Here is a 1,153,433-nt window from a genome sequence, read left to right on the forward strand (position 1 = left end):
TTAGGAAGGGTAATACACCAATGACAAAAAGGTTATTACATGAAATACTATCGTCTATACCATTATGCAGTATTATTACATCATTCTAAGTATCAATTATATTAATACTTCTACGATAATAATAATGACATGGCATTATAGTAATGGAGTTATGATACGCTGTGACATTTATTAGTGATAGTTATTGCCATATTTGGTATCTAGATTAGGGAATGAAGTCTTCAATCAAGATTACAGAAGATAAAAAGACTTTATAATTTTCTTAAAGTTAAAAGGGATTCTGCAAAAAGGTCCAAAAGGTAACGTCTCAAACAAGACTGTTACATACAAAATACACTTACCGCGTTTGCACCTCAGAAACACAGTGATCTTATGGTTCCAGGATGGACAATGACACATGGTCTGTGCATTAAGATCTCACTGCAGTTACTAAGAAGAGCAATGACGTGTTAAAGTTAACCCCTGTCGTGCTGACCAAGAACGTCTTAACATCTGTTCCAGGATTTGACAACAGGCAGCATGGAGGATAAAGGTGACTAATGTAAATTACACTGCACAGACATCAAAGACTTCTGCTATTCTGCTTCACTCATGAACTGTGGTTTATCAACATTGGCTATGGACTTTGTAATAAAGAATAAAGTTTATGGACTTGATCTAACGATGATAAACGCAATACGATACTGTATTAAATTGGTAACCATTCATTTTTTATCAAAGGATTTATTTCTAAGAGACTGTGTTTATGCTGGATTACATCGGAGATAAGAGGACATCAACTCAGAGGACATCATATGGTGACCGGATTTGTTTTTTGCATTTCTTTTTAGGTCTAGCAAAGTATAGTTATATATTTTTATATGATTGATCAGTCACGGCCTATCATAACATGAATTCACATTATTATATTATTGAACTTACAACATGAATAATGCAGATTAATTATTATTCATCATTATTATTGATATTAATACATTATCGCCAAATAAGGAAAGAAGATTTGTTATTTTAATGATGTATTAATTAATTTTTGGGGTTGCTTCACCCGCTTCAGGGGGGATTGTAAAAACATTAAAATTAATACATCTAGTTATCAAATATTTCATAGTAGGACATATATGTTCACAGTTCTGTTTATGTTGGAGGGCATAGTTTATTAATAAAGTTTTTATAAGGAATACATATTAAAATGCCCATATTGAATATACTTGAGTACTGACATGGAAGGATATATATAAATCTTCTGGTAGCTTCTAGAAGATTATGTCATATGGAACTATGTTCAACTAAAACACCCTATATGGACTGAACAGTTGGTATATAACACACGATGAAGGGGGCTACTGGCTCGCTCCTACACGTTGTCAGCTGCTCAGAAGGCTCGAGGCTGCAAGATGAACACATGCTGTCCAGCCTAAGGGATAGCACCCCTGCTTTGCCATTCAGAACCCAAGGAGAGATGGATGAAGAATTCCCATTGATCAGTATGGACTAAATGAACTCTTTTTACGTAAGCTAACAAAGTATATTATTTTTTTCCTTTCTGTAACTGAACCCTGGCAACCATTTTTAAATAGATAAAATACATTTATTTTTTACATTTTTGAAGTCCTTTCTTTCATGCACTTTTACGTATTTGAAGAAAAATATATTTAAGAGTTATGTTTTTTAACATTTACCCTAGCCAGAGTTTAAGCCCGGTGTTTTGCCTGGTGAGCATGCTCAGCCTGATTGTGTTATGTCTGAGACTAAGTCCTCAGTTCAGGCTACTGAGCATGCTCCCACAATTAACCCTAACAGCCTCTTTGCACAGGTACTTGGACTTCGTGCTGTGTCTAAGTGCTGGGATGTGCCTACTTAGCATGCTCAAACTGATAGTCTGCTTTCTGAGCCTGTTGTTCAGGCTACTGGGCATGCTCAGGCACTTAGTGCACCAGAGGCTAGGTCCGGTAAGGACCTCACTGAGCATGTCCGTGAGGTGGCAGGCCCTGATAGGGCAGAGGGTGTCAGGTGTCCTGATGACGTGGCAACTCCGGACTGGCTCGCAGAGGCCCGCCCCTATGATCTGGCACCTCAGTATTGGTCGTCAGACGATGACTGGTGAAGTGTTTGGGGCGTGGCTGCCATTAGGTCATCAATGACGTGGCGGTTCCGGATAGGTCGCATGTGACGTCACTGATGACACGGCACTCTGCTATTGGACCTTGGTGGTTCCACCCTGGGTTTGGGGCGGACCCAGGTTATAAAAGGGGCTGGAGACAACATGGAGGTGCGCAGTCTTCACTTTTGCTCAGTCAGAGCACACCTCCATGTTAGAGCCTCATTGCGGCATAAGCCTATGTTGGGAAGTGGTAGGTAGGGTTAGGCGAACGGTGCCTGTCACGCCAAGATTCGTGGCTCGGCACATCAGGGTCAGGCGCCGTGCTTCCCTCCTGCCATTACAGTCTTGCTATAGCAGCCCAGTGGCGTTAACTGGGCTGCGGCTGCTGTGCTTCCTGTCCGATTGTGCCCCCTACGCACACGGACAACGCACCTGCTGCGCTACCTGTCCGATTGTGCCTCCTACGCACACGGACAACGCACCTGCTGCGCCACTTGTCCGGTTGTGCCCCCTACGCGCACGGACAGCGTACCCCAGGACCCCTGTGGAGTTAACAGGGTGTTCCTTATCCTCCTCGGCTTCCCGGTCAACGCTACTGGTGTACCCATCTGGCCTGACGTGTCCTACACACACGTGGCCAGGCGAGAGGTGGCCAGAAACGCTAATCGGAGGACCGCTCGGCCTGACGTGTCCTACACATGTGGCCGACAGGGCGCTTTCATGGCGGTCTTCCGGTCAACGCTACCTGGTTACCACCCGGCCTGACGTGTTTCCTGCACACGTGGTTGGTGTAGCGCTAGGTGCACCAAAATGCTAATCGGGTTGTCGTCCGGTCTGACGTGTCCCAACACACGTGACCGGTTCCCAGAGTTCCTGGGTTATCTCAGAGCCATCCAGCTCTATAGTCTCCGCCTAACTCTCAGGTGCCAGCAGCTCCTTTGTCATCTGGAGCACGGTGGGCCCCGACTGGCGATTAGGATATATACCCCCTGGTCCTAATCTGCCGGTTCCCCCGTAACAGTAAGACTGCGCCAGGGTCTGGAGATAGAGCAGCTACATCAGTTCATGCTGCAGCTTGATGCCAGAGTGAGGTCTCTGGAGAAGTCTGCTCTTGCTGCTGATATGGATGATGTGGTGGCTCAAGCGGCTGCAATGGTGTCAGTCACCAAGCCTACTCCAACCCTCCCTCACCTCTCGCTGCCCAACAAGTTTACGGGGAACAGCAAGGCATGTAGGGGATTCGTGAACCAGTGCTCAGTAGAGTTGAGCGCGGTTCGTGGTTCGAGGTTCTCCAGTTCTAGGCTCGAGTGATTTTGGGGCCTGTTCTAGATCGAACTAGAACTCGAGCTTTTTGCAAAAGCTCGATAGTTCTAGAAACGTTCGAGAACGGTTCTAGCAGCAAAAAACCAGCTAAATCCTAGCTTGGTTTCCGCTGTAATAGTGTAAGTCACTCTGTGAATCACACTATTATGACATTTCAGTGTATAGTGTGCGTGAACAGCGCCTTCAGATCACTGCTGTTTCTATAATGGCGATCGCCATTTTTTTTTTTTTTTCCTTGTCTTCCTTCTCTAAGCGCGCGCGTGTAGTGGGGCGGGCCAGCATGTCAGCCAATCCCAAACACACACAGCTAAGTGGACTTTTAGCCAGAGAAGCAACGGCATGTGTGATAGGATGTCCATGTCACATGTCCCTGCATTATAAAACCGGACATTTTCCTCCAGGACGCCATTATCTCTTCTGCGTCTTTGGTGTCAGACATCACTGTCGCAGCTCCGTCCTCCTGAGTCCTATCGCTGATACAGCTGTATGCGCTCCATACACAGCGTTAGACAGCTTAGGGAGAGCACTTTCTATCAGTCCTTTTAAGGGCTCAAACCGGCAGGGTCAGAGAGCCATAGGTGACAGGTCCTGAAAACAGAGACAGCGTCTGTGTAGCCAAGGTCAGGGATTTCGTCGCTGCATTTCACCATTAGGAGGGAATAGAAAGGCAGGCTTCCATTCCTCTACCCAGAGCCCCACAATCCTGGCACTGTACCCTCCTGTCCTCTGCACACTCCAACTCATTATAACTAAGCCATTATACTAGCAAACACTCAGTGTACCTAGTGGCATCCTAAATGTGGCTATTGGACTTTGCTATAGTCCCACTAGTGCAAAGACATTTGCAGAGCACGTCTGCCTTCATTGCACACTCCAACTCTTTTTAACTACGCCATTATACTAGCAAACAGTCAGTGTACCTAGTGGCATCCTAAACGTGGCTATTGTACTTTTGTCTAGTCACACTATTGCAAAGATATTTGCATCACGTCTGCCAGCATTGCACACTCAAACTCTTTTTAACTAAGCCATTATGCTAGCAAACAGTCAGTGTACCTAGTGGCATCCTAAACGTGGCTATTGTACTTTTGTCTATTCACACTATTGTAAAGATATTTGCAGCACGTCTGCCTGCATTGCACACTCCAGCTCTTTTTAACTAAGCCATTATACTAGCAAACAGTCAGTGTACCTAGTGGCATCCTAAACGTGGCTATTGTACTTTTGTCTATTCACACTATTGTAAAGATATTTGCAGCACGTCTGCCTGCATTGCACACTCCAACTCTTTTTAACTAAGCCATTATACTAGCAAACAGTCAGTGTACCTAGTGGCATACAAGAAGTGGCTATTGTACTTTTGTCTATTCACACTATTGTAAAGATATTTGCAGCACGTCTGCCTGCATTGCACACTCCAACTCTTTTTAACTAAGCCATTATACTAGCAAACAGTCAGTGTACCTAGTGGCATCCTAAACGTGGCTATTGTACTTTTGTCTATTCACACTATTGTAAAGATATTTGCAGCACGTCTGCCTGCATTGCACACTCCAACTCCTTTTATGGCTATTGTACTTTTGTCTATTCACACTATTGTAAAGATATTTGCAGCACGTCTGCCTGCATTGCACACTCCAACTCTTTTTAACTAAGCCATTATACTAGCAAACAGTCAGTGTACCTAGTGGCATCCTAAACGTGGCTATTGGACTTTTGTCTATTCACACTATTGTAAAGATATTTGCAGCACGTCTGCCTGCATTGCACACTCCAACTCTTTTTAACTAAGCCATTATACTAGCAAACAGTCAGTGTACCTAGTGGCATACAAGAAGTGGCTATTGTACTTTTGTCTATTCACACTATTGTAAAGATATTTGCAGCACGTCTGCTTGCATTGCACACTCCAACTCTTTTTAACTAAGCCATTATACTAGCAAACAGTCAGTGTACCTAGTGGCATCCTAAACGTGGCTATTGGACTTTTGTCTATTCACACTATTGTAAAGATATTTGCAGCACGTCTGCCTGCATTGCACACTCCAACTTTTTTTAACTAAGCCATTATACTAGCAAACAGTCAGTGTACCTAGTGGCATCCTAAACGTGGCTATTAGACTTTTGTGTAGTCACAGTAGTGCAAAGATATTTGCAGCACGTCTGCCTGCATTGCACACTTTAACTCTTTTTAACTAAGCCATTATACTAGCAAACAGTCAGTGTACCTAGTGGCATACAAGAAGTGGCTATTGTACTTTTGTCTATTCACACTATTGTAAAGATATTTGCAGCACGTCTGCCTGCATTGCACACTCCAACTCTTTTTAACTAAGCCATTATACTAGCAAACAGTCAGTGTACCTAGTGGCATACAAGAAGTGGCTATTGTACTTTTGTCTATTCACACTATTGTAAAGATATTTGCAGCACGTCTGCCTGCATTGCACACTCCAACTCTTTTTAACTAAGCCATTATACTAGCAGTCAGTGTACCTAGTGGCATCCTAAACGTGGCTATTGGACTTTTGTCTAGTCACACTAGTGCAAATCTATGTGCAGCACCTCTGCATGACACCCTCCTGCTCTGTTTTTAATAAGCTATAATGATAGCAAAAAATACTGCCATTTAGTGGCATCATAGAACTGGCTGTTGTATTCCATTAGTGCCCCACTGGTGACAAGCTATTTATAGCACCTCTACATGACACCCTCATGCACATTTTGCTACGCTAATGTTATAGCAAACTCATGGAATTCATTGCTGCATTTGATAATTCGGAGGGATAGAAAGTCAGGCTTCCTTTAGCTTTTCCTTCTGTTCATAGACAGCATCTCCAAGAGCAATTTCCCCTCCACGCCTAAGTGTGGAGAGGCAGCTAGTGCGCATGCATGTGCCGATTTACCCCAGCTGCAGCCTAATTACAGTGTTTTGCCTAGTGAGTATGCTCAGCCTGACTGTGTTATTCCTGACGCTAAGTCTTCATTTCGGGATACAGCGCATGCTCCCACACTAAGTGTGAAAAGCCTCTTTGCACAGGTGCTTGCATTCCGTGCCGGGTCTAAGTCCTGTTTTGTGCCTAGACACCATGCTAAAGCTGATAGTCTTTTTTCAGAGACTGTATTTCATGCTACTGAGCATGCTCAGGCACTTACTGCATCAGAGACTAGGTCCGGTAATGAACTCTTTGGCCCTGCCCCTGATGTGGGGGGGCACATATAGACCACAGGGCATCAGGTGTCCTCCCAAATGGCTTGCAGAGGCCCACCCCTATGACTTTTCACCGCATTATTGATGGTCAGACGATGACTGGTGAGGTGTTTGGGTCATGGCAGCCATGAGGTCATCATTGAAGTTGCGGTTCCAAATAGGACGCTAGTTATGCCACTCATGACGTGTCACTCTACTTTTGTCTCCAGGAGGTGCATTGTGGTTCACCCTGGTTTGGGGCGGACCCAGGTTATAAAAGGGGCTGGAGCCAACAAGGAGGTGCACAGTCTTCTATTATGCTCCGAAAGAGCACACCTCCATGTGTTGAACCCATTGCGGCTTTAGGCCAGAGGTAGGCAGGGATAGGGTGTCGATGCAGGCCACCACCACAGTTGGTAACGCAGAACGGTTAAGACCAGCTCCTGTCCTACCAGTCCTGCTTGTGCAGCCCAGTGGCATTAACAGGCCTGCTGCTGCTGATGCGCCTGCTGTCCACAGGTGTGCCCCTACGCACACGGTCAGCGTACTCAATGGCCCCTGTGTTGTTAACAGGGAGTTCCTGGGCTGGGTGGGCATGTGGACCCTGTGACGCTAACAGGGCTCACAGTCTCCAGATCCGAATGGCGTCTAACTCGGTTCAGGCTACTATTAGTTTCATAGCCACACAGCTCTGTATCCTCCACCAAACCTTCCAGTTGCCAACCTCTCCTTTTCCAACTGGGAGCACGGTGGACACTGACTGCTGATGGGGATATATACCTTTCTCTTTCTTTTCTTATTAATTTTCGTTATATAGCAGTAACATAGTATATACCACTTTATCCAAATCGGCCAGTCCCACTGTAACAGATGGTGTTTCTTCAGCAAATGTTACTGTTGCTTAACCACCAAATCCACGGACCAAAACTTTTTTCCCCTTTCAAACACACCTGTTCCCCTTTCCACCAGCATCTGTCCTTTTTCAACTCATTTTGGTATATGACCAAAAGTGCAACTCTGCAGGGACACCGTACTCAACGCCATCTCAGCACAGCAGCCATCCCTCGGTCCCTCCGATGTGGACAAGTAAAAGACCATTTCCTCATATCCATGACAAAGCGTTGAGATTCACTCTGTGCAACACTGGTGTTTAGTGGAAAAGTAGATCTAAGATTGCGTACCACATTCTGCAGATACTCCTGTATACGTGCGTCTATTTCTATGGCAGGAATTATTTTGCCAAATTTTGTCTTGTACCGGGGATGTAACAGTGTGGCAACCCAGTATTCTGGATTACTTTGAATTCGTACAATCCGAGGGTCATGTTGTAGGTAGTGCAGCAAGAAGCCGCTCATGTGTCTTGTGCATCCAGGAGGACCAAGTCCTTGGTGTGTTGGTGGCAGAGAGGTGAGAATCGTGCCTCCTTCCTCTGCCCTCTCCCCACAACCTCGCACAACCGAAATGTGAGCAAGCTCTCACTCATCTGCTGAGTCTTCCATGCCCATCGCCAGTTCGTCCTCCATTTCTTCATGGGCTCCTGCACCTTCCTCAACACTTTTTGTTGATACTATGCGCCCTTGTTAATCCCTCTCCCTCACCATGACTGCCGCATAGGTGCCGCTGACCATCTGGACCTCGTAGATCTTGTTATCCCTTCCGCATATGACTCCTCCTGTACTTCCTCCCCTTCCTCTTGTCCCAACACCTGACTCCGAATAATAATTACAGTGCGCTCCATCATGTAGATGACCAGAATTGTCACGCTGAGAATGACATTGCCAGTGCTAAACATCTTCGTCGACATTTGTAAACTGTGTAGCAGGGTGCATAGGTCCTTGATCTGACACCACTCCAGCAGCGTGATCTGCTCCACCTCTGGATCAAGTTATCCCAGGCTATATGTCATACCGTATTTCAGCAGGGCTCTGCGGTGCTGCCACACACGCTGCAACATGTGCAGATTCCAATTCCTGTGTGTCGGAACATCGCATTTCCGGCGTTTAACTGCCAGACCCTAAGACTTCCGGAGTGATGAAAGTTGTTGAGCTGCTGTGTGCGCATGATGGAAGTGAGCACATAGCGAGCGTGCCCGCTGCACAAGGCCATGTAGGCCGGGATGGTGTTTTAAAAATTGCTGGAGAATTAGGTTCAACACGTGAGCCATACAAGGCACGTGTGTCACATTGCCCTGACGATGGCCCGCAGCCAGGTTTGCATCATTGCCGCACACGGCTGTTAAGTCACCAACGGAGTACGCTCCGTCAATTTGTACTCCGGTCGCCAGGTGACAACGTGTTCCTTTCATGCATAGTGCTGATGATGGGAGAGGAGTCGATGCCAGCGGCGCAGGTGGACGCAGGTTATGCTCACCCACTGGGCTGCATTACCTTGACAGATGCAGAATCTCTGGCTGAATGTAGCTGGTGGGTATCTCACAGATGAAATACCATCATTCAGCTACAACCAATGGGAAGACACCACACCCTTTTTTATGCCCATCCTGTTTGCAGACCACTGCCAGACATAGCTATGAACCTCTGGTTAATTTTACCCCCAGTTCAGTTTTATGATTTTGTGTGCTTGTTACCTGACTACTTTTCCTGCTTGCTGTTTATGTACCTTGTTGGCCGATCCGCATTTCACCTCTGCTTGTTTTCTGATTAAGTCCTGGCCGTCCCATTCTGTTCCTGTTCCTCAATTAATGTTTTGACCCTGCCTGACTACTATTCTCTGGAACTGTGGAACTGCAGCCTTCCACAGGTATTAATCACCTTGGGCCCTGTGTAATTCCTAATCCCTGTATAGGGGTTAAAGGGTTTCAGGGTTCTAGGGGTCCTGCTTGGTGAGTGGCTTCCCTCTAGCCTATCATTTACAGCCCATCTGAGTGTGTGGATCAAGGAAGGCGTTACACCGTGCTCTCTGCAGAAGGCCATGTGGGCCAGGATAGTGCTTTAAAAATTGCTGGACAACCAGGTTCAACACGTGAACCACACAAGCCATGTGTGTCACATTGTCACAGCGAAGGGCCGCACCCATGTTTGCATCATTGTCGCACCCGGCCTTCCCTGGCTGCTGTTTGAGTGGAGACAACCATTGATGAAACTCGGTATCCAGAGCTAACCGTCCACAACTTCTCAGCGGTGTGACTCACATTTCCCATACATTTCAAAGTAAAACTTTGACCGCCTGATGGCATTGAGCTCTGCTGCCAGCATAGTAAGGAGGTGTGTGGTAGTCCTTGTGCGCAGTTACAAGGAAGGGTGGCCTGACCACACAGGGTTTGCGCCAAGGTGGAGGACCCACACGAGGTTGAAGAGGCAGAAGCAGTGTATTAACTTCTACATACAGAAGAAGGATTGAAACAACTCGTGGGGACGGCAAGACTTGTACAGCAGACCCTTATCCATCTCTCACCATAGTTTGCCAGTGCCCAGTCAGTGACATGTAATGACCCTGTCTATGCTTACTGGTCCAAGTATCTGTGTTGAAATGCACCCTGTCGCACACAGAGTTTCTCAAGGAAGTGGTGATGTTGTGTGCGACATGCTGGTGTAGCGCGGGCATGCTTTTCTTGGAGAAGCAGTGGTGATTGGGCATCTTGTACTGGATCACAGCGACAGACATAAGGTCTCTAAAATCCTGTGTGTCCACTAGGCGGAAAGGCAGCATTTCGGTAGCCAACAGCTTACAGAGGGATAGAGTCAACCTCTTAGCTTTGTCATGGGTCGCAGGAAGTGACCTTTTATTTGACCACATCTGAGGGACAGAGATCTGGCTGCTGTGTGTAGACGGTGTTGAGTAGGGTGTCCCTGGAAAAATGCAGGTTTGTGAGGAAAGTGCAGGCGGAGACATGATGTTGCCTTCATCCAACGTTGGTGCTATCGATGTCTGAGAGAGCTGTACACACTCACTTGTTTCCCCTTCCAAACCAACTGACGACCTACCAAGCAAACTGCCTGTTGCGGTTACAGTGGTGGAAGTTGTGGGTGGAAAAACAGGTGTGACAGCTGTCCCCACAGTCCTAGAAGATGACGAGCGCGCGGATGCACTGGAAGGGGCAGGCGGTGGATGGTTCGCTCCGCTAGGCCGCATTGCAGCACGGTGAGCTTCCCACCGGGCCATATGATATTTATTCATATGACGATTCATGGAAGAAGTTGTCAAACTGCTGAGGTTTCGACCTCTACTAAGAGAACCATGACAAATTTTACAGATCACATAATTTGGGCGATCTTTTTCTATGTCAAAAAAGGACCAGGCTAGGCAAGGCTTAGAGGCCATGCGACCTGTTGATCCACCCCGAATAATGCTCAGAGGCAGAGTGGTGGCTGAGGATGCAGTTGTAGACGTGCTACCAGTGCTCCGACTCTGTCCAGGAAGGCGCAAGGTAACTTCGTCATCGGTTGCATCCTCCTCCACCGCCTCTGTTGACCTCCTCGAGTGTCTGACTGTGGGTTGACAGTAGGTGGGATCTAGAACTTCATCATCAATTGTTGTGTTTGCACTCCCCTCCCCCTCAGATCGAGCCTCTTCTTGCCCTGACCGAATATTTAAGTTGTCATCCCAATCGGATATCTGCGTCTCATCTTCATCAGTATGTTCCTCATTGTCTATAACCACAGGTGTTGGAAAGGCAGCATTTTGGTAGCCAACAGTTTGCAGATGCTGAAAGTCAACCTCCAAGCCATGTCATGCCCTTCTAAAAGCATGTAAAACACAGCGAGGGGACTCCAACCACAGTCTCCCTCGTTTCCACTAACTGGGCCACACACACCCCACTTGACTGGCATCAGTTGACCTTCCCTTTTGAAAAAGAAAAAGATGCTTGGCATGAAGCACTCTCAAAAATACGCGTGCCTTTCCCGTCCTCTGGCTGACCCAGGGGAAGAAAAGTCCTCTGAGAGCCATGACTTGTTCATCTTGGTTCTTTTAGAAACACAGCGAGGGGACTCCAACCACAGTCTCCCTCGTTGCCACTAACTGGGCCACACACACCCCACTTGACTAGCATCAGTTGACCTTCCCTTTTGAAAAAGAAAAAGATGCTTGGCATGAAGCACTCTCAAAAATACGCGTGCCTTTCCCGTCCCCTGGCTGACCCAGGGGAAGAAAAGTCCTCTGAGAGCCATGACTTGTTCATCTTGGTTCTTTTAGAAACACAGCGAGGGGACTCCAACCACAGTCTCCCTCGTTGCCACTAACTGGGCCACACATACCCCACTTGACTGGCATCAGTTGACCTTCCCTTTTGAAAAAGAAAAAGATGCTTGGCATGAAGCACTCTCAAAAATACGAGTGCCTTTCCCGTCCCCTGGCTGACCCAGTGGAAGAAAAGTCCTCTGAGAGCCATGACTTGTTCATCTTGGTTCTTTTAGAAACACAGCGAGGGGACTCCAACCACAGTCTCCCTCGTTGCCACTAACTGGGCCACACACACCCCACTTGACTGGCATCAGTTGACCTCCCCTTTTGAAAAAGAAAAAGATGCTTTGCATGAAGCACTCTCAAAAATACGCGTGCCTTTCCCGTCCCCTGGCTGACCCAGGGGAAGAAAAGTCCTCTGAGAGCCATGACTTGTTCATCTTGGTTCTTTTAGAAACACAGCGAGGGGACTCCAACCACAGTCTCCCTCGTTGCCACTAACTGGGCCACACACACCCCACTTGACTGGCATCAGTTGACCTTCCCTTTTGAAAAAGAAAAAGATGCTTGGCATGAAGCACTCTCAAAAATACGCGTGCCTTTCCCGTCCCCTGGCTGACCCAGGGGAAGAAAAGTCCTCTGAGAGCCATGACTTGTTCATCTTGGTTCTTTTAGAAACACAGCGAGGGGACTCCAACCACAGTCTCCCTCGTTGCCACTAACTGGGCCACACACACCCCACTTGACTGGCATCAGTTGACCTTCCCTTTTGAAAAAGAAAAAGATGCTTGGCATGAAGCACTCTCAAAAATACGCGTGCCTTTCCCGTCCCCTGGCTGACCCAGGGGAAGAAAAGTCCTCTGAGAGCCATGACTTGTTCATCTTGGTTCTTTTAGAAACACAGCGAGGGGACTCCAACCACAGTCTCCCTCGTTGCCACTAACTGGGCCACACACACCCCACTTGACTGGCATCGGTTGACCTTCCCTTTTGAAAAAGAAAAAGATGCTTGGCATGAAGCACTCTAAAAAATACGCGTGCCTTTCCCATCCCCTGGCTGACCCAGGGGAAGAAAAGTCCTCTGAGAGCCATGACTTGTTCATCTTGGTTCTTTTAGAAACACAGCGAGGGGACTCCAACCACAGTCTCCCTCGTTGCCACTAACTGGGCCACACACACCCCACTTGACTGGCATCAGTTGACCTCCCCTTTTGAAAAAGAAAAAGATGCTTTGCATGAAGCACTCTCAAAAATATGCATGCCTTTGCCGTCCCCTGGCTGACCCAGGGGAAGAAAAGTCCTCTGAGAGCCATGACTTGTTCATCTTGGTTCTTTTAGAAACACAGCGAGGGGACTCCAACCACAGTCTCCCTCGTTGCCACTAACTGGGCCACACACACCCCACTTGACTGGCATCAGTTGACCTTCCCTTTTGAAAAAGAAAAAGATGCTTGGCATGAAGCACTCTCAAAAATACGCGTGCCTTTCCCGTCCCCTGGCTGACCCAGGGGAAGAAAAGTCCTCTGAGAGCCATGACTTGTTCATCTTGGTTCTTTTAGAAACACAGCGAGGGGACTCCAACCACAGTCTCCCTCGTTGCCACTAACTGGGCCACACACACCCCACTTGACTGGCATCAGTTGACCTTCCCTTTTGAAAAAGAAAAAGATGCTTGGCATGAAGCACTCTCAAAAATACGCGTGCCTTTCCCGTCCCCTGGCTGACCCAGGGGAAGAAAAGTCCTCTGAGAGCCATGACTTGTTCATCTTGGTTCTTTTAGAAACACAGCGAGGGGACTCCAACCACAGTCTCCCTCGTTGCCACTAACTGGGCCACACACACCCCACTTGACTGGCATCAGTTGACCTCCCCTTTTGAAAAAGAAAAAGATGCTTTGCATGAAGCACTCTCAAAAATACGCGTGCCTTTGCCGTCCCCTGGCTGACCCAGGGGAAGAAAAGTCCTCTGAGAGCCATGACTTGTTCATCTTGGTTCTTTTAGAAACACAGCGAGGGGACTCCAACCACAGTCTCCCTCGTTGCCACTAACTGGGCCACACACACCCCACTTGACTGGCATCAGTTGACCTTCCCTTTTGAAAAAGAAAAAGATGCTTGGCATGAAGCACTCTCAAAAATACGCGTGCCTTTCCCGTCCCCTGGCTGACCCAGGGGAAGAAAAGTCCTCTGAGAGCCATGTCCACATTGTCAGTGGACAGACACATGTGCTTATCTGCCAGCAGACCCCCAGCAGCACTGAAGACAGGTTCCGAGAGAAAGCTGGCTGCAGGACACGACAAGATCCCCAAGGCGTACGTGGCGAGCTCAGGCAATTTATCAAGATTGGAAGCCTAAAATGAGCAGGGCTCAAGTTGCACAATAATGGAATCGATGTTTCCTTGCATATACTCATATATCTGTGTGTCCTCCTCTATTTCCTTGTCCAGCTGTTTTGTTTTCGCATGAGTATATGTCCTTGTCACTTTCCCATGTGTTTGAGTTGTTTGTCACCTTTTGGACACCTTTGAGGGTGTTTTCTAGGTGTTTTTCTGTGTTTGTGATTGCCTGCCATTGTTTTCTATGCAGTTCGAGTTCGGTTCGTCGAACGTTCGACGAGCCGAACTCGAACGGGACCTCCGTTCGGCGAACCGACCTCGAGCCGAACCGGGACCGGTTCGCTCATCTCTAGTGCTCAGTCCATCTAGAGCTGTTGGCTGCACGGTTTCCTACAGAGAGGTCGAAGGTGGGGTTTATCATCTCCTTGCTCTCTGATAGAGCACTGGAGTGGGCTACACCATTGTGGGAGAGGAATGACCCCGTAGTACAGGACTCTAAGGAGTTTTTGGAGTCCTTGCGACAAGTGTTCCTGGGTCCTCAGGTCACTCACGACTCGGCCCTACAGCTACTGACTTTGGAGCAGGGGCGTACCTCCTCAAGTCAATATGCTGTGAGTTTCAGGACACTTGCTGCAGAACTGGGGTGGTCAGAGAGGACTCTCATTCCACTGTTCTGGAGGGGATTAGCCTCGCACGTGAAGGACGCATTAGTGTCGCGTGAGGTACCAACTACCCTTGAGGGCCTCATGACTCTGGCTACCCGCATTGACCTGCGGACCTCCGAACGTCAGCTGGAGCGCAGGTCAGAGGGTCGTTCAGCCACTGTAGTGGTCTCTCCTACTGCACCTCCCTTAGAGGACATCTCTGTCCCTATGGACATCGCTAGGGTTGGTGTTGCTAGGTCTTTGAGTCGCAAGGGCATTTCCTGTTTCGCTTGTGGGCAGTATGGTCATTATGCCAACCGTTGCCCAAAGCGTCAGGGCAAGCGACCGATTAATTATTATTCATCATTATTATTGATATTAATACATTATCACCAAATAAGGAAAGAAGATTTGTTATTTTAATGATGTATTAATTAATTTTCGGGGTTGCTTCACCCGCTTCAGGGGGGATTGTAAAAACATTAAAATTAATACATCTAGTTATCAAATATTTCATAGTAGGACATATATGTTCACAGTTCTGTTTATGTTGGAGGGCATAGTTTATTAATAAAGTTTTTATAAGGAATACATATTAAAATGCCCATATTGAATATACTTGAGTACTGACATGGAAGGATATATATAAATCTTCTGGTAGCTTCTAGAAGATTATGTCATATGGAACTATGTTCAACTAAAACACCCTATATGGACTGAACAGTTGGTATATAACACACGATGGAGGGGGCTACTGGCTCGCTCCTACACGTTGTCAGCTGCTCAGAAGGCTCGAGGCTGCAAGATGAACACATGCTGTCCAGCCTAAGGGATAGCACCCCTGCTTTGCCATTCAGAACCCAAGGAGAGATGGATGAAGAATTCCCATTGATCAGTATGGACTAAATGAACTCTTTTTACGTAAGCTAACAAAGTATATTATTTTTTTCCTTTCTGTAACTGAACCCTGGCAACCATTTTTAAATAGATAAAATACATTTATTTTTTACATTTTTGAAGTCCTTTCTTTCATGCGCTTTTACGTATTTGAAGAAAAATATATTTAAGAGTTATATTTTTTAACATTTACCCTAGCCAGAGTTTAAGCCCGGTGTTTTGCCTGGTGAGCATGCTCAGCCTGATTGTGTTATGTCTGAGACTAAGTCCTCAGTTCAGGCTACTGAGCATGCTCCCACAATTAACCCTAACAGCCTCTTTGCACAGGTACTTGGACTTCGTGCTGTGTCTAAGTGCTGGGATGTGCCTACTGAGCATGCTCAAACTGATAGTCTGCTTTCTGAGCCTGTTGCTGAGGCTACTGGGCATGCTCAGGCACTTAGTGCACCAGAGGCTAGGTCCGGTAAGGACCTCACTGAGCATGTCCGTGAGGTGGCAGGCCCTGATAGGGCAGAGGGTGTCAGGTGTCCTGATGACGTGGCAACTCCGGACTGGCTCGCAGAGGCCCGCCCCTATGATCTGGCACCTCAGTATTGGTCGTCAGACGATGACTGGTGAAGTGTTTGGGGCGTGGCTGCCATTAGGTCATCAATGACGTGGCGGTTCCGGATAGGTCGCATGTGACGTCACTGATGACATGGCACTCTGCTATTGGACCTTGGTGGTTCCACCCTGGGTTTGGGGCAGACCCAGGTTATAAAAGGGGCTGGAGACAACATGGAGGTGCGCAGTCTTCACTTTTGCTCAGTCAGAGCACACCTCCATGTTAGAGCCTCATTGCGGCATAAGCCTATGTTGGGAAGTGGTAGGTAGGGTTAGGCGAACGGTGCCTGTCACGCCAAGATTCGTGGCTCGGCACATCAGGGTCAGGCGCCGTGCTTCCCTCCTGCCGTTCCAGTCTTGCTATAGCAGCCCAGTGGCGTTAACTGGGCTGCGGCTGCTGTGCTTCCTGTCCGATTGTGCCACCTACGCACACGGACAACGCACCTGCTGCGCTACCTGTCCGATTGTGCCTCCTACGCACACGGACAATGCACCTGCTGCGCCACCTGTCCGGTTGTGCCCCCTACGCGCACGGACAGCGTACCCCAGGACCCCTGTGGAGTTAACAGGGTGTTCCTTATCCTCCTCGGCTTCCCGGTCAACGCTACTGGTGTCCCCATCTGGCCTGACGTGTCCTACACACACGTGGCCAGGCGAGAGGTGGCCAGAAACGCTAATCGGAGGACCGCTCGGCCTGACGTGTCCTACACACGTGGCCGACAGGGCGCTTTCGTGGCGGTCTTCCGGTCAACGCTACCTGGTTACCACCAGGCCTGACGTGTTTCCTGCACATGTGGTTGGTGTAGCGCTAGGTGCACCAAAACGCTAATCGGGTTGTCGTCCGGTCTGACGTGTCCCAACACACGTGACCGGTTCCCAGAGTTCCTGGGTTATCTCAGAGCCATCCAGCTCTATAGTCTCCGCCTAACTCTCAGGTGCCAGCAGCTCCTTTGTCATCTGGAGCACGGTGGGCCCCGACTGGCGATTAGGATATATACCCCCTGGTCCTAATCTGCCGGTTCCCCCGTAACACTCCCCTATTCACAAATATCGTTGCAGCTGCAGGTACGATGTTGTTCGTCGTTCCTGCGGCAGCACACATCGCTATGTGTGACACCGCAGGAACGAGGAAACTCAAATAAATGAGGAAGGAAGGAGGTGGGCGGGATATTCGTCCCGCTCATCTCTGCCCCTCCGCTTCGGTTGGGTGGTCGCTTAGTGATGTCGCTGTGACGCCGAACGAACCGCCCCCTTAGAAAGGAGGCGGTTCGCCGGTCACAGTGACGTCGCTAGGCAGGTAAGTAGTGTGATGGATCTGAGCGATTTTGAGCGCCACGGGCAGCGATTTGCCCGTGACGCACAAACGATGGGGGCGGGTACGCTAAAGCGGCCTTTAGACCAACGCTCTTCAATATTTACATCAATGAGCTGGCTACTGCTACTGCTACTGCTATGAAATCTTCAACTGCTCCAGGTCTCACACTCCATGACGCCCAGGTCAAATTCTTGCTCTATGCAGATTGCAGATGACCTACTGCTAGTGTCACCAAATGAGAAAGGTCTCCAAGACAACCTACAAATTTTGGAGAAATTCAGCTCCACATGGGCACTACCGATCAATCTAAAGAAAACCAACATCATGGTGTTCTAGAAGAGAAAAAGAAGATTCGACCAGTATTCTTCATTAGTCCTAAACAGCTGCACTCTAACAGGAACAGACAAATACACCTACTTGGGCCTGGAAATTCACCAGTCAGGGAGCTTCAAACAAGCCATAGAGACCCTGAAAAACAAGGTCTGCAAAACTTTTTATGACATCCGAAGAAAGCTGTATCATCTCGATTCCATCATCGCCCCAATCTTCCGGTACGGCAGCTAAGTCTGGGGCCCTCACACTTACAAAGATTGGTCAAGGTGGGATTTCCGCCCAACAGAAATATTTCACCTGGAATTTTGTAAGCACCTTTTCCAGTTCTATCGAAGTGTGACGCCCTGGCGCCGCCAGGTGGTCACAGAAGAATACTGCACCCCACATAACACCATCCCACACTAGGTACCATCAGCCACAAAATCCTAGCCACCCCCCTCAGGGTAAGAAGGACACACCAGTAGGCAGGACCAGGTGGATTGGGAGCGCCTACCTAGGGGTCTTGAGGATCCGGGGGCGGGAAGTAGTTTCTAAGTGGAGTTCAAGTGGAGAGGAGTGGAAGTGACTGTGCAAGGTCAAGGCTGAGCCTAGTAGAGGGTAGCCAGGGTAGTGGCCTTGGTCTACTGGCTAGGTGGCAAGCAGTGGACCGTGTCCAAAGGCGACGGGAGTCTGGTCGCGGGAAATCCAAAGTGGACCAGGAAAGGATTGGAGCCTGCCGGTACCGACAGCGGAGATCCGGTCCAGAAACCGTGCATAGGCAGGGTACCTGGACCCTAGTTAGAAGACGGTTGCAAGCCCCTTCTCTTATTCACCAGGCCGGGAGCAAGGTTCCAGACACTGCTCCAAAAGTGTTAGCCCAGATAGAGCAAAACGGCAGCCCACCGTGAGGGATAGGGTATCCGCAAACACCCACTGAAATCCCATGGGTCAGTTTTCGCGGGCACGTCTCCCAACCAGAACATACCGAGAGCGGACATGCCCATTCCATACGGAGTTGTCCAGAAGTGAAGAAAATTACAGAGTGCCGGAGGAAGGGACATCGATACACCAGCCCGGTGTGGGACCCGAGTACACCCGGACGCGGCAGCCGGCCAATGACACCTTGGTTTACCAACAGACTTGTGTGCATCTATTCAACAGTGAGTACACCAACATCCCCTGGTCCGCCCTACATCACTCCCCGTGTCCTGGACACTGATCTCCGGAGCATCCACCCCTACCCATGGAGGAGTTAAACAACCAGCTGCTATTCCATCGCCCCTGTGTGACTCCCAAAAGCAGCGGTGGTACTCCATATTAACACACACCGTGGGTGGCGTCACAAAGTATCTACAGCAATCCCCGTACATATACGTCCCTTTTTATTCGAGTGTCCGTGCGACCCCCGGGTCCGGAAAACCCCTCGAGCCACTGCGGATCCGGATCCAAGCAGCCCGACTGCTGACATGGGGGCGGCACAGAAGCACTTCTAACAGTGCCTGTCGGGCCGAGCTAAGCAGATTCCCTCTACACCTAGCAGCTCACTATTATTTCGGGCTCACCTACAGAGTAGCAATCCAAGCTCCCATCACCACAAAGCTCTGATATATATACGTGGTCCAGATGAACCAGGAACCCTGGCACAGCTCTCCCAAACCCAACTGGACAAAATGACCAATCACAGCAGCCTGACAAAAACCAGAATCAGGAAGATAGTAGACGAGGGCCAGGAGAGGTATGTCAGTGACTGGAGGACCGACATCAACACCTCACAGAAACTGAGTCTACAGAGAGACTTCAGACTGGCCCCATATCTGGAAAAACTCCCAGACTCCAGAGACTGCAGAACCCTGGGCCGATATAGACTCAGTGCCCACAGTCTAGCCATCGAATCCAGCCGACAAAAGCAGAGCTACAAGCCCAGGGAGGACAGACTGTGCCAACACTGTGACCTGGAGGCCCTGGAGGATGAAACCCACTTCCTGCTACACTGCACTAAGTACTCAGCAGTGAGGGACACACACTTCAGGAGACTCTCTGATCTCTTCCCGGATTTCAGCTCCATGAAGGAGGAAGAGAAAACATATATCCTGCTGGGGGAAGAAGAGAGCGCAGTGGAGATAGCAGCGCGGTACATGAGCGAATGTCATAGACTTCGAGAAAAAGAACTATGATAAGCTATATACTTCCATAGCCCCCATCCCAGATGTGGCCCCACAGTCCCCACCCTGGATGTTCCCCATCCATCCTTACTACAGTTCCCACCCTGGATATGCCCCATCATAAGCCATAGACTTCCATAAACACCACCCTAGATGTGCCCCCACAGTCCCAACCCTGGATGTGCCCCATCCAACCTTCCTACAGTCCCCACCCATCATCCCCACAGTCCCAGTCCCTAATGCACACTTGCTTTGGCAAAACTAATTTCTATTTGGTCCTGCCAATAAAGTTTATTTGATTTGATTTGATAAAAAAGGATAGATGGATAGATAGCTAGACAGGCAGACCGATGTTAAACACATATATAATGTCCCACCTCCCTGCATATTCTAAGCTGGTACCCTTTAGTGACTTTCATGTGGCACTAAAGGGTGCCTAGCCTTGTATTTAGCCAAAAAACTAAATAATTTAAAAAAAAGCAACATGGGGTCCCCTTCATTGTTGATAGCCAGCTAGGGTAAAGCAGATGGCTGCAGCCTGTAGACCACAGCTGGCAGCTTTACTTTGGTTGGGGATCCAATTTGGAGGGCCCCCACACTCTTTTTTATAATTATTTGCAAATAATTAAAAAAAAAGTGGGGTTCCCCCCAACTTGGTTCACCAGCCAAGGTAAAGCGGACAGCTGTGGTCTGGAATTCTCAGGGTGGGAAGGTTATTGGCCCTTTCCAGTCTAAAAATAGCAGGCCGCAGTCACCCCAGCAGTGGCGCATCCATTAAATGCGCCAATCCTGGCGCTTCGTTCCGTTGCCCTGGTGCGGTGGCAAACGGGGTAATAAATGGGGTTGATGCCAGATGTGTAATGTCACCTGACATCAAGCCCAGCAGTTGGTGATGTCATGGCGTTTATCAGATACCCGACATCACAAACTGTCAGTAATAAAAATAGAAAAAAAAATAGATGACAAAATAAAAATTATTTGAAAAAACACTCCCAAACACATTCCTTCTTTCACCAATTTATTGTAAAGAAAAAAAAGTCCCCTGTAATCCATTTTGGAAGTCCCACGATGACTCTGGACCTTCTAGAATATGGGGAGAACGTATCCCCCATTTTCTAGGAGTGCAGACTGTTGTGAATGTTAGTTATGTTTTGGTTGCTGGGAGGCTCCCTCTGGTGGCCAGGAATGGTTTGGACTTAGACCAGGTGTGTTGTGCAATGGGCGTTTCCTTTGCTAACTCTCTGCTTATTTAAATCCTGGTCTGATAGCAGGCTGTGCCGGATGTCAGTTGTTCTTTGTTTCACCAGCCTGCTTCATTCTGCTCCACACCACATCTACCCCAGATAAGTGGTTGCTCTTTATTTATTGTTTGGTTCTTTTGCTCTTATCTGGGTTTGTCATTTTCTGTGGTTGTTTTCAGTTTATTTGCATGCAGGGATTTTCCCCCTCAGTTGCTTGGCTGGGGAACTCCCTGCAGTTCTGTTAGGAGTATAGCTCCTTTGGGTCCATGTGTTTGTGGCTTGTTGAATTTGTTATGATCCTTGTTTTCTGTTCATTGGTATGACAAAAGCACCTGGTATACGACGGAGTTCAGATCGTGCAATCTGAGGGCCTTTTTGTACTATCAGGAATTTGGAATTTTGCAGGGTTTTTCTCTGGCCACCATCAGTCCCTTTCCTGTCCTTTCCTATTTTAGTCAGTGGGGGCCTCACGTTTTGCTAATCCTGTCATCTATCTGTGTATTGTGTTTTTCCTATATCACCGCAGTCTTTGAATGTGGGGGGCTTGCTATTCTTGTCTATTTTCTGAGGCAGAGAGTTATTCATCTTTCCTATCTTTAGGATAGTTAGTTCTCCGGCTGGGTTCGCGGTGCACAGAATGTTAGTTCACCCCTCAGCTACTTCTAGTTGTGATGGTTAGTAAAGGGATGGCGGCCAGATTAGTTGCCAATGTTCTTGTCACCTTTTACCAATGATTTGTGGTGGTCTTCCATGGTTCTGGATCATAACAGTACATCCGGCCTACAAATTTAAGGGGTACTCTTAAGAAGGAAAAGGAAAAAAAAGTCTGCTGAGAATTTTTTTTTTTGGTGTTTTTCCTCTTCTTCTTTGGATTCCATGGAAGATTTCTTTTTTCTAGCATGGATGAATTGGGTGAGCGTGTTGCTTATCTTGATGCTAAGGTTCGTCGTATAGAGTATTATCTTGCACAGACTCCCTTTGCAGAGCCTAAGATTCCCGTTCCTGAATTTTTTTCAGGAGATAGGTCGAGATTTTTGAGCTTCAAAAATAATTGTAAATTATTTTTTGACCTGCGCCCTAAGTCCTCAGGGAATCCCGTACAGCAGGTTAAGATTGTCATCTCCTTACTGCGTGGTGACCCTCAGGACTGGGCCATTTCTTTAGCGTATGATGATTTGATTCTCAGTGATGTGGACTTCTTTTTTCAGGCCTTGGGTTTATTATATGACGAACCCAATATTGTGGACCAAGCAGAAAAATTCTTGTTGTCCTTAGCTCAGGGTTTGGATTCTGCAGAAACGTTTTGTCAGAAATTTTGAAAGTGGGCGGTCCTTACCAAATGGAATGATGATGCGCTTGCGGCTCTTTTTCGGGAGGGTGTTGCTGATTCTGTGAAGGATGTAATGGTAGGATTTCCCGTCCCTTCTGGTCTTGATGCCTCTATGACCTTGGCCATTCAGATTGATAGGCGTTTACGTGAGCGCAGGAAGATACCTGCTGGTTTTGTGCCTGTGGAACAGCCTTTAGAGCCTATGGAGTGTGATAGGGTCATTTCTAATGCTAGTCGGCAGGGGTTCGGACGGAAGAATAGACTGTGCTTCTATTGTGGAGACGCTTCTCATAACATCTCTGTCTGCCCTAAACGTGAAAGGAAATTGGCTATTTCTGTTACTGTGGGTTCTTTGCAACCAAAGTTTCTTTTGTCTGTCACATTGATTTGCTCATTGTCTTCCTTTTCTGCATTTGCCTTTGTGGACTCAGGGGCAGCGCTCAATTTGATAGATTTTGGGTTTGCTAGGGATTGTGGTTTCCCCATGGTTCCTTTGCAAACTCCTATTCCTTTAAGGGGCATTGATGCTACCCCTTTGGCAGAACATAAACCCCAATTTTGGACCCAGGTGCCTATGAGAGTTGCACCAGCGCATCAGGAAACTTGTACATTTTTAGTATTGTATAATCTACAGGATACCTTGGTACTGGGATTTCCGTGGTTGCAGACCTATAATCCAGTTCTTGACTGGAGATCCTTGTCAGTAGCTAGTTGGGGTTGTCAAGGTTTGCATCAGGACCTTTCCATGTTGTCCACGTCTGCTCAGGCAGTTGATGTTCCGGCCTTCCTGTCTGATTTCTGTGATGTATTTAATGACCAGAAATCTGATTCTCTGCCCCCACACTGGGACTGTGACTGTGCCATTGAGTTGGTGTCCGGTTGTAAATTTCCCAAGGGGCGGATTTTCAACTTGTCTGTGCCCGAACATGATGCTATGCGGTCATACATCAGGGAATCATTGGAGAAGGGGCACATTCGGCCCTCATCTTCTCCTTTGGGTGCCGGCTTCTTCTTTGTTGCTAAGAAAGATGGTTCGTTGAGGCCTTGTATTGATTACCGTCTTCTTAATAAAATTACGGTCAAATATCGGTACCCTTTGCCTCTGATGTCTGATCTGTTCTCTAGAGTGAAGAGTGCCAAATGGTTTACGAAACTGGATCTCAAGGGTGCGTATAATCTCATCCGTATTAAGGAGGGTGATGAATGGAAGACGGCTTTTAATACTCCTGAGGGGCATTTTGAGTACCTAGTGATGCCTTTTGGGCTCACTAATGCACCCTCCGTCTTCCAGGCCTTCATGAATGATATTTTTCGGGACCTTATTGGTAAATTTTTGATTGTGTATTTGGATGACATCTTGATATTTTCTGATGATTGGGACTCTCATGTTGGGCAAGTACGAGCTGTTTTTCAGATACTTAAGGATCATGCACTGTACATTAAGGGGTCAAAGTGCCTCTTTGGGGTGCAAAGGATTTCCTTTTCGGGCTTCATCTTGTCTCCCTCCGCTATCGAAATGGACCCGGTTAAGGTTCAGGCTATTTATGACTGGGTGCAACCGACTTCTCTAAAATCCCTGCAGCGGTTTTTGGGGTTTGCTAATTTTTACCTTAATTTATAGCCAATTTTTCTGCCATTGTCAAACCTCTGACAGATTTGACAAAGAAGGGAGCTGATGCTGAGCATTAGACCCCAGAGGCAATTGTGGCCTTCCAGGAGCTTAAAAGGCGATTCACTTCTGCCCCAGTCCTGCAGCAACCTGATGTGTCTCGCCCATTTCAAGTTGTGATCGATGCCTCAGAGATCGGAGCAGGTGCTGTTCTGTCTCAACGAGACGCTACTTCAGGTAAACTTAAGCCCTGTGCCTTTTTCTCTCGGAAGTTTGCTCCTTCTGAACGGAATTATGATGTGAGGAACCGGGAATTATTGGCTATGAAGTGGGCATTTGAAGAGTGGAGGCATTGGTTGGAGGGGGCTAGGCATCAAGTTGTGGTGCTTACGGACCACAAGAATCTCATCTATCTGGAATCGGCCAAGAGGTTGAATCCTCGGCAGGCCACGTGGGCTTTGTTTTTTACTCGGTTTAATTTTGTGGTCTCTTTTTTGCCGGGCACCAAGAATTTTAAGGCCGATGCCCTTTCCAGGAGTTTCTGCGCTGACTCTTTGGAGGTTGTCGAACCGTCTACTATCCTGAATGATGGTGTAGTTTTCTCGGCTATTTCGCCCGATCTGCGGTTGGCACTGGCGGAATTTCAGGGGGATAAAACGGAGAGATGTCCTACAGGGAAACTGTTTGTCCCAGACCAATGGAGAGACCGAGTTGTCTCTGAGGTTCATTGCTCTGTTTTGGCGGGTCATCCTGGCATTTTTGGTACTCGGGATCTTGTGAGACGCTCTTTTTGGTGGCCTTCCTTGTCCCGGGATGTCCATCATTTTGTGCAGTCGTGTGGAGTTTGTTCTAAGTCCAAGCCCTGTTGTTCACGTTCTAGTGGGCTATTATTGCCTTTGCCGGTACCTAAGAAACCTTGGACGCACATCTCTATGGATTTTATTTCAGAGCTTCCCGTCTCTCAGAAAATGACTGTGATTTGGGTGATCTGTGACAGATTCTCCAAGATGGTTCACTTGGTTCCCCTATATAAGTTGTCGTCTTCATCAGAGTTGGTGCCTTTGTTTTTCCAACATGTTGTTCGTTTGCATGGTATTCCTAAAAAAATTTGTTTCTGACAGAGGGGTGCAGTTTGTATCCAGGTTTTGGAGGATTTTTTGCTCCAAATTGGGTGTTCAGCTGTCTTTCTCCTCGGCGTTTCATCCTCAGACCAATGGTCAGACTGAAAGGGCTAACCAGACCCTGGAGACCTATTTACGGTGTTTTGTTTCTGCGGATCAGGATGACTGGGTTTCATTTTTGCCTTTGGCTGAATTTGCCCTTAACAATAGAGCTAGCTCTACCACATTGGTGTCCCCCTCTTTCTGCAATTTTGGGTATCACCCTAGGTTCCTCTCAGGGCAGCTTGAGGCGTCTGACTGTCCAGGGGTAGATTCTGTGGTCAACAGAATGCAGCAGATTTGGGGGCAGGTAGTGGATAAATTGTTTCAGTCCCAAGAAACTGCCCAAAAGTTTGCCAACCGGCGTCGGACTGTTGGTCCCCGGTTTACAGTAGGGGACATGGTGTGGTTGTCCTCTAAAAAATATTCCTATGAGAGTTCCATCTCCTAAATTTATCAACCCTGTATCTTTCTGTTTGACTCTGCCTGCGTCATTTAAGATTCACAATGTCTTCCATAAGTCCTTGTTGAAGAAACATGTGAAGCCAACAGTTCCTGCAGCAGCGCCTCCTGACCCTGTTTTGGTACAAGGGGATCTGGAGTATGAGGTTGAAAAAATTCTGGATTCCCGTCGCATTAGGCGTCAGCTTCAGTACCTTGTGAAATGGAAGGGTTTTGGGCAGGAGGATAACTCTTGGGTTGTGGCTTCTGACATTCATGCGGACAGGTTGGTTCGCGCCTTCCATCATGCTCATCCCGAGCGACCCAGTGGCGTTGGTGAGGGTTCGGTGACCCCTCCTCAAGGGGGGGTACTGTTGTGAATGTTAGTTAAGTTTTGGCTGCTGGGAGGCTCCCTCTGGTGGCCAGGAATGGTTTGGACTTGGACCAGGTGTGTTGTGCAATGGGCATTTCCTTTGCTAACTCTCTGCTTATTTAAATCCTGGTCTGATAGCAGGCTGTGCCGGTTGTCAGTTGTTCTTTGTATCACCAGCCTGCTTCATTCTGCTCCACACCACATCTACCCCAGATAAGTGCTTGCTCTTTATTTATTGTTTGGTTCTTTTGCTCTTATCTGGGTTTGTCATTTTCTGTGGTTGTTTTCAGTTTATTTGCATGCAGGGATTTCCCCCCTCAGTTGCTTGGCTGGGGAACTCCCTGCAGTTCTGTTTGGAGTATAGCTCCTTTGGGTCCATGTTTTTGTGGCTTGTTGAATTTGAATTTGTTATGATTCTTGTTTTCTGTTCATTGGTATGACAAAAGCACCTGGTATACGACGGAGTTCAGATCGTGCGATCTGAGGGCCTTTTTGTACTATCAGGAATTTGGAATTTTTCAGGGTTTTTCTCTGGCCACCATCAGTCCCTTTCCTGTCCTTTCCTATTTTAGTCAGTGGGGGCCTCACGTTTTGCTAATCCTGTCATCAATCTGTGTATTGTGTTTTTCCTATATCACCGCAGTCTTTGAATGTGGGGGGCTTGCTATTCTTGTCTATTTTCTGAGGCAGAGAGTTATTCATCTTTCATCCCTTTAGGATAGTTAGTTCTCCGGCTGGGTTTGCGGTGCACAGGATGTTAGTTCACCCCTCAGCTACTTCTAGTTGTGATGGTTAGTAAGGGGATGGCGGCCAGATTAGTTGCCAATGCTCTTGTCACCTTTTACCAATGATTTGTGGTGGTCTTCCATGGTTCCGGATCATAACAGCAGACCCTCCATGTGAGGAGTGTGGGTGTAAAGAATCTGCACTTACTCTCCCCGGGCCACAGCAGCAGAGTCATGCAGCCAGCACAGCTCTCACTGAACACAAGAAGCTGAGCTGACAGCCACTCTCTGCGCATGCGCCCAGCGTTGATTGTGAAGGAGGAGCGATCGCGGGGGATCAACGCTGCAAAAAGGGTGGGAGGGAAGTAAAAAAAAGTCTAGTGAGAGCCCTCAAAGAGAGAAGAGCTGGGGAGAGTGAGCTCCCGGGGAGCTAGACCGAGGTTGGGTCGCACACGGTGGTCAGGGACCAGAGGAGTCGGGGATCGGTAGCAGTGACATTGGATAAGGGTGCGACGGACATAGTCTAGGAGGACTGTCGGTGTGCTGCCCCCGTGTCAGCAGCTGGGTACTGCTCGGATCCGGATCCGCGGTGGCTCGAGGGGTTCTCCGGACCCGGGGGTCGTGCGGCCACTCAAAATAAAAAGGTGGGTATTTACAGAGGACTGTGTGTTTAAAGTTCGTGACGCCACCCACGGTGTGTGATAAGGTGGAGTACCACCCCTGCCGTTGGGAGCACCCGGTGGCAATGGGATGGCAGCCAGGTGTTTAACCCTGCAGCAGGGTGGGAGCATGCCTGGATCCCGTGCCCGTTGGTGTTGCTTGTTAGCCCGTGACCTTTTTTTTTGGCACCTTTCTACTGATTGGCCCGGGTAAGCTTGCTCTCAGGGTTCACGCTTGGAATTTTCTGGACTACGGATTGGGAAAGTCCTATCCCCCTCGTTGTGCTAGTACCCCGATTTTGGAGCGGGTGGAGAACGGATCTTGAAGACTCCGTCCTCATCGGGTGAATGACCAGGACGCTTGAAGCTACTTCCCGGCCTAGGGTCCACGTACCCCGTCATGCCCTGGCCCCTGCCCGGATATGCACAAGGCCGTCGGCTGCCCTCCTCCACAGTTCTGTGCCCCTTGTCACGATCCCCTGCGACCGGGGTTTTAGCTCCTACCAGGCCCAGACCAATGTCTGCCACCTAGTAGTCTCAAGGAGCCATGCTCCTAACCTCCTCCAACGCTACGCACCTCTCAACAGACTGACTGCTCCTGACACTTCTGACCCTTCCCAACCAACCCCCAAGTGGGTGGCCATATTCCATTCAGGCTGCCCATTGGTGTGTCTGGTGGATGTGGTGCAGAGTGTTCCTAAGATTTTGATTAGCTTGTTCTTAGCAACACCAAAGGTCAGGGACACGTAACCAAGCAGGATTTGGATACTGTGCAGAAGGACAGATTGCACAATACCCTGTGATGACCTGATAGGCCAGGGCATCACAGTCGGCACCAGAAAGCCCAAAAGAACTGACCGGTACCAAGCACGATGGAGTACAGGACCCTAGGTCAGGAGCCGATTCATTGTCCTGGCAATTAACCTGGAGAGGAAGGGGACCTTCAGGGACCTTCCCAGAGAGTTCAGAGACTGAGGGCATCAGTACACCGTGGGGGACAGGGTTTTCCAGAGAAAGCAACCCATTAAAGTCCCAAGTGCCAGCCCTTGGGAGCAAATCTTCACCTAAAAACTGAAGGATCTTATAGTTTCAGGCTAGAGGGACCCACACAGACACAAAACTGTGCACAGAGGCAGGCTCTGGATTACTATGTGATACCGGTGGGACCGGGTACTTGGACAGGCTTCCCGTAGCGGCAGCGGCACACAGGGAATTTGGTTTACCTGCAGCGTGTGTGTCTCCTTTATAATCCTCATCCAGCACCACGACTACCCACAGTGAGTACCCTGGTCCCCTGTACCCTGCGCTCACAAATAACCACCAACACCCTGAGCCCAGGGCTTTCCCTACCTGTGGACGGACAAGCATCAGGCTGCTTAACTCCATCTGCCTCGGTACTCCTTACAGCAGCGGTGGTACTCCCATTACCGCAACCCACATTTGGTATCACGAACCTCTCCCTGTCAATATCCCCTTTTACAGATCAAAGTGTCCGCCAAGCCGGATCCCGACAGCCCACTCGAGCCACGATCCCGGATCCGAGCAGCCCAACTAACACCGGGGCGGCACACTTACATTGGGCGTCGAATACTCGTGAATACTCGAATAGCGGCGAGGTATTCCCCGGATATTCGGCGAAGCGAATAATAGGGTATTCGATCATCCCTAATTATTATCTAATAAAACAGAAAAACTTTTTTATCTATTTCCTGGTTGGATTCCTGTTATGGTGCTGGATGTTTTTTTTACATGTTTTGAAGTTCGTTCCCCTGGACCTCCAATCCCAGTGATCCTCCGTGCATCAGAAAACTTTTGACATTCAAAGTATATGACGGTAGGCTGAAAACTTTTTTTGGTTTTTGTTATGGTCAAGTCTGCATCTGGGCCACGGGTCATGTCAGAATCAGACCAGTTTCTTTTGTAAACGATATATGGCATTGTTGTTACGTGGGACACAGTGTCCAAGAGGGAGGTCATCGGGATGCCATCCAGCACAATTGGAAGGACCGGTCGTCCTCCTACATACTTGTCCCTCCAATTAGATGGGCTGGATCTTCTTACACCCGAGGGTTGGCCATTGGCCCCAGGTTCTTCAGGGTTGGCCCGTGGACCCAGGTTCTGCTCATTTCAAGGACAGCTTCATGTGTAGTGTCCTGCCTTTTCACAGCGGCGGTAAATTGGTCACCTAGTGGAGTCATAGCGATCAGCGTTTCTTCCCTGGTGAGGGGATCCTCTTCTGCCGTCGCCACGGGAGATCATCTGGACTGGAGGCCAGCTCGATGTTTGCTGGCTGCGGGGCCACCTGTAATGATTGCACAGTGTTGGTTAGGGTGGTCACGCTTTTAGTCAGTTATTGGACCTGGAACCTTAGATCTGCGGAGCAGTCATTACCCAGGCTCTGCGCATTTGCCCCTATGGTTGTCCAGTTTGAGGGCACCACCTCCGTGTATGTGACAGCAGGGAGCCAGAGGGGTGTAGCGTCACTTCGGGACAACCCTCACAGCACCTGAATGACCCGATCCTTGCATTGTGCAAAGTCGAGATCAGGGTTTTGTAGGGCCATAATGCGCAGCTGTGTCCAGTGGGCGTTAGACAAGAGCCCCTCAATAAACTGCTTGGTTAGCAGCCTGTCTTCATCATGCACACTTTCGGGATCCACCTGCTTAACAGCTCTCATCATCTCTTGAAGGTTTAGAGCAGAGGTCTCAAACACGCAGCCCGCGGGCCGCATGCAGCCCCTGAACTGCTTGTTGCGGCCCGAGTGCCCGCAGACCCCATGACGATCGCGTTACTATGCTGGGGACTGGGGCTGGCATGGCTTTACTACAGTTGATGCATTTGTGGCACAGCGTGCTAGGAGCTCTCTGCACCAGGGGCGGAACAATCGCAGTCGCAGAGGTCACTGACCGACCGGGGCTCATGGGGCCCGAGAAACTCAGCACTTGTTTCAACTTAATGTGCGCCCAAGTGAGCAGATCCATTTGAAATATATTGCAGCACTGACTGTCCGGTCCCTGCACATTGCGGTGTCAGAGGGGAGGCAGCAGCTGTTCTGGAGCTCACACATGTCCCGGCTACTTAATCAATTGTGTATTCACTACTCTCCACGCCCATAATCCTGCCCACCTCTTTCCACTGAAGCCGGTGCTAAGAGGTGGGCGGGATTATGGGCACAGTGATCACCCGGGCGCTGGCTTAGCATTTAGTGGGCGATGGATCCCCCACTGGGCCCCTTACAGTCTCTCCTCCAGCATACAGCACATATACTGCATGTTCCATCCTTCAGAAGAGGGAAGAAATGCTGAGCACAGTCATCCCCTACACTTCGGAGCGTCACAGGAGTAAGCCCCGCCTACCGGGAGTAAGCACCGCCCACGCGCAACGGAGCTGCTGTGGAGTTTCAGGCTTGTGCAGGGAGTGCTGCAGAACTATGAAAGATTTCTGAGGAGTTTGTATCCCTCTCGCCTGCACTGCCATTGCTCTGTAGTTGGTAATAGCAGGAGGCTCCAGAGGAACACAATGCAACCTGAAGTGAGTACTGGAGCTACCTGAATGATGACTCTCGCCCCACTGCCCTCTTCTATCCTCCTATTTGCCTCTCACAGCTGCACTCTTCTGCCCCCTCACTCACAGTTGCACTCTCCTGCCCCCCTCCCCCACAACTGCACTCTCCTGCCCCCCTCCCCCACAGCTGCTCTCTCCTAACCCCCTCCCCAACAGCTGCACTTTCCTGTCCCCCTTCCCCACAGCTGCACTCTTCTGCCCCCCTCCTCCACAGCTGCACTTTTCTGCCCCCCTCCCCCACAGCTGCACTATCCTGCCCCCCTCCACCACTACCCTCTGCTATCCTCCTACTGTATTTGACTCACAGCTGCACTGTCCTGCCCCCCTCCCCCACTTCCCTCTTCTATCCTCCTATTTGCCTCTCATAGCTGCACTCTCTTTCCCCCTCCCCCACTGCCCTGTAACTGATGATATGCCTCACCGCTGTCCTGTGATGGTGGCTGGGTCTCCTCATCTTCATGGTTTGCAGTCAGACATCCAACTTTCTTATTTCTTTGTATATACATTGTATATAAATTGCTCACATATACAGTATATAAAGAGAAATCAAGTGTATGTGTCTGCATTTGTGTGAATGTGTACATGTTAAAAAGACAGACAGAGAAGTCTTTAAATTTGCCTCATATTATATCATATCCCATGGCCCATGGGATATGATATAATACGAGGCAAATTTAAAGACTTCTCTGTCTGTCTTTTTAATATGTTCTTGAAGTTGTTGCCTTTCACTTCATCTAAGTCTGCTGTGACTGTCTTGGTTGTTGCTGAATGTGTACATGTGTGGCATTTTTAAAATTCAGATACTACAAAAGCAGAAATAATACTAAAAGGGCCAAAAAACCCTCTTAAAATACCAAAACTCATGTACCATTAAAAAAAACTACCATTTTTAGGTGCAACATGAATAAATCTATAAAGTTATTTATAGCTCAATATAATGTACAGAAAAAAAAAAAAAAGATGGATAGGGCTATATACCAGGATGGAGGACAAAGATACAAGCATGGGATGGGAATGCTGGGTACTCCGCACCCAGCTTTTCCATGCTCTGCTATACATTTTTCCCTCAGCACCCAGCTTTCCCATGCTCTGATATCCCTCAGAACCCAGATTTCATATATTCTGATATCTATCTTGTCCTCAGCGCCCAGCTGATGTTGAGTGCTGAGTCACCCACCCATGCTCTGCTGTACAGCCTTCTCTTAGAACTCAACTTTCCCATGTTTTGCTATACATCTTTCCCTCACCACCCAGCTTTCCCATGCTCTGATATCAAGGGCAAGCTGGGTGCTGAGTGAAAGTTGTATAGCAGAGCATTGGAAACCTGGGTGCTGAGGACAAGATGGATATCAGAACATAGAAAGCTGTGTACTGAGGGGAAAAAGGGATATCGGAGCATGGGAAAGCTGGGTGCTGAGGGAAAGAGCCAAGTGTCAGTGTAATCATCCTGTACCCCGAGGGGGGACCCCGGTCCTAATTTTGCATTGGGCCCAATCGACCTCCTGTTATGCCACTGCTCTGCACTATACCAATGTCAAGCAGGTAACATCGCTGTATGAAGTCACCTGCTTGCCTGTGAATGGTAGAGAGCAGAGAGCTCCTAAGGAAGGAAGGGTTCGGGTTCATGGAGAACTGGGCTGACTTCTCAGTTGGCTACAGGCTCTACAGTAGGGATGGGCTTCACCTCAATGAGGAAGGTGCAGCTGTGCTGGGGGAGAAAATGGTCAGAAGGATGGAGGAGCTTTTAAACTAGGATCTGGGGGGAGGGAGGGTAGTGGAGCAAAAAAGGGAATAGATAGAGCAGATAGAGACAGTGATGGTAGGGATCAATGAAGGATTAGGGGGGGATGGGACATGCAAGGAACGTAGGGAGGCTAGGAGTAATAAAGATGTTATTAGGATTAAATGTCTACTGGCAAATGCAAGAAGTCTTGCAAACAAAATGAATGAATTGGAGACTCTTATGTCAACCATGGATTATGATGTGGTGGGCATTACGGAAACCTGGCAGGATGAAAGCCATGACTGGGTGACAAACATACAGGGTTATAGTACATTTAGGAGGGACAGGAAAGACAAAAAAGGTGGTGGGGTGTGTATATTTATCAAATCTAACCTAAAACCTGTGTTGAATGATGACATTGGGGGGAACTGCAACAATGTAGAGTCAGTACGGGTAAATGTACATGGGGAGGGGAATAATGGAAAAATGCTAATTGGAGTTTGCTATAAGTCTCCTAACATACCTAAACAAATAGAGGGTGAAATGCTGGAACAAATTGAAAAGGCAGCTAATAATAATATTCGGGTTATAATAAGTTATGGGGGATTTCAACTATCCAGACATACAGTGGGACATGGAATCTTATGGTTGTGCTAAAAGCTGTAAATTCTTATCTACCATTCAAGACCATTTCCTCTCTCAGATGGTAGATGAACCGACGAGGGTAGATAATTTGCTAGATCTGGTCCTGTCAAATAGACCGGATACAATTTCAGATCTACAGGTCCGGGAGCACTTGGGCACCAGCGATCATAATATGGTAAGCTTCAACGTAATATTCAATAGAAAAGTTAAAAGGGGAAATGCTAAAACCTGGAATTTTAGGAAAGATGATTTCAACAAATTAAGGGAAGAGCTTAAATGTGTAGATTGGGACAAAGTCATGGTAACTGGGGATACTGAACATAAATGGGGAAAGTTTAAGGATATACTGCTAGAGTCCTGTAAAAAACTTATACCCTCTGGTAATAAAATGTCCCGGAATAAAAAGAAACCACTATGGATAAATAAGACTGTACAAAGTATAATAAAACAAAAACAAAAGGCGTTTAAAATCTTGAAGGCTGAGAATACAGAAATAGCATTTCAGGAGTATAAAGATATCAATAGGAAATGCAAAAAAGAAATCAAACAAGCAAAACTAGCTACTGAAACAAAAATCGCTAATGACATTAAAATAAATCCCAAAATCTTTTATAAATACATTAATGCCAAAAGGAAAACAAAGAATAGTATTGGCCCCTTAAAATATAATAACAAGTTAGTTATAGAGGACAAACAAAAGACTGAGATATTAAATAGGCATTTCTCATCTGTGTTCACCAAGGAACTGACTGTACCAGGGATCATTCAACAAGGGAAAAATCAAAGTTCACCACCCGATATAAATAATTTAACACAAGAAGAAGTACGCCTACGTCTGAGTAAATTAAACATTGACAAATCCCCAGGGCCAGATGGCATTCATCCACGAATATTGAGGGAATTGAGCTCCGTAATTGACAGACCGCTGTATCTCATCTTTTTAGACTCGCTTGTAACAGGGTTGGTGCCTCAGGATTGGAGGATTGCTGATGTGGTACCGATATTTAAGAAAGGTAAGCGGATAGATTCAGGCAACTACCGTCCAGTAAGCCTGACATCAGTAGTATGCAAAGATTTTGAGGGCATTTTAAGGGATGACATGCAAAATTATGTTGCAGAAAATAATATAATAACTGACAGACAGCATGGATTCATGAAAGATAAGTCGTGTCTAACCAACCTGTTGGGGTTCTATGAGGGGATAAGTGCAAACCTGGATATTGGTAATGCAGCTGATGAGATTTATTTGGACTTTGCAAAGGCATTTGATACTGTACCACATAATAGCCTTATAATAAAGCTCGAGAAACAAGGACTAGGGGAAACTATATGCAACTGGGTAAGGAATTGGCTAAAAGATAGGAAACAAAGAGTAGTCATAAATTGAATATTCTCTAAATGGGCTATAGTCAGCAGTGGGGTGCTGCAGGAATCTGTGCTAGGACCAATTCTTTCTAATCTCTTTATTAATGACCTTGTGGATGGGATTGACAGTAAAGTGTCAGTCTTTGCTGATGACACCAAACTATGTAGGATATTAAAAACTGACCTTGATAGTACAATATTACAAAAAGATCTGGATAAGTTGTCAGAATGGGCAGATACTGGGCAAATGAGATTTAATGTTGATAAATGTAAAGTAATGCACCTAGGACAGAGTAATCCTATAACTGCTGTGAGGTAGCGTGGTCGGCTGCGCAGCAGAAGACACGGGATCCAGGCATTAAGTTTCACAGCACACGGTTTAATGTCCAAACAAAAGTCCACACCAATATACATGTGCCTCTCCAGCAGAGAACTCAGGGAGTTGTGTTCACTCCCTCACACCCGGCACACCTGCCCTTGTTCCTGTTTCCATTTAACCCTTTCTTCAGCCTGTAGGGAAACAGCATTAACCCTAGAGTGGATTTACTTTCTATCATGGAGTGAGCACAACCGGGGCGAGACATACCGGCCGTCATAGATAACCCCGGTCACAGTCTCACATACCCCCCCCCTCAGTTCAAGCGTGCGGGGTTGAACTCCCGCCATCAAACACGGGCCGCGGGACAAGGCATCGGCGTTGCCCTGCAACCTACCGGCCCGGTGTTCAACTGCAAACCGGAAGTTCTGCAGAGAAAGGAACCACCGGGTAACCCGGGCATTCCGTTCCTTGGCGGACCTCATCCAGACCAGTTGAGAGTGATCCGTCACCAAGCGAAACTGCCGTCCCAGCAGGTAATAGCGTAGGGACTCCAAGGCCCACTTGATCGCCAGGCACTCCTTCTCCACTACGCTATAATTCCGCTCGGGAGGGGTGAGCTTCCTACTTAAGAAGGTGACGGGGTGTTCCTCCCCCTGAACCACCTGAGACAACACTGCCCCCAGGCCGACCTCTGAGGCGTCAGTCTGTACTATGAACTCCTTCCGGAAATCAGGGTGTACGAGAATGGGCTGTCCGCACAGGACCCCCTTCAGGGCCCGGAAGGAGTCCTCGGCCTGCGGAGTCCAGCGCACCATGACGGACTTCTTGCCTTTGAGAAGGTCCGTCAAGGGGGCTGATAGTCCCGCAAAATCCTTTACAAACCTCCTGTAGTACCCCACGATACCCAGGAAGGCCCTAACCTGCTTCGTGGTCAGGGGTCTAGGCCACTTCTGGATCGCCTCAACCTTGTTAATTTGGGGCTTAATCACTCCTTGGCCTATCACGTAGCCCAAGTAGCGGGCTTCCGTGAGTCCCAACGCACATTTCTTGGGATTGGCTGTCAATCCGGCTGTTCGAAGCGCGTCCACCACCGCTTGTACCTGTTCCAAGTGGGTCTGCCAATCGGAGCTGTAAATAATGATGTCATCAAGGTACGCTGATGCATACGCCTGGTGGGGTTCTAGCACTAAGTCCATCAACCTCTGGAACGTGGCCGGAGCGCCATGTAACCCAAAAGGCAAGACAACATAGTGGAAGAGACCCTCCGGCGTAACAAAAGCGGTTTTCTCCTTGGCGGACTCCGTCAGTGGCACCTGCCAGTACCCCTTGGTCAGGTCGAGCGTGGTAAAATACCGCGCCTGTCCCAGCCTATCAATCAGCTCATCCACCCTGGGCATGGGGTAGAGATCGAACTTGGATATTTCGTTCAATCTCCTAAAGTCATTGCAGAACCTTAAGGAGCCATCGGGTTTTGGTATTAGGACAATCGGACTAGCCCATTCACTCCGGGATTTTTCGATGACCCCCAGGCGTAACATTGTATTTACTTCCTCCGATATGGCTTGTCGTCGAGCCTCCAGTACCCGGTATGACTTCAGGCGTACCTTCAGGTGGGGCTCGGTGACAATATCATGTCGTATCAGACTGGTCCTACCGGGCAGCTCGGAGAAGACATCGGGGTTCTGCTGAACCAACCGTCTGGCCTCTCGCCTCTGAGTCTTGGTGAGGGCTTCTCCAATCCTTACTTCCGGTTCGTCCTCTCCGGAGGTCGCTGGAGTCGGAGGTGAACGACCCGAAGAGGAGGGAGATGGGGAAAAAACAACCATCAGGCTTTCCCGTTCCTGCCAAGGTTTTAATAGGTTGACATGGTATATTTGTTCAGGTTTCCGCCTACCGGGCTGCAATACTTTATAGTTAACCACCCCGACTCTTTCCTTTATCTCGTAGGGGCCTTGCCACTGAGCCAGGAATTTACTCTCCGCCGTGGGGATTAATACCAACACCCGATCCCCGGGTTTAAAGGTCCGCACGGTGGCTTGTCTATTGTAGCGGCCGCTTTGCGCGGCCTGAGCCTCCTGTAAATGCTCCTTCACAATTGGCATGACCGCGCTTATGCGGTTCTGCATACCCAAAATGTGTTCAATCACACTTTTATGGGGGGTGGGCTCTTGCTCCCATGTTTCCTTTGCCAGGTCCAACAATCCCCGGGGATGTCGCCCGTATAACAATTCAAAAGGCGAAAACCCCATGGATGCCTGTGGCACCTCACGGATGGCAAACATCAAATAGGGAAGCATCATATCCCAGTCTTTCCCGTCTTTTGAAATCACCCTTTTTAGCATGGTTTTCAGGGTTTTATTGAAACGCTCGACTAAACCGTCCGTTTGAGGATGATACACAGACGTACGCAACTGCTTGATCTGGAGTAGCCGGCATAGCTCCTTGGTCACTTTAGACATGAATGGGGTCCCCTGATCCATAAGGATCTCCTTGGGCAACCCCACCCGGCAGAACACAGCAAACAACTCCCGAGCTATAAGCTTTGCTGCAGTATGTCTGAGAGGTATCGCCTCGGGATACCGGGTGGCATAGTCAACGATCACTAGGATGTGTTGGTGCCCTCGAGCGGACTTTACGAGGGGCCCCACCAGATCCATCCCTATCCGTTCAAAAGGGACTTCTATAATGGGTAACGGTACCAACGGACTGCGAAAATGGGTCAGGGGTGCGGTAAGCTGACACTCCGGGCAGGTTTCGCAGAACCGTTTTACCTCCCCAAAGACTCCGGGCCAATAGAACCTTTGCAATATTCGCTCCTGCGTTTTCTTGACCCCTAGGTGGCCACTCATCAGGTGTTTATGAGCCAAGTCGAGGACCCGCCGACGATGCGGCTGGGGCACCACCAACTGCTCTACCCCCACGCCCCGTATTTCATCTACCCGGTAGAGTAAATCCTGCTTAAGAGCGAAATGGGGGTACCTTACCTGGGCACCGGGCAGCTGTGCCACCCCGTCAATTACTGTCACCCGACTCCGGGCATGTATTAATGTAGGGTCCTGGAGTTGGGCAGTCCCAAACGTATCCGGGGATGCCTCCAACTCCGGGATGGGTTCGACCGTCTCAGCCTCTCCTGCCAATACCTCTAGGGGCGACCTATCGGGTTCACATTCTGTCCCTATCATGGGGACCCCTACGGCAGGTGTCCCGGATTCAGGATTGTAGGGCTCAGGTCCCGGACTGACCAATATCTGAGGAGACTTAGGGGGTCCCTTCCATAAAGTCCAAAAATAGGGCAGATCCCTTCCTAGGATCACGTCATAAGGAAGAGTGTTAAGAAGTCCCACCTCATGTTGCACCTGACCGCAAGGTGCTGTGATGGTGACAATCCCCGTGGGATAGTCTCGGCGGTCCCCATGTATGCAAACCACCCCCACGGTACGTCCTGTGGCCTTTACTTTAGCCCTCAAGGTGGATCGCACAAGGGTCACTAAGCTTCCGGAATCCAACAATCCTGTAACCGGACATCCATTCACCTGTATTTGGCACAAGTGGGGCTCCGTCTCTGGGGAGACCAGGTCAGCGGTACACACCACCTGAGCATACATTGAACCCCGCCGGGTAACCCCACAATCCATCGGCTCCGTGGTGAGTGGACACTGGGCTTCCATATGTCCCACCCGCTGGCACCGCCAACATCTAATGGGGACGGAAACCCCCTTGACGGGTTGTCGTTTAGGGTACAGAACCTTCCGGACCTCAGGATTGGCGGCCGCGGCCTCAGACGGGACGGTAGGGGACTCCTGCACCATTGTCGGCGGTGGGTCCTTGGCCCTAGGCTTGGAGGGGCCGGACCGACGGGCGGTACGCAAAGTCTCAGTGTCCCGTATCAAGTCCTGCGTAGCCACATGCCGCTCTACCAGGGACACCAATTGGTCCAGGGTACTCGGGTCACCCTGTCCTACCCACCGTTGAACGGTGACGGGTAAAGTGCGCACAAAACGATCCACTACTACCCTTTCCACCATCTGCGCCGGGCTCAGAGTGTCAGGCTGCAACCACTTTTTTACAAGATGCAACAAGTCATAGGCCTGGGAGCGTACGGGTTTGGCTTCCTCATAGAACCACTGATTTACCCGCTGAGCCCGTACATAGGTATTCACCCCCAACCGTGCCAGTATTTCGGCTTTTAGGGTCACATAGTCAATGGCGTCCTCGGTACAGAGGTCCAGGTACGCTTTTTGGGGTTCCCCCGTCAGATAGGGCGACAATACCTCAGCCCACTGGGGGGTCGGCAGCTTTTCCCGCTCGGCCACCCGCTCAAACACCGCCAGGAACGCTTCCACATCATCCCCCGGGGTCATCTTTTGCAACGCTTGTCTCACCGCTTTTCGGACGCTGCCGTCATCACCCGGTCCCGGGGTTGTTGCTGCCGGTATAGCACGGATCGACTTGGCCAGGAGAACCATCTGTTCTTGATGTCTTTGTTCCTGCAATTGTAAGGCTTGCTGCTGACGTGCATTGGCCTGAACCAGCTGTTCTTGGTGTCTTTGGTCCTGCGATTTCAAGGATTGGAGCAGGTGTGCATTGGTCTGTTGCTGCTGTGCATTAGCCTGAGCCAAATGCTTTAGTATGTCCTCCATGGCGTCGCTGGGTTTGGGCCGTAGTATAGCCGCTTGAATCCAGGACATGTGCTACCGGGTCACCAGAAAAGGAAGCTACACCTCACCGGCTGGGATGCCCGCATTCTCCACCATATGTGAGGTAGCGTGGTCGGCTGCGCAGCAGAAGACACGGGATCCAGGCATTAAGTTTCACAGCACACGGTTTAATGTCCAAACAAAAGTCCACACCAATATACATGTGCCTCTCCAGCAGAGAACTCAGGGAGTTGTGTTCACTCCCTCACACCCGGCACACCTGCCCTTGTTCCTGTTTCCATTTAACCCTTTCTTCAGCCTGTAGGGAAACAGCATTAACCCTAGAGTGGATTTACTTTCTATCATGGAGTGAGCACAACCGGGGCGAGACATACCGGCCGTCATAGATAACCCCGGTCACAGTCTCACACTGCGTACACATTAAATGGAAGTAAACTCGGGACTGCAGAACAGGAGAAGGACTTGGGAATTCTTATTACAAATAAGCTGAGCAGCAGCACTCAATGTCAAGCAGCAGCTGCAAAAGCAAACAAGATTCTAGGGTGTATAAAAAGAAAGATTAGATCCCGTGATCCCAACGTATTGTTACCCCTCTATAAATCACTTGTAAGGCCACATCTGGAATATGGGATCCAGTTTTGGGCTCCACATTTTAAAAAGGACATTCAGAAGTTAGAGTCAGTTCAAAGGCAGGCAACTAGACTACTACAAGGAATGGAAGGCCTCCCATATGATGACAGGTTGAAAAAGTTAGATATGTTTAGCTTAGAAAAAAGACGTCTCAGAGGAGATCTCATTTAATGTATAAATACATGTGTGGTCAATATAAAGGACTGGCACATGACTTATTTCTTCCAAAGACAATACTAAGGACAAGGGGGCACTCACTGCGAGTGGAAGAAAAGTGATTCCGACAGCTAAACAGGAAAGGATTCTTTACAGTTAGAGCAGTCAGACTGTGGAATGCCCTACCACAAGAGGTAGTAATGGCAGATACTATAACAGCTTTTTAAAAAAGGGCTGGATGATTTCCTCAGTACACAAAACATTGTTGGTTATAAATGACTTAGTGACCAAATGTAGAACTGGTGGAGGAAGGTTGAACTAGATGGACCTAGGTCTTTTTTCAACCTTAGTAACTATGTAACTAAGTGCGTGCTGCGCTGCAAATTAATCAACTGTAGTAAAACCCTGCTGGCGCCGGCCCCCTGCTTAGTAACGCGATCGTCACAGGGTCTACGGGTCTGCAGGCCACAACATACAGTTAAGAGATAACAGAGGGAACGGAGGAAAGTTGAGAAGAATCTTTTTTTTTTGTGTGTATGCCAGGAACAGCATAATAGGGAACTAGGATGAGGACTGGAGATGATACTACTTGAGCATAATGTTACAAGGATGGGCACAATGCTACAAGGATGGGCACAATGCTACAGGATGGGCACAATACTACAATAATGGGCACAATTCTACAAGGATGGGCACAATACTACAAGGATGGGCCCAATGCTACAGGATGGGCACAATGCTGCAGGATGGGCACAATGCTACAAGGATCGGCACAATTCTACAGGATGGGCACCATGCTGCAAGGATGGGCACAATGCAACAAGGATGGGCACAATGCTACAAGGATGGGCACAATGCTGCAGGATGGGCACAATGCTACAAGGATAAGAACAATGTTACAAGGATGGCCACAATGCTACAAGGATGGGCACAATGCTACAAGGATGGGCACAATGCTACTGGGCACAAGAATAGTGGACATTACTACAGGGGACAAGAATGGGCACAATGCTACAAGGATGGGCACAATGCTACAAGGATGGGCACAATACTACAAGGATGGGCACAATGCTACAAGGATGGGCACAATGCTACTGGACACATGGATGGGCACATTACTACTGGGCACAAGGATGGCCACAATACTACTGGGCACTAGGATGGGCACATTACTACTGGGCACAAGGATGGGTACATTACTACTGGGCACAAGAAAGAGATAAAAAATTGTTTTTACCATTAAAAATGCTTTTTTACATATAAACGTAACAAAAAAGTACAGGTTTGTTTTAATAAACAAGCAAAAAATGTTCACAACATGTGATTCAAAGGTGTATAGAAGAAAATACATGGAATCACTAAAATGTCACTTGGCCCTGCAAAGAATGCGGCCCCCCCCAAATAATTTTTTTTCTATGTGAGGCCCATACACCCAGCCGAGTTTGAGACCTCTGGTTTAGAGCATAGTCCCGTACATTGTCCTGCACCCTTTGTTTGTACTCAAATAACTTAATCTTTATCTCCGCTGCCATGTGGGTATCATAAGTGTCCCTCAGCCTGGCCAGGATTTGCATCACAGTTCTTTTGTCAGTGTCCGGCAAGGACTTTACCTCCGCTGGGCCGCAATGGTTAACTGGCCAATTAGAATGCTCACTTTCGGGCCCTCAGCCAGGGGGTATACTTCAAACAAACTTGCTCAGAGTGTGCGACTTCCCTAAGTACTGCGGTAACCACGCCACCCCGGTATGTACGGCATATAGAGCGGCATTACAGGTGCAGCAGCAGCCTGATTCCTCTCCGGGTTGGACATGTTCATCTCCCCTAGTGAACCTCAGCCAGGCTCTGCGCCTCTCTCTCTTGGGTATTCCGGGTTTAACTCTTTGCGTGCTTCTTCTGGGTTCTGCCCACGATGGCACGCCCCCTTGCTTCGCGTGTGCCGTGTGGCTAATGGCAGCACAGCAAATGCTCAGTTCTCCAGTACTTAGTATACAATCTCTAGGCACACAGTACCCGTAGTACCGGGCACGAAACCCTGTTGCCAAATTGACATGCCTGCACCCGGGTCTGGGGGTTACTCATTACCGGGACGGCTCTGTTATGCTCGGAGGATATCACGGCGAAAGGGCCCGGTTCCGTGACCCCGGTGGTGTTGCTATTTAATTAGTGGTGAGGATTATTTACAGAGGATATGTAGTGATGCCACCTGCAGTGTGTGGCAAGCTAGGTGCCGCTGCCGCTGTTCAGTTCCCTGGGGATCGGTGGGGATGCAGCTGAGTTGGTATAGCTCTCCACAGGTAGAGCTGAGCCCAGGACTGTTGGGAGTATTAGTCTTTACAAATGTTGGAGGGACTTAACATTGGGGTGCAGGAATGAGGACGCCAGCAATAACTAGACAACACAGGGGCCGTAGTTTTCTTTACCTTTTACTCGGTAGTAGATGATACAGTCCCGGGAGACTAGTCCAGCTGGTAACGGAGGTCCGGTCAGCCTGGAAGTAATTGAGAGGATCCACCTAGCCGGGTGGGTACAGAGCCCTTCCTTCTTGCGCTGATGTGTGGGTCCCTGCATCTTGAAACTACACTGTAATCCTCTTCCTTGTGTCGGTTCTGGTTCTCACCCATATGGCAGACAGCGTGAGCCTTTTACTGGTGCCCCCTCACTGATCACGGTTCCTGGCTCTACTATGCTGTTGTGCCCTGGGCACTCTGTGGGCCAGAAGAACTGCAGTCTTCTGCCCTCCGGATTCAGCTGAGGGGACTTCACTACCCACGCAATCTTGGACTCTGATGTTCGGTAGTCTGCGCTCGGCCCTAAGGAAGCTCTGGCGCAGCTCCCTTCTCAGCTCCCGTCTTCTCTCTACTCCTGACTTGTTCTGTCCTGCTTAGTTTCACTTTTGTGTGTGTGTGTTACTAACACCTGCCCCAGGCCAGAATGCATAGGGAAGCTCCCCATGAACTGGGTACTCTAGCTACCCCTTCTGGTCTGGAGTTTGGAAAGTGTTGACTGCAGATTCTACCTAGCATGGGGACCCCCATCTTTGCTTCCAAGCATAGCATCAACCCCTGTGATGAGGGCAACGCTAGTGTGGCAACTGGACCACTGCGGTGCCACATATCCCTATAGAAGATCATTGTAGTCAGTGGGTGGATTTTTTCATGTTACTTTTTTGTTGATATGGCAAAATGAGGAGAAACAAGTGGACTTATATGGAAATATAAAAATATTTTTTATTGTAAACACTTAAAAAATTGACATAATTGTGACATATTTAAAAAGGCATAGAGGAAATGGACCGGCTATGCATACATTACAAAACAAACATTACACGATATAGATGTATTATAAAAGTAATGGCAAAATCCCACATAGACTATTTCAAGGCCATAAAGGTTGCAGTGACTGTTTTTAGATCATAACAGTAAGCCACAAATAGAGAGATAATCAAACAGTTAAATAGCCCCCTGCAAGGATAAGGTAAGCAGAAGTAGATTGAGCTGGTTAATCACTGCAATCGGGACGTGGCTAATCCTCAAAACAGAACCTTCTTTGCAATTCCATCTATCAGATAGATCACTAATGATGACTTCAAGAAGGAGCAAGAACCTGGGGGATTTGTTGACTCAAAGCCATTATATACCTAAAATTGTTAGTCCATTTGGTGCTAGGACTCCCTTACGAGGGTGCTACCCCTGTGGCCAATGTTTGGCTTGTGCCAATATCCTGCGCTCCACCTCTTTTGGTACAGCTGATGGTACACGTGTTTTCTCTATCAAAGATTACATTATATATAAAAGCATGCACGTGGTGTATTACGCCACGTGTGATTGCTCCAAGATCTAAATTGGTTTAAGATCAAGAGAACTCAAAGTGAGAGTTCGAGAACACGTGCGGGATATTGGCGCAGCAACAACTAATGATGTCACGACATTGAAAACTTTACCCTGCCACTTCAGAGATCACCATAATTGTCACCCAAAATACCTTAAAATAGGGGGCATTGATCTAATTAAAGGGGGAATTAGAGGTGGCAACCTCAAAAAAATATTGGCCCAAAGGGAGGCATATTGGATAGTCTCCTTGTGCACTCTGGTACCAAATAGACTAAACAAATCACTAAGCTTTGCTTCTTTCTTGTAGTATGTGCAGCCCCTGCTCTCTGACCTATAGCACTAACTTGTACTTGTATATTTCTGCATACTATACATTACAAACTTTGATTTGTGATATTGTAATACAATGTTTATAACTGATGAATATTATTAATATTCAATACTTTCTTCTGTATTGGCAGAATCCTACTTTCTTTTTTACTATCTCCATTTCTCTGCTTTGAATAAAGAGGAGAAAAAAAACTTCCCTTCTTGTCCACATTGTACCACATTGGGAATGCTGAAGACTCTGGAACGTCCTTATTTGTATTGATTATTGTTGTCACATTGCTGGAATTATTGCATTTACCCTTTATTTATGGTGTTCCTGATACCTTGGGAGAGCGCGCCTGCTAACCGTCATGAACTTCCCACCTTTGCTGTGTATAGGGCTGGTCTTCACTCTCAGGTCCCAGCTGGTGTGCCCCTCCTCTCACCTGCCCAGTTCCACTATGACATCCACGTGCGCCCCCGCTCCCAGTCTCCGGCGGGGGCATTCTCCCTTTCACCTGCCTCGCAGCTCTACAGCTTCCTCTCTTGCTCCCGACCTTGCTGCAGCCATACTCCCAGGCTGCACGCTCTGCGGTCCCTCGGGTGCGTGTGCGGCCACACCCCCTCTCTTAAAGGCCTGGCATCCCATTACGCGGAGGTTGTTCCTGAGGTCATCTATTACCCTAGAGGTATTTAAGACTACCTCCACTGACAGGTGGTGCCTGAGCAACATTCTTAGGGAACTGCACGTTTCTGTGTTTAGACCTAGTACCAGACTTCTGCTACTAACCTCTGTATCATCATAGAGCCTGCTTGTCATGATCCAGGCCAGCTTTTCCCTGCTGCTGGTTACACCCAGCTCTGGCCTGGTCATGTCAGGGATTAACTTCCCTTGCCTCGTTCTGGATCCCAGAATGCTATATATTGCCTCTCTACATATGGCTCAGTGCCAGTGATATTTCTGTCTAGCAGCGTGTATACTGGCTCTGATGAGTGTTCCTGAACTGTTCTGCCTCCCTGCTACTGTGTCCTGACTTTGAACCTCCCCCGTTTGTCTGCCTGTCCCAGCCCCTGACTTCCCTCTCCTGTCTGTTGTTTGTGTTTCCATCTGCATACCTGATCTCCCGGCTTCTGACTCGGTTCTGCTTTTTGACTTTGATATTGATCCTCCCTTTGCAGTGACTTGATTTTCCTGGTTAGACCCTGACTGTTTGACTACTCTTTTGCCCCCTGGTGATTCGCCTGTTAACATTGCTGAAGTTACTCTTAAGCTGCCTTTCCATTACAGTGTTTATCTCTCCTTCACTACTCTGCTGCCACCTAGTGGGGATTACGCTGTACTGTGTCTTACTAGCCTTTGTACAGTGTGACACTGCTCTCCAGCATTGACTGTGTGCTGTCACATCCGTTGCATCACCAGAATGCTGCCATATTTGAGCCCATACTGCAGTGCCGTCACGTCTGAGCCTTCTCCAGAGTGCCGCCACACCTGAGCCGTCATCACAGTGCCGTCTCATCTCAGCCTCCACCTTTGTGCCGCCATATCTGTGAACTCCAGCACTGGAGTTTGAGTCTTTATCCGTCCTTAGAGACTGTCTCCTCTGATTCCTGGCTGCCACGCAATTAGGCCTTCTGTTTGGAGCACCATGCAATCCCTGTATTGGGGTCCACTGATGGTTGTTCCTTCGGGGGAGTCCGGTGCATGGTCCAGTGGGTCCACCCCAGACGGACGCCGCCCTTCGGTAACCATAACACTCTGCTGGCTGTGTGGAGCAGGCTGGTGCGGCGGGTGTCCCAGATCTGCTCTGTCAGCATTGCAGGCTTTGAAGAAATGGCGCCCAAAGTGGCGCATGCGCAGAATAAGTTCTCAGCTCAATGACAAGATCCTGAGCAGAGAGCTCCATCTGCGCATGCACCAACTCCGGGCACCATCATTTGAAGCCAGAGCAACTGGGACGCCCACCGCACCTCGCTGCTCCACACAGCCAGACAGCCAGACAGCCGGCCACCCACCTGCCCACACAGCCAGCCAGCCACACAACGTGGTTTCGTGTCACACCTCCTAGCAACGCAGTATCGCTCACAAATCGTGAATCGTGTACTCGTCGCTAGGTTTCATATAATTGTTTAATTAAAATGGCGGCGGTTGTTAATCGTTTCCGTGGCATCACACGTTGCTCCGTGTGACACCACGGGAACGATGAACAGCAGCTTTACCTGCCTCCCGTGGCACCCGACGGCTTAACGGAAGGAAGGAGGTGGGTGGGATGTTTACATCCCGCTCATCTCCACCCCTCCGCTTCTATTGGCCGCCTGCCGTGTGATATCGCTGTGACGCCGAACGACCCGCCCACTCCAGGAAGTGGACATTCGTCGCCCACAGCGAGGTCATCCGGAAGGTAAGTACGTGTGACGGGGGTTAAACGAGTTTGTGAGCCATGGGCAACTAATTGCCCGTGACGCAAAAACGACGGGCTATCGCACAATCTATCGTCTCATGTAAAGCAGGCTTTAGTCTTCTGTTGTCTGAGTAGTGTTCCGCCCACGGTTAAGGAGGTCGAGCGTTCAGTTGAGATGATCCCTGGGCCATGTTGTCTTTCTAAAGGCGGCCGGATCAGCAGACGAGAGCACCCACTGACCCCCGTGTCTCCACAATTGGTGGCAGCAGTGGGATACTACTAAGCCTGGTTTATCCAGGGGAGCTGCGGAGGACTGGTGTTCGCGGACACTGATTAGGGCTCAACAAGCAGGGAGGCAAATAAGCATACCTAGCAGGCCATAAGGGAGGCATTCAGGTTTCAGACGGTGCCATGTACAACCCCACCAGCTTAGCCTTGGGACAAGGACCGGAGAGGAGTTACGACTGCAGCAGTAAATGGATGCTACAGGATCTGTGCCAGATGCGAAAGATTGAATACAGAAACACTGACACTCGGTCAGACTTGATCCGGAAATTGGTCCATTGGGAGTCTCAGAATGATACAGAGGATGATGAGGACACTGCCGTTGTGGTATCAGAGGATGTAAACAGTGTGTCTCATCCTAGATCCAGTGACAGTCTGGAAACAAACCAAACCAAAGCAGACTGTGTCAAGGAATTGCTGACTGCATTCGGGCCGGAAGCTTAAAGGGAAGAGAGGGCTGGTGTTTTGCAATTGGTGTTGGGAGTTCCAATTCCTTACCACCAGCACCTACCTCCAGGATAGACCACCACAAAGGAAGTCATCTTCGCTACAGGGACATGCCAGTGTTTAATGATTCCAGCACTGAGATAGATGAACACTTGCAAAACTTTGAGGTGCTAATGCATATGCACCAGGTGCCCACATACTGAGTGGACCAAATACCTGTGGACAAGCTTGCCTGTCCAGACCCAGGAGGCTGTCCGATCACTTGAGCCTCAGGACTGCCTGGACTACGGAATTATTAAGGACACTTTGTTGGCACTTTTTACCATAACCCCCAGAGACAACGCACTAAGTTCCAGACTATGTCTCGCCAGGGTGTCTCGTACATTGAATTTGGCAGTCAACTCCGACGACACTGTAACCGCTGGCTCAATGACCGAGCTGCGCACTCCGCTGCTGCCCTCTAAAATGTGATGGTGCTCGAACAGCTGCTAGAGAAGATGGAGCTGGAATGAATGGGTAGTTGACAAGAAGCCCGATATCCCAGAGCAAGCAACGCGATTGGCTGACGAATTTACAGCCAACTGACTCAGCTGGAAGCCCGATAAGCCCACCGATCCCAGGAGGTCCCTCAACCAAGGATCCAAGCGACCCCCAGACTTCTGTGCTGGACTAACTTATTACACCACAGAAGCCCCAACAAGACAAAGGTTTACCAACAGGGCCGGTGACTTATCTAACTCACGGCGCTGTTATACGTGTGGGCGCCTTGGACACATGGCCAAAGAGTGTCTTCAAAGTCGGGGCCCCATGCCCGGAGCCCATCTGCCAGTCCAACCAGTCAACCTATGCCGAGATGAACCAATGAGACCTGAGGAACACCAATAGCTGAGGAAGTGGTTTACCCAGTCCACACCCTACGGCAGGCCGGACACCATACACCAGCCATCCTCCATCGCCACATATATTTGGTCAAGGTTGGTGATATACACGCTCAGGGACTTCGAGACACTGGATCTTCCATCACCCTGGTCAGCTCAGATATTTTTCCCACATTTACCTGGCCGCCAAGTGACCATCTCCTTGCTGGGGGCCAGTGCTCGAACATCCCTCTGGCATGAGTGCAGTTGGACTGGGAAACTCACCAAGGACAGGTTGAAGTAGGACTCATGGACGGCCTCCCCACCCCTGTTATTTTGGGAATTGACCTAGGACAAGGACTATCCAGCCAGTTTGTCACCGCCATCACCCACAGCCAAGCCAATCACCATCCTGGTGCAGGTCCTTCTACCAACTCATCCGAGGAGAACCCTCCTCCTCAATTTTCAGCCTCCTTATTAGAGACAACGAATGTTAGTACATCAGACCCAACTGTGGCCTTTGACTGGGGGGAGATAGATCGTAAGGATTTCAGGGAAGCCCAACTGACAGACCCCACCCTAGAATTTATCCATTGTGCAGCCGCCCAACCTGGGGGAGGAAATCAGGGGAAGGTATATAGATGGGAAAAAGGTCTCTTATATCGGGGAAAGCCCGCATCCTGCCCAGAAACACCCTGGACCCGTGTACATCAGCTTCTGGTACCCCAGCAATACTGACCCCAACTATTGCGTTTAGCTCATGATGTTTCTGCGGCTGGGAACATGGGGGCCAAAAAGACCCGGGCCCGCCTGTTGCACAGTTTTTTTGCCTGGCCAAAGGTCACTCAAGAAGTGCAAAAATACAGAGCCTCTTGCCCAGTGTGTCAACGTATGAGGGAAGCCCCATGTCGTGCCCCATTTCAACCCATGCCGTTGATAGGAGAACCATTCCAGAGAGTTGCCATTGATGTAGTAGGCCCCTTAGCCATCCCTAGCCGCAGTGGAAAAAGATTCATCCTCACACTCACACATCCAGAAGTCGTTGCCTTTCCCTGCATAGATGCAGAGCACGTGAATCAAGCTCTACTGGACATCTTTAGCCGGGTAGGGTTTCCACAGGAAGTATTGACTGACCAGGGGGCACAGTTCCAGAGTGAACTGCTTCAGACCCTGTGGGAGAAACATGGAGTCCGCCCCATGTACACCACCACCTACCATTCTGAAACAAATGGATTGTGTGAGCGCTTCAAAGGAACACTTAGGCAGCTCATTAGCCATTTTGTAAAGTCCGAGGGGGGGACTGGGAGAAAACCTGCTGCAGCTCCTTTTTGCTTACCGGCCGGTGCCACAGGACTCCACTGGGTTCTCCCCTTTTGAATTGCTGTATGGTTGAAAGGTATGAGGGCATCTAGAACTCGTACGAGAGAGTTGGGAGTTCACCTTTCCCACAGAAGAAGTTCCCATACTTTACTATGTTCAAGAGTTTAGGGAAAGGATGAGGCACCTCATGGCATTAGCCCATGGGAATTTAAAAGTGGCTCAGGAAAGGCAAAAACGATGTTACGACCGCACTGCCTGACCCCGAGAATTTGCTTATGGACAGAAGGTCCTAGTACTAGTACCGGTACGGAAAAACAAGCTGCAAGCCATGTGGGTGGGTCTATTCACCATTAACAAGAAATGTGGCAATACTAGCTACACCGTGGCCCTGGATCAAGCAGGTGTTCGTGAGCGTACCTACCACATCAACAGGCTAAAAGCTTAGGAGGAACGAGAGGTCACCAATTTAGCAGTTTGTTGTGTAGAGTTAGATGACCCAGAGTTGGAACAGATCCCAGACCTATTAGTGGACTCCAAAAGGGAAATGGGGGTAAAAGATGTATCACTGGGGGAACAGCTTTGTCCATTACAGAAGCGACAGATATCAGACATTCTCGGAACATATGAATCCCTGTTCATGAGTCAACCTGGTAGAACCCCCTTGGTCCAGCATCATGTCAACACAGGGGCAGCCACTCCACTAAGACAACTCGCCTACCGGGTGAGCCCTCCTGTGTTGGCAATGATGAAGGCCGAGGTGGATGACATGTTAAATATGGGAGTCATAGTTCCCTCCCATAGCCCATGGGCTGCCAGTGTTGTGTTGGTGCCAATAAAGGACAAGAGTACTTGTTTCTGTGTGGACTGTAGACGGCTCAATGAGGTCACGATTACAAATGCTTACCCCATGCCCTGGGTGCATGTACTACTGGATAGGTTAGGGGGATCTCGGTTTATATCTACACTCGATTTGAGCAAGGGATACTGGCAGATCACACTCACAAAATAGGCTCAAGAGAAATCGGCCTTCATAACCCCTTTTGGCCTATTTGAGTTTACTAGCATACCTTTTGGGATGAAGAACGCCCTGGCTACCTTCCAGAGGATGGTACACCATTTACTGGAGGGATGTCAGGGGTATGCCCAGGCCTATTTGGATGACATCACTATCTTCAGCGACACTTGGGAATAGCATCTTCGGCATGTGTCCCAGGTGCTGCAGAGGGTAGCCAAAGCCCAGCTTACCATTCGACCTGACAAATGCCAAATGGGGATGGCTGAAGTGCTATACCTGGGACATCGGGTGGGAAGTGGGTGCATTCATCCCGAACCTGCAAAAGTAGAAGCCATTACCCAGTGGCCACGCCCGGTCAGCCAAAAACAGGTCCGCGCGTTCCTAGGAACCGCAAACTATTATCGAAAATTTATCCCCAATTACAGTTCAGTAGCTAAACCGCTCACTGACCTCACAACCAAAAGATATGCCTGTATCCTTATCTGGACCCCAGAATGTGAAACTGCGGTCCTCCAGTTCAAAGACCGGCTGGCCCAGAGCCCAGTCTTGACTGCTCCTGACTTCCGTCGCAGGTTCATCGTCCAAACAGATGCATCAGACACAGGATTAGGAGCTGTACTTAGCCAAGTGGGGGATAACGGTGAGGAACATCCGATAGCTTACCTCTACCGGAAACTGTTGGACTGAAAGAGGGTTTATGCCATGATAGAAAAAGAATACCTGGCCATATTCTGGGCCCTGAAAAAATTGCAGCCCTACCTCTATGGAAATGAGTTCACAGTCCTTACTGACCCCAATCCATTGGGTTGGCTAAATCGCACTACCGGGGACAACAGACGCTTGCTCAGGTGGTGTCTGGCGTTACAATCTTACAATTTTTTCATCTCCCATAAACAGGGCAAGAACCATGGAAACGCGGATGGGCTTTCCCGACAGGTGGAGAAGGATGAACAGAAGCCTATCCTGTCTGGCTAATTTTATGAAGGTGGAGGAATGTGACGACATGGACTCTTTCAGTGCCTAGCATGGGTTAAGTTTCATAAAATTCAGCCAGACATGATAATAGTTTGTTTATAAACAAGGAATAATCCCCTCATTGTTTCTACAAGATTCTTAGGACTCTAGTGTTAAAGTTCTTGTTGACTCATGTAATTGCTTTGGCCAGGGAAGGTCAGATACCCAGACAAATCAATTATGCGAACCTCCCATTGTATTACTATGTTTATTGCTAGATGCGATATAACTTAGCTGTCTCTCCCTCGACTCTGCCAAAGACCATTACTACTAGGGATATTTTGTATATGTCTTGAAATCTAGCCAATATGAGCCCAGTCTTATCAATCAATCGTGAAGACCCCAATGGTCTGCATGGAGAGCTCAGGGGTATAAGAAGGAGGACTGACCATTGCCCGGGTAGATTCTTGCTACATATTACCAATCTAGGATCTGTGGATCTGATTGGCAAGCCATAACCGAACCTAGATTATAATACTACATGGACTTCAGCATTGAATGTAAGCATTCGGCTGAGAGATCAAGAACTACCTAAGGAAGGAATCCAGCTTGGGACAATCCAGTCACCTGACTACAGGCTTTGCGGTCTTCAGCCAGTTTCCTAAATCCAAATAAGGAATAACGTTTGGAACACCATTCTAAGTCTGAACTGGGTGCAAAAACCTAAAAAACATCACTATGGAGAGATAAGGTATGCACACCAGTGACTATGTAAGGGGAATACATGAAATAGCAGAAACTGCTGTGTGAATACTGACTTGAAAAATCCAATAGCTATATGTAAGAGTGAAAATGTGAAAAATGGAATCTGCATTACTGCCATGAACATTTCCTTATTTGTTAGTAGTTTTTCGTTTGTGAACCCTCCCCAACCACACCTATTGCCAATCCATATCATACGCATAAATAGCCTGGGTCTCAGCTTCCCATACACGGTAAGTTTTTTAACTGCTTGAGAGGACACACACAAGCTAGGGACCCCAACATAGAGAAATACTTTGGCGTAGTGTTGGGGCTCTATTGCATTGATCAATTCAGTAGCTAAATTTCTCTTGATTCATATGTTCATGGCAGTAATGCAGATTCCATTTTTCACATTTTCACTCTTACATATAGCTATTGGATTTTTCAAGTCAGTATTCACACAGCAGTTTCTGCTATTTCATGTATTCCCCTTACATAGTCACTGGTGTGCATACCTTATCTCCCCATAGTGATGTTTTTTAGGTTTTTGCACCCAGTTCAGACTTAGAATGGTGTTCCAAACGTTATTCCTTATTTGTTAGTAGTTTTTCGTTTGTGAACCCTCCCCAACCACACCTATTGCCAATTCATATCATACGCATAAATAGCCTGGGTCTCAGCTTCCCATACACGGTAAGTTTTTTAACTGCATGAGAGGACACACACAAGCTAGGGACCCCAACGTGGAGAAATACTTTGGCGTAGTGTTGGGGCTCTATTGCATTGATCAATTCAGTAGCTAAATTTCTCTTGATTCATATGTTCATGGCAGTAATGCAGATTCCATTTTTCACATTTTCACTCTTACATATAGCTATTGGATTTTTCAAGTCAGTATTCACACAGCAGTTTCTGCTATTTCATGTATTCCCCTTACATAGTCACTGGTGTGCATACCTTATCTCCCCATAGTTTCCTAAATCCGGCATTAATCCATTCTCGGTGGGTGCCCGCCGAAAGCGGGGTGCTGCTGGTTTGGAGTAATTAGCCCTGGAAGCTTTAAGGCACAGACATTCTAATCCCTGGTGAGCCAGCGGAAGGGTGAGAAACTGTTGCCAGTTAAATTCTGCGGTTTTTCTGGTTATGTGCTGTATGCCGTTAATTGTTTGGGGATCCAATAAAGTCTTAATATTGTGATTCCCTCATCGTGTGTTGTCTGAGTAGTGTTCCGCCCACGGTTAAGGAGGTCGGGCATTCAGTTGGGATGAGCCCTGGGCCATGCTGTCTTTCTAAAGGCGGCCGGATCAGCGGACGAGAGCACCCACTGACCCCAGTGTCTCCACACCAGGCACCAGCCATATGGAACAAGTGCCTTATAAGTGTGGCACCCCTGAGGTTCAGGTCGCCACAGGGTACTGCACCCCACTAAGGGTGTGGTGCTGATCATGGATCCAAAGGAGGTTGGTACCGGTTTCATCATCCACAACCACATACACTCATGGGTTGCCCTTCCCCACTAGGGACTGGCCTAGGGTCGGGTATAAAAGGAGTTTCCAATAGGGTGGCATTTACAGGATTCCATCACAATAGGGGCCCCAATCCACTAGCTTAGGACCTGGGAAGGGGGAGGAGCAGCCACCAGGGGGAGTTAAGAGCCACACACACAGCTTACCAATTTCAGAGAGTTCTCTGTCTTTCCCGGTAGCTCCTGTGGGAGAATTTTAATGGTCGCTGAGGAGAATACTGTTTCAGTTCCCCTGGGGCCAGCACTGCTCAGGGTGCAACACCCTAGGGTGGTGTAATTCCACGTTGCATCACCAGATTCTGGAGAGGTTCCATGCTTCTTCGACCACCCAAGTTTCCAGAGTCAAGTGGCATATAGGACTCCCGGGACCTAGATCATGGTCAGACTCAAGGGGATCCCTGCTACTGGCATAGGGAACAGTACGTAGTACGGAAGGGTTTCTAAGTGCTTCAAGCCACAGGGATCCGCACTAAAAATTGCAGTGAGGAAGGGCCCGCAGACTATCGGACCGATTCTGACCTCCCGCGAATTCAGGATCGACCTGAGCCCATTACGGCGGTGACCAGTGTGACCGGGCTGGCAGCTGAAGTTGTGAGTAAACTACACCCTGAACCCACAGAGACTGTGTTGGCTTGTCCTTACCGGTGCCGCCGCCCAGCTCTTAGGTGCCAATGGGCATTATAACCCTCATCATCCACCCGGGGCCCGCTTCGCCTGGGGGAGTGACACCATCCCGGCTGCCATAATACCTGCACCAGCGAGGAACTCAGCAGCAACGGCTACTCCTTGGCTGCATACCACAGGTGGCGTCACGACAAACTTTATACCTCGCTTCCCCCACCATTAACTGTACACCTCGGGGCAACGGAACCGGGCAAGGCCACCCCGTGACAACGCCTGACCCGACCCGAAATGGCCCTGCGATGAGTAGGTTAACCGCCTGTCCATCGGGGCGCTACATAAGCAGGAAGCAATCCCACAGTCAGAATCAGAACAACAAGGAACAGTTGGACTGTTCTTTTTAATTAGAGCAGAGTGCGGCGGGCGCCACCTAAGCGCACTCCCAGAGGATCAAGTTTAGAGGACGAAGGTTCCGTGAGAGGAAGGTGGTGAGGGAACGCTCAGCACAGTGGACAGAGTGAGTGACACGCTGCGCAGCAGTGACCGAGCCAGTAACAGAAGCTGAACCAGAGGCAGGAATAGAGGAGCGGGGAAAACGTCGATCTCCCTGTCTAGGAGAGACCGACCCCACAACGGAGGGCATGACATGTGTGCTGTACATATTTCATCCGTACTGCTGACAAAAATGGACATATTTTAGTGTGAATCACACGGACATGCACGTGGTTCACATGGACACACGGTCTGTAAGAGAATACGGAGGTATGAAGATCCCCATTGATTTTAATTAGTATGAGTGTGACTGTGTCTCCGATATATGTGAAAACAGACACTATATGTACCGGAAACAGAGACTTGTGAGCTTCTTCACTGTTTTTATATTCCTAATGTGCAGGTTGTTGCTGAAGACAAATGCTATGAAATATTGTATTTCTTTTTTTATTCATCAATTTGCTCACTTGGGACAGGAAAGCGAAATAAAATCAACAGTGTTCTACACTCTGTACGCTTCAAGCTGCAGCATGTTACATACCATAGATTACAAGGGGATGTAACTTGCCTCCTTGTAAGCTGTGCTTGTAGAATGTGAAGACATTTCTAGATGCCATTGGGTGGCTTTGTCAGCAGGAAGTGGTAGATGCAGCAACGTCTGTGTCACAGGCAAAATGATTGGGTTGTAAAGTAGTGTGTCTGCCTTTTTTTACACATTTGTGGTTACGATATAATAGAGTGTATGTTGTAGCTAGCTTAGCTAAGTGTAACGGTGAATAAGGATAGACTATGAAAAGCTGTGGCATATGAAAGCTGCAGATATGTGTTGCTGATGTACATCCCACGTAAGCTGTAGATTGTATCGTGCTGTCGTGTATCAAGAAAGTTGTAGACTGTGACTTGTAATTGTGAAATGACAAGAAATTTGTAGAGTTGGTGAAACGTGCTAATTTTTGCAGCATAATGTGCATAGCAAAACTATACCTGCCAACTTTTCTAAAGATTTTGTGTAGTACTCATAGGACAGAGTAACTGTACCACCACATAATATTTGTGAGGACTTGATAGGAATTTAAGGTTATAAAAGCTTGGCAATTTAAACTAGCCGCCAGTGTGTGTCATGTAAGTTGCAAATATTATCTGTGTGTGTCTGATTTAGGAGAGTGGAAGGGTGTGGTGTACAGTAATCACACAGCATGTCACTGAGGACTGAGCTCCTGAAGTCTGTTTGGTATGCCTTTACATCATTGGATACGGAGAAGAGCGGAAAAGTTTCTAAATCCCAACTCAAGGTGAGTGCCCTCCTTTCTTCTTTTATGCTTTGCAATATGATTATAAATTACTTAAATCTAATCAGTTTTAGACCCCCTTCACATGTCCGTTTTTCCAGTGTTCATTTTCACACCTCTGTGTTTTCACATGAACAGTGTGTCCGTGTGATTCACACAGAGACATGTCTGTTTTGTAGCATCAACATGGATGACAAGGGCCAATAGAAGTCTATGGGTCAGTAAAAAACATGTACAGCACATCGATGACATCAGCATGACATGCGTGTGGCCATCTGTGTGACCAGAATAAAATGCATTCAAAAAATGAGAGTTTTTTATGTGCTAAAGATGTGCAAAAAGGATAGATAGAGAAATAGAGAGATGATAGATTTTACAGCTATTAGCCAAATATTTAAATAGCAGAAAAAATGTTTTTTTGATAACTAGCAAAGGTAAAGCAGACAGCTGTTGGCTGATATTATTAGGCTGGGAATATCCATGGTTATTGGGCCCCTCACAGCCTAACAATACCATCTCACAGCCACCACAGAAGTGGCACATCACATTAGATACTCCAATTTTAGCGGTTCACCTTGGGTCTTCCCGATTGCCCTGGTGCAGTGGGAATTGGGATAGTAGATCATAATGACAGGTGGCATCAAGCCCTGGTTTTGGTAATGGAGAGGTGTCTATCAGCCACCCCCAACACTAACCCAGTAATCTCAAAAAAAGGACACATACACACAAGAAAATAATTTATTTCAATATACACTCCTCGAAGCTTTCCCTCGTTTGCCATTTCATTAAAAAAACAAAAATAAAATACATGCAGCTCCGCTGCAGTCTAGCGAGTATGCCATAGTCCACCAAATCTGTCGTAGTCCAAAAAGAATATCTGAAAAAAATACAAACAAAAAGAAATAAAACAAGACACATCCACATTCACAAAGTTATTCAAAAGAAAAAAAAACATCTTATCCAGTGTAGTCCAGAAATTCAGACGGATAAAGTCTATAGAGCATCATTCTGACACCTGATAGACACCTCTCCATTGCTAACAACAGGGCTTCATGCCAGCTGACACTGCATAGCTGATATCAACCCCATAAACCATTTCACTGATTGCCAATGCACCAGAGCAATCAGGAACAGTCAAGGTAAAGTGCTACAATCGGCACATCTAATATTATGTGGCAGCTGCGCGTATGTACTTTTAGGCTAGGAAGGGCCCAATAAGCATGGACCTTCCCAAGCTGATAATATCAGCCCTCAGCTCTCTGCTTTACTTTTGCTGTTATCAAAAACAGAACGTAATTTTTAAAATTAATTATTTATTTCTTTATTTAATAGCTGTAAAAGCAATTTATCTATCAATTTTAATACATACAAAAAAACATTAATTTCAGTCTCATGAGTTTTTTCTTTGGTACGTGTCACACAGATGTCACAAAAACAGCACACTCATACACATGGAGAGCACATGGATGACACGCAGATAACAGGTATGGATGGCCACACGATGGTCAAAATGGAATGTGCCATACGTGAATTTTTTTAAACGGAGGTGTGAAGGGGACTTAAAGGAAATCTTTCTTAGGGCTTGCTCATATTTGCATGAAAAAAATGTGGTTCCTTTTTGTTCATGAAAAGTTGGCCAAGTGGAATCTGTCTGGGTAACCTTTTGTCATTCGAGTGCAATGTGAGCGTATGTATCTTTTCTTGCATAGCATTTGTATGACATGTGTATGCCACCTGTATACAATGCGTTTGTTACGGTTGCTGCGAGCACTGGAGACTATGTCCAGATTTCTTGCTACTGCACATGTACGAGCGCTGGAGACTAAGTCCAGATTTCTTGCTACTGCACATGTGCGAGCGCTGGAGACTAAGTCCAGATTTCTTGCTACTGCACATGTGCGAGCGCCGGAGACTAAGTCCTATCTTGGAGCCATTGCACATGTGCGGGTGACATCATCGCTGACACGAGGTCACATGTCTCTGACACCTTCTATGCCGATTGGCCGCTGGTCATGTGCTTGTGACGCCTTGCTCGGTGATAGGCCAGCATGACGTCACTCCTGTCGTTCTGGCAGCGGATTGGCTCTGGTGTCCTCCATCTTGGATGAGGCACAGAGTCTATATAAGACCCTGACACACGCCGCATGGCGCTCAGTCCTCTTGGTTCATGCATAAGAGTAGACGCTCTGTGCGCGTTCCTCTAGGCATTCCTCTGTCTATGCTAGGTGAGCGCTACTGGCAGGGTAGCGTTCTTATACCTTACAGCTTCGGCTGCTGTCCGTATCCTTACCTCTTAGGGGAGCGGACATAGGCAGGTGCCTGAGGCACATGGTCTGGCTGGGCCTTGTGATTCGACTCGTAGGTGGACGTTCCTTATACTGCGTCTGGCAGTTGTTCGTATCCTCGCACACTAGGGGAGCAAACAGAGGTAGGAGCTTTGTGCGGCTTACGCTGCTGTTCGTCTCTTTTGCACCACTAGAAGAGTGGACTTAGGCAGGTGCCATATCTAGTGGTTCGTGTCCTCGCACACTAGTGGAGCGAACGCAGGTAGGAGCTTTGTGCGGCTTACACTGCTGTTCGTCTCTTTTGCACCACTAGAAGAGCGGACCTAGGTAGGTGCCATTTCGCACACATTGCCTTTGTCTCTGTGATTATTAACAGAGATCATTCCACACACCCTCCAAGTAAGGGAGGAATTGCTTTACTTACTTATTATATCCTTCTGTGAGTTAACAGAGGTATTACACTCTGCCATAGTCTGCAGCAAAGTCTTTGCACGGTGGTCCCTGACTGTCTGATACTCCTTTAGGTTATTATCAGACAGCCCCCCGTAACAGCGTTTTTAACATCATCTTTTACATCCTAGACTACTCTATGTAAATTCTTGATAATTGTCAGAAATAGTAAAGCAATCAAATATAAAACTATAGATTGATTGATTGATAGACTAGATACATATCTTGCAGAGATATAATGTGCAAACACCCCTACATGTTAAAAATTTGCACCCATTAGTGCCTTTCATGTGGCAGAAAAGGGTGTTTAGTGTGGTTAAACCTAATAAATAGAAAAATTATGTGGGGTCACCCCTATTTAGATAGAGATAGATGGAAATATAGATAGATTAGAGGATTAGAGAGATATGGATGATGGATAGCTAAGTGATACCCCAATTGCCACCGCACTAGGGAAATTGGAAAGAGCTGAGGTAAAGCACCAGAATCAGCACATCTAATGTGGTGTGCCACTTCTGGGCAGCTGGGGGCTGGTATTTTTAAGCTGCAAAGGGCCAAATAACCATTGACCGTCATTTTTTAAATGTATTTATTTATTAGGTTAAACCAGGCTAAACACCCTTTAGAGCCACATGAAAGGCACTAAAGGATACAAGTGTATAATACATAGCGGGGTTGTCAAATTATATATCTGCATGATATTTATCTATATCTATCTATATTTCTATCATCTATCAATATATATATATATATATATCTAAATGAGTTGTTTGTTTTGGGGTTTTTTTTAATCGGTCAGCAGGAGGGTTCTGGCTGTGAACTGTGAGTAAAAATCGGATGGCATACAGATGGTCCGTATGGCATCCGTTTTTTTCTCGCACTCATAAAACTGCATTACCAAGTCTCGTCCGATATATGTGGTCAATCTGAGTATGCTGCAAATTTTTACTCATGCCAATTAAACCTTAGAAAATGGTTGTAAATCTGCTCTGCCTCATTGAATAACATTAGTCAGAGTGCAATGCAATGTTTTCTTGCATGGCACTCCGTATTATACGCCAGTGAGTGAGTCCTTAAAGTGAACATCGAGTCTTGATAACAGACATGGCTTAGAGACACGTCCAATGTTTTCAGTGTTCCATGACCTAGAATCCCCATGTATTACTAGAGTGAACTTCCTCTTGTGTATGGCATGTCTGACATGAAGATATTGCAGCTATGATGTTCTCTGAGCCCAATTTAAATACAAAACCCATGGGAAGTTAATGGAACCTTATTGTACTGGTGCCCCTTCATTTTAGGAATTGTATTTAGTTTTTCAGTCATGCCTACCTGCCTTATTTAAGAAGCAACTATAGGGAGAAAAAGAAGTTATATCCTCCCTGTGGCCACTCACTTCCAATCATCCTAGAGACGAAGTGGCCTGTGCAGTCAATGCTCACAACAGTGAGCATGTGTGTTCAGATCAGACAATCAATGTGTTTGGGGGTGATTAGACTGCACTCGCTTTGTAGTAAGCAGGCAGGGCGTAACGATCGCGGTCGCAGGAGTCGCCACTGCGACCGGACCGGGGCTTAAAAGGGCACGTCCTGGACCTCAGTACTTGGTTCAGCTTGATGTGTGAACCACATCCAGCTGACGTGTTGCAGCACTGATCCCCGTCTGGACCCTGTGCTGCAAACTGTGGCGGAACACGGTCACTGCAGACGCTCTGGGGATAACACATGCCCCGGCTACTTAAAAAATGCATATGCACCTCTTTCCACTGAATGCGGTGCTGAGAGGTGGGCGGGATTATGGGCGGGGAGAGCAGTAATAGCAGCACAGTGATCACCCGGCTTTGTGTATCTGCTGGGCGATTGTCTGCTGCTATTAAAGAGAGCGATTTCCCTGTTCTCCTGCCTATGTGGAAATCAGTGGATCTCCCACTGGGCCCTGGCTCCGACAGTCTCCCCTGCAGCATATAGCATACCTCCCAACTGTCCCGGATTGTGCGGGACTGCCACGATTTTAGAGGTGTGTCCCGCAGCCCCGCGGCTCACAGCTGATGTCCCGGCTCCTCCCCTCAGTGCAGTGAATAAATTAAATTAAATTATCATCGGCTCTGGATTTTCGGGGCGGTCGGGGCTCGTACCCGTGGAATTGTGAGTTGTTTCAAAGGCAGCAGCTCTACCACTGCCTGTATTGAAACCCATAGGAAGATTTTGTTATCTTGACCTCTATACTGCAGGTGAGACACCAGAGGCAGATTATTCAGCTGCAAAGATGGATGGAGGGATGAATAGAGGGATAGAGGGAGGGATGGATGGATGATAGAGGGATGAATGGAGGGATAGAGGGAGGGATGGATGAATGGAGGGATGAATGGAGGGATAAAGGGAGGGATGGATGGATGATAGAGGGATGAATGGAGGGATAGAGGTAGGGATAGAGGGAGGGATGGATGGATGAATGGAGGGATGAATGGAGGGATGAATGGAGGGATGAATGGAAGGATAGAGGGATGGATGGATGATAGAGGGATGAATGAATGATAGTGGGATGGATGGATGATTGAGGGATATATAGATACATGACAGATAATAGATAGATACATACATGATAGATAGTTAGATAGAATCATAGATAGATAGATAGAGGGATAGATAGATAGATAGAATCCTAGATAGATAGATAGATAGAATCCTAGATAGATAGATAGATAGAATCCTAGATAGATAGATAGATAGATAGAATCCTAGATAATAGATAAATAGATAGATAGATAGATAGATAGATAGAATGATAGATAGATAGAATCCTAGATAGATAGATAGATAAAATCCTAGATAGATAGATAGAATCCTAGATAGATAGATAGATAGATAGATAGATAGATAGAATGATAGATAGATAGATAGAATGATAGATAGATAGATAGATAGATAGATAGAATGATAGATAGATAGATAGATAGATAGATAGATAGATAGAATCATAGATAGATAGAGGGATGGATAGATATAATTATAGATAGATCGATAGATAGATAGATAGATAGATAGATAGATAGAATCATAGATAGATAGAATCCTAGATAGATAGATAGAATCATAGATAGATAGATAGATAGATAGATAGAATCCTAGATAGATAGATAGATAGAATCCTAGATAGATAGATAAGTAGATAGATAGATAGATAGAATCCTAGATAGATAGATAGATAGAATCCTAGATAGATACATAGATAGAATGATAGATAGATAGAATGATAGATAGATAGATAGATAGATAGATAGATAGATAGATAGATAGATAGATAGATAGATAGATAGAATGATAGATAGATAGAATCATAGATAGATAGAGGGATGGATAGATAGAATTATAGATAGATTGATAGATAGATAGATAGATAGATAGAATCATAGATAGATAGATAAATAGAATCCTAGATAGATAGATGGATAGATAGATAGAATTATAGATAGAATCATAGATAGACAGATAGAATCATAGATAGATAGAGTCATAGATAGAATCATAGATAGATAGATAGAATCATAGATAGATAGAATCATAGATAGATAGAATCATAGATAGATAGATAGAATCATAGATAGATAGATAGAATCATAGATAGAGAGATATATAGAATCATAGATAGATAGATAGAATGATAGATAGATAGAATCATAGATAGAGAGATATATAGAATCATAGATAGATAGATAGAATCATAGATAGATAGAATCATAGATAGATAGATAGAATCATAGATAGATAGAAAGATAGAATCATAGATAGATATAATCATAGATAGATAGATAGAATGATAGATAGATAGAATCATAGATAGAGAGATATATAGAATCATAGATAGATAGATAGAATCATAGATAGATAGATATAATCATAGATATAGAATCATAGATAGATAGATAGAATCATAGATAGATAGATAGATAGACAGATAGAATCATAGATAGATAGAGGGATAGATAGATAGGTAGAGGGATAGATAGATACTGTATCTCAATGTAGGTGAAGGAAAGAGTCAGATTCATTTGTTCCCATAAAACTACTTTAAAGAAACGAGGAAAAAAATACAAATACAATTTTTTTTTTTTTTTCAATCTTCACCACCTTGGATTCAAACCAGCAACGTTCAAAACTTGTGTCCAGCAGCCTCCTAGCTTTCCTAGCTGCTCTAGCTGTTGAGCCACTAGGATTGACGATGTCAGAGGGAGGATTTTACATAAATGAACCTACAATGCAGCCTCTTACACAGCAGATTACACAGGACACAGCTCCATTGTACACAGCAGTGTCTCTATCTCCTGTATTCTAGAGAGAGAGGAAAAGAGGATTTTTTTTTCTTCTTATAAAATTACTAAAAATAATAATAAAAAAATAGAATAATGTAATTTTATTACACTTTTTTTTATAAAAAAATAAACATCACAAATCAGCAAATAACATGGACATATTTGGTGTCCCTGTAATCGTAATGACCTGAACAACACAGCGATCAGGTTATTTATGGGGATCAGTAAATGGCGGGAAAAAAATGGCGCAATTTATTATTTTTCTTTATTAAAACCCATAAAAAATGTAATAAAAATGGATCATTGAGGCCGTGTTCACACATAGCGTAAATGCTGCATTTTTTCTGCAGGTGTCCGCGCCACGAGCACAATAACAATCTCCTCTGATTATTGCGTGTCTGTGGTATTTTTTATGCATTGTCGCCTTATTTGATACATGTTTGTTGCTGATGTGAATCCTGAAGCTTATAAAGAAAGAAACACCAAATCCGCACAGTTCAGCGGTGTCTTTCCACGCACCAGGAGCGGAGATTTCATGACGTCTCATCCACTTTGCTTGGACAATTAGTCCATATTCCCATGTAGTGTAAATGCTGCATTTTTTTCTGCTGTTTTTTTGCACATTTATTCTGCTGTGTTTAATTGTCCAAGTAAAGTGGATGTGATTCCATGAAAAGACGCCGCTGAATTCTGCGGTTTTCGGGGGGGGGGAAGGGGTTCTCTGGAGGTTTCTATGTGGAGCTTAAAAAAATGCAGGAAAAAGCTTCTCAGTACAATAAAAACACTTAAAAACGCAGATTCACATCTGCACCAAAAACACATTGAATAATGGAGAAAAAAAAGAAAAAATGCAGCAAAAATGGAAAAAACAGAGAAGATTGTTATTGTGTAGTTTTGGTGCAGACAGAAACAAAAAGAAACAATTTATGCACGGATTTATAGGCACAAATAAGCAACATGTCATATAGTGACACATAGAAATATAAAAAAATTCTGACTGCTATGAATATGAATGAACAGTCCGGGGCATCTGCTGAATGACCTTTACTGCCAAATGGGTGTGGATAGGGGTGTGGTCAAAATTTGCCGCGGCGAGCTGCGCGCGCCGCATACATTGTCCCTTTTTCCTTTCTTGAAAAGTTGGAAGGTATGGCATACAGCACAGACGCTGTATGCTCCATGTAAGTTCAACCCCTCCTGTCCATCAGAAGAGGGGACAAAGCTGATCATTGCCTCCTCCTCAGCAAAGCCAACCCCTTCCACACTAGTAAGTCCCACCCACCCACAGTAAGCACCGCCCACGGACACGGAGCTGCCTGTGCAGTGTGTACTGCAGAAAAATGAGACTTCTGAGGAGATTGTATCCCTCTCCCCTGCACTGCCATTGCTCTGTAGTCAGCAGTAGTAGGATGGGGAGGCTCCAGAGAACACAATGCGAGCTGAAGTGAGTACTGGAGCTCCCTGAATGATGTCTGTAGCCCCACTCCCCTCTGCTATCCTATTTGCCCCTCACAGCTGCACTCTCTTGCCCCCCTCCCTCACAGCTGCACTCTCTTGCCCCCTCCCTCACAGCTGCACTCTCTTGCTCCAATTCCCACTCCTCTCTTCTCTCCTTCACCTATCCTCCTATTTGCCCCTCACAGATGCACTCTCTTGCCCCCTCCCCCACAGCTGCACTCTCTTTCCCCTATCCCCACTCCCCTCTTCTCTCCTTCACTTATCCTCCTATTTGCCCCTCACAGATGCACTCTCCTGCTCCCCCCCTACTCCCCTCTTCTCTCTTTCACCTATTATCCTATTTGCCCCTCACAGATGCACTCTCATGCCCCCTCCCCACTCCCCTCTTCTCTCCTTCACCTATCCTCCTATTTGCCCTCACAGATGCACTGTTCTGCCCCCTCCCCCAATGTCCTGTAGGTGATGATGCCTCATTGCTGTCCTGTGATGGTGGCCGGGTCTCCTCATCTTCATGGTTTGCTGTCAGACATCCAACTTTCTTATTTCTTTGTGTATACAGTGTGTTTAAAAATGCAGACATATACAGTATATAACATAAATATATAAAAAATATAGTGTGTATGTCTGAATTTGTGTGAAGAAGTGACTGTGTACATGCAACATTTTAGTGATAAAATTCAGACATTAAAAAGCATAAACAATACTAAAAGCACCAAAAAACCCCGCTTAAAAATGGCAAAACTTGTACACCATTAAAAAAACAACTACCATTTTTATATGCAAAATGAATAAATCTATAATGTTATTTTTAGCACAAATATGTACAGAAAAAAAGATAAAGATACAAGCATGGGATGGGAAAACTGGATGCTGAGGGAATAAGGCTTTCCCTCGGGACCCAGCTTATGCATGCTTTGCTATACATTTGTCCCTGAACCCAACTTTCCCATGCTCTACTAAACATCTTTCCTCAACACCCAGCTTTCCTATGTTCTATAACACATCTTTACCTAAGCATGCAGCTTTCCCATGCTCTGCCATACTTTTTTCCTTCAGTACCCAGCTTTCTCATGCTCTGATATCAAGGGCAAGCTGGGTGCTGAGATAAAGATGTACAGCATAGCATCGGAAAGCTGGATGCTGAGGTAAAGATGCATAGCAGAACATCGGAAAGCTGGTTGCTGATGGAAAGAGGGATATCAGAGCATGGGAAAACTGGGTGCTGAGGAAAATATGTATAGAAGACCATGGGAGGGCAGGGTGCTGAGGGAAAGATCTGAGTCTCAGCATAATTATCCTGTACTCCGAGCCGGGGGAAGCAAGTGGCTAAAGGAAGGATATAGTTTTATTTTTTCCCTCTAGCCTCTGCTTCAGTAAAGCAGGTGGACATGGTTTTTACGCTATTTAACTGCAGATTAACTCTATATAAGTAGATAAATAGCTTTTCCTGACATGACAGGTTCTCTTTCACTTAGTATACACTGGAGATAACGTAAATGGTCTTGCTCACCTTTTTGCAACCATAGTTTATATTTCTTGTGTAAGATTTCCCACAATTCACACACTATATAGCGGGGTTTTTAACTCACTTTGCTGTAATACGAGGTAGACTCAGGAATACTGTCTCTTTAAGAAGTCTAGCAGTTTAATAAAACATATTACATATGTGACTCCCTGGACTAGCCAGGTCATCCCAGGTAGTCCCATACACACGCGCCCCCCCCTTAGTAAGGTGACAGCAGCCAAACTACAAAACCCTGGTCACCTCCCTCCGGGTTTGATGTTCACACCAGGGGGGCGGAGCCAGGTGGTTGGCTCCACCCACCGAGGAGTTCACAGGCCCAGAGGCGGGAAAACAGTTAGTTAGAGTTGAGCTTTGACAGTGGAGTGAAGTGAGTCAAGTTCAAGGGCAGACCTGTGCTCAGGCCTGCCAAAGTCTACACCAGGTGTCTGGGTTGGAGCCCAGTCACCTCTGGCAAGGAGGCAGATGGTGGTGGCCGCCTGCAGGAGCTGGAATTACAGCCGGTGGAACCGTAGGGACCGGGGACGGGTGGTGGCCCGCCGGTACCGAAAAGGGGAACCGATTGGAAACCGGAACACCAGGAGAGGTACTCAGACCCAGTACGAGGCCCAGAAACAACCAGACTGAGTCAAATCAACTGATTGAGGACTGGACTTTAGGACCTTTCCCACCTAAGACCCGACTGAAGACAACAGCCCAACCATGGAGTAAAGCCACCGCCCAGGCATAGAGACCCAAGGGGCCAGCATCTGCAGGCAAAAAGGGATCTCCCGACACATATCAAGCCGGGGATCGGACTACCGTTGCTCAGGCATAGGAGTCGTGATTTCTACTAGTGAGGTGCAGGAGAAAGGCGGAAACCACCAACCTCATAAGGGGAAAACTGCAGCTGGCTGCGGACACCGTTCACCATCTTGTTTGGTTTACCAGAGACTCCAGCGTGTTTATCATAGTGAGTACACCAGTGCCTTCGGGCCGCGCACCCAGGGGTGGGATTTAGCCGGTTCTGGAGAACCGGTTGTTAAAATAGCAGCCGGTTCCCAGAACTGGCAAGAAACAGCTCTGGAGATCCGGTTCCCTGCTGTATTCATTTGCGTTAGTGTCTCTTTAAGACACTAGGACAAATGAATCTGCATACCTCCGTGACGTACTTCCTGGTTCAGTGCAGCCTCAGCTCACTGACCCGGCTTGCAGTGACGCGATGACGCTGCAGACACAGGTCACGGCAGTGTGAGGAGGGAGCTTCTCCTCCTGTCGTCTGTCAGCGTCACTGTGACTGCAGAGAGCCGCGGAGGAGGACAGGAGACACAGGAGAGGCCGGTGCTGCTTGGATCAGGTAAGCCGCTCAGTGAGCCGAAGCTGCAGGGAGAGGGGCCACATAAGATGGGAACTGTTACTATATGTGGCTATAGGGGGAGAGGAGGCCACAATAGGATAGTATCTGCAGGGGAAAAAGGGGCCATAATAGGATGGGATCTGCAGGGGAAAAAGGGGCCATAATAGGATGGTATCTTCAGGGGAAAAAGGGGCCACAATAGAATGGGATCTGCAGGGGAAAAAGGGGCCCTAATAGGATGGGATCTGCAGGGGAAAAAGGGGCCATAATAGGATGGGATCTGCAGGGGAGAAAGGGGCCATAATAGGATGGTATCTGCAGGGGAACAAGGGGCCATAATAGGATGGGATCTGCAGGGGAAAAAGGGGCCATAATAGGATGGGATCTGCAGGGGGAAAGAGGCCATAATAGGATGGGATCTGCAGGGGGAAAGAGGCCATAATAGGATGGGATCTGCAGGGGGAAAGAGGCCATAATGGGATGGAGTCTGCAGGGAGAAATGGGCCATAATAGGATGGGATCTGCAGGGGAAAAAGGGGCCATAATAGGATGGGATCTGTAGGGGAAAGAGGCCATAATGGGATGGGATCTGCAGGGGAAAGAGGCCATAATGGGATGGGATCTGCAGGGGAGGAGAGACCACATGGGATGGGATTCTGCAGGGGGGGAGAGACCACATGGGATGGGATCTGTATGGAGAAGGTCGTCCGTTCCAATTTAGCAATAATATTTAGTAATAATTTTTAAAAACTGTAGAAAAACCATTTAATACAATATAACTGACAGTGACGAGAACAACTGGTGCTGGACAGGAGAGTGACGGTAGAGGAGGGGAAGAAGGGGAAAGAGATGATACTTTAAATTACTTGTATTTTTGGTTGAGGAAAGTGCGTGAAAATGGGTGTGGCTAACAAAATGGGTGTAGTTACAGAATGGGTGTGGTTTTCAAATGGGCGGGGTTTACAGAGAACCTGTTGTTAAAAATTTGAATCCCACCCCTGCGCGCACCGCATCCATCCCCTCGCCTCAGCACCTCCCTTGGGCCCCCGGGACCATCATCCCCCTACCCATGGAGGGGGTCAACACCAAGCTGCACAACACCGTCCCCGGGAGCTTAGTCAACGGCAGCGGTGGTGTCCATCCATTCACCACAACCCGTGGGTTGTGTCACGAACTTAAATCCCTTTCAAACAACCGCGGCTCAAGCCGTGGACCTCCCCACCGAAGTCCCTACGTGTAGCGCCAACCCCCTTTCAGAGCGACGTGACGCCTGGGTCCGTGGAGAGCTCGAGCCACCCACCGACGAGCATGGATCCAAGCGGCTATGCAGCCGGCCGAGCTCCGGGGCGGTACACATATACTGCTCTTCAAAAAGACATGAGCCTCTTTACAGACAAAATAAACAAAAACTGTTTTCCAGTCCGTTTAACTGTCGACTCACTCACAGTGATCACACTGACCCTGGTCAGGATTAATCCACAGATACTCATTCTATCCTCTCAGGAGATTTAGCAGTCTAGCCACATAATCACTAATGTGAGTCCACACACCTCTCCATGAGGTTTTCTTCATCGAAACCTGGCAGCTTCCTCACACTGACTCCTATCAGTCTCACACAGTATCTCTCCCAAAGGCTCCATCAACAGCCCAACACTATCCCTGCTGGCTGCAGTCTCTCAGAGGCCTCTCACACACAGCCTCATCTGACTCCCAGTCTCTGGCAGTCTAGAGCAACTCTCACCTAGGCTGCTCTAGACACATTCTGCCTCCTGGTAGTCTCTCTCAGTCTGGCTCCTGCCAGACTCTCAACACAGGCTGACTTCCCTCAGCTGTGTTCCATCCAGAGGCACCTACGTCTTGAAGATTAGCAACCTCTATCCTCTCAGAGGTTGCTTCTCCTGCAGTGTTGCTCCACACACTGCTCACAGACTCCACACAGTCTGTCATGTGCCAAACAACAGACTCCATTAAAAAACCAAGTGGCCTGTCAGACACATGTCAAACATACCCATTGGTGGAGAATGTAGGTGTCCAGACCCAAAGAACTATAACAGAAACAAGTGGCACTACAAGTACCACAACGGACCTTCAGGCTTCCACCACTTCTGTGGTATAAAATGGCCATTAGCAATATAGTCAGTCGCCATCTCACACTTGGAATACCTTTGAGGAAACCTTTTTAAAAACAGTTTTGTTACATTAGGCCCAGGTAAAACGTCAGTTCTCAGGAAATGTCATGTAATGTTTACTAAAGAAATTTGCAGTTGCTTGCAACTTGTAAGTATGATGTAGGATTATCATTTATCATGTTTCATATAGCATTTCATCCAAAGTCACCATTGCCTCCTGCTGGTAGAAAAAGTGACATGATTCACGAATGAAGAAAAATAGAAAAAAAGACCCTGATAAAATAATGCGCCCCAAGGATTGAGATCACTTTGAAGCCAATCGTGGAACCAGTCCTTTACCACCATGAGCTTTAATCTTCGGTTTATGGACAATTGTGTACAATGATAACATTTAATGATTTTACTTAATTGCATCATAAACTTTATTGTTATCATTGTTACTTAATTAATTAATTACTTAAATAGACTCTATTAGCACAATTTTACTTTTTCAAACATGCACTTGTAGGGGACATAGATCTAATAAACATGGAACCATTATTATGCAAATCTGTTTCTGCATTTACCAGAAATCGTTCTTCAGTCAAATATGCTATTGAGGTGCTTGATGCTCCCTTGGAATGGCTGATCTGTTCAGTGCACTTTCCCAAATACTTGTCTTCCATCTCTCTCCACCCGTCTCTGGTCTAAATAATACCAAAGCTGTTAATCAAGGAAAAGGAGGCAGCGATAGATGAAAACAAGAAATTATGAAGGTAGACCTCATTAGCAATTTTGAATAAATAATGATTTCTTGCAAACAGAGGAACGGATTTTGACACCGTATGTCTCCGACAAGGTGCTGTGTTTCATTTAAACAGTTATTTCAGTATTAGTGCAGACATTCTATCTAAACTGAGTGTGGATCCTCCAAAGATTTTATCTGGTTGGCCTAAAGCACTGCGGTCTGACTGAGGACTCATACAGAATAGATCAGATGGTCACAACAGTTCTTATTCTACTCTAAACCTAAAAATGAAGGTGTAACTTTAATTATCTTCAGTATCCCAGTAATCTCCCTAAACAATCCTAGGGATCTGAGTCTTCTAAACCCAGTGTGTATATGAAGAGTTGTAGTGGGATACTTAGGTTAGGCTACATCACATGTCGCGGGCGGGGAAGGACGCCGCTGCGCTCGCTAACGCTCGGGTCCGGCGCTGCTGCTGCTCGGTGGCTCGAGCGGTGGGCCGGATCCGGGGACTCGAGCGGCGCTCCTTGCCCGTGAGTGAAAGGGGGTAGTTTGGTTTGGGGATTTGGTCCGTGACACCACCCACGGTTTGTGGTGAGGTTGGGCACCACTGCTGCTGGTGACGGGGATCTTGGGAGCGTTGTTAGGGAGCAGCTGAGATGTTTTCCCCCTCTGTGGGTAGGGGTTGGTGGTCCCAGGGCCTGGTTGAGGTGACGGGGAAGCAGGGCTGGCAAGGTGCAGGGTCGCTTGGACTGCGCAGCGCTGTGCTGGTCGGCACAGTAGTACTCACTCAGCCACAAATGGAGGCACAGTCTCTGGTAAAACAATCAGCTGGATGGACGGGTCCCGCAGCCGGCTGCTGTGGCTCCTCCCGGACGGTTGGTGGTGGCTGCCTTTTCCTGCACCTTTTGTGTGTGTTCGGTCCCGATGGCTTCCCACCGGTAACTCGCTCCCCAGCGTGGATATGTGCCGGAGGAGCCCTTTTGCCCGCAGGCTCTGGCCCTGGGAACTCTAGCTGTGGCGGTAGCTGTATTTCCCTTTTGCTGTTTGGACGGTTGCCTTCACTCGGGTCTTGGCTGCTAGGAAACCCCTGCGGTTCCGGTCACTAACGGATTTGACCTGTTTAACGGTGACTCCAAGCCTGGTCGGGGTCCGCAGGCCCTGCCGGTTTGTGCTGGCTTCACTTCGCTCCCCGGTTCAGTACCGGCGGGCCACCGCCCGACCCCGGTCCTACGGTTCCGCGTCCATCGGCCTCTCCTGCAGACGGCCACCACCGTCTGCCAACCTTGCTCTCGGTGCCCGGGCCACGTACCAGGACACGGTCAGTTTTGCTCCTTCACAACCACTTCCCGAACTTCTCTCAACTGCCTTCCTTTTCCCGCCTCCAGGACTGTGAACTCCTCAATGGGTGGGGCCAACCGCCTGGCTCCACCCCACCTGGTGTGGACATCAGCCCCTGGAGGGAGGCAACAAGGATTTGTGTCTGGCTGATGTGCCTATCTCGGGGTGGGGGGTGTGAATGTTACTATTCAAGAGAAACGGAACTATTTTATTTTTCAAGTGTCATCGCAGTTGATTTTTCATCTGTTTTTTTTATTTCTTACACTGAAGCCGATAGACTGAGCTTTTTTTATCCATCAATTCTTGGCAGTGGAAAAGTGAAAAGGGATGAAACGCGGAAGGATCTCTGTACTTCGCTGTTTGAGCTGTTTTTACAGATCTCCAAAGATTTCAATGTCTAAAGGCCGCTTTACACGCTATGATTTATCTAACTATCTCATGAGCGACGTGACACGCCCAGATCATAGTTACGATGTGCCAAGATCGCACATAGGTCGTTTATTAGCGGTCACACGTAACGATCGCACAAGCGATGCAAAATCGTTCAGCGATATATTGCTTGACAAAGGCGGTCGTGTGGATGTTGTTCGTCGTTTGCAGGGTGTCAAACGTACCAATATGTCTGCTGCGATCCAAACGACAAACAATATTTTGAAAATGAACGACGTGTTAGCGATCAGCGATTTCAACCTATTTGCGATCGTTCAGAGTCACACGTACAGTTAGGTCCAGAAATATTTGGACAGTGACACAATTTTCGCGAGTTGAGCTCTGCATGCAACCACATTGGATTTGAAATGAAATCTCTACAACAGAATTCAAGTGCAGATTGTAACGTTTAATTTGAAGGTTTGAACAAAAATATCTGATAGAAATTGTAGGAATTGTACACATTTCTTTACAAACACTCCACATATTAGGAGGTCAAAAGTAATTGGACAAATAAACCAAACCCAAACAAAATATTTTTATTTTCAATATTTTGTTGCGAATCCTTTGGAGGCAATCACTGCCCTAAGTCTGGAACCCATGGACATCACCAAACGCTGGGTTTCCTCCTTCTTAATGCTTTGCCAGGCCTTTACAGCCGCATTCTTCAGGTCTTGCTTGTTTGTGGGTCTTTCCGTCTTAAGTCTGGATTTGAGCAAGTGAAATGCATGCTCAATTGGGTTAAGATCTGGTGATTGACTTGGCCATTGCAGAATGTTCCACTTTTTTGCACTCATGAACTCCTGGGTAGCTTTGGCTGTATGCTTGGGGTCATTGTCCATCTGTACTATGAAGCGCCGTCCGATCAACTTTGCGGCATTTGGCTAAATCTGGGCTGAAAGTATATCCCGGTACACTTCAGAATTCATCCGGCTACTCTTGTCTGCTGTTATGTCATCAATAAACACAAGTGACCCAGTGCCATTGAAAGCCATGCATGCCCATGCCATCACGTTGCCTCCACCATGTTTCACAGAGGATGTGGTGTGCCTTGGATCATGTGCCGTTCCCTTTCTTCTCCAAACTTTTTTCTTCCCATCATTCTGGTACAGGTTGATCTTTGTGTCATCTGTCCATAGAATACTTTTCCAGAACTGAGCTGGCTTTATGAGGTGTTTTTCAGCAAATTTAACTCTGGCCTGTCTATTTTTGGAATTGATGAATGGTTTGCATCTAGATGTGAACTCTTTGTATTTACTTTCATGGAGTCTTCTGTTTACTGTTGACTTAGAGACAGATACACCTACTTCAAAGAGAGTGTTCTGGACTTCAGTTGATGTTGTGAACAGGTTCTTCTTCAACAAAGAAAGTATGCGGCGATCATCCACCACTGTTGTCATCCGTGGACGCCCAGGCCTTTTTGAGTTCCCAAGCTCACCAGTCAATTCCTTTTTTCTCAGAATGTACCCGACTGTTGATTTTGCTACTCCAAGCATGTCTGCTATCTCTCTGATGGATTTTTTTCTTTTTTTTCAGCCTCAGGATGTTCTGTTTCACCTCAATTGAGAGTTCCTTAGATCGCATGTTGTCTGGTCACAGCAACAACTTCCAAATGCAAAACCACACACCTGTAATCAACCCCAGACCTTTTAACTACTTAATTGATTACAGGTTAACGAGGGAGACGCCTTCAGAGTTAATTGCAGCCCTTAGAGACCCTTGTCCAATTACTTTTGGTCCCTTGAAAAAGAGGAGGCTATGCATTACAGAGCTATGATTCCTAAACCCTTTCTCCGATTTGGATGTGAAAACTCTCATATTGCTGCTGGGAGTGTGCACTTTCAGCCCATATTATATACATAATTGTATTTCTGAACATGTTTTTGTAAACAGCTAAAATAACAAAACTTGTGTCACTGTCCAAATATTTCTGGACCTAACTGTAGGTGTCACACGCAACGACGTCGCTAATGATGCCGGATGTGCATCACGGAAACCGTGACCCCGCCGACATATCGTCAGATAAATCGTAGCGTGTAAAGCGGCCTTAAAGGCGGCGTTAAATGCTACGATATATCGTGCAATCGCATGAGCGATCGCACCCCCCCGTCGTTTGTGCGTCACGAGCAATTTGTTGCCCGTGGCACACAATGTCGTTAACCCCCATCACACGTACTTACCTCCCTAACGACATCGCTGTGGACGGCGAAAATCATCTTCCTGAAGGGGTGGGACGTTCGGCGTCACAGCAATGTCACACAGCGGCCGCCCAATAGATGTGGAGGGGCGGAGATGAGCGACCGGAACACCCCGCCCACCTCCTTCCTTCCTCATTGCCGGCGGGATGCAGGTAAGCTGTGTTCGTTGTTCCCGGGGTGTCACACGTAGCGATGTGTGCTGCCTCAGGAACGATGAACAACCAGCGCGCAGAAGGAGGAACGACATTATGAAAATGAACGACGTGTCAACGAGCAACGATAAGGTGAGTATTTTTGCTCGTTAACAGTCGTTCGGAGGTGTCACATGCTACGTCATCTCTAACGATGCCGGATGTGCATCACAAATTCCGTGACCCCGACACATATCATTAGATATATTGCAGCGTGTGATGGGGCCTTAAGTCTGATCCATAAAATGAGATCACAATAGGACATTTTGTGTGTCACATGGATTTCCTTCGCAGACTTGTGATTTTAATGGATGTGCGAATACATCCATTGTAAACTAAAAAAAATTGTTTCTAAAATATCAGACAGAACTAGAATGTGTCACATGGATGTGTGAATCCAGCAGTCAGTTTGGGAGTGGGGGTTATGCTTTATCCAACAACAGCTTCTGTAGAAGTGCAGAACTGCATTCTGTACACATCATTAAACAAGTGGTGTTTCACAAGACACAATGTTATAGGCATATATAGCAAGAGTAGAAGTGTTTGTACAAATATAGGAAGGAAGTATAGCTTTCGTGCATACATAGCAAAAACAACAACAGTTTGTGTTCTGTAAAAAGATATATATGTAATATGACCATCAGGCTTGGAGCAAATTTTTTTTGTAAAAATATGCGCAAACGTAGCATTTTACTTCCTCTCCAATATTTCATTTGTAGACTCTTTTATGACATCTCATTTTATTATGGAGTTTGTCACCCCTGCCCCTTTCCCCCCAATCTCTCATTGTTAGCTATAATGTCCACACTTTTGAGAAGATTTTTCTACAGGATTTTAGAGTTTGGGATTTTGTGGGAATTTTTGCCAGTTCCTCCACAAAAGCACTTGTGAGGTCAGATACTAATGTTGGATGAGAGAGTCTGGCTCACGATCTTCAATCTAGTTAATTCCAAAGGTGTTTAATGGGTTGAGGTCAGGGTTTTGAGGGTTCAGTGTGGGCCAGTCATGTTGTTCCACACCAAACTCAACCAACCATACCATCATGGACCTTGTTTCCTGCACTGGTGGACAGTCATGCTGGAATAGGCACCTTCCCCAAACCATTCCCATAAAAAGCTTTATACCGTAGCATATACACACATGGTCAAAATTATTAGTACCCCTCATTTAATGAAAGAAAACCCCGCAATGGTCACAGAAATAACTTGAATCTGACAAAAGTAATAATAAATATAAAATCTATGAAAATGAACAAATTAAAGTCACACATTGCTTTTCAACCATGCTTCCACAGGAATTTTTAATTTTTTTTTTTAAAAAATTAAATGAAATAGACCTGGACAGAAATGATGGTACCCCTGAAAATAATGTGACAAAAAGGGACATGTTACATCAAGGTTTGACCACTAATTAGCCTTCCACGTGTCTACAATCTTGTAATCGGTCACTGAGCCTGTGCTGTATATAGGGCTACAGATACTGTGCTGTTTGGTGACACTCAACATGGACCAGATGAAGTGAAGGAAAGAATTGTATCAGGTGATTAGAAAGAAAATTATAGACAAGCTTGTTAAAGGTAAAGGTTATAACAATATTTCCAAGCAGTGTGATGTTCCTGTGACTACAGTTGCACATATTATTCAGAAATGAAAGATCCCCATGGAATTGTAGTCAACCTCCCTGGACGTGGTCACAGGAGAAAAATTGATGACAAATCAAAGAGATGGATAATACAAATGGTATCAAAAGAGCCCAGAAAAACTTCTAAAGAGATTAAAGGTGAACTTCAAGCCAAGGGACATCAGTGTAAGATTGCACCATCCGTCGTTCTTTGAGCCAAAGTGAACTTCATGGGAGACGACCAAGGAGGACACCATTCTAAAAAAAAACCCTAAAAAAGCCAGACTGGAATTTGACAAACTTCATGTTGACAAGCCACAAAGCCACAGGTGGACCTAGGAGCAACGCAGTGTAGTGTAAAAAGTCAGACCTGGCTCGACTACCACAATAGGGGTGCCAAGAATCGAAAATAACTTCTTTTCTGTTATGTATTTCAACATCATGTTCTATGATTGTAAATTTCTGTTTCATCTTTTTCATGTAGAATTATTGTCCTTGAAAAAGACCCCTGAAGGGTCGATACGTTGGACTTTCTTTTCATAAATACCATATAAATACCTTATCAATAAACTACGTGCGTTACTGACCACAGAAACAGTTTCCTCCTCTTTTCTGGTGTGCCGAAGCTTATTTCTAGGAGCAACGCAGACGTCCGAGTCTGGTAATTATGAGTTTCCTGGGAAGTGGGGGGTCTGCTTTTTTTGGGATGTAAACTTACCTCCAACCATGTTTCTCCAAGAATAAGACCTTCTTCAAAAATAAGCACTGGTGCTTTTTTTTGGGGGGGGGGCAAAAAAAATCATGACTGTCTTATTTTTTGAAAAACATGGTGGCTCTATCTATTTTTCCATCAATTCTGACCAGCTTTCCTGTCACTGCTGAAGACGAGTATCACTAAAGCATGATGCCACCACTATGTTTCCCAGTGAAGATGGTGTTTTCAAGGTTATGTGCAGAAGTAGTTTCACACATAGCGTTGTACGTATAGTCCAAAAAAATCTAATTTGATCCCATCTAACCAGAGCACGTTCTTCCACATGTCAGCTTTGTCATATCATCCCAAAAGGAAGTCTCTTCTAAAAATGATGCACAAGAAAGCACGCAAACAATTTGCTGAAGACAAGCAGATTAAGGATTAAGCAGATTAAGGATATGGATTACTGGAACCATGTCCTGTGGCCTGATGAGACCAACATAAACTTATTTGGTTCAGATGGTATAAAGCTTGTGGGGTAGCACCAGGAGAGGAGTACAAAGACAACTGTGTCTTGCCTACAGTTGAGCATGGTGGTGGAAGTGTCATGGTTCGGGGGCTGCATGAGTGCTGCTGGCTGTGGGGAGCTGCAGTTTATTGAGGGAACCATGAACATCAACATGTACTGTGACACACTGAAGCAGAGCAATGTTCCCTCCCTTCGTATTCCAAAATTATAACATCAGACAACACCCTTGAAATTGTTCCAGAAAAGTATTTCTCCCACAAAACTATAGCAATTATACATGTTTTGTCATAGAAAAATGGATGGAAATAAAGTGCTGGGGAGTTTTTGAAGCGACCCGCAATGAGTCCAGGTCTAAATCCTAATTGAACACCCGTGGAGAGATCTTAAAATTGCTGTTGGGAGAAGGCAACCTTCAATTATGAGAGACCTGAAGCAGTTTGCAAAAGAGTGGTCCGAAATTCCAGTTGAGAAATATAAGAAGCGTATTGATAGTAATAGGATGCGATTGATTGTAGTTATTTATTCCAACGGTTGTGCAACCAAGTATTAAGTTGAGGCTGCCAACAATTTTGTCCAACCCAATTATGCAGTTTTGTGTGAAATAATGTCCAATTTGCTTTTTTTTCTCAGTTTTTTTCTGCGTAGTTTTAATACACACAAAAAAAATAAACATGTATGACAAAATGTGCAATTGCAATAATTTTCAGGCAGATATATTTTATTTTCTAGAACAATTTCAAAGGCCAACACTTTCAACCATGAATATATATATGTATATATATATATATATATATATATATATATATGTATGTGTGTGTATATATATATATATATATATATATATATACATATATATATATATATATATATACATATATATTGACCACACAATGAGAAAGAAAAAATGAGTTAAACTTTGTAAGGTTCACAGATCATGTGGAACTGCCATGTGGAGAAACCACGCACTCTCCAGATCCCATGTTATAACCACTCAGTAGGCAGAGCAAACAGATGGTAAAAGCTCAACATAACCTCCACATGTGAGACCTCCAAGATGGACGTGGAATATAGTTTTCACATGCTTCACATTTGAGTGACGTTTCGAAGGTTGCATTCCCTTCTTCAGGCTAGTAATCCTTATTGATGCACAACTCATGCCTCCATCCATTACCAAAAAGCAAACTTATCTAATATATAAAACCAATTATTTACTACAAATTCTAACCTAAAGTAATCTTCATATTCAGGATATCAATACAATGTACAGTATATTAAAAATATATTGAAGGTACAAATTTTGTTTAACTCCTTCAGGGTCAGTGTTTTCAATGTATATATGCAAAATAGCTCTCTCTGTAGCAATTTCTTTCTAGCTTGATCACTATCAATTCAACATATTTCTTCTAATACCATCAATTTAAGATCTGAAAAAGTGTTTTTATTTTCCCAAAAATGTCTTGCCACGAATGCCTCATAAAACTTCTTCACTTTTTTTCTTTCTCCTTAGTTTTAACCAACAATTATTCCCCTCCCTCTGCTGTTCATCATAAAATCTTATAGCCGAGTGATACACTGTTAAACAAACCTTAATGCTATGGCATGTTTGTTCCACATAACCTATTTCACATGGGCTCTTAAAAAAATAAACAAAATAAACAACATTACTGGAATTAGAAGAAAAACAACCCTTTCTATCAATTTTATTACAGATATTGGGATGAGAAATGTAGTCACCTGTATTACAATTTTGGCAACTCAAACATGCAAATGTGCCGTTTCTTATGTATATATATTAACCATGTCACTAATCTATATATATAATTGCCTTATTCTGTCTGTCTGTCTGTCTTGCTCCAAAATTGTGTCGTTACAGTGACAACCAGCGGATTAGCCGCTGGGTTCGGCATGGCCCCGCCCCCTGCATGGATTGGCCGCTCGGCTCGGCCTGGCCCCGCCCCCCGCACGGATTGGCCTCTCGCCCCAGCCCCCTGCACGTATTGGGCGCTTGGCTAGGCCCCGGCCCCTCACGCATTGGATGCTCGCCCTGGCCCCGCCCCCCGCACGCATTCCCCGAACCCACACGGAGACGCCCGACTCCCAGGTGCCGAACCCCCCCCGCACGGATTGGCCGCTAGGCCCGGCCTGGCCATGCCCCCTGCATGGATTGGCCTCTCGCCCCGCCCCCCTGCACGTATTAGGTGCTCGGCCAGGCCCGGGCCCCTCACGCATTGGATGCTCGCCCTGGCCCCGCCCCCCGCACGTATTCCCCGAACCCACACAAAGACGCCCGACTCCCAGGTGACTGCTGCAGCCCCGGAAGCCCACACCGGCAGGACTAAGTGGAGAAAAGCCACTAGCTTACCCCGCCTGCTGGCACACGTGTGCCAGAGCCGGCGTAGGCTGGTAACTATAGTACACATCGGGTAACTATAGAAACCGCTTTCCTTAGTTACCCTATGTAACTAGCTTACCCCGGCTCCCGCACACGTCGGCACTGTCGCTTTTAATAGTTATGTCGGCGCGCTCCCGTGCACTGTGTACACTACAGTTGCCGCGCGACAAGCTCCGATCACATGTTGTCATGTGACCAGGAAGTTGCGGCGCAGCCACTGTCCTGTACATAGTGTACGGCTGCCTTCAGACGTCCGTGTCACACATAGCACACATGCATGTATATACACACACAGCAGACACACATGGATACACCGAGCGCATATACACATACCGCACATGCATGTACACACACACACACTCTGCTGTACACTCACCCAGCGATGCGGTCCCCGGCTCTGAAGTCCCCAGCGCTGTTCCTGCTTCCAGCTCCTCAGGGCACTGAATATTCAGTGAGTATAATGAGCGGCGATAAGGAGCGGGAGGCAGCAGAGCCGGAGAGAGCATCTCTGGAGAGAGGTAAATATAGAAAATATTTTCATTAAAAAGACCCATATTTTCTCCGGTATGTTTTACACTGATGTCGCACGGATCACATCAGTGTGCGATCCATGTGACATCCGTGCTGCCGGAGATGCCTGCGTATGTGCGTGCGGGGTCATGAAAAGTCACATGGTCCGTGTGCAAACACGGACGTGTGAGGCACATCAGAGAAAATCATGGGTACGTGTGACATCCGTGTTACAAAATGCATGTCACACGTACCTAAAACACGGACGTCTGAAACCAGCCTACGGCAGTGCGCCGGATCCGACAAAGTGGAGAAAAGCTGGATGTGTGAAACCACTAGCTTACCCCGGCTCCCGTACACGGAGCTGGCGTAGGCTGGTAAACATGGTACACATCGGGTAACTATAGAAACCGCTTTGCTTAGTTACCCAATGTGTACCAAGGTTACTAGCTTACCCCGGCTCCCTGCCCATTCAGATCGTTTGTCTCCCACTGTCAAACACGCCGATGCGTGCTGCACAGCAGGAGACCAACAAGCAAAAATTTAACCAGCACTGTCGCTTTGCATAGTTACCCAATGTGTACCATAGTTATCAGCTTACCGACGTACGCTGGTAACAAATGGTACGCAATCCTGTAACTATGGAAAGCGCTTTCGTTAGTTACCCAATGTGTACCATGGTTACCACCTTACCCCCGGCTCCTGGCACACGTGTGCTTGAGCCGGCATACGCTGGTAACCATGGTACACATCGGGTAACTAAGCAAAGCGCGTTGCATACTTACCCGATTGTGTAACATGGTTACCAGTGTACGCTGGCTCCCTGCCCATTCAGATCGATGGTCTCCCACTGTCAAACACGCCGATGCGTGCTGCACAGCAGGAGACCAACGAGCAAGAAATGAACCATTATTATTCAAGACTTGATGGTTATATTATTATTCAATCTGCTAACCTACATACACATTCTAGACTACCCAATACGTTAGAATCGGGCCACCTTCTAGTTTTAATTATAAATATATTTCTAAAGGTGCTCTTTGCCACAAGAAGATTTTTGTAGGCATTGCATGTCATCAGGATCTGTGGAAACTACAGATTCTGGTACTCTGCCTGCCAATCACGTTCGCTCCCCTCCTTCAGATACTGGCTGGACTATTCCATTAATGCCGGCTATAGCTTACCTATACTGCTCTGGTGATGTGTGATGCAAAGTTTCTGGTGGTTGTTGTGTATTATTGCTGTGAGCGGTTGTGGTGTTAACCCTTGTTGTCTTTTGTTGCTGCCTTCCAACTCGTCTTTCTCCTTTGTCTCTTACTGTTTATTCCTGTGAGTTTGCAGTGTGTCTGAGTTTTTGCTTTACCCTGTCTGTCTCAATCTTAAATCATCACACTCCTGCCCCTTCCTTCCCTTAGGGAAGTAACAGATTTGATCTGGTGAAGAGAATAGCAAGGCACGGGAGTCCCGTGTCTCCACCTTCAGTGGTAAGCCAGAGCTCCAGAATAGCCTAGGGTCCCCTAGCTTGAAATACATTATAGGAGCTCCCTTTCCCTCACTATCCTGCAGTCACATCATGACATTATAGCTGGCCTCACTTTCACAATATTTCAGCATGCACCCGGTTGCTGCACTAGCAAGACAATTGTAGACCTTGTCTCTTAATATTTTTTTTTTTTTATAGCAGGGGAATCAGCCTGCAGAGAACTCTTGATTAGTGATGAGAGAGTGTAATCATTACTATTCACTACTCGCATGAATAGTACGGTACTCGGGGTAATCGTTATATTGCGAATAATGGTGTATTCGCCTCGCAATATTTAAATGTCTTGCCCAGCCATTTTGGCACCTGATTTGCAGCCACTAAACATGCCAAGCTTCTAACCAATCACAGAAATACTGTAGCCTTTTTGGTCATGGGATAACTGTGATTGGCTAGCCTCGCAGCATCATAGGGTCTATAAAAGCCCTTCCGCCGCCATTTTGCCACATTGTGTCCAGAGTCAGCATTGTATGAGTATAGGGATAGAGCAAGCAGCTGCTAGGCAGAGTGTAGGCCTACTAATAATGCTAAAAGCCCTTTTCAGGGCTACCTGCAGTGTATAGGTCAGTAACAGGAGGAAAGGGAGTCAGAAAAGACTCAATGAGGATACAGAACCAATTTTTTGTGAAAAAGTAGAAAAACAACCCCTTTGGATCCAGTGGTCTCCTCCGTGGTTGTTATCCATGTGGACACTGCCTTGCATTCCCTAATGTCATCCGTAGTACTACATTTCCTTCTTCGGATAGATCAAGGTCCTACGACATTAAGCACTATATATTTTGTGCTACTACTTATGTCGTATATTTTGCTACCTGTGCTTGTTCCCTGGCCTATGTGGGGCTCACTTCACGTGAGCTCCGCATTAGGGTCAGGGAACATGTTAGGGATATTGGGGCTGCAAGGGGTGTTGATGGTATGTCTTTACTTAAGACATTACCGCGCCACCTCAAAGTCCACCACGGATGTGACCCTGGATCCCTTAAAATATGGGGGATTGATGTTATTCATGGAGGTATCAGGGGTGGGAATTTAAAGTGGTGTCTCGTCCAATGTGAAATGAAGTGGATTGTGACTCTTGACACGCTTGTCCCTAGGGGCCTAAATAAAGCCCTTAGTTTCTCCTCGTTTCTGTGACTGCTCATCATTTTACTCATCTTTACTTTACTTTACTTTTCGTTTTTTGGTTTTGTTTTTCTTTTCTTTTTTTCTCTTTTCTTCTCTCTTTTTTCTCTTTTTTGTTTTTAATTTTTAGCTTCTTGAAATTATTTTTTTACAGATTTCTCTACACGGGATTCCATCATTTAAAGGCTGTTCACCTTAGGGAATTTGGGTGCATCCAATGCTTGACCTATTCATTAGTGGACTTTTCGGGACTGTTTGCAATTTATAAACTTTAAACTACTGTGTCAGTCTGATGAATCACCTGCTGCAGATCACCTTGTGTTTATTTATTTTTTGACCATTTACAGTATGTGATTGCAACAGTGTTCTGTATTGTGCTTTATGTATTTACATATGACTTTTGTATTACATCCCTGATATATACTCTATCTACCTAACCATGCCGGTTCAGGTGACCGCGGTGCGATTGCCCTGTCGCCACATTGCCTACGGCCCACGGCTCCCAATGTCTAAAGCGCCTACGTGTGAACGCGCGGGGGTATCAGCCGATTTCCCTCACGCGTCCGTGGCTGACATTAACAGTCGGGGATTGCTGGCTTTGCGGGTCCACGGTGACTGCGCATGCGCTGCTATTGCGGTCATGTGACTGGGGATCTCCATGTGATCCGTATGCGGTCACATGGACATCTCCATGTGACTAAGTCATGATGTCAGCGTGTTTGTGTGCACGCCCCCTTGTTGATCACGTGGCTGGAAGCCGGTCCTGTGATTCATGAGCGGCATTATAAAACCCCTGGGAGTTTACTCGGTATTGTGACCTCTGAGGAAGCTATGTACTTTGCTTGTTTTTAAAGATGCAAAACGTACGTTAGGTCTCAAGATTCTCTTGGCATTTGGGTGATCTATGGTCCTCCACCACAACCCGGCAGTGTGAGTATTGGGGTTATTTTGGTCTGACTGTGGTCAGGTATTTTTTCTACCTGTACACACTATGTGTAATTTGTTTGCCTAGATTATGCAATCATAGGGGCCCACCTGATATGTACAGTACAGACCAAAAGTTTGGACACACCTTCTCATCTCTAGAACAACTGCTAAGAGGAGACTTTGTGCAGCAGGCCTTCATGGTAAAATAGCTGCTAGGAAACCACTGCTAAGGACAGGCAACAAGCAGAAAAGACTTATTTGGGCTAAAGAACACAAGGAATGGACATTAGACCAGTGAAAATCTGTGCTTTGGTCTGATGAGTCCAAATTTGAGATCTTTGGATCCAACCACTGTGTCTTTGTAGAAAAGGTGAATGGATGGACTCTACATGGCTGGTTCCCACCGTGAAGCATGGAGGAGGAGGTGTGATGGTGTGGGAGTGCTTTGCTGGTGACATTGTTGGGGATTTATTCAAAATTGAAGGCATACAGAACCAGCATGCCTACCACAGCATCTTGCAGCGGCGTGCTATTCCATCCGGTTTGTGTTTAGTTGGTCCATCATTTATTTTTCAACAGGACAATGACCCCAAACACACCTCCAGGCTGTGAAAGGGCTATTTTACTAAGAAGGAGAGTGATGGGGTGCTACGCCAGATGACCTGGTCTCCACAGTCACCAGACCTGAACCCATTCGAGATGGTTTGGGGTGAAATGGACCGCGGAGTGAAGGCAAAAGGGCCAAGTGCTAAGCATCTCTGGGAACTCCTTCAAGACTGTTGGAAAACCATTTCCGGTGACTACCTCTTGAAGCTCATCAAGCAGTAATGCAAAGCACTAATCAAAGCAAAAGGTGGCTACTTTGAAGAACCTAGAATATAAGACATATTTTCAGTTGTTTCACACTTTTGTAAGTATTACATTCCACATATTTTAATTCATAGTTTTGAAGCCTTCAATGTGAATCTACAATTTTCAGAGTCATGAAAATAAAGAAAACTCATTGAATGAGAAGGTGTGTCAAAACTTTTGGTCTGTACTGTACATATTACTTTGGGTACTTCAGGTATTACAGGCATTTATACTGTTATTGATCTTGCAGGCCCTTTTTTGATGCTAGGATATTGGCAATTTTTCACTGTCTATTTTGACCACTGATCAGACCACCCCATTTACTTACCACCTGGGTTCCTTTCATTAACAGCTGGTCCGTCTATTTAATTGTCACACATTTTTATGTATAATGGATCACTAATTATTGCTATAGGCAGAGACCCCTTTATGTCTCTTTGTGCGGTATAGATCGTTCTATGTTCCAATTTTATTCATATTCATGTTAATATAAATTGTTTTTCTACTTTTTCACAAAAAAATGGTTCTGTATCCTCATTGTGCCTTTTCTGACTTCCTTTCCTCCTGTTATTACTTGTAATTTTTGAGTTTTTGCCTCTTTTTTGTAAATGTTGTAATATGTTTGCATGGCATTTAAAAACTAGTCATGCATTGTTGGAATTTTGTTTTGTTAGTGTATAGGTCAGTGTAGTGTATGGAGGGACAGATTTTGGAGCAGGGACAGAGTTTAAAGCAGCATGTCACTACCTCCATAGTACCGTCCAGAATACAATAGTGACTCGCCCACCCCAGGGCTATGGGAATGGGACACCCGGTGCCGGACCGGACTAGTCCGGGGGTCGTCAGTGGTGGCGGGGCCCGCCTCCGTGGCCCTAGTGGGGTCAATTAATATAGCTGGTGACGTAGGGGTAATTAAAGTGTATATTTGTTGTGATGACACCTGTGGTTTGCGGCTACTGAGCCGCCGCTGCTGTGTGAGGCCTCCGGGGTGATTGGATGGCAGCAATAGTGGTACTGCTCCCCACAGGTGGAGCGGTGCCCCGGGGACACTGTTGGTGCTGGTATGTGTCTATGCAGTTGAGGTGTAGTGCAGGGCCAACAGGCGGTGAAAGGACCGGACACAAACAACAGTCTCTTTACCTTCTCCTCTTTTACTTTGCAAACGGTTAGTCCTGGGAGACCGTTACAGGTGGTAGAGGGCTCCGGCCGGCCTGAAAGTAACTGAGGTATCTTTTTGGCCAGATGAGTATGAGGCCTACTCCTGTTCTTTCCTTACTGTTATAGGACCCTGCTCTCTGGATTAGCAATGGCTCTCTGGATTAGCAATGGCCCTCTTGCTGCTGGGACCGGTGGTACGTCCCTCTCCCTGTGTGGTAGGCTGCGCAGGCCCTCTCTGGTGCTTCTCTGCTGGAGTCCACACCGGGCCCTGGTGATGCAGATGTACCTTCGGGCTGTTTATGGGCCAGGTGCTTGCAGCTCTCCTGCCCTTCGGATTCGGCTACCAGGGAGTATTTTAGGCCCTGGTGGCCACAGACTCCGATGTCCGAGTCTCTTCTGTGCCTCTCTGCAAATCCTGCTTCACTGGGCCAAGCTATTCCTGCTCCAGGCCCCAGTCCGCAGGACAGCACTACTTTGCGTCTGCTCTCTCTGCTTTCTCTCTACAGACTGAACACTAACTCCTCCCTCAGGTCAGACTTAAGGAATGCTCCCTGGAACTCCAGGTTCAGAGCTCCCCCTGCTGGCCTGAGGAAGAAACTGCGTTGGATGTTGAACTTACTGGCGAATAGACCTCCCAATTACCTCCAGGCTCAGCATTAACCCTTTGGAGGGGCAATGCTGTTGTGGCGACCAGGTCCTGGGGCGCCACAATAGCTCTTCTAAGAAATGAAACCACTGAACAAAGTCACAGCACAGAGGGAGAGATTGTGGATTCGGCAGGGAATCGGGACCTATTTCCACAATATTTAGGGGTTCACAGCCTGGCTTGTGGCATCTGTGATGCCCTGGACTAGCCAGGTAGTCACATACATACCAACACGCACACCCCCACCCTAGGCAGATACACCAGCCAAACCAAAAACCCTTGTTGCCTCCCTCCAGAGTCTGATGTCCACACCAGGTGGGGCGGAGCCAGGCGGTTGGCCCCACCCACCGAGGAGTTCACATGCCTGGAGGCGGGAAAAGTGACAGTTCAGTCTTGGAGGTGAAAGTGAGAGGAGTGAACACTTGAAGTGTCTGGGTTGGAGCCCAGACACTGACAGCAAGGTTCGCAGACGGTGGTGGCCGTCTGCAGGAGTTGGTGGAACTCCGCTGAGCCGTAAGGCCTGGGGTCGGGCGACGGCCCGCCGGTACCGGACCGGGGAACGGAGTGAAGCTAAGCACACAGGCAGGGCCATCGGACCCCGACCAGGCTTGGTGCCGCCGTCAATAGTCAAATCCGAATGTGACAGGAACCCCCGGGGTTCCCTAGCAACCAAGTCCCGATTGAAGGCAACCGTCCACCCAGAGAGGATATACAGCCACCGCCACAAGCTAGAGATCCAAGGGCCAGCGCCTGCGGGCAACACGGGCTCCTACGGCACCTATACGCTGGGGAGCGGACTACCGGTGGGCAACCACAGGAGTCAAGAACTTTCTAAAAGGTGCAGGGAAAGACAGCCACCATCAGCCGTCCGGGGAGAGCACATCAATAACACTGCAGCCGGCTGCGGGACCCGTCCATCCAGCCGTTTGGTTTACCAGAGACTCTGTCATTGTCTATCTGAGTGAGTACACCAGAGCCATCCGGCACCGCGCTGCCCCTGCACCCTGCACCCCAGCCATCCGACCTCCCCGTTACACCACTGGGCCCCGGGATCACCAACCCCCCTACCCACGGAGGGGACAACATCTCAGCTGCACCCTGCCATCTCTCCCGGGATCCCCGTTACCAGCAGCGGTGGTGCCATCATCACCACGTCCCGTGGGTGGCGTCACGAACAATCTCCCTAAACAAACCACCCCTTTTCACTCACGGGTGAGGAACACTGCTCGAGTCCCCGGGTCCGGTCCACTGCTCGAGCCACCGAGCAGCAGCAGTAGAAGCCCCGGACCCGAGCATGGCGAGCGCGTCCCCTCCGCCCGCGACACATCCACATCAGTCACATTAATAGGTTGCTAGTGGCCATTGCAAATAGTTACAAAGCAGTACTCCAGCATTTACTGCTGCCTGATACACTAAATACATCGTTCCTGTTTCCACAATATTTAGGGCTTCACAGCCTGAGTTGTGCCGTCCGCCCACATCAGCCACATTAATACATTGCTAATGACCTTTGCAAATACAAAGCAGGACTCTACCATTTTATGCTGTCTGATACACTAAACGCACCGTTCCTGTTTCCACAATATTTAGGGGTTCATAGTCTGATTTGTGCTGTCTGTCCACATCAGCCACATTAATCCGTTGCTATTGGCCTTTGAAAATAGTTAAAAAGCAGTACTCCAGCATTTACTGCTGCCTAATACACTAAATGCATCATTCCTTTTTCCACAATATTTAGGGGTTCATAGCCTGACTTGTGCCATCCATCATCAGCCACATTAATACGTTGCTATGGCCTTTGCAAATACAAAGCAGGGCTTTACCATTTTGTGCTGCCTGATACAGTAAATGCACCATTCCTCTTTCCACATTATTTAGGGGTGCACAGCCTGACTTGTGCCGTCCGTCCACATCAGCCACATTAATACATTGCTAGTGGCCTTTGCAAACACAAAGCAGGACTCTACCATTTTGTGTTGACTTGTACAAAGTACTCACTTGTACTTTTCCCACAATATTTTGGGGTCAAAGTTTGCTTGGGTTGGGCCATCAACATCTCCAAATAAGTCACCAAAACCCAAAAAATCCATTTGGCTTCCCCGCTGCACCTAAAATCCAGTCTTGTCGTTTGCAACAATGGGTGTAACCTGATGGCAGCTTAAAAAGTTGGTAAGCTGGTACACGTACCATGCATGGCTCGCGTGCTGAACCTAGTTGTTCAGAAATTCCTGTAAACATACCCTGATTTGCCGTACCTACTTGAGAAGATGCAAAACAAGAATGCCGCGAAGACACCATCACATGTTTCTCAACGCTAGCAGGAAACTAGCCAGGTCTTTCACCGGGAAGGAACAACCATGGGAAGGGCAGTCTCCAGTCAAGGAAACCGCCTATACCAAAACATGGTATTCATCCACAGACAGCTGTTTTTGCATATTTTCCCAGGGGGCCTTGTTCTAGTGTCACTGCGTTGAGAAACATGTGATGGTGTCTCCGCGGTGTTGGATGTTGATCTCCCGAGGTCAACCATCCTTACCTATGTAGTCTTCTACTAGGCATTGCTCCCACTAGCCAGTTTCCTACTCCACACTAATGAGGGGCAAATACCCCAAAACAGCTGTCTGTGGATGGATACCATGTTTTGGTATAGGCGGTTTCCTTGACTGGAGACTGCCCTTCCCGTGGTTGTTCCTTCTCGGTGAAAGACCTGGCTAGTTTCCTGCTAGTGTTGAGAAACATGTGATGGTATCTCCACGGCATTCTTGTTTTGCATATTTTCCCAGGGGGCCTTGTTCTAGTGTCACTGCTTTGAGAAACACGTGATGGTGTCTCCGCGGTGTTGGATGTTGATCTCCATGTGGTCAACCATCCTTACCTACTTGAGAAGGTGCGCCGTATTAGTACCCATTTCGGTCATTCCTCTACTGCTTTTTCTGGTCTTACAGCGCTGCAAAAGTGCTTGAATTTGCCAAGTCACCGACTCATGTGCGATCTGCCCACGTGGTGGAACGCTACATATCGTGTGTTGGAAAGGATTAGTGAGCAGCAGAGGGCAGTAGCTGAATACCAGCTTCAACATGCCCATCAGACTGAGAGTCAGCCACCACACATAACAACTGTCGAATAGGTGTGGATCGCTTACATTTGTGAGATTCTTCAAAACTTTGAGTACTGCACCAAGCTCATGAGCGGTAATCAGGCTATTACCAGCTTAATCATCCCACTGCTGTGTCTGTTGAAACAATCACTGCATAATCTCAAAGAGGAAGCTTTGAGTGCCCAGCATGTGGCTATGGACCCAGATTTCCCAATGGGTGATGATACTACCCAGCACACCCATATTCTGAGGCAACATTGGGTGATTATGAGGAGGATGAGAAGGATAAGGAGGGAGAGGACTTGTTTTTATGTCCTACAGAGGGGATTCTCAATGCTACACAGAGGACTCTCAAGCCCAGCTTCATGTCTGTCCAGCATGGATGGGCTGGAAAGGAAGAGGGGGAGGAGGAGGCAAGCCAGTTGGAGGAGAGGATGGGTTTTGTTCCTCCTGGTGGGGCCACAGAACCTTTGCCTGTTTGCAGTTTGGCCCACATGGCGCAGTTCATGTGTAAGGGCGGCTTTGCACGTTGCAACATCGCACGTGCGATGTCGGTGGGGTCAAATCGAAAGTGACGCACATCCAGCGTCACTTTCGACATCATAGTGTGTAAATCCTAGATGATACGATTAACGAGCGCAAAAGCGTCGTTATCGTATCATCGGTGTAGGCTCCGACTTTTTCAAAATTACGCTGCTGCAACAGGTACGATGTTGTTCCTCGTTCCTGCGGCAGCACACATCGCTGTGTGTGAAGCCGCAGGAGCGAAGAACATCACCTTACCTGCCGCCGCCGGCTATACGGAAGGAAGAAGGTGGGTGGGATGTTTACATCCTGCTCATCTCCTCCTCCGCTTTGATTGGCCGCCTGCCGTGTAACGTCGCTGTGACGTTCTAAGACCCGCCCCCTTAGGAAGGCCAGAGCGACGTCGCAGGACAGGTGAGTGCATGTGAAGCTGGCGTAGCGATAATGTTCGCTACGCCAGGAATCACAAGATATCGCAGCTGCAACGGGGGCGGGGACTATCGCGTGCGACATCGCAGCATCGGCTTGCGATGTCGCAACATGCAAAGCCCGCCTAAGTGTCTGTGGCAAGATCCTCACTTGATACATTATCCAACAACCTATATTGGTTGGACACCTTTCTGGTCCCACGGTACAAGGAGAAATTTCCTTCTCTCCTTTTGGAATCACCAAAGGGTTGCACAATGGAATCCTTCAGGAGGGTTATTTTAGATCAGTTTCTGAAAACATCTCGCTCAGACAACGCTGGTGGCAGAGTTGCCAGCTCTTTTCAACACCAAGGATTAATGGGTAGAAATACGAACACCAGGTCCAACAAAGGTGGGGGAAAATGTGCTCAAACTGGGCCATTTGCAATAAACCAGCACATCAGCAAGGGCTATCTCTGCCTGTAACAATGCCAAGGAGGGAGAAGTTGTACAACATGGTCAAGGCGTACTTAAGTGACCATATCTGCATCCTTTCTGATGTTTCAGTTCCCTTCAATTATTGGGTGTCCAAGCTGAACACTTGGCCCGACCTCTCTTTATACGCCTTGGAGGTGCTGGGCTGCCCGGCTCCTAGTGTGATGTCAGAGCATGTTTTCATTTCTGCTGGGGCAATCATCACTGATAGGCACACATGCCTCTTCATAGAAAATGGAGACAGACTAAAGGCTGCTTTACACACTGCGATATCGGTACCTATATCGCCAGCGTGCGTACCTGCCCCCATCGGTTGTGCGACACGGACAAATCTCTGCCCGTGCCGCACAACATCGCCCGGACCCGTCACACTACTCACCTTCCCTGCGACGTCGCTGTGACCGGCGAACCGCCTCCTTTCTAAGGGGGCAGTTCGTTCAGCGTCACAGCAACGTCACAGCAGCGTCACTGAACCGCCACCCAATAGAAGCGGAGGGGCGGAGATGAGCGGGACGAACATCCCGCCCACATCCTTCCTTCCGCATTGTGTCCGGGAGGCAGGTAAGGAGAGCTTCCTCATTCCTGCGGTGTCACACGGAGCGATGTGTGCTGCCGCAGGAACGAGGAACAACTTCGTTACTGCTGCAGTAATGATATTTGAGAATGGACCCCCATGTCACCGATGAGCGATTTTGCACATTTTTGCGACAATGCAAAATCGCTCATAGGTGTCACATGCAACGGCATCGCTACAGCGGACGGATGTGCGTCACAAAATCCGTGACCCCAACGAGATCGCTGTAGCGATCTCGTAGCGTGTAAAGCCCGCTTTACTCTGATTAAATTCAACAAGGACTGGATTTCTCCACAGTGTGTAATCCTTCCAGATGAGAGCAAGCCAAAGTAAATTCCCCCAAATTGTTAATTTTGGCTACTGCTGTTAATGTCCACCCCTTCCCATATAAAGCTGTTTCCTTCCTGCATCAAACATGACTCAGGTCATCTGACTAATTTTTGTAAACACTAGGCACATTGTACAGTGGTGGACAAACCAGGACTGTAGTCCTATTCCAGCATAACTGCTATTTGTCATTGGTAGGGATGGACGAACCCGAACTGTAAAGTTCAGGGTCCGTACCGAACACATGGTGTTCGTGCACACGACCCCGAACACTAGCTTTCCTGTGACGCTCGTGTTACAGTTTGGGTACAGTTCGTGTCCAGGGGCTGTAAAAAAAAAAAGCACGTTATTAAAAAACATTATGCTCATACTTACAAGTCCCGCGATGCGTCCTGCTGACTCTGTCTCCCGCCGCTGCTTCCAAGTCCGATCATCACTGTGCCCTCCCGGTAACCACCGTTGATGATAGGACTTTCGGTGACGTCATAGCCATGTGACCAGTCACGTGTGAATGTTGTATTATCTCATTGGCTACAGACTGGTCACGTGAGTATGACATCATCAAAGGTCCTGGTGCGCCATGATGCGAGTGTCATCGCATCACAGCGCACAATCTCATGACTGTAGCTGGTCTGCTGCATTTATTTCCATGTGTGGCACCCCTAACCTGGCCAGGTGCCACTGAGTACTGCACTCATGCTGGGTGAGTGCAAACAGGTAATCCAAAAGGCTGGAATAGGGTGTGTATGCACAAGCACATAGTGCCCAGGTCTTCCACACACTAGAGGGGACCCTTGGGCAGACCCAAGAGGGGGCGTACCTCCACATCTCAGCTAGGGGTGCTGGGGAGGGGCTGGAAGCTAAGGTGGCAGTGGCAGTCAGAAAAGGAGGAGAGGAGCAAGCCAGTCTGAAGCGGGACACAGGAGAGCGGACACGCTAGTCAGACCCTGTCTGTGAAGTAGCCGTTAGTGGGGGAGACGGTTGCCACAGAGTCAGCCTGACAGACACCTGAAGAGAGAGGACAGGCAGTTGAGTACGGGGACTCCTGGTAACCAGGCACGAATGGGGTACAGGTCCCTAGAGCCAGACATCCATTTAGTGGTCTGCTAAACCTGCCGGTGGGGTGGACAACAAGTCCCACACCAACCAACACAGAGTCCGAGCATCAGCAGCAATGAGGGGGCCCATAACGAGGATCGAGCCTGGAGCCATCTTCCTTGGTCCACGCTGCCAGCAAACGGGCCAGAAAGGGGAGAAAAGGCAGTTGCAACTTCCCTGGATGAATCCCACGGTACTTTAAGTCAGAGGTTGTCCGAAACATGAAGTGCTAGGAAGGCGAGCCAATGGGTACCCTTATGCCAGCCTGAAGGATACCTGGTTCTCTCTTGGTGTATCTCAGCATCGCCCGGGTACCACTTGAAGCATTTGAAAGTGAGTAAAAACCAGTTGCAAGACACTTTGGACTGAGACTGAATTATTCTGCGACCTGTTGTTCTACACGCATACACCCGAGCCCCTGGGGCCAGCCTCACTCTCAGGAGGCCACACCACCCGACTGCAGATTCCATCAGCCCCAGACGCTCGTTAAAACTGCAGTGGCGGTCACCCATCACCCTGACCGCAAACCGAGAGTGGCATCACGATTCAGATGTAAATAACCTGACATACCTGTTGCCAGCGGTAATCAAGTGGAACCCCTGTGGCGTCCCAGAAGGTGGAGTGATGTTCTTAAGGCGACCGTTACAGGTGGGAGACACACATGCAGCTGAAGCGCTGATATCGGGAGAGTGGGGTGATGCAATGCAAGACGTAAGTGCCATCATACCCTCATTGTCAGCTCTGCTACATCGCTCTGTGCAGAGTCATGTAGCAGAGCTGACATGAGTTTCTTTGCTTCTCACTCTGTTTAGACACTGTCTGTGCACAGTGATGTAGCAGAGTTGATATTGCTGTCCCAGGGGATTACGTCAGACTAAGGATCTTTTTATAATAAAGATGGAATCTCTAAATGTTTTTTGTTTGATTTCTAAGAAAAAATAAGTTCTATGTGTTGTGTTTTTTTTACTGTTTCCTACAATTTCCAGGATGGCCATGACACATTGAATTTCAGGCTTAGTACCATCTGAGAATACAAAGCTGGTATTAACCCCTTTATTACCCAGCATGCCACCACCATCAGGGCCTCTGGACGAGCCAGGTAAAGCGCCTGGAAATTGTGCTAAGAAACAATATGCCATTAAAAGGGGCGACTCCGGGCTGCCGAGAATCACAGCCCCCAGCTACCTGGCTTTACTTTACTGGCTATCAAAATACAGGGAAGCCCATTTTTTTTTTTTTTTTTTTTAAATAATTTAAAAAAAATGTGTGGGCTCCTGCTGCATTTTCTATTGCTAGCTAAGGTTAATCCAAGCAGCTACTGGCTGCTAACCCCCACTGTTTGGCATTACCTTCACTGGCAATGGAAAATCCAAGGAAGCCCCTTTTTTATAAGTTTATGGCCAAAAAACTGTTAAAAAAATAACGTGGGCTTTGCCATATTTTTGTATGCTAGCCAGGTACAGCAGGCAGGTACGGGCTGCCCCCAACCCCCAGCTGCCTATTTGTACCCAACAGGGAACCAAAAATATAAGGAAGCCCTTTTTTATTTTTTTCATGAATTTCATGAAATAATTAAAAAAAACTATGTGGACTTCGCTCAATTTGTGTGTCCATCCAGGTACAACAAGGCAGCTAGGGATTGTAATCCGCAGCGCAGAGTGGCCCAAGCTTTCTTAGCCCCCTCGCTGCGAATTGCAGTCCACAGCCACACCAGAAAATAGAAGCGCCATCTTCTGGCGCTGTATCTAACTCTTCCAGCGGCCCTGGTGGCAGGTGGTATGCTGGGAAATAATAAGTTAATACCAGCTTTGTTTTACAAGCTGGTATTAAGCCCGAGATTCTTAATGTCAGGCCAAGTTTGAGCCCAAATTAAGAATCTCCAATAAAGGGTTAAAAAAAGACACCACACAAAAAATACTTTATCAGAAATAAATACACAGACACACTTAGGGACTCCATCTTTATTACTTCCTCTCACCCCTCCATGATCCTGGTCTTCTGTCTTCTGTCACCGATCTAGCTCTGCTATATCAGACAGCATGGGGGGAGGAAGAACGCTCCTGCTCTCCACACTGTGTAATCGAGCAGAGGCTGCGGGTTGGTAAGCGGTGATGTCACCGCTGCCACTGTTGCCATAGTAAGCTAATGAGCGGGTTACTATAGCAATTGGGATCTCCGATCACCTGATTCCCGATGCCGCTATTCATTACTGGCTGTGGCATTAGTGTGTGGCAGCCAATCCCTGCATGTGGACTGACTTTGTAAAGAGCGGCAACATGCAGGGAGGGGGAGCCAAGCGTGTGCCTGAGCATCTCGCTGATACAGGGCACTCGGTGAGTATACCGAGTACTGAGATGCCCGGGCGAGCACCTTGTACAGGCGAGATGCACAGACAGTACAGGACCTTGCATGACATCATAGCCATGTGACCAGTCTGTATCCAACGAGGTAAGAGAACATTCAAACTTGACTGGTCACATGGCTATGCTGTGACGGAAGGTCCTATCATCAGCGATGGTTACCGGGAGGGCACAGCAATGATCGGATGCAGAAGCGGCGTCAGGAGACAGAGTCTACAGGACGCGTTGCAGGACCTGTAAGTATAATGACAATTTTTATTATTAACTATATTCTTTATTTTACAGCTCCCCCTGCCCTATCCTATAACTGTAAAGTCCAAGTTCGGTGTTCATACACAAGTTCGCGTTATCTCAGAACCCGAACTCGATCTTTACAAAACATTCGGGCTAGGGTCCCGAACACGAACCTCGGGGGGTTCACCAATCACTAGTCATAGGAGCCTCATGCAATAGCGACTCCCTGCGTCAACCATAACTCAGGCCATAGGGTTCATTTTTGTAAACACTAGGCACATTGTGCACTGGACAACTCAGGACAGTAGTCCTACCAAACTAATATTTGTCATTGGACACCCTTGTCACAGGTTGTCCCAAATTGTGACTGAGATAGAGGATACATATTTGATAGAAATCTACTGTCAGTCACCATAGCTGGCAAAAAAATCCTTTGGTTGTCCCATATTGTGACTGAGATAGGGGATACATATTTCATAGTATTTTCAATGATTGTGGAAAATCAACTAATGGCCATCTGAAAACTTGAATTGAGGGCTGCAGAATGACATGGTGGAGGAGGAAGAGGAGGAGGGTAAAGGCCACCACCACAATGGGCACATTGTAAACTGCTATGGAATATGTATTCCACACTGAGTCTCAATAAGGAAGGGACCACCCAAATGTATAAGTAACAGCAGTCCCTCCAAAACGTATGTTGCAAGACCACTTGAGGCCCCTCAGGTCAAAGATCAACATACCAATGGGCACGTTCTAGCTGACCTTGTAAATTGCTGGGGAAAAGCTAACTAGAAATTATGTATAACACAGGGACCTACAAAATGTATGTCAGGGTACTCCCAATTGTAAAAGTAAAAAAAAGCCAAAATAGTACGTGTGAACAAACGCTTAAAGGGATATTTTCTTCTCTTGTTTATTTAGCCTTATATACAAGTGATTATACAGGAAAAACTGTTTCTTAACCTTTTTGGCCTGTAAAATGCAATTTAGGTTAGGTTTGGTAGGTGTTCTTGTGCATCTGTAAAGTGGCATAATACTGTGACATCCTTATTCCCAGAAACCATGTATGAGTTAGAAATGCATGCAGGCATATTCTCCAGGCTCTCCTCATTCAGTTTCATCACTTTCCCATCTATTTCAGCCTTTTCCTCAGGCCCCAGACCCAGACCTCTTTGTTGGGTCCAGCAGAAAATTACACAAGGAAAAAGAAAGTCCAGCTCACCGATCAACCTTGCTGATACACATCCTGGAGTTCTGTGCACGGAATGGTCTGGCCACCAACAAATTGAATAAAGTGAAAATCCAGCGCTAAACATATAGATTAAAAGTCCATTTTTTATTTATGAAATTATTAAAATCCAGCAAGTCAGGCTATATCATGTGGAACCAAACAGAACAACACGTTTCAACGCTCAGGTCTTAGTCATGTTCTACTAGTAAATCTTCCTTTTGAAAGATCTCTCCGCTTCCTATAATCAAGAGCACCTGTACAGGTTACTCTAGACAACTCCAAAACTAGTAGTTGCGGGGGATCTGACAAGAGGGAATTAAACAACAAATAGTACAATTAAATACATTATGTATTAAAATACAGGTTGAAAAGATAGAATACCTGTAATTAATTGTGGATATAGAAAAATAATCCCAATGTTGTTAAAAAATGGACAATTCATAACAAATGTAATTAATTCGCATTCTATTCCAATATGTATAATTGTTATAGTTATATACGGTATAATGAAAATAACATTATTCCAGAGAATATACGAGTATTCATAAATGCTAGTAGTAAACCTTCCTAATAGAACAAAGAGGGTATAGAGTCTAAAAATATTTTTTGATTAGTATATTATCTTTTTAAATTAAAATGAATTTTACCAAAATTTATTAATTTGTAATACTATGTATATCTTATGGTGAATGAATAAAATATATATATATATATATATATATACATATGCATACATACACAGTACAGACCAAAAGTTTATACACACCTTCTCCTCTCTAGATCAACTATTAAGAGAAGACTTTGTGCAGCAGGCCTTCATGGTAAAATAGCTGCTAGGGAACCACTGCTAAGGACAGGCAACAAGCAGAAAAGACTTATTTGGGATAAAGAACACAAGGAATGGACATTAGACCAGTGGAAATCTGTGCTTTGGTCCGATGAGTCCAAATTTGAGATCTTTGGATCCAACCACCGTGTCTTTGTAGAAAAGGTGAACAGATGGACTCTACATGCCTGGTTCCCACCGTGAAGCATGGAGGAGGAGGTGTGATGGTGTGGGGTTGCTTTGCTGGTGACACTGTTGGGGATTTATTCAAAATTGAAGGCATACTAAACCAGCATGGCTACCATAGCATCTTGCAGAGGCATGCTATTCCATCCGGTTTGCGTTTAGTTGGACCATCATTTATTTTTCAACAGGACAATGACCCCAAACACATCTCCAGGCTGTGTAAGGGCTATTTGACTAAGAAGGAGAGTGATTGGGTGCTACGCCAGATGACCTGGCCTCCACAGTCACCAGACCTGAACCTAATCAAGATGGATTGGGGTGAGCTGGACCTCAGAGTGAAGGCAAAAGGGCCAACAAGTGCTAAGCATCTCTGGGAACTCCTTCAAGACTGTTGGAAGACCATTTCCGGTGACTACCTCTTGAAGCTCATCAAGAGAATGCCAAGAGTGTGCAAAGCAGTAATCAAAGCAAAAGGTGGCTACTTTGAAGAACCTACACTATAAGACATATTTTCAGTTGCTTCACACTTTTTCAAGTATTTAATTCCATGTTTTAATTCATAGTTTTGATGCCTCCAATTTGAATCTACAATTTTTAGAGTCATGAAAATAAAGAAAACTCATTGAATGAGAAGGTGTGTCCAAACATTTGGTCCGTACTGTGTGTATGTATATATATATATATATATATATATATATATAAAAAAATAAATAATTAGACGCTATCAAGATGGATTTGTTCTGGGGATATTAATCTATGTCTCCCCCTAGTTAAAGAAGGAATGTAAGCTTGAAATATCAATAATGTGGTAGGGAATTTTTATGGTTACTAAAGTGAGATATTTTAATAGTGTAGTATAAGGTCCTGGCAGTTATTCATGTGGCTGTCTAGTTTCCAGGGTGAAGATCCAGAAGGACTCTCTGTTTGGCCTCTGCCACACACACGTGAAAATCACACATATGCCGCGAGACACGTATTTTCCCTGCGTGTTGCGTGTGGTAAGTACGTGTCTCCGGTATGTGCAGTCCACGTGTGTTCTCCATGTGCTATCTGCGATAATACACGGAGAACTGGTAATTTGCATACTCACGTGGTCCTCGCTGCTGTCCAGGGTTCTGATCTTTGGCTCCAGCCCTGCCCACTCCCCGCTGATGCTGCTTCCGGCCGAGCGGAGGGGCGGAGATTAGAGCCCATGACAGCACGCCCACCTCCTTTACATGCTCATAACGAGCGGCGGACGGCAGCAACTGTTGGCAGCGGAAGATTCTGCAGGGCTGGTGGAGGTGAGTATGTGTTTTTTTTTTATTTTAAAATTATAACACATGTTTCTCCGGCACGTGTCACACGGGACCGCATCCACACTATATCCGTGTGGTACGGGTGCGGACCATGTGACACCCGTGCTGCCGGAGAACACGTGGACATGTCAGCGTGCAAAACACACGGACACACGTAAGTACGGAACGAAAACACGTTCCGTTCCAAAATACTTACGTGTGTCCAAACCATTATGAAGTCATATGTCCACGTGTGTACGTGCCTCCGGTACGTGAAAAAACTGGCAAACACGTACTGGAGGCACAAACGTGTGACAGAGGCCTTTAAGAGTTTTCTCCTGTGATCTCCACCCAAATCGGCCTATGTACTTGTTGAATGCCGGTATATTGGAATCCTGCGAGGTGAAGTGTACATCGGAAATTAAGGGCCTGGCTGCAGCTGTCCGGGCACGCGAAGTGGAGATGGCCTCGGAGGAGCGGGTAAACAGAGACCCACGCCCCTATGTTCCCCAGGAACCGGCCTGCCCGGCTGAGGGGTCCGGCCTGCTTCCATCCGCCACGCTGCCTCCCTCGTCACCCGTGTCTGCAGCCAATGCCCTGACTGACCTGTTGCCTCAGTCCGTGGCAGCGGAACCCGTACCATCTGCGGGGGAGGACCTAGTAACTGGGTCCTCGGGCCTTACCTGTACCACCACTCCAGCACCGCTGATGACATCAGACGCGGCCCCGAGTAAGGCCGCAACGCCAATGACATCTGTCCCGGCCCGATCTGACCAGGCCGCATCACCGGGTCCGTACCCTGATACGGAGCACCCGGCCGCCATTATCCAGGCTGCGGAACAGTCGGTATATCTTATTGCTGCTGCAGCGGAAGAGCCTGCCGACATGATGGTCCCACCACAGCGCAGCCCCCCAGTAGCGGCTGGGGCCGCTGTGTTCCGGATGTATCCGGTTCCCCTGGAGAGGGGGTCCCCCGACAGAAGTCCGGGACCAGAAGTAGCAAACATATGTTGCCGCCGGCGTGGAGAATGGAGCCGATACACCAGGGAAGGTGATCAGTATACCCTGGTAGTGGGGAAGATAGTACCGGCCTCCACACTCACTCCTAATTGTCTGATAGAATAGTGATTTGGTAGCGGAACTTGGCTATCTCCTTTCCCCAGTTAACCCACCTTTTCCCCTGTTGCTTATGGACCATGGCCTCAGGACTGGCAGAGGCCGCCCAAAAACTTTCTTGGGTTATTGTACATACTGCACATTTACCTTCTTGTTAGCCTACCACCAGGACTGTAACACCCACTGGAGAGGACTGATTGGAGGAAGGGCCTGAGGTAGAGTCGGCTGAGGCCCAGTCACTAACAAAACCGGTGGCTAACCTCCAGGCCAGAATATTCTGGACTTTGGGACTCTTTGGGTTGGACTGGTGTGAAAGGGACTGTTACCAACCATTCAAGAAAAGTGCCTCCCTGTAAGGGAAGAAATGTTTTAATGTTTACATGTTATGTTTTTACCTTTGTAGAAGCAGACAAATAAATACCAGTGCCAGACAGCCCGAGGACGGGCTGTGTTTTACCAAGGGGGAGTGTGACGCCCCAACAAAATCAGGTTGTCACAGGAGACTGCATCCATCTTCCAGATGCAGGACTCTCTCCTCCTTGTCCTTCCAACACAACCCCACACAGGTACATAAACCAGCCACAAAAGCCGAGTTACCCCCCCAGGACAATAGGGACACACCAGTGGGTGGGGCCAGGCAGATGGTTACGCCCACCTAGTGGTTCAGAGGTGTTCGGGGATGGAACAAGTTAGTGAAGTCTGGATAGTGGAAGTGACAGGAGTGAAGTGGTAGTCGGGGGTTGTAGCTCCCGGACTACCAGACTACCTGAGCTGACTAGGTGGCAGACTGCAGAGCAGGGCAACAGGCGACGAAGATCCCGTCGTGGGAGACCTTAAGTGGACCGGGGCAGGGTTGTAGCCCGCCGATGCTGACAGCGGGAATCCGGTCCGGAGGCCGTGCACAATCAGGGTACCTGGACCCTAGGGCGAGGACAGCTTCAAGCACCTTTCCAATCAACCAGCAGGGGATAAGATTCCATGTCTTGTCCCACTAGTAGCCCAGATAGAGCGAGACGAAAGCCCAACACAGGGGATAGGGTGTCTGCAAGTGCCTGCAAAAATCCCAAGGGTCAGATCTCGCGGGCCACAACTCCCACAGCAAAGACACCAGGAGTGGATTTTTCCCATTTCATGCGGACTACTCAACACACGAGACACCAAATTAGAGTGCAGGAGGAAGGGCTCCTGTTCTGTTTACTGGTGTGTGGGACCCGAGCACAGTCCTCCGGAGGCTACCGGTATCCGGCACTTGGTTTACTACCTGGACTTTGTGTGACTTATTCAAGAACTGTGAGTACAGCGGTATCATCCGATCCAGCCTGCAGACTGTGCCCCAGCACAGCTCACCACCTACACCCGGGCCCCGGGACTACACCTCCCCTACCCTTGAATGGGATACCATCCTGCTGTCCCGCTCCATCAGCCACGGCCATCCCACACAAAGGCAGCGGCGGTGTTACCAACAATCACCGCAACCCACGGGTGGCGTCACTGACAAACTCTCCCCTGTAAATAACCTTCTTTATACAGTTGTGGGCGGAAAGCTGCTGCACGAGCCACAGCCACGATCCCGGATCCAAGCGTCTCGGGTAGCTCCCCCTTGTCGTGGTTTGCGCCCCTGCCTGCGACACATGCAAATGTGATGCCCTGGCCTATCAGGTCGTCACAAGGGTGCCGTGCAATTTGCCCTTCTGCATGGTACCCGGTCCTCCTTGGTTACGGGTCCTGTCAATTTGGTGTTGCTACCAACAGGTGTACTAAAATCCTGAGGAACACTCTGCACCATAACCACCAATCACCCATTGGTCAGCCTGAGGGGACTAGGGCCACCCAGATGGAGGGATGGAAGAGGGAGGGCAGAGATGTCAGTTGTACAGTTGTACAGTTGTAGAGTGGAGGTGGAGTAGTGAGCAGCGGTGACAGGACAGGTCACGCTGTGAAGCTGGGCTCCTGTACCCGTCCCAGGTGCCAGACATTGGTCTGGCCAGAAGGTGCTGGAACCCCGCTCGAAGTGGATAGTGACAGGGGGCATGGTGCTGCTACAGAGAGCAGGCCGGCTGCCTTGTGCTACAACCGGGCAGGGGCCAGGGCACGACAGGGTAAGCAGACCCTAGGCTGGGAAGTAGCTTCACGCAGCCCAGAAATTCACCCGACGGGAACGGAATCTTCAGGAACCGTTCCTCACCCACTCCAGAATCGGGGTACTAGCGCAACGAGGGGGATAGGACTTCCCACAACCGTCCAGAAAATCCCAAGCGTGAACCCTGAGAGCAAGCTCACCTTGCTAGCCACACAGGTGAGCGGGACCCGAATCGCTTCATGTGAGAGGGATCCAAAAGTAGGACACACAGTGCCAAGGGACAAGGCTTCAGACCAACCTGCAACACCAAAAGGGCACGGACCCAGCGTACTCGCCCAAAGAGAGCAGGATACTCAAGAGTTTGGTTTACCTGGTGTCAGCGTCAGTGACTTTGGACTGTGTGAGTACCCGATATCCCTTTTCATCCGTGGGAATAGGAGCGCTGCTATAATACAGGGAAATGGGAACAATACTATCATACAGGGGAATAGAAACAGTATTCTCATCCATGCTTATGTAGCTGGAGCCACAGTAGAAAGATGACTCAGAGAGACCAAACTAAGCAGTTGCAGGAGGTAAGTAAACATTTTTTCTGTTTAATGATATTTTCCAGTTTCTGGCCTTTAATAGCAAACCCTGGGCTAAAATAATAAAATTGGCTATTACCCTCCCTTGTTCCAATGCTGCTTATCTACCCACTGCTATGGACTCTATTAACACTAGAAGTCCCAGAAATTTCGAGCTCCCCCCTGAAGTCCCGAAAGAGGGTCAAATGACTGATGATAAACTGAATAGAACTAACTAGAAACTAAATGGCTAAACTCAATGGAAAACAACAACCTCCTGTGGTGCGACAGTAATGGCCTTAATTACAGAACAAAAGACGGTGATTTTAGGATGTTAGCTAAAATCCTTCAGGTCATTCGACCTGTCTCTGGGTTACAAAGGTAGAAATGTTAAATTACCCCTCTCTGGGACTTTTAGTGTTCACTGGCTGCAGTGGTGAAATCATGACTACAGCTCACATAACCGCTGCTTCCAGTCACTGATCTCCATGACTCTTGGGATGTAGACAGTATGAGCTGTTAGGCTCAGGGATTTGCTGCAGTAGTGATGCACACTGTAGTTGTGTTGTCACTTCAGCAGCCAATATGTCAGGAGTGTGTTATAGCCTGATGGGACCTTGGGGGGATCTAGGATCAGAAGGCCACAGCGTTTAGTTGATCGCAAGAAACAGCAACAAAGAAGAAAAACCTTGGCAATATTTGTATGCAGTTACTTCTCAAAAGTTTAGTTCTTTACTGCCTGCTCGTTGTTTAAGCCGGAGTAACACTTGCGAGTGACTTGCGTGAGTCTCACATTGCATCACCTGGCACGGCCTGCCTCTCTCCGGACAGGAGCGGCTCAGCTGTATAGTAATATATGCAGCTGACCCGCTCCTGTCCAGAGAGTGTGCGGAAGTGTGCTGTTTGATGGGATGCGTGACACGCATGAGTAATGCACGAGTCACACGCAAGTGTCACTATGGCCTTAAGGCTACTTTACACACTGCGATATCGGTCCCGATATCGCTAGTGTGGGTACCCGCCCCCATGTGTTGCGCGACACGGGCATATCGCTGCCCATGCCGCACAACATCGCCCAGAGCCGAAAGTCCTCTCCCCCTCGTTGCGCTAGTACCCCCGATTTTGGAGCGGGTGGGAATGAATCTTGAAGGCTCCGTTCTCCGCGGGTAAATTATCGGGTTGCCTGAAGCTACTCCCCGACCTAGGCTCCACGTACCCCATCGTGCCTCGGTCCCAGACCGGTGATGGTGAAAGGCCGCCGGCTGTCCTCCTCGACAGAGCCGTGCCCCTTACCACGATCTCCTGCAACCGGGGGTCCGACTCCCCTAGGCCCAGACCACCGTCTGCCACCGTCTGCCACTTAGATCGTTTTCCAGGAGCCCCGCTCCTGACCTTCTCTCACTTTCTCTCCTCAGACTACTCTCTCTTTTTGACACTGCTCACCTCCCCTCCCCAACCCCCCAGGTGGGTGACTCTATTCCACTCAAGCCATCCACTGGTGTGTTTGGTGGGTGTAGTGCAGGGTGTATCTAGGGTTTGATTAGCTAATGTAGGCAACACCATATGGCTAGGGACCCAAAACCAAGAAGGAGGTGGATACTGCACGGGAGGGCAGATTGTGCAATACCCTGTGACGACCTGATAGTCCAGGGGCGTCACAATTGTGCTGCATAAAATATAAGAAATAAATGAGTTACTTACCTCTCCTGGCTCCAGCTGTGCATCTCAAGCTGACACAGTGATGTCATGAGTACGACTAATAGCTCAGCCATAGCAGTCCCCATTTCTCATATGGCTCTTTGGGAAAATTAATTTCCAACCCCTGATTTATAGGAACATTTAAAAATTTTATTTGTAATGTATGGATATTATGGACACAGTCGGTGATTTCTGCTGTACTGCCAAGGATAAGGAGGACAAGGAGATCCAGGGCTTGATTCACAGGAACCACACCAGTGAATAGTTCAGTAATCTGTGGCCATCGTGTCGCGGGCGGTGGGGCGCTGCTGCTGCTGCTGCTTCTCGGTGGCTTGAGCGGTGGGCCGGATCCGGGGACTCGAGCGGCGCTCCTCGCCCGTGAGTGAAAGGGGTGGTTTGGTTTGGGGCTGTAGTCCGTGACGCCACCCACGGGTTGTGGTGAGGTTGGGCACCACTGCTGCTGGTGACGGGGATCCCGGGCGCGATGGTAGGAAGCAGCTGGGATGTTGTTTTCCCCCTCCGTGGGTAGGGGTTGGTGGTCCCGGGGCCCGGTGAGGTTACGGGGAGGCAGGGTTGGCAAGGTGCAGGGTCGCCTGGACTGCGCAGCGTGGTGCCGGATGGCACGGTTGTACTCACTCAGCCACAAATGTACGCAAAATCTCTGGTAAACCAAATGGCTGGATGGACGGGTCCCGCAGCCGGCTGCTGTGGCTTCTCCCGGACGGTTGGTGATGGCTGCCTTTTCCTGCACCTTAGTGTTTGTTCGGCTCCGGTGGCTTCCCACCGGTAACCCGCTCCCCAGCGTATATATGTGTCGCAGGAGCTCTTTTGCCCGCAGGCTCTGGCCTTGGAATCCTAGCTTTGGCGGTAGCTGTATTTCCTTTTGCTGGTCGGACGGTTGCCTTCTATCGAGTCTTGGCTGCTAGGAAACCCCTGGGGTTCCGGTCACTAACGGATTTGACCTTTTCGGCGGCTCCAAGCCTGGTCGGGGTCCGCAGGCCCTGCCTGTGTGTGCTGGCTTCACTTCTCTCCCCGGTTCGGTACCGCCGACCCCGGTCCTACGGTTCTACGTTGATTCGCCTCTCCTGCAGACGGCCACCACCGTCTGCCAACCTTGCTGTCAGTGCCTAGGCCACACACCCAGACACAGCCAGTCCAGCAGGCACTCCTCTCACTTCCCTCTCCTGAACTCGTCTGCCTCTCAACTAACTGCCTCTAAACTGACTGCCTATTCCCGCCTCCAGGACTGGGAACTCTTCAGTGGGTGGGGCCAACCGCCTGGCTCCACCCCACCTGGTGTGAACATCAGCCCCTGGAGGGAGGCAACAAGGGTTTTGTGTCTGGCTGATGTGCCTGTCTCGGGGTGGGGGGGGGGGTGTTGCAGTACCTGTGACGACCTGGCTAGTCCAGGGTGCCACATTCCCCCTTGGTTAAATGCAGACCGTCCGCGGGCTGCCCGTCCACCACCGGTTTTATTTTTATTTTTAACTAAAAAATATAAAAACAACAAAACAGTATGCATTTCAAACCTTCCCTTACAGGAGGCATGTCACTTAAACGTTGCAAACCACATATATATATACATTTTTAATAATAACGGACGGACGGCTTCCACTCACCCACCCAAGCAACCTAGCCCTGATGCTGCCCCTAAGAAGTGGGCAGCACCCCTTGACCCCAGTCCAGATCCAGGCTGCCCGAGCGGGAACAGGTACGGTGACTCGCACCCGGCTGTCACTTCAGGGGACCCCAAGTCCAGGGGGACCCCTGACCCCCGGAGGATCGCCACCGGTTGCGGTAGTGGCGGGCCTGGGCCATCACTTTCCTCCAGGCCCATCCTCCATATCTGCCTCTCCGGAGGCGGCAACGGAAACAACCCCTCAACATATTTACAATCCCACCAGTTCGTGGGTGCCCTGCAAGTTCTCGGGCCTGTCCATGAGCAGTTTCTCATGCACGGTGGGGGTTAACGGTACAACAGGGACAACTCCAGTCCCAACGGGGACGGTTCTCTTCTTCTCGGACGGGCAATCAGGTGATTTGTACGGTTTGATTCGTTCATTCACTTAAACAGGGGTAACGGTACTGATGGTCCCAACGGGGACAACGGTGCAACGGAGGGACCGCTGCCTTACTTCAAGTCCACACTGCAGGACGGAGGAGGGGACTGGGCCGGTTCTTGGGCCTCCTGGCCTCCTCTCAGCTTGGCATCAAGGGCATACCAGCCCCTCTCTCCACAATGCCGCGTGTATGTCACCAGATCGCCTGGGAGCAAGTTATGGCCCGGGTGGCCCTCTGGTAGATGGGCATTGACATCCCGGTGGGCCCCGAACACCTCGGCCTCCAGGCCCGGCTCGTAAATAAATCCATACCCCCGGCGGGGGTCGAATCTTTGTACCTGACCCTCGTATATCGGGCCCCGTACCCGGAAGGTGGCTCTGCGGAGGTTTTCCTTCTCCTGGATCGTGCGGGCTATCATTTCAGCCTTCCGCTTCTCCCTCTCCGCGATTTCCCAGCCCAGCTGGCTCGGCTCCCTGTCCCAGTAAGGGGTGTCTGCCTGCCCCTGCGCACGGGTCGGGCCCCGCAGGACCTCCTTCACACTGCCCACTACTGGCGCCCTCTGTGGAAGGTCCCGTGGTGTCATGGCCTGGGGTGCTGCCTCAGCCGAGGCGTGGGGTATGGGTACAGGGGTCCTCACCTGCTGAGCCTCCGCCTCCTCCTGGACGGGACGGATCACCGGAGCCGGGACGGTACTGGGTGCGGTCACTTCCGGTGCCACCGGTGTGTCTTCGCAGACTGGCGCTGCCCTCGGGAGCTTCCAAGGAAGTGGTTCGCATCGTCTGTGGACTTCTTCTGCAGGCTGGTCCGCTCGGACGGACGGGCAGGGTTCCGCTACCGGTTGTCGGGGTAGCGGGCCTAGTTGCGGGGCTGCAGCAGCCAACATGTGTAGCGGGGGAGGCAGCAGGGTGAGCGGATGCAGACCAGGCCCCTCAGCCACAGTGACCGATCCTGTAGGGACACAGGGGCGTGGGTCGCTTACCCGCTCCTCCAAGTCTTCCTCCACCTCGCATCTCCGTATGGCCGCCACCACATCCGCCATGTCGGCCTCCCACTCCTCCAGGAGGAGCTGCACTTTCACCTGCAGACGGCTGCTCAGTTGGACGGTCCAGACCTCCACCCACGCTGCGGTGCCGGGCGCGGACTCGGGGACTGCGGGGCTACCGGACGGACGGTGCATGCTGGCAGTGGTATCTTCCAGGAACCAAATGGCGGCAGAGTCCTGGCGTCCCTGCTTTTATGGCCTCGGTTTACATGCGGCCGGACGCCATCCTTCCCCCCTTGGTCTTTTCTCTGCACCTCCTCTTCAGGGGCGGGGCTTCAGCTTTCGCGCCTCCACTGCTCGGGAAGACGCTCGAGCGGAAAAATCTTCGCGCCCAAGATAGCGGAATCTGGAATTTTTCGGCCGGACACCGCCGGCGGGGGAACACAAGGCGCACCTCTACCAGCCGTCAGAGCGGTAAGATCCTGTTCGTGACGCCAAGTTGTTGCGGGCGGCGGGGCGCTGCACTCGCTAACGCTCGGGTCCGGCGCTGCTGCTGCTGCTTCTCGGTGGCTCGAGCGGTGGGCCGGATCCGGGGACTCGAGCGGCACTCCTCGCCTGTGAGTGAAAGGGGTGCTTTGGTTTGGGGATGCAGTCCGTAACGCCACCCATGGGTTGTGGTGAGGTTGGGCACCACCGCTACTGGTGACGAGGATCCCGGGAGCGATGGTAGGGAGCAGCTGGGAGGTTGTTTTCCCCCTCCGTGGGTAGGGGTCGGTGGTCCCGGGGCCCGATGATGTGACGGGGAGGCAGGGTCGGTGAGGTGCAGGGTTGCAGGGACAGCGCGGCGCGGTGCCAGATGGCACTGGTGTACTCACTCAGCAAGAAAGGTACAAAGTCCTCGGTAAACCAAATGGCTGGATGGACGGGTCCCGCAGGCGGCTGCAGTGTCTCTCACCGGACAGATGATGGCGGCTGTCTTTCCCTGCACCTTGATGTTCTCGGTTGACTACTATGGATCCCCAACGGTAGTCCGCTCCCCGGTGTATGGGTACCGGAGGAGCCCGTTTGCCCGCAGGCGCTGGCCCATGGGTCTCTAGCCTTAGGCGGTAGCTGTATACCCTCACGGTGTGGGCGATTGCCTTCAATCGGGACATTTGCTGTTAGGAAACCCCTGGGGTTCCAGTCACATTCGGATCTGACTATTGTCGACGGCTGCAAGCCTGGTCGGGGTCCGATGGCCCTGCCTGTGTGTGCTGGCTTCACTTCGCTCCCCAGTCGGTACCGGTGGCCCGTCGCCCGACCCCGGTCCTACGGTTCCGCGTTGCTTCACCACTCCTGCAGACGGCCACCACCGTCTGCCAACCTTGCTGTTGGTGCCTGGGCCACAAACCCAGACACCCAAGTGATCACTCCTCTCACTTCCAACTCCAAACTCTAACTGTCACTTTTCCCGCCTCCAGGCCTGTGAACTCCTCGGTGGGTGGGGCCAACCGCTTGGCTCCGCCCCACCTGGTGTGGACATCAGACCCTGGAGGGAGGCAACAAGGGTTTTGTGTTTGGCTGGTGTCCCTGTCTAATGGGGGGTGCGGTGGTTGTGTGTTATTTGTGACGATCTGGCTAGGCCAGGACGCCACATTCCCCCTTGGTGAAATGCAGACCGTCCACGGGCTGCCCGTCCATCACCGGTTTTATTTTTTTTCAAAACTGTAAAATATAAATTAACATATGAACATTTTAAACATATAAGCATTTTTGTGAGAACACTTCAAACGTTGCACATATAAAACACAACATTTTTAATACTGACGGACGGACGGATGTCTTCCGCTCTGCCACCCAATCAACCTAGCCCTGATGCTGCCCCTAAGAAGCGGGCAGCACCCCTTGACCCCAGTCCAGGTTCAGGCTGCCCTAGTGGGAACGGGTATGGTTACTCGCACCCGGCTGTCACTTCAGGGGACCCCATGTCCTTGGGGGACCCCTGAGCCCCGGAGGATGGCCACCGGTCCTGGTGGTGGCCGGGCCCCAGCCTGCTCTGCTGCGGGCCCTTCCTCCAATCTGCCTCTCCGGAGGCGGCTCCGACGGAAGATCACCCTTCAACTTATTTACAAGCCCACAAGTTTGTGGGTGGCCTGCCAGTTCTCGGCCATGTCCATAAGTAGTCTCTCATGCAGGTGGTAAAAGCACACAGGATCCCTCCGGGGACAACTTGCCGGCAACGGCCGGAATAATCACTTAGATAATCAGATGAAGATCACGGTTGATTAGGTCATTCAATCAAAGTTCTGAGGGTCCCAACGGGGGAACAACTGCTTGCAACGGTGGACCGCTGCCACTACTTGAGGTCGTACTCCTCTGAGACCTCTTCCAGCTCCACATCCGGACGGCTTGGTGGAGGTGGAGGGGGCTGTGGCCGCATCTGCTCACTGCGGCTTTTCCTCTGCTTGACGTTCTGGGCAAACCAGCCCCTCTCCCCACAATGGCGGGTGTAAGTCACCAGGTCGCCCGGCAACAGATCACGACCTGGATGGCCAGTGGGGAGGTGTGAATTGACATCGCGGCGGGCCACGAATACTTCGGCCTCCAGGCCCGGCTCATAGATGAAGCCGAACCCCCTCCGTTGGTCAAACTGCCGGACTTGGCCCTCGTACACCGGGCCCTGCACCTGAAAGGTGGCATAGCGGAGTGCATTCTTCTCTCTGATCACCCTTGCCATCACTTCGGCCCTCTGCTGCTCCCTGGCAGCAAGCTCCTGGCCCAACGCGTTCGGTTCCCATCCCCAATAAGGGGCATTGGCAGACCCTGCGCCCAGGTCGGACTCCGCTGAACCGCGCCCACACCGGCCACTACCGGTTCTCTCTCGTGGGGGTCCTGCGGTGTCGTGGCCTTTACTGATGCTTGGCAGTGGCGGCCCGACGCAGCCTCAGCCGAGGCGGGGAACTCAGGGTCAGTTAGCCTCACCAGTTGGGCCTTCGGGCCGGCAGCGGCCGGCTCTTCCACGGCTGGGCGGACTGCCAGAGCCGGGACGGTCTCGGGTGCACCCACTTCCAAAGGCCGACGGCTTCTCATTGTGGACGGCTACCTCCCGCGGGGCCTTCCACGGTAGTGGGAGGGACGCAGGCCGTTCTTGAACAACGCCCCCAGGACGGTCCTCTAGGGCGGACGGGTTGGCTTCCGCTACCGGTGTTGGGGGTAGCGGACCGAGCGGAGGGACGACAGCAGCCGGTACGGATGGCGGGGGAAGCAGGAGGGTGAGTGGGCGCAGTCCGGGCCCCTCAGCCGCAGCGGCCGGTCCTTCTCGGACACAGGGGCGTGGGTCGCTTACCCGCTCCTCCAACTCTGCCTCCACCTCGTGTCTCCGCACGGCTGCCGCCACTTCCTCCATCTCAGCCACCCAGCGCCCCATCAAGAACCGGACCTGGGCTTGAAGGCGGCAGCACATCTGTGCGGTCCGCGCTTCCACCCACGCCGCTGTTCCTGGTGTGGGCTCGGGGATTTCCGCAGTGCCGGACGGACGGGACATCATGTGTGGCCGTGTTCCAGGAACCAATTGTTTGCAGAGTCCTGGCGTCCCCGCATTTATAGCCTCGGCTACATTAGGCAGACACACACCTGCCCCCCCTTGGTTCTCTTCAGCACTTCCGTTTGTTGGGGGGGCTTCGCTTTCGTGCCTTCCCTGCTCGGAGAAGACGCTCGAGCGGGAGATTTTCGCGCCAAGATGGCGGCGCTTCAAAATTTTTGGCCGGACACTGCCAGCGGAGATCACAAGGCGCACTTCTACTGGTAAGTAGATGGGATCAATCCTGTTCGTGTCGCCAAGTTGTCGCGGGCGGGAAGGATGCCGTCGCTGCTGTGCTCTCGCTAACACTCGGGCCCGGCGCTGCTGCGGCTGCTGCTGATGCTCGGTGGCTCGAGCGGTGGGCCGGATCCGGGAACTCGAGCGGTGCTCCTCGCCCGTGAGTGAAAGGGGTGTTTGGTTTGGGGGATTTAGTCCGTAACACCACCCATGGGTCGTGGTGAAGATGGGCACCATCGCTGCTGGTGACGGGGTTCCCGGGAGCGATGGTAGGGAGCAGCTGGGATGTTGTTTTCCCCCTCCATGGGTAGGGGTCGGTGGTCCTGGGGCCCGATGATGTGACGGGGAGGCAGGGTCGGTGAGGTGCAGGATTGCAGGGACAGCGCGGCGCGGTGCCAGATGGCACTGGTGTACTCACTCAGCAAGAAAGGTACAAAGTCCTCGGTAAACCAAATGGCTGGATGGACGGGTCCCGCAGGCGGCTGCAGTGTCTCTCACCGGACAGATGATGGCGGCTGTCTTTCCCTGCACCTTGATGTTCTCGGTTGACTACTATGGATCCCCAACGGTAGTCCGCTCCCCGGTGTATGGGTACCGGAGGAGCCCGTTTGCCCGCAGGCGCTGGCCCATGGGTCTCTAGCCTTAGGCGGTAGCTGTATACCCTCACGGTGTGGGCGATTGCCTTCAATCGGGACATTTGCTGTTAGGAAACCCCTGGGGTTCAAGTCACATTCGGATCTGACTATTGTCGACGGCTCCAAGCCTGGTCGGGGTCCGATGGCCCTGCCTGTGTGTGCTGGCTTCACTTCGCTCCCCAGTCGGTACCGGTGGCCCGTCGCCCGACCCCGGTCCTACGGTTCCGCGTTGCTTCACCACTCCTGCAGACGGCCACCACCGTCTGCCAACTTTGCTGTTGGTGCCTGGGCCACAAACCCAGACACCCAAGTGATCACTCCTCTCACTTCCAACTCCAAACTCTAACTGTCACTTTTCCCGCCTCCAGGCCTGTGAACTCCTCGGTGGGTGGGGCCAACCGCTTGGCTCCGCCCCACCTGGTGTGGACATCAGACCCTGGAGGGAGGCAACAAGGGTTTTGTGTTTGGCTGGTGTCCCTGTCTAATGGGGGGTGCGGTGGTTGTGTGTTATTTGTGACGATCTGGCTAGGCCAGGACGCCACATTCCCCCTTGGTGAAATGCAGACCGTCCACGGGCTGCCCGTCCATCACCGGTTTTATTTTTTTTCAAAACTGTAAAATATAAATTAACATATGAACATTTTAAACATATAAGCATTTTTGTGAGAACACTTCAAACGTTGCACATATAAAACACAACATTTTTAATACTGACGGACGGACGGATGTCTTCCGCTCTGCCACCCAATCAACCTAGCCCTGATGCTGCCCCTAAGAAGCGGGCAGCACCCCTTGACCCCAGTCCAGGTTCAGGCTGCCCTAGTGGGAACGGGTATGGTTACTCGCACCCGGCTGTCACTTCAGGGGACCCCATGTCCTTGGGGGACCCCTGAGCCCCGGAGGATGGCCACCGGTCCTGGTGGTGGCCGGGCCCCAGCCTGCTCTGCTGCGGGCCCTTCCTCCAATCTGCCTCTCCGGAGGCGGCTCCGACGGAAGATCACCCTTCAACTTATTTACAAGCCCACAAGTTTGTGGGTGGCCTGCCAGTTCTCGGCCATGTCCATAAGTAGTCTCTCATGCAGGTGGTAAAAGCACACAGGATCCCTCCGGGGACAACTTGCCGGCAACGGCCGGAATAATCACTTAGATAATCAGATGAAGATCACGGTTGATTAGGTCATTCAATCAAAGTTCTGAGGGTCCCAACGGGGGAACAACTGCTTGCAACGGTGGACCGCTGCCACTACTTGAGGTCGTACTCCTCTGAGACCTCTTCCAGCTCCACATCCGGACGGCTTGGTGGAGGTGGAGGGGGCTGTGGCCGCATCTGCTCACTGCGGCTTTTCCTCTGCTTGACGTTCTGGGCAAACCAGCCCCTCTCCCCACAATGGCGGGTGTAAGTCACCAGGTCGCCCGGCAACAGATCACGACCTGGATGGCCAGTGGGGAGGTGTGAATTGACATCGCGGCGGGCCACGAATACTTCGGCCTCCAGGCCCGGCTCATAGATGAAGCCGAACCCCCTCCGTTGGTCAAACTGCTGGACTTGGCCCTCGTACACCGGGCCCTGCACCCGAAAGGTGGCATAGCGGAGTGCATCCTTCTCTCTGATCACCCTTGCCATCACTTCGGCCCTCTGCTGCTCCCTGGCAGCAAGCTCCTGGCCCAACGCGTTCGGTTCCCATCCCCAATAAGGGGCATTGGCAGACCCTGCGCCCAGGTCGGACTCCGCTGAACCGCGCCCACACCGGCCACTACCGGTTCTCTCTCGTGGGGGTCCTGCGGTGTCGTGGCCTTTACTGATGCTTGGCAGTGGCGGCCCGACGCAGCCTCAGCCGAGGCGGGGAACTCAGGGTCAGTTAGCCTCACCAGTTGGGCCTTCGGGCCGGCAGCGGCCGGCTCTTCCACGGCTGGGCGGACTGCCAGAGCCGGGACGGTCTCGGGTGCACCCACTTCCAAAGGCCGACGGCTTCTCATTGTGGACGGCTACCTCCCACGGGGCCTTCCACGGTAGTGGGAGGGACGCAGGCCGTTCTTGAACAACGCCCCCAGGACGGTCCTCTAGGGCGGACGGGTTGGCTTCCGCTACCGGTGTTGGGGGTAGCGGACCGAGCGGAGGGGCGACAGCAGCCGGTACGGATGGCGGGGGAAGCAGGAGGGTGAGTGGGCGCAGTCCGGGCCCCTCAGCCGCAGCGGCCGGTCCTTCTCGGACACAGGGGCGTGGGTCGCTTACCCGCTCCTCCAACTCTGCCTCCACCTCGTGTCTCCGCACGGCTGCCGCCGCTTCCTCCATCTCAGCCACCCAGCGCCCCATCAAGAACCGGACCTGGGCTTGAAGGCGGCAGCACATCTGTGCGGTCCGCGCTTCCACCCACGCCGCTGTTCCTGGTGTGGGCTCGGGGATTTCCGCAGTGCCGGACGGACGGGACATCATGTGTGGCCGTGTTCCAGGAACCAATTGTTTGCAGAGTCCTGGCGTCCCCGCATTTATAGCCTCGGCTACATTAGGCAGACACACACCTGCCCCCCCTTGGTTCTCTTCAGCACTTCCGTTTGTTGGGGGGGGCTTCGCTTTCGCGCCTTCCCTGCTGGGAGAAGACGCTCGAGCGGGAGATTTTCGCGCCAAGATGGCGGCGCTTCAAAATTTTTGGCCGGACACTGCCAGCGGAGATCACAAGGCGCACTTCTACTGGTAAGTAGATGGGATCAATCCTGTTCGTGACGCCAAGTTGTCGCGGGCGGGAAGGATGCCGTCGCTGCTGTGCTCTCGCTAACGCTCGGGTCCGGCGCTGCTGCGGCTGCTGCTGATGCTCGGTGGCTCGAGCGGTGGGCCGGATCCGGGAACTCGAGCGGTGCTCCTCGCCCGTGAGTGAAAGGGGTGTTTGGTATGGGGGATTTAGTCCGTAACACCACCCATGGGTCGTGGTGAAGATGGGCACCATCGCTGCTGGTGACGGGGTTCCCGGGAGCGATGGTAGGGAGCAGCTGGGATGTTGTTTTCCCCCTCCATGGGTAGGGGTCGGTGGTCCTGGGGCCCGATGATGTGACGGGGAGGCAGGGTCGGTGAGGTGCAGGATTGCAGGGACAGCGCGGCGCGGTGCCAGATGGCACTGGTGTACTCACTCAGCAAGAAAGGTACAAAGTCCTCGGTAAACCATACGGCTGGATGGAAGGATCCCACAGCCGGCTGCAGTGTCTCTCCCCGGACAGGTGATGGCGGTTGTCTTTCGATGCACCTTGATGTTCTCGGTTGACTACTAAGGATCCCCAACGGTAGTCCGCTCCCTGGTGTATGGGTACTGGAGGAGCCCGTTTGCCCGCAGGCGCTGGCCCTTGGGTCTCTAGCCTTAGGCGGTAGCTGTATACCCTCACGGTGTGGGCGGTTGCCTTCAATCAGGACTTTTGCTGTTAGGAAACCCCTGGGGTTCCAGTCACATTCGGATCTGATTCACACATTCGGGCCTGGTCGGTGTGATTTGAGGGGAGTCATGGGAGTCAGTGTTAGCTCTTTCGCCACCATAGCAGCCCATATGCACCCAGCTATCTCATTAAGCTGAAGGTGATGCCTGCCTCACAAGTGCTAATATTAGCATGTGCATCATAGGCTTATGTGTCGCCCACCTGTAGCGATCGCCCCAGGAACTTCACTCCACCTTCAGGGACGCCACAGGGTCTCCACTTTGGTAATTCTGGCGACAGGTATGTCAGGTTTATTTACATAGGAGTCGTGACGCCACTCACGGTTTGTGGTCAGGGATATGGGTGACCGCCATTGCAGAATTAACGAGCATCTGGGGCTGATGGAGTCTGCAGTCTGATGGTGTGGCCTCCCATGAGTGAGGCTAGCCCCAGGGGCTCGGGTGTGTGGAACCATATGTCCCAGAATAACTCAGTCTCAGTCCACGATGTCTTTCAACTGTTCTTTTACTCACTTTTGGATGGTTTTGTGAGGTGCTCGGGCGATGCTGAGATTAAACCAGGAGAAACCAGGTATCCTTTAGGCCGGTCTAAGGGTAACCTTTAACTCGCCTTCCTAGCACTTTTTGTTTCGGATAACCCCTAACTTGAAGTACCGTGGGATTCATCCAGGGAAGTCGCTACTGCCTTTTCTCCCCTTTTTGGCCTGTTTGCCGGCAGCGTGGACCAAGGAAGATGGCTCCAGGCTCAATCCTCCTTATGGGCCCCCTCGTTGCTGCCTAGTCACCAGGAGTCCCTGTACTCGACCGACTGACTCCCTCAGCGTCTTTCTGACTGACTTTGTTCGTTCTCCCCCGCTAACAGCAGCTTCACGTGCAGGGTCTGACTAGGGTCAGTGCGCATCCCGCTCGCAACTGCCGCGCTCCCTTCTCAGACTGGCTCTCCTCCTATGTTCCTGACAGCCGCTGCAACCTAGCTTCCAGCCCCTCCCCTCCACCCCTAGATGAGATGTGGATGAAAGTCCCTTCTTGGGTCTGCCCAAGGGTCCCCTCTAAGGTGTGGGAGACCTGGTTGCTATGTGCCTGTGCGTACACACCCTATTCCAGCCTTTAGGATTACCTGGAAGTACTGCCCCAACATGGGTGCAGTACTCAGTGGTGCCGGACCAGGTCAGGGGCGCCACATTCCCAGTTGGTTATCAACAGCACGTCCTCGGGCTGCAAAGACAAGAAAAGAATAAGTAAAACTTTTCCCACACAGGGGAGACATTTACATTTAAACATACCAGGTACCATTCCAAAACCACCCACCGCCCACGAGTCCTGGTCCCACCCCGAAACTTCCAGGAGGCAGGTCACCAGTCCCTTTGGTGACCAGGTCTGGGCCATCTGTATCCGAGACCTTTCCTCCAATCTTCCTCTCCTGAGGAGGGTGGTGTAGGGTAGGCCCCATAAACAGGCGTACCAGCTTCCGTGTGTTGGAGAGCAGGCCCCATAAACAGGCATGCTCCCTAGTGTTGGAGAGCAGGCCCCATAAACAGGCGTGCTCCCTAGTGTTGGAGAGCAGGCCCCATAAACAGGTGTGCTTCCTGGTGGTGCAGAGCCATGCCCCATAAACAGGCACACTCTGAGGGTTGGTACCACTGAGGTAACTTTTTACAATGTGAGAGTTTGTGGCTATAGCCAGTTCATAGCCTGTGGTCCATTTTTTAAACTGCACTTAACTTGGTGCTTAAGAATATTTAGAAACTTCGCGCAAAAGTTCTTGCGGGCACATGTACTTTAACGTTACTCTAACTGGTCATAACACAACAAAAAAAAACATTTTTCAACACATTTTTAATCTAGACAGACTTCCTTCTCTCAAGATCAGGGCTCTTTCTTTCAGTGCTCTGACTATGGGAGATTGCAGCATGAGCGTCCCCTGGTAGTGATGACTCTGGGGACCTGGTAGAAGCAGTGGGGGTGGAGTCTGAGCTCACAAAGGTTTCCTTCGGACATTGTACCACGTCCAAGGCAAACCAGCCTCTCTCTCCCATATGCCTTGTGAACTCAACTACATCCCCCACATAGAGATCATGACCAGGGTGACCCCGTTGTAGGTAGGACTGCACGTCCCGTCAGGAGACAAAGATCCCCTCCTTCACTCCGGCCTCCACTATAAAGCCCCACCCCGTGTGGCAGTTGAATTCCTTCACTACCCCACGGTGGAGGGGACCTCTGGCCTGGTGTCTGGCCCGCCGCAGGGACTGCTTTTCCTGCAGATCCCTGGCCTCTACTTGCTCTCTCTCTGGGGTGGGCTTCTCAAGGGGGTGTCTGGCTCTCACACGACGCTGCTCTCTGCGGGCTGGTCTCCGCATTACCATCACCTGGTCATCTGCAAGCAACCAGGTAACAGACATGCTGGGACTATATGCTACCAGCTCTTCCTCCCTGGCAGGGGGTGCTGCGACCTCTTCTGGTCGTTGGGGGAACAGCAGCGCGGCCTCCTGGCCTCCCTCTCTCTCAGAGGGTGCTGCGACCTCCTCCGGTAGGTTGGGGAACAGCAGTGATGGTGGCTGGACCTCTTCTCCCTCCCTGGTGGAGGGTGCTGCGACCTCTTCTGGTCGTTGGGGGGACAGCAGTGTGACCTCAGGGCCTCCCTCTCTCTCAGAGGGTGCTGCGACCTCCTCCAGTCGGGCGAGTAGCAGCTCTGGGGATGAGTCTTCAGTTGCCAGGTAGGATGAGGAATCCCTCTCCAGCGGAGAGGGTGCTGTGACCGCTTCAGGTCGTGATGGCAGCCTGTGGCCCATGCACCTGGCAAACAGGTCAGCCCAAGACAAAGGCTTTGGTTCTCTCTCCGGCTGAGGGGGCACTGTGTCCACTTCAGATCGGGGCGCAGGACCCGGTTCCTCAGTCAGCGACTAGGGCGCTGTGACCGCTTCTGGTCGGGCAACTGGGACAGAAGACGTTGCGGCCTGGTCTGATCTGACCGCAGGCATCGCATCAGGTGTTGCATCAGGCATCGCACCGGACGTTGCATCGGGAATCGCACCGGACATCGCACCGGACAGCGCATCAGGCATCGCACCGGCGTCTGATGACAATGCCGGTGGGGTCAACATACCAGGTTGAACAGGGGCGGTTTTGCACTCACTCAGATTCATGCTGGAGACATCCCATAGCAGGGTCGCTATAGCTGATGATGACTCCAGTTGAGCGTGAGCGGTGCCTCCAGGCGGGCCTCGCTGCACCGACAACCACAGGTTTCTAATTGCCATTATCATCTTCTTCTTCCAAGCGGCTATCTTTTGCCTGCTCTGCTCTTCCACACCGTCGGCAATTCTTCCCACTTCTGCCTCCAGCTCCTCCGCAGTCAAGGGCCTGGTCCAACCCTGCTCTCCCTGGTCAGCTCCTGCAGATGCCATCTTATCTCTGTCGTTGCTCATCAGGTTCTGGTCACACTTTTGTCTTAGTATCATTTTGGTTGTTCTCCTGCCACAGGACTGGGACGTCTCCGCAGTCCGGGGACAGATCCGCCCCATCTTCTCCTTCCACTGTGTCAGAGCGCTCACTCCATGTTGGGACAGTCACACCTCTTCGTGGGCAGTTACTTTTCAATTGCGGTGCGGCAGCTTCTAAAATCGCACGCTTTTAACAGCAACAAAATGGCGGCGGTTCAAATTTTTCGATCGGACCGCTGAGGCACACTGTCACCTGTCTAAACAGGTCTAGTCCTAGATCCTGTTCGTGACGCCAGAAGGATGTGTCGCCCACCTGTAGCGATCGCCCCAGGAACTTCACTTCAACTTCAGGGACGCCGCAAGGTCTCCACTTCGGTAATTCTGGCGACAGGTATGTCAGGTTTATTTACATAGGAGTCGTGACGCCACTCACGATTTGCGGTCAGGGATATGGGTGACCGCCACTGAAGATTTAACGAGCGTCTGGGGCTGATGTAGTCTGCAGTCTGATGGTGTGGCCTCCCGTGAGTGAGGCTGGCCCCAGGGACTCGGGTGCATGGAACAAAAGGTCCCAGAATAACTCAGTCTCAGTCCAAGATGTCTTTCAACTGTTCTTTTTCTCACTTTTGGATGGTTTTGTGAGGTTCTCAGACAATGCTGAGATTAAACCAGGAGAAACCAGGTATCATTTAGGCCGGTCTAAGGGTAACCGTTAACTCGCCTTCCTAGCACTTCTTGTTTCGGATAACCCCTGACTTGAAGTACCGTGGGATTCATCCAGGGAAGTCACTACTGCCTTTTCTCCCCTTTTTGGCCCGTTTTCAGGCAGCGTGGACCAAGGAAGATGGCTCCAGGCTCGATCCTCCCTATGGGCCCCCTCGTTGCTGCTGAGGCTCAGACTCTAGACGGTTGGTGAGGGCCTTGTAGTTCGCCTCACCGGCAGGTTTAGCAGATCAAATAAATGGACGTCTACTCTAGGGACCTGTTCCCCGTGCGTGCCTAGTCACCAGGAGTCTCCGTACTCGACCGACTGACTCCCTCAGCGTCTTTCTGACTGACTTGTTGGTGACCGTTCTCCCCCACTAACAGCTACTTCACGTGCAGGGTCTGGCTAGGGTCAGCGCGCGTCCCGCTCACAACTGCCGTGCTCCCCTCTCAGACTGGCTCTCCTCCTACTTTCCTGACAGCCACTGCAACCTAACTTCCAGCCCATCCCCTCCACCCCTAGATGAGATGTGGAGGAAAGCCCCCTTTTGGGTCTGCCCAAAAGTCCCCTCTAAGGTGGGGGAGACCTGGCTGCTATGTGTCTGTGCGTACACACCCTATTCAAGCCTTTAGGATTACCTGGAAGTACTGCCCCACCATGGGTGCAGTACTCAGTGGTGCCTGACCAGGTCAGGGGCGCCACACTTACATGGGTTTTTAATTTGGTTTAACATGGTAGGATTATCAGACTTACAGGACCTGTGTCTTTTTCCAATCTTCTCAGCTATGTAATTATATTATTTATATAAAAAATCTTAAAGCCAGCACTCAAAGTTAGTGAATAAGATGAAGTTTTAGTAACAGGCATGGTATTTGTGTCAATCAATATTAATGACGTATCTGTAGCGCCCCTGAGACCCTCAGAGCACTACAAGGAACTGCATCCTCTCGGGGATGCAGGACCTACCCCCTGGGACCTGGAGTAACAGTGCCGATACTACCAAAACACGACCAAAATCCTAGTTCTCCACTCCACACTGGGTATAGAGGGTTAACCATGTAAGGGGATGGTCGCCATGGGAATGAATCCCTGGGTATAGCCAGCCTGGTGGGAGGGGTCAGCAGTCAGTGAGTAGTCAGTTAGGAGAGTGTGGCACACAGAAGAGGTGTGCGGACATGCCTGAACACGGGAGAGAGGTCGCCAGGACGGGTACCGTAGATACCGCTGGGACCGGAGCAGGAACGGGGCACAGGGCCCTAGATCAGGCACCAGTTTCAAATGGCCTGGTAAATACCTGCCCAGTGAGGACACCTTCACAGACTTAACCGAACCAAATAATCCGGGGGCATCAGCAGTAAACTAGGATCGGGGTTCGGACACTTACCTCCCCACAGGGTCCGCATTGCCCGCCATACGGAGAAGGAGATGGTACCCCAAAAGGGACAGTCGGGCCCCACACACTCCACGCTATGGGGACCCAACTAACAGAGAGTGCCGGGGACAGAGCAACCTGGGTCACTACATTGGCACTGTTACTACTGGGACCTGAACCAGCAACCCCTGGGTCCAAGTGAGTAGCGACTGTTAAAGACAACCTGGTTTGGTCTTTGTTATTTATCTGTTACATGTCCCAGGCACAGCCCTACCTGCGGAGGGCCGAACACCATTGTTGCAATCACCACCAGCCTTGGGAGTACCCACCTTCAGCAGCGGCGGTTCCCCATCCTTAAAAGCAACCCGCAGGTGTTGTTACTTGACAATAACTCTTATCACCCCTGTAAATATTCCCCATTACAAAAGGGGCCCAGGGCACGGAACCGGGCAACGGCCACAGAAGTGACATCCCTGACTGAATATTCTGGACGGGACAGAGTACCCCCTTCGCTGGGCGACACATTTCCGTCAAGTTGACCTTCAGATTATACACACTATAAGCACAATAGACAAATATAACAAAACTTATAACAAAACTATAAAAAAATTGCATCATTTTACAAAAAAAAGTGAACATGAATTTAATATAATATACAAGCTTCTCCATATAAAAACATTCACATGTAAGTATATTTAATATTCTATAAAGCGAATACATTACTGACATCAAAAGAGCTGTGTCAATGTTGCAAACCAAGAGGTATCTGTGCACTACTGAGACGCTGGTTTTCAGATAATAAAAAATCCTATAAAGCAAAAATACATAGGCTCAAAACAGCTCTCATGGTAATTAACTAACTGTATCCTTTTGACATTTAACAGTGTTCAAGTGTATGACAACCCATAAATATATTTACAGTTGTGCTCAAAAGTTTAGATACCCCGGCAGATTATTTTGCTTTCTTGGCCTTTTTTTCCGAGAATATGAATGGTTATACAAAATCTTTTTTTCCACTCATGGTTAGTGGTTGGGTGAAGCCATTTATTATCACACTACACTGTTTTCTCTTTTTAAATTATAATGACAACCAAAAACATCCAAATGACCCTGATCAAAAGTTTACATACCCCAGTTTTTAATTCTGTGTATTGCCCCCTCTAATATCAATGACAGCTTGACGACTTTTTTGGTATTGTGGATGACGCTCTTTATTTTCTCAGATGGAAAAGCTTACCATTCTACTTGGCAAAAAGCCTCCAGTTCCTGTAATTTCCTGGGCTTTCTTGCATGAACTGCATGCTTGAGTTTTCCCCAGAGTGACTCAATGATATTGATGTCAGGAGACTGAGATGGCCACTCCAGAACCTTCACTTTGTTCTGCTGTAGCCAATGACAGGGCGACTTAGCCTTGTGTTTTGCATTGTCATCCTGTTGGAACATCCAAGTGTGTCATATGCACAGCTTCTGGGCTGATGATTGCAAATTTGCCTCCAGTATTTGTTGATAACATGCTGCATTCATCTTTCCTTCTACTTTGACCAAGATTTTGGTGCCTTTATAGCTCACACATCCCCACATCATCAGCGATCCACCTCCATGCTTACAGTAGTAATGGTGTTCCTTTCTTCATAGGCCTTGTTGACACCTCTCAAAATGTAACGTTTATGGTTGTGGCCAAAGAGTTTGATTTTGATCTCATCACGCCATATTACCTTGTTCCAGAAGTTTGGAGGCTTGTCTTTGTGCTGTTTGGCGTATTGTAGGCGAGATACTTTGTTGCATTTGTGCAGTAATGGCTTTCTTTTGGCGACTCGATCTTGTAGCCTATTTTTCTTCAAGAACCTCCTTATTGTGCATCTTGAAACAGCCGCACCACTAGTTTTCAGTATTTCAGCTAATGTTACTGTTACATCACCACCGGAGTCCGCTCCAGCTACTGCTACTCCGATCGCCAGGCGACGCCGTATTCCTGCCGTGGATAGTTCTGGTGATGGGAAAGGAGTTGATGCCAGCAGCGCCGGTGGGCGCAGGCTCCACTCATCCACTGGGCTGGGTTTCCTTGGGATCTGCAGTACCACTGGCTGACTATAGGTGACGTGTGTCTTCCAGCTGAAGTTACCATCATTCAGCTACAACCAAAGGGAAGACACCACACCCTTCTTAATTCTCCCCCTGTCTGCTGACCACTGCCAGAGATAGTTCTGATATTCTGGTTCCTGTTCCACCCTGTTCTGTTTTGTGATTCTGGTGTTCTGAATTTTGCTTGTTTCCTGACTACCTCTCCTTCCTGCTGTTTATGTACCTTGCTGCCCGATCCGGATTTGACCTTTGCTATGTTTTCTGATTACATCCTTGCCTGCCAATTATGTCCCTGTTCTGCAATTCCTGGTTTGTCCCTGCCTGACTACTACTCTTTCGGACTGCTGGCTTCCACAGGTAGTGATCTCCAGGGCCCTGTGTAATTCCAAATCCCTGCATAGGGGTTAAAGGGTTTCAGAGTTCTAGGGGTCCTGTTTGGTGAAGTGGTTTCCCTCTAGCCTGTCCATTACAGCCCGTCTGAGTCTGTGGATCCAGGCAGGCATTATAGTTATTTGTGGGTTCTTCCTTGTATCCCAAACAATTTTCCTGTCAGTTGTGGCAAAAATTTTTGTTGGTCTACCTGATCATGGTTAGGTTTTACAGAGCTCCTGATTTTCCATTTGTTAATCAAAGTTTGAACACTGCTGACTGGCATTATCAATTCCTTGGATATCTTTTTGTATCCCTTTCCTGTTTTATATAGTTCAGCTATCTTTTCCCGTAGATCTATTGACAATTCTTTTGCTTTTCCCATGACTCACAACCCAGAAATGTCGTGGCAGGATAAAAGATGTAACAGTCTGTCTGGATCCCAAAAACTTACTCAGCTTTTATGCACACACACTGATTACCATCAAACAGGTCACAGGTGATGATGTTACCTTTATTAGCCATTCAAACCCATTTGTGTCAACTTCTGTGCATGTTATCAGGCCAAAATCAGCAGGATATGTGAATTTTTGATCAGGGTCATTTGGATGTTTTTGGTTGTCATTATGATTTAAAAAGAGAAAACACAGTTGTTTGACAGTAAATGGTTTCACCCAACCACTAACCATGAGTTGAAAAAACGTTTTTGTGTTATCATTTGTATTCTCTGAGAAAAGGTGTCACAATACTGGTGGTAATAGCTGGAGTCCAATAGCGGGAAACAGGGAGAGCGCTGGAAGCGGCAAGTACACTGACAAGTGGGAACTCAGGTACAGTCTGGGACTTGTAGTTCCACGGCAGATGCAGACGATAATAAGGTTGCTGACAGGCGTGCGGGATACAGAATAGGAGGAAGGAACAATCCGGAAAGAAACAATTCCAGCAAGAGAACTGCAAGCAGGAGCTTTACACAATACTCAAGCAATGAGTGTTTAACCAGGCTGGATATTAAAGACAAACAGGTGGCGAGGGAGGAGCTTATTGGAAGCATGCGTCACCATCTTGGCTGAGGAGGGCAAAGTTAAGGACTGGGTAACCAAACAATAGGTAACCAGGGCATTCCTCACAAAAGGCCATGAAAGCAAAAAATCTGCCAAGGCATGAAAACTATTGAGCACAACTGTATACCAATATTTTACATATGGATTAGCAGACAGTATTTCTTGATAAACACTTATTAGGTAGCCCACATCACAATGAACATGCTGATCCCTTTAGGGTATATGTATTAATAAACCAATATGATTATACTTTGCAGAAGTGGGGGAGCTACAAGTCCTGTTGCTGTGTGGGGGAGAGAGAGCAGGTGCCAAATGGTACATAAGTAGCATGACCTGGACACTGAGACTCACCATACTGCTTGTATCCTAGATAACTCCTGAGGAGAAGCGCTTGTTGCAATATCCCGCCTGAAGGGTCACATATGATGTGTGCAGTAAAAGCGGTCTAGGCTCTGGACTTTAAATACCCTGCCGCTGTGTGTAGGGGCATAACTCTGTTCAGGGTGTGGGGAGCCAGGAGCGCAGTTAGCTTCCAGGTATCGACCCGGACATGACGCGGTTCATTGGCATCAGTGCTTGCTGCATGGATGGCGCTACTGAGCATGCGCCATTGTCTGGCTGTGCAAGCACTGAATATCTATCAGTGTGAAGTTGTGGTGTTAGTATTGAACTGCTAATGAAGACGGAGGATTTATAAAGAAATGTGCAATCTCCCTGTTTTCTAATAAGCAAAAGAGCAGATTAAGCAGGCATGTGTGAATCCCATAAATAGATGGGACTGGGGATGAAAGGCAAAGACAAGATTATAAGGCAATGGAAGGGAAGTTTTGAAGAAATGAAACTAAAAGAGAACCGATGTGTATGAATCTGTGCAGAATTTTAAAATATATTGTTATAGAAGGAGAGCATTACTTCATACATATAGTTAGCACCTAAGATTGGTGAATTAAATAGAAAAGGGGATTAAAGAAAATAAAATAGGGAAATAGGAGTGTCGCGGGCGGGGGGTGCGCTGCTCGACTGCGCTTGCGGCTCGGGTCCGGCTGCTGCTGCTGCTGCTCGGTGACTCGAGCGGCGCTCCTCGCCCGTGAGTGAAAGGGGTTGGTTTGGTTTGGGGATTGAGTTCGTGACGCCACCCACGGGTCGTGGTGAGGTTGGGGCACCACCGCTGCTGGTGACGGGGATCCCGAGAGCGTTGTTAGGGAGCAGCTGGGATGTTTTCCCCCTCCGTGGGTAGGGGTTGGTGGTCCCGGGGCCCGGTAAGAGGTGAAGGGAGGGATGCAGGGCAGGTGAGGTGCAGGGTCGCGGGGGCAGCGCGGTGCCGGACGGCACGGTGGTACTCACTCAGCCAAGGATGAACACAGAGTCTCCGGTAAAACAAACGGCTGGATGGACGGGTCCCACAGCCGTCTGCTGTGGTTACTCCCGGACGGTTGGTGATGGCTGCCTTTCCCTGCACCCGTTGTGTGTCTTCGGTCCCGATGGCTTCCCACCGGTAACCCGCTCCACAGCGTATAGATGCCGGAGGAGCCCTTTTGCCCGCAGGCTCTGACCCTGGGAGCTCTAGCTCTGGCGGTAGCTTTATCTCCCTGTACGGTTTGGACGGTTGCCTTCAATCGGGCCTTTGATGCTAGGAAACCCCAGAGGTTCCCGTCGCTAACGGATTTGACCAGTTTCACGGCGACTCCCAGCCTGGTCGGGGTCCGCAGGCCCTGCCGGTTTGGTGCTGGCTTCTCTTCGCTCCCCGGTTCAGTACCGGTGGGCCACCGCCCAACCCCGGCCCTACTGTTCCGCGTCGATAGGCCTCTCCCACCACCGTCTGCCAACCTTGCTGTCTCTGCCCGGGCCACGTACCCGGACACGATCAGTCTGCTGCTCTCTTACCACCTCCCTAAACTGATCTCTCCAACTCCACTGTTCCTTTTTCCTGCCTCCAGGACTGTGAACTCCTTGATGGGCGGGGCCAACCGCCTGGCTCCACCCCACCTGGTGTGGACATCAGCCCCTGGAGGGAGGCAACAAGGATTTGTGTGTGCGGCTGATGTGCCTAACTGGGGTGTGGGGTGTATTGTTGCAGTTCCTGTGACGTCCTGGCTTGTCCAGGGTGCCACAGGCGGATGAAGTGCAGGGGTGGAAGTGGTAGGGGAAGCGAGAAGGGGAAAAAAGGAGAAAAAAATAAATAAAATTATAGAAAATTAGTGGAGAATAAAAGCTGAAATGCAATAAAATATAGCTATCATATACCCCTAATGAACCCAAATGGATCCACGGAAATACTGGATATAGAATCACGGAAAACCTTCTTTTAGATGGAAAGGGGAGAAAGGAGGGAGAAGGGAAGACGGGAAGGATAAAGGTTTTGCGGGATAGCTATTACTTTTGAGTCTCCTCCGCTGCAGCAATCAGGATATTTGCTAAAATATAAAGAAGACAAATCAGTATAACGATAAAAGTAAACCAGATAAATGAAGTCTACAAGAAACTGGAGGTGTCAAAATCTCTATTTAGACCCCTAGGTTCTAACGTTTGAAGAGTGAATATCCAAAAGGCTTCCCTTTGTGACGTTAGTCCCTGTCACCTCCTCGTCTGTGGGGTTGAACTTGTTCCAAAACTTGGAACCGTAATTGACTGAGATTATGTCCACATTTATGAAAATGAAAAGGTAGCGGAAGTGTCAATTTCTCACTCTGTGTTGTTGATTTGTATTGAGAGACTCTATCTTTAACTGGTTGTGTTGTCTCCCCTACATATAGAAGTTCACATGGACACTTAATGACATAAATAACGAAAGATGAGTCACACGGAAAAAAATGACTGATGGGATTCCCATAGCCACTGCCGAGATGTAGAACTTTATCACCTTGTAGTACATTGTTGCATTGTGGGCAATTGAAACAGTGGAATGTACCCCTTTTGGGCGTAAGTAAACAGGTTTGTGTGATCCTAGTGGAGGTCCTGCCAAGATCCGCTCTCACTAATTTATTGCCTAAATTAGATGGACGCTGGAAGCAAGGTAAGAATGCTGCTTTGAACTCTGGAATACTAAGGTAGGCCTCACTAAGGATATGCCAGTGTCTCCTGATTAGTTTATGGATCTTGTACATATAAGGATGAAAGGTATGAACGAATGGCAGGTGTTCACCCTTATTGGTCATGCTGCATGAATTAGTGTTATCTGAACTGTTTCTTAATATATAGTATCCTGAGGATAGCCTCTTGCACTGAACTTTGACTCCATTTCCTGTAATTTCTCATATTTTGTGTCTGGCTGACTAGCTATCCTATCCACTAGATGGAACTGTGACCTAGGAATGGAGTTCCTCGTGGCTTTGGGATGACAGCTACTATATAGGAGTAGATTATTACTATCTGTGGGTTTCACAAATAGATCTGTATGAAGTCTACCCTCACGGTCTTTAAGAACCGTGATGTCCAAGTAATTAATCTGACTGCTATCAAAGTGTGAAGTAAATTGCAATTTCAGCCAAACTCTATTAATGTACTGATAAAAATCCATAAGGGAATCCAATAATCCCCTCCGTGCGCACAAAATGTCAATAAACCGTTCCCAACACAAAGAATGTTCTTGGTAATTTTTTTGTGTATGTAAGAATTGTTCTTCAAAGTAGAACATGTACCTATTTGTGTATGGTAGTGCCACATTGAATCCCATTGCAGTCCCCTGTTTCTGTCCTGAAAAAAAGTGTCCTGATTAAAAAGAAGTTCTCTGTTAGGAATATCTGTAATAAATCTAGACAACAATCATGTACTTCGATAGAAAAACCATTAGTAAACAAGAGATTAGACGCTTGTATATTAAATTAATTTCATTTATACTTTTTTATAAAATGACGCAATTTTGGTTATAAATTTTGTTATAATTTTTGTTAGATTTGTCTATTGTGCTTATAGTGTGTATCGATCTGAAGACGGACACCTTGACGGAAACGTCATTGATATTGATTGACACAAATACTACGCCTTTCTCTTATTCACTAACTTTGAGTACCGTCTTTGCTATTTTGTATTACTACGGGGTTGGACCCTATCCGAGCACTGACTGTAAGACCAGGAGTGCTGTATTACCATACAGTGCCTTGCGAAAGTGTTCGGCCCCCTTGAATTTTTCAACCTTTTCCCACATTTCAGGCTTCAAACATAAAGATAAAAATTTTAATGTTATGGTGAAGAATCAACAAGTGGGACACAATTGTGAAGTTGAACTAAATTTATTGCTGATTTTAAACATTTTTAAAAAATAAATAACTGAAAAGTGGGTCGCACAATATTATTTGTCCTGTTTAACTGAATACTTTATAGCGCCACCTTTTGCTGTGATTACAGCTGCAAGTCGCTTGAGGTTGTGTCTATCAGTTTTGCACATCGAGAGATTGAAATTCTTGCCCATTCTTCATTTGCAAACAGCTTGAGCTCAGTGAGGTTGGATGGAGAGCATTTATGAACAGCAGTTTTCAGCTCTTTCCACAGATTCTCGATTAGATTCAGGTCTGGACTTTGACTTGGCCACTCTAACACCTGGATACGTTTATTTGTGAACCATTCCATTGAAGATTTTGCTTTATGTTTGGGATCATTGTCTTGTTGGAAGTCAAATCTCCGTCCCACTCTCAGGTCTTTTGCAGACTCCAACAGATATTCTTCAACAATGGTCCTGTATTTGGCTCCATCCATCTTCCCATCAATTTTAACCATCTTCCCTGTCCCTGCTGAATCAAAGCAGGGCCAAACCATGATGCTGCCACAACCATGTTTGACAGTGGGGATGGTGTGTTCAGGGTGATGAGCTGTGTTGCTTTTACGCCAAACATATCGTTTGGCATTGTGACCAAATAGTTCTTATTTGGTTTCATCTGACCAGAGCACCTTCTTCCACATGTTTGGTGTGCCTCCCAGGTGGCTTGTGGCAAACTTTAAATTACACTTTTTATGGATATCTTTGAGAAATTGCTTTCTCCTTGCCACTCCTCCATAAAGGCCAGATTTGTGCAGTGTACGGCTGATTGTTGTCCTTTGGACAGACTCTCCCACCTCAGCTGTAGATCTCTGCAGTTCATCCAGAGTGATCATGGGCCTCTTGGCTGCATCTCTGATCAGTCTTCTCCTTCTTTTAAATGAAAGTTTGGATGGACAGCCGGGTCTTGCTAGATTTGTAGTGGTATGATACTCCTTCCATTTCAATATGATCACTTGCACAATGCTCCTTGGGATGTTTAAAGTTTTGAAAATCTTTTTGTAACCAAATCCGGCTTTAAACTTCTTCACAACAGTATCATGGACCTGCCTGTTGTGTTCCTTGGTCTTAATGATGCTCTCTGTGCTTTAAACAGAACACTGTGACTATGACAGAGCAGGTACATTTATACGGAGACTTGATCACACACAGGTGGCTTATATTTATCATCATCAGTCATTAAGGACAACATTGGATTATTCAGAGATCCTCAATGAACTTCTGGAGTGAGTTTGCTGCATTGAAAGTAAAGGGGATGAATAATATTGCACACCCCAGTTTTCAGTTATTTATATTTTTAAAAAGTTTAAAATAAGCAACAAATTTCATTCAATTTCACAATTGTGTCCCACTTGTTGTTGATTTTTCACCATAGCATTAAAATTTTTATCTTTATGTTTGAAGCCTGAAATGTGGGAAAAGGTTGAAAAATTCAAGAGGGCCGAATACTTTTGCAAGGCACTGTATGGTAATACAGCATTCCTGGCCTTACAGTCGGTGCTCAGATAGGGTCCAACCCCGTATTATACAAAATCGCAAAGACGGTACTTAAAGTTAGTGACTCATGCGGATTTGGTGAGATCATTCCAATTGAAATAATGTTGATAGTACATGGCTGACCACTGTTACTGTGAGATTTGTTTATTTGAGTATATTGTGTTTTTCTTTTTCTTTTTAATGTGCAAAGGACCAATGTCCAATTCCATGGGAAAGAACATATACTTATTTCTTTATGTCTTTTGTGTTTGTTTATTGTGTTTTTTTTTTTGTATGAACATTATTAGTGGCATCCTCAGTGACCCACCTTCAATTTTCACTAGGGACATAACAAAAGGGAGGGATACTTATTTGATTTTTGACCACTAACTATTGGGGTTCACTTCAGGAGCTTGATGGTGTTGATTATGTGGAGGTTTTCCTAACTTTTTAATGTATATTTATTAAAGGTTAATTTTTAGTCATTTTTGCTGTGGTCCTAGAAATTGAATTACTATTGGATATGCTATATCGTATCTGTGCTATTTTAATAGGCAATTAATATACAAAAGATTTATACCAATTATGACATGTCCATGAGTTTCCATTGAACTTTATCACATTTAAATAATATAGTCTGTTACAGTGCCCTGCGAATGTATTCGGCCCTCTTGAAGTTTTCAACCTTTTCCCACATTTCAGGCTTCAAACATAAAGATAAAAATTTTAATGTTATGGTGAAAAATCAACAACAAGTGGGACACAATTGTGAAGTTGAATGGAATTTATTGTTTATTTTAAACTTTTTAAAAAAATAAATAACGTGGGAAGTGGGACGTGCAATATTATTCGTCCCCTTTACTTTCAGTGAAGCAAACTCACTCCAGAAGTTCATTGAGGATCTCTGAATGATCCAATGTTGTCCTAAATGACTGATGATGATAAATATAATCCACCTATGTGTAATCAAGTCTCCGTATAAATGTACCTGCTCTGTGATAGTCTCAATGTTCTGTTTAAAGCACAAAGAGCATCATGAAGACCAAGGAACACAACAGGCCAGTCAAAGATACTGTTGTGGAAAAGTTTAAAGCCGGATTTTGTTACAAAAAGATTTCCAAAACTTTAAACATCCCAAGGAGCACTGTGCAAACAATCATATTGAAATGCAGGGAGTATCATACCACTGAAAATCTACCAAGACCTGGTTGTCCATCCAAACTTTCATTTAAAACAAGGAGAAGACTGATCAGAGATGCAGCCAAGAGGCCCATGATCATTCTGGATGAACTGCAGAGATCTACAGCTGAGGTGGGAGAGTCTGTCCAAAGGAAAACAATCAGCCGTACACTGCACAAATCTGGCCTTTATGGAAGAGTGGCAAGGAGAAAGCCATTTCTCAAAGATATCCATAAAAAGTGTCATTTAAAGTTTGAAACAAGCCACCTGGGAGGCACACCAAACATGTGGAAGAAGGTGCTCTGGTCAGATGAAACCAAAATGGAACTATTTGGTCACAATGCCAAATGATATGTTTGGTGTAAAAGCAACACATCTCATCACCCTGAACACCCTGAACACCCTGAACACACCATCCCCACTGTCAAACATGGTGGTGGCAGCATCATGGTTTGGGCCTGCTTTTCTTCAACATGGACAGGGAAAATGATTAAAATCTTGCGGATTTGGTGAGATCATTCCAATTGAAATAATGTTGATAGTACACAGCTGACCACTGTCACTGTGAGATTTGTTTGAGTATATTGTTTTTTTCTTTTTCTATTTTTATGTGCAAAGGATCACTGTCCAATTCCATGGGTGAGAACAAATACTCATTTCTTTATGTCTTTTGTGTTTGTTTATTGTATTTTTTGTATGAACATTATTAGTGGCATCCTCAGTGGCCCACCCTCAATTTTCACTAGGGACATAACAAATGGGAGGGATACCGATTTGATTTTTGTCCACTAACCAGTGGGGTTTAATTACCTATATTGCAGAATTTGAACACATTTCTAGAGATCTATTGTGTTGTATATCGTAGTTTATTTTATGATGTGAAAACTATTGCATCATGTATACTTGTGTGCATGTTTGTGCACTTTAGTGCTTATTTGAATATGGTTAACATGCTTCTAAGGTACATTTTTTAATGTGCTTACCTAAGTGGCTGACATATAACTGTGCTTATCTAGTAACAAGCATTCCTTTGTTGCAGGAAAACCCCAACAGAGCAGGAAATAGAGGCGGAAGTGGTGAGGGTGGGGAAACGTCAGACCTCTACAAGATGTTTTAGAGTTTGTTATCTCTACTCTTTACTGATTTTTTGCAGTGTGGACTGTTTGACTTTTAAGATTTTTGAATTTCATTTCCATATTTTCATCTCTGCGGCCCCACGGACATTTTATTTTCTAGCTGGCATGCGCAGCACAACTCCCCTTAATATATTTCTTCTGCTTTACTTTCATCTCCTTCTTGAGTATTTCTCAATTAATTTGATAGATTTTTTTTTTTTTTAAAAAAACTCATCGCTGTCTGGAAGTGTGTATTTGATCTGTACCATGATGATGTGTATAGCTAACTAAGGAGAGCTGGCAGTTCATCTTTATCTATTCTACTTTTCATTGACTTAGTGTCTAGTAAGGTTTCTTAAAACATAACATGCAAGTATTTTGTCAGTAGTAGCACTTAGAAAATGGCTTTATTTCTATATTTTCATTTCACTCTGTGTATCAACTATTACCTCATTGTTTGTTTTTTTTTTTGCTTCTGTTTTGTTTTTGCTTTTTAAGCTTTTTTTTTTTTACCTATAAGCTCTATGGATTTGTTTTATAATAGTGGTGGTATTAGTATTTTTACAACCAGAAACAATATTTAAAGAAGCACTCCCGTCAATAGATTTTATCCTCTTAATATTGTAATCATCATATTATATAGCACTGTGTACTTCAAATTGCTCATTTTGCCCTTCTACCAAGTTGATTCTCTTTTCCATTAGGTCTATGACATCACGTGATTAAAGACAGACTAGTTGAATGCTTCTAAACTCTATGTAGAAACAGAAAGTCTCTTTTCCCTACATGAAACATCTTTAGAAATACAAATCTAGGTAATTGAAAACACTTTGTGTTTCTAATGATGACTTATGCAGACAAAAGAGACTTCTGTCTCTACATAGTGTTTAGAAGAATTTGGCTAGACAGTTTTTATTCATGTGATATCACAGACTTAATGGAAAAGAAATGAATCAACTAGGTAGAAGGGCAAAATGAGCAATTGTAAGTACACAGCGCTATATAATGTGATAATCACAATATATTAAAAGAATGAAAACTTTGATTTGATTGCTCTTTTAACCCCTTCACGACTGCGGTCCATACCATTACGCCCTATTTTTACGTGACTTAACAAACAGGGACATAATGATTCAGCCTAAAATTCATTTGATTGCCATGGCCATAGCAATGACTTTCAAATGATGCTCCCTGCTGTTTCTTACAGCAGGGGACCTTTGCTTCACCCCAGGGGGTGATGCGGTGAGATCCAGCTATGATTTGCTGCAGAAGCTCATAGTTTGAAGGCCAGTAACTATGGCACCCCCCTGCAGCACTGATTGGAGCGATCGCTCCAATCAGCGTGCAGGGGGAGTGGTCTGATCTGGCGGTGACCACCCTCCCCTGATTTGTTTTGGCCTGGAGAGCTCTCCCCCAGCATGTCTGCACCGTGCTCCTGCCGGTACTTGTAGTACTACACCACCACTGCTGTCCGATCGCCGCTCCTGCATCCTCCACTCCTGCATCCTCCTGCCGCTGTAAGTATTGCATGCTGCCCCTGCACACTCCCGTGCTGCCCCAACATGCTCCCGTACTGCACCCCTGCCAATCTGCCACTTCCGCGATCTCTCTAACTTTCTCCTGCGATCTCTCTATCTGCCCCCCCGCAAATATCTTTATCTGCCCCCACCTGCGTTCTCTCCTGCTGCCCTGATTCTCCTGCCTCTGTAGTTGGTGCGATGCGTTGGCTTCTCCAGTCTTCACCTTGCATCTGATGTCCCCCTCTGACATCCCCTACCTGCTGCCACCAAGTTGTCCGAGATCTTCATTGGTCCGATCGCATGTGCCTCCATTGCTGGGTCCTTCCTGGGTCATCGGTGAGCCATCCATCATTCTGCCTGCTTTTCCTCCTGTAATTGCTCTTGTCAGTGATCCTCCTGCTACTCCTCTGGTCCTGTGAGTATAATTTTTTTTTTGTCCCTCATCCCTGTCCATTTTTGCACCTCATCCAACTGTGCATCTTGCCATGTGTCGATCACTGATGCACATAACGGACCGGCGTGCTTGCTCAATTTTGGGCAGGACTTTTTTTTTTGCTCGTATCCCCCATCGCTTTTTGCACCTCATCAATGTATGCATCCTACAGCGGATGAGTGCTGATCAGTGATGCATGTCACGTATCCGCATCCATGCTAACTTTTGGGCATGCCTTTTTTTTTGTCCATATCCCCTGTCTCTTTTTGTACCTCCTCCGTGTGTGCATCCTGCAGTGGCCGATCAGTAATGTACATCACTGATTGGCGTCTGTGTGTTTGAAAAGTCAAATGGCGTTCCTTGCCTTCCGAGCACTGCCGTGCACCTAAACAGTTGAATTCCACCACATATGAGGTATCTGTGTACACAGGAGAAATTGCACAATAAACTTTATGGTGCTTTTTTCCTGATACCCTTGTGAAAAAAGGCTACCTGGTTGAAGTAAAAATTTTGTAGTAATAAATTTTTCTTTTATTTTCACGGCTCAACATTATCAATTTCTGTGAGGCCCCCAGGGGTTCAAGGTGCTCACCAAACATCTAGATAAATTCCTTGAGGGGTCTAGTTTCCAACAGGAGCTCCATTGTTAGGCACCTCAGGGGGTCTCCAAATGTGTCATGATGTCCGCTAATGATTCCAGACAATTTTGCAGTCAAATGGCGCTTCTCTTCTGAGCTCTGTCATGCGCTCAAACAATTGATTTCCACCACATATAAGGTATTAGCCTACTCAGGAGAAATTTCACAATAAATTTTATGGTGCATTTTTTCCTGATACCCATGTGAAAATGAAAAATGTTATGGCTAAAGTAACATTTTTGTGTAAAAAAAAGTAAAATTTTCATTTTTTCCTTCCACAGTGCTTTGGTTCCTGTGAAGCACCTAAAGGGTTAATAAACTTCTTGGATTTGGTTTTGAGCACTTTGAGGAATGCAGTTTTTAGAATGGGGTCACATTTGTTTTTTTTCTGTCACCTAGGCCTCTAAAAGTCACTTCAAATATGATGTGGTCCCTAATAAAATGATTTTGTAAATTTTTTTGGAAAAATGATACATTTCTGATGAACTTTGACCTCTTCTAACTTCCTAACAAAAAAAAATGTTTCCAAAATTGTGCTGGTGTAAAGTAGACATGTGGAAAATGTTATTTAGTAACTATTTTTTGTGATATATCTCTCAGATTTATGGGCAAAAAATTTCAAATTTTGAAAATTGCAAAATTTTAAAAATTGTCACCATATTTTCAAAATGTTCACAAATAAATGCAAAAAATAATGGCCTAAACTTACCACAATCATGAAGTACAATATGTCACGAAAAAACAGTGTCAGAATCACTGGAATCTATTGAAGCATTACAAAGATATAACCTGCCAAAGTGACACTGGTCAAAATTGCAAAAAATGGCCCAATCATAAGGGTGTTTTAGTTAAGGGGTTAAGGGCTTGTTTACATGGGTCAGATATGTTGCGCATATGCTTCTCAAAAAGGAAAGTAGGCAATTTATATTGTAGCAAAATAAAATACATGTTGTGCTATATATATCATTAATATCAACAGTAAACATACTTTCAGTGTAACTTTCACAACTATGTGCTTATTGCTGTTATACACAATCCCTCATTGTGAACATCCATATATAATCCATATATTTTGGACTCATTAAAAGATAAAATAACCCAGATTATTCAAATGTGTTTTGTTTGTATAAACAAAAACAAGAAGCTCAATGAACGCAGCCTGCTAGCAGAAAAGAAAACTTGCTAGGCAAAAATAATCTAGAAGGTACATAGCCATATTTTATATAGAGAGAGATATAAAAGGACTCCTCTAAGGTGTATGAGTTCCTTACCCTACCTCCAGATGTCTCTGATTTTATACTGATGCATATATTGTCATCTCATTGTTTCCTGGATGCTTTCCGCATACTTTTTTTTTTCTGTAAATCAGATATTGTTTATTGAACATTTTCAGTGAACATAAACCTACACATTCCTCCTTACCCCCTAGCATTTTTTCCACAAAGATTAGATTTATGAACTATAGAAGCATGGACAAAGAAGTTGTCTAGCAACATGCGACAATCAGCCATTAGCCAGGCTTCCTGGGTCCTCATAGTGGAGCTCTTCTACGTAAATGTGCCGCCCCCGTGCTAGCAGCCGCCACTGCTCGGATCCGGACTTTCTGTGGGTGGCTCGAGGGTCTCCGGACCCGGGGGTCTCGCGGACACGCTGAATAAAAGGGGGGACATAGATGTACGGGCTAGGCCGTATTAAGTTCGTGATGCCACCCACGGTGTGTGGTGAGGTGAAACACCACCGCTGCTGTTTTGGGGCACCCGGGGGAGATGTAGTGGCAGCTGGATGTTAACCCCTCCGTGGGTAGGGATGGTTGCCTCGGGACCCAGTGTCTTTGTGCAGGGTGTGGCGATGGCCAGAGCCGGCGCGCCTGAACAAGCGGGAGGATGTTTGGTTACTCACAGTAAATGAATCACACGAGTCTTTTGGTAAACCAAGGTGCTGGTGGCCGACTGCCGTGGCCGGTTGCATTCAGGTCCCCCACCTGGGATAGTGGTCGCTGTCTTTTCCCTCTGCACTTCTTTTGTGTATGGTGGACTGCCTTGTCTGGAACTCAGGAGTCCGATCCCGTCTGGATGTGGCCTAAGGAGCCGTGCCCGCAGACGCTGGTCCGTGGGATCTATGGGCCCTGGTGGTGGCCTCCTATCCCTATCGGTGGGCTGTTGTCTTCTTTTAGGGACTTTGGGTGGGACAGGACCTATAATCCTGCCCTCAATTGGTTAATTAGCTAGGCCGCTGGTTTCAGTCCTGGCTTCAGGGTCCGAGTAACCCCTCTGTGCTACAGTTTCCGGGTCAGTTCCCCGTGTCGGTACCGGCGGGCTACAACCCTGTCCCGGTCCACCTCGGTTCTGCCAAGCCGTCTTCCCATCTCCTGATGACGGAGACCACTGTCTGCCACCTAGCCAAGGTACCAGGTCTCCGACCCTGGCACCATTCAACTTGAACTTCCTCTACTGGAACTACACCTAGCTCCAGCCCACACTCCTCTCCACTTGAACTACAAACTGAACTAACTACTGTTTTCCCGCCCCGGGCTGTCTAGACCCCTGGGTGGGCGTGTCCTACCACCTGGTCCCACCCACTGGTGTGTCTATCTTTCCCTGGGGGGGTGACTAGGGTTTCAGGTCGGCTGTATGTTACCTAGGTGAGGTAAGTTGTTATGCGGGGGCCTATCTGTGACTACCTGGTTTTGCCAGGGTGTCACAGAAACAGCCTCAGTAACTACATGGTTTAGAATAACAAGACATTTGAAGCTGGGAACAATACCATTATGTTCAGAATCATAGACATATAGAAGAATATCTGGATTATTGAATAAGCCTAAGATAATTTAAATCAGCAAGTATCCAAGCCTTAAATTAAACTTTGGGTGCATTATGTACTCTATAAATAACTATAATATTCTTTCATACTCAATTAAATTTTACGTGTATGTTCCTAGATAGAGGAATCATCTGGTGCCATCTGTAAGCGATAGCGTCTGCAGTATGTCATACTCCCAGTTACTCCTTGCAGTTAAGGATATTTAGCAAGTTCCGATAACATGAGATTACCATATATACCTGATATAGGGTCTGTCTGGATATTTTAAAAGCATGTCATATTTGTAAATATTTGAACATCTTGAAGGACCAGCCGGGCATTTATTTAAAAGTTCAATTTGGACCAGGACTTCAGCCAATCTTGACCCGGAGTGTATCAATGCACGATGAAAAATTCCATACGCTTTTTTTAGGATAAAACCCAAAACTTTATTAAGCAATCAAACATATAAATATTAAAATATACAGGGAGACACACCTTGTTGAAGGACAGAAATATGCCACCATTTTAAACACGCATCGGTATTTTCAGTCAGAAAAAGCACAGGTATTGCAAATCTTTTTTATATTATTTTTTCATGTGTCAAACTATTGCTGGCAAGATATCATTATTTTTACCAAAATTATCAAGACATGAACAATGCAGACAGCAGTTCAACCTTTCATTATTGCTATTCTGGCATAATAAGCCTATATTCATATAGGTGCCTTGCCGTCGGCATGCTCAAGCCCTGTGCAGACCATGCTCCACAAAAAGGATGTGTATCAATAGCCACATATATATACAATGCACCTATATGCTCATAGTAATCCCACAAAATGAACAGAGTAGGTAAGTATATTATATTTGGCCCATAAAAAAAGATGAAACCAGGGTTTATATCTGTAAAAAATATACATATACCACCGATATCCCAATCTAACTATATATTGTCATCACCATAAGGCATGTTGGCAGACAGGTATATTATGAAAATTAATTAAGAGTCTTAACACACATCCGAGTTGTTCAACCATTCACAGATGAAAACGTTGCAATATGCACACAGTCAGAAACACAAGTGCCAATATTCTAAATAAAGATATTCATCCATAGTTACACAACATCACTATCGTATTCAACCACAGTGAGTGTGATTAATTAATCACCAAGTGTGCAGGCATAGTAAGCCAATATAACTAAACGTGTATTGCCACCAGTGTGTCCGAACCGTATAGACATGAATGCTCCTAAAATTAGAGATGCGAGCCAATTGGGATTGCGAACAGCTATAATCCACACCCAGGATGTGTATCAATGGCCCTCCATCAATGAACACACTAATGTAGAAAGTGTATTAGTCTATTGCACATATCCAAATTGCTAATTATTGTAAAGAGTATATTGTAATGCAAACATGGTCACAATTGCAAATGCTGCAATGTGCACACAGTCAGAAGCACACGTAGCGATACTCTGAATAAAGATTTTCATGTGATTCATTAATCATCAAGTGTGCAGGCATAGTAAGCAAATATGACTATACATGTATCGCCACCAGTTATCTATTTATTATGACTGATATGGTTATTCAAATATTATACTTATATAGTCATGGAATGTACAAACATGGAACGTCCCTGGTGGTGATATCATGACAATTAAATGAATATTTTTATAATGGTCTCTCAATATAAAAGGAGGTAATGTAAATGCAATCATATATATTGCTATATTATGCATATGATTTATTTTGATATGTGCATTACAAACTCTATATATCTAATAGTTTACTGCTATCGCTTAAACATATATGGATATCTTAGGTGGGCTTAGCGCATGCGTGGTTCAATGCCACTCGCGTTTTCTAGATGTGTACTCTTTTGGATCTATGTGCATTTCTTGCATGAGATCCAATGTACGCACCTGGGAAGCACATTGTAATGAGAGGGGCTGAGGCCATTTCATGCGCTAGTACAAAGCCCATCATGATTCCAGCACATTCATTGGTCCAGAGCCGTAATGGCTGAATCTGATTGGTTGCATGGATGTATATCATTCACAGTGTTCCTCCACCTTGACACACGCCTTCTTTTGAAGAAGCTAGTGCGAAACGTGCGTTAAAGGTGGAAGGACGGGCTGCCACATACCTAGATAATATCTCATGTCAGAATCGCTCTTGCAAAATCTGTGCTCTTCTACTTACATGTGTTCTATGTAAAACGTGACTATACAAGCTTGCTCCTGCCACTGGCATTGCTTTAGTGCCCTTTATCATTAGGGCTATATATGTGCCTAGTGATTAGCGATCTAGAACAGACGGACCATAGATATCTTGGCTGGGCATAATAGTGATATATTACATCGATTTGGATTCTGTTGCTATTTGCGATTGTGACTATGTTTGCACTGCAATATATCTCTTACAAATAACTAGCAGTTTGGATGTGTGCTACGGTTGCAGACTAATATTTCTCACATTGGTGTATTTATATATGGATGGCCATTGATACACATCCAGGGTGCTGATTATAGTTGTTTGCAATCTTAAAAGGCTCACATTATTTAATTTTTGAATATTTATACACTTGACAAAGGCTACACTCCAGTAGCCGAAATGCGTCGCTGTTGTGTCATTATCCATGGAGGACTATGTCTTAACTGTTCATATGTTTATATGACCGTTTTTATTGGAAACCAAGCGGAATAAAGCACCTGGAAATTTACTGATGTAATTCTCCTTCTTTCGCTGGGCAGAACTCTTCCCTCTTCATTATACACAGGTAACAGCACCTGCAGCCCGAGCAGCAGAAGGAAATCTGAGCACATGGAATGGGTGAGCTGAAAGTTTCTCTTTTTGTCTTTGAATATTTATATGTATACGGCTTGGACACACTGGTGGCGATACATGTATAGTCATATTTGCTTACTATGCCTGCACACTGAATCACATTAATGAATCACATGAAAATCTTTATTCAGAGTATCGCTACGTGTGCTTCTGACTGTGTGCACATTGCAGCATTTGCGATTGTGACCATGTTTGCATTACAATATACTCTTTACAAATAATTAGCAATTTGGATATGTGCTATAGACTAATACACTTTCTACATTAGTGTGTTCATTGATGGAGGGCCATTGATACACATCCTGGGTGTGGATTATAGCTGTTCGCAATCCCAAATGGCTCGCATCATCTAATTTTAGGAGCATTCATGTCTATACGGTTCGGACACACTGGTGGCAATACACATGTAGTTATATTGGCTTACTATGCCTGCACACTTGGTGATTAATTAATCACACTCACTGTGGTTGAATACGATAGTGATGTTGTGCAACTATGGATGAATATCTTTATTTAGAATATTGCCACTTGTGTTTCTGACTGTGTGCATATTGCAACGTTTTCATCTGTGAATGGTTGAACAACTCGGATGTGTGTTAAGACTCTTAATTAATTTTCATAATATACCTGTCTGCCAACATGCCTTATGGTGATGACAATATATAGTTAGATTGGGATATCGGTGGTATATGTATATTTTTTACAGATATAAACCCTGGTTTCATCTATTTTTATGGGCCAAATATAATATACTTACCTACTCTGTTCATTTTGTGGGATTACTATGAGCATATAGGTGCATTGCATATATATATGTGGCTATTGATACACATCCTTTTTGTGGAGCATGGTCTGCACAGGGCTTGAGCATGCCGACGGCAAGGCACCTATATGAATACTAGAAGGTGGCCCGATTCTACGCATCGGGTATTCTAGAATTTACGTATTGTGTAGTTCATGTATGATTTTTGTTATATATATATATATATATATATATATATATATAGATGTTGTTGTGTGTAGTTACCAAGTGTTTGTGTAGGGCGCTGTACATGTTCTGGGTGTTGTCTGGGTGTGGCGGGGGGTGAGAGCGGTGTTGTTTGTGTGTTGCGTTGTTTGTTGAGCGCTGTGTGTCTGTAGCGTTGTGTGTGTGTGTTGCGCGGTTTGTGTGTGTGTGTTGTGTTTTGGGGGGAGGTATGTTTTGTGCAATCTGCGTGTTGTGCGGTATGTGCGTATATTTGTGTGTGCAGCGTTGTCTGTGTGTGAGTGTCTGTGTAGGGCAGTTGTTTGTGGTTCCCAGTGTGTGTGTGTGTGTGTGTGGTGTGTTGTGCAGTGCGCGCGCGCGTGTGTGTGTGTGTTGGGGGGAGGTGTGCACTCCCCATCGTGCTCCATCCCCTATGCTGCGCACCCCCCATCGTGCTACATCTCCCATCCTGTGCACTCCCAAACGTGCTCCATCCACCATGCTGCGCACTCCCAAACATGCTCCATCCGCCATGCTGCGCACTCCCAAACGTGCTCCACCCGCCATGCTGCGCACTCCCCATCGTGCTCCATCCCCCATGCTGCGCACTCCCAAACGTGCTCCATCCGCCACGCTGCGCACTCCCCATCGTGCTCCATCTCCCATGCTGCGCACTCCCAAACGTGCTCCATCCGCCATGCTGCGCACTCCCAAACGTGCTCCATCCACCATGCTGCGCACTCCCAAACGTGCTCCATCCGCCATACTCCGCACTCCCTATCGTGCTCCATCCCCCATGCAGCGCACACTCCCCATCGTGCTCTATCCCCTATACTGCGCACCCCCCATCGTGCTCCATCTCCCATGCTGCGCACTCCCAAACGTGCTCCATCCGCCATGCTGCGCACTCCCAAACGTGGTCCATCCGCCATGCTGCGCACTCCCAAACGTGCTCCATCCGCCAAACTCCGCACTCCCCAACGTGCTGCATCCCCCATGCAGCGCACTCCCCATCGTGCTCTATCCCCTATGCTGCGCACCCCCCATCGTGCTCCATCTCCCATGCTGCGCACTCCCAAACGTGCTCCATCCGCCATGCTGCGTACTCCCAAACGTGCTCCATCCACCATGCTGCGCACTCCCAAACGTGCTCCATCCGCCATACTCCGCACTCCCCATCATGCTCCATCCCCCATGCAGCGCACTCCCCATCGTGCTCTATTCCCTATGCTGCGCACCCCCATCGTGCTCCATCTCCCATGCTGCGCACTCCCAAACGTGCTCCATCCGCCATGCTGCGCACTCCCAAACGTGGTCCATCCGCCATGCTGCGCACTCCCCAACGTGCTGCATCCCCCATGCTGCGCACTCCCAAACGTGCTCCATCCGCCATGCTCCGCACTCCCAAACGTGCTCCATCCGCCATGCTGCGCACTCCCAAACGTGCTCCATCCGCCATGCTGCGCACTCCCCATCGTGCTCCATCCCCCATGCTGCGCACTCCCAAACGTGCTCCATCCGCCATGCTGCGCACTCCCAAAGGTGCTCCATCCGCCATGCTGCGCACTCCCCATCGTGCTCCATCTCCCATGCTGTGCACTCCCAAACGTGCTCCATCCGCCATGCTGCGCACTCCCAAACGTGCTCCATCCGCCATGCTACGCACTCCCAAACGTGCTCCATCCGCCATACTCCGCACTCCCCATCGTGCTCCATCCCCCATGCAGCGCACTCCCCATCGTGCTCCATCCCCTATCCTGCGCACCCCCCATCGTGCTCCATCTCCCATGCTGCGCACTCCCAAACGTGCTCCATCCGCCATGCTGCGCACTCCCAAACGTGGTCCATCCGCCATGCTGCGCACTCCCAAACATGCTCCATCCGCCATACTCCGCATTCCCCATCGTGCTGCATCCCCCATGCTGCGCACTCCCAAACGTGCTCCATCCACCATGCTGCGCACTCCCAAACGTGCTCCATCCGCCATGCTGCGCACTCCCAAACGTGCTCCATCCGCCATGCTGCGCACTCCCAAACGTGCTCCATCCGCCATGCTGCGCACTCCCAAACGTGCTCCATCCACCATGCTGTGCCAGCATCAGCCTCTCTACCCGCAGCATCAGCCTCTCTGCCCGCAGCATCAGCCTCTCTCCTCCCAGCATCAGCCTCTCTCCCCGCAGCATCAGCCTCTCTGTCCCCAGCATCAGCCTCTCTGTCCCCAGCATCAGCCTCTCTCATCCCAGCATCAGCCTCTCTGTCCGCAGCATCAGCCTCTCTGTCCCCAGCATCAGCCTCTCTGTCCCCAGCATCAGCCTCTCTCCTCCCAGCATCAGCCTCTCTCCTCCCAGCATCAGCCTCTCTCATCCCAGCATCAGCCTCTCTGTCCCCAGCATCAGCCTCTCTGTCCTCAGCATCAGCCTCTCTGTCCCCAGAATCAGCCTCTCTGTCCCCAGCATCAGCCTCTCTGTCCCCAGCATCAGCCTCTCTGTCCCCAGCATCAGCCTCTCTGTCCCCAGCATCAGCCTCTCTGTCCCCAGCATCAGCCTCTCTCATCCCAGCATCAGCCTCTCTGTCCCCAGCATCAGCCTCTCCATCCCAGCCTTCCCCAGGATCAGCCTCTCTCCTCCCAGCCTCCTCCAGCACGCCATGCTCCTCTGCCGACACTCACACACCCGATCGCATACACTCACACACACTCACACACACCCGATCGCATACACTCACGCACACACACATTGACGATATTGCACATACGCGCTCATACTCACAACATCCGGAGATACCACATGCTTCTGGCCATGTGATCCTCCGACAGGTCCTGGAAGGTCACAACAGCACAGTATCGAGGCCGAGAAGCAAGCGATATCGCCGGATGCTGTGAGTGTGTGGATGCGATGTGATGTATGTGTGAGGTGTGTGTGAGAGTGAGTGTGAGCCGGTGTACACTGTTAACTATGATACACATCGGGTAACCAAGGGACCTTAGTTACCCGATGTGTATAATGGTTAACAGCGTTCACGGGCTCCGTGAAGATCCCAGCATCGCAAGGTCATGTCTGGCGCTGCTGGGATCGTGACGGAGCCGGTGTAGAAGCAAGCGATATCCCAGGATGTTGTGAGTGTGTGGATGTGATGTGTGAGGTGTGTGTGAGAGTGAGTGTGATCTGATGTGTGTGTGTGTACTCACCTGCGAGTCGGAGCTACGTGTCAGTTGGGCAAGAGCGAGCGTGGATTGCGTGAGGGGGGCGGGGCCTGCAGAGAGCCGGGGCGAGAGGCCAATCCGTGTGGGGGGGCGGGGCCATGGCGAGCCCAGCGGCCAATCAGCTTTGTGTCACCGTAAGGACACAATTTTGGAGCATGACAGACAGACAGACAGACAGACAGACAGAATAAGGCAATTATATATATAGATAGGCTTATTATGCCAGAATAGCAATAATGAAAGGTTGAACTGCTGTCTGCATTGTTCATGTCTTGATAATTTTGGTAAAAATAATGATATCTTGCTAGAAATAGTTTGACACATGAAAAAATAATATAAAAAAGATTTGCAATACCTGTGCTTTTTCTGACTGAAAATACCGATGCGTGTTTAAAATGGTGGCATATTTCTGTCCTTCAACAAGCTGTATCTCCCTGTATATTTTAATATTTATATGTTTGATTGCTTAATAAAGTTTTGGGTTTTATCCTAAAAAAAGCTTATGGAATTTTTCATCGTGCATTGATACACTCTGAGTATCTTTTGATTGCAACAATCATGAGATAAGGTTTAAGATTGTCTAAGTAGAGTGATGCTCCTTGATGTTAGTTGGGACAAGTTTGCTAATTAATCTTGACCCGGACCCTGGACCCGAAATAAGTCCAGACGGACCCAAACTTCTGTGCTGTAAAATGGTTGTAGAAAGGGCTAAGAGGCTGCAAAAGGAAGCATAATGGAGGCAATTGCCCTGCAAATATGTGCATAGGAAATAAATAAAAAAAAATGATGTGTGATCCTGCCTATTTTTGATAACCAGCATAGGTAAAATGGATAGCTAAGGCTGCAAACCTTAGCTGTCAGCTTTACCTTGGCTGGTTATCAAAAATAGAGAGGATATCATGCCATTTTTTAAAATGATTTATTTATAAATAATTTAAATAATGGCATGGACTCCACCCTATTTTTGATAACCAGTCAAACTGAAGCAGACAGCTGGGGGCTGGTATTATCAAGGAGGGAAGGCCCATGGTTATTTGGCCCATCCCAGCCTAAAAATAATGGTCTGGCACATCCATTCTGGTACTTCACACGGCTTTTCCACATTGCCCTAGTGCAGTGGCAATCAGGTTAATATTGGTTGGGTTGATGTCAGCTGTGAATTGACAGCTGTCATCAAGTCCAGTGGTTAGTAATGGAGAGATGTCTATAAGACACCTCCAATACTAACCCAGCAAGTACAAGAGCTAAAAAAGACACATACACAGGGGAAAATTTTTTTTATTTGAATAAAGACTCCCCCACATGTCACAATAAATCCTGGCAGTTCCTACATAGACCAAAAAGTAATGTGCCACGACGTTCATCGATTTCTATAGAGCTTCGTTCTGAGAACGTTTTCAGAACAATGCTCCAAAGGTCACTGCCAGTCAGTGGTAGATCTGGAATTTCTCACACTCAGTGTCTGGTATGAGCGAATGAATAGTAATGAATAGTAAAAATAAACGCAAGTATAGATTACTCACCCTAACAAAGAAATGTTTCCACTCTGCTGAAAAATAATAAATGCCAGTGATTTTGCAGTGTAAATTACCCCACCCCCTCATCCTCTGCCCTTTGAAGGGACTCTAATTTAAATCTAAATTGCCCGTAATGTCATATAACGTTTACAAAGTCCTCAAAAGGAGAATTATTTTCAAAACAGATTTGAGGCAACCAGACAGGGGTGTTATGTAAAACATAAATGTAACTGTGGCATTATCACCAATTTTAAAGGGTAATTGGTACACCCATAATAAAAGATACATTTAATTACCGTAAGTAGAAAATGTGTAAATAAATATTTTTGTATGTTACAAGTATTGAAAATTATGCTCTATGAAAGGTTGTTATTTTTTTAATGGAACATACCCATTCCTCTTCTGGTGTTCGCTTTTATATTCGTGGGGCTTCTGCTGCTGTCATTTTCGTAATTTCCAGTTAGTTTTGACTAGAGATGAGCGAACCGGTCGCGGTTCGGCTCGAGCTCGGTTCGCCATAGGAAACAATGGGAGGCAATCACAAACACATAAAAACGCATTATAAATGTACACATACAGTTAATAAACATTGCCATAACACTTACCTGTCCCCGGGATGCGTCCTGCACTCTGTCTCCCGCAGCTTTTCCATCGGTAATCGCTGCATCCTCCGGGAACACCAGCAGTGATGCAGGACCTATTGTGACGTCAAAATAGCATGTGACCAGTCACGTGTCTATTATCTCATTGACTACAGACTGGTCACATGACTATGACGCTTCATGCTAGGACCTGTCATTGCATCTCTCTGTTACACGGTGCAAGTTTGTGTATTGCTGTGTACCGGCGACATGCTCTAGCACAAGGTCGACTCCCCACTCTGCTTCCCCGTTCCCTTAAGGTACCGTCACACTAAGCGACGCTGCAGCGATCCCACCAGCAACCTGACCTGGCAGGGATCGCTGGAACGTTGCTACACGGGTTGCTGGTGAGCTGTCAAACAGGCAGATCTCACCAGCAACCAGTGACCAGCCCCCAGCCAGCAGCATGCGTGGAAGCGATGCTGTGCCTGGCAACTAAGGTAAATATCGGGTAACCAACACACCGCTTAGCGCTGGCTCCCTGCACTCCTAGCCAGAGTACACATCGGGTTAATTTAACCCGATGTGTAGTCTGGCTATGTGTGCAGGGAGCAGGGAGCCGGCACTGACAGCGTGAGAGCGGTGGACGCTGGTAATGAAGGTAAACATCGGGTAACCAAGGAAAGGGCTTCTTGGTTACCCGATGTTTACCGTAGTTACCAGCGTCCGCAGAAGCCAGCTCCTGACCGGCTGACACAGCCGGTCAATAACGGAGATCACCGTTGCCATAGCAACGCGCTTGGTAGCGGTGACGGGGACGTCCCGCTACCAGCACGCAGCGGCACCGGAATCACGAAATCGGAGCAGGGTTGCTATGGCAACCCGTGCCACCGCTTACAGCCGGGAGCCTGTTGTCACTCTCACAGAGTGATTTCTGCACGGAGCACAGCGTCTTCCCCCATGCAGCTGTGCTGTCTGATGGAGCAGACAGAGCTGCATGTGTTGAAGGGGAAAGAAGACAGAAGAGCAGGATCGTGGAGGGCTGACAGGGGGTAATAAAGATGGAGTCTCTAAGTGTGTCTGTGTATTTATTTCTATTAAAGTATTTTTTTTCTGTGTGGTGTTTTTTTTAACCCTTTATTGGAGATTCTTAATGGCCGGGTCAAACGTGTCTGACATTAAGAATCTCTGACTTAATACTAGCTAGTAAAACAAAGCCAGTATTAACTCATGATTTGGAGATAATGAAAAAAAAACTGTTTGTTTCCATTCTGTTGTAACTGTGGCCATATTTTCCAACACCTCTTCTCGGGCCTTGCATCCTCGATGACCCTTCTCCTGAAGACACCGAATCAGTATAGGTTTGAGACGTAGATCTCCCTGTAGAACTCATTTTGGATGTAGAATTATGATGCCACTTGAAAACTGTACCATTTTTGTAATCATTAATGTCCCTTTGGAATTTATGACTCTTGAGCTGTTTTATCTCACTCTCCCATTTATTCATGTCTTTGGTGAGTTCATCTTCAAAAGATGTAAGGTTCGCCCCAGACAGCTGTTGTCTAATTTCTCCATTGATTTTTTCTATTTCAGTCTCTAGTTTCTATTCTACGTTTGTCTGCACCAATGAGTAGTTCAACCATGGTGCGTGAACAAATTTCCTCCCATTTGTTTTTAAACGCCACGTCCTCCACTGCATAGGATGGAAAGATTTGGACCCGTAGTCCACGAGGTATTATATCTCTACTGAGATATTGCTCTAATGAGGCCTTATTCCACCATGCCTTCAGTCTCTTATGCATAAAACTTTTGAGTCTAACCTGTAACTCACGACACTGCGGAGGAGATTCAGAAACAGCGGACAAATTCACGTCGGTACCAAAGACATCTTTAATCTGTGCGGCCCAGTTCACATCACAACCACGAAAATCCATGTGGAGATCTGTATTCACCAAAGAAAGACAATAAGTAAACCACAAAAGAATACTCTGATCCATATTAAAGATGCATGAACCTTAACAAGAGTCACCAAAGCAGAGAATAATTTAAACAATAGACTATTTGTAAGTACAGTAAATCAGTAAATGAAGGCTACGTGCCAAAAGATTTACAAAAAATACAAAATTTTGTTTTATTAAGCAATGCGATACAGGGGGACACAGTTAGTGCAATGAGTGAAAATAAAATCAATAACACACAGACAAAAAACAGGGCAGCTATGCGTGTCAGGATAAAATATCACGCCAAAGTCTTGGTTACAAGGAAGATGTAATTATTAAGAGACCAAAAGTGATTGGAAGTGGTACAATGCAAAATAGCATGAATGTAAATATATCTGAATGGATTGTACCAAAATCAACCACTAGAGGTTGCACAAGGTTAGGTCACAGATTTAATGCAGGATACTGCAAACCACAGCTGAACAGTATAGCAATAATGTGGCACAGATATTATAATAAATATGGGAGTTTATAATAATAGATAAATAATGACCAGAATTGGTCTTTTACACTCTCAAAATTCATCACAAAAAGAGTCATAAACCATAAACATGCCAACTGTTTCAGCAAAGATGTACTATACATGCAATGTGCATTATATGGTTGCAAAAAGATTTTTTGTATATAAGTGATTGATAATGGTTCTACAAGAAAACAATGCAACCAAAAGCTAGTAAACCTGTATAATGTGCAGCCTCACATCCCCTATGTAAAGTTACAGACCATAAGGTAAGCAGTAAGAAGGCATGTTGCCAATGGTCAGCAGGGGGAGATCATGCTGCACATAAAGGAGAAAATACTCCAGGAAGATGGAGCGACCCACCAAGGATAAAACCTGACTGAACACGCTGCCCTGCACATCAACACGTGTTTCGCTTCCGCTTCATCGGGAGGTGCAGGGAGTGTGCTGCCAGCGGTTCAAATCCCCCCATTGTGGCGCTTACCTGCCAATAGCGGCGCGCGTCGGCACGCCGAGGACCATCCTCCAGAGCACATGCGCGTCCAGGAATCATCAGCGTGCACACGTGCAGCACAGATGATCCTGTGGGACGCCAGGCACCCGGGGGAGGGGCGTCAGGGAGCCAGCGTGCGCTCAGGCAGGAAGCCAAGGATCCTGTAACAAAATACAACAAAGTCTGGGCAAAAATAGCAAAATATACAAAAACATAATATGAGGCCACCATTCTTTGTTGCTTGATGGTAAAAGATTATTCAGGGAAAGCTTTTCCTCATTCATCCACTGGGGACCACCAGATCTAAAAGGCTGAAGGGAGAGCTTCATTGCTCCCTTGGGACCGGCGCAGTGCAGGGTGCAGAATCCTAGGGTGGATATACTTCAGGTTGTCCACCAAAATCTGCAGGCCAAGGGGATTGCATGTCCCTTCAGCCCCCACAGTTCCCGGAGCACAGTGCAGAACAGATAACCGATTGCAGTCAGTTTAAAACCCTGCGGAAAAATACCAATCTCCTGATAAGAAAAATACTGAGACCACACGGACTCTTCCCCACTGTGTCAGGTACTCTTATAAATAATAAGAGAAATGAAATACCAAAAAAACACAAGAAATACAAATGTGCAAATAATCAAATAGAACAGGGAGAATCTCCCTTTTCTTGCAGTGGGACCTGCAGAGGGGGAACCCCCATGCTCATCAAAACAGAAAGACAATTCCTCCTGCTAAAAAAAACAGACTTTAAGCAAAACAAAAAGAAAAAACAAACACCCTTAGGTGTGGATCAGGCAATAAAGCAAATAACTTGCAACTTATCTGGAATGGGACAGGCACAGGATAAATGGAAGGACAACTCCAAGCCAACTCAGAGACTGAGGAACAAAATCTATTACCGGTCCCAGCCAGAAGACACTGCTCTTCTATACACTGTGTGCAGAATTATTAGGCAAGTTGTATTTTAGAGGATTTTTTTTATTATTGATCAACAACTATGTTCTTAATCAACCCAAAAGACTCATAAATATCAAAGCTTAATATTTTTGGAAGTTGGAGTGGGTTTTTTTTAGATTTGGCTATATTAGGAGGATATCTGTTTGTTCAGGTAACTATTACTGTGCAGAATTATTAGGCAACTTAATAAAAACCAAATATATTCCCATCTCACTTGTTTATTTTCACCAGGTAAACCAATATAACTGCACAAAATTTAGAAATGAACATTTCTGACATGCAAAAACAAAACCCCAAAAAATTAGTGTCCAATATAGACACCTTTCTTTATGATGACACTCAACAGCCTACCATCCATAGATTCTGTCAGTTGCTTGATCTGATTACGATCAACATTGCATGCAGCAGCCACCACAGCCTCCCAGACACTGTTCTGAGAGGTGTACTATTTTCCCTCCCTGTAGATCTTACATTTTATGAAGGACTACTGGTTCTCTATGGGGTCAGCTCAGGTGTCATTATTTTTTCATCTTTTAGACCTTTACTGGCTAGCCACGCTGTGGAGTAGTTGGATGCATGTGATGGAGCATTGTCCTGCATGAAAATCATCTTTTTCTTGAACAATACCAGCTTCTTCCTGTACCACTGCTTGAAGAAGTTGTCTTCCAGAAACTGGCAGTAGGTCTGGGAGCTGAGCTTCACTCCATCCTCAACCCGAAAAGGTCCCACAAGTTCATCATTGATGATACCAGCCCATACTAGTACTCCACATCCACCTTTCGGGCGTCTGAGTCGGAGTGGAGCTCTCTGCCCTTTACTGATCCAGCCTCTAGCCCATCCATCTGGCCCATCAGGAGTCACTCTCATTTCATCAGTCCATAAAACCATTGAAAAATCAGTCCTAAGATATTTCTTGACCCAGTCTTCACGTTTTATCTTATGTTCTTGTTCAAAGGTGGTCGTTTTTCAGCCTTCCTTACCTTGGCCATGTCCCTGAGTATGGCACACCTTGTGCTTTTTGATACTCCAGTAACGTTGCAGCTCTGAAATATGGCCAAACTGGTGGCAAATGGCATCTTGGCAGCTTTACACTTGATTTTCCTCAATTCATGGGCAGTTATTTTCCGCCTTTTTTGTCCAACGCACTTCTTGCGACCCTGTTGGCTATTTGCTATGAAACACTTGATTGTTCGGTGATCACGCTTGAAAAGTTTGGCAATTTCAAGACTGATGCATCCTTCTGCAAGACATCTCACAATTTTGGACTTTTCAGAGCCCTTCACTTCTCTCTTCTGACCCATTTTTCCAAGGGAAAGGAAGTTGCTTAATAACTACGCACACCTTATATAGGGTATTGATGTCATTACACTACACCCCTCCTCATTACAGAGAGGCACATCACCTGATTTTATTAATTGGAAGTTGGCTCTCAAGCCTATACAGCTTGGTTGGAGTAGGACAACATGTATAAAAATTATCATGTGATCAAAATACTCATTTGCCTAATAATTCTGCACACAGTGTATAACCCATTCTGATCTGCAATTGGGCTTCCCAAACTCCCAATTAACTCCCACACCTGTTGAGGCACAGTCAGCTTCACCCCCAGTCCTGACTACCAGAGGGAGCTCCAAACCCCCTCGGATGACCTTCACAACAGTGTCCCTTTTTGCCACAGTAAAAACAAACTCCTGTCCTTTTAGCAATGTAGAAGTATTTCGTTTTATGGGATGTCCCTCCAAGCTGCATACAATAAAGTAAGACCTCTGGTGGTAATGACGGTACAGTTCTCCTTCCCAGGGAGTCCTGGCATTATAAGACCTGTGTCGGAAATGACGATCAATCCAAATTACAAGTGACATGGTACACTCAAGAAGCAAAGGAGTTTCATACATAACCAACACCTCTTTAGCCTCTCGGATACACTCTGAAAAAACAGTTTTTATGTGCAGGGTCATTCCACAGAGTGTCCAAGGACGAGCGCCAGAATTTGGCGCAATAATCCTCTGAAGGCCAATTCCTCTGATCTAGTAAACGGATTTTTAACTCAGCTAAAGATATCTTGTCTGGATTATCATAGATGAGCACAAGTGCTGAGAAAAACCTGTTCACTAACAAAAACACAGGTGACTCATGGGGTGAGGAAAAAGTCCATGCTTGTGGGTCCCCACTCAGGAGTGAGACTAGAATTCCCACCCATTGTGCCTCATTTACAGAAGAATGCGTACATAAATGGAAGTACAGTCTGCATGTTTTTCTAAGTTACAAACCGGCCGCGCTCTCCCGAAACTGTACGCCGTGTATGGATCAGATTAATTGATTTTATATTTTGATAGGTCAGGCGTTTCTGAAAGCAGCGATATCAAATATGTGTATATTTTTTTTATTTTTTTTAACTGTTTTATTTTCAAAGGGGCAAAATCGGTGTGATTTGAACTTTTAGTTTTCTTATTTTTTCATATTTTTTAAAACTATTTTTTTTACATTTTTTATTTATTTTACTAGTCCCCCTAGGGGAATTTATGACTACACAGTTTGACTGCCTGTGCATTTCTGCTGATCAGAGCAGCATAGCTCTGATCAGTAGACATGCTCATCTCCTGTTAGTGCCGGCGCTCTGTCGGCTCTCACAGGAAGTTAGTCATGGCAGCATCAGGGGTCATCAGCTGACCCCATACTACCATGGCAACACATTGGCGCCCTGTGATCACATCACAGGATCCTCACTGTGGCCCTTTAAATCATGCTGTCAGTATTTAACAGCGTTATCTAAGGGGTTAAAAGGCGCAGGTGGATCTCTGATCCACCTGCGCCTGTTAGGCCTTTTTCACACATCAGTTTTTTACCATCAGTCACAATCCGTCAAATTTTGAAAAAAATGGATCCGGCTGGATCCGTTTTTTTTCTCATCGACTTGTATTAGCGACGGATTGCAACGGATGGCCTCACGTTTCATCCATCTTTCGACGGATCCGTTGAAAATTGTTTGTCTATCAGACGGAGACAACAGACAAAGTAACATTTTTTGTCTATGTCGAAAAATCCATATCCATCGTCGTCTATCGTTTAGTACAATTGAAGCCTATGGGCATAGGATCCGTTGTAATCCGTGAAATGACGGAATCCGGTGACTGATTCTGTTTTTTTTTAACGGAGCATGCTCCAATTATTATTTAGCCCCAGCTCTGTTGAGAAAACGGATTGTGACTGATGGCAAAAAACTGATGTGTGAAAGGGGCCTTAGCCACACGTCTGCTTATTACATCAGCAGACATGTGTGGTGAATACTGCGGGCTCATCGCTGGAGCCCACAGTAACCGGAGATAGGTGACCAAGGACGTATCGTAAAGGGGTTAATTCCTGTGAATCACCTAAAGGGATAATAAAGTTCTTGAATATGTTTTTGAGCACTTTTTAAAACAGTATTTTCTGTCACATAGGCCCTTTAAAGTCACTTCAAATGTGATGTGGTCGCTAAAATAATTAATTTTGTAAATTTTTGTTGGGAAAATGAGAAATTGCTGATAAACTTTTAACCCTTAACTTCATAAGAAAAATAATATCTTTCAAAAATGATGCTGATGTAAAGTAGACATGTGGCAAATGTTATTTATTAACGATTTTATCTGATATAACTTTCTGGCTTAAGGGCACATAAATTGAGAAATGTTTTAGGTTTTGGTGACATATTTGAGTTTTTTCATAAATAAACACAAATTTACCACTAAACTAAAGTACATTGTGTCATAAAACTGACTCAGTGGTTAGCACTGCAGTCTTACAGTACTTGTGTCCTGGGTTCAAACCCCACCAGGGACGACATCTGCAAGGAGTTTGTATGTTCTCCTTGTGTTTGCCTAGGTTTTCTCCCCCACTCCGAAGACGTACTGATTGGGGCTTACAATTTAGGCTCCCTATGGGGACAGTGTGGCTGATGTATGTAAACGGCTGTGGAATTAATGACAACATATAAATGAATAAATATTATTATATTATTATTATTATTATTATTATTATTATTATTATTATTATTATTATTACTATTATTAATCACTGGGATCCGTTGCGTTTTAGAGTTATTGCCACATAAACTGACACTGGTCAGATTTGAAAAAATTGTCTTTTTCAGGAATGCAAAAACAAGCTCTGGCGCAAAAGGGTTAATCCTGTGTTCATTGTTTTTCTTAGGTGCTGTCTCACAATCTTTACACAGTACTCAATATTCCGCATGATCCTGTGGCTTTAGAAGATCATTTTCGCGATGATGATGATGGCCCAGTTTCTAGTCAGGGTTATATGCCGTATTTAAACCAGTACATACTGGACAAGGTGGGTTGATTTTTAATGTTAGCTTTTGTGTTATACTATAAAGAGTTTTATTTCTGTGCAGACTGTCTTCTAATTCTTTCAAATATACAATTGTTTAATGGGAATAGTAAATTGGTGTATCACTAGATCAAAAGAAAAACTGCAATTACCATGTATCCACTTCAGTCCTTGAACTCTGCATTGTATTCCCATTTGTATTTAATTGGAAATTACTGAAAATTATTGATGTGTATTCTAAATATTCTTACTTCTTTGTGTATTTTCTCTATTCATGTTCTTCAAATTATATTTGCTTTAGGTTATAGAAGGTTCATTTGTAATGGAAAGCTTTCATGAGTTGTGCTGGACTCTGACAGCTAAGAAGAACTACCGCCCAGTTGGAGTTGCACTTCCCAATGAAGATGCTTTTCATCTTTGGTGTCTCTTCAACTATCTGTCAGAAGATACGTACCCACTCATCATGGTCCCTGATGAGGTGAGCTCTGTGTTTAGATAAAATAGCAAAAATAGAGAATAGAAAAATGAGGTTAACCATATCCCATGAGAAATTTGTGTCCTATCATAGTAGAGAAAGAACATTTATTTTCCTGACTAGTAGGAATAAATTACATTTTTGTTTAACAAATGGCATGAAATACTAAACCTTTCATGACTGGTGCTAATAAACCTACAGCAAAATTTCACTTTACCGGAACATGCAAAGAAAAAGGACATAAACTTAAAGAAAACCTGTCACTTGATAAAAACAATGGGTTAAATACCTTATAAAAATCACTGAGCTCCCCTGACTCTGTTGCTTTATTCCGTTCTATGCTGCACCATTCTATTGCAGTGATATTCACATGTGTTCCTTTTGGAGCACAATTTGTGAAGTCTCTGCTTGCAGTTCAACTGGCTGTTTCTTCTGAGTTTTCCATGAGCGTATGCATTTTCACTCCTCCTAAACCCTCCCACATACTGCCAATTACAGCTCAGCAGCTGATCTACAGTATATCATAAACGTCAGTACACCCCATCATCACTCATATGTCTATTTTGAAAAGAGAACCTCTGGATATGTGTCACGCTAGGTACGGGGAAGCACCAACGGCGAAAGTGAAGGGAAACCTTTTGTCCAGGGAAAGGGAAGATGGAGATCAATGACCAAACCTAATGCAGGTGCCTGGGATCTTTCACCACCCTAGATAGGTTCCGCACCTATGCGTTGAGCCAGAATACTAACCATAGGCATCCCTAGTGATGGGCCCTAATTAAAAATCAGTTGGGCTTAGATCTTCACCAATCCTACTACACACTATAAACGACACAAGGAGGACACATAGGGGGAAAATGCATGAACTACTTATCTACAGATGACACAGGTAGAACTTCAGCAAAATTTTCAGCAACAATACCACAGAGGAGTACAAGCCACCTGCTTGTAACCAAGCCTTGAATTAACTGAACATATCACCAGTACCATTACAAGGAAAGAAGAGGTATTTAAGCACCAAGAGAATGCTGACGATCAGCAGCTGGGAGGAAGGCGAGCTCCTGCTGTGTCCAAAAGGGTATATATTTCAGAAAAGCCATGGTAGTTAAACATCCCTCGGGTAGCCCTGCCACAATTCACAATTACATCATAAACACCAGGGGAGAATACACTCTCCTAAGTAGAATACAAACTAATTGACAATGGAGAATTTTCGTGTAAATATAATTAATTTTTATTTAACAATTATAGAGAAAATATAAAAAAATATAGAAGACAATATAGAAAACATAGGACACAAATGGACACAATGCCTTTGCTAAAACCTATAAAAATATAATCATTAATACAACAGCGTAAGGACTTAAAATGCAATGTAGTTGTAAAGTGTCAATGCATTGGTCTCAAACCAAAGATCACCCCCATGAAAAGATCAATTCATAATTATTAGTATACAGGGTGATATAATGGTACTGTATGTGAGAAATAATGTAAACATGCAATCATAGTCATAATATGTTTATATACAGAATGAACAGACATAAAGTGCAATATGCTAATAAAGTGCCAATGCATTCACAGTGCCCTGTGAAACATGTCGTGGATCCTAAGAGCCTCATATAACTCCAGACAAAATGCTACTGGGTTAATTATGGCGGTTATTTTATAGGGACTAAAACCAATGCCCTAGCTTTCAGGAAGGAATTTTCAACTTTATGTTCCTGGTAGACAACCACACATAGTCATTCACACTTAGGTCCAGACTAGGCAACCATTTTTTGTCAGTCATACGTTTGTATCTGTCTCCCATGAGTTTCAAATTACTCTGAACCCCTTGCCATACTGAAGAGAACGATGAGGCAAAATGCTGCTCCCTAGGAACTCCTGAAGCACCCCACTAAAGGTACCAAATTGCAGATGAAAACCGTATGCACCAAAGAATGGTGACTTGCCAGTAAACTCCTAGTGATAATTATTTAAAGCAAATTCATCCAGTGGTAAATAAGATACTCAATCCTCCTGGTTCTCGGAGCCTAAGCACCTAAGGTAAGTTTCCAAATTTTGATTTATGCGTTGTGTCTGCCCATTCAACTGAGGATGGAAAGCAAAAGAGAAAGACAACTGCACCCCCAGTCAAGCACAAAATGCTTTTCAAAATTTTGAAACAAACTAAGATCACTGATCTGAGACCACATCAAAAGGAAACCCAAGAAGCTTTACGATCTCATTGATGAACACCTGAGCCAGAGTCTTGGCATTCGGAAGTACCGGTAATGCGATTAAATGCGTCATCTTACTGAACCTCAGTCTTTCCCGAAGACAAAGGTAGGTCAGTAATGAAATCCATGGATAAATGCGTCCATGGTCTATTTGGGATAGCCAATGGCAGGAGAAATCCCGATGGATAGGTATGCGTTTCCTTGGAATGTGCGCAAATACTACAAGCAGACATATATTTAACCACATTCTAATGCAAACTTGGCCACCAAAAACGACGAGACAGGAGGTCCGGAGTTGCTTTACTACCTGGATGGCCCGCAAGTACAGAATTTTGATGTTTCCCAATTAGTTTGCTGCGCAAATTGGGTGGCTGAAACAACTCCCGTGAAGGGTAAGTGGCTGGGGCATCCCCCTGAGCCTCAAACACCTCCCCCTCCAGGTCTGGGCACAAGGCTGAGATGACCACCCCCTTCTGTAAAATCGGTACCGGATTCACATAATCTCCTGGATAATGCATCTGCTTTGATGTGTTTAATCCCGGGATGTAAAAAAACAAAGACCATCTAGCCTACCTGGGATTGAGATGTTTGGAAGACTTGAGATATGACAGGTTTTTATGATCTGTGAGTACCATAATTGGATGAACTGCCCCTCCAGCCATTGGTGCCATTCCTCAAAAGCTAATTTAATTGACAAGAGCTCTGGGTTACCAACATCATAGTTTCTCTCAGCTGAGAACAATTTCCTGGAAAAGAAAGCACAAGAATTCCATTTATCACGAGCTGCACCTTGTCACAGCACAGCCCCAACCCCCACTTCAGATGCATCGACCTTCACGATAAAAGGCTGCAACATATCAGGCTGACTGAGTATAGGTGCTGTGGAAAAACATCTTTTTAAAGAGGAAAAAGTCTGCAAGGCAGAATCTGACCATTCAGAGAAACCTGTCCCTTTTTTATCATGTCAGTGAGAGACTTTACTATTACCGAATAGTTCTGAATACATTTCCAATAAAAGTTGGGAAATCCTTGAAAACGCTGTAACGCTTTCGAGTTTTTGAGATGATCCCAGTCAAGTACAACACGGACCTTCTCAGGATCCAACCAAAAACCTGAAGATGAAAATAGGTACCCCAAACATTGTACCTCTTGGACAGTGAAAATACACTTCTCTGTATATTTGGCATACAGTGTATATCTTAAAATCTTTAATACCTGTTTTACATGTATCTGATGTGTTTTCATATCGGGTGAGTGGATCAAGACCACCACAAACCTGCCCACCAAATGGTGAAAAATACCATTCACAAATTGCTGGAAAACGGCAGGGGCATTAGTGAGACCAAATCGTATGACCAGACTTTCAAAATGTTCCTCAGGTGTATTGAAAACCGTTTTCCATTCATCCTCTTCTCTGATTCTAACCAGATTATAGGCCCCCCTTAAGTCCAAATTGGAGAACCACTTAGCTCCCACAATCTGATAGTAATCGGATTCAATTCCCCCAAAAAAACTAAACAAGAGCAGAGACCCCCTGCTGTAACAATTATATAGATACTCTGGAATCTGATAGTGTGGAATATAATGAAAACTGAGGCTAGAGTTGGGTAAATACTCTGTATTAGCAAATAATGAACACAGTGCAAATAACAGAATAACAAAGGCAACTACAAATTAAATGCAACTACAAATTAAATGCATGTAAAGTCCAAACGTAATATGCAGGATTGCGCACAGTAAACTAGTGATAAATGTCCAGAATAATATGCACAGCAAACAGGCGGTAAATGTCCAGAATAATATGCACAGTAAACAACTGGTGAAATGGACAGAATAATATGCACAGCACACAAACAATTCTCACTGTACTTCCTAGGGCTGAGTAAAGTCCTGCATGTCATGATTCGCCTCCCTATCCACATGGCTAGGGGGTGGAGCCTTCTCTCGGGCCTCACTTCCGGCCCCTGGAAGCCTTAAAACCTGACACTTCCAGTGAACCAGCACTGGCTATAAGCTTAGCTCTGCTTTGCCTGTGATTACTGGTCCTGTGAGTGATATCCTGATCTGTCTGTTCCTGTGCCCCCGTGCCCTTGTCTGTGTTCCGTCCCCTGGTCGTCCCTCCTGTCCTGTGTCCCCCCTCCTATTTCCCCACTCGCTTGCTTCCTCCGGTACTGACCTTAGCCTGACTTTGACTTCGCTTTTGCTCGCTCCTCCAGTCCTGCTTCTGCCCGTACGGTGTTTGACCCAGCCTGTCTGACTATTCCTCACATACCCTGCAGTTCTGCCTCTCAGCTGTGCTGATTAGGCAGTGCATGAGAACGCTGTGCATTTCCTTCTTGGTTCTCATTGCTCTGTGTAGTGTCGTCTGCTGCAGAGCTCTGGCTCCCCCTGGTGGCAGCATTACAGTATAGCCAGCCCCAATAGGCTTTATCTCCCATAGGAAAAAAAAAAAAAAAAAGCCATTTAATTCTTGGTAGTGGGATCCAACTTTGCAGGATAACAGACTGTAATGGATCCACTCAGTACTTTGTGTGAGAAAGTAGCCAACCTTACGCAGCTGGTGCAGGATTTGGCTGCAGAGCATCGCACCCTGGTAGCTTCACACAACATTCTGCAGAGTGAGGTTTCTGCTTCTGCGAGGGCCACCTTAGTGGCAGTTACCTCACAAACCGTAGGACAGCATAGTCCCACTGATGTCCAACTGACCTCCCCCGATCCCACAGTGATGCTCCCCAATAAATTCTTGGGGCAGAAAAACCTATTTCGGACATTTAGGGAGAGTTGCAGGCTTCTTTTCACTCTACGGCCTCGGTCCTCAGGGAATGAGACCCAGCGGGTGTGGATCATCATGTCCTTACTTAGAGAGGGTCCCCAGACCTGGGTGTTTTCCTTACCCCCTTCGGCCCCGGAACGGCATTCGGTTGACCTCTTCTTTGACTCCCTCGGGGTGATATATGACGAACCAGACCGTGTACAGGTGGCTGAGGACAGGATCATGTGTCTCACTCAGGGAAACCACACTGCTGAGCTATATTGTTCTGAGTTTCGGCAGTGGTCCACTGAGGTACGGTGGAATGATTCTGCACTCAGGTGCCAATTCCGGAGAGGTCTTTCGGACTCCCTGAAAGACGCTTTGGCTCTGCACCCTCCTCCCAGCACCTTGGATGATGTGATGACGGAGGCAGTTCGTATGGACCGCAGATTACGGGAAAGAAGGGGAACCATGCGTGAGATTCAGCCCCCTCTACCTAGGGCACCTTCTTTGCTGGCTATGGAACAGATGGAAGTTGGAGCCTTCAGTCCGGATGAGAAGGAGAGGAGAAGACGCCGGGATCTCAAGCTGTGCTTCTATTGTGGACACCATGGACACTGGAGGAAAGACTGCCCGGCTTGCCCCTCCGCTAAACAGTCACCGGGAAACTTCTAAGTCTGGGTAACGGTCGAGGAGGTTGCCCAGACTATCAGGTACCTTTCCTCTCCTCCAATTAGATACTTCTGAATGTCGACCTCCGGGTCAAGGAGTCGGTCTGGTCTGCTACTGCCTTTGTTGACTGTGGGTCCGCTATGAACTTCATTGACTCTGAGTTGGTCCAAAGATTAGAGTTAGGAACAGTGAGGTGAGGTTAGAAGGACCCATTCAACTCCTGGCAATTGATAAAACACCGCTGCCTCAAAACCTCATTCGGTTTGCTACAGAAAAATTTACTCTGGTGATCGTGTCTCTGAATTCTGAAACTATTTCTTGTTTTGTAATGGCCAATCTCCCTGCTGGATTAGTGTTGGGGTATCCATGGTTAAGGTTCCATAATCCCGTTATTGATTGGGAGTGTCGTACCATAGTCAAATGGAGTCCTGCTTGTCATAAAAGGTGTTTACAATCTGTACCTGTGTTCTCCGTAAGTCCTGAGGGTCTTCTGGAATACCTGAGGGACTACGGAGACGTATTCTCGGAAACAGAGGCCGAGGTTTTGCCGCCTCATCGCCCATATGACTGTGCCATCGATTTACTTCCCAATACCAAATTGCCCAAGGCCCGTTTATATCACCTCTCGGGTCCAGAAAGGGCTGCTATGAAATCATACATATCTGATAGTATACGTAAAGGGCATATCCGTCGTTCTTCTTCCCCTGTGGCTGCTGGGTTCTTTTTTGCAAAGAAGTACGGAGGATTAAGGCCATGTCTCGATTTCCGAGAATTAAACAAAATTACTGTGAAAAACACGTATCAGCTTCCACTCATCCCTGATCTCTACAACCAACTCTCTGAAGCGCGGTGGTTTACCAAACTAGATCTCAGGGGGGCCTATAATCTTATCCGTATTAGAGAAGGGGATGAGTGGAAAACGGCCTTTCTGACGTCAGAGGGGTTATTCGAGAATTTGGTGATGCCTTTTGGTCTAACAAATGCCCCTGCGGTGTTTCAAAATTTCATCAACGATATCTTCTGTGATTTTCTTGGTCGTTTTGTGGTCATCTATCTCGATGACATTTTGATTTATTCTGCCGATAGAGATACGCATATTATGCATGTTCGCTCAGTATTACAGAGATTATGTGATAACCATCTGTTTGCCAAGCTTGAAAAATGTGTTTTCTCTGTTCAGGAAATAGCCTTACTTGGGTTACTCCTTTCTCGTGATGGGTTTAAAATGGACCCAGGAAAGGTGCAGGCTATCGTGGATTGGGTGCAACCCAGGGATATCAAGGCGCTACAACGCTTTTTGGGTTTCGCAAATTATTATCGAAGGTTCATTAAGGGGTTTTCTCAAATTGCCAAGCCATTGACTGACCTTACATGGAAAGGGGAGGATCTGCAGAACTGGTCGCAAACGGCTGTCCAGGCCTTTCTTGAGTTAAAGGACCGGTTCATGTCCGCCCAAGTCCTGGCACAGCCTGACCTCGAGGCGCCGTTTGTTGTGGAGGTGGACGCCTCAGAGGTGGGGGTGGGAGCTGTTCTCTCTCAGGGCCCTGCTACTCTGACTAAACTGCGACCATGTGCGTTCTTCTCCAAGAAATTCACTCCGGCTGAGAGGAACTATGATGTGGGTAACCGTGAATTATTGGCGGTAAAGTTGGCATTCGAAGAATGGAGGCATTTTTTGGAGGGTGCTGTTCATCGTATTACTGTCATCACTGATCATAAAAACTTCGCTTATATAGAGTCCGCCAAGAGATTGACGCCTCGACAAGCGAGGTGGGCTCTTTTCTTTTCTAGATTTCATTTTTGTATTACTTTTCAGCCGGGGTCTAAAGACGTGAGGGCAGATGCACTGTCTCGTAGTTTGGACCCGGTGTCACCTCAAGAGCCTCCTTCCTCCATTCTTCCACGAGGGGTGGTGGTCGCTGCCTTGTCATCAGAGTTAGAGGCTGAGGTCAGGGAGGCCCAGTCCTCAGCACCATATTCCGCTCCAGACACTAAACTGTTTGTCCCTTTGCACCTCCGGTTACGGGTACTTCAAGAGTTCCATGAGTCCGTACTTAGTGGCCATCCTGGAGTTACAGCCACTTGCAGGGCTGTTGCTCGACTGTTTTGGTGGCCATCTCTTCACTCAGATGTTGCTCAGTTTGTGTCTGACTGTGCTACATGTGCCCGTGCTAAGGTATGTCGTAACCGGCCGGCCGGGGAACTGGTTCCATTACCTGTTCCTGAAAGACCATGGACCCACTTCTTGTCCATGGATTTCATTACGGACCTCCCTGTCTCAAATAGTATGACTGTGATCTGGGCACGGCCGTATTTACCATTAGGCACCCGTGGTCCAGTGCCTGGGGTGCCGCGTTGCAGGGGGGCGGCACCTTATGTCTGCAAAAAATAAATAAATTTTTTTTACATCCTCCTCCCCCTCCGTTAGACAGTCTATTAAATCCGCTGTGTTTTCGGAGGGGGGGAGAGTGAGAGGCGCACCTCCATCTATCTGTATCTGCGTCTTTAAGACACGCATACAAATAGACTGCGGGCGCCGTACACAAGGAGCTGATTGACCTCGGAACGGAAGTGCCGGCGCCTGCACTTCCGGGGTCAGAGGTGCGCCAATCAGCTCCATGCTGTGGCGGCCAAAACTGTAGATGCCGCGGAGGAAGAGAACTCACCGCAGCCAGGAGCAGGAGGAGGATCTGCAGCTCCGGCAAGAGGAGGAGGAGGAGGGCGGCAGCAGCAGCACAGGAGCAGGTAATCACTCGCAGAGTGCCTAATGCTGTGAAGTGAAGGGAGAAGGGGAGAGGGGAGGCAGGCAGAGGCTATAAAGTTAGGATTGTGGGGGAGGGGCAGGGGCAGAAGAGGCTATAGCCTGGGGATTGCGGGGTAGGGGCCGGCAGAGGCTATAGACTGGGGATTAGGAGGCCTATTATTGTAGTCTGGAGGTTAGGGGGGCCTATGACTCGACAGTATTTAGGGGGGGCTGGTGCTATTAGTATAGTCTTAGAGTTAGGGGGCCTATTAAAGAAGATGGTGGTCAAGGGGGCCTATTAAAGAAGATGGTGGTTAAGGGGGCCTATTGCTGTAGAGGAGAAAGTTTAGGGAGCCTGTTGCTGTAGGAGGGAGGGTTAATGGAGCCTATTGCTGTAAAGGGGGATGTTTAGGCAGCCTGTTGCTGTAGAAGGGGGAGTTAATTGAGCCTGTTGCGATAGGAGGAGGGTTAATGGAGCCTGTTGCGATAGGAGGAGGGTTAATGGAGCCTGTTGCGATAGGAGGAGGGTTAATGGAGCCTGTTGCGATAGGAGGAGGGTTAATGGAGCCTGTTGCGATAGGAGGAGGGTTAATGGAGCCTGTTGCGGTAGGAGGAGGGTTAATGGAGCCTGTTGCGATAGGAGGAGGGTTAATGGAGCCTTTTGCGGTAGGAGGAGGGTTAATGGAGCCTTTTGCAGTAGGAGGAGGGTTAATGGCGCCTGTTGCTGTTGGGGGGGATTAATGGAGCCTGTTGCTGTTGGGGGGGGTTAATGGAGCCTGTTGTTGGGGGGGGTTAATGGAGCCTGTTGCTGTTGGGGAGGGGTTAATGGAGCCTGTTGCTGTTGGGGGGGGTTAATGGACCCTGTTGCTGTTGGGGGGGGGTTAATGGAGCCTGTTGCTGTTGGGGGGGTTAATGGAGCCTGTTGCTGTTGGGGGGGGGTTAATGGAGCCTGTTGCTGTTGGGGGGATTAATGGAGCCTGTTGCTGTTGGGGGGGTTAATGGAGCCTGTTGCTGTTGGGGGGGGGGGTTAATGGAGCCTGTTGCTTTTGGGGGGGGTTAATGAAGCCTTTTGCAGTAGGAGGAGGGTTAATGGAGCCTGATGCGGTAGGAGGAGGGTTAATGGAGCCTGTTGCGGTAGGAGGAGGGTTAATGGCGCCTGTTGCGGTAGGAGGAGGGTTAATGGAGCCTGTTGCTGTTGGGGGGGATTAATGGAGCCTGTTGTTGGGGGGGTTAATGGAGCCTGTTGCTGTTGGGGGGGTTAATGGAGCCTGTTGCTGTTGGGGAGGGGTTAATGGAGCCTGTTGCTGTTGGGGGGGGTTAATGGAGCCTGTTGCTGTTGGGGGGGGGTTAATGGAGCCTGTTGCTGTTGGGGGGATTAATGGAGCCTGTTGCTGTTGGGGGGATTAATGGAGCCTGTTGCTGTTGGGGGGGTTAATGGAGCCTGTTGCTGTTGGGGGGGGTTAATGGAGCCTGTTGCTGTTGGGGGGGGTTAATGGAGCCTGTTGCTGTTGGGGGGGGGTTAATGGAGCCTGTTGCTGTTGGGGGAGGGTTAATGGAGCCTATTGCTGTAAAGGGGGATGTTTAGGCAGCCTGTTGCTGTAGAAGGGGGAGTTAATGGAGCCTGTTGCGATAGGAGGAGGGTTAATGGAGCCTGTTGCGATAGGAGGAGGGTTAATGGAGCCTGTTGCTGTTGGGGGGGTTAATGGAGCCTGTTGCTGTTGGGGGGGTTAATGGAGCCTGTTGCTGTTGGGGGGGTTAATGGAGCCTGTTGCTGTTGGGGGGGGTTAATGAAGCCTGTTGCTGTTGGGGGAGGGTTAATGGAGCCTATTGCTGTAAAGGGGGATGTTTAGGCAGCCTGTTGCTGTAGAAGGGGGAGTTAATGGAGCCTGTTGCGATAGGAGGAGGGTTAATGGAGCCTGTTGTGATAGGAGGAGGGTTAATGGAGCCTGTTGCGATAGGAGGAGGGTTAATGGAGCCTGTTGCGATAGGAGGAGGGTTAATGGAGCCTGTTGCGATAGGAGGAGGGTTAATGGAGCCTTTTGCGGTAGGAGGAGGGTTAATGGAGCCTTTTGCAGTAGGAGGAGGGTTAATGGCGCCTGTTGCGGTAGGAGGAGGGTTAATGGAGCCTGTTGCTGTTGGGGGGGGTTAATGGAGCCTGTTGTTGGGGGGGTTAATGGAGCCTGTTGCTGTTGGGGGGGTTAATGGAGCCTGTTGCTGTTGGGGGTGGGGTTAATGGAGCCTGTTGCTGTTGGGGGGGGTTAATGGAGCCTGTTGCTGTTGGGGGGGGGGTTAATGGAGCCTGTTGCTGTTGGGGGGGTTAATGGAGCCTGTTGCTGTTGGGGGGTTAATGGAGCCTGTTGCTGTTGGGGGGGGGTTAATGGAGCCTGTTGCTGTTGGGGGGGTTAATGGAGCCTGTTGCTGTTGGGGGGGGGTTAATGGAGCCTGTTGCTGTTGGGGGGGGTTAATGGAGCCTGTTGCTGTTGTGTTGGGGGGTTAATGGAGCCTGTTGCTGTTGGGGGGGGTTAATGGAGCATGTTGCTGATGGGGGGGTTAGGGGGCCCTTTGCTGTAGGAGGGGGGGTTTAGGGGACCTTTTGCTGTAGGAGGGGGGGTTTAGGGGACCTTTTGCTGTAGGAGGGGGGTTTAGGGGGCCTTGTGCTGTAGGAGGGGGGGTTTAGGGGGCCTTTTGCTGTAGGAGCGGGGTTTAGGGGGCCTTTTGCTGTAGGAGGGGGGTTTAGGGGGACTTTTGCTGTAGGAGGGGGGTTTAGGGCAAAGCGCGATCAGCTGTATTCAGCGTTGGCCGCGAGTAACCTCAGTGACAGCTCAGCTGATCGCGCTATTCCCTTCATTAGCTGCGTGGAGCTGACAGGAGCGGCGGTGTCTTCTGCAGCTCCGGTCACCTTCATGCAGCAGAGCTGGAAGCGACGCTGAATCATCCTGGATTATGCCGGACATGGAGGGTTTTTTCGGGCTTATAAAATTGGTGAACAAGGCAATTTGTTAGTGTTTTTTTTCTAATAAAGGATTGTTCGGGTGTGTGTGGTTATTTACTGTAATTTACAGATTAATCATGGAAGGTATCTCGTGGAGACGCCTGACATGATTAATCTAGCTATGGGCTGCCAATAACTCCTTATTACCCCGATTTGCCAACGCACCAGGGCAAATCGGGAAGAGCCGGGTACAGTCCCAGAACTGTCGCATATAATGTATGCAGCAATTCTGGGCGGCTGCTGACTGATATTGTTAGGCTGGGGGGCTCCCCATAACGTGGGGCTCCCCATCCTGAGAATACCAGCCTTCAGCCGTATGGCTTTATCTGGCTGGTATTAAAATTGGGGGAACCGCACGCCGTTTAGACACGCCCACCGGCTGCTGTGATTGGGTGCAGTGAGACAGCTGTCACTCAGCGTGGGGGGCGTGTCTGACTGCAACCAATCACAGGCGTCTGTGGGTGGGGAAAGTAGGGAATACGAGATTGATTAATGAGCGGCCGGCATATTCAAAGTAATTGTTGCCGCGTATTCTCTGCACTGCTGTTCCTCGCAGCGCTGGTGATCGGGGAGCGGTAAGTATGAGAGAGGGCTGCTAACTTCAGTCACTCGGTGGATTAGCGGTCACTGGTGAATCCTTCACAGGTGACCGCTAATCAGTACGCGGCACACAGACAGAGCCGCGGCATGACAATGAAGTCGGGTGAAGTTCACCCGAGTTCATTCTCATCGCGCAACTCTGCCTGCTGTGAGCCGACATGTATCAATAAAATTGTGCAACACACCTTCCACACGGACATTCCACGTACACATACACGGGCATTTTACACAGAAACATGGACATTTTACACGTACACACGGCTCGTATACGCCATCACACGGATGCCATACGTACCGGAGAAACGCCCCTAAAAAACGGAACACGGACCCGAAAAACGGACCTGAGACACGTACGTTTTTTTTGCGGAAGTGTGTTTTAGGCCTTAGTAAAAGTGAGTGCTGTCTAATATTAGCTTGTGTGTCTGATTTTACCTATCTTACTAAATGAGCGCTGTCAATCAACACAAGGGGCTGGCTTCATATTCAAATCTAAGAGTGCACCAAGGCATAGGCCACGCCAAGGGTGCACCAAAGCCTCTCATTTGCAGTTTAAAAAATAGATTTTGAAGCAAATATTAAAGGGATTGTCCAATCTAGAATGACAAGTCTGCAGTCACTCTGTGTGTCACTGTGTGTCACTCTGTGTGTCACTCTGTGTGTCAGCAGATTTGTGAATCCTCCCAGTGCACTCACTGTGTGCTACGAGGATTCTCTGGTGTCTATGCCGGGAATGGCGGTCAATTATGCGATATGCAGAGTCCAAGCTAGAACCCGTCTAGGGGACGCCACCTCACCCAATACAAGTGCATTAAGTGGGGCCCTACCCACTAGCCGAGTTCTCACTAGGAAAACAAGGAAGCCGCGGAGACACTATCACATGTTTCTCAACGCTGGCAGGTAACTAGCCAGGTCTTTCACCGGGAAGGAACAACCACGGGAAGGGCAGTCTCCAGTCAAGGAAACCGCCTATGGCAAACATGGTATTCATCCACAGACAGCTGTTTCGGGGTATTTGCCCCTCATCAGTGTGGAGTAGGAAACTGGCTAGTGGGAGCAATGCCTAGTAGAAAACTACATAGGTAAGGATGGTTGACCTTAGGGAGATCAACATCCAGCACCGCGGAGCACCATCACGTGTTTCTCAACGCAGTGACACTAGAACAAGGCCCCTGATCTCCCTAAGGTCAACCATCCTTAACTATGTAGTCTTCTACTAGGCAATGCTCCCACTAGCCAGTTTCCTACTCCACACTGATGAGGGGCAAATACCCCGAAACAGCTGTCTGTGGATGGATACCATGTTTGGCATAGGTGGTTTCCTTGACTGGAGACTGCCATTCCCATGGTTGTTCCTTCCCGGTGAAAGACCTGGCTAGTTTCCTGCCAGCGTTGAGAAACATGTGATAACATGTGATGGTGTCTCTGCGGCTTCCTTGTTTTCATATTTCCCAGGGGGCATTGCTCTAGAATCACTGCGTTGAGAAACAAGTGATGGTGTTCCGCGGTGCTGGATGTTGATCTCCCTAAGGTCAACCATCCTTACCTATGGAGTTCTCACTAGGAGTCTGCATATCACATACTTAACCACCATGAGTGCACTGGGAGGATTCACAGGTCTGCAGTCATAGAGGGACACATAGTCGAACTACAGACTTGTCATTCTAGACCGGACAACCCCTTTTTAAGCTAAACTGTGTGATTTTTGTAGTGGAGTCGTCCCTTATATAAATGTTTATTTATGTAAATGGCAAAATCACTTCACCCGACAAACAAACGTTTTGCTTGTGCGTTTGGTAATCTGACAGCCGGTTCAGATAGATCATTTGGTTTCTGATTATTGGCAGCATTGTAAATGCATCTCAAAGAGTAACTGAACCTTTTTGGGTTTTTTTTTATATATTATGCCCAATAATTCTGAGCAGATTGGTGAGAAATCTGGTCCAGAGACCCCCCAACCACAGCTGAAAAGCTTTTAGAAGAGCACGCAGAGCGGATGCTGTAGAAAGTCATTGTCCTGTCTCCTGAGCTGTGCACTTCTAAGGGGTCTTTTGAACAATTTACGGGGGTCTCCGGACCCAGACCCACACCAATGTGCTCAGAATGAATGGACCTAAAACATATAAGATATCGCCCAAAAATAATATTTTTTAAATGTTTAATATTCGCAGGTACAAAGTCGCGTGGACACATAGCCTAAAGGGTGCTTTACACGCAACGACATCTCTAAAGAGATGACGTTGGGGTCACGGAATTCGTGACGCACATCCGTTCTCGTTAGCGACGTCGTTGCGTGTGACACGTACGAGCGACCGCTAACGATCAAAATTACTCACCTTATCGTTGATCGTTGACACGCTGTCCATTTCCCAAATATCGTTGCTGTTACAGGACGCAGGTTGTTCGTCGTTCCTGCGGCAGCGCACATCGCTGTGTGTGACACCGCAGGAACGAGGAACCTCAGCTTACCTGCGGCCGCCCGCAATGAGAAAGGAAGGAGGTGGGCGGGATGTTACGTCCCGCTCATCTCCGCCCCTCTGCTTCTATTGGGCGGCCGCTTAGTGACGTCGCTGTGACGCCGAACGAACCGCCCCCTTAGGAAGGAGGCTGTTCGCCGGCAACAGCGATGTCGCTAGGCAGGTAACTAGTGTGACGGGTACGAGCGATGTTGTGCGCTACGGGCAGCGATTTGCCCCTGACGCACAACCGAGGGGGGCAGGTACGCTCGCTAGCGAGATCACAGCGTGTAAAGCGGCCTTTAGTGTCTTTGAAAATCTGAAGCTGTTACAATAAGCTAAATAAAACTAAACGTACGCACAGCAAGTGCAGATCAAGTGTGTTACAGAGTAGATCCACCTTAAATAGATGGCGTGTGCCCAAAATCATAGTTTTACGTTGTCAGTAAGGGGCGCAACCACTTAAAGTGCCTAGGGCAGCACGAAGGCCAAATACAGCCCTGGATCTGGGTGGTGGTGGATCGTTTTAGTAAACAGGAACATTTTGTTCCCCTCTCTGGTCTACCTACTGCTGCGGCCCTTGCCAACCACTTTATTGACCAGGTGGTTCAGTTACATGGGTTGCCCCTGAGTATTGTGTCTGACAGGGGGGTACAATTCATTTCTCGGTTTTGGAGGGCCTTGTGCAGGCGGTTGGGAATTGAGTTGTCCTTCTCGTCCGCCTATCATCCCAAGTCCAATGGGCAGATGGAAAGGACGAATCAGACCCTTGTGCAAATCCTGTGGTGCTTGGTTTTTGCTCAGCAGGAGGATTGGTGTACGTTTTTGCCCCTTGTGGAGTTTGCATTCAATAGCAGAGTCCATCAGTCTACGGGAACTTCTCCCTTCTTCTGTAATTACGGGTTTCACCCTCACTTCGGGACCTTCTCTAGAGTGGATTCGGGGTGTCCAGGGGCCGACTCTGACGTTCAGCATCTGGAAGAGGTGTGGAAGGAGGTACGGCGGTGCATCGTGACGGCTCAACAGTCCCAGAAACGCCAAGCGGACAAACGCCATTCTCTGGGACCCCCCTTTCGGGTGGGGGACAAAGTGTGGCTGTCCACTCGGAATATCAGGCCCAGGGTTCCGTCTGCTAAGTTGGGTCCTAAGTTTATAGGGCCCTATGAGATCATCGAAGTGATCAACCCAGTGGCCTTTCGGTTGCAACTGCCCCAGACCTTGCGTATTCCCAATGTATTTCATACCTCCTTGCTTAAGCCATTTGTTCCTTCGGTGGTGGATTCTCAGACCCCTCCGGCTCCGATACTGGTGGACGGTGAGGAGGAGTACGAAATTCAGCGTATTATCGACTCTCGTTGGGTTCGTAGTTCCCTCCAGTATCTGATTCATTGGTAGGGTTACGGTCCAGAGGCCCGGTCCTGGGTGCCGGCTCGATCCGTGTGGGCCGATCGGTTAATTGCGGCTTTCCACCGAACGTATCCTGGGAAGCCTGGGGGTCCGGTGGCAACCCCTTGAGGAGGGGGTACTGTCATGATTCGCCTCCCTATCCACATGGCTAGGGGGCGGAGCCTTCTCTCGGGCCTCACTTCCGGCCCCTGGAAGCCTTAAAAGCTGACACTTCCAGTGAACCAGCGCTAGCTATAAGCTTAGCTCTGCTTTGCCTGTGATTGCTGGTCCTGTGAGTGATATCCTGATCTGTGTGTTCCTGTGCCCCCGTGCCCTTGTCTGTGTTCTGTCCCCTGGTCGTCCCTCCTGTCCTGTGTCCCCCCTCCTATTTCCCCACTCGGTTGCTTCCTCCGGTACTGACTTTAGCCTGACTTTGACTTCACTTCTGCTCGCTCCATAATGAGCATGAGGCAGAGCGCAGAGCTAACATGCAGCAGCAGAAACAAGCCAGAAGGGACTTAGTAGCCAGAAGCACAAAATACTCAGACAAGGAATGAATCCTGGACCAGGACTTACTGTATAAGCAGGAAGTTCAAGGGCAAGACAAGGCAACAAACTCCATCTTGGATGAGGGCAAGCAGACACAACAAGTTCCATGGAAAACTCGGAACCCTACACCATCTTTTTTCTTAAAGAAGAACTCTGCCGCCATGGGCAAAGAAGTGGATCTGATATGTCCCTTTTCCAGACTCTCAGCAATGTAATCTTTCATAGCCTGTCTCTCTGGTCCAGAAAGATTATACAGTCTGGACTTGGGAAGTTTTGCTCCAGTAAGCAGATTAATGGGACAGTCATATATATGATGGGGAGGTAAATCCTGACACCCCCTCTCTGAAAATACATCCTCAAACACAGACAAAAATGCAGGCAAGGATTCCGTAGAGACCATGGAGAGAGGTGTTCAAACAAATATCAATACAGTAAATTCTCCACTTAACAATTTCCATGAATTGCCAATTTACTATGTGGCGCCCCAGGACCTGGTCGCCACAACAGCATTGCCCCTCCAAAGGGTTAATGCTGAGCCTGGAGGTAATTGGGAGGTCTACTGGCCAGTAAGTTTAACATCCAACGCAGTTCTCCCTCAGACCAGCAGGGGGAGCTCTGAACCTGTAGTTCCAGGGAGCATTCTTTAAGTCTGGCCTGAGGGAGGAGTTAGTGTTCAGTCTGTAGAGAGAAGTGATAGGAAGCAGACGCAGAGTAGTGCTGTCTTGTGGAACTGGGGCCTAGAGCTGGAGCAGCTTGGCCCAGTGAAGCAGGGGGAGAAGAGAGGCACAGAAGAGACTCGGACATCGGAGTCTGTGGCCACCAGTGCCTAAAATACTCCCTGGTAGCCGAATCCGAAGGGCAGGAGAGCTGCAAGCACCTGGCCCATAAACAGCCCGAAGGTACAGCTGCATCATCAGGGCCCGGTGTGGACTCCAGCAGAGAAGCACCAGAGAGGGCCTGTGCAGCCTACCACAGAGGGAAAGGGACGTACCACCGGTCCCAGCAGCAAGAGGGCCATTGCTAAGTTCAGAGAGCAGGGTCCTATCACAGTAAAGAAAAGAACAGGAGTAGGCCTCATACTCATCTGGCCAAAACGGCATCTCAGTTACTTCCAGGCCGGCCGGAGCCCTCTACCACCTGTAACGGTCTCCCAGGACTAACCGTTTGTGGAGTAAAAGAGGAGAAGGTAAAGAGACTGTTGTTTGTGCCTGTTTCTTTCATTGCCTGTCAGCCCTGCACCGTGCTATCCACACAACACCATAGACTCTCACGAGCACCAACAGTGTCCCCGGGGCACCGCTCCACCTGTGGGGAGCAGTACCACCATTGCTGCCAAATCATCACCCCGGAGGCTTCACACAGCAGCGGCAGCTTATTAGCCGCAAACCACAGGTGGCGTCACGAAAAAAAAACTTTAATTACTCCCAAGTCACCAGCCATTTTAACTGACACCCAAGAGGGCCACGGAGCCAGGCCCCGCCACCACTGACGACCCCTGGACTAGTCCGGCCCGGCACCGGGTACTCGGTGGACGAGTCAACTTTGGTGTCACGAACAGGATTTCGTGCCCGGTCCCACCGGGTACTGTGCGCCTGCAGAAACTGTGCTTAAAAGACTGTGTTACTGTTTGCAAACTGCCGCCGCCATTAGCCTCGCTGAGCGCAGGAAGAAGGGGGGCGTGCCTGACAAAGAGCGCGAAGGGAACGCGCCATCAGAGCAGAGCACCGTTAACCCCGCGCAACCCAGAAGGGAATTTGAAAAGTGAACGGAGCCTGGCAAGGTTCACTACGGGGGAGGAAGATGTCCGACACAGAGGGAGAGCAGGTAGCTGTGGTAGCTCAAGACGCAGCAGCACCGGCCGATGTAATCCCAGTCGCCGTCGCCCCAGCCCCCGCTGTAGCGCCGGTAATGCCGATCACAATGCCGTACATCCCGGGAGCAGAATGGCTGCCGCAGTACTCCGGGGAGTCACATACCCTGAGCGACTTCAGAGAAAGGCTGCACAGCTTGTTTAGAGTGTATCCGCTGACTGAGAGACAGACGGTGGGCATATTAAGGGGGCAGCTAGCCGGCGCGGTCCAGCGTGAAGTGAAGTCCTGGCCTGATACAGATAAAGGGACAGCAACCCAGATACTGGCCAAGTTAAAGAGTACTTTTGACACCCGCACCGCAGCAGAGATAAAGATGAGATTCATTGGGTGCAAACAACGGGCCACAGACAGCATAAGGGACTATGCCTTAAACTTGCAGGAGGCTCTGAAAGCAATTAAACAGGACCCAGAGAGTGTACGTGAAGAAGACAAACTCCTAACTGAGCAGTTCATTGAGGGGCTCCTGTCAGATGCCCACAGGACCCAGCTGCGTATCATGGTCCTGCAGAACCAAGCTCTGGACTTTGCAAAGTTTAAGGACCAGGCCATCCGGGTACTGAGAGAATCTACACCGAATGACCCAGTACCCCTCCGGCCTCTTGCTATCACGTACCCAGGGGTGGTGCCTGCAACACGAGCCGCTGCAGGGGCTGAGGCGCAGTCCCTGGATAAGGATCCCGCTGCAGAGCTCAGACAGCAGGTCCAGGAGCTGACCAAGACTGTAGCTGCCCTTGCCAAGACCGTGCAGTCTCTACAAGTGACCCCATCGCCTGCAAGAATCGAGTTGGCCTCCAGCCCAGATGACGTCCCATGGATGCGACAGAGGAGGATTCCGCCGACCCGAAGTAGAAGACACACCAAGTAGTCAGGGGCAGACACCAGAGCTACGTAGGTCCCAACGCAGCACTCGGGGACAGCCCCCTCCAAGGTATAGAGAGTAAAAAGAAAGAGTACTTATTAGAATGTAAATAGTTAGGTGAAATGTCTGTAATGTTGTGTATAAAATGTTTTTCTTTTTTGATTAAGAAAATGGACAATTGGGCCACTGGACTATGGGTGGCCAACACCTAGCTGTACATAGTTAGCACCAGTGTGCTCAGCACCCCTGAAGAAAAACCCGTCCGGCGTGCATAGAGTGGGGTCATCAATGCTCTGACGCACGCCCAGAGCCTACGTTGGGGGTTTTATCGCGGCGGGTCCCCCATGGAGCAGTGTAATGGACACCCAGCTGGGAGCCACACTGGACTCTTAAAGTTGTTTAAGGTTGTAACATGTATGTCTTGTTTTGTTTTCTACAGTCCGGGAGTACTGAATTTAACTAAGGGGGAGTGTGGCACCCCAGGACCTGGTCGCCACAACAGCATTGCCCTTCCAAAAGGTTAATGCTGAGCCTGGAGGTAATGGGGAGGTCCATTGGCCAGCAAGTTTAACATCCACCGCAGTTCTCCCTCCGGCCAGCAGGGGGAGCTCTGAACCTGGAATTCCAGGGAGCCTTCCTCAAGTCTGACCTAAGGGAGGAAGTAGAGTCAGTCTGTAGAGAGAAGTGACAGTGAGCAGACGCAGAGTGTGCTGTCCTGTGGATCTGGGGCCTAGAGCTAGAGTAGCTTGGCCCAGGGAAGCAGGAGTAGCAGAGAGGCAGCGAAGAGACTCGGACATCGGAGTCTGTGGCCACCAGGGCTTAAAATACTCCCTGGTAGCCGAATCCGAAGGGCAGGAGAGCTGCAAGCAGCTGGCCCATAAACAGCCCGAAGGAACAGCTGCAGCATCAGGGCCTGGTGTGGACTCCAGCAGAGAAGCACCAGAGAGGGCCTGCGCAGCCTACTACAGAGGGAAAGGGACGTACCATCAGTCCCAGCAGCAAAGAGGGCCATTGCTGGATTCAGAGAAGCAGGGTCCTATCATAACAAAGAAAAGCACAGGAGTAGGCCTCATACTCAGCTGGCCAGAAAGATCACCCCAAGTACTTCCAGGCCGACCGGATGCCCATCACCACCTGTAACGGTCTCCCAGGACTGGACTGTTCCCAAAGTAAAAGAGGAAAAAGGTAAAGAGACTGTTGCTTGTGCCTGGTTCTTTCATTGCCTGTCGGGCCTGTACCGTGTTAGCCACACAACACCATAGACTTTCATGAGCACTAACAGAGTTCCCGGGGTTCCGCTACACCTGTGGGGAGCAGTACCACCATTGCTGCCATAACATCACCCCGGAGGCCTCACACAGCAGCGGCGGCTTAATAGCCGCAGACCACAGGTGGCGCCACGAACACAAACTTTAATTCAAGCCACATATTTTACTGACACCCACCAGGGCCACGGAGCCGGGCCCAGCCACCACTGACGATCCCCGGACTAGTCCGGCCCGGCACCGGGTGTCCCATAGCCCTGGGGTGGGCGAGTCAATTTTGGCGTCACGAACAGGATTTCGTGCCCGGTCCCACCGGGTACTGTGCGCCTGCAGAAACTGTGCTTAAAAGACTGTTACTGTTTGCAAACTGCCGCCGCCATTAGCCTCGCCGAGCGCAGGAAGAAGGGGGGCGTGCCTGACAAAGAGCACGAAGGGAGCGCGCCATCAGAGCAGAGCGCCGTTAACCCCGCGCGACCCAGAAGGGAATTTGAAAAGTGAACGGAGCCTGGTAAGGTTCACTAAGGGGGAGGAAGATGTCCGACTCGGAGGGAGGGCAGGTGGCTGCCATAGCCCGAGACGCCGCGGCACCAGCCGAAGCAATCCCAGTCGCCGTCGCCCCAGCCCCCGCTGTAGCACCGGTAATGCCGATCACAATGCCGTACATCTCGGGAGCAGAATGGTTGCCGCAGTACTCCGGGGAGTCCCATACCTTGAGCGACTTCAGAGAGAGTCTGCACAGCTTGTTCCGGGTGTATCCGCTGACTGAGAGCCAGAAGGTGGGCATATTAATGGGGCAGCTAGCCGGCGCGGCCCAGCGTGAAGTGAAGTCCTGGCCTGATACAGATAAAGGGACAGCAACCCAGATACTGGCCAAGCTAAAGAGTACTTTTGACACCCGCACCGCAGCAGAAATAAAGATGAGATTCTTTGGGTGCAAACAACGGGCCACAGACAGCATAAGGGACTATGTTACGAGGGGGACCCGGGGAAGCGTGCCAAGCTGGGAAATGGACAGCTTCCGCCGGTCAAGGTCCACTGTGCGGTGTAAGGGACCGCTGCTATGGTCAGGAAAGAGTGAGCGGGTTGCTACTAGTGATCGTCTGGAATGTCACAGACGATCTATGTACACCGGTCCGCCCTAACCCGTGAGGGTTGTATGGCTCGGGGCTTCTCGATCGGTGTACCTGTTGCACGGGGACGCACAGAGGTGCCTACGCACGTGTGCCAGCGGGAGTCACAGGATATGGCACGAGGGTAGCACAGAGGTGCCCACGCACGTGTGCTTTCAATAACCAGGTGAGTCCGGTGGAGACTCGAGGAGCTCACCTGGGACAGGAACACGGCCTGTTAAAGGAGATACTGCCGGAGCAGCAAGGCAGGAACACGGCCTGCAAACCAGGTGCTGCCTGAGCAGCAAGGGCAAAGCCCACGAAAGACAATAATGCCTGAGCAGTGGCGTGGCAGCACGCTGCCAGACATCCAAACATAGAAGGACGGTCGCGCGCCGCCATGATGCCAGGGGGACCTTTTAAAGAGGTGTAGCTCCACCCAAGGGCGGGCGCGAGACGGGCGTGACCCAATCAGGATTCGTGACGTCCTGGCCCAGCCAGTCAGGATTCAGCACATCACCAGCCTCGTCATCGGGCCGTGTGATATCAGTGAGCGAATCAGAAGACGTCACGTGGAGCAAATGCTCATCTTCCTGCCTCTGGGTCATAAAGGCGGGATCCTTGGTTTCTCAATGTGCAGAGACATGGGAAGTCTTGCTGCTTCCCTGAGCATCTATTCTTTGCACACTGCGCAACCTCCCAGAGCCTCCGTGATGCTGATGCAGGAGAGCTCGTGGCAGGCAAGGGATGGGAGACCGCTCCATTCCTTGCAAGAGGAGAACCACTAGGTGTCACCCTTCTGCTGTGTCTCTGAGAAGGCAACTCCTGCAGTCTCCCAGACCTTTGGCGCTGCTGAGCAGGAGGGCTCGTGGCAGACAAGGAATGGAGGACCACCTCATTCCTTGCAATAAGAGAGACACAACGTGTAACAGGACTATGCCTTAAACTTGCAGGAGGCCCTGAAAGCAGTTAAACAGGTGGACCCAGAGAGTGTACGTGAAGAACACAAACTCCTAACTGAGCAGTTCATAGAGGGGCTCCTGTCAGATGCCCACAGGACCCAGCTGCGTATCATGGTCCTGCAGAACCCTGCTCTGGACTTTGCAAAGTTTAAGGACCAGGCCATCCGGGTACTGAGAGAATCTACACCGAATGACCCAGTACCCCTCCGGCCTCTTGCTATCACGTACCCCGGGGTGGTGCCTGCAACACGAGCCGCTGCAGGGGCTGAGGCGCAGTCCCTGGATAAGGATCCCACTGCAGAGCTCAGACAGCAGGTCCAGGAGCTGACCAAGACTGTAGCTGCCCTTGCCAAGACCGTGCAGTCTCTACAAGTGACCCCATCGCCTGCAAGAATCGAGTTGGCCTCCAGCCCAGATGACGTCCCATGGATGCGACAGAGGAGGATTCCGCCGACCCGAAGTAGAAGACACACCAAGTAGTCAGGGGCAGACACCAGAGCTACGTAGGTCCCAACGCAGCACTCGGGGACAGCCCCCTCCAAGGTATAGAGAGTAAAAAGAAAGAGTACTTATTAGAATGTAAATAGTTAGGTGAAATGTCTGTAATGTTGTGTATAAAATGTTTTTCTTTTTTGATTAAGAAAATGGACAATTGGGCCACTGGACTATGGGTGGCCAACACCTAGCTGTACATAGTTAGCACCAGTGTGCTCAGCACCCCTGAAGAAAAACCCGTCCGGCGTGCATAGAGTGGGGTCATCAATGCTCTGACGCACGCCCAGAGCCTACGTTGGGGGTTTTATCGCGGCGGGTCCCCCATGGAGCAGTGTAATGGACACCCAGCTGGGAGCCACACTGGACTCTTAAAGTTGTTTAAGGTTGTAACATGTATGTCTTGTTTTGTTTTCTACAGTCCGGGAGTACTGAATTTAACTAAGGGGGAGTGTGGCGCCCCAGGACCTGGTCGCCACAACAGCATTGCCCTTCCAAAAGGTTAATGCTGAGCCTGGAGGTAATGGGGAGGTCCATTGGCCAGCAAGTTTAACATCCACCGCAGTTCTCCCTCCGGCCAGCAGGGGGAGCTCTGAACCTGGAATTCCAGGGAGCCTTCCTCAAGTCTGACCTAAGGGAGGAAGTAGAGTCAGTCTGTAGAGAGAAGTGACAGTGAGCAGACGCAGAGTGTGCTGTCCTGTGGATCTGGGGCCTAGAGCTAGAGTAGCTTGGCCCAGGGAAGCAGGAGTAGCAGAGAGGCAGCGAAGAGACTCGGACATCGGAGTCTGTGGCCACCAGGGCTTAAAATACTCCCTGGTAGCCGAATCCGAAGGGCAGGAGAGCTGCAAGCACCTGGCCCATAAACAGCCCGAAGGAACAGCTGCAGCATCAGGGCCTGGTGTGGACTCCAGCAGAGAAGCACCAGAGAGGGCCTGCGCAGCCTACTACAGAGGGAAAGGGACGTACCATCAGTCCCAGCAGCAAAGAGGGCCATTGCTGGATTCAGAGAAGCAGGGTCCTATCATAACAAAGAAAAGCACAGGAGTAGGCCTCATACTCAGCTGGCCAGAAAGATCACCCCAAGTACTTCCAGGCCGACCGGATGCCCATCACCACCTGTAACGGTCTCCCAGGACTGGACTGTTCCCAAAGTAAAAGAGGAAAAAGGTAAAGAGACTGTTGCTTGTGCCTGGTTCTTTCATTGCCTGTCGGGCCTGTACCGTGTTAGCCACACAACACCATAGACTTTCATGAGCACTAACAGAGTTCCCGGGGTTCCGCTACACCTGTGGGGAGCAGTACCACCATTGCTGCCATAACATCACCCCGGAGGCCTCACACAGCAGCGGCGGCTTAATAGCCGCAGACCACAGGTGGCGCCACGAACACAAACTTTAATTCAAGCCACATATTTTACTGACACCCACCAGGGCCACGGAGCCGGGCCCAGCCACCACTGACGATCCCCGGACTAGTCCGGCCCGGCACCGGGTGTCCCATAGCCCTGGGGTGGGCGAGTCAATTTTGGCGTCACGAACAGGATTTCGTGCCCGGTCCCACCGGGTACTGTGCGCCTGCAGAAACTGTGCTTAAAAGACTGTTACTGTTTGCAAACTGCCGCCGCCATTAGCCTCGCCGAGCGCAGGAAGAAGGGGGGCGTGCCTGACAAAGAGCACGAAGGGAGCGCGCCATCAGAGCAGAGCGCCGTTAACCCCGCGCGACCCAGAAGGGAATTTGAAAAGTGAACGGAGCCTGGTAAGGTTCACTAAGGGGGAGGAAGATGTCCGACTCGGAGGGAGGGCAGGTGGCTGCCATAGCCCGAGACGCCGCGGCACCAGCCGAAGCAATCCCAGTCGCCGTCGCCCCAGCCCCCGCTGTAGCACCGGTAATGCCGATCACAATGCCGTACATCTCGGGAGCAGAATGGTTGCCGCAGTACTCCGGGGAGTCCCATACCTTGAGCGACTTCAGAGAGAGTCTGCACAGCTTGTTCCGGGTGTATCCGCTGACTGAGAGCCAGAAGGTGGGCATATTAATGGGGCAGCTAGCCGGCGCGGCCCAGCGTGAAGTGAAGTCCTGGCCTGATACAGATAAAGGGACAGCAACCCAGATACTGGCCAAGCTAAAGAGTACTTTTGACACCCGCACCGCAGCAGAAATAAAGATGAGATTCTTTGGGTGCAAACAACGGGCCACAGACAGCATAAGGGACTATGTTACGAGGGGGACCCGGGGAAGCGTGCCAAGCTGGGAAATGGACAGCTTCCGCCGGTCAAGGTCCACTGTGCGGTGTAAGGGACCGCTGCTATGGTCAGGAAAGAGTGAGCGGGTTGCTACTAGTGATCGTCTGGAATGTCACAGACGATCTATGTACACCGGTCCGCCCTAACCCGTGAGGGTTGTATGGCTCGGGGCTTCTCGATCGGTGTACCTGTTGCACGGGGACGCACAGAGGTGCCTACGCACGTGTGCCAGCGGGAGTCACAGGATATGGCACGAGGGTAGCACAGAGGTGCCCACGCACGTGTGCTTTCAATAACCAGGTGAGTCCGGTGGAGACTCGAGGAGCTCACCTGGGACAGGAACACGGCCTGTTAAAGGAGATACTGCCGGAGCAGCAAGGCAGGAACACGGCCTGCAAACCAGGTGCTGCCTGAGCAGCAAGGGCAAAGCCCACGAAAGACAATAATGCCTGAGCAGTGGCGTGGCAGCACGCTGCCAGACATCCAAACATAGAAGGACGGTCGCGCGCCGCCATGATGCCAGGGGGACCTTTTAAAGAGGTGTAGCTCCACCCAAGGGCGGGCGCGAGACGGGCGTGACCCAATCAGGATTCGTGACGTCCTGGCCCAGCCAGTCAGGATTCAGCACATCACCAGCCTCGTCATCGGGCCGTGTGATATCAGTGAGCGAATCAGAAGACGTCACGTGGAGCAAATGCTCATCTTCCTGCCTCTGGGTCATAAAGGCGGGATCCTCGGTTTCACAATGTGCAGAGACATGGGAAGTCTTGCTGCTTCCCTGAGCATCTATTCTTTGCACACTGCGCAACCTCCCAGAGCCTCCGTGATGCTGATGCAGGAGAGCTCGTGGCAGGCAAGGGATGGGAGACCGCTCCATTCCTTGCAAGAGGAGAACCACTAGGTGTCACCCTTCTGCTGTGTCTCTGAGAAGGCAACTCCTGCAGTCTCCCAGACCTTTGGCGCTGCTGAGCAGGAGGGCTCGTGGCAGACAAGGAATGGAGGACCACCTCATTCCTTGCAATAAGAGAGACACAACGTGTAACAGGACTATGCCTTAAACTTGCAGGAGGCCCTGAAAGCAGTTAAACAGGTGGACCCAGAGAGTGTACGTGAAGAACACAAACTCCTAACTGAGCAGTTCATAGAGGGGCTCCTGTCAGATGCCCACAGGACCCAGCTGCGTATCATGGTCCTGCAGAACCCTGCTCTGGACTTTGCAAAGTTTAAGGACCAGGCCATCCGGGTACTGAGAGAATCTACACCGAATGACCCAGTACCCCTCCGGCCTCTTGCTATCACGTACCCCGGGGTGGTGCCTGCAACACGAGCCGCTGCAGGGGCTGAGGCGCAGTCCCTGGATAAGGATCCCACTGCAGAGCTCAGACAGCAGGTCCAGGAGCTGACCAAGACTGTAGCTGCCCTTGCCAAGACCGTGCAGTCTCTACAAGTGACCCCATCGCCTGCAAGAATCGAGTTGGCCTCCAGCCCAGATGACGTCCCATGGATGCGACAGAGGAGGATTCCGCCGACCCGAAGTAGAAGACACACCAAGTAGTCAGGGGCAGACACCAGAGCTACGCAGGTCCCAACGCAGCACTCGGGGACAGCCCCCTCCAAGGTATAGAGAGTAAAAAGAAAGAGTACTTATTAGAATGTAAATAGTTAGGTGAAATGTCTGTAATGTTGTGTATAAAATGTTTTTCTTTTTTGATTAAGAAAATGGACAATTGGGCCACTGGACTATGGGTGGCCAACACCTAGCTGTACATAGTTAGCACCAGTGTGCTCAGCACCCCTGAAGAAAAACCCGTCCGGCGTGCATAGAGTGGGGTCATCAATGCTCTGACGCACGCCCAGAGCCTACGTTGGGGGTTTTATCGCGGCGGGTCCCCCATGGAGCAGTGTAATGGACACCCAGCTGGGAGCCACACTGGACTCTTAAAGTTGTTTAAGGTTGTAACATGTATGTCTTGTTTTGTTTTCTACAGTCCGGGAGTACTGAATTTAACTAAGGGGGAGTGTGGCGCCCCAGGACCTGGTCGCCACAACAGCATTGCCCTTCCAAAAGGTTAATGCTGAGCCTGGAGGTAATGGGGAGGTCCATTGGCCAGCAAGTTTAACATCCACCGCAGTTCTCCCTCCGGCCAGCAGGGGGAGCTCTGAACCTGGAATTCCAGGGAGCCTTCCTCAAGTCTGACCTAAGGGAGGAAGTAGAGTCAGTCTGTAGAGAGAAGTGACAGTGAGCAGACGCAGAGTGTGCTGTCCTGTGGATCTGGGGCCTAGAGCTAGAGTAGCTTGGCCCAGGGAAGCAGGAGTAGCAGAGAGGCAGCGAAGAGACTCGGACATCGGAGTCTGTGGCCACCAGGGCTTAAAATACTCCCTGGTAGCCGAATCCGAAGGGCAGGAGAGCTGCAAGCACCTGGCCCATAAACAGCCCGAAGGTACAGCTGCAGCATCAGGGCCCGGTGTGGACTCCAGCAGAGAAGCACCAGAGAGGGCCTGCGCAGCCTACTACAGAGGGAAAGGGACGTACCATCAGTCCCAGCAGCAAAGAGGGCCATTGCTGGATTCAGAGAAGCAGGGTCCTATCATAACAAAGAAAAGCACAGGAGTAGGCCTCATACTCAGCTGGCCAGAAAGATCACCCCAAGTACTTCCAGGCCGACCGGATCCCCATCACCACCTGTAACGGTCTCCCAGGACTGGACTGTTCCCAAAGTAAAAGAGGAAAAGGTAAAGAGACTGTTGTTTGTGCCTGGTTCTTTCATTGCCTGTCGGCCCTGCACCGTGTTAGCCACACAACACCATAGACTTTCACGAGCACTAACAGAGTTCCCGGGGTTCCGCTACACCTGTGGGGAGCAGTACCACCATTGCTGCCATAACATCACCCCGGAGGCCTCACACAGCAGCGGCGGCTTAATAGCCGCAGACCACAGGTGGCGTCACGAACACAAACTTTAATTCAAGCCACATATTTTACTGACCCCCACCAGGGCCACGGAGCCGGGCCCAGCCACCACTGACGATCCCCGGACTAGTCCGGCCCGGCACCGGGTGTCCCATAGCCCTGGGGTGGGCGAGTCACTGTCCTTTAAATGGGCCGAGCCTGGGGCCAGGAGGCAACCCCCAGGTGTAAGGAAGCCCGGCTCAAACCCCAGTCGCAGCAAGTATGTGGGAGGACGACCGGTCCTTCCTATTGTGCTGGATGGGATCCCTTTGAATGCCCTCCTGGATACAGGGTCCCAGGTAACAACCATCCCTTATAAACTGTACAAAAGATATTGGGCTGATTCAGACATTGACCATGGCCCAGATGATGATTTAACAATTGTGGCCAGTAATGGTCAGCCCTTGCCTCAAATTGGGTACAAGGAAGTAACCATTAAAGTGGGGAGGGTAGAATTGCCATGTCAGGGGATGATAATTGTAGATATTGATCGCAAGGAATCTAACCCACTGCTAACCATTGGTACAAATGTGATGGAAAATTGTATTGCCAAAGTGATAATTTTGTTGCAGCAGGCATCTGAAGGTGCCAGCTCCGGGCAGCAGCGTGCCCTACAGAGGGAGATCAGAGCCCTGATGAGGAGGCAGCAGGTAGAGCTGGCCGGAGGAGAAATTGGCAGTGTGAGGGTAAGTGACCCCCTCCCATTACCCCCAAGAAGTGAAATGTTGATATGGTGTCGGGCAGCAATAGGTCTCAAGGGTCAAGATTACCAGGCCTTGGTAGAACCGGTGTATTCAGACAGCAGGCCTGGAGTCCTGATAGCCAGAGGGGTAGCAGACGTCCGCAAGGGAAGAGTGCCCGTCCGTGTCCTGAATTGTGGGGAGGAGGAAGCCAAATTGCCCCGGTACGCCACTGTAGCAAAACTGTACACTGTCAGTAACAATACCATCAAAGCAGTGGAACCCTTGATACCGTCCGACCAGGCGGAAGACAATGGCTCCAAGGGACAGCTGGAGGACTGGTGCCAAAAATTACATGTGGGCACCGACTCCACCCCCTCACACCAAAAGCATGGGGTTTACCGGGTGGTACAGGAGTACGAGCGGGTCTTCAGCAAACACCCCCTAGATTTTGGGCAGGTAAAAGGGGTTAAACATCAAATCCCCACGGGTGATCATCATCCCATTAAAGAGAGATACCGCCCTGTACCCCCAGCACAGTATCAGCGTGCCAAAGAAATGTTACGGGAAATGAAGGAGGCTGGGGTTATCAGAGATAGTTGTAGCCCCTGGGCAGCTCCACTAGTGCTCGTAAAGAAAAAAGATGGTACAATGAGAATGTGCGTAGATTACAGACAAATTAACCGCATTACACATAAAGATGCTTATCCACTACCCAGAATAGAGGAGTCACTAACAGCCTTAAAGTCAGCTAACTATTTCTCCACCTTGGATCTCACCAGTGGGTATTGGCAGGTTCCCGTGGCAGAGGCGGACAAGGATAAGACTGCATTCACAACACCAATGGGCCTCTGCGAGTTCAACTGTATGCCATTCGGGCTCTGCAATGCCCCAGGGACATTCAAAAGGTTGATGGAGTGCTGCTTGGGCCATCACAACTTTGAAACCGTGCTGTTGTACCTGGATGACGTCATAGTCTACTCCAAGACTTATGAAGACCACCTGAGGCACTTAGCAGAAGTGTTCGAGTCCCTGTCGGAGTATGGCCTGAAGATAAAGCTGTCCAAATGTCACCTCTTGAAGCCAAAGGTACAGTACTTGGGTCATGTGGTCAGCGCAGAAGGTGTGGCACCTGATCCAGAGAAAGTCACAGTAATCAAGGACTGGCCGAGACCCACCACGGTAAAGGAGGTGCGGCAGTTCCTTGGGCTGGTGGGCTACTACCGAAGGTTCATTGATGGTTTCACCAAGATAGCAGCGCCTCTTCAAGATCTCCTGGTGGGCCAGCCAAAGAAGGCTAAGAAGCAAAGCCCTCCATTTGAATGGAACAGCCAAATAGAAACGTCTTTTGTCCGGCTGAAAGGGGCTCTCACGGGAGACGAAATTCTGGCCTACCCTGACTACAGCCAGCCATTTGTACTGTACACAGACGCCAGCAACGTGGGCCTGGGAGCAGTTCTGTCCCAGGTGCAGGGAGGCAGAGAGAAGGTGATAGCTTACGCCAGCAGGAAGCTTCGTCCCACAGAAAGGAATCCAGAAAACTACAGTTCCTTCAAGCTGGAGTTCCTCGCTATTGTTTGGGCAGTGACTGAACGCTTCAAGCACTATCTGGCGTCGGCCAAGTTCACCATCTTCACGGACAACAATCCGTTGACACATCTGGCAACAGCCAAGATAGGTGCGTTGGAGCAGCGATGGATGGCCCGGCTGTCTAACTTTGACTTTACCATCAAGTACCGGGCTGGCAAGAAGAATAACAATGCTGATGCGCTGTCCAGAATGCCTCACTTACCCGAGTCTGGAGAAGACCTGGATGAACTCGAAGAGATAGAGTTACCGGCTTTCCATCACCAAGGTGTTTACCAGTGTGAGCATGCTGTAGGAGAGAAGCGCTCGAGCCAGCACGAGGTCTTGGTCAACCCATTACTCCACCATAATTGGGAAGAGACACAGAATGGTGACCCGGCCGTGCGATTGGTCAAAGAAAAGCTAGCACAAGCTGAGACCCATCTTGGCCCAGATGCTCCAGAAGAAGCCCAGCAGCTGTGGAAGGAGAGGGGATGACTGTTCACCTACCAAGGCAAGCTATGCAAGAGATATGTCAACTGGCGAACGAATGAACTCATCTGGCAGATAGTGGTCCCACAGAGGGATGCTCCAATGGTCCTAGCAGCTTGCCATGATAAAGCAGGACACTTCGGGTGGAAGAAGTTGGAGACCCTACTCCGTGATCGGTTCTACTGGGTGCACATGAGAAAGACAGTCGAGAAGTGGTGCCGAGACTGTGGTCCGTGTAACCTCAGGCGGAAAGATGGTGCCAGCCAGAGGTCTCCCCTACAGCCAATTGTCACGAAGCAGCCCCTGGAGTTGGTGGCCCTGGACTACGTGAAGTTAACACCAAGCCGGTCAGGCTATGTGTACGCCCTCACCATTGTGGACCATTACTCTCGTTTCCTGGTAGTAGTGCCGGTGAAGGACCAGACAGCCAGAACAGCAGCTAGAGCATTTCAAGCATACTTTTGTCGACCTCACGGTTATCCGGAAAGGGTACTGACTGATCAAGGCCCTGCATTCGAGGCAGAAGTGTTGCGAGAGTTCTGTAACATGTACGGTTGTAAGAAAATCAGAACAACACCGTACCACCCCCAAACTAATGGATTGTGCGAGAAGATGAACCATGTGGTTATTGATATGCTCAAGACTCTACCTCTGGAAGAAAGAAACCAATGGCCAGAGAAGTTGCCAGATCTGGTAGACCTGTATAACCATATCCCAGTAAACTCGACCAACTGCAGCCCTGCTTACTTGATGCGAGCAAGACCTGGCAAGTTACCTGTAGACTTTGAGATGGGAACTGTGTCACCTGAAGCGGTTCAAGAGATAGAAGATTGGGATACAGAGCGACAACAGCAGTACCGCAAAGTACAGGAATGCGTAGAAAAGAGCCTGTCCCAAGCAAGAACGAGACAAGAGCAGAACTACAATCAAACAGCCCCAGCAACTCCCTTAGCACCTGGAGAACAGGTCCTCAAGAAAAAGCGGAGGGCGCATAAATTAGATGATCAGTGGGAGAATGAACCCTACACCATTATTCCCTCCAACTTTGACAATAGTAAGGTATGCCTCATAAGCAAAGATGAAGGCAGGACCTATCAAACAGTTTCTAGAGACCGCCTGAAAGCGTGCCCTGAGCGGTGCAAGATCCAAAAAGAAGTGGAAGAAATTCAAGAAAAAGAGGAAGAGATGATACAAACAATCCTTGGCAAATTCCCCAAAACTTGGACCCGAATAAATAATGCCATAGTGGTACCAATCTTGACGTTCCCGCAGTTGGTCGAGCCAGAGACAGAAGAGGTTCCAGATCCACCTAAGGAACTGTCCGCCCCAACACAAGATGACACGCCAGCAGTGGAACAGGAGAATCAACCCCCTGTCAGTGGTGAACCTGTCATACCCTTGGCGACTCTCAGACCACGTAGGCAATCATCACGCATACCTATCAGGGTTAGGCCTACCTGTAGTGCTGAGGTAGAAGACACACCAAGTAGTCAGGGACAAACACCAGAGCTACGCAGGTCCCAACGCAGCACTCGGGGACAGCCCCCTCCAAGGTATAGAGAGTAAAAAGAAAGAGTACTTATTAGAATGTAAATAGTTATGTGAAATGTCTGTAATGTTGTGTATAAAATGTTTTTTTTTATGACTAAGTAAATGCACAATTGGGTCACTGGACTATGAGTGGCCAACACTTTAATTGTTCATAGTTAGCACCAGTGTGCTCAACACCCCTGAAGAAAAACCCGTCCGGCGTGCATAGAGTGGGGTCAGCAATGCTCTGACGCACGCCCAGAGCCTACGTTGGGGGTTTTATCGCGGTGGGTCCCCCATGGAGCAGTGTAATGGACACCCGGCAGGGAGCCACACTGGACTCTTATAGTTGTTTAAGGTTGTAACATGTTATGTCTTGTTTTGTTTTCTTCAGTCCGGGAGTACTGAGTTTAACTAAGGGGGAGTGTGGCGCCCCAGGACCTGGTCGCCACAACAGCATTGCCCCTCCAAAGGGTTAATGCTGAGCCTGGAGGTAATTGGGAGGTCTATTGGCCAGTAAGTTTAACATCCAATGCAGTTCTCCCTCAGACCAGCAGGGGGAGCTCTGAACCTGGAGTTCCAGGGAGCATTCCTTAAGTCTGGCCTGAGGGAGGAGTTAGTGTTCAGTCTGTAGAGAGAAGTGATAGGAAGCAGACGCAGAGTAGTGCTGTCCTGTGGAACTGGGGCCTAAAGCTGGAGCAGCTTGGCCCAGTGAAGCAGGGGGAGCAGAGAGGCACAGAAGAGACTCGGACATCGGAGTCTGTGGCCACCAGGGCCTAAAATACTCCCTGGTAGCCGAATCCGAAGGGCAGGAGAGCTGCAAGCACCTGGCCCATAAACAGCCCGAAGGTACAGCTGCATCATCAGGGCCCGGTGTGGACTTCAGCAGAGAAGCACCAGAGAGGGCCTGTGCAGCCTACCACAGAGGGAAAGGAACGTACCACCAGTCCCAGCAGCAAGAGGGCCATTGCTAAGTTCAGAGAGCAGGGTCCTATCACAGTAAAGAAAAGAACAGGAGTAGGCCTCATACTCATCTGGCCAAAACGGCATCTCAGTTACTTCCAGGCCGGCCGGAGCCCTCTACCACCTGTAACGGTCTCCCAGGACTAACCGTTTGTGGAGTAAAAGAGGAGAAGGTAAAGAGACTGTTGTTTGTGCCTGTTTCTTTCATTGCCTGTCGGCCCTGCACCGTGCTATCCACACAACACCATAGACTCTCACGAGCACCAACAGTGTCCCCGGGGCACCGCTCCACCTGTGGGGAGCAGTACCACCATTGCTGCCATATCATCACCCCGGAGGCTTCACACAGCAGCGGCGGCTTATTAGCCGCAAACCACAGGTGGCGTCACGAAATAAAAACTTTAATTACTCCCAAGTCACCAGCCATTTTAACTGACACCCACCAGGGCCACGGAGCCGGGCCCCGCCACCACTGACGACCCCCGGACTAGTCCGGCCCGGCACCGGGTGTCCCATAGCCCTGGGGTGGGCGAGTCAACTACATGATTATGTTTCACCAACCATAATGCAATGGTCCTACCTTTAGTCTTATACCATGTACCAGTTGTGTCAGGCATCACAGGGCAAGTGGTGCTGAGTCGATGGCATAGATGGAGATCTGGTTAGTTAGCAGACTGCAGGTAAGCCCATGAGTTCTTACAAACAGAGTATGCACCATGTTGACTCCTGCTCCACTGTCTACAAACACAGAAATGTTCTCAGTCCTGCTCTATAGCACCACCTGATCTGCCAGAACAAAGCAAGAATTACTTGTGGAAGACAAACACACACCCTAATTGCCCATCCCCACACCATGAAGGGTAAACCAAGTTCCAGATGTTCCTTTTTGTTTAGGAATTGAGGGACAGACTCCAATGAAATGACCCTCTTTACCACAAAAAAAAAAAATTCTGTTTGCAGATTTTAGTGGAAACATGCAAAGTAGTGCTGCCCCTAGCTGCATGAACGCCTCCAAACCTGATGGAGCTGGAGAGGATCTGCAAGGAAGAATGGCAGAGGATCCCCAAATCCAGGTGTGAAAAACTTTTTGCATCACTCCCAAGAAGACTCATGGCTGTAATAGCTCAAAAGGGTGCTTCTACGCAATACTGAGCAAAGAGTCTCAATACTGATGACCATGTGATATTTCAGTTTTTCTTGTTTAATAAATTTGCAAAAATGTCTACATTTCTGTTTTTTTCTGTCAAGATGGGGTGCAGAGTGTACATTAATGAGAAAAAAAAATGAACTTTTGTGAATTTACCAAATGGCTACAATGAAACAAAGAATGAAAAATTTAAAGGGATCTGAATACTTTCCGTACTCACTGTATATGGAGGACTATGTGGGGCCCATTATACTAAATGGAGGAAGTGGATTATAATATATATGAAGGTCTATATGGGACCAATTATACTATATGGTAGGCTTTGTGGGGCCATTTTAATGTTTGGAGGGCTATGTAGAGGCCATTATACTATATTGAGGGTTATGTGTAGGCCATTATAATATTGGAAGGGCTATGAGAGAATCTTTCTACTTTATAAAGGGCTATTTTTAGGTCATTATACTGTATGCAAGCAATTATACTGTATGAAGGTGTGTGGGGTCCATCATACTGTGCGGAGGGCTTTATAGGGGCCAGTATACTATATGAAGGGCTAGTGGGGGCTACTATACAGTGTGAAAAGGTGTGGGGGCCATTATACTGTATGAAGGCCAATTATACTGTATGGATGTCTCATGGATGACTGAACTCGAAAGACATACAGATAGGGACTCTAGATTGTGAGCCCCAATGGGGACAGTGTTGCCAATGTATGTAAAGCGCTGTGGAATTAATAGCGCTATATAAATAAATACAATTATTATTATTAATTAATTAATTATTATTATTGGAGTCATCGCTGACGATTATATTGTGTTGGGGTCACCATACTTTGCCAGGGTAGTTGAGGGGGTGCACAGTAAGGTCATCATACTGTGCATGTGGAGGATACTATTGAGGAGTACATTGTGGCAGTATCATGCTGGGGGAAGCAATGACAGGGGAAGCTAGGGAATTCAGAGGAAGGAAATTTACTTTGTAAGGTTAGGGCCCCACTTTGCTTTTTACCTGCTTGACATGTCAATTGTTTTTGCCATTTACGTTTAGAACTGCAAAGCAGAGTTTTTACCCATATTTCTGCCACAAAAAGACTGCAGTTTGAACTGCATAGTGGGGTTTAGAAACCCAAATTCCCACAGACTAAGCTTGAAAAGCAGAACACATCCATTTTGACTTTAAACGCTGCAGTTGACAAAGCAGGTAAAAAGCAAAGTGGGGCCCTAGCCTAAGGGCTGAAAAGTTGGGAGATATGGTCAGGTGTGAGTCAACCAAATATTTTTATTAATTTTTGGGGGACGGGAGGGGGCAATTAGAACTTCTGCTATGGAGCACCATGATTTCTATGTATGCCCCTTATAGAGAGTTCCAATAGTCTAGATGAGAATTATTAAGAACAACAGTGAGAGTGTGATGCCCTGGACCCCAGGGGTCACAGAACAACATCACACACATACATACCCCCCTTCCCTGGTAGGGAACACCCGTCAACAAAACCCTTGTTGCCTCCTCCAGGGTCTGATGTCCACACCAGGTGGGGCGGAGCCAGGCGGTTGGCCCCACCCACCGAGGAGTTCACAGGCCTGGAGGCGGGAAAAGTAGTTAGTTCAGTTTGGAGTGGAGAGTAGTGAAGTTCAGGAGTGGAAGTGGAGACTGTATGTGTCTGGGTCGCAGCCCAGGCACAGTCAGCAAGGTCGGCAGACGGTGGTGACCGTCTGCAGGAGTTAGTGGACGTCTGTGGAACCATAGGACCGGGGTCGGACGGTGGCCCGCCGGTACCGAACCAAGGAGCGGAGTGAAGCTAAGCACCAAGGAAGGGTACTCAGACCCCGACTAGGCTCGGAAGCTGCCGTAACGGTCAAATTCTCTGATTGCGGTCTGGACCTCAGGGGTTCATTCCCACCCAAGTCCAGTCAGAAGGCAACAGCCCAACCCGTCCGGATAAGAGCCACCGCCAATGGCCAGAGATCCAAGGGCCAGTGCCTGCGGGCAAAACGGGCTCTCCCGACACGTACAAGCCGGGGAGCGGACCACCCGTGGGAATCCAAAGGGGTCAAACACTTATACACAGGTGCAGGGAAAGACAGCCGCCAACAACCCGTCCGGGGAGAGAGAAGATGCCGCAGCCGACTGTGGGCCCCGTCCATCCAGCCATTTGGTTTACTCTGACTCTGTTATTGACTACCTCAGTGAGTACACCAGTGCCATCCGGCACAGCGCTGCACCGTAACGCTGCCCCACTTCCACGCTGCCTCCCCGCACCGGCACCTGCACCTAGCCCCTACCCACCAACATCCATCCCCCCAACCGGGGCCCCGGGACCAACCGCCCCTACCCACGGAGGGGCCAACACCTCAGCTGCTCCCCGCCATCGCTCCCGGGAACCCCCGTCACCAGCAGCGGTGGTGCCCACCATCACCACAACCCTGTGGGTGGCGGCACAACCGACATCCCACCACCAAACCTCCCCTTTTCACTCGTGGGCGAGGAGGCGCTGCTTGAGCCCCCGGGTCCAGCCCCGTGCTCGAGCCACCGAGGAGCTGAAGCACCGGACCCGAGCGCCAGAGATTCCCCAGGCGAGCGGCGTTCCCAAAAACCCCTCTCCGCCCGTGACAAGAGTTTTTCCCAAGTGAAAAGTATCAAAGGTCAAATTCTACAGATGTTTTTGAGGTGCAGGCGACATGAGTCTATTATAACCTCAAGACAGCTGTCATGCTGCTCTGGAGTTATGGTAAAACCACACATGGAATTGGCAATATTGGGTTTAATAGGTTTAGTAGAGGGAAGAAACATAAGACGTTCCGTTTTTGATAGAGTTTTAGACTGCTGCCATGCCCCTACCTCTCCCTACCTTTAAAATACCTCCCTTGGTCCCACCTCCACAAAATAAGACGGGCACCACCTGCTTTCTTTTGTGGACGGGGTCAGCCACAGCTTTATTAACTTTATTTTATCTTTTCCACTTTAACTTTTCTCTTAACGATCAACATCAATCTCAACCATTGAACTACGAAACGGTGTGCCCCTCTGGCTCACGGAGGCCACGTGCATCCTCGGTCTCGTATTTCATAATTAATTTTTCATAACTTTAACCGTCAGCTGTGACTTGAACATCAACACTAAAACAAGGAAAACCATATCAGTACACAACACAGAAAAAAGGAGGGAGGGTGGGAAGCTTAGTCAGCCAATGCCAGAAAGGAGACCGCTCTGCATAAGGGATCGCCCTATAAGCCTATGGGGCAACCCATTCTAACTATAGGGGATTTATAGGGTGGCATTACATTACGACATGGAAGGGGGTGGGATCTCACAGAAGCCTCGAGACAAGCCAAAGGAGGAACCAAAAATCAGGACACCCCTGGCCAGAGGCCCAAGTTAACCCCTTACACACCTAACTCACCAAGGGAGGGCTGAGCACTACAGAACACCACTCAACCAGCAGTCAGGAGACCCTTCCCTAGATGCTTTGTGGCCCCCCAGACATGATGTTAGAGACAGCAGACAGGCAATCACTGGTATTTTGTAATAATGCAGCGTTGATGGTAGGAGGAGATGTCTATAATTGGATGTCATCAGATCAGCATATAGATAGTACTCAAAACCGATTCTACCAATGGTTTGTCCAATAGGACCATAATCCTGAGGAACCCTGACGGTAAGGGGAAAAGAGGAAAAGTAGCCCCCAAAAGATGCAGAAAAGGAGCATTCAGATATGTAGGAGTTGAAATAAGTGATTAACAGAGTTGTAGCGCCCCACGGGTCAGGTGTTTTAACCTACTCATTGCCGGGCCGGGGGTGTTGCCCGCCACCCTTGCAGACTTGGTAGACAACGTGAAGTATGCCTGTCCTAGCATTCTGTATCCCGACAACGCCAGTCCTGTGGTAGCAGCTGCCCTGCATCTCCCCAGCGACTGTGTTGAACGCCTTGGCCCACAGAGCCGCTTGCGGCATGTCCGCTCTGCTCTGTGTCTGAAGCTGTTCTCTCCCTCTGTCGTAGTTGTGTTGTGTGTTCTGAGCTGTTGCCTCCAGACGCTGCCACCGGCTGGTTCACTACTCTCACCAGGTCAACCTGCTCTTCCCACTGTGTGCTCCTGACTCCCCCTGGTGGTTGCTTCTCCCTGACCCTGAGTTCCCAGTCCAGTGTATCTGGGGAGCCCTTGGTGCAGTGGTACTATACTCTAATGGGGGTGCAGTACCCTGTGGCGCCTGAATCCTCAGGAGCGCCACATTCCCTGGTGGCAAATGGAAGCACTCCCGGGCTGCAACATTTTACAGTGATCACCGCATTTTTGTTATGCAATAAACCAAAACATCATTTCTTCCCTTTATGGGAGGCACAGCACATTGAACGTTGCAAACAAGTTAACTTCGTTTTTGCTAGCATTATCATCACATTCACACATGAGGTATACATTCTGTACATGGTAATAAACATGGCAGTATTTACATTAGTTAACAGCATATTTACACATCATTTACATTCGGTACATTATTTAACATTATTTACATTTTCAGCAGTGCATTATCACACCTTCATTAAGGGAAAACCCGTCACTAAGGCTATGTGCGCACGTTGCGTAATTACATGCAGTTACGCTGCGCTTTGTAGCGCAGCGTAACTGCATGCGTCCTGCGTCCCCTGCATAATCTATGAAGATTGTGCAGGGGCCGTGCGCACGTGGCGTCTTAGAGCGCAGCGCTTCGGCTGCTGCCCGAAGCGCGCGTTCTAAGAAGTGACATGTAACTTCTTCTGTGCGCTTTGCCTGCAGCCCCTGCTCTGTCTATGGGATGAGCTGCAGTCAGAGTGCATGGAATCAGCTTTTTTTTTTTTCACTACGGACATTCTCTGCAGCGATTTGAAGCGCATGTGTGCTCTTCAGATCGCTGCAGAAATTTCTGCAGTGACTGTACGCAACGTGCGCACATAGCCTAAGTATGACTTTGGAGTCCAGTGTGCCACCGGTTGGTGAACCACTTTTGCAGATGTCCCGAAGGACCAAGAAAAGGTTGCAATAATTCTGTAAAGGTGCAAGACGGGTGCAATTATTTACAGCTACAGTTCCATCCACACGATGTCCAGTGGCCTGGTTGTCTATAATTTTAAACAAGAAACATTTCAATCTTTACTGGGAGCGTAAGAATTCCTGACGAGCCGGTTTCAGGGAATTGTCACTTTTGGGTGGATTTATGACAATAACCCTCTTTGCAAGTCTCTCTGGGCACAGCAGGTACTGGGTACAGGTCTCTACCAGGATGACCTTTAGGATGATGGGTTTCTACATCTTGCCTGGACACAAACAACTCCCTCCCCAGTACCAGTTCAGCGATGAACCTCCACCCCTTGCTCAGGTCAAACTTAATAACAGTACCCTTGGGTCGATGGATGGGCCCGCCGGAGGCGCTCCTTGTTAGCCAGATTCCTCCGTTCCACCTCTGCCAGCCGATTTCCGTCGCTTACATTTTTCAGTGGATAGCTGGATCAAGGTGGCCCATCGGTACTCCTCATCGTCAGTGTCCACAAATATGGAATCTTCTGTTGAGTCTGCAGAGGAGGCATAGTAGGACCCGGTCCCAGGTGGGTGTCCTCCGGTTATCCAATTTGAGCCTCTGCTCCAGGTTCTCCACACGCTCCCAATTCCAAGGCAACAGGTTCACCTGCTGCCGATGCTCGTGAAACATAGCAGGCAGTCTGGTCGACGGCAGCCTGTTCTGTGGCTACCTAGTGAAAATAATTAACATCACCAACACACACGGAGTGACCTGTGCCATAATTGGTATATGGAAAAAGCCATATGCAGAAATATTAGGAAAAGAAAAAAGAAACCTGTACAACGACTTAATTATAAAATGAGTATAAATTTTATTGATGCAAATACAAAACACAGTAAGACAAGAAAGGGTAAAAATGTAGAACTAGATGGTAAAAGCCAACGGGTGACAGCCTCACCTCACATTACAGCACATGGTAAAAGGCAATTTACAAAATAATGAATTACCTAGCAGCATGCTGCTTGCAAAGAAATTTCTTAATAAGCTAACAGCCATATAAAAGAAGGTGCTAATGGATGATATCCAATAACGGCTGTACATAGAAAACAAAGTGGTGAAGAAATGCTGCAGCAATACCGCAAGGGATTTCACAATAAATATGAGTTTAAGGTACCTGAATGTGAGGTGAGAGCCCAAGAACCCCGACCTATAGGTTTCGGTGTTATAATCCTTCTTCCGGGGGTGGTCTCATGTTCAAAAAAGTCGCCCTTATATGTGGAGAATCTCCAATCAGAATAGTACTAGCCATGGGCCAATCAGAACGGCCGACATATTATTCCTCTAAATAGTGGAAAGTAAAGTATGCTAGCATTGGTGCGTAAAAAAGTGGGAGACATATAGTACCAATGATGTCCAAGCCCCATGTAACATTGATATACCGGAAGTGTAACACCGCAGCCTGGGAAGTACCGCTCACATGATCAGCATGGGTGTATCACAGATAGAGACGTATTACGCCAATGAGACGCCGATCACATGCAGCACCGTTGTCCGGAGAGTATTGCATCACAGTCGCAACCACCACCGCCTGATAACGCGCTGTAAAGGCTGTGGAAAAAAGAGCGCAAATAGGGTCTTACCCCAATATATGTAGGGTAGGGAGGGGGGAGTAAATACACTCACCAGATGCAGTTGTGAAAGTCACAACCACTATAACCGCCCTTGAGGAAGTCGCTACGAAACGTGCGCGCGTCGGGGCAGGCGTCGCATAAACTAGAGGAGGCTGTGCTCCGTGGCCATTGGTAATTATTTCATTGTTTAATACCCTTATTGACTTTGACAAATATTACTGTGCCGATTCTGACACTAATTTAATGTTATACATACTTAAGTATACCTTCTTTTTTCCTCTGGCCATCATCATCTGAGCCGTCCTCCTATTTCTATACTTCACCTGCAATTGTTAGGCCATCGGTTTAGTAATTTGTGGAATTCATGCATAATATGTGTATAATATGTCCATAGGGTGTCAGCGGCTGTAACAGTTGCTGATAGTCAGCTGCAAATTTTGCTGATTATAGTTTCACATTGTGATATTATTGCTGCTATAACCCCTCAGCACTTGACACTTTATTCTACGACTCCATAAAGATATATATATATATACATAATTTTCTATGTTCATATTTATTTATTTATTTACTAGTACATCCATACATAGCCTCTGAATTCCTGTATACTATCTTGTGTCCTATTGCACTATTGTCTGAAAAACTATGGCTTAATATTGTTATCATATATTATGTAGGTTTTGACGCCGTTTTTTCCAGTTCACAGCTTTGTGTTTTTTAACATTTTTTATGTGTGTGTAATTTTTACATTAATAAAGATATATGAAGTGACCTTTTGTTCGGTTTCCCCTCTTTTGGTTTAGCATTTAATCCGAATGGTCCTATTGATCCGATATCCCCACATTTTTTGGTTATATATTATTGACCTTATATTTAATACATACTGTAAATATCAATGTGGTACGGATTCTATTCTTCTATTATTGGTGTTTTTTCACTATAACCGCATGTAATGTCGATCCTCGGCTGCAGCCACCAAACAGCAGATGACAGAAAGCGAAGGAGAGAGGTGTTCAAATGCCGCGCCAACGGATCACCAAGGCAGATGTTCAGATCAATGTCACGTTATTGTCATATAGGTCAACGCGTTTCCGGAGCATCTGCTCCCTTCATCAGGACCACCAGGAACAGAAATAACATCAAATCTGTCCCAGTAAGACGATACATACAATATATAATCACAATGACGTCATCAGACCATCCCTCAAAAGAAAAAAACAGGCGGGAAATGATGCCACGTTGTCAAACATGACGTACTCTATAACCCTTCTAAGGAAGCATAAAAAACACAAAAAAATAAATCATAAAAGAATCGAATGAATGTAGTCACTCAAAAAAATATAGAATGAAGCACAAAATATAAAAATATATGTACATATAATACAAAATGCCCAGTACACCAAAATCATGAAAAACCCACCTATATCATTCAATTCTAATTATATATATAATCACGTGCACCATATGTTATGTATATGTAGAACAATTATGTGAAAACCCAGGGTCGGGGACGGGAGGAGAACTCTCCCTGCTATGAGAACTATTTGAAACAGTGTGTATATCTACAACCCGGCATCAACCCATGCCGCCACCAAAAACGTGTATATCAATTGTTCGAGATACGTGAGTCAAAAACCAAGAAAAGCCTAGGGAGATCAACTCGCTTTCTAGGGAAAAAAACTAAAGCAACCGCTTCTGACTGATGAACTCAGACTGCGGTTCACCAGAGGACAGAAGCGTGGGAACCGTTAAACAGCGCATGCGTCAAGGTCTAGATCAAGAGTAACAGAAAGTTCACTGGAGGGCAAAAGCATGGGAAAAAAACTTGGTACGCATGCGCTACAGTAAGAAGCCCAAATATGACCGTGAGACGAGTCCATAATCATAGACAAGCGGTACATAGCGACTAATCCAAAAACAACAACCCGGCATCAGTCCGAATAAACAAAATCATAATATAATAGGAATAATCTAAGAACACAATTCACGACTAGAACCCCGTAAAAACCAAGTAATGCATACAAAGGTATCACCAATGTATACAGAGGCATTAGCCCAAGACACTAACGTGTATATGATGTGAAAAAGGTACAACAGAATAGCTCAAAAAGTGCCAATATAACAATACTTTGCCAAAGATAATAGCAGAAACAAAGATATAAAACCATACCTGTATCAACAATAAAATTACTTTGTGGAAAACTTTTTAGGGAATTAACAACACAAAAAGGTGCCGAATAGGAAACACCGGTAAAAGTGATGTGCAAAGGGAAATATGTATATATAGTCATAAATCACACTCATAAGCCTGCAGGAATCAGGTATGTAGACACAAGGAAAATGGTACTGATGATACAAGAAAAACTTTCTAAAGTCACAGAACACTACTCTAAAAGAACATGTAAAAATCGACCTCATGAATATAAAAAAAAATATATATAAAAAAATATAATAATAATATATTAATATAGACATAAAACTAGTAAAACAATATATACATATACATAAAAATATATATATATATATACATACAAAATTAATAATAATATAAAAACACATAAAAACAAGGTGATGCAATAAAAAACAAAAACCAGGGAGAAACAAAGACCAGACCCCCAAAAAATATTTTAATGAAATAAGTCAGTTACCTCATTAAGGCCCTGAGGTTTTAAAGTATTTAGTTTATATATCCAATACGTTTCTTTCCTATTTAAAATATCCAACCTATTGGGAATATATGGGGGTATCTGTTCGATCGGAGTTACCTTAAGTATGATTTTTTTATCATGACATATAGTCGTGTGTCGGGAAAGCCCATGCAGCATGTATCCCACCTTAATATTATGTCTGTGGGAGTTAATTCTATTGTGCAGAGCTTGAATGGTTTTCCCTATATAGCGCTTATTGCAGTCACATTCAATCAAATAAATAACGTAATCAGATTGACATGTCAGATGTCCTCGTATCACAAATTCCATAGTACCAGGGACCGACCCAAAACCGACCCTTCCATTCTGGATGGATCTACAACATAGGCAATTCTTAGTAAGACACCTATAGGACCCCATAGGTTTATTTGTCCCCACCATACTAGAGGGACTCCTTAGTCTTCTCGGGGCCAGCTGATTTTTCAGGTTAGCGGCTCTGCGGAAAGTGACCCCAGGATAGGAAGGTAACACCCCCTTAAGATACGGATCATTCTGCAAAATGGACCAGTGCTTCCTTAATACTCCCTTAATGGCTTCCCCATCACAGCTGAAGGTGGTCAGGAAATTAGAGGTAAAATAATAATTCGGTACTAATCTATCAACTACTTTGTCACCTAAAAAAGAATAATCTTTCTGTTTTTGATGTCTAACATCTTGATACGCTTTTTTAACAACCGTCAAGGGATAATTTTTGTCCAGGAATCTATCTTTAAGATCTCAGCCTGGTCCTTAAAATCCTTATCCAGCGTGCAGTTCCTCCTGACCCTTTGGTACTGGTTTTTAGGGATATTGAGCAGCCATTTCTCATAATGGTTACTATTACAATTAATGTAACCATTGCTGTTTACTTTTTTGAAGAAGGTCTTTGTGAGGAGGGAGCCCCCAGCATGCGAGATGGTGAGATCTAAAAAATCAATGGATGTCTGATCTATAGTGGGAGAAAATTTCAAGCCCCAGGTGTTGTTCTCTATCTCCTCCAGGAATAATAAATGATTATTTTCAACATTGTCCCAGATAATGAATAAGTCATCTATATATCTCTTATAGATCACTACATGCTTGAACAATTTAGAAGAATATATATATTGCATCTCAAAGAGTCCCATTACTAGGTTGGCAAACGTAGGAGCTGCCCTAGAGCCCATGGCAACGCCACAGCATTGGTGATATATGTGCTTCTGGAACATAAAGAAGTTATTTTTGGAAATGAATTCCATACTATCAAAAATGAATTCCTTCTGCTCCACTGGTAACCGGTCATCCACTTCTAAATATTGCCTAAAACACTCAAGCCCTAGGACGTGTGAAATATTAGTGTATAGGGAGGCAATATCAAGAGTTAAAAACAGGAACGACTCTTTCCAAGTAACATCGTTTAAGATACTGATAAGGTGAGGAGAGTCTCTAAGAAAACTTCTTAGATTCGTAACGTGCGTCCTCATAATCGAGTCAACATAGGCTACAAGATTCTCAGTCAGTGACCCAATCCCTGAGATGATAGGTCTCCCAGGGGGGTTGATCAAGCATTTGTGGATTTTAGGGAGATGGTAGTAGAATGCCATTCTCCTCCCGTCCCCGACCCTGGGTTTTCACATAATTGTTCTACATATACATAACATATGGTGCACGTGATTATATATATAATTAGGATTGAATGATATAGGTGGGATTTTCATGATTTTGGTGTACTGGGCATTTTGTATTATATGTACATATATTTTTATATTTTGTGCTTCATTCTATATTTTTTTGAGTGACTACATTCATTCGATTCTTTTATGATTTATTTTTTTGTGTTTTTTATGCTTCCTTAGAAGGGTTATAGAGTACGTCATGTTTGACAACGTGGCATCATTTCCCGACTGTTTTTTTCTTTTGAGGGATGGTCTGATGACGTCATTGTGATTATATATTGTATGTATCGTCTTACTGGGACAGATTTGATGTTATTTCTGTTCCTGGTGGTCCTGATGAAGGGAGCAGATGCTCCGGAAACGCGTCGACCTATATGACAATAAAGTGACATTGATCTGAACATCTGCCTTGGTGATCCGTTGGCGTGGCATTTGAACACCTCTCTCCTTCGCTTTCTGATAACGCGCTGTGACAAAGGCACAATGCTCACATAAGCAGTGTAGATGCAACACAGGTAAGGGCGTATTGCGGCAATAAGACCCCGAACACACACAACATCGTCACACAGAGGGTATTGCATTACAGTCCAGACTGCCACTGCCCGACAGTGCACCTGCGATAAATGCGTAACGCAATCAATATATGTTCAAAAAGGATAGGGACATGTGAAATAAAGCCTAATTAACGTGTGTCACTGTGGCACGGGAAGTATTGCACCATTGCCATAGAAATACCGTTCACATGATCAGAGTGGGTGTGACTGAGAATAGCATCTAGAAATGACGGGCATGGCTAAAGCATCATAGCCCAAGTGAAACCACACACATGAACAGAGAGGGCGTAATTCAGAAGGGGCATGTATCACTGAGAATACCAAACAGTCTCCGGTCACCAAGATCGGGCCTGCGTGAATGTCCCGGAAGCCAAACGTCACCCCGAGCGCGTCCAGCCGCAGCCATGGAGAAAAATCTCCATAGGAACAGCAAAAAAGGACGCGTCCGACGATGAAACCGAATGACCGAAGCAAACACTCAGGCGCACCGGCACAAAGAGGACTGGTGGATAAAAAACATGTATAACAAAGAGAGGTTATATCCCTGAAAAAACACGCATGCACACAGATGCCGCACATAATTACTTCACATCATACTGATTTGTGTACCATACATCTATATAACCAATACTCATATACACAGTTAAATAATCAATATGTTGTATAGCGTGTCCGAGGAATATGCGGCAACTCCGTGCGTGTCTACTGAAATCCAGTCGGCCATAAACTTCTCAAACTCCAGACGTGATCGGTTCAATATATCGGACCAAGGCATCAATACAAGGACGCATACTAAAAGAAACAAATAGAAAACCAGAAGAAAATCAATGAAAAAATTAAATAAAAAAACACAGTTAAAAACACAGACCAGTTTAATGGTGAACATAAAGGGCGCCACTATGGTGGTAAAAAAATCACACTGAAAACATCACATAAAATCGAATGGATGCTAGCATAGTATTCTTACAAAAAGGATACAAAACTCATACACTCATTCAAACCATGAGGCTGAAGAGTTTTTAAGGTCCATATCCATTCTGTTTCCCATTGTGCAAGAAGGCGACTAATATTGCCCCCCCCGCACACTTGTTACAATCTGGTCTATGCCACGTACCCTCAAAAGAGTATGATCACATTGGTGGTATATTTTGAAGTGCCTAGGTATGGTTTTGAGGCATTCCGCATGTTCCTCATCCTTGGCGGCCAGAATATCACGAACATGTTCCCTCACAGGCCGACATAGATGAGTGAACATTGACATGTTGCATAATACACCACAGCTCTTGATAAACAATTAATTTTTCTCTTGATGGAGAAAATTCTCCTATCAGAGGAAGCAAAATCATTTGCAACTTCAATGTTGGGGCACGCGACACATGACCCACAGGGTGAGCATCCATATTTTACATTATGTGGAAGGAAGGAGGAGGAGGAGGATACAAATGGAAGAACAGGTTTATCCCTTTTATCATAATGGCTAGATGTCAATAGATCCTTCAAATTCGAAGCTCGTCAAGTAGCTACCAATGGTCTCTCAGATAAATAGATCTGTAAGATGGGGTCAATGGTCAAGATTGACCAATATCTAGACATAACATCCATCTTACTCCAGTGTGAATGATATTGAGTGATCATTCTAACTGTATTTGAAGATCTCTTAATCTGACCACCAAATAGTAGTTCATCCCGCGGGGAATTCCTTGCCTTGTTATAGGCTTTTTTTAATGGACCGATTGCTATACCCGCGATCACGGAATCTTTGTTTAAGGTCCAAGGCTCTTGACTCGAAAACTGAGTCCGATAAGCAAATACGCCATAGGGGAAGGAATTGCCCCACTGGGATCGCGCGCACAACATGAGCAGGATAGGCAGATGTAGCATACAATACCGAATTGACTGAAGTGGCTTTACGGTATAGATCTGTTTGTAATTGACCAGAAGTGTCTCGTGTGACCAGCATGTCTAGGAATTCCAAGGACTCCTCATGAAATTTGTGAGTTAGCCCTAAGTTGATGTTGTTGTTGTTAAGACTCTGAATATATAAATCAAGATCAGAAATGCTGCCACCTGCTGGCTCTCACCATCTAGTTCTACATTTTTACCCTTTCTTGTCTTACTGTGTTTTGTATTTGCATCAATAAAATTTATACTCATTTTATAATTAAGTCGTAGTACAGATTTCTTTTTTCTTTTCCTACCTGGTGAGCAGTAGCTGGATCCTGTTAACCTAACTTAGCTGTTATCCTGTTGGAACCTACCACGACTGCCAGGATGTTGGCGGCCGGGTCCTCAGCTGCTCGGTCATCGGCGTCCGGTTCCAGGGTTGGGTCACAGAGCTCCCGATCAAGGGCTGGAGCAGGCAGACAGGTCGGTCTTTCCTGGACGGCATCGCTTTCGGCAGGGGCAACCAGGTCAGTTGTCACCCCTCCGCTTTGCTCTTCCTCCAGGTGTAGTGGCCTTAGTTTAGCGTAGGTCCGCATCACCGCCACCGAGCCCATCATGGAAGCCTCCCATTCCTTGATGGCGATCAGCTGCTGCTGCCTCATCTGCTGGGTCAGGCGCAGCACCTCCGCCTTCAGGTCCTCCGGTGTCCACATGCAATAGGTGCACTGATTTGCCACCTTGGCGGCCTTGTTCTGCCATCCTGAAAACTCCTCAGCGCATGCAGTCAAAGTGCGACCACCTCCTTGGAGCTCCAGTGTAGACTCTCTGTCTTGGTCATCTTTAGTTTCGTTTTTCCTCTCTGTTGGCATCCGGGGGCAGAGCTTAACGTTCACGCTACTCCAGCCTGCCAGCCCGCAAAGAGCGGGAATTTTTCCGCCACTTGTGTTCTGTAATGGCAGCTAAGTCCAAATTTCAAATAAACAGTTCTATTTCCATAAGGCGCACAGTACCCGTTTGTTGCAGGCATGAGAATCCTGTTCGTGATGCCAAATGTAGCGCCTCACGGGGCAGGTGTTTTAACTTACTCGTTACCGGGCAGGGGGTGCAGATCCTCTGCGTTGTCACGGAGTGGCCTGGCCCGGTTCCGTTACCCCGAGTCGTACAGGAAGGAGGATTGGAGGGTGGCAGGGAGGATGAAGGTAGTAGTCGGAGGTTGGAAAAGTCATTTAAGGTGATCGTGATGTGAAGCCCCACAGGTGCGGTGTAGCTGTGCATTACCTTCAGGGACTCCACATGGTGCGACAGTTCTGGTCACAGGTAAGATGTCTTCTTTTAGGATTGTCGTGACGCCACTCTCAGAATTGCGGTCAATGGGGACCGCCACTACAGATTAAGGGATGCCTGGGGCTGATGGTGGGTGCAGTCAGTTGTAATAGCCTCCTGAGGGAGAGGCAAGCCCCAGGGCCCTGTGTAGGTGTGTGGAACCACAAGTCGCAGAATGACTCACACGCACAAGCAGAATGTCTTTCAGGGGTTTTACTCACTGATGGTGGCAGGGTGAGTAACCCGGGCGTAGCTGGGATGAACCAGGCTGGAACCAGGCGTCCTTCAGGCTGACTTGTGAGGGTGGCTACTGACTCGCCTTCCTTAGCCCTTCTGTTGTTTGTGATGACCCCGACTTGCAGTCCCTATGGGGGTCACCCAGGGAAGTTACTGCTCCCCTCGTTTCGGCCCGTTTGCTTGTCGCCTGGACCAGGTCACTCCGGCTGCTTGCCTCCTGTGAACTATGGGCCCTCACTTTGCTACGTGGCTGTGGACTCTGTGGTGTTGGGGGTTTGAAGTGCCCCCTCAGGCAGGTTTGGCAGAAGAAAGATGAATCTATCTCTGCACCGGGACCTGTTACCCTTTGCGGGCCTGGTACCTCCCCAGCAGTCTCCTTACTCTGCCACCCGTTTGCTCTCTCTTTAGCCTTGGGTGGATTTCGGGTGGCACTACTGGGTGACCGATCTCCCCAGTCAGTAGTCACTGCGCGGATGCTGTTAGCTTGCAGCAGCTCCAGGGCCCTCCGTCTACTCTCCCTGAGCTCCACACTAAACTGGCTCACTTGTGGGTTCTGCATGTTTGCTCTGTCTGAGCTCCACTTCCACAATCCTCTCTCTTCAACTCCCTGCTCCAGACTCTCCTCCCTCCTTCTTCCTCTTTCCCTTTTGTGCCAGCCTATGCCACCTGGCAACCAGGCTCTCTACCACACCCCTTGTGTGGATATGGAGGCACGCCCCCACCTGGAATCTCTCAGTAGTCCTCCCAAAGGTACATGTGTGAGACCTGATTACTATGCACCTGTGTAGTCACACCTCAGTCAGCCTTCTGGATTGCCTGCATTGCACTGCCCCCAGCATGGGTGCAGTACTCAGTGGTGCCTGACCAGGTCAGGGGCACCAAAGTGACATCACCTGTGGTACGCATCAAGGGATGGGGGCCGCCGTTGTAAGGTCTCTCGCCAGGGCAGATGTTAAGTGAAGCCAGAACGGTGTTGCTCCCCACAGGTGGAGCAGGATTACCCCGGGGAGGATGGCGGGGGTGGTGTTAGTCCCCGTTGGTGCCTGGCTGCTGGGTGCCGGTAAAGGAGAGGCAGAGACAGGGGCTGCGTTTCCAGGTCTTTTTACTCACAAGTCTTTTAGGCGCTGCCCCAGAGTACCGTTCTCTGCCACGATGGGCTCCAGCCGATCCCGGATCCATGAAAGGTCAAGTCCTGTGTGTGTCAGCCTGTGATCCCTTTCCTCCTTTGATGCGCTAAGTATCGGACCCCCGTGGCATGAAGCACTTGGGGTTCTCGGTGTCAGAAAAGTGTCCCGTTCTGTATGCTGATAGCGCGGTTCCGTTATGGGGCCGGTCCTCAACCCCAGATCCTATATGCTATTTGCTGCAGACTCGTGGGACGAGTCCGGTGACTGTTCTTAGCAATTCCCCGTGACCCTTGCAGAGTTGGTAGACAACGTGAAGTATGCCTGCCCTAGGATTCTGTATCTCAACAGTGCCAGTCCTGTGGAAGCAGCTGCCCTGCTACTCCCCAGCGACTGTGTTGAATGCCTTGGTCCACGGAGCCACTTGGGGCACATCCTCTCTGCTCTGTGCATGAAGCTGTTCTCTCCGTCAGTGGTAGTTGTGTTGTGTGTTCTGAGTTGTTACCCCCAGCCGCTGCCACCGACTGGTTCACTGCTCTCACCAGGTCAACCTGCTCTTCCCACTGTGTGCTCCTGACTCCCCCTGGTGGTTGAATCTCCCTGATCCTGAGTCCCCAGTCAGGTGGATCTGGTGAGCCCCTTGTGCGGTGGCGTCCTGTAAACCCACCGCTGTAGTGACCCCCTATTTTGTTACCACCCTGGCCTGGTCCCCATTGGGGAGGGCAACCCAATGTTACTGTATGTTTGTGTAGATGGAAACCGGTACCGACCTTCCTTGGACCCAGGATAAGTACTACACCCTAATGGGGGTGCAGTACCCTGTGGTGCCTGAAGCCTCAGGGGCGCCACAGTGTCCTTGAGGCCAATAGAGTGGAGCACAATAGTGAGAGGAAGTGGGTGTTTGTGAGTTCTCCATATTTCTAGAAAACTATGTTTACTTGTTGTCTTTTTTTTCAAGGTGCAGTACCTTCTTCAGAAACTGCTTACAACAACCAGATCAGAAATGGAAGAACTGGAGATAAGAGAGATGCTGTCTTCCTTAGACCAGGGTGTCTCTGTCTGGCAGTTCCTGGACTTAGTTGGTTCACCAAAGATATTGAGAAGCATTAGTATGGAAACACTTAGAATGGCAATCCAGGATGTGTATGAGGAGATCATTCAAAATGTGCTTAAACAGGTGAGACTATTGTATAGAAAAAATGGTTTTGTATTTCATTCGCATGTAAATGTGTTATTATAAAATGACCTAAGCTTCAAATCAAAGTTTTGGGGTTTTTTGCTTACATTTTTTAGCTTGCTTTGCATATGTCACAGATCATGCATGCCAGGCTCTTCTCCAACACTTCCATAGAAGTCAATGAGTCACTCATAGACACGAGTCAAGTCCAAGAAGCACCATTTACGGCCCATAATGTCATTTTCTGCAGCCCCGGGCAGATTCCCAGGGATAGCAGTGATCGTCTGGCAGCCGTGTTTTGCCAGCTGTGGGCTCTTTAAGTGCTCTTTTGATTGCAGAATACTGCAGAACATGCAATGAAGAATTAAATATTGACGCTGGCCAGTGCAAGCGTCAAGATCAAGATGTACTTTAAGGGCAGAGTCAATGCACTCTGTGCTCTATTCTCACCAGCAAAGACAGCAGCCCCAGCATCTCCTGTGATGTATATACTCCAGCTTCAATATCTCCTGTGATGTATATTTGCCCCAGGGTCTCCTGTGATCTATAAATGCCCCAGCGTCTCCTGTCATGTTTAGATGCCCCAGCGTCTTCTGTGATGTATAGATGCCCCTGCATCCTCTGTCATGTATAGTTGCCCCAGTGTCTTCTTTGATGTATAGAGGCCCCAGCGTCTCCTTTGATGATGCCCCAATGTCTCCTGTCATGCATAGATGATCCAGCATCTTCTATGACCTATATATGCCCCAGTGTCTCTTGTGAGCTATATAGATGCCCCAGTTTTTCCTGTGATGTATAGATGCTCCAGCATCACCTATGAGTTATAGATGCCCCAGTGTCTACTTTGATGTACATATACTTTAATATCTCCTGTGAAGTATATATATGCCCTAGCATCTACTGTCTATGTATAGATGCCCTAGCATCTCCTGTGATGTATAGATGCCCCAGCGTCTCCTCTGATGTATATAATGCTGCCCCAATGTCTACTGTGATGTATAGATTCTCCAGCGTCTCATGTGATGTATATATGCCCCAGCATCTCCTTTGATAAATATATGCCCCAGGATATCCTATATGATGTATACAGTAGTCTCAGTGTATTCTATGTGATGTATTTGTTACTGGCAATGTGTAAAAACAGGCATTCTATAGAATACCTAGGCAATGTATACAATGCCGGAAATGGGTCGTCAAAGTGTGAAATGCATCAGATGTTCATACATTTCCTAGTCAATCTATAAAATACCTATATGACAAACAGGCTGAGTATAGAATACTACAGGGGTGTGGTCCGTCCAAAAGTAGGTGGACAGAGCAGGCAGCAGCAGATCTGTGAAACTGGCTCAATTGCCCTTAGCAGAGGTGTATGTGCAAGACTAAAGGGCACGTTACACGCTACGATATATCTAACGATATGTCGTCGGGGTCACGTCGATAGTGACGCACATCCGGCATAGTTTGACATATCGTAGCGTGTGACAGCTACGAGCGCCTGTGATCGAGCAAAAATACTCACCTTATCGATGGGGGGCGGGTGCGATCGCACGAGAAATTGACGTGTGTAAAGCAACCTTAAGTGCCAAACTAACAAATGCCTTTGCATAAAAAAAAAAATGAAGTGCAATTTAAAATGCCATTCTAGCCTCCCGTGCTGCAACAAATAGTCAGGAATGACACTTCTGATTCCTTTTTTTTTTCCCAGCAAAGATATCCTGTTGTTCATTTTGCATTTCTTCTTTCATGTGTTTGACTGTTTGTTACTAAAGACTAATAGGAATGACACTTCTGTTTCTTTGTGTTTTTCCCCTGTAAAGATATCCAGTTGTTCATTTAGGATTTCTTCTTTTATTAGCTTGTTGACTGTTTGTTACTTTTTTCATTAGTTTTTTTGACTGTAAAGGCCCCGTCACACTAAGCAACATCGCTAGCAACATCGCTGCTAACGAACAACTTTTGTGACGTAGCCGCGATGTTGCTAGTGATGTCGCTGTGTGTGACATCCAGCAACAACCTGGCCCCTGCTGTGAGGTCGTTGGTTGTTGCTGAATGTCCTGGGCCATTTTTTAGTTGTTGCTGTCCCGCTGTGAAGCACACATCGCTGTGTGTGACAGCGACAGAGCAACAACTAAATGTGCAGGCAGCAGGAGCCGGCTTCTGCGGAGGCTGGTAACCACAGTAAACATCGGGTAACCAAGAAGCCCTGTCCTTGGTTACCCGATATTTACCTTTGTTACCAGCCTCCGCCGCTCTCACTGTCAGTGCCGGCTCCTGCTTCTTGCACATGTAGCTACAGCACACATCGGGTAATTAACCCGATGTGTGCTGTAGCTAGGAGAGCAGGGAGCCAGCGCTAAGCATTGTGCGCTGCTCCCTGCTCTCTGCACATGTAGCTGCAGTACACATCGGGTAATTAACCCGATGTGTGCTGTAGCTAGGAGAGCAGGGAGCCAGCGCTAAGCGGTGTGCGCTGCTCCCTGCTCTCTGCACGTGTAGCTGCGTGCGCTGGTAACCAAGGTAAATATCGGGTTGGTTACCCGATATTTACCTTAGTTACCAAGCGCAGCATCTTCCACGCGGCGCTGCTGGCTGGGGGATGGTCACTGGTTGCTGGTGAGCTCACCAGCAACTCGTGTAGCCACGCTCCAGCGATCCCTGCCAGGTCAGGTTGCTGGTGAGATCGCTGGAGCGTCGCAGTGTGACACCTCACCAGCAACCTCCTAGCAACTTACCAGCGATCCCTATCAGGTTTGATCGTTGTTGGGATCGCTGGTAAGTTGTTTAGTGTGACTGGGCCTTTACTAAAGACTTTTCCAATCTGGGCATTATATCAGACTTTGCCTGAGCAGTTCTTTTCATTCTTTATAATACCTAGACATTTTATGTAATGAATAACTTTTCCATTCTGGGCATTATATCACACTTTGTCTGAGCAGTTCTTCTCATTCTATATAATACCTAGACATTTTATGTAGTGCCTAGGAAAAGTATAGAACAATGCAGATATTTCATACCTTGCCTGAAAACGACAGGGATTGTATACATTGCCTAGGTATTCTATAGAATGCCGGGTTTTCATACATTGCCTGTAACATATATAGAACAGTCTCAGTGTCCCTTATATGATGTTTATAGAGCAGTCTCGGTGTCTCCTATGAGATGTACCGTATTTTTCGGATTATAAGACGCACTTTTCCTCCCAAAAATTTGGGAGGAAAATGAGGGCTGCGTCTTAAAATCCAAATATAGCTTTACCTCTGGGTCCTGTCTGTGTGGCGATCGGGCGGCCGGTTGCCTGTGGCTGCGTGCAAGCAGCCGGGTACCTGTGCTTGCGTGCGAGTGGCAGCCAGGTACCTGTGGCTGCGTGCGAGCGGCAGTCGGGTGCCTGTGCGGGCGGCAGTCAGGTGCCTGTTGGTGCTGGCTTCCTCTCTGTGCGGGTGGGCGGGCGACTGTGCAGCAGGTTTCCCAGTGTTTCCGCGGTCCCAGTTTCAAATGATGGCGCTGGGAGCGGGCGCGTCCGCAGATGGAGCTCTTGGATGAGAGCTCCGTCAGCGCGTGCGCAGATGGAGCCCTTGGATGAGAGCTCCATCTGCGCATGCGCCGCTCCAGGCGCCATCAGTTGAACCGGGACTGCGGACACTGGGACACTCACCGCAGCGGCCTGCTGCACTACTCACCCGCCGCCGCAACCACGGACGGCGTCGCGCCTGCCACCACGGACCCCGCCACGCCTGCCACCACTTACCCTGCCACGCCTGCCACCACATACCCCGCTGCGCCTGCCATCACGTACCTCGCCGCGCCTGCTACCACGGACCCCGTCGCACCTGCCACCACGGACCCCGCCGCACCTGCCACTATGGACCCTGCCGCACCTGCCACTACTGACCCCGCCGCACCCGCCACTACAGACCCCGCCACCACTGACCTGCCGCGCCTGCAAGCACAACCTCTGCCTCCTGTGACCCCGCTTCACCACCACTGCTGCCCCTCTCCGGTAAGACAACACTGGAGTATAAGACGGACCCCATTTTTATTTTTTTACCTTTTTTATGTCTAAATTTGGGGTGCGTGTTATAATCCGGTGCGTCTTAGAAAGCGAAAAATACAGTATATTCAGCAGTCTCAACGTCTTTAGTGTGAATTATATAGAGTAGTCTTGGTGTCTTTTATGGGATGTGTATATAGCAGTCTCCTTTTTTATTTTAAGTATACAGAGCAGTATCAGTGTCTCCTACGGGATTTATATTCAGCAGTCCCAGTTTATCCAATGTAATGTATATAGAGCAGTCTTAGTGTCTCCTAAGTGATGTATATAGAGCTAGGGTCTCCTGTGTGATACTGCTGACCTCCCACTGCTTGCGTTCAATAATGCAATGCTAGCAGTGATGAATTTCTGATTGTGAGAATTGCAGTGCAATATACCTCTGTATTCAGAATTTACCGTTGCGAGCAATCCTTTTCAAAATTCATTGCAAAGAATCGACTGTGCTCCAGACTGACGCAACTCCAGAAAATCAGTTGCAAGTAGCAACATCATCAATACCATCTAAAAACACGTGTCAGCAAAAAAGAAGCAGTTCCAGACATCATAATAGGAGTTAATTAATTGTTTGACCAAGTGTACAGTAGCAGGATAAATTTCAAGTTGATAATTTTGTAAGGCCTGCGAATAAGGCTATCAATATTTAAATGGCCTCTGGCAGGAAAAAGGTTCCCCACCCCTGTGATTGAAGGACTGCTGTTAAGAGAATAGAAAAGCAGTTTAGGCAAGATAACTGCCAACTTAATTATTTATAGAAAGTAAAATAAAAAATCAACATTCAGAGAAAAGGCAGAATAGAAAAAATATGTTACTATGTGTTAGTTTTAATTGTTAAAAGATTTAGAATATTCTCTGAGTTGTTGCATCACTACAGTAAACGCAAATGTACGTTGTTGGTAGCACTGTACCCCGTCCATATAGATGGTAGCAAGAATGTTTGTTTTTCATCTGTCAGCTAAAAGGAGGATGTGCAGGATCAACATGGTCCCAACAGTGGCGTACCGTCCATAGAGGCAGGCAACGTGGCTGCTACGGGGCCCGTGACCTGATAGGGCTCGCAGCGGCTGCCCGCTGTGTGTGTAAACTTTCACTTTCCTCATCACAGCACGGGCGGGCTTCCCTGCGACGGTCACCAAGCAGCTGGGAGCCCGCACTGTTTGAATATCTTCAGGCGGCTGTAAGCCGTGCACCAGGGTGGGCTCTTTAGGATACAGCGAAGTCACGAACGAGAAATAAACGGCCCCAAAAGTAGATTAACTAACAAAAGTGCTTTACTACAATTTGAATATGAATGCAATCAAAACAGGGGAAGACATTCAGGGAAAATCCACAAACACTCAGCGAAGAGGCTGAGACCCTTGTGCTATACAGGGTGGCGCCTTACAACATGAGACTGCTACAATATATACACTATATATTACCTACAGGCATGACTGGATATTCCAACCGCCAACTACCTATTAATACCCTTAAACATGAAAAAAATTGCATGGGTGTGAAATACAAGCCGCCCACGGTATAGCACAACAGTTTACAAACTTAAAATAAATTTACTCTAACCCCCAATTGACTATTCCCCTGCCCCAATATAAATCTAGTGCCCTTTAATGGAGGATTTGTCCCACGATTCACCTTGAATAACCAAACAATTTACTATATACAATGACTGCTTAGCAAAGAGCATAAAAACATAAATAACAGATATTTTGTCCAACACAAGTTCCCTCCTGGATGAGCTCGATTATGCCCTAAAGTCTATGATGGGTCTTAGTAACATCCGGGTGTGAGGTAGTTGTGGTCCACAGAGAAATCTCAATGGCAAAGAACTAAATAATGTAGTCTTGGAAACGATGGTACCAAATGGTGATTGTGGCAATAACTGTGGCCTGACAAGGTTACTAAGCCTAACTAAACTAACTACAGGCCCTGCCTCAGTCTCAAATATTCTGGCGCCAAACTGATGTGAGGTGCGTGCACGGTTACCCACTGCGATGGCGCAGTGGGCCTTACTTATCTTACCGACCCGGGTCTGCTCTGGACAATATGTCTGAAGTACAAAGTCAGATGAGAGGCCTTTCCAACAGATGAGCAGTCCTGCTGGTCACTGTGGCTTGTCTCCTTGGCAACGTCCTATCAACTTCACAAAAGCGCAAAAGCGTTCTTTCAGCAATCTTCTCCCATCTGGTAAGGATACGGATACAGTGTCACAGCTCTGATCAAGATGATAGATTTCTAGTCGCAAATATTATCTCTTCCCTCTTCTGCACGTAGTCTGTCTCTGTACTTATTCACTGCCAACTGCCAACCGCTTCCAAGATGGCTGCTCCTCTACTTCCTGTGATGTAATTCTTTTTATCAGCCTGTAGCTCCGCCCCCATTTGAGCTACCTATTGCAGTCTTTCATCTGTGCTGAGAAACAGCGTCCTCTTATGGTTGAATAATGACATTTGTGTCCCTTATAAAGTATTATCACATCATTACTGACAGCAAGCAGGTGGTAAAGTTACATACAATAAATACTGTTCACATTTATGAGACACAAATATATACGTCTAAACTATGCTTGTGAGGTGATACAGGGGCTTGCCATGCACATCTTTAACCAGGTACATATTTCTGGCCATGAACAATGGGAGCTGTTTCACCATCTCACATTCCACCCCACTAGAGGTTGACGTCCTAGGCAACCCTTCCCATACAAATTCTTCTTGCGCATAGCGCTGTGGAGGTACACCAGCATTGGACCTGGTTGTCCTATGCAGGGTCGTAGGATCGGGGACTTCAAGTACATTTATTGGGGGAGGGGATGCCGGTTGCGCAACTCCCTCCCTGGCTGGCAAGCTTAACACAGATGGAACCTCAGTTGTTCCCGGGACAGGGACAACCCACCATTCCTCAACTAAAGGGGTTTCCACTGTACTCAAAGTAGGGATAGGCACCTCCTCTGTTGCCTTGGGCTCTTCAAAGGTGCAGCGTTTCAACATGTTACGATGAAGGTTCCGTGAGGGTCCCTCATTCCCCACTGGCTCCAACTCATAGACTGGGATAGCAGGATCTACCCTTCTTTTCACCACATATGGGATCGCCTCCCACCGCCCATCCAACTTCCCAGTTGGCTTTTTGGCCTTGACCATCACCCGGTCACCCGGAGCATACTCGTCTTTTTGCACGGGTCTCGGATTTGGGTGTACCACTTGTTTGAGGCGCTCCCCCACAACTTTGTGCACTGCTCTCAGCCGACGCCAGTGCTCTTGCGCCCATGCAGTGGTATTTCTAGGAGGTGGCTGCATTGGATCAGGCATGTGGAGATCCTCGATTTCCCGTCCGGCTCTCCCGAACATGAGCATATGTGGTGAGTAACCAGTGGTACTGTGTACCCTGTTGTTATAGGCCCACATCAGTTCAGGTAAGTATTCTGGCCACCGAGCCTTTTGACTGTCCTCCAGAGTCCGCAGCATCTGGAGCAAGGTGCGATTGAATCGCTCGCATGCCCCGTTCCCTTGGGGGTGATATGGGGTCGTGCGGGAACGCTCTATGCCATAAAGCTGGTACAGCTCAGTCATCAGGGTGCCCTGGAAGCATGCCCCCTGATCTGAATGAATCTTCTTTGGACACCCAAACACCTGTATAAAGTGTTTACAGACTGCCTCAGCTGCTGACTCTGCTGTCTGGTCAATGGTGGGTACGGCCACTGCATATTTTGTAAAATGATCTGTCATGACCAGGCAGTATGAGTGTCCTGAGGCAGAATACCCAATCTGTACATAGTCAATCATCAAGATTTCTAGGGGTGCAGACATGAAGATGGCCTGGACAGGGGCCCGTTGTTCGGGGCTCTTACTCAATCCGCAACCTCGACACTTCAGACATGCCTCAGTTACCATATCTCCCAAGTCAGGGCAATATACTAGCCGTTGGAGCCACTTGTAGATTTTATCGCTCCCAAAATGGGCGCCCCTCTCATGGGCTTCCCGGGCTGCCTCTGATCCCAAAGACATAGGTATAACAATCTGTTGTCGGTACTGCAACTCAGACTTTAAGTATACAGTCCGGCACAGGACTCCCTGGATAACATTTAGTTTATCCCACTGCCTCAGCAACTTCTGGCCTTCTGTGGTCAGGCAGGCCCTCTCTTCCGGCCGTGGCCAGACTTTGGTCCGGACCCACTCTTTCACTCGCCGTAGGTCCAGACAGCCATGCTGGACTCTCCCCCAATCATCCAAAGTCTTCCCTAACACCATGGGCATCCCAGAAGCCACCCCACTTGAATGTGCCAAGTTCTGGAATAGAGGTAATCGACCGAGATTCGGTGTTTCAGTGTCCTCTAGCTCCTCATCAACATTCTGGAAGGGCAATCCTACAGGAACTCGGGAGAGTGCATCAGCATTGCTGTTCTCCCTTCCTGACCGAAACTGGATGTGGTATTGGTACTTGGAAAGACGAGCCATCCACCTCTGTTCAAGAGCTCCTAGTTTGGCTTTCCCTAAGTGTGCTAATGGGTTATTATCAGTCATTAAAGTCACTTCGGCACCCGTCAGATACTCAGCAAACTTTTCCGTCATGGCCCATACCAGTGCTAAAAGTTCCAACTTAAAAGAACTATAGTTGTTGGGGTTGCGCTCTGACTCCCTCAGAGACCTACTGCCATAAGCAATTACTCTCTCACGTCCATCTTGCATTTGAGATAGTACTGCCCCCAGACCATGTAGACTCCCATCAGTATATAACAAGAATGGGGCATCAAACCGCGCATAGGCCAGAATTGGGGCACTCGTTAAAGCCTTTTTCAGTGCCTCAAAGGCTTCTTGCTGACGTGGTCCCCACTCGATGGGCCGAGTTTTGGGTCCCCCAGCCGTGCCCCTCAGCAACTCGTTTATCGGGCCGGCCAGATGAGCAAACTTGGGTATAAACCTTCGAAAATACCCGGCCAGTCCCAGAAAGGCCCGCACCTCCCGTAGGGTATTCGGCCGCGGCCACTTCTGGATGGCCTCCACCTTACTGGCGGCCGGCTGTACCCCCTCCGTGGTGACCACATGTCCTAAGTACTCTATCCGATGTTGAAACAGTTGACACTTCCTGGGCTTGATCTTGAGACCATGGTCTCGCAACCGCCCTAAGACCTGCCGCAACTTCTGGAGTTGATCCTCGAATGAAGTTCCAAACACTATCACGTCATCCAGGTATATCAATACCGACTCAAAGTTGAGATCACCCAGACAGTGCTCCATCAACCGCTGAAAGGTGGTCCCCGGGGCATTGGACAGGCCGAATGGCATGCGATTAAACTCGTAGAGTCCCATGGGTAAGATGAAAGCAGTCTTCGCTTTGTCTTTCTCGGCCACTGGTACCTGCCAGTACCCGCTGGCCAAATCAAGAGTCGAAAAAAACTTTGCATGACCTAGGGCGGACTCTTCGATCCGTGGAAGAGGGTAGGCATCCCGGACAGTCTGGGCATTCAGTTTCCGGTAGTCCACACAGAATCGGAGGGATCCGTCTTTCTTCCTCACCAAGACCACTGGCGCTGCCCATGGACTTTGGCTCTCTTGGATCACCTGATTTTCCAACATGCTGGCCACCATATCTTTCACCTCCTGGTAAATCTTGGGTGGGATTTGCCGATAGCGTTCCCGGATTGGCGCAGCACCACCGGTAGGAATTTCGTGCTCAATGGCGGAAGTACACCCAAAGTCTTCATCATTTCTTGAGAACGCTTCCTGGTATTCCCAAAGAGTGTCTTCGAGAAGCTTTTGTTGCCCCGGAGTGAGGGTTCGGCGGTCCACTCCCATCAGAGACATGATCACTTGGCCATTCCATTCAGCTGTCGGGGTCGCTCTTTGTTGGACACCTACGGCATAAGTCCAGGCTGACCTCCTATCTGGCTGTAGTGTGAAATCCCTCCGCCGAAGAATTTCCCCATCAAGCACATAGACTTCGGCCAGCAGAGTATTTCCAGGAATGGTTAATTCACTGTCTAGGACATTAATGCATCGTACAGGTGCGCACCCATTCTTTACGGTGACAAGAGCCCGGGCTACCAGCGGTCGGGTTAATGCTTCCCCTTGAGTGACAGGCTCAATCAAGACCTCCAGCCCATTCAGTCGTCTCCCAGCACCCACAGGCAGCATCAATATTTGCTCCTGTTGTGGTGGGATCTTCACCTGAATCTTCAGCGGCACCCTCACTCGTCCGATTGGCTGACCGCGCCTGGTGCTCTTTTGCAGGCTACAGCTCCTCACCATTTGCTGCAGAACTTTCTATGTCGGCCGATGCGTGGTAGCCCGTTGCCAATACTTAGGCCCTTCCTTGGCATACATGTGGTGATCTCGATCTCTCAACACATTCATACCCAGCGTCACGTCCAATCCTCTCCGGGATGGATGGTTCACGAGCACAACTCCCTTCTTGCCAATGCTCTGGTCTAACAATCGGAAATGCATCCAGACTATTCCTTGTACATCCAACTCATTGTTATTGGCAGCTGTCAGCCTAATGACACTTCCATCTTCTGGTTCCATCAAGTTCCCAAAATGTCTCTCAAAGAATTCCAGCGGCATAGTCGTGCATTCCGACCCAGTATCGACTAGGCAGCGTAACCGTTGACCTTCGAACTCGGCTTCTATTACAGGGCTTCTGGCATATAAGTTGTGTTCTTCATACACTGAACTTGACTGCGGCGGCTGATAGTTTAACGCTGACTCGGCTCCCATCTGTGCAGAGCAGTCTCTGGCGATATGGCCAAATTGTTGACAGCACCAGCATTGGGGCCCACGGTGGGGTTGCGATCCCAATGTGTCGTACCTCATGGAATTCCGCCTCCTTGCCGGTGTTGCCATAGAGACTCGGGGTCGCGGAGCTATTGGTGGTGCGTGAAGTGGTCGGTCGCACACCTGAGCTACCTTCAGTTGAAGGCATTTGTTCTGTTAAAGTCTGGATCACATCCCTCAGGACAGCCGCCTCTCCTGATCCTTTCTGACCCTCTGCAATATGGGCACTGCTCACCCACTTCTTGATCACAGGAATTGACTCCTCCTCCCGTTCTAAAGCGGCTAGATAGCTGTCATTAAATGTCAGAGTTGAGTTGCTCTGAGTCATCTCTCGGAGCTTATCCTGCAAAGACTTATTGGCTATCCCAGCAATGAACTGGTCCCTCAGGATCTTGTCCAGCTCCTGAAAGGCGCCCATGCCCGCTGAGTCACGCCTGCAGATCTCCTGCATTGCTTCCTGCAAGGCGTTTGCATACCGCATAAGTGTTTCTCCTTCACGCTGTGGCCGATTGAAAAATCCACTTCTCAGCTGCGCCACTTGCACACGGGCCCCATAGACCCTCTCTAACAGGGCAAATACCTTCTCAATGTTGTCTCTCTCGGATTCAGGGCGCACCATCAGTGTCCGTCGGGCATCACCCTCTAGGGCATTCAGAACTACTTCTGCCTGTAATTCCGGAGTCAGGTTACACATCTTGACTGCACTCCGAACCCTCTCCATCCAATCCTCAAGTCCGATGTTGCTACCATCAAACCTAACCAAGGGAGGGAACAAAGTCCCCGCTGGAAGGTACCCTACCTGGGGTGACATGGCAGATTGCACTGGTGACATTAAGGAAAGCTGGCTTGCCTGTGCTGGGGCCTGGACTGGTGCTGCTAATACCGGTGAGTTGACTCCCGCCGCATTCCCGTCCATAACGGTCGCTGAATCCTGCCAACTACGCCAAATTTGTAAGCCGTGCACCAGGGTGGGCTCTTTAGGATACAGCAAAGTCACGAACGAGAAATAAACGGCCCCAAAAGTAGATTAACTAACAAAAGTGCTTTACTACAATTTGAATATGAATGCAATCAAAACAGGGGAAGACATTCAGGGAAAATCCACAAACACTCAGCGAAGAGGCTGAGACCCTTGTGCTATACAGGGTGGCGCCTTACAACATGAGACTGCTACAATATATACACTATATGTTACCTACAGGCATGACTGGATATTCCAACCGCCAACTACCTATTAATACCCTTAAACATGAAAAAAATTGGATGGGTGTGAAATACAAGCCGCCCACGGTATAGCACAACAGTTTACAAACTTAAAATAAATTTACTCTAACCCCCAATTGACTATTCCCCTGCCCCAATATAAATATAGTGCCCTTTAATGGAGGATTTGTCCCACGATTCACCTTGAATAACCAAACAATTTACTATATACAATGACTGCTTAGCAAAGAGCATAAAAACATAAATAACAGATATTTTGTCCAACACAAGTTCCCTCCTGGATGAGCTCGATTATGCCCTAAAGTCTATGATGGGTCTTAGTAACATCCGGGTGTGAGGTAGTTGTGGTCCACAGAGAAACCTCAATGGCAAAGAACTAAATAATGTAGTCTTGGAAACGATGGTACCAAATGGTGATTGTGGCAATAACTGTGGCCTGACAGGGTTACTAAGCCTAACTAAACTAACTACAGGCCCTGCCGCAGTCTCAAATATTCTGGCGCCAAACTGATGTGAAGTGCGTGCACGGTTACCCACTGCGATGGCGCAGTTGGCCTTACTTATCTTACCGACCCGGGTCTGCTCTGGACAATATGTCTGAAGTACAAAGTCAGATGAGAGGCCTTTCCAACAGATGAGCAGTACTGCTGGTCACTGTGGCTTGTCTCCTTGGCAACGTCCTATCAACTTCACAAAAGCGCAAAAGCGTTCTTTCAGCAATCTTCTCCCATCTGGTAAGGATACAGATACAGTGTCACAGCTCTGATCAAGATGGTAGATTTCTAGTCACAAATATTATCTCTTCCCTCTTCTGCACGTCGTCTGTCTCTGTACTCATTCACTGCCAACTGCCAACCGCTTCCAAGATGGCTGCTCCTCTACTTCCTGTGATGCAATTCTTTTTATCAGCCTGTAGCTCTGCCCCTATCTGAGCTACCTATTGCAGTCTTTCATCTGTGCTGAGAAACAGCGTCCTCTTATGGTTGAATAATGACATTTGTGTCCCTTATAAAGTATTATCACATCATTACTGACAGCTGCAGGTTATAAAGTTACATACAATAAATACTGTTCACATTTATGAGACACAAATATATACGACTAAACTATGCTTGTGAGGTGATACAGGGGCTTGCCATGCACATCTTTAACCAGGTACATATTTCTGGCCATGAACAATGGGAGCTGTTTCACCATCTCACACGGCCGCAGCACGGAGATGCAGACACTGCACACAGCGCAGCCTCTGCTGTAGAGGGGGGAGTGGCCGGGCAGCGTCTTCTTCCAGTCAGAAAGCTGAGCGAGCTGCCAGGAGGAGAACAGCCAATCAGGAGAGGGGGAGTTTGTCAGCACAGCCGCGGGGAAAATGAAAGTTAAACAGTGCAGGAGAAAGAGCCCAGACCTGACAAGAAGATAACAGAGCAGAATAGGCAAAGGCCTGACTAGAAGACAACAGAGCAGAAGAAGCAGAGACCTCATACAAGCAGAGACAACAGAGCAGAAGAAGCAGAGGAAAGAGAGAGCTAAGCAAACAAGAAGAAGGGAGAGCAAAAGGACCAGAGAGGAAAAGCAGAGGAGAGGAACTGAACACAGCCAGCAGGACCCACAGGAAGTGGAGGCAGAAGCCACTGACATCATCTCTCACAGCACAGGAGCAGGTGAGTATAATAATGTACAAATGTCTGCCTGTAACACTACAGAAACTGCCCTGTGTTGTGCCATCCCTGTGTGTAATATCTCTGTACTAAAAGGGAAACCATCAGCAAGCCGTATGTAAATACTCTCTACTGCGCTGTGCAGCAGAGCATGAAGCAGAGCCAATATACCAGATGTGGCACTGCAGAGGGGTATCAGAGTAGGAGGGAAGCCCCATGTATGGCAGCCATAAACGTGTAGCTTCCCTCCTACTCTGATACCCCCTCTGCAGTGCCACATCTGGTATATTGGCTCTGCTTCATGCTCTGTTGCAGAGCGCTGCACAGAGCGTTTACTTATGGCTTGCTGACAGTTTCCCTTTTACTCTAATACTGTTTTGCAGCACCTATATCAGGCTCATCAGGCCTGCTTTATGCTTTGCCGCACAGAGCGTTTATCCCAGTCCTCCACCCCTTCTCTTAGCCCGGCACATGTTCTGTTTTTTTTTGGCATATTTTTACACTCATTATCCCATATCTATATCTGTACAGGGATTGATAGTTCCTGAGTCAGTGGATCATCATACTTGGTATAGGATCCTATGTATTACTTTTTTCGTTATTAGATTGGATCACATGGATGCCTTGACATGTTAGCAGTGAGCTATAATAACCTGTCATGAAGCTATATGTATGACTCTGTGCTGGCTGTGTAGCACTACAGTCATGGCCAAAAGTTTTGAGAATGACACCAAAATTATATTTTCACATGACCTGTTGCCCTCTGGTTTTTAATTGTGTTTGTCTGATGTTTACATCACATACAGAAATATAATTGCAATCATATTATGAGTACCAAAAGGTTATATTGACAGTTAGAATGAGTTAATGCAGCAAGTCAATATTTGCAGTGTTGACCCTTCTTCTTCAGGACCTCTGCAATTCTCCCTGCCATGCTCTCAATCAACTTCTGGATCAAATCCTGACTGATAGCTGTCCATTCTTGCATAAGCAATGCTTGCATTTTGCCAGAATTTGTTGGGTTTTGTTTGTCCACCCATCTCTTGATGATTGCCCACAAGTTCTCAATGGGATTAAGATCTGGGGAGTTTCCAGGCCATGGACCCAAAATCTCTGTTTTGTTCCATGAGCCATTTAGTGATCACCTTTGCTTTATGGCAAGGTGCTCCATCATGCTGGAAAGGGCATTGTTGGGCGCCAAACTGCTATTGGACAGTTGGGAGAAGTTGCTCTTGGAGGACATTCTGGTACCATTCTTTATTCATGGCTGTGTATTCTTAGGCAAGACTGTGAGTGAGCCGATTCCCTTGGCTGAGAAGCAACCCCACACATGAATCGTTTCAGGATGCTTAACAGTTGGCATGAGACAAGACTGGTGGTAGCGCTCACATCTTCTTCTCCTAATAAGCTTTTTTCCAGATGTCCCAAACAATCGAAAAGGGGATTCATCTGAGAAAATGACTTTACCCCAGTCCTCAGCAGTCCACTCCCTGTGCCTTTTGCAGAATATCAGTCGGTCCCTGATGTTTTTTCTGGAGAGAAGTGGCTTCTTTGCTGCCCTCCTTGAAACTAGGCCTTGCTCAAGCAGTCTCCGCCTCACAGTGTGTGCAGAAGCACTCACACCAGCCTGCTGCCATTGCTGAGCTAGCTCGGCACTGCTGGTAGTCCAATCCCGCAGCTGAAACAGTTTTAAGATAAGGTCCTGGCGTTTGCTGGTCCTTCTTGGGCGCCCTGGAGCCTTTTTGGCAACAATGGAAGCTCTCTCCTTGAAGTTCTTGATGATGCGATAGATTGCTGACTGAGGTGCAATCTTTGTAGCTGAGATACTCTTCCCTGTTTGGCTATGTGCGCACTTTGCTTTTTACCTGCTTTTTTGCTTCTTTTTATGTGCTTTTTCAACTGCAGCGTTTAATGCCAAAATGGATGTGTTCTGCTTTTCAAGAATAGTCTATGGGAATTTGGGTTTCTTGTCCGCACTATGCAGTTCAAACTGCAGCCTTTTTGTGGCAGAACTTTGGTCAAAAACTCAGCTTTGCAGTGCAAAACCCAAATGGCAAAAACAATTGACATGTCACACGGCCAAGAAACCCAAATTCCCATAGACTATGCTTGAAAAGCAGAACACATCCATTTTGGCATTAAATGCTGCAGTTGAAAAAGCAGATAAAAAGCAGCAAAAAAGCAGGTAAAAAGCAAAGTGCGCACATAGCCTTAGGCCTTTTTTGTGCAGCGCAATGATGGCTGCACGTGTTTCTTTAGAGATAACCATGGTTAACTGAAGAGAAACAATGATACCAAGCACCAGCCTCCTTTTAAAGTGTCCAGTGGTGTTATTCTTACTTAACCCCTTCACGACCAGCCGATTTTTCGCTTTCCGTTTTTTTTTTCGCCATTCTTTTTCTGAGAGACGTAACTTTTTTATTTTTCAGTCAATATGGTCATGTGAGGGCTCATTTTTTGCGGAACGAGCTGTACTTTTAAATGAAACCCTCAGTTTTACCATATAGTGTACTGGAAAACGGCAAAAAACTTCCAAATGCAGAAAAATTGCAAAAAAAGTGCAATAGCACTATGGTTTTTGAGATATTTTATTCACTGTGTTCACTATATGGTAAAACTGATGTGTGTGTGTGATGCCTCAGGTCAGTGCGAGTTCGTAGACACCAAACATGTATAGGTTTACTTTTATATAAGGGGTTAAAAAAAATCGGAAGTTTGTCCGAAAAAAGTGGCGCAAGTTTTACGCCATATTCCGTGACCCATAGCATTCTCATTTTTTGGGATCTATGGCTCATTGACGGCTTATTTTTTGCGTCTCGAGCTGACGTTTTTAACGGTATCATTTTTGCGCAGATGCTACGTTTTGATCGCCTCTTATTGCATTTTGCGCAAAAGTTGTGGCGACAAAAAAAGTCGTTTTGGCGTTTGGAATTTTTTTGCCGCTACGCCGTATACTGATCAGATTAATTGATTTTATATTTTGATAGATCGGGTGTTTCTGAACGCGGCGATACCAAATGTGTGTATATTTTTTATTTTTTTAACGCTTTAATTTTCAATGGGGCAAATGGGGGGTGATTTGAACTTTTAGGTTTTTTTGTTTTTTTTTAATTTTTTAAAACTTTTTTTTAACTTTTTTTTTTTATTTTACTAGTCCCCCTAGGGGGCTATTGCGATCAGCATTCCGATCGCTCTGCAGTATCTGCTGATCACAGCTACAAGGCTGTAAACAGCAGATACGCTCTCTTTCTCTTTAGCTGTGCCGCTGGCACAGCGAAAGTGAAAGCAAGTCAGGTGTAGTACGGGAGTCATCACATGACCCTGTGCTACCATGACAACTATCGGGAGTCACGTGACTTCCGGTATCGGACGGTAAGTAAAATTTACGTAATTTTACGTAATTTACGTAATTTTACTGCCCGCGGTCGTGAAGGGGTTAATCATGACTGATTGATCGCCAGCCCTGTCCTCATCAACACCCACACCTGTGTTAATGGAACAATCATTTAAACAATGTTAGCTGCTCCTTTTAAGGCAGGAATGCAATGATGTTGAAATTTGTTTTGGGGGTTGAAGTTCATTTTCTTAGCCAATATTGACTTTGCAAGTAATTTCTGTTAAGCTGATCACTCTTTATGACATTCTGGAGTATATGTAAATTGCCATTAGAAAAACTTAAGCAGTAGACTTTGTAAAAATTAATATTTGTAGCATTCTCAAAACTTTTGGCCATGACTGTACACGTATTTAATCTATGCATTGTTATTGTGGATTATTGTTTATGGGCATATTATAATAGTGGGTTATCATAAGTGCCTTATCTGATATACTGGGTCTGCTCCAGGCTCGGCTGCACAGAGCATTATTCAGGGCTCCCTGATAGTCTTCTCTTCTATACTAATCCTTCTGCAGTGCCCATATCCATTTTATTACAGAATGAGTTGAATTTAGCCATACGTATGTCTCTGTTCCAGCTGTGTGGCACTGCACATATGTATTCCATGTATTGAATTGTTATGTGCATTAACTGTATATGGGTATTGTATTACAGTCGGTTATCACATTTTTGCAGAGGTTGTCATTTGGGATTTGTTCATACTTTTAAAGGGAACCTGTCACCAGATTTGGGGCCTATAAGCTGCGGCCACCACCAGTGGGCTCTTATATACAGCATTCTAACATGCTGTATATAAGAGCCCAGGTCCCTGTGTAGAACGTAAAAATCACTTTATAGTACTCACTTAAGGGGTGGTGCGGTGCAGACTGGTCGGACAGGTGTCTCCGGTCTCCGGTACCGGCACCTCCTCTTTCAGCCATCTTTGTCCTCCTTCTGAAGCCTGGGTGCATGACACATCCTATGTCATCCACACTCGCCGGCATTGAGGTCTTGTGCAGGCGCACTACAATACTTTGATCTGCCCTGCTCAGGGCAGATGAAACTGTGCCTGCGCTGGACCTCAATGCTGGTGAGTGTGGATGACATAGGATGTGCCCACTGGTGGTGGCCGCAGCTTATAGGCCCCAAATCTGGTGACAGGTTCCCTTTAAATGCTTTTATTATGCATGTTTACTGTCCTTTTGGATTTAATGAAGATTGTTATATTTGTATTTAGCATTTTCTGGTGTGGGCATCCATTATGTGTGAACTTTTCTCTTCTTCTGTTTTGGTCGTATTGTGATCATGCAGGATGCTGCACTCGGTTTTATTGATTTAGTCCGGGTGTGCACCCCTTTTTTGTATATACAGTTAGGTCCAGAAATATTTGGACAGTGGCACAATTTTCGCGAGTTGGGCTCTGCATGCCACCACATTGGATTTGAAATGAAACCTCTACAACAGAATTCAAGTGCAGATTGTAACGTTTAATTTGAAGGTTTGAACAAAAATATCTGATAGAAATTGTAGGAATTGTACACATTTCTTTACAAACACTCCACATTTTAGGAGGTCAAAAGTAATTGGACAAATAAACCAAACCCAAACAAAATATTTTTATTTTCAATATTTTGTTGCGAATCCTTTGGAGACAATCACTGCCTTAAGTCTAGAACCCATGAACATCACCAAACGCTGGGTTTCCTCCTTCTTAATGCTTTGCCAGGCCTTTACAGCCGCAGCCTTCAGGTCTTGCTTGTTTGTGGGTCTTTCCGTCTTAAGTCTGGATTTGAGCAAGTGAAATGCATGCTCAATTGGGTTAAGATCTGGTGATTGACTTGGCCATTGCAGAATGTTCCACTTTTTTGCACTCATGAACTCCTGGGTAGCTTTGGCTGTATGCTTGGGGTCATTGTCCATCTGTACTATGAAGCGCTGTCCGATCAACTTTGCGGCATTTGGCTGAATCTGGGCTGAAAGTATATCCCGGTACACTTCAGAATTCATCCGGCTACTCTTGTCTGCTGTTTTGTCATCAATAAACACAAGTGACCCAGTGCCATTGAAAGCCATGCATGCCCATGCCATCACGTTGCCTCCACCATGTTTTACAGAGGATGTGGTGTGCCTTGGATCATGTGCCGTTCCCTTTCTTCTCCAAACTTTTTTCTTCCCATCATTCTGGTACAGGTTGATCTTTGTCTCATCTGTCCATAGAATACTTTTCCAGAACTGAGCTGGCTTCATGAGGTGTTTTTCAGCAAATTTAACTCTGGCCTGTCTATTTTTGGAATTGATGAATGGTTTGCATCTAGATGTGAACCCTTTGTATTTACTTTCATGGAGTCTTCTCTTTACTGTTGACTTAGAGACAGATACACCTACTTCACTGAGAGTGTTCTGGACTTCAGTTGATGTTGTGAATGGGTTCTTCTTCACCAAAGAAAGCATGCGGGGAACATCCACCACTGTTGTCATCCGTGGACGCCCAGGCCTTTTTGAGTTCCCAAGCTCACCAGTCAATTCCTTTTTTCTCAGACTGTACCCGACTGTTGATTTTGCTACTCCAAGCATGTCTGCTATCTCTCTGATGGATTTTTTCTTTTTTTTCAGCCTCAGGATGTTCTGCTTCACCTCAATTGAGAGGTCCTTAGACCGCATGTTGTCTGGTCACAGCAACAGCTTCCAAATGCAAAACCACACACCTGTAATCAACCCCAGACCTTTTAACTACTTCATTGATTACAGGTTAACGAGGGAGACGCCTTCAGAGTTAATTGCAGCCCTTAGAGTCCCTTGTCAAATTACTTTTGGTTCCTTGAAAAAGAGGAGGTTATGCTATGATTCCTAAACCCTTTCTCCGATTTGGATGTGAAAACTCTCATATTGCAGCTGGGAGTGTGCACTTTCAGCCCATATTATATATATAATTGTATTTCTGAACATGTTTTTGTAAACAGCTAAAATAACAAAACTTGTGTCACTGTCCAAATATTTCTGGACCTAACTGTATATTGTTTCTATACTGTGACATCACTGCATGTATTATCCCTGTACTGTGACATCACTGTGTGTATTATCCCTGTATTGTGACATCACTGTGTGTATTATCCCTGTACTGTGACATCACTGTGTGCATTATCCCTGTACGCCTCCGGCCCTGCGGTGCTCAGCCAGCATCAGGCCCTGCGGTGCTGGCCTGCATAAGCACTGTGGGAAGGGTCTGAGCCAGGCACCCCCACCGAATGAAATGGGTATTTCACTGTCCCTAATTAACCCTTCAACTCCTGTCCCAGTCCTAAGGGAGGTAAAAGGATGGTGTAAGACCAATCCTGAGGCCTTGCAGACAGCAGTCGGTGACCACTTCCTTATGCAGTTTGTAGTCCTCCAGACTGCTGTCATGACCACCACCAAACCTCCAAACTGTTATGTCCAGCGACTGCTACTTCGATCACCAGGCGACGCCGTGTTCCTGCCGTAGATAGTGCTGGTGATGGGAGAGGAGTCGATGCCAGCAGCGCCGGTGGGCGCAGGCTCCGATCATCCACTTGGTTGGGTTTCCTTGGGATCTGCAGTACCACTGGCTGACTGTAGGTGGTGTGTGTCTTCCAGCTGAAGTTATCATCATTCATCTACAACCAATGGGAAGACACCACACCCTTCTTAATTACCCTTATGTCTGTTGACCACTGCCAGGGATAGTTCTGAATTCCTTGTTCCTGTTCCACCCTGTTCTGTTTAGTGATTCTGGTGTTCTGACTTCTGCGTGTTCCTGACTACCCTCCTGCTTGCTTGCTCCCTCGCTGCCCCATCCGGATTTGACCTCTGCTTCGTTTGCTGATTATGTCCTTGCCTGCCAATTCTGTCCCTGTTTTGCATTTCCCGGTTCGACCCTGCCTGACTACTACTCCTACTCTCATCGGACTGCAGCCTTCAACAGGTAGTGATCACCTTGGGCCCTGTGTAATTCAAAATCCCTATATAGAGGTTAAAGGGTTTCAGGGTTCTAGGGGTCCTGCTTGGTGAGTAGCTTCCCTCTAGCCTGTCCATTACAATCCATCTGAGTCTGTAGTTCCAGGCAGGCGTTAATCCCTCCCTTATTCCGACCGACGCAAAAAGGCACATACACCACAAGATCTCTTTAGAGGACGGGGTCGGCCACAGCTTTATTTATTATATTTCCTTTCACTTCTCTTTATTAAAACGTCTCTTTTAAAACTTCAACTTCTCAGAATACTTGAAACGATTCTTTAACCATTTTTTAACCCTGACACGGTGTGGCCCTCCAGACTGACTCCCAGAGGCCACGTTTGCACTCGGTCTCATTAACATTGATTTAATTTACTGTCACGAAGGGGCTGGTGTACCCCTACACCACTCCCCGACCACCACCAAAGAACCGCCTGCTCAACCCCATTCAGTAAACCACAAACCGTGACAAACAACAATTCGTTTCCTGACCATTTTCTCCATGTCAATGCGTCTCACTCACCCTGTCATGTGACCCTCGGGTTATCTAGAAACAAATAATAATAACCTCAAAATAGTCGTTACCCAAACCACTCTGCTGACTTACATTGCCACTGACATCACCTAGATCCAATATCGACCACGAATCCCCTTCCACCAAACACCGATTTTCCCAAAACCAAAAAACCTTTGGTCCTGGCATACACGCAGCCCTCTGAGCAGCCCAACATATGCCCAACAACAGACACTAAGCCAGTGGTGGCCATGCAAAATACAAACGTTAACTTGAGCTTCGGGGCATAGAACTACAGCAAAACGGTCTGGCTTCCATTTACCAACACGTTTAACTCAGTCCCCGACAAGCCCACTCTTTATGCCCAGAGCCGATCCTGAACAAATGAGTCCCAAAATCTCGTGGAGGTACCACGATCACTGTTGGGCACGTCTAAAAACTGTGGAAAATTGAAAAACGCAAAGAGACCAGACTCCTTGCCAAGTAACCCGTAACCGCATAACAGGGCACCCAGGATTGTTCTGGAGCGCTTAATTCGAACCGCACCGTTTCATTGGTTACTAGGACAACATTATGCTCATTGGTAACTAGGGCAACGTATGCACTCATCCACCTGTCCTGCCCCTGATAATGGAACCAATTCCTACCCAAAAAGAGAAACCGCTCTGAAAAAAGGGGGGGCGCACTAAAACCACCAGAACAGACCACGACACTCGCCGCCACCAATTGCCTTAGCAATTTGTATGACATCGGCTTCCAAATCTCCATCCTTCCATGATCCTTCTTCCATTACATAAATGCCTGCTACCTCGTGAATGGTCTTGTGAAAGCTGAAACTAACTGTCTTCTTTACCACTGTTGAATATCGAGCTCTTTGGGACCTAAATTGTTGCAAATAGCGAATGACGTTCCTTTAAGGGAAACTGTCAAAACTGTGCCCACGCTTACCCCCCTTATCGCCCGCGGGCAGTAATATTACGTCCTAGCGGTAATAATGTTAATGCCCACGGTCTGCCGCCGGCAGCTTGCCGTGATCGGCGCACATCTCAGCTGATTTTCACAGCTGAGATGTGTGCCTGCTAGGCAAGAGCAGAATCGTTATCTGCTCATGCCGTTTAACACCTTAAATGGCGCTGTCAATATGTGACAGCGCCATTATAATCGCGATCGCGGTAAACATTTACTTACCACCCGATACCGGAAGTCACGTGACATGATCACATGACTTCCGGTAGTTGTCATGGTAGCACAGGGTCATGTGATGACTCCTGTACCTGCCATGAATTACTTTCAGTTTCACTCAGCCCGGAGCTGAGTGAAGCAGAAAGTGAGCGTATCTACTGTTTACAGCTGTGTAGCTGTGATCAGCAGATAGGGTACAGCGATCGGATTGTTGATCGCTATAGCCTCCTAGGGGGACTAGTAAAATAAAAAAGAAAGTAAAAAAAAGTTTTCATTTTTTTAAAAAACAAAAAAACCTAAAAGTTCAAATCACCCCCCTTTCGCCCCATTGAAAATTAAAGGGTTAAAAAAATAAAAAATATACACACATTTAGTATCGCCGCATTCAGAAATGCCCGATCTATCAAAATATAAAATCAATTAATCTGATCAATAAATGGCATAACGGCAAAAAAAATCCAAACGCCAAAATGACGTTTTTTTGTCGCCACAACTTTTGCGCAAAATGCAATAACAGGCGATCAAAACGTAGCATCTGCTCAAAAATGGTACCATTAAAAACGTCAGCTCAAGACACAAAAAATAAGCCATCACTGAGCCATAGATCCCGAAAAATGAGAACGCCAGGGGTCACGGAATATGGCGTAAAACCTGCGCCACTTTTTTCGGACAAACTTCTGATTTTTTTTTAACCCCTTTGTAAAAGTAAACCTATACATGTTTGGTGTCTACGAACTCGCACTGACCTGAAGCATCACACCCACACATCAGTTTTACCATATATTTAACACAGTGAATAAAATATCTCAGAAACAATAGTGCTATCGCACTTTTGTTGCAATTTTTCTGCATTTGGAATTTTTTTGCCATTTTCCTGTACACTATATGGTAAAATTTATGGTTTCATTTAAAAGTACAGCTCGTTCCACAAAAAATGAGGCCTCACATGACCATATTGACTGAAAAATAAAAAAGTTACGTCTCTCAGAAGAAGAATGGCGAGAAAAAAAACGGAAAGCGAAAAATCGGCCGGTCGTGAAGGGGTTAAGAGAATCTCTCCAACCAACGTACACTGCTCCCTCCATTCTGCCCAGGAAAATTATTTGACTTTTTTTTTTTTGTTTACCCTTGTGGGTTATCTACTAGGTTATTTACTGGTGATGACAAGTTCCGAACAAAAGCGGAGCACTGGAAAACAAAAGGTATGAAAACTGAACGTAAAACCCACTCACAAGCTGGCCTCTGCCGTATTATTGGGATACAAGTTTAACCACGTACTACCCATCTCTGCACAGGGGTCCTTCGGCTGGGAAGGCTTACCTGGTCTGCATCAATGGCTGCACGTGAAGAGCATTCGCGCTTGTATCCCCCAAATTGTTATCACAAAGAAACCTATTGGTCAAACTGAACTCTCTGAAACCCATGAGTCGAAATGAGATTACAGACTTCTTTCATTAAATTGTTTTTTATATGTATTTATATTATGTTTCATAAACAAATTGAGGGGTATTTTAACCTACTTTATTATCATATATTAATTATATCATAATTGTATAAGAATGGTTCTGCTATATTGGAACCCCCTCCCCCTTTTCCTCTAATTTTTAACTACGGTAATTTATATAAGATTTAGTATGTGCATTAATACTACAATATTGATGATCTATTACACACTGCTACACACAGCTCACTGATATGTATGCTGTAGACTCTCTCCCTAGTATCCCCAGCCGCGTGCAGCTTACTGATATGCATGCTGTGGGCCCTTTCACCAGTATCCCTGCGTGCAAAATTCCTTACACTACCTATGCCATGCATTACAACTGTGTAATTTTCACTGTACGCTGAATACATATATGGGAGCTCAGATCAGCACTCCTCAGACCGTCTAGCAATTTGCCTATCCATTTTGATTTTGATCTCTGGAAACAAGCATCCAAATATCAACATACTCAACCAGAGTCTCTCATGTAGTAAAGAATTCTCTCTCTTGGTCTCTTCATTTTTTTTAATTGTTTTTGAGGAGCGCAGCGGGCTAAACCCACAGAAAAAAGATTTCCTTATGAACCACAGCTTGGGGTTAATTTTTTTTTTATATATATATAATTTGAACGCTGCATCGGCTTAGCTAAGGGTTCTCTTGGCTATAGCTTCTCCAAAAGGGCTTAATGGTTGATACTAAACCACTATCCTCCCCATAACCCCAAGGCCAAGCAAAGTTAACTTACCATCCTGTTCGAATGCAGCAGAAGTGAACAGCAGCACTGCGCTGCAGCAGAAGTAGACCCATGCAGGGGCAGCGGCCCCGCGCTGCAACAGAAGTGGACCCCATTCAGGGACAGCGGCCCCATGCTGCAACAGAAGTGGACCCCATGTAGGGACAGCGGCCCTGCGCTGCAACAGAAGTGGACCCCATGCAGGGACAGCGGAACCACTCTGGCTACTAACATCTCGCGGTATGGCCCACCGGCCGACAACGATGGTCCAGGTTGCTTTATTCTTGGTCTGTCGGAGCTGCTGGAGCTGGCTGGTTTCTTCATTCTTGATCTATCAGAGCCGCTGGAGCTGGCTGATGACGAGCAGGAATGCCACAGAGCGAGCATGTACATGAATATCCACTGTCTCTGGAGGAATGCCTGCAACAGCGCCTTCAGTCCGAGGCCGAACTCCTTCTACATCCATCTATCCAGCAGCAGCGTTCCTGTGACCTCAACCATGGCCACCTGCGATACCTGCGTACCGTACCCTGAGCGAGCGCATCCTCTAGGCAAGGAATTGTAGCAGCGGAAAACTGGAGATTGTTGAGGCGGCACGTGGAAAAGGGGGGAGGGGTGCTAATGGCTCCACCGCTGAAGATGAGCACTGATATTTTTTCTCCATTAGAGCCTACACTGAAGAGCTGCTATGTTCGTTGAAAATAGCACTGCAGGGATGGGAGGGGTGGGGCTACGGCACAAACTCTTGAGAACACAGGCATAGTGTGAGAAATTGGGAGGGGGTGTTTGGTACCCGGCCGCTCACACAGAGGGAGACCAGCGGAGGCCTATGGTGGCCGTCATTCAGTGTTCATACATTGAATATAGCAGGAGCTGGGCAGAGCCTCTGAGGCGGCCAGCTCAGGCACACCGAGCACCTGCCTCCGGCCAAAGCGCTTTCGTTGGGACTGTTAAAGGGACCTCTACCTGCTGTGTTGCCCTGCAAAGCCAACAGACACGCTTTCAGCTGAACATACCGGTCTTTAGATGCACGGCCATACTCGCATTTCTGTCTTTGTCAGCCATCACTGGAAAGCTGACACGCTTGTCAGCAGATGCTGGAAAAGAAGTCGAACCCCCCCCCCCCCCCGTTGCAAGCCTCATAACAATCGGGAAGGTACCATCAGGAAAAGTAAGGGTGAGGGAATCCAGCCAGGTCCCAGAACCCTTTTAAGGAGAGGGGCAGACACAGCTGTGCCGCCCCCGCGACAGCCGATGGGCTGCTCGGATCCGGATCCGCAGTGGCTCGTGGGGTCTCCGGACCCTAGGCGAGGTTGCGCCGCCACTCAAAATGAAAAAGGGGGGGATATTTACAAGGGGTGAAAAATAAATAATGTTCGTGACGCCACCCACGGGTCGTGGTAATGTGGGATACCACCGCTGCTGCGTTTAGGGGAGCGCCCAGGAGCGATGGGATGGCAGCTTGTGATGTTAACCCCTCCGTGGGTAGGGGGAATGTGTCGCGGGGCACGGTGGTGGAATGGGGACCCGTCGGCAGGAAAGGGGCACAACGTACTCACACAGTCCAGAAATTCTGACACCGACAACGGGTAAACCAAAGTCCTGAATGCCCTGAATATGTTGTTAGAGCACGCTGGGTGCCCTTTTGGCGTTGCTGGTTGGTCTGAAGCCTTGTCCCTTGGCAATGTGTTTACCCTTTGTGGATCCCTTTTGCCTAAAACTACTCGGGTCCCGCTCACCCGTGTGGCTAACGGTGTGAGCATGCTCTCAGGGTTCACGCTTGGGATTTTCTGGACGGTTTTGGGAAGTCCTATCCCCCTCGTTGCGCTAGTACCCCAATTTTGGAGTGGGTGGAGAACGGCTCGTGAAGACTCCGTCCTCGTCGGGTAAATTACTGGGCTGCGTAAAGCTACTTCCTAGCCTAGGGTCCGCGTACCCCGTCGTGCCCTGGCCCCTGCCCGGTTGTAGCACAAGGCCGCCGAACTGCCCTCCGTGGCAGTACCGTGCCCCTTGCCACTACCCCCTGCGATCGGGGTTCCAGCTCCTTCCAGGCCAGGCCAACGTCTGGCACATGGGACGGGTACAGGAACGCAGCTCCGCAGTGTGACATTTTCCTGTCACTGCTGCACTCGAACTCGACTGACTACTGACTGACACTTCTGGCCCTTATTCTACCATCCCTCCACCTGGGCGGCCCTATTCCCCTCAGGCTGCCCAATGGGTGTCTGGTGGGTGTGGTGCAGAGTGTGCCTCAGGATTTGTGTATACCTGTTCTTAGCAACACCAAAGGGACAGGACCCGTAACACAGGAGGAGCAGTTATCATGCATAAGGGCAGACTGCACAGTACCCTTGTGACGACCTGATAGGCCAGAGCGACACACAGCCACTGGCCTGCATAAGCACTGTGGGAAAGGCCTGAGCCAGGCACTCCCACCGTATGAAATGGGTATTGAACTGTCCCTAATTAACCCTTCAACTCCTGCCCCAGTCTTAAGGGAGGTAAAAGGAGGGTGTAAGTGTCGCAGGCGGGGAGGGCGCTGCGCTCACCCACTGCTCGGGTCCGGCTGCTGCTGCTGCTCGCTCGGTCGGTGGCTCGAGCGGTGGGCCGGATCCCGGGGACTCGAGCGGCGCTCCTCGTCCGTGAGTGAAAAGGGTGGTTTGGTTTGGGGATATTGTCCGTGACGCCACCCACGGTTGTGGTGAGATTGTGACACCACCGCTGCTCTGGATGGGGATCCCGGGAGCGATGACAGGGAGCAGCTTGGATGTTGTTCTTCCCCTCCGTGGGTAGGGGGGGGGTTGGTTGTCCCGGGGCCCGGTGAGGGGAGGGATGGCAGGCAGGTTGCGGGACCTGGTGAGGTGCAGGGTCGCGGGGGCAGCGCGGTGCCGCACGGCACAGTGGTACTCACTCAGCCAAGGATGAACACAAAGTCTCCGGTAAAACAAACGGCTGGATGTACGGGTCCCACAGACGGCTGCGGTTGTTCTTCTCCTGGTAGGTTGGTGGTGACTGCCTTTCCCTGCACATGTGTTTTGTTCTCGGTTCTGGTGGCTTCCCATCGGTAACCCGCTCCCCAGCTTGGATGGATGCTGAGGGAGCCCCTTTTGCCCGCAGGCTCTGGCCCTGGGAACTGTAGCCTTGGCGGTGACTGTGTTTCCCTTCACGGTTTGAGCTGTTGCCTTCAATCGGGTCTTGACTGCTGGGAAACTCCTGAGGTTCCCTTCGCTAACGGATTTGACCGGTTTTACGGCGACTCCTAGCCTGGTAGGGGTCCGTAGGCCCTGCCGAATGGTGCTGGCTTCTCTTCGCTTCCCGAGCCGGTACCGGCGGGCCACCGCCCGACCCCGGTCCTTACGGTTCACGACAATCAGCCCCTCCTGCAGACGGTCACCACCGTCTGCCAACCTTGCTGTAAGTGCCCGGGCCACGCACCCGGACACGGTCAGTCTGCTCCTTTACACTTCCCTGTCCTTCACTTTCACTGTCCTTCACTGAACTCCTCACTGAACTCACTTCCTTTTCCCGCCTCCAGGACTGTGAACTCCTCGGTGGGTGGGGCCAACCGCCTGGCTCCACCCCCTGGTGTGGACATCAGCCCCTGGAGGGAGGCAACAAGGATTTTTGTTTGACTTCGGTGTGCCTAGCCGGGGTGTGGGGTGTGTTGTTGCAGTATTTGTGACATCCTGGCTTGTCCAGGGCGCCACATAAGCCCAATCCTGACGCCCTGCAGACAGCAGTCAGTGACCACTTCCTAATGCAGTTTGTAGTCCTCCAAGCAGTTCTTTGGTGAAGCAAAGTTATAACCTATCTACAAAATCCTCAGTACCCGAAATCGCACTGATCAAAATACTAGGGAACTTTTATCCCTGCCATGGTAGTTGTATCCCCATTTTAAAATGAAGCAGCAGGCCACATGTCACTCTGCAGCTCCATTCATGCTTTTTTAGGGATGCCAGAATTAGCCAAGTGCAGTGCTGGGCAGTCACTTAGTGAATGGATCAGTCAGGGCCGCCATCAGGGCATTACAATTTTGAGTGGTGTACAGTGCCCGGTGGAGGGGGGGGGGGCCCGGCTGAGCTTGGGGTAATTACTAGGGATGAGCGAATATATTCACCACTATTCGGTATCCGGCAGAAAATGGGGTATTTGAGGTATTCGGTATCCGACGGCTAATATGGTATTCACTCCGATACTTTTATTTTCATTTCTGTACTTTTTGGCGCCTTTTTCCAGCCAATGAACACATCTGACGTTGCTTGCCCTCACAGTAACACTGCTGCCATCTTTCTTGTGGTGTTACTGTGATTGGCTTGGCCGCACAGCATCATAGGGGCTATATAAGGCTGCCGCCATTTTGTGAACACGCATTAATTCCTGAGCTGCCGGTGTAGCTAGACTTTACTGTGTGCGGCACAGTGATTATACAGCATTTATACAGCGAACTAATAATAGTCCTTGTAAAGGCTGAACAGTGTCCACTAGCAGCTAACAGCTGTGTAAATCTTAGAACCAGATACATACCTCCCAACTTTTAAAGAAAGGAAAGAGGGCCGAAGTAAGCGGTGCGCGTAGCGCGCCACGGCAAAACTTTGACCGCCCCTAGCCACACCCCTAGCCACACCCATTCGTCAGTAAGGGTCATTCAGCAGATGCCCCAGACTGTTCGTTAATAGTCATAGCAGCCAGAATTTTCTTATATTTCTATGTGTCACTATATGACATTGCTTATTTGCACCAAACATGTATCAAATAAGGGACAATGCATAAAAAATACCGCAAACACGCAATAATCAGAGGAGATTGTTATTGCGCTCATGGCCCGGACACCTGCAGAAAAAAATGAAGCCTTTCTGATACGTGTGAACATGGCCTCAGTGATACATTTTTATTACATTTTTTATGGGTTTTAATAAAGAAAAATAATAAATTGCGACATTTTTTCCCACCATTTACCGATCCCCATCAATAATCTGATCGCTGTGTTGTTCGGGTCATTATGATTACAGGGACACCAAATATGTCCATGTTATTTGCTGATTTGTGATGTTTATTATTTTGGAAAGAAGTGCAATAAAATTACATTATTCTATTTTTTTTGTTATTTTTAGTAATTTTATTAAAAGAAAAAAAAATCTCTTTTCCTCTCCCTCTAGAATAAAGGAGATAGACACTGCTGTGTACAATGGAGCTCTGTCCTGTGTAATCTGCTGTGTAACAGGCTGCATTGTAGGTTTATTCATATAAAATCCTCTGTCTGAAGTTATCAATTCCTAGTGGCTCAACAGCTTGAGCAGCTAGGAAAGCTAGGAGGCTCCTGGACACATGTTTGAAAGTTGCTGGTTCAAATCCAAGTTGGTGAAAATAAAAATGTTATTTTGTATTTTTTCCACATTTCTTTATAGTAGTTTTATGGGTACAAATGAATCTGACTCCTTCCCCTACAAAGAGATGCAGTATCTATCTATCTATCTATCTATCTATCTATCTATCTATCCATGTATCTGTCTATCTATCTATCTATCTATCCCTCTATCTATTCCTCTATCTATCTATCTATTCCTCTATCTATCTATCTATCTATCCATCCATCTATCCCTCTATCTATCCATCTATCCCTCTATCTATCTATCTATCCATGTATCTATCTATCTATCTATCTATTTGTCTGTCTGTCTATCTGTCTATCCATCTATCTAACTATCTATTATATATCTATCATGTATCTATCCATATGTCTATCTATCATGTATGTATCTATTATCTGTCATGTATATATATATATATATATATATATATATATATATATATATATATATATCCCACTATCATCCATTCATCAATCTTTGCAGCTAAATACTCTGCTTCGGCTTTATCTCCTGCACTATAGAGGTTAAGATTACCAAATCTTCCCATGGTTTACAATATGGGCAGTGGCTCAGAGGTAGAGCTGCTGCCTATGGAGCAATGAGCTTCATGGGTTTGAGTGCAATAATTTAATTTATTCACTCCACTGAGGGGAGGAGTCGGGACATCAGCTGTGAGCCGTGGGAGTGCGGGACAGACCTGAAAAATCATGGCAGTCCCGCAGAATCCGGGACGGTTGGGAGGTATGCAGATATAGGAACAGTGCAGTGCATTCTATGAGATAGCATTCCTGCTGCACAATCCAAAATAGTCCTTGTAAGGGCTGAACACAGTGTGCACTAGCTGCTACCAGCTGTGTAAGGCCATGACGTATCTATAGGGATAAGCAGGTCTCCAATGTAAAACTTCCCTTTACCAACTGTACCTAAAATAACGACACAGACTACGACTTTATTGCACGAATGGCCACAGCTTTATTTAACAGCATATATGTACCCAAACTCGTGGCTCAACATGCCACCCATTGATAACCCATAACCTGTACATATATACTTATTCTCCACAAACCACACCTGATAGATCCGTCCGAGAGGCCAACCATCATTCCTATCCCCTGGCCGTAACCTCCAACCGGCCCAGAGGACCACCTCGGCCGTGACCAACTGACCCGAGGTGTGGGGTAATAACGTTCCATCGTTAATTACCCCTCCCCAGAACCTGCAGGACCTCCGCCCACAAGTTCCCGTCCAAACCGAAGCCACTCCCCCTGAGTGGCTTCATACCAACAAACCAACTGTCGGTACTCCCAACCTCTCTGAACGGACCTATCACCCCACTGTGACAACAAAAAACTCTTTTTTTATATATATATATATATATATATATATATATATATAGGATACTTCCACCCCCGTATAACTTATGTTGTTTTTTTTTCCTTTTTTTTTATTCCTCAAATTATTTATTCTCTCGGGTTTTTTTTTGGTTTTTTTATATACATACATTATTGCAGGGCAGGCGGGTGGGACACACTGGTTGTAGGACAAAAGAGACAGTGACCTATGCCCTTTATACCCCCTGCAACACCCCACCCCTTCCAGTCTATCCCCCAATCCCCTTTGCCGTTTCTCCCACCAATCCAAAAGCCCCATATACAACCTTCTAGCCATATACCTTAACCCTTTCCTACCCTGAACCCTCCCGATCGTCATGGGGCCTATTCACCCCTATGGGGTTCACTGCCCATCTGAATCACACTTGCTAGTGCCTCGCGTGTAACTCGCGCGAGTCTCTCATGGTAGAACCCGGCTTGGCCGCACACTCCCCTGACAGGAGCGGGTCAGTTGCATGTATCTCTATGCAGCTCAGACACTCCTGTATGCATAGTGTGCGGCCATGCCGGGTTCTACCATGAGAGACTCGCGCAAGTTACACGCGAGGCACTAGCAAGTGTGATTCTGGCCTAAGTCGTAGAGCCAGGTAGAGGGACAGTGTTAGTGCATTGCTTAGTTAGGTGAGAGCCGTTCCTGTTTTAAACCGGCCAAACCCCCCCCCCCTCTTATTAGTGCTGCATACGGTCTGTTACTGCAGTGTGTGATATAGGGAGAGCTTATTCACAGGCAGGGAGAGATTTAAAGCTGTCCTGACACCTGCTACTAATAATCAACAATCTCAGCACTGCTACATCCCTTGCGTCTGTTATACTAGGAATAGGTATTACAACTTGCAAAAAAAGGTCCCAAAATTGTCAAAACAATGGGTTCAGGTGTAGTGTAGTGCCTGTCAGCCACTATCTCAATTCATACCAGCTCAGTTGTGTCCTTGTGTTGACTTCATAGCGTTGACTTCATAGCGTACATAAACTCCAAAGTACCCTACTGCTAAAAAAATAGTGTAAGTTTAAACAAAATAAAAAATTGCTGTCACAGCCTGTAGTTCTGCCTGAAGCCAAATACCATAATATTAAGCATTCTGCTTCATATCTTACAGAACTTAGATAGTGGCCTGCTGCAACTAATGTCGCGGGTGGGGAGGACACCGCCGCCGCTGCGCGCTCGCTAACGCTCGGGTCCGGCGCTGCTGCTGCTCGGTGGCTCGAGCGGTGGGCCGGATCCGGGGACTCAAGCGGCGCTCCTCGCCCGTGAGTGAAAGGGGTAGTTTGGTTTGGGGATTTGGTCCGTGACGGCACCCACGGGTTGTGGTGAGGTTGGGCACCACCGCTGCTATTGACGTGGATCCCAGGAGCGATGGCAGGGAGCAGCTGGGATGTTTCTCTCCCCTCCGTGGGTAGGGGGTTGGTGAGGTAAGGTGACGGTTGGCAAGGTGCAGGGTCGCTTGGACTGCGCAGCGCGGTGCCGGCTGGCACGGTAGTACTCACTCAGCCACAAATGGATGCAAAGTCCCTGGTAAACCAAACGGCTGGATGGACGGGTCCCGCAGCCGGCTGCTGTGGTTTCTCCCGGACGGTTGGTGGTGGCTGCCTTTGACTCGCCCACCCCAGGGCTATGGGACACCCGGTGCCGGGCCGGACTAGTCCGGGGGTAGTCAGTGGTGGCGGGGCCTGACTCCGTGGCCCTGGTGGGTGTCAGTTTAAATATGGCTGGTGACTTGGGAGCAATTAAAGTATTTGTTTCGTGACGCCACCTGTGGTTTGCGGCTATTAAGCCGCCGCTGCTGTGTGAGGCCTCCGGGGTGATGATACGGCAGCAATGGTGGTACTGCTCCCCACAGGTGGAGCGGTGCCCCGGGGACACTGTTGGTGCTCGTGAAAGTCTATGGTGTTGTGTGGATAACACGGTGCATGTCACAGGTGGTGAAGGGGATCCGGTCGGCCTGGAAGTACTTGGGGTGATCTTTTTGGCCAGCTGAGTATGAGGCCTACTCCTGTTCTTTTCTTTACTATTATAGGACCCTGCTCTCTGGATCTAGCAATGGCCCTCTTGCTGCTGGGACCGGTGGTACGTCCCTTTCCCCCTGTGGTAGGCTGCGCAAGCCCTCTCTGGTGCTTCTCTGCTGGAGTCCACACCGGGCCCTGATGATGCAGCTGTACCTTCGGTCTGTTTATGGGCCAGGTGCTTGCAGCTCTCCTGCCCTTCGGATTCGGCTACCAGGGAGGATTTTAAGCCCTGGTGGCCACAGACTCCAATGTCCGAGTCTCTTCTCTGCCTCTCTGCTACTCCTGCTTCCCTGGGCCAAGCTGCTCCAGCTCTAGGCCCCAGATCCACAGGACAGCACACTCTGCGTCTGCTTGCTATCACTTCTCTCTACAGACTGAACACTACTTCCTTCCTCAGGTCAGACTTAAGGAATGCTCCCTGGAATTCCAGGTTCAGAGCTCCCCCTGCTGGCCGGAGGGAGAACTGAGTTGGATGTTAAACTTACTGGCCAATGGACCTCCCAATTACCTCCAGGCTCAGCATTAACCCTTTGGGAGGGCAATGCTGTTGTGGCGACCAGGTCCTGGGGCGCCACACTCCCCCTTAGTTAAATTCAGTACTCCCGGACTGTAGAAACAAAACATAACATGTTAGAACATTTCATCCCCTGACATGGCAATTCTACCCGCCCCACTTTAATGGTTACTTCTTTATACCCAATTTGAGGTAAGGGCTGACCATTACTGGCCACAATTGTTAAATCATCATCTGGGCCATGGTCAATGTCTGAATCAGCCCAATATCTTTTGTACAGTTTATAAGGGATGGTTGTTACCTGGGACCCCGTATCCAGGAGGGCATTCAAAGGGATCCCATCCAGCACAATAGGAAGGACCGGGCGTCCTCCCACATACTTGCTGCGACTGAGGGTTGAGCCGGCCTTCCTTACACCTGGGGGTCGGCTCCTGGCCCCAGGCTCGGCCCATTTAAAGGACAGTGTCTTGCAATATGGCCCGCCTGGCTGCAGCGGCGGCAGATCGGTTGTCCCGTTGAATCATACCGGTCTGTGTCTTTTCCTCGGGTCGGCGGAATCCTCCTCGGTCGCATGCATGGGACGTCATCTGGGCTGGAGGCCAACTCGATTCTTGCAGGCGATGGGGTCACTTGTAGAGACTGCACGGTCTTGGCAAGGGCAGCTACAGTCTTGGTCAGCTCCTGGACCTGCTGTCTGAGCTCTGCAGCGGGATCCTTATCCAGGGACTGCGCCTCAGCCCCTGTAGCGGCTCGTGTTGCAGGCACCACCCCTGGGTACGTGATAGCAAGAGGCCGGAGGGGTACTGGGTCATTCGGTGTAGATTCCCTCAGTACCCGGATGGCCTGGTCCTTAAACTTTGCAAAGTCCAGAGCAGGGTTCTGCACTACCATGATACGCAGCTGGGTCCTGTGGGCATCTGACAGGAGCCCTTCTATGAACTGCTCAGTTAGGAGTTTGTCTTCTTCATGTACACTCTCTGGGTCCACCTGTTTAATTGCTTTCAGGGCCTCCTGCAAGTTTAAGGCATAGTCCCTTATGCTGTCTGTGGCCCGTTGTTTGCACCCAAAGAATCTCATCTTTATTTCTGCTGCGGTGCGGGTGTCGAAAGTACTCTTTAACTTGGCCAGTATCTGGGTTGCTGTCCCTTTATCTGTATCAGGCCAGGACTTCACTTCACGCTGGGCCGCGCCGGCTAGCTGCCCCATTAATATGCCCACCTTCTGGCTCTCAGTCAGCGGATACACCCGGAACAAGCTGTGCAGCCTTTCTCTGAAGTCGCTCAGGGTATGGGACTCTCCGGAGTACTGCGGCAGCCATTCTGCTCCTGGGATGTACGGCATTGTGATCGGCATTACCGGCGCTACCGCGGGGGCTGGGGCGACGGCGACTGGGATTACATCGGCCAGTGCTGCTGCGTCTTGAACTACTACAGCCACCGGCTCTCCCTCAGTGTCGGACATCTTCCTCCCCCTTAGTGAACCTTACCAGGCTCCGCTTTCTTTTTACAATCTCTTCCGGGTAGCGCGGGGTTAACGACCCTCCGCTCTGATGGCGCGCTCCCTTCGCGCTTTTTTTCGGGCACGCCCCCCTTCTTCCTGCACTCAGCGAAGCTAATGGCGGCGGCAGTCTTCAAACAGTAAACACACAGTCTTTTCAAAGGCGCACAGTACCCGGTGGGCGCCGGGCACGAAATCCTGTTTGTGACGCCAAAGTTGACTCGCCCACCCCAGGGCTATGGGACACCCGGTGCCGGGCCGGACTAGTCCGGGGGTAGTCAGTGGTGGCGTGGCCCGACTCCGTGGCCCTGGTGGGTGTCAGTTTAAATATGGCTGGTGACTTGGGAGCAATTAAAGTATTTGTTTCGTGACGCCACCTGTGGGTTGCGGCTATTAAGCCGCCGCTGCTGTGTGAGGCCTCCGGGGTGATGATACGGCAGCAATGATGTTACTGCTCCCCACAGGTGGAGCGGTGCCCCGGGGACACTGTTGATGCTCGTGAAAGTCTATGGTGTTGTGTGGATAACACGGTGCAGGGCCGACAGGCAATGAAAGAACCAGGCACAAACAACAGTCTCTTTACCTTCTCCTCTTTTACTTTAAGAACAGTCCAGTCCTGGGAGACCGTCACAGGTGGTGAAGGGGATCCGGTCGGCCTGGAAGTACTTGGGGTGATCTTTTTGGCCAGCTGAGTATGAGGCCTACTCCTGTTCTTTTCTTTACTATTATAGGACCCTGCTCTCTGGATCTAGCAATGGCCCTCTTGCTGCTGGGACCGGTGGTACGTCCCTTTCCCTCTGTGGTGGGGCCCTCTCTGGTGCTTCTCTGCTGGAGTCCACACCGGGCCCTGATGATGCAGCTGTACCTTCGGGCTGTTTATGGGTCAGGTGCTTGCAGCTCTCCTGCCCTTCGGATTCGGCTACCAGGGAGGATTTTAAGCCCTGGTGGCCACAGATTCCGATGTCCGAGTCTCTTCGCTGCCTCTCTGCTACTCCTGCTTCCCTGGGCCAAGCTGTTCCAGCTCTAGGCCCCAGATCCACAGGACAGCACACTCTGCGTCTGCTTGCTATCACTTCTCTCTACAGACTGAACACTACTTCCTCCCTCAGGTCAGACTTAAGGAATGCTCCCTGGAATTCCAGGTTCAGAGCTCCCCCTGCTGGCCGGAGGGAGAACTGCGTTGGATGTTAAACTTACTGGCCAATGGACCTCCCAATTACCTCCAGGCTCAGCATTAACCCTTTGGGAGGGCAATGCTGTTGTGGCGACCAGGTCCTGGGGCGCCACACCTTTCCCTTGTGTATGTTCGGTCCCGATGGCTTCCCACCGGTAACCCGCTCCCCAGTGTGTATACGTGCCGGAGGAGCCCTTTTGCACGCAGGCTCTCTAGCTGTGGCGGTAGCTGTATTTCCCTTTGCTGGTTGGACGGTTGCCTTTAATCGGGTCTTGGCTGTTAGGAAACCCCTGGGGTTCCGGTCACGAACGGATTTGACCTATTTAACGGCGACTCCAAGCATGGTCGGGGTCCACAGGCCCTGCCGGTTTGTGCTGGCTTCACTTCGCTCCCCGGTTCGGTACCGGCGGGCCGCCGCCCGACCCCGGTCCTACGGTTCCGCGTTGATCGGCCTCTCCTGCAGACGGCCACCACCGTCTGCCAACCTTGCTCTTGGTGCCCGGGCCACGTACCCGGACACGGTCAGATTGCTCCTCTCTTGCCACTTCCCTAACTCTGACTGCCTTTCTTTTCCCGCCTTCAGGACTGTGAACTCCTCAGTGGGTGGGGCCAATCGCCTGGCTCCACCCCACCTGGTGTGGACATCAGCCCCTGGAGGGAGGCAACAAGGATTTTGTGTGTGGCTGATGTACCTATCTCGGGGTGGGGGTGCATGTTGTAGTACCTGTGACGACCTGGCTAGTCCAGGGCGCCAAACTAACACACAGTCTCAGTGTTACCAAATTTGTATTAATACGCGGTGCCAGTGGCACTAGTTGTGCCTCAAGGCCAGTACCTTCCTATCAGCAACCTAGTGTAATTTTGGGGGCTTCATATCTTACAGAACCTACAAAGTGGCTTGCTCTTATTAAAACAAAGTCTCAGTGTTACCCAATTTTTATTAATATTTGGTGTCAGTGGCACTTCTTGTGCCTCAAGGCCAGTATATTCCTATCAGCAACCTAGTGTAATTTTGGGGGCTTCATATCTTACAGAACTCCAGGCCTGTGAACTCCTCGGTGGGTGGGGCCAACCACCCCACCTGGTGTGGACATCAGACCCTGGAGGGAGGCAGCAAGGGTTTTGTGTCTGGCTAATGTAACTGTCTAGGGTGGTGGGGGTGTGTGTCTGTTACCTGTGATGACCTGGCTAGTCCAGGGTGCCACAAAGGCAACCGTCCGCACCGTGAGGGAAAACAGCCACGGCCAACGGCTAGAGACCCAAGGGCCAGCGCCTGCGGGCAAAACGTGCTCCTCCGGCATCCATACACCGGGGAGCGGACTACCGTTGGGGACCCATCGTAGTCAAGACAGTACACAAAGGTGCAGGGAAAGACAGCCACCATCACCTGTCCGGGAAGAGACACTGCAGCTGGCTGTGGGACCCGTCCATCCAGCCGTTTGGTTTACCGGAGACTTTGTGCATCTTTTGCTGAGTGAGTACACCCGTGCAACCCTGCACCTCACCGACCCTGCCTCCCCGTCACACCACCGAGCCCCGGGACCACCAACCCCTACCCATGGAGGGGGAAAACAACATCCCAGCTGCTCCCTACCATCGCTCCCGGGATCCCCGTCACCAGCAGCGGTGGTGCCCATCTTCACCACAACCCGTGGGTGGCGTCACGGACTAAATCCCCAACTAAACCACCCCCTTTTCACTCACGGGCGAGGAGCGCCGCTCGAGTCCCCGGATCTGGCCCACTGCTCGAGCCACCGAGCAGCAGCAGCGCCGGTCCCGAGCGTTAGCGAGCGCAGCGTCCCCTCCGCCCGCGACACCTTCTGTCGGGACTTGGTTGTTGGGGAACCTCTGGGGTTCCTGTCACACTCGGATCTGACTATTGACGGCGGCTTCAAGCCTGGTCAGGGTCCGATGGCCCTGCCTGTGTGCTTAACTTCACTCCGGTCCCTGGTTCGGTACCGGTGGGCCACCGCCCAACCCCGATCCTATGGTTCTGCAAAGATCCGTCACTTCTGCAAACGGCCACCACCGTCTGCCAACCTTGCTGTCAGTGCCTGGGCTCCTACCCAGGCAAACGCAGACCTTTTACTCCTCTCAGTTTCACCTCCTAAACTGATCTGACTTCCTTTTCCCGCCTCCAGGCCTGTGAACTCCTTGGTGGGTGGGGCCAACCGCCTGGCTCCGCCCCACCTGGTGTGGACATCAGACTCTGGAGGGAGGCAACAAGGATTTTGTGTCTGACTAATGTAACTGTCTGGGGGTGGTGGTGTGTTTTGTCTGTGGCTACACATTCCCCCTTGGTAAAATGCAGACCATCCGCGGGCTGCCCGTCCATCACCGGTTTTATTTTTCAAACTGCAAAAATATAAATAACATGGTAAAAATGGTAAGACATGAAACATAAGCATACTTTAGGTCCTCTTAAACGTTACAACACACATAAACATTTTTTAATAACGGACAGACGGATGTCTTCTGCTCTCCCATCCAAGCAACCTAGCCCTGATGCTGCCCCTAAGAAGTGGGCAGCACCACTTTACCCCAGTCCAGGTTCAGGCTGCCCGAGCGGGAATGGGTACGGTAACTCGCACCCGACTGTTTCTTCAGGGGACCCCCCGTCCAAGGGGGAACCCCTGACCCCCGGAGGATCGCCACCGGTTACGGTAGTGGCGGGCCTGGGCCATCACTTTCCTTCAGGCCCATCCTCCAAATCAGCCTCTCCGGAGATGGCAACGGTATCCATCCCACAATATTATTTACAAGCCCACAAGTTCGTGGGTGGCCTGCAAGTTCTCGGCCATGTCCATGAGGAGTTTCTCATGTGGGTATGGGGAGTTAACTTAACAACAGGGGCAACTCCAGTCCCAACGGGGACGGTTCTCTTCTCGGACGGTAATCTGGTGATTTTTCGGATTGATTAATTTTCATTCACTCACATATTTACACAATCAACAGGTTGCACCCCTAAATGTCGGTTTCCCTATACCTAAGCGGGGGCCTACCTAGGTTGGAGCGTGTGGACCTTCGGGGCCCAATGTCAGTAGTAACAGGCGAGGGGACAGAGGAGACAACCGGTTCCTCTTCCCGTATATCGTGTGGGGCAGGCGGTGACCTAGGGGGACTAGGTACAGGTGCAGCCTTGGGCACTGGTTCACTGGCGGTTACTTCCTTTTCCTCCACGGGTCGTGGGAACATTATTACTAGAATAATCACTGCACCGTTCTGCGTAGGCCAGTCCGCTGGGAAATCACCCATCACTGTGTGGATCACCTCTTTTTCTTTCTCCCCGGTTGGTCTGGGGGCCGGGACTTCAGCTGCCACCCTCAATGGAAGTGGGCACCTCTTCAGGTGGTCCCTGGAAACTGTGGCCGAAGTCCTCCCCTGGTCACGACTAATCTGGTAGGCCTTCTCATTCTCCCATTCAGTGGGTTGTATGACATACGGGGTTTTCTACCACTGGTCATCAAGCTTATGGGTTCTTCTTTTCCGTTTTAGCACTACATCCCCAGGCTTAAAGGGACCAGCTGGAGCCTGCCTGTTGAAGCACTGTTCTTGCTGTTCCCGGCTCCGACACAGGTTCCTTTCCTGGACCTGTCTCCCGGACTCCTGGACCTGTCGGTACTGCGCCCTCCACCGGGTGTCCCAGTCAGCAGTCGAAGGAAGGGCCTCTGGAGCTTCCAAGTCCATTTCCAGGTCCACCGGCAACCGGCCCGGTCGGGCTTTCATCAGATACGCTGATGTGCATTTGGTAGAGCTACAGGGAATATTATTGTACATGTCTACCAGGTCAGGCAGCTTTTCTGGCCACAGGTTCCGCTCTTCTAACGGTAGTGTCTTAAGGAGATCCAGGACCAGATGGTTCATCTTCTCACACTTGCCATTAGTCGGGGCATGGTATGGCGTGGTCCGAATCTTCTTGCAGCCATATAACTGGCAGAATTCTTGAAACACCTCCGCTTCGAAAGCCGGGCCCTGATCGGTAAGCACCCTCTCCGGGTACCCGTGTGGTCGGCAAATGTAGGCCTGAAATGCTCTAGCTGCGGTACGGCCGGTCAGATCTTTGACTGGGACAACCACCATGAATCTTGAATACTGATCTATGATGGGCAGGGCGTAGGTGTACCCACTTCGGCTAGGGGTGAGCTTGACGTGGTCCAGGGCGACCAACTCCAGCGGTTGATGGGTAATGATGGGTCGTAGAGGGGCCTTCTGGCTGGCTTCATCCCTTCTTCTCAGTGCACAGGGCACCACTCTCGGCACCAGGCCTCTACAGACTCCCGCATCCCACTCCAATAGAACCGCTCTCTCAACAGCATCTCCAGCTTCTTCCACCCAAAGTGCCCGGCACCGTCATGGTAAGCTTGTAGAACTGTGGGCACGTTAGCCTGAGGAACCACCAGCTGGCAAACCTTCTCATGAGTCTTCGGGTTGATCAGTTCCCGATACAGTTTCCCCTGGCACAGGTGCAGCTGGGCTCATTCCTTCCACAGCTGTTGGGCCTCGGGAGGAGCGGCAGGGTCCATTCCAGCAGAGCCTTGTTCAATCATGGTCTTCACCAATTGGACGGCAGGCGCTTGGTCTTGGGCTTCTTGCCATCCCTAACTGGGTAGCGGGTCCAAGCTCACCTGTTGCTGCTTGACATTCAACTTCTCGACTGGAGGCCGGTGGAACGTGGGCAACTCGATTTCTTCGAGGTCATCGTCTTCCGACCCCTCATCCGGCAGGTGGAGCATCCGGGATAGCGCGTCCGTGTTGGTGTTCTTGCGGCCGGCTCGGTACTTGATAGTGAAGTCATAGTTAGACAGTCTGGCCGGCCACCCACCGCTGCTCCAACGCGCCCAGCTTGGCCGTGTCCAGATGGGTTAACGGATTATTGTCCGTATAGGCGGTGAACTTTGCTGCTGCGAGGTAATGGCGGAACCGCTTAGTAATGGCCCACACCAGGGCTAGGAACTCAAGCTTGAAGGAGCTGTAATTCTCAGGGTTCTTTTCTGTGGGCCGGAGTTTTCTGCTGGCGTAGGCGATCACCTTTTCTCTTCCGTTCTGGATCTGGGACAGGACTGCTCCCAAGCCCACATTACTGGCATCGGTGTAGAGGATGAATGGGAGGCTGTAGTCAGGGTACGCCAGGATTTCTTCCCCGGTCAAGGCCATCTTCAGCTGGCGGAAGGATTCTTCATGCTTCTCTTCCCACACCAACGGGGATCCTGGGGCTCTGCCGCCTTTGGTCTGTCCCACGAGGAGGTCTTGCATAGGTGCAGCCATCTTCGTGTATCCCTTAATGAAGCGGCGATAGTAGCCCACCAGGCCCAGGAACTCTCTCACCGTGGTCGGCCTCGGCCAGTCCTGAATGGCAGTGATCTTTTCGGGATCTGGGGCGACGCCTTCCACGCCCACCACATGTCCGAGGTACTGCACACTGGGCTTCAGTAGGTGGCACTTAGAGGGCTTCAGTTTCATCCCATACTTGGCAAGGGACGCGAACACTTCAGCCAGGTGCTCCAGGTGGGCCTCGTACGTCTGGGAGTATACAATCACATCATCCAGGTACAGCAGGACAGTTTCAAAATTCATATGTCCCAGGCAACACTCCATAAGTCGTTGGAAGGTTCCGGGGGCGTTGCACAGCCCGAACGGCATGCTGTTGAACTCAGAGTCCCATAGGTATAGCGAAGGCGGTCTTCTCACGGTCCTCTGGCGCAACTGCCACCTGCCAGTACCCACTAGTGAGGTCAAGGGTAGAGAAGAAATTAGCAGTTCTCAGCGCGGCTAGCGACTCTTCAATACGGGGCAGACGATAGGCATCTTTATGCATTATCTGGTTGATCTTCCGGTAATCCACACACATTCTCATGGTGCCATCCTTCTTCTTTACCAGCACCAGTGGGGCTGCCCAGGGACTACAACTATGCCAAATGACCCCTGCCTCCTTCATGTTCCTCAACATGTCTTTGGCGCATTGATAGTGGGCTGGCGGGATACCTTTCTTTGATGGGTGGATGTAGGCCTGTAGGGATATGGTGTTGAACCCCTTTAATCCTCCCGAAATCTAGTGGGTGCTTGCTGAAAACCTGTCCATACTCCTGTACTACCCGGTGTACCCCCTCTTTGTGATGCATGGGTGTGGCTTCGGTGCCTATATGTAGTTCCTGGCACCACTCCTCTAGCTGTTCGGGGGGTAGGTAGTTGCTGGCAGGGAGTGCTGAGGTAGGCGGGGTGGCTTCGTGAATGGTGTGAGGGTCTAGGGTAAGCAACTTGGCAAGTGTGGCGTAACGGGGAAGCCTAACTTCTTCCTCTCCACAATTCAGAACTCTCACAGGCACTCTCCCTTTTTTGACTTCAACCACCCCTCTGGCCGCCATCACTGTGGGCCTGTGTTCGGAAGGCGTGGGTTCCACCATCGCCGGGTAGTCGCACCCCTGGGGGCCCACTTCTGCCCTGCACCAGATCATTATCTCGCTTCTGGGGGGCACTACCAAGGGGGCCACGTCCATCACTCTTACGCCACCAATCTCTCCACCCGTTGAATTCACTTGTTGCCGATATAGGAGGGCCCGGATCTCACGCTGCACAGCTCCTGATGTGGCGGCCAACTGCTGTAACAAACTCAGCACCTCACTCATACAATGCTCCATCACATTGGTCCCTAGGATTACTTTTGGGTTATGGTCACTGGGTTCATTCATCACCACAATCATCCCTTGGTGTTTTCGGTCCGCACGTCCCACGGTCAGGGTCACTTGTTTGTATCCCACTTGGGTTAAAGGGAGTCCATTGGCCGCAAGGGTCAGGCTATCATCAGAGGGGGCAAGTTCATCAGTACCCCAATACTGCTGGTACAGTGTATATGGTATAGTGATTACCTGTGATCCTGTGTCCAATAGGGCCATAAGCGGAACACCGTCCACTGCCAGAGGGATGATGGGGCGAGCTCCGACATACCGGTCTCGCCAGTCGGGGGGGCCGTTGGTGTCTACTCCTGAGGATTGGCCCTTGGCCCCAGGTGTTGCTCGTTTAACGGAGTAGTGGCCAGGCTTGCTGCACCTGTAACAAATAGGAGGCCCATACCGTGAGCCATTGGTCCTTCTCTGCTACATCAAGGGAACGTCCTCCGGGCTGTCGGCGAGCTGGATCCTCTCTGGGGGCTTGACTCTCGTCGGAAGCTGGAGTGCGGCGAGGATCTTGGCTAGGTCTCCATCCATGCGGCGGACCTGGGCAGCCAGCTCCTCTATCATCCCGACGGGTGCTGCAGGGGCTGGTACAGCCGGCGTGATGGGAGCAGTTTCAGCCGGCCATGGGGCCGCCTCAGGGGCGTCTAGCGTTGGAGCTTGCAGGGCTTTGATGGCCCGCTCTTTCACTACTGCAAAGTCCAGATTAGGGTGCTCCAGGGCCCACAGCCGTAGCTGCTTGCGGTCTTCCGTGGACCCCAACCCTTGCAAGAATTGTTCCACTAGCATCTTATTGCTGTCCACATCGTTAATGGTATTCACTCGCTTCAGCGCGCGGAGGGCTGTTTGTAGGCGCAAGGCATAGTCTCTTATATTATCCACAGGCCGCTGTCGGCACTGATAAAACTGCATCCGCAGCTCTGCTTCCATGCGGGTCTCAAAAGCGGTTTGGAGTTTCTCAAAAATGATAGTCACTGAGGCCCGGTCCGCGTCGGCCCAAGTCTCCGTCTCCTGCTCAGCCTCGCCGGTTAGCTGCCCTAGCACTACCGCTGCCCGTTGCCTGTCCGTCAAGGGATATAAATCGAGGACCGGGCTAATCTTTTTCCGGAACACCTGCAAAGCATCAGGCTTCCCGTCGTACTGCGGTAGCCAGGTAGCACCAGGCACATAGGGCAGAGAGAACGGCATCACCTGGGCGACCGCTGGACCCGCGGCCTCCCCCGCTCTAGCGGCCGGAGCACGGGCTACCCTGTTTCTATCTGCGGGCGCCGCTGCGGCTGCGACCGCCACTCCTCCAACGGCTCCGTCGGACGCAGACACCTTTTTCCCGTCCCCCTTGGTTCTTTCTAGCACTTCCTCTTTGGGGCGGGGCTTCGCTTTCGCGCCTTCCCTGCTCGGGGAAGACGCTCGAGCGGGAAATCTTCGCGCCAAAGATGGCGGCACTTTAAATTTTTCGTCCGGACGCCGCCGGCGGGGACTGCAAGGCGCACCTCTACCGGTAGGTAGACTGGCTCAATCCTGTTCGTGACGCCAAGTTGTCGCAGGTGGCAGGGCGCTGCGCTTGCTAACGCTCGGGTCCGGCGCTGCTGCTGCTGCTCAGTGGCTCGAGCGGTGGGCCGGATCCGGGCACTCGAGCGGCGCTCCTCGTCCGTGAGTGAAAAGGGGGTCGTTTGTTTGGGGATTTAGTCCGTGACGCCACCCACGGGTTGTGGTGAAGATGGGGACCACCGCTGCTGGTGACGGGGATCCCGGGAGCGATGGTAGGGAGCAGCTGGGATGTTGTTTTCCCCCTCCGTGGGTAGGGGTTGGTGGTCCCGGGGCCCGGTAGTGTGATGGGGAGGCAGGGTTGGTGAGGTGTAGGGTTGCAGGGACAGCGCGGCGCGGTGCTGGATGGCATTGGTGTACTCACTCAGCAACAGATGCACAAAGTCTCCGGTAAACCAAACGGCTGGATGGACGGGTCCCGCAGCCGGCTGCAGTGTCTCTCCCCGGACAGGTGATGGTGGCTGTCTTTCCCTGCACCTTTGTGTACTGTGTTGACTCCGATGGCTTCCCAACGGTAGTCCGCTCCCCGTTGTATAGGTGCAGAGGAGCCCGTTTTGCCCGCAGATGTTGGCCCTTGGATCTCTAGCCTGTAGCGGTGGCTGCATACCCTCACGGTGCGAACGGTTGCCTTCTGTCAGGACTTGGTTGTTGGGGAACCCCTGGGGTTCCTGTCACACTCGGATTTGACTATTGACGGCGGCTCCAAGCCTGGTCGGGGTCCGATGGCCCTCCGTGTGTGCTTAACTTCACTCCGGTCCCCAGTTCGGTACCGGTGGGCCACCGCCCAACCCTGGTCCTACGATTCTGCAGAGATCCGTCACTCCTGCTGACGGTCACCACCGTCTGCCAACCTTGCTATCAGTGCCTGGGCTCCTACCCAGGCAAACGCAGACCTTTTACTCCTCTCACTTTCACCTCCTAAACTGATCTGACTTCCTTTTCCCGCCTCCAGGCCTATGAACTCCTCGGTGGTTGGGGCCAACCACCTGGCTCCGCCCCACCTGATGTGGACATCAGACCCTGGAGGGAGGCAACAAGGATTTTGTGTCTCAATTATGTAACTGTCTGGGGGTGTGTGTGTGTGTGTGTGTTTTGTCTGTGGCTTCCTCGCTAGTCCAGGGCGCCACACAATCATAACCCCTCTACTTCCCTCAATCAGAACTGTGCCGCTAACTACAGACCAGCCTCTAACCTTCCCTTTATCTCTAAGCTCCTGGAACGCTTGGTCCACTCTTGGCTAATCCACTATTTGTCTGAAAACTCACTTCTTGATCCCTCTCAATCTGGTTTCCGCTTTTTATACTCCACCGAAACGGCCCACACCAAAGTCTCAAATGATCTATTAACCCTAGAACGCATACCTGGGGCCTCGCAGGCCTGCTATGTCATTTGTTTTCTATGGTAGATTGTTATGCTTGCGCGTTCTAGGGTTAACAGCAAAATCTAAAGGCCACTATTCCCTATTGTTTCTCTTGGATGTCTCAGCTGCTTTTGACACTGTGGATCACCAACTTCTCCTCACCATGCTCCGCTCTATTGGCCTCAAGGACACTGCTCTCGCCTGGTTCTCCTCCTATCTCTCCGACCGCTCCTTTACTGTTTCCTTTGCCGGCTCTTATTCCACTCCTCTCCCCCTCACCTTCAGGGTTCCTCAAGGCTCAGTGTTGGGCCCTCTCCTTTTCTCTCTATACACCGCACCTATTGGACAAACCATCAGCAGATTCGGTTTCCAATACCATTTCTATGCTGATAACACCCAATTATATACATCATCTCCAATCATCACCCCTGCTTTGTTACAAAATACCAGGGATTGTCTGTCTGCTGTCTCTCAAAGCATGTCCTCCCTCTATCTGAAACTGAACCTCTCAGAAACTGAGTTTCTTGTGTTTCCTCCCTCTACCAACCAACCTACACCCGACATCTCAATTACCTTCAATGATTTAATCATTATTCCCAAGCAGCATGCTCGTTGTCTTGGGGTCATATTTGACTCAGAACTCTCCTTCATTCCCCATATACAATCACTCATTCGCACATGTCACCTGCATCTCAAAAACATCTCCAGAATCCGACCATTTCTTACTTTCGAAACTGCAAAAACCCTTACTGTCATTCTTATTCATTCCCGCCTGGATTACTGCAACTCTTTATTGATTGGTTCCCCTCGGACCAAACTCTACCCTCTCCTATCCATCTTGAATGCAGCAGCCAGGGTCATATTCCTGTCCAGACGCTTCACCGATGCCTCCACCTTGTGCCAGTCACAACACTATCAGCTACAGAATACAATACAAACTCATATCCCTCACCCACAAAGCTCTTCACAGCTCTGCACCACCATAAAGCTCATCCCTCATCTCTGTCTATCATCCTACCCACCCCCTTCGTTCCGCAAATGATCTTAAACTAACATCCAATATGAACCTCACACCTCCGTCTCCAAGACTTTTCTCGTGCCGCGCCAGTTTTCTGGAATGCACTACCCCAAAGAATGTGACTAATATCCAGCCCCTAAGTTTTTAAGCGTACATTAAAAACACATCTCTTCAGACAAGCTTATCATAATAACTTACTAACCTAATTCTCCCCTGTCCCACCTTCTAAATGCTACTCATAACTTTCTCTCTCCTAACTTTCTCTCTCCTATTTCTGTCCTCACATCCTACATACAACCAATAGCACGTAAGGGCACCCAAAAGGTTACTGTCTAAAGACCAGATCATTCATCTTTATGTGTAACCAATAAACTAGCATAATGATGGCCGGCCAGATCTACAAGTGTGCTTCACCTTTTGTGTCTCCCTTCTTCCCCATAGATTGTAAGCTTTTGAGCAGGGACCTCATTCCTACTGTAGCTGTTGAATTATGTGCTATTTTGTTTTGTTTTTGTCTATACAAGCCCCCACCTGATTGTAAAGTGCTGCGGAATATGTTGGCACTATATAAATAAACTTTATTATTATTTATTATTACTTGTGCCTCAAGGCCAGTACCTTCCTATCAGCAACCTAGTGTAATTTTGGGGGCTTCATATCTCACAGAACTTAGATAGTGGCTTGCTCATATTAAAACATAGTCTCAGTTTTACCAATTTTTTATTAATACTTGGTGTCAGTGGCACTACTTCTGCCTAAAGCAAAATACCTTCATAGCACCAAACTATCATCCTGGTGGTGGCGTCTTCCTATCTTACAGAACCTACATAGTGTCCTGCTCTTACTAAAACACAGTCTGAGTGCCAAAAAACAATACTAAAATAAAAGTGTTGTCAAACCTTGTTTGGGGCTGAAAGATATTCATAACATCTTTGTCGACTCCTCCAAGTGGTAGTTTGTCCAATAAAGGTACCTTTTGTTTCTAGACTTACAGAAACAGCTATCGTGAGAAACTATTAATACAAGTTTAACAACTCGGCATAAATGTTGTTCCACTGCCTGTAGAAAAGGTCACGTTACAGTATTCACCTTCAAATAATCAAACCAAAAAAATGGGAAAAAGAGGGGGTAAGAGCCGTGGACGAGGTGGTAGTGACAGTGGTGGTCGTCCAAGCAGTGTGATCGAGCCAAAGAAAAAGGTTCCTGCTTTATCTACCTCTGCCTTCCTATCCCAATTTTCTTGTCCACGTGGGAAAGCACTCTTGCGCCATGAACAGTGTGAACAGGTAACCAGTTGGCTAGCAGAAAATGCCTCCAGTTACTTGTCGAGTAGCAAATCCCAAGGGTCCACACAGACAGACTTGAGTAGCCCAGAGGCTGGCCCATCGAATCCTCAGCCTAGTTCTCCTTCCTCACAAGATCAGTATTCTAAGGAAACATATGACACCAAAGCAGGTTACTCTGAGGAACTGTTTAAGGGACCCTTTGACCTTTCTTGCCTCTCACCGCAAAACACAACCAACGCAGGTGAGGCCGTGGTGTGCAGTGATGCACAGATCTTTGAGCACCCAAGGCCAGAAGAAAACCATGTTGTTGTCCGGGACATACTAGGCAATTAGGTGTAAGTGTTGGAGGATGATGAGATACAGTTGCACTCAGGTCAGCTTGAAACCTTCATTCCCAAAGATGTTGACCTTCAGGAATTTGAAGATGACCAGGTCGATGATGAAGTGACTGATCCAACATGGAAGGGTGGCATGGATTGCGAGAGCAGCAGTGCAGAGGAGCATGTGCCCATAGTCCGCAAAAAGGCTGTAAGACATAGGGTTTCGACTACTGCCAGAAGTCAATCAACTGTGCACATGACACCACCACCTGTGGCATCTGAGTCCAAGGGTCCGTGCACCACCTGTGCAATCTCAGAGTCCAAGGGTCCATGCACCACCTGTAACATCTCAGAGTCTAAGGGTCCGTGGTGCGATTGTGTGGGAGTTTGTTTCCAAGAGTCCTTCGGACCAAACGGTTGTCATTTGTCAAATCTCTCAGACCAAGCTTAGCAGAGGCAGAAATACTTCCAGCTTGGGCACCTCCAGCATGAGAAACCATATGTTAGCCAAGCACACAACTAGGTGGTTAACAGCTCTAGATGAAAAACACGATTTCCAGACTCAAAACTCTGCCACTTCCCCTGGGCTGCCTGCTTCCCAAACTGGTGTGCAAGAAGGTGTCGCTGATGCCTCCTTCTCTCAACCTGATGTTGGCCAAACTCAATCATCAATGACCACATCCGCTTCGGTGTCCCAGCGTTCCGTTCAGTTGTCCATACCACTGACATTTGAAAAGAAGCGAAAATACCCTGTTACGCACCAAAGGGCAGAAACCATAACTGCACACATTGCACGATTGATAGGCCTTGAGATAATGCCGTATCGGCTTGTGGGAATAGAGGCTTTCCGCGATCTTTTGGCGGTGCTAGAACATCGGTACTCTGTGCCTAGCCGCCATTATTTTTCTCATTGTGCTGTCCCCATGCTCCACAATAACGTGTCTGTAAACATAAAACGGGATCTCACCAATGCCATAACAGGGAATGTCCACTTAACCACAGACACGTGGACAAGCGGAAGGGGACAGGGATGCTACATCTACATTGGGTGAACCTGGTGGCGGCTGGTACAGAGTCTGAGCTGGCAACATCCCATATAGTTCCCACACCCAGAATAGCGGGGCCCACTTTAATCACAGTTTCAGTAGCCTCCTACACAGCAACAACTCCCTCCTCCTCCTACTCTTCATCTGGCTCCTGTGCATCCTCCTCAACATTCGCCGGTGTCCAACCGTTGACATCATTCCCCAGCTGGGTCTCTGCAGCACTGCCTCGGCTAAGCGGCAACACACTCTACTGAAGCTCATCTGTATCGATGACAAATCGTACACAGCACCTGAGCTTTTGAAAGCAATAACTGAGCAGACAGATGAATGGCTTGAGCTATTGTACCTCTGGGATGGTAGTGTGCGATAATGGTCATAATCTGGTGGCGGCTTTAAAGCTTGGAAAGCTTTTACACATTCCTTGTATGGCCCATGTTGTAAATTTAGTAGTTCAGCACTTTCTGAAGAAATACCCTGGGATACCAGACCTACTTACCAAGGGACGACGTATTAGCGCACATTTCCGCAAGTCATCTCCCTCTTTTGCTGGCCTGGCAGTGCTGCAGCAACACTTACACTTGCCTCATCACAGATTAATATGTGACCTCCCTACGAGATGGAATTCAACCTATCATATGTTGGCCAGGATCCATGAGCAGCAGAGGGCAGTATCTCAATTCCAGCTGGAACATGCCCGTCAGACGCAGCTGCCAGACGCAAGTACTGCCGAGTGGGTGTGGATTGCAGACATTTGTCAGGTCTTGGAGAATTTTGATTACTGTACCAACATTGTGAGCAGGGAGGATGCTGTTAGCATACCATTCCACTAATTTGTTTATTTAAACGCTCTCTGGATGGTCTTACTGACCAAAGTGTTCATGCACCCGAGTTGTCTGTGGATCCAGACTTCACAATGGTTGCTAGTAATCCGCACAACCTCGGACAGCAAGCTCAGGCCACCTTTGCTCAGCATCATGAGGATGAGCAGGATAATGAAGAACAGGAATGCTTTGAAATTGGTAACCAAGGTATTGACAACCCAAGCTTCAGGGCTGTCCAGCATGGATGGCCTGAAGAGGAGCAGGAGGAGGAGAGAGAGACTGAGGAGGAGAAGAGGTTTAGGGAGACAGAATGTATTCTTAGCAGTGACACACAAAGGTTTCCAGTTCGGAGTCTGGGACACATGGCACAGTTCATGTCACACTGCCTTTCTCATGACTATCGGCTAGTCCACATTTTGGCAAACAACAAATACTGGTTATGTACTTTCCTTGACCCATGCTATAAAGACAAATTCGCTTTGCAACTTGTCGAGGTAAATAAGGATTGTACTACGGAAACATTCAAGAGGGCTGTAGTGGAGCAGTTGATGAAACGATTACCCTCAGATCATGCTGGTGTCAGAGGTAGCGTGACGTCTCACACAATAGGATTACAAGAGAGGGCTATGCATAGTAGTAGCAACACAGGTGGGGGACTAATGTGCCAAAACTGGTCCATTTTCCACAAACCGTCAACTACGAATCAGATAACGGTTGGGGGAACTATGACAAGGAGGGAACAGTTATGTAAGATGGTGAGGAACTACCGTATTTTTCGGACTATAAGACGCACCGGACCATAAGACGCACCCTGGTTTTAGAGCAGGAAAATAACATTTTAAGCAAAAAATGTGGTCATGACACACTGTTATGGGGCGAGGATCTGCTGATGACACTTTTAGGGGGGTAATATCCCCAAATTCTCTACTAAGGTACCCCATCCTGGTAATGATCCTCCTGCCTTGTGTATATATTTATATCCCTCATCCTGGTATAGCCCTATCTTGCTATATACTGCCATCCTGGTATGTGCTCCCATCCTGCTATATACGCCAGCATCCTGCTCATATACGCCATCATCTTGCTCATATACCCCGATCATCCTGCTCATATACCCCATCATCCTGCTCATATACCCCCATCATCCTGCTCATATACCCCCATTATCCTGCTCATATACCCCCATCCTGCGGCACACACAAAAAATAAATAAACGTTTACACTCACCTTTCCTCGTTCCACACAGCGTTGCTCCTCCTCCTGTCTGCCGGCAGCGCTGTGTTGAGCCGGCCACGTTCCCTGCAGCACCGTGATGTCCTCCAGTCTGCCGGCTCGGCTGTGAAGACACACGTGCGCACAGTGATGACGTCATCGCTGTGAGCACCGCTAGTCTCCAGTCCACACAGCGCGGCCGGCAGACTGGAGAACATCGCGATGCTGCAGGGGAACGGTGAGTACATTGATTCACTGCACCCCGCGCTGATGATGATGCGCGGGGAGCAGTGAATACAGCCGAGCATGATCACTCCAGGCTATAGTTGCCAGGGGTGATCACGGCCGGCTGTTAATTATGCGCACGTCCCCGCCCATCACCCCGTCCACACGTCAATGCCAGCTTCAGCGCTGAGAGATGGGCGGGAGGATGGGCGTGCATATGTAATGAACGGGCCCACGTGGTCACGGCAGGCGCTGCTGCAGCCTGCTCGTGCCCCCGATGACCCGCTCTACCGCAGCACCCTCATTCCCCGCAGCCATGCCCTACATTCAGACCATTAGACACACACCCCACTTTCCCCCAACATTTGGGGGGAAAAAAGTGTGTCTTATGGTCCAAAAAAAACGGTATGTAGGTGACCGTATCAGCATGATTTCAGAATCTACTGTTCCCTTTAACTATTGGATTTCCAAGCTCAACACTTGGCCAGACCTCGCCTTATACGCTTTGGAATTGCTAGCTTGCCCTGCTGCGAGTGTGTTGTCTGAGCATGTTTTCAGCTCAGCGGTGTCAATAATAACAGTCACACACGACTATCCACGGAAAGTGCAGACAGTTTGACGATGATCAAAATGAACCATAGATGGATTGCCCCAGAGTATCTCAGGCTGCCTGTTAACAATACCCAATAATAAGTGTATCCCCAAAATTTGGATTTCTTAAGTTCAAATAAGTTCAATTGTTTCTCATTCAAGACTATTTTGTTTTCTATCATCTAATGACACCATATGACTAATCTAACTTGTTATGCTGCTGCGATGTAATTGTTTGGTCCAATCACCCAGGGCAATATTTTTCAAGCCTTTGTACATTATGCACTGGCACAAGCACTGTCGAGGTTACACTGTCTAGAACAATTGGTCAGGCAGTCTCTATTTGTGTTCTTGTGCTCCACAGTGTGTTACACATGCCCCCCTGCAAAATCAGATTTTATTTTTAGCTCCTTGGCATGTTATGCCTTGTTGCTTATCCTACCAATTTTTTTAAAAAAAGCTGTTGAGGGCTATTCGGTGTACCTTCTGATGCTGTGCTACATGGTGTCTGAACCAGCACACGCTAGGGGAACTGAATGTATTAAACTTCTTGGCATGTTATGCCCTGTTGCTTATCCTAATATTTTTTTTTTTTTTTAAAAAAGCTGTTGGGAGTACCTACTGATGCACTGCTCCATTGTGTCTGAACCATTATTCCCTGGGGAAACTGAATTTTTTTAAATCCTCGGTGTTAGCTAGTGGAACAAAGCCTGAGTTCCAGAGTGAAACAACTGTCACTTCCACTTGGCTGCCTGCTTCCCAAACTGGTGTGCAAAAAGGTGGCGCTGATGCCTCCTTCTCCCAACCTGATGTTGGCCAAACTTAATCATCAAGGACGACATCAGCTTCGATGTCCCAGCGTTCCGTTCAGTTGTCCATACCACAGACCTTGTGTGCGAAAATACCCCATTACGCACACAAGGTCAGAAACCATAACTGCACACATTGCACGATTGATAGACCTTGAGATGTTGCCGTATCGGCTTGTGGGAACAGAGGCTTTCCGCGACCTTTTGGCGTTGTTAGAAACTGAATTTATTAAACTTCTTGGCATGTTATGCCCTGTTGCTTATCCTACCAATTTTTTTTAAAATAAGCTGTTGGGAGCTGTTGGGAGTACCTTGTGATGCTGTGCTCCATGGTGTCTGAACCAGTATCCCCTGGGGGAACTGAATTTTTTAAACTCCTTGGCATGTTATGCCCTGTTGCTTATCCTACCAATTTTTTTTAAAAAAAGCTCTCGGGAGTATCTTGTGATGCTGTGCTCCATGGTGTCTGAACCATCACAGCCTAGGGGAACTGAATGTATTAAACTCCTTGGCATATTATGCCCTGTTGCTTATCCTACCATTTTTTTTTTAAAAAGCTGTTGAGAGCTATTGGGAGTACCTTCTGATGCTGTGCTACATGGTTATTGAACCATTCCCCCCTGGGAAACTGAATTTTTTTAAATCCTTGGTGTTAGCTGGTGGAATAAAGCCTGAGTTCCAGAGTGAAACAACTACCACTTCCACGATGCTGCATGCTTCACAAACTGCGGTCTAAGAACAAGGCGATGATACCTCCTGCTCCCAACCTGCTTTTGGTCAGATGCAATCATCATCAACGACATCAGCTTCGATGTCCCAGCGTGGCATTAGTTTGTCCATAAAACATACATTTCTGAATCATTTGAATAGAATTTGAATAGAGGGCCACTGGAGACGGTGGTGTTGGTGGAGGAGGAGGAGGATGGCACGGTCAACATCCAAATGGTCACATTGGCAATAGCACTGTAAAGTGTTATGGAGTACGTATTTCAACTTTCACACTAATGATATTGGGGATGCAGAAAACTACAAATGACTGCCATCCCTCCCCAATGTATGTTACAGAGCCCACCTGAGAGCCCTAAGAAGTCTGAGATTTAAGGACAGCCAGTGGCCTTTCCTACATTTGAGTAGAGGGCCACTGGAGCCGGTGGTGCTGGTGGAGGAGGAGGAGGAGGGCAAGGTCAACATCCCAACAGGCACATTGTAGCTGACCTTTTAAAGTGCTGTCAAATATGTCCCAAAAAAGGATGTGTGAGACAGACACCAATATAATGTATAAGTAACAGCCCTTTCTAAGTGAAAAAGGAAAAAGGTAAAAAACAAAATGTGTGAACATATGCTAAAGTGGGGTTTTTTTTGGAAGTCAGGGCTTGATTTGACGTTTTATTACAATTACTAGGCACTAGAAACTGCTTCTTAGCAATTTCCTCTCTTTTCCTTTGATTTGAGAGCTGTTCTAGCGACTACGTAAACGCCGCGTGCTACTCTGACGACGTTATTCAAAGACATCAGAAATGCAGTCAGGCACCTTCTACAGGCTATGCCCATACTGTTTCAGCCTTTTCCCATCCATTTCAGCCTTTTTCCATCCATTTCAGCCTTTTCCTCAGTCACCACAAGTCCCCGACAGGTCCGACATAAAATTATTCTGGTTTCCCATAGACTTACATTCGGGGTCGAATATTCATGAATACTCAAATAGCGGCGAGATATTCGTCGGATATTCATCGAATCGAATAATAGGGTATTCGATCATCCCTAGTAATTACTTTGCTTTTGGAAGCCTCGGCCCCTCTCTTCACCAGGCTCAGTCACAGCCACAGCAGAGACGCCCGGTCGGTGTCGCTTCAGTCACTGCACACATGGCTAAATTGCATGCGAAGCCCTCCTAAGGCATCGCATGCAAATTAGCCATGTGGCCGGAAGCAAGTGGAGCAGAGCAGGAAGCCGGCGTGTCATCACCCGGCCCACCGTGTTGAGGTCATCTCTCTGCAACCTCATCACACTGCTACGGGCAACGCGGAGGTAGCGAGGACGCGGCATTCGGCAGGAAAATGTTAGGCACTCCTTGAGCTGAAGATCCCTGGGGGTGCTGTGGGACCTATTCAGCTGAAATGCAATGCAGCTCAGAGAGGAGCACGATATGTGAGCCGGGGAGGGTGAGTAAAATGTTTGGTTTTTTTTTTTGTGGCAGACAAACATACAAGGAGAGGCCCTGGAAGGGGATATATATACACAAGAAGGAGGTCATATATACCAGGAAGGGGACGAAAACCAGGATGAGGACATTATACCAGAATGTGCCCAGGCAGGGGATATGTATACACATCAGGAGAGACCCTGGAAGGAGACATAAACAAGATGGGGGACATATATACCAGAAAGGGGACAAAACTAGGATGGGGACATTATACAAAAATGCACTTAGGCGAGGAATATTTATACACCAGGAGGTGCCCTGAAAAGGGACATACAGTCAGGGCCAGAAATATTTGGACAGTGACACAAGTTTTGTTATTTTAGCTGTTTACAAAAACATGTTCAGAAATACAATTATATATATAATATGGGCTGAAAGTGCACACTCCCTGCAATATGAGAGTTGTCACATCCAAATCGGAGAAAGGGTTTAGGAATCATAGCTCTGTAATGCATAGCCTCCTCTTTTTCAAGGGACCAAAAGTAATTGGACAAGGGACTCTAAGGGCTGCAATTAACTCTGAAGGCGTCTCCCTCGTTAACCTGTAATCAATGAAGTAGTTAAAAGGTCTGGGGTTGATTACAGGTATGTGGTTTTGCATTTGGAAGCTGTTGCTGTGACCAGACAACATGCGGTCTAAGGAACTCTCAATTGAGGTGAAGCAGAACAGCCTGAGGCTGAAAAAAAGAAAAAATCCATCAGAGAGATAGCAGACATGCTTGGAGTACCATAATCAACAGTCGGGTACATTCTGAAAAAAAAGGAATTGACTGGTGAGCTTGGGAACTCAAAAAGGCCTGGGCGTCCACGGATGACAACAGTGGTGGATGATCGCCGCATACTTTCTTTGGTGAAGAAGAACCCGTTCACAACATCAACTGAAGTCCAGAACACTCTCAGTGAAGTAGGTGTATCTGTCTCTAAGTCAACTGTAAAGAGAAGACTCCAAGAAAGTAAATACAAAGGGTTCACATCTAGATGCAAACCATTCATCAATTCCAAAAATAGACAGGCCAGAGTTAAATTTGCTGAAAAACACCTCATGAAGCCAGCTCAGTTCTGGAAAAGTATTCTATGGACAGATGAGACAAAGATCAACCTGTACCAGAATGATGGGAAGAAAAAAGTTTGGAGAAGAAAGGGAACGGCACATGATCCAAGGCACACCACATCCTCTGTAAAACATGGTGGAGGCAACGTGATGGCATGGGCATGCATGGCTTTCAATGGCACTGGGTCACTTGTGTTTATTGATGAGATAACAGCAGACAAGAGTAGCCGGATGAATTCTGAAGTGTACCGGGATATACTTTCAGCCCAGATTCAGCCAAATGCCGCAAAGTTGATCGGACGGCGCTTCATAGTACAGATGGACAATGACCCCAAGCATACAGCCAAAGCTACCCAGGAGTTCATGAGTGCAAAAAAGTGGAACATTCTGCAATGGCCAAGTAAATCACCAGATCTTAACCCAATTGAGCATGCATTTCACTTGCTCAAATCCAGACTTAAGACGGAAAGACCCACAAACAAGCAAGACCTGAAGGCTGCGGCTGTAAAGGCCTGGCAAAGCATTAAGAAGGAGGAAACCCAGCATTTGGTGATGTCCATGGGTTCCAGACTTAAGGCAGTGATTGCCTCCAAAGGATTCGCAACAAAATATTGAAAATAAAAATATTTTGTTTGGGTTTGGTTTATTTGTCCAATTTCTTTTGACCTCCTAAAATGTGGAGTGTTTGTAAAGAAATGTGTACAATTCCTACAATTTCTATCAGATATTTTTGTTCAAACCTTCAAATTAAACGTTACAATCTGCACTTGAATTCTGTTGTAGAGGTTTCATTTCAAATCCAATGTGGTGGCATGCAGAGCCCAACTCGCAAAAATTGTGTCACTGTCCAAATATTTCTGGACCTAACTGTATATACAATAAGGAGGACATATATACAAGGAAGGGGATAAAAACCAGGATGAGAACATTATACCAGAATGTGCCCAAGAGGGTGAGATATAGACGCCAGGAGGGGCCCAGGACGGGAACATAAATACCAGGAAAAGGACAAAAACCAGGATGGGGACATATATACCATGTGCACTGGAAGGTTATATACTTACCAGGATGGGCCCAGGATGAGATATATATATACCAGGATGGGGACAAATAAACCAGGATGGGGATATATACTAAGGGGGTCCCAGAAAGGGGACATACTGTATATACCAGAAGGATGACATATATGCTTGGAATGTGACAATAAACCAGGATGGGCCATACATACAAGGAAGGACCCAGGATGGAGACATATATGGGTATGGAAAGTATTCAGATCCTTTTAAATTTTTCACTCTTTGTTTCATTGCAGTCTTTTGGTAAATTCACAAATGTTCATTTTTTTCTCATTAATGTACACTCTGCACCCCATCTTGACAGAAATACAGATGTGTAGAAAGTTTTGCAAATTTATTAAACAAGAAAAACTGAAATATCACATGGTCATAAGTATTCAGACCCTTTGCTCAGTATTGAGTAGAAGCACCCTTTTGAGCTAGTACAGCCATGAGACTTCTTGGGAATGATGCAACAAGTTTTTCACACCTGGATTTGGGGATTCTCTGCTATTCTTCCTTGCAGATCCTCTCCAGTTCCATCAGGTTGGATGGTAAACGATGTTGGACATTCATTTTCAGGTCTCTCTAGAGATGCTCAATTAGGTTTAGGTCAGGGCTCTGGCTGGGCCAGTCATGAATGGTCACAGAGTTGTTCTGAAGCCCCTCCTTTGTTATTTTAACTGTGTGCTTGGGGTCATTGTCTTGTTGGAAGGTAAACCTTCGCCAAGTCTGAGGTCCAGAGCACTCTGGAAGACGTTTTCTTCCAAGATATCTCTGTACTTGGCCGCATTCATCTTTTCTTCAATTGCAGCCAGTTGTCCTGTCCCTGCAGCTGAAAAACACCCCCATAGCATGATACTGCCACTACCATGTTTCACTGTTGGGATTGTACTGGACAGGTGATAAGCAGTGCCTGGTTTTCTCCACACATAACACTTAGAATTATCACCAAAAAGTTCTATCTTCGTCTCATCAGACCATAGAATCTTAATTCTCATAGTCTGTGATTCTTTCATGTGTTTTTTTGCAAACTCTAAAGGGGGCTTTACACGGTAGCGATATCGCTAGCAATTTCTAGCGATAGCGACCGTGTAAGTACCCGCCCCCGTCGCGCATGCAATTGTTTGTGATCGCTGCCGTAGCGAACATTATCGCTACGCAGCGTCACACATACTTACCTGGTCGGCGGCGTCGCTGTGACTGCCGAACAATCCCTCTTTCAAGGGGGAGGGACGTTCGGCATCACAGCGACGTCACCGCAACGTCACTAAGCGGCCAGCCAATCAAAGCAGAGGGGCAGAGATGAGCAGGACGTAACATCCCGCCCACCTCCTTCCTTCCTCATTGGGGCCGGCGGCAGGTAAGGAGATGTTCCTCGCTCATGCGGTGTCACACATAGCGATGTGTGCTGCCGCATGAGCGATGAACCACAACGCTAAACAACCCTTACCGATTTTTGAATTTGGGACGACCTCTCCATGGTGAACGATTTTTACCATTTTTGAGGTCGCCTAAGGTCGCTGGTAAGTATTACACGCTGCAATATCGTTAATGACGCCGGATGTGCGTCACTAACAACTTGACCCCGGTGACCAAACATTAACGATATCGTAGCGTGTAAAGCCCCCTTTAGCGTGCTTTGATATATCTTGCACTGAGGAGAGTAAAGACTCAACTGCTGGATGGTAGTAGTGATACTTGACTTTGTGGAACTTTCTCCCATCTCCCTACTGCATCTCTGGAGCTCAGCCACAGTGATCCTGAGGTTCTTCTCTACCTCTCTCACCAAGGCTCTTCCCCATGATTGCTCATTTTGGCTGGATGGCCAGGTCTAGGAAGAGTTCTGGTGGTCCCAAACGTCTTCCATTTAAGAATTATGGAGGCCATTGTGCTCTTAGGAACATTGAGTACTGCAGAAATTCTTTTGTAACCTTGTCCAGATTTGTGCTTTGCAGAATTCTGTCTCTGAGCTCCTTGGGCAGTTCCTTTGACCTCATGATTTTCGTTTGGTCTGTCATGCATTGTGAGCTTTGAGGTGTTATATAGACAGGTGTGTGTGTGGTGCCCCTAACCTGGTCAGGCACCACTGAGTACTGCACCCATGCTGGGTGAGTACAAACAGGTACTCCCAAAGGCTGAATAGGGTGTGGACACACAGACACACTTTAACCAGGTATCACACACACCTTAGAGGGGACCCCTGGGAAGACCCAGGAGGGGGTGTGTCCTCCACATCTCAGCTAGTGGTGCGGTGGAGAAGCTAGAAGGAGTTGAGCAGCGGCAGTGTGTGAGAGATGAGCAGTGGAGGAGGACACATGTCAGTCTGAAGCGGAGAGCGGGCACGCAGACACACTAGTCAGACCCTGCAAGTGTAGTGGCTGTTTGCGGGGGAGTTCGGTTGCCACACAGTCAGCCTGAAAGCCACCTCAGGAATAAACGAGGTAGTTGAGTACGGGGATTTTCTGGTAGACCAGGCACACAGGGAAAACAGGTTCCCGAAGCAGGCTCAAGTTTAACTACCTACTAAACCTGCCGGTGAGGGCACTCCAAGTGTCTCACCAAACAACACAGAGTCCGCAGCATCAGCAGCAACGAGGGGGCCCATAAGTGAGATAGGGCTAGGAGCCATCTTTACTTGGTCCACGCTGCCAGCAAACGGGCCAGAAAGGGGAGAAAAGGCAGATGCGACTTCCCTGGATGAATCTCATATACTTCAAGTCGGGGGTTATCCGAAACAAGAAGTGCTAGGAAGGTGAGCTTGCAGTCACCTCTATATCAGCCTGAAGGATACCTGGTTCTCTCTGGTCTGTCTCAGTATCGCCCGGGTTACCTCACAACAACAACTGAAAGTGAGAAAAAACCGTGAAAGACATTCGGGACTGTGTGTGAGTTCTTCTGCGACCTGTGGTTCCACGCACTTACACTTAAGCCCCTGGGGCCAGCCTCACTCTTGGGAGGCCACACCATCTAACTGCAAATACCATCAGCCCCAGACGCTCGCTAAACTGCAGTGGAGGTCACCCCTCACCCTGACCGCAAAACCGAGAGTGGCGTCACGACTCCTATACAAGTGAACCTGACATACCTGTTGCCAGAAGGGTCCCTACAGAGAAGTCCCTGCAGGCGACCGCTGCAGCGCTGCGGTGGGTGACTCATTTCTGGCGTCACGAACAGGATAAGGACTAGACCTTTTAAGACAGGTGACCGTGCGCCTTGGAGGTCCGTTTGAAAAGTTTGAAATGCCGCCATTTTGCCACCGCAGAAAGCACGCCAAAGAAACAACAGCAGCCCGCGCAAAAAGAAGTAGCCGCCCACGAAGAGGTGTGGCTATCCTAGAACCCCTGAAGCGCTCTGACTCCGAGAGAGAGAGATGAGGGCGGATCTGACTCAAGACGGCGGGAATGCCGCAATCTGCTGCAAGAAACGAAACTGAAGATAGCGTGCAGAGAGAACTGGTTGAGGAGCGTGCAAGGCAGGATGGAGTCATCAGAGAGCGTCCGTGAGGAGCCGGGCTGGACCAGGCCGATGACCGTTGCGGAGCTAGAGGCCGAAGTAGGGAAAATTGCCAGCAGAATAGAGAAGCAGAACCGGCAAGAAATAGCCATGAGGAAGGAAGAAGTGATAATGGCAATCCAAGGCCTGCGGTTGCTGGTGTAGCGAGTCCCGCCTAGAGGTGCCGTCAAACCCCAGTTGGAGACATCCTCAGCGATGATGCAGGAGATCTCCGGTCCAGCTCTGGATGAGTCCCATGCAGCCCCTGCCAGACCCGGTGCGACGTCCGGTGCGGCGTTTGGTGCGACATCTCGAGTCTCAGCCAGACCAGACCGCAGCAACGCCAGGTCAGACCAGACCAGACCAGGCCGCAGCAACGCCGCGCTCGGCCAGACCAGACCAGGCCGCAGCAACGCCGCACCTGGCCAGACCGGGCCGCAACGCCCCCTGTCTTGGCCCTCAGAGCAGGCTGCAACGCCCCCTGTCTTGGCCCTCAGACCAAAAGCGGTCACAGCGCCCCAGTCGCTGACTGGGGATGCCGCCAATACATTCCTGCTAGAAGTGGCCGAAGAAGCGGCTCAACTGGAAAGAGACTTAAAGACTCGATTCCCACCCCACCTGGTGGACATGTACCTGGTCCCCAGGCTGCCATCCGGGAACCTGGAGCGGTCCCAGCAACCTCTATGCAAAAGCGTAGTCCACCACCCTGGCCAGCTGATGAGAGCTCATCTCCGGAGCCGCTGCCAGAGCAACCGGAGGAGGTTGGTGCAAGCCCTGTAGAGGAGGAAGAGCTGACCGCCTTTATGCCCAGCATGCATGTGACCTGGGAGCTCGCAGACGACCTGGTGATGGTGATGAGGAGGCCAGCCCGCAGAAGACAACGCCACGTGAGGGCAAGGCACCCCCCTGCGCAGTCTACCCCTGAGCAAGAAAGACTGGAGGCCAGGGATCTAAAGGAAAAACAGTCCCTGCGGCAGACCGGGTTCCAGACCAGAGGTCTCATCCACCGTGGTGTCGTGGAAGAATTTAATCTTCATACCGGCTGCGGTTTCATAGTGGAGTCGGGAGTCAAAGAGGGCATATTTGTCTCCAGAAGGGATGTCCAGTCCCACCTACTGAGAGGACATCCAGATCGAGACCTCTATACAGGAGATGTCGTTGAGTACACCAGACACATGGGTGAAAGAGGCTGGTATGCCTTAGGCTAGTTTCACACTTGCGTTGAACGGTATCCGTTGCATTGCGTTGTGTAACGGATGCAACGGATGTGTTGCATATAGTGGCACAACGGATGCAACGGATGCTGCAAAACAACGCAATTCGTTTTGATTTTTTTTTTTTTTACAGTTTTACCAGCGCCAGACTATTGTGAACGATCAGCTGATCGCTCCCTGCAGCCGGCCGTCGGGTGATCAGCTGAGCACTCCCAGTAGCCGGCCGCCGGGTGATCAGCTGATCGCTCCCTGCAGCCGGCCGCCGGGTGATCAGCTGATCGCTCCCTGCAGCCGGCCGCCGGGTGATCAGCTGATCGCTCCCTGCAGCCGGCCGCTGGGTGATCAGCTGATCGCTCCCTGCAGCCGACCGCCGGGTGATCAGCTGAGCGCTGTCACTTGCCGGCGCCCGGGCATGCCGGCGGGCGGGCGCTCAGCTGAGCGCTGTCACTTGCCGGCGCCCGGGCATGCCGGCGGGCGGGCGCTCAGCTGAGCGCTGTGACTTGCCGGCGGCCGGGCATGCTGGCGGCCGGTCATCCAGCTGAGCGCTGTCGCTTGCCGACGGCCGGGCGCTCATCTGAACGTTCGGCCACCGCGAGCCAAAATAAAGTTTGATTTAAAAAAAAAAAAAAGAGAGAGAGCATGCGCAGTGAAATCCAGAGGATTCCGCTGCTCAAAATAACGTTACATGCTGCGTTCCTCCCGCTGGGCGGAAGTAACGGAGCGTCGCCCAGCGGAAGCAACGCAGGTCCTTTTGGTACAATCCCTCACCCATACAAGTCTATGGGAAACAGCGGAATCCGTTAACGGATTCCGCTGTTTTCCAAAAGGGCGGATTGTAACGGAAGGAAATAAACGCAAGTGTGAAAGTACCCTTTGATGTCAGACAATGCCCTAAGCAAAGCTCCACCCCCACTGCTGCTACCAGGTCCCCAAAGTTACCGCCACCAGGGGACGCCCATAGTGCCAGTGAAGATGACGCACTAGAGACAACACAAGATGACACACTAGAGACAACACAAAGTGAAGTACCAGAAGAAGTAACAGATGAAGTACCAGATGAAGAAACCCAGAGCATCGAAGTGCCAAGTCCTGATCTGGAAGAAGAAGAGGTTCATGTAGCTGAAGAGTGAAGAAAAGTAAAAGAAAAGTTTCACCAGTTTCAAAGTTAAGCAACGTTCACCTGTTCAAGAATGCGCCCACAAGTACTTTTGTGAGAACCCTTAAGTTTTTCCTCATTGCACCAGTTTTGTGCACTTTAAAATACGGACCAAAGGCTATGAACTAGCTATAGCCACAAACTCTCGCAGTGTATAAAGTTACCCCACTGGTACCAGCCCAGAGCACACCTGCTTATGGGGCCTGGCTCTGCACCACCAGGAAGCACGCCTGTGATGAGCCTGCTGTCCAAAAGCCAAGAGCATGCCTGTTTATGGGGCCTGGCTCTCCACCACACTGAAGTGGGTATGCCTGTTTATGGGGCCTACCTTTAACCACCATCCCCAGGAGAAGAAGATTGGAGGAAAGGCTGGGATAGAGCTGGCCCAGACCTGGTTACCAAAAGGACTGGTGACCTGCCTTCTGGGAGGTTTTTGGGTGGGTTACGGACTTGTGGGTGGAGGGTGGTGAAGAATGGTACCTGGTATAATGTTTTAAAGGTTTTAAATGTTTTTATGTGAATGCCTTCCCTGTGTGGGAACTGTGGTATTAAAAGTAAAACTTTTATTGTCTTTGCAGCCCGAGGTCATGCTGTTGATAACTAAGAGGGAATGTGGCGCTCCTGACCTGGTCAGGCACCACTGAGTACTGCACCCATGCTGGGTGAGTAGAAACAGGTAATCCCAAAGGCTGAATAGGGTGTGGACACACTTTAATCAGGTCTCACACACACCTTAGAAAGGACCCCTGGGCAGACCCAGGAGGGGGCGTGTCCTCCACATCTCAACTAGTGGTGCGGTGGAGAAGCTGGAAGGAGTTGAGCAGCGGCAGTGTGTGAGAGAAGAGCAGTTGAGGAGGACACATGTCAGTCTGAAGCGGAGAGCGGGCATGCAGACATGCTAGTCAGACCCTGCAAGTGTAGTGGCTGTTTGCAGGGAAGTTCGCTTGCCACACAGTCAGCCTGAAAGACACCTCAGGAAGAAGGGAGGTAGTTGAGTACGGGGATTTTCTGGTAGACGAGGTAAGCAGGGAAAACAGGTTCCCGAAGTAGGCTCAAGTTTAACTACCTACTAAACCTTCCGGTGAGGGCACTCCAAGTGTCTCACCAAACAACACAGAGTCCGCAGCATCAGCAGCAATGAGGGGGCCCATAAGTGAGATAGGGCCAGGAGCCATCTTTACTTGGTCCACGCTGCCAGCAAACGGGACAGAAAGGGGAGAAAAGGCAGATGCGACTTCCCTGGATGAATCCCATATACTTCAAGTCTGGGGTTATTCGAAACAAGAAGTGCTAAGAAGGCGAGCTTGCAGTCATCTCTATATCAGCCTGAAGGATACCTGGTTCTCTCTGGTCTGTCTCAGTATCGCCCGGGTTACCTCACAGCAACAACTGAAAGTGAGTAAAAACCATGAAAGACATTCTGGACTGTGTGTGAGTTCTTCTGAGACCTGTGGTTCCACGCACTTACATTCGAGCCCCTGGGGCCAGCCTCACTCTCGGGAAGCCACACCATCTAACTGCAAATACCATCAGCCCCAGACACTCGCTAAACTGCAGTGGCGGTCACCCCTCACCCTGACCGCAAAGCCGAGAGTGGCGTCATGCTTCCTATACAAGTGAACCTGACATACCTGTTGCCAGAATGGTCCCTACAGAGAATTCCCAGCAGGCAACCGCTGCAGCGCTGTGGTGGGCGACTCATGTGCCTTTCCAAATCAAGTCCTATCAGTTTAATTAAACACAGCTGGACTTCAATGAGGGAGTAGACCCATCTCAAGGAGGATGACAAGGAAATAGACAGCATGTGACTTAAATATGAGTGTCTGAGCAAAGGGTCGGAATACTTATGACCACGTGATAGTTCAGTTTTACTTGTTTATTAAATTTGCAAAAATGTTTACATTTCTGTTTTTTTTCTGTTAAGATGCGGGGAAGAGTGTACATTAATGAGAAAAAAAATGAACTTTTTTGAATTTGCCAAATGGCTGCAGTGAAACAAAGAGTGAAAAATTTAAAGGGGTCTGAATACTTTCCGTACCCACTGTATATACCAAGATGGGGATATATATGCCAGGAAGGGAACATACATACCAGGAGTAGGACTTATATACCAGGAGGATATTATACAGAGGGGCAATGTGTGTGTGTGTGTGGGATAGTATACAGAGGGGCTGTGTGTGCGAATATGTGTGTGTGTATATATATATATATATATATATATATATATATATATATATATATATATATATATACACAATAGAGGGGCAGCTTGTGGGGGGATAGTATGTAAAGAGGCTGCATACTTGAGGGATATTATACAGAGGGGCACTGTGTGGGGGATATTATACAGAGTGGCAATGTGGGGGGGATATTATACAGAGGGTCAATGTGTGTGTGTGGGGGAATATTATACCGAGGACCAGTATTTGTGTGGGAATATTATACGGAGGAGCAGTGTGTGTGGGAATATTATACAGCGGAGCAGTGTGTGTGGGTGGGATATTACACACAGAAGCAGTGTGTGTTGGGGGATATTATACAGAGGAGCAGTGTGTGTTGGGGGATATTATATAGAGAAGCAGTGTGTGTGGGGGCACATTATACATGGGGCAGTGTGGGAGAGATATTATGGAGAGGGGTGGTGTAGATGTATATTATGGAGAAGGGGGCTTTAGGGGGTGCATTATTAATTTTCCGAGGGAAATACTTAATTTTCTGGAACAACTTCAACGGTGCTAACACTTTTGACATGACTGTGTGTGTGTCATATATGTATATATATATATATATATATATATATATATATATATATATATATATATATATATATATATATATATAAATATTGTGAGGTAGCGTGGTCGGCTGCGCGGCAGAAGACACGGGATCCAGGCACCAATGGTCACAGCACGCGGTTTATTGTCCAAACAAAAATCCAAAACAGCACACAACACGTGTTCCGGAATATCCTCCTCCAGAACCAACAAGCCAGATTCCAGAAATGGCTCACATGTGCTTCTTCGGCAGAAGCTTAGGGAGTTGTATTCACTCCCTCACACTAGGGACCACACCCAGGTTCCTGTTTCCTTTTAACCCTCCTTTCAGTCTGCAGGGAAACAGCAATAAACCCTGGAGTGGAGTTGCTTTCTTTACATGGAGGGAGCACAACCGGGGCGAGACATACCGGCCGTCATAGACAACCCCGGTCACAGTCTCACATACCCCCCCCCTCAGTTCAAGCGTGCGGGGTTGAACTACCGCCATCAAACACGGTCCGCGGGACAAGGCATCGGCGTTGTCCTGCAACCTTCCGGCCCGGTGTTCAACCGTAAACCAGAAGTTCTGTAGAGAAAGGAACCACCGGGTAACCCGGGCATTCCGTTCCTTGGCGGACCTCATCCAGACCAGCGGAGAGTGAACAGTCACCAAGCGAAACCGCCGTCCCAGCAGGTAATAGCGTAGGGACTCCAAGGCCCACTTGATCGCCAGGCACTCCTTCTCCACTACGCTATAATTCCGCTCGGGAGGGGTGAGCTTCCTACTTAAGAAGGTGACGGGGTGTTCCTCCCCCTGAACCACCTGAGACAGCACTGCCCCCAGGCCGACCTCAGAGGCGTCAGTCTGTACTACGAACTCCTTCCGGAAATCAGGGTTGACAAGAATGGGCTTTCCGCACAGGACCCCCTTCAGGGCCCGGAAGGAGTCCTCGGCCTGCGGAGTCCAGCGCACCATGACGGACTTCTTGCCTTTGAGAAGGTCTGTCAAGGGGGCTGATAGTCCCGCAAAATTTTGAACAAACCTCCTGTAGTACCCCACGATACCCAGGAAGGCCCTAACCTGCTTCGTGGTCAGGGGTCTAGGCCACTTCTGGATCGCCTCAACTTTGTTAATTTGGGGCTTAATCACTCCTTGGCCTATTACGTAGCCCAAGTAGCGGGCTTCCGTGAGCCCCAACGCACACTTCTTGGGATTGGCTGTCAATCCGGCTGTTCGGAGCGCGTTCACCACCGCTGTTCCAAGTGGGTCTTCCACTCGGAGCTGTAAATAATGATGTCATCAAGGTACGCTGATGCATACGCCTGGTGGGGTTCCAGCACTAGGTCCATCAACCTCTGGAACGTGGCCGGAGCGCCATGTAACCCAAAAGGCAAGACAACATAGTGGAAGAGACCCTCCGGCGTAACAAAAGCGGTTTTCTCCTTGGCGGACTCCGTCAGTGGCACCTGCCAGTACCCCTTGGTCAGGTCGAGCGTGGTGAAATATCGCACTTGTCTCAGCCTATCAATCAGCTCATCCACCCGGGGCATGGGGTAGAGATCGAACTTGGATATTTCGTTCAATCTCCTAAAGTCGTTGCAGAACCTTAAGGAGCCATCGGGTTTTGGTATTAGGACAATGGGACTAGCCCATTCACTCCGGGATTTTTCGATGACCCCCAGGCGTAGCATTGTCTTCACTTCCTCTGATATGGCTTGTCTTCGAGCCTCCGGCACCTGGTATGGCTTCAGGCGTACCTTCAGGTGAGGCTCGGTGACAATGTCATGTCATATCAGACTGGTCCTACCCGGCAGTTCGGAGAAGACATCGGGGTTCTGCTGAACCAGCCTACTGGCCTCTCGCCTCTGTTGCTTGGTGAGGGCTTCTCCAAACCTTACTTCCAGTTCGTCCTCTCCGGAGGTCACCGGAGCCGGGTTTGAACGACCCAAAGAGGAGAGAGATGGGGGAAAATCAACCATCAGGCTTTCCCTTTCCTGCCAAGGTTTTAACAGGTTGACATATAGTATATATATACCATATATATACCATATATATATACAATATGGTATATTTGTTCAGGTTTCCGCCTACCGGGCTGCAATACCTTATAGTTGACCGCCCCGATTCTTTCCTTTATCTCATAGGGGCCTTGCCACTGAGCCAGGAATTTACTCTCTGCCGTGGGGACCAACACCAACACCCGATCCCCGGGGGTAAAGGTCCGCATGGTGGCTTGTCTATTGTACCGGCCGCTCTGCGCGGCCTGAGCCTCCTTTAAATGCTCCTTCACAATTGGCATGACCGCGCTTATGCGGTTCTGCATTCCCAAAATGTGTTCAATCACACTTTTATGGGGGGTGGACTCCTGCTCCCATGTTTCCTTTGCCAGGTCCAACAATCCCCGGGGATGTCGCCCGTATAACAACTCAAAAGGCGAAAACCCCGTGGATGCCTGTGGCACCTCTCGGATGGCAAACATCAAATAGGGAAGCATCATATCCCAGTCTTTCACGTCTTTTGAAATCATCCTTTTGAGCATGGTTTTCAGGGTTTTATTGAATCGCTCCACTAAACCGTCCGTTTGAGGATGATACACAGACGTTTGCAACTGCTTGATCTGGAGTAGCCGGCATAGCTCTTTGGTCACTTTAGACATGAATGGGGTCCCCTGATCCGTAAGGATCTCCTTGGGCAACCCCACCCGGCAGAACACAGCAAACAACTCCCGAGCTATAAGCTTTGCTGCAGTATGTCTGAGAGGTATCGCCTCTGGATACCGGGTGGCATAATCAACGATCACTAGGATGTGTTGGTGCCCTCGAGCGGACTTTACGAGGGGCCCCACCAGATCCATCCCTATCCGTTCAAAAGGGACTTCTATAATGGGTAACGGTACCAACGGACTGCGAAAGTTGGCCAGGGGTGCGGTAAGCTGACACTCCGGGCAGGTTTCGCAGAACCGTTTTACCTCCCCAAAGACCCCGGACCAATAGAACCTTTGCAATATTCGCTCCTGCGTTTTCTTGGCCCCTAGGTGGCTACTCATCAGGTGTTTATGAGCCAAGTCGAGGACCCACCGGCGATACGGCTGGGGCACTACCAACTGCTCTACCACGCCGCCCCGTATTTCATTTACCCGGTAGAGCAAGTCCTGCTTAAGAGCGAAATGGGGGTACCTTACCTGGGCACCGGGCACCTGTGCCACCCCGTCAACCACTGTCACCCGACTCCGGGCATGTATTAATGTAGGGTCCTGGAGTTGGGCTGTCCCAAACGTATCCGGGGACGCCCCCAACTCCGGGATTGGCTCGACCATCTCAGCCTCTCCTGCCAATACCTCTAGAGGTGACCTATCGGGTTCACATTCTGTCCCTATCATGGGGACCCCTACGGCAAGCGTCCCGGATTCGGGATTGTCGGGCTCAGGCCCCGGACTGTCCATTACCTGAGGGGACTTAGAAGGCCCCTTCCATAGAGTCCAGAAATTTGGCAGAACCCTTCCTAGGATCATGTCATAAGGAAGAGTGTTCATAAGTCCCACCTCATGTTGCACCTGACCGCAGGGTGCTGTGATGGTGACAACCCCCGTGGGATAGTTTCGGCGGTCCCCATGTATGCAAACCACCCCCACTGTACGTCCTGTGGCCTTTACTCCAGCCATTAGGGTTGATCGCACAAGGGTCACTAAACTTCCGGAATCCAACAAGCCTGTAACCGGACGTCCATTCACCTGTATTTGGCACAAGTGGGGCTCAGTCTCCGGGGAGACAAGGTCCGCGATACACACCGCCTGAGCATACATTGAACCCCGCCGGGTAACCCCACAATCCATAGGCTCCGTGGTGAGTGGACACTGGGCTTCCATATGTCCCACCTGCTGGCACCGCCAACATCTAATAGGGAAGGAAACCCCCTTGACGATTTGTCATTTAGGGTACATAGTCTTCCGGACCTCAGGGACGGTGGGCGCGGCCTCAGGCGGGACGGTAGCGGACTCCCGCACCGGTGTCAGCGGTGGGTCCTTGGCCCGAGGCTTGGAGGGGCCGGACCGACGGGCGGCACGCAAAGTCTCAGTGTCCTGTATCAAGTCCTGCGTAGCCACATGCCGCTCCACCAGGCACACTAATTGGTCCAGGGTACTTGGGTCGCCCTGTCCTACCCACCGTTGAATGGTGATGGGTAAAGTGCGCACAAAGCGATCAACCACTACCTTCTCCACCATTTGCGCAGGGCTCAGAGTGTCAGGCTGCAACCACTTCTTTACCAGATGCAACAAGTCATAGGCCTGGGAGCGTACAGGTTTGACTTCCTCATAGAACCACTGATTTACCCGCTGAGCGCGTACATAAGTATTCACCCCCAACCGAGCAAGGATTTCGGCTTTCAGGGTCTCATATTCTATGGCGTCCTCGGTACAGAGGTCCAGGTACGCTTTTTGGGGCTCCCCCGTCAGATAGGGCGACAATACCTCAGCCCACTGGGGAGTCGGCAGCTTCTCCCGCTCGGCCACCCGCTCAAACACAGCCAGGAACGCTTCCACATCATCCCCCGGGGTCATCTTTTGCAACTCCTGTCTTACCGCCTTCCGGACGCTGCTGTCGTCACCCGGTCCCAGGGTTGTGGCTGCCGGTCCGGCACGGATCGACTTGGTCAGGAGGACCATCTGTTCTTGGTGCCTTTGTTCCTGCAATTGCAAGGAGTGCTGGTGCTGTTGCTGCTGACGATCCAACGACCTGAGCAGGTGTGCATTGGTCTGTTGTTGCTGTGCATTAGCCTGAGCCAGCTGCTTTAGTATGTCCTCCATGGTGCCGCTTTTGGGCTGTAGTGTAGCCGCTCGAATCCAGGACATGTGCTACTGGGTCACCAGGGATGGATGCTACACCTCACCGGGCTGGACTGCCCACGTTCTCCACCATATGTGAGGTAGCGTGGTCGGCTGCGCGGCAGAAGACACGGGATCCAGGCACCAATGGTCACAGCACGCGGTTTATTGTCCAAACAAAAATCCAAAACAGCACACAACACGTGTTCCGGAATATCCTCCTCCAGAACCAACAAGCCAGATTCCAGAAATGGCTCACATGTGCTTCTTCGGCAGAAGCTTAGGGAGTTGTATTCACTCCCTCACACTAGGGCCCACACCCAGGTTCCTGTTTCCTTTTAACCCTCCTTTCAGCCTGCAGGGAAACAGCAATAAACCCTAGAGTGGAGTTGCTTTAAATACATGGAGGGAGCACAACCGGGACGAGACGTACCGGCCGTCATAGACAACCTCGGTCACAGTCTCACAATATATATATATATATATATATTTGAGGGGTAAAGGCGGAGCTTGGGTGGAGTCTCATGGGGGCCAAAAACGTTTGCCAGTGTGGGGCCCTCAAATGCATTGTGGCGGCCCTGGGATCAGTGATCGAGTTGAACCTGCCACTCTATTCTAAATGGCACATAGTTCCACATTGTGCCGATTGGTGCAGGTCCCAGCAGTTAGACTCCCACAAATTAATGATAACACAGAACCCATTCATTCTCATACCAATAAACTGACACAGACACTTGAATATGGTTGGAAAAATTGGCCGTATTGTTTTTATTAAGGGTTACCAGACCTTAAACTTAACCAGACCTTATAAAACCATAACCATCATAAAAATACCACTTTAACCTTAAAGATACCATTTTACTGTACTGAATACCAGAATACCAGAATCCACTCATGGCCAATGGGCGATTTTACCCCTCTAATAAAAACAAACGACAAAAAAAAAAATAAACGAACAAAAAACAAATTACATAAAATAAGGGAGGGAGGGTGGGACAAATCACTTGATCCTGTCAGCTGTGACTGACACAGCTGACTAAAACCCAGATATTTATACAAACTCCTTTCCACACAATATTGACAATAACCAATCAATATTTCATAAACACCCGTGCAGTCAGCTGATTGGCTACATGCCAGCTGACTCACGTTACCAGGCAGAAAAATCCTCCTCATATTAACCAAAATAGGGTCCGTGCTATCATGGCAATTCCAAAGCTACATGCCATGGGATTTTACATGATAATACAGAACCCATTCATTCTCATACCAATAAACTGACACAGACACTTGAATATGGTTGGAAAAATTGGCCGTATTGTTTTTATTAAGGGTTATCAAACTTAACCAGATCTCATAAAAACCATAACCATCATAAAAATACCACTTTAACCTTAAAGATACCATTTTACTGTACTGAATACCAGAATCCACCCATGGCCAATGGGCGATTTTACCCCACTAGGACACTAATTCCTCATTAGTGACCCCCCACACAACCACAGCCATTTTTCCACCATACTCTGAAGTCCAAGATTGAAAATATCAATACCTATGTCCGTCCGATAGATGTACTCCATCAGGCCAATAAAGGCCACCCTCAAAAACCCCTAAATCCACATGCCTAAATGAAAACTCACCCAAGGAATTGAAAAATTTAGCAAAAACCCTATTTATTCTTTTCCTAATGTTTTTCATAAATCCAAACTGAGAACAATTCCAACCAATCCAGGAATGATTTCCGAAAATACAACGGAAGCTGTAGGAAAAAAGGTTCTTAACAAAAATAATGTCCCTTTCAGCCCGAGAGATAAACTCAAGATTCTTCACCCTACTCAAATCTTCACCTCCCAGGTGGATTATTAAAAAATCCGGTGACTGATATCGCCTAGCACTCCTCTTCAGCTCAGCTATCAGGTGCTCCCATCTCATACCTCTACAACTAATCCAAAAAATAAATAACTTGATCGTGTGAAAAAGAGAGCTTTTCTGTGTACCTCCGCACAGCAGCCCGCTTTTGGGCCAAATAAATAAACGAACGCCCAACAATCCACACGATCAAGGGTTCTGAAAATAAATATAATTAATTAAACAAAAAATTCGGTCAAACATATAACTTGTACTTACCAGAAGTCCATCTCCCCAACTTCATAATTCTACTTTTTTTTTTTTTATTACCAAAGCTAGCTGCTACTGTAGCAGCGCCAATTCTGAATGAATGTGATTACAATTTTAAATTGCTCTTACTGCAACTAACCAAACAGCTCTTTAACTTTGCATTAAATTGGAACCTAGTAGCCGGATCTCCAGACCTGTGCAAAAATGAAGCATTACCAAGATGCGGACAAATCGATAACCAATGACTGAGATTCGCAACCAGACAGACCCTTGAACTTCTAATAGTTGATAGCTTAACCAATTGCCCTTTGCCGAGTTGATCAGTTTTTGAACATACAATAAAAATCAAACAATGACCTCTAAATACTTTCACATCATTAACCAATAGACCACCTACCACTTTCTTACTTGGCGCCACCAATTCAGATATACGCAAAGCTGCCAAAAATGCTATCACACATGCAGTCCTAAATAAAGCTGCTTCAAAGTCATCTATACAAACCGAACCTAAGGTAACCCATAACTCTTCCAGCAATTCCACCCAAAATGGGACGTCTAACATCAGCCTGCCTGGAGCTTCTCTTAAGCCCTTTCAAAAACTGCCTGAACGAAAACAGAGATTCAAAACCCCACAATTTAAGAAAAAAGGAAACCCCAGACAAAGCTTAGTGTAGTGTTGCATAACTAATACCAAATGACAGCTCAAAGTGAACATATTCCCACACAACAGATAAATTACTACAATAACAATTAAAACCCTTCCCTCGCAAAAACTCCTCCATCTTTCCCATGCGGCAGTATATGCTGCCCATGTATTCGAAGCTAAAGAATTTTTAATATATACAGGGATTAAATTCCCAACACTACCCACAAGTGCTCTGGACAGGGCAACTCTTTTCTTCCCTCCTGCGCTCCGTCCCTTAGACTGGTCAGCCGCTGCAAGCAAGATAAAAGTGAAACAACCTCTAGCTCCTGAACAGAGACGTCTTCAACCAAATATTATATTTCAAACACTGAAAACCAGCTGTCTCAAAACCTTCGCTGCCCAAAAACATTTTGAAGAAAGGGTATTGATCCCGAAAACAACCCCTTCACTACTAGACCGAAGACTAATCCTCTTATTGGAAAGCATACTACCAAAGATAGAAACAGAAACAAGAACTGAAAACAAATCCAAAACATCTCTCTTATTATTTAAACCAACCTCAACCCACTTCTCCTGCCAGGTCCCTGTTGACCAAAATATACCAAAACAAACTAAAAAACCAAAACCACTATCTGTGCACATGCTCAAACCAAGATCCTCTGAAGAACAAAACCGATCCTGAAAACACGTAATTCCATTTACCTCACACAAAAAACTCTGCCAAACCAATAAAACCTCCCTCATTTCAGCCGACACCCGAACATGCGCATCTGCCGAATTCAAACCTTTGACACTCTCATACAACCGTCGGCAGAACACCCTCCCCATAGGGATAAATCTGAGAGCAAAGTTCATCGATCCCAACAGAGATTGTAATTCTCGAAGGGTAACCTTTCTTTTAGCAGAAATTTCCTCTACCAAGCTTTGCAAACGAGACAATTTTTCCTTTGGAAAGCTGTATTCCATAGCCACAGAATCAATTGAAATTCCTAAAAATTCTATTTTCTGGCATGGGAATACCGTTTTTATCTTGGCCACGGGAACCACAAAATGTTCCATGACCATTAAAAAATTTTGAACCAATTCCATACATAAATTCGAGCCCCCGTGGCCAATAAACAAAAAATCATCAAGATAGTGCAGGACTCCACCAGCAAGTACTGAATCCTGCACTACCCAATAAAGATAAACATTTGAAATAAAAACGCGACAATGCGAACCCCATCGGGAGGCATCTATCGAAATAAAATTCACCATTAAAGAAAAGAAAAACAAGAGAGTTAAACCTTGAAGGGTGTACTGGAAGCATCCGAAATGCAGACTTGATGTCCGATTTTGCCAGTAGGGCCCCCCTGACCAAATTGCCTAAGAAGCTCTACTGCCATATCAAACGACACATAACAAACTGAAGCTACTCCGGTATCCACCTCGTCATTGAGGGACCCACCATTAGGATATCAAAGGTGATGGAATACCCTGAAAAAGCTAGTTTCTTTCCTAGGTACTATCCCTAATGGTGAAATACGAAAATTAACAAAAGGTGGTCCAGGGAAAGGCCCTGCTAACCTACCTAACCGTAGCTCTTTTCCGATGTGTTTAACAACACGGTAGGGCTAACACATGGTAAATTCTTAACTAAAACACATCCTAAACCTGTAAAATAAGGAACAAAAAAAACATGTTTAAAGCCCTTATATATTATTCTGGCTTTCTCCCTGTCTGGGTACCGCTTTAACCATGGCAGCATTTTTCCCAAGCTCACAAGAGTCTGTGCTTTTGAGAAAGAAAAAAAAAAAAACTCCCAAGGATTATAAACCTGTTGACCCACTGACCCACCCCGTTTACAACATCTGGCTAAAAGGGGAGAACCACCACAGTATGAGCACTCATGCCTGCACCCGAAATTATTAAATTATTAAGCCACTTACACGTCAATTCATTATTAGCAAAACATACTCCTTTTTTCAATTGTTGAGTAGGTACCTGTTTTGCTAAAATACCCCTCTGTGGCAACATCAAGTTCAGCCATAACCCCTCATCCTTCTCACCCCATCTCATCCTGGAATGTACCGACATCTTGTGCCGGAATGATTCATCGTATGTAAGCCAAGCAATGCCCCCAAAACTACGATAGGCCTCTAAATTACGTCAATATGCTGAAACAGCCCACTACAATTGCCAGGGAATTTCTCTCCTAAAACTGACGCATAAATTGAGAAGGCCTGCAGCCAAATGTGAAAGGATTTGAAAACCTTCTTCTTAACCTCACTCTCACCTTTGGCTTCATGCCCACTCAAACACAATAAAGCCCTACCTGACAGTGACAAAGAAAACCCATCCATATATTCTCTGCTCCAAATCCTCTTTTGTCGCATTGCTCAGATGAAAACCTAAAGGCGAAGCCTGACAAGTTAACGCTTCCTCAAAGCATGTTTGAGGGATGCCCTTAAAGCTGCCCTCATGTGCATCAGGCTGTACATGTGTGTGTATGGTGTCTACCCTACTTCCCCACCCTGCATGAACTCAGCGCACACGCTGTAAATGAACTCCCTAACACTGTCCCTATTACCTACTCCAGTGTTAGTACCAAGGGAATAGGATAGCTCACCAGACTTGCAGGGGCGATCACCAATCGGTTCTCTCCAGCAGCTGGGGAGCGATGGCTGCACCGGCTGCAACGGTAGGCCCTGAAGTACATCCCGCCTCACCGCTCTCGCTCCCGGAGTCCTCCGAAGACCAGGCCTGTAGCGCCGCCGCTGCACTAGAGCTCTTTTGCAGCAGCGATGGCAAGCTACAGCCCAGACCGAAGTCCTCACCCGCCGATGGCCTGAAGAACCCATCTTCTTCTGGAGCGGCGGAAGCCAGAAATCTGACATCCTGGCCGGCGGTCACCTCGTGATGACGCGACAACCAGCCAGCCCATGATGCCCAATTCTCACGATACCACTGGGATTGACCGCGAAGATCTCGCCCGACTGCCTCTTCCTTCACCGCGGGACTGGTCCAGCGATGCCGCCGACAACCTCTTCCAAGTGCCGCTACTCTTCGCTCCAGCCGACCTCCGACCCGATCTTCCTCCGGACGCCGGTGGTGAGTACACTTCTTTCCTTTTCCTCGACCTCCAAGCACCGACCGAAGCCTCCACCGGAGTCACACCCGAACCAGGAACAGGTACTACAGACACCTCGCCCTGCTCCATACCGCCCGACACTTCAGCGGTACCATCCCAAGGCAGGCTCTCTTTGCCGTCTTCCTCTCCAGCTCTCCTGAGAATTTGTTGCAGCAGTGACTTCATGATTCATGACAAATCACTTGATCCTGTCAGCTGTGACTGACACAGCTGACTAAAACCCAGATATTTATACAAACTCCTTTCCACACAAAATTGACAATAACCAATCAATATTTCATAAACACCCGCGCAGTCAGCTGATTGGCTACATGCCAGCTGACTCACGTTACCAGGCAGAAAAATCCTCCTCATATTAACCAAAATAGGGTCCGTGCTATCATGGCAATCCCAAAGCTACATGCCATGGGATTTTACATTATTATCACTTATCCCATGAATAGATGATTACTTGTTTTCACCAGAGACCCATGTAAGTGCATCTTTGCCACTGTGAACCAGTATGTCACAGGACAGAGGTGTTAAACGTCCAAGTATTTAATCTCTAATAGAAATAAAGAATCTTCTTATCAATATCACATAGAACAAGTCATCCGCATTCACAGCATAATCCAATATACAAAGATCAATATACCAGTAAAGCCACATGCAAGGTACCCTAGGGCTTTGGGGTACTCGGTCCCGGGCAGTATATTCACTGGGACAGTTCACTTGGTCGCCGTTGCCCGGTTCCGTGACCCTGGGGGTCGTTTGAAAGGGGAATTTGTACAGGGAAAAATAACAATTTTTTTTTTTTGCAGGGAAACTTGTGTTTTACTCACTGGTTTAGGAGTTGCTGCCACCCGGTTTGTACTGGTCTTTACTAATCTGGTACTCCCTTTGTTCCAGTCCGGTGTAGTGAACTGGTGAGCTTTTCCTCCATGCACCCTGTGGCCTGTAGTTGGTGGGTCACCGCAGCGTGGAGCAGTTTTGGGGTTCCCTCCGGTTGTCTCTCTCTTGGCCCATACGGCAGGCAGCTTGAACCTCTTGTGGGTCTGACCTCTGTCACCGATCCCAGGTTCCCTCTCTGCTGCTGTGCCCCGGACACTACTGTGGGTAAGCTCCTTGATGGTATCCTCACCGTGCAGGTATTTATCAGGCACGCCTGTAACATCTTCCTGAACCAGGGCTCCGGTGCTCAGTCCTGTGAATACTCGTCCGTACTCTCCCTTTGACTGTACTCCCTTTTACTCAACAAGTCACTGCACACTTCCCCGTCAGCACATCAACTTCTGACTGACTCAGTGTCTGTCACTGTATCGACCTAAGAATCGTCCACTAATATTAAAAATTCACTGGCTGTGTAGACAGTGCAATAAAATATAACCTTTATTATTAAATACTATTAAAAATTTTTTTTATAACAATTCCACACAATTTTGAAGCCTATCTGAAACACACAGTTAAAAATAACCGGGTTCAGATACAAGAATAGCAGGTAGACTGGTAGTTGTTATCTCAGTCAAAGCTGCTACAGTTAATTCTATAAAATATGTCCAGGCCTGAACAATAATTATGCTTATGCAGACTCATATATGCTACTGCAACACAATAAGGCCACAAGACTTCAAAGCCTGTCCTTTTGGTATAGGGAGAACCATACACACCCCAAACTATAGGCTACCAGTTCACTATTGCCTATTAAATATATTTATAGGCTAGTATAATGATGTTCTAGATGTCCCAAAATGACTGGGGAAGAAGTCAATTTAAACTCTCTTCTATATACTAGAAAAGGATATTATGTGTGCAGGAGTAGGACATCTGTCCTCGAATTCACACTTCTCCCAAATATCCTTTACTTAGTCCTATTTTAATGAATGTTAGGGGTGTTGGTTCCTATAATGAAAATTTCCTATCCACAATAAGGCCACAAGACTTCTAAGCCTGTCCCTTTGGTATAGGGAGAACCATACACACCCCAAATTATAGGCTATCAATTCACTACCGCCTATTATATTTATTTGTAGGCTAGTATAATGATATTCTAGATGTCCCAGAACGACTGGGGAAGGATTCAATTTAGGCTCTCTTCTATATACTAGAAAATAATATTATATGTGCAGGAGTAGGACATCTGTCCCCGAATTCACACTTCTCTCCAATATCCTTTACTCAGTCCTATTATAATGAATGTTAGGGGTGTTGTTTCCTATAATAAAAATTCCCTATCCAGGGTCAGGTTTACATCAATAAGACCTGGAGTAGAGCTCATATTCTTTATCTCCCCTCCCATATCCAGTTACTCAAGTCAGCCACTAGATTGCTGCGGGGTGTAGGAAAGGATGCTATAACCTACAATATTAAACAACTCCTCCAGCTCATTAGACCAATCTCTATTATATAGTTAATGCAGTTTCAATTCTACTGCCTATTCTGATATGTACTGATAGCCTCAATACCTCAACGCGTTTCCTCTTGCCTATGATGGTGAGATTCATCAGGAGGTAAACAGAACACTCTTGTCCCTAATCCCAGACCATATGTTAACCCCTTCAGCCCTTTTGACCCTAAAGACCAGGACATTTTTTGCAATTTTGACCAGTGTCACTTTATGAGGTTATAACTCTGGAACGCTTCAACGGATCCCGGTGATTCTGAGATTGTTTTTTCGTGACATATTGGGCTTCATGTTAGTGGTAAATTTAGGCCGACATTTTTTGCGTTTCTTTGTGAAAAAAACGGAAATTTCGCGAAAATTTTGAAAATTTGTAGTTTTCAAACTTTTAATTTTTATGCTCTAAAACCAACGAGACATATAACACAAAATAATTAATAAATAACATTTCCCACATGTCTACTTTAAATCAGAACAATTTTGGGGAAAAAAAAGAATTTAAGGAAGTTATAGGGGTTCAAAGTTTATGAGCAATTTCTCATTTTTACAACAAAATTTACAAAGCCACTTTTTTTAGGGACCACATCACATTTGAAGCGATTTTGAAAGGTCTACATGACACAAAACACCCAAAAGTGACACCATTCCAAAAACGGCACCCCTCAAAACCACATTCAAGAAGGATATTAACCCTTCAGGTGCTTCACAGTGACTAAAGCAATGTGGAAGGAAAAAATGAACATTTTACTTTTTGCAACAAAAATGTTAATTTAGCCTCAAATATTGCATATTCACAAGGGTAGTAGGATTAAATGAACCCCCAAAATTTGTTGGGCAATTTCTACTGAGCACGCAGATACCTCATATGTGGCGAAAAACCACTGTTTGGGCGCACGGTAGGACTCGGAAGGGAAGGAGCGCCATTTGACTTTTTTGAACAGAAAATTAGCTGGAATCGTTAGCCGCTCCATGTTGCGTTTGGAGAGCCCCTGAGGTGCCGAAACAGTGGAGCTCCCCCACATGTGACCCCATTTTGAAAACTAGACCCCCATGGCATAGAAAAAAAACAGGGCGCACGCACGAATGTTCTGCAAAAAGGGGGGGGGGGGACTAGGTGGGATGGAAAAAAGAAGTCCTGTCCAAAGTTGAGTACGACTGCAGGACGATTGCTGATCAGGTACCTAATTGTTCAAGTTTTGTTTTGTTTTTTTTTTTACTTGGGGTGCACAAAAAAAGCAAAAACTAGAGCAACAATTATGTACCTGATCAGCACTTGGCGGCAAGCAGGTGGGGGAGGAGGGGGGGGGGAGGGAGTGGGAGATGCGATTGGGGATAGTTAGAAAAGAGCCACGAACAATACTTACAGGATGGATCAGAACAGCGGCAGATGGGGGGGCAGTGGCATATAATGGGAGCATCTGTGATTGTGAGACGGCGGCAGCTGGGATAGGGTGGAGGCGGCTGGGATAGGGTGGAGGCGGCTGGGATAGGGTGGGGGCGGATGGGAGAGGGCGCAGTGGATGCAGGAGCGGCAGAGGATGGGGGGGAAGGGGAGATGGGTGGGAAGGGGAGTGGGAGGTGAGATTGGGGATAGTTACCCTACAGGATGGATCTAGGCAGCTGGATCACAGGAGATGAAGGAGGCAGCAGATCGGGGAGGGTGAGAGGTGGGAGAGGGAGCGCAGCGCAGATCACGGAGGAGACAGGTGAGCAGAGCACAGATCACGGGGGTGAGAGGTGAGGGAGAGCACAGATCACGGGGGTAAGGGAGCACAGATCACGGGAGTGACAGGTGAGGGAGCACAGATCACGGGGGTGACAGGTGAGGGAGCACAGATCACGGGGGTGACAGGGGAGGGAGCACACATCACGGGGGTGACAGGGGAGGAAGCACACATTATGGAGGTGACAGGGGAGAGAGCACACATCACGGGGGTGACAGGTGAGGGAGCACACATCACGGGGGTGACAGGGGAGGGAGCACACATCACGGGGGTGACAGGTGAGGGAGCACAGATCACGGGGGTGACAGGGGAGGGAGCACACATCACGGGGGTGACAGGGGAGGGAGCACACATCACGGGGGTGACAGGGGAGGGAGCACACATCACGGGGGTGACAGGTGAGGGAGCACAGATCACGGGGGTGACAGGTGGGGGAGCACACATCACGGGGGTGACAGGTGAGGGAGCACACATCATGGGGGTGACAGGTGAGGGAGCACAGATCACGGGGGTGACAGGTGTAGGGAGCAAAGATCACGGGGGTGACAGGTGAGGGAGCACAGATCACGGGGGTGACTGGTGAGGGAGCACACATCAGGGGGGTGACAGGGGAGGGAGCGCACATCACGGGGGTGACAGGGGAGGGGGTGGGTAGCCGATCACGGGGGTGAGAGGTGGGGAGGAGCGGGCAGCACATAACGGAGGAGATGGGGCGCGCAGCACATAACGGAGGAGAGGGGGCGGGGCCGGGCAGTACATAACAGAGGAGAGGGGGCGGGGCCAGGCAGCACATAACGGAGGAGAGGGGGCGGGGCCGGGCAGCACATAACGGAGGAGGAAGCGGGCAGCCGATCTCGAGTGGAGGGGGCTGGCAGCACATCACGGAGGTGAGGGGCTGAGCAGCCGATCACGAAGGAAAGGGGCCGGGCAGCAGATCGGGTGGAACGGTGGCACTGTGGCAGATGGAGGGCGGCGGCGGATCTGGAGGTGTGGGGGTGAGGGTGCGGGCAGCAGATACGAGGGGTGGGGGTGCGGACAGCAGATCGGGGAGACAGGTGGCAGATCGCGGAGGGCAGCGGCGGATCGGGAGGCTTTTCGCCGGTTTCATACAGTGCAATGGCAGCGCGGCAACTTCCGGGTCCCATGCTCCGGTCACATAACAGCATGGGACCGGATCTTGTCGCCCTGCCATTGCACTGTATACACTCACTGTGCTGGCGTGCTGCAGGGCCGACAAGTGAAGCTGATGGGGCGGTCACCAGCAACAGGTCCAGTGTGATTGGAGAGATCGGTCACAAGGCCGATCTCTCCAATCAGAGCTACTGGAGCTGGGGGAGGGTGATCCAGTGAGGTCACCCAGCTCCAGCCAATGGACAGTGCTATAGCTGTGTAACGGGGTGCCAGGGGTGCCTCGGGGATTGTAGTCGTGGCCCCTTCTGTTAGGCTTACCCCTGGTGCCGCCGTCACTTTTGGGACAGGAGATGACTTGGTGGGGCAGAGTGTGGTGGTGCAGACGCCGTCGTCAGTTGTACAGAGACTCTGCAGACATGGATCAATTGAACCAGCAGGCATTTTTATTACGCGCTTTTTCTTCACAAAGGCACAACACTTCAGGTGACTTCACACTTTTTGGCTGAGGGGAAAAAACCTGTTCCTGACGTCTCCTCCAGTGGGGATGTGCCCGGCTAATCCACTTCACCTGGCTCCCACTACGGCTATCACAGACCGGACCCACACCAGTACTGCTTCACACTTGAGGTTCCGCCTTCTCCTCTTCTCTCCGGCTTTCCTATTCACCCAGCTCCCACACTCTGCCCCTTCTCTGCTTCTTCTCTCCCGTCCCGGACTCAACTGCCTCCTGGTTCTCACTTTTTCATCAACCACTCAACTTCTCCCTCCCCTTTCTGCTGCCGGCTCCTCCTTCCCTCTGCCCTGTTTCTGTGGAGACAGCCGTCCCACCCGGCCACTAGGGGAACCCCTAAAACAGTGCATATAACAATAAAACATTTTTATTAAATAACATCAACATTCCGGGGAAACTGTACCTCATTGTAAGGGGTCTGCCCACCCCTTACATACCTCCCCTCTTTAAGCCTAAGCCTCCCGGCAAGGCACAAACCTAAAAACACGTTCATGTAATAAAACTATAAACATGTCCACCTTAGGGCACACGCAAGGGGCGCACCAGTCCGGCGCCCGGAGTCCCTCCTGGGAGCTCCCGGTCTTAGAAGAAAGCGTGCCCGGAGGCCTTCAGTAAGCACTCCCGGTCTTTGCAGGTCTTCTGCCCGGAGGCTTTTGCAGCACTCCCGGTCTTAGACGGCAGGAACACAAAATAGCAAAGTTTCCTTTAACCACACGGATGGAGCCCCTGGCTCAGTCCAGCGTCAGGCTCCCTCCGGGCTCAGTAGCTTGAACAAATTGCAAACAGCAGAACTTCTCCGGCTCTGAACAATGCCGGTATCTAACATAAACAGGTCCACTATCTTCCGGTCACGACGGTTCAATCGGGGTGATAAGCACGTTGCCATTCCGCCCGTTGAGCCTTCACGTAGTCAGACAAGGACTGACCAGGCAACCGGCGCAGCCTCTTGGGTAGTGGGCATCCGGGTCACTCCTACCGCAAATAGGCCCCGGCATCCCACCTCTCTCATGAACCGCACCTTCTCTCCCGGGTATAAAGTATGAAGGCGTTGTGGTAGGCCCTCAGTGTTCAGGTTCACCCGGTTGTAAAAGTAATGATCACCGGTCTCTTCATCCTCGATGAAACCATAGCCCTCTTTCTGGTTGAACTTTACCACAGTTCCGACGGTACACTGTCGTTCGAATTCATCACTCCGGGGACCGGCCATCATTTCACGGGCCACGGTCTCGGCCAGCAACCTCTCTTGTACCGGGTCGGGTTCTGGTGATGGGGACTTCCGCCGAGTCTGGGACGACGGCTGCACTGGATCCCAGAAGAAACCCCACTCGTCCTTTTCTAGCTCCCGGGCGTGTGATTCTTCCGGGGCCGGAACTGTTGCGTGGGTTGAAGATCCCACCGCGACCGGCGGGGGTACCTCCGGGCACCGGTAGGGAGTTCCCAGGAGTCTGTTTCCCGACGGCAGCTGTGCCGTGTAAGTAGTTCGGACCTCGGTCGTGGTCTCTCCGGTCGCGGCGTCCCAGGTAGTAACCCAGGTAACCTTCGTGGGCCGCTCCGATCCTCCGGGCACCGCCGGTAAGTTAGGGGTGAGTCCTTCCGCAGCTGCAGCCGCAGTCGACTTCTGGTGTCCTCTGCCCAGGCCAGTCTCGACCAACGCAGCCATCGCAGCTTGTTGTCTTTCAGAGTTCTCCATCTTGCTTGCAGTCAGCATTTCTGGTAAGGGCGTCAGGGTCAGTGGAGATGCTGGAGGAAGTGGAGGCGGGCCTACTTTTCCCGCTCTTGGGTATACTCCACCCCCAGTCTCGCACATCAGATCGACCCCTCCGCGGCGGTTCTTCTTTTTTTCTGGAACACCGCCCACTTCACATGTCTTCTTCAGCATCCTGGGGCCAGCACCTCCCCTCTTTGGGCGGAGTACTCCGTACTTCTTTTTCTTCACCGGCCAGCCCCAGGCTCTTCTTTTGGCGCCAAATCTTCGCGCGCTCACCGTGTTCATGAAGACGACGGCCATCTTGCCACCATCTTGTGCCCGGTCCAACGCCTTAGGCACTACTTCTTCTTCCCACCATGGGATCGGGACCCTTCGCCAATAATCCGGATCCTGTGCCCTAGGCACCACTTGGTCGTCTCCATCTTCTTGGATCGGGACCCCTTGCATATGATCCGGATCCTGCCGACTACGCCACATGTAACGGGGTGCCAGGGGTGCCTCGGGGATTGTAGTCGTGGCCCCTTCTGTTAGGCTTACCCCTGGTGCCGCCGTCACTTTTGGGACAGGAGATGACTTGGTGGGGCAGAGTGTGGTGGTGCAGACGCCGTCGTCAGTTGTACAGAGACTCTGCAGACATGGATCAATTGAACCAGCAGGCATTTTTATTACGCGCTTTTTCTTCACAGAGGCACAACACTTCAGGTGACTTCACACTTTTTGGCTGAGGGGAAAAAATCTGTTCCTGACGTCTCCTCCAGTGGGGATGTGCCCGGCTAATCCACTTCACCTGGCTCCCACTACGGCTATCACAGACCGGACCCACACCAGTACTGCTTCACACTTGAGGTTCCGCCTTCTCCTCTTCTCTCCGGCTTTCCTATTCACCCAGCTCCCACACTCTGCCCCTTCTCTGCTTCTTCTCTCCCGTCCCGGACTTAACTGCCTCCTGGTTCTCACTTTTTCATCAACCACTCAACTTCTCCCTCCCCTTTCTGCTGCCAGCTCCTCCTTCCCTCTGCCCTGTTTCTGTGGAGACAGCCGTCCCACCCGGCCACTAGGGGAACCCCTAAAAACAGTGCATATAACAATAAAACATTTTTATTAAATAACATCAACATTTCGGGGAAACTGTACCTCATTGTAAGGGGTCTGCCCACCCCTTACAGCTGCACTGGCCAGGGCTGCATTTCAATGTTTCAGTCACTTTAAATGGCTGGAACATTACAGTGGCTGTGATTGGTTGAGCGGCGTTCGTCAGCCAATCACAGCCTCCGTAGGTCCGGGGAGGAGGCACCACCCCTCCTGAGGTCAGGTACAGGTCCCCTCCTCCCCGAATCTGCGGTTTGTGTTACCCGCTTGCAATCACCGGAGGCTCTGGTGCCGCTATTCCGCCATGACGGAAAGATCCGTCCTTGGTCTTTAAGGCCCAGGGCACCATGACGGATCTTTCCGTCCATGGTCGGGAAGGGGTTAAAGCTGTACCAAAAATGTCTCTGTATGTCAGCACCACATGTTTGATAGACACCACATGTGCAGAGCACAGGACACAGCTTGCTTAATAGAGTGTCAGCAACTCATATAGTTAGTGTTTCACAGCCCTATCTGATATGCATTGGTTCAGGGCGTGACACTGCATGGCCCAGATATTTAAAAGCAAGCTGCCTCAAATCAAAACAGCAAATAAACGCCTTCTTAGACAAGAATAGGGACTACAGGGAAGATTCCAATACAGAGAAGTTATGAACATGTAAACCATTTAGTTTAATACACTGCTACACATCGTTCATAGTTGGTAATGCTAATGGGGCATAAATCATTAAATGACCAAGGGCAACCAATTTATATTTTCTTAGAACACATATCAGGCCACCTAATCTAATAGTGGGGAAATTACTTATGTCAAATCAATTTATCAATCCAAATCTAATTGGAACACTAAATAAAGGGAATAAAGGAGAGCGACTCATTAAGGCCATTTGGGGACACACTTTTCAACCTATATATCCACTGTGTCTCCTTCCTCTGTACCCTATTGTCCATATCTCCTCTCCTACCAGACTCCCTCACTTTTTCAACTCCCTGGAATGAAATTTCTCCACTGTTCCCTCTATGGTGTCCCCACATATGTTTTAAAATAGGGGGGTATCCTCCTTCCTTCTGATGTTACCTATATGTTCCAGGATCCTCTGTTTAAATTGACGAATTGTCTTCCCCACATACATTTTAGGGCATGTACACTTAGCCAAGTATACTATGCCCATAGTATTACAATTCATGAATTCACGATTGGTGTAAGTTACACCCGTCATTTCACTATGGAAGCTATGACTTTTGTTGACATACGTACATGCCTTACACAAACCACATCTAAAGGTACCAACAACTGAGCTTTTGTTCAGCTATGTGGTACCTTCAGCAGATTTTCCTAGGTGACTATGAACCAGTCGATTCTCCAAATTCCGTCCCCTCCTATACGTAATTGATGCCCTCTCAGGAACAAACAGCCAAATCTGGGTCCAGTCTCAAGACTTCCCAGTGTGTTTTCAATACCTCCATAGCTTGACTCCATTTATCATCAAATGTCCCAATGAAACGTATGGTTTTGTTATCCTCCACTTTCTTCTTCGGAACTAGTAGGCATGCCCTATCCGCTGTTCTAGCATGATGGTATGCTGTTTCAACAACCCTGGCGGGATAGCCCCTCCTCTCAAATCTACCAGCCAATTCCCCTGCTCTCACATCGTATTCCCGAAAGGAAGAGCAGTTCCTTCTTAAACGAAGGAACTGCCCTTTTGGTATCCTCTTCTTAAGGAAATGGGGATGATGGCTGGTCCAGTGGAGCAGGCTGTTTGTCGCTGTAGTCTTTCTGAAGATGGTTGTTTCGAGGTTTCCTAAATGTCCGATGGTAATCAAAATATCCAGAAACGAAACTTCCTTCCTGCTCATGGTGTACGTGAATTTGAGCCCGATATTATTATTGCTCAGAGCAGAGCAGAGTTATCTCATAAGCAGATAACACAAACTTCAGGAGTTCCATCACAAACCTATTGTGTTTCCACATGTGTGTCCCTCCAGTCTTCAGAAAATATTCCATTCCGGACCCGGATTATGAGCAATCCGCTCAACTCTACTGTCGATGCCCGAGACAATTGGACGCCCCCTCAGAGGTGAATAACCTTTGTGCAGCTTCGGGAGACCATAAAAGGTTACAATCTGTGGATTTTTCGATTTCATAAAAGCATTTCTTTTTTATCTATCAATTTTTCTAACGCTCTTCTCAGAATGCAACCTAATTCCAGCACATATTTGTTAGTAGGGTCCTCTCTTAGGACTTTAAAACCATCACGATCGGACAGTATGTCCAAACACATCTGTCTGTATTGTGACCGGTCCATTATAACCACGTTGCCCCCCCTTATCGGAGGGCTTGATTATAATGGATGGGTCATTCTCAAGGGATCGCAGAGCATCAAGTTCATTCTTGATTAAATTACTCTTAGTTCCCATATTCTGAGTAATTTCTTAAGATGCTTTCTCTACTAGATGTTCAAATATATCAATATGGCTGGTATCAAAGAGCGGTGGTGTTTTTGTACTTTTGGACCTTAAGTTAGTAAAGGGACCCTCACCTTCTCCTCCATGACCTTCCTGCCATAAACTTTCCAATAGACGTAGATCAGATAGGTCCTCCACCTGTATCCCAAATTCAGTACACTTATTCTTATCCGATTGTTTATGATATTTTGCCCATCTTAATTTTCAAGGCCAAATCTTTGATCCAATCAAAAACTTTCAATCTTGCTGTGGGGACAAAGGTTAATCCTCTTGAGAGCAGAGCTTCATCCCCATCCTTCAGAACTCTTTTAGACAAATTCACCACCTGCATTTTATCCACGATGTCATTGGACAAGGCAGGTGAAAACCCATAGTTGTTATTGGGGTTGCACCCATCAATCACTCTAGATTGACATAATTGTTTAGGTCTAGCTCCTAGGTCCTTTGGACCACTTGGGCAAACAGCTCTAACTCCAAGTTCCACATCTATGTTGTTGATGTGTGCCCCAATAAAGCTGGTATCCCCCGATCTAAAAAAGGTACAGAAGAAGCAGAAGAGGCAGACAATGATTCCATAGAGGACGTAGTTCCCGGCCTGGGGCATTGTTCTGAAAGATTCTGTCTTTCTTTCACTTTGGATCTCGTGAAATCATACGTTCTCCCCCGGCCAACTTCCTGTTGTCTACCTCTAGATCGATTTCTGCCTCTACCTCTACCTGTCCCTCTCCTATTAAATTCCCCCCCCCTTTCACTATCAGAGGTATCGTAGTCTGTAGATGAAATATCACGTTCTCTGTTAGTCAGGTTTTGGGGGTCATACACTCTATTTTCTCGAACATCCGCTAGATCTCTCTGGAACTGATGGTGTTTCCTACCCTTAATATATGAGGTGAATTTGTCAATACTGTTCTGCAGAAATGTCTCTTTCTTTTCGAATTCTGGGTCTGTAGAAAATTTCTTAGTTTGTTCTATGGTGTCTTTCAACACCTTCCCACTCTGCTCAATGATACTCTTTTCTTCCTCCAGTAATAAAGCAAAGAATCTCAGGGAGCTATCCGTTGCTTCTTTCTCCCACTTCTGTATTAAGGAGGCTGTCCTCACCCTCTTACTGGGCAATATGGAAATCCTAAGTCCTCTCGGGACTATTCAATTTTCCAGGTAGTTCTGTAATCCCTGGACTTCCCACCAGGATCTTACGTAGTCCTTATACACTGACGTAAAGTTTTTGAAGGCTGCACTAATTGATATTGCATATGTCTCCGCTGGAAGATCCTTTTCAGAGAAGACGTTTCTCGCCTCCACTAACCACCTCTCCGTATTAATGTTGGCAGACAAAAGCCTGCCATCAGTACCTACAGGTCTATTCACACTTAAATAATATCAGTCACTGTATCGACCTAAGAATCGTCCACTAATATTACAAATTCACTGGCTGTGTGGACAGTGCAATAAAATATAACCTTTATTATTAAATACTATTAAAAAATGTTGATAACAATTCCACACAATTTTTTAAGCCTATCTGAAACACACAGTTAAAAATAACCAGGTTCAGATACAAGAATAGCAGGTAGACTGGTAGTTGTTATCTCAGTCAAAGCTGTTACAGTTAATTCTAAAAAATATGTCCAGGCCTGAACAATAATTATGCTTATGCAGACTCATATATGCTACTGCAACACAATAAGGCCACAAGACTTCAAAGACTGTCCCTTTGGTATAGGGAGAACCATACACACCCCAAACTATAGGCTACCAGTTTACTATCGCCTATTAAATATATTTATAGGCTAGTACAGTCATGGCGAACCTTTTACAGGTCGAGTGCCCAAACTGTAGCCCTAAACCCATTTTTTTTTCCGAAGTGCTAACCAATCCTATTATGTAAATAATTTATTGTAACCTTACCTTTGCAGTCTTCTCCTCAGCAGGGGGCATCACGCTCATGCTTACCACACATTGAAGCTGAGCCCCTGCCCTTTCCAGACACAGCAGTTGGATTGATCCCTCTGGAAAAAAATTGCAGCATATTAGATTTTAGCATGGAATGCAATCAGATGTCACCCTGTAATCCACATCTACATTTCAAAGTCTGAACATCCTGAAATCCTATAAAGACGTGCGAGTTGCTCCCCTCTCCCTTCATTGTGTAGTTCTGTCCCCCTTCCTGGCCACTTCCTGGTAAACATGTCCCCATCCTGCTATATATTTCCTACATTTTGGTATATTTTTCCCCATCATGGCCTCATCCTGCTAAATGTTCTTCCATCCCGGCATGTACCCCATTCCTGGTAAATGTCCTCCACTCTGGTAAATATACCCCATTCCTGGTAAATGTCCTCCATCCTGGTAAATGTACCCCATCATTGTAAATGTATCCCATCCTGGCATGTTCCCCCATGCTGTTAAATGACCCCATCCTGGTAAATGTACCTCATCCAGGCATGTTCCCTTATCCTGGTAAATGTACCCCATCCTGATAAATGTCACCCTTCCTGCTAAATGTTCCCCATCCTGGCATTTGTCCTCATCCTGGCATGTTCATGTACCCCCATCCTGGCATATTTCCCCCCATCCTTTCATGTTTCCCCCCATCCTGGTAAATGTATCCCCCATCCTGGTAAATGTACCCCTTACTGGCATGTTCCGCTTTCTGATAAATGTACCCCATCCTGGCATGTTTCCCCCCATCCTTGCAGTCATGTTTCGCCCATCCTTACAGCTATGTTTCCCCCATCCTTGCAGCCATGTTTCTCCCATCCTTATAGCCATGTTTCCCCCCATCCTTGCAGCCATGTTTCCCCTCATCCCTGCAGCCATGTTTACCTAATCCTTGCAGCCATGTTTCCCCCATCTTTGCATGTTTCTTCCATCCTTGCAGCCATGTATGCCCCGTGCTCTGTTTGCTTGCCCCGTGCTCTGTTTGCTTGCCCTGTGCTCTGTTTGCTTGCCCCGTGCTCCTCATGTTTCCTGCGTGCTCCACATGCTTCCCCCGTGCTCCACATGCTTCCCCCGTGCTCCCCATGTTTCCCCCGTGCTCCCCATGTTTGCCCCGTGCTCCCCATGTTTGCCCCGTGCTCCACATGTTTGCCCCGTGCTCCACGTTTCCCCCGTGCTCCACGTTTCCCCCGTGCTCCACATGTTTCCCCCGTACTCCCATGTTTCCCCCATGCTCCCATGTTTCCCCTGTGCACTTCGTTTGCCCCGTGCTCCACGTGTCCCCCGTGCACTCCATGTTCCCCCCGTGCTCCCCATGTTTGCCCCGTGCTCTGTATGTTTGCCTTGTGCGCTCCATGTTTGCCCCGTGCGCTCCATGTTTGCCCCGTGCGCTCCATGTTTGCCCCGTGCTCCCCATGTTTCCCCCGTGCTCCCCATGTTTCCCCCGTGCTCCCATGTTTGCCCCGTGCTCCCCATGTTTCCCCCGTGCGCTCCATGTTTGCCCCGTGCTCCACATGTTTGCCTCGTGCTCCACATGTTTCCCCCATTCTCCACATGTTTCCCCCGTGCTCCCATGTTTCCCCCATGCTCCCATGTTTCCCCAGTGCGCTCCATGTTTGCCCCGTGCACCACGTTTCCCCCGTGCGCTCCATGTCCCCCCCGTGCTGGCTCATTCCCCCACACCTTGGCACAGCCGCACACAGCTTAAAAATTATAAAAAAAACCTCACCTTGCAGACCCGCTACATCGCTGTTTCCTCAGTTAGTTCAGGTCCCGTGTGGCCACAAGACGCCGGCGCCGCCTACTGACGCTTCTCCGTCTCCTAGGCAACAGGCCTGCGGCTCAGGAGAGGAGGCGTGTCAGAAGGAGGAGAGACATCTCCTCTGCTCCAACACCACTTTGCACGTCGGCGCATTCACACCGACAGTGCAAAGTGGCTGAATCTGGCGACAGCGTGCGTGCCAGCAAAAAGGGCTCTGCGTGCCCAGTCTGGCACGCGTGCCATAGGTTCGCCATCACTGGGCTAGTATAATGATATTCTAGATGTCCCAGAGCAACTGGGGAAGGAGTCAATTTAGGCTCTCTTCTATATACTAGAAAAGGATATTATATGTGCAGGAGTAGGACATCTGTCCCCGAATTCACACTTCTCCCCAATATCCTTTACTTAGTCCTATTATAATGAATGTTAGGGGTGTTGGTTCCTATAATAAAAATTCCCTATCCAGGGTCAGGTTTACATCAATAAGACCTGGGGTAGAGCTCATATTCTTTATCTCCCCCCCCATATCCAGTTATTCAAGTCAGCCACTAGATTGCTGCGGGGTGTAGGAAAGAATGCTATAACCTACAATATTAAACAACTCATCCAGCTCATTAGACCAATCTCTATTATATAGTTAATGCAGTTTCAATTCTACTGCCTATTCTGATTATATTTACTGATAGCCTCAATACCTCAACGCGTTTCCTCTCGCCTATGATGGTGAGATTCATCATTAGGTAAACAGAACACTCTGGTCCCTAATCCCAGACCATATGTTAAAGCTGTGCCAAAAATGTCTCTATGTCAGCACTAGAGATGTTTGAGGTTCGCCAATTTCATGTTCGAGTGATTTTGGGGGGTGCTCGAGATCGAACTCAAACTCGAGCTTTTTGCTAAAAGCTCGACAGTTCGAGTTACGTTCGAGAACGGTTCAATCACCAAAAGCAGGGCTTTTTACAGCTACAGTGTGCAGGGAGCCATCGCTGGCAGCCTGCGGTAAGCTGATAACCAATGTAAATATCGGGTATCCAAGCAAAGCGCTTTGCTTAGTAATCCGATATTTACCCTGGTTACCTGTGCAGGGAGCCGACACTTCCCCGCTCAGCTCTGCCCCCTCCTGCACATACACTCACACTCACCTGTCCCCAGCCATGCAGTCCCTGGCACTGACGTCCTCAGCGCCACATGGCCCCACTAGGCTCCACTCACCTCGCACTCTGCCGCTTGCACTCATGGCTCCGCTAGGCTCCACCCACCTCGCACTCTGCAGACATGGCCCCGATCGGCTCCACCCACCTCGCACTCCGCACACATTACCCCGCTTAGCTCCACCCACCTCGCACTCCGCACACATTACCCCGCTAGGCTCCACCCACCTCACACTCCACACACATTACCTGCTTGGTTCCACCCACCTCTCACTCTGCACACATTACCCTGCTTGGCTCCACCCACCTCACACTCCACATACATTACCCAGCTTGGCTCCACCCACCTCGCACTCCGCATATATTACCCAGCTTGGCTCCACCCACCTCACACTCTGCATACATTACCCCGCTTGGCTCCACCCATCTCGCACTCCGCACTCATTACTCTGCTCGGCTTACCTGTGGTGATGAAGTCCCGCCCTCCCGACCTTAGCGCTGTCACTGTCCTCCATGGCCGCCGCTTGTCACTTCTCCTCCTCTCGCAGCCGACCCGAGACTGTGACTAGCGGTGACGTCACAGGCTCCCGCGCTACTTGGCTGTGAAGGCGGCGGTCATTGAAGTCAATGACAGCTCTGCTATCAGCAGTGCAGGAGATCGTCACCGCAGGTAATGTAACTCGCTCCTGACAGCAGCACTTGTCATGCCCTGCAGTGACCTGGGCTGACCTACTGATGTTAGCTCAGGTCACTGCATTGCTCTCCCAGCCAATGGGGAACATTCTCTTCTTCATTGACTGGGACATTGACTATGGTATGGATCGTCATGGGAACCCCTTGGATTACAGCAGACCTGGATTTGTTTTTCTTTCTAATAAATTGGTGAAAGAGGGAATGTTTTGGGAAGTGTTTTTTCAAATAAAAATGTGTTTGTCGCCTGCTATTTTTTGGCTGGGGAGAGTCCAATAACCATGGACCTCCCTAGTCTGAGAATATCAGACCCCAGCTCTCCGCTTTACCTTGGCTGGTGATCCAATTTTGGGGGGACCCCCACGTGATTTTTTTTTAATTATTTATTTAATTTAAAATAACAGCGTGGGGTGCCCTCAATTTTGGATTACCAGCCAAGGTGAAGCTGCCAGCTGTGGTCTGCAGGCTGCAGCTGTCTGCTTCACCCTAGCTGGCTATCAAAAATAGGGGGAACCCTACGTCATTTTTTTTTAAATGTATTTATTTTTTTGGCTAAATACAAGGCTAAGCACCCCTTAGTGCCACATGAAAGGCACCAAAGGGTTCAAAATTACAAAATGCAGGAGAGTGGGACATTATGTGTCTTTCTGCCATTATAATGACAGAAAAGACTGATATGAAGTGTACAAGCACAAGAAAATCACCAGAGCGCTCTACGCTGTGAAAAGCAGTAGAAAATGGCACTGGAGTGAACATGTGACCGCCTCATGTAGTTTGAAGCTATGGATCCTGGGTAAATTTATGTATTTTCCCTCCTTCAGTTTTTTTGCAGTACGCAAAAATACGGAAGGCACACGGATGACAAACGGATGACATACGGACCATATATGGAACGGAAATGGATGTCACATGGATGCACCCGTGAAAAAAACGGACCGTTTTTTGCGGATCGCAAAAACGGATCGGTCGTGTGAATGTAGCCTTATTCTGATCTGCCATTTATAAACAGCAGGCAAAAATAAGTGAATAACGCCCCCCAGCGTCAGAAAATCTCCGGGGTTTCAGGGGTAGCTGAAACCCTGGAGATCATGATTCAGGCCGGTTTTTCTGGTCCCCGCTCACATGATCACCGGTATACAGCGTATACCGATGATCACGTTACAGTAAATCACAGCGCCGGCAAAAAATGATTTATCTCCCATCTGGCATGAACAAACATCGCAGATGGGAGATAAATCTCCTCCCCGGTCCCCTCCGGTCCCTCGGTGTCGCCAAAGTGCCCCCCCGACTCGCTCCCGTAAATCCAAGATGGCCGCGCGCACAGCAGCGCGCTGGCCGCATTCACCCTACTCCTCTGATTTCTGTCACATGTGCCATGACACATGCGAAAGAAAACTCCTCCCCAGGCCCTGCCAGGTCACCCCCTATAACTCCACCGGTGTTCCCCGGTGTCCCCCGGTGTCCCACGGTACCTGTGCAGCGTTGATCCCTCGCAGCCCCCTCCTTCACAATAGACGCTGCCGCATGCACAGAGCAGCTGTCAGCTCAGCTTCCTGTGTTCAGACACAGTGAGTGGTGGTAACCATGCATCTGTAAGCTACTGCAATGCCCTGCTCCTGAGGTAAGGAACATAGTTAATCAGGAGAGCTATACTACATTTCCAAATGGAGGTATTTGATTTTATAGTTGCCCTGCTGAACGATTACCAAACATGAGAGTCCATTATACGCCACAAGAAAACATGTCTAAATAGCGAGCTCTGTTGTTTAGTATTCATTCATCTGGAGAACTGGACTTAAAGGGGTATTCCATCTCCAAGATCCTATCCCCAATATATAGCAGGTGGAATAGCAATAATATCAGCAAATACCAATATTTGGAAATGTAGAATAGTTCTCCTGATTAGGTATGCCCTTACCTCATGATCAGGGCATTGTAGCTTTGGTAGCAACTATTACGACATGGACTCTGCTGCTGTGGACCCGGGGAGAGTGGGTGCAGATTCATTGCACCTACACTCCTCACATGGAGGGTCTGCACTCCTAGAAAATGGGGGATACGTTTCCTGAGCGTGTCCCCCCATATTCTAGATGGTCCAGAGTCATCGTGGGACCCCCTTATTTTTTTTCCATACAATAAATTGGTGAAAGAGGGAATGTTTTGGGGAGTGTTTTTTCAAATACATTTTTTTTTGTCAATTTTTTTTGTTAGTACTGACAGTTTGTGATATCGGGTATCTGATAGACGCCATGACATCACAAACTGCTGGGCTTGATGTCAGGTGACCTTACAGCTAGTATCAACCCCATTTATTACCCCGTTAGCCACCGCACCAGGGCACGGGATGAGCTGGGGTGAAGAGCCAGGATTGGTGCATCTAGTGCATGCGTCACTTCTGGGGCGCCTGCGGCCTGCTATTTTTAGGCTGTGAAGGGCCAATAACTATGGACCCTGAGAATACCAGACCACAGCTGTCCTCTTTACCTTGGCTGGGGATCCAATTTGGGGGGAACCCTACTTTTTTTATAATTATTAATATTTATAAAATAATTATAAAAAAAGAGCCTGGGGTGACCTCTACATTGGATCCCCAACCACGGTAAAGCTGCCAGCTATGGTTTTAAGGCTACAGCCTTCTGCTTTACCCTGGCTGACTATCAAAAATGGGTGGAACCAACGTCATTTTTTTTTAACTATTTTTTTAAATAAAAAAAATTAATGGGCTTCCCTGTATTTTGATTGCCAGCAAAGGTTACGCCAGGCAGATGGGGTGGCATCCCGTAGCTGTCTGCTTTATCTGCGCTGAGAATCAAAAATACCGCGGAGTGCTACGTCATTTTTTTAAAAGATTTCTTTTTACAGCACTTTGATGTCCAGCAATCAAAATACAGGGAAGCCCTTTTTGTTTTTAGTTATTTAAATAAATAATTAAAAAAGATATATATGGGCACCCGCTGCATTTTTTTTATTGCTAGCTAAGGGTAATCCAAGCAGCTACTGGCTGCTAACCCCCACTGCTTGGTGTTACCTACACTGGCAATGGAAAATCCAGGGAAGCATTTTTTATTTTTTTTGCCAAAAAACTACAAAAAAAATTACGTGAGCTTCGCCATATTTTTGTATGCTAGCCAGGTACAGCAGGCAGGTACGGCTGCCTCCAACCCCCAGCTGCCTATTTGTACCCGGCTGGGAACTAAAAATATAGGGAAGCCTTTTTTTTAATTATTTCATGAATTTCATGAAATAATTAAAAAACAAAAACGACGTGGGCTTCGCCCCATTTTTGTGTCCAGCCGGGTACAACTAGGCAGCTGGGGATTGGATCCGCAGCACAGGTTAGCCCGAGCTTTCTGGGCCCCTCTGCTGCGAATTGCAGTTTGCAGCCGCCCTAGAAAATAGCGCTCTCATAGAAGCGCCATCTTCTGGCGCTCTATCCAACTCTTCCAGCTGCCCTAATGCCGGTGGCTCACTGGGTAATAATGAGTTAATACTAGCTTTGTTTTACTAGCTAGTATTAAGTCAGAGATTCTTAATGTCAGGCAAGTTTGATCCAGCCATTAAGAATCTCCCATAAAGGGTTAAAAAAAATACACCACACAGAGAAGAAATACTTTAATAGAAATAAATACACAGACACACTTAGAGATTCCATGTGTATTACTCCCTCTCATCCCTCCACGATCCATGGTCTTCTGTCTTCTTTCTCCTTCAGCCTATGCAGCTCTGTTCCATCAGCAGCACAGCATGGGAGAAAGACGCTGCTGGTCCCCGTGCAGGCTTTTCACTCCGTGAGTGATCAGTGCTGCTGGCTATTAGTGGTAACGTCACCGCTGACAGACGGGTTACCATAGCAACGGAGCTCCGATCACGTAATTCCCGGTGCTGCTGCGTGCTGTTAGCGGTGACGTCACCGCTAACAGGCGCGTTGCTATGGCAACGGTGATCTCCGTTATTGACCGGCTGTGTCAGCCGGTCAGTAACGGAATGGGGAAGCAGAACGGGCAGTTGACCGTGTGCCAGAGCATGACGCCGGTACACGGCGATACACAAACATGCTCCGTGTACCGGAGAGATGCAATGACAGGACCTAGCATGACTTCAAAGCCATGTGAATGTGACCAGTCTGTAGCCAATGAGATAATAGACACGTGACTGGTCACATGTTATTTTGACGTCACGATAGGTCCTGTCATCACTGCTGGTTACCGGGAGGACGCAACGATTACCGATGGAAAAGCGGCAGGAGACAGAGTGCAGGACGGATCGCGGGGACAGGTAAGTGTTATGGCAATGTTTATTAACTGTATGGGCACATTTATAATGTGTTTTTAGGTGTTTGTGATTGCCTCCCATTGTTTTCAATGGGGATCGAGAGGTTCATCGAATGGTCCGTCGAACGGTTCGTCGAACAGGGCACCATTCGACGAACTGAACCGAACAAGAACTCTAGGGAGGTGGCTCATCTCTAGTCAGCACCACATGTTTGATAGACACCACATGTGCAGAGCACAGGCACCAGCTTGCTTAATAGAGTGTCAGCAACTCATATAGTTAGTGTTTCACAGCTCTATCTGATATGCATTGGTTCAGGGCGTGACACTGCATGGCCCAGATATGCCTCAGTGTGACCCCTATGTCGGTAGCAAGCGCCGCGCCCGACGCTGCCACTGATATAGTGGAGTGCCCGCCCTCTCCTTTCTGACACGCAGATAGGGTGAACCAATCACACAGGCCATCTCACCGCACCAATAGTGGCTGGCCACACCACCCGGAAGTACCATAGTGTACAGGGGCTTCATAGCGTTGCTAGGATACAGAAAGAAATCCTGTCATGTGACTATCACATGACTAGCAGAGATTGACAGGAACAGCGATATTTAAAAGCAAGCTGCCTCAAATCAAAACAACAAATAAACGCCTTCTTAGACATGCATAGGGACTACAGGGAAGATTCCAATACAGACAGAGAAGTTATGAACATGTAAACCATTTAGTTTAATACACTGCTACACATCGTTCATAGTTGGTAATGCTAATGGGGCATAAATCATTAAATGACCAAGGGCAACCAATTTATATTTTCTTAGGACACATATCAGGCCACCTAATCTAATAGTGGGGAGATTACTTATGTCAAATCAATTTATCAATCCAAATCCAATTGGAACAATAAATAAAGGGAATAAAGGAGAGAGACTCATTAAGGACATTTGGGGACACACTTTTCAACCTATATATCCACTGTGTCTCCTTCCTCTGTACCCTATTGTCCATATCTCCTCTCCTACCAGACTCCCTCACTTTTTCAACTCCCTGGAAGGAAATTTCTCCACTGTTCCCTCTATGGTGTTCCCACATATATTTTGAAATAGGGGTATCTTCCTTCCTTCTGATGTTACCTATATGTTCCAGGATCCTCTGTTTAAATTGACGAATTGTCTTCCCCACATACATTTTAGGGCATGTACACTTAGCCAAGTATACTATGCCCATAGTATTACAATTTATGAATTCACGATTGGTGTAAGTTACACCCGTCACTTCACTATGGAAGCTATGACTCGGATAAACTCGGCCAAATCTGGGTCCAGTCTCAAGACTTCCCAGTGTGTTTTCAATACCTCCATTTAAGCAAGAATGAACTTGATGCTCTGCGATCCCTTGAGAATGACCCGTCCATTATAATCAAGCCCTCCGATAAGGGGGGCAACATGGTTATAATGGACCGGTCACAATACAGACAGATGTGTTTGGACTTACTGTCCTATCATGATGGTTATGAAGTCCTAAGAGAGGACCTTACTAACAAATATCTGCTGGAATTAGGTTGCATTCTGAGAAGGGCATTTGAAGAAAAATTGATAGATAAAAAAGAAATGCTTTTTATGAAATCGAAAAATCCACATATTGCAACCTTTTATAGTCTCCCGAAGCTGCACAAAGGTTATCCACCTCTGAGGGGGCATCCAATTGTCTCGGGCATCGACAGTTTAACACAAAATGTCAGCACATATATAGATACTGTATTGAGATCCTTTGTGCTGGCATTACCGTCGTATGTCCGGGACACTATGGACGTCCACCGGAGACTTGAAGATGTGCAGCTGGAGGATGGTGTGCTTCTAATAACCCTGTATGTTGAGGCTTTATATAGCTCGATTCCACATGAATATGGCTGTGAGGCCGTGGAATATTTTCTGAAGACGAAAGGGACACACATGTGGAAACACAATAGGTTTGTGACGGAACTCCTGAGGTTTGTGTTATCTAGAAACTACTTCCTGTTTGATGGGCGTGTCTACCACCAGCTCAGGGGAACCGCGATGGGGAGCCCTTGTGCCCCCAGGTACGCAAATATGTTCCTGGGCTGGTGGGAGGAGACGCAGGTGTTCATTGAGAACACCATTGAATGGACTTCATTTATATCGATGTGGCATAAGGTTCATTGATGATGTCCTAATTATCTGGACAGGGACAGAAGAACAATGGTAGTCATTCATGGTTGCTCTGAGCAATAATAATATTGGGCTCAAATTCACGTATACCATGAGCAAGAAGGAAGTTTCGTTTCTGGATATTTTGATTACCATCGGACATTTAGGAAACCTCAAAACAACCATCTTCAGAAAGACTACAGCGACAAACAGCCTGCTCCAATGGACCAACCATCATCCCCATTTCCTTAAAAAGGGGATACCAAAAGGGCAGTTCCTTTGTTTAAGAAGGAACTGCTCTTCCTTTCAGGAATACGATGTGAGAGCAGGTGAATTGGCTGGTAGATTTGAGAGGAGGGGCTATCCCGCCAGAGTTGTTGAAACAGCATACCATCATGCTAGAGCAGCGGATAGGGTATCCCTACTAGTTATGAAGAAGAAAGTGGAGGATAACAAAACCATACGTTTCATTGGGACATTTGATGATAAATGGAGTCAAGCTATGGAGGTATTGAAAACAGACTGGGAAGTCTTGAGACTGGACCCAGATTTGGCTGAGTTTGTTCCTGAGAGGACATCAATTACGTATAGGAGGGGACGGAATTTGAAGGATCGACTGGTTCATAGTCACCTAGGAAAATCTGCTGAAGGTACCACATGGCTGAACAAAAGCCCAGTTGTTGGTACCTTTAGATATGGTTCATGTAAGGCATGTACGTATGTCAACAAAAGTCATAGCTTCCATAGTGAAGTGACAGGTGTAACTTACACCATTCGTGAATTCATAAATTGTAATACTATGGGCATAGTATATGTGGCGCCCCTGTGGTTGGGCGCTACAGGGGAATGCAGCACCTTAACATCAAGGTGCAGTGCTCTTTGGTCATAGGTGAAAGAGAGAAGAAATGCAGAGTCTTATATTAGATTGAGTAACATTGACTCAGCAGCCCCTACCTTCATATTTCTGGGACTGTTTATATAGTAGGTCCATAGGGGGGTGGAGCCTAGCTGAGCGTGAGACACGACATGGTTGCCAGGACGACTGGGTGACAGTTAGTCAGTTAACAGTCAGTCAGTAAAGAGTGACAAGCAGAGACGAGAGTAAAATTGATGACTGAAAGAAGGGCTAGATATAACATAGGCCCGACTTCCTGAGCGAGGGTACCCCGAAAGAAAAGAAAGGCACAGGAAAAGGGGTAACCCAGACGGAAACGGGACGCTTTAGGTCTGGCGAGAGCTGGCTGAAGAGTTCAGGTTGACACCGGTATAACGAAACCGAGGAGGTTTGTCAGGTTTATCCCCAAACCATTGACCGTTAACCTGGGATCCTAATTAAGAGGAGTCCCGGTACCCATCAAGAGTCTGACTACTAACCCCAGCCGAGTCCACAATGCTCTTGCAGGAAAGATAAACAAATCGTGCTGCATCAGACCCCTGGGAAAACCAGTGACGAGACTAACAAGTGGGTTAAAGAGGGAGTCACAGAGCCTTCAGAGCAGGGACCGAGAAAGAGACAAAGAAAGGTTACCTCAGAGAAAAACTCTGTCATTAAATCTCCTCCGAAATTTGTGACCATTGGCCTTCTGGTAACCGAACTGTTCTGCTGTGTACTGTGCAAAACAAACCAGATTTAAGTAAAAAGGACTTGTTTAAGCTGATGTGGACTCGGTGTGTCACATCTCCGCCATTCGACAGGACCCTGCGACGTCAGAGAAGAAGGCCGTCATCTCCACTCGGTCGCTTCCCTCCTGGTCAGCGACCCGCCGCCCTGAGGTAAAATAGCTCCACCTGTGGGGAGCTGAGAGATCTTAAGCTGCCATCACCATCGCCTCAGAGGCCGGCCGCAGGCAGCGCTGGTATATCCCGCTTACCAGACACCACAGGTGGCGTCACGTATATCCCCAAAATCATCCCTGTACCCCATTCCACAGCCGCAGAGTGAGCGCCCAGGGCACGAAGCCGGGACCGACCACCTGTGATAACCCCATCGAGAAAAAAGTATCCGTAGTCCCGGCGACAGGGTACCACCCTATCGAAAACCCTGATGGTCGACTCAATTGGCGTCACGAACAGGATCGTACTTAAAAACCAACAATGTGTGCCTAAAAAGACTTTATTGGCTATGCAAAGTGCGCACAGAACCGCCATAGTCATTGTAATTAAACGGCATTGCTCATTGGTTTGAAATAGGCGCGAGCTACCACAGAAATTGAAGCTGCGCCACACAGCAGGTGAAAAGGAGAGCTAGGATAAGTCTCGCTCAGCGCTCTGCTCAGACTATCTGAAGTGCAGTGGCTGATTCCGAAAAGACCCGAGAACTGACAAAAGGCGGGTCTGTCTATGCAAAAGCCTAGTGAGTAATGAACTTTGACTGTATCTAAAGGCTTTGCAACTAGCAGCAATTAACTAAGGGGGTACCGCCATGAGTGAGGGGAATGATTCCTGGGTCCCTGCAGAAAGAGGAGCCGCGCCAGTAGCCTCAATAATGCCAATAAGCTTGCCATATGTGCCCGGAGCAAAATGGTTGCCAATCTATGAAGGGAAACCAGGCACTCTGGCAGCTTTTAAGAGGAAAATATGTGCGGTGTTGGATATGTATGCTATGACCGGGAAATAGCGAGCCGCTATGGTGCTGGGACAATTAATCGGTGCAGCAGAGCTGGAGGTGGAGTCATGGAAAGATACTGACAGAGACTCCGTAGAAAATGTATTTGCCAAGTTAAAAGTTGCTTTTGAGAAACGCACCCGGGCTGAGTTGAGGATGATATTCTACCAATGTGAACAAGGGCCAAAGGAAACCATCAGAGATTATGCCTTACGTTTACAGGTAGCACTCCGGTCCTTAAAGCAAGTGGATCCAGCAAGTGTGGACGATGAGGATAAAATGCTTGCCAAACAGTTCATAGCTGGCTTGAGGTCAGAAGTCAGTCGTCAGCAGGTGCATATGTGGGTCTTAGATCACCCTGATGTTGACTTTGATGCTATAAAAGATAGAGCAATAACAGTATTACAGTACAAGTTGCTGGCCAAGTCAGTGGACCGATCCTTCTCCCGCCGGCATAACAAATGCTTCCAAAGATTTGGTAAAGGTTGTAAAGGTGGCTGAGACATCAAGCATAGAGGATGATTTGCGCAACCAAGTACAGCAGCTGACTAAAAAGATAGACTTTGTGTTAACACTATTGCAGAACCAGCCAGGGTCACAACTACCCAGTTAAAATACAGTTAGCTGATTCTCCTGAGGATGTTCCATGGATGAAGAAAAGGCACATGTCGCCCGTGGAGGGGACCAACATGTCGCCCGTGGAGGGGACCAACAAGTCGCCCGTTCAGGAGACCAACGCACCATTCCAACGCAGAGCCATGGACCACACGGATTCTTCAGGTCAACCTGTCTGCCTTCGTTGTAACAAGCCAGGCCATTTCGCAAGAGGATGTCTTTTAAACCGGCGATTCCTGGGGCCCAGGGCCGAGCCTCAGGAATAAGACAGTTGGCCCCGAAAGACTGGCGTAGTCGGTATGTGGGAGGCCGCCCGTACCTTAATATTACACTAGAAGGAATCCCCATGTCAGTTCTTTTGGACACTGGGTCACAAGTAACCACCATCCCACATACTTTGTACAAACACTATTGGTCTGATGACGATCTTAGACCCCCAGATTCTAGTTTAGTTATACTAGCAGCCAATGGACTACCACTAAACCAGGTTGGGTTTAGGGAAGTCACATTAAAACTGGGGAGAGTAGAGTTAAAAGACCAAGGATTATGTGTGGAAGAAGATGACCCTAACAACAAATGCCCCTCCATGGTACTTGGAACAAATGTAATTGAAAACTGCCTTGGGGAAGTATTGTTTTTCCTCCGACAGATTGCTGTGACTGCTCATCATGGGCAGAGGGGAGTGCTACATTGTGAGATTCGAGTCCTGACACACAGACAACAGGTAAATCTGTCTGGAGGGGAAATTGGCAGTGTACGGGTTACAGACCAATTTCCTATTATGTTACCACCTAAAAGTGAAATGATGATCTGGTGTCGAGCAGCTATCGTCCTTAGAGGAAAGGAATACCAGGCAGTTGTAGAACCAGTATACTCAGAGCACAGACCTACGCTACTGACAGCCAGAGGGGTGGTGGATGTACGCAAAGGAAGAGTACCAATTCGTATCATAAACTGTGGGGAAGAGGAAGTAAAATTACCCAGGTACGCTACAGTAACAAAGCTGTACACTGTCTGTGACAGCCATATACAGGTGATAAAGCCTTTGCCCACGTAAAATCAAGCGGAGGACAACAACTCCAAGGGACAGCTGGAGGAATGGTGTCAGCAGTTACATGTAGGGACTGATACCACCCCTTCCTATCAAAAACATGCAATCTATCAGGTAGCACGAGAATTCGAACAGGTGTTTAGTAAGCATCCGTTAGACTTTGGGAAGGTCGAAGGGGTACGTCATCACATATCCACAGGGATATCCCCCAATTAGACTGAGACATAGACCCGTGCCACCAAAACACTACCAGTGTGCAAAAGAGATGCTGCGGGACATGAGAGAGGCAAGGGTTATAAGAGATAGTTGTAGGCCCTGGGCAGCCCCCTTAGTCCTAGTTAGAAAAAAAGATGGCACTATGAGAATGTGTGTGGATTACAGGGAAATAAATAAGATCACTCACAAAGATGCTTACCCATTACCCCATATAGAGGAGTCTCTTGCTGCATTGAGGACTGCTAATTATTTTTCTACATTAGATCTCACTAGTGGATATTGGCAGGTCTCCGTGGCAGAGGAAGACCGAGAGAAGACAGCATTTACAACACCAGTGGGCCTATGTGAATTTAATAGGATGCCGTTCGGATTATGTAATGCACCAGGAACATTTTAAAGGCTCATGGAATGTTGCCTGGGACACAAGAACTTTGAGACCGTACTCTTGTACCTAGACAATGTAATCGTATACTCCAAGACCTATGAAGATCACCTGGAACACTTGGCTGAGGTATTTGCATCTCTAGCAAAATATGGAATGAAGCTTAAACCATCAAAATGTCACCTGTTGAAACCAAAAGTCCAATATCTTGGACATGTAGTTAGCGCAGATGGAATAGCACCAGATCCGGAGAAGATAACAGCTATCCAAGATAGGCAGAGACCAACCACCGTAAGAGAAGAACGCCAATTCCTGGGTTTGGTAGGATATTACCGGAGATTTATAAGGGGCTATACGAAAATGGCAGCACCTTTACAAGACCTACTGGTAGGCCAAACTAAACGAAGAAGGTTAGAACCATCATTGGTATGGAGTAAAGAGCAAGAAGATTCCTTCCAACAGATGAAGACTGCTCTGACTGGTGAGGAAATATTGGCATATCCTGATTATAACCTACCATTTGTCCTGTATACTGACGCAAGTAATGTAGGCCTAGGAGCAGTATTATCTCAGGTACAAGATGGAAAAGAAAGGGTAATTTCTTATGCCAGCAGGAAACTTCGACCCACCGAAAGAAACTCTGAAAATTTTAGTTCTTTTAAGTTGGAGTTTTTGGCCTTGGTCTGGGCCATAACGGAAAGGTTTAAACATTATCTGGCTGCTTCAAAATTCGTCGCCTATACGGATAACAATCCATTGACGCATCTGGACACTGAAAAACTCGGTGCACTGGAGCAACACTGGATGGCCAGATCGTCACATTTTGATTTTATCATCAAGTACCGGACAGGCCGTAAAAATGCCAATGCTGATGCCCTGTCTAGGAATCCTCAGGCATATCTACCAGGATCAGAAGTAGAGGAGGATGACTTTGAGGAAGTAGAACTCCCAGCTTTCCATAAGAACAGAAAATGGGAAGTGACAGAGTGTTATGGTTGCTGTGGCACTGGAGACTATGTTCGGATTTCTTGCTACTGCACATGTGCGAGCACTGGAGACTATGTTCGGATTTCTTGCTACTGCACATGTGCAAGCGCTGGAGACTAAGTCCTATCTTGGAGCCATTGCACATGTGCGGGTGACATCATCGCTGACACAAGGTCACATGTCTCTGACACCTTCTATGCCGATTGGTCGCTGGTCATGTGCTTGTGACGCTTTGCTCGGTGATAGGCCAGCGTGACGTCATTCCTGTCATTCTGGCAGCAGATTGGCTCTGGTGTCCTCCATCTTGGATGAGGCACAAAGTCTATATAAGACCCTGATGCACGCCGCCCGGCGCTCAGTCCTCTTGGTTCATGCATGAGAGTAGACGCTCTGTGCACGTCCCTCTAGGCATCTTTCTGTCTGTGTTAGGTGAGCGCTACCGGCAGGGTAGCGTTCTTATACCTTACAGCTTCGGCTGCGGTCCGCATCCTTACATCTTAGTGGAGCGGACATAGGCAGGTGCCTGAGGCACATGGTCCGGCTGGGCCTTGTGATTCTACTCGTAGTTGGACGTTGCCGCTAGGGTAACGTTCCTTATACTGCGTCTGGCAGTTGTTCCTATCCTCTCACACTAGGGGAGCGAACATAGGTAGGAGCTTTGTGCAGCTTATGCTGCTGTCCGTCTCTTTTGCACCACTAGTGGAGCGGAACCAGGCAGGTGCCATATCTAGTGGTTCGTGTCCTCGCACACTAGTGGAGCGAACACAGGTAGGAGCTTTGTGCGGCTTACGCTGTTGTCCGTCTCCTGGCACCGCTAGAGGAACGGACCTAGGTAGGTGCCATTTCACACTCACTGCTTTTGTCTCTGTGACCATTAACAGAGACCATACCACACACCCTCCAAGTAAGGGAGGAATTGCTTTATTTCCTAATTATATTCCTCTGTGAGTTTAACAGAGGTATTGCACTCTGCACTTGTGCTATTACTATTTACCGTGGCACACTTATTTACCCCTTATCCTCTGCCATAGTCTGCAGCAGAGTCTTTGCACGGTGGACCCTGACTGTCTGATATTCCTTTGGGTTTTATTATCAGACAGCCCCCCGTAACATTAGGACTGAGCCAAGGGTCTGGCAGTTTTGGCAGAATATCAGCAGTTACAGCGTTACATACAAGTACTTGAGTCGCGGCTCAAGACTATTGAGGATAAACCTCAGACCATGGTGACATCTGCACATGATCCTCGACTTGCTCTGCCAAACAGGTATTCTGGCGATGCCAGATCATGTCGTGGTTTCATTAGTCAGTGTCAGATACACCTAGAGGTCAACTCTTCTCGCTTCTCTACGGAGAGGTCTAGAGTAGGCTTTATCGTATCCTTACTTCAGGACAAAGCCTTAGAATGGGCGACTCCCCTATGGGAGCGCTCTGATGTGGTTACTCTCAGACATCAAGACTTTCTTGAAGCTCTTAAAGCGGTATTCATGGGTCCGCAGGTTACCCATGATGCGGCCCTGAGACTCTTAGATCTATCTCAGGGTCCGTTATCCACTAGTTTGTATGCCATTGCTTTTAGAACGCTGGTGGCAGAACTAGATTGGCCAGAAAAGGTGTTGATTCCTACCTTCTGGAGAGGGTTGGCAGGCTATGTCAAGGATGCCCTTGCTACTTGTGAGGTCCCTGCTTCTCTGGAGGACTTAATCACTGTAGCAACAAGGATCGACGTACGCCATAAGGAACGTAGACTCCAGATTACGCAGGTCTGGTCCTCCTATATGTTACGTATGTCGTCAGACTGGGCACTATGCCAACAAGTGTCCTAGCCGTCAGGGAAACTCCCAGGCCTAGTAACCATTAGAGGGGGGTTACTAGAGACGTCTTCTGCACCCTCTAAGTGTAGTATCTGAGGTCAGCTCTCATTCTCTGAGAATACATGGCCTATTATGGCTTTTGTGGATTCCTAAGCTGACGGGACTTTTGTGTCCTCAGGATTTGTAAAGAGACACAATATTCCCTCTATCATGTTAGAGGCGCCTATTCCTGTCCGTGTTGTTAATGGGACTATGTTGTCTGACTCCATTACATTGAGGTCAGTTCCCTTGCACCTTTCCCTGTCTCAGGGTCACATAGAGGAGATTTCTTTTCTTGTTTTGCCTGAGGGTATAGACGACGTTCTTCTGGGTCTCCCATGGCTTCGGACCCATGCTCCTCTAATTGACTGGGAGTCCGACAGCATTATTAGTAGGGGTTCGAAATGTCAGTCCCGATGTCTTCCCTTACCACCTAAGGTCGTTGCGGTTGCATCAACTGATCTCTCTCCCATACCTACACCCTATTTGGATTTCGCTGACGTGTTCTCCAAACAGGGTGCTGAGGTTCTTCCACCCCATAGGCCGTATGACTGCGCCATAGACTTTATCCCAGGTTCGGTTCCACCTAAGGGCAGGGTTTACCCCCTGCCAATACCTAAGTCGGAGGCCATGTCGACCTATATAAGAGAGAGTTTAGAGAAGGGGTTCATTCGTAAGTCTGTCTCTCCCGCGGGAGCTGGGTTTTTCTTTGTTCGGAAGAAAGAGGGTGATTTGCGTCCCTGCATAGATTACAGGGGTCTCAACGCAATCACAATAAAGAACAAATACCCGTTACCTTTAATTTCAGAGCTCTTTGACAGACTGAGGGGAGCTCAGGTTTTTACGAAGTTGGATCTGCGGGATGCGTATAACTTGGTACGAATTCGAGAGGGTGACGAATGGAAGACCGCTTTTAACACCCGAGACGGTCACTATGAATACCTCGTCATGCCTTTTGGTTTATGTAATGCACCCGCAGTATTTCAGGACTTCATAAACGATGTGTTCAGGGATTTACTGTTATCCTCCGTCGTGGTGTATCTGGACGACATCCTGAATTTTTCTCCTGATCTGGAGACTCATCGTCAGGATGTCGTTCGTGTCCTTTCCCGTTTAAGGGAGCACTCATTATTTGCTAAACTCGAAAAGTGTGTATTCGAGCAGTCATCCTTGCCTTTTTTGGGTTACATTATCTCACAAGAGGGTCTGGCTATGGATCCTGCGAAGCTCTCTGCTGTCCTGGAATGGTCCGAACCTCATTCCTTGAAGGCGGTGCAACGCTTCTTAGGATTCATAAATTATTACCGGCAGTTCATACCCCATTTCTCCACTTTGGTGGCCCCTTTGGTGGCCTTGACTAAGAAAGGTGCTAATCCAAAAGTCTGGTCTACTGAGACATCCCAGGCTTTTGAGGCAGTAAAAAGACACTTTTCAACTGCTCCCGTTCTTCAAAGACCCGATGAGAATAAGCCCTTCCTCTTGGAGGTTGATGCCTCTTCAGTGGGTGCTGGTGCGGTCTTGTATCAAAAGAACGGTGTAGGCAGAAAAAGGCCGTGTTTCTTTTTTGCTAAAACCTTTTCACCGGCAGAGAGAAACTATACCATTGGGGATAGGGAACTGGTCGCCCTGAGATTAGCCTTGGAAGAGTGGCGTCACTTGCTAGAAGGAGCGAAACATCCTTTCCAGGTCTATACAGACCATAAGAATCTGACGTACTTACAAACCGCTCAGCGTCTGAATCCTCGCCAAGCCCGCTGGTCCTTGTTTTTCTCCCGCTTTCACTTCTCCATCAACTATCTGTCTGGGAGTAAGAATAACAAGGCTGACGCCCTGTCTCGCTCTATGGTTTCTACCCAGGAAGAGATTGACGAACCTCGTCTTATCCTTCCCTCCAGGGTTTTTCATACGCTCTCCCCTGTGACGTTAGACCAAATCCCACCGGGCAAGACCTTTGTTCCGCCGGATCGACAGAATGATATACTGTCGTGGGCCCACACTTCAAAGGTGGGTGGGCATTTTGGTATTAGACGGACACGAGAGTTACTCGAGAGGTGGTATTGGTGGCCACACTTAGCCAGCCACGTCAAGAGATATGTCGGTTCCTGCTACTCGTGTGCTCGCAACCGTCCGTTACGGCAGAGACCGGCTGGGCTCTTGCATCCTTTACCAGTGCCAGATAGACCATAGGAGGTGGTAGGCATGGACTTTGTGGGTGATCTTCCATGTTCACAGGGACATAGATTTGTGTGGGTCATTACGGACCATTTCTCCCGGATGGTTCATCTCGTACCGTTATCGAGAATCCCATGTTCCAGGGTACTAGCCAAACTATTCCTCAAGCATGTCTTTAGGCTTCACGGGATGCCAAATCGTATCATTTGTGATAGAGGCCCGCAATTTGCTTCCCGTTTCTGGCGAGATCTTTGTAGCCTTCTGCAAATTGAGTTGAATCTCTCTTCGGCATACCATCCGGAGACCAATGGTTTGGTTGAGCGTACCAATCAATCCATGATTATATACCTTCGACACTTTGTTGCTGAGAACCACGATAACTGGTCCTCCCTCCTACCCTGGGCAGAATTTGCCCTTAACAATTCGCTGGCTGAGCCCACTGGGCAGACACCGTTCGTACTCAATAATGGGCAACACCCTAGGGTACCGGTACCGTTTCCCGCTGCTGCACCTCCTCCTCTTGTGGCTGACTGGGCAACTAATGCCAGAGAGGTTTGGGATCGGACTCAAGAGTCGATCCAAGCAGCTAAGGACCGTATGAAGACGGTGTCCGATCGGTTTCGTCGCCCGGCTCCTGTCTTTTCTCCGGGGGACTTTGTATGGCTCTCTGCAAAATACGTGAAACTTAGAGTGAGCTCTGTCAAATTTGCTCCTCGCTTCCTGGGTCCTTATGAGGTTCTTCGACAGGTAAATCCTGTAGTCTACCAATTGAAGTTACCCGTCCATCTTAGGATCCATGACAAATTCCATGTCTCACTGCTAAAGCCGGCTGTTTTACCTCACGCTCGTGAAGTGCACTCTCCTGCCTCTGATTCCTCTCGTTCTAGCTATGAGGTACGAACCAAAGTTGGTTCTAATATGGTTAGAGGGCGTAGGTTTTTCTTGATAGATTGGGAGGGCTACGGCCCGGAACATCGCTCTTGGGAGCCTGAGAAGGCTGTCCATGCTCCCGACTTAGTTGTCGATTATCTGCGCCGCCGGGAGGGGGGCCCTTGAGGGGAAGGTACTGTTACGGTTGCTGTGGCACTGGAGACTATGTTCGGATTTCTTGCTACTGCACATGTGCAAGCGCTGGAGACTAAGTCCTATCTTGGAGCCTTGCACATGTGCGGGTGACATCATCGCTGACACAAGGAAGGTCACATGTCTCTGACACCTTCTATGCCGATTGGTCGCTGGTCATGTGCTTGTGACACTTTGCTCGGTGATAGGCCAGCGTGACGTCATTCCTGTCGTTCTGGCAGCGGATTGGCTCTGGTGTCCTCCATCTTGGATGATAGAAGAATACAAGGCACTCCCAAGATTGGCTGCAACGTGTGATTTATTTAATGTGCATAACAACAACAAAACGTTTTCGGTCCGTAGACCTTCCTCAGTAAGCACATTCGTGAAGAGGAGTTCAGCGTGGGTGATAAGCACGGTGTCCACTGCCGCTTACGCTGCTGTCCGTCTCCTGGCACCGCTAGAGGAACGGACCTAGGTAGGTGCCATTTGACACTCACTGCTTTTGTCTCTGTGACCATTAACAGAGACCATACCACACACCCTCCAAGTAAGGGAGGAATTGCTTTATTTCCTAATTATATTCCTCTGTGAGTTTAACAGAGGTATTGCACTCTGCACTTGTGCTATTACTATTTACCGTGGCACACTTATATACCCCTTATCCTCTGCCATAGTCTGCAGCAGAGTCTTTGCACGGTGGACCCTGACTGTCTGATATTCCTTTGGGTTTTATTATCAGACAGCCCCCCGTAACAAAGAGGCTGTTATCTATCAAAACCAGCAGAATATAGTATTGAACCCGTTGCCTCACTATAATTGGAAAGAAACCCAAGATAGTGATCCGGCAGTGAGCCTAGTGAAGAAGCTAGTAACCGAACCAAGCTGCAAACTTGACAAAGATTCCCCACTAGAGGCCAAGCAATTGTGGAAAGAAAGAAGCCGGTTATTTATCCATCAAGAAATACTGTGCAGAAGATATATTAATCCTAGTACACATGAGATAGTTTGGCAAATTGTGGTTCCAAAAAGAGACACCCAAATGGTGTTAGATATGTATCATAATCAATCAGGACATTTTGGATGGAAGAAGTTGGAGATCCTGTTACGTGAAAGATTTTACTGGATTGCCATGAGATCTACTATAGAGAAATGATGTAGAGATTGTGGACCATGCTCATTAAGAAGAAAAGACCGTAACAGTCAGAAGGCACCACTACAGTCCATCATTACCAAACAGCCATTAGAGCTGGTAGTCCTTGATCACGTCAAGCTCATACCCAGCAGATCCGGTTATACTTATGCTCTTACCATGGTGGACCACTATTCCAGGTTCCTAGTAGTAGCTCCAGTGAAGGACTTAACGGCTCGAACAGCGGCAAAAACATTCCAAGCCTATTTATGCAGACCACATGGATATCCAGAACAGGTATTAACAGATCAAAGCCCGACTTTTGAGTCTGAACTATTTCAAGAATTCTGTAAATTATACGGATGCAAGAAAATTCGTACTACGCCTTATCATCCTCAGACTAATGGAATGTGTGAGAAAATGAATCACATTGTGATAGAGCGGCTAAAAACACTGCCCTTGGAGGAGCAGAACAGATGGCCAGAGAAGTTACCAGATCTAGTTGACATGTATAACAACATTCCAGTAAGCTTAACAAATTGCACCCCTGCATACCTTATGAGAGGAAGACCAGGAAAATTGCCGGTGGATTTCGAGATGGACATAATAGTTCCTGAAGAAAATACCTCAGATGCAGATTGGGAAGTAAAAAGAAAGGAGCAATATCAGAAAATACAGGAATGTGTCTAGAGAAGCCTGGAAAAATCAAAGGAAAAACAAGAAGCAAACTTTAACAAAAGTGCTCAAGGAACACCCTTACTACCAGGTGAATTAGTCTTAAAGAGAAAAAGACAACTGCATAAGTTAGATGATCAATGGGAGGCAGAACCCTACACTGTACAACCATCAAACTTCAACAACCAGAAAACCTGTTTGATTAGCAAAGACAAAGGTGAAATAACAGCAATGGTGTCCATGGATCATTTAAAGAAATACCCTCAACAGCTGCCACCAGTAGAGAGAATTCCTATTCAGAGAAAAGAAGAGAAAGAAAGAATAGTCAAGACAATTTTAGGAGAACATCCTGCAGATTGGCCGCAAGTAGATTGCGTATACTTGATACCGATGGTGACTTTTCCACAACCCAGTGAAACACCCAGAGCAGAAGAACCACCCGTTGTAATGGAATCAGAGATTTCTGCAGTCGGTGTACCTGCCATTTCCACTAGGAGAGTAAGTAGACCCTCAAGTATACCAATTTTACGCAGGTCAACACGTATTAACTTTGGCTGTCCACCGCTTAGATACAGAGAATAAAATGTAGAAAGTGGAATATGTAAATAGTTGAATAGGTAGATAGTATTAATATATAAAAGGGGTAAAGGAAGTTTGCATAATGCTGTATAGGGGCCAGGGAGGTGAACCCAGGGCCAAGAGGCCTACAGTGATTATGACTGATATGGAACCTCACCACACTTAGAACTCTTAAACTAAAGCACTCGTAACTGTTGATATATTTTTTTGTTTGTTGATGCACTTTAAGCGAAGACCGAGCCACAAGACTGGGTGTGGCAAAAGTTTCTTTAACAGCTTATGACCAATGGACTAATGCTGTATGAGCTGGTGACCTATCTTATTCAATTTTTGTAGTTTTTATTTTTAAGACTCTTAAGAAAAAAAAGTAGAGTAAATATTACAAACATGTTATGGTTAAATTTATAAGAAAATGTTTAGCTTAACCCAAACCTTGTTGCCACACTCGGGGACGAGTGTGATTAACTAAGGGGGTATGTGGCACCCCTGTGGTTGGGCGCTACAGGGGAATGCAGCACCTTAACATCAAGGTGCAGTGCTCTTTGGTCACAGGTGAAAGAGAGAAGAAATGCAGAGTCTTATATTTGATTGAGTAACATTGACTCAGCAGCCCTTACCTTCATATTTCTGGGACTGTTTATATAGTAGGTCCATAAGGGGGTGGAGCCTAGCTGAGCGTGAGACACGACATGGTTGCCAGGACGACGGGGTGACAGTTAGTTAACAGTCAAGTCAGTAAAGAGTGACAAGCAGAGACGAGAGTAAAATTGATGACTGAAAGAAGGGCTAGAAATAACATAGGCCCGACTTCCTGAGCGAGGGTACCCCGAAAGAAAAAAAAGGCACAGGAAAAGGGGTAACTCAGATGGAAAGATGACACTTTAGGTCTGGCGAGAGCCGGCTGAAGAGTTCAGGTTGACACCGGTACAACGAAACCAAGGAGGTTTGTCAGGTTTATCCCCAAACCATTGACCGTTAACCTGGGATCCCAATTAAGAGGAGTCCCGTTACCCATCAAGAGTCTGACTACTAACCCCAGCCGAGTCCACAACGCTCTTGCGGGAAAGATAAAGAAATCGTGCAGCATCAGACCCCTGGGAAAACCAGTGACGAGACTAACGAGTGGGTTAAAGAGGGAGTCAGAGAGCCCTCAGAGCAGGGACCGAGAAAGAGACAAAGAAAGGTTACCTCAGAGAAAAAACTCTGTCATTAAATCTCCTCCGAAATTTGTGACCATTGGCCTTCTGGTAACCGAATTGTTCTGCTGTGAACTGTGCAAAACAAACCAGATTTAAGTAAAAAGGAATTGTTTAAGCTGATGTGGACTCGGTGTGTCATCTCTCCGCCATTCGACAGGACCCTGCGACGTCAGAGAAGAAAGCAGCCATCACCGCTCGGTCGCTTCCCTCCTGGTCAGCGACCCGCCGCCCTGAGGTAAAATAGCTCCACCTGTGGGGAGCTGAGAGATCTTAAGCTGCCGTCACCATCTCCTCGGAAGCCGGCCGCGGGCAGCGCTGGTATATCCGCTTACCAGACACCACAGGTCTTGTGGCCTTATTGTGGATAGGAAATTTTCATTATAGGAACCAACACCCCTAACATTCATTAAAATAGGACTAAGTAAAGGATATTTGGGAGAAGTGTGAATTTGGGGACAGATGTCCTACTCCTGCACACATAATATCCTTTTCTAGTATATAGAAGAGAGTCTAAATTGACTTCTTCCCCAGTCGTTCTGGGACATCTAGAACATCATTATACTAGCCTATAAATATATTTAATAGGCGATAGTGAACTGGTAGCCTATAGTTTGGGGTGTGTATGGTTCTCCCTATACCAAAGGGACAGGCTTTGAAGTCTTGTGGCCTTATTGTGTTGCAGTAGCATATATGAGTCTGCATAAGCATAATTATTGTTCAGGCCTGGACATACAGTTAGGTCCAGAAATATTTGGACAGTGACACAATTTTCGCGAGTTGGGCTCTGCATACCACCACATTGGATTTGAAATGAAACCTCTACAACAGAATTCAAGTGCAGATTGTAACGTTTAATTTGAAGTTTTGAACAAAAATATCTGATAGAAATTGTAGGAATTGTACACATTTCTTTACAAACACTCCACATTTTAGGAGGTCAAAAGTAATTGGACAAATAAACCAAACCCAAAAAAAAATGTTTAGTTTCAATATTTTGTTGCGAATCCTTTGGAGGCAATCACTGCCTTAAGTCTGGAACCCATGGAGATCACCAAACGCTGGGTTTCCTCCTTCTTAATGCTTTGCCAGGCCTTTACAGCCGCAGCCTTCAGATCTTGCTTGTTTGTAGGTCTTTCCATCTTAAGTCTGGATTTGAGCAAGTGAAATGCATGCTCAATTGGGTTAAGATCTGGTGATTGACTTGGCCATTGCAGAATGTTCCACTTTTTTGCACTGATGAACTCCTGGGTAGCTTTGGCTGTATGCTTGGGGTCATTGTCCATCTGTACTATGAAGCGCCGTCCGATCAACTTTGCGGCATTTGGCTGAATCTGGGCTGAAAGTATATCCCGGTACACTTCAGAATTCATCCGGCTACTCTTGTCTGCTGTTATGTCATCAATAAACACAAGTGACCCAGTACCATTGAAAGCCATGCATGCCCATGCCATCACGTTGCCTCCACCATGTTTTACAGAGGATGTGGTGTGCCTTGGATCATGTGCCGTTCCTTTTCTTCTCCAAACTTTTTTCTTCCCATCATTCTGGTACAGGTTGATCTTTGTCTCATCTGTCCATAGAATACTTTATCAGAACTGAGCTGGCTTCATGAGGTGTTTTTCAGCAAATTTAACTCTGGCCTGTCTATTTTTGGAATTGATGAATGGTTTGCATCTAGATGTGAACCCTTTGTATTTACTTTCTTGGAGTCTTCTCTTTACTGTTGACTTAGAGACAGATACACCTACTTCACTGAGAGTGTTCTGGACTTCAGTTGATGTTGTGAACGGGTTCATCTTCACCAAAGAAAGTATGCGGCGATCATCCACCACTGTTGTCATCCGTGGACGCCCAGGCCTTTTTGAGTTCCCAAGCTCACCAGTCAATTCCTTTTTTCTCAGAATGTACCCGACTGTTGATTTTGCTACTCCAAGCATGTCTGCTATATCTCTGATGGATTTTTTCTTTTTTTTCAGCCTCAGGATGTTCTGCTTCACCTCAATTGAGAGTTCCTTAGACCGCATGTTGTCTGGTCACAGCAACAGCTTCCAAATGCAAAACCACACACCTGTAATCAACCCCAGACCTTTTAACTACTTCATTGATTACAGGTTAACGAGGGAGACGCCTTCAGAGTTAATTGCAGCCCTTAGAGTCCCTTGTCCAATTACTTTTGGTCCCTTTAAAAAGAGGAGGCTATGCATTACAGAGCTATGATTCCTAAACCCTTTCTCCGATTTGGATGTGAAAACTCTCATATTGCAGCTGGGAGTGTGCACTTTCAGCCCATATTATATATATAATTGTATTTCTGAACATGTTTTTGTAAACAGCTAAAATAACAAAACTTGTGTCACTGTCCAAATATTTCTGGACCTAACTGTATTTTTTAGAATTACCGTATTTTTCGGACTATAAGACGCACCTGACCATAAGACGCACCCTGGTTTTAGAGGAGGAAAATAGGAAAATAAAATTTTAACCAAATAATATGGTCATGACACACTGTTATGGGGCGAGGATCTGCTGCTGACACTGTTATGGGGGTAATGTCCCCAAATTCTCTACTAAGGTACCCCATTCTGATAAGGATCCTCCTGCCTTGTATATGATCCTGCTCATATACCCCCCATCCTGCTAATAATATACCCCCCATCCATCCTGCTCATGATATACCCCCATCCATCCTACTCATGATATGCCCCCATCCATCCTGCTCATGATATGCCCCCATCCATCCTGCTCATGATATGCCCCCATCCATCCTGCTCATGATATGCCCCCATCCATCCTGCTCATGATATGCCCCCATCCATCCTGCTCATGATATGCATCCATCCATCCTGCTCATGATATGCCCCCATCCATCCTGCTCATGATATGCCCCCATCCATTCTGCTCATGATATGCCCCCATCCATCCTGCTCATGATATGCCCCCATCCATCCTGCTCATGATATGCCCCCATCCATCCTGCTCATGATATGCCCCCATCCATCCTGCTCATGATATGCCCCCATCCATCCTGCTCATGATATGCCCCCATCCATCCTGCTCATGATATACCCCCATCCATCCTGCTCATGATATGCCCCCATCCATCCTGCTCATGATATGCCCCCATCCATCCTGCTCATGATATGCCCCCATCCATCCTGCTCATGATATGCCCCCATCCATCATGCTCAAGATATGCCCCCATCCATCCTGCTCATGAAATGCCCCCATCCATCCTGCTCATGAAATGCCCCCATCCATCCTGCTCATGAAATGCCCCCATCCATCCTGCTCATGAAATGCCCCCATCCATCCTGCTCATGATATGCCCCCATCCATCCTGCTCATGATATGCCCCCATCCATCCTGCTCATGATATGCCCCCATCCATCCTGCTCATGATATGCCCCCATCCATCCTGCTCATGATATGCCCCCATCCATCCTGCTCATGATATGCCCCCATCCATCATGCTCAAGATATGCCCCCATCCATCCTGCTCATGATATACCCCCATCCATCCTGCTCATGATATGCCCCCATCCATCCTGCTCATGATATGCCCCCATCCATCATGCTCAAGATATGCCCCCATCCATCCTGCTCATGAAATTCCCCCATCCATCCTGCTCATGAAATGCCCCCATCCATCCTGCTCATGAAATGCCCCCATCCTGGTAAATGGCGTGTATCCTGTGGCACAGGAAAAAAAAATAAACGTTTATACTTACCCTTCCTCACTCCTTGAAGCACCGATCTCTGTCTCAGCTGCAGCGCCGCTGTGTGGAGCCGTCACCGGTGTCTGCAGCATCGCGTCTTCCTGTCTGTGCCGGCGGTAAGCTGATCGATTCTGGTGGATACTAGCGGCGCGCACAGCGATGACGTCATCGCGGTGCGCGCCGCTAGTGTCCAGATCAGCTGACCGCCGGCACAGACAGGAAGACGCGATGCTGCAGGGGGGCGGCTCCACACACGGTGACGGGTGCGTACACTGATTCACTGCACCCCGCGCTGATAATGATGCACGGGGGGCAGTGAATACAGCCGCACATGATCACTCCAGGCTGTAGTTGCCAGGGGTGATCACGACCGGCTGCTAATTATGCACACCCCCCCCCTTCCCGCCCATCACCCTGCCCACCTGTCAGCGCCGGTTTCGCTGAGAGATGATGGGCGGGAGGATGGGCGTGCATATGTAATGAGCGGGCCCACGTGGTCACGGCAGGCTGTTACAGCCTGCTCGTGCCGCCGATGACCCGCTGCACCGCAGCACCCTCATTCCCCGCAGCCTTATAGTCAGACCATAAGACGCACCCCCCACTTTCCCCCAACATTTGGGGGGAAAAAAGTGCGTCTTATGGTCCGAAAAATACGGTAACTGTAGCAGCTTTGGCTGAGATAACAACTACCAGTCTACCTGCTATTCTTGTATCTGAACTTGGTTATTTTTAACTGTGTCTTTCAGATAGGCTTCAAAATTGTGTGGAATTGTTATCAAAATTTTTAATAGTATTTAATAATAAAGGTTATATTTTATTGCACTGTCCACACAACCAGTGAATTTGTAATATTAGTGGACGATTCTTAGGTTGATACAGTGACTGATATTATTTAAGTGTGAATAGACCTGTAGGTACTGATGGCAGGCTTTTGTCTGCCAACATTAATACGGAGAGGTGGTTAGTGGAGGCGAGAAACGTCTTCTCTGAAAAGGATCTTCCAGCGGAGACATATGCAATATCAATTAGTGCAGCCTTCAAAAACTTGACGTCAGTGTATAAGGACTATGTGAGATCCTGGTGGGAAGTCAGGGATTACAGAACTACCTGGAAAATAGAATAGTCCTGAGAGGACTTAGGATTTCCATATTGCCCAGTAAGAGGGTGAGGACAGCCTCCTTAATAAAGAAGTGGGAGAAAGAAGCAACGGATAGCTCCCTGAGATTCTTTGCTTTATTACTGGAGGAAGAAAAGAGTATCATTGAGCAGAGTGGGAAGGTGTTAAAAGACAGCATAGAAAAAACTAAGAAATGTTCTACAGACCCAGAATTCGAAAAGAAAGAGAAATTTCTGCAGAACAGTATTGACAAATTCACCTCATATATTAATGGTAGGAAACACCATCAGTTCCAGAGAGATCTAGCGGATTTTCGAGAAAATAGAGCGTATGACCCCCAAAACCTGACTAACAGAGAACGTGATATTCCATCTACAGACTACGATACCTCTGATAGTGAAAGGGGGGGGGGGATTTAATAGGAGAGGGACAGGTAGAGGTAGAGGCAGAAATCGATCTAGAGGTAGACAACAGGAAGTTGGCCGGGGGAGAACGTATGATTTCTCGAGATCTAAAGTAAAAGAAAGAGAATATTTCAGAACAATGCCCCACGCCATGAATTACGTCCTCTATGGAATCATTGTCTGTCTCCTCTGCTTCTTCTGTACCTTTTTTAGATCGGGGGATACCAGCTCTAATGGGGCACACATCAACAGCATAGATGTGGAACTTGGAGTTAGAGCTGTTTGCCCAAGTGGTTCAAAGGACCTAGGAGCTACACCTAAACAATTATGCCAATCTAGAGTGACTGATGGGTGTAACCCCAATAACAACTATGGGTTTTCACCTGCCTTGTCCAATGACATCGTGGATAAAATGCAGGTGGTGAATTTGTCTAAAAAATTCTGAAGGATGGGGATAAAGCTCTGCTCTCAAGAGGATTAACCTTTGTCCCGACAGCAAGATTTAAAGTTTTTTGATTGGGTCAAAGATTTGGCCCTATTTACAAGAAAATTAAGATGGGCAAAATATCATAAACAATTGGATAAGAATACGTGTACTGAACTTGGGATACAGGTGGAGGACGTATCTGATCTACGTCTATTGGAATATTTATGGCAGGAAGGTCAGGGAGGAGAAGGTCTCTTTACTAACTTAGGCTACTTTCACACATCAGTTTTCTGTATTCAGGCACAGTCCTTTTTTTTCCTGATCCAACGGATCCTGAAAAAAAAGTGCAAACCGTATCCACCGGATCCGTTTTTTAACGGATCCGTTATGCCGGATCCGTTAAAAAACGGATCCGGTGGATACGGTTTGCATCCGTTTTTGCATCCTTTTCGTCCGTTTTTTGGCTGGATCCGTTTTGTTAATTACATTGGAGCATGCTCAGTTTAGAAAAACGGATCCGGCGGCCGCATCCGTTTTTTACCGCATTACGCCGGATCCGGCGTCCATAGGCTTCAATTGTAAAACACGCCGTATCGCGCCGGATCCGGCGCGATGCGTTTTTTTTGCCGGACAAAAAAACGTTGCAAGCTACGTTGCCTCCGGCCGCCGCTTTAACTAATTTTGCCGCATCCGGAAAAAAACGGATGCAACGCAAAGCCATCCGGTACAATCCGGTAACAATGCAAGTCTATGGGGAAAAAACGGATGCGGTACCGGATCCGTTTTACCCGTTTTTTTCCGGATTGAACCTGATGGCAAAAAACTGATGTGTGAAAGTAGCCTTAAGGTGCAAAAGTACAAAAACACCACCGCTCTTTGACATCAGCCATATTGATATATTTGAACATCTAGTAGAGAAAGCGTTTTAAGAAATTACTCAGAATATGGGAACTAAGAGTAATTTAAGCAAGAATGAACTTGATGCTCTGCGATCCCTTGAGAATGACCCGTCCATTATAATCAAGCCCTCCGATAAGGGGGGCAACGTGGTTATAATGGACCGGTCACAATACAGACAGATGTGTTTGGACTTACTTTCCGATCGTGATGGTTATGAAGTCCTAAGAGAGGACCTTTCTAACAAATATCTGCTGGAATTAGGTTTGATTCTGAGAAGGTCATTTGAAGAAAAATTGATAGATAAAAAAGAAATGCTTTTTATGAAATCGAAAAATCCACAGATTGTAACCTTTTATGGTCTCCCGAAGCTGCACAAAGGTTATCCACCTCTGAGGGGGCGTCCAATTGTCTCGGGCATCGACAGTTTAACACAAAAAGTCAGCACATATATAGATATACTGTATTGAGATCCTTTGTGCTGGCATTACCGTTTTATGTCCCGGACACTATGGACGTCCACCGGAGACTTGAAGATGTGCAGCTGGAGGATGGTGTGCTTCTAATAGCCCTGGATGTTGAGGCTTTATATAGCTCGATTCCACATGAATATGGATGTGAGGCCATGGAATATTTTCTGAAGACGAGAGGGACACACATGTGGAAACACAATAGGTTTGTGATGGAACTCCTGAGGTTTGTGTTATCTAGAAACTACTTCCTGTTTGATGGGCGTGTCTACCACCAGCTCAGGGGCACCGCGATGGGGAGCCCTTGTGCCCCCACGTACGTAAATATGTTCCTGGGATGGTGGGAGGAGACGCCAGGTGTTCAGTGAGAGCACCATTGAATGGAGTTCATTTATATCGATGTGGCTAAGGTTCATCGATGATGTTTTAATTATCTGGACAGGGACAGAAAAACAATGGGAGTCATTCATGGTTGCTCTGAGCAATAATAATATCGGGCTCAAATTCACGTACACCATGAGCAGGAAGGAAGTTTCGTTTCTGGATATTTTGATTATAATCGGACATTTAGGAAACCTCGAAACAACCATCTTCAGAAAGACTACAGCGACAAACAGCCTGCTCCACTGGACCAGCCATCATCCCCATTTCCTTAAGAAGGGGATACCAAAAGGGCAGTTCCTTTGTTTAAGAAGGAACTGCTCTTCCTTTCGGGAATACGATGTGAGAGCAGGTGAATTGGCTGGTAGATTTGAGAGGAGTGGCTATCCTGCCAGGGTTGTTGAAACAGCATACCATCATGCTAGAGCAGCGGATAGGGTATCCCTACTAGTTATGAAGAAGAAAGTGGAGGATAACAAAACCATACGTTTCATTGGGACATTTGATGATAAATGGAGTCAAGCTATGGAGGTAGTGGAGTCTTGAGACTGGACCCAGATTTGGCCAAGTTTGTTCCTGAGAGGGCATCAATTACGTATAGGAGGGGACGGAATTTGAAGGATCGACTGGTTCATAGTCACCTAGGAAAATCTGCTGAAGGTACCACATGGCTGAACAAAAGCCCAGTTGTTGGTACCTTTTAGATGTGGTTCATGTAAGGCATGTACGTATCTCAACAAAAGTCATAGCTTCCATAGTGAAGTGACGGGTATAACTTACACCAATCGTGAATTCATAAATTGTAATACTATGGGCATAGTATACTTGGCTAAGTGTACATGCCCTAAAATGTATGTGGGGAAGACAATTTGTCAATTTAAACAGAGGATCCTGGAACATATAGGTAACATCAGAAGGAAGGAGGATACCCCTATTTCAAAATATATGTGGGAACACCATAGAGGGAACAGTGTAGAAATTTCATTCCAGGGAGTTGAAAAAGTGAGGGAGTCTGGTAGGAGAGGAGATATGGACAATAGGGTACAGAGGAAGGAGACACAGTGGATATATAGGTTGAAAAGTGTGTCCCCAAATGGCCTTAATGAGTCTCTCTCCTTTATTCCCTTTATTTAGTGTTCCAATTAGATTTGGATTGATAAATTGATTTGACATAAGTAATTTCCCCACTATTAGATTAGGTGGCCTGATATGTGTCATAAGAAAATATAAATTGGTTGTCCTTGGTCATTTAATGATTTATGCCCTATTAGCATTACCAACTATGAACGATGTGTAGCAGTGTATTAAACTAAATGGTTTACATGTTCATAACTTCTCAGTCTGTATTGGAATCTTCCCTGTAGTCCCTATGCATGTCTAAGAAGGCGTTTATTTGCGGTTTTGATTTGAGGCAGCTTGCTTTTAAATATCGCTGTTCCTGTCAAGGGGGCGGGCACTCCACTATATCAGAGGCAGCGTCGGGCGCGGTGCGTGCTACTGACATAGGGGTCACACTGAGGCATATCTGGGCCATGCAGTGTCACGCCCTGAACCAATGCATATCAGATAGGGCTGTGAAACACTAACTATATGAGTTGCTGACACTCTATTAAGCGAGCTGTGTCCGGTGGTCTGCACATGTGGTGTCTATCAAACATGTGGTGCTGACATACAGAGACATTTTTGGCACAGCTTTAACATATGGTCTGGGATTAGGGACCAGAGTGTTCTGATTATCTCCTGATGAATCTCACCATCATAGGCGAGAGGAAACGCGTTGAGGTATTGAGGCTATTAGTAAATATAATCAGAATAGGCAGTAGAACTGAAACTGCATTAACTATATAATAGAGATTGGTCTAATGAGCTGGAGGAGTTGTTTAATATTGTAGGTTATAGCATTCTTTCCTACACCCCGCAGCAATCTAGTGGCTGACTTGAATAACTGGATATGGGAGGGGAGATAAAGAATATGAGCTCTACTCCAGGTCTTATTGATGTAAACCTGACCCTGGATAGGGAATTTTTATTATAGGAACCAACACCCCTAACATTCATTATAATAGGACTGAGTAAAGGATATTGGGGAGAAGTGTGAATTCGGGGACAGATGTCCTACTCCAGCACATATAATATCCTTTTCTAGTATATAGAAGAGAGCCTAAATTGACTCCTTCCCCAGTCTTTCTGGGACATCCATAATATCATTATACTAGCCTACAAATAAATATAATAGGCGGTAGTGAACTGTGAATTGTGAATTCGGGGACAGATGTCCTACTCCTGCACCAAAGGGACAGGCTTTGAAGTCTTGTGGCCTTATTGTGGATAGGAAATTTTCATTATAGGAACCAACACCCCTAACATTCATTAAAATAGGACTAAGTAAAGGATATTTGGGAGAAGTGTGAATTTGGGGACAGATGTCCTACTCCTGCACACATAATATCCTTTTCTAGTATATAGAAGAGAGTCTAAATTGACTTCTTCCCCAGTCGTTCTGGGACATCTAGAATATCATTATACTAGCCTACAAATATATATAATAGGCGGTAGTGAATTGGTAGCCTATATTTTGGGGTGTGTATGGTTCTCCCTATACCAAAGGGACAGGCTTTGAAGTCTTGTGGCCTTATTGTGGATAGGAAATTTTCATTATAGGAACCAACACCCCTAACTAGAGTTGAGCGCGGTTCGTGGTTCTCCAGTTCTAGGCTCGAGTGATTTTGGGGCATGTTCTAGATCGAACTAGAACTCGAGCTTTTTGCAAAAGCTCGATAGTTCTAGAAACGTTCGAGAACGGTTCTAGCAGCCAAAAAACAGCTAATTCATAGCTTGGTTTCTGCTGTAATAGTGTAAGTCACTCTGTGAATCAAACTATTATCACATTTCAGTGTATAGTGTGCGTGAACAGCGCCTTCAGATCACTGCTGTTTCTATAATGGCGATCGCCATTTTTTTTTTTTTTTTTCTTGTCTTCCTTCCCTAAGCGCGCGCGTCTTGTGGGGCGGGCCAGCATGTCAGCCAATCCCAGACACACACACAGCTAAGTGGACTTTGAGCCAGAGAAGCAACGGCATGTGTGATAGGATCTGCATGTCACATGTCCCTGCATTATAAAACCGGACATTTTCTTCACGAACGCCATTATCTGCCTTCTGCGTCTTTGGTGTCAGACATCAGTGTCGCAGCTCCGTCCTCCTGAGTCCTATAGCCGATACAGCTGTATGCGCTGCATACACAGCGTTAGACAGCTTAGGGAGAGCACATTCTAGCAGTCCTTTTAAGGGCTCGTACCGGCAGGGTCAGAGAGCCATAGGTGACAGGTCCTGCAAACAGCAACAGCGTCTGTGTAGCCCAGGTCAGGGATTTCCTCCCTGCATTTCACCATTAGGAGGGAATAGAAAGGCAGGCTTCCATTCCTCTACCCAGAGCACCACAATCCTGCCACTGTACCCTCTTGCCCTCTGCACACTCCAACTCATTCTAACTAAGCCATTATACTAGCAAACACTCAGTGTACCTAGTGGCATCCTATACGTGGCTATTGGACTTTGCTATAGTCCCACTAGTGCCAAGACATTTGCAGAGCGCATCTGCCTGCGTTGCACACTCCAACTAATTATAACTAAGCCATTATACTAGCACACACTCAGTGTACCTAGTGGCATCCTATACGTGGCTATTGGACTTTGCTATAGTCCCACTAGTGCCAAGACATTTGCAGAGCGCATCTGCCTGCGTTGCACACTCCAACTAATTATAACTAAGCCATTATACTAGTAAACACTCAGTGTACCTAGTGGCATCCTATACGTGGCTATTGGACTTTGCTATAGTCCCACTAGTGCCAAGACATTTGCAGAGCGCATCTGCCTGCGTTGCACACTCCAACTAATTATAACTAAGCCATTATACTAGCACACACTCAGTGTACCAAGTGGCATCCTATACGTGGCTATTGGACTTTGCTATAGTCCCACTAGTGCCAAGACATTTGCAGAGCGCATCTGCCTGCGTTGCACACTCCAACTAATTATAACTAAGCCATTATACTAGCACACACTCAGTGTACCTAGTGGCATCCTATACGTGGCTATTGGACTTTGCTATAGTCCCACTAGTGCCAAGACATTTGCAGAGCGCATCTGCCTGCGTTGCACACTCCAACTAATTATAACTAAGCCATTATACTAGCAAACACTCAGTGTACCTAGTGGCATCCTATACGTGGCTATTGGACTTTGCTATAGTCCCACTAGTGCCAAGACATTTGCAGAGCGCATCTGCCTGCGTTGCACACTCCAACTAATTATAACTAAGCCATTATACTAGCACACACTCAGTGTACCTAGTGGCATCCTATACGTGGCTATTGGACTTTGCTATAGTCCCACTAGTGCCAAGACATTTGCAGAGCGCATCTGCCTGCGTTGCACACACCAACTAATTATAACTAAGCCATTATACTAGCAAACACTTAGAGTACCTAGTGGCATCCTATACGTGGCTATTGGACTTTGCTTTAGTCCCACTAGTGCCAAGACATTTGCAGAACGCATCTGCCTGCGTTGCACACTCCAACTAATTATAACTAAGCCATTATACTAGCACACACTCAGTGTACCTAGTGGCATCCTATACGTGGCTATTGGACTTTGCTATAGTCCCACTAGTGCCAAGACATTTGCAGAGCGCATCTGCCTGCGTTGCACACTCCAACTAATTATAACTAAGCCATTATACTAGCAAACACTCAGTGTACCTAGTGGCATCCTATACGTGGCTATTGGACTTTGCTATAGTCCCACTAGTGCCAAGACATTTGCAGAGCGCATCTGCCTGCGTTGCACACTCCAACTAATTATAACTAAGCCATTATACTAGCACACACTCAGTGTACCTAGTGGCATCCTATACGTGGCTATTGGACTTTGCTATAGTCCCACTAGTGCCAAGACATTTGCAGAGCGCATCTGCCTGCGTTGCACACTCCAACTAATTATAACTAAGCCATTATACTAGCAAACACTTAGTGTACCTAGTGGCATCCTATACGTGGCTATTGGACTTTGCTTTAGTCCCACTAGTGCCAAGACATTTGCAGAACGCATCTGCCTGCGTTGCACACTCCAACTAATTATAACTAAGCCATTATACTAGCACACACTCAGTGTACCTAGTGGCATCCTATACGTGGCTATTGGACTTTGCTATAGTCCCACTAGTGCCAAGACATTTGCAGAGCGCATCTGCCTGCGTTGCACACTCCAACTAATTATAACTAAGCCATTATACTAGCAAACACTCAGTGTACCTAGTGGCATCCTATACGTGGCTATTGGACTTTGCTTTAGTCCCACTAGTGCCAAGACATTTGCAGAACGCATCTGCCTGCGTTGCACACTCCAACTAATTATAACTAAGCCATTATACTAGCACACACTCAGTGTACCTAGTGGCATCCTATACGTGGCTATTGGACTTTGCTATAGTCCCACTAGTGCCAAGACATTTGCAGAGCGCATCTGCCTGCGTTGCACACTCCAACTAATTATAACTAAGCCATTATACTAGCACACACTCAGTGTACCTAGTGGCATCCTATACGTGGCTATTGGACTTTGCTATAGTCCCACTAGTGCCAAGACATTTGCAGAGCGCATCTGCCTGCGTTGCACACTCCAACTAATTATAACTAAACCATTATACTAGCAAACACTTAGTGTACCTAGTGGCATCCTATACGTGGCTATTGGACTTTGCTTTAGTCCCACTAGTGCCAAGACATTTGCAGAACGCATCTGCCTGCGTTGCACACTCCAACTAATTATAACTAAGCCATTATACTAGCACACACTCAGTGTACCTAGTGGCATCCTATACGTGGCTATTGGACTTTGCTATAGTCCCACTAGTGCCAAGACATTTGCAGAGCGCATCTGCCTGCGTTGCACACTCCAACTAATTATAACTAAGCCATTATACTAGCACACACTCAGTGTACCTAGTGGCATCCTATACGTGGCTATTGGACTTTGCTATAGTCCCACTAGTGCCAAGACATTTGCAGAGCGCATCTGCCTGCGTTGCACACTCCAACTAATTATAACTAAGCCATTATACTAGCACACACTCAGTGTACCTAGTGGCATCCTATACGTGGCTATTGGACTTTGCTATAGTCCCACTAGTGCCAAGACATTTGCAGAGCGCATCTGCCTGCGTTGCACACTCCAACTAATTATAACTAAGCCATTATACTAGCAAACACTTAGTGTACCTAGTGGCATCCTATACGTGGCTATTGGACTTTGCTTTAGTCCCACTAGTGCCAAGACATTTGCAGAACGCATCTGCCTGCGTTGCACACTCCAACTAATTATAACTAAGCCATTATACTAGCACACACTCAGTGTACCTAGTGGCATCCTATACGTGGCTATTGGACTTTGCTATAGTCCCACTAGTGCCAAGACATTTGCAGAGCACATCTGCCTGCGTTGCACACTCCAACTAATTATAACTAAGCCATTATACTAGCAAACACTCAGTGTACCTAGTGGCATCCTATACGTGGCTATTGGACTTTGCTATAGTCCCACTAGTGCCAAGACATTTGCAGAGCGCATCTGCCTGCGTTGCACACTCCAACTAATTATAACTAAGCCATTATACTAGCACACACTCAGTGTACCTAGTGGCATCCTATACGTGGCTATTGGACTTTGCTATAGTCCCACTAGTGCCAAGACATTTGCAGAGCGCATCTGCCTGCGTTGCACACTCCAACTAATTATAACTAAGCCATTATACTAGCAAACACTTAGTGTACCTAGTGGCATCCTATACGTGGCTATTGGACTTTGCTTTAGTCCCACTAGTGCCAAGACATTTGCAGAACGCATCTGCCTGCGTTGCACACTCCAACTAATTATAACTAAGCCATTATACTAGCACACACTCAGTGTACCTAGTTGCATCCTATACGTGGCTATTGGACTTTGCTATAGTCCCACTAGTGCCAAGACATTTGCAGAGCGCATCTGCCTGTGTTGCACACTCCAACTAATTATAACTAAGCCATTATACTAGCAAACACTCAGTGTACCTAGTGGCATCCTATACGTGGCTATTGGACTTTGCTTTAGTCCCACTAGTGCCAAGACATTTGCAGAACGCATCTGCCTGCGTTGCACACTCCAACTAATTATAACTAAGCCATTATACTAGCACACACTCAGTGTACCTAGTGGCATCCTATACGTGGCTATTGGACTTTGCTATAGTCCCACTAGTGCCAAGACATTTGCAGAGCGCATCTGCCTGCGTTGCACACTCCAACTAATTATAACTAAGCCATTATACTAGCACACACTCAGTGTACCTAGTGGCATCCTATACGTGGCTATTGGACTTTGCTATAGTCCCACTAGTGCCAAGACATTTGCAGAGCGCATCTGCCTGCGTTGCACACTCCAACTAATTATAACTAAGCCATTATACTAGCAAACACTTAGTGTACCTAGTGGCATCCTATACGTGGCTATTGGACTTTGCTTTAGTCCCACTAGTGCCAAGACATTTGCAGAACGCATCTGCCTGCGTTGCACACTCCAACTAATTATAACTAAGCCATTATACTAGCACACACTCAGTGTACCTAGTGGCATCCTATACGTGGCTATTGGACTTTGCTATAGTCCCACTAGTGCCAAGACATTTGCAGAGCGCATCTGCCTGCGTTGCACACTCCAACTAATTATAACTAAGCCATTATACTAGCACACACTCAGTGTACCTAGTGGCATCCTATACGTGGCTATTGGACTTTGCTATAGTCCCACTAGTGCCAAGACATTTGCAGAGCGCATCTGCCTGCGTTGCACACTCCAACTAATTATAACTAAGCCATTATACTAGCACACACTCAGTGTACCTAGTGGCATCCTATACGTGGCTATTGGACTTTGCTATAGTCCCACTAGTGCCAAGACATTTGCAGAGCGCATCTGCCTGCGTTGCACACTCCAACTAATTATAACTAAGCCATTATACTAGCACACACTCAGTGTACCTAGTGGCATCCTATACGTGGCTATTGGACTTTGCTATAGTCCCACTAGTGCCAAGACATTTGCAGAGCGCATCTGCCTGCGTTGCACACTCCAACTAATTATAACTAAGCCATTATACTAGCAAACACTTAGTGTACCTAGTGGCATCCTATACGTGGCTATTGGACTTTGCTTTAGTCCCACTAGTGCCAAGACATTTGCAGAACGCATCTGCCTGCGTTGCACACTCCAACTAATTATAACTAAGCCATTATACTAGCACACACTCAGTGTACCTAGTGGCATCCTATACGTGGCTATTGGACTTTGCTATAGTCCCACTAGTGCCAAGACATTTGCAGAGCGCATCTGCCTGCGTTGCACACTCCAACTAATTATAACTAAGCCATTATACTAGCAAACACTCAGTGTACCTAGTGGCATCCTATACGTGGCTATTGGACTTTGCTTTAGTCCCACTAGTGCCAAGACATTTGCAGAACGCATCTGCCTGCGTTGCACACTCCAACTAATTATAACTAAGCCATTATACTAGCACACACTCAGTGTACCTAGTGGCATCCTATACGTGGCTATTGGACTTTGCTATAGTCCCACTAGTGCCAAGACATTTGCAGAGCGCATCTGCCTGCGTTGCACACTCCAACTAATTATAACTAAGCCATTATACTAGCACACACTCAGTGTACCTAGTGGCATCCTATACGTGGCTATTGGACTTTGCTATAGTCCCACTAGTGCCAAGACATTTGCAGAGCGCATCTGCCTGCGTTGCACACTCCAACTAATTATAACTAAGCCATTATACTAGCACACACTCAGTGTACCTAGTGGCATCCTATACGTGGCTATTGGACTTTGCTATAGTCCCACTAGTGCCAAGACATTTGCAGAGCGCATCTGCCTGCGTTGCACACTCCAACTAATTATAACTAAGCCATTATACTAGCAAACACTCAGTGTACCTAGTGGCATCCTATACGTGGCTATTGGACTTTGCTATAGTCCCACTAGTGCCAAGACATTTGCAGAGCGCATCTGCCTGCGTTGCACACTCCAACTAATTATAACTAAGCCATTATACTAGCACACACTCAGTGTACCTAGTGGCATCCTATACGTGGCTATTGGACTTTGCTATAGTCCCACTAGTGCCAAGACATTTGCAGAGCGCATCTGCCTGCGTTGCACACTCCAACTAATTATAACTAAGCCATTATACTAGCAAACACTTAGTGTACCTAGTGGCATCCTATACGTGGCTATTGGACTTTGCTTTAGTCCCACTAGTGCCAAGACATTTGCAGAACGCATCTGCCTGCGTTGCACACTCCAACTAATTATAACTAAGCCATTATACTAGCACACACTCAGTGTACCTAGTTGCATCCTATACGTGGCTATTGGACTTTGCTATAGTCCCACTAGTGCCAAGACATTTGCAGAGCGCATCTGCCTGTGTTGCACACTCCAACTAATTATAACTAAGCCATTATACTAGCAAACACTCAGTGTACCTAGTGGCATCCTATACGTGGCTATTGGACTTTGCTTTAGTCCCACTAGTGCCAAGACATTTGCAGAACGCATCTGCCTGCGTTGCACACTCCAACTAATTATAACTAAGCCATTATACTAGCACACACTCAGTGTACCTAGTGGCATCCTATACGTGGCTATTGGACTTTGCTATAGTCCCACTAGTGCCAAGACATTTGCAGAGCGCATCTGCCTGCGTTGCACACTCCAACTAATTATAACTAAGCCATTATACTAGCACACACTCAGTGTACCTAGTGGCATCCTATACGTGGCTATTGGACTTTGCTATAGTCCCACTAGTGCCAAGACATTTGCAGAGCGCATCTGCCTGCGTTGCACACTCCAACTAATTATAACTAAGCCATTATACTAGCAAACACTTAGTGTACCTAGTGGCATCCTATACGTGGCTATTGGACTTTGCTTTAGTGCCACTAGTGCCAAGACATTTGCAGAACGCATCTGCCTGCGTTGCACACTCCAACTAATTATAACTAAGCCATTATACTAGCACACACTCAGTGTACCTAGTGGCATCCTATACGTGGCTATTGGACTTTGCTATAGTCCCACTAGTGCCAAGACATTTGCAGAGCGCATCTGCCTGCGTTGCACACTCCAACTAATTATAACTAAGCCATTATACTAGCACACACTCAGTGTACCTAGTGGCATCCTATACGTGGCTATTGGACTTTGCTATAGTCCCACTAGTGCCAAGACATTTGCAGAGCGCATCTGCCTGCGTTGCACACTCCAACTAATTATAACTAAGCCATTATACTAGCACACACTCAGTGTACCTAGTGGCATCCTATACGTGGCTATTGGACTTTGCTATAGTCCCACTAGTGCCAAGACATTTGCAGAGCGCATCTGCCTGCGTTGCACACTCCAACTAATTATAACTAAGCCATTATACTAGCAAACACTTAGTGTACCTAGTGGCATCCTATACGTGGCTATTGGACTTTGCTTTAGTCCCACTAGTGCCAAGACATTTGCAGAACGCATCTGCCTGCGTTGCACACTCCAACTAATTATAACTAAGCCATTATACTAGCACACACTCAGTGTACCTAGTGGCATCCTATACGTGGCTATTGGACTTTGCTATAGTCCCACTAGTGCCAAGACATTTGCAGAGCACATCTGCCTGCGTTGCACACTCCAACTAATTATAACTAAGCAATTATACTAGCACACACTCAGTGTACCTAGTGGCATCCTATACGTGGCTATTGGACTTTGCTATAGTCCCACTAGTGCCAAGACATTTGCAGAGCGCATCTGCCTGCGTTGCACACTCCAACTAATTATAACTAAGCCATTATACTAGCACACACTCAGTGTACCTAGTGGCATCCTATACGTGGCTATTGGACTTTGCTATAGTCCCACTAGTGCCAAGACATTTGCAGAGCGCATCTGCCTGCGTTGCACACTCCAACTAATTATAACTAAGCCATTATACTAGCACACACTCAGTGTACCTAGTGGCATCCTATACGTGGCTATTGGACTTTGCTATAGTCCCACTAGTGCCAAGACATTTGCAGAGCGCATCTGCCTGCGTTGCACACTCCAACTAATTATAACTAAGCCATTATACTAGCAAACACTCAGTGTACCTAGTGGCATCCTATACGTGGCTATTGGACTTTGCTTTAGTCCCACTAGTGCCAAGACATTTGCAGAACGCATCTGCCTGCGTTGCACACTCCAACTAATTATAACTAAGCCATTATACTAGCACACACTCAGTGTACCTAGTGGCATCCTATACGTGGCTATTGGACTTTGCTATAGTCCCACTAGTGCCAAGACATTTGCAGAGCGCATCTGCCTGCGTTGCACACTCCAACTAATTATAACTAAGCCATTATACTAGCACACACTCAGTGTACCTAGTGGCATCCTATACGTGGCTATTGGACTTTGCTATAGTCCCACTAGTGCCAAGACATTTGCAGAGCGCATCTGCCTGCGTTGCACACTCCAACTAATTATAACTAAGCCATTATACTAGCACACACTCAGTGTACCTAGTGGCATCCTATACGTGGCTATTGGACTTTGCTATAGTCCCACTAGTGCCAAGACATTTGCAGAGCGCATCTGCCTGCGTTGCACACTCCAACTAATTATAACTAAGCCATTATACTAGCAAACACTCAGTGTACCTAGTGGCATCCTATACGTGGCTATTGGACTTTGCTATAGTCCCACTAGTGCCAAGACATTTGCAGAGCGCATCTGCCTGCGTTGCACACTCCAACTAATTATAACTAAGCCATTATACTAGCACACACTCAGTGTACCTAGTGGCATCCTATACGTGGCTATTGGACTTTGCTATAGTCCCACTAGTGCCAAGACATTTGCAGAGCGCATCTGCCTGCGTTGCACACTCCAACTAATTATAACTAAGCCATTATACTAGCAAACACTTAGTGTACCTAGTGGCATCCTATACGTGGCTATTGGACTTTGCTTTAGTCCCACTAGTGCCAAGACATTTGCAGAACGCATCTGCCTGCGTTGCACACTCCAACTAATTATAACTAAGCCATTATACTAGCACACACTCAGTGTACCTAGTTGCATCCTATACGTGGCTATTGGACTTTGCTATAGTCCCACTAGTGCCAAGACATTTGCAGAGCGCATCTGCCTGTGTTGCACACTCCAACTAATTATAACTAAGCCATTATACTAGCAAACACTCAGTGTACCTAGTGGCATCCTATACGTGGCTATTGGACTTTGCTTTAGTCCCACTAGTGCCAAGACATTTGCAGAACGCATCTGCCTGCGTTGCACACTCCAACTAATTATAACTAAGCCATTATACTAGCACACACTCAGTGTACCTAGTGGCATCCTATACGTGGCTATTGGACTTTGCTATAGTCCCACTAGTGCCAAGACATTTGCAGAGCGCATCTGCCTGCGTTGCACACTCCAACTAATTATAACTAAGCCATTATACTAGCACACACTCAGTGTACCTAGTGGCATCCTATACGTGGCTATTGGACTTTGCTATAGTCCCACTAGTGCCAAGACATTTGCAGAGCGCATCTGCCTGCGTTGCACACTCCAACTAATTATAACTAAGCCATTATACTAGCAAACACTTAGTGTACCTAGTGGCATCCTATACGTGGCTATTGGACTTTGCTTTAGTCCCACTAGTGCCAAGACATTTGCAGAACGCATCTGCCTGCGTTGCACACTCCAACTAATTATAACTAAGCCATTATACTAGCACACACTCAGTGTACCTAGTGGCATCCTATACGTGGCTATTGGACTTTGCTATAGTCCCACTAGTGCCAAGACATTTGCAGAGCGCATCTGCCTGTGTTGCACACTCCAACTAATTATAACTAAGCCATTATACTAGCACACACTCAGTGTACCTAGTGGCATCCTATACGTGGCTATTGGACTTTGCTATAGTCCCACTAGTGCCAAGACATTTGCAGAGCGCATCTGCCTGCGTTGCACACTCCAACTAATTATAACTAAGCCATTATACTAGCACACACTCAGTGTACCTAGTTGCATCCTATACGTGGCTATTGGACTTTGCTATAGTCCCACTAGTGCCAAGACATTTGCAGAGCGCATCTGCCTGCGTTGCACACTCCAACTAATTATAACTAAGCCATTATACTAGCACACACTCAGTGTACCTAGTGGCATCCTATACGTGGCTATTGGACTTTGCTATAGTCCCACTAGTGCCAAGACATTTGCAGAGCGCATCTGCCTGCGTTGCACACTCCAACTAATTATAACTAAGCCATTATACTAGCAAACACTTAGTGTACCTAGTGGCATCCTATACGTGGCTATTAGACTTTGCTTTAGTCCCACTAGTGCCAAGACATTTGCAGAACGCATCTGCCTGCGTTGCACACTCCAACTAATTATAACTAAGCCATTATACTAGCACACACTCAGTGTACCTAGTGGCATCCTATACGTGGCTATTGGACTTTGCTATAGTCCCACTAGTGCCAAGACATTTGCAGAGCGCATCTGCCTGCGTTGCACACTCCAACTAATTATAACTAAGCCATTATACTAGCACACACTCAGTGTACCTAGTGGCATCCTATACGTGGCTATTGGACTTTGCTATAGTCCCACTAGTGCCAAGACATTTGCAGAGCGCATCTGCCTGCGTTGCACACTCCAACTAATTATAACTAAGCCATTATACTAGCAAACACTCAGTGTACCTAGTGGCATCCTATACGTGGCTATTGGACTTTGCTTTAGTCCCACTAGTGCCAAGACATTTGCAGAACGCATCTGCCTGCGTTGCACACTCCATCTAATTATAACTAAGCCATTATACTAGCACACACTCAGTGTACCTAGTTGCATCCTATACGTGGCTATTGGACTTTGCTATAGTCCCACTAGTGCCAAGACATTTGCAGAGCGCATCTGCCTGCGTTGCACACTCCAACTAATTATAACTAAGCCATTATACTAGCACACACTCAGTGTACCTAGTGGCATCCTATACGTGGCTATTGGACTTTGCTATAGTCCCACTAGTGCCAAGACATTTGCAGAGCGCATCTGCCTGCGTTGCACACTCCAACTAATTATAACTAAGCCATTATACTAGCACACACTCAGTGTACCTAGTGGCATCCTATACGTGGCTATTGGACTTTGCTATAGTCCCACTAGTGCCAAGACATTTGCAGAGCGCATCTGCCTGCGTTGCACACTCCAACTAATTATAACTAAGCCATTATACTAGCACACACTCAGTGTACCTAGTGGCATCCTATACGTGGCTATTGGACTTTGCTATAGTCCCACTAGTGCCAAGACATTTGCAGAGCGCATCTGCCTGCGTTGCACACTCCAACTAATTATAACTAAGCCATTATACTAGCACACACTCAGTGTACCTAGTGGCATCCTATACGTGGCTATTGGACTTTGCTTTAGTCCCACTAGTGCCAAGACATTTGCAGAACGCATCTGCCTGCGTTGCACACTCCAACTAATTATAACTAAGCCATTATACTAGCACACACTCAGTGTACCTAGTGGCATCCTATACGTGGCTATTGGACTTTGCTATAGTCCCACTAGTGCCAAGACATTTGCAGAGCGCATCTGCCTGCGTTGCACACTCCAACTAATTATAACTAAGCCATTATACTAGCACACACTCAGTGTACCTAGTGGCATCCTATACGTGGCTATATGGACTTTGCTATAGTCCCACTAGTGCCAAGACATTTGCAGCACGTCTGCCTGCGTTGCACACTCCAACTAATTATAACTAAGTTACATTGTCAGGGATATTTATTCTTTATTATTCTGCTGTTAATAAAGCTAGACCACCACTGCAATCTTCACCACCTCTCAATTTTTACTACCACATTTTCAGTCCACAATCTTGTCGCAATCAACATGAGTGGCAAAATGACAGATGCTGGTGGAAAGGGGAAGAGGCGTGGTGGAAAAGGCAAAAAAGGTTTTGTCAGTGGGGAAGGTGGCAAAGCTCCATTATCATCTGCTGCAGATAGACCATCTACTAGCAAAAGTAAGATGTCTACTACTTATTGTGGACAATCCGATGTGCTCCCTTTTTTACGGACACGAACAAGAGGAACAAAGGTAGATGATGGGCAAAAAAGGAAAATGCTTGAATGGATCTCAAGTGGTCCAACAAGTGCCCTCTTAGCCACTTCAAGTACCGCATCCAAAAAACACCAGTCCTCTGAGTTGTCATCCCAATCACACTTGATTTCTCCCAGCTCTGAAGTCTCCATCAGCCCTGCACAGTATGGTGGAACTGAGATGGCTGAGTCTGCAGAGCTGTTCAGTCACACTATAGCCTGGGAATCAGAGGTCTGCTCCCAAGCTACAGTGAGTACAGAACAGGAAATGGTCTGCAGTGATGCCCAGAACCTTTGTGACTCAGATTCAGGCCGTGAGGACCAAGTTTCTAAGCATAATGTTGACCCTTTGTCACAAACTGTAACACCTGTGGTTATAGACAATGAGGAACATACTGATGAAGATGAGACGCAGATACCCGATTGGGATGACAACTTAAATATTCGGTCAGGGCAAGAAGAGGCTCGGTCTGAGGGGGAGGGGAGTGCAAACACAACAATTGATGATGACGTTCTAGATCCCACCTACTGTCAACCCCCAGTCAGGCACTCGAGGAGGTCAACAGAGGCGGTGGAGGAGGATGCAACCGACGACGAAGTTACCTTGCGCCTTCCTGGACAGAGTCGGAGCACTGGTAGCACGTCTACAACTGCATCCTCAGCCACCACTCTGCCTATGAGCATTATTCGGGGTGGATCAACAGGTCGCATGGCCTCTAAGCCTTGCCTAGCCTGGTCCTTTTTTCACATCGAAAAAGATCGCCCAACTCATGTGATATGTAACATTTGTCATGATTCTGTTAGTAGAGGTCAAAACCTCAGCAGTTTGACAACTTCTTCCATGAATCGTCACATGACTAAATATCATAAGTCCCGGTGGGAAGCTCACCGTGCTGCAATGCGGCCTAGCGGAGCGAACCATCCACCGCCCGCCCCTTCCAGTGCATCCGCGCGCTCTTCATCTTCTAGGACTGTGGGGACAGCTGTCACACCTGTTTTTCCACGCAAAACTTCCACCACTGTAACCGCAACAGGAAGTTTGCTTGTAAGGTCGTCAGTTGGTTTGGAAGGGGAAACAAGTGAGTGTGTACAGCTCTCTCAGACATCGATAGCACCAACGTTGGATGAAGGCAACATCATGTCTCCGCCTGCACTTTCCTCACAAACCAGCATTTTTCCAGGGACACCCTACTCAACACCGTCTACACACAGCAGCCAGATCTCTGTCCCTCAGATGTGGTCAAATAAAAGGCCACTTCCTCCGACCCATGACAAAGCTAAGAGGTTGACTCTATCCCTCTGTAAGCTGTTGGCTACCGAAATGCTGCCTTTCCGCCTAGTGGACACACAGGATTTTAGAGACCTTATGTCTGTCGCTGTGCCCCAGTACCAGATGCCTAGTCGCCACTACTTCTCTAAGAAAGGTGTGCCCGCGCTACACCAGCATGTCGCACACAACATCACCGCTTCCTTGAGAAACTCTGTGTGTGAACGGGTGCATTTCACCACCGATACTTGGACCAGTAAGCATGGACAGGGACGTTACATGTCGCTGACTGGGCACTGGGTAACTATGGTGATAGATGGTGAAGGGTCTGCTGCACAAGTCTTGCCGTCCCCACGACTTGTGTGTCAATCCTCTGTCTGTCCAAGTTCCGCCACTGCTTCTGCATCCTCCACCTCATCTGGGTCCTCCACCTCCGCCCCAAGCCTGCCTGGTCAGGCCACCAGCGTTCTCACTGCGCAGAAGGAATCACGCACCCCTCATTACTATGCTGGCAGCAGAGCGCAACGGCATCAGGCGGTCTTTAGCTTGACATGTCTTGGTAATAAGAGTCACACAGCTGAGGAGTTGTGGTCAGCTCTGCGGTCCGAGTTTAATAAATGGTTGTCTCCACTCAACCTGCAGCCTGGTAAGGCCGTGTGCGACAATGCTGCAAACCTGGGTGCGGCCCTTCGCCTGGGCAAGGTGACACACGTACCTTGTATGGCTCACGTGTTGAACCTTGTCGTGCAGCAATTTTTAACACACTATCCCGGCCTAGATGGCCTTCTGAACAGGGCACGAAAACTGTCTGCTCACTTCCGCCGTTCAAGCGCCGCAGCTGAGCGACTTGCATCGCTCCAGAAGTCTTTCGGCCTGCCGGTTCATCGCCTGAAATGCGATGTGGCGACACGCTGGAATTCAACTCTCCACATGTTACAGCGACTGTGGCAGCACCGCAGAGCCCTGGTGCAATACGTCATGACGTATAGCCTGGGCCAACGAGATGCAGAGGTGGGGCAGATCACCCTGATGGAGTGGTCTCAGATCAAGGACCTATGCACCCTTCTGCACAGTTTCGACATGGCGACGAATATGTTTAGCTCTGACAATGCCATTATCAGCATGACGATTCCAGTCATTTACATGCTGGAGCACACGCTAAACACTATTCGGAGTCAGGGGGTGGGACAACATGAAGGGGAGGAACTACAGGAGGATTCATATGCGCAAGGGACAACAACATCACCAAGGTCCAGACGTTCATCATCACCAACGCAGCAGGCATGGGACCATGGGGGACAGGGATCGACAAGGGCGCATAGTAGCAGGCGAAATGTTGAGCAAGGTGCAGGAGAACATGAAGAAATGGAGGACGAACTGTCCATGGACATGGAAGACTCAGCGGATGAGGGAGACCTTGGTCAAATTTCAGTTGAAAGAGGTTGGGGTCAGATGTCAGAGGAAGAAAGAACGGGTAGCACCTCTATGCCACAAACACAGCGTGGACTTGGTCCGCATGGCTGCGCAAGACACATGAGTGCCTTTTTGTTGCACTACCTCCAACATGACAGTCGTATTGTCAAAATTAGAAGTGATGATGACTACTGGATTGCCACACTATTAGATCCCCGGTACAAGTCCAAATTTTGTGACATAATTCCAGCCATAGAAAGGGACGCACGTATGCAGGAGTATCAGCAGAAGCTGTTACTAGATCTTAGCTCGGCTTTTCCACCAAACAACCGTGCAGGTGCAGGGAGTGAATCTCCCAGTTGTAACTTGACAAACATGGGACGGTCTCGTCATCTTCAACAGTCTACCCGTACCAGTAGGACCGTATCTGGTGCCGGTAACAGCAATTTTATGGAATCTTTTCATAATTTTTTTAGACCCTCTTTTGCAAGGCCACCAGAGACAACAAGTCTGACACATAGTCAACGGCTGGAGAGGATGATACAGGAGTATCTCCAAATGAACATCGATGCCATGACTGTGCAACTGGAGCCTTGCTCCTTTTGGGCTTCAAACCTAGAAAAATGGCCAGAGCTCGCAACTTACGCCTTGGAGATTTTGTCGTGTCCAGCTGCCAGCGTTGTCTCTGAACGTGTATTCAGTGCTGCTGGGTGTGTGCTGACAGATAAGCGCACGCGTCTGTCCAGTGACAATGTGGACAGACTGACGTTCATCAAAATGAACAAGTCATGGATCCAGAAGGAATTTACTACCCCTGTGTCATCCTGGGGAGAGTAAATGCTTGTTGATTTGGAATGTGCTTGATGCAAATCAAAACATCCTGTTTGCAACTAGGGCACAAGTGCTGCCACTGATAAGGTGTCTGTGTGGGGCCCAATTTTTGGAAAAAAAGGGAGACTCCGCTTGAAGTAACCCTTGCTTACATTGTTTTTAAAAGAAGCCAAGATGAACAGAGCTGGGATCAGGAAAGACTTTGCTACCTACCCTGGTGTCATCCTGGGGACGGTTAATTATGGCGTATTTTTGAATGTGCTTGATGCAAATCTAGCTGTGAAGTGTACAACTGGGGCACAACTGCTGCCACTGAAGGGGTGGGTGTGTGTGGGGCCCAATTTTTGGAAAAAAGGGAGACTCCGCTTGGAGTAACCCTTGCTTACATTGTTTTTAAAAGAAGCCAAGATGAACAAGTCATGGGTCAGCAAAGACTTTGCTACCTACCCCGGTGTCATCCTGGGGATGGATAAGAATGGCGTATTTTTGAATGTGCTTGATGCAAATGTAGCTGTGAAGTGTACAACTAGGGCACAAGTGCTGCCACTGAATGGGTGGGTGTGTGGGGCCCAATTTTTGGAAAAAAGGGAGGCTCCGCTTGGAGTAACCCTTGCTTGATGTGTTTTTAAAAGAAGCCAAGATGAACAGAGCTGGGATCAGGAAAGACTTTGCTACCTACCCCGGTGTCATCCTGGGGACGGATAAGAATGGCGTATTTTTGAATGTGCTTGATGCAAATGTAGCTGTGAAGTGTACAACTAGGGCACAACTGCTGCCACTGAAGGGGTGGGTGTGTGTGGGGCCCAATTTTTGGAAAAAAGGGAGACTCCGCTTGGAGTAACCCTTGCTTACATTGTTTTTAAAAGAAGCCAAGATGAACAAGTCATGGGTCAGCAAAGACTTTGCTACCTACCCCGGTGTCATCCTGGGGATGGATAAGAATGGCGTATTTTTGAATGTGCTTGATGCAAATGTAGCTGTGAAGTGTACAACTAGGGCACAACTGCTGCCACTGAAGGGGTGGGTGTGTGTGGGGCCCAATTTTTGGAAAAAAGGGAGACTCCGCTTGGAGTAACCCTTGATTGCTGTGGTTTTTATAAATGATCCAAGCTGCACAGAGCTGGGATCAGGAAAGACTTTGCTACCTACCCTGGTGTCATCCTGGGGACGGTTAATTATGGCGTATTTTTGAATGTGCTTGATGCAAATCTAGCTGTGAAGTGTACAACTGGGGCACAACTGCTGCCACTGAATGGGTGGGTGTGTGGGGCCCAATTTTTGGAAAAAAAGGGAGACTCCGCTTGGAGTAACCCTTGCTTGCTGTGTTTTTAAAAGAAGCCAAGATGAACAGAGCTGGGATCAGGAAAGACTTTGCTACCTACCCTGGTGTCATCCTGGGGACGGTTAATTATGGCGTATTTTGAATGTGCTTGATGCAAATCTAGCTGTGAAGTGTACAACTGGGGCACAACTGCTGCCACTGAATGGGTGGGTGTGTGGGGCCCAATTTTTGGAAAAAAAGGGAGACTCCGCTTGGAGTAACCCTTGCTTGCTGTGTTTTTAAAAGAAGCCAAGATGAACAGAGCTGGGATCAGGAAACACTTTGCTACCTACCCCGGTGTCATCCTGGGGACGGATAAGAATGGCGTATTTTGGAATGTGCTTGATGCAAATCTAGCTGTGAAGTGTACAACTGGGGCACAACTGCTGCCACTGAATGGGTGGGTGTGTGGGGCCCAATTTTTGGAAAAAAGGGAGGCTCCGCTTGGAGTAACCCTTGCTTGATGTGTTTTTAAAAGAAGCCAAGATGAACAGAGCTGGGATCAGGAAAGACTTTGCTACCTATCCCGGTGTCATCCTGGGGACGGATAAGAATGGCGTATTTTTGAATGTGCTTGATGCAAATGTAGCTGTGAAGTGTACAACTAGGGCACAACTGCTGCCACTGAAGGGGTGGGTGTGTGTGGGGCCCAATTTTTGGAAAAAAGGGAGACTCCGCTTGGAGTAACCCTTGCTTACATTGTTTTTAAAAGAAGCCAAGATGAACAAGTCATGGGTCAGCAAAGACTTTGCTACCTACCCCGGTGTCATCCTGGGGATGGATAAGAATGGCGTATTTTTGAATGTGCTTGATGCAAATGTAGCTGTGAAGTGTACAACTAGGGCACAACTGCTGCCACTGAAGGGGTGGGTGTGTGTGGGGCCCAATTTTTGGAAAAAAGGGAGACTCCGCTTGGAGTAACCCTTGCTTACATTGTTTTTAAAAGAAGCCAAGATGAACAAGTCATGGGTCAGCAAAGACTTTGCTACCTACCCCGGTGTCATCCTGGGGATGGATAAGAATGGCGTATTTTTGAATGTGCTTGATGCAAATGTAGCTGTGAAGTGTACAACTAGGGCACAACTGCTGCCACTGAAGGGGTGGGTGTGTGTGGGGCCCAATTTTTGGAAAAAAGGGAGACTCCGCTTGGAGTAACCCTTGATTGCTTTGTTTTTTATAAATGATCCAAGCTGCACAGAGCTGGGATCAGGAAAGACTTTGCTACCTACCCTGGTGTCATCCTGGGGACGGTTAATTATGGCGTTTTTTTGAATGTGCTTGATGCAAATCTAGCTGTGAAGTGTACAACTGGGGCACAACTGCTGCCACTGAATGGGTGGGTGTGTGGGGCCCAATTTTTGGAAAAAAAGGGAGACTCCGCTTGGAGTAACCCTTGCTTGCTGTGTTTTTAAAAGAAGCCAAGATGAACAGAGCTGGGATCAGGAAAGACTTTGCTACCTACCCTGGTGTCATCCTGGGGACGGTTAATTATGGCGTATTTTTGAATGTGCTTGATGCAAATCTAGCTGTGAAGTGTACAACTGGGGCACAACTGCTGCCACTGAATGGGTGGGTGTGTGGGGCCCAATTTTTGGAAAAAAAGGGAGACTCCGCTTGGAGTAACCCTTGCTTGCTGTGTTTTTAAAAGAAGCCAAGATGAACAGAGCTGGGATCAGGAAAGACTTTGCTACCTACCCTGGTGTCATCCTGGGGACGGTTAATTATGGCGTATTTTTGAATGTGCTTGATGCAAATCTAGCTGTGAAGTGTACAACTGGGGCACAACTGCTGCCACTGAATGGGTGGGTGTGTGGGGCCCAATTTTTGGAAAAAAAGGGAGACTCCGCTTGGAGTAACCCTTGCTTGCTGTGTTTTTAAAAGAAGCCAAGATGAACAGAGCTGGGATCAGGAAACACTTTGCTACCTACCCCGGTGTCATCCTGGGGACGGATAAGAATGGCGTATTTTGGAATGTGCTTGATGCAAATCTAGCTGTGAAGTGTACAACTGGGGCACAACTGCTGCCACTGAATGGGTGGGTGTGTGGGGCCCAATTTTTGGAAAAAAGGGAGGCTCCGCTTGGAGTAACCCTTGCTTGATGTGTTTTTAAAAGAAGCCAAGATGAACAGAGCTGGGATCAGGAAAGACTTTGCTACCTACCCCGGTGTCATCCTGGGGACGGATAAGAATGGCGTATTTTTGAATGTGCTTGATGCAAATGTAGCTGTGAAGTGTACAACTAGGGCACAACTGCTGCCACTGAAGGGGTGGGTGTGTGTGGGGCCCAATTTTTGGAAAAAAGGGAGACTCCGCTTGGAGTAACCCTTGCTTACATTGTTTTTAAAAGAAGCCAAGATGAACAAGTCATGGGTCAGCAAAGACTTTGCTACCTACCCCGGTGTCATCCTGGGGATGGATAAGAATGGCGTATTTTTGAATGTGCTTGATGCAAATGTAGCTGTGAAGTGTACAACTAGGGCACAAGTGCTGCCACTGAATGGGTGGGTGTGTGGGGCCCAATTTTTGGAAAAAAGGGAGGCTCCGCTTGGAGTAACCCTTGCTTGATGTGTTTTTAAAAGAAGCCAAGATGAACAGAGCTGGGATCAGGAAAGACTTTGCTACCTACCCCGGTGTCATCCTGGGGACGGATAAGAATGGCGTATTTTTGAATGTGCTTGATGCAAATGTAGCTGTGAAGTGTACAACTAGGGCACAACTGCTGCCACTGAAGGGGTGGGTGTGTGTGGGGCCCAATTTTTGGAAAAAAGGGAGACTCCGCTTGGAGTAACCCTTGCTTACATTGTTTTTAAAAGAAGCCAAGATGAACAAGTCATGGGTCAGCAAAGACTTTGCTACCTACCCCGGTGTCATCCTGGGGATGGATAAGAATGGCGTATTTTTGAATGTGCTTGATGCAAATGTAGCTGTGAAGTGTACAACTAGGGCACAACTGCTGCCACTGAAGGGGTGGGTGTGTGTGGGGCCCAATTTTTGGAAAAAAGGGAGACTCCGCTTGGAGTAACCCTTGCTTACATTGTTTTTAAAAGAAGCCAAGATGAACAAGTCATGGGTCAGCAAAGACTTTGCTACCTACCCCGGTGTCATCCTGGGGATGGATAAGAATGGCGTATTTTTGAATGTGCTTGATGCAAATGTAGCTGTGAAGTGTACAACTAGGGCACAACTGCTGCCACTGAAGGGGTGGGTGTGTGTGGGGCCCAATTTTTGGAAAAAAGGGAGACTCCGCTTGGAGTAACCCTTGATTGCTGTGTTTTTTATAAATGATCCAAGCTGCACAGAGCTGGGATCAGGAAAGACTTTGCTACCTACCCTGGTGTCATCCTGGGGACGGTTAATTATGGCGTATTTTTGAATGTGCTTGATGCAAATCTAGCTGTGAAGTGTGCAACTGGGGCACAAGTGCTACCACTGAAGGGGTGGGTGTGTGTGTGGCCCAATTTTTGGATAAAAGGGAGACTCCGCTTGGAGTCACCTTGCGGTGTTTTACATGATTTTAGAAGGGCGTGCCATGCCTATATCTGTGTGTCCTCCTCTTTTTCCTTGTCCAGCTGTTTTGTTTTCGCATGAGTATATGTCCTTGTCACTTTCCAATGTGTTTGAGTTGTTTGTCACCTTTAGGACACCTTTGAGGGTGTTTTCTAGGTGTTTTTCTGTGTTTGTGATTGCCTGCCATTGTTTCCTATGCAGTTCGAGTTCGGTTCGTCGAACGTTCGACGAACCGAACTCGAACGGGAGGTCCGTTCGGCGAACCAACCTCGAGCCGAACCGCGACCGGTTCGCTCATCTCTACCCCTAACATTCATTAAAATAGGACTAAGTAAAGGATATTTGGGAGAAGTGTGAATTCAGGGACAGATGTCCTACTCCTGCACACATAATATCCTTTTCTAGTATATAGAAGAGAGTCTAAATTGACTTCTTCCCCAGTCATTCTGGGACATCTAGAACATCATTATACTAGCATATAAATATATTTAATAGGCGATAGTGAACTGGTGTTAGGACCAGGAGGACGGGTAGGCCCAGGAGGTGAATCCACTGGACTAAGCACCCCACCGAGGGCAAGGTGCCCAGTAGCCGGAGCACTACGGGTAGCAGGACAGTCCGTTCAAAGGAGTGGAGTGAAGAAGTCCCTGGGACCACGGAGTCTCAGAAGGTAGTTCGGGTGACGGAGCTCAAGTTCGGAGGCCGAGATGATGTCAGGCAGTGTTCCGAACCAGCTGAGCGAGGATGTCGGTCACCACACGGATCCAGGGATCGGAGATTGTAGGGACTGACGAGATGGCGGACAGTCACTGTTCGGGGTTCTGGAAGCGTCAGGACCGGTTGGCGAGACAGGAGCGACTCTACAAGAGAGATAGGTGAGTACGGGACAAGACACAGGGAGACCTGACTCCTAGCTTAGCAAACACGAAGAACAGGCCCCGCCCACTTGGAAAGGATCCCCCTATATACTCTGTACCTGAATCTTCAATATCCTGTTGGAGGACGCTGGCCCTTTAAGAGAGGGTCAATGACCGCGCGTGTGCCCTAATGCGCATGCGCGAGGCCCGGGTGCCAGAAGCCAGAGCAGGAAGCGGTGCACAGGAGGCAGGAGTGCCGGGCTGGCTTAGCATCGCAGACGGACGCCGAGAGCAAGGACCGGGTTGCCTGGAGGACGCAGGTGAGGGAGCATGGAGCCTGTGGAGCGGGGGACCGGGGAGCATGGCACGGGAGCGGAGAAGCGTGGCAGGGGAGCCGGAGAGCGTGGCAGGGGAGCCAGGGAGCGTGGCAGGGGAGCCGGGGAGCAAGGCACGGGAGCTGGGGAGCGTGGCAGTACCCCCTTCCCCACGCCCCCATCCCCGCAACTGGGACAGGAAGGCACGTATCAGAGGAGTACCCACATTCTCCCGGGGTTCCCAGGACCTATCCTCAGGACCATACCCAGCCCAGTCCACCAGGAAGAACTGTTGGCCCCGCACGGTCTTCATGGCCACGATATCCCTTACCGCATAGATGTCATCGTCAGCAATAGGAGGAGGAGCAGAACTGGCAGCAGCGGAGAAGGGACCAAGGACAACCGGCTTGAGCAGGGAGACGTGGAAGGAGTTGGGTATCCTCATCGTGGCCGGGATCTGCAGCTTGTAGGAGACCTCATTGATCTTGCCGATGACTTTAAACGGCCCGATGTATCGAGGACCCAGCTTGTACGATGGTAGCTTCAATCGGACATATTTGGAAGCAAGCCAGACCAGATCTCCTGGAGAGAAACACGGAGGATCCAGACGCCTCTTGTCCGCGTGTCTCTTCATCCGCAGGGAAGCGCGTCCAAGGGACGTCTTGACAGAGTCCCAAATTGTTGAAAAGTCACGGACTACGGTATCATCAGCAGGGACATCCGAGGAAGAAGATACAGGTAATGGGACGGAAGGGTAAAGTCCGTAAACGACATGGAAGGGAGAGCTGGAGGAGGACTCACTGACGTGATGGTTATGGGAGAATTCAGCCCAGGGAAGGAGCGTGGACCAATCGTCGTGATGGGTGTTAACATATTGACGCAAGAAGGAGGTCAGGATCTGATTGACTCGTTCCACTTGGCCATTCGACTGAGGATGATAGGCCAAAGAAAAGTCCAGAGCCAATCCCAGATGTTTGCAGAGAGCCCTCCAGAAGCGCGAGGTAAACTGAGTTCCTCTGTCAGACACAATGTGTGATGGAAAGCCATGCAACCGGAAGATGTGCTGTATGTAGGCGTCAGCGAGCTCCTGGGCAGAGGGAGGTCCAGCCATAGGGACGAAATGAGCCATCTTGGAGAAACGGTCCACCACGACCCATATGACCGTGTGTCCGGAGGACAAGGGCAAGTCTGTAATAAAGTCCATTGCAATGTGTTGCCACGGAACGGAGGGAATTGGCAGCGGCAGAAGACGACCATATGGCAGGTGTTTGGGCGTCTTGTTCTGGGCACAAGAGGAGCAGGCTGAGACAAAGGATGTGACATCCGTGCGAAGGGATGGCCACCAATAGTGACGTACAATTGTACTCCATGTTCTTTTCTGACCAGCATTGCCGGCTATTTTCGAGGCATGGTCCCAGTGCAAGACTTTTTGTCTGTCAGTTTCAGAGACATAGGTCTTCCCGGGCGGTATCTGGGCCAGAGTGACAGGAGCCACCGGAATGACTTTACTTGGGCAGATGATGGGTTGGGATGTCTCCTCCTCCTATTCCATGGGCACGAATGACCTGGACAAGGCATCTGCTCGCACATTCTTATCCGCGGGCCGAAAATGGAGTTGGAAATCGAACCTGGCAAAGAACAAGGACCACCTGGCTTGTCGTGGGTTCAGTCGCTGAGCAGACCGCAGGTATTCCAGGTTCTTGTGGTCCGTGTAAATGATCACGGGTTACACTGCTCCCTCCAGAAGGTAGCGCCATTTTTCCAGAGCCAGCTTGACTGCTAATAGCTCTTGGTCACCGATGATGTAGTTGCGTTCAGGCGCTGAGAAGCTCTTGGAGAAGAAACCGCAAGTAACCATCTTCCCGGTGGAGGACTTCTGCATGAGCACTGCCCCGGCTCCAGAGGAGGAGGCATCCACCTCCAAGGTGAACTGTCGGTTTAACTCAGGACGGTGGAGCACATGAGAGGAAGCAAATTCCCGCTTCAGGGAGCCAAACGCGGCGTCGGCCGCAGGTGACCAGTCCTTCGGATTAGCCCCCTTCTTGGTCAAGGCAGAGAGAGGCGCAGTCAGGGCAGAGAAGTGAGGGATGAACTGACGGTAATAGTTCGCAAAGCCAAGAAAACGTTGAATTGCCTTCAGTCCGGAAGGAGGGGGCCAGTTGAGAATGGAAGAGACCTTCTCCGGGTCCATCTGCAGGCCGGTATCGGAGATTACGTAACCCAGGAAGGGAAGAGAAGACTGATCGAAGACACACTTCTCGTACTTGGCGCACAGGCGATTCTCTCTCAGTCTTTGTAGTACCAGCTGCACGTTCTCTTTGTGGGTCTGGAGGTCCAGAGAGAAGACCAGGATGTCATCCAGATATACCACCACACAGACGTAGAGAAAGTCCCGGAACACGTCATTCACTAATTCTTGAAAGACTGCCGGTGCGTTACACAGGCCGAAGGGCATCACACAATACTCGTAGTGCCCATCGCGAGTGTTAAATGCGGTCTTCCATTCGTCCCCAGAGCGGATGTGGACCAGGTTGTAGGCACCACAAAGATCCAACTTGGTAAACACTCGAGCTCCTCTAAGCCAATCAAACAATTCGGGGATGAGCGGCAGGGGGTATTTATTCTTTATGGTGATTTGGTTCAATCTCCGGTAGTCAATGCAGGGGCGCAGGTCGCCCTCTTTCTTCTTAACGAAGAAGCCTGCTCCAGCAGGAGAAGAGGATCTCCGGATGAATCCCCTTGCCAGGTTCTCAGTGATGTAGGCAGACATGGCTCTTGTTTCAGCAGGGGACAAAGGATATATCCGTCCTCGAGGTGGTGTGGTTCTCGGGAGTAGGTCGATGGCACAGTCGTAAGGACGATGTGGCGGCAGTACCTCTGACTCCTTTTTATCAAAAACGTCCGCGAAGGACCAATAGGCCGAAGGCAGTCCTGGTAGGGACTCCGGAACCGGAGGTCGTCGGATGGGCTGTATGGACTTCAGGCAGTTCTCGTGGCAAGAGGAGCCCCATTGGGTAATTTCGCCAGCACGCCAGCTGACCGACGGTTCGTGTGTCCGTAACCAGGGGAGTCCCAGCAGGATTTGATGAGACATGTGCGGGAGGACGTAGAGAGTGATTTTCTCGGTGTGCAGGGCACCGATATGTAGTTCTATAGGCTTGGTGATCCACGAGATGGTGTCAGAGAGGGGTCTCCCGTCTACAGAGGCAATCACGAGGGGTTTGTCGAGTGGAGTAACAGGCACCTGGTACTTGTCCACCGTGGCCTTCTGGATGAAATTGCCTGCTGCCCCGGAATCGAGATACGCCTCTGCCGTGATCCTCGTCTCTCCCGCTGTCACTTGAATAGTCCACGTAACCGGGTCTGAGAGAGTCCCAGTACCTAGTGTGGCCTCTCCTACCAACCCTAGGCTTTGGAGTTTCCCGGCCTCTCTGGACAGGAACGTAGCAGGTGTGTGCCCTCTCTGCAGTAGAAGCAGAGGCCCTTGGCGAGCTGTTCTGGTCGGCGTTGTTCGGACTGCCGCAAACGATCAATCTGCATGGGCTCGTGGACTGAGATGCCAGACGACGCCGACTGAGGTATGGCGGACTTCTGCGGAGGAGAGGAATGCCGTATCGGACGTCTCTTGCGGGACACCTCTTTGGATCGTTCCTGAAAACTGAGGTCCACGCGGGTGGCTAGTGTGATCAGGGCATCCAGGGTGGAAGGAACATCGCGGCCGGCCAGCTCGTCATTAATACGACCGGAGAGTCCTTCCCAGAAGGCGGTGGTTAGGGCCTCATTGTTCCACCCTAATTCTGAGGCCAAGGTGCGGAAGCGGATGGCATATTGACCCACCGTCGAGGTCCCCTGACGTAGCCTGAGGAGTGATGAGGCGGACGCGGCGGCACGTCCGGGTTCGTCAAAGGTGGTTCTAAACGCCTGCAGGAATTCCTGGATGTTAGTAGTTACAGGGTCCTCTTTCTCCCACAAGGGGTTCATCCAGGCCAGTGCCTCACCCTCTAGATGGGACATCACAAACGCCACCTTGGCTTGGTCGGAGGCAAACAGATGCGGAAGCAGCTTAAAGTGGAGGGAACACTGATTCAAGAATCCTCTGCAGGTCTTAGGATCTCCGGCATATCGGGGTGGAGAGGCCAAGCGGAGTTTAGAGGCTTCCGAGGAAGCTGCCACGGGAACTGCGGACGTGGACTGTGCTGGTGAAGACTGAGATGCCAGGGACGTGGCTGTTGCTTGCAGTGTATTCAGGCGGATGTCCACCGAGGACATGAAGGCCAGCATGCGGGACTGGGTCTCGCGCTGTTGTCCGAGTTCCTGCTGCAATCCGGCCAGTTGGGAAGCTAGTGCTTCGGCGGGATCCATGGCCTGTTCTTACTGTTAGGACCAGGAGGACAGGTAGGCCCAGGAGGTGGATCCACTGGACTGAGCACCCCACCGAGGGCAAGGTGCCCGGTAGCCGGAGCACTACGGGTAGCAGGACAGTCCGTTCAGAGGAGTGGAGTGAAGAAGTCCCTGGGACCACGGAGTCTCAGAAGGTAGTACGGGTGACGGAGCTCAGGTTCGGAGGCCGAGATGATGTCAGGCAGAGTCCAGAACCAGCTGAGCGAGGAGGTCGGTCACCACACGGATCCAGGGATCGGAGATGGTAGGGACTGACAACATGGCGGACAGTCACCGTTCGGGGTTCTGGAAGCATCAGGACTGGTTGGCGAGACAGGAGCGACTCTACAAGAGAGATAGGTGAGTACTGGACAAGACACAGGGAGACCTGACTCCTAGCTTAGCAAACGCGAAGAACAGGCCCCGCCCACTTGGAAAGGATCCCCATATATACTCTGTACCTGAATCTTCAATATCCTGTTGGAGGACGCTGGCCCTTTAAGAGAGGGTCAATGACCGCGCGTGCCATAATGCGCATGCGCGAGGCCCGGGTACCAGAAGCCAGAGCAGGAAGCGGTGCACAGGAGGCAGGAGTGCCGGGCTAGCTCAGCATCGCAGACGGACGCCGAGATCAGGGACCGGGTTGCCTGGAGGACGCAGGTGAGGGAGCATGGAGGCTGTGGAGCGGGGGACCGGGGAGCGTGGCATGGGAGCGGGGAAGCGTGGCACAGGAGCCGGGAAGCGTGACACGGGAGCGGAGGAGCGTGGCAGGGGAGCCGGGGAGCGTGGCAGGGGAGTCGGGGAGCGTGGCAGGGGAGCCGGGGAGCATGGCAGGGGAGCCGGGGAGCGTGGCACGGGAGCTGGAGAGCGTGACAACTGGTAGCCTATAGTTTGGGGTGTGTATAGTTCTCCCTATACCAAAGGGACAGGCTTTGAAGTCTTATGGCTTTATTGTGTTGCAGTAACATATATGAGTCTGCATAAGCATAATTATTGTTCAGGCCTGGACATATTTTATAGAATTAACTGTAGCAGCTTCGACTGAGATAACTACCAGTCTACCTGCTATTCTCTTGTATCTGAACCTGGTTATTTTTAACTGTGTGTTTCAGATAGGCTTCAAAATTGTGTCGAATTGTTATAAAAAAAATTTCAATAGTAGTTAATGACTCAGTGTCTGGTTACTTTCCTAACTAACAAGATGTCTGCCGTCCGTTCAGTTGACTGACTAGCCCCTTCTCCTCCCAGGCTCCTGACTACTGGATTGGATGCATCCCAGCCTAGAGGTGACCACCTGTCAAGTCCACCTCTAGCCTGTCACCTGGTCTGGGGGAAAGGGCGTGGTTTAGTGTGTGTGTGTGTTGTGGTGTTTAACCAGCACTGGACTTCCAGGATTCGGGGTTGGATGTAGTACCCTGTGGTAGCTGACAGTCAGGGCTGCCACAATAACACAACATGCAAGGAACAAATCCATCCACAGCATGACCAGACCACATGTTACTACCACATAATGACTGTATTTTATCACATACAAGGGACAAATACTGTGTCAAGCTAGGTATGGGGAAGTACAAAGCGAACAGTGAAAGGGAAGGAAAGGAAAACCCTGTATCTAGAGAAGGGGGTGATGGTAACCCCTGATTAAGCCTACCACTGGGACCTGGGTTTCCCCACCTCCCTATGTAAGTTACACACCTATGCTCTGAACTGGATAACTGACCATAGGCTGACCATGATCTGAGCCCTAGGTAGGGAGCAGATGGGATGAGCTCTTAGTCAACCCCACTAGGTTACATAGTTACTTAGGTTGAACAAAGACCTAGGTCCATCTAGTTCAACCTTTCTCCGCCAGTTCTACATTTGGTCACTAAGTCATTTATAACCAACGATGTTTTGTGTACTGAGGAAATCACCCAGCCCTTTTTTAAACGCTGTTATAGTATCTGCCATTACTATTTCTTGTAATAGGGCATTCCACAGTCTGACTGCTGTAACCGTAAAGAACCCTTTCCTATTTAGCTGTCGGGATCACTTTTCTTCCACTCACAGTGAGTGCCCCCTGGTCCTTAGTATTGTCTTTGGAAGAAATAAGTCATGTGCCAGTCTTTTATATTGACCACACATGTATTTATACATATAAATGAGATCTCCTCTGAGACGTCTTTATTCTAAGCTAAACATATCTAACTTTTTCAACCTGTCATCATATGGGAGGCCTTCCATTCCTTGTAGTAGTCTAGTTGCCCGCCTTTGAACTGACTCTAACTTCAGAATGTCCTTTTTAAAATGTGGAGCCCAAAACTGGATTCCATATTCCAGATGTGGTTTTAAAAGTGATTTATAGAGGGGTAACAATATGTTGGGATCACTGGATCTAATCTCTCTTTTTATACACCCTAAAATCTTGTTTGCTTTAGCAGCTGCTGCTTGACATTGAGTGCTGCTGCTCAGCTTATTTGTAATGAGAATACCCAAGTCCTTCTCCTGTTCTGTAGTCCCGAGTTTACTTCCATTTAATGTATACGCAGTTATACAATTACTCCGTCCTAGGTGCATTACTTCACATTTATCAACATTAAATCTCATTTGCCAAGTATCTGCCCATTCCGACATCTTATCCAGATCTTTTTGTAATATTGTACTATCAAGGTCAGTTTTTAACATCCTACATAGTTTGGTGTCATCAGCAAAGACTGACACTTTACTATCAATCCCATCCACAAGGTCATTAATAAAGAGATTAAAAAGAATCCGTCCTAGCACAGATCCCTGCGGCACCCCACTGCTGACTATAGCCAATTTAGATGTACCATTTATAACTACTCTTTGTTTCCTATCTTTTAGCCAATTCCTTACCCAGTTGCATATAGTTTCCCCTAGTCCTTGCTTCTGGAGCTTTAGTATAAGGCTATTATGTGGTACAGTATCAAATGCCTTTGCAAAGTCCAAATAAATCACATCAGCTGCATTACCAATATCCAGGTTTGCACTTACCCCCTCATAGAACCCCAACAGGTTGGTTAGACATGACTTATCTTTCATGAATCCATGCTGTCTGTCAGTTATTATATTATTTTCTGCAATATATCTTTGCATGTCATCCCTTAAAATGCCCTCAAAAACTTTGCATACTACTGATGTCAGGCTTACTGGATGGTAGTTGCCTGGATCTACCCTCTTACCTTTCTTAATTATTTGTACCACATCAGAAATCCTCCAATCCTGAGGCACCAACCCTGTTACAAGCGAGTCTAAAAAGATGAGATACAGCGGTCTGTCGATTACGGAGCTCAATTCCCTCAATATTCGTGGATGAATGCCATCTGGCCCTGGGGATTTGTCAATGTTTAATTTACTCAGACGTAGGCGTACTTCTTCTTGTGTTAAATTAATTATTTTGGGTGGTGAACTTTGATTTTTGACTTGTTGAATGATCCCTCGTACAGTCAGTTCCTTGGTGAACACAGATGAGAAATGCCTATTTAATATCTCAGTCTTTTGTTTGTCCTCTAATACTAACTTGTTATTATATTTTAAGGGGCCAATACTATCCTTTGTTTTCCTTTTGGCATTAATGTATTTATAAAAGATTTTGGGATTCATTTTAATGTCTTTGGCGATTTTTGTTTCAGTAGCTAGTAGAGTTGAGCGATGTTTGAGTTGAATGGTTCGCCAATTTCATATTCGAGTGATTTTGGGCGGTGTTCGAGTCGTTCACCGAACTCGAATGATTTGCTTAAAGTTCGGCAGTTCGAGTTACGTTCGAGAACGGTTCGATCACCAAAAAGCGTAGCTAGTTACTAGCTGGCTTTTCACTGTAATATTGTGAGTCACTGTGAATCATGATATCAAAATTCAGTGTATAGTGTACAGGGGGGATGGGGTTTAGATCAGTGCTGCTGCTGAGTGCTGAAAGTATGGCGATTGCCATTTTTTTTTCCTTAGCACGCGCACAGTGGGGTGGGCCAGGCTGTCAGCCAATCACAGACACACACACAGCAGACTGGATTTTTGCCAGACAAGCAAGGCCATGTGTCATAGGCTGTGCATGTCACATGTCCTTGCCTTTTAAGACCCGGCCATTTTCCCCATCGCCGCCATTATCTGTCTGCTGCAGGTGGGTGACAGTCACCGCTCCCGATCCCGCTGCTGCTGCTGTGTACGCTATAGACATACAGTGCAAGCTACAGATCGCTTTAGGGATTAGGGACTACTTGTAATTTCAGCCCTTTTCAGGGCTGCATTACAGCCGTTCATAGCCATTGTTGCTAGGCAGGTCTGTGCCAACGCTGTGCAGGGGTTTATATAACGGCGTCTGGCTACATCAGCTCTGGCAACATCTGACCAGCTAGCTAAAGCACCTGTGCATTCTACACACCTCTCCATTTTTGCTTTGCAATTGTAATTGCACAAAGTGCTGACACTTTTAGGGGCATACTAAAATTGTCTGGGATACTAACCTAAGGGGGCTTTACATGCTACGACATCGCTAATGCGAACTCGTTGGGGTCACGGAATTGGTGACGCACATCCGGCCGCATTAGCGATGCCGTTGCGTGTGACACCGATGAGCGATTTTGCATCGTTGCAAAAACTTGCAAAATCGCTCATCGGTGACATGGGGGTCCATTCTCAAAAATCGTTACTGCAGCAGTAACGAGGTTGTTCATCGTTCCTGCGGCAGCACACATCGCTATGTGTGACGCCGCAGGAACGAGGAAGCTCACCTTACCTGCGTCCCGGCCGCTATGCGGAAGGAAGGAGGTGGGCGGGATTTTACGTCCCGCTCAGCTCCGCCCCTCCGCTGCTATTGGGCGGCCGCTCAGTGACGTCGCTGTGACGCCGCACGGACCGCCCCCTTAGAAAGGAGGCGGTTCGCCGGTCACAGCGACGTCGCCGGGCAGGTAAGTATGTGTGACTGCTCTGGGCGATGTTGTGCGGCACGGGCAGCGATTTGCCCGTGTCGCGCAACAGATGGGGGCGGGTACCCACACTAGCGATATCGGGACCGATATCGCAGTGTGTAAAGCCCGCTTTAGTGTTCCTTTGCTGACCAGCTAGCTACAGCACCTGTGCATTCTACACACCTGTCCATTTTTGCTACGCAATTTTAATTGCAAACAGTGCTGTCACTTTTAGGGGCATGCTAAAATTGTCTGGGATACTAACTTAGTGTTCCTTTGCTGAACAGCTAGCTACAGCACCTGTGCATTCCACACACCTGTCCATTTTTGCTACGCAATTTTAATTGCAAACAGTGCTAACACTTTTAGGGGCATACTAAAATTGTCTGCGATACTACCTTAGGATTTCTTTGCTGTCAAGCAAGGTACATGACATGTGCATTCTACACTCCTCTCCATTTTTGCTACGCAATTTTAATTTCCAAAAGTGCTGACACTTTCAGAGGCATACTAAAATTGTCTGGGATACTACGTTAGGGTTTCTTTGCTGTCAAGCAAGGTACACCACATGTGCATTCTACACTCCTCTCCATTTTTGCTACGCAATTTTAATTTCCAAAAGTGCTGACACTTTCAGGGGTATACTAAAATTGTCTGGAATACTACCTTAGGGTTTCTTTGCAGTCAAACAAGGTACACCACATGTGCATTTGACACTCCTCTCCATTTTTGCTACGCAATTTTAATTTCTAAAAGTGCTGACACTTTAAGGGGCATACTAAAATTGTCTGGGATACTACCTTAGGGTTTCTTTGCTGTCAAGCAAGGTACACCACATGTGCATTCTACACTACTCTCCATTTTTGCTACGCAATTTTTAACTGCAGGTAGTCCAGCCAATCTGTGAGGAATGTGCAGGCGTGGATATAATGTTGCCTTCATCCAAAGGTGGTTCTCGCGATGTCTGAGAGAGCTCAACACCAGCAGCTGTTTCCACTTCCAAAACAACTGACAACATGACAATCACACTGGCTGTTGCGGGTAAAGGGGTGTAAGGTCTGCATCAAAAAGCATGTGTGACTGCTGTCCCCACAGTCACAGAGGATGAAGATCATGCAGATGCCATTGATGGGGCAGACAGTGGTTGCACCACCATGCTAGCCCGCATTGTAGCATAGTGACCTTTCCACGGGGACTTATGCTTCCTTTTAAGTTGTGTGCAGGGTGGGCTCCCCAGTATACAGCAAAACTACGCAACAGGAAAAGGACTCTAGGCAGTTGGGTTGATAACTGATTGTTTAACTTTCCCAAAACAAACAATAAGATCCATGCTTAAAACTGAAAGAATAGAACAATCTATTCACAATTCCAAAAGCCTACACCCCTATGCTGCGACACTCAAAATGGCGATTTATACCCCCTGCTTACCAACTTTTGCCTAACCAAGGGACTGTTTAAACAGTTGCCTACTAACTGGTAATCCCTCTGTGTAGCAGGAGTAAGTGTGTGTGTGTGTTTGTGTGTGTGAGTGTGTGTGTGTGCGAACACGACTTAGGGGTGCTTCACACACAGCGAGATCGCTGCTGAGATCGCTGCTGAGTCACGGTTTTTGTGACGCAGCAGTGACCTCATTAGCGATCTCGCTGTGTGTGACACTGAGCAGCGATCTAGCCCCTGCTGTGAGATCGCTGCTCGTTACACACAGCCCTGGTTAATTGTTTATTGTTGCTCTCCCGCTGATAAGCACACATCGCTGTGTGTGACAGCGAGAGAGCAACAATCCTGAATGTGCAGGGAGCAGGAGCCAGCGTCTGACAGCCTGCGGTAAGCTGTAACCAAGGTAAACATCGGGTAACCAAGGTGGTTACCCGATATTTACCTTCGTTACCAGCCTCCGCCGCTCTCACGCTGCCAGCGCCAGCTCCCAGCTCTCTGCATATGTGGCTGCAGTACACATCGGGTAATTAACCCGATGTGTACTGTAGCTAGGAGAGCAGGGAGCCAGCGCTCAGTGTGCGCGGCTCCCTGCTCTCTGCACATGTTGCAGCACAGCGACGCGTGTCGTTATGATCGCTGCTTCGGCTGCTGTGTTTGACAGTTAAGCAGCGATCATAACACTTACAAGGTCGCTGTTACGTCACAGAAAATGGTGACGTAACAGCGACGTCGTTGTCGCTGTCGCTTAGTGTGAACCCAGCTTTACCAGTAGCGCATCACAAGAGCTTACAACTTATCTACCTAAACATAGACAAAACCCATTACCCCCCCTGAATACCCTTGTTAGCTGAAGCCTCATAGATAAGGCAGATGATAACAGTGTGAAGGCAAACCACACAGCTCAGCAACACAGTCCTGGAAATCTTATAAAGCAACAGTCAATGCAAACATGTGTCGCTGTCCCTCTATGATTTTAACTGTAACTGACAAATTGACAGAGCAGAGGCAGCAAGTCTTATTGTCTATATAGTCGGCCTAAGCAGAACAGATATGTGTTTTGCTAAGAAAACAAAGTGTTGCGTGCACGCATTACTGTCTGGTCCCAGCCTACCGTACCCGGGTACTGTGGTGTCCAGTTGCCATAAATACAGAGTTTACGATCCTCTCCCGGTAAACAGTATAGACACCACCGGAAGAATGTCGGTATCCGGCACAGGATGCTGCTCACAGGCGTTACGGTCCTCCTTACCAAACTCCAACACGAGTCCCCTCACAATTCACCGAAGTGTTTCCGCGGTGGCTCCTTGCTGTAACGCACACCTTTAGCTTTTCCATCACTTCACTTACAGCACCTCCTCCGCTTTCCAAGTCCACAGCCGAAGACCGTTTTGCTATTGCTATAGTCACAAAACAGTCAAAGGCAGATGCAAAAAAACAGCATCCCCTTGTGGGTAATCTGCAACAATGAATGCAATGAATGGCAAATAAGCATGTTGCATTCACAGTGGATAAAGCTCATCAATACACCCTCATGCTATCACTTCATATCCATGTGACACTTCATGGACGAAGTACTCAAAGTAGTGAGTTTTTGGCCTCTACTTAGAGATTGGTGACAAATCTTACAAATGACATGACTTGGGTGATCTTTTGCGATGTAAAAAAAGCCCCAGGCTAGGCAAGGCTTACAGCCCATGCGACCTGCAGAGCCACCACGACTTCTGCTCAGAGGCAGAGTTGTGGCTGAGGATTCAGTTGTTGACGTGCTTCCAGTACTTTGTCTCTGTCCAGGAAAACGCAACGTAACCTCGTCATTAGTAGCATCCTCCTTCACCTCCTCTGCTGACCTCATCGACTGGCTGACTTTGGTTTGACAGTAAGTGGGGTCTCCAACCTCATCATCACCCTGTGTGTTTTCACTCCCCTCGTCCTGAGTCATCGGAGCCAACCTCTTCCTGCCCTGACCGAATAGTAAAGTTGTCGTTCCAAGAGTCTGATCAGCATGTTCCCCATAGTCTCCACCAGGAGGATTTACAGTTTGGGAATTAGGGTGTACATTATGCACAGCACCTTCTTCATCGGGGCCTGGATCCGACTCACAAAGCTTCTGGGCATCAGACCTCTGATTCCCAGGCTATAGTGTGACTGAACAGTTCTGCAGACTCAACCATCTCTGTTACCCCATACTCAGCAGGGCTGGTGGAAACTTGAGAGCTGTTAGGAAGCAAGTGCGATTGGGTTGACACCACAGAGGAATGGATTATTTGGGATATTGAAGTTGAGGTGGAGGAGAGGCCACTTGATAGAGCAATTGAGATCCATTCAAGCACCTGCTCTTTTGGTGCCTCATCTACATTTGGTAGCGATGGTCGTGTCCCTGAAAAAAGGGATCATATCAGATTATCCACGGGAAGAAGCACACCTCTTATTTTGGCTGGTAGTTGGTGTTACGAATCGGTGCCGCTGTAGACGCAAGCAGCCTGCTGTGGTTACAGTTGCGCCCAGGCGTCAGCTGCCATTTTTAGCCGTGCCTCGGGTCGTCCAGCTGGCTGCTTCCTCCTCCACATCTAAGTGTGGAGAGATGGCTAGTGCGCATGTGTGTGCTGATTTACCACAGACACAGCCTAAGTCCAGTGTTTCTCCTAGTGAGCATACTCAGCATGACAGTGCCATTCCTGAGGCTAAGTCCTCAGTTCGTGCTACTGAGCATGCTCCCACACTTAGTGAGAAAAGCCTCTTTGCACAGGTACTTGGACTACATGCCGTGTCTAAAGGCCGCTTTACATGCTGCGATATCGTTACCGATATTGCTAGCGTGCGTACCCCCCCCGTCGTTTGTGCGTCACGGGCAAATCGCTGCCCGTGGTGCACAACATCGCTCAGACCCGTCACACGCACTTACCTGCCTATCGACGTCGCTGTGACTGGCGAACTGCCTCCTTTCTAAGGGGGCTGTTCGTTCGGCGTCACAGCGATGTCACTAAGCGGCCGCCCAATAGAAGCGATGGGGCGGAGATGAGCAGCCGGAACATGCCGCCCACCTCCTTCCTTCCTCATTGCCGGTGGACGCAGGTAAGGTGAGGTTCCTCGTTCCTGCGGTGTCACACATAGCGATGTGTGCTGACGCAGGAACGACGAACTACATCGTACACGCAGCAACGATAATTGGGAATAGGGGGGCATGTCACCGATTAGCGATTTTTAACGTTTTTTATGACGATTCAAAATCGCTCATAGGTGTCACACGCAACGACATCGCTAAAGCGGCCGGATGTGCGTCACCAATTCCGTGACCCCAACGACATTGCTTGAGCGATGTTACAGCGTGTAAAGTGGCCTTAAGTCCTGTGTTGGGCCTACAGAGCATGCAGAAGCTTATAGTCTGTTTTCTGAGACTGTTGCTCAGGCACTTAGTGCATCAGAGGCTAGGTCCATTAAGGAACTCACTGGCAATGTCCGTGAGGTTGCAGTTCATGATAGTCCAGAGGGCATCAGGTGTCCTGATGATATGTCCACTGCGGACTGGCTCACAGAAGTCCGCCCCTATGATTTGGCACATCATCATTGTTCATCAGATGATGACTGGTGAGGTGTTTGGGGCGTGGCTGCCATGAGGTCATCATTGAAGTGGCGGTTCCGGATAGGCCGCTGGTTATGTCACTGATGACGTGGCACTCTACTTTTGGCTCATGGAGGTGCATTGTGGTCCACCCTGGGTTGGGGCGGACCCAGGTTAGAAAAGGGGCTGGAGACAACAAGGTGGTGCGCAGTTTTCTATTATGCTCAGACAGAGCACACCTACATGTGTAGAATGAATTGTTGCTTTAGGCCAGAGGTAGGCAAGGATAGAGCGTCGGTGCAGGACGCCACCACACTTGGTAACGCAGAACGGTTACGACCAGCTCCTGTCCTACCAGTCCTGCTAGTGCAGCACAGTGGCATTAACTTGGCTGCTGCGCCTCCTGTCCACAGGTGTGCCCCTTACGCACACGGACAGCGTACCCAATGGCCCCTGTGTTGTTAACAGGGAGTTTCTGGGCTGGGTATGTGGACCCTGTGATTCTAACAGGGTTCCCAGTCTCCAGATCCGAGCATCATCTAACTCGGTTCAGGCTACTATTTGTTACAGAACCACCCAGCTCTGTATCCTCCGCCTAACCTTCGGGTTGCCAGCATCTCCTTTTCCATCTAGGAGCATGGTGATCCCCGACTGGCGATTGGGATATATACCACATTATCCAAATCTGCCAGTCCCCCCGTAACAGATGGTATTTCTTCAGCAGATGTTACTGTTGCTTAACCACCAAACCCACGGACACAAACTTTTTTCCCTTTTCTAACACACCTGTTCCCCTTTCCACCAGCATCTGGCCTTTTTCCACTCATTTTGTATATGACCAAATTTGCTACTCTGCAGGGACAGCCTACTCAACGCCGTCTCAGCACAGCAGCCAGCCCTCGGTACCTCAGATGTGGACAAGTAAAAGACCATTTTCTCCTAGCCGTGACAAAGCGTTGAGGTTCACTCTGTGCAGCACTGGTGTTTAGTGGAAAAGCCGATCTAAGATTGCTTACCAGCTTCTGCTGATACTCATGCATACGTGCGTCCCTTTCTATGGCAGGACTTATTTTGCCAAATTTTGTCTTGTACCAGGGATCTAACAGTGTGGCAACCCAATAGTCAGCATTACTTCGAATTCGGACAATCCGAGGGTCATGTTGTAGGTAGTGCTGCAAGAAGGCACTCATGTGTCTTGCGCATCCAGGAGGACCAAGTTCTTGCTGTGTTGGTGGTGGAAGGTGAGAATCATGCTTCCTTCCTCTTCCCTCTCCCCCCAACCTTGCACAACAGAAATGTGATCAAGCTCTCCCTCATCTACTGAGTCTTCCATGCCCATTGCCAGTTCGTCCTCCATTTCTTCCTGGGCTCCTGTACCTTCCTCAACAGTTTGCCTGCTACTATGTGCCCTTGTTAATCCCTCTCCCCCACCGTCCCATGCCTGCCGCCTTGGTGCTGCTGAACGTGTGGACCTTGTAGATCTTGTTATCCCTTCCGCATATGACTCCTCCTGTACTTCCTCCCCTTCCTCTTGTCCCACCATTTGACTCTGAATAATGTTTAGAGTGTGCTCCAGCATGTAGATGACCGAATTGCCATAATGATAATGGCATTGTCAGCGCTAAACATTTTCGTCGCCATTTGTAAACTGTGAAGAAGGCTGCATAGGTACTTGATCTGAGACCACTCCAGCAGCGTGATCTGCCCCACCTCTGGATCTCGTTAGCCCAGGCTAACGTATTGCATAGTCATAACGTATTGCAGCAGGGCTTGCTGGTGCTGCCACAGACGCTGCAACATGTGCAGAATCAAATTCCTGCATGTCGGCACATCGCATTTCAGGCGGTGAACAGGCAGACCGAAAGACTTCTGGAGCGATGCAAGTTGTTTAGCTGCGGGGTGTGAACGGTGCAAGTGAGCACATAGCGCGCGTACCCTCTGCAGAAAGCCATGTAGGCCAGGATAGTGGTTTAAAAATTGCTCGACAACCAGGTTGAACACGTGAGCCATACAAGGCACATGTGTCACATTGCCCTGGCGAAGGGCCGCACCCAGGTTTGCATCATTGTTGCACACGGCTGTTACGTCACCACCGGAGTCCGCTCCAGCAACTTGTACTCCGATCGCCAGGTGACACCGTGTTCCTTTCATAGATAGTGCTGGTGATGGGAGAGGAGTCAATCCCAGCGGCGCCAATGGCCACAGGTTCCGCTCAGCCACTTCGCTGGGTTACCTTGAGATCTGCAGTACCACTGGCTGCCTGTAGGTGGTGGTTGTCTCACAGCTGAAGTACCATCATTCAGCTACAACCAATAGGAAGACACCACACCCTTTTTTAGGCCCCTCCTGTCTGCTGACCACTGCCAGACATAGTTCTGAACTTCTGGTTCCTGTTCCACCCAGTTCTGTTTTGTGATTTTGTGTGCTGACTAATGCTTGTTTCCTGACTACGTCTCCTGCCTGCTGTTTATGTACCTCATTGCCCGATCCGCATTGGACCTCTGCTTGTTTTCTGATTAAGTCCTGGCCGTCCAATTCTGTTCATGTTCCTCAATTCATGGTTTGACCCTGCCTGACTACTACTCTCTCGGACTGCAGCCTCCCACAGGTATTGATCACCTTGGGCCCTGTGTAATTCCAAATCCCTGTATAGGGGTTAAAGGGTTTCAGGGTTCTAGGGGTGCAGCTTGTTGAGTGGCTTCCCTCTAGCCTATCCTTTACAGCCCGTATGAGTGTGTGGATCCAGGCAGGCGTTACACCGTGCCCTCTGCAGAAGGCCATCTAGGCCGGGATAGTGGTTTAAAAATTGCTGGACAACCAGATTGAACGCGTGAGCCATACAAGGCAAGTGTGTCACATTGTCACGGTGAAGGGCCGCACCCAGGTTTGCATCATTGTCGCACACAGCCTCCCCTGGCTGCTGGTTGAGTGGAGACAACCATTGATGAAACTCAAACAAAAAACCTCTGGGAGTTTTTCTGACCCATACATATACATAGAACAATTATCAAAAGTGCTCCAACCGTTTTATAAATAAATTTATTTAATTGTCACAATAGTACAAAAAACAGTTTATAGTATTATAATTAATCCTGAACAAAAATTCAGCAAAAAACATATTAAGGTAAAAATCCAAAAGAGAAAACAGGGCAAGAAGTGTGGACACGAATAAAAAGCCCAGGAATGGGAGAGGACACGGGACGATAGAGCAATCACTGACCCAGTCAAATAATGGGCAGGAAAATATCCACGTATAATATCGTTGCTGGAGTGCAAGCTTAGGTGACTAAGTGCATATCAAGAGAAAATCAGAGCTATTCAGCGAGTGGACACTAGATGGCGCTCAAGCATAAATAACACGTTAATGTGTCCCAGCGCTGAATATTTTATTGCAGCAAAGTACTCCAGGCTTACCCATGTCAGTATGTTGTGAGGCTCACGTACCGGGTCCCCTCCCTCGCCCTCGCTGGGCGAGGGAGGGGACCCGGTACGTGAGCCTCACAACATACTGACATGGGTAAGCCTGGAGTACTTTGCTGCAATAAAATATTCAGCGCTGGGACACATTAACGTGTTATTTATGCTTGAGCGCCATCTAGTGTCCACTCGCTGAATAGCTCTGATTTTCTCTTGATATGCACTTAGTCACCTAAGCTTGCACTCCAGCAACGATATTATACGTGGATATTTTCATGCCCATTATTTGACTGGGTCAGTGATTGCTCTATCGTCCCGTGTCCTCTCCCATTCCTGGGCTTTTTATTCGTGTCCACACTTCTTGCCCTGTTTTCTCTTTTGGATTTTTACCTTAATATGTTTTTTGCTGAATTTTTGTTCAGGATTAATTATAATACTATAAACTGTTTTTTGTACTATTGTGACAATAAAATAAATTTATTTATAAAACGGTTGGAGCACTTTTGATAATTGTTATATGTATATGTATGGGTCAGAAAAACTCCCAGAGGTTTTTTGTTTCAGGTTTTCAGTGGTTAATGGGGAGTGACCCGATGAATAAATAATGAGGTCCAGTTTTTCCCCTTCTTTCGTGACTAATTGATGAAACTCAGTCTCCATAGCTAACCGTCCACAACTCCTCAGCGGTGTGACTCACATTTCCCATACATTTCAAAGTAAAGATTTAACCGCCTGATGGCGTTGAGCTCTGCTGCCAGCATAGTAAGGAGGTGTACGTGATTCCTTGTGCACAGTTACAACGCGGGTGGTCTTACCAGACAGGTTTTGAGCGAAGGTTGAGGACCTAGACGAGGTTGAGGAGGCAGAAGCAGTGTAGGAACTTCTACATACAGAGGAAGGATTGACACACAACTCGTGGGGACAGAAAGACTTGTACAGAAGACCCTTCTCCATCTCTCACCATAGTTACCCAGTGCCCAGTCAGCGACATGTAACGCCCCTGTCCATGCTTACTGGTCCAAGTATCTGTGGTGAAATGCACCCTGTCACACACAGAGTTTCTCAAGGAAGCGGTGAGGTTGTGTGCGACCTGCTAGGGTAGCGCGGGCACGCCTTTCTTGGAGAAGGAGTGGCGACTGGGCATCTGCTCTTGGGGCACTGCGATGGGCATAAGGTCTCGAAAATCCTCTGTGTCCACTGGGTGGAAAGGCAGCATTTCTGTTGCAAACAGCTTGCAGATGCTGAAAGTCAACCTCTTAAGGCCCTGTCACATACAGAGATAAATCTGAGGCAGATCTGTGTACAAATACAACAATATGTCCATTATTTCACTGCAACCACAGATCTGCCAAAGATTTATCTCTGTGTGTGACGGGGCCTTTAGGCATGTCATGCCCTTCTAAAATCATGTAAAACACAGCAAGGGGACTCCAACTACAGTCTCCCTCTTTTCTAAAAATTGGGCCACATACACCACTTCACTGACATCAGTTGTCCCACAGTTGCAAACTTAAAAAGTTGATTTGCATGAAGCACTATCAAAAATCCACCAGCCTTTCGCCTCCCCAGGATGACACAGGGGTCGAAAAGTCCTCTCTGATCCATGACTTCTTCATCTTGGTTCATTTTTTTTTAAAAAAAGGGGACTCCAACCACAGTCTCCCTCTATTCCAAAAATTGGGCACACACCACTTCACTGGCATCAGTTGTCCCACAGTTGCAAACTTCAAGTTGATTTGCATGAAGCACTATGAAAAATCCAGCAGCCTTTCGCCTCCCCAGGATGACACAGGGATAGAAAAGTCCTCTCTGATTCATGACTTCTTCATCTTGATGAACGTTAGTCTGTCCACATTGTCACTGGACAGACGCGTGCGCTTATCTGTCAGCAGACACCCAACAGCACTGAAGACACGTTCCGAGAGAACGCTGGCTGCGGTACACGCCAAGATCCCCAAGACGTAAGTGGCAAGCTCAGGCAATTTATCCAGATTGGAAGTCCAAAATGAGCAAGGCTCAAGTTGCACAGTAATGGCATCGATGTTCACTTATATATATATATATATATATATACTCCTATATCTGTCTCTCCTCTTCTTTTTACTCGTCCAGCTCTTTTGTTTTCACATGAGTATATGTCCTTGTCACTTTCCCATGTGTTTGTGGTGTCTTGTGAGTTGTTTGTCACCTTTTGGACACCTTAGAAGGTGTTTTCTATGTGTTAATATGTGTTTGCCTGCCATTGTTTTTAGTGGGGTTCGAATGGGTTCGTCGAACGTTCGACGAACTTGACCCCCGTTCGACGAACCGACCCGAAATCGAACGCTAGGGGGGTGGTTCATCTCTAGTAGCTAGTTTTGCTTGTTTGATTTCTTTTTTGCATTTCCTATTGATATCTTTATACTTCAGAAATGCTATTTCTGTATTCTCAGCCTTTAAGATTTTAAACGCCCTTTGTTTTTGTTTTATTATACTTTGTACAGTCTTATTTATTCATAGTGGTTTCTTTTTATTCCTGGACATTTTATTACCAGAGGGTATAAGTTTTTTACAGGACTCTAGCAGTATATCCTTAAACTTTCCCCATTTATGTTCAGTATCCTCAGTTACCATGACTTTGTCCCAATCTACACATTTAAGCTCTTCCCTTAATTTGTTGAAATCAGCTTTCCTAAAATTCCAGGTTTTAGCATTTCCCTTTTGAAATGTTCTATTGAATATTACGTTGAAGCTTACCATATTATGATCGCTGGTGCACAAGTGCTCCCGGACCTGTAGATCTGAAATTGTATCAGGTCTATTTGACAGGACCAGATCTAGCAAATTATCTCCCCTCGTCGGTTCATCTACCATCTGAGAGAGGAAATTGTCTTGAATTATAGATAAGAATTTACAGCTTTTAGCACAACCAGAAGATTCTATGTCCCTCTGTATGTCTGGATAGTTGAAATCCCCCATAATAAGAACCCGATTATTATTATTAGCTGCCTTTTCAATTTGTTCAGGTATGTTAGGAGGCTTATAGCAAACTCCAATTAGCATTTTTCCATTATTCCCCGCCCCCATGTACATTTACCCATACTGACTCTACATTGTTGCAGTTCCCCCCAATGTCATCCTTCAACACAGGTTTTAGGTTAGATTTGATAAATATACACACTCCACCACCTTTTTTGTCTTTCCTGTCCCTCCTAAATGTACTGTAACCCTGTATGTTTGTCACCCAGTCATGGCTTTCATCCAGCCAGATTTCCGTAATGCCCACCACATCATAATCCATGGTTGACATAAGAGTCTCCAATTCATTCATTTTGTTTGCAAGACTTCTTGCATTTGCCAGTAGACATTTAATACAATTAACACCTTTATTACTCCTAGCCTTCCTACGTTCCTTGCATGTCCCATCCCCCCTAATCCTTAATTGACCCCTACCGTCTCACTGTCTCTATCTGCTCTATCTATCCCCTTTTTTTGCTCCACTACTCTCACTCCCCCCAGATCCTAGTTTAAAAGCTCCTCCATCCGTCTGACCATTTTCTCCCTCAGCACAGCTGCACCTTCCCCATTGAGGTGCAGCCCGTCCCTACCGTAGAGCCTGTAGCCGACTGAAAAGTCGGCCCAGTTCTCCATGAACCCGAACCCTTCCTTTCTGCCCCAACTTCTAAGCCGCATATTTATCTCCCTAAGCTCCCGCTGTCTATCTAGTGACGCTCGTGGCACCGGTAGTATTTCTGAAAACACCACCTTGGAGGTCCTGGACTTGAGCTTCTCTCCTATTTCACTGTAATCATTTTAAGGACCTTCCACCTGCCTCTAACTTTGTCATTAGTACCAATGTGCACCATGACCGCTGGGTTTTCCCCAGCCCCACCCAGCATTCTGTCTATCTGATCCGCAATATGCCGAACCCGAGCACCCAGCAGACAACACACTGTAAGGCATTCACGGTCTCAGCGACAGATGACTCTGTCTGTCCACCTAATTATAGAGTCCCCTACCACCAACATCTGTCTGGGCTTTGCTCTTATTTCCCTCCTTCCTACAGCAGTCGTTTTCCTGGTTGCTATGAGCAACGTCCTGCTGTAGTGACCCTAGTCCTGGCCGTTCATTCCTAATATCAGCCAGACAGGCATATTTACTAGGTTGTGCCAGGTCAGGACTAGGCTCCCTGACACTTTTCCCCCTACCTCTTCTTCTAACTGTTACCCAGCTACCTACCTCTGGGTCCTGATCTTCCCCACCTCCACCCTCATCCATTTCACTGGCCCCAGCCAGAGAAAGCTCAGTGAGCTCTAAACTCCTCTCCAGGTTTGCAATGCCCCTGAGTTTTGCAAGCTGCTTATTTAGAGCAGTTACCTTGGCTTCCAAATACGCAACATGCTTGCATCGAGTGCAGACATGTTCACTAGAGATGAGCGAGCCTCTAAAGGCTCGAGTTCGGTTCGGTTCGTCGAACGGAGGCCGCGCTCGAGTTCGGTTCGGCGAGCCGTTTGACGAACCTCTCGAACCCCATTGAAAACAATGGGAGGCAAACACAAACACATAAAAACACATTATAAATGTACACAAGTTAATAAACATTGCCATAACACTTACCGGTCCCCGCGACATGTCCTGCACTCTGTATCCCGCCGCTTTTCCTTCCGATAATCGCTGCGTCCTCCCGGTAACCAGTGCTGATGATAGGGCCTATCATGACGTCAAAATAGCATGTGACCAGTCACGTGTCTATTATCTCATTGGCTACAGACTGGTCACATGGCTATGATGTCATGCTAGGTCCTGTCAGTGCATCTCCGGTACGCGGTGCTCGTTTGAGCATGTCCGTGTACCGGCGAAATGCTCTGGCACATGGTCGACTCCCCGTTCCTGCATGTGGACGCTCTTTACAGAGTCAGCCACATGCAGGGACTAGCTGCCACAGCCGGTAAATAGCGGCATCGGGAATCACGTGATCGGAGCACCGTTGTTATGGTAACCCATCTGTCAGCGGTGACGTCACCACTTACAGCACGCAGGGGCACCGGGAATCACGTGATCGGCGCACCGTTGCTAAGGAAACCCGTCTGTCAGCAGCGATGTCACCGCTCTCAGCCAGCAGCCTGTGGTCACTCTCACAGAGTGATTTCTGCACGGAGCAGCAGCGTCCTCCTCCCATGCAGTGCTCTCTGATGTAGCAGAGCTGCAAGGGTTGAAGGAGAAAGAAGACAGAAGAGCAGGATCATGGAGGGCTGACAGGGAGTAATAAACATGTAGTCTTAGTGTAGTGTAGTGGGGGTTAGCAGCCAGTAGCTGCTTGGATTACCCTCAGCTAGCAATACAAAAAATGTAGCGGGAGCCCATATATATATTTTTTTAATTATTTATTTAAATAACTAAAAAAAAAAAATGGGCTTCCCTGTATTTTGATTGCCTGACATGACAGTACTGTAAAAATAAATCATCAAAAAAAATTATGTAGCGCTCTCACGGTATTTTTGATTCTCAGCGCAGATAAAGCAGACAGCTACGGGATGCCACCCCCATCTGCCTGGCGTTACCTTGGCTGGCAATCAAAATACAGGGAAGCCCATTAATTTTTTTTATTTACAAAAATAGTTTAAAACAAAATGACGTGGGGTCCCTCCATTTTTGATAGTCAGCTAGGGTAAAGCAAACGGCTGTAGCCTGAAAACCACAGCTGGCAGCTTTACCATGGTTGGTGATCCAATGTGGAGGTCACCCCAGGATCTTTTTTTATAATTATTTTATAAATAATAATAATTACAAAAAAAAGTAGGGCCCCCCCAAATTGGGTCACCAGCCAAGGTAAAGCGGACAGCTGTGGTCTGGTATTCTCAGGGTGGGAAGGTCCATAGTTATTGGCCCTTCACTGCCTAAAAATAACAGGCTGCAAGCGCCCCAGAAGTGGCGCATCCACTAGATGCGCCAATCCTGGCACTTCTCCGCAGCTCATCCCGTGCCCTGGTGCGGTGGCAAACGGGGTAATAAATGGGGTTGATACTAGCTGTAAGGTCACCTGACATCAAGTCCAGCAGTTTGTGATGTCATGGCGTCTATCAGATACCCGACATCACAAACTGTTAGTACTAACAAAAAAAATCGTCAAAAAAAATGTATTTGAAAAAACACTCCCCAAAACATTCACTCTTTCACCAATTTATTGTAAAAAAAATAAATAAAGGGGTCCCACAATGACTCTGGACCATCTAGAATGTGGGGGGACACGCTCATGGAACGTATCACCCATTTTCTAGGACTGCAGACCCTCCATGTGAGGAGTGTGGGTGCAATGAATCTGCACCCACTCTCCCCGGGTCCACAGCAGCAGAGTCCATGTTGTAACTGTTGCTACCAAAGCTGCAATGCCCTGCTCATGAAGTAAGGGCATGCTTAATCAGGAGAACTATTCTGCATTTCCAAATATTGGTATTTGCTGATATTATTGCTATTCCACCTACTATATATTGGGGATAGGATCTTGGAGATGGAATACACCTTTAAGTCCAGTTATCCAGCTGAATGAATACTAAACAACAGAGCTCACTATTTAGACATGTTTTCTTGTGGCGTATAACGGACTCTCATGTTTGGTAGTTGTTCAGCAGGGCAACTATAAAATCAAATACCTCCATTTGGAAATGTAGTATAGCTCTCCTGATCAACTATGTTCCTTACCTCATGAGCAGGGCAATGCAGGAGGGGGCCACGGGGGATCAACGCTGCACAGGTACCGTGGGACACCGGGGAACACCGGTGGGGTTATAGGGAGTGACCTGGCAGGGCCTGGGGAGGAGTTTTCTGTCGCATGTGTCATGGCACATGCGACAGAAATCAGAGGAGTAGGGTGAATGCATCTGGCGCGCTGCTGTGTGCACGGCCATCTTGGATTTATGGGAGGAGGTCAGGGGGGGCACTTTGGCGACACCGGGGGACCGGAGGGGACCGGGGAGGAGATTTATCTCCCATCTGAGATGTTTGTTCATGCCAGATGGGAGATAAATAATTTTTTTACCGGCGCTGTCATTTACTGTAACGTGATCATCGGTATACCGCGGGGACTGGAAAAACCGGCCTGAATCATGATCTCCAGGGTCTCAGCTACCCCCTGAAACCCCGGAGATTTTCTGACGCTGGGGGGCGCTATTCACTTATTTCTGCCTGCGGTTTATAAATGGCAGATCAGAATAAGGCTACATTCACACGACCGATCCGTTTTTGCGGTCCGCAAAAAACGGTCCGTTTTTTTCACGGGTGAATCCATGTGGCATCCGTTTCCGTTCCGTATATGGTCCGTATGTCATCCGTTTGTCATCCATGTGCCTTCTGTTTTTTTTTGCGTACTGCAAAAAAACTGAAGGAGGGAAAATACATAAATTTACCCAGGATCCATAGCTTCAACCTACATGAGGCGGTCACATGTTCACTCCAGTGCCATTTTCTACTGCTTTTTACAGCATAGAGCACTCTGGGGATTTTCCTGTGCTTGTTCACTTCATATCAGTCTTTTCTGTCATTATAATGGCAGAAAGACACAATGTCCCACTCTCCTGCATTTTGTAATTTTGCACCCTTTGGTGCCTTTCATGTGGCACTGAGGGGTGCTTAGCCTTGTATTTAGCCAAAAAAATAAATACAATTTAAAAAAAAAATGACGTGGGGTTCCCCCTATTTTTGTAGCCAGCTTAGGGTAAAGCAGACGGCTGCAGCCTGCAGACCACAGCTGGCAGCTTCACCTTGGCTGGTAATCCAAAACTGAGGGCACCCCATGCTATTATTTTAAATTAAATAAATAATTAAAAAAAAACAAAAAACACGTGGGGGTCTCCCCAAAATTGGATCACCAGCCAAGGTAAAACAGACAGCTGGGGTCTGATATTCTCAGACTAGGGAGGTCCATGGTTATTGGACTCTCCCCAGCCTAAAAATAGGAGGCCGCAGCCGCCCCAGAAGTGGTGCATCCATTAGATGGCCATGGCACACATGGCGGAGTGCGTGGTGGGTGGAGCCGAGCGGGACCATGGGTGCGGGCGGCGGAGTGCGAGGTGGGTGGAGCCGAGTGGAGCCATGTGTGCGGGCGGTGGAGTACGAGGTGGGTGGAGCCGAGCGGGGCCATGTGTGCAGGCGGCGGAGCGCGAGGTGGGTGGAGCCGAGTGGGGCCATGTGGCGCTGAGGACGTCAGTGCCGTGCACTGCATGGCTGGGGACAGATGAGTGTGATTGTGTGTGTGTACATGCCAAGTGCAGGAGTTGGCGGAGCCGAGTGGGGAAACTATGTTCTTGTGTAAAACTATGAAATTGTGTTTAAACTATGCCACACTTATCTGCAATCCCCGTTTAAATTATGCCACACTTATCTGCAATCCCTGCACTTTGCTGCAGTACCTCGCATTCTCAGAACCTCGCTTGTTCTGGCTGGTTTATATAGTTCCACAAGGACTACCAGAAGCTTTTAGAAACAGGTGTGGCTAATACTACTAATTAAATCACAAAATAACTTTTTTTTTTTTTTTTGCTTTTTCACAGTATCACAGACAAACACAGACACACAATTTCCTAGTGAAATTAAACAATTAGAGTTATCACCACAATGAAATTGTGTTTAAACTATGCCACACTTATCTGCAATCCCCGCACTTTGCTGCAGTACCTCGCACGCTCAGGTTCTAAAAGACACACAGAAAACACATAAGAAAAAAACAAAAAACAGCTTATCTCCAGTTGATACAGAGACAAGAACTGCAACAACTACAAAGTTTCTCTAGATGTATGCAAACCGACTGCTAGCACTTGAAGACTTGATAAAGGCACATGAAATATCACCAGATCCGAATAATATGAAGTAAAGGTATATAAAGACAAGGGGAGTACTGCTGAACAGCAGCTGACAGGCTGAAGAACACCACAGGGTCCTAAAGGGAAAGGGATGAAATCCAAGCATAAATGACAGAAGGTCAGAGACCAGTTTGTGCAGCCAAGCGCTGTGACCAGGACTGTCTGTCACCCGTTCAGAAGATAAACCCGGGCACACTCAATCAAGAAAAGAGGATAAATGTCTTTTGATTTGCTTTTTTTTCATGCAAAGTTATGAAAAAAAGATCATATGCCGTGACGTTTCGGCCAAACATAGGCCTTTAACAAACAAATGATCTAGACAACAAAAGAAGAAACACACTGTGAGTACAGTACAAAGTATAATGAATTTGTTACATACATGTAAATACATTCTTTACTATGCATGAAAAGAAGAAATAAAATTATCGTACATGTTAAGGAGAAAAACAAAAATATATAAACGACTCTGAGGTAGTAGTAACCGTTTGTTCGGTTCATATGTCACGAGGTGTAACCTAATAAGATGTACATACCTAGTGGCGTATGCAGGGAATAAAGGTGATGAACAACAGGTTCATGGGTTGAGAATTGAGAAACAGGGTATATACCTGAGGCAAAGTACAATAATGTCAAATGAGTTACCCTAGTATAGGTAATTAAAACAGTGATTAGCAAGAGGAGCTGAACCAGAGTGTGAACAGGTTTATAAGAATAAGTATAGAGCTGAAAGTGAAATTGGAGATAAGCAGGGAAATACCTTTGCTAGTGCTCCAGTCAGGAGCTGTCTCATAACATGGTCAGATGCAATATTGTTAGATCATGACCTATCAGATAGTACAAAGGGTAAGGTGAACACATAATATAGAACTGTGGTCCTAGTTCCTCAACTGAGGTATAGTCCTGACACTAATAAGGTTGGCCTAACCCACCAAAAAGGACACAGGTCGCTGGAGGGTATGGAGTGGAATTCCAGGGGATACATACAATTTGATACATAAATGTGACCTAAAATAGGTACTACAAACATGTAATAATAACAAGTAGACAGAGGGTATAACATCTGGCACAAACCTTATACTGTGATTTGAACAAAGAAAAGGGTATTGGGACCCTATATATTCCCATACAGGAAAAACACTGGAGGTAAAAGAAAAAGACTTGCTTAGATTAGCATGCAGTGAATGAGGGGATCAGGGATTATGCTCCTATATAGTACCTGGTGAGCTATATGCCAAGGGGTTAGCCTCTAGTTCCTGGGTGGATTACAGTGGTAGTTCCCGTGGGGAGCAGAGGAGTCAGGTGAGTCCGGGTGCAGAGCGTGGTAGCAGACCACGTGGAGTCCTGTGTGACCGCTGTGTCCGGCCGCCGCCATTTAAAGCCCCAGTGGGAGGGCTGAGTGTGGGGAGAAAAGCAGGAAGTCTTGCTTGTGAACCGCTTCGCCGCCCGTGGAACGCACGCCAGCGCATGCGCAGAGGAGTCACATCAGAGGTATCCCCCGCGCATGCGCGGCTCGCGATCCACAGACGGCGCTGGGAGGTGAGGGAAGTGCGTCCCTTTGTGTGGCGGGCGCGTGCGCGGACCGGCCGCAGTAGCGATCGTTACCGCGCACGCACGTGCCCACACACAGAGTATGTGATGAAGCAGGGATTCTTCCATAGACGCAATCGGTGAGGACATTCTGTGGGAGGGATTACTGTGCCTAGGGAAAACAAAGAAAAAAGTTTATTATGATGGAAAAGAAGTTGTATTCTACAAACACGTTTCAACACAAGCATATTAGACAATAGTGTTTCGTGGACATAGTACATCTGATAGGAAAAATCAATAATATGTGTGGAAAATGAATTATTAGTAGAATACCTCATACTCGCGGTTGAGGCCATTTGGTTCAAGAGTCTGTAAGGTGTGGATCCAAAAAGCTTCCCTCTCTTTTAACCTTTTAATCCTATTACCACCTCTCCTACTCTGGGGGACATGTTCTATCACTTGAAAACGTAGTTGTGCCACAGAGTGGCCTGCTCTCATGAAATGTGCCGGAATGGGTAGTAAATTGTGTTTGCACCTGATTGTGGATTTGTGCTTGCTGATTCGGTCTCGGATATGTTGGGTCGTCTCCCCAACATATCCGAGACCACAGGGACACTTTATGAGATAGACCACGTAGGAGGAATCACAAGTGAAAAAATCTTGTAATTGGAAAACCCTGCCAGTGCGAGGATGGGTGAATGAGCTCCCCTTTGTCAAATTTGAACATTGTGTGCAATGTAAGCATGGAAAGTTACCCTTACGTGTGGTAGAAAGGGTGGTTTAGCGGAGATGTTTTTTCTGAGAGCCCACATCAGCCCTAATGAGGGTATCCCGCAGATTTTTGGGGCGCTTGTTACAAAATAGGGGCGGATTCTGAAAAGCTGCCACATTAGGATAGGCTGTCCCTAATAAGGGCCAATGTTTAAGGATGGCCCCTTTAATCCGGGACTGGAAGGGATGGTAAGTAGATACATAGGCTACCCTAGGTCCTTGTATGGTGCGTTGTTGTCTATCACTCGAACCAGGGACAGCAATATTACGTGGGTACCCTCTCGCCATAAATTTCTGACTCATCTCAGAACAATGTTGTTCTTGTAGAACCGGGTCAGACACAATCCGTTGAACCCTTTTAATTTGTGATAATGGAAGGGCCTCTTTAACATGTCTGGGGTGTGCACTTGAAAAATGGAGCAAACTATTCTTATCGGTTGGCTTAGTGTACAAATCAGTGACTAACATACCCTCGGGGGACTTCCTGATGGTAGTGTCTAAGAAACTGATATTCTCGAGGTCACAGTGTAACGTGAAACCTAGAGTGGGTAAACAATCGTTAAGGTCATTATAAAAGGACAATAAGGAGTCCCGGTCACCGTGCCAGATCATGAAGACATCATCAATATATCTACACCACGTCTTAACGTGTGTTGGATACAGATGATGAGTGTAAACAAAGGAATCCTCGAAATGCGCCATGAAGATGTTGGCGTAAGGTGGCGCCATGTTGGATCCCATCGCGGTCCCTTTGTTCTGTAAAAAGAACTGATCTAGGCTGAACTTTTTTTGGAGTGGAGAAAAATCTGCTTGTTGATCAAGAAAAATGGTAACAGCCTCAATGCCCTGTTGGTGATCAATACTTGTATAGAGACTATTGACATCGAGTGTCACTAGGATATCTCGTTGGGAAATGACTCCTAGTGTCCCGAGGTGCTGGAGAAAATCGGCAGTGTCTTTAATGTAGGAACGGATAGAAGGGACTAGTGGAGTAAGGATCTTCTCTAAGGTTATGGCTAATGGAGAAAGAATGGATTCGGTTGATGCCACGATTGGGCGGCCCGGTGGTTGATTGAGATTTTTATGTATCTTGGGCAAAGTGTAGAACACTGGTGTGATGGGATGATCTTTGATAAGGAATTCTGCCAGCTTCTTGTCAATAATGCCCAGCCCAGAGTATTCATCAACCAGCATCCTAATGTGTTCCCTAATCCGGGGTGTGGGGTCACAGGGAATGGGAGAGTAAGTGGTAAGATCTTTCAACTGTCCATAGATCTCAGATATATAGTATGACCTATCCATGACCACTATGGCCCCACCCTTATCAGCCGGTTTGATAATCAATTTGCTATTCTCTCTAAGGCCACGAATGGCCTGTGTTTCCTCCGGTGTCAAATTATTATGGACATGCATGTTACCACCCCTAATCTCATTGATTACTTTAGATGTTTCAGAAGTGACCAAACCAATAAAAGTCTCTACAGGGTGATGTGTTTTTGGTGGAGTGAAGGGACTTGGAATAGAGAGCTTTAGATCACTCAATTTGAACATGTCTGGGTCCATTATCGATATGTTGGTATTGGTATTTTCCATGGATTGGAAATGTACCTTCAGTCTAATGGACCTATAAAGACGGCGCAACTCTTGGTCTAACAGGAATTCAATGAACGATGGTGTCGGGCAGAAGGAGAGTCCCTTCTGCAAGACCCTCGTCTCCGTTGGGGATAAGTGATAGGAAGAGATATTAAAGACGATATTGGTCCTACCTGTGACCTGGTCGTAACTTTTTGTGGGGTCCCTGGGTTGCCTCTTCCCCCTCCGCGTCTTTCTTTTGGGGGACGACGTGTTCCTAAAAAAGAGGGCCCTCGTGGTTGACTGTGGTCGCTGTTCGAACTCGTGGAACCCTGATGCGATGCCTGGTAGGTGAATCGTCTGTCGTGAGATTCTGAGAAGTGCCATTTATACACGCGGTCTCTTAGATAATCCTCCTGGTCCCTAATAAATTTTGACCTTTTGCGATCCTGTAGAGTCTTATTAAAATCAGAGATAGATGCTTGAGTACGTGTTTGAATCTTGTCCCATTCAGTCGTGGAAAGTGTGTTGGTCAGTTGTTCTTCTATATTTCGTACTTGACTGTTAATGTCGGTGATTTCCTGTTGTAAGAAGTCGATGGTGAGGATGATAATATCCATTGAGCATTTGTTCAGAATACTCTCAAATTTAGTGCAAAATGCTGTGTTGTCAGAAAAAAGAGTAGGACGGAGCTGGACCATCAACCCGCGGGGTATTCTCTTGCTTTTGTGATATTCGGCCAATGTGATGGAATGAAGTTCTAGGCCTATAAGTTTCTTGTAGATCTTTTCGTACCGTGACATACTGCCACTCAATGACCAAACCACATACTACCACTACATAGTGACTGAATAATACAATATACAAGGGGAAAATTGCCACACCATGATCAAACCGCATATTACCACCAATGAATTAAAAATACCGCATACAAGGGACAAATACCACCACACAATGCCAGACCACATATTACCACCACATAGTGACCGAATAATACAACATACAAGGAACAAAAACCACTGCACAAATGACTAGACCACGTATCACAACTACTTAGCGACCAAATATTACCACATATGAGGGACAAATACCACTGCACAATGACTAGACCACATATTAACACCACTTAGTGATTAAATAATGCTACTGTACGTGCAAACAGAAATGATAAAAGGTCAGGGAGCAGTTTGCACAGCTAAATACTGTGACCTTCTAGAGCCAGACACCACAGGAATGTCTGTCACCCGTGACACACATGTGACATACTGCCATACAATGACCAAACCACATGTTGCCATCTCATAGTGACTGAATAATACATTTCACTGGCTTAGAAGGACAAAAATATCTAATTAAAACGTAACCTTTATTAGTGATATTTAAAAAAAAAAAAATTAACACCACCAAAATTATTAACAAGCCTATCCAAGTCAATATATCACTTGGATGCTGATATTGGGATAACTCTTTTTAGATATTTAAAGAGCAGGGTATCATTACTCCTCACTTATCACCCTCACACACTTGTATATTACAACAAAGGGATTGTCACATTTTATGAAAATCCGCACAAAACCAGTTTTTGATATTTATATACAGTCCCTGACAGAAGTTCTGTCGCTTATCCATGTAATGTAAATAAAAGCTTATAACTTGACTTTAAATTCATCCATTGGTTTCATAAATTACTCTTTTGAAAGCTGAAACCCTCCCAAATTTGATTTAGGATATGAAAATAAAGTTGCTGCAAAGCTGAAATATTGATCATTTAATGAACACAGAAAGGTCAGATTTTGTCAAGACAAAAGTTTTGTCGCCTTTTCATATAATGCACCCTATCCTAGTTTACATCCTCACATGTGCTCACTAAATGATCGGTTAATTAGTGGGTGTGTACAGTCATGGCCAAAAGTTTTGAGAATGCTACTGGTTAAGTTTTTCTAATGGCAATTTGCATATACTCCAGAATGTCTTAAAGAGTGATCAGCTTAACAGCAATTAATTGCAAACTCAATATTGGCTAAGAAAATGAACTTTAACCCCCAAAACACATTTCAACAGCATTGCATTCCTGCCTTAAAAGGAGCAGCTAAAATTGTTTTAATGATTGTTCCATTAACACAGGTGTGGGTGTTGATGAGGACAGGGCTGGCGATCAATCAGTCATGATTAAGTAAGAATAACACCACTGGACACTTTAAAAGAAGGCTGGTGCTTGGTATCATTGTTTCTCTTCATTTAACCATGGTTATCTCTAAAGAAACATGTGCAGCCATCATTGCTCTGCACAAAAATTGGCCTAAAAGGGAAGAGTATCGCAGCTACAAAGATTGCACCTCAGTCAACAATCTATCGCATCATCAAGAACTTCAAGGAGAGAACTTCCATTGTTGCCAAAAAGGCTCCAGGGCGCCCAAGAAGGACCAGCAAACGCCAGGACCGTATCTTAAAACTGTTTCAGCTGCGAGATCGGACTACCAGCAGTGCCGAGCTAGCTCAGCAATGGCAGCAGGCTGGTGTGAGTGCTTCTGCACGCACTGTGAGGCGGAGACTCTTTGAGCAAAGCCTGGTTTCAAGGAGGGCAGCAAAGAAGCCACTTCTCTCCAGAAAAAACATCAGGGACCGACTGATATTCTGCAAAAGGTACAGGGAGTGGACTGCTGAAGACTGGGGTAAAGTCATTTTCTCAGATGAATCCCCTTTTCGATTGTTTGGGACATCTGAAAAACAGCTTATTAGGAGAAGAAGAGGTGAGCGCTACCACCAGTCTTGTCTCATGCCAACTGTTAAGCATCCTGAAACGATTCATGTGTGGGGTTGCTTCTCAGCCAAGGGAATCGGCTCACTCACAGTCTTGCCTAAAAACACAGCAATGAATAAAGAATGGTACCAGAATGTCCTCCAAGAGCAACTTCTCCCAACTGTCCAAGAGCAGTTTGGCGCCCAACAATGCCTTTTCCAGCATGATGGAGCACCTTGCCATAAAGCAAAGGTGATCACTAAATGGCTCATGGAACAAAACATAGAGATTTTGGGTCCATGGCCTGGAAACTCCCCAGATCTTAATCCCATTGAGAACTTGTGGGCAATCATCAAGAGATGGGTGGACAAACAAAAACCAACAAATTCTGGCAAAATGCAAGCATTGCTTAGGCAAGAATGGACAGCTATCAGTCAGGAATTGGTCCAGAAGTTGATTGAGAGCATGCCAGGGAGAATTTCAAAGGTCCTGAAGAAGAAGGGTCAACACTGCAAATATTGACTTGCTGCATTAACTCATTCTGTCAATATAACCTTTTGGTACTCATAATATTATTGCAATTATATTTCTGTATGTGATGTAAACATCAGACAAACACAATTAAAAACCAGAGGGCAACAGATCATGTGAAAATATAATTTTGGTGTCATTCTCAAAACTTTTGGCCATGACTGTATAAAAAGAAACCCAGCACCCCAGACCTTCAGTTGAACTACAACTTGACCTCTGACAACATGCCAAAAATCCACCCTGCGACCAAAGCCTTGATTATCAAGAGGCTGAAGAACAGATCCACTGCAGAGGTGGCTGGCACCTTTAATGTGTCTCAGTGTCAAGGACAAAGAATTAAAAAAAGATTTGAAGAGACTGCAGGTGTTTTTGACAAGCCCAGGTCCAGCAGACCCCGCAAGACAACTGCTCAGGAGGAACGTTTGTTGGTTAGAAAATCCAAAGCCAGCCCCTCTTCCACTGCAGAAGAGCTCCAACAGGCCTGGTCACCTCAAGTCCCTGTGTCAACTAGAACAGTTTGTAGGATTCTGTCTCGAAATGGCCTCCATTGTCGAATCAGTGCCCAGAAGCCAGCACTAAACAAAAGGCAATTAAAAAAACGTGTGGCATTTGCCAAGTCCCACAGCCTGCTAAACAGATGGACGCTGGAAAAGTGGCAGAAGGTGGATTTCTCTGATGAATCTTCAGTTGAATTACACCACAGCCGCCGCAAATACTGCAGGAGACCTACTGCAGCCCGTATGGATCCAGAAAACAGTTAAGTTTGGTGGTGGAAAGATCATGGTCTGGGGTTACATTCAGTATGGGGTGTGCAGTGGCGTACCGTCAATAGAGGCAGACCACGCCACTGCTATGGGGCCCGGGACCCTAGGAGGCCCGTGAGCTGAGGGAGGCACTCATTTTAGTTTTATGATGATCATTCAATCCAGGCGCAGCAGCCAACCAGGCTGAATGTCAGACTGTCAGGCAGCTTCTGCAGCTCAGCGCCGGCCGTCACAGAAACCCCTCCTGCTCTGTTGATTCTCTGGCTAAACTTTTATGTCAACCACACGCCCCCCTGCTGACGTAGCTTTACAGCCTGAGAGAGTTTCAGAGGCAGGAAGCAGCCATTGGTGTTTGCTTGTACTGTTACGGGGGGGATCCGCAGCGACAGACTCGGCACCCATCCAGCAGCAGAGAGAGAGAGACTCAGATTACCACAGCCACACACAAAACCAGGACTGGATCACCGAGCACAGACAGCAAACTGCAGTTCCTACTGTTCTTTAGCAGACACCGTGACTCCGGTAATAGTCTATTTACTGGACTCCAGGAGTACTCCTGTTAGATGTATAGAGCATGGCTAGAGCAAAGATAAATTCATAATGTGTATATACCCCCCTGAGACCCCCAAGTAACTTATATGCCCCCCCTAACCCCCAGTAACTTGTTTGCACCCCCAAATAGCTTTTCTATGCCCCCCACTGGCCCCTAGTAACTTGTATGCCAACCCCCATAATGTGTATGTCCCCCTAGGGCCCCAGTAACTTGTATGTGCCCCCAGGGCCCCAGTAACTTGTACGCAGGGCCCCAGTAAGTGCCCCCAGGGCCCCAGTAACTTGTATGTGCTCCCAGGGCCCCAGTAACTTGTATGCAGGGCCCCAGTAACTTGTATGTGCCCACAGGGCCCCAGTAACTTGTATGCAGGGCCCCAGTAACTTGTATGTGCCCCCAGGACCTCAGTAACTTGTATGCAGGGCCCCAGTAACTTGTATGTGCCCCCAGGGCTCCAGTAACTTGTATGTAGGGCCCCAGTAACTTGTATGTGCCCCCAGGGCCCCAGTAATGTGTATGCCGGCCCCAGTAATGTGTATGCCCCCCCCAGTAACTTGTATTACCCCATTAAACATGTAAGCCACCCCCAGTAACCTGTATGCCCCCCACTGGCTCCTAGTAACTTGTATGCTGGCCTCTTAGTAACACATGTGCCGCCCCTCAGTAACACTATCACCATCTCTCACAGCACAGGAGCAGGTGAGTATTATAATGTACAAATGTCTGCCTGTAACACTACAGAAAAAACTGCCCTGTGCTGTGCCATTACTGTGTTGTGTGCGTGTGTCTGTTGCCCCTGTGCTATGCCATCATTCTGTGTGTGTCGCTCCTGTGCCATCACTGTGTGTGTGTGTGTGTGTGTGTGTGTCTGTCTGTGTGTGTGTCTGTTGCCCTTGTGCTGTGCCATCACTGTGTGTGTTTTTCCCATGTTGATGGCACAGCACGTGTTTGTGTGTGTTTTGTCCTTGGGCTGTGTGCCATAAGTGTGTGTGTGTCTGTTACGCCCTGCACTGTGCGATCACTCTGTGTGTGTGCGTGTGTCTGTTGCCCCTGTGCTGCACGTGTCTCTGTTACCCCTGTGCTGTGCCATCACTCTGTGTGTGTGTGTGTCTGTTGCCCATGTGCTGTGCCATCAGTGTGTGTGTGTGTGTTGTCCATGTGCTGTGCCATCAGTGTGTGTGTGGTACCCATGGGCTGTGCCATTAGCGTGTGTCTGTTACCCTTGTGTTGTGCCATCACTCTGTGTCTGTTGCCACTGAGCTATGCCATCAGTGTGTGTGTATTGCCCATGTGCTGTGCCATCAGTGTATTTATTTTTGCCCATGTGCTGTGCTGTGTCTGGGTATGTGTTTTGCCCATGTGCTGTGCCATCAGTGTGTGTGTGTGTGAGTGTTTTATCAGTGTGTGTTTTGCCCATGTGCTGCTGTGCCATCACTCTGAGTGTGTGTTGCCCATGTGCTGTGCTATCACTGTGTGTGTGTCTGTTGCTCCTGTGCTGTGCCATCACTGTGTGTGTGTCTGTTGCTCCTGTGCTGTGCCATCACTGTGTGTGTGTCTGTTGCTCCTCTGCTGTGCCATCACTGTGTGTGTGTGTTGCCCCTGTGCTGTGCCATCACTCTGTGTGTGTGTGTGTGTCGCCCCTGTGCTGTGCCATCACTGTGTGTGTGTCTGTTGCTCCTGTGTTGTGCCATCACTGTGTGTGTGTCTGTTGCTCCTGTGCCATCATTGTGTGTGTGTGTGTGTGTGTCTGTTGCTCCTCTGCTGTGCCATCACTGTGTGTGTGTCTGTTGCTCCTGTGCTTTGCCATCAGTGTGTGTGTGTGTGTTGCCCATGTGCTGTGCTATATGTCTGTGTGTGGTTTGCCCATATGCTGTGCCATCAGTGTGTGTGTGTGTGTGTGTGTGTGTGTGTATTATGCCTGTATTGTGCAGAGTTTTACTATACATCTATAGATATTAAGGCTATGAAAAGGGTGATAATCGTTACCATTATATGGGGGAGACAAATGACAGATGTGAAAATGTATATTGTGTGTGCGGTGAGGGGCACAAAGAGGGACATCACTACTTTAAGCCAAGTTCACATATTGCAGATTTTGGGGGGATTTGCAGTGTGAACCCACTGGTCTTGGTGCAGTGGACTCTGCTCAGTAACAGGACGGTGGTTATATTCAGACTCTATGTAGGTGATGGCATTATTTTGCAATGTATTATTGGCCTTGGTATGGTGGGTGTTGTTCAGAAAAACTATGTAGTAGTATGTGTTATTTCTGACTATAAGCCGCCCCCAGTAACGCGTTTGATGATTATTATGTAAATATTTTATTGTATTTTTTTTTTGTATCGAGGGAGGGGGGGCCCTATTCACACTTTTGCTATGGGGCCCCATGATTTCTATGTACGCCCCTGGGAGTGTGCGAAACATTTGCAAAGTGGAAAGCAATATCAATAGCCTAAAATATCAAGAAGTATTAGCTACCTCTTACATTCCCAATCATAAAAGGGGTCAAATTCTGCAGCAGTATGGTGCTTCATCTCATACATCCATCTCTACAACAAAGTTCCTCCTGGCAAAGAAGATCAAGGTGCTCAAGGACTGGCCAGCCCAGTCACCAGACATGAACATCATTGAGCGTGTTTGGGATAGGATGAAAGAGGAATCTTGGAAGACAAAACCAAAGAAGCTAGATGAACTCTGGGAGGCATGTAAGACTGCATTCTTTGCTATTCAAGATGACTTCATCAATAAATTGTATGAATCATTGTTGAACCGCATGGATGCAGTCCTTCAAGCTCATGGAAGTCACACAAAATATTAAATATGGCTCTAATAGCACCACAACTTCATTCACCAATGTTATGCAACATATCTTTGTATTAGAAGGTAATTATTTGTTTGAATCTCACATTACTTTCTGTGGGCGACAAAACTTTTGTCTTGCCAAAATCTGACCTTTCTGTGTTCATTAAATGATAAATATTTCAACTTTACAGCAACTTTATTTTCATAACCTAAAGAAAATTTGGGAGGGTTTCAGCTTTCAAAAGAGTAATTTAAGAAACCTGCTTTTCTCAATGCTCTATATCCTATTAAGAGAAATAGATGAGAACTTAGCCGATATATAACCACAAGTATGTAAATCATATCATGTGATGATGACCACTTGAACCAGCCAACAGAGCCGAGCCCTTACAGTGTGTATATTATATGATACATCACAGAAATATAATGAACATATATATTATTCCTATTACATGTTATCTATATATATTCAAAGTGTGATGCCTTTTGATTGTCGGATGGTAATACTGTATATATTTTGGGGACTCATCTCCTTGTGTGATGACTGGTGGCAGGTTGTTGTGTATCCAGGGTATGTGGACTGTGTCAGCATGTGATTTGTGTTCACTTTGCAGCCTATAACACAGGTTGTGTGATAGATTGAGTGAGATGAGATAAGTTAACCCTTGTAGTCGCATCCCACTTGTGCCCAAAAATGGCCTCCATGTATGTTATACCCAGGGCCGGCTCCAAGTTTTTGTGGGTCCCGGGCGGAAGAGTCCCAGTGGGCCCCATCCACACATAGACACACACATATGTACACATATATATACATATTTAAAGACAAACTCACAAAAATACAATTAAACAGACATAAATCTATACAGTCATATACACTGACATACACAGATACACATTATACATGCATACAGACACACACAGCTCTGCTAGATGCATATAGACAGACACACACAGCTCTGCTGGATACATATAGATAGACACACATGGCTATGCTGCATACATACATACATACAGACACAGTTTTACTGCATACAGACAGACACACACAGATACTCTGCTGCATACATACATACATACAGACACACAGATACTCTGCTACATACAGACACACATAGCTCTGCTACATACATACACACATAGCTCTGCTACATACATACACACATAGCTCTGCTACATACATACACACAAAGCTCTGCTACATACATACACACATAGCTCTGCTACATACATACACACATAGCTCTGCTACATACATACACACATAGCTCTGCTACATACACACATAGCTCTGCTACATACATACATACATAGCTCTGCTACATACATATATACACACATAGCTCTGCTACATACATACATACACATAGCTCTGCTACATACATACATACACACATAGCTCTGCTACATACATACAGACACACATAGCTCTGCTACATACATACAGACACACATAGCTCTGCTACATACATACAGACACACATAGCTCTGCTACATACATACAGACACACATAGCTCTGCTACATACAGACACACATAGCTCTGCTGCATACATACAGACACACATAGCTCTGCTGCATACATACAGAGACACACACGCGGCTCTGGTGGGCCCACACACGCAGCTCTGGGGGGCCCACACATGCGGCTCTGCGGGGCCCAAACACACAGCTCCGAGGGCCAGCACATACAGCACCGGGGGGGCAGGGCATACACCTAGGGGGGGAGAAGCCCATACAGCTCACCGGGGCCCATAAATCGGGGGGGCAGGGAGGGCACATACTGCTTGATCACGGTAGAGAGGAACGGTGGAGAGGGGGCTCACACAGCGCCGGAAAGAAGTTGTGCTGGGGGTCGCTGGCTGGCACTACGCCTCCTTCATCTGTGGGACTGAGCAGGACGACGGTCGGTAGCTCCGCCCACAAATGAAGTTCAAACCAGGAAGTCTGCATGCCTTAAAGGGACGGCGCCGCAGATTCCTGCCGAGGACTGCGGTCCCCGGAAATTGGCCCGGGGGCAGCAGAACTAAGGCGAGTGGGCCCCGGCCAAGGGGCACCAGAACTGACAAGGCCGAGTGGGCCCCCCCGGCTCTCCAGGTCCCCGGCATTTGACCGGGTATGCCGGGTGCTAACGCCGGCCCTGGTTATACCCCTCAGCCTATCAGATCCTCCTGATTGCGGGCTTGATGGGATAACTGTTCAACGCTGGTAGGCTAGATAATTTAGGAACTCAAGAACATAAGCACAACATTTTATTATTAATTCAATGAAATGCTCATATGGCCGAAGTCCCCTTGTGGTACCAGCAAGTATCATTAAAAAAATAAAAAACATTTTGTGTGTGTGTGTGTGTATACAATATATATATATATATATATGTATATATATATATATATATATACATATATATATATATATATATATATATATATATATATATATATGTGTGTGTAAGAAACTAATCCCAGTTTTAATACTAAAAGATGATTTTATTGTAGATAAATGGAACCCCAGAGCAACATTTCTTTTTGCATTCACAATGACTCATACTATAACTATGTCTTTCATAGTTTTTAGTTTCATAGTTTTTAAGTTGAAGGGAGACTCTAAGGCGGGCTTTGCACACTACGACATCGCAGGTGCGATGTCGGTGGGGTCAAATCGAAAGTGACGCACATCCGGCGTCACTTGGGATGTCGTAGTGTGTAAATCCTAGATGATACGATGAACGAGCGCAAAATCGTCGTCATCGTATCATCGCTGCAGCCTCCGACATTTCCATAATGCCGGGGGAGCGACAGGTACGATGTAGTTCCTCAATCCTGCGGCCGCACACATCGCTGTGTATGAAGCCGCAGGAGCGAGGAACTTCACCTTACCTGCCTCCCGGCTGCAATGAGAAGGACGGAGGTGGGCGTGATGTTTACATCCTGCTCATCTCCGCCCCTCCACTTTAATTGGCCGCCTGCCGTGTGACGTCACTGTGACGCCACACGACCCGCCCCCTAAGGAAGGAGGCGGGTCGCCGGCCAGAGGGACGTCGCACGGCAGGTATGTGCGTGTAAAGCTGCCGTAGCGATAATAATCGCTACGGCAGCTTTCACTATATATCGAACGTGCGACGGGGGCGGGACTATCGCTGCAGCATCGGTAACACATTGTTACTGATGTTGCAACGTGCAAAGCCCGCCTAAGTCTATCTAGTTCAACCCGTAGCCTAACATGTTGATCCAGAGGAAGGCAAAAAACCCCCAATGTGTCAAATAAGCTCCAATGGGGAAAAAAAATCCTTCCTGACTCCACATACGGCAATCAGACTAGTTCCCTGGATCAACACCCTGTCATAAAATCTAATATACATAACTGGTAATATTATATTTTTCAAGAAATGCGTTCAGGCTCTGCTTAAATTTTACTAGTGAATCCCTCATTACAACATCATACGGCAGAGAGCTCCATAGTCTCACTGCTCGTACAGTAAAGAATCCTCATCTGTGATTATGATTAAACATTCTTTCCTCAAGACGTAGCGGATGCCCCCGTGTTCCAGTCGCAGGCCTAGGTGTAAAGAGATCTTTGGAAAGGTCTCTGTACTGTCCCCTCATATATTTATACATTGTGATTAGATCCCCCTAAGCCTTTGTTTTTCCTAACTAACTAACCCCAAGTTTGATAACCTGTCTTGGTATTGCAGCCCCCCCCATTCCTCTAATAATCTAGGTCGCTCTTCTATCTACCTGTAAGATTATGCTATTTATAACCTTCTATACTTTTGCTAACAAGAAATGCATCCATTCCTCTCTTAAATTCATTCAGTGAGTTGGCCATCACCACTTCCTCAGGAAGAGAGTTCCAGAGCCTCACTGCTCTTACCGTGAAGAACCCTCTTCTATGCTGATGTAGGAATTTTCTTTCCTCCAATCGAAAAGAATGCCCCCTTGTTCTTGTCATAGTCCTTGGTACAAACAGATCATGGGAGAGATCTCTATATGGCCCTCTGATATATTTGTACATATTTATTAGGTCTCCCCTAAGTCTTCTCTTTTCTAGAGTAAATAGACCTAATTTTGATAACCTTTCCGTGTATTGTAATGCACCCATTCCATTTATTATTTTAGTAGCCCGCCTCTGAACCCTTTCAAGTTCAGTAATGTCTTTCTTCAGCACCGGCGCCCAAAATTGCACACAATACTCCAAGTGTGGTCTGACAAGTGATTTGTACAGAGGGAGAATGATGTTTTCATCTCGTGCCCCCAGACCTCTTCTAATGCATCCCATCACCCTATTTGCTTTGGTGGCTGCTGCCTGACACTGGGCACTCCAATTTAGATTCTTATTCACTAAGATGCCTAAGTCTTTTTCCATGTCTGATTTCCCCAGCAGTTTCCCATTTAGTAAGTAATCGTAGCATGTGTTTCTCCTTCCCATGTGCATAACCTTACACTTATCTGTGTTAAACCTCATTTGCCATTTTTCAGCCAAATTCTCCAATTTACTCAAATCCATCTGTAGTTGCAAACTGTCCTCCTTTGTGTTAACTACCTTACATAGTTTTGTATCATCTGCAAATACTGATATTTTACTCTGTAAACCATCCACCAGATCATTAATAAATATATTAAATAGTAGGGGGCCCAATACAGACCCCTGTGGCACCCCACTAGTAACCCTGGCCCAATCTGAGTATGCACCATTAATAACCACTCTTTGTTTTCTACCACTAAGCCAGCTACCTACCCATCTACACACATTTTCCCCGAGCCCAAGCTTTCTCATTTTACTTAGCAGTCTTTTATGTGGGACAGTGTCAAATGCTTTACCGAAGTCGAGATAAATGACATCCAATGATTCTCCTCGGTCCATGTGAGAGCTTACATCCTCATAGAAGCTGATCAGGTTAGTTTGACAGGAGCGATCCTTCATAAATCCATGTTGATATGGAGTTAAACAGTTATTAACATTGAGACATTCCATAATAGTATCCCTTAAAAACCCTTCAAACATTTTACCCACAACAGATGTTAAGCTTACCGGCCTATAGTTTCCAGGTTCCCTTTTGCACCCTTTTTTGAATATTGGTACCACATTTGCTAGCCGCCAATCCAGTGGAACAGACCCAGTTTCTATAGAGTCTTTAAATAAAAGGAATAGAGGCCTGTCTATCACATTACTTAACTCCCTTAATACCCGAGGGTGAATGCCATCAGGGCCTGGTGATTTGTCAATTTTAATGTTACTAAGTCGGTTCTGCACTTCTTCCTGGGTTAGGCAGGTCATACTTAATGGGGCATTTACATGATCACTCTGCATTTCCCCTGGCATATGCTTTTCCTGTGTGAACACAGTTGAGAAAAAAGTATTTAAAACATTTGCTTTTCCCACATCGCTTTCTATGATTTTACCCTCATTATTCTTTAAAGGGCCAACACCATCAATTTTAATCTTTTTTCTGTTTATATAATTAAAGAATAGTTTGGGATTTGCTTTGCTTTCCTTAGCAATGAGTCTCTCAGTTTCTACTTTTGCTAAATATATTTGTTTTTTACACATTTTATTTTTTTCTCTATATATTTTTAATGCTTCCTCGCTGCCTTCTTGTTTTAGCTTTTTAAATGCCTTTTTCTTATTATTCATTGCCCCTTTTACATCCTTATTTAGCCACATTGGTTTTCTCCTGTTCCTAGCCCTTTTATTTCTGTATGGTATGGCTAGCTCGCAGTGGGTGTTTCATACCGATTTAAAAATTTCCCACTTATTTTCTGTGCTCCCATTTTTGAGGACATTGTCCCAATCAATTTGGCGAAGGTCTTCTCTAAGCTGATCAAACTTTGCTTTCCTGAAATTCAGCGTTTTTGTAACCCCCCTCCAAGGCACCTTACTAAAGGACAAGTGGAATTGTATTATATTGTGGTCACTATTCCCTAGGTGCCCATCCACTCGTACGTCTGTTATTCTATCTGACCTGTTGCTTAAAATTAAGTCCAGAAGGGCTGCCCCTCTAGTTGGGCCCGGCACAAGTTGGGACAGATAATTATCCTTAGTTACTGACAGAAACCGGTTTCCTTTCTGAGATACGCAGGTTTCAGTTTCCCAGTCTATATCGGGGTAATTGAAGTCCCCCATAATAATCACCTCATTGTGATTTTGTCACGCTCCCCGGGTCCTCTGCTCCGCTCCCCGGCTCACCTGCCACGCTCCCCGCTCTCCAGCCTCCATTGGCCGCGCTTCCCAGGCCCCCTGGTCCCCGCTCCCGGCGCCCGTCGGCTTCCCAGCCCCTGGACGGCTCTGCTGCTTCCTCCTCTCAGCTTCCTGCCCTGGCTTCTGGCACCCGGGCCGCGCGCATGCGCATTAGGGCGCGCGCGCGGTCACTGACCCTTTCTTAAAGGGCCAGTGTCCACTGACAGGAAATGATGCACACAGGTACAGGGTATAAAGGGGATTAATGTCCAAGGGGGCGGGGCCTGTTCTTCATGTTTCCCAAGCTAGGAGTCAGGTCTCCTTGTGTTCCTGTGAGATACTTACCTCTCTCTCTTTTAGAGCCGATCCTGCATTGCCATCCGGTCCTGCTGTATCTCGAACCCCGAACGCTACCTATCTACCATCCTGACAGTCCGTACCATCCCGATTCCCTGCGGTGACCCGTCATCTCGCTCCAACGGTTCCGGACCCCGCCTGACATCATCCCGGCTTCCGAACCTGAGCTCCGTCACCCGGACCACCATCAGTGACCCCGTGGTCCCAGGGACTTCTCCATTGTGTTCTAAGTGCACGGACTGTTCTGCTACCTAAAGTGCTCCGGCTACCGGACTCCGTTCCCTCTTCGGGGAGTTCGGTCCAGTGGATCCACCTCCCGGGTCTGCCCATCCATCTGGCCTTAACAGTAAGAACAGGCCATGGATCCCGCCGAAGCACTAGCGGCCTTGCAAGAGGAACTCCAACGCCAGCGTGAAGTCCAGACCCGCATGCTGAACTTTATGACTTCCGTGGACGCCCGCCTGAACACGCTACAAGCCTCGGTCACATCTTCTGCGCCCCGGGCCTCCACTAGTCAATCCACGGCTCCCGCTCCCGTGGCAGCCTCTTCGGATGCTTCCAGACTTCGTTTGGCTTCACCACCCCGTTACGCCGGAGATCCCAAGACCTGCAGGGGGTTTATAAACCAATGCTCCCTTCATTTCACGCAGCTGCCGCAGTTGTTTGCCTCCGACCAAGCCAAGGTCGCCTTCATAATGTCTCACCTTGAGGGCGAGGCACTGGCGTGGATGAACCCCTTGTGGGAGAAGGAGGACCCTATGACCAAGAATCTCCAAGAGTTCCTGCAGGCCTTTCGCGGCACCTTTGACGAGCCAGGACGCGCCTCCGCGTCTGCTTCATCTCTTCTCCGGTTACGTCAAGGAACTCTGACGGTGGGTCAATACGCCATCCGTTTCCGCACCTTGGCTTCAGAACTCGGCTGGAATAACGAGGCCCTAACAGCCGCCTTCTGGGAAGGACTCTCGGGTCGAATCAAAGATGAGCTGGCTGGACGTGACGTACCGTCCACCCTGGACGCCCTGATTACCCTAGCGACTCGAGTGGACATTCGCTTTCAGGAGCGGTCCAAAGAGGTGTCCCGTGAGAGACGTCCGGTACGGCATGCCTCTCCTCCACAGAAGCCCGCCGTACTCCAGTCAACGACCTCTGGTGTCTCCGTCCATGAGCCCATGCAGATCGACCGTGTGCGACAGTCTGAACAACGTCGAGCAGAGCGACTCGCCAAGGGTCTCTGCTTCTACTGCGGAGAGGGCACACACCTGCTACGCGCCTGTCCAGAGAGGCCGGGAAACTCCAAAGCCTAGGGTTGGTAGGAGAGGCCACCCTAGGTGCTGGGACTCTCTCAGACCCGGTTACATGGACTGTGCAAGTGACAACGGGAGAGACGCGGTTTACGGCTGAGGCGTACCTCGATTCTGGGGCAGCAGGCAATTTCATCCAGCAGGCCACAGTGGACAAATACCAGGTGCCTGTTACTCCACTCGCCAAACCTCTTGTGATTGCCTCTGTGGATGGGAGACCCCTCTCTGACACCATCTCCTGGATCACCAAGCCGCTTGAACTGCGTATCGGTGCTCTGCACACCGAGAACATCGCTCTCTACGTCCTCCCACACATGTCACATCAAATCCTGCTGGGACTTCCTTGGTTGCGGACACACGAACCTTCAGTCAGCTGGGGCACTGGCGATATCACTCGATGGGGGTCTTCTTGCCATGATACCTGTCTGAAGACCATAAAACCCATCCGGCGACCTCCGGTTCCAGAGACCCTACCGGGACTACCCTCAGCCTATTGGTCCTTCGTAGACGTCTTTGATAAGAAGGAGTCAGAAGTACTTCCGCCACATCGTCCTTACGATTGTGCCATTGACCTGCTCCCGGGAACTACACCACCTCGAGGAAGGATATATCCATTGTCTCCAGCCAAAACAAGGGCCATGTCTACGTACATCACAGAAAGCCTGGCTAAGGGATTCATTCGGAGATCCTCCTCTCCTGCTGGAGCTGGCTTCTTCTTCGTAAAGAAGAAAGAGGGCGACCTACGACCATGCATAGACTACCGGGGATTGAACCAAATTACCGTAAAAAACAAGTACCCCCTGCCGCTCATCCCCGAATTGTTTGATCGGCTCAGAGGAGCTCGTGTCTTCACCAAGTTGGATCTTCGGGGTGCCTACAACCTGGTCCGTATTCGCTCAGGGACGAATGGAAGACCGCGTTCAACACTCGTGATGGGCACTATGAATACTGCGTGATGCCCTTCGGCCTGTGTAACGCACCAGCCGTCTTCCAAGAATTAGTGAACGACGTGTTCTGGGACCTTCTCTACGTCTGTGTGGTGGTATATCTGGATGACATCCTTGTCTTCTCTCCGGACCTCCAGACCCACCGAGAGAACGTGCAACAGGTTCTACAAAGACTGAGAGAGAATCGTCTGTACGCCAAGTACGAGAAGTGTGTCTTCGAACAGTCTTCTCTCCCCTTCCTGGGTTACCTCATCACCGAGACCGGACTGCAGATGGACCCAAAGAAGGTCTCTGCCATTCTCAACTGGCCTCCTCCTTCTGGACTGAAGGCAATCCAACGTTTTCTGGGATTCGCCAATTATTATCGCCAGTTCATTCCTCACTTCTCTGCTCTGACTGCTCCTCTATCCGCCTTGACCAAGAAGAGGGCTAATCCAAAGGACTGGTCACCTGCGGCCGACGCCGCGTTTGGCTCTCTGAAGCGAGCCTTTGCCTCCTCTCCTGTACTCCACCGTCCAGAGTTAAACCGCCAGTTCACCTTGGAGGTGGATGCCTCCTCCTCAGGAGCCGGAGCAGTGCTCATGCAGAAGTCCTCCTCCGGGAAGATGGTGACTTGCGGTTTCTTCTCCAAGAGCTTCTCCGCCCCTGAACGCAATTACACCATCGGTGACCGAGAGCTATTGGCAGTCAAACTGGCTCTGGAGGAATGGCGCTATCTTCTGGAAGGAGCAGTGTACCCCGTCATTATTTACACGGACCACAAAAACCTGGAATACCTGCGGTCTGCTCAGCGACTGAACCCCCGGCAAGCCAGGTGGTCCTTGTTCTTTGCCCGGTTCGATTTCCAGCTCCATTTCCGACCCGCGGACAAGAATGTACGCGCTGATGCCTTGTCTAGGTCTTTCATGCCCATGGAGCAGGAAGAGGAGACATCCCAACCCATCGTCTGTCCAAGTAAGATAATTCCGGTGGCTCCTGTCACCCTGGCCCAGATACCGCCCGGGAAGACCTATGTCTCTGAGACAGACAGGCATAAAGTGCTACACTGGGGCCATGCCTCGAAAACAGCCGGTCATGCTGGTCAGAAGAGGACATGGAGTGCGATTGTACGTCATTACTGGTGGCCATCCCTTCGCACGGACGTCGCCTCTTTTGTCTCTGCTTGCTCTTCTTGTGCCAGGAACAAGACGCCCAAACACCTGCCATATGGCCGTCTTCTGCCTCTGCCCATACCCTCAGTTCCCTGGAAACACATTGCGATGGACTTTATTACGGACTTGCCATTGTCCTCCGGACACACAGTCATATGGGTCGTGGTGGATCGGTTCTCTAAAATGGCCCATTTCGTCCCTATGGCTGGACTGCCCTCTGCCCAGGAACTCGCGGACGCCTATATACATCACATCTTCCGCTTGCACGGCTTTCCATCACACATTGTGTCCGACAGAGGAACTCAGTTCACCTCCCGCTTCTGGAGGGCTCTCTGTAAACATCTGGAAGTAACGCTGGACTTTTCTTCTGCCTACCATCCTCAGTCGAACGGCCAAGTGGAACGGGTCAATCAGATATTGACCTCTTTCTTACGTCACTACGTCAACGCCCATCATGACGATTGGTCCACACTTCTTCCTTGGGCTGAATTCTCCCATAATCACCACGTCAGTGAGTCCTCCTCCTGTTCTCCCTTCCATGTCGTCTACGGACTTCAGCCGTCTGTCCCATTGCCTGTATCCTCTTCCTCGGACATCCCTGCTGCTGATGCAGTACTCCGTGACTTTACAACCATTTGGGACTCAGTTAAGGCGTCCCTTGCACGTGCATCCCTGCGGATGAAGAGACACGCGGACAAGAGACGTCTGGATCCTCCATGTTTCTCTCCGGGAGATCTCGTCTGGCTTGCTTCCAAGTACGTCCGATTGAAGTTACCATCCTACAAGCTGGGACCTCGCTACATCGGACCGTTTAAAGTCATCGGCAAGATCAATGAGGTCTCCTACAAACTGCAGCTTCCGGCCACGATGAGGATACCCAACTCCTTCCACGTCTCTCTGCTCAAGCCGGTTGTCCTTGGTCCGTTCTCCGCTGCTGCCAGTCCGGCTCCTCCTCCTATTGCTGAGGACGACATCTATGCGGTAAGGGATATCGTGGCCATGAAGACCGTACGAGGCCGACAGTACTTCCTGGTGGACTGGGCAGGGTATGGTCCTGAGGATAGATCCTGGGAGCCCAGGGAGAATGTGGGCACTCCGCTGATCCGTGCCTTCCTGTCCCGGTTGCGGGGAGGGGGGCGTGGGGGGGGTACTGTCACGCTCCCCGGGTCCTATGCTCCGCTCCCCGGCTCACCTGCCACGCTCCCCGCTCTCCAGCCTCCATTGGCCGCGCTTCCCAGGCCCCCTGGTCCCCGCTCCCGGCGCCCGTCGGCTTCCCAGCCCCTGGACGGCTCTGCTGCTTCCTCCTCTCAGCTTCCTGCCCTGGCTTCTGGCACCCGGGCCGCGCGCATGCGCATTAGGGCGCGCGCGCGGTCACTGACCCTTTCTTAAAGGGCCAGTGTCCACTGACAGGAAATGATGCACACAGGTACAGGGTATAAAGGGGATTAATGTCCAAGGGGGCGGGGCCTGTTCTTCGTGTTTCCCAAGCTAGGAGTCAGGTCTCCTTGTGTTCCTGTGAGATACTTACCTCTCTCTCTTTTAGAGCCGATCCTGCATTGCCATCCGGTCCTGCTGTATCTCGAACCCCGAACGCTGCCTATCTACCATCCTGACAGTCCGTACCATCCCGGTTCCCTGCGGTGACCCGTCATCTCGCTCCAACGGTTCCGGACCCCGCCTGACATCATCCCGGCTTCCGAACCTGAGCTCCGTCACCCGGACCACCATCAGTGACCCCGTGGTCCCAGGGACTTCTCCATTGTGTTCTAAGTGCACGGACTGTTCTGCTACCTAAAGTGCTCCGGCTACCGGACTCCGTTCCCTCTTCGGGGAGTTCGGTCCAGTGGATCCACCTCCCGGGTCTGCCCATCCATCTGGCCCTAACAGATTTGCTGCTTTGTCTATTTGTTTCAATAATACATTTTCAGTGGTTTCTGTTATATTTGGTGGCTTATAACAAACCCCTATGAGGATTTTATTAGTTTTCCCTCCTTGTATCTCCACCCATAGAGACTCCACCTCTTCATTTCCCTCTTGAATATCTTCTCTTAGTCTGGGCTTTAAACTGGACTTTATATATAGACAGACTCCACCCCCTTTCCTTTTTTTACGATCCCTCCTAAACAATTCATATCCTTGCAGGTTAGCCGCCCAGTCATAACTATCATCTAACCATGTCTCAGTTATTCCTACTATGTCGTATTTCTCCTCATACATTACCAGCTCCAGTTCCTCCATCTTATTGGTCAGGCTTCTTGCATTGGTCAGCATGCAGGAAAGAAGTTTTGCTCCCCTTTTCTTAGCTTCCTTCTGATTACCCTGTCTTGGGTCCTCTTTACGGCATCTAGTATCCTTGATTAGTTTGTCCTTCTGTTGCATGTTCTTGTCTGCTGTTTTTTCTCCCATCCCCTCTTCTTCTAGTTTAAAGCCCTCCTGATGAGTGTGGCAAGCCTTCTGGCGAACGTGTGTTTCCCAGGTTTTGTGAGGTGTATCCCGTCTCTTGCGAGAAGTCCATCATAGAGGTAATTCACTCCATGGTCCAAGAATCCAAATCCTTGCTGCCTGCACCACCGTCGTAGCCAGTTGTTCAAATCTAGTATCCTATTCCATCTTCTGACACCATGGCCATCGACTGGGAGGATTGATGAGAAAACAACCTGTACGTTCCGTTCTTTAATTTTCTTCCCCAGAATTTCAAAGTCTTCACAAATAGTTGGTAGATCATTTCTTGCCGTGTCGTTTGTTCCTACATGTATCAATAAGAACGGGTATTCGTCCTTGGATTCGAGGATAGTTGGTATCCTGTTGGCCACATCCTTGATTTTTGCTCCCGGTAGGCAGCATACTTCTCGTGCGGTTATGTCCGGCCTGCAGATAGTTGCCTCCGTGCCTCTTAGTAGTGAGTCGCCCATAACTACCACTCTTCTTTTCTTTCTGGATGCACTGCATTTTGCTCCTGAGTGTTTTTGAGTGTCTTTTGTTTCTGCTTTTGTTGACAAAGTAACTTCTTTTGATGATACTGTGTCTTCTCCTGTAGAGACGGTATCATCCTGAGCTGTGCCATTTTCGTTCTCCAGCATGAGGGCTTCATATTGGTTGCTAAGCTGTGTGGGTGGTGCCGACCACTTGATCCGCTGGCTTCTTTTGGTCACATGTGTCCACTTTTCAGCCTCTGTATGTGTTCTGAAGCTTTTCTCACTTTCCATATCCTGAATTGTTGCTTCTGCCTCGTCCAAGAAGTCCTCATGTCCTTTAATTAGCTTCAAAGTTGCTATTCTTTCTTCCAGTCCCTGCACCTTTTCCTCTAAGAGGGCAACAAGTTTGCACTTTTGACAGGTGAAGTTGGATTTATTGTGGTTGAAGAATGCTGTAAGAAAAAATTATGAAAAACTATGCTAAAGTTGCTATTTCTGTTTATTTTGTCTTACAAAAAAAATGTACCGTAATAAAAAGTGATCAAAAATTTGTATCTAAACATTTTATATACAGCTCTGTATTTACAAAGATGAAAACGTTATGGTTCAGTATGACGACCAAGAAAAAAAAATCTTTAAAAAGTGATTTCCTTGTGCAAAAATAGTAGAACATTAAAAAAAAGATATACAGTGCCTTGCGAAAGTATTCGTCCCCCTTCAATTTTTCAACCTTTTCCCACATTTCAGGCTTCAAATATAAAGATAAAAATTTTAATGTTATAGTGCAGAATCAACCACAATTGGGACACAATTGTGAAGTTGAATGAAATTTATTGCTTATTTTAAACTTTTGTAAAAAAGAATAAACTGAAAATTGAGCCGAGCAATATTTTTCGGCCTTTTTACTTTCAGTGCAGCAAACTCACTCCAGAAGTTCATTGAGGATCTCTGAATGATCCAATGTTGTCCTAAATGACTGATGATGATAAATATTATCCACCTGTGTGTAATCAAGTCTCCGTATAAATGCACCTTCTCTGTGATAGTCTCAGTGTTCTGTTTAAAGCACAGATAGCATCAGGAAGATCAAGGAACACAACAGGCAGGTCCATGATACTGTTGTGGAGACGTTTACAGCCGGATTTGGTGACAAAAAGATTTCAACAACTTTAAACATCCCAGGAAGCACTGTGCAAGCGATCATATTGAAGTGGAAGGAGTATCATACCACTGCAAATCTACCAAGACCCAGCCGTCCATCCAAACTTTCATCTCAAACAAGGAGAAGACTGATGAGAGATGCAGACAAGAGGCCCATGATCACTCTGGATGAACTGCAGAGATCTACAGCTGAGGTGGGAGAGTCTGTCCATAGGACAACAATCAGTCATACACTGCACAAATCTGGCCATTATGGAAAAGTGGCAAGAAGAAAGCCATTTCTCAAAGATATTCATAAAATGTGTCATTTAAAGTTTGCCACAAGCCACCTTGGAGACACACTAAACATGTGGAAGAAGGTGCTCTGGTAGATGAAACCAAAGTTGAACTTTTTGGGCACAATGCCAAATGATGTTTGGCGTAAAAGCAACACAGCTCATCACCCTGAACACACCATCCCCACTGTCAAACATGGTATTTGCAGCATCATGGTATTGGCCTGCTTTTCTTCAGCAGGTACAGGGAAGATGGTTGAAATTGATGGGAAGATGGATGGAGCCAAATACAGGACCATTCTTGAAGAAAACCTGTTGGAGTCTGCAAAAGACCTGAGACTGGGACGAAGATTTGTTTTCCAACAAGATAATGATCCCAAACAGAAAACAAAATCTACAATGGAATGGTTCACAAATAAACGTATCCAGGTGGTAGAATGGCCTAGTCAAAGTCCAGACCTGAGTCCAATCAAGAATCTATGGAAAGAGCTGAAAACTGCTGTTCACAAACACTCTCCATCCAACCTTGCTCAGCTCGAGCTATTTGCAAAGGAAGAATGAGCAAGAATTTCAGTCTCTCGATGTGCAAAACTGATAGAGAAATACCCCAAGTGACTTGCAGCTGTAATCACAGCAAAAGGTGGCACTACAAAGTATTAACTTAAAGGGGCCGAATAATATTGCACTCCCCAATTTTCAGTTTTTTATTTTTTATAAAGGTTTAAAATAAGCAATAAATTTCGTTCAACTTCACAATTGTGTCCCACTTGTTGATTCTTCACAATAACATTAAAATTTTTATCATTATGTTTGAAGCCTGAAATGTGGGAAAAGGTTGAAAAATTGTTTAAAAGAACTGAAGTCCTCAGTGGTTGATACCTTTAATGGCTAACTAAAAAGATGGTAATAATAGCAAGCTTTCGAGACTACTCAGGTCTCTTCATCAGGCATGGTATAACACAAAATCTGAAGAGTCACATACGGAAAAGGTTGCAAAATTCAAAGGGGCCGAATACTTTCGCAAGGCACTGTATATCACTTAAGTATCACCGCAATCATATCGGCATGCAGAATATAGTTAAAGGGGTTGTCCAGTAGTAGGACAACCCCTTCTCATTCTCCATGTGCACCCCCATAAAAATAACAGCCTATATTCCCTTCTGGTGTCGTCACGGTTCCAGCTATGTCGGAACTCGTGTTCTGGGGGTTCACAAGACATTGTTATGACATGCGAGCCCTGCAACTAGAGCTGGCTTCCTTCTACCCACCTTCATAGTAGTTCACAGGAAGTGAGCATTATGGCTACAATTCATTCTCTGTTAATTAATCAACCATATGAAGGAGGAGAGAAGGAAGCCGGTGCTGATTGGTCACGGGGCTTGCGTGTCATAACAAGGTCATGTGGGCCCAGGAACTAGAGTTTTGACATAGAACCGCGCCAACCCCGTAGGCAAATAAGGGCTTTGTTATTTTTATGGGGGTGCACATGGGGAATCAGAAGAGGTGGTCCTAGTACTGGACAACCCCTTTAACATGTCATTTATATAGTATGGTGAATGCCATTTTACCACATTTTGGGAGAACCGTGTTAAAAATGCTTTATTTGGACTCAGTTGTTATAAAGCCTACAAGACACGGTTCTGCTTGATAAGTCTATATAACTTCAGGTTAAGAATAAAGCCACACATGAAGGATTTTTTTTCTCCTTTGGCATTTCCACAACAAAAGGAGCTTGCTGCAGATTTTTCCCCACTAACATTGTGCACATGGCATAGTGAAGCCCAGATCAGTTTATATATACTTTTCCTTCCATTGAATCCATCTGTGTTTATACAGTGAAACATTTTTAAAATTACAGCTCGGAGAAGAACACAAATTATGTAGATCTGATTTTTCTTTGACAGGGTTATCTCCTAAAAAAGGCCAATCTGAGAAGGACATGGACAGAGCGCTGGTTTGTTCTAAAACCTAAAATTCTGACCTACTACATGAGTGAAGACTGTAAAGATGTGAAAGGGAGCATTGCCATAAACAAGGATTGTTGGGTTGAGGTTAGTATGTGCTATATAATATACTGTGTGTATGTACAGTTAGGTCCAGAAATATTTGGACAGTGACACAAGTTTTGTTATTTTAGCTGTTTACAAAAACATGTTCAGAAATACAATTATATATATAATATGGGCTGAAAGTGCACACTCCCAGCTGCAATATGAGAGTTTTCACATCCAAATCGGAGAAAGGGTTTAGGAATCATAGCTCTGTAATGCATAGCCTCCTCTTTTTCAAGGGACCAAAAGTAATTGGACAAGGGACTCTAAGGGCTGCAATTAACTCTGAAGGCGTCTCCCTCGTTAACCTGTAATCAATGAAGTAGTTAAAAGGTCTGGGGTTGATTACAGGTGTGTGGTTTTGCATTTGGAAGCTGTTGCTGTGACCAGACAACATGCGGTCTAAGGAACTCTCAATTGAGGTGAAGCAGAACATCCTGAGGCTGAAAAAAAAGAAAAAATCCATCAGAGAGATAGCAGACATGCTTGGAGTAGCAAAATCAACAGTCGGGTACATTCTGAGAAAAAAGGAATTGACTGGTGAGCTTGGGAACTCAAAAAGGCCTGGGTGTCCACGGATGACAACAGTGGTGGATGATCGCCGCATACTTTCTTTGGTGAAGAAGAACCCGTTCACAACATCAACTGAAGTCCAGAACACTCTCAGTGAAGTAGGTGTATCTGTCTCTAAGTCAACAGTAAAGAGAAGACTCCATGAAAGTAAATACAAAGGGTTCACATCTAGATGCAAACCATTCATCAATTCCAAAAATAGACAGGCCAGAGTTAAATTTGCTGAAAAACACCTCATGAAGCCAGCTCAGTTCTGGAAAAGTATTCTATGGACAGATGAGACAAAGATCAACCTGTACCAGAATGATGGGAAGAAAAAAGTTTGGAGAAGAAAGGGAACGGCACATGATCCAAGGCACACCACATCCTCTGTAAAACATGGTGGAGGCAACGTGATGGCATGGGCATGCATGGCTTTCAATGGCACTGGGTCACTTGTGTTTATTGATGACAAAACAGCAGACAAGAGTAGCCGGATGAATTCTGAAGTGTACCGGGATATACTTTCAGCCCAGATTCAGCCAAATGCCGCAAAGTTGATCGGACGGCGCTTCATAGTACAGATGGACAATGACCCCAAGCATACAGCCAAATCTACCCAGGAGTTCATGAGTGCAAAAAGTGGAACATTCTGCAATGGCCAAGTCAATCACCAGATCTTAACCCAATTGAGCATGCATTTCACTTGCTCAAATCCAGACTTAAGACGGAAAGACCCACAAACAAGCAAGACCTGAAGGCTGCGGCTGTAAAGGCCTGGCAAAGCATTAAGAAGGAGGAAACCCAGCGTTTGGTGATGTCCATGGGTTCCAGACTTAAGGCAGTGATTGCCTCCAAAGGATTCGCAACAAAATATTGAAAATAAAAATATTTTGTTTGGGTTTGGTTTATTTGTCCAATTACTTTTGACCTCCTAAAATGTGGAGTGTTTGTAAAGAAATGTGTACAATTCCTACAATTTCTATCAGATATTTTTGTTCAAACCTTCAAATTAAACGTTACAATCTGCACTTGAATTCTGTTGTAGAGGTTTCATTTCAAATCCAATGTGGTTGCATGCAGAGCCCAACTCGCGAAAATTGTGTCACTGTCCTAATATTTCTGGACCTAACTGTATATATATATATATATATATATATAGTTGTGTAAGTCCAGTAAGTTAGGCAAATACATTTACTTTTCTGTCCTCTCCTCTGCATCTATTATGAGTTCTATGGATTGTGATTATGTTTATGCATTCCTTACAGATGTTCTGCCAATATGTCTCAATATCCATTAAGAATGGAAGCTATGATGGTTGAGTAACACCTGTTACATTTGTGCATTCATTTATTAGAATAGTCTATTCTAGTACAAAATAAAAAAAATGAAAAATAATGATATAACAATAACTAGATACTTTGGAGCTATGTTCACTAAAATCTGTTCAGCCATAGGTAAATCCAAAATGCATTGTTGAAAAAATGTACAAGAGAAATCTGATACTAAATTTCAGATTTCTGCCATAGAAATGAATGTTGTCTTTCAATAGGGGATAATAATAGTCATTTCTGCATTGAGTCTACGCAAATAATGACTTGCTGGTAATTGTAGCACATTCATTCTTCTGTGAAAACTAGTAACCACCTGTACATGAGTATAAAATACCTCATTGTTATTAAGTCCATAGTGCCAGTGTTTTATTTTAACGTGTCCACACAGAATTTGCTCCTAAATCCAAAGAGAATTTTCTCTTAAGGGCTCTTTTCCACTTGCATACCACTTCCGATGTGGGATTATCGAAAGCGATATACTAATGACCCTCTGCTGCGGGTGTCACCCGAGGGTCATGCGACTGTGATGCGATCTTGCGATTGCATCACAGCTACGAAGAAGATGGAGGGAGCACTTTCTCCCATCTCCTCCATTATCTGTTTCTGCGTGCACCGTTCTGCAGTCGCATAACATACGAGTGTAGTACGATTTTACACACGTGTGAGCCGAGACTAGGTGCAAAACGCAACATGCTGCGATTGCACCGAGAGCACGATTTGTGTGGAGAAAAAACGGGACAGATGAAACTGTCTCATTGATTAACACTAGTGCGTGTGCAATCTGATTTTTTATCGGATCGCACTCGCACTAGAAAATCGCAGATGGAAAAGAGCCCTAATAGTGATTATATTGTCAGATCTCACCAACTTTTTTTTATATCACTACTTGAGCTATTTTGTTTATATAACCAAAAGGAATGAAATGGAGAAATGAAGGGTCAAAAATGTCTGAGCAGCAAACTGCATTCTGTGATTCAATTGTTTTTATTGATTTTGCAAGTTAAAAGTGGAGATCTGAGTTGAGATATGATAAGGTAACAATAAGGTCTAAGACACATGGCATGAAAATCGGACCGAATGGAGTGCGATAACACATTGCATTCCACTCGGACCAATATTAGCCTATGTGTCAGCACCTATGAGCGATTATTTTCCCGGCCCCAATCGGACCGAGAAAACAATCGCAGCATGCTGCGGGTGCAATGCGAGACTCTTTCTCTAGCACCCATTCAAATCTATGGGGCAAGAGAAAGATCGCACTGCACTCACTGGCCAACCCCTCCTCAGCACTGGCTCGCCCCTCCTCAGCACTGGCCCGCCCCTCCTCAGTGCCGGCCCGTCCCCTGCAGCTGAGGTCCGATCGCGTGACATCAGTCGCAGTGACACTCGCATGACACTCTGCTCCTGCTGTGCTGCCAGCGTGAGCCGAGTGTCATGTGAGTTTGACGCCCTGTCAAAACCAGGTTGTCACAGAGACTGCACAAATCTTCCAGGTGCAGGACTCCATCCTCCTTGGCATACCAACCAAACCCACACCCAGGTACACAACACCAACCAGCCAGCTTCTGGCATCACGAAGAGAATTCATACCCCATCCGCTGATTTGGGTGAAGTGTGCCTTTTTCTGAACTGTTGAACCGTGAAACTCAGACATTTTTGGACCGCCGCCGTCTTGCCCGCCATTCTTGGCGCCAAAAACAACAACCTCACCATCTTCTTCCCCGAAAAGAGCGCAAATCTGAGGCCCCACCCTCTAAGAATGCAGGCGGAACCCGGTGATCCCCAGAGCAGGAAGTTGCAAAGGACAGTGGGTCTCGCGAGACTGCTGTCGAAAACCAAGGGGGAAGGTGAAGGAGCGGCATGTAACTAGAACTGATGAACTGCAGGGACGCCAGGACGCAGCAAGATGTCACAACAGCCTGGCAAACAGCGCATGGAGAACCCTGTTCCAGGGACTGCAGATTGGATTGAGGAACAGACAGAGAGGATGTGCCGGAGGATCCAGGCCCAAGCCCACTTCATGCTGGCGAAGTGGACGTCGGAGATGAAGGGCTTGGCTGCAGCTGTCCGGGCGCATGAGATGGAGATGGCCTCGGAGGAGCGGGTAAGCAGTGACCCACACCCCTATGTTCCCCTGGAACCGGCCTGCCCGGCTGAGGGGTACGGTCTGCCCCCGTCCACCACGTCGCCTCCTTCGTCGCATGTGTCTGCAGCCAATGCCCCGACCGACCCGTTGCCTCGACCTGTGGCAGCAGAACCCGTACAGTCTGCGAGAGAGGACCGAGTTCCGGGGTCCTCGGGCTTGTACTCACCACCGCCTCAGCACCCGTCCCCGCCCCGGGTCAGGCCGCAACCCCAATGACATATCCGGCCCCGAGCCAGGCCGCAGCCCCGACGACATCTCATCCGGCCCCAGCTGCACCGGTGATGACGTCGGCTCCGGCTATCCACCCGGCCGCAAGGGAGGCGGCACCCGACTTTAAATCTATCCCGGCTGCAGCGCCAACCACTCCCAAGCATCCCGTCCCGGCTGAGAAGCAGCCGGAGTGTACCTGCAGGGAAGTGAAGCAGGCCACTGATCGGTGGGGCCCACAGCAGTACGTGAGGCCGGTTGTAGCCGGCGCTGAGGGCATCTGAGTGGGCCTGGCTCCTGAGCAGGAGGCGGAGCACAGAACCCATGCTTCGTACTGGGAGCAGCGGCAGCTCCACAGGGAGATAGCTGCATGAGAAGAAGGAGTAATAGGTAGAAGATCCCGACTTCCCCCCTTTCCCAGGTTAAACCCAGCCTTTCCCCTGTTTAAGTTTTCATTGACCAAGGCCTCTGGACTGGTAGAGGCCACCAAAAAACTCTCTTGGATCTTTGTATATAACCCCATCTACCTTCTTGTTACCCCCCCACCAGAACTGCAACACCCGCTGCAGCTGAGGTCCGATCGCGTGACATCAGTCGCAGTGACACTCGCATGACACTCTGCTCCTGCTGTGCTGCCAGCGTGAGCCGAGTGTCATGTGAGTTTGACGCCCTGGCAAAACCAGGTTGTCACAGAGACTGCACAAATCTTCCAGGTACAGGACTCCATCCTCCTTGGCATACCAACCAAACCCACACCCAGGTACACAACACCAACCAGCCAGCTTCTGGCATCACGAAGAGAATTCTTAGCCCATCCGCTGATTTGGGTGAAGTATGCCTTTTTCTGAACTGTTGAACCGTGAAACTCAGACATTTTTGGACCGCCGCCGTCTTGCCCGCCATTCTTGGCGCCAAAAACAACAACCTCACCATCTTCTTCCCCGAAAAGAGCGCAAATCTGAGGCCCCACCCTCTAAGAATGCGGGCGGAACCCGGTAATCCCCAGAGCAGGAAGTTGCAAAGGACAGTGGGTCTCGCGAGACTGCTGTCGAAAACCAAGGGGGAAGGTGAAGGAGCGGCATGTAACCAGAACTGATGAACTGCAGGGACGCCAGGATGCAGCAAGATGTCACAACAGCCTGGCAAACAGCGCATGGAGAACCCCGTTCCAGGGACTGCAGATTGGATTGAGGAACAGACAGAGAGGATGTGCCGGAGGATCCAGGCCCAAGCCCACTTCATGCTGGCGAAGTGGACGTTGGAGATGAAGGGCTTGGCTGCAGCTGTCCGGGCGCGTGAGATGGAGATGGCCTTGGAGGAGCGGGTAAGCAGTGACCCACACCCCTATGTTCCCCTGGAACCGGCCTGCCCGGCTGAGGGGTGCGGTCTGCCCCCGTCCGCCACGTCGCCTCCTTCGTCGCACGTGTCTGCAGCCAACGCCCCGACCGACTTGTCATGAACAGGATACGAGCAGGACCCACTTACCTGGGTGATGTGCGCCTTGAGAATCGAAAACCGCGAGCCAAGAGTCCTTTTCCCGTCATTTTCCGCCATCTTTTCGCACCAAAACGCTGTCTTCCCTGTGAAAGCGCGCGAAGCCTAAGCCCCGCCCTTCGTCTTGCATATGAGGCCAGAACCGAAAGTTCCCAGAGGGCCATAGCGCATGAAAAAGTGCTGAGAAAAGACCGAGGGAGCATGCCGGAATGTAATCCCAGCGGAAGTGGATCAGGGACGCCAGGTCTCTGCCATAACGTTCCTGGACGACGCAGTGGCAAGATGGCGGAGACTGGTTACCGAAGCGTGCTGTTCCCGGCACCGCGACATGTATCGAAGAGGAGACGGAGCAGCTGTGCAGGAGAATGCGACGCAGTTCCTGTTTATACTGAACCACTGGAGGGAAGAGATGCGGAGCCTAGCGATTGCGGTGCGAGCCCGTGAGATTGAAATCCCACTTGAAGAGAGGGTAAGCGGTTACCCAGTCCCTACTGAATGCACAAATCCGGCCACAGTGGCTGAGGGATCCGGACCGCCCTCGCTCGCGGTGAGCACTCCACCGTCACCTACCCCGTCCTCGGTGGATGCCGAGCTGCCCACACCAATCCTGGCAGCAGAACCTGCAGTATTTAAGTGTGAAGCTCCAGATGCAGAAGCCCCAATCTCAACCATCATCCCTGTCATGGCAGCGGTTGTCCGGAGCCCGGCCACACCAGACTCGGCTGCATCACCAGGCCCGTCCTCATAGGCGGAGCACCTGGACCCTGCAACCCCGGCTGCGGAGCAGTCGGTTTTACAGTTTCCAGCCACGGAAGCGGAGCCAAGAAGTCCACCTGTTCTGCTACCGCGATGCATCCTGACGGCTGTTGGGGCTGCCAGAGTCCAAATAAAGCCAGAGCCAGATAGGGAGCTGAACGCCCCCTACTGGGAATGACACCAACAACAGATGATGCCAGCGATGACCATGCAAGAACGACAACAACAAGAGATGCTTGCCCGAACCTGGAAAGAGAAAGAGTAAGAGTATCTGAGGAAGGCTACATTCCATGTCCGTGGGCCGCAGCACAGAGGGTACGTCAGGCGGTTTAACCCCGAGAAAGGATGGGGTTTCCTCTGGGAAGCAGATCTCTCAGAAGAGGTGTTTGTCACGCGAAGAGATATTGAGCAACATCTCCCAAGTGGACATCCAGGTCGCAACCTGGAGGCAGGAGAAGTGGTCAGTTACACCCAGCACTGGGGTGAACGGGGCTGGTACGCCCTAGATGTGAAGCCGCTCGCTATAATTGATGAGCGAGTAGTGCCAGCCGCCGCCGTCGACTACCAGTCTCCCAGTGAGCGGCACTGAGTTGAAAAATGTTATAATGCCAGTAGTTTTACGATGCCATAGAACTGTTAGGTATCGGTGCTTTCGTTTATTGTTTTTCACAGTTTATTTTTCATATAGATACCAGCAAATGAAAAGTTTGAGTAAATAATTGAAAATGAACGAAGAAGTTACCTCTTTAACAACCAAATTCCTTTCTATTGTAGTGTGTACAACTGGTACATGGACGCCGTTATATTTTATAGATATACAGTACAGACCAAAAGTTTGGACATACTTTCTTATCTCTAGAACAACTGTTAAGAGGAGACTTTGTGCAGCAGGCCTTCATGGTAAAATAGCTGCTAGGAAACCATTGCTAAGGACAGGCAACAAGCAGAAGAGACTTGTTTGGGCTAAAGAACACAAGGAATGGACATTTGACTAGTGGAAATCTGTGCTTTGGTCTGATGAGTCCAAATTTGAGATCTTTGGATCCAACCACCGTGTCTTTTTTGGACTCTACATGGCTGGTTCCCACCATGAAGCATGGAGGAGGAGGTATGATAGTGTGGGGGTGCTTTGCTTGTGACACTGTCGGGGATTTATTCATAATTGAAGGCATACAGAACCAGCATGCCTACCACAGCATCTTGCAGCGGCATGCTATTCCATACGCTTTGCGTTTAGTTGGACCATCATTTATTTTTCAACAGGACAATGACCCCAAGCACACCTCCAGGCTGTGTAAGTGCTATTTGACTAAGAAGGAGAATGATGGGGTGCTACACCAGATGACCTGGTCTCCTCAGTCACCAGACCTGAACCCAATCGAGATGGTTTGGGGTGATCTGGACCGCAGAGTGAAGGCAAAAGGGCCAACAAGTGCTAAGCTTCTCTGGGAACTCCTTCAAGACTGTTGGAAAACAATTTCCGGTGACTACCTCTCGAAGCTCATCAAGAGAATGCCAAAGTGTGCAAAGTAGTAATGAAAGCAAAAGGTGGCTACCTTGAAGAACCTAGAATATGACATATTTTCAGTTGTTTCACACTTTTTTAAGTATTTCATTCCACATGTTTTAATTCATAGTTTTGATGCCTTCAATGTGAATCTACAATTTTCAGAGTCATGAAAATAAAGAATCTCTTTGAATGAGAAGGTGTGTCCAAACTTTTGGTCTGCACTGTATATATAAGTAAAAATGGACCATGGTCACAGGACTGGCGTGACCGACACGAACTTGTGTATTGTACATAGTTGCACCTCCTGTGCCAACCTGAGTCGTCTAAAGACAACACCCGAGACCTTAACCTGGTCACGGACCCGCGGATAGGTTTCCAGGGGGTCAGGTTGTTTGGGTGGCGGGTTATTGGATCCGGGACACTGGGACTGGACTGTTGCAGGAAGGGGCTGCAACGGAGTACGTTGAGCCTCCCTTACCATTGAAACCGGTAGCGTCCCACTATTGGACGATGAAATCTAAAAAAGTTAGTAACGTTTAACCCCATAGTAACGGCCTAACGTCTCAAGACGTCGAAAAAACAGGGTACTTATTCTGTTCCGACGTCTTGAGACGTCAGGCCGGAAAAAGCTTGTAGCGCCCCCCAGTGACGAAAAATCTCGGGGGTTTCAGCTACCGGAGGTAGCTGAGACCCCCAAGATTATGAATCGGGGTGTTTTTTTTGGACCCCGTTAATGCGATTGCCGGTATACACCGTATACCAGCGACAACATTAAAAAAAAATAAATGGCCGGTAAAATTGATTTATTTCTCATCTGACGTGATCAAACATGTCAGATGAGAAATAAATATGAGCCCTTAGTGCCCCCAAAGCCCCCGGTACCGGAGAGTCCCCCCACCACCCCTACCCCCCCTCCGGAAAATCCAAGATGGCGCCGACGCGCGCTGAAAACTCCCGCCGCCGCCGGCTCTGCATTCATTTCCCTCCGATCTGAAATGATCAAACATTTCAGATCGGAGGGAAATGTCCTCCCCCTGACCCCTTCTACGGTACACCGGAGATCTCTGGTCCCCGGAGCCCCCCTCCGGTTCTCCAGAGCCGCCCCCCCCCTCCCCCCTCCGGAGCGTGGAAGATGGCGGCGCGCAGCGCACAGTAGCGCGCGGCCGCATTCATCCTGCTTTTTCTGCCGCATGTGACACGTCACATGCGGCAGAAAGTGGTCCCCAGGTCCCCCCGTCACCCCCCCCCAGCCCCCCGGTTTTATGTAAGGCTACTTTCACACATCCGGTTTGAGCCGCTCAATCGGGCTGTGAAAACTATGCAACGGATGCGGCGAAAACACCGCATCCTTTGCATAAGTTTTTACATGCGGCCCGTCCGTTTTTTTCCGGTTGCGGCATGCTACTGAGCATGCGCAGTGGAAAAAAACCGCATGCGGCGACCGGATGCGTTTTTTTCCGCATCGCGCCGCATCCGGCCTCCATAGATATGCATTGAAAAATGCGCCGCAGCGGCCGGATGCGGCACGATGCGGTGTTTTTTGCCGGAGCAAAAAACGTTGCAGGGAACGTTCGATCTGGCCGCGGCATCGGCTAAATCTGCCGCATGCGGCCAAAACCGGACCGAACGCAAGCCCCTGCGGCACAATACGGCACTAATGTAAGTCTATGCAAAAAAAAAACGCAACCGGCGATACAAAAGCCGGTTGCGGTTTTTCTGCAGAACGCCGTATTGTGCCGCAGAACAAAAATCCGGATGTGTGAAAGTAGCCTTACCTGGCTGCTGGTGCTCCGGCCCCGCGATCACGCCGCCTCCTTCTTGAAAGCTGGCGGCGCATGCGCAGACAGCGGCTGTCAGCTGGATCCCTGCAAGCAGGGATGCTGACGTCGCTACTGCAAAGGCTGCTCCACTGTGGACCGGGGGAGGGTGAGTGCGGTAATCTGCAGCCACACTCCTCACATGGAGAGACTGCTGTTCTAGAAAATGGGGGGGTACGTTCTGTGAGCGTGCCCCTCATATTCTAGAATGAGGTTACTGCAGGTCACTCTGCCCTAGGTTGGACCGGGGCAGTGTGAGTGCAGTATTCTCAGATTACTGCACCCACACTGCTCATGGAGAGCTTGCTCTTCCAGAAAATGGGGGATACGTTCCCTGAACGTGCCCCCCATATTCTAGAAGATCCAGAGTCGGCGTGGGACCTCCAAAATGGATTACAGCGACCGAAATGTATTTATTTTCAATAAATTGGTAAAAGAGGAATGTTTCGGGGAGTTTTTTTTTCAAATAAATTTTTTTTTTGTCTTTATTTTTTTCTATTACTTGACTGGGTTAGTAATGTCGGGTATCTGTTCAGATGCCGTGACATCACTAACCCCAGGGCTTGATGCCAGGTGACATTACAGCTGGTATCAACCCCACATATTACCCTGTCTGCCACCGCACCAGGGCGCGGGATGAGCTGGAGCGAAGCGCCAGGATTGGCGCATCTAATGGATGCGCCACTTCTGGGGCGGCTGCGGCCTGCTATTTTTAGGCTGGGAAGAGTCCAATAACCATGGCTCTTCCCACCCTGAGAATACCAGACCCCAGCTGTCTGCTTCACCTTGGCTGGTGATCTAATTTGGGGGGGACCCCACGTTTTTTTGGTTTTTTTTTTAAAAACGCCTGGGGAGCCCTCCAAATTGATCACCAGCCAAGGTGAAGCTGTCAGCTGTGGTTTGCAGGCTACAGCTGTCTGCTTTACCCTAGCTGGCTATCAAAAATAGGGGGGACCCCACGTCGTTTATTTTAATTATTAATTTTTTGGGGGGCTAAATACAAGGCTAGGCACCCTTTAGTGCCACATGAAAGGCACTAAAGGGCGCCAGCTTAGAATATGCAGGGGGTGGGACGTTATATTTGTTTGACATCTATCCATTCATCCATTGTATCATTTTAGGCTGTGCGCCCACAATCGGGATTTGCAGCGTTTTGGGCGCAGAGTGTTTTCCCTGCGTCCATAGCGCTGCGTTGTGCAGTAGAAGCACAGTGGAAGGATTTTTAGAAATCCCGTGCCCACTGTGCTTCTCTTCTCCGCAGCATAAACCGACCTGTGGTGCAGCTTCCCGAGCCTCAGCATGTCAATTTATGCTGCGGAGATGAGTGTTCTCTGCAGGTAGCATAGAGCTCCACAGCGGCCTGAACCCAAATCATGGGCATGGGCAGCTGCATTCTCCCGTGGACAACACTCGCATCTCTGCAGGAGGCTGACACTGTATACTAGACGCCGTGTCGCTGGATCATGGCCACATAGCCTAAAAGTGAGACATTTGTTGCTACAGCAACATTTTTGTGAAGTACCTGTGGATTCAAAATGCTTACTATACTCCTGAATAAAATCCAGTTTCCAAAATGGAGTCACTTGTGGGGGGTTTCTAATGTATAGGTACCCAAGGGGCCCTGCAAATGTGACATGGTGCCCGCAATTTATCTCAACTTTTCCAGAATTCAAATGGTACCCCTTCCATTCCAAGCCCTCCCATTTATCCAAACAGGTTTTTGGCCACATGTGGGGTAACCCTGTGCTCATAAGACATTGGATAACAACCTGTTGGGTCCACGGTTTGTTGTTGTCTCTTGAAAAAGTGAGAAATTTGATGCTGAAGCAACATTTTTGTGAAAAAAATGAAAATTTTCAATATGGCAACCTAAGTTTATCAAATTCTGTGAAGTATTCGTGGATTCAAACTGCTCACTATACACCTAGATAAAAGCCTTGAGGTGTCTTGTTTCCAGAATGGAGTCACTTGTGAGGGACAGCCACTGTTTAGGCACCTCAGGGGCTCTCCAAATGCAACCTGGCGTCCGCTATTGATTCCAGCCAATTTTGCAGTCAAATGGCACTCCTTCCCTTCCGAGCCCTGCTGTGCACCCAAACAGTTGATTTTCACCACATATAAGGTATCGCCAAACTCAGGAGAAATTGCACAATAAATGTTATGCTGAATTTTTTCCTTTTACTCTTGTAAAAAAAAAAGCTACCTGGTTGAAATAACAATTTTGTGGTAAAATTTTTTTTTTTTTTTTTCATGGCTCAACGTTATAAAATTCTGTGAAGCACCTGGGGGTTCAGGGTACTCACCAAACATCTAGATAAATTCCTTGAGGGGCCTAGTTTCCAAAATGGGGTCACTTGTGTGGGGTTTCTGCTGTTTAGGTACCTTAGGGGTCCTCCAAATGTGACATGGTGCCCGCAATCTTTTTCAGCCAAATTTCCTTTCCAAAATTCAAATATTGCTCCTTTCGTTCCAAGCCCTCCCATTTGTCCAAACAAAGGTTTCAGACCACATGTGAGGTATCACCGCGCTCATAAAAAAGTGGTTAACAAACCTTGAGGTCAAATTTACCTCTTGAAAAAGTGAGAAAATTGATGCTAAAGCAACATTTTTGAGAAAATTATTAAAATTTTCAATATGACAACGTAACGTTAACAAAATCTGTGAAGTACCTGTGGATCTAAAATGCTCACTATACCCCTAGATAGAAGCCTTGAGGGGTCTAGTTTCCAAAATGGTGTCACTTGTGAGGGATTTCTTCTGTTTAGGTACCTTAGCGGACCTGTAAATGCAACATGGTGCCCGCAATCTATTTCAGCCAAATTTGCTTTCCAAAATTCAAATATTGCTCCTTCTGTTCCGAGCCCTCCCATTTGTCCAAACAGAGGTTTCTGACCACATGTGGGGTATCGGCGTGCTCATAAGAAAGTGGGGAACAAGTTTTGGGGTCCATTTTGTTGTGTTATTTCTTCTAAAAGTGAATACATTTGGGTTAGAGCAACATTTTTAGGTAAAATTTAATTTTTGCTTTTTTTCATTCCACATTGCTTTTGTTCATGTGAAGCACCTGAAGGGTTAATAAACTTCTTGAATGTGGTTTTGAGTACTTTGGGGGGTGCAGTTTTTATAATGGTGTCACTTTTGGGTATTTTCTGTCATCTAGGCCTCTCAAAGTCACTTCAAATGTGATGTGGTCCCTAAAAAAATGGTTTCGTAAATTTTGATGTAAAAATGAGAAATCGCTGATAAACTTTGAACCCCTCTAACTTCCTAACGAAAAAAAATGTTGTTTCCAAAATTGTGCTGATGTAAAGTAGATAAGTGGGAAATGTTATTTATTAACTATTTTGTGTCACAGAAATCTCTGGTTTAACGGTATAAAAATTCAAAAGTTGAAAATTGCAAAATTTTCAAAATTTTTGCCAATATTCAATTTTTTTCATAAATAAACGCAAAAAATATTGTCCTAAATTTGGTACTAACATGAAGTCCAATATGTGACGAAAAAACAATCTCAGAATCACCGGGATCCGTTGAAGCGTTCTAGAGTTATAACCTCATGAAGTGACACTGGTCAGAATTGCAAAATTTGGTCTGGTCATTAAGGTGAAAATTAGCTCCGTCACTAAAGGGTTAAGAAAAGTGCCTCCGCTGTGTGGGATGGAACCTGTTAATAAATATTGTGCCAATGTTAAAATTTCCTTTTTATTCTACAGTTAAAAACAATAATAAACCTCTGGTGTCCTGTAGCTTGGGGACGAGCTACATTTAACCAAGGGGGAATGTGACGCCCTGGCCTATCGTCACAGGGTATTGTGCAATCTGCCCTTCAGCACAGTATCTAAGTCCTCCTTGGTTACGGATCCCTGTTCTTTGGTGTTGCTAAGATCAAAGCCAGTCAAAACCCTAGGAACACTTTGCACCACACCCACCAGACACAACATTGGGGGGCCTGAAGGGAATAGGGACGTCCATTTGGGGGGTTGGTTGGGGAAAGTGAAAAAGTGAAAAGATAAGTAAAAAGGAGTGGAAGGAGTAGGAGGTAGAGTGTGACTCTCTGAGAGGGAGAGGTCACCGGTGAGGAGCAGGGTTGCTGAAGTCTACTAGGTGGCAGACGTTGGTCTGGGCCTGGTAGGAGCTTTAGTTCCACGCTATAGGGTCCAAACAGTGATGAAGGTGCCACGGAATAGGTCACAGGCTAACAAGCAACACCAAGGGCACTGATCCCAGCGTAATTGTGTGAACAGGGGAAATTCAGGAGATGACTGCACTGTTACTACAAATAAATATCTATACAAGGACTTTATAGTGGTAGCTATCAGTCCTGCAGTACATATGTGTGATTACAGTGCAGTTACAGATAGTGATTTTCAGATGATATTCTTTCTAATGGAGTTTTCAGTTTTCCCATCTTTTCTATTTGGCCCTGACCAACAACAACTTTTCAAGCCACAACTTATCTTCCGAGTTTATAACACATACACATTTGACTTCACACTTCCAGCACCGTCCCCATCTACCCCCAACCGGCGTAAACTACTCACCTTACAGATACTACAATGCTAAGCCACTGCTGCTGTATGATATCCTGTTACCAGTGTTGGACTGGCCCAGTGGGACACCGGATAATGTTCTGGTCCTCCCTGGGGCTTTTGCTGAGCCCCTGAATAGACCATACCGGGGCCCCGACGAGACTGGTCCATGGTAGTAAAAAAATGGCTGCCAGCCTATATACCTGAAGTTCACACCAGTGCACAGCTCATGGAGGTAATGGCATTGCCATGAGCCACGCATTGACATCTGCCTGCCAGGCTCTGATTATCCGGTGGCCAGTTTAAAGATCACGCCGCATTTGAACCAGCAAGAGGACACTTCTTGGGAATGGGAACAAGGTGAGTATGTGTTGTTGTTGTTGTTTTAGTCTACGTGGAGGCTAACACTATCTATAGGAGGCTATTTGGGGGATAATACTTTGTATTGTGGACTATGTGGGGGCTAATACTGTATATAAGGGCATATTTGGGGGCTAATACTCCATATAAGGGGCTATGTGAGGGTGCATACTGTATATATTAGTGTGACGCCCTGGCCTATAAGGTCGTCACAGGGTATTGTGCAATCTGCCCTTCAGCACAGTATCCAAGTCCTCCTTTTTTTACGGATCCCTGTTCTTTGGTGTTGCTAAGATCAAAGCCAGTCAAAACCCTAGGAACACTGTGCACCACACCTACTAGACACAACATTGGGGGGCCTGAAGGGAATAGGGACGTCCATTTGGGGGGTTGGTTGGGGAAAGTGAAAAAGTGAAAAGATAAATGAAAACGAGTGGAAGGAGTAGGAGGTAGAGTGTGACTCTCTGAGAGGGAGAGGTCACCGGTGAGGAGCAGGGCTGCTGAAGTCTACTAGGTGGCAGACGTTGGTCTGGGCCTGGTAGGAGTTTTAGTTCCACGCTATAGGGTCCAAACAGTGAAGAAGGTGCCACGGAATAGGTCACAGGCTAACAAGCAACACCAAGGGCACTTATCCCAGCGTGCTCCCTCCTTGCTGCAGCGGTACTCAGAATTCTGGTTTACAAGCTGTCGGTGTCAGTATTCTTGGACTGCGTGAGTACGCAGAAACCCTTTCCTTTCCCAACGGCACCCCTTTACTGCCACCACCGGGTCCCGGGGCACAACCCCCTACCCATGGAGAGGTTAGACATCTTGCTGCCATACCACCGCCACCGGGCTCCCCAACAGCAGCGGTGGTACTTCACCTTACCACGCACCGTAGGTGGCGTCATGAACTTCCAAATCCCCTGTACATAATCCCCCTTTTAAAATTCGAGTGTCCGTAACTTTTTTATTTTTCCGTCAGTCTTACCATATGAGGGCTTGTATTTTGCGGGACAAGTTGTACTTTTAAATGAAACCATAATTTTTACCATATAGTGTACTGGAAAACGGCAAAAAAATACCAGGTGCAAAAAAAAAAATTGAAAAATAAGTGCGATTGCATGGGGATATTATATTCACTCTGTTCATTATATGGTAAAACTGATGTGTCGGTGTGATGCTTCAGGTCGGTTTGAGTTTGTAGATACCAAACATGTATAGGTTTATGTGACGCCCCTGGACTATTCAGGTCGTCTTAAGGGTGCTTTACACGCTGCGACATCGCTAACGATATATCGTCGGGGTCACGGTGTTTGTGACGCACATCCGGCGTCGTTAGCGACATCGCAGCGTGTGACAGCTAGGAGCGACGATCAACAATCGCAAAAACGTCAAAAATCGTTGATCGTTGACACGTCGCTCCTTTTCATAATATCATTGGTGGTGCATGCCACTGGTTGTTTGTCGTTCCTGTGGCATCACACATCGCTATGTGTGACACCGAAGGAACGACGAACATCTCCTTACCTGCGTCCACTGGCAATGAGGAAGGAAGGAGGTGGGCCGGATATTCCGCCCGCTCATCTCCGCCCATCCGCTTCTATTGGACGGCTGTCGCGTGACGTCACTGTGACGCCGCACGGACCTCCCCCTTAGAAAAGAGGCGGTTCGCTGGCCACAGCGATGTCGCAGGAAAGCTAAGTCCGTGTGACAGGTGTAAGCAACCACGGGTAGCGATTTGCCCGTGTCGCACAACCGACAGGGGTGGGTACGCTCGCTAGCGATATCGATGGCAATATCACAGCGTGTAAAGTACCCTTTAGTGCAGGATTCAACCCCCCATGGTTCTGGGTTCCCATCTTGCAGTACTGCCTCCACCAGCATCTACAAATCCTAGTCACACCTCGCACCACACCCTGTCAGGCACACCAGTGGGCTGCTAAGCTGGAATAGGGCCGCCTACCTAGGGGTCAGGTAGGGAGGTGGGAGGTGACAAGTTAGTCGGCTCCAGGGGAGCGTGTGGAAGCTGGAAGTTGGAGCTCCCAGAGGAGAAGCAGATTAGGTTGCAGACGGTGGTCGGAGACCCGGTCGTGGGAGATTGGGACTGGGTGCTTGGCTAGTCTTAGAGGATAGCCAGCAGCCGCAGTTCAATAGCCGGCCTGGGACCAAAGGCACGTCGGGGTACACGGACCCTAGGTCAGGGAGAGACTTCAAGCAACCCGACAATTAACCTGCGGAGGACAGGGCCTATATAGACTGTTCCCACGAAGCTCAGAGATCGGGGGCACTACCGCAACGAGGGGCATAGGGCTTTCCAAGCAAATCAGCCCACTGAAATCCCAAGCGTGAGCTCCTGAGAGCAAGCTCCTTTGCTACCTGTAGTAGGGAGCGGGGCCCGGACAGCTCCAAGCCTATGGGCCACCTGAACACTTTAAAATTCTGTACACGGAGGCAGGTTACGAACCACCAGGCAGTGCTGCAGGAAACGGGACCCAGATGAGCTCCCCCAAGAGGGCAGCGGCACCCAAAGACTTGGTTTACCACGTTGTCAGCATCTGCTTTCTTGCTGAGTGAGTACCTGATTAACCCCTGCAACCAGCAAGCCTGCGCTCCCCCCTGCACCCCGTACCACCATCCAGAGTCCCGGGGCCTTTCCCTACCCGTGGAGGGTAATGTCATCTAGCTGCCCCACTCCATCACCCCGGGAACTCACAACAGCAGCGGCGGTACTCCCTATTACCGCACACCATGGGTGGCGTCACAAACTAACTCCCCTGTAAATAACCCCCCATCACGTTTCGGCGTGACCCCGAGCCCCCAGATCCGGAGACACTCAAGTCATGAGTAGCGACACCCGGATCCAAGCGGTTCGACTGCTGCTGGGGCGGTACGCGTCCGAGACATTTACTGTTATCTAAGCGGTTAAAAAAAAATTCAGAAGTTTGTTCCTGAAAAAATTTGCAGTGACCAAAAAATGTAATTTTAGCGTTTGGAATTTTTTTGCCTCTATGCCGTTTACCAATCAGATTAATTGATTTTATATTGTGATAGATTGGGCATTTCTGAATGCAGCGATACCAAATGTGCGTATATATTTTTTTTTTAACTCTTTAATTTTCAATGGGTTGAAAGGGGGGTGATTTGAACTTTTAGGGGTTTTTTATAATATCTTAAAACTTTTTTACTTTTTTTTATTTCACTAGTCCTCTTAGGGGACTATAAGGATCAGAAGTATGATCACTCATTCATTTCTGTTTATTACAGCTACCCAGCTGAGATCACCAGAAATGCTCATGTCTTCTAAAAGGTAGTACTCTGCCGCCCGTTACAGGAAGTGAGTCATGTGAGCTGCAGGAGTCATCACATGACCCTGTGCTACCATGGCAACCATCGGCTCACAGTGATCACGTTACGGCACCGCCGATGGAGGCGGGTAAGTGAACGTTTACTGTGATGGGCATTTACATTGCGCTATCACATTTTGACAGCGCGATTTAAAGGGTTAACAGTTTCACAGATGCACTTGCAAGGCACACATGTCTGCTGTTCAAATCAGCAGACATGTGCAGGGATTGCCGCAGGCTCACCGCAGTAGCCGGTGGTCATTACCCGGACATGACTTAAGGCCGCTTTACGCGCTGCGATATCATTACCGATATCGCTAGCATGCGTGCCCGCCCCCATCGGTTGTGTGACATGGGCATATCGCTGCCCGTGGCGCACAACATCGCGCGGACCTGTCACACTACTTACCTGCATAGCGACGTCGCTGTGACCAGCGAACCGTCTCCTTTCTAAGGGGGCGGTTCGTTCGGCATCACAGCGACGTCACTAAGCAGCCGCCCAATTAAAGCGGAGGGGCGGAGATGAGCAGGACGTAACATCCCGCCCACCTCCTTCCTTGTAATGGAATCCAGCTCACCCACGTCTGACCTCACCACACTTCAGACACGGATCCGGCCCTGCCCTGGCCGCAGCAATGAGAAATGAAGGAAAGCGATCCACCTGAGTGACCAGGTGATTTATTCAGTGCAGTACAGACATGGCATAGACGTGGTTAACACGTTTCTGGCTTAACGCCTTTAATCATAACAACTAGTGAATGTTGCCAGTGCCGCTATATACTCCCCTCACCCTCTGGGGCAATCAAGCGGAAATGGAAACATATGTGTCAGCAGACAAAACTGGATGAGAAAAAGTGAGCAAGTGAAAAAAAACCAAAACATATATGTATATGTGGAACAGAGTACTTTTGTTAGAACCACATATGAATGCTCTATTATTTTTTATTATTGTTAAATGTCCCTGATAATCAAGAACAAAAATCTCATACATGAATGATACCAAATAACAAATGAATGTATCATACATTCATGCCATTTATGCCAACAATAACAAGAAAGAATCATATATATATATATATATTTTTATCTACATGACTCTTCTATTTGTTTATATGTATATTATACTTATACATTATTAATTTATATCAAAATATAAGAATGCATGAGTGAAAATATAGAGCAATCATATGGGGTTTCACAAGTTTAATATCAATATGATACAATATTATAATGTTGTATTAAGGTGGAAAAAATACTTTAAGTGAACAGTGAGTGATCATAAAATTTCCATTAAGATTTTTCACAAAACTGGAAAACCACTAATTTATGCAAAATTAGTTAAAGTAATTCACATTTGTCATATTTATACAAGAAACATGAAAAATTGTATACAGATTCATCAGACATTGTGGCAAGTGCCATATCAAATAGTCCATTTTGATTGAAATAAAGCAGTTCATTTCATTTGGCAACAACAAGAGAAATTACTTTATATTAAGCCAGTATCTCAGTTGCGACTTTTTGGGGAAACTCCAGGTCAGATTCAGTTGGAAAGTTCATATCATTGTAGATCAATGTGAATAAAGTCCTACATCGATTAATTCAAGCATCATTTTGTGCAAAAAAAAAAAAAAAATTTATACAAAAGAACATTTTTTATACAAAAAATATATAGTAAAATTGAGGCGTTCTTTTAAAAGATGTTTCTGTAGAATACAAAAGTATTTTAGTTTTAAACAAGATCAGATTGACATTAACAAAATTGTTTCAGGTATAACAACAATTTGGTCAAGAAAGGACTTTGTACCACTGCACTATTATACAGATTATCACAATAATTAAAAAACATGGCACATTAGCAGCCAAAACCTTTATCAAATTTGTCAAATATTTTAGGCAAAATCAAGTGGCCAATTCAAGATCCATGACACAGTAATATTGCAAATTACTATTAATCACTGTAAAGAACAGATAGTATTAGATTAGCCATCTCAAATGGTCTGAAAGATAAATGAGTAAACAGACCAGTGACACACTGGACCGCAATGTTGCTGTGAACAAGCAGGCACACCCATGTCATAAAACTGCCATGATTGTGCACAGTATTTCCATCAACACCGAAAGTCTCCACAAAAGGCGAAATAGAAGAAAAAGTGACACTCATCGCATGAAAGAAAGACTGTAATTGCGATTTAGATCATAGTGCAATCACATTCCAAACTAATTGTAATACAAAGCCCAGACATTAATAATGTAGCATTATATCGCGTCTGAGATTCAAGCCATGGGGAACTCTGGTATTCAATTGGAAAATCCACCATGCCTCTCTATTTCTCAGACCATTTAAGCTGAAACCATGTCTGGGTTTTTTATGCAGTTTTTCAATCGCATATGCAGAAAAAAATTCAATTGACCTATTATGTTCTTGAATAAAATGTTTGGAAGCTTGTGATGTGTTTTTTATTGGGTTATATTTGACAATATCATGGAGATGTTCCTTTATTCTGGTGCAAACCGTTCGCTTTGTGCTACCAACATATTTTAGATTGCATTTATTGCATTCTATAATGTAAGTGACCCATCTCGTATTGCAGTTTAAAAAGGAATTAATTTGATACTTGTTGTTATTGGATGTGTCAGTGAAAAATTTACATTTTTTTGCAACTGTGCACATCTTACAATTGTGCAAACCGCACTTATAAAAACCCTTTAATGATAACCAATTACCTTTAGTTTTTGGAAATCTGACAGCACTAGGTGAGAGAATATTGGCCAATGTGGTTGCTTTTTTGTACACTACTCTAATTGTTATGTAAAATATGGTTTAAGGTATCATCTTCTCTCAAAATAGAAATATTCTTATGGAACATACGTTTAATGAGGTCAAATTGGTTACTGTATTTCAGAACAAGAGTAAGTGAATTATTTTGTGGTGTATAATTTTTATTGGTCCATTTTTTTGATTTGTTTGGTTTTTTTGAGTTGTCATTAGGTTCTAATTCCAATGAGTGAGAATCATTATCAATATTTCTTTTATTAATGATTTTTTTGGCCCTAGTAATCATCCAATTTTTATAACCTCTAGCTTGTAGGCGAGTCTCAATGTTATTTAGTTCTACAGAATAGGAATCAGGGGTATTGCAATTATGATTTGCTTTAATAATTTCACCCAAAGGGATTGCTTTAATCGTATGTGCTGGATGGTGACTAGTAGCATGTAATATTGTGTTCCCTGCTATTTGTTTTCTATATGTTTTGGTGGAAATTTTGAAGAACATTTTCCCCTCTAGGGTTAAATCCAAAAACTGGGTAATGTTGCGACTATATTGGACTTTAAATTCAAGATTGAAAACGTTATTGTTTAAAAAAAAAAAATGAAATCTTTTACGGCAGACTCATAGCCCGTCCACATGATTAACATATCGTCTATGAATCTGCCGTACCATATTATGTCATTTAAGAAGGGGTTCTGTGAATCGTAAATATATATTCCTTCCCACCAACTCATGGTCAAATTAGCCACAGAGGGTGAATATTTAGCTCCCATTGAGACTCCAGCACTCTGAACAAAATACTTGCCATTAAAATAAAATAAAAATAATTGTTTAACATGAGAAATTGAACCACATTTATGATGTAATCAATAATATCTATAGTCATGTCAGAATATGTAGTCAGATGATGTTTAAGTGCCGATAAAGCCACTGCCACAGGAATGGTGTTTTCTGCATATGCGATTGAAAAACTGCATAAAAAACCCAGACATTGTTTCAGCTTAAATGGTCTGAGAAATAGAGAGGCATGGTGGATTTTCCAATTGAATACCAGAGTTCCCCATGGCTTGAATCTCAGACGCGATATAATGCTACATTATTAATGTCTGGGCTTTATATTGCAGTTAGTTTGGAATGTGATTGCACTATGATCTAAATCGCAATTACAGTCTTTCTTTCATGCGATGAGTGTCACTTTTTCTTCTATTTCGCCTTTTGTGGAGACTTTTGGTATTGATGGAAATACTGTGCACAATCATGGCAACTTTATGACATGGGTGTGCCTGCTTGTTCACAGCAACATACCGGTCCAGTGTGTCACTGGTCTGTTTACTCATTTATCTTTCAGACCATTTCAGATGGCTAATCTAATACTATCTGTTCTTTACAGTGATTAATAGTAATTTGCAATATTACTGTGTCAAGGATCTTGAATTGGCCACTTGATTTTGCCTAAAATATTTGACAAATTTGATAAAGGTTTTGGCTGCTAATGTGCCATGTTTTTTAATTATTGTGATAATCTGTATAATAGTGCAGTGGTACAAAGTCCTTTCTTGACCAAATTGTTGTTATACCTGAAACAATTTTGTTAATGTTAATCTGATCTTGTTTAAAACTAAAATACTTTTGTATTCTACAGAAACATCTTGTAAAAAAAATGCCTCAATTTTACTATAATTTTTTTGTATAAAAAATGTTCTTTTGTATAATTTTTTTTTTTTTTTTCACAAAATGATGCTTGAATTAATCGATGTAGGACTTTATTCACATTGATCTACAATGATATGAACTTAAGTACAGAATACCAAAAGACACGACCAATCCCGTGCCATCTTTTAAATATGGATAGAGCCATATACAGATAAATGATTAAACAAAGAAAGAACAATACTGTACAACGACTCAATTGCAAAAACACTTAAATTTTATTCATATAGGAAATTTTTTTTTATATATTTATACAAATAGCAGAAAGCGATAAAAAGTAGAGACAGATGGTTTGTGCCACCAGGTGGCGCTCTCACCACAACATACGGCAGGCAAAAGTACATGTGCAAAGATATTAGCGTGTGCACAGCCTAGGGCTCACCTAAAGAAAGGTTGGCCCATGGTAGGGTACATTACAAAGGTAAGGATGCAAAAAACCGCTGATCCAAGACACCAAAGAATCAATTTGCCTAATGGCTAAAAATATATCCCTCGATCAGCAGTTGTACTATTTACCATACCTGGAGATGTGGTGGGAACCCTGAACCCCGACCTATAGGTTTCGTTGATAGTTCTTCTTCCGGGGGTGGTCTCTGAATAAAACAGTAGCCCTTTTTAAATGGAAACTCCCCAATCACAACCCATAAAAGGTCCACCACTTGGATAGTAGGATATAAAGTATAGTCCCCTGATGGAAGTAACCAGAACCCTGATTGGAGGATGATCGCAAAGTAACCTCCCATCCATGCGTCATACCGAGGGACGCTAGACCGGAAGCGGAAGTGACGCGCCAAACACGTCACTCCCATCATGCCCCACGCGTCACACACGCTAAACCGGAAGTGGAAGTGACGCGTTAAACACGTCACTCCCATCATGCCTCGCGCATCCACATGCTAAACCGGAAGTGGAAGTGACGCGCAAAACACGTCACTCCCATCATACCTCACGCGTCCTCTCACCAACGCTAAACCGGAAGTGGTAGTGACGCGACCATCGCGTCACCCTCAGTGCACCAGGAAATGGAGGCGACGCGACCATCACGTCACACCCACCGGACCGTGTACATCCTATAGTGCATTACAGGACGGGCATTAGTACCCGGAAAGAGGATGTGGGGTTATTACATATTAATGTTAAATCCACCTATATTAGACCAAACATGAGGTGATGTAACATCACCTCACCACTATAAGAACACATAAATCAGGGGTATGCGGCCAACAAGTCTGAATGGGGCATACGTGTCCCAAACACAGTAACCCTGTGTCTACAAGCATACCAGAATATATAGTCACTATGGTCATACCCCACTTGATGCCAGATCACAGGTAGGAGGCAATAAAAATCGTATTACTGCCATCAAAGCGTATAAATGTCGCTCACGGAATAAAAAACTGGCAAATATATGCAACCCTATCACAAGCAACCATGGCATCGAAAACATCTAAATGTGCCACAACCACCCTATATCTGTCCCAATGTGTCCAATATGTGTTCACAAAATTATACCCCACAACACTAAAAACAGGGATATATTTCCACCAGGAGAACATCTAAGGAGAGAAAATGCTGTACAGCAACACAATACATAATGCCATCCTCCCGTGGTTAACCACTATGGCGCGCGGATGAATGTCCAGAAGGCGCCGAACCACAGCGGGCACGTCCAGGCCACACTCGCGGGAACAAAGTTGCCACAAGAGTAGCCCAAAAGGACGCGCCAGCGGCCGCACAGCGCAAACATGGCCAAACACCCGCGCGCACTGGTACCGCGAGGGATGTTACACATATTTAAAAGGCCCACTAGGGACCCATACAAAATACATCATGCATTTAATCAAACAAGACATATGATAATGCACAGTTTTCCCTCAAATACATAACAATTATGCGCTCGTATACAGCAGATGAACTCCATAGAATCTTCCAACAAATTCCAAAAGGAAGTAGACCTCTCAAATTCCATATATGGTAAACATCGGAATCAGGATGCGATATGGGTAAGTATAACTAAAAGAAATTAAAAACAATTAAAATCAAGACCAATATGGTGCAAAGCAGAATACATGGGACAAGATATACCAAGTCATGTGAATTGGAGTCTATCACACACCCACTAAACGGAGGTCCAGAGAGGGCGGCCACAGTCAAGAGTGTATCAATATATATTATTACAAAAAGGACACAAAACTTAAACACTCATTCAGCCCATTGGGCTGTATGGTCTTCAAGGTCCATATCCACTCTGTTTCCCGCTGTGCGAGGAGTCGACTGATATTACCCCCTCGAACATTTGTTGTAATCTGGTCGATCCCTCGTACCCGTAATAAAGTGTGATCACAGCAATGATGTCTCTTAAAATGCCTGGGTATCGTCTTAAGACCCTCAATGTCCACTACATCTATGGCGGCCTGGATGTCCCGCACATGCTCTCTTACACGGACCTTAAGGGCCCGTGTAGTTAGGCCGACATAGATGAGCGGACAGGGGCAAACGGCATAATATACGACAGCCTTAGACAGGCAATTGATTTTTCTCCTAATGGGAAAAACTTTCCCATCCGACGATGTAAAGTCGGTAGCTGTGTCTACATTAGGGCACGCAACGCACGAACCACACGGTGAGCAGCCGAATCTGGACCCCCGGAGGGGAGTGGAGAGCTGTAGAAAAGGAAGGACACTCCCATCTTTTTTGTCTTTCTTATCATAGTGGCTTGAAGTCAATATGTCCCTCAAATTCTTGGCCTTACGGGCCGCAACCAATGGTCTATCAGGCAGATAGTTCTTTAGAATGGGATCGACAGTAAGGATAGACCAAAAATGGGACATCACATCCATCATCCTGCCCCAATGTGAGTGATACTGGGTAATCATTCTCACATTGTTCGAGGTTTTCTTAATTTGATTGCCGTACAATAATTCAACCCGTGGAGAATTCCTGGCTCTGTTGTAGGCCTTTTTAATAGACCTATTACTATACCCGCGTTTGCGGAACCTGTCTTTAAGTTCCAGAGCCCTCAGTTCAAAAGCAGAATCCGAAGAACAGATCTGTCTCAGACGGAGGAATTGCCCCACGGGAACCGCACGTATGACATGGATGAGATGGGCAGATGTGGCGTGTAAAACTGAATTAACTGCAGTGTCTTTACGATAAAGGTCAGTATGTAACTGGCCAGAATTGTCCCGTATAACCAGCACGTCCAGAAACTCGAGGGAGACGTCATTGAACCTATGAGTCAGCTTTAGATTAATATCATTAATATTTAACCTCTGAATAAATAAATCGAGCTCATGGGCATCTCCCTGCCAGATAAAAAAGATGTCGTCGATGTACCGCGTCCAAAAAGGGATGCGGTCCACCGACGACAACGTATCTGACAGGAAGAGGTCCCTTTCCCACAGCCCCAGGAATAGATTAGCGTATGAGGGCGCAAATGCCGCCCCCATCGCTGTGCCCTGGAGCTGTAGGTACAGGGACCCCCCAAAAAAGAAAAAATTATGTGTTAGAGCAAAACTCAAAAGGCTCACGACGAAATCCCTCTCCGCTCCGGACATGCTGGTCATGGACAAATAATATGAGGTCGCCCGTAGTCCATCGCGGTGTCGAATGCTCGTATAGAGCGATTCGACATCGCAAGAGACCATCAGGGAACCTTCACCCACATGCAGAGAGTCAATCTTTTGGAGAAAGCTACTCGTATCCCGTGTGTAGGAGGGAAGAGATTCCACTAAGGATTTCAATATAGAATCAATATAAATACATACTTTCTCCAAAAAATTGCCCACCCCCGATACTATAGGTCTCCCGGGTGGCATATTCACATCCTTGTGCACTTTTGGTAGAAGATACAGTGTCGGTACCTTGGGCTCAACAACAAGCAGAGAATCAACAACCCCCCTCTCTATAATCCCACCATCCAAAGCCTCCTTCAGCAGAAGATCCAACTCCTTCATAAACTTGCTGAGAGGATTGAATGTGAGACGTTGGTAACAATTACTTACTCTCAGCTGCCTGAATGCCTCCTTTTCGTATAATGCACAGGGCCACACCACAATATTCCCACCCTTGTCGGCCGGTTTAATAACGATATCGTCCAATTTTTTGATCCTGTCAATGCAGCTCCTCTCTTCCCGTGTAAGATTATCATGATGAATATTAGTGGGGAATTTAGAAAATTCACTAGAAACAAGCTGCACGAACAGGTCAATATTAGGACAGGCCGACAAGGGGGGGAATTTCTTAGACTTGACCCGAAGCCGTGAAGGAATCTTACCTAGGGCACTGGAGGAATGCTCTTCCGATAGTTCTTCAAGAATGCACAGAGCAGATTGTTCAGCTTTTGTTGGAAAAGCTTTTTGCAGATCGTCATCATGAAACCACCTCTTCATCAAAAGAGCCCGGGCAAAAATATGTAGATCCTTCACGGCTGTAAAAGGATCAAATCGTGAACTGGGAGAAAAGGTGAGGCCCCGAGCTAGGACCGCATTCTCCAGCCCAGAGAAAGTGTGTTGAGATAAATTAATTACCTTGGGGGTGCCACTTGGGTTCCCCACCACCACAGGGGGTTTCTTGCTATAATTGCCCATTGCCTTTGGGCCTCCTTTTCTTTTAGCCCCAAATCTTGTGGTCATGGGGGACATAGATTGATCCGACACCTCACCCGCGGATGACGTTGTAGACACCGACACAGATCTTCCGCGAACAAATCGTGGTGTTGACTTACGCCATCGGTAGACCTTAAGTTGCTGGTAATCTGCCATATCTCGTGCGATTTTTTTGGAGTGAGTCTCCCTAATTGTTTTCTCCCATTCTTCGGAACTGGTAGCCATCAAAGCATCAAAGGTTGCAATTTCCTCAGCCGAGGATATCGTTTTTAACTCCAGATAAGAAATGTCCAACTCCTTCTCTACCTCCTCAAGGGTCTTGGTGTTGAATCCAACCAATAGCTCCATGAGCTTCAAAGAGCTGTTTGAGCAGACTTCTTCCCATTTGTTAATGAACACAGTGTCCTCTACTGGGAAGGACGGAAATACCTGCATCCTTAATCCCCGAGGGATCATTTGTTTAGAAATGTATCCCTCGAGGAAAGCCCTATTCCACCACACCCTAGTACGCCGATGTAATAGGCGTTTCACATTATTTTGTAAGTCTGCATGTCCCCTCTGCTCAGCACCAGTACCACCCGATAGGCCACCATCAAAGGCCCTACTACAAGTTGCCTTCCAGGTAAGATCCCTGGTGCGATAATCCATTCTTGGTAAAAACAGAGCCTGTGAAAATACACAGAAGATTATATAAGTACAAAATACCAAAAGACACGACCAATCCCGTGCCATCTTTTAAATATGGATAGAGCCATATACAGATAAATGATTAAACAAAGAAAGAACAATACTGTACAACGACTCAATTGCAAAAACACTTAAATTTTATTCATATAGGAAATTTTTTTTTATATTTATACAAATAGCAGAAAGCGATAAAAAGTAGAGACAGATGGTTTGTGCCACCAGGTGGCGCTCTCACCACAACATACGGCAGGCAAAAGTACATGTGCAAAGATATTAGCGTGTGCACAGCCTAGGGCTCACCTATAGAAAGGTTGGCCCATGGTAGGGTACATTACAAAGGTAAGGATGCAAAAAAACGCTGATCCAAGACACCAAAGAATCAATTTGCCTAATGGCTAAAAATATATCCCTCGATCAGCAGTTGTACTATTTACCATACCTGGAGATGTGGTGGGAACCCTGAACCCCGACCTATAGGTTTCGTTGATAGTTCTTCTTCCGGGGGTGGTCTCTGAATAAAACAGTAGCCCTTTTTAAATGGAAACTCCCCAATCACAACCCATAAAAGGTCCACCACTTGGATAGTAGGATATAAAGTATAGTCCCCTGATGGAAGTAACCAGAACCCTGATTGGAGGATGATCGCAAAGTAACCTCCCATCCATGCGTCATACCGAGGGACGCTAGACCGGAAGCGGAAGTGACGCGCCAAACACGTCACTCCCATCATGCCCCACGCGTCACACACGCTAAACCGGAAGTGGAAGTGACGCGTTAAACACGTCACTCCCATCATGCCTCGCGCATCCACATGCTAAACCGGAAGTGGAAGTGACGCGCAAAACACGTCACTCCCATCATACCTCACGCGTCCTCTCACCAACGCTAAACCGGAAGTGGTAGTGACGCGACCATCGCGTCACCCCCAGTGCACCAGGAAATGGAGGCGACGCGACCATCACGTCACACCCACCGGACCGTGTACATCCTATAGTGCATTACAGGACGGGCATTAGTACCCGGAAAGAGGATGTGGGGTTATTACATATTAATGTTAAATCCACCTATATTAGACCAAACATGAGGTGATGTAACATCACCTCACCACTATAAGAACACATAAATCAGGGGAATGCGGCCAACAAGTCTGAATGGGGCATACGTGTCCCAAACACAGTAACCCTGTGTCTACAAGCATACCAGAATATATAGTCACTATGGTCATACCCCACTTGATGCCAGATCACAGGTAGGAGGCAATAAAAATCGTATTACTGCCATCAAAGCGTATAAATGTCGCTCACGGAATAAAAAACTGGCAAATATATGCAACCCTATCACAAGCAACCATGGCATCGAAAACATCTAAATGTGCCACAACCACCCTATATCTGTCCCAATGTGTCCAATATGTGTTCACAAAATTATACCCCACAACACTAAAAACAGGGATATATTTCCACCAGGAGAACATCTAAGGAGAGAAAATGCTGTACAGCAACACAATACATAATGCCATCCTCCCGTGGTTAACCACTATGGCGCGCGGATGAATGTCCAGAAGGCGCCGAACCACAGCGGGCACGTCCAGGCCACACTCGCGGGAACAAAGTTGCCACAAGAGTAGCCCAAAAGGACGCGCCAGCGGCCGCACAGCGCAAACATGGCCAAACACCCGCGCGCACTGGTACCGCGAGGGATGTTACACATATTTAAAAGGCCCACTAGGGACCCATACAAAATACATCATGTATTTAATCAAACAAGACATATGATAATGCACAGTTTTCCCTCAAATACATAACAATTATGCGCTCGTATACAGCAGATGAACTCCATAGAATCTTCCAACAAATTCCAAAAGGAAGTAGAGCTCTCAAATTCCATATATGGTAAACATCGGAATCAGGATGCGATATGGGTAAGTATAACTAAAAGAAATTAAAAACAATTAAAATCAAGACCAATATGGTGCAAAGCAGAATACATGGGACAAGATATACCAAGTCATGTGAATCGGAGTCTATATCACACACCCACTAAACGGAGGTCCAGAGAGGGCGGCCACAGTCAAGAGTGTATCAATATATGCCACACTGGTGGCACAAACCATCTGTCTCTACTTTTTATCGCTTTCTGCTATTTGTATAAATATAAAAAAAAATTTCCTATATGAATAAAATTTAAGTGTTTTTGCAATTGAGTCGTTGTACAGTATTGTTCTTTCTTTGTTTAATGATATGAACTTTCCAACTGAATCTGACCTGGAGTTTCCCCAAAAAGTCGCAACTGAGATACTGCCTTAATATAAAGGAATTTCTCTTGTTGTTTCCAAACGAAATGAACTGCTTTATTTCAATCAAAATGGACTATTTGATATGGCACTTGCCACAATGTCTGATGAATCTGTATACAATTTTTCATGTTTCTTGTATAAATATGACAAATGTGAATTACTTTAACTAATTTTGCATAAATTTGTGGTTTTCCAGTTTTGTGAAAAATCTTAATGGAAATTTTATGATCACTCACTGTTCACTTAAAGTATTTTTTCCACCTTAATACAACATTATAATATTGTATCATATTGATACTAAACTTGTGAAATCCCATATGATTGCTCTATATTTTCACTCATGCATTCTTATATTTTGATATAAATTAATAATGTATAAGTATAATATACATATAAACAAATAGAAGAGTCATGTAGATAAAAATATATATATATGATTCTTTCTTGTTATTGTTGGCATAAATGGCATGAATGTATGATACATTCATTTGTTATTTGGTATCATTCATGTATGAGATTTTTGTTCTTGATTATCAGGGACATTTAACAATAATAAAAAATAATAGAGCATTCATATGTGGTTCTAACAAAAGTACTCTGTTCCACATATACATATATGTTTTGTTTTTTTTTCACTTGCTCACTTTTTCTCATCCAGTTTTGTCTGCTGACACATATGTTTCCTTTTCCGCTTGATTGCCCCAGAGGGAGAGGGGAGTATATAGCGGCACTGGCAACATTCACTAGTTGTTATGATTAAGGGCGTTAAGCCAGAAACGCGTTAACCACGACTATGCCATGTCTGTACTGCACTGAATAAATCACCTGGTCACTCAGCTGGATCGCTTTCCTTCATTTCTCACCTCCTTCCTTCCTCATTGCTGGCGGGACGCAGGTAAGGAGAGGTTCCTCGTTCCTGCGGTGTCACACACAGCGATGTGTGCTGCCGCAGGAATGACAAACAACATCGTTACTGCAGCAGCAACGATAATTGAGATTAGGGGGGATGTCACCGATTAGCGATTTTGAACGTTTTTGCAACGATTCAAAATCGCTAGTAGGTGTCACACGCAACGACATCACTAACGCGGGCGGATGTGCATCACAAAATCCGTGACCCCAACGACATCGCTTTAGCGATGTGGTAGCGTATAAAGCCACCTTTAGGATGTACCAGTACGGCCTGCTGTCATTAAGGTCTTAATTGGCCCCCCCAGCTATACAGTATTGACTAAATACAAAGCTCCTGTGTAAAATGACAATTATGGTAATATTAGTGTTATTAGTTTTGTGGTTTTTATTCATGATCAGTATTTTATTAGTCAGTCACTACTGTATGTGGAACTGATACAGTTGAAACCAACCGTTTACATACACTATCAAAAAGACACATATGCATGTTTTCCTCGCTATCTGACATGAAATCAGAATAAACCTTTTCTGTTTTAGGTCAATTAGGAATATTCAAAATTATTTATATTTGCCAAATGCCAGAATAATGAGAGAGAAAGAGAGAGAGAATATTTTAAGGCATTTTAATTACTTTCTGCAAAGTCAAAAATTTACATACACTAAGAATGCTATGCCTTTAAATAATATGGAAAAAGAGAACAGATCTGGCTCTACTGTGATATTAGTGGTGCTCTGAAGTAAATATAATAACCAAGTAACCAAGAAGAGAAGCATAAGTGCCGAAGTGATCCTTCTCTTCTTTTTTAAATATTATGGGACAGCCCATATGATGATAATATGGGAACTGCTGGTTCCACATGTTTCTTCAACAAAGACTTATATTTAGGCGAGCATTTTGTGCCTAGCGATTGCCAGTGATAAATGTTCCTGCCTGCTTCTGAAGATGGCTGGGAGTTTTCCCTTCTGTTTTTCCCATTTATTTAATGTTTGAATCTACTCCAGATACGTTTATTGTTTTTGTGCTTAATTGCTGGATTTGCACTTAAGAGCGTTTCTGCTTATTCCATTTGGTAAGGACTGCCCACTTTCTGAATCTCTGACAAAAAAATTTCAGCGGAATCCTGACCCTAGATCAATGCCATCAAGGCTTTCTCAGCTTGATCCACAACATTAGGTTTGTCATACAACAATCCCAGGACCTGATAAAAGGAATCCACATCAGCAAGAATCGTATCACCAGGTACCAAGGAAAAGTCCCAGTCCTGAGGGTCACCGAGCAACAAGGAGATGACAATCCTAAGCTGCTGCACGGGACTCCCTGAGGACTTAGGTCTTAAGGCAAAAAGTAATTTACAATTATTTTTGAAGTTCAGAAATTTAGACCTATCCCCCGAGAACAATTCAGGAACAGGAATTTTAGGTTCTAAAATGGGACTCTGTCTAAGATAAGCCAATATACCCTGAACCTCAGAAGCAAGATGCTCAGCACGATCAGACAACTGGTTAATATCCATGCCAGCAAAAGATCTTCCATGGAACCTAAAAAATAAGAGGAAAAATATACAGAATAGAAAAAAATTCTCTTCTTTTGAGTACCTGTTTTTTTGTGTTGTCGGTGATACTGTTATGATCTGGTAACCGTGGACAATAAGGAAAAAAACAAAACCACAAGAGTAGTTGGAAACTGAGCTGACCGCAATCCCCAATCTATCAGACAGCATTAGAAGTATCAGTGGGATGTTCCTAACACACCTAGACACCTCGTCACTGCCTGAGAAACTTGCTACACCTCAAAGATAGAAATCCTAACTTGCCTCGGCGCAGTCCCCAAGAAAATATCAAGCCCCCAACAACGGTGATGTAAGAAAACACAATACACAGATAGAAAATATAGATCAGCAAAGGTGAGACCCAACTTACTACCTAGAACAGGACAGTACAGATAACTGATTGTGGCCAGCAAAAAACCTTGCAAAAATACTAATCTCCTGATAATAAAAAAAAATCTCAGACCATGCTAGACACTTTAAATAGAATTGCTGATATAATGGGAAGAAACAAAATCCCAGAACAAATAATATTCTAAAGTGCAAATTATCCAAACATGAACAGAGCAAGCTCCCTTTCTTGCTGAAAAAACTTCCCTGCTCACAAAAGCAGAGAGACAGATCCTCACATATAAGAAATCAAAGACAGAACCAAATGGAATAAGCAGAAACACTCTTAAGTGCAAATCCAGCAATTGAGCAAAATACAGTAAACTTATCTGGAGTAGATTCAGGCACGAAATAAATAGGAAAAACAGAAGGGAAAACTCCCAGCCATCTTCAGAAGCAGACAGGAACATTTATCACTGGCAATCACCAGGCACAAAGCGCTCTCCTAAATAAACTAGGCTAATCTGCAATAGGATTTCCTGGTTTCGCAATTAATTCCATCACCTGTCTGAATCACAGATTCAAACTCAGCTTCATTACCATTCCTGGCCACCAGATGGAGCTCCACACCAGCACCCACTCGGATGACATTCACAACAGCATCGATTATTCTGAATCCATTCTGTACCTAGACCTTGAGGTGGAAAGAGCTGCTGGAGCCTGCGTTGCAGTGAAGCAGTGTAGGCTGCAGTCCTGATGTCTGTCTGGAGCTGTAAAGCTGAGCTTATCATTTGTTGATTCCCCTGTCTGTCGTACCTTCCCTTTTGTGTTGTAGTAGTGCAGCAGTGGTACTAGTGATCCTTACCTGCCAGCTCACTGGCCAGGGTTTGCTGCAGGGTCTCAGAGCTTTAGGTATCCTGCTTGGCAACAGATGCGGAACCTGTATAGGAACTCAGATTCATTACCATTCCTGGCCACCAGAGGGAGCTCCACACCAGCACCTACAAGGATGACATTCACAACAGAGTACCGTAATATTCGTAATCGCTGTACTCGTAAGGAGTACTTTGTAATACTTCCGTATTCATTCCAAATATCAAGTGCAATGCAAGTCAATGGGAAATGCAAGTAATTTTCTGCTGGACCCAACATAGAGATCTGCGTGCCTGAGGAAAAGGCTGAAATGGATGAGAAAGTGATGAAACTGAGTGGGGAGAGCCTGGAGAATATGTCTGCATGCATTTCTGACTCATATATGGTTTCTAGGAATAAGGATGTCACAGTGTTACACCACTTTTACAGATGCACAAGAACACCTACCAAACCTAACCTAAATTGCATTATACAGGCCAAAAAGGTTAAGAAACAGTTTTTACTGCATAATCACTTGTATATAAAGCTAAATAAAGTGGAGGAAAAAAAATATCCCTTTTAGCGTTTGTTCACATGTAGTGTTTTTTTTACTTTTTTTACTTTTACAATTGGGAGGGCCCTGACTTATACATTTTGTAGGTCCCTCTGTCATAAACAATTTCTATGAGGACTGAGGAAATCTACCTTGCCTCAGAGAAGTCCCCAAAGAAGTAGATAGCCCCCCCCCACATATAAAGATTATGTTGATGTAGGAAAACACAATACACAGATAGGAAAAATAGATTTAGCAAAGGTGAGGCCCAACTAACTTGATACAAAGAAAAGGAAAGGAAACTGATTGTGGTCAGTGCAAAATCCCTATAGAAAAATACCAAACTCCTGATAGTAAAAATGGCCCTGGAGGTCGAACGACATCACCCCCACTAAATCAGGTACTCCTGTAAATAATAGGAGAACAAAATACCAAAAAACACACAAAAATACAGAAGAGCAAATAATCAAGTTAAACGGGGAGAAAATCCCTTTTTCTGCAGGATAGGTAGCAAAGGGGGAACCCCCATGCTCACAACACAAAAGAAACCAAACTTCAGCTGCAAGAAAACAGATACAAAGCAAAACAAGGAAAATAACCACCCTAAGGTTTAAACCAGGAAGCAAGGAAAACACTGAGAACTTATCTGCAGAAGTCTTGCTCAGGGAAACAGGGACGGACAGAACTCCAAGCCAGGAACAGAGCCTGAGGAATATACAATTATAACCGGCACTAGCAAGGCAAAAAGTGCTCTCCTATATAGACCAGAATTGTCTGCAATAGGACTTCCCTAATTCCCAATTAACGCCACACCTGTCTGAGTCACAGCCTCAGATTCAGCTCCACTACCATTCCTGGCCACCAGAGGGAGTTTCAAAACAGCACCCATACAGACGACATTCACAACAGGCCCAGTAATGTATATTTGGGAGGGACTGCTCTTACTTATACATTTGGGCAGTCCTTTCCCCATTGAAATTCAGATGATGGAATACATATTCCATAGCAATTTACAATATGCCCATTGTGGCACTGGGCTTTACCCTCCTCCTCCTCCTCAAATTTCCCGGTCTGGAACATAAACATGTGTGTAAGCCAGAAAAGCGAGAGTAGATTCTTTCTTGGATGGTAGACAACAAGGTTTCTTCGCATTTCTCAAAGAGCAACAAATCTTCCATGACCCCACAGTGTGCTGTGGATACACAGAAGGCTGGCCCATCCAATCCTCCAGCTGGTCCTCCTTCTTCCCCCCATCATCAGTCACATGAGACATTTGACCCCAAGCTTGGCCACTCTGAAGATCTGTTTTGTATGTGTCCTTTTGTTTGCTGTGCATGCAGCATTGAAGAGGGATGTGAGGAGGTGGTGTGCGTTGTTGCGCAAGTATTTGAGGACCTACGGCCAGAAAAAAGCCACTTTGAAGAATATGATTGCCTGTCTTCAGAGGTGGAGGCTGATGATGATGACGCACAATTTCCATCAGGTCAGCCTACAATCTCAAGTGGGATGGAGGATGAGATGGAAGATGAAGTAGTCGATGATGAGTCCACTGATCCGACCTGTACCATTGACATGCATAGCCAGCACAGCATCACAGAGGAAGTTGGATATGTAGAACCAACACAGGCACTAAGGCGTAGTGGTTTGCCCAGAGTGATAACTGGGTCAACTGGTCCGAAGAGCACCCCCACTGTGGCCCAAGTCAGGACAAGGGGGCGTTCAGCTGCTGTCTGGAAATGTTTTTTCTGAAAGACCTTCAGAGAAAAACATTGTAATCTGTAGCATCTGCCATCCTAGTTCAGCAGGGGCCAGGGCAAAGGCAATCTGAGCACCACCAGTATGCGGAACTACATGGCAGCCAAGCACCCCAGTAATAATAATAATCTTTATTTCTAGAGCACCAACATATTCCACTGCACTTCACAATTCTCAGAGGCTCATATACAAGCAAGTAACAGTTATAGAGGATACAATAATCATAGCAAAAAAACAACCCTGCTCATGATAGTTTACATCTACAATGAGGTGGAGGGGACAACGTACAGGTGCACTGCTCATTTCGAATGACAATCCAGCTATCTCAAAAAAGTGAAGGATAGATAAAGGCTGCCTGAACCAGTCAGCCAATCTTTGATATGCTTTTGAGTGCGGTGGAGTTTGATGGAGAGTTATGTTGTGAGAAGTAAATTTAATTCGATTAGGGGGTGTGATAGGCCACCCTAATAAGATGTGTTTGTAGGGAGCATCTGAAGCTGAGTAAGTTGTGGTTTAACCTGGTTTCTTGGGTCAGAGCATTCCAGATTATTGGTGCAGTTCGGGAGAAGTCTTGGATCTGGGAGTGGGAGATTTGGATTAGTGTGGATGTTATTCTAAAGTCATTTGCGGAGCATAGAGAACGGGTAGGATGATAGACAGAGATGAGCGTGAAGATGCAGAGGGGTGCCGCAGTGTGGAGAGCTTTGTGGACGACAACAAGCAATTTGAATTGGATCCTGTGATATATGGGCAGCCAGTGTAAGGACTGGCATAGAGCAGAACCAACTGAATAACGGTTAGACAGATTGGTGACCCTGGCTGCAGCATTAAGGACGGACCATAGAGGAGATAATCTAGTTAGGGTGAGACTTATTAATAGAGAATTTCAGTAGTCAAGGCGGAAGTGGATGAGGGCCACAATGAGGGTTTTTGTAGTTTTCATGGTAAGAAAGGGGCGGATTCTAGAGAGGTTCTTGAGGTGCAAGTGACAGGAGCAGACAAGAGATTGTATATAGGAGGTGAAGGAAAGATCGTTGTCAAGTATAACCCCTAGACAGTGAGCCTGCTGCCTAGGATTTATTATTATAGTATCACACAAAGAGAGGGGAGGTTAGAAGATGGAGATAATGGAAGTAGTTCAGTTTTGGAAAGTTAAGTTTCAAATAGAGAGCAGATCAGCAGACATGACGTTGGAAACTGCAGACAGACAGTAGGTGGGCAGAACACCAGGGTACCAAATTTGTGTCTGCGGGTCAAACTACTGCCATGTCACCAGTGCTACGTCTTTCACAATCTCCTGTCCAGGAAGCAGGCACTCATACATCCTGCCCACAAGCTGTGATTACACAGACACAGCAAACATAAACCACATCCACTTCCTTGTCCCAGCAAAGTGTCTAGTTGTCCGTGCCTGAGAGCTTGGAAAGGAAGCATAAATGCCCAGCCATGCACCCTCAGGTACAAAACCTAAACTCGCACATTGCCAAAATGCTAGCCATGGAAATGTTGCTATTTAGGCTTTTGGGAACACAGTATTTCCGTGATCTCTTGGCTGTGGCTGCCCCATGATACACTGTTCCCAGCTCCCACTATTTTGCCCGGTGTGCTGTCCCCACGTTGCACAAGCTTGTGTTAAACAATCTCAACCGTGCTCTAATCAATGCTCTAACCGGGAAGATCCACCTAACAACAAACACGTAATAAAGTTGTTGTGGACAGGGATGATACATATCCGTCACAACAAATTGGGTGAACCCGGTGGAGGCTGGGACAAAGTCGCAAACTGTAACATCACACATCCTACCCACGCCAAGAATAGCGGGCCCAACTTTTCCTCCTCCTGCTCCTCATCCTCTGCTGAATTACCCTCCCCATAACTGCCAAGCAGAGAGCTGTGCAGCAGGGCATCGGCAAAGTGGCATCAAGCTCTGCTGAAGCTGAATCTGTTTAGGTCAGAAACCACACATTGCAGCAGAGCTGTGGCAAGGTATATAAGAACAGTCCGATGAGTGGCTCTCCATGCTGCACCTCCAACCCGGTCTGGTTGTCAGTGATTATGGGTGTAACCTGGTGGTGGTTTTACACGTTCCATGCATGGCTCACGTGCTGAACCTAGTTGTTCAGAAATTTATGAAAGCATACCCTTACTTGCCGTACCTACTTGAGAAGGTAAAAAAAAAAAAAAAAATGAGCCGGAGTATGAGATGGTGTACATGCAAACTATAAGCTCATGTTCACTTGAGAAGGTACGCAGTATTAGTGACAATTTCCGCCATTCCTCTGCCACTTTTTCTGTTCTTACAGCACTGCAAAAGCTCTTGAATTTGCGGAGTCATCGAGTCATGTGCGACCTGCCCACGTGGTGGAACTCTACATATCATATGTTGGCGAGGATTAGTGAGCAGCAGAGGACAGTTGCTGAATACCAGCTTCAACATGCCCATCAGACTGAGAGTCAGCCACCACACATAACAACTGTCAAGTGAGTGTGGATCACTGACATGTGTGAGGTTCTTGACAACTTTGAGTACTGCACCAAGCTTGTAAGCGGGGTTATGAGGCTATAATCAGCTTAAACATCCCACTGCTGTGTCTGTTGAAACAATCACTGCATAATCTCAAAGAGGAAGCTTTGAGTACCCAGCATGTGGCTATGGAACCAGATTTCCCAATGCTACCTGAGCTACCCAGCTCAGCCAATATTCTGAGGTAAAATTGGGTGATGATGAGGAGCATAAGGAGGGAGAGGACTTCTTTTTATGTGCTTCTGAGGGAACGCCCAATGCTATACAGGGGATTCTCAACCCCAGCATCATGTCTATCCAACATGGATGGGCTGGGGAGGAGCAGGTGGAGGAGGAGGAGGAAGACAGTCAATGTGAGGAGAGGATGGGTATTGTTCCTCCTGGTGGGGACACAGAACCTTTGCCTATTTGTAGCTTGGCCCACATGACACAGTTCATGTATAATTGTCTGTGGCAAGACCCTCATGTGATACACATTTTATCCAACAACAACCTATACTGGTTGGCTACCTTTCTGAACCCACTGTACAAGGAGTAATTTCCTTCTCTCCTTTTCGAGTCATCAAAGGGTTGCACAATGGAAGACTTCAAGAGGGTCGTTCGTTGTAGATCAGTTGCTGAAAACATCACCCTCAGACAACGCTGGCGGCAGAGTTATCGACTCTTTCCAATACCAAGGATTAATGGGGAGAGACACGAACACCAGGTCCAGCAAAGGTCGGGTAAAAATGTGCGCAAACTGGGCCATTTTCAATAAACCAGCTCATCAGCAAGGGCTATCTGTGCCTGTAACAATGCCAAAAAGGGAGAAGTTGCACAACATGGTCAAGGGGTACTTAACTGCCCATACCTGCGTCCTTTATGACGCTTCAGTTCCCTATTGGTCGTCCAATCTGAACACTTGGTCTGACCTATCCTTATACACCTTGGAGGTGCTGGTCTGCCTGGCTATTAGTGTGAAGTCAGAGTGTGTTTTCAGTTCTGCTGGGGCAATCATTACTGATAAGTGCACACAGCTCTCCACAGAAAATGCAGACTTAGGCTATGTGCACACGTTGCGTTTTTTCCCGCGGAAACGCTGCGTTATGAACTGCAGCATTACTGCATGCATTCAGCTTCCCCAGCAAAGTCTATGAGAAAGCCGAAAAATCAATGCACATGCTACGTTTCTAAACGCAGCGTTTTAGATGCCCAAAATCGCTACGGAAAAAAAGCAGCATGTCACTTCTTTTGTGCGTTTTAGCTGCGTTCTCCACCCATTGAAATCAATGATGTGGGTCAGAACGCAACCAAAATGCACTTGGACTGCATTTTTGTTGCGTTCGCATGCTTTAAACGCAAGTCTTTTCAGTCTCTCTCTGTCAATGTCGGTCAATCTCTGTCTGTGGATGTCGGTGAATCTCCCTCTGTCTGTTGGTCGGTCGGTCTCTTTCTCTGTCAGTTGGTCACTCTGTCTGTCTCTCTCTCTCGCTCTGTCGGTCGGTCTCTCTGTCTGTCTGACCCTCTCTCTGTCCATCGGTCAGTCTCCCCCCTCTCTCATACTCACCGTTCCCCGATCACCGGCGCGGCGCTGCATGGCGTTCACACTGCTCCGGTGGCTTTTCCTCTTTTGAAAATGCCGGCCGCTCATTATTCAATCTCGTATTCCCTGCTTACCCCGCCCACCGGCGCCTATGATTGGTTGCAGTCAGACACGCCCCCACGCTGAGTGACAGCTGTCTCACTGCAACCAATCATAGCCGCAGGTGGGCGGGTCTATATCGTGCAGTAAAATAAATAAATAAATAATTTAAAAAAAACGATGTGCGGTCCCCCCCAATTTTGATACCAGCCAAGATAAAGCCACACGGCTGAAGGCTGGTATTCTCAGGATGGGGAGCGCCACGTTTTGGGGAGCCCTCCAGCCTAACAATATCAGCCAGGAGCCACCCGGAATTGCCGCATCCATTACATGCGACAGTCCCGGGACTTTACCCGGCTCATCCCGAATTGCCCTGGTGCGGTGGCAATCGGGGTAATAAGGGGTTAATGGCAGCAGCCCATAGCTTCCACTAAGTCCTAGGTTAATCATGACAGGCATCTCCCCGAGATACCTTCCATAATTAACCTGTAAGTGAAAGTAAATAAACACATACACCCGTCATTTATTTGGAATAAAAGACAAAAAAACACCCTCTTTCACCACTTTATTAAAATCCCCAAATACCCCTCCAGGTCCGGCGTAATCCAGAGGTCCCGCAATGCATCCAGCTCTGCTACATGAAGCTGACAGGAGCGGCAGTAGAACACCGCCGTTCCTGTGAGCTCCACGCAGCAACTAAAGGGAATCACGCTGTCAGCGGGGACATAACTGAGGTAATGCCGGTGTGTGTGCGGTGATGAGGGCTGTAGTGTCAGGTTGTGTGCGGGGATGTCGGGTTGTGTGCGGGGATGTCGGGATGTGTGCGGGGATATCGGCGGTAATGTCAGGATGTGTGCGGGGATGTTGGCGGTAATGTCAGGATGTGTGCGGGGATGTCGAGTTGTGTGCGGGGATGTCGGCGGTATTGTCAGGATGTGTGCGGGGATGTTGGTGGTAATGTCAGGATGTGTGCGGGAATGTCGGGACGTGTGCGGGGATGTCGGCGGTAATGTCAGGATGTGTGCGGGGATGTCGGGTTGTGTGCGGGGATGTCCGCGGTAATTTCAGGATGTGTGCGGGGATGTCGGCGGTAATGTCAGGATGTGTGCGGAAATGTCGGGATGTGTGCGGGGATGTCGGCGGTAATGTCAGGATGTGTGCGGGGATGTCGGGATGTGTGTGAGGATGTCAGCGGTAATGTCAGGATGTGTGCAGGGATGTCGGTGGTAATGTCGGGATGTGTGCGAGAATGTGGGGTTGTGTGCGGGGATGTGGGCGGTAATGTCGGGAGGGGGGGTGTCAGCGGTAATGTCAGGATGTGTGCGGGAATGTCGGGTTGTGTGCGGGGATGTTGGCGGTAATGTCGGGTTGTGTGCGGGGATGTCGGCGGTAATGTCAGGACGTGTGTGGGAATGTCGGGGTGTGTGCGGGGATGTCGGCGGTAATGTCAGGAATGTGTGTGGGGATGTCGGGATGTGTGCGGGGATGTCGGCGGTAATGTCGGGATGTGTGCGGGGATGTCGGCGGTAATGTCAGGAATGTGTGCGGGGATGTCGGCGGTAATGTCGGGATGTGCGCGGGGATGGCGGCGGTAGTGTCGGGATGTGTGCGGGGATGTCAGGATATGTGCGGGGATGTTGGCGGTAATGTCAGGATGTGTGCGGAAATGTCGGGTTGTGTGCGGGGATGTCGGCGGTAATGTCGGGTTGTGTGCGTGCGGGGATGTCGGCGGTAATGTCAGGATGTGTGCGGGAATGTCGGGTTGTGTGCGGGGATGTGGGCGGTAATGTCGGGACGTGTGCGGGGATGTCGGCGGTAATGTCAGGATGTGTGCGGGGATGTCGGCGGTAATGTCAGGATGTGTGCGGGAATGTCGGGTTGTGTGCGGGGATGTCGGCGGTAATGTCGGGTTGTGTGCGGGGATGTCGGCAGTAATGTCAGGACGTATGTGGGAATGTCGGGGGGTGTGCGGGGATGTCGGCGGTAATGTCAGGATGTGTGCGGTGAAAATGATAATCAGGACGCCACACACAGACAGAGCTGCGGTATGACAATGAAGTCGGGTGAAGTTCACCAGAGTTCATTCTCATCGCGCGACTCTGTCTGTGTCGGCTGTCAGCCGGCATGTAGCAGAGCTAAATTGCCGGGGGAACGCACTGTCAAAAATGCAACCAAAACGCATGGAAAAAGCATCCAAAATGCATGCGTTGTGGATGCATTTTATTTTATAAACGCAGTGTCCAGTCTGCCAGAGGGTGCGTTCTTTTCCGCACTGCAGAGAACGCAACGTGCGCACATAGCCTTACTCTGATTAAACTCAACAAGGACTGCATTTCTCTACGGTTTCTAATCCCTCCACATGAGAGCAAGCTAAACTAAATTACCGCAAAATGTTCATTTTTACTGCTGCTGTTAACTAGAGATGAGTGAACCGGTCGCGGTTCGGCTCGAGTTCGGTTCGCCGAACGGGCGTCTCGTTCGAGTTTGGTTCGGCGAACATTCGACGAACTGAACTCGAACCGCATAGGAAACAATAGGAGGCAATCACAAACACATAAAAACACATTATAAATGTACACATACAGTTAATAAACATTGCCATAACACTTACCGGTCCCCGCGATCCCTCCTGCACTCTGTCTCCTGCCGCTATTCCATCCGATGATCGCTGAATCCTCCCGGTAACCAGCACTGCCAGCAGTGATGCAGGACCTATCGTGACGTGAAAAATAGCCATGTGACCAGTCACGTGCCTGTTATCTCATTGGCTACAGACTGGTCACATGACTATGACGCGTCATGTAGGACCTGTCATTGCATCTCTCTGTTACACGGTGCACGTTTGTGTATCGCCGTGTACCGGCGACATGCTCTAGCTCGACTCCCGGCTCTGCTTCCCCGTTCCCTTAAGGTACCGTCACACTAAGCGACGCTCCCGCGATCCCACCAGCAACCTGTGTCACACAGGCAGATCACCCCAGCAACCAGTGACCACAGCCCCCAGCCAGCAGCACACGTGGAAGCGATGCTGCGCTTGGTAACTAAGGTAAATATCGGGTAACCAACCCGATATTTACCTTGGTTACCAGCGCACACCGATTAGCGCTGGCTCCATGCACTCCTAGTTACAGTACACAGCGGGTTAATTTAACCCGATGTGTAGTCTGGCTATGTGTGCAGGGGGCTGGCACTGGCAGCGTGAGAGTGGCGGACGCTGGTAACTACGGTAAACATTGGGTAACCAAGGAAAGGGCTTCTGGGTTACCCGATGTTTACTGTAGTTACCAGTGTCCGCAGAAGCCGGCTCCTGACCGGCTGACACAGCCGGTCAATCACGGAGATCACCGTTGCCATAGCAACGCACTTGGTAGCGGTAACGGGGACGTCTCGCTACCAGCACGCAGCGGCATCGGAATCACGTGATCGGAGCAGCGTTGCTATGGCAACCCGTGCCACCGCTTACAGCCGGGAGCCTGTGGTCACTCTCACAGAGTGATTTCTGCACGGAGCACAGCGTCTTCCCCCATGCAGCTGTGCTGTCTGATGGAGCAGAGCTGCATGTGTTGAAGGGGAAAGAAGACAGAAGAGCAGGATCGTGGAGGGGTGACAGGGGGTAATAAAGATGGAGTCTCTAATGTGTCTGTGTATTTATTTCTATTAAAGTATTTTTTCTCTGTGTGGTGTTTTTTTTTAACCCTTTTTTGGAGATTCTTAATGGACGGGTCTAACGTGCCTGACATTAAGAATCTCTGGCTTAATACTGGCTAGTAAAACAAAGCCAGTATTAACTCATGATTACCCAACAAGCCAACCGTCTCCAGGGCTGTTGGAAGAGTTGGATACAGCGCCAGATGATGGCGCTTCTATGAGAGCGCCATTTTCTGGGGCGGCTGCGGACTGCAATTCGCAGCAGAGGGGCCCAGAAACCTCGGGCTAACCTGTGCTGTCGATTCCAATCCCCAGCTGCCTAGTTGTACCCTGTTGGACACAAAAATTGGGCGAAGCCTACGTCGTTTTTTTTTTTTTTTTAATTATTTCATAAAATTCATGAATTAATTAAAAAAAGGGCTTCCCTATATTTTTAGTTCCCAGCCGGGTACAAATAGGCAGCTGGGGATTGGGGGCAGCCCGTACCTGCCTGCTGTACCTGGCTAGCATACAAAAATATGGCGAAGCGCACGTCATTTTTTTGGAGTTTTTTGGTAAAAAAAATAAAAAATGCTTCCCTGGATTTTCCATTGCCAGTGAAGGTAACACCAAACAGTGGGGGTTAGCAGCCAGTAGCTGCTTGGATTACCCTTAGCTAGCAATACAAAAAATGCAGCGGGAGCCCATATATATTTTTTTTAATTATTTATTTAAATAACTAAAAATAAAAAGGGTTTCCCTGTATTTTGATTTGCCTGACATGACAGTGCTGTAAAAAGAAATCTTTAAAAAAAATGACAGCGCTCCGCGGTATTTTTGATTCTCAGTGCAGATAAAGCAGACAGCTACGGGTTGCCACCCCCATCTGCCTGGCGTTACCTTGGCTGCCAATCAAAATACAGGGAAGCCCATTAATTTTTTTTATTTAAAAAATAGTTAAAAAAAAAATGATGTTGGGTCCCCCCATTTTTGATAGCCAGCTAGGGTAAAGCAGACGGCTGTAGCCTGAAAACCACAGCTGGCAGCTTTACCGTGGTTGGGGATCCAATGTGGAGGTCACCCCAGGCTCTTTTTTTATAATTATTTTATAAATAATAATAATTATAAAAAAAAAGTAGGGTCCCCCCCAAATTGGATCACCAGCCAAGGTAAAGCGGACAGCTGTGGTCTGGTATTCTCAGGGTGGGAAGGTCCATAGTTATTGGGCCTTCACAGCCTAAAAATAGCAGGCCGCAGGCGCCCCAGAAGTGGCGCATGCACTAGATGCGCCACTCCTGGCGCTTCACCCCAGCTCATCCTGTGCCCTGGTGCAGTGGCAAACGGGGTAATAAATGGGGTTGATACTAGTTGTAAAGTCACCTGACATCAAGTCCAGCAGTTTGTGATGTCATGGCGTCTATCAGATACCCAACATCATAAACTGTCAGTACTAAGAAAAAAAATCGACAAAAAAAATGTGTTTGAAAGAAAACTCCCCAAAACATTCCCTCTTTCACAAATTTATTGTAAGGAAGAAACGGGAACGTATCCCCCATTTTCTAGGAGTGCAGATCCTCCATGTGAGGAGTGTGGGTGCAATGAATCTGCACCCACTCTCCCCGGGTCCACAGCAGCAGAGTCCATGTCGTAACGGTTGCTAGCAAAGTTGCAATGCCCTGCTCATGAGGTAAGGGCATGCCTAATCAGGAGAACTATTCTACATTTCCAAATATTGGTATTTGCTGATATTATTACTATTCCACCTGCTATTTATTGGGGATAGGATCTTGGAGATGGAATACCCCTTTAAGGTCAGTTATCCAGCTGAATGAATACTAAACAACAGAGCTCGCTATTTAGATGTGTTTTCTTGTGGCGTATAACGGACTCTCATGTTTGCTAGTCATTCAGCAGGGCAACTATAAAATCAAATGCCTCCATTTGGAAATGTAGTATATAGCTCTCCTGATCAACTATGTTCCTTACCTCATGAACAGGGCATTGCAGTAATAATAATAATTTATTCATTTATTTAGCGCTATTAATTCTATAGCGCTTTGCATACATTGCGAACACTGTCCCCATTGGGGCTCACAATATAAATTCCCTATCTGTATGTCTTTGGAGTGTGGGAGGAAACCGAAGAACCCGGAGGAAACCCACGCAAACACGGGGAGAACATACAAACTCCTTGCAGATGGTGTCCTTGGTGGGAATTGAACCACTGAGCCACCACAAGACTGCAGTGCTAACCACTGAGCCACCGTGCCGCTCATTTAGCTTACAGATGCATAACCACCACTCACTGTGTCTGAACACAGGAACTTGAGCTGACAGCCGCTCTGTGCATGCGGCAGCATCTATTGTGAAGGAGAGGGCCGCGGGGGATCAACGCTGCACAGGTACCGTGGGACACCGGGGAACACCGGTGGGGTTATAGGGGGTGACCTGGCAGGGCCTGGGGAGGAGTTTTCTGTCGCATGTGTCATGGCACATGCAACAGAAATCAGAGGAGTAGGGTGAATTCGGCCAGCGCGCTGCTGTGCGCGCGGCCATCTTGGATTTCTGGGAGGGCATCAGGGGGGGCACTTTGGCGATACCGGGGGATCGGAGGGGACCGGGTAGGAGATTTATCATGTTTGTTCATGTCAGATGGGAGATAAATAATTTTTTACAGACACTGTCATTTACTGTAACGTGATCATCGGTGTACGGTGTATACCTGTGATCACGTGAGCGGGGACCGGAAAAACCGTCCTGAATCAGGATCTCCAGGGTCTCAGCTACGCCTGAAACCCCGGAGATTTTCTGACGCTGGGGGGCGCTATTCACTTATTTCTGCCTGCTGTTTATAAACGGCAGACCAGAATAAGGCTACATTAACACGACCGATCCATTTTTGCAGTCTGCAAAAAACAGTCCATTTTTTTTCACGGGTGCATCCGTGTGGCATCCGTTTCCGTTCCGTAGACGTTCCGTATGTCATCTGTTTGTCATCCGTGTGCCTTCCGTTTTTTTTGCGTACTGCAAAAAAACTGAAGGAGGGAAAATACATAAATTTACCCAGGATCCATAGCTTCAACCTACATGAGGCGGTCACATGTTCACTCCAGTGCCATTTTCTACTGCTTTTCACAGCGTAGAGTGCTCTGGGGATTTTCTTGTGCTTGTACACTTCATATCAGTCTTTTCTGTCATTATAATGGCAGAAAGACACATAATTTCCCACTCTCCTGCATTTTGTAATTTTGCACCCTTTGGTGCCTTTCATGTGGCACTAAGGGGTGCTTAGCTTTGTATTTAGACAAAAGAATGAAAAAAAAAAAATGACGTAGGGTTCCCCCTATTTTTGTAGCCAGCTAGGGTAAAGCAGACGGCTGCAGACCACAGCTGGCAGCTTCACCTTGGCTGGTAATCCAAAACTGAGGCACCCCACGCTGTTATTTTAAATTAAATAAATAATTAAAAAAAAAAACACGTAGGGGTCCCCCCAAAATTGGATCACCAGCCAAGGTAAAGCAGACAGCTGGGGTCTGATATTCTCAGACTAGGGAGGTCCATGGTTATTGGACTCTCCCCAGCCTAAAAATAGCAGGCCGCAGCCACCCCAGAAGTGGCGCATCCATTAGATGCGCCAATCCTGGTGCTTCACCCCAGCTCATACCGTTCCCTGGTGCGGTGGCAAACGGGGCAATATATGGGGTTAATACCAGATGTGTAATGTCACCTGGCACCAAGCCCTGGGGTTGATGAGGTCAGGCGTCTATCAGATACCCGACATCACCAACCCAGTCAGTAATAAAAAAAAATAGACGACAAACACATTTTTATTTGAAAAAACACTCCCCAATACATTCCCTCTTTAACCAATTTATTAGAAAGAAAAACAAATCCAGGTCTGGTGTAATCCAAGGGGTTGCCATGACGATCCACACTGTCCCAGTCAATGAAGAGCAGGATGTTCCCCATTGGCTGGGAGAGCAGTGCAGTGACCTGAGCTAACATCAATGGGTCAGCCCAGGTCACTGCAGGGGATGACAAGTGCTGCTGTCAGCGAGGTACATTACCTGCGCTGATCTCCTGCACTGCTGACAGCACCTGTCACTGAGTTCAATGACCTTCACAGCCAAGTATCGCGAGAGGCCCGTGACGTCACCGCTAGTCAGTCTCGGGTCGGAAGCGAGAGAAGGTGATGTGACAAGCGGCGGCCATGGAGGACAGTGACAGCGCTGAGGTCGGGACTTCATCACCGCAGGTAAGCCGAGCGGGACCATGTGTGCAGAGTGCCAGGTGGGCGGAGCCTAGCAGGGTAATGTGTGCAGAGTGCCAGGTGGGCGGAGCCTAGCAGTACCATATGTGCAGAGTGCCAGGTGGGCGGAGCCTAGCGGGACCATGTGTGCAGAGTGTCAGGTGGGCGGAGCCCAGCGGGACCATGTGTGCAGAGTGTCAGGTGGGCGGAGCCTAGCGGGACCATGTGTGCAGAGTGTCAGGTGGGCGGAGCCTAGCGGGACCATGTGTGCAGAGTGTCAGGTGGGCGGAGCCTAGCGGGGTAATGTGTGCAGAGTGCCAGGTGGGCGGAGCTTAGTGGGACCATGTGTGCAGAGTGTCAGGTGGGCGGAGCCTAGCGGGACCATGTGTGCAGTGTCAGGTGGGTGGAGCCTAGTGGGACCATGAGTGCAGAGTGCCAGGTGGGCAGAGCCTAGCGTGGTAATGTGTGCAGAGTGCCAGGTGGGCGGAGCCTAGCGGGGTAATCTGTGCCGAGTGCAAGGTGGGCGGAGCCTAGCAGTGCCATGTGTGCAGAGTGCCAGGTGGGCGGAGCCTAGCGGGGTAATGTGTGCAGAGTGCCAGGTGGGCGGAGCCTAACAGTGCCATGTGTGCAGAGTGCCAGGTGGGCGGAGCCTAGCGGGACTATGTGTGCAGAGTGTCAGGTGGGCGGAGCCTAGCGGGACCATGTGTGCAGAGTGCCAGGTGTGCTGGCGGCGGAGTGCAAAGTGGGTGGAGCCTAGCGGGGTCATGTGGCGCTGAGGACGTCAGTGTCGTGGACTGCATGGCTGGGGACAGGTGAGTGTGAGCGTGTGTGTGTATGTATGTGTACATGCCGCGTGCAGGAGGGGGCGGAGCGAGCTGAGCGGGGAAGTGTCGGCTTCCTGCACACGTAACTAGGATAAATATCGGGTTACTAACCAAAGCGCTTTGCTTGGATACCCGATGTTTATCTTGGTTACCAGCTTCTGGCAGGCTGCCAGCAATGGCTCCTGCACACTGTAGCTCTAAAAAGCCCTGCTTTTTGCTGCTAGAACCGTTCTCGAACGTAACTAGAACTATCGAACTTTAGCAAAAAGCTCGAGTTCTAGTTCGATCTAGAACACCCCCCAAAATCACTCGAACCGCGAACCGCGCTCAACTCTACTGTTAACGTCCACCCCTTCCCATATAAAGCCGTTTCTTTTCTGTGTCAATCATGACTCAGCAAATAGGCCATAGGGCTATTTTTGTAAACAATGCACATTGTGCACTGGACAAACAAGAATAGTGGTCATACCAAACTAATATTTGTCATTGGAGATCCTTGTCATGGGTTGTCCCACATTGTGATTGAGATGGGGCAACATATTCCATAGCAATTTACAATAACTGTTGATGAACAACTCATGATGGCCCTTTGAAATCTTGAATTGAGGGCTGCAGATTGACCTGGAGGAGGGCAAAGCCCAATGCTACAATGGGCATATTGTAAACTGCTATGGAATATGTATTCCACTATACAAGGGTATGAGTCTCAGTGAGGGAAATACCACCCAAATTTTAAGTAAGAGCAGTCCCTCCCAAAGTATGTTTCTGGGCTACCTCTGGCCCAACTGAAAACACGCTCTCACTATATCACGCAGCACTGATTGCTAGAAACCTGCTTTGTATTTGAAAAAGCCACTAGCAACATATGAATGACTGACATGGATAGACGGCACAACTCAGGCTGTGAAACCCTAAATATTGTAGAAACAGGAACGGTGCTTTACTGTATTAGGCAGCACAAAATGCTAGAGTCCTGCTTTGCATTTACAAAGGCTACTAGCAACGTATGAATGTGACTGACGTGGACGAACGGCACAAGTCAGGCTGTGAAACCCTAAATATTGTGGAAACAGGAACGGTGCGCTTAGTGTACACTAGGTGCAGACTTATTAGGCAAGTTGTATTTTAGAGGATTTTTTTTATTATTGATCAACAACTATGTTCTCAATCAACCCAAAGCAATCAAAGCTTAATATTTTTGGAAGTTGGAGTGTTTTTTTTTTAGATTTGGCAATCTTAGGAGGATATCTGTTTGTGCAGATAACTATTACTGTGCAGAATTATTAGGCAACTTAATAAAAAACAAATATATTCCCATCTCACATTTTATTTTCACAAGGTAAACCAATATAACTGCACAAAATTTAGAAATAAACATTTCTGACATGCAAAAACAAAACCCAACAAAAATAGTGACCGATATAGCCACCTTTCTTTCGGATGACACTCAACAGCCATAAATTCTACATATATAACCACCTTTCTTTCGGATGACATATATAGCCACCTTTCTTTCGGATGACACTCAACAGCCATATTCTACCATCCATAGATTCTGTCAGTTACTTGATCTGTTTACGATCAACATTGCATGCAGCAGCCACCACAGCCCCCCAGACACTGTTCCGAGAGGTGTACTGTTTTCCCTCCCTGTAGATCTTCCATTTTATGAGGGACCACAGGTTCTCTATGGGGTTCAGGTGAACAAGGGGGCCATGTCATTATTTTTTTCATCTTTTAGACCTTTACTGGCCAGCCATGCTGTGGAGTAGTTGGATGCATGTGATGGAGCATTGTCCTGCATGAAAATCATGTTTTTCTTGAATGATACCGACTTCTTCCTGTACCACTTCTTGAAGAACTTGTCTTCCAGAAACTGGCAGTATGTCTGGGAGTTGAGCATTCTCCATACTCCATCCTCAACCTGAAAAGGTCCCACAAGTTCATCTTTGATGATACCAGCCCATACCAGTACCCCACCTCCATCTTGCTGGCGTCTGAGTCGAAGTGGAGCACTCTGCCCTTTACTGATCCAGCCTCTGGCCCATCCGTCTGGCCCAACAAGAGTCACTCTCATTTCATCAGTCCATAAAACCTTTGAAAAATCAGTCTTAAGATATTTCTTGGCTTAGTCCTGACATTTTATCTTATGTTTCTTGTTCAAAGGTGGTCATTTTTCAGCCTTCCTTACCTTGGCCATATCCCTGAGTATGGCATACCTTGTGCTTTTTGATACTCGAGTAACGTTCCAGCTCTGAAATATGGCCAAACTGGTGGCAAATGGCATCTTGGCAGCTTCACGCTTGATTTTCCTCAATTCATGGGCAGTTATTTTGCGCCTTTTTTGCCCAACATACTTCTTGCAACCCTGTTGGCTATTTGCCATGAAATGCCTGTCTGTTCTGTGATCATGCTTCAAAAGTTTGGCAATTTCAAGATTGCTGCCTCCCTCTGCAACACATCTCACAATTTTGGACTTTTCAGAGCCCGTCAAATCTCTCTTCTGACCCATTTTGCCAAAGGAAAGGAAGTTGCCTAATAAGTATGCATTCCTTATATAGGATGTTGATGTCATTACACCACACCCCTCCTCATTACAGAGATGCACATCACCTGATTTAATTGGTAGTTGGCTCTCAAGTCTATACAGTTTGGAGTAGGACATGTATAAAAAATATCATGTGATCAAAATATTCATTTGCCTAATAATTCTGCACACGGTGTATTAGGCAGCACAAAATGGTAGAGTCCTCCTTTGTATTTGCAAAGGCCACTAGCAACGTACTGTATAGCATAATGGATTCACAGCTCTCCTATACACAGTATGATGGGCACCCAGCTCACTTATACAAAGTATGATGGGCTCAAACCTCCCCTATACACTGTGTGATGTGTCCACAGCTCCATCATACATAGTATGATGAACCTACAACTCTCCTATGCACAGTGTAATGGCCTACTGTGCCCATATCTCCCAAATAAACAGTATGAAGGGCCAACACCTCCCCTATACATAGTATAATGGGCTCACAGCTGAACTATGTGTACAGTATGATGGGCCCACAGCTCCCCAGTATCATTGTTTATGGGGCCTCTATATTGTATGGGATTCCCTCACAATAGTCCCCACACTATATGATTACCCCATATTAGCTCCAAAATGCATAATGGCCCCCACAGAAGTCCCCGCACTTTGTGAGGGCCCTCATATTGTATAAGGAGCCCCTTGCAAGTAGTTCCCACACTGTATGATAGCCCCACAGTAGCGCCCAATTTGTATAATGGTGACCACATTAGCTTCCACACTATACAATAGCCCCCACAGTTGTCCCCACGCTGTAGGATGGCCCCACTGTAGGTCCCAAATTTTATTATGGCCTCTCCATTAGCTTCCACATTGTATTATGTCCCCCACAGTAGTCCCTACATTGTAAGAGAACCCCCCCCAGAGTAGACTCTGCAGAGTATTATGATCCCCCACAGTATCCTGCGCACTGCATGAGGTGCCCCATTTTTATGATGCAACCCAAGTCACACCACTAGTTTTAATCAAAATGAAAAAAACATCATATACTCACCTAATCCAAGATCCTGATGAAAATCAAACACGAATGCTGACCAATGTGTTGATGTCATTGCAACGGGATCCTGACATCCTGTGTGAGCGTAGGCGCCTCGGCCAGTGCATCTTACTGCCATTCTGTAGACATTAGGCATAATACAACCTGCAGTCTACATAATGGGGAGTAGTAGAGATCATCTCTCCCTGCTCTACGGCAGAGCTTAACTTTTTTGGCATACAGCACACGACAATACACTTAAGAGTAGTGGTAACTCTGGGTGTGCGCCTTCTCAGTAGCTATGCTACTGCTTATAGACTGTACAGATGGCCTTATAGATCTGGTATCCAATTACTATATGGTCTCTGTATAGTGGTAATGTTGATTATATTGATATTTGTTTTGTTTAGTGGTATAGTATATAATGTATAACATTTGTGTGACGCCCTGGCCGGGCCAGGTAGTCACAGATAGGGCCCTGCATTACACCTGTCCCTCATAGGTAACATACAGCCAAACATTTAAACCCTAGTCACCCCCCTCAGGGCTTGATGGACACACCAGGGGGGCGGAACCAGGCGGTTGGAATTCGTCCACCGAGGAGTTCAGACAGCCTGAGGTGGGAAAGTAAACCGTACAGTTTCAGAGTTCAAGTGGAGATGTGTGTGGGCTGGAGCTGTGTGCATCTCCAGCAGAGGAGAGAAACCAATTTGAGCAGGTGTCGGGGTAGAAGCCCTGGTACCTTTGGCTAGGAGGCAGACGGCGGTCTCCGTCTGCAGGAGCCGGGAAGATGGCTTGGTGGAACCGAGGTGGACCGGGACAGGTTTGTAGCCCGCCGGTACCGACCTGGGGAACCGACTCGGAAACCGGAGCTCAAAGGGGGGTACTCAGACCCTGAAGCTAGGTCCAGAAGCTACTGGTGGCTAGCTAATTAACTGATTGCGGCCAGGACTAGAGGTCCTGTCCCACCCAAAGTCCTGACTGAAGGCAAGAGCCCAACGAGGGGGATAAGCAGACACCACCACGGCTCAGAGATCCCACGGGACAGCGTCTGCGGGCAAAGGGCTCCTTAGGCAACCACAAGCCGGGAGCGGACTCTTGAAGTTGCAAGCACAGGCAGTCCGCTATCCAACACAGGTGCAGGAGAAAGACAGAGACCACCAGCCGGGTAGGGGACCAGACTGCAGCCGGCTGCGGGCACCGACCACCATCACCTTGGTTTACCAGAGACTCGTGTGTTTACTAATAGTGAGTACAACAGCACCCTCCGGTCGCCCATCTCCCTGCACCGCCAAACACCCCTGACGGGTCCCGGGGCCACCATCCATGCCCACGGAGGTGTTAACAACTTGCTGCCAAACATCTCCCCCGGGTGCCCCCGTAACTGCAGCGGTAGTGTCCACCTTCACCACATCCCGTGGGTGGTGTCAAGAACTTAACACGGCTCCGGCCGTACATCTACGTCCCCAAACCATAACACCCCTTTTAGTTGAAGTGACCGTGAGAATCCCGGGTCCGGAGACCCTTGAGCCACCCACTGAAGGTCCGGATCCGAGCAACTCGGCTGCCGAGCACAGGGCGGTACATTTGCTATTGATAATTTCTATACGTGCTATTGCACTGTGTAAAAATGCATTTGCTGAATACAATCTACACAGATTTACACCTAAATCCTTACTCCAACCAGCACTACTTATATAACACTGTAAATCACCATACACAAAGAATAGTCACTTAACGATTTTAAAATTGCAACACAAATTCCAAAAAAGTTTGAATTCTGTGTAAAATGTAAAGTAAACAAGAATGCAATGATGTGGAGATATATTATAGTCATATTTTATTCACGGGAGAACATAGAACACATACCGGAAGTTGAAAGTTGGACATTTTTCTGTTTCATTTGAATAAAATTAACTCTTTAAGAAAATTGAAGGCAACAAAACATCTCCAAAACTTGGGCAGGCCCAAGTGTACAGCTGTGTAGTATGCCTTTTTTTTTTTTACAACGGTCTGTAAATACCTGAGTAGTGAGGAGACTGCTAGAGTTTTGGGAGGGAAATGTTGTCCCATTCTTTTCTGTAGGATTCATGCTGTTCAACAGTCTTTGGTCTTCTTTGCCAGGTGTTTTGTTACATAATTCGGCAAATGTTTTTATTAGTGAAGGGCCTGGACTGCGGGCGTCCTAACCATCACCCAAATTCTTCTTTAGTTAAGCCAAGCTGTTGTGATGGAAGCACTATGTGATTCAGAATTGTCTTGATAAAATATTAAAGCCTTTCTGAAATATCCGTTGTTTGGATGGGAGCATATGTTGTTCTAAAACCAATATATATATAATGCTCAGCATTTATAGTGCCTTTCATGATGTGTAAGCTGCCCATCCCATAGAAATCATAAAACCATAAATATTAGTTGAAATCGACCTCCAGGGTCATCATGTCAAACCCCCTGCTCAATGCAGGATTCACTAAACCATCTCAGGCAGATGTCTTTCCAGCCTCTGTTTGAAGACTTCTATTGAAGGAGAACTCACCACGTCTCATGGCAGCCTGTTTCCCTCATTGATCAGCCTCACTGTCAAAAAAATTTTCTAATACCTAATCTGTATTTTCTTCCTTTCACTTTCAGTCCATTGCTTCTTGTTTTTTCTATGTGCAAATGAGAATAAGGCCGATTTCAGACATCCGTGTTTCAGGTACGTGTGACATCCGTTTTTTACACGGATGTCACATGTACCTATTTCAGTTTATGATGTTCCTCACATATCCGTCTTTTCACATGGACAGTGTGACCCCGGGTGGCCCCGCACGCACATACGGAAACATGTCCATTTTTTCTCCGTCAGCACGGGTGTCACACGTACCACTCACTGATGTAGTCCGTGTGACATTAGTGTGACACATACTGGAGAAAACACGTGTCTTTGTAATAAAAAGATTTTCTATATTTACCTGTATCCAGCGCTGATTTATTCGGCTCTGTTGCCTCCTGCTTCTGACCCCCGCTCATTCTCATAGAATATTCACTGCACTGAGGAACTGGAATCAGTAGCAGCGCCGGAGACTTCAGTGCCAGGGACCGCATTGCTAAGGACAGGAGAGTATCCAGCAGTGTGTGTGTGTGCAGTGAGGTAAGGATGTCATCGGAGTCCACAATGAACTCAGGTGACATCATGATGACACTCCCGTGACACCTGCGCTTCCTCGGGTGTAGTGACAGTGACTTCGCGGGTTCATCAGAGTTCATTGTGAACTCCGATGAACCCGTGACATTACTGCCGCAACACCCGCTGTAGCGCAAATGTCATGGAGGTGTCGTCAGGATGTCATCTGAGTTCTTTGTGAACTCCGATGAACCCGTGACATTGTGGCGCCCCTGACCTGATCAGGCACCACAGAGTACTGCACCCATGCTGTGACAGTGCTTCTAGGTAATTCCAAAAGGCCAGAATGAAGTGTGTACACACAGACACATAGTGACCAGGTCTCCCACACCTTGAGAGGGGACCCTTGGGAAGCCCTGAAGAGGTTAACTTTCAATTCTCAGCAAGGGGTGTAGGGGAGGGGCTGGAAGCTAAGTTGCAGAGGCAGTAAGGAAAGGAGGAGGAGCAAGCCAGTCTGGAGCAGTGTACAGAAGTTGCTGAAAGACGTAGACGTACAGCCACGCTAGTCAGACCCTGCATGTGTGGTAGCTGTTAGCGGGGAAGAACAGTCACCAGAAAGTCGGCCTGAAAGATACCTGAAGAGAGGCAGTCGAGTACGGGGACTGCTGGTGATTGACCACGCACAGGGATCAGGGCCCTAGAGACAGACATCCATTTACTGATCTGCTAAACCTGCCGGTGAGGGGACTAGAGGTTCCTCACCAAAGATACAGAGCTCGAGCCTCAGCAGCCACAAGGGGACCCATAAGGAGATAGGGCCTGAAGCCATCGCACCTGGTCCACGCTGCCGGCAAACAGGCCAGAAAGGGAAGGAGAGGCAGTAGCAACTTTCCCTGGATGAATCCCACGATACTGAAAGTCAGGGGTTATCCGAAATAAAGAAGTGCAAGGAAGGTGAGTTAATAGCTACCCTCAGAACGGCCTGCAGGAATTCTTGGTTCCACTTGGTATAATCTCAGCATCGCCCGGGTATCTCACCAACCAACTAATAGTGAGTAAACAAGTTAAAAGACTTTCTGGAATGCGACTGAGTTATTCTTCGACCTGTGGTTCCATGCACATATACCCGAGCCCCTGGGGCCAGCCTCACTCTCAGGAGGCCATAACACCAGACTGCAAACACCATCAGCCCCAGACGCTCGTTAAACTGCAGTGGCGGTCACCCCTCATCCTGACCGCAAAACCGAGGGTGGCATCACGACTCCTATGAAAGTGAACCTGACATACCTGTTGCCAGAAGGGTCCCTACAGAGAAGTCCCCGCAGTGTCCCGCAGGCGACCGCTGCAGCGCTGTGGTAGATGACTCAACATTACTGCTGGGCTCGCACACACACTGCTTAGGGCACCCTGTAGTGACCTGGGCTCACTTTATGGGGTCCAGGTCCCCGCAGGGAAGCACACACAGCAGTGATGACTTCCTGACCAGGCCACACACACACTGGTTAGGGCGCCCCTGTTGTGACCTGGGCTGACCTTATAAAGTCCAGGTCACCGAAGGGAAGCATTCACAGCAGTGTGTGTGTGCCTGCAGGGGCTGCTCTCACAATCAATGGGAACCGTTCAGTTCTCATCGAATGTGACAGCAGTATGGGATCGATGTGGACCCCTTAATTGGATTACGGTGGACCAGGATTAGGGCTTTGATAGGGAAATAAATTGGAAAAGAGGGTGTCTATCTATCTATCTATTATCTATCTAATCTGTTCTATTTATTATCTATCTTTCTATAGCTATCTATAATTTTTCAGGCTTTGGCCATTTTTTACACATTAAAAAAACATTCATTTCAGTATCATGCATTTTTTCCCGATACCAGTCACACGGATGTCACACATATGCAAACACGGACATCACACGGACGTCACACGTATGAAACACAGATGTCATACGGATGACTATACCGGTACGTGTGGCTTGCACCTGTTTAAACACGGATATCTGAAAGGGGATTAAGGATGATTTCTCTACACTGACATCCCTTCAGATTTTTGTAGACAGCTGTTAAGTCTCATCTTAGGCTTCATTTTTGCAAGCTAAACATTCCCAGTTCCTTTAATTGTTCCTCATAGGATATAGTTTGCAGTTCACTCACCATCCTGGTAGCTCTTCTGTGAACTTGCTCCAGTTTTTCTATGTATTTTTAAAATGTGGTACCCAGAACTGGACACAGTATTCCAGATGAGGTCTGACCAAGGAGGAGTAGAGGGGGAGAATTTCTTCACTTGATCTAGACTCTATCATTCTCTTAATACATCTCAGAACTGTGTTTGTCTTTTTTGCTGCTACTGTTAACTTATGTGCAGTCTGTGATCAGTTAGTATATCCAAGTATTTTTTTACACGTACTGTTGCTTAGTTCTATTCCTCCCATTCTGTAGATGTTATTTTTGTTTTTCTTGCTCTGATGTAGAATTTTTAATTTATCCCTGTTAAATTCTATTGTATTAGTCACTGCTCATTGTTCCAGCTTATCGACATACTTCGGAATCCTTTCTCTATCTTCCCTAGTGTTATCTATCGCTCCTAGCTTTGCATCATGTGCAAATTTGATTAGTTTACCTGATCTAAATCATTTATAAAAATGTTGAACAAAATTGGGGCCAAGACCAAGCCTTATGGTGCCACCTTGAAACACTCTTCCGATTGAATGCACCACTCTTTCAATATGATCACTGAGCCAGTTATAAATTTACTTAACTGTAGCCTTGTCAATTCCATACTTGGTCAATACGGATAGGGAGCCGGCACTGGCAGCGTGAGAGCAGCGGACGCTAGTAACTAAGGTAAATATCGGGTAACCAAGAGAAGTGCTTTCCTTGGTTACCCGATATTTACCTTAGTTACGCTTCCACGCTTCGCTGCTGGCTGGGGGCTGGTCACTGGTTGCTGGTGAGATCTGCTTGTTTGACAGCTCACCAGCGACCATGTAACGATGCAACAGTGATCCTGATAAGGTCAGATCGCTGGTCGTGATCGCTGCTGCGTCGCTATGTGTGACACCACCTTAACAATCAGGTCTACTACATGTAACAAAAAAGTCAGATAAAAGAGAGAGAACAGTAAAACAATGAAGTATATATAGTATAGATTACTCAGTAATTTACATGTGAACAACCCTAACATCTGTCATTTAAAAATAAAAGTGATAAGTGCATTACTAATGCTTTGAATATATAATGAATACAGACTGATGAAACAAATAGCCATATTGCAATGAAACCACTAAATGATACTTTTTGGCAGCGATAACATGACACAGCCAGATGGATGTGAATTTAGTTCCACCGTCATTGGAGGATTTTCACAAAGCTTTGAATATGTGCCATCCTTAATAGACAGATGTGCACAGATTAGCCTCTTTAGAACTAGTACATGTGCTGAGCTTTATGTAATGGAAAATACTAGACAACAAATTGATTTTTATCATTAAAAACTTTCCTGGTGCTGGCTATATCAGAGACAAGATGCCTATTGACTATTCCTGAGAATGTTAGCTCTCAGAAACCAGCTCTTTCAGTATCGTATGTATTTTGAGACTTTTTAATCTTCTTTTTATGTAGGTTCTCCCAGATAAGGATGGTCGTCGTTGTATGTTTTGTGTGAAAACGGCCACAAAAACCTATGAAATGAGTGCGTCTGATACAAAGCACAGACAAGAATGGGTAACAGGTACAGTTATGCATATTTACAGAAAGAACAGAAAATAACAGATACAATAGATGCATTATAATGACATTTGCTGTCTAGTTTTGCAAATTGGGTGACTGGTAATAAATGTGTTCATTATGTACATATTAGAACTGTTATCAGAGGTATAGTGATAATAAGGTCTTTAAACACATTAGATATACTGTAATGTTGTAAAGACATCATGCAAGCTATTGTATACTGTACATAACAGCACAAAAATAGTGAGAGTGATCCATTTTGTGTCTTAACATTTTGAAAGATTACACAGAACACAAAGCTTGGTGGATTAATCAGGAGAGGACTACCTCTATAGCTGTATTTACCACTAGGCACTGGAGGTTCGGTACCTAGAGCGGCGGGTCGCAAGAGCGGCGCCAGGGTCAGGAATTAAAAAAAATATATATATATTTTTCTTATTCTTCCCTCCTCTCCAAAATCTTCATACTAAAACTGGAGTCTTTGCGGGGGTGTTCTTGTATTCATTTGTATTAGCATCTTTATGACGCTAATACAAATGAACTTCCATGTCTGCTCCTTGCTCACTTGCACTTCCAGGGTGAGTGGAGCTCCAATCAGCTCCCTGACCCAGCGTGCGGTGGCAAGCACTGATGACTTCACAGGCACCATGATGCATTTACCTCATCATGCTGCCAGCGTCTCTGCAGAACGCCACTGAGGAGGAGAAGTTGCCGGAGCTGGGAGCAGATAAGTGATCATTGAGCCAAAGGTACTGGTGGCAGCAGCCGCATGGAATCTGTATGGTGCAGGGGTCTGCATGGGTTACAATCTGTATGGGGCAGGATGCCGCATGTGATCTGTATGGGGCAGGGGGACACACGGGATCTGTATGGGGCAGGGGGCTGCATGGGATCTGTATAGTGCAAAGTGCTGCATGGGGTACAATCTGTATCGGGCAGGATGCTGCATGGGATCTGTATGGGGCAGAGTGCTGCATGGGGTACAATCTGTATGAGGTAGGGCGCTGCATGGGATCTATATGGGGCAGAGTTTCTGCATGGGGTACAATCTGTATGGGGCAGGACGCTTCATGGGATTTGTATGGGGCAGAGTGCTGCATGGGGTACAATATGTATGGGGTAGGATGCTGCATGGGATCTATATGGAGCAGAGTTTCTGCATGGGGTACAATCTATATGGGGCAGGTGGCTGCATGGCATCTGTATGGGGCAAGGGGATACAAGGGATCTATATGGGGCAGGAAGAGGGCTGCATGGGATCTGTATGGGGCAGGGGGCCGCATGGGGTGCAGTTGTATCGCCCCTGAAGTTATCAGGGAGCTACAAGGTTCTGCATCCCCATCAGGATGCAGGGCCTATCCCCTAGGGCCCCAGAAGACCAGTGTCGGTCACACACAAATGTGACGCCCTGGCAAAACCAGGTAGTCACACAAGAGGCCCCTGCATAACACCATCCCTCACCTAGGTTACATACAGCCAACCTGAAACTCTAGCCACCCCCCGCAGGGCACACCAGTGGGCGAAACCAGGCGGTTAGGAAACACCCACCTAGGGTTCTAGACAGCCCGGGGTGGGAAAACAATTAGTTCAGTTCAAGTCTGTAGTTCAGTTCAAGTCTAGAGTTCAAGTTGAGAGGAGTGGAGGCTGGGGCTAGGTGTAGCTCCAGCAGAGGTGAAGCTCGATTTGACAGGCGCCAGGGTCGGAGCCCTGGTACCTTGGCTAGGTGGCAGACGGTGGTCCCCATCAGCAGGCGACGGGAAGACGGCAGCTGGAGATCCGAGGTGGACCGGGACAGATTTGGAGCCCGCCGGTACCGACACCGGAGCACTGACCGGAAACCATGCACAGAGGGGGTACTTGGACCCTGAAGCCAGGACCGGAACCAACGGCCTAGCTAATTAACCAATTGAGGGCAGGATTTTAGGTCCTGTCCAAACCAAAGTCCCAAAAGCAGACAACCACCCACAGAGATGGATAGGCCAACCACCAGGGCCCGATAGATCCCACGGGTCAGCGTCAGCGGGCACGTCTCCTCAGGTACAACAAGCCGGGAGCCGACTCCCGTGTTCCATACCGGGAAGTCCAGCACAAGCAAAAACAGTGCAGAGGAAAAAGATGACGACCCCCCAGCCCGGGTGGGGGACCAGAGTACAACCGGCCGCCAGCACCTTGGTTTACCAAAAGACTCGTGTGATTTATTCAACTGTGAGTAACCAAACATCACCTGGTATGTCCGGGCGCGCAGGCTCCTGCCATTGCCATCCCCTGCATAGAGCCACTGGGCCCCGGGGCAACCATCCATACCCACGGAGGGGTTAACATCCAGCTGCCACTACATCTCCTCCGGGGTGTCCCACAACAGCAGCGGTGGTGCTACCTTTCACCACACACCGTGGGTGGTGTCACGAACTGAATATGGCCAAGCCCGTACAACTACGTCCCCCTTTTTATTTGGCATGTTCGCGTGACCCCCAGGTCCGGGGATCCCTCGAGCCACACAGCGGGTCCGGATCTGAGCAGCTCGGCTGCTACAGGCGTGGGGGCAGCACACCCCAAAAACTGGCGTCACTAACAGGGTTGTAACCCATCCACCTACCTGGTGAAAGTGCGCCTTGTTTTGGACAGTCAGCGGTGATCCGTTGCAAAATTTTCAGAAGTCACCATTTTGCCGCCATTTTAGGCGCGAAAAACAACAGCCCAGCGTCTTCTTCCTCGAGAAAGGGTGTGAAGCTGAAACAGGGAACAAGGCCAGAAGGAAACTACAGCCTGAGGCCGAAAACGAAACTAACCAGCCGCATGAGGGAGTGCTTACAAAAGACCGAGGGGGAGAAGCGGGAAGATGTCCGCGCTTAATCCCGATGCTGGAGCCGCGCTGACTGCTGGAGTGGCGGCGCCTCGAAGTGGAGTGGTGATTCCCGTGGAAGAACACGAATCAGATTGCTTACCAATGGGAACCGCTGCCTGGCTGGAGCGGGAGTTAGCGAGATTCTGTGTCCGGGTGCGTTTGCAGTCGCTGCAGCAGGTGCAGGAATGGAAGCCGGAGGTCCGGAGAATGGTGGCCGTGGTGTGGGCCCGTGAGAGCCGAGCCGTCCATACAGTGCCGTGTCGGGAGAGAGGTACACAGACCATCCCGACCTCGTTGACCTGCCCTGAGCCAGAGCCTGTTTCCTACGTGGTGGGAGAATGCCGACCGGCACAGCTCCCTGGAGCCGCAGCATCACCTGCTATACCACCTCCATTCCCGATAGAAGTTCAGAGCTCCGGGATGTATTGCAGCTGGTCCAGGGGTGCTGAACCCAGGGTGCAGAGTGAGCCACATGGCCCCATGCGGCAGTGGTAGTGGAACCCGGGTACCCCAGTTATGCGAGTCCCCGTTGGGACCCTTCACCTTTTGAAAATATCTAATGTCTGAAAAATTTTAAAAATGGACCACGGCCGTGAACTGGCAGGCCAAGCCAAAAACTATTGGGCCTTGTAAATAATCCCTGACTACCCTTCTCATCCCCCGCAGTCTCTGGAAAGGCTGATTGGAGTAAGGGCCTGCGGTACAGTAGGCCGAGGTCCAGTCAGCATAGAGACCGGTGACTACCCTCCAGGTCAGAGGTCCCCAGACTTGGGGCCCGTGACAAAAGACTGCCGGGTAAGGAACTTTTTACCCAGCCCGTGTGGGCAACACCTAGACCTGTTCCTGAACTTGGGCAAGGGGTGCGCACCAGTGCTTAGCGGTGGCACCAGGGGGCAGGTTGTTTTGGGTGGGGGTGCGGTGAGAAGTGGCCCGGTCCGTCTCGTCCCGTTTTAGATGTGTAATGTTGTAGAAAAGTGCCTCCCGTAAGGGAAAAAAAAGAGAATTGTACAAATGTTATTATGCTTGTTATCCCTGTTTTTTATCTTTTCAGTTGCAGTTAAATAAATGCTGGTGGTTGGACAGCCCGCGAACGGTCTGCATTAAACCAAGGGGGAATGTGACGCCCTGGCAAAACCAGGTAGTCACACAAGAGGCCCCCGCATACCACCATCCCTCACCTAGGTTACATACAGCCGACCTGAAACCCTAGCCACCCCCCTCAGAGCAACACAGGCACACCAGTGGGCGGGACCAGGTGGTTAGGAAACACCCACCTAGGGGTCTAGACAGCCCAGGGCAGGAAAACAAGTAGTTCAGTTCAAATCTGTAGTTCAGTTCAAGTCTAGAGTTCAAGTTGAGAGGAGTGGAGGCTGGGGCTAGGTGTAGCTCCAGCGGAGGTGAAGCTCGATTTGACAGGCGCCAGGGTCGGAGCCATGGTGCCTTGGCTAGGTGGCAGATGGGAAGACTGCAGCTGGAGATCCGAGGTGGACCGGGACAGATTTGGAGCCCGCTGGTACCGACACCGGAGCACCGACCCGGAAACCATGCACAGAGGGGGTACTTGGACCCTGAAGCCAGGACCGGAACCAATGGCCTAGCTAATTAACCAACTGAGGGCAGGATTTTAGGTCCTGTCCCAACCAAAGTCCCAAAAGCAGACAACCACCCACAGAGAGGGATAGGGCAACCGCCAGGACCCAATAGATCCCACCGGTCAGCGTCAGCGGACACGGCTCCTCAGGTACACAACAAGCCGGGAGTGAACACCCATGTTCCATAACGGGAAGTCCAACACAAGCAAAAACAGTGCAGAGGGAAAAGAAGGCAACCACCAGCCTGGGTGGGGGACCAGAGTACAACCGACCGCGGCGGCCGGCCACCAGCACCTTGGTTTACCAAAAGACTCGTGTGATTTATTCAACTGTGAGTAACCAAACATCCCCTGGTACGTCCGGGTGCGCAGGCCCCTGCCATCGCCATCCCCTGCACAGAGCCACTGGGCCCCGGGGCAACCATCCATAACCACGGAGGGGTTAACATCCAGCTGCCACTACATCTCCTCCGGGGTGTCCCACAACAGCAGCAGTGGTGCCACCTGTCACCACACACCGTGGGTGGCGTCCCAAACTGAATACGGCCAAGCCCGTACAACTACGTCCCCCTTTTCATTTGGCGTGTCCGCATGACCCCCGGGTCCGGAGGATCCCTTGAGCCACACAGCGGGTCCGGATCTGAGCAGTTCGGCTGCTACAGGCGTGGGGGCAGCACACAAACACTTCACAAAATCTCAGTTTTCCCCAACAATCCCCCATAGAGTGGTGCAAGGCTAGGGTCGGACTAATGGATGGCCGCCTAGAGGTGGATCAAGTCCAGTCCACTAGTTGACCAGGTGGGAGGGGCAGACAGTGGACAGTAAGTCAGAAGAGTAAGTCAGAGTAAAGCAGTGAAGGTGGACGTGAGGACACGCACTGACTTGGAGTTAACAGTAACCTGGTGCCCAGGAGGGTAGTTGCCAGTGGAGTACGGTGGAGTACTCCCGGAACTACACACCAATGGGGTACAGGACCCTAGGTCAGTCAGAAGCTTCAGGCAGCTTCTCCTGATAACACCTGCACAGCAAGGGGACCATCAAGGACATCGCTGACTTTAAAAATCCGAGACTCAGAAGCAAAGGGAGAACCAGGGACTGAACCAGAGACTCCAACCCCCACAGGGTTCACGCTACCGTCATACAGACAGCAGTGGAAAACCACTGGACGGGGACCCCAGTTGCTCTATGCCACGGGGACCCACCAACCAGAGACAGGTGCAGGGGAAGAAGGTACCAGATTACTACGCTGGCACTGGGACAAAAGGGACTTGAAGGTGAAGCCAGCTGGCCTCGGGTGACCAGTTACCACCAGAAAGTGAGTAGAGAACCAGTTTCACTGAACCCCTTGTGTGGACTACATTCTTCCGACACCCGTCATTACACCTACGCTCTGGGGCCTGGCCCTGCTTGCGGAGGGTCTAACATCCAGGCTGCCATTAACACCATCCCCAGTAGTGGACATTGTGCAGCGGCGGCTCCATCTACATAGGTGCAACACCGCAAGTGGCGTCATGTGTGAACACTAATTTAATCTCCTGTAAATATTCCTCTTTTCAAAAAGGGCCCAAGGCATGGAACCGGGCAACGGCCACCAAAGTGACATTACCCAGATATACAGTGCCCGAGACCGAGTGTTATGATCCGGAACCATGGAAGATAACAATGTATCATTGGCAAAAAGGTTATGAGAATTGGCAACTAATCTGGCCGCCATCCCCTTACTAACCACCAACACTAGAAGTAGCTGAGGAGTGAACTAACATCCTATGCACCGCAAACCCAGCCGGAGAAACTAGCTATCCTAAAGGAAGGAAGGATGAATACCTATCTGCCTCAGAGTAGACCCCCAAAGGTATAGCACGCCCCCCACATTCAAAAACTACGGTGATATTGGAAAATACAACACACAGATGGAGGATAGGAGTAGCAAAGGTGAGGCCCGACTAACTAAATAGGAAAGGATAGGAAAGGGGCTGATGGTGGCCAGAGAAAAACCCTACAAAAACCCAAATACCTGATAGTACAAAAAAGTCCTCAGATCACACGATCTGTACTCTGTCCTATATCAGGCGCTCTTGTCAAACCAATGAACAGAAAAAACAGGAACAATTACAAATTCAAGAAGAAAAAAACCCATGGACTTATAGGAGCAAAACTCCAAACAAAGCTGCAGGGAGCTTCCCAGCTAAGCAACAAAGAGGGAAGATTCCTGCATGCAAATAAACTGATAATAACCACAGTAAATGACAAACCTAGATAAGAACAAAAAGAACAAAACAACTAAGAGAACCAAACACTTAACTGAGGTAGATGTGGTCAGAAGCAAGATGAAAAGGCAGGTGAGCTACAGGACAATGATAACCAGCTCAAACTGCCAGGAGGCCAAGGCTTAAATAGGCAGAGAGTTAGCAATGGAAACGCCCATTGCTCAAGAACACTTGGTCTCTGTCAAAACCATTCTTGGCCACAAGAGGGAGTCTAACAGCAGCAACAGCATAACTGACATTCGCACACGAAGAAACCAATTTGTTAAGCATAATGAGTTTGTATTGGATTTACTACAATTTCTTTTGACACATAATTTGCACAAAAAGTTGCACCAGTTGTGCATCACCAGAGTACACCCAACCAGTGGACCCTGTTTGAGCACCACCACCAAGGAGAGGAAGGTTGGCGGAAAGGTCGGGGACAGCGATGGCCCAGACCTGGTCACTAGTGTTGAGCCACCCCCCTAGTGTTCGAGTTCGGTTCGTCGAACGGTGGCTTAGTTCGGCAAACGTTCGACGAACACCTTCGAACCCCATTGAAACCAATGGCAGGCAAACACAAATACATACAAACACATATACATGTACACATACAGTTAATAAACATTGCCATTACACTTTCAGGTCCCCGCGATGCGCCCTGCACTCTGTCTCCCGCCGCTTTTCCTTCCGATCATCGCTGCGCCCTCCCGGTAACCAGCACTGATTATAGGACCTTTCCGTGACGTCGTCAAAGCATGTTACCAGTCACGTGTGTATTATCTCATTGGCTACAGACTGGTCACATGGCTAGATGTCATGCTAGGTCCTGTCAGTGCATCTCTCCAGTACGCGGTGCTCATTTGAGCATCTCCGTTTACCGGAGAGATGCTCTGGCACATGGTCGACTCCCCGTCCCTGCATGTCGGCGCTCTTTACAGAGTCAGCCCACATGCAGGAACTGGATGCCACAGCCGGTGTATAGCGGCGCCGGGAATCAGGTGATCGGAGATCACCGTTGCTATAGTAACCCACCTGTCAGGTTACTAAGGCAACGGTGGCAGCGGTGACATCACCGCTTACCAACCCGCAGCCTCTGCTCACTCACTGAATGATTAGACTGCACGGGAGCAGCAGCGTCTTCCTCCCATGCAGTACTGTCTGTTGTAGCAGAGCTGCATGGGTTGAAGGAGAAAGAAGACAGAAGACCAGGATTGTGGAGGGGTGAGAGGGAGTAATAAACATGGAGTCTCTAATTGTATCTGTGTATTTATTTCTATTAAAGTATTTTACTACTACTAGTGAATGGAGCATGCTGAGCCTTGTAGTTCTGCTCCCCCTTTCTCTCCCTCCAGCATACAGTCCTGGATGCAGCATGCTGAGCCTTGTAGTTCTGCAGCTGCTGTCTGCTCTCCTCCAAACAGACAGACAGCAGCTGCAGAACTACAAGGCTCAGCATACTCCATCCAGGACTGTATGCAGGAGTTTTTTGCCCCCCCCAAAAATTGCGTGGGCTTCGCCATGTTTTTGTATGCTAGCCAGGTACAGCAGGCAGCTATGGGCTGCCCCCAACCCCTAGCTGCCTATTTGTACCCGGCTGGGGACCAAAAATATAGGGAAGGCCTTTTTTTTTTTTAATTATTTCATGAATTTCATGAAATAACTAAAAAAAAAATAAGACGTGGGCTTCGCCCAATTTTTGTGTCCATCCAGGTACAACTAGGCAGCTGGGGATTGGAATCCGCAGCTCAGGGTGCCCAAGCTTTCTCGGCACCCCTGCTGCGAATTGCAGTCCGCAGCCGCCCCAGAAAATGGCGCTTTCATAGAACTCCAACTCTTCCAGCTGCCCTGGTGACGGGTGGCTCGCTGGGTAATAATGGGGTTAGGCTAGCTGTATATTATCAACTGGCCCTAAGCCCGAAATTAATGGTGTCATGCCAATATTAGACATGGCCACCATGACTTTCTAGAACAGATAAGAAAAAACACAACACAGAGAAAAATATTTTTATTAGAAATAAAACACAACACAATTAGTGACTGCATCTTTATTGAAATAAAGAACCCCCCTCCACAGTAATCGTGGGTCAAGGGTCCCGCGCCGTCCAATCCGGATCCAATCTCATTTCATCGGTTTGCTGGAAGGCAAAGCGATCAGATGATGTGTCAGGTTCAAGGGCCTCAATCACATGACACAGCAGCTGATTGTATAAACGGCTTTTATACAATCAGCTGATGCATCAGTGCAAAAAAAAAGCAAAACTACACAATTCTGTGCAGACTCCTGTCCGACAGCAGCAGCTGATAGTTTAGCCGGCCGGCCGGTAAAAAGCCGGCCTCACCGCTCGACTTAAAGTGTCAGCTGAAGCCATCAGGTGACCGCATCAGCTAGTCATCGCCAGGTCTGAGAGAGAGAAAAGGGAGACTAAAGAGAAGAGAGAGGGAGAGAAAAGAGAGAAAAGAGAAGAGAGAGAAAAGAGAAGAGAGAGAGGGAGAGAAAAGAGAGAGAAGAGAGAAAAGAGAGAAAAGAGAAGAGAGAGAGAAGAGAGTAGAGAGAGAAGAGGAGAGAAGAGAGAGAGAGAAGAGAGAGAGAAGAGAGCGAGAGAGAGAAGAGAGAGAAGAGAGAGAAGAGAGAGAGGAGAGAGCAATGCAGACTCATTCCGTGAACTGCTCCGATTTTAGAGGTGTGTCCCACGGCTCACAGCTGATGTCTGGCTCCTCCCCTCAGTGCATAATTAAATTAAATTATAATTATAAATAAATAATAATTATAATTTAAAATTAAAAATAAATTAAATTAAATTCTTTACCGAGATGGCCAGGACTCGAATTCGTGAACTAATTCTATTTAGGCAGTAGCTCTACCCATTGAGCCACTGCCTCTAATGAAAAGCATAGGATGATTTGGTAATCTTGACCTCTGTATTGCAGTAGAGATATATCACACGCAGGCACTACCCGAGTGAAGTGTCCGGTGACAGCGCGGCTCACTTCAGTTGCTGCGTGGAGCTGACACAGAGCGGTCGTGTTCTACGGCGCTCCCTGTCAGCTTCATGTAGCAGAGATGAAAGCATCGTGTGGATTACTTCAGACCTGGATTGTTGTTTGGGGATTAATAAAGAGGTAAATGAGGGGTTTTTTTGTCTTTTATTACAAATAAAGGATTTTTCGTTGTGTGTGTTTATTTACTGTCACTTACACGTTAATCATGGAAGGTATCTCGAGGAGACGCCTGCCATGATTAACCCCTTATTACTCCGATTGCCACCGCACCAGGGCAACTTGGGATGAGCCGGGTAGAGTCCCGGGACTGTCGCATCTAATGGATGCGGCAATTCCGGGCGGCTGTTGGCTGATATTGTTAGGGTGGTGGGCTCCCCATAACGTGGCGCTCCCCATCCTGACAATATCAGCCTCCAGCCATGTGGCTTTATCTTGGCTGGTATCAAAATTGGGGTAACCACAGTTTTTTTTTTTTTATTAATTTATTTTACTGCACGATATAGACCCGCCCGCCAGTGGCTGTGATTGGTTGCAGTGAGACAGCTGTCACTCATCGTGGGGGCGTGTCTGACTGCAACCAATCATGGGCGCCGGTGGGCGGGGAAAGCAGGGAATACCAGATTGAATAATGAGTGGCAGCCATTTTCAAAAAAGGAAAAGCCGCCGGAGCTTTGTGACAGCCGTGCGCGGCGCCCGTGATCGGTGAGTAGGAAAGAGAGAGGGATTGTGCTGGGGACGCAGGACGCATGCAGATACGCAACGTGCGCACATAGCCTTACTGTGAAAAGCCACGCTTTTGGTGATCGAACTGTTATCGAACGGTAACTCGAACTGCCGAACTTGAAGCAAATCGTGCAAGTTCGTCGAATGACTCGAACACCACCCAAAATCACTCAAATTTGAAATTGGCAAATGGTTTGAATCGAACCCTTAGAGGGTTCTGGGACCAGGATCTTTGGGTGGTGGGTGCAGGGAGGGGTTCTGCAATTAATGCAATGATAAAAGCTTGAACCTCCCCTGCATGTGAAGACCTGTTATATGATATGTTGATGTTTTTATGTATAAAAAAAAGTGTAACCTGTATCACTTTCAGCCCGAGGACGTGCTGGAATTAACCAAGGGGGAATGTAGTGCCCATGAAGCCATCAGGGAGCTACAAGGTTCTGCATCCCCACCAGGATGCAGGCCTACCCCCCAGGGCCCCAGAAGACCAGTGCCGGTCACACACAAACACTTCACAAAATCCCAGTTTTCCCCAACAATCCCCATAGAGTGGTACAAGGATAGGGTCGGACCAATGGATGGCCACCTAGAGGTGGAGCCAGTCCAGTCCACTAGGTGACCTGGTGGGAGGGGCAGACAGTGGACAGTCAGTCAGAGGAGTGAGTCGGAGTAGAGGAGTGAAGGTGGACGTGAGGAGACGCACTGACTTGGAGTCAACAGTAATCTAGTGCCCAGGAGGGTAGTTGCTGGTGGAGTACTCCCGGAACTATGCACCAATGGGATACAGGACCCTAGGTCAGGCAGAAGCTCCAGGCAGGCCTGATAACACCTGCACATCAAGGACCTCGCTGACTTTAAAAATCTGAGACTCAGTAGCAAAGGGAGAACTGGGGCAGGACCAGAGACTCCAACTCCACAGGGTTCACGCTACTGTCATACAGACAGCAGTGGAAAACCACCGGACGAGAACCCCCAGTTGCTCTACGCCACAGGGACCCACCAACCAGAGACAGGTGCAGGGGAAGAAGGTACCAGGTTACTACGCGCTGACCGCCAGGGATGTGTGCATTTATCAGACCAAAACCAATACAGGGTCCCGGGCGCGGGGTCGGGATGGTCCTCCGCGAGTTCCCGGGTTTGACAAATACTGTTACCCAGGGGTCCTGGTCGATCAAGACTACTGTAAACCTCAGACAAGATCAATGAGGTGTCATTGAATAATAGACTGTAAAACAGATTTGAAAATATGGAACCCTCATTCAGTTAGACAGATCTAGGTCCATGTATTGATATTTGCTGATTGGTTACAACTAGTGCGCCTTAATTCAGGTTTTGCAGACCCACACCAAGGTGACAGTGTACTTACATTACGCTCGATTGCTGGTCATCATCAATCGTTATTTATTTATTTATTTTCTAATGAGGCCGTAAAGCTGTTGATGTACAAAGCATTGGGTATGACCTCTTTACAAAATGCCCTAATGATCGCCTATTGTTATTGATTTGGAAGGGGTGAAATGCGTTGGGATATACGGAACGGGGTGGTGCATTATGCAAGCACTCCCATCTGTGATATGATTTATGTTTAGTATTAGCAGGATAACTTGCTGATCCTTGCCCTTCTCAAAACCAATGTAGGGGCAGTAGGTAATTCTCCTGCAAAGAACTGAAAGATTTACCAGTTAACGGTTTAGCACCTGTCTATTGTCTTTATGTTTTGTCTGTCTACCTTAAGCACTGGGAGTACGTATGGTGATAGTCCCCACTAGTGGAGCCTAGGGATAAATAGGAATAGCCGTCGCTGAACGGGGATTATCCATTAAGTTACGATTCCACCGTTGGTAGGAAGGGACAGTAAGGGGTACTTTGCACGCTGCGACATCGCTAGCCGATGATAGCGATGCCGAGCGCGATAGTACCCGCCCCCGTCGCACATGCGATATCTTGTGATAGCTGCCGTAGCGAACATTATCGCTAAGGCAGCTTCACACGCACTTACCTGCCCCTGCGACGTTGCTCTGGCCGTCACATGGCAGGCGGCCAATAGAAGCGGAGGGGCGGAGATGAGCAGGATGTAAACATCACACCCACCTGCTTCCTTCCGCATAGCCAGTGGAGGCAGGGAGGAGATGTTCCTCGCTCCTGCGGCTTCACACACAACGATGTGTGCTGCCGCAGGAACGAGGAACAACATCGTAGCTCCTATTGGTGCGATATTATGGAAATGTCCGAAACTACACAGATCACCGATTTTTGATGCTTTTGCAAACGTTTATCAGTGCATCTAGGCTTTACACGTTGCGACATCGTTACTGGCGCCGGATGCGCGTCACTTTCGATTTGACCCCGATGATATCGCAGTAGCAATGTCGCAACGTGCAAAGTACCCCTAAGGGTGGAGAATTAGGCATCATTTTGTATCTGTCCCCCCTCCTACTGTCGTTACATGTATAATAACTTTCTAATAAATTCATGTCCTTAGCGCTCCACTAGTTGGAATATATGTAAATTAGCACTTGCACTTTGTAATGAGCCTATACGAACCTTGTATTCGTGTAATTTTAGTGATTTTAATAAAGACATTTTTGATATAAGGTGATGTTTGGTCAGGTTTTGTTCACAAGAGGGAGTCTCACAGCAGGAACTGCATAACTGACATTCACAACAACCGACTACCCCATAAACCTGGACGTCACACAATCTGTATGGGGCAGGTGGCCGCATGGGATGTGTATAGAGTAGGTGGCTGCATGGGATCTGTACAGTGCAGGGGGCTGCATGGAGTACAATCTGTATGGGGCAGGGGGCTGCATGGGGTACAATCTGTATGCGGCAGGTGGCCACATGGGATCTGTATAGAGTAGGGGACTGCATGGGATCTTTAAAGTGAAGGGGGTTGCATGGGATCAGTATGGTGCAGGGGACCACATGGGATCTGTATGGTGCAGGGGGCTTCATTGGGTAATATCTGTATGGGGCAGGGGGCTACATGGGATCTGTATGGTGCAGGGGGCTGTATGGGATACAGTCTGTATGGGGCAGGGGGCCGCTTTAGATCTGTATGGTGCAGTGGGTACAATCTGTATGGGGTAGGGGGTTGTATGGCTTCTGTATGGTGCAGGGGGCTGCATGGGCTACAATCTGTATGGGGCAGCGGGCCACATGGGGTGCGATCTGTATGGGGCAGGGGGCTGCATGGGGTGTGATACGTATGGGGCAAGGGCCGCATGAGGTGCGATCTGTATGGGGCAGGGGCTGCATAGGGTGGGATCTGTATGGGAATGGGGGCAGCCTGTGGGGTGGGATCTGTATGGAAATGAGGGCAACCTGCAGGTTGGGATCTGTATAGCAATGGGAGCAGCCTGCAGGATGGGATCGGTATAGCAATGGGAGCAGCCTACAGGGTGGGATCTGTATAGGAATTTAGGCAGCCTTTGGGGTGGGATCTGTATGGGAATGGGGGCAGCCTTCAGGGTGGGATCTGTATGGGAATGGGGGCAGCCTGCCGAGTGGCATCTGTATGGGAATGGGAGCAGCCTGCGAGGTAGAATCTGTATGGGAATGGGAGTAGCCTACGGGGTGGAATCTGTATGGGAATGGGAGCAGCCTACGGGGTGGAATCTGTATGGGAATGGGAGCAGCCTACGGGGTAGGATTTGTATGTGAATGGCGGCAGCCTGTGGGGTGGGATCTTTATGGGAAAGGGGGCAGCCTGCGTGGTGGGATCTGTATGGGAAAGGGGGCAGCCTGCATGGTGGAATCTGTATGGAAAAGGGGGCAGTCTGCAGGGTGGCATCTGTATAGGAATGGGGGCAGCCTGTGTTGCGGGCGGGGGCCGCTGCCGCTTCTCTTGGGGGCCTGCTCGGATCCCGGGTTCGCTGCTGCGGCTTGAGTGGTGACCGGACCAGGGCTCGCACGGCCGCTCATCCTCACGGCCGTCGGAAAGGGGATATTTACAAGTGAGGTGTTGTGTCTGTGAGTGAGGTGAGGGATGGTGGCACCGCCGCTGCCTGGTGATGGACCGCCCGGGGCTGATGGAGCGGGGAAGCAAGATGGGATCCCCCCACGGGTAGGGGAGGTGTAGTCCCCAGGTCCGAGGATTGAACACGGGAGTGATGGCTGCTGGAGGTGGCGCGTCGGGCTGGACCGGGGGACAATGGTGTACTCACAGTTCAGTAATTTCACACAAGTCTAGTAGTAAACCAAGTTGCCAGTGGCTGGCTGTCTGAGGAGGGTGCATTCGGTTCCCGCACCCAGGTTAATGAACAGGTATCCCTTCCTCCTGCACTTTGTGTTTGTCTTTCCTTCTGGACGACTTTGCATGGAACAGAGAAGTCCACTCCCGGTTCTGTGTGTGTTGGGGGCTTTGGCCCGTGAAAGCTGACCCTTGGGATTTCAGTGGGTTCTGACGGACACCCTATCCCCCGCGTTGGGCTTCCATTTCGCTCTATCTGGGCATTTAATGGGACAAAGTCTGAAACCTTGTCCCCGGCTGGTTAATTGGAGAGGGGCTTACAACCTTCCTCGCCCTAGGGTCCAGGCACCCCGACTGTGCACGGCCTCTGGACTGGATTCCCGCTGTCGGCACCGGCGGGCTACAACCCTGCCCCGGTCCACTTTAGGTCTCCCACGACTGGATCTCCGTCGCCTGTGGCCCTATTCACTGTCTGCCACCTAGCCGGGTAGTCCAAAGGCTACTACCCCGGACTACACTGCTGTCAGCTCTCCTCACTTCAACTTGAACTTTACTCCTCTCTGACTCAGACTGTTTCTCTCTGTTGTGTTCCCGCCTCTGACACCTCAGGACCCCTAGGTGGGCGTTCTCATCTGCCTGATCCCACCCACTGGTGTGCCCTTATTATCATGAGGGGGTGGCTAGGGTTTAATGGCTGTGTTATGCCTAAATGTGGGTTTCTGGTGGTAACAAGGAGGATGTACACTTTTGTGACTACCTGTTTTTGCCAGGGCATCACACTCCCCCTTGGCTGAATACAGCCCGCTCGCAGGCTGTCCAGCCACTGACGTTTATTTTTGCAGCAACTGAAAATAGAAAAAGTAACAAGAATATATAAAACATTATACAACTTTCATCCCTTACGGGAGGCACATTACTTGAACATTGCAGTAAACAAAAACATACATCTACTTTTCCCGCTTTCACCCGCCACCCAAAACACCTCCACCCTCGGTGCCACTGCTAATCCCAAGTGCACACCGTTCTGGGTTCCTGGGGGCGTTCGCAATGTTCTGGTAAAGTCCCTCACCCACCAGTCCACCCAAGAGTTCCATAGTCCGGGAACCCTTGGCTTGGAGGTTAGCCACCGGTTTTGTTAGTGACTGGGCCTCGGCCGACTCTACTGCAGGCAGGCCCTTCCTCCAACCAACCAACCAGAGGCATTGCAGTCTTGTTGGTTAGGAAACAAGAAAGTATATGGGGGTTATTTACAAGACCCAAGAAAGTTTTTGGGGCGGCTTTGCCAGTCCAAAAGCAATGGTCCATTTGTTTAACTTTGAAACGGGGGGATACACATCAAACTGTAGAAGGGTAGCCAAAATCCGCTACCTACTCCTTATTCTATCACGCAATTCAGGTAAAGTACACGGTTAATTAGCATTTACTTAAATACATGCATGGCTGTATACAAGAACACACAGGCACCACTCACTCCCTATATTTGAGCGGTGGCTGACCTAGGTTAGGGTGTACCTTCTACCTAGGGTGGACCTTCTTAACCCTACATTTTCACTTAGGTTCAGTGGGGTAGAGTGATCTACGGGTTCCTCACTCCTAGGAATGGGTACAGTAGGTAGGAACCTACTGGGGCGTGATGCAGGTGCATCCCTGGGTGTATGTGCTGGTGTAGTGCCAATAGACCTCTCTGATTCTACATCTTCCACAGGTTGTGGGAACATTATAACGGGAACATTTACTGCTTCATTCTGCATAGTCCAATCAGCTGGGAAATAATCCATAATGGTGTGGATCACCTCTTTTCTTCCTCTACCCCTGAAGCGGGAGTGGGAACCTCTTCCACAATCTTCAGGGGCTCCGGACATTTCTTCAAGTGGTCCATGGAAACTGTGGCTGTAGTCTTCCCTTGGTCTCGACTGACAAGGTAGGTTTTACGATTATTCTGATCAGTGGATTGGATAACATAGGGGGCTCTCTCCCACTGATCGTCCAAGTTATGTAGTCTTCTTTTTTTCTTCAGCACCACATCTCCGGGTGCAAAGGGGGCAGCTTTCGCCTGTTTGTTAAAGTGCTGCTCTTGTTTTTCTTTGCTCTGGTTTAAGTTCTTCTCTACATATTCCTGGATTTCACTGTACTGCATCTGACGTTTGGCATTCCAGTCTGTAGCTGGCAAGATGGTCTCAGGCACCTCGATATCCATGTCCAGGTCTACCGGCAATCTTCCAGGCCTTGCCCTCATAAGATACGCAGGTGTACATTTAGTAGAACTGACAGGGATATTATTATACATGTCCACCAGATCGGGCAGTCTCTCAGGCCACAGATTCCGCTCTTCAAGGGGTAAAGTCTTAAGCAGGTTGATAACCAAGTGGTTCATCTTCTCACATATCCCGTTGGTTTGGGCATGTTAAGGTGTGGTACGGATCTTTTTACACCCGTATAGACTGCAGAACTCCTTGAAGATCTCGGCTTCAAAGGCAGGGCCTTGGTCTGTAAGTACCTTCTCCGGGTAGCCATGCGGCCGGCAGAAATGCGCCTGGAAAACCATCGCTGCCGTGCGAGCTGTTAGATCCTTGACGGGTACCACGACCATAAATCTTGAGTAGTGGTCCACTATTGTGAGAGCATACGTATACCCACTCCTACTAGGTGTGAGCTTGACGTGATCCAGAGCGACGAGTTCCAACGGCTGGTTGGTGATGATTGATTACAACAGGGCCTTCTGGCTGGTACCATCTTTTCTTCTTAACACACAGGGACCACAATCCCGACACCATGCTTCGATGGATTCTCTCATTCCAGCCCAGTAGAAGCATTCTCGTAGCAGCATCTCCAGTTTCTTCCAGCCAAAGTGTCCAGCTCCATCATGGTAAGCTTCTAGGACTGCCGACACATATGCTTGAGGTACTACGATCTGGCAGATCCTCTCATGCATCTTGGGATTGATCAGTCCTCTGCACAGCTTGCCTCTCTGCAAGTATAAACGGCCCCTCTCTTTCCACAGCCTCTGTGCCTCTGCTGGTGCAGTGGGTTTCATCTTGGAATCAGCCTGGGAAATCAGCATGTTGACAAGTCAGACTGATGGATCTCTATCTTGGGCTTCCTGCCAACCATGATGGGGTAGCGGGTTGAATGCTACCTCTTGCTGACCACAGTAAGGTTGGGTATTTTCCAAACCGGCAGGTTGATGGAATGCAGGCAGTTCAATTTCTGACAAACCATCTTCATCCACCCCACCATCAGGCAGATGTGGCATCCTGGACAAAGCATCGGCGTTGATATTCTTCCGACCGGCTCTGTATTTTATGGTGAAATCATAGTTTGCCAACCGGGCTACCCAGCGCTGTTCCAAGGCTCCAAGCTTTGCTGTGTCCAGATGGGTCAAAGGGTTGTGGTCCATATACGCAGTGAACTTTGCAGAAGCCAGGTAATGCTTAAATCTTTCCGTCACCGCCCAGACGAGGGCCAGGAACTCCAGCTTGAAAGAACTGTATTTTTCGGGGTTCCTCTCTGTTGGGCAGAGCTTCCTGCTCGTGTAAGCTATTACCTTCCCCTTGCCATTCTGCATCTAGGACAGGACAGCTCCCAATCCCACGTTACTGTCATCCGTATAGAGTATGAACGGGAGGCCGTAATCTGGGTACGCCAGGATCTCTTCTCCAGTCAGGGCCGACTTCATCTGCTGAAAAGAATCTTCCTGCTCTTTGCCCCAGGCAAATGGAGGGCCGGGAACTTTACCATGTTTGGTTTGTCCAACAAGGAGGTCCTGCATCGGGGCTGCCATCCTAGTGTAACCCTTGATGAAGTGGCGGTAATAGCCCATCAGACCCAGGAATTGCTGTACCTACTTGGTGGTCGTGGGGGTTGGCCAGTTCTGGATGGCGGTTACCTTCTCCGGATCTGGAGCTACACCTTCTGCGCTTATCACATGGCCGAGGTATTGGACTTTGGGCTTCAGCAGGTGCCACTTAGACGGTTTCAACTTCATGCCGTACTTGGAGAGGGCGTCAAAGACTTCTGCGAGATGTTCCAAATGCTCTTCATACGTCTTCGAATAGACAATGACGTCATCCAAGTATAGCAGTACCGTATCAAAGTTGCGATGCCCCAAGCAGCACTCCATCTGCCTCTGGAAGGTTCCTGGCGCATTGCACAACCCAAAGGGCATGCTGTTGAACTCGCAGAGGCCCATCGGGGTAGCGAAGCCAGTCTTCTCCCGGTCTTCCTCTGCAACGGACACCTGCCAGTAGCCACTAGTGAGATCAAGAGTGGAAAAGTAATTTGAAGTTCTCAATGCAGCCAACGATTCCTCAATACGGAAAAGAGGGTATGCATCCTTATGGGTGATCTGATTAATCTTCCGGTAATCCAGACACATCCTCATGGTGCCGTCCTTTTTCTTTACCAGGACTAATGGAGCTGCCCAGGGGCTACAACTGTCACGGATAACCCCTGCCTCCCTCATGTTCCTCAACATGTCCTTAGCACACTGGTAATGTGCAGGCGGTATTGGCCTATATCTCTCTTTGATGGGTGGGTGTGCACCGGTGGGAATGTAATGCTGAACCCCTTTAATCCTCCCAAGGTCTAACGGGTGTTTACTGAAGACTTGCTCGTACTCTTGCACTACCCTGTAAACCCCTTCCAGTCAGTGCTTACGTGTAGTTCTCGACACCACTCCTCCGGCTGACTTGATGAACTGTCACTGGCTGGTTGAGGTGTAATGGTTTGAATGGCATGTGCATCTACAGTGAATAGCTTAGCGATAGTGGCATATCTGGGTAGCTTAACCTCCTCTTCTCCGCAATTCATCACTCTTACGGGCACTCTCCCCTTTCGGACATCAATTACTCCTCTGGCTGCCAAAACTGTGGGCCAGTGTTCTGAAGGCAGGGGCTCCACCACCGCCTGATAATCCTGTCCACGGGTACCTACTGCTGCCCTACACCAAATCATCATCTCACTCCTTGGAGGCACTACAAGAGGCCCAAATCCATCACTCGCACACCACCAATCTCTCCATGGAACAGATTCACCTGTTGCCGCTGCAGGAGGGCCCGGATTTCACGTTGCAGAGCCCTCTGCAGTCCCACTCCTGCTGTGGCAGACAGCTGTTGCAATAAATGCAGTACTTCCCCCATGCAATTTTCAATAACAGTTCCTAAGACCATTTTCGGATAACGATCACTAGGGTCATTCTGCACCACAATAAGTCCTTGATGCTCTAGCTCCACTCGCCCCACATTGAGAGTCACCTCCTTGAACCCCACTTGGGTCATGGGGAGTCCATTGGCTGCAATGATAATAAGGCTAGAGTCTGGTGGGGTGAGATCATCATCAGACCAGTATCGCTTATACAGTACATAGGGTATAGTCGTTACCTGCGAGCCGGTGTCCAGGAGTGCGAACGTTGGGATCCCGTCTACGGTGAGGGAGATGATGGGGCGGCCTCCGACATACTGCTCACGCAAATCAGCTGGGCCTTGTGGATCTATTCCTGAGGATTTGCCCTTGGCCTCAGGGGTTGCTCATTTAAAGGACACCGACGGGAGTAGTGGCCAGTCTTGTTGCATCTGTAACAGACAGACTGTCCGTAACGGTTGTTGCTCCTCCTCTACATCCAGGGGACGTCCTCAGGGCTGTCGGCGAGCTGGATCTTCTCCGCCGACTTGGTCTTTGGCTGGTGCTGCATGGCCTCGAGGATCCTGGCGACGTCCTTGCTCAGCTGCTGAACTTGGGAAGACAGATCACCGGGAGCTCCAGAGGGTGGTGCTGGCAGGGCTAATAGAGGAGGCTTCACCAATAAGTGAGAAGTGTCAGCTGGCCAGGGCGATGGTACAGAGTCACTAGCTTCCGGGGTTTGTAAGGCCTTAATGGCCCTGTCCTTTAGGACTGCGAAGTTTAAGTCCGGATGCTCCAGGGTCCACAGCCACAGCTGTATACGGTCCTCCGCTGACCCCAGCCCCTGCAGGAACTGCTCCACCAGCATTTTGTTACTCTCGGGCTCGTTGATAGAGTCTACCTGCCTCAGAGTACACAGATCAGTTTGTAGCCTCAAGGTGTAATCTCTGATGCTTTCCTGTGGATGCTGCCGGCAATTGTAAAACTGCATGCTTAATTCCGCTTCCGTGCGGGTATCAAAGGCTACTTGCAGCTTGTCAAAGATGGCGGCTACCGAGACCCGGTCCTCATCAGTCCAAGTTTCTACTTCTTGCTCAGCGGCGCCGGTCAGCTGTCCAAGCCCCACTGACGCGCACTGCTTGCCAGTCATGACGTACATATCAAGAAAAGTACATATCTTTTTCTTGAATACCTGCAGGGCATCGGGTCGACCATCATACTGGGGTAGCCAGACAGTGTCGAGCATGTAAGGTAAGGTGATCGGCATAACCTGGGTAACTGCTGGAACTGCAAGCTCCACCGCTCCTGTGACCGGAGCGGGGCCTGCCGCTTCTCCGTCATCCTGCACCGCTGTGGGAGCCACCGCTCCACCATCGCCATCAGGTGCCGACATTCTTCCGGACTTTCCCCCTTGGTTTTTCGACAGTAGTTTCACGGGACCCACTGTCCTTTGCGCTTCCTCTTTTGGGAGTCACCGGCTTCCGCCCGCGTTCCCAGGAAGCGGGGCTCCGACTTCGTGCCTTTTTCAGGTAAGAAGATGACGCTGTTGTCGTTTTGGCGCCAAAGATGGCGGGCAAAATGGCGGCAGTTCAAAATTTTTAACAGTTCACAGAATTTAAAGCAAGGCGCACGTCATCCGCAGATGGGGTAGGAATCCTGTTCGTGATGCCAGGTTCGGGTTGTTGCGGGCGGGGAACGCTGCCGCTTCTTTTGGGGGCCTGCTCGGATCCGAGCTTGCACGGCCGCCTGTCCTCACAACCATCGGAAAGGGGATATTTACAAGGGAGGTGTTGTGTCTGTGATGCCACCCGTGGGTTGCGGTGAGGGATGGTGGCACCGCCGTTGCCTGGTGATGGGGCGCCCGGGGCTGATGGAGCGGGGAAGCAAGATGGGATCCCTTCCACGGGTAGGGGAGGTGTAGTGCCGGGGCCTAAGGATTGAACACGGGAGTGATGGCTGCTGGAGGTGGTGCGCCGGGCTGGATCGGCAGACAATGGTATACTAACAATTCAGTAATTTCACACAAGTCCAGTAGTAAACCAAGTTGCCAGTGGCCGGCTGCCTTAGGAGGGTGCATTTGGGTCCCGCACCCAGGTTAATGAACAGGTATCCCTTCCTCCTGCACTTTGTGTTTGTCTTTCCTTCTGGACGACTTCGCATGGAACAGAGAAGTCCACTCCCAATTCTATGTGTGTTGGGAGCTGTGGTCCGCGAAAGCTGACCCTTGGGATTTTAGTGGATTCTGACGGACACCCTATCCCCTGCATTGGGCTACCGTTTCGCTCTATCTGGGCAGTTAATGGGATAAAGTCTGGAACCTTGTCCCCGGCTGATTAATTGGATAGGGGCTTGCAACCTTCCTCGCCCTAGGATCCAGGCACCCTGACTGTGCACGGCCTCCGGACCAGATTCCCGCTGTCGGCACCGGCGGGCTACAACCCTGCTCCGGTCCACTTTAGGTCTCCCACGACCGGATCACCGTCGCCTGTGGACCTGTTCACTGTCTGCCACCTAGCCGGGTAGTCCAAGGGCTACTATCCCGGACTACACTGCTGTCAGCTCTCCACACTTCAACTTGAACTTCACTCCTCTCTGACTCAGACTGTTTCTCTCTGTTAATTGCATTCCTGCCTGTGACACCTCAGGACCCCTAGGTGGGAGTTCTCATCCACCTGACCCCACCCACTGGTGTGCCCTTATTATCATATGGGAGTGGCTAGGATTTAATGGCTGTGTGTTATGCCTAAATGTGGGTTTCTGGTGGTAACAAGGAAGATGGACACTTTTGTGACTACCTGTTTTTGCCAGGGCGTCACACATGCGGGGTGGCATCTGTATGGGAATGGGAGCAGCCTGTGGGCTGGGATTTCTATGGAAATGGGGGCAGCTTGCGGGGTGGCATCTGTATGGGAATGGGAGCAGCCTGTGGAGTGGCATCTATATGGGAAAGGGGCAGGCTGCGGGTTGGCATCTGTGTGGGAAAGGGGGCGGCCTGCGAGGTGAGATTTACATGGGAGGGGGACAGCATCTTGCGTGGGATCTGTGTGGGAAAGCAGAAACCTGTGGCCTGGGATCTATATGTGATAGGCGGTAGCTGGAGGGTTGAATCACTGTAGAAAAGGGGGCAGTCTCAGGTAGGGCTCAGTATGAAAAAAGGGCAACATGACTCAGTATGGTGACGTCTAATGTGAGAGAAACACTTCAAAAAGGGGGCAGCATGTGGTGGAGACAGTGTGGAGATCGTAGTTCATAAGTGAGGCGGGTGTAGTGGGTGTAGCTCATAAGTAGAGTTGAGCGATGTTCGAGGTTCGCCAATTTCATGTTCGAGTGATTTTGGGGCTGCTCGAGATCGAACTCGAATGCGAGCTTTTTGCTAAAAGCTCGACAGCTCGAGTTACGTTCGAGAACGGTTCGATCAGCAAAAAGCCTAGCTAGTTACTAGCTGGCTTTTCACTGTAATAGTGTGAGTCACTCTGTGATTCACACTATTATCAAATTTCAGCATATAGTGTGCAGGGGGGGAGCGTTTAGATCAGTGCTGCTGGGATAATGGCCATTTTTTTTCTTTTTTTTTCCCTAAGCGCGCGTGCAGTGGGGCGAGCCAGCATGTCAGCCAATCACAGACACACACACAGCTAAGTGGTCTTTTTTGCCACACAAGCAAGGGCATGTGTGTGTCATAGGCTGTGAATGTCACATGTCCTTGCATTATAAATACGGCCATTTTCCCTCACGGCGCCATTATCTGCTTTCTGCGTGTAGGTGACAGTCACCGCTCACGTAGCTCCTGTCGCCACTCCGGCTGTGTACGCTATACACACAGCGCTCTACAGATTAGGGACAGAAGTTTATTTCAGCCCTTTTCAGGTCTCATATCCTCGGGCTCAGAACCATAGGTGACAGTCAGGTCCGTGGAAACGCTGTATACAGCTTCAGATACCAGCGTCTGTGTACCTAAGCTCAGGGAATTCCTTGCTGCATTTCACCATTAGGAGGGATAGAAAGTGAGGCTTCCTTTCATGTCCACTGACCCAGAGAACCCGGCCACTGTACCCACCTGCCCACTTTTGCCACGCTATTTTTATAGCAAACAGTGCTGAAACTTAGTGGCATCCAAAAAGGTGGCTGCTGTACTCCATTGTTGTCCCACTGGTGCCAAGCATTTTCCAGCGCCTCTGCATTCAACCCTCATGCACATTTTGCTACGCTATTTTTATAGCAAACAGTGCTGAAACTGAGTGGCATCCACAAAGTGTCTGGTATACTAATTTTGTGTCCCACTTGTGCCAAGCAAGTCCCAGCACCTCTGCATTCAACCCTCTTGCACATTTTGCTACGCTATTTTTATAGCAACCAGTGCTGAAAATTAGTGGTATCCAAAAAGTGGCTGCTATACTAAATTGTTGTCCCACTGGTGCCAAGCAATTTCCAGCACCTCTGCATTCAACCCTGATGCACATTTTGCTACGCTATTTTTATAGCAAACAGTGATGAAACTTAGTGGCATCCAAAAAGTGGCTGCTATACTCCATTGTTGTCCCACTGGTGCCAAGCAATTTCCAGCACCTCTGCATTCAACCCTGATGCACATTTTGCTACACTATTTTTATAGCAAACAGTGATGAAACTTAGTGGCATCCAAAAAGTGGCTGCTATACTCCATTGTTGTCCCACTGGTGCCAAGCAATTTCCAACACCTCTGCATTCAACCCTCATGCACATTTTGAGAACACGGAGAAAACACAGAACACGGCCACTGTACCCACCTGCCCACTTTTGCCACGCTATTTAATTTGCCCAAAGAGCTGACACTTTATCTGCCATCCTAAAATTGTCTGGAATACTAAGTTAGTGTTCCTTTGCTGCCAAGCAAGGTACAACACCTGTGCACTCTACACTCCTTTCCATTTCTGGAACGCATTTATTAACTGCAGGTAGTCCAGCCAATCTGTGACGAAGGTGCAGACGTGGATATAATGTTGCCTTCATCCAATGGTGGTTCTCTCGATGTCTGACAGCTCAACAATACTATCTGTTTCCACTTCCAAAACAAGTGACAACCTGCCAATCACACTCCCGCTTACGGGTAAAGGGGTGAAAGTTCAGCGTTAAAAAGCATGTGTGACTGCTGTCCCCACAGTCACAGAGGATGAAGAGCATGCAGATGCACTTGATGGGGCAGGCGGTGGTTGCACAGCCCCGCTAGGCCGCATTGTAGCACAGTGAAATTCCCATTGCGACTTGTGCTTCATTTTAAGTCTTGTACTTGGTGGGCTCCCCAGGATGCAGCAAAACCACGCAACAGGAAAAGCACTCTAGGCAGTTGGGTTGATAAATGATTGTTTAACTTTCCCAAAACAAGCAATAAGAACCATGCATAAAATTGAAATAATAGAACAATCTATTCAGTTGCCTACTACCTGTTAATCCCTCTGTGTAGCAGCAGTAATTGTGTGTTTGTGCGTGCGTGTGTGTGTGTGTGTGTGTGTGTGCAAACACGACTTACCAGTGGCGCATCACAAGAGCTTCAAAGTTATCTACCTAAACATAGACAAAACACATTACCCCCCCGAATACCCTTGTTAGCTGAAGCCTCACAGATAAGGCAGATGATAACAGTGTGAATGCAAACCACACAGCACTGCCACACAGTCATGGAAATCTTGAAAAGCAACAGTCAATGCAAACATGTGTCGCTGTCCCTGTATGATTTAAACTGTACGTGACAATTTGACAGTGCAGAGGCAGCAAGTCTTATTGTCTATATAGTCGGCCAACCCAGAACAGATATGTGTTTTGCTAATAAAACAAAGTCTTGCGTGCACGCATTACTGTCTGGGCACAGCCTACCATACCCGGGTACTGTGATGTCCAGTTGCCATAAATACAGACTTTACGCTTCTCTCTTGGTAAACAGTATAGACAGCACCGGAAGAATGTTGGTCTGTGGCACAGGATGCTGATCACTGGCCTTACGGTCCTCCTCACCAAACTCCAACACGAATCTCCTCACAATTGAATGAAGTGTTTCCGCGGTGGCTCCTTGCTGTAACACACACCTTTAGCTTTTCCTTCTGTTCATGGACAGCATCTCCAAGTCCACCTGAAGACCAATTTGCTATTGCTATAGTGACCAAACAGACAAAGGCAGATCCAAAAAAAACAGCCCCTTGTGTGTAGTCTGCAAGAATGCATGCAATGAACGGCAAATAAGCATCTTGCATTGACAGTGGCTAAAGTTGAGCAATACACGCTCATGCTATCAATTCATATCCTTGTGACACTTCATGGTGGAAGTACTCAAAGTTGTGAATTTTTGCCTTCTACTTAGAGATTGTTGACAAATCTTACAGATTACATGACTTGGATGATCCTTTGCGATGTCCAAAAAGTCCCAGGCTAGGCAAGGCTTACAGCCCATGCGACCTGCATAGCCAGCATGACTTATGCTCCGAGGCAGAGTTGTGGCCGAGGATTCAGTTGTTGACGTGCCTCCAGTACTTTGTCTCTGTCCATGAAGACACAACGTAAACTCGTCGTCAGTAGCATCCTCCTCCACCTCCTCTGCTGACATCATCGACTGGCTGACTTTGGTTTGACAGTAAGTGGGGTCTCCAACCTCATCATCACCCTCTGTGTTTTCATTCCCCTCATCCTGAGTCCTCCGTGACAACCTCTTCCTGTCCTGACCGAATAGCAAAGTTGTCGTTACAATCAGGTATCTGAGTCTCCTCATCATGTTCCCCATTGTCTCCACCAGGATGATGTATGGTTTAGAAATGAGGGTGTACATTATGCTTAGCAACTTCTTCATCGGGGCCTGGATCTGACTCACAAAGCTTCTGGCCATCTGTGCAGATCATTTCCCCTGTCTCCTGGAACTCGCTGCCTCAACAAGTCAGATTATCTGCTACACCCGCAAGCTTCAAACGGAACCTGAAAACTCATCTGTTCAGAAATGACTATAACCTTCAATGACCCCACCACCGTGCGTAGCTGCCGCCCAACCTACACCCCACCTACTGTCTCCTCCCCAAAATACTTTACAATGTAATCCCGCAAGGGCTGGGCCCTCTTCTATTTGTACCAGTCTGTCTATTGTTACTTGTATATGTATTGTGTATGTAACCCCCTTCTCATGTACAGCACCATGGAGTCAATGGTGCTCTATAAATAAATAATAATAATAATAATAACTTCTTTGTCTGTACTCACTGCAGCTTTTGAGCAGACCTCTGATTCACAGGCTATAGTGGGACTGAACAGCTATGCAGACTCAACCATCTCTGTTACCCCATACTCAGCAGGGCTGGTGGAAACTTGAGAGCTGTTATGAAGCAAGTGTGATTGGGTTGACAACACAGTGGAATGGAGTATTTGTGATATTGAACTTTGAAGTGGAGGAGAGGCCACTTTATGGCGCACTTGAGATCCATTGAAGCAGCTGCTGTTTTGGTGCCTCATCTACATTTGTTAGCAATGGTCGTGTCCGTGAAAAAAGGATCATATCAGATTATCCACGGGAAGAAGTACACCTGTTATTTTGGCTGTTATTTGCTGTTACGAATCGGTGCCGCCGTAAACGCAAGCAACCTGCTGCGGTTCCAGTTGCGCCCAGGCGTCAGCTGCCATTTAGGGCTGTGCCTCGGGTTGTCCAGCTGGCTGCTTTCTCCTCCATGTCTAAGTGTGGAGAGGCAGCTAGTGCACATGCGTGTGCCGATTTACCCCAGCCGCAGCCTAACTCCAGTGTTTCGCCTACTGAGTATGCTCAGCCTAACTGTACCAGTCCTGAGGCTAAGTTTTCATTTCGGGCTACAGCGCATGCTCGTTTGGACTGTGCCTGAGTCATTCTGTGACCTGTGGTTCCACACACTTACACAGGGCCCTGGGGCTTGCCTCACTCTCGGGAGGCCACTACAACTAACTGCACCCAACATCAGCCCCAGGTGTCCCCTTACTCTGCAGTGGCGGTCCCCCTGATCGCAATACCGAGAGTGGCGTCACAAAACTACATATAAAGAATCAACCTACCTGTGACCAGACTGTTCCTCCACGTGGAGTCCCTGAAGGTAATGCACCGACACAACACCTGTGGGGCTTCACACTTAGTGCGAAAAGCCTCTTTGCACAGGTACTTGCACCCCATGCCGGGTCTAAGTCCTGTGTTGTGCCTAGACAGCATGCTGAAGCGGATAGTCTTTTTTTTTCCAAAACGTTTTTTATTGATTTTTCAAATTTGTAAAAACATGACAAGTATCATTGCAAAAGAAGAACATTCGTCTGACAAAATGTGACATAGAGGTGGGTGATACCCCAATTTGGAGTTCCATGTTGCTGTTCGATTTAAGATAGTATACAGTAACATTAAACCAAAACAGAGGTAATTAAATGATAGTCTTTTTTCAGAGACTGTATTTCATGCTACTGAGCATGCTCAGGCACTTGCTGCATCAGAGGCTAGGTCCGGTAATGAACTCTTTGGCCCTGCCCCTGATGTGGTTGGCCCATATAGACCACAGGGCATCAGGTGTCCTGACGATGTGGCCAGGCCACTCCCAACTGGCTTGCAGAGGCCCGCCCCTATGACTTGTCACCTCATTATTGTTGGTCAGACGATGACTGGTGAGGTGTTTGGGTCGTGGCAGCCATTGCCATGGTCATCATTGAAGTGGCGGTTCCGAATAGGATGCTAGTTATGCCACTCATGACGTGTCACTCTGCGTTTGTCTCCAGGAGGTGCATTGTGGTCCACCCTGGTTTGGGGCGGACCCAGGTTATAAAAGGGGCTGGAGCCAACAAGAAGGTGCGCAGTCTTCTATAATGCTTCGAAAGAGCACACCTCCATGTGTTAAACCCATTGCGGCTTTAGGCCAGAGATAGGCAGAGATAGGGCGTCGATGCAGGCCGCCACCACAGTTGGTAACGCAGAATGGTTAAGAGCAGCTCCTGTCATACCAGTCCTGCTAGTGCAGCCCAATGGCATTAACAGGCCTGCTGCTGATGCGCCTGCTGTCCACAGGTGTGGCCCCTACGCACACGGACAGCGTACCCAATGGCCCCTGTGTTGTTAACAGGGAGTTCCTGGGCTGGGTGGGCGTGTGGACCCTGTGACGCTAACAGGGATCCCAGTCTCCAGATCCGAGTGTCATCTAACTCAGTTCAGGCTACTATTTGTTTCAGAGCCACCCAGCTCTGTATCCTCCACCTAACCTTCCAGTTGCCAGCCTCTCCTTTTCCATCTGGGAGCATGGTGGCCACCGACTGGCGATGGGGATATATACCTTTCTCTTTCTTTTCTTCTTAATTTTTTTATATAGCGGTAACATAGTATATACCACCTTATCCAAATCTGCCGTTCCCACCATAACAGATATTGTTTCTTCAGCAAATGTTACTACAGTGTGGCAACCCAGTAGTCCGCATTACTTTGAATTCGTACAATCCGAGGGTCATGTTGTAGGTAGTCCAGCAAGAAGGCGCTCATGTATCTTGTGCATCCAGGAGGACCAAGTCCTTGGTGTGTTGGTGGCGGAGAGGTGAAAATCGTGCCTCCTTCCTCTGCCCTCTCCCCCCAACCTCACACAACCGAAATGTGAGCAAGCTCTCACTCATCTGCTGAGTCTTCCATGGCTATTGCCAGTTCGTCTATTTCTTCATGGGCTCCTGCACCTTCCTCAACAGTTTTGCTGATACTATGCGCCCTTGTTAATCCCTCTCCCCCACCGTCCCATGACTGCCGCCTAGGTGCCGCTGACCGTCTGGACCTTGTAGATCTTGTTATCCCTTCCGCATATGACTCCTCCTGTACTTCCTCCCCTTCCTCTTGTCCAAACACCTAACTCCGAATAATGCTTACAGTGTGCTCCATCATGTAGATGACCAGAATTGTCACGCTGAGAATGGCATCGCCAGTGCTAAACATCTTCGTCGACATTTGTAAACTGTGTAGAAGGGTGCATAGGTCCTTAATCTGACACCACTCCAGCAGCGTGATCTGCATCACCTCTGGATCAAGTTAGCCTAGGGTATACGTCATAACGTATTTCAGCAGGGCTCGGCGGTGCTGCCACAGACGCTGCAACATGTGCAGATTCAAATTCCTGCGTGTCGGCACATCGCATTTCAGGCGTTGAACCACCAGACCAAAAGACTTCTGGAGCGATGAAAGTGGTTGAGCTGCTGGGTGCGAACGATGGAAGTGAGCACATAGCGAGCATGCCCGCTGCACAAGGCCATGTAGGCCAGGATGGTGGTTTAAAAATTGCTAGAGAATCAGATTCAATATGTGAGCCATACAAGGCACGTGTGTCACATTGCCCTGACGAAGGCCCGCAGCCAGGTTTGCATCATTGCCGCACACGGCTGTTAAGTCACCACCAAAGTCCGCTCCATCAATTTGTACTCCAGTCGCCAGGTGACAACGTGTTCCTTTCATGCATAGTGCTGATGATGGGAGAGGAGTCGATGCCAGCGGCGCAGGTGGATGAAGGTTATGGTCACCCACTGGGCTGCGTTACTTTGACAGATGCAGAACCACTGGCTGAATGTAGGTGGTGGGTGTCTCACAGATGTAGTACCATCATTCAGCTACAAACAATGGGAAGACACCACACCCTTTTTTAGGCCCATCCTGTCTGCTGACCACTGCCAGACATAGCTATGAACCTCTGGTTACTGTTACCCCCAGTTCTGTTTTGTGATTTTGTGTGCTTGTTTCCTGACTACTTTTCCTGCATGCTGTTTATGTACCTCGTTGGCCGATCCGCATTTCACCTCTGCTTGTTTTCTGATTAAGTCCTGGCTGTCCCATTCTGTTCCTCTTTCTCAATTAATGTTTTGACCCTGCCTGACTACTATTCTCTGAAACTGCAGCTTTCCACAGGTATTGATCACCTTGGGCCCTGTGTAATTCTAAATCTCTATATAAAGGTTAAAGGGTTCCAGGGTTCTGGGGGGCCCGGCTTGGTGAGTGGCTTCCCTCTAGCCTATCCTTTACAGCCCGTCTGAGTGTGTGGATCAAGGAAGGCGTTACACCATGCTCTCTGCAGGAGGCCATATAGGCCAGGATAGTGCTTTAAAAATTGCTGGACAACCAGCTTCAACACGAGGCACGTGTGTCACATTGTCACGGCGAAGGGCCGCACCCAGGTTTGCATCATTGTCGCACCCAGCCTTCCCTGGCTGCTGGTTGAGTGGAGACAACAATTGATGAAACTCGGTCTCACTCTCCAGAGCTTACCGTCCACAACTCCTCAGCGGTGTGACTCACAATTCACAGACATTACAAAGAAAATAGTCGACCGCCTCATGCTGTTAAGCTCTGCTGCCAGCATAGTAAGGAGGTGTGTGGGATTCTTGTGCGCAGTTACAACGCGGGTGGCCTGACCACACAGGGTTTGGGCCGAGGTGGAGGACCCACACGAGGTTGAGGAGGCAGAAGCAGTGGAGGAACTTCTACATACAGATGAAGGATTGACACACAACTCGTGGGGACAGCAAGACTTGTACAGCAGACCCTTCTCCATCTCTCACCATAGTTACCCAGTGCCCAGTCAGCAACATGTAACTCCCCTATCCATGCTTACTGGTCCAAGTATCTGTGGTGAAATGCACCCTGTCACACACAGAGTTTCTCAAGGAAGCGGTGATGTTGTGTGCGACCTGCTGTGGTAGCGCAGGCACGCCTTTCTTGGAGAAGGAGTGGCGACTGGGCATCAGCTTTTGGGGCACTGCGATGGGCATAAGGTCTCAAAAATCCTCGGTCTCAAAAGGGTGTAAAGGCAGCCTTTCTGTAGCCAACAAGTTGCAGATGCTGAAACTCAACCTCTTAGGCATGTCATGCCCTTCGAAAATCATGTAAAACACAGCGAGAGGACTCCAACCACAGTCTCCCTCGTTTCCACTAATTGGGCCACACACACCCCACTTGACTGGCATCAGTTGACCCCCATTTTCAAAATGAAAAAGATGCTTTGCATGAAGCACTATCAAAAATACACGTGCCTTTCGCCTCCCCTGGATGACCCAGGGGAAGAAAAGTCCTCTGTGAGGCATGAGTTGTTCATCTTGGTTCTTTTAAACACAGCGAGGGGACTCCAACCACAGTCTCCCTTGTTTCCACTAATTGGCCACACACACCCCACTTGACTGGCATCAGTAGACCCCCATTTTCAAAATGAAAAAGATGCTTTGCATGAAGCACTCTGAAAAATACACGTGCCTTTCGCCTCCCCTGGATGACCCAGTAGAAGAAAAGTCCTCTGTGAGGCATGACTTGTTCACCTTGGTTCTTTTAAACACAGCGAGGTGACTCCAACCACAGTCTCTCTCGTTTCCACTAATTGGGCCACACATACCCCACTTGACTGGCATCAGTTGACCCCCATTTTCAAAGTGAAAAAGATGCTTTGCATGAAGCACTCTCAAAAATACACGTGCCTTTCGCCTCCCCTGGATGACCCAGGGGAAGAAAAGTCCTCTGTAATCCATGTCCACATTGTCAGTGGACAGATGCGTGTGCTTATCTGTCAGCAGACCCCCAGCAGCAATGAAGATACGTTCCGAGAGAACGCTGGCTGACTGACACGACAAGATCCCCTAGGCGTACGTGGCGAGCTCAGGCAATTAATCCAGATTGGAAGCCTAAAATGAGCAAGGCTAAAGTTGCATAGTAATGGCATCGATGTTCCCTTGCATATACTCATATCTGTGTCTCCTCCTCTTTTTCCTCGTCCAGCTGTTTAGTTTTCGCATGGGTATTTGTCCTTGTCACTTTCCCAAGTGTTTGTGTTGTCTTGGGAGTTGTTTGTCACCTTTTGGACACCTTTGAGGGTGTTTTCCAGTTGTTTTTAGGTGTTTTTGATTGCCTCCCATTGTTTTCAATAGGGTTCGAGAGATTCGTCAAACGGCTTGTCGAACGGCGTACCGTTCGACGAACCGAACTCGAACTCGAACTCTAGGGGGGTGGCTCATCTCTACTCATAAGGGGAGACTGTGTGGTTGTCATGTTATATAAGGGGGGATGGTGTGGTGTTCGTGGTATATAAGGTGGATGGTTTATTGGTCATGGTATATAAGGGGGAACAGTTTGGTGGTCATTGTATATAAGAGGGATGGTTTGGTGGTCGTGGTACATAAGGGGGGATGGTTTGGTGGTCATGGTATTCAAGGGGGACGGTTTGGTGGTCATGGTATATAAAGGTGGTAGTGGTAGACGTGTGGTGGTTGTGGTATATAAGCAGAGATGGTGTGGTGGACATGGTATATAAGGGGGAACGGTGTGGTGGTTGTGGTATATAAGGTGAATGGTGTGGTGGTCGTAATTTATAAGAGGCACAGTGTGTGGCAGTGGTATATAAGGGGGGACGGTGTGGTGGTCGTGGTATATGAGGGGCGACAGTGTGGTGGTCGTAGTATACAGTGGGGGAAATAAGTATTTGATCCCTTGTTGATTTTGTAAGTTTGCCCACGGACAAAGACATGAATAGTCTATAATTTTAAGAGCAGGTTAATTTTAACAGTGAGAGATAGAATATCAAAAATAAAATCCAGAAAATCACATTGTATAAATTATATAAATGTTTTCATTTTGCAGAGAGAAATAAGTATTTGATCCCTCTGGCAAACAATACTTAATACTTGGTGGCAAAACCCTTTTTGGCAAGCATGGCAGTCAGACGTTGTGACGTCTGCCTGCAACCAGAGTCTCAGGATGGCCGTCACGGAAAGGCTAGAGGCAAGCCGCCCATGCAGCGTCCCATGAGGCAGGTGGTTAACCTACTCGTTACTGGGCCGTTGCCCTGTTCCATTGCCCGGAAGCGTGCAGTAAAATGAAGGGAAAGCGGGGTGATTGGGGAAAGTTTGTCGTGACGTCACCTGTGGTATACGGCCAGGGATTAGCCGCTGCTGCAGAATTCCTCGCCGGAGCAGGTGTTATGGCAGCTGGGATGGTGTCGCTCCTCACAGGCAGAGCGGGCCTCGGGTGGATGATGAGGGTGATAATGACGGTCGGCGCCTAAGCGACAAGCCGACACAGTCTCTGCGGGTTCAAGGTGTCTTTACTCACAACTTCAGTTGCCAGCCTTGTAGTATCGGTAACTGCCGTGATGGGCTCCAGCCGATCCCGGATCCGTGGGAAATCAGAACCAGTGTGGTAGTCTGTGGGCCATTCCTTGCTGCACTTTGTAGTGTGTGTCCCTGTGGCTTGAACCATTTAGAGTTCCTTCCGTACTAGGTAGAGTACTGTTCCCTATACCAGTAGCGTGGATCCTCTTGAGTCGGACCGTGATTGAGGCCCCGGAATCCTAGTTGCCACTTGGCTCTGGAAACTTGTGTGGTCGGAGAGGCATAAGACCTCTCCGTCCAGCAGAGTCTGATGCTGCAACTTGGAATTACACCAATGCTGCACTCTGAACTGCGCTGGTCCCAGGGAAACTGACACGGTATCCTCCACAGCGACTGTTAAACTCCTTTGTCCCACAGGAGCTACAAGGAAGGACGTCCGCTCACTATCTCTCCTGCTGATGAACTCCTCTATTGGTGTGTGTGACTCCTAACTCCCCCTGGTGGCTGCGCCTCCCATCACCCAGGTCCTAAGGTAGTGGATTGGGGCCCCATTTGTGATGGCATCCTGTAAATGCCACACTGTAGGCAACCCCTTTGGTACCCGACCCTAGCCCAGTCCCCAATGGGGAAGGGGCAACCCATGTGTGTATGTAGTTGTGCATGGTAAAACCGGCACCAACCTCCCCTGGATCCATGATCAGTACTACACTCCGGTTGGAGAGCAGTACACTGTGGTGACCAGAGCCTCAGGGGCGCCACATTCCCCCATGGCAAATGGCAGCACTCCCGGACTGCAACAAAACACAGTTAACACCGCAATTTTTATATGTATGCATGGAACAGGTTAACAGGAAAATATTCTTCCCTTTATGGGAGGCAGCAATACTTTCACAAGGTTTCAAACATTTTCAACAGGGTATCAACACATTATCAATGTCAGCATCAATCTTTTTACATCATAAGAACTGGGGAAATATAAAGCAGGCAAAAACATTTTCACTTTGGCTTAGTAAAACAGATGAAAAATTTGTCGGAGTCCCAATGTACACTCGTCAGTGTACCGCTCACTATTAATAAACATCTTCTGTTCTGAGCAAAGTTCTTTGTCACAATAATTCTGGTAGGGTGCAACAACAGGTGCAATTATTTACAAGAAAGAGTCCTGGCCACCCGCAGTCCTTTGGCACAAATGTTCATTAAACCATAATCATGTCAGGTGTTTCAGAAAACAAAGAAAACAACTTTACTGGGGACTGGTTGACTCCTGACCAGCCGGTCTACGGGAGTCCTCCCCATCTGTACACTGATCTTGTACACGAAGTATGCGAGGTGCTAAGCGGGTAGCGGGGACAGGGTCTGGATGCCTGACTGGAGTGGGCTCTGCTTCAGTTTCAGCCCCTCCTTGTCGACAAAGTCCCACATCCAGGGCATACCAGCCCCGCTCTCCCCTGTGCCTTGTTTATAAAACCCATTCCCCGGGGTAGAGATCCCAGCCCGGATCGCCCCGCTGGAGGTGGGATTCAACATCATGCCAGGACACGAACACCTCTTTGCTCAGCCCCGGCTCAGAAATGAACCCTCACCCCCGTTCAAGATCAAACCGGGTCACAGTACCTCTCTGCAGCAGACCCTTTCTAAAAAGCGCAGCAAGAGCTTCGTCATTCCACTTAGTGACGACCGCCCACTTTCTGAACTTCTGACAAAAATGTTCAGCTGAATAATGACCCTTGGACAAAGCCAACTGAGCCCTGTCAGGTTGATTAACAATGTTGGGTTCATCATCCAACAACCCCAAGGCCTGAAAAAAAGAATGCACATTAGCAAGAACAGGATCTCCAGAAATCAAGGAAAAAGCCCAGTCCTGAGGATCACCATGCTGCAGGCAAATAACAGTTTTAACCTGCTGGACGGAATTCCCTGAAGACTTAGGTCTTAAGGCTGCTTTACACACAGCGACTTCATTAGCGATATCGCTCATGAAAGCACCCGCCCCCGTCGTTGGTGCATCACGGGCAAATCGCTGCTCGTGGCGGACAAAATCACTAGTACCCGTCACACATACCTTCCTAACGACGTCGCTATGGCCGGCAAACGGCCTCTTTTCTAAGGGGGCGGTTCGTGCGACGTCACATGGCAGGCGTCCAATAGAAGCGGAGGGGCGGAGAGCAGCCGCATGAAAGTCACGCCCACCTCGTTGCCGGAGGACGCAGGTACGGTGTTGTTCGTCGTTCCTGGGGTGTCACACGTAGTGATGTGTGCTGCCTCAGTAACGACGAACAACCTGCGTCCAAAATCAGCAACGATATTTTGGAAATGAACGATGTGTCAACAATCAACGATTTGGTGAGTATTTTGCATCGTTAGCGGTCACTCGTATGTTTCACACGCAATGACGTCGCTAACGAGGCCGGATGTGCGTCACGAATTCCGTGACCCCAACGACATCTCGTTAGCGATGTCGTTGCATGTAAAGCCCCCTTTAACCCAAAAAATATTTTACAATTTTTCTTAAAATTCAAAAATTTAGCTCTTTCCTCAGAGAATAGTTCAGGAACAGGGATTCTAGGCTCTAGTACAGAAGTCTGAACAAGAGATTCCCTGGACCTCAGCAGCAAGGCGACTAACTTGATCAGCTAACTGATAAATTTCCTTAATGTCAGAAGGTCTCCTGGGGTGGGGGGTCATGCAGCCTCTGGGGGTACACAGCCCTGGGGTGGGTGTGTATATATAGCTCTGGTGGGGTATACAGCACTGGGGTGGGGGCACATACAATCTCTGGTGGGGACATACAGCCTCTGGGGGTATAAAGCACTGGGGTGGGGGGGACATAAAGCCTCACCAGGGGATATACAGCCTGTGAGAGTGTATACAGCCCTGGAATTGGGTGGCACACAGCTAGTGGGACACTAGCACTGCGGCTTCTTTCTCTCTTCATCTGTGGGACAGCAGCGGGTGGCGCTAGCTCCACAAACAGATGAACTTTAATGCACATGCACGCAGCGTTCAGTGGTGAACGCTGCATTTAAGTGTGGATTTAAAGGTCCGGCAGCCAGGAAAGTGCAGTTGCCGACCTCAGCACTGCGGACTCCGGAAATCTAACCCGGATACATCACCCCCGCCAATGGCGAGTGGGTCTCCCAACTGGTCCAGGACTCCAGCACTTGCTCGGGTACTGATGCAGTACCTGGGCTTGGGGGTGTGGCCGGGGCGTGGTCAGAATTTTAAGCTTCACATTCTGCATATTTTGTCCCTCTTTCAGTTCATCAAAAGTTCGGCAGTATGACAGCACAACATGCTCTCCCCAAGCTTGGATATCTAAATTGTTATTCACTGTGTCCACACACACTGTTTTTGAGTTTTGTACATTTATCTTCTGGAATATAGACAAATAATTTTCCAACAAAAAATTCAGGGACCCTTCCCATCCGTCCACTCATCCTGCTCCTGTGAGCCGTAGGACACAACAGGGGAGAAAACCTATCAGGCATCCGAGGCCTGCGGCGGTGGATGGAGCGTAGGTGGATCATGTGACCGGGCCTTTACTCCAGGCCTCTAGTGTTAGGGGCTACAACAAGATGTTGTCAGTCCTTCATGGCGATGCACCTGTCGGGGGGAACACTTGTGGCAGTGGCAGCAGGCTATCTCAAGCGCCCCTTGATCCGGGGGGTGCAGGAGAGATCCAGACGAGATCGTCAACTGGGACAGCGGTCATGCTGAGGTCATCCATGGGAAGGAGGTCACCAATGAGATCGTCATTGGGCAGTCTGTCAGCACGGATGTCGTCACTTGGAGGGAGGCCAGCACGGGTTTCAGCATCAGGTTCGAGGTCGCCATTACAGAGGAGAGAGTTGTTCCGTCAGAGGTCACCGTCGAGGGGAAGGTCACCTTCCAAGAGGATATTGTCATCCAGGAAGCGAACCCCTTTGCCCCAGGAGGTCGCTCAACAAGCACTCTGCTCCTTGGTGGTCCAGCCAGGTCCGGGCGTGGCGGCTTGCCAGGGTCCCCATGTGCAAGCAGCCGAAGCGGCTTTAGTGCCTAAGTATCCCAGGGACAGTCGACGTCTGGAGACGAGAGGTCCGGCTCGTGGTTGTCACTCACCGACGTGACTATGTTGTGTGCGACCTCTGTTAGTTCTATTGTTCTTTGGGCAGTGGATCGTTAGGCACAGGGTAGAGGAGGGGGTCCCAGCTTCAGCACGCCAGAGGGTTGCAGGGGGGTCAGACAGTAGATTTAGCAGTGTTTTAAGCAGCGTGCAGGAATTGCTGGAGCATTTGGAGCGTGTGAGCACAGGCATAATGGGCTCCCCCGTTCCGGTTTGGGTATCGGCCCCTGAGGTTCCGGCGCAGGTTGCCTGTTGGACGTCAAGCGATGGTACGTCAAACGGTGGGGTCTCGGTGTCAGTGCAGACTGAGAAGGATAAGGAGGGGCATAAGATAGTTCTGGACGACCGAGCAAAAGGGGAAGTTTACATGTGTTTCGAAGTTCCCCTCGGGGCTCACTTGAAGAAGGAGTTCAGAGTTATGATCTGGAAGGACGAGTATGTGGAATTTTTTTCCCTACTCCCATTAGATAAGTTTAACTTGGATAAAGGAAAGAAGGATGATATTAAAAAGGAAGAAGAGAAGCAGAGGGGGCGGCTTATCCCCCAGACCTTTGTTAATTGGCTGCAGGCGTTCGTGAATTGTTTAGTGATGTGGCAGGAGGCTCGGGTTTCGGAGCTTACTGCGGTGAAAATGGTGTGTGGGTGAATAACCGCAGTCTTGGGTAGAGGCAGGTTTTACATGGACCTAACTTTGTTGGAGTTTTTCCCAATAGTGGTGGCCATGTTTGTTTGGGGGGAAACAATTCAGCAACAAGAAAATTCATTTTCATTGTGATAACATGTCCATGGTTATGGTAATGAACAATTTGTTGGCTGCATCTCCCTTGTGGTCCGGCTGTTGAGGTATTTCATGTTGCTTTGCCTTTAGCTTAATGTCTGGGTGGTGGCAGTGCATGTACCGGGTATGGAGAATTCAATTGCTTATTCTTTGTCTCGATTGCTGGGGGATCAGTTTTGGAGTCTGGCAGTCTGACGGCTGCAAATTGCCAGTGGAGCTCTTAGAGCTGGTAATCGAGCATCAAGCTCATTCATTCAAGCATCTCTTGTGGAGATGACATGGTTAGCATACGAGGTAGCCTTTAAAGAATGGGTGGATTGGAGGCAGGAATTGGGTGAAGGGGAGGATGAGATGAGGAGGATTCAGTAGGTGCGTTTCTGAGTTAGTTAAGTAAGGTGGCGTCAGATGGCTCGTCTGTGGCCAAGGTTAATAGTTTTATGGCCGAGGTCGCTTTTGGTTGTAAATTTCAGGGCCTGGTTGATGTCACTAAGCATTTCCTGGTGAGCCAAGCATTGAAGGGTTAAAGGAGGGGGCCTCATAAGTTGGACAACCGTAGACCTGTTTTTCTTCTGCTTGAGGGAGTGGGGGCACAGCTTGGACATGTGTGCAGCTCCTATTATCCTATTTTCAGGAGACGCTATTTCAGTTAGCATTTTCTTGTTTGTTTTTCGGGACAATACGGATTGGGGAATTGGTGTCCCCAATCGTCATTGAGGGAAGGCAGCATACTGGGACAGGATGTCGTGGGGTTAGCCTATTCTGTGGAATTTTGGATGCGCCGGTCTAGGACAGACCAATTTAAGTGGGGAAAAAGGGTTAGCTTGGGGGCGTTGAAGGGGTTGACGATGTGTCCAGTGGAGTGTTTAAGAAGGTATTGAGCTTTGAGGGTCGATTGGTCTGGCCCACTGCTAAAGCATGAGGACGGGTCCTTCTTGTCGCAGTATCAGTTTGTAGCAATTTTTAGGAGGTGTCTGAGTCGGTTGGGTTTGGAAGCCGACAGGTTCTCTGCCCACTCCTTCTGAATTGGTGTCGCAACCGAGGTAGACTAGTGGGGACTCCCGGCTGAACTCGTCAAAAGAATTGGCAAGTGGGAGTCTGGGTGATACAAGCTGCACATGCGTCCGAATCTGGCGTAAGGCGGAGTGTCTGGAGGGGGACCGGTGAGTGGAGAAGGGGAGTCAGTCGTGTTATTCAAAAAAACAACAACTTTGATATGTATAGCTTGGTGTGGTTATTGCATGGTAATTTAACCCTAGAACGCGCAACTATAGAAATCTACCATAGAAAACATGTAACCCAGCAGGCCTGCGAGGCCCCAGGTATGCATTCTCGGGTTAACCTTCCCATATTCCCTCCTCCTCCTTTCTCCCTTCCTTTTTTCCTTTTCTAGGTGGCACTCGGCCAGCATGGATTTTTGGCCATTCGTTTGTATACTGGGGGGTCCTACGGGCAGATATACGGGCGCCAGCTGGGTTGGCCCAGAGATCAGGTAATAGTGAGAAGGATAGGGGTTCGCGGTATGAGTTGGTGGCGGCTGTTAGCAGATTTTCAGAATTTCTCCAGGTTGAATTGTTCCCCGATGTACTGGTGTTGCATGTGGGAAGGATCGATTTGGGAGTTCGGCGTTGTAGGGAGCTGGTTAGGGATATTCGCTATGGACTGCTGTGCCTGTGGTCTCATGTTCCACAGATGAAGATAGTCTGGTCGGATATCGTGCCTAGGAAGACCTGGCGGGGTGCTCGGTCACTAGAGAGGATTGATAAGACAAGCATTAAGGTGAACAGAACTGTAGGGAGTTTTGTGGCTCGGAACGGTGGGGTCGTGGTGAGACACATGGATCTGGAGGCAGGGGAGGGGATGTTTTGGCGGGGCGATAAGGTACATCTTACCGCAGTTGGGATTGATCTTTGGGTGTTGGCCATTCAGGGAGGAGTGGAGCGAGCGCTGGATTTGGTGGGGCATCTCACATTATGAGGTCTCAGGTAATACTCGCGGTGGCGGTAGTGAGGGACGTTTTTAGAGTTGGTGGTAAAATGGTGCTGGGGTTATACATCAGGTAGATTTTATCCCCCTCCTTTTCCTTTGGAATGGCAATTATCTGGCGGACATCAGGGAGTCAGTTTTAGGGAAATGGTTTTTCGGTAAGAGGTGTTCTCGAGCTGGTTGTTACGGTTGCTGTGGCACTGGAGACTATGTTCGGATTTCTTGCTACTGCACATGTGCGAGCGCTGGAAACTAAGTCCTATCTTGGAGCCATTGCACATCTGCGAGTGACATCATCACTAACACGAGGTCACATGTCTCTGACACCTTCTAAGCCGATTGGTCGCTGGTCATGTGCTTATGACGCCTTGCTCGGTGATAGGCCAGCGTGACGTCATTGCTGTCGTTCTGATAGCGGATTGGCTCTGGTGTCCTCCATCTTGGATGAGGCACAAAGTCTATATAAGACCCTGACGCACGCTGCTCGGCGCTCAGTCCTCTTGGTTCATGTATGAGAGTAGACGCTCTGTGCATGTCCCTCTAGGCATCTCTCTGTCTATGCTAGGTGAGCACTACCGGCAGGGTAGCATTCTTGTACCTTACAGCTTCGGCTGCGGTCCGTATCCTTACATCTTATTGGAGCGGACATAGGCAGGTGCCTCAGGCACATGGTCCGGCTGGGCCTTGTGATTCTACTCGTAGGTGGACGTTGCCGCTAGGGTAACGTTCCTTATACTGCGTCTGGCAGTTGTTCGTATCCTCGCACACTAGGGGAGCGAACATAGGTAGGAGCTTTTTGCGGCTTGTGCTGCTGTCTGTCTCTTTTGCACCACTAGTGGAGCAGACCTAGGCAGCTGCCATATCTAGTGGTTCGTGTCCTCGCACAATAGTGGAGCGAACGCAGGTAGGAGCTTTGTGCGGCTTACGCTACTGTCCGTCTCCTGGCACCGCTAGAGGAACGGACCTAGGTAGGTGCCATTTCACACTCACTGCTTTTGTCTCTGTGATCATTAACAGAGCCCATACTACACACCCTCCGAGTAAGGGAGGAATTGCTTTATTTCCTAACTATTTGCCTCTGTGAGTTTAACAGAGGTATTGCACTCTGCACTTGTGCTACTACTATTTACAGTGGCACACTTATATGCTCTTCCTCACTCATTAACCTATCCCTTTTATGTTAATGCTAAATACGGTAGTCGCTGTGACTTTAACAGTACACGCCGTGATTGGCTCTAGTGTCACTGAGACGTATCAGTGTCAGTACTGCTTTCGTAGTACAAGATACCCCTTTATCCTCTGCCATAGTCTGCAGCAGAGACTTGGCACGGTGGACCCTGACTGTCTGATATCTCTTTGTTTTTTATAATCAGACAGCCCCCGTAACACTAGTGGTTGCGGCTGGGAGTAACATTGGATGATTTATTAATACTATGGGAACATCTGCGAGATTTTTGGAGCTCCAAGAACCCTCCTCGCTTTAAGAAGTTGTGTTATTTGTTTACTGTTATGTTTGTTTAATAAAGGGTCGATTTGGTCAATTTATCCAAGCAAGTGTTCTGTGTTTATTGGAGGGGGAATTCAGTGGGAAAGGGTAAAGGTATAGTGGGTTGGTTGGAGTTCGGAAGCAATCATCTACAATAGTGCAGTCAAGTTGGTGAAATAAGCATCGAACACCACCAATTTTCTAAGTAAATATAGTTCTAAAGGTGCTATTGACATGAATTTCTCACCAGTTGTTGGTAACAACTAGAGATGAGACACCCCCCTAGTGTTCGAGTTGTGTTCGGTTTGTCGAACGGCGGGTGTGTTCATCGAACACAGTCAAACCCCATTCAAAACAATGACAGGCAAACACAAACACATACAAATACATTGAAAACACCTTCTAAAATGTCCAAAAGGTGACAAACAACTCAGAAGACACCCCAAACACATGGAAAAGTGACAAGTACATATACTAATGCTGAAAGCAAAGAGCTGGACGAGTAAAAGGAGGAGGAGACACAGATATAGGAGTATCTGCAAGTGAACATCGATGCCATGACTGTGCAACTTGAGCCTTGCTCATTTTGGTCTTCCAATCTGGAAAAATGGCCTGAGCTCGCCATTTACGCCTTGGGGATCTTGTGGTGTCCTACAACCAGCGTTTTCTCGGAACGTGTATTCAGTGTTGCTGGAGGTGTGCTGACAGATAAGCGCACGCGTCTGTCCATTGACAATGTGGACAGACTAACATTCATCAAGATTAACAAAACATGGATCCGCAAGGACTTTTCTACTCCTGTGTCATCCTGGGGAGACTAAAGGCTTGTGGATTTTTGAATGTGCTTCCTGAAAATAACCATTTTAAGTTTGCAACTGTGGCAAAATTGATGCCATTTAAGTGGTGTCTGTGCCCAAATTTGGCAAAATAATTTCTGCCATAGAAAGGGACGCACGTATGCAGGAGTATCAGCAGAAACTGTTACACAATCTTAGATTAGCTTTTCCACTAAACACCAGTGGTACACAGAATGAATCTCAACGCTTTGTCATGGCTAGGAGGAAATGGTCTTTTACTTGTCCACATCTGAGGGACGAGGGCTGGCTGCTGTGCTGAGACGGCGTTGAGTAGGATGTCCCTGCAGAGTTGCAAATTTGGTCATATACAAAATGAGTGGAAAAAGGACAGATGCTGGTGGAAAGGGGAACAGGCATGTTGGAAAGGGAAAAAAAGTTTATGTCCGTGGGGTTGGTGGTAAAGCAACAGTAACATCTGCTGAAGAAACACCATCTGTAACGGGGGTACTGGCAGATTAGGATAAGGTGGTATATATCCCAATCTCCAGTCGGGGTCCACCGTGCTCCCAGATGGAAAAGGAGATGCTGGCAACCTGAAGGTTAGGCGGAGGATACAGAGCTGGGTGGCTCTGAAACTAATAGCAGCCTGAACCGAGTTAGACGACACTCGGATCAGGAGACTGTGAACCCTGTTAGCGTCACAGGGTCCATACACCCAGCACAGGAACTCCCTGTTAACAACACAGGGGCCCTGGGGTACGCTATCCGTGTGCATAGGGGGCACACCTGTGGACAGCAGGCGCAGCAGCAGCCCAGTTAATGCCACTGGGCTGCACTAGCAGGACTGGTAGGACAGGAGCTGGCCATAACCGTGCCTCGTTACCAAGTGTAGTGGCGTCCAGCACCGACGCCCTATCCCTGCCTACTAGAGTTGAGCGCGGTTCGTGGTTCTCCAGTTCGCAGTTCGAGTGATTTTGGGGGCTGTTCTAGCTCGAACTGGAACTCGAGCTTTTTGCTAAAAGCTCGATAGTTCTAGTTACGTTCGAGAACGGTTCTAGCAGCAAAACGCCAAGCTAATTACTATCTGGCTTTTCGCTGTAATAGTGTAAGTCACTCTGTGACTCACACTGTTATGAAATTTCAGTGTATAGTGTGCGGGGGCTGCGCATTCAGATCACTGCTGTTGGGATAATGGCGATCTCCATTTTCTTTTTTTCCTTGTCTTCCTTCCCTAAGCGCGCGTGTAGTGGGGCGGGCCAGCATCTCAGCCAATCCCAGACACACACACAGCTAAGTGGACTTTTTGCCAGAGAAGCAAGGGCATGTGTCATAGGCTGTCCATGTCACATGTCCCTGCATTATAAAAACGGGTATCTGCCCGTCTGCACGCCATTATCTGCCTTCTGCGTCTGGGTGTCAGTCACCTCTGGCGCATCTCCTGTCTCCAATACTGCTATGTACGCTCTACACACAGCGCTATACAGAATAGGGATAGAAGTTTCTTTCAGCCCTTGTAACGGCTAATTACAGCAGGCTCAGAGCCATAGGTGACAGTCAGGTCCGTGGAAAGAGTTTTTAACAGCTACAGATAAGAGCGTCTGTGTAGCTAAGGTCAGGGAGTTCCTTGCTGCATTTCACCATTAGGAGGGATAGAAAGTGAGGCTTCCTTTCCTCTACACTGACCCACAACCCGGCCACTGTACCCTCCTGCCCTTTGCACACTCAAGCTCATAGTTACTAAGATATTATACTAGCAAACATTGAGGAAACTTAGTGGTATCCTAAAAGTGGCTGTTGGACTTCATTAGTGTCCCACTGGTGCAAAGATATTTGCAGCACCTCTGCATTGCACAATCAAGCTCATTGTTACTAAGCCATTATACTAGCAAACACTGAGGTAACTTAGTGGCATCCTAAAAGTGGCTGTTGGACTTCATTAGTGTCCCACTGGTGCAAAGATATTTGCAGCACTTCTGCATTGCACACTCAAACTCATTTTTGCTGAGAAAACACTGAGGAAACTTAGTGGCATCCTAAAAGTGGCTGTTGGACTTCATTAGTGTCCCACTGGTGCAAAGATATTTGCAGAACCTCTGCATTGCACACTCAAGCTCATTGTTACTAAGCCATTATACTAGCAAACACTGAGGTAACTTAGTGGCATCCTAAAAGTGGCTGTTGGACTTCATTAGTGTCCCACTGGTGCAAAGATATTTGCAGCACCTCTGCATTGCACACTCAAGCTCATTGTTACTAAGCCATTATACTAGCAAACACTGAGGTAACTTAGTGGCATCCTAAAAGTGGCTGTTGGACTTCATTAGTAGAGATGAGCGAACCGGTCCCGGTTCGGCTCGAGGTCGGTTCGCCGAACGGAACTCCCGTTCGAGTTCGGCTCGTCGAACGTTTGACGAACCGAACTCGAGCCAATAGGAAACAATGGCAGGCAATCACAAACACAGAAAAACAACTAGAAAACACCCTCAAAGGTGTCCAAATGGTCACAAACAACTCACAACACATGGGAAAGTGACAAGGACATATACTCATGTGAAAACAAAAGAGCTGGACAAGGAAAAAGAGGAGGACACACAGATATATGAGTATATGCAAGGAAACATCGATTCCATTATTGTGCAACTTGAGCCCTGCTCATTTTAGGCTTCCAATCTGGATAAATTGCCTGAGCTCGCCACGTACGCCTTGGGGATCTTGTCATGTCCTGCAGCCAGCGTTCTCTCGGAACCTGTCTTCAGTGCTGCTGGTGGTCTGCTGGCAGATAAGCACACGCGTCTGTCCACTGACAATGTGGACATGGCTCTCAGAGGACTTTTCTTCCCCTGGGTCAGCCAGGGGACGGGAAAGGCACGCGTATTTTTGAGAGTGCTTCATGCAAAGCATCTTTTTCTTTTTCAAAAGGGGGCTCAACCCATGCCAGTCAAGTGGGGTGTGTGTGGCCCAGTTAGTGGAAACGAGGGAGACTGTGGTTGGAGTCCCCTCGCTGTGTTTCTAAAAGACCCAAAATGAACAAATCATGGCTCTCAGAGGACTTTTCTTCCCCTGGGTCAGCCAGGGGACGGGAAAGGCACGCGTATTTTTGAGAGTGCTTCATGCAAAGCATCTTTTTCTTTTTCAAAAGGGGGCTCAACCCATGCCAGTCAAGTGGGGTGTGTGTGGCCCAGTTAGTGGAAACGAGGGAGACTGTGGTTGGAGTCCCCTCGCTGTGTCTCTAAAAGAACCAAGATGAACAAGTCATGGCTCTCAGAGGACTTTTCTTCCCCTGGGTCAGCCAGGGGACGGGAAAGGCACGCGTATTTTTGAGAGTGCTTCATGCAAAGCATCTTTTTCTTTTTCAAAAGGGGGCTCAACCCATGCCAGTCAAGTGGGGTGTGTGTGGCCCAGTTAGTGGAAACGAGGGAGACTGTGGTTGGAGTCCCCTCGCTGTGTCTCTAAAAGAACCAAGATGAACAAGTCATGGCTCTCAGAGGACTTTTCTTCCCCTGGGTCAGCCAGGGGACGGGAAAGGCACGCGTATTTTTGAGAGTGCTTCATGCAAAGCATCTTTTTCTTTTTCAAAAGGGGGCTCAACCCATGCCAGTCAAGTGGGGTGTGTGTGGCCCAGTTAGTGGAAACGAGGGAGACTGTGGTTGGAGTCCCGTCGCTGTGTTTCTAAAAGACCCAAAATGAACAAGTCATGGCTCTCAGAGGACTTTTCTTCCCCTGGGTCAGCCAGGGGACGGGAAAGGCACGCGTATTTTTGAGAGTGCTTCATGCAAAGCATCTTTTTCTTTTTCAAAAGGGGGCTCAACCCATGCCAGTCAAGTGGGGTGTGTGTGGCCCAGTTAGTGGAAACGAGGGAGACTGTGGTTGGAGTCCCCTCGCTGTGTCTCTAAAAGAACCAAGATGAACAAGTCATGGCTCTCAGAGGACTTTTCTTCCCCTGGGTCAGCCAGGGGACGGGAAAGGCACGCGTATTTTTGAGAGTGCTTCATGCAAAGCATCTTTTTCTTTTTCAAAAGGGGGCTCAACCCATGCCAGTCAAGTGGGGTGTGTGTGGCCCAGTTAGTGGAAACGAGGGAGACTGTGGTTGGAGTCCCCTCGCTGTGTCTCTAAAAGAACCAAGATGAACAAGTCATGGCTCTCAGAGGACTTTTCTTCCCCTGGGTCAGCCAGGGGACGGGAAAGGCACGCGTATTTTTGAGAGTGCTTCATGCAAAGCATCTTTTTCTTTTTCAAAAGGGGGCTCAACCCATGCCAGTCAAGTGGGGTGTGTGTGGCCCAGTTAGTGGAAACGAGGGAGACTGTGGTTGGAGTCCCCTCGCTGTGTCTCTAAAAGAACCAAGATGAACAAGTCATGGCTCTCAGAGGACTTTTCTTCCCCTGGGTCAGCCAGGGGACGGGAAAGGCACGCGTATTTTTGAGAGTGCTTCATGCAAAGCATCTTTTTCTTTTTCAAAAGGGGGCTCAACCCATGCCAGTCAAGTGGGGTGTGTGTGGCCCAGTTAGTGGAAACGAGGGAGACTGTGGTTGGAGTCCCCTCGCTGTGTCTCTAAAAGAACCAAGATGAACAAGTCATGGCTCTCAGAGGACTTTTCTTCCCCTGGGTCAGCCAGGGGACGGGAAAGGCACGCGTATTTTTGAGAGTGCTTCATGCAAAGCATCTTTTTCTTTTTCAAAAGGGGGCTCAACCCATGCCAGTCAAGTGGGGTGTGTGTGGCCCAGTTAGTGGAAACGAGGGAGACTGTGGTTGGAGTCCCCTCGCTGTGTTTCTAAAAGACCCAAAATGAACAAGTCATGGCTCTCAGAGGACTTTTCTTCCCCTGGGTCAGCCAGGGGACGGGAAAGGCACGCGTATTTTTGAGAGTGCTTCATGCAAAGCATCTTTTTCTTTTTCAAAAGGGGGCTCAACCCATGCCAGTCAAGTGGGGTGTGTGTGGCCCAGTTAGTGGAAACGAGGGAGACTGTGGTTGGAGTCCCCTCGCTGTGTCTCTAAAAGAACCAAGATGAACAAGTCATGGCTCTCAGAGGACTTTTCTTCCCCTGGGTCAGCCAGGGGACGGGAAAGGCACGCGTATTTTTGAGAGTGCTTCATGCAAAGCATCTTTTTCTTTTTCAAAAGGGGGCTCAACCCATGCCAGTCAAGTGGGGTGTGTGTGGCCCAGTTAGTGGAAACGAGGGAGACTGTGGTTGGAGTCCCCTCGCTGTGTCTCTAAAAGAACCAAGATGAACAAGTCATGGCTCTCAGAGGACTTTTCTTCCCCTGGGTCAGCCAGGGGACGGGAAAGGCACGCGTATTTTTGAGAGTGCTTCATGCAAAGCATCTTTTTCTTTTTCAAAAGGGGGCTCAACCCATGCCAGTCAAGTGGGGTGTGTGTGGCCCAGTTAGTGGAAACGAGGGAGACTGTGGTTGGAGTCCCCTCGCTGTGTCTCTAAAAGAACCAAGATGAACAAGTCATGGCTCTCAGAGGACTTTTCTTCCCCTGAGTCAGCCAGGGGACGGGAAAGGCACGCGTATTTTTGAGAGTGCTTCATGCAAAGCATCTTTTTCTTTTTCAAAAGGGGGCTCAACCCATGCCAGTCAAGTGGGGTGTGTGTGGCCCAGTTAGTGGAAACGAGGGAGACTGTGGTTGGAGTCCCCTCGCTGTGTCTCTAAAAGAACCAAGATGAACAAGTCATGGCTCTCAGAGGACTTTTCTTCCCCTGGGTCAGCCAGGGGACGGGAAAGGCACGCGTATTTTTGAGAGTGCTTCATGCAAAGCATCTTTTTCTTTTTCAAAAGGGGGCTCAACCCATGCCAGTCAAGTGGGGTGTGTGTGGCCCAGTTAGTGGAAACGAGGGAGACTGTGGTTGGAGTCACCTCGCTGTGTTTTACATGCTTTTAGAAGGGCATGACATGGCTTGGAGGTTGACTTTCATCATCTGCAAACTGTTGGCTACCAAAATGCTGCCTTTCCAACAACTGTGGTTATAGACAATGAGGAACATACTGATGAAGATGAGACGCAGATACCCGATTGGGATGACAACTTAAATATTCGGTCAGGGCAAGAGGAGGCTCGGTCTGAGGGGGAGGGGAGTGCAAACACAACAATTGATGATGAAGTCCTAGATCACACCTACTGTCAACCCACAGTCAGACACTCGAGGAGGTCAACAGAGGCGGTGGAGGAGGATGCAACCGACGTCGAAGTAACCTTGCGCCTTCCTGGACACAGTCGGAGCACTGGTAGCACGTCTACAACTGCATCCTCAGCCACCACTCTGCCTCTGAGCATTATTCGGGGTGGATCAACAGGTTGCATGGCCTCTAAGCCTTGCCTAGCCTGGTCCTTTTTTGACATAAAAAAAGATCGCCCTAATTATGTGATCTGTAACATTTGGCATGGTTATCTTAGTAGAGGTCAAAACCTCAGCAGTTTGACAACTTCTTCCATGAATCGTCACATGAATAAATATCATATGGCCTGGTGGGAAGCTCACCGTGCTGCAATGCGGCCTAGCGGAGCCAACCATCCACCGCCTGCCCCTTCCAGTGCATCCGCGCGCTCGTCATCTTCTAGGACTGTGGGGACAGCTGTCACACCTGTTTTTCCACCCACAACTTCCACCACTGTAACCGCAACAGGCAGTTTGCTTGTTAGGTCATCAGTTGGTTTGGAAGGGGAAACAAGTGATTGTGTACAGCTCTCTCAAACATCGATAGCACCAACGTTGGATGAAGGCAACATCATGTCTCCGCCTGCACTTTCCTCACAAACCTGCATTTTTACAGGGACACCCTACTGAACACCGTCTACACACAGCAGCCAGATCTCTGTCCCTCAGATGTGGTCAAATAAAAGGCCACTTACTGCGACCCATGACAAAGCTAAGAGGTTGACTCTATCCCTCTGTAAGCTGTTGGCTACCGAAATGCTGCCTTTCCGCCTAGTGGACACACAGGATTTTAGAGACCTTATGTCTGTCGCTGTGCCCCAGTACCAGATGCCTAGTCGCCACTACTTCTCTAAGAAAGGTGTGCCCGCGCTACACCAGCATGTCACACACAACATCACCGCTTCCTTGAGAAACTCTGTGTGTGAACGGGTGCATTTCACCACCGATACTTTGACCAGTAAGCATGGACAGGGACGTTACATGTCGCTGACTGGCCACTGGGTAACTATGGTGATAGATGGTGAAGGGTCTGCTGCACAAGTCTTGCCGTCCCCACGACTTGTGTGTCAATCCTCTGTCTGTCCAAGTTCCGCCACTGCTTCTGCATCCTCCACCTCATCTGGGTCCTCCACCTCCGCCCCAAGCCTGCCTGGTCAGGCCACCAGCGTTCTCACTGCGCAGAAGGAATCACGCAACCCTCATTACTATGCTGGCAGCAGAGCGCAACGGCATCAGGCGGTCTTTAGCTTGACATGTCTTGGGAATAAGAGTCACACAGCTGAGGAGTTGTGGTCAGCTCTGCGGTCCGAGTTTAATAAATGGTTGTCTCCACTCAACCTGCAGCCTGGTAAGGCCGTGTGCGACAATGCTGCAAACCTGGGTGCGGCCCTTCGCCTGGGCAAGGTGACACACGTACCTTGTATGGCTCACGTGTTGAACCTTGTCGTCCAGCAATTTTTAACACACTATCCTGGCCTAGATGGCCTTCTGAACAGGGCACGAAAACTGTCTGCTCACTTCCGCCGTTCAAGCGCCGCAGCTGAGGGACTTGCATCGCTCCAGAAGTCTTTCGGCCTGCCGGTTCATCGCCTGAAATGCGATGTGGTGACACGCTGGAATTCAACTTTCCACATGTTACAGCGACTGTGGCAGCACCGCAGAGCCATTGTGCAATACGTCATGACGTATAGCCTGGGCCAACGAGATGCAGAGGTGGGGCAGATCACCCTGATGGAGTGATCTCAGATCAAGGACCTATGCACCCTTCTGCACAGTTTCGACATGGCGACGAATATGTTTAGCGCTGACAATGCCATTATCATCATGACGATTCCAGTCATTTACATGCTGGAGCACACGCTAAACACTATTCGGAGTCAGGGGGTGGGACAACAGGAAGGGGAGGAACTACAGGAGAATTCATATGCGCAAGACACAACAACATCACCAAGGTCCAGACGTTCATCATCACCAACGCGGCAGGCATGGGACCATGGGTGACAGGGATCAACAAGGGCGCATGGTAGCAGGCGAGATGTTGAGGAAGGTGCAGGAGAACATGAAGATATGGAGGACGAACTGTCCATGGACATGGAAGACTCAGCAGATGAGGGGGAGCTTGGTCAAATTTCAGTTGAAAGAGGTTGGGGGGAGATGTCAGAGGAAGAAAGAACGGTTAGCACCTCTATGCCACAAACACAGCGTGGACTTGGTCCGCATGGCTGCGCAAGACACATGAGTGCCTTCTTGTTGCACTACCTCCAACATGACCCTCGTATTGTCAAAATTAGAAGTGATGATGACTACTAGCTTGCCACACTATTAGATCCCCGGTACAAGTCCAAATTTTGTGACATAATTCCACCCATAGAAAGGGACGCACGTATGCAGGAGTATCAGCAGAAGCTGTTACTAGATCTTAGCTCGGCTTTTCCACCAAACAACCGTGCAGGTGAAGGGAGTGATTCTTCCAGTTGTAACTTGACAAACATGGGACGGCCTCGTCATCTTCAACAGTCTACCCGTACCAGTAGGACCGGATCTGGTGCTGGTAACAGCAATTTTATGGAATCTTTTAATAATTTTTTTAGACCCTCCTTTGCAAGGCCACCAGAGACAACAAGTCTGACACATAGTCAACGGATGGAGAGGATGATACAGGAGTATCTCCAAATGAACATCGATGCAATGACTTTTCAAATGGAGCCTTGCTCCTTTTGGGCTTCAAATCTAGAAAAATGTCCAGAGCTCTCCAGTTACGCCTTGAAGATTTTGTCGTGTCCAGCTGCCAGCGTTGTCTCTGAACGTGTCTTCAGTGCTGCTGGGTGTGTGCTGACAGATAAGCGCACGCGTCTGTCCAGTGACAATGTGGACAGACTGACGTTCATCAAAATGAACAAGTCATGGATCCACAAGGAATTTACTACCCCTGTGTCATCCTGGGGAGAGTAAATGCTTGTGGATTTGGAATGTGCTTGATGCAAATCAAAACATCCTGTTTGCAACTAGGTCACAAGTGCTGCCACTGAATGGGTGGGTGTGTGTGGGGCACAATTTTTGGAAAAAAGGGAGGCTCCGCTTGGAGTAACCCTTGCTTGCTGTGTTTTTTAAAAATGATACAAGATGAACAGATCTGAAGGCAAGATGAAGGCAACATCATGTCTCCGCCTGCACTTTCCTCACAAACCTGCATTTTTCCAGGGACACCCTACTCAACACCGTCTACAGACAGCAGCCAGATCTCTGTCCCTCAGATGTGGACAAATAAAAGGCCATTTCCTGCGACCCATGACAAAGCTAAGAGGTTGACTTTATCCCTCTGTAAGCTCTTGGCTACGGAAATGCTGCCTTTCCGCATGGTGGACACACAGGATTTTAGAGACCTTATGTCTGTCACTGTGCCCCAGTACCAGATGCCCAGTCACCACTACTTCTCTAAGAAAGGTGTGCCTGCGCTACACCAGCATGTCGCACACAACATCACCGCTTCCTTGAGAAACTCTGTGTGTGAACAGGTGCATTTCACCACCGATACTTGGACCAGTAAGCATGGATAGGGACGTTACATGTCGCTGACTGGGCACTGGCAAACTATGGTGAGAGATGGAGAAGGGTCTGCTGTACAAGTCTTGCCGTCCCCACGAGTTGTTTCAATCCTTGTTCTGTATGTAGAAGTTAATACACTGCTTCTGCCTCTTCAACCTCGTGTGGGTCCTCCACCTTGGCGCAAACCCTGTGTGGTCAGGCCACCCTTCCAAGCAACTGCGCACAAGGACCACCACACACCTCCTTACTATGCTGGCAGCAGAGCTCAATGCCATCAGGCGGTCAAAGTTTTACTTTGAAATGTATGGGAAATGTGAGTCACACCGCTATTCCAGAGAATAGGAGTCAGGCAGGGTCAAAACATTAATTGAGGAACAGGAACAGAATGGGACGGCCAGGACTTAATCAGAAAACAAGCAGAGGTGAAATGCGGATCGGCCAACAAGGTACATAAACAGCAAGCAGGAAAAGTAGTCAGGTAACAAGCACACAAAATCATAAAACTGAACTGGGGGTAAAATTAACCAGAGGTTCATAGCTATGTCTGGCAGTGGTCTGCAGACAGGATGGGCATAAAAAAGGGTGTGGTGTCTTCCCATTGGTTGTAGCTGAATGATGGTATTTCATCTGTGAGATACCCACCAGCTACATTCAGCCAGAGATTCTGCATCTGTCAAGGTAATGCAGCCCAGTGGGTGAGCATAACCTGCGTCCACCTGCGCCGCTGGCATCGACTCCTCTCCCATCATCAGCACTATTCATGAAAGGAACACGTTGTAACCTGGCGACCGTAGTACAAATTGACGGAGCGGACTCCGTTGGTGACTTAACAGCCGTGTGCGGCAATGATGCAAACCTGGCTGCGGGCCATCGTCAGGGCAATGTGACACACGTGCCTTGTATGGCTCACGTGTTGAACCTCATTCTCCAGCAATTTTTAAAACACCATCACGGCCTACATGGCCTTGTGCAGCGTGCACGCTCGCTATGTGCTCACTTCCATCGTGCGTACACAGCAGCTCAACAACTTTCGTCGCTACAGAAGTCTTTAGGTCTGGTGGTTAAACGCCTGAAATGCGATGTGCCCACACGCAGGAATTTGAATCTGCACATGTTGCAGCGTGTGTGGCAGCACCGCAGAGCCCTGCTGAAATACAGTATGACATATAGCCTGGGATAACTTGATCAAGAAGTGGTGCAGATCACGCTGCTGGAGTGGTGTCAGATCAAGGACCTATGCACCCTGCTACACAGTTCACAAATGTCGACGAAGATGTTTAGCACTGGCAATGTCATTCTCAGCGTGACAATTCTGGTCATCTACATGATGGAGCACACTGTAATTATTATTCGGAGTCAGGTGTTGGGACAAGAGGAAGGGGAGGAAGTACAGGAGGAGTCATATGCGGAAGGGATAACAAGATCTACGAGGTCCAGATGGTCAGCGGCACCTATGCGGCAGTCATGGTGAGGGAGAGGGATTAACAAGGGCGCATAGTATCAGCAAAAAGTGTTGATGAAAGTGCAGGAGCCCATGAAGAAATGGAGGACGAACTGGCGATGGACATGGAAGACTCAGCAGATGAGTGAGAGCTTGCTCACATTTCGGTTGTGCGAGGTTGTGGGTAGAGGGCAGAGGAAGGATGCACGATTCTCACCTCTCTGCCACCAACACACCAAGGACTTGGTCCTCCTGGATGCACAAGACACATGAGCGCCTTCTTGCTGCACTACCTACATAACCCTCGGATTGTATGAATTTGAAGTAATCCTGAATACTGGGTTGCCACACTGTTAGATCCCCGGTACAAGACAAAATTTGGCGAACTAATTCCTGCCATAGAAATAGACGCACGTATACAGGAGTATCTGCAGAATGTGGTACGCAATCTTAGATCTACTTTTCCACTAAACACCAGTGCTGCACAGAGTGAATCTCAACGCTTTGTCATGGATAGGAGGAAATGGTCTTTTACTTGTCCACATCGGAGGGACCGAGGGATGGCTGCTGTGCTGAGATGGCGTTGAGTACGGTGTCCCTGCACAGTTGCACTTTTGGTCATATCCCAAAATGAGTTGAAAAGGACAGATGCTGTTGGAAAGGGGCACAGGTGTGTTGGAAAGGGGAAAAAAGTTTTGGTCCGTGGATTTGGTGGTTAAGCAACTGTAACATTTGCTGAAGAAACAACATCTGTTACAGTGGGACTGGCAGATTTGGATAAAGTGGTATATAATCTGTGACCGCTATATAACGAAAATTAATAAGAAAAGAAAGAGAAAGGTATATATCCCCATCAGCAGTCAGTGTCCACCGTGCTCCCAGTTGGAAAAGGAGAGGTTGGCAACTTGAAGTTTTGGTGGAGGATACAGAGCTGTGTGGCTATGAAACTAATAGTAGCCTGAACCGAGTTAGACGCCATTCGGATCTGGAGACTGGGAGCCCTGTTAGCGTCACAGGGTCCACATGCCCACCCAGCCCAGGAACTCCCTGTTAACAACACAGGGGCCATTGAGTACGCTGAACGTGTGCGTAGGGGCCACACCTGTTGACAGCAGGCGCATCAGCAGCAGCAGGCCTGTTAATGCCACTGGGCTGCACAAGCAGGACTGTTAGGACAGGAGCTGGTCTTAACCGTTCTGCGTTACCAACTGTGGTGGTGGCCTGCATCCACCACCCTATCCCTGCCTACCTCTTGCCTAAAGCCGCAATGGGTTCAACACATGGAGGTGTGCTCTTTCGGAGCATAATAGAAGACTGCGCACCTCCTTGTTGGCTCCAGCCCTTTTATAACCTGGGTCCGCCCCAAACCAGGGTGAACCACAATGCACCTCCTGGAGACAAAAGTAGAGTGACACGTCATGAGTGGCATAACTAGCGTCCTATTTGGAAACGCAACTTCAATGATGACCTCATGGCTGCCATGACCCAAACACCTCACCAGTCATCGTCTGACCATCAATAATGCGGTGACAAGTCATAGGTGTGGGCCTCTGCAAGCCATTTGGGAGGACACCTGATGCCCTGTGGTCTATATGGGACCCCCACATCAGTGCCAGGGCCAAAGAGTTCATTACCGGACCTAGTCTCTGATGCAGGAAGTGCCTGAGCATGCTCAGTAGCATGAAATACAGTCTCTGAAAAAAGACTATCAGCTTTAGCATGGTGTCTAGGCACAAAACAGGACTTAGACCCGGCACGGAATGCAAGCACCTGTGCAAAGAGGCTTTTCACACTTAGTGTGGGAGCATGCGCTGTATCACGAAAAGAAGACTTAGCGGCAGGAATAACACAGTCAGGCTGAGCATACTCACTACGCGAAACACTGTAATTAGGCTGCAGCTGGGGTACATCGGCACACGCATGCGCACTAGCTGCCTCTCCACACTTAGACGTGGAGGGGAAATTTGTCTTGGAGATGCTGTCTATGAACAGAAGGAAAAGCTAAAGGAAGCCTGACTTTCTATCCCTCCGAATTATGAAATGCAGCAATGAATTCCATGAGTTTGCTATAACATTAGCGTAGCAAAATGTGCATGAGGGTGTGATGTAGAGGTGCTAGAAATAGCTTGTCACCAGTGGGGCACTAATGGAATACAACAGCCAGTTCTATGATGCCACTAAATGGCAGTATTTTGTGCTATCATTATAGCTTATTAAAAACAGAGCAGGAGGTTGTCATGCAGAGGTGCTGCACATAGATTTGCAGTAGTGTGAATAGACAAAAGTACAATAGCCACGTTTAGGATACAACTAGGTACACTGAGTGTTTGCTAGTATAATGGCTGAGTTTAAAAAAGTTAGAGTGTGCAATGCAGGCAGACGTGCTGCAAATAACGTTCCAATACTGTGAATAGACAAAAGTACAATAGCCACGTTTAGGATACAACTAGGTACAGTGAGTGTTTGCTAGTATAATGGCTGAGTTTAAAAAAGTTAGAGTGTGCAATGCAGGCAGACGTGCTGCAAATAACGTTCCAATACTGTGAATAGACAAAAGTACAATAGCCACGTTTAGGGTACAACTAGGTACACTGAGTGTTTGCTAGTATAATGGCTGAGTTTAAAAAAGTTAGAGTGTGCAATGCAGGCAGACGTGCTGCAAATAACGTTCCAATACTGTGAATAGACAAAAGTACAATAGCCACGTTTAGGATACAACTAGGTACAGTGAGTGTTTGCTAGTATAATGGCTGAGTTTAAAAAAGTTAGAGTGTGCAATGCAGGCAGACGTGCTGCAAATAACGTTCCAATACTGTGAATAGACAAAAGTACAATAGCCACGTTTAGGATACAACTAGGTACACTGAGTGTTTGCTAGTATAATGGCTGAGTTTAAAAAAGTTAGAGTGTGCAATGCAGGCAGACGTGCTGCAAATAACGTTCCAATACTGTGAATAGACAAAAGTACAATAGCCACGTTTAGGATACAACTAGGTACAGTGAGTGTTTGCTAGTATAATGGCTGAGTTTAAAAAAGTTAGAGTGTGCAATGCAGGCAGACGTGCTGCAAATAACGTTCCAATACTGTGAATAGACAAAAGTACAATAGCCACGTTTAGGATACAACTAGGTACAGTGAGTGTTTGCTAGTATAATGGCTGAGTTTAAAAAAGTTTGAGTGTGCAATGCAGGCAGACGTGCTGCAAATAACGTTCCAATACTGTGAATTGACAAAAGTACAATAGCCACGTTTAGGATACAACTAGGTACACTGAGTGTTTGCTAGTATAATGGCTGAGTTTAAAAAAGTTTGAGTGTGCAATGCAGGCAGATGTGCTGCAAATAACGTTCCAATACTGTGAATTGACAAAAGTACAATAGCCAAGTTTAGGATACAACTAGGTACACTGAGTGTTTGCTAGTATAATGGCTGAGTTTAAAAAAGTTTGAGTGTGCAATGCAGGCAGATGTGCTGCAAATAACGTTCCAATACTGTGAATTGACAAAAGTACAATAGCCACGTTTAGGATACAACTAGGTACACTGAGTGTTTGCTAGTATAATGGCTGAGTTTAAAAAAGTTAGAGTGTGCAATGCAGGCAGACGTGCTGCAAATATCGTTCCAATACTGTGAATTGACAAAAGTACAATAGCCACGTTTAGGATACAACTAGGTACACTGAGTGTTTGCTAGTATAATGGCTGAGTTTAAAAAAGTTAGAGTGTGCAATGCAGGCAGACGTGCTGCAAATAACGTTCCAATACTGTGAATTGACAAAAGTACAATAGCCACGTTTAGGATACAACTAGGTACACTGAGTGTTTGCTAGTATAATGGCTGAGTTTAAAAAAGTTAGAGTGTGCAATGCAGGCAGACGTGCTGCAAATAACGTTCCAATACTGTGAATTGACAAAAGTACAATAGCCACGTTTAGGATACAACTAGGTACACTGAGTGTTTGCTAGTATAATGGCTGAGTTTAAAAAAGTTAGAGTGTGCAATGCAGGCAGACGTGCTGCAAATATCGTTCCAATACTGTGAATTGACAAAAGTACAATAGCCACGTTTAGGATACAACTAGGTACACTGAGTGTTTGCTAGTATAATGGCTGAGTTTAAAAAAGTTAGAGTGTGCAATGCAGGCAGACATGCTGCAAATAACGTTCCAATACTGTGAATTGACAAAAGTACAATAGCCACGTTTAGGATACAACTAGGTACACTGAGTGTTTGCTAGTATAATGGCTGAGTTTAAAAAAGTTAGAGTGTGCAATGCAGGCAGACGTGCTGCAAATATCGTTCCAATACTGTGAATTGACAAAAGTACAATAGCCACGTTTAGGATACAACTAGGTACACTGAGTGTTTGCTAGTATAATGGCTGAGTTTAAAAAAGTTAGAGTGTGCAATGCAGGCAGACGTGCTGCAAATAACGTTCCAATACTGTGAATTGACAAAAGTACAATAGCCACGTTTAGGATACAACTAGGTACACTGAGTGTTTGCTAGTATAATGGCTGAGTTTAAAAAAGTTAGAGTGTGCAATGCAGGCAGACGTGCTGCAAATAACGTTCCAATACTGTGAATAGACAAAAGTACAATAGCCACGTTTAGGATACAACTAGGTACACTGAGTGTTTGCTAGTATAATGGCTGAGTTTAAAAAAGTTAGAGTGTGCAATGCAGGCAGACGTGCTGCAAATATCGTTCCAATACTGTGAATTGACAAAAGTACAATAGCCACGTTTAGGATACAACTAGGTACACTGAGTGTTTGCTAGTATAATGGCTGAGTTTAAAAAAGTTAGAGTGTGCAATGCAGGCAGACATGCTGCAAATAACGTTCCAATACTGTGAATTGACAAAAGTACAATAGCCACGTTTAGGATACAACTAGGTACACTGAGTGTTTGCTAGTATAATGGCTGAGTTTAAAAAAGTTAGAGTGTGCAATGCAGGCAGACGTGCTGCAAATATCGTTCCAATACTGTGAATTGACAAAAGTACAATAGCCACGTTTAGGATACAACTAGGTACACTGAGTGTTTGCTAGTATAATGGCTGAGTTTAAAAAAGTTAGAGTGTGCAATGCAGGCAGACGTGCTGCAAATAACGTTCCAATACTGTGAATTGACAAAAGTACAATAGCCACGTTTAGGATACAACTAGGTACACTGAGTATTTGCTAGTATAATGGCTGAGTTTAAAAAAGTTAGAGTGTGCAATGCAGGCAGACGTGCTGTAAATAACGTTCCAATACTGTGAATTGACAAAAGTACAATAGCCACGTTTAGGATACAACTAGGTACACTGAGTGTTTGCTAGTATAATGGCTGAGTTTAAAAAAGTTAGAGTGTGCAATGCAGGCAGACGTGCTGCAAATATCGTTCCAATACTGTGAATTGACAAAAGTACAATAGCCACGTTTAGGATACAACTAGGTACACTGAGTGTTTGCTAGTATAATGGCTGAGTTTAAAAAAGTTAGAGTGTGCAATGCAGGCAGACGTGCTGCAAATATCGTTCCAATACTGTGAATAGACAAAAGTACAATAGCCACGTTTAGGATACAACTAGGTACACTGAGTGTTTGCTAGTATAATGGCTGAGTTTAAAAAAGTTAGAGTGTGCAATGCAGGCAGACGTGCTGCAAATATCGTTCCAATACTGTGAATAGACAAAAGTACAATAGCCACATTTAGGATGCCACTAGGTACACTGAGTGTTTGCTAGTATAATGGCTGAGTTTAAAAAAGTTTGAGTGTGCAATGCAGGCAGACGTGCTCTGCAAATGTCTTTGCACTAGTGGGACTATAGCAAAGTCCAATAGCCACGTTTAGGATGCCACTAGGTACACTGAGTGTTTGCTAGTAAAATTGCTTAGTTTAAAAAAGTTTGAGTGTGCAATGCAGGCAGACGTGCTCTGCAAATGTCTTTGCACTAGTGGGACTATAGCAAAGTCCAATAGCCACGTTTAGGATGCCACTAGGTACACTGAGTGTTTGCTAGTATAATGGCTTAGTTTAAAAACGTTTGAGTGTGCAATGCAGGCAGACGTGCTCTGCAAATGTCTTTGCACTAGTGGGACTATAGCAAAGTCCAATAGCCACGTTTAGGATGCCACTAGGTACACTGAGTGTTTGCTAGTAAAATTGCTTAGTTTAAAAATGTTTGAGTGTGCAATGCAGGCAGACGTGCTCTGCAAATGTCTTTGCACTAGTGGGACTATAGCAAAGTCCAATAGCCACGTTTAGGATGCCACTAGGTACACTGAGTGTTTGCTAGTAAAATTGCTTAGTTTAAAAAAGTTTGAGTGTGCAATGCAGGCAGACGTGCTCTGCAAATGTCTTTGCACTAGTGGGACTATAGCAAAGTCCAATAGCCACGTTTAGGATGCCACTAGGTACACTGAGTGTTTGCTAGTATAATGGCTTAGTTTAAAAAAGTTTGAGTGTGCAATGCAGGCAGACGTGCTCTGCAAATGTCTTTGCACTAGTGGGACTATAGCAAAGTCCAATAGCCACGTTTAGGATGCCACTAGGTACACTGAGTGTTTGCTAGTAAAATTGCTTAGTTTAAAAAAGTTTGAGTGTGCAATGCAGGCAGACGTGCTCTGCAAATGTCTTTGCACTAGTGGGACTATAGCAAAGTCCAATAGCCACGTTTAGGATGCCACTAGGTACACTGAGTGTTTGCTAGTAAAATTGCTTAGTTTAAAAAAGTTTGAGTGTGCAATGCAGGCAGACGTGCTCTGCAAATGTCTTTGCACTAGTGGGACTATAGCAAAGTCCAATAGCCACGTTTAGGATGCCACTAGGTACACTGAGTGTTTGCTAGTAAAATTGCTTAGTTTAAAAAAGTTTGAGTGTGCAATGCAGGCAGACGTGCTCTGCAAATGTCTTTGCACTAGTGGGACTATAGCAAAGTCCAATAGCCACAGATAGGATGCCACTAGGTACACTGAGTGTTTGCTAGTAAAATTGCTTAGTTTAAAAAAGTTTGAGTGTGCAATGCAGGCAGACGTGCTCTGCAAATGTCTTTGCACTAGTGGGACTATAGCAAAGTCTAATAGCCACGTTTAGGATGCCACTATGTACACTGAGTGTTTGCTAGTATAATGGCTTAGTTATAATGAGTTGGAGTGTGCAGAGGACAAGAGGGTACAGTGGCAGGATTGTGGTGCTCTGGGTAGAGGAATGGAAGCCTGCCTTTCTATTCCCTCCTAATGGTGAAATGCAGGGAGGAAATCCCTGACCTTGGCTACACAGACGCTGTTGCTGTTTGCAGGACCTGTCACCTATGGCTCTCTGACCCTGCCGGTTTGAGCCCTTAAAAGGACTGCTATAAAGTGCTCTCCCTATGCTGTCTAACGCTGTGTATGCAGCGCATACAGCTGTATCGGCTATAGGACTCAGGAGGACGGAGCTGCGACAGTGATGTCTGACAGCAAAGACGCAGAAGGCAGATAATGGCGTCCTGGAAGAAAATTTCCGGTTTTATAATGCAGGGACATGTGACATGGACATCCTATCACACATGCCGTTGGTTCTCTGGCTCAAAGTCCACTTAGCTGTGTGTGTGTCTGGGATTGGCTGACATGCTGGCCCGCCCCACAAGACGCGCGCGCTTAGGGAAGGAAGACAAGAAAAAAAAAAAAAATGGCGATCGCCATTATACAAACAGCAGTGATCTGAAGGCGCTGTTCACGCACACTATACACTGAAATGTCATAATAGTGTGATTCACAGAGTGACTAACACTATTACAGCAGAAACCAAGCTAGGATTTTGCTGTTTTTTTGCTGCTAGAACCGTTCTCGAACGTTTCTAGAACTATCGAGCTTTTGCAAAAAAAGAAAATGCTTGAATGGATCTCAAGTGCTCCAACAAGTGCCCTCTCCTCCACCTCAACTACCACATTAAAAAAAACCCCAAAACAGTCCTCTGAGTTGTCATCCCAATCACACTTGCTTTCTCTCAGCTCTCAAGTCTCCACCCGCCCTGCACAGTATGGGATAACAGAGATGGCTGAGTCTGCAGAGCTGTTCAGTCACACTATAGCCTGGGAATCAGAGGTCTGCTCCCAAGCTACAGTGAGTACAGACCAGGAAATGGTCTGCAGTGATGCCCAGAACCTTTGTGACTCAGATTCAGGCCATGATGACCAAGTTTCTGAGCATAATGTTGACCCTTATTCACAAACTGAAACACCTGTTGTAATAGACAATGAGGAACATACTGATGACGATGAGACGCAGATACCAGATTGGGATGACAACTTAAATATTCGTTCAGAGCAGGAAGAGGCTCGGTCTGAGGGGGAGGGGAGTGCAAACACAACGCTTGATGAGGAAGTTCTAGATCCCACCTACTGTCAACCCACAGTCAGGCACTCGAGGAGGTCAACAGAGGCGGTGGAGGAGGATGCTACTGACGACGAAGTTACCTTGCACCTTCCTGGACAGAGGAGGAGTACTGGTAGCATGTCTACAACTGCATCCTCAGCCACCACTCTGCCTCTGAGCACTAGTTGGGGGGGCTCAGCAGGTCGCATGCCCTCTAAGCCTTGCCTAGCCTGGTCCTTTTTTGACCTTGCAAAGGATCTCCAAAATCATGTGATCTGTAAAATTTGTTGGGAATCTGTTAGTAGAGGCCAAAACCTCAGCTGTTTGACAACTTCTTCCATGAATCGTCACATGAATAAATATCATATGTCCCAGTGGGAAGCTCACCGTGCTGCAATGCAGCCTAGCGAAGCAAACCATCCACCGCCTGCCCCTTTCAGTGCATCCGCGCGCTCTTTATCTTCTAGGACTGTGGGGACAGCTGTCACACCTGGTTTTCCACGCACAACTTCCACCACTGTAATCGCAACAGGCAGTTTGCTTGGTAGGTTGTCAGTTGGTTTGGAAGGGGAAACAAGTGCGTGTGTACAGCGCTCTCAGACATCGATAGCATCAACGTTGGATGAAGGCAACATCATGTCTACGCCTGTACTTTCCTCACAAACCTGCATTTTTTCAGGGACACCCTACTCAACACAGTCTACACACAGCAGCCAGATCTCTGTCCCTCAGATGTGGACAAATAAAAGTCCATTTCCTGCGACCCATGACAAAGCTAAGAGATTGACTTTATCCCTCTGTAAGCTCTTGGCTACCGAAATGCTGTTTTCCGCCTGGTGGACACACAGGATTTTAGAGACCTTATGTCTGTCCCTGTGCCCCAGTACCAGATGCCCAGTCACCACTACTTCTCTAAGAAAGGTGTGCCTGCGCTACACCAGCATGTCGCACACAACATCACCACTTCCTTGAGAAACTCTGTGTGTGAACGGGTGCATTTCACCACCGATACTTGAACCAGTAAGCATGGACAGGGACATTACATGTCGCTGACTGGGCACTGGGTAACTATGGTGATAGATGGTGAAGGGTCTGCTGCACAAGTCTTGCCGTCCCCACGACTTGGGCGTCAATCCTCTGTCTGTCCAAGTTCCGCCACTGCTTCTGCCTCCTCAACCTCGTCTGGGTCTTCCACCTCTGCCCCAAACCTGCCTGGTCAGGCCACCAGCGTTGGAACTGCGCAGAAGGAATCACACACCCCTCATTACTATGCTGGCAGCAGAGCGCAACGGCATCAGGCGGTCTTTGTGTTGAAATGTCTTGGAACTAAGAGTCACACAGCGGCTGAGTTATGGGCAGCTCTGGAGACTGAGTTTGGTAAATGGTTGTCTCCACTCAACCTGCAGCCTGGTAAGGCCGTGTGCGACAATGCTGCAAACCTGGGTGCGGCCCTTCGCCTGGGCAAGGTGACACATGTGCCTTGTATGGCTCACGTGTTGAACCTTGTTGTCCAGCAATTTTTAGCACACTATCCCGGCCTAGACGGCCTTCTGAACAGGGCATGAAAACTGTCTGCTTACTTCCGCCGTTCAACCGCTGCAGCTGAGCGACTTGCATCGCTCCAGAAGTTTTCGGCCTGCCGGTTCATCACCTGAAATGCGATGTGCCGACACGCTGGAATTCGACTCTCCACATGTTACAGCGACTGTGGCAGCACCGCCGAGCCCTGGTGCAATACGTCATGACATATAGCCTGGGCCAACGAGATGCAGAGGTGGGGAAGATCACCCTGATGGAGTGGTCTCAGATTCAAGGACCTATGCACCCTTCTGCACAGTTTCGACATGGCGACGAATATGTTTAGCGCTGCCATTATCAGCATGACAATTCCAGTCATTTACATGCTGGAGCACACGCTAAACACTATTCGGAGTCAAGGGGTGGGATAACAGGAAGGGGAGGAACTACAGGAGGATTCATATGCGCAAGGGACAACAACATCGCCAAGGTCCAGACGTTCATCATCACCAAGGCTGCAGGCATGGGACCATGGGGAACAGGGATCAACAAGGGCGCATGGTAGCAGGCGAAATGTTGAGGAAGGTGCAGGAGAACATGAAGAAATGGAGGACTAACTGTCCATGGACATGGAAGACTCAGCGGATGAGGGAGACCTTGGTCAAATTTCAGTTGAAAGAGGTTGGGGGGAGATGTCAGAGGAAGAAAGAACGATTAGCACCTCTATGCCACAAACACAGCGTGGACTTGGTCCGCATGGGTGCGCCAGACACATGAGCGCCTTCTTGCTGCACTACCTCCAACATGACCCTCGTGTTGTCAAAATTATAAGTGATGATGAGTACTGGCTTGCCACACTATTAGATCCCCGGTACAAGTCCAAATTTTGTGACATAATTCCAGCCATAGAAAGGGACGTACGTATGCAGGAGTATCAGCAAAAGCTGTTACTCGATCTTAACTCGGCTTTTCCACCAAACAACCATGGTGCACGGAGTGAATCTCCCAGTTTTAACTTGACAAACATGGGATGGTCTCGTCATCTTCAACAGTCTACCCGTACCAGCAGCACCGTATCTGTTGCAGGTAACAGCAATTTTATTGAATCTTTTTATAATTTTTTAGACCATCCTTTGCAACGCCAACAGAGACAACAAGTCTGACACATAGTCAATGGCTGGAGCCGATGAAACAGGAGTATCTCCAAATGAACATCGATGCCATGACTTTGCAAATGGAGGCTTGCTCATTTTGGGCTTCAAATCTTGAAAAATGGCCAGAGCTCTCCACTTACGCCTTGGAGATCTTGTCGTATCCAGCTGCCAGCATTGTCTCTGAACGTGTCTTCAGTGCTGCTGGGTGTGTGCTGACAGATAACCGCACGCGTCTGTCCAGTGTCCATGTGGACAGACTATCGTTCATCAAAATGAACAAGTCATGGATCCACAAGGAATTTACTACCCCTGTGTCATCCTGGGGAGAGTAAATGCTTGTGCATTTTGAATGTGCTTGATGCAAATCTACCTGTGAAGTGTACAACTGGGACACAAGTGCTGCCACTGAAGGGGTGGGTGTCTGTGTGGCCCAATTTTTGGAAAAAAGGGAGACTCCACTTGGAGTAACCCTTGCTTGCAGTATTTCTAAAAATGATCCAAGATGAACAGATCTGGGATCAGCAAAGACTTAGCTACCTACCCCGGTGTCATCCTGGGGACGGTTAAGGATGGCGTATTTTTGAATGTGCTTGATGCAAATCTACCTGTGAAGTGTACAACTGGGGCACAAGTGCTGCCACTGAAGGGGTGGGTGTCAGTGTGGCCCAATTTTTGGAAAAAAGGGAGACTCCACTTGGAGTAACCCTTGCTTGCTGTGTTTTTAAAAAGGAGCCAAGATGAACAAGTCATGTTTCAGCAAAGACTTTGCTACCTACCCCGGTGCCATCCTGGGGACGGTTAAGGATGGCGTATTTTTGAATGTGCTTGATGCAAATCTACCTGTGAAGTGTACAACTGGGGCACAAGTGCTGCCACTGAAGGGGTTGGTGTCAGTGTGGCCGAATTTTTGGAAAAAAGGGAGACTCCGCTTGGAGTAACTCTTGCTTGCAGTATTTCTAAAAATGATCCAAGATGAACAGATCTGGGATCAGCAAAGACTTAGCTACCTACCCCGGTGTCATCCTGGGGACGGTTAAGGATGGTGTATTTTTGAATGTGTTTGATGCAAATCTACCTGTGAAGTGTACAACTGGGGCACAAGTGCTGCCACTGAAGGGGTGGATGTCTATGTGGCCAAATTTTTAGAAAAAAGAGAGATTCTTGGAGTCACCTTGCGGTGTTTTACATGATTTTAGAAGGGCATGCCATGCCTATATCTGTGTCTCGTCCTCTTTTTCCTCGTTACGCTGTTTTGTTTTCGCATGAGAATTTGTTCTTGTCACTTTCCCATGTGTTTGTGTTGTGTTGGGAGTTGTTTGTCACCTTTTGGACACCTTTGAGGGTGTTTTCTAGGTGTTTTTATGTGTTTGTGATTGCCTCCCATTGTTTCCTATGTTGTTCGAGTGGTTCGCCGAACCGGTCCGCCAAACCGAACGCAAACCAGACCTTGGTTCGGCGAACCGAGCTCGAGCCGAACCGGGACCGGTTCGCTCATCTCTACTGCTTACCTCTGTCCTAAAGCCTTAATGGGTTCAACACATGGAGGTGTTCTCTGTCTGAGCATAATAGAAGACTGCACACCGCCATTTTGTCTCCAGTTCCTTTTATAACCTGGGTCCGCCCCAACCCATGGTGGACCACAATGCACCTCCAGGAGCCAATAGCAGAGTGCCACGTCATCAGTGACATAACCAGCGGCCTATCCAGAACCGCCACTTCACTGATGACCTCATTGCAGCCACGCCCCAAATACTTCACAAGTCATTGTCTGACGAACAATGATGAGGTGCCAAGTCATAGGGGCGGGCCTCTGCGAGCCACTCCGGAGTGGCCACATCATCAGGACATCGGATGCCCTCTGGCCTATCAGGGCCTGCCACCTCACGGACATGGTCAGTGAGGTCCTTACCGGACCTAGCCTCTGATGCACTAAGTGCCTGAGCATGCTAAGTAGCCTGAACAACAGTCTCAGAAAACAGACTATCAGCTTGAGCATACTCAGTAGGCACAACACGGCACAGAGTCCAAGTACCTGTGCAAAGAGGCTTTTCGCAGTAAGTGTGGGAGCATGCTCAGTAGCCCGAACTAAAGACTTAGCCTCAGGAATAGAGATGAGCCACCCCCCTAGAGTTCAAGTTCGGTTTGGTTCGTCGAACGGTGCCCCGTTCGACGAGCCGTTCGTCGAACTCACTAACCCCATAGGAAACAATGGGAGGCAATCACAAACACCTAAAAACACCTGGAAAACACCCTCAAAGTTGTCAAAAAGGTGCCAAACAACTCCCAAGACAACACAAACACATGGGAAAGTGACAAGGACAAATACTCATGTGAAAACTCAACAGCTGGACGAGGAAAAAGATGAGGAGACACAGGTATATGAGTATATGCAAGGGAACATCGATGCCATTACTGTGCAACTTGAGCCCTGCTCATTTTAGGCTTCCAATCTGGATAAATTGCCTGAGCTCACCACGTATGCCTTGGGATCTTGGGTCCCGCAGCCAACGTTCTCTCGGAACGTGTCCTCAGTGCTGCTGGGGTGTGCTGACAGAGAAGCACACGCGTCTTTCCACTGACAATGTGGACATTCTAACGTTCACCAAGATGAGGAAGTCATGGCTCTCAGAGGACTTTTCTTCTTCTGGGTCATCCAGGGGAGGCGAAAGGCACATGTATTTTTGAGAGTGCTTCATGCAAAGCATCTTTTTCATCTTGAAAATAGGGGTCAACTGATGCCAGTCAAGTGGGGTGTGTGTGGCCCAATTAGTGGAAACGAGGGAGACTGTGGTTGGAGTCCCCTCGCTTCTTTTTCATCTTGAAAATGGGGGTCAACTGATGCCAGTCAAGTGGGGTGTGTGTGGCCCAATTAGTGGAAATGAGGGAGACTGTGGTTAAAGTCCCCTCGCTTTTGAAAAAAGAACCAAGATGAAAAAGTCATGGCTCTCAGAGGACTTTTCTTCCCCTGGGTCATTCAGGGGTGGCGAAAGGCACGCGTATTTTTGAAAGTGCTTCATGCAAAGCATCTTTTTCTTCTTGAAAATGGGGGTCAACTGATGCCAGTCAAGTGGGGTGTGTGTTGCCCAATTAGTGGAAACGAGCGAGACTGTGGTTGGAGTCCCCTCGCTTTTGAAAAAAGAACCAAGATGAACAAGTCATGGCTCTCGGAGGACTTTTCTTCCCCTGGGTCATCCAGGGGAGGCGAAAGGCACGTGTATTTTTGAGAGTGCTTCATGCCAAGCATCTTTTTCATCTTGAAAATGGGGGTCAACTGATGCCAGTCAAGTGGGGTGTGTGTGGCCCAATTAGTGGAAACAAGGGAGACTGTGGTTGGAGTCCCCTTGCTGTGTTTTACATGCTTTTAGAAGGGCATGACATGGCTTAGAGGTTGACTTTCAGCATCTGCAAACTGTTGGCTACCGAAATGCTGCCTTTCCAACCTTTTTAACCGAGGATTTTCGAGACCTTATGCCCATTGCAGTGCCCCAAGAGCCGATGCCCAGGCGCCACTCCTTTTCCAACAGAGGCGTGCCGTGCTGCACCAGCATGTCACACAAAACATCACCGCTTCTTAGAGAAACTGTGTGTGTCTGCTGTACAAGTCTTGCCGTCCCAACGAGTTGTGTCAATCCTTCCTTTGTATGTAGAAGTTAATACACTGCTTCTGCCTCCTCAACCTCGTCTGGGTCCTCCACCTCGGCCCAAATCCTGTGTGGTCAGGCCACCCTTCCTTGTAACTGCGCACAAGGAATCCCACACACCTCCTTACTATGCTGGCAGCAGAGCTCAATGCCATCAGGCGGTCAAATGTTTACTTTGAAATGTATGGGAAATGTGAGTCACACCGCTGAGTAGTTGTGGACGGTTAGCTCTGGAGACCGAGTTTCATCAATGGTTGTCTACACTCAACCAGCAGCCAGGGAAGGCCGAGTGCGACAATGATGGAAACATGGGTGTGGCCCTTCGCCGTGACAATGTGACACACGTGCCTTGTGTGGCTCACGTGTTGAACCTGGTTGTCCAGCAATTTATAAAGCACTATCCTGGCCTACATGGCCTTCTGCAGAAAGCACGGTGCAACGCTTTCCTTGATCCACACACTCAGATGGGCTGTAAAGGATAGGCTAGAGGGAAGCCACTCACCAAGCAGGACCCCCAGAACCCTGAAACCCTTTAACCCCTATACAGGGATTTGGAATTACACAGGGCCCAAGTTGATCAATACCTGTGGAAGGCTGCAGTTTCAGAGAATAGTAGTCAGGCAGGGTCAAAACATTAATTGAGGAAGAGGAACAGAATGGGACGGCCAGGACTTAATCAGAAAACAAGCAGAGGTGAAATGCGGATCGGCCAACGAAGTACATAAACAGCAAGCAGGAAAAGTAGTCAGGTAACAAGCACACAAAATCATAAAACTGAACTGGGGGTAACAGTAACCAGAGGTTCATAGCTATGTCTGGCAGTGGTCTGCAGACAGGATGGGCCTAAAAATGGGTGTGGTGTCTTCCCATTGGTTGTAGCTGAATGATGGTACTTCATCTGTGAGATACCCACCACCTACATTCAGCCAGTCGTTCTGCATCTGTCAAGGTAACGCAGCCCAGTGGGTGACCATAACCTGCGTCCACCTGTGCCGCTGGCATCGACTCCTCTCCCATCATCAGCACTATGCATGAAAGGAACACGTTGTCACCTGGCGACGGGAGTAGAAATTGATGGAGCGGACTCCGGTGGTGACTTAACAGCCGTGTGCGGCAATGATGCAAACCTGGCTGCGGGCCTTCGTCAGGGCAATGTGACACACGTGTCTTGTATGGCTCACGTGTTGAATCTGATTCTCCAGCAATTTTTAAAACACCATCCCGGCCTACATGTCCTTGTGCAGCGGGCATGCTCGCTATGTGCTCACTTCCATCGTTCGCACCCAGCAGTTCAACAACTTTCATTGCTACAGAAGTCTTTTGGTCTGGTGGTTAAACGCCTGAAATGCGATGTGCCGACACGCAGGAATTTGAATCTGCACATGTTGCAGCATCTGTGGCAGCACCCTGGGCTAACTTGATCCAGAGGTGGTGCAGATCACGCTGCTGGAGTGGTGTCAGATCAAGGACCTATGCACCCTTCTACACAGTTTACAAATGTTGACGAAGATGTTTAGCACTGGCAATGCCATTCTCAGCATGACAATTCTGGTCATTTACATGATGGAGCACACTGTAAGCACTATTCGGAGTCAGGTGTTGGGACAAAAGGAAGGGGAGGAAGTACAGGAGGAGTCATATGCGGAAGGAGAAACAAGATCTACAAGGTCCAGACGGTCAGCGGCACCTAGGCGGCAGTCATGGTGGGGGAGAGGGATTAACAAGGGTGCATAGTATCAGCAAAACTGTTGAGGAAGGTGCAGGAGCCCATGAAGAAATGGAGGACGAACTGGCGATGGGCATGGAAGACTCAGCAGATGAGTGAGAGCTTGCTCACATTTCGGTTGTGCGAGGTTGGGGGGAGAGGGCAGAGGAAGGAGGCATGATTCTCACCTCTCCGCCACCAACACACCAAGGACTTGGTCCTCCTGGATGCACAAGACACATGAGTGCCTTCTTGCTGCACTACCTACAACATGACCCTCGGAATGTACGAATTCGAAGTAATGCTGACTACTGGGTTGCCACACTGTTAGATCCCCGGTACAAGACAAAATTTGGCGAAATAATTCCTGCCATAGAAAGGGACACACGTATGCAGGAGTATCAGCAGAAGGTGATACACAATCTTAGATCTGCTTTTCCACTAAACACCAGTGGTGCACAGAGTGAATCTCAACGCTTTGTCATGGATAGGAGGAAATGGACTTTTACTTGTCCACATCTGAGGGACCGAGGGCTGGCTGCTGTGCTGAGATGGCGTTGAGTACGGTGTCCCTGCAGAGTTGCACTTTTGGTCATATACAAAATGAGTTGAAAAAGGACAGATGCTGGTGGAAAGGGGAACAGGTGTGTTGGAAAGGGGAAAAAAGTTTGTGTCCATGGGTTTGGTGGTTAAGCAACAGTAACATTTGCTGAAGAAACAACATCTGTTATGGTGGGACTGGCAGATTTGGATAAGGTGGTATATACTATGTTACCGCTATATAAAAAAATTAAGAAGGAAAGAAAGAGAAAGGTATACATCCCCATTGCCAGTCGGTGTCCACCGTGCTCCCAGATGGAAAAGGAGAGGCTGGCAACTAGAAGGTTAGGTGGAGGATACAGAGCTGGATGGCTATGAAACTAATAGTAGCCTGAACCGAGTTAGACGACACTCGGATCTGGAGACTGGGAGCCCTGTTAGCGTCACAGGGTCCACACGCCCACCTAGCCCAGGAACTCGCTGTTAACAACAGAGGGGCCATTGAGTACGCTGTCCGTGTGCGTAGGGGCCACACCTGTGGACAGCAGGTGCATCAGCAGCAGCAGGCCTGTTAATGCCACTGGGCTGCACTAGCAGGACTGGTAGGACAGGAGCTGGTCTTAACCGTTCTGCGTTACCCACTGTGGTGGCGGCCTGCATCGATGCCCTATCCCTGCCTACCTCTGGCCTAAAGCCGCAATGGGTTCAACACATGGAGGTGTGCTCTTTCGGAGCATAATAGAAGACTGCGCACCTCCTTGTTGGCTCCAGCCCCAAGTCCAAACCAGGGTGGACCACAATGCACCTCCTGGAGACAAAAGCAGAGTGACACGTCATGAGTGGCATAACTAGCATCCTATTCGAAACCACCACTTCAATGATGACCTCATGGCTGCCACGACCAAAACACCTCACCAGTCATCGTCTGACCAACAATAATAAGGTGACAAGTCATAGGGGCGGGCCTCTGCAAGCCAGTTGGGAGTGGCCTGGCAACATCGTCAGGACACCTGATGCCCTGTGGTCTATATGGGCCCCCCACATCAGGGGCAGGGCCAAAGAGTTCATTACCGGACCTAGCCTCTGATGCAGTAAGTGCCTGAGCATGCTCAGTAGCATAAATTACAGTCTCCGAAAAAAAGACTATCCACTTCAGCATGCTGTCTAGGCACAACACAGGACTTAGACCCGGCACGGAGTGCAAGTACCTGTGCAAAGAGGCTTTTCGCACTAAGTGTGAAGCCCCACAGGTGTTGTGTCGGTGCATTACCTTCAGGGACTCCACGTGGAGGAACAGTCTGGTCACAGGTAGGTTTCTTCTTTATATGTAGTTTCGTGACGCTACTCTCGGTATTGCGGTCAGTGGGAACCACCACTGCAGTGTAAGGGGACACCTGGGGCTGATGTTGGGTGCAGTTAGTTGTAGTGGCCTCCCGAGAGTGAGGCAAACCCCAGGGCCCTGTATAAGTGTGTGGAACCACAGGTCACAGAATGACTCAGGCACAGTCCAAACGAGCGTGCGCTATAGCCCGAAATTAAGACTTAGCCTAGGAATGGCACAGTCAGGCTGAGCATACTCAGTAGGCGAAACACTGGAGTTAGGCTGTGGCTGGGGAAAATTGGCACACGCATGCGCACTAGCCACCTCTCCACACTTAGACGTGGAGGAGAAATCAGCCAGCTGGACAACCCGAGGCACAGCCCTAAATGGCAGCTGATGCCTGGGCGCAACTGGAACCGCAGCAGGTTGCTTGCGTTCACAGCGGCACCGATTCGTAACAACAAAGAACAGCCAAAATAACAGGTGTACTTCTTCCCGTAGATAATCTGATATGATCCTTTTTTCACGGACACGACCATCGTTAACAAAAGTAGATGAGGCACCAAAACAGCAGCTGCTTCAATGGATGTCAAGTGCGCCATAAAGTGGGCTCTCCTCCACCTCAAGTTCAATATCACATATACTCCATACCACTGTGGTGTCAACCCAATCGCACTTGCTTGATAACAGCTCTCAAGTTTCCACCAGCCCTGCTGAGTATGGGGTAACAGAGATGGTTGAGTCTGCAGAGCTGTTCTGTCACACTATAGCCTGGGAATCAGAGGTCTGCTGCAAAGCTGCAGTGAGTACAGACAAAATAGTTATTATTTTTACTATTATTATTATTATTAATAATAATTATTTATAGAGCACCACAAACGGTGGTGTGGTCATTGAAGGTTATAGTCATTTCTGAACAGATGAGTTTTCAGTTTCCGTTTGAAGCTTGCAGGTGTAGCAGATAATCTGACGTGTTGAGGCAGCGAGTTCCAGGAGACAGGGGAAATGATCTGCACAGATGGCCAGAAGCTTTGTAAGTCGGATCCAGGCCCCGATGAAGAAGGTGCTGAGCGTAATGTACACCCTCATTTCCAAACCGTACATCATCCTGGTGGAGACAATGGGGAACATGATGAGGAGACTCAGATAACTGATTGTAACGACAACTTTGCTATTCGGTCAGGGCAGGAAGAGGTTATCACGGAGGACTCAGGACGAGGGAAATGAAAACACACAGGATGATGATGAGATTGGAGACCCCACTTACTGTCAAACCAAAGTCAGCCAGTCAATGACGTCAGCAGAGGAGGTGGAGGAGGATGCTACTGACAACGAGTTTACGTTGTGTCTTCATGGACAGAGACAAAGTAGTGGAAGCACATCAACAACTGAATCCTCAGCCACAACTCTTCCTCTGAGCATAAGTCATATTGGCTATGCAGGTCGCATGGGCTGTAAGCCTTGCCTAACCTGGGACTTTTTGGACATCGCAAAGGATCACCCAATTCATGTAATCTGTAAGATTTGTCAACAATCTCTAAGTAGAAGGCAAAAACTCACAACTTTGAGTACTTCCTCCATGAAGTGTCACATGGATATGAATTGATAGCGTGAAGGTGTATTACTCAGCTTTAGCCACTGTCAATGCAACATGCTTATTTGCCGTTCATTGCATGCATTGTTGCAGACTACACACAAGGGGCTGTTTTTTTGGGATCTGCCTTTGTCTGTTTGGTCACTATAGCAATAGCAAATTGGTCTTCGGGTGTGGATTGGAGATGCTGTCCATGAACAGAAGGAAAAGCTAAAGGTGTGTGTTACAGCAAGGAGCCACCGCTGAAACATTTCGTTCAATTGTGAGGAGATTCGTGTTGGAGTTTGGTGAGGAGCACCGTAACGCCAGTGAGCAGCATCCTGTGCCACAGACCAACATTCTTCCGGTGCTGTCTATACTGTTTACCGTGAGAGGAGCGTAAAGTCTGTATTTATGGCAACTGGACATCACAGTACCCAGGTACGGTAGGCTGTGCCCAGACAGTAATGCGTGCACGCAAGACTTTGTTTTATTAGCAAAACACATATCTGTTCTGGGTTGGCCGACTATATAGACAATAAGACTTGCTGCCTCTGCACTGTCAAATTGTCACGTACAGTTTAAATCATAGAGGGACAGCGACACATGTTTGCATTGACTGTTGCTTTTCAAGATTTCCATGACTGTGTTGCAGAGCTGTGTGGTTTGCATTCACACTGTTATCATCTGCCTTATCTATGAGGCTTCAGCTAACAAGGGTATTCAGGGGGGGTAATGTGTTTTGTCTATGTTTAGGTAGATAAGTTTGAAGCTCTTGTGATGCGCCACTGGTAAGTCGTGTTCGCACACACACACACACACACACACACACACACGCACAAACACACAATTACTGCTGCTATGCAGAGGGATTAGCAGGTAGTAGGCAACTGAATAGATTGTTCTATTATTTCAATTATATGAATGGTTCTTATTGTTTGTTTTTGGGAAAGTTAAACAATCATTTTTCAACCCAACTGCCTAGAGTCCTTTTTCCTGTTGCGTGGTTTGGCTGCATACTGGGGAGCCCACCAAGTACAAGACTTAAAATGAAGCATAAGTCGCAATGGGAATTTTACTGTGCTACAATGCGGCCTAGCGGGGCTGTGCAACCATCGCCTGCCCTATCAAGTGCATCCGCGTGCTCTTCATCCTCTGTGACTGTGGGGACAGCAGTCACACATGCTTTTTCACGCTGAACTTCCACCCCTTTTCCCGTAAGCGGGAGTGTGATTGGCAGGTCGTCACTTGTTTTGGAAGTGGAAACAGATGGTATTGTTGAGCTGTCAGACAGCGAGAGAACCACCATTGGATGAAGGCAACATTATATCCATGCCTGCACCAGATTGGCTGGACTACCTGCAGTTAATAATTGCGTTCCAGAAATGGAAAGGAGTGTAGAATGCACATGTGTTGTAACTAGAGATGAGCGAACCGGTCGCGGTTCGGCTCGAGGTTGGTTCGCCGAACGGACCTCCCGTTCGAGTTCGGTTCGTCGAACGTTCGACGAACCGAACTCGAACTGCATAGGAAACAATGGCAGGCAATCACAAACACAGAAAAACACCTAGAAAACACCCTCAAAGGTGTCCTAAAGGTGACAAACAACTCAAACACATTGGAAAGTGACAAGGACATATACTCATGCGAAAACAAAACAGCTGGACAAGGAAAAAGAGGAGGACACACAGATATAGGCATGGCACGCCCTTCTAAAATCATGTAAAACACCGCAAGGTGACTCCAAGCGGAGTCTCCCTTTTTTCCAAAAATTGGGCCACACACACACCCACCCCTTCAGTGGTAGCACTTGTGCCCCAGTTGCACACTTCACAGCTAGATTTGCATCAAGCACATTCAAAAATACGCCATAATTAACCGTCCCCAGGATGACACCAGGGTAGGTAGCAAAGTCTTTCCTGATCCCAGCTCTGTTCATCTTGGCTTCTTTTAAAAACAATGTAAGCAAGGGTTACTCCAAGCGGAGTCTCCCTTTTTTTCCAAAAATTGGGCCCCACACACCCACCCATTCAGTGGCAGCAGTTGTGCCCCAGTTGTACACTTCACAGCTAGATTTGCATCAAGCACATTCAAAAAAACGCCATAATTAACCGTCCCCAGGATGACACCAGGGTAGGTAGCAAAGTCTTTCCTGATCCCAGCTCTGTGCAGCTTGGATCATTTATAAAAAACACAGCAATCAAGGGTTACTCCAAGCGGAGTCTCCCTTTTTTTCCAAAAATTTGGCCCCACACACCCACCCATTCAGTGGCAGCAGTTGTGCCCCAGTTGTACACTTCACAGCTAGATTTGCATCAAGCACATTCAAAAATACGCCATAATTAACCGTCCCCAGGATGACACCAGGGTAGGTAGCAAAGTCTTTCCTGATCCCAGCTCTGTTCATCTTGGCTTCTTTTAAAAACACAGCAAGCAAGGGTTACTCCAAGCGGAGTCTCCCTTTTTTTCCAAAAATTGGGCCCCACACACCCACCCATTCAGTGGCAGCAGTTGTGCCCCAGTTGTACACTTCACAGCTAGATTTGCATCAAGCACATTCAAAAAAACGCCATAATTAACCGTCCCCAGGATGACACCAGGGTAGGTAGCAAAGTCTTTCCTGATCCCAGCTCTGTGCAGCTTGGATCATTTATAAAAAACACAGCAATCAAGGGTTACTCCAAGCGGAGTCTCCCTTTTTTCCAAAAATTGGGCCCCACACACACCCACCCCTTCAGTGGCAGCAGTTGTGCCCTAGTTGTACACTTCACAGCTACATTTGCATCAAGCACATTCAAAAATACGCCATTCTTATCCATCCCCAGGATGACACCGGGGTAGGTAGCAAAGTCTTTGCTGACCCATGACTTGTTCATCTTGGCTTCTTTTAAAAACAATGTAAGCAAGGGTTACTCCAAGCGGAGTCTCCCTTTTTTCCAAAAATTGGGCCCCACACACACCCACCCCTTCAGTGGCAGCAGTTGTGCCCTAGTTGTACACTTCACAGCTACATTTGCATCAAGCACATTCAAAAATACGCCATTCTTATCCGTCCCCAGGATGACACCGGGGTAGGTAGCAAAGTCTTTCCTGATCCCAGCTCTGTTCATCTTGGCTTCTTTTAAAAACACATCAAGCAAGGGTTACTCCAAGCGGAGCCTCCCTTTTTTCCAAAAATTGGGCCCCACACACCCACCCATTCAGTGGCAGCACTTGTGCCCTAGTTGTACACTTCACAGCTACATTTGCATCAAGCACATTCAAAAATACGCCATTCTTATCCATCCCCAGGATGACACCGGGGTAGGTAGCAAAGTCTTTGCTGACCCATGACTTGTTCATCTTGGCTTCTTTTAAAAACAATGTAAGCAAGGGTTACTCCAAGCGGAGTCTCCCTTTTTTCCAAAAATTGGGCCCCACACACACCCACCCCTTCAGTGGCAGCAGTTGTGCCCTAGTTGTACACTTCACAGCTACATTTGCATCAAGCACATTCAAAAATACGCCATTCTTATCCGTCCCCAGGATGACACCGGGGTAGGTAGCAAAGTCTTTCCTGATCCCAGCTCTGTTCATCTTGGCTTCTTTTAAAAACACATCAAGCAAGGGTTACTCCAAGCGGAGCCTCCCTTTTTTCCAAAAATTGGGCCCCACACACCCACCCATTCAGTGGCAGCAGTTGTGCCCCAGTTGTACACTTCACAGCTAGATTTGCATCAAGCACATTCCAAAATACGCCATTCTTATCCGTCCCCAGGATGACACCGGGGTAGGTAGCAAAGTGTTTCCTGATCCCAGCTCTGTTCATCTTGGCTTCTTTTAAAAACACAGCAAGCAAGGGTTACTCCAAGCGGAGTCTCCCTTTTTTTCCAAAAATTGGGCCCCACACACCCACCCATTCAGTGGCAGCAGTTGTGCCCCAGTTGTACACTTCACAGCTAGATTTGCATCAAGCACATTCAAAAATACGCCATAATTAACCGTCCCCAGGATGACACCAGGGTAGGTAGCAAAGTCTTTCCTGATCCCAGCTCTGTTCATCTTGGCTTCTTTTAAAAACACAGCAAGCAAGGGTTACTCCAAGCGGAGTCTCCCTTTTTTTCCAAAAATTTGGCCCCACACACCCACCCATTCAGTGGCAGCAGTTGTGCCCCAGTTGTACACTTCACAGCTAGATTTGCATCAAGCACATTCAAAAATACGCCATAATTAACCGTCCCCAGGATGACACCAGGGTAGGTAGCAAAGTCTTTCCTGATCCCAGCTCTGTTCATCTTGGCTTCTTTTAAAAACACAGCAAGCAAGGGTTACTCCAAGCGGAGTCTCCCTTTTTTTCCAAAAATTGGGCCCCACACACCCACCCATTCAGTGGCAGCAGTTGTGCCCCAGTTGTACACTTCACAGCTAGATTTGCATCAAGCACATTCAAAAAAACGCCATAATTAACCGTCCCCAGGATGACACCAGGGTAGGTAGCAAAGTCTTTCCTGATCCCAGCTCTGTGCAGCTTGGATCATTTATAAAAAACACAGCAATCAAGGGTTACTCCAAGCGGAGTCTCCCTTTTTTCCAAAAATTGGGCCCCACACACACCCACCCCTTCAGTGGCAGCAGTTGTGCCCTAGTTGTACACTTCACAGCTACATTTGCATCAAGCACATTCAAAAATACGCCATTCTTATCCATCCCCAGGATGACACCGGGGTAGGTAGCAAAGTCTTTGCTGACCCATGACTTGTTCATCTTGGCTTCTTTTAAAAACAATGTAAGCAAGGGTTACTCCAAGCGGAGTCTCCCTTTTTTCCAAAAATTGGGCCCCACACACACCCACCCCTTCAGTGGCAGCAGTTGTGCCCTAGTTGTACACTTCACAGCTACATTTGCATCAAGCACATTCAAAAATACGCCATTCTTATCCGTCCCCAGGATGACACCGGGGTAGGTAGCAAAGTCTTTCCTGATCCCAGCTCTGTTCATCTTGGCTTCTTTTAAAAACACATCAAGCAAGGGTTACTCCAAGCGGAGCCTCCCTTTTTTCCAAAAATTGGGCCCCACACACCCACCCATTCAGTGGCAGCACTTGTGCCCTAGTTGTACACTTCACAGCTACATTTGCATCAAGCACATTCAAAAATACGCCATTCTTATCCATCCCCAGGATGACACCGGGGTAGGTAGCAAAGTCTTTGCTGACCCATGACTTGTTCATCTTGGCTTCTTTTAAAAACAATGTAAGCAAGGGTTACTCCAAGCGGAGTCTCCCTTTTTTCCAAAAATTGGGCCCCACACACACCCACCCCTTCAGTGGCAGCAGTTGTGCCCTAGTTGTACACTTCACAGCTACATTTGCATCAAGCACATTCAAAAATACGCCATTCTTATCCGTCCCCAGGATGACACCGGGGTAGGTAGCAAAGTCTTTCCTGATCCCAGCTCTGTTCATCTTGGCTTCTTTTAAAAACACATCAAGCAAGGGTTACTCCAAGCGGAGCCTCCCTTTTTTCCAAAAATTGGGCCCCACACACCCACCCATTCAGTGGCAGCAGTTGTGCCCCAGTTGTACACTTCACAGCTAGATTTGCATCAAGCACATTCCAAAATACGCCATTCTTATCCGTCCCCAGGATGACACCGGGGTAGGTAGCAAAGTGTTTCCTGATCCCAGCTCTGTTCATCTTGGCTTCTTTTAAAAACACAGCAAGCAAGGGTTACTCCAAGCGGAGTCTCCCTTTTTTTCCAAAAATTGGGCCCCACACACCCACCCATTCAGTGGCAGCAGTTGTGCCCCAGTTGTACACTTCACAGCTAGATTTGCATCAAGCACATTCAAAAATACGCCATAATTAACCGTCCCCAGGATGACACCAGGGTAGGTAGCAAAGTCTTTCCTGATCCCAGCTCTGTTCATCTTGGCTTCTTTTAAAAACACAGCAAGCAAGGGTTACTCCAAGCGGAGTCTCCCTTTTTTTCCAAAAATTTGGCCCCACACACCCACCCATTCAGTGGCAGCAGTTGTGCCCCAGTTGTACACTTCACAGCTAGATTTGCATCAAGCACATTCAAAAATACGCCATAATTAACCGTCCCCAGGATGACACCAGGGTAGGTAGCAAAGTCTTTCCTGATCCCAGCTCTGTTCATCTTGGCTTCTTTTAAAAACACAGCAAGCAAGGGTTACTCCAAGCGGAGTCTCCCTTTTTTTCCAAAAATTGGGCCCCACACACCCACCCATTCAGTGGCAGCAGTTGTGCCCCAGTTGTACACTTCACAGCTAGATTTGCATCAAGCACATTCAAAAAAACGCCATAATTAACCGTCCCCAGGATGACACCAGGGTAGGTAGCAAAGTCTTTCCTGATCCCAGCTCTGTGCAGCTTGGATCATTTATAAAAAACACAGCAATCAAGGGTTACTCCAAGCGGAGTCTCCCTTTTTTCCAAAAATTGGGCCCCACACACACCCACCCCTTCAGTGGCAGCAGTTGTGCCCTAGTTGTACACTTCACAGCTACATTTGCATCAAGCACATTCAAAAATACGCCATTCTTATCCATCCCCAGGATGACACCGGGGTAGGTAGCAAAGTCTTTGCTGACCCATGACTTGTTCATCTTGGCTTCTTTTAAAAACAATGTAAGCAAGGGTTACTCCAAGCGGAGTCTCCCTTTTTTCCAAAAATTGGGCCCCACACACACCCACCCCTTCAGTGGCAGCAGTTGTGCCCTAGTTGTACACTTCACAGCTACATTTGCATCAAGCACATTCAAAAATACGCCATTCTTATCCATCCCCAGGATGACACCGGGGTAGGTAGCAAAGTCTTTGCTGACCCATGACTTGTTCATCTTGGCTTCTTTTAAAAACAATGTAAGCAAGGGTTACTCCAAGCGGAGTCTCCCTTTTTTCCAAAAATTGGGCCCCACACACACCCACCCCTTCAGTGGCAGCAGTTGTGCCCTAGTTGTACACTTCACAGCTACATTTGCATCAAGCACATTCAAAAATACGCCATTCTTATCCGTCCCCAGGATGACACCGGGGTAGGTAGCAAAGTCTTTCCTGATCCCAGCTCTGTTCATCTTGGCTTCTTTTAAAAACACATCAAGCAAGGGTTACTCCAAGCGGAGCCTCCCTTTTTTCCAAAAATTGGGCCCCACACACCCACCCATTCAGTGGCAGCAGTTGTGCCCCAGTTGTACACTTCACAGCTAGATTTGCATCAAGCACATTCCAAAATACGCCATTCTTATCCGTCCCCAGGATGACACCGGGGTAGGTAGCAAAGTGTTTCCTGATCCCAGCTCTGTTCATCTTGGCTTCTTTTAAAAACACAGCAAGCAAGGGTTACTCCAAGCGGAGTCTCCCTTTTTTTTCAAAAATTGGGCCCCACACACCCACCCATTCAGTGGCAGCAGTTGTGCCCCAGTTGTACACTTCACAGCTAGATTTGCATCAAGCACATTCAAAAATACGCCATAATTAACCGTCCCCAGGATGACACCAGGGTAGGTAGCAAAGTCTTTCCTGATCCCAGCTCTGTTCATCTTGGCTTCTTTTAAAAACACAGCAAGCAAGGGTTACTCCAAGCGGAGTCTCCCTTTTTTTCCAAAAATTGGGCCCCACACACCCACCCATTCAGTGGCAGCAGTTGTGCCCCAGTTGTACACTTCACAGCTAGATTTGCATCAAGCACATTCAAAAATACGCCATAATTAACCGTCCCCAGGATGACACCAGGGTAGGTAGCAAAGTCTTTCCTGATCCCAGCTCTGTTCATCTTGGCTTCTTTTAAAAACACAGCAAGCAAGGGTTACTCCAAGCGGAGTCTCCCTTTTTTTTCAAAAATTGGGCCCCACACACCCACCCATTCAGTGGCAGCAGTTGTGCCCCAGTTGTACACTTCACAGCTAGATTTGCATCAAGCACATTCAAAAATACGCCATAATTAACCGTCCCCAGGATGACACCAGGGTAGGTAGCAAAGTCTTTCCTGATCCCAGCTCTGTTCATCTTGGCTTCTTTTAAAAACACAGCAAGCAAGGGTTACTCCAAGCGGAGTCTCCCTTTTTTTCCAAAAATTGGGCCCCACACACCCACCCATTCAGTGGCAGCAGTTGTGCCCCAGTTGTACACTTCACAGCTAGATTTGCATCAAGCACATTCAAAAATACGCCATAATTAACCGTCCCCAGGATGACACCAGGGTAGGTAGCAAAGTCTTTCCTGATCCCAGCTCTGTTCATCTTGGCTTCTTTTAAAAACACAGCAAGCAAGGGTTACTCCAAGCGGAGTCTCCCTTTTTTTCCAAAAATTGGGCCCCACACACCCACCCATTCAGTGGCAGCAGTTGTGCCCCAGTTGTACACTTCACAGCTAGATTTGCATCAAGCACATTCAAAAAAACGCCATAATTAACCGTCCCCAGGATGACACCAGGGTAGGTAGCAAAGTCTTTCCTGATCCCAGCTCTGTGCAGCTTGGATCATTTATAAAAAACACAGCAATCAAGGGTTACTCCAAGCGGAGCCTCCCTTTTTTCCAAAAATTGGGCCCCACACACCCACCCATTCAGTGGCAGCACTTGTGCCCTAGTTGTACACTTCACAGCTACATTTGCATCAAGCACATTCAAAAATACGCCATTCTTATCCATCCCCAGGATGACACCGGGGTAGGTAGCAAAGTCTTTGCTGACCCATGACTTGTTCATCTTGGCTTCTTTTAAAAACAATGTAAGCAAGGGTTACTCCAAGCGGAGTCTCCCTTTTTTCCAAAAATTGGGCCCCACACACACCCACCCCTTCAGTGGCAGCAGTTGTGCCCTAGTTGTACACTTCACAGCTACATTTGCATCAAGCACATTCAAAAATACGCCATTCTTATCCGTCCCCAGGATGACACCGGGGTAGGTAGCAAAGTCTTTCCTGATCCCAGCTCTGTTCATCTTGGCTTCTTTTAAAAACACATCAAGCAAGGGTTACTCCAAGCGGAGCCTCCCTTTTTTCCAAAAATTGGGCCCCACACACCCACCCATTCAGTGGCAGCAGTTGTGCCCCAGTTGTACACTTCACAGCTAGATTTGCATCAAGCACATTCCAAAATACGCCATTCTTATCCGTCCCCAGGATGACACCGGGGTAGGTAGCAAAGTGTTTCCTGATCCCAGCTCTGTTCATCTTGGCTTCTTTTAAAAACACAGCAAGCAAGGGTTACTCCAAGCGGAGTCTCCCTTTTTTTTCAAAAATTGGGCCCCACATACCCACCCATTCAGTGGCAGCAGTTGTGCCCCAGTTGTACACTTCACAGCTAGATTTGCATCAAGCACATTCAAAAATACGCCATAATTAACCGTCCCCAGGATGACACCAGGGTAGGTAGCAAAGTCTTTCCTGATCCCAGCTCTGTTCATCTTGGCTTCTTTTAAAAACACAGCAAGCAAGGGTTACTCCAAGCGGAGTCTCCCTTTTTTTCCAAAAATTGGGCCCCACACACCCACCCATTCAGTGGCAGCAGTTGTGCCCCAGTTGTACACTTCACAGCTAGATTTGCATCAAGCACATTCAAAAATACGCCATAATTAACCGTCCCCAGGATGACACCAGGGTAGGTAGCAAAGTCTTTCCTGATCCCAGCTCTGTTCATCTTGGCTTCTTTTAAAAACACAGCAAGCAAGGGTTACTCCAAGCGGAGTCTCCCTTTTTTTCCAAAAATTGGGCCCCACACACCCACCCATTCAGTGGCAGCAGTTGTGCCCCAGTTGTACACTTCACAGCTAGATTTGCATCAAGCACATTCAAAAAAACGCCATAATTAACCGTCCCCAGGATGACACCAGGGTAGGTAGCAAAGTCTTTCCTGATCCCAGCTCTGTGCAGCTTGGATCATTTATAAAAAACACAGCAATCAAGGGTTACTCCAAGCGGAGTCTCCCTTTTTTCCAAAAATTGGGCCCCACACACACCCACCCCTTCAGTGGCAGCAGTTGTGCCCTAGTTGTACACTTCACAGCTACATTTGCATCAAGCACATTCAAAAATATGCCATTCTTATCCATCCCCAGGATGACACCGGGGTAGGTAGCAAAGTCTTTGCTGACCCATGACTTGTTCATCTTGGCTTCTTTTAAAAACAATGTAAGCAAGGGTTACTCCAAGCGGAGTCTCCCTTTTTTCCAAAAATTGGGCCCCACACACACCCACCCCTTCAGTGGCAGCAGTTGTGCCCTAGTTGTACACTTCACAGCTACATTTGCATCAAGCACATTCAAAAATACGCCATTCTTATCCGTCCCCAGGATGACACCGGGGTAGGTAGCAAAGTCTTTCCTGATCCCAGCTCTGTTCATCTTGGCTTCTTTTAAAAACACATCAAGCAAGGGTTACTCCAAGCGGAGCCTCCCTTTTTTCCAAAAATTGGGCCCCACACACCCACCCATTAAGTGGCAGCACTTGTGCCCTAGTTGTACACTTCACAGCCACATTTGCATCAAGCACATTCAAAAATACGCCATTCTTATCCATCCCCAGGATGACACCGGGGTAGGTAGCAAAGTCTTTGCTGACCCATGACTTGTTCATCTTGGCTTCTTTTAAAAACAATGTAAGCAAGGGTTACTCCAAGCGGAGTCTCCCTTTTTTCCAAAAATTGGGCCCCACACACACCCACCCCTTCAGTGGCAGCAGTTGTGCCCCAGTTGTACACTTCACAGCTAGATTTGCATCAAGCACATTCAAAAATACGCCATAATTAACCGTCCCCAGGATGACACCAGGGTAGGTAGCAAAGTCTTTCCTGATCCCAGCTCTGTTCATCTTGGCTTCTTTTAAAAACAATGTAAGCAAGGGTTACTCCAAGCGGAGTCTCCCTTTTTTTCCAAAAATTGGGCCCCACACAGACACCTTATCAGTGGCAGCACTTGTGCCCTAGTTGCAAACAGGATGTTTTGATTTGCATCAAGCACATTCCAAATCAACAAGCATTTACTCTCCCCAGGATGACACAGGGGTAGTAAATTCCTTCTGGATCCATGACTTGTTCATTTTGATGAACGTCAGTCTGTCCACATTGTCACTGGACAGACGCGTGCGCTTATCTGTCAGCACACACCCAGCAGCACTGAATACACGTTCAGAGACAACGCTGGCAGCTGGACACGACAAAATCTCCAAGGCGTAAGTTGCGAGCTCTGGCCATTTTTCTAGGTTTGAAGCCCAAAAGGAGCAAGGCTCCAGTTGCACAGTCATGGCATCGATGTTCATTTGGAGATACTCCTGTATCATCCTCTCCAGCCGTTGACTATGTGTCAGACTTGTTGTCTCTGGTGGCCTTGCAAAAGAGGGTCTAAAAAAATTATGAAAAGATTCCATAAAATTGCTGTTACCGGCACCAGATACGGTCCTACTGGTACGGGTAGACTGTTGAAGATGACGAGACCGTCCCATGTTTGTCAAGTTACAACTGGGAGATTCACTCCCTGCACCTGCACGGTTGTTTGGTGGAAAAGCCGAGCTAAGATCTAGTAACAGCTTCTGCTGATACTCCTGCATACGTGCGTCCCTTTCTATGGCTGGAATTATGTCACAAAATTTGGACTTGTACCGGGGATCTAATAGTGTGGCAATCCAGTAGTCATCATCACTTCTAATTTTGACAATACGACTGTCATGTTGGAGGTAGTGCAACAAAAAGGCACTCATGTGTCTTGCGCAGCCATGCGGACCAAGTCCACGCTGTGTTTGTGGCATAGAGGTGCTACCCGTTCTTTCTTCCTCTGACATCTGACCCCAACCTCTTTCAACTGAAATTTGACCAAGGTCTCTCTCATCCGCTGACTCTTCCATGTCCATGGACAGTTCGTCCTCCATTTCTTCATGTTCTCCTGCACCTTGCTCAACATTTCGCCTGCTACTATGCACCCTTGTCGATCCCTGTCCCCCATGGTCCCATGCCTGCTGCGTTGGTGATGATGAACGTCTGGACCTTGGTGATGTTGTTGTCCCTTGCGCATATGAATCCTCCTGTAGTTCCTCCCCTTCATGTTGTCCCACCCCCTGACTCCGAATAGTGTTTAGCGTGTGCTCCAGCATGTAAATGACTGGAATTGTCATGCTGATAATGGCATTGTCAGAGCTAAACATATTCGTCGCCATGTCGAAACTGTGCAGAAGGGTGCATAGGTCCTTGATCTGAGACCACTCCATCAGGGTGATCTGCCCCACCTCTGCATCTCGTTGGCCCAGGCTATACGTCATGACGTATTGCACCAGGGCTCTGCGGTGCTGCCACAGTCGCTGTAACATGTGGAGAGTTGAATTCCAGCGTGTCGCCACATCGCATTTCAGGCGATGAACCGGCAGGCCGAAAGACTTCTGGAGCGATGCAAGTCGCTCAGCTGCGGCGCTTGAACGGCGGAAGTGAGCAGACAGTTTTCGTGCCCTGTTCAGAAGGCCATCTAGGCCGGGATAGTGTGTTAAAAATTGCTGCACGACAAGGTTCAACACGTGAGCCATACAAGGTACGTGTGTCACCTTGCCCAGGCGAAGGGCCGCACCCAGGTTTGCAGCATTGTCGCACACGGCCTTACCAGGCTGCAGGTTGAGTGGAGACAACCATTTATTAAACTCGGACCGCAGAGCTGACCACAACTCCTCAGCTGTGTGACTCTTATTACCAAGACATGTCAAGCTAAAGACCGCCTGATGCCGTTGCGCTCTGCTGCCAGCATAGTAATGAGGGGTGCGTGATTCCTTCTGCGCAGTGAGAACGCTGGTGGCCTGACCAGGCAGGCTTGGGGCGGAGGTGGAGGACCCAGATGAGGTGGAGGATGCAGAAGCAGTGGCGGAACTTGGACAGACAGAGGATTGACACACAAGTCGTGGGGACGGCAAGACTTGTGCAGCAGACCCTTCACCATCTATCACCATAGTTACCCAGTGCCCAGTCAGCGACATGTAACGTCCCTGTCCATGCTTACTGGTCCAAGTATCGGTGGTGAAATGCACCCGTTCACACACAGAGTTTCTCAAGGAAGCGGTGATGTTGTGTGCGACATGCTGGTGTAGCGCGGGCACACCTTTCTTAGAGAAGTAGTGGCGACTAGGCATCTGGTACTGGGGCACAGCGACAGACATAAGGTCTCTAAAATCCTGTGTGTCCACTAGGCGGAAAGGCAGCATTTCGGTAGCCAACAGCTTACAGAGGGATAGAGTCAACCTCTTAGCTTTGTCATGGGTCGGAGGAAGTGGCCTTTTATTTGACCACATCTGAGGGACAGAGATCTGGCTGCTGTGTGTAGACGGTGTTGAGTAGGGTGTCCCTGGAAAAATGCTGGTTTGTGAGGAAAGTGCAGGCGGAGACATGATGTTGCCTTCATCCAACGTTGGTGCTATCGATGTCTGAGAGAGCTGTACACACTCACTTGTTTCCCCTTCCAAACCAACTGACGACCTTACAAGCAAACTGCCTGTTGCGGTTACAGTGGTGGAAGTTTTGCATGGAAAAACAGGTGTGACAGCTGTCCCCACAGTCCTAGAAGATGAAGAGCGCGCGGATGCACTGGAAGGGGCGGGCGGTGGATGGTTCGCTCCGCTAGGCCGCATTGCAGCACGGTGAGCTTCCCACCGGGACTTATGATATTTAGTCATGTGACGATTCATGGAAGAAGTTGTCAAACTGCTGAGGTTTTGACCTCTACTAACAGAATCATGACAAATGTTACATATCACATGAGTTGGGCGATCTTTTTCGATGTGAAAAAAGGACCAGGCTAGGCAAGGCTTAGAGGCCATGCGACCTGTTGATCCACCCCGAATAATGCTCATAGGCAGAGTGGTGGCTGAGGATGCAGTTGTAGACGTGCTACCAGTGCTCCGACTCTGTCCAGGAAGGCGCAAGGTAACTTCGTCGTCGGTTGCATCCTCCTCCACCGCCTCTGTTGACCTCCTCGAGTGCCTGACTGGGGGTTGACAGTAGGTGGGATCTAGAACGTCATCATCAATTGTTGTGTTTGCACTCCCCTCCCCCTCAGACCGAGCCTCTTCTTGCCCTGACCGAATATTTAAGTTGTCATCCCAATCGGGTATCTGCGTCTCATCTTCATCAGTATGTTCCTCATTGTCTATAACCACAGGTGTTACAGTTTGTGACAAAGGGTCAACATTATGCTCAGAAACTTGGTCCTCACGGCCTGAATCTGAGTCACAAAGGTTCTGGGCATCACTGCAGACCATTTCCTGTTCTGTACTCACTGTAGCTTGGGAGCAGACCTCTGATTCCCAGGCTATAGTGTGACTGAACAGCTCTGCAGACTCAGCCATCTCAGTTCCACCATACTGTGCAGGGCTGATGGAGACTTCAGAGCTGGGAGAAATCAAGTGTGATTGGGATGACAACTCAGAGGACTGGTGTTTTTTGGATGCGGTACTTGAAGTGGCTGAGAGGGCACTTGTTGGACCACTTGAGATCCATTCAAGCATTTTCCTTTTTTGCCCATCATCTACCTTTGTTCCTCTTGTTCGTGTCCGTAAAAAAGGGAGCACATCGGATTGTCCACAATAAGTAGTAGACATCTTACTTTTGCTAGTAGATGGTCTATCTGCAGCAGATGATAATGGAGCTTTGCCACCTTCCCCACTGACAAAACCTTTTTTGCCTTTTCCACCACGCCTCTTCCCCTTTCCACCAGCATCTGTCATTTTGCCACTCATGTTGATTGCGACAAGATTGTGGACTGAAAATGTGGTAGTAAAAATTGAGAGGTGGTGAAGATTGCAGTGGTGGTCTAGCTTTATTAACAGCAGAATAATAAAGAATAAATATCCCTGACAATGTAACTTAGTTATAATTAGTTGGAGTGTGCAACGCAGGCAGACGTGCTGCAAATGTCTTGGCACTAGTGGGACTATAGCAAAGTCCAATAGCCACGTATAGGATGCCACTAGGTACACTGAGTGTGTGCTAGTATAATGGCTTAGTTATAATTAGTTGGAGTGTGCAACGCAGGCAGATGCGCTCTGCAAATGTCTTGGCACTAGTGGGACTATAGCAAAGTCCAATAGCCACGTATAGGATGCCACTAGGTACACTGAGTGTGTGCTAGTATAATGGCTTAGTTATAATTAGTTGGAGTGTGCAACGCAGGCAGATGCGTTCTGCAAATGTCTTGGCACTAGTGGGACTAAAGCAAAGTCCAATAGCCACGTATAGGATGCCACTAGGTACACTGAGTGTGTGCTAGTATAATGGCTTAGTTATAATTAGTTGGAGTGTGCAACGCAGGCAGATGCGCTCTGCAAATGTCTTGGCACTAGTGGGACTATAGCAAAGTCCAATAGCCACGTATAGGATGCCACTAGGTACACTGAGTGTGTGCTAGTATAATGGCTTAGTTATAATTAGTTGGAGTGTGCAACGCAGGCAGATGCGCTCTGCAAATGTCTTGGCACTAGTGGGACTATAGCAAAGTCCAATAGCCACGTATAGGATGCCACTAGGTACACTGAGTGTGTGCTAGTATAATGGCTTAGTTATAATTAGTTGGAGTGTGCAACGCAGGCAGATGCGCTCTGCAAATGTCTTGGCACTAGTGGGACTATAGCAAAGTCCAATAGCCACGTATAGGATGCCACTAGGTACAATGAGTGTGTGCTAGTATAATGGCTTAGTTATAATTAGTTGGAGTGTGCAACGCAGGCAGATGCGTTCTGCAAATGTCTTGGCACTAGTGGGACTAAAGCAAAGTCCAATAGCCACGTATAGGATGCCACTAGGTACACTAAGTGTTTGCTAGTATAATGGCTTAGTTATAATTAGTTGGAGTGTGCAACGCAGGCAGATGCGCTCTGCAAATGTCTTGGCACTAGTGGGACTATAGCAAAGTCCAATAGCCACGTATAGGATGCCACTAGGTACACTGAGTGTGTGCTAGTATAATGGCTTAGTTATAATTAGTTGGAGTGTGCAACGCAGGCAGATGCGTTCTGCAAATGTCTTGGCACTAGTGGGACTAAAGCAAAGTCCAATAGCCACGTATAGGATGCCACTAGGTACACTAAGTGTTTGCTAGTATAATGGCTTAGTTATAATTAGTTGGAGTGTGCAACGCAGGCAGATGCGCTCTGCAAATGTCTTGGCACTAGTGGGACTATAGCAAAGTCCAATAGCCACGTATAGGATGCCACTAGGTACACTGAGTGTGTGCTAGTATAATGGCTTAGTTATAATTAGTTGGAGTGTGCAACGCAGGCAGATGCGCTCTGCAAATGTCTTGGCACTAGTGGGACTATAGCAAAGTCCAATAGCCACGTATAGGATGCCACTAGGTACACTGAGTGTGTGCTAGTATAATGGCTTAGTTATAATTAGTTGGAGTGTGCAACGCAGGCAGATGCGTTCTGCAAATGTCTTGGCACTAGTGGGACTAAAGCAAAGTCCAATAGCCACGTATAGGATGCCACTAGGTACACTAAGTGTTTGCTAGTATAATGGCTTAGTTATAATTAGTTGGAGTGTGCAACGCAGGCAGATGCGCTCTGCAAATGTCTTGGCACTAGTGGGACTATAGCAAAGTCCAATAGCCACGTATAGGATGCCACTAGGTACACTGAGTGTGTGCTAGTATAATGGCTTAGTTATAATTAGTTGGAGTGTGCAACGCAGGCAGATGCGCTCTGCAAATGTCTTGGCACTAGTGGGACTATAGCAAAGTCCAATAGCCACGTATAGGATGCCACTAGGTACACTGAGTGTGTGCCAGTATAATGGCTTAGTTATAATTAGTTGGAGTGTGCAACGCAGGCAGATGCGCTCTGCAAATGTCTTGGCACTAGTGGGACTATAGCAAAGTCCAATAGCCACGTATAGGATGCCACTAGGTACACTGAGTGTGTGCTAGTATAATGGCTTAGTTATAATTAGTTGGAGTGTGCAACGCAGGCAGATGCGCTCTGCAAATGTCTTGGCACTAGTGGGACTATAGCAAAGTCCAATAGCCACGTATAGGATGCCATTAGGTACACTGAGTGTGTGCTAGTATAATGGCTTAAGGCCCTGTCACACACACAGATAAATCTTTGGCAGATCTGTGGTTGCAGTGAAATTGTGGACAATCAGTGCCAGGTTTGTGGCTGTGTACAAATGGAACAATATGTTCATGATTTCACTGCAACCACAGATCTGCCAAAGATTTATCTCTGTGTGTGACGGGGCCTTAAGTTATAATTAGTTGGAGTGTGCAACGCAGGCAGATGCGTTCTGCAAATGTCTTGGCACTAGTGGGACTAAAGCAAAGTCCAATAGCCACGTATAGGATGCCACTAGGTACACTAAGTGTTTGCTAGTATAATGGCTTAGTTATAATTAGTTGGAGTGTGCAACGCAGGCAGATGCGCTCTGCAAATGTCTTGGCACTAGTGGGACTATAGCAAAGTCCAATAGCCACGTATAGGATGCCACTAGGTACACTGAGTGTGTGCTAGTATAATGGCTTAGTTATAATTAGTTGGAGTGTGCAACGCAGGCAGATGCGCTCTGCAAATGTCTTGGCACTAGTGGGACTATAGCAAAGTCCAATAGCCACGTATAGGATGCCACTAGGTACACTGAGTGTGTGCTAGTATAATGGCTTAGTTATAATTAGTTGGAGTGTGCAACGCAGGCAGATGCGTTCTGCAAATGTCTTGGCACTAGTGGGACTAAAGCAAAGTCCAATAGCCACGTATAGGATGCCACTAGGTACACTGAGTGTTTGCTAGTATAATGGCTTAGTTATAATTAGTTGGAGTGTGCAACGCAGGCAGATGCGCTCTGCAAATGTCTTGGCACTAGTGGGACTATAGCAAAGTCCAATAGCCACGTATAGGATGCCACTAGGTACACTGAGTGTGTGCTAGTATAATGGCTTAGTTATAATTAGTTGGAGTGTGCAACGCAGGCAGATGCGTTCTGCAAATGTCTTGGCACTAGTGGGACTAAAGCAAAGTCCAATAGCCACGTATAGGATGCCACTCGGTACACTAAGTGTTTGCTAGTATAATGGCTTAGTTATAATTAGTTGGAGTGTGCAACGCAGGCAGATGCGCTCTGCAAATGTCTTGGCACTAGTGGGACTATAGCAAAGTCCAATAGCCACGTATAGGATGCCACTAGGTACACTGAGTGTGTGCTAGTATAATGGCTTAGTTATAATTAGTTGGAGTGTGCAACGCAGGCAGATGCGCTCTGCAAATGTCTTGGCACTAGTGGGACTATAGCAAAGTCCAATAGCCACGTATAGGATGCCACTAGGTACACTGAGTGTGTGCTAATATAATGGCTTAGTTATAATTAGTTGGAGTGTGCAACGCAGGCAGATGCGCTCTGCAAATGTCTTGGCACTAGTGGGACTATAGCAAAGTCCAATAGCCACGTATAGGATGCCACTAGGTACACTGAGTGTGTGCTAGTATAATGGCTTAGTTATAATTAGTTGGAGTGTGCAACGCAGGCAGATGCGCTCTGCAAATGTCTTGGCACTAGTGGGACTATAGCAAAGTCCAATAGCCACGTATAGGATGCCACTAGGTACACTGAGTGTGTGCTAGTATAATGGCTTAGTTATAATTAGTTGGAGTGTGCAACACAGGCAGATGCGTTCTGCAAATGTCTTGGCACTAGTGGGACTAAAGCAAAGTCCAATAGCCACGTATAGGATGCCACTAGGTACACTAAGTGTTTGCTAGTATAATGGCTTAGTTATAATTAGTTGGAGTGTGCAACGCAGGCAGATGCGCTCTGCAAATGTCTTGGCACTAGTGGGACTATAGCAAAGTCCAATAGCCACGTATAGGATGCCACTAGGTACACTGAGTGTGTGCTAGTATAATGGCTTAGTTATAATTAGTTGGAGTGTGCAACGCAGGCAGATGCGCTCTGCAAATGTCTTGGCACTAGTGGGACTATAGCAAAGTCCAATAGCCACGTATAGGATGCCACTAGGTACACTGAGTGTGTGCTAGTATAATGGCTTAGTTATAATTAGTTGGAGTGTGCAACGCAGGCAGATGCGTTCTGCAAATGTCTTGGCACTAGTGGGACTAAAGCAAAGTCCAATAGCCACGTATAGGATGCCACTAGGTACACTGAGTGTTTGCTAGTATAATGGCTTAGTTATAATTAGTTGGAGTGTGCAACGCAGGCAGATGCGCTCTGCAAATGTCTTGGCACTAGTGGGACTATAGCAAAGTCCAATAGCCACGTATAGGATGCCACTAGGTACACTGAGTGTGTGCTAGTATAATGGCTTAGTTATAATTAGTTGGAGTGTGCAACGCAGGCAGATGCGTTCTGCAAATGTCTTGGCACTAGTGGGACTAAAGCAAAGTCCAATAGCCACGTATAGGATGCCACTCGGTACACTAAGTGTTTGCTAGTATAATGGCTTAGTTATAATTAGTTGGAGTGTGCAACGCAGGCAGATGCGCTCTGCAAATGTCTTGGCACTAGTGGGACTATAGCAAAGTCCAATAGCCACGTATAGGATGCCACTAGGTACACTGTGTGTGTGCTAATATAATGGCTTAGTTATAATTAGTTGGAGTGTGCAACGCAGGCAGATGCGCTCTGCAAATGTCTTGGCACTAGTGGGACTATAGCAAAGTCCAATAGCCACGTATAGGATGCCACTAGGTACACTGAGTGTGTGCTAGTATAATGGCTTAGTTATAATTAGTTGGAGTGTGCAACGCAGGCAGATGCGCTCTGCAAATGTCTTGGCACTAGTGGGACTATAGCAAAGTCCAATAGCCACGTATAGGATGCCACTAGGTACACTGAGTGTGTGCAACGCAGGCAGATGCGTAATTTCAGCCAAAAATAAGATGTCTACTTCTTCCTGTGGATAATCTGATATGATCCCTTTGTTATGGACACGACCATCGCTACCAAATGTAGATGAGGCACCAAAACAGCAGGTGCTTGAATGGATCTCAAGTGCTCCATCAAGTGGCCTCTCCTCCACCTCAACTTCAGTATCCCAAATACTCCATTTCTCTGTGGTGTCATCCCAATCACACTTGCTTCCTACCAGCTCTCAAGTCTCCACCCGCCCTGCTGAGTATGGGGTAACAGAGATGGTTGAGTCTGCAGAGCTGTTCTGTCACACTATAGCCTGGGAATCAGAGGTCTGCTCCAAAGCTGCAGTGAGTCCAGACAAGGAAATGATCTGCTCTGATGCCCAGAAGCTTTGTGAGTCGGATCTAGGCCCAGATGAAGAAGGTTCTGAGCATAATATAGACCCTCATTCCCAAACTGTAACTCCTCTTGGTGGAGACAATAGGGAACATGCTGATGAGACTCCCGAACGTGAAGCAAATCATTTTAGTTCGTCGAACGACTCAAACATCGCCCAAAACAACTCGAATTTGAAATTGGCAAACGGTTCGATTCGAACATCGCTCATCTCTAGTAACAACCCATCCAATCCTTACAGGCAAATAAATCAAACCATAGATGTGCATAAATTAAGTTATGTGTAATAATGGGAAATGATACAGGCAAAATTATTGAATACGCTTATTGAAATGTATTTAACACTTCATACAAAAGTCTTTGCTTTAAGGTGACTACTGTATGGAGAAACTAGTCACATGCACTACTCAGCTGTGATTTCATCCCATTCTTTTACATAAACAATCTTAAAACCCTCAAGGTTCCTTGGGCACTTTCTTTGAACACTGAGCTTTATTCCTTCCATACATTTTCTGCTGGATTTATTTCAAGTGATTACCTGAGCCATCCTTGTAGCTTTATTTTCTTTTTCTAAAACCAATTGAGAGTTTCCATCTCTGTGTGTTTGGGATCATTGTCTTGAAGAAATGTTCACCTTCATTTCATCTTCATCATCCTGGTAGATGGCAGCAGATTTTTATCAATAACGACTGGGTATATTTGTTCATTGAAGATTGCCAGTGTCATATGCTGAAAAACAGACCACATCAACTGTGCGTCCGTTTCTCGACGGATCCGTTGTGATCCATTTGTGTTTGGGACAGCCCAATGGGTGTGCCAAACATGCTGGGCATGCTCATTACAGAATGACAGAATCCAGCACTGTATTCCGTCATGTGATGGATTATGGCAGAATCCAGCACCATAGATATCCATTACAGCTGTTGACGGATGGTGACGGAACCCTGCAGAGTGCGTTTTTTTGCTGCTCCAAAAACATTACATTCAGCATTGCTCCCACCTGACGGTCAGTCAGTAAACAATTGATCCGTCACGTGGTGGATGCAATGCAAGGCCATCACTCGCAATCCGTCGTTATTAGAAGTCTATGGGGGAAAAAAACGGATTCCTGCAAAATATTTTGCAGGATACCGTAATTCCTCAAGGCGACAAATTGTGACTGATGCAAAACAACGAAAGTGTGAACTTACCCTTAGTATATTGTTTTTGGAGTGATATGCAGTGCCTTAGTCCTCCAAACATGGTGTGTATTATGGTATCCAAATAGTTAAATTTTGGTCTCAGCTAGACAGACAATATTCTCCCAGTATTTCACAGGCTCATCTAAATGTTGTTGAGCAAACTTTAAACACGCTTCAACATGCTTTTTGTTCAACAATGGAGTCTTGGTGAGCGTGCATAGAGGCCATGGAGGTTGAGTGTATTACTTGTTCTCTTTGAAGCAATTGTACCTGCTGATTCCAGGTCTTTCTGTAGCTCTCCACAGGTGGTTTTTGCCTCTTGGACGAGTTGTTCTGATAATTATTTTCACTATTCTGTCTGAAATCATGTGGGGAGCATTTGATTGTGGCCGGTTTATGGTGAAACTATGTGATTTCCACTTCCGGATTATGGACCCAACAGTCCTTACTGTAACAATAAAAGTAGTTTAAAAATTATTTCGCAATCCCTAGAAACGCCAATATAGCATATATTAAATTGATACCTAAGGGAAATAGGGATCTGAACGACCCCTCGAGCTATAGGCCCATCTCGCTCATCAACCAGGACTTAAAATTAATGTCTAAAATTATGGCTGACAGATTGGCCAAGATCCTACCAAGGATCATCTCAGAGCACCAGGTAGGGTTTATCAAAGGGAGGAGTGCAGTGACCAACATCAGGAAGACGATTTTAGTGGTTGATGCGGTTCGATTGGGCCGTACTGAGGGAAGGGCAAGACCTGCGTTAGTCACACTCGACGCTGAGAAAGCGTTCGATAATGTTAATTGGGGTTGGTTGGATAAGGTGATGGAGGCTGTGGGGATCATAGGCAAAATGAGACTCTACATCAAAAGTTTATATGCTAACTCGGGAGCAAGGATTCACACTCCGGGTTTCTTGTCGGACGTGTTCCCTCTGATGAAAGGGACGAGACAGGGATGCCCGTTATCCCAGCTACTATTTAACCTGGCAATCGAGCCGTTGTCAAGGGTGCTGCAGGGTTATGGCAGTTTCAAAGGGATCACCATAAGAGGAGCAGAAATGAAGATAGCGCTTTTCGCCGACGACGTGATTTTATACATGGGGGACCCTGGTGCGGATCTGCCTCAGACACTTGACATGATGGAAAAATTTGGATCCATCTCGGGTTTCAAGTTGAACAAAAAGAAGTGCGAGATTCTATTTTTGAAGGCGGGTCAAGGGCCAACTGGGAGAAATGTAAGTGAGGGCCATGTAAATGGGATTCCTATAGCACAATCATCAGTCAAATACTTGGGAGTGTATATAGGGAGGACGGTGGAATCAATTTACAAACTGAATTATGGACCACTGAGTAGAAAAATCATAAACCAAGTGAAAGGATGGAAGGGACTACCCTTACCACTATTATAACAGCAGGTCTGCTAAGCAGAAGATGTAATGCCCAATAGTCCAAAAATTGAATAGAAATACAGCAGGGACTAAAACATAACTTTTACTGATGACTAGATAAAATCAATAATAATAACAATAGTAAAGTGCTAGTGCATATAATGTGCAAAGAACAAAATGCCACATGGCAGCGCATAGGCTTGATCTCACCCAAGCTTCATCCATGAGCTGGACTGCACATCGGTCCCAGAATGAGAGGTCACAGGCCGGAAGGATAAGGTGGAAGGGTATGTTACAAACCCTGTCGTGCCCGTGAATAAACTTCCGCCCTGACAAGGGCAGCACCCAAATGGAATGTCTGCCCCACAACCAAAAAAGCAAACAAATAGTTCCTCCCGACGCGTTTCCCTCTCAGTAGTGAGAGTTCCTCAGGGGAGACGGAGGAAAAAATTGGGGAAGATCGACCTGCAGTGGCAGGGATCAGCACAGGCCAGAAAGGTGATAGACCTATGTGTGCTGGGCAAATGGTGGCGCTCAGTCTCTGATAGAACTGATGCCTTTATACACCCTTAATCAGTATAATACCCCACATCTGTGCAAAACGCCATACTTACAGTGAACATGATGAAGACAATCAATCCCTACCATGCCGGCGTCTGAGGTCACTGCCAAGGCGACAGATACCGCCCCCTTGCGTTCCAGGTTGGAGCGCATCGCGCCAGCATTGTGCGCAGTTGGAGGCTGCAGAACACCATGTGTGTTGTGTATTTCCGCGTTCCACACTGGGACGCAGAGGAGCCAATAGGAATCCTGCACGGGAGCCCTCCCACAAACAGGTATAATTCTGGGAGATCCCGGACCGGAAGTCAGCGTAACTGACTGCTAAGTCTACCAATTAGAGATGAGACTTTGAAAAAAAGGGTCATTTCCGGTTGCACTGACAGGAGCGTCCTTAGTGACATGTAAATAGATCACAGCAAATCCGGGACATAACGACCGAAACCGAAAGGCTCCTTACTGTACATGGCACCTAGCAGCAAGCATAATTAACCCCATAGGGGGCGGTTATACACAAATAATAAATAAAGTACAGATTGCAGTGGTCGCCCCTGGTAGCCAGCGACCAAAGGACACAATGGTGTCCATGACAAACATGCAGGGTGGGAAAAGGAACGTACACTGGAGCATGACTACCATGTAATAAATACAGGCAGGGAAAAGGGGGAAAAAAAAAAAAAAAAAAAAAGGGGGGGAAAAAGGGGGGTAAGGCTGCCACAACATTTGTAAATAGAAACATGCAGACAAAACACAAACATGAACAGCATAGCAATAAGAGGGAGAACAAATAAGGAAAGAACTCTTTCCCTATTATATCCATAGCTGGACCTAATCATAATACAGGAGAGCCCAGCTAAAATGCAGGCTCCCTAAGGACCCCTGTCATCTTGTAATAAAGAAGGGCCCCAATAGTAGGCTACAAAATATATTGGTTAGGAGGCAAGGCTAAATCTTCCACAAGAACGAATACAGCCAGCGGTCAAAAACGAGAGGGGGAGGAGACCTATCAAATAAAACAGCCATAGTTGATTTGATCATTGAGGCCATCAGGATGGCAGGTTTTAAGACGAAAAATCATCCTGGCCTCCTTTTGTAGCAATACACGATCCAAATTGCCACCCCTGGAGGACATTTTGACTTTGAGGATACCCATGAATTCGATGGCTTCCTTGTTGGAGCTATGACGTGTATTCATGTGCCTGGCAATAGGGGTGTCACGATCATTTCTGATGTCCCCCATGTGTTCCCCAATACGTCTACGAAATTCACGCACTGTTTTGCCGACATATTGCAGTCCACAATGACACGTGGCAAGGTACACCACCCCCTTCGTTTTGCAATTGATGAACTCCCTAATAGTCAGGGATTCACCCGTAGAGGTACTGGCGTATTCCTTACCTATCTTGACATTTTTACAGGCGACACATGATCCACACTTAAAACAACCAGATGGTTTACCTGGAAGCCAAGTGGTTTCCACATTAGGGGGTACAAAGTGACTGTGAGTCAACCGATCGCCCAGCGAGCGATTCTTCCGGAATGTGATCGCCGGTTGAGGCTTAATACAGTCCGCAATCTCCACGTCCATTCGAAGGATATCCCAATGTCGCTCAAGTATCCTTCTAATGGTTGGGACACCTTTAGTGTACGTTGTGATGAGTCTAACAACACCCCCCTCATCATTTTGTCTAGATTGAGGGGAAAAGAGTTTTGTGCGATCCTGATCGAGAGAAAACTTATATGCCTGCTTGAGGATCCGATCAGGATACCCCTTCTCCAAGAAACGGGACCTCAAGTCAGCAGCTTTGGCCACAAATTCACTCCGCTCCGAACAGTTCCTCCTCAGACGAAGATATTGTCCCTTAGGGATACCCCGCCTGAGGGGCAATGGATGGTGACTGTCCCATCTAAGGAGTGAATTTGTGGCAGTAGGTTTCCTGTATATCGTAGTCCCGAGCCTACCACCAGGGTCAATCGACACAAGTAGGTCCAGAAAAGGTAGGCTCACTGGATGAATGACATAAGTGAAGGTTAGTCCTAAGGGGTTCATGTTCAAGTTATTAACAAATTCCGTGAATGTGTCAAGGGGACCCCTCCACAAAACAAAAACGTCATCAATAAAACGGACCCACAAATCAATCATGTTGGTAAATGATGACAATGACTCTTCAAACACAATGGTATCCTCCCACCAGCCCAGGAACAAATTGGCGTAACAGGGAGCACAGGGGCTCCCCATGGCCGTGCCCCTGAGCTGGTGGTAGGTGGAGCCATCGAACAGAAAAAAGTTGTTATGTAACACAAATTCCAGCAAAGAAATGACCAACTTGTTGTGGGCCTCAAATTGTTTGCCCCTAGTGGCCAGAAAAAACTGGACAGCCTCAACACCCCGATCATGTGGGATGGAAGAATAGAGCGTTTCCACATCAATGCTCGCTTAAAACGCGTTGGGACCAACCGTAATATCCTCAATCCTGCTGATGAAGTCCAAACTATCACGAATGTAAGATGGTAAGGATGTTACAAACGGGTTAAGAATCTTATCTAAATATACTCCCACATTTTGTGCGATATTACCAACACCGGAAACGATCGGTCTCCCCCTAAGGGGGTTAACCCCCTTATGGATCTTAGGGAGGGTGTAGAAAGTAGACATCAGGGGGTGATCCGGTAACATAAACGTTAATTCCTCCTTGCTGATTAAACCCTCGATCTCAGCCCTATTCAATATGTCCCTAAGGCAGTTTTTCGCAGTGATGATAGGATTACCAGAGATTTTACAGTAAGTGTTAGCATCCTTCAAGATGTTCAAACATACATCACGATAATCAATCGTATTCATTACCACCAAGTTCCCCCCCTTATCGGAGGGTTTAATGGTAATGGTGGCATCCTTTTCCAAGTCACAAAGTGCTCGCATTTCAAACCTGGATAAGTTGTTTCTTTCCTCCTGTAAGGAGGTTGTACCCATCATGCTCAATTGGGTTTTGGTCAGGGCAAGAACCTCTTTTGTCACCTGGCTGAGGAAGATATCTATAGCAGAAACATCAATAAGATTAGGTGGCATTTTGGTGCTAGGATTTTTTAGAGTGGTAAAGGGACCTTTACCAGTGGTGGATGTAGTTGGTTCATCCAGTCCTGCCAGCAGCCTGACATCATCCAGCATATCCATCGGTATATCCAGACCCATGCAGATTTTGTTATCTTTTTGCTTAAAGAACTTCTTCCAACGCAGTTTGCGCACAAATAAATTGAGGTCCTTAATGAAGTCGAATGTCGAAAAGTCACTTGTAGGGACAAACGACAACCCCTTACTAAGGACCGCCATTTCAATATGATTTAAGGATCTAGCAGATAGGTTGATAACCTGTGTACCTAATCTCTGTTCCCCTTGCGACTTCTGAGAAAGTAATTGCGGTCTAAAAAAGAGGAGGAAGAGTTATTAGAATTATTCGTCTGGGCCGATGGATAGGCTGGATGTTCAGTCCTCTGGGGTCCCCTACGATAGCGTCTACCCCTATACTGTGGACGAAAAGGAGGGCCCCTCCCCTCTGTGTCAGAGCACTCAGCCTCAGTGGAGGACAAATCTGATTCCCGCTCCCTGGGTGCCGGACCCTCACTTGGAAAAATCTGATAAACCTTGTTATCCTTGAAGTCTTGGAGATCACGTTTAAACTGCTTGTGTTTTCTCTCTTTCAGGTGAAACTGAAATTTTTCAATAGAATTTTTTAAAGTACTTTCTTTCACAGAAAAATCAGTCTCGTTTTGATAAGTTTTTGTGACCTCGATTTGTTCTTTAAGCTTATTATTAATTGCTTCAAGGTTATTTTTTTCCTCTGTAAGTAAGATTTTCATAAGCCTTAGAGAGCTGGCTGTAGCCTCCTTCTCCCAGGCACTCAGCAACTGAGGAGTCCGGCACCTCGCAGCTGGTATGAGGTTAATGCATAGACCCCTAGGAACAATGCCACTCTTAATATAATTGTCAAGACTCTGCACCTCCCACCAGCTAGTGATCTGCTCCTTATATGTCTTGGTAACCTCCTTAAAGGCTGCCGTATAAGAGGGAATATACTTTTTTTGGATAAAGTCTCTTTCAGAGAAAATATCCTTGGCCTCTGTAAGCCAACTCGCCGTATCCGGTCCAGTGGAAAGGAAGCCGGCCATACCAATGAATTGTATAGTAAATATAACAGCAGGTCTGCTAAGCAGAAGATGTAATGCCCAATAGTCCAAAAATTGAATAGAAATACAGCAGGGACTAAAACATAACTTTTACTGATGACTAGATAAAATCAATAATAATAACAATAGTAAAGTGCTAGTGCATATAATGTGCAAAGAACAAAATGCCACATGGCAGCGCATAGGCTTGATCTCACCCAAGCTTCATCCATGAGCTGGACTGCACATCGGTCCCAGAATGAGAGGTCACAGGCCGGAAGGATAAGGTGGAAGGGTATGTTACAAACCCTGTCGTGCCCGTGAATAAACTTCCGCCCTGACAAGGGCAGCACCCAAATGGAATGTCTGCCCCACAACCAAAAAAGCAAACAAATAGTTCCTCCCGACGCGTTTCCCTCTCAGTAGTGAGAGTTCCTCAGGGGAGACGGAGGAAAAAATTGGGGAAGATCGACCTGCAGTGGCAGGGATCAGCACAGGCCAGAAAGGTGATAGACCTATGTGTGCTGGGCAAATGGTGGCGCTCAGTCTCTGATAGAACTGATGCCTTTATACACCCTTAATCAGTATAATACCCCACATCTGTGCAAAACGCCATACTTACAGTGAACATGATGAAGACAATCAATCCCTACCATGCCGGCGTCTGAGGTCACTGCCAAGGCGACAGATACCGCCCCCTTGCGTTCCAGGTTGGAGCGCATCGCGCCAGCATTGTGCGCAGTTGGAGGCTGCAGAACACCATGTGTGTTGTGTATTTCCGCGTTCCACACTGGGACGCAGAGGAGCCAATAGGAATCCTGCACGGGAGCCCTCCCACAAACAGGTATAATTCTGGGAGATCCCGGACCGGAAGTCAGCGTAACTGACTGCTAAGTCTACCAATTAGAGATGAGACTTTGAAAAAAAGGGTCATTTCCGGTTGCACTGACAGGAGCGTCCTTAGTGACATGTAAATAGATCACAGCAAATCCGGGACATAACGACCGAAACCGAAAGGCTCCTTACTGTACATGGCACCTAGCAGCAAGCATAATTAACCCCATAGGGGGCGGTTATACACAAATAATAAATAAAGTACAGATTGCAGTGGTCGCCCCTGGTAGCCAGCGACCAAAGGACACAATGGTGTCCATGACAAACATGCAGGGTGGGAAAAGGAACGTACACTGGAGCATGACTACCATGTAATAAATACAGGCAGGGAAAAGGGGGAAAAAAAAAAAAAAGGGGGGGGAAAAAAGGGGGGTAAGGCTGCCACAACATTTGTAAATAGAAACATGCAGACAAAACACAAACATGAACATCATAGCAATAAGAGGGAGAACAAATAAGGAAAGAACTCTTTCCCTATTATATCCATAGCTGGACCTAATCATAATACAGGAGAGCCCAGCTAAAATGCAGGCTCCCTAAGGACCCCTGTCATCTTGTAATAAAGAAGGGCCCCAATAGTAGGCTACAAAATATATTGGTTAGGAGGCAAGGCTAAATCTTCCACAAGAACGAATACAGCCAGCGGTCAAAAACGAGAGGGGGAGGAGACCTATCAAATAAAACAGCCATAGTTGATTTGATCATTGAGGCCATCAGGATGGCAGGTTTTAAGACGAAAAATCATCCTGGCCTCCTTTTGTAGCAATACACGATCCAAATTGCCACCCCTGGAGGACATTTTGACTTTGAGGATACCCATGAATTCGATGGCTTCCTTGTTGGAGCTATGACGTGTATTCATGTGCCTGGCAATAGGGGTGTCACGATCATTTCTGATGTCCCCCATGTGTTCCCCAATACGTCTACGAAATTCACGCACTGTTTTGCCGACATATTGCAGTCCACAATGACACGTGGCAAGGTACACCACCCCCTTCGTTTTGCAATTGATGAACTCCCTAATAGTCAGGGATTCACCCGTAGAGGTACTGGCGTATTCCTTACCTATCTTGACATTTTTACAGGCGACACATGATCCACACTTAAAACAACCAGATGGTTTACCTGGAAGCCAAGTGGTTTCCACATTAGGGGGTACAAAGTGACTGTGAGTCAACCGATCGCCCAGCGAGCGATTCTTCCGGAATGTGATCGCCGGTTGAGGCTTAATACAGTCCGCAATCTCCACGTCCATTCGAAGGATATCCCAATGTCGCTCAAGTATCCTTCTAATGGTTGGGACACCTTTAGTGTACGTTGTGATGAGTCTAACAACACCCCCCTCATCATTTTGTCTAGATTGAGGGGAAAAGAGTTTTGTGCGATCCTGATCGAGAGAAAACTTATATGCCTGCTTGAGGATCCGATCAGGATACCCCTTCTCCAAGAAACGGGACCTCAAGTCAGCAGCTTTGGCCACAAATTCACTCCGCTCCGAACAGTTCCTCCTCAGACGAAGATATTGTCCCTTAGGGATACCCTGCCTGAGGGGCAATGGATGGTGACTGTCCCATCTAAGGAGTGAATTTGTGGCAGTAGGTTTCCTGTATATCGTAGTCCCGAGCCTACCACCAGGGTCAATCGACACAAGTAGGTCCAGAAAAGGTAGGCTCACTGGATGAATGACATAAGTGAAGGTTAGTCCTAAGGGGTTCATGTTCAAGTTATTAACAAATTCCGTGAATGTGTCAAGGGGACCCCTCCACAAAACAAAAACGTCATCAATAAAACGGACCCACAAATCAATCATGTTGGTAAATGATGACAATGACTCTTCAAACACAATGGTATCCTCCCACCAGCCCAGGAACAAATTGGCGTAACAGGGAGCACAGGGGCTCCCCATGGCCGTGCCCCTGAGCTGGTGGTAGGTGGAGCCATCGAACAGAAAAAAGTTGTTATGTAACACAAATTCCAGCAAAGAAATGACCAACTTGTTGTGGGCCTCAAATTGTTTGCCCCTAGTGGCCAGAAAAAACTGGACAGCCTCAACACCCCGATCATGTGGGATGGAAGAATAGAGCGTTTCCACATCAATGCTCGCTAAAAATGCGTTGGGACCAACCGTAATATCCTCAATCCTGCTGATGAAGTCCAAACTATCACGAATGTAAGATGGTAAGGATGTTACAAACGGGTTAAGAATCTTATCTAAATATACTCCCACATTTTGTGCGATATTACCAACACCGGAAACGATCGGTCTCCCCCTAAGGGGGTTAACCCCCTTATGGATCTTAGGGAGGGTGTAGAAAGTAGACATCAGGGGGTGATCCGGTAACATAAACGTTAATTCCTCCTTGCTGATTAAACCCTCGATCTCAGCCCTATTCAATATGTCCCTAAGGCAGTTTTTCGCAGTGATGATAGGATTACCAGAGATTTTACAGTAAGTGTTAGCATCCTTCAAGATGTTCAAACATATATCACGATAATCAATCGTATTCATTACCACCAAGTTCCCCCCCTTATCGGAGGGTTTAATGGTAATGGTGGCATCCTTTTCCAAGTCACAAAGTGCTCGCATTTCAAACCTGGATAAGTTGTTTCTTTCCTCCTGTAAGGAGGTTGTACCCATCATGCTCAATTGGGTTTTGGTCAGGGCAAGAACCTCTTTTGTCACCTGGCTGAGGAAGATATCTATAGCAGAAACATCAATAAGATTAGGTGGCATTTTGGTGCTAGGATTTTTTAGAGTGGTAAAGGGACCTTTACCAGTGGTGGATGTAGTTGGTTCATCCAGTCCTGCCAGCAGCCTGACATCATCCAGCATATCCATCGGTATATCCAGACCCATGCAGATTTTGTTATCTTTTTGCTTAAAGAACTTCTTCCAACGCAGTTTGCGCACAAATAAATTGAGGTCCTTAATGAAGTCGAATGTCGAAAAGTCACTTGTAGGGACAAACGACAACCCCTTACTAAGGACCGCCATTTCAATATGATTTAAGGATCTAGCAGATAGGTTGATAACCTGTGTACCTAATCTCTGTTCCCCTTGCGACTTCTGAGAAAGTAATTGCGGTCTAAAAAAGAGGAGGAAGAGTTATTAGAATTATTCGTCTGGGCCGATGGATAGGCTGGATGTTCAGTCCTCTGGGGTCCCCTACGATAGTGTCTACCCCTATACTGTGGACGAAAAGGAGGGCCCCTCCCCTCTGTGTCAGAGCACTCAGCCTCAGTGGAGGACAAATCTGATTCCCGCTCCCTGGGTGCCGGACCCTCACTTGGAAAAATCTGATAAACCTTGTTATCCTTGAAGTCTTGGAGATCACGTTTAAACTGCTTGTGTTTTCTCTCTTTCAGGTGAAACTGAAATTTTTCAATAGAATTTTTTAAAGTACTTTCTTTCACAGAAAAATCAGTCTCGTTTTGATAAGTTTTTGTGACCTCGATTTGTTCTTTAAGCTTCTTATTAATTGCTTCAAGGTTATTTTTTTCCTCTGTAAGTAAGATTTTCATAAGCCTTAGAGAGCTGGCTGTAGCCTCCTTCTCCCAGGCACTCAGCAACTGAGGAGTCCGGCACCTCGCAGCTGGTATGAGGTTAATGCGTAGACCCCTAGGAACAATGCCACTCTTAATATAATTGTCAAGACTCTGCACCTCCCACCAGCTAGTGATCTGCTCCTTATATGTCTTGGTAACCTCCTTAAAGGCTGCCGTATAAGAGGGAATATACTTTTTTTGGATAAAGTCTCTTTCAGAGAAAATATCCTTGGCCTCTGTAAGCCAACTCGCCGTATCCGGTCCAGTGGAAAGGAAGCCGGCCATACCAATGAATTGTATAGTAAATATAACAGCAGGTCTGCTAAGCAGAAGATGTAATGCCCAATAGTCCAAAAATTGAATAGAAATACAGCAGGGACTAAAACATAACTTTTACTGATGACTAGATAAAATCAATAATAATAACAATAGTAAAGTGCTAGTGCATATAATGTGCAAAGAACAAAATGCCACATGGCAGCGCATAGGCTTGATCTCACCCAAGCTTCATCCATGAGCTGGACTGCACATCGGTCCCAGAATGAGAGGTCACAGGCCGGAAGGATAAGGTGGAAGGGTATGTTACAAACCCTGTCGTGCCCGTGAATAAACTTCCGCCCTGACAAGGGCAGCACCCAAATGGAATGTCTGCCCCACAACCAAAAAAGCAAACAAATAGTTCCTCCCGACGCGTTTCCCTCTCAGTAGTGAGAGTTCCTCAGGGGAGACGGAGGAAAAAATTGGGGAAGATCGACCTGCAGTGGCAGGGATCAGCACAGGCCAGAAAGGTGATAGACCTATGTGTGCTGGGCAAATGGTGGCGCTCAGTCTCTGATAGAACTGATGCCTTTATACACCCTTAATCAGTATAATACCCCACATCTGTGCAAAACGCCATACTTACAGTGAACATGATGAAGACAATCAATCCCTACCATGCCGGCGTCTGAGGTCACTGCCAAGGCGACAGATACCGCCCCCTTGCGTTCCAGGTTGGAGCGCATCGCGCCAGCATTGTGCGCAGTTGGAGGCTGCAGAACACCATGTGTGTTGTGTATTTCCGCGTTCCACACTGGGACGCAGAGGAGCCAATAGGAATCCTGCACGGGAGCCCTCCCACAAACAGGTATAATTCTGGGAGATCCCGGACCGGAAGTCAGCGTAACTGACTGCTAAGTCTACCAATTAGAGATGAGACTTTGAAAAAAAGGGTCATTTCCGGTTCCACTGACAGGAGCGTCCTTAGTGACATGTAAATAGATCACAGCAAATCCGGGACATAACGACCGAAACCGAAAGGCTCCTTACTGTACATGGCACCTAGCAGCAAGCATAATTAACCCCATAGGGGGCGGTTATACACAAATAATAAATAAAGTACAGATTGCAGTGGTCGCCCCTGGTAGCCAGCGACCAAAGGACACAATGGTGTCCATGACAAACATGCAGGGTGGGAAAAGGAACGTACACTGGAGCATGACTACCATGTAATAAATACACTAGCACTAGCACTTTACTATTGTTATTATTATTGATTTTATCTAGTCATCAGTAAAAGTTATGTTTTAGTCCCTGCTGTATTTCTTTCCTTTACCACTATTAGCAAGATGCCACCTTATAAAAATGATGAGTTTCCCCAGACTGATGTATCCCTTCCAAACGATTCCGCTACTGGTACCACTGAAAGATGTCAACAGAATTAACTCAGCGTATGCAGATTTTGTTTGGAGGGGAAGGAAACCTAGAATAAAGTTGCGTACGCTGATGAAGTCAGTGGAGGAAGGAGGAATAAATTTCCCGGACGTCAGGGGGTACAACATTGTGTGCATCATGAGACACGTGATTGACTGGCTGAGAGGAACGAGCAGACACTCAGATCATGGTTTGGAACACAAGTATGCGAAGCCATGGGACTTGGCATCCATTCTCCATTCCCCACTGTCTAAGATCGAAGGGCACATAAGAAACTCAATTATATTTCGAGACACCATGCTGGCCTGGAGATTGGTAAGACGGAAACTGGGACTCTCTTGGAAGGTATCAAAATTCTAAACCCTTGGGCATCGCCAAACTTCCCTCTGGGAAGAGAGAATAAACTGTTTCTCAAGTGGAAAGAGAAGGGCATTAGAAGAATGAAAGATGTTATGAATGTGGATGAGAGAAGGTGGCTGACAGGACAGGAAGTGCTTGATAGATATGAACTCAACAGCTTCCACATTATCCAGTACGAACAATTGAGTCATGGAGTAATGAGAGATCTTGGAGAGGTGGGAAGGGAACTGAACAAGAGTATGATTGATGAGCTTATGGACGGGGATGCAACAAATGTGAATGTTTCTCAAATATACCGAACACTCAGAGGTGTGTTAATATCCCAGGAAGACAGTCGTATGCTTTTAGCGTGGGAGAAGCAACTGAAAGGACAAGAAGTGGTGGATGTCATATTGAAAGGATGGGTTCAGATGCGGAAACAGGTCACCAATGAGAGCTGGAGAGATACCCAATTTAGGATATTGCATAGGGCTGTATTGGGTTTTAACATACCGGATAGAAATGCACGATGTCCTAAATGCCACGAAGAAAAAACAGACATGTTACATGGTCTGTGGGAGTGTAGGGTAATAATGAAGTACAAAAAACAAACAAAACCGCTCACCACTGCAGAGACAAGCCTGAATATATCCTCCTGTTAGTCCCCTTTGGTCCGGCACGGATTACGGCAGCAAGCCGAGAAGATAATAGAAGAAAGCAGTGTGTCTATTGATTTTCATGTCCATTTATGGGAAAAAAAAAAAAAAAAGAAAGAAAAAAAGATATGTATATTTATCTATATATAAGATTTTCATACCTAGATGTTAATTGATATATATATATTTTTTTCTGTATTTTATCTGGATGGATACCTATGTAATTTAAGGTTAGATAAATACTTCATGGTCTTTTTGTACTTTCCTCTTGTGAATTTGTGATTTTACCTGAGCAGTGTATACTCCCCTATATAATTAATTTATTGAGAACATGTGAGTTACTTCGCTGCTCAGGAAAAACATTTATAAATATCCTCTTAATCTTGTACTGACTATGACCTGAGGAAGGCGTTCCGCCGAAACGCGTAGTAGTATACATCTGCCATGCATCAGTGTGAACAAGCCGGTGTCTTTACTTGAGAAATGGATATATATTTTTAATCGAGTTGATATAAATAAAGAAGCATTTTTATTTATCCCTTTGGAGTCCAGCTGGATTTTTCCACTGCTTTCTTCTAGGGTAATAAAGAGGTTCTGGAATCAAATCAGAACATTGGTTCAGACAACATGGAACATTTTTTACAAACCAGAGTTAATGGTGTGGATTTTTCACTCCTTTGAGGGGGGCGTTAGAGGGGGACTGAACTCTCAGGACAAAAAGACATTTGCAATCATACATGACATAGCCATGATAGCTAAAAGATGCATACTAAGGCACTGGATACAGGAGGAAGCTCCATCTCCAGGGGAAGTTATTGGCGAACTGCATAACCTTTTGAGGCTAGAGAAACTAGAAGCAGAAAGAGACAAAGACAATAAGACTACCAAGTTCTTTGGGAGATGGAAAACCTTTATAGAAACCCATCCCTCACGGGAAGAAATAAACAATTTGGTGACACCTTTCAGGCAGACGGAGTGGTATCTTCTAAATGAAATCCAGGGAAGTCTGGGGAAATTAAGGTTTAACTAGCGGGGACTAGAGGGAAGAGCGAAAGAGAGACGCCACAGTAAGAACAAGGCTCGACATTGATTTTGGACGTATTAGAGAATGACAAGGGGGTTTAGGGATATGTTCTCTATGTGTTACGTTTAGACTTTCTAATACTGGCTTGTTATTTACCATTGTGAAACAAGAAATAGATTGGAATAATAAGTTGGGGTATTACCCCTCTCTTTGACATATTTTGGCAACAAATGTACGGGTTTTTTTTGTTTTTTTTTTCTTCTTTGGTAACCACATTTCTTCTGCAATGATTTTGTATAAAATTTGAAAAATCAATAAAAATTGTTTGGAAAAAAAAAAAAATATTTCGTAACCAATGCCATTAATATTGTTGTGCACATATGCAATCCTAAACGAGTGAAGTGGAGCTTAATCCCATCTCACATCCCATCTCACAGCTGCTGCACCTGCACCCCTACTAGTTCCTGAACAAACCGAAACATCCCTAGCTGCAAAAGTAGAAACCCACAACCTGCCTAACCTTCTCTTTCTACCTGGACTCATTACAGATTAGTCTTGTCTTTGAACCCTGTTGGTTGCTTCCACTTACTTGTTGTTTGCTGTTTAGGTACTAAGGCTTATTTTCTGATTTTGCTTGTGTGGAGTCTGGGTGGAGTTGGAGGCACGGCACCTCACGGCGTTCACACTGTGGTGGCTTGTCTTTTGAAAATGCCAGCTGCTCATTAATCCATCACGTATTCCCTGCTTCCACCGCCCCCCGGCGCCTATGATTGGTTGCAGTCAGCCACTCCCCCACGCTGAGTGACAGCTGTCTCACTGCAACCAATCACAGCCACCGGTGGGCGTGTCTATATCGAGCAGTTAAAAAAATAAATAATTAAAAAAAAAAAAATGACGTGCGGCCCCCCCCAATTTGGATACCAGCCAGGGTAAAGCCACATGACTGAAGGCTGGTATTCTCAGGATGGGGAGCTCCACATTATGGGGAGCCCCCCAGCCTAACAATATCAGCCAGCAGCCGCCCGGAATTGCCGCATCCATTAGATGCAACAGTCCTGGGACTCTACCCGGCTCATCCCAAATTGCCCTGGTGTGGTGGCAAATGGGGTAATAAGGAGTTAATGGCAGCAGCCCATAGCTGCCACTAAGTCCTAGGTTAATCATGGCAGGCTTCTCCCCGAGATACCTTCCATGATTAACCTGTAAGTTAAAGAAAATAAACACACACATCCAAAAAATCCTTTATTTGGAATAAAAGACAAAAAAAACCCCTCTTTCACCACTTTATTAATCCCTCAAAAAACACCTCTATGTCCGACGTAATCCACGCAAGGGTCCCACGACGCTTCCAGCTCTGCTACATCAGAAGCTGACAGGAGCGGCAGTAGAACACCGCCGCTCCTGTGAGCTCCATGCAGCAACTGAAGTGAGTCGCGCGATCAGCTGTGCTGTCACTGAGGTTACCCGCAGCCACCGCTCTCAGGTGGAGGACTGCAGCTGTGGCCGCGAGTAACCTGAGTGAAAGCACAGCTGATCACGCGGCTCACTGCAGTCACTCAGGGGATTTGCGGTCACAGGTGAGTCCTTCATGTGTGACCGCAAATCAGGCTGCCACACACCGAGAGCCGCGCGATGTCAGTGAAATCGGGTGAAGCTCTGACGTCACTGCTGCGGACTCCTGTGTCCTGGCACTGACCTCGGAGATTCATCTGAGTTCATGACAGCACACAGAGACAGAGCCGCGGGATGACAATGAAGTCGGGTGCAGTTCATCCGAGTTCATTCTCATCGCCTGACTCTGTCTGTGTCTGCTGTCAGTGGACATGTAGCAGAGCTGAATTGCCGGGGGAATGCACTGACAAAAATGCATCCAAAACGCATGTAAAATGCATGCAAAATGCATCCAAAATACATGCGTTTTGGATGCATTCTTTTTGTCAACGCGCAGCGTCACATCTGCCAGAGGGTACGTTCTTTTCCGCATTGGTCAGGACGCAACGTGCGCACATAGCCTAATATTAAACAGTGTGTTGTAACTACTGAAGTGCTGCACCACTCTAATAGTGTTGACTGGGATAATATGATTAAATTGAACGGTTTAGTGCTAAAGGGGCACATTACCAATAACTTACATAAAGAATTGAAGAAAAAAAAATGCTCTTTGCCTGTTTTTTTAGACCTGGGATTTGAGTCCATGAGCAAAGCATGGAGATTATTACTGGAAGTACATATTGAGATGACTGAGAGACTTTTAGCGCATGATGAAGAAGGCTGGGATAGCATTAGTGACAGATTGCAGCATTTGGTGTGGTCTGTCACTGAAATGGCGTAAACTCAGTTGATGTCAAGCTGGGTAGAGCCCAGACTGGAGGAAGCCAAAGAAGGTTTGGTGGTGCTAGACACAGACCTGAAGGAGGACACAGTTTAAGACAGGTTGTGTGGGACGTCAAGAGCTGGTAACGTGCAAGAGCTATCAGAAATAGGGCTTGGAGCAGTGAAGACCATTCTCCTTTTATTTGTGTACAAAAGTTGTATTTAAAGTTAAATTGTAAGTAGTGTTGAGCGGACCCGGATCCGCAAAATCCGGATCCGCACGGTTTGAGCGCCCGATCCGAGTCCGACCACTACCCGGGATTCGGGGTGCATGACCCGGATCCGGGTTTTTTTTTTTTTTTTTCTCTCTCTCTCTCCCTCTCTCCCTCTCTCCCTCTCTCCTCACTCCCTCTCTCCTCTCATCCCGGATCCGGCTCCCCATTCATTTACATTGCCACGGATTCCGAGTCGGATCTGGACTTCGGCGGCAACCCAATCCGGATCCGCCGGACCCAGATTATGACCGATCCGCTCAACTCTAATTGTAAGTTCATAATTCACAGTGATATTGTCATGCGACGTTCAGCTCTGTGCACATCTGCTGGCACTGTGGTGTCAGACTTCGTTCACGCTGCAGAGTCTGACAAGCATCTTGAGGTTAGTGGAGTGTTTAGCCAGAGCTTAGTGTTGGCTGGTTCTGGTTCACTGGGCTTCAGCTCTGCAGGAGTTAATCCCTACAGATTGGTAGGGTGCTCAGGTTGCTGATTGCCATGAGCAGCTGTCTCATTCCTATATCTAGCATGCCTTTCTTCCTTTCCATGCTTATATTAGCTTATGCAAACCCGGCCTTGTTGTTGCTCCTGTTTATGGTGATTTGTGCTGCGCTACTGAGAGGTTTGAGCGATCCCCTGTTGTGCGAGGTGTGCCGCCCCTGCAGCAGCGAACTGCTCGGATCCGGGGTTGCTGTAGCTCGAGGGTCTCCGGACCCGGGGGCTTGCGGCCACTCAAATGTAAGGTGGTACTTACAGGGGATAAATGTTCGTGACGCCACCTGCGGGTTACGATAAGGGGAGTACCGCCTCTGCTGAAGGGAGTGTGAAGCCCCACAGGTGTTGTGTAGGTGCATTATCAGGGACTCCACGTGGGATGGTCTGGTCACAGGTAGGGAACCTTCTCTTTAGGATTTTCGTGATGCCACTCTCGGTATTGCGGTCAGAAGACAGCCACTGCAGGTTAAGGGACGCCTGGGGTTATTGGTAGGCGCACTTAGATGGTGTGGCCCCCCGAGAGTAGGGCTGGCCCCAGGGCCCGTTTTGAGTGGGTGGAACCACAAGGCGCAGAATGACTCAAACACAATCCAGGGAGTCTTTTAACGTGTTTACTCACTGTTTGGTGGTTACGGTGAGATGCCCGGGCGACACTGTGATAACCAGGTGGAACCAAGAATCCCAGATGGCCGTTCTGAGGGTAGCTGTCCACTCGCCCTCCTTGCACTCTTTTTGTTTGGGAGGACCCCTTACATGAAGTATGGTAGGATTCCTCCAGGGAAGCTGTTTCTGACCCCTGCTCCCCTCTCTGGCCCGTCTGCCGGCAGCGAAGACCTTGGTGGGAGTGCTTCTGGCCCTATCCCCTTATGGGCCCCCTGCTTGCTGCTTGGGCTCGGACTCTGTGTTGTGGTGGTGAGGGCATGAAGTACCCCCACCCGAAGGTTGAGCAGCTCTGGATGATTAGCTGTCTGCTCTGTCTGCTCTGGGGACTTGTCTCCCCTTGCGTGCTGGAATACCAGTGATCCCCTTACTCGGCCACCTTTCTCTGGGTGTCTTTCAGGCTGACCCACAGGTACCCGTTCTCCCCCGATTTCAGCTACTGCACTCCGCAGGGCCTGGCTAGCATGAGAGACCCTCTGCTCCCTTCCACACTCCTCAACACTCTGCTCCCGACTGCTTGCTCCTCCTTCCCTTCCTGTCTGCCCTGCTTCCTAGCAACCAGCCTCTGGGCACACCCCTTGATGGGAATTGAAAGTTAACCCCTTCTGGCTACCCAAGGGTCCCTTCTAATAGTGTGGGAGACCTGGTCACTATGTGTTTGTGTGTGCACCTCATCCTGGCCTTTGGAGATTACCTGGAAGCACTGCCCCAGCATGGATGCAATACTCTGTGGTGCCTGACCAGGTCAGGGACGCCACAGGAGTACCGGGGCAGATGGTGTGGGGCAGCAGGGTATCAGTCCCTCCGCAGGTAGAGAAGGCCCCGAACAGTGGGGAGGTTTGGTCAGCAGGTGGCTTGGCCTTGGGAAAGCAGGGTGCAGGGTTCGAGTTACTCACTGCTGTAGTTTTGGTGCTGGATTAGGTGGAATAAACAGACACTCATGCAGATGGTAAACCAAAGTCTCAAGGTACCACAATTTCTGCGGGGGAGCCCGTCCAGGTCCCGCTCCCACCGATGTCACTTGGTAAGTCTGGAGCCATGCCTCAAATTGATTGACCTTTGTGACCCCTCTGCTTGAAGCTTTCGTGGCCCCGCTCTCTATGTGTAGTGTAGCTGTGCTCTTGATAGCTGGCACTTGGGATTTTAATGGGTTGTGTACTTTGGAGAACCCTATCCCCCGCGTTGTGTTGATGCCTTCTATCTCTGAGCTCTTGGGGAAAGTTCATAAAGAGACTATCCTCCCCAGTTAATTATCAAGGCACCTGAAGCTCGTCCCTGAAGAGTCCTGTACCCTACTGTGCTCAGTACCGGTAAGCTCTTTTGGGCTTGCTGATGTCAACAGTCCTCAAAGACTATGTCCGTTGCACCCCTTTCCAATGTCACTGCTACCGGTCCCGGACCACCGTCTGCGACCCAACCTGTCGCCTCCCTGGGAGCTACAACTCCCCAGCTCCTCATTCTTTGATAGCTAACACTCGACTCTCTGTCTCCTCTCCCACCAGTCTGTCTGACCCCTAGGTGGGTGGCCGTGCTCCAACTTGACCAATCCACTGGTGTGTCTGTACAGGTCATAGTGTGAAGTGTGGTTGGGATTTGTAGTGCGGATGTTAGTGACACCGTTGTTCGGAACCTGGAGCCACGGGGGGTAGGCCCTTCTCCCTGGGGGACAGGATGCAGTTCCCTGTAGCACCCTGATGTATTCAGGGGCGCTACACGTTACATTCCCTCATTTTTTTGTTACTCTACTGTACACATATTGTCATTCCTGTGTATTTTGAGTGCTGCATGATCGAGTTTCTGTTGACCACTGGCTGTGATTATTTGTGGAGTTTTGGTTACTGGGTTTCCAGCCCACTCCCTGAGTGAGGGGAGGTGTTATCAGGGCTTGAACAGGAGACAGGGCCACATTGGTGGCTCGACCCTGACTACCATCAAGTCTACTGTCGAGATAAGGGACAGCAAAGGGTCCTCAGTCTTAGGGTCAGCCTAGAAGCCCCTGTACCATCTGTACTTCCCCATGACAGACATGTTCCAATAAGCAATGTTAAACAAAGTTATACTGTCCATGTAAATCTAAGGCCTACTTCGTGTCCTTGTGGGACTGACAATAGCCTGCTGGAATATAGTACCTGGGTACTGCATTTTCGCTCCTATTCAAATGAAGCAAATAGAGAACCTAAGAACCTGGTGAACTAAATGGCTGGGGATCCTATCTGAAGCTTAGACTGATCCAGCACCACAGCAGATGATGAGCAGTTTTCTCTGTTTGGTCTAAATACTGAGAAACCTGTCAATCACCTGCTACAATGCCTTTTAAGAAATGACCAGGGGCAAAGCTATGGTCCTTGGCTATATCTTCAAAGATTTTTTTTCTTTGAAACACTGGACTATTTAGGAAAATAATGTACCTGGCTGCAATCGTACCATGCAACCAGGCTGCGATTCATGCAGCCCGCAGTTTGAGCAGCATAAATTGCTTGGCAGGCTCTAATTACTACTGTAAGATATAATTTACGAACCAATTGACATATCCACTGCTATTTATGTGCATTTCATTTGTTACACTTTCAAAGTTGTCATATTGCGCTGTTGACATTGATAATGTGGACACTGGAACCTTTTCACAGCAAACTGTAATAATGTACTGTAATGAAACTTTATTTCATTGCAGCTATTCAGACAGCTATTCGTCTGCAACAGTCTGAGTCTGTCTCTTTACATCGTGAACTTCAGAATAAGCGCCGAGAGCAGCGAGAGCAACGTGAACAGCGTCATATAGCACGAGAACAAGAGCTTCAGAGGTTAGCTGAACTTCAGAGTGAAAAAGAGAGACAGCAAAAAGAACTTGAGCTTCTGAGGGAGTCCCAAAAGAAAGCTGAAGAAGCCATAATGCAGGAGCAGCTGAAACATCAACAGCAGCAGGAAGAGATGCAAAGGTTGTTGACAGGACAGCTGCTAGAAGCAGAAAAGGCAAGTAGAAGACCTAAAAGAGAAACCTGTCATTAGATTCAGATTTGATTTTTTTTTTATTGCAGCCAGCTACATTTTACTCTGAAATGCTGCAGCAGATGATAAAAGATATTTTGAAAAGTCGACCAGGGACTGTGTCTTGGATGACTAGTCCAGGTAGGTGCACGGTGGCTTCTTCTGCTCCCACCTCTTACACTGAAAGGCCTCTCCCTATGTACACACACATAAGGAGAGACATGTCAGTCTAGATAAGTCATCCAAGACTCATAGACCATGGCTGGCTTTTTAACCCCTTAACGACCGCCGATACGCCTTTTAACGGCGACAAATTAGGGTACTTCTTCCAAACCGCCGCTTTTTAACGGCGGTCAGAAAAAAGGGTCTAGCGCCCCCCCCCCCCGAGTCGGAAAATTTCCGGGGTCTCAGCTGCCGGGGATAGCTGAGACCCTGGAGATCATGATTCTGGCCGGTTTTTCCGGTCCCCGCTCACGTGATCACCGGTACACACCGTTTACCGATGATCACCTTACAGTAAATGACCGCGTCGGTAAAGAATCATTTATCTCCCATCTGGCATAAACAAACATGTCAGATGGGAGATAAATCTCATCCCCCGGTCCTCTCCGGTCCCCCGGTGTCGCCAAAGTGTCCCCCCACCCCACCTTCCACCGGAAAATCTAACATTGCGCCGCGCACACTGGCGCGCACAGCAGCGCGCCGGCCGCATTTACCCTGTTCCTCTGATTTCTGTCGCATGTGCTATGACACATACGACAGAAACCTGCTCCCCAGGCCCTGCCAGGTCACCCCCTATTCCCACCCCGGTGTTCCCCGGTTTCCCCCGTACCTGTCTCCGCTCTGATCCCCCGCGGCCTCCTCCTCCTTCACAGTGCACGCCGGTCACATGTGTAGAGCGCGGCTGTCAGCTCAGCTTTCTGTGTCTGACTCAGAGACGCTGGCTGCTGCTGCTCGCACTCTGCAGTTGTGACCCGGGGAGGGTGGGTGCAAATTCTTTCCACCCACTCTCCTCAAATGGAGGGTCTGCACTCCTAGAAAATGGGGGATACGTTCCCTGAATGTGCCCCCCATATTATAGAAGGTCCAGAATCGCCGCGGGACTTTCACAATGGATTACAGCAAGGACCCGATTTTTTTTTTCTTTTCAATAAATTGGTCAAAGAGGGAATGTTTTTGGGGAGTGTTTTTTCAAATAAATTTTTTTTTGCTGTCAATTTTTTTTTTTATTACTGTCAATTAGTTATGTCTGGTATCAAATAGACGCCGTGACATAACTAATTGCTGGGCTTGATGCCAGGTGACATTACACATCTGATATCAACCCCATTTATTACCCCGTTTGCCACCGCATCAGGTCAGCGGGATGAGTTGGGGCGAAGCGCCAGGATTGGCACATCTAATGGATGCGCCACTTCTGGGGCTGCTGCGGCCTGCTATTTTTAGGCTGGGAAGAGTCCAATAACCATGGCTCTTCCCACCCTGAGAATACCAGACCCCAGCTGTCAGCTTCACCTTGGCTGGTGATCTAATTTGGGGGGACCCTACGTTTGTTTGTTTTTTTAATTATTTATTTATAAATAATTAAAAAAAAAAGAACTTGGGGAGCCCTCCAAATTGATCACCAGACAAGGTGAAGCTGTCAACTGTGGTTTGAAGGCTACAGCTGTCTGCTTTACCCTAGCTGGCTATCAAAAATAGGGGGGACCCCACGTCATTTATTTTAATTCTTTTTTTTCTTTTTGGGCTAAATACAAGGCTAGGCACCCTTTAGTGCCTCATGAAAGGCACTAAAGGGTGCCAGCTTAGAATATGCAGGGGGTGGGACGTTATATTTGTTTGACATCTATGCATTCATCCATTGTAGCATTTTAGGCTATGTGCCCACAATCAGGGTTTGCAGCGTTTTGGGCGCAGAGTGTTTTCCCTGCATCCATAACGCTGCGTTGTGCAGTAGAAGCACAGTGGAAGGATTTTTAGAAATCTCATGCCCACTGTGCTTCTTTTCTCCGCAGCATAAACCGACCTGTGGTGTAGCTTCCCAAGCCTCAGCATGTCAATTTATGCTGCGGAGACAAGTGTTCTCTGCAGGTAGAATAGAACTAAAGTCCACAGCAGCCTGAACCCAAATCGTGGGCATGGGCAGCTGCGTTCTCCCATGGACAACACTCACATCTCTGCAGGAAGGCTGGCACTGTGTACTAGACGCCGTGTCGCTGGATCATGGCCACATAGCCTAACAGTGAGAATATTGTTCCTGCAGCAACATTTTTGTGAAGTACCTGTGGATTCAAAATGCTTACTATACTCCTGAATAAAATCCTTCAGGGGTCCAGTTTCCAAAATGGGGTCACTTGTGGGGGGTTTCTAATGTATAGGTACCCAAGAGGCCCTGCTAATGTGACATGGTGCGCGCAATTTATTTCAACTTTTCCAAAATTCAAATGGTGCTCCTTCCATTCCAAGCCCTCCCATTTATCCAAACAGAGGTTTTTGGCCACATATGGGGTATCCCTGCACTCACAAGAAATTGATAACAACCTGTGGGGTCCATGTTTTGTTGCTGCCTCTTGAAAAAGTGAGAAATGTGATGATAAAAAAACATTTTTGTGAAAAAAATGAAAATTTTTAATATGGCAACCTAAGCTTATCAAATTCTGTGAAGTATTCATGGATTCAAAATGCTCAATATACACCTATATAAAAGCCTTGAGGTGTCTTGTTTCCAGAATGGGATCACTTATGGGGGACCTCCACTGTTTAGGCACTTTAGGGGCTTTCCAAATGCGACATAGCGTCCACTAATTATTCCAGCCAAATGTTCAGTCAAATGGCACTTTTTCCCTTCCGAGCCCTGCTGTGCACCCAAACAGTTGATTTCCACCACATATAAGGTATCAGCATACTCAGGAGAAATTGCACAATACATTTTATGCTGCTTTTTTTCCTTTTACTCTTGTTAAAAAAAAAGCTATGTGGTTGAAGTAACAATTTTGTGGTAAAAATGTATTTTTTTTATTTTCACAGCTCAACATTATAAACTTCTGTGAAGCACCTGGGGGTTCAGGGTACTCACCAAACATCTAGATAAATTCCTTGAGGGGTCTATTTTCCAGAATGGGGTCACTTGTGGGGGACCTCCACTGCTTAGGCACCTCAGGGGCTCTCCTAATGCAACATGGTGTCCGCTATTGATTCCAGCCAATTTTGCAGTCAAATTGCTTTCCTTCCCTTCCAAGACCTGCCGTGTGCCCAAACAGTTGATTTCCACCACATATAAGATATCACCAAACTCAGGAGAAATTGCACAATACATTTCATGGTGATTTTTTTCCTGTTACCCTTGTGAAAAAAAAGCTACCTGGTTGAAGTAACAATTTTGTGGTATAATTTTATTTTTTTATTTTCATGGCTCAATGTTATAAACTTCTGTGAAGCACCTGGAGGTTCAGGGTACTCACCAAACATCTAGATAAAGTCCTTGAGAGGCCTAGTTTCCAATATGGGGTCACTTGTGGGTTTTTTTTGCTGTTTACGTACCTTAGGGGTCCTCCAAATGCGACATGGTGCCCGCAATCTTTTTCAGCCAAATTTCCTTTCCAAAATTCAAATATTGCTCCTTTCGTTCCAAGCCCTCCCATTTGTCCATACAAAGGTTTCAGACCACATGTGAGATATCACCGCACTCATAGGAAAGTGGGTAACAAACATTGGGGTCAAATTTTTGGAATTACCTCTTGAAAAAGTGAGTGAATTGATGCTAAAGCAACATTTTTGAGAAAAAAATGACAATTTTCAATATGACAACGTAACGTTATCAAAATCTGTGAAGTACCTGTGGGTCCAAAATGCTCACTATACCCCTCGATAGAAGCCTTAAGGGGTCTAGTTTCCAAAATGGGGTCATTTGAGGGGGGTTCCTACTGTTTAGGTACCTTAGGGGGGGTACCTTAGGGGATCTGCAAATGCAACATGGTGCCCGCAATTTGTTTCAGCCAACTTTGCTTTCCAAAATTCAAATATTGCTCCTTTCGTTCCCAGCCCTCCCATTTACCCAAACAAAGGTTTCTGACCACATGTGGGGTATCAGCGCGCTCATAAGAAAGTGGGTAACAAAGTGTGAGGTCCAATTTTGGTGTTACCTCTTGAAAAAGTAAGAAAATTAGTGCTAAAGCAACATTTTTAGGTAAAATGTTAATTTTTATTTTTTTTCATTCCACATTATTTTAGTTCCTGTGAAGCACCTGAAGGGTTAATAAACTTCTTGGATGTGGTTTTGAGTACCTTGAGGGGTGCAGGTTTTAGAATGGTGTCACTTTCGGGTATTTTCTGTCACCTAGGCCTCTCAAAGTCACTTCAAATGGGATGTGGTCCCTAAAAAAATGGTTTTGTAAATTTTGTTGAAAAAATGGGAAATTGTCGATGAACTTTGAACCCTTCTAACTTCCTAACCCCAAAAAATATGTTTAAAAAATTGCGCTGATCTAAAGTAGACAAGTGGGAAATGTTATTTATTAACTATTTTGTGTGACATAACTCTCTGGTTTATGGGCATACAAATTAAAAGTTTGAAAATTGCAAAATTTTTAAATTTTTTTGTCAAATTTCAGATTTTTTCACAAATAAAATAAAAAAAATCATCCTAAATTTACCTCTAACATGAAGCCCAATATTTCACGAAAAAACAATCTCAGAATCACCGGGATCCATTGAAGCGTTCCAGAGTTATAACCTTATAAAGTGACACTGGTCAAAATAGCAAAAAATGGCCTGGGCATTAAGTACAAAACTGGCTTCGTCCTTAAGGGGTTAAGTATAGATCCTCTGAAACTTTGAGGCCATGTGCGCACGTTGCGTTTAGTAAGTTGCAGAAATGAACGCATCCTCTGGCAGAATTTGTCATTGTCAAATTTGGTTTTGACCACAAAAACGCAGGAAATACGCAAGCATTTTTATAGCGTTTTTGCCGCGTTTTACATGCATTTTCATTGCTTAAATTGAGATGCGTTTTCAAAACAAATACACAACTAAATAAAGTTTGAACATTCAAACAGTAGGAAAAAAATGAAAAAAAATAAATAAATAACCTTTAAATCAAACACTATAATGATAATTTACAGAAAATGATTAATGAGATTTAATAATTATGTTCAAAATAAAGTAAAAGTATTGTTTGACTCATTTTTTAAAGTCAGAATGGATGTGAGGGCAAATGTAAACCTCTTGACCTCACTATAATGCCAAAAACGCATGCTTTGATTTTGACAAAAAAGCATGCGTTTAGCGTCAAAAAAGCATGTAAAACGCTAGAAATTTCTTTAAGGATGGGTTTTGATAATTTTCATTGACTTCAATGTTAGCAAAACGCTGCCAAAATGTCAAAAACAATTGACATGTTGCTTCTTTAAACGCAGAGATTTTGACAAATTTTTTACACCAAAAACTCTGCATTTTTAAAAGCATCGTGCGCACAAGAAATCCCTATTTTCCATAGACTTTGCCTGGAAATCAAAACGTATACAATTTTGCATTAAAACGGTGCAGCTCAAAATGCTGCGGAAACGCATGAAAAAAACGCAACGTGCACACATGGCCTAAAACATTTCTGAATAATACATACACAACTGCAATAATGCAGGCAGTGTCTGATTAATTGAAATCAATATCATCTGAGAAAAGATAGTAACATCAAGGACAATTTTTAGGAAACTCCTAAGCACAAAAAATCCAAGAAAAACTGGAGTCAAATTCCTTAATATGAAAATATGAATAATTTTTATTTAAACACAAAAACACACATACAAAATTATAAATCAATAATAGGGAGAAGTCCACAGGTGCAGAAAAAGGTTGAAAGCGCATACCCAATGACAAGGTAAGGGATCGGTAAATCAGCATGGATCGAAGTAAGATACAAATTTGTATAAAAAATTGCACAATGTTCTGATGAGGAAAAAAGCAGACGAACAGCCCTTTTACAGTACGTATGACCTCTGTTAATCCGTGTGTCACACCATCTCACATATACAATCTAGTCAATTTAACAGCAATAATAGCTTATAATGTGAATATAAGTGGACAACACATGTATCAACAGAAATAAAGTACCATCTGATATATAGATTCACAAAAGTAAACAAGCCAGACATGGAAGTTCAAAATCGCAATGAATAAATCAGTCACTAGAGGGCTATTATTATTATTATTATTATTTATTATTATAGCGCCATTTATTCCATGGCGCTTTACAAGTGAAAGAGGGTATACGTACAACAATCATTAACAGTACAAGACAGACTGGTATAGGAGGAGAGAGGACCCTGCCCGCGAGGGCTCACAGTCTACAGGGAATGGGTGATGGTACAATAGGTGAGGACAGAGCTGGTTGCGAAGTGGTCTACTGGGCTGAGGGCTATTGTAGGTTGTAGGCTTGTTGGAAGAGGTGGGTCTTGAGGTTCCTCTTGAAGCTTTCCACGGTAGTGGAGAGAGTCTGATGTGCTGAGGTAGAGCGTTCCAGAGTATGGGGGATGCACGGGAGAAATCTTGTACACGAATGTGGGAAGAGGAGATAAGAGAGGAGCAGAGAAGGAGATCTTGTGAAGATCTAAGGTTGCGTGCAGGTAGGTACTGGGAGACTAGGTCACAGATGTAGGGAGGAGACAGGTTGTGCATGGCTTTGTATGTCATGGTTAATGTTTTGAACTGGAGTCGTTGGGCGATGGGAAGCCAGTGAAGGGATTGGCAGAGTGGCGAGGCTGGGGAGTAGCGAGGGGAGAGGTGGATTAAGCGGGCTGCAGAGTTTAGGATAGATTGGAGGGGTGCAAGAGTGTTGGAAGGGAGGCCTGAGAGCAGGAGGTTGCAGTAGTCGAGGCGGGAGATGATGAGGGCATGCACTAATGTTTTTGCAGATTCTTGGTTAAGAAAAGCACGGATCCGGGAGATATTTTTGAGTTGTAATCGGCATGAGTTGAAGAGGGCTTGGATGTGTGGCTTGAAAGATAGAGCAGAGTCGAGGGTCACTCCAAGGCAACGAGCTTGTGAGACTGGGGTGAGTGAGCAACCATCAAGTTTGATGGAAAGGCTTGTTGGAGGAGATGAGTGAGGAGGAGGAAAGACAATAAACTCTGTTTTGTCCATGTTAAGTTTTAGGAATCGTGCAGAGAAGAAGGATGAAATAGCAGACAAACATTGTGGTATTTTGGTTAGTAGAGAGGTAATGTCAGGTCCAGAGAGGTAGATCTGTGTGTCATCGGCATAGAGATGATACTGGAAGCCGTGGGACTCTATGAGCTGTCCCAAGCCGAAGGTATAGATGGAGAACAGCAGGGGTCCAAGAACTGAGCCTTGAGGGACACCGACAGATAGGGGGCGAGATGAGGAAGTGGTGTGAGAATGGGAGACGCTGAAAGTTCGGTCGGTTAGGTATGAGGAGATCCAATATAGGGCCAAGTCTGTGATGCCCAGAGATGAGAGAATCTGTAGTAGGAGGGAATGGTCTACTGTGTCGAAGGCAGAGGACAGGTCCAGGAGGAGGAGGATAGAGTAGTGTCGCTTGGCTTTGGCGGTTAGTAGATCATTGGTGACTTTGGTTAGGGAAGTTTCGGTAGAATGATGTGGTCGGAAGCCAGATTGAAGCCGGTCAAAGAGGGAGCAGGAGGAGAGGTATGAGGACAATTCAAGATGGACATGCTGTTCCAGTAGTTTTGAGGCGTAGGGGAGAAGGGATAAGGGGCGATAGTTTGACACAGAGGATGGGTCAAGGGAGGGCTTTTTGAGGATGGGTGTAATAGAGGCATGTTTAAAGCATGAAGGGAATACACCACTTGCTAGTGATAGGTTGAAGAGATGGGTTAGGGCTGGGATGAGGACTGCGGTGATGTTGGGGATGAGGTGCGATGGGAGCGGGTCCAGTGCACAGGTGGTTAGATGTGATCTTGAGAGTAGAGTGGAGAGATTGTTTTCTGTCATGGTGGAGAAGCTGGATTTGGAGGAAGAGGGATGAGTAGCTATGATGAGGGGCTGTGGTGATTGTGGGCCAAAGCTTGCTCTGATGTTGTCAATCTTCCGCTTGAAGAAAGAGGCAAAGTCTTCAGCTGAGATGAGAGGAGAGGGAGGTGGTGCCGGAGGACGGAGGAGAGAATTGAAAGTGTTGAATAGCTGTTTAGGGTTGTGAGAGAAAGAAGATATGAGGGATGAGAAGTAGGTTTGTTTTGCAGCAGTGAGTGTGGACTTGAAAGTGGTGAGGGACTCTTTATATGCAATGAAGTGCTCAGTGGAATGAGACCTCTTCCATCTGCGCTCAGCAATTCTGGAAGCCCGTCTAAGTTCTTTAGTCTGCCTTGTGTGCCAGGGTTGCCTGTTGATTGTGCGGGTTTTGGTGTGTGTGAGGGGGGCAGCTGATTCGAGAGCTGCAGAGATTGTAGTGTTGTATAAAGTTGCAGCGGCATCTGCATCATGTAGAAATGCAATGTCTGTGAGGGGGAAAAGGGACTGAGAAAGGGCGTGTAAATCAATGTGTTTGATATTTCTGCGAGGGTGTGAAAATTTGTGGAGGGGGGGTTGCATACTTGGAGAAGAGAGGGAAGAGAATGTGAGTAGGTTGTGGTCAGACAGGGGGAGAGGCAAGTTAGAGAGGTTAGATAGGGAACAGAGGCGAGTGAAGATGAGGTCCAGCGTGTGGCCATCTTTGTGAGTAACTGCAGAAGACCATTGGGTGAGGCTGAAGGAGGAAGTGAGTGTTAGAAGTTTGGAGACAGATGAGTGGGAAGTGTCAATGGGGATATTGAAATCACCCATGATGATGGTGGGGATGTCGGTGGAAAGGAAGTGTAGTAGCCAGGTGGTGAAATGGTCAAAAAAGGCAGTGGCTGGCCCTGGAGGGCGGTAAATGACAGCCAGCTGAAGGTTGGAGGGGGCGTAGATGCGTACGGAGTGCACCTCAAAAGAGGGGAGCGTGACAGAGGGTGGTAGTGGAATTGGTGTAAAGGAGCATTGGTCGGACAGGAGCAAACCAACTCCTCCACCATGCTTGTTACTGGGGCGGGGGGTGTGAGAGAGTTGGAGACCACCATAAGAAAGTGCAGCAGGAGAGGCTGTGTCAGAGGGGGTGAGCCAGGTTTCAGTGATGGCGAGGAAGGAGAGTTTATTAGTGATGATATAGTGAGGGCTAGTCACCTTGTGCAATGAATAGACTACGTGTAAGGCCCGCAACACACATCCATTGAAAACGTGCGTGTTTGGTCCGTTTCCGTACATACCGGAGATACGGCCAAACGTGCACATATGTTAATGTATGATGAAACTCACACGAGCGTGTTTTTAGTTTGTCCGAGTGATTGTGTGCGTTCCACGTATTTGCCTCCGTTTGGCACGGAAGCATGTTTGTTTTTGGGACGGAGCACGCACACACGGACATAATGTTAGCCTATGGGAGTCCAAATAAAACGTTCCTTGCACGGATGTGTGTTTATGTTGTCCGTGAGAAATGTCCGTGTGTGATGCAAAATGTCGTTACTACATATCGGAAGACATAGTAGCGGGATGAGAATGAACTCGGGTGAACTTCACCCGACTTCATTGTCATGCCGCGGCTCTGTCTGTGTGCCGTGTACTGATTAGCGGTCACCTGTGAAGGATTCACCGTTGACCGCTAATCCCCCGAGTGACTGAAGTGCCCCCCTCTCTCTCATACTCACCGATCCCCGATCACCAGCGCTGCACGGCGTTCACACTGCTCCGGCGGCTTTTTCTAATTTGAAAAAGCCGGCTGCTCATTAAACAATCTCGTATTCCCTGCTTTCCCCGCCCACCGGCGCCTATGATTGGTTGCAGTGAGACACGCCCCCACGCTGAGTGACAGGTGTCTCACTGCACCCAATCACAGCAGGCGGTGGGGATGTCACTATGGAGTATAGAAATAAAGAAATAAATAATTAAAAAAAATGGCGTGCGGTCCCCCCAATTTTAATACCAGCCAGATAAAGCCATACGGCTGAAGGCTGGTATTATCAGGATGGGGAGCTCCACGTTATGGCGAGCCCCCCAGCCTAACAATATCAGTCAGCAGCCACCCAGAATGGCTGCATACATTAGATGCGACTGTTCTGGGACAGTACCCATCTCTTTCCGATTTGCCCTGGTGCGTTGGCAAATCGGGGTAATAAGGAGTTATTGGCAGCCCATAGCTGCCAATAAGTCCTAGCTTAATCATGTCAGGCGTCTCCCCGAGATACCTTCCATGATTGATCTGTAAATTACAGTAAATAAACACACACACCTGAAAAATCCTTTATTAGAAATAAAAAACACAAACACATTCCCTGGTTCACCAATTTAATCAGCCCCAAAAAGCCCTCCATGTCCGGCGAAATCCAGGATGGTCCAGCGTCGCTTCCAGCTCTGCTTCATGGAGGTGACCGGAGCTGCAGAATACACAGCCGCTCTTGTCACCTCCACGCAGCAAATGAAGACAGCCGCGCGATCAGCTGAGCTGTCACTGAGGTTACCCGCTGTCACTGGATCCAGCGGTGGATGCAGCGGTGGCCGCGGGAAACCTCAGTGACAGCTCAGCTGATCGCGCTACTCACCTCAGTTGCTGCGTGGAGCTGACCGGAGCGGCGGTGAGTAGCGCGATCAGCTGAGCTGTCACTGAGGTTACCTGCGGCCACCGCTGCATCCACCGCTGGATCCAGGTAACCTCAGTGACAGCTCAGCTGATCACGCGGCTGTCTTCATTTGCTGCGTTATTCTGCAGCTCCGGTCACCTCCATGCAGCAGAGCTGGAAGCGACGCTGGACCATCCTGGATTACGCCGGGCATGGAGGGCTTTTTGGGGCTGATTAAATTGGTGAACCAGGGAATGTGTTTGTGTTTTTTATTTCTAATAAAGGATTTTTCGGGTGTGCGTGTTTATTTACTGTAATTTACAGATTACTCATGGAAGGTATCTCAGGGAGACGCTTGACATGATTAATCTAGGACTTATTGGCAGCTATGGGCTGCCAATAACTCCTTATTACCCCGATTTGCCAACGCACCAGGGCAAATCGGGAAGAGCCGGGTACTGTCCCAGAACAGTCACATCTAATCTATGCGGCCATTCTGCGTGGCTGCTGACTGATATTGTTAGGCTGGGGGGCTCCCCATAACGTGGAGCTCCCCATCCTGAGAATACCAGCCTTCAGCCTTATGGCTTTATCTGGCTGGTATTAAAATTGGGGGGACCGCACGCCGTTTTTTTTAATTATTTATTTATTTACTTCTATACTCCATAGTGACAGGCCCACCGGCTGCTGTGATTGGGTGCAGTGAGACACCTGTCTTTCAGCGTGGGGGCGTGTCTCACTGCAACCAATCATAGGCACCGGTGGGCGGGGAAAGCAGGGAATACGAGATTGTTTAATGAGCCGCCGGCTTTTTCAAACTAGAAAAAGCCGCCGGAGCAGTGTGAACGCCGTGCAGCGCCGGTGATTGGGGATCGGTGAGTATGAGAGCGGGGGGGACACTTCAGTCACTCGGGGGATTAGCGGTCACTGGTGAATCCTTCACAGGTGACCGCTAATCAGTACACGGCACACAGACAGAGCCACGGCATGACAATGAAGTCGGGTGAAGTTCACCCTAGTTCATTCTCATCCCGCTACTCTGTCTTCCGACATGTAGTAAACGACATTTTGCATCACACACGGACATTCCACACGGACAACATAAACACATGTCAGTTAAGTTTCACACGCACACACGGACATTTCACACGCACATATGGGAAGCATACGGGATACATACGCAGGCCACACATACCATAAAAACAGACCTAAAAAACGGAAAATGGACCCGAAAAACGGCCAGTTTTACACGGACGTGGTTTTAACGGATTTGTGTTTTAGGGCTAACTATGATCCAGTTTTCCCATATTGTCCCGTCCTAAGGTAAAGGCAGTCCACCAGGCACTGTGTATCAGCGGCTGTAAATAGCCATTTGCTACATAGAGTTATCAACGCAGTTCACGCATTCGCGCCGTGGCCGGGAGTCTGTGCAAATAACATCCGGTTTCACGATAATGCTACGGGTCAAGGAAAATTCCTCGGTGATGTCACTATGCCCGCTCGCATCATCTAAAGAAACCCTCAGCGATGAGCCAAACAAAGTAACGCAAGTAGAAGGAAAAATTTGCTGAGCACTACTTACCATTCAGAAAGTATCAGCGGCGTCTTTTCAGTCCAATTTGGTCCAATATGGGGGAGCCACATGCACTTTTTCAGTCTTGCAGCAAGATCTTATTCGCCTTCTGAGTCTTCACCTGATTAGCCCGGCTAGAGGAAAACTGGCAGAACCCGAGGTGCTATTGCCAAGATAAAGAACGTCCATCCAAAGAAGAGATCGGCAGCACTCTGCGGTGTGAATGGATTTTAATTTTGCTTCATGTAGACAGGTGGGACAACACAGGGGAGGGGAGGAAGAGAGCACGTAGGACGACGGTACCGTTTCACACTTCTAGGGGTGCTTTCACGGGTCCACACAAAAACGTGAGTATTAGCCTCTTATATAGAGCATATTGAACTACACGTGTTACAGATAAAAACAATGAAAAACATTTCACAGAATATTTCACTAGCATTGAAATAGATTTCTAATAACTATTGCTTTAAAGTTATTTTCTGTCAGAAAGGAAAACGATCTTATGTTACCACAGTGACTATTATATTATCTCATAACCTCTCTGTAGAAAGATTCTACCAATATAGCACTATTTTTATCCCTCAATGGGTAGAGACTAAAATATCTGATCAGAAGTCTGAATATTTTATTTTAGTGACTGTGGTTGTCCAAAATATAATTATAGAAAAACGACTAAGTCATTTTTGTCATTAAATCCGATCGGCCCCAGGGCTTTGTATCCATAATCCACTGTGCCTCTCTTCTCAGTCGATGTTTATGTGTATCGCCTCCTGCTGGAGATGGGGTAATTTTTTCTAGACCCGCAAATTTTAAGAATTTTTTGATTCCCATTATGGACCTCATGCATATGTGAAATAAGAAAACGAACAAACAAACAAACAACTGAGCTGTAACAAATGTTCAATAACATGCAACATTACAAGCATGTGAATTGCAGCCTCAAGACTAGGAAAAAAACAAGGAGAAAAATACCCTGACTATAAATAAATAAATTGCAAATGCTTAATAACAGGGTACTTAGTATATACATTTTTGTAAAAAGGTAAGAAGCTGTCTCACCTCGTCACAATGTACCCATCTGAGACAGTCCCTAACCTACTAAAGTTAGAAACATTTTCTATACCTGACTTGTGTCATGTCAAAACTTCAATATGAATGGTAACAAAGTGGTCAGCTGTGTCCCAGATTAAATACACAGCAAAGTGAGAAGCAGTTAGGCTATGTGCACACGCTGCGTTTTTTTGACACTGTGTTTTTGTGCGTTTTTGACCGCTAAAAACGCACAAAAACACACCCGTGGCAAAAAAATGCGGCAAAAAATGCATGCGTTTGTACCGTGATTTGGTGCGTTTTTGGCTGCGTTTTGCTGCGTTTTTCTGCGTTTTTCCAATGCATTGCATGGGGGGAAAACACAGAAAAATGCAGGAAAGAATTGACATGGCTATTTTTTTTTTAAGCTAAAAAACGCAGCTTAAAAAAAAAGTTGTGTGCGGACAGCAAAAATGAAAACTCATAGACTTTGCTGGGGAAGCAAAGTCAGGCAGTTTTGAGGTCAAAAACGCACCCGAAAAACGCGCACAAATGCCGCAAAAAACGCACTGTGTGCACATAGCCTTAGTTGTTCAGCCTCAGTATAAGGAGGGCTGCGCCCCCAACTTGCAATAAAGCAAGATAGCAGACAAAAAAAAACAAAACTGAGCTGTAACAAATGTTCAATAAACATGCAACATTACAAGCATGTGAATTGCAGCCTCAAGACTAGGAAAAAAACAATGAGAAAAATTGTAGGAAAAACACCCTGACTATAAATAAATAAATTGCAAGTGCTTAATAACAGGGTACTTAGTATATACATTTTTGCAAAAAGGTAAGAAGCTGTCTCACCTCGTCACGGTGTACCCATCTGAGACAGTCCTTAACCTACTAAAGTTAAAAACATTTTCTATACCTGACTTGGTCGTGGCGGTGGCTCGAGGGGAAGTCGGAACCGGGCCTGAGCACCCGTCCGTCGCCCGCAAGTGGGGGTTATTATATAGGGGAGGTTTTGTCAGTGATGCCACCTTAGGTGTGCGGTGATGGTTGGTGACACCGCCGCTGCCGCTGGGGGTGATGCCTGGGACCAATGGAGTGGGGCAGGTGGATGTTATCCCCTCCACGGGTAGGGGAGGTGTTGTGCCGGGGCCCCGTTACAGGTGGGATGGTGCTGCGGAGCGCAATCTGCAGGGTTGGACCGGATGGTGTTGGTGTACTCACAGTTCCTGGATAAATTCATACAGAGTCCAGATGGTAAACCAAATTGCCAGTGACCGGTGACCTCCGGCGGGTGTGTTCGGATCCCATACCCTGGTACAACAAACAGGGATCTCTTCCTCCTGCACTTAGTGTTTGTGTCCTTGATTTTGACTACTCCGCTTGAAACGGGGAAGTCCACTCCCGGTGATACTGTGTGTTGGGAGCTGTGGCTCGTGTGAACTGACCTGTGGGATCTTAGAAGGCAATTGCGGATCCCTATCCCCCTCATTGGGCTTCCGTCTCGCTCTATCTGAGCCTCCTGTGGGACAAGACCTGAAATCTTGCCCCCGGCTGGTCAATTAGTAAGGTGCTTGAAGCTGTCCTTGCTCTAGGGTCCAGGTACCCTGTCATGCACAGCCACCGGACCAGATTACCTCTGTCGGTACCGGCGGGCTACAACCCTTCCCCGGTCCACTTAAGGTCTCCCGTGACCGGATCTCCATCGCCTGTGGCCCTGTCTGCCGACTGCCACCTAGTCAGTAGTCCGGTAGTCCAGGAGCTCCAACCTGTGACTACCCTGTCACTTCACACTCCTCTCTTCACTCTCTGTCTCTCTTAGACTGACTTGTTCCCTCCCATTCCACCTCAGAACCCCTAGGTGGGCATCACCATCCGCTTGGCCCCACCCACTGGTGTGTCCCTATTGTAATGGTGGGGGTGTGACACCCTGGCCTATCAGGTTGTCACAGGGTATTGTGCAATCTGCCCTTCTGTACAATATCCACCTCCTCCTTGGTTACGGGTCCCTGACCTTTGGTGTTGCTAAGAACAAGCTCATCAAAACCCTAGGAACACTCTGCACCACACCCACCAGACACACCAGTGGACAGCCTAAAGGGAATAGGGCTGGCCACTTGGGGGGTTGGTTAAGGGGAGGTCAGGAGTGTTAAGAGACAGTCAGTTGAGGAGTGACTCTCAAGTGGAGAGGGCAGGAGCTGGGCTCCTCGTTTACTAGGTGGCTGATGTTGGTCTGGGCCTGGTAGGAGCTGGACCTCGGTCACAGAGGATTGTGACAAGGGGCTCAGACTGTCGAGGAGGACAGCCGGTGGCCTTGTGCCATCACCGGGCAGGGGCAAGGGCATGACGGGGTACGTGGACCCCAGGCAAGGAAGTAGCTTCAGGCATCCTGGTAATTCACCCGACGAGGATGGAGCCTTCAAGATCTGTTCTCCACCCGCTCCAAAATCGGGGTACTAGCGCAACGAGGGGGATAGGACTTTCCCACTGCCTAGTCCAGAAAATCCCAAGCATGAACCGTGAGAGCAAGCTCACTCCGTTAGCCATACGGGTGAGCGGGACCCGTTTAGTTTTAAGCTAAAAGGGACCAACTACAGAAAGAGGTGCCAAGGTCAAGGTCACAGGCTAACAAGCAACACCAACGGGTACGGGATCCAGGCATGCTCCCTCCCTGCTAGAGTGACATCAAGAACTTTGGTTTACCACGGTTGTCAACGTCAGCGTTATTGAATTGAGTGAGTACGCAATTAACCTTTACTGGCCCGATGGCATCTTCCCGACACCCATCACCGAGTCCCGGGGCATCCCCCCGACCCGTGTAGGGGATAAACACCTGGCTGCCCACACCATCGCCACCGGGTACTCCCAGCCGCAGCGGTGGTACTTTAACCTTACCACACACCACAGGTGGCGTCACGAACTTTCTACACCTTCCCTTGTACATAGCCCCCCTTTATTTGAGTGGCTGCACGACCCCCGGGTCCGGAGACCCCTCGAGCCACTGCGGATCCGGATCCGAACAACACGGCTGCTAACGCGGGGGTGGCACAGGTGACTAGGCTTTGGTGGCTGATGTTATGTACCTAGATGTGGGATTGTGATGGAGGGTCAAGGAGGAAGGAATCCTGCACCTGGAATAGGGGTGCAGTCATCTGTGACACCCTGAGTTTGTCAGGGCGTCACACTATCATGTATTAATATCTAGGAATTCTAGAGAATTTCCCCCAAATACACTGGTAAAAAGCATATTATAATTATTCACTGAGTTTATAAAAGTGACAAACGTATCAAATTGTGCTTGTGTGCCATCCCATACTATTAAGATATCGTCTACATACCGGAAAACATGTTTGATATGGCGCAAGAAAGTGTTAGTATGGCTATAGATAACGTCTTCTTCGAACCTCGACAGAAACAAGTTAGCTAAGGTACAAGCTATGGGTGTGCCCATGGCCACACCCCCATGCTGTAGATGCCACGAGTCTCCAAAATTGAAGACATTGTTCTTCAGGACCAAGGTCAGTGCTTCACATATAAAATTAATAAACGGTATAGATTCTGCTATTTGCTCCAAAAAGTATCCTACCGCCTCCACACCCAGATCTTGTAGGATCCTGGTGTAGAGGCTCTCACCATCTATTGAGATTAGATTGTAGCCCGGTTGCCATTGAACCTCTCTCGGGGCTGTCAGGCAATCTTCCGAATCACGTATATATGACGGAATTTCCTTCAGGAGTGGGTTCCGCAGCCAGTGTAAATAACTGGATAATGGCTCTGTTGCTGAACCCACTCCTGAAAATATAGGTCGTCCTGCTGGATTCACTATTGACTTGTGGATCTTCGGAGCAAAATACCAGTGTGGTCAGTTAGGATGGGGAGGCAATAAGCTCTCTGCTTTTTTTATTAGATATCGTTCCTATTGTCTCTTGTCTGTTTAGAAAACTGCGTAATTTTTCTTTGATTTTGGCCATGGGATCATCTTTCAGTTTTTTATATACTGTGGGGTCTGCTAGTTGTCTATAAGCTTCTTGCAAGTAATATTCTGTGGTTAATAGCACTATTGCTCCCCCTTTATCAGCCTTGTATACTACATCTTTCCAGGATTCTAATGTTTTTACAGCTGATACTTCTGCTTTTGTTAAGTTGGGGGGCATAGTGGGGTATTTAAGACATTCTATATCACGCAGAACTAGCTTTTGAAACAGGTCGATACAGTTACTGGTGGGAAAAAAATCTGACTTTATTCCGCCCTGAAAAATAGGAGTGGAGGTGTACCGCCCCCGTGCCATCGGCCGAGCCGCTCAGATCCGGAACCACGGTGGCTCAAGGGGTCTCCGGACCCGGGGGTTCGTGTGGACACTCGAGTTTGAAAAGGGGAGTATGTGCAGGGGAGTAGGAAGTTCATGACGCCACCCACGGTGCGTGGTGAGGTGAGATTCCACCACTGCTGTTGGGGAAAGGGGGAGCCCGGTGGCGATGGTACGGCAGCAAGGTGTTTAACCCCTCCGTGGGTAGGGCGTTTGTGCCCCGGGGCCCGGTGTTGGTAGTGCAGGAGTGGGGTGCCGTTGGGGAAAAGGAAGGGTTTCTGCGTACTCACTCAGTCCAAGAATACTGACACCGACAGCTTGTAAACCAGAATTCTGAGCACCGCTGCAGCCAGGAGGGAGCACGCTTGGGTCCGTGCCCTTGGTGTTGCTTGTTAGCCTGTGACCTTTTCCGTGGCACCTTGTTCACTGTTTGGACCCTGTAGTGTAGAATTAGTCGGGTCCCGCTCACCTGTATGGCTGAGCTTGCTCTCAGGGTTCACGCTTGGGATTTGATGGCCTGTGTCAGGAAAAGTCCTATCCCATCGGTGCGCTAGTACCCCGATTTTGGAGCGTGTGAGGAATGAATCTTGAAGGCTTCACCCCTGTCGGGTAAATTACCAGGATGCTTGAAGCTACTTCCCGGCCTAGGGTCTGCGTATCCCGTCGTGCCCTGGTCCCTGCCCGGAGATGGCTCAAGGCCGCTGGCTGCCCTCCTCGAAAATCCGTGCCCCTTGACACAATCCCCTGCGACCAGGGTTCCAGCTCCTACCAGGCCCAGACCAACGTCTGCCACCTAGTACTCAAGGAGCCCTGCTCCTCACAGGTGACCTCTCCCTCTCAGAGAGTCACCACTCTACCTCCTACTCCTTCCACTCCTTTCTCAGTTCTCCTTTCACTTTTTCACCCTCCCCTACCAACCCCCCAAGTGGGCGGCCCTATTCCCTTCAGGCCCCCAATAGTGTGTCTGGTGGGTATGATGTAAAGTGTTTCTAGGCTTTTGACTGGCTAAACTCTTAGCAACACCAAAGGACCAGGACCCGTAACCAAGGAGGATTGGATACTGTGCAGAAGGGCAGATTGCACAATACCCTGTGACGACCTGATAGGCCAGGGCGTCACATAATTATTGGCAAGCATTTGCTGTTCAGAATCTATATGTTCTGTTAATCCCAGCAGCTCCAGGGCATCTTCTCGTACCTCATCAAAAGCTGACCCTCTAAAGCTGAAACCCAGGGGGCCTATATTGCAAGTTTTTTCCGCTATTGCTGGTTCTTTTTTTGAGGTTTTAACATCTGCAAAGATTTTTTTTAAGTGTACATTAGAAAGATCTAAACATGCATCAAACCAGGTAGTGAACAAAAATAACAATCAAAAAATTTACAAAGTGGAGAGGTTCAGGTTCAATTTTAAATATGGACCCATGGATAGAGTACTACTATCTGTAATTAACAGGGACTAGCATATCATTGAAAATGACAGAGGAATAGCAGCAAATAAACCCCAAATCACATATAGGAGGTCCAAAAATCTGGGAGATATGGTGATAAAAAGATTTGTTCCAGAGAAAACATGGCTGGAAAAAGCAACCCCCACGGGATATCATAAATGCGGCAACTGCTCTTACTGCAGCCAACATTTGACAGGTAAAACCTTAAAAATTGGAGAAAAATGGCATACAGTTAAAGAGTTAATAACTTGCCGCACAAAGTGGGTGGTATATATTATATTCTGCCCATGTGGGTTCTATTATATAGGAAAAACCATCAGACCTCTCTTTTTAAGATTCAGAGAACATCTCCATTCTATAAGCTCAGGTATAGGAGCCACACACCTTATCTATATATATAATTGCCTTATTCTGTCTGTCTGTCTGTCTATCTGTCTGTCTGTCTGTCTGTCTTGCTCCAAAATTGTGTCATTACAGTGACAACCAGCGGATTGGCCGCTGGGCTCGGCATGGCCCCGTCCCCCCGCACTTATTGGCCTCTCGGCTCAGCCTGGCCCCGCTCCCCGCACGGATTGGCCTCTTGCCCCGGCCCCCTGCACGTATTGGGCGCTCGGCCAGGCCCCACCCCCTCACGCATTGGATGCTCGCCCTGGCCCCGCCCCCCGCATGCATTCCCCGAACCCACACGAGACGCCCGACTCCCAGTTGCCGAGCCCCCACGCACGGATTGGCTGCTCGGCTCAGCCTGGCCCCGCCCCCTGCACGGATTGGCCTCTCGCCCTGGCCCCCTGCACGTATTGGGCGCTCGGCTAGGCCCCGCCCCCTCACGCATTGGATGCTCGCCCTGGCCCCGCACGCATTCCCCGAACCCACACGGAGACGCCCGACTCCCAGGTGACTGCTGCAGCCCCGGAAGCCCACACCGGCAGGACTAAGTGGTAGCTGCGGGATTTCACTCCATTGACTGCAATGTAATCGTGAAATAACGCAGGCAGCAAATTCTGTTCGATTCACTGCGTTTTCCTGCGTTATTCCCTCCGGTATTTCGCGGTTTACCTGCGGTAATGTTCATTGCTGCCCTGCGGTTTGCAGGGAAGTGATGTCATTATGACAGGAAGAGGAAGCGGAGCAGAGAGTAATCACACACAAATCACACACAGAGACATATGGAATACACACACATCACATCACACACAGACACAGAATACACACACATCACACTCACACACAGACACAGACATATAGAATACACAGAAATCAAACGGACATATAGAAAGAAAAACATGTGGGCTCCGCTGTATTTTTACTGTCCAGCCGCGGTAAACACACAGCGGCGGACCGGTATTCTCAGGCTGCGGAGAGCTAGGGACAGCGTTAATGTACCCCCCCTCCCACAGCCGAGAATATCAGCCCGCAGCTGCTCCGGGAGTGTCGCATCCATTATGCGGCGGTCCCGGAGTGTCCCCGGCTCTTCCAGACGCCGTGATGCGGTGGCAGTCCAGGTAATAAGGAGTTAAATGACAGCGCATCGCTGCCATTTAAGTCCCGGCTTTTAATCATGACAGCGCCGATGAAGACAGCTTTCATGATTAAAACCCGTAATTAAAGTGAATAAACACAAACACCGAAAAATCCTTTATTTTAAATAAAACAGAAAGCTCCTCTTTCACCCGTTTATTAAGCCCCCCAAAACACATAGCTCCGACGTAATCCACGTCCACCGATGCCTGCATCCAGCTGCGACTGACAACGGCGCTGAATGAATGCAGCCTCGCAGGGAGCCTGTAGAGGTAATTACAGGTCATTTCCCACGGCCGATAATATAAACACACTACCGCCCGGGAGAAATGCAGCGTGTCAATCTGTCCTCTATCTCTCTATCTATCTATCTATCTATCTATCCCTCTATCTCAAAAGGATTTTTTTTTTTTCAATGTGCTTTATTGCATTGAATGCATTAAAACACATGTACCAATCCGCACGTGGCAAAACCGCGGCAATACCGTGAACAATACCGCGGTAAAGCCGCCGCAAACCGCATGTGGTTTTTGGGTGCGGTTGGCTGCGGTTTTTTTACCGCAGGTGCGGTAATCTTTCAGACCCTGCGGAATTTTCTTAAGAAAATTCCTTTTTCCAGTGCGCACAGGGCCTAATACTTGCCTTTTCTCCACTTTGACGGCGCGCTCCCGTGCACTGTGTACACTACAGTTGCCGTGCGACAAGCTCCGATCACATGTTGTCATGTGACCAGGAAGTTGCGGCACAGCCACTGTCCTGTACATAGTGTACGGCTGCCTTCAGACGTCCGTGTCACACATAGCACACATGCATGTATATACACACACAGCAGACACACAGCAGACACACATGGATACACCGAGCGCATACACACATACCGCACATGCATGTACACACACACACACTCTGCTGTACACTCACCCAGCGATGCGGTCCCCGGCTCTGAAGTCCCCAGCGCTGTTCCTGCTTTTAGCTCCCCAGGGCTCTGAATATTCAGTGAGTATAATGAGCGGATATAAGGAGCGGGAGGCAGCAGAGTCGGAGAGAGCATCTCTGGAGAGAGGTAAATATAGAATATATTTTCATTAAAAAGACCCATATTTTCTCCGGTATGTTTTACACTGATGTCGCACAGATCACATCAGTGTGCGATCCATGTAACATCCGTGCTGCCGGAGATGCCTGCGTGTGTGCGTGCGGGGTCATGAAAAGTCACATGGTCCGTGTGCACATCAGAGAAAAACATGGGTACGTGTGACATCCGTGTTACAAAACGCATGTCACACGTACCTAAAACACGGACGTCTGAAACCAGCCTACGGCAGTGCGCCGGATCCGACAAAGTGGAGAAAAGCTGGATGTGTGAAACCACCAGCTTACCCCGGCTCCCGTACACGGAGCCGGCGTAGGCTGGTAACCATGATACACATCGGGTGACTATAGAAACCGCTTTGCTTAGTTACCCAATGTGTAACATGGTTACTAGCTTACCCCGGCTCTCGGCACACGTGTGCCGGAGCCGGCGTACGCTGTTAACCAGTGTACACATTGGGTAACTATGGAAACCGCTTTGCATAGTTACCCGATGTGTACCATGGTTACTAGCTTACCCCGGCTCCCTGCCCATTCAGATCGTTGGTCTCCCACTGTCAAACACGCCGATGCGTGCTGCACAGCAGGAGACCAACAATCAAAAAATAAACCAGCACTGTCGCTTTGCATAGTTACCCAATGTGTACCATAGTTATCAGCTTACCAACGTACGCTGGTAACAAATGGTACATAATCCTGTAACTATGGAAAGCGCTTTCGTTAGTTACCCAATGTGTACCATGGTTACCACCTTACCCCCGGCTCCTGGCACACGTGTGCTTGAGCCGGCGTACGCTGGTAACCATGGTACACATCGGGTAACTAAGCAAAGCGCTTTGCATACTTACCCGATTGTGTAACATGGTTACCAGTGTACGCCGGCTCCCTGCCCATTCAGATCGATGGTCTCCCACTGTCAAACACGCCGATGTGTGCTGCACAGCAGGAGACCAACAATCAAAAAATAAACCAGCACTGTCGCTTTGCATAGTTACCCAATGTGTACCATAGTTATCAGCTTACCGACATACGCTGGTAACAAATGGTACACAATCCTGTAACTATGGAAAGCGCTTTCGTTAGTTACCCAATGTGTACCATGGTTACCACCTTACCCCCGGCTCCTGACACACGTGTGCTTGAGCTGGCGTACGCTGGTAACCATGGTACACATCGGGTAACTAAGCAAAGCGCTTTGCATACTTACCCGATTGTGTAACATGGTTACCAGTGTACGCCGGCTCCCTGCCCATTCAGATCGATGGTCTCCCACTGTCAAACACACCGATGCGTGCTGCACAGCGGGAGACCAACGAGCAAGAAAGGAACCATCATTATTCAAGACTTGATGATTATATTATTATTCAATCTGCTAACCTACATACACATTCTAGACTACCCGATACGTTAGAATCGGCCACCTTCTAGTTTCACATATGCATGAGGTCCATAATGGGAATCAAAAATTATTAAAATTTGCGGGTCTAGAAAAAATTACCCCATCTCCAGCAGGAGGCGATACACATAAACATCTACTGAGAAGAGAGGCACGGTGGATTATGGATACAAAAGCCCTGGGGCCGATCGGATTTAATGACAAAAATTACTTAGTCATTTTTCTATGAATATATTTTGGACAACTGTTACACGTCGTGGCTCTCTTATTGCAAGGAATGAGGTGGTCCCCCATTCCTTGTCAGCCACGAGCCCTCCTGCTCAGCAGCACCAAAGGTCTGGGAGACTGCGCAGTCTGCAGGAGTTGCCTTCTCAGAGACACAGCAGAAGGGTGACACCTAGTGGTTCTCCCCTTGCAAGGAATGGAGCGGTCTCCCATCCCTTGCCTGCCTCGAGCTCTCCTGCTCAGCATCACGGAGGCTCTGGGAGGTTGCGCAGTGTGCAAAGAATAGATGCTCAGGGAAGCAGCAAGACTTCCCATGTCTCTGCACATTGTGAAACCGGGGATCCCGCCTTTATGACCCAGAGGCAGGAAGATGAGCATCTGCTCCACGTGACGTCTTCTGATTCGCTCACTGATATCACACGGCCCCATGACGAGGCTGGTGATGTGCTGAATCCTGACTGGCTGGGCCAGGACGTCACAAACCCTGATAGGGTCACGCCCGTCTCGCGCCCGCCCTTGGGTGGAGCTACACCTCCTTAAAAGCTCCCCCTGCCATCATGGCGGTGCGCGACCGTCCTTCTATGTTTGGATGTCTGGCAGCGTGCTGCCACGCCACTGCTTAGGCATTATTGTTTTTTGTGGGCTTTGCCCTTGCTGCTCAGGCAGAACCTAGTTTGCAGGTCTTGCCCCTGCCTTGCTGCTCCGGCAGTATCCCGTTTAGCAGGCTGTGTTCCTGTCCCAGGTGAGCTCCTCAAGTCTCTGTCGGACTTACTTGGTTGCACACGTGCGTGGGCACCTCTGTGCTACCCCCGTGCCATATTCCTGTGACTCCCTCTGGCACACGTGTGTAGGCACCTCTGTACGTCCCCGTGCAACAGGTACACCGTACGAGAAGCCCCGAGCCATACAACCCTCACGGGTTAGGGCGGACCGGTGTACATAGATCGTCTGTGACGTTCCAGACGATCACTAGCAGCAACCCGCTCACTCTTTCCTGACCATAGCAGCGGTCCCTTACACCGCACAGTGGACCTTGACCGGCGGAAGCTGTCCATTTCCCATCTTGGCACGCTTCCCCGGGTCCCCCTCGTAACAGACAACCACAGTCACTAAAATAAAATATTCAGACTTCTGATGTGATATTGTAGTCTGTACCCATTGAGGGATAAAAATAGTGCTATTTTAGCAGAATTTTTCTATAGAGAGGTTATGAGATAATATAATAGTCACTGTGGTAAGTTACATACAGTCAGGGCCAGAAATATTTGGACAGTGACACAAGTTTTGTTATTTTAGCTGTTTACAAAAACATGTTCAGAAATACAATTATATATATATAATATGGGCTGAAAGTGCACACTCCCAGCTGCAATATGAGAGTTTTCACATCCAAATCGGAGAAAGGGTTTAGGAATCATAGCTCTGTAATGCATAGCCTCCTCTTTTTCAAGGGACCAAAAGTAATTGGACAAGGGACTCTAAGGGCTGCAATTAACTCTGAAGGCGTCTCCCTCGTTAACCTGTAATCAATGAAGTAGTTAAAAGGTCTGGGGTTGATTACAGGTGTGTGGTTTTGCATTTGGAAGCTGTTGCTGTGACCAGACAACATGCGGTCTAAGGAACTCTCAATTGAGGTGAAGCAGAACATCCTGAGGCTGTAAAAAAAGAAAAAATCCATCAGAGAGATAGCAGACATGCTTCGAGTAGCAAAATCAACAGTCGGGTACATTCTGAGAAAAAAGGAATTGACTGGTGAGCTTGGGAACTCAAAAAGGCCTGGGCGTCCACGGATGACAACAGTGGTGGATGATCGCCGCATACTTTCTTTGGTGAAGAAGAATCCGTTCACAACATCAACTGAAGTCCAGAACACTCTCAGTGAAGTAGGTGTATCTGTCTCTAAGTCAACAGTAAAGAGAAGACTCCATGAAAGTAAATACAAAGGGTTCACATCTAGATGCAAACCATTCATCAATTCCAAAAATAGACAGGCCAGAGTTAAATTTGCTGAAAAACACCTCATGAAGCCAGCTCAGTTCTGGAAAAGTATTCTATGGACAGATGAGACAAAGATCAACCTGTACCAGAATGATGGGAAGAAAAAAGTTTGGAGAAGAAAGGGAATGGCACATGATCCAAGGCACACCACATCCTCTGTAAAACATGGTGGAGGCAACGTGATGGCATGGGCATGCATGGCTTTCAATGGCACTGGGTCACTTGTGTTTATTGATGACATAATAGCAGACAAGAGTAGCCGGATGAATTCTGAAGTGTACCGGGATATACTTTCAGCCCAGATTCAGCCAAATGCCGCAAAGTTGATCGGACGGCGCTTCATAGTACAGATGGAGAATGACCCCAAGCATACAGCCAAAGCTACCCAGGAGTTCATGAGTGCAAAAAAGTGGAACATTCTGCAATGGCCAAGTCAATCACCAGATCTTAACCCAATTGAGCATGCATTTCACTTGCTCAAATCCAGACTTAAGACGGATAGATCCACAAACAAGCAAGACCTGAAGGCTGCGGCTGTAAAGGCCTGGCAAAGCATTAAGAACGAGAAACCCAGCGTTTGGTGATCTCCATGGGTTCCAGACTTAAGGCAGTGATTGCCTCCAAAGGATTCGCAACAAAATATTGAAAATAAAAATATTTTGTTTGGGTTTGGTTTATTTGTTCAATTACTTTTGACCTCCTAAAATGTGGAGTGTTTGTAAAGAAATGTGTACAATTCCTACAATTTCTATCAGATATTTTTGTTCAAACCTTCAAATTAAACGTTACAATCTGCACTTGAATTCTGTTGTAGAGGTTTCATTTCAAATCCAATGTGGTGGCATGCAGAGCCCAACTCGCGAAAATTGTGTCACTGTCCAAATATTTCTGGACCTAACTGTAGTTACTTAGGTTGAAAAAAGACCTAGGTCCATCTAGTTCAACCTTCCTCCACCAATTCTACATTTGGTCACTAAGTCATTTATAACCAACAATGTTGTGTGTTTTGAGGAAATCATCCAGCCCTTTTTTAAAAGCTGTTATAGTATCTGCCATCACTACCTCTTGTGGTAGGGCATTCCACAGTCTGACTGCTGTAACTGTAAAGAACCCTTTCCTATTTAGCTGCCGGAATCGCTTTTCCTCCACTCGCAGTGAGTGCCCCCTGGTCCTTAGTATTGTCTTTGGAAGAAATAAGTCATGTGCCAGTCCTTTATATTGACCACACATGTATTTATACAAATAAATGAGATCTCCTCTGAGATGTCTATTTTCTAAGCTAAACGTATCTAACTTTTTCAATCTGTCATCATATGGGAGGCCTTCCATTCCTTGTATTAGTCTAGTTGCCTGCCTTTGAACTGACTCTAACTTCTGAATGTCCTTTTTATAATGTGGAGCCCAAAACATGAGATCGTTTTCCTTTTTGATAGAAAATAACTTTATAGCAATAGTTTTATAAATCTATTTCAATGCTAGTGAAATATGCTGTTATTCTGTGAATGTTTTTAATTGTTTTTATCTGTAACACGTGTAGTTCAATATGCCCTATATAAGAGACTAATACTCACGTTTTTGTGTGGACCCGTGAAAGCACCCCTAGAAGTGCGAAACGGTACCATCGTCATACGTGCTCTCTTCCCTCCTCTCCCCTGCGTTGTCCCACCTGTCTGCATGAAGCAAAATTAAAATCCATTCAAACCGCAGAGTGCTGCTGATCTCTTCTTTGGATGAGCTGAACAAACCAGACAACAGCATGCATACGCAGGGAGCGGTCACCATATTTTGAAGCAGATCTCCAGCCAAAAAATAAAAAATATACCAACACTGAATAAGAAATAAGTGACCACGTCCATATAATCATGGACAGGCAAAAAGCATAAAATAATATAGTTATAATTAACCATGTACATACAGTACAAGATAAAGTGCAACATTCAATAATTAAATTATACTATTAATCCAATACATATAATAAGGTGAAAAGTGCAATGTGCGAATAACAGCCATATAAAAATATAAAAATAGCATACAAAAATACAATAAATATAATGTAATAACCATTTGATAATATATATATATATATATATATATATATATATATATATATGTGAGCAAGGATGGTTGACCTTAGGGAGATCAACATCCACCACTGCGGAGACACCATCACGTGTTTCTCAACGCAGTGATTATAGAGCAATGCCCCCTGGGAAATATTCAAAGCAAGAAGGCCTGCGGAGACACCATCACATGTTTCTCAACGCTGGCAGGAAACTAGCCAGGTCTTTCACCGGGAAGGAACAACCACGGGAAGGGCAGTCTCCAGTCAAGGAGACCACCTATGCCATACATGGTATCCATCCACAGACAGCCGTTTCGGGGTATTTGCCCCTCATCAGTGTGGAGTAGGAATCTGGCTAGTGGGATATTGCCTAGTAAAAAGTGTTCCTTCCTGGTGAAAGACCTGGCTAGTTTCCTGCCAGCATTGAGAAACATGTGATGGTGTCTCCGCAGGCCTTCTTGCTTTGAATATTTCCCAGGGGGCATTGCTCTAGAATCACTGCGTTGAGAAACACGTGATGGTGTCTCCGCAGTGGTGGATGTTGATCTCCCTAAGGTCAACCATCCTTGCTCACATAGTTTTTTACTAGGCAATGTCCCACTAGCCAGATTCCTACTTCACACTGATGAGGGGAAAATACCCCGAAACGGCTGTCTGTGGATGGATACCATGTATGGCATAGGTGGTTTCCTTGACTGGAGACTGCCCTTCCCGTGGTTGTTCCTTCCCGGTGAAAGACCTGGCTAGTTTCCTGCCAGCGTTGAGAAACATGTGATGGTGTCGCCGCAGGCCTTCTTGCTTTTGTATATATATATATATATATATATATATATATATATATATATATATATATATATATATATATATATATATATATATATATAAAAAAAATATATATATATATATATATATATATATATACTGGCTGTATATATATATATATATATATATATATATATATATATATATATACAGTATATATATATATATATAATGTGAAGGTAATCCACAAAACCCAACAATTGCTGGAGATGATATAACACAATTCTCTACGGCCCTAATATAGCTAAGACACAAAAATTAAAAACAGACAATACACAGTTAAAAAAAAATAAAATATCTATCTATCTATCTATATATATATATATATATACATATATATATATATGTATATATATATATATATATATAAATATATTGTTCTGCCTTCTTTCACGTAGCGCTGTGAATCTCTACTCTAGCATACAGCTAAACCCTCGTTCACATTTCAAATAAACAGACTGTGGAGTTCAATAGCCTTGATTTACGGTATATCCAAGATACTGTTTTATACGGATAAAAACTATAACAAGAAAATGATTACAGTCAGTACAGTGTTAACACAGAGTTAACATAGCATAACAGTAAATGAGATATAGTTATAATGAGAATCTAGGTGAAAGGTCACTGCATCTGCAATACATAGAAAATTGTATCTATACAAACAAGGCAGGGATGACACTAAAGGTGTAGAATTACAATGTACAGTGCATTTACTAACTCTTCCATCTAAGATTCTATCACTAACACATGTAATTTCCTTTGCTCACCGGATTACACTAGGCAGGGGTGAATGTACAGAGAGGGAAGTCGGCATGTCCTTTCCTGACAAACCCAAAGAGAAGATGGCTGCAGGCTTCTTCTCAGCTCAGGGAGGCATTCCTTACCCAAAATACATTTAGCTTAAAGGGAAACTCAGCAATTCAAAAGAATAACAACGACCTCTAGGGGTTGTAACAGAAATTGCAATGAATGACTATTAGCAGGCTGCCATGAGGCAGAACATATATATATATATATATATATATATATACTAGCTGTAGTACCCGGCGTTGCCCGGTAGAGTGACTGACTCTCTGTCTCTCTCCCAGTCTCTGTTTGTCTGTCTCTGATGTCTGTCTGTCTCTCTGTCTGTCTCTTTCCTTGTCTGTCTGTGTATATCTCTCTGTCTGTCTTTGTATCAGTCTACCTGTCTCTATCTCTGTGTCTCTGTGTCTATCTCTGTGTCTGTCTCTCTCTATCTCTGTGTCTGTCTCTATATCTGTGTCTGTCTTTCTCTCTCTCTCTTTCCCCGTCTGTCTCTTGCCCCATCTGTCTCTTTCCTGGTCTGTCTCTTTCAAGGTTTGTCTCTTTCCCCATCTGTCTCTTTCCCCGTCTGTCTCTGTCTCTTTCCAGGTCTGTCTCTTTCAAGGTCTGTCTCTTTCAAGGTCTGTCTCTTTCAAGGTCTGTCTCTTTCAAGGTCTGTCTCTTTCCCCGTTTGTCTCTTTCCCTGTCTGTCTCTTTCCCCGTCTGTCTCTTTCCCCGTCTGTCTTTGTCTGTCTCTCTGTCTCTTTCCCCATCTGTCTCTTTCCAGGTCTATTTCTTTCCTGGTCTGTTTCTTTCCTGGTCTGTTTCTTTCCCGTTCTTTCTCTTTCCCTTTCTGTCTCTTTCCCTTTCTGTCTCTTTCCAGGTCTGTCTCTTTCCAGGTCTGTCTCTTTCTAGGTCTGTCTCTTTCTAGGTCTGTATCTTTCAAGGTCTGTCTCTTTCCCCGTTTGTCTCTTTCCCCGTCTGCCTCTTTCCCCGTCTGTCTTTGCCTCTTTCCCCGTCTGTCTCTTTCCAGGTCTGTCTCTTTCCAGGTCTGTCTCTTTCTAGGTCTGTCTCTTTCCCCAACTGTCTCTTTCCCTGTCTGTCTCTTTCCCTGACTGTCTCTTTCCCCGTCTGTCTTTGTCTGTCTCTCTGTCTCTTTCTCCATCTGTCTCTTTTGAGGTCTATTTCTTTCCTGGTCTGTTTCTTTCCTGGTCTGTTTCTTTCCCGTTCTGTCTCTTTCCCTTTCTGTCTCTTTCCCTTTCTGTCTCTTTCCTCGCTTGTCTCTTTCCTCGTCTGTCTCTTTCCCCGACTGTCTCTTTTCCCGTCTGTCTCTTTCCCCATCTATCTCTTTCCCCGTCTGTCTCTTTCAAGGTCTGTCTCTTTCAAGGTCTGCCTGTCTCTGTCTATCTCTTTCTTTGTCTGTCTCTATCTCTCTGTTTCTTTCCCCATCTGTCTCTTTCCAGGTCTGTCTCTTTCTCAGGTCTGTCTCTTTCCCCGTCTGTCTTCCCGTCTCTTTTCCTGTCTCTTTCCTTGTCTGTCTCTATTTCACTGTCTCTTTACCCGTCTGTCTCAATAAAGGTCTGTCTCTTTCCCCATCTGTCTTAGTCTGTCTCTCTGTCTGTCTCTTTCCCTGTCTGCCTGTCTCTGTCCCTGTCTGCCCGACTCTGTCTGTCTCTTTCCCCATCTCTCTCTTTCCAGGTCTGTCTCTTTCCCCATCTGTCTCTTTCCCCATCTGTCTCCTTCCCCGTCTGTCTCTTTCCCTGTCTGTCTGTGTCTGTCTCTTTCCCCGTCTGTCTGTCTCTTTCACCGTCTGTCTCTGTCTGTCTCTCTCTGTCTCTATCTGTCTCCTCATTGACATCATATTACCTCACACAAAAGCTTCTTATATGAACACTGTCCTTTGTTCCTATAGCAACGACTCACAGCTGCTATTAATAAACTGTAGTTCCAGGCTCCAATCACTTTAATGGAGGCATGTTTTTTGGGGAGTAACTGTAAAGCACAGTGTTAAATTTTCCTGTCAAAACATAGTCTATCACATTCCCTGGGTCACATGAGGCGTCTGTGCAAAATTTCGTGATTGTAAATGCGACGGTGCAGATTCCTTTAGCGGACATACATACACACATACATACATATATACACTCAGCTTAATATATTAGATATATACTGTATATGTGTATATATATACTAGCTGTACTACCCGGCTTCGCCCGGGTTAATAACTGCTGTTAACAAAATAGAATGTATTAACAAAAATTTATTCTGCACACAAAAACCACAAAACAAATAGATAGAAATGTAATTATTAAAAGTCAAAAACTAAGCTAATAGAAGCATTTCACAACATATATTTCAACACCACAGATATTCCACACAGATTTAACTAAATTGGCCAAGTAATGTGCTCCGTCTGCCTCTTTCCCGGTCTGTCTCTTTCCCCGTCTGTCTCTTTCCAAGTCTGTCTCTTTCCAGGTGTTTCTCTGTCTGTCTCTTTCACCGTTTAGCTCTGTCTGTCTCCCTGTCTGTCTCTCTCTGTCTCTCTCTAGCTGTCTCCCCACCAACATCTTATTACCTCACATATAAGCTTCTTATACTATGAATGTCCATTGTTCCTATAGCAACCAATCACAGCTCCTACTAATAACCTGTAGTTCCAGGCTCCATTTAATGGAGGCATGTTTTTTGGAGAGTAACTGTAAAGCACGGGGATACATTTTCCTGTCAAAACATAGTCTACGACGTTCCCTGGGTCACATGAGGTGTCTGTGCAAAATTTTGTGTTTGTAAATGCGACGGTGCGAATACACTTTTCGTTTCACTTTTTCCCCATTATGTAGATAGGGGCAAAATTGATTGGTAAATTGGAATGCGCGGGGTTAAAATTTCACCTCACAACATAGCCTATGACGCTCTCGGGGTCCAGCACCCACCGCTGCCCGGGATAGTAACTGTCTCTTTGTTTCTCTCCCATTTTCTGTCTGTCTCCCCCTATGTATTTCTCTCTCTGTCTCTCTCTCTATCTCTTTGTCTGTCTGTCTGTCATTTTCCCTGTCTGTCTCTGACTGTCTCTGTCACTTTCTCCGTCTGTCTCAATCTCTTTCCCTGTCTGTCTTATTATTTCTTTCCCTGTCTGTCTCTGTCTCTCTGTCACTTTCCCTATCTATCTCTTTCCCTGTCTGTCTCTTTCCCTCTCTTTCCCTTTCTTTCCCTCTCTTTCCCTGTCTGTCTCTTTCCCTCTCTTTCCCTTTCCCTCTCTTTCTCTGTCTGTCTCTTTCCCTCTTTCCCTCTGTCACTTTCCCTTTGTCTGTCTCTTTGTCTGTCTCTTTACCTGTCTTTGTCTGTCTCTTACCCTGTCTGTTTCTTTCACTCTTTTTCCCTGTCTGTCTGTTTCCTTGTGTCTGTCTCTGTCTTTTTGTCTGTGTCTGTCTCTTTACCTGTCTGTGTCTGTCTCTTAACCTGTCTCTCTCTTTCCCTCTCTTTCCCTATCTATCTCTTTCCCTGTCAGTCTGTCTCTTTGTCTGTGTCTGTCTCTTACCCTGTCTGTCTCTTTCCCTCTCTTTCCCTGTCTGTCTGTTTCCTTGTGTCTGTCTCTGTCTTTTTGTCTGTGTCTGCCTCTTTCCCTGTCTGTGTCTGTCTCTTTCCCTGGCTGCATTGTAACACGCAAACATACCATTTAAGGGCGTGGCTGCGCATTCTTCTGAAGTTCTGGCTGCACTGTGGCTCCCAGCTCCATTTGCTTTAATGGAGGCAGGTTTTTTGGTGAATAACTGTAAAGCGCGGGGTTAAAAATTCCCCTTAACATAGCCTATGACGCTCTCGGGGTCCAGACGTGTGAGTGTGCAAAATTTTGTGTCTGTAGCTGCGACGGTGCAGATGCCAATCCCGGACATACATACACACACACACACATACACACATACATACACACATTCAGCTTTATATGCTGTATATATTAGAAATATATTTTATATATATATATATATATATATATATATATATATGTATATATTCTGCCTCGTATGCTTTGACAAACATTTTTGCACAAGTCTCTTTGGGTATTAATTTCTTGAAATGCATCTCTTATGTAATTTTTCAAATCACTGACACTTTTTGGTTTTCCAACTATAAACTTTGTCCTTGAGTACAATTGGGGTCTGGTGGACTGCCCCTACCTTAGGACTAGAGTTGAACGCGGTTCGCGGTTCGAGGTTCTCCAGTTCGCGGCTCGAGTGATTTTGGGGGCTGTTCTAGATCGAACTAGAAATCGAGCTTTTTGCTAAAGCTCGATAGTTCTAGATACGTTAGAGAATGGTTCTAGCAGCAAAAAGACAAGCTAATTACTAACTGGCTTTCCGCTGTAATAGTGTAAGTCACTCTGTGACTCTCACTATTATGAAATTTCAGCGTATAGTGTGCGGGAACAGCGCATTCAGATCACTGCTGTTTGGATAATGGCAATCGCCATTTTTTTTTTTTCCTTGTCTTCCTTCCCTAAGCGCGCGCGTGTAGTGGGGCGGGCCAGCATGTCAGCCAATCCCAGACACACACACAGCTAAGTGGACTTTTAGCCAGAGAAGCAACGGCATGTGTGATAGGATGTCCATGTCACATGTCCATGCATTATAAAAATGGACATTTTCCTCCAGCACGCCATTATCTGCCTTCTGCGTCTTGGTGTCAGTCACCGCTGGCGTAGCTCCTGTCTCCGATACTGCTGTGTACGCTCTATACACAGCGCTATACAGAATAGGGATAGAAGTTTCTATTAGTCCTTTTAAGGGCTAATACCAGCAGGGTCAGAGCCATAGGTGACAGTCAGGTCCGTGAAAACAGATTTTAACAGCTACACAAGATGACAGCGTCTGTGTAGCTAAGGTCAGGGATTTCCTCGCTGCATTTCCCCATTAGGAGGGATAGAAAGGGAGGCTTCCTTTCCTGTACCCAGACCCACAACCCTGCCACTGTACCCTCCTGCCCTTTGCACACTCAAACTCATTGGTACTAAGCCATTATACTAGCAAACACTGAGGAAACTTAGTGGCATCCTAAACGTGGCTGTTGGACTTCTGTATTGTCCCACTAGTGCAAAGATATTTGCAGCACGTCTGCCTGCATTGCACACTCAAACTCATTGTTACTAAGCCATTATACTAGTAAACACTGAGGAAACGTAATGGCATCCTAAAAGTGGCTGTTGGACTTCTGTATTGTCCCACTAGTGCAAAGATATTTGCAGCACGTCTGCCTGCATTGCACACTCAAACTCATTGTTACTAAGCCATTATACTAGCAAACACTGAGAAAACTTAGTGGCATCCTAAAAGTGGCTGTTGGACTTCTGTATTGTCCCACTAGTGCAAAGATATTTGCAGCACGTCTGCCTGCATTGCACACTCAAACTCATTGTTACTAAGCCATTATACTAGCAAACACTGAGGAAACTTAGTGGCATCCTAAACGTGGCTGTTGGACTTCTGTATTGTCCCACTAGTGCAAAGATATTTGCAGCACATCTGCCTGCATTGCACACTCAAACTCATTGTTACTAAGCCATTATACTAGCAAACACTGAGGAAACTTAGTGGCATCCTAAACGTGGCTGTTGGACTTCTGTATTGTCCCACTAGTGCAAAGATATTTGCATCACGTCTGCCTGCATTGCACACTCAAACTCATTGTTACTAAGCCATTATACTAGCAAACTATGCTGCCAGTTTAAGGGCCGTAGTTGCATTGTCAGGGATAATTATTGTTGTTTATTCTGCTGTTAATAAAGCTAGACCACCGCTGAAATCTACACCACCTCTCAATTTTTACTACCACATTTTAAGTGCACAATCTTGTCGCAATCAAAATGAGTGGCAAAATGACAGATGCTGATGGAAAGGGGAAGAGGCGTGTTGGAAAAGGAAAAAAAGGGTTTGTCCATGGGGAAGGTGGCAAAGCTCCATTAACATCTGCTGAAGATAGACCATCTTCCAGCAAAAGTAAGATGTCTACTACTTACCGTGGACAATCCGATGTGCTCCCTTTTTTACGGACACGAACAACTGGAACAAAGGTAGATGATGGCCAAAAAAGGAAAATGCTTGAATGGATCTCAAGTGGTCCAACAAGTGCCCTCTCCGCCACCTCAACTACCGCATCCAAAAAACACCAGTCCTCTGTTACGGTTACTGTGGCTCTGGAGACTATGTCCGGATTTATTGCTACTGCACATGTGCAAGCGCTGGAGATCAAGTCCTATCTTGGAGCCATTGCACATGTGCGGGTGACATCATCGCTGACACGAGATCACATGTCTCTGACACCTTCTAAGCTGATTGGCCACTGGTCATGTGCTTGTGACACGTGGTCACATGTCTCTGACACCTTCTATGCCGATTGGTTGCTGGTCATGTGCTTGTGACGCTTTGCTCGGTGATAGGCCAGCGTGACGTCATTGCTGTCATTCTGGCAGCGGATTGGCTCTGGTGTCCTCCAACTTGGATGAGGCACAGAGTCTATATAAGACCCTGACGCACGCCGCCCGGCACTCAGTCCTCTTGGTTCATGCATGAGGGTAGACGCCCTGTGCACGCCCCTCTAGGCATCTCTCTGTCTGTGCTAGGTGAGCGCTACCGGCAGGGTAGCGTTCTTATACCTTACAGCTTCGGCTGCAGTCCGTAGCCTTACCTTTTAGTGGAGCGGACATAGGCAGGTGCCTGAGGCACATGGTCCGGCTGGGCCTTGTGATTCTACTCGTAGGTGGACGTTGCCGCTAGGGTAACGTTCCTTTTACTGCGTCTGGCAGTTGTTCGTATCCTCGCACACTAGGGGAGTGAACAGAGGTAGGAGCTTTGTGCGGCTTATGCTGCTGTCCGTCTCTTTTGCACCACTAGAAGAGCGGACCTAGGCAGGTGCCATATCTAGTGGTTCGTGTCCTCGCACACTAGTGGAGCGAACGCAGGTAGGAGCTTTGTGCGGCTTACGCTGCTGTCCGTCTCTTTTGCACCACTAGAAGAGCGGACCTAGGCAGGTGCCATATCTAGTGGTTCGTGTCCTCGCACACTAGTGGAGCGAACGCAGGTAGGAGCTTTGTGCGGCTTACACTGCTGTCCGTCTCCTGGCACCACTAGAGGAACGGACCTAGGTAGGTGCCATTTCCCACTCACTGCTTTTTTCTCTGTGATCTTTAACAGAGACCATTCCACACACCCTCCAAGTAAGGGAGGAATTGCTTTATTTTCTAATTATATTCCTCTGTGAGTTTAACAGAGGTATTGCACTCTGCACTTGTGCTATTTTTTTTTTACAGTGGCACACTTATATACCCCTTATCCTCTGCCATAGTCTGCAGCAGAGTCTTTGCACGGTGGACCCTGACTGTCTGAAATTCCTTTAGGTTTTATTATCAGACAGCCCCCCTTAACATCCTCTGAGTTGTCATCCCAATCACACTTGCATTCTCCCAGCTCTGAAGTCTCCATCCGCCCTGCACAGTATGGTGGAACTGAGATGGCTGAGTCTGCAGAGCTGTTCAGTCACACTATAGCCTGGGAATCAGAAGTCTGCTCCCAAGCTACAGTGAGTACAGACCAAGAAATGGTCTGCAGTGATGCCCAGAACCTTTGTGACTCTGATTTAGGCCGTGAGGACCAAGTTTCTGAGCATAATGTTGACCCTTTTTCACAAACTGTAACACCTGTTGTTATAGACAATGAGGAACATACTGATGACGATGAGACGCAGATACCAGATTGGGATGATAACTTAAATATTCGGTCAGGGCAAGAAGAGGCTCGGTCTGAGGGTGAGGGGAGTGCAAACACAACAATTGATGAGGAAGTTCTAGATCCCACCTACTGTCAACCCACAGTCAGGCACTCGAGGAGGTCAACAGAGGCGGTGGAGGAGGATGCAACCGACGACGAAGTTACCTTGCGCCTTCCTGGACAGAGTACTGGTAGCACGTCTACAACTGCATCCTCAGCCACCACTCTGCCTCTGAGCACTAGTCGGGGGGGCTCAGCAGGTCGCATGCCCTCTAATCCTTGCTTAGCCTGGTCCTTTTTTGACATAGCAAAAGATCGCCCAAATTATGTGATCTGTAAAATTTGTCGTGATTCTGTTAGTAGAGGGCAAAATCTCAGCAGTTTGACAACTTCTTCCAGGAATCGTCACATGAATAAATATATGTCCCAGTGGGAAGCTCACCGTGCTGCATTGCGGCCTAGTGGAGCGAACCATCCACCGCCTGCCCCTTCCAGTGCATCTGCACGCTCTTCATCTTCTAGGACTGTGGGGACAGCTGTCACACCTGGTTTTCCACGCACAACTTCCACCACTGTAACCGCAACAGGCAGTTTGCTTGGTAGGTCGTCAGTTGGTTTGGAAGGGGAAACAAGTACGTGTGTACAGCTCTCTCAGACATCGATAGCACCAACGTTGGATGAAGGCAACATCATGTCTACGCCTGCACTTTCCTCACAAAGCTGCATTTTTCCAGGGACACCCTACTCAACACAGTCTACACCCAGCAGCCAGATCTCTGTCCCTCAGATGTGGACAAATAAAAGGCCATTTCCTGCGACCCATGACAAAGCTAAGAGGTTGACTTTATCCCTCTGTAAGCTCTTGGCTACCGAAATGCTGCCTTTCCGCCTGGTGGACACACAGGATTTTAGAGACCTTATGTCTGTCGCTGTGCCCCAGTACCAGATGCCCAGTCGCCACTACTTCTCTAAGAAAGGTGTGCCCGCGCTACACCAGCATGTCGCACACAAGATCACTGCTTCCTTGAGGAACTCTGTGTGTCAACGGGTGCATTTCACCACCGATACTTGGACCAGTAAGCATGGACAGGGACGTTACATGTCGCTGACTGGGCACTGGGTAACTATGGTGATAGATGGTGAAGGGTCTGCTGCACAAGTCTTGCCGTCCCCACAGCGTGTGTCAATCCTCTGTCTGTCCAAGTTCCACCACTGCTTCTGCCTCCTCCACCTCATCTGGGTCCTCCACCTCCGCCCCAAGCCTGCCTGGTCAGGCCACCAGCGTTCTCACTGCGCAGAAGGAATCACGCACCCCTAATTACTATGCTGGCAGCAGAGCGCAACGGCATCAGGCGGTCTTTAGCTTGACATGTCTTGGAAATAGGAGTCACACAGCGGCTGAGTTGTGGGCAGCTCTGGAGACTGAGTTTAATAAATGGTTGTCTCCACTCAACCTGCAGCCTGGTAAGGCCGTGTGCGACAATGCTGCAAACCTGGGTGCAGCCCTTCGCCTGGGCAAGGTGACACACGTGCCTTGTATGGCTCATGTGTTGAACCTTGTTGTCCAGCAATTTTTAACACACTATCCTGGCCTAGATGGCCTTCTGACCAGGGCACGAAAACTGTCTGCTCACTTCTGCCGTTCAACCACCACAGCTGAGCAACTTGCATCGCTCCAGAAGTCTTTCGGCCTGCTGGTTCATCGCCTTAAATGCGATGTGGCGACATGCTGGAATTCGACTCTCCACATGTTACAGCGATTGTGGCAGCACCGCCGAGCCCTGGTGCAATACGTCATTACGTATAGCCTGGGCCAACGAGATGCAGAGGTAGGGCAGATCACCCTGATGGAGTGGTCTCAGATCAAGGACCTTTGCACCCTTCTGCACAGTTTCGACATGGCGACGAATATGTTTAGCGCTGACAATGCCTTTATCAGCATGACAATTCCAGTCATTTACATGCTGGAGCACACGCTAAACACTATTCGGAGTCAGGGGGTGGGACAACAGGAAGGGAAGGAACTACAGGAGGATTCATATGCGCAAGACACAACAACATCACCAAGGTCCAGACGTTCATCATCACCAACGCGGCAAGCATGGGACCATGGGGGACAGGGATCAACAAGGGCGCATGGTAGCAGGCGAAATGTTGAGGAAGGTGCAGGAGAACATGAAGAAATGGGGGACGAACTGTCCATGGACATGGAAGACTCAGCGGATGAGGGAGACCTTGGTCAAATTTCAGTTGAAAGAGGTTGGGGGGAGATATCAGAGGAAGAAAGAACGGTTAGCACCTCTATGCCACAAACACAGCGTGGACTTGGTCCGCATGGCTGCGCAAGACACATGAGTGCCTTCTTGCTGCACTACCTCCAACATGACCCTCGTATTGTCAAAATTAGAAGTGATGATGACTACTGGCTTGCCACACTATTAGATCCCCGGTACAAGTCCAAATTTTGTGACATAATTCCAGCCATAGAAAGGGACGCACGTATGCAGGAGTATCAGCAGAAGATGTTACTCGATCTTAGCTCGGCTTTTCCACCAAACAACCGTGCAGGTGCAGGGAGTGAATCTCCCAGTTGTAACTTGACAAACATGGGACGGTCTCGTAATCTTCAACAGTCTACCCGTACCAGTAGCACCGTATCTGGTGCTGGTAACAGCAATTTTATTGAATCTTTTTATAATTTTTTTAGACCCTCCTTTGCAAGGCCACCAGAGACAACAAGTCTGACACATAGTCAACGGCTGGAGAGGATGATACAGGAGTATCTCCAAATGAACATCGATGCCATGACTTTGCAAATGGAGCCTTGCTCATTTTGGGCTTCAAATCTTGAAAAATGGCCAGAGCTCTCCACTTACGCCTTGGAGATTTTGTCATGTCCAGCTGCCAGCGTTGTCTCTGAACGTGTCTTCAGTGCTGCTGGGTGTGTGCTGACAGATAAGCGCACGCGTCTGTCCAGTGACAATGTGGACAGACTAACATTCATCAAAATGAACAAGTCATGGATCCATAAGGAATTGACTACCCCCTGTGTCATCCTGGGGAGAGAAAATGCTTGTGGATTTGGAATGTGCTTGATGGAAATCAAAACATCCTGTTTGCAACTAGGGCACAAGTGCTGCCACTGATGGGGTGTCTGTGTGGCCCAATTTTTGGAAAAAAGGGAGACTCCGCTTGGAGTAACCGTTGCTTGCTGTGTTTTTTAAAAGGAGCCAAGATGAACAAGTCATGGTTCAGAAAAGACTTAGCTACCTACCCCGGTGTCCTCCTGGGGACGGTTAAGTATGGCGTATTTTTGAATGTGCTTGATGCAAATCTACCTGTGAAGTGTACAACTGGGGCACAAGTGCTGCCACCGAAGGGGTGGGTGTGTGTGTGGCCCAATTTTTGGAAAAAAGGGAGACTCCGCTTGGAGTACCCCTTGCTTGCTGTGTTTTTTAAAAGAAGCCAAGATGAACAAGTCATGGTTCAGCAAAGACTTAGCTACCTACCCCGGTGTCACCCTGGGGATGGTTAAGTATGGCGTATTTTTGAATGTGCTTGATGCAAATCTACCTGTGAAGTGTACAACTGGGGCACAAGTGCTGCCACTGAAGGGGTGGGTGTGTGTGTGGCCCAATTTTTGGAAAAAAGGGAGACTCCGCTTGGAGTAACCCTTGCTTGCTGTGTTTTTTAAAAGGAGCCAAGATGAACAGAGCTGGGATCAGGAAAGACTTAGCTACCTTCCCCGATGTCCTCCTGGGGACGGTTAAGTATGGCGTATTTTTGAATGTGCTTGATGCAAATCTACCTGTGCAGTGTACAACTAGGGCACAAGTGCTGCCACTGATGGGGTGTCTGTGTGGCCCAATTTTTGGAAAAAAGGGAGACTCCACTTGGAGTAACCCTTGCTTGCTGTGTTTTTTAAAAGGAGCCAAGATGAACAAGTCATGGTTCAGCAAAGACTTAGCTAACTAACCCCGGTGTCATCCTGAGGATGGTTAAGTATGGCGTATTTTTGAATGTGATTGATGCAAATCTACCTGTGAATTGTACAACTGGGGCACAAGTGCTGCCACTGAAGGGGTGGGTGTGTGTGTGGCCCAATTTTTGGAAAAAAAAGGGAGACTCCGCTTGGAGTAACCCTTGCTTGCTGTGTTTTTTAAAAGGAGCCAAGATGAACAAGTCATGGTTCAGCAAAGACTTAGCTAACTACCCCGGTGTCATCCTGGGGATGGTTAAGTATGGCGTATTTTTGAATGTGCTTGATGCAAATCTACCTGTGAAGTGTACAACTGGGGCACAAGTGCTGCCACTGAAGGGGTGGGTGTGTGTGTGGCCCAATTTTTGGAAAAAAGGGAGACTCCGCTTGGAGTAACCCTTGCTTGCTGTGGTTTTTAAAAGGAGCCAAGATGAACAAGTCGTGGTTCAGCAAAGACTTAGCTAACTACCCCGGTGTCATCCTGGGGATGGTTAAGTATGGCATATTTTTGAATGTGCTTGATGCAAATCTACCTGTGAAGTGTACAACTGGGGCACAAGTGCTGGCACTGAAGGGGTGGGTGTGTGTGTGGCCCAATTTTTGGAAAAAAGGGAGACTCCGCTTGGAGTAACCCTTGCTTGCTGTGTTTTTTAAAAGGAGTCAAGATGAACAGAGCTGGGATCAGAAAAGACTTAGCTACTGTTAGGGCCAGATGGATGGGCAGACCCGGGAGGTGGATCCACTGGACCGAACTCCCCGAAGAGGGAACGGAGTCCGGTAGCCGGAGCACTTTAGGTAGCAGAACAGTCCGTGCACTTAGAACACAATGGAGAAGTCCCTGGGACCACGGGGTCACTGATGGTGGTCCGGGTGACGGAGCTCAGGTTCGGAAGCCGGGATGATGTCAGGCGGGGTCCGGAACTGTTGGAGCGAGATGACGGGTCACCGCAGGGAACCGGGATGGTACGGACTGTCAGGATGGCAGCGTTCGGGGTTCGAGATACAGCAGGACCGGATGGCAATGCAGGATCGGCTCTAAAAGAGAGAGAGGTAAGTATCTCACAGGAACACAAGGAGACCTGACTCCTAGCTTGGGAAACACGAAGAACAGGCCCCGCCCCCTTGGACATTAATCCCCTTTATACCCTGTACCTGTGTGCATCATTTCCTGTCAGTGGACACTGGCCCTTTAAGAAAGGGTCAGTGACCGCGCGCGCGCCCTAATGCGCATGCGCGCGGCCCGGGTGCCAGAAGCCAGGGCAGGAAGCTGAGAGGAGGAAGCAGCAGAGCCGGCCAGGGGCTGGGAAGCCGACGGGCGCCGGGAGCGGGGACCAGGGGGCCTGGGAAGCGCGGCCAATGGAGGCTGGAGAGTGGGGAGCGTGGCAGGTGAGCCGGGGAGCGGAGCAGAGGACCCGGGGAGCGTGACAGTACCCCCCCCACGCCCCCCTCCCCGCAACCGGGACAGGAAGGCACGGATCAGCGGAGTGCCCACATTCTCCCTGGGCTCCCAGGATCTATCCTCAGGACCATACCCTGCCCAGTCCACCAGGAAGTACTGTCGGCCTCGTACGGTCTTCATGGCCACGATATCCCTTACCGCATAGATGTCGTCCTCAGCAATAGGAGGAGGAGCCGGACTGGCAGCAGCGGAGAAGGGACCAAGGACAACCGGCTTGAGCAGAGAGACGTGGAAGGAGTTGGGTATCCTCATCGTGGCCGGAAGCTGCAGTTTGTAGGAGACCTCATTGATCTTGCCGATGACTTTAAACGGTCCGATGTAGCGAGGTCCCAGCTTGTAGGATGGTAACTTCAATCGGACGTACTTGGAAGCAAGCCAGACGAGATCTCCCGGAGAGAAACATGGAGGATCCAGACGTCTCTTGTCCACGTGTCTCTTCATCCGCAGGGATGCACGTGCAAGGGACGCCTTAACTGAGTCCCAAATGGTTGTAAAGTCACGGAGTACTGCATCAGCAGCAGGGATGTCCGAGGAAGAGGATACAGGCAATGGGACAGACGGCTGAAGTCCATAGACGACATGGAAGGGAGAACAGGAGGAGGACTCACTGACGTGGTGATTATGGGAGAATTCAGCCCAAGGAAGAAGTGTGGACCAATCGTCATGATGGGCGTTGACGTAGTGACGTAAGAAAGAGGTCAATATATCTGATTGACCCGTTCCACTTGGCCGTTCGACTGAGGATGGTAGGCAGAAGAAAAGTCCAGCGTTACTCCCAGATGTTTACAGAGAGCCCTCCAGAAGCGGGAGGTGAACTGAGTTCCTCTGTCGGACACAATGTGTGATGGAAAGCCGTGCAAGCGGAAGATGTGATGTATATAGGCGTCCGCGAGTTCCTGGGCAGAGGGCAGTCCAGCCATAGGGACGAAATGGGCCATTTTAGAGAACCGATCCACCACGACCCATATGACTGTGTGTCCGGAGGACAATGGCAAGTCCGTAATAAAGTCCATCGCAATGTGTTGCCAGGGAACTGAGGGTATGGGCAGAGGCAGAAGACGGCCATATGACAGGTGTTTGGGCGTCTTGTTCCTGGCACAAGAAGAGCAAGCAGAGACAAAAGAGGCGACGTCCGTGCGAAGGGATGGCCACCAGTAATGACGTACAATCGCACTCCATGTCCTCTTCTGACCAGCATGACCGGCTGTTTTCGAGGCATGGCCCCAGTGTAGCACTTTATGCCTGTCTGTCTCAGACACATAGGTCTTCCCGGGCTGTATCTGGGCCAGGGTGACAGGAGCCACTGGAATTATCTTACTTGGACAGACGATGGGTTGGGATGTCTCCTCTTCCTGTTCCATGGGCATGAAAGACCTAGACAAGGCATCAGCGCGTACATTCTTGTCCGCGGGTCGGAAATGGAGCTGGAAATCGAACCGGGCAAAGAACAAGGACCACCTGGCTTGCCGGGGGTTCAGTCGCTGAGCAGACCGCAGGTATTCCAGGTTTTTGTGGTCCGTGTAAATAATGACGGGGTACACTGCTCCTTCCAGAAGATAGCGCCATTCCTCCAGAGCCAGTTTGACTGCCAATAGCTCTCGGTCACCGATGGTGTAATTGCGTTCAGGGGCGGAGAAGCTCTTGGAGAAGAAACCGCAAGTCACCATCTTCCCGGAGGAGGACTTCTGCATGACCACTGCTCCGGCTCCTGAGGAGGAGGCATCCACCTCCAAGGTGAACTGGCGGTTTAACTCTGGACGGTGGAGTACAGGAGAGGAGGCAAAGGCTCGCTTTAGAGAGCCAAACGCGGCGTCGGCCGCAGGTGACCAGTCCTTTGGATTAGCCCCCTTCTTGGTCAAGGCGGATAGAGGAGCAGTCAGAGCAGAGAAGTGAGGAATGAACTGGCGGTAATAATTGGCGAATCCCAGAAAACGTTGGATTGCCTTCAGTCCAGAAGGAGGAGGCCAGTTGAGAATGGCAGAGACCTTCTTTGGGTCCATCTGCAGTCCGGTCTCGGTGATGAGGTAACCCAGGAAGGGGAGAGAAGACTGTTCGAAGACACACTTCTCGTACTTGGCGTACAGACGATTCTCTCTCAGTCTTTGTAGAACCTGTTGCACGTTCTCTCGGTGGGTCTGGAGGTCCGGAGAGAAGACAAGGATGTCATCCAGATATACCACCACACAGATGTAGAGAAGGTCCCGGAACACGTCGTTCACTAATTCTTGGAAGACGGCTGGTGCGTTACACAGGCCGAAGGGCATCACGCAGTATTCATAGTGCCCATCACGAGTGTTGAACGCGGTCTTCCATTCGTCCCCTGAGCGAATACGGACCAGGTTGTAGGCACCCCGAAGATCCAACTTGGTGAAGACACGAGCTCCTCTGAGCCGATCAAACAATTCGGGGATGAGCGGCAGGGGGTACTTGTTTTTTACGGTAATTTGGTTCAATCCCCGGTAGTCTATGCATGGTCGTAGGTCGCCCTCTTTCTTCTTTACGAAGAACAAGCCAGCTCCAGCAGGAGAGGAGGATCTCCGAATGAATCCCTTAGCCAGGCTCTCTGTGATGTACGTAGACATGGCCCTTGTTTCGGCTGGAGACAATGGATATATCCTTCCTCGAGGTGGTGTAGTTCCCGGGAGCAGGTCAATGGCACAATCGTAAGGACGATGTGGCGGAAGTACCTCTGACTCCTTCTTATCAAAGACGTCTACGAAGGACCAATAGGCTGAGGGTAGTCCCGGTAGGGTCTCTGGAACCGGAGGTCGCCGGATGGGTTTTATGGTCTTCAGACAGGTATCATGGCAAGAAGACCCCCATCGAGTGATATCGCCAGTGCCCCAGCTGACTGAAGGTTCGTGTGTCCGCAACCAAGGAAGTCCCAGCAGGATTTGATGTGACATGTGTGGGAGGACGTAGAGAGCGATGTTCTCGGTGTGCAGAGCACCGATACGCAGTTCAAGCGGCTTGGTGATCCAGGAGATGGTGTCAGAGAGGGGTCTCCCATCCACAGAGGCAATCACAAGAGGTTTGGCGAGTGGAGTAACAGGCACCTGGTATTTGTCCACCGTGGCCTGCTGGATGAAATTGCCTGCTGCCCCAGAATCGAGGTACGCCTCAGCCGTAAACCGCGTCTCTCCCGTTGTCACTTGCACAGTCCATGTAACCGGGTCTGAGAGAGTCCCAGCACCTAGGGTGGCCTCTCCTACCAACCCTAGGCTTTGGAGTTTCCCGGCCTCTCTGGACAGGCGCGTAGCAGGTGTGTGCCCTCTCCGCAGTAGAAGCAGAGACCCTTGGCGAGTCGCTCTGCTCGACGTTGTTCAGACTGTCGCACACGGTCGATCTGCATGGGCTCATGGACGGAGACACCAGAGGTCGTTGACTGGAGTACGGCGGGCTTCTGTGGAGGAGAGGCATGCCGTACCGGACGTCTCTCACGGGACACCTCTTTGGACCGCTCCTGAAAGCGAATGTCCACTCGAGTCGCTAGGGTAATCAGGGCGTCCAGGGTGGACGGTACGTCACGTCCAGCCAGCTCATCTTTGATTCGACCCGAGAGTCCTTCCCAGAAGGCGGCTGTTAGGGCCTCGTTATTCCAGCCAAGTTCTGAAGCCAAGGTGCGGAAATGGATGGCGTATTGACCCACCGTCAGAGTTCCTTGACGTAACCGGAGAAGAGATGAAGCAGACGCGGAGGCGCGTCCTGGCTCGTCAAAGGTGCCGCGAAAGGCCTGCAGGAACTCTTGGAGATTCTTGGTCATAGGGTCCTCCTTCTCCCACAAGGGGTTCATCCACGCCAGTGCCTCGCCCTCAAGGTGAGACATTATGAAGGCGACCTTGGCTTGGTCGGAGGCAAACAACTGCGGCAGCTGCGTGAAATGAAGGGAGCATTGGTTTTTAAACCCCCTGCAGGTCTTGGGATCTCCGGCGTAACGGGGTGGTGAAGCCAAACGAAGTCTGGAAGCATCCGAAGAGGCTGCCACGGGAGCGGGAGCCGTGGATTGACTAGTGGAGGCCCGGGGCGCAGAAGATGTGACCGAGGCTTGTAGCGTGTTCAGGCGGGCGTCCATGGAAGTCATAAAGTTCAGCATGCGGGTCTGGAATTCACGCTGGCGTTGGAGTTCCTCTTGCAAGGCCGCTAGTGCTTCGGCGGGATCCATGGCCTGTTCTTACTGTTAGGGCCAGATGGATGGGCAGACCCGGGAGGTGGATCCACTGGACCGAACTCCCCGAAGAGGGAACGGAGTCCGGTAGCCGGAGCACTTTAGGTAGCAGAACAGTCCGTGCACTTAGAACACAATGGAGAAGTCCCTGGGACCACGGGGTCACTGATGGTGGTCCGGGTGACGGAGCTCAGGTTCGGAAGCCGGGATGATGTCAGGCGGGGTCCGGAACCGTTGGAGCGAGATGACGGGTCACCGCAGGGAACCGGGATGGTACGGACTGTCAGGATGGTAGATAGGCAGCGTTCGGGGTTCGAGATACAGCAGGACCGGATGGCAATGCAGGATCGGCTCTAAAAGAGAGAGAGGTAAGAATCTCACAGGAACACAAGGAGACCTGACTCCTAGCTTGGGAAACACGAAGAACAGGCCCCGCCCCCTTGGACATTAATCCCCTTTATACCCTGTACCTGTGTGCATCATTTCCTGTCAGTGGACACTGGCCCTTTAAGAAAGGGTCAGTGACTGCGCGCGCGCCCTAATGCGCATGCGCGCGGCCCGGGTGCCAGAAGCCAGGGCAGGAAGCTGAGAGGAGGAAGCAGCAGAGCCGGCCAGGGGCTGGGAAGCCGACGGGCGCCGGGAGCGGGGACCAGGGGGCCTGGGAAGCGCGGCCAATGGAGGCTGGAGAGCGGGGAGCGTGGCAGGTGAGCCGGGGAGCGGAGCAGAGGACCCGGGGAGCGTGACAGCTACCTACCCCGGTGTCCTCCTGGGGACGGTTAAGTATGGCGTATTTTTGAATGTGCTTGATGCAAATCTACCTGTGAAGTGTACAACTAGGGCACAAGTGCTGCCACTGATGGGTTGTCTGTGTGGCCCAATTTTTGGAAAAAAGGGAGACTCCGCTTGGAGTAACCCTTGCTTGCTGTGTTTTTTAAAAGGAGCCAAGATGAACAAGTCATGGTTTAGCAAAGACTTAGCTAACTACCCCGGTGTCATCCTGGGGATAGTTAAGTATGGCATATTTTTGAATGTGCTTGATGCAAATCTACCTGTGAAGTGTACCACTGGGGCACAAGTGCTGCCACTGAAGGGGTGGGTGTGTGTGTGGCCCAATTTTTGGAAAAAAGGGAGACTCCGCTTGGAGTAACCCTTGCTTGCTGTGTTTTTTAAAAGGAGCCAAGATGAACAGAGCTGGGATCAGGAAAGACTTAGCTACCTACCCCGGTGTCCTCCTGGGGACGGTTAAGTATGGCGTATTTTTGAATGTGCTTGATGCAAATCTACCTGTGAAGTGTACAACTGGGGCACAAGTGCTTCCACTGATGGGGTGGGTGTGTGTGGGGCCCAATTTTTGGAAAAAAAGGAGACTCCGCTTGGAGTAACCCTTGCTTGCTGTGTTTTTTAAAAGGAGCCAAGATGAACAAGTCATGGTTCAGCAAGGACTTAGCTAACTACCCCGGTGTCATCCTGGGGATGGTTAAGTATGGCGTATTTTTGAATGTGCCTGATGCAAATCTAGCTGTGAAGTGTACTACTGGGGCACACGTGCTGCCACTGAAGGGGTGGGTGTGTGTGGCCCAATTTTTGGAAAAAAGGGAGAACTCCACTTGGAGTCACCTTGTGGTGTTTTACATGATTTTAGAAGGGCGTGCCATGCCTATATCTGTGTCTCCTCCTCTTTTTCCTTGTCCAGCTCTTTTGTTTTCGCATGAGTATATGTCCTTGTCACTTTCCCATGTGTTTGTGTTGTGTTGTGAGTTGTTTGTCACCTTTTTTACACCTTTGAGGGTGTTTTCTAGGTGTTTTTATGTGTTTGTGATTGCCTGCCATTGTTTCCTATGCAGTTTGAGTTCGGTTCGTCGAACGTTCGCCGAACTGAACTCGAACGAGACCTCCGTTCGACGAACCGAACTCGAGCCGAACCGCGGCTGGTTCGCTCATCTCTACTTAGGACAGGACAATATGGGTAAGCTGGATCATAGTTACACATAGTCTATTCATTGCACAAGGTGACTAGCCCTCTAGTGACTGACTTATTCATTTCGGTTTTGAACTTGCATGTCTGGCTTATTTACTTTTGTGAATCTATATATCAGATGATACTTTATTACTGTTGATACTTCTGTTGTCCACTTATATTCACATTATAGGCTATTATTGTTAGAAAAATGTTAGATTGTAGTGGCAAGTGCCATCTTTTTTGCACTCATATGCTGGGGTTGTAGTGTGTGGATCTCTGATGATAATAACTGAATAAGCTTATGAAGAAGGCAAGCTCCGAAAAAAGTGTATGGTGAATATGAATAATAATGCACATCCATTATATGAGCTATTCATGAGACAGAAGAGCACCTTCAGTAACCGGCTAATCCTTCTGAGCTGTAAGAAGGAAAAATATAGGAAATCATTTGTGCCAACTGCTGTGGGAATATACAGTTAGGTCCAGAAATATTTGGACAGTGACACAAGTTTTGTTATTTTAGCTGTTTACAAAAACATGTTCAGAAATACAATTATATATATAATATGGGCTGAAAGTGCACACTCCCAGCTGCAATATGAGAGTTTTCACATCCAAATCGGAGAAAGGGTTTAGGAATCATAGCTCTGTAATGCATAGCCTCCTCTTTTTCAAGGGACCAAAAGTAATTGGACAAGGGACTCTAAGGGCTGTAATTAACTCTGAAGGCGTCTCCCTCGTTAACCTGTAATCAATGAAGTAGTTAAAAGGTCTGGGGTTGATTACAGGTGTGTGGTTTTGCATTTGGAAGCTGTTGCTGTGACCAGACAACATGCGGTCTAAGGAACTCTCAATTGAGGTGAAGCAGAACATAATGAGGCTGAAAAAAAAGAAAAAATCCATCAGAGAGATAGCAGACATGCTTGGAGTAGCAAAATCAACAGTCGGGAACATTCTGAGAAAAAAGGAATTGACTGGTGAGCTTGGGAACTCAAAAAGGCCTGGGCGTCCACGGATGACAACAGTGGTGGATGATCGCCGCATACTTTCTTTGGTGAAGAAGAACCCGTTCACAACATCAACTGAAGTCCAGAACACTCTCAGTGAAATAGGTGTATCTGTCTCTAAGTCAAAAGTAAAGAGAAGACTCCATGAAAGTAAATACAAAGGGTTCACATCTAGATGCAAACCATTCATCAATTCCAAAAATAGACAGGCCAGAGTTAAATTTGCTGAAAAACACCTCATGAAGCCAGCTCAGTTCTGGAAAAGTATTCTATGGACAGATGAGACAAAGATCAACCTGTACCAGAATGATGGGAAGAAAAAAGTGTGGAGAAGAAAGGGAACGGCACATGATCCAAGGCACACCACATCCTCTGTAAAACATGGTGGAGGCAACGTGATGGCATGGGCATGCATGGCTTTCAATGGCACTGGGTCACTTGTGTTTATTGATGACATAACAGCAGACAAGAGTAGCCGGATGAATTCTGAAGTGTACCAGGATATACTTTCAGCCCAGATTCAGCCAAATGCCGCAAAGTTGATCGGACGGCGCTTCATAGTACAGATGGACAATGACCCCAAGCATACAGCCAAAGCTACCCAGGAGTTCATGAGTGCAAAAAAGTGGAACATTCTGCAATGGCCAAGTCAATCACCAGATCTTAACCCAATTGAGCATGCATTTCACTTGCTCAAATCCAGACTTAAGACGGAAAGACCCACAAACAAGCAAGACCTGAAGGCTGCGGCTGTAAAGGCCTGGCAAAGCATTAAGAAGGAGGAAACCCAGCGTTTGGTGATGTCCATGGGTTCCAGACTTAAGGCAGTGATTGCCTCCAAAGGATTCGCAACAAAATATTGAAAATAAAAATTTTTTTTTTTGGGTTTGGTTAATTTGTCCAATTACTTTTGACCTCCTAAAATGTGGAGTGTTTGTAAAGAAATGTGTACAATTCCTACAATTTCTATCAGATATTTTTGTTCAAACCTTCAAATTAAACGTTACAATCTGCACTTGAATTCTGTTGTAGAGGTTTCATTTCAAATCCAATGTGGTGGCATGCAGAGCCCAACTCGCCAAAATTGTGTCACTGTCCAAATATTTCTGGACCTAACTGTACAACAATAACATTAGTGCTAAATCATCAAGGTGAATGTTTACTTTTTTATTTCTTCTACTTTTCAGTTTACCCACTGTGTATGACCTAATCTAATGTATAATGTTCTTCTGTCAACTCTACTGTCTTGTCAATTAAGTAATTCATGTTATTATTTAAGTTGTGCTGCTGTGATACCATAATTTCCCACGGGATCAATAAAGTGTATCATATCGTATCGTATTGCTGTTAAATTGACTAAATTGTAAACGTGAATTGGTGTGACACACAGATCAACGGAGGTCATATGTACTACCCCCGTGTCAGCAGCTGGAACTGCTCGGATCCGGATACGCAGTGGCTCGAAAGGTCTACAGACCCGGGGGTTGTGAAGCCACTCGAAATAAAAGGGGGGTAGTATTTACAGGGGACTGTATGGTTAAAGTTCGTGACGCCACCCACGGTGTGTAGTAAGGTGGAGTACGACCGCTGCCGTTGGGAGCATCCGATGGTGATGGGATGGCAGCCAGGTGTTTAACCCCTCCGTGGGTAGGGGGAATGCCCCGGGGCTCAGTGATGGTAGCAAAGGGATACTATTGGGGAGGTAAGGGTCACTGCGTACTCACTCAGTCCAATAATGCTGACACTGACAACTTGTAAACCAAAGTTCTGAGCACTGCTGCAGCAGGGAGGGAGCATGCCTAGATCCTGTGCCCGATGGTGTTGCGTGTTAGCCTGTGACCTTTTCCTTGGCCCCTTTCTACTGATTGGCCCCTGTAGTGTAGAACTAATCGGGTCCCGCTCACCCGTATGGCTAACGGAGTGAGCTTGCTCTCAGGGTTCACGTTTGGGATTTTCTGAACTGTATATTGGGAATGTCCTATCCCCCTCGTTGTGCTAGTACCCCGATTTTGGAGCGGGTGGAGAATGAATCTTGAAGGCTCCGTCCTCCTCGGGTAAATTACCAGGACACTTGAAGCTACATCCCGGCCTAGGATCCACGTACCCCGTCGTGCCCTGGCCCCTGCCCGGAGATGGCACAAGGCCACCGGCTGTCCTCCTCAGCAATTCCGTGCCCCTTGTCATGATCCCCTGTGACCGGGGTTCCAGCTCCTACCAGGTCCAGACCAACGTCTGCCACCTAGTATTCTCAAGGAGCCCTGCTCCCAACTTCCTTCAAAGCTACACCTCTCTCAACTGACTGCTCCTGACACTCCTGACCCTCCCTAACCAACCCCCCAAGTGGGCGGCCCTATTCCCTTCAGGCTACCCATTGGTGTGTGGCTGGTGGGTGTGGTGCAGAGTGTTTCTAGGATTTTGATTAGCTTGTTCTTAGCAACACCAAAGGCCAGGGACCCGTAACCAAGGAGGATATGGATACCGTGCAGAAGGGCAGATTGCACAATACCCTGTGACGACCTGATAAGCCAGGGCATCACATTCCCCCTTGGTTAAACGTAGCTCGTCCCCGAGCTACAGGACACCAGAGGTTTATTTTTAAATTTTTTTTTTAACTGTAGAAAAGATAGAAAACAAGGTTAACATTTTTATTTGTATTTTCATCCCGCGCAGGGGAGGCACTTTTCTTAAACGTTAATAAATGAAAAAAGTTCATCTCCCAACGATGGAACACTACCGGTTTTAATGGTAACATAGACTCAACCTGATCCGTTGCTGCCTCTTCCTGCGACAGTCCAGTCTCAATGTCCTGGATCCAATAACCCGCCCCCAAACAAACCTCACCCGTGCAAACCTATCCGCGGGTCCGTGACCAGATTAAGGTCCCGGGTGTGGTATTAGACAACTCTGGTTGGCACAGGAGGTGCAACTATATACAAAACACAAGTTCGTGTTGGTCACGCAAGTCCTGTGATCATGGTCCATTTTTACTAACTATAAAAATCAACGGAGTCCATGTACCACGCGTACACACTGTAAAGGAATCTGGTTGTCAGGCAGGTAACTTCTTCGTTCATTTGCAATTGGTTAATTAAACATTTACTTGCTAACATTTTCTAAATGAAAAATAACAAACTGTGGAAAATAACAACCGAAAACACCGATACCTGACAGTTCTATGGCATCGTCAAACTACTGGCATTATGAATATATTTTCAACACTCTTCTCTATACCTCCGTGAAGGCTGACCAAAGTTAAAACGGGTTGATCTCCTCAATGTTGGACTCTCATCCACTTCCGATGACATGGCTACACTCCCTGCAGGTTCCTCTCCCTCAGTGCTGGGTGTAACTGGCAAGACCCTACGTGTCCGTGGCAAGGGGACTGGCGCTATTCTAGGTGCTGGTATGGGTGCAGTGTCAGTAAGCCTTTCCTGCCCTGTTCTTTCACGGGTTGTGGGAATGTTAACACAGTGACTATTACTGCTCCATTCTGCATAGGCCAATCTTCCAGAAAATCACCTAGAATGGTATGGATTACTCTTTTCCGTCCTTCCACCACTCGAGGCTGGGGCTGAGGTTCTTCTGCCATTCTTAAAGGTTCTGGGCACTTTTTCAGATGGTCCCAAGATACCATAGCCATAGTTCTCCCGTGATCCTTGCTGATCAAACAGGTCTTTTGGTTGTCAAAGTTGGATGGCTGTATTTCATACTGCTCCTTCTCCCACTGATCATCCAACTTGTGTTGCTTCCTCTTTCGTTTTAACACAATTTCACCAGGGGCGAAGGGGTCTGCTTTAGCTTGCTTGTAAAAGTTCCTTTCCTGCCGTTCCCGGGTTTGATTCAGACTCTCTTCAACACACTTGTGAATATTCTTGTACTGGGCTTGGCGACCTGAGTCCCAATCCTCTCCAGATGCGTAAGTCTCAGGCAATTCAACCTCCATCTCCAGATCTACTGGAAGTTTTCCAGGCCAAGCTCTCATTAGTTAAGCTGGGGCACACTTGGTGGATCCCGCCGGAATGTTGTTATAGATGTCTACCAAGTCTGGTAGCTTTTCAGGCCACTGGTTCCGCCCCTCTAGAGGAAGGGTTTTCAGCAGATTGATCACCAGGTGGTTCATCTTCTCGCACATCCCATTCGTCTGCGCATGATAGGGCATAGTGCGGATCTTCTTGCACCCGTAAAGACTGCAGAACTCTTGGAAGATCTCGGCCTCGAACGCAGGACCCTGATCCGTCAAGACTCGGTCGGGATATCCATACAGCCTACAGAAGTGGGCCTGGAATGCCTTTGCTGCACTACTGGCAGTCAAATCTTTAACGGGTACCACCACCAGGAACCGTGAGTAGTGGTCGACCATCGTGAGCACATACGTGTACCCACTTCGGCTGGGGGTCAGCTTGACATGGTCCAGAGCCAAGCTCTCCAGGGGCTGCTTGGTGACAATCGGCTGAAGTGGTGCTCGCTGACTAGTGCCATCTTACCTCCTCAAGGCACAGGGGCCGCAATTCCTACACCAGGCCTCTATGGAGTCTCTCATCCCTATCCAGTAGAAGCGACTTCTTAGCAACATCTCCAGATTCTTCCACCCAAATTGCCCGGCTCCATCATGGTATGCCTCCAGCACCACTGGGACGTACAACTTGGGAACCATGATCTGGCAAATTTTCTCGTGGGTCTTGGGGTTGGTCATGCTCCTGCATAACTTGCCTTGGTGTAGATAAAGCCAACTCCGGTCTTGCCACAATTTTCTGGCCTCCTCTGGGGCGCCTGGTTCAAGACGGGCATCAGATCTGGCCAGCAACACTTTGATTAACTTGATCGCAGGATCCCGGTCCTGGGCTTCTTGCCAGCCGTGGTGAGGCAATGGGTTACAGGTTATCGCTTGCTGATGAGCCCTTGATCGAGGCCGTTCCACAGATGGGGACTGATGGAACGCAGGCAGCTCAACGTCCTCCAAGTCGTCTTCATCCCTCCCATCATCAAACAAATGGGGCATCCTTGACAGTGCATCTGCGTTGGTATTCTTGCGGCCAGCCCTGTACTTGATAAAAAAATCATAATTGGCTAACCGTGCGACTCATCGTTGCTCCAAGATTCCAGCTTCACCGTATCCAGGTGAGTCAATGGATTATTGTCTGTGAACACCGTGAACTTGGTAGTGGCAAGGTAGTGCTTAAACCTTTCTGTCACAGCCCATGCAAGTGCCAGGAACTCCAGCTTGAAGGAGCTATAATTTTACGGATTCCTCTCCGTAGGCCTTAACTTCCAGCTGGCATAGGCAATCACCTTCTCCTTAATTTTCTGCACCTGTGACAGGACGACTCCTAATCCCACATTGCTGGCGTCTGTGTACAGCACGAACGGGAGACCATAAATGGGATAAGCGAGGATTTTGTCCCCGGTCAGGACAGACTTCATCCGTTCAAAGGAGTCTTCTTGTTCCTTGCCCCATTTGAATGGAGGCCCTTAGGATTTACCGTGTACAGTCTGACCCACCAGAATGTCCTGCAAGGGGGCTGCCATCTGGGTGTACCCCTTAACGAACTTCCGGTAGTACCCCATTAGGCCTAGGAACTGCCGCACTTCTCTGACGGTAGTGGGCCATGGCTGTAATCTTCTCGGGGTCCAGTGCCACACCTTCAGCAATCACCACATGTCCTAAGTACTGCACCTTTGGCTTCAGTAAGTGGAACTTGGTTGGCTTGAGCTTCATTCCATATTTGGACAGAGCGTCAAACACCTCAGCTAGATGCTCCAAGTGTGCTTTGTATGTCTTGGAGTAAACTATGACGTCGTCCAGATACAACAAGACTGTCGTAAAGTTGCAGTGGCCCAAGCAGCACTCCATCAACCTCTGGAACGTCCCGGGTGCGTTGCACAGCCCGAATGGCATGCTATTAAACTCACATAGACCCATCGGAGTAGCGAACGCGGTCTTCTCCCGGTCTTCCTCGGTGACTGCCACCTTCCAGTACCCGTTGGTGAGATCAAGGGTAGAAAAGTAAGTAGCAGACTTCAAAGTGGATAACGATTCCTCAATTCGGGGTAAAGGGTAGGCGTCGTTGTGTGTGATTTTGTTAATCTGTCGGTAGTCTACACACATCCTCATGGTTCCATCTTTTTTTCTTACAAGTACCAATGGGGTGGCCCAGGGGCTGCAGCTATCACAAATCACTGCTGCTTCTTTCGTGCTTCTGAGCATATCTTTGGCACATTGGTAATGGGCAGGTGGTATGGGCCTATACCTCTCCTTGATAGGTGGGTGTGTGCCTGTGGGTATGTGGTGTTGTACCCCTTTAATCCGCCCAAAGTCCAATGTGTGTTTGCTAAAGACCTGCTCATACTCCCTGACAGCCCTGTAGACCCCTTCTTTATGATGTGCAGGTGTAGAGTCGGTGCCCACGTGTAACTCCTGACACCACTTTTCTGCCGAGTCCTGGGGATTAGCATTGGGGGATTGACTAGGCTTGTCTGAGGAGCCTGTTGCATGGATGTCATCCGCATTTACTGTAAACAGCTTGGCTATGGTGGCATATCTGGGTAGTGTAACTTCCTCCTCCCCACAGTTTAGCCCTCGGACGGGCACGCTCCCTTTCTGGACATCAACTACCCCCCTGGCCGTGAACACAGTGGGTCAATGCTCTGAGGGTAGGGGCTCTACCACTGCTTGGTAATCCTGTCCCCGGGAGCCAGCTGCCCTGCACCATATCAGCATTTCACTTTGTGGGGGCACTACTAGAGGGGCCACATCCATTACTCGTACACCACCTATCTCACCTCCTGAGAGATTTACCTGTTGCCGCTGCAGGAGGGCTCGGATCTTGCATTGCAGGACTCTCTGCCGCCCTGCTCCTGCAGTCTCAGACAGCTGTTGAAGCAAAAATAGTAATTCCCCCATACAATTCTCAATGACATTGGTTCCCAAAATGATCTTCGGGTTCTGATCACTAGGGTCATTTTGTACTACTATGAGGCCTTGTCTGGCTAATTCTACCCGGCCCACCTTAATGGTCACCTCCTTGAACCCGATTTGAGGCACAGGTATCCCGTTGACAGCATAGATGGTCAGACTATCGTCTGGTGGGGTCAGATCATCATCAAGCCAGAATTTCTTATATAGTACATAGGGAATAGTTGTTACCTGGGAGCCGGTATCAAGAAGCGCAGAGGTCGGGGTCCCATCCAGGGTGATGGAAACAATGGGCCGTCCCCCTACATACCGCTATCTCCAGTCTGCTGGGCCTTGGCAATTTATTCCTGGGGATTGGCCTTTGGCCCAAGGGGTTGCCCATTTAAAGGACAGCTTCTTGCGTAGTGGCCAGTCTTGTTGCACTTCTAACAAACAGGTGGGCCATACCGGTCGCTTCTCCGTCCTTTGTACGCAGAGGTCTGCTTCCTCATCCAGGGGACGTCCTCAAGGCAGTCGGCCAGTTGGATTTCCCTTGATGAAATGGTCTTGAACTTGAGCTGAATTGCCTCAAGAATCCGGGCGACGTCTTTACTTAGTTGCTGTACTTGGGTAGACAAATGGCTTGTACCGCTCCCGGACGTTGTTAAAGGAGCTGGCTCAAGCAGCGTCAAGGCAGGGGGTTTCACCTGCAATGGGGACATACCAGCTTGCCAAGTCGGGAGTGGAGAGTCAGGGGCCTCTGGGGGCTGCAGGTCTTTAATTGCCTGTTCCTTCAGGGTAGCAAAGTCCAAAGCAGGATGTTCCAGGGCCCACAGCCGGAGCTGCTTGCGGTCCTCCACTGACCCAAGATCTTGCAGGAACTGCTCCACCAACATCTTGTTCCCTCTGGCTCTCCAATATCGTTGGTCAGTCTCAGGGTCCGCAGCGCCGCTTACAGCTTTAAGGCGTAATCTTTAATGCTGTCTTGGGGCCGTTGCTTGCAGCTGTAAAATCTCATCCTCAGCTCCGCTCCGTGCGGGTTTCAAATGCAGCTCCCAGTCTCCTGAAAATGGCAGTTACAGATGTCCGATCTGCCTCAGTCCATGTCTCCACTTCCAGCTGCCCAAGCACTACAGACGCTCGCTGCCGTCCGGTCATGGCATACATGTCAAGGACGTTACAGATTTTTCTCCTGAACTCCTGCAGCGCGTCTGATCAGCCATCATACTGTGGGAGCCAGGCAGCGCCCGGTACATATGGCAAGGTTATTGGCATTATAGGAACAACCGCCTCGGGCCCTGGTGCCTCCGCTTCTGCGGCCCGAGCGGCGTCCGCCGCACCAGCGTTACCCTGGTCAGGTGGAGGCAGTGCCGCTACACTTCCGTAGTCTGGAGCCGGCATCTTCGCGCGCCCCCTCGGTTTTCACTCAGCACTCTTTTGCGCGCTGTGGCCCTCTGGGAACTTCCGGTTCCGGCCTCACACGCAAGACGAAGGACGGGGCATATTCTTTACGTGCTTTCACGGGAAAGACAGCGTTTTGGTGCGAAAAGATGGCGGAAAATGGCGGAATTGGCGGGAAGGGAATTTTGACTCGCGGTTTTCGGTTCTAAGGCGCACGTTACCCAGGTAAGTGGGTCCTGCTCGTATCCTGTTCATGACGCCAGAAGTTTCGAGGTGTACTGCCCTCATGTCAGCAGCTAGAACTGGTCGGATCCGGATCTGCGGTGGCTCGAGAGGTCTCCGGACCCGGGGGTTGTGCAGCCACTCGAAATAAAAGGGGGGTAGTATTTACAGGGGACTGTATGGTTAAAGTTTGTGACGCCACCCATGGTGTGTGGTAAGGTGGAGTACCACCGCTGCCGTTGGGAGCACCCAGTGGCGATGGGATGGCAGCCAGGTGTTTAACCCCTCTGTGGGGCTCAGTGATGGTAGCGAAGGGATACCGTTGGGGAGGTAAGGGTCACTGCATACTCAGTCCAATAACGCTGACACCGACAACTTGTAAACCAAAGTTCTGAGCACCGCTGCAGCAGGGAGGGAGCACACCTGGATTTTGCGTGTTAGCCAGTGACCTTTACCTTGGCACCCTTCTACTGATTGGCCCCTGTAGTGTACAACTAGTCTGGTCCCGCTCACCCGTATGGCTATCGGAGTGAGCTTGCTCTCAGGGTTCACGCTTGGGATTTTTTGGACTGCATATTGGGAATGTCCTATCCCCCTCGTTGCGCTAGTACCCCGATTTTGGAGCGGGTGGAGAATGAATCTTGAAGGCTCCGTCTTCCTCGGGTAAATTACAAGGACACTTGAAGCTACTTCCTGGCCTAGGGTCCACGTACCCTGTCGTGCCTTGGCCCCTGCCCGGAGATGGCACAAGGCCGCCGACTGCCCTCCTCGGCAGTTCCGTGCCCCTTGTCATGATCCCCTGCAACCGGGGTTCCAGCTCCTACCAGGCCCAGACCAATGTCTGCCACCTAGTATTCTCAAGGAGCCCTGCTCCCAACCTCCTCCAACGCTACACCTCTCTCAACTGACTGCTCCTGACACTCCTGACCCTCCCTAACCAACCCCCCAAGTGGGCGGCCCTATTCCCTTCAGGCTACCCATTGGTGTGTCTGGTGGGTGTGGTGCAGAGTGTTTCTAGGATTTTGATTAGCTTGTTCTTAGCAACACCAAAGGCCAGGGACCCGTAACCAAGGAGGATGTGGATACCGTGCAGAAGGGCAGATTGCACAATACCCTGTGACGACCTGATAGGCCAGGGCGTCACATCATACGTACTGTAGATGGGCTGTTCGACGGCTTTCTGCCACAGCAGAACATTGTGCTCTGGTGTTGTGCGGTATATTGTAGAGAGGGCATAGTGCAATACTTATACAGATACAAATTATTTGAATACGGATATATTTGTTCATGCACTAGTTGTTCTCTGTTAATTATACCATATATGGGCATTGTGCAATTTTTTATACAAATTTATATCTTACTTCAATCCATGCTGATTTACCAATCCCTTACCTTGTCCTTGGATACACGCTTTCCACCTTTTTCTGCACCTGTGGTCTTCTCCCTATTATTGATTAGAATATTTTATGTGTGTTTTTGTGTTTAAATAAAAATTATTGATATTTTCATATTAACCCCTTCACGACCCATGACGGATCTATTCGTCATGGATCGTGTGAGGTTAATCCCCGCCCCCTGCCGTGGGCAGGTCGCAGTGATCCGCGCACATATCGGCTGTTTTTAACAGCTGACATGTGCGCCTGCAAGTTACAAATGGAATCACTTCCACCTGCAACTTTTAACCCCTTGCATCTCGCTGCCAAAGTCTGGCAGCAAAATGTATATGGCCATTACTTTCACTTACCACCGCCCCCACTGAAAGTCACGTGCGTGATTATGTGACTTCCGGTGGTTGCCATGGTAGCACAGGGTCATGTGATGACGCCTGTAGGTAACATGAGTCACTTTCGGTTTTACTTGGCCCGGAGCCGAGTGAAGCAGAAAGTGAGCATATCTGCTGTTTACAGCTGTATAGCTGTGATCAGCAGATAGCTCAGAGCGATCGGATTGCTGATCCATGTAGCCCCCTAAGTAGACTAGTAAAATAAAAAAAATGTAAAAAAAAAAGTTTTCAAAAATAAAAAAAACCAAAAACTAAAAGTTCAAATCACCTCCTTTTCACCCCATTGAAAATTAAAGAAATAAAAAATATACACATATTTGGTATCGCCGCGTTCAGAAATGCCCAATCTATCAAAATATAAAATCAATTAATCTGATTGGTAAGTGGCGTAGCGGCAAAAAAATTCCAAACGCTAAAATTACGTTTTTTGGTCACCACAAGTTTTACGCAAAATGCAATAACAGGCGATCAAAACTTAGCATCTGAGCAAAAATGGTACCTTTAAAATTTTCAGCTTGAGACGCAAAAAATAAGCCATAACTGAGCCATAGATCCCAAAAAATGAGAACGCTACGAGTTTCGGAAAATGGCGCAAAACGTTTGCCACTTTTATTGGACAAGCTTGTGAATTTTTTTTAACCACTTAGATACAAGTAAACCTTTACATGTTTGGTGTTTACAAACTCTCACTGACCTGAGGCATCACAACAACACATCAGTTTTACCATATAGTGAACATGGTGAATAAAATATCCCAAAAACTATTGCGCGATCACACTTTTTTTGCAGTTTTTCCACACTTGGAATTTTTTTTGCTGTTTTCCAGTACACTATATAGTAAAACCTATGTTTTCATTTAAAGGTACAACTTGTGTCGCAAAAGACAAGCCCTCATATGGCAAGATTGACGGAAAAATAAAAACGTTACGGCTCTCGGAAGAAGGGGAAAAACCCCCCCGGAAAAACGGAAAGTGCCCTGGGGCTGAAGGGGTTACGGAATTTGGATTTTCAGTGTCTGATTCATGCTGCATATGGTTTGTGCAGCCTGAATCTACTGTTAGCTCCTCTTAAAGAGGATCTATCAGCTGAACTTTGGACTTTTAACTAATAGTTGTAATGGCGCTTTGAAGCTGATAACATGAAACTTTTTTTTAAGAAATATAGTTTGTAGTTTCTTAGGTAATGAGCCCTGGAATATCTATGCTCTTTAGGTGCATGTTGGTTGTCTCCTGCCTGACTGAGCATTATCTGTACCCTGTCTTCCTCCGGTCTATGACTTACAGGTCACTGCTTTTTCAGTGACCTGCTTCATCTGACTAAAATTAAGCACAAGCACCAGTTTTGCTGGGAACAACACATGCATAGATTGATTTCTCAGTTCAATTACATAATTTGGAAATTACTGCGGAGGCCCAGCCCCTGGCAATGACTAACAGCGCATGGGTGACATTTGAGCCAGAGGGGGCCAGGACACTGAAAAACCAGTAACCTGCCAGTCATAAACTGGAGGAAGTGGGGAATGTGGATAATACTCAGACAGGAAGGAGAAAACCAAGTGCTACGTCCAGCCCCATGACACCTGCACACGTTATACACATAACACTTCCATGACTGATTACAGAATGACAAAAGATATTTCACTCAACTTTAAAACTCCATTACAGCCTTTTCTCTAGTTAAAATTCCAAAATCCTACTGAAATGTCCTCTTTAAGGTCCTTTTGGGCAAACAGCAAGAAGCGAGATTCCAAAATATGTAAAGGGTTTGTGTCCTACTTCAAAAGATAAATCTAAGGAGCACTCAGTACCATGTCCCTACCACTGCAGCTAATAATTGTAACCAACAAACCCAAGAGAACTATTTTTGAATGTAATGGTGGTCACATAATTATGTTACCCAGCAGTCAGGCAGCAACTCCAAATATAAATAAACGCAGGAGAACAGAGGAGTAATGTGCAAGCAATCTATACAATTTATTAGAATAAAGGGCGCTTTACACGCTACAATAAATCTTATGATGTGTCGGCAGGGTCACGTCGTAAGTGACACACATCCGGCATCGTAAGTATGATTGTAGCGTGTAAAACCTCCGTGCAATTGCGATTGAACGAAAATCCGTTCATCGCATGTACGTCGTTCATTCCTCAAAAATTGAACGTGCGGTTGTGCAATGTTCTCGAGGCAGCACACATCGCAGTGTGTGACACCCCGGGAACATTGAACGACAGCTTATCACCGTCTGTGGCTCCCGCCGACAATGCGATAGGAGGGAGGTGGGCGGGATGTTTACGTCCCGCTCATCTCCACCCCTCCGCTTCTATTGGCCGGCTGCCGCGTGACGTTGATGTGACGGCGAACGTCCCTCCCACTCCAGGAAGTGGACGTTCGCCGCCCACATCGAGATCGCATGGATGGGTAAGTACATGTGACGGGGGTTAATCGTTTGTGCGGCACATTCAACAAATTGAACGTGCCGCACATACGATGGGGGCGGTTACGATCGCATACGATATCATATGCAGAATCGTAACGTGTAAAGCAGGCTTAACACAATAAGTGATGACATAAAGTATGCTAAAGGTAGAATTAATAGTAAAAACAAGAATGAAGCAGTGTGATCACTCATGTGCATGGTATAAAAAGTGCTTACAAATTTTAGAAGTCAATAAATGGGGTCTGACTTCATTCCTCTGGGGCATGCGTGCCTGGACACTTGCTGGTTTTCTTGCCAAATAACATGGGTATGTATCTCTCATATATAGGAGCTGTAGCTAAACTTTGAGATGGCCCACAGTTATTCACTTATGGAAACTGACACAATATTTTGATATGATATGGTGTTTAATCTTATGCGGGCGTCACACGAGACAATCTATCGCGCGATGCATCGTTGGGGTCACGGTTTTCGTGACGCACATCCGGCATCGTTTGCGACGTTGTTTCATGTGACACCTCCGAGCGTCGCTGAATCGGTCACAAATCGTGAGTCGTGTACACGTCGCTTATTTTTAAAAAATCGTTTATTTTTCATGGCGTTGGTTGTTCATCGTACCCAGGGCAGCACACATCGCTCCGTGTGACACCCCAGGAATGATGAATACAGGTTTCCTGCGTCCCGCAGCAACCGCTGGCTATTTGGAAGGAAGGAGGTGGGCGGGATGTTTATGTCCCGCTCATCTCCGCCCCTCCGCTTCTATTTGGCCGGCGGCTGTGTGACGTCGCTGTGATGCCGAACATCACTTCCCCTTCAGGAATAGGATTTTCGCCGCCCACAGCGAGGTCGCTCAACAGGTAAGTATCTGTGATGGCGGTTTAACGACTTTGTGCGACACGGGCAGCGATTTGCCGTGTGACGACCGCATTAGGTTATTATTTACATGACCTCATCTACGGTGAGGAAAATAAGTATTTGATACACTGCTGATTTTGCAAGTTTTCACACATGCAAAGAATAAAGAGGTCTGTAACTTCAATCATAGGTACACTTCAACTGAGACAGAGTCCCCAGAAAAATCCAGAAAATCACATTGTATGATTTTTGAATAATTAATTTGCATTTTATTGCATAAAATAAATATAAAATAGATCAGACATTTCCTGTAGTTCATACCAAGTTTGCACACACTGCAGCAGGGATTTTGGTGCACTCATCCATACAGATTTTCCCCAGATCTTTCAGGTTTTGGGGCTGTCACTGGGCAACATTGAGTTTCAGCTCCCTCCAAAGATTTTATATTGAGTTCAGGTCTGAACTGGCTAGGCCACTCCAGGACCTTGAAATGCTACTTATGTAGCCACTCCTTAGTTACCCTAGCTGTGTGTTTTGGGTTATTGTCATGCTGGTAGACCCAGTTATGACTCATCTTCAATGCTCTTACTGAGGGAACAAGGTTGTTGTCCAAAACCACGAGGTACACTAACCCATCCATCCTCCCATCAATACAGTGCAGTTGTACTGTCCCCTTGGCAGAAAAGCACACCCAAAGTATGATGTTTCCATCCCCATGATTCACGGTTGGCGTTCTTGAGGTTGTACTCATCCTTCTTCTTCCTCCAAACACGGGAAGTGGACTTGACACCATAAAGTTCTATTTTGGTCTCATCTGACCACATGACCTTCTCCCATGCCTCCTCTGGATCATCCAGATGGTCATTGGCGAACTTCAAATGGGTCTAGACATTTGCTGACATGAGCAGGGGGACCTTGCTTGTCCTGCAGGATTTTAATCCATCTCTATTCAGGTCATTGATCAGGTCCTCCCTTGTAGTTCTGGGCTGATTCCTGACCTTTCTCAGAATCATGCTTACCCCATGAATCGAGATCTTGCCTGAAACCCCAAACAGGGTAAAATTAACAGTCATCTTGTGTTTCTTCCATTTTCTAATAATTGCGCCAACAGTTGTTGCCTTCTTAAGAAGCTGCTTGCCTATTGCCCTGTAGCCCATCTCAGCTTGTGCAGGTCTACAATTTTTTTCACCTAGTGTCCTTAAACAGCTCTTTGATCTTGACCATAGTGGAGAGGATGGAGTGTGATTGATTGAGTGTGTGGACAGGTGTATTTTATACAGCTAATGGGTTCAAACAGGTGTAATTAATACAAGTAATGAGTGCGGAGTAGGAGGGCTTCTTAAAGAGTATTAGGAGTATTAATGTTGTAGCAAATAGCAACATTGCATATATTTTTTTAATAAACACACAAATTAAACTTTCTAAAACCATCCCTTAAAGGGAACCTGTCATCAGAAATTTCGCCCAAAAGCTAAAAGATTCCCCCTCTGCAGCTCCTGGGCTGCATTCTAGGAAGGTCCCTGTTATTATTGTGCCCCATGTGAGACCAAAATAAAGACTTTATAAAGTTCTACCTTTTTGTATGCAGCTTCTGTAAATCTGACACGGGGGCGGGCTCTCTGCCGTCCGTTATTCTGCCTCCTGGTCCTGTATGCCGCCCCCATCGCTCCTTTCCATATCTGATGCACCGCCCACTGCTCCAGCCATCCCCGCGCATCACAGTGCCAGTCTCACAGGACTGAGCAGTGTGACCGCTGGTGACGTCTGCGCAGACAAGTGATTATGGGCGGGACTGTGACTGTTATCAGCAAGTACCCGCCCATAATCTCGTGAGCGCGCAAACCTCACCAGCGGTCACTGTGCTCAGGGTAGTGCTAGACTGTATGGGCTGCTTCCAGGGATGACGTCCCTTTGTCATGTGATAGGGGCGTGTTCGAAATACTATCACATGACAAAGGGACGTCATCCCTGGAAGCAGCCCATACAGTCTAGCATCTACACTGAGCTCAGTGTGACCGCTGGAGAGGTTTGCGCGCTCACGAGATTATGGCCGGGTACTTGCTGATAACAGTCACAGTCCCGCCCATAATCACTTGCCTGCGCAGACGTCACCAGCGGTCACACTGCTCAGTCCTGTGAGACTGGCACTGTGATGCGCGGGGATGGCTGGAGCAGTGGGCGGTGCATCAGATATGGAAAGGAGCGATGGGGGCGGCATACAGGACCAGGAGGCAGAATAACGGACGGCAGAGAGCCCGCCCCCGTGTCAGATTTACAGAAGCTGCATACAAAAAGGTAGAACTTTATAAAGGCTTTATTTTGGTCTCACATGGGGCACAATAATAACAGGGACCTTCCTAGAATGCAGCCCAGGAGCTGCAGAGGGGGAATCTTTTAGCTTTTGGGCGAAATTTCTGATGACAGGTTCCCTTTAATTATACATAAACATCAATATTGTTGTGCCAAGGTTCCCATTTGTGATGGTAATCCACCCATCTATTGTTGATTTGTAGCACACCTCCTTTCATATGTATTATGGAAAGATATTTTTTCTATAATATCATGTATTTTAGGATTTGTTTCTGATTTTCAACATGCCGCACTTTCGTTCTTAACAATTAAAAAAATGTTAATTACTATAGCTCTGTATAATGAGTTAATAGCATCTAAATCCAAAGAAAGAAGAGCTGATTGTGGTGAGATTTTATTGTTGCTTTGTGTGATTTGGTTAATCAGTCTATTAATGTTACTCCAAAGATTTTTAATTTTTGGACAATGGCAAATAGTATGAAATAAGTCACCTCCAAATCCACAACCTCTCCAACATAATCGTTAATAGAATTTTGGCTAGCTTGCTTGGAGTATAGAACCATCTATTGACAAGTTTAAAGAATTACTCATGGAGAGTTGCACAATTGTTTGAGTTATACGTCAATGTAAAAGCGGTCTGCCATTGTTCATCGGTAAAGGATTTTTGAAGATCTTTCTCCCAGTTAATTATGTGGGATTTTTTTTCAAAGACTAAATCTGTGTTAAAAACGTTGTATAGATTCTTCTGTTTCCATATATTATTATTGCTAGGGTTATATAACAAATTAACAATAATTTCAGACATTTTTTGTTTAGAGGTTAGTAGATTTCTAATAATTTTCCTAAGTTTTATATAGTATATCAAGTCATTTTCTGGAACTATATATTCCCAATGTTAACCTATTGGAAACGCGAGCATTTTTCCGGTGGCACCCCCGGCAGTTTGCAGAAAGCCTAAAAATGTCACAAATGTATAAGAACAGTGCTCAAATGACATTTGAACAGCATGGGAAGACCCCTGTAAGCATTCTGACTCCCAGGTCACTGCTGTGAACAATGTTTTCTGAGTATTAGGGGTAGGAAGAATCCTGTGTTCCTCCTCACGTGTTACATGTGTGACATGCACTTTCACTTAGTAGCATATGCGCGGCAGCTTCTCTCTGCCTTTACATTAGCTGCTAAGCGAAATCAAAAATCAAAAATGAACTGTGGAAAAAAAATAGCATACTCACCTCTCTGCAGAATCCCGGGACACGTCGGATCGGCTCCAGGACCTACCGGTAATCAGCTGACGTTGTCACCTGACAGCATCATCTGATTGTTTAAGTCTGGTCAAAAGCCAGCTTTTTACCGCCCAGTTGGTTTAATCGATCAGCTGACAGCATCATCTGATCGTTTAAGTCTGGCAAACCGATTAGATTATATTGGATCCGGATTGGACATCGCGGAACCCTCAACCCAGGACTATGGTAGAAGGGAGGTTCTTTAGTTCAATAAAGATAGAGTCACTAATTGTGTTATTTTTTCCTGTGTTGTGTTTTTTTTTTTATCGTTACTAGAAATTCATGGTGGCCATGTCTAATATTGGCATGACACCATGATTTCGGGCTTAGGGCCAGCTGATAATACACAGCTGGCCCTAACCCCATTATTACCCAGCAAGCCACCCAGCACCAGGGCTGCTGGAAGAGTTGGATACAGCGCCAGAAGATGGCGCTTCTCTGAACGTGCTATTTTCTGGGCCGGATGCAGACTGCAATTCGCAGCAGGGGGGGATCAGAAAGCTTAGGCCACCCTGTACTGCGGATTCCAGTCCCCAGCTGCCTAGTTGTACGTGGCTGGGCACAAAAATTTGACAAAGCCCACGTCATTTTTTTTTAATTATTTAATGAAATTCATGAAATAATTAAAAAAAAAGGGCTTCCCTATATTTTTGGTTCCCAGCTGGGTACAAATAGGCAGCTGGGGATTGGGCCCAGCCCGTACCTGCCTGCTGTACCAGTCTAGCATACAAAAATATGGCAAAGCCCATGTCGATTTTTTTTTAAATTCATTAACAAAAAAAAAAAACATCAAACACATAACCCTAGGGTTATGGGTAAAAAAAAAATGTGTGGGCTCCCGCTGCAATTCTATTGCTAGCTAAGGATAACCCAAGCAGCTACTGGCTGATAACCCCCACTGCTTGGTGTTATCTTCACTGGCAATGGAAAATCCAGGGAAGCCCTTTTTTTTTTTTTTTTTTTTTTTTTGTTTTTTGGCAAAAAACTAATAAAAAATATGACGTGGGCTTCGCCATATTTTTTTATGCTAGCCAGGTACAGCAGGCAGGTATGGGCTGCCCCCTACCCCCAGCTGCCTATTTGTACCCGGCTGGGAACGAAAAATATAGGGAAGCCCTTTTTTTAATTATTTCATGAATTTCCTGAAATAATTTAAAAAAAAAAAATGTGGGCTTTGCCCAATTTTTGTGTCCAGCTAGGTGCAACAAGGCACCTGGGGACTGGAATCCGCAACGCAGGGTGGCCCAAGCTTTTTGGGGCCCCCACCACTGCGAATTGCAGTCCGCAGCCTCTTCAGAAAATGGGGCTTTCATAGAAGCGCCACCTTATGGTGCTGTATCCAACTCCACCAGTGGCCCTGATGCAGAGTGGCATGCTGGGTAATAAGACGTTAATACCAGCTTTGTTTTACCAGCTGGTATTAAGCCCGAGATTCTTAATGGCAGGCCAAGTTTGACCCGGCCATTAAGAATCTCCAATAAAGGGTTAAAAAAAGACACCACAGAGAGAAAAAATACTTTAATAGAAATAAATACACACACACACACTTAGGGACTCCATCTTTATTACTCCCTCTCACTCCTCCATCATCCTGTTCTTCTGTCTTCTGTCTTCTTTCTTCTGTCTTCTTCAAATGATGCAGCTCTACAAGAATGCTTCTGCTCCCCGTGCTGTCTAATCACTGAATGAGCAGAGACTGGGGGTTGTTAAGTGGTGATGTCACTGCTGCCACCATTGCCATAGTAACATAACAAGCGGGTTACTATAGCAACGGTGATCTCCAATCACCTGATTCCCAGCGTCGCTATTCACCAGCTCCTGGGAGTTAACTCCTGCGGCTCCTGCAGGAGTCGGTGAATAACAGTGCCGGGAATCAGGTGATCACTGTGGCATTACAGTGTGTGGCAGCCAATCCTTGCATGTGGGTGACTCTGTAAAGAGCGTCAACATGCAAGGAGGGGGAGCCGAGCATGTGCCCAAGCATCTCAGCAGTACTCGGGCGAGCACCAAGTACCGGCGAGCATGCTCGCCCATCCCTAGTTTTATTCTCTAGTTTACTCCAAGTATCTAAAATAACTCTGTTGACTGATAAGTCAAAAATATCTAAAGGAATATTTTTAAACTCTTTATAGTTTAAAGTTTTTTCTTTTATAGAGAATTCTGCTATTTTTTCCAAGCAGTAATGGAAGCTTTGATAGTTTGATAATTAGAGCAGATAGTAGATGGATCGACTAAATATCTGAATAATGTAGCCTGTAGTGTGCTATCTCCTATTAAAGATGATTCAAGATCAACCCAAGCTGGCGGATTTTTAGTTACCAGCCATTTTTGTGTTTGTTTAATGAGATTTGAATAAAAGTATAAAGTTAAGCTTAGAAGTCCATATCTTTCCCTACCTTTGCTTTTAAATAACAAAATCTTAGAAACTCTAGTAATTCCTTTTTTTCCAAATGAACTTATTTAATAAAGTTTGTAGCTTAATAAGTTCATTTGAACTAAGAGTGGAATGGCCCTAAACACATATAGGATTTTTGGCAATGAAAACATTTTCAAAATTACAATCTTCCCCACCCAAGTCAACTTGCACTTTGAGTAATCTTTTAAATCTTTTTCAATTGTTAAAATAAGATTCTCCATGTTAGTTTTTATGATCATTTTTTTTAAAAGATTATACCTGAATAATTAAAACCATTCTCCTCACATTCAAAAGTGGACATGTTTTTTAACTTATTTTGAGTTTCCTTATCCATATTGAAAGCTAATATTTTAGATTTTTTTTTGCATTAATTTTAAAATCTGAGACCCTGGAGAACTCGTCTAAAATTTGTTGGGTTCCTATAATTGAATGTATTGGATCGCTTAAAGACAAAACTATATAATCCACAAAAAAGCAAATTTTAAAATTTCTATCCCCAATAGGAGTACCTTTAATATTATTTTTAATCCTAAAGTATTCCGCCAACAGTTCCATTATTAAGACAAACTAGAGGTGAAAGCGGACAACCCTGGAGAGTACCATTTGTGACAGGGAAAGCCTTAGACATATGGTTATTTGAACGAACCTTGACAGCAGGATGTGAATATAGTGCCATAATTGTTTAAATAATTGATGTATCAAAACCAAACTGTTCAAGAGATCTTAAAAATTCCCATCTCACTCTACCAAGCACCTTTTCATCATCAAGTAATAGGAGAAAAGATGGAGCTCCCAAATTTTACTTAACAGTCTTCAAGTGCCATCCACCGTTTGCCTGCCTTCTACAAAGCTCAGCTGGTGATTATTTATAATAAGAGGAAGGCTTTTTTCCCTCTTGCATAGTTACATAGGATGAAAAAAGTAATAAACCAGAAAACCTGCGGCACATTTTCAATCAAAGTGTAGGGCCAACCACAAAATTGTAAGAAACGTTGGACCCATACCTACTCCAAGAAACATGTGAACAAAAAGAAGCAACAGAGTTTTAAGGTATAAAAATTAAAATGCAATTTTATTATGACATGATTATTTTAAAAAATTACATATTGAATGCAAATAACACATGACACGACGTTTAATAAATATATGTGGAGTTGATTTATACATATAAGGAAGTATATATAAGGAAGTACAGTGGGTGGGCAAACATTAGTGGCTGGATATACACCCTTATCCTGGCATAACCTATATCAATGAGTCCCTGGGTGAAAGAATTACCCCATTAAGACATCAGGAGAAGGTTGACACTCACCCATGAATAAGCGACCATAATCCTTTGCGAAACGTACGTCTGTTCCTCCACGCGGAGCTTCCTTCCCCACCGGAAAGCTGTGTGCACTGGCACCTGAGGTATATCCTGCTGCTCCTAACCTTCTCCCGATGTCTTAATGTGGTAATTCTTTAACCCAGGGACTCATAGATATAGGTTATTCCAGGATAAGGGTGTATATCCAACCACTAATGTTTGCCCACCCACTGTACTTCCTTATATGTACTTCCTTATATGTATAATCAACTACACATATATCTATTAAACGTCATTTCATGTGTTATTTGCATTCAATATGTAATTTTTTAAAATAATCATGGCATAATAAAATTGCATTTTAATTTTTATACCTTAAAACTCCGTTGCTTCATTTTGTTCATAGGTTGAAAAAAGTTGCAAAAGAGAGAGGGAGATGCGCTGAGTAGCACCCGGTGGTGAAGGGGATTAGGGTAATGCCCGGAGGCTGCTTACCTCAAGAGGTTGTGCACCCATGCACAACCCCAGTTATTGCAGTGAAGGATCCACGGAGTCCCGCTGAAGCCTGGAGCTGTCTGAAATCCTGGGCAGCAGAGTGGACTGAATCCTTCCGGGTTAGTCACGTGACTGCGAGCACCCGGAAGTACGTCACCGCAGGTCCTGTGCAGTTAGAGCAACCCGGTACCACAGCAACCTTGGGTCCTGGTAAGTGTTAAGGAGGCTCGCCGCTCCCAGAGCTGCTCCTGCCATTAATCCCTCAGGGGATAATACAAGTGAGGATATCGGAGTGGCGGTCAGATAGGAGCGCTAGGAAGCAAGAGTACAGGGAGGATTTAAGATTACAAATATTTTATTTAATTTAAAAACCCTCTAATGGCCACTACGCGTTTCAACAGGTGATTGCTGTCTTCACCTGATGAAGCTTCTCAGGGATTAAGCCTTCTTTTCTTGTCCCAGCTCACAGCCACTTGGCCTCATTAGCATCCGACCTTTACCTTAGCTAGCCTAGCTTTCCACAAAACTCTCAGCTCTCTGCAACAGTCCAGAAAGCTCTTGTCTGCAGTTACCCAGGCTTCTTTTCTCACACCCAAGCCGCTGTCCTCTCTCACTTCCTGGCCCCCACTTCTGGCAGGGAAGAAGCCTCTGGGTCCTACTGTCCTAGTGCTCTCACAGGTCCTCTTCACACACATCGAGTTACACACAGGAAGAGGAGACATGTCAGTACTAGTGATGAGCGAGTACTAAAAAGCTCGGGTGCTCGAAGCTCGGGCCGAGCATCCCAAGATACTCGTGTACTCGGGCCGAGCAACGAGCCCAATGTTATCCTATGGGAGACCCGAGTATTTTTGTGAAATGACCCCCCGGCAGCATGGAGAAACCCTAAAAATGTCACAAAAGTCTCAGAAGAGTGCTCAAATGACATGGCAACAGCATGGGGAAGACCCCTTGAAGCATTTATCACTCAAAAGTCACAGCTGTGAACAATTTTGTCCGCGTTTTACGCCATTTTTACGGACTCACCAGAAAACCTTCCAAAATGACCCCAAAATGATTTTTCATGGCAGAAATGTTAAGGGCACATACCCAATAGTGAGATAGAGCTGGTGTATGTTACTTTTTGAGATTAATACATGAAAGATTTTACGTGAAAACATTGTGTGGCACTCCGATGTCCCTGAGAAGAGACGTACATGAAGGCCTCTTGAGTCTAATGTGCCCATTTTGAGGAAGTGAGTCTTTGTAGTATTTTCCTTTGCCAGGGCAGTCCAAAATTGTGAGGTTCACCAATGCCCCTGCATACAGACGTGCATGAGGGCCTGTAAACCTGAAGTGCCCATTGTAAGGAAGTTGGTCTATTGTAGTATAGCCCTTTGGCAGGGCAGCCAAAAATTGAGAGGCTCCACATTGTCCCTGGATAGAGACGTGCATGAGGGCCTGTAAACTTGAAGTGCCCATTGTAAGGAAGTGGGTGTATTATAGTATAGCCCTTTGGCAGGGCAGCCAAAAATTGAGAGGCTCCACATTGTCCCTGGATAGAGACGTGCATGAGGGCCTGTAAACTTGAAGTGCCCATTGTAAGGAAGTGGGTGTATTATAGTATAGCCCTTTGGCAGGGCAGCCAAAAATTGAGAGGCTCCACATTGTCCCTGGATAGAGACGTGCATGAGGGCCTGTAAACTTGAAGTGCCCATTGTAAGGAAGTGGGTGTATTATAGTATAGCCCTTTGGCAGGGCAGCCAAAAATTGGGAGGCTCCACGTTGTCCCTGGATAGAGACGTGCATGAGGGCCTGTAAACCTGAAGTGCCCATTGTAAGGAAGTGGGTCTATTGTAGTATAGCCCTTTGGCAGGGCAGCCAAAAATTGAGAGGCTCCACATTGTCCCTGGATAGAGACGTGCATGAGGGCCTGTAAACTTGAAGTGCCCATTGTAAGGAAGTGGGTGTATTATAGTATAGCCCTTTGGCAGGGCAGCCAAAAATTGGGAGGCTCCACGTTGTCCCTGGATAGAGACGTGCATGAGGGCCTGTAAACCTGAAGTGCCCATTGTAAGGAAGTGGGTCTATTGTAGTATAGCCCTTTGTCAGGGCAGCCAAAAATTGGGAGGCTCCACGTTGTCCCTGGATAGAGACGTGCATGAGGGCCTGTAAACCTGAAGTGCCCATTGTAAGGAAGTGGGTCTATTGTAGTATAGCCCTTTGGCAGGGCAGCCAAAAATTGGGAGGCTCCACGTTGTCCCTGGATAGAGACGTGCATGAGGGCCTGTAAACCTGAAGTGCCCATTGTAAGGAAGTGGGTCTATTGTAGTATAGCCCTTTGGCAGGGCAGCCAAAAATTGGGAGGCTCCACGTTGTCCCTGGATAGAGACGTGCATGAGGGCCTGTAAACCTGAAGTGCCCATTGTAAGGAAGTGGGTCTATTGTAGTATAGCCCTTTGGCAGGGCAGCCAAAAATTGGGAGGCTCCACGTTGTCCCTGGATAGAGACGTGCATGAGGGCCTGTAAACTTGAAGTGCCCATTGTAAGGAAGTGGGTCTATTGTAGTATAGCCCTTTGGCATGGCAGCCAAAAATTGGGAGGCTCCACGTTGTCCCTGGATAGAGACCTGTTAGGTTCTTAGTGCCTCCGTGCTTGCATTTAAAAACCGCACGTGTGTGCCTGTTGGTGGCAGCTTTCCGCTGCACTTGTGTGCATTTTGCAAAAACTTGGATATAACGCACAAGTCTAGTGAATACAAATCAGCACAGCATTGCAAAATGCGCAAGGGCGTTGTCAACGAACAAGGAAGTGGACGTGATGGTGGTGCAGGCAGAGACCGAGGTCGTGTGCAAGCTCTAATTTCGCCACAACAAAGGGCCACATCTACTCGCTCGCACGTCCTGTCCCAAATTCTTTGGGACCGCAGCAGTACACCGCTCTTGAACCAAGACCAGTGTCAACAGGTTGTTAGTTGGATAGCGGATAATGCTTCCAGTCAGATTGGCACCACCACAAACACTCTGTCTTCCACACGGTCAAGTGTCAGTAGCCGTGATACTGCACCGCACATTTTGGAACCTGATCCTCCTTCCTACCACCAGGCCGAGTACACGTCCACGGACATTACTGATCCCACACTTGGACACTCGGAAGAGCTGTTCGTTCACGTTTCCATTCACACATTCTGGCCTCTCGCCAGCTCCTGTTGAAGTGGGTCATGAGGAGATCGTATGTACAGATGCCCAAATATTTCAGCAGCCATTTTCTCACGAAGTTGGCAACGTGTCTCAACAAGGGGTGGACGATGATGAGACACAATTGTCAGGAAGTCAGGAGGAGCAGGGTGCGGAAGACGAAGACGACGTGGTGGCTGATCCAGTAACTGACCCAACCTGGCAGGAGGATATGCAGAGCGAGGACAGCAGTGCACAGGGGGAGGGAGGCGTAGCATCCCAACAGGCAGTAAGAAGCAGGGTGGTGGCCCCAGGCAGACGTCAGGCAACTGTTCCCCGGAACAACACGACACAAGGTGCCTGTACAAATGTTAGGTCTTCCCGAGTCTGGCAGTTTTTTAAGTTGGCTCCAGATGATTCTAAAAAGGCCATTTGCAACACCTGCCGTGCCAGCATCAGCAGGGGTACCAAAACTAGCAGCCTGACCACCACCAGAATGATCAGGCACATGTCAGCCAAGCACCCGACTTTGTGGGATGTACAACAGAGTCGAGGAGCAGTGCTTGCTGATGTCACTGCTACATCTTCGCTTGTTGTGCATGCGAGCCAATCCCCTGTCCATGCTGCCCGCGAACAAGCCTCCTCCGGCCCTGCACCTCTGCGTTGCCCACGCAGAAATAACACCATCATCAAGCACGTCCTTGTCCCAGCGCAGCGTTCAGTTATCCATTCAGCAAACCTTTGAACGCAGGCGCAAATACACTGACAACGCCCTACATGCCACACTTCTAAATGCTAACATTTCGCGACTGCTTGCGCTGGAAATGTTGCCTTTTAGGCTGGTTGAGACAGAAGCATTCCGCGACCTGATGGTGGCAGCTGTCCCACGTTACTCGGTCCCCAGCCGCCACTATTTCTCCCGGTGTGCCGTCCCCGCATTGCATAACCACGTGTCACAAAACATCACACGTGCCCTGAACAACGCTGTTTCACCCAAAGTCCACCTAACCACAGGCACGTGGACAAGTGCATGTGGGCAAGGCCGCTACATCTCGTTGACGTCACACTGGGTTAATATTGTGGAAGCTGGGACCCAGTCTGAGCGAGGGACGGAACACGTCCTTCCCACACCAAGGTTTGCAGGCCCTACCTCAGTCAGTGTTTCACCCACACTCTACAGCTCCGGAATGTCATGCTCCTCAGCCTCCTCCTCCTCCTGCGCATCCTCATCCACTTTACCCTCCACACCAGTCCCAAGCTGGAATTGTCGCGGGCGGAGGAGGGGACGCTGCGCTCTCCCACTGCTCGGGTCCGGCTGCCGCTGCTCTACGACTGCTGCTGCTCGGTGGCTCGAGCGATGGCCGGATCCCGGAGGCTCGAGCGGCGCTCCTCGCCCGTGAGTGAAAAGGGGTGGTTTGGGTTTTGGGGATATTGTCCGTGACGCCACCCATGGTTGTGGTGATTGTGTGGACACCACCGCTGCTCTGGACGGGTATCCCGGGAGCCTGTGACAGGGAGCAGCTTTGTTGTTATTTCTCCCCTCCGTGGGTAGGGGGGTTGGTTGTCCCGGGGCCCGGTGATGGGGTAGAGATGGATGACAGGCGGGTAGCGGGGCATGATGAGGTGCAGGGTCGCAGGGGCAGCGCTGTGCCGCACGGCACGGAGGTACTCACTCAGCCCAATGATGATGACACAGTTCACGGTAAAACAAGTGGCTGGATGGACGGGTACCTCGGACGGCTGCGGTTGTTCCTCCCTGCAGGTTAGTGATGACTGTCTCTCCCTGCACCTAAGTTCAGTGTTGGTAGTGATGGTTTCCCACCGGTAACCCGCTCCCCGACCTGGATATGGGCCGGAGGAGACCCTTTTGCCCACAGGCGCTGGCCCTGGGAGACGGTTGCCCTTGGCGGTGGCGGTGTCTCCCCTTCACGGTTGGACGGTTGCCTTCTATCGTGACTTGGCTGTTTGGAAACCCTGAGGTCCCCTTCACTAACGGATTTGGCAAATTCACGGCGACACCAAGCCTTGCCGGGATCCGAAAGGCCCCTGCCAATGGTGCTGTCTTCTCTTTGTATACCGGTCCGGTACGGCCGGGTCACCACCCGTCCACGGTCCTTACGGCAGACTCCAATCGGCCTCCACTGCAGACGGTCACCACATCCTGCCAACCTTGCTGTCCTGTCCGGGCCACACACCCGGACCAACTTCAGGCTCTTTGCTGTCACTTTTCTCCTCTCTACTACTTTCCTCCTTCCACTTCCTTAGCTTAACTCTCACTGCCTGTGTTTTCCCTCCTCCTTGGTGAGTGGAGACCAACCGCCTGGCTCCACCCCCTGGTGTGGACAACAGCCCCTGGGGAAGGCAACAAGGATTTTGTGTTTTGACTATGATATGCCTGCAGGGAGTGTGGGGTGTGTAAGTGTTGTGCTCTGTGGCCCCTGGCTTGTGCAGGGCGACACAGAAGCACTGCAGCACTGCCTCGGCGAAGCGGCAACAGGCTGTGCTGAAGCTAATCTGCATAGGTGACAAACCCCACAATGCAGAAGAGGTGTGGACAGCTCTGAAACAGCAGGCAGATCACTGGCTCACACCTCTGAACCTAAAGCCAGGAAAGGTTGTGTGTGACAATGGCCGGAAGCTGGTGGCGGCTTTGAGGCGAGGCCAGCTGACACATGTTCCATGCGTGGCCCATGTGCTCAACCTCGTGGTTCAGCGGTTTCTAAAGTCATACCCAGAGCTGTCTGATCTGCTGGTAAAAGTTCGCCGCCTGTCTGTACATTTTCGAAAGTCACCTACTGCTTCAGCCGGCCTTGCCGGCTTTCAGCGCCTTTTGCATCTTCCGGCTCACAGACTGGTGTGTGATGTCCCCACGCGTTGGAATTCAACTCTGCACATGTTGGTCAGGATATGTGAGCAGAAGAGGGCAGTTGTTGAGTACCTGCATCACCTAAGCCGTAGGGAAATGGGTCAAACTCCACACATAACACCTGAGGAGTGGAGATGGATGTCCGACCTATGTACCATCCGCCAAAACTTTGAGGACTCCACCAAGATGGTGAGCGGCGATGACGACATTATTAGCGTCACCATACCGCTTCTCTGCCTTCTAAAATGGTCTCTGCTCAAAAAACAACCATGATGTATTTCAGGCGGAGCGCGATGAGTTTGAGCAAGAAACAGTAGTGGGTGTGGGTGATAACACACAGCCCAGCCTCGTCTCATCACAACGTGCAGTGGAGGACTATGACGAGGAGGAGGATGAAGACATGGAGCAACTCTCTGGCCAAATTGAGGATATGACATGCAGTCATATCCTCGGTTCAGCGTGGCTGGCCAGAGGACAGGGTAGATGAGGAGGAGGAGGAGGAGGAGGAGGAGGACAGCATGTTCAGTCATCGTGTTGGTCAGGATACTGAAGTGATGGCTGTTAAGAGTCTGGCACACATGGCTGACTTTATGGTAAGCTGCCTGTCTCGTGACCCTCGCGTTAAGAACATCTTTGCCGACAATCATTACTGGTTGGTAACACTGTTACACCCACGCTACAAGGAGAACTTTATGTCTCTTATTACCGAGGCGAAGAGGTCAGGCAAAATGCAGCAGTTCCAGAAGGCCATAGTCACGGAAGTAGGCAAAGCATTCCCCTCACAAAACGCTAGCGGCATAGGTCAGGAATCAGTGGACAACCAAGGCGTACAGCCGAGAGGGGCACAAGTCCAATACGCCAGAGGTAGGGGAACAGTCTTTAAGATGTGGGACAGTTTTCTCAGGCCCTCACATACCACAGCCCCTGAGGTGCGGGGTAGTGCCACAAAAAATCCTAAGTTTGCCCAGATGCTCAAGGAGTACCTTGCAGATCAAACAACTGTACTCCGACATTCCTCTGTGCCTTACAATTAAGGGGTATCCAAGCTGGACACGTGGCATGAATTGGCTCTCTACGCCTTCGTAGTCCTGGCATGCCCTGCCGCTAGCGTTTTGTCAGAGCGTGTTTTTAGTGCCGCAGGTGGAATCATTACAGATAAACGCACCTGCCTGTCAACTGTAAATGTTGACAGGCTGACTCTGATCAAGATGAACAAGGGTTGGATTGGGCCAGACTTCACCACACCACCAGCAAATGAGAGCGGAATTTAAAGTTTGCCATGTACCTACACTCACCCATGGGTACACACTTCTGGACTTTGGCTAATCGCTGGACTGCTCCTCCTTCTCCTCATGCGCCATCATGATGACCGTTACAATAGTTAGGCCGTTGTTTCAGGTATACCCCCAGTGGTAAATTTTTTCGACCATTCTTTCAGAATGGACATTACAACGACAGGCGACCCGCTCCTTTGCAATGGGAACAATGTTTTGAGGCCCTTATGCACATCTCTATCCAGGGACAATGTGGAGCCTGACGCTGCCACCGACTGCAACACACACGTGCGGTTTTTAAATGCAAGCACGGACGCAATAAGAACCTAACAGGTTTTTAGGAGCGACAATTACTGAGAAGTCTGACACTATCAGGCACTACTGACTGACAAGTATTATACACTAGACTTGTGCGTTATATAATAGTTTGTGCAAAACGTGCACCTGTACGCTGCCACCGACAGACACACACGTGCTGTTTTTAAATGCAAGCACGGACGCAATAAGAACCTAACAGGTTTTTAGGAGCGACAATTACTGAGAAGTCTGACACTATCAGCCACTGCTGACTGACGTGTATTATACACTAGACTTGTGCGTTATATAATAGTTTGTGCAAAACGTGCACCTGTACGCTGCCACCGACAGGCACACACGTGCTGTTTTTAAATGCAAGCACGGACGCAATAAGAACCTAACAGGTTTTTAGGAGCGACAATTACTGAGAAGTCTGACACTATCAGGCACTACTGACTGACAAGTATTATACACTAGACTTGTGCGTTATATAATAGTTTGTGCAAAACGTGCACCTGTACGCTGCCACCGACAGACACACACGTGCTGTTTTTAAATGCAAGCACGGACGCAATAAGAACCTAACTGGTTTTTAGGAGCGACAATTACTGAGAAGTCTGACACTATCAGGCACTGCTGACTGACGTGTATTATACACTAGACTTGTGCGTTATATAATAGTTTGTGCAAAACGTGCACCTGTACGCTGCCACCGACAGACACACACGTGCTGTTTTTAAATGCAAGCACGGACGCAATAAGAACCTAACTGGTTTTTAGGAGCGACAATTACTGAGAAGTCTGACACTATCTGGACTGTTTTAGACTGTGTACACCAGCCCCAGATATGATGAAGGCTGGTATACGGTCACCACTAGGAATGGCTATATACCCTGCCTGCCTGCCTGCCTGTATACTGCTACAATAGTCCTGACAAGGACTCTTCTGGTCACTAGCCTGCATTCCGACCTGGCTATACCCTGCCTGTATATAGCAACAATAGTCCTGAGAAGGACTCTGCTACTGTACTCCGACCTGGCTATACCCTGCCTGCCTGTATACAACTATAATAGTCCTGAGAAGGACTTCTGGTCACACTGTTTGCAGCCCTGCTCCGTAACTAACTATAAAGGGCCGCAAAGCTTTCCCTGAATCAGCGACACTCTCCCTGCACTGACTGTCTGGATAGCTGTGAGCAGAGCACAGCGCGCCGGCCGGTATAAAGGCTCGGTCACGCTGTGCAGGCCGGCCAATCACTGCAATTCCACAACTAACAGGGCTGTGGCATTGCAGTGGTCTGCCAGCCAATCCCTGCATGAGGGCTGGCTCTCAAAAGAGCGCCAACATGCAGGGATGAAGACCATGAGTACAGCACGAGTATCGCGAGATTACTCGGTCCCCGCCGAGCAGCCCGAGTACAGCGATACTCGTGCGAGTACCGAGTAGTTACAAGCATGCTCGCTCATCACTAGTCAGTACCCATATCACTTTACACATTGTTACTGTTACGAATTGGCGCCGCCATAGCTGCATGCAGCTTGCTGCGGTTCCTGTTGCACCCAGGCGCCGGCTGCCGTTTTTGGCCATGCCTCGGGTCGTCCAGCTGGCTGCTTCTTCCTCCACGTCTAAGTGTGGAAAGGCGGCTAGTGCACATGCGTGGCCCCAATTTACCCCAGCCAGAGTCTAAGTCCAGTGTTTCGCCTAGTGAGCATGCCATTTCTGAGGCTAAGTCCTCGGTTCAGGCTACTGAGCATGCTCCTACACTTTGTGCGAAAAGCCTCTTTGCACAGGTACTTGGACATCTGCCATGTCTAAGTCCTGTGTTGTGGCTACTTAGCATGCTCAGGCACTTAGTGCATCAGAGGTTAGGTCCGGTAAGGACCTCACTGGGCATGTCCAGGAGGTGGCAGGCTCTGATAGGCCGACACACATCAGGTGTCCTGATGATTTGGCCACTCCGGACTGGCTTGCAGAGGCCCGCCCCTATGACACAACACCTCACCATTGGTCGTCAGACGATGACTGGTGAAGTGTTGGGGGCGTGGCTGCCATGAGGTCATCAATGACATGGTGGTTCCGGATAGGCCGCTGGTGACGTCGCTGATGACATGGCACTCTGCTGTTGGACCCTGGAGGTGCCATTGTGGTCCACCCTGGGTTTGTGGCGGACCCAGGTTATAAAAGGGGCTGGAGACAACATGGAGGCGCGCAGTCTTCACATTTGCTCAGACAGAGCACACCTCCATGTTAGAGCTTTATTGCGGCATAAGCCTTTGTTTGGAAGTGGTAGGTAGGGTTAGGCGTCTGGTGCTTGTCACACCAAGGCACCCGTGGCTCAGCATGTTAGGGTCAGGCTCCGGGCTTCCACCTCCTACCGTCCAGTCCTGCTTGTGCAGCCCAGTGGAGTTAACTGGGCTGCGGCTGTTGCGCCTCCTGTCCGATTGTGTCCCCTACGCACATGGACAATGCACCTGCTGCGCCACCTGTCCGGTTGTACCTCCTACGCGCACAGACAGCGTACCCCAGGACCCCTGTGGCGTTAACAGGGTGTTCCTAGATTAGGTGTGGGAATCTATTATCCTCCTTGGCTTCCCAGTCAACACTACTGGTGTGATCTCTTGGCCTGACGTGTCCTCTACACACGTGGCCATTCACGTAGTGACCAGAAACACTAATCGAAGGACCGCTCGGCCTGTCGTGTCTGACACACGTGGCCGACAGACCGCTGTCGCAGCGGTCTTCTCGGTCAACGCTACCTGGTCACCGTCCAGCCTGACGTGTTCCCTGCACACGTGGTCAGGATTGCACCAAATTCCACCGAAACGCTAACTGGGTTGTCCACCGGTCTGACGTGTTCCTACACACGTGACCGGTTCCCAGGTTCCCTGGGTTATCTCAGAGCCATGCAGCTCTATAGTCTCTGCCTAACCCTCAGGTGTCAGCAGCTCCTTTGTCATCTGGAGCACAGTGGGCCCCAACTGGCGATCAGGATATATACCCCCTGGTCCTAGTCTGCCGGTCCCCCCGTAATATTAAGACTGCGCCAGGGTCTGGTTGGCATGGCGGAGATAGAACAGCTACATCAGTTCATACAGCAGCTTGAGGCCAGAGGTAGGTCTCTGGAGCAGTCTGCCCTTGCTGCTGATATGGATGATGTGGTGGCTCGAGTGGTCCTAGTCTGCCGGTCCCCCCGTAACAGTTACACTAGGTTGATTGTGATGATTCCTGATGAATGGTCTGAGAATGATTTGTCACCAATTTTAACACTCACAAGTTTAGAAATAGTGAAAAGATCTGTTAAAATTAGGTCAATACGAGAAAATGGCTGAATGAAAAGTGAATTATTTTGAGAAAGTATTGATACCTCTAAATACATCCATCAATTCTTGATTAGCTAGTCCATTTTTAGAGTAGGAAATCTATGCTGTGTAGGAGCAGTAAAATCCATATAACTGACAGGGACTATATTAAAGTCTCCCATTAAGACAAGATCCCTTTGTTTATGTTCCTGAATTGTTCTCATCAATTTATTGAGAAAACTCATTTGTTTATTGTTAGAGGCATATATATTAACCATCATACATAGTTGGTGGTTAAAATATCCAATCAAAATATGGAGTCTGCCTTCATCATCATGGTGCTCTGCAACAAATTTGAATGTGATCTCATTACCAGTCGTAATAACTTTTTCTTATTAAGCATTTTCAAAATATTGGCCGAATTTTCATTTTCAAATTTGGGGTGATTTCCCTTAACTAATTTGGTCTCCTGCTAAAAAATAACGTCCGCTTTGCTAAGCCATTCCTCTCTCCAAGCCAGAAATCTACGTTTAGGATATTGAGTCCTCTTACATTCAATAAGAGGAATTTAGAACTAATTATTGTTATTTTAGTCTTGTATATAATGTTAGCATATGATCAACAATACCATGTGCTTCTATGTATTAGAGCTGCTAATCTATGATTAGCTACCTACAACCTAAAAAACAAGAAAAAAGGTTAGACAATATATAAAACCAATATCTAAAATATAATGTTACAAATATTACTAAAGAAAAAAACTCCAGGAGGTGACTTCAATATCAAGCAATCCTCCTATATGGGGTGAAAAAGTCTGTGACATGAATCTGAAAGTCTCTCAACCTGTACAAAGAAGAAAATATAAAATATTTGTTTATAACATACATCAAAACCACTTACACAATTTACTGAAGAAGTCCAAAAGTCTGTAAGTGTAGATTTTCCGTCAAGAGAAATCTTTATTCTAATTATTCAAATTAGACGCATGGCCATTAAAGTTCAGCTTCCTCGTATTAATGCTCCAGACTTCCTGTGGAGGTCGGCAACGGGATTTAGAAGTGGGGTCTTCTCCTTTATCCAACACAGACAGGAAGTTGTTGCGTTCTTCTGGGGTCAGCATTTGGTATATTTTTCCCTTGATAGTTATGAGCAGCTTTGTAGGAAACTCCCATCTGTACATGATTCCGTTTTCTCGTAGGTATCCTGTTATGTTAATAAAATATTTCCTCAGTTAGGTGGTATCCCTGGAAAGATCCATAAATCTTTTAATATTTTCAAATGGTTTTGGTAACCATATATTTTCCTTCATAAATTGCATGAGGTTTTCCTTTATGTGGTAAAAATGAATCTACACTATATTGTTCCTTGGGAGATCTGATGAAACAAAATATGGACGAGGGAGACAATGAATTCTATCTGTTGTGAGGTCCAAGTCCGATAATGACGAATGGCTGCACACAGAAGTTTCTTTATATAGTACCATAATTTGTTTTGGGAGATATTCTCTGGAATTCCTCTGATCTTGACGTTGCTTTTACTTGATGGATCTCGACTTTAGTATAGCTTTGTTCATTGCTTAATGAGGTGCTGTTTTGATTTATTTCAAATCAAAGGATTGATAACATTAATATTAGATTGAGGAAGTTTAGCCTGTTTGTCTATGGCAAGATTGAATTTATCATTCTTTAAATCTTTACTCTTTCATTTAAATCTTTACTAAATTGTTCCGATGCATTTTTTGGGACGCTTTAATATCTTCAATGTTAGTGAATATTTTTGGTTTTGTCCCTATGTCCATTTCTGTTGGATCAATCCCACTGCGATGTTTCACAGGGCTATGAGATGGTGAATAATCTGAATCATCTTCAGTGTCTGAGAGGGGTTTTGCTATTTTAGTCCACCCTGTGTCTGATTCTTTACGTTTATTAGTGGAGGAGAGTGTTGCTATGTTATCACTCTTAGGCTATGTTCACACTAGAAAAATGATTTTTCTTAAGAAATTTCTTAAGAAATTTCTTAAGAGTGCACCTGTGTTAAAAAAACGCACCAAAAACGCACCTGCGTTTTTGCCGCGTTTTCGGTGCGTTTTTGGTGCGTTTTCGGTCCGTTTTTGGTGCGTTTTTACCGCTGGTTGCTCCCTGCGTTATTGTGCCAATTATCTATGGCAAAAAACGCAGTTAGCTGCAGAAAAGAAGTGACATGCTCATTCTTTTTCTTAAGAAAATCTACTGAAAGAATTTTCTTAAGAAAAAAATGCAGTGTGTGCACAGCTAATTTTTTTTGCCATAAGTTTTGCTGGGGAATGTCTGCAGAAAGGTTACAAGAATTTCTCAAGAAATTTCTGCAGCAAAAACGGACCCAAAACGCAGGTAAAAAACGCAGTGTGTGAACATAGCCTTAAGCGTTTCATTAGGGATTTGTGTTTTCTTAATTTTATAGATTTCATTTGGGTCTTTTGACTCTTGCAAAGAAGGTTTGAGGACACTGGGACATTTCTCAGAATCCAAACTATTTGTCATTTGAAATTGTGGGTTTTCTCTCCCTTTGATAACATGGTTTATTTTTTAGAGAAGGGATTTTACTAGTAGGAACAAGATTTGTGTTCATTTTTGGGCAAGATTTTCCTTTATCCATTTTTATTCAAGGCGTTAAAGAGTATTGTAAGGTTAAGACCCACATAATGTCACAATAATTTGGTGCATTGAACTGGCATGTCATATACCAGTGGATGAATTTATCCTATATTATCATCAATGTACTAGACTCCAAGGCTTCCCATGTGGACTGTTTTTCCAATGTTTGGTTTCTTATTATATGTGTTTCTTCTTGAATGAAATGGATATGTCTATTCACTATTAGTCCACTAGGTGGCAATATGGGTAGGCTTTAACTTACACCGTGTGCAGAATTATCAGGCTGTATAGGCTTGAGAGCCAACTACCAATTAAGTAAATCAGGTGATGTGCATCTCTGTAATGAGGAGAGGTGTGGTGTAATGACATCAACACCCTATATAAGGTGTGCCTAATTGTTAGGCAACTTTCTTTCCTTTGGCAAAATGGGTCAGAAGAGAGATTTGACGGGCTCTGAAAAGTCAAAAATTGTGAGATGTCTTGCAGAGGGATGCAGCAGTCTTGAAATTGCCAAACGTTTGAAGCGTCATCACCGAACAATCAAGCGTTTCATGGCAAATAGCCAACGGGGTCGCAAGAAGCGTGTTGGGCAAAAAAGGCGCAAAATAACTGCCCATGAATTGAGGAAAATCAAGCGTGAAGCTGCCAAGATACCATTTGCCACCAGTTTGGCCATATTTCAGAGCTGCAACGTTACTGGAGTATCAAAAAGCATAAGGTGTGCCATACTTAGGGACATGGCCAAGGTAAGGAAGGGTGAAAAACGACCACCTTTGAACAAGAAACATAAGACAAAACATCAAGACTGAGCCAAGAAATATCTTAAGACTGATTTTTCAAAGGTTTTATGGACTGATGAAATGAGAGACTTTTGATGAGCCAGGGGTATGGGCCAGAGGCTGATCAGTAAAGGGCAGAGAGCTCCACTCTGATTCAGGCGCCAGCAGGGTGGAGGTGGGGTACTGGTATGGGCTGGTATCATTAAAGATGAACTTGTGGGACCTTTTCTGGTTGAGGATGGAGTGAAGCTCAACGCTCAGACCTACTGCCAGTTTTTGGAAGACAACTTCTTCAAGTAGTGGTACAAGAAGTAGTCGGTATCGTTCAAGAAAAGCATGATTTTCATGCAGTACAATGCTCCATCACATGCATCCAACTACTCCACAGCGTGGCTGGCCAGTAAAGGTCTAAAAGATGAAAAAATAATGACATGGCCCCCTTGTTCACCTGATCTGAACCCCATAGAGAACCTGTGGTCTCTCATAAAATGTGAGATCTACAGGGAGGGAAAACAGTACACCTCTCGGAACAGTCTCTGAGAGGCTGTGGTGGCTGCTGAACGTAATGTTGATCGTAAAAAGATCAATCAACTGACAGAATCTATGGATAGTAGGCTGTTGAGTGTCATCATAAAGAAAGGTGACTATATTGGTCACTAATTTTTTGGGGTTTTGTTTTTGCATGTCAGAAATGTTTATTTCTAAATTTTGTGCAGTTATATTGGTTTACCTGGTGAAAATAAACAAGTGAGATGGGAATATATTTGGTTTTTATTAAGTTGCCTTATAATTCTGCACAGTAAAGCGGGCTTTACACACAACGACATCACTAACAAGATGTCTAGAGATGAGCAACCCCCCTAGCGTTTGAGTTCGGTTCGGTTCGCCGAATGGAGGCTCTGTTCGACGAACGTTCGACGAACCACTCGAACCACATTAACAACAATGGGAGGCAAACACAAACACATAAAAACACATTATACATGTACACATACAGTTAATAAACATTTCCATAACACTTACAGGTCCCCGCAACGTGTCCTGCACTCTGTCTCTTTTCCTTCCGATAACCGCTGCGTCCTCCCGGTAACCAGCACTGATGATAGGACCTATCGTGACGTCAAAATAGCATGTGACCAGTCACGTGTCTATTATCTCATTGGCTACAGACTGGTCAAATGGCTAGACGTCATTGCTAGGTCCTGTCAGTGCATCTCTCCGGTAAGTGGTGCTCGTTTGAGCATGTCCGTGTACCGGTGAAATGCTCTGGCACATGGTCGACTCCCCGTTCCTGCATGTGGTCGCTCTTTACAGAGTCAGCCCACTTGCAGGGACTAGCTGTCACGGCCGGTAAATAGCGGCACCGGGAATCACGTGATCGGAGCACCGTTGCTATGGTAACCCGCCTGTCAGCGGTGACGTCACCACTTACAGCACGCAGCTTCTGCTCACTCACTGAGTGAATACACTGCACGGGAAGCAGCAGCGTCTTCCTCCCATGCTGTGCTGTCTGATGTAGCAGAGCTGCATGGGTTGAAGGAGAAAGAAGACAGAAGACCATGGATCGTGGACGTGGAGGGATGAAAGGGAGTAATAAACATGGAGTCTCTAAGTGTGTCTGTATATTTATTTCTATTAAAGTATTTTTTCTCTGTGTGGTGTCTTTTTTTTAACCCTTTATTGGAGATTCTTAATGGCCGGGTCAAACTTGCCTGACATTAAGAATCTCTGGCTTAATACTGGCTAGTAGAACAAAGCTAGTATTAACTCATTATTATTACCCAGCAAGCCACCCGGCTTCAGGGCTGCTGGAAGAGTTGGATACAGCGCCAGATGATGGCACTTCTATAAAAGTGCCATTTTCTGGGGCGGCTACGGACTGCAATTCGCAGCAGAGGGGCCCATAAACCTCGGGCTATCCTGTGCTGCGGATTCCAATCCACAGCTGCCTAGTTGTACCTGGCTGGACACAAAAATGGGGCGAAGCCCACGTCGTTTTTTTTTTTTTTTAATTATTTCATGAAATTCATGAAATAATTAAAAAATGGGCTTCCCTATATTTTTAGTTTCCAGACGGGTACAAATAGGCAGCTGGTGGTTGGGGGCAGCCGTACCTGCCTGCTGTACCTGGCTAGGATACCAAAATATGACGAAGCTCACGTCATTCTTTTTTAGTTTTTTGGTAAAAAAAATAAAAAATGCTTCCCTGATTTTCCATTGCCAGTGAAGGTAACACCAAGCAGTGGGGGTTAGCAGCCAGTAGCTGCTTGGATTACCCTTAGCTAGCAATACAAAAAATGCAGCGGGAGCCCATATATTTATTTTTTAATTATTTATTTAAATAACTAAAAAAAAATGGGCTTCCCTGTAGTTTGATTGCATGACATCACAGTACTGTAAAAATAAATCATTAAAAAAATTACGTAGCGCTCCACAGTATTTTTGATTCTCAGTGCAGATAAAGCAGACAGCTACGGGTTGCCACCCCCATCTGCCTGGCGTTACCTTGGCTGGCAATCAAAATACAGGGAAGCCCATTAATTTTTTTTATTTATAAAAACAGTTTAAAAAAAAATGACGTGGAGTCCCCCCATTTTTGATAGCCAGCTAGGGCAAAGCAAACGGCTGTAGCCTGAAAACCACAGCTGGCAGCTTTACCGTGGTTAGTGATCCAATGTGGAGGTTACCCCAGGCTCTTTTTTTTATAATTATTTTATAAATAATAATAATTACAAAAAAAAAGTAGGGTCCCCCCCAAATTGGATCACCAGCCAAGGTAAAGCGGACAGCTGTGGTCTGGTATTCTCAGGGTGGGAAGGTCCATAGTTATTGGGCCTTCACAGCCTAAAAATAGCAGGCCGCAGGCACCCCAGACGTGGCGCACTAGCTACGCCAATCCTGGCACTTTACCCCAGCTCATCCCGTGCCCTGGTGCAGTGGCAAATGGGGTAATTAATGGGGTTGATACTAGCTGTAATGTCACCTGACATCAAGCCCAACAGTTTGTGATGTCATGGCGTCTATCAGATACCCGACATCACAAACTGTCAGTACTAACAAAAAAAATAGACAAAAAAAATGTATTTGAAAAAACACTCCCCAGAACATTCCCTCTTTCACCAATTTATTGTAAGGAAAAAAAAATAAGAGGGTCCCACGACGACGACTCTGGACCGTCTAGAATATGGGGTGACATGCTCAGGGAACGTATCCACTATTTTCTAGGAGTGCAGACCCTCCATGTGAGGAGTGTGGGTGCAATGAATCTGCACCCACTCTCCCGGGTCCACAGCAGCAGAGTCCATGTCGTAACTGTTGCTACCAAAGCTGCAATGCCCTACTCATGAGGTAAGGGCATGCCTAATCAGGAGAACTATTCTACATTTCCAAATATTGGTATTTGCTGATATTATTGCTATTCCACCTACTATATATTGGGGATAGGATCTTGGAGATGGAATACCCCTTTAAGTCCAGTTATCCAGCTCAATGAATACTAAACAGAGCTCGCTATTTAGACATGTTTTCTTGTGGCGTATAATGGACTCTCATGTTTGGTAGTTGTTCAGCAGGGCAACTATAAAATCAAATACCTCCATTTGCAAATGTAGTATAGCTCTCCTGATCAACTATGTTCCTTACCTCATGAGCAGGGCATTGCAGTAGTTTACAGATGCATGGTTACCGCCACTCACTGTGTCTGAACACAGGAAGCTGAGCTGACAGCTGCTCTGTGCATGCGGCAGCGTCTATTGTGAAGGAGGGGGCCGCGTGGGATCAACGCTGCACAGGTACCGTGGGACACCGGGGAACACCAGTGGGGTTATAGGGGGTGACCTGGCAGGGCCTGGGGAGGAGTTTTCTGTCACATGTGTCATGGCACATGCGACAGAAATCAGAGGAGTAGGGTGATTGCGGCCGGCGCGCTGCTTTGCGCGTGGCCATCTTGGATTTCTCGGAGGGAGTTAGGGGGGGCACTTTGGCGACACCGGGGGACCGGAGAGGAGATTTATCTCCCATCTGACATGTTTGTTCATGCCAGATGGGAGATAAATAAATAATTTTTTACCGGCGCTGTCATTTACTGTAACGTGATCTTCGTATACGGTGTTTACCGGTGATCATGTGAGCGGGGACCTGAAAAAACGGCTTGAATCATGTTCTCCAGGGTCTCAGCTACCCCCTGAAGCCCCGAAGATTTTCTGACGCTGGGGGGCGCTATTCACTTATTTCTGCCTGCTGTTTATAAACGACAGATCAGAATAAGGCTACAGTCACACGACCGATCCGTTTTTGCGGTCCGCAAAAAACGGTCCATTTTTTTCATGGATGCATCCGTGTGGCATCCGTTTCGGTTCCGTATACGGTCCGTATGTCATCCGTTTGTCATCCGTGTGCCTTCCATTTTTTGGTGTACTGCAAAAAAACTGAAGGAGGGAAAATACATAAATTTACCCAGGATCCATAGCTTCAACCTACATGAGGCGGTCACTTGTTCACTCCAGTGCCATTTTCTACTGCTTTTCACAGCGTAGAGCGCTCTGGTGATTTTCTTGTGCTTGTTCACTTCATATCAGTCTTTTCTGTCATTATAATGGCAGAAAGACACATAATGTCCCACTCTCCTGCATTTTGTAATTTTGCACCCTTTGGTGCCTTTCATGTGGCACTAAGGGATGCTTAGCCTTGTATTTAGCAAAACAAAACAAAAAAATTAAAAAAACAATAACGTGGGGTTCCCCATATTTTTGATAGCCAACTAGGGTAAAGCAGACGGCTGCAGCCTGCAGACCACAGCTGGCAGCTTCACCTTGGCTAGTAATCCAAAACTGAGGGCACCCCACGCTGTTATTTTAAATGAAATAAATAATTAAAAAAAAACACGTGGGGGTCCCCCCAAAATTGGATCACCAGCCAAGGTAAAGCGGACAGCTAGGGTCTGATATTCTCAGACTAGGGAGGTCCATGGTTATTGGACTCTCCCCAGCCTAAAAATAACAGGCCGCAGTCGCCCCAGAAGTGGCGCATCCATTAGATGCGCCAATCCTGGTGCTTCACTCCAGCTCATCCCGTTGCCCTGGTGCAGTGGCAAATGGGATAATATATGGGGTTAATACCAGATGTGTAATGTCACCTGGCATCAAGCCCTGGGGTTCGTGATGTCAGGCGTCTATCAGATACCCGACATCACCAACCCAGTCAGTAATAAAAAAAAATAGACGACAAACACATTTTTATTTGAATAAAAAACACTCCCCAAAACATTCTCTCTTTCACCAATTTATTAGAAAGAAAAACAAATCCAGGTCTGGTGTAATCCAAGGGGGTCCCATGACGATCCATACCATAGTCAATGTCCCAGTCAATGAAGAACAGAATGTTCAATATTGGCTGGGAGAGCAATGCAGTGACCTGAGCTAACATCAGTAGGTCAGCCCAGGTCACTGCAGGGCATGACAAGTGCTGCTGTCAGGAGGATAGCAGGTACATTACCTGTGGTGATCGCTGCACTCCTGATAGCAGAGCTGTCACTGAGTTCAATGACCGCCGCCGTCACAACCAAGTATCGCGGGTGCCTGTGACGTCACTGCTAGTGACAGTCTCAGGTCGGTAGCGAGAGGAGCGGCGGCCATGGAAGACAGTGACAGCGCTGACGTCGGGAGGGCAGAACTTCATCACCGCAGGTAAGAAACTTCACTAACCTCCTGATGGCAGCGCTTGTCATCCCCGCGGCTGCTGTCACTGCAGTGTGGGCAGCTGCAGACACCGTTCAGTGCGGGCATATGCTGACACTGCAGTGTGGGCAGCCGCGGGGCTGGAGCTGGAGTGGGACACAGACTGCAGCGGCATCCGACGGAAGAGCTTCTGTGTGGCTTTCGGGGATTTTTGCACATGTAGCCAGGGTAAACATCTGGTTATTAAGCAAAGCGCTTTGCTTGAATACCCGATATTTACCCTGGTTACCAGCTTACCGCAGGCTGCCAGCGATGGCTCCCTGCACACGTAGTTGTAAAAAGCCATGCTTTTGTTGATCAAACCGTTCTCGAATGTAACTTGAACTGCCGAACTTTTAGCAAATCATTCGAGTTCGTCGAACGACTCGAACACCCCCCATAATCACTCAAACATGAAATTGGTGAACTTCGAACATCGCTCATCTCTAGAGAGGTCGTTTGGGTCACGGAATTTGTGACGCATATCCGGCCTCGTTAACGACGTCGTTGCGTGTGAAACACACGAACAACTGTTAACGATCAAAATTACTCACCTAATCGTTGATCGTTGACATGTCATTCTAATCCCAATTATCGTTGCTGTTGCAGGACGCAGATTGTTCGTGGTTCCTGCAGCAGCGCACAATGCTATGTGTGACACCGCAGGAACGAGCAACATCACCGTACCTGGGGCCGCCCGCAATGAGGAAGGAAGGAGGTGGGCGGGATGTTCCGCCCGCTCATCTCCGCTCCGCCGCTTCTATTGGGCGGCCGCTTAGTGATGCCGCTGTGACGCCGAACGAACCTCCCCCTTAAATGAGAGATTGTTCGGCGGCCACAGCGATGTCGGTGAAGAGGTAATTGTGTGTGACGCTGCTGTAGCGATATTGTTCGCTACGGCAGCGATCACCCCGTGACGCACCACCGACGTGGGAGGGTGCTATCGCTCGCAACATCGCTAGCGATCTCGCAGCGTGTAAAGCCCGCTTTATAGTTACCTGCACAAACAGATATCCTCCTAAGATAGCCAAATCTAAAAAAAAAACACTCCAACTTCCAAAAATGTTAAGCTTTGATATTTATGAGTCTTTTGGGTTGATTGAGAACACAGTTGTTAATCAATAATAAAAAAAATCCTCCAAAATACAACTTGCCTAATAATTTGGCACACGGTGTATATGTTGCTAAATTCATCTGTCTGACAGGCCTTCTATGTCTATATTTCTATTAATATGTATATATATATATATATATAAATATATATATATATATATGTATATATATATATATATATATATAATGTGTGTATGGGCAGTTTCCCACTTCTAAAATGGGGCCTCCATTCTCCATGATTGCGCACACTCTCCCTGTGGTTACCCCTCCCTCTCCCTGCCCAGAGTTCAATGGGCTTATCTGATGTGTGCGTATGCACTGTCGGGGTTAAGGACGCCGGGCGCAGTTTATGATGGTGAGACCAGCAGATATCATGCGCCAGAAGTAACAGGTGAGATGGTGTTCTTCTGATTTGTGCCCCATAAATAACTGTCCACAACACTGCCCCAGTGCCTCCTGACGAAGTTGTTTACGAAACATGTGTCAGGGCACTGGGGCATTGTGGTCTCTCTAACAGAACATGTACTTATGGCATTTAGTGGTTAGTGTTCTGGGTCTATTCTCAGTAGTTGCACTGTGTTACGGGGGGCTGTCTGATAATAACCTAAAGGAGTATCAGACAGTCAGGGTCCACCGTGCAAAGACTCTGCTGCAGACTATGGCAGAGTGCAATACCTCTGTTAACTCACAGAAGGATATAATAAGTAAGTAAAGCAATTCCTCCCTTACTTGGAGGGTGTGTGAAATGATCTCTGTTAATAATCACAGAGACAAAGGCAATGTGTGCGAAATGGCACCTACCTAGGTCCGCTCTTCTAGTGGTGCAAAAGAGACGAACAGCAGCGTAAGCCGCACAAAGCTCCTACCTGCGTTCGCTCCACTAGTGTGCGAGGACACGAACCACTAGATATGGCACCTGCCTAGGTCCGCTCTTCTAGTGGTGCAAAAGAGATGAACAGCAGCGTAAGCCGCACAAAGCTCCTACCTCTGTTCGCTCCCCTAGTGTGCGAGGATATGAACAACTGCCAGACGCAGTATAAGGAACGTTACCCTAGCGGCAACGTCCACCTACGAGTCGAATCACAAGGCACAGCCAGACCATGTGCCTCAGGCACCTGCCTATGTCCGCTCCTCTAAGAGGTAAGGATACGGACAGCAGCCAAAGCTGTAAGGTATAAGAACGCTACCCTGCCGGTAGCGCTCACCTAGCATAGACAGAGGAATGCCTAGAGGAACGCGCACAGAGCGTCTACTCTTATGCATGAACCAAGAGGACTGAGCGCCATGCGGCGTGTGTCAGGGTCTTATATAGACTCTGTGCCTCATCCAAGATGGAGGACACCAGAGCCAATACGCTGCCAGAACGACAGGAGTGACGTCATGCTGGCCTATCACCGAGCAAGGCGTCACAAGCACATGACCAGCGACCAATCGGCATAGAAGGTGTCAGAGACATGTGACCTCGTGTCAGCGATGATGTCACCCGCACATGTGCAATGTCTCCAAGATAGGACTTAGTCTCCAGCGCTCGCACATGTGCAGTAGCAAGAAATCTGGACTAAGTCTCCAGCGCTCGCACATGTGCAGTAGCAAGAAATCTGGACATAGTCTCCAGTGCTTGCAGCAACCGTAACAGTACCTCCCCCTCAAGGGCCCCCCTCCCGGCGATGCAGGTAATCGGCAACTAAGTCGGGAGCATGGACAGCCTCCTCAGGCTCCCAAGAGCGATGTTCCAGGCCATAGCCCTCCCAATCTATCAAGAAGAACCTGCGCCCTCTAACCATCTTAGAACCAACTATGGCTCGTACCTCATAGCTAGAGCGAGAGGAATCAGAGGCAGGAGAGTGCACGTCACGAGCATGAGGTAAAATAGCCGGCTTTAGCAGTGAGACATGGAATTTGTCATGAATCCTAAGATGGACAGGTAACTTCAATTGGTCGACTACAGGATTTACCTGTCAAAGAACCTCATAAGGACCCAGGAAGCGAGGAGCAAATTTGACAGAGCTCACTCTAAGTCTCACGTGTTTTGCAGAGAGCCACACAAAGTCCCCTGGAGAAAAGACAGGAGCCAGGCGACGAAACCGATCGGACACCGTCTTCATACGGTCCTTAGCTGCTTGGATCGACTCTTGAGTCTGATCCCAAACCTCTCTGGCATTAGTTGCCCAGTCGGCCACAAGAGGAGGAGGTGCAGCAGCGGGAAACGGTACCGGTACCCTAGGGTGTTGCCCATTATTGAGTACGAACGGTGTCTGCCCAGTGGCCTCAGCCAGCGAATTGTTAAGGGCTAATTCTGCCCAGGGTAGGAGGGAGGACCAGTTATCGTGGTTCTCAGCAACAAAGTGTCGAAGGTATATAATCATAGATTGATTGGTACGTTCAACCAAACCATTGGTCTCCGGATGGTATGCCGAAGAGAGATTCAACTCAATTTGCAGAAGGCTACACAGATCTCGCCAGAAACGGGAAGTAAATTGCGGGCTTCTATCACAAATGATACGATCTGGCATCCCGTGAAGCCTAAAGACATGCTTGAGGAATAGTTTGGCTAGTACCCTGGAAGATGGGATTCTCGATAACGGTACGAGATGAACCATCCGGGAGAAATGGTCCGTAATGACCCACACAAATCTATGTCCCTGTGAACATGGAAGATCTCCCACAAAGTCTATGCCTACCACCTCCCATGGTCTATCTGGCACTGGTAAAGGATGCAAGAGCCCAGCTGGTCTCTGCCGTAATGGACGGTTGCGAGCACACGAGTAGCAGGAACCGACATATCTCTTGACGTGGCTGGCTAAGTGTGGCCACCAATACCACCTCTCCAGTAACTCTCGTGTCCGCCTAATACCAAAATGCCCGCCCACCTTTGAGGTGTGGGCCCATGACAGTATATCATTCTGTCGATCAGGCGGAACAAAGGTCTTGCCCGGTGGGATTTGGTCTAACGTCACAGGGGAGAGCGTATGAAAAACCCTGGAGGGAAGGATAAGACGAGGTTCGTCAATCTCTTCCTGGGTAGAAAGCATAGAGCGAGACAGGGCGTCTGCCTTGTTATTCTTACTCCCAGACAGATAGTTGATGGAGAAGTGAAAGCGGGAGAAAAACAAGGACCAGCGGGCTTGGCGAGGATTCAGACGCTGAGCGGTTTGTAAGTACGTCAGATTCTTATGGTCTGTATAGACCTGGAAAGGATGTTTCGCTCCTTCCAGCAAGTGACGCCACTCCTCCAAGGCTAATCTCAAGGCGAGCAGTTCCCTATCCCCAATGGTATAGTTTCTCTCTGCCGGTGAAAAGGTTTTAGCAAAGAAGAAACACGGCCTTTTTCTACCTGCACCGTTCTTTTGATACAAGACCGCGCCAGCACCCACTGAAGAGGCATCAACCTCTAAGAGGAAGGGCTTACTCTCATCGGGTCTTTGAAGAACGGGAGCAGTTGAAAAGTGTCTTTTTACTGCCTCAAAAGCCTGAGATGTCTCAGTAGACCAGGCTTTGAGATTAGCACCTTTCTTAGTCAAGGCCACCAAAGGGGCCACCAAAGTAGAAAAATTGGGTATGAACTGCCTGTAATAATTTATGAATCCTAAGAAGCGTTGCACCGCCTTCAAGGAATGAGGTTCGGACCATTGCAGGACAGCAGAGAGCTTCGCAGGATCCATAGCCAGGCCCTCTTGTGAGATAATGTAACCCAAAAAAGGCAATGAGGACTGCTCGAATACACATTTCTCGAGTTTAGCAAACAATGAGTGCTCCCTTAAACGGGAAAGGACACGAACGACATCCTGACGAGGAGTCTCCAGATCAGGAGAAAAAAATCAGGATGTCGTCCAGATACACCACTACTGAGGATAACAGTAAATCCCTGAACACATCGTTTACGAAGTCCTGAAATACTGCGGGTGCATTACATAACCCAAAAGGCATGACGAGGTATTCATAGTGACCGTCTCGGGTGTTAAAAGCGGTCTTCCATTCGTCACCCTTTCGAATTCGTACCAAGTTATACGCACCCCGCAGATCGAACTTCGTAAAAACTTGAGCTCCTCTCAGTCTGTCAAAGAGCTCCGAAATTAAAGGTAATGGGTATTTGTTCTTTATTGTGATTGCGTTGAGACCCCTGTAATCTATGCAGGGACGCAAATCACCCTCTTTCTTCCGAACAAAGAAAAACCCAGCTCCCGCGGGAGAGACAGACTTACGAATGAACCCCTTCTCTAAACTCTCTCTTATATAGGAGGACCAGACTTGCGTAGTCTGGAGGACGTATGACCTAACTCCATAGGAGTGGGAGATGTTTCAGATGCTGAGGAAGATGGTAGTGGACCCTCAACAACTGGAATAGCCCGATGCTCAGAGACAAAGGCAATGTGTGCGAAATGGCACCTACCTAGGTCCGCTCTTCTAGTGGTGCAAAAGAGACGAACAGCAGCGTAAGCTGCACAAAGCTCCTACCTGCGTTCGCTCCACTAGTGTGCGAGGACACGAACCACTAGATATGGCACCTGCCTAGGTCCGCTCTTCTAGTGGTGCAAAAGAGACGAACAGCAGCGTAAGCCGCACAAAGCTCCTACCTCTGTTCGCTCCCCTAGTGTGCGAGGATATGAACAACTGCCAGACGCAGTATAAGGAACGTTACCCTAGCGGCAACGTCCACCTACGAGTCGAATCACAAGGCCCAGCCAGACCATGTGCCTCAGGCACCTGCCTATGTCCACTCCTCTAAGAGGTAAGGATACGGACAGCAGCTGAAGCTGTAAGGTATAAGAACGCTACCCTGCCGGTAGCGCTCACCTAGCATAGACAGAGGAATGCCTAGAGGAACGCGCACAGAGCGTCTACTCTTATGCATGAACCAAGAGGACTGAGCGCCATGCGGCGTGTGTCAGGGTTTTATATAGACTCTGTGCCTCATCCAAGATGGAGGACACCAGAGCCAATCCGCTGCCAGAACGACAGGAGTGACGTCATGCTGGCCTATCACCGAGCAAGGCGTCACAAGCACATGACCAGCGACCAATCGGCATAGAAGGTGTCAGAGACATGTGACCTCGTGTCAGCGATGATGTCACCCGCACATGTGCAATGGCTCCAAGATAGGACTTAGTCTCCGGCGCTCGCACATGTGCAGTAGCAAGAAATCTGAACTTAGTCTCCAGCGCTCGCACATGTGCAGTAGCAAGAAATCTGGACATAGTCTCCAGTGCTCGCAGCAACCGTAACACACTGTTACTTATTTTCTGGGTAGGTTATTGTTCTGATATTACTGATGTTCATGTTCATATTTTGATGTGGGTCCAGCTTTATCTGTTGTGCACATACTGCTATATTCTATGCTTTAATTTAGTCCAGGCACTTAACCCTTTATATTAATGACATTGGTCTATGATGTGTCTGATTTTCACATGCTGCCATCTTGTGGCATGCTGCTTTGAGCCACACTGCCTTGTTTTCATGGGTGTGGGGGTATTTTATCTGTATCTCAGCTGATTTTTGTATTTTTGTAGTTTTTTTTATTAATAAAACATTTGTATATCTATGAATGTGAACTATTCATGTATAATGCCTGGTTGTTCAAAATTTTTTTTAATGTCTTCAATGCGGTTGTTGTACATCTTACGTTGTTATATTTATATCCCACTCAATTGTGTAACTGTACATTAAATAGAGTACCTGTGGTCTTCTATTAGGTATTAATATTGATATTTAGAAGGTAATAATAAGACTATTACTTAATGTCACTGCTAGTCCTTCTTGATCTATCCCTATAGCTGCCTTCAAACTCTGTTACCTATTGTGAGCTAAATGTAAATAAAATTCTTTCCAATCTCCCCAGTAGCTAATCCCTATTAATCCCTATTAATTTTGATATCTCACTGAGAACCACAGCAGCAAGTTTTAAATGGTATTAATTGTTCTTTTAAGTAGCCCGGCCACCTCTGTTAAGGCCCTGTCACACGCAGAGATAAATCTGCAGCAGATCTGTGGTTGCAGTGAAATTGTGGACAATCAGTGCCAGGTTTGTGACTGTGTACAAATGGAACAATATGTCCATAATCTCACTGCAACCACAGATCTGCCAAAGATTTATCTCTGTGTGTGACAGGGCCATTAAGCTATGTTCACACTGCATCTTCTTTCTGAGTGCATCTTGACTGCATCTTTTTCCTGTGGTCTCAGAAAATGCAGCTTGTTTTTGCCTCGTTTTTGTTAATGCGTTTTTTTAAAGGCGAAACAATGATAGGATAATTGATAGCTAGCTAGAATAGCTAGATAACAGATAGATAATAAATAATACAACCCCTTGCAAAAATTATGGACTCACCTGGCTCTGAGGATGTTCATTCAGTTGTTTACTTTTGTTTAAAAAAAAAAGCAAATCACAGGCATGGCACAAAACTAGTCATTTCAAATGGCAACTTTTTGGCTCTAAGAAACACAAAAAAAAATTCATGAAAACATAATGTGCTAGCCAGTAACTTTTACTTTTTAATACCAAACGGGGAAAAAATTATGGAATCTCTCAATTATGAGGGAAAAAATTATAGAATCATGAAAAACAAACAAACAAAAGAACACTCCAATACATCACTAGTATTTTGTTGCACCAGCTCTGGCTTTTATAACAGCTTGCAGTCTCTTAGACATGGATTTAATGAGTGACAAACAGTACTCTTCATCAATCTGGCTCCAACTTTCTGTGATTGCTGTTGCCAGATCAGCTCAGCAGCTGCAGGATGCAACCCTTAGCTGTGTGCTGTACCTTGTCTGGTTATGAAAAATAGAGGGGATCCCACACTTTTTTTTTAATTATTTATTTAAAAAAAAATGATGTGGGGTACCATCCCCAATTTTTTTTTTAAAAAAACAGCCAAGGTACAGCAGACAAGTGGGCGTTGATATTATTAGGGTGGGAAGGGCCATTTTTATTTGGCCCTTTTTAGCCTACAATAGCAGCTCACAGCCGCACCAGAAGAGGCGCATGCGTAAGAATCTCCAATTTTTGCGATGGGCCCAGCTCCTCCCATTGCCATCGTGCGGTGGCAATCGGGGTAATAAGTAGTTAATAACAGCACACAGCTGCTACTAAACCCTACTTAGTGATGGCAGGCATCTATGAGACACCCCCATCATTAATCTGTAAGTGAACGTAAATAAACACAAACATCCCAAAAATTCTTTATTTGAAATAAAAGACAAAAAATCACCCTCTTTCACCACTTTATTAACTCCCCAAACACCCCTCCTGGTCTGAGGTAATCCAAAAGAGGTCCCACAAAAGTTCCAGCACTAAAACATATCTGAAGCTGACAGCAAGCACCATACAACAAGACTTCCCGCTGTGAGCTCCACGCAGAAACTGAAGTGAGCAGCGCGATATGCGGTGACGTCACTCAGGTTACATGCAGCCACAGCTGGAGTCCTAAACCTGTGACAGCAAATCACCCGAGTGACTGAAGTGAGCCACGCAATCAGCGGGACGTCACTCAGGTGATTTGCCATCACAGGTGGAGGCCATGGCCATGCTGTGGCCGCAGCTAACCTGAGTGACGTCACCGCTGAGCTTCAGTTGTGGCCTGAACTTCACAGTGGGCAGTATTGTTCAATGGCGTTCGCTGTGAGCTTCAGATATGTAGCAGTGCTGGAAGCGTCATGGGACCTCGTGTGGATTACGTCGGACCTGGAGGGCTTTGTTGGGGTTAATAAAGTCGTGAAAGAGGGTGCTTTTTTGTCTTTTATTCCAAATAAAGCATTATTTCGGTGTTTGTGTTTATTTCACTTACAGATTAGTGATGGAGTGTCTCAGGTAGATGCCTGCAATTACTAATCTAGGACTTAGTGGCAGCTAAGGGCTGCCATTAACGCCTTATTACCCCAATTTCACTGCAATCGGGATGAGCCAGGTAAAGTCCCGAGATTGTTGTATCTAATGGATGTGGCAATTCCGGGTGGCTGCTGGCTGATATTTTCAGGCTGTGGGGCTCCCAATAACGTGGGTCTCCCCAGCTTGAGAATACCAGCCTTTGGCTGTGAGGCTTTATCTTGGCTGGGTATCAAAATTGGGGGGACCGCATTTTTTTAAATTATTTATTTATTTATTGCACTGTACGATATAGACCTGTCCAGTGGCGGCTGTGATTGGTTGTAGTCAGATAGCTGTCACTCAGCATGTGGGCGCATCTGACTGCAAACAATCCCAGCCACTGGTGGGCAGGGGAAGCAGTGCATATTCAATGAAGGTAATGAACAGCCTAGGATGTGAATGACCAGCTGTGGGAGCAGTGTGAGAGCTGCGCCGGTGATTCGGTAAGTATGAATTGCTTGCTCCTACCCCTTTGCGCCAGATTCTGGTCCCCATTTACTTTATGGGAACCGGCATCTAGCCAGATACCAGGACTCAATCCCCCACCGACTCCGAGTCAGCGGGGGATTGATCTGCCAGTCCTCCGAAACGCAGGGACAAGACGCAAAAAGAATTGACATGCTGCATCTTGGCTACGTCTTCAAAAATGCAGCCAAGATGCAGCCAAAAAAAGATGCACTGTGCGGACACCAAAATAGAAATCTTATACACTTTGGTGGGAGAAGGAAACGCATGCATTTAGGTGCATCTTTGTTACGTCAAAAATGCACCAAAAACGCAGTAAAATACAACACGTGAACATAGCCTTAAAGAACCTTATGTGAGCCCCATGTACAATAGGGGAAAGTCTTCTATACTACGACCCAGCACTTGTTCACAAAGTGTTGTTATATCTTGGTGTCAACTAAGGTAGAGACACACTACTTATCTAGATGAAGAGATGCAGAATTGGTGCTGCACCAAGTCTGCACTTCCTGGCAAAAAATCGCATCACTGTTGCATCAAAACCACATGGTGTTTTGATGGTTTTTTTTGCCAGGAGTGTAGATTGTGTGTAGGAATATGCTGTTGAAATTTCAGCACCAAATTTGCATCTCTTGGCAAAAAAACCCGGTTTTCTGCCAGGAGATGCGGGTCTGTGAACTCAGTGACCTCACCTGAGGTGAGGTCACCAAGCTCAGTGAGGTCACCTGAGGTCAGGTTGCCTGCGATTACAGATGGAGGGCCGTGGAAACCTCCAGGCGAGACCACAAATAACCTGAGTGGTGTTGCCACTCATCGCACGGCTCAGTCTCTGCCTGAAGCCTAAGCAGTCAGTCATGTTCTATGCCCACTCGCTATCACTTCAGAATTAGCAGAGCTGGGATCATGGTGGGACATCATGTGGATTAAGTCGTAGCGGGTGAAAGAGGCATTTTTTTGTACTTTTTCTGTGTTTGTGGTTCTTTTCACTTATAGATTAGTAATGGGGGTCTCATAGGTGCTTCCCATTACTAATCTACTACTAACGTTCCGGGATTGTCGCATTTAATGGATGCAACAATCCTCGATGGCTGCAGGCTGCTATTTCTAGGTTGGGGGTAATAACCATGGGCCTCCAGAGCCTGAGAGTATCAGCCCCTAGCTGTTGGATTTATCATGTCTGGTTATCGAAATTGGGGGGACCGCATGACTTTTTTTAAATTATTTGTTTAAATAATGAAAAAAAAAAGCCGCATGTGGCCTCTTATTTTATTACACAGCCAAGATAAATGCACGGCTGGGGGCTGCATCCTGTAGCCATATGCTTTATCTATGCTGGGTATTATAATGTTTGCAGACCATACGCCAATTTCTAAATGTATCTTTATTTATTTTCACAGCACGATAGAGCCGCAGACAGGGTCTTTGATTGCATGCAGTCCGACACTTTGTCACACAGGCTGGGGGTGTGTTTGCCTGCAACCAATCACAGACGCCAGGACTGCCGGTGGGAGGGGAAAGCAGTGCATATGTATGAAGGAAAATGAGCGGTCCGGAAGCAGTTACAGTCGCATCGGAGACTCAGTAAGTATAGCGTGCTTGCTTTATTCTTTCTTACTTTAGTTTTCCTTTTTTTTTTATTACCCAAGTTGCCGGACTCTTAACACTACCTGGAGTTCCCTGAGAACTCTGGGCCCGAGCCCTGCACTCAGGTACTTTTGAAACCGCACGGATCCAGACTTTTAGGCTGTGTGTGCACGTTGTGTTTTTTCATGCGTTTACGCAGCATTTTAAACTGCAGCGTAAATGCATGCATTGTACATCCCCAGCAAAGTCTATGACAATTAAGCAAATTCCATGCTCATGTTGCATTTTGAAACGCAGCGTTTTGGATGCCAAATTTTTGACAAAATCGATGCATTATAAAAAGCAACATGCCACTTCTTTTTTGCGTTTTGGATGCTTTTCCCTCTGTCTGTGGGAGAGCAAGCATCCAGAACGCATCTAACCTGCATTCAAAATGCATCCAAAGCACAGCGTTTTGCATGTGTTTTGAAACGCACATGCAGTGACAAAGCGCTGCAGTTTATTTGTCAAGCCAGATCGCAACGTGCCCACATACCCTTACAGTTTGCCCATCACTATCCTAGATACATTGTAGTGTACAAGTGTCCCTTAATGCAGTGACACATTTCTCATATGTGAGAGGCACAATGAGGAAAATGCTTCTATGTACGCTGATAAGTGTCTGATAACAGCAATCAGCTCCCTCCATCCTGTATTCAATGGGCGCTGCAATGCCATCCTTTTCATGAACATGCTGCAGGAAACCAGCGTGTATCACAGACCTCCCCAACACAAAACTCAGGCACTCTATGAGCCAGTCCTCTGCGCTTAAATTGCAGCACAGTGTCAGTCCCCTGCTCGCTATGGTGTGCAGGAGTAAACCAAAGTGGCGCTGAATGCTGCACACTTGAAGGGCACCATGAGGAGACAAGATTGCAGCACACTCTAAGCCACGATCCCACCACAATTTTGAAGCACTGATGGCAGCACAAGATCACACTGCGTATTTCAACTCTTGCCTTGCCTTCAGTGAACGCTGCAATATAAAACCCCTGTGCCACTGCAGTACTAGAGGTTCATATAGACACCGTAGGCTGAGAGAGGGGAACACTCTCTGCTTTTATTCTTAGGCCAGGGCATCACACTGATGATCATGCACTATCAGGTCATCACAGGGTATTGTGCAGTCTGCCCTTCTGCACAGTATCCACCCTCCTTGGTAACGGATCCTGGTCCTTTGGTGGTGCTAACAGCTTAGCCAATCAAAATCCTAGGAACACTTACCACTTTAACCTACCAGACACACCATTGGGGGGCCTGAAGGGAATAGGGCCGCCCACATGGGGGGTTTGTGAGGGGAAAGTGAGGAAAGTGACAGTTCAGCTGAAGGAATTGAGTTGAGCAGAGGAGAGAGTGTGGAGTGGTGACTCCCGTGAGGAGAGGCCACGGAGGAGAGCTCCTGTGTACTAGGTGGCAGACGTTGGTCTGGGCCTGGTAGGAGCTTGAACCCCGATTGCACGGGACAGTGTCAAGGGGCACGGACTGCCGAGGAAGGTGGCCGGCGGCCTCGAGCGATCACCGGGCAGGGGCCAGGGCACGACGGAGTACGTGGACCCTAGGCCAGAAAGTAGTTTCACGCGTTCCGGTAATTTACCCGACGGGGGTGAAGACTTCAAGTGTCATCTCCAAACCCGCTCTAAAATCGGAGTACTAGCGCACTGATGGGATAGGACTTTCCCAATACAGTCCAAAGAAATCCTACGCGTGAACCCTGAGAGCAAGCTCACTCCGTTAGCCATATGGGTGAGCGGGACCAGAAGAGTTTTATACCCACAGGTCCAACAGAGACAGAGGTGCCAAGGACAGGGCCACAGGCTAACAGCAACACCAAGGGCACAGACCCAAGCATGCTCCCTACAAGCTGCAGTGGTGCTCAGAATTCTGGTTTACAAGTTGTCGGTGTTGTTATTCCTGGACTGAGTGAGTACACTGAAATACCCCTGTTCCTACCCCAGCTGCACCCATTCACCAACAATCTGACGGGCCCTGGGACACAAACCCCCTACCCACGGAGGGTTTAAAACATCAAGCTGCCACACCAGCGTCACCGGGCTCCCCAACCGCAGCGGTGGTCCCTCACATTACCACACACCGTGGATGGCGTCACAAACTTTCTAATTCCCCTTGTACATAGTCCCCCTCTTATTGAGCGGCCGCGTGACCCCCGGGTCCGGAGACCCGTCAAGTCACCGCAGATCTGGATCTGAGCGGCTCAGCCGGTGGACAGTGGCGGCACATAAGCATGATACAAATCAGGCTTTAGTCTACCACTGCATTGCTTGTCAGATAGATCCAATAGGTAGAAAGTACCTCTAAGCTGCTGCTCTTATCACTTCACCCCAAAGAGCATCTTAGTACTTAAGGGGGACCTTCCACCTCTCCTCTTTTGTCTCTTTAATTAAAGTCTGAGACTATTGGGCTCAAAACACTGATCTGCCAAGTCGCAATCCGCAATGGACTCCCGCAATATGACCATTTACTTAAATATAGCACCCACCATAAAGTCAATGAAAACTATTGCAAGACTCTTAAATTTCAGGAGTCCCCCCCACTTACTGCAGCATAACAGAGAGAGGGAATCCCCAGTTTTCAGCTTTGCTCCACCACCGACTTCTATCATTAATATCTTTAATAATGTAGATAAGTGGTTTGGTGTCTAAATGTTCTTTGGAAGGTCCCCCATCTTTTAGAAGTGGTTTAGTCCAGGTATTTTTCGACGTCGATTTAAAAGTAGCTTTTGGTTGAGATTCTCTCAGAGCTCCGATGTAACGTGTATAGGTACAGGCTCAGGGCTAGCTCTTACCTTACCATCTCGACCTTGCACTTTAAACATAGTTTTTCCTAGGCACATTAAGGATTAATGCCTCATCTGGTGCAGCAGACTGGCTCAGCTGGCAGCAGTTAATCAACTTCCGGACAGGATTTAGGCCCTCTGCTTCCTGGACTTGTTGTTGGTTGTTCTATTCAGTTAGGAGCTAGTTAGGAGCTAACCGGGGAGCAGAGAGATCATGTTATTACTACTGCTATCTGCTTTGATTGTTGTAACTTGTTTCTACTACCTCCTTTTCTTTGTACCCTTACGTATACACCTTGGTTATCCCCTGGTGCATGTTTTTGATGGTATGAGATTTTGTTTAATGGTTTGTGCGATCGATTCAATGGTACCCTTAATCAGATACTTAAGACGCTGGGAGCGGTATATGCCACAACACCTCTTTGCTTACTGACCTCAATGGGCTTCTCCCCTTTCGCGCTCCTGTACAGCAGATGAGTCTAGGGGCTCCTTAGTCTGGTAATGGAATCCTGGGAAGAGGAACTGAACACCCCCAAAGTATATGTCATCAATTATGTAATGTGGTTGCTTGACAAAATGCAGTCAAAGATGAGGCTGGTGCATGAGAGTATGGTGCAGGCCCAGGCCAGCCAGAAACTGTGGTACAACCAAAACGCCCACAAGCAGGTGTATGAAGTGGGTCTGAAGGTGAGGATCCTTGTCCCAATCACCCAAAACAAGCTTCAGACAGCCTAGGAAGCTCCTAATGACAGGGAAGCCTGTGCCCTTCCTGTGTGTAGCCTTCAAGATGAAAGTGAGAGTATAGTCCTTGTGGATTTGCTAGCAGCAGCCAGGAACGAAGGTCTATTGAGGATGCGGCTATCAATCCTCAACTATTTGTTGACCAGAGGTCCCAGCTTTAGGAGGCGTTCTAACCGTTCATAACCATCTTCACTGGTGTACCAGGGAAGTTGCTGCTAGCCATCCAGCAGGTGGACACAGGAGTCACCCCCCAGTCCGTCAACCTACACACATGTTTTCCTAGAGGTGCAAAAAGATAAAAAAAAATAAGAATTTGAAGAACCTGTCAAACATGCTCATGACGTTCCTAACGAGAACTCAAGTAAATCAATATCATCTAAATAAATCACCACGAATCTACCCTGAAGAGAACAAAAAATGTAATTTATAAAGTTCTGATTAACTGCCGGAGCATTAGTCAACCACAACGGCATCACAAATTTTCAAAGTGACCCTCAGGTGCATTGAAAGCGGTTTTCCTTTCGTCGGCTTGCAGAATATGTATGAAGTTATAAACCATTTAGCCCCAGCCAACTGATTAAACAGATCAATTATAAGAGGTAAAGGATAAGGATAAGAATCTTATTTATCTTCTAAAATCAAGGCATGGATGCAACCCTCCATCTTTTTTCTTAACAAAGAAAACAAAACTTAGGCATTTGAGCACCTGGTATAAAAATGATTGCGCAACCATATGTTCTATGCGGAGGAAGAACTTCACACTCGAGTCTCAGAAAATACATCCTCAAAATCTTGAATGAATACTGGAAGGTGAGATCTCACAGAAGCCAAGGGTCTGGACAAACAACTAGAAAAAAAAATTCCTCCAAAACTTAAAAGAAATCTGTCGCCAGGCTTTTGCCACCTTATCTGACAGCAGCATAACGTAGTGGCAAAAGTTCTGATTACAGCGGTGTTTTACTTACTCGCCTGCTTAGTGTAATTTTGATAAAATCACTGTTTAATCAGAAATAGATCATTAGAGGACTACTTGGCGTGCTGTCAGGTAGTCCAGCATATTCATGAGCTCTGTATAACTGCTAGATCTGCAGCACAGAAAATATTAATTTTATCAAAATGACAGCAAACAGCTCAGTAAGTGACACATCACTGGAATGAGAGTATCTATCTCTACATTATGCTGCTTTCAGATGAGTTAGCGAAAACCTGGTAACAGCTTCTCTTTAATCTCACGAGTCTCCACGAGTGTCCCAATTGATAGTAGGATTGTGTTTAACTAATCAGGGCATACCTAACACAAATTTAGCAGATGAAGAAAGAAGAAACATCATCATGCACATTGCACACATTCTCAGCTGTAGCAGCATTATGACTTTGAGCAAGGTGACAATTCTCAATTGCTGACACTTGAAAGGTATGCTTGAGGGTAGAAACACAGTACCCACATTCTATAGCAAAAGCACTGTCAATGACATCTAAAGTGGAACCTGAAATCTTCAAATGCAGAATAGAGTTGAGCGCGGTTCGCGGTTAGAGGTTCTCCAGTTCGCAGCTCGAGTGATTTTGGGGCTGTTCTAGATCGAACTAGAACTTTTTTGCTAAAGCTCGATAGTTCTAGATACGTTCGAGAACGGTTCTAGCAGCAAAAGAAACAGCTAATTCCTAGCTGGCTTTCCGCTGTAATAGTGTAAGTCACTCTGTGACTCACACTATTATGACATTTCAGTGTATAGTGTGCGGGAACAGCGTATTCAGATCACTGGTTTTTTTTTCCTTGTCTTCCTTCCCTAAGCGCGCACGTGTAGTGGGGTGGACCAACATGTCAGCCAATCCCAGACACACACACAGCTAAGTGGACTTTTAGCTAGAGAAGCAACGGCATGTATGATAGGATGTCCATGTCACATGTCCCTGCATTATCAAACCGGACATTTTCCTCCAGCACGCCATTATCTGCCTTCTGCGTCCTTGGTGTCAGACATCACTGGCGCAGCTCCTATCGCCGATACTGCTGTATACGCTCCATACACAGCACTGGACAGCTTAGGGATAGCACTTTCTATCAGTCCTTTTAAGGGCTCATACCGGCAGGGTCAGAGCCATAGGTGACAGAGTTTAAAACAGAGTTTAGCAGCTACACAAGATGACAGCGTCTGTGTAGCTAAGGTCAGGGATTTCCTCGCTGCATTTCCCCATTAGGAGGGATAGAAAAGCAGGCTTCCTTTCCTCTACCCAGAGACCCACAACCCTGCCACTGTACCCTCCTGCCCTTAGCACGCTCAAACTCATTGTTACTAAGCCATTATACTAGCAAACACTGAGTGAACCTAGTGGCATCCTAAACGTGGCTGTTTGACTGCTGTATTGCCCCAGTAGTGCAAAGATATTTGCAGCACGTCTGCCTGCATTGCACACTAAAACTCATTGTTACTAAGCCATTATACTAGCAAACACTGAGTGAACTTAGTGGCATCCTAAACGTGGCTATTGGACTTCTGTATAGTCCCACTAGTGCAAAGATATTTGCAGCACGTCTGCCTGCATTGCACACTCCAACTCATTGTTACTAAGCCATTATACTAGCAAACACTGAGTGAACTTAGTGGCATCCTAAACGTGGATGTTGGACTGCTGTATTGCCCCAGTAGTGCAAAGATATTTGCAGCACGTCTGCCTGCATTGCACACTCCAACTCATTGTTACTAAGCCATTATACTAGCAAACACAGAGTGAACTTAGTGGAATCCTAAACGTGGCTATTGGACTTCTGTATAGTCCCACTAGTGCAAAGATATTTGCAGCACGTCTGCCTGCATTGCACACTAAAACTCATTGTTACTAAGCCATTATACTAGCAAACACTGAGTGAACTTAGTGGCATCCTAAACGTGGCTATTGGACTTCTGTATAGTCCCACTAGTGCAAAGATATTTGCAGCACGTCTGCCTGCATTGCACACTCCAACTCATTGTTACTAAGCCATTATACTAGCAAACACTGAGTGAACTTAGTGGCATCCTAAACATGGCTGTTGGACTGCTGTATTGCCCCAGTAGTGCAAAGATATTTGCAGCACGTCTGCCTGCATTGCACACTAAAACTCATTGTTACTAAGCCATTACACTAGCAAACACTGAGTGAACTTAGTGGCATCATAAAAGTGGCTGTTGGACTTCTGTATCGTCCCACTACTGCAAAGATATTTGCAGCACGTCTGCCTGCATTGCACACTCAAACTCATTGTTACTAAGCCATTATACTAGCAAACACTGAGTGAACTTAGTGGCATCCTAAACGTGGCTGTTGGACTTCTGCATCGTCCCACAAGTGCAAAGATATTTGCAGCACGTCTGCCTGCATTGCACACTCAAACTCATTGTTACTAAGCCATTATACTAGCAAACACTGAGTGAACTTAGTGGCATCCTAAACGTGGCTGTTGGACTTCTGTATCATCCCACTAGTGCAAAGATATTTGCAGCACGTCTGCCTGCATTGCACACTCAAACTCATTGTTACTAAGCCATTATACTAGCAAAAACTGAGTGAACTTAGTGGCATCATAAAAGTGGCTGTTGGACTTCTGTATCGTCCCACTAGTGCAAAGATATTTGCAGCACCTCTACCTGCATTGCACACTCAAACTCATTGTTACTAAGCCATTATACTAGCAAACACAGAGTGAACTTAGTGGCATCCTAAACGTGGCTATTGGACTTCTGTATAGTCCCACTAGTGCAAAGATATTTGCAGCACCTCTGCCTGCATTGCACACTCAAACTCATTGTTACTAAGCCATTATACTAGCAAACACTGAGTGAACTTAGTGGCATCCTAAACGTGGCTATTGGACTTCTGTATAGTCCCACTAGTGCAAAGATATTTGCAGCACGTCTGCCTGCATTGCACACTCTAACTCATTGTTACTAAGCCATTATACTAGCAAACACTGAGTGAACTTAGTGGCATCCTAAACGTGGCTGTTGGACTTCTGTATCGCCCCACTAGTGCAAAGATATTTGCAGCACCTCTGCCTGCATTGCACACTCAAACTCATTGTTACTAAGCCAATATACTAGCAAACACCGAGTGAACTTAGTGGCATCCTAAACGTGGCTGTTGGACTTCTGTATCGTCCAACAAGTGCAAAGATATTTGCAGCACCTCTGCCTGCATTGCACACTCAAACTCATTGTTACTAAGCCATTATACTAGCAAACACTGAGTGAACTTAGTGGCATCATAAAAGTGGCTGTTGGACTTCTGTATCGCCCCAGTAGTGCAAAGATATTTGCAGCACGTCTGCCTGCATTGCACACTAAAACTCATTGTTACTAAGCCATTACACTAGCAAACACTGAGTGAACTTAGTGGCATACTAAACGTGGCTGTTAAACTGCTGTATTGCCCCAGTAGTGCAAAGATATTTGCAGCACGTCTGCCTGCATTGCACACTCCAACTCATTGTTACTAAGCCATTATACTAGCAAACACTGAGTGAACTAGTGGCATCCTAAACGTGGCAATTGGACTTCTGTATACTCCCACTAGTGCAAAGATATTTGCAGCACGTCTGCCTGCATTGCACACTAAAACTCATTGTTACTAAGCCATTATACTAGCAAACACTGAGTGAACTTAGTGGCATCCTAAACGTGGCTGTTGGACTGCTGTATTGCCCCAGTAGTGCAAAGATATTTGCAGCACGTCTGCCTGCATTGCACACTCAAACTCATTGTTACTAAGCCATTATACTTGCAAACACTGAGTGAACTTAGTGGCATCCTAAACGTGGCTGTTGGACTTCTGCATCGTCCCACAAGTGCAAATATATTTGCAGCACGTCTGCCTGCATTGCACACTCAAACTCATTGTTACTAAGCCATTATACTAGCAAACACTGAGTGAACTTATTGGCATCATAAAGTGGCTGTTGGACTTCTGTATCGTCCCACTAGTGAAAAGATATTTGCAGCACCTCTACCTGCATTGCACACATAAACTCATTGTTACTAAGCCATTATACTAGCAAACACAGAGTGAACTTAGTGGCATCCTAAACGTAGCTATTGGACTTCTGTATAGTCCCACTAGTGCAAAGATATTTGCAGCACCTCTGCCTGCATTGCACACTCAAACTCATTGTTACTAAGCCATTATACTAGCAAACACTGAGTGAACTTAGTGGCATCCTAAACGTGGCTATTGGACTTCTGTATAGTCCCACTAGTGCAAAGATATTTGCAGCACGTCTGCCTGCATTGCACACTCCAACTCATTGTTACTAAGCCATTATACTAGCAAACACTGAGTGAACTTAGTGGCATCCTAAACGTGGCTGTTGGACTTCTGTATCGTCCCACTAGTGCAAAGATATTTGCAGCACCTCTGCCTGCATTGCACACTCAAACTCATTGTTACTAAGCCATTATACTAGCAAACACTGAGTGAACTTAGTGGCATCCTAAACGTGGCTGTTGGACTTCTATATCGTCCCACAAGTGCAAAGATATTTGCAGCACCTCTGCCTGCATTGCACACTCAAACTCATTGTTACTAAGCCATTATACTAGCAAACACTGAGTGAACTTAGTGGCATCATAAAAGTGGCTATTGGACTTCTGTATAGTCCCACTAGTGCAAAGATATTTGCAGCACGTCTGCCTGCATTGCACACTCCAACTCATTGTTACTAAGCCATTATACTAGCAAACACTGAGTGAACTTAGTGGCATCCTAAACGTGGCTGTTGGACTTCTGTATCGTCCCATTAGTGCAAAGATATTTGCAGCACCTCTGCCTGCATTGAACACTCAAACTCATTGTTACTTACTAAGACATTATAATACCAAAAATTGAGTAAACTTGGTGGCATACAAGAAGTGGCTGTTGTACTCCATTAGTGCCCCACTGGTGCAAATTTATGTGCAGCACCTCTGCATGACACCCACCTGCCCTGTTTTTAATAAGCTATAATGATAGCAAAAAATACTGCCATTTAGTGGCATCATAGAACTGGATGTTGTATTTTATTATTGTCCCACTGGTGCCAAGCTATTTCTAGCACCTGTGCAGGACACCCTCCTGCTCTGTTTTTAATAAGCTATAATGATAGCAAAAAATACTGCCATTTAGTGGCATCATAGAACTGGATGTTGTATTTCATTATTGTCCCACTGGTGCCAAGCTATTTCTAGCACCTGTGCAGGACACCCTCCTGCTCTGTTTTTAATAAGCTATAATGATAGCAAAAAATACTGCCATTTAGTGGCATCATAGAACTGGATGTTGTATTTCATTATTGTCCCACTGGTGCCAAGCTATTTCTAGCACCTGTGCAGGACACCCTCCTGCTCTGTTTTTAATAAGCTATAATGATAGCAAAAAATACTGCCATTTAGTGGCATCATAGAACTGGATGTTTTATTTCATTTTTGTCCCACTGGTGCCAAGCTATTTCTAGCACCTGTGCAGGACACCCTCCTGCTCTGTTTTTAATAAGCTATAATGATAGCAAAAAATACTGCCATTTAGTGGCATCATAGAACTGGATGTTGTATTTCATTATTGTCCCACTGGTGCCAAGCTATTTCTAGCACCTGTGCAGGACACCCTCCTGCTCTGTTTTTAATAAGCTATAATGATAGCAAAAAATTCTGCCATTTAGTGGCATCATAGAACTGGATGTTGTATTTCATTATTGTCCCACTGGTGCCAAGCTATTTCTAGTACCTGTGCAGGACACCCTCCTGCTCTGTTTTAAATAAGCTATAATGATAGCAAAAAATACTGCCATTTAGTGGCATCATAGAACTGGATGTTGTATTTCATTATTGTCCCACTGGTGCCAAGCTATTTCTAGCACCTCTGCATGACACCCTCATGCACATTTTGCTACGCTAATGTTATAGCAAACTCAGGGAATTCATTGCTGCATTTGATAATTCGGAGGGATAGAAAGTGAGGCTTCCTTTAGCTTTTCCTTCTGTTCATAGACAGCATCTCCAAGTCCACACCCGAAGAGCAATTTCTCCTCCACGTGTAAGTGTGGAGAGGCAGCTAGTGCGCATGCGTGTGCCGATTTACCCCAGCTGCAGCCTAACTACAGTGTTTCGCCTAGTGAGTATGCTCAGCCTAACTGTGCCATTCCTGAGGCTAAGTCTTCATTTCGGGATACAGCGCATGCTCCCACACTTAGTGTGAAAAGCCTCTTTGCACAGGTACTTGCATTCCGTGCCGGGTCTAAGTCCTGTTTTGTGCCGAGACACCATCCTAAAGCTGATAGTCTTTTTTCAGAGACTCTATTTCATGCAACTGACCATGCTCAGGCACTTACTGCATCAGAAACTAGGTCCGGTAATGAACTCTTTGGCCCTGCCCCTGATGTGGGGGGGCCCATATAGACCACAGGGCATCAGGTGTCCTGACGATGTGGCCAGGCCACTCCCAAATGGCTTGCAGAGGCCCGCCCCTATGACTTGTCACCTCATTATTGATGGTCAGACGATGACTGGTGAGGTGTTTGTGTCGTGGCAGCCATGAGGTCATTATTGAAGTTGCGGTTCCAAATAGGACGCTAGTTATGCCACTCATGACGTGTCACTCTGCTTTTGTCTCCAGGAGGTGCATTGGGGTCCACCCTGGTTTGGGGCGGACCCAGGTTATAAAACGGGCTGGAGCCAACAAGGAGGTGCGCAGTCTTCTATTATGCTCCGAAAGAGCACACCTCCATGTGTTGAACCCATTGCGGCTTTAGCCCAGAGGTAGGCAGGGATAGGGCGTCGATGCAGGCCGCCACCACAGTTGGTAACGCAGAACGGTTAAGACCAGCTCCTGTCCTACAAGTCCTGCTTGTGCAGCCCAGTGGCATTAACAGGCCTGCTGCTGCTGATGCGCCTGCTGTCCACAGGTGTGGCCCCAATGCACATGGTCAGCGTACTAAATGGCCCCTGTGATGTTAACAGGGAGTTCCTGGGCTGGGTGGGCGTGTGGACCCTGTGACGCTAACAGGGCTCCCAGTCTCAAGATCCGAGTGGCGTCTAACTCGGTTCAGGCAACTATTAGTTTCATAGCCACACAGATCTGTATCCTCCACCTAACCTTCCAGTTGCCAACCTCTCCTTTTCCATCTGGGAGCACGGTGGACATTGACTGCTGATGGGGATATATACCTTTCTCTTTCTTTTCTTATTAATTTTCGTTATATAGCGGTAACATAGTATATACCACCTTATCCAAATCTGCCAGTCCCACCGTAACAGATGGTGTTTCTTCATCAAATGTTACTTTTGCTTAACCAACAAACCCACGGACAAAAACTTTTTTCCCCTTTCCAACACACCTGTTCCCCTTTTCACCAGCATTTGTCCTTTTTCAACTCATTTGGTATATGACCAAAAGTGCAACTCTGCAGGGACACCATACTCAATGCCATCTCAGCACAGCAGCCAGCCCTCGGTCCCTCAGATGTGGACAAGTAAAAGCCCATTTCCTCCTATCCATGACAAAGCGTTGAGATTCACTCTGTGCAGCACTGGTGTTTACTGGAAAAGCAGATCTAAGAATCCGTACCACCTTGTGCAGATACTCCTGTATACGTGCGTCCCTTTCTATGGCAGGAATTATTTCGTCAAATTTTGTCTTGTACCGGGGATCTAACAGTGTGGCAACCCAGTAGTTAGCATTACTTCGAATTCGTACAATCCGAGGGTCATGTTGTAGGTAGTGCAGCAAGAAGGCGCTCATGTGTCTTGTGCATCCAGGAGGACCAAGTCCTTGGTGTGTTGGTGGCAGAGAGGTGAGAATCGTGCCTCCTTCCTCTGCCCTCTCCCCCCAACCTCGCACAACCGAAATGTGAGTAAGCTCTCACTCATCTGCTGAGTCTTCCATGCCCATTGCCAGTTCGTCCTCCATTTCTTCATGGGCTCCTGCACCTTCCTCAACAATTTTTGCTGATACTATGCGCCCTTGTTAATCCCTCTCCCCCACCGTCCCTTGACTTCCGCCTAGGTGCCGCTGACCATCTGGACCTTGTAGATCTTATTATCCCTTCTGCATATGACTCCTCCTGTACTTCCTCCCTTTCCTCTTGGACCAACACCTGACTCCGAATAATGCATACAGTGTGCTCCATCTTGATGACCAGAATTGTCACGCTGAGAATGGCATCGCCAGTGCTAAAGATCTTCGTCGATATTTGTAAACTGTGTAGAAGGGTGCATAGGTCCTTGATCTGACAGCACTCCAGTAGCGTGATCTGCACCACCTCTGGATCAAGTTAGCCCAGGGTATACGTCATACCATATTTAAGCAGGGCTCTACGGTGCTGCCACAGACGCTGAAACATGTGCAGATTCAAATTCCTGCGTGTTGGAACATCGCATTTCAGGCGTTTAACCGCCAGACCCTAAGACTTCAGGAGCGATGAAAGTTGTTGAGCTGCTGGGTGCGAAGGATGAAAGTGAGCACATAGCAGCGTGCCCGCTGCACAAGGCCATGTAGGCCGGAATTGGTATTTTAAAAACTGCTGGAGAATCAGATTCAACACGTGAGCCATACAAGGCACATGTGTCACATTGCCCTGATGAAGGGCCGCAGACAGGTTTGCCTCATTGCCGCACACGGCCGTTAAGTCACCAACGTAGTCCACTCAATCAATTTGTACTCCGGTCGGCAGGTGACAACGTGTTCCTTTCGTGCATAGTGCTGATGATGGGAAAGGAGTTGGTGCCTGCGGCGCAGGTGGACGCAGGTTATGGTCACCCACTGGGTTGCGTTACCTTGACAGATACAGAACCACAGGCTGAATGTAGGTGGTGGGTATCTCACAGATGAAGTACCATCATTCAGCTACAACCAATGGGAAGACACCACACCCTTTTTTAGGCCATCCTGTCTGCAGACCACTGCCAGACAAAGCTATGAACCTCTTGTTACTGTTACCCCCAGTTCAGTTTTATGAGTTTGTGTGCTTGTTACCTGACTACTTTTCCTACTTGCTGTTTATGTACCTCGTTGGCCGATCCGCATTTCACCTCTGCTTGTTTTCTGATTAAGTCCTGGCCATCCCATTCTGTTCCTCTTCCTCAATTAATGTTTTTGACCCTGCATGACTACTATTCTCTGGAACTGCAGCCTTCCACAGGTATTGATCAACTTGGGCCCTGTGTAATTCCAAATCACTGTATAGGGGTTAAAGGGTTTCAGGGTTCTGGGTGTCCAGCTTGGTGAGTGGCTTGCCTCTAGCCTATCCTTTACAGCCCATCTGAGTGTGTCGATCCAGGCAGGCGTTACACCGTGCCCTCTGCAGAAGGCCATGTAGGCCGGGATAGTGTTTCAAAAATTGCCTGACAACCAGGTTCAACATGTGAGCCATACAAGGCACATGTGTCACATTGCCCTGAAGAAGGGTCGCAGACTGGTTTGCATCATTGTCGCACCCGACCTTCCCTGACTGCTGGTTGAGTGTAGACAACCATTGATGAAACTCGGTCTCACTCTCCAGAGCTAACCGTCCACAATTCCTCAGCGGTGTCTCACATTTCCCCTACATTTCAAAGTAAACATTTGACCGCCTGATGGCCTTGAGCTCTGCTGCCAGCATAGTAAGGAGGTGTGTGGGATTCCTTGGGCGCAGTTACAAGGAAGGGTGGCCTGACCACACAGGGTTTGGGCCGAGGTGGAGGACCCACACGAGGTTAAGGAGGCAGAAGCAGTGGAGGAACTTGTACATACAGAGGAAGGATTGACACACAAGTCGTGGGGACGGCAAGACTTGTACTGCAAACCCTTCTCCATCTCTCACCATAGTTACCCTGTGCCCAGTCAGCAACATGTAACTCTCCTGTCCATGCTTACTGGTCCAAGTATCTGTGGTGAAATGCACCCTGTCACACACAGAGTTTCTCAAGGAATCGGTGAGGTTGTGTGCGACCTGCTGTGGTAGCGCAGGCACGACTTTCTTGGAGAAGGAGTGACAACTGGCCATCGGCTCTTGGGGCACTGCAATGGGCATAAGGTCTCGAAAATCCTCGGTCTCAAAAGGGTGTAAAGGCAGCCTTTCTGTTGCCAACAAGTTGCAGATGATGAAACTCAACCTCTTAGGCATGTCATGCCCTTCGAAAATCATGTAAAACACAGCGAGGGGACTCCAACCACAGTCTCCCTCGTTGCCACTAATTGGGCCACACACACCCCACTTGACTGGCATCAGTTGACCCCCCTTTTCAAAATGAAAAAGATGCTTTGCATGAAGCACTCTCAAAAATACGCGTGTCTTTCCCGTCCCCTGGCTGACGCAGGGGAGGAAAAGTCCTCTGAGAGCCATGACTTGTTCATCTTGGTTCTTTTTTCAAAAGCGAGGGGACTCCAACCACAGTCTCCCTCGTTTCCACTAATTTGGCCACACGCACCCGACTTGATTGGCATCAGTTGACCCCCCTTTTGAAAAAGAAAAAGATGCTTTGCATGAAGCACTCTCAAAAATACGCGTGTCTTTCCCGTCCCCTGGCTGACCCAGGGGAAGAAAAGTCCTCTGAGAACCATGTCCACATTGTCAGTGGACAGACACGTGTGCTTATCTGCCAGCAGACCCCCAGCAGCACTGAAGACAGGTTCCGAGAGAAGGCTGGCTGTAGGACACGACAAGATCCCCAAGGCGTACGTGGCAAGCTCAGGCAATTTATCCAGATTGGAAGCCTAAAATGAGCAGGGCTCAAGTTGCACAGTAATGGCATCGATGTTTCCTTGCATATACTCATATATCTGTGTCTCCTCCTCTTTTTCCTTGTCCAGCTCTTTTGTTTTCGCATGAGTATATGTCCTTGTCACTTTCCCATGTGTTTGTGTTGTGTTGTGAGTTGTTTATCACCTTTTGGACACCTTTGAGGGTGTTTTCTAGGTGTTTTTATGTGTTTGTGATTGCCTGCCATTGTTTCCTATGCGGTTCGAGTTCGGTTCGTCGAACGTTCGACGAACCGAACTCGAACGGGACCTACGTTCGGCGAACCGACCTCGAGCCGAACCGCGACCGGTTCGCTCATCTCTAATGCAGAAGTAATAATAAATCTAGATTTAGTCCCCAAAGACATTGGTAGGAAAAAAACCAGACATATGCATGAGAGACAATTATAGATTCTTAAAACCTGCGTCTTTACACCTTAAAATACTTCCTTTTTGGGGGGAATTCATTATTGTGTTTGAAACATTGAATCATAATATGACCATAACGACCACAGTGCAAACTAAAACAAGCAAGTCATCCAAGTTCAGCTCCCTCTCTGCTCACACCAATTTCAATAGGTCCTTCTATATCTTACTAAATGAGAAGAAGAATTCATTGACACGTCTTTTAATGTGTCTTTATTAGGGATGATCGAAAACCCTATTATTCGCTTCGACGTTATCCGGCGAATACCTCGCCGCTATTCGAGTATTCGCAAATATTCGACCCCTAATGTAAGTCTATGGGAAACCAGAATAATTTTACATCGGACCTGTCGGTGACCTGTGGTGACTGAGGAAAAGGCTGAAATGGATGGGAAAAGTCTGAAACAGTATGAATATAGCCTGTAGAAGTTGACTCACTGCATTTCTGGTGTCTTGGAATAACGTGCTCAGAGCAGCACACGGCATTTACGTAGTCACCAGAACAACTCTCAAACCAAAGTAAAAGAGGGGAAATTGATAAGAAACAGTTTCTAGTGCCTAATAACTGTAAAAAAACGTCAAATCAAGCCCCAACCTCCAAAAAAAAACACTTTAGCATATGGTCACACGTTTCGTTTTTTACATTTTTCCTTTTTCGATTAGAAAGGGCTGTAATGTATACATTATATTGGTGTCTGTCTCACACCTCCTTTTTTGGGACATATTTGACAGCACTTTAAAAGGTCAGCTACAATGTGCCCGTTGGGATGTTGACCTTGCCCTCCTCCTACTCCTCCACCAGCACCATCAGCTCCAGTGGCCCTCCATTCAAATGTAGAAAGGGCCACTGGCTGTCCTCAAATCTCAGACTTTTTAGGGCTCTCAGGTGGGCCCTGTAACATACATTGGGGAGAGATGGCAGTCATTTGTAGTTTTCTGTGTCCCCTATATCATTAGTGTGAAAGTTGGAATACGTACTCCATAACACTTTACAGTGCTATTGCAAATCTGGCCATTTGGGTGTTGGCCTTGCGCTCCTCCTCTGCCTCCACCAACACCACCGGCTCCAACACCACCGGCCCTCTATTCAAATTCTATTCAAATGATTCAGAAATGTATGTTTTATGGACAAACGAACGCCATGCTGGGACATGGAAGCTGATGTCGTTGATGATGATTGCATCTGACCAAAAGCAGGTTGGGAGCAGGAGGCATCATTGCCTGCTTCCTAGACCACAGTTTGTGAAGCATGCAGCACCGTGGTAGTGGCAGTTGTTTCACTCTGGAACTCAGGCTTTATTCCACTAGCTAACACCGAGGATTTAAAAAAATTCCGTTTCCCCAGGGGTAAATGGTTCAAAGACCATGTAGCACAGCATCACGAGTTACTCCTAACAGCTCCCAACATCTTATTTTAAAAAAATGGTAGGATAAGCAACAGGGTACAACATGCCAAGGAGTTTAATACATTCTGCTTTCCAGGGGATAATGGTTCAGACACCATGGAGCACTGCATCAGTAGGTACTCCCAACAGCTTTTTTTAAATAAATTGGTAGGATAAGCAACTGGGTATAACATGCCAAGGAGTTTAATACATTCATTTCCCCTAGGGTGTAGTGGTTCAGACACCATGTAGCTAAGCATCACAAGGTACTCCCAACAGCTCCCAACAGCTTATTTTAAAAAAATTGGTAGCATAAGCAACATGGCATAACATGCCAAGGAGTTTAATACATTCATTTTCTCACACCGCCAAAAGGTCGCAGAAAGCCTCTGTTCCCACAAGCTGATACGGCAAAATCTCAAGGGCTATCAATCGTGCAATGTGTGCAGTTTTCAGTTATGGTTTCTGCCCTTGGGTGCGTAAAAGGGTATTTTCTCTTCTTTTTGAAGGTCTGTGGTATGGACAACTGAACGGAACGCTGGGACACTGAAGTGGATGTGGTTGTTGATGATTGAGTTTGTCCAACATCAGGTTGGGAGAAGGAGGCATCAGCGCCACCTTCTTGCACACCAGTTTGGGAAGCAGGCAGCCCAGGGGGAGTGGCAGGGTTTGGAGTCTGGAACTCTGCCTTTATTCCACTAGCTAACACCGAGGATTTAAAAAAATTCAGTTTCCCCAGAGGATAATGGTTCAGACACTATGGAACACTGCATCAGTAGGTACTCCCAACAGCTTTTTAATAAAAAATGGTAGCATAAGCAACAGGGCATAACATGCCAAGAAGTTTAATACATTCACTTCCCCTAGGGCAGTCATGGCGGACCTTTCAGAGGCCGAGTGCTCAAACTGTAACTCTAAACCAAATTTTTTTTCTCGAGTGCCAACACAGCAATTTAACCAATTCTATTACATAAATAATTGATTGTAACCTTACCTTTGCAGTTTTCTCTTCTGCAGGAGGCATCACGCTTATGCATGCTTACCACACATTGATGCTGAGCCACTCCCACTGCCCTTTCCAGACACAGCAATTGGATTAATCTTTATGGAAAAAAATGCAGAATATTAGACAGATTTTTAGCATGGAATACAATCAGATTTCACTCTGAAATCCACATCTACATTTCAAAGTCTGAACATCTTGAAATCCCATAAAGACATACGAGTTGCTCCCCTCCCCCTTCATTATGTAGTTATGTCCCCCTTCCTGGGCCGCTTCCTGGTAAACATGTCCCCCATCCTGATATACTGTATATTTCCTACATTCTGGTATATTTGTTCCCATCATGGCCCCATCCTGGTAAATATTACCCCATACCCCATCTTGGTAAATGTTCCCCAATCCTGGCATGTTCCTCATCCTGGTAAATGTACCTCATCCTGGCATGCTACCCCATCCTAGTAAATGTACCTCATCCTGGCATGTCCCCTCATCCTGGTAAATGTACCTCATCCTGGCATGTTCCCTCATCCTGGTAAATGTACCTCATCCTGTCATGTACCTCATACTGGTAAATGTACCTCATCCTGGTATGTTCCCCCATCCTGGCATGTACCTCATCCTGGTAAATGTACACCATCCTGGCATGTACCTCATCCTGGTAAATGTGCCTCATCCTGGTAAATGTACCACATCGTTGTAAATGTAATGTACCCCCATCCTGTCATGTTCCTCCATCCTGATATCTTCCCCATCCTGATATCTTACTCCATCCTGGCAGGTACTTCCTCCTGGCATGTACCTCATTTTGCCATGTACCTCATCCTGGCAGTTTCCCCAGCTTGGCATGTACCTCATCCTGGAAGTTTCCCCATCCTGACATGTACCTCATCCTGGCAGTATCCCCATTCTGGCATGCACCTCATCCTGGCAGTTTCCCCAGCCTGGCATGTACCTCATCCTGGCAGTTTCCCCATCCTGACATGCACATCATCCTGGCATGAACCCCATCCTGGCACATACCTCATCCTGGCATGCATTTTCCCCATGCTGGCACTTCCCCCCCATGGCATGTTTTCCCCATGCTGGCACTTCTCCCACTGGCATGTTTTCCCCATGCTGGCACTTACCTCCCTGGTATGTTTTCCCCATGATGGCACTTCCCCCCCTGGTATGTTTTCCCCATGTGGGCACTGTCTCCCCCTGGCATGTTTTCCCCATGCTAGCACTCCCCCCCCCTGGCATGTTTTCCCCATGCTGGCACTTTCCCCTCTGGCATGTTTTCCCCATGCTGGCACTTCCCCCCTGGCATGTTTTCCAAAAGCTGGCACTTCCCCCCTGGCATGTTTTCCCCATGCTGGCACTTTCCCCCCCGATATGTTTTCCCCATGCTGGCAGTCTCCCCCCCCCTGGCATGTTTTCCCCATGCTGGCACTTCTCCCTCTGGCATGTTTTCCCCATGCTGGCACTTCCCCCCCTGGCGTGCTTTCCAAAAGCTGGCACTTCCCCCCTGGCATGTTTTTCCCATGCTGGCACTTTCCCCCCTGATATGTTTTCCCCATGCTGGCACTCCCCCCCCCGGCATGTTTTCCCCATGCTGGCACTTTCCCCCCAGGTATGTTTTCCCCATGTGGGCACTGTCTCCCCCCTGGCATGTTTTCCACATGCTTGCACTTCCCCCCCTTGCATGTTTTCCACATGCTGGCACTTCCCCTCCTGGCATGTTTTCCCCATGCTGGCACTTTTTCCCCCTGGCATGTTTTCCCCATGTGGGCACAGATTTAAGAAATCCAAATTTTGGGGCTACACTTATTATTGGGTAAACAGGCGGCCTGAGATACTTTGGGGCAATCCATCTATGGTTCATTTTGATCATCGTCAAACTGTCTGCACTTTCCGTAGATAGTCGTGTGTGACTATCTGTTATTATTGACCCCGCTGAGCTGAAAACACTCTCAGACAACCCACTCACAGCAGGGCAAGCTAGCACTTCCAAAGCATATAACGCGAGGTCTGGCCAAGTGTTGAGCTTGGAAACCCAATAGTTAAAGGGAACAGTAGACTCAGAAAGCATGCTGATACGGTCACCTACATAACCCCTCACCATCTTACTTAATGTTCCCTCCTTGTCATCGTTCCCCCAACCGTTATCTGATTCACAGTTGACAGTTTGTGGAAAATGGACCAGTTTTGGCACATTAGTCCCCCACCTGTGTTGCTCCTACTATGCGTAGCCCTCTCTTGTAATCCTGTTGCTTGAGATGACACCCTACCTCTGAAGCCAGCATGATCTGAGGGTAAACGTTTCATCAACTGCTCCACTACAGCCCTCTTGATGAATGTTTCCGTAGTACAATCCTTATTTGCCTCCACAAGTAGCAAAGCAAATTTGTCTTTGTAGCATGGGTCAAGGAAAGTACATAACCAGTATTTGTTGTCTGCCAAAATGTGGACTAGCCGACAGGCATGAGAAAGGCAGTGTGACATGAACTGTGCCATGTGTCCCAGACTCAGAACTGGAAACCTTTGTGTCACTGCTAAGAATCAGAGATGAGCCACCCTCTAAAGGCTCGAGTTCGGTTCGGTTCGTCGAACGGATGCTGCGTTCGAGTTTGGTTCGACGATCCGTTCAAAAAACCTCTCGAACTCCATTGAAAACAATGGGAGGCAAACACAAACACATAAAAACACATATAAACCACCTTCAAAGGTGTCCAAAAGGTGACAAACAACTCCCAAGACACCACAAACACATGGGAAAGTGACAAGGACATATACCCATGCGAAAACAAAGCAGCTGGATGAGGAAAAAGAGGAGGAGACACAGATATAGGCATGTCATGCCCTTCTAAAATCATGTAAAACACATCAAGGGTACTCCAAGCAGAGTCTCCCTTTTTTCCAAAAATTGGGCCCAACAGAGACCACTTCAATGGCACCACTTGTGCCCCAGTTGCAAACTTGAGAGGTAGATTTGCATCAAGCAGTCAAAAATACGCCAGCCTTTACTCTCCCTAGGATGACATAGGGGTAGTAAAGTCCTTGCTGATCCATGACTTGTTCATCTTGATGAACGTTAGTCTGTCCACAGTCTCCCTCGTTTCCACTAATTGGGCCATACACACCCCACTTGACTGGCATCACTTGATCCCCCTTTTCAAAATGAAACAGATGCTATGCATGAAGCACTCTCAAAAATACGCGTGCCTTTCCCGTCCCCTGGCTGACCCAGGGGAAGAAAAGTCCTCTGAGAGCCATGTCCACATTGTCACTGGACAGACGCGTGCGCTTATCTGTCAGCATACACCCAGCAGCACTGAAGACACATTCAGAGACAACGCTGGCTGTGGGTAACGACAAGACCTCCAAGGCGTAAGTGGCGAGCTCAGGCCATTTTTCAAGATTTGAAGCCCAAAATGAGCAAGGATCCAGGTGCAAAGTCATGGCATCGATGTTCATTTGGAGATACTCCTGTATCATCCTCTCCAGCCGTTGACTATGTGTCAGACTTCTTGTCTCTTGTGGCCTTGCATTGGATGACCTAAAAAAATTATGAAACGATTCCATAAAATTGCTGTTACCAGCACCAGATATGGTGTTGCAGGTACGGTTTGACTGCTAATGACGAGACAGTCCCATGCTTGCCAAGTTACAACTGGGAGACTCACTCTGTGCACCACTGGTGTTTGGTGGAAAAGCCGAGCTAAGATTGAGTAACAGCTTCTGCTGACACTCCTGCATACGTGCGTCCCTTTCTATGGCTGGAATTATTTCGCCAAATTTGGACTTGTACCGGGGATCTTATAGTGTGGCAACCCAGTAGTCATCATCACTTCTAATTCGGACAATCCGAGGGTCATGTTGTAGGTGGTGCAGCAAGAAGGCGCTCATGTGTCTTGCGCATCCTTGCGGACCAAGTCCTCGCTGTGTTTGTGGCGGTGAGGTGATAACAGTGCTTTCTTCCTCTGACATCTCCCCCCAACCTCGTTCAACCGAAATTTTACCAAGGTCTCCCTCATCTGCTGAGTCTTCCATGGCCTTCGAGAGTTCGTCCTCCATTTCCTCCTGGTCTCCTGCATCTTCCTCAACATTTTGGCTGCTACCATGCACCCTTGTTTATCCCTCTCCCCCACCGTCCCATGCCTGCCGCCTTGGTGATGCTGAACGTCTGGACCTTGTAGATGTTGGTATCCCTTGCGCATATGAATCCTCCTGTATTTCCTCCCCTTCCTCTTGTCTCACCCCCGGACTCCGAATAGTGTTTAGCGTGTGCTCCAGCATGTAAATGACTGGAATTGTCATGCTGATAATGGCATTGTCAGCGCTAAACATATTCGTCGCCATGTCGAAACTGTGCAGAAGGGTGCATAGGTCCTTGATCTGAGACCACTCCAGCAGCGTGATCTGCCCCACCTCTGCATCTCGTTGGCCCTGGCTATATATTATTATTATTATTTATTATTATTTATTATTATAGCGCCATTTATTCCATGGCGCTTTACAAGTGAAAGAGGGTATACGTACAACAATCATTAACAGTACAAGACAGACTGGTATAGGAGGAGAGAGGACCCTGCCCGCGAGGGCTCACAGTCTACAGGGAATGGGTGATGGTACAATAGGTGAGGACAGAGCTGGTTGCGCAGTGGTCTACTGGGCTGAGGGCTATTGTAGGTTGTAGGCTTGTTGGAAGAGGTGGGTCTTGAGGTTCCTCTTGAAGCTTTCCACATATCAGAACGTATAGCACCAGGGCTCGGCGGTGCTGCCACAGTCGCTGCAACATGTGGAGAGTCGAATTCCAGCGTGTCGACACATCGCATTTCAGGCGGTGAACCAGCAGGCCGAAAGACTTCTGGAGCGATGCAAGTCGGTCAGCTGCGATGGTTGAACGGCGGAAGTGAGCAGAGAGTGACCGTGCCCTGTGCAGAAGCCCATCTAGGCCGGGATAGTGGGTTAAAAATTGCTGGACAACAAGGTTCAACACGTGAGCCATACAAGGCACGTGTGTCACCTTGCCCAGGCGAAGGGCCGCACTGAGGTTTGCAGCATTGTCGCACACGGCCTTCCCAGGCTGCAGGTTGAGTGGAGACAACCATTTACGAAACTCGGACCGCAGAGCTGACCACAACTCCTCAGCTGTGTGACTCTTATTTCCCAGACATTTCAACGTAAAGACCGCCTGATGCCGTTGAGCTCTGCTGCCAGCATAGTAAGGAGGTGTGCGGGATTCCTTGTGCGCAGTTACAACGCGGGTGGCCTGACCAGGCAGGCTTGGGGCGGAGGTGGAAGACCCAGACGAGGTTGAGGAGGCAGAAGCAGTGGAGGAACTTCTACATAAAGAGGATTGATGTACAAGTCGTGGGGACGGCAAGACTTGTTCAGCAGACCCTTCTCCATCTCTCACCATAGTTACCCAGCGCCCAGTCAGCGACATGTAACACCCCTGTCCATGCTTACTGGTCCAAGTATCGGTGGTGAAATGCACCCTGTCACACACAGAGTTTCTCAAGGAAACGGTGATGTTGTGTGTGACATGCTGGTGTAGCGCAGGCACACCTTTCTTGGAGAAGTAGTGGTGACTGGGCATTTGGTACTGGGGCACTGCGACTGACATAAGGTCTCGAAAATCCTCTGTGTCCACCAGGTGGAAAGGCAGCATTTCGGTAGCCAAGAGCTTACAGAGGGTGAAAGTCAACCTCTTAGCTTTGTCATGGATCGGAGGAAATGGCCTTTTATTTGTCCACATCTAAGGGACCGAGATCTGGCTGCTGTGTGGAGACGGTGTTGAGTAGGGTGTCCCTGGAAAACTGCAGGCCTGTGAGGATAGTGCAGGCGGAGACATGATGTTGCCTTCATCCAAAGTTGGTGCTCTTGATGTCTGAGAGAGCTCTGTACCAGCACTTGTTTCCCCTTCCAAAACAACTGATGACCTGCTAAGCAAACTGCCTGTTGCGGTTAAAGAGGTGGAAGGTCTGCATGGAAAAACATGTGTGACAGCTGTCCCCACAGTCATAGAGGAAAAAGAGTGCGCGGATGCACTTGAAGGGGCAGACAGTGGTTGGCGCGCTCCGCTTGGCCGCATTGTAGCACAGTGAGCTTCCCACAGGCACTTATGCTTGTTATTCATGTGACGATTCATGGAAGAAGTGGTCAAACTAGTGAGCTTTTGTCCTCTACTTATAGATTGGCAACAAATCTTACATATCACATGATTTGGGAGATCCATTGCGAGGTCAAAAAAGGACCAGGCTAGGCAAGGCTTAGAGCCCATTCGACTTGCAGAGCCACCCCGACTAGTGCTCAGAGGCAGAGTTGTGGCTGAGGATGCAGTTGTTGACGTGCTTCCAGTACTCCGACTCTGTCCAGGAAGGTGCAAGGTAACTTCGTTGTCAGTCGCATACTCCTCCACCGCATCTGCTGACCTCCTCGAGTGCGTGAATGTGGGTTGACAGTAAGTGGGATGTAGAACTTCATCATCAAGCGTTGTGTTTGCACTCCCCTCGCCCTCAGACCTAACCTCTTCCTGCCCTGACTGAATAGTTAAGTTGTCATCCCAATCAGGTATCTGCGTCTCATCGTCATCAGTATGTTCCTCATTGTCTCCACTAGAGTTGAGCGCGGTTCGCGGTTCTCCAGTTCGCGGTTCGAGTGATTTTGGGGCTGTTCTAGATCGAACTAGAACTCGAGCTTTTTTGCTAAAATTCGATAGTTCTAGATACGTTCGAGAACGGTTCTAGCAGTAAAAAGCAGGGCTTTTTACAGCTACAGTGTACAGGAGCCATCGCTGGCAGCCTGCCACAAGCTGGTGACCAAGATAAACATCGGGTATCCAACCAAAGCGCTTTAGTTAGTAACCCGATGTTTATCCTAGTTACGTGCAGGAAGCCCACACTTCCCCGCTCAGCTCGCTCCGCCCCCTCCTGCCCGCGGCATGTACACACGTACACACGTACACACGTACACACACACACACACACACACACACACACACTCTGCACACATGGTCCCGCTCGGCTTACCTGCGGTGATGAAGTCCCGCCATCCCGACCTCAGCGCTGTCACTGTCCTCCATGACCGCCGCTTGTCACATCACCTTCTCTCGCTTCCTACCCGAGACTGACTAGCGGTGACGTCACGGGCCTCTCGCGATACTTGGCTGTGAAGGAGGCGGTCATTGAACTCAGTGACAGGTGCTGTCAGTGTGCTGGAGATCAGCGCAGGTAATGTACCTCGCTGACAGCAGCACTTGTCATGCCCTGCAGAGACCTGGGCTGACCCATTGATGTTAGCTCAGGTCACTGCATTGCTCTCCCAGCCAATTGGGAACATTCTGCTCTTCATTGACTGGGACAGTGTGGATCGTCATGGCAACCCCTTGGATTACACCAGACCTGGATTTGTTTTTCTTTCTAATAAATTGGTTAAAGAGGGAATGTTTTGGGGAGTGTTTTCTCAAATAAAAATGTGTTTGTCATCTATTTTTTTTTATTACTGACTGGGTTGGTGATGTCGGGTATCTGATAGATGCCTGACCTCACCAACCCCAGGGCTTGATGCCAGGTGACATTACACATCTGGTATTAACCCCATATATTACCCCGTTTGCCACCGCACCAGGGCGCGGGATGAGCTGGGGCGAAGCACCAGGATTGGCGCATCTAATGGATGCGCCACTTCTGGGGCGGCTGCGGCCTGCTATTTTTAGGCTGGGGAGAGTCCAATAACCATGGACCTCTCTAGTCTGAGAATATCAGACCCCAGCTGTCTGCTTTACCTTGGCTGGTGATCCAAATTTGGGGGGACCCCTACGTGTTTTTTTTTTAAATTATTTATTTAATTTAAAATAACAGCGTGGGGTGCCCTCAGTTTTGGATTACCAGACAAGGTGAGGTTGCCAGCTGTGGTCTGCAGGCTGCAGCCGTCTGCTTTACCCTAGCTGGCTACAAAACTAGGGGGAACCCTACGTCATTTTTTTTTTTCATTTTTTTGGCTAAATACAAAGCTAAGAACCCCTTAGTGCCACATGAAAGGCACCAAAGGGTGCAAAATTACAAAATGCAGGAGAGTGGGACATTATGTGTCTTTCTGCCATTATAATGACAGAAAAGACTGATATGAAGTGCACAAGCACAAGAAAATCACCAGAGCGCTCTACGTTGTGAAAAGCAGTAGAAAATGGCACTGGAGTGAACATGTGACCGCCTCATGTAGGATGAAGCTATGGATCCTGGGTAAATTTATGCATTTACCCTCCTTCAGTTTTTTTGCAGTACACAAAAAAATGGAAGGCACACGGATGACAAACAGATGACATACGGACCGTCTACGGAACGGAAACGGATGCCACACGGATGCACCCGTGAAAAAAAATGGACTGTTTTTTGCAGACCGCAAAAATGGATCGGTCGTGTTAATGTAGCAGGCAAAAATAAGTGAATAGCGCCCCCCAGCATCAAAAAATCTCCAGGGTTTCAGGGCTAGCTGAGACCCTGGAGATCATGATTCAGGACGGTTTATCCGGTCCCCGCTCACGTGATCACAGGTATACACCGTACACCGATGATCACGTTACAGTAAATGACAGCGCCGGTAAAAAATTATTTATCTCCCATCTGGCATGAACAAACATGATAAATCTCCTCCCCGGTCCCCCGGTGTCGCCAAAGTGCCCCCCCTGATGCCCTCCCAGAAATCCAAGATGGCCGCGCGCACAGCAGCGCGCCGGCCGCATTTACCCTACTCCTCTGATTTCTGTCGCATGTGCCATGACACATGCGACAGAAAACTCCTCCCCAGGCCCTGCCAGGTCACCCCCTATAACCCCACCGGTGTTCCCCGGTGTCCCACGGTACCTGTGCAGCGTTGATCCCCCGCGGCCCTCTCCTTCACAATAGACGCTGCGCATGCACAGAGTGGCTGTCAGCTCAGCTTCCTGTGTTCAGACACAGTGAGTGGTGGTTATGCATCTGTAAGCTAAATGGGCGGCACGGTGGCTCAGTGGTTAGCACTGCAGTCTTGCAGCGCTGAGGTCCTGGCTTCAATTCTCACCAAGGACACCATCTGCAAGGAGTTTGTATGTTCTCCCCGTGTTTGCGTGGGTTTCCTCCGGGTACTCCGGTTTCCTCCCACACTCAAAAGAAATACAGCGCTATGGAATTAATAACGCTATATAAATGAATAAATTATTATTATTACTGCAATGCCCTGCTAATGAGGTAAGGAACATAATTGATCAGGAGAACTATACTACATTTCCAAATGGAGGGATTTGCTTTTATAGTTGCCCTGCTGAATGACTACCAAACATGAGAGTCCGTTATACGCCACAAGAAAACACATCTAAATAGCGAGCTCTGTTGTTAAGTATTCATTCATCTGGATAACTGGACTTAAAGGGGTATTCCATCTCCAAGATCCTATCCCCAATATATAGTAGGTGGAATAGCAATAATATCGGCAAATACCAATATTTGGAAATGTAGAATAGTTCTCCTGATTAGGCATGCCCTTACCTCATGAGCAGGGCATTGCAGCTTTGGTAGCAACCATTACGACAAGGACTCTGCTGCTGTGGACCCGGGGAGAGTGAGTGCAGATTCATTGCACCCACACTCCTCACATGAAGGGTCTGCACTTGTTAGGACCAGGATGACGGGTAGGCCCAGGAGGTGGATCCACTGGACTGAGCACCCCACCAAGGGCAAGGTGCCCGGTAGCCGAAACACTACGGGTAGCAGGACAGTCCATTCAGAGGAGTGAGTGTAGAAGTCCCTGGGACCACGGAGTCTCTAAAGGTAGTCCGGGTGACGGAACGCAGGTTCGGAGGCCGAGATGATGTCAGGCAGGGTCCGAAACCAGCGGAACGGGGAGGTCGGTCACCACACGGATCCAGGGATCAGAGACGGTAGGAGCTGAGAAGATGGCGGACAGTCCGTTCGGGGCTCTGGAACCGTCAGGACCGGTTGGCGAGACAGGAGCGGCTCTACAAGAGAGATAGGTAAGTACGAGATAATGGCACAGGGAGACCTGACTCCTAGCTTAGCAAACACAAAGAACAGGCCCCGCCCACTTGGAAAGGAACCCCCTATATACCCTGCACCTGAATCTTCAATATCCTGTTGGAGGACGCTGGCCCTTTAAGAGAGGGTCAATGACCGCGCGCGCGCCCTAATGCGCATGCGCGAGGCCCGGGTACCAGAAGCCAGAGCAGGGAGCGGTGCACAGGAGGCAGGAGTGCTCAGCATCGCAGATGGGCGCCGGGACCGGGGACCGGGTTGCCTGGAGGACGCAGGTGAGGGAGCATGGAGGCCGTGGAGCGGGGGACGCCTGGCAAAGGAGCCAGGGAGCGTGGCAGGGGAGACGGGGAGCGTGGCAGGGGAGCCGGGGAGCGTGGCAGGGGAGCCGGGGAGCGTGACAGCACTCCTAGAAAATGGGGGATACGTTCCCTGAGTGTCTCCCCCCCATATTCTAGACGGTCCAGAGTCGTCGTGGGACCCCTTTATTTTTTTTCTTACAATAAATCGGTGAAGAGGGAATGTTTTGGGGACTGTTTTTTCAAATAAATTTCTTTTGTCGATTTTTTTTTTTTGTTAGTACTGACAGTTTATGATGTTGGGTATCTAATAGATGCCATGACATCACAAACTGCTGGGCTTGATGTCAGGTGACCTTACAGCTAGTATCAACCCGATTTATTACCCTGTTTGCACTGCACCAGGGCACGGGATGAGCTGGGGTGAAGCGCCAGGATTGGCGCATCTAGTGGATGCGCCACGTCTGGGGTGCCTGCGGCCTGCTATTTTTAGGCTGTGAAGGCCCAATAACTATGGACCTTCCCACCCTGAGAATACCAGACCACAGCTGTCCGCTTTTCCTTGGCTGGTGATCCAATTTGGGGGGGACCCTACTTTTTTTGTGCAATTATTAATATTTATAAAATAATTATAAAAAAAGAGCCTGGGGGGACCTCCACATTGGATCCCCAACCACGGTAAAGCTGCCAGCTGTGGTTTTCAGGCTACAGCCGTCTGCTTTACCCTAGCTGGCTATCAAAAATGGGGGGACCCAACGTCATTTTTTTTTTAACTAATTTTTAAATAGAAAAAATTAATGGGCTTCCCTGCATTTTGATTGCCAACCAAGGTAACGGCAGGCAGATGGGGGTGGCAACCCATAGCTGTCTGCTTTATCTGCGCTGAGAATCAAAAATACCGCGGAGTGCTACGTCATTTTTTTTAAAGATTTATTTTTACAGCACTGTGATGTCCAGCAATCAAAATACAGGGAAGCCCATTTTGTTTTAAGTTATTTAAATAAATAATTAAAAAAAATATATATGGGCTCCCGCTGCATTTTTTGTATTGCTAGCTAAGGGTAATCCAAGCAGCTACTGGCTGCTAACCCCCACTGCTTGGTGTTACCTTCACTGGCAATGGAAAATCCAGGGACGTGAGCTTCGCCATATTTTTGTATGCTAGCCAGGTATAGCAGGCAGGTGCTGGAAGAGTTGGATACAGCGCCAGAAGATGGCGCTTCTATGAAAGTGCCATTTTCTGAGGTGGCTGCAGACTGCAATTCGCAGCAGTGGGTCCCAGAAAGCTCAGGCCAACCTGTGCTGCGGATTCCAATCCCCAGCTGCCTAGTTGTACCTGGCTGGACACAAAAATGGGGCGAAGCCTACGTCATTTGTTTTCTAATTATTTCATGAAATTCATGAAATAATAAAAAAAGTGCTTCCCTTTATTTTTGGTTCCCAGCTGGGTACAAATAGGCAACTGGGGGTTGGGGGCAGCCGTACCTGCCTGCTGTACCTGGCTAGCATACAAAAATATGGCGAAGCCCACATAATTTTTTCAGGGGGCAAAAAACTTCTGCATACAGTCCTGGATGGAGTATGCTGAGCCTTGTAGTTCTGCAGCTGCTGTCTGTCTGTATGGAGAAGAGCAGACAGCAGCTGCAGAACTACAAGGCTCAGCATACTCCATCCAGGACTGTATGAAGAAGTTTTTTGCCCACCAAAAAAATGACGTGGGCTTCGCCATATTTTTGTATGCTAGCCAGGTACAGCAGGCAGCCACGGGCTGCCTCCAACCCCCAGTTGCCTATTTGTACCCGGCTGGGAACTAAAAATATACGGAAGCCTGTTTTTTTTAATTATTTCACTTATTTCATGAAATAATTAAAAAAAAAACGACGTGAGCTTCGCTCCATTTTTGTGTCCAGCCGGGTACAACTAGGCAGCTGGGGATTGGAATCCGCAGCACAGGTTAGCCCGAGGTTTCTGGGCGCCTCTGCTGCGAATTGCAGTCCGCAGCCGCCCCAGAAAATGGCGCTTTCATAGAAGAGCCATCATCTGGCGCTGTATCCAACTCTTCCAACAGCCCTGGAGCTGGGTGGCTTGTTGGGTAATCATGAGTTAATACTGGCTTTGTTTTACTAGCTAGTATTAAGCCAGAGATTCTTAATGTCAGGCACGTTTGACCCAGCCATTAAGAATCTCCAATAAAGGTTTAAAAAAAAGACACCACACAGAGAAAAAATACTTTAATAGAAATAAATACACAGACACATTAGAGACTCCATCTTTATTACCCCCTGTCAGCCCTCCACGATCCATGGTCTTCTGTCTTTCTCGTTCAACAAATGCAGCTCTGCTACATCACTGCTGCATGAGGGAAGACGCTGCTTCCCGTGCAGAAATCACTCTGTGAAGGGTGCACGGAAAGAAGCGTGCAGCCTTCACGGAGTGAGAGATCAGTGCTGCTGGCTGCTGGCGGTGACAGACGCGTTACCATAGCAACAGGGCTCCGATCATGTGATTCCCGGAGCCGCGGTTAGCGGTGACGTCACCGCTAACTGCGTTGCTATGGCAACGATGATCTCCGTTAATGACCGGCTGTGTCAGCCGGTCCCTAACGGAACGGGGAGTCGACCGTGTGCTACAGCATGTCGCCGGTACACGGTGATACACAAATGTGCACCGTGTACCGGAGAGATGCACTCGCAGGTCCTACATGACGCGTCATAGTCATGTGACCAGTCTGTAGCCAATGAGATAACAGCCACGAGACTGGTCACATGGCTATTTTGATATCACGATAGGTCCTGCATCTCTGCTGGCAGTGCCGGTCACCGGGAGGATTCAGCGATCATCGGATGGAATAGCGGCAGGAGACAGAGTGCAGGAGGGATCGCGGGGACAGGTAAGTGTTATGGCAATGTTTATTAACTGTATGTGTACATTTATAATGCATTTTTATGTGTTTGTGATTGCCTCACATTATAGCCTATTGGTTCGAGTTCGGTTAGTCGAACGTTCGACGAACCGAACTCGAACGGGAGCTCCGTTCGGCGAACCGACCTCGAGCCGAACCGCGACCGGTTCGCTCATCTCTAGTCTCCACCAACAGGTGTTACAGTTTGGGAATGAGGGTGTACATTATGCTCAGAAACTTGGTCATCAGAGCCTGAATCAGACTCCCAAAGCTTCTGGCCATCACTGCAGACCATTTCCTGGTCTGTACTCACTGTAGCTTGGGAGCAGACCTCTGATTCCCAGGATATAGTGTGCAAGTGCGATTGGGGTGACAACTCAGAGGACTGTTGTTTTTGGATGTTGAAGTTGAGGTGGAGGAGAGGCCACTTGTTGGAGCACTTGCGATCCATTCAAGCATGTTCTTTTTTGGTGCATCATCTACCTTTTTTAGTTGTTCGGTTCCGTAAAAAAGGGAGCACATCAGATTGGCCACGGAAAGTAGTAGACCTCTTACTTTTGCTGGAAGATGGCCTTTCTTCAGCAGATGTTAATGTAGCTTTCCCACCTACCCCACGGACACAAACTTTTTTTCCTTTTCCAACATGCCTGTTCCCCTTTCCACCAGCATCTGTCCTTTTACCACTCATTTTGTTAGCAACAAGATTGGACACTTAAAATGTGGTAGCAAAAATGGAGAGGTGGTGTAGATTGCAGAGGTGGTCTAGCTTTATTGACAGCTGAAGAACCAACACTGAGTATCCCGGTCAATTTTTGGTATGCCCCTAACAGTGGCAGCACAGTTTGCAATTAGAATTGCGTAGCAAAAATGGACAGGTGTGCAGCATGCATGGGTGCTGTGGGTCAGTTGACAGCAAAGGAACACTAACTTAGTGTTCCAGACACTTTTAGGATGGCACAAAAAGTGTCAGTTCCTTGGGCAAATAAAATAGCGTGGCAAAAATGGGCAGGTGGGTACAATGCCCGGGTTCTGTGGGTCAGTGGACAGCAAAGGAACACTAACTTAGTATTCCAGACACTTTTAGAATGGCACAAAAAGTGTCAGCTCTTTGGGCAAATAAAATAGCGTGGCAAAAATGGGCAGGTGGGTACAATGCCTGGGTGCTGTGGGTCAGTAGACAGCAAAGGAACACTAACTTAGTATTCCAGACACTTTTAGGATGGCACAAAAAGTGTCAGCTCTTTGGGCAAATAAAATAGCGTTGCAAAACTGGGCAGGTGGGTACAATGCCCGGGTTCTATGGGTCAGTGGACAGCAAAGGAACATTAAGTTAGTATTCCAGACACTTTAAGGATGGCACAAAAAGTGTCAGCTCTTTGGGCAAATAAAATAGCGTGGCAAAAATGGGCAGGTGGGTACAATGCCCGGGTGCTGTGGGTCAGTGGACAGCAAAGGAACACTAACTTAGTATTCCAGACACTTTTAGGATGGCACAAAAAGTGTCAGCTCTTTGGGCAAATAAAATAGCGTGGCAAAAATGGGCAGGTGGGTACAGTGCCCGGGTGCTGTGGGTCAGTGGACAGCAAAGGAACACTAACTTAGTATTCCAGACACTTTTAGAATGGCACAAAAAGTGTCAGCTCTTTGGCCAAATAAAATAACGTGGCAAAAATGGGCAGGTGGGTACAATGCCCGGGTGCTGTGGGTCAGTGGCCAGCAAAGGAACACTAAGTTAGTATTCCAGACACTTTTAGGATGGCACAAAAAGTGTCAGCTCTTTTGGCAAATAAAATAGCGTGGCAAAAATGGGCAGGTTGGTACAATGCCTGGGTGCTGTGGGTCAGTGGACAGCAAAGGAACACTAAGCTAGTGTTCCAGCCACTTTTAGGATGTCACAAAAAGTGTCAGCATTTTGGGGAAATAAAATAGCGTGGCAAAAAATGGTAGAATGCATGGGTGCTGTAGGTAGCAGAACAGCAAAGCCCAGCACAGCATTTGCACGGACCTGCCTAGCAGCTATGGCTATGAACACCTTTAAATCAGCCCTGAAAAGAGCTTAAATAACCAGTAGTCCCTAATCCCTAAAGCGCTGTGTAGATTGCACTGTATCTCTATAGCGCACACAGTAGCAGTAGCAGCGGGAGCAGGAGTAGTGACTGTCACCCACACGCAGCAGACAGATAATGGCGGCGACGGGGAAAATGGCCGTGTCTTATAGAGCAAAGACATGTGACATGCACAGTGTACCGCCCTGAGAGGGACCCGGCCTGCTTCTCCGCTGCTCGGGCCGAGCCGCTCGAGGTCCGGGCTCGGGTTGTCGGTGGCACGAGCGCCTCCGGACCGGGGGCCACGTCGCTCTGTTAAAGGGGAGAGGCAGTGGGGGTGGTGGTGGTGGTGCGAGACGAGGCGCGCAGCCGGGGAGGTCCACATTGTCATCTCACGGGTCGTGATGTCACCCACGGGTCGTGGTGATGGGATGCACCACCGCTGCGGCTGGAGTGAAGGTGGGGGCTCGTCCGGGATCGGTGTTGCGGCCGCAGCCTAGATGTTAGCCCCTCCGTGGGTAGGGGCGGTGTGTCCCGGGGCCCCGGTGGCGGACTGGAGCGCTGAAGTTGTTGTCGGGGTGCAGGGCACCGTACCGCGGTGTGGTGTCATGCCCAGATGGCACTGGTGTACTCACGATTAATTCACACTTAGAGTCATTTGTAAACCAAAGTTCGGATGTGGTCGGTGCCCGCGGCCGGCTGTTGATGTCCCCTGTGGGGTTGATGGTGGCCCCTTTGCCGTGCACCTCTGGTTGTTGTGTTTCGGCTCCACTGCCTGAGCAGTGGTAGCCCGCTCCTCGGCCCCGGCGTTGAGCTGCCGGAGGAGCCCTCGGTTGCCCGCAGGCGCTGGCCCGTTGGGTGTTTGGCCCTTGGCGGTGGCACTCACCTGGTCTCGGGGGGCTTTTGCCTTCTTTCGGGACTTTGGGTGTGGATGAACCCGTGAGGTCCTGCCAGCAATCAGTCAATTTGCCTATACTCAGTGGCTTCTAAGCTAGGACGGGGTCTGAGTACCCGGTTTTTGGTGCTCCGGTAAACGGTTGACTTCCCGGTTCAGGACCGGCGGGCTCCAACCCAGGCCCGGTCCGTACGGTTCCGCCGGTTGCTGTACTGGTACTCCTGCAGACGGCCACCACTGTCTGCCTGCCTGACGTTTTCCAAGGGGCCCAGGCTCCAACCCGGGTCCCTGACAGCTCTACAACTCCTGTCAACACTCTCTCCATAACTTGTCTGTTTTAACTTCTTGCCTCAGGACAGTAGTCTCCTCGGTGGGCCTGCCTTTCTGCCTGACTCCGCCCACCTGGTGTGCCCTACTGGCCATGAGGGAGGCATCAGGTCTCCCTTTCGGGTGACGTGTGTGTGACCTCTCTTGGGGTGGGGGTGTGTGTGTTTGTGGCTGATGTTATTACCTGTGACCCCTGGGGTCCAGGGCGTCACACACAGCCTATGACACAAGCCCTTCCTTGTCTGGCAAAAATCCACTACGCAGTGTGTGTCTCTGTGATTTGCTGACAGCCTGGCCAGCCCCACTGTACGCGCGGTTAGGGATAAAAAAAAAATGGCGATCGGCATTATCTCAGCACTCAGCAGCAGCACTGATCTAAGCCCCACCCCCCACACACACTATACGCTGAATTTTGATAATAGCGTGATTCACACAGTGACTCACACTATTACAGTGAAAAGCCAGCTAGTAACTATCTTGGTTTTTTGGTGCTCGAACCGTTCTCGACATAACTTGAACTGTCGAGCATTTAGCAAAAAGCTCGAGTTCGTCGAGCCTCTCGAACACCCCCCAAAATCACTCAAACATGAAATTGGCGAACCTCGAACATCGAACATCGCTCAACTCTACTAAGAATACATTCTGTCTCCCTAAACCTCCTCTCCTCCTCAGTCTGTCCTCCTGCTCCTGCTCAGGCCATCCATGCTGGACAGCCCTGAAGCTTTTGTTGTCAATCCCTTGGTTACCAACTTCAAAGCATTCCTGTTCTTCATCATCCTCCTCATCCTCATCCTCCTGATGCTGAGCAAAAGTGGCCTGAGCTTGTTGGCTGAGGTTGTGTGGATTACTAACAACCATTGTGAAGTCTTGATCCACAGACAACTCGGGTGCATGAACACTTTGGTCAGTCAGACCATCCAGAGAGCGTTTCGATAAACAAATCAGTGGAATAGTAATGCTGATAACAGCATCTTCACTGCTCACAATGTTGTTACAGTAATCAAAATTCTCCAAGACCTGACAAATGTCTGCAATCCACACCCACTCAGCAGTACTTCTGTCTGGCAGCTGCGTCTGACGGGCATGTTCCAGCTGGAATTGGGATACTCCCGCTGCTGCTGATGGATCCTGGCCAACATATGATAGGTTGAATTCCATCTCGTAGGGAGGTCATATATTAGTTTGTGACGAGGCAAGTGTAAGCGCTGCTGCAGCACTGCCAGGCCAGCAAAAGACGGAGATGACTTGCGGAAATGTGCGCTTATACGTCGTACCTTGGTAAGAAGGTCTGGTATCCCAAGGTATTTCTTCAGAAAGTGCTGAACTACTAAATCTACAACGTAGGCCATACAAGGAATGTGTACAAGCTTTCCAAGCTTTAAAGCCGCCACCAGATTACGACCATTATCGCACACTACCATCCCTGGACGGAGATCCAAAGGCTCAAGCCATTCATCTGTCTGCTCAGTTATTGCTTTCAAAAGCTCATGTGCCGTGTGAGATTTGTCACCGATACAGATGAGGTTCAGTAGAGCGTGTTGCCGCTTAGCCGAGGCAGTGCTGCAGAGATCCCAGCTGGTTAATGATGTTGACGGTTGGACACCGGCGGATGTTGAGGAGGATGCACAAGGAGCGAGATGAAGAGTAGGAGGAGGAGGGAGTTGTTGCTGTGTAGGAGACTACTGAAACTGTGATTAAAGTGGGCCCCATTATTCTGGGTGTGGGAATTATATGGGATGTTGCCGGCTCAGACTCTGTACCAGCCGTCACCAGGTTCACCCAGTGTGCCGTAAGTGAGATGTAGCGTCCCTGTGCACTTCCGCTTGTCCATATGTCTGTGGTTAAGTGGACCTTCCCTGTTATGGCATTGGTGAGAGCCCGTTTGATGTTTACAGACACGTGATTATGGAGTGTGGGGACGGCACAACGAGAAAAATAGTGGCGGCTAGGCACAGAGTAGTGATGTTCTAACACCGCCAAAAGGTCACGGAAAGCCTCTGTTCCCACAAGCCAATATGGCAACATCTCAATGGCTATCAATCGTGCAATGTGTGCAGTTATGGTTTCTGCCCTTGGGTGCGTAATGGGGTATTTTTGCTTCTTTTCAAAGGTCTGTGGTGAGGACAACTGAACGGAACGCTGGGACACCGAAGCTGATGTCGTTGATGATTGAGTTCGGCAAACATCAGGATGGGAGAAGGAGGCATCAGCACCAACTTCTTGCACACCACTTTGGGAAGCAGGCAGCCCAGGGGAAGTGGCAGAGTTTTGAGTCTGGAAATCGTGCTTTTCACCTAGAGCTGTCAACCACCTAGTGGTGTGCTTGGCTAACATATGGTTTCTCATGCTGGAGGTGCCCAAGCTGGAAGTATTTTTGCCTCTTTTAACTTTGGTCTGACAGATTTGACAATTAGCAACCGTTTTGTCCGATGGACTCTTGGAAAAAAACTCGCACACAATCACACCACGGACCCTTGGACTCTGAGATGGCTGAGATGGTTCACGTACCCTTAGACTCTGAGATAGCTGAGGTGGTGCACGGACCCTTGGACTCTGAGATGGCTGAGGTGGTGCACGGACCCTTGGACTCTGAGATGGCACAGGTGGTGCACAGACCCATGGACTCTGAGATGCCACTGGTGGTAGTGTCATGTGCACAGTTGATTGACTTCTGGCAGTGGTCAAAACCCTATGTCTTACAGTGTTATTGTAGACTATGGGCACATGCTCCTCTGCACTGCTGCTCTTGCAATCCATGCCACCCGTTCATGTTGGATCAGTCACCTCATCATCGACCATGTCGTCTTCAAATTCCTGAAGGTCAATATCTTCGGGAATGGAGGTTTCAGGCTGACCTGAGGGCAACTGTGTCTCATCATCCTCCAACACTTCCACCTGATTGCCCAGCATGTCACGGCGAACAACATGGGTTTCTTCTGGCCTTGGGTGCTCAAAGATCTGTGCATCACTGCACACCACGGCCTCACCTGCGTTGGTGGTGTTGCGCGGTGAGAGGCAAGAAAGGTCAAAGGGTCCCGTAAACAGTTCCTCAGAGTAACCTGCTTTGGTGTCATATGTTTCCTTAGAATACTGATGTTGTGAGAAAGATGACCAGACTGAGGATTCGATGGGCCAGCCTCTGGGCAACTCAAGTCTGTCTGTGTGGACTCTTGGGATTTGCTACTCGACAAGTAACTGGAGGCATTTTCTGCTAGCCAACTCGTTGATTGTTCGCACTGTTCTGGGTGCAAGAGTACTTTCCCACATGGAGAAGAAAGTTGGGATAGGAAGGCAGAGGTAGATAAAGCAGGAACCTTTTTCTTTGGCTCGATCACACTGCTTGAGCAACCACCACTGTCACTACCACCTTGTCCACGGCCCTCACCCCCTCTTTTTCCCATTTGTTTGGTTTGATTATTCAAGGTGAATACTGTAACGTGACCTTTTCTACAGGCAGTGGAACAACACTTATGCTGGGTTGTTAAACTTGTGTTAATAGTTTCTCACGATAGCTGTTTCTGTAAGTCTAAAAACCAAAAGATACCTTTATTGGACAAACTACCACTTGGAGGAGTCGACAAAGATGTTGTGAATGTCTTTCAGCCCCAAAAGAAAACAGGGTTTGACCACACTTTTCTTTTAGTATTGATTTTTGGCACTCAGACTGTGTTTTAGTAAGAGCAAGCCACTATGTAGGTGCTGTAAGATATGAAGCCCCCCAAAATATGCTAGGTGGCTGGTAGGAAGGTACATGCCTTGAGGCACAATTACTAACCCTGACACCAAGTATTAATAAAAATTGGGTAACACTGAGACTGTGTGTTAGTTGCAGAAAGCCACTATGTAGGGGTTGTAAGATATGAAGCCCCCCAAAATATGCTAGGTGGCTGGTAGGAAGGTACTGGCTTTGAGGCACAATTACTGACCCTGACACCAAGTATTAATAAAAATTGGGTAACACTCAGACTGTGAATTGAGATTGTGGCTGACAGGCACTACACTACATCTGAACCCCTTTTTTTTACAATTTTGGGACCTTTTTTTTTTGTTGTAATACCTACTGCTAGTATAACAGACACAAGGGTTGTAGCAGTGGTGAGATTGTTGATTATTAGTATCAGATGTCAGGACAGCTTTAAATCTCTCCCTGCCTGTGAGTAAGCTGTCCGTAGTTGTCCCTACATCATACACTGCAGGAAAAGACCGTATGCAGCACTAAGAAAAGGTGTTTTTTTTTGCAGCAGTTCTATGATTTACACAGCTGCTAGCACAGTGAACACTGTCTTCAGCCCGTAAAAGGACTATTTTGGATTCTGCAGCAGGAACACTATCTCATAGAACAAACGGCACTGTCCCTATACCTGTTTCTATGATTTACACAGTTCCTAACAGCTAATGCTGATGTGTACAATTCTGGTCACCGATATATAAGAAGGACATAGCTGAACTGGAGAGGGTGCAGAGAAGAGCGACCAAGATTATTAGAGGAATGGGTGGGCTGCAATACCAAGACAGGTTATTAAACTTGGGGTTATTTAGTTTGGAAAAACGAAAGCTTAGGGGGGATCTAATCACAATGTATAAATATATGAGGGGACAGTACAGAGACCTTTCCAAAGATCTTTTTACACCTAGGCCTGCGACTGGAACACGGGGGCATCCGCTACGTCTTGAGGAAAGAAGGTTTAATCATAATCACAGATGAGGATTCTTTACTGTACGAGCAGTGAGGCTATGGAACTCTCTGCCGCATGATGTTGTAATGAGTGATTCACTACTAACATTTAAGCAGAGCCTGGACGCCTTTCTTGAAAAATTTAATATTACCAGTTATGTATATTAGATTTTATGACAGGGTATTGATCCAGGGAACTAGTCTGATTGCCGGATGTGGAGTCAGGAAGGAAATTTTTTCCCCATTGGAACTTGTTTGCCACATTGGGGTTTTTTTGCCTTCCTCTGGATCAACATGTTAGGCTACGGGTTGAACTAGATGGACTTAGAGTCTCCCTTCAACCTTAAAAACTATGATACTATGATACTATGAATGCTAAATATCTTCATCCCTTATAAGGACTATTTTGGATTCTGCAGCAGGAACACTATCTCATAGAACGCACTGCACTGCCCCTATACCTGTTTCTATGATTTATACAGTCGCTAACAGGTAATGCTAAATAGCTTCAGCCCTTAGAAGGACTAGTATTAGTTGGCTTGAAAAATGCTGTACCGCACACAGTACAGTCTCACTACACCGGCAGCTCAGGAATATATATTATATATATATATTATATAGCCGCTATGACGCTGTGCGGCCAAGCCAATCACAGTAACACCACAACAAGGATGGCTGCAGCGTAACTGTGAGGGCAAGCAACGTCAGATGTGTTCATTGGCTGGAAAAAGGCGCCAAGAAGTCCAGAAACGAAAATAAAAGTACCGGAGCGAATACCATATTAACCGTCGGATAGCAAATACCTCGGATACCCTATTATCCGTCGGATACCGAATAGTGGCGAATACATTCGCTCATCCCTAGTCTTTATACCTTGGACGTCTGTCCAAACAAACAGGCAATGACATACAGTAGCTATAAACCATGTCTATAATCTGGCTACAAAGTCCCTGGCACAATTGACTCCAGATTGCAGGGTTACCCCATGAGGTCTTCACTGCCGGACATCTGAATTGAGAGCAGTAGTCCTCAACTTTAAGATTTCCCTGATCCAACTTCTGGATGAAATATTCAGCAACTGTAACCTTATCAGTATCATCATAAATGAGACCTAGGGCTGGAAAAAAAGCACCAACAGAGATAAAAACAGGAGAATCCTCAGGAAAAGAAAATTACCAAGCCTGAGGATTCCTATGGAGCAAAAACAGAACAATACACACTTGTTGAGAGGACGGTGGCGAAAATGCAGTTTACATGAGAAAGCAAAAACGAAAACTTGCTTCAGTCCCTGTCAAAGCAGTCCAGTAATTTTACCTTAGGCTCAGAATAACTCTGAGAATGGCTCAAAACCTCTGTAGTACCGGAAAGTGCTTGTTTTTGGTGCAGCTTGACATCCGCTGCTTCCATAGATAGTGATCCGAACTGCGCAGCCAAGACATCCACAGCATCCATAATTACATCTTACCACACACAAAATGGGATGGTGTGGCTATAATATTATGCACATGTTGTAACTTCCAAGGCAAAATATGGCCTATCTCTAAACTACTGCACCTGACCCAACCGGTTCCTGTAGAGATTAAGGTTCTTAGCGGCAAAGTCCCTTGGGGCACCTGCATGAGCTGGAATAACCCTAAGGCTTGGGACACAATGGCAGTACTGCGATCCTCGCATGACACTCGACTCACGCTGGCAGCACAGCGGGAGCCGAGTGTCATGCGAGTGTCATTTTGGCTGAGGTCCAATCATGCGATCGAACCACAGCTGCGGGGGAAGGCGGCACTGAGGAGGGGCGGTCCAGCACTGAGGAGGGGGAGGCTGGCGCTGTGGAGAGGAAGGAGGGATTTATCTCTCTCTCTCCTCCATTGCCGGTTATTGCCATTCTCGCTCTGCACTCGTGTTACACTGGTGTAATGCGAGTGCAGTGCGATTTTTCTCTTGCCCCATAGACTTGAATAGGTGCGAGAGAAACAAGGATTGCATTGCACCCGCAGCATGCTGCGACTGTTTTCTCGGTCCGATTAGGGCTGAGAAAAAATCACTTATGGGTAGAGATGAGCCACCCCCCTAGTGTTCGAGTTCGGTTCCGTTCGTCGAATGGCGGGTGTGTTCGTCGAACGTTCGACGAACATCTTCGAACCCCATTGAAAACAATGGCAGGCAAACACATACAAACACATAGAAAACGCAAAAAAAAGGTTCAGCTTACCAGCGTAGAAGCCACAGGACAAATCAGGAGGTGCTCGGATCTATCCAGATGAGCCAGTTCTGGTATGAAGTACGTATACACAGAGTAAACTCCTTCTATGGTGTCCAAAAACTACTCAGAAGTCCTTATAGGGCAAGAACATGTGACATATGTAGCACCCTGGAAAACCAGGTAGTTGTACATGTAGGCCCCCGCACAACACCAGTCCCACACAAAGGGTTAAATCAGCCGACCTGAAACCCTAGTCACCCCCCTCAGGGAAGGACGGACACACCAGTGGGCGGGACCAGGCAGATAGGGAATGCCCACCTAGGGGTCTGGAGAGCCCGGGGCGGGAAAACAGTCAGAGATTGAGTTTAGGTTCAAGTTGGAGTGGAGGTCCCAAGCTGACAGGTGCCAGGGTCGGAGCCCTGACACCTTGGCTAGGTGGCAGACTGTAGCCAGAGTCTGCAGGAGATGGGAAGACGGCTAGGTGGATCCGAGGTGGACTGGGACAGGGTAGGAGTCCGCCTTTACCGACACCGGAGAACCGACCCGGATACCGTGTGCACAGAGGGGGTACTTTGTCCCTGAAGCCAGGACCGGCACCGACGGCCTAGCTAATTAACCAATTGAGGGCAGAATTTTAGGTCCTGTCTCAACCTAAGTCCCGAAAAGTAGACAACCACCCACCGAAAGGGATAGGGCAACCTCCAGGGCCCATAGATCCCAAGGGTCAGCGTCAGACGGGCACGGCTCCCAACCAAAGAACCGGGAGTGGACTCCCGTGTTTCAAACCGGGAAGTCCTACCTACAAAACACTGAGTGCAGAGGAGAGAGACTTTGACTACCTGCCCGGGTGTGGGACCAGATACACCTGTCTGTGGCAGCCGGTCACCATCACCTTGGTTTACCACAAGACTCGTATGCTTTACTTGACTGTGAGTAACATTCCCTGCCTGGCCGGGTGCGCCGGCCCCTGCAATCACCCTCCTCAGCATAGAGACACTGGGCCTCGGGGCATCCATCCCTACCCACGGAGGGGGTAACATCCAGCTGCCAGACCATCACCCCGGGAGTCCCACAAACTGCAGCGGTGGTGCTACATATCACCACACACCATGGGTGGCGTCACAGACACTTTTGAAAACAACTCCGTATAAATACGTCCCCCTTTATTCGGAGTGTCCGCGTGACCCCCGGGTCCGGAGAACCCCTCAAGCCGCACCGTAGATCCGGATCCGAGCAGCACCGGCTGCTGGCACGGGGGCGGCACACATACGCAGCCAATGACACATGCCCTTGCTTGTGTGCAAAAAATGCACTTTGCTGTGTGTGTGTGTGTGTGTGTGTGTCTGTGTGATTGGCTGACAGACTGCACTGCCCCACTGTACGCGCGGTTAGGAAAAAAAAAATGGAGATTACCATTATTTCAGGAACCCCCGCCCCCCCCCCCACTATACACTGAATTTCGATATTATTATTAGCATTGCGCACATTGCGTAGTGTTCATGCATATAAATTTGCAGTGATTTGGCAGCGCATGTGAATGTATTGTTGTGACTGCAGAATTGATGCAGAATTGATGCGCGCTGGATGCTTGCTCTGCCATTCAGCTCAGTTCCATGCCCACTGACAGCAGAAGGTACTTTCACACTTGCGTTGAACGGCATCCGTCACAATGTGTGACGTATGTGACGGATGCATTGTAAATAGTGTGATATAAAGGCAACGGATTCCTGTGAAATAACGCGTTGCGTTAAGCCGAGAGAGAGAGAAAGCCCCCATCATCACCGCACAACTGGCACTACCTCACTCATCATCACCGCACACACGCAAGCACTACTGCCCCCATCATCATCACCGCAAACACGCCGGCACTTCCACCCCCATCATCATCACCGCACACACACAAGCCCTACCGCCCCCATCATCATCCCCGCACACACCCCGGCACTACCGCCCCCATCTTCATCCCCGCACACACCCCGGCACTACCGCACCCATCATCACTGCACACACGCAAGCACTACCGCCCCCATCATCATCCTCGCACACACAAGTACTACCACCCCCATCATCATCACCACACACATGCAAGCACTACTGCCCCCATCATCATCACCGCACACATGCAAGCACTACCGCCCCCATCATCATCCCCGCACACACCCCGGCACTACCGCCCCCATCATTATCTCCGCACACACAGGCACTACCTGAGTGAAGTCTCTGGTGACAGCGCGGCTCACTTCAGTAGCTGCGTGGAGCTGACACAGAGCGGTCGTTTTTTACGGCGCTCCCTGTCAGCTTCATGTAGCAAAGCTGAAAGCGTCGTGTGGATTACTTCGGACCTGGATGGGTATTTGGGGATTAATAAAGTGGTAAATGAGGGGGGGGTTTGCCTTTCATTCCAAATAAAGGATTTTTTGTTTTGTGTGTTTATTTACTTTCACTTACAGGTTAATCATGGAAATTATCTCGGGGAGACGCCTGCCATGATTAACCTAGGACTTAGTGGCAGCTATAAGCTGCAATTTAACTCCTTATTACCCTGATTGCCACCGCACCAGGGCAATTCGGGATGAGCAGGGTAGAGTCCCGGGACTGTCGCATCTAATGGATGCAGCAATTCCGGGCTACTGCTGGCTGATATTGTTAGGGTGGTGGACTCCCCATAATGTGGCGCTCCCCATCCTGACAATACCAGCCTCCAGCTGTGTGGCTTTCTCTTAGCTGGTATCAAAATTGGGGGGACCGCAGTTTTTTTTTTTAAAATGATTTATTTATTTTACTGCACGATATAGACCCGCCCACCAGCGGCTGTGATTGGTTGCAGTGAGACAGCTGTCACTCATCGTGGGGGCGTGTCTGACTGCAACCAATCATGGGCTTTGGTGGGCAGGGAAAGCAGGGAATACGAGATTGAATAATGAGCGGCAGCTATTTTCAAAAGAGGAAAAGCCGCCGTAGTTTTGTGACAGCCGTGCAGCTGATTGGTGAGTAGGAAAGAGAAAGGGATTGTGCTGGGGATGCAGCACGCATGCAAATACGCAACGTGCGCACATAGCCTTACTGTGAAAAGCCACGCTTTTGGTGATCGAACCGTTATCGAACGTTAACTCGAACTGTCGAATGTGAAGCAAATCATTCGAGTTCGTCGAACTACTCGAACATCGCCCAAAACAACTCGAATTTGAAAGTGGTGAACGGTTGAATTCGAACAGCGCTCATCTCTACTTATGGGTGCTGGCTCATAGGTTAATATTGGTCCGAGTGGAATGCGATGTTTTCCACTCGCTCCGATTTTCATGCCGTGTGGCTTAGACCTAACCGCAACACTAGGAGATGATAACTTGAACCTGGCTGCCTAAAAGTCCAAAGCAAAGTTCCAGAAAGACACTCACCACTGACTTGTTCAGGATCCTGCTCTTAGAACTCTTTAATGTGGAAACCGGCACGCACATCAGCCACCTATGGGCAATAATAAGTCCAAGAGAAAAAAAATTGTCTGGTAATTCCATAAAATCTTCAATTTATTGTAAATTCATAAAATCCATATTAATAGTCGATGGAGGCAGTTACAGTTAACGCGTTTCAACTTGTTGTGGTCTGAGTCGTAACATGGTCTGCTTTCACAGTAAAACATTTAAAGACAATAAACCACTCCCAACAAATGACATCATTAATTACACATCAACATAATGAATTGCCTTCACCGTTTGTATTTTATACAACTCCAATAATACCAAAATTCATTAGTAAATGTACATTAAATTATTACGAAAATTCAAACCAAAAGGTATCTTGGTGTTAAAATTTAACATCCACAGGGCCTCTACTTTCAGCAATGCTTTCCTCCAATTTCCTCCACGTTTGGGTATTTTAACCCTTAAAAAGCCAATCCATCTGAAATCCGTCAAATTTTCATCACACTCTTGTGAAAAATGTTTGGCTGCACCTGAGATATTAAAAGTTTTTTTCTTTCTTATATCAGCAATATGTTCTGCACCCAATTTTTCAGTTTTCTAGTGGTGCAACCTATATATATAAATCACACTTCATACATTTAATCATGTACACCACATTAGTGGTATCACAATTAATAAATGACCTAATTGTGTGTGGCTTTCTATCCATGTTTATAACCACATTACTTTTGGTCATGAATGGAAAAATAGGGCATTTATTCCCCCCGCATTTATAAGAATCTACACATGACAACCAAGTTCCAGGTGCTGAGTCTCTGTTGTTAAACATACTAGGGGATAATAGATTACCTAAAGTTTTTCCTCTCCGTGCTGACAAATTGCAACCATTTTTGAGAATTTGACATATTTCGTCCTGATTTAATATCGGGAGATATTTAGACACAAAACCCTTCATCTTACCATATTGCTCACTATAAGCTGTTATAAACTAGCTTTATTATTATGAGATTGCATCCCTGTCATTTTTCTTTGGACGTTATTCATACAAGAACTGCTTTCTAGGTGTTCACCTCACCCTCTCTTTTGCGCTCCTTATCAATCCACCATCTCTGAATCTATCTGTCTCTGATAATACATTGTTTTGAGAAATTAAATCCATTAGAGGAGATCCTTTTCGCCCTAACCATTTCCTCCACAGTATGTTTGGGGTAACAGATATTAGCCGCCAAAATAGTATTCCCTAAACAGGGTTTCCTAAATATAGTAATATCTACTCAAGATTCAGATGTATTACCTCGTAACATCAAATTAAATAAAGGTACAGACTTGACTGCTCCTGTATCTGTCGCGGGCGGAGGAGGGGACGCCACGCTCTCCCTACTGCTCGGGTCCGGCTGCCGCTGCTGCTGCTCGGTGGCTCGAGCGATGAGCCGGATCCCGGGGATTCGAGTGGCGCTCCTCGCCCGTGAGTGAAAGGGGATTGGGATTTGGGATAGTTTATTGTCCATGACGCCACCCACGGTTGTGGTGATTAAGTGGACACCACCGCTGCTCTTTCTGGGGAGCCCGGGAGTGATGGTACGGAGCAGCCAGTTGTTGATTTGCCCCTCCGTGGGTAGGGGTCTTGGTGCTCCCGGGGCCCGCTGATGGGATTGGAATGGTGGACAGGCGGAGATGGGGCCTGTGGAGGTGCAGGGGCGCAGGGACAGCGCTGTGCCGCACGGCACGGAGGTACTCACTCAGCCAGTAAACACGACACAGTTCTCGGTAAACAAACGGCTGGTTGGACGGGTCCCTCGGACGGTTCACGGTGCTGATGTTCCCTGCAGTTAGCGGTGACGGTCTCTTCCCTGCACCTATGTAAGTCTCTTTGGTAGCGATGGGTCCCCACCGGTTACCCACTCCTCGGCTTCAAGCTGGGCCGAAGGAGCCCTACTTTGCCCGCAGGCGCTGGCCCTGGGAAACTGGTGCCCTGGCGGTGGCGGTGTCTCCCCTTAACGGTCGGGCTGTTGCCTTCAATCGGGACTTGGTTGTTAGGAGACAGACGTCCCTTTCACTGACGGATTTGGCAAATTATGGCGACTCCTAGCCTTGCCAGGATCCGAAAGGCCCTTGCCCTGGTGCTGACTGTTCTTCGTATACTGCTCCGGTACCGCCGGGTCACCACCCGTCCGCGGTCCTTCCAGCAACCTCCGAGCAGTCCCCCTGCAGACTATCACCGCCGTCTGCTGACCTTGCTGTCTCAGTCCGGGGCACACACCCGGACCAACTTCAGGCTTTACAAACTGTCACTTTCTACTCCTTTGCTCCTCTACCACTTCACTTCCTTCTACTTTCACTTCCTAAGCTCAACTCCACTCTAGCCCTCAGCTAGACTTCAACTTCAACTCCTTCCACTTCCTCCTCCAAACTCTATCTCTGATCTCCTGGTTTTCCCGCCTCCAGGGCTGTGAACTCCTTGGTGGGCGGAGCCAACCACCTGGCCCACCCCCTGGTGTGGACATCAGCCCCTGGAGGAAGGCAACAAGGATTTTGGGTTAGCTTGATGTACCTGCAGGGAATGTGGGGTGCGTGTGGTGTTGTGACCTGTGACCCCTGGCTTGCCCAGGGCGTCACATTCCCCCTTAGCAAAACGCAGACCATCCAACACCGGTTTTATTTTCCTTTTGTTTTTTCTGTAAAAGATAAAAACGGTAACATATATACAGTTTATGGCATCATCCCACAGCGGGAGGTTCAGTTCTTAAACGGTTTCAAACGGTGTACGGTTACGGTTTCCGCTCTCTCCCACCCAAGTAACCTGGCCCTGATGCTGCCCCTAAAACCCAGGCAGCACCCCTTGACCCCAGTCCAGCACAAGTTACCCGAGCGGGATCTGTCCTTCCCCTCCAGAGGGTAGCCACCGGTTCCTGTGGTGGCTGGGCCCCAGCCTGCTCTGCTGTGGGCCCTCCCTCCAACCTGCCTCTCCGGAGGCGGTAAATGCGGGAACGGTAACGGTAACACAACTTATTTACATGCCACTTAACATTTGTGGTTGCCCTGCAAGTTCACGGACTTGTCCATGAGCAGTTCCTCATGCAAATTTTTCAAACGGTCCCCACGGGGACAACGGTGCCGGCAACGGCCGGTTTCCAATCACGGTAGACAATCTGGTTACTCCATCAGTTGATCACTTTCAATTTTCTATTTTCTAAACTTTCAAACTGTAAACATACTCAGACTGGTGGTCCCCACGGGGACAACTTTTAGGCGGAGGACCGCCGGCTTAACAGTCCATCCTCAATCGCGGGGCTCTAGTGCCACCTTCACATGGTGCACCGCTGTGGACCCCGATGGTAGCTTGCTGCGGGTGATCTTCTTCCATATTCATGCAGGCATGCACATCCGCTCTACACCCCTCTTGGGCATCGATCTCCCTGCGCAGCTGCTGTTGCCGCCGCCCCCAGTCTGGAGCACTTTCTGCTTGCTCCTGTTCGGCCTGTGCGGGGAACGGACCCAGCCAGAGTCCCTCCGTGTCGGCTACGACCGGCACCTTCAGTAATGAGGGACCCTGCTGTGACGTGGCCTGCTCTGCCGCTTGGCAGCTACATCCCCCCCGTGCCTCAGCCGAGGCCCGGTGCCTGGGAGCGGTCAACGTGACTTGCGGTGTTGACGTTTGATCGAGGATCGCCTCCGCTGCGGCCGGGCGGACTGCCGGGGCCGTCATCAACTCCGTCGCGGCTGGGATGGAAGCCGGGATGGGTGCCAGGGCGGTGGTAAAGGTAAGGCCCGGGGGCCGCAGGTCTGGGCCCTCTCTCACAGATGCTGCGGGCTCCGCTACCGGTGGCAGGGGTAACGGGTCGGTCGGGCGTTGGCCGCAGGCATGGGCAGTAAGGGAGGTTGCGTGGTGGACGGCAGCAGGCCGGGCCCCTCAGCCGTATCGACCGATCCCTCGGGGACATAGGGGCGTGGGTCGCTTACCCGCTCCTCTGAGACCACCTCCACTTCGGATGCCCAAACGGTTGCGGCCAGGCCCTTCATCTCCGACGTCCACTTCGCCAGCATGAAGTGGACTTGGGCCTGGAGCTTCTGGCACATCTTGCTTCTGGATCCAGGAACGTGTTTCAGCAGAGTCCTGGCGTCCCTGCACGCTGCAGCGCTAGTTACATGCGGCTGCGACCACCGCTCCTCCAGCGGCTCCGTCGGGCGCAGACATCTTGTTTCCGTCCCCCTTAGCTTCTTTCCGGCCCCTCCTCTATTGGGGCGGGGTTTTGGCCTTCGCGCCTCTGCTACTCGAGAAGACGCTCGAGCGGGAACTTTTCGCGCCAAAGATGGCGACTTCTGAAATTTTCCGGCCGGATACCTCCGGCGGTCACAAGGCGCACCTCTACCCAACGGCAGAGCGGTAAGATCCTGTTCGTGATGCCAAGTTGTCGCGGGCGGAGGAGGGGACGCCACGCTCTCCCTACTGCTCGGGTACGGCTGCCGCTGCTGCTGCTCGGTGGCTCGAGCGATGGGCCGGATCCCGGGGACTCGAGCGGCGCTCCTCGCCCATGAGTGAAAGGGGATTGGGATTTGGGATAGTTTATTGTCCATGACGCCACCCACGGTTGTGGTGATTAAGTGGACACCACCGCTGCTCTTTCTGGGGAGCCGGGGAGTGATGGTACGGAGCAGCCAGTTGTTGATTTGCCCCTCCGTGGGTAGGGGTCTTGGTGCTCCCGGGGCCCGCTGATGGGATTGGAATGGTGGACAGGCGGGGATGGGGCCTGTGGAGGTGCAGGGGCGCAGGGACAGTGCTGTGCCGCACGGCACGGAGGTACTCACTCAGCCAGTAAACACGACACAGTTCTCGGTAAACAAACGGCTGGTTGGACGGGTCCCTCGGACGGTTCACGGTGTTGATGTTCCCTGCAGTTAGCGGTGACAGTCTCTTCCCTGCACCTATGTAAGTCTCTTTGGTAGCGATGGGTCCCCACTGGTTACCCACTCCTCGGCTTCAAGCTGGGCCGAAGGAGCCCTACTTTGCCCGCAGGCGCTGGCCCTGGGAAACTGGTGCCCTGGCGGTGGCGGTGTCTCCCCTTCACGGTCGGGCTGTTGCCTTCAATCGGGACTTGGTTGTTAGGAGACAGACGTCCCCTTCACTGACGAATTTGGCAAATTATGGCGACTCCTAGCCTTGCCGGGATCCGAAAGGCCCCTGCCCTGGTGCTGACTGTTCTTCGTATACTGCTCCGGTACCGCCGGGTCACCACCCGTCCGCGGTCCTTCCAGCAACCTCCGAGCTGTCCCCCTGCAGACTATCACCGCCGTCTGCTGACCTTGCTGTCTCAGTCCGGGGCACACACCCGGACCAACTTCAGGCTTTACAAACTGTCACTTTCTACTCCTTTGCTCCTCTACCACTTTACTTCCTTCTACTTTCACTTCCTAAGCTCAACTCCACTCTAGCCCTCAGCTAGACTTCAACTTCAACTCCTTCCACTTCCTCCTCCAAACTCTATCTCTGATCTCCTGGTTTTCCCGCCTCCAGGGCTGTGAACTCCTCGGTGGGCGGAGCCAACCGCCTGGCCCACCCCCTGGTGTGGACATCAGCCCCTGGAGGAAGGCAACAAGGATTTTGGGTTAGCTTGATGTACCTGCAGGGAATGTGGGGTGCGTGTGGTGTTGTGACCTGTTACCCATGGCTTGCCCAGGGCGTCACATATCCGTAAATTTCAAAATTCAATTCATTGCTATTGATATAACAAATAAACTCTGATACAGCCGCTTTGTCCCCAATCCACCCCACCAAAACATCATCCAAAAAATGGTCTGACCAGAGTAAGCAATCCAAAAAGGGGTTGGTGATATATATATATATATAGATATATATATATATATATATATATATATATATATGTTCCCACCAAGAACCGTATAAAACTGCCATCAAAGGTGAGAACTTGGACCCATCGGGGCACCCTGATATGTAAAAAAAAAACTGATCAAAAACAAAAAAATTGTGTTCCAATAGATATTGTATGAACACAAGCAGAAGTTATTTTAATTCATCCAAAAAATCATATCTATCCAACAAATAATAAGATATAGTAGAAAAAGCAGAGTGGTGATGGATAATGGAATATAAGTTCACTATATCACAAGTAGAGATGATCGATGTTCGAGGCTCGAAGTTCGCCAGTTTTATGTTTGACTGATTTTGGGGGTTGTTCGAGTCGTTCGACGAACTTGAGCCTTTTGCTAAAAGCTCGACAGTTCGAGAAGCGTTCGAGAACGGTTCGATCACCAAAAGCGTGGTTTTTTACAGCTACATGTGCAGGGAGCCATCGCTGGCAGCCTGCGGTAAGCTGGTAACCAGGGTAAATATCGGTATCCAAGCAAAGCGCTTTGCTTAGTAACCGGATATTTACCCTGGCTACATGTGCAAAAATCCCCGAAAGCCACACAGAAGCATTTCCGTGTGACTTCCGTCGGATGCCGCTGCAGTCTGTGTCCCACTCCAGCCCCAACCCCGCGGCTGCCCGCTCAGCAGTGTCCACAGCTGCCCGCACTGTACGGTGTCCGCAGCTTCCCACACTGCAGTGCCAGCAGCCGCGGGGATGACAAGCGCTGCCGTCAGAAGGTTAGTGAAGTTCCTTACCTGCGGTGATGAAGTCCTGCTCTCCCGACGTCAGCGCTGTCACTGTCTTCCATGGCCGCCGCTTGTCACATCTCCTCTCGCTGCTGACCCGAGACTGTGACTAGCGGTGACGTCACAGGCTCCCGCGATACTTGGTTGTGAAGGCGGCGGTCATTAAACTCAGTGTGCAGCGATCACCGCAGGTAATGTACCTCACTATCCTACTGACAGCAGCACTTGTCATGCCCTGCAGTAACCTGGGCTGACCTATTGATGTTAGCTCAGGTCACTGCATTGCTCTCCCAGCCAATATGGAACATTCTGTTCTTCATTGACTGGGACATTGACTATGGTATGGATCGTCATGGGACCCTCTTGGATTACACCAGACTTGGATTTGTTCTTCTTTCTAATAAATTGGTGAAAGAGGGAATGTTTTGGGGAGTGTTTTTTCAAATAAAAATGTGTTTGTCGTTTTTTTTATTATTGACTGGGTTGGTGATGTCGAGTATCTGATAGACGCCTGACATCACGAACCCCAGGGCTTGATGCCAGGTGACATTACACATCTGGTATTAACCCCTGATATTACCCTGTTTGCCACCGCACCAGGGCAATAGGATGAGCTGGAGCGAAGCACCAGGATTAGCGCATCTAATAGATACGCCACTTCTGGGGCGGCTGCAGCCTGCTATTTTTAGGCTGGGGAGAGTCCAATAGCCATGGACCTCCCTAGTCTGAGAATATCAGACCCCAGGTGTCCGCTTTACCTTGGCTGGTGATCCAATTTGGTAGGGACCCCCACTTTTTTTTAATTATTTATTTAATTTAAAATAACAGCATGGGGTGCCCTCGGTTTTGGATTACCAGCCAAGGTGAACCTGCCAGCTGTGGTCTGCAGGCTGCAGCCGTCTGCTTTACCCTAGCTGGCTATCAAAAATAGGGGGAACCCCAAGTCATTTTTTTTAAATGTATTTATTTTTTTGGCTAAATACAAGGCTAAAGCACCCCTTAGTGCCACATGAAAGGCACAAAGGGTGCAAAATTACAAAATGCAGGAGAGTGGGACATTATGTGTCTTTCTGCCACTATAATGACAGAAAAAACTGATATGAAGTGTGCAAGCACAGTAAAATCACCAGAGCGCTCTACGATGTGAAAAGCAGTTGAAAATGGCACTGGAGAGAACATGTGACCGCCTCATGTAGGTTGAGGCTATGGATCCTGGGTAAATTTATGTATTTTCTCTCCTTCAGTTTTTTTGCAGTACGCAAAAAAATGGAAGGCACATGGATGACAAACGGATTACATACAGACTATACGGAACGGAAACGGATGCCAGGCGGATGCATCCGTAAAAAAACGGACCGTTTTTTGTGGACCGCAAAAATGGATCAGTCATGTGAATATAGCCTTATTCTGATCTGTCGTTTATAAAGAGCAGGCACAAATAAGTGAATAGCGCTCCCCAGCGTCAGAAAATCTCCAGGGTTTCAGGGGTAGCTGAGACCCTGGAAATCTTGATTCAGGCCGGCTTTTCCAGTCCCCGCTCACGTGATCACCGGTATACACCATATACCGATGATCACGTTACAGTAAATGACAGCGCAGGTAAAAAATTATTTATCTCCCATCTGACATGAACAGACATGTCAGATGGGAGATAAATCTCCTCCCTGGTCCCCCGGTGTCGCCAAAGTGCCCCCCCCCGACACCCTCCCGGAAATCCAAGATGGCCACGCGCACAGCAGCGCGACGGCCGCATTCACCCTACTCCTATGATTTCTGTCCCATGTGCCATGACACATGCGACAGAAAACTCCTCCCCAGGTCCTGCCAGGTCACCCCCTATAACCCCACTGGTGTTCCCCGGTATCCCACGGTACCTGTGCAGCGTTGATCCCCTGCGGCCCCCTCCTTCACAATAGACGCTGATGCATGCACAGAGCGGCTGTCAGCTCAGCTTCCTGTGTTCAGTTACAATGAGTGGCGGTAACCATGCATCTGTAAGCTACTGCAATGACCTGCTCATGAGGTAAGGAACATAGTTGATCAAGAGAGCTACAGTTAGGTCCAGAAATATTTGGACAGTGACACAATTTTGGCGAGTTGGGCTCTGCATGCCACCACATTGGATTTGAAATGAAACCTCTACAACAGAATTCAAGTGCAGATTGTAACGTTTAATTTGAAGGTTTGAACAAAAATATCTGATAGAAATTGTAGGAATTGTACACATTTCTTTACAAACACTCCACATTTTAGGAGGTCAAAAGTAATTGGACAAATTAACCAAACCCAAAAAAAAAAAAATTTATTTTCAATATTTTGTTGCGAATCCTTTGGAGGCAATCACTGCCTTAAGTCTGGAACCCATGGACATCACCAAACGCTGGGTTTCCTCCTTCTTAATGCTTTGCCAGGCCTTTACAGCCGCAGCCTTCAGGTCTTGCTTGTTTGTGGGTCTTTCCGTCTTAAGTCTGGATTTGAGCAAGTGAAATGCATGCTCAATTGGGTTAAGATCTGGTGATTGACTTGGCCATTGCAGAATGTTCCACTTTTTTGCACTCATGAACTCCTGGGTAGCTTTGGCTGTATGCTTGGGGTCATTGTCCATCTGTACTATGAAGCGCCGTCCGATCAACTTTGCGGCATTTGGCTGAATCTGGGCTGAAAGTATATCCTGGTACACTTCAGAATTCATCCGGCTACTCTTGTCTGCTGTTATGTCATCAATAAACACAAGTGACCCAGTGCCATTGAAAGCCATGCATGCCCATGCCATCACGTTGCCTCCACCATGTTTTACAGAGGATGTGGTGTGCCTTGGATCATGTCCCTTTCTTCTCCACACTTTTTTCTTCCCATCATTCTGGTACAGGTTGATCTTTGTCTCATCTGTCCATAGAATACTTTTCCAGAACTGAGCTGGCTTCATGAGGTGTTTTTCAGCAAATTTAACTCTGGCCTGTCTATTTTTGGAATTGATGAATGGTTTGCATCTAGATGTGAACCCTTTGTATTTACTTTCATGGAGTCTTCTCTTTACTGTTGACTTAGAGACAGATACACCTATTTCACTGAGAGTGTTCTGGACTTCAGTTGATGTTGTGAATGGGTTCTTCTTCACCAAAGAAAGTATGCGGCGATCATCCACCACTGTTGTCATCCGTGGACGCCCAGGCCTTTTTGAGTTCCCAAGCTCACCAGTCAATTCCTTTTTTCTCAGAATGTACCCGACTGTTGATTTTGCTACTCCAAGCATGTCTGCTATCTCTCTGATGGATTTTTTCTTTTTTTTCAGCCTCATTATGTTCTGCTTCACCTCAATTGAGAGTTCCTTAGACCGCATGTTGTCTGGTCACAGCAACAGCTTCCAAATGCAAAACCACACACCTGTAATCAACCCCAGACCTTTTAACTACTTCATTGATTACAGGTTAACGAGGGAGACGCCTTCAGAGTTAATTACAGCCCTTAGAGTCCCTTGTCCAATTACTTTTGGTCCCTTGAAAAATAGGAGGCTATGCATTACAGAGCTATGATTCCTAAACCCTTTCTCCGATTTGGATGTGAAAACTCTCATATTGCAGCTGGGAGTGTGCACTTTCAGCCCATATTATATATATAATTGTATTTCTGAACATGTTTTTGTAAACAGCTAAAATAACAAAACTTGTGTCACTGTCCAAATATTTCTGGACCTAACTGTATACTACATTTCCAAATAGAGGTATTTGATTTTATAGTTGCCCTGCTGAACGACTACCAAACATGAGAGTCTGTTATACGCCACAAGAAAACATGTCTAAATAGCGATCTCTGTTGTTTAGTATTCATTCAGTTGGATAACTGGACTTAAAGGGGTAGTCCATCTCCAAGATCCTATCCCCAATATATAGTAGGTGGAATAGCAATAATATATGCAAATACCAATATTTGGAAATGTAGAATAGTTCTCCTGATTAGGCATGCCCTTACCTCATGAGCAGGGCATTGCAGCTTTGGTAGCAACAGTTACGACATGGACTCTGCTGCTGTGGACCCGGGGAGAGTGGGTGCAGATTCATTGTACCCACACTCCTCACAATGAGGGTCTGCACTCCTAGAAAATGGGAGATACGTTCCCTGAGCGTGTCCCCCCATATTCTAGACGGTCCAGAGTTGTCGTGGGACCCTCTTATTTTTTTTTCCTTACAATAAATTGGTGAAAGAGGGATGTTTTGGGGAGTGTTTTTTCAAATACATTTTTTTTGTCTATTTTTTTTGTTAGTACTAACAGTTTGTGATGTCGGGTATATGATAGACACCATGACATCACAAACTGCTGGGCTTGATGTCAGGTGACCTTACAGCTAGTGTCAACCCCATTTATTACCCCGTTTGCTACTGCACCAGGGCACGGGATGAGCTGGGCTGAAGCGCCAGGATTGGCGCATCTAGTGGATGCGCCACTTCTGGGGCGCCTGCGGCCTGCTATTTTTAGGCTGTGAAAAGCCAATAACTATGGACCTTCCCACCCTGAGAATACCAGACCACAGCTGTCCGCTTTACCTTGGCTGGTGATCCAATTTGGGGGGGAACCTACTTTTTTTTGTAATTATTATTATTTATAATAATAATAATAATTATAAAAAAGGAGCCTGGAGTGACCTCCACATGTGATCACCAACCACGATAAAGCTTCCAGCTGTGGTTTTCAGGCTACAGCCATCTGCTTTACCCTAGCTGGTTTTCAAAAATGGTTGGACCCCATGTGATTTTTTTTTTTAAACTTTTTAAATAAAAAAAATTAATGGGCTTCCCTGTATGTTGGTTGCCAGCCAAGGTAACGCCAGGCAGATGGGGGTGGCAACCCGTAGCGCTTTATCTGCTCTGAGACTCAAAAATACCGCGGAGCACTACGTCATTTTTTTTTAAGTTATTTATTTTTACAGTACTGTGATGTCAGGCAATCAAAATACAGGGAAGCCCATTTTTTTTTAGTTTTTTAAATAAATAATTAAAAAAAAATATATGGGCTCCCGCTGCATTTTTTGTATTGCTAGCTAAGGGTAATCCAAGCAGCTACTGGCTGCTAACCCCCACTGCTTGGTGTTACCTTTACTGGCAATAGAAAATCCAGGGAAGCATTTTTATTTTTTTTGCCAAAAAAATAAAAAAAATAATGACGTGGGCTTCGCCATGTTTTTGTATGCTAGCCAGGTACAGCAGGCAGGTACGGCTGCCCCCAACCCCCAGCTGCCTATTTGTACCTGGCTGGGAACTAAAAATATAGGGAAGCCCTTTTTTTAATTATTTCATGAATTTCATGAAATAATTAAAAAAAAACAAAACGACAAGGGCTTCGCCCCATTTTTGTGTCCAGCCAGGTACAACTAGGCAGCTGGGGATTGGAATCCTCAGCACAGATTAGCCTGAGCTTTCTGGGTGCCTCTGCTGCGAATTGCAGTCCGCAGTCGCCCCAGAAAATGGCGCTTTCATAGAAGCGCCATCATCTGGTGCTGTATCCAACTCTTCCAGCAGCCCTGAAGCCGGGTGGCTTGCTGGGTAATAATGAGTTAATATTAGCTTTGTTTTACTAGCTAGTATTAAGACAGAGATTCTTAATGTCAGGCAAGTTTGACCCGGCCATAAAGAATCTCCAGTAAAGGGTTAAAAAAAACACCACACAGAGAAAAAATACTTTAATAGAAATAAATACATAGACACATTTAGAGACTTTATGTTTATTACTCCCTCTCAGCCCTCCACGATCCATGGTCTTCTGTCTTCTTTCTCCTTCAATCCATGCAGCTCTGCTACATCAGACAGCGCTGCATGGGAGAAAGAGCGCTGCTGCTCCCGTGCAGTCTATTCACTCAGTGAGTGAGCAGCAGCTGCGTGCTGTAAGCGGTGATGTCACCACTGACAGACGGGATACCATAGCAACGGTGCTCCGATCTACGTGATTCCCGGTGCTGCTATTTACCGGCTTTGACAGATAGTCCCTGCAAGTGGGCTGACTTTGTAAAGAGCGCACACATGCAGGAACGGGGAGTCGACCATGTGCCAGAGCATTTCGCCGGTACACGGACATGCTCAAACGAGCACCGCGTACCGGAGAGATGCACTGACAAGTAGCAATGACGTCTAGCCATGTGACCAGTCTGTAGCCAATGAGAGAATAGACACGTGACTGGTCACATGCTATTTTGACATCACGATAGGTCCTATCATCAGTGCTGGTTACCGGGAGGATGCAGTAATTATCGGAAGGAAAAGCGGCAGGAGACAGAGTGCAGGACTCGTCGCGGGAACCTGTAAGTGTTATGGCAATGTTTATTAACTGTATGTGTTGTGAGGTAGCGACCACCAATGTGGTAAAAGGTCGCTATATGTCATAGTGGAGAAGGAACCTGCGATATTAAACTGAAGAGGTTGTTATGGGACTTGTAGTTCCACAAAGGCTTCTTTCTGCATATAAGGGTCAGGTTCCCTTTAATAATCCCAGTGTGCTGTGCAGGTCTGGAGAGTCACAGACCTCCACCTGTGGGTGTGTCCAGTCTGATTTAGCAGGCTGTCAGTGTGAAGCAGTGTGTGGAGCAGCCCTGCATGAGGAGCAGCCTCAGGCAGGTAAAGGGGCTGCTATTCTCAGAGAGGTTGGAGCCTCTGGAAGGAACCTGCCTAAGGAAGCATGGGTTGCCTTCAACCATTTAGAACTGAGTGTGTGGAGGCTGAGGGAGCTCCACTCTGACACTTGTAGTGTCCAAACCTGAGCGGGCGGTCCGCTACAAAGACTGACCAGAAATCTGTGTCTCCTGGGGAGACAGCCATACCTTCACTATGGACATTTAAATGGACTTGAAGCCCACGGTATGTGAAGGTGTTTAGTTTACCTTTTCCTTTAAGCCAGCAGAGGCTTCATTGTGTTTTGGAAGTGCAGTTTATGTTGGTTACTAATAAACTGCTGCATTTTTTGAGAAAGACTGTGTTGCCTGTGTATGCCTAAGCTACCCTGCACCGCTGCAAGTGAGTGGAACCCCCCCCCCCAGGTTGCGGGGTGCAACCTTACAGTGTACATTTATAATGTGTTTTTATGTGTTTGTGTTTGCCTGCCATTAGTTTCAATGGGACTCGAGAGGTTCGTCGATTGGTTCGTAGAACCGAACCAAACCGAACTCGAGCCTTCAGAGGCTCGGTCATCTCTAATCACAAGACAGAAACCTCATATTGTCTTTCCATTCAGATCCATCCAAAAATCTCAACACAGAGTCATCCTTCAAATAGTCTGGTGTGTTCATGGTCATAGGTTGTAAGACCGTATCAACCCAGGCACTGAGCCTCTCATTGTGAGAGCCAAATGCCTGAGAGGATAGGCCTCAAAGGAGGTGGAAAAATCTCCTTGTGGAGTTTAGGGAGTCCATGAAATACAGTGGATATTGGAAAATCCACCGTCTCCTATTCAACCTCTTTATTAGACAACACCCACTTATCTAAACCCCAATTGAGCAACTCCACAAGCAATTTCTTAAAAATATAAGTCAGGTGTCAATTTCCGTTAAGTTTCCTCATCCTCCAAAATCATTAATGCCTGTCTGCTGTGTAATTTGGCATCTAAAACCACCAAAACCATATAATTTGTATCTAGAATAGAGGATATACTACCATATAACCATGAAAAACCTCTAAAAATTTTTTTTATTAAATATTCATTAAAATACTCCCAATCTAAAAACTATGGGGTCATACCCAGCAGTTCAACACTAGACAAAAAGTCGTGATTGTTAATAGTGTATAAGGTCCTAAAAATAGGGCAGTAGGCCAAGGGCGTGTGCCCCCCGTTCGTGATTTTTAGGGGGTATCGCAATATGGGATGGAGGGACCTAGTATTCCCTAATGTTTATCCCTACCTGGCAACGGAGGTGAATACACCTTAAAGTTTTTGGGTGCCCCCGTTCCTTGGTGGCTAGCCCTAAATGCCCCTGTCACTATTCCTGGCCTATAACCACCACCAGTGCATTGTGTTGGGGTGATTAAGTGGTCATGCGTCAAAAGTCCTATGTCAAGACCTTATATAAATCAAACACAGATATTGTACATCAGCAGTATTCCAGTTATATAGTTTCAAACACTATCCGCCCTCAATCATTAATTCAGCTAGTACATCATATTGTTGAGGGAGATATCAAAGGAATTCCATATTGCGATACCCCCTAAAAATCACGAACGGGGGGCGCACGCCCTTGGCCTACTGCCCTATTTTTAGGACCTTATACACTATTCACAATCACGACTTTTTGTCTAGTGTTGAACTGCTGGGTATGACCCCATAGTTTTTAGATTGGGAGTATTTTAATGAATATTTAATAAAAAAAATTTTTAGAGGTTTTTCATGGTTATATGGCGTCTAAAACCACCACTGCTCCCTGCTTGTCAGATGCTCGTATTGCAAGATTTTTGCTTTTTTATTAATCCTGCAATGAAAAATGCTCTTTCTTGCTGAGGTTGGTGTGATCAAAGGAATTATGTGTCCTACATATACATTTTTTAACTACTTTTCTACCAAAGTTTGAAATTGATCACAAGCAGGGGACCTTTTGTGAATAGGATAGTATTTGTAGTTTCTCATATAGAATTTTTTCTTTTTAACCTGATCACCATCCTCAGCAACAGAGACTGCTACATTCAAATCATTTACATGATTCAACACTATCTGTTCAGGAAAAGTTAACCCATTAAAAGACTTAACATTAGGTTCAATGATAATACTGTATCATCATCATCAATACTGTATCATCTGTGGTTTCCTGAAAAAAATTTTTTTTACAACCAAAGACTTAACAAATTTTTAAACATCTTTGATAGTGTCCAAACGATTAAACTAACATGATGGAACAAAATTAAGTCCTCTGGAAAGTAAATTAATTTGTGCTGTAGAAAGAATAGAGGTGGTCAAAACAACATTTTGTCCATGTACCTCTGTCACCACTGTTTTTTGTTCCTTAGGAATTAAGGGTCTCTGACCATCTGTGAACTTCTTCGGGGTTCTCCATTTTTGACTCCCGCCAGTGTTGGTACGTTTGGTCTACTCACCTGAGGAATATGCCAAATAATCCACTTCACTCCTTCTCCTAGCATTAGAATCAGGAATTGACCCAGAATCTAAGTCTCTGGTGGTTAAGTCAAAGTTCACATGGCTTGAAATTAAGGACCGCTCCCTGTGGCGTCTGTCTCTTAAATTACATCGGGGTACTCTGGCATAATCTTTTCTCCAAGAGTACACACTAGTTTCTTGATAGTCCACATAATCCCTGTTGTATTTTTATCTTCATATTGTCCTTTTCCATTTTCTCCAATTTATTTCTCATTTTATCATATAAATTGCTGTATTATGGGGGGCGTGACCTGGCCATGGAGGGATAAAGACGTGCTTCAGATCAGCTCCTCTACCGGCGCGGGGAAACAAAAGGCAGAAAAACAATCCAGGACCCTTCAAGCAGCGAATGGGCAACAGGAGGAAGAAAGAAGACCCCCAGCTCACCTCATCCCGTTCAAGTGCCCCAGATCAAAGCATCCGGAGATTTATGGTGAAGCCAGCTCCAGCGGGACCCGCTCCTAAGATGGCTGATACATCCATAGTCACTAGGAGCGGCCGCACGTCCTGCAGAGAGATGACAGCGGTCCCTGTGTCAGGAGAAGCAGTACCAGCGGTGCAGGCAGCGGAGACAGTGGAGAACGTGGAGGCAGCCAGGGGAGCGGTGAGTGCTGATCAGCCCTGCAACAGCAAGGCACATGATGGCGCCCACGCTGGGAGCGCAAGATGGTGCTGAGACGCCAGAGCCCGGCGAGCAGAGAGACAGTGGGAGAGGGAGCCGAGCAATGCTGGAGGGGAGGCAGCCAGAAAATGCAGGAGAAGGCAGGGCTGTAAAAGAGGCCAGATCAGAGCAGGAAGAGGGCATGCAAGCCCAGACATATACAACCCTGAAATCCAACAAAACAACAGCCATTTCTCCAGCCCTGGGAAGATCCCCAAACACTGTCTTACCACAAACTAACAGTCAGGAAGGGGTGCAGGCAGAACAGGATATCAGCCAGCTATGGCGGAATATTGGGGAGCTGAGCACACATATCAAACATATCCCCACAAAAAAGGACATGTAGCAGTATATCTCCAGATTGGAGAATTCATATAAGGCTGAACTCTCTGGACTTAAAGATGAAGTACAACAGTTAGGAGAAAGAGTCACAACAGCAGAATCCTCAGTACAGTCACTGTCTTCTAGAGTAACAGAACAGGAAGCTGGATTTGCATCTCATACTATACAGCTTCAGTACTCGGTGGATATGCTAGATGATGTTGAAAACAGAAACCGGCGAAACAACATTAGAGTACGTGGCCTCCCTGAGTCAGTGGAACATACAGCCTTGAATGAGACTTTATGCCATATTTTCAATGACATACTGCAGGTGCCTATAGATTCTCCACTGGAGCTAGACAGGGCCCATAGGGCACTAGGCCCTAAAGCAATGGATCCAAAGTACCCCAGAGACGTCATATGTAAAGTGCATAAGTATAAAATGAAAGGTAATATAATGGCTCAAGCACGGAGATCTGAAAATATCTCCTATAAAGGACAAAAGATCAAAATTCTACCAGACCTGTCCAGAAGGACCCTCCAGAAGAGAAAGGCTCTGAGACCTTTACTGGATATATTACGGCAGCGAAACATACAGTACACCTGGGGGTTTCCATTTCGCCTGAGAGTGCGGAGGGCGGGAAGGATGCACGTCCTCAGTCATCCGGGGGGCATTCCGGCATTCACTGCATCCCTACAAATCCCATCAGTGACGATCCGGGACTGGCCATTTCTACCGCCGGGGGCGCCCGAGGTAGAGCCACTTGCGGCGGTCCCTCAGAGGAGGCGAAGAGAGGCAGCTATGGATCTCGGATGAGCTCAGAGTTCCACCATCGGAAAAGAAGGGACTTTGAGTTTTCCTGAAGACGGGGAAAGGACCCCGTTCATTGCAGATGAACAGGACATTCTGGTGGTGACCTGGTAGTTGGTTTAATGTTTATGTTAACTTAAGTGAGAAAATAGGGGACTTGCTCTATAGCGAAGCTATTTTCAGGAAAATGTTCATTGTTTATTGTTAGACAGGTAGGGAGGTATTTAGTATAGAGATACGGAAATACTAGTTGATGTGGGTCCCAGTTCATTCCTGGATTTAATACAATCCAGGAAATAAAATAAATCCAGGTAAATTAAATGTGTTAGATAAGTGATGCGGAACCGCGCCGGGGGGGAGCGACTCTCCCTGGAAAGACCACAGCACCCTAGGGGGCGCTATACCGTGCTGGACAAGGTATAGCTAGATATAGTTTTCCCCACCAAATTGGGAGGTTCGAGGTACCAGGACAGGGTGCTGGTACTACATTTTGCTACTACTTTCTTATATAAATTCTCTTTGATTTTTTTTGATTCTCCTTTTTTCTCTTTTTACATCTTCTTTGATATTTTTCCTTGATATAATCTCTCCCCGTCTTCTCTCTCTACCCCTTTGTATCCTTCCCTTGTGTGTCTAGTAGCCAGGAAAATAGCCATGGCAGAATTGAAATTCGGGTCACTAAATACGAAAGGTTTCAATACGCCACAAAAACGGGCCCAAATCCTAACTGAAATGCATAAACAAAAAGTCCACATATTGCTTCTCCAGGAAACGCACTTTAAAGTAGGACATGTGCCAATTTTAAAGGATCGTAACTATGTGACGTGGTTTTACAGCGCCAATACTGAATCTCGGTCGAGGGGAGTGTCGCTGGCCATACACAAAAGCCTGCCGCACTCTATCCTAGACACAAAACAGGACGCAGAGGGCAGATACATCATGATTAAACTGCGGATATCTGATACAGTGTATACAGTCGCAGGATGGTATGCTCCTAATGTAGGGCAGACACGGGCATGTAGGGCATTCTTACAGGTTTTATCCGAGTTCGCAGAGGGAATAATGATCTTGGGGGGGATTTTAACTTGTCTTTGAATCCTGCAGCGGACACCTCGGCTGGAAGGAGCAACACCTCCGGGAAGCAATTGACCTCTCTGAAGCGAGACATACACCGTATGCACCTAAACGACGTGTGGCGCAGCTTACACCCAACGAGTAGGGATTATACCTTTTATTCCGCCCCTCGTGGCTCATATAGCCGCATAGACCTATTTTTAGTTAAGTCAATGTGTTTTGGCCTGGAGACCCGACCTCACGATAGGAAATATCGTGTGGTCTGATCATGCCCCTATCTTTCTGGCCTTTTCTCCCCCAGACGGTCGGAGGCGGGAGTGGACGTGGAGGCTCAATGATAACTTGCTTAAAAATGTGATCTGCATGACTGATATCAGAGAGTCAGTTGGGGCCTTCTTGTCCACTCACGAAACAGACCCCACTTCGATACCTTTACAACGGGAGGCATTTAAGTGCGCAATAAGAGGGGTGCTGATAAAGCATGGGGCACGTGTCAAAAAAATAAGGAATACCCAAATAAAGGAGCTATTGGACAGGATTCATAAGCTGGAAACAGCACACAAGAGAAGACAGTTGAGGGAAACACTAATGGAGCTCACGAAATGTAGAGAAGAACTCAGGACAGTGTTGAATGAAAGATTTCTCCGATATCGGAATTATTATAAGCGTTTCCTGTACCAGCACGCTAATAAATGTTTGCAGATCCTTGTCTAATCTGTTACACCCCCGTAGTCTTACAACATTTATACCCAGCTTGAAGAGGCGGGGGTGAGGGGAGACGAGCAATCCGACAGAGGTCTTGGGAGAATTGAGGGATTTTTACTCGGAACTGTATAACATTCGAGGGAGGTGCGCGGATATGATGCCACAGACATTGACTGAGCGCATTGAGAGATACATGGTAGATACGGCTTTGCCAACTCTGAAAAATGAAAAGGTACAGCAATTGGAAAACAGGTTCTCGGAAGAGGAAGTTGGAGAGGCAATTGAGAACACCCCAAATGGGAAGAGTCCAGGCCCAGACAGATTTCCCCCTACATTTTATAAAACATTTTGAGAATTGCTTACCCCATATCTAACTAAGGTCTTTAATGCTATTTCTGAGGAGACCCCCTTTGCAGCTCAGTCTTTGGAGGCTCATATCAAGGTCCTTCCGAAACCCGGTAAGGATCCCACTATAGTGTCTAATTATAGACCAATATCTTTACTAAATGTGGATATAAAGTTATTCTCTAAGATCCTGGCCAATAGACTCGCTCATTTTCTCCCCTCCATCATTGACACAGATCAAGTAGGATTTATACAGGGAAGGGAGGCTAGGGATTATGTTAACAAAACCCTGTTGCTTATATCCCATGCCAAAAACACGTCACAGCCCCTGGGACTGCTATCGGTAGACGCAGAAAAAGCATTTGACCGTGTACATTGGGACTTCCTGAGGGTGGCCTTGAAACAAATAGGGATAGGCCCTGGCTTCTTGAATAAAATACTGGCCCTGTATACTTGTCCATCGGCCCGCATAAAAGCAAATTGCTTCTTATCACAGCCTATTAAAATAAAAAATGGAACAAGACAGGGGTGCCCCCTCTCCCCGCTGTTGTACGAAATTACAATGGAACATCTAGCTAACGTGATCAGGAGAAGTCCCAGTGTACACGGTATAAATATAGGTGGGAAAACATATAAGACAGCGTTATACGCTGATGACTTGTTGATATACGTGTCCCAGCCACACATCTCCTTTCCCTCCTTGATGGCAGAGTTCGAGAGATTTGGAGATCTGAGTAACTTCAAGGTAAATGGCTCGAAAACAGAGGCCTTAAACATCACATTGCAGCCCCAGGAGGTATCATTGGCCAAAAGTAACTTCCCGTTCAAATGGCAACCCCAGACACTAAAATACTTGGGTATCAATGTCCTCGCGGATCTTGACCTATTATATTCTAAAAATTACCTACCACTACTGACAAGAACAGTTAAGGAGCTCCGGTCATATCATAAGAAACCCATGTCTTGGTTTGGCCGTATAAACACGTTTAAAATGGATATTCTACCCCGTTTTCTTTATATATTTCAGGCAGTTCCGATTCTTCCTCCGGTGGGCTTCTTTCGGACCCTCAGATCTGCCCTGATTCAATTTATCTGTGGACATTCCAGAGCTAGAATAAAATATCAAACACTTACTCGGCACATTACTGATGGGGGCCCTGGCCTTCCAGACTTGCGCAGATATCATAGGGCGGCTCTGATGGTTCGAATGTTCGACTGGCATTTTAATGAAAAGGTTAAGAAATGGGTTCAGCTTGAACAGGGAAGCTCCTCAATCCCCCTAAAATATCTACCATGGCTCGGGTCCAGGGAAGTTGTGAGACTGTCATCGGCAATTTTTTTTATTAAAGCCACTCTGAAGACATGGGATCAGGAAAAACAGAGCAGCAAACTGGTGGGATGCCCCTTCCTCCTAGCCCCTATCTTGTCCAACCCAGAATTCCCTCCAGGAGTCGGTCGGACCAAATTTTTAAGATGGAATGTACACAAGATGGGAGGATTTATCACACCCTCACTGGGTCAAAAATGAGACCTTTTGAAGACATGCAAAATGTGGAACCCCCTCAGACGTTATCCTGGATAGAATATAGACAACTCTACTCGTTTGTTTACCCCAGGACAAGGGGAATAAGGGGCGTTTCAGACGCTCTGGCCTTGCCCTTCGAGAAATTGTTTATGCAGGATTCTATACCATCACATCTGCTGTCACTTATATATAAGATGATAGGTCAGGCAGTTCCCTCTGCGGACTCGGACCCCAACTACATAACCAAGTGGGAAGAAGAAATGGAGATGACTTTTACAGACATTTAAAAGCAGAGAGCTTATATATTCACTCATAAAATGTCAATTGCGGGGTACACAAAAGAGAAAAACTATAAGATTTTAACAAGATGGTATCAGTATCCGGTACGGTTGCATAGAGTATTCTCTTCTGTATCTGAATTGTGTTGGCGCTGCGGAACAACCAGGGGTACAATGTTACATGTATGGTGGGACTGCGCTAAAATTAAGCCATTCTGGGAGACAATGTTTCAAACATATACGAAAATAACGGGGACAGGAGTACCACGAACCCCTCAGATAGCACTGTTGTCTATGCTCCCTGGCCCCATTAAAGCACAAAAGGGGGATATACTACAGTTCTGCTTGGCAGCAGCAAGGGCAGTAATACCCAGACACTGGAGAACACAGGAGGTCCCGTCACTGAGGGAGTGGATGCAGGAATTTGAGCAAATTTACCATATGGAAGAATTAATGGCAGAGGCGGAGGGATGCAATGAGCGGTTCCTGAGAACTTGGAGGTCATGGATACTATTCAAAGGGTCGGACGATTATCAAATACTTTTTTGAAACCTTATGGGAAAGTAAACAGTTAGTAGATGACAGGTCTTACATGTGGCTCTTCCTCCCCCCCATTCCCCTAAGCCCTTAAAATGTCTTCTTTATCTCCTTTACCTCTGTAGTTTACTTATTTTCATTTTCTTTTTCTCCTCCCACTTATGGCTATTTCCCCATCTGCTCTTTTCTCTTTCTTTATCTTTATCCGTTGTGGGAAAATGGGTAGGAATTGATTACTGTTAAAGGTTATATGTGTAATTTAGTATATTCTAGTTTAATAAGTCCTTGGCAATAAAGAAATGCTCCGCAGGATATGGGAAATATCATACACAATACGAAAGGAGCAGTAGGGGCTCTCTTTATTCTCATTGAACAGGCGGATATTGGTTTTGGGTTCAGGATACAGAAAAAGAAGGCATGCATAAGACTGCTACGGCGCTTTAAAGATTCAAAGTTACTAACCGAAATTTGTTTTGTTTTTTTAATGATTCTCATATAGCGTTGATATTTATGATGATATCGCTGTATCCTTGGATGTTTGTATGTTTTTCCTCTATCTTCTTCTACTCAATAAAGAAAGATTATACATAAATTGCTGTATTATGAGGTGTTTATAAATTGATTCAGAGACAACTCCGTTTCAGCAATTTTACTCAGTATCTCCTTTAACTTCACCTCCTCATGATCATGATGTACTATTAGTTCCATTAATTGAAGGGAACAGGTAATTAAGGATATCATTTCAGTTCTAAGAAAATGCATCCAATAACTGTGTAGTCGGTAATTTCTTTATCCTTAATCCCCGAGGAATCATCCTCTTTTCAATATACTTTTTAAAAGAATGATAGTCCTACCAAACTTTGAGGTCCTGTGTAAGGGGTGCTTCACACATAGCGAGCTCACTGCCGAGATCGCTGCTGAGTCACGCTTTTTGTGACGCAGCAGTGACCTCATTAGCGATCTCGCTGTGTGTGACACTGAGCAGCGATCTGGCCCCTGCTGCGAGATCGCTGCTCGTTACACACAGCCCTGGTTCGTTTTCTTCAAAGCCGCTCTCCTGCTGTGACACACAGATCGCTGTGTGTGACAGCAAGAGAGCGACAAATGAAGCGAGCAGGGAGCAGAAGCCGGCGTCTGACAGCTGAGGTAAGCTGTATCCAAGATAAACATCGGGTAACCAAGGTGGTTACCCGATATTTACCTTAGTTACCAGCCTCTGCAGCTCTCACGCTGCCTGTGCTGCCGGCTCCGGCTCTCTGCACATGTAGCTGCTGTACACATCGGGTTAATTAACCCGATGTGTACAGCAGCTAGGAGAGCAAGGAGCCAGCGCTAAGCAGTGTGCGCGGCTCCCTGCTCTCTGCACATGTAGCTGCATTACACATCGGGTTAATTAACCCGATGTGTACTGTAGCTAGGAGAGCAAGGAGCCAGCGCTCAGTGTGCGCGGCTCCCTGCTCCCTGCTCACACTGGTAACTAATGTAAACATCGGGTAACCAGTCTCCGCAGCTTCCAGACGGCGGCTCCGTGCAAGCGCAGCGTCGCTTGCACGTCGCTGCTGGCTGGGGGCTGTTCACTGGTCGCTGGTGAGATCTGCCTGTTTGACAGCTCACCAGCGACCATGTAGCGATGCAGCAGCGATCCTGACCAGGTCAGATCGCTGGTCGGATCGCTGCTGCATCGCTAAGTGTGAAGGTACCCTAAGTGCTGTTTCCAGTTAAAACATTAGTTGTTTGCATGTAATCTTATTGAGATCTTGATTACCCTCAGTGCCAAACATCTGAGCAAACCGAGCAAGACAGGCTGAACGCCTGCTGAATCACAGAGCAGCCATTTGTTAATGAATTTTGGTATTATTGGAGTTGCATAAAATATGAATGGTGATGGTAATTCGTTATGTTAATGTGTAATTAATAATGTCATGTGGTGGGAGTAGTTTATTGTTTTTAAATGTTTTACTGTGAAAGCACACCATGTTATTACTAAGACCACAACAAGTTGAAACGTGTTAACTGGGACTGCCTCCCTTAACTATTAAATATGGATTTTATGAATTTACAATAAATTGAAGATTTTATGGAATTACCGAAGAATTTTTTTTTTCTTTTGGTCTGCCTAAAAGGCCGTCGAGTGTTCCTTGTCCATCTAGAAAATGGAGAGAGATGCAGAGCACTAGAAACCTGAATAAGGAAGGTGTGCAGAGATAGAAGAAATCCTCAATGAGAAAAAATGAATACAATGTGGAAAAAGTAAAATACTTACTACAAGAAAGAATATCCTCATATTACCTAACTATTGGCAGCAGAAAAGAGTAGGATAGATAGATGAGACAAAGAATATAAACCTAACTGGTCTCTATCTGACTGGCATAAATCATTGCCAGTATGGCAGAAACTCTAAGCAGGATCCACATTTGAATTTAGCTATTCACTATCTCGAGAGCTGCATTTAAGGATCGTTAACTACAACGGAACTTCATGGGAACATTTTTAATATTAAATTGGTGAACAAGGTATAGTGCGGGGGGAGTCTTTATTCAAAACCACCATTGCTGAAATTTAGTAATGGTGATGTACTAATCCTTGGGATTGAAGCCAGCAGAACATTCAGAGCTGACATAAACACCAAAAAATATTACACTGATTGCTACTACACCAGGGCAATCGGAAAGAGACGGGCAAAGCACCAGAATTGGCGCATCTAATGGATGCACAAATTCTGGGGCAGCTGCACGCTGGTATTTTTAGGCTTGGAAGGGCCAATATCTATGGGCCTTCCCAGCCTGATAATATCAGCCCCAGCTGTCTTTTACCTTTGCTGGTTATCAAAAATAGTTTTTTTTTCTAATTGTTTATTTATTAAGTTAAACAAAGATAAAAACACACTTTAGTGCCACTTGAAAGGCACTAAAGGGTGCAGGCGTACAAACCCTGCTCTAAACTTAGTTCTACCTCCTAATCAACTCTCCCTGAAGTGCTTTAAGGGGATAGTGTGCTGAGCATCATTCCACCAAGTCTTATATTAGACCTTATGACGTGATGCAACTAGGCAATCATAGTATGGTGCTAAAGCATCTACGATGCTCGATCGAGTAATGAGTGTGCCCGGGCAACCCAATGCTCATTTTGAGTAGCGAACAGAGCCAAGCATGCTCACTCATCACTATTTAACTTACTTTATGTTTAACAAGACATTTTTTCTTCAGATTAATTGAGTATCAATGGGTGCGAAATTATCACCATCTGCATCTAATCTTGTCATGGCCTGGTGGGAAGACTGTTTAAATTTCAATTATCACAATCCTATTTTGCAGTCCATCAAATGGTATGTCAGATACATTGATGATTTACTTCTAACCTAAAGTGTTTAAGTATGTGACACACCATTTTTAATGAAGTATCACACTGATAATCAATTTAATTTCCAATGTACCATTTTTTTCAAAATGATTCTATTACGTTTCTGAAACTGGAGCTGAAGTGCTTTGATGGTTTTTCTTTTACCAGTAAGACATAGAAAATCCACGTCAGATAATACAACACTACATGTTCAAAATTTCCACCCACTTCATAATATCACGTCTATTCCTGTCGATGATTTAACTAGAGCAAAAAGAATCTACATTAGTTGAGCTTCATTCCAGGAAGAATGCAATCAGATATGACACAGATTAATACATAGGAGCTATCCCTCTTGGACCCTAAACCGAGCAACAAATATTGTAGATTCCAAATCCAGATCAGATTTAGTTAATACAATTTCTGATACCAGAACATTCAAGTACATTACTCCAAAACAAAATTAAACCACTCTAGCTTTTACATACAGTGGGAAAAAAAAGTATTTAGTCAGCCACCAATTGTGCAAGTTCTTTCACGTACAAAGATGAGAGAGGCCTGTAATTGACATCATAGGTAGACCATAACTATGAGAGGCAAAATGAGAAAAACAAATCCATAAAATCACCTTGTCTTATTTCGCAAGATTTTTTTTTTTTTGCAAATTATGGTGGAAAATAAGTATTTAGTCATCTAAAAACATGCAATATTTCTGGCTCTCACAGACCTGTAACTTCTTCTTTAAGAGGCTCCTCTGTCCTCCACTTAATAATTGTAGTAATGGCACCTGTTTGAACTTGTTATCAGTATAAAAGACACCTGTCCACAACTTCAAACATTCACGCTCCAAACTCCACTATAGTGAAGACCAAAGAGCCGTCGAAGGACACCAGAAACATAATTGTAGTCCTACACCAGGTTGGGAAGACTGAATCTGCAATAGGCAAGCAGCTTGGTGTGAGAAAATCAACTGTGGGAGCAATAATAAGAAAATGGAAGACATACAAGACTACTGGTAATCTCCCTTGATCTGGGGCTCCACGCAAGATCTTACCTCGTGGGGTCAAAATGATCACAAGAATAGTGAGCAAAAATCCCAGAACCACACGGGGGGATCTAGTGAATGAACTGCATAGAGCTGGGGCCACCGTAACAAAGGCTACCATCAGTAACCCACTAGAACCTCAGGCACTCAGATCCTGCAGTGCCAGACATGTTCCCCTGCTTAAGCCAATACATATCCGGGCCCGTCTGAAGTTTGCTAGACAGCATTTGGATTATCCAGAAGAGTGTTGGGAGTATATGGTCTGATGAAACAAAGTAGAACTGTTTGGTAGAAACACAACTTGTTTTGTTTGGAGGAGACAGAATACTGAGTTGCATCCAAAGAACACCATACCTATGTGAAGCATGGGGGTGGCACCATCATGCTTTGGAGCTGTTTCTCTGCAAAGGGACTAGAACGACTAATCTGTGTACATGAAAGAATGAATGGGGCCATGAGATTTTTAGTGCAAACCTCCTTCAATCAACAAGGGCATTGAAGATGAAACGTGTCTGGGTCTTTCAACATGATAATGGTCCCAAGCACACCACCAGAGCAACAAAGGAGTGGCTTTGTAAGAATCATATGAAGGTCCTGGAGTGGCTTAGCCAGTCTCCAGATCTCAACCCCATAGAAAGTCTTTGGAGGGAGTTAAAAGTCCGTGTTGCCCAGCAACAGGCCCAAAACATCACTGCTCTAGAGGAGATCTGAATGGAGGAATGGGCCAACATACCACCAACAGTGTGTGCCAACCTTATGCAGACTTACAGAAAATGTTTCACCTCTGTCATTGCCAACAAAAAATATATAACAAAATATTGAGATGAACTTTTGGTATTGAACAAATAATTATTTTCCACCATAATTTGCAAAAAAAATCTTGCCAAATCAGACAAGATGATTTTCTGGATTTGTTTTCTCTTTTTGTCTCCCATAGTTGTGGTCTACCTATGATGTCAGTTACAGGCCTCTCTCATCTTATTAAGTGGGAGAATTTGCACAATTGGTGGCTGTCGAAATGCCTTTTTTCCCCACTGTATACTGCACATTTTTGAAGAAATTTCTAATAAAGTTAATTGTAATTTATACATTTTGAGAGATTATATAATGGACACAATATTTGAGAAAGGCATCAGAATTGTTTCTCACAAAGCACGTACCCAAGGAAAATTTCTATCACCTTGCTGTTGTAGTTCACACACAGCATCTAATCGGCCAAGTAACTGGTTATCTGTCAATGGTTTTTATAAATGGGGTCAATCCTCATGAAAAACTTGTACACATTCTAATTAGACACAAACCTTTTGCAGTTATGACAATAGTAAAACATTTACCATAAAAAGTGTAATTAATTGTAACTCCATGTGCTCTATAGCAATGAGTGTAAAGAAAATAATTTAAAATATATTGGTTCCACAAAAACCAACAAAGAAAATTAAAATCTAAAATTAGAGAATATTTGTATGACACCGTTCATCCCTCGAACCGCAACATGTTGAATGCATCAAAGTATTTAATCACGGCATAATAGAAATATCTCTAATTTCATTATTTATGCTATTTAATCTATTACTAGGTATGTTATAGGTGGTGATCATAAACAAGTCCTTGATAATACGGAGGTGATTAGATCTTTTCTTTGAACACTCGAGTCTGACCTGGTTAAATTTTAACACAGAGACTATGCTACACTATTAAGGTGCTAGCTTCTTTTATTTTTCCTTTTTCACATATATTGCTTTTTAAATTTCATTGTCATGTTTAGTCATTTTTTCATTTATCTAATATTTTTCTTTTATGTTATTTTGTCTAAGTTTTGCTGACCACATGCATAACTTGTTGCTAATCATTTGTTTCTCTAATGCATTGATTATGTGGGTATATATAGCTCCACCCATGTTTCCTTTGCTCCAAGATCAAGATGAAGATTGCAATTTGTGTTCGAAACGCGTTTGACATAATGTTTTTAATTTTTCTCTGGTCACACTCATTGCTCTAGCGTGTTTCAGTGTGCAATGTTTATTAATTAATTTCTGTGAAGATCTGAAATTGTGAGTTGTATTAATCACATAGGCAAGTTAACAATGCAATTATTTTAATTTTTAGTATAGTCTGCAATCACAGCCTAATCACAAATGACTGTTACCATGACCATAGCATGTGTCTCCAGCTCCAGCCGGTATCAACCCTTTATCAGTTTCCTAACAACCCCAAGCCACCACCCAAATTTGAGCCCGGTCCCCAGGAAACACCCCTCCAATGCTAACTGTACATTAGCAGAGGTATTTTCCTGAGGCCGAGCCCCTCAACTAGGACTGCATGTAAGAAGGCGCCACTGGCTCTAATATGCTCCTGTGGCACTAATGAGTGTAATGGAATGATTTCTTTACTCTAATTAGCAATCTCGTGCCTGGTCTTCCGTGTCCATAAGATTCATCCAACATGTCTTTGCCTCATGGCTCCGGGGTATGGATGAGCATGGTATGTGTATGTGTGAACTGTGTCTCCCACTGCGCCCCTCCGAATTCATTAATATTTTATTGTACACTTTAAACTGACGAGCAAGAAAATATCTAATAAAACAAAACAATGAGATTGACGTAGCTAGCGCTCTGAGCTGGAAAAAGTCTGCATTCCGTAGAGCAGTAGACTCCGCTCCATTGGCACATTAGTCTTCAGTCCACAGCCAATTCCTCACACTTTCCATTAAAGGATATTTTTTAATTCAAATTGGTTTGTAAAGCCTTGTGCGCATGCTGCATTTTTTTTTCTGCATTTTTGCGTGTTTTTTGGGTGCAGTTTTGGTCGCAAAACTGCATGCATTTCCTTCCCCAGCAGTCTATGAGATTTCAGTTTTTCTGTCCGCACGTTGCAGCTTTTTCTTGGCTGCGTCTTTGTGGTGACCACAAAGATGCAGCATGTCAATTCTTTCTGCATTTTTACCAGCGTTTTTGAGCCCTTCCAGTCAATAGATTTGACTTTAAAAACGCACTGGGCAAAAATGCGGTAAAAACGCAGTAAAATGTAGCAAAAAAATGCATGAAGAAGGTGTAATTTTTTTGGGACCAAAAACATGCATCTTTGTGGTCACCACAAAGATGCAGTGTGCGCACATAGCCTAAGCCAGATCACTTTCTCTTTTTATACAAGTACTGGACACCAACCAGAGGCGTGATCCCATACTTCTCCATCGTCTAGATTACCTGGACTTTATCAAGGGTGTGCTGGTTATACTGTAACTATCTTTTTCATACTACAGTGCTGGCCAAAAGTATTGGCACCTCTGCAATTCTGTCAGATAATATTCAGTTTCTTCTTGAAAATAATTGCAATCACTAATTCTTTGGTATTATTATCTTCATTTAATTTGTCTTCAATGAAAAAGAAAAAAAAAATTGTCATAAAGCCAAATTGGATATAATTCCACACCACACAAAAAAAAAGGGGGTGGACAAAATTATTGGCACTGTTTGAAAAATCATGTGATGCTTCTCTAATTTGTGTAATTAACAGCACCTGTAACTTACATGTGGCACCTAAAAGGTGTTGGCAATAACTAAATCATACTTGCAGCCAGTTGACATGGATTAAAGTTGACTCAACCTCTGTCCTGTGTCCTTGTGTGTACCATATTGAACATGGAGAAAAGAAAGAAGACCAAAGAACTGTCTGAGGACTTGAGAATCCAAATTGTGAGGAAGCATGAGCAATCTCAAGGCTACAAGTCCATCTCAAAAGACCTGAAAGTGAAAGTTCCTACATCTACGGTGCGCAGTGTCATCAAGAAGTTTAAAGCCCATGGCACTGTGGCTAACCTCCCTAGATGTGGAAAGAAAAGAAAAATTGCCGAGAGATTTTAACGCAAGATTGTGCAGATGGTGGATAAATAACCTCGACTAACATCCAAACAAGTTCAAGCTGCCCTGCAGTACGAGGGTACAACAGTGTCAACCCATACTATCCGTCGGCGTCTGAATGAAAAGGGACTGTATGGTAGGATACCCAGGAAGACCCCATTTCTTACCCCGAGACCTAAAAAAGCCAGGCTGGAGTTTGCCAAAACTTACCTGAGAAAGCCTAAAACGTTTTGGAAGAATGTTCTCTGGTCAGATGAGACAAAAGTAGAGCTTTTTGGGAAAAGCCATCAACATAGAGTTTACAGGAATAAAAAGAGGCATTCAAAGAAAAGAACACTGTCCCTACAGTCAAACATGGCGGAGGTTCCCTGATGTTTGGGGTTGCTTTGCTGCCTCTGGCACTGGACTGCTTGACCGTGTGAATGGCATTATGAAGTCTGAAGACTACAAAAAATTTTTGCAGCATAATGTAGGGCCCAGTGTGAGAAACCTGGGTCTTCCTCAGAGGTCATGGGTCTTCCAGCAGGACAATGACCCAAAACACACTTCAAAAAGCACTAGAAAATGGTTTGATAGAAAGCACTGGAGACTATTAATATAGTGGCCAGCAATGAGTCCAGACCTGAATCCCATAGAACACCTGTGGAGAGATCTCAAAATGGCAGTTTGGAGAAGGCACCCTTCAAATCTCAGGGACCTGGAGCAGTTTGCCAAAGAAGAATGGTCTAAAATTCCAGCAGAGCAGTGTAAGAAACTCATTGATGGTTACCGGAAGCGGTTGTTCGCAGTTATTTTGTCTAAAGGTTGTGCAACCAAGTATTAGGCTGAGGGTGCCAATACTTTTGTCTGGCCAATTTTTGGTGTTTTGTGTGAAATGATCAATGATTTGAATTTTTGTTTCATTCTCTTTTGTGTTTTTTCATTGCAAGTAAAATAAATGAAGATAATAATAGCAAAGAATTTGTGATTGCAATTATTTTCAAGAAGAAACTGAGTATTATCTGACAGAATTGCAGGGGTGCCAATACTTTTGGCCAGCACTGTATGTCTGAATGAGGTCTAACTGTGATAAATTTATCAAAATGATTCATGCAGAAGGATACATTTTGTGTAACTCATATGTTGGACTTTTTTTCCCTTCCTTCTGAAGATCTGGAGATGGGCATACATTGCAACAGTATTTTAGGTAAAAAAAAATTGTGGTTTTGTTATTTTATATCTGGAATAAGTGGAGTCCATTGTCAATCAGTCATTTATTTTTTTTTGTATTCATGGAAGGATTAATTGTTTTATTTCTAATGTGTGAATACAATTTGAGAACTGTATTTGAGAACTGTATGGAGAAGCTATGAAATAATAAAAAGTCTTTGACTAATAACTGTTTTTTTACATTTGAAGTGCTAATCACTTGTCATTTTAGCTTGATTAATTGTTTGGGTTATTACTTTTAGATCATCCCATTCTACAAAATATAAATTATGTTAAACAACATAGAGAGACAGCACTGGATCTCATAATGTGATCAGGAGGCAAAAACTTCAAATAGCATGAATAAACACCAAAAAACAGAAGAAGTTTTTCATTTTGCCAGGTATACACCCCCTTACCATGTCACAGATGGAATATAACACAAAATGTATATGAAATCACATTTTATTGGTACAAAGATTTTCTTTAAAAAGGTAAGGGGATACAAGTATTACAAAATAGTATGTACAAAACCAAGTACAAAAAACACAGCCTTTAACATATCTAACAGAGTGTCTAGGAATGCACATAAGTCCCTTTTTAAGTGGTGTCCAGATAGTCAAAATGACTGTGTGTTTAACTCTTTATTAGAGATGAGTCACCCCCCTAGAGTTCGAGTTCGGTTTGGTTCGTCGAACGGTGCCCCGTTCGACGAGCCGTTCGACGAGCCGTTCGATGAACCTCTCGAACCCCATTGAAAACAATGGGAGGCAATCACAAACACCTAAAAACACACCTAGAAAACACCCTCAAAGGTGTCCAAAAGGTGACAAACAACTTCCGAGACAACACAGACACATGGGAAAGTGACAAGGACAAATACCCATGTGAAAACTAAACAGCTGGACGAGGAAAAAGAGGAGGAGACACAGATATAGACATGGCATGCCCTTCTAACGCCATGTAAAACACAGCAAGGAGACTCCAAGCAGAGTCTCCCTTTTTTCAAAAAATTGGGCCACACACACACCACTTCAGTGGCATCACTTGTGCCGCAGTTGAAAACTGGATGTGTTGATTTGCATCAAGCAATTCAAAAATACGCCATCCTTAACTGTCCCCAGGATGACACCGGGGAAGGTCTAGCAAAGTCTTTGCTGATCCCAGATCTGTTCATCTTGGATTATTTTTAAAAACACAGCAAGGGTTACTCCAAGCAGAGTCTCCCTTTTTTCCAAAAAGTGGGCCACAGAGACACCCCTTCAGCCCCAGTTGCAAACTTGACAGGTAGATTTGCATCAAGCACATTCCAAAATACGGCAGCCTTAGCTGTCCCCAGGATGACACCGGGGTAGGTAGCAAAGTCCTTGCTGAACCATCACTTGTTCATCTTGGCTCGTTTTTAAAAACACAGCAAGGGTTACTCCAAGCAGAGTCTCCCTTTTTATTCCAAAAATTGGGCCACACAGACATCCCTTCAGTGGCAGCACTTGTGCCCCTGTTGTACACTTCACAGGTAGATTTGCATCAAGCAGATTACAAAATACGCCAGCCTTAACTGTCGCCCGGATGACACCGGGGAAGGCCTAGCAAAGTCTTTGCTGATCCCAGATCTGTTCATCTTGGATCATTTGTAAAAACACAGCAAGGGTTACTTCAAGCAGCGTCTCCCTTTTTTACAAAAATTGGGCCACACAGACACCCCTTCAGTGGCAGCACTTGTGCCCCAGTTGCAAACTTGACAGGTACATTTGCATCAAGCACATTCCAAATCCACAAGCCTTTACTCTCCCCAGGATGACACAGGGGTAGTAAAGTCCTTGCGGATTCATGACTTGTTCATCTTGATGAACGATAGTCTGTCCACATTGTCACTGGACAGAGGCGTGCCTTTATCTGTTAGCGCACACCCAGCAGCAATGAAGACCCGTTCAGAGACAACGCTGGCAGCTGGACACGACAAGATCTCCAAGGCGTAAGTGGCGAGCTCAGGCCATTTTTCAAGATTTGATGCCCAAAATGAGCAAGGCTCCAGTTGGAAAGTCATAGCTAGAGATGAGCGAACCGGTCGTGGTTCAGTTCGAATTCAGTAAGCCGAACGGAGGTCTCGTTCGAGTTCGGTTTGGCGAACTGGTTCGGCGAACCGCTCGAACCGCATAGGAAACAATAGGAGGCAATCACAAACACCTAAAAACACCTAGAAAACACCCTCAAAGGTGTCCAAAAGGTGACAAACAACTCACAACACAACACAAACACATGAGAAAGTGCCAAGAACAAATTCTTATGCGAAAACAAAACAGCGTTACGAGGAAAAAGAGGACGAGACACAGCTATAGGCATGGCATGCCCTTCTAAAAACATCTAAAACACCGCAAGGTGACTCCAAGCGGAGTCTCCCTTTTTTTCAAAAATTGGGCCACACAGACACCCACCCCTTCAGTGGCAGCACTTGTGCCCCAGTTGTACACTTCACAGGTAGATTTGCATCAAGCACATTCACAATACACAAGCATTTACTCTCCCCAGGATGACACAGGGGTAGTAAATTCCTTGTGGATCCATGACTTGTTCATTTTGATGAACGTTAGTCTGTCCACATTGTCACTGGACAGACAAGTGCGCTTATCTGTCAGCACACACCCAGCAGCACTGAAGACAAGTTCAGAGACAACGCTTGCAGCTGGACACGACAAGATCTCCAAGGCGTAAGTGGAGAGCTCTGGACATTTTTCAAGATTTGAAGCCCAAAATGAGCAAGGATCCAGTGGCAAAGTCATGGCATCGATGTTCATTTGGAGATACTCCTGTATCATCCTCTCCAGCCGTTGACTATGTGTCAGACTTGTTGTCTCTGGTGGCCTTGCAAAGGATGGTCTAAAAAAATTATGAAAAGATTCAATAAAATTGCTTTTACCAGCACCAGATACGGTGCTGCTGGTACGGTTAGACTGTTGAAGATGACGAGACTGTCCCATGTTTGTCAAGTTACAACTGGGAGATTCACTCCGTGCACCACGGGTGTTTTGTGGAAAAGCCGAGTTAGCTTTTGCTGATACTCCTGCATACGTGCGTCCCTTTCTATGGCTGGAATTATGTCACAAAATTTGGACTTGTACCAGGGATCTAATAGTGTGGCAAGCCACTACTCATCATCACTTCTAATTTTGACAATACGAGGGTCATGTTGTAGGTAGTGCAGCAAGAAGGCGCTCATGTGTCTTGCGCATCCTTGAAGACCAAGTCCTTCCTGTGTTTGTGGCATAGAGGTGCTAACCGTTCTTTCTTCCTCTGACATCTCCCCCCAACCTCTTTCAACTGAAATGTGACCAAGGTCTCCCTCATCTGCTGAGTCTTCCATGTCCATGGACACTTCGTCCTCCATTTCTTCATGTTCTCCTGCACCTTCCTCAACATTTTGCCTGCTACCATGCACCCTTGTTAATCCCTCAACCCCATCGTCCCATGCCTGCCGCCTTGGTGATGATGAACATCTGGACCTTGGTGTTGTTATCCCTTACGCATATGAATCCTCATGTACTTCCTCCCCTTCCGGTTGAACCACCCCCTGACTCCGAATAGTGTTTAGCGTGTGCTCCAGCATGAAAATGACTGGAATTGTCATGCTGATAATGGCATTGTTAGCGCTAAACATATTCGTCGCCATGTTGAAACTGTGCAGAAGGGTGCATAGGTCCTTGATTTGAGACCATTCCATCAGGGTGATCTGCCCCACCTTTGCATCTCGTTGGCCCAGGCTATACGTCATGACGTATTGCACCAGTGCTCGGCGGTGCTGCCACAGTCGCTGTAACATGTGGAGAGTCGAATTCCAGCGTGTCGGCACATTGCATTTCAGGCGATGAACCGGCCAGCTGAAAGACTTCTGGAGCGATGCACATCGCTCAGCTTCGACGGTTGAATGGCGGAAGTGAGCAGACAGTTTTCGTGCCCTGTGCAGAAGGCCATCTAGGCCGGGATAGTGTGTTAAAAATTGCTGGACAACAATGTTCAACACGTGAGCCATACAAGGCACGTGTGTCACCTTGCCCAGGCAAAGGGCCGCACCCAGGTTTGCAGCATTGTCGCACACGACCTTACCTGGCTGCAGGTTGAGTGGAGACAACCATTTATGAAACTCGGACCGCAGAGCTGACCACAACTCAGCCGCTGTGTGACTTTTATTTCCAAGACATTTCAAGCTAAAGACCACCTGATGCCGATGCGCTCTGCTGCCAGCATAGTAAGGAGGTGTGCGTGATTCCTTGTGCGCAGTTACAACGCTGGTGGCCTGACCAGGCAGGCTTGGGGCGGAGGTGGAGGACCCAGACGAGGATGAGGAGGCAGAAGCGTTGGAGGAACTTATACATACAGAGGATTGACGCACAAGTCGTGGGGACGGCAAGACTTGTTCAGCATACCGTTCTCCATCTCTCACCATAGTTCCCCAGTGCCCAGTCAGCGACATGTAACGCCCCTGTCCATGCTTACTGGTCCAAGTATCTGTGGTGAAATGCACCCGTTCACACACAGAGTTTCTCAAGGAAGCGGTGATGTTGTGTGCAAAATGCTGGTATAGCGCAGGCACACCTTTCTTAGAGAAGTAGTGGCGACTGGGCATCTGGTACTGGGGCACAGCGACGGACATAAGGTCTCGAATATCATGTGTGTCCAACAGGCGAAAAGGGAGCATTTCGGTAGCCAAGAGCTTACAGAGGGGATAAAGTCAACCTCTTAGCTTTGTCATGGATCGGAGGAAATGGCGTTTTATTTGTCCACATCTGAGGGACAGAGATCTGGCTGCTGTGTGTAGACGGTGGTGAGTAGTGTGTCCCTGGAAAAATGCAGGTTTGTGAGGAAAGTGCAGGCGTAGACATGATGTTGCCTTCATCCAACGTTGGTGCTATCGATGTCTGAGAGAGCTGTACACCCGCACTTGTTTCCCCTTCCAAACCAACTGACGACCTACCAAGCAAACTGCCTGTTGCGGTTACAGTGGTAGAAGGTATGCATGGAAAACCAGGTGTGACAGCTGTCCCCACAGTCATAGAAGATGAAGAGCGTGCGGATGCACTGGAAAGGGCAGGCGGTGGTTAGCCCGCTACGCTAGGCCGCATTGCAGCACAGTGAGCTTCCCACTGGGAATTAAGCTTGGTATTCATGTGACGATTCATGGAAGAAGTTGTCAAACTGGTGAGCTTTTTGCCTTTACTTATAGATTCCCGACAAATTTTACAGATCACATGATTTGGAAGATCCTTTGCAAGGTCCAAAAAGGACCAGGCTAGGCAAGGCTTAGAGGACATGCGACCTGCAGAGCCACCCCGACTTGTGCTCAGAGGCAGAGTGGTAGCTGAGGATGCAGTTGTAGACGTGCTACCAGTACTCTGACTCTGTCCAGGAAGGCGCAAGGTAACTTCGTCGTCAGTTGCATCCTCCTCCACCGCCTCTGTTGAGCTCCTCAAGTGCCTGACTGTGGGTTGACAGTAAGTGGGATCTAGAACTTCATCATCAAGCGTTGTGTTTGCACTCCCCTCGCCCTCAGACCTAGCCTCTTCCTGCCCTGACCGAATATTTAAGTTGTCATCCCAATCTGGTATTTGCATCCCATCGTCATCAGTATGTTCCTCATTGTCTCCACCAACAGGTGTTACAGTTTGGGAATGAGGGTCTACATTATGCTCAGAAACTTGGTCATCAGGGCCTGAATCTGAGTCACGAAGCTTCTGGGCATCACTGCAGAACATTTCCTGGTCTGTACTCACTGTAGCTTGGGAGCAGACCTCTGATTCCCAGGCTATAGTGTGACTGAACAGCTCTGCAGACTCAGCCATCTCTGTTATCCCATACTGTGCAGGGCGGGTGGAGACTTGAGAGCTGAGAGAAAGCAAGTGTGATTGGGATGACAACTCAGAGGACTGTTTTTTTTTATGTGGTAGTTGAGGTGGAGGAGAGGGCACTTGTTGGAGCACTTGAGATCCATTCAAGCATGTTCTTTTTTGTGCATCATCTACCTTTCTTACTCAGCTGAAGAACCAACACTGACTATCCCTGACAATGCAACTATGGCTCTAAAACTGGCAGCACTGTTTGCTATAAGAATAGCGTAGCAAAATGTGCATGAGGGTTGAATGCAGAGGTGCTGGGACTTGCTTGGCACAAGTGGGACATAAAATTAGTATAGCAGACACTTTGTGGATGCCACTAATTTTCAGCACTGTTTGCTTTAAAAATAGCGTAGCAAAATGTGCATGAGGGTTGAATGCAGAGGTGCTGGGACTTGCTTGGCACCAGTGAGACACAAAATTAGTATAGCAGACACTTTGTGGATGCCACTAATTTTCAGCACTGTTTGCTATAAAAATAGCGTAGCAAAATGTGCATGAGGGTTGAATGCAGAGGTGCTGGGACTTGCTTGGCACCAGTGAGACACAAAATTAGTATAGCAGACACTTTGTGGATGCCACTAATTTTCAGCACTGTTTGCTATAAAAATAGCGTAGCAAAATGTGCATGAGGGTTGAATGCAGAGGTGCTGGGACTTGCTTGGCATAAGTGGGACACAAAATTAGTATACCAGACACTTTGTGGATACCACTAATTTTCAGCACTGTTTGCTATAAGAATAGCGTAGCAAAATGTGCATGAGGGTTGAATGCAGAGGTGCTGGGACTTGCTTGGCACCAGTGTGACACAAAATTAGTATAGCAGACACTTTGTGGATGCCACTAATTTTCAGCAATGTTTGCTTTAAAAATAGCGTAGCAAAATGTGCATGAGGGTTGAATGCAGAGGTGCTGGGACTTGCTTGGCACCAGTGAGACACAAAATTAGTATAGCAGACACTTTGTGGATGCCACTAATTTTCAGCACTGTTTGCTATAAAAATAGCGTAGCAAAATGTGCATGAGGGTTGAATGCAGAGGTGCTGGGACTTGCTTGGCATAAGTGGGACACAAAATTAGTATACCAGACACTTTGTGGAAACCACTAATTTTCAGCACTGTTTGCTATAAGAATAGCGTAGCAAAATGTGCATGAGGGTTGAATGCAGAGGTGCTGGGACTTGCTTGGCACCAGTGTGACACAAAATTAGTATAGCAGACACTTTGTGGATGCCACTAATTTTCAGCACTGTTTGCTTTAAAAATAGCGTAGCAAAATGTGCATGAGGGTTGAATGCAGAGGTGCTGGGACTTGCTTGGCACCAGTGAGACACAAATTAGTATAGCAGACACTTTGTGGATGCCACTAATTTTCAGCACTGTTTGCTATAAAAATAGCGTAGCAAAATGTGCATGAGGGTTGAATGCAGAGGTGCTGGGACTTGCTTGGCACCAGTGTGACACAAAATTAGTATAGCAGACACTTTGTGGATGCCACTAATTTTCAGCACTGTTTGCTATAAAAATAGCGTAGCAAAATGTGCATGAGGGTTGAATGCAGAGGTGCTGGGACTTGCTTGGCACCAGTGTGACACTAAATTAGTATAGCAGACACTTTGTGGATGCCACTAATTTTCAGCACTGTTTGCTATAAAAATAGCATAGCAAAATGTGCAGGAGGGTTGAATGCAGAGTTGGTGGGACTTGCTTGGCACAAGTGTGACACTAAATTAGTATAGCAGACACTTTGTGGATGCCATTAATTTTCAGCACTGTTTGCTATAAAAATAGCGTAGAAAAATGTGCATGAGGGTTGAATGCAGAGGTGCTGGGACTTGCTTGGCACCAGTGTGACACAAAATTAGTATAGCAGACACTTTGTGGATGCCACTAATTTTCAGCACTGTTTGCTATAAGAATAGCATAGCAAAATGTGCATGAGGGTTGAATGCAGAGGTTCTGGGACTTGCTTGGCACCAGTGTGACACAAAATTAGTATAGCAGACACTTTGTGGATGCCACTAATTTTCAGCACTGTTTGCTATAAAAATAGCGTAGCAAAATATGCATGAGGGTAGAATGCAGAGGTGCTGGGACTTGCTTGGCACAAGTGGGACACAATATTAGTATAGCAGCCACTTTTTGGATGCCACTTATGTTCAGCACCGTTTGCTATAAGAATAGCGTAGCAAAATGTGCATGAGGGTTGAATGCAGAGGTGCTGGAAATTGCTTGGCACCAGTGGGACAACAATGGAGTATAGCAGCCACTTTTTGGATGCCACTAAGTTTCAGCACTGTTTGCTATAAAAATAAATAATAAAATAAAAATATTGTGGCAAAAGTGGGCAGGTGGGTACAGTGGCCGGGTTCTCTGGGTCAGTGGACAGGAAAGGAAGCCTCACTTTCTAACCCTCCTAATGGTGAAATGCAGCAAGGAATTCCCTGAGCTTAGGTACACAGACGATGTTATCTGAAGCTGCCTGTCACCTATGGCTCTGAGCCGGAGGATATCAGCCCTGAAAAGGGCTGAAATAAACTTCTGTCCCTAATCTGTAGAGCGCTGTGTGTATAGTGTACACAGCCGGAGTGGCGACAGGAGCTGCGTGAGCGGTGACTGTCACCTACACGCAGAAAGCAGATAATGGCGCCGTGAGGGAAAATGGCCGTATTTATAATGCAAGGACATGTGACATTCACAGCCTATGACACATGCCCTTGCTTGTCTGGCAAAAAAGACCACTTAGCTGTGTGTGTTCTGTGATTGGCTGACATGCTCTGGCCCGCCCCACTGCACGCGCGCTTAGGAAAAAAAAAAAAATGCGCCGCCCCCACACACTATACGCTGAAATTTGATAATAGTGTGAATTACAGAGTGACTCACACTATTACAGTGAAAAGCCAGCTAGTAACTAGCTAGGCTTTTTGCTGATTGAACCGTTCTCGAACGTAACTCAAGCTGTCGAGCTTTTAGCAAAAAGGTCGCGTTCGAGTTCGATCTCGAGCACCCCCAAATTCACTCGAACATGAAATTGGCGAACCTCGGACATCGCTCAACTCTACTCTTTATGTGTAGACTCGTGGGGGGTTTTCTTCACCCTCCTGTGTCTTTTGTACTTCGTTTTGTACATACTATTTCGCAATACTTGTATCCCCTTACCTTTTTACCAATAAAATGTGATTTCATATACATTTTTTGTTATATTCCATCTGTGACATGGTAATGGGGTGTATACCTGGCAACGTGAAAAACTTCTTCTGTTTTTTGGTGTTTATTCATGCTATTTGAAGTTTTTGCCTCCTGATCTCATTAAGAGATCCAGTGCTGTCTCTCTATGTTGTTTAACATAATTTATATTTTGTAGAATGGGATGATCCAAAATAAATAACCCAGAAAATGAATCAAACTAAAATGACAAGTGATTAGCACTTCAAATCTAAAAAAACAGTCAGTTATTAGTCAAAGACTTTTTATTATTTCATAGCTTTCCCATACAGTTTTCAAATACAGTTCTCAAATTATATTCACACATTAGAAACAAAACAATGAATCCCTCCATGCATACAAAAAAAATAAATGACTGATTGGCAATTGACTCCACTTATTCCAAAAATAAACCAAAGCCATAATTTTTTTTACCTAAAGTACTGTTGCAATATACGCCCATCTCTAGATCTCCAGAAGGAAGGGGAAAAAAGTCCAACATATGAGTTACACAAAATGTATCCTTCTGCATGAATCATTTTGATACATTTAGCACAGTTAGACCTCATTCAGACAGTATGAAAAAGATAGTTACAGTATAACCAGCTCACCCTTGATAAGTCCAGGTAATCTAGACGATGGAGAAGTATGGGATCACGCCTCTGGTTGGTGTCCAGTACTTGTATAAAAAGAGAAAGTGATCTGGCTTAGGCTATGTGCGCACACTGCATCTTTGTGGTGACCACAAAGATGCACGTTTTTCGTCCCAAAAAAATTACACCCCCATGAGTCTACACATAAAGAGTTAAAGACACAGTCATTTGGACTATCTGGACACCACTTAAAAAATGATTTATGTGCATTCCCAGACACTGGTTTTGTACATACTATTTTGTAATACTTGTATCCCCTTACCTTTTTAAAGAAAATCTTTGTACCAATAAAATGTGATTTCATATACATTTTGTGTTATATTCCATCTGTGACATGGTAAGGGGGTGTATACCTGGCAAAATGAAAAACTTCTTATTGTTTGATGTTTCAAATATAAATTATGCTACTTTTTTTTCTCTTAGGCTCATGCTTCCATGAAGGCTGAAATGCAACAGAAAGAGTTAGAAGCTGTGCGTCAGAAGCAGAGGATTCGTGAACTTGAGCAGTTGCAGGAACGGCTCCAGGAAGCTCTCGCACAAGAAATCAAAGCACGTCATGATGAAGAGGAGTACAGACATGCCCAGGCCAAGTATTTGTTGTTGCTGCTGCATAGAAATTACTAACATTAAAATTACTTTTAGATATTAATTAAATTTGACATATGATTATATGAAAGGTTCATAGAAAAATCAGATTTTTAACATTTATATTTGTTTGTATATATTTGTAGCACTCAGGGGGCAGGGGGTAGTCAGGCACGGGTCTCGTACCTGCTTTACTCATCACCGGGTCGGTGTGGTGGTCTGGGATGTCGTGGTGGCCTGCCCGGCTTCGTGCCTCAAGGTGTACACCAATAAGGAGGAAAAATGATGGGGGTTGTAATAGGATGATTGTAGAGACACCACCTGGGGTATGCGGCCAGAGATTAGCCACCGCTGCTGTCGCTGTCCTCCGGGGTGGGTGGTAATAGCAACCGAAGATGGTATCGCTCCCCACAGGTGGAGCGGGCCCCAGGAAATATGATAAGGAGAGTAGAGATGGCGAAGGCCTTTGGCGCCGAGGTGCGGGACGGCGGTGTCAGTAATAGTAGTCCGAGTCAGATGCTGCGGTTCCAGGAGTCTTTACTCACTCTTTGTGCCGCTCGCCTGGTTAGTACTGGTCATCCGTTGTGATGTGCCCCATCGACCTCGGATAAGTTAGAAGCAGTCACCGGTATTTGAAAGAAGAAAGTCCTTTGTCAAAGTTGCCCTTCCAGCTGTGAGGAACCTGGGCTTAGCGCTGCGCTCCAAACCGCAGGCCCCGTGAAGAGAAGAGAAGAAAGTGGTGTTGGTGTTGTGTCCCAGAACTGGTGCCCCGGGTAGACTGACTAGTGATTGTGTGAGTGTGCTCCTACTTCTACCCCAAGTGGAACCCGCCCCCCCCAGGTGGCTGGCTTCAGTGACCGGGGAAGTCCAATTCCTCGTGATGGCCACCCCCCTATCTACCCTGAGACATCCCTCCCTGTGAGAAGGCTTCTAAGCTGTATGTAAAGTGTGAATGTGGAACACCGGTGATTAACCCCCTGCTTACCCGAGGTGACTATCGCATCTTAAATAAGGTGCAATACTCTGTGGCGACTGGAGCCTCAGGAGCACCACATATGAAATTCTGTTTTATAATCATTAGTTAATCCCTATACAAATATGAGACCGGTGAGTTGTATTTCATATTTATTTCAAGACGTGCACTGCCTTGTTCCATACAAGCATATTGGGTGAGGCTGGACATGTCTAGTCAGAATGTGGCCGGAACAAAGCAAATCACATACTTGCATTCACACAACCATCTACTCTCAACGCCGCCACCAGAGAATTCTGACAGTGCCACACTGCATGCTTTGAGAGTGCACAAATCTGCTGTTACATAGAGTGACTGCTGACTTGAGTTCCATGCAGGTGTATTGAGAAAAGGCGTAGCCCCTCTTTTTGGATTCTGGCCGGGAGTCTGCATATCAAATTCTTGCAGCCAAATAACTGCCATTCCTAGCTTTGACACCAGTAAATCCTCACTGCACACAGTGCAGGAGGTGCGATAATTCACAAGTCTGCGGTCACATAGAGAGAGAGGATAGACCCCGGCTCAACGGTAGTAGGTTGATGCCACAGAGTCAAAAATAGAAAAATATTATCCGGACACATATATGATAGGAAGCAAAAATAGAAAAACTGTCACGGAAATGGATCTACTGTATATAAACAAATGTAGATAGACGTGTGGTCACTTGTGCATAAGTGTTAAATTCATGCAACATGCCTTTGCTACAACCATAGCCTAAAGGAGGTTGCTGGTCATAATGCGAAAAAAGGGTATTCAGATTATAGGAGAGTAACCCAAATTGGTGAGATGTCAGGTAGGTTTTGCGGAACTTGGTACAAATAAAAAGGGGAGATACCCCAGTGAGTGCTATATTTTTATATGTATTCAAACACATCAAAAGATAGGGTCATATGCAGTAAAACATTTAACTAAGTTCTCATTGGGGACTGCTAGGATGCCCTGACACCTCTTTGTATGACTTATGGATTTATAATGGACAACCTCTTTAATCTGAGTATAAATATTGGAGAAAAGAGGTACACTATGGCCCTTTAGCTGGCACTGGATTATGAGTACTGTGCTATGTATCAATACAACACAGATCTGCTATAAAGATGTTTAGGAGTTTCTAGAACAGTTCATCTTACACGCAAATGTGCCGCTATGGTGCAGACCGGGGTGCTCGGATCCGGGATGGTCGTGGCTCGAGGGGTCCAAACCCGGGCTCAACACAGCACTCCTATTCTTGGAAGGGGGTATTTACAGGGGAGAATTTTGTGACGCCACCTAAGGGTTGCGGTAATGGGAATACCGCTGCTTCTGGAAGGAGTACCGGGGCAGATGTGTACCGCCCCCGTGCCAACGGCCGGGACACTCGGATCCGGAGCCGCGGTGGCTCGAGGGGTCTCCGGACCCGGGGGTTTGCACGGACACTCGAATTCAAAAGAGAGGGGATAGGTATGTACAGGGGATGTGTAAGTTTGTGACGCCACCCACGGTGCATGGTAATGTAAGAGACCACCGTTGCTGTTGGGGAGCCCGGTGGCGATGGTGTAGCAGCAGGATGTTTAACCCCTCTGTGGGTAGGGGGTTTGTGCCCCGGGGCCCGTTGGGTGTTGGTGACTGGAGTGCCGTTGGTAGAGGAAAAGGGGCTTTTCAGCATACTCAGTCCAAGAATAACAACTCCAACAGCTCGTAACCAGAATTCTGAGCACTGCTGCATCATGGAGGGAGCACGTGTGGATCCGTGCCCTTGGTGTTGCTGTTAGCCTGTGGCCTTTTCCGTGGCACCTTCTCACTAGTTGGACCCTCAAGCTTGAAACTTTTCGGGTCCCGCTCACCCGTATGGCTAACGGAGTGAGCTTGCTCTCAGGGTTCACGCGTAGGATTTCTTTGGACTGTAATTTGGGAAAGTCCTATCCCATCGGTGCGCTAGTACCCCGATTTTGGAGCGGGTTGGGGATGAGTCTTGAAGTATTCACCCCCGTCGGGTAAATTACTGGGACGCGTGACGCTACTTCCTGACCTAGGGTCCACGTACCCCGCCGTGCCCTGGCCCCTGCCCGGTGATGGCACAAGGCCGCCGGTTGCTCTTCTTGCCAGTCCATGCCCCTTGACGCGATCTCCTGCGACTGGGGTTCCAGCTCCTACCAGGCGCAGACCAACGTCTGCCACCTAGTAAAACTTCAGGACCTCTGCTCCGGACCGGTGACCTCTCCTTCCCAGAGAGTCACCTTCCACTTCCTACTCCTTTCACTCCTGTTTCCCTTCTCTGGCACTTTCTCACTTTCCCCTACCAACCCCCCCATGTGGGCGGCCCTATTCCCTTCAGGCCCCCCAATGGTGTGTCTGGTGGGTTCGGTGCAAAGTGTTCCTAGGATTTTGACTGGCTACGCTGTTAGCAACACCAAAGGACCAGGATCCGTAACCAAGGAGGAGTGGATACTGTGCAGAAGGGCAGATTGCACAATACCCTGTGACGACCTTATAGGCCAGCGCGTCACAGATGGTGTGGGGCAGCAAGGTGTCAGTCCCTCCGCAGGTAGGGAAGGTCCCGGACTCTGGGGTTTTTGGTGGGCAATCCCACCGGTGGCACTTGATAGTCCGGACCCTGTCTCTGTGCACAATTTTAGCTGTTGTGGCCCCTTGGCGTGAAGCTGTTGGGGCCCTGCTACCTATGTGTAGGGCAGCTGTGTTCTTGATGGCTGGCACTTGGGATTTCAGTTGGGCTGCTTTATATGGAAAACCCTATCCCCCGCGTTGTCTTCAATCTCTGAGCTCTTAGGGAAGTTCATAAAGATACTCCCCCTCCCAGGTTAATTATCAGGACGGCTGAACTTGCTCCTGACCTAGGGTTCTGTACCCCACCGTGCTCGGTACCGGTCCATTTATTGGGCTTGCTGATGCCGACAGTACTCCTAGACTATGTCCGTCTCACCCTTTCCAATGTCACTGTTACTGGTCCCCGACTCCTGTGGTCCTGGACCACCGTTTGCGACTCAACCTTGGTCTTGCTCCCCGGGAGCTACAACTCCCAGCTCCTCACTCTTTGAGGTCTCTCACTGCTCAACTCCTCACTTCCTCTTTCCCACCAGTCTGCCTGACCCCTAGGTGGGTGGGCCTATTCCAGCTTGACCAACCCACTGGTGTGTCTGACAGTCATGATGTGAGGTGTGATTGGGATTTGTGGTACTGATCCTGTGACACCGGTTATTGGGAACCTGGAACCATGGGGGGTAGCCTCTGCACCCTGGGTAAGGATTGCAGCACCCTTTGGCACCCTGATATATTCAGTGGTACCACACAAATAAGTTATATATAGTGCAAAAACAATATTTATCTTCCACCCTTCCTTTTTTCATCTGTGAGATTTTTGTGCCATCAGTCTACAACAGGGATAAAGTACAATAAACAAACCTTATTCACACATTAGACACAGATTTATATAGTGTTTCCCCAGATATAATCCATTGCAATATGAAGTGTGACATTTGTAAAGTGAAAATAAAATAAGCAGTAGGGATACTTTTTTTTACGTAAAAAGGTGACAAGGCTTGGTTTCTGCCCAATAGCAGTGGCAGAAGATGTTAAAAATAATGTCCAATTAACAAAGTGAATTATAGTGCAAAGTAAAAGGGAGGAGGGTAGAGATCACACCCTAAAAAATGCACCTCCCTCCTGTCCACTACCTAACGCGGAGGTCGGCATTCTAATAATGAAAATGATATGGCGCCCCCACTCTCCGAAGGCTATCCCTGAGTTTCCCTACCTTGCCCTCGCAAAGATATGAAAGGTGCTCAAAACTATGGGCAAGGAGCAGAAAACTTGAAAATTTAAACTAGTGGATAATATAGTTCAGACACACACATGCAGGGATAGCCTTCGGAGAGTGGGGGCGCCATATCGTCTCTATTATTAGGGTGCCGACCTCCGCGTTAGGTAGTGGACAGGATGGAGGTGCATTTTTTAGGGTGTGATCACTCCCCTCCTCCCTTTTACTTTGCACTATAATTCACTGTGTTAATTGGATGTTTTTAAGTAAATTTGAATAAAGATGATATTTTAAGGGCACATGCAACGTAAAATAATTTCTTTCTTTATTTTCACATGGTATTAAAAAAGTCCATCCATATTTAGAAGACCCTAGGCCCTAGGGTCTTCTAAATATGGATGGAGAAAAAGGAGCCAGCACGATCTGAAATTGGCATGCATCATATAAAAAGTGAAAATTCACAGATTTATTCCAACTGTACTATAATAAAAAAAAAAATGAGATTTTTAGCAAATAATTGATCAATTCTTTGAGCCACCCCTGCCAACGTCACGGCAAATCTCAATAGGGGGGTCCTAACCTATATTACGTATTTCATGTGCCATGCGGCCTCCTAGATAAAGTTAAAAGCAGAACCATAATGGAGCACACATACCTGTAACCTGTATATAGCCGCTTCCATGTTGCAAAAAAGGCAATTGTGGATAGAGACCAGCCCAGGTCCCAGCATGTGGAGCAAGCTCTACACATACCAGGACTATATCAGAACTGACCCTCCCAGTGCCAGACAGCAACCATTGATAAAGGCGGACCAGATCCAAGAATGGTGCTTAATTAGCATTGCCTGTGGAAAGGGGTGAGGTAACTGAATCTGAACAGCTACCAACAGGAGGAATACATTGCAAACCAAAATCAGGCGTGCATGGTATGGTGATGGTCAGTCACCAGAAATTGTAGCATAACTACAGTCATAACAGAGAAAAAGGAGCCAGCACGATCGGAAATTGGCATGCATCATATAAAAAGTGAAAATTCACAGATTTATTCCAACTGTACTATAATAAAATATGGATGGACTGTAAGGGGTGGGCAGACCCCTTACAATGAAGTATAGTTTCCCCGGAATGTTGATGTTATTTAATAAAAATGTTTTATTGTTTTATGCACTGTTTTTAGGGGTTCCCCTAGTGGCCGGGTGGGACGGCTGTCTCCACAGAAACAGGGCAGAAGAAAGGAGGAGCCGGCAGTAGAAAGAGGAGGGAGGAGTTGAGTTGTGGAGGAAAAAGTTAGAACTAGCAGGCAGTTGAGTCCGGGACGGGAGAGAAGAAGCAGAGAAGGGGCAGAGTGTGGGAGCTGGGTGAATAGGAAAGCCGGAGAGAAGAGGAGAAGGCGGAACCTCAAGTGTGAAGCAGTACTGGTGTGGGTCCGGTCTGTGATAGCCGTAGTGGGAGCCAGGTGAAGTGGATTAGCCAGGCACATCCCCACTGGAGGAGACGTCAGGAGCAGGTTTTTCCCCTCAGCCAAAAAGTGTGAAGTCACCTGAAGTGTTGTGCCTCTGTGAAGAAAAAGCGCGTAATAAAAATGCCTGCTGGTTCAATTGATCCATGTCTGCAGAGTCTCTGTACAACTGACGACGGCGTCTGCACAACCACACTCTGCCCCAACAAGTCATCTCCTGTCCCAAAAGTGACGGCGGCACCAGGGGTAAGCCTAACAGAAGGGGCCACGACTACAATCCCCGAGGCACCCCTGGCACCCCGTTACAGGACTATTTTAATTTCATGTGAAAATAAAGAAAGAAATTATTTTACGTTAGATGTGCCGATATTTTTTCCTCCTATTCAAGTTATAGTCCACCTGGCAGACTTCATGTCGTTGCACTCCATGGATGTGTGGTGTCCTATTCCATTGGGCGTGTCAAGCTTTCCTTCACTTCGTTTGTTGTGATATTTTAAGGGGTATATTTTTGGTTATGCAACACTTTCCCTTCTGTTATAATTTTTAAAAATGTCCACCTTTTTTTTAAATATTGCAATACAAAATCAGAATTCACAATAATAATAATCAATTTTTATTGCTGTTCCTCAGGCTGCTGATTCAGGAGGAGGACAAACTGCGAGTTTTGCTTAAGATGCGGGAAGAGCAGACACATTTTGTCGAAAGAGCACAGAGGGAAAAACAAGAACTACAACATGAAATGGAGATAAAGAGCAAAGAGCTGCAAGAGGCACAGAGGCAGCTAGAAGATGTAAGGGAAAACAGAGAAAAGGCCGACAGAGACGTACAGGTGTGTGATTCTTCTACTAATATAGTTCTTTTAAGCCAGGTGCCCAAACCTCCAGCATCTAAAGCAGTAAGCTGCGAGGCCAACTCTTCATTTCAATAACTGAAACAGATGCTTCCTCTGTCACAAATAATGTATAGACAGAGAAGGAGGCTGGCTTAGCTACTGAATTAAGATGTCAGCCAAGCACCTTCACAAACCGCATAGGTCACGTGCTAATTCGGAAAACTCTTTCCTGTGTTGACCACGTACCTGAAGGTAAACTGCCAGTTACTCACCTCATGAGTTTTATGATCCATCCTGGCCTGTAATTTTGGTTGCTTATCTTTGCATATTATTGCCTCCTCTAGTGTTAAGTTAGTTGAATAATTGTTTAACAAGTTAATTAGATCTTGATTTAAGCACATACTTATACATATATTACATAATACATCAACTACATAAATTTAGATCTTGTCAAGAAAAAGGCACTTGTGCAAGGATGTACAAGTGCAGAATTTGTCTAAGTGCCACAATTGTCAAAGTGCCTGGCAGTTAAAAATGGCAGTTAGACAGGTGTCATGGCTTGGTTTGGGGATTCGATCCAGGGTCCTTTTGTTTCCACTGGACTATTTCCTTTTTCTTACCTGTCCAATGCTGATGCTTTCTATCATCTTTTTTCTCCCTTCTTTGTTACCTCCTCTCCAGGTGTTTCTAATCTCCCCATTTTGGTTTGCCTATTGCATTCTGAGTTGGGTTATGTATGTTAAGCGTTCAGTGCATTTCCTCACTGGCTACATCTCTAGGTAGACTTATTTCATGAAGTTCCAGCCCTTCAAGCTTAGGAGTTTCCTCTTTGATAAACACAGCTTGAGTGTCTGCTGTGAGTCGGTTTGTTTCACTTCACAGCCCCTTTCCCTTTCACTTTTTCTGAATGTTCTCTCACTCAGGGTTTTTGAATCCTCCTGTGCACATTCCTTTCCTTTTTTAACAGTGTATGGTGACCTCCCCTTTGGTCTTTCAGGAAGTACGAGAAACCCCTCAATGGCCTTTTAAGGAGTCAGGTTTGAGGGGGTGTTATTAGTTGTGGGTCTTACTACAGTCCCTGACAGAAGTTCTGTTGCTTATTCATGTTATGTAAATAAAAGCTTATAACCTGACTTTAAATTCATCCATTGGTTTCATAAATTACTCTTTTGAAAGCTGAAACCTGAAACCTTCCCAAATTTGGTTTAGGTTATGAAAATAAAGTTCTGCAAAGCTGAAATATTGATCATTTAATGAACACAAAAAGGTCAGATTTTGGCAAGACAAAAGTTTTGTCGCCTTGTCATATAATGAATCCAATCCTAGTTTATATCCTCACCTGTGCTCACTAAATTATCGGTTAATTAGTGGGTGTGTATAAAAAGAAACCCAGCACCTCAGACCTTCACTTGAACTGCAACTTGACCTCTGACAACATGCCAAAAATCCACCCTATGACCAAAGCCTTGATTATCAAGAGGCTGAAGACCAGATCCAGTGCAGAGGTGGCTGGCACCTTTAATGTGTCTCAGCGTCAAGTGCAAAGAATTAAAAAAAGATTTGAAGAGACTGGAGATGTTTTTGACAAGCCCAGGTCCAGCAGACCCCGCAAGACAACTGCTCAGGAGGAATGTTTGTTGATTAGAAAATCCAAAGCCAGCCCCTCTTCTACTACAGCAGAGCTCCAAAAGACCTGGTCACCTCAAGTCCCTGTGTCAACTAGAACAGTTTGTAGGATTCTGTCTCAAAGTGGCCTCCATGGTCAAATCAGTGCCCAGAAGCCAGCACTAAACAAAAGGCAATTAAAAAACCATGTGGCATTTGCAAAGTCCCACAGCCTGCTAAACAGATGGATGCTGGAAAAATGGCAGAAGGTGGATTTCTCTGATAAATCTTCAGTTGAATTACACCACAGCCGCCGCAAATACTGCAGGAGACCTACTGGAGCCTGTATGGATCCAGAAAACAGTTACGTTTGGTGGTGGAAAGATCATGGTCTGGGGTTACATTCAGTATGGGGGTGTGCAAAACATTTGCAAGGTGGAAGGCAATATCAATAGCCTAAAATATCAAGAAGTATTAGCTACCTCTTACATGCCCAATCATAAAAGGGGTCAAATTCTGCAGCAGGATGGTGCTCCATCTCATACATCCATCTCTACAACAAGGTTCCTCCTGGCAAAGAAGATCAAGGTGCTCAAGGACTGGCCAGCCCAGTCACCAGACATGAACATCATTGAGCATGGTTGCGTAGGATGAAAGAGGAAGCTTGGAAGACAAAACCAAAGAATCTAGATGAACTCTGGGAGGCATGTAAGACTGCATTATTTGCTATTCCTGATGACTTCATCAATAAATTGTATGAATCATTGTTCAACCACATGGATGCAGTCCTTCAAGCTCATGGAAGTCACACAAAATATTAAATATGGCTCTAATAGCACCACAACTTCATTCACCAATGTTATGCAACATATCTTTGTATTAGAAGTTAATTATTTGTTTGAATTTCACATTACTTTCTATGGGCGACAAAACCTTTGTCTTGCCAAAATCTGACCTTTCTGTGTTCTTTAAATGATCAATATTTCAGCTTTGCAGCAACTTTATTTTCACAACCTAAACCAAATTTGGGAGGGTTTCAGCTTTCAAAAGAGTAATTTCTGAATTCATTGGATGAATTTAAAGTCAGGTTATAAGCTTTTTATTTTCCTAACATGGATAAGTGACAGAACTTCTGTCAGGGACTGTAGTCTGTACCCCGGAAATTCTGCTGGAGAAGGGATGGTGTATTAGTGATTCTAGCCTTACAGTAATTGCTGCTGTAACATAAAAAAATCTATTTTATTCTCTAATAATACCGCTCTTAGGTGCATTCACTGTAGCACTAGTTGCTGGGGAAGGGATGGTGTATTAGAGGCATGTAGGCAGGGATTCAAGCCTTAACGACCTTGCTGCTGCTACCATGTTTCCCAGAAAATAAGACTTACCCTGAATATAAGACTTAAGGGCACTTTACACACAGCGACATAGCTAGCAATGTCGCTGATGAAAGCACCCTCCCCCGTCGGTTGTGCGTCACGGGCAAATTGCTGCCTGTGGCGCACAACATTGCTTACAGCCGTTACACGTACTTACCTTCCTAACGACGTCGCTGTTGCCGGTGAACCGCCTCCTTTCTAAGGGGGGCGGTCTGTGCGGCGTCACAGCGGTGTCACTAAGCGGCCTAATTGAAGCGGAGGGGCGGAGATGAGCGGCCATAACATCCCGCCCACCTCCTTCCTTCCTCATTGTGGGCGGCCACAGGGACGGTTATGTTCCTCATTCCTGCGGTGTCACACATAGCGATGTGTGCTGCCGCAACAACAACAAACAACATTGTACCTGCAGCAGCAACGATATTTGTGATTAGAACAACGTGTCAACGATCAGGTGAGTAATTTTGATCAATAACAGTCGTTCCTGCGTTTCACACGCAACGACGTCGCTAACAAGGCCGGATGTGCGTCACGAATTCCTTGACCCCCAACGACATTTCGTTAGCGATCTCGTTGCGTGTAAAGTGGCCTTTAGTCACGGTTCAATAAAGAAGTGTCTATGCAGCCAAAAAAGTTAAAGACTACTGCAGGACACTTCATTATAGAAAGCAGATACCCCGAAAAGAGAGAAGAAGAAAGACAGAAGAGCCTGCGATCATACTCACCAGACACCAACCAAAAGCAGTGGAACGCATCAAGGATCTTCGCTGGAATGCACACCCCCACACATTAGATCACACACACACACAAACACACACGTGAGATCACGCATAATCACACATCAGATTGCACACACACACTCACCACATCCAGTGATATCGATTGTTTCTGGGCGCATAAGGACCTGCGATGCTGTGCAGTGGAGTGCCAGGACCTGTGGGTGGAACACATGGAGGACCGATCAGTGGAACGCATCATAGAGACAGGAGAGCAAAGAGTGGTATCACCAGATGTGGTGTGTCTGTGTGCGCGCGATTGTATATGCAATCTCGTGTATGTGATCCGATGAAGGAGGAGAGGACGGTGTGCGGCATACCTGCTGGGAGCAACATAGACGCCCGGGGTCTGGTAAGTATGATGATCCTGGGAAGGGGGATCTGCATTTTTTTTGGGGGGGGGGGGGGGTAAATCTTCCCTCAACCATAGTATCATAGTATCATAATTTTTAAGGTTGAAAGGAGACTCTAAGGCGGGCTTTGCACATTACGACATCGCATGTCGATGCTGCGATGTCGAGTGCGATAGTCCCAGCCCCCGTCGTACGTACGATATCTTGTGATAGCTGCCGTAGCGAACATTATCGCTATGGCAGCTTCACATGCACTCACCTGTCCTGCGACGTTGCTCTGGCTGGCAACCCGCCTCCTTCCTAAGGGGGTGGGCCATGCGGCGTCACAGCGACGTCACACGGCAGGCGGCCAATAGCAACGGAGGGGCGGAGATGAGCAGGATGTAAACATCCCGCCCACCTCCTTCCTTCTCATAGCAGCCGGGACGCAGGTAGGAGATGTTCCTCGCTCCTGCGGGTTCACACACAGCGATCTGTGCTGCCGCAGGAGCGAGGAACAACATCGTACCTGTCGCTGCACTGGCATTATGGAAATGTCGGAGACTACACCGATGATACGATAACGACGCTTTTGTGCTCGTTCATCGTATCAAAAAGGTTTTACATACTACGACATCGCAGGTGACGCCGGATGTGCGTCACTTTCGATTTGACCCCACCGACATCGCACCTGCAATGTCGTAGTGTGCAAAGCCGGCCTAAGTCCATCTAGTTCAAACCATGTTTCCCTGAGACTAAGCCCTTCCCTGAAAATAAGACCTAGCTATTTTTCTCGGGGCAAAAAAAACATGACCGTGTCTGTCTTATTTTTTGGTTAACAGGGTATGTAAAAAAAAATCTATTCTATTTTCCAATAATACCACTCATATCAGTAATTAGTGTATGGAAATCTGGTGGTGAAGGGATATTGTATTAGAGGCATCTAGACCAAGAGTCTCAAACACGCGGCCCCTCAGGCTGCTTCTTGCGGCCCGCAGGCACGTGGACCCTTGTTGTGAATGTCATCCGAGGGGGTGATGGTTTGGAGCTCCCTCTGGTGGTCAGGACTGGGGGTGAAGCTGGCTGTGCCTCAACAGGTATGGGAGTTAATTGGGAGTTTGGGAATTCCAATTGCAGATCAGCCTGGGTTATATAGTAGAGCAGTGTCTGCTGGCTGGGGCCGGTTATTGTTGTCGTTCCTCAGTCTCTGAATTGGCTTGGAGTTGTCCTTCCATTTTTCCTGTGCCTGTCTCATTCCAGATAAGTTGCAACTTATTTACTTTATTGCCTGATCCACACCTCCTAAGGGTGTTTTGGTTTTTCTTTTTGTTTTGCTTAAAGTCTGTTTTCTTGCAGGACAGGAATTGTCTTTCTCTTTTGATGAGCATGGGGGTTCTCCCTCGGCAGGTCCCACTGCAAGAAAAGGGAGATTCTCCCTGTTATATTTGATTATTTGCATTTTTGTATTTCTTGGGGGTTTTTTTTTGGTATTTTGTTTCTCCCATTATTTACAAGAGTATCTGATATAGTGGGGAAGTGTCCGTGTGGGCTCAGTATTTTTCTTATCAGGAGATCGGTATTTTTCCACAGGGTTTTTGCATGGACCGCAATCAGTTATCTGTCCTGTCCTGTTCTATCTAGGAAGTCGGGCCTTGCCTTTGCAAATCTATATTTCCTATCTGTGTATTGTTTTCTTACATCACTGTTGGCTTTATATGTTGGGGGCTTGCTATTCCTTTCGGGACTACTCTGAGGCAAGATAGGTTCCCTCATTTCTATCTGTGAGGTGTAATAAGTTTTTCCAGCTGTGATGTGGCGTCTAGGTGTGTTTAGGAACGCTCCAAGGCTACTTCTAGTGTGGTCAGACAAATAGGGGATTGCGGTCAACTCAGGTTCCAACTACTCGTGTTTTTTCTGCTGATGGGATTTTTGTGATCATCCACGGTGACCAGATCATAGCAGACCCTGGAACTATCGCGGCTGGTGCAGAGGCTGTAGCCATCAGTGCTTTATTTCTAATGAATGTTTTGCCAGCACTGCCAAAGTCAAGCTCACTCTGCACATTCTAATGGCAGCCGCCGGCCAATCAGAGGCAAGCAACAGAGGCGTATAACCTCAGATGCTTGCCTCTGTCTAATTGGCCAGCGTCTTCAATTTGAATAGTTGTGCAGAGAGAACTTGACTGGCAAAACGTTCATCTGAATTTCAGATGAAGCACTGACAGTGGCTGCAATCGTTACCAGGTCCACTTGCCTGCTGGCCTCATGAAGCAGGAAAGAGGACGCCGACCGAATGGAGGGCAGGTGAGAAGAATGTTTTGGTGTGTGTGTTGCCCGCTGAGGCTGCACAGGGTAGGGTAGGTTGTGTGTTTGTTGTGTGTGTGTGTGTGTGTGTGAAGAATGGCACAATAGGGGACCACGATGGGACATTTCTACAAGAAGAGGTCCAGCAAATGTGGACATTACTACAAGAAGAGGACCTGCATGGGCACATTACTATAGGATGGGCACAAGGATGGGGCACATTGCTACAGGATGGTGACCAGGATGGGCATATTACTTCAGGATGGGGATAACGATGGGCACATTACAACAGGATGGGCACAAGGATTGGCACATTACCACAGGATGGGCACAAGAATCTGTACATTACTACAGGATGGGCACAAGAATGGGGCACATTACTACAGGAAGGTGACCAGGATGGGCATATTTCTTCAGGATGGGGACAAGGATGGGAACATTACAACAGGATGGGCACAAGGATTGGCACATTACTACAGGATAGGAACAAGGATGGACACATTACCACAGGATGGGCACCTTACTACAGGATGGGCACAAGGATGGGGCACATTACTTCAGGATGGGGACCAGGATGGGCATATTACTTCATGATGGGGACAAGGATGGGCATATTACCACAGGATGGGCACAGAAATTGGAACATTACTACAGGATAGGAACAAGGATGGACACATTACCACAGGATGGGAACATTACAACAGGATGGGCACAGGGATGGGCACATTACCAGAGGATGGGCCCAATACTACAAGATGCGCACAAGGATGGGGCACATTACTTCAGGATGGGGACCAGGATGGGCATATTTCTTCAGGATGGGGACAAGGATGGGCACATTACCGCAGGATGGGCACAAGAATTGGCACATTACTACATGATAGGAACAAGGATGGACACATTACCACAGGATGAGAACATTACAACAGGTTGGGCACAGGGATGGGCACATTACCACATGATAGGCACAAGAATTGGCACATTACTACAGGATAGGAACAAGGATGGACACATTACCACAAGATGCCAACATTTCAACAGGATGGGCACAGGGATGGACACATTACCAGAGGATGGGCCCAATACTACAAGATGGGCACAAGGATGGGCACATTATCACAGGATGGGCACATTACTACAGGATCGGCACAAGGATGGGCACATTACTACAGGATGGGCACATTACTACAAGAAGAAGACAAGGACGGGCACATTACTATAGGATGGGAACCAGGATGGGGCACATTACTACAGGATCGGTACAAGGATGGGGAATATTACTTCAGAATGGGGATAAGGATGGGCAAATTACTTCAGGATGGGGAGAAGGATGGGCAGATTACTTTAGGATGGGGACAAGGCTAGTCACATGACTACAGGATGGGGACAAGGATGGGCACATTACTATAGGATGGGGACAAAGATGGGCACATTACTACAGGATGGGCACATTGCTACAAGAAGAAGACAAGGACGGGAACATTACTATAGGATGGGAACCAGGATGGGGCACATTACTACAGGATGGGGGAAAGGATGGGGACATTACTACAGGATGAGGACCAGGATGGGGACATTACTACAGAATTTGGACAAGGATGGGCACATTACTACAGGATGGGGACAAGAATGGATACAATACTACAGGATGGGGACAAGGATGGGGCGCATTACTACAAGAAAGGGACAAGGATTGGCACATTACTACAGGACAGGGACAAGGATGGTCACATTACTACACGATAGAAATAAGGATGAGCACATTACTACAAGGGGACAAGGATGGGCACATTACTACAGAATGGGGAGCAGGATGGCGCACATTGCTGCAAGAAGGGGAAAAGGATGAGAATATTACTACAAGATTTTGGCCAAAATTAGCACCATATAGTAACTGTAAAACTGTATTTACTTACAAAAAGGGGATAACATCTTATTACCAGCAAAAATGATTTTTGTTTTATATATATTTAAACAAAAAAAGTGCACATTTGTTATGAAAAATGTTCAAAAACAGTGATCCAAAGGTGTATAGAAAAAAAATATGGTACCAATAAAAATGTCATTTTGTCCGGAAAAAAAAGCGGCCCCCAAATTTTTTTTTTCTATTTATGGCCCTTTATACGCAGCCGCATTTGAGACCCCTGATCTAAACAGTGATTATTGGCAAAAGGGTACTTTACATGCTACGACATCGCTAGCGATCTCGTTAGCGATGTGAAATTCTAGATCGCAAGTGCGATCTTTCGAGATCGCACATGCGTAAAATGACCTATGTGCGATCTCGAAAGATCGCACTTGCAATCTAGAATTTCATATCGCTAACGAGATCGCTAGCGATGTCGCAGCATGTAAAGTACCCTTTACATTCCTTGCTGCTATGTTAACCCAAAAGTCTTTTTCAGGGCTAATTCAATTCTATTTTATTCTCTAATAATACCGCTCTTGGCTGCAAGTAGTGTAGGGAGAGATGGTGGAGAAGGGATAGTGTATTAGAGGCATCTAGGCAGTGATTATTGCCTTACATTCCTTGCTACTGCAACCTAAAACCAAAAGTTCTTTTCAGGCCTACATCTATTCTATTCCCTATTAATACCTTTGTTAATTGCATTAAGTGTAGGGACAGTTACTGGCGGGTGAATAGTTTTGGATTAGACTCATATAGGTATACTCTATAGGTATACTGGACTGAAACCTAACTGCGTTCGTCAGGATACATGTGATGTTCTGGGACACATACTGGTGTAAGACAGGGAGGACGGCACACTGGGAAATATAGTGGCAGCCTTTGGACTAAGTACCGCTGGACGGCTGCTGCCATTAGGTTGTGGAAAGCCTCTGTGTCCATAAACCTAAATGGCAACATTTCCAGGGCAAGCAGTCAGGATACGCAAGCACGTGGCACCCTGTTACAGTTGCTGCGAGCACTGGAGACTATGTACAGATTTCTTGCTACTGCACATGTGCGAGTGCTGGAGACTAAGTCCAGATTTCTTGCTACTGCACATGTGCGAGCGCTGGAGACTAAGTCCAGATTTCTTGCTACTGCACATGTGCGAGCGCTGGAGACTAAGTCCAGATTTCTTGCTACTGCACATGTGCGAGCGCCGGAGACTAAGTCCTATCTTGGAGCCATTGCACATGTGCGGGTGACATCATCGCTGACACGAGGTCACATGTCTCTGACACCTTCTATGCCGATTGGTCGCTGGTCATGTGCTTGTGATGCCTTGCTCGGTGATAGGACAGCATGACGTCACTCCTGTCGTTCTGGCAGCGGATTGGCTCTGGTGTCCTCCATCTTGGATGAGGCACAGAGTCTATATAAGACCCTGACACACGCCGCATGGCGCTCAGTCCTCTTGGTTCATGCATAAGAGTAGACGCTCTGTGCGCGTTCCTCTAGGCATTCCTCTGTCTATGCTAGGTGAGCGCTACCGGCAGGGTAGCGTTCTTATACCTTACAGCTTCGGCTGCTGTCCGTATCCTTACCTCTTAGGGGAGCGGACATAGGCAGGTGCCTGAGGCACATGGTCTGGCTGGGCCTTGTGGTTCGACTCGTAGGTGGACGTTGCCACTAGGGTAACGTTCCTTATACTGCGTCTGGCAGTTGTTCGTATCCTCGCACACTAGGGGAGCGAACAGTAGTAGGAGCTTTGTGCGGCTTACGCTGCTGTTCGTCTCTTTTGCACCACTAGAAGAGCGGACCTAGGCAGGTGCCATATCTAGTGGTTCGTGTCCTCGCACACTAGTGGAGCGAACGCAGGTAGGAGCTTTGTGCGGCTTACGCTGCTGTTCGTCTCTTTTGCACCACTAGAAGAGCGGACCTAGGTAGGTGCCATTTCGCACACATTGCCTTTGTCTCTGTGGTTATTAACAGAGATCATTCCACACACCCTCCAAGTAAGGGAGGAATTGCTTTACTTACTTATTATATCCTTCTGTGAGTTAACAGAGGTATTGCACTCTGCCATAGTCTGCAGCAGAGTCTTTGCACGGTGGACCCTGACTGTCTGATACTCCTTTAGGTTATTATCAGACAGCCCCCCATAACATTAGGACTGAGCCAAGGGTCTGGCAGTTATGGCAGAATATCAGCAGTTACACCGTTACATACAAGTACTTGAGTCACGGCTCAAGAGTATAGAGGATAAACCTCAGACCATGGTGACATCTGCACATGATCCTCGACTTGCTCTGCCAAACAGATATTCTGGCGATGCCAGATCATGTCGTGGTTTCATTAGTCAGTGTCAGATACACCTAGAGGTCAACTCTTCTCGCTTCTCTACAGAGAGGTCCAGAGTAGGCTTTATCATCTCCTTACTTCAGGACAAAGCCTTAGAATGGGCGACTCCCCTATGGGAGCGCTCTGATGTGGTTACTCTGAGACATCAAGACTTTCTTGTTGCTCTTAAGGCGGTATTCATGGGTCCGCAGGTTACCCATGATGCGGCCCTGAGACTGTTAGATCTATCTCAGGGTTCGGTATCCACTAGTTCTTATGCCATTGCTTTTAGAACTCTGGTGGCAGAACTAGATTGGCCAGAGAAGGTGTTGATTCCTATCTTCTGGAGAGGGTTGGCAGGCTATGTCAAGGATGCTCTTGCTACTCGTGAGGTCCCTGCTTCTCTGGAGGACTTGATCACAGTAGCAACGAGGATCGATGTACGCAATAAGGAACGTAGACTCGAGGTCTCTTCCTCACGCCCTAAGCATCGGGCTATTCCAGTTGTTGAGGGTCCGCTACCATCTTCCTCAGCATCTGAAACATCTCCCACTCCTATGGAGTTAGGTCATACGTTTTCCAGACTACGCAAGTCTGGTCCTCCTATATGTTACGTATGTCGTCAGGCTGGGCACTATGCCAACAAGTGTCCTAGTCGTCAGGGAAACTCCCTGGCCTAGTAACCATTAGAGGGGGGTTACTAGAGACGTCCTCTGCACCCTCTAAGTGTTGTATCCCAGGTCAACTCTCGGTATCTGAGAATACATGGCCTATTATGGCTTTTGTGGATTCCGGAGCTGACGGGACTTTTGTGTCCTCAGGATTTGTAAAGGGACACAATATTCCCTCTATCATGTTAGAGGCGCCTATTCCTGTCCGTGTTGTTAATGGAACTATGTTGTCTGACTCCATTACATTGAGGACAGTTCCCTTGCGCCTTTCCCTGTCTCAGGGTCACATAGAGGAGATTTCTTTTCTTGTTTTGCCTGAGGGTATAGACGACGTCCTTCTGGGTCTCCCATGGCTTCGGACTCATGCTCCTCACATTGACTGGGAGTCTGACAGCATTATTAGTTGGGGTTCGAAATGTCAGTCCCGATGTCTTCCATTACCACCTAAGGTCATTGCGGTTGCATCTACTGATCTCTCTCCCATACCTACACCCTATCTGGATTTCGCTGACGTGTTCTCCAAACAGGGTGCTGAGGTTCTTCCACCCCATAGGCCGTATGACTGTGCCATAGACCTTATCCCAGGTTCGGTTCCACCTAAAGGCAGGGTTTACCCCCTGTCGATACCTGAGTCGGAGGCCATGTCGACCTATATAAGAGAGAGTTTAGAGAAGGGGTTCATTCGTAAGTCTGTCTCTCCCGCGGGAGCTGGATTTTTCTTTGTTCGGAAGAAAGAGGGTGATTTGCGTCCCTGCATAGATTACAGGGGTCTCAACGCAATCACAATAAAGAACAAATACCCATTACCTTTAATTTTGGAGCTCTTTGACAGACTGAGAGGAGCTCAAGTTTTTACGAAGTTGGATCTGCGGGGTGCGTATAACTTGGTACGAATTCGAAAGGGTGACGAATGGAAGACCGCTTTTAACACCCGAGACGGTCACTATGAATACCTCGTCATGCCTTTTGGGTTATGTAATGCACCCGCAGTATTTCAGGACTTCGTAAACGATGTGCTCAGGGATTTACTGTTATCCTCCGTCGTGGTGTATCTGGACGACATCCTGATTTTTTCTCCTGATCTGGAGACTCATCGTCAGGATGTCGTTCGTGTCCTTTCCCGTTTAAGGGAGCACTCATTGTTTGCTAAACTCGAGAAATGTGTATTCGAGCAGTCCTCATTGCCTTTTTTGGGTTACATTATCTCACAAGAGGGCCTGGCTATGGATCCTGCGAAGCTCTCTGCTGTCCTGCAATGGTCCGAACCTCATTCCTTGAAGGCGGTGCAACGCTTCTTAGGATTCATAAATTATTACAGGCAGTTCATACCCCATTTTTCTACTTTGGTGGCCCCTTTGGTGGCCTTGACTAAGAAATGTGCTAATCCCAAAGCCTGGTCTACTGAGACATCTCAGGCTTTTGAGGCAGTAAAAAGACACTTTTCAACTGCTCCCGTTCTTCAAAGACCCGATGAGAGTAAGCCCTTCCTCTTAGAGGTTGATGCCTCTTCAGTGGGTGCTGGTGCGGTCTTGTATCAAAAGAACGGTGCAGGTAGAAAAAGGCCGTGTTTCTTCTTTGCGAAAACCTTTTCACCGGCAGAGAGAAACTATACCATTGGGGATAGGGAACTGCTCGCCTTGAGATTAGCCTTGGAGGAGTGGCGTCACTTGCTGGAAGGAGCGAAACATCCTTTCCAGGTCTATACAGACCATAAGAATCTGACGTACTTACAAACCGCTCAGCGTCTGAATCCTCGCCAAGCCCGCTGGTCCTTGTTTTTCTCCTGCTTTCACTTCTCCATCAACTATCTGTCTGGGAGTAAGAATAACAAGGCAGACGCCCTGTCTCGCTCTATGCTTTCTACCCAGGAAGAGATTGACGAACCTCGTCTTATCCTTCCCTCCAGGGTTTTTCATACGCTCTCCCCTGTGACGTTAGACCAAATCCCACCGGGCAAGACCTTTGTTCCGCCTGATCGACAGAATGATATACTGTCATGGGCCCACACCTCAAAGGTGGGTGGGCATTTTGGTATTAGGCGGACACGAGAGTTACTGGAGAGGTGGTATTGGTGGCCACACTTAGCCAGCCACGTCAAGAGATATGTCGGTTCCTGCTACTCGTGTGCTCGCAACCGTCCATTACGGCAGAGACCGGCTGGGCTCTTGCATCCTTTATCAGTGCCAGATAGACCATGGGAGGTGGTAGGCATGGACTTTGTGGGTGATCTTCCATGTTCACAGGGACATAGATTTGTGTGGCTCTCTGCAAAACACGTGAGACTTAGACTGAGCTCTGTCAAATTTGCTCCTCGCTTCCTGGGTCCTTATGAGGATCTTCGACAGGTAAATCCTGTAGTCTACCAATTGAAGTTACCTGTCCATCTTAGGATTCATGACAAATTCCATGTCTCACTGCTAAAGCCGGCTATTTTACCTCACGCTCGTGAAGTGCACTCTCCTGCCTCTGATTCCTCTCGCTCTAGCTATGAGGTACGAGCCATAGTTGGTTCTAAGATGGTTAGAGGGCGCAGGTTCTTCTTGATAGATTGGGAGGGTTACGGCCCGGAACATCGCTCTTGGGAGCCTGAGGAGGCTGTCCATGCTCCCGACTTAGTTGCCGATTACCTGCGTCGCCGGGAGGGGGGCCCTTGAGAGGGAGGTACTGTTACGGTTGCTGCGAGCACTGGAGACTATGTCCAGATTTCTTGCTACTGCACATGTGCGAGCGCTGGAGACTAAGTCCAGATTTCTTGCTACTGCACATGTGTGAGCGCCGGAGACTACGTCCTATCTTGGAGCCATTGCACATGCGCGGGTGACATCATTGCTGACACGAGGTCACATGTCTCTGACACCTTCTATGCCGATTGGTCGCTGGTCATGTGCTTGTGATGCCTTGCTCGGTGATAGGCCAGCATGACGTCACTCCTGTCGTTCTGGCAGCGGATTGGCTCTGGTGTCCTCCATCTTGGATGAGGCACAGAGTCTATATAAGACCCTGACACACGCCGCATGGCGCTCAGTCCTCTTGGTTCATGCATAAGAGTAGACGCTCTGTGCGCGTTCCTCTAGGCATTCCTCTGTCTATGCTAGGTGAGCGCTACCGGCAGGGTAGCGTTCTTATACCTTACAGCTTCGGCTGCTGTCCGTATCCTTACCTCTTAGGGGAGCGGACATAGGCAGGTGCCTGAGGCACATGGTCTGGCTGGGCCTTGTGGTTCGACTCGTAGGTGGACGTTGCCACTAGGGTAACGTTCCTTATACTGCGTCTGGCAGTTGTTCGTATCCTCGCACACTAGGGGAGCGAACAGAGGTAGGAGCTTTGTGCGGCTTACGCTGCTGTTCGTCTCTTTTCCACCACTAGAAGAGCGGACCTAGGCAGGTGCCATATCTAGTGGTTCGTGTCCTCGCACACTAGTGGAGCGAACGCAGGTAGGAGCTTTGTGCGGCTTACGCTACTGTTCGTCTCTTTTGCACCACTAGAAGAGCGGACCTAGGTAGGTGCCATTTCGCACACATTGCCTTTGTCTCTGTGGTTATTAACAGAGATCATTCCACACACCCTCCAAGTAAGGGAGGAATTGCTTTACTTACTTATTATATCCTTCTGTGAGTTAACAGAGGTATTGCACTCTGCCATAGTCTGCAGCAGAGTCTTTGCACGGTGGACCCTGACTGTCTGATACTCCTTTAGGTTATTATCAGACAGCCCCCCGTAACACACCCTGTGTGCAATAGAATGTACAATGTGTATAACAAAATGTATACAATACAATCTCCACAAGGTCCATACACTGCGTGCAGAATTATTAGGGAAATTAGTATTTTGATCACATGATACTTTTTATACATGTTGACCTACTCCAAGCTGTATAGGCTTGAGAGCCAACTACCAATTAAGTAAATCAGGTGATGTGCATCTCTGCAATGAGGAGGGGTGTGGTGTAATGACATCAACACCCTATATAAGGTGTGCTTAATTATTAGGCAACTTTCTTTCCTTTTGCAAAATGGGTCAGAAGAGAGATTTAATGGGCTCTGAAAAGTCTAAAATTGTGAGATGTCTTGCAGAGGGATGCAGCAGTCTTGAAATTGCCAAACTTTTAAAGCGTGTTCACCGAATAATCAGGCGTTTCATGGCAAATAGCCAACAAGGTCGCAAGAAGCGTGTTGGGCAAAAAAGGCGCAAAATAAATTCCCATGAATTGAGGAAAATCAAGCGTGAAGCTGCAAGATGCCATTTGCCATCAATTTGGCCATATTTCAGAGCTGCAATGTTACTTGAGTATCAAAAAGCACAAGGTGTACTATACTCAGGGACATGGCCAAGGTAAGGAAGGCTGAAAAACGACCACCTTTGAACAAGAAACATAAGATAAAACGTCAAGACTGGGCCAAGAAATATCTTAAGACTGATTTTTCAAAGGTTTTATGGACTGATGAAATGAGAGTGACTCTTGATGGGCCAGATGGATGGGCCAGAGGCTGGATCAGTAAAGGGCAGAGAGCTTCACTCCAACTCAGACGCCAGCAAGGTGGAGATGGGGTACTGGTATGGGCCGGTATCATCAAACATGAACTTGTGGGACCTTTTCGGGTTGAGGATGGCGTAAAGCTCAACTCCCAGACCTACTGCCAGTTTCTGGAAGACAACTTCTTCAAGCAGTGGTACAGGAAGTAGTCGGTATCGTTCAAGAAAAACATAATTTTCTTGCAGGGCAATGCTCCATCACATGCATCCAACTACTTCACAGCATGGCTGGCCAGTAAATGTCTAAAAGATGAAAAAATAATGACATGGCCCCCTTGTTCACCTGAACCCCATAGAGAACCTGTGGTCCCTCATAAAATGTAAGATCTACAGGGAGGGAAAACAGTACACCTCTCGGAACAGTGTCTGGGAGTCTGTGGTGGCTGCTGCACACAATGTTGATCATAAACAGATCAAGCAACTGACAGAACCTATGGATGGTAGGCTGTTGAGTGTCATCATAAAGAATGGTGGCTATATTGGTCACTAATTTTTTTGGGTGTTTTTTTGCATGTCAGAAATGTTTATTTCTACATTTTATGCAGTTATATTTCTTTACCTGGTGACAATAAACAAGTAACATGGGAATATATTTGGTTTTTATTAAGTTGCCTAATAATTCTGCACAGTAATAGTTACCTGCAAAAACAGATATCCTCCTAAGATAGCCAAATCTAAAAAAAAAAACCACTCCAACTTCCAAAAAATATTAAGCCTTGATATTTATGAGTCTTTTGGGTTGATTGAGAACATAGTTGTTATCAATAGTAAAAAAAAATCCTCTAAAATATAACTTGCCTAATAATTCTGCACATGGTGTATGCAAAGCTTCCTCTTTAATTGTGAACAGCAAGTTTTTTAGGAGATACAGAAGTGCAGTGGTGACCCTGATTATGGCATCATCGTCGCTCACCATCTTGGTTGATTCATCAACATTTTGTAGAACCTCACAGAAGTCACACATCTAAGCTCACTTGTCGGAGTTCTGGTAGACACAGAGAACAGGGCTGGTTTCAGGAAGTCCTTAGAACACAGGAAATACAATTGAGCACCGGCAATTAACAAAAGGAAGCTACATAGTTATATAGACCCAAACCAAATGGCCTGATTGCAAATCCTACTCTGCTGTCCAGTTCCCACTCAGTAAGTCAGCTGCATTACCAGCACTGACCACAAGAGGGAGCCCCAAACTGGAATCTAATTCAAATGTATTCACAACCATTATCACCACCTGTACCAGTCTTCCAGGACTTCCTTATCGGTTACCAAGTAAGGTGAAAGGTAACAAAATTGCAGTCTGTGTGCGTTATTGTCCACATTCCTGGCCCTGCACCCTGAAGCCCACCAGTTGCCCAAAAATAGACTTTCCAACGGTTGCCCCGGGGTCTTGCTCCACCTGTGGGGAGCAATATCACCTCAGCTGCGCCATCATCATCTGTCCCGGGGAATAAACAGCGTAGCAGCGGCCCACATAGCTGCAGTACCACAGGTGGCGTCACGAACTTTTACTTTTAACTACAACTCCCATCATCACAATCATCATCCCTTTATTATTGAAAGACACCGTCAGGGTCACGGAACCAGTCCACGCCACCACGACATCACCAGACTAGTCCGGATCAGTAATCAGTACCCCCCTGCCCTGGAGTTGGGCGTGTCACTTCGACTTTGCTCTACATTTCCGCCCTGCTGAGGAGAATGTCAAGCTGACACGCTGTTGCAGCCATTTCTGTTTACCGATCAGGAGGAGGAGCCTCAACACGTAATTGAGCCATCCAAGATGGTGACAGTGTCCCCAGTAAACATGATCCAGATTCCTACCGGTAAGACATTCAATGCGGAAATAAACAGGAAGCGAGTTCTTCAATGGGGACAACATTCCTCTCCGCTGACTGGCCTTGCTGATCAGAAAAAGTCTTTGCAGTTGATCTCGTGGCATTATCGGTGGCCTACATTGCGATAAGATGTTTTAGAGTTTGGGTCTACAAAACATATACAGCTGCACACTGAAATGCTAACAATGAATTAATGAATTCTGGCATTGCATTACTGCTAAAGGAATATTTGAAAAAAGAGATGTTTAGCTTATGTATTGGCCAATGCATGTGAGCCCGATAACCAATGGCATGGTAATCTCTGTATATCGGGAACCTAACCTGAAATGCCACTATCTGGGTAAGAAAACCTCCATGTCTGGGCATAGGGTTAAAACCTCCATGTCATTTTTTCAGCTAGCACCTGTTCACACCTATTGGATGTGCCGGTCAGTCTTCATATTTCTAAAGTTTGGGTTGGCATGTCCCGCATGTGCTCACAACAATACACCGAAGAAGTTTCCTGCTGGTCCACTGCTCCCTTTGCCGGTGCCATCCGCCCCCTGGCAGCACATCAAGATGGACTTTATTTCTGATCTGCTGGGTAGTGGTAGACAGATGTTCTAAAATGGCCCATTTTACACTGCAGATCAGATTGTCTTCCACCCCGATGCTTGCTGAGAACTTCATCCAGCAAATTTTCCAGCTGCACGTTCTACCTCTCCACAAAGTATCTGACAGAGGTGTCCAGTTTACGTCGCAATTCTGCAGGGCCACCTGCAAATTGATGGATGTCACCTTGGACTTCTCATTGGCCTATCATCTGCAGTCCAACTGCCAAGTGGAATGGGTGAACTAGATTCTGGCGAACGTTTTGCGGCACTTTGTCAATGAACATCACAGTGACTGGGTCAAGCTCCTTCCTTAGGCAGAGTTCTCATAACAATCACATGAGTCCTCCGCCAAATCTCCTTTTCAGTTCGCATATGGACAGCAACTCAGAATCCTGTTTCCAGTGGCGCTCACCTCCAACAATCCTGCTGCCGATTCCCTTGTCAAGACGTTCCCTGACACCTGGGCGGAGACCAAGTCCTCCCTGGAGCAGTCCTCCTTCCGTATAAAGAGGCATGCAGACAAGAGATGCCAACGCCCTCCTTCATTCCAGCCCGGAGACAAGGTATGGCTCTCTTCCAGATACAGTGAGGAAAAAAAGTATTTAGTCAGCCACAAATTGTGCAAAGTTCTGCCACTTAATAAGATGTGAGAGGCCTGTAATTGGCATCATAGGTAGACCACAACTATGAAAGGCAAAATGAGAAAACAAATCCAAAAAATCATATTGTCTGATTTTGCAAGATTTTATTTGCAAATATGGTGGAAAATAAGTATTTGGTCAATGACAAAAGTTCATCTCAATATTTTGTTATATATCCTTAGCTGGCAATGACAGAGGTCAAACGTTTTCTGTCAGTCTTCACAAGGTTGGCACACACTGTTGGTGGTATGTTGGTTCATTCCTCCATGCACATCTCCTCTAGAGCAGTGAGGTTTGGGGCCTGTCGCTGAGCAACACAGACTTTCAACTCCCTCCAAATGTTTTCTATGGGGTTGAGATCTGGAGACTGGCTAGGCTACACCAGGACCTTCATATGCTTCTTACAAAGCTGCTCCTTTGTTGCCCTGGTGGTGTGCTTGGGACCATTATCATGCTGAAAGACCCAGCCACGTTTCATCTTCAATGCCCTTGCTGATGGAAGGAGTTTTGCACTAAAAATCTCACGATACATGGCCTTATTCATTCTATCATGTACACAGATCAGTCGTCCTGGTCCCTTTGGAGAGAAACAGTCCCAATGCATGATGTTGCCACCCCTATGCCTCACATAGGTATGGTGTTCTTTGGATGCAACTCAGTATTCTGTCTCCTCCAAACACAACAAGTTGTGTTTCTACCAAACAGTTCTACTTTATTTCAGCAGACCATATGAGATTCTCCCAATACCCTTCTGGATAATCCAAATGCTGTCTAGCAAACTTCAGACAGACCCGGATATGTACTGGCTTAAGCAGGGGAATGTGTCTGGCACTGCAGGATCTGAGTCCCTATCGGGATAGTGTGTTACTGATGGTAGCCTTTGTTAAGGTGGTCCCAGCTCTATGCAGGTCATTCACTAGGTCCCCCTGTGTGTTTTGCTGATTTTTGCTCAGCGTGCTCACTTGTGATCATTTTGACCCCACGGGGTGAGATCTTGCATGGAGCCCCAGATCAAGGGAGATTACCAGTGGTCTTGTATGTTTTCCATTTTCTTATTATTGGTCTCACAGTTGATTTCATCACACCAAGCTGCTTGCCTATTGCAGATTCAGTCTTCCCAGCCTAATGCAGGGCTACAATTTTGTTTCTGGTGTCCTTCGACAGCTCTTTGGTCTTCACCATAGTGGAGTTTGAAGTGTTACTGTTTGAGGTTGTGGACAGGTGTCTTTTGTACAGATAACAAGTTCAAACAGGTGCCATTACTACAGGTAATGAGTGGGGGACAGAGGAGCCTCTTAAAGAAGACGTTATAGGTCTGTGAGAGCCAGAAATCTTGCATGTTTTTAGATGACTAAATACTTATTTTCCACCATAATTTGCAAATAAAATCTTGCAAAATCAAACAAGGTGATTTTCTGGATTTGTTTTCCCATTTTGTCTCTCATAGTTGTGGTCTACTACAGTTTGATGTCAATTACAGGCCTCTATCATCTTTTTAAGTGGGAGAACTTGCACAATTATTTTTTTCCCCATTGTACGTCCATCTGAATTTGCCTTCCTACAAATTGGTTTACCGATTTATCGGTCCCGTCGAGGTGCTCCAACGGATTAACGAGGTGTCTTACAAGTGTCGCGGGCGGAGGGGACGCGCTCGCCACGCTCAGGTCCGGGGCCTCTGCTGCTGCTCGGTGGCTCGAGCGGTGGACCGGACCCGGGGACTCGAGCAGCGCACCTCGTCCACGAGTGAAAAGGGGGGTGGTTTGTTTAGGGAGATAGTTCGTGACGCCAGCCACGGGTCATGGTGATAATGGGCACCACCGCTGCTGGTGACGGGGATCCCGGGAGCGATGGTAGGGAGCAGCTAGGATGTTGTTCCCTCCGTGGGTAGGGGTTGGTGATCCCGGAGCCCGGTGGTGTAACGGGGAGGCTGGATGGCTGGGATGCAGGGTTGCACAGACAGCGCGGCACGGTGCCGGATGGCACAGGTGTATTCACTCAGGCAGTCAATGACCGAATCTCTGGTAAACCAAACGGCTGGATGGACGGGTCCCGCAGCTGGCTGCAGTGTTTTTGTGCTCTCCCCGGACGGCTGATGGTGGCTGTCTTTCCCTGCACCTGGTTAGAGTGTTCTGACTCCTGTGGTTGCCCATCGGTAGTCCACTCCCCAGCGTATAGGTGCCGGAGGAGCCCGTTTTGCCCGCAAGCGCTGGACCTTGGATCTCTAGCCTGTGGCGGAGGCTGTATATCCTCACGGTGTGGACTGTTGCCTTCTGTCGGGTCTTGGTTGTTAGGAAACCCCTGGGGTTCCGGTCACACTCGGATTTGACTGTTGTCAGCGGCTCTAAGCCTAGTCGGGGTCCGATGGCCCTGCCTGTGTACTTAGCTTAGCTTCACTCCACTCCCCGGTTCGGTACCGGCGGGCCACCGCCCGACCCCGGTCCTACGGTTCTGCAGAGGTCCACTAACTCCTGCAGACGGCCACCACCGTCTGCCAACCTTGCTGTTTGTGTCTGGGCCCCTACCCAGACACCGACAGTTTCTGACCTCTCACTTGCACCTCCAAACTCTAACCGTCACTTTTCTCCTCCTCCAGACCTGTGAACTGCTCGGTGGGTGGGGCCAACCGCCTGGCTCTGCCCCACCTGGTGTGGACATCAGACCCTGGAGGGAGGCAACAAGGGTTTTTTGTCTGACTGGTGTTACTGTCCAGGGGAAGGGGTGTGTATGGTGTTATGTCTGTGATTACCTGGCCTGTCCAGGGCATCACATTCCCCCTTGGTGAAATGCAGACTGTCCGCGGGCTGCCCGTCCATCACCGGTTTTATTTTTTTTTCTGTAAAAGATAAATTAACATGTAAAACATTTAACACAAGCATAATTGTAGTTCTTCTCTTACAGGAGGCATGGCACTTTAACGTTGCAAACATTAATAAACATTTTTAATAATGACAGACGGGTTCATGTTCATCCGCTTCCCCACCCAAGTAACCTAAACCTTGATGCTGCCCCTAAGAAACGGGCAGCACCCCTCTTCCCCAGTCCGGAAGCAGGAACTCGGTTCCAGGTCACCCAAGCGGGAACGGGTACGGTGTCTCGCACTCGGCTGTCACTTCAGGGGACCCCACGTCCAGGCGGACCCATGACCCCTGGAGGATGGCCACCGGTCCAGGTGGTGGCCGGACCCCAGCCTACTCCGCTGTGGGCCCTTCCTCCAATCTGCCTCTCCGGAGGCGGCACGGAAAACGACCCACAAACTATTTACAAAACCACAAGTTCGTGGTTGGCCTGCAAGTTCTCGGCCATGTTCATGAGTAGTTCCTCATGTGGGCGGTGAAAACACAGAGTCCCTACGGGGACAACTTGTTGGCAACGGCCGGTATAATCATCTTGTTAATCAGGTGACGAACTCGGATGATTGGCGTTCATTCATTTACCAGAAACACGGTGCTGGGGGTCCCAACGGGGACAACTGGGTTGCAATGGAGGGCCGCTGCCGCTATTGCTCATTTCAATGCTCCTCGTCCTGCTCCAGGCGAAAAACTACAGTCTCTAGCCCCTCCAGCACGCGGCAGGTGCGCCGGGGAAGGGTCGCCCGGCATCAATTGTTGCCACTCCGAGGGATGTAGGTAGCCTCCATATTATGTAAGCCGAAGACCCCTTCTTCCTCTGAGACAGGCTCTGTGTCAGCCCTTGAGACGCTGTCATCCGACTCCAGGGGACTGAGGGCGGGACACGGCAGGACAGATACAGTTTCCAACTGAGCCCAGACCCATGGGTCCTTAGTGGCAGGCGATTCGTCATCGGTCGGTGCACGGAGGACCGTCATCGGTTCTTCTAAACCAAACGCTTCAGCATTCGGTTGGCCGGCATCCTCTCGGGCCTCCGGGCCCTGGAGGGGCGTCAGCGCGGACTCCGCCATCCCCATCGGGAGCGGCGGGCTGAGCGGGGCAGTAGGGACAGCAAAGGAACGCTAAGTTGGTATTCCAAACACTTTTAGGATGGCACAAAAAGTGTCAGCTCTTTAGGCAAATAAAATAGCCTTTTCAACAATGGGCAGACGGGTACAATACCCGGGTGCTGTGGGTCAGTGGATAGCAAAGGAACACTAAGTTAGTATTCCAGACACTTTTAGATTGGCAAAAAAAGTGTCAGCTCTTTGGGCAAATAAAATAGCGTGGCACAAATGGGCAGATGGGTACAATGCCCGGGTGCTGTGGTCAGTGGACAGCAAAGGAACACTAAGGGGTACTTTGCACACTACGACATCGCAGGTGCGATGTCGGTGGGGTCAAATTGAAAGTGACGCACATTCGGCATCGCAGGCGACATCGTAGTGTGTAAAGCCTAGATGATACGATTAACGAGCGCAAAAGCGTCGTAATCGTATCATCGGTGTAGCGTCGGCGTAATCCATAATTACGCTGACGCGATGGTCCGATGTTGTTCCTCGCCCCAGCAGCAGCACACACCGCTGTGTGTGAAGCCGCAAGAGCGAGGAACATCTCCTACCGGCGTCACCGCGGCTCCCGTAGGATATGCGGAAGGGAGAATGTGGGCGGGATGTTTACATCCCGCTCCTCTCCGCCCCTCCGCTCCTATTGGCTGCCTGCCATGTGACGTCGCAGTGACGCCATACCACCCGCCCCCTTAATAAGGAGGCGGGTCGCCGGCCAGAGCAACGTCCCAGGACAGGTGAGTCCATGTGAAGCTGCCGTAGTGATAATGTTCGCTACGGCAGCTATCACAAGCATATCGCAGCTGCGACGGGGGCGGGGACTATCGCGCTCGGCATCGCAATATCGGCTTGCAAAGTCGCAGCGTGCAAAGTACCCCTAAGTTAGTATTCCAGACACTTTTATAATGGCAAAAAAAGTGTCAGCTCTTTGGGCAAATAAAATAGCGTGGCACAAATGGGCAGGTGGGTACAATGCCCGGGTGCTGTGGGTCAGTGGACAGCAAAGGAACACTAAGTTAGTATTCTAGACACTTTTAGGATGGCACAAAAAGTGTCAGCTTTTTGGGCAAATAAAATAGCATGGCAAAAATGGGCAGGTGGGTAGAATGCATGGATTGTGTGGGTCAGTGGACAGCAAAGGAACACTAAGTTAGTATTCCAGACACTTGTAGGATGGCACAAAAAGTGTCAGATCTTTGGGCAAATAATATAGCGTGGCAAAAATGGGCAGGTGGGTTCAATGCCCGGGTGCTGTGGGTCAGTGGACAGCAAAGGAACACTAACTTACTATTCCAGACACTTTTAGGATGGCACAAAATGTGTCAGCTCTTTGGGCAAATGAAATAACGTGGCAACAATGGGCAGGTGGGTACAGTGCCCGGGTGCTGTGGGTCAGTGGACAGCAAAGGAACACTAACTTAGTATTACAGACACTTTTAGGATGGCACAAAAAGTGTCAGCTCTTTGGGCAAATAAAATAGCGTGGCACAAATGGGCAGATGGGTACAATGCCCGGGAGCTGTGGGTCAGTGGACAGCAAAGGAACAATAAGTTAGTATTCCGGACACTTTTAGAATGGCAAAAAAAGTGTCAGCTCTTTGGGCAAATAAAATAGCATGGCAAAAATGGGCAGGTGGGTAGAATGCATGGGTTGTGTGGGTCAGTGGACAGCAAAGGAACACTAAGTTAGTATTCCAGACACTTTTAGAATGGCAAAAAAATTGTCAGCTCTTTGGGCAAATAAAATAACAAGGTAAAAATGGGCAGGTGGGTACAATGCCCGGGTGCTGTGGATCAGTCTACAGCAAAGGAACACTAAGTTAGTATTCCAGACACTTTTAGAATGGCAAAAAAAGTGTCAGCTCTTTGGGCAAATAAAATAGCGTGGCACAAATCGGCAGATGAGTACAATGCCCGGGTGCTGTGGGTCAGTGGACAGCAAAGGAACACTAAGTTAGTATTCCAGACACTTGTAGGATGGCACAAAAAGTGTCAGATCTTTGGGCAAATAATATAGCATGGCAAAAATGGGCAGGTGGGTTCAATGCCCGGGTGCTGTGGGTCAGTGGACAGCAAAGGAACACTAACTTACTATTCCAGACACTTTTAGGATGGCACAAAATGTGTCAGCTCTTTGGGCAAATGAAATAACGTGGCAACAATGGGCAGGTGGGTACAGTGCCCGGGTGCTGTGGGTCAGTGGACAGCAAAGGAACACTAACTTAGTATTCCAGACACTTTTAGGATGGCACAAAATGTGTCATCTCTTTAGGCAAATAAAATAGCGTGGCAACAATGGGCAGGTGGATACAATGCCCGGGTGCTGTGAGTCAGTGGACAGCAAAGGAACACTAACTTAGTATTCCAGACACTTTTAGGATGGCACAAAAAGTGTCAGCTCTTTGGGCAAATAAAATAGCCTTTTCAACAATGGGCAGGTGGGTACAGTGCCCGGGTGCTATGGGTCAGTGTACAGCAAAGGAAAACTAAGTTAGTATTCCAGACACTTTTAGGATGGCACAAAAAGTGTCAGCTCTTTGGGCAAATACAATAGCGTGGAAAAAATGGGCAGGTGGGTAGAATGCATGGATTGTGTGGGTCAGTGGACAGCAAAGGAACACTAAGTTAGTATTCCAGACACTTTTAGAATGGCAAAAAAAGTGTCAGCTCTTTGGGCAAATATAATAACGTAGAAAAAATGGGCAGGTGGGTAGATTGCCCGGGTGCTGTGGTCAGTGGACAGCAAAGGAACACTAAGTTAGTATTCCAGACACTTTTAGGATGGCACAAAAAGTGTCAGCTCTTTGGCAAATAAAATAGCATGGCAAAAATGGGCAGTTTTTGGGTAGAATGCATGGCTTGTGTGGGTCAGTGGACAGCAAAGGAACACTAAGTTAGTATTCCAGACACTTTTAGGATGGCAAAAAAAGTGTCAGCTCTTTGGGCAAATCAAATAGCGTGGCACAAATGGGCAGATGGGTACAATGCCCGGGTGCTGTGGGTCAGTGGACAGCAAAGGAACAATAGGTTAGTATTCCGGACACTTTTAGAATGGCAAAAAAAGTGTCAGCTCTTTGGGCAAATAAAATAGCCTTTTCAACATTAAGCAGCTGGGTACAATGCCCGGGTGCTGTGGGTCAGTGGACAGCAAAGGAACACTAAGTTAGTATTCCAGACAATTTTAGGATGGCACAAAATGTGTCATCTCTTTGGGCAAACAAAATAGCGTGGCAACAATGGGCAGGTGGGTACAATGCCCGGGTGCTGTGAGTCAGTGGACAGCAAAGGAACACGAACTTAGTATTCCAGACACTTTTAGGATGGCACAAAAAGTGTCAGCTCTTTGGGCAAATAAAATAGCCTTTTCAACAATGGGCAGGTGGGTACAGTGCCCGGGTGCTATGAGTCAGTGTACAGCAAAGGAACACTAAGTTAGTATTCCAGACACTTTTAGGATGGCACAAAAAGTGTCAGCTCTTTGGGCAAATAAAATAGCGTGGTAAAAATGGGCAGGTGGGTAGAATGCACGGGTGCTGTGGGTCAGTGGACAGCAAAGGAACACTAACATAGTATTCCAGACACTTTTAGGATGGCACAAAAAGTGTCAGCTCTTTAGGCAAATAAAATAGCTTGACATAAATGGGCAGGTGGGTAAAATGCAGGGGTGCTGTGGGTCAGTGGACAGCAAAGGAACACTAAGTTAGTATTCCAGACACTTTTGGGATGGCACAAAAAGTGTCAGCTCTTTGGGCAAATAAAATAGTGTGCCAACAATGGGCAGGTGGGTACAATGCTCGGGTACTGTCAGTCAGTGGACAGCAAAGGAACACTAAGTTAGTATTCCAGACACTTTTAGGATGGGAAAAAAAAGTGTCAGCTCTTTGGACAAATAAAATAGCGTGGCAAAAATTGGCAGGTAGGTAAAATGTGAGAGTGCTGTGGATCACTGGACAGCAAAGGAACACTTAGTATTCCAGACACTTTTAAGATGGCACAAAAAGTGTCATCTCTTTGGGCAAATAAAATAGCGTGGCAACATTGGGCAGGTGGGTAGAATGCCCGGGTGCTGTGGGTCAGTGGACAGCAAAGGAACACTAAGTTAGTATTACAGACACTTTTAGGATGGCACAAAAAGTGTCAGCTCTTTGGGCACATAAAATAACGTGGCGACAATGGGCAGGTGGGTACAATGCAGGGGTGCTGTGGGTCAGTGGACAGCAAAAGAACACTAAGTTAGTATTCCAGACACTTTTAGGATGCCACAAAAAGTGTCAGCTCTTTGGGCAAATAAAATAGCGTGGTAAAAATGGGCAGGTGGGTAGAATGCCCGGGTTCTGTGGGTCAGTGCACAGCAAAGGAACACTAAGTTAGTATTCCGGACACTTTTAGGATGGCACAAAAAGTGTCAGCTCTTTGGGAAATCAAATAGCGTGGAAAAAATGGGCAGGTGGGTAGAATGCCCGGGTGCTGTGGGTCAGTGGACAGCAATGGAACACTAAGTTAGTATTACAGACACTTTTAGGATGGCACAAAAAGTGTCAGCTCTTTGGGCAAATAAAATAGCGTGGTTAAAATGGGCAGGTGGGTACAATGCCCGGGTGCTCTGAGTAAATGGACAGCAAAGGAACACTAACTTAGTATTCCAGACACTTTTAGGATGGCACAAAAAGTGTCAGCTCTTTGAGCGAATAAAATAGCGTGGTAAAAATAGACAGGTAGGTACAATGCCCGGGTGCTGTGGGTTAGTGGACAGCAAAGGAACACTAAGTTAGTATTCCAGACACTTTTAGGATGGCACAAAAAGTGTCAGCTCTTTGGGCAAATATAATAACGTAGCAAAAATGGGCAGGTGGGTAGAATGTCCGGGTGCTGTGGTCAGTGGACAGCAAAGGAACATTAAGTTAGTATTTCAAACACTTTTAGGATGTCACAAAAAGTGTCAGCTTTTTGGGCAAATAAAATAGCGTAGAAAAAATGGGCAGGTGGGTACAATGCCCGGGTGCTGTCGGTCAGTGGACAGCAAAGGAACACTAAGTTAGTATTCCAGACACTTTTAGGATGGCACAAAAAGTGTCAGCTCTTTGGGCAAATAAAATAGTGTGCCAACAATGGGCAGGTGGGTACAAAGCCTGGGTGCTGTCGGTCAGTGGACAGCAAAGGAACACTAGGTTAGTATTCCAGACACTTTTAGGATGGGAAAAAAAGTGTCAGCTCTTTGGACAAATAAAATAGCGTGGCAAAAATTGGCAGGTGGGTAGAATGCGAGAGTGCTGTGGATCACTGGACAGCAAAGGAACACTTAGTATTCCAGACACTTTTAAGATGGCACAAAAAGTGTCAGCTCTTTGGGCAAATAAAATAGTGTGCCAACAATGGGCAGGGGGGTACAAAGCCTGGGTGCTGTCGGTCAGTGGACAGCAAAGGAACACTAGGTTAGTATTCCAGACACTTTTAGGATGGGAAAAAAAGTGTCAGCTCTTTGGACAAATAAAATAGCGTGGCAACATTGGGCAGGTGGGTAGAATGCCCGGGTGCTGTGGGTCAGTGGACAGCAAAGGAACACTAAGTTAGTATTACAGACACTTTTAGGATGGCACAAAAAGTGTCAGCTCTTTGGGCACATAAAATAACGTGGCAACAATGGGCAGGTGGGTACAATGCCCGGGTGCTCTAAATAAGTGGACAGCAAAGGAACACTAACTTAGTATTCCAGACACTTTTAGGATGGCACAAAAAGTGTCAGCTCTTTGGGCAAATAAAATAGCGTGGAAAAAATGGGCAGGTGGGTAGAATGCCCGGGTGCTGTCGGTCAGTGGACAACAAAGGAACACTAAGTTAGTATTCCAGACACTTTTAGAATGGGAAAAAAAGTGTCTACTCTTTGGGCAAATAAAATAGCGTGGCAACATTGGGCAGGTGGGTACAATGCCCGGGTGCTGTGGGTCAGTGCACAGCAAAGGAACACTAAGTTAGTATTCCGGACACTTTTAGGATGGCACAAAAAGTGTCAGCTCTTTGGGCAAATAAAATAGCGTGGCAACAATGGGCAGGTGAGTACAATGCCCGGGTGCTGTAGGTCAGTGGACAGCAAATGAACACTAAGTTAGTATTCCAGACACTTTTAAGATGGCACAAAAAGTGTCATCTCTTTGGGCAAATAAAATAGCGTGGCAACAATGGGCAGGTGGGTAGAATGCCCGGGTGCTGTGGGTCAGTGGACAGCAATGGAACACTAAGTTAGTATTACAGACACTTTTAGGATGGCACAAAAAGTGTCAGCTCTTTGGGCAAATAAAATAGCGTGGTTAAAATGGGCAGGTGGGTACAATGCAGGGGTGCTGTGGGTCAGTGGACAGCAAAGGAACACTAACTTGGTATTCCAGACACTTTTTGGATGGCACAAAAAGTGTCAGCTCTTTGAGCGAATAAAATAGTGTTATGAGGGGGACCCGGGGAAGCGTGCCAAGATGGGAAATGGACAGCTTCCGCCGGTCAAGGTCCACTGTGCGGTGTAAGGGACCGCTGCTATGGTCAGGAAAGAGTGAGCGGGTTGCTACTAGTGATCGTCTGGAATGTCACAGACGATCTATGCACACCGGTGCGCCCTAACCCGTGAGGGTTGTATGGCTCGGGGCTTCTCGATCGGTGTACCTGTTGCACGGGGACGCACAGAGGTGCCTACACACGTGTGCCAGCGGGAGTCACAAGATATGGCACGAGGGTAGCACAGAGGTGCCCACGCACGTGTGCTTTCAATAACCAGGTGAGTCCGGTGGAGATTCGAGGAGCTCACTTGGGACAGGGGCACGGCCTGTCGAAGGAGATACTGCCGGAGCAGCAAGGCAGGAACACGGCCTGCTGAAGGAGATACTGCCGGAGCAGCAAGGCAGGAACACGGCCTGCCGAAGGAGATACTGCCGGAGCAGCAAGGCAGGAACACGGCCTGCAAACCAGGTGCTGCCTAAGCAGCAAGGGCCAAGCCCACAAAAGACAGTAATGCCTGAGCAGTGGCGTGGCAGCACGCTGCCAGACATCCAAACATAGAAGGACGGTCGCGCGCCGCCATGATGGCAGGGGGAGCTTTTAAGGAGGTGTAGCTCCACCCAAGGGCGGGCGCGAGACGGGCGTGACCCAATCAGGATTCGTGACGTCCTGGCCCAGCCAGTCAGGATTCAGCACATCACCAGCCTCGTCATCGGGCCGTGTGATATCAGTGAGCGAATCAGAAGACGTCACGTGGAGCACATGCTCATCTTCCTGCCTCTGGGTCATAAAGGCGGGATCCCCGGTTTCACAATGTGCAGAGACATGGGAAGTCTTGCTGCTTCCTTGAGCATCTATTCTTTGCACACTGCGCAACCTCCCAGAGCCTCCGTGATGCTGAGCAGGAGAGCTCGTGGCAGGCAAGGGATGGGAGACCGCTCCATTCCTTGCAAGGCGAGAACCACTAGGTGTCACCCTTCTGCTGTGTCTCTGAGAAGGCAACTCCTGCAGTCTCCCAGACCTTTGGCGCTGCTGAGCAGGAGGGCTCGTGGCAGACAAGGAATGGGGGACCACCTCATTCCTTGCAACAGGAGAGCCACGACGTGTAACATTACCCCCCCGTCTAGGGCCCCCCCTCGCCTGCGCCTGAAGGCCGCCACCAAACCGGGGGCGTGGACATGCTCCTCCAATTCCCAGGACCTATGCTCCGGGCCACGACCGACCCACTCCACGAGGAAGTACCTCTTGCCCTGTACAATGTTTGTTCTTACTAGCTTCGCTACTTCAGGGTCGTCGGACGGGAAGCCAACCTGGGACAGCAGAGACCCCGAGGTTTTAGGTCGTACGGGTTTCAGAAGAGATACATGAAACGTATTAGAAATAGCCCAGCGCAGAGGGAGCTGGAGTCGATATACTACCGCGGTTACCCGCTCTATTACTGTAAACGGGCCAAGGTACCTAGGAGCAAACTCGGCTGTCTGTACCGGAAGGTTAATATGTTTAGAAGACAGCCACACTAGGTCACCAGGTGCGAAAGATGGCACAGGATGTGGAAGACCCGCAGGCCTCCGCCTGAACGGTTTATTATACGCACACGACGTACGGACTCCCATATTATTCTGTACATCCTGGGCTACCGCCGGCCCCCAATAATGCCAGACCTCTAGGTCTCTGGTCCTGTCGGCCCCGAAGTGGGCCCCAACTTTGGAGGCCTGATCCCATGACAGCACACCGTTCCGTGAGTCAGAGGAAGTGAGGGTCTTACCAGGTGGCACCTGGTCTTGGGAAGTGGAAATGACTATCCTCACGCTGATTGAAGGTGAAGCAAGACACTGACTTTCTTCCGAAGGTTTCAAACATCGGGTAGCTACATGTCCCTCCTGCCCACAGGCAAAGCAAATGGCCGACGGCCGAGAACCTGTGGTAGAGGAGACCACTTTGGAGACTTCCATTGGCTCCTCAGAGTCATCAACAGAGCTGGCTGGGAGACCGGTCTGGTGGGGAAGGGGAGTCAGAGGCTCTATAGACCAGGTAGACGTGGGTGCCGAAGAGACCTCGAGCCTCCGCTCCGCGTGGCGGATGTCTATGCGAGAGGCAAGCCGAATCAAGGACTCTAAGGTGGTCGGCACGTCACGCGTGGCCAGTGCGTCTTTGACGAACCCTGCCAGACCCTCCCAGAACAGAGGGACCAGGACTTTATCTGGCCAGTCCAGCTCTGCGGCGAGTGTCCTGAATTGTACTGCAAAGTCCCCGACTGAAGTGGACCTTTGCCGAAGGCGTAGGAGCCGCAGCGCGGAGTCGTGGGTGACTTGAGGCCCGAGGAACACCTTTCTCATGGCCTCAAGATAAACTGGAAGGTGATTCACCACCCGATCTCCGCGCTCCCACAACGGGGTGGACCATTTTAGCGCTTTCCCTGTGAGCAGGGACTGGACGAAGGCTACCTTCGCCTTCTCAGTAGCGTAATCAGTCGCGGACAACTCCAAGTAGGTGGTAACCTGGTTTATGAAACCACGGCACTCAGAGCCGTCCCCGCTGAAGCGCTCTGGGAGCGCAAGGCGAGGCGACCTTCCGCACAATTCCACAGCCTGAGTAGCCGCCTGGGTGGCGACTGTTGCTAGAGCAGCCTTATCGGGGGAAGACCGCTCCACTGCTGCCAATCGTGACTCCAACTGCTGCACATAACGCAGCAACTGCTGCTGCTCTTCCGCCATAGCCAGACCTTTGGCGCGACCGTAATGTTACGAGGGGGACCCGGGGAAGCGTGCCAAGATGGGAAATGGACAGCTTCCGCCGGTCAAGGTCCACTGTGCGGTGTAAGGGACCGCTGCTATGGTCAGGAAAGAGTGAGCGGGTTGCTACTAGTGATCGTCTGGAATGTCACAGACGATCTATGTACACCGGTCCGCCCTAACCCGTGAGGGTTGTATGGCTCGGGGCTTCTCGATCGGTGTACCTGTTGCACGGGGACGCACAGAGGTGCCTACGCACGTGTGCCAGTGGGAGTCACAAGATATGGCACGAGGGTAGCACAGAGGTGCCCACGCACGTGTGCTTTCAATAACCAGGTGAGTCCGGTGGAGACTCGAGGAGCTCACCTGGGACAGGGGCACGGCCTGTCGAAGGAGATACTGCCGGAGCAGCAAGGCAGGAACACGGCCTGCTGAAGGAGATACTGCCGGAGCAGCAAGGCAGGAACACGGCCTGCCGAAGGAGATACTGCCGGAGCAGCAAGGCAGGAACACGGCCTGCAAACCAGGTGCTGCCTAAGCAGCAAGGGCCAAGCCCACAAAAGACAGTAATGCCTGAGCAGTGGCGTGGCAGCACACTGCCAGACATCCAAACATAAAAGGACGGTCGCGCGCCGCCATGATGGCAGGGGGAGCTTTTAAGGAGGTGTAGCTCCACCCAAGGGCGGGCGCGAGACGGGCGTGACCCAATCAGGATTCGTGACGTCCTGGCCCAGCCAGTCAGGATTCAGCACATCACCAGCCTCGTCATCGGGCCGTGTGATATCAGTGAGCGAATCAGAAGACGTCACGTGGAGCACATGCTCATCTTCCTGCCTCTGGGTCATAAAGGCGGGATCCCCGGTTTCACAATGTGCAGAGACATGGGAAGTCTTGCTGCTTCCCTGCGCATCTATTCTTTGCACACTGCGCAACCTCCCAGAGCCTCCGTGATGCTGAGCAGGAGAGCTCGTGGCAGGCAAGGGATGGGAGACCACTCCATTCCTTGCAATGGGAGAACCACTAGGTGTCACCCTTCTGCTGTGTCTCTGAGAAGGCAACTCCTGCAGTCTCCCAGACCTTTGGCGCTGCTGAGCAGGAGGGCTCGTGGCAGACAAGGAATGGGGGACCACCTCATTCCTTGCAACAGGAGAGCCACGACGTGTAACAAATAGCGTGGTAAAAATAGACAGGTAGGTACAATGCCCGGGTGCTGTGGGTTAGTGGACAGCAAAGGAACACTAAGTTAGTATTCCAGACACACTTAGGATGGCACAAAAAGTTTCAGCTCTTTGGGCAAATAAAATAGCGTGGTAAAAATAGGCAGGTGGGTAGAATGCCCGGGTGCTGTGGGTCAGTGCACAGCAAAGGAACACAAAGTTAATGTGACGCCCTGGGCAAGCCAGGGGTCACAGGTCATCACACCACCACACCCTACATCCCAGTTAGGAACACCAAAGCTACTCAAATCCTTGTTGCCTTCCTCCAGGGGCTGGTGTTCACACCAGGGGGTGGGCCAGGCGGTTGGCTCCACCCACCGAGGAGTACACAGCCCTGGAGGCGGGAGAACCAGGCAGTCAGCTCAGGGAAGAGCTTGAGATAGAAGTGGAAGTTCAAAGTAGAAGGAAGTGGTAGAGGAGCTAAGTGAAAGTGAAGTAGTAGTGGAGAAAAGAAGAAAAGAGTAAAAGTGAGTAAAGAAAGACCTGAAGTTGGTCCGGCTAAGTGCAGGACAGTGTCAGCAAGGTCAGCAACAGCGGTGATCGTATGGAGGGGGACTGTTCGGAGGTTGCTGGAAGGACCGCGGACGGGTAGTGGCCCGGCGGTCTGGAGCAGTATACGAAGGACAGTCAGCACCAGGGCAGGGGCCTCTCGGACCCCGGCAAGGCTAGGAGTCGCCATAATTTGCCGAATCCGTCAGTGAAGGGGACGTCGATCCCCCAACAACCAAGTCCCGACTGAAGGCAAAAGTCCAACCATTAAGGAGGAACACCGCCAGGGCACCATTCCCTCAGGGCCAGCATCTGCGGGCAAAGTAGGGCTCCTCCAGCCCATATCCAAGCCGGGGAGCGGGTTACCGGTGGGAACCCATCGCTACCAACACAGAAACACTAGGTGCAGGTCAAAGGGACATCACCGTTACCTACTGGGAGAGCAAGTGCAGCCGTCCGTGGGAACCGTCTTTCCAGCCGTGTGGTTTACCGAAAAACTGTGTCAACGTCTCAGGCTGAGTGAGTACCACAGTGCCGCAAGGCACAGCGCTGCCCCCGCGTCCCTGTGCCCACCAGGCCCTGCACCTTCCACTCCATCACTGGGCCCCGGGATCACCAACCCCTACACACGGAGGGGCAACACAACACCTGGCTGCTCCGCTTCACCACTCCCGGGATCCCCATATTGAGCAGCGGTGGTGCTACAAATCACCACAACAGTGGGTGGCGTCACGGACAATAAACCATCCCCACACCCAACAACCCCCTTTCACTCACGGGCGAGGAGTGCCGCTAGAGTCTCCGGGATCCGGCTCATCGCTCGAGCCACCGAGCAGCAGCAGGCCGCGGCAGCCGGACCCGAGCAGCGGTGGCAGAGCGCGGCGTCCCCTCCTCCGCCCGCGACAACTTGGCGTCACGAACAGGATCTTACCGCTCTGCCGTTGGGTAGAGGTGCGCCTTGTGACCGCCGGAGGTATCTGGCTGAAAATTTCCAGAAGTCGCCATCTTTGGCGCGAAAAGTTCCCGCTCGAGCGTCTTCTCGAGTAGCAGAGGCGCGAAGGCCAAAACTCTGCCCCAATAGAGGAGTGGCCGGAAAGAAGCTAAGGGGGACGCGATGGTGGCTGGCTGCATGTGAACGCAGCTATAAAAGCAGAGATGCCAGGACTCTGCAACAATACCGGGTTCCTGGAAGGCACGATTGCCAAGATGTACGACCCAACTCCCAACGAGGAAGCCCCTGCGCCCGGCACGGCGACGTGGTTTAGGGACCGGACTGTCCCGCTGAGTAATCGTCTGCAGGCCCATATGCAACTCCTCCTGGAGGAGTGGGAGACCGACATAGCGGATGTGGTGGCTGCTATGTGGAGACGCGAGGTGGAAGAGGATTTGGAGGAGCGGGTAAGCGACCCACGCCCCTGTATTCCTGAAGGATCGGCCATTGGAGCTGAGGGGCCCGGCCGGCTTCCGCTCACCCTGCCTCTCTTCCCGCTACCCGTGATGGCTGCTGCCGCTCCGCCATTAGGCCCGCTACCTGCCCAACGGGTAGCGATACCCTGCCCAGCCGCTCCGGCGGACCAGCCGGCTGCAGACGTCCGGGACGTCCCTGAAGTACACCACGGGGAACCGCTAGAATCGCGGCCCCTTAACAGCATGGTGCCAGAAATCCCAGTAGAGACTGTGCCAGACCCTGAGCCCAGGACCGTGGCCTGGATGAGGGCCCAGGTGATTCAGTTCCACCAGCGTCAACAGGAACAAATCCTCCAGATGATGGAGCAGTGGACCAGCGAGGTGGAGATGCTGACTACGACTACCCCGAGGTACGGAGGGGGAATGGATGTAGCAGAGTCGACTGGTGACCCACGTCCCTATGTCCTACCTGGACCGGCCGCTGCGGCTGAGGGGCCCGGCCTAGTCTCGGCCTATGCATCACCCTTGCCGTTACTTATGGGGCGCCTCAGTGTAAGCTTGCCTAATCTGCTGCTCCGTGCTACCGCAGAAGGGGCTGAAGTGATGGATGCTGGAGGTCAGGAGGCTGCGACAGCTGGCGGCAACCCGCCTGACGCAGAAACAAGAGATGACGACTCCTGCCCCAGCCCCGGGTCCGCTATTGAGTTTGCAGGGGCAAGTGAGCATTCCCGCTATGTGGGAGACCCTGTGGTTGTCCATACCCCGCGTACCGGTGGAAATGGGTACCGGGTGCCCCTGTCACAGCAGGCATGTCAGTGCATGTTTGATATGCTGGTGGCAGAGGATGGGTCCGCCTCAGCAGAGGAATCGGAGTAGGGCAGCGGAGCACCATTGTCCAGTCCCCGTTGGGACCACCTTTGTGTTTGTTGAAAATGATAAGCAAAATAATAACCGAAGTTTAACCTGATTGACAGTGATTGAACCGGCCGGAGCCGGCACCGTTGTCCCCGTGGGGACCGTTTAAAAAAAGTTAGCATGGGAACTATCCATGGACAAGCCCGTGAACTTGCAGGGCAACCACAAACGTTAAGTGGCTTGTAAATAAGTTGTTTTACCGTATCGTTTTCCGCAGTTGCCGCCTCCGGAGAGGCAGGTTGGAGGGAGGGCCCTCAGCAGAGCAGGCTGCGGCCCAGCCACCACAGGAACCGGTGGCTACCCTCTGGAGGGGAAGGACAGATCCCGCTCGGGTAACTTGTGCTGGACTTGGGTCAAGGGGTGCTGCCTGGGCTTTAGGGGCAGCATCAGGGCCAGGTTGCTTGGGTGGGAGAGAGCGGAAACTGTACCCGTAAAAACGTTTAGTAACGTTTAAGAAATGTGCCTCCCGTTGTGGGATGATGTTATGCTTTATATGTTTACTTTTTACATTTTTACAGAAAATAAAACCGGTGTTGGACGGGCAGCCCGCGGACGGTCTGCATTTTGCTAAGGGGGAATGTGACGCCCTGGGCAAGCCAGGGGTCACAGGTCATCACACCACCACACCCTACATCCCAGTTAGGAACACCAAAGCTACTCAAATCCTTGTTGCCTTCCTCCAGGGGCTGGTGTTCACACCAGGGGGTGGGCCAGGCGGTTGGCTCCGCCCACCGAGGAGTACACAGTCCTGGAGGCGGGAGAACCAGGCAGTCAGCTCAGGGAAGAGCTTGAGATAGAAGTGGAAGTGCAAAGTAGAAGGAAGTGGTAGAGGAGCTAAGTGAAAGTGAAGTAGTAGTGGAGAAAAGAAGAAAAGAGTAAAAGTGAGTGTAGAAAGACCTGAAGTTGGTCCGGCTAAGTGCAGGACAGTGTCAGCAACAGCGGTGATCGTCTGGAGGGGGACTGTTCGGAGGTTGCTGGAAGGACCGCGGACGGGTAGTGGCCCGGCGGTCTGGAGCAGTATACGAAGGACAGTCAGCACCAGGGCAGGGGCCTCTCGGACCCCGGCAAGGCTAGGAGTCGCCATAATTTGCCGAATCCGTCAGTGAAGGGGACGTCGATCCCCCAACAACCAAGTCCCGACTGAAGGCAAAAGTCCAACCATTAAGGAGGAACACCGCCACCGCCAGGGCACCAGTTCCTCAGGGCCAGCGTCTGCGGGCAAAGTAGGGCTCCTCCGGCCCATATCCAAGCCGGGGAGCGGGTTACCGGTGGGAACCCATCGCTACCAACACAGAAACACTAGGTGCAGGTCAAAGGGACATCACCGTTACCTACTGGGAGAGCAAGTGCAGCCGTCGTGGGAACCGTCTTTCCAGCCGTGTGGTTTACCGAAAAACTGTGTCAACGTCTCAGGCTGAGTGAGTACCACAGTGCCGCAAGGCACAGCGCTGCCCCCGCGTCCCTGCGCTCACCAGGCCCTGCACCTTCCACTCCATCACTGGGCCCCGGGATCACCAACCCCTAGCCACGGAGGGGCAACACAACACCTGGCTGCTCCGCATCACCACTCCCGGGATCCCCATATTGAGCAGCGGTGATGCTACAAATCACCACAACCGTGGGTGGCGTCACGGACAATAAACCATCCCCACACCCAACAACCCCCTTTCACTCACGGGCGAGGAGCGCCGCTAGAGTCCCCGGGATCCGGCTCATCGCTCGAGCCACCGAGCAGCAGCAGGCCGCAGCAGCCGCGGCAGCCGGACCCGAGCAGCGGTGGGAGAGCGCGGCGTCCCCTCCTCCGCCGGCGACATTAGTATTCCAGACACTTTTAGGATGGCACAAAAATTGTCAGCTCTTTGGGCAAATAAAATAGCCTTTTCAACAATGGGCAGGTGGGTACACTGCCCGGGTTCTGTGGGTCAGTGGACAGCAAAGGAACACTAACTTAGTATTGCAGACACTTTTAAAATGGCACAAAAAGTGTCATCTCTTTGGGCAAATAAAATAGCATGGCAACAATGGGCAGGTGGGTACTATGCCCGGGTGCTGTGGGTCAGTGGACAGCAAAGGAACACAAACTAAGTATTCCAGACACTTTTAGGATGGCACAAAAGGTGTCAGCTCTTTGGGCAAATAAAATAGCGTGGCAACAATGGGCAGGTGGGTAGAATGCATGGGTTGTGTGGGTCAGTGGACAGCAAAGGAACAAAGGAGTTAGTATTCCAGACACTTTTAGAATGGCAAAAAAAGTGTCAGCTCTTTGGGCAAATAAAATAGCGTGGCACAAATGGGCAGATGGGTACAATGCCCGGGTGCTGTGGGTCAGTGGACAGCAAAGGAACACTAAGTTAGTATTTTATTTCAAATCTGTTTTATTATTATTTTTAAGTTTATAAATCAAGCATACATCTTGAACATTTATAAAAATTATAAAACATAAACAGTGATCTCGCTGTTTCAGAATGACAACAATAACATCACATTGTATATTTCATTGGAACTCTATAAGCTATCCTTATGCTAATACTCCATGACAAACCATACACTAGAAATTAGACTTCCAGCTAAACATGTCTTCCTGATAATTGACAAGACCACTCTCAGCATAAAACAATCCCCTTTTAAGTTATTGAATAAACATTTAAGAAAAAGTAGAAAACTAGAAAAAAAAAAAAGAACAGATATAAGCTTAGAAAAGAAAGAATCAGAGTGAAGAAAGTAGGGTAAAGAGGGGATGGGAAAAAAAAAGGTTTGTCACCATTTCTCATCCCAAATAACCTGCCAGACTCACCGTGAACTCAGGAGACTCCATGAACGTAATCCACGGTCCCCACACTGTGATAAATTTTTCCGTGAGCCCATTTAGTTCAGCTGTGAGTTCCTCCATTCTCTGGAGGTTTGCCATCTCCTCTACCCAGTCAGCTAACGTGGGGCATCTAGTCTGTTTCCAGTATCTGGGAATAATTATACGGGCTGCTGCTAAACAAAATCGCAGCAGGTCCCTCTTTTGTGACTTGAATAAACCTGGGAGGATAGAGAGGAGGGCCACCTGGGGAGATCTCTCCACCTCACCCCCACTCATCTTTTTATACGGAGAAAACACTGAGTCCCAGAATGGTTGCAATTTAGCACAGCTCCACCATATATGTAACATAGACCCTTTTTCTGTACCACATCTCCAGCACATGTTGGACACTGAGGGAAAGATAGCGTGCAATTTGGTCGGGTATTGGTACCACCTTGTGAGAATTTTATAGTTTTTCTCTTGGGCGGCACAAGCCAGAGAAAGTTTGTGGGTCCACAGAAACGCCCTGCTCCATCCGTCTTCCGAAATGTCCTCTCCCAGTTCCTCTCTCCATCTATAGACAAATTTGGGTTTGTCCGACATGACTCTCTGGTTCAGCATTTTATAAATAAGAGAGATGACATGCCCGGGTGACGAACCCTGCAAGAACAATTTCTCAAATGGAGTAGGGGGGGTCCTCAAATTCCTCTCCCTGTCCTGGTTGGATAGAAAACGATTTCAGCTGCATATATTCTATCCAGGAAGCTTCTCGCCCTGTGGCCCGTAGAGATGTATAAGGGGGCAGGGTATTTCCCTGGAGCACATGAAAAAAACGAGTTTCCTCCACCCGAGCATACCCCAGAAATTTATTGGAATGAAGCCCCGGAGGGAACTCCTGGTTGCCAAAAAGGGGGGTAAGTGGACCCCTCCCCTGTGAGAGAGAACCCCTCTGAACCTCACCGTCCCACGTCCCCATCACTGTCCAAATAAACTCCATTCCCTTCTCTATCTGTGACCTACTCTCCTTTCCCATCCATGAGAGGAAGTGCAAAGGGACTCCCAATCCGTCCTGTTCGATCGCCACCCATTGTTTCGAGTTCCTATGGAAGTGCCAATCCATTATCCTCGTTAGGATAGTTGCCCTGTAGTATAACTGGAAATTTGGGAGCCCCGCCCCTCCATTATTTTTGTGTCTGGTAAGAGTTTTTATGCTTGTCCGAGGTCTCCGATTCCCCCAAACGAACCTTGACAAAGCCGTCCGAATTTTGGAGAAGTAACTTCCCGGCAGCTGAATAGGTACCGTTTGGAACAAGAAAAGAAACCTAGGAAGAACATCCATTTTAATAGCGTTGATACGCCCAAACCACGATAGTCTTTTTTTGTCGTACTTCTTTAAATCCCTAATTGTCCTCTCTAACAGGGGTATAAAATTATGATGCATACTTTTTGTTGGATCCCGAGGAACAACTACCCCCAGAAATTTATAGCCACTTAAAGTGAAAATTTTGGGTTGTACGGGCTAGATCTTCCGCCGACAGGGTCACATTTATAGCCTCTGATTTAGAGAAGTTCACTTTAAAATTACTTAAGTTACCAAACTCCTCGAACTCTTTGAGCAAAGACGGGAAGGATATGTGTGGCTGGGAAATAAACATGAGAAGGTCATCCGCAAATAAAGCTAATTTGCGATTCCCTCCCCCGGCCTCTATCCCATGGATACTAGCATTATTTCTTATGGCAACCGCGAGATGCTCCATGACAATGACGTAGAGCAGAGGTGACAATGGACATCCCTGTCTTGTTCCATTGTGGACCTGAAACGATGACGACAGAAACCCATCCGTCTTAACTTTTGCTGAGGGTCTCGAATAAAGGGACGCAATCCTATCTAAAAAATTTTTGCCCAAACCCACCTGCTTTAAAGCGGCCATCATGAAACTCCAACTGACCCGGTCAAAGGCCTTCTCCGCATCCACTGAGAGTAAACGCATAGGAAGAGAATAAGCACTCGACCGGGCCATCAGGAGGAACAGTTTGTTGGTGTTGTCCCGTGCCTCCCGACCTTGTACGAACCCCACTTGATCTGTGTGTATTATCCCAGGCAAGGAAGGAGCAAGTCTGTTGGCTAAGGCTTTGGAAAAAAGTTTTAGGTCTAGATTGATCAGTGAAATGGGTCTGTAATTTGTAACTAACATGTGATCCTTCCTCGGTTTGGGGATAACACATATATGGGCTTCGAGAGATTGCGAGTTTGGAATATTTTATAAAATTTAGGGGTAAACCCATCTGGACCCGGACTTTTGCCTGAGGGAGATTCTTTAATGATGGATGCCACTTCTGCTTCTGTAAAGTCTGTCTCTAAATTTTCAACCTCAGCACTGGGTATAACCGGTAGGGCCGTTCTGGATACGTAGTCGTTTATTTTATTTTCTAATGCGTCATGTGGCATGTCTCCAAATTTGCTCTTTATGTTATATAGGTCTCTATAATACTTTTGGAACTGTTCCGCAATTAGAGTTGGGTTCTGAGTCGAAGAGCTGTCTGCTTGTTTAATCATGGGAATGTGGCTGGGGTCTCCCCTAGGGTGTAGAATCCTAGCTAGTGGTCTACCACATTTATCTGCATACTCATAGAGGAATCTTTTTATTCTAGTCCTATGTCGCTCATCCTGTCGGTCGAGAATCGATTTAAGCTCCTCTCTATTTTTGACTAGCTCCGCCAGTGTCAAAGGTGATAATGTCTTCTTATGGGCCCTTTCCAGATCTGAAATATTCTGAAGTAGGGACAAAATGGTTTGGGCTCTCTCTCTCTTAAGCCTAGCCCCATGTTTGATCAAAACCCCTCTCAACACACATTTAAGTGCCTCCCACTGCACGGGAAGGGCTGTGGGGTCTTCTGAGTGTATTTCTTAAAATTCATCAATCATGTTCTGTAGATCCTTCATGCACCCCTGATCCCCAAGCAGACTATCGTTCAGCCGCCAAGACCACGACCTTCCTGCCCCATCTGGGATAGTAAGGCTCAGGAATATAGGAGCGTGGTCAGACCAGGATATACTGCCTATAGAGGCCTGTATCTGCCAGGTCAGAGCCTTTTGGCTCACAAGAAACAGGTCTATGCGGCTGTACGAGGAGTGAGCCGGGGAGAAGTATGTGTAGTCACGCTCTCCACACATCTACCAATCGAAGCTCTTGTATTGAGCGTTTAACTTTTGTTAGCTTTCTGAGAGAGAGAAAATTGTGTCCCGAAGTTGTATCTACCTTAGGGTCCAAAGTGAAGTTTAAATCGCCACCCACGATCACGGTCCCTTCTGCGAATTCATCCAATGATGACAGGAGAGAGGAGCAGGACGTCGCCGGATCTCTGTTTGGTAAATACCAATTGACAATGATAAAGATAGATGAATTAACATTCAGTTTCAAAAAAATGAATCTACCCTCAGTGTCCACTCTCGTGTCTAGAACCGTGTGTACCAGGGCTTTATGGGTGCCTATAGACACCCCTTTTGATTTTGACTCTGGGTTGGTGCTATGGACCCATTTGGTGTAATATCTGTCTTTAAAGTTAGGGAGGTGACCAGTTTTGAAATGGGTTTCCTGAATCAATAAAGCCCGGGTGCTGTGGGTCAGTGGACAGCAAAGGAACACTAACTTAGTATTCCAGACACTTTAAGGATGGCACAAAAAGTGTCAGCTCTTTGGGCAAATAAAATAGCGTGGCAAAAATGCCCAGGTGCTGTGGGTCAATGGACAGCAAAGGAACACTAACAAAGTATTCCAGACACTTTTAGAATGGCACAAAAAGTGTAAGCTCTTTTGGCAAATAAATAACTTGACAAAAATGGGCAGGTGGGTAAAATGGAGGTGTGCTGTGGGTCAGTGGACAGCAAAGGAACACTAACTTAGTATTCCAGACACTTTTAGGATGGCACAAAAAGTGTCAGCTCTTTGGGCAAATAAAATAGTGTGGCAAAAATGCGCAGGTGGGTACAATGCCCGGGTGCAGTGGAACAGTGGACAGCAAAGGAACACAAACTTAGTATTTCAGACACTTTTAGGATGGCACAAAGAGTGTCAGCTCTTTGGGCAAATAAAATAGCGTGGCAACAATGGGCAGGTGTGTAGAATGCATGGGTTGTGTGGGTCAGTGGACAGCAGAGGAACACTAAGTTAGTATTCCAGACACTTTTAGGATGGCACAAAAAGTGTCAGCTCTTTACGCAAATAAAATAGCCTTTTCAACAATGGGCAGGTGGGTACAATGCCCGGGTGCTGTGGGTCAGTGGACAGCAAGGGAACACTAAGTTAGTATTCCAGACACTTTTAGAATGGCAAAAAAAGTGTCAGCTCTTTGGGCAAATAAAATAACGTGGCACAAATGGGCAGGTGAGTACAATGCCCGGGTGCTGTGGATCAGTGGACAGCAAAGGAACACTAAGTTAGTATTCCAGACACTTTTAGAATGGCAAAAAAAGTGTCAGCTCTTTGGGCAAATAAAATAACGTAGCAACAATGGGCAGGTGGGTACAATGCCTGGGAGCTGTGGGCCAGTGGACAGCAAAGGAACACTAACTTAGTATTCCAGACACTTTTAGGATGGCACAAAAAGTGTCAGCTCTTTGGGCAAATAAAATAGCGTGGCAAAAATGCGCAGGTGGGTACAATGCCCGGGTGCTGTGGGTCAGTGGACAGCAAAGGAACACTAACTTAGTATTCCAGACACTTTTGGGATGGCACAAAAAGTGTCAGCTCTTTGGGCAAATAAAATAGCGTGGTAAAAAAAAGGCAGGTGGGTTGAATGCCCGGGCGCTGTGGGTTAGTGGACAGCAAAGGAACACTAAGTTAGTATTCCAGACACACTTAGGATGGCACAAAAAGTGTCTGCTCTTTAGGCAAATAAAATAGCGTGGCAAAAATAGGCTGGTGGGTAGAATGCAGGGTTGCTGTGGGTCAGTGGACAGCAAAGGAACACTAACTTAGTATTCCAGACACTTTTAGGATGGCACAAAAAGTGTCAGCTCTTTGGGCAAATAAAATAGCGTGGCAAAAATGGGCAGGTGGGTTTATTGCCCGGGTGCTGTGGGTCAGTGGACAGCAAAGGAACACTAACTTAGTATTCCAGACACTTTTGGGATGGCACAAAAAGTGTCAGCTCTTTGGGCAAATAAAATAGCGTGGCAACAATGGGCAGGTGGGTAGAATGCACGGGTGCTGTGGCTCAGTGGACAGCAAAGGAACACTATCTTAGTATTCCAGACACTTTTAGCATGGCACAAAAAGTGTCAGCTCTTTGGGCAAATAAAATAGCGTGGCAACAATGGGCAGGTGGGTAGAATGCACGGGTGCTGTGGGTCAGTGGACAGCAAAGGAACACTATCTTAGTATTCCAGACACTTTTATGGTGGCACAAAAAGTGTCAGCTCTTTGGGCAAATAAAATAGCGTGGCAAAAATGGGCAGGTAGGTAGAATGCAGGGTGCTGTGGGTCAGTGGAGAGCAAAGGAACACTATCTTAGTATTCCAGACACTTTTAGGATGGCACAAAAAGTGTCAGCTCTTTGGGCAAATAAAATAGCGTGGCAAAAATGGGCAGGTGGGTACAATGCCTGGGTCCTGTGGGTCAGTGGACAGCAAAGGAACACTAATTTATTATTCCAGACACTTTTAGGATGGCACAAAAAGTGTCCGCTCTTTGGGCAAGTAAAATAGCGTGGCAACAATGGGCAGATGGGTACAATGCCTGGGTGCTGTGGATCAGTCGACAGCAAAGGAACACTACGTTAGTATTCCAGACACTTTTAGGATGGCACAAAAAGTGTCAGCTGTTTGGGCAAATAAAATAGCATTGCAAAAATGGGCAGGTGTGTACAATGCAGGGGTGCTGTGGGTCAGTGGACAGCAAAGGAACACTAAGTTAGTATTTCAGACACTTTTAGGATGGCACAAAAAGTGTCAGCTCTTTGGGCAAATAAAAAAACGTGGCAAAAATGGGCAGGTGGGTACAATGCGCGGCTGCTGTGGGTCAGTGGTTGCAAAGGAAGCCTCACTTTCTATCCCTGCAGCAAGGAGTTTCCTTAGCTGAGGAAAGCATACGCTTTTATCTAAAGCCCTACACAGCTTTTGCAAGGACCTGCCTAGCAGCTATGGCTATGAACGCCTTAAAATCAGCCCTTAAATGGGCTGAAATAACCAGCAGTCCCTAATCCCTAAAGCGCTGTGTAGATTGCACTGTATCTCTCTAGCGCACACAGCAGGAGCAGCAGCAGCAGCGTGAGCAGTGACTGTCACCCACACGCAGAAGACAGATAATGGCGACGAAGGGGAAAATGGCCGTATCATAAAAGGCAAGGACATGTGACATGCACAGCCTATGACACATGCCCTTGTTTGTCTGGCAAAAATCCACTAGCTGTGTGTGTGTGTCTGTGATTTTGCTGACATCCTGGCCCGCCCCACTGCACACGCAGTTAGGGAAAAAAAAAAAAATGGCGATCGGCATTATCTCAGCACTCAGCAGCAGCACAGATCTAAACCCCCTCCCCCCCGCACACTATACGCTGAAATTTGGTAATAGCGTGATTCACAGTGACTCACTATTACAGTGAAAATCCAGCTAGTAACTAGCTAGGCTTTTTGTTGATCGAACCGTTCTCGAACGTAACTCGAACTGTCGAGCTTTTAGCAAAAGCTCGAGTTCGAGCTCGAACACCCCCCAAAATCACTCCAACATGAAATTGGCGAACCTCGAGCCTCGAACATCACTCAACTCTACTGATGACACTCCAAAATGTATGACTGAGGTCTGCCTGATGGCCCTCCAAAATGTATGAGTGAGGGCTGCCTGATGGCCTATTTAATAATTATGAGTGAGGGCCACCTGATGGCCCTCTAAAAATTTAGGGTGATGGTCACGTGATGATCCTGTTGAAATGGTGTAGGAGGAGGAGGACAGGAAAAAGAAGTAACTATGAACTGTATACCCTATTTTTGGGTAGGAGGGGGTGCAGGAGAATACACCAGAAAAAAAGGAACACTTAATTTGGCTTTATGTTCTGCTACTGTCATCCAGTTGGATTGGGAAGTCTGTCCCAATCCAAGTGTTGTTCATTTTGAGAACAATTATCCTGTCAGCATTTTCAGTTAACAAGCAGATGCACCTATCAGTTATTATACCCCCAGCCGCACTAAAAACCCACTGAATCAACTTAAGTAGGAAGGGATCAGTGACTGCGGCCTGTGAGCCTCAGATTTCACTCAACTCTGTGGACAATACTAATCAGGAGTGAAGGCTGTCTGTTGGCCCTGCATTTTCTGTGACATAGCAGCGACGTCCCTTCGCTGTCACTGTGTGTGACATCCAGCAATGACCTGGCCCCTGCTGTGAGGTCGCCGGTCATTGCTGAATGTCCTGCTTCATTTTTTGGACATTGCTCTCCCGCTGTGAAGCACACATCGCTGTGTGTGACAGCGAGAGAGCGACGAACTGAAGCAAGCAGGGAGCAGGGAGTCGGCGTCTGGCAGCCTGCGGTAAGCTGTAACCACGGTAAACATCGGGTAACCAAGAAGCCCTTTCCTTGGTTACCCGATATTTACCTTAGTTACTAGCGTCCGCCGCTCCTTGCTCCCTGCATACGTAGCTGGAGTACACATCGGGTAATTAACCCGATGTGTACTCTAGCTAGGAGTGCAGGGAACAGGGAGCCGGCACTGGCAGCGTGAGAGCGGCGGACGCTAGTAACTAAGGTAAATATCGGGTAACCAAGAGAAGCGCTTTCCTTGGTTACTCTATATTTACCTTAGTTACGCTTCCACGCGTCGCTGCTGGCTGGGGGCTGGTCACTGGTCGCTGGTGAGATCTGCCTGTTTGACAGCTCACCAGCGACCATGTAACGACGCAGCAGCGATCCTGATAAGGTCAGATCGCTGGTCGTGATCGCTGCTGCGTCGCTATGTGTGACACCACCTTAAGATTTGGCTCAACTCTGTGGACAATAGAAATTATAAGTGAAGGTCGCCTGATGGTCCTGCAAAATGTATGAGTGAGGGCCGCCTGATTGCCCTCTAATAATTATAAGTGAAGGTCACCTGATTGCCCTTTAAAAATTTGGAGAAAGGGCCGCATGAAGCCCCTGTTGATAGAGTGTAGGAGGAAGAGAAGGAACCATGAACCATATACCCTTTTTTTGGGGTGGGATGGGGTGCATAGGAAACACCAGAAAAAAAGGAATATTGTATTTGGCTTTATGTTCTCCTGCTGTCATCCAGTGGGGTTGAGAAGTCTGGCCTTGTGGCGCCCCTGACCTGGTCAGGCACCACTGAGTACTGCACCCATGCTGGGACAGTACAATACAGGTAATCCAGAAGGCTGACAGGGGTGTGGTACACAGGCGCATAGTGATCAGGTCTCACACATGTACCTTTGAGTGGACCCCTGGGGATCCCAGGAGGGGGCAAAGCCTACACCTCCACTGGAATAGTGGGAGGGGGTCAAAAAGCCTCCATCTCCACTCAAGGGGTGTGGTGGAGAGTCTGGTTGCTAGGTGGCGTAGGCAAGAACAGGAGAGGAGGAGCAGTGAGTCAGTTAGAGCAGAGAACTCCAGAGGGCTCAGTGAGGAGCAGACCTGTGGGGCTGTTGCTGTCTAACAGCGCCCGCGCAGTGGCTACAGACGGGGGAGAACGGTCAACTAGGAGTGCTACCCGAAACCCCTCTCAGCTAGAGAGAGAGCAGGGTTGGGAAGTAAGGAGACTGCTAGAGAGTACCAGGCCCAAACGGGCGGCAGATCCCGAAGCGAAGATAGATCCAGCTTTCTTTTGCTAAACCTGCCGGTGTGGGGCTCTCAAAGCCCACACCACAACACCACAAAAGCCGCAGCCACGTAGCCACAGTTAGGGCCCATAGGTCACAGGAGGCAAGCAGCTGGAGTGGCCTGGTCCGGGCGACAAGCAAACGGCAAACGAAGGGGAGAGAGGCTGCAGCATCTTCCCTGGGTGACCCCCATAGGGACTAAAAGTCGGGGTTACCCCAAACCACCAAGGGCTAAGGAAGGCGAGTCAGTAGTCACCCTCAAAAGTCAGCCTGAAGGATACCTGGTTCCTGCCTGGTTCATCCCAGCTACGCCCGGGTTACTCACCCTGCCATCAAATGTGAGTAAAAACCCTAAAAGACATCCTGCCTGTGTGGAGTCATTCTGCGCCTTGTAGTTCTACGCATCTACACTGGACCCTGGGGCATGCCTCACTCTCAGGAGGCTACTACATTTGACTGCACATATCATCAGCCCCAGGCACCCCTAACCTGCAGTGGCGGTCCCCACTGACCGCAATACTGAGAGTGGCGTCACGATCAAAACCGAAGATTCCCTACCTGTGACCAGCACCAGCTACGTGGAGTCCCTGAAGGTATGCACCGATACAGTACATGCGGGGCTTCACATCTGGCGCTGTGAACAGGATAAGGACTAGACCTGTTCAGACAGGTGACCATGTGCCTGGGCGGTCCGCTTGAAAAATTGGAAGCGCCGCCATATTGCCACCATGAAAAGCGCGCTGAAAAACAACAGCAGCCCGCGCTGGGAGAAGTTACCGCCCACGAAGAGGTGTGGCTACCCAGAGATCCCCTGCAGAGTTCTGACCTTGCCAGCTATGAGAGCGGAAGCGTCTGGAAACGTCGGGACAGAAAGGGAGCCAGAAGCCTGCTGCTGGGAAGGGAGCTGCTGAAAGAGGCAGAGCGGAAACTGAACAGCTTGCTACTGGAGGCAGCGACGAGTCCACTGCTAGGAAATCGTGTAGAAGAGGGTGCAGAAGAAATGGCGTCTGACCGCAGAAACCCAGAACCAGGCTCCGCTGCCTGGTGGTATCGGGAGCTGGCCCAGTTCTGCGACCGACTGGAGACCCGGGTCGTGGAGCAGATCAGAGAAGAACGCATGGAACTTCTGGAGATGACCGCGGCGGTTCGGGCCTATGAAAGGGGAGCCGCGCGCCGAGTGCCAGACAGGACGGCGACGACTCAGACCCCGATGCTGCCACCGATGGGTGAGTCCAGTAATGCCCCTGCCAGCACGAGTGCCCCGACCCCTGCTGTTCCGCCCGCGGTCCCTGAAGAGGCGTCCGGTGCGGCGACGCTGAAGCAGGCCGCAGCCACGCCAGGTGCGGCCCTCCAAGCCCCGGCCGCCGCAGCGATGCCCTGCTCGGCCCTCCAAGCCCCGGCCGCCGCAGCGATGCCCTGCTCGGCCCTCCAAGCCCCGGCCGCCGCAGCGATGCCCTGCTCGGCCCACCAAGACCCGGTCCCTGCAGCAACGCCCAGTCCGGCCCGAAAAGATCCGGCTGCTGCCGCGACCCTTATCCACGCTGCAGGTGTGACGCTGACCCAGGCCGCCGCCATGCTAGGCCCGGCCCGCCAAGCCCCGAACGCTGCAGCGACGCCCAGCCCAGCCTGCACGGAGCCCACCACAGCTGCGACGCCAATCCAGGCCGCGACAGCGACACCGATCCCGGCCGCCGCAGCGATGCCCTGCCCGGCCCGCCAAGACCAGGCCGCCGCCATACAGGGCGCGGCCCGCCAAGACCAGGCCGCCGCCATACAGGGCGCGGCCCGCCAAGACCAGGCCGCCGCCATACAGGGCGTGGCCCGCCAAGACCAGGCCGCCGCCATACAGGGCGCGGCCCGCCAAGACCAGGCCGCCGCCATACAGGGCGCGGCCCGCCAAGACAAGACAGACGTACCATTTACCCCGGCCTGCAAGGCCAGAGCAGACACCGCTCCCCAGTCCACGGAGGTCCCTGATAGGAAGCCCACGCTGGGGGAAGACCCCGCATACTGGCAGCTGAAGGCTGACATGGAGGCCAAGTTTCCACAATGGATGGTGGACCGGTACATACTCCCTCCGCACACTCCAAAGAGGATTCCAGCAACCCCTGCAGCAATCACGCCAAAGAGTCCCCTGCCTGGGCCTGCTGAAGAAAGTCCATCCCCAGCACTGCCACAAAAGGAGTGCCAGGAAGAACTAAGGGGGAGGGGAGGCCAGGAAGCTGAGAAGCTGACTCTAGATCCATACCCAGAGCCAGAGATGTTGCCATATTCTCGCTGGGATGAGGAAGACCCAATACCATCTGCAGAAGAAGATCTGCCCAAAAGCCTCACATGGGAGTTTGTAAGCTGTACCCTGCAGAATCCAGCCCGCAAGACACGGCGCAGCAGAACACAGTTTGCTCCAGCACCACAGTCTCCAGAGCAGAAGGATGACATCACGGCCAGAGACCTACAAGAAAAACGGTTCCTGAGAAGAGCCAAAGCCCAGGTCAGAGGACCCCTTTGCAGAGGAATTGTGGAAGATTTTAGCCTGAAGTCAGGATACGGATTCATCATTGCACCTGGTATAAAGGAAGGAATTTTCGTAAATAGAAGAGATGTGAGAGCCCATTTGCCCAGAGGACACCCTGGCAGAAACCTAAAGATGGGAGATTCCGTACAGTTCACTATGCATCAAGGAGAAAGAGGCTGGTACGCGCTTGACGTAGCACCATGTCCTAAAGAAAGAGAAGGAAGAAAAGACAGAGATAAAGAAACAGATACAGGAAAGGAAACAGATGAAGATCAAGAAAGAAAAGACAAGGAACCTACAGATGAGACTACCACAGACGACGACAGAGAGCAAGAAAGCAACAGGTGCCGCAGCCCTACAGGCCCAAGCCCTGGTATGGAGGAGTAAAGTAAAGTAAAGTAAAGTAAAGTAAAGAAAGAAGTTACCAGTTGAAGTTTTGAAAAGTTTGTTTTGCAACGTTCCCAAGTTTAAGAGATGTGCCCACATAAACTCATGTGAGAAATGAACCTTAAGGCTATGAACTGGCTATAGCCACAAACTCTCGCAGTGTAAATAGTTACACCAGAGGCACCGCCATCAGAGCCAGCCTGTTTAGGGGCTTGGCTCGTCTGCAACCAGGGGGCCCGTCCGTATATAGGGCCTTGGCTCGCCTGCAACCAGAGAGCATGCCTGTTTATGGGGCCTGGCTCTCCACCACAAAGAGGGTACCTGGTCAGCACCAACTGTGGAGGCCGCCTCTACATCCTGCCAGAAGAGGCTGAAGGCGCGGCTCCACCAGGCCAGGTATGCCCTGAAAACCACTAGACCACGAAAGCCGCCTCTACATCCTGCCAGAAGTGGCTGAAGGCGCGGCCGACGGGAGAGGAAGATTGGAGGAAAGGTCTGGGGAAGTGGATGGCCCAGACCTGGTTACCAAAAGGACCGGTGACCTGCCTCCTGAAAGGGTTTAGGGTGGGTTAACGGACTTGTGGGTGGAGGGTGGTGATGTCTGATACCTGGTGGTTTTAAAAAGTTTTACATGTTTTAATGTTTGTATGCATTTTAAAATGTTGTCTTGCAGCCCGAGGACGTGCTGGTGATAACTAAGGGGGAATGTGGCGCCCCTGACCTGGTCAGGCACCACTGAGTACTGCACCCATGCTGGGACAGTACAATACAGGTAATCCAGAAGGCTGACAGGGGTGTGGTACACAGGCGCATAGTGATCAGGTCTCACACATGTACCTTTGAGTGGACCCCTGGGGATCCCAGGAGGGGGCAAAGCCTACACCTCCACTGGAATAGTGGGAGGGGGTCAAAAAGCCTCCATCTCCACTCAAGGGGTGTGGTGGAGAGTCTGGTTGCTAGGTGGCGTAGGCAAGAACAGGAGAGGAGGAGCAGTGAGTCAGTTAGAGCAGAGAACTCCAGAGGGCTCAGTGAGGAGCAGACCTGTGGGGCTGTTGCTGTCTAACAGCGCCCGCGCAGTGGCTACAGACGGGGGAGAACGGTCAACTAGGAGTGCTACCCGAAACCCCTCTCAGCTAGAGAGAGAGCAGGGTTGGGAAGTAAGGAGACTGCTAGAGAGTACCAGGCCCAAACGGGCGGCAGATCCCGAAGCGAAGATAGATCCAGCTTTCTTTTGCTAAACCTGCCGGTGTGGGGCTCTCAAAGCCCACACCACAACACCACAAAAGCCGCAGCCACGTAGCCACAGTTAGGGCCCATAGGTCACAGGAGGCAAGCAGCTGGAGTGGCCTGGTCCGGGCGACAAGCAAACGGCAAACGAAGGGGAGAGAGGCTGCAGCATCTTCCCTGGGTGACCCCCATAGGGACTAAAAGTCGGGGTTACCCCAAACCACCAAGGGCTAAGGAAGGCGAGTCAGTAGTCACCCTCAAAAGTCAGCCTGAAGGATACCTGGTTCCTGCCTGGTTCATCCCAGCTACGCCCGGGTTACTCACCCTGCCATCAAATGTGAGTAAAAACCCTAAAAGACATCCTGCCTGTGTGGAGTCCTTCTGCGCCTTGTAGTTCTACGCATCTACACTGGACCCTGGGGCATGCCTCACTCTCAGGAGGCTACTACATCTGACTGCACATATCATCAGCCCCAGGCACCCCTAACCTGCAGTGGCGGTCCCCACTGACCGCAATACTGAGAGTGGCGTCACGATCAAAACCGAAGATTCCCTACCTGTGACCAGCACCAGCTACGTGGAGTCCCTGAAGGTATGCACCGATACAGTACATGCGGGGCTTCACAGCCTTATGCAGGTATTGTTCATTTTGAGAACAGTCATCCTTTCAGCATTTTCAGTTGACAAGTAGATGCGCATGTCAGTTATTATGCCAGTTGTTAACCTGTTCCACTTGCCAGTTGGTCTGCGGATGGTACGCAGAACAAAAGTCTAGCTCCCTCAAACGTCAGTAGCTTGCATTGGGCTTTCCAGAACCTAGAAGCGAACTGGACTCAGAGACTATGTGCAGGGGACGGATGTGGAGACGAAAAACATGCTGGACGAACTGCTTGGCAAGCTTAGGTGCAGACGGAAGACCAGCCAAAAGGATGAAAGTGAGTTATCTTATAGAACTGATCCACTACAACCCAGATGGTGTTGAAATCCTTGGAGAGAGGCAGTTTCATGATAAAGTCCATAGCAATATTTTGCCAGGGAGCGGAAGTAATCAGCAGTAGTTGAAGAAAACTAGCAGGCTTTGCCCAGGAAGTCTTAGGCTATGTGCGCACGCTGCGTAAATACATGCAGTTACGCTGCGTTTCGTAGCGCAGCGTAACTGCATGCATCCTGTGTCCCCTGCACAGTCTATGGAGATTGTGCAGGGGCCGTGTGCACGTGGCATCTTAGAGCGCAGCGCTTCGGCTGCTGCCCGAAGCGCTGCGTTCTAAGAAGTGACATGTCACTTCTTCCGTGCGCTTTGCCGGCAGCCCCTGCACTGTCTATGGCAGGAGCTGCAGGCAGAGCGCATGGAATCGGCTTTTTTTTTTTCTCTACTGACATTTTCTGCAGCGACTTGAAGCGCACGTGTGCTCTTCAGATCGCTGCAGAAATGTCTGCAGGGCTAGAACGCAACGTGCGCACATAGCCTTATTCCTGGCACAGTGTGAACAGGTGGAAATGAAATCCAGTAAATATTTAACCAACGAGAGCCACCAGAATCGGCAAACAATCAGCTCAGGGGATTTGTGTCTGCCCATAAAACTGGCCAACTTGGATTTGTCACCCTGAAACAGAATTTTCCTCCTTCTAGCTGTAGGGACACATTTTTTCCCATAGGAATGTCTTTAAAAAGGACAGGAGATCCCTTCAATAATTCTGGACGGATCAATGATGTGCTGAGACTTCTCCACATATTCGGAAACGTTGAAGAATTAGGACAGGGTATCGGCTTTGATATTCTTCTCTGCCGGGCAGAAGTGTAATTCAAAGTTAAAATGAGCAAAGAAGATAACCCACCTGCCCTAATGAGGATTCAACCACTGGGTGGACTGCAGAAAGGTCAGATTCTTATGATTCATGTAAATTATTACCGGAAAGCTGGTGCCCTCCAGTAGATGTCGCTACTCCTCCAGTGACAGCTTGAGGCCAGAAGGTCTTGATCCCCAATGGCATAGGTTCGTTTGGCTGCCAAGAAAGTTTGGAGAAAAAAAAACACAATAAACAGACTACCCCGAATAAGTTCTTTACAGAAGAACGCCCCAGCACTGATAGAAGCAGCACTACCTCAAAGGGAAACTGATTGTTGTGATCAGGGTGGTTCAGAACCAGGGGTCTTGCGAAGGCTTCTTTCAAATGCTGGAAGGTTGACTCTGGCCAGACTCTGGTATTAGCACTCTTCTTGGTCAAAGTTGATATCAATGCCATGAGGAACAAGAAGTGTGACATGAATTGCATGTCGAAGTTGGTAAAAACCATGAACTGCTGGATTTCCCTTAAACCTTGGGAATGAGGCCATGAGAGAACCGCAGAAACAATTTCAGGATCCATTTCAATGACCTGGCTAGAAACAATATGACTGAATGTAAGAGATAACCTAGTTGATTGTCTATAAAATGATGGTAGTCTCATGCTCAAAGCTGTAGTGGATGGTGAGACATGGAGCTTGAAAGTCAAAAATTCAGAACATTTTTACTAGTGATGGGCGGACTCACAGGTTACCGGGACCGGTAAACCTAACCAGATATTATAAAAAATCCAGTTTCGGCCCGAGATTAATCCTGAGTATCTGGCCTGACGCCGGTCCCCATATATGTCTATGGGGAGAACCAGAATTCAGCAATTAAAATGGTGGTAGAAGGGATAGGGGGATTTGAGCAAGCGCACTATACTTACTGAGGCCCTGGCACGGCTGCAACTACTCCCACAGCCACGCATTAGCCTTCATGCATCGGTGTCTGTGACTGGTTGCAGTACAATGCGCCCCCACCCTGAGTGACAGCATCTGACTGCGTCCAATCACAGTCGCTATATGCATCTAGCATGGTATAAAAATAAATAAATAAATAATGTATTTGGCGTGGGGTCCCCCATTATATGATACCCAGCACAAATAAAGCCCATGGCTACAGGCTGCAGCTCCTAGCTGTGTGCTTATCTTGGCTGTGTATCAAAATAAGAGGAACCGCATGCGGCTTTATTATTATTATTATTATTATTAGTATTATTGTTATTATTATTGTTATTATTATTATGATAATTTAAAAAAAAAAACTATGTGCGGTTCCCCCCAATGTTGAAAAAAAAAATACCAGCCTGCCGAATGCGACAAGCCTGGCGCTTTACCCGCCTCTTCCCGATTGCCCTGGTGCATTGACAATCGAGGTAATAAGGGTTAATGGCAGCCCTCAGCTGCCACTAAGCCCTAGATTAGTGGAGGGTATTCATTTATGAGACCCCCCCACATTACTAATCTGTAAAGGAAAGTAAATAAACGCAAACACTGAAAAAATTCTTTATTTGGAATAAAAGACGAAAAAAAAACCACCCTCTTCCACCACTTTATTAACCCCATTAACACCCCTGCAGGTCTGACGTAATCCACATGAGGTCCCACAATGATTCAGCTTTGCTACATATAAAATTACAGCTCGCGATAATGGGACATGTCCACGCACTGTAACTGCAGGCAATGAATGAAATGCGATCAGCTAGAGGTTCCCACGGTCCTCCACATGTGACTGCAGCTAACCTGAGCACAGGTGGGGTGACGGAGTTTAATTAAGTACCCAGAGGTCAGGTTATCTGCGGTCACAGGTGGAGAAAAGTGGGAATCTCCAGCTGTGATCGCAACTACCCTGAGTGACGTCACCGCTGATCGTGGCACATTCTCTGCCTACAGTTACACTGTGCAGACATTTTACATGCTCTGTAATTTCAGATGTAGCAGAGCTGAATTGTTGTGAGACCTCATGTGGATTATATCGGAGTTTGATAGAGGGTGCTTTTTTGTCTTTTACTACAAATAATTAATTTTTTCGGTGTTTGTGTTTATTTACTTTCACTTACAGATTAGTAATGGGGGGGTCTCAGATGCCTCCCATTACTAATCTAGGACTTTGTGGCAGCTGTGAGCTGCGATAAACCCCTTATTACCCCGATTGCCAACACACCAGGGCAATTAGGAAGAGCCAGGTAAAGTGCTGGGATTGTCGCATCTTATGGATGTGGCAATCCTGGGAAGCTGCAGGCTGCTATTTTTAGGTTGGGGGCTCATGGGTCTCTCCTGCCTGAAAATGCCAGGCCTCAGCTGTCCGATTTTATCTTGGCTGGTATCAAAATTGGGGGGGACAGCGTGGCTTTTTTTTAAATTTTTTTCACTTTTTTTTTAAAAAAAAAGACTCATGCGGTTCTTCTTTTGATACACAACCAAGATAAGTGTACGGCTGGGGGCTGCAGCCTGTATCTGTATGCTTTATCTGTGCTCAGTATTATTATAGGGGGGACCCTATGCCAAGTTTTTTAATTTATTTATTTATTTTTACTGTGCAATAAAACCGCAGACAACACCTGTGATTGGAAGCGTCAGACATGCTGTCACTCAATGTGGGTGAGTGTCTGACTGCAACTAATCACAGATGCCAATGGGCGAGGAAAGGAGTGCATATGCATGAAGGTTAATGCGCGGCCCCGAAAGTGAATGAGCGGCTGCAGGAGCAGTTAAAGCTGTGCCAGAGCCTTGGTAAGTATAGTGTCGCTTGCTTTATTATTTTTTCTTTATATTTCATTTATTTTTTTGTATTACCTGAGTGTCAGATCCGGATCAATACCGGGAATTCCCAGAGAATACCAGGCCCAGCACTCGGGTATCTTTGAAACCACGCGAATCCGGACTTTTATAGTCCAGGTCCGTCCATCACTAATTATTACCCTTTGGCTCGTCAGTGTATATAATAACAACACTGTCTCCTATGGTGCCCCTCATTCACAGGTTGGGTGAAATGCATAGAGATACAGGTGAATCTCAATAAATTAGAATATCATCATAATGTTAATTTATTTCAGTAATTTTATACAAAAGAAAGGGGAAATGCATATATACAGTTAGGTCCAGAAATATTTGGACAGTGACACAATTTTCGCGAGTTGGGCTCTGCATGCCACCACATTGGATTTGAAATGAAACCTCTACAACAGAATTCAAGTGCAGATTGTAACGTTTAATTTGAAGGTTTGAACAAAAATATCTGATAGAAATTGTAAGAATTGTACACATTTCTTTACAAACACTCCACATTTTAGGAGGTCAAAAGTAATTGGACAAATAAACCAAACCCAAACAAAATATTTTTATTTTCAATATTTTGTTGCGAATCCTTTGGAGGCAATCACTGCCTTAAGTCTGGAACCCATGGACATCACCAAACGCTGGGTTTCCTCCTTCTTAATGCTTTGCCAGGCCTTTACAGCCGCAGCCTTCAGGTCTTGCTTGTTTGTGGGTCTTTCCGTCTTAAGTCTGGATTTGAGCAAGTGAAATGCATGCTCAATTGGGTTAAGATCTGGTGATTGACTTGGCCATTGCAGAATGTTCCACTTTTTTGCACTCATGAACTCCTGGGTAGCTTTGGCTGTATGCTTGGGGTCATTGTCCATCTGTACTATGAAGCGCCGTCCGATCAACTTTGCGGCATTTGGCTGAATCTGGGCTGAAAGTATATCCCGGTACACTTCAGAATTCATCCGGCTACTCTTGTCTGCTGTTATGTCATCAATAAACACAAGTGACCCAGTGCCATTGAAAGCCATGCATGCCCATGCCATCACGTTGCCTCCACCATGTTTTACAGAGGATGTGGTGTGCCTTGGATCATGTGCCGTTCCCTTTCTTCTCCAAACTTTTTTCTTCCCGTCATTCTGGTACAGGTTGATCTTTGTCTCATCTGTCCATAGAATAATTTCCAGAACTGAGCTGGCTTCATGAGGTGTTTTTCAGCAAATTTAACTCTGGCATGTCTATTTTTGGAATTGATGAATGGTTTGCATCTAGATGTGAACCCTTTGTATTTACTTTCATGGAGTCTTCTCTTTACTGTTGACTTAGAGACAGATACACCTACTTCACTGAGAGTGTTCTGGACTTCAGTTGATGTTGTGAACGGGTTCTTCTTCACCAAAGAAAGTATGCGGTGATCATCCACCACTGTTGTCATCCGTGGACGCCCAGGCCTTTTTGAGTTCCCAAGCTCACCAGTCAATTCCTTTTTTCTCAGAATGTACCCGACTGTTGATTTTGCTACTCCAAGCATGTCTGCTATCTCTCTGATGGATTTTTTTTTTTTTTCAGCCTCAGGATGTTCTGCTTCACCTCAATTGAGAGTTCCTTAGACCGCATGTTGTCTGGTCACAGCAACAACTTCCAAATGCAAAACCACACACCTGTAATCAACCCCAGACCTTTTAACTACTTCATTGATTACAGGTTAACGAGGGAGACGCCTTCAGAGTTAATTGCAGCCCTTAGAGTCCCTTGTCCAATTACTTTTGGTCCCTTGAAAAAGAGGAGGCTATGCATTACAGAGCTATGATTCCTAAACCCTTTCTCCGATTTGGATGTGAAAACTCTCATATTGCAGCTGGGAGTGTGCACTTTCAGCCCATATTATATATAAAATTGTATTTCTGAACATGTTTTTGTAAACAGCTAAAATAACAAAACTTGTGTCACTGTCCAAATATTTCTGGACCTAACTGTAATATACAGTCATTACAGAGTGATCTATTTCCAGTGTTTATTTCTGTTAATGTTGATGATTATGGCTTACAGCCAATAAAAATCCAAAAGTCAATACCTCATAAAATTAGAATAATTACCACAATACACCTGTAAAGGCTTCCTAATCTTTTAAAATGGTCCCTTAGTCTGGTTCACTAGGCTACAATATCATGGGAAAGACTGCTGACTTGACAAATGTGCAGAAGGCAGTCATTGACACACTCCACAAGGAGGGTAAGCCACAAAATGTCATTGCTAAAGAAGCTGGCTGTTCACAGAGTGCTGTATCCAAGCATATTAATGAAAAGTTGAATGGAAGGAAAAAGTGTGCTAGAAAAAGGTGCACAAGCAGCCGGGATAACCGCAGGTTTGATAGGATTGTTAAGAAAAGGCCATTCAAATATTTGGGGGAGATTCACAAGGAGTGGACTGCTGCTGGAGTCAGTGCTTCAAGAGCCACCACACACAGACGTATCCAGGACATGGGCTACAACTGTTGCATTCCTTGTGTCAAGCCACTCATCATGACCAATAGACAATGCCAAAAGCGTCTTACCTGGACCAAGAAGAAAAAGAACTGGACTGTTGCTTAGTGATCCAAGGTGTTGTTTTCAGATTAAAGTATATTTTGCATTTCCTTTGGAAATCAAGGTTCCGGAGTCTGGAGGAAGAGTGGAGAGGCACACAATCCAAGCTGCTTGAGGTCAAGTGTGGAGTTTCCACAATCAGTGATGGTTTGGGGAGCCATGTCATCTGCTGGTGTAGGTCCACTGTGTTTTATCAAGACCAAAGTCAGCGCAACCGTCTACTAGGACATTTTAGAGCACTTCAAGCTTCCCTCTTCCAACAAGCTTTCTGGAGATGGAAATTTCATTTTCCAGCAGGATTTGACACCTTTCCACACTGCAAAAAGTACCAATACCTGGTTTAATAACCACAGTATCACTGTGCTTGATTGGCCAGCAAACTCGCCTGAGCTAAATCTATGGGGTATTGTCAAGAGGAAGATGAAGAAGATGAGAGACACCAGACACAACAATGTGGATGAGCTGAAGGCTGCTATCAAAGCAACCTGGGCTTCCATAAAACCTCAGCAGTACCACAGGCTGATCGCCTCCATGCCACGCCGCATTGATGTAATAATTTATGCAAAAAGAGATCCGACCAAGTATTGAGTGCATTTACTCTACGTACTTTTCAGTAGGTGCCAACAATTCAGAGTTTAAAATCATTTTTACAGTTGGTTTTATATAATATTCTAATTTTCTGAAATAATACCTTTTGGTTTTCATTGGCTGTAAGCCATAATCATCAACATTAACAGAGATAAACACTTGAAATAGACACTCTGCTTGTAATGACTCTATATAATATATGCGTTTCCCTTTTTGTATTGAATTACTGAAATAAATTAACTTTTTGATGATATTCTAAATTATTGAGATGCACTTGTAACTGAATTCAAAATAATTTTGATATACGCGATATACACAGTGCTCAGCATAAATGAATACACCCCATTTGAAAAGTAAGATTGTAATCAATATCTCCAAAATTTTGACAAGACTGATGTCATGAGTTGTTCAGCTTTGCACTCGCTTGGTGTCATGGCGGTGTCGGACCATACCGCAGAGTTTGACAAGCAGCCTGAGGTCTCTTAGTTGTACAGCCTGACTCAGCGTCAGCTGTGTTTTACGTCACTGCTCTCCAGTTCAGCAGGAGTTAATTCCTGCTGGCTTGTGAAATGTTGCTAGGCTCAGGCTGCTACTGAGCACTCACAGCTGCCTTTACTCTTTATAAAAACTGGATCCGGTTGATTGTCGCTGAATGTCGCTCAGTGTTGCTCCAGCGAAATTGGTGGTTATTATAGTGATCCAGAGACTGGTGATCTGTGGTGTGCTTTCCTGAGTGGTATGGAAATATTCCCAGTGTTAGCTTATTACCTCCCTGTGTTTTATTTCCTCATGGGTTCATCTAGTCTCTCCCTCGTGCTTATATGCAATGTGCATGAGTTCTTTTCAGATGTCTGTGTTATTTGTGGGGTTTGCTTCTCCGGCCCTGGCCTTCTTCTGGGGATGTGAGAGGGTGTAAAATCAGGGCTTAAACAGTAGTTAGGGTCATGCTGGCAGCCTAGAGCTAACTACCATCAAGCTTACCTCTGGAATAAGGGACAGCATAGGGTCCCTAGTTTTGTGGGTCTGCTTTGAGGTCCCTCTTCTGTTACCTTGATTCCTCGTGCCATGCAACATGTTTTAAACCCATAACATGAAAGTAAGGTCAATTATGTAACTTTAATTTACAAAATCTGTTTTAACACCTTCACCCCCGGGTGATTTTCCGTTTTTCCGTTGGGTTTTTCCTCCCTTTTTTCTGAGAGCCGTAACTTTTTTATTTTTCTGTCAATTTTGCCATATAAAGACTTATTTTTTGCGGGACAAGTTGTACTTTTGAAATAAACCATTAGTTTTTCCATATAGTGTATTGGAAAATGGCAAAAAAATTCCAAGTGTGAATAAATTGCAAAAACAGTGCGACTGCTTGATTGTTTTTGAGATATTTTATTCACCATGTTCATTATATGGTAAAATTAATGTGTCCGTGGGATGTCTCAGGTCGGTACGAGTTCGTAACTGCTTTATGATACATAAAGAATGAAAAATACAACTAGCCATATGAAAAATGGAAAAAAAAAAATTTGGTGATATTGCATAACTGCTGAGGATTATTCTGAAAAAAAGAGATATTTAGCTAATGTATTGATCAATTCATTAGTGCCCCATAACCACTTCACGGTAATCTCTTATTTATGGGGTCCCTAACAAAATGTTACCTCTATATGCAGTTAAAACCTGCTTGTGTGCATGGGTACCTAACCAAATGTTACCTCTATGTGCGGCTGAAACCTGCTGTGTATGGGAAGCAAGGGACCTGGCTATATAGGAAGTTGAATAATCATGGGTAAAGGGCGGGACTGGGTTCTCAGACTTCCTATATAGCCAGGTCCCTTCCTTCCCATACACAGCAGGTTTCAGCCGCACATAGAGGTAACATTTGGTTAGGTACCCATGCACACAAGCAGGTTTTAACCGCATATAGAGGTAACATTTTCTTAGGGACCCCATAAATAAGAGATTACCGTGAAGTGGTTATGGGGCAGTAATGAATTGATCAATACATTAGCTAAATATCTCTTTTTTTTCAGAATAATCCTCAGCAGTTATGCAATATCACCATTTTTTTTTTCCATTTTTCATATGGCTAGTTGTATTTTTCATTCTTTAGGTATCATAAAGCAGTTATGCTTGTTCATATTACTCTGAATTTGGTGTGCAGCTTTCACTTCATATAGATTATGTATTTTTTGGCTAGCACCCTGTTCACATTTACAATGGTGCTCCAGCAGTCATTTTGATTGTTGTGCAGTTTTTTTTCTGTCTGAGAACCCAGTCCCGCCCTTTAGCCATGATTATTCAACTTCCTATATAGCCAGGTCCCTTGCTTCCCATACACAGCAGGTTTCAGCCGCACATAGAGGTAACATTTGGTTAGGTACCCATGCACACAAGCAAGTTTTGACCGCATATAGAGGTAACATTACGTTTCATCTTTTAGCAATTTCCTGATTTGAGGTCCAATGAATTTACCTTCCTTTTAACTTGGCTGCACTCAATTTTGGAATAATAGCAACCAAGTGATTGAAAGCCTGACCCTCTTTATCTAGAGCTTTTACAAAGTTCTTGGTCAACCCCAGCTTTATATGTAGAGGCAGCAGAATTATATTGCTTGGATCAACCAGTGGGATATATTTGACATTTACTTTCCAGGAATGTACAATTTCCTCACAGGTTATTCTTTGACTGTGTAGTGGTTTTTGGTGTCTCAGCTGTCCCACAGACACAAAAAGCAGCAGAATTTAGTAAAACCACCCTGTAAACCTAAAAGCAGAGCAACAACTTTGAAATCACAGCAAATCTGCCATTCATGATCTTTATATTACACAATTTTGATTTTGTTTGCTTTTGTTGTAAACTTTCCACATATAAAGCAGAAGTTATCAGGATGATTTACGCAACAACGACGACATTGAGCACTTGCCATTTTGCTATTTCGCTGTAATTAAATTAGACAAGAATTTTAAAAGGGTCTCACCAGTACTAAGAGTACTAAGACATACACCAGAACGCTATGATTGCGCATTTATGTACCGTTCAGCTATTTCCCTCATTCACAAGCTTTACATATCATTGCGCAATACCATTTCATTGAGCAATATCACGGAAGCCCGCTAAATCACATTATGCAATATCAAACATATAGGACGCCTGCCCTCTGGTGACTGTTTATAGCTTTTTACACTGGATATTATACCAAAATGAATACTATCACATGCTTAGTCGGTGATTCAATCATTTCAAACAAAAAAACAAATGAGGGATTGCGATGACAAAGCAAGTACACAAAATAAATTTTAAAAAATCTGCAATACCTAAAAAAATCTTACGTGATACACAATTTCTGATGGTATATTTGGAATCTGGAGGCAAAAATACATATGATTTGGTATATTACAAACCAAATGCAATTTTGCTGTTGACCAGTGTTTTTGATGGGCAGACTCGCAGATACCCGGGATCAGCGGGTTCAACTGGGTTTAAAAAAATAAACGGTTCATGCTCAGAATTCATCCCAGATATCTGGTGGAATGCCGGTCCCCATGTAAGTCTTTAGGGACAAGAATCCGGCACTTTAAAATGGTGGTAGAAGGGATAGGGAGATTGGAGCAAGCACGTTATATTTAGTCTCTCGCGCAGCTCTATCGCTACTTCCATGAGGTCACTCAGTTCAATGAGGTCACCTGAGGTCAGATTACTACCTGTGATCACAGGTGGAGTACATTAGGAACCTCCAGCTTTGACAACAAATAAACTGAGTGACATCACCGCTCATCACGCTGCTCAGTCTCTGGCTGAAGCTCACAGCGGGCGGTCATATTCTTTGCCCGCTTGCTGTCACTTCAGATGTAGCAAAGCCAGAATCATCATGGGACCTCGTGTAGATTGCGTTGGACCTGGGTGTTTTGGGGGTTACTAAAGGGGTGAAAGAGGGTGCTTTTTGTATTTTATTTCAAATGAAAGATTTTGTCGGTGTTTGTGTTTATTTCTTTTCACTTACAGGTTAGTAATGGGATGGTCTCATAGATGCCTCCCATTACTAATCAAGGGCTTAGTGGCAGCTGGGAGCTGTTATTAACCCCTTATTACCCCGATTGCTACTGCACCAGGGCAATTTGGATGAGCCTGATAAAGTTCTGTTATTGTCAGATCTATTAGATGCAACAATGCTTGGTGGCTGCTGTTTTTAGGCTTGAGGGGGCCAATAACCATAGGCTTCCCCAGCATGAAAATACCAGCCCTCAGCTGTCAGCTTTATCATGGCTGGGTATCAAAATTGGGGGGACCAAACACTGTTTTTTTTAATTATTCATTTAAAAAATAATAATAAAAAAGCTGCATGCTGTCCCTCTTATTTTGATACACAGCCAAGATAAGCGCACGACTGGGGGCTGAAGCCTGTAGCCATCGACTTTATCATGCCTGTGTATCATAATGTATAGGGGCACCAATTTTTTTATTTATTTATTTATTTTTACAACGATCTAGACACAAACACAGTGCCTCTGATTGGTTGCAGTCAGACACACTGTCACACAGGCTGGGGGTGCTGTCTCACTGCAACCAATCAGAGACAAGGGGACTGCCGGTGGGCGGGGAAAGCAGTGTATATGCCTGAAGATAATGATTTGGGGATTTGATGGTGTCTTTCATATGGTCCTGAGGAAGTGAGCAGAGCTCATGAAACGCGTAGACCGAGGCTGTAATAAAGTCACATAAATCTGATGTCCTGGTGGTGATCATTGGCGCGGCTTCAGAAACCCGATTTCTACTATTTCTCTCTGTTATCAGCCCTTGGGTTGCCGCGGCCAGGATCCATTGATATATGCGAACATAGTAGTTGTGACTTTCACAACTGCATATGGTGAGTAGTATTGCTCCCCCCCTGTACCCTGTGTCTATAAGGGTAAGACCCTATTGCGCTCTTTTTCCACAGCTCCTGTTTGAAGATAATGAGCAGCTTTGGAAGTAGAGTGATCAACCTGACAGCAGAGTTACAGCCGCATGGAGACCAATAACGTTAAAGCGCTTGCTTTATTCTTACTTTCTTTTTTCTTTGATTTTTTTTTATTACTCCATTGGCCGGACCCGGATAATTACCAGTTACCTGAGAACTCCAGGCCTGGGGTCGGTGCTCGGGTTCTTTTGAGCCCATGCAAATCCGGACAGTTACAGTCCCGGTTCGCCCATTACTAATATTGATTAAACGCTTACTTTTCAAAGGGTGTGTACTCATTAACGCTGAGCACTGTATTTTCTCACCCTTCGGCATATTGGACCTCTATTCTTGTAGGTGTTGTCTGTAGTATACCCAAATTTGTTTTTTTAACCATCAGAGTCATATTAACACCATACTGAAAATCACCAGAATAAATTTAACAACAAGTTAGGCATCCCTGGAGACCAGGACTGGCATCAGCATGCTACAAGGGCCCATTGGGGCTAAATTTCCATTGGTGACATCCACTGAATATATAAAGATGTGCACAGTATATGTTTGGAGAGGGCTCATACCCATACAGTGAGGGTGCAAGCTAATAAAATATATTTCTTCCTTCCGGTGAATGGTTACATCTGGTGGCCAGGGGTGCAAGTAACAGCATATCTTGGGGTTGTTTGAGCCTTACTGATCTGATACATTGATGACCTATACCATGAATTTATCATCCAAGTGCTGTGACTGGACAACTCCTTCAAATAATTGTAAAATGTATCAATATTGTATAACTGGTTCATTTGTCAAATATATTTACAAATTGTTAAATAAAAAACATCACTCATTAGAAAGCGATGTTTCGTGCATCTCATTTTGCAATTCAAATAATTGTGTTGAACTCTCTTATATCTGATCTTATCTTTGAATATTTCTATTAACCATACATTTTATATTAGTCTTACCTTCCTGATTTTTTGGGGACATCACATTTATTTTCAATTTAACTTAGGTGGCTCAGAGAAAACTTCATCAAGCCAGTACTAATGTCCGACACTGGAATGTTCAGATGAACAGATTAATGCATCCTATATCCCCAGGAGGTTAGTTAACTACATAGCAAGTTTCTTAAGATTGTACCGAAGGTTATACTGCCTAATTTTCATTTTCTGAAACTGATATATTACATAAATAGTGATTGGAGAAGGAATGTGTACAGATGAGCTCACACATATATAGTGCAATGTAAAGCAATCACCCACACTTTAGGGTGTACTGCATATTTTAAAATTCTTGATAAATTTTGAATGTGGAAAATGATCCTTACAAAATAAAATAGGCAGCATATTCCTATGTTGCCACAGATAAACTTAAAACAATTTTAACTTCCTAACATATTTCACTATAACCTTTTAGTACTGTTTGATGACTAGAATTTCACATCAGTTGACTATACAGCAATTGGAGTTGTATCTTAAATGGGAATCTGTCTGCAGGATTTCACCCTCCGAACTATTTATATAGCTTTTTCAAAGACAAGTCCAGCAATACCTTTATATGGCCATTCCACTCCTCTGTTACCGAGAAATCAGCATTTGAATTTATATGTAAACGAGGCTGAAGAATTGCTGTAGATCTGAAGTCACTCCAGCTCTATTTCCTGCCTAGAACCACTTCCTCCTACTTCACTGATAGCCTCTTTGCCTGAAGTCACAAAGCATAAAGGTTTAAATCATCACTCTGCTCTATCCCTTCACTATTACTGTGAAAACATTCTGCAATATGTGAAGAACCTCACATCTACCTCTCTGATATGGTTGTCTAAAGTGACCCAGGCTGTCTTGTCTTTGTGCATAACGCAACAACCTTGAGAAAGGCATAAAAGCCGAAATGTCGGTGTTGCTCTGGACGAGGTTTCACTTTTTGCAGTCTGTCATAATAAATTCACTTGAATTCTATATTTTGTCTTCCCTTACTTCTTTGAGTGTTGGGGTTATACTAACTTAAATTGAGCACCTTTATTTAGCAGTGAGCCAGTAATTATTTTTACTTGCCAAAGCATAGAGGCTGTCAGTCAACTATGGGGAGATCAAGTTTCGGCACACTCAAATAAGAAAATATGAAATGAAATTTTTTTTTTCAGATGATTTTATTGCAAGGCAAAAAAAGGTTCATCAATTACACTGACGTTTCAGCTCATAGAGCATTTATCAAGGTAAGGCTATGTGCCCACGTTGCGTATTTGCATGCAGTTACGCTGCGTATTGCACTGCAGCGTAACTGCATGTGTGCTGCGTCTCCTGAACAATCTATGAAGATTGTGCATAATCCATGCCAACGTGGCGTTTTAGAACGCAGCGCTTCGGTTGCTGCCAAATCGCTGCGTTCTAAAAAGCAACATGTCACTTCTTTCGTGCGCTTTGCATGCTGTCTCCATTCTGTCTATAGGGAGAGGCAGCATTCAGAGCACACGAATTCTGCAGTGACCAAAGATTCAGAACGGAGCTTTTCATCTGCGCTCTAAAGCGGACATGTAGTGACTTTTATGCTGCGGTGCAGAGTGCACACACGTGGGCACATAGCCTAATGCTGTGTATAATACAGAAAAAAAGAGAAAATTAAAATACAGAAATGTAAACAGGGATTTACATACACTGAACAAGGGTGTATACATCACTCCAATGTATATAATAGTTTGCATCACTCATTATATACACAGGCACATTAAAGTGAAAAGACTTATGTACAATCACATGAAAAATTAGATATACAAGGAGGGTTGAGCATAGGAATATATTAACATACAAGGACAATAACCAGGATTGCAAAAACAATGTAGCTAGAACAGATTGCACCACTGAATGAAAAGTGAAAAAAGGGGGAGGCACCCACCTATTACTGCAATAATGCAAATAGGTGTAAAAGGAATGGCGATGATGCTAATATACAGTGGCAAAAAGTGATGCTGTCCTATGGAGAAGAATTGTACATGTGACTTATAGAAATATGCAGGGGAAAGAGTGTCGGTGAGGTTTAAGATGCTAGAAAGGGTACCTTGGCAATAGTCCTCAGCGGAAAATGGAGAGTTTGGGAGCTGAAGAGCATGAATCGCCTATGGTGTCACAGAGAGGTATTTTAATGCCAACCGTCAATACAGGCCTATGAGAGGATATACAGTATGTAAAATGACACATAATGTTGGTATTTGACAGAGTCAAAAATATCACAGAGTTCTATAGTGAGGGACATATAATGAGATTAATATGTATATATACGTGTAAACATTATTACCGTAACATGTTATACAGTGCCTACAAGTAGTATTCAACCCCCTGCAGATTTAGCAGGTTTATACATTCGAAATTAACTTGGCATTGTGACATTTGGACTGTAGATCAGCCTGGAAGTGTGAAATGCACTGCAATAAAAAAGAATGTTATTTTTTTTTTTTTTTATTTTTTAAATTGTGAAAAGTTTATTCAGAGGGTCATTTATTATTCAACCCCTCAAACCACCAGAATTCTGTTTGGTTCCCCTAAAGTATTAAGAAGTATTTCAGGCACAAAGAACAATGAGCTTCACATGTTTGGATTAATAATCTCTTTTTCCAGCCTTTTATGACTAATTAAGACCCTCCCCAAACTTGTGAACAGCACTCATACTTGGTCAACATGGGAAAGACAAAGGAGCATTCCAAGGCCATCAGAGACAAGATCGTGGAGTGTCACAAGGCTGGCAAGGGGTACAAAACCCTTTCCAAGGAGTTGGGCCTACCTGTCTCCACTGTTGGGAGCATCATCCGGAAGTGGAAGGCTTATGGAACTACTGTTAGCCTTCACGGCCTGGACAGCCTTTGAAAGTTTCCACCCATGCCGAGGCCAGGCTTGTCCGAAGAGTCAAGGCTAACCCAAGGACAACAAGGAAGGAGCTCCGGGAAGATCTCATGGCAGTGGGGACATTGGTTTCAGTCAATACCATAAGTAATGTACTCCACCGCAATGGTCTCCGTTCCAGACGAGCCCGTAAGGTACCTTTACTTTCAAAGCGTCATGTCAAGGCTCGTCTACAGTTTGCTCATGATCACTTGGAGGACTCTGAGACAGACTGGTTCAAGGTTCTCTGGTCTGATGAGACCAAAATCGAGATCTTTGGTGCCAACCACACACGTGACGTTTGGAGACTGGATGGCACTGCATACGACCCCAAGAATACCATCCCTACAGTCAAGCATGGTGGTGGCAGCATCATGCTGTGGGGCTGTTTCTCAGCCAAGGGGCCTGGCCATCTGGTCCGCATCCATGGGAAGATGGATAGCACGGCCTACCTGGAGATTTCGGCCAAGAACCTCCGCTCCTCCATCAAGGATCTTAAGATGGGTCGTCATTTCATCTTCCAACAAGACAACGACCCAAAGCACACAGCCAAGAAAACCAATGCCTGGTTCAAGAGGGAAAAAATCAAGGTGTTGCAGTGGCCTAGTTAGTCTCCTGATCTTAACCCAATTGAAAACTTGTGGAAGGAGCTCAAGATTAAAGTCCACATGAGACACCCAAAGAACCTAGATAACTTGGAGAAGATCTGCATAGAGGAGTGGGCCAAGATAACTCCAGAGACCTGTGCCGGCCTGATCAGGTCTTATAAAAGACGATTATTAGCTGTAATTGCAAACAAGGGTTATTCCACAAAATATTAAACCTAGGGGTTGAATAATAATTGACCCACACTTTTATGTTGAAAATTTCTTTAAATTTAACTGAGCAACATAACTTGTTGGTTTGTAAAGCCCACTTTACACGTTGCAATTAGTTGTACAATCGCATTTGCGATGTGACACGCCCAGGTTGCATACGGGATCTTATGAGATTGCACATAGGTCGTTCATTTGCTGTCACACGTGCGTTAGTAGTCTATGTTAAATTGGTCAATTTTGTGTGCGATCCTTTAGATCATGTGTTCTGTGACGTATGCATTGGGCACCTTTTTTTTTTTTATTTATTTATTGACTTGCCAAGCATGTGTAATGTGTAGGGATGCGTTTTTACTATGTCATCTGCCATTCAGCTCTGCTACATGGCCGCTAACAGCAGACACAGACAGCCATGTAGCAGAGCTGAATGGCAGATGACAGCAGACACAGACAGAGCCGCACTGTCAGAATGAACTCGGGTGAACTTCACCCGACTTCACGGTCATGCTGCGGCTCTGTCTGTGTCGCGCCCTGATTAGCGGTCACCAGTGAAGGACTCACCGGTGACCGCTAATCTCCTAAGTTACTGAAGTTAGCAGCCCTCTCTCATACTCACCGATCCCCGATCCCCGGCACTACACGGCGTTCACACTGCTCCGGCGGCTTTTACTGTTTTGAAAAAACCGGCCGCCCATTAAACAATTTCGTATTCCCTGCTTTCCCCGCCCACCGGCGCCTATGATTGGTTACAGTGAGACACGCCCCCACTCTGAGTGACAGGTGTCACACTGCACCCAATCACAGCAGCCGGTGGGCGTGTCTATACTGTGTAGTGAAATAAATAATTAAATAATTAAAAAAAACGGCGTGCGGTCCCCCCCAATTTTAAAACCAGCCAGATAAAGCCATACGGCTGAAGGCTGGTATTCTGGGCGGCTGTTGGCTGATATTGTTAGGCTGGGGGGCTCCCCATAACGTGGAGCTCCCCATCCTGAGAATACCAGCCTTCAGCCGTATGGCTTTATCTGGCTGGTTTTAAAATTGGGGGGGACCGCACGCCGTTTTTTTAAATTATTTAATTATTTATTTCACTACACAGTATAGACACGCCCACCGGCTGCTGTGATTGGGTGCAGTGTGACACCTGTCACTCAGCGTGGGGGCGTGTCTCACTGTAACCAATCATAGGCGCCGGTGGGCGGGGAAAGCAGGGAATACGAGATTGTTTAATGGGCGGCCGGCTTTTTCAAAACAGTAAAAGCCGCCGGAGAAGTGTGAACGCCGTGCAGCGCCGGGGATCGGTGAGTATATGAGAGAGGGGGATAGACTGACATGGACAGAGAGTGAGGGACAGAGATAGTGACGGACTGACAGAGATTAGTGAATGACAGACATTGTGAGGCGCTTCAGAACGCAGCTTTTCAGCTGTGCTCTGAAGCGGACCTTTTTTAAGCTGCGGTGCAGAGCGCACACCTGTGCACATAGCATCAGACACCAAAATCGTATGAGGGATGTCACACGTTACAATTGACTAGGTTCGTGCAACAAAACGCTCAATTCTAGAGAATGATACGATGTGTTTGCGATCAACGGTTTTGCGTTCAATCCTGATCGCACGTAGATGTCACACGCAGATACCTCACAAACGATGCCGGATGTGCGTCACTTACAATTTGACCCCAACGACGGATTGTGAGATATATTGAAGCGTGTGTAGCGGGCTTAAGATTTATGCATCTGTTAATAAATCCTGCTCTTGTTTGAAGTTTGCAGGCTCTAACTTATTTGCATCTTATCAAACCTGCTAAATCTGCAGGGGGTTGAATACTACTTGTAGGCACTGTACTTAGTGCAATAGGGATCCAATGGAAATCCTAAAGGTAAGTGTGTAATAGTGAGAATCTCTCCAGGTTGATTGAACCATATAATGCATATCAGAGATCCACATTCAAATCAGTCTGTGGTATGCTTCAAGGAGACCATTGGAAGTGCTTAAAGCAGAAAAATAGCCATTCAAAAGGGGGTAATAATCATCCATAAAGAAAGTGCCCAATTGATTGTTTATAGGTTGTCAGTGGTTATATACCATACCTATGAATGGAGTCATTGGGGAACAGGGTGTGCACATCTGTAATCAGATAATGGACATAGTCATTGGTAAAAGTAAATATGGGAGCTGATAGTGAGTAAAAAGGAGTAGTTTGCTTACCTTAAATGCCAGGGGACAGCAGAAGATAAAGTGACCTGCAGTGAGGTACTGCGTGCTTTTAAGGAGGCGGCCGGCGTTCCACGTGACTTCCTGCATCCTGTCAATGGAGCGCAGGAAGTAACTAGGTGGAACACAAGCCGTAGTGATGAAAGTGAAAGTCTGTGACCGAGGGAATCACCGCGCATGCGAAGTGTGTAAGAACGGAGAGGAATGAATCACAGTGCTGGTGTTGACGCTGGGATTCATTAGAAAGCAGGTAAAGGATCAGGAAGTGGTCTAAACATAAAAAAGGAGGACAAAAAGGAGTTATTAAAGGACAATCTGAAATTATTAAAGAATTATAAGAATTAGTAGCAATGTTAAATATAACATAAATGACATATATGGCAATGATGAATAAACTGATAGATTAATTATATTAAGTAAATGAGAGGATGACAATTATGAAGAGGAGGCACATCAAAAAGGAGGCACATAAAAAACAGCTATACTCTCATGATATGTAGGCACAGGGGTAAGTGACATAGAAATACGAGAACAACAAAGATTGAAGAAATATTTCAGTACACCTTATACTCGCGGTTTAGTCCGTGAGGCTCCAAAAATTGTAAGGTATAAATCCAGAAAGCTTCACGCTCCTTCAGTGACCTGATCCTGACACCCCCTCTCCAATTTGGAGGGACATGATCGATGACCTGATATTTCAGTTGGGAAATAGACTGGGTGTGGGAAATGAAGTGGTGAGGGATAGGGATAAGAGTCTGCTTACATCGAATTGTGGATTTGTGTTTGCTAATTCTATCCTTTATGTGCTGTGTAGTTTCACCTACATACCCAAGGCCACAGGGACATTTAATGAGGTAGACGACAAAGGTGGAGTCGCACGTGAAGAAGCTCTTAATTTTAAAACGTTTACCGGAACGTTGGTGAAAAAAGGAGTCTCCACGTGTGATGTTGGAGCACTGGACACAGGACAGGCAAGGAAAGGTTCCTTTTCTCGGGGTAGAGAGGATAGCTTGTCTGAGGGGTCTTTTTGATGGGCCAACATCGGCACGGACAAGGCGGTCTCTGAGGTTGGGTGGTCTTTGGTAGAAAAACCGAGGGGGTGATTGAAATTCCCTAATGTTGGGGTATGCAGTGCCCAGGAGTGACCAATGCTTCCTAATGATCCCTTTAAGGAGTGGGTGAAATGGGTGGAATGTACTGACACAGGCTACTTGGGGACCTCATGGCTTGGCATCTGTTCTGTGGGTGCCCATAATGTTGGTGGTGAAGGTGGGATAACCCCGATTGTGAAATTTCACTTGCATCTCTTGCTGTCTAACGACTCGTTTGACGGGATCTGACACGATACGTGCTATGCATTGGTGTTGTGAGTAGGGGAGAGATTTTTTGACATGCTTAGGATGACAGCTGGTATAATGCAAATGGCTATTCTTATCTGTTGGTTTGGTATATAGATCAGACAATAAGTGCCCATCGGAATGAATTTCAATCATGGTGTCCAGAAAATTAATTTTGTTAGAATCAAAGTGAATGGTAAAACCAAGATTGGGAATACGTGTATTGAGGTAATCATGGAAGGTCAATAGGGAATTCTAATCGCCATGCCAGATGGCAAATATATCATCGATATACTTTTTCCACGTAATGACATGTGCTTTAACTAATGGATTGCTGTAAACAAAATCCTCCTCAAATTTGTCCATGAATATATTAGCATAAGGGGGTGCTACATTCGATCCCATAGCGGTCCCCCTCTGCTGAAAGTAAAATTGGTCCTCAAAAAGGAAAAAGTTCTTATGAAGAACAATTTCCAAAGTGTCATAGCAGAATTGTTTCTGTTGTGATGAAAAGTCACTGAAAGTGTCAAGGAACCAGGTGACTGCGGCCAAATGTCCAAATGTTGGATATAAGTCAGAAAGGAAGTGATGTCCTTGAAATGTGATGGTAGTATGGGGATGAGAGAAGTGAGAATTCTATCCAATATTATGGCTAGTGGAGGCAAGACTGAGTCAGTGGACGCCACGATTGGACATCCTGGTGGTTTCTGAAGATTCTTATGGATCTTGGGTAACGTGTAAAAGACGGGAGTAATAGGATTAAACCGGATAAGAAATTCTGATAGTTTACTGTCAATGACAACCTCCTGTAAAATATTTATGGATTACAGTTTTAATCAAAGAAGATACGTGTGAGGTAGGTTTATTAGCAACAGGCTGATAAGTGTTAGAGTCAGATAGTTGCGACCTAATTTCTTGCATGTGTACCGCCCCGCGCTCGGCCACAGCCGAGCCGCTCGGATTCGGGCTCGTTGGTGGGTGGCTCGAGCGCCTCCGGACTCGGGGTCACTTTGCTCTGAAAGGGTGCTGGCACTACTTAGGGGGTAGGTAGGTAGGTGTACGGCCGGAGCCGTGTTTGAGTTCTTGACGCCACCCATGGGATGTGGTGAAGGTGTAGACACCACCGCTGTGGATACGGGGCACCCGGGGGAGATGGTGATGCACAAGATGTTAACCCCTCCGTGGGCAGGGATGATGGCCTTGGGACCCATTGGGGAGAGTGACTGGGTGGTGCAGGGCAGTGAGCGGCCGAACGGCACTGTTGTACTCACTGTTATTGACAGACACAAGTCTCTGATGAACAAAGTTGATGGTGGTCGGTGCCCGCAGCCGGCTGCGTCTGGTCCCCCACCCGGTTTGGTGGTCTTTGCCTTTCTCCTGCACCGTGTAGTGTATGTGTAGACTGCCTGCGCTTCAGCGACGGGAGTCCGCTCCCCAGCTGTGTATATGTCGGAGGAGCCCGTTTGCCCGTAGACCCTGGCCCGTGGGATCTCTCTGCCTGTGCGGTGGCTTTCTATCCCCCTCGGTGGGCTGTTGTCTTCAGTCGGGACTTGGGTGGGAAAGGACATAAAGTCCAGACCGCAATCAGTTGATTAACTCAGTCCAGTGGCTTCTGGACCTTGTTTCAGGGTCTGAGTACCCCCCTGTGTGCTCCAGTTTCCGAATCGGTTCCCTGGGTCGTTACCGACGGGCCACTACCCTGTCCCGGTCCACCACAGTTCCACCGAGCCATCTTCCTGGCTCCTGCAGGCTAGGCCACCGTATGCCTCCTAGCCGAGGTACCAGGGCTCCAACCCTGGCACCTGTCAGACTGCTGCAGACCTGCTACACAGGTTTGCTTCCACTCTCCTTCACTCCTCACAGACTAACTAACTGTTTTTCCTGCCTCAGGCCCTCTGAACTCCTCGGTGGGCATGGCCAACTGCCTGGCTCCGCCACTGGTGTGTCCATCAAGCTCTGCGGGAGGTGACTAGGGTTTAATGTGGTTGGCTGGTGTTACCTTATGTGGGACTGGTGTTGTGCGGGGCGCTATCTGTGACTACCTGGCTAGTCCAGGGCGTCACACATGTAATATGATTTGTCCATAACCACTATGGCTCCTCCTTTGTCAGCTGGTTTGATTACCACTTGTGGGTTACGTTGTAGATTGTGCTTAATATGCAATGTACCCTGCTCAATCTTTTTCTTGGCACTTGGATATCCCTAGAGACTAGTGTGATATAAGTCTCAATGGGATGATATTGAGAAGGGTACATTGCATATTAAGCACAATCTCACATGTGATGAGGGACGGGCCCTTAACAATCTACAACGTCACCCACAATTGATACTCAAACCAGCTGACAAAGGAGGAGCCATAGTGGTTATGGACAAGTCATATTACATGCAGGAAATTAGGTCACAAGTATCTGACTCTAACACTTATCAGCCTGTTGCTAATAACCCTACCTCACACGTATCTTCTTTGATTAAAACTGTAATCCATAAATATTCATAGGAGGGTGTCTGTAATACTATTGTATGAACTGAGGATTTCGATAGCATTAGGGCAATGACAACCAGAGACGGGGTCTTGGTGCAAACAAGTTTTATAATGTGCAACCAATAAATATATACACAGGAAAGAACATAAACATGGTATATACCTGCCAGGTTCAGAGCAAGGGGAACTCCCGGGACCGCGCACCGGACTCCCCCAGGGAGGCCACCAGGAGCAAACCCCTATACAGGGGCTGTCTGGCGATCACCCCAGAAGGCCTAAATGCGCAGCAGCCAGGACACGAAAGAGTAACAGGTCAAAGTCCAAAAATGTCCGTACGTGATGTGGAACGTGAGTCCTAGAGCGGATATGAACCGGGCAGAAGCGCTGACCAGTGACTGCAGACGGAGTCCGGGACCAGCGAGGGCACAGCTTGATGAGACCAGGTGGAGTCCAGAGCCGGTGTCGGGTATTTTCAACAGGATCCAAATACAATCAGGAACCAAGAGGAGCAGGGCAGGAGAAGACAGGAAGCAGTATACTCAAGCAACTAGACTAAGCTTAGGGGTGGGCTTTTAAACAGATTAACAGGACGTAGGGCAACAGAACAGAAAACTCCATGTTAACAAAGGGCAAGATCCTTCAAAAGCAAACTGGAAATCCCGGAATACTGACAGTGTCATTGACAGTAAACTATCAGAATTTCTTATCCAGTCTAATCCTTTTACTCCCGTCTTTTACAGGTTACCCAAGATCCATAAGAATCTTCAGAAACCACCAGGATGTCCAATCGTGGCGTCCACTGACTCGGCCTTGTCTACACTAGCCATAACATTGGATAGAATTCTCACTCCACTCATCTCCATACTGACATCACATCTCAAGGACACCACTTCCTTTCTGACTCATATTCAACATTTGGACATCATCCCTCAGGGCTTTTTCTTTGTCACTTTCGACGTCAATAGCCTTTACACCAGCATCAGCCACAACGATGGGTTGGCCGCAGTCACCTGGTTCCTTGACACTTTCAGTGACTTTTCATCACAATAGAAATGATTCTGCTATGACACTTTGGAAATTGTTCTTCATAAGAACTTTTTCCGGACCAATTTTACTTTCAGCAGAGGGGGACCGCTATGGGATCGAATGTAGCACCCCCTTATGCTAATAAATTCATGGGCAAATTTGAGGAGTATATTGTTTACCGCAATCCATTAGTTAAAGCACATGTCATTACGTGGAAAAGGTATATCGATGACATATTTGTCATCTGGCGCGGCGATCAGAATTCCCTATTCACCTTCCATGATTACCTCAATACACGTATTCCCAATCTTGGTTTTACCATTCACTTTGATTCTAACAAAATTAACTTTCTGGACACCATGATTGAAATTCACTCCGCCAGGCGCTTATCGTCTAATCTATATACCAAACCAACAGATAAGAATAGCCTTTTGCATTATGCCATCTGTCATCCTAAGCATGTCAAAAAATCTCTCCCCTACTCACAATACCAACGCATAGCACATATCGTGTCAGATCCCGTCAAACGAGTCATTAGACAGCAAGAAATGCAAGTAAAATTTCACAATCGGGGTTAACCCACCTCCACCACCAACGTTATGGGCACCCACAGAACAGATGCCGAGCCACGAGGTCCCCAAGTAGCCTGTGTCAGTACATTCCACCCATTTCACCCACTCCTTAAAGGGATCATTAGGAAGCATTGGTCACTCCTGGGCACTGCATACGCCAACGTTGGGGAATTTCAATCACCCCCTCTGTTTTGCTACAAAAGACCACCCAACCTCAGAGACCGCCTTGTCTGTGCCGAAGTTGACCCCTCAAAAAGACCCCTCAGACAAGCTACCCTTGCCTGTCCTGTGTCCAGTGCTCCATCATCACACGTGGAGACTACTTTTTTCACCCACGTTCCGATAAATGTTTTCAAATTAAGGGCTTCTTCACGTGCGACTCCACCTTTGTCGTCTACCTCATTAAATGTCCCTGTGGCCTTGGGTATGTAGGTGAAACTACACAGCACATAAAGGATAGAATTAGCAAACACAAATCCACAATTCGATGTAAGCAGACTCTTCTCCCTGTCCCTCACCACTTCATTTCCCACGGCCACTCTATTTCACAACTGAAATATCAGGTCATCAATCATGTCCCTCCAAATTGGAGAGGGGGTGAGAGGATCAGGTCACTGAAGGAGCGTGGAGCTTTCTGGATTTATTCCTTACAAACTTTGGAGCCTCATGGACTAAACTGCGAGTATGAGGTGTACTGAAATATTTCTTCAATCTTTGTTGTTCTCGTATTTCTATGTCACTCACCCCTGTGCCTACATATCATGAGAGTATAGCTGTTTTTTATGTGCCTCCTCTTCATAATTGTCATCCTCTCATTTACTTTATATAATTAATCTATCAGTTTATTCATCTTTGCCATATATGTCATTTATGTTATATTTAACATTGCTACTAATTCTTATAATTCTTTAATAATTTCAGATTGTCCACTATAAATTACATTAATAACTAGAGTTGAGCGCGGTTCGAGGTTCTCCAGTTCGCGGCTCAAGTGATTTTGGGGGCTGTTCTAGATCGAACTAGAACTCGAGCTTTTTTGCTAAAGCTCGATAGTTCTAGATACGTTCGAGAACGGTTCTAGCAGCAAAAAAAACAGCTAATTCCTAGCTGGCTTTCCGCTGTAATAGTTTAAGTCACTCTGTGACTCACACTATTATGACATTTCAGTGTATAGTGTGTGGGAACAGCGCATTCCGATCACTGCTGTATGTATAATGGCCATTTTTTTTTTTTCCTTGTCTTCCTTCCCTAAGCGCGCGTGTAGTGGGGCGGGCCAGCATGTCAGCCAATCCCAGACACACACACAGCTAAGTGTACTTTTAGCCAGAGAAGCAACGGCATGTGTGATAGGATGTCCATGTCACATGTCCCTGCATTTTAAAAACGGACATTTTCCTCCAGCTCGCCATTATCTGCCTTCTGCGTCCTTGGTGTCAGACATCACTGGCGCAGCTCCTATCGCCGATACTGCTGTATACGCTCCATACACAACGCTGGACAGCTTAGGAATAGCACTTTCTATCAGTCCTTTTAAGGGCTCATACCGGCAGGGTCAGAGCCATAGGTGACAGGTCCGTGAAAACAGAGTTTAACAGCTACACAAGATGACAGCGTCTGTGTAGCTAAGGTCAGGGATATCCTCGCTGCATTTCCCCATTAGGAGGGATAGAAAGGCAGGCTTCCTTTCCTCTACCCAGAGACCCACAACCCTGCCACTGTACCCTCCTGCCCTTTGCACACTCAAACACATTGTTACTAAGCCATTATACTAGCAAACACTGAGTGAACTTAGTGGCATCCTAAACGTGGCTGTTGGACTGCTGTATTGCCCCAGTAGTGCAAAGATATTTGCAGCACGTCTGCCTGCTGTAATGCCCGGGTGGTGGATCCTCTGGGCTGTGCACCGGACTCCCCCAGTGAGGCAACACAGAGCTAACCCCTATACAGGGACTGTCCGGTCACCCCACTAGAGGGCCTAGGTGCACGGTTGCCGGAGCACTAAGCAGGATAAGGTCAGAGTCCTTTCCAGAAGCTGGAATGAGGAAGTCCCTGGGGACAAAGAGTTCCTGGTGCCAGGTGTGATGACGGTGCCCGGGTACTGATGGCAGGTAGAGATGTCAGAAGTGAACAGAGTCCAACCGGTAGAGGAGGCAAAGGTCACCGGGTGAAGCCGAGGGTAGGAGGTAGGTTCAGACTGAAGAAGATGGTAGCGTCTCAGCTGATAGTCCCCGTAGGACCACTCGGACAGGCTGTGGCCAAGGCCAGGATAGCTTGGCAGGACAGTCCCCGCAGGACCTCTCGGACAGGACCAGGTAGACCAGGTAACTTGGTAGAAGTGATTCTGTGGAAGACACAGTGTTAATGCAAGACACAGCAAGCGGGACCTGGACTCCTAGCTATAGAACTCATAGAACAGGCGACGCCCTCCAGGCAGGAAGCTCCTAATATACCTGACCCTGACTGATGCAATATCCTGTTTACGGAGTGCTGGGCCTTAAAGAGGAGGTCATGCGCGACGCCCGGGTGCCGGAGGCCAGAGCAGGGAGCGGTGCCGAGGAGGACGTGTGACTGGAGGCAGGAGACCCGGGGACCGGAGCGGTGAGTGAGGAACGACGTCGGGACCCGGGGAGCGTGACACCTGCATTGCACACTCAAACTCATTATAACTAAGCCATTATACTAGCAAACACTGAGTGAACTTAGTGGCATCCTAAACGTGGCTATTGGACTTCTGTATAGTCCCACAAGTGCAAAGATATTTGCAGCACCTCTGCCTGCATTGCACACTCAAGCTCATTGTTACTAAGCCATTATACTAGCAAACACTGAGTGAACTAAGTGGCATCCTAAACCTGGCTGTTGGACTTCTGTATCGTCCCACAAGTGCAAAGATATTTGCAGCACGTCTGCCTGAATTGCACACTCAAACTCATTGTTACTAAGCCATTATACTAGCAAACACTGAGTGAACTTAGTGGCATCCTAAACGTGGCTATTGGACTTCTGTATTGTCCCACTAGTGCAAAGATATTTGCAGCACGTCTGCCTGCATTGCACACTCAAACTCATTATAACTAAGCAAACACTGAGTGAACTAAGTGGCATCCTAAACGTGGCTGTTGGACTTCTGTATCGTCCTACAAGTGCAAAGATATTTGCAGCACCTCTGCCTGCATTGCACACTCAAACTCATTATAACTAAGCCATTATACTAGCAAACACTGAGTGATCTTAGTGGCATCCTAAACGTGGCTGTTGGACTTCTGTATTGTCCCACAAGTGCAAAGATATTTGCAGCACCTCTGCCTGCATTGCACACTCAAACTCATTGTTACTAAGCCATTATACTAGCAAACACTGAGTGAACTAAGTGGCATCGTAAACGTGGCTGTTGGACTTCTGTATCGTCCCACAAGTGCAAAGATATTTGCAGCACCTCTGCCTGCATTGCACACTCAAACTCATTCTTACTAAGCCATTATACTAGCAAACACTGAGTGAACTTAGTGGCATCCTAAACGTGGCTGTTGGACTTCTGTATCGTCCCACAAGTGCAAAGATATTTGCAGCACCTCTGCCTGCATTGCACACTCAAACTCATTGTTACTAAGCCATTATACTAGCAAACACTGAGTGAACTTAGTGGCATCCTAAACGTGGCTGTTGGACTTCTGTATCGTCCCACAAGTGCAAAGATATTTGCAGCACCTCTGCCTGCATTGCACACTCAAACTCATTGTTACTTATAATACCAAAAATTGAGTAAACTTAGTGGCATTAGTGCCCCACTGGTGCAAATCTATGTGCAGCACCTCTGCATGACACCCACCTGCCCTATTTTTAATAAGCTATAATGATAGCAAAAAATACTGTCATTTAGTGGCATCATAGAACTGGATGTTGTATTTCATTATTGTCCCACTGGTGCCAAGCTTTTTCTAGCACCTGTGCAGGACACCCTCATGCACATTTTGCTACGCTAATGTTATAGCAAACTCAGGGAATTCATTGCTGCATTTGATAATTTGGAGGGATAGAAAGTGAGGCTTCCTTTAGCTTTTCCTTCTGTTCATAGACAGCATCGCCAAGTCCACACCCTAAGAGCAATTTCTCCTCCACGTGTAAGTGTGGAGAGGCAGCTAGTGCGCATGCGTGTGCCGATTTACCCCAGCTGCAGCCTAACTACAGTGTTTCGCCTAGTGAGTATGCTCAGTCTGACTGTGCCATTCCTGAGGCTAAGTCTTAATTTCGGGATACAGCGCATGCTCCCACACTTAGTGTGAAAAGCCTCTTTGCACAGGTACTTGCATTCCGTGCCGGGTCTAAGTCCAGTTTTGTGCCGAGACACCATCCTAAAGTCTTTTTTCAGAGACTCTATTTCAAGCAACTGACTATGCTCAGGCACTTACTGCATCAGAAACTAGGTCCGGTAATGAACTCTTTGGCCCTGCCCCTGATGTGGGGGGGCCCATATAGACCACAGGGCATCAGGTGTCCTGACGATGTGGCCAGGCCACTCCCAAATGGCTTGCAGAGGCCCGCCCCTATGACTTGTCACCTCATTATTGATGGTCAGACGATGACTGGTGAGGTGTTTGTGTCGTGGCAGCCATGAGGTCATTATTGAAGTTGCGGTTCCAAATAGGACGCTAGTTATGCCACTCATGACGTGTCACTCTGCTTTTGTCTCCAGGAGGTGCATTGGGGTCCACCGTGGATTGGGGCGGATCCAGGTTATAAAACGGGCTGGAGCCAACAAGGAGGTGCGCAGTCTTCTATTATGCTCCGAAAGAGCACACCTCCATGTGTTGAACCCATTGCGGCTTTAGGCCAGAGGTAGGCAGGGATAGGGCGTCGATGCAGGCCGCCACCACAGTTGGTAACGCAGAACGGTTAAGACCAGCTCCTGTCCTACAAGTCCTGCTTGTGCAGCCCAGTGGCATTAACAGGCCTGCTGCTGCTGATGCGCCTCCTGTCCACAGGTGTGGCCCCAATGCACACGGTCAGCGTACTGAATGGCCCCTGTGATGTTAACAGGGAGTTCCTGGGCTGGGTGGGCGTGTGGACCCTGTGACGCTAACAGGGCTCCTAGTCTCAAGATCCGAGTGGCGTCTAACTCGGTTCAGGCAACTATTAGTTTCATAGCCACACAGATCTGTATCCTCCACCTAACCTTCCAGTTGCCAACCTCTCCTTTTCCATCTGGGAGCACGGTGGACATTGACTGCTGATGGGGATATATACCTTTCTCTTTCTTTTCTTATTAATTTTCGTTATATAGCGGTAACATAGTATATACCACCTTATCCAAATCTGCCAGTCCCACCGTAACAGATGGTGTTTCTTCATCAAATGTTACTTTTGCTTAACCAACAAACCCACGGACAAAAACTTTTTTCCCCTTTCCAACACACCTGTTCCCTTTTCCACCAGCATTTGTCCTTTTTCAACTCATTTGGTATATGACCAAAAGTGCAACTCTGCAGGGACACCGTACTCAATGCCATCTCAGCACAGCAGCCAGCCCTCGGTCCCTCAGATGTGGACAAGTAAAAGCCCATTTCCTCCTATCCATGACAAAGCATTGAGATTCACTCTGTGCAGCACTGGTGTTTACTTTTTCTGCAGATACTCCTGTATACGTGCGTCCCTTTCTATGGCAGGAATTATTTCGCCAAATTTTGTCTTGTACCGGGGATCTAACAGTGTTTCAACCCAGTAGTTAGCATTACTTCGAATTCGTACAATCCGAGGGTCATGTTGTAGGTAGTGCAGCAAGAAGGCGCTCATGTGTCTTGTGCATCCAGGAGGACCAAGTCCTTGGTGTGTTGGTGGCAGAGAGGTGAGAATCGTGCCTCCTTCCTCTGCCCTCTCCCCCCAACCTCGCACAAACGAAATGTGAGCAAGCTCTCACTCATCTGCTGAGTCTTCCATGCCCATCGCCAGTTCGTCCTCCATTTCTTCATGGGCTCCTGCACCTTCCTCAACAATTTTTGCTGATACTATGCGCCCTTGTTAATCCCTCTCCCCCACCGTCCCTTGACTTCCGCCTAGGTGCCGCTCACCGTCTGGACCTTGTAGATCTTATTATCCCTTCTGCATATGACTCCTCCTGTACTTCCTCCCCTTCCTCTTGGACCAACACCTGACTCCGAATAATGCATACAGTGTGCTCCATCTTGTAGATGACCAGAATTGTCACACCGAGAATGGCATCGCCAGTGCTAAAGATCTTCGTCGATATTTGTAAACTCTGTAGAAGGGTGCATAGGTCCTTGATCTGACACCACTCCAGCAGCGTGATCTGCACCACCTCTGGATCAAGTTAGCCCAGGGTATACGTCATACCGTATTTCAGCTGGGCTCTGCGGTGCTGCCACAGACGCTGAAACATGTGCAGATTCAAATTCCTGCGTGTCGGAACATCACATTTCAGGCGTTTAACCGCCAGACCCTAAGACTTCAGGAGCGATGAAAGTTGTTGAGCTGCTGGGTGCGAAGGATGAAAGTGAGCACATAGCAGTGTGCCCGCTGCACAAGGCCATGTAGGCCGGGATGGTATTTTAAAAATTGCTGGAGAATCAGATTCAACACGTGAGCCATACAAGGCACGTGTGTCACATTGCCCTGACGAAGGGCCGCAGACAGGTTTGCATCATTGCCGCACATGGCTGTTAAGTCACCAACGTAGTCCACTCAATCAATTTGTACTCCGGTCGCCAGGTGACAACGTGTTCCTTTCGTGCATAGTGCTGATGATGGGAAAGGAGTCGATGCCTGCGGCGCAGGTGGACGCAGGTTATGGTCACCCACTGGGTTGCGTTACCTTGACAGATACAGAACCACAGGCTGAATGTAGGTGGTGGGTATCTCACAGATGAAGTACCATCATTCAGCTACAACCAATGGGAAGACACCACACCCTTTTTTAGGCCCCTCCTGTCTGCAGACCACTGCCAGACAAAGCTATGAACCTCTTGTTACTGTTACCCCCAGTTCAGTTTTATGAGTTTGTGTGCTTGTTACCTGACTACTTTTCCTGCTTGCTGTTTATGTACCTCGTTGGCCGATCCGCATTTCACCTCTGCTTGTTTTCTGATTAAGTCCTGGCTATCCCATTCTGTTCCTCTTCCTCAATTAATGTTTTTGACCCTGCATGACTACTATTCTCTGGAACTAACAACAAGGTCTGAAATTAATATTCACTGCTAATAAAATTCAAAACAACATTTGAGGAGCAAGGATTGTCCACAAAAAAACAGTGATTTCAATAAGTTTTATTTCTGAATAATTCATAAAAATATGCATATCAATGTTAAAATCAATAATAATAATAATAATAATGATGCTTCAACATGAGGGACGATATATAAGCAAAAATATAAAAATAACTATAAAACATGCACCAAAGTATATACAAAGCCGAACTGTTTATCAAATTTAGATTAAATAACATAAAACAATGTATTCCAAATTTTTATATATATACAGGTTAAATATCCTTATTAAAACCTTCATGCGCTTATGAAAAAATAACTACTACTTTTTTTAAAAAATTTTTAGGCCGATGGATAAGATACATCTACGTGTGACTTTATAAAAAATTAATAACAATAATACTCAAGGTAAAATAGTGTGTGAATCATGTAAAAATTAAGAACACACAATGTGCATAAGACTATATTACTCAAAAAATTATTGTGAAAATAGGGGTGAAACAATCACTAAATAAATCAAAAATAAAAGTAAAAAATAAAATGCAATGTGCAAAGTGCTAATTTTGATAAAAGTCACATGAAAATGTAAGACTAAAGCCTAATTCAGTAAAGATCTTTAAATATAAGCACAATAATGACCAAAAAGTCTCAAAATACAGAGTGTAATATACAGACCTGCAATTTAGATCGCATGAAAGTTGTAAGAAGGAAGGAACTAATCAGCCAAAATACCTTTAAAAATATTCAAGCCAAATGGCAAAAACCGATCTCAATAAAAGAAAAAAGAGCAGAATAGGAAGAAAAATTCAGCTGTATATTACAAAATAATAAGCAGAAAAAGTTGTTAAATAAGGTGCTGAAGCATCATTATTATTATTATTATTATTATTGATTTTAACATTGATATGCATATTTTTATGAATTATTCAGAAATAAAACTTATTGAAATCACTGTTTTTTTGTGGACAATCCTTGCTCCTCAAATGTTGTTTTGTATTCTCTGGAACTGCAGCCTTCCACAGGTATTGATCAACTTGGGCCCTGTGTAATTCCAAATCACTGTATAGGGGTTAAAGGGTTTCAGGGTTCTGGGTGTCCAGCTTGGTGAGTGGCTTGCCTCTAGCCTATCCTTTACAGCCCATCTGAGTGTGTCGATCCAGGCAGGCGTTACACCGTGCCCTCTGCAGAAGGCCATGTAGGCCGGGATAGTGTTTCAAAAATTGTTGGACAACCAGGTTCAACACGTGAGCCATACAAGGCACATGTGTCACATTGCCCTGAAGAAGGGTCGCAGACTGGTTTGCATCATTGTCGCACCCGACCTTCCCTGACTGCTGGTTGAGTATAGACAACCATTGATGAAACTCGGTCTCACTCTCCAGAGCTAACCGTCCACAATTCCTCAGCGGTGTCTCACATTTCCCCTACATTTCAAAGTAAACATTTGATCGCCTGATGGCCTTGAGCTCTGCTGCCAGCATAGTAAGGAGGTGTGTGGGATTCCTTGGGCGCAGTTACAAGGAAGGGTGGCCTGACCACACAGGGTTTGGGCCGAGTGGAGGACCCACACGAGGTTAAGGAGGCAGAAGCAGTGGAGGAACTTGTACATACAGAGGAAGGATTGACACACAAGTCGTGTGGACGGCAAGACTTGTACAGCAAACCCTTCTCCATCTCTCACCATAGTTACCCAGTGCCCAGTCAGCAACATGTAACTCTCCTGTCCATGCATACTGGTCCAAGTATCTGTGGTGAAATGCACCCTGTCACACACAGAGTTTCTCAAGGAATCGGTGAGGTTGTGTGCGACCTGCTGTGGTAGCGCGGGCATGCCTTTCTTGGAGAAGGAGTGACGACTGGCCATCGGCTCTTGGGGCACTGCAATGGGCATAAGGTCTCGAAAATCCTCGGTCTCAAAAGGGTGTAAAGGCAGCCTTTCTGTTGCCAACAAGTTGCAGATGATGAAACTCAACCTCTTAGGCATGTCATGCCCTTCGAAAATCATGTAAAACACAGCGAGGGGACTCCAACCACAGTCTCCCTTGTTGCCACTAATTGGGCCACACACACCCCACTTGACTGGCATCACTTGATCCCCCTTTTCAAAATGAAAAAGATGCTTTGCATGAAGCACTCTCAAAAATACGCGTGCCTTTCCCGTCCCCTGGATGACCCAGGGGAAGAAAAGTCCTCTGAGAGCCATGACTTGTTCATCTTGGTTCTTTTAGAAACACAGCGAGGGGACTCCAACCACAGTCTCCCTCGTTGCCACTAATTGGGCCACACACACCCCACTTGACTGGCATCAGTTGACCCCCCTTTTGGAAAAGAAAAAGATGCTTTGCATGAAGCACTCTCAAAAATACGCGTGTCTTTTCCGTCCCCTGGATGACCCAGGGGAAGAAAAGTCCTCTGAGAGCCATAACTTGTTCATCTTGGTTCTTTTAGAAACACAGCGAGGGGACTCCAACCACAGTCTCCCTCATTGCCACTAATTGGGCCACACACACCCCACTTGACTGGCATCAGTTGACCCCCCTTTTGAAAAAGAAAAAGATGCTTTGCATGAAGCACTCTCAAAAATACGCGTGCCTTTCGCCTCCCCTGGCTGACCCAGGGGAAGAAAAGTCCTCTGAGAGCCATGACTTGTTCATCTTGGTTCTTTTAGAAACACAGCGAGGGGACTCCAACCACAGTCTCCCTCGTTGCCACTAATTGGGCCACACACACCCCACTTGACTGGCATCAGTTGACCCCCCTTTTTAAAAAGAAAAAGATGCTTTGCATGAAGCACTCTCAAAAATACGCGTGTCTTTCCCGTCCCCTGGATGACCCAGGGGAAGAAAAGTCCTCTGAGAGCCATGACTTGTTCATCTTGGTTCTTTTTTCAAAAGCGAGGGGACTCCAACCACAGTCTCCCTCGTTTCCACTAATTGGGCCACACACACACCACTTGACTGGCATCACTTGATCCCCCTTTTCAAAATGAAACAGATGCTTTGCATGAAGCACTCTCAAAAATACGCGTGCCTTTCGCCTCCCCTGGATGACCCAGGGGAAGAAAAGTCCTCTGAGAGCCATGACTTGTTCATCTTGGTTCTTTTAGAAACACAGCGAGGGGACTCCAACCACAGTCTCCCTCGTTGCCACTAATTGGGCCACACACACCCCACTTGACTGGCATCAGTTGACCCCCCTTTTGGAAAAGAAAAAGATGCTTTGCATGAAGCACTCTCAAAAATACGCGTGTCTTTTCCGTCCCCTGGATGACCCAGGGGAAGAAAAGTCCTCTGAGAGCCATAACTTGTTCATCTTGGTTCTTTTAGAAACACAGCGAGGGGACTCCAACCACAGTCTCCCTCATTGCCACTAATTGGGCCACACACACCCCACTTGACTGGCATCAGTTGACCCCCCTTTTGAAAAAGAAAAAGATGCTTTGCATGAAGCACTCTCAAAAATACGCGTGCCTTTCGCCTCCCCTGGCTGACCCAGGGGAAGAAAAGTCCTCTGAGAGCCATGACTTGTTCATCTTGGTTCTTTTAGAAACACAGCGAGGGGACTCCAACCACAGTCTCCCTCGTTGCCACTAATTGGGCCACACACACCCCACTTGACTGGCATCAGTTGACCCCCCTTTTTAAAAAGAAAAAGATGCTTTGCATGAAGCACTCTCAAAAATACGCGTGTCTTTCCCGTCCCCTGGATGACCCAGGGGAAGAAAAGTCCTCTGAGAGCCATGACTTGTTCATCTTGGTTCTTTTTTCAAAAGCGAGGGGACTCCAACCACAGTCTCCCTCGTTTCCACTAATTGGGCCACACACACACCACTTGACTGGCATCACTTGATCCCCCTTTTCAAAATGAAACAGATGCTTTGCATGAAGCACTCTCAAAAATACGCGTGCCTTTCGCCTCCCCTGGATGACCCAGGGGAAGAAAAGTCCTCTGAGAGCCATGACTTGTTCATCTTGGTTCTTTTTTCAAAAGTGAGGGGACTCCAACCACAGTCTCCCTCGTTTCCACTAATTGGGCCACACACACACCACTTGACTGGCATCACTTGACCCCCCTTTTGAAAAAGAAAAAGATGCTTTGCATAAAGCACTCTCAAAAATACGCGTGCCTTTCGCCTCCCCTGGGTGACCTAGGGGAAGAAAAGTCCTCTGAGAGCCATGTCCACATTGTCAGTGGACAGACACGTGTGCTTATCTGCCAGCAGACCCCCAGCAGCACTGAAGACAGGTTCCGAGAGAACGCTGGCTGCAGGACACAAGATCCCCAAGACGTACGTGGCAAGCTCAGGCAATTTATCCAGATTGGAAGCCTAAAATGAGCAGGGCTCAAGTTGCACAGTAATGGCATCGATGTTTCCTTGCATATACTCATATATATGTGTCTCCTCCTCTTTTTCCTTGTCCAGCTCTTTTGTTTTCGCATGAGTATATGTCCTTGTCACTTTCCCATGTGTTTGTGTTGTGTTGTGAGTTGTTTGTGACCTTTTGGACACCTTTGAGGGTGTTTTCTAGGTGTTTTTATGTGTTTGTGATTGCCTGCCATTGTTTCCTATGCAGTTCGAGTTCGGTTCGTCGAACGTTCGACGAACCAAACTCGAACGGGACCTCCGTTCGGTGAACCGACCTCGAGCCGAACCGCGACCGGTTCGCTCATCTCTATTAATAACTCCTTTTTGTCCTCCTTTTTTAATGTTTAGACCACTTCCTGATCCTTTACCTGCTTTCTAATGAATCCCAGCGTCCCCACCAGCACTGTGAATCATTCTTCTCCGTTCTTAAACAGTGCGCATGCGCAGTGATTCCCTCGATCACAGACTTTCACTTCATCACTACGGCTTGTGTTTCACCTAGTTACTTCCTGCGCTCTACTGACAGGATGCAGGAAGTCACGTGGAACGCCGGCCGCCTCCTTAAAAGCACGCAGTACCTCACTGCCGATCACTTTATCTTCTGCTGTCCCCTGGCGTTTAAGGTAAGCAAACTACTCCTTTTTACTCACTATCAGCTCCCATATTTACTTTTACCAATGACTATGTCCATTATCTGATTACAGACGTGCACACCCTGTTCCCCAATGACTCCATTCATAGGTATGGTATATAACTACTGACAGCTTGTAAACAATCAATTGGGCACTTTCTTTATGGATGATTATTTCCCCCTTTTGAATAGCTCTTTTTCTGCTTTAGGGTACCTTCACACTTTAGCGATGCAGCAGCGATCCGACCAGCGATCTGACCTGGTCAGGATCGCTGCTGCATCACTACATGGTCGCTGGTGAGCTGTCAAACAGGCAGCTCTCACCAGCGACCAGTGACCAGCCCCCAGCCAGCAGCGACGTGCAAGCGACGTTGCGCTTGCACGGAGCCGGCGTCTGGAAGCTGCGGACACTGGTAACTAAGGTTAACATCGGGTATGGTTACCCGATGTTTACTTTAGTTACCAGCTCACACCGCTTGACTTAGCGTGTGCAGGGAGCAGGAGCCGGCACTGGCAGCGTGAGAGCTGCGGAGGCTGGTAACGAAGGTAAATATCGGGTAACCACCTTGGTTACCCGATGTTTACCTTGGTTACAGCTTACCGCAGGCTGTCAGACGCCGGCTCCTGCTCCCTGGACATTCAGGATTGTTGCTCTCTCGCTGTCACACACAGCGATGTGTGCTTATCAGTGGGAGAGCAACAATAAAAAAACGAACCAGGGCTGTGTGTAACGAGCAACGATCTCACAGCAGGGGCCAGATCGCTGCTCAGTGTCACACACAGCGAGATCACTAATGAGGTCACAAAAAACGTGACTCAATAGCGATCTCGCTGTGTGTGAAGTACCCCTTAGGCACTTCCAATGGTCTCCTTGAAGCATACCACAGTCTGATTTGAATGTGGATCTCTGATATGCATTACATGGTTCAATCAACCTGGAGAGATTCTCACTATTACACACTTACCTTTAGGATTTCTATTGGATCCCTATTGCACTAAATATAACATGTTACTGTTATCATGTTTACACATATATATACATATTAATCTCATTATATGTCCCTCACCATAGAACTCTGTAATATTTTTGACTCTGTAAAATACCAACCTTATGTGTCATTTTACATATATCCTCTCATAGGCTTATATTGACGGTTGGCATTAAAATACCCCTCTGTGACGCCATAGGCGATTCATGCTCTTCAGCTACCAAACTCTCCATTTTCCGCTGAGGACTATTGCCAAGGTACCCCTTTCTAGCATCTTAAACCTCACCGACACTCTTTCCCCTGCATATTTCTATAAGTCAAATGTACAATTCTTCTCCATAGGACAGCATCACTTTTTGCCATTGTATATTGGCATCATCACCATTCCTTTTATACCTATTTGTATTATTGCAGTAATAGGTGGGTGCCTCCCCCTTTTTTCACTTTTCATTCAGTGGTACAATCTGTTCTAGCTACATTGTTTTTGCAATCCTGGTTATTGTCCTTGTATGTTAATATATTCCTTTTCTGTTCAGGCATCATTCAACAACCACGTTTTGATCCAATTGATCCATCTAATGTATGGTCTATGTCCTTATATACCTTTGTTAGGTATGTTACAAATGCTGCGATGATGATGATTTCTTTTGCTCAACCCTCCTTGTATATCTAATTTTTCATGTGATTGTACATAAGTCTTTCACTTTAATGTGCCTGTGTGTATATGAATGATGCAAACTATTATATACAGTGGAGTGATGTATACACCCTTGTTCAGTGTATGTAAATCACTGTTTACATTTCTGTATTTTAATTTTCTCTTTTATTCTGTATTATACACAGCATTACTTTGATAAAAGCTCTATGAGCTGAAACGTCGGTGTAATTGATTAACCTTTTTTTGCCTTGCAATAAAATCACCTGAATATTTTTTTTTCATTTCATATTTTCTTATTTGAGTGTGCCGAAGCTTGCTTTTCTATATTTACTAATATTTTTCTTCTGAGCACCTCTCTATACCAGTAGTTAGTGCAGCCATCCTGACCTTTTCTATAAACTGTGAGGAGATGGCGCTGAGCAGGGAATAGAGCTGGAGTGACAGTTTTCAGATCTACAAGAACTCTTTAGTCTCAATGCTAATTTCTCAATAACTGAGGAATGGATTGGCCATGTAAAGAAATTGTCTTTCAAGGAGCTACGTGAACATATAAATAGTTTGGAGGAGTGAAACCATGCTGACAGATTCCCTTTAATTTTGTAGGTGATGACGCCACTCAGTTTCTGGCCCAGTGCCTCAAGCCAGAGGTGAAGCTGCTTTATTGGGAGTTTGTAGGGCAGCTGCACATAAGAGTGCCCTATAAAGTTCACAACATAGGAAAAAGTAATAAAAAAAAACAACTATTATACATGTTGATTCAAAAAGGACGGGTCAAAAATATAGCCTTGATATTCATAACTGAGAGGACATAACACAAATTTATAAACATAAAAAGACACTATTATTCAAGTTTTATCTATACTCTACAAATGATTAAAGAGAGTTCCACTGGTGACACAGCATGTGTGTAGGTGGTAGTCCAGTTCTGTCCAGGCTTGTGGCAGCAGATCCTCGGATATGGACTCCACTGTTTCAGTAATATACTGTCTCAATTTGTTCAAGCTTTTTCTTGCTTCGAGGTCACCATGTTATATCACACTATGTAATCACTTTTTAAATTTGGCTCTTAGGGTACCTTCACACTTAGCGATGCAGCAGCGATCCGACCAGCGATCTGACCTGGTCAGGATCGCTGCTGCATCGCTACATGGTCGCTGGTGAGCTGTCAAACAGGCAGATCTCACCAGCGACCAGTGAACAGCCCCCAGCCAGCAGCGACGTGCAAGCGACGCTGCGCTTGCACGGAGCCGCCGTCTGGAAGCTGCGGAGACTGGTAACTAAGGTAAACATCGGGTATGGTTACCCGATGTTTACATTAGTTACCAGCGCACACCGCAGCTGTGTGCAGGGAGCAGGGAGCCGCGCACACTGAGCGCTGGCTCCTTGCTCTCCTAGCTACAGTACACATCGGGTTAATTAACCCGATGTGTAATGCAGCTACATGTGCAGAGAGCAGGGAGCCGCGCACACTGCTTAGCGCTGGCTCCTTGCTCTCCTAGCTGCTGTACACATCGGGTTAATTAACCCGATGTGTACAGCAGCTACATGTGCAGAGAGCCGGAGCCGGCAGCACAGGCAGCGTGAGAGCTGCGGAGGCTGGTAACTAAGGTAAATATCGGGTAACCACCTTGGTTACCCGATGTTTATCTTGGTTACAAGCTTACCTCAGCTGTCAGACGCCGGCTCCTGCTCCCTGCTCGCTTCATTTGTCGCTCTCTCGCTGTCACACACAGCGATCTGTGTGTCACAGCGGGAGAGCGCCTTTGAAGAAAACGAACCAGGGCTGTGTGTAACGAGCAGCGATCTCGCAGCAGGGGCCAGATCGCTGCTCAGTGTCACACACAGCGAGATCGCTAATGAGGTCACTGCTGCGTCACAAAAAGCGTGACTCAGCAGCGATCTCGGCAGCGAGCTCGCTGTGTGTGAAGCACCCCTTAGTCTTGAGAAATGAAATCTGTGCTGAGACTTTTACTATGATCACTAAGCTAGTTTTTCTTTGATTTTTAGTCACTGGTCATTTATTACTGATGCTACTTTACAGGACAAAAAAACAAAAAAGTGAGCCGGAGTATGAGATGGTATACATGGAGCTTGTGAGCTCATGTTCACACTGGCCATGAGACAAAGAGAAACCAGGGAAAAAATTGTGAAAACATACCCTGCTGTAACTAAATAAAAGCATAGTGCATAAAAACATAGGGTACTTAGTAAACACTGTTTTTGATCAAAAAAAGCATAAAGCTATCCCACCAACGCCAAGGTGTACCCAGTTGGGATAGTACCTACACTCTCTAATATTAGAACCTTACCATGGGTCTAAAATAGGCCTCAATGTGGCTAAGGGCTGAGAGTGACTGGGTCCCAACAGGACACACACAGTCAGGGGGATTCACAGAATGAAATGTTCATGATCAATAAGCTAGTTTTTCTTTGATTTTTAGTCACTGGTCATTTATTACTGATGCTACTTTACAGGACAGTGGCGGACACAGACGGAAGAGGGCCCTTGTGCAAGAACAATATATGGGACCCTCTTTGTGTCCATTTTGAAGGTGCAAATGGGTCCCTTTACCCTTGGGCCCCTTTTCTTGTTGCACCAATGATATTTCCAATCTTGCTACAGGTCATTTACTTTTGCACTATCATTTTTTAATCACTGTGTATATATGTAAAATGGTACTAATATTTTTAAAAAGCTTACAAACATGAGAATATCTCAGCAGAACCTATCCCTGTAAGAAGTCATCTTAATCTCAAAAAGGCAATCAGGGATGATTAAAATGACTACCCTGATGTTTTATGTAGAGACGCCTGTGCTTTATTTCAAATTCTTACAGTGTTTTTCTCTCTCTTTCAGAGAAGCGTGTAGCCACTGCTGGTGCTTTTCAGGGATTATGGGGAGGTGTTCTTACTCGACGAGAGTCATCTCTTAGAAGGCTGCAGACATCAGATGGGAAAGAATTCCCCCAAAGCGTTGAAGACCATTTAGAAAATTCAGTAAATCAGTGAATCACAAAACACCTACTGAGGCCGCAGCTTTTTGGATACATATTTAGATATCGCCACATATTTTTATCAAACCTCATTATCAAAAGTTTGAATTTCAGTATTTAGATGAAAGTATGTTTGCCTTTTCAATTTTAATTTTAAATAAATTGTTAGAATTTTTTTTCATATTTGTCCATGCATTAGTGGCTTGATTTTATTTCACAAAGTCAATAGCTATATGCCTCCAAGTAGGGGTAAATGCACCACTTTTACAAGACAAAACTAGAAATCCATTTTATCTTTCCCAACAAGAGTGAGCAATTCATTTTCCCAAGGAGCCATACCAGGGATTGTTACTGTTATGGAAGGCCAAATAAACAGGCCAATACTTAACCCCTTCCCACAGTGGCCAATTTCCATTTTTGCATTGTAGTTTTTTTTCCCTCCCCTTTTTACATGGGCCATAACTTTTTTTATTTTTCTGTTATATTTACAGTGTTCATTTTTTGGTAAAAAATACCTGGAAATTTGATTTACTATTGTGGTGATACAAAACATGCATAGTTTTAGTTTTAAAAATCCAGTTTAGGTGGATAGTAGGGGACAGGAACTCCTAACTGGCTTTCAGTCTAGGGTTCCCTAGCTCTCCCTAATCCCAGAGTTACCGCTGATGGGGAGGATATCTGGGACACCTTCCTTACCTTGCTCCTGCCCAGCCCTGATCTTATACTCCCTCCCACTAACCCCTGGGGAAAGCCGGGAAGAAGTGATAAAGCCAACAGAAACAGACAAACAGGGGAAACCAAATCTCTATCTCACCACACACACACACACACACACACACACACACACACACACACACAGAGGTATAAGACAAAAAGAGCTTAGGAGGAAAGTAAGAGAAGGGAGAACTCCACAACAATTCCATGCACAAAGTAATACAAATCCACTTGTGACTTTTAGGATCGCTACTTCCAATAGGTGGCGCTGTGCTAGAGTTTGTCTCCTTTACTGGAGAGACAATTCAAAGTAATACAAGCACCAGCAGGACTGAGATACAAGAGCACATGGAGCGGTTTAGCAAAAAGCTACAGTTGGCATGTGAAGGCATGTGACACCATCAGACAGGCTCCACCATCTTAAAAAGGCGGGGAGTGACTGTGATTGTTCTCTCACAACATGTGATCCAAGAGATAACCAGCAAGCAAGAAGAAATTAACTCCCGCAAGCCTGATCATTAATGACAACACAGCTGGTTGACCCCTGAGCCTGTCTGTGTAACTCAGCAGCACTAAATGAGGCTTAGTGTCGAGTGTCAGATTGTACACTGTGAACAGCAATGCCACTATGACACTCTGTGAATTTAGAGCCAAACACTGTGTGACACTATAAAAACATTAAAATTAATACATCTAGTTATCAAACACTTTAAAATAGGACATATTATATATGTTTACAGTTCTGTCTATATTGGAGGGCATAGCTTATTGATAACAGTTCTTATAAGGAATAAGATTAAGGTATCTGTATTGAATATATATATATATATATATATATATATATATATATATATATATAAATGCTGACATAGTGTGATTTAAATACCATACTGGATCTTTCCAGCAAAAGGATTACACCACGTGTAACATGCATTCAGAAGAATTTCCCTACTAGACTGAACAGCTGTTGACTAAAATTCTATCCAGAGGTCTTTGAAGCTTAAAAGAAAAAACAAACCACTTCTTAACTTCAAAGTTATGTGAATATATATGTATGTATATTACTAGAATTAAATAAGTATAGTAAATAAGTATTAAATAATGAAGGAATTTGTACAGAATATATCTTATTCATAGACATATTTCTTTAGTATAGTGTGTCAGGATCCATATCAAAGGTTTACTCTGAAGAATCATATTCTAGAATAAGTATTTTTAATGTTTTGACTTTAATACAGTTTTGTGTTACTTATTTTATTGATACACAGATTGGTAATCATTTTCTTTTCAAATATAGAAGTAATATTTATAACATGGTCTTGAAGATATACAACATAAATTTTAATTTAATTTAATCTTGACATTAATTTTTTATAACATCATATTTGATGATATTAAAAGAAAAAGGGTTGGTCTCAATTACATATTTATATTTGTCTATGCAAAGTTTTAATAATTAATATTAATTCAAGTATAAAGGAAATTATTGGGAATAAAATAAAAAATTGAAGTATGGTAATCACAATGCATTTAAGAAGAGTATTATCAGCAAGGTTACATGACTTATTTATTTTTTAGGTTAACCCCTTCACGACCGCGGGCAGTAAAATTACGTCCTATTTTAACGTGACTTAACGACCAGGGACGTAATTTTACGGCCTAAACTTCATTTGATTGCCGTGGTTATAGCAACGGCTTTCAAATGATGTCCCCTACTGTTTCTTACAGCAGGGGACCTTTGCTTGACCCCAGGGGGGGTGGCATCGCCAACCCCCATCGACGATCGATGTGATTGGCTGTTCAAATCTGAACCGCCAACCACTTCATTCGCACTGATTTCGGCAAAAATAATGCCCGAGTTAGTGCAATACTATGAGATCCTGCTATGAGATGCCGTAGCAGCTACAGCAGATCATAGGTGGATCTCAAACATGCCGCCCCCAGCCCCTGCAGCACTGATTGGAGCGATCGTGCTATGACGCGCAATCGCTCCAATCAGTGTGCAGTGGGGCGGTCTGATCTGCAGGTGGCCGCCCTCCCCAGGCTTGTGCTGGTCTGGGGTGCCTCCCCCAACATGTCTGCAGCGTGGAGTGGCTGGTACTTGTGGTACCACGCCACCGCTGCCGCCGCTAATGTCAGTGCTTCTGCGCCTGCTCCACGTGAGTATCCCACTCCCCTTGCAGCCCTTGCGCGCTCCCGTTATGGCCCCTGCGCGCTCCCGTTATGGCCCCTGCGCGCTCCTGTTATGGCCCCTGCCCGTGCCCCCCACGGTCTGCCCCCCCACGCCCTGATCTGCCCCCCGACATCCTGATCTGCTCCCACTGCGATCTGCCTGCCTCCTCTGTCATCTCTATTCTGCTTCCTTCCTTCCTTCCTTCTTTACTTCTCCGGTATCCCCCTCTGCTCTCCCGCGCCCCCCTCTGCTCTCCCCCTCCCCTCTCCCCTTGACATCCTCTTACCTGCCTTCACCGGGTCGCCCGATTTCTTCACTGGCCCGATCACATCTGCCTCCATCTCTGGGTCCTTCCTGGGTCTTCTGCTGATCTGTCCAACGTCCTGCCTGTGGCTCCTGTACAGCTGTCTATCTCGCTTGCCTTCTGTTCCTCCTGCTACTCCTCTGGGTACTGTGAGTATAACTTTTTTTTTTTTTTTCCCTGTATCCTGTCCAGATAACGGATCTGCATCCGTGGTCAATTCTTGGCGTGACTTTTTTTTTCCGTATCCCAACGCGTTTTGTATCGCATCTGTCCGTGCGTCCCGCCAATCGCTGATCAGGGATGCAGATAACGGATCTGCATCCCTGCTCAATTTTTGGCGTGACTTTTTTCCATATCCCCGACGCTTTTTGTATCGCATCTGTCCGTGCGTCCCGTCGAGCGCTGATCAGGGATGCAGATAACGGATCTGCATCCCTGCTCAATTTTTGGCGTGACATTTTTCCATATCCCCGACGCTTTTTGTATCGCATCCATCCGTGCGTCTCGCCAAGCGCTGATCAGGGATGCACATAACAAATCTGCATCCCTGCTCAATTTTTGGCGTGACTTTTTTCCATATCCGCGACGCTTTTTTGTATCGCATCTGTTCGTGCGTCCCACCGAGCGCTGATCAGGGATGCACATAACGGATCGGCATCCCTGTTCAATTTTTGGCGGGACTTTTTCTTTTTTTCCGTATCACCGACGCTTTTTGTATCTCATCTAAATGTGCGTCCTGTAGCGGTCGATCAGTGCACCACGTCTGTGTCTGTCTATAAAAAACACTACAAGATAATAAAACCATAAGAAATATTATAATAGTATTAAAAAGTGAAAATTCATGTCAAAAATAGTGTAAGTGAAGTAGTAAAAAATAAAATCATACTGAAATTGATGAGAGTGTAGAAAATTGATGAAAGTGTAAAAAATGCAAAAGGCAATAAAACCTTTAGAGTGATTATGAATAAAATATGTGAAGTTGAAAAAATGTGAAGATGAAAATAGCACATACAATGTGCATAGAACAGTGTGTCAAAACTGTGAACAATAGAAAGTGTGAAATGCAAAAATATTATGAAAGTATGTGAACCAAGGGAAAGTGTATATATGTACATGCATATGAGTAGATACATGCACATACATACACACACATATTAAAAATAAAAATATAGAAAAACTATACCACAAATAGGACACTAGAATATAGAAAAGAAATGTTAATACAAATTTAAAAAAAATAAAAACACACAAACAACACACTAAAAGAATGGAAAGAAGGACAAAACATCTCAGAGAAAGGGTGCAAAGCTCAGAATTTCATTCAAGCCGTGCGGTCGCACAGTGTTGTCACGCTCTCCGGCTCCCCTGCTAGGCTCCCCGGCTCCCCTGCCATGCTCCCCGGCCCCCCTGCCACGCTTCCCCACTCTCAGGTCGCGCTCCGCCGCTCCCGTGCCAGGCTTCCCGGTCCCCCGCTCCACAGCCTTCCTGCTCCATCGCCTGCGGTCCCCAGGCAGCCCGGTCCCCGCTCCTGGCGCCCGTAGGCAACTCTGCCTCAGCCCGGCTCTCCTGCTTCCTACTCACCACTCCCTCCTCTGGCTTCTGGCACCCGGGCCTCGCGCATGCGCATGAGGGCGCGCGCGCGGTCATTGACCCTCTCTTAAAGGGCCAGCACCGAGAAACAGGAAATTGCATAGACAGGTACAGGGTATATTAAGATTCACTTTCCTGGTGGGTGGGGCCTGTTCTACGTGTTTAGCAAGCTAGTGTTCAGGTCCCCTATTGCTTTGCCTTGTGCTTTGCCTGTATTAACCCTGTCCTGTCTCGTAGAGCCTGTCCTGCCACGCCAGCCGCTCCGAACCATGCTCTTTCCCGTACCCTGACGGTGACTTCGGCGGATGTGCCACCACCTCTGCAGCTCCGCCAGTCTCCAGTCCCTGGCTCCGTTTGGTGACCCGTCCCATCGCTCAGCAAGGTTCCGGATCCCGCCTGACCTTACCACCTGGCCTCGGACTCTGAGCCTCGTCACCCGGACTACCGTCCAGAACTCCATCCACCTTTCCTGCTCCCCTACGGACTGTCTGACTACCACCAGTGCTTCGGCTACCGTGCACCCAGACCCTCTGGCGGGGTGACCTGCCTGGCTGCCTCCTCAAGGGAAACCGGTGTACGGCCCAGAGGTTCCACCACCCGGACGTAACAGCTAGAACAGGCCATGGATCCCACCGAAGCACTAGCAGCCCTGCAGCAGGAACTCAACGACAGCGCGAGACCCAGACCCGCATGCTGAACTTCATGTCTTCTGTGGATACCCGCCTGAACACGCTACATGTGACGGCCACATCCTTGGCATCTCAGGTTCCCACTGCGCAATCCACGGCCGCAGATCCTGTGGCAGCCTCCTCGGATGCTTCCAAGCTTCGTTTGGCCTCACCACCCCGGTACGCCGGAGATCCCAAGACCTGCAGGGGATTCATAAACCAATGCTCCCTCCACTTCAAGCTGCTGCCGCACCTTTTTGCCTCTGACCAAGCCAAGGTCGCGTTCATGATGTCCCACCTAGAGGGAGAGGCACTGGCCTGGATGAACCCCTTGTGGGAGAAGGAGGATCCGGTGACCACTGACATCCAGGAATTCCTGCAGGCTTTTCGTAACACCTTTGACGAGCCCGGACGCACCGCCGCCTCTGCTTCATCCTTCCTCCGGCTACGTCAAGGGACTCTGACGGTGGGCCAATATGCTATTCGTTTCCGCACCTTGGCCTCGGAACTCGGGTGGAACAACGAGGCCCTAACCGCCGCCTTCTGGGAAGGACTCTCGGGTCGCATTAAAGATGAGCTGGCTGGTCGTGACGTGCCTTCCACTCTGGATGCCCTGATTGCTCTAGCGACTCGCGTGGATCTTCGCTTTCAGGAACGATCCAAAGAGGTGTCCCGCGAGAGGCGTCCAATACAGCACTCCTCCCCACCACAGAAGTCCATCGCTCCTCAGTCGGCGTCACCTGGCGCGTCTACCTACGAGCCCATGCAGATTGACCGCCTGAGGCAGTCGGAGCAACGCCGAGCAGAACGACTAGCAAAGGGTCTCTGCTTCTACTGCGGTGATGGCTCACACCTGCTACGCTCTTGTCCCGAGAAGCCAGGAAACTCCAAAGCCTAGGCTTGGTAGGAGAGGCCACCCTAGGTGCTGGGACTCTCTCAGACTCCGTTACCTGGACTATTCAAGTCACTACAGAAGAGACCCGGTTCACGGCAGAGGCGTTTCTCGATTCCGGAGCAGCAGGCAACTTCATCCAGCAGGCCACGGTGGATATGTACCAGGTGCCTGTCCTCCCACTAGAGAAACCGCTGGTGATCGCCTCTGTAGATGGGAGACCCCTCTCTGACACCATCTCACTGATCACCAAGCCTGTGGAAGTACGGATCGGTGCCCTGCACACCGAGAAGATCACCTTCTACGTCCTCCCGCGCATGTCTCATCAGATCCTGCTGGGACTCCCATGGTTACGGACACACGAACCGTCGGTCAGCTGGAGTACAGGTGAAATCACCCGATGGGGCTCCTCGTGCCACGAGAGATGTCTGAAAACCATCCAGCCCGTTCGACGCCCTCCGGTTCCAGAGTCTCTACCAGGACTGCCTTCTGCCTACTGGTCCTTCTCGGACGTTTTTGATAAAAAGGAGTCAGAGGTACTACCGCCTCATCGTCCCTACGACTGCGCCATCGATTTAATGCCAGGAACCACGCCTCCTAGAGGAAGAATATACCCCTTGTCCCCTGCTGAAACACGAGCTATGTCTGCCTATATTACCGAGAGCCTGGCAAAGGGGTTCATTCGGAGGTCCTCATCCCCTGCCGGAGCAGGGTTTTTCTTCGTCAAGAAGAAGGAAGGTGATCTGCGCCCTTGCATTGACTACCGGGGTTTAAACCAGATCACCGTAAAGAACAAATACCCTCTGCCGCTTATCCCCGAACTATTCGATCGGCTCCGAGGAGCCCGTGTATTCACCAAGTTGGACCTCCGTGGGGCCTATAACCTGGTTCGCATTCGCTCTGGAGACGAATGGAAAACCGCATTCAACACTCGGGATGGGCACTACGAGTATTGTGTCATGCCCTTTGGTCTGTGTAATGCTCCGGCAGTCTTCCAAGAACTGGTGAACGACGTGTTCAGAGATCTCCTCTATGTCTGTGTCGTGGTGTATCTGGACGACATCCTGGTCTTCTCTCCGGATCTACAAACCCACCGAGAGAACGTGCAGCTAGTTCTCCAGAGGCTTAGAGAAAACCGTCTGTACGCCAAGTACGAGAAATGCATCTTTGAGAAGTCGTCTCTTCCCTTCCTGGGTTATGTAATCTCGGACACTGGCCTGCAGATGGATCCTGAGAAAGTGTCTGCCATCATCAACTGGCCTCCTCCTTCCGGACTGAAGGCTATCCAACGCTTTCTCGGCTTTGCGAACTATTATCGGCAATTCATCCCGCATTTCTCTGCCTTGACTGTGCCTCTCTCTGCCTTGACTAAGAAAGGAGCTAATCCTAAGGACTGGCCCCCGGCGGCCGATGCCGCGTTCTGCTCTTTGAAACAGGTGTTTGCTTCTTCCCCGGTTCTCCATCGCCCTGAATTGAACCGACAGTTCACCTTGGAGGTGGATGCCTCTTCCTCAGGAGCCGGGGCAGTGTTGATGCAGAACTCCCCCTCCGGCAAGATGGTCACTTGTGGATTCTTCTCCAAGAGCTTCTCGGCACCCGAACGCAACTACACCATCGGGGATCGGAAGCTACTGGCCGTGAAGCTTGCCTTGGAGGAATGGCGCTACCTCTTGGAGGGAGCAGTATACCCTGTAATCATATACACGGACCACAAGAATCTGGAGTACCTGCGGTCAGCCCAAAGACTGAACCCACGACAAGCCCGCTGGTCCTTGTTTTTTGCTCGATTTGATTTACAACTCCATTTTCGGCCTGCGGACAAGAACGTGCGGGCAGACGCTTTGTCCAGGTCCTTCGTGCCCGTGGAGTTGGAGGAGGAGACGTTCCAGCCCATCATCAACCCCAGCAAAATCATTCCGGTGAATCCTGTCGCTTTAACTCAGATACCCCCTGGGAAAACCTATGTCTCAGATACTGACAGACAGAGAGTCCTGCACTGGGGCCATGCCTCGAAGATCGCCGGCCATGCTGGTCAGAAGAAGACTTGGAGTACGATTGTCCGTCACTACTGGTGGCCGTCCCTCCGTAAAGACGTCACAACCTTCGTCTCAGCCTGTCCGTCCTGTGCCCGGAACAAGACACCCAAGCACCTACCATATGGACGTCTCCTGCCTCTGCCCATTCCTTCTGTTCCGTGGCAACATATCGCAATGGACTTCATTACGGACTTACCCTTATCCTCCGGACACACAGTCATATGGGTTGTGGTGGACCGTTTCTCAAAAATGGCTCACTTCATTCCCATGGCCGGGCTGCCCTCTGCCCAGGAGCTAGCTGACTCCTTCATCCAACATATATTCCGATTGCATGGCTTTCCCGCACACATTGTGTCCGACAGAGGAACTCAGTTTACCTCGCGCTTCTGGAGGGCCCTCTGCAAACATCTGGGAGTATCTCTGGACTTTTCTTCGGCCTACCATCCTCAGTCGAATGGGCAAGTGGAGCGGGTCAATCAAATCCTGACCTCCTTCCTGCGCCACTACATTAATGCCCATCACGATGACTGGTCCACGCTTCTTCCTTGGGCTGAGTTCTCCCACAACCATCACATCAGCGAGTCCACCTCCAGCTCTCCATTCCGAGTCGTTTACGGACTTCAGCCTTCTGTTCCATTGCCAGGATCCTCGGCTTCCGATGTCCCCGCAGCAGATGCTCTGGTCCAGGACTTCTCAGCCATATGGAGCTCTGTCAAGACCTCCCTTGAGCGTGCTTCTTTGCGGATGAAGAGACATGCGGACAAGAGGCGCCTGGATCCCCCGTGTTTCTCCCCTGGTGATCTGGTCTGGCTTGCATCCAAGTATGTCCGATTGAAGTTGCCATCGTACAAGTTGGGTCCTCGTTACATCGGGCCGTTTAAAGTCATCGGCAAGATCAATGCAGTCTCCTACAAGCTGCAGCTCCCGGCCACGATGCGGATACCCAACTCTTTCCATGTCTCCTTGCTCAAGCCTGTTGTCCTTGGTCCCTTCTCCGCTGATGCCGGAACTGCTCCTCCTCCCATCGCTGACGATGACATCTATGCGGTAAGGGATATCGTGGCCATGAAGACCGTACGAGGTCGGCAGTATTTCCTGGTGGACTGGGCGGGGTATGGTCCCGAGGATAGGTCCTGGGAGCCCCGGGAGAATGTTGGCACTCCTCTGATTCGTGCCTTCCTGTCCCGGTTGCGGGGAGGGGGGCGTGGGGGAGGGGGTACTGTCACGCTCTTCGGCTCCCCTGCTAGGCTCCCCGGCTCCCCTGCCATGCTCCCCAGCCCTTCTGCCTTGCTTACCGGCTCCCCTGCCACGCTTCCCCGCTCTCAGGTCGCGCTGCGCCGCTCCCGTGCCAGGCTTCCCGGTCCCCCGCTCCACAGCCTTCCTGCTCCATCGCCTGCGGTCCCCAGGCAGCCCGGTCCCCGCTCCCGGCGCCCGTCGGCAACTCTGCCTCAGCCCGGCTCTCCTGCTTTCTACTCACTGCTCCCTCCTCTGGCTTCTGGCACCCGGGCCTCGCGCATACGCATTAGGGCGCGCGCGGTCATTGACCCTCTCTTAAAGGGCCAGCACCGAGAAACAGGAAATTGCATAGACAGGTACAGGGTATATTAAGATTCACTTTCCTGGTGGGCGGGGCCTGTCCTACGTGTTTAGCAAGCTAGTTTTCAGGTTCCCTATTGCTTTGCCTTGTGCTTTGCCTGTATTAACCCTGTCCTGTCTCGTAGAGCCTGTCCTGCCACGCCAGCCGCTCCGAACCACGCTCTTTCCCGTACCCTGACGGTGACTTCGGCGGATGTGCCACCACCTCTGCAGCTTCGCCAGTCTCCAGTCCCTGGCTCCGTTTGGTGACCCGTCCCATCGCTCAGCAAGGTTCCGGATCCCGCCTGACCTTACCACCTGGCCTCGGACTCTGAGCCTTGTCACCCGGACTACCGTCCAGAACTCCATCCACCTTTCCTGCTCCCCTACGGACTGTCTGACTACCACCAGTGCTTCGGCTACCGTGCACCCAGACCCTCTGGCGGGGTGACCTGCCTGGCTGCCTCCTCAAGGGAAACCGGTGTACGGCCCAGAAGTTCCACCACCCGGACGTAACAAGTGTCAAGACTAGAGATGAGCCACTCCCCTAGAGTTCGAGTTCGGTTAGGTTCAGTTCGTCGAACGGTGCCCCGTTCGACGAGCCGTTCGTCGAACTCTCGAACCCCATAGGAAACAATGGGAGGCAATCACAAACATATAAAAACTCCTGGAAAACACCCTCAAAGTTGTCCAAAAGGTGCCAAACAACTCCCAAGACAACACAAACACATGGGAAAGTGACAAGGACAAATACTCATGTGAAAACTAAACAGCTGGACGAGAAAAAAGAGGAGGAGACACAGATATAGGCATGGCATGCCCTTCTAAAATCATGTAAAACACAGCAAGGGAACTCCAAGCAGACTCTCCCTTTTTTCCACAAATTGGGCCCCACAGACACCACTTCAGTGGCAGCACTTGTGTCCCAGTTGCAAACTGGACAGGTTGATTTGCATCAAACATATTCAAAAATACGTCATCCTTAACTGTCCCCAGGATGGCACTGGGGTAGGTAGCAAAGTCTTTGCTGATCCCAGATCTGTTCATCTTGGATCATTTTTAGAAACACTGCAAGCAAGGGTTACTCCAAGCGGAGTCTCCCTTTTTTCCAAAAATTGGGCCACACAGACACCCCTTCAGTGGCAGTGTGGCGCCCTGGACAAGCCAGGTCGTCACAGAACTACACCAACACACCCCACACCCCGGTTAGGCACACCGAAGCCAAACACAAAATCCTTGTTTCCTTCGTCCAGGGGCTGATGTCAACACCAGGGGGTGGGCCAGGCGGTTGGTCCTGCCCACCGAGGAGTTCACAGTCCTGGAGGCGGGAAAAGGAAAGAGATGAGTTTTGAAGGTTGAGAAGTGAGGAAGTGAAGTGGTAGTGGAGCAGTCTGAAGGCGGTCCGGGTGTGTGGCCCGGACGGATCAGCAAGGTTGGCAGACGGTGGTGACCGTCTGCAGGAGAGGCTAATTGGAGCAAACCGTATGGACCGTGGACAGGCGGTGGCCCGGCGGTACCGGATCGGAGAGTAAAGAGAAGCCAGTACCATCCGGCAGGGCTTACGGACCCCGACAAGGCTAGGAGTCGCCGTTAAATTTGTCAAATCCGTTAGCGAAGGGAACCTCCGGGGTTTCCCAGCAGTCAAGACCCGATTGAAGACAACCGCTCAAACCGAAGAGGGAAATACAGTCACCGCTAAGGCTACAGTTCCCAGGGCCAGAGCCTGCGGGCAAAAGGGGCTCCCTCAGCCTCCATCCAAGCTGGGGAGCGTGTTACCGGTGGGAAGCCATTGGAACCGTAACACAACACAGGTGCAGGGAAAGGCAGTCACCATCAACCTGCCGGGAGGAGAAACACCGCAGCCATCTGTGGGACCCGTCCATCCAGCCGTTTGTTTTACCGGAGACTTTGCATTCATCATTGGCTGAGTACCACCGTGCCGTGCGGCACAGCGCTGCCCCCGCGACCCTGCACCTTACCAGGCCCCATAACCTGCCTGCCATACATCCCTACACCTCACCGGGCCCCGGGACAACTAACCCCCCTACCCACGGAGGGGAGAACCAACATCCAAGCTGCTCCCTGTCATCGCTCCCGGGATCCCCGTCCAGAGCAGCGGTGGTGTCACAACCTCACCATAACCGTGGGTGGCGTCATGGACAATATCCCTAAACCCAAAACCATTCCCCTTTAACTCACGGGCGAGGAACGACGCTCGAGTCCCCGGGATCCGGACCACCGCTCGAGCCACCACCGAGCAGCAGCAGCAGCGGTGGCCGGACCCGAGCAGTGGGTGACTGCAGCGTCCCTTCCTCCGCCCGCGACAACTTGGCGTCACGAACAGGATCTTACCGCTCTGCCGTCTGGTAGAGGTGCGCATTGTGACCGCCGGAGGTGTCCGGCCGAAAATTTTGAGCAGCCGCCTTTTTGGGCGCGAAAAATTCCCGCTCGAGCGTCTTCCCGAGCAGTGGAGGCGTGAAAGCCGAAACCCCGCCCCTGTAGAGGAGGAGCCGGAAAAAGACTAAGGGGGACGCGGATGGAGGAATGGCGGCGTCTTCGAATTGGAGCGCGGGAGTACCCGCTACCAGAGCGTCTAAGCTCTGGGGGAACCGAGGAGGAGTAGCCTTTGAAGACTGCGGCCCGGGTGAGCTCCCCGCCGGGACCGCTGTGTGGCTGGAATGGGAGCTGGGCCGGTTCTGCTTGAAGGTGAGGGCGCAGAGCCTGAAGCAGCTGCTGGATTGGAAGGCGGAGATGCGCAGGATGGTTGCCATAGTGGGTGCCCGTGAACAAGGGGCCGCTGCGGCCGTGCCACGTCACGACCAGTCCACCCAAACCCCAGAACTAGCCCTAATTGCATGGGAGCCGGGGGTCAGCACAGCAACCGGAGGTCCAGAGAGAATGCCGCTGATGGAGGAGGGGGTTCCGACCACGCTGCCCCCGCCTCCGTTCTTAACGACCGTCAGTGGTTCGGGACTGAACTGCCTGTGGAAGGAGAACCCGATGTACCGACCGGTCCCCGAGTGGGCCGACCCCCTGCGGTGGTAGCCGCCTCAAAGTCAGCGGTCCTCCGTTGCAAGTTGTCCCCGTTTGGACCACCAGTACCAGTTTGAAAGTTCCGAATGATAAGTGAAAATGATTAACCGAAGATGTCATCTGATTTACAACAGTGATTGAACCGGCCGTTGCCGGCAACTGTTGTCCCCGTGGGGACGGTTTGCAAATACACGTAGAAACTGCTACGGACAAGCCCGAGAACTTGCAGGGCAACCACGAACTTGTGGAATTTAAATAAAAATGTTTTTGGGCTTATACCGTGACCGCCTCCGGAGAGGCTGATTTGGAGGATGGGCCTGGAGGAAAGGGATGGCCCAGGCCCGCCACTACCATAACCGGTGGCGATCCTCCAGGGGGTTCAGGGGTCCCCATGGACACGGGTCCCCTGAAAGGGACAGAACCCGCTCGGGCAACTTGGTGCTGGACTGGGGTCAAGGGGTGCTGCCCATTTGCTTAGGAGCAGCATCAGGGCCAGGTTGCTTGGGTGGGAGAGAGCGGAAGACATAACCGTATTTATTAAAATGTTGGTAACGTTTAAGTATGTGCCTCCCGATGTGGGAAGATAGAAAAATGCTTGTTTACATGTTTACCATTTTATATCTTTTTACAGTTCAAATAAAACCGGTGAGGACGGGCAGCCCGCGGACGGTCTGCATTTTACTAAGGGGGAATGTGGCGCCCTGGACAAGCCAGGTCGTCACAGAACTACACCAACACACCCCACACCCCGGTTAGGCACACCGAAGCCAAACACAAAATCCTTGTTGCCTTCCTCTAGGGGCTGATGTCCACACAAGGGGGTGGGCCAGGCGGTTGGTCCCGCCCACCAAGGAGTTCACAGTCCTGGAGGCGGGAAAAGGAAAGAGATGAGTTTTGAAGGTTGAGAAGTGAGGAAGTGAAGTGGTAGTGGAGCAGTCTGAAGGCGGTCAGGGTGCGTGGCCCGGACGGATCAGCAAGGTCGGCAGACGGTGGTGACCGTCTGCAGGAGAGGCTAATTAGAGCAAACCGTATGGACCGTGGACGGGCGAGGGCCCGGCGGTACCGGATCGGAGAGAAAAGAGAAGCCAGAACCATCCGGCAGGGATTACGGACCCGACAAGGCTAGGAGTCGCCGTTAAATTTGTCAAATCCGTTAGCGAAGGGAATCTCCGGGGTTTCCCAGCAGTCAAGACCCGATCAAAGGCAACCGCTCAAACCGTAGAGGGAAATACAGTCACTGCCAAGGCTACAGTTCCCAGGGCCAGAGCCTGCGGGCAAAAGGGGCTCCCTCAGCCTCCATCCAAGCTGGGGAGCGGGTTACCGGTGGGAAGCCATTGGAATCGTAACACAACACAGGTGCAGGGAAAGGCAGTCACCATCAACCTGCCGGGAGGAGAAACACCGCAGCCGTCTGTGGGACCCGTCCATCCAGCCGTTTGTTTTACCGGAGACTTTGCATTCATCATTGGCTGAGTGAGTACCACCGTGCCGTGCGGCACAGCGCTGCCCCCGCGACCCTACACCTCAGAAGGCCCCGTAACCCGCCTGCCATACATCCCTACACCTCACCGGGACCCGGGACAACTAACCCCCCTACCCACGGAGGGAAGAACCAACATCCAAGCTGCTCCCTGTCATCGCTCCCGGGATCCCCGTCCAGAGCAGCGGTGGTGTCACAACCTCACCATAACCGTGGGTGGCGTCATGGACAATATCCCCTTTCACTCACGGGCGAGGAACGCCGCTCGAATCCCCGGGATCTGGCCCACCGCTCGAGCCACCACCGAGCAGCAGCAGCAGCGGCCGGACCCGAGCAGCGGGTGAGCGCAGCGTCCCCTCCTCCGCCCGTGACAGCAGCAGTTGTGCCCCTGTTGTACACTTCACAGGTAGATTTGCATCAAGCACATTCAAAAATACGCCATCCTTAACTGTCCCCAGGATGGCACCGGGGTAGGTAGCAAAGTCTTTGCTGATCCCAGATCTGTTCATCTTGGAACATTTTCAGAAACACTGCAAGCAAGGGTTACTCCAAGCGAAGTCTCCCTTTTTTCCGAAAATTGGGCAACACAGACACCCCTTCAGTGGCAGCACTTGTGCCCCTGTTGTACACTTCACAGGTAGATTTGCATCAAGCACATTCAAAAATACGCCATCCTTAACTGTCCCCAGGATGGCTCCGGGGTAGGTAGCAAAGTCTTTGCTGATCCCAGATCTGTTCATCTTGGATCATTTTCAGAAACACTGCAAGCAAGGGTTACTCCAAGCGAAGTCTCCCTTTTTTCCGAAAATTGGGCAACACAGACACCCCTTCAGTGGCAGCACTTGTGCCCCTGTTGTACACTTCACAGGTAGATTTGCATCAAGCACATTCAAAAATACGCCATCCTTAACTGTCCCCAGGATGGCTCCGGGGTAGGTAGCAAAGTCTTTGCTGATCCCAGATCTGTTCATCTTGAATCATTTTTAGAAACACTGCAAGCAAGGGTTACTCCAAGCGGAGTATCCCTTTTTTCCAAAAATTGGGCCACACAGACACCCCTTCAGTGGCAGCACTTGTGTCCCAGTTGCAAACTGGACAGGTTGATTTGCATCAAACACATTCAAAAATACGTCATCCTTAACTGTCCCCAGGATGGCACCGGGGTAGCTAGCAAAGTCTTTGCTGATCCCAGATGTGTTCATCTTGGATCATTTTTAGAAACACTGCAAGCAAGGGTTACTCCAAGCGGAGTCTCCCTTTTTTCCAAAAATTGGCCCACACAGACACCCCTTCAGTGGCAGTGTGGCGCCCTGGACAAGCCAGGTCGTCACAGAACTACACCAACACACCCCACACCCCGGTTAGGCACACCGAAGCCAAACACAAAATCCTTGTTTCCTTCGTCCAGGGGCTGATGTCAACACCAGGGGGTGGGCCAGGCGGTTGGTCCTGCCCACCGAGGAGTTCACAGTCCTGGAGGCGGGAAAAGGAAAGAGATGAGTTTTGAAGGTTGAGAAGTGAGGAAGTGAAGTGGTAGTGGAGCAGTCTGAAGGCGGTCCGGGTGTGTGGCCCGGACGGATCAGCAAGGTTGGCAGACGGTGGTGACCGTCTGCAGGAGAGGCTAATTGGAGCAAACCGTATGGACCGTGGACAGGCGGTGGCCCGGTGGTACCGGATCGGAGAGTAAAGAGAAGCCAGTACCATCCGGCAGGGCTTACGGACCCCGACAAGGCTAGGAGTCGCCGTTAAATTTGTCAAATCCGTTAGCGAAGGGAACCTCCGGGGTTTCCCAGCAGTCAAGACCCGATTGAAGACAACCGCTCAAACCGAAGAGGGAAATACAGTCACCGCTAAGGCTACAGTTCCCAGGGCCAGAGCCTGCGGGCAAAAGGGGCTCCCTCAGCCTCCATCCAAGCTGGGGAGCGTGTTACCGGTGGGAAGCCATTGGAACCGTAACACAACACAGGTGCAGGGAAAGGCAGTCACCATCAACCTGCCGGGAGGAGAAACACCGCAGCCGTCTGTGGGACCCGTCCATCCAGCCGTTTGTTTTACCGGAGACTTTGCATTCATCATTGGCTGAGTACCACCGTGCCGTGCGGCACAGCGCTGCCCCCGCGACCCTGCACCTTACCAGGCCCCATAACCTGCCTGCCATACATCCCTACACCTCACCGGGCCCCGGGACAACTAACCCCCCTACCCACGGAGGGGAGAACCAACATCCAAGCTGCTCCCTGTCATCGCTCCCGGGATCCCCGTCCAGAGCAGCGGTGGTGTCACAACCTCACCATAACCGTGGGTGGCGTCATGGACAATATCCCTAAACCCAAAACCATTCCCCTTTAACTCACGGGCGAGGAACGACGCTCGAGTCCCCGGGATCCGGACCACCGCTCGAGCCACCACCGAGCAGCAGCAGCAGCGGTGGCCGGACCCGAGCAGTGGGTGACTGCAGCGTCCCTTCCTCCGCCCGCGACAACTTGGCGTCACGAACAGGATCTTACCGCTCTGCCGTCTGGTAGAGGTGCGCATTGTGACCGCCGGAGGTGTCCGGCCGAAAATTTTGAGCAGCCGCCTTTTTGGGCGCGAAAAATCCCCGCTCGAGCGTCTTCCCGAGCAGTGGAGGCGTGAAAGCCGAAACCCCGCCCCTGTAGAGGAGGAGCCGGAAAAAGACTAAGGGGGACGCGGATGGAGGAATGGCGGCGTCTTCGAATTGGAGCGCGGGAGTACCCGCTACCAGAGCGTCTAAGCTCTGGGGGAACCGAGGAGGAGTAGCCTTTGAAGACTGCGGCCCGGGTGAGCTCCCCGCCGGGACCGCTGTGTGGCTGGAATGGGAGCTGGGCCGGTTCTGCTTGAAGGTGAGGGCGCAGAGCCTGAAGCAGCTGCTGGATTGGAAGGCGGAGATGCGCAGGATGGTTGCCATAGTGGGTGCCCGTGAACAAGGGGCCGCTGCGGCCGTGCCACGTCACGACCAGTCCACCCAAACCCCAGAACTAGCCCTAATTGCATGGGAGCCGGGGGTCAGCACAGCAACCGGAGGTCCAGAGAGAATGCCGCTGATGGAGGAGGGGGTTCCGACCACGCTGCCCCCGCCTCCGTTCTTAACGACCGTCAGTGGTTCGGGACTGAACTGCCTGTGGAAGGAGAACCCGATGTACCGACCGGTCCCCGAGTGGGCCGACCCCCTGCGGTGATAGCCGCCTCAAAGTCAGCGGTCCTCCGTTGCAAGTTGTCCCCGTTTGGACCACCAGTACCAGTTTGAAAGTTCCGAATGATAAGTGAAAATGATTAACCGAAGATGTCATCTGATTTACAACAGTGATTGAACCGGCCGTTGCCGGCAACTGTTGTCCCCGTGGGGACGGTTTGCAAATACACGTAGAAACTGCTACGGACAAGCCCGAGAACTTGCAGGGCAACCACGAACTTGTGGAATTTAAATAAAAATGTTTTTGGGCTTATACCGTGACCGCCTCCGGAGAGGCTGATTTGGAGGATGGGCCTGGAGGAAAGGGATGGCCCAGGCCCGCCACTACCATAACCGGTGGCGATCCTCCAGGGGGTTCAGGGGTCCCCATGGACACGGGTCCCCTGAAAGGGACAGAACCCGCTCGGGCAACTTGGTGCTGGACTGGGGTCAAGGGGTGCTGCCCATTTGCTTAGGAGCAGCATCAGGGCCAGGTTGCTTGGGTGGGAGAGAGCGGAAGACATAACCGTATTTATTAAAATGTTGGTAACGTTTAAGTATGTGCCTCCCGATGTGGGAAGATAGAAAAATGCTTGTTTACATGTTTACCATTTTATATCTTTTTACAGTTCAAATAAAACCGGTGAGGACGGGCAGCCCGCGGACGGTCTGCATTTTACTAAGGGGGAATGTGGCGCCCTGGACAAGCCAGGTCGTCACAGAACTACACCAACACACCCCACACCCCGGTTAGGCACACCGAAGCCAAACACAAAATCCTTGTTGCCTTCCTCTAGGGGCTGATGTCCACACAAGGGGGTGGGCCAGGCGGTTGGTCCCGCCCACCAAGGAGTTCACAGTCCTGGAGGCGGGAAAAGGAAAGAGATGAGTTTTGAAGGTTGAGAAGTGAGGAAGTGAAGTGGTAGTGGAGCAGTCTGAAGGCGGTCAGGGTGCGTGGCCCGGACGGATCAGCAAGGTCGGCAGACGGTGGTGACCGTCTGCAGGAGAGGCTAATTAGAGCAAACCGTATGGACCGTGGACGGGCGAGGGCCCGGCGGTACCGGATCGGAGAGAAAAGAGAAGCCAGAACCATCCGGCAGGGATTACGGACCCGACAAGGCTAGGAGTCGCCGTTAAATTTGTCAAATCCGTTAGCGAAGGGAATCTCCGGGGTTTCCCAGCAGTCAAGACCCGATCAAAGGCAACCGCTCAAACCGTAGAGGGAAATACAGTCACCGCCAAGGCTACAGTTCCCAGGGCCAGAGCCTGCGGGCAAAAGGGGCTCCCTCAGCCTCCATCCAAGCTGGGGAGCGGGTTACCGGTGGGAAGCCATTGGAATCGTAACACAACACAGGTGCAGGGAAAGGCAGTCACCATCAACCTGCCGGGAGGAGAAACACCGCAGCCGTCTGTGGGACCCGTCCATCCAGCCGTTTGTTTTACCGGAGACTTTGCATTCATCATTGGCTGAGTGAGTACCACCGTGCCGTGCGGCACAGCGCTGCCCCCGCGACCCTACACCTCAGCAGGCCCCGTAACCCGCCTGCCATACATCCTTACACCTCACCGGGACCCGGGACAACTAACCCCCCTACCCACGGAGGGAAGAACCAACATCCAAGCTGCTACCTGTCATCGCTCCCGGGATCCCCGTCCAGAGCAGCAGTGGTGTCACAACCTCACCACAACCGTGGGTGGCGTCACGGACAATATCCCCTTTCACTCACGGGCGAGGAACGCCGCTCGAATCCCCGGGATCTGGCCCACCGCTCGAGCCACCACCGAGCAGCAGCAGCAGCGGCCGGACCCGAGCAGCGGGTGAGCGCAGCGTCCCCTCCTCCGCCCGTGACAGCAGCAGTTGTGCCCCTGTTGTACACTTCACAGGTAGATTTGCATCAAGCACATTCAAAAATACGCCATCCTTAACTGTCCCCAGGATGGCACCGGGGTAGGTAGCAAAGTCTTTGCTGATCCCAGATCTGTTCATCTTGGAACATTTTCAGAAACACTGCAAGCAAGGGTTACTCCAAGCGAAGTCTCCCTTTTTTCCGAAAATTGGGCAACACAGACACCCCTTCAGTGGCAGCACTTGTGCCCCTGTTGTACACTTCACAGGTAGATTTGCATCAAGCACATTCAAAAATACGCCATCCTTAACTGTCCCCAGGATGGCTCCGGGGTAGGTAGCAAAGTCTTTGCTGATCCCAGATCTGTTCATCTTGGATCATTTTCAGAAACACTGCAAGTAAGGGTTACTCCAAGCGAAGTCTCCCTTTTTTCCGAAAATTGGGCAACACAGACACCCCTTCAGTGGCAGCACTTGTGCCCCTGTTGTACACTTCACAGGTAAATTTGCATCAAGCACATTCAAAAATACGCCATCCTTAACTGTCCCCAGGATGGCTCCGGGGTAGGTAGCAAAGTCTCTGCTGATTCCAGTTCTGTTCATCTTGGATCATTTTTAGAAACACTGCAAGCAAGGGTTACTCCAAGCAGAGTCTCCCTTTTTTCCAAAAATTGGGCCACACAGACACCGCTTCAGTGGCAGCACTTGTGCCCCAGTTGTACACTTCTCAGGTAGTTTTGCATCAAGCACATTCAAAAATACGCCATCCTTAACTGTCCCCAGGATGGCACCGGGGTAGCTAGCAAAGTCTTTTCTGATCCCAGATCTGTTCATCTTGGATCATTTTTAGAAACACTGCAAGCAAGGGTTACTCCAAGCGGAGTCTCCCTTTTTTCCAAAAATTGGGCCACACAGACACCCCTTCAGTGGCAGCACTTGTGCCCCAGTTGTACACTTCACAGGTAGTTTTGCATCAAGCACATTCAAAAATTCGCCATTCTTAACTGTCCTCAGGATGGCACCGGGGTTGGTAGCAAAGTCTTTTCTGATCCCAGATCTGTTCATCTTGGATCATTTTTAGAAACACTGCAAGCAAGGGGTACTCCAAGCAGAGTCTCCCTTTTTTCCAAAAATTGGGCCACACAGACACCCCTTCAGTGGCAGCACTTGTGACCCAGCTGCACACTTCACAGGTAGATCTGCATCAAGCACATTTAAAAATACACCATCCTTAACTGTCCCCAGGATGACACCAGGGTAGGTAGCAAACTCTTTTCTGATCCCAGATCTGTTCATCTTGGATCATTTTTAGAAACACTGCAAGCAAGGGTTACTCCAAGCAGAGTTTCCCTTATTTCCAAAAATTGGGCTACACAGACACCCCTTCAGTGGCAGCACTTGTGCCCCAGTTGTACACTTCACAGGTTGAATTGCATCAAGTCAAGCACATTGAAAAATACGACATCCTTAACTGTCCCCAGGATGGCTCCGGGGTAGGTAGCAAAGTCTTTGCTGATCCCAGATCTGTTCATCTTGGATCATTTTCAGAAACACTGCAAGCAAGGGTTACTCCAAGCGAAGTCTCCCTTTTTTCCGAAAATTGGGCAACACAGACACCCCTTCAGTGGCAGCACTTGTGCCCCTGTTGTACACTTCACAGGTAGATTTGCATCAAGCACATTCAAAAATACACCATCCTTAACTGTCCCCAGGATGGCTCCGGGGTAGGTAGCAAAGTCTTTGCTGATCCCAGATCTGTTCATCTTGAATCATTTTTAGAAACACTGCAAGCAAGGGTTACTCCAAGCGAAGTCTCCCTTTTTTCCAAAAATTGGGCCACACAGACACCCCTTCAGTGGCAGCACTTGTGCCCCAGTTGTACACTTCACAGGTAGATTTGCATCAAGCACATTCAAAAATATGCCATCCTTAACTGTCCCCAGGATGGAACAGGGGTAGGTAGCAAAGTCTTTGCTGATCCCAGATCTGTTTATTTTGGATCATTTTTAGAAACACTGCAAGCAAGGGTTACTCCAAGCGGAGTTTCCCTTTTTTCCAAAAATTGGGCCACACAGACACCCCTTCGGTGGCAGCACTTGTGGCCAAGTTGTACACTTCACAGGTAGTTTTGCATCAAGCACATTCAAAAATTCGCCATTCTTAACTGTCCTCAGGATGGCACCGGGGTTGGTAGCAAAGTCTTTTCTGATCCCAGATCTGTTCATCTTGGATCATTTTTAGAAACACTGCAAGCAAGGGGTACTCCAAGCAGAGTCTCCCTTTTTTCCAAAAATTGGGCCACACAGACACCCCTTCAGTGGCAGCACTTGTGACCCAGCTGCACACTTCACAGGTAGATCTGCATCAAGCACATTTAAAAATACACCATCCTTAACTGTCCCCAGGATGACACCAGGGTAGGTAGCAAACTCTTTTCTGATCCCAGATCTGTTCATCTTGGATCATTTTTAGAAACACTGCAAGCAAGGGTTACTCCAAGCAGAGTTTCCCTTATTTCCAAAAATTGGGCTACACAGACACCCCTTCAGTGGCAGCACTTGTGCCCCAGTTGTACACTTCACAGGTTGAATTGCATCAAGTCAAGCACATTGAAAAATACGACATCCTTAACTGTCCCCAGGATGGCTCCGGGGTAGGTAGCAAAGTCTTTGCTGATCCCAGATCTGTTCATCTTGGATCATTTTCAGAAACACTGCAAGCAAGGGTTACTCCAAGCGAAGTCTCCCTTTTTTCCGAAAATTGGGCAACACAGACACCCCTTCAGTGGCAGCACTTGTGCCCCTGTTGTACACTTCACAGGTAGATTTGCATCAAGCACATTCAAAAAATACACCATCCTTAACTGTCCCCAGGATGGCTCCGGGGTAGGTAGCAAAGTCTTTGCTGATCCCAGATCTGTTCATCTTGAATCATTTTTAGAAACACTGCAAGCAAGGGTTACTCCAAGCGAAGTCTCCCTTTTTTCCAAAAATTGGGCCACACAGACACCCCTTCAGTGGCAGCACTTGTGCCCGAGTTGTACACTTCACAGGTAGTTTTGCATCAAGCACATTCAAAAATACGCCATTCTTAACTGTCCTCAGGATGGCACCGGGGTAGGTAGCAAAGTCTTTGCTAATTCCAGATCTGTTCATGTTGGATCATTTTTAGAAACACTGCAAGCAAGGGTTACTCCAAGTGGAGTTTCCCTTTTTTCCAAAAATTGGGCCACACAGACACCCCTTCAGTGGCAGCACTTGTGCCCCAGTTGTACACTTCACAGGTAGATTTGCATCAAGCATATTCAAAAATACGCCATCCTTAACTGTCCCCAGGATGGCACCGGGGTAGCTAGCAAAGTCTTTGCTGATCCCAGATCTGTTCATCTTGGATCATTTTTAGAAACACTGCAAGCAAGGATTACTCCAAGCGAAGTCTCCCCTTTTTCCGAAAATTGGGCCAAACAGACACCCTTTCAGTGGCAGCAGTTGTGCCCCTTTTGTTCACTTCACAGGTAGATTTGCATCAAGCACATTCAAAAATACGCCATCCTTAACTGTCCCCAGGATGGCACCGGGGTAGGTAGCAAAGTCTTTGCTGATCCCAGATCTGTTCATCTTGGATCATTTTTAGAAACACTGCAAGCAAGGGTTACTCCAAGCGGAGTTTCCCTTTTTTCCAAAAATTGGGCCACACAGACACCCCTTCAGTGGCAGCACTTGTGCCCCAGTTGTACACTTCACAGGTAGAATTGCATCAAGCACATTCAAAAATACGCCATCCTTAACTATCCCCAGGATGGCACCGGGGTAGGTAGCAAAGTCTTTGCTGATCCCAGATCTGTTCATTTTGGATCATTTTTAGAAACACTGCAAGCAAGGGTTACTCCAAGCGAAGTCTCCCCTTTTTCCGAAAATTGGGCCAAACAGACACCCTTTCAGTGGCAGCAGTTGTGCCCCTGTTGTTCACTTCACAGGTAGATTTGCATCAAGCACATTCAAAAATACGCCATCCTTAACTGTCCCCAGGATGGCACCGGGGTAGGTAGCAAAGTCTTTGCTGATCCCAGATCTGTTCATCTTGGATCATTTTTAGAAACACTGCAAGCAAGGGTTACTCCAAGCGGAGTTTCCCTTTTTTCCAAAAATTGGGCCACACAGACACCCCTTCAGTGGCAGCACTTGTGCCCCAGTTGTACACTTCACAGGTAGATTTGCATCAAGCACATTCAAAAATACGCCATCCTTAACTGTCCCCAGGATGGCACCGGGGTAGGTAGCAAAGTCTTTGCTGATCCCAGATCTGTTCATCTTGGATCATTTTTAGAAACACTGCAAGCAAGGGTTACTCCAAGCGAAGTCTCCCTTTTTTCCAAAAATTGGGCCACAGAGAGACCCCTTCAGTGGCAGCACTTGTGCCCTAGTTGTACACTTCACAGGTAGAATTGCATCAAGCACATTCAAAAATATGCCATCCTTAACTATCCCCAGGATGGCACCGGGGTAGGTAGCAAAGTCTTTGCTGATCCCAGATCTGTTCATTTTGGATCATTTTTAGAAACACTGCAAGCAAGGGTTACTCCAAGCGAAGTCTCCCCTTTTTCCGAAAATTGGGCCAAACAGACACCCTTTCAGTGGCAGCAGTTGTGCCCCTGTTGTTCACTTCACAGGTAGATTTGCATCAAGCACATTCAAAAATACGCCATCCTTAACTGTCCCCAGGATGGCACCGGGGTAGGTAGCAAAGTCTTTGCTGATCCCAGATCTGTTCATCTTGGATCATTTTTAGAAACACTGCAAGCAAGGGTTACTCCAAGCGGAGACTCCCTTTTTTCCAAAAATTGGGCCACACAGACATCCCTTCAGTGGCAGCACTTGTGCCCCAGTTGTACACTTCACAGGTAGTTTTGCATCAAGCACATTCAAAAATACGCCATCCTTAGCTGTCCCCAGGATGGCACCGGGGTAGCTAGCAAAGTCTTTTCTGATCCCAGATCTGTTCATCTTGGATCATTTTTAGAAACACTGCAAGCAAGGGTTACTCCAAGCGGAGTCTCCCTTTTTTCCAAAAATTGGGCCACACAGACACCCCTTCAGTGGCAGCACTTGTGGCCGAGTTGTACACTTCACAGGTAGTTTTGCATCAAGCACATTCAAAAATACGCCATTCTTAACTGTCCTCAGGATGGCACCGGGGTTGGTAGCAAAGTCTTTTCTGATCCCAGATCTGTTCATCTTGGATCATTATTAGAAACACTGCAAGCAATGGTTACTCCAAGCAGAGTCTCCCTTTTTTCCAAAAATTGGGCCACACAGACACCCCTTCAGTGGCAGCACTTGTGACCCAGCTGTACACTTCACAGGTAGATCTGCATCAAGCACATTTAAAAATACACCATCCTTAACTGTCCCCAGGATGGCACCGGGGTAGCTAGCAAAGTCTTTGCTGATCCCAGATCTGTTTATCTTGGATCATTTTTAGAAACACTACAAGCAAGGGTTACTCCAAGCGAAGTCTCCCTTTTTTCCGAAAATTGGGCCACACAGACACCCCTTCAGTGGCAGCACTTGTGCCCGAGTTGTACACTTCACAGGTAGATTTGCATCAAGCACATTCAAAAATACGCCATCCTTAACTGTCCCCAGGATGGCACCGGGGTAGGTAGCAAAGTCTTTGCTGATCCCAGATCTGTTCATCTTGGATCATTTTTAGAAACACTGCAAGCAAGGGTTACTCCAAGCGGAGATTCCCTTTTTTCCAAAAATTGGGCCACACAGACATCCCTTCAGTGGCAGCACTTGTGCCCCAGTTGTACACTTCACAGGTAGTTTTGCATCAAGCACATTCAAAAATACGCCATCCTTAGCTGTCCCCAGGATGGCACCGGGGTAGCTAGCAAACTCTTTTCTGATCCCAGATCTGTTCATCTTGGATCATTTTTAGAAACACTGCAAGCAAGGGTTCCTCCAAGCAGAGTCTCCCTTTTTTCCAAAAATTGGGCCACACAGACACCCCTTCAGTGGCAGCACTTGTGCCCGAGTTGTACACTTCACAGGTAGTTTTGCATCAAGCACATTCAAAAATACGCCATTCTTAACTGTCCTCAGGATGGCACCGGGGTAGGTAGCAAAGTCTTTGCTGATTCCAGATCTGTTCATCTTGGATCATTTTTAGAAACACTGCAAGCAAGGGTTACTCCAAGCAGAGTTTCCCTTTTTTCCAAAAATTGGGCTACACAGACACCCCTTCAGTGGCAGCACTTGTGCCCCAGTTGTACACTTCACAGGTTGAATTGCATCAAGCACATTGAAAAATACGACATCCTTAACTGTCCCCAGGATGGCTCCAGGGTAGGTAGCAAAGTCTTTGCTGATCCCAGATCTGTTCATCTTGGATCATTTTTAGAAACACTGCAAGCAAGGGTTACTCCAAGCGAAGTCTCCCTTTTTTCCGAAAATTGGGCCAAACAGACACCCTTTCAGTGGCAGCAGTTGTGCCCCTGTTGTTCACTTCACAGGTAGATTTGCATCAAGCACATTCAAAAATACGCCATCCTTAACTGTCCCCAGGATGGCACCGGGGTAGGTAGCAAAGTCTTTGCTGATCCCAGATCTGTTCATCTTGGATCATTTTTAGAAACACTGCAAGCAAGGGTTACTCCAAGCGGAGACTCCCTTTTTTCCAAAAATTGGGCCACACAGACATCCCTTCAGTGGCAGCACTTGTGCCCCAGTTGTACACTTCACAGGTAGTTTTGCATCAAGCACATTCAAAAATACGCCATCCTTAGCTGTCCCCAGGATGGCACCGGGGTAGCTAGCAAAGTCTTTTCTGATCCCAGATCTGTTCATCTTGGATCATTTTTAGAAACACTGCAAGCAAGGGTTACTCCAAGCGGAGTCTCCCTTTTTTCCAAAAATTGGGCCACACAGACACCCCTTCAGTGGCAGCACTTGTGGCCGAGTTGTACACTTCACAGGTAGTTTTGCATCAAGCACATTCAAAAATACGCCATTCTTAACTGTCCTCAGGATGGCACCGGGGTTGGTAGCAAAGTCTTTTCTGATCCCAGATCTGTTCATCTTGGATCATTATTAGAAACACTGCAAGCAAGGGTTACTCCAAGCAGAGTCTCCCTTTTTTCCAAAAATTGGGCCACACAGACACCCCTTCAGTGGCAGCACTTGTGACCCAGCTGTACACTTCACAGGTAGATCTGCATCAAGCACATTTAAAAATACACCATCCTTAACTGTCCCCAGGATGGCACCAGGGTAGGTAGCAAACTCTTTTCTGATCCCAGATCTGTTCATCTTGGATCATTTTTAGAAACACTGCAAGCAAGGGTTACTCCAAGCAGAGTCTCACTTTTTTCCAAAAATTGGGCCACCCAGACACCCCTTCAGTGGCAGCACTTGTGCCCGAGTTGTACACTTCACAAGTAGTTTTGCATCAAGCACATTCAAAAATACGCCATTCTTAACTGTCCTCAGGATGGCACCGGGGTAGGTAGCAAAGTCTTTGCTGATTCCAGATCTGTTCATCTTGGATAATTTTTAGAAACACTGCAAGCAAGGGTTACTGCAAGCGAAGTCTCCCTTTTTTCCGAAAATTGGGCAAACAGACACCCCTTCAGTGGCAGCACTTGTGCCCGAGTTGTACACTTCACAGGTAGATTTGCATCAAACACATTCAAAAATACGCCATTCTTAACTGTCCCCAGGATGGCACCGTGGTAGCTAGCAAAGTCTTTGCTGATCCCAGATCTGTTTATCTTGGATCATTTTTAGAAACACTACAAGCAAGGGTTACTCCAAGCGAAGTCTCCCTTTTTTCCGAAAATTGGGCCACACAGACACCCCTTCAGTGGCAGCACTTGTGCACGAGTTGTACACTTCACAGGTAGTTTTGCATCAAGCACATTCAAAAGTACACCATTCTTAACTGTCCCCAGGATGGCACCGGGGTAGGTAGCAAAGACTTTGCTGATTCTAGATCTGTTCATCTTGGATCATTTTTAGAAACACTGCAAGCATGGGTTACTCCAAGCGAAGTCTCCCTTTTTTCCGAAAATTGGTCCAAACGGACACCCCTTCAGTGGCAGCAGTTGTGCCCCTGTCGTACACTTCACAGGTAGATTTGCATCAAGCACATTCAAAAGTACGCCATCCTTAACTGTCCCCAGGATGGCACCGTGGTAGGTAGCAAACTCTTTTCTGATCCCAGATCTGTTCATCTTGGATCATTTTTAGAAACACTGCAAGCAAGGGTTCCTCCAAGCAGAGTCTCCCTTTTTTCCAAAAATTGGGCCACACAGACACCCCTTCAGTGGCAGGACTTGTGCCCGAGTTGTACACTTCACAGGTAGTTTTGCATCAAGCACATTCAAAAATACGCCATTCTTAACTGTCCTCAGGATGGCACCGGGGTAGGTAGCAAAGTCTTTGCTGATTCCAGATCTGTTCATCTTGGATCATTTTTAGAAACACTGCAAGCAAGGGTTACTCCAAGCAGAGTTTCCCTTTTTTCCAAAAATTGGGCTACACAGACACCCTTTCAGTGGCAGCACTTGTGCCCCAGTTGTACACTTCACAGGTTGAATTGCATCAAGCACATTGAAAAATACGACATCCTTAACTGTCCCCAGGATGGCTCCGGGGTAGGTAGCAAAGTCTTTGCTGATCCCAGATCTGTTCATCTTGGATCATTTTTAGAAACACTGCAAGCAAGGGTTACTCCAAGCGAAGTCTCCCTTTTTTCCGAAAATTGGGCCAAACAGACACCCTTTCAGTGGCAGCAGTTGTGCCCCTGTTGTTCACTTCACAGGTAGATTTGCATCAAGCACATTCAAAAATACGCCATCCTTAACTGTCCCCAGGATGGCACCGGGGTAGCTAGCAAAGTCTTTTCTGATCCCAGATCTGTTCATCTTGGATCATTTTTATAAACACTGCAAGCAAGGGTTACTCCAAGCGGAGTCTCCCTTTTTTCCAAAAATTGGGCCACACAGACACCCCTTCAGTGGCAGCACTTGTGGCCGAGTTGTACACTTCACAGGTAGTTTTGCATCAAGCACATTCAAAAATACGCCATTCTTAACTGTCCTCAGGATGGCACCGGGGTTGGTAGCAAAGTCTTTTCTGATCCCAGATCTGTTCATCTTGGATCATTATTATAAACATTGCAAGCAAGGGTTACTCCAAGCAGAGTCTCCCTTTTTTCCAAAAATTGGGCCACACAGACACCCCTTCAGTGGCAGCACTTGTGACCCAGCTGTACACTTCACAGATAGATCTGCATCAAGCACATTTAAAAATACACTATCCTTAACTGTCCCCAGGATGGCATCAGGGTAGGTAGCAAACTCTTTTCTGATCTCAGATCTGTTCATCTTGGATCATTTTTAGAAACACTGCAAGCAAGGGTTACTCCAAGCAGAGTCTCCCTTTTTTCCAAAAATTGGGCCACACAGACACCCCTTCAGTGGCAGCACTTGTGCCCCAGTTGTACACTTCACAGGTAGTTTTGCATCAAGCACATTCAAAAATACGCCATTCTTAACTGTCCTCAGGATGGCACCGGGGTAGGTAGCAAAGTCTTTGCTGATTCCAGATCTGTTCATCTTGGATCATTTTTAGAAACACTGCAAGCAAGGGTTACTCCAAGCAGAGTTTCCCTTTTTTCCAAAAATTGGGCTACACAGACACCCCTTCAGTGGCAGCACTTGTGCCCCAGTTGTACACTTCACAGGTTGAATTACATCAAGCACATTGAAAAATACGACATCCTTAACTATCCCCAGGATGGCACTGGGGTAGGTAGCAAAGTCTTTGCAGATCCCAGATCTGTTCATTTTGGATCATTTTTAGAAACACTGCAAGCAAGGGTTACTCCAAGCGAAGTCTCCCTTTTTTCCGAAAATTGGGCCAAACAGACACCCCTTCAGTGGCAGCACTTGTGCCCGAGTTGTACACTTCACAGGTAGATTTGCATCAAGCACATTCAAAAATACGCCATTCTTAACTGTCCCCAGGATGGCACCGGGGTAGCTAGCAAAGTCTTTGCTGATCCCAGATCTGTTTATCTTGGATCATTTTTAGAAACACTACAAGCAAGGGTTACTCCAAGCTAAGTCTCCCTTTTTTCCGAAAATTGGGCCACACAGACACCCCTTCAGTGGCAGCACTTGAGCCCCAGTGGTACACTTCACAGGTAGATTTGCATCAAGCACATTCAAAAATACGCCATCCTTAACTGTCCCCAGGATGGCACCGGGGTAGGTAGCAAAGTCTTTGCTGATCCCAGATTTGTTCATCTTGGATCATTTTTAGAAACACTGCAAGCATGGGTTACTCAAAGCAGAGTCTCCCTTTTTTCCAAAAATTGGGCCACACAGACACCCCAGTTGTACACTTCACAGGTAGATTTGCATCAAGCACATTCAAAAATACGCCATCCTTAACTTTCCCCAGGATGGGACCGCGGTAAGTAGCAAAGTCTTTGCTGTTCCCAGATCTGTTCATTTTGGATCACTTTTAGAAACACTGCAAGCAAGGGTTACTCCAAGCGGAGTCTCCCTTTTTTCAAAAAATCTGGCCACAGACACCCTTTCAGTGGCAGCTCTTGTGCCCCAGTTGTACACTTCACGGGTGGATTTGCATCAAGCACATTCAAAATTACGCCATCCTTATCTGTCCCCAGGATGGCACCGGGGTAGGTAGCAAAGTCTTTGCTGATCCCAGATCTGTTCATCTGGGATCATTTTTAGAAACTCTGCAAGCAAGGGTTACTCCAAGCGGAGTAAACCGTTTTTCCAAAAATTGGGCCACACAGACACCCCTTCAGTGGCAGCACTTGTGCCCCAGTTGTACACTTCACAGGTAGACTTGCATTAAGCACATTCAAAAATACGCCATCCTTAACTGTCCCCAGGATGGGACCGCGGTAAGTAGCAAAGTCTTTGCTGTTCCCAGATCTGTTCATTTTGGATCATTTTTAGAAACACTGCAAGCAAGGGTTACTCCAAGCGGAGTCTCCCTTTTTTCAAAAAATCTGGCCACAGACACCCCTTCAGTGGCAGCTCTTGTGCCCCAGTTGTACACTTCACGGGTGGATTTGCATCAAGCACATTCAAAAATACGCCATCCTTATCTGTCCCCAGGATGGCACCGGGGTAGGTAGCAAAGTCTTTGCTGATCCCAGATCTGTTCATCTGGGATTATTTTTAGAAACTCTGCAAGCAAGGGTTACTCCAAGCGGAGTCTCCCTTTTTTCCAAAAATTGGGCCACACAGACACCCCTTCAGTGGCAGCACTTGAGCCCCAGTTGTACACTTGACAGGTAGATTGGCATCAAGCACCTCAAAAATACGCCATCCTTAACTGTCCCCAGAATTGCACCGGGGTAGGTAGCAAAGTCTTTGCTGATCCCAGATCAGTTCATCTTGGATCATTTTTAGAAACACTGGAAGCAAGGGTTACTCCAGGCGGAGTCTCCCTTTTTTCCAAAAATTGGGCCACACAGACACCCCTTCAGTGGCAGCACTTGAGCCCCAGTTGTACACTTCACAGGTAGATTTGCCTCAAGCACATTCAAAAATACGCCATCCTTATCTGTCCCCAGAATTGCACCGAGGTAGGTAGCAAAGTCTTTTCTGATCCTAGATCTGATCATCTTGGATCATTTTTAGAAACACTGCAAGCAAGGGTTATTCCAAACGGAGTCTCCCTTTTTTCCAAAAATTGGGCCACACAGACACACCTTCAGTGGCAGCATTTGTGCCCCAGTTGTACACTTCACAGGTAGATTTGCATCAATCACATTCAAAAATACGCCATCCTTAACTGTCCCCAGAATTGCACCGGGGTAGGTAGCAAAGACTTTGCTGATCCCAGATCAGTTCATCTTGGATCATTTTTAGAAACACTGCAAGCAAGGGTTACTCCAAGCGGAGTCTCCCATTTTTCCAAAAATTGGGCCACACAGACACCCCTTCAGTGGCAGCACTTGTGCCCCGGTTGTACACTTCACAGGTAGATTTTCATCAAGCACATTTAAAAATACACCATCCTTAACTATACTCAGAATGGCACCGGAGTAGGTAGCAAAGTCTTTGCTGATCCCAGATCTGTTCATCTTGGATCATTTTTAGAAACACTGCAAGCAAGGGATACTCCAAGCAGAGTCTTCCTTTTTTCCGAAAATTGGTCCAAACGGACACCCCTTCAGTGGCAGCAGTTGTGCCGCAGTTGTACACTTCACAGGTAGATTTGCATCAAGCACATTCAAAAATACGCCATCCTTAACTGTCCCCAGAATTGCACCGGGGTAGGTAGCAAAGTCTTTGCTGATCCCAGATCAGTTCATCTTGGATCATTTTTAGAAACACTGTAAGCAATGGTTACTCCAAGCGGAGTCTCCCTTTTTTCCAAAAATTGGGCCACACAGACACACCTTCAGTGGCAGCATTTGTGCCCCAGTTGTACACTTCACAGGTAGATTTGCATCAAGCACATTCAAAATACGCCATCCTTAACTGTCCCCTGGATGGCACCGGGGTAGGTAGCAAAGTCTTTGCTGATCTCAGATCTGTTCATCTTGGATCATTTTTAGAAACATTGCAAGCAAGGGATACTCCAAGCGGAGTCTCCCTTTTTTCCAAAAATTGGGCCACACAGACACCCCTTCAGTGGCAGAACTTGTGCCCCAGTTGTACACTTCACAGGTAGATTTGCATCAAGCACATTCAAAAATACGCCATCCTTATCTGTCCCCAGAATTGCTCCGGGGTAGGTAGCAAAGTCTTTTCTGATCCTAGATCTGAATATCTTGGATCATTTTTAGAAACACTGCAAGCAAGGGTTATTCCAAACGGAGTCTTCCTTTTTTCCAAAAATTGGGCCACACAGACACACCTTCAGTGGCAGCATTTGTGCCCCAGTTGTACACTTCACAGGTAGATTTGCATTAATCACATTCAAAAATACGCCATCCTTAACTGTCCCCAGAATTGCACCGGGGTAGGTAGCAAAGTCTTTGCTGATCCCAGATCAGTTCATCTTGGATCATTTTTAGAAACATTGCAAGCAAGGGTTACTCCAAGCGGAGTCTCCCTTTTTTCCAAAAATTGGGCCACACAGACACCCCTTCAGTGGCAACAGTTGTGCCCCTGTTGTACACTTCACAGGTAGATTTGCATCAAGCACATTCAAAATACGCCATCTTTAAATGTCCCCTGGATGGCACCGGGGTAGGTAGCAAAGTCTTTGCTGATCTCAGATCTGTTCATTTTGGATCATTTTTAAAAAACACTGCAAGCAAGGGTCACTCCAAGCGGAGTCCCCCTTTTTGCAAAAGTTGAGCCACAGACACCCCTTCAGTCGCAGCTCTTGTGCCCCAGTTGTACACTTCACAGGTAGATTTGCATCAAGCACATTTAAAAATACACCATCCTTAACTGTCCTCAGAATGGCACTGGAGTAGGAAGCAAAGTCTTTGCTGATCCCAGATCTGTTCATCTTGGATCATTTATAGAAACTCTGCAAGCAAGGGTTACTACAAGCGGAGTCTCCCTTTTTGCAAAAATTGGGCCACACAGACACCCCTTCAGTGGCAGCACTTGTGCCCCAGTTGTACACTTCACAGGTGGATTTGCATCAAGCACATTCAAAAATACGCCATCCTTAACTGTCCCCAGGATGGCACCGGTGTAGGTAGCAAAGTCTTTGCTGATCCCAGATCAGTTCATCTTGGATCATTTTTAGAAACACTGCAAGCATGGGTTACTTCAAGCGAAGTCTCCCTTTTTTCCGAAAATTGGTCCAAACGGACACCCCTTCAGTGGCAGCAGTTGTGCCTGAGTTGTACACTTCACAGGTAGTTTTGCATCAAGCACATTCAAAAATACGCCATTCTTAACTGTCCTCAGGATGGCACCGGGGTAGGTAGCAAAGTCTTTGCTGATTCCAGATCTGTTCATCTTGGATCATTTTTAGAAACACTGCAAGCAAGGGTTACTCCAAGCAGAGTTTCCCTTTTTTCAAAAAATTGGGCTACACAGACACCCCTTCAGTGGCAGCACTTGTGCCCCAGTTGTACACTTCACAGGTAGTTTTGCATCAAGCACATTCAAAAATTCGCCATTCTTAACTGTCCTCAGGATGGCACCGGGGTTGGTAGCAAAGTCTTTTCTGATCTCAGATCTGTTCATCTTGGATCATTATTAGAAACACTGCAAGCAAGGGTTACTCCAAGCAGAGTCTCCCTTTTTTCCAAAAATTGGGCCACACAGACACCCCTTCAGTGGCAGCACTTGTGACCCAGCTGTACACTTCACAGGTAGATCTGCATCAAGCACATTTAAAAATACACCATCCTTAACTGTCCCCAGGATAGCATCAGGGTAGGTAGCAAACTCTTTTCTGATCTCAGATCTGTTCATCTTGGATCATTTTTAGAAACACTGCAAGCAAGGGTTACTCCAAGCAGAGACTCCCTTTTTTCCAAAAATTGGGCCACACAGACACCCCTTCAGTGGCAGCACTTGTGCCCCAGTTGTACACTTCACAGGTAGTTTTGCATCAAGCACATTCAAAAATACGCCATTCTTAACTGTCCTCAGGATGGATCCGGGGTAGGTAGCAAAGTCTTTGCTGATTCCAGATCAGTTCATTTTGGATCATTTTTAGAAACACTGCAAGCAAGGGTTACTCCAAGCAGAGTTTCCCTTTTTTCCGAAAATTGGGCCAAACAGACACCCCTTCAGTGGCAGCACTTGTGCCTGAGTTGTACACTTCACAGGTAAATTTGCATCAAGCACATTCAAAAATACGCCATTCTTAACTGTCCCCAGGATGGCACCGGGGTAGCTAGCAAAGTCTTTGCTGATCCCAGATCTGTTTATCTTGGATCATTTTTAGAAACACTACAAGCAAGGGTTACTCCAAGCGAAGTCTCCCTTTTTTCCGAAAATTGGGCCACACAGACACCCCTTCAGTGGCAGCACTTGAGCCCCAGTGGTACACTTCACAGGTAGATTTGCATCAAGCACATTCAAAAATACGCCATCCTTAACTGTCCCCAGGATGGCACCGGGGTAGGTAGCAAAGTCTTTGCTGATCCCAGATTTGTTCATCTTGGATCATTTTTAGAAACACTGCAAGCATGGGTTACTCCAAGCGAAGTCTCCCTTTTTTCCGAAAATTGGTCCAAACGGACACCCCTTCAGTGGCAGCAGTTGTGCCACTGTTGTACACTTCACAGGTAGATTTGCATCAAGCACATTCAAAAGTACGCCATCCTTAACTGTCCCCAGGATGGCACTGGGGTAGGTAGCAAAGTCTTTGCTGATCTCAGATCTGTTCATCTTGGATCATTTTTAGAAACACTGCAAGCAAGGGTTACTCAAAGCGGAGTCTCCCTTTTTTCCAAAAATTGGGCCACACAGACACCCCTTCAGTGGCAGCACTTGTACCCCAGTTGTACACTTCACAGGTAGATTTGCATCAAGCACATTCAAAAAAACGCCATCCCTAACTGTCCTCAGAATGGCACTGGAGTAGGTAGCAAAGTCTTTGCTGATCCCAGATCTGTTCATCTTGGATCATTTTTAGAAACACTGCAAGCAAGGGTTACTCCAAGCGGAGTCTCCCTTTTTTCAAAAAATCTGGCCACAGACACCCCTTCAGTGGCAGCTCTTGTGCCCCAGTTGTACACTTCACGGGTGGATTTGCATCAAGCACCTTCAAAAATACGCCATCCTTAACTGTCCCCAGGATGGCACCGGGTAGGTAGCAAAGTCTTTGCTGATCCCAGTTTTGTTCATCTTGGATCATTTTTAGAAACACTGCAAGCAAGGGTTACTCCAAGCGGAGTATCCCGTTTTTCCAAAAATTGGGCCACACAGACACCCCTTCAGTAACAGCACTTGAGCCCCAGTTGTACACTTGACAGGTAGAATTGCATTAAGCACATTCAATAATGCGTCATCCTTAACTGTCCCCAGGATGGGACCGCGGTAAGTAGCAAAGTCTTTGCTGATCCCAGATCTGTTCATTTTGGATCATTTTTAGAAACACTGCAAGAAAGGGTTACTCCAAGCGGAGACTCCCTTTTCTCCAAAAATTGGGCCACACAGACACCCCTTCAGTGGCAGCACTTGTGCCCCAGTTGTACACTTCACAGGTAGATTTGCATCAAGCACATTTAAAAATACACCATCTTTAACTATCCTCAGAATGGCACCAGAGTAGGTAGCAAAGTCTTTGCTGATCCCAGATCTGTTCATCTTGGATCATTTTTAGAAACACTGCAAGCAAGGGTTACTCCAAGCGGAGTATCCCTTTTTTCCAAAAATTGGGCCACACAGACACCCCTTCAGTGGCAACAGTTGTGCCCCTGTTGTACACTTCACAGGTAGATTTGCATCAAGCACATTCAAAATACGCCATCCTTAACTGTCCCCTGGATGGCACCGGGGTAGGTAGCAAAGTCGTTGCTGATCTCAGATCTGTTCATCTTGGATCATTTTTAGAAACACTGCAAGCAAGGGTTACTCCAAGCGGAGTCTCCCTTTTTTCCAAAAATTGGGCCACACAGACACCCCTTCAGTGGCAGCACTTGTGCCCCAGTTGTACACGTCACAGGTAGATTTGCATCAAGCACATTCAAAAATACGCCATCCTTATCTGTCCCCAGAATTGCACCGAGGTAGGTAGCAAAGTCTTTTCTGATCCTAGATCTGATCATCTTGGATCATTTTTAGAAACACTGCAAGCAAGGGTTATTCCAAACGGAGTCTCCCTTTTTTCCAAAAATTGGGCCACACAGACACACCTTCAGTGGCAGCATTTGTGCCCCAGTTGTACACTTTACAGGTAGATTTGCATCAAGCACATTTAAAAATACACCATCCTTAACTATACTCAGAATGGCACCGGAGTAGGTAGCAAAGTCTTTGCTGATCCCAGATCTGTTCATCTTGGATCATTTTTAGAAACACTGTAAGCAAGGGATACTCCAAGCGGAGTCTCCCTTTTTGCAAAAATTGGGCCACACAGACACCCCTTCAGTGGCAGCACTTGTGCCCCAGTTGTACACTTCACAGGTGGATTTGCATCAAGCACATTCAAAAATACGCTATCCTTAACTGTCCCCAGGATGGCACCGGGGTAGGTAGCAAAGTCTTTGCTGATCCTAGATCTGTTCATCTTGGATAATTTTTAGAAACTCTGCAAGCAAGGGTTACTCCAAGCGGAGTCTCCCTTTTTTCCAAAAATTATTGCCACACAGACACCCCTTCAGTGGCAGCACTTGTGCCCCAGTTGTACACTTCACAGGTAGATTTGCATCAAGCACATTTAAAAATACACCATCCTTAACTGTCCTCAGAATGGCACCGGAATAGGTAGCAAAGTCTTTGCTGATCCCAGATCTGTTCATCTTGGATCAATTTTAGAAACTCTGCAAGCAAGGGTTACTCCAAGCGGAGTCTCCCTTTTTTCCAAAAATTGGGCCACACAGACACCCCTTCAGTGGCAGCACTTGAGCCCCAGTGGTACACTTCACAGGTAGATTTGCATCAAGCACATTCAAAAATACGCCATCCTTAACTGTCCCCAGGATGGCACCGGTGTAGGTAGCAAAGTCTTTGCTGATCCCAGATTTGTTCATCTTGGATCATTTTTAGAAACACTGAAAGCAAGGGTTACTCCAAGCGGAGTCTCCCTTTTTTCCAAAAATTGGGCCACACAGACACCCCTTCAGTGGCAGCGATTGTGCCCCAGTTGTACACTTCACAGGTAGATTTGCATCAAGCACATTCAAAAATACGCCATCCTTAACTGTCCCCAGGATGGCACCGGGGTAGGTAGCAAAGTCTTTGCTGATCCCAGATCAGTTCATCTTGGATCATTTTTAGAAACACTGCAAGCAAGTGTTATTACAAGTGGAGTCTCCCTTTTGGCTAAAATTGGGCCACAGACACCCCTTCAGTGGCAGTTCTTGTGCCCCAGTTGAACACTTCACAGGTAGATTTGCATCAAGCACATTTAAAAATACACCTTCCTTCACTGTCCTCAGAATGGCACCGGAGTAGGTAGCAAAGTCTTTGCTGATCCCAGATCTGTTCATCTTGGATCATTTTCAGAAACACTGCAAGCAAGGGTTACTCCAAGCGGAGTCTCCCTTTTTTCCGAAAATTGGTCCAAACGGACACCCCTTCAGTGGCAGCACTTGTGCCCCAGTTGTACACTTCACAGGTAGATTTGCATCAATCACATTCAAAAATACGCCATCCTTAACTGTCCCCAGAATTGCACCAGGGTAGGTAGCAAAGTATTTGCTGATCCCAGATCTGTTCATCTGGGATCATTTTTAGAAACTCTGCAAGCAAGGGTTACTCCAAGCGGAGTCTTACTTTTTTCAAAAGATTGGGCCACACAGACACCCCTTCAGTGGCAGCACTTGTGCCCCAGTTGTACACTTCACAGGTAGATTTGCATCAAGCACATTCAAAAATACGCCATCCTTAATTGTCCCCAGGATGGCACCGGGGTAGGTAGCAAAGTCTTTGCTGATCCCAGATCAGTTCATCTTGGATCATTTTTAGAAACACTGCAAGCAAGTGTTATTACAAGTGGAGTCTCCCTTTTGGCTAAAATTGGGCCACAGACACCCCTTCAGTGGCAGTTCTTGTGCCCCAGTTGAACACTTCACAGGTAGATTTGCATCAAGCACATTTAAAAATACACCTTCCTTCACTGTCCTCAGAATGGCACCGGAGTAGGTAGCAAAGTCTTTGCTGATCCCAGATCTGTTCATCTTGGATCATTTTCAGAAACACTGCAAGCAAGGGTTACTCCAAGCGGAGTCTCCCTTTTTTCCGAAAATTGGTCCAAACGGACACCCCTTCAGTGGCAGCACTTGTGCCCCAGTTGTACACTTCACAGGTAGATTTGCATCAATCACATTCAAAAATACGCCATCCTTAACTGTCCCCAGAATTGCACCAGGGTAGGTAGCAAAGTATTTGCTGATCCCAGATCTGTTCATCTGGGATCATTTTTAGAAACTCTGCAAGCAAGGGTTACTCCAAGCGGAGTCTTACTTTTTTCAAAAGATTGGGCCACACAGACACCCCTTCAGTGGCAGCACTTGTGCCCCAGTTGTACACTTCACAGGTAGATTTGCATCAAGCACATTTAAAAATACGCCATCCTTAACTGTCCCCAGGAAGGCATCGGGGTAGGTAGCAAAGTCTTTGCTGATCCCAGATTTGTTCATTTTGTATCATTTTTAGAAACACTGCAAGGAAGGGTTACTCCAAGCGAAGTCTCCCTTTTTGCAAAAATTGGGCCACAGACACCCCTTCAGTGGCAGCTCTTGTGCCCCAGTTGTACACTTAACAGGTAGATTTGCATCAATCACATTCAAAAATACGCCATCCTTAACTGTCCCCAGAATTGCACCGGGGAAGGTTGCAAAGTCTTTGCTGATCCCAGATCAGTTCATCTTGGATCATTTTTAGAAACACTGCAAGCAAGGGTTACTCCAAGCGGAGTCTCCCTTTTTTCCAAAAATTGGGCCACACAGACACCCCTTCAGTGGCAACAGTTGTGCCCCTGTTGTACACTTCACAGGTAGATTTGCATCAAGCACATTCAAAATACGCCATCCTTAACTGTCCCCTGGATGGCACCGGGGTAGGTAGCAAAGTCTTTGCTGATCTCAGATCTGTTCATTTTGGATCATTTTTAAAAAACACTGCAAGCCAGGGTCACTCCAAGCGGAGTCCCCCTTTTTGCAAAATTGGGCCACAGACACCCCTTCAGTCGCAGCTCTTTTGCCCCAGTTGTACACTTCACAGGTAGATTTGCATCAAGCACATTTAAAAATACACCATCCTTAACTGTCCTCAGAATGGCACCGGAGTAGGTAGCAAAGTCTTTGCTGATCCCAGATCTGTTCATCTTGGATCATTTTTAGAAACACTGCAAGCATGGGTTACTTCAAGCGAAGTCTCCCTTTTTTCCGAAAATTTTTCCAAACGGACACCCTTTCAGTGGCAGCAGTTGTGCCCCTGTTGTACACTTCACAGGTAGATTTGCATCAAGCACATTCAAAAATACGCCATCCTTAACTGTTCCCAGGATGGCACTGGGGTAGGTAGCAAAGTCTTTGCTGATCTCAGATCTGTTCATCTTGGATCATTTTTAGAAACACTGAAAGCAAGAGTTACTCCAAGCGGAGTCTCCCTTTTTTCCAAAAATTGGGCCACACAGAAACCCCTTCAGTGGCAGCAATTGTGCCCCAGTTGTACACTTCACAGGTAGATTTGCATCAAGCACATTCAAAAATACGCCATCCTTAACTGTCCCGAGGATGGCACCGGGGTAGGTAGCAAAGTCTTTGCTGATCCCAGATCAGTTCATCTTGGATCATTTTTAGAAACACTGCAAGCAAGTGTTATTACAAGTGGAGTCTCCCTTTTGGCTAAAATTGGGCCACAGACACCCCTTCAGTGGCAGTTCTTGTGCCCCAGTTGAACACTTCACAGGTAGATTTGCATCAAGCACATTTAAAAATACACCATCCTTCACTGTCCTCAGAATGGCACCGGAGTAGGTAGCAAAGTCTTTGCTGATCCCAGATCTGTTCATCTTGGATCATTTTCAGAAACACTGCAAGCAAGGGTTACTCCAAGCGGAGTCTCCCTTTTTTCCGAAAATTGGTCCAAACGGACACCCCTTCAGTGGCAGCACTTGTGCCCCAGTTGTACACTTCACAGGTAGATTTGCATCAATCACATTCAAAAATACGCCATCCTTAACTGTCCCCAGAATTGCACCGGGGTAGGTAGCAAAGTCTTTGCTGATCCCAGATCTGTTCATCTTGGATCATTTTTAGAAACACTGCAAGCAAGTGTTATTACAAGCGGAGTCTTACTTTTTTCAAAAGATTGGGCCACACAGACACCCCTTCAGTGGCAGCACTTGTGACCCAGTTGTACACTTCACAGGTAGATTTGCATCAAGCACATTTAAAAATACGCCATCCTTAACTGTCCCCAGGTTGGCATCGGGGTAGGTAGCAAAGTCTTTGCTGATCCCAGATTTGTTCATTTTGTATCATTTTTAGAAACACTGCAAGGAAGGGTTACTCCAAGCGAAGTCTCCCTTTTTGCAAAAATTGGACCACAGACACCCCTTCAGTGGCAGCTCTTGTGCCCCAGTTGTACACTTTACAGGTAGATTTGCATCAAGCACATTTAAAAATACACCATCCTTAACTGTCCTTAGAATGGCACCGGAATAGGTAGCAAAGTCTTTGCTGATCCCAGATCAGTTCATCTTGGATCAATTTTAGAAACTCTGCAAGCAAGGGTTACTCCAAGCGGAGTCTCCTTTTTTTCCAAAACATATTGCCACACAGACACCCCTTCAGTGGCAGCACTTGTGCCCCAGTTGTACACTTTACAGGTAGATTTGCATCAAGCACATTTAAAAATAAATCATCCTTAACTGTCCTCAGAATGGCACCGGAATAGGTAGCAAAGTCTTTGCTGATTCCAGATCTGTTCATCTTGGATCAATTTTGGAAACTCTGCAAGCAAGGGTTACTCCAAGCGGAGTCTCCCTTTTTTCCAAAAATTGGGTCACACAGACACCCCTTCAGTGGCAGCACTTAAGCCCCAGTGGTACACTTCACAGGTAGATTAGCATCAAGCACATTCAAAAATACGCCATCCTTAACTGTCCCCAGGATGGCACCGGTGTAGGTAGCAAAGTCTTTGCTGATCCCAGATTTGTTCATCTTGGATCATTTTTAGAAACACTGCAAGCATGGGTTACTTCAAGCGAAGTCTCCCTTTTTTCCGAAAATTGGTCCAAATGGACACCCCTTCAGTGGCAGCAGTTGTGCCCCTGTTGTACACTTCACAGGTAGATTTGCATCAAACACATTCAAAAATACGCCATCCTTAACTGTTCCCAGGATGGCACTGGGGTAGGTAGCAAAGTCTTTGCTGATCTCAGATCTATTCATCTTGGATCATTTTTAGAAACACTGAAAGCAAGGGTTACTCCAAGCGGAGTCTCCCTTTTTTTCCAAAAATTGGGCCACACAGAAACCCCTTCAGTGGCAGCAATTGTGCCCCAGTTGTACACTTCACAGGTAGATTTGCATCAAGCACATTCAAAAATACGCCATCCTTAACTGTCCCGAGGATGGCACCGGGGTAGGTAGCAAAGTCTTTGCTGATCCCAGATCAGTTCATCTTGGATCATTTTTAGAAACACTGCAAGCAAGTGTTATTACAAGTGGAGTCTCCCTTTTTGCTAAAATTGGGCCACAGACACCCCTTCAGTGGCAGTTCTTGTGCCCCAGTTGAACACTTCACAGGTAGATTTGCATCAAGCACATTTAAAAATACACCATCCTTCACTGTCCTCAGAATGGCACCGGAGTAGGTAGCAAAGTCTTTGCTGATCCCAGATCTGTTCATCTTGGATCATTTTCAGAAACACTGCAAGCAAGGGTTACTCCAAGCGGAGTCTCCCTTTTTTCCGAAAATTGGTCCAAACGGACACCCCTTCAGTGGCAGCACTTGTGCCCCAGTTGTACACTTCACAGGTAGATTTGCATCAATCACATTCAAAAATACGCCATCCTTAACTTTCCCAAGGATTGCACCGGGGTAGGTAGCAAAGTCTTTGCTGATCCCAGATTTGTTCATTTTGTATCATTTTTAGAAACACTGCAAGGAAGGGTTACTCCAAGCGAAGTCTCCCTTTTTGCAAAAATTGGGCCACAGACACCCCTTCAGTGGCAGCTCTTGTGCCCCAGTTGTACAGTTCACAGGTGGATTTGCATCAAGCACATTCAAAAATACGCCATCCTTAACTGTCCCCAGAATTGCACCGGGGTAGGTAGCAAAGTCTTTGCTGATCCCAGATCAGTTCATCTTGGATCATTTTTAGAAACACTGCAGGCAAGGGTTACTCCAAGCGGAGTCTCCCTTTTTTCCAAAAATTGGGCCACACAGACACCCCTTCAGTGGCAACAGTTGTGCCCCTGTTGAACACTTCACAGGTAGATTTGCATCAAGCACATTCAAAATACGCCATCCTTAACTGTCCTCAGATTGGCACCGGGGTAGGTAGCAAAGTCTTTGCTGATCCCAGATGTGTTTATCTTGGATCATTTTTAGAAACACTGCAAGCAAGGGTTACTCCAAGCGGAGTCTCCCGTTTTTCCAAAAATTGGGCCACACAGACACACCTTCAGTGGCAGCACTTGTGCCCGAGTTGTACACTTCACAGGTAGAATTGCATCAAGCACATTTAAAAAAACGACATCCTTAACTGTCCCCAGGATGGCACCGGGGTAGGTAGCAAAGTCTTTGCTGATTCCAGATCTGTTCATCTTGGATCAATTTTAGAAACTCTGCAAGCAAGGGTTACTCCAAGCGGAGTCTCCCTTTTTTCCAAAAATTGGGCCACACAGACACCCCTTCAGTGGCAGCACTTGAGCCCCAGTGGTACACTTCACAGGTAGATTAGCATCAAGCACATTCAAAAATACGCCATCCTTAACTGTCCCCAGGATGGCACCGGTGTAGGTAGCAAAGTCTTTGCTGATCCCAGATTTGTTCATCTTGGATCATTTTTAGAAACACTGCAAGCATGGGTTACTTCAAGCGAAGTCTCCCTTTTTTCCGAAAATTGGTCCAAATGGACACCCCTTCAGTGGCAGCAGTTGTGCCCCTGTTGTACACTTCACAGGTAGATTTGCATCAAGCACATTCAAAAATACGCCATCCTTAACTGTTCCCAGGATGGCACTGGGGTAGGTAGCAAAGTCTTTGCTGATCTCAGATCTGTTCATCTTGGATCATTTTTAGAAACACTGAAAGCAAGGGTTACTCCAAGCGGAGTCTCCCTTTTTTCCAAAAATTGGGCCACACAGAAACCCCTTCAGTGGCAGCAATTGTGCCCCAGTTGTACACTTCACAGGTAGATTTGCATCAAGCACATTCAAAAATACGCCATCCTTAACTGTCCCGAGGATGGCACCGAGGTAGGTAGCAAAGTCTTTGCTGATCCCAGATCAGTTCATCTTGGATCATTTTTAGAAACACTGCAAGCAAGTGTTATTACAAGTGGAGTCTCCCTTTTTGCTAAAATTGGGCCACAGACACCCCTTCAGTGGCAGTTCTTGTGCCCCAGTTGAACACTTCACAGGTAGATTTGCATCAAGCACATTTAAAAATACACCATCCTTCACTGTCCTCAGAATGGCACCGGAGTAGGTAGCAAAGTCTTTGCTGATCCCAGATCTGTTCATCTTGGATCATTTTCAGAAACACTGCAAGCAAGGGTTACTCCAAGCGGAGTCTCCCTTTTTTCCGAAAATTGGTCCAAACGGACACCCCTTCAGTGGCAGCACTTGTGCCCCAGTTGTACACTTCACAGGTAGATTTGCATCAATCACATTCAAAAATACGCCATCCTTAACTTTCCCAAGAATTGCACCGGGGTAGGTAGCAAAGTCTTTGCTGATCCCAGATCAGTTCATCTTGGATCATTTTTAGAAACACTGCAGGCAAGGGTTACTCCAAGCGGAGTCTCCCTTTTTTCCAAAAATTGGGCCACACAGACACCCCTTCAGTGGCAACAGTTGTGCCCCTGTTGAACACTTCACAGGTAGATTTGCATCAAGCACATTCAAAATACGCCATCCTTAACTGTCCTCAGATTGGCACCGGGGTAGGTAGCAAAGTCTTTGCTGATCCCAGATGTGTTTATCTTGGATCATTTTTAGAAACACTGCAAGCAAGGGTTACTCCAAGCGGAGTCTCCCGTTTTTCCAAAAATTGGGCCACACAGACACACCTTCAGTGGCAGCACTTGTGCCCGAGTTGTACACTTCACAGGTAGAATTGCATCAAGCACATTTAAAAAAACGACATCCTTAACTGTCCCCAGGATGGCACCGGGGTAGGTAGCAAAGTCTTTGCTGATTCCAGATCTGTTCATCTTGGATCAATTTTAGAAACTCTGCAAGCAAGGGTTACTCCAAGCGGAGTCTCCCTTTTTTCCAAAAATTGGGCCACACAGACACCCCTTCAGTGGCAGCACTTGAGCCCCAGTGGTACACTTCACAGGTAGATTAGCATCAAGCACATTCAAAAATACGCCATCCTTAACTGTCCCCAGGATGGCACCGGTGTAGGTAGCAAAGTCTTTGCTGATCCCAGATTTGTTCATCTTGGATCATTTTTAGAAACACTGCAAGCATGGGTTACTTCAAGCGAAGTCTCCCTTTTTTCCGAAAATTGGTCCAAATGGACACCCCTTCAGTGGCAGCAGTTGTGCCCCTGTTGTACACTTCACAGGTAGATTTGCATCAAGCACATTCAAAAATACGCCATCCTTAACTGTTCCCAGGATGGCACTGGGGTAGGTAGCAAAGTCTTTGCTGATCTCAGATCTGTTCATCTTGGATCATTTTTAGAAACACTGAAAGCAAGGGTTACTCCAAGCGGAGTCTCCCTTTTTTCCAAAAATTGGGCCACACAGAAACCCCTTCAGTGGCAGCAATTGTGCCCCAGTTGTACACTTCACAGGTAGATTTGCATCAAGCACATTCAAAAATACGCCATCCTTAACTGTCCCGAGGATGGCACCGAGGTAGGTAGCAAAGTCTTTGCTGATCCCAGATCAGTTCATCTTGGATCATTTTTAGAAACACTGCAAGCAAGTGTTATTACAAGTGGAGTCTCCCTTTTTGCTAAAATTGGGCCACAGACACCCCTTCAGTGGCAGTTCTTGTGCCCCAGTTGAACACTTCACAGGTAGATTTGCATCAAGCACATTTAAAAATACACCATCCTTCACTGTCCTCAGAATGGCACCGGAGTAGGTAGCAAAGTCTTTGCTGATCCCAGATCTGTTCATCTTGGATCATTTTCAGAAACACTGCAAGCAAGGGTTACTCCAAGCGGAGTCTCCCTTTTTTCCGAAAATTGGTCCAAACGGACACCCCTTCAGTGGCAGCACTTGTGCCCCAGTTGTACACTTCACAGGTAGATTTGCATCAATCACATTCAAAAATACGCCATCCTTAACTTTCCCAAGAATAGCACCGGGGTAGGTAGCAAAGTCTTTGATGATCCCAGATTTGTTCATTTTGTATCATTTTTAGGGTATGTGCGCACGTTGCTTTTTACCTGCTTTTTACCTGCTTTTTTGCTGCTTTTTCTTCTGCGCTGTTTAATGCCAAAATAAATGTGTTCTTCTATTCAAGCAAAGTCTATGGGAATTTGGGTTTCTTGTTCACACTATGTTGTTCAAAATGCTGCCTTTTTGAGGCAGAACTTTGGTCAAAAACTCAGCTTTTCAAAGAAGCAACATGTCAATTGTTTTTGCCATTTGGGTTTTGCATTGCAAAGCTGAGTTTTTGACCAAAGTTCTGCCACAAAAAGGCAGCAATTTGAACAACATAGTGTGAACAAGAAACCCAAATTCCCATAGACTTTGCTTGAATAGAAGAACACATCCATTTTGGCATTAAACAGCGCAGAAGAAAAAGCAGCAAAAAAGCAGGTAAAAAGCAGGTAAAAAGCAACGTGCGCACATACCCTTAGAAACACTGCAAGGAAGGGTTACTCCAAGCAAAGTCTCCCTTTTTGCAAAAATTCGGCCACAGACACCCCTTCAGTGGCAGCTCTTGTGCCCCAGTTGTACACTTCACAGGTGGATTTGCATCAAGCACATTCAAAAATACGCCATCCTTAACTGTCCCCAGAATTGCACCGGGGTAGGTAGCAAAGTCTTTGCTGATCCCAGATCAGTTCATCTTGGATCATTTTTAGAAACACTGCAGGCAAGGGTTAATCCAAGCGGAGTCTCCCTTTTTTCCAAAAATTGGGCCACACAGACACCCCTTCAGTGGCAACAGTTGTGCCCCTGTTGTACACTTCACAGGTAGATTTGCATCAAGCACATTCAAAATACGCCATCCTTAACTGTCCTCAGATTGGCACCGGGGTAGGTAGCAAAGTCTTTGCTGATCCCAGATGTGTTTATCTTGGATCATTTTTAGAAACACTGCAAGCAAGGGTTACTCCAAGCGGAGTCTCCCGTTTTTCCAAAAATTGGGCCACACAGACACACCTTCAGTGGCTGCACTTGTGCCCGAGTTGTACACTTCACAGGTAGAATTGCATCAAGCACATTCAAAAAAACGCCATCCTTAACTGTCCCCAGGATGGCACCGGGGTAGGTAGCAAAGTCTTTGCTGATCTCAGATCTGTTCATTTTGGATCATTTTTAAAAAACACTGCAAGCAAGGGTCACTCCAAGCGGAGTCCCCCTTTTTGCAAAAATTGGGCCACAGACACCCCTTCAGTCGCAGCTCTTGTGCCCCAGTTGTACACTTCACAGGTAGATTTGCATCAAGCACATTTAAAAATACACCATCCTTAACTGTCCTCAGAATGGCACCGGAGTAGGTAGCAAAGTCTTTGCTGATCCCAGATCTGTTCATCTTGGATCATTTATAGAAACTCTGCAAGCAAGGGTCACTCCAAGCGGAGTCCCCCTTTTTGCAAAAATTGGGCCACAGACACCCCTTCAGTCGCAGCTCTTGTGCCCCAGTTGTACACTTCACAGGTAGATTTGCATCAAGCACATTTAAAAATACAAGATCCTTAACTGTCCTCAGAATGGCACCGGAATAGGTAGCAAAGTCTTTGCTGATCCCAGATCTGTTCATCTTGGATCATTTTTAGAAACACTGCAAGCATGGGTTACTTCAAACGAAGTCTCCCTTTTTTCCGAAAATTGGTCCAAACGGACACCCCTTCAGTGGCAGCAGTTGTGCCCCTGTTGTACACTTCACAGGTAGATTTGCATCAAGCACATTCAAAAATACGCCATCCTTAACTGTTCCCAGGATGGCACTGGGGTAGGTAGCAAAGTCTTTGCTGATCTCAGATCTGTTCATCTTGGATCATTTTTAGAAACACTGAAAGCAAGGGTTACTCCAAGCGGAGTCTCCCTTTTTTCCAAAAATTGGGCCACACAGAAACTCTTTCAGTGGCAGCAATTGTGCCCCAGTTGTACACTTCACAGGTAGATTTGCATCAAGCACATTCAAAATACGCCATCCTTAACTGTCCTCAGATTGGCACCGGGGTAGGTAGCAAAGTCTTTGCTGATCCCAGATGTGTTTATCTTGGATTATTTTTAGAAACACTGCAAGCAAGGGTTACTCCAAGCGGAGTCTCCCGTTTTTCCAAAAATTGGGCCACACAGACACACCTTCAGTGGCAGCACTTGTGCCTGAGTTGTACACTTCACAGGTAGAATTGCATCAAGCACATTCAAAAAAACGCCATCCTTAACTGTCCCCAGGATGGCACCGGGGTAGGTAGCAAAGTCTTTGCTGATCTCAGATCTGTTCATTTTGGATCATTTTTAAAAAACACTGCAAGCAAGGGTCACTCCAAGCGGAGTCCCCCTTTTTGCAAAAATTGGGCCACAGACACCCCTTCAGTCGCAGCTTTTGTGCCCCAGTTGTACACTTCACAGGTAGATTTGCATCAAGCACATTTAAAAATACACCATCCTTAACTGTCCTCAGAATGGCACCGGAGTAGGGAGCAAAGTCTTTGCTGATCCCAGATCTGTTCATCTTGGATCATTTATAGAAACTCTGCAAGCAAGGGTTACTCCAAGCGGAGTCTCCCTTTTTGCAAAAATTGGGCCACACAGACACCCCTTCAGTGGCAGCACTTGTGCCCCAGTTGTACACTTCACAGGTAGATTTGCATCAAGCACATTTAAAACTACACCATCCTTAACTGTCCTCAGAATGGCACCGGAATAGGTAGCAAAGCCAAAGCTGATCCCAGATCTGTTCATCTTGGATCAATTTTAGAAACTCTGCAAGCAAGGGTTACTCCAAGCGGAGTCTCCCTTTTTTCCAAAAATTGGGCCACACAGACACCACTTCAGTGGCAGCACTTGAGCCCCAGTGGTACACTTCACAGGTAGATTTGCATCAAGCACATTCAAAAATACGCAATCCTTAACTGTCCCCAGGATGGCACCGGTGTAGGTAGCAAAGTCTTTGCTGATCCCAGAATTGTTCATCTTGGATCATTTTTAGAAACACTGCAAGCATGGGTTACTTCAAGCGAAGTCTCCCTTTTTTCCGAAAATTGGTCCAAACGGACACCCCTTCAGTGGCAGCAGTTGTGCCCCTGTTGTACACTTCACAGGTAGATTTGCATCAAGCACATTCAAAAATACGCCATCCTTAACTGTTCCCAGGATGGCACTGGGGTAGGTAGCAAAGTCTTTGCTGATCTCAGATCTGTTCATCTTGGATCATTTTTAGAAACACTGAAAGCAAGGGTTTCTCCAAGCGGAGTCTCCCTTTTTTCCAAAAATTGGGCCACACAGAAACTCCTTCAGTGGCAGCAATTGTGCCCCAGTTGTACACTTCACAGGTAGATTTGCATCAAGCACATTCAAAAATACGCCATCCTTAACTGTCCCGAGGATGGCACCGGGGTAGGTAGCAAAGTCTTTGCTGATCCCAGATCAGTTCATCTTGGATCATTTTTAGAAACACTGCAAGCAAATGTTACTACAAGTGGAGTCTCCCTTTTTGCTAAAATTGGGCCACAGACACCCCTTCAGTGGCAGTTCTTGTGCCCCAGTTGAACACTTCACAGGTAGATTTGCATCAAGCACATTTAAAAATACACCATCCTTAACTGTCCTCAGAATGGCACCGGAGTAGGTAGCAAAGTCTTTGCTGATCCCAGATCTGTTCATCTTGGATCATTTTCAGAAACACTGCAAGCAAGGGTTACTCCAAGCGGAGTCTCCCTTTTTTCCGAAAATTGGTCCAAACGGACACCCCTTCAGTGGCAGCACTTGTGCCCCAGTTGTACACTTCACAGGTAGATTTGCATCAATCACATTGAAAAATACGCCATCCTTAACTGTCCCCAGAATTGCACCGGGGTAGGTAGCAAAGTATTTGCTGATCCCAGATCTGTTCATCTGGGATCATTTTTAGAAACTCTGCAAGCAAGGGTTACTCCAAGCGGAGTCTCCCTTTTTTCCAAAAATTGGGCCACACAAACACCCCTTCAGTGGCAGCACTTGTGCCCCAGTTGTACACTTCACAGGTAGATTTGCATCAAGCACATTCAAAAATACGCCATCCTTAACTGTCCCCAGGATGGCACCGGGGTAGGTAGCAAAGTCTTTGCTGATCCCAGATTTGTTCATTTTGGATCATTTTTAGAAACACTGCAAGGAAGGGTTACTCCAAGCGAAGTCTCCCTTTTTTCCTAAAATTAGTCCACACAGACACCCCTTCAGTGGCAGCACTTGTGCCCCAGTTGTACACTTCACAGGTGGATTTGCATCAAGCACATTCAAAAATACGCCATCCTTAACTGTCCCCAGGATGGCACCGGGGTAGGTAGCAAAGTCTTTGCTGATCCCAGATCTGTTTATCTTGGATCATTTTTAGAAACTCTGCAAGCAAGGGTTACTCCAAGCGGAGTCTTCCTTTTTTCCGAAAATTATTCCACACAGACACCCCTTCTGTGGCAGCCGTTGTGCCCCTGTTCTACACTTCACAGGTAGATTTGCATCAAGCACATTCAAAAATACGCCATCCTTAACTGTCCTCAGGATGGCACCGGGGTAGGTAGCAAAGTCTTTGCTGATCTCAGATCTGTTCATCTTGGATCATTTTTAGAAACACTGCAAGCAAGGGTTACTCCAAGCGGAGTCTCCCTTTTTTCCAAAAATTGGGCCACACAGACACCCCTTCAGTGGCAGCACTTGTGCCCCAGTTGTACACTTCACAGGTGGATTTGCATCAAGCACATTTAAAAATACGCCATCCTTAACTGTCCCCAGAATTGCACCGGGGTAGGTAGCAAAGTCTTTGCTGATCCCAGATCAGTTCTTCTTGGATCATTTTTAGAAACACTGCAAGCAAGGGTTACTCCAAGCGGAGTCTCCCTTTTTTCCACAAATTGGGCCACACAGACACCCCTTCAGTGGCAGCACTTGTGCCTCAGTTGTCCACTTGACAGGTTGATTTGCATCAAGCACATTCAAAAATACGCCATCCTTAACTGTCCCAAGGATGGCACCGGGGTAGGTAGCAAAGTTTTTGCTGATCCCAGATCAGTTCATCTTGGATCATTTTTAGAAACACTGCAAGCAAGGGTTACTCCAAGCGGAGTCTCCCTTTTTGTTAAAATTGGGCCATAATCACCCCTTCAGTGGCAGCAATGGTGCCCCAGTTGTACACTTCACAGGTAGATTTGCATCAATCACATAAAAAAATACGCCATCCTTAACTGTCCCCAGAATTGCACCGGGGTAGGTAGCAAAGTCTTTGCTGATCCCAGATCAGTTTATCTTGGATCATTTTTAGAAACACTGCAAGCAAGGGTTACTCCAAGCGGAGTCTCCCGTTTTTCCAAAAATTGGGCCACACAGACACACCTTCAGTGGCAGCACTTGTGCCCGAGTTGTACACTTCACAGGTAGAATTGCATCAAGCACATTAAAAAATACGCCATCCTTAACTGTCCCCAGAATTGCATCGGGGTAGGTAGCAAAGTCTTTTCTGATCCTAGATCTGATCATCTTGGATCATTTTTAGAAACACTGCAAGCAAGGGTTACTCCAAGCGGAGTCTCCCTTTTTTCCAAAAATTGGGCCACACAGACACACCTTCAGTGGCAGCACTTGTGCCCCAGTTGTACATGTGGCGCCCTGGACAAGCCAGGGGCCACCGAGCACAACACCTACACACCCCACACTCCCGGTCAGGCACACCGAAGTCAGACACAAAACCCTTGTTGCCTTCCTCCACGGGCTGATGTCCACACCAGGGGGTGGGCCAGGCGCTTGGTCCCGCCCACCGAGGAGTTCACAGTCCTGTAGGCGGGAAAACCAGATCAGATGGATCATTAGGCGGGGAGCCGACATAGAGCTGTGCAGCGTGAGATCCGAGCCCTGATGTACCGCCAACATGTGAACTCGACAGGAGGAGAGATTGGTGGGGTGAGAGTGATGGATGTTGCCCCTTTGATTGTGCCTCTCAGGAGCGAGATGATGATTTGGTGTAGGGCAGCGATAGGGCCCCGGGGCGTGACTACCCCGCCATGATAGAGCCCATGCCCTCTGAACACTGGCCCACAGTAATGGCCGCCCGAGGGGTGGTAGATGTAAAGAAGGGGAGAGTGCCCATGAGGGTGCTGAACTGCGGGGAGGAAGAAGTCAGGCTTCCCCGGTAGGTACCCTTGCCAAGCTGTTCACCTTGGATCCCCACACCATCCACGAGGCCATTCCCACAACCTCACCACCTTCTGCCAGCACTCACCCATTCCAAGGGGAGTTAGACGAGTGGTGCCGACAGCTACACGTAGGCACTGACGATACCCCTGCACATCACAAAGAAGGGGTATACCGGGTGGTACAGGAGTATGAGCACGTTTTTAGCAAGCACCCCCTAGACTTTGGGCAGATTAAAGGGGTCCAACACCATATCCCCACCGGTGAGCACCCCCAATCAAAGAAAGGTACAGGCCTATTCCCCCTGCACTCTACCAATGTGCTAAGGACATGTTGAGGAACATGAAGGAGGCAGGGGTTATTAGGGACAGCTGTAGTCCCTGGGCCGCCCCGTTGGTACTGGTTAAGAAGAAGGATGGCACCATGCGGATGTGTGTGGATTACCGAAAAATTAACCAGATAACACATAAGGATGCTTACCCTCTACCCCGCATTGAGGAGTCCCTGGCTGCGCTGAGAACCGCTAATTACTTCTCCACCCTTGACCTCACCAGTGGGTACTGGCAGGTGGCTGTGGCTTCAGAAGAAGAGAGAAGAGAGAGAAGACTGCATTTGCTACCCCTATGGGGCTCTGTGAGTTTAATAGCATGCCGTTCGGGCTGTGCAATGCCCCTGGAACCTTCCAATGGCTGATGGAATGCTGTCTGAGGCATCTAAACTTTGAGACCGTCCTGCTGTACCTGGGTGATGTGATTGTGTACTCCCAGACGTATGAAGCCCACCTGGAGCACCTAGCCGAGGTGTTCGCGTCCCTTGCCAAATATGGGATGAAGTTGAAGCCCTCAAAGTGTCATCTGCTGAAACCCAAAGTGCAGTACCTAGGGCATGTGGTCGGTGCATAGGGTGTCGCCCCCGACCCTGATAAAATCACTGCCATTCAGGACTGGCCAAGGCCGACCACGGTGAAGGAGGTGAGGCAGTTCCTGGGCCTGGTGGGGTATTACCGTCGCTTCATCAAGGGGTACACGAAGATGGCTGCCCCCATGCAAGACCTCCTCGTGGGACAGACCAAAGGTGGTAGACCCCTAGGAGCTCCATTGGTGTAGGAAGAAAGGCATGAGGAATCCTTCCATCAGCTGAGAGTGGCCCTGACCGGAGAAGAAATCCTAGCATACCCTGACTACAACCACCCCTTCATCCTTTACACCGATGCCAGCAATGTGGGCTTAGGGGCAGTCCTATCCCAGGTCCAATGGAAAATGAATATGTCTGGCTCACTGTGTATATGGTAGGTGCACAGAGAAATAAGGTAGTCAATTCAATAGAAATAGCTCTGGCACACTAAAAATTGATAACACGGAAAAATTCTTCAAAGGTTGGATATTCTTTATTAGTGCGAAAGAACAAATGATAAATCATCCGACGTTTCGACCATTTAGGTCTTTGTCAAGGATAATGTTATCTATATGAGTATCAGGATAATGTGCTTTCAGTTGTACATGGTCATCACCAAAATGAATGAAGTTATGACAATGTAGTCCTTATGCACTTTGTCAGTAATAGTTAGAAGATGGCGGAGATCTACTCCAAAACTGGAGGCAATAAATGGCTGATTCAAAATTAGTCAGAGAATGCTTTTTCAAAGTTTAAAAGGAAGTGATGCAATACCCTTGCTGTGGGGTTCTGGATTACCTCAGGATCCCTCAAAACCCTTGACAAAGACCTAAATGGTCGAAACGTCGGATGATTTATCATTTGTTCTTTCGCACTAATAAAGAATATCCAACCTTTGAAGAATTTTTCCGTGTTATCAATTTTTACTATCCCAGGTCCAAGACGGGAGAGAGAAAGTGATTGCCTATGCGAGCCGAAGGCTTCGACCAACTGAGAGGAACCCCGAGGACTACAGCTCTTTCAAGCTTGAACTCCTGGCACTGGTGTGGGCTATCACCGAGCGGTTCCGCCATTACCTGGCAGCAGCTAAGTTCACCGCTTTCACGGATAATAACCCGCTGACCCACCTGGACACCGCCAAGCTGGGCATGTTAGAACAGCGATGGGTGGCTAGGCAAGCCAACTACGATTTCACCATCAAAAAAAACCAAGGAGAAAATTGTAGAAAAAATACCCTGACTATAAATAAATAAATTGCAAGTGCTTAATAAACAGGGTACTTAGTATATACATTTTTGTGAAATCTACAATTTTCTCCTTGTTTTTTTTCTAGTCTTGAGGCTGCAATTCACATGCTTGTAATGTTGCATGTTTATTGAACATTTGTCACAGCTCAGTTTTTTGGTGTTTTTTGTCTGTTATCTTGCTTTAATGCAAGTTGGGGGTGCAGCCCTCCTGATACTGAGGCTGAACAATTACCTGCTTCTCACTTTTTGCTGTGTATTTAATCTGGGACCCAGCTAACCACTTTACCATCCATATTGAAGTTTTGACATGACACAAGTCAGGTACAGAATATGTTTTTAACTTTAGTAGGTTAGGGACTGTCTCAGATGGGTACACCGTGACGAGGTGAGACAGCTTCTTACCTTTTTGCAAAAATGTATATACTAAGTACCCTGTTTATTAAGCACTTGCAATTTATTTATTTATAGTCAGGGTATTTTTTCTACAATTTTCTCCTTGGTTTTTTTCTAGTCTTGAGGCTGCAATTCACATGCTTGTAATGTTGCATGTTTATTGAACATTTGTCACAGCTCAGTTTTTTGGTGTTTTTTGTCTGTTATCTTGCTTTAATGCAAGTTGGGGGTGCAGCCCTCCTGATACTGAGGCTGAACAATTACCTGCTTCTCACTTTTTGCTGTGTATTTAATCTGGGACCCAGCTAACCACTTTACCATCCATATTGAAGTTTTGACATGACACAAGTCAGGTACAGAATATGTTTTTAACTTTAGTAGGTTAGGGACTGTCTCAGATGGGTACACCGTGATGAGGTGAGACAGCTTCTTACCTTTTTGCAAAAATGTATATACTAAGTACCCTGTTTATTAAGCACTTGCAATTTATTTATTTATAGTCAGGGTATTTTTTCTACAATTTTCTCCTTGGTTTTTTTCTAGTCTTGAGGCTGCAATTCACATGCTTGTAATGTTGCATGTTTATTGAACATTTGTCACAGCTCAGTTTTTTGGTGTTTTTTGATTTCACCATCAAGTACAGGGCCGGCCGTGTCAACGTTAATGCCCCACTTGTTGGAAGAAGGGCCTGAAGACGACGACCTCGAAGAGATTGAGCTGCCCGCATTTCATCAGCCACTGACTGAGAAGGTGCATGTCTATCAACAACGGGTAAACCTGGACCCGCTGCCCAGCCAGGAGTGGCAAGAAGCTCAGGACCAGGCACCCGCCGTCCGCTTAGTCAAGGTCTTGGTGGAACAGGGTGCTGCTGGGATAGACCCTGCCGCCCCAGATGAAGCCCAACGCCTGTGGCGTGAACTGACCCGGCTGTATCTACACCAGGGGAAGTTGTACCGTGAGCTGATTAGCCCGAAGACCCATGAGAAGATCCGCCAGTTGGTGATTCCCCAAGCTAACGTGCCCACTGTCCTGCAAGCATACCATGATGGTGCTGGGCACTTCGGATGGAAGAAGCTAGAGATGCTGTTGAGAGAGCGGTTCTATTGGAGTGGAATGCGGGAATCTGTAGAGGCCTGGTGCCGAGAGTGTGGCCCTTGCGCGCTGAGAAGGAAGGATGAGGCCAGCCAAAAGGCGCACCTACACCCAATTGTTACACACCAACCGCTGGAGCTGGTTGCCCTGGACCATGTAAAGCTCACCTTCAGCCGAAGTGGGTACACCTACGCTCTAACCATTGTAGACCACTATTCAAGGTTCATGGTGGTTGTCCCAGTCAAAGACCTAACTGGCCGTACCGCCGCTAGAGCGTTCCAGGCCAATTTCTTCCGACCACATGGGTACCCGGAGAAGGTGCTTACTGACCAAGGCCCGGCCTTTGAAGCGGAGGTATTCCATGAATTTTGTCAGTTGTACGGCTGCAAGAAAATCCGGACCACGCCTTACCATGCCCAAACCAACGGCATGTGTGAAAAGATGAACCACCTGGTCCTGGGCCTCCTTAAGACGTTGCCGCTAGAAGAGCGGAACCTGTGGCCGGAGAAGCTGCCTGACTTGGTCGATATGTACAACAATATCCCTTCCAGCTCAACAAAATGCACCCCAGCATACCTGATGAGAGCACGCCCCGGCCAGCTACCGGTGGATCTGGACATGGGATTGGAGGCCCCAGAAGCGGTCCCTTCGACAACTGAATGGGACACTCGGCGGAGAGTGCAGTATCGACAGATTCAGGAGTATGTTGAGAAGAACTTGAGTTGGAGTCGGGAACAACAGGAGCAGCGCTTCAACCAGAAGGCGTCTGCTGCCCCTTTCCAGCCTGGAGATGTAGTGCTGAAGCGAAAGAGGAGGGCCCACAAGCTGGATGATCAATGGGAGCAGACCCCATATGTCATACAGCCCACAGAATGGGAAGATGGGAAAGCCTACCAGATCAGTCGTGACCAAGGGGGCACTTTGGCCACGGTTTCCCGGGACCATCTAAAGAGGTGCCCACCAGCATTGAGGGCAGCAGCTGAAGCTCCGATTCCTAGACCAGGGGAGAAGGCAAAAGAGGTAATCCACACCGTGATGGGGGACTTTCCAGCGGACTGGCCTACACAGAATGGTGCGGTGATTCTTCCAGTGATACTATTCCCACAACCCGTGGATGAGGAAGTAATGGAAGTGGTCAACCATGAGCCAGTGCCCAGGGATGAACCTGTACCCAGCTCCCCTATGCCTCCGCCTGCCCCACATGATAGCAGGGAAGAGGAACTGATTGTTCCCTCTGCCCCACTGCCTGCCACCACTGACACCGGGCCCCGGAGGTCCACCCGTCCCAACCTAGGTAGACCCCCACTTAGGTACAGGGAAACTGTTCTTTAAAAAAAAAAGGAAAAAGTGTGTGTGTGTTGAAAGTACTGTTTAAAGTTTTGAGAAATAAGCAAATGATTTACCAAAAAGTCACCTGATTTACTGCTTGATTGAAACCGGTCGTTGCCGGCAACTGGTCCCCGTCGGGACCCCCCTTTACAATTATGCATAAGGAACTCCTTATGGACAAGCCTGAGAACTTGCAAGGCAACCACAAACTAGTGGCATGTAAATAATGTTGTTGTGGCTTCACCGTTACCGCCTCCGGAGAGGCAGATTGGAGGAAGGGCCCGCAGTGGAGCAGGCTGGGGCCCAGCCACCACCGGAACCGGTGGCGATCCTCTGGGGGTTTCAGGGGCTCTCCATGGACGTGGGTCCCCTGAAAAGGACAGAACCCGTTCGGGCAACGTGTGTTGGACTGGGGTAAAGGGGTGCTGCCTGATTGCTTAGGGGCAGCATCAGGGCCAGGTTGCTTGGGTGGGAGAGAGCGGAAGCCGTAACCGTAACGTTTAAGTAAGAGTACCTCCCGATGTGGGAAGATGTTATTTTACTTGTAATCCCTGTTTTACCGTTTTTCTATTTTTCAGTTGTGAAAATAAAACCGGTGATGGACGGGCAGTCCGCGGACGGTCTGCATTTAACTAAGGGGGAATGTGGCACCCTGGACAAGCCAGGGGCCACCGAGCACAACACCCACACACCCCACACTCCCGGTCAGGCACACCGAAGTCAGACACAAAACCCTTGTTGCCTTCCTCCAGGGGATGATGTCCACACCAGGGGGTGGGCCAGGCGGTTGGTCCCGCTCACCGAGGAGTTCATAGTCCTGGAGGCGGGAAAACCAGATCAGATGAGTTTTGGAGGTGAAAGTGAGAGGAAGTGAAGTGGTAGTGGAGCAGACTGAAGTTGGTCTGGGTGTGTGGCCCGGACGGAGCAGCAAGGTTGGCAGACGATGGTGACCGTCTGCAGGAGTGGCCTATCGGAGTCTACCGTAAGGACCGTGGACGGGCGGTGGCCCGGCGGTACCAGATCGGTACACAAAGAGAAGTCAGCACCATCTGGCAGGGGCTTACGGATGGCAAGGCTAGGAGTCGCCGTGAATTTGCCAAATCCATCAGCGAAGGGAACCTCCTGGGTTTCCCAGCAGCCAAGTCCCGACAGAAGGCAACAGTCCAACCGTGAGAGGGAAACACAGCCACCGCCAAGGCTACCGTTCCCAGGGCAAAAGGGGCTCCTCCAGCCCATATCCAAGCTGGGGAGCGGGTTACCGGTGGGAACCCATTGGAACCGTTACAGTACACAGGTGCAGGGAAAGGCAGTCACCATCAACCTGCCGGGAGAAAACAACACCGCAGCCGTCAGTGGGACCCGTCCATCCGGCCGTGTGTTTTACCGAGAACTGTGTCTTTATCATTGGCTGAGTGAGTACTACCGTGCCGTGCGGCACAGCGCTGCCCCTGCGACCCTGCACCTCACCAGGCCCTGTAACCCGCTTGCCATCCACCCCTACCCCCATCACCGGGCCCCGGGACAACTAACCCCCTACCAACGGAGGGGAGAACTAACAACAAGGTTGCTCCCTGTCACCGCTCCCGGGATCCCCGTCTAGAGCAGCGGTGGTGTCACCAATATCACCACAACCGTGGGTGGCGTCACGGACAATATCCAATCCCCACAATCAATTCCCCCCTTTTCACTCACGGGCGAGGAACGCCGCTCGAGTCCCCGGGATCCGGCCCACCGCTCGAGCCTCCACCGAGCAGCGGCACCAGCAGCAGCCGGACCTGAGCAGTGGGAGAGCGCAGCGTCCCCTCCTCCGCCCGCGACATACACTTCACAGGTAGATTTGTATCAAGCACATTCAAAAATACGCCATCCTTAACTGTCCCCAGGATGGCACCGGGGTAGGTAGCAAAGTCTTTGCTGATCCCAGATCTGTTCATCTTGGATCATTTTTAGAAACACTGCAAGCAAGGGTTACTCCAAGCGGAGTCTACCTTTTTTCCAAAAATTGGGCCACACAGACACCCCTTCAGTGGCAGCACGTGTGCCCGAGTTGTATGTGGCGCCCTGGACAAGCCAGGGGCCACAGAGAACAACACCCACACACCCCACACTCCCGGTCAGGCACATCGGAGTCAGACACAAAACCCTTGTTGCCTTCCTCCAGGGGCTGACGTCCACACCAGGGGGTGGGCCAGGCGGTTGGCCCCGCCCAACGAGGAGTACACAGTCCTGGAGGCGGGAAAAGGAGACAGTTTAGTTTAGTTTTGGAGGTGAAAGTGGAAGGGAGGAAAGTGGTAGTGGAGCAACTAACTGACAGCGTCCGGGTGTGTGATCCGGGCGGTACAGCAAGGTTGGCAGATGGTGGTGACCGTCTGCAGGAGTGGCCTATCGGAGTCTACCGTAAGGACTGAGGACGGGCGGTGGCCCGGCGGTACCGGACCGGTACACAAAGAGAAGCCAGCACCATCTGGCAGGGGCTTACGGACCCCAGCAAGGCTAGGAGTCGCCGTAAATTTGCCGAATTTGTTAGTGAAGGGAACCTCCTGGGTTTCCCAGCAGCCAAGTCCCAACAGAAGGCAACAGTCCAACCAAGAGAGGGAGACACCGCCACCGCCAAGGCAACCGTTTCCCAGGGCCAGAGCCTGCGGGTAAAAGGGGCTCCTCCAGCCCATATCCAAGCTGGGCAGCGGGTTACCGGTGGGAACCCATCGGAACAATCTACCGTACATAGGTGCAGGGAAAGGCAGTCACCATCAACCTGCCGGGAGAAATAACACTGCAGCCGTCTGTGGGACCCGTCCATCCAGCCGTTTGTTTTACCGAGAACTGTGTCCTCATAATTGGCTGAGTGAGTACCACCGTGCCGTGCAGCACAGCACTGCCCCCGCGACACTGCACCTCACCAGGCCCTGTAACCCGCCTGTCATCCATCCCTACTCCCATCACCGGGCCCCGGGACAACCAACCCCCTACCCATGGAGGGGAGAACTAACAACAAAGCTGCTCCCTGTCACCGCTCCCGGGATCCCCGTCTAGAGCAGCGGTGGTGTCACCAATATCACCACAACCGTGGGTGGCGTCACGGACAATAATCAAATCCCCACAATCAAATCCCCTTTTCACTCACGGGCGAGGAGCGCCGCTCGAGTCCCCGGGATCCAGCCCACCGCTCGAGCCACCATCGAGCAGCGGCAGCCGCAGGAGCAGCAGCGGCCGGACCCGAGCAGTGGGAGAGCGCAGCGTCCCCTCTTCCGCCCGCGACATTGTACACTTCACAGGTAGTTTTGCATCAAGCACTTTCAAAAATACGCCATTCTTAACTGTCTCCAGGATGGCACCGGGGTAGGTAACAAAGTCTTTGCTGATCCCAGATCTGTTCATCTTGGATCATTTTTAGTAACACTGCAAGCAAGGGTTACTCCAAGCGGAGTCTCCCTTTTTTCCAAAAATTGGGCCACACAGACACCCCTTCAGTGGCAGCACTTGTGCCCCAGTTGTACACTTCACAGGTAGATTTGCATCAAGCACATTCAAAAATACGCCATCCTTAACTGTCCCCAGGATGGCACCGGGGTAGGTAGCAAAGTCTTTGCTGATCCCAGATCTGTTCATCTTGGATCATTTTTAGTAACACTGCAAGCAAGGGTTACTCCAAGCGGAGTTTCCCTTTTTTCAAAAAATGGGGCCACACAGAGACCCCTTCAGTGGCAGTGTTGCGGGCGGCGGGGCGCTGCGCTCTCTAACGCTCGGGTCCGGCGCTGCTGCTCGGTGATTCAAGCGGTGGGCCGGATCCGGGGACTCGAGCGGCGCTCCTCGCCCGTGAGTGAAAGGGATCCTTTGGTTTGGGGATGTAGTCCGTGACGCCACCCACGGGTTGTGGTGAGGTTGGGCACCACCGTTGCTGGTGATGGGGATCCCGGGAGTGATGGTAGGGAGCAGCTGGGATGTTGTTTTCCCCCTCCGTGGGTAGGGGTTGGTGGTCCCGGGGCCCTGTGAGGTGACGGGGAGGCAGGGTTGGCAAGGTGCAGGGTTGCCTGGACTGCGCAGCGTGGTGCCGGATGGCACAGTTGTACTCACTCAGCCACAAATGTACGCAAAGTCTTTGTTAAACCAAACGGCTGCATGGACGGGTCCCGCAGCCGGCTGCTGTGGCTTCTCCCGGACGGTTGGTGATCGCTGCTTTTTCCTGCACCTTAGTGTTTGTTCGCTCCGGTGGCTTCCCACCGGTAACCTGCTCCCCAGCGTATATATGTGCCAGAGGAGCCCTTTTGCCTGCAGGCTCTGGCCCTTGGAATCCTAGCTTTGGCGGTAGCTGTATTTCCTTTTGCTGGTCGGACGGTTGCCTTCTATCGGGTCTTGACTGCTAAGAAACCCCTGGGGTTCCGGTCACTAACGGATTTGACCTTTTCAGCGGCTCCAAGCCTGGTCGGGGTCCACAGGCCCTGCCTGTGTGTACTGGCTTCACCTCGCTCCCCGGTTCAGTACCGGCGGGCCATCGCCCGACCCCGGTCCTACGGTTCCGCGTTGATTTGCCTCTCCTGCAGACGGCCACCACCGTCTGGCAACCTTGCTTCTCAGTGCCTGGGCCACACACCCAGACACCAGCAGGCACTCCTCTCACTTCCCTCTCCTGAACGAATCTGCCTCTCAACTGACTGCCTTTTCCCGCCTCTAGGACTGTGAAGTCTTCAGTGGATGGGGCCAACCGCCTGGCTCCACCCCACCTGATGTGGACATCAGCCCCTGGAGGGAGGCAACAAGGGTTTTGTGTCTAAGAGAAACCAAGGAAAAAATTGTGAAAACATACCCTGCTGTAACAAAATAAAAGCATAGTGCATATAAACATAGGGTACTTAGTAAACACTGTTTTTGATCAAAAAAAGCATAAAGCTATCCCACCAAATGTCAAGGTGTACCCAGTTGGGATAGTATCTACACTCTCTAATATTAAAACCTTACCATGGGTCTAAAATAGGCCTCAATGTGGCTAAGGACTGAGAGCGACCGGGTCCCAGCAGGACACACACAGTCAGAGGGATTCACAGAATGAAATGTCCAGCTCACTGTTTGTACCTGTTTGTACTGAATACAAAAAAACTACATAAAAACAAAAAAGTGAGCCGTTTTGTTTTTGTTTTTTTGTTTTTAAGGGTTTTGTGTCTGGCTGATGTGCCTGTCTCGGGGTGGGGGTGTGTGTCTTGCAGTACCTGTGACGACCTGGCTAGTCCAGGGCGCCACATTCCCCCTTGGTTAAATGCAGACCGTCCGCTGGCTGCCCATCCATCACCGGTTTTATTTTTCTTTTTAACTGTAAAAATATAAAAACAACAAAACAGTATGCATTTCAAATCTTCCCTTACAGGAAGCATGTCACTTAAACGTTGCAAAACACACATATATATACATTTTTAATAATAACGGACGGACGGCTTCCGCTCTCCCATCCAAGCAACCTAGCCCTGATGCTGCCCCTAAGAAGTGGGCAGCACCCCTTGACCCCAGTCCAGATCCAGGCTGCCTGAGCGGGAACAGGTATGGTGACTCGCACCCGGCTGTCACTTCAGGGGACCCCACGTTCAGGGGGACCCCTGACCCCCGGAGGATCGCCATCGGTTGCGGTAGTGGTGGGCCTGGGCCATCACTTTCCTCCAGGCCCATGCTCCAAATCTGCCTCTCCGGAGGCGGCAACGGAAACAACCCCTCAACATATTTACAATCCCACCAGTTCGTGGGTGCCCTGCAAGTTCTCGGGCCTGTCCATGAGCAGTTTCTCACGCACGGTGGGGGTCAACGGTACAACAGGGACAACTCCAGTCCCAACAGGGACGGTTCTCTTCTTCTCGGATGGCCAATCAGGCGATTTGTACGGTTTGATTCATTCATTCATTCAAATATTTACACACTCAACGTATAACACCCATAAATGGTAGTTTCCCTGTACCTAAGCGGGGGTTGGCTTAGGTTGGGGCGCGTGGATCTTTGGGGCCCAATGTCAGTGGTGGCAGGCAGTGGGGCAGAGGAGACAACTGGTTCCCCTTCCCGTCTATCATGTGGGGCAGGCGGAGACATAGGGGGACTGTGTACAGGTTTATCCCTGGGCACTGGTTCATTGGCGGCTACTTCCATCTTTTTTTCCTCCACGGGTTGTGGTAACAGTATCACTGGAAGAATCACTGCGCCGTTCTGCATAGGCCAGTCTGCCGGGAAATCGCCCATCACGGTGTGGATTACCTCTTTTTCTTTCTCCCCGGCTGGTCTGGGGGCCGGAACTTCAGTTGCCACCCTCAACGGGGGTGGGCACCTCTTCAGGTGGTCCCTGGAAACCATGGCCAAAGTATTCCCCTGGTCACGACTAATCTGGTAGGCCTTCCCATTCTCCTATTCAGTGGGTTGTATAACATACGGGGTCTTCTCCCATTGGTCATCCAGCTTATGGGTTCTTCTCTTTCGCTTCAGCACTACATCTCCAGGTTGAAAGGGACCCGCAGGAGCCTTCCTGTTGAAGCACTGTTCTTGCTGTCCCCGACACTGACACAAGTTCTTTTCTACGTATTCTTGGACCTGTCGGTACTGCGCCCTCCGCCAGGCGTCCCAGTCAGCAGTGGAAGGGAGGACCTCTGGAGCCTCCAAATCCATTTCTAGGTCCACCGGCAACCGGCCTGGTCGGGCTCTCATTAGGTACGCTGGCGTGCACTTGGTAGAGCTGCTAGGAATTTTATTGTACATGTCTACCAGATCGGGCAGCTTTTCCGGCCATAGGTTCCGCTCTTCCAACGGCAGGGTCTTAAGGAGGTCCAAGACCAGATGGTTCATCTTTTCACACATGCCATTAGTCTGGGCGTGGTACGGGGTGGTCCGAATCTTTTTACAGACATACAACTGGCAGAATTCCTGAAACACTTCTGCTTCAAAAGCTGGACCCTGGTCGGTCAGCACTCTCTCCGGGTACCCATATGGTCGGCAAACGTAGGCCTGGAAGGCTCTGGCTGCAGTACGCCCGGTCAGATCTTTAACTGGGACAACCACCATGAATCTTGAATAGTGGTCCACGATGGTCAAGGCATAAGTGTACCCACTTTGGTTAGGGGTGAGCTTAATGTGGTCCAGGGCGACCAGCTCCAGCGACTGATGGGTAACTATTGGGCGTAGAGGGGCCTTCTGGCTGGCTTTGTCCCTTCTTCTCAGCGTGCAGGGACCACACTCCCGGCACCAGGCCTCTACCGACTCTCGCATCCCACTCCAATTGAACCGTTCTCTCAACAGCATCTCCAGCTTCTTCCACCCAAAGTGCCCGGCACCGTCATGGTATGATTGCAGAACAGTGGGCATGTTAGCCTGGGGAACCACCAGCTGGCGAACCTTCTCATGGGTCTTTGGGTTGATCAATTCCTGATATAGCTTCCCCTGGTGCAGGTACAGCCGGGCTCGTTCCTTCCACAGTCGTTGGGCCTCAGAGGGAGCAGCAGGGTCTATCCCAGCAGAACCTTGTTCCACCATGGTCTTGACCAAGTGGACGGCAGGCACCTGGTCCTGGGCTTCTTGCCACTCTTGGCTGGGCAGCGGGTCCAAGTTCACCTGTTGTTGCTAGACATGCAACTTCTCGGCTGGCGGCCGGTGGAACGCAGGTAACTCAATTTCTTCGAGGTCATCATCTTCCGGCCCCCCTTCCAACAGGTGGGGCATCCAGGAGAGTGCACCTGCGTTAGCATTTTTGCGGCCGGCTCGGTACTTGATGGTGAAGTCATAGTTAGCCAACCTGGCCACCCACCGCTGCTCCAACGCACCCAGCTTAGCTGTATCCAGATGGGTTAACGAGTTATTGTCCGTATCAGCGGTGAACATTACCTGCCGCTGGGTAATGGCGGAATCGCTCGTTGATGGCCCACACCAGTGCTAAGAGCTCAAGCTTGAAAGAGCTGTAGTTCTCAGGATTCCTTTCCGTAGGTCGGAGTTTCCGGCTAGCATAGGCGATCACCTTCTCCCTTCCGTCCTGGACCTGGGACAACATGGCTCCCAAGCCCACATTACTGGCATCAGTGTAGAGGATGAAGGCTGTAGTCCGGGTACGCCAGGATCTCTTCCCCGGTCAAGGCCGTCTTCAACCGGCGGAAGGACTCTTCGTGTTTCTCATCCCACACCAACGGGGACCCTGGAGCTCTGCCACCTTTGGTCTGTCCCACGAGGAGATCTTGCATAGGGGCAGCCATCTTCGTGTACCCTTTAATAAAGCGGCGGTAGTAGCCTACCAGACCCAGGAACTATCTCACTTCTCTCACCGTGGTTGGCTGGGGCCAGTCCTGAATGGCGGTGATCTTTTCGGGATCAGGGGCGACGCCCTCCGCGCCCACCACATGTCCGAGGTACTGCGCCCTGGGCTCCAATAGATGGCACTTGGAGGGCTTCAATTTCATCCCATACTTGGCAAGGGACGCAAACACCTCAGCCAGGTGCTCCAGATGGGCTTCATACATCTGTGAGTATACAATTACATCGTCCAGGTACAGCAAGACGGTCTCAAAATTCAGATGTCCCAGACAGCATTCCATCAGCCGTTGGAAGGTTCCAGGGGTGTTGCACAGCCCGAACGGCATGCTGTTGAACTCACAGAGTCCCATGGGTGTAGCGAAGGCAGTCTTCTCACGGTCTTCGGGTGCCATGGCTAAATGCCAGTACCCACTGGTGAGGTCAAGGGTAGAGAAGTAGTTAGCGGTTCTCAGCGCTGCTAGTGACTCTTCAATACGGGGCAGAGGATAGGCATCTTTATGCATTATCTGGTTAATCTTCCGGTAATCCACACACATTCTCATGGTGCCATCCTTTTTCTTTACCAGCACCAGCGGGGTGGCCCAGGGACTGCAGCTATCCCGAATAACCCCCGCCTCCTTCATGTTCCTCAACATGTCTTTGGCGCATTGGTAGTGTGCGGGTGGGATAGGTCTGTATCTCTCTTTAATGGGGGGATGCTCGCCGGTGGGGATGTGGTGTTGGACCCCTTTAATCCGCCCAAAATCTAGTGAATGTTTGCTGAAAACCTGCTCGTACTGCTGTACCACCCTGTATACCCCTTCTTTGTGATGTGTGGGGGTAACATCAGTGCCTACATGTAACTCTTGACACCACTCATCTAACCGCTATGGGGATGTGTGGTGACTGGCAGAAGGCGGTGAGGTCAGGGGAACGGCCTCCTGGATGGTGGATCTAGGGTAAACAGCTTGGCAAGGGTAGCGTACCGGGGAAGCCTGACCTCCTCCTCCCCGCAATTTAACACCCTTACGGGAACTCTCCCTTTCTTGACGTCTAGCACCCCTCGGGTGGCCATTACTGTGGGCCAGTGTTCGGAGGGCATGTGCTCTACCATGGCTGGGTAATCACGCCCTTGGGAACCTACCGCTGCCCTACACCAAATCATCATTTCACTCCTGGGAGGCACAATCAAAGGTGCTGCATCCATCACTCTCACTCCCCCAATCTCCCCTCCTGTTGAGTTCACTTGCTGCCGATACATCAAGGCCCGGATCTCACGCTGTACAGCCCTCTGTCGGCCTCCTGCTGCGGTGGCGGCCAGCTGCTGCAGTAGGGTCAGCACCTCACTCATGCAGTGCTCCATCACATTAGTCCCTAGCACTACCTTCGGGTTATGGTCGCTGGGTCCATTCATTATCACAATCATTCCCTGGTGCTGCAGTTCAGCCCGTCCTACGGTCATGGCCACTTGTTTGTACCCCACTTGGGTTAAGGGGAGTCCATTAGAAGCGAACAGTGTCATGCTATCGTCTGGAGGGGCAAGTTCATCATTCCCCCAATACAGCTGATACAGTGTGTACGGTATCGTGGTTACCTGGGATCCAGTGTCCAGGAGTGCCATCAGCGGGATGCCGTCCACTGCCAAAGGGATGATGGGACGGGCTCCAATGTACCGGTCCTGCCAGTCTGGGGGGCCACTGGTTCTACTCCTGAGGATTGGCCCTTGGCCCCAGGGGTTGCTCGTTTAACGGACACCGTCGGGAGTAGTGGCCGGGCTTGGTGCACCTGTAACAAATCGGAGGTCCATACCGTGAGTCATTGGCCCTTCTCTGCTGCATCCAGGGGACGTCCTCCAGGCTGTCGGTGAGCTGCATCCTCCCCGGGGGCTTGGATCTTGTCGGAGGCTGCAGCGCGGCAAGGATCTTGGCGAGGTCTCCATCCATGCGACGGACCTGAGCAGCCAGCTCCTCCATCATTCCGCCAGGGGCTGCAGGGGCCAGGGGAGCTGTGAGAGGAGGGGCTACCAAGATGGGAGCCGTCTCAGCTGGCCATGGGGCCGCTTCAGGGACGTCTGATGCTGGGGGCTGCAGAGCTTTGATGGCCCGTTCTTTCAGCATGGCAAAGTCCACGTTAGGGTGTTCTAGGGCCCACAGCCGGAGCTGCTTGCGGTCCTCTGGGGATCCCAGTCCCTGTATGAATTGCTCGACTAACATTTTGTTGCTGTCCGCATCATTAATGGTATCCACCCGCTTCAGTGCATGGAGGGAGGTTTGCAGGCGTAAGGCATAGTCTATGATACTATCTGCAGGCCGCTGTCGACATTGATAAAACTGCATCTGCAGCTCTGCTTCGGTGCGGGTCTTGAAAGCAATCTGAAGTTTTTCAAAGATGGTGGCCACTGAGGACCGGTCCCCCTCGGTCCAGGTCTCCGTCTCCTGCTCAGCCGCGCCGGTTAGCTGCCCCAGAACTACCGCTGCACGTTGTCTATCCATCAGAGGATACAATTCAAGGACCAGGTTAAGCTTCTTCCGGAAGACCTGTAAAGCATCAGGTTTCCCGTCGTACTGCGGCAGCCAGGTAGCTCCGGGCACATAGGGAACGGCATCACCTGAGCAATAGCAGGGGCCACGGCCTCCCCTGCTCATGTGACCGGAGCCCGGGCTGGCCAATTTCCATCCACGGGTGCCGCTGCGGCTGCGACCGCCACTCCTCCAGCGGCTCCGTCGGGCGCAGACATCTTGTTACCGCCCCCCCTTGGTCTTTTCTCGGCAACTCCTCTTCGGGGGCATGGCGTCGGCTTTCGCGCCTCCACTGCTCGGGAAGACGGTCGAGCGGGAAAATCTTCGCGCCCAAGATGACGGAATCTGAAATTTTTCGGCCGTACACCGCCGGAGGGGGAACACAAGGCGCACCTCTACCAGCCGGCAGAGTGGTAAGATCCTGTTCGTGACGCCAAGTTGTCGCGGGCGGCGGGGCGCTGCGCTCGCTAACGCTCGGGTCCGACGCTGCTGCTGCTGCTCGGTGGCTCGAGCGGTGGGCCGGATCCGGGGACTCGAGCGGCGCTCCTCGCCCGTGAGTGAAAGGGGTGGTTTGGTTTGGGGATGTAGTCAGTGATGCCACCCACGGGTTGTGGTGAGGTTGGGCACCACCGCTGCTGGTGACGGGACTCCCGGGAGCGATGGTAGGGAGCAGCTGGGATGTTGTTTTCCCCCTCCGTGGGTAGGGATTGGTGGTCCCGGGGCCCGGTGAGGTGACGGGGAGGCAGGGTTGGCAAGGTGCAGGGTTGCCTGGACTGCGCAGCGCGGTGCCAGATGGCACAGTTGTACTCACTCAACCACAAGTGTACGCAAAGTCTCTGGTAAACCAAACGGCTGGATGGACGGGTCCCGCAGCCGGCTGCTGTGGCTTCTCCCGGACGGTTGGTGATGGCTGCCTTTTCCTGCACCTTAGTGTTTGTTCGGCTCCGGTGGCTTCCCACCGGTAACCCGCTCCCCAGCGTATATATGAGCCGGAGGAGCCCTTTTGCCCGCAGACTCTGGCCCTTGGAATCCTAGCTTTGGCGGTAGCTGTATTTCCTTTTGCTGGTCGGACGGTTGCCTTCTATCGAGTCTTGACTGCTAGGAAACCCCTGGGGTTCCGGTCACTAACGGATTTGACCTTTTCGGTGGCTCCAAGCCTGGTCGGGGTCCGCAGGCCCTGCCTGTGTGTGCTGGCTTCACTTCGCTCCCGGTCATACGGTTCCGTGTTGATTCGCCTCTCCTGCAGACAGCCACCACCATCTGCCAACCTTGCTGTCAATGCCTGGGTCACACACCCAGACACCAGCAGGCACTCCTCTCACTTCCCTCTCCTGAACTAATCTGACTCTCAACTGACTGCCTTTTCCCGCCTCCAGGACTGTGAACTCCTCAGTGGGTGGGGCCAACTGCCTGGCTCCACCCCACCTGGTGTGGACATCAGCCCATGGAGGGAGGCAACAAGGGTTTTGTGTCTGGCTGATGTGCCTGTCTCGGGGTGGGGGCGTGTGTGTTGCAGTACCTGTGACGACCTGGCAAGTCCAGGGCGCCACAGCAGCACTTGTGCCCCAGTTGTACACTTCACAGGTAGATTTCCATCAAGCACATTCAAAAATGTCCCCAGGATGGCCCTGGGGTAGGTAGCAAAGTCTTTGCTGATCCCAGATCTGTTCATCTTGGATCATTTTTAGAAACACTGCAAGCAAGGGTTACTCGGAGTGGTGTCTCCCTTTTTTACAAAAATTGGGCCACACAGACACCCCTTCAATGGCAGCACTTGTGCCCCAGTTGTACACTTCACAGGTAGATTTGCATCAAGCACATTCAAAAATACGCCATCCTTAACTGTCCCCAGGATGGCACCGGGGTAGGTAGCAAAGTCTTTGCTGATCCCAGATCTGTTCATCTTGGATCATTTTTAGAAACACTGCAAGCAAGGGTTACTCCAAGCGGAGTCTCCCTTTTTTCCAAAAATTGGGCCACACAGACACCCCTTCAGTGGCAGCACTTGTGCCCCAGTTGTACACTTCACAGGTAGATTTGCATCAAGCACATTCAAAAATACGCCATCCTTAACTGTCCCCAGGATGGCACCGGGGTAGGTAGCAAAGTCTTTGGTGATTCCAGATCTGTTCATCTTGGATCATTTTTAGAAACACTGCAAGCAAGGGTTACTCCAAGCGGAGTCTACCTTTTTTCCAAAAATTGGGCCACACAAACACCCCTTCAGTGGCAGCACTTGTGCCCCAGTTGTACAATTCACAGGTAGATTTGCATCAAGTGTGGCGCCCTGAACTAGCCAGGTCGTCACACGTACTACAACACACACACACCCCCACCCCGAGACAGGCACAACAGCCAAACACAAAACCCTTGTTGCCTCCCTCCAGGGGCTGATGTCCACACCAGGAGGGGTGTAGCCAGGCGGTTGTCCCCTCCCACTGAGGAGTTCACAGTCCTGGAGGCGGGAAAACCAGAGATAGCAAGAGTGGAGAGTGGAGAGTCGTAGGAGAAAGTGGAGGAGCTGCACTGGCTGTGTCTGGGTGTGTGGCCCAGGCACTGACAGCAAGGTTGGCAGACGGTGGTGGCCGTCTGCAGGAGAGGCGAATCAACGCGGAACCGTAGGACCGGGTCGGGCGGTGGCCCGCCGGTACCGAACCGGGGAGTGAAGTGAAGCCAGCACACACAAGCAGGGCCTGCGGACCCCGACCAGGCTTGGAGCCGCTGTCAAAGGTCAAATCCGTTAGTGACCGGAACCCCAGGGGTTTCCTAGCAGCCAAGACCCGATAAAACGCAACCGTGCGACCAGCAAAAGGAAATACAGTTACCGCCAAAGCTAGAATTCCAAGGGCCAGAGCCTGCGGGCAAAAAGGGCTCCTCCGGCACATATACCCTGGGGAGTGGGTTACCGGTGTGAAGCCATCGGAGCCGAACATACACAAAGGTGCAGGGAAAGGCAGCCACCGCCAACCATCCGGGAGAAGCCACAGCAGCCGGCTGCGGAACCCGTCCATCCAGCCGTTTGGTTTACCAGAGACTTTTCATGCATCTGTTGCTGAGTGAGTACACCAGTGCCATCCGGCACCGCGCTGCGCTGTCCCTGCAACCCTGCACCTCGCCAACCTTGCCTCCCCTTCAGACCACTGGGCCCCGGGACCACCAACCCCTACCCACGGAGGGGGAAAACAACATCCCAGCTGCTCCCTACCATCGCTCCCGGGATCCCCGTCATCAGCAGTGGTGGTGCCCACCTTCACCACAACCCGTGGGTGGCGTCACGGACCAAATCCCCAAACCAAAGCACCCCTTACACTCACGGGCGAGGAGCGTCGCTCGAGTCCCCGGATTCGGCCCACCGCTTGAGCCATAGAGCAGCAGCAGCAGTGCTGGACCCGAGCGTTAGCGAGCGCAGCGCCCCGCCACCCGCGACAACTTGGCGTCACAAACAGGATCTTACCGTTCTACCGGCTGGTAGAAGTGCATCTTGTGTTCCCCGCCGGCGGCGTCCGGCCGAAAAATTCCAGATTACGCCATCTTGGGCGCGAAGATTTTCCCGCTCGTGCGTCTTCCCGAGCAGTGGAGGCGCGAAAGTCGAATCCTCGCCCCTGAAGAGTAGGTGCTGAGAAAAGACCAAGGGGGGGCGGCAGCAAGATGTCCGCGCCCAACGGAGCCGCTGGAGGAGTGATGGTCGCAGCCGCAGCGGCACTCGTGGATGGGAATGGGGCAGCCCATGCTCTGGTCGCACGAGCGGGGGAGGCCGCGGCCCCCGCGGTTGCTCAGGTGATGCCGTTCTCTTTGCCCTATGTGCCCGGAGCTACCTGGCTACCGCAGTACGACGGGAAACCTGATGCTTTACAGGTTTTCCGGAAGAAGCTTAGTCTGGTCCTTGAATTGTATCCTCTGACGGACAGACAATATGCAGCGGTAGTGCTGGGGCAGCTAACCGGCGCGGCTGAGCAAGAGACGGAGACTTGGACAGACGGGGACCGGGCTTCAGTGGCCACCATCTTTGGAAAACTTCAGATTGCTTTCAACAACCGCACAGAAGCCGAGCTGCGGATGCAGTTTTTTCAATGTTGACAGCGGCCTGCAGATAGTATCAGAGACTATGCCTTGCGCCTGCAAACCTCCCTCCGTGCATTGAAGCGGGTGGATACCATTAATGATGTGGACAGCAACAAAATGTTAGTCATGCAGGGACTGGGATCCCCTGAGGACCGCAAGCAGCTGTGGGCCCTGGAACACCCTAACGTGGACTTTGCCATGCTGAAAGAACGGGCCATCAAAGCTCTGCAGCCCCCAGCCTCAGACATCCCTGAAGCGGCCCCATGGCCAGCTGAAATGGCTCCCATCTCGGTAACCCCTCCTCTCCCAGCTCCCTCGGCCCCTGCAGCCCCCGGTGGAATGATGGAGGGGCTGGCTGCCCAGGTCCATCGCATGGATGGAGAGCTCGCCAAGATTCTTGCTGCACTCCAGCCTCCGACAAGATCCAAGCTCCCGGGAAGGATGCAGCTCGCCGACATCCCGGAGGACGTCCCCTGGATGCAGCGGAGAAGGGCCAATGACTCACGGTATGGACCTCCAATTTGTTACAGATGCAGCAAGCCCGGCCACTACTCCCGACGGTGTCCGTTAAACGAGCAACCCCTGGGGCCAAGGGCCAATCCTCAGGAGTAGAACCCAGTGGCCCCCCAGACTGGCAGGACCGGTACATTGGAGCCCGTCCCATCATCCCTTTGGCAGTGGACGGCATCCCGCTGATGGCACTCCTGGACACTGGATCCCAGGTAACCACGATACCGTACACGTTGTATCAGCGGTATTGGGGGAATGATGAACTCACCACTCCAGACGATAGCATGACACTGGTCACCGCTAATGGGCTCCCCCTAACCCAAGTGGGGTACAAACAAGTGGCCATGACCGTAGGACGGGCTGAACTGCAACACCAGGTAATGATTGTGGTAATGAATGAACCCAGCGACCATAACCCGAAGGTAGTGCTGGGGACTAATGTGATGGAGCATTGCATGAGTGAGGTGCTGACCCTATTGCAGCAGTTGGCTGCCACTGTAGCAGGAGGCCGACAGAGGGCTGTACAGCGTGATATCCGGGCCTTGATGTATCAGCAGCAAGTGAATTTGACAGGGGGAGAGATTGGGGGAGTGAGAGTGATGGATGCGGCCCCTTTGATTGTGCCACCCAGGAGTGAACATGTGGTGGGCGCGGAGAGCGTCGCCCCCGACCCTGAAAAGATCACCGCCATTCAGGACTGGCCCAAGCCAACCACGGTGAGGGAGGTGAGACAGTTCCTGGGTCTGGTGGGCTACTACCGCCGCTTTATTAAAGGGTACATGAAGATGACTGCCCCTATGCAAGATCTCCTCGTGGGACAGACCAAAAGCGGCAGAGCTCCAGGGTCCCCGTTGGTGTGGGAAGAAAAACACGAAAAGTCCTTCCGCCAGTTGAAGACGGCCCTTACCCGGGAAGAAATCCTGGCGTACCCGGACTACAGCCTCCCGTTCATCCTCTTCACCGATGCCAGTAATGTGGGCTTGGGAGCCGTGTTGTCCCAGGTCCAGAATGAAAGGGAGGAGGTGATCGCCTATGCCAGCAGGAAACTCTGACCCACAGAAAGGAACCCTGAGAACTACAGCTCTTTCACGCTTGAGCTCCTAGCCCTGGTGTGGGCCATCACCGAGCGATTCCGCCATTCCATAGCGGCAGCAAAGTTCACCGCTTATACAGACAATAACCCGTTAACCCATCTGGACACGGGTAAGCTAGGCGCGTTGGAGCAGCGGTGGGCGGCCAGTTTGTCTAACTATGACTTCACCATCAAGTACCAGGCCGGCCGCAAGAATGCTAACGCAGACGCACTCTCCCGGATGCCCCACCTGTTGGAAGGGGGGTTGGAAGATGATGACCTCGAAGAAATCGAGTTGCCTGCGTTCCACCAGCCGCCAGCTGAGAAGTTGCATGTCAAGCAGCAACAGGTGAAATTGGACCCGCTACCCAGCAAGGGGTGGCAAGAAGCCCAGGACCAGGCGCCTGATGTCCACTTGGTCAAGACCATGGTGGAACAAGGTTCTGCTGGAATCGACCCTGCCGCTCCCTCCGAGGCCCAACGGCTGTTGAAGGAACGAGCCCGGCTATACCTGCACCAGGGAAAGCTGTATCGGGAAATGATGAACCCGAAGACCCATGAGAAGGTTCGCCAGCTGGTGGTTCCCCAGGCTAACGTGCCCACTGTTCTGCAAGCATACCATGACGGTGCCGGGCACTTTGGGTGGAAGAAGCTGGAGATGCTGTTGAGAGAACGGTTCTATTGGAGTGGGACGCGAGAGTCCGTAGAGGCCTGGTGTCGGGAGTGTGGTCCCTGCACGCTGAGAAGAAGGGACGAAGCTAGCCAGAAGGCCCCTCTACGCCCAATAGTTACCCATCAGCCGCTGGAGCTGGTCGCTTTGGACCACGTTAAGCTCACCCCTAGCCGAAGTGGGTACACTTATGCCTTGACCATCGTGGACCACTATTCAAGATTCATGGTGGTTGTTCCAGTTAAAGATCTGACCGGGCGTACTGCAGCCAGAGCCTTCCAGGCCTACGTTTGCCGACCACATGGGTACCCGGAGAGAGTGCTGACTGACCAGGGTCCAGCTTTTGAAGCAGAGGTGTTTCAGGAATTCTACCAGTTGTACGGCTGTGAAAAGATTCGAACCACACTGTACCACTCCCAGACTAATGGCATGTGTGAAAAGATGAACCATCTGGTCTTGGACCTCCTTAAGACCCTGCCGTTGGAAGAGCGGAACCTGTGGCCGGAAAAGCTGCCCGATCTGGTAGACATGTACAATAACATTCCTAGCAGCTCTACCAAGTGCACGCCAGCGTACCTAATGAGAGCCCGCCCGGGCCGGTTGCCGGTGGACCTGGAAATGGACTTGGAGGCTCCAGAGGCCCTCCCTTCCACTGCTGACTGGGACGCCCGACGGAGGGCGCAGTACCGACAGGTCCAAGAGTACGTAGAAAAGAACCCTGTGTCGGAGTCGGGGACAGCAAGAACAGTGCTTCAACAGGAGGGCTCCTGCGGGTCCCTTTAACCCTGGAGATGTAGTGCTGAAGCGGAAGAGAAGAACCCATAAGCTGGATGACCAATGGATGACCCGTATGTTATACAACCCACTGAATGGGAGAATGAGAAGGCCTACCAGATTAGTCGTGACCAGGGGAAGACTTCAGCCACGGTTTCCAGGGACCACCTGAAGAGGTGCCCACCCCCGTTGAGGGTGGGAGCTGAGGTTCCGGCCCCCAGACCAACCGGGGAGAAAGAAAAAGAGGTGATCCACATAGTGATGGGCGATTTCCCAGCAGACTGGCCTATGCAGAACGGCGCAGTGATTCTTTCGGTGATAATGTTCCCACAACCCGTGGAGGAAAAAGAGATGGAAGTAGCCGCCGGTAAACCAGTGCCCAGGGTTGCACCTGTACCCAGTCCCCCTATGTCTCTGCCTGCCCCACACGATAAACGGGAAGAATAACCAGTTGTCTCCTCTGCCCCACTGCCTGTCACCACTGACATTGGGCCCCGAAGGTCCACACGCTCCAACCTAGGTAGACCCCCACTTAGGTATAGGGAAACTGACATTTAGGGGAGTAGCCTGTTGATTGTGTAAATAAGATAATGAATGACTGAAAGTAAATCAAACCGTACAAATAACCTGATTGTCTGAAGAAGAGAGCCGTCCCCGTTGGGACTGTAGTTGTTGTCCCCCGTTATGCCGTTTACCCCGCACTGCATGAGGAACTGCTCATGGACAGGCCCGAGAACTTGCAGGGCACCCACGAACTTGTGGGCTTGTAAATATGTTGTTGGGCAATGTTTTCCGTTGCCGCCTCCGGAGAGGCAGATTTGGAGGATGGGCCTGGAGGAAAGGGATGGCCCAGGCCTGCCACTACCGTAACTGGTGGCGATCCTCCGGGGGTCAGGGGTCCCCAGGGATGTGGGGTCCCCTGAAGTGACAGCCGGGTGCGAGTTACCGTACCTGTTCCCGCTCGGGCAGCCTGAACCTGGACTGCGGTAATTCTTTGGGGCAGCATCAAGGCTAGGTTGCTTGGGTGGGAGAGCGGAAGTCGTCCGTCCGTTATTATTAAAAATGTTTTAATGTATGTTTGCAATGTTCAAGATGACCTGAAGTATGCTTAATGTTTACCGTTACATGTTATTTATTCTTTTTACAGTTTGCAAAATAAAACAGGTGATGGACGGGCAGCCCGCGGACGGTCTGCATTTAACCAAGGGGGAATGTGGTGCCCTGGACTAGCCAGGTCATCACAGGTACTACAACACGCACACCCCCACCCCGAGACAGGCACAAGAGCCAAACACAAAACCCTTGTTGCCTCCCTCCAGGGGCTGATGTCCACACCAGGTGGGGTGGAGCCAGGTGGTTGGCCCCATCCACTGAGGAGTTCACAGTCCTGGAGGCGGGAAAACCAGAGATAGCAAGAGTGGAGAGTGGAGAGTCGTAGGAGAAAGTGGAGGAGCTGCACTGGCTGTGTCTGGGTGTGTGGCCCAGGCACTGACAGCAAGGTTGGCAGATGGTGGTGGCCGTCTGCAGGAGAGGCAAATCAACGTGGAACCGTAGGACCGGGGTCGGGCAGTGGCCCGCCGGTACCGAACCGGGGAGCGAAGTGAAGCCAGCACACACAGGCAGGGCCTGCGGACCCCGACCAGGCTTGGAGCCGCTGTCAAAGGTCAAATCCGTTAGTGACCGGAACCCCAGGAGTTTCCTAGCAGCCAAAACCCGATAAAAGGCAACCGTCCAACCAGCAAAAGGAAATACAGCTAACTCCAAAGCTAGAATTCCAAGGGCCAGAGCCTGCGGGCAAAAAGGGCTCCTCCGGCACATATACGCTGGGGAGCGGGTTACCGGTGGGAAGCCATCGGAGCCGAACATACACAAAGGTGCAGGGAAAGGCAGCCACCACCAACCGTCCGGGAGAAGCCACAGCAGCCGGCTGCGGGACCTGTCCATCCAGCCGTTTGGTTTAACAGAGACTTTGCGTGCATCTGTTGCTGAGTGAGTACACCAGTGCCATCCGGCACCGCACTGCGCTGTCGCTGCGACGCTGCACCTCGCCAGCCCTGCCTCCCCGTCACACCACCGGGACCACCAACCCCTACCCACAGAGGGGGAAAATAACATCCCAGCTGCTCCCTATCATCGCTCCCGGGAGATCCACGTCATCAGCAGCGGTGGTGCCCACCTTCACCACAACCCGTGGGAGGCGTCACGGACCAAATCCCCAAACCAAACCACCCCTTTCACTCACGAGCGAGGAACGCCGCTCAAGTCCCTGGATGCGGCCCACCGCTCGAGCCACCGAGCTGCAGCAGCAGCGCCGGACCCGAGCGTTAGCGAGAGCAGCGCCCCGCCACCTGCGACACAGGCACATTCAAAAATACGCCATCCTTAACTGTCCCCAGGATGGCACCGGGGTAGGTAGCAAAGTCTTTGCTGATCCCAGATCTGTTCATCTTGGATCATTTTTAGAAACTCTGCAAGCAAGGGTTACTTCAAGTGGAGTCTCTCTTTTTTCCAAAAATTGGGCCACACAGACACCCCTTCAGTGGCAGCACTTGTGCCCCCGTTGTACACTTCACAGGTAGATTTGCATCAAGCACATTCAAAAATAGGCCATCCTTAACTGTCCCCACCAGGATGGCACCGGGGTAGGTAGCAAAGTATTTACTGATCCCAGATCTGTTCATCTTGGATCATTTTTAGAAACACTGCAAGCAAGGGTTACTCCAAGCGGAGTCTCCCTTTTTTCTAAAAATTTGGCCACACAGACACCCCTTCAGTGGCAGCACTTGTGCCCCAGTTGAACACTTCACAGGTAAATTTGCATCAAGCACATTCAAAAATACGCCATTCTTAACTGTCCCCAGAATGGCACCGGGGTAGGTAGCAAAGTCTTTGCTGATCGCAGATCTGTTCATCTTGGATCATTTTTAGAAACACTGCAAGCAAGGGTTACTCCAAGCGGAGTCTACCGTTTTTCCAAAAATTGTGCCACACAGACACCCCTTTAGTGGCAGCACTTGTGCCCCAGTTGTACACTTAACAGGTAGATTTGCATCAAGCATATTCAAAAATACGCCATCCTTAACTGTCCTCAGGATGGCACCGGGGTAGGTAGCAAAGTCTTTGCTGATCCCAGATCTGTTGATCTTGGATCATTTTTAGAAACACTGCAAGCAAGGGTTACTCCAAGCGAAGTCTCCCTTTTTTCCAAATATTGGGCCACGCAGACACACCTTCAGTGGCAGCACTTGTGCCCCAGTTGTACACTTCACAGGTAAATTTGCATCAAGCACATTCAAAAATACACCATCCTTAACTGTCCCCAGAATGGCACCGGGGTAGGTAGCAAAGTCTTTGCTGATCGCAGATCTGTTCATCTTGGATCATTTTTAGAAACACTGCAAGCAAGGGTTACTCCAAGCGGAGTCTACCGTTTTTCCAAAAATTGTGCCACACAGACACCCCTTTAGTGGCAGCACTTGTGCCCCAGTTGTACACTTCACAGGTAGATTTGCATCAAGCACATTAAAAAATACGCCATCCTTAACTGTCCTCAGGATGGCACCGGGGTAGGTAGCAAAGTCTTTGCTGATCGCAGATCTGTTCATCTTGGATCATTTTTAGAAACACTGCAAGCAAGGGTTACTCCAAGTGGAGTCTCCCTTTTTTCAAAAAATTGGGCCACACAGACACCCCTTCAGTGGCAGTGTCGCGGGAGGGGAGGGCGCTGCGCTCACCACGCTCGGGTCCGGTGCTGCTGCTGCTGCTCGGTGGCTCGAGCGGTGGGCCGGATCCGGGGACTCGAGCGGCGCTCCTCACCTGTGAGTGAAAGGGGTAGTTTGGTTTGGGGATTTGGTACGTGACGCCACCCACGGTTTGTGGTGAGGTTCGGGCACCACCGCTGCTGGTGACGGGTATCCCGGGAGCGATGGCAGAGAGCAGCTGGGATGTTGTTTTCCCCTCCGTGGGTAGGGGTGGTTGTCCCGGGGCCCGGTGAGGTGACGGGGAGGCAGGGTCAGAGAGGTGCAGGGTCGATTGGACTGTGCAGTGCGGTGCCGGTCGGCACGGTAGTACTCACTCAGCCACAAATGGATGCAAAGTCTAAGGTAAAACCAACGGCTGGATGGACAGGTCCCGCAGCCGGCTGCTGTGGCTTCTCCCGGACGGTTGGTGGTGGCTGCCTTTCCCTGCACCTTTTTTGTGTGTTCGGTCCCGATGGCTTCCCACCGGTAACCCGCTCCGCCGTGTGGATATGTGCCGGAGGAGCCCTTTTGTCCACAGGCTCTGGCCCTGGGAACTCTAACTGTGGCGGTAGCTGTATTTCCCTTGTGCTGTGTGGACAGTTGCCTTCAATCGGGTCTTGGCTGTTTGGAAACCCCTGGGGTTCCAGTCACTAACGGATTTGACCTGTTTAACGGCGACTCCAAGCCTGGTCGGGGTCCGCAGGCCTTGCCGGTTTGTGCTCGCTTCCCTTCGCTCCCCGGTTCGGTATCGGGGGGCCACCGCCCGACCCCGGTCCTACGGTTCCACGTCGATCTGCCTCTCCTGCAGACGGCCACCACCGTCTGCCAACCTTGCTCTTGGTGCCCGGGCCACGTACCCGGACACGGTCAGTTTTGCTCCTCCACTACTCTACTACTTCTCTAACTGATCTCTGTCTGCTTCCTTTTCCCGCCTCCAAGATGAAAAGATCTGGGATCAGCAAAGACTTTGCTACCTACCCCGGTGCCATCCTGTGGACAGTTAAGGATGGCGTAATTTTGAATGTGCTTGATGAAATTCTACCTGTGAAGTGTACAACTGGGGCAAAAGTGCTGCCACTGAAGGGGTGTCTGTGTGGCCCAATTTTTGGAAAAAAGGGAGACTCCGCTTGGAGAAAGCCTTGCTTGCAATGTTTCTAAAAATGATCCAAGATGAACAGATCTGGGATCAGCAAAGACTTTGCTACCTACCCCGGTGCCATCCTGGGGATAGTTAAGGATGGCACCGGGGTAGGTAGCAAAGTCTTTTCTGATCCCAGATCTGTTCATCTTGGATCATTTTTAGAAACACTGCAAGCAAGGGTTACTCCAAACGGAGTCTCCTTTTTTTCCAAAAATTGGGCCACACAGACACACCTTCAGTGGCAGCACTTGTGCCCCATTTGTACACTTCAAGTGCTGCCACTAAAGGGGTGTCTGTGGCCCAATTTTTGGAAAAAAGGGAGACTCCGCTTGGAGTAACCCTAGCTTGCAGTGTTTCTAAAATTGATCCAAGATGAACAGATCTGGGATAAGCAAAGACTTTGCTACCTACCCCGGTGCCATCCTGGGGACAGTTAAGGTTTGTGTATTTTTGAATGTGATTGATGCAAATCTACCTGTGAAGTGTACAACTGGGGCAAAAGTGCTGCCACTGAAGGTGTGTCTGTGTGGCCCAATTTTTGGAAAAAAGGGAGACTCCGCTTGGAGTAACCCTTGCTTGAAGTGCTTCTAAAAATGATCCAGGATGAACAGATCTGGGATAAGCAAAGACTTTGCTACCTACCCCGGTGTCATCCTGGGGACAGTTAAGGATGGCACCGGGGTAGGTAGCAAAGTCTTTTCTGGGGATGAATAACATTTAACAATCAACATCTCAACATATGCATATTTGTCAGGTCACTTTTAACGTTGCACATAAAAACAGTTTAAACACAGACGGACGGATGTCTTCCCCTCTCCCACCCAAGCAACCTATCCCTGATGCTGCCCCTAAGAAGTGGGCAGCACCCCTTGACCCCAGTCAAGGTTCAGGCTGCCCGAGCGGGAATGGGTACAGTATCTCGCACCCGGCTGTCACTTCGGGGGACCCCACGTCCTTGGGGGGCCCCTGACCCCCGGAGGATGGCAACCGGTCCTGGTGGTGGCTGGGCCCCAGCCTGCTCTGCTACAGGCCCTTCCTCCAATCTGCCTCTCCGGAGGCGGCACCGACGGAAAATCAACCCTCAACTTATATACATGCCCACAAGTTCGTGGGTGGCCTGCAAGTTCTCGGCCTTGTCCATGAGCAGTTCCTCATGCATACTTTAAACACATAATGTCCCTCCGGGGACAACTTGCCAGCAATGGCCGGGGTAATCACTGACGACAATCAGATGAAACTCGGTTGATTTTTGCTGATTCATTCACATATTTACACAGTTAACATATGACACCCCTAAATGGTAGTTTCCCTGTACCTAAGCGGGGGTTGGCCTAGGTTGGGACGTGTGGACCTTCTGGGCCCAATGCTATCAATGGAGGGCAAGCGGACAGAAGAGACAGTCAGTTCCTCTTCCCGTCTACTATGTGGGGCTGGCGGAGACTCAGGGGGACTGGGTACAGGTGCAACCCTGGGCACTGGTTCACTGGCGGTTACTTCCGTCTCCTTTTCCTCCATGGGTTGTGGGAACATTATTACCGGCATAAGCACCACGCCATTTTGTGTAGGCCAGTCCGCTGGGAAATCACCCATCACTGTGTGGATCACCTCTTTTTCTTTCTCCCCGGTTGGTCTGGGGGTTGGAACTTCAGCTGCCACCTTCAACGGCGATGGGCACCTCTTCAGGTGATCCCTGGACACTGTGGCCGAAGTCTTACCCTGGTCACGACTAATATGGTAGGCCTTCTCATTCTCCCATTCAGTGGGTTGTATGACATACGGGGTCTTTTCCCATTGGTCGTCAAGCTTATGGATTCTTCTTTTTCGTTTCAGAACTACATCTCCAGGTTTAAAGGGGCCAGCTGGAGCCCGCTTGTTGAAGTACTGTTCCTGCTATACCCGGCTCCGACACAGGTTCCTTTCTACGTACTCCTGGACCTGTCGGTACTGCGCTCTCCGCCCAGTGTCCCATCCAGCAGTCGAAGGGAGGGCTTCTGGAGCTTCCAAGCCCATTTCTAAGTCCACCGGCAACCGGCCTGGCCGAGCTCTCATCAAATATGCTGGTGTACATTTGGTAGAGCTAGAAGGGATGTTATTGTACATATCGACCAGGTCAGGCAGCTTTTCTGGCCATAGGTTCCGCTCTTCTAGCGGTAACGTCTTGAGGAGACCCAGGACCAGATGGTTCATCTTTTCACACATGCCATTAGTCTGGGCATGGTAAGGCGTGGTCCGAATCTTCTTGCAGCCGTACAACTGGCAGAATTCTTGAAACACATACGCTTCAAAAGCCGGGCCCCGGTCGGTAAGCACCCTCTCCGGGTACTCGTCCGGTCGGCAGAAATAGGCCTGGAATGCTCTAGCGGCGGTACGGCCGGTCAGATCCTTAACTGGGACAACCACTATGAATCTCGAATAGTGGTCTACAATGGTCAGGGCGTAGGTGTACCCACTTTGGCTGGGGGTGAGTTTAACGTGGTCGAGGGCGACCAACTCCAGTGGCTGATGAGTGATGATTGGGCGTAGAGGGGCCATCTGGCTGGCCTCGTCCCTTCTTCTCAGTGCACAGGGACCACACTCTTGGCACCAGGCCTCCACAGACTCCCGCATCCCACTCCAATAGAACCGCTCTCTCAACAGCATCTCCAGCTGTTTCCACCCAAAGTGCCCGGCACCGTCATGGTAAGCCCGTAGAACTGTGGGCACACTAGCCTGAGGAACCACCAGCTGACGAACCTTCTCATGGGTCTTCGGGTTGATCAGTTCCCGATACAGTTTCCCCTGGTCCAGATGCAGCTGGGCTCGTACTTTCCACACCTGTTGGGCTTCAGGAGGAGCAGCAGGGTCCATTCTAGCGGAACCTTGTTCAATCATGGTCTTGACCACTTGGACGGCAGGTGCTTGGTCTGGGGCTTCTTGCCATCCCTGACTGGGTAGCGGGTCCAGGCTCGCCTGTTGTTGCTGGACATGCAACTTCTCAACTGGTGGCCAGTGGAATGCGGGTAGCTCGATTTCTTCGAGACCATCGCCTTCCGGTCCCTCATCCGATAGGTGGGGCATCCGAGATAGCGCGTCCGCGTTGGTGTTTTTGTGGCCGGCTCGGTACTTGATCGTGAAGTCATAATTAGACAGCCTGGCCACCCCCCGCAGTTCCAACGTGCCCACCTTGGCCGTGTCCAGATGGGTCAACGGATTATTGTCCGTATAGGCGGTGAACTTAGCTGCTGCGAGGTAATGGCGCAATCGTTCAGTAATGGCCCACACCAGGGCTAGGATCTCAAGCTTGAAGGAGCTGTAATTCTCAGGGTTCCTCTCCGTGGGCCGCAGTTTTCTGCTGGCATAGGCAATCACTTTTTCCCTTCCGTTCTGGACCTGGGACAGGACGGCTCCCAAACCTACGTTACTGGCATCGGTGTAGAGGATGAATGGGAGATTATAGTTGGGGTACGCCAGGATTTCCTCCCCGGTCAAGGCCGTCTTCAGCTGGTGGAAGGACTCCGTGCTTCTCTGCCTATGCCAAAGGGGGTTCCGGAGGGCCTGCCACCCTTGGTCTGTCCCACGAGGAGGTCTTGCATGGGGGCGGCCATCTTCGTGTATCCCTTAATGAAGCGAAAATAGTAGCCCACCAGGCCCAGGAACTGTCTCGCCTCCCTCACCGTGGTCGGCCTTGGCCAGTCCTGAATGGCAGTGATCTTCTCGGGATCTGGGGCGACGCCTTCCGCGCTCACCACGTGTCCGAGGTACTGCACCCTGGGTTTCAGTAGGTGGCACTTAGATGGCTTCAATTTCATCCCATACTTGGCTAGGGATGCAAACACTTCAGCCAGATGTTCCACATGGGCCTCGTACATCTGGGAATACACAATCACATCGTCCAGGTACAGTAGGACCGTTTTGAAGTTGAAATGTCCAAGGCAGCACTCCATGAGTCGTTGGAAGGTTCTAGGGGCATTGCACAGCCCGAACGGCATGCTATTAAACTCACAGAGTCCCATGCGAGTGGCGAATGCCGTCTTCTCTCGGTCCTCTGGTGCGACCGCTACCTGCCAGTACCCGCTAGTAAGGTCAAGGGTAGAGAAGAAGTTAGCAGTTCTTAGTGCAGCTAGCGACTCTTCAATACGGGGGAGAGGATAGGCATCTTTATGTGTGATCTGGTTGATCTTCCGGTAATCCACAGACATTCTCATGGTGGCGTCCTTCTTCTTTACCAGCACCAGTGGGGCTGCCCAGGGACTACAACTATCCTGAATGACCCCTGCCTCCTTCATGTTCCTCAACATGTCTTTGGCGCATTGATAGTGTGCTGACGGAATGGGCATATACCTCTCCTTGATGGGTGGGTGTAGGCCGGTAGGGATATGGTGTTGAATACCCTTAATCCTCCCGAAATCCAATAGGTGCTTGCTGAAAACCTGTTCATACTCTTGCGCTACCCTGTATACCCCCTCTTTGTGATGCGTGGGTGTGGTTTCAATACCTACGTGTAGTTCCTGGCACCACTCCTCTAACTGTTCAGGGGGTGTATGGTTACTGACAAGGGATGCTGAGGTAGGAGGAACGGCTTCGTGAATGGTGTGAGGGTCTAGGGTAAGCAACTTGGCGAGGGTAGCGTAACGGGGGAGCCTGACTTCCTCCTCTCCACAATTCAGCACTCTTACAGGCACTCTCCCCTTTTTAACGTCAACCACTCCTCTGGCCTCCATCACCGTGTCCAGTGTTCAGAAGGTGTGGGTTCCATCATCGCCGGGTAGTCGCGCCCCTGGGGGCCTACTGCTGCCCTGCACCAGATCATCATCTCACTTCGGGGTGACACTACCAAAGGGGCCACATCCAACACCCTCACTCCACCAATCTCTCCGCCAGTCGAGCTCACTTGCTGCCGATACAGAAGGGCCTGGATCTCACGCTGCACAGCCCTCTGTCGGCCCCCTCCTGCTGTGGTGGCCAACTGCTGCAACAGATTCAGCACCTCACTCATACAATGCTCCATTACATTGGTCCACAAGATTACTTTCGGGGTATGATCACTGGGTTCATTCATTACCACAATCATCCCTTGATTCTTTAACTCTGCACGCCCAACAGTCAGGGTCACTTGCTTGTATCCCACCTGGGTTAGCGGGAGTCCATTGGCTGAAATAAGGGTCAGGCTATCATCAGAGGGGGCAAGTTCGTCAGTGCCCCAATACTGCTGATACAGTGTATATGGTATAGTGGTTACCTGTGATCCTGTGTCCAAGAGGGCCATGAGCGGGACGCCGTCCACTGCCAGGGGGATGATGGGGCGAGCTCTGACGTACCGGTCTCGTCAATCGGGGGGGCCGTTGGTGTCTACACCTGAGGATTGGCCCTTGGCCCCAGGGCTTGCTCGTTTAACGGGCACCTCCTAGAGTAGTGGCCAGGCTTGCTACACCTGTAACAAATAGGAGGCCCATACCGTGAGTCATTGGCCCTTCTCCGCTGCATCTAGGGGACGTCCTCCAGGCTGTCAGCGAGCTGGATCCCTCCTGGGGCCTTGACTCTCGTCGGAAGCTGGAGTGCGGTGAGGATCTTGTCTAAATCTCCATCCATGCGGCGGATCTGGGCCGCTAGTTCCTCCATCATCCCGATGGGTGCTGCAGGGGCCGGTAGAGCCGGGGGTGGAGGTGCCCCCGTGATAGGAGCAGTCTCAGCCAGCCAGGAAGCCGCCTCAGGATCGTCTGGCGTTGGGGCCTGCAGGGCCTTGATGGCCCGCTCTTTCAGCACTGCGAAGTCCAGATTGGGGTGTTCTAAGGCCCACAGCCGCAGCTGCTTGCGGTCTTCCACGGACCCCAGCCCTTGCTGGAATTGTTCCACCAGCATCTTATTACTGTCCGCATCATTAATAGTGTCCACCCGCTTCAGTGTATGGAGGGCTGTTTGAAGGCGCAAGATATAGTCTCTTACATTGTCAACAGGCCATTGTCGGCACTGAAAAAACTACTTCCGCAGCTCCTCTTCTGTACGGGTCTCAAAAGCGATTTGTAGTTTCTCGAAAATGGTAGTCACCAAGACCCGGTCCGCATTGGTCCAGGTCTCCGCCTCCTGCTCAGCTGCGCCGGTTAGCTGCCCTAGCACGACCGCTGCCCGTTGCCTATCAGCCAAGGGATATAAATCAAGGACCGGTCTAATCTTTTTCCGGAACACCTGCAAAGCATCAGGCTTCCCATCGTACTGTGGTAGCCAGGTAGCACCGAGCACATAGGGCAAGGAGAACGGCATCACCTGGGCGACCGCTGGACCTGCGGCCTCCCCCGCTCCTGCGGCCGGAGCATGGGCTATCCCGTTTCCAATTACGGTTGCAGCGGCGGCTGCGACCGCCACTCCTCCAACAGCTCCGTCGGACGCAGACATCTTCTTCCCGCCCCCCCCCCTTGGTTCTCTTCAGCACTCTCGCTTGTTGGGGCGGGGCTTCATTTTCGCGCCTTCCCTGCTCGGAGAAGACGCTCGAGCGCGAGATATTCGCGCCAAAGATGGCGGTGCTTCAAAATTTTCGGCCGGACGCCGCCGGCGGAGATCCCAAGGCGCACTTCTACTGGTAAGTAGATGGGTTCAATCCTGTTCGCAGACGCCAAGCTGTCGCGGGCGGAGGAGGGGACGCCGCTGCGCTCACTAACGCTCGGGTCCGGCGCTGCTGCTGCTCAGTGGCTCAAGCGGTGGGCCGGATCCGGGGACTCGAGCGGCTTTCCTCGCCCGTGAGTGAAAGGGGAAGGGGTGATTTGGTTTGGGGATTTAGTCCGTGACATCACCCACGGGTCGTGGTGAAGATGGGCACCACCGCTGCTGGTGACGGGGATCCCGGGAGCGATGGTGGGGAGCAGCTGGGATGTTGTTTACCCCCTCCACGGGTAGGGGTTGGTGGTCCCGGGGCCCGGTGATGTGATGAGTCTACAGGGCCGGTGAGGTGCAGGGTCGCAGGGACAGCACTGTGCCGGATGCCACAGGTGTACTCACTCAGCAAATGAGGCACAAAGTCTCCGGTAAACCAAACGGCTGGATGGACGGGTCCCACAGCCGGCTGCTGTATCTCTCCCTGGACAGGTGATGGCGGCTGTCTCTCCCTGCACCTTAGTGTTCTGTGTTGACTACTGTGGATTCCCAGCGGTAGTCCGCTCCCCGGTGTATGGGTGCCGGAAAAGCCCGTTGTGCCCGCAGGCACTGGCACTTGGGTCTCTAGCCGTTGGCGGTGGCTGTATACCCTCACGGTGCGGACGGTTGCCTTCAATCGGGACTTTTGCTGTTAGGAAACCCCTGGGGTTCCAGTCACATTCGGATTTGACTGTTATCGGTGGCTCCAAGCATGGTCGGGGTCCGATGGACCTGCCCATGTGTGCTGGCTTCACTTCGCTCCCCGGTCCTACGGTTCCACGTTGCTCCACTACTCCTGCAGACGGCCACCACCGTCTGCCAACCTTGCTGTCAGTGCCTGGGCCACGAACCCAGACACCCAAGTGTTTACTCCTCACTCCTCAACCTCCCAAACTGGTCTGACACTTTTCCCGCCTGCAGGCCTGTGAACCGCGTTGGCCCCACCCCCACCTGGTGTGGACATCAGACACTGGAGGAGGCAAAAAGGGTTTTGTGTTTAACTAATTTTGCTGTCCTAGGGTTGGGAGTGTTTGTGTGTTACCTGTGACGACCTGGCTAGTCCAGGGCGCCACATTTTCTCCTCTCACTTTCACCTCCAAGGCTCAACTATGACTTTTCCCGCCTCCAAGCCTGTGAACTCCTCGGTGGGTGGAGCCAACTGCCTGGCTCCGCCCCACCTGGTGTGGACATCAGACCCTGGAGCGAGGCAACAAGGGTTTTGTGTCTGGCTAATGTATCTGTCTGGGGGTGGGGGTGTGTGTATGTTACCTGTGGCTACCTGGTTGTTCCAGGGCACCACACAAGTGTCGCGGGCGGAGGAGGGGATGCTGCGCTCTCCCACTGCTCGGGTCCGGCTGCCGCTGCTGCTGCGGCCTCTGCTGCTCAGTGGCTCGAGCGATGGGCCGGATCCCGGGGACTCGAGCGGCGCTCCTCGCCCGTAAGTGAAAAGGGGATTGGTTTGGGGGATTTATTGTTGTCCGTGACACCACCCACGGTTGTGGTGATTGTGTGGACACCACCACTGCTCTGTACGGGGATCCCGGGAGCGGTGGCAGGGAGCAGCTTTGTTGTTATTCCTCCCCTCCGTGGGTAGGGGGTTGGTTGTCCCGGGGCCCGGTGATGGGGTAGGGATGGATGGCAGGCCGGGTGCGGGGCCTGGTGAGGTGCAGGGTCGCGGGGACAGTGCTGTGCCGTACGGCACGGTGGTACTCACTCAGCCTGAGACGTTGACACAGTTCTCGGTAAAACACATGGCTGGAAAGATGGTTCCCACAGACGGCTGCTGTTGCTTTTCCCCGGTAGTTGGCGGTGACGGTCTCTGTCCCTGCACCTAGTGAAATGTTGGTAGCGATAGATTCCCACCGGTAACCCGCTCCCCGACCTGGATATGGGCCGGAGGAGCCCCTCTTTGCCCGCAGGCGCTGGCCCTGAGAAACTGGTGCCTTGGCGGTGGCGGTGTCTCTCGCATACGATTGGAGTGTTGCCTTCAATCGGGACTTAGTTGTTTGGAGACCCAGGAGGTCCCCTTCACTGACGGATTTGGCAAATTCACGGCGACTCCTAGCCTTGCCGGGATCCGAAAGGCCCCTGCCAATGGTGGTGGCTTCTCTTCGTATACCGTTCCGGTACCGCCGGGCCACCACCCGTCCACGGTCCTTTCGGCAACCTCCGATCAGCCTCTCCTGCAGACGGTCACCGCCGTCTGCTGACCTTGCTGTCTCAGTCCGGGGCACACACCCGGACCAACTTCAGGCTTTCAAACTGTCACTTTCCTCTGTCACTACTCTCACTGCACCACTACTCAGCTCCTCTCACTTTCTCCCCCATCACTAATCTGCCTGGTTTTCCCGCCTCCAGGACTGTGAACTCCTCGGTGGGCGGAGCCAACCGCCTGGCCCACCCCCTGGTGTGGACATCAGCCCCTGGAGGAAGGCAACAAGGATTTTTGTTGTAGCTTCGGTGTACCTATCCGGGGTGTAGGGTGTGGTGGTGTTATGACCTGTGACCCCTGGCTTGCCCAGGGCGTCACATTCCCCCTTAGCAAAATGCAGACCGTCCGCGGGCTGCCCGTCCAACACCAGTTTTATTTTTCTGGAAAAAAGGTAAAAACATAAACAAGTATAATAACTTCATCCCACAGTGAGAGGTACTGTACTTAAATGTTACGGTAACATTTAAACGGTTGCTGCTGCCGCTCTCTCCCACCCAAGTAACCTGGCCCTGATGCTGCCTCTAAGAAACAGGCAGCACCCCTTGACCCCAGTCCTGAACCAAGTTACCCGAGCGGGATCTGTCCTTCCCCTCCAAAGGGTAGCCACCGGTTCCGGTGGTGGCTGGGCCCCAGCCTGCTCCACTGCGGGCCCTCCCTCCAACCTGCCTCTCCGGAGGCGGTAACGGTAGCTGCAACAAACATATTCTATTTACATGCCACTTAACGTTTGTGGTTGCCCTGCAAGTTCTCGGGCCTGTTCATAGAGAGTTCCCTATGCAAAACACTGTGGATGGTCCCCACGGGGACAACAATGCCGGCAACGGCCGGTTCCAATCACGCTTCAAATCAGGTGACTTTTCACTGTTTCATTTCTTTTCATTCTTTAAACTTTTCAAACTTTTAAACACACACACTCTTCCTCCCCCCTTTTAAAGGACGGTTTCCCTGTACCTAAGTGGGGGCCTACCTAGGTTGGGACAGGTGGACCTCCGGGGTCCGGTGTAAGTGGGGCTAGGCAGTGGGGCAGAGGGAACAATCAGTTCCTCCTCCCTGCTATCGTGTGGGGCAGGCGGAGGCATAGGGGAGTTGGGTACAGGCTCATCCCTGGGCACTGGCACTGACTCACGGTTGACCGCCTCCATCACTTCTTCATCCACGGGTTGTGGGAACAGTATCACTGGAAGAATCACCGCGCCGTTCTGTGTAGGCCAGTCTGCTGGGAAGTCACCCATCACAGTGTGGATCACCTCTTTTGCCTTCTCTGCTGGTGGAGGAACCGGTACTTCAGCCGTTGCCCTCAATGCTGGTGGGCACCTTTTCAGATGGTCCCGGGAAACTGTGGCCAAAGTGTCCCCTTGGTCACGACTGATTTGGTAGGCTTTCCCATCTTCCCATCCTGTGGGCTGTATGACGTATGGGGTTTGTTCCCATTGATCATCCAGCTTGTGGGTTCTCCTCTTCCGCTTCAGCACTACATCTCCAGGCTGAAAAGGTCCAGCAGATGCCTTTTGATTGAAGCGCTGCTCCTGCTGTTCCCGACTCCGACTCAAGTTCTTCTCGACATATTCTTGAATCTGCCGGTATTGTACCCTCCGCCGAGTTTCCCATTCAGCTGTCGAAGGGAGTGCTTCTGGGGCCTCCAATCCCATGTCCAGATCCACCGGTAGCCGACCGGGCCGAGCCCTCATCAGGTATGCTGGGGTGCACTTCGTCGAACTGGAAGGGATATTGTTGTACATATCGACCAAGTCGGGTAGCTTCTCTGGCCACAGGTTCCGCTCTTCCAGCGGTAACGTCTTGAGGAGTCCCAGGACCAAGTGGTTCATCTTCTCACACATGACGTTGGTCTGGGCATGGTAAGGGGTGGTCCGGATCTTCTTGCTGCCGTACTGGCAGAACTCATGGAACACCTCCGCTTCAAAGGTCGGGCCTTGGTCAGTAAGCACTTTCTCTGGGTATCCATGTGGTCGGCAGAAATAAGCCTGGAACGCTCTAGCGGCAGTACGACCAGTTAGGTCCTTGACTGGGACAACCACCATGAACCTCGAATAGTGGTCTACTATGGTCAACGCGTAGGTGTACCCACTTCGGCTGGGGGTGAGCTTGACATGGTCCAGGGCGACCAGCTCCAGCGGCTGATGTGTAATGATCGGGTGTAGGGGCGCCTTCTGGCTGGCCTCGTCCTTCCTCCTCAGCGTGCAAGGACCGCACTCTCGGCACCAGGCCTCTACAGACTCCCGCATCCCACTCCAATAGAACCGCTCTCTCAACAGCATCTTTAGCTTCTTCCATCCGAAGTGTCCGGCACCATCATGGTATGCCTGCAGAACAGTGGGCACATCAGCTTGGGGAATAACCAACTGGCGGATTTTCTCATGAGTCTTCGGGTTGATCAGCTCATGGTACAACTTCCCTTGGTGTAGATACAGCCGGGTCCGTTCCTTCCACAAGCGTTGGGCTTTAGCTGGGGCGGCAGGGTCCATCCCAGCAGCGCCTTGCTCCACCAGGTTCTTGACTAGGCGGACAGTGGGCGCCTGGTTTTGAGCTTCCTGCCACTCCTGACTGGGCAGTGGATCCAGGTTTACCCGTTGTTGGTGGACATGTACCTTCTCAGTTGGTGGCTGGTGAAATGCAGGCAACTCGATCTCTTCGAGGTCGTCATCCTCGCACCCTTCTTCTGACAAGTGGGGCATCCGAGAAAGTGCATCAGCATTAATGTTGAGACGACCGGCCCTGTATTTGATTGTGAAGTCATAGTTGGCTAGCCTGGCCACCCACCGCTGCTCCAACGCGCCTAACTTGGCCGTGTCCAGGTGAGTCAACGGATTGTTATCCGTGAAAGCGGTGCATTTTGCTGCGGCCAAGTAGTGGCGGAACCGCTCGGTGATAGCCCATACCAGTGCCAGGAGCTCGAGCTTGAAGGAGCTGTAGTTCTCAGGGTTCCTTTCAGTCGGCTGGAGTTTTCGGCTAGCATAAGCAATCACTTTTACCTTCCCGTCCTGGACCTGGGATAGGACTGCCCCCAAACCCACATTGCTGGCATCTGTGTAGAGGATGAATGGGCAACCGTAGTCAGGGTACGCTAGGACCTCCTCTCCGATCAAGGCAGCTTTCAGCTGGCGGAGGGATTCCTCATGCCTTTCTTCCCACACCAGTGGGGCTCCGATGGGTCTACCACCTTTGGTCTGTCCCACGAGGAGGTCTTGCATGGGGGCAGCCATCTTCGTGTACCCCTTGATGAAGCGTCGGTAGTACCCCACCAGACCCAGAAACTGCCTTACTTCTCTCACTGTGGTTGGTCTCGGCCAGTCTTGGATGGCAGTAATCTTCTCAGGGTCGGGGCGACACCTTCTGCACTCACTACATGCCCCAGGTACTGCACTCTGGGTTTCAGTAGGTGACACTTAGATGGCTTCAACTTCATCCCGTATTTGGCAAGGGACGCGAACACCTCGGCCAGGTGCTCCAGATGGGCTTCATACGTCTGAGAGTACACAATCACATCATCCAGGTATAACAGGACGGTCTCGAAGTTTAGATGCCCCAGACAGCACTCCATCAGCCGTTGGAAGGTTCCAGGGGCGTTGCACAGCCCGAAAGGCATACTATTGAATTCACAGAGCCCCATTGGGGTGGTGAAGGCGGTTTTCTCCCGGTCCTCCGGTGCTACTGCCACTTGCCAATACCCGCTGGTGAGGTCAAGGGTAGAGAAGTAATTCGCAGTTCTCAGTGCGGCCAAAGACTCTTCAATACGGGGCAGTGGGTAAGCACCTTTATGCGTTATCTGGTTAATCTTCCGGTAGTCCACACACATCCGCATGGTGCCATCCTTCTTCTTGACCAGTACCAACGGGGCGGCCCAGGGACTACAGCTGTCCCGAATAACCCCTGCCTCTTTCATGTTCCTCAACATATCTTTGGCACATTGGTAATGCGCAGGGGGAATAGGCCTGTACCTCTCTTTGATAGTGGGGTGCTCACCGGTGGGGATGTGGTGTTGGACCCCTTTGATCTGCCCAAAGTCTAGTGGATGTTTGCTGAAAACTTGCTCATACTCCCGCACCACCCTGTATACCCCTTCTTTGTGATGTGTAGGGGTATCGTCAGTGCCCACGTGTAGCTGTTGGTGCCACTCATTTAACTCCCCTTGGGGCGGGTGAGTGCTGGTAGTAGGTGGGGAAACTGGAGGAGCTGCCTCGTGGATGGTGTGGGGATCCAGGGTGAGCAACTTGGCAAGGGTGGCATACCGGGGAAGCCTGACTTCTTCCTCCCCACAGTTCAGCACCCTCACGGGCACTCTCTCCTTCTTTACATCTACCACCCCTCGGGCGGCCATTACGGTGGGCCAGTGCTCGGAGGGCATGGGCTCTATCATGGCAGGATAGTCACGCCCCTGAGGCCCTACTGCTGCCCTACACCAAATCATCATCTCACTCCTAGGGGGCACAATCAACGGAGCAGCATCCATCACTCTCACTCCACCAATCTCTCCTCCTGTTGAGTTTACATGCTGGCGGTACATCAAGGCTCGGATCTCACACTGCACAGCTCTCTGTCGGCTCCCCGCTGCCGTGGCGGCCAGCTGCTGCAGTAGGGCCAACACATCACTCATACAGTGCTCCATCACATTGGTTCCTAGCACTATCTTTGGGTTATGATCACTGGGTTCATTCATGATCACAATCATACCCTGGTGTTGCAGTTCAGCTCGCCCCACTGTCATAGCCACTTGTTTATACCCCACTTGGGTCAATGGGAGTCCATCAGCGGCAATCAGTGTTATACTAGTATCTGGGGGAGTCAGCTCGTCCGTCCCCCAATACCGTTGATATAATGTGTATGGTATGGTGGTTACCTGTGATCCAGTGTCCAAGAGAGCCATCACCGGTATGCCGTCCACAGCCACGGGGATGATGGGCCGGGCCCCGATATACCGGTCCCACCAGTCTGGGGGGCCACGGGTTCTACTCCTGAGGATTGGCCCGTGGCCCCAGGGGTTGCTCGTTTAACGGGCACTGTCGGAAGTAATGGCCAGGCTTGCTGCACCTGTAGCAGGTTGGAAGTCTGTTCCGCGAGTTGTTAGCACTTCTCCGCTGCATCCAGGGAACATCCTCAGGGCTGTTGGCGAGCTGTATCTTGGTTGGAGGCTGGGATCTGGTCAAAGGTTGGAGTGCAGCGAGAATCTTGGCGAGGTCTCAGTCCATGCGGCGGACCTGGGCTGCCAGTTCTTCCATCGTGCTGCTTGGAGCTGTAGATATTGGAGAGGCTGGTAGGGCAGGGGCCACCACGACGGGGGCCGTCTCAACTGGCCACTGGGCTGGCTCCAAGATTTCTGAAGCTGGGGGTTGCAGTGCTTTAATGGCCCATTCCTTTAACACAGCAAAGTCCACATCAGGGTGTTCCAGGGCCCACAGCCGGAGTTGTTTGCGATCCTCAGAGGACCTCATCCCCTGCACAAATTGCTCTACTAACATCTTGTTGCTGTCCGCCTCATTGATAGTGTCCACCCGCTTTAGTGTGCGGAGGGCGGTTTTCAGACGTAAAGCGTAGTCCCGAATGCTATCCACAGACCGTTGCCGGCACTGGTAAAACTGCATCCTCAGCTCAGCTTCGGTACGGGTCTCAAAGGCAGTCTGTAGCTTCTCAAAGATGGTGGCTACAGAGAACCGGTCCCCCTCAGCCCAGGTCTCCACCTCCTGCTCAGCCGCGCCGGTTAGCTAGCCCAGCACTACCGCTGCACGTTGCTTATCAGTCAGGGGGTACAATTCTAGAAGCGGATTAAGCTTTTTCCGGAAGACCTGTAAAGCATCAGGTTTCCCGTCATACTGCGGTAGCCAGGTAGCTCCGGGCACATAGGGCAAGGAGAACGGCATCACCTGAGCGAGAGCGGGGGCCGCGGCACCTCCTGCCAGCACGGCCGGGACTGGACAGGCCAATTCCCATCCACGGGTGCCACTGCGGCTGCGACCACCGCTCCTCCAGCGGCTCCCTCGGGCGCAGACATCTTGTTTCCGTCCCATTTAGCCTCTTTCCGGCCCCTCCTCTATCTGGGCGGGGTTTTGGCCTTCGCGCCTCCACTACTCGAGAAGACGCTCGAGCGGGAACTTTTCGCGCCAAAGATGGCGGCTTCTGAAATTTTCTGGCCGGATACCTCCGGCGGTAACAAGGCGCACCTCTACCCAACGGCAGAGCAGTAAGATCCTGTTCGTGATGCCAAGTTGTCGCGGGCGGAGGAGGGGACACTGCGCTCTCCCACTGCTCAGGTCCGGCTGCCGCTGCTGCTGCGGCCTCTGCTGCTCGGTGGCTCGAGCGATGGGCCGGATCCCGGGGACTCGAGCGGCGCTCCTCGCCCGTGAGTGAAAAGGGATTGGTTTGGGGGATTTATTGTTGTCCATGACGCCACCCACAGTTGTGGTGATTGTGTGGACACCACCGCTGCTCTGTATTGGGATCCCGGGATCGGTGGCAGGGAGCAGCTTTGTTGTTATTCCTCCCCTCCGTGGGTAGGGGGTTGGTTGTCCCGGGGCCCGGTGATGGGGTAGGGATGGATGGCAGGCCGGGTGCGGGGCCTGGTGAGGTGCAGGGTCGCGGGGACAGCGCTGTGCCGTACGGCACGCTGGTACTCACTCACCCTGAGACGATGACACAGTTCTCGGTAAAACACACGGCTGGAAGGACGGTTCCAACGGACGGTTGCTGTTGCTTTTCCCCAGTAGTTGGCGGTGACGGTCTCTGTCCCTGCACCTAGTGAAATGTTGGTAGCGATGGATTCCCACCGGTAACCCGCTCCCCGACCTGGATATGGGCCGGAGGAGCCCCTCTTTGCCCGCAGGCGCTGGCCCTGAGAAACTGGTGCCTTGGCGGTGGCGGTGTCTCTCGCATACGGTTGGAGTGTTGCCTTCAATCGGGACTTAGTTGTTTGGAGACCCAGGAGGTCCCCTTCACTGACGGATTTGGCAAATTCACGGCGACTCCTAGCCTTGCCGGGATCCGAAAGGCCGGGCCACCACCTGTCCACGGTCCTTTCGGCAACATCCGATCAGCTACTCCTGCAGACGGTCACCGCCGTCTGCTGACCTTGCTGTCTCAGTCCGGGGCACACACCCGGACCAACTTCAGGTTTTCAAACTGTCACTTTCCTCTGTCACTACTCTCACTGCACCACTACTCAGCTCCTCTCACTTTCTCCCCCAAAACTAATCTGCCTGGTTTTCCCGCCTCCAGGACTGTGAACTCCTCGGTGGACGGAGCCAACCGCCTGGCCCACCCCCTGGTGTGGACATCAGCCCCTGGAGGAAGGCAACAAGCATTTTTGGTGTAGCTTCGGTGTACCTATCCGGGGTGTAGGGTGTGGTGGTGTTATGACCTGTGACCCCTGGCTTGCCCAGGGCGTCAAACAAGCACATTCAAAAATACGCCATCCTTAACTGTCCCCAGGATGGCCCCGGGGTAGGTAGCAAAGTCTTTGCTGATCCCAGATCTGTTCATCTTGGATCATTTTTAGAAACACTGCAAGCAAACATTACTCCAAGCGGAGTCTCCCTCTTTTCCAAAAATTGGGCCACACAGACACCCCTTCAGTGGCAGCACTTGTGCCCCAGTTGTACACTTCACAGGTAGATTTGCTTCAAGCACATTCTAAAATACGCCATCCTTAATTGTCCCCAGGATGGCACCGGGGTAGGCAGCAAAGCCTATGCTGATCCCAGATCTGATCATCTTGGTTCATTTTTGAAACACTGCAAGCAAGGGTTACTGCAAGCGGAGTCTTCCTTTTTTCCAAAAATTGGGCTACACAGACACCCCTTCAGTGGCAGCACTTGTGCCCCAGTTGTACACTTCACAGGTAGATTTGCATCAAGCACATTCAAAAATACGCTATCCTTAACTGTCACCAGGATGGTACCGGGGTAGGTAGCAAAGTCTTTGCTGATCCCAGATCTGTTCATCTTGGATCATTTTTAGAAACACTGCAAGCAAGGGTTACTCCAAGCGGAGTCTCCCTTTTTTCCAAAAAATTGGGCTACACAGACTATCCTTCAGTAGCAGCACTTGTGCCCCAGTTGTACACTTCACAGGTAGATTTGCATCAAGCACATTCAAAAATACGCCATCCTTAACTGTCCCCAGGATGGCACCGGGGTAGGTAGCAAAGTCTTTGCTGATCCCAGATCTGTTCATCTTGGATCATTTTTACAAACACTGCAAGCAAGGGTTATTCCAAGCAGAGTCTCCCTTTTTTCGAAAATTTGGGCCACACAGACACCCCTTCATTGGTAGCACTTGTGCCCCAGATGTACACTTCACAGGTAGATTTGCATCAAGCACATTCAAAAATACGTCATCCTTAACTGTCCCCAGGATGGCACCGGGGTAGTTAGCAAAGTCTTTCCCGATCCCAGATCTGTTCATCTTGTATCATTTTTAGAAACACTGCAAGCAATGGTTACTCCAAGCGGAGTCTCCCTTTTTTCCAAAAAATTGGGCTACACAGACACCCCTTCAGTGGCAGCACTTGTGCCCCAGTTGTACACTTCACAGGTAGATTTGCATCAAGCACATTCAAAAATACGCCATCCTTAACTGTCCCCAGGATGGCACCGGGGTAACTAGCAAAGTCTTTGCTGATCCCAGATCTGTTCATCTTGGATCATTTTTAGAAACATTGCAAGCAAGGGTTACTCCAAGCGGAGTCTCCCTTTTTCCAAAAATTTGGGCCACACAGACATCCCTTCAGTAGCACCACTTGTGCTCCAGTTGTACACTTCACAGGTAGATTTTCATCAAGCACATTCAAAAATACGCCATCGTTAACTGTCCCAAGGATTGGATAGGGGTAGGTAGCAAAGAGTTTTCTGATCCCAGATCTGTTCATCTTGGATCATTTTTAGAAACACTGCAAGCAAGGGTTACTCCAAGCGGAGTCTCCCTTTTTTCCAACAATTTGGCTACACAGACACACCTTCAGTGGCAGCACTTGAGCCCCAGTTGTACACTTCACAGGTAGATGTGCATCAAACACATTGAAAAATACGCCATCCTTAACTGTCCCCAGGATGGCACCGGGGTCGGTAGCAAAGTCTTTGCTGATCCCAGATCTGTTTATCTTGGATCATTTTTAGAAACACTGCAAGCAAGGGTTACTCCAAGCGGAGTCTCCCTTTTTCCAAAAATTGGGCCACACAGACACCCCTTCAGTGGCAGCACTTGTGCCCCAGTTGTACACTTCACAGGTAGATTTGCATCAGTCCCATTCAAAAATACGCCATCCTTAACTGTCCCCAGGATGGCACCGAGGTAGGTAGGAAAGTCTTTTGCTGATTCCAGATCTGTTCATCTTGGATCATTTTTAGAAACACTGCAAGCAAGGGTTTCTCCAAGCGAAGTTTCCTTTTTTCCTGAAAATTAGGCCACACAGACACCCCTTCAATGGCAGCACTTGTGCCCCAGTTGTACACTTCACAGGTAGATTTGCATCAAGCACATTCAAAAATACGCCATCCTTAAATGTCCCCAGGATGGCACCGGGGTACGTAGCAAAGTTTTTGCTGATCCCACATCTGTTCATGTTGGATCATTTTTAGAAACACTGCAAGCAAGGGTTACTCCAAGCGGAGTCCCCCTTTTTTCCAAAAATTGGGCCACACAAACACCCCTTCAGTGGCAGCACTTGTGCCCCAGTTGTACACTTCACAGGTAGATTTGCATCAAGCACATTCAAAAATACGCCATCCTTAACTGTCCCCAGGATGGCACCGGGGTAGGTTGCAAAGTCTTTGCTGATACCAGATCTGTTCATCTTGGATCATTTTTAGAAACACTGCAAGCAAGGGATACTCCAAGCGGAGTCTCCCTTTTTTCCAAAAATTGGGCCACACAGACACCCCTTCTGTGGCAGCACTTGTGCCCCAGTTGTACACTTCACAGGCAGATTTGCATCAAGCACATTCAAAAATATGTCATCCTTAACTGTCCCCAGAATGGCACCGAGGTAGGTAGCAAAGCCTTTGCTGATCCCAAATCTGTTCATCTTGGTTCATTTTTAGAAACAATGCAAGCAAGGGTTATTCCAAGCGGAGTCTTCCTTTCTTCCAAAAATTGAGCTACACAGACACCCCTTCAGTGGCAGCACTTGTGCCCCAGTTGTACACTTCACAGGTAGATTTGCATCAAGCACATTCACGAATACATCATCCTTAACTGTTCCCAGGATGGCACCGGGGTAGGTGGCAAAGTCTTTGCTGATCCCAGATCTGTTCTTCTTGGATCATTTTTAGAAACAATTCAAGCAAATGTTACTCCAAGCGAAGTCTCCCTTATTTCCAAAAATTGGGCCACACAGACACCCCTTCAGTGGCAGCACTTGTGCCCCAGTTGTACACTTCACAGGTAGATTTGCATCGAGCACATTTAAAAATATGCCATCCTTAACTGTCCCCAGGATGGCACCGGGGTAGGTAGCAAAGTCTTTGCTGATCCCAGATCTGTTCATCTTGAATCATTTTTAGAAAGACTGCAAGCAAGGGTTACTCCAAGTGGAGTCTCCCTTTTTTCCAAAAATTGGGCCACAAAGACACGATATCAGTGGCAGCACTTGTGCCCCAGTTGTACACTTCACAGGTACATTTGCATCAAGCACACTCAAAAAAAAACCATCCTTAACTGTCCCCAGGATGGCACCGGGGTAGGTAGCAAAGTCTTTGCTGATCCCAGATCTGTTCATCTTGGATCATTTTTAGAAACACTGCAAGCAAGGGTTATTCCAAGCGGAGTCTCCCTTTTTTCCAAAATTTGGGCCACAAAGACACACTATCAGTGGCAGCACTTGTGCCCCAGTTGTACACTTCACAGGTACATTTGCATCAAGCACACTCAAAAATACACCATCCTTAACTGTCCCCAGGATGGCACCGGGGTAGGTAGCAAAGTCTTTTCTGATACCAGATCTGTTCATCTTGGATCATTTTTAGAAACACTGCAAGCAAGGGTTACTCCAAGCGGAGTCTTCCTTTTTTTCCCAAAAAATTGAGCTACACAGACACACCTTCAGTGGCAGCACTTGTGCCCCAGTTGTACACTTCACAGGTAGATTTGCATCAAGCACATTCAAGAATACGTCATCCTTACCTGTCCCCAGGATGGCACCGGGGTAGGTAGCAAAGTCTTTGCTGATCCCAGATCTGTTCATCTTGGATCATTTTTAGAAACACCGCAAGCAAGGGTTACTCCAAGCGGAGTATCCCTTTTTCCCAAAAATTGGGCCACACAGACACCCCTTCAGTGGCAGCACTTGTGCCCCAGTTGTACACTTCACCGGTAGATTTCCATCGAGCACATTCAAAAATACGCCATCATTAACTGTCCCCAGGATGGCACCGGGGTAGGTAGCAAAGCCTTTGCTGATCCCAGATCTGTTCATCTTGGATAATTTTTTGAAACACTGCAAGCAAGGGTTACTCCAAGTGGAGTCTCCCTTTTTTCCAAAAATTGGGCCACACAGACACCCTTTCAGTGGCAGCACTTGTGCCCCAGTTGAATACTTCATAGGTACATTTGCATCAAGCACATTCAAAAATACGCCATCCTTAACTGTCCCCAGGATGGCACCGGGGTAGGTAGCAAAGTCTTTGCTGATCCCAGATCTGTTCATTTTGGATCATTTTTACAAACACTGCATGCAGGGGTTACTCCAAGTGGAGGCTCCCTTTTTTCCAAAAATTGGGCCACAGACACCCCTTCAGTGGCAGCACTTGTGCCCCAGTTGTACACTTCACAGGTAGATTTTTATCAAGCACATTCAAAAATACGTCATCCTTAACTGTCCCCAGGATGGCACTGGGTTAGGTAGCAAAGTCTTTGCTGATCCCAGATCTGTTCATCTCGGATCATTTTTAGAAACACTGCAAGCAATGGTTACTCCAAGCGGAGGCTCCCTTTTTTCCAAAAATTGGGCTACACAGACACCCTTTCAGTGTCAGCACTTGTACCCCAGTTGTACACTTTACAGGTAGATTTGCATCAATCACATTCAAAAATACGCCATCCTTAACTGTCCCCAGGATGGCACCGGAGTAGGTAGCAAAGTCTTTGCTGATCCCAGATCTGTTTATCTTGGATAATTTTTAGAAACACTGCAAGCAAGGGTTACTCCAAGTGGAGTCTCCCTTTTTTCCAAAAATTGGGCCACACAGACACCTCTTCAGTGGCAGCACTTGTGCTCCAGTTGTACACTTCACAGGTAGATTTGCATCAAGCACATTCAAAAATACGCCATCCTTAACTGTCCCCAGGATGGCACCGTAGTAGGTAGCAAAGTCTTTGCTGATCCCAGATCTATTCATCTTGGATTATTTTTAGAAACACTGCAAGCAAGGGTTACTCCAAGCGAAGTCTCCTTTTTTCCGAAAAATTAGGACACACAGACACCCCATCAGTGGCAGCACTTGTGCCCCAGTTGTACACTTCACAGGTAGCTTTGCATCAAGCACATTCAAGAATATGTCATCTTTAACTGTCCCCAGGATGGCACCGTGGTAGGTAGCAAAGTCTTTGCTGATCCCAGATCTGTTCATCTTGGATCATTTTTAGAAACACTGCAAGCAAGGGTTACTCCAAGTGGAGTCTCCCTTTTTCCAAAAATTGGGCCACACAGACACCCTTTCAGTGGCAGCACTTGTGCCCCAGATGTACACTTAATATGTACATTTGCATCAAGCACATTCAAAAATACGCCATCCTTAACTGTCCCCACAATGGCACCGGGGTAGGTAGCAAAGTCTTTCCTGATCCCAGATCTGTTCATCTTGGATCATTTTTAGAAACACTGCAAGCAAGGGTCACTCCAAGCGGAGTCTCTCTTTTTTCCAAAATTTAGGCCACACAGACACCCCTTCAGTGGCAGCACTTGTGCCCCAGTTGTACACTTCACAGGTAGATTTTCATCAAGCACATTCAAAAATACGCCATCCTTAACTGTCCCCAGGATGGCACCGAGGTAGGTAACAAAGCCTTTGCTGATCCCAGATCTGTTCATCTTGGTTCATTTTTAGAAACACTGCAAGCAAGGGTTACTCCAAGCGGAGTCTTCCTTTTTTCCAAAAATTGAGCTACACAGACACCCCTTCAGTGGCAGTACTTGTGCCCCAGTTGTACACTTCACAGGTAGATTTGCATCGAGCACGTTCAAGAATATGTCATCCATAACTGTCCCCATAATGGCACCGGGGTAGGTAGCAAAGTCTTTGCTGATCCCAGATCTGTTCATTTTGGATCATTTTTAGAAAAACTGCAAGCAAGGGTTACTCAACGCGAAGTCTCCTTTTTTCCGAAAATTAGGACACACAGACACCCCTTCAGTGGCAGCTTTTGTGCACCAGTTGTACACTTCACAGGTAGATTTACATTAAGCACATTCAAAAATACGCCATCCTTTACTGTCCCCAGGATGGCACCGGGATAGGTAGCAAAGTCTTTTCTGATCCCAGATCTGTTCATTTTGGATCATTTTTAGAAACACTGAAAGAAAGGGTTACTCCAAGCGGAGGCTCCCTTTTTTCCAAAAATTGCGCTACACAGACACTCTTTCAGTGTCAGCACTTGTGCCTCAGTTGTACACTTCACAGGTAGATTTGCATCAAGCACATTCAAAAATATATCAAATTTAACTGTCCCCAGGATGGCACCGGGATAGGTAGCAAAGTCTTTGCTGATCCCAGATCTGTTCATCTTGGTTCATTTTTAGAAACACTGCAAGCAAGGGTTACTCCAAGCGGAGTCTTCGGTTTTTCCAAAAATTGAGCTACACAGACACCCTTTTAGTGGCAGCACTTGTGCCCCAGTTGTACACTTCACAGGTAGATTTGCATCAAGCACATTCTAGAATATGTCATCCTTAACTGTCCCCAGGATGGCACCGGTGTAGGTAGCAAAGTCTTTGCTGATCCCAGATCTGTTCATCTTGGTTCATTTTTAGAAACACTGCAAGCAAGGGTTACTCCAAGTGGAGTCTCCATTTTTTCCAAAAATTAGGCCACACAGACACCCCTTCAGTGGCAGCACTTGTGCCCCAGTTGTACACTTCACAGGTAGATTTGCATCGAGCACATTCAAAAATACGCCATCCTTAACTGTCAACATGATGGCACCGGGGTAGGTACCAAAGTATTTGCTGATCCCAGATCTGTTCATTTTGGATCATTTTTAGAAAAACTGCAAGCAAGGGTTACTCAAAGCGAAGTCTCCTTTTTTCCGAAAATTAGGACACACAGACACCCCTTCAGTGGCAGCTTTTGTGCACCAGTTGTACACTTCACAGGTAGATTTACATTAAGCACATTCAAAAATACGCCATCCTTAACTGTCCCCAGGATGGCACCGGGATAGGTAGCAAAGTCTTTTCTGATCCCAGATCTGTTCATCTTGGATCATTTTTAGAAACACTGAAAGAAAGGGTTACTCCAAGCGGAGTCTCCCTTTTTTCCAAAAATTGGGCCACACAGACACCCTTTCAGTGGCAGCACTTGTGCCCCAGTTGTACACTTCACAGGTAGATTTGCATGAAGCACATTCAAAAATACGCCATCCTTAACTGTCTCCAGGATGGCACCGGGGTAGGTAGCAAAGTCTTTTTTGATCCCAGATCTGTTCATCTTGGATCATTTTTAGAAACACTGCAAGCAAGGGTTACCCCAAGCGGAGTCTCCCTTTTTTCCAAAAATTGGGCCACACAGACACCCTTTCAGTGGCAGCACTTGTGCCCCAGTTGTACAAACCATAGGTATATTTGCATCAAGCACATTCAAAAATACGCCATCCTTAACTGTCCCCAGGATGGCACCGGGGAAGGTAGCAAAGTCTTTTCTGATCCCAGATCTGTTCATCTTGGATCATTTTTAGAAACACTGCAAGCAAGGGTTACTCCAAGCGGAGTCTCCCTTTTTTCCAAAAATTGGGCCACACAGACAACCCTTCAGTGGCAGCACTTGTGCCCCACTTGTACACTTCGCAGGTAAATTTGCATCAATCACATTCAAAAATACGCAATCCTTAACTGTCCCCAGGATGGCACCGTGGTAGGTACCAAAGTCTTTGCTGATCCCAGATCTGTTCATTTTGGATCATTTTTAGAAAAACTGCAAGCAAGGATTACTCCAAGCGAAGTCTCAATTTTTCCGAAAATTAGGACACACAGACACCCCTTCAGTGGCAGCACTTGTGCACCAGTTGTACACTTCACAGGTAGATTTACATCAAGCACTTTCAAAAATACGCCATCCTTAACTGTCCCCAGGATGGCACCGGGGTAGGTAGCAAAGTCTTTTCTGATCCCAGATCTGTTCATCTTGGATCATTTTTAGAAACACTGCAAGCAAGGGTTACTCCAAACAGAGTCTCCTGTTTTTCCAAAAATTGGGCCTCACAGACACCTTTTCAGTGGCAGCGTTTCTGCCCCAGTTGTACACTTCACAGGTAGATTTGCATCAAGCACATTAAAAAATATGCCATTCTTAACTGTCCCCAGGATGGCACCGGGGTAGGTAGCAAAGTCTTTGCTGATCCCAGATCTGTTCATCTTGGATCATTTTTAGAAACACTGCAAGCAAGGGTTACTCCAAGCGGAGGCTCCCTTTTTTCCAAAAATTGGGCTACACAGACACCCCTTCAGTGTCAGCACTTGTGCCCCAGTTGTACACTTCACAGGTAGATTTGCATCAAGCACTTTCAAGAATATGTCATCCTTAGCTGTCCCCAGGATGGCACCGGGTTAGGTAGCAAAGTCTTTGCTGATCCCAGATCTGTTCATCTCGGATCATTTTTAGAAACACTGCAAGCAATGGTTACTCCAAGCGGAGGCTCCCTTTTTTCCAAAAATTGGGCTACACAGACACCCTTTCAGTGTCAGCACTTGTTCCCCAGTTGTGCACTTCACAGGTAGATTTGCATCGAGCACATTCAAAAATTTGCCATCCTTAACTGTCCCCAGGATGGCACCGGGGTACGTCGTAAAGTCTTTTCTGATCCCAGATCTGTTCATCTTGGATCATTTTTACAAACACTGCATGCAGGGGTTACTCCAAGTGGAGGCTCCCTTTTTTCCAAAAATTGGGCCACAGACACCCCTTCAGTGGCAGCACTTGTGCCCCAGTTGTACACTTCACAGGTAGATTTTTATCAAGCACATTCAAAAATACGTCATCCTTAACTGTCCCCAGGATGGCACTGGGTTAGGTAGCAAAGTCTTTGCTGATCCCAGATCTGTTCATCTCGGATCATTTTTAGAAACACTGCAAGCAATGGTTACTCCAAGCGGAGGCTCCCTTTTTTCCAAAAATTGGGCTACACAGACACCCTTTCAGTGTCAGCACTTGTACCCCAGTTGTACACTTTACAGGTAGATTTGCATCAATCACATTCAAAAATACGCCATCCTTAACTGTCCCCAGGATGGCACCGGAGTAGGTAGCAAAGTCTTTGCTGATCCCAGATCTGTTTATCTTGGATAATTTTTAGAAAAACTGCAAGCAAGGGTTACTCCAAGTGGAGTCTTCCTTTTTTCCAAAAATTGGGCCACACAGACACCTCTTCAGTGGCAGCACTTGTGCTCCAGTTGTACACTTCACAGGTAGATTTGCATCAAGCACATTCAAGAATATGTCATCTTTAACTTTCCCCAGGATGGCACCGTGGTAGGTAGCAAAGTCTTTGCTGATCCCAGATCTGTTCATCTTGGATCATTTTTAGAAACACTGCAAGCAAGGGTTACTCCAAGTGGAGTCTCCCTTTTTTCCAAAAATTGGGCCACACAGACACCCTTTCAGTGGCAGCACTTGTGCCCCAGACGTACACTTAATATGTACATTTGCATCAAGCACATTCAAAAATACGCCATCCTTAACTGTCCCCACAATGGCACCGGGGTAGGTAGCAAAGTCTTTCCTGATCCCAGATCTGTTCATCTTGGATCATTTTTAGAAACACTGCAAGCAAGGGTCACTCCAAGCGGAGTCTCTCTTTTTTCCAAAATTTAGGCCACACAGACACCCCTTCAGTGGCAGCACTTGTGCCCCAGTTGTACACTTCACAGGTAGATTTGCATCGAGCACGTTCAAGAATATGTCATCCATAACTGTCCCCATAATGGCACCGGGGTAGGTAGCAAAGTCTTTGCTGATCCCAGATCTGTTCATTTTGGATCATTTTTAGAAAAACTGCAAGCAAGGGTTACTCAAAGCGAAGTCTCCTTTTTTCCGAAAATTAGGACACACAGACACCCCTTCAGTGGCAGCTTTTGTGCACCAGTTGTACACTTCACAGGTAGATTTACATTAAGCACATTCAAAAATACGCCATCCTTTACTGTCCCCAGGATGGCACCGCGATAGGTAGCAAAGTCTTTTCTGATCCCAGATCTGTTCATTTTGGATCATTTTTAGAAACACTGAAAGAAAGGGTTACTCCAAGCGGAGGCTCCCTTTTTTCCAAAAATTGCGCTACACAGACACTCTTTCAGTGTCAGCACTTGTGCCTCAGTTGTACACTTCACAGGTAGATTTGCATCAAGCACATTCAAAAATATATCAAATTTAACTGTCCCCAGGATGGCACCGGGATAGGTAGCAAAGTCTTTGCTGATCCCAGATCTGTTCATCTTGGTTCATTTTTAGAAACACTGCAAGCAAGGGTTACTCCAAGCGGAGTCTTCGGTTTTTCCAAAAATTGAGCTACACAGACACCCTTTTAGTGGCAGCACTTGTGCCCCAGTTGTACACTTCACAGGTAGATTTGCATCAAGCACATTCTAGAATATGTCATCCTTAACTGTCCCCAGGATGGCACCGGTGTAGGTAGCAAAGTCTTTGCTGATCCCAGATCTGTTCATCTTGGTTCATTTTTAGAAACACTGCAAGCAAGGGTTACTCCAAGCGGAGTCTTCGGTTTTTCCAAAAATTGAGCTACACAGACACCCTTTTAGTGGCAGCACTTGTGCCCCAGTTGTACACTTCACAGGTAGATTTGCATCAAGCACATTCTAGAATATGTCATCCTTAACTGTCCCCAGGATGGCACCGGTGTAGGTAGCAAAGTCTTTGCTGATCCCAGATCTGTTCATCTTGGTTCATTTTTAGAAACACTGCAAGCAAGGGTTACTCCAAGTGGAGTCTCCATTTTTTCCAAAAATTAGGCCACACAGACACCCCTTCAGTGGCAGCACTTGTGCCCCAGTTGTACACTTCACAGGTAGATTTGCATCGAGCACATTCAAAAATACGCCATCCTTAACTGTCAACATGATGGCACCGGGGTAGGTACCAAAGTCTTTGCTGATCCCAGATCTGTTCATTTTGGATCATTTTTAGAAAAACTGCAAGCAAGGGTTACTCAAAGCGAAGTCTCCTTTTTTCCGAAAATTAGGACACACAGACACCCCTTCAGTGGCAGCTTTTGTGCACCAGTTGTACACTTCACAGGTAGATTTACATTAAGCACATTCAAAAATACGCCATCCTTAACTGTCCCCAGGATGGCACCGGGATAGGTAGCAAAGTCTTTTCTGATCCCAGATCTGTTCATCTTGGATCATTTTTAGAAACACTGAAAGAAAGGGTTACTCCAAGCGGAGTCTCCCTTTTTTCCAAAAATTGGGCCACACAGACACCCTTTCAGTGGCAGCACTTGTGCCCCAGTTGTACACTTCACAGGTAGATTTGCATGAAGCACATTCAAAAATACGCCATCCTTAACTGTCTCCAGGATGGCACCGGGGTAGGTAGCAAAGTCTTTGCTGATCCCAGATCTGTTCATCTTGGATCATTTTTAGAAACACTGCAAGCAAGGGTTACCCCAAGCGGAGTCTCCCTTTTTTCCAAAAATTGGGCCACACAGACACCCCTTCAGTGGCAGCACTTGTGCCTCAGTTGTACACTTCACAGGTAGATTTGCATCGAGCACATTCGAAAATACGCCATCCTTTACTGTCCCCAGGATGGCGCCGGGGTAGGTAGCAAAGTCTTTGCTGATCCCAGATCTGTTCATCTTGGATCATTTTTAGAAACACTGCAAGCAAAGGTTACTCCAAGTGGAGTCTCCCTTTTTTCCAAAAATTGGGCCACACAGACACCTTTTCAGTGGCAGCGTTTCTGCCCCAGTTGTACACTTCACAGGTAGATTTGCATCAAGCACATTAAAAAATATGCCATTCTTAACTGTCCCCAGGATGGCACCGGGGTAGTAGCTAAGTCTTTGCTGATACCAGATCTGTTCATCTTGGATCATTTTTATAAACACTGCAAGCAAGGGTTACTCGAAGCGGAGTCTCCCTTTTTTCCAAAAATTGGACCACACAGACACCCCTTTAGTGGCAGCACTTGTGCCCCAGTTGTACACTTCACAGGTAGATTTTCATCAAGCACATTCAAAAATACGCCATCCTTAACTGTCCCCAGGATGGCACCGGGGTAGGTAACAAAGTCTTTGATGATCCCAGATCTGTTCATCTTGGATCATTTTTAGAAACACTGCAAGCAAGGGTTACTCCAAGCGGAGTCTCCCTTTTTCCCAAAAATTGGGCCACACAGACACCCCTTCAGTGGCAGCACTTGTGCCCAAGTTGTACACTTCACAGGTAGATTTGCATCAAGCACATTAAAAAATACGCCATCTTTAACTGTCCCCAGGATGGCACCGGGGAAGGTAGCAAAGTCTTTTCTGATCCCAGATCTGTTCATTTTGGATCATTTTTAGAAAAACTGCAAGCAAGGGTTACTCCAAGCGAAGTCTCCTTTTTTCCGAAAATTAGGACACACAGACACCCCTTCAGTGGCAGCACTTGTGCACCAGTTGTACATTTCACAGGTAGATTTGCATCAAGCACATTTAAAAATACGCCATCCTTAACTGTCCCCAGGATGGCACCGGGGTAGGTAGCAAAGTCTTTTCTGATCCCAGATCAGTTCATCTTGGATCATTTTTAGAAACACTGCAACCAAGGGTTACTCCAAGCGGAGTCTCCCTTTTTTCCGAAAATTGGGCCAAACAGACACCCCTTCAGTGGCAGCACTTGTGCCCCAGTTGTACACTTCACAAGTAGATTTGCATCAATCACATTCAAAAATACGCCATCCTTACCTGTCCCCTAGATTGCACCGGGGTAGGTAGCAAAGTCTTTGCTGATCCCAGATCTGTTTATCTTGGATCTTTTTTAGAAACACTGCAAGCAAGGGTTACTCCAAGCGAAGTCTCCCTTTTTTCCGAAAAATAGGACACACAGACACCTGTGGCAGCACTTGTGCCCCAGTTGTACACTTCACAGGTAGATTTGCATCAAGCACATTCAAAAATACGCCATCCTTAATTGTCCCCAGGATGGCACCAGGGTAGGTACCAAAATTCTTTGCTGATCCCCGATCTGTTCATCTTGGATCATTTTTAGAAACACTGCAAGCAAGGGTTACTCCAAGCAGAGTCTATTTTTTTTTCCAAAAATTGGGCTACACAGACACCCCTTCAGTGGCAGCACTTGTGCCCCAGTTGTACAGTTCACAGGTAGATTTGCATCAAGCACATTCAAAAATACGTCAAATTTAACTGTCCCCAGGATGGCACCGGTATAGTTAGCAAAGTCTTTTTATGATCCCAGATCTGTTCATCTTGGATCATTTTTAGAAACACTGCAAGCAAGGGTTACTCCAAGTGGAGTCTCCCTTTTTTCCAAAAATTGGGCCACACAGACACCCCTTCAGTGGCAGTGTGTCGCCCGGGGACCAGGGGGTACTCAGATCCGGGCCACGAGGTCACTTCTGTGGGTATCACGGTGGCGTGACCCGGTCTGTGATCCCAGGCTCCACAGTAAAAGGGGATTTGGTACGGGAGATTGTCCGTGACGCCACCCACGGTTGTGGTGATTGTGTGGACACCACTGCTGCCCTTTATGGGGATCCCGGGAGCGGTGACAGGGAGCAGCTTGGTTGTTATTTCTCCCCTCCGTGGGTAGGGGGTTGGTTGTCCCGGGGCCCGGTGAAGGGGTAAGCAGGGAGCAGGGCGCAGTGCTGCGGTGCGGTGCCCGAGGGCACGTGCGTACTCACAAGTATTTCACACAGAGTCACTGGTAAACTAGGAATTGCCGGTGTCCGCAGCCTTCGGTACGGGGGTGTTAGTGTCCCACACACGGTGCAGCAGCTCCTGTTGTTCTTTCCCTGCAGCCAGGAGCCTCTCTCTCCACTCTCTTCTTCTTTCTCCTCATCCGGGAACGGGGAATCCACTCCCCTGCAGTGATCCGGGTCACCCAAGGTACCGTCGGGCCACTACCTGCTCCGGCTACCTCTGGCCCCTTCCTCACTAACAGCCTGTCCCGGCCCTTTCGGAGCACGCTTAACTATCAGCCTGGGAGCTACAACTCCAGACTCCTCTTCTGTCTGTCTCTCCACACACTCTGCTCCAGCCCCTCCCCTCTGCTCTGCTTTTCTCTTACCCTGGGGGATGTGGTTTGTCTTGCTGCACCGGTGTGGGATCAGGTTACCAAGGAGGATTAACTCTTTCTGTGACAACCTGGCTTTGCCAGGGCGTCACAGCAGCACTTGTGCCCCAGTTGTACACTTCACAGGTAGATTTGCATCAAGCACATTCAAAAATATGCCATCCTTAACTGTCCCCAGGATTGCACCTGAGTAGGTAGCAAAGTCTTTGCTGATCCTAGATCTGTTTATCTTGTATCATTTTTAGAAACACTGCAAGCAAGGGTTACTCCAAGCGGAGTCTCCCTTTTTTCCGAAAATTGGGCCAAACAGACACCCCTTCAGTGGCAGCACTTGTGCCCCAGTTGTACACTTCACAAGTAGATTTGCATCAATCACATTCAAAAATACGCCATCCTTACCTGTCCCCTAGATTGCACCGGGGTAGGTAGCAAAGTCTTTGCTGATCCCAGATCTGTTTATCTTGGATCTTTTTTAGAAACACTGCAAGCAAGGGTTACTCCAAGCGAAGTCTCCCTTTTTTCCGAAAAATAGGACACACAGACACCTGTGGCAGCACTTGTGCCCCAGTTGTACACTTCACAGGTAGATTTGCATCAAGCACATTCAAAAATACGCCATCCTTAATTGTCCCCAGGATGGCACCAGGGTAGGTACCAAAATTCTTTGCTGATCCCCGATCTGTTCATCTTGGATCATTTTTAGAAACACTGCAAGCAAGGGTTACTCCAAGCAGAGTCTATTTTTTTTTCCAAAAATTGGGCTACACAGACACCCCTTCAGTGGCAGCACTTGTGCCCCAGTTGTACACTTCACAGGTAGATTTGCATCAAGCACATTCAAAAATACGCCATCCTTAACTGTCCCCAGGATGGCACCGGGGTAGGTAGCAAAGTCTTTGCTGATCCCAGATCTGTTCATCTTGCATCATTTTTAGAAACACTGCAAGCAACGGTTACTGCAAGCAGAGTCTCATTTTTTTTCCAAAAATTGGGCTACACAGACACCCCTTCAGTGGCAGCACTTGTGCCCCAGTTGTACAGTTCACAGGTAGATTTGCATCAAGCACATTCAAAAATACGTCAAATTTAACTGTCCCCAGGATGGCACCGGTATAGTTAGCAAAGTCTTTGATGATCCCAGATCTGTTCATCTTGGATCATTTTTAGAAACACTGCAAGCAAGGGTTACTCCAAGTGGAGTCTCCCTTTTTTCCAAAAATTGGGCCACACAGACACCCCTTCAGTGGCAGTGTGTCGCCCGGGGACCAGGGGGTACTCAGATCCGGGCCACGAGGTCACTTCTGTGGGTATCACGGTGGCGTGACCCGGTCTGTGATCCCAGGCTCCACAGTAAAAGGGGATTTGGTACGGGAGATTGTCCGTGACGCCACCCACGGTTGTGGTGATTGTGTGGACACCACTGCTGCTCTTTATGGGGATCCCGGGAGCGGTGACAGGGAGCAGCTTGGTTGTTATTTCTCCCCTCCGTGGGTAGGGGGTTGGTTGTCCCGGGGCCCGGTGAAGGGGTAAGCAGGGAGCAGGGCGCAGTGCTGCGGTGCGGTGCCCGAGGGCACGTGCATACTCACAAGTATTTCACACAGAGTCACTGGTAAACTAGGAATTGCCGGTGTCCGCAGCCTTCGGTACGGGGGTGTTAGTGTCCCACACACGGTGCAGCAGCTCCTGTTGTTCTTTCCCTGCAGCCAGGAGCCTCTCTCTCCACTCTCTTCTTCTTTCTCCTCATCCGGGAACGGGGAATCCACTCCCCTGCAGTGATCCGGGTCACCCAAGGTACCGTCGGGCCACTACCTGCTCCGGCTACCTCTGGCCCCTTCCTCACTAACAGCCTGTCCCGGCCCTTTCGGAGCACGCTTAACTATCAGCCTGGGAGCTACAACTCCAGACTCCTCTTCTGTCTGTCTCTCCACACACTCTGCTCCAGCCCCTCCCCTCTGCTCTGCTTTTCTCTTACCCTGGGGGATGTGGTTTGTCTTGCTGCACCGGTGTGGGATCAGGTTACCAAGGAGGATTAACTCTTTCTGTGACAACCTGGCTTTGCCAGGGCGTCACAGCAGCACTTGTGCCCCAGTTGTACACTTCACAGGTAGATTTGCATCAAGCACATTCAAAAATATGCCATCCTTAACTGTCCCCAGGATTGCACCTGAGTAGGTAGCAAAGTCTTTGCTGATCCTAGATCTGTTTATCTTGTATCATTTTTAGAAACACTGCAAGCAAGGGTCACTCCAAGCGGAGTCTCCCTTTTTTCCAAAAATTGGGCCACACAGACACCTCTTCAGTGGCAGCACTTGTGCCCCAGTTGTATACTTCACAGGTAGATTTGCATCAAACACATTCAAAAATACGCCATCCTTAACTGTCCCCAGGATGGCACCGGGGTAGGTAGCAAAGTCTTTTCTGATCCCAGATCTGTTCATCTTGGATCATTTTTAGAAACACTGCAAGCAAGGGTTACTCCAAGCGAAGTCTCCCTTTTTTCCAAAAATTGGGCCACACAGACACCCCTTCAGTGGCAGCACTTGTGCCCCAGTTGTACACTTCACAGGTAGATTTGCATCAAGCACATTAAAAAATACGCCATCCTTAACTGTCCCCAGGATGGCACCGGGGTAGGTAGCAAAGTCTTTTCTAAATCCAGATCTGTTCATTTTGGATCATTTTTAGAAACACTGCATGCAAGGGTTACGCCAAGCGGAGTCTCCCTTTTTTCCAAAAATTGGGCCACACAGACACCCCTTCAGTGGCAGTGTCGCGGGCGGGGGAGGGGATGCTGCGCTCTCCCACTACTTGGGTCCGGCTGCTGCTGCCGCTGCTCGGTGGTGGCTCGAGCGGTGGGCCGGATCCCGGGGATTTGAGTGGCGTTCCTCGCCCGTGAGTGAAAAGGGGATTTGATTGTTGGGATTTGGTGATTGTCCGTGACGCCACCCACGGTTGTGGTGAAGTTATTGACACCACCGCTGCTCTGCACGGGGATCCCGGGAGCGGTGACAGGGAGCAGCTTGGTTGTTATTTCTCCCCTCCGTGGGTAGGGGGTTGGTTGTCCCGGGGCCCGGTGAAGGGGTAAGCAGGGAGCAGGGCGCAGTGCTGCGGTGCGGTGCCCGAGGGCACGTGCATACTCACAAGTATTTCACACAGAGTCACTGGTAAACTAGGAATTGCCGGTGTCCGCAGCCTTCGGTACGGGGGTGTTAGTGTCCCACACACGGTGCAGCAGCTCCTGTTGTTCTTTCCCTGCAGCCAGGAGCCTCTCTCTCCACTCTCTTCTTCTTTCTCCTCATCCGGGAACGGGGAATCCACTCCCCTGCAGTGATCCGGGTCACCCAAGGTACCGTCGGGCCACTACCTGCTCCGGCTACCTCTGGCCCCTTCCTCACTAACAGCCTGTCCCGGCCCTTTCGGAGCACGCTTAACTATCAGCCTGGGAGCTACAACTCCAGACTCCTCTTCTGTCTGTCTCTCCACACACTCTGCTCCAGCCCCTCCCCTCTGCTCTGCTTTTCTCTTACCCTGGGGGATGTGGTTTGTCTTGCTGCACCGGTGTGGGATCAGGTTACCAAGGAGGATTAACTCTTTCTGTGACAACCTGGCTTTGCCAGGGCGTCACAGCAGCACTTGTGCCCCAGTTGTACACTTCACAGGTAGATTTGCATCAAGCACATTCAAAAATATGCCATCCTTAACTGTCCCCAGGATTGCACCTGAGTAGGTAGCAAAGTCTTTGCTGATCCTAGATCTGTTTATCTTGTATCATTTTTAGAAACACTGCAAGCAAGGGTCACTCCAAGCGGAGTCTCCCTTTTTTCCAAAAATTGGGCCACACAGACACCTCTTCAGTGGCAGCACTTGTGCCCCAGTTGTATACTTCACAGGTAGATTTGCATCAAACACATTCAAAAATACGCCATCCTTAACTGTCCCCAGGATGGCACCGGGGTAGGTAGCAAAGTCTTTTCTGATCCCAGATCTGTTCATCTTGGATCATTTTTAGAAACACTGCAAGCAAGGGTTACTCCAAGCGAAGTCTCCCTTTTTTCCAAAAATTGGGCCACACAGACACCCCTTCAGTGGCAGCACTTGTGCCCCAGTTGTACACTTCACAGGTAGATTTGCATCAAGCACATTAAAAAATACGCCATCCTTAACTGTCCCCAGGATGGCACCGGGGTAGGTAGCAAAGTCTTTTCTAAATCCAGATCTGTTCATTTTGGATCATTTTTAGAAACACTGCATGCAAGGGTTACGCCAAGCGGAGTCTCCCTTTTTTCCAAAAATTGGGCCACACAGACACCCCTTCAGTGGCAGTGTCGCGGGCGGGGGAGGGGATGCTGCGCTCTCCCACTACTTGGGTCCGGCTGCTGCTGCCGCTGCTCGGTGGTGGCTCGAGCGGTGGGCCGGATCCCGGGGATTTGAGTGGCGTTCCTCGCCCGTGAGTGAAAAGGGGATTTGATTGTTGGGATTTGGTGATTGTCCGTGACGCCACCCACGGTTGTGGTGAAGTTATTGACACCACCGCTGCTCTGCACGGGGATCCCGGGAGCGGTGACAGGGAGCAGCTTTGATGTTAGTTCTCCCCTCCGTGGGTAGGGGGTTGGTTGTCCCGGGGCCCGGTGATGGGGTAGGGATGGATGGCAGGCGGGTTACGGGGCCTGGTGAGGTGCAGGGTCGCGGGGGCAGCACTGTGCCGCACGCACGGTGGTACTCACTCAGCCAATGATGAGGACACAGTTCTCGGTAAAACACACGGCTGGATGGACGAGTCCCACAGACGGCTGCGGTGTTGTTTCTCCCGACAGGTTGATGGTGACTGCTTTTCCCTGCACCTATGTACCGTAAACGGTTCCAATGGGTTCCCACCGGTAACCCGCTCCCCAGCTTAGATGGGAGCTGAAGGAGCCCTTTTTTCCCGCAGGCTCTGGCCCTGGGAATGGTAGCCTTGGCGGTGGCTGTGTTTCCCTCTTGCGGTTGGACTGTTGCCTTCTGTCGGGACTTGGCTGCTGGGAAACCCAGGAGGTTCCCTTCGCTGGCGGATTTGGCAAATTCACGGCGACTCCTAGCCTTGCCAGGGTCCGTAAGCCCCTGCCAGATGGTGCTGACTTCTCTTTGTGTACTGGTCCGGTACCGCCGGGCCTCCGCCCGTCCACGGTCCTTACGGTAGACTCCGATAGGCCACTCCTGCAGACGGTCACCACCGTCTGCCAACCTTGCTGATCCGTCCGGGCCACACACCCGGACCAACTTCAGTCTGCTCCTCTACCACTTTCCTTCCTCTCACTTTCACTTCCAAACTGAACTGCCTGGTTTTCCCGCCTCCAGGACTGTGAACTCCTCCATGGTCGGGGCCAACCGCCTAGCCCACCCCCTGGTGTGAACATCAGCCCCTGGAGGGAGGCAACAAGGGTTTGTGTTTGACTTCAGTTTGCCTGACCGCGAGTGTGGGGTGTGTGGGTGTTGTTCTCTGTGGCCCCTGGCTTGTCCAGGGCGCCACATTCCCCCTTAGTAAAATGCAGACCGTCCACGGACTGCCCATCTATCGCCGGTTTTATTTTCACAACTTAAAAGATAAACGGTAAAACAGGGATTACAAGTAAAATAACATCTTCCCACATCGGGAGATACTCTTACTTAAAACGTTGCAAAACGGTTACGGCTTCCGCTCTCTCCCACCCAAGCAACCTGGCCCTGATGCTGCCCCTAAGCAAACAGGCAGCACCCCTTGCCCTTAGTCCAGCACAAGTTACCCGAGCGGGTTCTGTCCTTTTCAGGGGACCCACGTCCATGGGGAACCCCTGAAACCCCCAGAGGATTGCCACCGGTTCCGGTGGTGGCTGGGCCCCAGCCTGCTCCACTGCGGGCCCTTCCTCCAATCTGCCTCTCCGGAGGCGGCAACGGTGAAAGCCATAAACATATTTTTATTTACAAGCCACAAGTTCGTGGTTGCCCTGCCAGTTTTCGGGCTTGTCCGTAGTAGTTTCTACGCATAATTTGCAAACAGTCCCCACGGGAACAACAGTGCTTCGTAGCCAACGGGCTACCACAAACAAAACTGTAGGGTCCCAACGGAGACTGTCAGCTGGGTCCCAGGGGCCATCCACAGCACTTGGCTCCGGTGCAGCTTCCTCCTGCAGCTTTCCCACAGTCCACCATCGAACAGCACGAGCCCCCAATGCCACCCTCACACAGGGGTGACACTGTCCCACAGCACTCCATTTTCAGCTGCCGATGATGCGGGTACGACTGCTCCTCCAACCTGACTCCTTAGCCTTGAGGGCCATCAGGAACATCAGCAGAGTCCCAATGGGGACCGACAGCAAGGTAACCGGGAACCGCTACCATGCTCTAACCTTTCTTTCTTAATCAGCAATCCCGCGGCGCAGCTGCCTTTGCTGCCGCTCCCGGTGCGGAGCACTTTCTGCTTGCTCCGGTTCAGGCGGTGTGGGGGATGGGCCCAGCCAGAGTCCCTCCGTGCCGGCTACGACCGGTACCTTCGGTAATGAGGGACCCCGCTGTGACATGGCCTGCTCTGCCTCCTGGCAGCTGCATCCCCGCCGTGCCTCCGATGCATCTTTACTGACGGGCTCAGCCTTCGGTTTCTTCCATGGAAGCGGATCAGGTCGGTAACGAGCTTCTGCTGCAGGTCGGTCCGCCGGGGCGGATTGGCAGGGTACCGCTACCGGTGGTGGTGGTAGCGGGCCTAGTGGCGGGGCAGCAGCAGCCAACACGGGTAGCGGGGGAGGTAGCAGGGTGAGCGGGTATGGATCGGGTCCCTCGGCCGCGATGACCGACCCACTAGGGGTACAGGGGCGTGGGTCACCTACCCTCCCTTCCAAGACTCCCTCCACCTCGCGTCTCCGTATGGCCACCACCACTTCCGCCATGTCGACCTCTCAGTCCTCCAGGAGGAGCTGCATGCGGACCTGCAGTCGGTGCTTAGCTGGACGGTCCGGACTTCCACCCACGCTGTGGTGCCAGGCGCTGGGACCACGGTGTTGTCGGTCGGACTCAGCATCTTTAGCAACGGCCTCTTCCAGGAACCAGTGAATGGCCGCAGGGTCCTGGCGTCCCTGCTTCCATAGCCGCAGGCTACATGCGGCCAGACGCCATCAGTCCCCCTTAGTCTCTTTCCGGCTCCTCCTCTACAGGGGCGGGGTTTTGGCCTTCGCGCCTCCACTACTCGAGGAGACGCTCAAGCGGGAATTCTTCGCGCCCAAGATGGCGGCTTCACAAATTTTTCAGCCGGACACCTCCGGCGGTTACACAAGGTGCACTTCCACCAGTTGGTAGAACGGTAGGATCCTGTTCGTGACCCCAAGTTGTCACGGGCGGAGGAGGGGACGCTGCACTCTCCCACTAATGGTGTCGGGCTGCTGCTGCCGCTGCTCGGTGGTGGCTCGAGCGGTGGGCCGGATCCCGGGGACTCGAGCGGCGTTCCTCGCCCATGAGTGAAAAGGGGATTTGATTGTGGGGATTTGGTGATTGTCCGTGACGCCACCCACGGTTGTGGTGAAGTTAGTGACACCACCGCTGCTTTGGACGGGGATCCCGGGAGCGGTGACAGGGAGCAGCTTTGATGTTAGTTATCCCCTCCGTGGTAGGGGGTTGGTTGTCCCGGGGCCCGGTGAGGGGGTAGGGATGGATGGCAGGCGGGTTACGGGGCCTGGTGAGGTGCAGGGTCGCGGGGGCAGCGCTGTGCCGCACGGCTCGGTGGTACTCACTCAGCCAATGATGAGGACACAGTTCTCGGTAAAACACACGGCTGGATGGACGAGTCCCACAGACGGCTGCGGTGTTGTTTCTCCCGGCAGATTGATGGTGACTGCCTTTCCCTGCACCTATGTACCGTAAACGGTTCCAATGGGTTCCCACCGGTAACCCGCTCCCCAGCTTGGATGGGAGCTGAAGGAGCCCTTTTTTCCCGCAGGCTCTGGCCCTGGGAACTTTAGCCTTGGCGGTGACTGTGTTTCCCTCTCTCGGTTGGACTGTTGCCTTCTGTCGGGACTTGGCTGCTGGGAAACCCAGGAGGTTCCCTTCGCTGACTGATTTGGCAAATTCACGGCGACTCCTAGCCTTGCCGGGGTCCGAAAGCCCCTGCCAGATGGTGCTGACTTCTCTTTGTGTACCGGTCCGGTACCGCCGGGCCACCGCCCGTCCACGGTCCTTACGGTAGACTCCGATAGGCCACTCCTGCAGACGGTCACCACCGTCTGCCAACCTTGCTGATCCGTCCGGGCCACACACCCGGACCAACTTCAGTCTGCTCCTCTACCACTTTCCTTCCTCTCACTTTCACTTCCAAACTAAACTGCATGGTATTCCAGCCTCCAGGACTGTGAACTCCTCGGTGGGTGGGGCCAACCGCCTTGCCCACCCCCTGGTGTGAACATCAGCCCCTGGAGGGAGGCAACAAGGGTTTGTGTTTGACTTCGGTGTGCCTGACCGGGAGTGTGGGGTGTGTGGGTGTTGTTCTCTGTGGCCCCTGGCTTGTCCAGGGCGCCACAGCAGCACTTGTGCCCCAGTTGTACACTTCACAGGTAGATTTGCATCAAGCACATTCAAAAATACGCCATCCTTAACTGTCCCCAAGATGGCACCGGGGTAGGTAGCAAAGTCTTTGCTGATCCCAGATCTGTTTATCTTGGATCATTTTTAGAAACACTGCAAGCAAGGGTTACTCCAAGCGAAGTCTCCCTTTTTTTCCGAAAATTAAGACACACAGACACCCCTTCAGTGGCAGCACTAGTGCGCCAGTTGTACACTTCACAGGTAGATTTGCATCAAGCACATTCAAAAATACGCCATCCTTAACTGTCCCCAGGATGGCACCAGGGTAGGTAGCAAAGTCTTTGCTGATCCCATATCTGTTGATCTTGGATCATTTTTAGAAACACTGCAAGCAAGGGTTACTCCAAGCGAAGACTCCCTTTTTTCCGAAAATTGGGCCACACAGACTCCCCTTCAGTGGCAGCACTTGTGCCCCAGTTGTACACTTCACAGGTAGATTTGCATCAATTACATTCAAAAATACGCCATCCTTAACTGTCCCCAGGTTGGCACCGGAGTAGGTAGCAAAGTCTTTGCTGATCCCAGATCTGTTTATCTTGGATAATTTTTAGAAACACTGCAAGCAAGGGTTACTCCAAGTGGAGTCTCCCTTTTTTCCAAAAACTGGGCCACACAGACACCTCTTCAGTGGCAGCACTTGTGCCCCAGTTGTACACTTCACAGGTAGATTTGCATCAAGCACATTCAAAAATACGCCATCCTTAACTGTCCCCAGGACGGCACCGGGGTAGGTAGGAAAGTCTTTGCTGATCCCAGATCTATTCATCTTGGATCATTTTTAGAAACACTGCAAGCAAGGGTTACTCCAAGCGAAGTCTCCCTTTTTTCCAAAAATTGGGCAACACAGACACCTCTTCAGTGGCAGCACTTGTGCCCCAGTTGTACACTTCACAGGTAGAGTTGCATCAAGCACATTCAAAAATACACCATCCTTAACTGTCCCCAGGATGGCACCGGGGAAGGTAGCAAAGTCTTTGCTGATCCCAGATCTGTTCATCTTGGATCATTTTTAGAAACACTGCAAGCAAGGGTTACTCCAAGCGAAGTCTCCCTTTTTTTCCGAAAATTAAGACACACAGACACCCCTTCAGTGGCAGCACTTGTGCCCCAGTTGTACACTTCACAGGTAGATTTGCATCAAGCACATTCAAAAATACGCCATCCTTAACTGTTCCCAGGATGGCACCGGGGTAGGTAGCTAAGACTTTGCTGATTCCATATCTGTTGATCTTGGATCATTTTTAGAAACACTGCAAGCAAGGGTTACTCCAAGCGAAGAATCCCTTTTTCCGAAAATTGGGCCACACAGACTCCCCTTCAGTGGCAGCACTTGTGCCCCAGTTGTACACTTCACAGGTAGATTTGCATCAATTACATTCAAAAATACGCCATCCTTAACTGTCCCCAGGTTGGCACCGGAGTAGGTAGCAAAGTCTTTGCTGATCCCAGATCTGTTTATCTTGGATAATTTTTAGAAACACTGCAAGCAAGGGTTACTCCAAGTGGAGTCTCCCTTTTTTCCAAAAACTGGGCCACACAGACACCTCTTCAGTGGCAGCACTTGTGCCCCAGTTGTACACTTCACAGGTAGATTTGCATCAAGCACATTCAAAAATACGCCATCCTTAACTGTCCCCAGGACGGCACCGGGGTAGGTAGGAAAGTCTTTGCTGATCCCAGATCTATTCATCTTGGATCATTTTTAGAAACACTGCAAGCAAGGGTTACTCCAAGCGAAGTCTCCCTTTTTTCCAAAAATTGGGCAACACAGACACCTCTTCAGTGGCAGCACTTGTGCCCCAGTTGTACACTTCACAGGTAGAGTTGCATCAAGCACATTCAAAAATACACCATCCTTAACTGTCCCCAGGATGGCATCGGGGAAGGTAGCAAAGTCTTTGCTGATCCCAGATCTGTTCATCTTGGATCATTTTTAGAAACACTGCAAGCAAGGGTTACTCCAAGCGAAGTCTCCCTTTTTTTCCGAAAATTAAGACACACAGACACCCCTTCAGTGGCAGCACTTGTGCCCCAGTTGTACACTTCACAGGTAGATTTGCATCAAGCACATTCAAAAATACGCCATCCTTAACTGTTCCCAGGATGGCACCGGGGTAGGTAGCTAAGACTTTGCTGATTCCATATCTGTTGATCTTGGATCATTTTTAGAAACACTGCAAGCAAGGGTTACTCCAAGCGAAGAATCCCTTTTTCCGAAAATTGGGCCACACAGACACCCCTTCAGTGGCAGCACTTGTGCCCCAGTTGTACACTCCACAGGTAGATTTGCATCAATCACATTCAAAAATACGCCATCCTTAACTGTCCCCAAGATGGCACCGGGGTAGGTAGCAAAGTCTTTGCTGATCCCAGATCTGTTTATCTTGGATCATTTTTAGAAACACTGCAAGCAAGGGTTACTCCAAGCAGAGTCTCCCTTTTTTCCAAAAATTGGGCCACACAGACACCCCGTCAGTGGCAGCACTTGTGCCCCAGTTGTACACTTTACAGGTAGATTTGCATCAAGCACATTCAAAAATACGCCATCCTTAACTGTCCCCAGGATGGCACCGGGGTAGGTAGCAAAGTCTTTGTTGATCCCAGATCTGTTCATCTTGGATCATTTTTAAAAAACACTGCAAGCAAGGGTTACTCCAAGCGGAGTCTCCCTTTTTTCCACAAATTGGGCCACACAGACACCTTTTCAGTGGCAGCACTTGTGCCCAAGTTGTACACTTCACAGGTAGATTTGCATCAAGCACATTCAAAAATACGCCATCCTTAACTGTCCCCAGGATGGCACCGGAGTAGGTAGCAAAGTCTTTTCTGATCCCAGATCTGTTCATCTTGGATCATTTTTAGAAACACTGCAAGAAAGGGTTACTCCAAGCAGAGTCTCCCTTTTTTCCAAAAACTGGGCCACACAGACACCCTTCAGTGGCAGCACTTGTGCCCCAGTTGTACACTTCACAGGTAGATTTGCATCAATTACATTCAAAAATACGCCATCCTTAACTGTCCCCAGGTTGGCACCGGAGTAGGTAGCAAAGTCTTTGCTGATCCCAGATCTGTTTATCTTGGATAATTTTTAGAAACACTGCAAGCAAGGGTTACTCCAAGTGGAGTCTCCCTTTTTTCCAAAAACTGGGCCACACAGACACCTCTTCAGTGGCAGCACTTGTGCCCCAGTTGTACACTTCACAGGTAGATTTGCATCAAGCACATTCAAAAATACGCCATCCTTAACTGTCCCCAGGACGGCACCGGGGTAGGTAGGAAAGTCTTTGCTGATCCCAGATCTATTCATCTTGGATCATTTTTAGAAACACTGCAAGCAAGGGTTACTCCAAGCGAAGTCTCCCTTTTTTCCAAAAATTGGGCAACACAGACACCTCTTCAGTGGCAGCACTTGTGCCCCAGTTGTACACTTCACAGGTAGAGTTGCATCAAGCACATTCAAAAATACACCATCCTTAACTGTCCCCAGGATGGCATCGGGGAAGGTAGCAAAGTCTTTGCTGATCCCAGATCTGTTCATCTTGGATCATTTTTAGAAACACTGCAAGCAAGGGTTACTCCAAGCGAAGTCTCCCTTTTTTTCCGAAAATTAAGACACACAGACACCCCTTCAGTGGCAGCACTTGTGCCCCAGTTGTACACTTCACAGGTAGATTTGCATCAAGCACATTCAAAAATACGCCATCCTTAACTGTTCCCAGGATGGCACCGGGGTAGGTAGCTAAGACTTTGCTGATTCCATATCTGTTGATCTTGGATCATTTTTAGAAACACTGCAAGCAAGGGTTACTCCAAGCGAAGAATCCCTTTTTCCGAAAATTGGGCCACACAGACACCCCTTCAGTGGCAGCACTTGTGCCCCAGTTGTACACTCCACAGGTAGATTTGCATCAAGCACATTCAAAAATACGCCATCCTTAACTGTCCCCAGGATGGCACCGGAGTAGGTAGCAAAGTCTTTTCTGATCCCAGATCTGTTCATCTTGGATCATTTTTAGAAACACTGCAAGAAAGGGTTACTCCAAGCAGAGTCTCCCTTTTTTCCAAAAACTGGGCCACACAGACACCCTTCAGTGGCAGCACTTGTGCCCCAGTTGTACACTTTACAGGTAGATTTGCATCAAGCACATTCAAAAATACGCCATCCTTAACTGACCCCAGGATGGCACCGGGGTAGGTAGCAAAGTCTTTGTTGAGCCCAGATCTGTTCATCTTGGATCATTTTTAGAAACACTGCAAGCAAGGGTTACTCCAAGCGGAGTCTCCCTTTTTTCCACAAATTGGGCCACACAGACACCTTTTCAGTGGCAGCACTTTTGCCCAAGTTGTACACTTCACAGGTAGATTTGCATCAAGCACAGTAAAAAATACGCCATCCTTAACTGTCCCCAGGATGACACCGGGGTAGGAAGCAAAGTCTTTTCTGATCCCAGATCTGTTTATCTTGGATCATTTTTAGAAACACTGCAAGCAAGGGTTACTCCAAGCGGAGTCTCCCTTTTTTCCACAAATTGGGCCACACAGACACCCCTTCAGTGGCAGCACTTGTGCCCCAGTTGTACACTTGACAGGTAGATTTGCATCAATCACATTCAAAAATACGCCATCCTTAACTGTCCCCAGGATGGCACCGGAGTAGGTAGCAAAGTCTTTGCTGATCCCAGATCTGTTTATCTTGGATCATTTTTAGAAACACTGCAAGCAAGGGTTACTCCAAGCGAAGTTTCCTTTTTTCCGAAAATTAGGACACACAGACACCCCTTCAGTGGCAGCACTTGTGCCCCAGTTGTACACTTCACAGGTAGATTTGCATCAAGCACAGTCAAAAATACGCCATCCTTAACTGTCCCCAGGATGGCACCGGGGAAGGTAGCAAAGTCTTTGCTGATCCCAGATCTGTTCATCTTGGATCATTTTTAGAAACACTGCAAGCAAGGGTTACTCCAAGCAGAGTCTCCCTTTTTTCCACAAATTGGGCCACACAGACACCTTTTCAGTGGCAGCACTTTTGCCCAAGTTGTACACTTCACAGGTAGATTTGCATCAAGCACATTCAAAAATACGCCATCCTTAACTGTCCCCAGGATGGCACCGGGGTAAGTAGCAAAGTCTTTGCTGATCACAGATCTGTTCATCTTGGATCATTTTTAGAAACACTGCAAGCAAGGGTTACTCCAAGCGGAGTCTCCCTTTTTTCCAAAAATTGGGCCACATAGACAATCCTTCAGTGGCAGCACTTATGCCCCAGTTGTACACTTTACAGGTAGATTTGCATCAAGCACATTCAAAAATATGCCATCCTTAACTGACCCCAGGATGGCACCGGGGTAGGTAGCAAAGTCTTTGTTGAGCCCAGATCTGTTCATCTTGGATCATTTTTAGAAACACTGCAAGCAAGGGTTACTCCAAGCGGAGTCTCCCTTTTTTCCACAAATTGGGCCACACAGACACCTTTTCAGTGGCAGCACTTTTGCCCAAGTTGTACACTTCACAGGTAGATTTGCATCAAGCACAGTAAAAAATACGCCATCCTTAACTGTCCCCAGGATGACACCGGGGTAGGAAGCAAAGTCTTTTCTGATCCCAGATCTGTTTATCTTGGATCATTTTTAGAAACACTGCAAGCAAGGGTTACTCCAAGCGAAGTTTCCTTTTTTCCGAAAATTAGGACACACAGACACCCCTTCAGTGGCAGCACTTGTGCCCCAGTTGTACACTCCACAGGTAGATTTGCATCAATCACATTCAAAAATACGCCATCCTTAACTGTCCCCAAGATGGCACCGGGGTAGGTAGCAAAGTCTTTGCTGATCCCAGATCTGTTTATCTTGGATCATTTTTAGAAACACTGCAAGCAAGGGTTACTCCAAGCAGAGTCTCCCTTTTTTCCAAAAATTGGGCCACACAGACACCCCGTCAGTGGCAGCACTTGTGCCCCAGTTGTACACTTTACAGGTAGATTTGCATCAAGCACATTCAAAAATACGCCATCCTTAACTGTCCCCAGGATGGCACCGGGGTAGGTAGCAAAGTCTTTGTTGATCCCAGATCTGTTCATCTTGGATCATTTTTAAAAAACACTGCAAGCAAGGGTTACTCCAAGCGGAGTCTCCCTTTTTTCCACAAATTGGGCCACACAGACACCTTTTCAGTGGCAGCACTTGTGCCCAAGTTGTACACTTCACAGGTAGATTTGCATCAAGCACAGTAAAAAATACGCCATCCTTAACTGTCCCCAGGATGACACCGGGGTAGGAAGCAAAGTCTTTTCTGATCCCAGATCTGTTTATCTTGGATCATTTTTAGAAACACTGCAAGCAAGGGTTACTCCAAGCGGAGTCTCCCTTTTTTCCACAAATTGGGCCACACAGACACCCCTTCATTGGCAGCACTTGTGCCCCAGTTGTACACTTCACAGGTAGATTTGCATCAAGCACATTCAAAAATACGCCATCCTTAACTGTCCCCAGGATGGCACCGGGGTAAGTAGCAAAGTCTTTGCTGATCACAGATCTGTTCATCTTGGATCATTTTTAGAAACACTGCAAGCAAGGGTTACTCCAAGCGGAGTCTCCCTTTTTTCCAAAAATTGGGCCACACAGACAATCCTTCAGTGGCAGCACTTATGCCCCAGTTGTACACTTCACAGGTAGATTTGCATCAAGCACATTCAAAAATACGCCATCCTTAACTGTCCCCAGGATGGCACCGGAGTAGGTAGCAAAGTCTTTTCTGATCCCAGATCTGTTCATCTTGGATCATTTTTAGAAACACTGCAAGAAAGGGTTACTCCAAGCAGAGTCTCCCTTTTTTCCAAAAACTGGGCCACACAGACACCCTTCAGTGGCAGCACTTGTGCCCCAGTTGTACACTTTACAGGTAGATTTGCATCAAGCACATTCAAAAATACGCCATCCTTAACTGACCCCAGGATGGCACCGGGGTAGGTAGCAAAGTCTTTGTTGAGCCCAGATCTGTTCATCTTGGATCATTTTTAGAAACACTGCAAGCAAGGGTTACTCCAAGCGGAGTCTCCCTTTTTTCCACAAATTGGGCCACACAGACACCTTTTCAGTGGCAGCACTTTTGCCCAAGTTGTACACTTCACAGGTAGATTTGCATCAAGCACAGTAAAAAATACGCCATCCTTAACTGTCCCCAGGATGACACCGGGGTAGGAAGCAAAGTCTTTTCTGATCCCAGATCTGTTTATCTTGGATCATTTTTAGAAACACTGCAAGCAAGGGTTACTCCAAGCGGAGTCTCCCTTTTTTCCACAAATTGGGCCACACAGACACCCCTTCAGTGGCAGCACTTGTGCCCCAGTTGTACACTTGACAGGTAGATTTGCATCAATCACATTCAAAAATACGCCATCCTTAACTGTCCCCAGGATGGCACCGGAGTAGGTAGCGAAGTCTTTTCTGATCCCAGATCTGTTCATCTTGGATCATTTTTAGAAACACTGCAAGAAAGGGTTACTCCAAGCAGAGTCTCCCTTTTTTCCAAAAACTGGGCCACACAGACACCCTTCAGTGGCAGCACTTGTGCCCCAGTTGTACACTTTACAGGTAGATTTGCATCAATCACATTCAAAAATACGCCATCCTTAACTGTCCCCAGGATGGCACCGGAGTAGGTAGCAAAGTCTTTGCTGATCCCAGATCTGTTTATCTTGGATAATTTTTAGAAACACTGCAAGCAAGGGTTATTCCAAGTGGAGTCTCCCTTTTTTCCAAAAATTGGGCCACACAGACACCTCTTCAGTGGCAGCACTTGTGCCCCAGTTGTGCACTTCACAGGTAGATTTGCATCAAGCACATTCAAAAATACGCCATCCTTAACTGTCCCCAGGATGGCACCGGGGTAGGTAGCAAAGTCTTTGCTGATCCCAGATCTATTCATCTTGGATCATTTTTAGAAACACTGCAATCAAGGGTTACTCCAAGCGAAGTTTCCTTTTTTCCGAAAATTAGGACACACAGACACCCCTTCAGTGGCAGCACTTGTGCCCCAGTTGTACACTTCACAGGTAGATTTGCATCAAGCACAGTCAAAAATACGCCATCCTTAACTGTCCCCAGGATGGCACCGGGGAAGGTAGCAAAGTCTTTGCTGATCCCAGATCTGTTCATCTTGGATCATTTTTAGAAACACTGCAAGCAAGGGTTACTCCAAGCAGAGTCTCCCTTTTTTCCACAAATTGGGCCACACAGACACCTTTTCAGTGGCAGCACTTTTGCCCAAGTTGTACACTTCACAGGTAGATTTGCATCAAGCACATTCAAAAATACGCCATCCTTAACTGTCCCCAGGATGGCACCGGGGTAAGTAGCAAAGTCTTTGCTGATCACAGATCTGTTCATCTTGGATCATTTTTAGAAACACTGCAAGCAAGGGTTACTCCAAGCGAAGTCTCCCTTTTTTTCCGAAAATTAAGACACACAGACACCCCTTCAGTGGCAGCACTTGTGCCCCAGTTGTACACTTCACAGGTAGATTTGCATCAAGCACATTCAAAAATACGCCATCCTTAACTGTTCCCAGGATGGCACCGGGGTAGGTAGCAAAGACTTTGCTGATTCCATATCTGTTGATCTTGGATCATTTTTAGAAACACTGCAAGCAAGGGTTACTCCAAGCGAAGAATCCCTTTTTCCGAAAATTGGGCCACACAGACACCCCTTCAGTGGCAGCACTTGTGCCCCAGTTGTACACTCCACAGGTAGATTTGCATCAAGCACATTCAAAAATACGCCATCCTTAACTGTCCCCAGGATGGCACCGGGGTAAGTAGCAAAGTCTTTGCTGATCACAGATCTGTTCATCTTGGATCATTTTTAGAAACACTGCAAGCAAGGGTTACTCCAAGCGGAGTCTCCCTTTTTTCCAAAAATTGGGCCACACAGACAATCCTTCAGTGGCAGCACTTATGCCCCAGTTGTACACTTCACAGGTAGATTTGCATCAAGCACATTCAAAAATACGCCATCCTTAACTGTCCCCAGGATGGCACCGGAGTAGGTAGCGAAGTCTTTTCTGATCCCAGATCTGTTCATCTTGGATCATTTTTAGAAACACTGCAAGAAAGGGTTACTCCAAGCAGAGTCTCCCTTTTTTCCAAAAACTGGGCCACACAGACACCCTTCAGTGGCAGCACTTGTGCCCCAGTTGTACACTTTACAGGTAGATTTGCATCAAGCACATTCAAAAATACGCCATCCTTAACTGACCCCAGTCTGGCACCGGGGTAGGTAGCAAAGTCTTTGTTGAGCCCAGATCTGTTCATCTTGGATCATTTTTAGAAACACTGCAAGCAAGGGTTACTCCAAGCGGAGTCTCCCTTTTTTCCACAAATTGGGCCACACAGACACCTTTTCAGTGGCAGCACTTTTGCCCAAGTTGTACACTTCACAGGTAGATTTGCATCAAGCACAGTAAAAAATACGCCATCCTTAACTGTCCCCAGGATGACACCGGGGTAGGAAGCAAAGTCTTTTCTGATCCCAGATCTGTTTATCTTGGATCATTTTTAGAAACACTGCAAGCAAGGGTTACTCCAAGTGGAGTCTCCCTTTTTTCCAAAAATTGGGCCACACAGATACCTCTTCAGTGGCAGCACTTGTGCCCCAGTTGTGCACTTCACAGGTAGATTTGCATCAAGCACATTCAAAAATACGCCATCCTTAACTGTCCCCAGGATGGCACCGGGGTAGGAAGCAAAGTCTTTTCTGATCCCAGATCTGTTTATCTTGGATCATTTTTAGAAACACTGCAAGCAAGGGTTACTCCAAGCGGAGTCTCCCTTTTTTCCACAAATTGGGCCACACAGACACCCCTCCATTGGCAGCACTTGTGCCCCAGTTGTACACTTCACAGGTAGATTTGCATCAAGCACATTCAAAAATACGCCATCCTTAACTGTCCCCAGGATGGCACCGGAGTAGGTAGCAAAGTCTTTTCTGATCCCAGATCTGTTCATCTTGGATCATTTTTAGAAACACTGCAAGAAAGGGTTACTCCAAGCAGAGTCTCCCTTTTTTCCAAAAACTGGGCCACACAGACACCCTTCAGTGGCAGCACTTGTGCCCCAGTTGTACACTTTACAGGTAGATTTGCATCAAGCACATTCAAAAATACGCCATCCTTAACTGACCCCAGGATGGCACCGGGGTAGGTAGCAAAGTCTTTGTTGAGCCCAGATCTGTTCATCTTGGATCATTTTTAGAAACACTGCAAGCAAGGGTTACTCCAAGCGGAGTCTCCCTTTTTTCCACAAATTGGGCCACACAGACACCTTTTCAGTGGCAGCACTTTTGCCCAAGTTGTACACTTCACAGGTAGATTTGCATCAAGCACAGTAAAAAATACGCCATCCTTAACTGTCCCCAGGATGACACCGGGGTAGGAAGCAAAGTCTTTTCTGATCCCAGATCTGTTTATCTTGGATCATTTTTAGAAACACTGCAAGCAAGGGTTACTCCAAGCGGAGTCTCCCTTTTTTCCACAAATTGGGCCACACAGACACCCCTTCAGTGGCAGCACTTGTGCCCCAGTTGTACACTTGACAGGTAGATTTGCATCAATCACATTCAAAAATACGCCATCCTTAACTGTCCCCAGGATGGCACCGGAGTAGGTAGCAAAGTCTTTGCTGATCCCAGATCTGTTTATCTTGGATAATTTTTAGAAACACTGCAAGCAAGGGTTATTCCAAGTGGAGTCTCCCTTTTTTCCAAAAATTGGGCCACACAGACACCTCTTCAGTGGCAGCACTTGTGCCCCAGTTGTGCACTTCACAGGTAGATTTGCATCAAGCACATTCAAAAATACGCCATCCTTAACTGTCCCCAGGATGGCACCGGGGTAGGTAGCAAAGTCTTTGCTGATCCCAGATCTATTCATCTTGGATCATTTTTAGAAACACTGCAAGCAAGGGTTACTCCAAGCGAAGTTTCCTTTTTTCCGAAAATTAGGACACACAGACACCCCTTCAGTGGCAGCACTTGTGCCCCAGTTGTACACTTCACAGGTAGATTTGCATCAAGCACAGTCAAAAATACGCCATCCTTAACTGTCCCCAGGATGGCACCGGGGAAGGTAGCAAAGTCTTTGCTGATCCCAGATCTGTTCATCTTGGATCATTTTTAGAAACACTGCAAGCAAGGGTTACTCCAAGCAGAGTCTCCCTTTTTTCCACAAATTGGGCCACACAGACACCTTTTCAGTGGCAGCACTTTTGCCCAAGTTGTACACTTCACAGGTAGATTTGCATCAAGCACATTCAAAAATACGCCATCCTTAACTGTCCCCAGGATGGCACCGGGGTAAGTAGCAAAGTCTTTGCTGATCACAGATCTGTTCATCTTGGATCATTTTTAGAAACACTGCAAGCAAGGGTTACTCCAAGAGGAGTCTCCCTTTTTTCCAAAAATTGGGCCACACAGACAATCCTTCAGTGGCAGCACTTATGCCCCAGTTGTACACTTCACAGGTAGATTTGCATCAAGCACATTCAAAAATACGCCATCCTTAACTGTCCCCAGGATGGCACCGGAGTAGGTAGCAAAGTCTTTTCTGATCCCAGATCTGTTCATCTTGGATCATTTTTAGAAACACTGCAAGAAAGGGTTACTCCAAGCAGAGTCTCCCTTTTTTCCAAAAACTGGGCCACACAGACACCCTTCAGTGGCAGCACTTGTGCCCCAGTTGTACACTTTACAGGTAGATTTGCATCAAGCACATTCAAAAATATGCCATCCTTAACTGACCCCAGGATGGCACCGGGGTAGGTAGCAAAGTCTTTGTTGAGCCCAGATCTGTTCATCTTGGATCATTTTTAGAAACACTGCAAGCAAGGGTTACTCCAAGCGGAGTCTCCCTTTTTTCCACAAATTGGGCCACACAGACACCTTTTCAGTGGCAGCACTTTTGCCCAAGTTGTACACTTCACAGGTAGATTTGCATCAAGCACAGTAAAAAATACGCCATCCTTAACTGTCCCCAGGATGACACCGGGGTAGGAAGCAAAGTCTTTTCTGATCCCAGATCTGTTTATCTTGGATCATTTTTAGAAACACTGCAAGCAAGGGTTACTCCAAGCGGAGTCTCCCTTTTTTCCACAAATTGGGCCACACAGACACCCCTTCAGTGGCAGCACTTGTGCCCCAGTTGTACACTTGACAGGTAGATTTGCATCAATCACATTCAAAAATACGCCATCCTTAACTGTCCCCAGGATGGCACCGGAGTAGGTAGCAAAGTCTTTGCTGATCCCAGATCTGTTTATCTTGGATAATTTTTAGAAACACTGCAAGCAAGGGTTATTCCAAGTGGAGTCTCCCTTTTTTCCAAAAATTGGGCCACACAGACACCTCTACAGTGGCAGCACTTGTGCCCCAGTTGTGCACTTCACAGGTAGATTTGCATCAAGCACATTCAAAAATACGCCATCCTTAACTGTCCCCAGGATGGCACCGGGGAAGGTAGCAAAGTCTTTGCTGATCCCAGATCTGTTCATCTTGGATCATTTTTAGAAACACTGCAAGCAAGGGTTACTCCAAGTGGAGTCTTCCTTTTTTCCAAAAACTGGGCCACACAGACACCTCTTCAGTGGCAGCACTTGTGCCCCAGTTGTACACTTCACAGGTAGAGTTGCATCAAGCACATTCAAAAATACGCCATCCTTAACTGTCCCCAGGATGGCACCGGGGAAGGTAGCAAAGTCTTTGCTGATCCCAGATCTGTTCATCTTGGATCATTTTTAGAAACACTGCAAGCAAGGGTTACTCCAAGCGAAGTCTCCCTTTTTTTCCGAAAATTAAGACACACAGACACCCCTTCAGTGGCAGCACTTGTGCCCCAGTTGTACACTTCACAGGTAGATTTGCATCAAGCACATTCAAAAATACGCCATCCTTAACTGTTCCCAGGATGGCACCGGGGTAGGTAGCAAAGACTTTGCTGATTCCATATCTGTTTATCTTGGATCATTTTTAGAAACACTGCAAGCAAGGGTTACTCCAAGCGAAGAATCCCTTTTTTCCGAAAATTGGGCCACACAGACACCCCTTCAGTGGCAGCACTTGTGCCCCAGTTGTACACTCCACAGGTAGATTTGCATCAATCACATTCAAAAATACGCCATCCTTAACTGTCCCCAAGATGGCACCGGGGTAGGTAGCAAAGTCTTTGCTGATCCCAGATCTGTTTATCTTGGATCATTTTTAGAAACACTGCAAGCAAGGGTTACTCCAAGCAGAGTCTCCCTTTTTTCCAAAAATTGGGCCACACAGACACCCCGTCAGTGGCAGCACTTGATCCCCAGTTGTACACTTTACAGGTAGATTTGCATCAGGCACATTCAAAAATACGCCATCCTTAACTGTCCCCAGGATGGCACCGGGGTAGGTAGCAAAGTCTTTGTTGATCCCAGATCTGTTCATCTTGGATCATTTTTAGAAACACTGCAAGCAAGGGTTACTCCAAGCGGAGTCTCCCTTTTTTCCACAAATTGGGCCACACAGACACCCCTTCATTGGCAGCACTTGTGCCCCAGTTGTACACTTCACAGGTAGATTTGCATCAATCACATTCAAAAATACGCCATCCTTAACTGTCACCAGGATGGCACCGGAGTAGGTAGCAAAGTCTTTGCTGATCCCAGATCTGTTTATCTTGGATCATTTTTAGAAACACTGCAAGTAAGGGTTACTCCAAGTGGAGTCTCCCTTTTTTCCAAAAATTGGGCCACACAGACAGCTCTTCAGTGGCAGCACTTGTGCCCCAGTTGTACACTTCACAGGTAGATTTGCATCAAGCACATTCAAAAATACGCCATCCTTAACTGTCCCCAGGATGGCACCGGGGTAAGTAGCAAAGTCTTTGCTGATCACAGATCTGTTCATCTTGGATCATTTTTAGAAACACTGCAAGCAAGGGTTACTCCAAGCGGAGTCTCCCTTTTTTCCAAAAATTGGGCCACACAGACAATCCTTCAGTGGCAGCACTTATGCCCCAGTTGTACACTTCACAGGTAGATTTGCATCAAGCACATTCAAAAATACGCCATCCTTAACTGTCCCCAGGATGGCACCGGGGTAGGTAGCAAAGTCTTTTCTGATCCCAGATCTGTTCATCTTGGATCATTTTTAGAAACACTGCAAGCAAGGGTTACTCCAAGCAGAGTCTCCCTTTTTTCCAAAAACTGGGCCACACAGACACCCTTCAGTGGCAGCACTTGTGCCCCAGTTGTACACTTTACAGGTAGATTTGCATCAAGCACATTCAAAAATACGCCATCCTTAACTGTCCCCAGGATGACACCGGGGTAGGAATAAAAAGTCTTTTCTGATCCCAGATCTGTTTATCTTGGATCATTTTTAGAAACACTGCAAGCAAGGGTTACTCCAAGCGGAGTCTCCCTTTTTTCCACAAATTGGGCCACACAGACACCCCTTCAGTGGCAGCACTTGTGCCCCAGTTGTACACTTGACAGGTAGATTTGCATCAATCACATTCAAAAATACGCCATCCTTTACTGTCCCCAGGATGGCACCGGAGTAGGTAGCAAAGTCTTTGCTGATCCCAGATCTGTTTATCTTGGATAATTTTTAGAAACACTGCAAGCAAGGGTTATTCCAAGTGGAGTCTCCCTTTTTTCCAAAAATTGGGCCACACAGACACCTCTTCAGTGGCAGCACTTGTGCCCCAGTTGTGCACTTCACAGGTAGATTTGCATCAAGCACATTCAAAAATACGCCATCCTTAACTGTCCCCAGGATGGCACCGGGGTAGGTAGCAAAGTCTTTGCTGATCCCAGATCTATTCATCTTGGATCATTTTTAGAAACACTGCAAGCAAGGGTTACTCCAAGCGAAGTTTCCTTTTTTCCGAAAATTAGGACACACAGACACCCCTTCAGTGGCAGCACTTGTGCCCCAGTTGTACACTTCACAGGTAGATTTGCATCAAGCACAGTCAAAAATACGCCATCCTTAACTGTCCCCAGGATGGCACCGGGGAAGGTAGCAAAGTCTTTGCTGATCCCAGATCTGTTCATCTTGGATCATTTTTAGAAACACTGCAAGCAAGGGTTACTCCAAGCAGAGTCTCCCTTTTTTCCACAAATTGGGCCACACAGACACCTTTTCAGTGGCAGCACTTTTGCCCAAGTTGTACACTTCACAGGTAGATTTGCATCAAGCACAGTAAAAAATACGCCATCCTTTACTGTCCCCAGGATGACACCGGGGTAGGAAGCAAAGTCTTTTCTGATCCCAGATCTGTTTATCTTGGAACATTTTTAGAAACACTGCAAGCAAGGGTTACTCCAAGCGGAGTCTCCCTTTTTTCCACAAATTGGGCCACACAGACACCCCTTCAGTGGCAGCACTTGTGCCCCAGTTGTACACTTGACAGGTAGATTTGCATCAATCACATTCAAAAATACGCCATCCTTTACTGTCCCCAGGATGGCACCGGAGTAGGTAGCAAAGTCTTTGCTGATCCCAGATCTGTTTATCTTGGATAATTTTTAGAAACACTGCAAGCAAGGGTTATTCCAAGTGGAGTCTCCCTTTTTTCCAAAAATTGGGCCACACAGACACCTCTTCAGTGGCAGCACTTGTGCCCCAGTTGTGCACTTCACAGGTAGATTTGCATCAAGCACATTCAAAAATACGCCATCCTTAACTGTCCCCAGGATGGCACCGGGGTAGGTAGCAAAGTCTTTGCTGATACCATATCTGTTGATCGTGGATCATTTTTAGAAACACTGCAAGCAAGGGTTACTCCAAGCGAAGACTCCCTTTTTTCCGAAAATTGGGCCACACAGACACCCCTTCAGTGGCAGCACTTGTGCCCCAGTTGTACATTTCACAGGTAGATTTGCATCAAGCACATTCAAAAATACGCCATCCTTAACTGTCCCCAGGATGGCACCGGGGTAGGTAGCAGAGTCTTTGCTGATCCCAGATCTGTTCATCTTGGATCATTTTTAGAAACACAGCAAGCAAGGGTTACTCCAAGAGGAGTCTCCCTTTTTTCCAAAAATTGGGCCACACAGACACCTCTTCAGTGACAGCACTTGTGCCCCAGTTGTACACTTCACAGGTAGATTTGCATCAAGCACATTCAAAAATACGCCATCCTTAACTGTCCCCAGGATGGCACCGGGGTAGGTAGCAGAGTCTTTGCTGATCCCAGATCTGTTCATCTTGGATCATTTTTAGAAACACTGCAAGCAAGGGTTACTCCAAGTGGAGTCTCCCTTTTTTCCAAAAATTGGGCCACACAGACACCCCTTCAGTGGCAGCACTTGTGCCCCAGTTGTACACTTCACAGGTAGATTTGCATCAAGCACATTCAAAAATTTGCCATCCTTAACTGTCCCCAGAATTGCACCGGGGTAGGTAGCAAAGTCTTTGCTGATCCCAGATCTGTTCATCTTGGCTCATTTTTAGAAACACTGCAAGCAAGGGTTACTCCAAGAGGAGTCTCCCTTTATCCCAAAAATTGGGCCACACAGACACCCCTTCAGTGGCAGCACTTGTGCCCCAGTTGTACATTTCACAGGTAGATTTGCATCAATCACATTCAAAAATACGCCATCCTTAACTGTCCCCAGGATGGCACCGGGGTAGGTAGCTAAGTCTTTGCTGATCCCAGATCTGTTCATCTTGGCTCATTTTTAGAAACACTGCAAGCAAGGGTTACTCCAAGCGGAGTCTCCCTTTTTTCCAAAAATTGGGCCACACAGACACCTCTTCAGTGGCAGCACTTGTGCCCCAGTTGTACACTTCACAGGTAGATTTCCATCAAGCACATTCAAAAATACGCCATCCTTAACTGTCCCCAGGATGGCACTGGGGTAGGTAGCTAAGTCTTTGCTGATCCCAGATCTGTTCATCTTGGCTCATTTTTAGAAACACTGCAAGCAAGGGTTACTCCAAGTGGAGTCTCCCTTTTTTCCAAAAATTGGGCCACACAGACACATCTTCAGTGGCAGCACTTGTGCCCCAGTTGTACACTTCACAGGTAGATTTGCATCAAGCACATTCAAAAATACGCCATCCTTAACTGTCCCCAGGATGGCACCGGGGTAGGTAGAAAAGTCTTTTCTGATCCCAGATCTGTTCATCTTGGATCATTTTTAGAAACACTGCAAGCAAGGGTTACTCCAAGCGGAGTCTCCCTTTTTGCAAAAATTGGGCCACAGACACCCCTTCAGTGGCAGCACTTGCGCCCCAGATTGTACACTTCACAGGTAGATTTGCATCAAGCACATTCAAAAATACGCCATTCTTAACTGTCCCCAGGTTTGCACCGGGGTAGGTAGCAAAGTCTTTGCTGATCCCAGATCTGTTCATCTTGGATCATTTTTCGAAACACTGCAAGCAAGGGTTACTCCAAGCGGAGTCTCCCTTTTTTCCAAAAATTGGGCCACACAGACACCCCTTCAGTGGCAGCACTTGTGCCCCAGTTGTACACTTCACAGGTAGAATTGCATGAAGCACATTCAAAAATACGCCATCCTTAACTGTCCCCAGGATGGCACCGGGGTAGGTAGAAAAGTCTTTTCTGATCCCAGATCTGTTCATCTTGGATCATTTTTAGAAACACTGCAAGCAAGGGTTACTCCAAGCGGAGTCTCCCTTTTTGCAAAAATTGGGCCACAGACACCCCTTCAGTGGCAGCACTTGCGCCCCAGTTGTACACTTCACAGGTAGATTTGCATCAAGCACATTCAAAAATACGCCATTCTTAACTGTCCCCAGGATGGCACCGGGGTAGGTAGCAAAGTCTTTGCTGATTCCAGATCTGTTCATCTTGGATCATTTTTCGAAACACTGCAAGCAAGGGTTACTCCAAGCGGAGTCTCCCTTTTTTCCAAAAATTGGGCCACACAGACACCTCTTCAGTGGCAGCACTTGTGCCCCAGTTGTACACTTCACAGGTAGATTTGCATCAAGCACATTCAAAAATACGCCATCCTTAACTGTCCCCAGGATGGCACCAGGGTAGGTAGAAAAGTCTTTGCTGATCCCAGATCTGTTCATCTTGGATCATTTTTAGAAACACTGTAAGCAAGGTTTACTCCAAGTGGAGTCTCCCTTTTTTCCAAAAATTGGGCCACACAGACACTCCTTCAGTGGCAGCACTTGTGCCTCAGTTGTACACTTCACAGGTAGATTTGCATCAAGCACATTCAAAAATACGCCATCCTTAACTGTCTCCAGGATGGTACCGGGGTAGGTAGCAAAGTCTTTGCTGATCCCAGATCTGTTCATCTTGGATCATTTTTAGAAATACTGCAAGCAAGGGTTACTCCAAGCGGAGTCTCCCTTTTTTCCACAAATTGGGCCACACAGACACCCCTTCAGACGCAGCACTTGTGCCCCAGTTGTTCACTTCACAGGTAGATTTGCATCAAGCACATTCAAAAATACGTCATCCTTAACTGTCCCCAGGATGGCACCGGGGTAGGTAGCTAAGTCTTTGCTGATCCCAGATTTGTTCATCTTGGCTCAGTTTTAGAAACACTGTAAGCAAGGGTTACTGAAAGCGGAGTCTCCCTTTTTTCCAAAAATTGGGCCACACAGACACTTCTTCAGTGGCAGCACTTGTGCCCCAGTTGTACACTTTACAGGTAGATTTCCATCAAGCACATTCAAAAATACGCCATCCTTAACTGTCCCCAGGATGGCACCGGGGTAAGTAGCAAAGTCTTTGCTGATCCCAGATCTATTCATCTTGGATCATTTTTAGAAACACTGCAAGCAAGGGTTACTCCAAGTGGAGTCTCCCTTTTTTCCAAAAATTGGGCCACACAGACACCCCTTCAGTGGCAGCACTTGTGCCCCAGTTGTACACTTCACAGGTAGATTTGCATCAAGAACATTCAAAAATATGCCATCCTTAACTGTCCCCAGGATGTCACCGGGGTAGGTAGTAAAGTCGTTGCTGATCCCAGATCTATTCATCTTGGATCATTTTTAGAAACACTGCAAGCAAGGGTTACTCCAAGCGAAGTCTCCTTTTTTCCGAAAATTAGGACACACAGACACCCCTTCAGTGGCAGCACTTGTGCCCCAGTTGTACACTTCACAGGTAGATTTGCATCAAGTACATTCAAAAATACGCCATCCTTAACGGTCCCCAGGATGGCTCCGGGGTAGGTAGCAAAGTCTTTGCTGATCCCAGATCTGTTCATCTTGGATCATTTTTAGAAACACTGCAAGCAAGGGTTACTCCAAGCAGAGTCTCCCTTTTTTCCAAAAATTGGGCCACACAGACACCCCTTCAGTGGCAGCACTTGTGCCCCAGTTGTACACTTCACAAGTAGATTGGCATCAAGCACATTCAAAAATACGCCATCCTTAACTGTCCCCAGGATGGCACCGTGGTAGGTAACTAAGTCTTTGCTGATCCCATATCTGTTCATCTTGGCTCATTTTTAGAAACACTGCAAGCAAGGGTTACTCCAAGAGGAGTCTCCCTTTTTCCCAAAACTTGGGCCACACAGACACCCCTTCAGTGGCAGCACTTGTGCCCCAGTTGTACATTTCACAGGTAGATTTGCATCGAACACATTCAAAAATTCGCCATCCTTAACTGTCCCCAGGATGGCACCGGGGTAGGTAGCAGAGTTTTTGCTGATCCCAGATCTGTTCATCTTGGATCATTTTTAGAAACACTGCAAGCAAGGGTTACTCCAAGTGGAGTCTCCCTTTTTTCCAAAAATTGGGCCACACAGACACCCCTTCAGTGGCAGCACTTGTGCCCCAGTTGTACACTTCACAGGTAGATTTGCATCAAGCACATTCAAAAATTTGCCATCCTTAACTGTCCCCAGAATTGCACCGGGGTAGGTAGCAAAGTCTTTGCTGATCCCAGATCTGTTCATCTTGGCTCATTTTTAGAAACACTGCAAGCAAGGGTTACTCCAAGTGGAGTCTCCCTTTTTTCCAAAAATTGGGCCACACAGACACCCCTTCAGTGGCAGCACTTGTGCCCCAGTTGTTCGCTTCACAGGTAGATTTGCATCAAGCACATTCAAAAATACGTCATCCTTAACTGTCCCCAGGATGGCACTGGGGTAGGTAGCTAAGTCTTTGCTGATCCCAGATCTGTTCATCTTGGCTCATTTTTAGAAACACTGCAAGCAAGGGTTACTCCAAGCGGAGTCTCCCTTTTTTCCAAAAATTGGGCCACACAGACACCTCTTCAGTGGCAGCACTTGTGCCCCAGTTGTACACTTCACAAGTAGATTGGCATCAAGCACATTCAAAAATACGCCATCCTTAACTGTCCCCAGGATGGCACCGGGGTAGGTAGCTAAGTCTTTGCTGATCCCAGATCTGTTCATCTTGGCTCATTTTTAGAAACACTGCAAGCAAGGGTTACTCCAAGAGGAGTCTCCCTTTTTCCCAAAACTTGGGCCACACAGACACCCCTTCAGTGGCAGCACTTGTGCCCCAGTTGTACATTTCACAGGTAGATGTGCATCGAACACATTCAAAAATTCGCCATCCTTAACTGTCCCCAGGATGGCACCGGGGTAGGTAGCAGAGTTTTTGCTGATCCCAGATCTGTTCATCTTGGATCATTTTTAGAAACACTGCAAGCAAGGGTTACTCCAAGCGGAGTCTCCCTTTTTTCCAAAAATTGGGCCACACAGACACCCCTTCAGTGGCAGCACTTGTGCCCCAGTTGTACACTTCACAGGTAGATTTGCATCAAGCACATTCAAAAATACGCCATTCTTAACTGTCCCCAGGATGGCACCGGGGTAGGTAGCAAAGTCTTTGCTGATTCCAGATCTGTTCATCTTGGATCATTTTTCGAAACACTGCAAGCAAGGGTTACTCCAAGCGGAGTCTCCCTTTTTTCCAAAAATTGGGCCACACAGACACCTCTTCAGTGGCAGCACTTGTGCCCCAGTTGTACACTTCACAGGTAGATTTGCATCAAGCACATTCAAAAATACGCCATCCTTAACTGTCCCCAGGATGGCACCAGGGTAGGTAGCAAAGTCTTTGCTGATCCCAGATCTGTTCATCTTGGATCATTTTTAGAAACACTGCAAGCAAGGTTTACTCCAAGTGGAGTCTCCCTTTTTTCCAAAAATTGGGCCACACAGACACCCCTTCAGTGGCAGCACTTGTGCCCCAGTTGTACACTTCACAGGTAGATTTGCATCAAGCACATTCAAAAATACGCCATCCTTAACTGTCTCCAGGATGGTACCGGGGTAGGTAGCAAAGTCTTTGCTGATCCCAGATCTGTTCATCTTGGATCATTTTTAGAAATACTGCAAGCAAGGGTTACTCCAAGCGGAGTCTCCCTTTTTTCCACAAATTGGGCCACACAGACACCCCTTCAGACGCAGCACTTGTGCCCCAGTTGTTCACTTCACAGGTAGATTTGCATCAAGCACATTCAAAAATACGTCATCCTTAACTGTCCCCAGGATGGCACCGGTGTAGGTAGCAAAGTCTTTGCTGATCCCAGATCTATTCATCTTGGATCATTTTTAGAAACACTGCAAGCAAGGGTTACTCCAAGCGAAGTCTCCTTTTTCTGAAAATTAGGACACACAGACACCCCTTCAGTGGCAGCACTTGTGCCCCAGTTGTACACTTCACAGGTAGATTTGCATCAAGCACATTCAAAAATACGCCATCCTTAACCGTCCCAAGGATGGCACTGGGGTAGGTAGCAAAGTCTTTTCTGATCCCAGATCTGTTCATCTTGGATAATTTTTAGAAACACTGCAAGCAAGGGTTACTCCAAGCGGAGTCTCCCTTTTTTCCAAAAATTGGGCCACACAGACACCCCTTCAGTGGCAGCACTTGTGCCCCAGTTGTACACTTCACAGGTAGATTTGCACCAAGCACATTCAAAAATACGCCATCCTTAACTATCCCCAGGATGGCTCCGGGGTAGGTAGCAAAGTCTTTTCTGATCCCAGATCTGTTCATCTTGGATCCTTTTTAGAAACACTGCAAGCAAGGGTTACTCCAAGCGAAGTCTCCCTTTTTCCGAAAATTGGGCCACACAGACTCCCCTTCAGTGGCAGCACTTGTGCCCCAGTTGTACATTTCACAGGTAGATTTGCATCAATCACATTTAAAAATACGCCATCCTTAACTGTCCCCAGGATGGCACCGGGGTAGGTAGCAAAGTCTTTTCTGATCCCAGATCTATTCATCTTGGTGCATTTTTAGAAACACTGCAAGCAAGGGTTACTCCAAGCGGAGTCTCCCTTTTTTCCAAAAATTGGGCCAGACAGACACCCCTTCAGTGGAAGCACTTATGCCCCAGTTGTACACTTCACAGGTAGATTTGCATCAAGCACATTCAAAAATACGCCATCCTTAACTGTCCCCAGGATGGCACCGGGGTAGGTAGCAAAGTCTTTTCAGATCCCAGATCTGTTCATCTTGGATCATTTTTAGAAACACTGCAAGCAAGGGTTACTCCAAGCGGAGTCTCCCTTTTTTCCAAAAATTGGGCCAGACAGACACCCCTTCAGTGGCAGCACTTGTGCCCCAGTTGTACACTTCACAGGTAGATTTGCATCAATCACATTCAAAAATACGCCATCCTTAACTGTCCCCAGGATGGCACCGGGGTAGGTAGAAAAGTCTTTTCTGATCCCAGATCTGTTCATCTTGGATCATTTTTAGAAACACTGCAAGCAAGGGTTACTCCAAGCGGAGTCTCCCTTTTTGCAAAAATTGGGCCACAGCACCCCTTCAGTGACAGCACTTGCGTCCCATTTGTACACTTCACAGGTAGATTTGCATCAAGCACATTCAAAAATACGCCATTCTTAAATGTCCCCAGGATGGCACCGGGGTAGGTAGCAAAGTCTTTGCAGATCCCAGATCTGTTCATCTTGGATCATTTTTAGAAACACTGCAAGCAAGGGTTACTCCAAGCGGAGTCTCCCTTTTTTCCAAAAATTGGGCCACACAGACACCTCTTCAGTGGCAGCACTTGTGCCCCAGTTGTACACTTCACAGGTAGATTTGCTTTAAGCACATTCAAAATTACGCCATCCTTAACTGTCCCCAGGATGGCACCGGGGTAGGTAGTTAAGTCTTTGCTGATCCCAGATCTGTTCATCTTGGCTCATTTTTAGAAACACTGCAAGCAAGGGTTACTCCAAGCGGAGTTTCCCTTTTTTCCAAAAATTGGGCCACACAGACACCCCTTCAGTGGCAGCACTTGTGCCCCAGTTGTACACTTCACAGGTAGATTTGCACCAAGCACATTCAAAAATACGCTATCCTTAACTGTCTCCAGGATGGCACCGGGGTAGGTAGCAAAGTCTTTGCTGATCCCAAATCTGTTCATCTTGGATCATTTTTAGAAATATTGCAAGCAAGGGTTACTCCAAGCGGAGTCTCCCTTTTTTCCACAAATTGGGCCACACAGACACCCCTTCAGACGCAGCACTTGTGCCCCAGTTGTTCACTTTACAGGTAGATTTGCATCAAGCACATTCAAAAAAACGTCATCCTTAACTGTCCCCAGGATGGCACCGGGGTAGGTAGCTAAGTCTTTGCTGATCCCAGATCTGTTCATCTTGGCTCATTTTTAGAAACACTGCAAGCAAGGGTTACTCCAAGCGGAGTCTCCCTTTTTTCCAGAAATTGGGCCACACAGACATCTCTTCAGTGGCAGCACTTGTGCCCCAGTTGTACACTTTACAGGTAGATTTCCATCAAGCACATTCAAAAATACGCCATCCTTAACTGTCCCCAGGATGGCACCGGTGTAGGTAGCAAAGTCTTTGCTGATCCCAGATCTATTCATCTTGGATCATTTTTAGAAACACTGCAAGCAAGGGTTACTCCAAGCGAAGTCTCCTTTTTCTGAAAATTAGGACACACAGACACCCCTTCAGTGGCAGCACTTGTGCCCCAGTTGTACACTTCACAGGAAGATTTGCATCAAGCACATTCAAAAATACGCCATCCTTAACTGTCCCCAGGATGGCACCGGGGTAGGTAGCAAAGTCTTTGCTGATCCCAGATCTGTTCATCTTGGATCATTTTTAGAAACATTGCAAGCAAGGGTTACTCCAAGCGGAGTCTCCCTTTTTTCCAAAAATTGGGCCACACAGACACCCCTTCAGTGGCAGCACTTGTGCCCCAGTTGTACACTTCACAGGTAGATTTGCACCAAGCAAATTCAAAAATACGCTATCCTTAACTGTCCCCAGGATGGCTCCGGGGTAGGTAGCAAAGTCTTTTCTGATCCCAGATCTGTTCATCTTGGTTCCTTTTTAGAAACACTGCAAGCAAGGGTTACTCCAAGCGAAGTCTCCCTTTTTTCCGAAAATTGGGCCACACAGACACCCCTTCAGTGGCAGCACTTGTGCCCCAGTTGTACATTTCACAGGTAGATTTGCATCAATCACATTCAAAAATACGCCATCCTTAACTGTCCCCAGGATGGCACAGGGGTACGTAGCAAAGTCTTTGCTGATCCCAGATCTGTTCATCTTGGATCATTTTTAGAGACACTGCAAGCAAGGGTTACTCCAAGCGGAGTCTCCCTTTCTTCCAAAAATTGGGCCACACAGACACCCCTTCAGTGGAAGCACTTATGCCCCAGTTGTACACTTCACAGGTAGATTTGCATCAAGCACATTCAAAAATACGCCATCCTTAACTGTCCCCAGGATGGCACCGGGGTAGGTAGCAAAGTCTTTTCAGATCCCAGATCTGTTCATCTTGGATCATTTTTAGAAACACTGCAAGCAAGGGTTACTCCAAGCGGAGTCTCCCTTTTTTCCAAAAATTGGGCCAGACAGACACCCCTTCAGTGGCAGCACTTGTGCCCCAGTTGTACACTTCACAGGTAGATTTGCATCAAGCACATTCAAAAATACGCCATCCTTAACTGTCCCCAGTATGGCACCGGGGTAGGTAGCAGAGTCTTTGCTGATCCCAGATCTGTTCATCTTGGATCATTTTTAGAAACACTGCAAGCAAGGGTTACTCCAGATCTGTTCATCTTGGATCATTTTTAGAAACACTGCAAGCAAGGGTTACTCCAAGCGGAGTCTCCCTTTTTTCCAAAAATTGGGCCACACAGAAACCCCTTCAGTGGCAGCACTTGTGCCCCAGTTGTACACTTCACAGGTAGATTTGCATCAAGCACATTAAAAAATACGACATCCTTAACCGTCCCAAGGATGGCACTGGGGTAGGTAGCAAAGTCTTTTCTGATCCCAGATCTGTTCATCTTGGATCATTTTTAGAAACACTGCAAGCAAGGGTTACTCCAAGCGGAGTCTCCCTTTTTCCCAAAAATTGGGCCACACAGACACCCCTTCAGTGGCAGCACTTGTGCCCCAGTTGTACACTTCACAGGTAGATTTGCATCAATCACATTCAAAAATACGCCATCCTTAACTGTCCCCAGGATAGCACCGGGGTAGGTAGAAAAGTCTTTTCTGATCCCAGATCTGTTCATCTTGGATCATTTTTAGAAACACTGCAAGCAAGGGTTACTCCAAGCGGAGTCTCCCTTTTTGCAAAAATTGGGCCACAGACACCCCTTCAGTGACAGCACTTGCGTCCCATTTGTACACTTCACAGGTAGATTTGCATCAAGCACATTCAAAAATACGCCATTCTTAAATGTCCCCAGGATGGCACCGGGGTAGGTAGCAAAGTCTTTGCAGATCCCAGATCTGTTCATCTTGGATCATTTTTAGAAACACTGCAAGCAAGGGTTACTCCAAGCGGAGTCTCCCTTTTTTCCAAAAATTGGGCCACACAGACACCTCTTCAGTGGCAGCACTTGTGCCCCAGTTGTACACTTCACAGGTAGATTTGCTTTAAGCACATTCAAAATTACGCCATCCTTAACTGTCCCCAGGATGGCACCGGGGTAGGTAGCTAAGTCTTTGCTGATCCCAGATCTGTTCATCTTGGCTCATTTTTAGAAACACTGCAAGCAAGGGTTACTCCAAGCGGAGTCTCCCTTTTTCCCAAAAATTGGGCCACACAGACACCCCTTCAGTGGCAGCACTTGTGCCCCAGTTGTACACTTCACAGGTAGATTTGCATCAAGCACATTAAAAAATACGCCATCCTTAACCGTCCCAAGGATGGCACTGGGGTAGGTAGCAAAGTCTTTTCTGATCCCAGATCTGTTCATCTTGGATCATTTTTAGAAACACTGCAAGCAAGAGTTACTCCAAGCGGAGTTTCCCTTTTTTCCAAAAATTGGGCCACACAGACACCCCTTCAGTGGCAGCACTTGTGCCCCAGTTGTACACTTCACAGGTAGATTTGCACCAAGCACATTCAAAAATACGCCATCCTTAACTGTCCCCAGGATGGCTCCGGGGTAGGTAGCAAAGACTTTTCTGATCCCAGATCTGTTCATCTTGGATCGTTTTTAGAAACACTGCAAGCAAGGGTTACTCCAAGCGAAGTCTCCCTTTTTTCCGAAAATTGGACCACACAGACACCCTTTCAGTGGCAGCACTTGTGCCCCAGTTGTACATTTCACAGGTAGATTTGCATCAAGCACATTCAAAAATATGCTATCCTTAACTGTCTCCAGGATGGCACCGGGGTAGGTAGCAAAGTCTTTGCTGATCCCAAATCTGTTCATCTTGGATCATTTTTAGAAACACTGCAAGCAAGGGTTACTCCAAGCGGAGTCTCCCTTTCTTCTAAAAATTGGGCCACACAGACACCCCTTCAGTGGCAGCACTTATGCCCCAGTTGTACACTTCACAGGTAGATTTGCATCAAGCACATTCAAAAATACGCCATCCTTAACTGTCCCCAGGATGGCACCGGGGTAGGTAGCAAAGTCTTTTCTGATCCCAGATCTTGTCATCTTGGATCATTTTTAGAAACACTGCAAGCAAGGGTTACTCCAAGCGGAGTCTCCCTTTTTTCCAAAAATTGTGCCACACAGACACCCCTTCAGTGGCAGCACTTGTGCCCCAGTTGTACACTTCACAGGTAGATTGGCATCAAGCACATTCAAAAATACGCAATCCTTAACTGTCCCCAGGATGGCACCGGTGTAGGTAGCTAAGTCTTTGCTGATCCCAGATCTGTTCATCTTGGCTCATTTTTAGAAACACTGCAAGCAAGTGTTACTCCAAGAGGAGTCTCCCTTTTTCCCAAAAATTGGGCCACACAGACACCCCTTTAGTGGCAGCACTTGTGCCCCAGTTGTACATTTCACAGGTAGATTTGCATCAAGCACATTCAAAAATACGCCATCCTTAACTGTCCCCAGGATGGCACCGGGGTAGGTAGCAGAGTCTTTGCTGATCCCAGTTCTGTTCATCTTGGATCATTTTTAGAAACACTGCAAGCAAGGGTTACTCCAAGCGGAGTCTCCCTTTTTCCAAAAATTGGGCCACACAGACACCCCTTCAGTGGCACCACTTGTGCCCCAGTTGTACACTTCACCGGTAGATTGGCATCAAGCACATTCAAAAATACGCCATCCTTAACTGTCCCCAGGATGGCACCGGGGTAGGTAGCAGAGTCTTTGCTGATCCCAGATCTGTTCATCTTGGATCATTTTTAGAAACACTGCAAGAAAGGGTTACTCCAAGTGGAGTCTCCCTTTTTTCCAAAAATTGGGCCACACAGACACCCCTTCAGTGGCAGCACTTTTGCCCCAGTTGTACACTTCACAGGTAGATTTGCACCAAGCACATTCAAAAATACGCCATCCTTAACTGTCCCCAGGATGGCTCCGGGGTAGGTAGCAAAGTCTTTTCTGATCCCAGATCTGTTCATCTTGGATCGTTTTTAGAAACACTGCAAGCAAGGGTTACTCCAAGCGAAGTCTCCCTTTTTTCCGAAAATTGGGCCACACAGACACCCCTTCAGTGGCAGCACTTGTGCCCCAGTTGTACATTTCACAGGTAGATTTGCATCAATCACATTCAAAAATACGCCATCCTTAACTGTCCCCAGGATGGCACCGGGGTAGGTAGCAAAGTCTTTGCTGATCCCAGATCTGTTCATCTTGGATCATTTTTAGAAACACTGCAAGCAAGGGTTACTCCAAGTGGAGTCTCCCTTTTTTCCAAAAATTGGGCCACACAGACACCCCTTCAGTGGCAGCACTTGTGCCCCAGTTGTACACTTCACGGGTAGATTTGCATCAAGCACATTAAAAAATACGCCATCCTTAACTGTCCCCAGGATGGCACCGGGGTAGGTAGCAAAGTCTTTTCTGATCCCAGATCTGTTCATCTTGGATCATTTTTAGAAACACTGCAAGCAAGGGTTACTCCAAGCGGAGTCTCCCTTTTTTCCAAAAATTGGTCCACACAGACACCCCTTCAGTGGCACCACTTGTGCCCCAGTTGTACACTTCACCGGTAGATTGGCATCAAGCACATTCAAAAATACGCCATCCTTAACTGTCCCCAGGATGGCACCGGGGTAGGTAGCTAAATCTTTGCTGATCCCAGATCTGTTCATCTTGGCTCATTTTTAGAAACACTGCAAGCAAGTGTTACTCCAAGAGGAGTCTCCCTTTTTCCCAAAAATTGGGCCACACAGACACCCCTTCAGTGGCAGCACTTGTGCCCCAGTTGTACATTTCACAGGTAGATTTGCATCAAGCACATTCAAAAACACGCCATCCTTAACCGTCCCAAGGATGGCACTGGGGTAGGTAGCAAAGTCTTTTCTGATCCCAGATCTGTTCATCTTGGATCGTTTTTAGAAACACTGCAAGCAAGGGTTACTCCAAGCGAAGTCTCCCTTTTTTCCGAAAATTGGGCCACACAGACACCCCTTCAGTGGCAGCACTTGTGCCCCAGTTGTACATTTCACAGGTAGATTTGCATCAATCACATTCAAAAATACGCCATCCTTAACTGTCCCCAGGATTGCACAGGGGTAGGTAGCAAAGTCTTTGCTGATCCCAGATCTGTTCATCTTGGATCGTTTTTAGAGACACTGCAAGCAAGGGTTACTCCAAGTGGAGTCTCCCTTTTTTCCAAAAATTGGGCCACACAGACACCCCTTCAGTGGCAGCACTTGTGCCCCAGTTGTACACTTCACAGGTAGATTTGCATCAAGCACATTCAAAAATACGCTATCCTTAACTGTCTCCAGGATGGCACCGGGGTAGGTAGCAAAGTCTTTGCTGATCCCAAATCTGTTCATCTTGGATCATTTTTAGAAACACTGCAAGCAAGGGTTACTCCAAGCGGAGTCTCCCTTTCTTCTAAAAATTGGGCCACACAGACACCCCTTCAGTGGCAGCACTTATGCCCCAGTTGTACACTTCACAGGTAGATTTGCATCAAGCACATTCAAAAATACGCCATCCTTAACTGTCCCCAGGATGGCACCGGGGTAGGTAGCAAAGTCTTTTCTGATCCCAGATCTTGTCATCTTGGATCATTTTTAGAAACACTGCAAGCAAGGGTTACTCCAAGTGGAGTCTCCCTTTTTTCCAAAAATTGGGCCACACAGACACCCCTTCAGTGGCAGCACTTGTGCCCCAGTTGTACATTTCACAGGTAGATTTGCATCAAGCACATTCAAAAATACGCCATCCTTAACCGTCCCAAGGATGGCACTGGGGTAGGTAGCAAAGTCTTTTCTGATCCCAGATCTGTTCATCTTGGATCGTTTTTAGAAACACTGCAAGCAAGGGTTACTCCAAGCGAAGTCTCCCTTTTTTCCGAAAATTGGGCCACACAGACACCCCTTCAGTGGCAGCACTTGTGCCCCAGTTGTACATTTCACAGGTAGATTTGCATCAATCACATTCAAAAATACGCCATCCTTAACTGTCCCCAGGATTGCACAGGGGTAGGTAGCAAAGTCTTTGCTGATCCCAGATCTGTTCATCTTGGATCATTTTTAGAGACACTGCAAGCAAGGGTTACTCCAAGCGGAGTCTCCCTTTTTTCCAAAAATTGGGCCACACAGACACCCCTTCAGTGGCAGCACTTTTGCCCCAGTTGTACACTTCACAGGTAGATTTGCACCAAGCACATTCAAAAATACGCCATCCTTAACTGTCCCCAGGATGGCTCCGGGGTAGGTAGCAAAGTCTTTTCTGATCCCAGATCTGTTCATCTTGGATCGTTTTTAGAAACACTGCAAGCAAGGGTTACTCCAAGCGAAGTCTCCCTTTTTTCCGAAAATTGGGCCACACAGACACCCCTTCAGTGGCAGCACTTGTGCCCCAGTTGTACATTTCACAGGTAGATTTGCATCAATCACATTCAAAAATACTCCATCCTTAACTGTCCCCAGGATGGCACCGGGGTAGGTAGCAAAGTCTTTTCTGATCCCAGATCTGTTCATCTTGGATCATTTTTAGAAACACTGCAAGCAAGGGTTACTCCAAGCGGAGTCTCCCTTTTTTTCCAAAATTTGGCCACACAGACACCCCTTCAGTGGCACCACTTGTGCCCCAGTTGTACACTTCACCGGTAGATTTGCATCAAGCACATTCAAAAATACGCCATTCTTAACTGTCCCCAGGATGGCATAGGGGTAGGTAGCAAAGTCTTTGCAGATCCCAGATCTGTTTATCTTGGATCATTTTTAGAAACACTGCAAGCAAGGGTTACTCTAAGCGGAGTCTCCCTTTTTCCCAAAAATTGGGCCACACAGACACCCCTTCAGTGGCAGCACTTGTGCCCCAGTTGTACATTTCACAGGTAGATTTGCATCAAGCACATTCAAAAATACGCCATCCTTAACTGTCCCCAGGATGGCACCGGGGTAGGTAGCAGAGTCTTTGCTGATCCCAGATCTGTTCATCTTGGATCATTTTTAAAAACACTGCAAGAAAGGGTTACTCCAAGTGGAGTCTCCCTTTTTTCCAAAAATTGGGCCACACAGACACCCCTTCAGTGGCAGCACTTGTGCCCCAGTTGTACATTTCACAGGTAGATTTGCATCAAGCACATTCAAAAACACGCCATCCTTAACCGTTCCAAGGATGGCACTGGGGTAGGTAGCAAAGTCTTTTCTGATCCCAGATCTGTTCATCTTGGATCGTTTTTAGAAACACTGCAAGCAAGGGTTACTCCAAGCGAAGTCTCCCTTTTTTCCGAAAATTGGGCCACACAGACACCCCTTCAGTGGCAGCACTTGTGCCCCAGTTGTACATTTCACAGGTAGATTTGCATCAATCACATTCAAAAATACGCCATCCTTAACTGTCCCCAGGATTGCACAGGGGTAGGTAGCAAAGTCTTTGCTGATCCCAGATCTGTTCATCTTGGATCATTTTTAGAGACACTGCAAGCAAGGGTTACTCCAAGCGGAGTCTCCCTTTTTTCCAAAAATTGGGCCACACAGACACCCCTTCAGTGGCAGCACTTGTGCCCCAGTTGTACACTTCACAGGTAGATTTGCATTAAGCACATTCAAAAATACGCCATCCTTAACTGTCCCCAGGATGGCACCGGGGTAGGTAGCAAAGTCTTTTCTGATCCCAGATCTGTTCATCTTGGATCATTTTTAGAAACACTGCAAGCAAGGGTTACTCCAAGCGGAGTCTCCTTTTTTGCAAAAATTGGGCCACAGACACCCCTTCAGTGGCAGCACTTGTGCCCCAGTTGTACACTTCACAGGTAGATTTGCATCAAGCACATTCAAAAATACGCCATTCTTAACTGTCCCCAGGATGGCATCGGGGTAGGTAGCAAAGTCTTTGCAGATCCCAGATCTGTTCATCTTGGATCATTTTTAGAAACACTGCAAGCAAGGGTTACTCTAAGCGGAGTCTCCCTTTTTTCCAAAAATTGGGCCACACAGACACCCCTTCAGTGGCAGCACTTGTGCCCCAGTTGTACACTTCACAGGTAGATTTGCATCAAGCACATTCAAAATTACGCCATCCTTAACTGTCCCCAGGATTGCACCGGGGTAGGTAGCTAAGTCTTTGCTGATCCCAGATCTGTTCATCTTGGATCATTTTTAGAAACACTGCAAGAAAGGGTTACTCCAAGCGGAGTCTCCCTTTTTCCCAAAAATTGGGCCACACAGACACCCCTTCAGTGGCAGCACTTGTGCCCCAGTTGTACACTTCACAGGTAGATTTGCATCAAGCACATTAAAAAATACGCCATCCTTAACCGTCCCAAGGATGGCACTGGGGTAGGTAGCAAAGTCTTTTCTGATCCCAGATCTGTTCATCTTGGATCGTTTTTAGAAACACTGCAAGCAAGGGTTACTCCAAGCGAAGTCTCCCTTTTTTCCGAAAATTGGACCACACAGACACCCCTTCAGTGGCAGCACTTGTGCCCCAGTTGTACACTTCACAGGTAGATTGGCATCAAGCACATTCAAAAATACGCAATCCTTAACTGTCCCCAGGATGGCACCGGGTAGGTAGCTAAGTCTTTGCTGATCCCAGATCTGTTCATCTTGGCTCATTTTTAGAGACACTGCAAGCAAGGGTTACTCCAAGCGGAGTCTCCCTTTTTTCCAAAAATTGGGCCACACAGACACCCCTTCAGTGGCAGCACTTGTGCCCCAGTTGTACACTTCACAGGTAGATTTGCATTAAGCACATTTAAAAATACGCCATCCTTAACTGTCCCCAGGATGGCACCGGGGTAGGTAGCAAAGTCTTTTCTGATCCCAGATCTGTTCATCTTGGATCATTTTTAGAAACACTGCAAGCAAGGGCTACTCCAAGCGGAGTCTCCTCTTTTGCAAAAATTGGGCCACAGACACCCCTTCAGTGGCAGCACTTGCGCCCCAGTTGTACACTTCACAGGTAGATTTGCATCAAGCACATTCAAAAATACGCCATTCTTAACTGTCCCCAGGATGGCATAGGGGTAGGTAGCAAAGTCTTTGCAGATCCCAGATCTGTTTATCTTGGATCATTTTTAGAAACACTGCAAGCAAGGGTTACTCTAAGCGGAGTCTCCCTTTTTTCCAAAAATTGGGCCACACAGACACCCCTTCAGTGGCAGCACTTGTGCCCCAGTTGTACACTTCACAGGTAGATTTGCATCAAGCACATTCAAAATTACGCCATCCTTAACTGTCCCCAGGATGGCACCGGGGTAGGTAGCTAAGTCTTTGCTGATCCCAGATCTGTTCATCTTGGCTCATTTTTAGAAACACTGCAAGCAAGGGTTACTCCAAGCGGAGTCTCCCTTTTTCCCAAAAATTGGGCCACACAGACACCCCTTCAGTGGCAGCACTTGTGGCCCAGTTGTACACTTCACAGGTAGATTTGCATCAAGCACATTAAAAAATACGCCATCCTTAACCATCCCAAGGATGGCACTGGGGTAGGTAGCAAAGTCTTTTCTGATCCCAGATCTGTTCATCTTGGATCATTTTTAGAAACACTGCAAGCAAGGGTTACTCCAAGCGGAGTCTCCCATTTTTCCAAAAATTGGGCCACACACACACCCCTTCAGTGGCAGAACTTGTGCCCCAGTTGTACACTTCACAGGTAGATTTGCACCAAGCACATTCAAAAATACGCCATCCTTAACTGTCCCCAGGATGGCTCCGGGGTAGGTAGCAAAGTCTTTTCTGATCCCAGATCTGTTCATCTTGGATCGTTTTTAGAAACACTGCAAGCAAGGGTTACTCCAAGCGAAGTCTCCCTTTTTTCCGAAAATTGGACCACACAGACACCCCTTCAGTGGCAGCACTTGTGCCCCAGTTGTACATTTCACAGGTAGATTTGCATCAATCACATTCAAAAATACGCCATCCTTAACTGTCCCCAGGATGGCACCGGTGTAGGTAGCAAAGTCTTTGCTGATCCCAGATCTGTTCATCTTGGATCATTTTTAGAAACACTGCAAGCAAGGGTTACTCCAAGTGGAGTCTCCCTTTTTTTCCAAAAATTGGGCCACACAGACACCCCTTCAGTGGCAGCACTTGTGCCCCAGTTGTACACTTCACAGGTAGATTGGCATCAAGCACATTCAAAAATACGCAATCCTTAACTGTCCCCAGGATGGCACCGGGGTAGGTAGCTAAGTCTTTGCTGATCCCAGATCTGTTCATCTTGGCTCATTTTTAGAAACACTGCAAGCAAGTGTTACTCCAAGAGGAGTCTCCCTTTTTCCCAAAAATTGGGCCACACAGACACCCCTTCAGTGGCAGCACTTGTGCCCCAGTTGTACATTTCACAGGTAGATTTGCATCAAGCACATTCAAAAATACGCCATCCTTAACTGTCCCCAGGATGGCACCGGGGTAGGTAGCAAAGTCTTTGCAGATCCCAGATCTGTTCATCTTGGATCATTTTTAGAAACACTGCAAGCAAGGGTTACTCCAAGCGGAGTCTCCCTTTTTTCAAAAAATTGGGCTACACAGACACCCCTTCAGTGGCAGCACTTGTGCCCCAGTTGTACACTTCACAGGTAGATTTGCATCAAGCACATTAAAAAATACGCCATCCTTAACCGTCCCAAGGATGGCACTAGGGTAGGTAGCAAAGTCTTTTCTGATCCCAGATCTATTCATCTTGGATCATTTTTAGAAACACTGCAAGCAAGGGTTACTCCAAGCGGAGTCTCCCTTTTTTCCGAAAATTGGGCCACACAGACACCCCTTCAGTGGCAGCACTTGTGCCCCAGTTGTACATTTCACAGGTAGATTTGCATCAATCACATTCAAAAATACGCCATCCTTAACTGTCCCCAGGATGGCACCGGGGTAGGTAGCAAAGTCTTTGCTGATCCCAGATCTGTTCATCTTGGATCATTTTTAGAAACACTGCAAGCAAGGGTTACTCCAAGTGGAGTCTCCCTTTTATCCAAAAATTGGGCCACACAGACACCCGTTCAGTGGCAGCACTTGTGCCCCAGTTGTACACTTCACAGGTAGATTTGCATCAAGCACATTAAAAAATACGCCATCCTTAACGGTCCCCAGGATGGCACCGGGGTAGGTAGCAAAGTCTTTTCTGATCTCAGATATGTTCATCTTGGCTCATTTTTAGAAACACTGCAAGCAAGTGTTACTCCAAGAGGAGTCTCCCTTTTTCCCAAAAATTGGGCCACACAGACACCCCTTCAGTGGCAGCACTTGTGCACCAGTTGTACATTTCACAGGTAGATTTGCATCAAGCACATTAAAAAATACGCCATCCTTAACGGTCCCCAGGATGGCACCGGTGTAGGTAGCAAAGTCTTTGCTGATCCCAGATCTGTTCATCTTGGATCATTTTTAGAAACACTGCAAGCAAGGGTTACTCCAAGTGGAGTCTCCCTTTTTTTCCAAAAATTGGGCCACACAGACACCCCTTCAGTGGCAGCACTTGTGCCCCAGTTGTACACTTCACAGGTAGATTGGCATCAAGCACATTCAAAAATACGCAATCCTTAACTGTCCCCAGGATGGCACCGGGGTAGGTAGCTAAGTCTTTGCTGATCCCAGATCTGTTCATCTTGGCTCATTTTTAGAAACACTGCAAGCAAGTGTTACTCCAAGAGGAGTCTCCCTTTTTCCCAAAAATTGGGCCACACAGACACCCCTTCAGTGGCAGCACTTGTGCCCCAGTTGTACATTTCACAGGTAGATTTGCATCAAGCACATTCAAAAATACGCCATCCTTAACTGTCCCCAGGATGGCACCGGGGTAGGTAGCAAAGTCTTTGCAGATCCCAGATCTGTTCATCTTGGATCATTTTTAGAAACACTGCAAGCAAGGGTTACTCCAAGCGGAGTCTCCCTTTTTTCAAAAAATTGGGCTACACAGACACCCCTTCAGTGGCAGCACTTGTGCCCCAGTTGTACACTTCACAGGTAGATTTGCATCAAGCACATTAAAAAATACGCCATCCTTAACCGTCCCAAGGATGGCACTAGGGTAGGTAGCAAAGTCTTTTCTGATCCCAGATCTATTCATCTTGGATCATTTTTAGAAACACTGCAAGCAAGGGTTACTCCAAGCGGAGTCTCCCTTTTTTCCGAAAATTGGGCCACACAGACACCCCTTCAGTGGCAGCACTTGTGCCCCAGTTGTACATTTCACAGGTAGATTTGCATCAATCACATTCAAAAATACGCCATCCTTAACTGTCCCCAGGATGGCACCGGGGTAGGTAGCAAAGTCTTTGCTGATCCCAGATCTGTTCATCTTGGATCATTTTTAGAAACACTGCAAGCAAGGGTTACTCCAAGTGGAGTCTCCCTTTTATCCAAAAATTGGGCCACACAGACACCCCTTCAGTGGCAGCACTTGTGCCCCAGTTGTACACTTCACAGGTAGATTTGCATCAAGCACATTAAAAAATACGCCATCCTTAACGGTCCCCAGGATGGCACCGGGGTAGGTAGCAAAGTCTTTTCTGATCTCAGATCTGTTCATCTTGGCTCATTTTTAGAAACACTGCAAGCAAGTGTTACTCCAAGAGGAGTCTCCCTTTTTCCCAAAAATTGGGCCACACAGACACCCCTTCAGTGGCAGCACTTGTGCACCAGTTGTACATTTCACAGGTAGATTTGCATCAAGCACATTCAAAAATACGCCATCCTTAACTGTCCCCAGGATGGCACCGGGGTAGGTAGCAGAGTCTTTGCTCATCCCAGATCTGTTCATCTTGGATCATTTTTAGAAACACTGCAAGCAAAGGTTACTCCAAGTGGAGTCTCCCTTTTTTCCAAAAATTGGGCCACACAGACACCCCTTCAGTGGCAGCACTTGTGCCCCAGTTGTACACTTCACAGGTAGATTTGCATCAAGCACATTCAAAAATATGCCATCCTTAACTGTCCCTAGGATGGCACCGGGGTAGGTAGCAAAGTCTTTGCTGATCCCAGATCTGTTCATCTTGGATCATTTTTAGAAATACTGCAAGCAAGGGTTACTCCATGCGGAGTCTCCCTTTCTTCCAAAAATTGGGCCACACAGACACCCCTTCAGTGGCAGCACTTGAGCCCCAGTTGTACACTTCACAGGTAGATTTGCATCAAGCACATTCAAAAATACGCCATCCTTAACTGTCCCCAGGATGGCACCGGGGTAGGTAGCTAAGTCTTTGCTGATCCCAGATCTGTTCATCTTGGCTCATTTTTAGAAACACTGCAAGCAAGGTTTACTCCAAGCGAAGTATCCCTTTTTTCCGAAAATTGGGCCACACAGACACCCCTTCAGTGGCAGCACTTGTGCCCCAGTTGTACACTTCACAGGTAGATTTGCACCAAGCACATTCAAAAATACGCCATCCTTAACTGTCCCCAGTATGGCTCCGGGGTAGGTAGCAAAGTCTTTTCTGATCCCAGATCTGTTCATCTTGGATCGTTTTTAGAAACACTGCTAGCAAGGGTTACTCCAAGCGAAGTATCCCTTTTTTCCGAAAATTGGGCCACACAGACACCCCTTCAGTGGCAGCACTTGTGCCCCAGTTGTACACTTCGCAGGTAGATTTGCATCAAACACATTCAAAAATACGCCATCCTTAACTGTCCCCAGGATGGCACCGGGGTAGGTAGCAAAGTCTTTGCAGATCCCAGATCTGTTCATCTTGGATCATTTTTAGAAACACTGCAAGCAAGGGTTACTCCAAGCGGAGTCTCCCTTTTTTCCAAAAATTGGGCCACACAGACACCCCTTCAGTGGCAGCCCTTGTGCCCCAGTTGTACACTTCACAGGTAGATTTGCATCAAGCACATTCAAAATTACGCCATCCTTAACTGTCCCCAGGATGGCACCGGGGTAGGTAGCTAAGTCTTTGCTGATCCCAGATCTGTTCATCTTGGCTCATTTTTAGAAACACTGCAAGCAAGGGTTACTTTAAGCGGAGTCTCCCTTTTTCCCAAAAATTGGGCCACACAGACACCCCTTCAGTGGCAGCACTTGAGCCCCAGTTGTACACTTCACAGGTAGATTTGCATCAAGCACATTAAAAAATACGCCATCCTTCACCGTCCCAAGGATGGCACCGGGGTAGGTAGCTAAGTCTTTGCTGATCCCAGATCTGTTCATCTTGGATCATTTTTAGAAACACTGCAAGCAAGGGTTACTCCAAGTGGAGTCTCCCTTTTTTCCAAAAATTGGGCCACACAGACACCCCTTCAGTGGCAGCACTTGTGCCCCAGTTGTACACTTCACAGGTAGATTGGCATCAAGCACATTCAAAAATACGACATCCTTAACTGTCCCCAGGATGGCACCGGGGTAGGTAGTAGAGTCTTTGCTGATCCCAGATCTGTTCATCTTGGATCATTTTTAGAAACAGTGCAAGGAAGGGTTACTCCAAGTGGAGTCTCCCTTTTTTCCAAAAATTGGGCCACACAGACACCCCTTCAGTTGCAGCACTTGTGCCCCAGTTGTACACTTCACAGGTAGATTTGCATCAAGCACATTCAAAAATACGCCATCCTTAACTGTCTCCAGGATGGCACCGGGGTAGGTAGCAAAGTCTTTTCTGATCCCAGATCTGTTCATCTTGCATCGTTTTTAGAAACACTGCAAGCAAGGGTTACTCCAAGCGGAGTCTCCCTTTTTTCCGAAAATTGGGTCACACAGACACCCCTTCAGTGGCAGCACTTGTGCTACAGTTGTACATTTCACAGGTAGATTTGCATCAATCACAGTCAAAAATACGCCATCCTTAACTGTCCCCAGGATGGCACCGGGGTAGGTAGCAAAGTCTTTGCTGATCCCAGATCTGTTCATCTTGGATCATTTTTAGAAACACTGCAAGCAAGGGTTACTCCAAGTGGAGTCTCCCTTTTTTCCAAAAATTGGGCCACACAGACACCCCTTCAGTTGCAGCACTTGTGCCCCAGTTGTACACTTCACAGGTAGATTTGCATCAAGCACATTCAAAAATACGCCATCCTTAACTGTCTCCAGGATGGCACCGGGGTAGGTAGCAAAGTCTTTTCTGATCCCAGATCTGTTCATCTTGCATCGTTTTTAGAAACACTGCAAGCAAGGGTTACTCCAAGCGAAGTCTCCCTTTTTTCCGAAAATTGGGCCACACAGACACCCCTTCAGTGGCAGCACTTGTGCCCCAGTTGTACATTTCACAGGTAGATTTGCATCAATCACATTCAAAAATACGCCATCCTTAACTGTCCCCAGGATGGCACCGGGGTAGGTAGCAAAGTCTTTGGTGATCCCAGATCTGTTCATCTTGGATCATTTTTAGAAACACTGCAAGCAAGGGTTACTCCAAGTGGAATCTCCCTTTTTTCCAAAAATTGGGCCACACAGACACCCCTTCAGTGGCAGCACTTGTGCCCCAGTTGTACACTTCACAGGTAGATTTGCATCAAGCACATTCAAAAATACGCCATCCTTAACTGTCTCCAGGATGGCACCGGGGTAGGTAGCAAAGTCTTTGCAGATCCCAGATCTGTTCATCTTGGATCATTTTTAGAAACACTGCAAGCAATAGTTACTCCAAGCGAAGTCTCCTTTTCTTCCAAAAATTGGGCCACACAGACACCCCTTCAGTGGCAGCATTTATGCCCCAGTTGTACATTTTACAGGTAGATTTGCATCAATCACATTCAAAAATACGCCATCCTTAACTGTCCCCAGGATGGCACCGGGGTAGGTAGCAAAGTCTTTGCTGATCCCAGATCTGTTCATCTTGGCTCATTTTTAGAGACACTGCAAGCAAGGGTTACTCCAAGCGGAGTCTCCCTTTTTTCCAAAAATTGGGCCACACAGACACCCCTTCAGTGGCAGCACTTGTGCCCCAGTTGTACACTTCACAGGTAGATTTGCATCAAGCACATTCAAAATTACGCCATCCTTAACTGTCCCCAGGATGGCACCGGGGTAGGTAGCTAAGTCTTTGCTGATCCCAGATCTGTTCATCTTGGCTCATTTTTAGAAACACTGCAAGCAAGGGTTACTCCAAGCGGAGTCTCCCTTTTTCCCAAAAATTGGGCCACACAGACACCCCTTCAGTGGCAGCACTTGTGGCCCAGTTGTACACTTCACAGGTAGATTTGCATCAAGCACATTAAAAAATACGCCATCCTTAACCGTCCCAAGGATGGCACTGGGGTAGGTAGCAAAGTCTTTTCTGATCCCAGATCTGTTCATCTTGGATCATTTTTAGAAACACTGCAAGCAAGGGTTACTCCAAGCGGAGTTTCCCTTTTTTCCAAAAATTGGGCCACACAGACACCCCTTCAGTGGCAGCACTTGTGCCCCAGTTGTACACTTCACAGGTAGATTTGCACCAAGCACATTCAAAAATACGCCATCCTTAACTGTCCCCAGGATGGCTCCGGGGTAGGTAGCAAAGTCTTTTCTGATCCCAGATCTGTTCATCTTGGATCGTTTTTAGAAACACTGCAAGCAAGGGTTACTCCAAGCGAAGTCTCCCTTTTTTCCGAAAATTGGACCACACAGACACCCCTTCAGTGGCAGCACTTGTGCCCCAGTTGTACATTTCACAGGTAGATTTGCATCAAGCACATTCAAAAATACGCCATCCTTAACTGTCTCCAGGATGGCACCGGGGTAGGTAGCAAAGTCTTTGCTGATCCCAGATCTGTTCATCTTGGATCATTTTTAGAAACACTGCAAGCAAGGGTTACTCCAAGCGGAGTCTCCCTTTCTTCCAAAAATTGGGCCACACAGACACCCCTTCAGTGGCAGCACTTATGCCCCAGTTGTACACTTCACAGGTAGATTTGCATCAAGCACATTCAAAAATACGCCATCCTTAACTGTCCCCAGGATGGCACCGGGGTAGGTAGCAAAGTCTTTTCTGATCCCAGATCTGTTCATCTTGGATCATTTTTAGAAACACTGCAAGCAAGGGTTACTCCAAGCGGAGTCTCCCTTTTTTCCAAAAATTGGGCCACACAGACACCCCTTCAGTGGCAGCACTTGTGCCCCAGTTGTACACTTCACAGGTAGATTGGCATCAAGCACATTCAAAAATACGCCATTCTTAACTGTCCCCAGGATGGCACCGGGGTAGGTAGCAAAGTCTTTGCAGATCCCAGATCTGTTCATCTTGGATCATTTTTAGAAACACTGCAAGCAAGGGTTACTCCAAGCGGAGTCTCCCTTTTTTCAAAAAATTGGGCTACACAGACACCCCTTCAGTGGCAGCACTTGTGCCCCAGTTGTACACTTCACAGGTAGATTTGCATCAAGCACATTAAAAAATACGCCATCCTTAACCGTCCCAAGGATGGCACTAGGGTAGGTAGCAAAGTCTTTTCTGATCCCAGATCTATTCATCTTGGATCATTTTTAGAAACACTGCAAGCAAGGGTTACTCCAAGCGGAGTCTCCCTTTTTTCCGAAAATTGGGCCACACAGACACCCCTTCAGTGGCAGCACTTGTGCCCCAGTTGTACACTTCACAGGTAGATTTGCATCAAGCACATTAAAAAATACGCCATCCTTAACGGTCCCCAGGATGGCACCGGGGTAGGTAGCAAAGTCTTTTCTGTTCCCAGATCTGTTCATCTTGGATCATTTTTAGAAACACTGCAAGCAAGGGTTACTCCAAGCTGAGTCTCCCTTTTTTCCAAAAATTGGGCCACACAGACACCCCTTCAGTGGCAGCACTTGTGCCCCAGTTGTACACTTCACCGGTAGATTGGCATCAAGCACATTCAAAAATACGCCATCCTTAACTGTCCCCAGGATGGCACCGGGGTAGGTAGCTAAGTCTTTGCTGATCCCAGATCTGTTCATCTTGGCTCATTTTTAGAAACACTGCAAGCAAGTGTTACTCCAAGAGGAGTCTCCCTTTTTCCCAAAAATTGGGCCACAGAGACACCCCTTCAGTGGCAGCACTTGTGCCCCAGTTGTACATTTCACAGGTAGATTTGCATCAAGCACATTCAAAAATACGCCATCCTTAACTGTCCCCAGGATGGCACCGGGGTAGGTAGCAGAGTCTTTGCTGATCCCAGATCTGTTCATCTTGGATCATTTTTAGAAACACTGCAAGCAAAGGTTACTCCAAGTGGAGTCTCCCTTTTTTCCAAAAATTGGGCCACACAGACACCCCTTCAGTGGCAGCACTTGTGCCCCAGTTGTACACTTCACAGGTAGATTTGCATCAAGCACATTCAAAAATACGCCATCCTTAACTGTCTCTAGGATGGCACCGGGGTAGGTAGCAAAGTCTTTGCTGATCCCAGATCTGTTCATCTTGGATCATTTTTAGAAATACTGCAAGCAAGGGTTACTCCATGCGGAGTCTCCCTTTTTTCCGAAAATTGGGTCACACAGACACCCTGTTACGGGGGGCTGTCTGATAATAACCGAAAGAAGTATCAGACAGTCAGGGTCCACCGTGCAAAGACTTTGCTGCAGACTATGGCAGAGTGCAATACCTCTGTTAACTCACAGAAGGATATAATAAGTAAGTAAAGCAATTCCTCCCTTACTTGGAGGGTGTGTGGAATGATCTCTGTTAACAATCACAGAGACAAAGGCAATGTGTGCGAAATGGCACCTACCTAGGTCCGCTCTTCTAGTGGTGCAAAAGAGACGAACAGCAGCGTAAGCCGCACAAAGCTCCTACCTGCGTTCGCTCCACTAGTGTGCGAGGACACGAACCACTAGATATGGCACCTGCCTAGGTCCGCTCTTCTAGTGGTGCAAAAGAGACGAACAGCAGCGTAAGCCGCACAAAGCTCCTACCTCTGTTCGCTCCCCTAGTGTGCGAGGATACGAACAACTGCCAGACGCAGTATAAGGAACGTTACCCTAGCGGCAACGTCCACCTACGAGTAGAATCACAAGGCCCAGCCAGACCATGTGCCTCAGGCACCTGCCTATGTCCGCTCCCCTAAGAGGTAAGGATACGGACAGCAGCCGAAGCTGTAAGGTATAAGAACGCTACCCTGCCGGTAGCGCTCACCTAGCATAGACAGAGGAATGCCTAGAGGAACGCGCACAGAGCGTCTACTCATATGCATGAACCAAGAGGACTGAGCACCATGCGGCGTGTGTCAGGGTCTTATATAGACTCTGTGCCTCATCCAAGATGGAGGACACCAGAGCCAATCCGCTGCCAGAACGACAGGAGTGACGTCATGCTGGCCTATCACCGAGCAAGACGTCACAAGCACATGACCAGCGACCAATCGGCATAGAAGGTGTCAGAGACATGTGACCTCGTGTCAGCGATGATGTCACCCACACATGTGCAATGGCTCCAAGATTGGACTTAGTCTCCGGCGCTCGCACATGTGCAGTAGCAAGAAATCTGGACTTAGTCTCCAGCGCTCGCACATGTGCAGTAGCACGAAATCTGGACTTAGTCTCCAGCGCTCGCACATGTGCAGTAGCACGAAATCTGGACTTAGTCTCCAGCGCTCGCACATGTGCAGTAGCAAGAAATCTGGACTTAGTCTCCAGCGCTCGCACATGTGCAGTAGCAAGAAATCTGGACATAGTCTCCAGTGCTCGCAGCAACCGTAACAGTACCTCCCCCTCAAGGGCCCCCCTCCCGGCGACGCAGGTAATCGGCAACTAAGTCGGGAGCATGGACAGCCTCCTCAGGCTCCCTAGAGCGATGTTCCGGGCCATAGCCCTCCCAATCTATCAAGAAGAACCTGCGCCCTCTAACCATCTTAGAACCAACTATGGCTCGTACCTCATAGCTAGAGCGAGAGGAATCAGAGGCAGGAGAGTGCACTTCACGAGCGTGAGGTAAAATAGCCGGCTTTAGCAGTGAGACATGGAATTTGTCATGAATCCTAAGATGGACAGGTAACTTCAATTGATAGACTACAGGATTTACCTGTCGAAGAACCTCATAAGGACCCAGGAAGCGAGGAGCAAATTTGACAGAGCTCACTCTAAGTCTCACGTGTTTTGCAGAGAGCCACACAAAGTCCCCTGGAGAAAAGACAGGAGCCGGGCGACGAAACCTATCGGACACCGTCTTCATACGGTCCTTAGCTGCTTGGATCGACTCTTGAGTCCGATCCCAAACCTCTCTGGCATTAGTTGCCCAGTCGGCCACAAGAGGAGGAGGTGCAGCAGCGGGAAACGGTACCGGTACCCTAGGGTGTTGCCCATTATTGAGTACGAACGGTGTCTGCCCAGTGGCCTCAGCCAGCGAATTGTTAAGGGCAAATTCTGCCCAGGGTAGGAGGGAGGACCAGTTATCGTGGTTCTCAGCAACAAAGTGTCGAAGGTATATAATCATAGATTGATTGGTACGTTCAACCAAACCATTAGTCTCCGGATGGTATGCCGAAGAGAGATTCAACTCAATTTGCAGAAGGCTACAAAGATCTCGCCAGAAACGGGAAGTAAATTGCGGGCCTCTATCACAAATGATACGATCTGGCATCCCGTGAAGCCTAAAGACATGCTTGAGGAATAGTTTGGCTAGTACCCTGGAAGATGGGATTCTCGATAACGGTACGAGATGAACCATCCGGGAGAAATGGTCCGTAATGACCCACACAAATCTATGTCCCTGTGAACATGGAAGATCACCCACAAAGTCCATGCCTACCACCTCCCATGGTCTATCTGGCACTGGTAAAGGATGCAAGAGCCCAGCCGGTCTCTGCCGTAATGGACGGTTGCGAGCACACGAGTAGCAGGAACCGACATATCTCTTGACGTGGCTGGCTAAGTGTGGCCACCAATACCACCTCTCCAGTAACTCTCGTGTCCGCCTAATACCAAAATGCCCACCCACCTTTGAGGTGTGGGCCCATGACAGTATATCATTCTGTCGATCAGGCGGAACAAAGGTCTTGCCCGGTGGGATTTGGTCTAACGTCACAGGGGAGAGCGTATGAAAAACCCTGGAGGGAAGGATAAGACGAGGTTCGTCAATCTCTTCCTGGGTAGAAAGCATAGAGCGAGACAGGGCGTCTGCCTTGTTATTCTTACTCCCAGACAGATAGTTGATGGAGAAGTGAAAGCGGGAGAAAAACAAGGACCAGCGGGCTTGGCGAGGATTCAGACGCTGAGCGGTTTGTAAGTACGTCAGATTCTTATGGTCTGTATAGACCTGGAAAGGATGTTTCGCTCCTTCCAGCAAGTGACGCCACTCCTCCAAGGCTAATCTCAAGGCGAGCAGTTCCCTATCCCCAATGGTATAGTTTCTCTCTGCCGGTGAAAAGGTTTTAGCAAAGAAGAAACACGGCCTTTTTCTACCTGCACCGTTCTTTTGATACAAGACCGCACCAGCACCCACTGAAGAGGCATCAACCTCTAAGAGGAAGGGCTTATTCTCATCGGGTCTTTGAAGAACGGGAGCAGTTGAAAAGTGTCTTTTTACTGCCTCAAAAGCCTGAGATGTCTCAGTAGACCAGGCTTTGGGATTAGCACCTTTCTTAGTCAAGGCCACCAAAGGGGCCACCAAAGTAGAAAAATGGGGTATGAACTGCCTGTAATAATTTATGAATCCTAAGAAGCGTTGCACCGCCTTCAAGGAATGAGGTTCGGACCATTGCAGGACAGCAGAGAGCTTCGCAGGATCCATAGCCAGACCCTCTTGTGAGATAATGTAACCCAAAAAAGGCAATGAGGACTGCTCGAATACACATTTCTCGAGTTTAGCAAACAATGAGTGCTCCCTTAAACGGGAAAGGACACGAACGACATCCTGACGATGAGTCTCCAGATCAGGAGAAAAAATCAGGATGTCGTCCAGATACACCACTACTGAGGATAACAGTAAATCCCTGAACACATCGTTTACGTAGTCCTGAAATACTGCGGGTGCATTACATAACCCAAAAGGCATGACGAGGTATTCATAGTGACCGTCTCGGGTGTTAAAAGCGGTCTTCCATTCGTCACCCTTTCGAATTCGTACCAAGTTATACGCACCCCGCAGATCCAACTTCGTAAAAACTTGAGCTCCTCTCAGTCTGTCAAAGAGCTCCGAAATTAAAGGTAATGGGTATTTGTTCTTTATTGTGATTGCGTTGAGACCCCTGTAATCTATGCAGGGACGCAAATCACCCTCTTTCTTCCGAACAAAGAAAAACCCAGCTCCCGCGGGAGAGACAGACTTACGAATGAACCCCTTCTCTAAACTCTCTCTTATATAGGTCGACATGGCCTCCGACTCAGGTATCGACAGGGGGTAAACCCTGCCTTTAGGTGGAACCGAACCTGGGATAAGGTCTATGGCACAGTCATACGGCCTATGGGGTGGAAGAACCTCAGCACCCTGTTTGGAGAACACGTCAGCGAAATCCAAATAGGGTGTAGGTATGGGAGAGAGATCAGTTGATGCAACCGCAACGACCTTAGGTGGTAAGGGAAGACATCGGGACTGACATTTCGAACCCCAACTAATAATGCTGTCAGACTCCCAGTCAATGTGAGGAGCATGAGTCCGAAGCCATAGAAGACCCAGAAGGACGTCGTCTATACCCTCAGGCAAAACAAGAAAAGAAATCTCCTCTATGTGACCCTGAGACAGGGAAAGGCGCAAGGGAACTGTCCTCAATGTAATGGAGTCAGACAACATAGTTCCATTAACAACACGGACAGGAATAGGCGCCTCTAACATGATAGAGGGAATATTGTGTCCCTTTACAAATCCTGAGGACACAAAAATCCCGTCAGCTCCGGAATCCACAAAAGCCATAATAGGCCATGTATTCTCAGATAACGAGAGCTGACCTGGGATACAACACTTAGAGGGTGCAGAAGACGTCTCTAGTAACCCCCCTCTAATGGTTACTAGGCCAGGGAGTTTCCCTGACGACTAGGACACTTGTTGGCATAGTGCCCAGCCTGACGACATACGTAACATATAGGAGGACCAGACTTGCGTAGTCTGGAGAACGTATGACCTAACTCCATAGGAGTGGGAGATGTTTCAGATGCTGAGGAAGATGGTAGTGGACCCTCAACAACTGGAATAGCCCGATGCTTAGGGCGTGAGGAAGAGACCTCGAGTCTACGTTCCTTATGGCGTACATCGATCCTCGTTGCAACTGTGATCAAGTCCTCCAGAGAAGCAGGGACCTCACGAGTAGCAAGGGCATCCTTGACATAGCCTGCCAACCCTCTCCAGAAGATAGGAATCAACACCTTCTCTGGCCAATCTAGTTCTGCCACCAGAGTTCTAAAAGCAATGGCATAAGAACTAGTGGATAACGAATCCTGAGATAGATCTAACAGTCTCAGGGCCGCATCATGGGTAACCTGCGGACCCATGAATACCGCCTTAAGAGCATCAAGAAAGTCTTGATGTCTCAGAGTAACCACATCAGAGCGCTCCCATAGGGGAGTCGCCCATTCTAAGGCTTTGTCCTGAAGTAATGAGATGATAAAGCCTACTCTGGACCTCTCCGTAGAGAAGCGAGAAGAGTTGACCTCTAGGTGTATCTGACACTGACTAATGAAACCACGACATGATCTGGCATCGCCAGAATATCTGTTTGGCAGAGCAAGTCGAGGATCATGTGCAGATGTCACCATGGTCTGAGGTTTATCCTCTATACTCTTGAGCCGTGACTCAAGTACTTGTATGTAACGGTGTAACTGCTGATATTCTGCCATAACTGCCAGACCCTTGGCTCAGTCCTAATGTTACGGGGGGCTGTCTGATAATAACCGAAAGAAGTATCAGACAGTCAGGGTCCACCGTGCAAAGACTTTGCTGCAGACTATGGCAGAGTGCAATACCTCTGTTAACTCACAGAAGGATATAATAAGTAAGTAAAGCAATTCCTCCCTTACTTGGAGGGTGTGTGGAATGATCTCTGTTAACAATCACAGAGACAAAGGCAATGTGTGCGAAATGGCACCTACCTAGGTCCGCTCTTCTAGTGGTGCAAAAGAGACGAACAGCAGCGTAAGCCGCACAAAGCTCCTACCTGCGTTCGCTCCACTAGTGTGCGAGGACACGAACCACTAGATATGGCACCTGCCTAGGTCCGCTCTTCTAGTGGTGCAAAAGAGACGAACAGCAGCGTAAGCCGCACAAAGCTCCTACCTCTGTTCGCTCCCCTAGTGTGCGAGGATACGAACAACTGCCAGACGCAGTATAAGGAACGTTACCCTAGCGGCAACGTCCACCTACGAGTAGAATCACAAGGCCCAGCCAGACCATGTGCCTCAGGCACCTGCCTATGTCCGCTCCCCTAAGAGGTAAGGATACGGACAGCAGCCGAAGCTGTAAGGTATAAGAACGCTACCCTGCCGGTAGCGCTCACCTAGCATAGACAGAGGAATGCCTAGAGGAACGCGCACAGAGCGTCTACTCATATGCATGAACCAAGAGGACTGAGCACCATGCGGCGTGTGTCAGGGTCTTATATAGACTCTGTGCCTCATCCAAGATGGAGGACACCAGAGCCAATCCGCTGCCAGAACGACAGGAGTGACGTCATGCTGGCCTATCACCGAGCAAGACGTCACAAGCACATGACCAGCGACCAATCGGCATAGAAGGTGTCAGAGACATGTGACCTCGTGTCAGCGATGATGTCACCCACACATGTGCAATGGCTCCAAGATTGGACTTAGTCTCCGGCGCTCGCACATGTGCAGTAGCAAGAAATCTGGACTTAGTCTCCAGCGCTCGCACATGTGCAGTAGCACGAAATCTGGACTTAGTCTCCAGCGCTCGCACATGTGCAGTAGCAAGAAATCTGGACTTAGTCTCCAGCGCTCGCACATGTGCAGTAGCAAGAAATCTGGACATAGTCTCCAGTGCTCGCAGCAACCGTAACACACCCCTTCAGTGGCAGCACTTGTGCCCCAGTTGTACATTTCACAGGTAGATTTGCATCAATCACATTCAAAAATACGCCATCCTTAACTGTCCCCAGTATAGCACCGGGGTATGTAGCAAAGTCTTTGCTGATCCCAGTTCTGTTCATCTTGGATCATTTTTAGAAACACTGCAAGCAAGGGTTACTCCAAGTGGAGTCTCCCTTTTTTCCAAAAATTGGGCCACACAGACACCCCTTCAGTGGCAGCACTTGTGCCCCAGTTGTACACTTCACAGGTAGATTTCCATCAAGCAGATTCAAAAATATGCCATCCTTAACTGTCCCCAGGATGGCTCCGGGGTAGGTAGCAAAGTCTTTGCTGATCCCAGATCTGTTTATCTTGGAAAATTTTTAGAAACACTGCAAGCAAGGGTTACTCCAAGCGGAGTCTCCCTTTTTTCCAAAAATTGGGCCACACAGACACCTCTTCAGTGGCAGCACTTGTGCCCCAGTTGTACACTTCACAGGTAGATTTCCATCAAGCAGATTCAAAAATATGCCATCCTTAACTGTCCCCAGGATGGCACCAGGGTAGGTAGCAAAGTCTTTGCTGATCCCAGATCTTTTCATCTTGGATCATTTTTAGAAACACTGCAAGCAAGGGTTACTCCAAGCGAAGTCTCCTTTTTTCCGAAAATTAGGACACACAGACACCCCTTCAGTGGCAGCACTTGTGCCCCAGTTGTACACTTCACAGGTAGATTTGCATCAAGCACATTCAAAAATACGCCATCCTTAACTGTCCCCAGGATGGCACTGGGGTAGGTATCAAAGTCATTTCTGATCCCAGATCTGTTCATCTTGGCTCATTTTTAGAAACACTGCAAGCAAGGGTTACTCCAAGCGAAATCTCCCTTTTTGCAAAAATTGGGCCACACACACCCCTTCAGTGGCAGCACTTGCGCCCCAGTTGTACACTTCACAGGTAGATTTGCATCAAGCACATTCAAAAATACGCCATCCTTAACTGTCCCCAGGATGGCACAGGGGTAGGTAGCAAAGTCTTTGCAGATCCCAGATCTGTTCATCTTGGATCATTTTTGGAAACACTGCAAGCAAGGGTTACTCCAAGCGGAGTCTCCCTTTTTTTCCAACAATTGGGCCACACAGACACCCCTTCAGTGGCAGCACTTGAGCCCCAGTTGTACACTTCACAGGTATATTTGCATCAAGCACATTCAAAAATACGCCATCCTTAACTGTCCCCAGGATGGCACCGGGGTAGGTAGCAAAGTCTTTGCAGATCCCAGATCTGTTCATCTTGGATCATTTTTAGAAACACTGCAAGCAAGGTTTATTTCAAGCGGAGTCTCCCTTTTTTCCACAAATTGGGCCACACAGACACCCCTTCAGTGGCAGCACTTGTGACCCAGTTGTACACTTCACAGGTAGATTTGCATCAAGCACATTCAAAATTACGCCATCCTTAACTGTCCCCAGGATGGCACCGTGGTATGTAGCAAAGTCTTTTCTGATCCCAGATCTGTTTATCTTGGATCATTTTTAGAAATACTGCAAGCAAGGGTTACTCCAAGTGGAGTCTCCCTTTTTTCAAAAAATTGGGCCATACAGACACCCCTTCAGTGGCAGCACTTGTGCCCCAGTTGTACACTTCACAGGTAGATTGGCATCAAGCACATTCAAAAATACGCCATCCTTATCTGTCCCCAGGATGGCACCGGGGTAGGTAGCAAAGTCTTTTCTGATCCCAGATCTGTTCATCTTGGATCGTTTTTAGAAACACTGCAAGCAAGGGTTACTCCAAGCCAAGTCTCCCTTTTTTCCGAAAATTGGGCCACACAGACACCCCTTCAGTGGCAGCACTTGTGCCCCAGTTGTACATTTCACAGGTAGATTTGCATCAATCACATTCAAAAATACGCCATCCTTAACTGTCCCCAGGATGGCACCGGGGTAGGTAGCAAAGTCTTTGCTGATCCCAGATCTGTTCATCTTGGATCATTTTTAGAAACACTGCAAGCAAGGGTTACTCCAAGTGGAATCTCCCTTTTTTCCAAAAATTGGGCCACACACACACCCCTTCAGTGGCAGCACTTGTGCCCCAGTTGTACACTTCACAGGTAGATTTGCATCAAGCACATTCAAAAATACGCCATCCTTAACTGTGTCCAGGATGGCACCGGGGTAGGTAGCAAAGTCTTTGCTGATCCCAGATCTGTTCATCTTGGATCATTTTTAGAAACACTGCAAGCAAGGGTTACTCCAATCGAAGTCTCCCTTTCTTCCAAAAATTGGGCCACACAGACACCCATTCAGTGGCAGCACTTATGCCCCAGTTGTACACTTCACAGGTAGATTTGTGTCAAGCACATTCAAAAATACGCCATCCTTAACTGTCCCCAGGATGGCACCGGGGTAGGTAGCAAAGTCTTTTCTGATCCCAGATCTTTTCATCTTGGATCATTTTTAGAAACACTGCAAGCAAGGGTTACTCCAAGTGGAGTCTCCCTTTTTTCCAAAAATTGGGCCACGCAGACACCCCTTCAGTGGCAGCACTTGTGCCCCAGTTGTACACTTCACAGGTAGATTTGAATCAAGCACATTCAAAAATACTCCATCCTTAACTGTCTCCAGGATGGCACCGGGGTAGGTAGCAAAGTCTTTGCAGATCCCAGATCTGTTCATCTTGAATCATTTTTAGAAACACTGCAAGCAAGGGTTACTCCAAGTGGAATCTCCCTTTTTTCCAAAAATTGTGCCACACAAACACCCGTTCAGTGGCAGCACTTGTGCCCCAGTTGTACATTTCACAGGTAGATTTGCATCATGCACATTCAAAAATACGCCATCCTTAACTGTGTATAGGATGGCACCGGGGTAGGTAGCAAAGTCTTTGCTGATCCCAGATCTGTTCATCTTGGATCATTTTTAGAAACACTGCAAGCAAGGGTTACTGCAAGCGGAGTCTCCCTTTTTTCCAAAAATTGGGCCACACAGACACCCCTTCAGTGGCAGCACTTGTGCCCCAGTTGTACACTTCACAGGTAGATTTGCATCAAGCACATTCAAAAATACGCCATCCTTAACTGTCTCAAGGATGGCACCAGGGTAGGTAGCAAAGTCTTTGCTGATCCCAGATCTGTTCATCTTGGATCATTTTTAGAAATACTGCAAGCAAGGGTTACTCCAAGCGGAGTCTCCCTTTCTTCCATAAATTGGGCCACACAGACACCCCTTCAGTGGCAGAACTTATGCCCCAGTTGTACATTTCACTGGTAGATTTGCATGAAGCACATTCAAAAATACGCCATCCTTAACTGTCCCCAGGATGGCAACGGGGTAGGTAGCTAAGTCTTTGCTGATCCCAGATCTGTTCATCTTGGATCATTTTTAGAAACACTGCAAGCAAGGGTTATTCCAAGCGGAGTCTCCCTTTTTCCCAAAAATAGGGCTACACAGACACCTTTTCAGTGGCAGCACTTGTGCCCCAGTTGTACACTTCACAGGTAGATTTGCATCAAGCACATTAAAAAATACGCCCTCCTTAACTGTCCCCAGGATGGCACGGGGGTAGGTAGCAAAGTCGTTGCTGATCCCAGATCTGTTCATCTTGGATCATTTTTAGAAACACTGCAAGCAAGGGTTACTCCAAGCAGAGTCTCCCTTTCTTCCAAAAATTGGGCCACACAGACACCCCTTCAGTGGCAGAACTTATGCCCCAGTTGTACCCTTCACAGGTAAATTTGCATCAAGCACATTCAAAAATACGCCATCCTTAACTGTCCCCAGGATGGCACCGGGGTAGGTAGCAAAGTCTTTGCAGATCCCAGATCTGTTAATCTTGGATCATTTTTAGAAACACTGCAAGCAAGGGTTACTCCAAGCGGAGTCTCCCTTTTTTCCACAAATTGGGCCCCACAGACACCCCTTCAGTGGCAGCACTTGTGCCCCAGTTGTACACTTCACAGGTAGATTTGCATCAAGCACATTTTAAAATACGCCATCCTTAACTGTCCCCAGGATGGCACCAGGGTAGGTAGCTAAGTCTTTGCTGATCCCAGATCTGTTTATCTTGGCTCATTTTTAGAAACACTGCAAGCAAGGGTTACCCCAAGGGGAGTCTCCCTTTTTCCCAAAATTTGGGCCACACAGACATCCCTTCAGTGGCAGCACTTGTGCCCCAGTTGTACATTTCACAGGTAGATTTGCATCAATCACATTCAAAAATACGCCATCCTTAACTGTCCCCAGTATGGCACCGGGGTATGTAGCAAAGTCTTTGCTGATCCCAGTTCTGTTCATCTTGGATCATTTTTAGAAACACTGCAAGCAAGGGTTACTCCAAGTGGAGTCTCCCTTTTTTCCAAAAATTGGGCCACACAGACACCCCTTCAGTGGCAGCACTTGTGCCCCAGTTGTACACTTCACAGGTAGATTTGCATCAAGCACTTTTAAAAATACGCCATCCTTAACTGTCCCCAGGATGGCTCCGGGGTAGGTAGCAAAGTCTTTGCTGATCCCAGATCTGTTTATCTTGGAAAATTTTTAGAAACACTGCAAGCAAGGGTTACTCCAAGCGGAGTCTCCCTTTTTTCCAAAAATTGGGCCACACAGACACCTCTTCAGTGGCAGCACTTGTGCCCCAGTTGTACACTTCACAGGTAGATTTCCATCAAGCAGATTCAAAAATATGCCATCCTTAACTGTCCCCAGGATGGCACCAGGGTAGGTAGCAAAGTCTTTGCTGATCCCAGATCTTTTGATCTTGGATCATTTTTAGAAACACTGCAAGCAAGGGTTACTCCAAGCGAAGTCTCCTTTTTTCCGAAAATTAGGACACACAGACACCCCTTCAGTGGCAGCACTTGTGCCCCAGTTGTACACTTCACAGGTAGATTTGCATCAAGCACATTCAAAAATACGCCATCCTTAACTGTCCCCAGGATGGCACTGGGGTAGGTATCAAAGTCATTTCTGATCCCAGATCTGTTCATCTTGGCTCATTTTTAGAAACACTGCAAGCAAGGGTTACTCCAAGCGAAATCTCCCTTTTTGCAAAAATTGGGCCACACACACCCCTTCAGTGGCAGCACTTGCGCCCCAGTTGTACACTTCACAGGTAGATTTGCATCAAGCACATTCAAAAATACGCCATCCTTAACTGTCCCCAGGATGGCACAGGGGTAGGTAGCAAAGTCTTTTCTGATCCCAGATCTGTTCATCTTGGATCGTTTTTAGAAACACTGCAAGCAAGGGTTACTCCAAGCCAAGTCTCCCTTTTTTCCGAAAATTGGGCCACACAGACACCCCTTCAGTGGCAGCACTTGTGCCCCAGTTGTACATTTCACAGGTAGATTTGCATCAATCACATTCAAAAATACGCCATCCTTAACTGTCCCCAGGATGGCACCGGGGTAGGTAGCAAAGTCTTTGCTGATCCCAGATCTGTTCATCTTGGATCATTTTTAGAAACACTGCAAGCAAGGGTTACTCCAAGTGGAATCTCCCTTTTTTCCAAAAATTGGGCCACACACACACCCCTTCAGTGGCAGCACTTGTGCCCCAGTTGTACACTTCACAGGTAGATTTGCATCAAGCACATTCAAAAATACGCCATCCTTAACTGTGTCCAGGATGGCACCGGGGTAGGTAGCAAAGTCTTTGCTGATCCCAGATCTGTTCATCTTGGATCATTTTTAGAAACACTGCAAGCAAGGGTTACTCCAATCGAAGTCTCCCTTTCTTCCAAAAATTGGGCCACACAGACACCCATTCAGTGGCAGCACTTATGCCCCAGTTGTACACTTCACAGGTAGATTTGTGTCAAGCACATTCAAAAATACGCCATCCTTAACTGTCCCCAGGATGGCACCGGGGTAGGTAGCAAAGTCTTTTCTGATCCCAGATCTTTTCATCTTGGATCATTTTTAGAAACACTGCAAGCAAGGGTTACTCCAAGTGGAGTCTCCCTTTTTTCCAAAAATTGGGCCACGCAGACACCCCTTCAGTGGCAGCACTTGTGCCCCAGTTGTACACTTCACAGGTAGATTTGAATCAAGCACATTCAAAAATACTCCATCCTTAACTGTCTCCAGGATGGCACCGGGGTAGGTAGCAAAGTCTTTGCTGATCCCAGATCTGTTCATCTTGGATCATTTTTAGAAATACTGCAAGCAAGGGTTACTTCAAGCGGAGTCTCCCTTTCTTCCAAAAATTGGGCCACACAGACACCCCTTCAGTGGCAGAACTTATGCCCCAGTTGTACACTTCACAGGTAAATTTGCATCAAGCACAATCAAAAATACGCCATCCTTAACTGTCCCCAGGATGGCACCGGGGTAGGTAGCAAAGTCCTTGCAGATCCCAGATCTGTTCATCTTGAATCATTTTTAGAAACACTGCAAGCAAGGGTTACTCCAAGTGGAATCTCCCTTTTTTCCAAAAATTGTGCCACACAAACACCCGTTCAGTGGCAGCACTTGTGCCCCAGTTGTACATTTCACAGGTAGATTTGCATCATGCACATTCAAAAATACGCCATCCTTAACTGTGTATAGGATGGCACCGGGGTAGGTAGCAAAGTCTTTGCTGATCCCAGATCTGTTCATCTTGGATCATTTTTAGAAACACTGCAAGCAAGGGTTACTGCAAGCGGAGTCTCCCTTTTTTCCAAAAATTGGGCCACACAGACACCCCTTCAGTGGCAGCACTTGTGCCCCAGTTGTACACTTCACAGGTAGATTTGCATCAAGCACATTCAAAAATACGCCATCCTTAACTGTCTCAAGGATGGCACCAGGGTAGGTAGCAAAGTCTTTGCTGATCCCAGATCTGTTCATCTTGGATCATTTTTAGAAATACTGCAAGCAAGGGTTACTCCAAGCGGAGTCTCCCTTTCTTCCATAAATTGGGCCACACAGACACCCCTTCAGTGGCAGAACTTATGCCCCAGTTGTACATTTCACTGGTAGATTTGCATGAAGCACATTCAAAAATACGCCATCCTTAACTGTCCCCAGGATGGCAACGGGGTAGGTAGCTAAGTCTTTGCTGATCCCAGATCTGTTCATCTTGGATCATTTTTAGAAACACTGCAAGCAAGGGTTATTCCAAGCGGAGTCTCCCTTTTTCCCAAAAATAGGGCTACACAGACACCTTTTCAGTGGCAGCACTTGTGCCCCAGTTGTACACTTCACAGGTAGATTTGCATCAAGCACATTAAAAAATACGCCCTCCTTAACTGTCCCCAGGATGGCACGGGGGTAGGTAGCAAAGTCGTTGCTGATCCCAGATCTGTTCATCTTGGATCATTTTTAGAAACACTGCAAGCAAGGGTTACTCCAAGCAGAGTCTCCCTTTCTTCCAAAAATTGGGCCACACAGACACCCCTTCAGTGGCAGAACTTATGCCCCAGTTGTACCCTTCACAGGTAAATTTGCATCAAGCACATTCAAAAATACGCCATCCTTAACTGTCCCCAGGATGGCACCGGGGTAGGTAGCAAAGTCTTTGCAGATCCCAGATCTGTTAATCTTGGATCATTTTTAGAAACACTGCAAGCAAGGGTTACTCCAAGCGGAGTCTCCCTTTTTTCCACAAATTGGGCCCCACAGACACCCCTTCAGTGGCAGCACTTGTGCCCCAGTTGTACACTTCACAGGTAGATTTGCATCAAGCACATTTTAAAATACGCCATCCTTAACTGTCCCCAGGATGGCACCAGGGTAGGTAGCTAAGTCTTTGCTGATCCCAGATCTGTTTATCTTGGCTCATTTTTAGAAACACTGCAAGCAAGGGTTACCCCAAGGGGAGTCTCCCTTTTTCCCAAAATTTGGGCCACACAGACATCCCTTCAGTGGCAGCACTTGTGCCCCAGTTGTACATTTCACAGGTAGATTTGCATCAATCACATTCAAAAATACGCCATCCTTAACTGTCCCCAGTATGGCACCGGGGTATGTAGCAAAGTCTTTGCTGATCCCAGTTCTGTTCATCTTGGATCATTTTTAGAAACACTGCAAGCAAGGGTTACTCCAAGTGGAGTCTCCCTTTTTTCCAAAAATTGGGCCACACAGACACCCCTTCAGTGGCAGCACTTGTGCCCCAGTTGTACACTTCACAGGTAGATTTGCATCAAGCACTTTTAAAAATACGCCATCCTTAACTGTCCCCAGGATGGCTCCGGGGTAGGTAGCAAAGTCTTTGCTGATCCCAGATCTGTTTATCTTGGAAAATTTTTAGAAACACTGCAAGCAAGGGTTACTCCAAGCGGAGTCTCCCTTTTTTCCAAAAATTGGGCCACACAGACACCTCTTCAGTGGCAGCACTTGTGCCCCAGTTGTACACTTCACAGGTAGATTTCCATCAAGCAGATTCAAAAATATGCCATCCTTAACTGTCCCCAGGATGGCACCAGGGTAGGTAGCAAAGTCTTTGCTGATCCCAGATCTTTTGATCTTGGATCATTTTTAGAAACACTGCAAGCAAGGGTTACTCCAAGCGAAGTCTCCTTTTTTCCGAAAATTAGGACACACAGACACCCCTTCAGTGGCAGCACTTGTGCCCCAGTTGTACACTTCACAGGTAGATTTGCATCAAGCACATTCAAAAATACGCCATCCTTAACTGTCCCCAGGATGGCACTGGGGTAGGTATCAAAGTCATTTCTGATCCCAGATCTGTTCATCTTGGCTCATTTTTAGAAACACTGCAAGCAAGGGTTACTCCAAGCGAAATCTCCCTTTTTGCAAAAATTGGGCCACACACACCCCTTCAGTGGCAGCACTTGCGCCCCAGTTGTACACTTCACAGGTAGATTTGCATCAAGCACATTCAAAAATACGCCATCCTTAACTGTCCCCAGGATGGCACAGGGGTAGGTAGCAAAGTCTTTGCAGATCCCAGATCTGTTCATCTTGGATCATTTTTGGAAACACTGCAAGCAAGGGTTACTCCAAGCGGAGTCTCCCTTTTTTTCCAACAATTGGGCCACACAGACACCCCTTCAGTGGCAGCACTTGAGCCCCAGTTGTACACTTCACAGGTATATTTGCATCAAGCACATTCAAAAATACGCCATCCTTAACTGTCCCCAGGATGGCACCGGGGTAGGTAGCAAAGTCTTTGCAGATCCCAGATCTGTTCATCTTGGATCATTTTTAGAAACACTGCAAGCAAGGTTTATTTCAAGCGGAGTCTCCCTTTTTTCCACAAATTGGGCCACACAGACACCCCTTCAGTGGCAGCACTTGTGACCCAGTTGTACACTTCACAGGTAGATTTGCATCAAGCACATTCAAAATTACGCCATCCTTAACTGTCCCCAGGATGGCACCGTGGTATGTAGCAAAGTCTTTTCTGATCCCAGATCTGTTCATCTTGGATCGTTTTTAGAAACACTGCAAGCAAGGGTTACTCCAAGCCAAGTCTCCCTTTTCTCCGAAAATTGGGCCACACAGACACCCCTTCAGTGGCAGCACTTGTGCCCCAGTTGTACATTTCACAGGTAGATTTGCATCAAGCACATTCAAAAATACGCCATCCTTAACTGTGTCCAGGATGGCACCGGGGTAGGTAGCAAAGTCTTTGCTGATCCCAGATCTGTTCATCTTGGATCATTTTTAGAAACACTGCAAGCAAGGGTTACTCCAATCGAAGTCTCCCTTTCTTCCAAAAATTGGGCCACACAGACACCCATTCAGTGGCAGCACTTATGCCCCAGTTGTACACTTCACAGGTAGATTTGTGTCAAGCACATTCAAAAATACGCCATCCTTAACTGTCCCCTCAAGCACATTCAAAAATACGCCATCCTTAACTGTCCCCAGGATGGCACCGGGGTAGGTAGCAAAGTCTTTTCTGATCCCAGATCTTTTCATCTTGGATCATTTTTAGAAACACTGCAAGCAAGGGTTACTCCAAGTGGAGTCTCCCTTTTTTCCAAAAATTGGGCCACGCAGACACCCCTTCAGTGGCAGCACTTGTGCCCCAGTTGTACACTTCACAGGTAGATTTGAATCAAGCACATTCAAAAATACTCCATCCTTAACTGTCTCCAGGATGGCACCGGGGTAGGTAGCAAAGTCTTTGCTGATCCCAGATCTGTTCATCTTGGATCATTTTTAGAAATACTGCAAGCAAGGGTTACTTCAAGCGGAGTCTCCCTTTCTTCCAAAAATTGGGCCACACAGACACCCCTTCAGTGGCAGAACTTATGCCCCAGTTGTACACTTCACAGGTAAATTTGCATCAAGCACAATCAAAAATACGCCATCCTTAACTGTCCCCAGGATGGCACCGGGGTAGGTAGCAAAGTCCTTGCAGATCCCAGATCTGTTCATCTTGAATCATTTTTAGAAACACTGCAAGCAAGGGTTACTCCAAGTGGAATCTCCCTTTTTTCCAAAAATTGTGCCACACAAACACCCGTTCAGTGGCAGCACTTGTGCCCCAGTTGTACATTTCACAGGTAGATTTGCATCATGCACATTCAAAAATACGCCATCCTTAACTGTGTATAGGATGGCACCGGGGTAGGTAGCAAAGTCTTTGCTGATCCCAGATCTGTTCATCTTGGATCATTTTTAGAAACACTGCAAGCAAGGGTTACTGCAAGCGGAGTCTCCCTTTTTTCCAAAAATTGGGCCACACAGACACCCCTTCAGTGGCAGCACTTGTGCCCCAGTTGTACACTTCACAGGTAGATTTGCATCAAGCACATTCAAAAATACGCCATCCTTAACTGTCTCAAGGATGGCACCAGGGTAGGTAGCAAAGTCTTTGCTGATCCCAGATCTGTTCATCTTGGATCATTTTTAGAAATACTGCAAGCAAGGGTTACTCCAAGCGGAGTCTCCCTTTCTTCCATAAATTGGGCCACACAGACACCCCTTCAGTGGCAGAACTTATGCCCCAGTTGTACATTTCACTGGTAGATTTGCATGAAGCACATTCAAAAATACGCCATCCTTAACTGTCCCCAGGATGGCAACGGGGTAGGTAGCTAAGTCTTTGCTGATCCCAGATCTGTTCATCTTGGATCATTTTTAGAAACACTGCAAGCAAGGGTTATTCCAAGCGGAGTCTCCCTTTTTCCCAAAAATAGGGCTACACAGACACCTTTTCAGTGGCAGCACTTGTGCCCCAGTTGTACACTTCACAGGTAGATTTGCATCAAGCACATTAAAAAATACGCCCTCCTTAACTGTCCCCAGGATGGCACGGGGGTAGGTAGCAAAGTCGTTGCTGATCCCAGATCTGTTCATCTTGGATCATTTTTAGAAACACTGCAAGCAAGGGTTACTCCAAGCAGAGTCTCCCTTTCTTCCAAAAATTGGGCCACACAGACACCCCTTCAGTGGCAGAACTTATGCCCCAGTTGTACCCTTCACAGGTAAATTTGCATCAAGCACATTCAAAAATACGCCATCCTTAACTGTCCCCAGGATGGCACCGGGGTAGGTAGCAAAGTCTTTGCAGATCCCAGATCTGTTAATCTTGGATCATTTTTAGAAACACTGCAAGCAAGGGTTACTCCAAGCGGAGTCTCCCTTTTTTCCACAAATTGGGCCCCACAGACACCCCTTCAGTGGCAGCACTTGTGCCCCAGTTGTACACTTCACAGGTAGATTTGCATCAAGCACATTTTAAAATACGCCATCCTTAACTGTCCCCAGGATGGCACCAGGGTAGGTAGCTAAGTCTTTGCTGATCCCAGATCTGTTTATCTTGGCTCATTTTTAGAAACACTGCAAGCAAGGGTTACCCCAAGGGGAGTCTCCCTTTTTCCCAAAATTTGGGCCACACAGACATCCCTTCAGTGGCAGCACTTGTGCCCCAGTTGTACATTTCACAGGTAGATTTGCATCAATCACATTCAAAAATTTGCCATCTTTAACTGTCCCCAGGATGGCACCGGGGTAGGTAGCAAAGTCTTTGCTGATCCCAGATCTGTTCATCTTGGATCATTTTTAGAAACACTGCAAGCAAGGGTTACTCCAAGCGGAGTCTCCCTTTTTTCCAAAAATTGGGCCACACAGACACCCTTTCAGTGGCAGCACTTGTGCCCCAGTTGTACACTTCACAGGTAGATTTACATCAAGCACATTCAAAAATACTCCATCCTTAACTGTCCCCAGGATGGCACCGGGGTAGGTAGCAAAGTCTTTGCTGATCCCAGATCTGTTCATCTTGGATCATTTTTAGAAACACTGCAAGCAAGGGTTACTCCAAGTGCAGTCTCCCTTTTTTCCAAAAATTGGGCCACACAGACACCCTTTCAGTGGCAGCACTTGTGCCCCAGTTGTACATTTCACAGGTAGATTTGCATCAAGCACATTCAAATATACGCCATCCTTAACTGTCCCCAGGATGGCTCCGGGGTAGGTAGCAAAGTCTTTTCTGATCCCAGATCTGTTCATCTTGGATCATTTTTAGAAACACTGCAAGCAAGGGTTACTCCAAGCGGGGTCTCCCTTTTTTTCCAAAATTGGGCCACACAGACACCCCTTCAGTGGCAGCACTTGTGCCCCAGTTGTACACTTCACAGGTAGATTTGCATCAAGCACATTCAAAAATACGCCATCCTTAACTGTTACGAGGGGGACCCGGGGAAGCGTGCCAAGATGGTAAATGGACAGCTTCCGCCGGTCAAGGTCCACTGTGCGGTGTAGGGAACCGCTGCTATGGTGGGTGAAGAGTGAGCGGGTCGCTGCTAGCGGTCGTCCGGAATGTCACAGACGACCTGCGTACACCTGTTCGCCCTAACCCGTGAGGGTTGTATGACACGGGGCTCACAACACGATGTACCTGTTGCACGGGGATGCACAGAGGTGCCTACACACGTGTGTTCAGCGGGAGTCACCGGAGTATGGCACGAGGGTAGCACAGAGGTGCCTACGCACGTGTGTTCAGCGGGAGTCACCGGAGTATGGCACGAGGGTAGCACAGAGGTGCCCGCGCACGTGTGCTTCAGAGATCAGATGAGTCCAACAGAGATTCAAGGAGCTCACCTGGGACAGGAACTCAGCCTGTTAAACGTAGTACTGCCGGAGCAGCAAGGCAGGGGCGAGACCTGCACAAAACAATGACGTCTGTACAGTGGCGTGGCAGCACGCTGCCAGACATCCAAACATAGAAGGACGGTCGCGCGCCGCCATGATGGCAGGAGGGGTTTTTAAGGAGGTATAGCTCCAGCCAAGGGCGGGCGCGAGACGGGTGTGACCCAATCACGATATGTGACGTCCTGGCCCGGCCAGTCAGGATTCAGCACATCACCAGCCTCGTTATCGGGCCGTGTGATACCAGTGAGCGAATCAGAAGACGTCACGTGGAGCACATGCTCAACTTCCTGCCTCTGAGTCATAAAGGCGGGATCTTCGGTTTCACAATGTGCAGAGATAAAGGAAGTCTTGCTGCTTCCCTGAGTATCTATTCTCTGCACACTGTGCAACCACTCCGACCCTCTGCGATGCTGAGCAGCAGGGTACGTGGCAGGGAAGGGATGGGAGACCACTCCATTCCCTACAAGGAGTAAACCACTAGGTGTCACCCTTCTGCTGCATCTATGAGGAGGAAACTCCTGCAGTCTCCCAGACCTTTGGCGTTGCTGAGCAGGAGGGCTCGCGGCAGACAAGGAATGGGGGACCACCTCATTCCTTGCAAGAGGAGAGCCACGAGATGTAACACTTAACTGTCCCCAGGATGGCTCCGGGGTAGGTAGCAAAGTCTTTTCTGATCCCAGATCTGTTCATCTTGGATCATTTTTAGAAACACTGCAAGCAAGGGTTACTCCAAGCGGAGTCTCCCTTTTTTCCAAAAATTGGGCCACACAGACACCTCTTCAGTGGCAGCACTTGTGCCCCAGTTGTACACTTCACAGGTAGATTTCCGTCAAGCAGATTCAAAAATACGCCATCCTTAACTGTCCCCAGGATGGCACCGGGGTAGGTAGCAAAGTCTTTGCTGATCCCAGATCTATTCATCTTGGATCATTTTTAGAAACACTGCAAGCAAGGGTTACTTCAAGCGGAGTCTCCCTTTTTTCCAAAAATTGGGCCACACAGACACCCCTTCAGTGGCAGCACTTGCGCCCCAAATGTACACTTCACAGGTAGATTTGCATCAAGCACATTCAAAAATACGCCATTCTTAACTGTCCCCAGGATGGCACCGGGGTAGGTAGCAAAGTCTTTGCAGATCCCAGATCTGTTCATCTTGGATCATTTTTAGAAACACTGCAAGCAAGGGTTACTCCAAGCGGAGTCTCCCTTTTTTTCCAAAAATTGGGCCACACAGACACCCCTTCAGTGGCAGCACTTGAGCCCCAGTTGTACACTTCACAGGTATATTTGCATCAAGCACATTCAAAAATACGCCATTCTTAACTGTCCCCAGGATGGCACCGGGGTAGGTAGCAAAGTCTTTGCAGATCCCAGATCTGTTCATCTTGGATCATTTTTAGAAACACTGCAAGCAAGGGTTACTCCAAGCGGAGTCTCCCTTTTTTCCAAAAATTGGGCCACACAGACACCCCTTCAGTGGCAGCACTTGTGCCTCAGTTGTACACTTCACAGGTAGATTTGCACAAAGCACATTCAAAAATACGCCATCCTTAACTGTCCCCAGGATGGCTCCGGGGTAGGTAGCTAAGTCTGTTCTGATCCCAGATCTGTTCATCTTGGATCGTTTTTAGAAACACTGCAAGCAAGGGTTACTCCAAGTGAAGTCTCCCTTTTTTCCGAAAATTGGGCCACACAGACACCCCTTCAGTGGCAGAACTTGTGCCCCAGTTGTACATTTCACAGGTAGATTTGCATCAATCACATTCAAAAATACGCCATCCTTAACTGTCCCCAGGATGGCACCGGGGCAGGTAGCAAAGTCTTTGCTGATCCCAGATCTGTTCATCTTGGATCATTTTTAGAAACACTGCAAGCAAGGGTTACTCCAAGTGGAGTCTCCCTTTTTTCCAAAAATTGGGCCACACAGACACCCCTTCAGTGGCAGCACTTAAGCCCCAGTTGTACACTTCACAGGTAGATTTGCATCACGCACAATTAAAAATACGCCATCCTTAACTGTCCCCAGGATGGCACCGGGGTAGGTAGCAAAGTCTTTTCTGATCCCAGATCTGTTCATCTTGGATCATTTTTAGAAACACTGCAAGCAAGGGTTACTCCAAGCGGAGTCTCCCTTTTTTCCACAAATTGGGCCACACAGACACCCCTTCAGTGGCAGCACTTGAGCCCCAGTTGTACACTTCACAGGTAGATTTGCATCAAGCACATTCAAAAATACGCCATCCTTAACTGTCCCCAGGATGGCACCGGGGTAGGTAGCTAAGTCTTTGCTGATCCCATATCTGTTGATCTTGGATCATTTTTAGAAACACTGCAAGCAAGGTTTATTTCAAGCGGAGTCTCCCTTTTTTCCTCAAATTGGGCCACACAGACACCCCTTCAGTGGCAGCACTTGAGCCCTAGTTGTACACTTCACAGGTAGATTTGCATCAAGCACATTCAAAAATACGCCATTCTTAACTGTCCCCAGGATGGCACCGGGGTAGGTAGCAAAGTCTTTGCAGATCCCAGATCTGTTCATCTTGGATCATTTTTAGAAAAACTGCAAGCAAGGGTTACTCCAAGCGGAGTCTCCCTTTTTTTCCAAAAATTGGGCCACACAGACACCCCTTCAGTGGCAGCACTTGAGCCCCAGTTGTACACTTCACAGGTATATTTGCATCAAGCACATTCAAAAATACGCCATTCTTAACTGTCCCCAGGATGGCACCGGGGTAGGTAGAAAAGTCTTTGCAGATCCCAGATCTGTTCATCTTGGATCATTTTTAGAAACACTGCAAGCAAGGTTTATTTCAAGCGGAGTCTCCCTTTTTTCCACAAATTGGGCCACACAGACACCCCTTCAGTGGCAGCACTTGAGCCCCAGTTGTACACTTCACAGGTAGATTTGCACCAAGCACATTCAAAAATATGCCATCCTTAACTGTCCCCAGGATGGCTCCAGGGTAGGTAGCTAAGTCTTTTCTGATCCCAGATCTGTTCATCTTGGATCGTTTTTAGAAACACTGCAAGCAAGGGTTACTCCAAGCGAAGTCTCTCTTTTTTCCGAAAATTGGGCCACACAGACACCCCTTCAGTGGCAGAACTTGTGCCCCAGTTGTACATTTCACAGGTAGATTTGCATCAATCACATTCAAAAATACGCCATCCTTAACTGTCCCCAGGATGGCAACGGGGTAGGTAGCTAAGTCTTTGCTGATCCCAGATCTGTTCATCTTGGCTCATTTTTAGAAACACTGCAAGCAAGGGTTATTCCAAGCGGAGTCTCCCTTTTTCCCAAAAATAGGGCTACACAGACACCTTTTCAGTGGCAGCACTTGTGCCCCAGTTGTACACTTCACAGGTAGATTTGCATCAAGCACATTAAAAAATACGCCCTCCTTAACTGTCCCCAGGATGGCACGGGGGTAGGTAGCAAAGTCGTTGCTGATCCCAGATCTGTTCATCTTGGATCATTTTTAGAAACACTGCAAGCAAGGGTTACTCCAGGTGGAGTCTCCCTTTTTTCCACAAATTGGGCCACACAGACACCCCTTCAGTGGCAGCACTTGTGCCCCAGTTGTACACTTCACAGGTAGATTTGCATCAAGCACATTCAAAAATAGGCCATTTTTAACTGTCCCCAGGATGGCATCAGGGTAGGTAGCTAAGTCTTTGCTGATCCCAGATCTGTTTATCTTGGCTCATTTTTAGAAACACTGCAAGCAAGGGTTACTCCAAGGGGAGTCTCCCTTTTTCCCAAAAATTGGGCCACACAGACACCCCTTCAGTGGCAGCACTTGTGCCCCAGTTGTACATTTCACAGGTAGATTTGCATGAATCACATTCAAAAATACGCCATCCTTAACTGTCCCCAGGATGGCACCGGGGTAGGTAGCAAAGTCTTTGCTGATCCCAGATCTGTTCATCTTGGATCATTTTTAGAAATACTGCAAGCAAGGGTTACTCCAAGGGGAGTCTCCCTTTTTCCCAAAATTTGGGCCACACAGACATCCCTTCAGTGGCAGCACTTGTGCCCCAGTTGTACATTTCACAGGTAGATTTGCATCAATCACATTCAAAAATACGCCATCTTTAACTGTCCCCAGGATGGCACCGGGGTAGGTAGCAAAGTCTTTGCTGATCCCAGATCTGTTCATCTTGGATCATTTTTAGAAACACTGCAAGCAAGGGTTACTCCAAGCGGAGTCTCCCTTTTTTCCAAAAATTGGGCCACACAGACACCCTTTCAGTGGCAGCACTTGTGCCCCAGTTGTACACTTCACAGGTAGATTTACATCAAGCACATTCAAAAATACGCCATCCTTAACTGTCCCCAGGATGGCACCGGGGTAGGTAGCAAAGTCTTTGCTGATCCCAGATCTGTTCATCTTGGATCATTTTTAGAAACACTGCAAGCAAGGGTTACTCCAAGTGCAGTCTCCCTTTTTTCCAAAAATTGGGCCACACAGACACCCTTTCAGTGGCAGCACTTGTGCCCCAGTTGTACATTTCACAGGTAGATTTGCATCAAGCACATTCAAATATACGCCATCCTTAACTGTCCCCAGGATGGCTCCGGGGTAGGTAGCAAAGTCTTTTCTGATCCCGGATCTGTTCATCTTGGATCATTTTTAGAAACACTGCAAGCAAGGGTTACTCCAAGCGGGGTCTCCCTTTTTTTCCAAAATTGGGCCACACAGACACCCCTTCAGTGGCAGCACTTGTGCCCCAGTTGTACACTTCACAGGTAGATTTGCATCAAGCACATTCAAAAATACGCCATCCTTAACTGTTACGAGGGGGACCCGGGGAAGCGTGCCAAGATGGTAAATGGACAGCTTCCGCCGGTCAAGGTCCACTGTGCGGTGTAGGGAACCGCTGCTATGGTGGGTGAAGAGTGAGCGGGTCGCTGCTAGCGGTCGTCCGGAATGTCACAGACGACCTGCCTACACCTGTTCGCCCTAACCCGTGAGGGTTGTATGACACGGGGCTCACAACACGATGTACCTGTTGCACGGGGATGCACAGAGGTGCCTATGCACGTGTGTTCAGCGGGAGTCACCGGAGTATGGCACGAGGGTAGCACAGAGGTGCCTACGCACGTGTGTTCAGCGGGAGTCACCGGAGTATGGCACGAGGGTAGCACAGAGGTGCCCGCGCACGTGTGCTTCAGAGATCAGATGAGTCCAACAGAGATTCAAGGAGCTCACCTGGGACAGGAACACAGCCTGTTAAACGTAGTACTGCCGGAGCAGCAAGGCAGGGGCGAGACCTGCACAAAACAATGACGTCTGTACAGTGGCGTGGCAGCACGCTGACAGACATCCAAACATAGAAGGACGGTCGCGCGCCGCCATGATGGCAGGAGGGGTTTTTAAGGAGGTATAGCTCCAGCCAAGGGCGGGCGCGAGACGGGTGTGACCCAATCACGATATGTGACGTCCTGGCCCGGCCAGTCAGGATTCAGCACATCACCAGCCTCGTTATCGGGCCGTGTGATACCAGTGAGCGAATCAGAAGACGTCACGTGGAGCACATGCTCAACTTCCTGCCTCTGAGTCATAAAGGCGGGATCTTCGGTTTCACAATGTGCAGAGATAAAGGAAGTCTTGCTGCTTCCCTGAGTATCTATTCTCTGCACACTGTGCAACCACTCCGACCCTCTGCGATGCTGAGCAGCAGGGTACGTGGCAGGGAAGGGATGGGAGACCACTCCATTCCCTACAAGGAGTAAACCACTAGGTGTCACCCTTCTGCTGCATCTATGAGGAGGAAACTCCTGCAGTCTCCCAGACCTTTGGCGTTGCTGAGCAGGAGGGCTCGCGGCAGACAAGGAATGGGGGACCACCTCATTCCTTGCAAGAGGAGAGCCACGAGATGTAACACTTAACTGTCCCCAGGATGGCTCCGGGGTAGGTAGCAAAGTCTTTTCTGATCCCAGATCTGTTCATCTTGGATCATTTTTAGAAACACTGCAAGCAGGGGTTACTCCAAGCGGAGTCTCCCTTTTTTCCAAAAATTGGGCCACACAGACACCTCTTCAGTGGCAGCACTTGTGCCCCAGTTGTACACTTCACAGGTAGATTTCCGTCAAGCAGATTCAAAAATACGCCATCCTTACCTGTCCCCAGGATGGCACCGGGGTAGGTAGCAAAGTCTTTGCTGATCCCAGATCTATTCATCTTGGATCATTTTTAGAAACACTGCAAGCAAGGGTTACTTCAAGCGGAGTCTCCCTTTTTTCCAAAAATTGGGCCACACAGACACCCCTTCAGTGGCAGCACTTGCGCCCCAAATGTACACTTCACAGGTAGATTTGCATCAAGCACATTCAAAAATACGCCATTCTTAACTGTCCCCAGGATGGCACCGGGGTAGGTAGCAAAGTCTTTGCAGATCCCAGATCTGTTCATCTTGGATCATTTTTAGAAACACTGCAAGCAAGGGTTACTCCAAGCGGAGTCTCCCTTTTTTTCCAAAAATTGGGCTACACAGACACCCCTTCAGTGGCAGCACTTGAGCCCCAGTTGTACACTTCACAGGTATATTTGCATCAAGCACATTCAAAAATACGCCATTCTTAACTGTCCCCAGGATGGCACCGGGGTAGGTAGCAAAGTCTTTGCAGATCCCAGATCTGTTCATCTTGGATCATTTTTAGAAACACTGCAAGCAAGGGTTACTCCAAGCGGAGTCTCCCTTTTTTCCAAAAATTGGGCCACACAGACACCCCTTCAGTGGCAGCACTTAAGCCCCAGTTGTACACTTCACAGGTAGATTTGCATCACGCACAATCAAAAATACGCCATCCTTAACTGTCCCCAGGATGGCACCGGGGTAGGTAGCAAAGTCTTTTCTGATCCCAGATCTGTTCATCTTGGATCATTTTTAGAAACACTGCAAGCAAGGGTTACTCCAAGCGGAGTCTCCCTTTTTTCCACAAATTGGGCCACACAGACACCCCTTCAGTGGCAGCACTTGAGCCCCAGTTGTACACTTCACAGGTAGATTTGCATCAAGCACATTCAAAAATACGCCATCCTTAACTGTCCCCAGGATGGCACCGGGGTAGGTAGAAAAGTCTTTGCAGATCCCAGATCTGTTCATCTTGGATCATTTTTAGAAACACTGCAAGCAAGGTTTATTTCAAGCGGAGTCTCCCTTTTTTCCACAAATTGGGCCACACAGACACCCCTTCAGTGGCAGCACTTGTGACCCAGTTGTACACTTCACAGGTAGATTTGCATCAAGCACATTCAAAATTACGCCATCCTTAACTGTCCCCAGGATGGCACCGTGGTATGTAGCTAAGTCTTTGCTGATCCCAGATCTGTTCATCTTGGCTCATTTTTAGAAACACTGCAAGCAAGGGTTACTCCAAGCGAAGTCTCTCTTTTTTCCAAAAATTGGGCCACACAGACACCCCTTCAGTGGCAGCACTTGTGCCTCAGTTGTACACTTCACAGGTAGATTTGCACCAAGCACATTCAAAAATACGCCATCCTTAACTGTCCCCAGGATGGCTCCAGGGTAGGTAGCTAAGTCTTTTCTGATCCCAGATCTGTTCATCTTGGATCGTTTTTAGAAACACTGCAAGCAAGGGTTACTCCAAGCGAAGTCTCTCTTTTTTCCGAAAATTGGGCCACACAGACACCCCTTCAGTGGCAGAACTTGTGCCCCAGTTGTACATTTCACAGGTAGATTTGCATCAATCACATTCAAAAATACGCCATCCTTAACTGTCCCCAGGATGGCACCGGGGTAGGTAGCAAAGTCTTTGCTGATCCCAGATCTGGTCATCTTGTATCATTTTTAGAAACACTGCAAGCAAGGGTTACTCCAAGTGGAGTCTCCCTTTTTTCCAAAAATTGGGCCACACAGACACCCCTTCAGTGGCAGCATTTGTGCCCCAGTTGTTCACTTCACAGGTAGATTTGCATCAAGCACATTCAAAAATACGCCATCCTTAACTGTCTCCAGGATGGCACCGGGGTAGGTAGCAAAGTCTTTGCTGATCCCAGATCTGTTCATCTTGGATCATTTTTAGAAACACTGCAAGCAAGGGTTACTCCAAGCGGAGTCTCCCTTTCTTCCAAAAATTGGGCCACACAGACACCCCTTCAGTGGCAGCACTTAAGCCCCAGTTGTACACTTCACAGGTAGATTTGCATCAAGCACAATCAAAAATACGCCATCCTTAACTGTCCCCAGGATGGCACCGGGGTAGGTAGCAAAGTCTTTTCTGATCCCAGATCTGTTCATCTTGGATCATTTTTAGAAACACTGCAAGCAAGGGTTACTCCAAGCAGAGTCTCCCTTTTTTCCAAAAATTGGGCCACACAGACACCCCTTCAGTGGCAGCACTTGTGCCCCAGTTGTACACTTCACAGGTAGATTTGCATCAAGCACATTTAAAAATACGCCATCCTTAACTGTCTCCAGGATGGCACCGGGGTAGGTAGCAAAGTCTTTGCTGATCCCAGATCTGTTCATCTTGGATCATTTTTAGAAACACTGCAAGCAAGGTTTATTTCAAGCGGAGTCTCCCTTTTTTCCTCAAATTGGGCCACACAGACACCCCTTCAGTGGCAGCACTTGAGCCCCAGTTGTACACTTCACAGGTAGATTTGCATCAAGCACATTCAAAAATACGCCATTCTTAACTGTCCCCAGGATGGCACCGGGGTAGGTAGCAAAGTCTTTGCAGATCCCAGATCTGTTCATCTTGGATCATTTTTAGAAACACTGCAAGCAAGGGTTACTCCAAGCGGAGTCTCCCTTTTTTTCCAAAAATTGGGCCACACAGACACCCATTCAGGGGCAGCACTTGAGCCCCAGTTGTATACTTCACAGGTATATTTGCATCAAGCACATTCAAAAATATGCCATTCTTAACTGTCCCCAGGATGGCACCGGGGTAGGTAGCAAAGTCTTTGCAGATCCCAGATCTGTTCATCTTGGATCATTTTTAGAAACACTGCAAGCAAGGTTTATTTCAAGCGGAGTCTCCCTTTTTTCCACAAATTGGGCCACACAGACACCCCTTCAGTGGCAGCACTTGTGACCCAGTTGTACACTTCACAGGTAGATTTGCATCAAGCACATTCAAAATTACGCCATCCTTAACTGTCCCCAGGATGGCACCGTGGTAGGTAGCTAAGTCTTTGCTGATCCCAGATCTGTTCATCTTGGCTCATTTTTAGAAACACTGCAAGCAAGGGTTACTCCAAGCGGAGTCTCCCTTTTTCCCAAAAATTGGGCCACACAGACACCCCTTCAGTGGCAGCACTTGTGCCCCAGTTGTACACTTCACAGGTAGATTTGCATCAAGCACATTAAAAAATACGCCATCCTTAACCATCCCAAAGATGGCACTGGGGTAGGTAGCAAAGTCTTTTCTGATCCCAGATCTGTTCATCTTGGATCATTTTTAGAAACACTGCAAGCAAGGGTTACTCCAAGCGGAGTCTCCCTTTTTTCCAAAAATTGGGCCACACAGACACCCCTTCATTGGCAGCACTTGTGGCCCAGTTGTACACTTCACAGGTAGATTTGCACCAAGCACATTCAAAAATACGCCATTCTTAACTGTCCCCAGGATAGCTCCAGGGTAGGTAGCAAAGTCTTTTCTGATCCCAGATCTGTTCATCTTGGATCGTTTTTAGAAACACTGCAAGCAAGGGTTACTCCAAGCGAAGTCTCCCTTTTTTCCGAAAATTGGGCCACACAGACACCCCTTCAGTGGCAGCACTTGTGCCCCAGTTGTACATTTCACAGGTAGATTTGCATCAATGACATTCAAAAATACGCCATCCTTAACTGTCCCCAGGATGGCACCGGGGTAGGTAGCAAAGTCTTTGCTGATCCCAGATTTGTTCATCTTGGATCATTTTTAGAAACACTGCAAGCAAGGGTTACTCCAAGTGGAGTCTCCCTTTTTTCCAAAAATTGGGCCACACAGACACCCCTTCAGTGGCAGCACTTGTGCCCCAGTTGTACACTTCACAGGTAGATTTGCATCAAGCACATTCAAAAATACGCCATCCTTAACTGTCTCCAGGATGGCACCGGGGTAGGTAGCAAAGTCTTTGCTGATCCCAGATCTGTTCATCTTGGATCATTTTTAGAAACACTGCAAGCAAGGGTTACTCCAAGCGGAGTCTCCCTTTCTTCCAAAAATTGGGCCACACAGACATCCCTTCAGTGGCAGCACTTAAGCCCCAGTTGTACACTTCACAGGTAGATTTGCATCAAGCACAATCAAAAATATGCCATCCTTAACTGTCCCCAGGATGGCACCGGGGTAGGTAGCAAAGTCTTTTCTGATCCCAGATCTGTTCATCTTGGATCATTTTTAGAAACACTGCAAGCAAGGGTTAATCCAAGCGGAGTCTCCCTTTTTTCCACAAATTGGGCCACACAGACACCCTTCAGTGGCAGCACTTTAGCCCCAGTTGTACACTTCACAGGTAGATTTGCATCAAGCACATTCAAAAATACGCCATCCTTAACTGTCCCCAGGATGGCACCGGGGTAGGTAGCTAAGTCTTTGCTGATCCCATATCTGTTGATCTTGGATCATTTTTAGAAACACTGCAAGCAAGGGTTACTCCAAGCGGAGTCTCCCTTTTTTCCAAAAATTGGGCCGCACAGACACCCCTTCAGTGGCAGCACTTGTGCCCCAGTTGTACATTTCACAGGTTGATTTGCATCAATCACATTCAAAAATACGCCATCCTTAACTGTCCCCAGGATGGCACCGGGGTAGGTAGCAAAGTCTTTGCTGATCCCAGATCTGTTCATCTTGGATCATTTTTAGAAACACTGCAAGCAAGGGTTACTCCAAGCGGAGTCTCCCTTTTTTCCAAAAATTGGGCCACACAGACACCCCTTCAGTGGCAGCACTTGTGCCCCAGTTGTACACTTCACAGGTAGATTTGCATCAAGCACATTCAAAATTACGCCATCCTTAACTGTCTCCAGGATGGCACCGGGGTAGGTAGCAAAGTCTTTGCTGATCCCAGATCTGTTCATCTTGGATCATTTTTAGAAACACTGCAAGCAAGGTTTATTTCAAGCGGAATCTCCCTTTTTTCCTCAAATTGGGCCACACAGACACCCCTTCAGTGGCAGCACTTGTGACCCAGTTGTACACTTCACAGGTAGATTTGCATCAAGCACATTCAAAATTACGCCATCCTTAACTGTCCCCAGGATAGCCCCGGGGTAGGTAGCTAAGTATTTGCTGATCCCAGATCTGTTCATCTTGGCTCATTTTTAGAAACAATGCAAGCAAGGGTTACTCCAAGCGGAGTCTCCCTTTTTCCCGAAAATTGGGCCACACAGACACCCCTTCAGTGGCAGCACTTGTGCCCCAGTTGTACACTTCACAGGTAGATTTGCATCAAGCACATTAAAAAATACGCCATCCTTAACCGTCCCAAGGATGGCACTGGGGTAGGTAGCAAAGTCTTTTCTGATCCCAGATCTGTTCATCTTGGATCATTTTTAGAAACACTGCAAGCAAGGGTTACTCCAAGTGGAGTCTCCCTTTTTTCCAAAAATTGGGCCACACAGACACCCCTTCAGTGGCAGCACTTGTGCCCCAGTTGTACACTTCACAGGTAGATTTGCATCAAGCACATTCAAAAATACGCCATCATTAACTGTCTCCAGGATGGCACCGGGGTAGGTAGCAAAGTCTTTGCTGATCCCAGATCTGTTCATCTTGGAACATTTTTAGAAACACTGCAAGCAAGGGTTACTCCAAGCGGAGTCTCCCTTTCTTCCAAAAATTGGGCCACACAGACACCCCTTTAGTGGCAGCACTTATGCCCCAGTTGTACACTTCACAGGTAGATTTGCATCAAGCACAATCAAAAATACGCCATCCTTAACTGTCCCCAGGATGGCACCGGGGTAGGTAGCAAAGTCTTTTCTGATCCCAGATCTGTTCATCTTGGATCATTTTTAGAAACACTGCAAGCAAGGGTTACTCCATGCGGAGTCTCCCTTTTTTCCACAAATTGGGCCACACAGACACCCCTTCAGTGGCAGCACTTGTACCCCAGTTGTACACTTCACAGGTAGATTTGCATCAAGCACATTAAAATATGCCATCCTTAACTGTCCCCAGGATGGCACCGGGGTAGGTAGCTAAGTCTTTGCTGATCCCATATCTGTTGATCTTGGATCATTTTTAGAAACACTGCAAGCAAGGGTTACTCCAAGCGGAGTCTCCCTTTTTTCCAAAAATTGGGCCACACAGACACCCCTTCAGTGGCAGGACTTGTGCCCCAGTTGTACATTTCACAGGTAGATTTGCATCAATCACATTCAAAAATACGCCATCCTTAACTGTCCCCAGGATGACACCGTGGTAGGTAGCAAAGTCTTTGCTGATCCCAGATCTGTTCATCTTGGATCATTTTTAGAAACACTGCAAGCAAGGGTTACTCTAAGCGGAGTCTCCCTTTCTTCCAAAAATTGGGCCACACAGACACCCCTTTAGTGGCAGCACTTATGCCCCAGTTGTACACTTCACAGGTAGATTTGCATCAAGCACAATCAAAAATACGCCATCCTTAACTGTCCCCAGGATGGCACCGGGGTAGGTAGCAAAGTCTTTTCTGATCCCAGATCTGTTCATCTTGGATCATTTTTAGAAACACTGCAAGCAAGGGTTACTCCAAGCGGAGTCTCCCTTTTTTCCACAAATTGGGCCACACAGACACCCCTTCAGTGGCAGCACTTGTGCCCCAGTTGTACACTTCACAGGTAGATTTGCATCAAGCACATTCAAAAATACGCCATCCTTAACTGTCCGCAGGATGGCACCGGGGTAGGTAGCTAAGTCTTTGCTGATCCCAGATCTGTTGATCTTGGATCATTTTTAGAAACACTGCAAGCAAGGGTTACTCCAAGCGGAGTCTCCCTTTCTTCCAAAAATTGGGCCACACAGACACCCCTTCAGTGGCAGCACTTATGTCCCAGTTGTACACTTCACAGGTAGATTTGCATCAAGCACATTCAAAAATACGCCATCCTTAACTGTCCCCAGGATGGCACCGTGGTAGGTAGCAAAGTCTTTGCTGATCCCAGATCTGTTCATCTTGGATCATTTTTAGAAACACTGCAAGCAAGGGTTACTCCAAGTGGAGTCTCCCTTTTTTCCAAAAATTGGGCCACACAGACACCCCTTCAGTGGCAGCACTTATGTCCCAGTTGTACACTTCACAGGTAGATTTGCATCAAGCACATTCAAAAATACGCCATCCTTAACTGTCCCCAGGATGACACCGGGGTAGGTAGCAAAGTCTTTGCTGATCCCAGATCTGTTCATCTTGGATCATTTTTAGAAACACTGCAAGCAAGGGTTACTCCAAGTGGAGTCTCCCTTTTTTCCAAAAATTGGGCCACACAGACACCCCTTCAGTGGCAGCACTTATGTCCCAGTTGTACACTTCACAGGTAGATTTGCATCAAGCACATTCAAAAATACACCATCCTTAACTGTCCCCAGGATGGCACCGGGGTAGGTAGCAAAGTCTTTGCTGATCCCAGATCTGTTCATCTTGGATCATTTTTAGAAACACTGCAAGCAAGGGTTACTCCAAGTGGAGTCTCCCTTTTTTCCAAAAATTGGGCCACACAGACACCCCTTCAGTGGCAGCACTTGTGCCCCAGTTGTACACTTCACAGGTAGATTTGCATCAAGCACATTCAAAAATACGCCATCCTTATCTTTCTCCAGGATGGCACCGGGGTAGGTAGCAAAGTCTTTGCTGATCCCAGATCTGTTGATCTTGGATCATTTTTAGAAACACCGCAAGCAAGGGTTACTCCAAGCGGAGTCTCCCTTTTTTCCACAAATTGGGCCACACAGACACCCCTTCAGTGGCAGCACTTGTGCCCCAGTTGTACATTTCACAGGTAGATTTGCATCAATCGCATTCAAAAATACGCCTTCCTTAACTGTCTCCAGGATGGCACCGGGGTAGGTAGCAAAGTCTTTGCAGATCCCAGATCTGTTCATCTTGGATCATTTTTAGAAACACTGCAAGCAAAGGTTACTCCAAGCGGAGTCTCCCTTTCTTCCAAAAATTGGGCCACACAGACACCCCTTCAGTGGCAGCACTTGTTCCCCAGTTGTACACTTCACAGGTAGATTTGCATCAAGCACATTCAAAAATACGCCATCCTTAACTGTCTCCAGGATGGCTCCGGGGTAGGTAGCAAAGTCTTTTCTGATCCCAGATCTGTTCATCTTGGATCATTTTTAGAAACACTGCAAGCAAGGGTTACTCCAAGCAAAGTCTCCCTTTTTTACGAAAATTGGGCCACACAGACACCCCTTCAGTGGCAGCACTTGTGCCCCAGTTGTACATTTCACAGGTAGATTTGCATCAATCACATTCAAAAATACGCCATCCTTAACTGTCCCCAGGATGGCACCGGGGTAGGTAGCAAAGTCTTTGCTGATCCCAGATCTGTTCATCTTGGATCATTTTTAGAAACACTGCAAGCAAGGGTTACTCCAAGCGGAGACTCCCTTTTTTCCAAAAATTGGACCACACAGACACCCCTTCAGTGGCAGCACTTGTGCCCCAGTTGTACACTTCACAGGTAGATTTGCATCAAGCACATTCAAAAATACGCCATGCTTAACTGTCTCCAGGATGGCACCGGGGTAGGTAGGAAAGTCTTTGCTGATCCCAGATCTGTTCATCTTGGATCATTTTTAGAAACACTGCAAGCAAGGGTTACTCCAAGCGGAGGCTCCCTTTTTTCCAAAAATTGGGCCACACAGACACCCCTTTAGTGGCAGCATTTGTGCCCCAGTTGTACACTTCACAGGTAGATTTGCATCAAGTGTCGCGTGCGGCGGGGGCGGGGCGCTGCGTTCGCTATCGCTTGGGTCTGGCGCTGCTGCTACTGCTCGGTGGCTCGAGCGTTGGGCCGGATCCGGTGACTCAAGCGGCGCTCCTCGCCCGTGAGTGAAAAGGGGGTGGTTTGCCTGGGGATTTAGTCCGTGATGCCACCCACGGGTTGTGGTGAAGATGGGCACCACCGCTGCTGGTGACGGGGATCCCGGGAGCGATGGTAGGGAGCAGCTGGGATGTTGTTCTCCCCCTCCGTGGGTAGGGGTTGGTTGTCCCGGGGCCCGGTGGTGTGACGGGGAGGCAGGGTTGGTGAGGTGCTGGGTTGCAGGGACAGCGAGGCGCGGTGCCGGATGGCATTGGTATTCTCACTCAGCAACAGATGCACAAAGTCTCCGGTAAACCAAACGGCTGGATGGACGGGTCCCGCAGCTGGCTGCGGTGTCTCTCCCCGGACAGGTGATGGTGGCTGTCTTTCCCTGCACCTTTGTGTACTGTGTGTTGACTCCGATGGCTTCCCTACGGTAGTCCGCTCCCCGGCGTATAGGTGCCGGAGGAGCCCGTTTTGCCCACAGGCGCTGGCCCTTGGATCTCTAGCATGTGGTGGTGGCTGTATATCCTCATGGTGTGGACGGTTGCCTTCTGACGGGATTTGGGTAGTTAGGAAACCCCTGGGGTTCCTGTCACACTCGGATTTGACTATTGTCGGCGGCTCCAAGCCTGGTCGGGGTCCGATGGCCCTGCCTGTGTGCTTAACTTCACTCCGGTCCCCGATTCGGTATCGGTGGGCCACCGCCCAACCCCGGTCCTACGGTTCTGCAGAGATCCGTCACTCCTGCAGATGGCCACCACCGTCTGCCAACCTCGCTGTCAGTGCCTGGGCTCCAACCCAGACACTTGCAGTTCGTGACCTCTCACTTTCACCTCCTAGACTCAACTACCGCTTTTCCCGCCTCCAGGCCTGTAAACTCCTCGGTAGGTGGGGCCAACCGCCTGGCTCCGCCCCACCTGGTGTGGACATCAGACCCTGGAGGGAGGCAACAAGGGTTTTTGTCTGACTAATTTAACTGTCTGGGGGATGGGGGTGTGTGTGTGTTCTGTCTGTGGCTACCTGGCTAGTCCAGGGCGCCACAGCAGCACTTGTGCCCCAGTTGTACACTTCACAGGTAGATTTGCATCAAGCACATTCAAAAATACGCCATCCTTAACTGTCCCCAGGATGGCACCGGGGTAGGTAGCAAAGTCTTTGCTGATCCCAGATCTGTTCATCTTGGATCATTTTTAGAAACACTGCAAGCAAGGGTTATTCCAAGCGGAGTCTCCCTTTTTTCCAAAAATTGGGCCACACAGACACCCCTTCAGTGGCAGCACTTGTGCCCCAGTTGTACACTACACAGGTAGATTTGCATCAAGCACATTCAAAAATACGTCATCCTTAACTGTCCCCAGGATGGCACCGGGGTAGGTAGCAAAGCCTTTGCTGATCCCAAATCTGTTCATCATGGATCATTTTTAGAAACACTGCAAGCAATGGTTACTCCAAGCGGATTCTCCCTTTTTTCCAAAAATTGGGCCACACAGACACCATTTCAGTGGCACCTGTGCCCCAGTTGTACACTTCACAGGTTGATTTGCATCAAGCACATTCAAAAATACGCCATCCTTAACTGTCCCCAGGATGGCACCGGGGTAGGTAGTGTGGTGCCCTGGACTAGCCAGTTCGTCACAGGTAACACACACACACACCCCACCACCCTAAGCAGTTACATTAGCCAAACACAAAATCCTTGTTGCCTTCCTCCAGGGTCTGATGTCCACACCAGGTGGGGCGGAGCCAGGTGGTTGGCCCCGCCCACCGAGGTGTTCATTGGCCTGGAGGCGGGAAAAGGAGCAGTTCAGTCTTGGAGGTTGAAGTGAGAGGAGTGAAGTGGAGAGTGTCTGGGTTTGTGGCCCAGGCACTGACAGCAAGGTTGGCAGACAGTGGTGGCCATCTGCAGGAGTGGTGGATCAACGCGGAACCGTAGGACCGGGGTCGGGCGGTGGCCGGTACCGTCCGGGAAGCGAAGTGAAGCTAGCACACACAGGCAGGGCCATCAGACCCCGACTAGGCTTGGAGCCGCCGTCAACAGTCGAATCCGAGTGTGACAGGAACCCCAGGGGTTTCCTAACAACCAAAGACCCGTTAGAAGGCAACTGTCCGCACCGTGAGGGTATACAGCCACCGCCAACGGCTAGAGACCCAAGGGCCAGTGCCTGCAGGCAAAACGGGCTCCTCCGGCATCCATACACCGGGGAGCGGACTACCGTTGGGAACCCATCGTAGTCAAGACAGTACACAAAGGTGCAGGGAAAGACAGCCGCCATCAACTGTCCAGGGAGGGACACAGCAGCCAGCTGTGGGACCCGTCCATCCAGCCATTTGGTTTACCGGAGACTTTGTGACTTTCTGTCTGAGTGAGTACAACCGTGCCATCCGGCACCGCGCCGTCCCTGCGACCCTGCACCTCACCAGCCCTGCCTCCCCGTCCCACCACCGAGCCCCGGGACCGCCGACCCCTACCCACGGAGGGGGGAAAGAACATCCCAGCTGCTCCCTACCATCGCTCCCGGGATCCCCATCACCAGCAGCGGTGGTGCCCATCTTCACTACAAACCGTGGGTGGCGTCACGGACTAAATCCCCAAACAAATCACCCCCCTTTTCACTCACGGGCGAGGAGCGCCGCTCGAGTCGCCGGATCCGGCCCACCGCTCGAGCCACCGAGCAGCAGCAGCGTCGGACCCGAGCGTTAGCGAGCGCGGCGCCCCACCGCCCACGACAACTTGGCGTCACAAACAGGATTGAACCGATCTACTTACCAGTAGAATTGCGCCTTGTAGTTTTCGCTGGCTTCGTCCGGCCAAAAAATTGAGAGCGCCGCCATCTTTGGTGCGAAAATCTCCCGCTCGAGCGTCTTCCCCGAGCAGGGAATGCGCAAACGCGAAGCCCCGCCCCCAATAAGCGGAAGTGCTAGAGAGAACCAAGGGGGGGCAGGTTAGAACCTGCCTAATGTAGCCGAGGGCATAAAAAGCGGGGACGCCAGGACTCTATAACAGATCCGGTTCCTGGAAGTCTGCCAGCAAGCATGTCCGTCCCGTCCGGTAATGCCGAAATTCCCGAGCCCATGCCAGGAACAGCGGCGTGGGTGGAAGCCCGGACCACACAAATGTGCTGCCGCCTTCAAACCCAGGTCCGGTTTTTGATGGACCGCTGGGTGGCCGAGATGGAGGAAGTGGCGGCGAGCGTGCAGAGACGCGAGATGGCGGCAGTGTTGGAGGAGCGGGTAAGCGACCCACGCCTCTGTGTCCGAGAAGGACCAGCCGCTGCGGCTGAGGGGCCCGGCCTGCGCCCGCTCACCCTCCTGCCTCCCCCGCCATCCGTACCCGCTGCTGTTGCCCCTCCGCTCGGTCCACTACCCCCAACATCTGTAGCGGAACCTAGCCCGTCCGACCTGGAGGACCGGCCTGGGGGCGTTTTCCGGGAACGGCCTGTATCCCTTCCGCTACCATGGAAGACTCCGCGGGAAGTGCTCGTCCGCGACAAGGAGCCGTCGGCCCCGGAAGTGGCCGCACCTGAGACAGTCCTGGCTCCGACAGTCCGCCCAGCCTTGGAAGAACCGGCCGCTGCAGGCCCGAAGGCCCAACCGGTGAGGCCAGCTGTCCCTGAGTCCCACGCTTCGGCTGAGGCTGCGCCGGGCCGCCACTGCAAAGCAGCAGTTCAGGCCACGTCACCGCAGGACCCCCAGAAGAAAGTACTGGTCGTGGCCGGAGTGGGTGCGGTCCAGCGGGGCCCGACCCGAGCGCAGGGGTCTGCCAACGCCCCTTATTGGGACAGGGAACCAAGCCAGTTGGGCCGAGAGATTGCCGCTAGGAAGCAGCAGAGGGCCGAAGTATGGCATGAGTTATTAAAGAGAAGGATGCACTCCGCCATGCCACCTTTCGGGTGCGGGGCCCGGTGTACGAGTGCCAAGTCCGGCAGTTTGACACACGACGGGGGTTCAGTTTCATCTACGAGCCGGGCCTGGAGGCCGAAGAGTTTGTGGCCCGCCGCGATGTAAACTTACACATTCCAACGGGCCACCCAGGTCGCGATCTGTTGCCGTGCGACCTGGTAACCTACACCCGACACTGCAGGGAGAGGGGCTGGTTCGCCCTGAACTTTAAGCAAAGGGAAAGCCGCAAAGAGCAGATGCGGCCCCAGCCCCCTCCTCCACCGTCCCGTCTGGATTTTGCACTGGAAGAGGTCCTGGAAGGGTGTGACCTCAAATAGGCAGCGGTCCTCCGATGCAAGCAAGTTGTCCCCGTTGGGACCCTCAGCCATGTTTTTCAGTTGGATGAACGAATGAAAATGAATACAAATCACACCGAGGTTAACCTGATTGTCATCTGATTGCCGTCCGAAAGAAGAACCGTCTCCGTTTGGACTGGAGTTGTCCTTGTTCAATTAACACCCTCCCATACACATGAGAAACTCCTCATGAACATGGCCGAGAACTAGCAGGCCACCCACGAACTGGTGGGTTTGTAAATAATGTTGTGGGATGGATACCGTTGCCGCCTCCGGAGACGCTGATTTGGAGGATGGGCCTGGAGGAAAGAGATAGCCCAGGCCCGCCACTACCGTAACCGGTGGCGATCCTGCGGGGGTCAGAGGTCCCCCTGGACGTGAGGTCCCCTGAAGTGACAGTCGGGTGCGAGTTACCGTACCCGTTCCCGCTCGTGCAGCCTGAACCTTGACTGGGGTCAAGGGGTGCTGCTCACTTCTTAGGGGCAGCATCAGGGCTAGGTTGCTTGGGTGGGAGAGCGGAAGACATCCGTCCGTCATTATTAAAAATGTTTATATGTGTAACGTTAAAGTGACCTGAAAAGAATGCTTATGTTGATATGTTTTATATGTTTACCTGTTATTTATATTTTACAGTTTTTGAAAAATAAAACCGGTCATGGACGGGCAGCCCGCGGACGGTCTGCATTCGCCCAGGGGAAATGTGGCGCCCTGGACTAGCCAGGTCGTCACAGGTAACACACACACACCCCCCACCACCCTAGGCAGTTACATTAGCCAAACACAAAATCCTTGTTGCCTTCCTCCAGGGTCTGATGTCCACACGAGGTGGGGCAGAGTCTGGTGGTTGGCCCCGCCCACCGAGGAGTTCACAGACCTGGAGGCGGGAAAAGGAGCAGTTCAGTCTTGGAGGTTGAAGTGAGAGGAGTGAAGTGGAGAATGTCTGGGTTTGTGGCCCAGGCACTGACAGCAAGGTTGGCAAACGGTGGTGGCCGTCTGCAGGAGTGGTGGATCAACGCGGAACCGTATTACCGGGGTCGGGCGGTGGCCCACCAGTACCGACCGGGGAGCGAAGGGAAGCTAGCACACACAGGCAGGGCCACCGGACCCCGACTAGGCTTGGAGCCGCCGTCAACAGTCGAATCCGAGTGTAACAGGAACCCCAGGGGTTTCCTAACAACCAAGAACCCGTTAGAAGGCAACCGTCTGCACCGTGAGGGTATACAGCCACCGCCAATGGCTAGAGACCCAAGGGCCAGCGCCTGCAGGCAAAACGGGCTCCTCCGGCATCCATACACCGGGGAGCAGACTACCGTTGGGAACCCATCGTAGTCAAGACAGTACACAAAGGTGCAGGGAAAGACAGCCGCCATCACCTTTCCGGGGAGGGACACAGCAGCCGCCTGTGGGACCCGTCCATCCAGCCGTTTGGTTTACCGGAGACGTTGTGACTTTCTGTCTGAGTGAGTACAACCGTGCCATCCGGCACCGCGCCGCGCTGTCCCTGCGACCCTGCACCTCACCAGCCCTGCCTCCCCATCACACCACCGGGCCCCGGGACCACTGACCTCTACCAACAGAGGGAGGAAACAACATCCCAGCTGCTCCCTACCATCGCTCCTGGGATCCCCGTCACCAGCAGCGGTGGTGCCCATCTTCACCACAAACCGTGGGTTGCGTCACGGACTAAATCCCCAAACAAACCACCCCCTTTTCACTCACGGGCGGGGAGCGCCGCTCGAGTCCCCGGATCCGGCCCACCGCTCGAGCCACCGAGCAGCAGCGCCGGACCCGAGCGTTAGCGAGCGCGGCACCCCGCCGCCCGCGACAGGTAGCAAAGTCTTTGCTGATCCCATATCTGTTGATCTTGGATCATTTTTAGAAACACTGCAAGCAAGGGTTACTCCAAGTGGAGTCTCCCTTTTTTCCAAAAATTGGGCCACACAGACACCCCTTCAGTGGCAGCACTTGTGCCCCAGTTGTACACTTCACAGGTAGATTTGCATCAAGCACATTCAAAAATACGCCATCCTTAACTGTCCCCAGGATGGCACCGGGGTAGGTAGCAAAGTCTTTGCTGATCCCAGATCTGTTCATCTTGGATCATTTTTAGAAGCACTGCAAGCAAGGGTTACTCCAAGCGCAGTCTCCCTTTTTTCCAAAAATTGGGCCACACAGACAACCCTTCAGTGGCAGCACTTGTGCCCCAGTTGTACACTTCACAGGTAGATTTGCATCAAGCACATTCAAAAATACGCGATCCTTAACTGTCCCAAGGATGGCACCGGGGTAGGTAGCAAAGTCTTTGCTGATCCCAGATCTGTTCATCTTGGATCATTTTCAGAAACACTGCAAGCAAGGGTTACTCCAAGCGGAGTCTCCCTTTTTTTCAAAAAATTAGGCCACACAGACACCCCTTCAGTGGCAGCACTTGTGCCCCAGTTGTACACTTCACAGGTAGATTTGCATCAAGCACATTCAAAAATACGTCATTCTTAACTGTCCCCAGGATGGCACCGGGGTAGGTAGCAAAGCCTTTGCTGATCCCAGATCTGTTCATCTTGGATCATTTTTAGAAACAGTGCAAGCAAGGGTTACTCCAAGTGGAGTCTCCATTTTTTCCAAAAATTGGGCCACACAAACACCCCTTCAGTGGCAGTGTCGTGGGCGGCGGGGCGCTGCGCTCGCTAACGCTCGGGTCCGGTGCTGCTGCTGCTCGGTGGCTCGAGCGGTGGGCCGGATCCGGGGACTCGAGCGGCGCTCCTCGCCCGTGAGTGAAAGGGGAGGTTTGGTTTGGGGATGTAGTCCGTGACGCCACCCACGGGTTGTGGTGAGGTTGGGCACCACCGCTGCTGGTGACGGGGATCCCGGGAGCGATGGTAGGGAGCAGCTGGGATGTTGTTTTCCCCCTCCGTGGGTAGGGGTTGGTGGTCCCGGGGCCCGGTGAGGTGACGGGGAGGCAGAATTGGTGAGGTGCAGGGTCGCGGGGACAGCGCAGCGCGGTGCCGGATGGCATGGTTGTACTCACTCAGCCACAAATATACGCAAAGTCTCTAACAAACCAAACGGCTGGATGGACGGGCCCCGCAGCCGGCTGCTGTGGCTTCTCCCGGATGGTTGGTGGTGGCTGCCTTTCCCTACACCTATGTGTATGTTCGGCTCCTATGGCTTCCCACCGGTAACCCGCTCCCCAGCGTATATATGTGCCGGAGGAGCCCTTTTGCCTGCAGGCTCTGGCCCTTGGAATTCTAGCTTTGGCGGTAGCTGTATTTCCTTCTGCTGGTCGGACGGTTGCCTTCTATCGGGACTTGGCTGCTAGGAAACCCCTGGGGGTTCCGGTCACTGACGAATTTGACCTTTAACGGCGACTCCAAGCCTGGTCGGGGTCCGCAGGCCCTGCCTGTGTGTGCTGGCTTCACTTCGCTCCCCGGTTCGGTACCGGTGGGCCACCGCCGGACCCCTGTCCTACGGTTCCGCATTGATTCGCCTCTCCTGCAGACGGCCACCACCGTCTGCCAACCTTGCTCTTAGTGCCTGGACCACACACCCGGACACGGTCAGTTTACACCTCCACTACTCCACTTCACTCCTCACTCTTGCACTTCCCTAACTGATCTGCTCTGAATTCCTTTTCCCGCCTCCACGTCTGTGAACTCCTCAGTGGGTGGAGCCAACCGCCTGGCTCCACCCCACCTGGTGTGGACATCAGCCCCTGGAGGGAGGCAACAAGGATTTTGTGTCTGGCTGATGTGCCTGTCTCGGGGTGGGGGTGTGTGTTGCAGTACCTGTGACGACCTGGCTAGTCCAGGGCACCACATTCCCCCTTGGTTAAATGCAGACCGTCCTCGGGCTGCCCGTCCATCACCGGTTTTATTTTTATATTTAACTGTAAAGATATAAAAACAATATTACGGTATGCTTTTCAAATCTTCCCTTACGGGAGACACGTCACTTAAACATTGCAAAACACATATATAGACACATTTTTAATAATAACGGACGGACGGTGTTACGAACTGGCGCCGCCATAGCCGCAAGCAGCCTGCTGAGGTTCCTGCTGCGTCCAGGCGCCGGCTGCCGTTCTTGGCCATGCCTCGGGTCGTCCAGTTGGCTGTTTCTTCCACCACGTCTAAGTGTGGAGGCGGCTAGTGCGCATGCGTGCGCCGATTTACCCCAGCCAGAGTTTAAGCCCGGTGTTTTGCCTAGTGAGCATGCTCAGCCTGATTGTGTTATGTCTGAGACTAAGTCCTCAGTTCGGACTACTGAGCATGCTCCCACAATTAACCCCAACAGCCTCTTTGCACAGGTACTTGGACTTCGTGCTGTGTCTAAGTTCCGGGGTGTGCCTACTGAGCATGCTCAAACTGATAGTCTGCTTTCTGAGCCTGTTGCTCAGGCTACTGGGCATGCTCAGCCACTTAGTGCACCAGAGGCTTGGTCCGGTAAGGACCTCACTGAGCATGTCCGTGAGGTGGCAGGTCCTGATAGGGCAGAGGGTGTCAGGTGTCCTGATGACGTGGCAACTCTGGACTGGCTCGCAGAGGCCCGCCCCTATGATCTGGCACCTCAGTATTGGTCGTCAGACGATGACTGGTGAAGTGTTTGGGGCGTGGCTGCCATGAGGTCATCAATGACGTGGCGGTTCCGGATAGGTCGCATGTGACGTCACTGATGACATGGCACTCTGCTATTGGACCTTGGTGGTTCCACCCTGGGTTTGGGGCGGACCCAGGTTATAAAAGGGGCTGGAGACAACATGGAGGTGCGCAGTCTTCACTTTTGCTCAGTCAGAGCACACCTCCATGTTAGAGCCTCATTGCGGCATAAGCCTATGTTGGGAAGCGGTAGGTAGGGTTAGGCGAACGGTGCCTGTCACGCCAAGATTCGTGGCTCGGCACATCAGGGTCAGGCGCCGTGCTTCCCTCCTGCCGTTCCAGTCTTGCTATAGCAGCCCAGTGGCGTTAACTGGGCTGCGGTTGCTGTGCTTCCTGTCCGATTGTGCCCCCTACACACACGGACAACGCACCTGCTGCGCCACCTGTCCGATTGTGCCTCCTACGCACACGGACAACGCACCTGCTGCGCCACCTGTCCGATTGTGCCCCCTACGCACACGGACAACGCACCTGCTGTGCCACCTGTCCGGTTGTGCCCCCTACGCGCACGGACAGCGTACCCCAGGACCCCTGTGGAGTTAACAGGGTGTTCCTTATCCTCCTCGGCTTCCCGGTCAACGCTACTGGTGTACCCATCTGGCCTGACGTGTCCTACACACACGTGGCCAGGCGAGAGCTGGCCAGAAACGCTAATCGGAGGACCGCTCGGCCTGACGTGTCCTACACACGTGGCCGACAGGGCGCTTTCGTGGCGGTCTTTCGGTCAACGCTACCTGGTTACCACCCGGCCTGACATGTTTCCTGCACACGTGGTTGGTGTAGTGCTAGGTGCACCAAAACGTTAATCGGGTTGTCGTCCGGTCTGACGTGTCCCAACACATGTGACCGGTTCCCAGAGTTCCTGGGTTATCTCAGAGCCATCCAGCTCTATAGTCTCCGCCTAACCCTCAGGTGCCAGCAGCTCCTTTGTCATCTGGAGCACGGTGGGCCCCGACTGGCGATTAGGATATATACCCCCTGGTCCTAATCTGACAGTCCCCCCGTAACAGACGGCTTCCGCTCTCCTACCCAAGCAACCTAGCCCTGATGCTGCCCCTAAGAAGTGGGCAGCACCCCTTGACCCCAGTCCAGATCCAGGCTGCCCGAGCGGGAACGGGTACAGTGACTCGCACCCGACTGTCATTTCAGGGGATCCCACTTCCATGGGGGACCCCTGACCCCCGGAGGATCGCCACCGGTTGCGGTAGTGGCGGGCCTGGGCCATCACTTTCTTCCAGGCCCATCCTCCAAATCCGCCTCCCTGGAGGCCGCAACGGAAAACATTCTCCCAACTTATTTACAATCCCACAAGTTCGTGGGTGCCCTGCAAGTTCTCAGGCATGTCCATGAAGAGTTCCTCATGCCAACGGTAACAAAGAGTTCCTGCGGGGACAACTTGCCGGCAACGGCCGGGTCAATCACGGTGTCAATCAGGTCATTCTCTTGGTTTGATTAGTCTTATCATTCATTTGTAACGGTAGATACGGTGCTGATGGTCCCAACGGGGACAACGGTGCAACGGAGGGACCGCTGCCTTACTTCAAGTCCACACTGCAGGACGGAGGAGGGGACTGGGCCGGTTCTTGGGCCTCCTGGCCTCCTCTCAGCTTGGCATTAAGGGCATACCAGCCCCTCTCTCCACAGTGCCGCGTGTATGTTACTAGATCGCCTGGGAGCAAGTTACGGCCCGGGTGGCCCTCTGGTAGATAGGCATTGACATCCCGTCGGGCCACAAACACCTCGGCCTCCAGGCCCGGCTCGAAAATAAATCCATACCCCCGGCGGGGGTCGAATCTTCGCACCTGACCCTCGTATATCGGGCCCCGTACCCGGAAGGTGGCTCTGCGGAGGTTCTCCTTCTCCTGGATCGTGCGGGCTATCATCTCAGCCTTCCGCTTCTCCCTCTCCACGATTTTCCGGCCCAGCGGGGTCGGTTCCCTGTCTCAGTAAGGGGCAGCTGCTTGCCCCTGCGCACGGGTCGGGCCCCGCAGGACCTCCTTCACACTGCCCACTACTGGCACCCTCTGTGGAAGGTCCCATGGTGTCATGGCCTGGGGTGCTGCCTCACAGCGGCGACCCGGCGCAGCCTCAGCCGAGGCGTGGGGTAGGGGTACAGGGGTCCTCCCCGGCTGAACCTCCGCCTCCTCCTGGATGGGACAGATCACCTAAGCCGGGACGGTACTGGGTGCGGTCACCTCCGGTGCCACCAGTGTGTCTTCGTAGACTGACGCTGCCCTCGGGAGCTTCCAAGGAAGCGGTTCAGGTCCTCTTCGGACCTCTTCTGCAGGCTCGTCCGCTCGGGCGGACAGGCAGGGTTCCGCTACCGGTTATAGGGGTAGCGGGCCTAGTGGCGGGGCGGCAGCAGCCAGCATGGGTAGCGGGGGAGGCAGCAGGGTGAGCGGGCGCAAACCGGGCCCCTCAGCCGCAGCGACCGATCCCGTAGGGACACAGGGGCGTGGGTCGCTTACCCGCTCCTCCAAGTCTTCCTCCACTTCGCGTCTCCGTATGGCCGCCACCACATCCGCCATGTCGGCCTCCCACTCCTCCAGGAGGAGCTGCACTTGCACCTGCAGACGGCTGCTCAGTTAAACGGTCAGGACCTCCACCCACGCTGCGGTGCCGGGCACGGCCTCGGGGACTGCGGGGCTACCGGACGGACGGTGCATGCTGGCAGCAGTATCTTCCAGGAACCAAATGGCGGCAGAGTCCTGGCATCCCTGCTTTGATGGCCTCGGTTTACATGCGGCTGGACGCCATCCTTCCCCCCTTGGTCTTTTCTTGGCACCTCCTCTTCAGTGGCAGGGCTTCGGCTTTTGCGCCTCCACTGCTCGAGAAAACGCTCGAGCGGGAAAATCTTCGCGCCCATGATGGCGGATTCTGAAATTTTTCGTCCGGACATCGCCGGCGGAGAAACACAAGGCGCACCTCTACCAGCCAGCAAAGCGGTAAGATCCTGTTCGTGACGCCAAGTTGTCGCGGGCGGTGGGGCGCTGCGCTCGCTAACGCTCAGGTCCGGCATTGCTGCTGCTGCTGCTTGGTTGCTCGAGCGGTGGGCCGGATCCGGGGACTCGAGCAGCGCTCCTCGCCCGTGAGTGAAAGGGGTGGTTTGGTTTGGGGATGTAGTCCGTGACGCCACCCACGGGTTGTGGTGAGGTTGGGCACCACCGCTGCTGGTGACGGGGATCCCGGGAGCGATGGTAGGGAGCAGCTGGGATGTTGTTTTCCCCCTCCGTGGGTAGGGGTTGGTGGTCCCGAGGCCCGGTGAGGTGATGGGGAGGCAGGGTTGGTGAGGTGCAGGGTCGCGGAGACAGTGCAGCGCGGTGTCGGATGGCACGGTTGTACTTACTCAGCCACAAATATACGCAAAGTCTCTGGTAAACCAAACGGCTGGATGGACGGGTCCCGCAGCCGGCTGCTGTGGCTTCTCCCGGATGGTTGGTGGTGACTGCCTTTCCCTGCACCTATGTGTATGTTTGGCTCCGATGGCTTCCCACCAGTAACCTGCTCCCCAACGTATATATGTGCTGGAGGAGCCCTTTTGCCCGCAGGCTCTCGCCCTTGGAATTCTAGCTTTGGCGGTAGCTGTATTTCCTTCTGCTGGTCGGACGGTTGCCTTCTATCGGGACTTGGCTGCTAGGAAACCCCTGGGGTTCCGGTCACTGACGGATTTGACCTTTAACAGCGACTCCAAGCCTGGTCGGGGTCCGCAGGCCCTGCCTGTGTGTGCTGGTTTCACTTCGCTCCCCGGTTCGGTACCGGCGGGCCACCGCCCGACCCCGGTCCTACGGTTCCGCGTTGGTTCGCCTCTCCTGCAGACGGCCACCACCGTCTGCCAACCTTGCTCTTAGTGCCCGGGCCACACACCCGGACACGGTCAGTTTACTCCTCCACTACTCCACTTCACTCCTCACTCTTGCACTTCCCTAACTGATCTGCTCTGACTTCCTTTTCCCACCTCCAGGACTGTGAGCTCCTCAGTGGGTGGTGCCAACCACCTGGCTCCACCCCACCTAGTGTGGACATCAGTCCCTAGAAGGAGGCAACAATGATTTTGTGTCTGGCTGATGTGCCTTAAGGAATAACGTTTGGAACTCCATTCTATGTCTGAACTGGGTGCAAAAGAATGGAGTTCCAAACGTTATTCCTTAATGTTAGTAGTTTTTCGTTTGTGAACCCTCCCCATACACACCTATTGCCAATCCACATCGTATATATAGCCTGGGTCTCAGCTTCCCATACACGGTAAGTTTTTTAACTGCATGAGAGGACACACACAAGCTAGGGACCCCAACGTAGAGAAATACTTTGGCGTAGTGTTGGGGCTCTATTGCATTGATCAATTCAGTAGCTAAATTTCTCTTTATTCGTATATTCATGGCAGTAATGCAGGTTCCATTTTTCACATTTCATTCTTACACATAGCTATTGAATTTTTCATGTCAGTATTCACACGGCAGTTTCTGCTATTGCATGTATTCCCCTTCCATAGTCACTGGTGTGCATACCTTATCTCCCCATATATATGGCTGATGTGCCTGTCTCAGGGTGGGGGTGTGTGTTGCAGTTCCTGTGACGACCTGGCTAGTCCAGGGCGCCACAGCAGCACTTGTGCCCCAGTTGTACACTTCACAGGTAGATTTGCATCAAGCATATTCAAAAATACGGCATCCTTAACTGTCCCCAGGATGGCACCGGGTTACGTAGCAAAGTCTTTGCTGATCCCAGATCTGTCCATCTTGGATCATTTTTAGAAACACTGCAAGCAAGAGTTACTCCAAGCAGAGTCTCCCTTTTTTCCAAAAATTGGGCCTCACAGACACCCCTTCAGTGGCAGCACTTGTGCCCTAATTGTACACTTCACAGGTAGATTTGCATCAAGCACATTCAAAAATATGCCAATGTGGTGCCCTGGCCTAGCCAGGTCGTCACAGGTAACACACAAACACCCCCACTAGACAGTAACATTAGCCAAACATAAAATCCTTGTTGCCTCCCTCCAGGGTCTGATGTCCACACCAGGTGGGGGCGGAGCCAAGCGGTTGGCCCCACCCACCGAGGAGTTCACAGGCCTGGAGGCGGGAAAAGTGACAGATCAGTCTGAGAGGTCAAAGAGTGAAAAGTAAACACTTGGGTGTCTGGGTTTGTGTCCCAGGCACCAACAGCAAGGTAGGCAGACGGTGGTGGCCGTCTGCAGGAGAGGTGAATCGACGCGGAACCGTAGGACCAGGGTCGGGCGTTGGCCCGCCGGTACCGACCGGGGAGTGAAGTGAAGCCTGCACACACAGGCAGGGCCATCGGACCCCGACCAGGCTTGGAGCCGCCGACAATAGTCAAATCCGAGTGTGACGGGAACCCTTGGGGTTTCCTAACAGCTAAAGACCTGATTGAAGGCAACCACCCACACCGTGAGGGTATACAGCTACCACCTAAGGCTAGAGACTCAAAGGCCAGCGCCTGTGGGCAAACGGGCTCCTCCGGTATCCATACACCGAGAAGCGGACTACCGTTGGGAATCCATCGCAGTCAAACAAGTACACAAAGGTGCAGGGAAAGACAGCCGCCATCACCTGTCCGGGAAGAGACACTGCAGCCGGCTGCGGGACCCGTCCATCCAGCCGTTTAGTTTACCGAGGATTTTGTGCATCTCTTACTGAGTGAGTACACCCGTGCCATCCGGCACTGTGCCGCGCTGTCCCTGCAACCCTGCACCTCACCAACCCTGCCTCCCCGTCACTCCACCGGGCCCCGGGACCACCGACCACTACCCACGGAGGGGGAAAACAAAATCCCATCTGCTCCTTACCATCGCTCCCGGGATCCCCGTCACGAGCAGCGGTTGTGCCTATCTTCACCACAACCCGTGGGTGGCATCACGGACTAAATCCCTCAAACCAACCACCCCTTTTACTCACGGGCGAGGAGCGCCGCTCGAGTCCCCGGATCCGGCCCACCGCTCGAGCCACCGAGCAGCAGCAGCAGCCGCAGCAGCGTCGGACCCAAGCATTAGCGAGCACGCGGCAGCGGCGCCCTCCCCGCCTGCGACACCATCCTTAACTGTCCCCAGGATGGCACCGGGGTAGGTAGCAAAGTCTTTGCTGATCCCAGATCTGTTCGTCTTGGATCATTTTTAGAAACACTGCAAGCAAGGGTTACTCCAAGCGGAGTCTCCCTTTTTTCCAAAAATTGGGCCACAGACACCACTTCAGTGGCAGCCCTTGTGCCCCAGTTGCAAACTTGACAGGTACATTTGCATCAAGAACATTTCAAATACACAAGCATTTACTCTCCCCAGGATGACACAGGGGTAGTAAAGTCCTTGCGGATCCATGACTTGTTCATTTTGATGAACGTTAGTCTGTCCACATTGTCACTCGACAGACGCGTACACTTATCTGTCAGCACACACCGAGCAGCACTGAAGACACGTTCAGAGACAACGCTGGCAGCTGGACACGACAAGATCTCCAAGATGTAAGTGGCGAGTGTGATGCCCTGGACTAGCCAGGGGTCACAGGTGACAACACACACACCCCCCACCCTAGGCAGTTACAACAGTCAGACAAAAACCCTTGTTGCCTCACTCCAGGGTCTGATGTCCACACCAGGTGGGGCGGAGCCAGGCGGTTGGCCCCACCCACCGAGGTTTTCACAGGCCTGGAGGCGGGAAAAGCAGTATATCAGTTTAGGAGGTGAAAGTGAGAGGTCACAAACTGCAGGTGTCTGGGTGGGAGCCCAGGCACTGACAGCAAGGTTGGCAGACGGTGGTGGTCATCTGCAGGAGTGACGGATCTCTGCAGAACCGTAGGACCGGGGTTGGGCGGCGGCCCACCGGTACCGACCTAAGGACCGGAGTGAAGTTAAGCACACAGGCAGGGCCATCGGACCCCGACCAGGCTTGGAGCCGCCGACAATAGTCAAATTCGAGTGTGACAGGAACCCCAGGGGTTTCCTAACAACCAAGTCCCAACAGAAGGCTAAAGTCCACACCGTGAGGATATACAGCCACCGCCACAGGCTAGAGATCCAAGGGCCAGTGCCTGCGGGCAAAAGGGCTCCTACGGTACCTATTCGCCGGGGAGTGGACTACCGTTGGGAAACCATCGGAGTCAAAACAGTTTACACAGGTGCAGGGAAAGACAGCCACCATCAGCCGTCCGGGGAGAGCACAACAACACTGCAGCCGGCTGCGGGACCCATCCAGCCAGCCGTTTGGTTTACCAGAGACTCTGTCATTGATTATCTGAGTGAGTACACCAGTGCCGTCCGGCACCGCGCTGCTCTGTCCCTGCAACCCTGCACCCCAGCCATCCAGCCTCCCCGTTACATTACCGGGCCCCGGGAGCAACGACCCCCTACCCACGGAGGGGACAACATCCTAGCTGCTCCCTACCATCTTTCCCGGGATCCCTGTCACCAGCAGCGGTGGTGCCATCATCACCACGTCCCGTGGGTGGCGTCACGAACTCTCCCCCTAAACAAACCATCCCTTTTCACTCACGGGTGAGGAGCGCTGCTCGAGTCCCCGGGTCCGGCCTACCACTCGAGCCACCGAGCAGCAGCAGCAGAAGCCCCGGACCCGAGCGTGGCGAGCGCGTCCCCTCCGCCCGCGACACGAGCTCAGGCCATTTTTCAAGATTTGATGCCCAAAATGAGCAAGGCTCCAGTTGCAAAGTCATGGCATCGATGTTCATTTGGAGATACTCCTGTATCATCCTCTGCAGCCGTTGACTATGTGTCAGACTTCCTGTTTCTGTTGGCCTTGCAAAGGATGGTCTAAAAAAATTCTGAAACGATTCAATAAAATTGCTGTTACCAGCAACAGATACGGTGCTGCTGGTACAGTTAGACTGTTGATGACGAGACCGTCCCATGTTTGTCAAGTTAGAAATGGGAGATTCACTCCGTGCACCACTGGGGTTTGGTGGAAAAGCCTAGCTAAGATTGAGTAACAGCTGCTGCTGATACTCCTGAATACGTGCGTCCCTTTCTATGGCTGGAATTATTTCATAAAATTTGGACTTGTACCGGGGATCTAATAGTGTGGCAACCCAGTAGTTATCATCACTTCTAATTTTGACAATCCGAGGGTCATGTTGTAGGTAGTGCAGAAAGAAGGCGCTCATGTGTCTTGCGCATTCATGCGGACCAAGTCCTTGCTGTGTTTGTGGCATAGAGGTGCTAACCATTCTTTCTTCCTCTGACATCTCCCCCCAACCTCTTTCAACTGAAATGTGACCAAGGTCTCCCTCATCTGCTGAGTCTTCCATGTCCATGGACAGTTCGTCATCCATTTCTTCATGTTCTCCTGCACCTTCCTCAACATTTTGCCTGCTACCATGCGCCCTTGTTAATCCCTCTCCCCCACCGTCCCATGCCTGCCGCCTTGGTGATGATGAACGTCTGGACCTTGGTGATGTGGTTATCCCTTGCGCATATGAATCCTCATGTACGTCCTCCCCTTCCTGTTGAACCACCCCCTGACTCCGAATAGTGTTTAGCGTGTGCTCCAGCATGAAAATGACTGGAATTGTCATGCTGATAATGGCATTGTTAGAGCTAAACATATTTGTCGCCATGTCGAAACTGTGCAGAAGGGTGCATAGGTCCTTGATCTGAGACCACTCCATCAGGGTGATCTGCCCCACCTCTGCATCTCGTTGGCTCAGGTTATACGTCATGATGTATTGCACCAGTGCTCGGCGGTGCTGCCACAGTCGCTGTAACATGTGGAGAGTCGAATTCCAGCGTGTCGGCACATCGCATTTCAGGCGATGAACCGGCAGGCTGAAAGACTTCTGGAGCAATGCAAGTCGCTCAGCTGCGGCGGTTGAACAGCGGAAGTGAGCAGACAGTTTTCGTGCACTGTTCAGAAGCCCATTTATGCCGGGATAGTGTGTTAAAAATTGCTGGACAACAAGGTTCAACACATGAGCCATACAAGACACGTGTGTCACCTTGCCCAGGCGAAGGGCCGCACCCAGGTTTGCAGAATTGTCGCACACGGCCTTACCTGGCTGCAGGTTGAATGGAGACAACCATTTATGAAACTCGGACAGCAGAGCTGCCCACAACCGCTGTGTGACTCTTATTTCCAAGACATTTCAAGCTAAAGACCGCCTGATGCCGTTGCACTCTGCTGCGAGCATAGTAAGGAGGTGTGCATGATTCCTTGTGCGCAGTTACAGCGCTGGTGGCCTGACCAGGCAGGCTTGGGGGTGGAGGACCCAGAGGAGGTTGAGGAGGCAGAAGCGTTGGAGGAACTTATACATACAGAGGATTGACGCACAAGTCGTGGGGACGGCAAGACTTGTTCAGCAGACCCTTCTCCATCTATCACCATAGTTACCCAGTGCCCAGTCAGCGACATGTAACGCCCCTGTCCATGCTTACTGGTCAAAGTATCGGTGGTGAAATGCACCCGTTCACCTACAGAGTTTCTCAAGGAAGCGGTGATGTTGTGTGCGACATGCTGGTGTAGCGCAGGCACACCTTTCCTGGAGAAGTAGTGGCGACTGGGCATCTGGTACTGGGGCACTGCGATGGACATGAGGTCTTGAAAATCTTCTGTGTCCACCAGGTGGAAAGGCAGCATTTCGGTAGCCAAGAGCTTACAGAGGGATAAAGTCAACCTCTTAGCTTTGTCATGGGTCGGAGGAAATGGCCTTTTATTTGTCCACATCTGAGGGACAGAGATCTGGCTGCTGCGTGTAGACGGTGGTGAGTGGGGTGTCCCTGGAAAAATGCAGGTTTGTGAGGAAAGTGCAGGCGTAGACATGATGTTGCCTTCATCCAACGTTGGTGCTATCGATGTCTGAGAGAGCTGTACACACGCACTTGTTTCCCCTTCCAAACCAACTGACGACCTAACAAGCAAACTGCCTGTTGCGGTTACAGTGGTGGAAGGTGTGCGTGGAAAACCATTTGTGACAGCTGTCCCCCCAGTAATAGAAGCTAAAGAGCGCCCGGATGCACTGGAAGGGGCAGGCAGTAGTTGGCCCACTACACTAGGCCGCATTGCAGCACAGTGAGCTTCCCACTGGGAATTATGCTTGGTATTCATGTGACGATTCATGGAAGAAGTTGTCAAACTGGTGAGCTTTTTTCCTCTACATATAGATTCCCGACAAATTTTACAGATCACATGATTTGGGAGATCCTTTGCAAGGTCAAAAAAGGACCAGGCTAGGAAAGGCTTAGAGGACATGCAACCTGTGTGGTGAGGTGTGAGGAGTGGTGGCTGAGAATGCAGTTGTAGACGTGCTACCAGTACTCCGACTCTGTCCAGGAAGGCGAAAGGTAACTTCGTCGTCAGTTGCATCCTCCTCCACCGCCTCTGGTCACCTCCTCAAGTGTCTGACTGTGGGTTGACAGTAAGTGGGATCTAGAACTTGATCATCAAGCGTTGTGTTTGCACTTCCCTCGCCCTCAGACCTAGCCTCTTCCTGCCCTGACCGAATATTTAGGTTGTCATCCCAATCTGGTATCTGCGTCTCATCGTCATAAGTATGTTCCTCACTGTCTCCACCAACAGGTGCTACAGTTTGGGAATGAGGGTCTACATTATGCTCAGAAAGTTGGTCATCAGGGCCTGAATCTGAGTCACAAAGGTTCTGGGCATCACTGCAGACCATATCCTGGTCTGTACTCACTGTAGCTTGGGAGCAGACCTCTGATTCCCAGGCTATAGTGTGACTGAACAGCTCTGCAGACTCAGCCATCTCTGGTACACCATATATTAGGAATAATAGAATGCAGGAATTCATAGTATATAACGATTATTAATAAATGACCGAAGTCACCATGACAGCATTACTAGAGAAAATTTGACTCAGTCTGTAATCACTATAAAATATCAATAAAGGCATCAATGCGCATAATTGTTGAAAAAGTATGACATTTATTGAGCGTGACACATAAGGGACATGCACAGACATTAGTGATTTAAAAACAACACAGCAACAAAATTGGGCGATGTAACAATGGATGGGACTTGTTGCATATTGCATTTAGCACATAAGAGCTCTATAAGAAAAAATACTGTGATGGCAGCGAAGAAGGATAAATAAAGACCTGTATGCTGGTCTATAAGGGGTTAAATATCCTCTGACCACAATGGATTGCAACTATATGACACATAAAAAAGCATCAGAAACTGGTCAATTGATAGATAATAATGAAAGTTATCAAGCAGATAATTAAAATACCAGTTTGAGTCACAGATCAAAATTTGTAAAATAACAACACAGATGGAGTGTAGCTATGATTACAGTCATGTAAAATACAGAAAGCCAAATAGTGTATCAAATAAACTATAGCCAGGGCTACCATGAATGGTAACCATAATTAATGCAGTTTAACTAGCCCTGGCAACATTTAACAGGCTTAAGCTGATAAGAAGATAAAGAGCCAAGCTATAGTTGAAATAAACATAGAAGCCAGCTAAATGGCACTGATCGCCGCTGATAAGGGTAAATTACCCATTTAAGATAGAGCTCAATATGCGATACCCACCAGTGTGTGAGCCCCACCAGAGCACACCGCCTACACCTGACACTCGTTTCGCAACGGCTTCGTCGGAGGTGTCACCATCACAGGGTATAGCAGCCACTGTTTGGATGCCACTTATATTCAGCACTGTTTGCTATAAAAATAGCATAGCAAAATGTGCATCAGGGTTTAATGCAGAGGTGCTGGAAAATGCTAGGCACCAGTGGGACACAAAATTAGTATAGCAGACACTGTTTGGATGCCACTTATATTCAGCACTGTTTGCTATAAAAATAGCGTAGCAAAATGTGCCTGAGGGTTTAATGCAGAGGTGCTGGCAAATGCTTGGCACCAGTGGGACACAAAATTAGTATAGCAGCCACTGTTTGGATGCCACTTATATTCAGCACTGTTTGCTATAAAAATAGCTTAGCAAAATGTGCATCAGGGTTTAATGCAGAGGTGCTGGAAAATGCTAGGCACCAGTGGGACACAAAATTAGTATAGCAGCCACTGTTTGGATGCCATTTTTATTCAGCACTGTTTGCTATAAAAATAGTGTAGCAAAATGTGCATCAGGATTTAATGCAGAGGTGCTGGCAAATGCTTGGCACCAGTGGGACAAAAAATTAGTAGAGCAGCCACTGTTTGGATGCCACTTATATTCAGCACTGTTTGCTATAAAAATAGCGTAGCAAAATGTGCATCAGAGTTTAATGCAGAGGTGCTGGCAAATGCTTGGCACCAGTGGGACACAAAATTAGTAGAGCAGCCACCTTTTTGGATGCCACTTATGTCCAGCACTGTTTGCTATAAAAATAGCGTGGCAAAAGTGGGCAGGTGGGTACAGTGGCCGGGTTCTCTGGGTCAGTGGACAGGAAAGGAAGCCTCACTTTCTATCCCTCCTAATGGTGAAATGCAGCAAGGAATTCCCTGAGCTTAGGTACACAGATGCTGTTATCTGAAGCTGTATACAGCGTTTCCACGGCCTGACTGTCACCTATGGCTCTGAGCCCGAGAAAATGAGCCCTGAAAAAGACTGAAATAAACTTCTGTCCCTAATCTGTAGAGCGCTGTGTGTGTAGCGTACACAGCCGGAGCGGCGCCAGGAGCTGCGTGAGCGGTGACTGACACCTAGACGCAGAAAGCAGATAATGGCGCCGTGAGAGAAAATGCCCATATTTATAATGCAAGGACATGTGACATGGACAGCCTATGAAACATGCCCTGGCTTGTCTGGCAAAAAAGACCACTTAGCTGTGTGTGTGTCTGGGATTGGCTGACATGTGCCTGACTGTGGGTTGACAGTAAGTGGGATCTAGAACTTCATCATCAAGCGTTGTGTTTGCACTTCCCTCGCCCTCAGACCTAGCCTCTTCCTGCCCTGACCGAATATTTAAGTTGTTATCCCAATCTGGTATCTGTGTCTCATTGTCATCAGTATGTTCCTCATTGTCTTCACCAACAGGTGTTACAGTTTGGGAATGAGGGTCTACATTATGCTCAGAAAGTTGGTCATCAGGGCCTGAATCTGAGTCACAAAGGTTCTGGGCATCACTGCAGACCATTTTTTGGACTGTACTAACTGTAGCTTGGGAGCAGACCTCTGATTCCCAGGCTATAGTGTGACTGAACAGCTCTCCAGACTCAGCCATCTCTGGTACACCATACTGTGCAGGGCAGGTGGAGACTTGATAGCTGGGAGAAAGCAATTGTGATTGGGATGACAACTCAGAGGACTGGTTTTTTCTTTGTGGTAGTTGAGGTGGAGGTGAGGGCACTTGTTGGAGCACTTGAGATCCATTCAAGCATGTTCTTTTTTTGTGCATCATCTACCTTTCTTACAGATTTTCGGGTCCGTAAAAAAGGGAGCACATCGGATTGTCCACGGAAAGTAGTAGACATCTTACTTTTGCTGGAAGATGGCTTATCTTCAGCAGATGTTAATGTGGCTTTGCAACCTTCCCCATGGACACAAACTTTTTTTCCTTTTCCAACACGCCTGTTCCCCTTTCCACCAGCATCTGTCCTTTTGCCACTCATTTTGTTAGCGACAAGATTAGTCACTTACAATGTGGTAGCAAAAATTGAGAGGTGGTGTAGATTTCAGAGGTGTTGTAACTTTATTGACAGCTGAAGAACCAACACTGACTATCCCTGACAATGCAACTATGGCCCTAAAACTGGCAGCACTGTTTGCTATAAAAATAGCGTAGCTAAATGTGCAGGAGGGTAAAAAGCAGAGGAGGTGGGACTTGCTTGGCACAAGTGGGACACAAAATTAGTATAGCAGACACTGGTTGGATGACACTTATGTTCAGCACTATGTGCTAAAAGAATAGCATAGCTAAAATGTGCAGGAGGGTAGAAAGCAGAGGTGGTGGAACTTGCTTGGCACCAGTAGGACACTAATAAAGTATAGGAGACACTTTGTGAATGCCACTAATATTCAGCACTGTTTGCTATAAAAATAGCGTAGCAAAATGTGCATCAGGGTTTAATGCAGAGGTCCTGGAAAATGCTAGGCACCAGTGGGACACAAAATTAGTATAGCAGCCACTGTTTGGATGCCACTTATATTCAGCACTGTTTGCTATAAAAATAGCGTAGCAAATTGTGCATAAGGGTTTAATGCAGAGGTGCTGGAAAATGCTAGGCACCAGTGGAACACAAAATTAGTATTACAGCCACTGTTTGGAAGCCACTTATATTCAGCACTGTTTGCTATAAAAATAGCGTAGCAAAATGTGCATGAATGTTTAATGCAGAGGTGTTGGAAAATGCTAGGCACCAGTGGGACACAAAATTAGTATAGCAGACACTGTTTTGATGCCACTTATATTCAGCACTGTTTGCTATAAAAATAGCGTAGCAAAATGTGCATCAGGATTTAATGATGAGGAGCTGGAAAATGCTTGGCACCAGTGGGACACAAAATTAGTAGAGAAGCCACTGTTTGGATGCCACTTATATTTAGCACTGTTTGCTATAAAAATAGCGTAGCAAAATGTGCATGAGGGTTTAATGCAGAGGTGTTGGAAAATGCTAGGCACCAGTGGGACACAAAATTAGTATAGCAGACACTGTTTGGATGCCACTTATATTCAGCACTGTTTGCTATAAAAATAGCATAGCAAAATGTGCATCAGGGTTTAATGCAGAGGTGCTGGAAAATGCTAGGCACCAGTGGGACACAAAATTAGTATAGCAGCCACTGTTTGGATGCCACTTACAGTTAGGTCCAGAAATATTTGGACAGTGACACAAGTTTTGTTATTTTAGCTGTTTACAAAAACATGTTCAGAAATACAATTATATATATAATATGGGCTGAAAGTGCACACTCCCAGCTGCAATATGAGAGTTTTCACATCCAAATCGGAGAAAGGGTTTAGGAATCATAGCTCTGTAATGCATAGCCTCCTCTTTTTCAAGGGACCAAAAGTAATTGGACAAGGGACTCTAAGGGCTGCAATTAACTCTGAAGGCGTCTCCCTCGTTAACCTGTAATCAATGAAGTAGTTAAAAGGTCTGGGGTTGATTACAGGTGTGTGGTTTTGCATTTGGAAGCTGTTGCTGTGACCAGACAACATGCGGTCTAAGGAACTCTCAATTGAGGTGAAGCAGAACATCCTGAGGCTGAAAAAAAAGAAACAGTCCATCAAAGAGATAGCAGACATGCTTGGAGTAGCAAAATCAACAGTCGGGTACATTCTGAGAAAAAAGGAATTGACTGGTGAGCTTGGGAACTCAAAAAGGCCTGGGCGTCCACGGATGACAACAGTGGTGGATGATCACCGCATACTTTCTTTGGTGAAGAAGAACCCGTTCACAACATCAACTGAAGTCCAGAACACTCTCAGTGAAGTAGGTGTATCTGTCTCTAAGTCAACAGTAAAGAGAAGACTCCATGAAAGTAAATACAAAGGGTTCACATCTAGATGCAAACCATTCATCAATTCCAAAAATAGACAGGCCAGAGTTAAATTTGCTGAAAAACACCTCATGAAGCCAGCTCAGTTCTGGAAATTATTCTATGGACAGATGAGACAAAGATCAACCTGTACCAGAATGACGGGAAGAAAAAAGTTTGGAGAAGAAAGGGAACGGCACATGATCCAAGGCACACCACATCCTCTGTAAAACATGGTGGAGGCAACGTGATGGCATGGGCATGCATGGCTTTCAATGGCACTGGGTCACTTGTGTTTATTGATGACATAACAGCAGACAAGAGTAGCCGGATGAATTCTGAAGTGTACCGGGATATACTTTCAGCCCAGATTCAGCCAAATGCCGCAAAGTTGATCGGACGGCGCATCATAGTACAGATGGACAATGACCCCAAGCATACAGCCAAAGCTACCCAGGAGTTCATGAGTGCAAAAAAGTGGAACATTCTGCAATGGCCAAGTCAATCACCAGATCTTAACCCAATTGAGCACGCATTTCACTTGCTCAAATCCAGACTTAAGACGGAAAGACCCACAAACAAGCAAGACCTGAAGGCTGCAGCTGTAAAGGCCTGGCAAAGCATTAAGAAGGAGGAAACCCAGCGTTTGGTGATGTCCATGGGTTCCAGACTTAAGGCAGTGATTGCCTCCAAAGGATTCGCAACAAAATATTGAAAATAAAAATATTTTGTTTGGGTTTGGTTTATTTGTCCAATTACTTTTGACCTCCTAAAATGTGGAGTGTTTGTAAAGAAATGTGTACAATTCCTACAATTTCTATCAGATATTTTTGTTCAAACCTTCAAATTAAACGTTACAATCTGCACTTGAATTCTGTTGTAGAGGTTTCATTTCAAATCCAATGTGGTGGCATGCAGAGCCCAACTCGCGAAAATTGTGTCACTGTCCAAATATTTCTGGACCTAACTGTATATTCAGCACTGTTTGCTATAAAAATAGCGTAGCAAAATGTGCATCAGAGTTTAATGCAGAGGTGCTGGCAAATGCTTGGCACCAGTGGGACACAAAATTAGTAGAGCAGCCACCTTTTTGGATGCCACTTATGTCCAGCACTGTTTGCTATAAAAATAGCGTGGCAAAAGTGGGCAGGTGGGTACAGTGGCCGGGTTCTCTGGGTCAGTGGACAGGAAAGGAAGCCTCACTTTCTATCCCTCCTAATGGTGAATTGCAGCAAGGAATTGCCTGAGCTTAGGTACACAGACGCTGTTATCAGAAGCTGTATACAGCGTTTCCACAGACCTGACTGTTTTCTATGGCTCTGAGCCCGAGAAAATGAGCTCTGAAAAGGACTGAAATAAACTTCTGTCCCTAATTTGTAGAGCGCTGTGTGTGTAGCGTACACAGCCGGAGCGGTGCCAGTAGCTGCGTGAGCGGTGACTGACACCTAGACGCAGAAAGCAGATAATGGCGCCGTGAGAGAATATGCCCATATTTATAATGCTAAGACATGTGACATGGACAGCCTATGAAACATGCCCTTGCTTGCCTGGCAAGAAAGACCACTTAGCTGTGTGTGTGTCTGGGATTGGCTGACATGTGCCTGACTGTGGGTTGACAGTAAGTGGGATCTAGAACTTCATCATCAAGCGTTGTGTTTGCACTTCCCTCGCCCTCAGACCTAGCCTCTTCCTGCCCTGACCGAATATTTAAGTTGTCATCCCAATCTGGTATCTGTGTCTCATCATCATCAGTATGTTCCTCATTGTCTCCACCAACAGGTGTTACAGTTTGGGAATGAGGGTCTACATTATGCTCAGAAAGTTGGTCATCAGGGCCTGAATCTGAGTCACAAAGGTTCTGGGCATCACTGCAGACCATTTCCTGGTCTGTACTCACTGTAGCTTGGGAGCAGACCTCTGATTCCCAGGCTATAGTGTGACTGAACAGCTCTGCAGACTCAGCCATCTCTGGTACACCATACTGTACAGGGCGGGTGGAGACTTGATAGCTGGGAGAAAGCAATTGTGATTGGGATGACAACTCAGAGGACTGTTTTTTTATGTGGTAGTTGAGGTGGAGGAGAGGGCACTGTTTGGAGCACTTGAGATCAATTCAAGCATGTTCTTTTTTTGTGCATCATCTACCTTTCTTACAGTTGTTCGGGTCTGTAAAAAAGGGAGCACATCTGATTGTCCACGGAAAGTAGTAGACATCTTACTTTTGCTGGAAGATGGCTTATCTTCAACAGATGTTAATGTAGCTCTGCCACCTTCCCCACGGACACAAACTTTTTTTCCTTTTCCAACACGCCTGTTCCCCTTTCCACCAGCATCTGTCCTTTTGCCACTCATTTTGTTAGCGACAAGATTAGTCACTTACAATAAGGTAGCAAAAATTGAGAGGTGGTGTAGATTTCAGAGGTGGTGTAACTTTATTGAGAGCTGAAGAACCAACAATGCAACTATGGCCCTAAAACTGGCAGCACTGTTTGCTATAAAAATAGCGTAGCAAAATGTGCAGGAGGGTAAAAAGCAGAGGTGGTGCGACTTGCTTGGCACAAGTGGGACACAAAATTAGTATAGCAGACACTTTTTGGATGCCACTTATGTTCAACACTGTTTGCTATAAGAATAGCGTAGCAAAATGTGCAGGTGGGTAGAAAGCAGAGGTGGTGGAACTTGCTTGGCACCAGTGGGACACTAATGGAGTATAGGAGATACTTTGTGAATGCCACTAACTTTCAGCACTGTTTGCTATAAAAATAGCATAGCAAAATGTGCATCAGGGTTTAATGCAGAGGTTCTGGAAAATGCTAGGCACCAGTGGGACACAAAATTAGTATAGCAGCCACTGTTTGGATGCCACTTATATTCAGCACTGTTTGCTATAAAAATAGCGTAGCAAAATGTGCATGAGGGTTTAATGCAGAGGTGCTGGAAAATGCTTGGCACCAGTGGGACACAAAATTAGTAGAGCAGCCACTGTTTGGATGCCACTTATATTCAGCACTGTTTGCAATAAAAATAGCATAGCAAAATGTGCATCAGGGTTTAATGCAGAGGTGCTGGAAAATGCTAGGCACCAGTGGGACACAAAATTAGTATAGCAGCCACTGTTTGGATGCCACTTATATTCAGCACTGTTTGCTATAAAAATAGCGTAGCAAAATGTGCATCAGGGTTTAATGCAGAGGTGCTGGAAAATGCTTGGCACCAGTGGGACACAAAATTAATAGAGCAGGCACTGTTTGAATGCCACTTATATTCAGCACGGTTTGCTATAAAAATAGCGTAGCAAAATGTGCATCAGGGTTTAATGCAGAGGTGCTGGAAAATGCTTGGCACCAGTAGGACACAAAATTAGTATAGCAGCCACTGTTTGGATGCCACTTATATTCAGCACTGTTTGCAATAACAATAGCGTAGCAAAATGTGCATCAGGGTTTAATGCGGAGGTGCTGGAAAACACAAGGCCCCAGTGGGACACAAAATTAGTATAGCAGCCACTGTTTGGATGCCACTTATATTCCGCACTGTTTGCAATAAAAATAGCGTAGCAAAATGTGCATCAGGGTTTAATGCAGAGGTGCTGGAAAATGCTTGGCACCAGTAGGACACAAAATTAGTATAGCAGCCACTGTTTGGATGCCACTTATATTCAGCACTGTTTGCAATAAACATAGCATAGCAAAATGTGCATCAGGGTTTAATGCAGAGGTGATGGAAAATGCTAGGCACCAGTGGGACACAAAAGTAACAGAGCAGCCACTGTTTGGATGCTACTTATATTCAGCACTTTTTGCTATAAAAATAGCGTAGCAAAATGTGCATCAGGGTTTAATGCAGAGGTGCTGGAAAATGCTTGGCACCAGTAGGACTCAAAATTAATATGTCAGCCACTGTTTGGATGCCACTTATATTCAGCACTGTTTGCTATAACAATAGCGTAGCAAAATGTGCATCAGGGTTTAATGCAGAGGTGCTGGAAAATGCTTGGCACCAGTGGGACACAAAATTAATAGAGCTGCCACTGTTTGAATGCCACTTATATTCAGCACTGTTTGCTATAAAAATAGCGTAGCAAAATGTGCATCAGGGTTTAATGCAGAGGTGCTGGAAAAAACTTGGCACCAGTAGGACACAAAATTAGTATAGCAGCCACTGTTTGGATGCCACTTATATTCTGCACTGTTTGCTATAAAAATAGCGTAGCAAAATGTGCATCAGGGTTTAATGCAGAGGTGCTGCAAAATACTAAGCACCAGTGCGACACAAAATTAGTATAGCAGCCACTGTTTGGATGCCACTTATATTCAGCACTGTTTGTTTTAAAAATAGCGTAGCAAAATGTGCATCAGGGTTTAATGCAGAGGTACTGGAAAATGCTAGGCACCAGTGGGACACAAAATTAGTATAGCAGCCACTGTTTGGATGCCACTTATATTCAGCACTGTTTGCAATACAAATAGCGTAGCACAATGTGCATCAGGGTTTAATGCAGAGGTGCTGGAAAATACTAAGCACCAGTGCGACACAAAATTAGTATAGCAGCCACTGTTTGGATGCCACTTATATTCAGCACTGTTTGTTTTAAAAATAGCGTAGCAAAATGTGCATCAGGGTTTAATGCAGAGGTGCTGGAAAATGTTAGGCACCAGTGGGACACAAAATTAGTATAGCAGCCACTGTTTGGATGCCACTTATATTCAGCACTGTTTGCTATAAAAATACAGTAGCAAAATGTGCATCAGGGTTTAATGCAGAGGTGCTGGAAAATGTTAGGCACCAGTGGGACACAAAATTAGTATAGCAGCCACTGTTTGGATGCCACTTATATTCAGCACTGTTTGCTAAAAAAATAGCGTAGCAAAATGTGCATCAGGGTTTAATGCAGAGGTGCTGGAAAATGCTTGGCACCAGTAGGACACAAAATTAGTATAGCAGCCACTCTTTGGATGCCACTTATATTCAGCACTGTTTGCTATAAAAATACAGTAGCAAAATGTGCATCAAGGTTTAATGCAAAGGTGCTGGAAAATGTTTGGCACCAGTGGGACACAAAATTAGTATAGCAGCCACTGTTTGGATGCCACTTTTATTCAGCACTGTTTGCAATAAACATAGCATAGCAAAATGTGCATCAGGGTTTAATGCAGAGGTGCTGGAAAATGCTAGGCACCAGTGGGACACAAAATTAGTATAGCAGCCACTGTTTGGATGCCACTTATATTCAGCACTGTTTGCTATAAAAATAGTGTGAAGCCCCACAGGTGTTGTGTCGGTGCATTACCTTCAGGGACTCCACGTGGATGGAACAGTCTGGTCACAGGTAGGGAACCTTCTTCTAGGATTGTCGTGACGCCACTCTCAGAATTGCGGTCAATGGGAACCGCCACTGCAGATTAAGGGATGCCTGGGGCTCATGGTGGGTGCAGTCAGTTGTAATAGCCTCCTGAGAGTAAGGCAAGCCCCAGGGCCCTGTGAAAGTGTGTGGAACCACAAGGCGCAGAATAACTCAACACAAGCAGGATGTCTTTCAGGGGTTTTACTCACTTTAGGTGGCAGGGTGAGTAACCCGGGCGTAGCTGAGATGAACCACGCTGGAACCAGGTGTCCTTCAGGCTGACTGATGAGGGTGGCTACCGACTCGCCTTCCTTAGCCCTTCTGTGGTTTGTGGTAACCCCGACTTTTAGTCCCTATGGGGGTCACCCAGGGAAGTAGCTGCTCCCCTCGTTTTGGCCCGTTTGCTTGTAGCCTGGATCAGGTCACTCCAGCTGCTTGCCTCCTGTGAACTATGGGCCCTAACTGTGGCTACGTGGCTGCGGACTCTGTGGTGTTGTTTTGGGGGTGTAAAGTGCCCCTTCATGCAGGTTTGGCAAGGAAAGGTGAATCTATCCCCGCACTGGGACCTGCTACCCGTTTGGGCCTGGTAACTCCCTGACAGTCTCCTTACTTTCCACTCCGTTGCTCTCTCTTTAGCTGTGTGTGGATTTCGGGCAGCACTACCAGGTGACCGTTCTCCCCCGTCGGTAGTCACTGCGCGGACGCTGTTAGACTGCAACAGCTCCAGGGTCTGCTCCTCACGTCTGCTCTCCCTGAGCTGCACACTAAACTGGCTCACTGTTCCCTCCTCTCCTGTTCTTGCCTACGTCACCTAGCAACCAGGCTCTCTACCACACCCCTTGAGTGGAGATGGAGGGTTCGCCCCCTCCTGGGATCCCCAGGGGTCCTCCCAAAGGTACATGTGTGAGACCTGATCCCTATGCGCCTGTGTAGTCACACCTCGGTCAGCCTTCTGGATTACCTGTTTTGTACTGTCCCCAGCATGGGTACAGTACTCAGTGGTGCCTGACCAGGTCAGGGGCGCCACAATAGCGTAGCAAAATGTGCATCAGGGTTTAATGCAGAGGTGCTGCAAAATGCTTGGCACCAGTGGGACACAAAATTAATAGAGCAGCCACTGTTTGAATGCCACTTATATTCAGCACTGTTTGCTATAAAAATAGCATAGCAAAATGTGCATCAGGGTTTAATGCAGAGGTGCTGGAAAATGCTTGGCACCAGTAGGACACAAAATTAGTATAGCAGCCACTGTTTGGATGCCACTTATATTCAGCACTGTTTGCTATAACAATAGCATAGCAAAATGTGCACCAGGGTTTAATGCAGAGGTGCTGGAAAATACTAGGCCCCAGTGGGACACAAAATTTGTATAGCAACGGAACCTAAAGACTCATCTGTTCAGAAATGCCTATAACCTTCAATGACCTCACTGCTTCACCACCGTGCGGAGCTGCCGCCCCACCACCGTGCGGAGCTGCCGCCCCACCACCGTGCGGAGCTGCCGCCCCACCACCGTGCGGAGCTGCCGCCCCACCACCGTGCGGAGCTGCCGCCCCACCACCGTGCGGAGCTGCCGCCCCACCACCGTGCGGAGCTGCCGCCCCACCACCGTGCGGAGCTGCCGCCCCACCACCGTGCGGAGCTGCCGCCCCACCACCGTGCGGAGCTGCCGCCCCACCACCGTGCGGAGCTGCCGCCCCACCTACACCCCACCTACTGTCTCCTCCCCAAAATCCTTTAGGATGTAAGCCCGCAAGGGCAGGGCCCTCTTCCCCCTGTGCTAGTCTGTCTATTGTAACGTGTACATGTATTCTGTATGTAACCCCCTCATGTACAGCACCATGGAATCAATGGTGCTCTATAAATAAACAATAATAATAATAATAATAATAATAATAGCAGCCTCTGTTTGTATGCCACTTATATTCAGCACTGTTTGCAATAAAAATAGCGTAGCAAAATGTGCATCAGGGTTTAATGCAGAGGTGCTGGAAAATGCTAGGCACCAGTGGGACACAAAAGTAATAGAGCAGCCACTGTTTGAATGCCACTTATATTCAGCACTGTTTGCTATAAAAATAGCGTAGCAAAATGTGCATCAGGGTTTAATGCAGAGGAGCTGGAAATTGCTTGGCACCAGTAGGACACAAAATTAGTATAGCAGCCACTGTTTGGATGCCACTTATATTCAGCACTGTTTGCTATAACAATAGCGTAGCAAAATGCGCATCAGGGTTTAATGCAGAGGTGCTGGAAAATGCTAGCACCAAAGGGACACAAAATTAGTATAGCAGCCACTGTTTGGATGCCACTTATATTCAGCACTGTTTGCTATAAAAATACAGTAGCAAAATGTGCATCAAGGTTTAATGCAAAGGTGCTGGAAAATGTTTGGCACCAGTGGGACACAAAATTAGTATAGCAGCCACTGTTTGGATGCCACTTATATTCAGCACTGTTTGCAATAAAGATAGCATAGCAAAATGTGCATCAGGGTTTAATGCAGAGGTGCTGGAAAATGCTTGGCACCAGTAGGACACAAAATTAGTATAGCAGCCACTGTTTGGATGCCACTTATATTCAGCACTGTTTGCTATAAAAATTCAGTAGCAAAATGTGCATCAAGGTTTAATGCAAAGGTGCTGGAAAATGTTTGGCACCAGTGGGACACAAAATTAGTATAGCAGCCACTGTTTGGATGCCACTTATATTCAGCACTGTTTGCAATAAAGATAGCATAGCAAAATGTGCATCAGGGTTTAATGCAGAGGTGCTGGAAAATGCTAGGCACCAGTGGGACACAAAATTAGTATAGCAGCCACTGTTTGGATGCCACTTATATTCAGCACTGTTTGCTATAAAAATAGCGTAGCAAAATGTGCATCAGGGTTTAATGCAGAGGTGCTGCAAAATGCTTGGCACCAGTGGGACACAAAATTAGTATAGCAGCCACTGTTTGGATGCCACTTATATTCAGCACTGTTTGCTATAACAATAGCATAGCAAAATGTGCATCAGGGTTTAATGCAGAGGTGCTGGAAAATACTAGGCCCCAGTGGGACACAAAATTCGTAAAGCAGCCTCTGTTTGGATGCCACTTATATTCAGCACTGTTTGCAATAAAAATAGCGTAGAAAAATGTGCATCAGGGTTTAATGCAGAGGTGCTGGAAAATGCTTGGCACCAGTGGGACACAAAATTAGTAGAGCAGCCACTGTTTGGATAACACTTATATTCAGCACTTTTTGCTATAAAAATAGCGTAGCAAAATGTGCATCAGGGTTTAATGCAGAGGTGCTGGAAAATGCTTGGCACCAGTGGGACACAAAATTAGTATAGCAGCCACTGTTTGGATGCCACTTATATTAAGCACTGTTTGCTATAAAAATAGCGTAGCAAAATGTGCATCAGGGTTTAATGCAGAGGTGCTGGAAAATGCTAGGCACCAGTGGGACACAAAATTAGTAGAGCAGCCACTGTTTGGATGCCACTTATATTCAGCACTGTTTGCTATAAAAATAGCGTAGCAAAATGTGCATCAGGGTTTAATGCAGAGGTGCTGGAAAATGCTTGACCCCAGTGGGACACAAAATTAGTATAGCAGCCACTGTTTGGATGCCACTTATATTCAGCACTGTTTGCTATAACAATAGCGTAGCAAAATGTGCATCAGGGTTTAATGCAGAGGTGCTGGAAAATTCTAGGCTCCAGTGGGACACAAAATTAGTATAGCAGCCACTGTTTGGATGCTACTTATATTCAGCACTGTTTGCTATAAAAATAGCGTAGCAAAATGTGCATCAGGGTTTAATGCAGAGGTGCTGGAAAATGCTTGGCACCAGTGGGACACAAAATTAGTAGAGCAGCCACTGTTTGGATGCCACTTATATTCAGCACTGTTTGCTATAAAAATAGCGTAGCAAAATGTGCATCAGGGTTTAATGCAGAGCTGCTGGAAAATGATAGGCACCAGTGGGACACAAAATTAGTAGAGCAGCCACTGTTTGGATGCCACTTATATTCAGTACTGTTTGCTATAAAAATAGCATAGCAAAATGTGCATCAGGGTTTAATGCAGAGGTGCTGGAAAATGCTTGACCCCAGTGGGACACAAAATTAGTATAGCAGCCACTGTTTGGATGACACTTATATTCAGCACTGTTTGCTATAACAATAGCGTAGCAAAATGTGCATCAGGGTTTAATGCAGAGGTGCTGGAAAATTTTAGGCTCCAGTGGGACACAAAATTAGTATAGCAGCCACTGTTTGGATGCTACTTATATTCAGCACTGTTTGCTATAAAAATAGAATAGCAAAATGTGCATCAGGGTTTAATGCAGAGGTGCTGGAAAATGCTAGGCACCAGTGGGACACAATATTAGTATAGCAGCCACTGTTTGGATGCCACTTATATTCAGCACTGTTTGCTATAAAAATAGCGTAGCAAAATGTGCATCAGGGTTTAATGCAGAGGTGTCGGCAAATGCTTGGCACCAGTGGGACACAAAATTAGTAGAGCAGCCACCTTTTTGGATGCCACTTATGTCCAGCACTGTTTGCTATAAAAATAGCGTGGCAAAAGTGGGCAGGTGGGTACAGTGGCCGTGTTCTCTGGGTCAGTGGACAGGAAAGGAAGCCTCACTTTCTATCCCTCCTAATGGTGAAATGCAGTAAGGAATTCCCTGAGCTTAGGTACAGTCAGGGCCAGAAATATTTGGACAGTGACACAAGTTTTGTTATTTTAGCTGTTTACAAAAACATGTTCAGAAATACAATTATATATATAATATGGGCTGAAAGTGCACACTCCCAGCTGCAATATGAGAGTTTTCACATCCAAATCGGAGAAAGGGTTTAGGAATCATAGCTCTGTAATGCATAGCCTCCTATTTTTAAAGGGACCAAAAGTAATTGGACAAGGGACTCTAAGGGCTGCAATTAACTCTGAAGGTGTCTCCCTCGTTAACCTGTAATCAATGAAGTAGTTAAAAGGTCTGGGGTTGATTACAGGTGTGTGGTTTTGCATTTGGAAGCTGTTGCTGTGACCAGACAACATGCGGTCTAAGGAACTCTCAATTGAGGTGAAGCAGAACATCCTGAGGCTGAAAAAAAAGAAAAAATCCATCAGAGAGATAGCAGACATGCTTGGAGTAGCAAAATCAACAGTCGGGTACATTCTGAGAAAAAATGAATTGACTGGTGACCTTGGGAACTCAAAAAGGCCTGGGCGTCCACGGATGACAACAGTGGTGGATGATCGCCGCTTACTTTCTTTGGTGAAGAAGAACCCGTTCACAACATTAACTGAAGTCCAGAACACTCTCAGTGAAGAAGGTGTATCTGTCTCTAAGTCAACAGTAAAGAGAAGACTCCATGAAAGTAAATACAAAGGGTTCACATCTAGATGCAAACCATTCATCAATTCCAAAAATAGACAGGCCAGAGTTAAATTTGCTGAAAAACACTTCATGAAGCCCGCTCAGTTCTGGAAAAGTATTCTATGGACAGATGAGACAAAGATCAACCTGTACCAGAATGATGGGAAGAAAAAAGTTTGGATAAGAAAGGGAACGGCACATGATCCAAGGCACACCACATCCTCTGTAAAACATGGTGGAGGCAACGTGATGGCATGGCTTTCAATGGCACTGGGTCACTTGTGTTTATTGATGACATAACAGCAGACAAGAGTAGCCGGATGAATTCTGAAGTGTACCGGGATATACTTTCAGCCCAGATTCAGCCAAATGCCGCAAAGTTGATCGGACGGCGCTTCATAGTACAGATGGACAATGACCCCAAGCATACAGCCAAAGCTACCCAGGAGTTCATGAGTGCAAAAAAGTGGAACATTCTGCAATGGCCAAGTCAATCACCAGATCTTAACCCAATTGAGCATGCATTTCACTTGCTCAAATCCAGACTTAAGACGGAAAGACCCACAAACAAGCCAGACCTGAAGGCTGCGGCTGTAAAGGCCTGGCAAAGCATTAAGAAGAAGGAAACCCAGCGTTTGGTGATGTCCATGGGTTCCAGACTTAAGGCAGTGATTGCCTACAAAGGATTTGCAACAAAATATTGAAAATAAAAATATTTTGTTTGGGTTTGGTTTATTTGTCCAATTACTTTTGACCTCCTAAAATGTGGAGTGTTTGTAAAGAAATGTGTACAATTCCTACAATTTCTATCAGATATTTTTGTTCAAACCTTCAAATTAAACGTTACAATCTGCACTTGAATTCTGTTGTAGAGGTTTCATTTCAAATCCAATGGGGTGGCATGCAGAGCCCAACTCGCGAAAATTGTGTGACTGTCCAAATATTTCTGGACCTAACTGTACATAGACGCTGTTATCTGAAGCTGTATACAGTGTTTCCACGGACCTTACTGTCACTTATGGCTCTGAGCCCGTGAATATGAACCCTGAAAATGACTGAAATAAACTTCTGTCCCTAATCTGTACAGCGCTGTGTGTGTAGCATACACAGCCGGAGCGGCGCCAGGAGCTGCGTGAGCGGTGACTGACACCTTGTCTTGCTAAATTCTACTAAAAAGGGGGCTGAAAGCCCGTACTTACGAAGCGCTCACTGATATCCTAATCAGGCACGAATACTAATATTCTTTATAGCAAGATACTATTTATTTTAATAGCACATGAATATAATCAATGGTACATAGGCATTTAGAATCTTATAGTCATAGAAACTTATACAATAACAGAAATATGCATCAACATTACCGTTATGTTGTAGCAATCCTTTCACATTGGAGGGAACTCGAGTTAAGATAAGGAATCAACATGGCATGGCATCACAGGAACAGTGCGTACGTACACTTCAATGTCCTGGAAGGTATTTCCCTAACATTAAACGAGTCCGGTGTATTTTTTATAGGAAAACATTGTAGGTTGGGTTTAAAATGGTCACCAGCATGTGACAGCTGAGTCATGTTCATGTAACTTGACCACAAGCTGCTGGGGGCACCGTTTGCTTCCTGCACATTTCCTGCACATCCTGCCAGTGGTCAACTGTGGTCGGCCATAGTGTTAGCGAAATATTGCAATGAGCCGTAAATTTCATATGCAAGCTTCCTTCAAGCTGTCTTTACGCTAACCACATGTTTCCTGTAAGTGGAACTGTAAATGTTACTTCCTTTATCTTCAACTGCTTCAAGACATGTATTCCCTGGTCATCATTTTGGCCCTCCAAAGGACATCTTCTTTGATACTGAATTATTGATGGATCAAATAATATCTGGGATCACTCCTATCTTATGATTATGATTTGATTCCTATCTAATCACACATATTTTCAGTCATATCACATTGGTATCACAATCGGTCCTTGATCCCAGGGATTATTTTCCATCATCAGTATTCCACTAGAAGAAGATCACTCGGAATATACCATACCATGACCAAGAAATATCGTTTGCCACAAATTGTCTTGCTTTGTTTAGATAAACGTTGAATCACAAATATAATCAGTTTCACTACTATGTATAGTATATTAAAACTAAAAGCAATATTATCTGAAAAGCTCCCTTGAATATCATGTGTTTTGGCATTTGCTCGATATTCAAAGGAATCATTACACATTACATTTCCCGATATGTTACTACAAGTTTCACTAGTCCCATTTATGAACATATTGGCATAAAGCCACAACATATCATGAATTGTCCTTTCCACTAAGCTGGGTTTAAAAGCATCTACAGTATTTATAGCTGTCCCAAAACTTATTTTTATATTCCCCATAGGGATGAATCCCAGGTTAGTCAGTCCAGTCTTATTTCTTAGTACCCAAATTCCTCCCTTAAAAGCCAGATATTGCAAATTGGTGACTGTTGCATTCAAATTGCCTTGCCACCATGGAAGATTGATCCATCCCACTATGGAAATGGGTACTGTAGTATTTTATAGACGAACACTTCGAGTGTCTTTATCAGCAAGATGATCAGAACAACTTTTCTACTTTAAGATTTCCTCCATCGATACCGGGACATCCAGATAAGGGATACTGGTGGCTGTAAGCGAAGAATGTGTACAGATCCAGCAATCTGTGTGTTGAAAATGTGATGGTGCATCAGAAATTCATTCGCCATAGGTTCCTCCTGATGTAGACTTGTCCATCCAACGACCAGAGAGGCAAACATCAAACACAGGAATTTCTCCATCTCATCACTATCGAGCTCTTCCCAGTAACCGATACCATGGATTCCGCTTATTTACAACACCTTCTGCAAATAAAGATACACTATTATTCTCGTAAATAACATTTTTCTTGTGGGACATATTCCCACTTCCCCACTCCTGGTCTCATCAGGAAAGTACGATCTTTTCCGACCACTATTACCGCTGTCTCTGAGGGCGGTCCTTGGAGGTTTTGAATCCATATTTTTGCTCCTACATTTTTAATATTAGAGGATCCAAAACCTTTAGTACCCCGTATTGTTAATTCTGCCGGGGCAGTTCCTTCTCTTATTTCAGACAAGTTTATTGGGATTATCAACATCTGAGCAACCCTCTGGTGTTTCACCAAAATCAAAGGTTCATTTCCAAAATTTAGCATCAGTACCTTGATTTCTCCCTGATAATCTGCCTCTATTACCCCTCCCACCACTATGGCTCCTTTTAACACTAAACTAGAACAAGGGGCTATTTGACCATAATGATCCTTTGGTGTATGGCAACCCAATCCTGTTGAAATTGGTTTTACCTTACCTGGGGGTACCACGACAGTTTCCAATGTACTGAGGTCTAAACCTGCTGAATAAGGCGTCGCTCTTTCTGGTGTGCCCAAACAGCTGTACCTTGCCTTGTCAACTGTTGGACTGACTTGACTGATGGTTGCTGCTTTATCTGCTTCTGAATTAAACAAACGTTCAAGTGAGTTAGTAGGGACATGAGCATCGACATGAAATACAGTGGTCTTGGTAGATTGAATAATCCCTTCAATGTCTTGCCACACTTCCCTGACTATCTCAAACACATTTTGCTGTTCTTCTCCCCAGTGGAACTCATATTTTTTCCTCGTTACTTTGTACAAAGGAGCCAACATTTGTCCCAAATGAGGGATATGTTGTCTCCAAAAATCAAACAATCCAATATAAGGCTGAGTCTCCTGTTTGGATTTAGGGACCGGAAAATTAATAATTTTCTGTCTGGCATTGGGCAAGATCTCTCTGTGCCCCTTGTTCCACTGAATCCCTAGACATGTTATCACCTGAGACGGTCCTTGAACCTTGGCATCACTGACCTCCCATCCTTTACTCCACATATGAGCAATCAGTTTTGTCAATTGATCTTTCACACTTTGCTCATCTTGTCCTTGTATCATTATATCATTGATATAATGTGAGATCTGCATTTCCTTATGACAAGACATAACCCCAAAGGAGAATTTTCCTTCGGTTAGATTAAGAGTCATCACTTTTAGGACATCAATTCCCAAAATATATTCTGGTATAGGAACTACCAGCACCGTATACTGCTTGATAGGTAAATTACCTATCTTCAAAGCTACCTGTGTCTGAACCCCGGTGATCACTTGACCACCTAGTCCAGCAATTTTTACTCGAGGTCCTTTTATTTTTTCTGGGTTTCCATGAATTAAAGTAGCCTCCGCCCCCGTGTCAATCAAAGCTGGGACTCTTTGAACATTTCCCGCTTTCCAATGTATGCTAAGATTGACGTAGGGACGTTCGTCCCTTTTTATCAATAGGGGGGCTTGGCTGGCTACCTATGGTAAATCACTTCCTTCTGAACTTTCATTTACACAGACTTCAGTCTGTGTATTAGCCCTTCCTTCCGTGACCTTTGTGGCCACGGCTGCAGCCAGTCCTTCCCATGGATAAACTGACTGAAAATCTTCCCAAGACACATTCTTTGGGGTTTTTTCCCCTTTTCCCTCTAATTTCTTTACCTTGGGGGTTTTTGAACCCCCTTCCACATTTGTAGTGGTCACTTTCTTTGTGGATAGAACTTTCTGTTTGTACAACTTCCATAATTCTCCTGTCTCCTTTCCATCAATCCTTTCCTTATTGATCCCGGCTTTAAGCAAAGCCTGGAACATGTCTTTTCGAGGCACCCATGGGGCCTCCCCTACTGATTTCTCTTTCCAATCAGGATTGTTTGGCTTACTGTTACCAACATGGCCTCCAGGGGATGGTTTATCCCACTGTCCCATATCCTGTAACTCCCTCATCCTCCCTAGAACTACACCGATTGATTCTCCAGTCAGCGCTACAGTTAAGGTTAAAATAACTGTTTTATATGCTGGAGGAGCATGTTTAACCAGCCTATTTCTTATGCTGGCTGTTAATGGGTACTGGAGATAATCATCATCCATTCCCAAAAGAGGAAGAGCATTCCTCATTGCTTCTTCCTTCAGCCTTTCCATACCATCTTTTAAGGTATACAAAGGTTTATCATTGATAGGAAAGTCTGCTTCTGATGGATATTTGTCCAGAAAAGCATGGGCTAAGATCATGATTAAGTTTTGAGTACCATGCTCATTATGATCAACAAAATAATTTTTTATTGATCTCTGAATTACTGGGTCCTGAGACATGGTGACAAATTTTGCCACGTCTCCGGCGTCAAAGTGCACTCCACCTCCTCCGAGATCGTGCACCCTGACCAACCAGGGAATTTCTCCTTCTCCTGGTTTTTGTCTAAACTGTGTTAAAATGCTATCAACTTCTCCCTGAGAGTAATCTTCAATGGTAACTCGATTTTTTACATGAGGAATCGTTCTCTCATTTGTGATGGCATTACCATCTTCGTCATATTGCAGATTCCCCTGACCATCCCGGACATGTTCCCGGATGATCTCATTCTCTGTCCTCTCTAGGCACCACCTTACTGGATTAGCCTGAATCTTCCCTTTATGGTAATCCTCCTCATCAGATGATGAAGATGAATCCCACACATCCCCATCCCAAGTATCGGGATCCCAGTTTATAGAAGCTGAGGCGATACTTTTATGTACTTTGGTTTTATTTACCTTTCCTCTTCTTTTCTTGTACTTATTTTGAGCAATTTGGATTTTATTTACCTTTCCTCTTCTTTTCTTGTACTTATTTTGAGCAATTTTTATGGCAGCCTTTTGTGCCACATTCTGATAATGTTCCAATTTATCCTTCAACAGTCTGGTATTACATTCCAGAACTGTTTTCAGGCAACCTGATTCTATCATCTTTTGTTCCATCTGGGAACTTTTCTTCTGCATCTTTAGATTACGCTCATGCATTACACTGTATGCACTTGCCAAAATCCAGATGTGCTGTGCTAAAGACACTACATCACCTGTTTTCACAGGGACACTACCGAATATATTCACAACATCAGTAGCTTCACTACCCATAAGCTTGTCCTGCCATTGTTCTGCCAATCCACAAGACACTACATCACCTGCTTTCACAGGGGCACCACTGAGTACATTCACAACATCAGTAGCTTCACTACCCTTAAGCTTGTCCTGCCATTGTTTGTGCCGTGCTAAAGACACTACATCACCTGTTTTCACAGGGACACCACTGAGTACATTCACAACATCAGTAGCTTCACAACCCTTAAGCTTGTCCTGCCATTGTTCTACCAATCCACAAGACACTACATCACCTGTTTTCACAGGGTCACTACTGAGTACATTCACAACATCAGTAGCTTCACAACCCTTGAGCTTATTCTGCCATTGTTCTGCCAATCCACAATTGACCAATTCATGTGCTATAAGATTGTAGGGAGCCTCAGTCCAGCCGAGGATCTCCACAACAACTTCCTTAACATTATCCTTACGTTTTCTGAACATTTTGACACTATGCAAAAAGATTGAAAAATATCTGGAAATTTGCCAAATATATGTTTTTAATTTCTAAATTACAAAAATTCATTAATTACTTCTTATAGAAGTAATCCTGCCGACTACGCCAATTTATGTCTTTGATTAAAATTAGATCCTGCCGACTACGCCAATTTATGTCTTGCTAAATTCTACTAAAAAGGGGGCTGAAAGCCCGTACTTACGAAGCGCTCACTGATATCCTAATCAGGCACGAATACTAATATTCTTTATAGCAAGATACTATTTATTTTAATAGCACATGAATATAATCAATGGTACATAGGCATTTAGAATCTTATAGTCATAGAAACTTATACAATAACAGAAATATGCATCAACATTACCGTTATGTTGTAGCAATCCTTTCACATCGGAGGGAACTCGAGTTAAGATAAGGAATCAACATGGCATGGCATCACAGGAACAGTGCGTACGTACACTTCAATGTCCTGGAAGGTATTTCCCTAACATTAAACGAGTCCGGTGTATTTTTTATAGGAAAACATTGTAGGTTGGGTTTAAAATGGTCACCAGCATGTGACAGCTGAGTCATGTTCATGTAACTTGACCACAAGCTGCTGGGGGCACCGTTTGCTTCCTGCACATTTCCTGCACATCCTGCCAGTGGTCAACTGTGGTCGGCCATAGTGTTAGCGAAATATTGCAATGAGCCGTAAATTTCATATGCAAGCTTCCTTCAAGCTGTCTTTACGCTAACCACATGTTTCCTGTAAGTGGAACTGTAAATGTTACTTCCTTTATCTTCAACTGCTTCAAGACATGTATTCCCTGGTCATCATTTTGGCCCTCCAAAGGACATCTTCTTTGATACTGAATTATTGATGGATCAAATAATATCTGGGATCACTCCTATCTTATGATTATGATTTGATTCCTATCTAATCACACATATTTTCAGTCATATCACATTGGTATCACACACCTAGACGCAGAAAGCAGATAATGGCGCCGTGAGAGAAAATGCCCATATTTATAATGCAAGGACATGTGACATAGACAGCCTATGAAACATGCTCTTGCGTGCCTGGCAAAAAAGACCACTTAGCTGTGTGTGTGTGTCTGGGATTGGCTGACATGTGCCTGACTGTGGGTTGACAGTAAGTGGGATCATTAACCTCATCATCACCCTGTGTGTTTGCACTACCCTCGTCCTCAGAGCCAACCTCTTCGTGCCCTGACCGAATACTTAAGTTGTCATCCCAATCTGGTATCTGTGTCCCATCATCATCAGTATGTTCCTCATTGTCTTCACCAACAGGTGTTACAGTTTGGGAATGAGGGTCTACTTTATGCCTAGAAAGTTGGTCATCAGGGCCTGAATCTGAGTGACAAAGGTTCTGGGCATCACTGCAGACCATTTTTTGGTCTGTACTCACTGTAGCTTGGGAGCAAACCTCTGATTCCCAGGCTATAGTGTGACTGAACAGCTCTGCAGACTCAGCCATCTCTGGTACACCACACTGTGCAGGGCGGGTGGAGACTTGATAGCTGGGAGAAAGAAATTGTGATTGGGATGACAACTCAGAGGACTGTTTTTTTATGTGGTAGTTGAGGTGGAGGAGAGGGCACTTGTTGGAGCACTTGAGATCCATTCAAGCATGTTCTTTTTTTGTGCATCATCTACCTTTCTTACAGTTGTTCGGGTCTGTAAAAAAGGGAGCACATCGGATTGTCCACGGAAAGTAGTAGACATCTTACTTTTGCTGGAAGATGGCTTATCTTCAGCAGATGTTAATGTAGCTTTGCCACCTTCCCCCCACCACAAACTTTTTTTCCTTTTCCAACACGCCTGTTCCCCTTTCCACCAACATCTGTCCTTTTGCCACTCATTTTGTTAGCAACAAGATTAGTCACTTACAATGTGGTAGCAAAAATTGAGAGGTGGTGTAGATTTCAGAGGTGGTGTAACTTTATTGACAGCTGAAGAACCAACACTGACTATCCCTGACAATGCAACTATGGCCCTAAAACTGGCAGCACTGTTTGCTATAAAAATAGCGTAGCAAAATGTGCAGGAGGGTAAAAAGCAGAGGTGGTGGGACTCGCTTGGCAAAAGTGGGACACAAAATTAGTATAGCAGACACTTTTTGGATGCCACTTATGTTCAGCACTGTTTGCTATAAGAATAGCGTAGCTAAAATGTGCAGGAGGGTAGAAAGCAGAGGTGGTGGAACTTGCTTGGCACCAGTGGGACACTAATGGAGTGTAGGAGACACTTTGTGAATGCAACTAACTTTCAGCACTATTTGCTGTAAAAATAGCATAGCAAAATGTGCATCAGGGTTTAATGCAGAGGTCCTGGAAAATGCTAGGCACCAGTGGGACACAAAATTAGTATAGCAGCCACTGTTTGGATGCCACTTATATTCATCACTGTTTGCTATAAAAATAGCGTAGCAAAATGTGCATGAGGGTTTGATGCAGAGGTGCTGGAAAATGCTTGGCACCAGTGGGACACAAAACTAGTATAGCAGCCACTGTTTGGATGCCACTTATATTCAGCACTGTTTGCTATAAAAATCTAGTAGAAAAATGTGCATGAGGGTTTAATGCAGAGGTGCTGGCAAATGCTTGGCACCAGTGGGACACAAAATTAGTAGAGCAGCCACCTTTTTGGATGCCACTTATGTCCAGCACTGTTTGCAATAAAAATAGTGTGGCAAAAGTGGGCAGGTGGGTACAGTGGCCGGGTTCTCTGGGTCAGTGGACAGGAAAGGAAGCCTCACTTTCTATCCCTCCTAATGGTGAAATGCAGCAAGGAATTCCCTGAGCTTAGGTACACAGACCCTGTTACCACGGACCTGACTGTCACCTATGGCTCTGAGCCCGAGAAAATGAGCCCTGAAATGGACTGAAATAAACTTCTGTCCCTAATCTGTAGAGCGCTGTGTGTGTAGCGTACACAGCCGGAGTGGTGCCAGGAGCTGCGTGACCAGTGACTGACACTTAGACGCAGAAAGCAGATAATGGCACCGTGATAGATAATGCCCGTATTTATAATACAAGGACATGTGAAATGGACATCCTATGAAACATACCCTTGCTTGTCTGGCAAAAAAGACCACTTAGCTGTGTGTGTGTCTGGGATTGGCTGACATGCTGGCTTGCCCCACTGCATGCGCGCTTTTGGGAAAAAAAAAAAATTGGCGATCGTCATTATCCCAGCAGCACTGATCTAAATGCGCCACCCCCGCACACTATAGCTGAAATTAGATAATAGTGTGAATCACAGAATGACTCACACTATTACAGTGAAAAGCCAGCTAGTAAATAGCTAGGTTTTTTGTTGATCGAACTGCTCTCGAACGTAACTCGAGCTATCGAGCTTTTAGCATAAAGCTCGCATTCGCGTTCGATCTCGAGCACCCCCAAAATCACTCGAACATGAAACTGGCGAACCTCGTACATCGCTCAACTCTAGTCAAGACGCCATATCCATTGAGTTTCCATTTTGGTCAGGCATTTCTTCACATCACCACCACGTGTATTAATTACAACTTTGTCAATCACTGACACTTTCAAGAGAGAAGAGTCACTTCCATGGTGAGTTTTAAAGTGTCTCGGCAATGGTTTTAAATTGGCAATTTCATCTGTCTTCAACGCATTATTAATATCCAGTACATGTTCACGGATCCTTACTTTGAGCTTCCTTGTGGTGAGTCCCACATACACCAGATTGCAAGGACATTTGGCATAATAAACCACCGCTTCTGAGTCACATGTAATATGTTTCGTAATCCTAAAGTTTTTCATGCCATCACTTGAAAGAAATTCAGTTGCCCTCACCATATTAGGGCACGAGATACATTTGCCACAGGGAAAGAAGCCCCAACTGGGTCCTTTTGATCCAAACAAATTAGTCATATTGTCCCCCGTGGAGTGGCTTCTTACTCACTTATCCCTTAGGTTATCGGCCCTACGATAAGTAATTGACGGGCCTCCTGGTACAATTTTCTTAAAGATTGGGTCAGTTATTAGAATCGGCCAAAACTTCTCCAGAGCTCCCTTCATCTCTCTCCAGTTCTCATGATATTGGGAGATGAATCTCACTTTTGTGTCACTCTTGTCTTTTTCATGGGGTATCAACAGATCCCTCCTCGGAGTATTCAATGCTCGGTTAAAAGCCTTCTTAATTGACCATCTACTGTACCCTCTATCCACAAACCGGTAAGTCAATTCTCTTGCTTGTGCCCTAAAACAGAGTCCTCGGAGCAATTTCTCCTAAGTCGCAGGAATTGCCTCACTGGAATATTGTTTATCAAAGATCGGGGATGAGAAGATTGGGCAGAGAGCAATGAATTGACGGCAGTTGGTTTCCTAAAGACTTTTGTATGAAGGGAATTATCCATATTTCTGTAGATGTTTAAGTCAAGAAAATCCATACTGACCTGACTATAATGGCTTGTAAGTTTGATGTTCAGTGGGTTTTTGTTCAGGTCATCCACAAACTTTATTAGTTCACCCTCAGAACCCTGCCAGATTAAAAAAATATCGTCAATAAATCTGGTCCAGAGTAAAACCTTCTCAATCTTCTCTGTGGTATCTGTCAAAAAAATCTCTCTCTCCCACAGCCCCAGGAATAGATTGGCGTAAGAGGGGGCAAATGCTGCCCCCATCGCTGTTCCCTGGAGCCGTAGGTAAAAAATCTCTTTAAACAAGAAAAAATTGTTGGATAAGGCAAACTCAAGGGCTTCCATCAAAAAATTGATCAATTTCGATCCCAATGAACTCATAGAAAGAAAGTACCTTACCGCTTGTAGCCCATCCTCGTGTCTTATTGAAGTGTAAAGGCTTTCCGCATCGAATGGTGATCCCTTCAAGCCTCGAAAGTAAATTGGTGGAATCTCTTAGAAAGGAAGGCAAGGTGGTTACAATTGGGTTTCAAGTGCCAATCCAAAAACTTACACAGGGGTTAACAAAAATTCCCCTTACCCGGCACAATGGGACAGCCGGGTGCTATCTTATCGTCCTTGTGAATCTTCGGTAGAAGGTATAAGCATGGTACCCTTGGACTTTCCACTATCAAGAAATCTTTCTGGTCCTTGGTGATAGTATTATCCAGCAGAGCTTCATCCAAAATTAACTGCAAGGAGTTATTAAAACTTGTCAAGGGGTTGAAGGTCAATCTTTTATAACACCTCCTATCTCTTAGTTGACGCAGGGCCTCCCTTTCATACATATTGTTTGGCCACACTGCAATGTTGCCCCCTTTATCTGCCGGCTTTATGGTTACTCCCTTCATTCTCCTCAACTCATCCAATGCCATCCGCTGCTCTTTATTGAGGTTGTTGTGTCCAACCCCTTTTGGAATTTTAGAAAATTCATCAGAGACAAGTTTAACAAAAATCTCAACATTTGGGTAAGGACTTAGGGGTGGAAAATTACTAGACTTGGGTTTGAAGGGATCTCTCATACTTACCACTTCTTGTGTATCTTCCAAGTCAGCCAACTCATTCAAAGTGGCAATAGTCCGCAACTCATCCTCATTCCATTTCTCATCGGAATAATACATTTTCTTAAAAATTAATTTCCTAGCGTACAAATGGAGGTATTTTATGGCTGTGAACAAATTAAAAGATGAAGATGGAGAAAACGTTAATCCCAAACTCAATACCTCAATCTGGGTAGGTGTCAATGCTTTGTCCGAGAGATTTATCACCTGCAATTTGGTCTCTTGGATCATATTAGGAGTCCATTTTTTGTTCCTAGTAGAAGGACCATCCCTATAATTTCCCTTCTGTTTTTCTTGCTTTCTGGGTTTAAAATGAGATCCTTCATTGGATTCCTGATTGCTCATCATGGACGACAGGGACAACATTGATGACGCGCGAGACAAGTTTGTCTCCTTTTTAGTGTTGGTAACCCACCTATATACTTTTTTATTCTGGTAATCATTTATATCTCTCATGAATTTCTTGGACTTAGTGTCTTGTACTTCTTTTTCCCATTTGACTAATCCCTCATCCAGTTCTTTCCTCAGTGACTCCATACCTAAGGTTGTTAAGGATTCATTAAGCTTTTTCTGAGTTTCTTCAATCTCTTTATCCAAAGAATCAATATTAATTTTATTAGCTTCAACCAACATCTCCATCATACTTTTTGAGCACTTATTGCATATCTCTTCCTACCTCTGATGGAAAGTTTCATCATTAGCTTGAGAGCTGGGTAGGGTACGGATCCTCAACCCCCTAGGTATTAGGCCCTTGATTAAATAATTTTCTAAAGATGTTTTATCCCACCATAGACGTAATCACTTTCTAGTTTTAAATTTCAAATTCTTTACTAGTTCCTGGTTTTGTCCATCCACCAATTCAATGATCTGTGTCACTTCTCCTTTAAAAACACTGTTAGCTTGGGTCATCCAAGTGGATTCCCTAGTACGTATGTCCATAATCGGAACAATATCTGTGAAAAACCACAGCAATACAATTAGATAAACCAATCAACAGATCAGTAAGGGAGTTTATAACATCAAAATAGTCTACAAGGAAAACTCCACAAATAAATATATTAAAAGAAGATATCTTTATTGAAAAACCAAAAAACTTGTTAAAAACACATAAAAGGAGAATTAGACACAAGATTCACCTTGGTCCAAGCGGTATCAAAGTATGAAATTCACAATCATTACTCCATGGGAAAACACAATTAAATAAATAAGTAGAATCAATAAATATAAAGTCAGCGTCTGGACACTGGCAGACACCCCCCACCCCCCGATGACGCATCCGGAATACGCCACACAGGGAGGCACGCCCACCAGCACAGGGACACGGTGTGTTTATTTGATATATTTATCTATTATGTGATTCAATTTATTTATTACAAAGTAATTTATGGGATTTGTATAATCACAATTTATATTTATTGTTTATTATGTTTGTATAAGTATATTATATGTTACATCAGTTTCAAACCTATGTCTCCCCACTTATACTGATTAGGGTTATGTTCCTTGTTCCCTGAGCCACCGCGCTTGTACAAATAAGATACCTTCCTGGCGCGGGTCTGTGGTCCGTGTGCTGGCGGGCGTGCCTCCCTGTGTAGCGTATTCCGGATGCGTCATCGGGGGGTGTCTGCCAGTGTCCGGACGCTGACTGCGGCAGGAAGCGTTGCTGTGACAACTCTTACTTCCGACGGCATGGCCCCTCTTGCAAGACAGCTGATTGGCTGTTATGTACATAAATAGTGACGCTTACCACACTCGTAACCACACCCCTTCTGAGTAAGCGACGGCGAAACGTGTGTCAAGGGGCGGTCCTTGCGGTAAATACTCACCTTCTATAACTCCATGTGGTCACGTTCACTTGCGTTCTTATTTTCTTCAGCGCTCTATTGGGAGACCCAGACGATTGGGGTATAGCTACTGCCCTCCGGAGGCCACACAAAGCACTACACTAAAAAGTGCAAGGCCCCTCCCCTTCTGGCTATACCCCCCCGTGGTATCACGGGTTCTCCAGTTTTCAAGCTTTGTGCGAAGGAGGTCAGACATCCACGCATAGCTCCACAGATTTTAGTCAGCAGTAGCTGCTGACTATTTCGGATGGAAGAAAAGAGGGCCCATATAGGGCCCCCAGCATGCTCCCTTCTCACCCGTGGATGGTGTTGTAAGGTTGAGGTACCTATTGCTGGTACAGGGGCTGGAGCCCCACATGCTGTTTTCCTTCCACATCCCCTTGTAGGGCTCTGTGGAAGTGGGATCCTGCCGGCCTCTAAGCTCTGACGCCGGGCTCCATCCACAGACCCATAGAACCTGATGGATTCGGAGCATGAGTACAATCAGGGACAAGGCCCTGCATCATACAGGTACTCTGTGTCCCCGGCAGGCACAGACACACTCCGGGCTGGCTGGGTGTTGTAGTGCGCCGGGGACCGTAACGTGGGAGTTAGTGTTCCTACAGTTTACTGGGGGACTTTGTTGTGTGGGAACGCAGCGCCGACCCCCACTGGACCGGGCGGCGCTGCTGTGACTTGTGGTGCGCCGGGGACACGCCAACCGCGCTTTTACGGCGGCGGCGTTTATAAATCCAGTCCCCGGCTTTTGCGGCCTAGCTCCGCTTCGTTCCCGCCCCCACCCTGTCAATCAGGGTAGGGGAGAGACACTGTGTCACGGCAGCGACGAGGGCTGGAGCCTGATTTACATGCTCCAGCCCTCTCACTAGGCACAGAGGGAAGCAGGCTTCCCGCTCTTAGCCAGGAACGCCCAGGGCCCGCCCCCCCTCCTCTCTCAGGACGCCGGCAGCCATTACATGCATGTCTGGCTGGAGGAAGGACGCAAGGCTCTGGGAGACCTGGACTAGGGGGCTTTTGGATACCACACACCCGCTCTTAAGCGGGCGGTAAGCGGCATTTCAGCTGGCCCCTCTAGTGCCTCAGTGTGTATTGGTGTACTGTGTCACCAGATATATATATTTAGTTATTTCTTGCACTGTGAGGTCGCTTCCTGGCTGGATACCCCAGATCGCTCTGAGGAGGCAGCAACATGTCATCCACAAAACGCAAGGCTGCCAAGGCTAGGGCTGTGTTCACTGCGTGTGCTGCATGTGGGGCTGCTCTACCAGCAGGTTCCAAAGACCCCCATTGTGTGCAATGCTCAGATCCGGTGCTGCTTCGCCAGCCGGAGTCCGGAGGGGTAGTGACCCAGGCTGAGACGCTTGTAAGTCCTGCCCCGGTGTCAGGGACAGACTTTGCAGCTTTTGCTGATGGAATGTCTGTGACTATGGCAAAAATCCTTGAAACTTTGCAATCCATGACTGGGGCTCAGTCTATGGACACGGCGAGGTCTCTGTCCTCTAATCCCCCTCAGTTGGAATTAGTCCAGACTGCAAGGGGGTCCCCGGCTTCCCAGGCTGAGTATTATGACTCAGATGATAGCCCCAGCCACCCTAAGCGAGCTCGCTGGGAAAGACCCTCAACGTCATCACACTGCTCAGGGTCTCAGCGCAATCAGTCGCCCTGTGATGCGTCTGAAGAGAGTGATCAGGAGTCTTATCCTGGAACCCCTCTCAATCTGGATACCCCGGATGGGGACGCCATGGTAAACGATCTTATCTCAGCCATCAATAGGCTGTTGGATCTTTCTCCCCCAGCCCCTTCTGCAGAGGAGGCAGCTGCAGAGCAGGAGAAGTTTCGTTTCCTCTATCCCAAGCGTAAATTGAGTGCTTTCTTGGATCACTCTGACTTCAGAGAATCAATCCAGAAACACGACGCTCATCCAGAAAGGCGTTTCTCTAAACGTTCTAAGGATACACGTTTTCCTTTCCCCCCTGATGTGGTCAAGCGCTGGACCCAGTGTCCAAAAGTAGACCCCCCGATTTCCAAACTTGCAGCTAGATCCATAGTTGCAGTGGAGGATGGCGCTTCACTTAAGGATGCCAATGACAGACAGATGGACCTTTGGTTAAAATCTGTCTATGAAGCTATCGGCGCGTCGTTTGCTCCAGCATTCGCAGCCGTATGGGCTCTCCAAGCTATTTCAGCTGGTTTAGCAAAAGTGGATGCTATCATACATCCAGCGGCACCGCAAGTGGCGTCCCTTACCTCGCAGATGTCTGCGTTTGCGTCTTACGCTATCAATGCGGTCCTAGAATCTACCAGCCGCACCTCAATGGCGTCCGCCAATTCGGTAGTTTTGCGCAGAGCCTTGTGGTTAAAGGACTGGAAAGCAGATGCTGGTTCCAAAAAATGTTTAACCAGCTTGCCTTTATCTAGAGATAGACTGTTTGGCGAGCCATTGGCTGACATCATTAAACAGTCCAAGGGTAAAGACTCTTCCTTACCCCAGCCCAGATCAAACAAACCTCAGCAGAAAAAATGGCAGCAGAGGTTTCAGTCCTTTCGAGGTTCGGGCAAGACACAATTCTCCTCGTCCAAAGGGACTCAGAGGACGCAAAGAGTCTCAGATTCCTGGCGGGCTCACGCACGCCCCAAGAAAGCAAATGGAGGAACCGCTTCCAAAGCGGCTACCTCATGACTTCCAGCCCCCCCCCTCCGCATCTCCGGTTGGGGGCAGGCTCTCCCGCTTTTCCGACATTTGGATGTCACAGGTCAAAGACCGGTGGGTGACAAACATTTTGTCTCGCGGGTACAGAATCGAGTTCAGTTCTCGTCCTCCAGCTCGGTTCTTCAGAACCTCCCCACATCCAGACCGAGCAGATGCCCTGCTGCAGGCGGTGGACTCCCTAAGAGCGGAAGGAGTAGTGGTTCCTGTACCGCCTCAGGAACAAGGGCGAGGGTTTTACTCCAATCTCTTTGTGGTTCCAAAAAAGGACGGCTCGTTCCGTCCTGTTCTGGATCTAAAGCTGCTCAACAAACATGTGCACGCCAGACGGTTCCGGATGGAAACCCTCCGCTCTGTCGTTGCCTCAATGTCTCAAGGAGACTTCCTTGCCTCAATAGACATCAAAGATGCTTATCTCCACGTGCCAATTGCTACAGAACATCAACGTTTTCTACGTTTTGTGATAGGAAACGACCATCTTCAGTTCGTAGCTCTGCCATTCGGTCTGGCGACAGCCCCCCGGGTCTTCACCAAGGTCATGGCGGCGGTGGTAGCAGTCTTGCACTCTCAGGGACACTCGGTGATCCCTTACCTGGACGATCTACTTGTCAAGGCACCCTCTCAAGAGGCATGCCAACTCAGTCTACATGCTACGCTGGAGACTCTACAGACGTTCGGATGGATCATCAACTTTCCACCAGTCGCACCCCTTACGGCGCCTCATGCACTTCCTCGGGAAGATGGTGGCAGCCATGGAAGCAGTTCCCTTTGCGCAGTTTCATCTGCGTCCACTTCAATGGGACATTCTCCGCCAATGGGACGGGAAGTCAACGTCCCTGGACAGGAAAGTCTCTCTTTCCCAGACGGCCAAGGACTCTCTACAATGGTGGCTCCTTCCCACCTCATTGTCTCAGGGAAGATCCTTCCTGCCCCCATCCTGGGCAGTGGTCACGACAGATGCGAGCCTGTCAGGGTGGGGAGCAGTGTTTCTCCACCACAGGGCCCAGGGGACGTGGACTCCGCAGGAGTCCACCGTTCAGATCAATGTTCTGGAAATCAGGGCAGTGTATCTTGCCCTACTGGCCTTCCAACAGTGGCTGGAAGGAAAGCAGATCCGAATCCAGTCGGACAACTCCACAGCGGTGGCATACATCAACCACCAAGGAGGGACGCGCAGTCGGCAAGCATTCCAAGAAGTCCGGCGCATTCTAATGTGGGTGGAGGACACAGCCTCCACCATATCCGCGGTTCACATCCCAGGCGTAGAAAATTGGGAAGCAGACTTCCTCAGTCGCCAGGGCATGGACGCAGGGGAGTGGTCCCTTCACCCGGACGTGTTTCAGGAAATCTGTCGCCGATGGGGAGTGCCGGACGTCGACCTAATGGCGTCCCGGCACAACAACAAGGTCCCGGCATTCATGGCGAGGTCGCGCGATCAAAGAGCTCTGGCGGCAGACGCATTAGTTCAAGATTGGTCGCAGTTCCGGCTCCCATACGTCTTCCCACCTCTGGCACTCTTGCCCAGAGTGTTACGCAAGATCAGATCCGATTGCAGCCGCGTCATACTCGTCGCCCCAGACTGGCCGAGGAGGTCGGGGTATCCGGATCTGTGGCATCTCACGGTCGGTCGACCGTGGTCACTGCCAGACCGACCAGACTTACTGTCCCAAGGGCCGTTTTTCCATCAGAATTCTGCGGCCCTGAACCTGACTGTGTGGCCATTGAGTCCTGGATCCTAGCGTCCGCAGGATTATCTCAAGGAGTCGTAGCCACAATGAGACAAGCTAGGAAGTCAACGTCTGCTAAGATCTACCACAGAACGTGGAAGATTTTCTTATCCTGGTGCTCTGCACAGAGAGTATCCCCTTGGCCATTTGCATTGCCCAAATTTCTTTCCTTCCTGCAATCGGGGTTGGAAAAGGGCTTGTCGCTCAGCTCCCTTAAAGGGCAAGTCTCGGCACTATCCGTGTTTTTTCAGAAGCGTCTAGCACGTCTTCCTAAGGTGCGCACGTTCCTGCAGGGGGTCTGTCATATTGTGCCCCCGTACAGGCGGCCGTTAGATCCATGGGATCTGAACAGGGTACTAGTTGCTCTCCAGAAGCCGCCTTTCGAGCCTCTGAAGGAAGTTTCCTTTTCTCGCCTGTCACAGAAAGTGGCGTTTCTTGTTGCGATCACATCGCTTCGGCGAGTGTCGGAGCTGGCAGCTCTGTCATCCAAGGCTCCCTTCCTGGTGTTCCACCAGGATAAGGTAGTGCTGCGCCCCATTCCGGAGTTTCTCCCTAAGGTCGTATCCTCGTTTCATCTTAATCAGGATATATCCTTGCCTTCCTTTTGTCCTCATCCGGTTCACCGGTATGAAAAGGACTTACGTTTGCTAGATCTGGTGAGAGCACTCAGAATCTACATTTCCCGCACGGCGCCCATGCGCCGTTCCGATGCACTTTTTGTCCTTGTCGCTGGTCCGCGCAAGGGGTTGCAGGCTTCTAAAGCCACCCTGGCTCGATGGATCAAAGAACCAATTCTAGAGGCCTACCGTTCTGCGGGGCTTCCGGTTCCTTCAGGGCTAAAAGCCCACTCAACCAGAGCCGTGGGTGCGTCCTGGGCATTACGACACCAGGCTTCGGCTCAACAAGTGTGTCAGGCAGCTACCTGGTCGAGTCTGCACACTTTCACCAAGCATTATCAGGTGCATACCTATGCTTCGGCGGATGCCAGCTTAGGTAGAAGAGTCCTGCAGGCGGCAGTGACACCCCCGTAGGGGAGGGCTGTTTTGCAGCTCTAACATGAGGTATCTCTTTACCCACCCAGGGACAGCTTTTGGACGTCCCAATCGTCTGGGTCTCCCAATAGAGCGCTGAAGAAGAAGGGAATTTTGTTACTTACCGTAAATTCCTTTTCTTCTAGCTCTTATTGGGAGACCCAGCACCCGCCCTGTTGTCCTTCGGGATTTTTTTGTTGTTTGCGGGTACACATGTTGTTCATGTTGAACGGTTTTTCAGTTCTCCGACGTTATTCGGAGTTAATTTGTTTAAACCAGTTATTGGCTTCCTCCTTCTTGCTTTGGCACTAAAACTGGAGAACCCGTGATACCACGGGGGGGTATAGCCAGAAGGGGAGGGGCCTTGCACTTTTTAGTGTAGTGCTTTGTGTGGCCTCCGGAGGGCAGTAGCTATACCCCAATCGTCTGGGTCTCCCAATAAGAGCTAGAAGAAAAGGAATTTACGGTAAGTAACAAAATTCCCTTCTTCATGTTCTGCCATTGATCTTCTTATCGTCTAGACTAGTATCCCAGGACTCATACTCCTTGTTGGAGTGAGATATACTTTACGAGGGTTCTATCTACTTAAGATTATACTTTGACTTTTTGCTTGGTTTTACTGCCACCGTGTGGATATGTGAAAGTATTGCACTTTCCATTCACAGTTATATTCAACTTACCTCTGTCTTACTGCCACCTTGTGGACATGTAAAAGTACTGCACTTTATATTTATTATTACATCTATTTATTTGTTTTACTGCCACTTTGGGGATATGTGAAAGTACTGCACTTTATATTTATTGATTATACTTATTTATTTAATTGTGTTTTCCCATGGAGTAATGATTGTGAATTTCAGACTTTGATACCGCTTGGACCAAGGTGAATCTTGTGTCTATTTCTCCTTTTATGTGTTTTTAACAAGTTTTTTGGTTATTCAATAAAGATATCTTCTTTTTATTTATTTGTGGCGTTTTCCTTGTAGGCTATTTTGATGTTATAAACTCCCTTACTGATCTGTTGATTGGTTTATAGAATTGGAGTGCAGTTTAGGAGAATAAGCAGAGATTTATCTCTCCATCTCCTCCACTATCTGTCTCTGCATGTATGTTTTTATCTGAGTGCAGTCCGATGTTTCACACGCACCCAGAAAATATCATAAATGTTTGTCATATGTCCGAAAGGGGTTAATTCTGCTCCTGATTAATATTTTATACTAATTCTTATCAGGTAATAGTGATCAGAATTAAAGTGGTTGTCTGAGAAGCTAATCTGTGCTGTATTGTAATATACAACACATCTATACATTTTTTTTGTTCACTTCATTGCCTGCACCCTGCCTTCATTGCCTGCACGTGTTTGTTTCCATCGGGTCGCATTGTGACCATATTCACTTACTTTCTGCTGCTATATAAGGTAGCACCAGCATGCAATGTAGTAGGCCCCATAACTGATAGCGCAAGGACCAAGGACTGTGGAGGGTTATCTTGGGAAAAAATGTATCAATAAATGACTGGCTTGAAGATGTGGATGTGCATGTGTGACGCCCTGGCAAAACCAGGTAGTCACAGATAGGCCCCGCACAACACCATCCCTCACTTAGGTGACACACAGCCGACCAGAAACCCTAGTCACCCCCCCTTAGGGAAAGATAGGCACACCAGTGGGCGGGACCAGGCGGTTGGATACGCCCACCCAGGGGTCTAGACAGCCCGGGGCGGGAAAACAAGGAGTTAAGCTTCAGTTCAAGTTTGTAGTTCAAGTTGAGAGGAGTGTGGGCTGGAGCTAGGTGTAGCTCCAGCAGAGGAGGTTCAAGTTGAACGGTGCCAGGGTCGGAGCCCTGGTGCCTTTGGCTAGCTGGCAGATAGTGGTCTCCGTCAGCAGGAGACGGGAAGACGGCTCGGCAGATCCGAGGTGGACCGGGACAGGGTTGTTGCCCGCCGGTACCGACACGGAGAACTGACCCGGAAACCATAGCACAGAGGGGGTACTCGGACCCTGAAGCTAGGACCGAAACCAGCGGCCTAGCTAATTAACCGATTGAGGGCAGGATTATAGGTCCTGTCCCACCCAAAATCCCTAAAAGAAGACAACAGCCCACCGATGGGGATAAGGCCACTGCCTGGGCCCATAGATCCCACGGGCCAGCGTCTGCGGGCACGGCTCCTTAAGCCACATCTAGCCGGGAGTGGACTCCTGAGTTCCAGACCAGACAGTCCACCATACACAAAGCAAGTACAGAGGGAAAAGACAGCAACCACCAGCTCGGGTGGGGGACCTGAATGCAACCGGCCGAGGCGGACAGCCACCAGCACCTTGGTTTACGAAAAGACTCGTGTGATTCATTTACTGTGAGTAACCAACCATTCCCCCGCAACCATCCCTAACAACGAAGGGGTTAACATCCAGCTGCCACTACATCTCCCCCAGGTGCCCACAACAGCAGCGGTGGTGTCCTACCTCACCACACACCGTGGGTGGCGTCACGAACTTAATACAGCCTAGCCCATACATCTATGTCAACCTTTTATTTGGCGTCTCCGCAAGACCCCCAGGTCCGGAGACCCTCGAGCCACCTATGGAAGGGCCGGATCCGAGCAGCGGCGTCTGCTGGTACGAGGGCGGCACACATGGGCTCCGACTGGGTCAAGCAGGAAAGGGAGGGTCAAAAAGGGGTCACAAAATATATTGTGGTACAGGTCTCCCTCCCTACTACCATGTTCATTATGGATCATCAGCAGCAGCAGCAGAAACCCAATGTCCAAGGCCAAGGACATTGGGTTTCTGCTGATGATGGAACAGGTGCAGCTGGAGGGATTCGCTTGGCTGCAGGAGATGTTGGCCTGATTCCAGGGAAAAGGAGAAGAGGTCCCATGCAGCAACATGATTAAGCTTTGGTACAGGAAGGCATGTCAAACCGCTGAGTGCACCCACCACAGCGTCTGTCCCCTAGTCCCACCACACATCCTGGTAAGCATGCCTATGTAGACCATGGTAAGTGCTGCTGATCACATCACCATGGGGCCTCGGCGGAATGCGGAGACAGAAGTAAAAGTGTGTTCCGGAGGTGCCCGACGGTGACCAGGCTCCTGTTGCTCTGAGAACTGACAAGACTGCAGCCATGATCCAGGAGCTCAGCCAGGCAGGTGAACTGACACATGCAGCAGCAGGAGTGCACCAGGTGTTACACGGGAGAGGAAGAACAAGAAAGCAGCAGACACCTCGGGATCAGTAGAATATAGTAGACCTACTGTACACCTATGTTAGGGAGGAGAGAGTTAGTTACAGGGCAGTCATTAGGGCATATGCCTGGGTCCAACAGTCTGGCGGAAATTAATTACCTCAGTAGCAGTAGCACCCTTAAGTCCCTCGGTGCCTCTGTGGTCAGGGATGGAAGGTACAATAGGGCATAGAGCAAGATCAGTAGACATAAAGGTAGCAGACGTGTGTCTCGCTCTCTGTTTTCTTTTTCAGATAGTGATAGTGATGGGTCTCCCCAATGTTGCGGAAGACATCATCATCATCACCGTTGTTATTACTGTCATGGCAGAAGGAACCCGCGCCATTGTAGTCAGTCTGAGCAAGGGGGTTGTACAGAGTGCAGGTCTCCAAGACTTACATCATCCTCTTCAGGAGAATCGTCTTCATACAGACATGACAAAAGAACAAGTACCTGGGGAAAACCCAGCAGTCATGGTGCACATTAGTACTAATGACAAAGTTAAAGGCAGGTGGAAGGTCCTTAAAATGATTACAGGGAACTAGGTCTCAGTCGGCTCCAGGCTCTACGGAAGGGACGGGCTGCACCTCAATGGGGCTGTGCAGCTGTGCTGGGGGAAAAAATGGTCAGACGGATGGAGAAGCTTTTAAACTAGGATCTTGGGGGATGGAGGGTAGTGGAGAAAATAAGGGGATAGATGGAGAAGATAGAGACAGTGAGACTGTAGGGGTCAGTGAAAGATTAGGGGGGGCTGGGACATGCAAGGAAAGTAGGGAGACTAGAAGTAAATGAATGCGTTAATAGTATTAAATGTCTTCTCGCAAATGCAGGAAGTCTTGCAAACAAAATGAATGAATTGGAGACTCTTATGTCAGCCATGGATTATGATGTGGTGGGCATTACGGAAACCTGGCTAGATGAGAGCCATGACTGGGTGACAAATGTAGAGGGTTATACTACCTTCAGGAAGGACAGGAAAGACAAAAAAGTGGTGGGGTGCGTATATTTATCAAATCTAACCTAAGACCTGTGCTCAATGGTGACAATTGGGGGGAACTGCAACACTATAGAGTCAGTATGGGTAAATGTACATGGGGAGGGGAATAATGGAAAAATGCTAATTGGATTTGGCTATAAGGCTCCTAACATACCTGAACAGGTAGAGGATAAAATGCTGCAGTAAATTGAAAAGGCAGCTAATAATAATAATAATCGGGTCCTTATTAGGGGGATTTCAACTAGACATTCGGTGGGACATAGAATCTTCTGGTTGTGCTAAAAGCTGTAAGTTCTTATCTGCTATTCAAGACAAATATCTCTATCAGATGGTAGATGAACTGACTAGGTGAGATAATTTTGCTATATCTGGTCCTGTCTAATAGACCAGATACAATTTCAGATCTACAGGTTCGGGAGCATTTGGGCACCAGCAATCATAATATGGTAAGCTTCAACGTAATATTCAATAGAACATTTGAAAGGGGAAATGCGAAAACCAGGAATTTTAGGAAAGATGATTTCAACAAATTAAGGGAAAAGATTAATCGTGTAGATTGGGACAATATTATTGTAACTGGGGATACCGAACACAAATGAGGTAAGTTTAAGGATATACTCTTAGAGTCCTGTAAAAAACGTATACCCTCTGGTAATAAAATGTCCAGGAATAAAAAGAAACTACTATGGATAAATAAGACTGTACAAAGTATAATAAAACAAAAACAAAGGGCGTTTAAAAGCTTAAAGGCTGAGAATACAGAAATAGCATTTCAGGAGTTTAAAGATATCAATAGGAAATGTAAAAAAGAAATCAAACAAACAAAACTAGCTACTGAAACAAAAATTGCCAATGACATTAAAATGAATCCCAAAATCTTTTAGAAATACATTAATGTCAAAAGGATAGCAAAGGATAGTATTGGCCCCTTAAAATATAACAAGTTAATTATAGAGGACAAAGAAAAGACTGACAGGCACTTCTCATCCTTGTCCACCAAGGAGCAAGGTTCCAGGAACCATTCAACAAGGGAAAAATCAAAGTTCACCACCTGATATAATTAATTTAACACAAGAAGAAGTACGCATGCGTCTGAGTAAATTAAACATTGACAATTTCCCCGGGTCAGATGTCATTCATCCATGAATATTGGGGGAATTGAGCTCAGTAATTGACAGACCGCTGTATGTCATTTCGACGACGCCGAACAGGTAAGTGCGTGTGACGCTGCCTAGCGGTAATATTCGCTACGGCAGCAATCACAAACAATCGCATGCGCGACGGGGGCGGGTACTTACACGCTCGATATCGCTAGAAATTGCTAGCGATATCGCTACAATGTAAAGCCCCCTTTAGACTCACTTGTAACAGGGTTGGTGCCTCAGGACTGGAGGATTGCTGATGTGGTACCGATATTTAAGAAAGGTAAGAGGGTAGATCCAGGCAACTACCGTCCAGTAAGCCTGACATCAGTAGTATGCAAAGTTTTTGAGGGCATTTTAAGGGGTGACATGCAAAAATATATTGCAGAAAATAATATGATAACTGACAAGCAGCAAGGATTCATGAAAGATAAGTCGTGTCTAACCAACATGTTGGGGTTCTATGAGGAGGTAAACGCAAATCTGGATATTGGTAATGCAGCTGGTGTGGTTTATTTGGACTTTGCAAAGGCTTTTGATACTGTACCACATAATAGCCTTATACTAAAGCTCCAGAAGCAAGGACTAGGGGAAACTATATGCAACTGGGTAAGGAATTGGCTAAAGGATAGGAAACAAAGCGTAGTCATAAATGGTACATTCTCTAAATGGGCTATAGTCAGCAGTGGGGTGCCGCAGGGATCTGTGCTAGGACCGATTCTTTTTAATCTTTTTATTAATGATCCTGTGGATGGGATTGATAGTAAAGTGTTAGGTGGGCTTTGCACGTTGCGCCCTTGCTAACAATGTCGGTGCGACGCAGATGCGATTAGCCACGCCCCCTCGCAGGTGCGATATCCTTCGATCCTTCCGTAATTGTTCATTTGAATTTACACCCTCCAACTTGATTAACGATGTAAGCAACCATACAAGATTGCTTGGATTGTTGTGCGATGACTATTGTGAATTGTCCATCAACATGTCATAAGTCTATCTTCTATGTGGAATATAATTTTTTTTTTTTGCTGTGGCTTACTTAATGTTTGTCTGTGTCACTTGTATGTCATACATCCCGTGATGTTCTGCCGCATCCAAATTCAGTCCTTGTTTTCATAATCCTTGACGTGCATCTTGGCTCCTTTGTTTCGATTGGTTTTCGTGTCTTATTTAAGTTGCGTCTGTCTCTTCAGCACTTGCTGTTGCCTTTGTGCGTTAACACGTGTGGTAAGTTTATGTTGTTCGTTTTGGGGTTTTTTCTTATTCTTGTTGTGAACTTGTTCATTGTTAGAATTCTTTATATTATTTTTTTTTTTGTTTCCAATTTTTTTTTTTTTTTAAATTTGTTTCCTAATGATTTGTTTTATTATCAAATGCAAGGTTTTTTTTAAATTTAAATTATAATATCACAAACAAAGTTTTTATTTTAATAATTGTATTTTTTGTTCATTTTCAGAATGTAAAAATAAATTAAACATGTCTGCAACAAATGAAGACTTCATACAAGCATTTATTGAGGAATACAGGGCACATCCTTGTCTCTGGCAAGTAAAGTTCTACAATTATAGTAATAAATTTATGAAAAAAGCCGCTTATAAAAAACTCATTGAAGTCTACAATATTCATCATGAGCCACACAAGGCAACAGAGCTTCTGGTGAGAAAAAAACTGCAAGCCCTTAGAACTGTCTTCAAAAAAGAGTTAAATAAAGTAGCCGAATCAAAAAAATCTGGCAGTGGTTCCGATGAAATTTATACGCCGAAATTATGGTATTATGATCTACTACTCTTCACTAGGGACCATGAGCTTCCAAGACCATCAACATCACTAATACCACCTCTTGAACCAGATCAGCAAGAGGATAACCTGGATTCAGCTGTAGAACTGGTAAAAAACAAGATTTTGCTTAAATAACAATTTTTAATAATGATAAATGCTTAGCTAAATATAATACAACAAAATCTTACAGTTTTACTATTTTTTACATAAAACAACAGATTATTGAACAATTTTTATAAAAATTATAGTAGCCAAATTTTTTAGGCCAAACATAACCAGTAAAACATTAGGTAATCACAATTAGGAAAAATTAAAATACAAATTAAATAGGCATATGACTCTGCAATATTGCTAACACCTTCCCCGAAGCAACATGAATTTGCCGAGCACATTCATAAAGTTCTTGAACATGGTTTCTGTCTGCATTGGTGGTAAGAATAACATGTCAATCAAAAAATTAAAAAAAAAACATTAATATTTAGACATCTGTTATCAGGCCTTAAGCTTTAAAAATAATTTAAACTTAAAAAAAAAAAAATGTTAACATAAAATTACCAATTTCACACGTTTCGGAAGTGCCATGTTCAGAATTCGAAGGACTTATTGCCAATCCAGAGCCTATTCCAACATCTGTGAAAATAGATTTAAACATTAAAATTAAAAAGGAAAAAAACAAAAAATAAAAAAATATAAACATACTTGCGTCTGAATCAGAAACCAGACTATCCACTGCGGGTGAACCATTTTAAGCGTCCATGATATCAGGGTTACTCAGATTGTCATCTGCGTTTTCATCTATGTCCTCATTCATTGAAGTGTTATCTGCAAATTTAAAATAAAAAAAAAAAAAATATTTAGAAAAACATAAATACAAACAAATATCATGTTGTTTATCCATCTCATACAGTTAAAGTAAGGTACATGATTAGAAATGTAGTTTATTTTTTTAAAAAGAAAAAGGGAAAAAAAACCCCATACCAACTGCATTTCTTAATGAGGGGCACTGCAGCCAAATTTGAGATGCTGCCCCCTGACTGCTGGCCCCCTATGCTACTGTAGATTAGGAGGTCCCCCCCTGGAAAGACACTGTTAAGCTGCCCCTGCCTCCTGTGGTATGACTTGCTCTTGCCCCGCCTTCCGGATATATGTCACCGCGCTGCCCAGCTTCCGGTCTCTCTGTTCCAGGACCCGGACCTGTTTGGGCGGCCGGTGGCGTGTACCCGCTCCAGGAGGCAGTAAGAGAGGTATCAGCAGGGAGGGAAGCGTTCTGCCCACGGCGCTTTAGCTGTGAGCGGCTCCCTCCCTCCTGAGGCACAAGCGACGTGTGCCGGCGGGCGGGGTTCTGAGGGAATTACCCGCCGGTCCGCTTGTGCTTGCCATCATTCACTATCCCCCCCCCCAAAATCAGCAGGGAGGTAAGCGTTCTTGCCACGGCGCTGTTAGCTGTGAGCGGTTTCCCTCCCTGCTGAGGCACAAGCGACATGTGCCGGTGAGCGGTGTTCTCAGAGAATTACCCGCCCACCTGTCAGCTTGTGCTCGCCGTCCATCACAAAACCCCCATCAGCAGGGAGGGAAGCGTCCTGCTCACAACACTGTTAGTTGTGAGCGGCTCCCTCCCTGCTGAGGCTCAAGCTAGGTGTGCCAGCGAGCGGTGTTCTGAGGGAACTACCCGCCCGCCGGTCCGCTTGAGCCCGCCGCCAAGATTAACCCCTTAACGACCCATGACCTACTGGGTACATCATGGATCATGTGCAGTTAAGCCCCGCCCCCTGCCGCGGGCAGGCAGCGGCGATCCGCGCACATATCAGCTGTTTTCAACAGCTGACATGTGTGCCTGCTAGCCGCGGGTTGAATCGCTTCCACCTGCGGCCATTAACCCCTTACATCTTGCTGCCAAACTCTGGCAGGGAGATGTATATGTGCACCGCCATGACAGTCACTTACCCCGTCCCCACCGGAAGTCACGTGATATGATCACGTGACTCGGTGGTTGCCATGGTAGCACAGGGTCATGTGATGACGCCTGTAGCTAACATGACTCACTTCCTCTCAATGCTGGAATACAGCCGGCATTGAAAGTAAAGCACCAAATCTGCAGTTCTCAGCTCTGTAGCTGTGATCTGCAGATAGTGCAGAGCGATCGGATTGCTGATCGCTATAGCCCCCTAGGGGGACTATTAAAATAAAAAAAAGAAAAAAAAAAGCTAAAAGTTTAAATCACCCCCATTCACCCCATTGAAAATTAAATGGTTAAAAAGAATAAATAAATAAATAAATATACACATATTTGGTATCGCCGCGTTCAGAAATGCCCGATCTATCAAAATATAAAATCAATTAATCTGACCAGTAAATGGCGTAGCGGCAAAAAAAAAATTCCAAACGCCAAAATTACAGTTTTTTTTGGTCGCCGCAAAGTTTGCGCAAAATACAATAATAGGCGATCAAAACGTAGCATCTCTGCAAAAATGGTACCGTTAAAAAAGTCAGGTCGAGACGCAAAAAATAAGCCATCACTGAGCCATAGATCCCGAAAAATGAGAACGCTTCGGGTTTTGGAAAATGGTTCAAAATGTGCGCCACTTTTTGTTTTTTGGACAAGCTTGTGAATTTTTTTTTTTTAACCCCTTAGATACAAGTAAACCTATACATGTTTGGTGTCTACAAACTCGCACTGACCTGAGGCATCACATAGATACATCACTTTTGCCATATAGTGAACACCGTGAATAAAATATCCCAAAAACTATTGTACAATCACATTTTTTTTTTTGCAATTTTTCCGCACTTGGAATTTTTTTTGCCGTTTTCCAGTAAACTATATGGTAAAACCTATGGTTTCATTTAAAAGTACAACTCGTCCGGGCATTGTGAGCATCATAGTAGCAGGGTCACATGTGTAGAGCTAGATCCCCCTTTTCTTCAGACTAAGCTCCGGTGCGGTCCCGCGGCGGGATGAAGCGCATCTTAGCGTACATTGGCCTGGACAGCGGAGTTGCTGTTGGAATTGGGCAAGGAACATCCAGAGTCGGGCCACCCTTTTTCCTGCATAATCTGGCAAGTACCATTATGTGGGAGTGTGGGGTGGAATAAGTGGCCCGGGAGAGAGGTCACGTGATGTCACCAGGCAACAGGTTTTCCTCCCAATTCAACATTCTGTAACTAATTTATGTTTGACCAACACCGTGGGTGTACTGAGGAAATCATACACCCATTGTAAAAGCTGTTATGGTATCTGCCATTAATTCCTCTTGCGGTCGGCATTCCACAGTCTGACTGCTCTAACTGTAAAGAACCCTTTCCTATTTAGTTGCGGAGGAGGACGTCATGAGCCAGTCCTTTATATTGACCACACATGTATTTATGCATATAAATGAGATCTCCTCCTTTCCATACAATAATCTAGTTGCCAATTATGTCCACCTAAATATTCTCCAAAAAAAAAAAAAAAATACACAATTTTAGTTTTTGATCTCAGGTGCGTATAACTGGCAAGTGCTTTCCAAGGTTTTATCAGGCAGCAATCATTCTAATACTATAGAGGGTGCCAAGTAGCTTCATTATTTGAAGCACCTATTATGAATTAATAAAAAAAAAAAAGCCCCCTACCCTTTGGGTTTCCCTATCGTTTTGGAAGGTTTTGCCGCATGGAAATAGGCTTTATCTGTTATTACTCATTGTATGGAGGTTTATCAGCTTTCGGCCCTGTGGATCCACAGGTATGAACCTCAACTTTGCGTGTAAGGTCATTTCCATTGCAGTCATTTTTTCCAAGGCGCCTTTGCTAGGCTGCCCAGTGCATGACTTAGGGCTGCTTCTCACTTGCGAGTTTCTCGCAGTAGAGCAATGCGAGAAAATCTCGCATTGGAATCGGACACATGTTAGTCAATGATTCAGCTCGCATTTGCGATTTTTTTTCTCAGTCCAAATTGGACTGAGAAAAAAATCGCAGCATGCTGCTTTTTTGCGAGTTTCTACTGCGAGTTTCTCCAATGCAAGTCTATGGGAGCGTGTAAATAATCGGATGTCACGGGACGGCACTCACACCATCCTAGTGACATCCGATTTTCTAAATACATTTCTCGCATGTTTCCTAAATCACTGGAAACGAGCGATGTCTCACAATGTCTGTCAATCACTATTCTCTGTCTGTCGGTCTCTCCCTCTCGGTCTCTATTCTCTCTCTGTCGGTCCGTCACTATCTCTGTCCCTCTCTCACAGTCTGTCGGTCATTTTCCCCTCCTCTCTCATACTCACCGTTCCCCGATCCCCGGCGCGGCGCTGCACGGCATTCACACTGCTGCGGCGGCTTTCACTATTTTGAAAAAGCCGGCCGCTCATTAAACAATCTCGTATTCCCTGCTTTCCCTGCCCACAGGCGCCTATGATTGGTTGCAGTGAGACACGCCCCCACGCTGAGTGACAGGTGTCTCACTGCACCCAATCACAGCAGCCGGTGGTCGTGTGTATACTGTGCAGTGAAATAAATAATTAAATAATTAAAAAAAACGGCGTGCGGTCCCCCCCAATTTTAATACCAGCCAGATAAAGCCATACGGCTGAAGGCTGGTATTCTCAGGATGGGGAGCTCCACGCTATGGGGAGCCCCCCAGCCTAACAATATCAGTCAGCAGCCGCCCAGAATTGCCGCATACATTATATGCGACAGTTCTGGGACTGTACCCGGCTCTTCCCGATTTGCCCTGGTGCGTTGGCAAATCGGGGTAATAAGGAGTTAATGGCAGCCCATAGCTGCCACTAAATCCTAGATTAATCATGTCAGGCGTCTCCCCGAGAAACCTTCCATGAGTAATCTGTAAGTTACAGTAAATAAACACACACACCCGAAAAAATCCTTTATTAGAATTAAAAAACACAAACAAATTCCCTCATTATCAATTTAATAAGCCCCAAAAAGCCCTCCATGTCCGGCGTAATCCACGGACCTCCAGCGTCGCTTCCAGCATGAAGGTGACAGGAGCTGCAGCAGACACCGCCGCTCCTGTCACCTCCACGCAGCAACTCAGGTGAGTAGCGCGATCTGCTGAGGTGTCACTGAGGTTAATCGCGGCCACCGCTGGATCCAGTGGCGGCCACCGGGTAACCTCAGTGGCAGCTCAGCTGATCGCGCTACTCACCTGAGTTGCTGCGTGGAGGTGACAGGAGCGGTGGTGTCTGCTGCAGCTCCTGTCACCTTCATGCTGGAAGCGACGCTGGAGGTCCGTGGATTACGCCGGACATGGAGGGCTTTTTGGGGCTTATTAAATTGGTAATGAGGGAATTTGTTTGTGTTTGTTATTTCTAATAAAGGATTTTTTCGTGTGTGTGTGTTTATTTACTGTAACTTACAGATTAATCATGGAAGGTTTCTTGGGGAGACGCCTGACATGATTAATCTAGGATTTAGTGGCAGCTATGGGCTGCCATTAACTCCTTATTACCCCGATTTGCCAACGCACCAGGGCAAATCGGGAAGAGCCGGGTACAGTCCCAGAACTGTCGCATATAATGTATGCAGCAATTCTGGGCGGCTGCTGACTGATATTGTTAGGCTGGGGGGCTCCCCTTAACGTGGAGCTCCCCATCCTGAGAATACCAGCCTTCAGCCGTATGGCTGTATCTGGCTGGTATTAAAATTGGGGGGGACCGCACGCCATTTTTTAAAATTATTTATTTATTTATTTATTTCACTGCACAGTATAGACCCACCCATCGGCTGCTGTGATTGGGTGCAGTGAGACACCTGTCACTCAGCGTGGAGGCGTGTCTCACTGCAACCAATCATAGGCACCTGTGGGCGGGGAAAGCAGGGAATACGAGATTGTTTAATGAGCGGCCGGCTTTTTCAAAATAGTAAAAGCCGCCGCAGCAGTGTGAACGCCGTGCAGCGCCGCGCTGGGGATCGGGGAACGGTGAGTATGAGAGAGGGCTGCTAACTTCAGTCATTCAGGGAATTAGCGGTCACCGGTGAGTCCTTCACAGGTGACCGCTAATCAGGACGTGGCACAGACAGAGCCGCAGCATGACAATGAAGTCGGGTGAAGTTCACCCGAGTTCATTCTGACAGTGCGGCTCTTCTCTGTGTCTGCTGTCATCTGCCATTAAGCTCTGCTACATGGCTGTCTGTGTCTGCTGTCCACGGCCATATAGCAGCGCTGAATGGCAGATGACAGTAAAAAATACGCATTACACACGCATTACACACGCTAGTAAAATCATTAATTTATTCAGAAAAAGCATCGCACTTGCATTGCACTCGGACCTAACGTGAACTAAAATCAGCCGAGTTTTTTTCAGCCCAGTCGGACAGATTTTACTCGCATAGATGTGTTTCCACCCTAAGCAGCAGTGTCACGTTACCCGGAATTGGTACACTGGTCCAAACCTGGGTGGGGAAAGATTAAATGTTATTTTTCCGCTACATGGAATTAGGCACCTGAAAAGGAGGACCTGATGGTGTAGCTGAATTTTTCTTTAAGTTTCAATGGCTACATTCGCTTCAAGTGCACGAACGGACAAATTGGCGTGTGGAGTATTTAACAGCAGCAGGTCCAGCTGTTTCAGGATGGTTTTCAATACAACAGGGTTTTTCGCACACAAAAAAAAAAAAAAAAAAGTCAGTAGGCTTGGCCTAGGGGCCATGTTTCGAGAAACCTACCCCCTGGCTGCGACTTTCCCCCAATTAGGTTGCAGTTGGAAAAGCGGGTGGGTGAAGACTCCAAAAAAGTGGTATGACCAGTTGGTTTACCAAGCCTGGGGAAACAAAAAAAACAAAAAACAAACATCTAACCACCTGTCTACAACTTCCCTCAACAGTAAGCGGGCTGATTAGGCTTTTTGGTTTTTAGAATGCACATCAGTCAACGAAAGGTTAAAGTCATAACAGGATCCGGTTGTCGTGATAGCATTGTTTTACACCTTATTGCATTTCCAATCCCAGGTATTCCCGTTAACTCCATCCGCTGGCAGGATCAAGGGATTGATTTCTTAAATTCGTAGTGGGATGCCCAGTGAAAGAAGGCCGATGACCCGGCCTCCCATTACAACACAGACATGACGAGCCTATGGTAAGGTATGCAGCGAGTGGGGTTTACCAGGTGGGTGAAGAGCATGATGATTTTCAAGCAATCCCTTGTTAATATACAACCGGCAGTATTTAGTGATTCTACATCACCAACGGGCACCGTTTTTTCCTGTTGCGAGCAAACTGGTACTGGGTTTTGCCTTGCCATTTTTTCAATTGCGGAACTGGACTTGCGTGATCAAGGCTTAGTGGGACCCACGGTATGGAAAGGTTAGATGATTAGCGGCAAGTGAGTGGATGTTAGGAGGCCTAATACTTCCTAGCTGTTTGCCGACCTAATAAAAGGTACCGGGCTGTGGGGTTATGCCCATTGTGGACTTACTCTTAAAGCATAGTCACATAGGTTGAAGAAAGACTTAGGTCTATCTAGTCAAGCCTTTTCTTCCATCGCAGTTTTGGGGACCTTTGTCGCCAACCCCTGGCGGGTATGCCCGAGGGTGTTAGTGATGGCCCTTAGACGAGGGGCGACGGAGAGCATTTTTTAACCACGAAGACTTTTTCCCATATTTAGCGGACAGTTTTTGGCGGTAATTCGGTGGTGGCTGTTTATTTTGGGTTCGTACAACAATTTCAAACATATATCCCCCTTATTTTTATAGTCCTATGTGTTTCCCCAATTTAGGAGCAAGAACAAATGTCAGTAAGGCGCAATACAAAAATATATCCCTAAACAGTCCAATAGTCAAAGGTCCTACAGTCAAGATCCCTAAAGGCAGCACTTTACCTGAGATATAAATCTGTATATACTACCACTTCCTATATTAGTAAGGAGGCTGTCAACCTTCTACCCCTAATCGACCCGACGCATTTCCCTGTGGTGCCCCAGGACCTGGTCGCCACAACAGCATTGCCCCTCCAAAGGGTTAATGCTGAGCCTGGAGGTAATTGGGAGGGCTATTGGCCAGTAAGTTTAACATCCAATGCAGTTCTCCCTCAGACCAGCAGGGGGACCTCTGAATCTGGAGTTCCAGGGAGCATTCCTTAAGTCTGGCCTCAGGGAGGAGTTAGTGTTCAGTCTGTAGAGAGAAGTGATAGGAAGCAGACGCAGAGTAGTGCTGTCCTGTGGAACTGGGGCCTAGAGCTGGAGCAGCTTGGCCCAGTGAAGCAGGGGGAGCAGAGAGGCACAGAAGAGACTCGGACATCGGAGTCTGTGGCCACCAGGGCCTAAAATACTCCCTGGTAGCCGAATCCGAAGGGCAGGAGAGCTGCAAGCACCTGGCCCATAAACAGCCTGAAAGTACAGCTGCATCATCAGGGCCCGGTGTGGACTCCAGCAGAGAAGCACCAGAGAGGGTCTGTGCAGCCTACCACAGAGGGAAAGGGACGTACCACCGGTCCCAGCAGAAAGAGGGCCATTGCTAAATCCAGAGAGCAGGGTCCTAGCACAGTAAAGAAAAGAACAGGAGTAGGCCTCATACTCCTCTGGCCAAAACGACATCTCAGTTACTTCCAGGCCGGCCGGAGCCCTCTACCACCTGTAACGGTCTCCCAGGACTAACCGTTTCTGAAGTAAAAGAGGAGAAGGTAAAGAGACTGTTCTTTGTGCCTGTTTCTTTCATTGCCTGTCGGCCCTGCACCGTGCTATCCACACAACACCATAGACTCTCACGAGCACCAACAGTGTCCCCGGGGCACCGCTCCACCTGTGGGGAGCAGTACCACCATTGCTGCCATATCATCACCCCGGAGGCTTCACACAGCAGCGGCGGCTTATTAGCCGCAAACCACAGGTGGCGTCACGAAACACAAACTTTATTCCCCCCAAGTCACCAGCCACATTTAATTGACACCCACCAGGGCCACAGAGTCGGGCCCCGCCACCACTGACGACCCCCGGACTAGTCCGGCCCAGCACCGGGTGTCCCATAGCCCTGGGGTGGGCGAGTCAATTTTGGCGTCACGAACAGGATTTCGTGCCCGGTCCCACCGGCTACTGTGCGCCTGCAGAAACTGTGCTTAAAAGACTGTGTTACTGTTTGCAAACTGCTGCCGCCATTAGCCTCGCTGAGCGCAGGAAGAAGGGGGGCGTGCCTGACAAAGAGCGCGAAGGGAGCGCGCCATCAGAGTAGAGCGCCGTTAACCCCGCGTGACCCAGAAGGGAATTTGAAAAGTGAACGGAGCCTGGTAAGGTTCACTAAGGGGGAGGAAGATGTCCGACACAGAGGGAGAGCAGGTGGCTGTGGTAGCTCAAGACGCAGCAGCACCGGCCGATGTAATCCCAGTCGCCGTCGCCCCAGCCCCCGCTGTAGCGCCGGTAATGCCGATCACAATGCCGTAAATCCTGGGAGCAGAATGGCTGCCGCAGTACTCCGGGGAGTCACATACCCTGAGCGACTTCAGAGAAAGGCTGCACAGCTTGTTTAGAGTGTATCCGCTGACTAAGAGCCAGAAGGTGGGCATATTAATGGGGCAGCTAGCCGGCGCGGCCCAGCGTGAAGTGAAGTCCTAGCCTGATACAGATAAAGGGACAGCAACCCAGATACTGGCCAAGTTAAAGAGTACTTTTGACACTCGCACCGCAGCAGAGATAAAGATGAGATTCTTTGGGTGCAAACAACGGGCCACAGACAGCATACGGGACTATGCCTTAAACTTGCAGGAGGCTCTGAAAGCAATTAAACAGGTGGACCCAGAGAGTGTACGTGAAGAAGACAAACTCCTAACTGAGCAGTTCATAGAGGGGCTCCTGTCAGATGCTCACAGGACACAGCTGCGTATCATGGTCCTGCAGAACCCTGCTCTGGACTTTTCAAAGTTTAAGGACCAGGCCATCCGGGTACTGAGAGAATCTACACCGAATGACCCAGTACCCCTCCGGCCTCTTGCTATCGCGTACCATGGGGTGGTGCCTGCAACACGAGCCGCTGCAGGGGCTGAGGCGCAGTCCCTGGATAAGGATCCCGCTGCAGAGCTCAGACAGCAGGTCCAGGAGCTGACCAAGACTGTAGCTGCCCTTGCCAAGACCGTGCAGTCTCTACAAGTGACCCCATCGCCTGCAAGAATCGAGTTGGCCTCCAGCCCAGATGACGTCCCATGGATGCGACAGAGGAGGATTCCGCCGACCCGAGGAAAAGACACAGACCGGTATGATTCAACTGGACAACCGATCTGCCGCCGCTGCAGCCAGGCGGGATACATTGCAAGACACTGTCCTTTAAATGGGCCGAGCCTGGGGCCAGGAGCCAACCCCCAGGTGTAAGGAAACCCGGCTCAAACCCCAGTTGCAGCAAGTATGTGGGAGGACGCCCGGTCCTTCCTATTGTGCTGGATGGGATCCCTTTGAAAGCCCTCCTGGATACGGGGTCCCAGGTAACAACCATCCCTTATAAACTGTACAAAAGATATTGGGCTGATTCAGACATTGACCATGGCCCAAATGATGATTTAACAATTGTGGCCAGTAATGGTCAGCCCTTGCCTCAAATTGGGTACAAGGAAGTAACCATTAAAGTGGGGCGGGTAGAATTGCCATGTCAGGGGATGATAATTGTAGATATTGATCGCAAGGAATCTAACCCACTGCTAACCATTGGTACAAATGTGATGGAAAATTGTATTGCCGAAGTGATAATTTTGTTGCAGCAGGCGTCTGAAGGTGCCAGCTCCGGGCAGCAGCGTGCCCTACAGAGGGAGATCAGAGCCCTGATGAGGAAGCAGCAGGTAGAGCTGGCCGGAGGAGAAATTGGCAGTGTGAGGGTAAGTGACCCCCTCCCCATTGCAATACCCCCAAGAAGTGAAATGTTGATATGGTGTCGGGGAGCAATAGGCCTCAAGGGTCAAGATTACCAGGCCCTGATAGAACCTGTGTATTCAGAAAGTAGGCCTGGAGTCCTGATCGCCAGAGGGGTAGCAGACGTCCGCAAGGGAAGAGTGCCCGTCTGTGTCCTGAATTGTGGGGAGGAGGAAGCCAAATTGCCCCGGTACGCCACTGTAGCAAAACTGTACACTGTCAGTAACAATACCATCAAAGCAGTGGAACCCTTGATCCCGTCCGACCAGGCGGAAGACAATGGCTCCAAGGGACAGCTGGAGGACTGGTGCCAAAAATTACATGTGGGCACCGACTCCATCCCCTCACACCAAAAGCATGGGGTTTACCGGGTGGTACAGGAGTACGAGCGGGTCTTCAGCAAACACCCCCTAGATTTTGGGCAGGTAAAAGGGGTTAAACATCAAATCCCCACGGGTGATCATCATCCCATTAAAGAGAGATACCGCCCTGTACCCCCCGCACAGTATCAGCGTGCCAAAGAAATGTTACAGGAAATGAAGGAGGCTGGGGTTATCAGAGATAGTTGTAGCCCCTGGGCAGCTCCACTAGTGCTCGTAAAGAAAAAAGATGGTACAATGAGAATGTGCGTAGATTACAGACAAATTAACCGCATTACACATAAAGATGCTTATCCACTACCCAGAATAGAGGAGTCACTAACAGCCTTAAAGTCAGCTAACTATTTCTCCACCTTGGATCTCACCAGTGGGTATTGGCAGGTTCCCGTGGCAGAGGCGGACAAGGAGAAGACTGCATTCACGACACCAATGGGCCTCTGCGAGTTCAACTGTATGCCATTCGGGCTCTACAACGCCCCAGGGACATTCCAAAGGTTGATGGAGTGCTGCTTGGGCCATCACAACTTTGAAACCGTGCTGTTGTACCTGGATGACGTCATAGTCTACTCCAAGACTTATGAAGACCACCTGAGGCACTTAGCAGAAGTGTTCGAGTCCCTGTCGGAGTATGGCCTGAAGATAAAGCCGTCCAAATGTCACCTCTTGAAGCCAAAGGTACAGTACTTGGGTCATGTGGTCAGCGCAGAAGGTGTGGCACCTGATCCAGAGAAAGTCACAGTAATCAAGGACTGGCCGAGACCCACCACGGTAAAGGAGGTGCGGCAGTTCCTTGGGCTTGTGGGCTACTACCGAAGGTTCATTGATGGTTTCACCAAGATAGCAGCGCCTCTTCAAGATCTCCTGGTGGGCCAGCCAAAGAAGGCTAAGAAGCAAAGCCCTCCATTTGAATGGAACAGCCAAATAGAAACGTCTTTTGTCCGGCTGAAAGGGGCTCTCACGGGAGACGAAATTCTGGCCTACCCTGACTACAGCCAGCCGTTTGTACTGTACACAGACACCAGCAACGTGGGACTGGGAGCAGTTCTGTCCCAGGTGCAGGGAGGCAGAGAGAAGGTGATAGCTTACGCCAGTAGGAAGCTTCGTCCCACAGAAAGGAATCCAGAAAACTACAGTTCCTTCAAGCTGGAGTTCCTCGCTATTGTTTGGGCAGTGACTGAACGTTTCAAGCACTATCTGGCGTCGGCCAAGTTCACCATCTTCACGGACAACAATCCGTTGACACATCTGGCAACAGCCAAGCTAGGTGCGTTGGAGCAGTGATGGATGGCCCGGCTGTCTAACTTTGACTTTACCATCAAGTACCGGGCTGGCAAGAAGAATAACAATGCTGATGCACTGTCCAGAATGCCTCACTTACCCGAGTCTGGAGAAGACCTGGATGAACTCGAAGAGATAGAGTTACCGGCTTTCCATCACCAAGGTGTTTCCCAGTGTGAGCATGCTGTAGGAGAGAAGCGCTCGAGCCAGCACGAGGTCTCGGTCAACCCATTACTCCACCATAATTGGGAAGAGACACAGAACGGTGACCCGGCCGTGCGATTGGTCAAAGAAAAGCTAGCACAAGCTGAGACCCATCTTGGCCCAGATGCTCCAGAAGAAGCCCAGCAGCTGTGGAAGGAGAGGGGACGACTGTTCACCTACCAAGGCAAGCTATGCAAGAGATATGTCAACTGGCGAATGAATGAACTCGTCTGGCAGATAGTGGTCCAACAGAGGGATGCTCCAATGGTCCTAGCAGCTTACCATGATAAAGCAGGACACTTCGGGTGGAAGAAGTTGGAGACCCTACTCCGTGATCGGTTCTACTGGGTGCACATGAGAAAGACAGTCGAGAAGTGGTGCCGAGACTGTGGTCCGTGTATCCTGAGGCGGAAAGATGGTGCCAGCCAGAGGTCTCCCCTACAGCCAATTGTCACGAAGCAGCCCCTGGAGTTGGTGGCCCTGGACCATGTGAAGTTAACACCAAGCCGGTCAGGCTATGTGTACGCCCTCACCATTGTGGACCATTACTCTCGATTCCTGGTAGTAGTGCCGGTGAAAGACCAGACAGCCAGAACAGCAGCTAGAGCATTTCAAGCATACTTTTGTTGACCTCACGGTTATCCGGAAAGGGTACTGACTGATCAAGGTCCTGCATTCGAGGCAGAAGTGTTCCGACAGTTCTGTAACATGTACGGTTGTAAGAAAATCAGAACAACACCGTACCACCCCCAAACCAATGGATTGTGCGAGAAGATGAACCATGTGGTTATTGATATGCTCAAGACTCTACCTCTGGAAGAAAGAAACCAATGGCCAGAGAAGTTACCAGATCTGCTAGACCTGCATAACCATATCCCAGTAAACTCGACCAACTGCAGCCCTGCTTACTTGATGCGAGCAAGACCTGGCAAGTTACCTGTAGACTTTGAGGTGGGAACTGTGTCACCTGAAGTGGTTCAAGAGATAGAAGATTGGGATACAGAGCGACAACAGCAGTACCGCAAAGTCCAGGAATGCGTAGAAAAGAGCCTGTCCCAAGCAAGAACGAGACAAGAGCAGAACTACAATCAAACAGCCCCAGCAACTCCCTTAGCACCTGGAGAACAGGTCCTCAAGAAAAAGCGGAGGGCGCATAAATTAGATGATCAGTGGGAGAATGAACCCTACACCATTATTTCCTCCAACTATGACAATAGTAAGGTATGCCTCATAAGCAAAGATGAAGGCAGGACCTATCAAACAGTTTCTAGAGACCACCTGAAAGCGTGCCCTGAGCGGTGCAAGATCCAAAAAGAAGTGGAAGAAATTCAAGAAAAAGAGGAAGAGATGATACAAACAATCCTTGGCAAATTCCCCAAAACTTGGACCCGAATAAATAATGCCATAGTGGTACCAGTCTTGACGTTCCCGCAGTTGCTCGAGCCAGAGACAGAAGAGGTTCCAGATCCACCTAAGGAACTGTCCGCCCCAACACAAGATGACACGCCAGCAGTGGAACAGGAGAATCAACCCCCTGTCAGTGGTGAACCTGTCATACCCTTGGCGACTCTCAGACCACGTAGGCAATCATCACGCATACCTATCAGGGTTAGGCCTACCTGTAGTGCTGAGGTAGAAGACACACCAAGTAGTCAGGGACAAACACCAGAGCTACGCAGGTCCCAACGACAGCCCCCTCCAAGGTATAGAGAGTAAAAAGAAAGAGTACTTATTAGAATGTAAATAGTTATGTGAAATGTCTGTAATGTTGTGTATAAAATGTTTTTTTTATGACTAAGTAAATGGACAATTGGGTCACTGGACTATGAGTGGCCAACACTTTAATTGTTCATAGTTAGCACCAGTGTGCTCAAACACCCCTGAAGAAAAACCCGTCCGGCGTGCATAGAGTGGGGTCAGCAATGCTCTGACGCACGCCCAGAGCCTACGTTGGGGGTTTTATCGCGGCGGGTCCCCCATGGAGCAGTGTAATGGACACCCGGCAGGGAGCCACACTGGACTCTTATAGTTGTTTAAAGTTGTAACATGTTTTGTTTTGTTTTCTTCAGTCCGGGAGTACTGAGTTTAACTAAGGGGGAGTGTGGCGCCCCAGGACCTGGTCACCACAACAGCATTGCCCCTCCAAAGGGTTAATGCTGAGCCTGAAGGTAATTGGGAGGTCTAATGGCCAGTAAGTTTAACATCCAACGCAGTTCTCCCTCAGACCAGCAGGGGGAGCTCTGAACCTGGAGTTCCAGGGAGCATTCCTTAAGTCTGGCCTGAGGGAGGAGTTAGTGTTCAGTCTGTAGAGAGAAGTGATAGGAAGCAGACGCAGATTAGTGCTGTCCTGTGGAACTGGGGCCTAGAGCTGGAGCAGCTTGGCCCAGTGAAGCAGGGGGAGCAGAGAGGCACAGAAGAGACTCGGACATCGGAGTCTGTGGCCACCAGGGCCTAAAATACTCCCTGGTAGCCGAATCCGAAGGGCAGGAGAGCTGCAAGCACCTGTCCCATAAACAGCCTGAAGGTACAGCTGCATCATTAGGGCCCGGTGTGGACTCCAGCAGAGAAGCACCAGAGAGGGCCTGTGCAGCCTACCACAGAGGGAAAGGGACGTACCACCGGTCCCAGCAGAAAGAGGGCCATTGCTAAATCCAGAGAGCAGGGTCCTAGCACAGTTAAGAAAAGAACAGGAGTAGGCCTCATACTCCTCTGGCCAAAACGACATCTCAGTTACTTCCAGGCCGGCCGGAGCCCTCTACCACCTGTAACGGTCTCCCAGGACTAACCGTTTCTGAAGTAAAAGAGGAGAAGGTAAAGAGACTGTTGTTTGTGCCTGTTTCTTTCATTGCCTGTCGGCCCTGCACCGTGCTATCCACACAACACCATAGACTCTCACGAGCACCAACAGTGTCCCCGGGGCACCGCTCCACCTGTGGGGAGCAGTACCACCATTGCTGCCATATCATCACCCCGGAGGCTTCACACAGCAGCGGCGGCTTATTAGCCGCAAACCACAGGTGGCGTCACGAAACACAAACTTTATTCACCCCAAGTCACCAGCCACATTTAATTGACATCCACCAGGGCCACGGAGTCGGGCCCCACCACCACTGACGACCCCCGGACTAGTCCGGCCCGGCACCGGGTGTCCCATAGCCCTGGGGTGGGCGAGTCATCCCCTTCTAATAGAAGGTTCCTCAGGGGTCATCAAAAAGTAGTATAGAAAAATACAAATAATTTATACATTATCCTCCAGTCATATAGTGAATACAGACATAGTTTTTGTAATCTCCCCAAACAGAGTACATCAAACAGATGATCTTCAGATTGTACATATGACTATTATAGTCTCCTCTGGTGCTGGCGTATCTTTAGACTCCAAAAGTTGCCAGGCAATACAGAGTTCCATAAAATATTAGTGTGGATGTTACAGAACAAAAAATTCCTGTTATAGAAATATTTTCCAGATTTTTGTCTTCTCATCCGGGACAAAGCTGTACGTTCTAGGTGAATGATGGTGTCACCTATTAATGACATGCCCATTCATAATTCCCCTTCAACAAGCTTTTTTTCTTTTCTGTGTCAGTGTGGATGAATGGACTAGGGTCCCCTCAGGTTGCAATTGGTATGTCCGGTCCAAATAAATTTAAAACTATATACCAGCATGTAGTTGGGGCTCCCTGCAATATTCAGAGCATTCCCAGCCTCTGCAAAATCCATGTGGAGACAGCGTTCACCCCCCCCCCAGAACCAGGGCGCTCCTGAGGCTTTGGGGGCAAGTGTGCATGAGCGTGGTTTCAATGGGATGGGGGTTGGCAATGCAAATGCATTTTTGAGGGACGTTCGTACAGAGTTTGTTTTAAAAACAGTCCACCAGTAGACGCGCAAGAGGCTACTGACTGTCATATAGGCTGGCGTAACATTACATATGTTCCAGATTTGTGTATTTTATTAGTAATAAAAAAAAAAAAACGTACGTGGGGTTTTGCCAAATCCACCCCAGGGAGAAGAGGGTCTGCTGGTTATGAGAATTTTGCTGGTTACAAGAATTTTCCTTTCTGACAATGTTTTTCTTTTCTGATGTAAGTCGGCCTAGTGTCCGAGCTTAGGTCATGCCCATACTTTTTGAGCAGCGTGAAAAGCTGATCCTCGCTCTGGCGGTCGGTCCTTTGTTTCCATTGACCTGGATGGTAATTGGAGAAGTTGCCGGGGGCTGGTTTAGCTGAGGGCGCTACCTGAGGTGTTCAGGATTGGTGAGCCACCTTCCACAGTTGACTTGGCGACCCAAGTAGGCGTCACAGATCTGGTCTCCTGCCATCTAGCTGCGCTCCGCCCCGTACCCTCATGCGGTCAGAGATGTACAATTTTCCTTGTTATTTTCCGAAGTTAAGAGGGGCCAGCCAGAGGTGATTTTCAGCTCATATGGGAACGTATCTTAAGGAAGGATGTGTTATGGAGCTGTCCTTGGCGCACTGGCAACCAGTGCCTACCTAAGTTGATTCTGTAAAATATTTAAAAAAAAAAAAAAAAAAAAAAGAAAAGTTGTTGGTGTGGTAACGCCAGCTGGAAGGTATTAACTTGGCTTTCCTTATGAGGAAGCGGGTACATCTTAAATGATGATGCTGTTTCGGATATGTTGGTAGTGGGAATGTGCGAGGAGATGGCTCAGGTACGGTGGTTTGTGGGGGGGTTGCAGCTTGCTAGCGCTGTGCTGCTCCTTGGCGGAAGGGGTAGGAAAAGTGGTGGTGAAATATCTACGCCGGACGGCCGGTGGCGGAAAATTTCCCAAAACCCCGTGGTGTTGGCTGGTAATGCCTAATTTAAAAGCGGCGACCAAAAATTTATGCCAAAGGAAAAGATGAGAGTGTTTTTTCCCCATGCCTCTTCAAAATTGAATAAGTGAAATAAAGCAATTTAACTTATGAAGAACAGTGTGGTGTCTTTCTAGGGGGGAAAAAGTGGTGTTTGGGTCCTGGCAGTCTGAGGGGCACTGCAGCCAAATTTGAGATGCTACCCCCTGACTGCTGGCCCCCTATGCTACTGTAGATTAGGAGGTCCCCCCCTGGAAAGACACTGTTCAGCTGCCCCCGCCTCCTGTGGTATGACTGGCTCTTGCCCCGCCTTCTGGATATATGTCACCGCGCTGCCCAGCTTCCGGTCTCTTTTGGGTCCTGGCAGTCTGCAGTTCTCACGGCCTGGACTCTCGACACACATCTATATTTGAGGTCTGACCACTTCCATCTTATTTGCAGAATTGATCTGTGTACAGCAAATTGCCTTCTCAGTCCGGGACGTATCTTTTTCATTATTTTTCTGCGGCTTTTATAACTTATCTTCAAATCAGCCGTCCCTTCGTAACCACGTAAATCAATTTGTTCAATGAGGTATTTCACCTCATTGTCTCCCCAGACTGCAGCACGCTCCATTGTTGTTCTGTTTTCAAATTGCAATGGGATGAGCATCACATACTGTCTGAATGTGGTATCAGTTTCAGCTTTACATAAGCTATTGAAATCTATGTTCTCGGCTATCTTTCTGTAGGTCTGTAGGTCTAAGAGAAACCAAGGGAAAAATTGTGAAAACATACCCTGCTGTAACTAAATAAAAGCATAGTGCATATAAACATAGGGTACTTAGTAAACACTGTTTTTGATCAAAAAAAGCATAAAGCTATCCCACCAACGCCAAGGTGTACCCAGTTGGGATAGTACCTACACTCTCTAATATTAAAACCTTACCATGGGTCTAAAATAGGCCTCAATGTGGCTAAGGGCTGAGAGCGACCGGGTCCCAACAGGACACACACAGTCAGGGGGATTCACAGAATGAAATGTCCAGCTCAGCAAGAGGGAGGGCCACACCCCATTTGTACTGAATACAAAAAAATGTGTGTGTCCTGTTGGGACCCGGTCGCTCTCAGCCCTTAGCAAGCCGGTTTCAATTTTTAAATTAATAGCTGCATGAAAAATTCGAAACCGGCTTGCTAGAATGCCAAACGAACTTTCGACAACGCGTCTAGCACGTGAAAGACGGAAATTAAAGACAGTACGTTGGTCATTTAATGAATTTTGAGGATAAGGTCTTAGTAAATTTTTTTTTAGAGGAAAAGCCTCGTCACCCACAAAGACAAAATTTAGATTATTGGTGGTCTGTGAATTATTGGGTAAACGCAACTGCGACCTTGATAGTCGTTTCCCAAATTCAGTATGTTCTAAGGCGCCACCATCCGAGATACGGCCATTCAAACCAACATCAACGATCACAAAATCATAATCTGCGTTTGCGACGGCCATCAAAATAATGCTGAAAAATCCTTTGAAATTGTGGAAAAATGACCCACTGTGGTGTGGTTGGGTTATCCTGATGTGCTTTCCATCAATTGCGCCACCACAGTTAGGGAATTGCCACTGCAGTTGAAACTGAGAGGCTATTTGCAACCATTCACTTTCATTTTGAGGGAAAGCCATAAAATCACCAAGATTGTCAATTATGGCTTGACAAGTGTCTGGGATGATACTGCTTAATGCAAATAATGATATAGCAGATAAATATTGTAAGTCCGTCAGTGTGCATCCCGTCGCAAGGAACCGCAGAGTGACACAGAGACGCTCAACACTGGTCACTGCAGCACGCATGACGGTATTCTGACGGCAAATTTGCTACTCCACACGATGCAAAAGGATCTTGAATGAATCCTCGGACATACGCAAGTAATTTTGAAAGTCATTTGGATGTCGTTCTTGAAAATCTCGTAATAAATTTATATGCGAAAATCTGTCCCTTTCCAGCAGCCATTCTCTCACCCAAATGCGTCCAAAACGTGCATTTCTACGAGTGTGATGGTTAATTTCAAGGACTGCAGTACCCGCTGCGACGGCAATCGCTGCCCCACATACGGCAAATTCTATATCTTGATTCACATTCTTCAAAATATCGTGATAGATTGTCTGAACAAGATAATATCTATAAACAAAAACAAAAAAATAATACAAATGGAAGGTTTGATCAACAAATAGAAAAACAAACAAAAAAAAAAAATACCTTTCAAGTGAAGACCAGTCAATTCATCCAAGGCTTGCTGTTTAAAGTTGATATTCGAAAAAAAGCACATAAATTTGTTACCAAAATATATATGCAACTTTTTCACAAACGATAAACAGGAGAAAACCTAAATGGTGTGGCATCCACGCATCAATGTGGACACTGACTTGACAGATAAACCTACGATCGCATGATCGCATCACACAAATTATGTAAAAGTCTGAGAATGCAGCGATCATGCGATGATAACGATTTTTTGGACTATCATCGCATGTAAAAGCATTTACACACTCCAATGTCGAATGCGACGGCGGAAGTACGTCATTCTCGATTTGACCCCAACGACATCGCACGTGCGATGTTGACATGTGCAAAGCCGCCCTTAGTCTTTGCTGATGACACCAATCTATGTAGGATACTAAAACTGACCTAGATAGTACAATATTACAAAACGATCTGGATAAGATGTCAGAATGGGCAGACACTTGGCAAATGAGATTTAATGTTAATAAATGTAAAGTAATGCACCTAGGATAGCTTTAGGCTTTTTTTTTTTAATCAAAATAGTGTTTGCTAATTACTCTATGTTTATTTATATACATTATGCTTTTAATTAGTTACAGCAGAGTATATGTTTATATTATTTTCAGCTTTGGATTTTTATGTCTTATGACCAGTGTGAACATGAGCTTACAAGATGCATGTACACCAACTCATACTCCGGCTCACGTTTTTGTTTTCTATTGTAGTCTTTTGTACTCAGTACAAATAGGGTGCGGCCCCCTTCTTAGTGAGCAGGGCATTTCATCTATACTGCTTCCCATGACTGTGTGTCGAGTCGGGACCCAGCGACTCTCTGCCCTTATTCAGATTGATGTCTGTTGACACATGGTGAGGTTTTAATATTAGAGCGTGTAGGTACTGTCCTTAATGGGTATACTGTGTCGAGGTGGGATGGCTTTACACTTTTTTGATCAAAAATAGTGTTTATACTAAGTACCCTATGTTTATTTATATGCATTATGCTTTTAATTAGTTACAGCAGGGTATATGTTTATAGTATTTTTAGCTTTGGTTTTTTATGTCTTATGGCCACTGTGAACATGAGGCATGCACGCAGATGCATGCACACCAACTCATACTCTGGCTCACTTTTTTGTTTTCTTCAAACTATGTAGGATATTACAAACTGACCTTGATAGTACAATATTACAAAACGATCTGGATAAAATGTCAGACTGGGCAGACACTTGGCAAATGAGATTTAATGTTGATAAATGTAAAGTAATGAACCTAGGACGGAGTAATCCTATAGCTACTGTAAGATGGCGACCGGCCTGATTGTAAATGGGCGATATGTACCACAGAAGTGGTGGAAACCTGAAGGTGCTTTCTGGTACATGTAGTGCCACATGTTTATATTATTAGGACCGTTTCACATTTGCGCTATTTTAACGGATTCGGGCTCCGTTACAAATACAGTACAGATCATTTATTTACAGTGGAATCGCGTCATCGTGTGGACACAAGCGGGTACTGCATGACACACACATGCGCCATAGTAACGCGCTTCCAATGTAAATAAATGAACTGTACTACATTAGTGACGGATTCCGTTTGCGTCAAAACAGCAAAAGTGTGAAACTAGCCTTATTCCCAGGGCAAGTTTTCAGGTGGCTTGAGAGCTGGGTGGGTCAAGTCACTTACATACCCCACCCATGGGTGTGTTTTATGTGTCACTCCTGACAGGTATAATTGAGTCCTGTGTTTGGCACATGTTAATGTGTGTGGAGCAGTGTGTATTGAACACTACATGAGGAGCAGCCTCTGGTAGGTAAAAGAGGTTGCTATCCTCATAGAGGTTGGCCTCTGGAAGAAACACACCTGCAGAAGAATGGAGAGACTTCAACCATCTGGAACTGAGTGAGTGGAGGCTGTGGGAGCTCCACTCTGACATTGGTAGTGTCCATTTCTGAGCGGGCGGGCCGCAATCTATACGGACTAGTATCCGAGTTATGTGTGTTAATGTTTTCCTTTGGAGGAGCGGTTTATGTGGCGTTAAAAAAAGCGTGTTGGACTTTTATTAAACTGTGTGATCCTGTCGCTATCTTGGAAACGCAGCAAATTGAGTGACCCCCTATCAAGTGAGCAGGCGAGTTCTCACACTGTGTATACATTAGATGAAAGTAAACTCGGGACTACAGAACAGGCAGGGGCGTAACTACAGCAGCCGCAGTGGTCGCCATTGCGACCGGGCCCGGAAGGTTAGGGGCCCGGCGGCCACAGGCAGATCAGCAGCCAGCTCCTGTCAGTGAGAGGAGCTGCGCTGATCTGTCACAGACCACGCGGCGGTTATATGACCCGGTGCCGCCGCCGACACCGGGGCCCCCTGCCTGGTGTCAGCGGCGACACCGGGGCCCCCTGCCTGGTGTCAGCGGCTGCGGCGGCTCCCCCGTCACCGTGCACAGTAATGATGAAGCATAGCGCGGCCGGTGCCGCGCTATGCATCATGATTCTCCCCCTGTGCCTGCGTGGTGACATCACTCCTGTGCAACTGCTGTGCTGAGTGCACAGAGCGCAGGACGGGAGGACGCCGACCGGAGCACCGGGAGAACGAGGAGAGGGGAGAACGAGCAGTGGTGGAAGAGGAAAGCGGTGAGGACATAGCAGCGGCTGGGGAATGAGGAGAGAGGTGAGGACAGCAGCGGTGGAAGGAAGAGAGAGGGTGAGTACTTGTTGTTTTTTTTTGTTGTTTTTGTTTTTCTTTTTGTTTTTTTAATATAAATTAGTGAGTACACGGTGGCCAGAGGCCTGGAGAGGCTGCATTATACATGGAGGCCTGGAGAGGCTGCATTATTATACATGGAGGTCTGGGGAGGCTGCATTATTATACATGGAGGTCTGGGGAGGCTGCATTATTATACATGGAGGTCTGGGGAGGCTTCATTATTATACATGGAGGTCTGGGGAGGCTGCATTATTATACATGGAGGTCTGGGGAGGGTGCATTATTATACATGGAGGTCTGGGGAGGCTGTATTATTATACATGGAGGTCTGGGGAGGCTGCATTATTATACATGGAGGTCTGGGGAGGCTGCATTATTATACATGGATGCCTGGAGAGGCTGCATTATACATGGAGGCCTGGGGAGGCTGGCTGCTACATTATACATGGGGGCCTGGAGAGGCTGGCTGCTATATTATACATGGAGGTCTGGGGAAGCTGGACGTATTACTATGCATAGAGGCCTGGGGAAGCTGGATGCATTATTATACATGGAGGACTGACGAGGCTGCATTATACATGGAGGCCTGGAGATACTGCATTATACATGAAGGCCTGGG

At 48.0% G+C, this 1,153,433-nt stretch overlaps 1 protein-coding gene and 1 long non-coding RNA gene across 3 annotated transcripts; one reads left to right on the forward strand and one right to left on the reverse strand.

Annotated features, from left to right (window-relative positions):
- Positions 1 to 56,164: 56,164 nt before the first annotated feature.
- Positions 56,165 to 874,036, forward strand: DEF6 (DEF6 guanine nucleotide exchange factor). Of its 2 annotated transcripts, XM_075335890.1 has the most exons (12): positions 56,166 to 56,265; positions 56,580 to 56,712; positions 155,714 to 155,854; positions 156,153 to 156,329; positions 207,864 to 208,082; positions 409,209 to 409,355; positions 468,541 to 468,649; positions 584,597 to 584,895; positions 773,003 to 773,169; positions 780,016 to 780,214; positions 845,733 to 845,823; positions 873,758 to 874,036. In XM_075335890.1, exons 2-12 carry the CDS (start codon positions 56,617 to 56,619, stop codon positions 873,907 to 873,909), a joined length of 1,797 nt encoding a protein of 598 aa, XP_075192005.1. In that variant the 5' UTR covers positions 56,166 to 56,265; positions 56,580 to 56,616; the 3' UTR covers positions 873,910 to 874,036. The 2 variants fall into 2 exon arrangements, with proteins under 2 accessions (XP_075192006.1, XP_075192005.1); XM_075335891.1 differs by lacking the exon at positions 845,733 to 845,823 and having other exon boundaries at positions 56,165 to 56,265; positions 873,758 to 873,866.
- Positions 382,114 to 389,867, reverse strand: LOC142291402 (uncharacterized). The gene is made up of 2 exons (XR_012750477.1): positions 385,832 to 389,867; positions 382,114 to 383,466 (listed from the first exon to the last, which is right to left on the reverse strand). It is a non-coding gene; the product is annotated as an uncharacterized LOC142291402 (long non-coding RNA).
- Positions 874,037 to 1,153,433: the final 279,397 nt, after the last annotated feature.

The sequence above is a fragment of the Anomaloglossus baeobatrachus genome, chromosome 2 (assembly GCF_048569485.1).
Source record: "Anomaloglossus baeobatrachus isolate aAnoBae1 chromosome 2, aAnoBae1.hap1, whole genome shotgun sequence".
NCBI lineage: Eukaryota > Metazoa > Chordata > Amphibia > Anura > Aromobatidae > Anomaloglossus > Anomaloglossus baeobatrachus.

Bases quoted from the DNA above. Each gene is read 5' to 3' on its own strand.
- DEF6 (XM_075335890.1), top strand. From the start codon at position 56,617: ATGTCACTGAGGACTGAGCTCCTGAAGTCTGTTTGGTATGCCTTTACA. The intron at 208,083-409,208 runs GTGAGACTATTG...TTTCTTTGACAG, and splicing joins TTCAAAATGTGCTTAAACAG to GGTTATCTCCTAAAAAAGGC. The intron at 584,896-773,002 runs GCAAGTAGAAGA...TTTTTCTCTTAG, and splicing joins AGCTGCTAGAAGCAGAAAAG to GCTCATGCTTCCATGAAGGC.